Source organism: Marmota flaviventris, chromosome 11 (assembly GCF_047511675.1).
Source record: "Marmota flaviventris isolate mMarFla1 chromosome 11, mMarFla1.hap1, whole genome shotgun sequence".
Lineage (NCBI taxonomy): Eukaryota > Metazoa > Chordata > Mammalia > Rodentia > Sciuridae > Marmota > Marmota flaviventris.
In genome coordinates, this window is record NC_092508.1 from 81,288,256 (window position 1) to 82,441,688 (window position 1,153,433).

A 1,153,433-nucleotide genomic window follows, 5' to 3' on the forward strand; every position below is an offset into this window, starting at 1 on the left:
GAAGCACAAGAAGAACTTCTTGGAAGGGTACTTTCTTCATGTTATAGATGGGAGACAGTGGGTAGAAGTGTGGTGACTACAAGTTTAATTCTTAACTCAGTAACTATGTGGCACAGGGAAAGCAAAAAACTCCTCTAAGCATTTTTTTCTCTGATCTGTAAAATAGGAAAATAATTGTACACACATTACACAATTATTGATAGGACTAAAGAAAAGTCACTGAGAGAACCCGCCCAGCTCCATGAACTAGCTGTTATGTTGCTGTTAGTGATGAAATCATCCAGTCTTATAGGATATAATATTCAGAATCACTTGAGTTATCCTTACCTTTTAACTGAGTAGTTCGTCAAGTCAGTTAAGGGACAAGAAAACACTTCATCATAAATGTACTAATGATCAACAAAATTTGTTGAAAAGCACAGTATTGTACTACAAGTCAGAAAAATCAAATTTTCTGAAATGTCATTCTTCCTTACTATTCCTCCACACCACCACCCCAAATTACCTGAGAAATAATTTTTAAAAACTATTAAGCACAGTTACAAATACTGTATTTCCTGTTTTTTAAAACAGCCAGAATATATGTATGTGTTATTTTTTTAAAGTGGTCTCCAAATACTTTTACTTTTCCTTGGTCTTTTGCAAAAGAAACATATCAACACCTCCTCAAATACACTTAGAGCTACATCATAAAAAAGACTTTGAATTACTGAGAAAGGTAGAAAAATGCAGTTTACAAATACTTTTCCTTTTTACTGAATTAAAGGATATCCTAGCACATGAGAATTACTACTTTGTTAATTTAAAATAAATAAAACATCTTTGATTCCCACCACCCTCCAATGAAACATTCCCCCAGTATTCTAAAAGCTCCAGGTACCAATACTAGTTTCCTCAGAAAACAGAAAGATGGTGGTGCTGTCCAGAGTACTGCCAGTGCAGAAATAAACTATCCTCCAATTTAATAAAATGAGAACAAGTACTGTTACTTCTTCTGTTTTTGAAAAGCACTGGAAAAATGTGTATGCAAGTAACTGAAATGCCATCCACGAAAACAGTTACAACCACCAAAATAAGGAAGGCTTATTTTTTCTATTTTACTTCAAAAGGAACAAATAAATTGGTCATCAGTCTTCAGTAAGTTCTGGATTTGCCACCACCTCCAGAAACTGTACAAATAGTTCTTTTGTTTTACTTATTTATAACACATATATCACATAAGGCAAATTGACTTCATGCTTTACTTCAGTAAAATGGGGGGAAAAATGCTTTCTCTGAAATTGGCACTAAAGTTGTTTTAAAATCTTAATAGCAAGAAGATACATCCAACTATAAGCAGAATGAACACAGTCATAATACATATCAAAATTATTTCCTTTATATAATCAGCAATGAGTAACTCCAGAGGTAGTATGGCAGAAACGATAATGGATCCTATCAGGTCACAACCAATGAAGAAATTAAATTTATTTATTTTTCCTATGGTTCTGACCATAAATTGCTTTACACAGTTAGGACCTGAATAAAAACCACTCTCAGAAATCTTGGCCCATTAATTCAACTGACATATCAATTTACAACTTTCAGGACTGCAGATATAAAAAATGTAAAGTATAAAATTATGTTAAGTTTGAAATGGTTTTAATTGTATTCATTAAAAATATTTACATTTCCCAGTACTTACTTGACAAAACTCCCCTGCAATATAATTCTACTCTAAACTTTTATTTATAAAATGAGGCTCATTTATGAGATTTCAATGACTGCTACACTGAAAATTACTTACATTCTGTAAAATATTTTAAGAACTTTTCATATCAAAGGTAGTTTATATTGGATTATCTGAAACCCAATAGTGCCCACAGATGAGCTTCTTATAATTCTTTTTATTAATGCTTGGAAAGCACTGTGACAATGGAAAGTGCTGTTAAGTGCTATCATCTCCCTTAAATTTTCTTTTTTACTGTGTGCACATTGTGAAATAAACACATATGCAGCATGTCCATGTTTTGATATGTATTTTTTATTTCCCTGCAGTTTTCACTTATCAAGAACAAGTAACAGGGAAAGTTGTCTGAACTAGTGCATAAACAAACATTCTGAAACACCACTACACGTATCTAATTTACAAGAACCGTATAAAAAAAGTCACTAAAACACTACACTATGAAGGTGTCCAACGCTTACAGTCAGACTTTTTCCAACCCGTTACTTGCCTTGTAGCCACAGGAAAACTCTCCAAAATTGAAAAGACAATCTTGCCACAACCCTCCCCCCCCCAACACCTGGGATGGCTCGATATCTAGACTTCCAATATTTATTGCAATGATATAATGCAATACATACCTGGTAAATATCTTTTATGTGGTGTGTTACAGTTTTAAAGCCAGTTAAAATATGCAGTCTTCAGATAAAATGTAATCCTTGAAAAATTTTCATGTCTGCACAGTTTAAATGTGCTAGATGCATAATTTTCCTAGTCCGTTTTTTCTGTGTAATTATTTTTTATAAACTGGTATTATAAATAGAAATATACATTCAAAATATATGGAAAAGTGAGTTACTACATTAAATTTGCATGTATCGATCCATCCCTTTCCCCTGCACAGTAATAGAAAATACTATTTTGCCTTGAACTTCATATTTGACAGTGAAATGCCACTAAAGTATTTACCAAAAAGTCCATCTAGTCAAATTGTGAAACAAAATGAACCAAGTGAAAACTTTACAGTTCCTTTAGAAAAAAATTACAAGAATTTCATTTCCTAGCTATGAATCTTTAACTTTTTAGACACAAAGTTGGATTTATTTTTACAAGATACAAAATGTAAACATGGCAAAATAAATAGTTAAAACAAGTGATGCAGGATCCCATTTCATGCTCATGATCCCATTAAAGAATTATTTTTTAAAATCCATTCAGTTGCAAATTCAAGTGCAAAAGCATGATGATGAATATCTACTATTCAAGTAACAGAAATAATATTGATGATACAAATAAACTATTTTACAAGGTAGTGATTTTCCCAATTTTACAAAATATACATCATATATCGACTTAACATCCGATATACTGTAGTCCATTTAGGTCCATTGTTACGCTCTGTGATCCACAGAGTGTCGCCTTTTGCATTCAGCTGGAATATGAATGACTGCACACCATCCACACAGGAAAAGCCACATGTTTTAGGTTATGTCACTTCCATAGCTACTGTTGTCTCTGCTATTCCATTTAAACCCAATCTTTCTGGTTCATGGTTCTCTCTATGAGGCAAAAAGTAAAATAAACATTAATCTCTAGGATCTGTTAACACTCAGCATTTATAGATTGCAATTTTATGTGACTACAATTAAACATGACTTCCTAAGAACCTTCTCCACTTTTATTACTTCCAGAAAGGAATGAAGATGTTTTCAACTCAGAAATTCCTAATTTCTAGTTTCTTGATTATAACTAATTTTTTTAAGGAAAGATAACAACTAAATACAGATTTTTGTAGAAGCTAATGATAATTACTGATGAAATATATAACACAGGACAATCCCAGTTTATTACAATAGGTGGAATACATGATGCTCAAAGAGAATCATCAATGGGAGTACAACATTATTTAAATCACCTCCAATTAGAGTTTAATTTTATAGGCTTAAGGTCATGTACTTATTAATACATGCAAATCAGTTTTTTCTGATTTACTGTCTTCTCTGCATTAGTGTGATTAAAAAAATATAAAAACTTACTCTAAATACATTATTACAGATTTAATTACTCCTGGAATAGTCTCAATTTTAACATATACATCAAATTTCTTTTTATAAAATGCTAAAAACACATAAATTGTGATTTGAAACTGAAATTCTGGTATGGAATTAATAATAACAACTCTAATCTTCCAGACTGTCTAAACAACAAAAAAAGTAAATGAAGCTTCTAAAAAATAGTGATGTTATTTGCCAATCTGACATTTTCTCCTTTTTCTTTTTTTCCTTTTACAATTCTGGTTGACATTTAAGCATCCTAATAGAAACCTCAAACAAATAACCTAAGTCACAGAGCCTTATGCTAAGCAGATCCTTAAGATGATGAAAAGCAAGTCTCTTAGACACCCATTGCTAGAACAGTTAAAAAAAAAAAAAAAAGTCTTTCTCCTCCCACAAATAGCCAGCAGAGAGAGAATACACACACACCTTGCTATGCTGCTGATGGCACTACTGGGAGTAACCTTTGGCACTCTGTCCATACTGGCAGCAACTGTGGCAAGTTTTAAGGCTGTTGGCGATGGTGCTGAAGTCCGTGTATTGATATGCACATTGACTGGAGAAACAACACTGACATTATTGAGGTGCACTGCATTTGTCAGGCAGGAATTGTTCATGGGAAGTGTTTGAGGACTGCTTGTGCACAATGCTGGGATTAAGTGGTTTGTAGTAGTGTGGCCAACTGTCCTTACAAGTTGTACAGCTGAAATCCCTGGGCTGGATGATAAAGCCATATTGGTGGAGTATAATGTTTTAGAGGTTCCTGAAAGATAAAAAGAAAAACCACTCAATTAGTGTAATGGGACATTAATAAAACACTTTAAAAATTAGAAGTTTAATAGTAAAAATTAATGCAAACATTTACATCTAATTAAATACCAAGTTAAAACTTTTCACATAACACTCTCCAAAAAGAGCTGCTTATCATTAAGTACAATATACTCATCTGATATAACCCAAAGCACACCCTCTTGCTTACTGGTCTGCATAAAGAGGCTTTGCATTCTGCTGCCTCTATATGTGGTGACTTTGAAGGCAAGTACAATAAGATAGATGGTCAACAGGATCATGGGTATATGTAAAACAAATGGAAAAGCCAAAAGTCTAAGAAAGAAGTGAAGGTTGTCTTTGAGGACTCAGGATAGTAAAAAGCACACAGGGTTTCACAGTACTGCATTTCAGGAGGAGGTGTCAAAGAAAATCTCCCATGAGTATGCTGGATGGAAAGGTAAATCTGATTTAAAGCTTATTTATCAGACTGCCTTGCTTATATCTCACTCTTTAATCTACATGTGGATGACTCAATGGTGATGGTCAGTAATTAGTTCAATGGATATACTAAAATACGAAGCAACTAACAGTCTAGGAATGAAACCAGGAAGGATAGTGTACACAGCTAGGGAGCCAGCATATAGGAGGAAACAGGGAGTGACACTATGTGAATTCTAGAAAATACCCAGCTATTCCCCATATCTTTCCACAGAAATTCTGAAGAGTAATGATTGACTTCTTATATACATTTTTCCTTTGGAGATAAGAAATAAAACCAAACTCAAGTTTTTCATGAGCTATAACTTCAAGTGAAACCCCAGCTGTACCTGAAGGCTGGACGACACCATTTATGTTGCTGTGGCCTGTGTTCTGTTCCTTGACTACCTCACTGCGACCTGGAACAGGTGCACTGACCACTGCAGATGCAGCAAAGTGGGCGCTGGCTGAGTCGAGTGTTTTAGACATGCAGTCAGAGGTGCTTGAGCCCTATAAAACAGACAAAGTCAAATTCTCAGTTTCTTAGATGTGATTTCATGAACATTAAGGAATGGAGTAAACCCTAGAGACTGTTGCCTTTCTAATCTTCAATAGTCACAATTGTTTAGATTAAGAGATCCAGGACTTCACAGTTGAAGGGAAGTTAAATGGCCACTCCCTGATTCTGTATAAAACTTACAACTGTTACTAAAGCCAATAGCAATAGTCTGTAAAGCCACGTCCAGACCTATCTAGATGTCACAAGAGCGTTGATGGGGCCCAGGGACACTGAGAATTCCGTGGTGTTTGACTCAGGATCTTTAAGGTCAATGTACTGACTGTTTGAGAATAAGCTGAACCACTATGGGCAGATGCTGGCCTTAGAGTTTGCAGAACATAATCAAATTGAGTACCTGTATAATTATGGAGCAATACAATTTAAGACCTAAAAAATGCAAGGTTTATTCTTTTCAGAAGGCTCAACTTGAGATATAAATATGTGTGTATGTATATTTTTGGCAGCATTGGGGACTGATCCCTGAGTGTTTTACCACTGAGCCATACCACCAGTCCATTTTATGATTGACTGATTGATTGATTCAGACAAGGTATTGCTAAACTGTTGAGACTGGCCTTGAACTTGTGATCCTCCTGCTGCAGCCTCCACTGTAGCTGGAATTAGAGGTAGGATTATAAGTGGGATTACAGCCTGGCTTGGTTTTGTTTTTAAAAGCTTAAACAACAGACACTTATTCCCACATAGCTCTGGAGGCCAGAAGTCCACAGTAAATCTTACAAGGCTCATATATCTAGGTATTGGCAGGGTTGGTTCCTACAGTTTTCATAAAGTATTTTTATTCTTATCCCTAGTGTCTTTATTTAACAGTGTCTTATGAACAACTTTCCCTAGAAGCAATTTTTTTGCTACAGAGAAACATTATTCAGAGGCAAGGGGCTATGCTGCTTAGATTTACTGCACATTTCAAAGAGAATTACCTCTAGCTTCATGAGGCACAGCCACATAGCACTTAAACACATAGTTTAGAAAGGATCAAAAATGTTATAAAATCAAGAATGGGGATGATAGTTTTAAGAACACATAATTACTTTTATAAATTCTCAATAACCCTTCCAATAAAAAGTTATTTGTTTCCTAAATTAAAAATACCATATTTGGGCTCCAGTACTTTTCTCAAAATATTCAGAGATTAGCTTATAACTACTCACTTAATATTATGTAAATTAAAAAGAAATTCTCAAAATCAAGAGTGGCAAAATCAGTTATTTTCTGTGACCTAACTAAACAAAACAACAAAATCACAAAAGAAAAAGAAAGGGACAACTGTGATTAAAAGACGGGCTTACCTGTGCTTTTGGATGTGTCTGTTGCGAGGAATGCTGAGATTGCTGTTTCTGCTGAAGCTGAGCAAGTTGCTGTCTTTGCATTTGAACTAATTGCTGTTGATGTGTCTGAAACTGCTCTTCTGTGATGCCCCCTGTTACTGATAAAGGATAAATATGTGTTTTAAATATATACTTAATACAAATAGAATACAATGCAAACTTATTCCACAATTAAGATGAAGAGGAATCAAATCATAATACACATAAGTCAAGGAACCCAATAAAAATGACAAATCTTTCATCAAGTATGGCATATGCTTAAATCCATGATCTCCTAATATCAAAATGCTAAAAAAGATTTCTAGGCATAGTTTTTGTTGAATAACAGTTCTTACATGAGGATTTTACCATTTATTCAGACTTAGGGCATTTACTATTAATTTTAATTCTCCCTATTATGGTGACCATGTAATGAGAAAAATTTCAATTTGTTAATGTAAATAATGACGATGACTAAATTATAGCCTTATAGTAAGAAAGCAAGACCACCTGCAAGACTAATTTTTACTTCAATGTCATATGACATTGAAGTGAAAATACCTTTCTTTAGTTACAAATTAGAAAAATAGATGTTCATCTAACATAACTATTGGCTATATTTAAGCCAGCAGTTCAATACTTAAAATAAGTCCTACCTATAAAAATAGGAGCTAGAAATAAAGAGTTTTTGAGAAAATTAAAGATACAATTGTATTCTCAGATATAATCAAGCATACTGCGGCCAAGTGTGTTAAAATTGGGTCTAATATAAAAACATATTATTTTCTTAGTTGATTAAAAGATCAACTAAGCTGGGGACAGTGGCACACACCTGTAATCCCAGCAGCTCAGGAAGTTGAGGCAGAAGACTACAAGTTCAAAGCCAGCCTAAGCAACTTAGACTCTTAGCAACTTATTGAGACCCTGTCTCAAAAAAATTAAAAAGTGCTGGGGTGGTTAAGTGCCCCTGGACTCAATCCCTGGCACCAACACAATAAATAAATAAATAAATAATCAATCAATCAAGTTAAATTAAGAATCATTTTCCTCAAAGAAATGTAAACAAAATTTCATTCACTGATATTTAAGTAGATCACTGATAAACTGATTTAGAGGACACAAAAGCTACTTTCCATAGAGGTTACTGAATTTTTAGAGTAATGAAACATTAAATCCCATCAGAATACATATAATCTAAGGGCCATTTTTGCTCTACTCACCCCCCTTTTAGGGAGGGGGCGGCAAGAGATTGAACCCAGGGGTATTCTATCACTGAGCTAGATCCCAGTCCATTTTGGGTCTTACTTGCCCAGGTTAGCCTCAAACTTGTGATCCTCATGCCTCAGACTATTGAGAAGCTGGGATTACAGACACACTCTACTTTTCATTATAGCTTTCTTTCTGCTCTCCTATTTCACTGAAGCAACAAGTAAATATATCTATTATGCTGGAGAGTGCGTCACTATGAGTTACAGTGAATACAGGGCAAAACAAATTAAGAAGAGGGTCACTACTATAAAGTTCTGCAGTGTAGTTGGGAAGAAAAGATACACATAAAGAAATGCCAACTGTATGAGTCACCTTTTGTGTTAGTTAATCAATATGACTAGGATTCACCCTGAACCCAGGTTACATGACTCTACCCCCACAATGTTCCTGCTTAAGAGCATCACAAATGAGAAATTTAAAGCCTACTCCTACAAAAAGCCCCAGAGATAAACAAAGCTTTAGAAAAACTTTCATTTCTGTTCTACAACATTATCATTAAAATTTGTATTGAATCATACTAGGGGGAAAACCAGATAGCAATTAAAAAATCTGGAGCTATTTACTGCTCACTCGAAAATCTTAACATTACCTGTTTTTTTTTGAAGTACATATTAATTATTTTACTGAATTACCAACAAAATCAAATATCTTTCTTTGGATATGTTAAATTCACTGCAAGTGTTCTATTTTTAAATGAAAAAAAAATTTAATTCTAAAGTTACAATCTTCAAAATCAAATGAAAATGTGAAGTATTCATGAATTTCCAGCTGTTTGAAAACCTTGGAGAAAGAGATGAAAAACAGCTTATTAGATACAAAGTCAGAGAGGAAAATCTCAAACCCAAATAAATCTGTAAGTCTTATATGTACAATAAGAGTGGACCATTTCAAAAGAAGTAAACTTGGAATCTGGTATTAGCAGTCCTTAAATCCAGTATTGATTGTCCAGAGCTGAGCTTAGTGGTGTGGTGAAAAGGAGATTCAAAGTGGTTAAGTCTGAGGAATAAACCAAATAAGGAGAAAATACTTTTTATGGCTATTTCAAAATAGAAATGTAAATAAGACTCCTTTTCCAAAATCTTATAAGAGAGCTAGTAAAATCTTAACTAATTCAGAATAAAGTATAGGTTGACTATTCCTAATCTAAAATGCTGCCAAGACCAAAATTTTCTGAATGTACAATACTCAATGAATTTGGGATTTTTGAAAATTTTGGATTTCAGATTTTGTGATGCTCAAATAGTAAAGGCTACACAACTATTTTAAATTTGAAAAACTCAGAAATCTGAGATACTTCTGGTCCCAAGCGTTTCTTATAAGATACATAAATATCTAAATTAGTGAAAAGAATAAACTGCCATTTAAAAAAATGAAAGGTATTACTTTTAGATGCATGTGTAAGTTTGTTGTATGATCCCAACTACTACGTATAACTATAAAGCTCTAATAAAAACATACTTTAAAAAAGTATTACTTTTGGGTTGGTAGTCCACAGCTAACACAGCATTGCCAACTACAGGTGTCCTACTTGCTTTTGTAAACAGATGATCATTATGTATATATTAAAAAGGATGGTGATAAAATTACCTACTTTTTTAGACGTCTGCATTTATTGTCTTGTGTTGGTGAGTCTATTCATTTGCTCAGAAACTCCATTCTTTTTCTACTTATAGGAACTCATAAAATTCCAACCATGTCTCAGTCCAAATTATTCAAATTAATGGTGTTTCTCAGCTTTTTAAAATTTCGGCTGACTCTGATACCAAAAATCTCGTTCCTGATCTCATTTTTAAGTTGAGAATTACTGATTAAAAACTTAATATCATCCTATAATATGTATATGCTTTAAAGTTACATTAATTTTTTCCCTCTTCTCCCCTTCCCCCAAACTCAGTATGTTATATCCTTTCTTGATATTGTTCTTTACTATTAAGGTATTTTATATTTGAAACAAGCTAATGGTCTTCATCTAAAATTTTCTCTTTAGTATTACCTCAAAAATTCAGTATTTAAACAAAGTAGTACTTGGACAAAATAGTAAAAACAGCAAAGAGTAATCATGATACAAAACTGGAATACAGACAAAACACCCTTTCTAACTCCTTTATCATTTTGAGGGTAAAGGGAAGTAGTTAAGAAATATATGGTTTTAATGGCACAGACACAATATTGAATCGTGGCTCTCAGGGTTCATTTACACCATGGTAGGTAAATGGTAAAAATTTGAAAGCATTTTCTCTACTTATTATTTTTCCTTTCTTAAGTTATTAGAACACTTTCAAAACTAAAATAAACACTTCCATAACTGACTTTAAGGCATCAAGAGGCACATATTAAAATACATCAGGAAGAAGTCACAGTTATAGTGACTAAATCTGTTTAGGACTGAAATACATGGTAGGGAGCCAGCCTGGGGTGGGGTAGTGGTGGCACAAAGTGGAAGTAGGAATGTTTTGTTTTTGTTTTTCCCCTATTCTGGGGATTAAACCTAGGGGTGGTTCTACCATTGAACTACATCCCCAGCCCTTTTCAAAAAATTTGATACAGAGTCTCGATAAGTTGCTTAGGCTGGCCTTGAACTTGAGGTCCTCCTGCCTTAACTGTTCAAGTGGCTGGGATTACTGGCATGGGCTATGGTGTCTCCTCTCACTAGTTCATCTTTAAAGTTGCTAGCATATGACGAGGTTGTGGGGGAAAAGGTATTCTTATACATCGGTGGGATTGCAGACTAGTTAAAACCACTCTGGAAAACAGTATGGAGGATTTCTCAAAATATTAGGAATGAAACCACCATATGACCCAGCTATTTCACTCCTTGGCATTCTCCCCAAATATCTAAAATCAGCATACTAAAGTGATACAGCCACCTCAATGTTTATAGAGCATAATTCATGATACCTAAATTATGGAACCCAGATGCCCATCACTAGATGAATTAATTAAGAAATTATGATACACACACACAAACACGCACACACACACTGTTCTACTAAGCTATAAAAAAGAATGAAGTTATGGTATTTGTCAGTAAATGGATGGAAATGAAGATTATCATGCTAAGTGAAATTAGCAAAACTCAGAAACTCAAAGGTCGAATGTTTTCTCTCATTCACGGAAGTTAAGAGTAAAATAAAGGAAAGGGAAAATAGGATAGCAATCAAATATAAATTAATAGATGATCGAGAGGAAGTCTAGAAGAAGGAAGAGAATGGGAGAGAAGGCGCGAGAAGGAAAAGAGGAGGATCATAAACTGAAATAGATTTCCATGCATGTATGAGTTTGTTGGAATGGACCAACTACTATGAATAAGTATTAAGCTGTAATGAAAAAAAAAGTTGCTAGCTTGAAAGGAAATTCACTTCATACTTCAAAGTCCTATCAGTTTAAAAGTAACCATAAACCTGGGTTGGGGTTGTGGCTCAGCGGTAGAGTGCTCGCCTAGCACATGCGAGGCCCTGAGTTCGATCCTCAGTACCACATAAAAATAAATACAATAAAGGTATTGTGTCCAACTACAGTTAAAAAAAAAAAAAGTAACCCAAAAATCTGTTTCGTGAATGTGACAATTACCTCACAACTCTAGACAGACAGTAAGGAAGTATTCTTTCCCTAAGTATGAAGTTTTATAAATCTTCCTGAGTAACACATTCTGGCAGATCAGTATACCTGTTACAGAATTTCACCCTTTATATACACAAATATGTCATTCCATACGTAAGTAAATTCTTGCATGTCCAGATCTCATTATATATAACCTACAATCTATCTTCCATGAAAGCCCATAACCTTTCTGGCTATCTTCTATGTAATCTGAACCATTACTCATCTTGGATTTAACAGTCTGCTTTTATTCCATGTACCTTTCCTTGGAATATCTGTATTATTTTTGGGATGTTTATTGTTTTCAAATGTCCCAGGAATTGTTCGTTTTATCCTTTACCTTTTAGGTTTGTGATTCTTACATGGTGCTTGGCTTAGGCTGACCTCTTATCATCTTTTCCTCCTATTTTCTGACAGTGATCCATGAAAAACATATTCTTGAGTACCTTCACAGATTTTACATTAACATCATTACAAAGTTTTAGATCACTATTTCTTGAGCTTGGGATCACAGAGATATTCCTGAGTTTATGTGAAACCTTTACAAGTAGTTGCTAACTTTGTATTACTGTTTCACTGATAAAAGAAAAACTGAACAGAAACACATTTTGGGTCTCCTGGATGATCATCTCATCAGAGTACAAACTTGTGATTTTTTTTGTTTCCCAAGAATGCATGCCTGCCTTTGTTTTTCATAATCCTTTTAACTTTCAACACAGTTTTTCTCAAACTGGGCTAAGATGATGTATTCTTGGGAAGCTATGAATTTTTCAAATACTGGCTTAGACCAAGTTTTCACATCTTAATGAATAATACCTAATATGGTAGTGAAAATCATTTAAGGATGGTGGAATGAGATGGACATCATTACCCTAGAAGTCAAAATGAATATATTATTCAGCATTTTTCATCTATCACATAGATCTATTACATACGTCTTTGCTATATGTTTTAACACATGCTTTATTAAAGCAATGTTAGCAGCATGTAAGCTTTTTTGTTTTGAAGGACAGGTATGGGACTGGATGAGGGTTGGGGAGAGAGGGAGATTCTATTTCAAATCTTCCAGGTTACAATAGGGAGTCAGGTTCACATAAACCGCTGGTGTTACTCCAAGGACAAATGTAATCCAGGAGAGTTGATATAAGCTTTCCAGGGCTACATATATTCTATAAAGTCTTTTAGTTATAGGCAAACTAACAAATTCTAAGGGCAGGGAGTAAAAACGTAAGGGAGGTAGGGGAATGAGGAACAAATGGGTGTGAGGATAATGAAAATGGATTAAAGATCCATTTAAGCTGCTGATACCCAACCTAAATAGTTACAATTAAAATGTCATCATTATTCACTTAATGGTCAAACTCTTTAATCCCTTACGTTTAAATCCTTTTCTCACCTTCAGAAGCAAGCTTAATAAAAATGATAAATCCTTTTGAGTATCTTAGTAGTGCTAACAGTCTTACTCATCTTAAAACTTTTACACTTATAAATATTTCATGGCAATTTAAGAAAAAATGAGAAGAGAAACAAAATTAAATTAAAAATCAGGAATTCTTCTTGGAAATGAACAAACTATTAATGAATTTATAAACTCGCAATATTAAGGTATCAGGAACTAGCCAAAAGGGTTACTGTGTTAACACAGGTGGGAAGAGAAAGATGTGGTAACTTGCAACTCTGAATTTATGAAAACCATGGTTAAATGTAAATTAAGATGGTCTTTCAAGCCTGAACAAGGAAAACACTTTTAGATATGAAATAACTTTTCTTGGGTTTTCAACTTAAGAATACCATCTCAAATAATGCTGCATTTTCAACTGACAAAAAATGTTATCCTGTATTTATATAAAGAATATATTATTTATCATGTGCTGTCCTTACAGGTAAGAAGTATTGATTTTTTTTTAAACTCTGCAACTTTAAAACCTTAACACAGTGCTTTGTATGTAAAAGATCCTAAAATATTATGTAAGAAATAATTTTCCTTGGCTATTCACTTGCTATGTTGAGCACAATCTCTCTCTCTCTCTATCCTATTTTATTTTTACTTTTTGTACCAGAATTTGAACCTAGGGGTGCTAAACTATTGAGCCCTAACCCATATGTTTGTGTGTGTGTGTGTGTGTGTGCATGTATGTATTTTTATTTTTGTACTGAGGAATTGAACCCCAAATCATTTAACCACAGAGACATATCCACATATCTTTATGTTTTACTTTGAAACAGGGTCTCACTAAGTTGCTGAGGGCCTCACTAAATTTGCTGAGGCTGGTCTTGAACTTGTGATACTCCTGCTTTAGCCTCCTGAGCTGCTGGGATTACAGGTGTGCACCACAATGCCCAGCAATCCCTTTTTAATTTTTTTCTTTTGAGACAGTCTCATTAGTTGCTAGGGGCCTCATTAAGTTGCTGGGGCTGGCTTCGAACTTGTGATCCTTCTGCCTCAGCCTCTGAAGTTGGTGGGATTATAGGTATGCACCACCATGCCTGGCTATCCTGTTTTTATTGAGAAGAGTTTTTCAATTAAGATAGCACATCTTTATTTTACTTAATACTTAACAAAACACACACTTTGATTTGAAATGAAGTCTTTAGTTCTTTATATCACTAGAATACAAATTTAGTTTTAAGAATATAAAATTAATGAACAATATATTCTGAACACAGGAATTATAAATTAACATATTTGCCATGGTTATTAATAACATATTTTGCCAATAACCCTCTGGTTCATGTAAGACACAGTTTTCTTTTTTTTCTCTCTGTTTCCTTAAGAACTGAGGAACTTGTGGTATAAATAAACACTTTCTACAGGCATTAGATTTCTATTTCTGATTAAGCTCTTTAGGTGCTGAGATTTCCCAGCTGTGAAAGAAAATTCAATACTAATAATTTGTTCAGTTCACTGATATTCTGCCAAGGTAAAAATATGGTCCCATGTCAATCTTACTATTCTTAAAAAAATGTTCTCATGACCACTATGCTCACTAAGAACGAGCAAAAGACATACAGAATAAAGGAAACCAAAAATTCATGAAGAGTCCATTCTTTTGTGCATGCCCATCAAAGTAAAAATGCAACTTTCCCCAAACTCTCCCCTTACTATCTCTTCAGGTAGGAGAGGAAATTTATATCAGTCTTTACTGAACTATAGTTAAATTCATTTAAGACCGTCTAAACAGAGTGATAAAACTATGTAATGAATATAACTGGTACAAATGGGAACTTAAAATTACTACAGCTTTTTAATTATATACAAAAATGGCATATAGAGACTTTTGGCATTAGGTATTTACAGTCCTGTGCCTAATTGCCTCACACACTGAGCTATAATCCCAAGTCCCCATACATTATATATTTTGGGAGCACTGGGAATTGAACTCAGGGGCACTCAACCACTGAGCCACATCCCCAGCCCTATTTTGTATTTTATTTAGATACAGGGTCTCACTGAGTTGCTTAGTGCTTCATCATTGCTGAGGCTGGTTTTGAACTCATGATCCTCCTGCCTCAGCCTCCTGAGCCCCTGGGATTATAGATAGGTGTGTGCCACTGCACCTGGCCATAATATTTTAATATTAAACAAAAGAAAGTCATTAAAAACAAAATGCCTACTGGCCTCAAGGACTAATGAGTAATAGTCAGTAGAGAGGCAAACAATCAATTTGCTCTACTTACAAATGTTTAAATATGAAAGATCTGATTTTAAAATATTGGCTTCTAATATACCTAAATTGTTGTTTAGGCCTTTAAGTCTTTTAAGGAAGCATGAAATGGTATTATGGCAGGGGTATTTAAAAATACAGGAAAAAGGACACAGAATAAAAAGACTACTTTTTCCCCCTTGATGGTAAGGGAAAGGCAGAAAAATACAAAACAAAACAAAGAAACTACCTCCCCCAAAAAACCCAAAACAAACAAACAAACAAACAAAAAAACAAAACCAGACCAAACAAACAAACCCCTTTATTGATTATGATGTTAATATTGTACACTTGTGATTTACATTCCCTGAGACATGCATGTATGGTTAAAGATAGTATTTTAAATGATTTTATTTATGCTGATATATGATAGTGTAATAGAATTATAGAGCTGATTATCTGGGACCATTTAAGTTACATTAAGTTGTATTTCAGATCAATACATAATCAAGTAAAATTGCAACTTTCCCCAAACTCTCCCCTTACTATCTCTTCAGGTAGGAGAGGGAATTTATATCAGTCTTTAAATTCATTTAAGGCCATCTAACCAGAAGTGATAAAACTATATAATGAATATAGCTGGTACAAATGGGAACTTAAAATTTTTTACTATAGCTTTTCAATTGTATACAAAAATGTATTGATGATACAATAACATATACAACATATATACATTTTCTACAAAAAAAAGTCAAGTTAAATCCAGAGTTTATCTGGAAAATATGGTAGAAAGCTGTAAATATTTGGCCCTGCTTAGCTGGAGAAAAAATACACACAAATAATTTTTATGGTATAAATTGGTAAAGAAAAAATTCATTCTATGATCAAATGTAATGATAAACGCCTATATCTATTTTTAAATTCCCATTTGGCAAAATTATTCTGAATAATGTTTAATACAGGAATTTCTGTTTAGTTAAATAAGGTAGCTAGCTAAAAAAAAATAAATAAAAGATTTAATCTAATTATTTGTCAGTTTCTTACTATCTTTAGATTTTTAAGAATACTGTGACCCCAAATCGTATTAGGTATTTATCCACTTCAGTTTCAAAAGCTCAAGAGAGTTCACAGACTCATGAAATTTATATAATGGGATGCCATTTTCCTTACTTAAGTTCATTTAGGAGAAAGTTAACCAAAACATTTGGAAAATTATATGCCAATTTCCAATCATTCAAAGCACCAAATTTTCTATTACAACTTTTAAACAAATAAATGCCTACATCAACTTGAAAAATAGGCAGTTCAGTAATTAAAAAGACTGATTACTATAGAGACCAAATTTCAAGCTAAAATGATTTCATATTACTTTAAGTAAATTTAATATAATAATTCCGAATCCTAAAATGCACCATCCAGGAAACAATTTAAAAATACATATGCTTTACAGAAAGAAAGGCTATCCAAAGTATAAGTCAAGTCACATCTATTTTTCTCTTCTGGATACCATGTATTATTTACAATGAATACATTATAAGGATATTTATAAATTATACACATTTGTATAAATGTGATAAGGACTATCCACAGAACAAATTAAAATTACAGCTTAGTTTTTTCTAACATTATACATTATTTACAATTTACATGTCATAAAAATACTAAACTGATTTTAATGTCTTTTTAAAGTAAAAAATACTTTTTCTGATCTCAATGGGAGAGGGTGAGCTACCAGACAAAATCTAAACTATTCATAAAGAATCTCCTAAAAAAACATCATTTTTTAGAAAGAAAAAATTCAATGGTACTCTCAAGAAGCAATGCTTTCATTTCAGCAAAGAATACACAAAAATGAAATTTTTTTGTAGCACAAGAACCAGAGAATATTGTGCTATGATGATTTGGTGGCAGCTTGTAAACAGTAGTCTGCCCACAGAGAACTCTACACATTCTACCTACACTTTTATCATATCAGACATTCACATTCCAAATCTAAATTCTAAATCCACATTCAGTGGTTTTATAGATACTAGTTAGGACATTTTGGTTAAAATGTGAACCACCTGAAGTAGAATTTTGTTACTTAGGTTGGGGAAAAAAAAATGTACTAGGTTAAGATAAAATTTCTTTCCTGAGTGGTATTAGGAAAATAAACCTCCAAAAGGTATTGAGTCTATTTAGTAGATAATGAAAATTAAGGAGAAAGAGCATCAGGATATACTCTAAATACAGTGACAGCTTACCTGATATGCCATTCTTGCTGGTGTTCAATAAAGCTACAGATGCTGCAGAAACTCTTTTATTGTTCACAGTCTGCCCTGGTTTTCTTGAGGTACATTCTTCACTATCACTGTCCTGTAAATTTAGTAGCCTTGGCTGGAAACACTGTAGTCGACAAGATCTGATATTGCTTAATATTTCAGAAAGGGACAGTCTATTTTCACAAGGTTTACTGGAAGCATTGGTCCGAGAGAAATTAGAAGAAAAGTCTATAGTCTGGGAAGAGCTTGAAAAACTATTCAGCATTTCAGGGTCTATCTGTTTCAGGACTGGGTCATGTTCTGTGGATATTCGGTCCATTATGACTCTGAAAAGCAACATAAAACCAAGTATTAACTGGATGAACTTAACAGTTTCTTTATACCTTCGCTTCTAGCTGGTAAACAAAAACCAATCAAAACAAACAGTTTACCTTCCACCTCTGCCAATTCGCCTCCTTGCAAATCCTATACATCTTCTTGGGACTGTAAGTGTTGTAAGGCAATGCCTATACCTCAACTTATCCAAATCTGCCAATTCTGAATTCTCACATGTATGGTCAGCTTGGTCCAAACGAGGCTGAAGGAAAAAAAAAAAGAAAAGATAACTCATGGAGTAGTTACAAAAAGTAAAAAAGTTAAAACTGTATTTCAAGCATTCATGGGTCAAGCTTAAGCCTCCTCTTTGAAGAAACATACAGCCCATTTCTTTGCCTTCTCATTACCTTCGTATTTTATTTTTCTGTCTTACCACTTTTGTCCCCTTTCATATTTCCCCCTTCTCTCATCACTATAACCTGTAAATAAATCTTCATACTCCTACATTAAATACACATACCCTGGAAAAGTTGTCAGTGTGTGCTTACCATAATGCAATTAGATAAATGGTCTCTACAATCCATGTAAGAAAGTCAAAACCATCCTCTTAACTCTATAGTTATACTTCATGAGAAAACTTTAGCACTAGGGAGTCAGAGCCACTCCTTGATGTAATGCTGCACCAAAACTTGACAACAGCACAAAGAGAATTCCAAGTTTATGCATGCACAAGATAGACTTGCAGCACAATAAATTTCCATAAATACTCAGCAGTCATCAAAGGTTCCAGAACCAACTTAGGAGATTCTGGGGCTAACAAATGCTAAAGCTATAGTTACAGCCCAGAGCAAAACTGGATTTCTAAAATATGAGGAATTTTCAATTTCCAAGCAAAGAATTCTGAAACCTTTTGAAAGGACTCAATATCTTTTAACATCTTTTACTGGTGTTCACATAGGGAATGTTAAATAAAAGCCACTAATGCACTTCCCATTTTTAGATCAAGCCTACGTCACCCTGACATGAGTTATCTGTTAATTCCAGTTTATAAAAATATCACAAAAAATAAAGTTCTTACAGCATAATACTGGCATCCTGCCCGTCTTCTGAAAGCACAGGGACCATCAGGATCATTTTCTTCTTCGGGTTCTGATACTGGGGATGGTACCTGAACAAAAGAGGTATCCATTTAGGAGTTATTTAAAGTCAATAAATCAATAAGTGCAATGACCTAAAATTAAAATCTGATCACCAACAGCAAATCACTCCTATATTACATCTAGTGGGCAATAAATTCCCCCAAACATTTAATGATTAGTAAATATGTTCTATGATTAAAAATTCTAATTTTTAATAAATCAGTTCTTGCAGTAAGTATACATGATATTGTTGAACTGCTTATTAGCATGAAGTGTTATGTTATAAACTTAAAAACAATTAGTAGAGTTCTTCTGTATCCCATTTATATTTTACAAATAGTATATGTGGCCATAAATACTTAATGATGACAGTTATGCTTCACATATAAATAGGTATTCTTTTTATCCAATAATTTCTCTCTGTAATAAAGCCAAAAACTAGAAACACTTATGAACAGGCAAAAACAAAAAACAACAACAACAAAAAAACACAATAAAGGTAACAGATTTTGCTCAAAAGGAGTTTTTTTTGGTTGTTGTTTGTTTTTTAAAAATATCCCCCCCCGCATTTTTAAAAAAATTACTTTTAAAACTCAACAGTACAGAAACAGAAAATTAGAAGAAAGAAGATTTGTTAAAGGTAAGCAGACTGGTTGCAGAGAAATGGTCAATCCTAAAGGAAAATAATAGTCTTTCAAAAGGCTGTCACATTGAAAAGCATTCTGTCTGGGGCCATGTGACATCAGGCCAAACAGTGTGCTCTCTAGGGCAGCACAGATACATTATAGCATACTTATGTCATAAAAACAGATTAAATGATATATAAATATATTCAAACACATCAAATAAATATTTTAGATAAATTTCCTCCATAACAGTTAAACAAAAACAACAAAAGTTTTGGTACTTAAGTTTCAGTTGTCTCACAATTTCACTTGGCAGGGTCCCACTTTTTCTGACAAATGCTAGCTCAATCATATTTACTTGCACATTTTGAACCTCACAAATCCCTCTTTCCCTATTTTGAGAAGAAAAATATTCTTTCCACATTATTTCCAAACTGTGGTAATTACCAAATTACCACTTAGCAGAGTCATCCAGGGGAGAAAGGTATTTGTTTGAGGTTCCAATATACCTCCAATAACCCTATGGGGAAGATACAAAAACAGTGAGCTGAAGCTGATTCTTTTTCCTAGGGAACCAAGTTCCAAAGGTGAAATTTGAGAGGAAATTTAAAGTATAAATTTTACAGTTTGGTTTCTTTGCAAATCATTGATCTAAGATACACACAGAAAGTTTGCAATTAAAATCTTAGAAATTATAGGCCTACAGTATATTATCTCTTTTCTCCTATCATTCTCCAGAGTAGATTCCAGTATATGTGGGAAAGCTATGACATAGGAAGAAAGAGCTGATATTAAAAGAACCAGAAGCACAGTCAGAAGAAACTGGGTTTTTTCTTCTGCCCTTCTGTACATCATTTGGGTAAGTCTGGTTAAAATGTTTGTTTTCTTCACATTCCTTATTCCTCTTTTACTTGTTTATTGGACAAAGATCACCGTAACACTATTTTTAGCAATAAAAATCCTGAATTTAGAACAGCTACATTCTAAATACCTGCCTCAGTGAATGATATCTAATTACAGGTAACTATTCTTTAGAAATGCAGGGATACCAATAAAAACAAGAGAGTTGTTTGAGACCTAGTACTAGGACTCAGAAAAGTCTAAAGGTTTCAAAAATGCAATTTCTTTGGAAATTATATGAATAAACATTATAGAAAAATAAAGCTGAAATGAAAATCCGTAAGGGGGACTCACTTATTCTGAGTGAGTCCACCTCTTAGGCTGGATGGACTGAGTGTCACAACAGGAGAAAAAAACTTATAGAAGGTCATACTATCCTATGACATCCTTCTTAATAGGACAGGAATGTAAAAAAAAAATTTGTAGGCTCTCATTTGCACTATCGATATAATACTCTTCTACATATATTTAACAAACCTTGTCATTTTCTTAAATTTTTAAATACTCAATAATATAAGTAGATAGAGGCCATCTGCCATTTGGCTACTACTGCAGGCATCATTCCTCTAATCCCTTTCCTCCTCTTCTGTTGTTTTGTGCTCCAGTGGTGCCAAACTTCTAGCAGTTCTCTTTAATAACTGTATTCTCTGCTTACAGTTTTTCACTATTCTCTAGATCTGGAAAAACCACTATTTGATAGGATACTGAATCCTTCACTCCTTCAAAATAGTCATATAATCAATGTCTCATGGTTATTCAAAGTTTTGCCTTAGCCTAACTGTACTATCCTCTGACAAGTATGACCCGTTTCATTAAGTGGTTCTGAAGAACACACAAATTTAAACACATCTATGTGCATCTGTTACTATCACATGAAATATGAACTATGCAGTGACTAAAAATAAAAATAGCCAAAAGGAGCACATTTTACATTGTATGTAAACATCTGAATTTTAAATGGTTGCAGTAATAAAGGGTTTTAGAAATAGTCTTGCTTCTAAACATATTTGTGACGTTACAAAACTGCCTTTAAAGAAAATAAGCAAAACTATTACAATATGATAAAACTGATAGTGAATTCAAGGTATCTGTTACAGAATTCTCTTCAAGTTTTTTATACCATATATACCTATAGGGAAAAAAAAAGGAAAGGAAAAGAGAGGGTACTGCTAAACTAGGTGCTAAACCAAATTCACTTTCTGAAAAAACTAATCCTTTAATATGTAAACTAAATGTCTTGTTTTAAGAATAGCACTTGTGAAAATAAAGTTAAAAATTGTAATTGCAAATATTTTGCTATAAAGCTGTTGCAATATCCAAACATATATTTTCATAAGTTACTACTTTAATCAGTTCTAAATCTTTAGAATCAAATACCTATTACCCAGCAATTAGCACAACTTAAATATCATAAAATATAATGCTAGTAGAATATGGTAAAAAGGGAATTATCATAGTTGAATATTTACAATCATGTTTATTTGTTTTTGTGATACTGGGGATGAAACTCACAGCCTAGCCTCACACATGCCAAGGCAAGTGCTCTATCACTAAGCTATATCCCTAGCTCATGATTATGTTTAAATGTCTTAAAATACTGATACACTTTGGATCAGTAATTCCATTTTTGAAAATTCACTTTGAATACAAAAGATAAGTTTGTTAATTTTTACAAAAGGAAAAACTAAAAACCACGTTGATGTTCCACAACAGAAATCCTGTTGAACTTATGGAAAATAAAAGTAAGTACTATTTTAGTGGCCACACAAACACACAATGAAGAAAAAGTTTATGCTGTAACAGGTTAACAAAGCAAGCATTAGAAATCTTAAAATGTCAGTTATATTTTAAATATAAAACAATATAAAAGAGTCAGAGGAAATGTCTTTAAAATAGTTTTAAAACAAGCACCTGTGGAAATTCATCTTCATCTGAGCTGTGAAAGTCATATTGCTTAATGTCACTCTTATTGATCACAGGCAATGTCTCAGGAGTGGGCTGCTGAGACGTTATCAAAGCCTCTGCTTTAGGCTTCTTTGGGTACTTCTTCTTTTGACGAACAACATCAGAAGCCTCTTCTTTCAAAGATATATGATGAGGGTGCTGTTTACATGATGATTTACCCCCAAAAGGAAGAAATGAAAATCATTTTAGAATAAAATCATGAAAAATTATATTGCTCTTTGAAAAAGATACATTTTTATCCATGAGATAATTTTACTGTTTTTAGTATGCAAAAATTACTTTGTGATCATGAATTGAAACATGATTTACTTTCTGCAAATTATAATGAAAACTAATTATGATATTTGTTTGCTTTTTGTATTAGTAAAGCTATTAGTAATTTTATATTGCTCTATTATGCAATCCAATGTTTAAAAGGTATCTGAATGCAATTCTTATATAAATCCACTATATTAAAGAGGAAAACAACTTATTTAAAAAATAATTTGAATGAGGTTATGAGTTCATTAATTTATTTATGCAATTATTTCTAATTTAAAAAATGTCTTTAGATGGTAATCTTTTGAGAAAAACAAGCTTATTAACTAGAAAAAAAACTTCACTTTTTAGAATATGTAATTATTGCTTCAACTGAACAAAAATCAAATGGTTCTCAAGTACACCAGGGTTCTGGGGAGGTACCTGAGAGGCCATCTGGAAAAGGGACTGATTGATGGGGTAGTTTCTAGCCCCCATCTCCCTTCCACAGAGCAACTCTGCTTCTACATGTTTTAACATACTGGCATTTCTTTTAATAAAAATAATGTACATAACACTTTTAAAAAATTTTAAATGACTATCAGACACCAAACTATAAACAATATCAAAGTGTAAAATTTTTAAAAAAGCTATGTTTCCTCATGTAGTCCAAATGTCAAAACTAGTTTAGGGTAAAAACTGCACACAATGAAAATGTTGCCTGAGTGGCAGATTATGTATTTAGACAGATATAAACTATTTTATATAAAGGGTATAACTATTTAGAAAAAGTAAACACCAACTTACTAGAAACTCTTGATATTTTAAGATGGGATGTGTGACAAAGTAAATATTTAACTATGTGTAATGGGGTAATTTAAAGTATGGATGCAACCATATCTGTAAAATCAGTATTTAAATGGGCCAAGTATTCTTAGAGAAGATCTAAAATAAGATTCAGCTTACAATAAAGGCTGATTCTATCAGTAATTATGGGGTAGAGTTTTCATATTCTAATGCTTAACAGTTGCATACCTAGGAAAAGCACTGATTGATATAAAATGGATTTTGAAAAATAACTTACAAAATGACATTTGTGGCATTGATAACTTTTCGGCTAGTAAGACAAGCAAAATTTAAAGGGAATTGTAGACGGGCTAGATGCCTGTGATTAATAAGAACCTGGTATTTGAATTGACATGAGTTGAATAAAGGAGGAAATCTTCATGCTCCACATTCTTCCTTGACCTTTAAGAATGAACTCATGAAAAACAAGGACTGTGTACATTTGTAAAAGATGAATTTTCCACAAACACTCTAAGTCACTTTTAACATCTTGCTAGAATAAGGTCAAGTTGATCTCCTTATTTAAATTTAAACTCCTTAAAATTGAAGGTTTTATTAATTTTTATATAACCCAATTAAAAAATTAATGTACCAATGAGTACTACATAAATATAATTATTTAATTTAAGAATAAAATAATCACTGAGTACAGTTTTCTTATTAGGAGGAAATTTGGATCCAGATGTTAGAGGACTTTTTAAAGTCATTCAAGGTAGGTAAAGTGATAACTGCAGATTTTGGCAATGATGACAATGATGACAAGAATAACTCCCAATAATCTCAATGAAGAAAGCTTTCAATTTTACATTTTAATGCCTGCCACTATCATGCAGAACTTGGTGGGGCTAGTGACAATAACTAGACTATAATTACCTTTATTCTCCAGTGAAATAAGACGGTATGTTGGAAAGCCATGTACTTGGGAGGCTTGAACTCAAGTCATGCAGAGGTAAACCCTACTTCAAAGGATTGTTGTGAGGTTTAATGGGCCAAAAATATATGTAAAAACTCGTATAAAGTGCTGGGCAAAGAGTAAAAACTAAATTGATGTTAATGACTTTCCTTAACCATCCTATAGATATCCTGTAGACATCCTATAGACATCCTGTAGACAACTACAGAAATGAATAGTTATCTGATCATCATTTCCATACATAATTTCTCCCCAGAGAATATTTACCTTAGTTTTACATTCTTGGACTTTGTGATGATTTCCATTATGAAGAGTTGCTGGAGTGGTATACAACTCTTTTTCTGATCTACTGATTTTCACTTCATTAAGGATCTCACCTCCATAGTCTCCCAAATGGTATCTTGAAAAGGAAACAAAATATTAGAAAATGTTCCATAGTTTAACGATAAAAACATTAAAGTAAAAACATGACATTTCAATTAACTAACAAAATAGAACTAACAATAAGATTCTTTTTTAAAAAGAAAACTTAGAGAAACAAAGGATCTCATATTGGGGTTCAATAAAAATGCAACAAACCAAAAAACAAACACAAAAATACCTAAAGTACACGTGATTAATTTCTCATACACTCTGCATTATCAAAGAACCAGGAAAAGTTTAGAATGCTTATTTTAAGAATCACATAAAATTTTGCTCAGTTTAGTCCACTTATTTACACAAGAAAATATATCAGAGAACACATTTCCAAAAGAGCAGAACCAAAAAATTTTGTCTCCCTAGTTAGAAAATAAAATCAAACATTCATTTCCAATAAATTTTAATAGAAACTTGAACATAGAGAACAAAATGATCTCTAGATTCTTTTCTAAATAAAATTCAATTATTCTGCCAAAAATTAAGCTTATTAGAGAATCAGTTTTTTATACACCAAAATCCCTCATATCGGCAATTCAAATTGCCAAGAACTTAGTTAAAAAAACAAACAACTAGTAGCTACAAGTCTTTAAAAAAAAAAAAAAGGAAATTTGGTAAGAATTACCAAAAAGCTTAGTACCCCTTCTCCATTTTTTTGTTAACACTTTGCCCATCATTTGGCTAAAGGTGTAACAGTCCCAATATTACCTTTTTTCCACAACTTCTAAGGTTAAGTGCAATAATTCTCGTTTTGTTTTCTCTCTTCTCTTAATCATTTCCAAAATTGTTATGGCTCTACTAAACTCTCGTCTCAGTTTCAACATCTTTTCATAAGAGGCTTCATCATTCTTACGATTCTATTAAAAGTAACAATTTTAGAAGAATAATTAACCCAATTATCCACATTTCTAGATTCATTCAACAAAATCTTATCAGATCCAAATTTATCTTATAAAAGCAAATGTTTAAAAATGTTAAATGTAAAAATATTTAAAAATCATCCAAAGAACAACTATATAAGACAACCCAATTATTTAACTCTGAAAATATAAGCAATTATTGTGTAATAGACATTCAGGGGAAAAATGCTGGTGGCCACTGAAAATACTGAATGGCATAGAAGCAATAATTCCAATAATAAAACTTCAAAACACATCCACCTGAAACAAAAAAGAGTTTTATCAAAAAAATACAGATCATTCATATTGTAGCAAGGTATTTTTCAATGACAGAAATAGTTCTGCCAATATAAACATGAGCAATGCTCAACAATCAAAGCTTAACTTCAGAAACTCAGATAATTCAAGGTATGAAGAATATGCATCTCAAGAAATGGTATTATCATGTTTCAACATAGTAACACAGTAGAAAAGGGATTTAGCAAAAGTTCATAACTGTAGAATATTGTTAATTAGTTGTTAACTATTGTTAACATCAAATATAAGATGTTAAATTTAATTACAAAATGAAAGCCTTGTTTAATAACTACAGAAGGTTCAGCTATAATTAGCATCATCTGTTTGCATATAAAGTTACTATTCATGTAAACTATTTTGTTAAATCAAATATTCAGAGTATTTACTTTATATAGGGCGTGGAACTGTTAAAACAGACCACTACCCCTCTTTAATCTCTGTGTCCAGACACTTACGCAATCACTTCATCTTTGAGTTAGTAATTTAATATGAATGACATTAGAAAGAACTTAAAGAAAGAGTGCCCGAGGTTTCAAAACAGAATTATAAAAGAGAAAATAAGAATTGAAAGAAACTCGAAGTTTTACTTTTTCTTTTGTGTATAGTTTCTTGCATTTAGAAAATAACCATCATGTATTGTGCACATGTATGAATATGCAATAAGGAATCCCATTAATTGTATAATGCTCCAATAAATTTTTAAAGAAATAAAGTTTGCATTCAAGGAAATGCAAAAAAAAAAAAAAAGAAAGAAAGAAAAGAACAATCATAAAACTGGATCAATAATTTCTTCCAATATAGTGAATTAAAAATTAACATTATCAACAGCAAATATTAAAGTGCCTACTCTGTGCAGGGTATAGCAAATGCCCTCTACCCTGGTTTTTAACTAATGACAAACGTACAGAATCCAAAAGTGAATCATTGTGTAAGGCTACATGCCACTGGCAACTGAATAAAATTCAAAAGTGCACTAGAACCTTTAAAGACTGCCCTCCTTTTCAAAAAGTATTCTTGGATTCTAGGCTTACTCATTTCCTGTTCTCTTCAGGCCCAAATACCTACCCTTCCTAACTTTTCCTTTCCCCAGTCCTGTACTTTTTACTCCTTAAAAACAAAGAACTTTTATTTTGAAATGATACAACACGTAATTCCCATATATCTTCATTCAGATTATCCAAGTTAATGTTTTACCTTTGATTTATGTGGACATATATAAACATATACATATATAATTGGTAGTGTATTTGAAATTTTCAAGAAAAGTTGAACATAATGCCCCCATTTGTATGTTTTTTTCTCAAAACAAAGATATACACATATATCATTGCAGCATAAATATCAAGAACTGGGAATTAACTATAAAAATCTTAATTCCAAGGCTTTATTCATATTTGTCCCAGTATTGTCCTTTACAGCAGTAAGTATAGCTGCTATACTTGTTATAGTATATCTCTAAGGACTCAGGGGTTACTCTAAGGGTTACAATTCGTTGCTAATTATATCGATGCTCAAACTTTCCCAGCTCTGATCAGTACAGTCCCCCTTCAACCTGACTCCTGTGTCCTTTTGATGGGGCTCCAACATTCTTCAATCACATTTTTATTTTCTGGTACAGCAGCACATTTCTTTCAGGCTTATCTTTTTATTTTCCCAGCGCCAGACATGGAATCAACCAATTTTCATAAGGAGCCCTGGTTCCTTTCAATGGAGTTCAGTATTAAAAATCATGTCCTATGCATGCTAGGTACACCCATTTTTGTACTGGGTATCACTGCTTCTATAGTCTCTCAGTGAACAGACCTAGGAAATAAATGTACAAATATATGTATGTACATACCTAACCAAATACATATCTGTTTCTAGTTTTATCAATATTAAAAATCATGAATTCATAATGACATCTTTTCTATTCTCTCAAATTGGCCCTTTTCTCTGTATTTGAATGCTTAATCCCTTCTCACAACTGTCTCTTCTTTGGGCCAACTCTTTTCTCCCTATTCTAGTTAATAGTTCTGTACCTACTGTCAAATCTCCAGGGAAGTGATTCTCAAACTACTGTATTTCAGAATTAACTACAGATCTTTTTATAACCAGCGATGATTCACAGATGATTGTTTTGAGGCCCGAACTGGGAACCACTTCAGGGCCATGGAGAGGGAGGAGAGAAGGCATAGGCACTAAAAGTTATAGTTGTGCAGTTAAACATATTAAATGTATATGCTGATTCAGGACTTATCAGTACTTTAACACATGCTAGTTCCTTAAGACTATCTCATTAAAAATGACTATGTACTCCTGAATTAAATATTAGTTTACTGAATTAAAATTAAAATTAGCCAAAAAATATTTCAGTAGTTTTTTTGTATCAACTATATAAGTGCTTTGAAGTTCATGAAATAAGTACAGAGCCTTGGTTAGCAGTATTCATTCACTGCATATCCCAATGCCTGCCCACCATCTGAACAGGTAGAGCATATGCATTATTTATTAAGTGCTTTCCTCACTTTTTCATTCTGAAACACATAAACATTTTCAACTAGTAACACTGCAGGACAGAGTAATAGTCTTTGGACCTATGAGTAAAAACAGAGAAATAAAAAGCAAAGAACACTAAAAAGAAAATGTACCACTCTTCAGAGGAATATGAAAATAAAAACAAAACAAAACAAACAATAAGAAAACAAGAGAAAGGGTAGGATTTAGAGTAAGGAGAAATTTGTAATCACACAACAGTTGAGTGCCTAAGCATAAGAAACAGCTACCAGTAATTTTCAATATACAATAATTAGAAAGAATAAACCATATTTTAATCTTTAAAATGCTATTTAAATACCAATAAATATTGCTAATTAAAAATATTTCATCTTCACTCACTAAAAGAAGTCCAACAATACATTTTCCTCAAAAGACACTGCTAACAGTTCATGGTTTACAAAGCATCTAAATCAATTATATTGTTTTAAAAAGCAACTGGTAGTTCAGATAAACCTTTCCTTCCTTGCATCCAATAGTCCACATTTGTAGTTTTATGAACTTATCAAATTTTATTCTTTTCTAAGCAAAGTGTAACGTCTTCATAAATATCTTAGATTCCCTTACTAGAATGCCAAATTGGAAACAGCCTGGGTTAGCAAATGTCATCTATGCTTGGGAAATTCATTCTGTGATGTTTAAGAAAATCAAACCCATAAGAAAGAGTTATGAAAGTTCTGGTAACTAACCAGTAGGAGAATTTCTCCTAAAATATATCATCTCTGGCAGCTGTTATGCTTCACAGCTGTTAGGTTAACAGCTGACAAAGACAAGCTTTCAATGTTAGGAGTAACAAGAATCTACAGAAAATGCCCTGCCTCCAATTATAATTCTTCATGGTTTTACATTTACATGTTCCCAATTCTTTGTGATGTTAGAGAATGTATTACCAGGTAGTATTTACTGTTAAGTTATAAGAAATGTAAATTATAAGAAATATAAGTTATAAGAAATGTGTTGTTCTGTATTATATCAGTCCAAAGTGTGAGATCCTATTTTTCTTACTTAGAATTTTGGCTCACACTGCTACTGAAAGCTAGATGGGACAAGTCCATCAATTTGAAATCTAACACAACTGTCAACTAAGAAAAGGAGAAAAAGATCCCACTGCTGCCAGGATTGGTTTGAAAATGAACATTTCCCTACTTCCCATGACCCCATAGTAGCTAGAGGCACCAAAGTTCATTTTTACTTGTAAGAACTAGAATATCGTTTTTAAAGGAATTGTAAGCTCCTAAGTGACCAACAAGGAAAAGCAGTATTACTTCAAATTCTCAACTTCCCAAACAGAACAGATAAATGACAGAATGCAAAATTCACCGAAGAACTCAAAATTTGTAAGATACATAAGGACACAAAATTCTTCATATTACTTCAACTACAAGCCTAAAATACTATCACCTTATGAAAGGTGTAGGTAGTACATAAACACCAAAAAGCAAATGGTCAATAGATGAGATAAAGGGTAGGATTTCTAACATAAAGTTTATCAATGTTATTAGCTTTCATGTTCAAATTACTCAAATTTATTCAAATTATTAGGAAAAAAAGTTACTGGTCTTAAATTATTACTGATCTACATTCAATCAAATATAATCTGCACATTACCTTTCGAGTTTGCATTTTCTCTGTTCTCCTCCGAAAGGCAACATAAGGGTCATTGTTGGTAGAGCCATCTCTTTTCTCTTGTTTTATCTGAGGAATGAGGGATGGCCCCCTGCAGTTTTTACGTTTTCTCACCCAGTAGTCATATACAGCTTTAATAAGATAATCATCTTCGTTTAGCAGCAGTTTTGCTTCTTGAAGTGTTACAAGCTAAATGAAAAACAAGACATTACCAACTACAATGTTTGAAAAAAAAATCAAAATTGAACTACAGTTATCAGAAAAACATGTGATCCATTCTAACAGTTATGATCAGATAATATGATGGTAAAGACATGATTCAATTCAACCTAACAAAGGTCTCAACAGTTAGAGGAGATTTATTTAAAAATTAATTATTTTGTCGAGAGGTAGAAGTTCCACAATTTAAGAAAAATGTATAAGTAATAGTTAGGAAGACTATACTGAATTTATGCCTTAGGTAAGTCTTGGCCTAGAAGACACCTGGGGTCTTTCAAAATTTTGATAATCTATGATTCTACATATTTTAAGGTCTACTAGTTTTCAAGCCTACTAAGTAGCTTCTATTTGGTTCTCAATAGCAACCAGAAGATACAGAAGGTTTCATTTTACATAATGTCAAAACAACAAATATTATTATAATATGCCTATTTTGGAACTGAATAAAGGAAAAACAGCATATTTCTGTAAATTTCAGCATTATGCAATGAACCAGTATTTCCATACATTACCTTTAAAGGGATGCCTTTCTACTGTTGAAGTTCTCTGAAACTGTACTATATACCCCAAAATCTACAAGGGTAGGAGTAGATTAAGAATTGGGCTTTATGTAGGATTTCTTTGCATCCCTGAGGACTGAACCAAGGGCCTCATGCATGCTAGGTAGGCGAGTGCTCTACCACCAGCCCAGAGTTGAGCTTTCTGGATCTATTCTACCTCAAACTGAGCATCAACAGCATCACTAGAAGCTCTCCTGTGCTCTGAAGGGCCAGGGAAACATCCTGCATGTGTTTCAGTTGTTTGGTCATTATGCTTCTGATAAATCTTGCCACTAATCAGAGAACAGTAATGAGCTTCTTATGTAACAGTATTACCAAACTAACACTACTTCCTATGCTTCTGCATGGCATGGTGGGATTAAAATATCTGCTCAGTTTTCCTTCACTAGTGGTCCTTGCTCCAGCTTGCAGTGTCTTTTGTTAAGTACCCTCCTTACATCACAACTAGTAAGAATTTAATATATAGTTTGCAGTTAAACATCCTACTATTTCTGTCCAGCGTTAACTGTATTTTCTCAGTTAATTGCTGGTTTTATGCTGTTATACAGCAACTTTTTATTTTGTGGGAAAATCTAGTTTTAAACATTCTGTAAAATTTATCTTTAGCTATGCTAAGATAACCTGCTAGTATCACTGCATCTCTATCATGACAACAACATTAATTCGACTGGGTTAAGAACCAGTTGCAGATAAAAATTACCAAAAAAAAAAAATAAAAATAATAATAATAATAAGTTCTGTCACTTAACATGCTTACTTTAACCACTAGAAAGTCGTAGAAACCATCTAACTGGCAAAAAGAATCTAAAGTAAATTTAATATTTCTAAAGTAGTCTGATGTTGATTATTTAGCAAGGCGTGGATATGGGGTGATAACACTATCCTACTTTTTTGGGCTTTTCTTCTAAACTGTACTAGCTTCATGAAAACAAGGACTATTTATTTTGCTAACAGATAAAACCCCTGAATTGCCTAGCAATTTCAATGCACACATTTTTAATACACAAATTAATAAACCACAGGTGAAAACTGGTGTTTTCTAATTTATAAAATGGTGAATTAAGAAAAAGTAGAATTAATAATCAATAAGTATTAATTTATAGGTTATGGAAAAACTAAGGAAAAAGCTTTAAGGTAAATCCACTACCTAAAGAAACTTATAATATGGCAATAATGGTAGGATAAGATCAAATTAATCAATAAGACAACATAAGAACTTTGGAACTCAGTGCAATAAGCTACAAGGTGGGAGAGAGAGAACAACCAGGAGTGCATGCATTTCTTTTCAGTATTAGAAAATGACTGCTTTTCTACCATTTTACTTCTTTCAAAATTGATGGCTTATTATTTGTGCAATAGCCTAAACAGTACTACCAAGCACAAAAGTAAAGTAACTATAAGGATTTACATTAAATTTAAAAAGGGTTCAATAATCACTTTTCACATTATGTTCTTAAGAATGAATGACTGCAGTCCAAAATTGACAAAATGAAGTTGTGATGTGACTTTAAAAGTTAATACTGGATATATTCAAATGACATTAATGCAGTGCAATGAAATTATCATCTGAGGAGAAAACATCACATTCAATGAAATAAATATATATATTTTTTTATATATTTTGAATATTCAAGGAGAAATTCCTTTACCAAAGTTCCAGAAAATGGAAACGTGTTCAACAACAAAAATTTGGTAGAATTATAGTCTTCCTGTCTTTGGGAAAGAACTCAAACATAAATCATGCCCTATTTTTTTTACAGGCACATATGCCCAAATCAAAAAAAGGGAAACACCTGTTTAAATTCTAAGACAAATGCCACAAATAATCCTTTTCCTGCCAGGTGCGGTGATGCACACCCGTAATACCAGCAATTCAAGAGACTGAGATAGGAGGCTTGCAAATTCTTGGCCAGTCTCAGAAACTTAGTGAGACCCCGTCTTAAAATAAAAAATAAAAAGGGCTCGGGATATAGCTCAGTGGAAAGTGCCTCTGGGTTAAATACCCAGTACCAAAAATAAAAATAAAAATTAAAAAAATTTAAAAATCCTTTTCTTTTTCATAGAGAAGGGACATTAATCCATTAAAATTCATTATTATTTCACTTATCACCAGGCTTGAGATGACTACTTTAGAAGGATCTATTTATTAATTCATTTTTTCCTTCAAAGGTTCCATTGTAGTTTTCTGATTCTTAATACTGCCAACCCATGGAAACAAAGAGATCATGGAATAATGAAATCATAATGATAAGATGGTTAGGATAAAGTTTCTCCAATTCTATGAATAATATTCAAAGATATAAGAAATTTCCAAGAGTTCTTTTAGTCTTCCATTTAGGAGAAAACTTTTTCCTAACTGAATGTTGATAGATTGCTGACATGCTGAAATCAACCTCTGCAGTCACAGGAATGACCCTCTGATATTTTCATAATACAAATTTTAAAACAAGTCTGGATAAGACAATAACATTTAAATGAGCTGAAATGAAAAATATAAACCTTAAATTCAAATTATTTTTCAAATCAGACTAGACTTTCATTAAATCTACATAGCACAATTATAACATACATGTACACACATACTACAATTTAATATGTAAGTTTTAAAACTGAATTATGTGGCAGGATCCATTGTGACTGCTTCAAAAGATGTAGACCAAATTTCATTTTTAAAATATAAATATTTGCTGGGTGTAGTGGCTCAGGCCTGTAACCCAGCAGCTGAGAGGCTGAGGAAGGAGGATCTAAGTACAAGGCCAGCGTCAGGAACTTAGGGAGACCCCAGACAACTCAGCAAGGCTCTGTCTCAAAATAAAACACAAAAGGGGCTGGAATGTGGTTCAGTGGTTAAGCGCTCCTGGGTTCAATCCCTGGTCCCCCAAAACAACAACAATGCCCCAAAATATAAATAATTGAAAACTGTAGTAAAGAACAAGTCCCTTTAAAGACACTATATTCCAAATTAAAACAAACAAAGAAACACACACACACACACAACAAGAGAGACCCTCTCCCATATAAAAAAGCACACACATTCTTAACAGTACACAAAAAACATATTTTCTTAACTGCCACACTGGGTATATCTGCTTGGGGTCTGCCTAAAAGCAAGCTTAATTAATAATGCAATCTCAAGTAAACACTTAAGATGCTGTATGATTTTTTTTTTAAAAACTGCTTGATTATTATATCGAATCTTGGATATCTTTACTTTAACCTTTGTAAGTACAGTGAAAGTTGGAAACATATCAGCCAAGGTTTCTAATTGTAATCAAGAGAAAGAAATCTATTGGTAAGATACTAAATATTTCAACATCTTTGGAAGTGTTGGGAAATCAGGTTTAGAATCTGCAGTACCTAAAATTAAAGCCATGGGACTGATCTAATGGTGAAATCCACTGCTGGTTTTGCATAAACAGTATGGGGATTTACTAGAACAGCTGCTCCTGCTGCCTTGGTAATGCCAATCTCTTAACCACTATCAGAGACTTCTCTATTGTCCTTGCTTTTTTGTAATAGAGGCTCTAAATTCAAATTCAGTGATTTTAATTGGCAAAGCCCAGGTCATGTAATAGTACCCTCAACACAAGGCAACAGTGCCTTGGATGCAAAAAGGATCAGGAAAGAGCATTCAGCATTTCTACCTTGTTTTGTTTTCGTTCTTTGAAACAAAGTCTCACCAAATTGCCTGGGCTAGCCTTGAACTTAAGGATCCTCTGGTCTCACCCTCCTTAGGATCTGGGATTCAGGCATGAATCACTGTGCCTAGCTCCTGTACCTTCAGTTCCTATGGGCTAGAGAGCAGAAATCTGCTTTGCACCAAGATTCATCACACCGAGAATTCTCCAAATGCAGAATAAAGTCCTAGGCTGCAAAAAGCAGTGTAAAGGAGTATTTAACTCAATGGCAAAAACAAAACAAAAAGATCAACACATCTAACTACTCATAATGCTTTAGGAGTGAGTCTTTCTGGGAAAAATCCATCCAGAACTCCAGTTTCCCTTCTACTTCCAGTCTCCATGAATATGACACCAAGAAACAGGGCTGCTACAGGCTTACTCCAAGAAGTATAGTAGAAGTTAGTATAAAATTCCTCTTTTGGTTTGTGAAGGTGGAGCTTATCAAATGACTTCAAATATTTAGTAAAATGATCATCTTGGGATGTAAATTCCTTGTTTACTAAGACCACGTATTAGAAAGGTAGGTTCTGAGCTGGAACAGTAGCACACATCCTTAATTCTTAGCTACTCACAAGGCTGAGGAAAGATTGCAAATTTGAGGCCAGCCTTGGCAACTCAGCAAGACCCTGTCTCAAAATAAATAAATTTTAAAAGGCTGGGGATGTGACTCAGTGGTAAAGTGTCCCTGGGTTTAATCCCCAATGTAGAAAACAGGGTGAAAAAAAAAATAAAGGAAAAAGAAAAGTAGGACTTGGCTTTCTAGGCAGAGGGAACAATAAAGCAGCATGGTACATTAGGTATCAGTGAAAAGCTCAGTGTGCCTAGAGTCAGGTGGAATATGGACTTTATAGATAGTGGAAACCATTACAGGTTTTGTTTGTTTTTTTGAAAGGAGGCTAGTCTTTAATAAAATAGCTGGTGGCAGAATTGCAGTGGTCCAGGTAAGATATAATAAAAATGGAGGAAATGGATCGAAAAGTTGATAATTGAAGTGCAAGGTTGGTCAACTGAACAGAAGATGATGATGCCATTAAGAAAGAGAAAGTAAACCTGAGGGAAGGGTAGGTGGTGTTGGGAATGTGAATTTGAAATATTTGCTAAGGTTGAAAGTTTCCAAGAGTCAAATCTTGGGAACCAGCAACAAGCTATTGGTAGCTTAAGAATAAAAACTGAAGACAGATACCAAAGGAAATAGCAACATATAACATAGAGAGGGGCAATCGAAGAGGAGATTGAAAAAAAAAAAAAAAAAACAGGAAAATGAGGTGGTCAACTATAGGGATCATAATTAGAATACAGGTTGAAAAAGGCTCCTAGATGCAAGTAGGAGGCCTTTAGTATCCTTAAAGAGTGCAATTCAGGGCTGGGGATGTGGCTCAAGTGGTAGCGTGCTCGCCTAGCATGCGTGAGGCACTGGGTTCGATTCTCAGCACCACATAAAAACAAAATAAGATATATTGTGTCTACCTAAAACTTAAAAAAAAAAAAAAAATTTTTTTTTTAAAAAGAGTGCAATTCAGTAAACTGAAATGGCTTGTGATATGAGTGAAAGGTAAACAAAGGAAAAACCAAATGTGGCTAATCCAAAAATGAGAATAAGTGAAAGATTCTTTTGGAAATAGAGATCCTTGGGCACATTACTGGGTATAGACAAAGACTGAAGAAATGAGAGAAGAGAAAATTAAGAGTTGGAAAAGGGTTAGGATTATGCCTCTATAAGAGGATAAATGTGGTATGCAAGTAGAAGGGAAGGAAAATTATGGAACTCGTGGTTGGTGGTCTTCTTAATTGGTGTTAGCAGAGCATTCTGTTTTGGGGAGGGGGGATGGAAGATAGAGAGTAAAGACTAAGTCTTTCTATGGGAATGTGTAATAAATAAAGGGTAGTAGAAAATGCCTGAAAAATAGGGCTTTCCATAGTTTAGAAAGGTGATAGCAAGGGTTTATAAATCAAGGGTTTTAGAAAGAAACCTTTTAAAAGTGTCCATTTGTTGAACAATGTTTTGGTAAGAAAATATTTTATGAGAGAATGACATTTAAAGGGGCTTGTAGTTTTAAAAAAGTAATTGTTTTATTTAGAAATTATTTCAAATACCCTTTAGACCTAGGCTCATTTATTGTTAGCTTTGTTTTTGTTTTGCCCTCAGTACTGGGGATTAAACTCAGGGGTGTCCTACCACTGAGCTACATTCGCAGCCCCACCCTGTTTTTTTGAAACAGGGTCTTGCTAAATTGCCTAGGTGGGCATCAGACTTGTGATCCTCCTCCCTCAGTCTCCTGAGCTGCTGAGATTACCGAGGTACTCCATTATTCCTGATCACTGTGAGCTTTTATATCCATTTGTGTGTGCATACTTGCTCCTTCCTGTGCTCTTTTCCATAAACAGAGCATTTTTTTCCTGATACATTTCCCTAAATACTAAAGTATGTACTTAAGGATAGAGATATTCTTTTATAATCACAATGATCAACTTTAATAAGTTTAACGTTGATAATTTTATCTATTTTTATCTACCATTCATTTGCCAATTTTGTTAAATGGACTCATTTTTAATATTAAAAAGAATCTGATAACTATTTAAATTTAGGGATTGAAGGAAAGGGATTAAAAAATCCAGATGATTAGGAGTTTAGGGGGTCATTGGCAAGATAATATAGGACTATCTAGGATAAGACAGTAAATTCAGTTTTGGAAAGGTTTAACTTGAGAGGTCTGTGAACCATCCAGATGGAGATAACCATCAGACAGCATCAAAAGAGGGGGAAAAAATCCCAGAGCTTGAAAAGGAGGTCAAGGACAAGGGTACATGGATTATTCTATCGACAAAAATACTCAGGGATGATTTTATGCCAAAACTCAAATAATAATAACAATAAGAACAAAATTTCAAACTTCAATGTTTAAAGGACTTAAATGAAAAGGAGTCAGCAAGCAAAAAAGTATGGTCATGAGAAATAAGATATCTAACTATTTAAGTTTAAATTATACATAAAACCATCCAGTGCTTTTCCTGTCTTTAAAAAAAATAAGAAAACAAGGGACTAAATCATTAAAAAAAACAAACAGAGGCAAAACCAAAAAGAAAGGTGTAGTTCAAGATAAAGGTGGGCCCAACAGTAGAGCATTTAGCTTGGTATGCTTACAAGCACTGCAAAACAAAAAAACATATATATAAAACTTGTGAGATATTTAGATGGAGACTGAACCCAATCATAAAATCTGGCAACAGGAATTTTCAATAATGACTTCAATGAAATAGTCTCTCAGAATGATGGAGGTAGAAGGTTTGCCTCAGTCTGTCTTTGATGTCTTTCTCTACCAACCTAATAAATATTAGTTTAACTATAAACTTGATTCCTTGCCCTGGGATCTGGTACTAGGGCCAGCCCCGCAAAAAAGGAAAAAATGTGATTAATGAATTCTTATAGCAGGATTTTGGAATGAAGACTAGACAGCTCATTGGTGTCTTTAATTCTTGGTTCTAATAACAGGACCGTTCCTCTGACAAAACTTTCACCTTTATTTCCCACTGCCTGAAACAAATGCTTCACGCTTTGCACCTACCTAGATGTTCAAGGCCTAGAAACCTGTAACAAAGAAGACTAAAATAAAATGGTGCTGATTATATATTCAGTTAACTGTACTGTTTACATTTTTTTGTTTATCCTGCCCCAACTTAGATAATAAGCTCTATAAAGGCAGGTTTTTTGTCATCTTCCTATTCAATGTTATCACTTGTCTTGTTCACCTAGGCACTAAGAAAGCAAATTATAGAACAGAAAGCTGAAGGCTTTTGATGATACAATCTCAGCCATCATGAATAATTTCTGAGCAATTATGAGTAATTTCTGAGCAAATAACAGAAATACCAAAAGGCTGCTGTGGCCTAATCTGCTAGGAAAATTCCCATCTAGAACAACCAGAAACTATCATTTGATGGCAGTGACCAAATCCCAGGAAAACTATGACCACTAATTATAAGTATCAATTTGTTAATTTTAAAAAAGTTCCCAATTAAAAAAAAAAAACAAGTTATATTACCTCAAAAATCAGCTGAATTTTACAAAATTAATTTTCTAAGTGTACTTCTTTTAATAGTACAATGGATATTACTTTCCATCAAAATAGGGATCTGGGGGGAAGCCTATCAGAAAGGCTAAATATGCAGCCAATTAATTTTCCAATGGAAAAGTTTGGAAAATGCTTCTGAAGAGTTGATAACTCCTTAAGGATTTAAAGACCTTAAGTTGTAGAACAAGGAGAATTGATAAGTAAGCTGATGAAAAGTTCTTATACTCTATTGTAAAAAGTTTATTTGAAACTCCATTGTATCCATAACTTCTTAATTAACAATTAGCATATCAATATACCACACAGGTACACCAAAGATTATTTTTAAAAAGTTTATTTTAAAACTCTTAATTACAATATCAATAATACATGCTTATCATAGTAAATTTAGAAAACAAAAATAGAATAAACATTAAAAATCACCAATATTTTCAAACATAGTTGGCATTTAGTTGTACTTTCTTACTTTTTTTCCTTAAATGTACAAATATAAATGCTTTTAAATAAACCTCAGTGTTTTCCACATAGACAATTTATATCCTGTTTTTGAAATATAGTATTATATTATGGAACCATTTCCTACAGCTTAGTCACCTTTCAAAAATCATGATTGTTAATGGCAGTATTATGTATTTTATTCTAGAGTCAACTAAAAATTCATTCTTAACTTCCTGTTCAAAAATCTGTCACATCTTTTTCTTTTTTTGAAGTGCTAGGGACTGAACCCAGGTCCTTGTGGCAGTCAAGTGCTCCACCATTGAGCTATATCCTCAGCCCTCTGATTACATTTGAGAATGATTCCCAAAAATGGCAAAGGGTGTAAACATTTTAAGGTTCCTGACACGTGCTGCGAGGTTGTTTTCTAGACAGACAATATCACTTTAAATTCCCTGTGCCACATATGGAACATCTCAGTAATGAAAATTCTCTATTACTTTGTGAATAATTTTTCCTAATTTAAATACTTAAGTAATATACAAGTAATTAAAACTAAAATCTATTTAATGAAATACCTTAATGAATACCTTAATATAAATCTGAGCAATTGAACAAGATTTGATGCTTGCCTTAGAGACACAACCAAGCAAATTCAGTTGCTAAAGCATCAAAAATACTCTCTTATTAGAAAGATCAAGAAGATACTATGACATTGTAAGAGAATATTTTTTATCCATACAGGAAAAAGCTAGAACACTACTCTTAAATGTTCCTATTCAAGAAAATTATGCTTAAATATTTTGTCCAAGGAATATTGTAAATAAAAATTCTAGGATGCCCAGGAAAGAGATTCAAGAGACAATGAAATTCAAAACACTCAGATTTAAAGAAAATGTAAAATAAAGGTGCTAACTGAAATATATGAAAGAAAGAGACATTTTTACATGGTACAGTACCTGATTAGAACTGGCTTTTTCAAGTCTGTCAATCATAATTTCAAATTGCAAAGGCTTAATTTCCATTTTTCTGTTAAGTCTATTTAATAAGGTCTCATCTTCTGAATCCATATCATAATCTGGTTGCTCGTTGTCTAGATTAAAAGCTAGAAAAGAAAAAAAAATATTATTCAAACTCAGGAGAAATAATGAAGTTATATGGTATTTTTATCACATTTGACCACAGATTACTCCTAAATTTATATGTATTGACCAAAGAGTTTGTGAGCAGATATCTAAAAATCCGTTTCAGAAGCTAACTGCACAGTGGAAGAAAAAATAGTTTGCTTTACATATGATTTAAAATTTAAGAGTAAAAACATTAAGAAATTAATTTCTTATTTAAAAAATGATCACATGATAAAATTTATAATAGCAATTACAAAAAAGATAATCAACATGGTAGTTCTGGTAGCATAATGAGAAGCTATGAAACAAAATTAAGAATCTAGAAATAAACCTATGTACATAGCTTATGTTTTGAACCACTGAAGATAAAAAGCAAAGCATTTTATATATATATAAAAGCTGCAGGGCACATTGGTGTGTGCCTGTCATCCCAATGACACAGAAGGCTGAAGTAGGAGGCTGAGGCAGGAGGATTGGAAGTTGAGGGCCACACTGGGCAACTTAGTGAGACCCTTTCTCAAAATAAAAAAATTCAGAGTTGCGGGTGTAGCTCAGTGGTAGAGCAACCCTGGGTTCTATCCCTACCTAATACCATTAAAAAACAAAACAAAAACCCAAGGTGTTGATATAGGCAGACTAGTTATTTAAAAAAAATTAATCTGAATTCCTACACCACTTCTAATATCAATAAATAATATATTCAACACGATTTTATAGTAAAAAATAAAATTCATAAAAATACTATAAGGAAACGAGGGGGAAATGTATGAACAAGAACAAATTCAGAAACCACAGAACTGATATAAGAAATGATTATATTAATAAAATTAAAAATTTCTGCATACAAAATTTAACAAATAAAGTCTAAAGACAAAGAACCAACAGGGGGGAAAAAAAAGTAACACATAAAAGGGCTGATTTCTTAAAATTACCAAGAAAAAAGCCAGAAACTTAACAAAATTGGGCAAAAGATTTTTAATGGAGACTAAGTGTAAGTGACTTTTAAACATTAAAAGCCTTTTCCTTATTCATAATTAGATAGATGCAAACACAGTAAGAAGACATCTTTCATTCATCACATAGACTAAGATCTAAATATGCTGTAAGATCTAATATGCTATTTTGGAATATGAGCAGGAAATTATAAACTAATATTTAGTTCAATTAAAAATACATCCTGGGGTTGTGGCTCAGTGGTAGAGTGCTTGCCTGGCATATGTGAGGCACTGGGTTTGAACCTCAGCACCACATAAAAAATAAACAAAGATATTATGTCTATTTACAACTAAAAAGACTTAAAAAAAATACATCCTCTTGGACTTGGCAATTCTATTTCTAAGAATTTATCCTACAAACAAACTTATGCAGATACAAACATATATACACAGGGCCTTAATTTTGATACTGGAATAAGCAAAAAATAGAAAACAGGCAATTATTTGCAGATTAGATAAATAACAGTACATATATACTAAAGTATGGACTGAAAGGCTGAGAAAAGAATGAGTGACCCATGTAAAATGAGATGAAATAAAGCTGACTTTATGACCATTATGTGAAAAAAAAAACTAAGGTGCAGAATAGTAGTGTATACAATGTACTGTTTTAGAAAGGACAAGAATGGATACATATGCCTGTGTTTGTAAAGCACAGAATTATTTTTGAAAAGATACACAAGAAACCAGTAATAGTTCTCTACTTTTGGGTAAGAGGACACTGGGAATAGGATGGTAGAGGGAAATAAATTTTATTTTTTTCCTTTTGTATTGTTTGATATTTAAGCATATATGTGTACTAATTATTCAAATATAAAAGGGGAAAAGACTCAAGTGCCAAATTATGTACTGAAATTACATGACAAGATTTAGAGCAAGGCAATAGATACACCAATCACCAATAGATTGGTTATTTTAAGGTTGCCTGCATATCAAGGTATAGGTGAATATCTTCCATTTATATCATGTGAAATGTCCTGGCCCTCTCAGATTCAGAATGATATTCGAAAGGTCATTCTTAACAGAGTAATCTAAACAGTACACATATTTATAAAATTTCAGTAAAATCAGCCCATTATTACAGGCAATACTGAGGAACTTTAATATTTAAAAGCATTTGTGCTAAAAAAAAGTGACTACATCTCATAAATCTGAATTCTAGTTCACTTGTTAAGAAAATTTCACCACTAGATAATAAGAAAAAAGTAAGTTAGCTAATACTTGTTAATTTTATTGCACTATGGACCAGGCTTTGTTGTTCAGCATACTTTATGCATACTAAATTAACTGTCACAACCTCACTGTGTAGCAGATAGTATTTTATCTCCCAATGTGTATCATATTCTAAAAATGTTAAATGTTACTGTATTTAACTTGTATTACAAAGTACAAAAAGAGTTTTATGAATCAGAGAAATTATAGTTACTGGTAAACTAATGATACAGATTATTTCATAAGTATGATTCATTTTAAATATTCTTGAAAACAAGATGTACTTTTCCTATCTTTTTACTACATGATTATCAATAACTCAAAGCTACACTTTTATAAAGTCAATCCAATTTATGTCAAACTCAGTGATAGATGATGTGGATCTTCCAAACTAAACATATTACTAAAAAATCACTCTTCCTTCTACAAAGGAACATTATATTTGTAGATGCACACAATAAATGTGCAATGATCTGCCTTTAGTCCATAGACTAACAACAAAAAGTTAATAAAATCATGTAGTTGGTAAAACTGGAAGACATTTTAGAGAAAAATTTTAGGAAGTATTGAGCAGAGTTAACTCAACATTATTAATTTCTAAGGTAAACAGAAATTTTCAAATGTTCAAGGGCAAGGCTATATATACAATTTTTGCATGACCATCTTTTACACACCTACCTAATCTTACTCACCTCTTGTTCCTCCACCTCCTATCTGCTCTATCTTCTTATTCTATTCTTATAAAAGCCAGCACCCCAGCTTGTGAGGCAGGGGAAGGGACAAGAAAAGCTGGGAAATAGTTTAGAAAAATTAATAGTGAGAATTGATAGGAGATCTCTGACAATGTGTTAAATCAGAACCAGGGCAAAGATTTGCACTAGCTCTGTAAGTATTCTAGTACTAGCATTTCTCTTTTTATTAAAAAAACTACACAAAGATCATTATAGATTTAGGTATTCTGTTGCTTCTAAACCAAGTACTGGTGTTTCATTTATACCTCTTTTTTACCTTATATTATACCGAACATCTTCTCTACCAGACAAGAAATTCTTTAAAAGCAGTAATTACTTTAGTCATATTTGCATATCCTCTCCACAATACTTAAAGAGAAAAAAGTGAGCACTAAAGTTGATGATTAAAAATAGCATTTCTTAAATATAAGGGATTCTTTAAAACTACCAGCAAAATGTTTTCTATAAGTTTACAGATACCTCATTTTATGAGACCCAGAAAACGTTTTCCTGATTAAAAAAAACAAATCTTAAAAATAGAGGATTAGTTTCACAAGCCAATCAACCAAGCGAAATACTCCTCTATACACCTACCCCCCCCCCAAAGAGGGGGGAAGGATGAGAAATTTCTTGATGTATATTGACAGAATTTATACATGATGAACAAGGTTAATACCAGCAAGTGTCTGTCTGCACAGAGAAGACTTCTTATGATAACATTAACTAACTAACAAACAATTAAGAAACATGAGGGTATTTAAGTTGTGCATGATCACTATGAGAAGGGAAAAGGAAGTGGGAAGGAAAGCAGATCAAAAAGTGTCTTGCAGTAACTGTCAGGAAAGTTTGTATGCTCTGTAGAAGGAGGCCAACAACTTCTGTGTAAGTAAGGCAGTGGATATAACCTGCTATTGGAATATGTAAAGCATCTACAAGATGACTGGTCATAGCTTAGAGAATATACTGTCCATCTAGAATTAGCTGATAAAGAAAGGATTACTTCTAGTTAAAAGAGTCTTTTAAAGTCCTTTAGTAATTGGCTATATTCTTATGCAAATATGTAACAAGAAGAGCTGTTTAATGGAATGAACCCAGAAGAAGAAATAACAAGAAAATTTCCCAGGGCCAAAATATGGCAAGATATTTTCAGATTAAATGATGCTTAATAAGCATAGTACAAAATGACTAGCATGCAATACAATGAAGGCATGATGATAAGCAAGTTACTGTCCATTACTTCATAATGATTATAAATATGAATTACTATTACTTCCTAGTATTATGCCTATTACATACTATATGTTAATAACATATGTTATTACATACTGTATGTTACTACTTTTCAACTTAAATCCTCAAGAGAGTATAGAAGGATACTTTTCAGTTTCTTTGTACTCCATCATTCTCTCCTGATTAGTGAACTTGGGAAGAGGACCTTATCAGCTCAATACCTTCTGGGTGAATATTTTTTTTCCCCTTCACAGAGGTTGCATTTCCAATGGGGTGAGGGTGGAGGTTTGAGGTGGTAGGTAGGTTCTGATGTCAGTAACCAACTATAAGGGTAGGATACGGCAGACCCTACTCAGTATTTTATAAGTGGTTATTCTTTCTCTCTCTCTCTCTCTCTCTCTCTCTCTCTCTCTCTCTCTTTTTTTTTTTAGGTACGGGGGATTGAACTCAGGGGTACTTGACCACTGAGCCACATCCCTAGCCCTGTTGTGTATTTCATTAAAGACAGGGTCTCACTGAGTTGCTTAGTGCCTCGCTAAATTGCTGAGGCTGGCTTTGAACTTGTGATCCTCCTGCCTCCCAAGCCGCTGGGATCACAGATGTGCACCAGAACACCCGGCCTCTCTATCTTTTTGACTCCAGAATATTCAATGTTTCCCCCTACTTTGGTTTTCATTACATGTCCTTTAGACAATATATAGTCAACACAAAAAGTTTATTTACTCACCCTCTTTTCTCTGGTTATTTATAGAACTAGGAGGCAATAGCATATGTTGTATAAGTACTCTTTTACACACCAAACATATCAAAAGTGCTTTAAATTTGAGGCTTTACTATAACATCAAAACCTACACTGGTGACTTCTCTACCTCAATTTTGTGAATTCAGGACTCTTATATGTCTGCCTGGCTCTGGACCCTCCTCAGTCATGTTGGATACCATGCCATAGGGAACTCACTGTACCACAGATGAGCAACTCACCTTTAAACAGTCAGGGTTTAAAGCTGACTTGGGCCAGATTTCCTTTAACAGAAATGTGAACATGGAGATGTTTTCTGGCTAAATAAGTCAGAAAGATGATATATTTATCTCAAAATCCCATTCAAACAAAAGAAAAGGGATTTTTCTTTTCCAAATGGCATACATATTCAGAAGTGATGAGAATGAGATGAGAAATTATAAATCTAATTTTTCAAAATTATTATAAAGTATATAAATGAGCAGGTAAGAGAATACTAAAATATAAAATAGCAGGAGAGGGAAACATAGCAGGAAACTCCCCTTTTCCCATCTAGGTCCTGAATGAAATCAATAGTTACTCTTGGAAAGATTAGGGTAGTTCTGAAAATAGGGAGACTAGTTGAAAATTTTTAAATAGATAATTAGAACTTCCCCTCCTCCAGTGTAGCTAAGTATAAGCTTGAAGGTTAATCTACAAGACTACTCAAGAGAGCCTGTCAATGGTAAACACTACTATACCAAGTACAAGTTTAAGACTTCATACCAAAGAAGAGTAAGTCAAAGTTCACATGTTGAATCATGAAATACCCTATAGTCTATCCCACTCCTCTATTTACATCCCCCAACTCAGCTATAAAATCAGAAACAGAAATACTACCAGCCATTCAAGAATAAGATGGAAGCCCATTCCTCTGGGAAAGTGAACTGATCTGGGAGTGGAGGGAGGAACCACCAGATAAGTGATGGTTAGTCGAGTAATTCAGATATTTAAGAAAAGAGAAAAAACATCAAGAAGGATTTCACAGGAAAAACAGACAATGCAAGAAGAAAACATATATCCTGAAAGAATATTAAATTCATAAAAAAATAACAAGAACAGGATACTATGTAAAATAAAATAACAAGAACAGGATACTATATAAAAGATCAAAATATTAAAAATTAAACTTTAAAACTATAACAGCAAAAATAAAGAACAGCAATACTGCAAGTTAAAAGACAAGGATACTGAGCTGGGTGCAGTGGCACATCTTGTTAGTCTCAGCTACTTTCGGAGGCTGAGTCTAGGAGGTCACTTAAGGCCAAAAGTTCAGGACTAGTCTGGGTCACACAGGAGCTTCCTTTCAAAACAAAAACAAAACAATTGACACAGTGATCAAAATTCTGAAGATAATGACTGTTTCCAGCCTAAAATTCTTCACCCGATCAAGTATGAGGCTAGAACACAAGTAATTTCAGATATCAAAAGTATGAGGCTAGAACACAAGTAATTTCAGATATCAAAAAAATTCACCTTGGGATGCTACAGGAATAGTACTCCATTAGAATGAAGTAAATTTTAAAAGTAGAAAGCATGAATCCAAGAATGGAAAACTATCAGTTGAGAGCAAGGAAATCCCCAAAATGATGGATGACAACCATACAGCAAGCCCCAGAGCACCCTGTCCAGAATAAAGCAACAAAAAGAATGAATGGCTCCAGGAAAAAATGTCCACAGAAGAAATAAAACTAACAGACTGTTCGTCCTACTGTATGAAACATGAGAGTTGTATTTCTGTTTAAGAGTTGGGGACAAATTTAAGGAAAGGTACATAGAAAAAGATACAAAGGTAAGAAACCTTTCTCCTTTAAGAATATAACTTACACAAGAAAGAAAATATAATAAATTATCTCTCAGCTATTAATATCTGCATAATGATAATATTATAAACATTGAATCTGGTTCAATAAACTATAGCCAAAAATTGGGGGAAATGTACTATTTAAAAAAAGTGAAAGAACTAAATTCTTGTTTTACATGGAATGAAATCAAGAGATAATATTTTAAAACGTAGTTTAAAAAGATAGTATAAAACCATTATTTAGAATTTTGAACATAAGTGCTTAAAGAAAAACGTAGTTGCATCAGAGCTGGAAGACAACTTTTCAGAAAAAATATTTTTAAAACTTGTCTAATGATGTATGTATTGCTTTGGTAAGAAAATCAAATGTAAATTTAAAAGTAAACTCTAAAAAAACCCCCACAGCAATGGTATGATAATTAACGATAAGAACAAAGAGGTAAAAAGATGCCATTTATGGGTCATGGAAGATCACTGCTGTGAAGCAATAAAAAATAGGAGAAAAAGTAAAATATTAAGAATTGTACTTTCAGATCATAGACATTAAGAATCCTTGCAATTATTTCACTTTGTTTTCTGCTTTAATTATTTGAGTTGTTCATAACCTTGTGACCAAAAGCACCTATTTAAAAATACTTCACCCTTTGCAAAATATAACCATGCTTCATGCTTGAAAGTAAATCTCAAGATTCTAAGGCAGAACTTACTCTTTGATTTCTTTATAACCCTAACTGTCTCCAGTTAGTTTTAAGTAACTCAATAAAACTTAATTCAAGTACTGTAAATTACAAGTATTCATAATAAAGTTTACCACTGATGCACCTTCTTCTTTTCTTTTCCTTTTTTTTTTTTTTTTTAAGCTCACTTTCATTTTATTCATGGAGTAATGATGATGATAGGGAAGGAATAGGGACATAATAGAAACTAATTTTTTTTGCAACTCCTTCTTTCTTTTTTTTTTTTTGAGAGAGAGAGAGAGAGAGAGAATTTTAATATTTATTTATTTTTTTTTTTAGTTTTTGGCAGACACGACATCTTTGTTTGTGTGTGGTGCTGAGGATCAAACCTGGGCCGCACGCATGCCAGGCGAGCACGCTACCGCTTAAGCCACATCCCCAGCCCCAACAACTCCTTATTTCTAAATGTATACTTTTACATAAATTTTCTCTAACCTTCACAAAATCCTGAAAGGCACTTGTACCTTTTGTTTTGTATATACTGAAATCAAGTCTTTAGAAGTGTTTCAATTACTTTGCACCAAGTCACACAGAATTTGAACCTAAGTCTGCTGAATTCTGAAGCCCATGCTTGCTTTCCCTCCACACCCACATGCCCAAAAGGACTACATTCATTTGTATCTTCTCCCAGTCTGATTTTTGTTTATGATGTCTTTTGTTATACAGACATTTTATCTGTATTTGCCTCTATAGTTTCTGTTCTTTGCCTTAAGAATTCTTTCCTTACCTTCAAGACATAAAGACATCCCACATGTATATTTTCTTCTGAAAAATGTCAATTTTGCTGTTCATATTCTTTGTTTATATATTGTCCATATGGAAAATTTGTCCTAGCACTATTCGCCAAATACTTACATCCTTTCCCCATTGATCTGTAATGCCTCTTTATTATTATTTGTGACACATCAAATTTGTTTGGGTATATTTTTAACATTTTTTTATATCCATTGGTCTATGTATTAATCACTGAATGATAACTTATGCCATGAAATTTTAAGAAAAGGATAATTATAGCAGGAAGGAATATAATGTCGGGGAGGGTTTTTCAAATAACAATATTTCTTTTGAATATACCTTGTTTTATAGATATTACTTTTAGAACCACATAAATATTTTACATAATGATAAATCTTGGGGAAAATCCCTAATCAAAAAATTAAGCGGGACAAGTAAACCAACTGTCATTTGGATTATATTAAAGTATCTTTAAGATAAAAAAAAAATCAACCAACAAACAAAAAAATCCTGAAACTGTGTTTTCAGTGATTATATTTTTGGTACAGGATTGGTATTATTATTATTCTGAGACTGTCGTGCTGGTGTGAAGGATAAAACATGGGAATTGAGTGAATATTCTTAGGATACATGTGATGAAGATATATATACTGTTAAAACCTGAGTAGTCTTGTTTTCTTTCTGCAGTTGTGATGACTGAATCCAGGACCTAGGGCATGCTGGGCTATATATTCAGCCTAACCTTGTACTTTTATTAGAGCAAGAAACAGTAGCATAAACACATAATGTATTAAACTTTTTAAAAATGTGTATTTCCCATTGAGTTCTATTTAAAACAACAACAACAAAAAGCCATCTTAGAGACAATGGCCAACCCAGTAGCAATGAACATGCCTACTGCCCAGCTTGGAGATTCCAAATACAATTTTTCACTACAGATCAAGACAATCCTGCAGAAATGGTTGTTTTTAAATTGACTAGGAAATACACAGTGAATCTGGCACATTCCAGCTTTCTTGCATGTTGGGATGCCAGAGTCATATTGAAAAGATTAGGAGCTTATCTGAATAGGCTCCTACTAACCAAAGACAGGTGACTATGAGTACTGATAAGGACAATCAATGTAATGGAATTAAACATAATATGTATAAATCCATACTCCATCATAATTATAAAATAAAAGAAACAGTCTAACACCTTTGGGGGTTCCTAAGAAACAAATCTCCACCAGGAAATACTTTAATTTTTGGTTGTGCCTCACTTATATGATGTCAGCAACCATTAATGGCTATTACCTTGGTCCATTAATTCATTACAAGTTGCAAAATAGTAACATTGTATCATTCCTTCTTGATCTGCTTTCACTGTAATACTTCCATATAAAGAGATCTTTGCCCTTCTTAACTATTTAGAGATCCTGAGATATCATTCATAGAAAAGTCAGAATAAATACTTGGTTCCTGATTAAAAATCTGAAGACAATAAGCAATTACAACACATGGAAGTTTCCTGCACTCCAGTTCAAAAAAAATTCTAATTTTTTTAGATACCAAAGATGCCAAATTTTCTAGACCACAATTCAAACAAATCAATTTTTTGAAATACAAGAAAATAAAAGAAACTGATAACACAGGGCAGTCAAGAAATGTGTACACTGACTCAGTGTTTGATATTAAGAAAATACTGTTTTTTCTTTTAAGAGGTGGTATGATATGAGTATCATTACATGTTAAAAGCATCAGTGTAATACTATTAGAGAAGAGTACTGTGATTATGTTCCAACAGTCCCAGATGAAATAATGCTGGGATGGCTATCAAATCATTGGGGAATGGGAGAAGGTATTAATATAAAGGACCAATACTGTCAGCTGATTGATAAGTATAAGGCAGTTCATTATTACTATTCTTTCTACATTTCAATAGGTTGAAAAATTTCCATAACGAATGTCTAAAAATGTATACAGAATAAAGAAGCCCTTAAAATAGAGTAAGAAAATGAATCAGTGAAAAGTGGACCAAAAAACTGGAAGAATAATTCATATAAAAAGATGTTAAACCTCAAATGTAATTAGTGAAAGGCTTATTTTTAAATCAACAATACCACTTCATCAAAATGGCAAAAAATGATAAAGTTTGATAAGTACAAGTATTGACAAAAAAAAAAAAAAAAAGAAATGAAAATTCTCATATACAAATGCTGAAAATATAAATCGGTATGACCAACCAGTTTGGGGAGTAATTCTATAATATTTGGAGTGAAATTAAATGTGCACTTTCTGTGAGACCCAGCAGTTCCACTTTTAAGCCTATATCTTAGAGAAGCTTTCATAAATGGATAGGTGGAGGAGGTGACATGTACAAGGCCAACCATTACATCATTACTCATGAAAACAAATAAATTAGGGGGAAAAAAACTAAATATTCATCAAAAGGAGCAGAAAAAGATATATTTACACAAAGTCATAGTTATGATCAAACTGTTGATACATACAACAATTTGATTGATCTTAAGGGAGCTATGCTGAGCAAAAAAAAAAAAGCCAAAGATCACATACTATAGATTTCTTTTATAAGACATTCTTAAGAGGACTAGAAAAATGGATAGGACATTAGTAGCTAAGCTTTAAAGCAAGGTCAATATAATGTACTTATTTCATAAGACTCTTATAAGGATGAAATGAAATAATTTGTGCCTATCAAAGAGCCCAGCACTAAGTAAAGCATTCAGAAACGATACAGTGCTATTACTACTCAAAATTACTCCATTAGCAGATGGGAGTATATTCAAACTCAGCAGAATTGAAAAAGTATAATATAATTTTATTTTTTTAGCATTAATGCTCCTAATAAAAGGGATATATAGATCATGGTTTTTAGCCTAATATTTTAAAGATGTCTCAACTACAAATAACTAGGAACTATTAATACTTTAAATATTACAAATATCATACTTTCTTCTGTGTCTCTGAAGGCTAAGATCTCCCCTGGATAAGCTAAAACATTCTTTGGCTTATTAAGACTAATTTGTACCCAATGTGCAGCCCCCCCCCAACTTTTGGGGCAAACTTGGGGCTGAACCCAGGAGTGCTTTACCACTGAACAACATCCTCAGGCCTTTTTATTTTGAGACAGGCTCTTCCTAAATTGCTTGGGACCTCAACCTTGAGATCCTTCTGCCCCTACCTCCTGAGCCACTGGCATATAGGTGTTTGTCACAGTGTTGGGCACCCAATCTTCTTCATTAGGGAAACATTTCAAATCCATGAAAAAGGTAGAAGATAAACATTTAGTCATGGTTGATTTTAGGTACTGCAGATTCTAAACCTGATTTCCCAACACTTCCAAAGATGTTGAAATATTTAGTATCTTACTAATAGATTTCTTTCTCTTGATTACAGATAGAAATCTTGGCTGATATGTTTCCAACTTTCACTGTACTTACAAAGGTCAAAGTAAAGATATCCAAGATGCGATATAATAATCAAACAGGTTTTTTAAAAAAAATCATACAGCATCTTAAGTGTTTACTTGAGGTTGCATTATTAATTATGCTCGCTTTGAGGCAGACCCCAAGCAGATATACCCAGTTAGTGTGGCAGTTAAGAAAATATGGTTTTTGTGTATTGTAAGAATGTGCATGGGGAATGGGAGAAGGTATAAGCATAAAGGACCAATACTGGTGTCAGCTGATTGATAAGTATAAGGCAGTTTTATTAATATGGGAGAGGGTCTCTCTTGTAGTGTGTGTGTGTGTGTGTGTGTGTGTGTGTGTGTGTGTTTTAATTTGGGATATAGTGTCTTTAAAGGGACTCGTTCTTTACTACAATTTTCAATTATTTATATTTTGGGGCATTGTTGTTGTTTTGGGGTATCAGGGATTAAACCCAGGGGCGCTTAACCACTGAATCACATTCCAGCCCCTTTTGTGTTTTACTTTGAGACAGAGTCTTGCTGAGTTGTCTGAGATCTCCCTAAGTTCCTGAGGCTGGCCTTGAACTTAGATCCTCCTTCCTCAGCCTCTCAGCTGCTGGGATTACAGGCCTGAGCCACCACACCTAGCAAATATTTATATTTTATTTTTTTTAAATTCTTTTTTAAGAGAGAGAGAGAGAGAGAGAGAGAGAGATTTAACATTTATTCTTCAGTTTTCGGTGGACACAACATCTTTATTTTATTTGTATGTGGTGCTGAGGATCGAACCCAGCGCTGCGCGCATGCCAGGCAAGCACGTTACCGCTTGAGCCACATCTCCAGCCCAAATATTTATATTTTAAAAATGAAATTTGGTCTACATATTTTGAAGCAGTCACAATGAATCCTGTCACATTATTCAGTTTTAAAACCTACATATTAAATTGTAGTATGTGTGTACATGTATGTTATAATTGTGCTATGTAGATTTAATGAAAATCTAGTCTGATTTGAAAAATAATTTGAATTTAAGGTTTATATTTTTCATTTCAGCTCATTTAAATGTTATTGTCTTATCCAGACTTGTTTTAAAATTTGTATTATGAAAATATCAGAGGGTCATTCCTGTGACTGCAGAGGTTGGTTTCAGCATGTCAGCAATCTATCAACATTCAGTTAAGAAAAAGTTTCCTCCTAAATGGAAGACTAAAAGAACTCTTAGAAATTTCTTATATCTTTGAATATTATTCATAGAATTGGAGAAACTTTATCCACTTGTTCTCTTCCACATATTGTTCTTCTAACTTTCTCTTCCTCCTCTTTATTACTGTAATTTTTAAATTACCCTTTAAAAATGTGAAAAACAGTTTTCACATTTTCAGTCTTAACAAAAACAAGCCAGAGGCCATAGTTTGCCATTCCTTGATCTAGTCTATTTTAACTAAGGAAATAATTAGAATCCACCCTTGACTTACTTAGAATCACTTTTCCCAGAAAAGACCAAGAAATTGTGACATCACTAACTGTCACTTAACAAGCCCTCATCCGAGCCATTTATTACACCTTTTTACTTTAAATTAAAATTTATGTAGAGCCAGGTGCGATGGTGCATGACTGTAATCCCAACGACTCTGGAAACTGAGGCAGGAGGATCGAGAGTTCAAAGCTAGCCTCAGAAACTTAGTGAGTCACCAAGCAATCCAGTGAGATCCTGTCTCTAAAGAAAATACAAAATAGGGCTGGGGATGAGACTCAGTGGCTGAGTGCCTGAATTTAACTCCCATTAGCCCCCCAAAAAAGAAAATTAAAATATATGTATATAAATATGGGCACAGAATGAATGTCCCCAATCCCAATCCTGGAGTATGAAAGATAAGCAAATGCTGCTAAGGAAGTACAATTTTCAAAATTCACTTCTTGAGGTAAGTTTATTCTCCTGGCTACCTCTCAGGCTTTATTATCCACTAACAAAGAAAATAATCTTATGGCATTTCATCAAAAGATATTGTCTGAAATACTCTTAGGGATGTGAGTTAACATCGAGAAATCTACTGTTGAAAAACAAAATCATCCTTAATGATTGTCTAGCTTTGAAAACTTTAGGTTTCAATTGGGCCAGAAAGTTGTTTCTGGGTCTCCAAAGTTACCCTTTTGTTTTCATGCATTAATGAGTTATTCATCAATATTTAAACTGAATGTAATAATTTAGCTTACATTAATAATATGAAAAATACAGATTTTTTGCCATAATACATGTTCTTTAAAAAAAATCTTCATATCCAAAATGTACACAAAAATACTAGGGTTCTGAAAAATCCATAATTTTGCTGAGTCTAAACAAACTGAAAATGCTGTATCAAATACCATGTGTGCACACACACACACACACAAATAAATAATAAAACGGAATTGCTGGATTGTAGATGCTGAGACAGAACAGATTATAAAAGGACTGCTATGCTGGGGTTCCTGGACAAAACACAATCTACCACTAGCTGAGTGCTGTGTAAGACTAAGGGGGCACCTCTCTGGGAAAGGAATCCTTCATACAGAAATTTGGTTTTGTTTTTCTTCTTTTTGTCCCAGATATCATATTTATACAATGTCCTATTTATAGGATGGTTTATGTAAAAGATACTATACTGTCCCAGCATCCTACTTACAGAACCTGTATTTCTGCTTTGATAATAAAGGATGTATAAGTTGTAGATTAAGATTTCCAGTGGCTTTACATACACCTGTATCAATTTCATTGAAATATCTGAAGAACTGAAAACCTGAAACTTGATGTTGAACGGATCTTTAGTGTGTGCCCGTTAACTAAATAAAGCTTTGGCCCCATTCCCACTAAAGATTTTAATTGTCTTCCTGACTAGGTAGGGAAAAGTTATAAAAGAACCAGGACAACTTCCACATATTATCAATCACCATTCATCCTTTTATCAGTTTTGCTCAGCTAATTGGTATTACAGAAACATGTGGCAGCATTAGCAGGTATACATCAAACTGTATTACTTAGGACAAAAGGAATAATTTTATCTGGATCACCTGTTCTGATAATTTTCTTATAAGATATAAATGACACAAATTTTGCTATAACTCCTTTTGTAATAAATGAGGTATTACACATAAAATTTTACCAATAAGTGAAATAATAAAGCAAGGGACATGTATATAAAATATTTCATCATCTAAATAATTATATAACATCACATTATTATTCACATTCAATCTATCTCCAAAGGATGCTTTTAATTTTTTTGTTTTAATTAGTTATACATGATAGCAGAATGCATTTATGTATTTTGACATTACATGATGGTATATAATTTCTTATTTTTCTAAATGTACATGTTGTAGAATCACATTGGTCATGTAGTCACAAATATAAAGTAATTGTGTGTTTCATTCTACTATCCTTCCTATCTCCACATCCCCTCCCCTCCTCTCTCTTCCCTTTACTTCCCTCTACCTAATCTAAGGTAATGCTATTCTTCTCTAGTGACCCCTGCCTTATTGTGAATTAGCATTTACATACTAGAGAAAGTATTCGACCTTTGTTTTTTGAGGATTGGCTTATTTCACTTGGCATAATATTCTCCAACTCCATCCATTTACCAGCAAATGTCATAATTTCATTCTTCTTTAAAGTTGGGTAATACTTCATTGAAAATATACACACACACACATACTACATTTTCTTTATCCATTCACCTATGAAGGACACGTAGGTTGGTTCCATAGTTTAGCTATTTTGAATTGAGCTGCTATAAACATTGACATGGCTGCAATACCTGTAGTATGCTGATTTTAAGTCCTTTGGGTATAAACTGAGGAGTGGGATAGCGGGGTCAAATGGTGGTTCCATTCCAAGTTTTCTGAGGAATCTCCATACTGTTTTCCATAATGGTTGTACAAATTTGCAGTCCCACCAGCAATGTATGAGTATACCTTTCCACCCACACCCTCACCAACATTTATTGTTGCCTACATTCTTGATGACTGTCATCCTGACAGTAATGAGACGAAATCTCATATGATTTACATTTCTCTAACTGCTAGAGATATTGAACACTTTTTCATATATTTTTCATGTATTTCTTCTTCTGTGAAGTGTCTTTACAGTTCCTTAGCCCATTTATTGATTGGGTTGTTATTATTATTATTGCTGTTAAGTTTTTTGAATTCTTTATGTATCCTAGAGATTAATGCTTTATTGGAGGTGTATGTGGTACATTCTCTCCCAATCTATAGGCTCTCTCCTCATTATTTATTGTTTCCTTTGCCGAGAAGAAGCTTTTCAATTCAAATCCATCCCATTGATTCTTGATTTTACTTCTTGTGCTTAGGAGTCTTGTGTTAAGAAAGTCAAATCCTGGGCCAACATGGTGAAGATTTAGGCCTACTTGTTCTTCTATTAGGCGTAGGGTCTCTGTTCTAGTGCCTAGGCCTTTGATCCACTTTGAGTTGATTTTTGTGCAGGATGAGAGATAGAGGTTTAACTTCATTTTGCTAAATGTGAATTTCTAGTTTTGCCAGCACCATTTGTGGAATAGGCTATCTTTTCTCCAGTGAATGTTTTTGGCACGTTTGTCTAATATGACATAACTGTATTTATGTAGGGTTGTCTCTGTGTCTTCTATAATGCACCATAGAGACAGTGAGACCCTATAATGTACCATAGGTTTACAAGTCTATTTTGGTGCCAATATCATGCTGGTTTTGTTACTATACCTCTGTGGTATAGTTTATGGTCTGGTATTGAGATGCCTCCTGCTTCACTTTTCTTGCTAAGGATTGTTTTGGCTATTCTGGGTCCCTTGTCTTTCCAAATAAATTTTATGATTGCCTATGCAGAATGACATTGGGATTTTAACAGGAATTTCATTAAATCTGCATAACGCTTTTGGTAGCATGGTCATTTTGACAATATTAAATTAATTCTGCCTATCTAGGAGCATGGGAGATCTTTCCTCTTCTAAGGTTTTCTTCAGTTTCTTTCTTTAGTGTTCTGTAGTTTTCATTGTAGAGGTTTTTCACCTGTTTTGTTAGATAGAATCCCAGGTAGTATACTATTTTTTTTTGAGGCTATTGTGAATGAAGTAGTTTTCCTATAGTGGATTCATCTGATGTAAAGTAATGTGTTTGATATATGGGTAATGTTTTTATATCCTGCTACTTTGCTGAATTCAAAGTTTTCTGGTGGAATTTTTTGTATCTTCCAGATATAGAATCATGTCACCAGCAAATGGTGATAGTTTGAGTTCTTCTTCACCTATTTGTATCCCTTTAATTTCTTTCGTTTGAATTGTTCTGGCTAGAGTTTCAAGGATGATGTTGAAAAGAAGTGGTGAAAGAGGACATCCCTTTCTTGTTCCAGCTTTTAGAGGGAATGCTTTCAATTTTTCGCCATATTTAGAATGATGCTGGCCTTGGATTTAGTATATAGCTTTTACAATGTTCAGGTATGTTCCTACTATTCCTAGTTTTTCTAGTGTTTTGAACATGAAGATGTGCTATATTTTGTCATGCTTTTTCTGCATCTGTTGAGATGATCATATGATTCTTGTTTTTAAGTCTATTAATATGATGAATTTGTCAATATATTGATTTTCATATATTGAACCAACCCTGCATCCCTGGGATGAATCCCACTTGATAGTGGTGCACTATCTTTTAAATATATTTTTATATTTGATTTGCCACAATTTTATTGAGAATTTTTCCATCTATATTCATCAGGGATATTAATCTGAAGTTTTCTTTCCTTGATGTGTCTTTGTCTGGTTTTGGTAGGGTGATATTAGCTTCACAGAATGAGTTTGAAAGGGTTCCCTCCCTCCTTTTCTATTTCATAGAATACTTTGAGTACTGGTGTTAATTCTTCTTTGGAGAACTTGGCTGAGAATCCATCTGGTCCTGGGCTTTTCTTGGTTGGTAGGCTTTTTTTTTTTTTCTTTTGAGAGAGAGAATTTTAATATTTATTTTCTAGTTTTCGGTGGACACAACATCTTTGTTTGTATGTGGTGCTGAGGATCGAACCCGGGCCGCACGCATGCCAGGCAAGCGTGCTACCACTTGAGCCACATCCCCAACCCTGGTTGGTAGGCTTTTGATTGTGTTTTCTATTTCATTACTTGAAATTGTTCTGTTTAAATTGTGGATAATCTCTTCAGTCAGTTTGGGTAGGTCATATGTCTCTAGAAATGTGTTGATATGTTTGACATTTTCTATTTTATTGGAGTATAAATTTTCAAAATAGTTCCTAATAATCTTCTGTATTTCAGACATGACTGTTACGATATTTCCTTCTTCATCTTGTAGTGCAGTAATTTGTTTCTCTTTTTCTCTTCATTAGCATGGCCAGAGGTTTATCTAATTTATTTATTTTTTTCCAAGAACCAACTTTTTGTTTTGTCAATTTTTTCAATTGTTTCAGTTTCATTGATTTCAGCTCTGATTTTAATTATTTCCTGTCTTCTGCTTTTGGTGTTGATTTGTTCTTCTTTTTCTAGGGCTTGGAAATGTTGTGTAACATCATTATAAACTTTCCTTAGTAATGCCTTCACAGTGTCCCAGAAATTCAGATATGTTGTATCAGTGTTCTCATTTACTTTTAAGAATTTTTAAAATTTCATCCTTGATTTCTCCTACTATTCACTCATCATTCAGTAGTGTATTACTTAGTCTTCGTTTGTTACAGTATCTTCTATATTTTATCATTGATTTCTAATTTCACTCCATTGTGATCTAATAAAATGTAGGAAAATATCTGTTTTTTTTTTAAATTTTGTATTTACTAAGAATTACTTTGTGGCTTAAGATACGGTCTATTTTAGAGAAGGAGCCTTGTGCTGCTGAGAAGAAAGTATATTTGTTCATTGATAGATGAAATATTCCATTTATCTGTTAAGTCTAAATTATTGATTATATTATTTAGTTCTATAGTTTCTTTATTTAGTTTTTGTTTGGAAGATCTATCCAGTAGTGAGAGAGGTATGTTAAAGTCACCCAGTATTACAGTATTGTAGTCTATTTGATCCTTGAAATTGAGAAGGGTTTGTTTGATGCACATAAATGCTCTCTTGTTTGGGACATAAATATTTAAAATTGTTATGTCCTGCTGATATATTCTTATCTTAACAAGTATAAAATGTCCTTCTTTGTCTCTTCTGATTAACTTTGGTTTGAAGTTTACTTTGTCTGAGAATGCAAACCACTGCTTGTTTACACAATTCATATGAGTGATAAGTTTTTTCCCATCCTTTCGCCTTCAGACTGTGGTGGCATTGCCCACTATGTGGGTCTCTTGAAGACATTTATTGTTGGGTCCTGCTTTTTAATCCAATCTGCTAATCTATGCCTTTTGATTGATGAGTTTAGGCCATTAACATTCAAAGTTATTATTGAGGCAGGATTTGTATTCCCTGTCATTTTTATTTATTCTGTTTTTAATTTAACTTAGTTTCTTCTTTAGTTGAATATTTCTTTAGTGTAGATCCCCTTTTGCTAGTTTTGACTTTTTCCCCCCCACTTCATCCTCATGGATTATTTGAGAATGTTCTGGCTTTCTACTTGTGAATTCTTTTAATTTTTGTTTATCATGGAAGGTTTTAATTTCATCTTCAAATCTGAAACTTAATTTTGTTGGATATAAAATTCTTGGTTGGCATCCATTTTCTTTCAGAGCTTGAAATATATTATTCCAGGACCTCCTATCTTTGAGAGTCTGGGTTGAGGAATCACTTGAGATTCGAACTGGTTTCCCCCATATGTAATTTGAGTTTTTTCTCTCATGGACTTTAAGCTTATATCTTTATTCTATGTTAGTCATTCTCATTATAATGTGTGTTGGTATGGGTCTGCTGTAATTTTGTACATTTGGGGTCCTGTACACCTCTTGTACTTGATTCCATTCTTTAGTTTTGGGAAATTTTCTGCTATTATATCATTGAAAAGATTGTACATTCTTTTGGTTTGTATCTCTGCTCCTTCCTCCATTTCAATAACTTTTAAATTTGGTCTGTTCATGTTATCTCATAATTTTTGGATGTTCTCTCATGGTTTCTTACCATCTTCTCCACATGTTCAACAATATTTTCAAGGTTATATATTTTGTCTTCATTGTCTGAGATTCTGTCTTCCAAGTGGTCTAGTCTGTTGGTAATGCTTTCTATTGAATTTATAATTTGGTTTACTGATTCCTTCATTTTGAGGATTTCTGCTTGTTTTTTTTTTTTCCACGATCTCTCTTTATAGAAATGGTCTTTCACTTCCTGTATTTTTTCTTTGATTTCACTCCTTATACTATCCTTTACTTCACAGATCAGTTGAACTACGTACATTCTGAACTCCTTCTTGGACATTTCTTCTACTGTGTTATCAGTGGCTTCTGCTGTTGAAGCATCTTGGTTTGTTTGGGGCGCTTTATTCCCTTGTTTATTCATGTTGTTCGTCTGTTTTCCCATCTAGAAGTATGGATCTAAAGCAGCACAAATTCTACCCTGTAGAACTATAGTGCCCCTGAAGGTTTCTAGCACCTCACCTTTAATGGTGAGGCAGATTAGTCTTGCCAACAGTATAAACAATATATATACTTAAACCTAATAGCTCCCAATAAGGCATCTTCCTACTTTCTTGCACCAATTTGCAGTAACAGCAATGTATGAGTGAACCTTTTCCCCCACATCCTCATCAACACTTATCATTACTTGTATTATTGATAATTGCCATGCTGACTGGAGTGAGGTGGAATATAACTCTAGTTTTAATTTACATTTCTCTAACTGCTAAGGACTTTGAACATTTTTTCATATATTTTTTGACCATTTGTATTTTTTTTAAATGTTAAGTTTTTTTAGTTCTTTGAATATACTGGAGATTAATGCTCTATATGAGGTGCAGGTGGTAAAGATTTTCTCCCATTCTGTAGGTTCTCTGTTCATGTTCTTCATTGTTTGATGTGAAGAAGTTTTTTTAGTTTGATGCTATCCCATTTATAAGAAGTAAAATTAAGAATCAATACATGGACTAGTGTCTCAACCTTTTTAATTGTACAGGTCAGGGGGACTAAGTACATTCCCACTGCTGTGCAATCATCACCACCATCCATCTCCAGAAGCCCCTAAGAGTTTTTATTCTATCATTTCCTTCTATCATTTCTTGTTATGCTGCAAAATATACAGAGATACTTTGTATTGTCTAGAAATACCTATCTTCTACATGTATCACAGGAACAGTTTAGAGAGTGCCAAAAGATGTTTGCAAAACATATTAAATGTATGGTTTCATGCAAATTCAATTTCTTAAGTGTTTCCTTAACAGATCAGGGAGAGAGAGAGAGAGCGCGAGCGAGCGAGCGCACGCGTGTGTGTGTGCTAGAACACAGTAGATAAAAAGATGAATCCTTGTCTTAGAAGTTTCACAGGTTTTCATTTAGAGGATTGACTGTTTTGAGTAAAAATAGACTTTTACTTTAAAAAAACACACCTGAACAGGAAATTAACTTTGTGTCCATCAGGGTTTTCCTCAAAAACACTTACACCTTGTAGTTATTGGACTTAAGAGTATATTCTGTGCATCTGAGCACAAAATGAATGACCTGGTCATACCCAGTGTTGTTTTTCTTGTCCCCCAAACTAGAGGAGCAGTCTGTCAGTCGCCTTCATTTTGGTTACTTGGTTTAAAAAAAAAAAAAGTTATCTTGAGTACATATATCTGAGCTTGAGTTCTTTGCAAGGGATTTACATCATTGGTGGGAACTGTATGCTATTGATGAGTAACAATTCCCCTTCTAAAGGAGCAAGTCCCCCCCCCCCCTTTTATTTTTTATTGGAACTGGGGATTTAGCCCAGGGGTGTTCTACCACTGAAGATACACCCTAAGTCTTTTTTTATTTTTAAGAGGGGTCTCTTTAGGTTGCTGAAACTGGCTCAAACTTTGATCCTCCATGATGTACCACTGTGCCTGGCAGGAGCAAATTCTTTAAAAACATTTAGGAATAATCCCTCACGTTCTTCCTTTACAAGTAAATCTCAGGAAGAATAGTTAAAGCAAAGAAAGTAAGGAAAAGATTATAACTAAAGAATATACCACAGATGTTCACAAACACATCCATAGAACATGTCCTTACCTACCAAGAGATGAAAAATTCATCACAAAGGAGACAGAAAAACCACATGCATTAATAAAGTTGTATGAACTAAAGGAAAAGGAAACATACAAAACCTCGCCTGGGTATGTCTGTTCAGAAAAATATAAGTAATATGAAGACAAATTCTCACTTTCACAAATCCAAAGATCAAAAATGGAGTTCTGTATTTCATTTTCCAGCTCACTGCAGAGAGATGAGCATCTTTCAAAACAATGGATAAAACTAGAGTGATAAGTGTGGTCTACAATGCATCTACTAAAGAGCCCTTCTCTAAAGAGAAATTTTCATTGTGCTCCTCAGTAGCACAGGATAGCCAGCAATGATACAAACAGCACTATGCATTACCCAAGTCACAAGGGGCAAAGCTGACTCCTGGGGAAGAAAATATTTTAAACAAAAAGGAGTTTTAAAAAAAACTTAAAAAAGAAATATGACTCTGAATAAAAATTTCTGAAAAACAATGTGAAAAAAAAAAATGTGTGGAGCAGAAGGTCTGCTTCCAGAGCACAGAAAGCTTAAGACCATCACTTCAAGGTCTGGCCAGTGCGACCAAGTGACCAAGCAGATAGCCATGTGTTAGAGAGCAAGAAGCTCAAGATCCATTTAAAGAATACCAATACCCAAAGAGGCAGCCCCTCTCTACTCCCATCTTAATTCATGTAATAAAGTTGTCAAAACAAAAACCCAACAGTCAACATGATAAAATCTGTTTAAAGTTGATTACAGCTGTTTAGAGTTGTAATCATTATAAAATAAAGAGGAAAAAAGACTGGCAAATCTAGCTTGAATATTTCTAGTTAGGAGAGAGACAGATGTTATTGTTCAATAGCAGTTTAATTACAATGAGTCATTGACTCATTGTATATGTATATGGTTGTACCTTGATATCCATGTAGGGTTGGTTCCAGGACCTCCAAAGGATACCAAAATCCGTGGATGCTCAAGTCCCTTATGTATAATGGTGTAGTATTTGCACATAACCTCCACACATCAGCCTGCATATCTTCCCATACATTAAATCATCTCTAGATTACTTATAACCCCTAATACAATGTGAATGCTACAGAAAGGTTGTTATATTATTTAGGAAGTAATTATAAGGAAAAATATCTGTATATGCATGTACAGGTGTATTCTTTTTCCTGAATATCCAATCCATGGTTGATTAAACTCATAGATGCAGAACACTCAAGTATGAAGGGCCAATTTTACTTTTTTCTCTTATGTCTCTACCAAATGGATCAAATGATATAAATGAGAAAATAGCAACCCTGTTTTTTAAAAATTTAATTACCAAAATTTGTATTTTGCCTAAAACTCTGTTTTCTGGACAGGAAAACAAACATAGATAGATAGATAGATAGATAGACAGACAGACAGATAATGATAGATAGATAGATAGGCAGGCTACAGATGCTGTAGACAGGAAGAACAGAGCCAGCATTTACTATATTATGCTTTCAGAGCACTTTCCTTATGTGCTTTTTTCCTGAAGAAAATTATTGAGAGTCTATAGTGTACTAGATACCAGCAAATAAAAGAAGGAAAGAGGATGCCAGAAAAAAATGCTTTCCGAGTCTTATGTTTTTCAAAAACTATTTGTAAAGTTTGAAGAGGAAAACTAGAATTAACAAAGATATACTGAGAGATCCAGGCTCAAATTAGCTTTACTCAAATTACATAGCAGCCTTCTCTAGTAAACAAGGTATGGGAAGGGAAGCAGGAGGAAATTTTTTTAAAATTTAAAAATTAATAGTTCCTAAGGGGAGTAACAGATGAGAACCCAGATGTTCAATTAATCATATAATTCCCTCCCCTTGTGTGGTGGAAAAACACCAGGTGTGGGGGGAAACTACATAATTAAATATGGTTGCTCATGCAATATTTATTAATAAAGTAAAGATCTCAAGTGTCATAAAATAAAATTTGGACAGTTCTTACTTCTTAGAGTTTGGGTTTTTTTTTTAATTCCTGGAATTCACTTTGAATTTTCTCCCTCTTCCAAATCCTCTTTCCTTCCTCTCACCTTTTTCTCTTTCTAAGATACAGAAGAGTAACAGAATGTCACCACAAAATATGCCATTCTGGCATAAAGATTATTTTGAGCTAAAGACACGTGGAAAATAGCAGGCGCAGGAAGGGCGCTATGAACTCCCCCTTTTCTTCCTAAAAGCAGAAGATGAAACTTTTACGTGAAAGATGCCCTCCACATAAAAGGAGTAATGAGACATTCCTCTTGCCAGAGATGGAAAGTCAAGGTTAAGAGAAATTGGTACAATTATACCGTGTTAAAATAGCTCTTATCTTCCTTTAGTCTCTGAATGTATTTTGATTACTTTTCCATAATTGCCATAATTTGTTCAATTTAGTATATCAACAATGTGGCCCCTCCATTTTCAGGGTCTTCATTTTCCTATAGGGCTCCCCCATGCAGATTAGAAATATGTATGCTTTTCTCCTGTTAATCTGTTTTATGCAGATTTAATCCTCAAGCCCAGCTAGAGATATTAAGATAGTACAGTTTTGCTACAACACTACTACTGGCATCTTTTTTTGCGGGGCAGGGTACTGGGGATTGAATTCAGGAGCACTTGACCACTGTGCCACATCTCCAGCCCTATTTTGTATTTTATTTAGAGACAGGGTCTCACTGAGTTGCTAAGTGCCTTGCTTTTGCTGAGGCTAGCTTTGAACTTGTGATCCTCCTGCCTCAGCCTCCTGAGCCACTGGGATTACAGGTGTGTACCACCATGTGCATCACCACTCCTGGAATCTTATTAACAAAAAGCGGAATTGAATATTGGTCACAAATACATTAAAATTGCATAATTCAAAGACAGAAATACTTTATCTCACATATTAGAAAATGAAGAGATTAAGAACCTTAGTGAATTTAAGCACAGGTTTCAGCGTTTTGACTCATAAAACTTAGTACTTTACCTACTACAACACTCCAAAACTAAATTAAAACCTTTTAAACTTAACAGCAGTAATGAAAAATTCTTTGGGCTGTCAAAGGAAACAAAGATATCAATAAATCAAAATTGTTTTTGTTTGACTTTGGACTTAAAAGAGTTTAAGCTTACAAACTACACTTAGTTCCAAAAAACAAACAAACAAAAAAAACCAATAAAACAGATTAATATAGGAAAATAAGCAAGAACTATGAATTGACTAAAATGCATATATAAAACAAACTATTGCCTACTTGGTGTATGAGGCACTCAAAAAAAATTTTTTTAATCACTAAAAATTGAAATTAAACAAAAGGATCTCTAATGCTTCTCAAACCTATTTCATGTAGAAAAAAATTCCAGTGTTCACCTATGAATTATCAATGGTAGTTTTTTAAACATAAAAGAAGCAACATACACCTTCATACAAAGTCCCTACATTCATACATTTTTAATTTATTAAACATTTACTTCCAGAAACTATTTGCCAATATGTAATACCTCGGTAGGCAACAAAATAAGACAGAAGCACCAGTACACCTTGTTTCTACAGGCTCTTCTTTGACTATTAATCATAATACTTTCAAATAAGGCTATCTAATATCATATGAAGCATAGAGAAAGTGAATACAAGGCCATTCTAGACAGAACAGCAGGAGTAAAGACAGAAAAGCAGAGGGTCTATGCTTAAACCACAGGATATAAATTATCAAAAATGAGACTAGAAAGGAGTCTATATGATCCAAAACCACCTCCGAAAGTAAAACAAATATTCAGAACTGTATGTCCAAAGAAGTTGTATGCACTTATATAAAATGCCTATTTTTAAAAGGCAAATTTGAATAGTTTTATAAGTCTAGCATGAATAAATGCTATTACATATCTAAATTTCAATTCAATGGAAACCAGTGTACACTAAAGTGGGATCTGAGTAAACTATGAACCAGGAAGCGGTTTGAATATAATAACATATTCCTAAGATCTCACATACTTCTTAACATTAAAAAAATTGACAAAAAGACTCAAAAAAGTCCCTCCTTGGCATGAGTATTAAAGCCTGCTTAGTATTCACCAGAATCACATGGAGGGCATTACTGGGCCTGATCATCAGTTTGTGGTCTAGCAGCTCTGGGGCAGGGTTTATAATTTGCATTTCTAACAAACACTCAAGTGATGTTGGGCCATGTTTTGAAAATCACTGCTCCAGTCTTCCAAAACATTATTTTACTTGTGCCTAATGAAAAATGCATTAAACTTGAAAAATCTGTAAATCTTTAAGGTACTCAGGCTTCAAATAACTTTCAAAGCTGTTGAAAAGCTGGTACATCTCAGAATTCAGAAGCAAAAAAAGCACCATCTCCTCCTTTGCTTGGAGCTCTCCAAGGTTCTGATTCAGCCTCCAACTTGAGGTTACAGATGTACAGAGATTCTGAATGTTAGTAGCCAGGACTTTTGACTTCCAAATTTCCTAGAATTATAAGACTTAGCCAGAGACTTAGCCACCAATTTACAAATAAAGAAAGTGAATTGCAGCAAAGTTCAAAGTTGTTTTCTACAATGTCATGCAATGTGATCCAACAACCTCTACTTGACTGATTTTTAAAAAGCTCTAGGTTTGTACCATAATCAGAATTACTCTTGGTCTTTTTGATAGCCAAGTAAGTACATTCCTTTCCTACTTTGAAAAATTTACATTTTATGTAAATAACATTGGCCAAAATGAGTGGCAACAATGGCAATTATGAGAACCATAAGAATGGATAAGTAGATACTTTTAATCTTTCAGGTGGGGATTTTCATTATTACAGAGGAGACCAAGCCTAATAATATGTGTCAGGACCCATGGGATAAATAATATCAATAGTAATAATAGTAACAGTAGTTGAAGAATGATTTAAAAAGTCAATGGGCTGTGGTATAGCTGAGCAGTAGAGAATTAGCCTAACATGTACTAAGCCCTGGGTTTAAAAAGTATGTAAGAATAATAACCCATTTGCTTTCCCTCTTTGCTTTTTCTAATTTCTTTCCTCTCCTCCTTCAGATTTTCCCTCATTGCTTTCTAACAACCTAATAGAAAATTCAGCGAAGGGCAGCTTGACAGTTCAGAAGATAAAAATACAAATGGTTCCTTAACACTTGAAAAGACACTCAAACTTATTCAAAACAGAAATCCAAATTATAATGACACTGAAAGCAATTGAGAATAAAAGGTAAAATTTAGTTATTAATAATGTACTAACATGGTTTATTAGTTTTGACACAGGTACCACAGTAATGCCAGATGATAACATCAGAGAAAACTGAATGAGAGATATATAGAAAATGTCTGTACTACCTGTGTAACTTTTCTGTAAATCTGAAATTTTTCCAAAATAAAAAGCTTTTATTTTATTTTGAAATTAAAAAAAAAAAAATACAGCGCCAAATACACTTTGGCAGCACACGCACTTAAAAACAAACAAAACATAATGAGGTATATATGACTTCTATCAAACTAGCAAAATTCCAAAACTGAGATCAGTCTTTAGATCAGTATATGGGAGAACAAATATTTTCACATACTGCTAGTAGAAGCCCAGAATGGCATTAACTCAAGAGTGTGATTTGGCAACTTCTATTACAGATATAAGCATACCTTTATGCAATTCCACATGCTCACAGTTATTTACTTAAGCACTATATGTAATAACAAAAGCCTGGAAGCAACTCAAGTTTACTTTTACAGGAAATTGGATAATAAACTGACACATACAAACAATGGTCTATTATGAAGGAATATGAAAAACCAAGAACACACTGTACATGTTAATATGAGATAATTTCTAGTCAATATTCCTAAGGATGAAAGGGGGGAAAAGTTCAGAAAAGTACAAATAGTGTGCTAAGTTTTGAGTAGCAGTGGGTATAAAAATATAAATTCCTATGTGCTTAAATTTAGATAAGAAAATTCTAAGAGAATATATGAACTGATAAAAATGACTAATTATAACAGTGGGCCACAATGGAGGCTGGCAGGATTAGGTTTGTTTTTATATATTTTTTCTTTAGGAATCACTGAATGCATTACCTATTTTTAAATAAAATTATGTTATTTTGTGAATCTAAAAATAATTTTGTGCTTAAAAAAATATTCTGGATTAGTTACTTGTGTTTCACATCTGACATTTTTCCACATTTTCTGTTCAAACTTAATATCCTTCCCATTCATTCTCAACCCATCATTCACCAACTACAGAATGAGGGCAAGAAGTCTTACTTAGACATCTAGGTCTAGGCAGTAATTTAGCTTAACCAGTATAAACTAACTTTAAAACAATATATGTGTAAGAATAGAAATTTTACTAAGAATATCTAATAGTGTAAATAATAAATATCATATAAAAGAATGTATCTCCATAAGCCCCTAAATGGTCAGGAACGTAAGTTAAATACATATTCTTCTCCAACAGATTTGTTATTTTAATGTTAGCAAAATAATGGACAATGATATAAACTCAGTATACAGATGATACCAGAACTGAAACAGTAGTCTTAGTAAAAAAAAAAAAACCAAGCTTATAAGACAAAATGTGGAGGGCAATTAATAATTTTATTTACTAAAAAGGCCCTTTGGTAAGGATTTCACCAGAAGTTCATTTTTAAAAAACAGCTCCAGCCAGGCACAGTGGTGTGCACCTGTAATCCCAGTGGCTTGGGAGGCTAGCAGGGAGGAGGATCAATCACAAGTTCAAAGTCAGTCTCAGCAACTCAGCAAGGCCCTGTACAACTTAGCAAGACTCTTTCTCAAAAAATAAATAAATAATAAAAAAATTAAAAATGGACTGGGGATGTAGTTCAGTGGTTATATACCCCTGGTTTCAATCCCTGGTTTAAAAAAAAAAAAAAAAAACAACTCAGCTGTGAATTTAAAGTATCTAACTTAAAAATAAATTTTAAATTACAAAAATTATTTTGAAACCACAGTGAAAAAACAATGTGGTGCTAACATAAAGAGACATACATATAGGGGCTGGGGCTGTAACTCAGTGGCAGAGTGCTTGCCTAGCATGTGTAAGGCACTGGGTTTGAGCCTCAGCACCACATAAAAAAACAAACAAAATAAAGGTATGCTGTCCTACAATTACCAAAAATAATAATAATAATAATAATAATCCCCCTTGTATATGGTCAATGACTAATAAGAGTGCCATGTCTACATAGTGGGGAAAAGATAGATGTCTCTTCCACAAATGATGTTGGAAAACTGACCATTCATATGCAAAAGAATTACTTTATACTGTATAAAAGCACTAACAAAATGAATCAGAGACCTAAACATAAGAACTGAAACTATAAAACTCCTGGAAGAAAACATAGGAAGGAAGAAAGTTTTATTGACACTTGATTTGACAAAGATTTCCTAGCTATGACACCAAAAGCACAGGTAACAAAAACAAAAATAGGCAAATGTCACTGAAACAAGCTTTAAAACTCTGCCCAGCAAAAGAAATATCAACAAAGTGAAAAGAAACAGGAAAAAAATGCCAATTATATCTGTGATATGGAGTTAATATTTAGCTTATATAAAAAAACTACATCTCACAAAACCCAAATAACTCAATTTACAAATGGGAAAAAGGTCTCAAACAGGTATTAATCTAAAGAATATATATAAATGATCAACAAATGTACAAAAAGATGCTCAACATCAGTAACCATCAAGAAAATACAAATCAAAATCACAACGAGATTTCACCTCCTACCCATGAGGATAGACACTACCAAGAAACCCAGAAAATTAGATATTAGTGGGGATGTAGAAAAAGTGAAATCATTGCACACTGTTGGTAGGAATGTAACATGATGCAGCTGCAATAGAAAATAGTAGGGCAGTTCCTTAAAAAATTAAAAATAGCAATACCATATGATCCAGCAATACCACTTCTAGGTATATATCCAAAAGAATTAAAAACAGGAGATGTGTGTACCTATGTCCACTGCAGCATTATTCACAATAACCAAGAGGTGGAAGCAACCCGAATGTCCTCAGACCCATAAATGGATCAAGAAAACACAGTATATACACACAGAAGGATATTATTCAGCTTTTCTGTCATGTTATACCATGAACAAATCTTTCCTGCTAAGAAAAATTAGCCAACCACAAAAGACCAATATTGCATCTTTCCATCTATGAGGCGTCTACAATAATCAAACTCATGGAACAAAGTAGAATGGTGGCTGTCAGGAGATGGAGGTAGGGAAGGATGGGCAACTGATATTCAATGGATATAGAGTTTCAGTTTTACAAGATGAAAAAGTTCTAGAGAGCTGGGGTATAACAATATCCATGTAGTTAATAATATTGCAATGTACACTTAAAATTGTTAAGGTTAAAATATATATTACATATATTTTTACCACAATAAAAAAGTAAACAACCCAACACATATTTTAACCTGAATCATGCCATGTCATGAGGAAGCAGGTAAACCCAACCTAAGGAACTTGGTACAAAATAATTAGGCTATATCCAAAAAATGTCATTAGCATGAGGCATGAGACTTAGGAATTATCTGAAGAAAAATGACAAATGAATACAAAGCATTTTCTGGGATTTTTCTTTGCTATAATTGATATTATTGCAAAAATTATTAAATTATACATGAAATCAACATATATTAGCTAATTATTATGTCAAAGAAGATCTACTGATTTTGATAACTATGCTGTGGTTATATGAAAAATTGTGTTTTAAAAAAAAAACACTGAAGTATTCATAAGTAAAGGAGCATGACATCTACAACCTACTCTAAAAGGGTTCAGAATGGAAATTATATGGGGGAAGAAAGAGAATTATAAAGAAAGAAAGGAGAAGTAAAGAGAGAAAGCAAATATTGTTTAATGTTAACATTTAGTGAATCATGGAGAAAGGTCTACAGAATTCTTTAAACTATTCTGGAAACTTTTCCATCAATTGAAAATCAGGCCAAATTTTAAAAACTTGAGTACTGAGGGTGTAGCTCATTGTTAGAGCATTTGCCTAACATGTATAATACCCTTGGTTTGATCCCTAGCACTGGGGAACATAAATAAAATTATGTCAAAAGCTATTTTAAAAAAATGTTTAAGCACAACTTTCTCAGAACTCACCTCTTTAATTCTAATAAAAAAAAAAAAACAAGGCAATTCTAACACAGAGATGACTAATAGAAGTATCCTCAAAGATTAAATTCTATATTCCAGAAGGTTTGAAAATTCATGAATATTTCAATTTGTTTCTTTTAACACGAAATACCAAGTACTGCTAGTACTGAACTAAAAGAGCCAAAGTAATCAAAGAGATGAAAAATATTTTCTGCTCCCAAATGTCTAATAAAGTAATACCCTAATTGTAAAAAGTGATTAAGTACCACAGGACTAAGAGGTGAATTTGCAGCTAGGTTCCCACTGATTCACTATGATGTTATTATTCCCCCAGTGTCATCCATGTTCTCTTCAAAACAACCTATATGAAGTCATAATTCTAATATCCTTCAGATGGTTCTCACAATCAATAACAAGATTTTTACAGTCCCAATACAATATCTTGGCCAAGAGTCCCTGCTTCCATACTGCAAATGTCTAATAATTCTCTACAAAGTTCTCTAGAATAAGCAGCCAAACAATTGCCAATTACTACATAGAAAGTTGAATTTTTGACTGAGTCTTGAATAAAAGACTTATTTTCTTTGTATCTTCAAAACTGAGCCTATACATAATGGACCAACTAACACTAAATGAACTGCAGTAAAATATCTCCAAACTATTGCCTTAAATTTTATATTTCAGAGCATAATATAAAACCTACTCAGATCATTTTGCTTTATTTAACTGAGGTGAAGTTAAAAATGAACCTTTAAAAAAATAAGTTTAATAAATAAGCTATGACTAAATCCTCAAGAATCATATATATTTGAATAAAAATTAAGGAAAAAATTAAAAGCATTTGAGAACCCTTCCTCTAAAACTGTTCTCTAGAATAAATTATAACACATATAAGAAAACACTGTAACATTATATAGTCAAAAATTTCTTTAAATTCAAATAAAATCTAAGTAGCCATACTTGGCTCTGAATGGGTTTTTCAAAATTGAATAAAGGTTCATTCTCCCAAAAGGCAAATATTTATTCCTACTGAAAATATTTTAGAAATAGACACTAAAAAACTCCACAATAGATTTTTTTAAAGTTATGTTAAAAATCAAAATCTAATTGTTTTAATTAGAAGAAATCTAAAATAAAAAAACACAAAACCAGTAAAATATTACAAAGAGGACATGAAAATAATCTAAACATCAAGTGGGGGAAAAAAAAAAGCTAAATACCAAATTATATGTAGGATTACCAATTTCCAGGTAAAGAACTTAGAAACTGCCATTTGTTCTTAAAAATGTAAAAACTGAACAAAACAAAAATTAACAACTTTTAGATCTGTGAGAGAAGTGAGGTCAAAGTGAAACCACTGCTCCCACAATCGGAGAGATAAGTGAATACAAAGAAATATAGAAAATCACAACATACTGGAGCAGAAACCTCTATGTGAACCAATGGGGAGGGATGTGTATAGAAAACCTACCCAGGTAACTGCTGAATTACTGGAAGCATGGTATGGGCACATCTGAGAAAGAAAAATTCCAGGCATCACAGGCACTAAGGGTCAGGTAGGGGCTCATACATTTGTTTTACCTTCAGGAACTTGACTAGGTCCTCATAGTGAATATTAAGGGGTGGGGGAATCCCCTTGAGCTTCTGGCAGGAGAAGAAAGGTAAGAATTCTGAAATATGCTAGAGCATTCTGATCTTAACAAAGCCTGTGCTCAAGAGCTAAGTATTTCACTGGAGCTAATCTGCTTGTGTTTTATCAGAGCCTACTTAACCTGGGGAAGGGGTAAGGGGAGCCAACTTGAGCCCTACTAACTGCCCTGTACCCCAGAAGTAGTGGGGCACTGAGAAATAATGCCAAAGTTCATAACCCAGAGATTCAGGGTCACCAAAAGACACACCTAATTACAGGACTAAACAATGTCTCTATCCCACACATCTTTACCACTACCCTCATCAAAGTCCAATTTGTAGTGATTCTTTATACCCAATAAATGAAGTCCACCTTTCAAGAGAAAATTATAAGGCACAGTTAAAAAAAATTCTAAAGAGAAACTAAACAAACATATGAATATCAGTTCTGATATGATAAGAATGCTATACTTTCCTGACCAGGGAATACAAAAACCTAATATGCTTATAGCTTTCATGAAAAAAATACATAATATACAAAAACAGAACTGATTTTAAGAAATTTCAAGAGATCAAACTTGATGGGCTCATTAGTAGAATGGACACAGTTAAGGAAAGAATCTCTAAATTTGGGAATATAAAAATAGGAACTTCCAAAACTAAAAAACAAAGAGAAAAAAATCCAGAAAAACCAGAACAGAATTCCAAGAACTGTGCAACAACTAAAAAAGGTATAAAATGCATACGGGAAAACTAGAAAAAGAAGTAATATTTCACCAGAAGGAGAAGTAATATTTGAAGTAACAGTGACTGAGAATTTCCCCAAAATGAATATCAGGCACCAAACCACAGATCCAGGAAGCTCAAATATAAAACAGGATAAAGGTAAAATACACTATACCTAGGGATAACATATTCAAAGATACGATAAAAGAGTTGGGATACATGATAGAGCAATTGCCTACCATGTGTGAGGGATCCTGGGCTCAATCCTCAGGATATCAAAAACAAAGATATGATAAAAATAATCAAAGATTAAACCTTAAGAGATAAAAAATCTTAAAAGGAAAAAAATATTACCAAAGATAAGAATTACAACCAATTTTCTTTAATAATCATGCAAGCAAGAAGGGAGTGGAGTAAAATATTTCAAATATTAAGAAAACTTACCAACCTAAAATTCTTCACCTTAAAATTTTGTACCTTTTGAAACTATCCTTTAAAAGTGCAGAAGAAACAAAAACTTTCTCAGACAAATGAAAATTGAGGTAATGGCCAACAGACCTTCTTTACATGAAATTTTAAAAGAATAAGTGGAGGCAACATAAAACTCTTATTTTTCTCAATTATCTGAGAGAAAACAATTTGTTCAAAATAACAACTGACAATGGATTTGATTATGTATGCCTACATATGTGAGCATCTCACTTATAAATATGCATACATGCACACACACAAATGCACACACAGTCATGTCTTGCATAATGTTTCAGTCAGTATCACTGCATATCCAACAGTGGTCCCATAAAATTAATAACAGCTAAAAACAAAAAAGCCATCACTTAATGAGTGTAGCTGTCATTAACATCATAATGCAACACATGAGTTTGTGGTGATGCTGGTATAAACAAATGTACTGTATTGCTAGACACATATAAAGATAGCACATACAATTATATACAGCACATAAATACTTAATAATGGTAATAAATGACTGTTACTGGTTTATGTATTCACTATACATTCTTAAAAATGTTCTCCTACTTCTAAAAAGAAATCATGGGGTCTGGGGGGGGGGGGATTACTGTGGACTGAACCCTGGGTTACTATAACACAGAGCTATATATCAACAGCCCCCACAACCATACCCCTTTAATTTGAGACAGGACCTCACTAAGCTGCTGAGGCTGGCTTTGATTTGTGATTCTCCTGCCTCAGCCTCCCAAGTAGCTGGGATTACAGGTGTGCCCTACCATATCTGTCAAAACAAAGTTTACTGTAAAAGTATGCTGGGCAAGGCCTGTTGCAACTTTTATACATTTCATGTTTTCCATGTCTCTTGATTATACAAAGAGTGCACAATAATTGACCTAGTTCACACAGGTATGTATAAATATACTCAATATATGTAAATAGACTTTAAGGTGTTTTCAAAATGACAAATTACTTAATGGTGCACTTCTCAGTAAAGTATCCCTGTCAATTGATGGATGATATGTGTGTATACATGTAATGAATGACAACATCATACAAAGAACAGAAAGGAAGAATTGACAATATTTTCTTATAAGAAGGTACTATACAACCTGTTAAGTGGTATAGTGTTATTTGTAAGTGAACTTGGACTAACTGAAAAGGTACAGTGAGAATTCTAGGGCAACCACTAAAAAAGGTAATAAAGAAGAATAATTGATATGCTAAGAAAGGAAAGAAAATGAGATCATAAAATTCTTAAAACCACAAAAAGCAGAAAAAATATAAGACAAAAACAGGAACAATGAACAAAGATAACAAATAAAAAACAGTAAGTAACAGCTATGGTAAATATTAACACAACTATCTCAACGACCACTTTAAGTGTTAATTGTCAAAATATATCACTTAAAAGAGACTGGGTCAAAAAAAAGACCCAACTATTTGTCTGCAAGAATTACTTTTTATATTTAAAGACATATAAATTAAAGGGATAGTGAAAGACATACCCTACTAACCGGAATTAGCTATAATCATTTCAGACAAAGCAAACTTCACAGTAAGGAATGTTATCAGGGATAAAGACGCACATTACATAATGTCATTATACTCCAAGAAGACATAACAATCTTTAATCTGTAAATAACAGAGCATCAAATCATGTAAGGCAAACATTGACAGAACTGCAAGGAGAAACAGATGAACCCACTATCATAGTTGGAGACTTCAATACCCTCTATCACAAATGGATAAATGTGGAAGGCAGAAAATCAGTAAGAAAATACTCTTAAACTGGACAGCACCATCAGTCAAATTATCTAATTGACATTTATAAAAGGCTGCATACAACAAAAGCAAAACACATTATTTTCTCAAGCTCACATAGCACATTCACCAAGATAAACTACATTCTGGGCCATAAAATGTACCTTAACAAAGAACAAAAATCATTTAAAGTATGTTCTAAACTCAGAATGGGATTAAGTTAGAAACGAATAATGGAAAAATAGCTGGGCAATCCCCAAATACTGGGATACGAAACAACATACTTCTAAATAACACATAGGTCAAATAGAAATCTCAAGAGAAAATTTAAAATTGTCCAAACTAAATGAAACAGAAAATAACCTGTCAAAATTTCTGGGATGCAGAGAAAGCAGCATTAAGGAAAATCCATATCATTGAATGCATATGCTGGAAAAGAAGAAAAATCTAAAAGCAATCTAAGCTTTCACTTTAGAAAAGAGAATAAAAAAGAGGCACTCAAAACTATTATTTTCCACTTAATTTTTCTGTGAACCTGAAACTGCTCTAAAAAATAAAGTTTACTAATGAAAAAAACTATATATGCACATGATGATAACCACAAACAAACATGTATTTGGGCCAAAAATGTAGAATTTTTTTCAATTCAGAGAACAAAATTCTTCAAGCCTCTAATCTACCTTTTAAATTAAAAATAATATTCATGATGAATGAAAACTAGAAGGAAAAATTTTTTATCCTTTGATTAATTATGTCTTTCTCAAGACTCTACTTTTACAATGCCATTCAGTTGAGTAACCCAATGACATTACTTTTTATGAAACTTCATAACAAAAACTTTATATAATATTAATATAGTCCAATATAATTAGATTTAAAAAGTTTTTACAAACTTATTTCTAGCTGAAGATATTTTCAGGGGCCAAGAAGGGTATAGTTTAGTAAATATTCACAAGTTAAAACTCCTATAAACGATCAATCACCTTTACTACATGCCTTCAAAAAGATGTATGTATTCTGGATCTAAAACTAATCAACACTAATTTATTGCTAGGAGGAAAAGTTCTTTAAGAGTTTTTTTTTTTTTTAATGATAACTGTACAGTGGTAAATATATAGAGTGAAACATCTAATCTGAGGGTTAGAACCTAAAGACAGGCTCTAATGCTGAATATTCTATTTGGTCAAAGTTCCTTCTAACTTAGATGATATTAAAGAATAATTTTGCTATCATAATGGTATTGTGGCTCTGCTTAGAAAAGTCATTATCTCAAGACAATTTTTGCCTAAAAAATATATTACCAAAAAAAAATGAGGAATAAATAAATAAAATAAATAAATGTTTTAAGGCGAGGTGATGGGTATAAGAGATTCCTTGTACTATTCTTTTACCTTTTGGGTAAGGAAAAAAAAAAAAAACCAAAACAACCTAAACTAAATAAAAGAACAAGGTGGGGGAATAATCACCAAAATCCCTAAGATCACCAAGACATAGTTGGTAGCCTGTTGTCCAGTTTAGAAGCCTAAGGCTTGCTTGCTTTCTTTCGTTTTGCTACTGGGGATTGAACCCAGAACCTCAGGTTTGCTAGGCAAGCATTCTAACACTGATCATATCTACAGCCCAAGCTTAAGACTTTCACTGACCACAAAAGTAAAGCTAATTTGATCCCATTTCTGGGTTTATTTTACAGCACTGTTGTTGTTTTAATTCCTAAAAGGGGCATTCATTAAGAAGTAAAGGAAAGGGGGAAGGATTGAGAGGTTAAAAAATAAGTAAAAATGTTGAGTTTATCAATGAGTTTGGGAACCCTTTTATATGACAATCTGCACTGTCAATCACTATAACTAATTAGGAACATGGATTCTCACATTTGAGTGTATTCTTTCAATGCATGTTTTTCTTTTCATTTTCTTTATTGTGTTAAAACACACATAAAATTTATCCTGTTAACCATTTAAGTGTACTGTTCAGTGGTATTAAATAAACATAATGTTGGACAACCATTACACCATCTATCTCAGTAATTCTCGTAAAACAAAAACTCTATATCCATTAGACAATAACTCCCCAATTTTCTGTTGGTAGTCCCTGGCAATCAGCATTCTCCTGTTTTGTTTTGTTTTCTATTATTCTGACTACTCTTAATAGCTCATATAATTGGAATCAAACCATATTTGTCTTTTTGTGAATGACTTATTTCACTTAACTAATGTCTTCATGAATCATTTATGTTACAGTACATTTTAAAATTGCCTTCCTTCCTAAGACCTAATAACATTCCATTGGAAATATGTGCTGCATTCTGCTTAGGTTTGTTTCTATGTTTTATCTACTGTAAATAATGCTACTAAGAACCTGAGTGCACAAGTATCTATTTAACACCACATTCTTTTGGGTATATACATAGAAGTGGAATTGCTGGATCAAACGGTAATTCTATTTTTAATTTTTTGAGGAACTATTATATTGTTTTCCACAGCAGCTATACCATTTTACATTCCCAGTTGATATAATTCATGCTTTCATATTGATTTTTCAGGCCATACCCTCAAAGATAAGGGTCCTGGAATCTGTTCCTCTTCCCCCATGTTTGTTTCCTTTAAAAAAAAAAAGTGATTCTGATAAAATGTAACTAAAAACACACCTTTGAAAAAACTGCCCTCACCATCCCAAGCATCAAGGTGACTTGAGCTTTGCAGAACACATTTAAAAAAACATGGCCCTATAATCTAACAAACTAACAAAAAAGGAATAGAAACATGTAGTTGAGAAAAAACAGAAGGATTTTTAGGAATAAAGATTAATCATTAATAATTAAACTAGGAGTCACTGAGGGGCCACATCTAGTAGACCTTTAAGAAATATGCTAAAATGGTAACAAAAGCAGCAGGGGTGGGGGGGGGGTGCTCCAATAATGCAATTCATTTGGGGGTACTTTTGGCTGCCTTAAGATGAAGAGAAACTGTGTTTAATTTGTGTAACATGTACAATTCCTTACTCAATTAGCTGTTTAAAGTCACAGAAAGTGTGGGATAGTGGGTAGACTTAAAGGACTTACCACTTTCACCCAACAGATGTGGTTCCCTATACAAGTCATTTAATTTTCCTAGCTTTTGTTACTGATTGGTAAAATCAACATATTGAGCCTTCTATATAGGGTTCCACTGCAGAGACTAGCTTATTTTAAAATCACCTAAAGAACCTGTTAAAAATTCAGATTCCTAGGTCCCAGTTCTAGAGACTCACATATTAGCCCTCAGATGGAGTTGAGGAGGTCCCGTAGGTCCCTTAACTCTGGGTGTGGAATTCATTCTAACGGCTAAACAATTTATAAGGTTTCTATCAGCTTTGAAATTCCCTTAGTCTATCAGTATCTGTGAGGGAAAAGGAAACAGGAAAAGAAAGGCAAATTTTCATCTTCTAATCCCAAACAAAAGCCATTTTTAACATTAGATAAATTTAATAACACAAAATTCTGAACTTTTAAATTTCTACTTTGTTGTTAGAATGATAAAAGCTAAACTAGTTAATATTAAAAAAATTTTAACACTACAAAAGTGAAGCAATCTTTGAAATGTGCTGAACATGTTCATTCTCATTACTCGAACATAAATCCTTCCACTTTCTTTACCTCTAAAGACAACAGTTAACAAAAACCAGCCATCTAGCTCTTGAAAAGATCAATATTACTGATAAAGCTCTAACCCAGCTAACCAAGAAAAGACATATTACTACTTCAAAAGTGAAAGAGTCATCACTTTTGGTTCTCTGAACATTAAAATGATAAAAGTATTATGATAATAATTCTATGTCCACAAATTAATAATTTACATGAAACGAACAAAACACAAACTACCAAAACTGATTGAAGAAGAAATAGAAAACCTTTATAAATTAATAACAAATAAAGAGATTAAAAGATTTAATCCCAGTGACTCGGGAGGCTGAAGCAGTAGCATAGTGAGTTCAAAGTCAGCCTCAGCAACTTAGCAAAGCCTTAAGCAACTCAGCAAGACCCTGTCTCTAATAAAACATAATATAGGATGGGAGATGTGGCTCGGTGGTTAAGTGCCCCTGAGTTCAATATCTGGTAAAGAAGAGAGGGAGTTTAAGGAAGAAGTTTTAAGAATGTCTCTAACTGCTCCCAGAAAGTAGAAGCAAAGAGAACAGTTCCTCACTCATTCCATGTGAACAGCATTACCCTAATACCAAAGCTACAGCAAGACTCTACAATAAAGGAAAACCACAGAATAATACCTCTTGTGAATATAGATGCAAAAATTCTCAATAAATTAGTAGCAACTAAATTGTGTAACTAAGCCCAAATGATATTTATTCCAAGGATGCAAGGTGTGTTTAACATTTGAAAATCAATGTAATCCATTGCTGAGGCTCAATGAGAAAAATCACATGATCATATCAATCCTATAGCTAAGGTTGTAATTTTAAAAAACTAGATGTTTCCCCACTAAGATTGGGAACAAGGCAAAGCTCCCTCTCATTAAGTTCTACTGAATCCTATCCTGTAAGTCCTAGCTACTAATGCAATAAGACAAGAAAAAGAAAAAATATACGGCTTGGTAAAAAAAGAAATGAAACTACTTTGTTCACAGATTACAGAACAATATAAAAAAATCCCAAAGAATTGACAAAAAAATTCTGGAATTAGTTGAGTATAATCAGACAAACAATGAACATTCGAAATTTGAAATTAAAAACATAATACCATTTACATTAGAACCAAAAAAAGAAACTTCATAATAAATCCAATAAAATATGCATAAGAGCTATATAAGAAAAAGGTTAAAATTGATTTTAAAAAAAGACTAAATACAGAGATATTTTACTCTCATGGATAGAAGACTTAATACCATTAAAATGTCAATTCTTTCCAAAGTGATCTATAGATACAACAAAATACCAATAAAAAAATTCCAGCAAGTTTATTTTGTAGATATAAATGAATTGATTCTAAATTTTCTATGGAAAGAGACCCAGAAAAGACAACACAAGTGAAGAGGAACAAAGGCAAAAGATATATTATTTGACTTCAAGATTTACTGTGAATCTACAGTAATCAAGACAGCATGATTGATATTGATGAAAGAGACAGAAGATGAATGGGACAGAATAGAGAGCCCAGAAAGAGATCCAAATAAATATAGTTAACTGATTTTTTTGCGGGGTGGGGGGCGGTATTGAGGATTAAACTCAGGGCCTCATGCATACTAGGCAAGTGCTTGACCACTGAGCTAGATCCCTAGTCTATCAACTGAACTTTTACAAAAGAACAAAGGGAATCCAATGAAAAAAAAAAATCTGCAATAATGGATTCTACAATACTTGGACATTCATCTATATGAAAAAAAAATGAAATCTATAGACCGGATCTTTTACCGTCTACAGAATTTGACTTAAAATGGATTGTAGACATAAAAGTAAAATGCAATTTATAAAACTTAGAACACACAAGAAAATCTCAGTAATCTTGGGTCTGTGATGAGCTTTTAAAAACAATAACAAAAGCATAATTTATTTTAAAATATTGGCAAACTACATTAAAATTAAAAACTACTCTGTGTAAGACAGGAACTGAAAAGACAACCCTTGAAGAGGCAGAAAACATAAAAAACATAGATCTATAAAAAACTTATATCTAAAACAGAAAAAAATACAACTCAATAAGAAATGGACAAAAGAGTTAAATTGACACTTCACTAAAGAAGATAAAAGTTGATCATATGAAAAAGTGCTCAACATCCTAAGTCATTAGGGAATGGCAAATTAAAGTAATGAGATAACACTTCATATGTACTAGAACAGCCAAAACCAAAAAAATTGAGATGCCAAGTCCTGGGGTAAGGATGCCAGCCAAAAGCACTTCTTTGGTCAGTGGGAATACAAAATAGTACAGTCGCTTTGGAACACAGTTGTCCTAGGTATATACCTAAATGAGTTGAAAATTCATCATATAAAACCATACATAAATGTTTAGAACAGAACCAAGATATCATTCAATAAATGAAGGGATAAACAAGTTGTAGCACATCCATACAATGGAACATTATTCAATGATAAAAACAAACGAGCTATTAAACAATAAAAAAAATACAGAACCACCTCAGATGCACATTGATAAAAAGCCAATTGAAAAGGATATGCTTTATACTATTCCAACTATATAACATTCTGGAAAAGGAAAAATTAAGGAGAGCAAAAATATTAGTGGTTGTGAAGGATTCAAAAAGGATAAATTGGTGAAATGCAAGATAAAAGTTTTCATGATAGTAAAAACTATTATGTAAGATACTGTAATAGTGACTGGTCCATGATGTTATGAGCTTTTCAAAATCCATAAAACTGCATAACCAAAAGCACACTATAAACTATGGACTTCAGTTAATAATAAGGTATCAATATCATTAACTATTACAAATGTATCAACTAAATGCAAGACATTAATTAATAGTAGGGAAAAGTGTGTGTATATGTGTAGTGGATAGCATATGGAAACTACACTGCCTTTTTTCTTTGTAAATCTAAAATTATTGTAAAAAATAAAGCTTAAACCTCCTCCCTTAGGTGTGTTACAAAGCTGTTCAAAAAGTAATTCAATAAGGCTTGTGAATGGAAATATGTAGTGCCCAAGTCAACATTTTGCTTTAAACAGTAATAAATGCAGATGAGTTTTAAAAAAAATAAATAAATAAACCTTCAGTACTGGCCTTTTTATAGATTCATGCCAAATAAAGAACATGAAACTAATTTCTTGCAATATTTTATATCTTTGAAAATTATTTAATTACCTAGAAAAAAATGCTTACTTTTTTTTACTATCAAAAAAGTCACAAGCACACATATACACTCTTAAACACACACACACACACACACACACACACACACACAATGTAATATATATTTGTAAAGAAGGGGGAAAACACAACTTTTATCTGTGTTGGGCATCTTTGGGAGATGGGATTATTAGGGTTTTTTTCTGTAATTAATAATTCATTTTTCCTTATAATCAATATAAAATCACTTTCTCAAAATACAAATAAACATACTTAGGCTTCTATGAGAGAAACAAAGAAGACTCTTAAGTCAGTAATAAAAATCAACTCTTTTAGGCCTGGGAGAATGTAGCTCAGTCATGGAGTACTTGCTTATTAGCAGGTGCAAGGCTCTTGATTCAATCCCCAATAACCATCCCCTGCCCCACAAAAACAAAACACAAAAGCCCAAAACTATTTGGGGGCGAGATCCCCTTTCTTAAGGTTTTTCAACTCCATGGAAAGGGGACTGTATAACTTTATAACTTTGCTTACTGACAAGAAGAATGTCAGTGAGAAAAGTTATTTTAATCACAGAAATATTGCCTTGAGTTTAAAAAGCAACATTATGGAAAGTTCCTTTTTAATCTCCCATCCTTTACATGACTCACTTCTGGTATCCATATTAGTCTGAAACCATGAGAGGTATAGAAAACAGCATTTTTTTTTCTTAAAGAGATGGATAAAAATTAAAGCCACCCAAACAAGGTCCTATGCAGTCCAATTCATTTAATTCAAAGTAAACCTTATCTTTTTTGCCAAGCATACAGCTTAACTGGAGATTTAGAAATCATCAATTGTCACACAGTCCTTTCCCAATTTCAGTCTCCTTCATTAGGGTTGTGAGATTATCTTCAAAGACAGGTTAAACCTGACTCTATGTAATTTTTAAGTTCAAAATGGGGATTAAAATATTAGTTGCCTCATAACATTCCTTTGAGGACTATCTCTCCAGTACATACAAAATTTATATAAAACACTGACAGGAACTGGACATGGAAGTCAAGTATATACCAGTTTCACTATGTTTTACTCACAGCTATGGCAAAAAAAAAAAAAAAAAAAATGGTCTTAACTATTAACATTTTCAGGAAGTAAGCATATGAGAGAACATTTTTATAAGGTAGACAACCCACAGAATTATATTACCAGGTAAGATGGGAAGACAAATATCCTTTAGTTTTTTATGGGAGACAGACAAGATGTTTAAAGGTGTTAATTCTCAGGCCAGTGTGGTGTCATTGGAGAATCTTCCATGGAGATGCTAGTTGCTAGGTGAATATGCCAAAGCCCCATTTCTAGGAACTTTTACTAGTACAGCCAGATGTGCTGAGTTATATCACAGTATTTTCTTTGGAAGTCCCCAGAGGAAGGTTCTAAGTGCTTCCTTCCATATCAAGAAACAGGCACCTTATGACCGATCCTACTTTCATGCTTTGTCTATTAATTGTACCATCTTTAAAATATACAGCCACTATGCAGCAAATTTACCTGTTTATTTTCTGCCAGATTTCTTTGACCATGGTCTTTAATCTATTATGCTGCATTTTACTCAAAGTCACTACAGATACCGTTTTTTAACTTTAGACACACAAAACTGCACACAGGTTGAAGGAGAACTCTGCTTGAACTCAGATTTTTTTTTCCCCCCATCTCAGTCAGGCTACTAAATGATTATTTTACTTTCCCCCCAAGTGCTGGGCATCATTTTATTATGTAATATCTCTTGGGGCTGCAGGCCCCTTCTTCTTCCTAAATTATCAGCCACCCAGATCCTGCTTTACTACTTCAGTCTTAGCACCATACTGAGCTTTGTCTAAAGATAGTAAGTGGTAACAGTTTTAACCCCAGAAGTGAGGAAGATCCTTAGGGCCAGATGATCTGCAAGTGGATTGCCCTCACTGTCTGGCCTTGTTCACTGTACTACTAGTCAGCCCTCGAACCTCAACCTGCAATCCAGCTTCACCTGGAATGTGTTTTCCACAAATTGATAACAATCTTATTCTGTATTCATAGCATCATTTTTTCTAGTACTGAATGTCTAAAATAATTTCATGAGATTTGTGCCCAAAATGATTTCTTACTATACATTCAGTGATATTTTTAAAAGAGAATGATGTTCCCAGAATACATTCTTTTCACCAATAAGTTTTACTGTATAAACAAAACAATACTCATATTTTGTCTTTTGATCTCTTTTTAACCAAATATTTGGATCATTCCCCATTCTTTCTAATCAAACCATATTTGCCCGCCCCTGGGCAAAGGATCTATGATAGGGGGGATATAAAAGGAAATTCCAAGGATAGTGACATGAAAGTCATCTGTGAAGCTGACATGTATTGCACTCTTGCTGAAAATAGTTGAATATACAGATTCACTACATTGAATAAGTGCAATTTTCCTCTTTTTCCATTGTAGACTTGATAATGATCAGCTTTATCTGATTGAAAAGGAGCCAACCTGAAGTATACTAGGTGTAAAGTAATGTTCCTTTCCTTCCTGATGGATAACAAGGAACTACCCAACCCACTCCTTCTCCTGAATTTTACTTTCTTTTAGTCCAGCAGGTGAGGCAATATACTCATTTGTATTTGTAGGTGGGATGCAATTAGAAGAGGAAATAAACCTTAACTTTAAAAAAAGAAACAAGAACACTACTACCAAGAACCATTTAATTATTTCCAAAGTTGGAAAAAATTTTGTAAACCAATATCTCAAGTTCCTTCATGTTCTAAAATTCTAATACTTAATGCCAACTTTAAGATACTGTAACATTTTTAAAGGGGGTTAACAGGAGGTTAAATAGTTTACTGAAAGTAAGTCATTTTCCTCAAGGAGAAAAGGTTGGATACTGAATTTAAAGTAGTTACTAAACTCCAAAAGAAATGAAAGAATTGTAACATTTAGGTTGAGGTACCAGAGTAGATGTGTTCAATGATATATAAAACACGTGGTGCACAACTGATGAGCATATAGAATCAGCCTAAGTCTGGAAGAATATGAGTATTTTGGGATATCAGAGACTATAAGCCTTCAAGATGCTTCCAACCTGATAAGAATAATCCAGTGTTCTGTGATTAAATAAATTCCCCCAAAATACCAGTATAGAGATTATGAGAAACTGGTACTGAAAAGGAGATGAAAAAACAAAAATATTTATCTCATAACCATACCAGACTGAAATCATTTTGCTCCCAACTATTTGCTCTAAAATGAGTAATGAATAAGAGAATTCACCTCTCCTAACTTGGATGCAACACATTAGGTCCTTCAATTTTACTGCATGCACTAATAATTTTAACCTTATTTTTGACAATATAATTTTAAGTGCTACAAGATTTATATCTAAAAAAATACTATGATGTGTATGGTTTTACCTTTAATCAATTCATTAATTCATTTTATTTATCCAGTAAATAGTTAATTGCATATATAACCACATGTACTATACTAGGCAGTGAAATGAAAAGATTTTTTTTTTTTTCCCTAAAAAGGTCCTAGCTCTTGGTGAGTTCTACTAGAGCTTTATAATGCAACAGAAGGCTATCACAACTGAAAATAGTCAGTGCCATAATGACAAGTGTAAATGACACAGAAGGCCTTGAGGCAAACAGTGCTAAGAATTCTGCTTAAAGGAGTCAAAACAAGGTTTCTAAAGATTATTCTGGAAGCAGGTTCCATTTAACCTGTGCAAAAGTAAGTAAAGGGCTTGTGAAGAAATGAAAAACTAAGTGTAAGTTGAAGAGCTGCAAAAAGCTCATCATTGTTGTAGCTTAAAGCAGGAAGGGATAGATAAATTGGGGGGGGGGGGAGTGTACTGAGAACAGTGTGAGACAGTATTGAGTAATAAAAATAATAAACTAAATAAGAGCTCCTGCTCCTGAGGAGCTTAAAATCTAGAGAAGGGGGAAAACAAAAACAAAAAAAAAAAACCCTGAAACTATTCATTTCAAAATGGTTAGTACCTTAAAGGAAGAACACAAAGGGAAACATAATTGGAAAGACACAAAGATTTTATACGTCACACAAAGGTGGTAAAATCTATCCTAGGCAAACGAGAGTTGTTGAAAAATTGTGAAATGGGTAGTCACAACAGTGGCAGCATAAATGATGAACTAAAGATATCAAAACTAAATAAGGAGATTTCTGCTAAAGCCCAGGCAAGCAATGTGAAAAACATAAACAAGGCCACTCTACTGTGACAATTTTTAAAATTTTTTTTTCCTAGCTAGACAAATGGGGATTCTTTCAAATCTTTCATTAAAGGGGAAAAAAAAAAAAAAATCCAAGGTGCTATTTTCTAAAATTCCTTATATTTAAGGAATTGGCGATAATTTAGGTTAAAAAAAATTTAAACTTTCATTTAAAAACCTCAATAAAAATGTGAGCTTAAAATTTAGTACACATAACCTTAAGTCTAATAATAGGCATATGAGAAGCAAACTGTGGATTTGATGGAAGCATATACACACACGTAAAAACACATATAAAAACCTGAGAAACTTGAAATACAAAATTGAAAAGGCAGAATTTAAAAACCATATATACAGTATATTGTGTATACAATGCTTAGTACATGATAACAAACTTTTAAAAATAAGATAATTTTCTATTATTTTTATTCCATTTTTTTACAATAATAGAATAAAATGAAATGAAAAAACCAACACAAGATTACTGCTTATTGTATCCAACGGGCCCGAACCAGATGAGATACACCTGATTTTTGACTCTTGATTTCCTAGAATGGATTTTTATAAATGGTCCTGCTATCTAGCTTTATTACTAGTAAAATACAAAAGAACTAATACTTTGGCTTAAGATAATTTCTTAAAATTCCCATTATGAACAGCTGTCTCCTTCTTAACTGAGTCAAAGGTAAAGGCAATTCACTAAGACAAAGGAACACAAGTCAAAGAATACATAAGAAACAAATCACATAATTATAAGTTTTGCATTTGTGTTTTTCTTGAATCCGTAGAAGAAAAGTCTCTGAAAAATCTTTCTACAACCAAAAGGCTTTTTTTTAAAAATAAATCAGTCAGTCAACAAACATACTACATCTATAAGCCAAGCACTTTACTCTAAAGAGAAAATAGTATATAATAATCCCTGCTCTCTTACAATCTAAAGGAAAGAAAGAATGGTTACAAATAATTTGTGTGATGAATTCTGTAACAGTGGTATGTATAAGATACAGTAATAAGCAATGACCGGTAGAATTAAAAAAAAAAAAAGCTTCATAAGATAGTTGAATCTTAAATAAGTTATATGAAGGAAAGGAAGACTTAAATACCACATGCAAGAAAGTATGAAATGTGAAATAAGGCAAATGGGAGTAATTTTCAGTAACTCCCTATAGCACAGAGGGAAGAGAAAAGTAACCAGAGATAAAGAAGGAGGGAAACAAATCAAAAAGGACCTCATATTCATACTAAAGAATCTGACTACTAATGGATTCTATTAATCTAAACTGCCATCAATTACAAGAATGTATCATTACTGTATGTACCATAAGGGCGGGGGGGCTTTATGCTTGAATCTTAATATTAAGAAGCTTAATAGAATGGAATATTATTGCATAAAACTATGCCCTCTTTGTAAGATAAGTAATAAACCAGCCATACAAAATGGGACAGTGAAGAACTTTTTATTTCCCAACTTGTCCTTAGGTGGAAGGAGAGAGAAATAAAATCTTGCCCTGAGAAATGAACTTCAAGCAGGTCTGTTGACTGAATTAAAGTCAACATTATAGTCCAAAAATAAATAAATGAATGAAACAAAGACTTTCAAGTGGTCTCAGGTTGGTAATGTCCCTAAATTCCAAGCAGAAACAATGCAAGTTCTCTTTTGAAGAATAAGACCAATCCTGGACAACAGTTATTCAAGATGCAATCCCATTTTTCATCTTTAAAAAATAAAAAACATGCATCTTAGAAATAATGGAAAACAGTTAATCTTAAAAATCAGTCTTAAATCTGGTAGTATTTCAGAATTACCTGGAAACTTAAAAATACATATCACCAGTCTGCATAACCAGGGATTTTCAAAGAGCTAAGTACTTTAGGTAGGCAAGTAGAACCCTAGAATCTCTATTTTAACTGGCTACTCAATAATTAAAAAAAAAAAAAAAAAAATCTGACAAGATACCAAGACACCAGCATCTGTATGCACAATCAGCTGAACACTCCTACTACTGACAATGAAGAACAGTAGGATTTTAATCAAGAGCATAATTTGCTCAGACTGACAATTTAGGAAGACCACCCTGGCATAGGCAGACTTTGTGAAGAGAATAAAGAAGGGAGAAAAAGAATAGCAAATCTTATAGTTAGGAGGTTGGTGAAATGGCTTTAAAGCTAGAGATAGTGATCATTTTAGGAAAATGGAATATTAAGTAGGCAGAATTAGATAGAATTTTATAAAAACTAGATGAAGGTACATATAGAATGTAATACTGAAAATTTTCAGAAAATTCAGCTCTAACCCTTGTGAATTATGGCCAAGGGGACTTTAAAAATAAATCTCATTTGGGTATGGTAACCCACCACCTTTTAACTGTAAGTGTAAGTTCAATATAGAACCCTATATTGCATAAACATCAAATGTTCCAAATGCTACTAAAACTCACAATGATCTCCAAGTTCAAATGTAAGTAGAAGGACTTTAATGTCTAATGCTTAACATTTCTATGAATAAGTGTTTATAACCGGAAAAATTAAAATCTCTGGGCAAAAGACTTTAACTAATTGTTAAATTTAAATTACAAATAAAAAACAATAAATTAACAAACTTACGCTGAATATGAATGAACTGTTTGGGCTGTTTAAACTCTCCTTTGTACAAGCGATTGTAATAGTTGACGTTGCTTTCTGCCTCAGGAACGGGAATGACCATGCTCTCTTTTTTTTCTCTAAACACTTGCTGTGCTGAAATAGCTCGCTGTAAATGATGTTCCTGGAAAATGTAAAGTAGGCAATGTAAGTTGCTTTGATAATATTAATTCAAATTTCAAAACTTCTATTTAAAAGTTGTTTAATAATTGCAAGCATCAATTATAAATATTTCTTTCATTCAATTATAAATAGTTTCTTTACTGCAGACCTATAGAAAACACTGCCATCACTTCCCCTTAATACCTGTGGCTTATACTGGTACCATAAACCTTAGACTATTACCATTTTAAAAAGAATTTTTCTAAAATTAAATACATGCATACTTACAAATGGGAGTTTAAATTTTCAGTTATCAGAAGATAGATACTTGTTTGCTAAATTAATTAAGGTGCATGTCACTACTGACAGAATAAGGAAAAATATGTGAGTCACACTAAATGATTCTATTACAGATTCTAAGTATCTTCTACACTACTACTACTGTAGTAGCACAAAATTTGTAATAATTCAAAGAAAGATAAAGTTTTGCATGTTCAATAAATAGTATTGCCATCATAAAGCAGAAAATATTTTTTAACTAAAAGTTCCTATAAAATACATGTAGGTTCTAATCGCTTTTCATCACTTGCACAACTTACTCCAGTAGTCTCCTAAATGCTTTCACTACTTCCTCCCTTGCCCCAATGGCTTATTCCCCATAAAGCAGTTTTACCTTTTAAAAGGTAAATCAAATCAGGTCATGTCACTCCCCAAGAAGCCCCACCATATTCAGTGTAAAGGTGAAAAGCTACTCAATGACCTATAAGAATCTCTCTATCTGGCATTTCCTCCCTCTTCTCCCATCCTTTTAATCTAGTCATACTGCTTCTCCTTGCAAATATCCAAATAGGCAACTTTGGAAATTCCTTAAAGTCTCATCTATCAGAGATGTCATGTCTTTCAGGACTTCCTTATCCAGCACTCCTTTCCTGCTTTATTTTTTTCCATGCCAATTTAGCTATATCTGACATGCTCAAGATCTCATTTATTGTCCAGTCCCTCCTCCCAAACATAAAGTAATTTCCAAGAAGTCCATGATTTTTGCTTATTTTGTTTACTTTCATATGACAGTTACAACACATAAAACCTGCTCAATACATATTAAATGAACAAATAAATAAAATGAAATCTTTACTGGATTCCTACTATGTATCAGTCTACGCAAAGCACTTTAAAACATAAACTAAGGAATAAAGATGTTTAGTAACTTGTTCAAGGTAACATAACCCTACGTGACAAAACATTGATATAAACCCAGGTGATCCATACGCAAAGTAAAATTATTGATTCTATCCTATTGTATTGATAAAAATTTTGAAGAAATTAAGAAAACTTCATTCAAGACTTTTGGCTATGTAAAAAGTTATTATTCAAAAAGCATCAGTGCAATGATCCAAAAAGTTTTCATGTAGCAAGATATAAATAAAATTATACAGAATGGCCGTTATATGCAAAAAGCTTCACACAGATTAGATTAAAAGAAGTACATTAAAAGGAAGGTAGGATGATGGTATGAAGGTAGAAAGATAGGTATCAATAATAATGACATAAAAATTATGTTAATTTCATAATCTTCTGACATTTGTCATTAATAAAGTGAGCAAGAAACAAAGGATACAAAAACAAAAGAGAAAGAACAGGAATGAGTAAATGAGGAAACAAACTTATTATGGTATAAACAAGTAAACAGTAAGCTAGGACAGCTACCAAGTTTCTTACAAGCAGTTAAGTTTCATCAGATCTGGTCAAGTCATATCGGCTTACCCCAAATAATCACCTATACTATATTATAATCAACATCTCTTTGGCATTTTGTCAGACTAATTTAAATCTAGAAAAACATGCACATTCAAGAAGAGTATTGTGAAATTTAAACAGAAAAACATAAGTCCTGGAATAGCTAAGTCAACTTTTAAAGGGAAACATAAAATGTGCAAGAGTTGGAAGACTGTCCTCTCATAAATTATAAAATATACATAAAGGCATAGTAATAAAAAAAAGTATACCAAAAGAATAAATAGCTTACATTTATATATACAATGTATATATGTAGCAATAAAATGCATCAAAAAGTTTAATAGACGTATTTAACTACATAACAATTACTGCAATCTAATGGGCACTTTAAAAATCTTTACTTAATTCCACTTTGGGGAATAGGTAGCATTATTTCTATTATGTAGAATAGGAAATGAGGAACAGAGTGGTTAGGAGACTTGCCCAAGATCACTGGGTTAATAAGTAGCAAAGTCAGAGTTGATGTTCTTAATAACCACTAATTATGCAGCCTCTCATATAAATCAATGTAATAAGAAAGCTCCAAGACAGATCAGACTCATGTATAAAGAGAAGGTTGGGATAAAACCACACCACATAACTAAAGGGCAACAGCCAAACTGTTTAAGATACAAAGAAATACCAAAGGAAATACCTACACAAACTATGTATCTAAGTGTGTAAGGTAAAATCATGAACCTAACAAAAAAGGAAAATTTGTTACTGCTACAGGAGCAGAAAAGAAATTCTTTGAGTTTCATAAGCAAAACAATAGGGCAACAAATCTCATGAAATGTATTACATCAAAATTTAAAATTTCTATTAAGCAAAGGACACAATGGATGTAGTTCATAAACTTCTAACAAAATGACAGAAGTTATTTTCAATGTCTAAAACCTGTAAGTAGTTAATAACTAGATTGTGGGGCTGGGGTTGTAGCTCAGTGTTCCCTGGCACGTGGGAGGCATTGGGTTCAATCCTCAGCACAACACAAAAATAAATAAATAAAGATACTATGTCCATCTACAACTAAAAATAAATAAATAACTACAATGTGTAAGAAACTCCTGAAAATCCACAAGAAAAGGACAACAGTCCCAAAAGAAAAATGGATAAAATATATAAACGGGCAATTTACATGTAAGAAAACCCCAAAGGCTAGCAAAGCATCAAAGAGATGCTCAAATTCATTTGTAATCAGAGAAATGCAAATTAAACAGATAAGGTAAAACTATTAGCAAGACAAAAATTACGATAATGCCAAGTGTTAGCAAGTGTGTGAAAACACAAATTCCTGCAGATCTGCTAACATTCTAGAAAGTAATGGCAATACATGGTCAAATTAAATCTGCCTTCTCTGTGCACTTCCTGTCTTGAACATATAACCCCAAGAAAATATCACACAGGTTTACAAATGGATCTATACACTAAAACAGTATCTATTGTAGAAGGCAATTTGGGGCAATGTGGGAATCTATGACTATGAGAACAAAAAAAATAAAATGTGGGAAATGCTCACTATGAATACTATATAGCAGTTGGTACCAACAGTGCATATGTACATTTAATATGGTAGATCTTTTAAAAAGTTGAGTGAAAATTCTTAATAGAACGAGTTATAATGTGGTTTATATAAATGCACATAAAATAACATTAAATTTGCCAGAAGACACACATTAAACATTAGAAGGAGGGTTGGGGGGAAAGAATGAAAAAGGGAAAGAGAGGTAGAACAGAATAAGTAAGTTAAATCAAAGAGGGGCCTTGCAATTTCCTTTAAAATTCAGGCTGTGTGTGATTAGTGTCAAAGAGGAAAACAGATTGGCCATGTGTTAGCGGATTCATTATACTGTTTTTCTTTTCTTTTTTCTGCTTTTATTTATTTGACAATTTCCATAATAAAAATTAAAATACAGGGGCTGGGGTTGTGGCTCAGTGGTAGAGCACTCGCCTTGCATGTGTGAGGCCCTGGGTTCAATCCTCAGCAGCACATAAAGATAAATAAATAAAGGTATTGTGTCCATTTACAACTAAAAAATATTTTTAAAAATTAAAATACAGAGTAAGAAAAGAGAAGGAGAGGAAGAGAGAGGCCCTAAAGACTAATGATGATGCACCATAATCTAAGGCATATGAATAATTTAACTTTCAGCAACTGAGTTTCCTCTTTAAACAACAAAAGCATTGTTATATGATAACACTATGTACAACAGAATTTACAAAACACATTTAGCTTTAAAAACTGAACACAGATTGTTTACTCATGCACTCAAAGCATTCTAATAATCACAAATTAATAAATAAGTGAAAAGAGGCAATAAATACTATTAGTTAATTTATATACAGAATGAAATAAATGTAGCCCTCAAAAGATTTGTAATCTCCATACTTCCTTAAAAAATCAATTCTCTACTTACAGATCAAATACACCAAACCCACTTCATATGGCTACTTTAACATTCTGAAACATTCTTCTAAAATCTACTGTAATTATACCTAAACAGTGGTTTTCATAGAGATATTATACATTCTCTATATCATTAAAAGGAGCCCCCACAATCTAAATAATTCATGACTTCAGTCATATATAAAAGGTACCAAAATCTAAGAAAGAAACTTTTTTAAATAAATGTATTTTTTAAATGAGGTATACATGACAGCAGAATGCATATTGATTCATTGTACACAACTGCCCCCAAATCCCCTCACCTCCCCTTTGCCTCCATTTTCCCCATGCCCTGCCCCCCACTGTGGATCAGCATCCACTTATCAGAGAGGACATTCTCAGCCTTTGGTTTTTGGGATTGGCTTAGTTCGCTTAGCATGATATTCTCCAACTCCATTCATTTACCTGCAAATGCCATAATTTTATTCTCTTTTAATGCTGAGTAAAATTATTCCATCATGTATATATATCACAGTTTCTTTATCCATTCATCTATTGAAGGGCATCTAGGTTGTTTCCACAGTTTAGCTATTGTGAAAAGAGCTGCTATACAGCTCTTAGGCTATGTTACTATAGTACGCTGATTTTAGGTCCTTTGGGTATAGACCAAGGAGTGGGATAGATGGGTCATTCCAAGTATTATAAGCAATCTCCATATTGCTTTCCAAACTGGTTGTGCCAATTTGCAGTCCCACCAGCAATGCATGAGTGTGTCTTTTCCACCACATCCTTGCCAACTCTAATTGTTGTTTGTATTTTTGATAACTGCCATTCTGACTGGTGTGAGATGAAATCTTAAGAGTACTTTTGATTTGCATTTCTCTAATTGCTAGAGATGTTGAACATTTTTTCAGATATTTGTTGATCAATTAAATATCTTCTTCTGAAAAATGTCTGTTCAGCTCCTTTTACCCCATTTATTGAGTTTTTTTGGTGTTAAATTTTTTAAATTAATTTATTCTAATTTGTTATATATGAAAGTAAAATGCATTTCAATTCATATTACATATACAGAGCACAATTTTTCATGTGTCTGTAACTCTACACAAAGTAGAGTTACACCATTCATTTCTTCATACATGTACTTAGGGTAATGATGTCCATCTCATTCCACCATCTTTACTACCCCCATATCTCCTACCTTCCCTTCCCTCTCCTTTGCCCCATCTAAATTTCTTCCATTCTTCCCATGCTCCCTCTGCTCCCCATTATGGATCAGCATCCTAATATAAAAAAAAAAAAAAAAAAAATTCAGCATTTAGTTTTTGGGGATTGGGTTACTTCACTTAGCATAATATTCTCCAGCTCCATCCATTTACCTGCAAATGCCATGATTTTATTCTCTTTTAATACTGAGTAATATTCCATTGTGTGTATACACCACATTATTTTTATCCATTCATCTACTGAAAGGTGGGTTCCACAATTTAGCTATTGTGAATTGTGCTGCTATACACAATGATGTGACTGTGTCCCTGTAGTATATGCTGTTTTTAAGTCCTCTGGGTATAAATCGAGGAGTGGGATAGCTGGGTCAAATGGTGGTTCTATTCCAAGTTTTCCAAGGAATCTCCATACTGCTTTCCATATAAACTGCACCAATTTGCAGTCCTACAACCAATGTATGAGTGTGCCTTTTTCCCCACATCCTTGCCAACACTTGTTGTTTGTATTCTTGATAACTGCCATTCTGACTGGTGTGAGATGAAATCTTAAAGAGTAGTTTTGATTTGCATTTCTCTAATTGCTAGAGAGGTTGAACATTTTTTCATATATTTGCTGACTGATTGTATATCATATTCTGCAAAATATCTGTTCAGTTCCTTGGCCCATTTATTGATTGGATCATTTTTTTTTTTGATGTTAAGATTTTTGAGTTCTTTATATATCCTAGAGATTAGTGCTCTTTCTGATGTGCATGTGATAAAAATTTGCTCCCATTCTGTAAGCTCTCTAGTCACCTCACTGATTGTTTCTTTTGCTGAGAAGATTTTTAATTTGAATCCATCCCATTTGTTTTTTATTTTATTTCTTGAACTAAGGGAGTCTTAATAAGGAAGTCGGGGGCCTAATCTGACATGATGGAGGTTTGGGCCTACTTTTTCTTCTATTAGGCACAGAGTCTCAGGTTTAATTCCTAGGTCCTTGATCCACTTTGAGTTGAGTTTTGTGCATGTGAAAGATAGGGGTTTAATTTCATTTTGTTGCATATGGATTTCCAGTTTTCCCAGCACCATTTGTTGAAAAGGCTCTCTTCTTCAATATATGTTTTTGATGCCTTTATCTAATATGAGATAACTTTAACTATATGGGTTTGTCTCTGTGTCTTCTATTCTGTACCACTGGCCTAGAGGTCTATTTTGGTGCCAATACCACGCTGTTTTTGTTACTATTGCTATGTAGTATGTTTGAGGTCTGATATAGTGATGCCTCCTGCTTCCTTCTTCTGGCTAAGAACTGTTTTGGCTATTCTGGGTCTCTTAATTTTCTATATGAAAAGATTGCTTTTTCTATTTCTATAAGTATGAAAAAGATATTTTTTGTTTTCTTTTGGAGACAAACTAGGTTCTATGTCTACCCTGGTAGAAATGAACAGGGCTAAAATTTGAATCCCAGCTTGTCTGGCTCTCCTACATCAATTTTTTAGCTTTCAGATTTATCCAATGAGTTAGGCTGCATACAAAGTCATTATTTAAGAATTTACATGCAAAATTCCTCATTAAATATAGCTGATAGCTATTCCATCTCCCAAAAGAAGCAAACTTATTACTAAAGAACTGAAAAACTTATAAAACCACAATGACAAAGCAAATGAGATGGGCCAGCACAAGAAAGTACAGCAAACATCAGAGAAATTAAAATCAAGAGTGTGCTGATTTGGAGGCTACAAGCAGATTCAAATCTTTGCAGAAAAGCATAAAATTAAGAACTGAGTCCACTTATCCAGAGGTTGAGGCAGGAACTCACAAGTTTGAGGCCAGCCTGAGCAACTTATTCAGACCCCTTCTCAAAATAAATTAAAAAAGATGCTGGGGATGTAGCTCAGTAGTAGAGTGCTTGCCTAGCATCTGTGAGGCCCTAGGTTAAATTTCCCAGTACACTCATCCCCAATAAACCTAATTCACATAAATCCAGAGGCAATGGGGATTTTGAAAGACTAGTTAGAAAGAGCTAGAATGAACAAAGGCCTTCCTTTAACTTGTCCTCAAAAGAAAGTCATTCTACACAGACAGAAGAGGGCACCACTAACTTAAGGATATTGGGAACCACCCCAAATCTACAAAAATGAAAAGAAAATTTAACTAAATCTAATTATTTAAAGAAGACAACAATTAGCTCCATCTCTATTGATAAATTCTCAGTCTGAGGGAGGGGGGTGAAGAGAAAAAAAAGGAAACTTTAAGAAAAATGCTCCAAATTTAAATACAATCACATACCACATAAAGATATTTTGGTCTCAACAATGGACTGCATATATGACATATAAGATTTTATCACCTAATAACATTATAGTTTTCATCTTGGTTTGTGAGAGTACACTCTACGATGTTCACATACAAAGTCTCTAAACAATGCACTTCTCAAAACATCTTCCTAGGATTAAACAGTGCATGTGAAGAAGCATGTGGGATATGAAAAAATCACCTTGAATCAGAAATTTAAAAATAAGATCAGAGAAGGAAGCAAAGAATAAAAACAAATGTGAAGAGTTGACTTTGAACTCAATAAAGAAAAGATTATCTCACATTAAGGCTAAAATTATTAGAAGCCAAATGAAATGTATCCTTAAAAACAAAACAAACATAAAACCCACATGTATTCTGCATAAGACTAGTCAAATATCAAGTGGCTGAAAATAAGGTAAAGACAGAAGTAAAACAGGGTAAGAAAGATGGTAGGGAGAATGTAAATCAAGCAAGGAAGGAATGACATTCACATAATTGGCATCCTTGAAGAACAAAGAAATGCAAGAGAACTAGGATTTAGAATTACATTCAAAGAAAAGACAACTATGAACTTACCAAGCAAAAAGGACACAAAGAAGTAATATGGACAAATAATATGTCCCAGACCTTGTTTTCCCACACACATACTGACTTCGTGACATATAGTTCAAAAAACCTTAACCCCAAAACCAGCTTAGAATTTGTAGTCCCCTAGGCAAGCTCAAAGTCAAGAATAGCTATATTGAAATGGTTTCTTCAAGAAAGCCATTTCAGTCATGATTGTCCTTCCCTCAATTTAGCACAGATGAGTGTGAATTAGGAGAAAAAGGCCAGCTAATAGCTTCTCTCTTGAGAAAGGTACAGAACACATGTCCCAACATTCTCACTTAACTGCCTGAGGGACTGATATACTTTAGATGTCTAGGAGTCACAGAAAACAAGAGAGCTCAGTAGCTTCTTGCAGCATCAGAGAACCTGTGCCTCTAAAGAAGCCAGCACAACTTAGTGCAATCAGGAGGAAGAACTCAGTTCAAAACTTCTCCCTCAAAAGAGTTCAGCAGCTTATTATGACAGAGAATCAGGAGTAGTGCAGTGAGACACCAGAGTGCAAAAGATTATAAGCAACTTGAAAAGAAAACAGCAAACCTCTCTAATTGAGAAATTATACACACAAGCCAAAGATGCATCTCCAGATAAGATCTGAGAGGCTCTCAGAATCCCTAGCTGGGCTGATTTGTCAAGGTTTTGGCCTCATACAATATCAGTTTTTAAAGACTAGGAGAGGTAGCTGTTTTTTCAATGTACAAATCACAGCAAAAAAGAAATTTTTTTTAAAAAAGCCTAAATAGTAACTTATGAATTACAAGAATTCAAAGTAATTGTTTTGAACAATTTATTACAAGAGAACACCAACACAAGTAAATGAAATCAGTAAAGTGACTCATGTACAAAATGACAGTATCAACAGAGATAAAAATTGTTTTTTAAAAAAGAATCCAATTGAACTTCTGCAGCCAAAGGAAAAAAAAAAAAAAACAATTGAATTGGAAACTTCACCAGAAGTGTTCAACAGAAGACTTGATCAAACCTAACCAAAAAAAAAGAATCAGTGGTCACATGGAATTATTGAGTAAGAGGAAGAAAAACAAAAAAAGAATAAAGAAAAGTAAGCCTAAGGGAATTGTGGAAACCTATTAAGTAGACCAATACACAGGTAATGGGAGTTTATGGAGGAGGAGGGAGAGGGAAAGGAGCCAAGAGCTTATTTGAAGACATAATGGTCAAAAAACTTCCCAAATCTAATAAAGGAAATGAACATACAAATTAAAGAAGTTCAAAGTACCACAATTAGGACAGCCCAAAGACATCCATACTGAGATACATTGTAATCGAACTATCAAAAGTCAGAGAGAAGGGTTGGAGTTAGGGCTCAGTGGCAGATCACTTGCCTCACATGTGTGAGGCTCTGGGTTTGATTCTCAGCACCACATATAAATAAATGAATAAAATAAGATCCAACAACTAAAAAACAAATTTTCTTGAAGAGAAAATCCTGAGAGGGGAAAAAAAAATACTTATGGGATCTCCAATAAGATTAACAGGGAAAGTCTGGCACCTATAATCCTAGTGACTTGGGAGGATGAGACAGGAGGAGGGAAAGCTCAAAGCCAGCCTCACCAACTTAGTGAGGCCCTAAGCAACTTGGCAAAACCCTATCTCAAAATGAAAAACAAAAACAAACAAACAAAAAGGCTGAAAATGTGGCTCTGTGGTAAAGCACTTCTGTGTTAAATCTTTAGTATCTCCCACCAAAAAAAAAAAAAAAAAAAAAAACCAGTGAATATTTCAGCAAAACTATCATACACCAAAAGACAGATAATATATACAAAGCACTGACAGAAAAAAATGCCAAACTAGAATAAAATATCCAGTAAAATATCCTTCCAAAATGAATAAATAAAGACCTTCTTTGATAAAGAGTTCATCACTAATATAGCTATTTACCAAACTGCTCAAGGAGTACTTCAAGTTGAAAAAAAACAAAAAGCATACAAAAGTGTGAAACTCTCTGATACACAGAATCCTATAATATTGTAATGGTGGCATGTACATCACTTTTAATTTTGTTATGCAATTTAAAAGACAAAAGCATAAAATGTAACTATAATTATAAAACTATGTTAATGCATACAGATTTTTTTAAAAAAGAAGCAATTTGTGCATCCGAAACATAAAATAATAGTAGGGGGAAGTGTTACATAGTTTTTCTATATGACTAAAAGCAAATTATCCGTTTTCAGACTATTACAACTCTAAGAGATGTAATCCCCATAGTATTCAAAAACAAAAATATCTCAAAGATACAGAAAAGAAAATTCAAAAAGAATGAAAATGGCACTACAAAAAAAATCAACAAAAACACAAAAAGGAGGCAGAGGAACAAAACATATAGAAAAATAACAAAATGACAATACTAAATCTTTCCCTATCAGTAGTTACTTCCAATGTACACGTAGTAAACTTCCTAATCAAAAGACAAGAGAGGATGAATTGATTAAAAAAATTCCAATTATATACTGTCTATAAGAAATTCATTTTAGACATAAGGACACACAAAAGAGGCAGTAAAAAGGATGTAAAGAGTAATTCCATGCAAATGATAACCAAAAGAAAACAGGGAAGGTGAAACTTTTATCAGACAAAATAGACTTTCGTCAAAAGAGTAAGGAAAGACATTACAAATTAATTCACCATCAGAATGACAATTATAAATATGTTAGCACAATAGTACACAATTTTATGAACAAATATGGAGAAAACTGAAGAGGAAGCATACTTAAACAACAGAAGTAAAAGATCTCAACACCCCAGGTTACATAATGACCAACCAGATGGAACATCACTAAGGAGACAAGGTACTTGAAGAACACTACAGACTAATTGGACCTGAGACACATACAGAACTCTTCAGCCAACAACAGAATAATATTTTCTTCCCAACTATATATGGAACATTCTCCGGATCACATATTACATCACAAGAAAAGTCAAAAAACAAATTTAAGACGACCAAAGTCATAGTACATATCTTCAATGAATAATGGAATAAAACTAGAAATCAATAAGAAAACTGGAAAATTCACGAATATGTGAAACTGGAAAATTCACGAATATGTGAAACTGGAAAATTCACAAATATGTGAAAAGTAAACAACATACTCTTGAACAACCAATGGGTTAAAGAAGAAATAGCAAGAAAAACTGTAAAATATCCTGAGACAAATGAAAATGAAAACAAAACACATAAAAATTTATGAATGTAAGAAATATAGTATGAAGAGGAAACTTTATAGTGCTACATAGCTATATAAAAAGGGAATCTCAAATCATCAACCTAACTATGTCAAGGAGCTAGAAAAACTCTGAAGCAAACCCAAAGATAGAACACCAAAAGTTGTGTTATGTTTGAAGATCAATGAAACTGATATAACTCTAGCAAGATTGATTTTTAAAAAATAGATTAAAAAGAAGAGACATTATCACTGATGGTGTTAAACCATGACGCAAAGAAAAGACCACCAACTCCAATTTTAAATCAAATTAAAGTAAACTTGTAATTCCAACTAGGCAGGACTGTCTCTCCCAAAACCCGTGGGTTAGAGGACAGTGCTCCAGTTCTCTAGGAGTGCAGATTTATAGCATAAAAAGTTGCAAAAGGGGGGCATCTTGAGAACTTACAGATAACAGAATTTTGACAAGCATAATACAAAGGCAGATAGGTAGTAGGTTAATGGTCTAAATGGTTCAGCACTTAGGGAGTAAATTTAGATCCCAACATCAGAATTTGTGAGGCGCCATTAGGGTTTCAGAGAGGGTTGTTATCTGGCCAGGGAAAACCAAGCATGGGTGAGTTCAAGGCACCGGCAGGCATTCCAAGCAAGTTTAGAAATTGCAGTAATTTATAGTAAAACAGAAATTAATTTTTCATGACTTTGTGATGAGATGGCTCCCAATTTGAAGATGGAATTAGGCTGGGTTCATCAATGTCATGATATAAAAAGGATAAAAGACTACCAACAAATTAAGATACATTAGAAGAAATGAGCAAGTTTCAAGAAACAATCTGCCAAAACTGAATCATGAAGAAATAAAAAATACAAACAAAATTTTAACTAGTCAGAAAGTCACACCAATAATCAAAAATTGCCAATAAAGTAAGTTCAGGACCAGATGACTTCAATAGAAAATTATACCCAACAACATTGAAAAAAAATAAATACTCATCCTTCTGAATTCTTGCAAAAAATTGAAAGAATACTTCCAACCTTATTATTTGAGGCCAATCTTACACCAAAACCAGAAAGAGATACTACAAGAAAACTATAGACCAATGTCCCTGGTAAATAGTGATACAAAGTCTCAAGAAAATACCCAAAACTAAATTCAACAACATACTAAAAAGATGTAAGGTTGATTCAACATATGAAAATCAATCACTGTAATATACCAGAATGAAGAACAAAAATCATAACTATTTCAATTGATGGAGATAAAGCAACTGACAAAAGTTTACATTCCAGCATTGTTCATTAATAGCCCAGAAGTGGAAGCACCCCAAAAGTCCACAGACCCTAGAATAGATTTTTTTTTTTTTAAGTTTTTAATACTTGTAGACAGACAGCATGTCTGTATTTTCTTTATGTGGTGCTGAGGATAGAACCCAGTGCCTCACACAAGCTAGTCAAATGCTCTCCCAGTGAGCTACAGGCCCAGCCTCCAGAATTGATTTTTTAAATGTGGTATTTACATACAATGGAATATTATTCAGCCCTAAAATGCAGGATTTCTGTTATATACTATAAAGAGAGTGAATCTTCAGGGCATTATGTAACTGAAATAAGTCATCCACAAAACATATGTATTGCATGATTCCATTTCTGAGGCAATCAAAGGGAACATAAAGGAACACAAAGTAGAATGGTGGTTGCTAGGAGCTGGAGGTGGTATATAACATGTGATTACTATTCAGTGGGTACAAAGTTTCAGGTTGTTGTTGTTTGGGGGTTGGTTTTTTGTTTTGTTTTGTGGGGTTTTTTTGTTTTGGTTTTGGTACCAGGGATTAAACTCAGAGGCACTCAATCACTGAGCCACATCCTCAGTCCTATTTTGTATTTTATTTAGAGACAGGGTCTCACTGAGTTGCTTATAGCATCTCGCCATTGCTGAGGCTGGTTTTGAACTTGGTGATCCTCCTGTCTCAGCTTCCCAAACTGCTGGGATTACAGGTGTGTGCCACCACGCCCCACTGAGTTTTAGTTTTAAAAGATGAAAAAGTCCTAGGCATGTTTGTCTAACAATGTAATATAGTTAATATTTCTGAACTATATACGTTAAAAGGTGAGGTTTTCAAGATGGCAGAATAAGGAGGTTGTACAATGTTCCTGGCTGCTTCGTGAAGTGAAACCAAGAAAACTGACAGGTAAGGTGAGTGAACAACAACAAAAAAAAAAAAAAAAAAAAAAAAAGCAGGGGGACTTTACTGGAATTTAAAACTGGTCATTCAAAGCAGATCAGTCCTCAGGAGTTTGGATATAATAAAATAAGGAAGAAATCCCCAAAGGCACAACCATTGCCACAGCCGGGCTGGAAGCTCCAGCCAGAGAGATCCCTCCATGAGCATAGTGGAGGGATAAGGAAATTAAAGGAACCCATGTTTGGGGGATGTCCAAGGTGTGTCTGGGTATGGAGCATTTAGAGATCAAGCACAATGGCGGTAAACCTGAAAGATGAGCTGCACAATATCCATGTGTGGGAAAAGAAACCACCATCTCTATAGGCAGCGTGGTAGAGGACTAAGGAAGAAATTATTTTGCAGCTGCTTGGGGGTGGGGGTGCCTGGCAACTGAGGGGGCTGATTCCTGGCAAACGCCAAGTCTGGCCTGAAATACAGGCCCAGTAAACACATGCTGCACGATGTAGAGTGTGCTAAAGTGACCAAGAGAAAATCAAATATGGAGAGAGGTTTACACAGGGACAACTGGTCAAAGAAACCCACCCAGATCTAACCCTTCCTCCTTCCCTACCCCTCCAATCCAACTGCTTGCAGGACTGGCTGGGAGAGATGCATCTAGCCAGGAACTTGGAAGGCTAGGGCAGGATAAATTGTTTGGAGAATGAACATGAGACCAGGAAACGTGGAGTCTGCAGGTAACATAGGGGACTAGGAATTGGGTCCCCGGCCACAAGAGTAGAAACTAGGGGAGATCTCTGGAGTGAAGTCTTCCAGCAAGTACTGGGTGCTGGAGGTACACTGACTTAAAATCTCCAGGCAAATTAGCATTCAGTAAAGAGCCTCCAGCCCTCTTAAACCTAAACCCTGCCTCCAGGAACTCTGCCTACTGGATTACCTCTCTCACTCCAGCAATCCAGAGGGTGGAACATCACACTCCAGAAGACCCCACCTAAAACTGCTGAGAAGAGAAGCTGAGAATATTTTGAACTCCAATGTAAAGAATTCTTTAACTTTTCATCAAGATTTTTTTTAAATTCTTCATAACTGTTTAATTGTGGCCTTAATGGTACATGGACTTTTATATAGTCTCCTATTTTTTTTTCTTCTCATCTCTAGTATTTTTCTTTTTCTTTTCTTTTTTTTTTTTTTTTTTTTGGGGGGGGGGGGGTTGCTGGAGATTGAACCCAGAGCCTTGTGCATGCGAAGCAAGCACTCTACCAACTGAGGTATATCCCCAGCTCATCTCTAGCATTTTTTGAAGCCAGTTATTTTACATGGATAAGTTTTTTGTGAATTAGGATGTTTGTTTAGTTTTGTATTCTTCTAATCTTTTTAAAAATTATTGCTTTATATATTTCTCTCCTGTTTCCCTTGATTTTTTTTTCTTCTGGAAACAGCCAATCTGTATTATTCTTTCACTCTACCTTTGATCTTCTTCTCCTGTCTTCTCTCCTCCTCCCTCATAATCATCACATCCATCACTTCTGTTTTATCCATGTCCACCAATTGAAAACATAAACCCTTTTGTAAACTTGCTGTTTTTATCACAGGCAATAACTCATCATGTCATTTCTGTTTATTGTGATAATTAACATTGCAGAAATCATACTAGGAACTATTTGGTTTAGTGGTATAAACTGTTTCCATTGGTTGTTATTATTTGTCTCTCCCTAAACAGTGAGATACTGGAAACCTTCGGGGACACTGTAAGTCTACTGCCTCAGATCCATACTGTTAGTTGGGTAGACACACAAACATGAAAAGGCAAGGGAACAAATTGCCCCAAGCAAACCAAGGTACTCCAATAACAGAATACATCGACATCACAGTGAAAAAATGTCAGAGAAGGAGTTTAGAATATACGTAGTTAAACTGATCTGTGAAGTAAAGAATGATATAAGAGAGGAATACAGGTAACAAAGGATCACTTCAATAAAGAGATAGAAATTCTGAAAGAAAACTAAACAAATTCTTGAAGTGAAGTTAACAATACACCAAATTAAAAATTCAATAGAAAGCATCATCCACAGACTAGACCACTCAGAAGACAGAACCTCAGGCAATAAAAGCACAACATATAATCTTGAAATAAAATGGACCACGGAGTGAAGATGTTAAGAAACCAGGAATACAACTTCCAAGAATTATGAGATAACATGAAAAGACCAAATTTAAGATTTATCAGGATAGATGAAGGCACAGAGATACAAACGAAAGGAATGCAAAATCCTTTCAATGAAATAATATCAGAAAATTTCCCAAATCTAAAGAATGAAATGGACAATCAAATACAAGAGGCTTACTACAGGACTCCAAATGTGCAAAATTACAACAGACCCACATCAAGGCACATTATAATGAAAATGCCTAGCATACAGAATAAGACTAGAATTTTAAAGGCTGCAAGAGAAGAATATCAAATTACATACAGAGGAAAACCAATATGAATCTCAGCTGATTTCTCAACCCAGATTTTCAAAGTGAGGAGGTCGTGGAATAACATATAACAAGCTTTGGAAGAAAATGGATGCCAACCAAGAATCCTACACATAAGCAAAATTAAGCTTCAGATTTGAAGACGAAATAAAAACCTTCTATGATTAACAAAAAAAATAAAAGAATTTGCAACTAGAAAGCCTGCACTTCAGAATATTCTCAACAAAATATTCCATGAAGATGAACTGGGGGAAAAAAATGTGAAAACCAGTGAAGGAAGAAACTACACTAAAGGAACCGTCAATCAAAGGAGAACTAATTCAAATTAAAAACTAGGATGAGCCAAAATGATGGAGAACACAAATCATATCTCAATAATAACCTTGAACATTAATGGCCAAAACTCATCAATCAAAAGACAGACTGGCAGACTGGATTAAAACACAAGAGCCAACAATATGCTGTCTCCAAGAGACTTACTTAATAGGCAAAGACATCTACAGACTGAAGGTGAAAGGATGGGAAAAAACATCACTCACGTGGACCATGTAAACAAGGGGTTTCTATCCTCATATCAGATAAAGTGGACTTCAAGCAAAAGTTAATCAGGACAAAAAAAGGATGTTTCATACTGCTTAAGGGAATTATACATCAACAAGACATAACAATCATAAATATTTATGCTCCAAACAATGGAGCATCTACGATACAAACAAAATCTTCTCAACTTCAAGAATCAAATAGATCACAACACAATAATACTAGTGACTTTAACACAGATCTCTCTCACTACTGGACAGATCTCCCAAACAAAAACTAAACAAAGAAACTACAGAACTAAATAATACAATCAATAATTTAGATTTAACAGACATATATAGAATATTTCACCCATCAATGACTGAATGCACTTTCTTCTCAGCAGCACACAAATCATTCTCTAAAACAGACCATATTATGTAAGCTATCACATATGTTGTCATACAATTATAATATTACCTTAATATATTTTAGCACCTGTCAGGTTATTTTGATAGCTCCCTTTTTATTGATATTAATTTTTGTGTTCTTGCTTTTTTCTTGATTAGACTTATTTAATTTTTATCAAATTTTAGCTGTATTATTCTCTATTTCATATATTTCTGCTCTCTTATTTTTTCCTTCCTACTACTTAATTTGAAAATAATTTGAGCTTTTCTGCCCACTCCCCCTGCACTCCCCAGAGCTGCTCTGCACAGCAAGCTCCCGCTTCCTGCTAATCTAGCGCTGCTGTTGTCTCCCTCCAATCGCCATCATGATTATCTACCCAGATGTCATCAGCTACAATGAGAAGTTCTCTGACATTTACAAGATCCAGGAGACTCTGGACGGCCTCTGCCTGGAGGGGGAGCGCAAGATGGTCAGTAGGACAGAGGGTAACACTGATGACTCACTCCTTGATAGAAACGCTTTGGCTGAAGGACCGGAGGGCGAAGGTACCAAAAGCACAGTAATCACTGGTGTTGGTATTGTCATGAACCATCACTTGCAAGAAACCAGCTTCACAAAAGCAGCATACAAGAAATACATGAAATCAATCAAAGGCAAACTTGAAGAACAGAAACCAGAGAGAGTAAAACCTTTTATGGTAGAGACTGCAGAACAAATCAAGTACACCCTTGCTAATTTCAAAAATTACCAGTTCTTTATTGGTGAAAACATAAATCCAGATAGCATGGTCACTCTCCTGCACAACCATGAGAATGCTGTGACCACATATATGATTTTTTTAAAAGGATGGTTTAGAAATGGAGAAATGTTAATAAATTTGGCAGTTACTTTGGATCTATCATCTATCATCATAACTGGCTGCTGTTTGTCATCCACACAACACCAGGACTTATGACAAATGGAACTGATGTCATCTTGAGCACATTTAGGCATTGTTTTTTAAGAAAACAAAGTTCATTTAAACTAAAAAATAATAATTTTTTTATTATTATTCTAGCTTCTTTCTGATACAAGTCTTTGTTATAAATGTTCATCTCAGTACTATTTCATCACAGAGATTCTGATATTTTAAGCTTTTATTATCACTTAGTTCAAAGCACTTTTTATATACTTGTGCTTTCTTCCTTGACCTCAGAGATATTTATAAGTGCACCATTTAGTTTTGAAAAGGTTGATGTGGGGGTGAGGTATTCTATATATTTTAAAGTGATTGATTTCTAATGTAATCAGGCGGGAAACAGTCTGCATGATTCAAATTTTTAAAAAAGTAATGGAAATGTTTTTTATATTGATTGTACTGATTACATAAATATCAAAACTGAAAATAAAAATAAACTTAAGAAACTAACACTTTCACATTCTCTCACACAACACACGCACCAATCAAAATTTATTGAAAGACACTAAAGAATACCTAAGTAAGAAATGGTAAATGTTTTAGGGGATAATTATGCTTAACCTGACTTAAATATTGCTTAATGTAAATGTGCAATGAACTATTATATGAAACTCACTGATATGTATAAATTAAATTTTAAAAAGATAAATAAATGGAAACCCATTTCTTGTTCATGGAATAAAACACTTAATATTTTTGTAATAACAATGCTCCTCAAAGGGCTCCACGGATTCAATTTCTGACCCCTATAAAAAGAATCCCAGAGGCCTTTTTGTGCAGTGACAGAAAAGCCAATTTTAATATTAACATGGATCTGTCCAAACTGTTAGAATGTCTCTTATCAAAAAAGAAAGAAAGTAAGCATTATTGAGAATGTAGAGAAAAGGGAGTCCTTACAGACTGTTGGTAGAAATATAAATTAAAAGTCATTATAGAAAACTCTCTGGCATTATCTCAAAATGGTAAAAAAATCAAACAACCAGATGAACCAGAATTCCAATACTGAGGGGTAAATCCAAAGGAAATAAAATCAGCATGTTGAAGAGATGTCTGCATTTCCATGTTTACTGCAGCACTATTTATTCAGCAAGATATAGAACCAACCTGAGTGTCTATCAATGGATGAATAATAAAGAATATGTGACATATATACACAATAGGATACTAATTAAGTTTATTCACTGAAAAACAAAACTCTGTCATTTGTGACATGAATGAACTAGGAGGACATTGTGTTAAATGAAATAAGGCAGGCAACTACACACAAATACTGCATGATCTCATTCATGTAGAATCTTAAAAAGCTGGCCTCACGAGAGAGTAGAAATGTTTTTATCAGTCTAGGATAGGTGAGAGAAGAAGGGATGGGACGATGTTGGTCAAAGATATACATTGAGGATAAAATTCTACAATAGGCAAGTAGGAAGTACATAAGTGATCTGGGGGCATGAGACCTGGGGAGGATGGAGAAGAGGAGAAATTGGGAACAATGGCTACTGGTTTTGAAGTTCCTTTTTGGGGTGAAGAAAATGATCTAAAAGTGTGGTGATGACTGCATAGCATTGGAATACGAAACACCATTGGACTGCACACTTTAAATGGGTTAATTATATGATATTTGAATTATCTCTCAATAAACTGCTTAAATGAATTAATTCTAAATACTAATTAATATCTTGGCCAAAATTTTAATAGTGAAAAGAATAGAAGCTGATGACCAAGTAAACTCAAGGTAACACACATAAAATTAAAGAAGCTTGCTTTTCTCTTATAGCACGCATAGGGAACAGTTTTACCCATCCTTGTTCCACCCTTAATTTTCGTTAGTGCATTAAAAAAAAAAAAGAGGAAAGCATAATCATCCTAATAAAGTACCATAACAGTCATTAGATGTCAAAACAGAACAAACCTACATTATCTGTGCGTGATTTAGGCCACTGTCCTGAAAAAATAAATAAATAAAAAGTAAACATATTTTAATACGTCTTCTGATTCTACTATAATGTATAGTCCATACTTCTAGAATGGTGTAATTGTTAAAACTCAGTTGAAACGGGCCATTTATTCAAGGTGAAAATATCTGCTAGATATCTTGGATTTTTTAATCCTTTATAATTTATATTAAACATCAATAGAAATTCATTCTAGATGGTGGTCTAATATTCATTAATTAAATTCACCAAAGAAGCTAAGAAAAACAATAGTTAAAGAAACAATAAGAACATGAAAGAATTGGGAAAAATGAAAATAAGAAAACACACCAGTAATCCAAAAAGCCTTTTAACTAGCAATTCATTCTTTCTGTATCTGGAAAATATTAATTAATCTACTATTTTCTTTCTTTAATACTGATATGAATTATAATGTTAATCTAATATTCTGATTCAGAATCCTACCTAACGATTGCTCAGATAGTGTAAAGGTGTGTTTTGTTGCCAGGGCCACCTCTGAAGTCTTGGTCTCCTATGTCCTATTTCGTGACTTTGAATACATCACTTTTGTTTGTAACACATTTGAATGTTACTTTTATATTAATATTTCTTAGTAATGTTTCTTTGGTTCTTTCCTAATAACCCATAGTAAATGAAGATTAAGGAAAGATATGTACAAAGTCTGATATATTAAGTGCTTAATAAATAATATCCATTATTGTTTAAGGTAACTGTAAGAAAATATATTAAAACTACAAAGAATGCCCACAGAATTTTATGATAGTAAATTGTTATGTATTTATTTAAACAAACATTCCCCGTTTCTCTATCTCCCCCCAACACATACACAAACACAAACACTAAAGTCCACTAGACATCTGACAAAATTAAGAAGAACTGATTCTAGAACATATCTGGATATAACTATGTCAAAAATAATGTAACTTATAAGGTCTAATGAACTACACTTCAAAACAATTAGAAAGCAAAAAAGCATCAATGAAGCAGTGCTTCCAGAAACATTAATGACAGCAAAGTGAACCGAAGATTTTATATGCAGGTAAATTGTCCTTCCATTATCAAGAGGACTGAAAAAATTTAAAGCACTAAAGTGAAAACAATGGAACTAAAAGGCAAAGGAGCAAGAGTAAAAAAATGAAGATAGAACAAATTCTATCTTCACGGAAGGTGTTTAGAAGCAGCCACTATTGTACAGAAGATTAAAGTATGTTGTTAAAAACTATCAAACAAAGATATAAAGAATGGAGTAGAAAGATAAGAATGAAAATTCTCTAAGGGTACAGCACTCCTTGTAGAGTTCTAAGGATGCTCAAAAAACAAAATGAACAAATACTGGAATAAACCAACATGAAATACAAAGAGAAATTACAAACTCTACCATTTCAAAAATCAATATTCATGTAACCACACTGAAAGCTTATATGTCAACTTTAATGCTAATATATACTCTAAAGGATTGTATGATTATTATATAACTTAATAAAGTGTTCAGAATGGTCTGCAGCACAGTGGATAAATGTTTATTATTTTTACTAAAGGTAATCAAAATAGAAAGATTTTTTTAAAACAAAAAAAGGAAAAAGATTACAATAATTTAGAAATGTTGAATATCAAAAGCAAACCTTTTAATACCCATTCGTAATAAATTCCCAGAAAGACAGAAACAACTTGATAAAGGACAACCAACTATAGAAAACTTACTGTAAGGTCCTTGCTTAACATCTGGGCGGCCATCCTAAGTAACAGCCACCATTTTCCTGCCCACTCCTTCATACCAACCCCACCCTTAATCACCTACATTAGGACCCACTGGGCTCTAATCCCTGAGCCAACCCCATGAAAGTCTCCAACCCCAAGTCTATTGCCTCTCTCCACTATGGAGGGATGTGCCTTTGTCAGCTCAGACAAATAAACTGCCTGGTCTCTTGTCTTTCATTTCTCATTCACCCATCTCCCAGTTCCTCGCTTTCCTTTCATTGGTGCCAAAACCCAGGATCAGGTTCTCCCGGTGAGCCCGCTCCCCTCTTTGAGGGTCACTGAGCATCCCCAGGCCCTAATCTGAACTCCATCATGGGACCATGCCCTCCATTCTGCCAAACACCCTCTCTGCACCCACCACCAGACATTTCAGGTAAGACCCCTGTCTCTGGTAGACTTAAACGAACTATAGGTTCCTTTCCCAGGAAGTGACCATTGATCGTCCAGCATTCCCAGAGTTACCATGTGGTTTGGGGCACCCCCAGCCACTGCTTTCACAGCTACAGCTGATCCTTACTGTTAACTAGGTCTACAGGTAGTCTTTTATTTGGGTCCTGGGTTTTGACCAAAACCACCAAGGGTGATTGGGAAGTTGTTCCTGGTGAAACCTCTGGGCCTTGGGTTCTATCTCGCCTTGGGCATCTCCTCATCCATTCCCTCTCAGAGTCTCTTAGGCTGCCTCCTGGCTATCCTAGGGACTCTTTCTTTCACCCTGGACCTAACCCCCCCTCCAAAAAACTTATCCGTTTGTGCAGTCAGACCTGGCTTCAATATCATTTGGATAAGGACACTAAATGGAGGCTTAACGGCACTCTAGATCCCAATATTATCAGGGATGTTTTCAACTATTGTGAGTGTTCTGGAAAATGGAAAAAAGATATCATACATTCAGATATTTCCCTCTTTCTAAGCCCTCTCTCTGCAACTCTTGCTCTCCCACACAAGTCCTCTTACCTTTCACCTCCCTTCTCTTTCTAATGAAGCTGCCACAGCAACTGTCTTCTCTGCCCCTCCGCCCTTCTCTCCTCCTACAACACGCTAACAGGCTGCCGTGGCCCAACACACATCACTGACAGAATTCTGAACCATACTACAAATTTAAATAAGGAGGCTTAAGTCACACAAAACATATGCTCTCAGACACCGTGGTGTCTGAGAATTAAATTAGAAATTGATAACAGATATCTGTAAAAAATATATATATATATCACTAAATATTTGTGAACCATGTAACTCATTTTGACCTATGGATCAAAGAAAAGGATCAAAAGGGAAATTGACAACTATTCTGAACTGAATAAAAATGAAAAAGCCAAAACAAAACAAATTTAAAAAAACAGGTTCAAAATTACCAACAAAGCAGTATTTTGAAAGAAATTTACAGCACTATACACCTATATTAAAACAGGGAGAAAAAAAAAAAATCAGTGACCTCAGAATCTACCTTAAGAAATTAGAAGAACAAATTAGACCCAAAGTAAGCCTAGGAAAAGAAATGATCCAGAACAGTGTGGAAATCAATGAAATGGAAAATAATAAAATCCACAGGAGGGAAAAAAAAAAAAAAAAAAAGCCTGTTTCTTTAAGAAAATCCATAATGGTGATAAACCTCTAGTCAGATGAATCAAGGGGGAAAAGTGAAAAGACACAAATTACCAGTATCATGAACAAGTGAGATGACCGAACATTATAAACAACTTCATGCTCATCAATTTGACAATTAGCTAAAAAGAAATCTCTTGAAAGAAATAAATTAGCCAAGTTTACTCAGAAAGAAATAGGTGACCTGAATAGCTTTGCATGTATTAATTAAAGAAATTGAACTGCAGTTTAAAACCTCATGCACCTCATGCACACACACTAAAAACAAAAACAAACACACAAAAATCTCACTGGTAAATAATTTCACCAAACACTTAAAGAGGCAACAATATCAACCCTACACAATTTTTTTCCAAAATAATGGAGACAGTACTTCTTGCCAACTCATTCTGAGGCCAGAATTATTCTGATCCAAAAAGCAGAAGACTACATTGGGTTGGGGAGTGGGAGGGGAGACACTAAACTATAGACAAATAAAAATTCCTGTGAACATAGATGCAATCACCTAAACAAAAGTTTAGTAAACAGAATTCAACAATGCACTGCAAAGGGGATTTAATCTCAGGAATGCAGGATTGGCTTATAATCAAAACCAATGTAATTCAGCACATTAACACATTTTTAAAAACTACATAATCATCCCTATATACAAAGAAAAAGCATTTGACCAAAGCTAACACCTATTCCAAAAATTCTGAGAAACCTAGAAATAGAAGGCAATTATTTTCAACATAGTAAAGGGCATCTACAAGAAAACCACAATAACATCACATGTAAATGAAATACTGAATATTTTTATCCTAGAATTAGGAATTAGACAGGGATACCCATAATCAATACATTCAACAGCACACTAGAGGTTCTTATTGGTGTAATCAGCATAGAAAGAGGAAAGAAGGAGTGGGGGCAGGCAAAAAAAGTGAATGAGCAGCAGAAAACAGAATAACCCAGACAAATCTCTGAAAAGATCCCATTTCAATTTCCAGTGGTTTGAAACATAAGAATGATAATAGTTCCTTTTAATATGTACTGAAACAACCTGCCACACATCCAATTTAGAGCCGTCTAATTCAATTGTTTCACAGCCCTGAGGTCTTATAACCATGAAGAATTTGGGGCAGCAGTCCTTATTCATTTCGGCAAAGCAAAGTCCGGCTTCTCAAGTCTATCAACTGAATTTTAATTATGTGATCCATGCCCCTGGCAATATAGAACACCAGAATCCTCTTTTCATTTAGCAAATATATTTTGACCAGATCTTGAATCACATTATCTTCCATCTAAGAATCTATGACAGATTAAACTTAATAACCAACCATGTCTTTCAGTCATTCACTTATACAACTGGCGGAATTCAGACTCAAGAAAAGTGCTGTCCTGTTCTGACTAAAAGAGCTCCAATAATCAACATTTTAGAATAAAAATTCAACTGTGGTTCTCAACACTAGTGGGCTTCAGAATCATCTGTAGGCCCTGTTTCAACACATTGCTGAGACAAACCAACAATTTCTGATTCAGCAGCTCTCAAATGGAACCAGATAATTCATATTTCTAAAAGTTTCCAAAGCTGCTGTGGGTTTGGGAACTACACTTTGAGAAGCACCAGCTTAACAAACCATTAGCTTAAGGCAATGTGACACACTGTGGTCCTCTAGAATTACAAAAATTTAGAGTAAGCATTTAAAAATTTCAAAACAGTCTGATATTAATTTTATCCATTGAAAGTGGTGATTTAAAAAGCTGTGGTCTTGTGCTGAGCGTGGTGGCACACGCCTGTAATCCCAGCAGCTTGGGAGGCTGAGGCAGGAAGATCGCAAGTTCAAAGTCAGCCTCAGCAAGAAGCTAAAAACTCAGTGAGATACTGTCTCTAATTATAACACAAAATAGGGCTAGGGATGTGGCTCAATCATTGAGTGCCCCTGAGTTCAATCCCTGATACCCCAAAAACAAAACAAAAAGTTGTGGTCTTATATTTACTACATCTTTAATTTTTCTGGAAATGTATTTTTATTATACTTAACAAATGTGTTTTAAAAACTGAGATTTTAATAAAACTTGAGGAAAATTTGCCTACAAGGTGTATTTCATTAATTTCTCCAGTATTTTATTATTATTATTATCATTATTATTCCTACTGCTACTATTATTACTATTACTATTATTTGATATTATTATTTGATGCTGGGAATTGAACTCAGGGGTCCTCTACCACTAAACTACATCCCCTATTCTTTTGATTTTTAACTTGAGACACAGTCTTGATAAGTTGCCCAGATGGCCTTGGACTTATGATTCTCCTGACTCAGCCTCCCAAGTCACTGGAATTACAGGTATGTGCCACCATAGCTGATTTTTTCTAATATTTAAAATGCATACTACCTTTATAGATAACATTACATATATTTCATTAACCGTGCCTCCCAAAGAAGCATTGGCTTTTGGGCTGGGGATGTGACTCAGTAGTAGAGCGCTTGCCTCACATGAGAGAGGCAATGAGTTCGATCCTCAGCACCACATAAAAATAAATAAATAAAATAAAGGTATTGTGTCCACCTACAACTAAAAAAAAATATTAAAAAAAGAAACATAGGCTTTTGCTAAAAATCAATAAAATAAGCAGTCACAACATTAAGTATTCTGTTTTTCCTGTAAAGCTATATTTAAAGACATTTATCATCTAAAGAATTAAATGTCCTTTTGCAATAAAGTCCTTTTTGAATTTAATAACAGGGTAAAGATTTTTCTTTCCTAAAGATAGTTGTGCTAAATTGTAAATAAGCCAGAACTAAATCTTTCATAGTTTCTCTATCTTAAATGCCTGTGAAGTATATGGAAAAGAGTTAGGGATGAAAGACTTGAATGCACTGAGTTAAACAGAAATGTAAAAGTAAAAGTAATTTCACCGTGTAGAAATATGCTGTCAAAAGCATTATAATTCTGGAATATCTGACTTACAATTCAATTTTCGGAAAACTCAAATTATAAATTGCCTAACTGTAATTTGTTTTGCTTGATAAAGTAACAAACGTTTACTTTTTGTTCTCTTGTCTATTGTGTGATTAGAACCTTGATTTAAAGTGAGAATTTCCTAATGCTGATTAATAACATGATCTTCAACAACACCACGAATTTAGAAAGGTGACACCAACAACAATGTAGGTTGCTCTTAAATATCATTCAATAATGAAAATGAATAGAGGAAATCCAAAACAATGAGCAACTGATACTAGGTTTTAAAATGCACCATTTGTCAGTCTATTTACCTACTGGTTTATAACATCATTTTTGAAACTATTTTTGCATTTCTTAAGTACTAGAAGTAGAGAGAAAACCCATACAGACCTATATACAAAAATAATCAAGAAGTAGACCACTGGTTGTGAAAAAGACAGATTAAGAACTTAAAAGAAGAAAGGAAAATGTGGGGGCGGGAAGTGGCTAGCAAACAGACTCATTCACCAGGGAAATTACACAAAAAGACAACAGATAACTCTTATCCATAAGAAACTGTGTCAGGCAAGATAGCTCTACACTTTGAAGCAATTCCTCTTGACAACCAAATCTCAAATAGGCAATAGCCAAAACACTTTAATACCTTAAATAAATCACTATGAAGAGGCATGGGGAAGACACACTACATTTATCATTATTATCTGTCACATTTCTAAAACCTATCCAGCAACTCCCAAATCCCATTTAAAATTTCCACATTAAATATGTCAAAGCCCTCAGGTGTGGTATAGCAGAGAAAAAAATTTAAGAACTGCATTTCTCAACGAAGATTCTTAAATTCTAATGATCATCTGAACAATCCACAAATCTTTTTTTCTGTAATGCATGTTTCGATTGTGATGGTACTTGAGATTCAGCTTTTTTTTTTTTTTTAAACAGAGTAAGGGGACTAGAGATTGAACCCAGGTACCTTAGCCACTGAGCCATATCCCCAGGCATTTTTTTTTTTTTTTTTTTTTGGAGACAGGGTCTCGCTAAATTGCTGAGGCTGACTTTGAACTTGTAATCCTCCTGCCTCATCCTCCTAAACTACTAGGATTATAGGTATGTGCCACTGTCCTTGGCAAGGTTCAGCATTTTTAATAAGCTCCCAGGTGAACCCAAATCTGTAGGCCAAACTTGAGTAGCATGGTCCTAAACTATATAAACATCTCAAATAAAAAAATGTATCTTTATGATACATCAACTGTATAAAACAGTCTGACAGTTTTGTAAAAAGTTAAAATCTCTTTGGTATAGCTATCATATGATCAAGCTATTTCACCATCAAGTATTTATATACCAAAACAAATAAATGTAAATCTGATAACAAAAATGCTCACAGCAGTGCTGAGTATGGTGGTGCATGCTTGTAATCCCAGGAGCTCAGGAGGCTGAGGCAGTTCAAAGCCAGTCTCAGCAATTTAGCAAGGCCCTAAGCAACTTAGTGAGAACCTGTCACTAAATAAATACCAAAAAAAGGGCTGGGGATGTGGCTTGTGGTTACGTGCCCCTGGGTTCAATCCCAGGTACCAAAAAAAAAATTGCTCACAGTAGCTTGATTTGTAACAGTCAAAAATCACTTAACAGGTGAATGAACACTGTGTGACAGTCATAAAAAGGAATACTACTGAGCAATAAAAAGGAATGAACTATTGATACTAGACTATATATGTATGGATATCAAAAACAAATGCAGCATGAAAAGAAACCAGGGCAAAAAATAGTATATACTATGTGATTTCATTTATATGAAAGTCTAGAAAACGCAAACCACTAATTTACAATGACACCTGAAGATTAAAGAGGTAAGTAAGGAGGTGAAGGGTTGAATATATTATCTTGATTGTGTAAGGATTTCATACATATACTCATATGCCAACACTTACCTGAATGAATATGTTAACGTGTATACTTTATGTGTTGGGTATATCTCAAATTTATTTTTAAATATATCTTTCAAATACCAAATTCTGACTAAAACAATGTCACTATGTACAATACAGAAAAGGTATGATTCTTCAAAAATTCCACATCTATGGTCTAATTCTTTAAAAAATTTAATAGCATGCCTACACTAGGAAAAAGACCCTGGTCTTTTAAGGGGCTGAAGATGGGTGGGTGACTTGGAGGGTCCTGTAGGATATGTCTTAGTTCCAAGTAACCATTGAAAATGTGTACTGCGGAGTAAAATAGCCAGGGGAGGACCAAGTAATAGCATGCCACTTACAAAAAAAAAACTATGAAATCTATACAAACTGGAATTTACTATTTATAACTGTGAGTTTTGTTTTGCAAAATACAAAATTGGCATATCTCCTGAGGTGCATTAGACCATCTCCAGATCCCGCTCCAAAGGACGTGGATGCTATGTGAATGAGCAGTCCTTACAGCGTATGGACAAGAACAATGACAATGTCCTACCTCTTGATTCTTACCCATCTTCTCCTGTAAGTGCTGTGCTGTAAGTAAATTACCTCACCTTACCTGAAGCCAGAGTTAACTGGACCAGGCTAAATACCTGACCTGAACTATACCAATCATATTTCATCTCCCAGAAATTTAGAAATGAGACTGAATTATTAAAACTATGGAGGTAGCCACATTTGACCCAAAAGATGTCAAAGCTTAGAAGTCCTTCTAAATGAAAGCAAATAAAACTGAGGGCATTTTTAAAAAAGAACAACAAATAGGGTTTTTCAGGAAAGCTGAGATGGTTCAATTTTAATATTCATCAATAACGATTAGATCTAAGGGGGAAAATCATACAAGAAGAGCAAAAAAAGCATCTTTGTTGAGAATATTCAATACTCATTCATGACAGATACACTAGATGTAGGGCATGATGTAAGGTAGGGCATGTTGCATCAGAAAAGAGGAAACTTAACTTGCTGGCTGCTACCCGCTTCCCAGTCCTGGGGCCACATGTAGTTAAGAGAGCACCTAGAGATTAGCCAGAAGGCATTGCCGTGGGTTGTGATGAAGAATCGGACCACCTCTAGGATAGGCTCAGAACCCTTCTGCCCTCTCAGACAGCTCCTGTCTCCCATTACTGTCCATGGGATGGGTGTAGATGTAAATTCTCCCCACCCTGCTGATCTTTATCCTGATTGGCTCCTGTACAATATATTAGCTGTGTGTGTTTTCTCATTAAAGGAGATCCTGCTTTGACTGTTCTCCCTGGTGCATCTGATTGTCCTCCTGCAAGGGAGGGCTGGGTGCACGCAGCCAGTCAACCTTTACCTTTCTTGGTTCGCTCCCCCAATCTCTCCCACAGGTCAGGAGGGAATGGGGGCTAAAAACCCCGACACTAGACACGTTTTAACCTCCATTTTATGTATTACATGTAACACATATACACATATAGAATATATATTTTGTAAACATATATATTACTTGTTTTCTAATCTATAAAGTAATCTACATGTTATGTAATGAAAGGCATTCACATTAAAGTCAGAACCAAAACAAATACATCCATTTCTCCAATACTTTTTAACATGGAATTCCAAGAATTAAAAAGGGAATCACACTTAGAGGCTCACTATTTGGAAAAGCAGAAGGAAACTATCTCTATTTGCAGATGATATGGTGTCTAACTCATTAACCCAAGAAAATCAATGCAAAAAATTGTACTAACAATTAGATAACTTAGTAAAGCTGTAAGAAACAAAATTAAATAGAACTAAAAAGCTTTCTTAAATATAATAACAAGTTATAAAGAATAATGAGAGGAAGTGTCATTTACAACAGTAACCAAACAGGTGAAAACTCCTGAAATAAGCTTAACATAAAACACAAAATCAATACAAGAAAAAGACTCCTGAAAGATATATAAGTACACTTCAAATGAAGAAACAAACCATGTTCTTGGATAGGAAATCAACATCATAAAGACATCAATTCTCTATAAACTGACTGTTAAATGTATGATGAATCCCAATAAAAATATCAAATTATCTTGTGAAGTTAGACAAAATAATTATAAAGTTCATATGGAAAAACATGTTAAAGCTGGGTGCAGTAGTGCACATCTATAACCCCAGCAACTTCGGAAGCTGAGGGAGGAGGACTGCCAAATTCAAGGCCAGTCTTGACAACTTAGTGAAACCCTGACTCAAAATTTAAAAAAATAATAATAAAAAATAAAAAGAGCTGGAGATATAGTTGAGTGGCAGGCTATTTGCCTAGCATGTGCAAGTCTCTGGGTTCAATCCCCAACATCGACCCCCCAAAAAAAAAGAAAAAGCATTTTTTACTAAGGACTAAAAACTCTTAACTATACATCAACATCCATCAATATAGAACTGATCACATTATACAGTAACTTTGTATGCTAGACCACTACCTACTACTACTAATAATAGTAGTAACAAATTAGAATCAATGCCCAGTCCACAAGAATTTCTTTTAGTGACCATATCTATGCTTCAAATACCCTTCTTTTTAAAAGCCACTATATTTCTTCCTGCCAAGCTCCCTTCAAACAAATGATCTAAATGCAAGCTGCCATTCTCTAATACTAAAAAAAAGAGTCAATGTAGTCGATGCAAACTGTACATGGAACAAAGGGTTAAAACACAGAAAATATACAGAACTCTAGAAAACTCAATAACACAAACCCAGATTTTAAAATACCAAGGACATTCTTCACAGAACTTGGGAAAAACCCTTATATTTGTAACGGAAACCATAAAAGAAATCCAAATAGCCAAAGCAATTTTAAGGAAGAGGGGGGAAAAAAACAGCAGTAGGTATTACATACAGATCTCAAAATACACTACAATGCTGTAGTAATCAAACGGCAAGACACTGGAGTGCACACCTGTGTATGTGTGCACACACATGCACCAATGCTTCACAACAACAAGCCTGTAAGTAAACTAACAAATCAAAGTAAACTGATTTTCAACAAGGGTCAAAGAATATGCACTGGAGAAAGGACAGCCTTTACAAAGAATGGTGCTGGAAAAAGTGGGTATCCACATAAAGAAGAATAAAAGTAGACCCTTCTTTCCCACCAGTTATAAAAATCAACTCAAAATGGATTAAAGATTGACTTCAAAATGGGAAAACACGAGAAGAAAATAGGGGGGGAAATGCTTCAAGACATTGGAATACACAAGGATTTTTTGGATAAGATCCCCAAAGCACAGGAAACAAAAACAAAAATAAGACAAAAGGGATTGCATCAAACTAAAAAGATTCTGCACAGCAAAGGACATAATCAACAGAGTGAAGAGAAAACCTACAGAATGGGAGAAAATACCTGCAAACTGTACATGGAACAAGGGGTTAATATGCAGAAAATATACAGAACTCTAGAAAACTCAATAACACCAACCCCCCAAAAAAAAACCAACCCAGATTTTAAAATAGGCAACAGACTAACTAGACACTTCTAAAAAGAAGACACAAAATTCAGTAGTGTTGTTATATACATCAAAAGAGTATTATCTGTACTAGAAATAAAGAAAAGCAATATGGAAATACCAATCATCAGGAAATTCCAAGTCCAAACTACAATGAGATATCACCTCACTCCAATTACAATGGCTATTATTAAAAAGACAAAAATGCTGGCAAGGATGGGGAGAAAAGGGAACCCATACACTCTGTAAGAATGTAAATTAATGCGGCCATTTTGGAAAACAGTATGGAGTGTGCTCAAAAACTTAATAGAACTACCATATAATTCAGCAATCCCACTACTGGGTATATATTAAAAAGAAAAAAATCAGTATGTAAATAAGATATCTGCATTCCATGTTCACTGTAACACTATTCACAATAGCCAAGAAAAAGAAACAACCTAGGTGTCCATCAACTGATGAATGAATAAGGGAAATGTAGTACGCATGCACAATGGAATAGTGTTCAGTCACAAAAAAAAAAAAAAAAAAAAAAGAAATCCTGTCATTGACAACAGCATGCACAGCACAGGTGATTATTATATTCAATGAAATAAGCCAGGCACAAAAAGACAAGTAACACATGATCTTACTCGTGTGTTATCTAAAAAAATTGATCTCAAAGTTGAGTAGATTGTGATTACAAGGCTGGGAAAAGTAGGGAAGAGGAAGAGGAGGAAGGGATGATTGATGCATTCTAAGTTAACAATCAGGAATAAGAAGTTGGGGTATGCTATTGCATAGTAGGGTGCTTACAGAAAACAATTACATATTGTGTAGTTTTCAAAAATGCTAGAAGAATACTGAATGAATGTTTTCACATTCAATAAATTAACAAAATAAATGTTTGAGGATAGAAATGATTAACAATTTAATTATTTGTGCTGTGGACTGAGCTAAGTGCTGGGGAGAAAATACAAACTACACATCTACTCTCAACTGGGGATGAGCTAAGCACATGTTCTACAACTCAGCTACATTTCTAGCCCCTGACCTGATTTAAACATTAAACAGTGTACACAATTTACATTACACAACATATGAAAATGTGATTCCCCCATTAATATGTATAATTTTTATGTTTTATGTATCAATTTAAATACACCATATTAGGTTAATAGTTGTAAAAATAAGTTAAAGGGAATAAATTTAAGTTGTACATAGTCTGAAAAAAAGAAAATTTCACATTTGATCTTTTGTGATGAGTCACAATCAAAAAGTAAGTACGCTAAAAATAGTGTATAAAAGTCACCTTTAGGCTGTATATACTAAGCATAAATAAATTTCATGTTTAAATCCAAGTCTTATCCCCAAGGTAATCTCATTATATATGCAGCAAGTATTTTTAAAAAATCAAAAACATTTCTGATCTCAAGCATGTTGGATAAGGTATATTCAATTTGTATCTTATAAACAGATTAAAGAAGTTAGATGATTTGGGGTTTTGCTTCTCCAATTTATAGAGAAATTAACTATCTCAAAAAAAAAAAAAAAAAAAAAAAAACTGTGGGACAGGCACTGGGGCACATGCCTGTAATCCTAGTGGCTTGGGGTGTATGCCTGTAACCCCAGTGGCTCCGGAGGCTAAGACAGGAGAATCGCGAGTTCAAAGCCAGCCTCAGCAACTATGAGGTGCTAAGCAACTCAGTGAGACCCCGTCTCTAAATAAAATACAAAATAAGGCTGGGGATGTGACTCAGTGGTCGAGTACCCCTGAGTTCAATCCCCCGTACAAAAACAAAAAAAAAGCTGTGGTGGCTAGTACTGCTTTGCTGTCCAAAAGAATGAGCAACTTCCCATGCTGTGTTAATGTCCCAACAATAGTCAGGCAACTTTTAATTATATCATTTCTAAACACTTTCCACAGAAATACAGGAAGACAATATCTACATTTACTTCAGTGCTTACAAGGAATAATCTTCCTTATATTGAACACATTTGTATTCTTCAGTGACATGCTTCCATGTAAAAACTAATAGATTATGCATTTCACATTAGTGTAACTCAATCTAAAGCTTTAACTAACTCCTCAGACTGCTCAGAAAATTTAGGACTTTGTGATTCATACCCAATGAGAATTACAATTAAAAACAATAATCTACATTATCAATTTAAATGTGATTCTTAACCTCCTCTGTTACTTCATGGTAAATGAATTCTATGGTCACTTACTCTAGGCCTGATGACTCTTTGGGAGGCAGAAGGAAAACACACAAACTATGGGAAAGAAATAAGGGAGAGAAGAAAAGAGAAAGAAGTGCATGAAGTTCACAGACCTCAGGAAGTCTGTTTAGGTGCCAATGACCTCAGTTAAGAATCCCCGACATAAAGACTTCAATGAAATTCCTTTTTCTACAAGGTATCCAAATTGTTGTTATTCTGTCATAATTTACTAAAATCCCAGAGCCAGAAATCAGATTTCCAGTGTACTAGAAACTAGCTTTATTTCAAGTCTTCTACCACTGCCACCACCACCCATAACACTGCCTGTAGACCACATCCAACCATAGTAACCTACTACAAACGCACACATAATGATGTACCCAGCAAAACCTAGCTCCCCATCATCAAAATTAAACCCTGTATTCCCCAAATATAGAAAGGGAAATGCATACTCACATATACACATGTGTGTGTATATATATGTTCGGCATCACCATTTATAGTTTAAGAAATAATATAAACACGTAATGTTGAATCAATTACAGCAGTGTTTTTCAATCTGTAGGATGAACCAATGAACCACTAATCAAGAAAACCAATTTAATAGCTCATGACCAAAATTATTTTTAACACAATAGAACTGAAAAGGGAAAAAATATGTAGGTTTAGCTGATACTTATTACTTGCAAATTCCCATATTTGCAAATTTGCTTATTCACTAAATTTTATTTGTAACACCAAAATTAATACAGCGCTTTCAAAGTCATTTGTAAACATGTGCAAAGCAGTGAAAAATTTGAGTCATCAACACATTCCCAAATAAGATCAAACAGGGTGACACTTGTGTTTCAGATCTCACACTATAAACAAATGTCCTTCTCACATTCTATTCAGTGCCAGGTTTTTCCTATTTTTGTACTTTTTGTAATTGGTTTTACTGTCTAAAGGGGCCCCCAAACAGTAAGTATAGTCTAGTGTTCCCAAGCACAAGAAGTCGATGAGTTAGAATGCTGCTGTGAGTTCAATGTCAATGAATCAATGACATATATTAAATAAGGCAGTTTTAAATAGAAAAACGCATAAAACAAAAAGCTATGTATTCATTAACTGAACCAAATCAGTGGCTCACAGGAACATAACCATGTATGTCCCGTAAGGATCAGTATTCAATAATTCTGTGCCCATGGTAACTTTATAGAACATAAATGCCTAAACAGTGAAAATGAATTGTATTAATGCATAGGTATATATGTGTCTCTGTTGAAGTACACTTTATTTCAGTTATACATAAGCAAACAACAAGTCAGTTAAAAAGAGTTCACACATTTTTCTACCTAGACAAATCATCCTACTATATCAGAATCACCCTTAAATTATGACTTGATTGGTAATTACACATGGACTTTATAAAAGCATCCTAAATATTCTAATGTGTGGCTGAGAACCACTATTCTATCTGTTAAGGTGATGTTTCTCAAAGTTGGGTCCCTAGACAAGTGGCATCAGGATCACCTGGGAACATTTTTAAAATGCAAACTCTCAGGGCCCACACTAGACCTACTAAATCAGACACTACGGGGTAAGACCCAGAGATCTGTTTTAACAAAGCCTCCAAGGGATTCTGATGCATGCTAAATTTTGAGAATTGCTGACCTAAATCTTTTTACATTTCTTTTGGGGTTATTTGAAAACCCTGATGAATTCTGCTAATAAAGCCAACATGTAACTCCTACTGACCAAGCACCTACAATGGATAGGCAATCTTCTTCCAAGCACTTTACAAAAAGCAGACAAATAAAACTGATGCATTACTTGTACAATAATCAAGTAGCACTATTTCTTTATGACATCCTTCATTACAGTTTATTTTCCTCAGAATTCTTTTAATACACCATTAATAAATACACCTGTGCCTGTCCTGAAGGGTGAATCTACATTAGACCTCAAAAATTGTTTCAACCCTTTAACTACTCTTAGGTATCACATAATTCCCTATATGAAAGTAATGACACCTGTCTTAAAAAAAACTCATGCAATTCTGACAGATCACTTCAATAACAACATGTAAAATGTAATTCAGTAATATATAATAGTTGGGCTGGGGATGTGGCTCAAGTGGTAGCGTGCTCGCCTAGCATGCGTGCGGCTCGGGTTCGATCCTCAGCACCACATACAAACAAAGATGTTGTGTCTGCCGAAAACTAAAAAATAAATATTAAAATTCTCTCTCTCTATCTCTCTAATATATATATATATATATATATATATATATATATATACACACACATATATATAATAGTCAATTAGTTATTAATTGAATTCATAAATACTCCCACTCAAATTATGTCCCTCCTAATATAAATTCCCATACTATCAATTTTATCTGCCATGATAATACAATATACCTCATATGAAATTATCTGTATGCGACTCTTTTCTCCCCTACAGGACTTCCAGCAGCCAGAAAACAGGTACCACATCATATTCTTTCTCGCGTTTAAAGCAGATAGCAAGTATTGCTCATTCGGCCAATGAAAATTTAGTGAGCAGTTACCATATGCCAAGTCCCTGTACCAGATGAAAGTGGACACAAAGATAACATAGCCCCAATGCTCATGGGACTATATACTGAACGAATAAATATCAAAAACAATGTCACTGAAAGTTTGAGAGGGCAGTATGAATGCTATTTGGGGGAATAGGAGTACTGGGGGATTGAACCTAGGGGTGCTTAACCACTGAGCCACATCCCCTTTTTTATTTTTTGAGACAGGGTCTTGCCAAATTGCTGGGGCCTCACTAAGTTGCTGAGGCTGGCTCTGAACATGTGATCCTCCTGAGACCTTGGGATTACAGGTGTGAGAGGGCTATCTATGAAATACCTGGCTTGACTACATATACCTGAAAATAAGGCAGCTTCCTTCAGTAGGGTATTCCCTATTGCTGCTCTTCTGATCCAAGTTGCTACTTGAGACCACTAATAAATATAAGAAGCCACAGTAGGACACACCTGTAATTCCAGGGATTCTGGAGGCTGAGGCAGGAGGATTGCAATTTCAAGGTCAATCTTAACAATTTAACAAGACCCTGTCTCAAAATCAAAAAATAAAAAGGGCTAGGGGTGTATGTCAGAGGCAGAGTGCCTCTGGGTTCAATCTCCAGTACCAGGGAAGAAAAAGAAAGAAAATATCCTGATAAATCACTTAATCTTTAGTTAATCTGATTTTAATTTTTTAATATAGGAATATAAACAAAAGTTCTATGCATAATGCAAGGTTTTACTGACAACTAAATTCCCACATAGAAATGACAAGTTAAGGTTTGCTATCCAAACTCCAAACAACCTAACAAAAAAAACTAATAATTTGCCAATTCTCAATTCTTTAAAGATTCTTCTTTTTTTTTTTTTTTTTTTTTTTTTTTGGCACCAGGGATTGGATTCAGGGGCACTCAGCCACTGAGCCATATCCCCAGCCCTATTTTGTCTTTTTTATTTAGAGACAGGGTCTCACTGAGTTGCTTAACACCTCGCTTTTGCTAAGGCAGCCTCCGGAGCCACTGGGATTACAGGCATACACCACCACAACCGGCTCCTTAGATTTTTAAAACCAAAATTATATGGTTTTATGACTCTACTTTGAGAAATTAACTTGAAGGTGGCATATCATTTGCATGTAAAATGAGCACAAGAGAAATAGTTGGTTATTTTACCAAGTAAAAATTATCCATCCAGAAAATATTCTACAACACACATACATTCTAATAGTTAGCTGCCTCTGTAGAATCATGGATCTGAAGGACACTGTTTATGTATATCCTTTTGTAACATTAGTGATGGTAATAAAATAAAATTTTGTAATATTTAGTGATGATAATAAAATATGCGGCCGGCCTATATACTTGGAGCTAGGATAACATAGGAATAAGACTGCCCAGTGGGCCATGGAAATTCTCCTGAGGGGTTCTGAACCTCAGATCTTAGATATCCAAAATATCCATAGAAAGAACTGAGAGATCTGTGAACTTGCATGACAAAAGTAATTTCTTTAATTCCCCTAACCTCTAATCAACTTAACATTTCCTTTGATTACTAATGTAGGCAACAGATCTGTAGTATAAGTAATACCTTTGACTATCTTTATCAACAGAAATCACAGATTGGGGGGCATACTAGAGATTGGATCCAGGAATGCTTAACCACTAAGCCACATCCCCAATCCTTTTTTATTTTTAGACATAGTCTCACTAAATTGCTTAGGGCCTCACTGAATTGCTGAGGCTTGTCTTTGAATTTGTAATCCTCCTGCCTTAGCCTCCTGAATCACTGGGATTATAGGTGTGCACCACCGCATCAAGCAAAATCATAGATCTTTTCACATCAGGTTACATGGTTGCCATTTGTCAAAGTATTGTTTATACTCATCACTATTTCAAAATTAAGATCCAACTTTACAACTTATTTCTAATGTGTTAATAATATTAAAATCTGTTTTAGCAGGGTATAGTAGCATAAACTTGTCATCCCAACTATTCAGGAGGTTGAGGTGGGAGGATCACCAGTTCAAGGCCAGCTTGGGCAACTTAGTGAGATCCTGTCTAAAAATAAAAAGTAAAAAGGGCTGAGAACATAGATCAGTGGTAATGTGTCCCTAGGTTCAAACCCCAGTACCATAAAAAACAATGCCCCCATTTAGTGTTTTAATAGTATCATATATTTAAAAATAATTGGTCTATCTGACTTTATGCACTTATGTTATTCTGAGGTCAGCAGACTGCCAAGAATCCATGGCGCACACAAACAAAAAAAGTTAAGAAGTCCTAGATAATGGTTCCCAAATCAGGTATAATATACCTTCATTTGGAAATTAAGGGAGGATGCAGTTTTTAATTATCTGAACTGAAATAATACCAGAAATTAATGAGCAACAGATAAATGTAAAAAAAAAAAAAACTTCCAGTTTTGTCGGCAACAGTCCTAATATCACCAACTAAAAATTGAATGCTGACAATAATCCAGTTGAAAAACATGAAAGCAATCAATATGTGGCATGACTCCCCTCTTCAATATTATACTTTCCAAAGTCTCCAAACATAATCCATCCCAAAGTTCACTGGTGTATTAGAATCTCTCTCTTTACTCACTTCTCTAGCGTATACCACCCACTATAGAGAATTTCATCAGTAAAATCGATTTTTTCTCTATGACTAAGTAATCTAACATTTTTTTAAAAAAAAATCAAATCTGAAAAATGTAATATTTAACTATCAATTATTTAGGACTCAATTATTACAAAAATTAGTTGAAGATCTCAATTCTCTCATCCACTAATTTTCAAGGTCTGTAATTTTTTTCTAACCAACTTGATTATTAACTGCTCTGCCACAGAACAACAAAAGGAGGAGAAAAATATACATATTAATTTGCTAATGTTTTACAGCTATAATATTTAATTGGCAAGAGAAAAAGTGTGAAACTATATCAAAGAATAATGTATAAGGATGCTCTATATATTTTACTCTTTCATATTCCTTTATATTTGTTATTCTGTGTAACTGAAAATTGTTAAAAGAAAACAGCAGTTACTACTAAGTGGCATACAAGGTCCACTAAACTATTAACAAAAAATCTTTAAATCTCAGACTGGGGTTGAGGCTCAGAGGTAGAGAGCTTGCCTGGCATGCATGAGGCACTGGGTTCGATCCTCAGCACCACATTAAAAAAAAAAAAGATAAAGATATTGTGTCCATCTATTAAAAAAAAATCTTTAAAAAAAAGTTCCAAATGTATTCAGGATATAGGAAACCAATCCCTTACTTAAAAAAAAAAAAAAAAAAAATTTTAAATCTTTTGTCTCAAAAAAACTACCCGTTGAGATACTTCTTTATCTTGCCCATAGGGAAAGTGGCAGAGCCCAGGCAAGTTTATCAAATTAGCATTAAAATAGTCAACTTTGCCTGTCATCTCCCCCATCAACAGCCTCAAGTCCTTTGCCCATCCAAAATAAAAAAGGAGGAAGAAAAAAAAGGAAGGAAGGAAGGAAAAGAAAAAGGAAGGAAAAAACAGTTGGGAAGTGAAGATATGAATTAGAGCTCTAGCTAATAGACTCTTCCACTCTGCTACATTCCACTGACTTCACAACATACAAGCTGACTGGGGGAAAAAGAGACCCAAAAAGCAGATAAATAAAAGAAAATGATGCCAGGTGTGGTGGCACACACCTATAATCCCAGCAGCTCAGAAGGAAGATCACAGGTTCAAAGCCAGCCTCAGCAATGGCAAGGTGCTAAGCAACTCAGTGAGACCCTGTCTCTAAATAAAATACAAAAAGAGGACTAAGGATGTGGCTCAGTGATTCAGTGCCCCTGAGTTCCATCGGAAGGAAGGAAGGAAGGAAGGAAGGAAGGGAGGGAGGAAGGGAGGGAGGGAGGAGAAAGAAAGAAAGAGAGAAAAAGAGAGAGAGAGAGAGAGAGAATCTGGAAATGACTGACATTATCCTTCATAAAATTAAGTTCACAAGGAACAGGCCTGAGCAATGAAGTAGGCAAATATGATATTGTATTCTATTAATATAGTATAGACAAGGCACATAATCCTTTTTATCTTAAAGGATTAGCTTTAAGATAAAATCAATCATGATAGACTTTTTGTTATCTATATTGGTCTCTTTCATGGCTTATTTCTATCAATCTGCCTTTCCTTCTATTACCATTTCTCCAGTTCAACTCTACTTAAAACTTAATGAAGGACTGGGGTTGTGGCTCAGCGGTAAAGTGCTCGGATAGCATGTGCAAAGTCCTGGATTCAATCCTCAGCACCACATAAAAATAAATAAAATAAAGGTTAAAAAAATCAAACAAACAAAAAACTCAATGAAGATGCAAAGCTATGTTTAATTATACAACCAAACTCAATTCAAGTGATTAGCATCATGGTCAATGCCTATGTTATAAACTTTCCAACACATCAGAAAGTGACAGAAGTGCCTGGATTGCTACCATGCTTGCCTTAGGTACAGAATAAAAACAAATGATAAGTCAGGCATGGTGACCCACACCTGTAATTCCGATAGCTCAGGAGGCGGAGCAGGAGGATCACAAATTCAAGGCCAGCCTCGGCAACTTAACAAGGTCCTAAGCAAGTTAGTGAGACCCTGTCTCCAAAAAGAATAAAAATAAAGAGCTGAGGATATGGTTCAGTGGTAAAAGTACTCCTCGGCTCAATCCCTAGTAGTAGTAATAATAATAATGTCCTTAACATATTTAGTCTAGTTGGGAGAATAAGTGCAATATTCTCTCTCTTCCTCACATATACATATACACACACACTCTCATACATACATAACTTTCACACACACATTCTTACACACAACCTCAAGTAAAAAACAGGAGCTATTTAAAAACACTTAAAATACTACCAAAATTCTGAACACTGAACAGCAACGTAAAAGAGAAGCAAAGACAGTGAAAGAAAATAAAAATTGCAGAAATGATCATATTCAAAAGATGTAGAGTGGATTGCTCTATTGATTTCTAGGAAAATTTAGTATCAAATGGTCGATAAATGCAATTGATTCTCATTAAAAAAAGAACCCCAAGCCAAGATGATGGCATCCTAATAAGGTACTAAGGAGTTAAATCTTATGCATTAGTACTTTTCTAATATTTAGTGTCACATTAATATTAATATTTTCTTAACACTTAGTGGCACTTTTGTTAGTTCTTTTCATCTAATTAAGTCTGGACAATATGCCCAGAGATAGACATATGAATTCATAGATGCAAGTAATTTTTAAAACCAAAGGTAATTTAAAGATCATTCAATCCAGTTCTGTTTCAGCAATGAGGAAACTAAGGGCCCAGAGGTTTTAATAATTTCTTCAAAGCCACACAAAACTTGTCCCTTGTGAAGGATTTGCTTTCTTAAAAGAACTCTGAAGATTTATTTTCTAGTTCTTAATTTAAATTTATTTAAAAATGTAATACCAACAAAATATTCTAATTGAATTAAAGCACCTGGTCAACTTAAAGTTTTAAAAACAAAGTAAATATACAAATTCACCTTGGGACAAACCATGGATTAAAAAACTCCCTAAGTTTGAGACCATGTTATATACCCATCAGTAGCAGACCTCTCATGTCAGATCCCTGAGGAGCAGACTTAATTAGAACTAGAGACCTGATGCAATAGAGACCAATAATGCTCTCCATCTCAAGAATCTGGAATTCTAAATGAAAAGAAATATAACAATGATGATAGTAGTAACATCTAATATTTACTGAATGCTTACTACAGGCCACAAACTGTTCCAAGCACACTATAATTCATACTCTCCACAACCCCATGGGATTTTATAAATGACATTAATCTGCTCAAGGACTCAAATCTACATAGTCTGGCTCCAGAACACACACAGTTAAATATCCTACATTTTTTTCTCAAAAGATTGGGAACTGTTAAGAGTTCAATAATATTAATATCACTTGCTACTAAAGGGCCTATAGCTGCCCTATTTCCTGGGCTTCTGACTTATTATTCAAGTGTAACAATTCCCAGTTCCTTAAAATAACCAGGTTTGGTTTCTGTTACTTGAAAGCATCCTAATCATCCCATCCTTCAAATATTTATAGGGCCTCATTTTGGGATAAGTGATAGAGAAGAAATCTAAACTTACACCATGGATAAATCATTCCTTTATATTTTTCAAAGAAATGTGGATATATCAGCCTCTTTCAGTCTATCATTCCCTTAAGTAGAATACTTTCAGTGACTCCACTGTGCCTACGGGATAATAAAGTGTAGAACAGTTAAGCTATAATGGATCTTAGATGTAATTTAGTTTTCAAGCCACCCATTACACAAATGAAGCAGTGTAACAATGAAGCTCAGGGCCATGGAGTCAATCAGCCATAGGGCCTGAGTTCTAATCTCAACTCTATTGTGTTCTCTTTAGCTAGGTGATTTTACACGCTTTACTTAATTTCTAAAACTTCAGTGTCTCCTGGAAAAGAGGTAATAGCATTTACACATCTTATTATTGTAATGAGAGCTCTAAACCATCTCAACCATCTCCTGAATTTAACAAAGCACAGGACTCAGATACACTAACACACTCAAAAAATGTTATTTGTGATGATGATCCTGATGAACAACCTGAGGTTAAGATATGGCTACTTAATGACAAAACCAAAATTAGAAACAGTAACTCCAGATTTGCATCTCAAAAGATCTTTCTTCTTCTACAACACTCTACCAACTCCTGGACCCAACATTCAAAACTCTATACAAGCTGGTTTAATTTCACATTTTTTCAACCTAATCTCCATACCAATTTTTATTCACTTATTCATCAAGTATACTGAGGGCTGTCTTACAGTTTAAATAGTTTCTAGTGCTGAAGATGTAGAAGGTAACAAAAGAAAAGGAAGAAAAAAAAAAAAAAAGATGTATGTACATCCAAGTGTCCAAGTGTTAAAAAAAAAACAGCTGAGAGAATGATTAACAGTACTACCCTTCTAAGGTTTAGATCAGCAGGGGTAGGGTAGAAGGATAAGCAAGGAAAGATAAGTAAACTAAAAGAAAGTTTCTTCCATGTTTTCTAACATACACAGAACTTGTTTTAAATATTCCTTTACTCAGATATTTGTTTCAACTATACCCTATAACCAAATAAAAACCTGAATTGGTTCTTTCTCCTTGACGCCTGAGTTATATATTCAGTAAGTTGTCTCTCACTTCATTCAACTGCACTGACATTTAACTTTTTCTAATGTTCTTTTAATGTCTATCATGATTTAACCCAGTAGCTTCTCTAATTTTCCAGACACTATATATGTTTCTTAATGTCTCACATTCCATGAAATCAAGGTCTACATTATCTTTTAGTCCTAAGAACATGTCAATACAAACTCACACAAACTTTTTGATATATGAACCCCTTTAAATAGTTACTCAATATGTTATTTAGATAAAGCCTGATATTTAGTTAATACCTGACATGTCATTTGCTTTTGCTGAAAGAAATGTTTCATGTTTTTACAATATCAATTTGCAAAACTGCACTTTGTATCTTTTGCAGAATCTATTATGAAATATAAAATACATTAGTGCCAAGTTATCACTGAAATGACAATTCCAATCAGTCATGATCTTTTTCTTTAAAAATAAGCAGAATTATAATGGTTCATGTAGACTTTGGCTCATGCTGGTATGAAGAAATATCTCAAGTCTACACATATCTGTGAGAGTTAATTAATACGATAAAGACCAATACTGCAGCCATACCTATGAGTAAACGGTATTTTACATGTAACGAGAGAAAAAATCTAAATAATAAAATGTATAGCTTCCTGCAAAATTCTTACATGCATAAGATAACTTAAACATTCATTGATAATAGTGAAAATGGGGAGAAGCAAAGCTTATGAACTACTTAGAAAAAAAAGAAAAATCTGAAAAGCAAGAAGCAAAGCTAAGAGAGGGGATATAGCCCAATGGTAGAGACCATGCTTAATGTGCACACAAGCACAAGGCCCAGGGTTTGATTCTCCCATACCAGAAAGGAAAAACAAGACAGAGTCAGAGTTAAGTGAAGAAAATGTACACTTTATAATGTAATAATCTGGCCAATTAATACCAATTTTTAAAGTTCTCAGAATCATACAAAATAAAATATTATTTACAAAAAATTATAATGAACAATTACTCAGATGATAATCCTGGGTTCTGTAAGAATCCTGAATATGAGGAATGGTGATTATGGACCTTTATTTATGTATTTTTATGTGGTGCTGAGGATCAAACCCAGTGCCTCACACATGCTAGGCAAGCGCTCTACCACTGAGCCACAACTCCAGCCCCAGGAATGGTAAATCAAAGACAAGGGCTTAAATTCTATCCCGACCCATTACTAGCAATAAGACCTTCCAATTTCTTCACCTATAACATAGAAAACCACTGCACCTCAAAGGGTTGTTACTAGGATTAAATGATATCCAAAACCAAAAACAACTCAAATATCCAACAGATGGATGGATATAGTATATCAATTCACTGGAATACTATACAGCAATAAAAAGAAATGCACACAAGGATATTAAATGCATCACACTGAGCAAAAGAAGCCTAATACAAACAAAATATGTACACATCTCTTTACATAAAGTTCTACAAAAGGCAAAACTAATGTACAGTGAAAGAAAAACAAAATCAGTGACTGCTGGGAACTAGCAGTACAGAAGGACTAGCTACAAAGAAGCATAAGGAAAATTTTACCAGAGTTGGAAATGTTCCATATTTTGTTTCCATGAGTGTATAAATTTGTCAAAATTTACATCTCATTCTATGTAAAGTTATACCTCAAAAAGGATTAAATGAAATATATGTTAACTCTCTGCACAGTATTTGGGCCATACAAAGTATTCAATAAATGGTAGGTATTATTTAAAACAATAACTATTACCATACAACACTCATGAGGTGGTAGAAGAACTACCTATCATCTGATTTTTCTGGTTTAGAGTTTAAATAAGCACACATTTAGGGCCTGGATTGTGGCTCAGAGGTAGAGCACTCGCCTAGCACGCGTGAGGAACTGGGTTCGAGCCTCAGTGCCACATAAAAATAAAGATATGTGTCCATCTATAACTAAAAAATAAATATTAAAAAATAAAAATAAATAAACAAACATACATTTATTGTATATGACCTAGACCAAGTACCATGAGGAGTACTACAAAATTATAGAAGGCTATCAACTGGCAGATCCTAGGCAAACGACAATGAAAAGGGGATGGAGATGTGTCTTGTTGGTAAAGCACAATTTCGTAGGTTCGATCCCTAGCATGGGGAGGTGGGGCAAGGAGTAAGAGAATGATGTGGTCAGCAATAATAGTAGCAATGTCACCAAAGCTAAAAGAAACCTAAATTACCATATTTAGGCATTGTTAGAATATAACTCAAAATTGATCAATGATTATATAAACAAAGTCCAATGACAGTCCACAGTTACAAAGAGGAGACAGTCCTTAATTTTATGGGGATGGGAAGTGAAAGAAGTGTAAAGAGGGGGAAGTCAACCATGAAGTCTTCAAAATGAAGTTATAAATTTTGCCAGCCACCCAGTAAAGGACGGTTTAGAAATACCAATCAACAATTTTAAATCTATAGGCCAAGGGAGGATTTTTTTCTTTTTTTACAAATCATGATTTAAGAAAAAAATACTAATGAAGATAACCACTTAAGACATCTAGACGCTGGAAGCTGAACTGAAATACAATTCAAGTGAAACAAAACATCTGTGGAACTTATATTTTACTACTGCTTAGAACTGTTTTATTAAGGCAGAACTTTTTGTTTTAAAATACTACATTCTGCTTAAAAACATAATTGGCTGTCGTGATGAAAGCCCAAATATTCTCATTTTTTTTTTAACAGTATACATGCTATTTTAAAAAAAAGAAAAAGAAAAACTTACTACCCCAACTGGACATCCAGTAAGCAAGACTTTAGACTGTACATTTTATCCATTAGGGTTTATTTTAACAACCTTCATGTGTGCCTAGCATGGTGGCACAAGCCTGTAAACCCAGCCACTCACAAGGCTAAGGCAGGAGAATCCCAAGTTCCAGACGAGCCTTGGCAACTCAGAGAGATCCATCCTCAAAATTAAAAATTAGAAGGTTTGGGATTTAACTCAGAGGTAGAGTGCCCCTGGGTTCCACCTCCTGTAAAGGGAGTAGAGAGGGCTCCATTTGTAATATTAAATAGGCAGAAAGGATAGAATAAAGAGTTAGCAGTTCTGACTTCAGTTCTATCAAAATTGGATTTTTTCTTCTTCCTTAAAATTGGGCAGGTGAAGCAGGCCAATGAATAGAATTTAAGTTTAGCACTTATGCTCCAAATGGAAAATCACAAGCTGTACTCAAAAATTAAAATTATGACAGGAGCATTTAAAAATATATATATATATATATATAAAACTAATCTCAACTTTTCCCCTAAACCAAGATAAAATACCTAAACATGTGGTTAACTAAGGACCAAGTGTTACAGAGCTGAGTGCAAAAAATAAAAATAATGTATCTTCAAGGGGTTAACGATTCATTCTACAACAGGGGTCCTGACTCAGTTCTAAAATAATAGGCCTCAAGTAATTACACACATTGACTTTAAGACTTATAAGTCCTTTTTTTTTTTGGGGGGGGGGGGGGGGTGTAAAAAGCCATAAAATAACAGGAAATTTCCAAAGTTGTTTCTTAAAGTTCAATTTTCATACACACTATTAACATTGTTTTTGAATTATGCTTTTCATGGAAAACTAAAGTTAAAAACAAATTTTGTAAAACAAAATAAAAAATTCTCACATACAAGTCAGCTTTGAGCTTTAAGCACGAATCTTTTTTTTTTTTAAAACTGAATATTCATCCTGATGCTGTGGCTATACCATTTTCTGAAAATGTTGTCTTTCAAGTAACCAAACACCAAAGAGAAATGTGATTAAATCACAGCAGAAAGTAGTAATAACAGGGTAACACAATGAGGTCAGAACTCGAGCAGCCAATGAAAGGCGTAAGTGCATTTCCTGCAATATTAATAGTCAAAAGAGAAAACCAATCACGGAAACCTCGAGCTTTCTTTTGACAGTCACAGAAGCAAAAGAACCAATCCACACACACCCAAAGTTGACAATAAGGCGGGACTGTGGGTTCATTGAAGAAATTCTTGAAGGTGCCGTTACTATGAACTTCGCATCCAAGTAACACCACTCCAGAGTCATAAACATTCTCTGCCATGTCAAATGAAATTCAGTCTTGTGCAAAATTTAACCCGCGGTAGGGGGAACATTTTTGCCAAAAGGTCCTATTATCGAAAACACAACTATCAATTTGGATGTACTAGGTCCTCCACCTCTAAAAAGACCACCCTCCAATGGCAATTGTCAGGGACGCCGCCCAGAAAAGCGCTGCGCGGGCGGCTAGTCCGGGCATCTCGGCTTCCTCAAAACGCTGCGCACTAAGAGCCGGCGTCCCAGCAAAGCAGGCAGAGCCCGCCCGTTCGGTGCCTCGCAGTCCTCGAACGGCTCGGACCGCTCTCTAGCTACGTCCCACTCCGCAGTTGAGGCCCCCAGCACAGTGCTGCAAGGCCCCAAGCCGCTGCACCATCTCGGGCGGGGGAGTAAGGATTGTTACCTTGCTGAAAGATATTTGTTTTGAAAACGCCTTACTTTCTTAAGTCATTACACACAGAACCCAAAGCAAAACCAAATTTTCAAGTGAAAGAGAAATATTTCCTAGTCAAATGCTCGCTCAGCATTAATTAACTTTGAGCCTGGGGAAATTAAAAAAAAAAAAAGGTAAACAGAGGCTGTACGCCAAGTGCGGCCAGCGCATCCCCTGCGCCATTCCCGGCCGCCGCTTACGGCAAGGCCCCCTTACGGCAGCGTAAGCGGCGCTGCGAGCTAATCACAACACTGGGACGCAACAACATGGCGGCCACGGGCGGGCGCTGCGCCGGCCGAGAGTTTACGCTACTCCGCCAGCGTAGGATCCCATGCGTTAGAGCGGCAGCGGCGCCCTCCAGCGAGCGTAAAGCGCTCTGTGAATGGCAAGGCCCGACTGACAAAGGGGAGGGGGGAGGAGGGAAGGGGGGGTAATAAACACTCGAGTCCCTACCGATTCCTCCTCCTTCTCCATCCCGGTGGGCATCTGGGGCACGGCCCGGTTGATGGAGACGCAGTCGTTGAGATCAGGCATGTCCTTGCCGCGGTAGATGGGCAGCGGTTTGGCGGCGTCCAGCGCCCGCGCTCGGAAGGAGAGTTTACTCATTGTCTCCCCGCCTTACAGGAACAGCCCGGGCGGCGGCGGCGGGGCGGGCGGGGAGGGGGGGAGGACTCCCGCCGCCTCCTCCACCTCCTTCCTCAGTGCAGCGCGGCCGGCCCGCTCCTCCTCCTCCTCCTCACTGCCCCCGGCCACAGCATGGGCGCCCACCCCGCCCGAAAACAGCCCCCCGCCGCCCGCGGCCGCTTCCACACACTAGATCCGCCGCTCGCCCGCCCGATCCGCTCCCTGCGCCATGGCCAACATGGCGGACATTACCACAGCGGCGGCGAGCGATCCCGGCAGCCCGCGCGAGAGCGCGCCCCCGCCACGGGGACGCGCCTCGCCCTCTCCCTCCCTCCCTTCTTCCTCTCCCTTCCCCTCCCTCGCCTGCCCACCCACTCTCTCCGCTGAGCTGCCGGCCGGCGGGAGCGTGCTCGGCCTCGCCACTCTTGGGGAAGACGGGGTGGCGGGTGGCGCCCCTCCGCTTGCCCGCCGGGTCTCTCGCGGTGTGACAGGTGCCAGGTGCGCAAGTTCCCCGCGTCCCAGAACGTGTGCCTGTGCCTTCGCGCCCGGGTCACTCCGCTCGATGGGTGACACAGAGGAAGGCGCCGGGCAAGAGACGGCAGCGCTGAGCCGCTCCTGTGTACCTAAGTCTGTGGGCGGGAAAGGACACTATCCACCGGAGACCAACAGCCGTCCCCAAAGCGCTTATTTCCAGGGCTCCCTGAGCATCTCCAGTTCGCGCATCCTGGGGAGATGCGAAAGGTCCATTCCGTCTGTCCACTCAGGGGTGCAGCCGCGAAAACGTTCAGCAGTCCCAGCTCTCTTCCCCTAATTCTCTGTTAAGTACCTGTCTGAAAGAGCTTTCCAAAGTAAGGCATCCTTGCTCAGCCTCGCATTCACTGGGAAGATGCTCATGGACACAGGGTTAATGGTTTGAGACTGCCGCATGCAACAAGTGAACTTCAAATCTGTCACCCAAACTAGAGTTATTTAGTGGACCGTAGATATTTCTCTGATTTCAAAAATGTTAAGAGTTCTTAAATGTTCGATTTAAAAAGTTTAACCAAGACACCATGCATTTCCCAAGGGGCCGATGTGTGTAAAATACTGTGTGCTGTGAAGACACAAAGAAATCTGAGATAAAGTTCTTGTCCTTATGTAGCTTTCGTGTTGATAGAATGACAGGACGGTGGGAAACATGAATAACAGTGAGAGTTATAAATACTCGAAGAAAGGGGCAGCTGCAAAGATAAATGACAGCCCCCCCCCCAGGTATGAATACTTGAAGAAAACTAGATGAAACGAGGCAGTAGTACGTGATTAATTATGAAATGGCATCTAAAGACAATTGCTGTGAGATTTCAGATATAGGAAAACTAGTTTTAGCCTGAACTAGTTACAGGAAGCTCCAAAGAGGAGGTAAAATCAAGTTGGCTCGAATAAGTACCAACTATTGTTGATGTCCCCCTCTTTTTGCTGAGTTCTTGATTAGTCTTTAAGCATTACAGATTTCTCACAAAATCCCCACGAAGAATGTAACAATTTTACCATTTTCTAATAACTGATAGATGGTTTGCTGAAGTCCAACAGCGAAAACATGGATTCCTACAGTCATGTTTACATGACATCAAAACTGTATCTTTCTTCACTAGCACCTCTTTCTGTACTTCCTCTTCTTTCCCCTCCTTTTCCTCCTCTCCCTTTTCCCTTTCTCTCTCCACCTCCTCCTTTGAAGGCAGGATGGTGGATATGGAGTTCATGATATGGAGTTCAGAGTCTAAATAATCTAACCAGTTTGTCCCGCAAGAGTAGGAGCATTGTTTAGTGGACTTGAGTGTTTTACATCCAGTTATTGGAATCAATGGAAACGCTGTGACTCACTTCTTGTAAGCAGTACCTTCCTCAAGCTTATAGGCATGGCCTGCTCTGAGTGCTACCCTCTGGAGCAGCTCCAGTCCTCTGCAAAGAAGAACATGAAGTTCTTGGGAGGGGGTCATTGCTGGGTTCAAGTAGGAAGAGAGTGGAGTGGAAGCATTGGTTGAAAAAATGAGTCATCCAGGGCTTTCAGCTGAATGCCCAGCTCTTCTCAGGTTCAGAAATGTTAGCTTTCTTCCAGTCTCTGTATTTATTGTTACTTCTTTAGGAAAATAAATATTAAGTATCTATAGCATACCAACCATTATAGTGATACTTAAATGATCTCAATTAATTGAATTACACTTAATTCTTATAACTATATAACTCATAATATTTATTTATAAGCAGAATTATTATAATTTTAACAATAAAGAAGCCAGCCTCAGTCAAATAATTTGCCAAATGTCAACATAAATAACTCATAGAACTGGGTTCAAATCCAGGTATATCCTAGCTCCAAAATTCTTATATTCTCAACAATGCTACCCTCCTATCTAATACTTCAGTTCATTGATGATTCAACTTTCTAAAGTTGCGGATCCAACTTCCAACTAATGGCTGTTCAATGCATAACCCAGAGCCTAAAGATGCAATAGCCCCAAGAAATGACATTTGTTCCATTAATCAGTATATCCCCAGTTCCTTGCTTCATGTATAGCAGACATCTATTATCTGTTTGTAGACTGTTACTCCATGAAGAAATTTAATGATACCAACCCCAGCCCACTCCAGCTTGGAATTCATACATATATCCTACTGGCCTGTCATCTGACCTAGCCATTGCTGCCAATATTTGCTTTCATTTAGCTTACTCTGTTCTCCATCTTTCTGAATTTGGCCATAGGAATTTTTGAATCAAAGCAACTCAAACTTTTTTGAAACCTGAAATTCAACTATAAGAGCAGCTTTTGCTATAGTGGTTATTTTGCTGTTATTCTTTTACTTTGGCCATGCAACAGATTTCTTCCCCAAATCTCCATTTTCTTCTTGTCCTGAAGGCAGTAATTATAGAGCTGGGAATAAAACAGTTTGAGGCAAATAACACAATACATTTTTCAATGAAGACACATTCTTTGTTTTTTTGGCTTCCAATTCAGTGCCCAAACCAGACTGCCCCTGTTTCACAATTGGAAGTAGTGTTTATTTGTATGTAAATACAATTTTTCACAAAGTTTATTTCTAATCAATTTATAGTATACCCAGTTAATGCTAAAGTATACCTAGTATACCTAGTTAATGCTAAAGACAGAAAATTACCTTTCAACCTTTGAAGTAGATCCTCTTATAAAATGTCTTTATCATACCTATTTCAAAGGGTTATGCAGCCTAAGAGCCTATTTTAATTTCTACACACAATGCACTGAGTACAATCATTCTAAAATCAATTCACTTCAAATATGCTCTAGATTATTTCCAAGTGACATGCATGTGGCCCAGGAAATTTAATGTGTAAAACCCAACAATTAGAACCAGTTCTAAAGTCATATTGAAAAATAAATCCCCTGTATAAATATAGTCTGAATTAGAACAAATAATAAAGAACTGTAAAAATTGAGATTATATTCCAATTTTCATTTCCCACTGCTAAAATCAGGACAGGCAGCTTCCAAATAATGGACAAATTACTTTTTGAAAGGAACCTTAAAAATAGTAAACAGTTACTATTCAACTATTTCAGAGTTTTGTAAATGGCAAGTTCTTTCTAATTGGCTCCCTATTTCAGCAAACCCAATTGAAAGTTAATTAGGTTGGTATGTGAACTGCATCTCTACCCCTCCCCCTTGCATTCCCAGGAATGAGCCTAGAACCAATAAAGCTTCGTTGTTTTCCATATGTAATCTGAATGTGGGATCTGCATTTATTGCAATCGACTGGAATTAGTCCTATGGTTCCAGCACCCTTTATGGAGGCAGCTTGAATCTTTGAGATGATGGAGGCTATACTGAGAGGTGATATGCCAAACACCTACTTCCACCTTTTTATTCGCCACAGCAGAAATACCACATGATAAATAAAAACTTTGTAGTTGCGGCTCAGTCTCTTAGCAGAATCTCTTCTCTCAGACCTGGTTGGAATCACAGGGTGCCACCTTGTGTATAAACTGACGATTTACTTCCTAGTTCCAGAAAGAATCCAAATAGTTTCAAAAATAATCAGCCTGAAAGCTCTGTATTTTATTAACCCAGGGAAAATAAGGCAGATGTAATTGAAGGAAACAGATTTCAAAACACACAGCTCCAGAGAGTCCATGACACTTGGTTTTGAATCCCACCCATAGCCTGTCATTCCTCATCCCACCCCTGACCGGAAAACACACCCGATGCCCCACACATGGAATAGATTGACACTGCACATTCTGGCTTTTGAATGGAGATACCCGAAATAAGTAAAACTCTTGTGATGGAGCTAATTAATCTGACTTGGACAATTATCTGTGTCCAACAGCAATTGAGCTCGTAGATTTAATTTTAGGACTTTGGATTTGCGAGAGGCACTTGTTTCTATCAAGATGACAAATATGATCCTATTTATTTGAATAAAGTACATGATAGTGATGTTTGAAAAAAAAAAGAATTTGAAACTGGGAAACACAATTGTTGGAACAAGTCCATGGGAGGTAAAATAGAATCCTTTTCAATGCACCTATCTTTTTTTTTTATTTATATATGACAGCGGAATGCATTACAATTCTTATTACACATATAGAGCACAGTTTTTCATATTTCCGGTTGTATACAAAGTAGATTCACACCAGTTCGTGTCTTCATATCTGTACTTTGGATAATAATGATCATCACATTCCACCATCATTAATAACCCCTCCCTTCCCCTCCAACCCCTTTGCCCTATCTAGAGTTCACCTATTCCTCCCATGCTCCCTCTCCCTTTCCCATTATGAATCAGCCTCCTTATATCAAAGAAAACATTCGGCTCAATGCACCTATCTTGCCCTTGAGAAATTCCACATTTGTAGGAAACTAACTCTACATTCAGCACAGCTGCCATTCAACCGAAGCCACTGTCCCATTCATGGAACTATCTGGAACTTTCATATTATTTTTCATAGGGAGATGGGTTGTAGATCCTGGGGCTTTTGGGGGTCTACAGCTGCATACCTGCTATTCAACTCAGCTTTCTTCACTGACATCCTCCATGACTCATCCTCCCCCCCCCCCCCCCCCCGTGTCTTTGGAAGGTAACTGGGAAGGCTGTTTCTCTCTGCTTGAAGGTGGTCTAGTCTCCCATCGTTGCTGGCACTTTTCAGACAACAAACAGGCTCAGAGAACTAAGCTTGCTGGGGTTCAAAGTGTTATCTGAGAGGAGTCCATTGCTAGGAAACCTAGGTTGCTATTCCAATGTGGCTCCCCTCACATATTGTTTTTGTCTCTCCCATCAACAAAGGACTAATGTTTATAAGCACGGATTTGTGAATGGAGTATGCAGCTGGAATTCTGAATTAAAATGGCGAATTGATTTATCTTTGTTGTCCCCTGAACATATTAGCCTGTTTCCTATAATAATAGGTATTGGGAGCTCTCTAAATTCCAGAATGGCTCATTAGAAGGCAGAAAGGAAACCAGCTTTGTTTCTCCTCATAGGAAGACAGGTTCACTGTGTTTCATCAGTTATTAATGGTAAATTTGGCAGGACAAGAAATAGAAACCATTTAAATAAAACACACTAATTACTTAAATATTATTGGTTCATCCAAACCCCTCATCTTGTTTCAGAAAGAATTTCAGGTGGCTTTTGAGAGTAGCTAAAATACACTGAGATAGAATATGGGCTCTAAATTTCCTGGTAACTTGAAATTAGAAAACCTCGTCAGCTTCACAGTTCACAATGTCCATTCCATACTATGACAGCTATTCCTTGTCCTCATTGGAATGTCCAAGAGTCTTCATAAATAGAACAACTAGGTAGTATAATATTTATCTCAGCAGTGTTCTTACAAATAGACACAAAAGAGATATACTTGGGGCTGTTTCTTGTAGTGACCCTCCATGTAAGCTGACAGCATCATATACATGCAGCTCCAACAATCCTACAGAAGTTTTTGCATCCCACCAAATACAAATCCTGAGAGTGTTAATAGATACCATGGGTTCCAGGAAATCCTCCTTGAATAGTGTTTTTCTCTACTGTAGTCTCATGATAAACTAGGCTGAGAGAGCTCAAAATTGTGCTCTATACAGTTGCCTGAAGCAGAATCATATGGCTCAAATGACCATAAGCCTTAAATGACCATGTTGTAAAGGATAAGGTTAATGTTTTTTGTTTTTGTTTGTTTGTTCATTTTTCTGGAATGAAAGGAGCTTTACCAGGACTAATGACTGACTAGAAAGCTATGCCTTCTCCCTTGAAGTGAGCTAAGGGTGTGTCACTGGCAGAGCCAAGAGCTAATTTGACCTTTACATAAAGGAAATGTGCATTGCTCTCTCAGGTTAGATGGCATTGGGGCGGGGGAAGGTGGAGAGTTTGTGCATACTGCATCAACATGAAGGTCATTCTCTACCAAGTGGCAATAGCTATTGTCTGCCAGCTTTATTTTTAGTTGGACTCTTCTTCCAGTGTTTATGTTGTGCCTTTACTTAGAAAGCCCCATCTCTAACTGTCCCTTGCTATGAGCAGCTTTTGTAGCCTAGCAGGCTGTGCCACAGCTGATCCAAAGGAAACTGTTTCAGAGAATCCACTCCTCCAACCCCAAGTAATGGGGGAATTGAACCCAAATTTTAAATGCTCTAAAACCAAGCTACATTCACTGTCCTATTTATTTAGAGACAAGGTCTAGTTAAGTTACTCAGTGTGGTCTTAAAATTGCCATTCTCCTGCCTCAGCCTCTAGAGTTGCTGAGATTGCAGGTGTGTACCATTGTGCCTGGCACAGTATAAACACGGTTAAAGGAAGACATCAGTTCCTCCTACTCAGAGCCATAGATGGGGCGCTTACATACCCAGTCCCCATCTTCCACACTTCCCCTCTCTTGACAGTTCTCCCAGTACTGGGCATTCTCCCCTAGGGCTGGTACATAGCCCTGTGCCTACAGATGACTCAGATCTACTATTTTCAGATAACTTAAGGAAATCTGCACAAAGAAACTCTAAAAGTGAATGTCAGTTGAAGAACCAATTTTTACCACCATATTGATGTCTTCCACTCAGTTTGGAGGCAGCAATAGCTTGGTCTGGAGCTTTTTGCTTGAAGGTTCTATTGACATTGTGGTCTTTCTCCTAGTACTTCATGAGTACTAATGGCCTAAGTAATATATTCATATTTTATATAGTAACATATGAAATAGATCCAGGTTTCAGTATGAACCTGAGTTTGCACTCACTCAGGGATGTCAAAACAAACTACTTTTGAAAACTATTTTAGGCATAGAGATAAATTTGGAATATTTTACCAAAATATTAGTGAGAGAAATGAGATTGCATGAAAGGATAATGGTAAGGAAAAATCCTTATTTTTCACTTCATAAACCTCTCTCTATTGACATAATAGTAATTCTTCTTCTTTGTCTTCATTATCATCATCCTAGGTAGATGGTTTCAAAAGCTCATTTAAAAAATCAAAATCTGAGCCTGGAACAGTAGTACACACCTGTAATCCCAGCTCCTTGGAAGGCTAAGGCAGGAAGATCTAAGTTAAAGTCCAGCCTGAACAATTTATCGAGATCCTGTCTCAAAATTTTAAAATAAAAAGGTGTAGGGATGTTGTTCTGCAGTAAAGCACTTCTATGTTCAATCCCCAATACTAAAAGAAAAAAGGAAGAAGGATTAAATCCTGGTAATGAACCTTGGGCTTGGAAAAAGACAAAGCTGGTCCTGGGTATTCTGTGACCCTTGTTATATTGTTTAACTTCTGCAACTTTGTATAATGTATCTAATGTGCCCATGTAAGAAGTAAATGAAATAACACTATACAAATTGGCTAACATAATACATGGCAAATAGTAAAAGCCCAATAAACATCAAGACTACTGTTTCGTTTCCCTTCCTTCTGCTTTTTTATTTACATGGTAAGGTGATTAAAATTACATAAAATTAGAACTGTAGCATATATACAATAAAAACTTAAGTTTGAGTCTCATCAATTACCCAATCATGGAGCGAAAGAAACAATTATTCAAATCATCTTGACCATAGGACCTGGCCAAAGAGATAGCATTAGATCTTTCTGAATGAGAAGATTATATCTTTATTAGTGACCGATTTATGTGTAAATGGAACCAGACTGTCTAAAAGCCAGATTCGTTTCCCATTTTCCGAAAGTTTTCTTCAAGAACTATGATGAGGTGAATCACCAGGCCTTGATAAATTTCAAATTTTCAATTTTGTGACTATTTCAATAAAATTAACACAGGTGCATTAAAATAGGTTGGAAATCAATCTAGATCTTATGTATCATTTGTATATATTTATACATACATATTTTAAATGTTCTAATCTTTTACCCACTGCTTTTCTTAAAAGAATAGACCTTTGAAAACATAATAATTAAAGTTATTATAAGTTGTACATTTATTGCTCAGTTTAAATTTGTATAAGTGTACCACATCTGGACAAAATGGGTTCAGACAGGATTTGAGGGAAGAATCCTGACTTTCCTTCCCTTTTTCCTTCTATCCTCCTCCCTTCTTCCCTATTTTTCTTTCCTCCTGCTATTATACTCTTATTTTAGGAAATTATAAAGCTTATTTTAATAATTCAAGCTGCTGTCAAAATAGCAAAATGGCAGTTCCTATCCAAGATCAGAAAGGAGTAGGTTACTAACCCATGAATAACCCCATCATAAGGCAGCTGACTGTATCTGGGTTTCTGTTTGCCAGAGAAATAGGTCATCATGTTCAAAAGTGATATCATAAAATCACATTAGCAAGAATTATAATATAACATCTGTAACATACAGGAAGAACTTCTGAAAGAATTTACAAATGAAAATGTTTGAAGTTTTTTTAGCAAATTTGTTAGACCATATTCAACCTAATATGTTCCCTTCTATACATCTACCTTGGTTCTATAACGAACAGAATTGCCCTCAGAGACAAGCCTGGTTACTAAAAAAAAAAAAAAAAAAACATTTGAGTGGACTTTTTTAGTTCGGTTTTTATTTTGTTTTCCCATCATAAAGGGAGGGTATAATGACACTGGTTTGCTTACCTGGTTTGTAAACTTTAGACCTTTCCAGAAGAAGTTTCCAGAATGTAATAAGCTTACCCAAATCTCCACTTTGAGAGGTCACACTGCTGGGAATGTGAATGTTTGTGTGCTTATTGAACCAGGCTTATTACTTATTGACCTTCTCTCTCTTTATTAAGTATTGACATAATTTAACTACAAGGACATATTAGAACATAAGGCTGGTAGTCTTGGTTTTATCAACATTTCCTGGCTCCTTTAAAAGTAAGAAAATTCTTTCAATAGTTTAGCTAAAAGAGAACAATAAAGCTGGAGCAGGGATGGACACCTGTAATAACAGTGACTCAGGAGACTGAGGCAGTAGGATGGCAAATTTGAGGTCAACCTGGGCAAGTTAACAAGACCCTGTCTCAAAATAAAAAATAAGCCAATCCCCCCAAACCAAAGGCTGAATGTTCTCTCTGATATGCAGATACTAATGCATAATAAGGGGGACAAGAGAGGGAAGAATAGAAGTTCATTGGATTAGTCAAAGGAAAATGAAGGGAAGGGAGGGAGGATGGGAATAGGAAAGACAGTAGAATGAATCAGTCGTAACTTTCCTGTGTTCATATATGAAGACACAAGCAGTATAACTCCACATTATGTACAACTTCAAGAATGGGAAGTTATATTCCATGTATGTATAATATGTCAAAATACACTCTACTGTCATGTATATCAAAAAAGAACAAATAAAAAAAATAAGAAAGGATAAAAAAGGGTGCTGGGGATATAGTCAAGCATACTTTGAGTTCAATCACCCATACTGGAAATACTAATACTAATACTAATAATAATAACAAATATCCTGCTTGGTGCTATGTTCTCTGACATTTATTCTTTACTATTTTTATGAATTTATGAATAGCTCTGAAGGCATTCCATATGAATAAGCTTTAAATCAAGTTTGATTTTATTCATTAATTTGAATATAGCCTTTTAAGTTTGTACAGATTTCATTACTTTTAGAGCCACCTTATCCTAACTACAAGTAATTTGCCATTACATAAAATAGAAGAGAGGGAATTGCCAAAAAAAAAAATACTTAGAATTGAGAATGTCAACTTTCTTTCTATCGCTACACCAAAGATTTGTTTCCCATACTAGAAGCTGATGTTTGCTCTCAATAGTACAACTAATAGACCAGAACAAGTACAATTATTGGCTTCTTTTCTGCCCTGTGGCCTAATCTATAGCAATAAATTCCCAGGGTGGCCACACAATTACACACAATGTGATCACTATCCCAGCAGGCCCAGCTAGGTATGGGTACACAACATGGTCACTTACCCAGTAAATACTGCTCAATATGGTTAGACAACATGATCACTACACAGCAGGCCTTTTCAATATGGATTCCTATCATAGCCGTGGCTAATACACCAGGCGACTTGCATGCATCCAGCTGCAACAATCATCCCTACAGAAACAGCTTGATGGGGACATATCGCATACTACCTAATTCCACATGTGCACTCAGGCGTCAACACCCTGCAGAAGATCCTTTAGCCCAGCAGTTTCTGCCATAGGGAAATTTGACCACAGGCACAGTGGCAACCCTTAGATTTGGCCCTGCAGACAAGATGTGATAGGATCTCCCAACATGGCAGGCAATATGCCAACCTTAACCCAATACCAATTAAAGAAAAGGAAGGAAAAAAGAGAGAAAGGAAGGAAGAAAGAAAAAAGGGAAGGAAGAAAAGTAGGCAAGCTAATGATGAAAAAAAGACCCATAATTTACAAAACATTCCGACAATTGCATCTGAAGGAAAAGACAAGCAACACAGTCATATGTGGAGTGCGGGTTTTCCTGCATCCACAGCATCAATGCCTGTGGCAGAAGAAAACCCATTTGACATCATCCTGCTACTCTCATTAGAGCAGATCCTTTTGATGAAAGGTGCTATGTCTCAGAGCTGCTTTGATGTGTGTGAAAATACGCCAACTTCTTCCTGTAAAGTAACGATATCTATCGTTCTGCAGAATAAAAAAGAAAAGCCTTTTAGGCAAATAAATGGAATAATTCTTTTTTTTTTTGCCAGCTTTAAAGAAGCAAATGGATTTTCCAATTTGAAATCAAAATAACAAAATTTTAAATCAAATTAACAAAAAGGGGAGTAATTATTTTATCAAAAAGCTTTCCATTTACTTTTAAATGATGCTACTTCCATAGATGCCAATTTGGTTGATCTGGAATGTGGCCCAGAAATACACATTTAACAATTATGCCAGGTGATTCTGCATCAGAATAATTTACACAGCTTCATCCCACCAGTTCCTCTTTTCTTCCTCATCTTTTCTTGTCTCCAATTTTATCTTCCTCTTGCTTTCCCTATGTCCCTTGTCTCTCTTCTCCCTCCCCCACTTTGGCTTCCTTCCGTTCCCTTATTTTTATTTTTTTTTCCCTCTAGGCAAAGGCAAGAAGATGTAGGGGGAAGGGTGGTGTCAGGGATGGGAAGGTTGATTGGAGAGACATGAGGAAAAGAAAAGAAAGAAAATCCTGCCAATTTCATAAGCTTCAAGCTGTGCTCCCAAACAGTGCAAGGTCTCACTGTATTCCCTGTGCCCCTTTTATTGGAGCACATAGATCTTGCCACCTAATTTTCTACAGTCATGGTTAATATAGGGAGGTCACCAGAGCCAAGAGAAGATGGGCAGAGATCTTGGATTGAGCCTGAAATTGTCCACATTTAGTTCTTCAAACAAAAAAATGCTGCATTGAAAATACTTATAGCAAACCTGGGGTTGGAGTCACTGTCGTATTAATTTCTCACCACTGCTTTTCGTAAATGCTGAGGCTCCATTATTTGCTGCCATTTCTTCCCTCTGCCTTCCACTCTGATCTCTATCAATTTACTGACCACTTGCTTTTGTTTATTTCTGCTGTGGATGGCTCTTTTAAACCCGGTGAAGCAATATAGTTTGAAGAACCTTGATGTAAGAGTCAGGAGACCTGTATCTACACCTGGTCCTAGCATTAGCTAACCTTGGTCTTGAGCAGATGGTTGTAAGTTCTCTGGTCTCATTGTCTATTTTCTGCGATGCTCATTTTGGTATAAATTTTGTACTGAATAAATAGACATATTACTCTTCTATAATGCTTTATAATAAACAGAGTCAGGTATGAATTATAACAAAGTTTTAAGCACGCAGAATAAATTATTTTTGTCCTTAAAAAATAAAAATTGGAGTATCGTTTTGCAGGAAGCGGGACAGAACTGAGGAAGGAACCCAGGTATACTCTACCACTGAGCTACATTCCCAGCCCTTTTTATATTTTATTTTGAGACAGGGTCTCACTAATTTGCCCAGGCTGGCATCAAACTTGTGGTCCTCCTGCTTCGGCCTCCCAAGTCACTGGGATTACAGGTATGTACTACTGCACACAGGTAGGATTATCTTTTCCAGAGTCAGAATTAAACACCTGCCAAACTTCCTACTGTTTTTATTAGACTATAATCAAAGGTATTCAGAATGATAGAATATAAACTTAGAAAGGTTAACTTTTAAACTCTTGGTTCTTAAATTTTATTATCATCAAGAATATATCCTTAATTCTTATTCTTTATCTTTCTGTATGCTTGTTGGCCATTTGGAGAAATGTCTTTTCAAGTTTTTTGCCCATTTCCCCGTGTCTCTTGTGGAGCTAATTCCAATTTCCATGCCTCTCTGCACTACACACATTTTCTTTTTCCAGGCTTCAAGGCTAGGAAGCCATCATCAATGGGGATTTTTCTTTTCTACATTCTGAGATATGCCTTCTTGGTGAAACCCTGGGACATGCAGTTAAAGACTTTCCCAATCATGGCCATAGGGTCTTAGTTTTTAATCAAAGAAGATCTAAGTTAAAAGTTTAATCCCAAGTATAACACTGGTTTACCAGATATCTTGAACCAAGTTTGGTGCTCTATTTTTGGGTTGACTTCATATGACAAATCAGGCGACCTCTTCATAAAATTTAAACAGAAGTTAGTGGGCTGAGCATCTTTAAACTTTTTTCTACTCTCAGCCCTGGAATAGAGATATTTAGGAGGAAGAAGACTGTTGAAACATTTCATTTCCAAATACCATGTCTCTGGGAATTTTACCTTTCTTACTTTATTCATTCATTTACACATTTACTCATGTATTCAGTATGACCTAGCATGCTTCCTACTTTCCATGAAGTGCTATGAGAATGTGAAGATGAGAATAGATCGGTACATAGTGCCTGCTGTCCCATAGACAAGACAACTGCACCCAGAAGTAACTATGGCAGAACACAGAAGGTCACAGGTACCTCAAGAGAAACTCTCTCTCTCTCTCTCTCTCTCTCTCTCTCTCTCTCTCTCTCTCTCTCTCTCACACACACACACACACACACTATGGGAGAGAAACTATGGAGAGATTACTTTTGGCTGATGGGCTTGGGAGGGTATCAGAGAAAACTTTAGAGAGGAAATACAATCTGAACCTTGAAATGTGAGATGTAAACAGGTGGAAATGGGACAGAAAGCTTATTCTTGGCAGAAAGAAATGTGTGTGCAAGAGTGGAAGATAAGATTCATTCTAGAACCAGAACCCTGAAGGATGGAGCATGGCAAGGGCAAACATTTAAGAAACAAGTCAAAAATTCTGCCAATCCTGGTTCTGCCTGTTAATGGCTGTTTGGTCAATGGACTCAGTTTCTCTGATTCTTTGTTTTTGTTTTTGCAGATAGTAAAATAACTACTTGCCAACCCCACAGGGTTATTGTGAGTACAAAATATAGTAAAGTGTGTGAAAGTGCTATACAAACCACAAAAAGCTATATATGTTACTATAGTTTGAATGTCTTCCAAAATACATGTGTTGAAACTTAATTGCAAGTGCAATGGCAATTAGGCTCCTTGTGGATGTGGCCTCATCCTTCCTGTGGTCCACCCCCTTGCTGCTCTGTATTGCAGCAGTGTTTCTCCATGTTCAGACACTCTTGCAGGACTCCTCTGGTCTCCTAAGTACATTCTTCTGCCCAGTCTTACCTTCCTAACCACCAGTATCCACAGTGGTCATTCTGCAAATGCCATGATTTTATTATCTTTTAATGCTGAGTAAAATTCCATTGTGTATATATACCACAGTTTCTTTATCCATTCATCTATTGAAGGGCATCTAGGTTGCTTCCACAGCTTAGCTATTGTGAAAAGAGCTACTATAAACATTGATGTGGCTGCGTTACTATAGTATGCTGATTTTAAGTCCTTTGGGTATAGACCAAGGAGTGAGTGATATAGATGGGTCATTCAAAGTTTTATGAGGAATCTCCATACTGCTTTCCAGAGTGGTTGTACCAATTTTCAGTCCCACCAGCAAAGTATGAGTGCGTCTTCTTCCCCACATCCTTGCCAACACTTATTGTTGTCTGTATTCTTGATAGCTGCAATTCTGACTGGTGTGAGATGAAATCTTAGAGTAGTTTTTATTTGCATTTCTCTAATTACTAGAGATGTTGAACATTTTTTCAGATATTTGTTGATCGATTATATATCTTCTTCTGAGAATTGTCTTTTCAGCTCCTTAGCCCATTTATTGATTGGGTTGTTTGCTTTTTTGATGTTAAGTTTTTTGAGTTCTTTATATATCCTGGAGATTAGTGCTCTATCTGATGTGCATGTAGTGAAAATTTGCTCCCATTCTGTAGGCTCTCTATTCACCTCACTGATTGTTTCTTTTGCTGAGAAGAAGCTTTTTAATTTGAATCTATCCCATTTATTAATTTTTGATTTTATTTCTTGTGCTTTAGGAGTCTTGTTAAGGAAGTTGGAGCGTAATCTGACATGATATAGATTTGGGCCTACTTTTTCCTCTATTAGGTGGCAGGGTCTCTGGTCTAATTCTAGGTCACTTGATCCACTTTGAGTTGAGTTTTGTGCATGGTGAGAGATCGGGGTTTGGTTTCATTTTGCTGCATATGGATTTCCAGTTCTCCCAGCACTATTTGTTGAAAAGGTTCTCTTTTCTCCAATGTATGTTTTGGGCACCTTTGTCTAGTATGACATAACTGTATTTATGTGGGTTTGTCTCTGTGAGAACAGTGATTCTGGACACACAGATCTGTGACTCTCCTTTGCTTCCTTTAGAGAGCATACAGACCTCCATGTCCCTACCCTCTGCCACTCCTCTTCCTCCCTCACACTCCAAGCCCCAGTGTCTACATCCTTTATGTCATACCATGTAGCCACTGCCCTCTAAGCAAGCCATGCTCTTTCCCAATTTCCTTCTCTTTGCACATGGTATTTCCTTGGACTTCTGCTCAGGGTCCTCTTAGTCCACCAATGAGTCACATCTATTGGCCCCTTTTCCATGCAGGTCATGGAAAATGGGGACGCCCTCCCATTCTGCCCTTCAGGCATCCTTGATTTAGGCCTACTCAGTGCATCACCCAATTCACTTGTTGGGGGCATTATTCATATTTTTTTATCATCATTTGCTCATCTGTCTCTCCATTAGATCCAGAGTCTTATTTTTCCCAAGTCCTGGCAACCAATAAGTACTTGTTGAGCCTAATAAGTAGTGAAGCAGTGATGTACCCACATGCCTTGACTTCAGAAAGTACTCCATAAACTTTAGTTCCCTTTCACTCTTTTCTCCTATCTCCAAATACCATGTCCATTTGCTTTTTTATATTTCTGCTGTGGATGGCTCTATAGTTTCCCGAAACCATAATTTCCATTTTAGCTCAACCCAGATCACCATTTGAGGACCACAACTCCAAATGTCCACTTTCAGGGAGTCACATTGCCAAATGAAATAAAGAAGGCATTTTCTATTTTCAAGCAATGTTAGGTTGAAAGAAAAATCCCCACATCCATCAACTATATATCACTGTCTTATTTGACTCAAGCTTCCGATTGCATGTATGTTTTGGAGAGAAATGTTTCTGTCATATTTATTCCTACCCCAGCCTTGTAAAACAAAATTTTACCTAACAGAAGTAATGACAGAAAAGAAAAACAGAGGTGATATTTCAACCAATTTAAACCCAAACTTTAGTTTAATATGGATGCTGTCTCTGTGCCAGGCTAGGTGTTAGGCTGGATCTGTGCATCTGTTGTTCTCTGTGGTTGGAACCACAAGTTCAAGTCTCAACCCTGGTACCATTGATATGTGGAGCCAGATAGTTCTTTTGGGGAGAGGCCTTTCTAGTGCACGTTAGGATGTTTAACAGCATCCCTTGCCTCTACCCACTAGATGCCAGCAGCATCCATAAGTTGTACCAATGAAGAATGTCTCCAGACACTGCCAAATGTCCTGGAGGGGCAAAATCACCCATGGTTGAGAGTAACTGATCCAACTGATTCCTGCACATTCTTCAGATTTTAGCTAATATGTCACCACCTCCTGGAAGCCTTCCTTGGCCTCTCAGAGTAGATCAGATGGTCCATCATATGTTATAATACCATTTCTTATTAATAATATGCATCATACTTTGCAATTTTACATTTATTAACATGTACATTAGAGTTCTCTAGAGAGATAGAATCAATAAGATATTGATAGAGATAGGTGGGAATGGATTTATTAGGAGAATTATCTCATGAAATTATGGAGTCTGAGAAGTCCAATAACAAGCTGTCTAAAAACTGGAGATCCTGGGATGCAGGGACTGTGGCTCAGTTCAAGACTGAATGACTGAAAGCCAGGGAATCTCATGGTGTAAGTCTCAGTCTGAGGCCAAAGACTTGAGAATCCTGGGGGCTGCTGAGGGAGTCTCATGGACAGGGAGGGTAGAGATGTCCAAGGGCAGGAGGATAATTGAGTGTCCCAGCTCCAGGAGAGAGAAGAAAATCTCTCTCTCCTTTGTTGTTCTGTCTGGACCCCCAGGCAACTTGATGGTGGCTGCCTATATCAATGGCAGATCTTTTCCACTGAGTATGATGTCAATCTCCTTTGGAAGCATCCTCACAGACCACCCAGCAGTAATGTTTTACCAGTTTTCTAGGTGTTCCTTAACTCAGTCAAGTCGACCTCTAAAATTAACCATCCCAGCATGCTTATGGTTTCCTATATTACCTGAGATCCGTGGAAGTAGAAAGAGTTCTGTTTTCTTACTGTTGTATGCCTTGCCAGCTAGCACAGGCCGTAAATCATATTAAGTACCCTGTTTTTTTTTTTTGTTTGTTTTTTTTAAAAGTATATAATCTCTGCCCTCAAAAGCAAATTTTCTAAAAAATTCAGAAAAAACACAGGTATGATTCAGTGGCCAAAGGTTTCCAAGAAGCAATGTAATCTGAGAAAGAATGAGAGCTTTTAATAATCTTCTGAATAATTGGGAGACAGTAGACAACAGTCATGAAACCAATGTGGCAGAAAAGTCTGATGAGACACTCACCAATACTGACACCTAGCAAGAGCTGACACTCACCTAACACCCTAGACCACAAGAAGGACATTGCACCAGGCACATGCCATTAATTCCAGCATCCCAGGAGGCTGAAGCAAGAGGATCATAAGTCCAAAGCCAGCCTCAGCATCTTAGTGAGGCCCTAAACAACTCAGCAAGATCTGTCTCTAAATAAAATATAAAATATAAAAATGGCTAGGGATGTGGCTCAGTGGTTAAGTACCCCTGGTTTCAATCCCTGATATCCAAAAAAAAAAGGACTTTACAATCTGTACCATGTTTAGAAAGCAGCAGCCTCCACCTGTTTGAAAAGCAGCAGCAGCAAAATACCATAGGGAGGGACCCAAGGACAAGCTAGGGGAGCAGGTAGGGAATCTTCCTACCTTCTGATGCATTCAGCATCCATGACTAAATTCAAAACAACTCCTTCCTTCCTTCCTTCCTTCCTTCCTTCCTTCCTTCCTTCCTTCCTTCCTTCTTTTTAATGCCTGCTTAAGAGACCATTCTCCTTCATTGAGATGTAAGCAAGTAAGGTATCCTATTTTGTTTGGATATTGTTTGTTTATTTGAGAGGTGTTAGAGTCAGAGTCTAGGCAGGAGAAAGATGGACCTGATAAGAGATGGTTTACAGGGTGTATTAGGACACCACAAGATTAGGCCTGTATCTGGGGACTAGTAACAGAAAGGCACTCTTGTCACCTCTAGGCCTGAGGAGTAGAAATGCAATTGCTATCTGCAATGAGCTGTGGCCTTCAGAAGAAGGTTGCAGTGACCAGGTGGGGAGGGAGCACAGAAAATAAATCAATACTCAACTTCTTCACACCTCCCCACTTCTTACATTCACTGTTGTTCCTCACTGATAGCAATCAAGCACTGAAGCAGCCAAATTGCCTGCTGATTCAGCTCACAAAGGTGAGCCTCCTGGGACTAAGGGAAGGGAGGAGAAGGGTACAAACAGGATGGGAAGGGGCAGCAGAAAATATCGAGCACAGTGTATCATTGAGCATCATTTCCAGAGTGTGGACTTTTACCTTAGTTTAGACTTAACACCAACAATTTGTATAACAGCATTGATTTTGCAACAAAGTGTTTTACTAGAAGTTTTTTACTTTGATAGTAAACACAACACAGACAAATCCTGCAGAGACATGGTCATTTTCATAGTCCTTGTAGTGGCTCAGACTGAAACTTAAGGAAGTACAGGCTTCCAAGTTATCTGGTACACTCCTGAGCTGGCAAGAGATGGAAGGAGTAGAACTAAACTCTACCTCTGCTCTTCTCCTGCAGGGGGTGTGTTAGCATCTCTAGGCACTACTATGGACTTTCTCTTTCACTTTTGCTGCAAAGGATGAGAAGAGGGAGAAATGATAAAAGCCATTATGGCTTGAAATGCGAGCAAGAATTAGGGGAAGTGTTTTGGAGGAGGAAGGGGAAAAGAAGCACCCATTCTTGGAACGAGAAGGACCTTGGGCGATGTCAAGATGTTTGCCCGTGTGTCCATGCAATAGTATACCTCTTGCTTTTGGAACTTTCTGAAATACCTAAAGAAAGATTTAAATTGCTTCCTAATTGCTCTCTGAGACCAGGCCCTGGCTTTTGCCCGTCCCATCTTTTGAGTCCTGGTCTGGGCTTGTGGCCAGTGCTCCCATCTGTCCTACTCACTGCTTGGCACTCTCTTCTGTTCATCACCTCAGCCTCCACCTGGGTGTGCATTTAATGATCCCCTTCTGCAAAAAGTCTAGTTCTAAAACTCATGTGAATCCTAAGTTTTAATAACTGCTTTTCTCAACAACTTATTTCATCAATCCTCTTTGGAATTCTGGAACTCTTGGCTCTATCAATATATGATTCCTACATTATAACCAGGACAGCTGAGGTTTGATGCTATACTATCTTCAAGATTACTTAGGACGTTTCAGCCTGGCCAAGGCCAACTACCTCAACTATGTTCCTGCAAACTGGTATTATATTGCCGATTATTTGTTTTTATTTATTCCTATGAGCGCCAGCACTGGACACAAGTTAACTGACATAATCCATAGGAAATCCCTATCTATAAAGAAATACCCCCTTTCGTATTTTATAGAGGACAATACCAAGACAAGAAATGTTGAGTGACTGCCATAGGGTTAAGCAGCCTGCTGGTGGTAAATCAGAAGTTAGACTTCTGAGCCAGTGTGCTCAACCACAAGGAAATATGTGCCCAGAATGTTCCAAACCCTGCAGAGGGAATGATCCAACACCTTCACATAAGCTGTGCGCTGATCTGGGAAACCCTCCCTCATTCTGTACATGGTGGTTCCTTCTTACCCTTCAAGTCCAGTTTCGATGTTTCCTCCTCAGAGAGGCCTCCCTGTTCACCCATCTAAGGACCATCTCCTCTTCTCATTCTTCTCCTCTGTTGCATTTATCCCCATAACGTTCCTTAATGGGCTTGCTTGTCTAACGTCTTGCCTTGCTCTGTGAAGAGCTGGGATTGGGTCTGTTTTGCTCAGCACACATCCCCACACTCAGCTCAGCACGGAACTCAGGCAATACCTTTTGAATGAGGAAAGAAACGAATAGACTCCCTTCTGGCATCCTCATCTCAGAACCCTCCAACTTTCCGTACACTACTTCAATTGTTGAGTCTATGGAAAATGCTCTTTACTGCTAAGAAAGCAACCCTACTTCCTTTAAAGAAAGATTTTTTCAGAGACAGAATAAAGTCTATTTAGATCAAGTTTGCTGTGAGTAGGTTTGTCACAAGTAGATAACCCAACTATGGTTCAAATGTCTCTCAATGGTAAGGTGGTAAGATCGTGGGCATGTTTTGTCCAGAAGCTGCAGAAGGGTTCTAGGGCTGCCTGATGGCAGCAGTCCTAAGCAATGATCAACCCACAGGGAACAACTCATTGGTTCCATAAATTCTAGCACCTCCATTTGAGATTAGCTTTATTGCTTTGTAATGTGCCTCCTTTAGTCTTGTGTCCTCAAACTTTTGGACTTTGAACCCCTTTAGATTCCTAAAAAGTATTGAGGAACCTCAAAGAATTTCCAAAATAAGTGTAATATCTATTGATATTTACCATATTGAAAGTTATAACTAAGAAATCAATTTAAAATAATCTCTTTTTAAATTATGTTTTTATTGTAGGTATATGGAATACACATACGCATATATATGTGTATATATACAAATGCATAGATAAATATTATAAACAGAGCATATATATGTATACACAGAGTCATATTGCATATACTTATAGTATTTGTATATACAGAAAAGTATTTTAGTAGCCTTTTCGTATGACTGGATATTCTTTGATACTACTATGTTAGTCAACTTTTCATTCCTGTGACTAAAATACCTGAGAAATACAACCTAAAGGAGGAAAGATTGATTTTGGCCCACAGTTTCAGAGATTCTAGGTCATGGTTGTCAGATTCCATTGCTTTGGGCCTGAGATGAGGCACAACACCATGCTGAAAGGGCATGGTGGAAGAAAGCTGCTCAGCTCACAGCAACCTGAAGGGAGGGAGAGAGAGGTGGGAGAGCAGGAAGGGGATGGGAACAAGATGTATCATTCTAGGGCACGCATGCCCCTAGTGACCTACTTTCTTCAACTAGGTTCCACCATCTGCAGTTTCTGCCACTACCCAATAATGCCATCAAATTATTAATTCATCAATGGATTAATCCATTGATCAGGTCAGAGTCCGCATTACTTCTCAAGAGGCCCACCTCTGAACATTGCTGTATTAAGTACCAAGCCTTCAATACATGAGCCTCCAGGGAACATTCCAGATCTAAACCATAATGCAGTTCCTTAAAAGTTAGTTCAATCTGGAAATATAAAACCATATCAATGGAGTTTTTATATTCCATTACATTAAAATCCATTCCCCTATGTTGCACTTTGAGTGGTGTCTGGCATGATTTTATAATATCCTGTATTTGGTCACTTAGAAAATGTCATTCACTCAATTAAGCACATCTTCCAAAGGCTCATGCATTTAGTTGTACAATATAAAAAAAAATCATTAACATTACTGGTGTTTTTAGAAAAGTCTTTTAAGCATTGGGAAGCTATTAAGTTCATAGTGGCAGATACAACTTTCCCAAAATTAGTAATTATAGTAATTATTGTATGAAAGCTTGAATTTTTATCGCTGGCAACAAATATTGTCAGTTATTTTTCTTGATTGTAATAGAGCCCCTTTGTTCATTTTCAAGCAATGTCTACCAAAGAATCATAAACAAAGTGGTAGGTTAACTTGCAATTCACATAATCACACAAATCCTTTTCTTTGAGCTACCATGTCCTTTGGTACCCAGAAGTGCTTTGTGCATATTTCCTATTTTGTCAGAATAATAAGAACACCCATACCCAAGGGTCAATAAGTGACATTAATAATGTGTACTGCCCCAGAAGGAAATTCTTAACTGCAACTGGCTTTCCTTTTTCTTTTTTTGTGAATTCATGGCAGTAAAGAATCTAGACAATTGGACCTGGTGACAAGTGTCTGTAGTCTCAGCTACTTGGGAGGTTGAGACAGGACGATCTCTTGAGCTCAAGAGTTTGAGATCAGCCTGGGCAACATAGTGAGACCTGTCTCGTTAAAAAAAAAAAAAAATCCAATGGCTACTGTTTATCACTGCTGTATTGAGTCATTCTAAAAACAAAGCATGACAATTAAAGTAACTTTGACTTTTAAAATCCCCTAAAAGGGTTGTGTGGACGCCCAGGAGTCTAAGATCATTCTTTGAGAACTGCTGCTATTAAATCTTCCTAGGGTCTTCTGCAGAGTCACAGAACTCTCTTCTGGAGTCATGTGACCAGACAATGCACCTGTTAAGCAGTAGAAAACCAAGACTAGACAATGGTTCGAGATTGGTGAGAGAAAACAGAACAAGGGAGAACAGAGACGTGGTTATAGACAAGATGAATAACTTCTGTTACAGTGTTTTTGGAGAAAAACACATTACAATGGTACTGATTCTAAACTGTACCTTTCTTTGCCTATAGTATGCTTCAAGAACAATATACTTCTGGAATAATCTCAATGGCCATTGTCTTTCTGGTTTCCACAAATTCCTGTTTCTCAGTATACATAGAAATGTGAGTTTACTTTTGAGAGGGGAAGGCAACAGGAATTCAGGGAAGATATGTGGGACTTTGTAACCAGAATTTGCCTTTTGGCACAAATTTGGTTGCTTCCTACCAGTCTGACTTGAGCTCTTGCTTTCTACCAACTTTACTGCATCTTTTCTCTCTCTCCAGGATGCTTTTGGTAGTATTTCATGGTGATTAATAAATGCCCAATGATATGGGGAAAAAAACAACTTTATGATGAAAGTAATTATATTTCTGGGGAATGGACTTTATTTTGAAAATGAAGAACATACTCATTCCTTTAAAGATTATTACAGCCATAGAGTTGCTCTTTGAGTGGAGCAAAGGGATTGTGTCAAGTAGCAACAATTAGGTGAGTGCTTTGTTTAAGTGGCCTTGTGTAATGTTGACAGCATGTGTTTACTTGGCTGGCCCTAGAGAAGACCTTAAAGAAAGGACCATCAAGGTGAAATCTGAAGTGGCAGATTCTCCTTTCTCTAAAGGAGAACAGGCCATATTCATTGCAGATAGACTATTATCAGGTAAACCCAATTTTTTTTTTGTCAATTTTGGAATCATCTCTGACTCTAAAAGGTACAAGCAGAGTTTCCTGTACCCCCAGAACTAAGTTTACACCAAAACCTCACTCTAACACCAGGCCAGTGAGCCTGAAACACTGACCAGCAGGTCTTTCTATGAGACCACTGAGGTTGAGCACTGGGTTGGAAATAGTGACGAAATCCCAGAAATGGGTCAGCAGCTACCTCATGTCCCTGACATGGGACAACATGGACCATGCTGGTCACCTGGGCTGGTGAGTTGGAATCAATGCCTTACATTTTAAAATGTACTTGACCGTTATGGAGCATGTTCATATTTATACTACCATCATTGCACCTCTCTCTACCTCCTATTGAGGTAAGCAAAAGCAAGGCTGAGCCCCACAGTTTCACAGTTTGCAGAAATGCTGGGGGATATTTCTAAAATAAGGAAATATACAAGTTGAAAATCTGCTTGTACATTCGAGCCACAAGGCTCCTCCTTGGTATAAAGCTAAGGGTAGGAATGAATGCCAATACGAGTGCTTTTAGAACATTTTCCTTTTGATGCCATAAAAAAATAAGAAGGACCTAACCTTTCTTTCAATATGGGACATTCACAATGAGAACAGAAGGTATTCTGTTTTGGATGTTTCTGATGAGATCTTTACGTTTTTCTTTTTTCTTTTCTTCAAAACAAGAATAAAGGCTTTTGGTGACTTTCAGTTTGCCTTAGTCTTTATTACTCCAAGGGCATTAGGAGTCGACAGTGCACACAATTCTAGTAATAAGTATTTGTTTGGTACCTGGGTAAAATTCCCAGCATTTGAGGCTCTCTCAACTGGAGAGAGCCACAGGTCTCCTATTTGTACCCAGAGTCACAAAGACTAGTTGTAACCTATAATGAGCAATGAGATCAAACTACTTTGAGCCCAGGCTTCTCATTTGTAAAATGCGATGATAATACCTATTTCATAAGGTGTTTTAAGTGCTAGATTAAAGGCGTTATCAGACAGATAAAAGTGTACAACACAATTGCCTAGCTCATGGGTAGCACAGAGTCATTCAGGGTTGTGCTGGAGTTGATTACTGTGAGCTCACAAGAGTGGATTGCTACATTTTCAGGGATTTGGTTGACCAGTTGCTAAATTACTGATAGCCTGGAACCTACGATGGTGGGAAATACATACCCCAGATATCATCAGCCATAAATCAGGGCTCTTCCTCAGTGAGTAACTAAAGATTTACAAGTACACCACTAGAACTCATAATTAATATGTTTTTCTCTTGGCATTCAACTTGCTATTTGATATCTAAAAATATGATTAATTAAATGTTTGTGGATGACGGTACAAGTGTTTTGAAAATGTAAGGAATTTTCTTTGACAGGGGAAGAGCCTATGTTGGGAGAAAGCATCCATGAACAAGTTGTGGGATTGGATTCCAGGCATTAGCGAGCCTAGTGGTTATGGAAGTCGCTTTTGGCTGCTACCCAACAACCACAGTCCTTGTCCTTGCCCTTCTTTCCTCTCATAGAACAAGAGTCCTGATTTTAGAGAAGGTAAGACCTAAGTCTGATTTTCAGCCCCCTGGATAGATCACAATTGCTCTAGTCAGTCATGGGACTGTGATTTTCCTTTGTCAGTGACTGGGTTCGCAGTGGGTGTATGGCTGAGTTCCAGCTTCCATTCTCAGCTACAAACACAGATCTCTATAAGAAGAAAGCCCTTGTGTGTTTTTGTGTCCATCTACTCTGGTGTGGTGTTGTGACCATTTGGTAACCTACACACAGGAAAAAAGTCAGCTCTCTGTGATGTCTGAGCAGAAAAGTAGAGAGTGTCTATTCCATGATGACATCATTGAGTCATTGAATTCCGGACCTGCCTCTCTCCAATAAAAATGGCTGAAAGCACAATTCTAACTCCCTGTTATTTGCAGCTCAAAGCATTCCTGTTTAATAAAGGTCTTGCAAAATATTGCAAGTGTAACTGTCTTTTCAAAGTTCCCCAGATTATAATTTGTAGTTGATACCTACTTATAAAGTCCATCTTGTTTCTTATCTCAAAAGTACAGTGCTCAGCATGAGAGGGGATCATCTTCAGAAGACAAGGAAGGATTGGGGACCTCCTGGATCTGTGTGTATTTGTTCAGCTGTTATAACTGAGTCAAGCATGGATGGACATCACTTTGAAATCCTTAAAGAGATTCATTCATTGACATCTTGGAATTTTCTTCTTGGGACATTCCTCTGAGTATAATGTCATTAGGATCTTTGTAGGATTATTCTTAAGATTATTTTGTCCTGAGTGATTCTGAATACTTAACCAGAAAGGACATATGAGAAATTCACTCACAGTTGGCAAAAAAAAAAAAAAAAAAAGAAAGAAAGAAAGAAAGAGGATTTAAATGAGTGGTGACGATGTTCTAAAAGTGGTGCCTAATTCCCCTTTTCCTGAGGGAACCAATATTTGAAAAGAACATGTCACAATATGTGTGAAAAAAATAAAGTGGATGAGACTTTCCTAGCAGAGGGAAATGTAAACTAACATGTGGAGAACTGGCCAGGTGCTGGAACCTCTTGTGACCACCCCGCAAAGGGCTAAGGATCCTCGTAGCCTAGTAATGGAAGGCCAGCCACAACAGAGCAAGAGGAGGAGGCTTTGATGAAGCAGGCAATGGAGGTCTTCTTCTCTGACACAGGTCAGAGACTCTCTGCTGGTCCAGATGGCTTCCCTGGGTGCCCCCACCACCAAGGCTTTTCCAGAGTTGCTGCAGGAACGACTGGGCACAGGGGGCAGGAAATGGGATCCAGGAGGGTGTGAAAATAGTCCTATGTTCTTCATATCCCTGTGACCACAGCTCCTGGCTCATCTCTGTGTAGCCTGTAATCCATTTTGATGGTAACTTCTTCTCATACTCCAAAGGCTATAAGCTTCAGAGAGCTCAGCTGCTAGGCTAATGCCTGAGAGGGACAATGACGATAGTGAGAAGCCACATTCAGGGCCCTCAGCACTGGGAAATGGCAGAGAATGCTAGGAAGTCTGTGAATGGCTTCCGAGGCTGTTTAGAGCTTATAAAGTCCTCCTTTCTCCTTTTGCTGAAAACTCCCATGGAAGTGAAAGGAACCTCTGTCTAGTTTATTTCAAAAGGGGGTTTGTAAAAAAAAAATAGTGAACTTTGTCCAATTAGCTCCTTTCTGGCTAATTTTCAGAGCTAAATATCTCAACTGCTCCAAAACATTTCTTTTTCATATTACTCAAAGGGACTGGGAATAGGATCTGACATTCAGATGCATTTTCCATTTATACATTCTCTCTCCCTAGGGAGGTAGCTGATGCTTAAGCTGTTCCAGAAACTATTTCTAAGGAACCACCAATCACTGATATGTGTTCATCAGAAGAAAATCAGCTTCAGAGAGGAAAGGGGTTACTCATAGTGTTCTTATTTTTTGGGATCCATGAACTCCAATTCTGTTAGAGGTGTCGCAGATCCACAAATGAATCCCACTCCCCTGTTCACTTTCTAAGCAGAAAAGTTAGCAAGAAGGTGGGGGGGGGGCTACTCTAGAGTCACGACCTTCATGTGGGGCATTTGAGGGTATTTCTAGAAGTGATATGTAAAAGAATAAGTACAACTCCTCACTTCCCTCACATCCAGGAAGCATGAAAAAGCAAAACAAACAAACAAAAAGGGTGTGCGTGTGTGTTTAAGCTATAATTGTGCTACTATTACATCATTCAAAATAAGACTATAAATAATTTTAGTGATAGAGACACATCCAATTTATCTAAAAAAAATTCATGTTGGGAGCTCTGCTTCTCCTGCTCCTTCTGGTGATTTAAAAATTGTGGGCACACAGGAGAAGCTACATATTCTAGCCAGAAGAAGAATAGGAGTTGGAGTGACGTCAGGTGGCAGGTCGAAGGGGAAATCATCCCCTCGCCATGTGACCTGCCTTTCCTGTGACATTGAGCTACTCTTCATGCCCTGTGAACTTCATCTCATTATTTCTGCTTTCTTATATTTTTGCTTCTTCGCCTTACAGTTTCTGTTTCTCTTTAAGCTCTCTGGTCATGTGTGGAGAAAACTGCTCCTTGCAGTCTCTCTCAATGCACTATTTCAGCCTCAGAGCTTGCTTCTCCTGGCCTGGTTCGTTATTTCCTCATTCTAGTTTCTGAGAGTGGATCTGACAGCCCAGTTCATCTTTTCCTATAGCAGTCCCCCTATTCTGTGGCTTCACTTCCTATAGTTTCAGTTACTCGTGTAAGTCTGAAAATATTAAATAGAAAATTACAGAAATAAACAACGCACAGGTTTTAAATTACCAACTATTCTGGGTATCATGATGAAATCTCTTGCCATCCCGTTCTATCTTACCCAGGACATGAACTATCCTGTTGTTCCCAGGCTGTGCACACTACCTGCCCATTAGCACTTAATGTTCATTTTGGTTATCATATCAACTGTTGCAAGTTGGTAGGCATCATGGTTGACACATCTAATTTAAGTGTGCACATGCTCAGCTAAAATACCCTCTTCGTTAAACTAATCTCAAGGATTTCCTCATCCCATTTGTTTAATAAGGCTGAATTTCATGTGTGTGTGTGTGTGTGTGTGTGTGTGTGTGTATACATGTGTGTTTCATCCTTGAAACTTTTAGGGAAAAATAATACCATAGAACATGCATCCCAACTGGAATGCTGCCTCTCCCTTGAGTCTTTTTTGACCATTCACATTAAAGAAACCACTGAGTCACTTGGCCCCTCCCCAAATCTCCATCGTTTTATTTCCTCTATATTACCTGAAGTTATTTTATTTGTTTTATAATTTATTGTCTCTCTTCCCACTCCCACCAGATTATAAGCCCCTAGAAGGGAAGGACTTGTCTAATCTTATTCACCATCTTATTCCCCAATACCTTAGATAGTGACTGACGCACATAAATATTTGTTGAATGAATTAATAAATAAGTGGTGTTGGTGATGAATATAAATGAGAAGAAAGAGTCTTGTATCTATAGCTTTGGAGATATATAAATATATATCTCCCATGTATATACATATATACATATATATATGTAATTTTAACTAGTACCAGGTGATATGTATGTCAGTATCACCTGGTACTAGTTAAAATGCAGATTTGTTGCAAATACTCAATTGAGCATGGTTTCTGGGGTAAAGCCAAGGATTCATTATTGTAAACAATCACTCTGAGTTTTTCTGATATGTGTGGTCCACTGGCAACATTTTGATAAACACTGCTATAGGTGAACTTCTAAGATCTTCAATTAGAAATTCTCCACCAATCAATACAAGAACAAACATGAGATCACAGGGAGTCAGCATTTGGGAGATTAGTTCCATTTGTCACCAAGGCTATCATGACTTACGTCCCAACAATTAGTCAGTTGCCCCCAATTAAATCAGAAAGTAGTGATAAAAAAGGTATAAAATCCATCTTCAAGTCGAAACAAGATACATTTCTCAGAGCTTCTGAACTAGCAGTATTCAACAATAGACCTAATTTAAGGCTTTATGGTAGGATATAATTTCCTCCATCATTATTAAAGTCCTCATGTAATTTTTAAGTTATTTGCAAAATAATATAACTTACTAAAAAGTGAGAGAGAAAAAAGAAAGTCACTGTAGTAGATAATCTTCACAATGGCCTGGGATGAGGGTATTCTAACTACTCCCACTTAATGGGTTGAAAACCTGAGGCACAAAGAAGTTAGCTAACCTACCCAAGGTGATACAGATAATAAATGATGGGACTGGGTGATGAGCCCATTTATCAGATTCTAGAGGCTGCACATTTATCTTTCTGCAAAAGACAGAGTTGAGTGTTGGTGATTTCCTTTGAGCTCCAACATCAAGCAGTATTAAATTCAGCCATAACCTGGACTGTCAAGATACATAGGCCAATGATTGTCTCTTTTTGTTTAAGCTGGAGGGTTGTGTTTTCTGTTTTTTGGCAGTTAAAGGCTGCTAATACCTTCTTCAAATCCTTTCTAATTTTGTTCCTTTTTTAATACCCAGATTTCCTTTTTGCTTTGAATTACTATTTCTGTGCATTTTGATGACTTTCATTAAGACATTCAGAATATTTAGGATACAGTTGGCACTATGTAAATATGTTAATAGATTTATTCCTTTTACCTTGCAGCCTTCCCTCTGTTCCAAGCCTGCTCCTTTTTCTTCCATGTTGTCATTGAACTAATAACTTTTGCCCTGATTTTCCTTCTGGGTATAGTTTCTTTCTTATTTGAGGAAGTTCTAAAGAAATAGAATTTAGTTTTATGGGATGGAGCAAGTCTTGAATTGAATCTCATAGCACTTTACAAATTATACTTGAATTATTAGCCACAGAGAAAAATCAAGAGTTGCTGCTTTTATAAGGTAACTCTAGTTTTAAAACCCCTGGGTGAGCAGTTATGATCCTTTCAGGGCCTCAGGAAATGTGCTGGTTAATTTCCAACCCTCCCTGCTATTCTCTGCCTGTTGCTGCCCTGCTCTGCAAGCGTGTATGGGGCACTTCTATGTGACTGCGTCATGAAACTCCTTGATCCTTCAGTTTCTTGATGGGAGGCAGCAACTGCAGATCAGAGTGCCAGGGGCACACAGTTAGCTCTTTAGTCAGTCCAAGCAGGCTCCAGCATAACACTACCTCTGGGGTCATCCCATTTTTTCTCCCCCAAGTTTCCCCATTCTCCTCAAATGCCTTCAGGCTAATTCCTACAGGTCTTCAATCCATGGCCCCACCGTTGCCACTCTGCCAGGGAGAACTACGGCTCCTTCCAGCTTCCAAGACTCCTGGGTTTCCCTCTGGTGTAGATACTCATGAGATGACAAGCCAAAGGCACCCACTGCTCTTCATGTAGCACCTCGTACATGGTAAGGATTCATTTCTATTGAATGAATGAATAAATGGGCTCTGTGTCTCATGAAATCTCTCCATGTGGGCAGCTGTCTACTTTTCCTGGTATGAAGACAGGCAGAACATAGTTCCTAAAGATGTAAACCACGCAGCTTGCGAGGGACTTTCTAAGGGTCGATCTCATTCATTGCTCCGTATCACGTCATTGAGAGACTTGTGCCCGAGTAGCCAATCATTCACTACTTGGTCCCCCTGCCTGCGCTTGCCTTCCTTGTTCATTAGTAAATGAACACAAGGAAGAAGGTGCCAGTGCATGCTGTGTACATTGCTTACTTTTTTGTGAGTGAGACATGCTCACCAGAGGGACAATAAGGCCATCTGGATTGTGTGTGACATGGCATGGGATGCTGAGACAGTGATGGGAGAGAGGTGGAGATAAGGAGCACTCAGGAGGAAAATTTGAGAGAGACTAATTCATTTCCAATGTATTTCCTGGATTCAACAGGGGGGATCATTCTATACTCAAAAGTGCTTTGAGCCAGGCATAATAGTGCATGCCTAGAAACCCGGGGAAGCTGAGGCTGGAGGATCTACAAGTTCAAGGCCAGCCTCAACAACTTAGTGATGCCCTAAGCAATTTAGCCAGCCCTATCTCAAAAAGAGCTGGGGATGTGGCTTAGTGATTAAGAGACCCTGAGTTCAGTCCCTGATACCAAAAAAATTAAATTAAATTAAAAAGGGCTTTTAAAGTGGGTATCACATTGTACCCTTTTCCTAGTAAATTTATAGATGACAATAGACCACTCTGACTCTAAGCAATTAAAGAAAGGGACTTTAAAAATGTCTCAAAGGAGTTAAAAAAAATGTCTTTAAGCCTCTGTGTATCTCATGGAAAAGACCCAAGTGCACATGTCCCTGTCCCCTGTTGTGCCCAGAGGGCTGGAGTGCACACATGGCGTACATTCATGTGCATGCTGGCTGGGTTGTAGCAACACAGACAGTTAAGTGGAGGACTGCCTGGTGATGGTGCCTTTATAATCATGTGGTCTCTGCTGAAAGGAAAGGGAGCTATCATTAATTTTTTTTATTTGCTCTTTTTAGTTATAGAGCTATCATTTCTTAAACCTTATTATGCCCTGTGCCATCATTGTTATGGAAAGAATTTTTCTCTTCCTTATTTGCCTCACTGACTCCTCATGCCCTTTCTGACAGTTTCTGAAGCATTTGCATGTAAGGCAGACATTTCCAGAGCTCCATCATACCAGCCACAAGCGTGGAGGTAAGAAAACAGAGTTCTCAATCTTTTTCTTTAAGAACTTTACAGCCTAAAAAGAAAAAAGAAGAAGAAGAGAAAAAGAACTTTACCACCAAAAGAAATGGTTCTTTACTTGAGTCCATAATCCCCAAGAATTTCCAGGGGCAAATTTTAGGGAGCATTACTTAACATCAAATGCAACATTTCAGTTGTCTCCAGAAAGGGCCCATAACTTTATTGACATCTCAAAAAGTTTCCCAAAGTCTGCAATAAAGAGATAGGCCCATTACTTAATAGAGTCAGGCTGCATCAAGGTGTCGAGAGGTGCAGTGGTCTTGCAACAACACTTTGGAGTGGGAGGAGCTCAGGGCTGAGTCTGGGCCTCAGGCAGGTGGAATTTAAATCCTGGCTCTACCATTGAGTCAGTGGGAGACTTTGGGCAAGTTGTGTGGTTTCCCAGACTCTAGTGGCCTTACTTACTTTAGAGTTCAATGGACAGAGTATACAGGGTGTTTAAAAAGTTGGCTAATAGAGGACACAGCTTATTTTCTGTTTCTAGACTTTCTTGAACCTTCTGTAATATGCTAAAATTTGGAAGAATTTTACTTGAAAAGCTGTCTGGAGGCTCAAAAAAAAAAAAAAAAAGGAGGAGAATAATGAGCATATTATTTGAAAACACAGTAGCCTACTGTTGAAAGATAGATTTACCCTATTCTCAGACTTTTCAGACATCCTCTATCTACAGGTTGTTGAGATACTGTTCTAATTATTTGTCTGTTTGTTTTCTCTCTTTCTTGTGGAAGTAGAGGTATTGGAATCCCAAAGAGATCAGCTAGAGCACAGCCAGAGATTCCTAATTCTTGGTTTACGTTCTTGGTTTTCTTCACCAGCGTTCAAGGGTGCAGCGGCCCATGCACCCCTGTCCTTTCATCACTCCACCCATCTGTCTTTCTTGGCTCACATGCTGAAGTATCTAGCAGTCCTCCTCTGTGCTCTTGTCCTAGACAGATGACTATCATGGGTCTGGCTTGGAAGGTACAACTGTTGGTCATGGAAGAATTCAGTCACATCTACTCATATGAATATGGCTTTATAAAAATGATTGTTAGGTAAGAAGCATCCTGGAGGAGTCTAGCACCCACCATCAGACTAGGTGTCCCTGCTATGCTTAATGCGGAGCATTAAGCACTCATGTTGCAGTTGCTTGGTTAGTGAGCTGTCCTCCTCCCTGGCTCCCAGCTAGTGTTCATACCATATCATGATGCCTGATACACAGTGTGTGCCCTTTCTTTCTTTCCTTCTTTCCTTCCTTCTTTCTTCCTTTCTGTTCTAGGGATTAGGGATTAAACTCAGGCATGCTTAACCACTGAGCCACATTCCCAGCCATTTTAAAGTTTTATTTTGAGACAGGGTCTGGCCAAGTTGCTTAGAGCCTCACTAAGTTGCTGAGGCTGGCTTTGAACTTCCAATCCTCCTACCTCAGCTCCCTAGTCACTGGGATGACAGGTGTGCGTTGCCACACCTGGCTGGAATCTGTTTTTAAGAAATGCTCCCTGTGGGTGGGTTGATCAGTTAGATCTGGGGACTTTTGAGGGACCTGTGATAAGAGCTGAGTGACTCATTTCTATAAAGTGGTGGTTGAGCCTATGGAAGAATCACCCACACTGCTCAATAAAAATGCAGATTTCACACCCAGTAGAAAGTGGTTAAGATGATAAGAGCAGGCGACAGCAAATATTGGTTAAGATGTGGAGCAGCTGGAACTCTCGTTATATTGCTGAGGACAGTGTAAAGCTGTATGACCTTTTGCAAAACTATTTGGCATTTTCATGTCAACTTAAATATAAACCTACTCTGGGATGGAGCAATTCCACTCCTTGGCATTTACTCAAGTGAAGTGAAAGCACATGTTCACACAGAGACTTGTGTGCTGGCATTTGTGAGAGCTGAAAGCTTGAGCTGACTTCTGGTGGATACACCCTACGGTGGCCCCTGGTAATCCACAGACTGTGTATGCCTCTCAAGTGTGAGTGAAACTTGTGACTTGCTTCTAACCGTTAGCAATGATCATGATGGTGATGGGATGTCTCTCCCTGGGTTGTGTTACATTAAGGAAAGCTCAATGTTAGCAGACTGAAGACTTTCCTGCTGGCCTTGAAGAAACAAACAGTCATGCTGCCAACTGCCCATGGAGAGGTCCATGTGGTAGGAACTACAAGGGCTGGCCCCAGTTGACAGCCAGTCAGAACCAGGATCCACAGTCCTACAACCACAAGGATCTGAATTCTTCCAAGAACTGTGTGAGCTTGGAAGAGAGTCCTGAGCTCCAGACAGTAATGCAGCCTCACTGACAACAGGCTTGCCACTTTGTAAGACCTAGGGTAGAGGACCTAACTCAGCTGTGTCCAGACATCTGACCCTTGGACACTATGAGATTAATAAATGTGTTTTGTTTTCAAGCTGCTATGTTTTATTTTAAATTGCTGATATTTTACACAGCATAGGAATAAATACAACCCAAGTGCCCAACAGCAGGTGAATGTGTAAACAAATTATAGCATATTCCTACAGTGGAATATTACTTAGCCATAAAAGGAAGTATCTGTCAATACTTATATCAACATGGATGAATCTCAAAAGCATGTTGAGTATGACTCAGAAGAGGATGTAGGGGCTGGGGTTGCAGCTCAGTAGTAGAGTGTTGCCTAGCATGTGAGAAAGCACTGGTTTCAATACTCAGCACCACATAAAAATAAATAAATAAATATTGTGTTTGTCTATGAGAGAGAGAGAGAGGGAGAGAGTGCACGAGCACATGTACATATGCTTCTGGGAAGTTGGTGACTGGAAAAGGACCTAAGAAACATTTCTGGGATGATAGAAGTTGGTTAAGATGATGGTTAATTAGGGTGTATATTTTGAAATAATTGAACAATTCACTTAAAATTGAGCATTTAATTATATATAACTTATACTTTGTTTTAAAATGTAAGTATCATTTCTGATTCACTGGATATAGGATATAGAGCAGTGGTGTATAGAATCTTCATTTTTTTTTCCTCCAGTACTGGTGAGTAAGCCTAGGACCTCATGCATGCTATGCAAGCACTCTTATATTGAGCTATATACCCAGCCCTGAATTATTCTTGTGTGTGTGTGTGTGTGTGTGTGTGTGTATTGCTGAGGATTGAACCCATGGCTGTGTGCATGCAAGGCAAGCACTCTACCAACTGAGCTATATCCCCAGTCCCTGAATTCTTCATTCTTAATCAGCATCTCCAGACAATTCTAATGCAGAAGTCACCACAGAGCAGTGGATCATTTAAGGAGGAAGGATAGAGGAATAGGGAACATATGGTTTCTTCTTATTCAATTTAGAGTCCTCCCAAGAGATATGTATTCTAATTAGAACAACAGTGTCTTAATTTGTTATTGGGCCAGTCAACAGGCAATTTCATTCACTTCAATTAATTGAGTACTTTCTGAGTATTTGATTTCTATTTTACTCAAAGAAATCATAAAGTGCACTCTTCCAAAAGTGCTAAACATTTAATTGAGGAAAATGCCCATATGTGTACAAGACTGGAAACTGTTCACTTACGATACAAAGCAAACAGAGCAAACAGGGTAAGTGCTTAGTCTCTAGACACTGAATCTAGTTTTTCTTGGTCACTTCCAAAGTATTCCCAATAGCTTTTGTTCCTTACGCCTGTGTATAATTCCAAGTGATCTTTTTGTGGAATATTTAATATTTTTAATGGTGATTCATGTTAGTTTTTCTTCAATCTTAAAGGCTTTCACCCCTCCTCATGATATCCATTTTTGTTCTAGTTAGTCCTGAACCCTGCTGCTGGCTGATTTCAAACACTCTCAGTTGAGAATCATGGCAATAATAGTTCCACCTGCCTTGCTGGATGTCATGGCAAAGCCAGGACAAAGCCACTGCCCCATGCTCCAAGAACAAATGAAGAAATCTTATTCTAAAAAGCCCAGCTGGATGGACGAAATACAGCATTCTAATTCCCAAGTGATGCTGTTTTCTGTTGAGCTTATTTCACTCAGGGAAATTTCTGTTAACTACCCAATCATTAACTTTTTAAAAAATATATATATATATTTTTAGTTGCAGATGGATCCATACCTTTATTTTATTTATTTATATTTTTTATTTGGTGCTTAGGATCGAATCCAGTGCCCCACACATGCTAGGCAAACACTCTACCACTGAGTCACACCCCCAGCCCCTCAAGCATTGACTTTTCATCCTAATTATCTCAACCTATAATATCCACACAGATCCATACTCTTGAAACTTTTCCAACAATTTTCAACTTCTTTTTCCTGATTTCAGGTCATTCTGAATGATGTTCTTCTATGGTAGACAATAGCATGGTTGATGGTTCAGAAAATGATGTTTCTTTTTGGTGATAAAGACGAAAATTTCTTCTTTATAATGAAAGAGTCAGACATGCCAGCTCAGAAAGACTTTTTTTTTTTTTTGAGACGACCTGACTTCTTTTAATGGCACAGCCCTAGCTCCAGCAAAGCAAGACAGACAGTAAGCTATGCAAAGCTGCTGAGAAGTGCAATGGCAAAACAACTCCAGATTGTCCTTGTTCCCTCCCACCCCCCAAGCTTATGATGTGGCTCCATGCCTGGGAACTTGGGGCCAGCTCAGCCCCATTCCCAAACTCTAATAATGCACAGCAAAGCCTTGCCCAAGTCTTGCTTCCAGAGTTGGTGGATGTAGAAGCAGCAGGAATAACCGAGTGGCAGTCCATTCTCCAACACAGAAACTACTGGATTTAAACTCCTACTTGGAAAGGAAGTGAAGACTCATATCCTTCAATAGTTTGTGATTGGATAGACAGATCCAGGGGGATTTGTTCCTCATTTCCTCCCTATTTTGGATCCCCCCAGGACCTAATATCAACATCCCTGGGGTCATGATTCCTGGGCCTGGCAAGGGCCCCTTGGCAAGTCTCACCGTTAGCCATGGAAGGGAAAAGTGTCATGAGCAGCAAATAGCGAGGGCAGCAGTAGCAGCAGCAGCAGCACAAAGGGGAAGGCGGCAGAAGCTCAAGCATTCACAGAGGGGACAAGAAACCATGCAAGGAAACTTTATTTTGAAAGGATTTTGCAATAAACATAGTAAGGAGGCTCCAGGCAGCTGTTCTATTCTTCTCCTTCATCCTCGACCTCATAGGAGTCGATGCCCACCTCCTCGTAATCCTTCTCCAAGGCAGCCATATCCTCTCGAGCCTCAGAGAACTCACCCTCTTCCATTCCCCCACCCACATACCAGTGCACAAAAGCCCTCTTGGCATACATCAGGTTGAACTTGTGGTGCAGGCGGGCCCAGGCCTCGGTGATGGCAGTCATGTTGCTCAGCATGCACACAGCATGCTGCATCTTGGCCAGGTCACCCCCCAGGTACCACAGTGGGAGGCTGATAGTTGACACCAACCTTGAAGCCTGTGGGGCACCAATCCACAAACAAGATGCTGCGCTTGGTCTTGATGGCAGCAATGGCGGCATTGACATCTTTGGGCACCACGTCCCCACGGTACAGCAGGCCATGTACTTGCCATGCCGGGGGTCACACTTCACCATCTGGTTGGCAGGCTCAAAGCAGGCATTGGTGATTTCTGCCACCGACAGCTGCTCGTGGTAGGCCCTCTCTGCAGAGATGACTGGTGTATAGGTGGCCAGGGGGAAGTGGATGTGCAGGCAGGGCACCGGGTTGGTCTGGAACTCCGTCAGGTCCACATTGAGGGCCCCATCGAAACGCAGGGAAGCTGTAATGGAAAACACGATTTGGCTGATGAGGCAGTTGAGGTTGGTGTAGGTTGGGTGCTCCATGTCCAGGTTGCAGCGGCAGATGTCATAGATGTCCTCGTTGTCCACCATGAAGGCACAGTCTGAGTGCTCCAGGGTGGTGTGGGTGGTCAGGATGGAGTTGTAGGGCTCCATCATGGCTATGGACACCTGAGGTGCTGGGTAGACGGAGAACTTCATCTTGGATTTCTTGCCATAGTCCACAGAGAGCTGCTCCATCAGGAGGGAGGTGAAGCCAGAGCCAGTGCCCCCTCCAAAGCTGTGGAATACCAGGAAGCCTTGAAGTCCTGTGCACTGGTCAGACAGCTTGAGAATCCGGTCGAGTACAGGGTCAATGATTTCCTTGCCAATGGTGTAATGACCACGGGCACAGTTGTTAGCAGCATCCTCTTTCCCAGTGATGAGCTGCTCTGGGTGGAAGAGCTGTCGGTATGGGCCATTTCGGATCTCATCAATTACAGTGGGCTCCAGGTCCACAAAGACGGCCCTGGGCACATGTTTTCCAGCACCAGTTTCACAGAAGAAGGTGGTGAAGGAGTCGTTCCCCTCCACCAATAGTCTTGTCACTGGGCATTTGGCCATAAGGCTGAATCCCATGTTCCAGGCAGTAGAGCTCCCAGCAGGCATTGCCCATCTAGACACCTGCTTGCCCCACATGTCCTGAAGTACACTCACACATGATGAGTCTGAGTGGTGCGCCTCACGTAGAGTCAGGGTGACGGGTCTCAGTGAGAACTTCAGAAAGACTTTTTAAAAACTTACTTTGTTGTCAGTAAATTCCCAATTACCTAGAATGCAAATCCAGAGATCTCAATGAAACATGGTTTATTTACAGAAAAGTATCCAGGATGAAGAATTCACAGGGACTGTTTGTTCCACAGAAAGGAAGGCTCAGATGAGCTTCAATATATATAGCATGGCTGTCTATGTGGCTGAGAGAAAGAAAATCTGATCTGATGGTGCGAGGCATAGAGTAACAGATCCTAGTGCAAAAAATTAGGAAACATTTCCTCACCATAAGTGCTATTTACAGATAGAAACAGTTTCTTGGTGGGGGGGGTGGGATGTATCAGTGTTCTATGGCTACTATAACAAATTTCCACAAATTTAGCATCTTAAACATCAGCCATTTTAATTAATTAATTTTAATTAGGTATACATGACAGCAGAATGCATTTTGATTCATTGTACACAATTGCAGCACAATTGTTCATTTCTCTGGTTGTACATGATGTGGTGTTGCACCATATGTACAGTCATATGTGTATCTAGGGTAATGGTGTCCATCTCATTCCACCATCTTTCCTGCCACCTTGCTCCCTTCTACCCTTCCCTTCCCTTTGCCCAATCAAAGTTCCTCCATTTTTTCCATGTCCCCCCCTACACATTAAGGATTGACATCCACTTATCAGAGAGAACATTTGGCCTATATTTTGGGGGGATTGACTTGCTGCAGTCTGGCTGGCAAAAAATGCCATGCGTCATCCCGACTCGGCTGTGGCCCTCAACATTGACTTACTTCGCTTAGCATGATATCTCTAACTCTATCCATTTACCTGCAAAGGCCATAATTTTATTCTCTTTTAATGCTGAGTAATTTCTATTGTGTATGTATACCACAGTTTCTCTGTCCATTCATCTATTGAAGGGCTTCCACAGTGTAGTTATTGTGAATTGAGCTAACAGCAACCATTTATGATCTCACAGTTCTGCAGGTCAGAAGTCCAGGTATGTGGGTTCTGCTTGATCTTCCTTCTGCTCAGATTCTCACAGGCTAAAACCGAGGTGTTGTCTGGGCTGTGTTCCCCTCTGGAGGCTCTGGATGCATCTGCCTCTGAGCTCATTCAGGTGAAGTCCCTTGTGGTTGTAGGACTGATGTCCCTGCTGCCCTACTGGCTTCCACTTTTTTCTCCTAGAGGCTGTTGCATTTCTTCTCAGACTTTTCATGTGCACCTCCCCCTTTAGCAATGAAATATTCCTGACTTCCTCTTCTGCCTCATCCTCTGGCTGACTCTTCTGCCTTCTGCTGCTGCCTTAAAGGGCTCGTATGATCACATTAGGCCCACCTGGATAATCCAGAATAATCTTTCTACTTTCAATTCAGCTTGCTAGTCACCTTAATTACATCTGCAAAGTCCTCTCACAGCTGTACCTAGATTCTCATTTGACTTAGAAGGAGATGGGAATCTTGGGGGATATCTTTAGAATTCTGTGTATCCTGTGAATTCTTATGCTCAGAGATAAAAATACTGCTGAGGAGAGGGGATCTATAGCAGCAAAAGAAAGATCAGCTCTGTAGACTCTTGACCTGGGGCAGACTTGTGTAGGGAAGTACAGGGCAGCTTTCATTGTTGCAGTGACTGTTGGGTGCTACTGGAATTTTGGTGGAATGAAACAGGGATATGAAACATCCTGTAGTGCTTGGAACAATCCTATACAATGAGGAGGTGTCTTTCCCAAATTGCTCATAGAGCTTCCACTGAGAAGCACTGGGCTAAGATGGACCAGCACACACATCTGTTCACATGCCCCAAACCATCTGCTTTGAATGTTGATCTGAATAGCCCCACAGAGGCCCGGATACCCATGTGCCTTGTTGGTGTCATCCCACTTTTGATAAGATACGAAGAGAAACACAATTTGGCAGTCAGGGTGATCAAACCCAAGCAGGCCCCTTTGCTTGATCTGGCTCCTTCCAGAATGGCTGAAAGGCTAATTGGTGATGCAGACCCATAGCAGGTGGGCCCTGGGGTGACAGACCACGGACATGGCTCTGGATATGAGGGTTGGCAGCTGCAGCATCCAGGCCTTGCTCCTCATCTTCTGTCATGTCATTCTCTGTCATACTGGAAGTTTCCAAAAGTCAGGAGGTGCCTGTAACCTTGTTCCAAAGGGACTTTGGAGGACACCCTTTGTCAGGGATTACTACGTAATATCCTTGAAGGTAGAGTCTGCTTGATGCTGGCAACTGCAGTGACAAAAGTGAAAATGTGACATTCTAGGAAGAAGATCCTACATACTCCACTGTGAAGAGTATGCAGAGCAAACAGAATGGCACAAACAAAAAGAGTTGAGGTGAGATTAGGCAGAGAAAAAGGAAGCAGGGGGAGACTAAAAGAGGCCCTGTGTTGTTTGTGCAAGAACCTGACACACACAAGAACCGAAAGTCCACACAAGGAGAAGGTTGCACAGTCCTCTGGCCATTGGCTGCTGGCCAGTTGTGAGTAAGACTGGGTTCTTGAAGAAGTTAGACCCGTCTATACACTTCTCAGCCAGTGCAGGATTGATGGCAGTATGACATCTACAGAAAGCCTTCTAGAATGTAACATAAGGGCATTGATTTGACATGGGCATCATGGAACTATTCTTCTCCCCCCACCCCATAGTTTACTGAGGTAAAATTGAAGTAAAATAAAACTACAATAAAATGCACATATTTCAAGTATGCAGTTTGATCAGTTTTGACATGTATGTAACCAATACAATCAATATAAAAAGAATTTCCATTACTTCTTTTTAAATTTGAAATCATGCAGACTGTGTTTCCTGCATGATTTATTACATTAGAAATCAGTCATCTTGAGATATGTAGAACTGCACCCCAACATGCATGTAATGGTTCTTATTCCTTTCAGCCACACCATGTATTTCTTTTCCAGTACCTCCTCATGTTCTTGACATCCAAGTGTTGGAGAGCCTCTTTTTTTCATTTTATGTATGTTCACTGCCCTGATGAGTTTATACCAACTTTAACTTTTAAATATCACCTATACACAGAAAACTCCAACATTCAATTATCTAGGCCAGATGTTTTCGTTGAACTCAAGGTTTTTGTATCCATTGGTACATTGGAAACTTCTACTGGAAGTTCAATAGACATCTCAGATTTAACATACCTACAACCATCACTTGATTTTCCCTGCTAAACTTGTTTCTACTGCAATCTTCTTTCCCCTCTCAGTAAATGACAACTGGATATTGAAATGCAAAAAAATGAATTTGTACCCCTACCTCACACCACATACAAAAGTTAGATGAGAATAAGTTGGAGATTTAAATGTAAAAGACAAAACTATAACATTCTTAGAAGAAAACAGAAGTGTAAATATCTGTGACCTTGGATAGCCAAAGATTTTTTTAGATCTGACACCAGAAGTATGGCAACCAAACAGAAAAACAGAGTAATTGAATTTTATCAAACTTAAAAATTGTTACATTTCAAAGGACATTATTAAGAAAATAAAGCGCCAAACACAGTCATACACACCCGTAATCCCAGCTGCTCAAGTGACTGAGGCAGGAGGATCACAAGTTCGAGGCCAGCCTGGGCACATTAGTGAGACTCTTTCTCAAAATAAAATAAAGAAAGGACTGGGGGATGCAGTTCAGTGGTAGAGTGCTTGCCTAGCATGCATGAGGCCCTGGATTTAATCCCCAGTACTGGGGCAGGGAGTGAAAAGACAATGCTCTGAATGGAAGAAAACTATTTGCGAATCTTGTATCTTGCTAAGGGCCTAATATCCAGGATATACAAAGCATGCTAAAAACTCATCAATAAAAGACAAGCCAATTTTAAAGTGGGTTTGGATAGATATTCTTCAAAGAAAATAAACAAATGACCGTAAGCACAAAAAGCCTGCTCTGTGTCATTAGTTGTTAGGGAAATGCACATAAAAACCACAGTGATGGGCTGGGGTAGTGGCTCAGCAGTAGAGTGCTCGCCTAGCATGTGTGAGGCACTGGGTTCGATCCGCAGCGCCACATAAAAATAAATAAATAAAGTATTACGTAAAAAAAAACCACAGTGAGATAGCACTTTATATACTAGGATGGTTATAATTTTTTATAAAATAAATGAGTAGAAAAATAAGTATCATGAGGTTATGTAGAATTATATTCTCATAGATTGTTAATGGGATGTAAATGGTACAGCCACTGTGTAAAACAGTTGGCAACTCCTCAAAGTGTTAAACAGGGTTACCATGTGACCCAGAAATTCCATGACTCAAGAGAATGGAAAATATATGTTCATATAAAAACTGTGCACAAAGGTTCACAGCAAAATTGTTCATAATATGCAAAAGATGGAAATAACCTAAATGTACATCAATTGTTGAATGGATAAACAAAATGTGGTACATTCATATTCATACAAGGAAATATTGTTCAGCCACAAAAAGGAATAAAGTCCTGATACATGCTACAAAATGGGTGGAGATATTGTCATAAGTTAAAGAGGCCAGTCACAGCAGACACGTCACCCCAATTGGAGTAGGGGCAGAGCAGAGCCGCCGCCCACACCCGGAACAGGCCCAGCGACCCGCCGGCGTGGTAGTCACGTCACCCCAATTGGAGTAGGGGCAGAGCAGAGCCGCCACCCGTGCCTGCAAGGTAGGCAGACCTGCGACCGACTAGCGGAACAGGCCCAGCGGCCTGCCAACATGGTATACACGTCACCCCAATTGGAGTAGGGGCAGAGCAGAGCCGCCGCCCGCACCCGGAACAGGCCCAGCGACCCGCCGGCGTGGTAGTCACGTCACCCCAATTGGAGTAAGGGCAGAGCAGAGCCGCCACCCGTGCCTGCAAGGTAGGCAGACCTGCGACCGACCGGCAGAACAGGCCCAGCGGCCTGTCAGCGTGGTAGACAGATCACCCCAATTGAAGGAGGAGCACAGCCACCGCCCGCCCCTGCAAGGGAGATTTTTCAACTATACAAGAGCAATATAAATATATAGGGGGAAAATTTCAATAACACAACAGTTTCACCAAGCAGAAAGAAACACGAGCAGTATGAAAAGACAAGGAAAGAAAGGACCACAAGCAATGCAGGTCAACTCAACTTTAGAAGAGGTAATAGCTGCAGCAGATGGAATGTCAGATAAAGAATTCAGGATATACATGCTTCAGATGATCTGGAGTCTCAAGGAAGACATTAGACAGCAAAATCAGACAATGAAAGATCACTTCGACAATGAATTACATAAACAAATCCAAGAAGCAAAAGATCAACTATTCAGGGAGATAGAGGTTATAAAAAACAAACAAACAGAAATCCTAGAAATGCAGGAAGCAAGAAACCAACTTAAAAACTCAATTGAGAATACTACCAGCAGAGTAGAACACTTAGAAGATAGAACATCAGACAATGAAGACAAAGTATTTCAACTTGAAAAGAAAATAGACAGCTCAGCAAGACTGTTAAGAAACCATGAGCAGAACATCCAAGAAATATGGGATAACATAAAGAGACCAAACTTAAGAGTCATTGGGATACAGGAAGGTATAGAGGTCCAAACCAAAGGAATGAGCAATCTATTCAATGAAATAATACGAGAAAACTTCCCAGACTTGAAGAATGAGACAGAATCCCAAATCCTAGAAGCCTACAGGACGCCAAATGTGCAAAATCATAAGAGATCCACACCTAGACACATTATAATGAAGATTCCCAACATACAGAATAAGGAGAGAATATTAAAAGCTACAAGAGAAAGGAAGCAGATCACATTTAGGGGTAAACCAATCAGGATAACAGCTGATCTTTCAACACAGACTCTGAAAGCTAGAAGATTCTGGAATAACATATTTCAAACACTGAAAGAAAATGGATTCCAACCAAGAATTGTGTATCCAGCGAAATTAAGCTTCAGGATGGAAGATGAAATTAAAACCTTCCACGACAAACAAAAGTTAAAAGAATTTGCAGCTAGAAAACCATCTCTTCAAAACATCCTCGGCAAAACATTACAGGAAGAGGAAATGGAAATAACAATGAAAACCAACAGTGGGAGGTAGGACAGTAAAGGGGGGAAAAATAATCAAAGAGGAAAACAAACCATGTTTAGTAACATAAATAAACAAATATGGCTGGAAGAACAACCCATATCTCAATAATAACCCTAAATGTTAATGGCTTAAACTCACCAATTAAGAGACACAGGCTAGTAGAATGGATCACAAAACAAGACCCAACAATATGCTGCCTACAGGAGACGCATTTGATAGGAAAAGACATACATAGGCTGAAGGTGAAAGGTTGGGAAAAATCATATCACTCATATGGACTGCGGAAACAAGCAGGAGTGTCCATACTCATATCAAATAAAATAGATTTCAAGCCAAAGTTAATCAAAAGGGATAAAGAGGGACACTACATACTGCTCAAGGGAACCATACACCAACAAGACATAACAATCATAAATATATATGCCCCAAACCATGGTGCAGCTATGTTCATCAAACAAACTCTTCTCAAGTTCAAGAGTCTAATAGATCACCATACAATAATCATGAGAGACTTCAACACACCTCTCTCACCACTGGACAGATCTTCCAAACAAAAGTTGAATAAGGAAACTATAGAACTCAATAACACAATTAATAACCTAGACTTAATTGACATATATAGAATATACCACCCAACATCAAGCAGTTACACTTTTTTCTCAGCAGCACATGGATCCTTCTCAAAAATAGATCATATATTATGTCACAGGGCAACTCTTTGACAATATAAAGGAGTAGAGATAATACCATGCATATTATCTGATCATAATGGAATGAAACTGAAAATCAAATATAAAAGAAGGAAGGAAAAAGCATGCATCACTTGGAGAATGAACAATAGGTTACTCAATGATCAATGGGTTATAGAAGACATCAAGGAGGAAATTAAAAAATTCTTAGAGATAAATGAAAACACAGACACAACATATTGGAATCTATGGGACACATTGAAAGCAGTTCTAAGAGGAAAATTCATTGCTTGGAGTTCATTCCTTAAAAAAAGAAAAAACCAACAAATAAATGATCTCATACTTCATCTCAAAATCCTAGAAAAAGAAGAGCAAAACAACAGCAAAAGAAGTAGAAGGCAAGAAATAATTAAAATCAGAGCGGAAATTAATGAAATCGAAACCAAAGAAACAATTGAAAAATTGACAAAACTAAAAGTTGGTTCTTTGAAAAAATAAATAAAATCGACAGACCCTTAGCCATGCTAACAAAGAGAAGAAGAGAGAGAACTCAAATTACTAGCATACGGGATGAAAAAGGCAATATCACAACAGACACTTCAGAAATACAGAAAATAATCAGAAATTATTTTGAATCCTTATACTCCAATAAAATAGAAGATAGTGAAGGCATCGATAAATTTCTTAAGTCATATGATCTGCCCAGATTGAGTCAGGAGGATATAGACAACCTAAACAGACCAATATCAATTGAGGAAATAAAATAGAAGAAACCATCAAAAGACTACCAACTAAGAAAAGCCCAGGACCAGATGGGTATACAGCAGAGATAAATTTCTTAAGTCATATGATCTGCCCAGATTGAGTCAGGAGGATATAGACAACCTAAACAGACCAATATCAATTGAGGAAATAGAAGAAACCATCAAAAGACTACCAACTAAGAAAAGCCCAGGACCGGATGGGTATACAGCAGAGTTTTACAAAACTTTTAAAGAGGAACTAATACCAATACTTTTCAAGCTATTTCAGGAAATAGAAAAAGAGGGAGAACTTTCAAATTCATTCTACGAGGCCAACATCACCCTGATTCCTAAACCAGAGACAAAGACACTTCAAAGAAAGAAAACTACAGACCAATATCTCTAATGAACCTAGATGCAAAAATCCTCAATAAAATTCTGGCGAATCGGATACAAAAACATATCAAAAAAATTGTGCACCATGATCAAGTAGCATTCATCCCTGGGATGCAAGGCTGGTTCAATATACGGAAATCAATAAATGTTATTCACCACATCAATAGACTTAAAAATAAGAACCATATGATAATCTCGATAGATGCGGAAAAAGCATTCGACAAAGTACAGCATCCCTTTATGTTCAAAACTCTAGAAAAACTAGGGATAACAGGAACATACCTCAATATTGTAAAAGCAATCTATGCTAAGCCTCAGGCTAGCATCATTCTGAATGGAGAAAAATTGAAGGCATTCCCTCTAAAATCTGGAACAAGACAGGGATGCCCTCTCTCACCACTTCTGTTCAACATAGTTCTCGAAACACTGGCCAGAGCAATTAGACAGATGAAAGAAATTAAAGGCATAGAAGTAGGAAAAGAAGAACTTAAATTATCACTATTTGCAGATGACATGATTCTATACCTAGCAGACCCAAAAGGGTCTACGAAGAAACTATTAGAGCTAATAAATGAATTCTATACCTAGAATTCTATAACTAGCAGACCCAAAAGGGTCTACAAAGAAACTATTAGAGCTAATAAATGAATTCAGCAAAGTGGCAGGATATAAAATCAACACGCATAAATCAAAGGCATTCCTGTATATCAGCGACAAATCCTCTGAAATGGAAATGAGGACAACCACTCCATTCACAATATCCTCAAAAAAAATAAAATACTTGGGAATCAAGAGGTGAAAGACTTATACAATGAAAACTACAGAACCCTAAAGAGAGAAATAGAAGAAGATCTTAGAAGATAGAAAAATATACCCTGTTCATGGATAGGCAGAACTAACATCATCAAAATGGCGATATTACCAAAAGTTCTCTATAGGTTTAATGCAATGCCAATCAAAATCCCAACAGCATTTCTTGTAGAAATAGAGAAAGCAATCATGAAATTCATATGGAAAAATAAAAGACCCAGAATAGCAAAAACAATGCTAAGCAGGAAGTGTGAATCAGGCGGTATAGCGATACCAGACTTCAAACTATACTACAGAGCAATAGTAACAAAAACAGCATGGTACTGGTACCAAAACAGGCAGGTGGACCAATGGTATAGAATAGAGGACACAGAAACCGATCCACAAAACTACAACTATCTTATATTTGATAAAGGGGCTAAAAGCATGCAATGGAGAAAGGATAGCATCTTCAACAAATGGTGCTGGGAAAACTGGAAATCCATATACAACAAAATGAAACTGAATCCCTTTCTCTCGCCATGCACAAAAGTTAACTCAAAATGGATCAAGGAGCTTGATATCAAATCAGAGACACGGCATCTGATAGAAGAAAAAGTTGGCTACGATCTACATACTGTGGGGTTGGGCTCCAAATTCCTCAATAGGACACCCATAGCACAAGAGTTAATAACTAGAATCAACAAATGGGACTTACTCAAACTAAAAAGTTTTTTCTCAGCAAAAGAAACAATAAGAGAGGTAAATAGGGAGCCTACATCCTGGGAACAAATCTTTACTTCTCACACTTCAGATAGAGCCCTAATATCCAGAGTATACAAAGAACTCAAAAAATTAGACAATAAGATAACAAATAACCCAATCAACAAATGGGCCAAGGACCTGAACAGACACTTCTCAGAGGAGGACATACAATCAATCAACAAGTACATGAAAAAATGCTCACCATCTCTAGCAGTCAGAGAAATGCAAATCAAAACCACCCTAAGATACCATCTCACTCCAGTAAGATTGGCAGCCATTATGAAGTCAAACAACAATAAGTGCTGGCGAGGATGTGGGGAAAAGGGTACACTTATACATTGCTGGTGGGACTGCAAATTGCTGCAGCCAATTTGGAAAGCAGTATGGAGATTTCTTGGAAAGCTGGGAATGGAACCACCATTTGACCCAGCTATTCCCCTTCTCGGTCTATTCCCTAAAGACCTAAAAAGAGCATGCTACAGGGACACTGCTACATCGATGTTCATAGCAGCACAATTCACAATAGCAAGACTGTGGAACCAACCTAGATGCCCTTCTATAGACGAATGGATAAAAAAATGTGGCATTTATACACAATGGAGTATTACTCTGCATTAAAAAATGACAAAATCATAGAATTTGCAGGGAAATGGATGGCATTAGAGCAGATTATGCTAAGTGAAGCTAGCCAATCCCTAAAAAACAAATGCCAAATGTCTTCTTTGATATAAGAAGAGTAACTAAGAACAGAGTAGGGACGAAGAGCATGAGAAGAAGATTAACATTAAACAGGGATGAGAGAGAAGGGAAATTGCATGGAAATGGAAGGAGACCCTCAGGGTTATACAAAAGTACATACAAGAGGAAGTGAGGGGAAAGGGAAAAAATACAAGGGGGAGAAATGAATGACAGTAGAGGGGGTAGAGAGAGAAGAAGGGAGGGGAGGGGAGGGGAGGGGGGATAGTAGAGGATAGGAAAGGCAGCAGAATACAACAGACACTAGTATGGCAATATGTAAATCAATGGATGTGTAACTGATGTGATTCTGCAATCTGTATACGGGGTAAAAATGAGAGTTCATAACCCATTTGAATCAAAGTGTGAAATATGATATGTCAAGAACTATGCAATGTTTTGAACAACCAACAATAAAAATTAAAAAAAAAAAAGAGGCCAGTCACAAAAGTCAGACATTATCTGGTTCCAGTTATAGGAAATGTCCAGAGTAGCCAAAACCAGGGAGATAGATTTGTGGTTGACAGGGACTGGAGAGTGGGTGTGGAGTGTTTTGGGGGACAATGGAAATGTTTTGGAATTAGATAATGGTGATGGCGGTATAAAATTGTGAATATACTAAAACCACTGAACTGTACATTTTAACATCATGACTTTTAAAGGAACCCAGTGACTTATAATTTTCTCATAAAAATGAAAACAAGGTACATTGCCAATAAATATGGGAATATATGGCCTTGAGCATGCAGATTAAAAAAATAATGAAGATTAATTTTTCCATCATTAGATTAGCAAAGATTTAAAAACTTATATCATATCGGGTTGTAGAGAAATTTTACGTCTTGATTGGGTAAGAGTAATCTGGTATGACATGTTCATAACCTTTGAATAAATAACCTAACCTCCAAGAGTTTATCCTGTGTTTATTTCGTGCATCTACATAAAAGCAAATGTTTAAAATGGGTGGCTGTAGTGCTGTGTTCAGAACTAAAAGACTGAAAGCAATTTAACTGTATCGTCACACAATGGAAAGCCAGCTACTTCAAAAACAAGCAAAGATGCCCACAATGTAAGTGTTTAAAAAGGTTATTACAATCACACATAAATGAAATACCTATAATGAATAAGCTCATGTGCACATATATAAATTTTATAGCTATTATATTTATGACATACTTTTTAAGTACTTTAAAGGTAACATGTTAGAGAAGAAAAATAAAGTTCCTGAGAATTCACCTTCTAGGTTATCCTGGAATATATTTTTCAAGTATTGCTTTATTTGTGTTTATCATGGATGAACTTTTTAGAAGATGTTCTCTCCTATAATTACAAAGATTTTATGTCTTTTTTGCACCTAAAGAGGAAGAACTGAGACTGCACAAGTCAGAGACTTCTGCTGGTGGAGCCTAACCCTGGAAGGTGGCCCATGGCTGTGCCTGTGAGGAATGATGGAGGGTTACACCTCCAGGATTAATGGTGGCTTCATGGCAAACACAGAACTGCACAAGTCATCTCACTCTCCTGGGGGCCTGTATTCTGTGCTCATCAACCACAGGTTCCTATCTCATTCACTACTGTATCCCTGGGAACTAGCCATGCAACCCTCACAATCACAGTTTTCAACTCAGCTGAACTGCAGTTAGAGAGGGAAAGGAGCATGCGTCTACATGCATGGGGTGGGGGTGGGGGTGGGGGTGGGGGTGGAGGTTAGGGAGGAGGATGTTGAAAATGGGGGTGAGCATGAATTCTTTTAATAGGATCTCAAATTGATCCTTCCCTGCCTCTCTGCTCCCACCTTTAAAATCTAGATAAGATCCTGATCTGATCACACACATGGGCTACACGTATTGAAATATCACACTGTATCCCATAAAAAAGTACCATTATTATGTGTCAATTTAAAAATCTAGGCAGGGAAGCAAGACCAGGAGCCCAGAGGAAAATGACAAGGGAGAAATGGACAATGGGAAATGATGAAGGCCAAGTTTCACCTAATGCCTGTTTCCCAGATCCCATGATCCTTGAATCCAAAATGAAGAGACCGAGGCTGTCCTCCATTAGCAGAAAATACCAGAGACTCCATATTTTGTCTTCCAATCACAGAGAACTGTTGTTCTGTTTTGTTTTTAGAGGCATTCATGGTCTGGTCTACTTTAATATTAAGCTGAATTACACCAGGAGGTTAATATTTGAAACTGTCACACTTTTCAAATACCTCAGCTGGTGGCAAACATGGCTGTATTGCAAATGGTCCAAAGCCTCTTCGGAACTGCCAAACTTGAGGTTTGGGGCTGGGGCCTGCAGTTGCTTTAAATTCCCTGTTTGCTCTGAATTCTGCTCAGTTCAAATGAAATTTCTGCATCACACATCAAGAGAGACAGGGAGCCATCTGAAACTTGCTGAAACACCTGGTGCTAGGCAGGTTGAGGCAGGCGATCCTGTCATGCTGCCCTTGACAGGTTTGTGATAGGATCTTTTTTTGTCTTCATGTTATTTACTGGCAAATTCCAAGTAATGTCAGCATAGATGAATACAAACCGGCCACTGGGACTGGATACCACCACACCCCAGAACATAGACTTCAATTGACCTCCAGTGGTCTTTCAAACTGGAGATGACATGACCCATGGTGTGTGTGGGGGGGGAGTTGGAAGAGCAATTCAGAGGGTCACAACAGCTTTGAAAAATAAAACAAAATGAAATGAAAAGAAAACAAAAAACACCAGAGTTTGTTGTTTATAGAGCAGGTAAGAACTATTGTAAGAAATTTTAGTTTTAATTGCAAATGGGGTATATGTGTGCGGGTATGTTCTAGGTTTAATACAAAATCAAATGCCTTTCTTACGCTCACGGTCAAGAAGAGTCTGAAAGCCACTGACCTAGAGCTAAGGTTGGCAAACTCAGTCCACAGGCCAAATTCAACTCAATGCCTGTTGTCTATATGGCCTGCAAGCAAAGAGTGGCTTTTACATTTTTAAATGTTTGAAAATTTTCAAAAGAAGAACATTTCATGATGTGAAAATTATGTGATCTTCAAATTTTCGTGTCTACAAAACATTCCTGGAATGTAGCTACACCCATTTGTCTATATGTTGTCTGCAGCTGCTTTGGCAGAGTTGAGTGTAGTAGTTAAAACAGATCTAAAATGTTTACTTGTCTTTACGGAAAAAGTTTACCAACTCCTGATCTAGAAGATTCATTTTTATGATGCTTTTTTTTTTTGGTGGGGGGTGCACTGGGGATTGAACTCAGGGGCACTTGACCACTGAGCCACATTCCCAGCTGCTGGGAGCCATTAGCCAAGTAGGTATGACAATTTCCTTGCCAGCGTACCCCATGTTGCAGTGACATTGAATGTAGGTGACCTTGTTCAAGGACCAAGGCGGATTAGGGCGTTCCCGGTTTAGGTTCCAGGTTTAAGGTTTAAGATTATTCCTGCTGGGAATAGGGCATATCCTGCTGCCTGAGTTCCCCTTGAGTTCTCACGGGATTCAGACAGTATATTTTGGAGATAGAAGCCCAGTGGAGGTGGATTTGATTTGGGCAGAGAACGTGGATTTCCCCAGAACGTGATTGTAGACGGCTGGTGTGAGTTCGGGAATAAAGAGTTGCTGTTTGAATCTACAGACTGTGGCACCCAGCCCTATTTTATTTAGAGACAGGGTCTCACTGAGTTGCTTAGCACCTCACTTTTGCTGAGGCTGGCTTTGAACTCAAGATTTTCCTGCCTCAGCCTCCCAAGCTGCTGGGATTACAGGTGTGCAACACATTTTTGTGAAGAAAAGGGAAATGATCTGACAGAAGATTGGACTATGAAATTTGGGGGTGTCGTGGATACTACTGTTGCTCCCCACATCCCTGTGGTCCCCTGTTCTATTCTGTGTGTTGTTGCCCTCGCATGTGTCTCCCGTGGCCCCTGGAGCTCTCCCTGGAGTTGCCCCTGCAGGGCCATAAGTGCCAGGAATTTAAGCTACTGCAGGCAGGTCCTCCGTCAGGACCCAGGGGTATGTGGACTGGTTTTCTTACCTCAAATCAGGAGGACAAATTTCTGAAGCATAACTTCTACTCCAAAGGTCCTTCCTCTAGTCTTTGTCCAAATTACACCCATCTGTGATTTCCCTCCTGTGATGTCAGGTGTCCTCCAAAAACTCCCGTATGAGTCAGTGCAAGAAGCTTTGGAGGAGAATGATTGGGTTGTAAGAGTCTTAACCCAATCAGTGATTTAATCCCTGATAGGAATTACCTGAGTGGTAACTAGAAGCAGGTGGGATGTGGCTGGAGGAAGTGGGCCACTAGGGGGATGACTATGGGGTATATATTTTGTATCTGGAAAGTGAAGTCTTTCTGCTTTTGCATCATCATGTGAGCTGCCACACTCTTCTACCATAATGTTTTGCCTCACCTCCAGCCCCAAGGAATGGAGCCAGCCTTCTATGGACTAAGACCGCTGAAACCATGAGCCTTCATATTAACTTTCCTCCCCTAATCATTTCTCCTCTGAACCTTCTTGCACTGTCTCACACATGACCTTTTGGGGGACACTTCACATCCAAACCCCAACAGGAAGGAAATCACAGATGGGTGTGATTTGTTCTGGTAAGGTCCTTTAGAGCCAGCAGCAAAAAAGTTGACTAAAACACCTTCCTTCTGGGTCCTGCTTTCCTCATTTCCCTTTTGGGTTTCTCAGAGCACTTTCTTAATACTTGGGTAGCACAAGAATCCTGGTCTCAGGGTCTTCTTCTGGGAACCCAGCCTAAGAAAGAGGAAACAGAGGGAGACATTAATAAAAGGCAACTCTTTGACAAAACTCTGGCTCAGTGGGTGCTACTTACCACATCTGGCTGAATACAGGCTCTGTAGTTATCTCATTTAAGATACATTTGTGATGCACTGTAATTTCAAAGAGTTAAGAGAATTGGATTCTAGTTTCAACGAATCTACTGGACAAGTAATAATCACTATGAGTCTCCTTTTCTCTTCATTTGAGAAAATTAAACTAGCAAAATTTTAAGGTCTCTTCTATCTTGTGTAGTGGGTGTTTTAAGGCATCTGTGGATGCTGACAAAGCCAGATCAGATCATCTTGCTATAAATCTGGCTGGGTTCCAGAATTTGGACTTAGGAACATCACCCATGCAGAAAACGTGGTTTATCTGTTGTCCTGGTGGCCCAGTGTCCACTAACTGCAAGACCAGATATCTGTACCAATCAGCAACACTAAGAGATTTGGCTTTCTTAATATGGAGCATATGGTTTTAGGCTTTAAAACTCCGAACTCTCTCCCACCCCTAATCCTAAAAGCACTGAGCTTTCTGTTTGGCATCCAATCTTTGGTCTGTTGTTCTTTTCTGTCTTGGTAATGCTCCAGGGTTGGTGTTCATGCACTGGTTGTATAAGATCAAAGCATGGTCCTGGGAGTCAAGATCATCTCAAGGTAACCAGTAGAGGCTCTAATCAGCATAGAAGGGGACAGAAAACCCTAGAAAGGAGGTGGGAGGAGTGAGGAATATTGGAAAGGTAGGATATTGGAAGATGGTGCCATTTTGTTTTTATCTTGCTTATTATGAAAACTTTAAGACACATAAAAGGATATAAAGTATTTCTTTAACCAGGTCTAAGTACCTCTAGGGTATTTTACACAAAATTATTTTTAATTTTATCTGTTCATAGGGATAGCCCTCTAGATGATTGGATAAGGAAAACTCCATCATCCAAATTCTAAAAGGTGACCGAATCTAACTCAATGCTAGGTCACATCTGTGTCACTCTCATTTTCACTTGCATTTATAATCTTTGAGTGTCAAGAGATAAACTGACAGCATTTAAAAAATTCTTTTCCATAACAAAATTAGCTGTATTGTTTAATTTTAAGTTTATGTAAATAATCACAATCATTTCAAATGTTTCAGATAATACACAAAAGGACAAGGAAAATGTAAAAATCACTCAAAATCCTTCCACTCATGCCATAATCATTTTGACCATTCTCTGATTTTTAACCTTGAAAGAGTCACAAAAGCAAGTCTGACAGCCACAAAGTTGGCAGGTCCCAATGTCAAAATGATACTGGCACCCTTAGGTTGAATACTTTTTCTAGTTATCATGACAAAACTTCTCGCTGGCTGTGATAATTTGCAGTTGAATGGCAATTTCATATACAAAGACTTAAAATTCTTAAAATTATTTAATAAATTGATAATTCAAGGTGACATCCTGAACATTAACATAATTAAAATGAGTAATGTACTAGTTTAATTAATGAGGGATAATGAGAAAAGACCAGAAGCTGACAACAAGAAGATGATGCATTTGGGCCATCTGAAGGCCACAGGACATAGTGCTGGGAGGAGTTTAAACATTGCATTTATAGACAAAATAGAATCATTTTCCTTCCAAACTTTGTGAACTTTATGTTGAAATTATACCTTTTCTCAACAAGCAGATTCATATATTATTTCCTGTTTCCCAAAATATTCAATGCTTATAAAAAAACCCCCATCAAACATGAACCTTAATTTTAAGGAAACAAAACCAATTTAGAGTTTTCAGGTGCCTTATCATTAAAATTGGTCCATTGTTTTAGTTTAAGGTGGTCTGATTATTTCAAATGCCAAACATAGACTTGAAGTTTTGGCAATTTTACAATACTATAGCAATATGAAGTATTTTCAAGGTCAAAAGCAAAAAAATTAATATGCCTGTGTACCTGAGGTGATACCTTTTTGCAATTTTAACTCCATCAGAGATCTCATTTTTGCACATCATGGCTCAAAATTCCTAGATTTTTAGAAGCTTTTAATTTATAAATTAAATTGTTTTTGGATTTATGTTTCTTTTGTATATGTACATTTTTAGTTGTAGATGGACGCAATACCTTTTTTTATTTTATTTATCAATGTTTATGTGGTGCTGAGGATTGAACCCAATGCCTCACATGTGCTAGGCAAGCACTCTACCATTGAGCCATAACTCCAGCCCTGGAGTTATATTTCTATTAGTGCTAAAAGCAGAAAGGGCACACTGATTTCTAAAACTTATACCTACATAAGTAAAATTTAGGATAAAAAATTTTAAGACCATAATGAGTAACTAAGGAACTATTTCCCTTTACAGGATCCATATAGTACTTAAACTTGAGAAATTCTAGTGTAAAGCTAAAAGTGTCCCTTGCTTTTATGTAGGCTTTTAGGATATGTTTTTTATATCAATGAGACCATCCCACATACACACTCTGGGATTTGAATTTCATGATGTGTCAGAGAACTCCATCTCTTTAAGGGCTCTTGAGTATTCTCTTATATGAGTAGTTAGCCAGTCTCCATTGGTGGTTATTTTTGTTTTTTTCCAGTTTTTATATCTCATAAGGGGCTTTGCAATGAACATCCTCATTCCTTTTATAAACCTGTGTAGGATAATTTTTCAGACATGGAACAGCTAAAAGAGAATATATATATATATATATATATATATATATATATATATATATATATATATATATAAATTTTGATAGATATTTCCCAATATCTTTCTAAAAAAGACCATACCAAATTCCTATCCTATCCAGAGTGTGGGAGTTTGTCACCTTCTCACCAACACAAAGTAGGATAGCAGTTTCAAATCTTTGAAAATCTGATGGTTGAGAGGATTAGTGTCTAAACAGAGTAAATGCTATTATTTTGTTTCCTGTGGATATAGATAATGGTGTAGTTGTTGAAATACAAAATCATTTTAAAGTGTTATTGAATTATTTGATCTATTTATGGTTATGCATTTTATCAATCAATAGTTATGCAGAAGTTTATGTTTTTGTTTCTTTCAAAAAAGGTGTGCTCATATTTTAAAATGTTTGGAAGCCCGAAATTACTGGGGAGCTCTTTTTTGCATGAGAATTCCACTTGATGTGATACCTCCCAGAGAAAAAATGACGGAGCCTGGTGTAGAGATGTGTAGAGATGCTTGTGTGTAATGCTAGCAGCTGCGGAGGCTGGAAGCAGGTGGATCTCAAGTTCAAAGCCAGCCTTAACAACTTAACGAGGCCTTAAGCTACTTAGCAACACCCTGTCTCAACATAAAAAATAAAAAGGGCTGGGAGTGGGGGTGGGGTGGGCGGGGGATGTGGCTCAAGTGGTAGCGCGCTCACCTGGCATGTGTGCGACCTGGGTTCAATCCTCAGCACCACATACAAACAAAGATGTTGTGTCCGCCAAAAACTATTAAAAAATTCTCTCTTTCTCTCTTAAAAAAAGGGGGGGGGGGCTGGGGGTGTCGCTCAATGGTTAAGGTCCCCTGGGTTCAATCCCTGAACCAAAACAAAAACAAAATGGCAGAGCAGAGCAGGTCCTGGGCCAGAGGCAGCTCTGGTAGCTGCCCCAGTCGTCTGTCCTGGCTCAAATGCCATCCTAGTCATTATCCCTGGATTCAACAAGTCCCTAAGAAAAGACCGAGTCCCTCTCTGAGAGTTTTTACCTAAATAAGAAATAAAGGTATCTTTTCTTTTTTTGATTCCAAGTTGCAGTCTTAATTTTCACTATCGTAGAATCAGATGGGTATTAGCTTAAGCCAACCAACAAAAATGCAGCCCAGCCCATTCACCCAGCTGATGGAAAAAGCTCCGTGGTGCCACGACGCTGGAAGATCTTGGCCGCAGGCTGTGTTCAGTCCATCCTGTGTGCCCAGGGCCTGACAGAAGGTAGCATCCTTATATGCACCACACAGCTGTGCATATGCTTTCTTTTGGCCTGTAGAGAAACCCTTTTAGGAATGAATTCTATGAGTGCTTCTGATTAGACTTCCACCAGAATTAGTGACAAAATATTTTAGAAGAGGAGTACAAATCCTTTCTGAAAACACAACTACTGACTTAAAAATGCTGCTTATATTACCAATTCTATTAGTCATCTTCATCTAGAGAAGAAAGCTTTCATTGTCATTAGTACCTTTGTTACTAAGCCAGTCAATCACATCAAACTCCGTAATACCGCCATAATGCCAAAGAACTAGAAAAACTCCACAATTTAGGAGACAAAAATCCAACCATGGCCACTCAGAGTGTCTCTCTGGAGAATTATTAGCTGATCCCTCTTATTATTAACTCCCTCTAGAAATTTTTAAAACTTAAGGTAAAATTCACATACTGTAAATCACCCTTTTGAGTGTCCAATTCAGTGGTTTTTAATATATTCACAAGACTGCACAACTATGACCAATATCTAATTCCAGAATGTTTTCACTACCCCCAAAGGGAGCTCCTGGCCCTCAGCTTCTTGGGAAACACTAATCTCCTTCATTCCCTGCTACTTGTCTCTAGTTAAGAGTGCCTTTAGCTTTGGGAAAGCACTGGCTGCTAGCATCCTGGACCTAGAGAGAGTTCTAAGATGCTCTTCTCTCTCTGCCACCATCAGTAAACACAAATGACCAAGCACAGAAACCCCAAGCAAGTTTCAGTAGGACAAATATTCATATGTATGACATGGCTGGGGTAGGATTAACCAATGAGCACCTGGATTATGCCCTTCACTGAGTACAATATTGTTATGGGTGGCTGAAGATTGTATTATTTTATAGAGATAAAATAGCAAGGCAATTACTTTCAGAGTTAAAAGCATCTGCCATCATAGAGTTTAAGGTGGGCCTTAAATTCATTAGCATAATGCAAAACTCAACTCGCTGTCCTTTTACTAACAACCAGCATTTAATTTCAAAATGGAACAAGATGGTTCAGGAGAAGGTTGCATAGAGGAGGCGTGAAAAGAAAAGTAACCCCAACATCCAGGAGTTGACCTGAACTCACAGCTAGGTCTTGTTCTCCTGCTGGACACAATTTCACAGAACACTAACATCAGGTCAGACCACTTGCTCTCTGTTCCTGATGGATCAAGACAAAGACCAGACGACTCCCCTGTGAACATGGACCAAAACATGAACATTGTCCAAACCACAAAAATGACCAAACATCCCTTGTCCTGGTTGACCACAGTGAATGCTGTTTGCTTTCCAATCCCAGCATTAGCTCACCTTTGTTTCTTTCTCCTTCTAGATAAGAGATACCAAACCACAGAATTGCCTTTGCTTTATGACAGCATCTAATAATCCAGAGTGCAGCCCCACTTCTTCGAACCCTCCTCAAAATCATGCAGCATAAACCCAAATCCCACTCTCAGTCTCTCATTGCACTAAGTAACAGACCCAACTCATCTACAGATAGTGATCTGGTGATCTCTGGTGGGAAGATCTTAGAGGGGAAAAGGTTGTCCTCCACAAGGGTGTTATCAGGGAAAGTCTTCTGCCTGAAACTATTCCACCCACCTACCTGCCATAGGTAGTACCTGAAGTTCCATCAGGAGAATATTATTCCTTTAGATCAACACTTTATCACCTATTGAAGTAGAACTGCCCTGAGAGAAGAAATTACTCTTTAACCACTTTTAATTATAGATGTCTGATTTTGGTTAACCTACTTTCATATTTCATTTATTTCTTAGATTCCCTCATATAGTAGCACTTCAAAAATTAAGACACATCCTGTGATCCATGGTACCTTAAGTTCTTTGAAACATGCTGATGTTTCAGTTTCATCAACTATGAGTTCTAGAACTAAAATCTAATTCTAGTTCTGGAAACCTCAGTTATCTGTAAACAGTTCTTGCAATTTTTGCTATATGTATGTGCTATGATAATGATATTAATATATTTGTTCTTTTAACAATTAATTTTTAAAAAATATTTATTTTTTAGTTGTAGTTGGACACAATACCTTTGTTTTATTCATTGATTTTTATGTGGTGCTGAGGATCAAAGCCAGAGCCTCATACATGCTAGGCGAGTGCCAGAGCCTCACACATGCCAGGCGAGCACTCTACTGCTGAGCCACAACTCCAGCCTTTAACAATTTACCTTTAAAATTTAAGATAATGCATGTTTATACATTAGAATACAATGGAAGTATATACACTGATACATTTTAAAAAACAAAAATAGATCCTCAATTATTTATGTGGATTTTAATAAATCTATGAAATCCTGGGCCATGTATACCTAATTATATCTTTCCCTCATATATAAGCTATGTTTTATGTATTAAAATATGTATAGAAATATAAAAACTATAAAATGCTTGTGTACATTTTACCTAAAATCATCTCACTTAGCCCCAGGTGTAGCTATGCCGTACTTGGACAACATGGAACTAGCTGATCCCTAGGTGTCTTCTTAGCTCCTGTGTTTGGTGTTTCCATGATTCTAAATCATCAGAAGCACAAAATCTGTTCCCCAGAGTTTAAAGTCTGAGAGTCAAAGCTGCTGTGGACAAATAGATGTACATATAAATGTACGTATATGTATGTATATTTGTATATATACATAATATATTTATATGCAATACACAATATATACAATGTGTATATACAATACACATATAGGTATATACAATAAACATATGTATATATGTGTAAGTACACATATATAAACAAAAGTAGATACTAACCATATACAGCTTTTAAGTGTGTATAATTAGAGTTACTGGAGCTTGAAGTTTAATTAGATTTATTATGGCAAAAAACATCAGGTTTCTTTATTCCTGGAAACATATGAGGGATTTCAGATACGATCTTTTCTTAAAAAATAAATATTTAAAAAATTTTGTTTGGGATTATGGAAAGTAGATTTGTTCTAAACAGTCTGGGAAAAACTCTTAGAAAAGAAAAGATTTTAGAGATTACACACTGTTTTCCCTTTATTACCACCAGTGGGAAGTCCTTTGAGCTCTTTCTACTTAAAATATGGATAGTGGACTTAAAATATGGAAGGACAGGCCTGGCTCTAATGGCAATTCTGATGAGTTGAAATCTTCATGTTTTCTGGTCCTAGGTGATTTATATGCATATTGAAGTTGGAGAAGCATTGGAAGCTGAACTTGGCCATGGCTTGTCTAAAACTAATCCTTCAGAGAACTCTCCCAGGGCACAGAGGTTCCTGATAGATTAAAAGCATTAGATTCTCATGTGTTTCCCTTCTACTGTCTTTGAAGGATACCACATTGCAGATAAAACTTAGGAAGTAAAATTTATTTTATTTAGAGGAAAAGAATAAATGTCGATTTAGATCCAAATCAAAACCCAAAACCATAATTTGTGGTCCTTCAGCTAAATAGAAGTTCTGAGGCTCAGAATAAGATAAAAATACACAGCACTAATTTTCTTGCTTCTTCCCACCAAATCTCAGTACTATCTTAAGTCCCAATGCTTGCCAACCTAGAAATATACCTGTCCCACGTAGTAAAATTGCAAGACTCTGAGTAAAAAGGGAAGTGCAAAAATCTACATAAAGTAACAACAGTGTGGGTGAATTTATTCACATGAAAAACAGTCCACTTTTATATTTCTATACGGAAATATTTTCCCTGGAAAGCATTGTCCAAAGGATTCTCTTGTAGACTTCCTTCCCTCCCTCCCTCTCTCCCTCCCTTCCTTTCTTCTGTCAATATTCAACAAACACATATTGAATGAATGAATGAATGAATGAATGAATGAATGAATGGAATCATTTTCCCTCATGGGGAAAGCCTTCTCCCCCTTCAGTCCTTGTGGAAACTCTGGATTCTTGTCAAGGGCTATGTGAGTTCCCATTTTCTGTCATTCTAACAACCAAATAAAATCCAAAGCATTTAAAAAATGTTTCCAATGACTAAGTAGAAGTTGGTTATTAAGAAGACCCAAATGAAATGAATCAATCAGAACACAAACTCACAGACAGACAAAAGAGCCAGTGACTCCTCCTAAACATGGAGAATGTAAAAGAAAATTGCTATATCTTTAGTTATTCTTTTCTTAGTCCCAGGTTTCCATTCTGATCTGAAAACATTCCAGACTCCAGTGTGGCCAGCATTTCATTTCCGTGTCATATTTCATCAGCAGATTCAAAAACTTTTTTTCCAACTATCCTTTCAGCATTGGCTGTCAAGGGTGATGAAACGTTATTGTTGGAACATTATTTCATGTAATCATATATAATAAAGCACTTTGACAAATCTATATGAATAAGAATAACATCATTTCTTTGAATGTAAAGGTCCCTCAGCATATGCATTTTGACAAGCACATTTCAAGCCCTAAATTAATGTGTTTTAGTTTTCTCCAGATACTTTCTAGCAAAGAGGAAGAATGGAAAGGAGCAGCCATACTTTCCATTCTGTGTCCCTATTCTGTGCTAGGAATATGCTATGTGCTTGCTAAGAATTAAAGGCAGATAAGACTGTTAAAATATATTAGAGATAAGTCTTCTGCATGTGTTTAGGACTCCAAGAGCAAGTAAGAGCTCTAAGGACATCCAAGAGCCCTGTACAGTGGAATCTAATGACTGAACCTCATTTCCAGAGATTTTGAATCAATTGGTTGAAGTGGGGCTGAAACAACAGGGTTTTTGAAAAGCTGCCTCAGTGATCTGTCCATGGGCCAAAGTTAAGAACTTCTGCTTTGAAACATATATTTATAGGAAGTATTGTATTAGAATCATTATTGTATTAGAATCATTCATATGTAAGTGAGAGGTGTGAAGTTATCAAGAGCTCAGTGTAATAACAGATTACATCTTTTCTGATGTTTCTTGAGAACATGGACCTTATATTTTCAGAACCTGTCTGAGTGTGCAATCAATAAACATGTGCCGAAGACCTCAGTAATGACAATAGGAAGCTTCTCAAAGTCGTACCCACATTGCCTGGCCCATCTCAAACACTTAACCCATATTTATTTAATGGAGAAAAAGCTTCAAATAATGAATGAAGGAATGATGAGGTGGTGCCATGGTACCACATTACTTCCTAGAAACAAGGAAGGCATAGAATCCCCACCAGCTCCACTGTTCCTGTTGCCATGGTTACAGTGAGTCATTTACTAGCCTTTCCCTCAGCAGTAAATGACCAGCATGAGGTCTTTGCCACACCTAAGAGCCCTGAGTCCACCTCCATGGGCATCCCTGCTTCCTGGGTTCCTCATTGCCAGGGTCATGTAACTGGGGGATCAGCAGGGAGTGCCTCCAGTGGGGGAATCAGATATGACATCCACATTATGGGAAAAGAAAGGGTTCCATGGACTTAAGCAGGGTTCCAGGGACTGAATTCTACTATGCAAGTAACATTCCTTTCTTTTCTTAGAGTCAGACAATTGCTCTTTAAAAATTCTACCCTCTTTGATACTATAGTGGGACTGAACTCTAGGCATTGAATGAAATTCTTATCATGGAGGAATATTATACATATGTGCATGTGTCTGTAAATCTAAGTCATATTTAAATGTTGCATTCTGTGGAAGAGTTCCTTTAAACAATTTGTGATGCCAGAATCTATGTAGCATATCTCGAGGTGGTGGCACATGCAATAAAGGGTATATATTACACCATGTTCTTATCACAGTAATATCCCACTAAATATCATCTTTTATTGGAGATTTGGATATATTAGAAATGGAGTTGTTTCATAAAGCCTGGAATACTACAAAACACATGTTCTGACTTGGTTAGTCTCTGATGGATGATAATCTCTTCCTCCATTATCAGCATGATAAAGAAATCTAAACTATCTGACTTGACTCTAGGTTCCTGTGGGTAAGACTCTCTGCAGGATATTCTAGGAGGTTGCCCCCTGCTGTAGCCCCAATCATTGTGAATGTAATTAGAGCTTCCAGGTGTCTCACCTGGAAGGAGTCTAAAGTCAAATGGAATTGTTCACTATTTCTTAAGGGATTATGCAAAGAGCAAACTCAGTACATACAAGGGACCCACCAAATTTGGGGTCCTGGGATACCCACAGATCTGTTTTACAATACCACTTGGATATCAGACACTGGCAGGAAGAGGTTTCACTTCTGTATAATGGCATATTTGGAGGAGAAGGATTTTATAAATGAATTAACCCCCTCCTCACTTGGTACATCTCTCACTAATGCTCTTTACCTTGTGATCTTAATTATATTTTGAAAGTGCACCTGATTTCCAAAATGGGGAGATAGGTAATAGAGATACACCTTATTTCTTTGCTCCTTCCTTTTGTAATTTTGCAATAGCCTTTCTCTTGCTGGTTCAGCATCCCCAAAACATTCAACCATTTGCCACGCATGGTGGCACAAACCTGTAATTCCAGATACTCAGGAGGCTGAGGCAGGAGGATCTCAAACTTGAGCCCATCCTGGGCAACTTAGTGAGTGAGACACTGTCTCAAAATTAAAATTTTTTTAGAACGACTGGGGGTATAGCTCAGTGACAGAGTTCTTAACTAGCATGCACAAGGCCCTGGATTCAATCACTGACAAAATAAAATAACAACAATAACAAAAAAACTTTCAATCTTTTATTTACCAAACCAGTTTTCTCTTCCTATTATTTTCAACAGCTAGAGAATAAATTTTTAACGTTTTTTTTGTTTTGTTTTTGTTGTTGTTTGGTGGTTGTTGTTGTTGTTTTTGCTTCTGGAAATTGAACCCAGGGTCTTTTGCCTGCAAGGCAAGCGCTCTGCCAACTGAGCTATATCCCCAGCCCCTAGAGAATAAATTTTTTAAAATTTTTTTAATTGTAAATGGACACAATATCTTTATTTTATTTATTTATTTTTCATGTGGTGCTGAGGATTGAACCCAGTGCCTCCCATGTGCTAGGCAAGTGTTCTACCACTGAGCTATAACTGCAGCCTTAGAGAATAATTTGGATGAAGAAAGTTATGTGAGGTGCTAACTACTTTGCCTTCATGTTCCTGAAATAAAACTTTCCTGGGACTTTGTTTATAAAAGATTAATACATCATCTGTAGTTTGGTGTATTTTTTCTTTCACTTTCCACAATATCTCAGTTTATTTACTGAAAGAAGAAAATTGCTATCACTTAGGGGAAAATGTTGGAGAATTAGAGCTGGACATGGAGGAAGGTAAGAGTTTGCTAGGGCTGCTGTAACAAAGTAACATGAACTGGTGGCTTCAACAACAGAAATGTGTTCTCTCGCTGTTCTGGAGGTGAGAAGTCCAAGAGCAAGATGCTGACAAGGTTGGTTCCTCCTCAGTCCTCTGAGGAAGAGCCTGTTCCTTGCTTCTCCCCTGGCTTCTGGTGGTAGGGTGGCAGTCTTTGGTATTCCTTGGCTTGTAGAAGCTTCACCCTGATCCTTTCTCTTAGCATGACATTCTTCTGCGTCTGTGCTGTTTCCAAATTTCCTTTTTCTACATGAACAAGAGTGATTTTGAATTGCAACCCACCCTAAAGACCTTATTTCAGCTTGTTTACCTCTGTAAAGACCTTACCCCTCCTCCCCCACCAAAAGATTACATTCTGAGGTTCTGAGGGTTAGGACTTCAAATTTTGGGGAAACATGACTTTTTTTTTTTTCTGTGAAGTCCATGCTGACTGAGCTATGTCTTGCTTTCTCAACAGCTGGATGGACTAGACAATCTTCAGTTCCTCCCAGATTCATTCTGCCCTTCCCCCTCCCCCAACCCCATGGTGCTGGGGGTTGAATCCAGATCGTTGCACGTATTAGGTGAGAACTGCACCACTAAGCTACCTCCCCAGCCCTCCTTCTGCCTTTTGACCACATGACATTGGTGTTACTTGGTCTCATTATTCAACAAAGGAAATAGCCATTGCTGAAGAATGAAAAGAGTGACTTGGCTTCACAGCACGTGCCCACCATTCCTATGGGAAAACTCAGCTCCCTAACACTCTGTCTCTCTGTGTCTTTGTTCCCATCTCTCCTCATCCTTCCCCACTCTCTAGTCCCCAGGCTTTCTCCCAAGCTGTCACTCCCTCTGACATGTTCTCCTGACCCGCCTTAGAAGTCGCTCAGCTCACCTGATACTTTGCAGAAAGCCAAAGAAGCCGTTGGTCTAGGTCTTTTTCTCTGACAGTGGGCTGAGGAGCCCCTGCTGCGAGTTCTTTATCCCTCTCAGCAGCCTCCCCTAAGGAAGACGACCTCTGACCAAGGGAGGGAATTGTAGGCTGGTCAAGAGTGAAGAGGTCAATGGGGCAAGCTGGAAATGCCTCACCTGCAGAGTGGGGGGATGTGGAAATGGGGAGGAAAATAAGTGACAGAGTCAATGTAGCCATCCAGAAAACTGCTTAAAGTTCTGGTTTTTCTCAGACCCACTCCCATGTTTCTGGTTGGCTTCCTGGCTACAGAGAACACACCCATTTCTCAGGCTGGGAGGAACAAAGCTGCGGAGCTGAGTGGTGGTGTAGGTGGTTCTTTTGATGATGTGTCCTTTTGATGTGTGTGTGTTTCAAATCTCTAGTGTTTTTCTCACAACTAAACTGTTTACAATCATGTGTTCTCCTGATGCTCTGATATCAACAAAGATAAAAGGTAATTTCGCCTCAGGGAAACTTTATAAGCTAACTAACTTAATAGAGATTGGTGGAAGTTTACCAAAAGCCCCACTCAAAATATCTCAATGACTTCCCCAAAGCATCATTATAAGGGAAATCAGAGAAACTAAGACAAGATCTAAGTGGGAAATCATGTGGGTTTTTTTTTTTTTTGAGGAGGTTCTGGTGAAGGGTACAACCTAATGGGTGTAGCCTAAGGGCATCTATTTTGGAGTAAAAGCATCTCTTACTAACTATGTGATATGGCTTCTCTGAACCCCAACAATTTCCCAATTCATCACAGAGGGAAAACAATTCCTGCTCAGAGTGGATATTAAATAAGATGTTTTTGACCCTGCAGGTCATTTGGAGGCAAGTTGTCCTGCCTATTTCATTAGACATATCTCAATATCGTCCTGATACTAAGACAAGAAAGGAACAGGCAGCAAAGAGACAACCAAGCTGACGAAAGGAAACCACTGTAGTGGGAGCATCTGTCTTCGGGCAAGACTTCCCTGTGAGGTGCCTCTTACGTGGCTGCACTGGACTGGCCAAAGCGAGTCAGGATATCATGCATGCTCTCCACCCAAGGATGCCCTGCCCTTCTGCTCTCCAATCCAGGCCCACTCTCTCCTGTGTGTGTTTCTGTGCACACAACACATCCAGCTGCACACACCTCTTCACAACATGATAAGGAGTCTTTACTATTTTTGTGGCATGGGAGTTGAGAAACAAAGGAAACTTTCTATGATGACCACAGCTTTCTCTGATGACCATTTCTCTCCTATGATGTCCTCTTCTTGTGGCTGCTATAACCATTCCAGCTATTTTCTCATCCCTTCAAATGAATGGAGGGCAAGACACAAGTATTTTCTCTTACATGCACTGAAGTTCTACAATGCTGAGCAGATAATAGATGTTCAAAAAATACTTTTTTCTTTTTTAAAAGTTTATTTATTTTTGTTTGTTCTTTTTAGATTAAAAGAAACACTGTATTAACTAGATTTCTACTCTGGCTCTGCTAGCCTAAATTGTATTAGATCAACTCTCTGTTGACAACAACTAGAACAGTTGGGTTAAAGAAGATCTATGTGTTTGAAGTCATTGAGATCCCCAAAGGGCAACCCTGCAGGAATAAGGAAGAACCAGAAACAGTTCTGTCCTCAGGAAGACGGAAACCCAACTTCAGAGAAGCTCAGTCCAAGGTTGGATTACTGCAAATAGCCCAAGTCAAACTGCCCTTGGAAGCAAAAGTCAACCAACTCTAGAGGGAGAGAGCATCCAGAACATTATATAATATTTCATATCATTATTCAGTGGTATTTACATGTGTCTCCCACCCTAACCCTCAAATTCTCCTGTGAGACATGGAAAAGGCACAGATGATCAGAAAACTTGGCCTCTAGGTTTGTTTCCTGACTTACAGAGCTAGTTTCCCCAGCTTTGAGATTCTCGGTTTCTGGGTGTGGCTCTAGACTCCGCCTCACCCCAGCTGTGCTGTCTGCTGGTTTGAATCACTTCCTGGTCACCTGTTGGTGAGGAAGGGATTCCTGCTCTATGGTCATGGGTACGATTGAAGCAAGGACATACAGCACTGGGCATATGCACACATGGTCACTCTGCGTCCTTGGCCATTGGCTGGCATTCATGGTGGCAGCAGCAGCAGTACCCAAGCCAGGGTTCTGTGGACTTTCCCCTTCTTTCAAGGATTCTCATAGAGCCTGGAGCCAGAGGGGCCCTTGTTTTGCTCTTTTGCACTGGTTTTGATTCTTCCTGTCATGGCTCCTTTGAGAGGGCTCCTATAAACAACCAGAGAAAGAGCTAAGACCTGCCAGGGATGAAAATTAAAGTGCTTCTTCCACCCTGTTCCCAAATGTCTCCTCAGAGACACTGAGGAAGATTTCCAGGCAGGACCTGTCTTACCATCTTTCTTTTAAAGATGGTCAGTGTCAACAGAGAGTTATGGAGAGTGGACAGGGGGACAAGTTAGAGAGACCATGAATGAATCATGATATTCCCCTACAGTTCTTACTCCTAGCACAAGGTAAAAATTTGCTATGTACATTTTGGCCAGATTTTCCTCAGTCCCAAATGCAGCCCATATTTTAACGTCAGAATTGGAGAGGGGGACACGAGCAAGAATAATAATGAGAATGACAAAAATGCAAAAGAAGGACGGCAGCGGTTTCTTCCTCATCGCACAGGTCGCACAGGGAAAGGAGAGGGAACAGACCCATCTCTCAGGCAGGTTCAAAGACACTGGGCTGCCAGCATCCTGTCCCCTCCCCCAACCAGTGCCTTCTCCACACTCACCCTCAGGCAGAGGGAAGCAGTGGCAGGGGATTGCCACTTGGTTCCTATTATAATCTCTCCCCTCCCTCCCTCTCTTGCCTTCCTCTTCAGCCCGGTGTCTCCCAGGCAGAAAGTAGGGCTTTGCAGGCACCAAGTGGGGCGAGGAAGAGGTGGCTGGAGGCATTTCCTTTGGCTTGTCCCTGGTTGCCCGTTATAGAGGCAGGTCTGACTCATAGGATGGAAGTTGTCAGTGTCACCTGAAAACCGTCAGGTCACTAAAAGCTAGGTTTACCATGAGCTACGATGACATGGTGGCCCGCTTGGCTGCAGTTGCCCACTAAACAGACTCTTTTCCAATCTTCCCTCCTGCTGTCAAGGGCTGAGCTACCCTGCATGCTCGTCCTCCGGCAGGTGAAACATGCAGGAGCAGGCACAAGCGGAGTGCAGCCCTGCTCTGTCTCTGGTCACTTCCATTCCTCCTGGGGGCTCTCTACCCACCCCACCCCACTCCACTGGCCTCATTCTCTGAGGGCTGGGTATTTTCAGAAGGTCCCAGAGCCTTCTTGGATCAAGCCTGCCCCGTGTAAGGTGCAACACTTCTTCACTTTGCGGCACCAAGTGAGCCAGGACATAGTGCAGCAGAGAATCCCACCCAGGCTGCGCGCAGAGTGACATGCAGTCAAGGCCACCAACCTCTTTACACTGCTGCTGTCACTAGTTCGCTCCCGGATCTGAACAATAATGGCCCTAGAGGAGACAATTTTTATGATAGTTGAGAGAGCTCTTATTTCCCTTTTGTTTAGAAATGGTTTTAATTAATGAGAACAGCCTGTGGTCAGACGAATACGCCCAAGCTCAGGCCTGGGAGCCTTTTGGTTCAGCAGGAGGAGGACACAGGTATATTTTTCCTAATCATTTTGCTATTCATTTACGTCATTTGCTAGGTCCTTCCATCAGGAGCTTCCACCACCTGCAGGTCCAGCAATCTCCTTGGGCCTATGGCAGGGGCCATCTGGCCAGAAGAAGTCAAACACCACCCTTGCTAGGGTGGGAAGAGCTGAAGGTTATGGCTCTGTGATTAGGCTGTTTCTAGAAAAATATCTCCCCTCAGACAAACTTCTGTGCATTGTTAGGCTTTTGGGGTAGAAAGACTGTTGAGAAGGTAGAGTTCAAAATACTACCTTTGAGATATGGCACTTATAATAATAAAAAAGTGTATAGAAACAGCATTCTATACTGGAAGAAACAATTCTTTTCTTTCCTTACTCCCTCTATTGTCTTAAAATCATTTTCCCCCTTTTGAAGGAGAGGTAATCAGGAAACCCCACAGAGTAGACGTGTGAGCTGAAGAGTGAAATGCAACCCATGAAACTGTTGTAGGACTCCCCAGTGGGAATGGAATATGGCAGTGTGGGCCCTGGAGTCACACAAGGGAGGTCAACTTCTGCCTCTGGTCCTTGCTGGCTGTGGGGTTTTGAATAAGTGACTTGACCTCTCCATGTCATAGTTTCCTCTCTATAAAAGTGAAGAAGCAGAAGCTCCTGCCCTGCAGGCTCACTGTGAGGACTAAGTAAGATAAACCCCAGGAAGCGCCTGGCACAGTTCCTGGTGTGTGTGAAGTGCTCAGTAAACCTTAGCTTGTAGGACATTTTAGAACATTGGTTTTTGTCCTCCAGTGATGGGAATCTTTTCATTTTGCCCAGCAGTTATAAAAATAGAGAGAGAGAGAAAAGAGAGAGAGAGAGATGAGGAGGGAAGAGAAGAAGAAAAATTGGGGGTGGAAGAGTGAAGGGAAGGAGAGAAATGGGAGGTGAATCCCGAGTGAATGGGGCCGTCACTCACATGCCTCCAAGCTTCTGTGTGCCAAGGGCCAAAGAAATGAATTCTATATTCTCAAGTGATACATTTCCCAGGGCCTCACAGGAACCAAAGTGAGAACATCTGCAGGGTTTCTGAGAAAGACTGACCCTGTGGAGGAAACACACCCCAAAGGTTCACATGTCAACCCAGGAAATGAATGCACTGTCACCAGCTGGCGAGATGTGCCTGGCGAGGTAATCAGTCCATTCTCACAATGTCTGTGGTTATGTGTGCCCTGTGTGTTGTTATATGCTATGCAGACCTTTCCATTGACTGCAGAGATGATTTTCTCAGTACATCAATATTCCCAGAATGCTGGGGAAATGGACAAGGAGTGCTGTCATTCAATTATATTCCATGCCATTGATTACTGGCATGCTTTGGTGGGGGTGCCACCAAGGGATAAAGAGGAGTTTCTGGGTAGACAAACAGGGAAGAGATGAACATACTACCTAGGGGAAGAATATCTCTAAATATCCACATATGAGGAGCAGCATGGTTAGTACAGAATGCATCGGCCATCGGGCATCACCTGAGCACAGAGCTAGGTCTCTGTCAACACATGTGTGTCTTGCCTTGATACTTGAACTTGATCTAAGTGTAAGAAATCACTGAATGCCTCTTCTGAACACAGTGGAGAATGGTATTGGGGACATCATAGTTACACAGTGAGAGAAATACTAGGGACTTACTGTAATTGTTCAAGTAGGCCAGGCAAAGGGCTGTGCTAAAGTAGAAGGAATCAAGTTATGGAGGTGATTCATCTTTTAGAAGCAACATCACTAGATGTTGGAGGACTTATCAATAGGAGAAGCGACAGCTCTCCCATTTGTGGTTTGGGTAGAGTGGATGATGGTGATCCAAGAGATGCAGGTGACGCAGGTGGGGAGGATAACTTCCTTTTGGATGCAAGACACAGGTGAGGGCTGAGTGTAGAGGAGAAAGTGTGTATGTGTATGTGAGTGTGAGGAATGGAGTTGGCAGAAGGCTCCTTCCCAAGTTAACCAGAAGAGACATTTAGATGCCAGCAATGTACATGCTTTAATGCTGTTTTGCATTATCTTGGCCAGCCTCTCTTCTTTAGAATGGGAATATTTAAAGATGCCTCAAAAGCAGAACAACTAATATTTACTAAATGTTTCCTTTGTGACTTCATTGGGTGGATAAGTACTTTACCTATATTACCTCATTTGATCCTCAAAACAGTTTCATGAAATGAATATTATTACTTCTAGTTTATAGATTAGTAAATAGAGATTTAAAGTGATTGGGCTGGGGATGTGGCTCAAGCGGTAGCACGCTCGCCTGGCATGCGTGCAGCCCCGGGTTCAATCCTCAGCACCACATTCAAAGATGTTGTGTCCGCGGAAAACTAAAAAAAAAAAAAAGATATTTAAAAATTCTCTCTCTCTTTCAAATAAATAAATAAAGTGATTAAGTGCTAAAAGCCTCACCATTAATACACAGTAGAACTGATGCCACTCTATGGGAATAAATAAAAAAATTATTTCTTGTTCTTCATTTTTGTTTGTTTGTTTTTTGCAGTGCTGGGGATTGAACGCAGGGCCTCATTCATACTAGGCAAGAACTCTACCACTGAGCCATATCCCCAGTCCAGGGAACTAGGGAATAAAGAAAATTTCTGCAAAGGTGGAAGAAGTTTTCATTGTTCTATTTCTGGCTGGGAGAAAACAGGCTAAGAAATGTGGATGAACAAATGCCCTTTGGCAGTTTTATTATCACCTTGTATTTCTGATATGTTTATGCTTTCCAGACAGGGTTGTGTTCCTTATCTCAGATTTCTCTCAAATTATCCACATCAGGCAGCCAGGGCTGATGCTAGTGTATCAATCAATCAATGAACATTTGCTGGGCAGCACATTGAGCAAGTCGCTGTTCACAATGAACTTGTCCTCATGGCTTTGCACACTGGAGTTTGCAATCTAGTAAGAGTCCCTATGGTGGGCTATGGAACAACCTCAGGGGTTGCTGGCCAAGTGCTAAAGGAAGATTTCATGGAAACCCCAGATCCTGGTGTGTGTGGGGTAATGATTCTGAAAATGTGGAATGATTTTGCCCTCTAGGGGACATTGGTAATGTTTGGAGACATTTTTTTTTTGGTTCTCACACACCCCCTCATAACCATGCCAAGAAGAATAAAGCATGTACATTGCTGGCATCTAGAGACAGGGAAGCTGCAAAAGATGTAAAATGTATAGGACAAAACCTTTGGGAGTTATCCAGCCCAATGTCGCCACAGTATTGAGGCTGAGAAAGTTGCTCCGTGGTAATACAACGACTTGGTGTGAATTTTATTTTTAAAAATTGCACTTTAAGAATAGTAGCAAAACAGCAAATACGTTGATAATTGTTACATACTTTAACATGTTGTGCTCACCAAAACATTAACCTGTTTTGTGCTACCAAATTAAATAAATTTGTGGAGAACTTGGACGGACTCTTCCTGGCATAGTGGTTTTTCTTACAAGATCACTCACTATGAAGAACATCTGAAAATTTCCAGATGAATCACTACTTGAAAAAAACGAATCACTTCCAATTAATTGTCTGAATGCATCAAAGTTTTCTCAGTAAAATACAGAAATAAATTTGGAAACAAGCTGACATAAGACCACAGTCATCTAAACACTCAATTTCACACTTTCATACTTATCAGTCTAATGAATTGACTTTACAGGTAAAGGTCATTAGGTTTGAACTATGCACTTGAACTAATGAAACATGATTTCATTAGAGGGGAGAAAAGCCTGTACCTTTTTAGGAGGCTTAAGCCCCATGGCCTGGCCCCCAAAGTGTGCTACTCAGATTAGCAGCATTAGCACAATCTGGGAGCTTGATAACAGATACAGGGTCTCAGGCTCCGGTCCAGAGTTTCTGAATCGGGATCTGCATTTCAACAGATTGGAGTTTGAGAAGGGCTATTCTATAGGACTTCCCAGAGAGAGACCATTTGGGCCTGTGTAAACAGCAAGCACTGCAGGCAAAGTGGGACTTATGCAGGAAACGATTTGAATGAACTAGACAAGGAAATATGGGGTGGGCATCTCATGTGAGGAAAGCGGCAATATGAAGGATCTGAAAATGGACCCTTACCTAGAGGGTCCTAGAAGCACAGCATCAGAAGACTTTGAAGAATTTAGAGGAAGAAAGGAACTTGGGGCAGGGAGCCAGTGAGCTCCAGACGCCAGGGCTGTTCTCTGGGGGCCAGTTCAGGCAGGCCACACTGCCTTCTTACCTTGTTGACAGAGCTGTCTTCCCTGAATTCCAGGCCTGGATTGCCCCCCACTTAGCCACCATGAATCAATTAAACCCTCAATAGCCCCAAGAAGTTGGGGCTCATTATCTCCAATTTCTAGATGGGGAGCCAACCACTTCCGAAGCTGTAATTACTGAAGGTCAGAGGGCACCTGAGGCAGGAAGTCTGGTCTGTAACAGCACATTCTTGGCCCTCCCAGGGTCTCCCTCCTGAGCTGCGGAGAGGAGGGGCTGTTTCAGCTGCAGACAGTTCTTCTGAGCTTATGTGGCTTCCAGCAACCCTGACAGGAAGAGAAGAGGCTATTCCCATCTCTGCTTGGGCCAGGCTCTGGGAAAAGAAAGACTCTAGCTAACCTCAAGCCAGGGAGCGGGCAGGCTACTGAGTGTGTTTGCTGGGGAACTGTTGGGATAGGGCAGACCTCAGGAGGGGGGTTCTGGGAAGGGTAGGCAGTAGAGGGAAGGCCCCTGACTGAGGACTTCTTTATCCCTGAGACAGGTTGGGACTTTCAGACAGTACAAAACCTTAGCTGAGTTAACTGATTGTCTAGTTTTCTTTTTATTTATTCTAAGCAGTTATACATGATAGCAGAATGCTCTTTGATTCATTGTACACGAATGGAGCAAAATTTTTGACTTCTCTGGTTGTACCCAAAGTAGGGTCACAGCATTTATGCAATCATACATGTACCTAGGGTAGTGATGTCCGTCTCGTTCTACCATCTTTCCTACCCCCTTGCCTCCTCCCTCCTCCCTTTTGCCCCATCTAAAGTTCCTCCACTCATCCCATGTCCCCCCATTATGGATCAGCATCCACTTATCAGAGAAAGCATTTGGCCTTTGGTTTTTTTGGAATTGGCTTACTTTGCTTACCATGATATTCTCTAACTCCATCCATTGACCTGCAAATGCCATAATTTTTATTCTCTTTTATTGCTGAGTAATATTCCATTGTGTATATATTTTCTTGAGAACACAAATAGGCCTAACCGAAGTCTTATAATGTCTGCTGAATTCTTTACAGGCCCACACGAAAGCCCTGGAAAGCAGACTTCAAGCAGTGCAGCGGGTATCCTAAAGTGTCAGCCATGACTGGAGCCTCCTGAAGCACCAATTCCATTAGGGTCCACTTTCTCTCGACCTCTTCAGAGGCCCAGTGAGGTGTCTAAGTCAAGGCATTGGCCTTGACTCCAGTAGGACAAGTACCCAAGGGATTAAAGGAAAGGGTCAGGGCCAGCTGCTTTGTCCCTTCAAGGTCTCCTCAGCCACCCCATCCTGGAGAAGATGCCTGGAGGCTGGGATGCCTTCCCCTGCCGGGCACTGTCAGAGCAGGTATCAGGATCCAGATGGGCCGCCCAGCTCTGCCTTGAGGCTGATTCCTCCACTTGTGGAGGCCAAGAGTGAGGGTTCTGGGCAAGCCGGAGGCCCTGCTTCCCCTCGATGCTGCCCTTTGATTCCTGGTTAATGACTCCCAGCTGTGCAGAGTCCTGAGCTTGTTGGAATATTCTGGGAAGACTCTGAAACCTGAGCCCTTTGCTAGGTGGCTGTGGACACCTTTGGGAGCAGAGTGAGTGCTGCTGGTCCCTTGTCTGGGTTACACGGTGGCCTGGGGCATCTTCACAAAGGACAAGAGAGAGAGAGAGGTTGGGCTTTCTTGGGGCAAGTTACCACTCGCTGGTCCTCCCAGGCCTCCTGGCTAGGTTCGAGACCTGCTCCTAAATTCAAGGAATGATCTTTGGAACAGGGTCCGTATAGGGAGTCTAGGACTTCACCCAAGCAGAGGGACATAGCTTTCTCATCCTCCTCCTAAATTTCTGAAACTTATTTTACCAAGATATTATGAAAGTGTTTCTGACAGTTTAAAAAAGCCCAGGGAGGGGGTGACATTAAGCTGAGAACATTTTTTGGGGGAGGGGAGTACCAGGGATTGAACTCAGGGGCACTCAACCACTGAGCCACATCCCCAGCCCTATTTTCTTTTTATTTTAATTAGAGACAGGGTCTCACTGAGTTGCTTAGCGCCTCACTTTTTGCTGAGGCTGGCTTTGAACTCTCAATCCTCCTGTCTCAGCCTCCTGAGTCACTGGGAGTACAGGTGTGCGCCCCTGCACCTGGCTGAGAACTTAATATACAGGAGTATAGGAAGCATCTTTGGGACTTTCTGCAAGCCATGGCTAGCTAGCAAGGTGGGGAGAGAGAAGGTAGTCATGGTGGATAGAGATGTGAAGAGAAATAGGGAGGCCCCAAATTCATTGTCACAAAATCCACTTCTGGGGCGCTCCACCCCCACAGGTGGGGTTGTTTATAAATCAGGAGGCAGTTCACCTAAATCTCTGGTGGGGGCAGGGAGTAAGTACTTCAGTGGAAGGCAGGGGCAGAATCCAGAAAGGGAGACAATGAAGCTCAAAACTGACCAGTTAGCCCAGCCCCAGCCCAGTTACCCGTTCCTGTTCCTTGGAGAAGAAGCCAATCCTATTGAACTGGCCTGGATTCTAAGCTACCAAGCCAGGCATTCAACAAGGCCTGAGGGGTCTGACAGGATGACCTCTCCATGGATCAGGTGACATTGGAGTCCAGGGATTTCAAACCTGAAACCTCAGAAAGCATGGTACAGCCACATAATAGAATACTATGCAGCCTTTAAAAATATACTATTTTTAAAGAATGTGTAAAAACACATGGGCAAATTTCATGATATGTTTGTAGATAGAAAAATGCTAGTATTCTGAGCAATGGACACAGAGTCCACTTATCTTGTTAAACATACACATCCATGCTGGAGGTGTGGTATGTTGGAAGGACACATGGACACTGGGTTGTCTTTGTATAGTAGTAACCTTTATTTTCTTTGTGTTTTCACTTATGTTGCCAATTTTCTGTAACCAACATAACTTGCTTTTGTAAACAGAGAGCTCAAATAGCTTATTTAACTGGTAGCACTAGGTCCATTTAAGCTGGTTGCTCTACTTAGACTGGTAGTTCTGTTAAAGCGTCAGGGAGCAGTGGGTGGATGTGAGCAGGCTCAGTGGCTGTTACTTACCTACCAGCATCCTTTCCCCTTCCTCATTCCTGCTAGAGCCTCAGTTTTGCTTCAGCGTTGTGCTCTGGATCTTCCATTTGCCCCTGTAGACCTTCTCCATTTCTCTCTTCATCACTTTGTGGCCCTGGAGAGAGGCTGACCTTTATGGACTGCATCAAAAAGCTCTGGTTGGGTTTGGCTAATAGGGAACAGCAGCAGGAGATCAAAGGGAGACAGGAGCATAAGGCTGGGGTATCGATCCCTCTGCCTCCCTCACAGTGGGCCTGCTCAGCCTCCTTCTGAAGGCCATGCCCCATCAGATGGCCCTCTGCACAAAGCTCTCTGTGGTTTTGGTTCCCTCCCCTACTCCTGCCAGCCTTGGGGTGGTAGAGTGGGCTGAATGGTGCCACCCCCACCCCCACAAGACATCCTAATCTGGGAACCTGTGCACGTGCCTGTATTTATAAAAAGGGTCTCTGCAGTAGTGATTGAGTAATTTAAGATGAGAAGATTATACTGGAATACCTGGGTGGTCCCTAAACCCAATGACAAGTGTCCTTATAAGAGAGGCAGAGGAAGATCTCACCTACTAAAGAGGACAAAATGTAACTATAGAGGTAGACATCCTGGCGATGCAGCCATAGGTCAAGGAAAGCCAATAGCCCATTTTTCCAGAAGGCAAAGATTCTCTTTTAGGAGCTCTAAGGGGAGTTCCAGATTTCTGGTCACCTTAACTGTAAAAGAATAAATCTGATTTTTTTTAAAGTTACCTAATTTGTGTTGATTTGTTACAGCAGCCACAGGAAACAATACAGGTGGAGAGCATGCCTCTGTGGGAGACCAACCTCGCATGTGACTGACTTAACTCCCCTGCGGGGCGATGTGGTGTCAGGCACCTATGCTGCTAGATTGCCCCGCTCTTCTAGGGTTCTAGGGTTCGAGTGACTTGGGTCTTCCTGCCCAGGCTTGTCTTCCTTACATCCCCATGGGTGAAGCTACGCTCACCTGTTCCTTTGTAATATAACCCCTTGCCCTGTTTAAGATAGAATCTTCCATGGAAGTGCCTTGTGTGTGTCCCCTTCTCTTACTGTGCCCTTGGGTGTGGCCTACCCAGGTGTCAGTCAACCTGCTGACAGTGGACATCATGAAGATAGACTCAGCCCCCTGAAACCTGACCCCTTGCCTCATTTGAATAGCTTCTCCTCAATAAAAGGGGTCAGCACGTGCTCTCTCTCTCTCTCTCTTCCTGCAGACCCTTAAGGTCAGAGGAGCCGTGACAGCGACCCCAATGAAAAAGGTATTTGTGTCTCTTGTTTGGTTATTTTGTGCAGCCCAGTTAGCCCAGTTCAACTGGAGTAACCCCTGAGCCTTTTAGTCACGAGAATAGAAACCCGGCATGCCTCCTTGTTACCAGCCCTTGGTGGGTGCCAGGGTATTTTTTGTGTTTTTCCTGCACCTTGCCTTTACTTTTGTGGATAGTCTTACTGTTAAACTCTCCTTACATTGCCCAGCGTCATGAGCTGCCTATTTCCTGCCAGAAGGTTGTCTGATGTGGGCATCCCCCTCCCCCATGTGCAGCATCTGTCCTAGGGTAAGCTGGCCCAGCCCATGTCCAGAAGTTGATCCCAATTTGTCCAAGCAATCATAACAATCCTATTCCTCTTGGACCAAGTGTTTGGTCCAAGAGTAGACACGTCCTAACCGGCCAAATCAGAGGAAAATAAAGGAGTTGATGGGACAATTCCATATGACACAGACAGAAAGATGGTCCTTTCTCCCTTTCTTCCTCAACACCAGCACATCTGGGTACAATGTCCACTAAAATAGCTGTCTCACTAGCAACTTGAACCAATTGTTGAGCTAATGACTCTACCAGCATTGATGGTGGTCCTGTTCTGGGCCTCCTGTCCCATGAGATAATGTATTTCTGTATCACAGACTTCCTTTTGAGTTGGGGTTACGTCATCAGTGGCTGGAAGCCTATTGGATGGCATAGATTGGTTATATGTTGCTGTAAGGAAGAGATAGAAAAAGTTTTAAATATCCCAGCACCTTAAAAATGACTTCAAAACTTAAAATATCTTGTTCAAAAAAATTTTGTGAGATGAATGTGCTCATACTTGATTGGAAAATAATGGCAAAGCAAAATGCAGAGAGATTTACAGTCAACCATTAAGTTAAATGGGGAAAGGGTCTAAAATCCTTGGTCTGAAATGCAACTGCGAGATTCATATTAGCTAAGCACTATTAAAATTATTATATGGTAGGCCCTTGACACAGGGCTATCAGATGGGGCACTTTACTTGAGAAGCTCATGGATTATGGGGGGTGGAAAAACCCCAAACAAAAAGATCTCCCCCAGTTATATTTTTTCCAAGTCATGGAAAAATAAATGTAAAACTTTGTCCATTGATGCTTATACTGCTCACCTCTGCAATGTGTTGACTACACATTTGATAAGAAATGCTCAGTTACAAGGTCAAAGTGAGTATAGTTCAGAGGAATAAAAAAGTAGAAATTTGATTCAGAAATATCACATAAATAAGCAGTAGGGGACAAAATTGATCTTTACCCCAAAATGCTAAAAACTGTATCCAACTTTTAAAGTATTACACAGAACTACAGTACGTATGTCCCAGAGTAGAACTGATTGAAGTCTTGGGGGAACAATGATAGCTTCCTGGTCCTTCCCAGCTGCCCCTTGATTCCAAAACAGGTAGCAGACATCCCTCAGTAAGTTTCTTCCATTAAAAATCCCTCCCACCAGCCTGAATCTCCAATAGAGAACCATTTACTTAAGCCAAGTAGTTCCAATCCATAAATTCTCTATAAAATATCCTTTGGGGAAGTACATCAAATGAATTTACAATAATGGATAATTCCATTATTCTTTCAAGAGAGCTCTGAGAGAAGAAAGCACAGGAGAACAAAGAAGAGAGGAAATAAGAAATGTGTTGCTGTGGAAGGTTTGTAGGAGTGAGATATTAAAGTCGAGGAATCCCTGGCAGGCAGAAGGCTAAGTGAGGGGTCTGGAGACAAACCACTTCCTTTCACCTCTCCTAGGTCCTATTTCCTATCTCAGCCTCCCTCTCTTAAGAAATGCTTCAGTAAGAGGCCAACCCCGTTCAGTGAGTTTTGCCGAGGCTTGTCCATGGAATGCAAGTTCTTGTAGAAAATTCTTCCAGTAGGCTTGGGAAATGTTGTGTATGGAAAGCCCTTCAAGAGTCACAAGTAGGTTAACATGTTAATGCCTCTAAGAGTCTTGTCAAAACACAAATCCTAATTTCTGTTTGTGTAAGTCAGCATCTCCTAAATTTTTTTGATCAAAGAACTCTTTTTATCACCTCTTAACAACATATTCGGAGAAGTGCTTATCTGATGCTCATGGTTTTTAATGAGCGTTAAGGAGTGTTTTGATAATATAGTTCCACTCTTTCTTTCTTTTGCTGTCTTCCTAGCTAATTGCCAACCTATGGCATGTAAGCAGGGAAGATAATGTCCCTGTAATAAAATAGCAGGTAATTTATTTAAAAAAAATAGGAGTTTATTTGGTTCATGGTTCTGGAGGATGAAAGTCTAAGACATAGCACTGTCATTTGCCTAGCATCTGGGGAGGCCTTCTGACTGCATCCCAACATGGCATTGCATGACTTGCCAGACTCTTTCCTGGTGCTCTGAGTGACTGCCCCCCATTCATTCATTTATTCCCCATCTGTATCTCCCTCTCTATTGAATCGGTCCTGCTGGCTCACACACATGCTTCCGTATTTCCCATCTGCTTCTTCTATAACTTATATCTGTACTTCTAAATAATACAGCTATTTTTAGCTTCTTCAATATTAGAAGCTTCTATTGCCTCCATGTACCTTCCCCATGAACATTTCCCCTCCTTCCATCCTGCTAATGTAGTTCTATCACCAGTTTTGGCTAAGTCAGTGTTCTGTGTTGGCATTACTACAGTCGTAAGCTCCCACAGCTGACCCATATAAGCTGCTTTTATGAGTCAATTTTGGTTATCATGGGGTTACTCATTACCTCATATTTCTCATTACCCACTTTTCTATCTATTACTAAGTTTTTCAAAACTTTCCAATCAAACTGTAAAACTCCTCTCATGAGTCACGGGTAACCAGTCAAGATGACTTCTCATTCTCAAGTCTGGCACTTTCGTTGTTCTGGTTAAAGAATGACTCAGCTGACCCAGTGCTGATGTGTGGTCTCTCTGGCTTGGTAGTGACAGGGTAGTCAGACTTCTCACATGGCAGCTCAGGGCTCCAAGAGTAAGTGTTTCAGCAAACAAGTGGGAAGCCCTAGGACTTTACCTGGAAATTACATGATAGTTCTTCCATGCTCAAAACAGTAATATTCCACCCAGATTCAGAAAGAGACACAAACTTGCCCCGTCCATAGCAAAAGTGTCAGACAAATGTCACCTAGATGCCCACATTCCCACTTGCATTTGAGTAAAATATCTTTGGAGGGAATCTCAAGAAACTGGTGGGAAGAGAAACTGGGTCATTGGAGATAAGGACGGAAAGAGGCTTACTTTACCTTATCAACCATTTTGTGTTTTTTGAACTTTGCATCATGTGCTCGAATTACATTTTTCAAAAGATAGAACGATTACATTTTTTTAACCAGATCACATCTTTTCCTGGAACTGTGCCTGCCCCTCAAATGCCATGTCATTTCCCAGGATGCTCCAGACCAGCACTGTTCAATAGAATTTTCTGTGGTGATGGAAATATTCTTTATGTGCATTGTCCAATATAACAGTCACCTCCATGTGGCTATTTAGCACTTAAAATGTGGCCAGTATGACTGTTAGCCACCTGTGACTAGGGCCTATGCATTGGATAGCACAGCTGTAGGAGAGGGGAGGAACCTATGTAAATGAGATCCAACAGTGGGAACAGGAGATGCTTTGGGCCATGGACTACAAACTCTTTTACTCGAGTACTTCCTAAAACAATTTTTAACAGCCATATACCCCATTGCACAAATTAAAGTTGACATCTAAATGCTTCATCCTTAGAATAAAAGTTTGTTTTTTTAGGAGTTATAAAAGATTAAACATTTCGTAGATGAAATAAGATGAGGACTAGCTATAATTGGAATAAATATTTCATGAGCTGGTTTGATAAAATAAGTTTTAATTACTGAATAATGTAGACTGACTCTGAAATAAATCATGTAAAAAAGTCTATCATCACTAACCTATACTGCCTTAGTTGTTCTAAATTTAGAGCATCTCAATGTGGGCCACGCTTTTCACCCTTGACAGAACTATGCCTGAGCCAGGGAAAGATGGGAAGCCCTGAGGGGGAAAGATGCCTTGATGAATCATTAAAGGAGCCCCCAGAAACCTACATATCCATCTCCTTTCTTTTGACTGGAGGAGATTTTTATACCCCAGAGCAAGGCTCTGTGGTGAGATTACAATGGGTGAGGGGGGCATGGGAACTTTTATGAGACGATTTTAGAAATCGGGACTTTAGAAGTTAAGACTCTGGAAGTGGATTCCCTCTCCAAATTGTTCATGGCCATTTACCCACTTGAAAAGTCTATGCACCCTCAGCTGTACTTGAACCCCAGACAGAAGGCAGCACCCTGGGAAGAAGGAAGCTGGGCTGGGCACCCAGTTGCTGCGGCTTCAGCTGAAGCCTACTGAAGAGAGAAGAAGAGGGAGTTGGTCCGCTGAGCCATAGTGACCCTGCCAGCTTCACTGCCATAGGCCCCTGGCCTGCTCTCTGGGGCTAACTTGTCTTGTCTGGAATTTTTTCAGCCAATTCTGAGTGCAAAGGGGCAAACACAGAGCAGCCTTCTTGTGGGATTGTTCTTGGGAACAAGGAGCCAAGAGAGAAGGAGTTTCTTTTTACCAGTGGATTCTGCTGGAAACCCCCTCCTCCTCCACCCAGGGACTTCAGGTTGAATATAAAATAGAGGAGAATCACTGTTCATGAGTTCACAGGGAATGAGGCTGAGAGAGGCAGAGATGGTGGGCAGCAGTATAAGAAAAGAAGGGCTAATGAGAGTGTCCTCTTTTGACTTGGGGCTGTTTGGTTTGACGTGGGGGGTTGCTCATACGATGAAACCTGGATGTGGTCAAGGATTTTTTTTTTTTCTCTTAAAATCTTCTTAAAATTGGGCATTGAAAATGGCTCATGGGGTAGTACTTATGTGCTACATTAGATATAAGCCATCTTCCAAAACGTTTAACCCAGTGTTCACTTTTCTCTTCTGCCTAAGTAAGGAAAAAATCACTTTCTTTGGCCAAGTAGTAGATGTGCAGATGACTTGTGTCTAAGAGACATGTTGTAAATATATATATTTCAACCTGAGAATCATACTTGTTTTGTGGGTTGGTAAAATTGAAAGGCTGGAGGGGGTCTAAATCCTGGGGATGGAGCAGAGCCCTGTCTGATATAACTCCCTCAAACTGGGCCAAAAGATCATGTATGTACTGAGGAGCAGAAGCCCTGAGGGCATCTCTGTTGCTGTTTGATATTCTTCCCCTGTTCTTCTTGCAATTGTAGTTGGGTTATGTGAATGGGCATCTGTGTGTGCCCTGTCTCGGCTGTGTTCACCCAGTCCTTCACTATTTTTTGGTCATCTCAGAAAGGTAACAGGTATTGATTGACAGGTGCTCTGGGACAGCTACTGGGCTAAGTAGTCTACATGCATCTTTGAGACAGGAATTAGCACAAAGCACCTCCACTTCACCCCGCTCCCTGTTTAAAAAACCACAGCTCTTTCTACTTTCAGAGAGTCATAAAAAATATTGATGACAAAGGAAGTACACACATGAGGCCAACTTCCTCCCACACGAGGCCCTAGGTTTCAGGAAGTGGAAAAAGAGGCAGCAGTTGGACACCTAATGAATAATTGACTGTCTACATGGATCTTGTCTTGCAGAAAAGGAAGGGTGGACCCACAGATTCACAGTAGCTAAACAAGTTTCATTGAAAAGAAAGATGAATGGGTTAAATCTAGGAAAAAGAAGGTACTCCATTTGATAAGATCTTGATAATAATAAGAAGAAGACCTTAAGCCAATGTTCTGACTTGGAGTGACACCAAAAACATCAATTAATAACTCCCACAGTGTGTTTTCAATTTTCCTATAATTGTCATTATAATGAAAAACAATTGCCCACCATGGACATGGGTGGTTTAGTGGTCTTTGAGACTTGTATCCACTATTCCATCATATTATCTTTGGTGGCTAATGCTCACCTCTTCTCAGAAATCGATTCCATGTCAGCACCATTGCAGAGAATTCACACAGTGCTGATTCTCTTTCCCACAACATTCTCTTCATGAACCTTTCACTGTCCATTTCCAAAAGGCCTCTCAGGAGGGTGGGGTGTGCTCTCTCAAACTCTCAGTAGGGTCCCTCTGGTCCACCTAAAGAGCCTACCACCCTGCCAGTGCCAGAGAGGAAACAAGGAAAAACCAGCCAGAGAACAAGAGAGAGGCCCCTCTGCCAGCCCGCAGATGATGGCACCTCCTCAGGGGAGTCATATTTCTGGTCCAACGCTGCCAACAACCACCTTCTGGTATTTTTAATGACAACTTGACTGATGCTATATTACCTCTGTCACTATATTTTATTTAGAGTGCCCATAACCAAACTATTAGGATGTTATTTATCCAAGTAGAAAAAAGACTGAGGTTTCCCTCTTTAGCTCAGAACCTAGTCCTTCTGTGTCTGGCACCAGGACACGTATGTTCCCAGGTGAGAAGGTTCAAGTACCATCTGCCTTGGCATTTTCTGTCCTGGAGTCATCTGCAGGTCAGTGCACTCTCCACTCGTGCATGGTCAGGGACTGTCTTCTAAATGTATTTTGATGCCCAGGTCTTTGTTCACAATTTTGCTCTCACTATGTCCTGATGAAATGCCCTCTCACATCTTCTCTTTCTTCAAGGGCTACTTCTAGGTCCCTTGACATCTTCCCACCATAGCCCTCCCAACTTGCCCAATTCTGTGGTGCTTATTTCTGCCTTAGAGTTGTTCATGTGTTTCTATGGACAAGTTGTAGCTGTAGCTTGCAATCAGAGAGTTTCACTGTATGGGCAGCACATAGCTCAGAGGGAAAAGAACACTTTGGTCCTCTAAATATGCCCCTCTAGAGCTCTGCTCAGCCTTACTGTCCCAGTCTGAAACAATTAGATCCCCTGGTTGTGCCAGCCAATATTGTCTTTGGAGACCCTATGCTGGAGTATTAGATAGCAAGCACCTGGCTGGGCTCATCACTACAGATGAGATCACAGTGAGAATCAAGGTTGTGGGGCCCTCAGGCAGAAGAGAACTTAAGCTCATAGATGGACAAGAACCAAGATAGGCCCTGCCTTCACTGTATATCTCATTTGGATTCCTCAGACCAATGAAAAATTAACTTTTGATTGTCTAGCACTTAATCACTGAATTCCAGCCTGATCACCCCTTTATTGTTTGTCTATTACATGCCAGTGAGCAGAACAGATTCCTTTTCCAATGGAGCTCACATTCTAAGAGCGGAATATGGGCAATACTCAACACACATTAGCAATAATAGTTTATTCAGCACGTGGGGAGGCTATTGAGAGCTATGGGGAAAGGCACCTGGAGCAGGGGAGAGATGACAGAGCGTGAAGGTCAGCAAATTACTTGAACTTTGTGAGTCACAGTTAAATACAGTTAAACAGAGAGCTCTCACACTTACAGAAACATCACCCTTCTCAGGATGAAGGAGATAGTCAGGTAGGAACCGGAAGCTTGGTAAAACTTGCGGCAGTGGTTGGAGAGGCCATTGGAAGGAAAAGTCCTGGGACATTCTTAATGGCTTTTGTACTGGTTTCCCAGGGTTGCCATAACAACCATCACAAAGTGGATGGCTTAAAATAGCAGAAACTATCTCACAGTTGTAAAGGCCAGAAGACCCAACTCAAGATGTCGCAGGGCCATGCTCTCTCTGAAATTCATAGGGAAGAATCATTCCTTGCCTCTTGTTAGCCTCTGGTGGTTCCTAGCCATTCACCTCACTGCTTGGCCAGCAGCTGCATAGCTCCAACCTCTGGCCTCATCGTCATGGGGCATTCTCCTCGGGAATCTCTGCCTTCACATGACTGCCTTCTCACAAGGACACCGGCTGTACTGTATGAGGGGCCTACTCTACTCCAGTACAACTTTGTCTTCAGAAATGACACCTACAATGACCTTATTTCCAATTAATATCATATTGGAGGCATTGGGAATTAGGACTTCAATATAGTGTTTTTTTTTAAAAGGGATGCAATCCAATCATCACATTATTAGATCTGGGAGAGATGGAGTGAGGGCCAGAGATGGGTGTGTCCTCAGAGTTGGCAGTCTAGCAGGAAGGAGAGCCAAGCAAGGCCACAAAACCTCTTAAAAGTGGAGACATTTTCAGAAAACAGATGAACAATAAGCATTATGGCATGCGTCAGGAAAAATAAGTCTTACTGAGCCTAGAGTTGGGTGGGGGGAGTAGGGTAAAAACAAGGAGAGAGAAGGTTGAGGAGAGGAGGGTGTCACGTGAATTCAGGGAGATGTAGGCAAGGAGAGGCCTGGGAGCGGAGGGCAGGAAGACTCAATGTAGGAAATTTGGTCAATGCAGGTCACATCTTAGAGCTCATTAAGCAACTTCCTGCATGAGGCTAAAAGGAGAGTGGATGCTCTTCCCAGTAACTGATACTCTTACTTCATTTTCATTTAAAGAGTGGAAGAGCATGTGGGAGAAGCCCGGGGTCATACAATTTTGACCTGAATCCCCTGAGCCATGCATCCAAGACCAGGTTGATAGACACCCCAGGGGACTGGCAGAACTTCCTGGAGGGGCAGAGTGGCCTCCTATTGGAGATAAACCCAGGGACTGGCCAGACACTGCCCACCCAGCCCCCACATGGGCAAGGCACGGCTCCCAACCTGCTCAGACCCAGAAAAGAACAGTAGCAGCCAAATATAATCCCCCAACCTGATCCTGCTGATCTCTGCTCCGAGGGCATTCAGCCATAATTCCAGCACAGAATGAACCGAGGTGGGAGGGATGGATTTCTCATAAGGCACAGATCTTCTGTTTAGGATTCTGGTGGGTACTGTTGTCGAAGGAAACAATTACGATGTAACATTGGAAAGGGCAAGAGCAGAGGTCATCCTGAGCGCTCTCTCACACCCACTGCATGCAGCCAACCCCTAACTTTCCATCGATCCCCTCCTGGGTCTCTCCATTCTGCTCACAACAGTCAAAGTGACCCTTTAAACATGCAAATCTAATCACGACTTTGCTTTTCCTGTCAATTGCTTCCCACCAACTGATGTTCGCCACACCTCTGCCTACCTCCCTTCAGTCCCCTCCTGAGATGTGGCACATTTTAAGTTCCTTAAACACATCCCATCCTTCTGCTTTTCACACAAGCTGATTCCTCAGTTTGGAGCTTTGACCTTCACCATTGTTACGGTTTAGTTCTGGAATGTCCCCCGAAGGCTCCTTGTGTGCTGAAGTCTTGGTCCCCAGTGCAGCAATATTCAGAGGCAGGTCTCTTGGGTGGGGCTCTGACATCACTGGTGGATTAACCTATTGAAGAATTCATAGTTGATGGCATTATATTTGGTGGAAACTGTAGGAGATGGGGCCTAGTTAGAGTAGTCACGGAGGGCAGGCCTTGGAAGGGTACATTCGTCCCTGACCCCTTCCTCTTTCTCTTTCTCTGATTTCCAGCTGCCATGAGTTGAGCAGATTTCTTCCACCACACCTCTCCACCATTTGGACCCCAAGCAATGGAGCCAGCTGACCATGCACTGAAATCTCTAAAACTGGAGCCCAAATAAACCTTTAAATTGTTCTTGTCAAGTATTTTGTCCCAGAGACAAAAAGCTGACTAACACAACCTTCCTCTTGATTTCTGTGTTGCTGATGCCCTTCGGTCTCATCTTCAATGTCACTTGCTGGGGAAGGCGTTCTTTGACTCTCTCTCACTTCTAGCCAAGTGACATTCTCTTCAGGTGTGTCTATACACCATGGCATTTTGCCTGTCTTCTTTAAATATTCAACAGAATGGGAAACTTTTGTCATTTTCCTTTTCTTCTCCACTAGATTTTAAGATTAAGAGGGTAGAGATTTTGTTCACACGATTCCACTCTCCATCCCAAGCACCATCACAGTGCCTGGCACATAACTAAATTATAAGTAATATTATTTAATAAGTAAATATCGGATGCTATCCGTCTGGAGTAGCCACAGCTGAGGCCTCCCACAACTGTGGCCTCAATCACCCACTCAAGACCTTATTTGGCCACACAAGCATCTACCAAGCTCCCGCTGGAGGGGACAGAACACGAAAAGAACAAATGCAGATAAAAGCAAAGTCCAATTTGGAACCTGGAAGCCATGCTGTTGCCTTCCAGAGAGAGAATGGCTTATTAGAATTCAGAACATTCCCCTCACACCCGACTGGTTTCTTACTGTTTGCTCTAAAATGTTTATGTGACTCAAAGATATAGACTTGAAACAGAAAGCAAAGCTGGGAGGAAGAAAGGCTGGAGCCATTTCCTGTTCACCAGCAGTCCACTCCAGGGGAGAGGGTGTCCTTGGCCTCTTCCTTTGTCCTCTGTGATAAGTGGAAGTCTTTAAAGTCCCTAAGTCAGCACCCCCTGTCTCCCAGGCTTTAGGGAGAAGCCTGGTGGGAGAAGCCACTGGCTCTGATGTCCAGGGGTTGAGAACCACATGAAGACCCCCGAGGATGGGGGAACCTCTGGATCACTCCCCAGGAAGGACACAGATATTTAGAACAGCTCAAGTTCCTGAAGGGCACTGCGGCCTGCGGGGGTCGGGAGCCATACCTTCTCCTCTGCAAAGGCTGCCAGGCATTCCTACCTCAGCCTCATCTCCACAACAGGCAAGAGAGCAGCCCTTGTCCTCAAAGTGGGCCACAACCACCTGGAACTCATTTCCCTGTGTCTGGAAGAACCACAGAATCACTTTATCCTGGACGTAGAAGTGGAATGGTTGAGACCAGTCTGTCAGGGAAGGGATCATTAATGGGGGTGACTGACCAGAGCCAGAGCAGCCTGGGGTCAAGAGAGCACAGTGATAGGTTCCTGGACCCAGCCCAGGGAAATGAAGCCTCATGGCCTCCTCTAGGTGGCCTGGCTCAGGGACTCTGGGCTGCCATCCTGGAGATAGGCTAGGTCAGAAGGTGGGAAGCATGGGGATTGTCAGTTAGAAGGTGCAGTGGGTAGCAGGATCAGTAGGGCAGCCTTGAATTCAGGCCATGAGAGGTAGAGGGCTTCACTTCTCTGGGGCTGTCCCATGCTGACTGGTGGTGTGGACCTGAAGAAGACACTTGGGGACTCCTCAGCTCACAGGGTGTCAGGTCCAAGAGGCAACTTGGACAATGATTATACAGAGGCTGACCTCAAGAACTGCCATTTTTCCTTCTCTGCCCCCCGCCCAGCTGCCTTCCGGTAGCTCCTCACACTATCAGTACCCAGCGAGGAAGCTCCTGGAGGCCCCCTGGGACCCACATCAGAACTTCTCAAACTTTTTGCTGAAGTATCCCTAACCAGAGCAAACGCCTGCCCCGAAGCAGCAGATATGAAATTTCTTTCAAGTCTCCTGTTATGTCTTAAAAATTCATGTGAATTTTGCATCTGACTCCATAATCTATTCATGCTTGTTTTAATATAAATATATTCTTTCCCTCAAATATTCAAATAAAATGTACAGTTGCAAGAAGAAGGGGGCTGGGTGGTGAGGAAGTGGAGGGAGCCTGGCCCCTCATATCTGAAGCCTTGGTTCATTCTCCCCACAATCTTTGAAGAAGAGACTTTTTTTTTTTTTTTTTTTGAGGAAACATCTTTTTTTTTAAAAGAATTAAGTCATTACAGGTTTCACAAAGTAGAATGTGAACACCCCCTACAATCTGATTCCCTGAAAGAAACCCTGGTGAGGAGTAGCTATGTTACCTTCTATTGGCCTCCGGAGTTGCTGACCACCCCTGCCCCCGGAGCCTATGAGGTGTGTCTCCATTGTATGGTCACTTACAGACACTATTCTGATCACAGAGAGCTGCAGCCTCCTTCCCAGGTCCCATTCTGTTAATTACAAGTAAGTTTTGGCCTAAGGTTAGCTTTGTGAGAAACCAAGAGAATGACAGGAGACGACAACTTCTTAAGGCCCTGGCCTGATCTTTATTTAAGTAGCTAGGGTCCTGCTGGATCTAACAGGGGATTCTTTGCTAGCAGGACTGTGTGCACACAGGAGGCCGTGGGGACTTCAACTGAGAGCCTGGTGGGAGGAAGGATGGAGTTAGACATTGTGGTGTCCATTCCCCAGCTGGGGATGACAAGGTTGAGTTACAAAGAAACTGTGTTCATGTCAGTGAGCTTCCTTCAACAGAGACTTTGGAGACCCAAGTCCAGAGGATGAAATACAATACAGGGTTGGGGTGAAGGTCCCTGCCCCATGTTTGCAGAATAAATAGGGTCCCAAGGGGAAGTCCATACACCCAGAGATCCTGGCCAAAATGGCCCCAACTGGTTTTGTGGGCAGTGACCAGCAACGAGGGGTCCAGGCAGAAGATCTTGGGAGAGGAGAATATTCTTTTACACAGAGGAGACCCCGGTAATACATGGGGGAAGGGAGCTCAAAGTCAATGCCAATGCAGAGGCGATGAGCCAGTATAATTTAATGCTCATTTTTATGTGCCCTAATGACTGTCTCTATCCCAGGAAGGCTTAGGGAAATTCAGTTTAGAGGAAAATTCCATCAACCAAGCATTTAATCATGTGATTTTTTTTTTGTTCATGTATGGTTCCAAAAACAGAAATAGAAAGCAAGCAAACTGGAACTTACACAGTATATCAAATGAATTTGCCCCTTCAAAGTGGTATCTCAGGAGGTTGGTTACACATGAGTTCCAAGATGCTTGCAATATTTTCAGAAATCATCTTTGGGAGCTGACTTCAGAGCTATTCTATGAGTCATACTTGGGAGTCAGCTGGTTTGATCAACCAACTTATCCTTCAGCTTTGCCTTTGAATAATTTTTGTTTGATTCCTAAGATAAAATCCTCTGTCAAATAAGCGTGCTCTTTCACCAAGCCTGCTTTTCTGTCGACTATAAATTTCTTGAACCCATGAAGCATGTCTGCTACATCTTTGACCACCCAAGCCCTGTCCAAGTGCTTCAGAAATGCTTGATCAATATTTATTTCTGTGGTTATTCATACCACTTCATAATGCTGTCTTATTGGCCTTGCAGAAACCAGCATCAAAATGTTTGCCTTCTCTTCTCGGTGGTTTTGGGTGTTAAACAGTTAATATTTGTTCCAGAAAAGGAAGGATTATTCTAAATCTGTACCCACAAAAACCCTTGGTATATATGCCTTCTGGAATGAGCTTTAACCATTTAGCTTTTTTCTGTTGGTTCATGTCACAGAGAACAGTATGTTAACATTTTTCCCTACACTGCTTTTCTTTTTGGGGCATAGAAGATAAAAAAGCACAGCTCCCAGAGCACACAGAGCAGAGAGCTGGCACTCAAGGGATTGATTATGTATTCACTTATTTATTACAATTTTTTAAAAAAATGGCCCAGCTGCTTCGGCTTACACAAGCTGGGCTGAAATATTTCACTTGATAGGGTTCTCATCTGGTGGTTACAATACTGAGTAAATTAATGCAAAGGTTGTTTTTTTTAACCCTAAAAGAAGAAAATAAAAATTGAGTAAAATACAATATTAGTGCCTGAAACTGGGATTCAAGATGAATGTGTGATTCAACACATACAAGTGTCACCAAGGAATGCCATTGCTTCCTTCCCCTTCCTGTGGGTTGTCCCACAGCAGCCACTCCAAAGGTACATGTGAGAACTCCTTCCCTGAGGGAGTTTTCCAATTGCACATGTGTCCCCCATATGATCCAGGAGGCCCAGCCCAGACCTGCTCACCTGTAAACTATGAAGTGCACCCAGGAGATTCTCAATTCCCAGTTGAGAATATGTGGTCTGTAATCATCTGACCACTGCTGCTGTGTTGTTTCTCTCTGTTGCACCATTATGCCTCAAAAGTGATATTCTGTTTAAATGATGGAATAACCAACTGCAACTGCTTTAGATGGAAGGGGGAAGTCATAGGTTCCTGTAACTGGAAAATCCAGGGATAGGTTTGGCAAGGATGTTGCTTGATCTAGCTACTCAAATGGTGTCAAGCTCTGTCCTCTCTCATCTTTTGGCCTGGCTCTTCTTGGGCTGTTTTTTTCTCAGACAAGCTATCTGGCAAAGGTGAAATGGCTGCCAGCTGCTCTGGCCTCATAACCTCCAAGTCCATTAGAAAGTTAGACTCCATTTTTCATTTGTTGCAATAAAATTTTGTGATCTGACTCTCCCTGTCCGGGTTAGTTCCAGTGTTCATCTCCTCCGGGACCAGGCCAATTTCATTTGTAAAATACAGAAAGCACTTTAGATATTTAGGGTAGAGAGGGCTTTGACACAAGAACTGGATGCTTTCAAAATTGTTGCATGGCCTGAAGGAGTCAGTTCTAGGTTGAATCTTCAGTAATAAGTCCCAGAATACAAGCAGAGCTTGAAATAGTTGGCAAAGCAGGGGGTGGGGGGTTAGGAGGCCACCATGAAATGACTGAATTCAGGAATTTCATTCTGGGATCAGGGCTCAGGCATTGCCATTGCCACCAAACTGTCTCTCAAATTCAAGACAACATTGATTCCATATTGGACCACTTGCTGTGGGAGCTGGTATCTTCGTGAGCATGTATGTGAGTGGAAATTCATTAGTCATGGGGAAACCATCACTGTCTCACATCTGCCTTCCAAATCTTGCTTGAGTGGAACATTTTGGGTAACAGTTTACATTCAGATCATTTCTTGCAGAGGAGTCAGAGAAGGGTAGTTTCTGGTTGTACAGCCCTTGCAAACATCACAAGACAGGTGGCATGCTGGGAGAGAGGGTGGAAAGGCTTTGGAGGGCCAGTTCACCACTGAGGAGCCTGGGAGGCCGCAAGGCTTTCCTAGGCCAGGTCTGGACAGCTTTCTGCTCCCAGGACTAAGAAAGGATCAAGGTCCACCTGTAGCTCAGGGACTAATGGTAAGATAGGGTTGGTCAGAGTTGATTTAAGTTCTAGTTAGTCTTTAAACCTTTACTGGAAGGAGAGGTAAAAAATGCTGGGTGATAAAACCAAGGAATGTCCTATACCTTGTCACTTACAAATACATTCACTTAAACGACACCATTTGATTTTCATGAAGGGGGAAGTCAAATAATATTATTCCCATCTTACAAATGAAGCCCAGACTCAGAGGTTGAGAGGCCCAAGTGAATCCCTTATCACTGGTGAGCAACAGAGCTTTTCAGTCAGTCAGATCCTGACTTGAGTCTCTTCCTATTTCCTTGGGTTGGATCAGATTATAGAAAAAAATTTTTTTTTTCATGGAACAAAATGTGCCAGGCCCCAGCCCTTGTGAGCAAAGACTTGTGCCATGGAAAAGCATTTTCCTACTTCTGGGAAGCAACAGTCATACTCATGCTCCAGCATGAGGGGTCATGGAGGACTCTTGTCTGAAGAGTGGAGGCAAGAAATACGCACCAACAGCATGGTGACGGAGGCCTCTACTCCAAGCAACTTGGGAGGCTGAGTGTTTTAGTCAGCTTTTTCACTGCTGTGACTCAAGGACTCAACCAGCTCAATTGTAGAGGAGAAAAAGTTATTTGAGAGGTCATGGTTTCAGAGGTCTTAGTCCATAAAAGGCTGGCTCCGTTTCTTGGGGCTCGAGAGGAGTCTGAACATCATGGTGGAGTGTGTGGCAGAGGGAAGCAGCTCACATTAAGAAGCAGATCAAGAAGCTGAAAGAGAGACTCCACTCACCAGATATAAATATATACCCCATAACCACACTCCAATTCCCATCTCCTCCACCTATACCCTACCACTTCAGTTAATCCCATCATGAATTAAGTCACTGATTGGGTTAAGACTCCTACAACCCAACCATTTCTCCTCTGAACTTTCTTGCATTGTCTCACACATGAGCTTTTGGGGGATACCTCATATCCAAACCATAACACTGAGGCAGAGGGAATGCATGTTCAGAGTCAGCCTCCGCAACTTAGTAAGGCCCTAAGCAACTTAGTGAGACTCTGTCTCAAAATACAAAAAAAAAGTGGGGGGGGGGCAAGGCTGGGGATGTAGCTCAGTGGTTAAGCACCCCTGGGTTCAATTGCAGGCTAAAAAAAGAAGAAGAAAAAGAAAGAAAGAAAAAGAAAAGAAATATGCACAAGCATATGGATGCTTTGCCCTCCATTCATTTGGTCTTTTTTTGAAGAAGAAAACAAGGAGTTTCACATTTGTTTGTTTGTTTGTTTAATGACGAGTGTTCTAAGACGTCATAGCATCATTGTAAATATCCAAATTTAGGGAATAGATGGGCCTGTGTTTCTCCCAAATAGCAATATTTTTAGCATTAGCTATTCCCACGTAAATGCAAAAATCTTCTTTGATAATACATCAAAGCAGATCCCTCCTCCTAGACTTCCCTGTGGGCTGCAAAATGACTGGGTTTGCATAAGCCAGATTGGAGTTGCACAGAGCTGTTAGCAGCATTACAAATGCCTCCTGGTGCCAGCACCCTAGAAGCAAGAGCTTCTCTCCTCCACTCTCCGAGACTCAGGCCGCTGCAGTGACAGAGATCTCAAAACTGAACAAAATGGCTCCTGAGAGCATCATATCTTGACCAAAGGGATTTGTCCTAGAGCCAGCAAGGCGATGTAAATTGGGGGGCGGGGGCACTTTCTCAGGAGAGCAGAGGAAGAATCAAGATCTGGCCCCTGAGAGTTCTGTCTTGAGGTCAGACCCTGCGGGTCCCTCACAGCTGCTGCATGCAGACGCCTCCACCCCATGGGGCAATGAGGCCAAGGCTGTTTGGGGTCAAGGATGGTCTTTCTTTTCATGTGAGTGATTGGGCCAACATGCTCCTAGAATCCTCATCACCCTGCTGTGGTGAGGATCACAAAGAAGGACTTTGTGAGGAGCCCATCACTCCTGAGGTCCCGCCACAAGGAGCCAAGTTGGTCAGTCTCCCTCTCTATCACATTCGACCCAGTGAACTTGTTGGTTCTCTTTTCTCCCAATGCTTCCTTTCACCAAAGTTAAGGAAACACTTCTGTTAAGAGATAAATTGTGTCTGCTGCCCCCAGAATTCGTATGTTAAAGTCCTAACCACTAGTACCTCAGAACGTATTTGGAGATAGGGTCTTTAAAGAGGCAAGTAAGGTTAATGAGGCCATTGGAGTTGGCCCTACATATGGCTGATATAAACAAGAAGAGATTACAGAGGGAGACCCTAGGGAGACACGGGGAGGAGACAACCATCTACAAACCTAGCAGAGAGGCCTCAGAAGAAACTAGTGCTCTGACACATTGATCTCAGATGCTCAGCATCCAGAACTGTGAGAAAATACCTTTTTGTCATCTGAGCCACCCAGTCTGTAGTACTTTGTTGTGGCAGTCCTAGCAGAACAGTACACCTGCCCTCCAGACAACGCAAGTATGACTTCCTGCCTTTGTTCCCTAGACCCTTTCCTTAACAGAACTGCTTGCTGGTGATTTGTCCTCTGGATTCAGAGATGGCAATGAGGCTTTCACCAGAGGGTTATGCTTGGAGTCATTTGCCAATGACCCTGGAGTCATCCACACTTAATCTCTTTTGTCTCTCTCTGTCTCTCTCTCTCACCTTCCCACACACTTTCTCCCTCTCTGTCATTCTTCTAAGGCCAAGGATAGGCAAGTGCTTTCCATGGAGATCATTCCGTGGAGAGGAACTTAGAGGAAGAGAGGTCTCCCATATGTATGATCCACCTCTTTTGTCCCCTCCAGTCCAACCAATCAGCTCACCAAATATTAGGACTTCATTCTTTTTTTCTCTGCATCAGTGATTCAATCTAGCAGGCCTTGCCTTCCTGAGTTTATTTCCAACTACTCAGGACAGCACTCAGACACACATAATGCCTGGGTTGAGATGAGGTTTAAGCCTTGTCTTACACAGGCAAGGCTGGGTTCAGTATTGTCCTAAACCTGAGCTGATTAGTCATCACTGATGGCAATTGACATACCATCTTCCTGCTTGCAGTCCTTTCATGGTGTGGCCATTAATCTGGTAATAGTAATTATGTTTAAGGATTGTGAAATCTTAGGAGAATAAGAAGTAACCACAGCACTAATAGTGTACGAGGCAGATCGCCTCTTTCCTCTTAGCAGTCTGGTAGTTCTACCCATTGTTTGATGCATCCAAATGCTTCCCTAGACAACCATATTTCGAGATCTCCTTTCTCCTTGTCAACCTTCCCTTTGTGGCCAGGACTCATGTCAGGATTGCTTGCTCTTCTCCAATATGCCCAGTGCTAGTCTGAGCATTCATTCTGGTTCAATATTGCCCAAAGAAATAAACTGCAGGCATAATTTAGATGAATTTCCACCTATTTATCAACTATAATTTCAAAATACCTCTCCCTTTGCATCTTCATGGTAACTTTGATTCCAGTTAGAGAAACAGACTCAAAAAAGTAGATGGGGCTCAGAGGAATGGCTACTGCAATTTTCCAAACATAGTTGTCCTTCCTTCTCTCTGGGTCTGATACTCTTAAGACAAGTCTCTTCTTAAATAATTCGACACAACTTCTTTAATGGTTGCTGGACTGGAGCAGGCATTTCAGTAAATATCTGTTGAATGAATGAAGAATAAGGAAACTCTTATTCAGAGTACAGCATTGATGTTCTTATTTAACATTCAGCCACTCAGTACCTCAAAGTTTCTTAACACTCTCATGCTTGGGCTTAGTTGCCTTCACTTAGAATGTTGATTGGAAATGTTTTCACCAAGTGTCCCAACCTCAGAAGTCATAATCTTGGCCATCCATCCCAGAGTCCAGCATGTCCCACAGCAGCAGAACTTTTCCCAAAGCCTCCTCTTCAAACTTAAAAATTCATGTGGGTTGTGAATTCTGCTTCATAATATAGTCAGGTCTACATTAAAATATTTTGACTTACCCATAGCTGAGTAAAACTGACACTCTGTGAAGATGTAGCATATCTGTTGCAGTTTCCGATGCCTCTGTCACATGATGACGTCCTTTGGTTGGAGGGGGAGGGTGCCTACATGCCCCCGGGATTAGCAAAGGCTTAAGTCAGGGGCACTTAAGTCAGTCCACTGAGTGCAGAAAGAAAATTTAGAACTCCTCTTGAATGTATTTTTAATGTTGCCATTTTAGTGTATATTTTATATTATTTATATGCTATAGTGTATAATGTAGTACATGTAGTACATGGCATATATTTACATGTCACTAAATAAATAAATATTCACATATTGTGGATGACTGTTCAAAAAGTTTTGATTGACCTTTGGGACTATCAGAAATATTTGGAGACATTAGCCTAGACTGACAGCCAGATCTTTAGCCCAAGTTCTAACAGCCATCTCTAGGTGTGGGCTGTCCACGCTCCTGTGAAGAGTCCTTTCATTCTCTCCCTTCCCCTGCCTCCCTCTCTTCCTTTTTCCCTCTGTCAGTTGTAGCACGAGCTGGGTGAGAAGAGGCAAAGTAGGTACCGGGAGTCCATGGGCATCTGTCTGACTTGCTTTACTCATCTGAAACAGAGAAAGGGCTTGCTGTCTGACATGCGTAGAAACCGGTTCTGTCACTGGGGTTTTGCAAAAAGAGTTTCAATAAAGGCCAAATCACAAGGGGACAAGAGATCAGCTCTAATATGTCTTCCCATTAAATTTTTTTTAAATTTTATTTTTTTAACTCTAATTTGTTATATATGACAGTAGAATGCATTACAATTCATATTACACATATAGAGCACATTTTTTATATCTCTGGTTGTATACAAAGCATATATTCACACCATTCATATCTTCATACATGTAATGATGTCCATCTCATTCCTCCATAATTTTTACACCCCTTGCCCCCTCTCTTCCCTTCCCTCTTCTAAATTAGAGTTTGTCTCATCTTCACATTTCCCCTCCCCACTATGAATCAGCCTCCTTATATCAGAGAAAACATTTGGCATTTGGTTTTCTGGGATTGGCTAACTTCACTTAGCATTATCTTCTCCAACTCTATCCATTTACCTGCAAATGTCATGATTTTATTCTCTTTTATTGCTGAGTAATATTCCGTTGTGTATAAATACCGCATTTTCTTTATCCAGTCATCTACTGACAGGCATCTCTCTGTTGGTTCCACAGTTTAGCTATTGTGAATTGTGTAGCAAAGAAATTTAAGCTGCTTGGGGTAGGAAAAATACAGAGCTGGACTGGCTGTAACCAGGAATCATGGTGGAACAATCTGCACCCAACACATGCTGCTCCCAGTGGAACTTGTGAATAATTCTGGTCTGTCCTGCAGCTACTGATGGCATTCCTACCTTCTAATCCAGATCTGCAAGGCCCTGTTCTCATTCCTCGGGTTCTGCTCATTGGAGATGTTTGTTTTTGCCAGGCTCTGAAGGTCATTTAATTTAATCTACTATCATCTATCTGTCTTTCTACCTATCTACCTACCATCTATTTATTGTGTTCTGGGAACTGAACCCAGGGCCTTGCACATGCTCTGCTACTAAAAACTACATCCCTGGGACTCAGGGTAATTTTAGATCAGGTCCTAGGATCTGGTACCTATATCCAGAAAAAGAGCTTGAAGAGTTTTTAGGAACAGGGAAGTTACCATTTTATGGCCAAGAAATCTGGAAAGGCTACTTCTTCCCTGAAGACAAAGTCCTCAGACAGGCTCTCAAAATATCCCACACAGCTCCTACGGCAAGCCTGGGCTATGGCCTCCTAATCCCAAAGCCAGATCTCACCTCTGCAGTACAGGTCACCAAGAGATGGACAGAGGCTGCCTGTGGGTGGCTGAGCAGGTTTCTTCAGCCTTCCACAGCAGTTAGGCCTACACCTTCTGCTATGCCTGAGTGGCCAGCTGCTGTTTCCTAGAGAGCTGGACAAGGCCTCTCTCACCCCAGGCTCTCCCACATCCTTCTGCAGCCCCAGACACGGACCTCCACCCTCCTGAGGCCAGTATGACCCACTACTGTCTTTGTCCCTCTGAGGGTCCCAGTGGAGCACCCACCTCTAGGTAGGGCACAACCTGGGGTACAATATGAAGTGAGTGGGCTTTGGTGCCTGATGGTTCAGGTTTGAATCCTGATTCTCACACATAAAAGCTCAGTTAATCTTTGACAAGTTGCTGACACTGAGCCACTGTGACCCTTGTTGCTTCCAATGAAGCAGGTGTAAGGCAGGGGGCCTGGACCCAGGGCCTGGGCTCAAGGCCAGTACTCATTATCTCAGGTATTAGGCAGCGGCAGAGACCCCTTGCCGTAGCAATGGCTCCTGCTGCCTTGGGGGGTCGTAGGCTTGAATGAGAGGATGCATCCCCTACATTTGGCTCAGCTCCTGGCCATTGTGACCTCACATGTTTGCTGTGATTATGACTACTGAGAGTGCCTCTAAAGAACTGGCACACAGCTGACACTGAACAAATATTGGTTAAGCAAACGTGTAAGCTACGCTGAGGTTGAGCCCTCCCCTGGCTCTAAGGCTGCTCATCAGCGTCACCCTATTCTTGGCAATAAGACCAGACTTGGAGAATGAGGCTGCAAGGAACCAAATTCACACTGGTCTTCAGCTCCTTTTAGGGGCTGAGAAGCTGAGGAGGTGTGAGGGTGAGACTTGAAAACCTGTGTCCAAAACAAGTTATCTAGCCTAGGTGATTCTGATGGACACTGACTGCAAGAAGCTCCCTGGAACCCCTAGTTCTGCTCCTATAGAAGTAGGGGAGGGTCCTCATTCTTCCTTCCTCATTGTATTCTGATGAGAGTTCAGAGGACAGTACTGCCTGGAATAAGCTTGGTTGGTGGTAGGACATGATCCTCTTGGGAAGAGCTAGCTTGGCTATGGCTTGATTTTATATCCAGAAAAACAGGGCTCCTGGGTCTGGAGGGGCTGGGGCAGAGCAAGGCCTGCTGCCTGGTGTTCAGAGGCTCTTCCAGAAGCTATTCATTAGTTCACCTTTTTTTTTTTTCTGCTCTTAACTCTGTCTCCTCCAGGCTAGGGGTAACTGGGAAGAGCATCCTTCTCTGAGAGCACCAGCAGCTAATAAGCCTGATTTGTTTATGACATCCAAAGGTCACCAAAGGTGGCAGTGCACTGGTAAGGATGCACACAAGGGTGGGAGGAGTCTTAAATTAGGTGTATCAACAGTTGCATTTTTACCTCCATATTGACAAGAGCTTGGAGCGCAATATTCCCTGTGGAAATGTTTCCAGGGTACAGACAAATCACTGGGCTGTGGGGGAGAGGGCACCGACAGGAAGGAGGTCTGATATTGAACAGCATGTGTACACACATGCACTTGTGCACACAGACACACAATAGACTGACAGATACAGACGTGCACTCATGTACCTGTAGACCTGCACACAGACACACACATAGATACACATATGCACACAGAGAACCACTTACCTGGACACAGAGAGACAAATGGACACACACACCGAGTCATACTCACACAAACACACAAAGACCAGAACTAGGGGCTTCCTACAGTCCTCTAGAGTCAGTGTCCGTCAGAATCAACTGGACTTGGCAAATTGTTTTGGGCACAGGTTTTTAAGCCTCAATGTAGGGACTGTGACCGGGTAGCTGGAGTTCCAGAAAATCTTCATTTTATGTGAATTTCTCAGGCAGTGCTGAGGGGTGATCTGTTTGCCACATTTTGAGAAAAATTTCTTTAATGCCCAGAATTATGATAATGATCTTGGATCAAGAAGCAAGGGAACTAAACAAACTTGGGAACTTGGGTCTCACTTGTCATGGAGGAAGGTCTGTTCCCACCAGTTGTTCTAGAATGCTGGTGGGGGTGTGGTTAAGAAGACTGAGTGGCATGAAGAATGAATATGAGGATCCTAGTTTAGCAGGAGTGGCTGAGGACATGAAATCCTGCCCCTTTATCTCTGTTCCCTTCTCTTTTCCTGAACTCCCATGTGGGGCAACAGAGGGGGCACCTATCAGTGAGCTGCCCCATGGACAGAACAGACTGATCTCACCCTGCCTCCCTCCTGCCTCCCCCTGAGTTGCCACATCCAACCACCAACTCCTGCACAGCCCCCAGATGTTTGGGTCCTTCATCTCAGTCCACAGGGCCTGCTCCCCTGCCTGCTTCTCCCCAGGAGGGGCGCCCAGTGGATGTTTTTTGACCTTGCTCTCTATGTCGGGGAAAGGCATGTTGAGAGGGCAGGAGACTCCTTTGGCTCCATCTTTGCCAGCTAGTGGTGTTGGGCTGACAGTCCACCTAGTTCAGCTTTGTGGTGGCAAGGGCCCTGTGCTGCACAGGAGTATCTCAAACCCCAAGCCTTTGGGTCATAACCTCTCCTGGAATAGATATGTATGGTGTGATAATTTGAGGGCAAAATACTATTTTTCTTCCTGTTGCATCGAGTATCGCTTCCGTTTTCTTTTACTTTCTTGCTTAAAAAAAAAAAAAAAGATAGGCAGGTGGCACACCTTCTGCTTTTGTTTTTGTTTTGGAAAAGCCCACTGGGGAGATGAGGAAGGAGCCCCCATCAGCAATAGGCCCACATGAAAGAACAAGTCCTCCTTTTGACCTGGGGGAGGAGAGGGGTCTGTGGGGTCCGTGAGTCCTTCTCTCTGCTTCTCTAGCAGCCCCCATAGGGAGAACACGACCCACAGAGGCTGCCAGCCCCACACTGGGCAGAATGTTCTAGCTTACAAGAGAACCCTGTGGCCCACATGAGGCCTCAACCTGCCCCTGGGCCAAGTGAGGCTCTGGGACCTCCTAACTCTGAGAAAGACAGTGTTGAATTTCCCACTAGTCCTGCAGGATTTGGGGAGTGGGATACATTCAAAATTATGAAATTTTTAATTTATTAAGAAAATAAAAGAATGCTCCACTTGCAGTATTCCTGGATTTGTGATCTGAGATTTACGGCCCATTTGCATTTTAACAGTTAACTTTTTGAGACATCTGTCTTAGGTGAAACACTGTTACTGACAGAGATTTCAGAGAGGTGGCAGGAGGACATCCAGAGCCAGGTGATATCCTTACCTATCCTACCTGGTGGGGCCCTCTTGCATTCCAGCCTCTCTGATGCTGCAGAACTCCTTAAAGATAGCAGAGGGCTGACCCCCAGTGGGCTGGTTATGGGGCTAAAGCAGCATGACCAGATGTGCAGATGCCCTTCTTCTAAATGAAACGGATTGCTCTAGGCTCCTTTCCCATCCTGTGGCCTCTCATGAGAGGGGTTGGATACAACAGAACTGATCTCTCTGCTAAGTGAATGGTAAGGAAGCCCTGCCCCTCCTTCTGCTTCCAGGAGCCTCTTTCTGTTTAACCAGGTCGAGGCTCAAAATCAACACAAACCCCAAAGGTGACCCTTTCAACCTTTGTCCTGTCAATTAAGAGTTTTCTAAAATCAGCCTTGGATCTGTGGAAAAGTCAGGCCCCCATCCTGAAACAGTAAGAGGACAACAAAACTAGCCCTATGGAAAACAGACCTGCAGGTGGACAGTGAGGTCCAGGTCTACAATCCAAGCTGCACCCATCTGGGTTGCAGGAGGAGCCACAGAGCCTTTCCTACACCACCAGTGCTTCTGGAGGATGTGTGTGTTAGTCCCTCGTGTAGATAGTCAAGTCCCTTGTATAAAATGGTGTAGAATTTGCATATAACTTTTGAACATCCTCCTGTATATTTTAAATCATCTCTAGATTACTTATAAGACCTAATACTGTGTAAATATTAACTAAATAATTTTTATACTGTATTTTTTAGGGAATAATGGCAAGAAAAAAAAAGGTTCAGTATAGAGGTAGTTGGTTAAATCTATGGATGTGGAACCCACAGATACGACTGTATTTGGTTCCAGATGTTCAGACAGGCAACCAAACACTTGCTTGATGTTCTCTCCCAGGAGGCATCTGTTCAGGGAGGGGAGAGCAGACCTGGAGGATTCAGGTCAGGCTACCCACACATCTTTTCTGCAGCGGTACCTTCTCTGTGGCTCACATCCCCAGCCTTTACTGGCAACGTGGCTCAGCTCTTCCCTTATTTCAGGTGTCACTCTGCAAGTCCAGTCTACGTGGTCACTTTATACCTTCCAGATTAGTTTGTCATATATGTATCTTGGGACTTTTTGGCTAGGTGGGAATGTGGGAGTTTGTATGACTTTGGATAAGCCCTGAAGTAATTTGCTTGTGAGAATGACATCCACTTGTCTGTATGAATGTGTGGGACAGCTGGGAAACTCTCAGGGAAATACTGAAGCATCAGTAGGACTGGCAGAGAGGATGGGTTGGATGTGAGCTGAGGAGGTGGAGGTGTCCCGGACAACGCTGGCCCTCTGGTTTGTGGATGGTGAGGAGAGGAGGGTGGGGAGATTTTGGTGGCTGGGCAGGAGGCAGGGGGTGTACAAGCTAGGGGGATGGAGTTTTTAGACAGTTTTTTTTTTTTTTTTTTTTTTTGCTGATGTCACTAAAAACCCTAACAAGAACAATTTTAGAGGAGGAAAAGTTTATTTGGGGCTCACAGTTTCAGAGGTCTCCATCCATAGACAGCTGGCTCCATTCCTTGGGGCTCAAGTGGAGCAGAATAATATGGTAGAAGAGTGTGGCTGAAGGAGGCAGCTCACATGATGATCAGGAAGCAGAGAGAGACTCCACTCACCAGATACAAAATATACACCCAAAAGGGATGCCCCCAGTAACCCACCTCCTCCAGCCACATCCTACCTGCCTTGAGTTACCACTCAGTTAATCCTTATTAGGGAATTACTTCACTGATTGTATTAAGGCTCTCCAATCATTTCACCTCTAAGCCTTCTTACATTGTCTCATGTGAGCTTTTGGGGGCACCTCACATCCAAACCATAACAAGGGTCTGTGAGGCTCAAGTGGACACATCAAGTAGATAGGTGAATGAGTGTGAGGTAGGGGTCGAGAGGTGTGGCCTTCAGAGGACAGGGGTTGTTACTTGTGATCGTGTCTCCTTGGTGCTTGGCACACAGTACCTGGTGAATGGAGGTCCTCAGTGGAAGGGAGTAAATCAGCCAACACAAGTGAGGGGACAGAGGGAGGACAACCAGCCAGTGCAGGTCCCATCTCCTCCAAGGGCACTGGTAAGCAGGTCACCTCTTTTTCTCCTCATCTGTAAAAGAGGACACAAGTCCCTGCCCCTCACCAGTGTGGGTGTGACGAGAAAGTGGGATGAGGAGTGGGTGTGGGCCCTGGAAGTCCAGGGAACTGCACAGGTCCAAGGCATGGACATCCACAGCTGTCATCCAGTTTGGTTCATTTTTTCTTTCAGATTTTCTTTTCTCACTAAAGAGAAAAACATTGATCTGAAACTGACAGTGAGCTTAGATCATGTGCACTTCTGGGTGCTCACCTCCTCAGCCCTGGGTACATTTCCAGTGCTCAGAATCTGCTCCATTTGGGGAGGGGGGAAGAATGAAGGATTGTCTACTCTACATGTGGCAAGAAAGCCTAGGGATACAGCAAGAGCGAGATGTTGTCCAAACAATTCCAGAGAAAGAAAAGAACATCTATTTGGGGATTGAGCGCAGGGCCTCGTGCTTGTAAAACACCTACTGTAACCCTAGCCTTTCATGCCATTTCCAATGACCTCAGACTTCTGTTGCCTTCAGAAATGCAAATTGGGGGTGACATATAATATCAATTTAAGGATTTTTGAGAATGAGGTGCCAGGGACAAACTTTCAGGAAAAGCAGTCAGTATAATCAAGAGCCTTAAAAATGTGCTGAGCTTCCATCCAGTGATTCCAGTCTGGGATGTCTGGTAGGGGAGATGCTGTCACTGGATGAATTTCTTACTCTATCTACTGTGTGTTGCTGGTCCAGCTTCCAGAGGTCGTCACAGTGAGGGCTTCCCCTCACCTCCAACCTGTGCTCATGCTTTTCTTTGGTAGAGATAAATCATTTCTCATTTCTTTCTTCATTTTTTTATGGTGAGCTTTTCTCTGTCTTTGAGGGCATCTCAGCATCTCCGGCACCTCCCACCTGAACCACAGGGTCCCTCTTGAGATGACCCCGTCTGTTTAGGGATATACCTGAGGTCACCTGAGGTCATATATTTTCATACGCACATCCAGTTTATACATAGGAGAGGATTTTTCCTCTCTCGTGGTGTTGAATCCACAGCCGCCTCTCAGACTCCTGGGACTCTCTCCAGAAGCCCTTCAACTATCTTTGGAATGATATTGATCGTAGTAGAACTTCATCATTCAGGAGGTCAATTTAGTTTTAGGAGTGACTAGAAGTCATGCAGCCGAAGGTCTGGTGAATGCAGTGGGTGGTTTAGGTAGGGATTAGCACTTGAGGTCAAACAGGGAGAGGCTGTAAAAGTTACAAAGTCCTTGCTCCTCCACTGACTCCTCCATCTCTGCCAGAGATACTTAGAGCAGGGACAGCCTCACTGGAACAGGCAGGGTGCCAATTCCAAAGGCACCAGGGCTGCATTGCCACACTATAGACTCTTTGACCCTCAACTTCTCCCCAGGACCAGACTTACTAAAGGGTATATTGATGTGAGATATTTTAGGGACACCAGAAATTACTCCCACTCACTCAGGCATTTGCTTAACCATAAAACATTATTTAACAAATATTTAGGAAGAGATTATTCTGAGCCAGGCACTGTCCTAGGTGCTAGTGACACCACTGAAGAACATGACATGCCTGAACACTGCTCTGCTAAAAGTTTATAATCTGGTGGGAAGAGTTGTTGAACAGAGGATAACATTAAACATTGAAGAGTTGGGCTCAGTGGTAGAGCACTTGCCTCACATGCATGAGGCCCTGGGGTCAATCCTCAGTACCACAGAAAAATAAATAAGTAAAAATAAAGATACTGTGTGCATCTACAACTAAAAAATATTTTAAAAAATTGAAGTTATATTTATTTATTTTTAATATTTATTTTTAGTTGTAGTTGGACATAATACCTTTATTTTATTTATTTATTTATTTTTATGTGGTGTTGAAGATCGAACCCAGAGCCTCACATGTGCTAGGTGAGTGCTCTACTGCTGAGCCACAACCTCAGCCCAAAGAGTTATATTTTTGAAAAATTCCAGGAAAAAGAAATTTTAAAAAGAAAATTTTTAATAGTGAGGTTTAAATTGTAAATTTATTCCTTTTAGTGAAGGTATGTTCTAATAATTGCTAATAAAACTTCAAAGGGAAAAGAGCAGATGCAGTGAGTCACTAACATTTTCCTTTAAATCAGTTACTAAACTTTTCTCATGACCAGGCCTCTGCTCTTAGTTCACCCATTTGAAGTATATACTTCAATGGCTTTTAGTATATGCAGAGTTATGTATTCAGCAGCACAATCAACTTTAGAATGTTTTCATTACCCTAAAAAGAAGCCCTGCACCCCTCAACCTTCACTCCCAGTCTCTCTCCCTTAACCCCCATGCCCTAGAGAACCTCCTTCTGTCTCTACAATGTACCTAGTCTGGACATTTTGTGTAAATGGAATCATATGACACATAGCCCTTTGTGCTTTTTTTTCACTTACCACAGTGTCTTTAGTATTACCTTTATGTTGCTTCATATATCACACTTCATTTCTTTTTATTGCTGGATAATATTCCATTGTATGAATATACTGCATTTTGTCTATCCAATGGATGAACATTTGGCTACTTTTTGGCTATTAGGAACAATGCTGCTGTGGACATTCATGGACAAGTCTTTCTGTAGACATGCTTTTCTTTCCCCTGGGTGCATACCTAGAGTGGAATTGCTGAATCATATGGAAACTCTGTGTTTGACCATTGATGAGTACTCAACCATCACTCCATTTTACATTCCTACTTGTAACCTGTAAGTTTTCAAATTTCTGCACATCCTCACCAACACATGCCATTGCACATGTGGTTTTCATTATTATTGGAGCCAGTCTTAATGGGCATGAAGTAATTTCTCATTGGTTTTGATTTGCTTTCCCTGATAGCTAGTGATGTTGAGCATCTTTTCTTATGCTTATTGGCCATTAGTATATTTTTTGTGTCTACACAAAAATGCTTGGCCAGTTTTTAGTGAGTTATTTACCTTTTTATTGTTGAGTTGTAAATCATTCTAGATACAAGTTCCAAATCAGTTACTAATTTGCAAAAGTTTTCTTCCATTCTGTTGGTTGTCTTTTTATTTTTTCAAAGGAGTATTTTAAAACACAAAACAATTTGTTATGTTCAGTTTATCTCTTGTTGCTCCTGTTTTTGGTGTCATATCTAAAAAACAAAAACAAAACCACGGCCCAATCCAAGGTTTTATATATATATATATATATATATATATATATATATATTTTTTTTTTTTTTTTTTCTTCTAAGAGCTTTATAGTTTTACTTCTTACACTTAGTCTTTGGTCCAATTTGAGTTAATTTTTACATATGGTGTGAAGTGAATAGGCAAGTTTGAGACTGAGTTTGAAAGGATGGCTACAAAGCACAGAGGATACTCAAGAACAAATGAAAAAAATGTAAAGCATCATCAACAAAAAATTAAGAAATGAATCCCTGTAACAGAAAATTTTCATGTAAATGAGAGACAAGAAATTGGAGATGATAATTGTAGCCAACTCCAAACCCTGCATGCCATCCTTGAAGAATCCCACTGATTCAGCTGGAAATGTGTGCATTGAAGTCATCCAGTTGGTAGGCATGGTAGGGTGGAAGACATTCCTATGCAGAAGAAATGGCAAGAACATGATTTGAGGGACAGTGTGGTACATTTAAGGCCATGCATGTAGTTCCATCTGGTTGGAACATAGATACCAAAGGGGGCAGGCAGGAGAGGTGGGTGAAGAGGGAAGGTTGGGCAGAGCCCATAAACAGCCCTGTCTTAGATGGCTAAGGATGCAATAACAAACTACCCCAGATGGTGGACATAATAATACACATTTATTTTTCCGATAAGAGGTTATTTATTTATTTTTTGTATGTGGAGATACTGTGAATTAAACCTAGGGCCTCATACATGCAAGGCAAATGCCCTACCACTGAGCTATATCCTCAGGTCACACACATTTTTTTTTTCACAAACTATTTTTTTTTTCACAAACATATATTTTTCCTTTCAAACTCAGTCTCAGTTCTGGAGACTAGAAGTCCAAGATCAAAGTACTGTCAGGGTTGGCCTCTGAGGCCTCTCTTCAGTCTGCAAACACTCTGCTTCACATACTCCTGGTATCTCTCCTTCTTCTTATAAGGAACAAGTCCTATAGGATTCTGACTTTATTTAATCTTAACTCTATCCTTAAAGACTCCATCTCCAAATAGAGACAAAGTAGGTATCAGGACTTCAACATATGAATTTGTGGGGGATACAATTCAGTTCATATCAGCCTCTAAGGCAACATTCGGGAGCTAAGGTTTTATCTGGTGAGCAACAGATCAGTCTTTAAAAGTCTACTCTGGTAGCATGTGGCTTCTTAATTAGAAAGGAGTGAGTGGGAACAGAGCTAAGTTAGGAAGTCGTAGCAGTCATACAGGTTGAAGATGATGGGAGAATGAATGAAAGTCAAAGGCAATGAGAATGGAGAGGTATTAGGTGGCCACTGGCTTGTCGGGAGGGAGATCTCGTGGAGGGAGCTGCTCTTCCTGGAGATGGCAGGGGCAGCTGGTGAGCTCCAGAGCTGAGGGGCTGGTGGCACATATGGGAAGTGAGATAAGCACCAAAGGACCCAAGATCAAGAACTCTGGCTGTGAACTTGTCATATCTGGTTTCAGTGGAGGGCTGCCATGCAAGCCTCATGGGGATGGGTGCTGCTCAATCTCCCCCTGCAAAAGACATGAGCAAGTTCAAGACCTCTGTGCTCAGCCAGTGGCCCACCACAAGAATAAATGTGTTGGGAAAACATATAATGGCAGCAGCACCCCAGAGAAAAACCCCAGCATGGCGTCTAACGACCCTCTTTCTCCTCTGTGTTTCTTTCACTGGCACTAAAGGTTCCCACCGGCGCCAATGTTCAAACCCTGCTGGTGGGAAGCCTTAGCCCCAATTAGAATTAACTTCTTGGGCTCGGGAACTGACATATGGAAGAGCTTGCCAATAAACGGGCGACCTGTTTTCTACCTCAGCCCTGCGACCTCTCCTTAGACCTATATAAACACACAGCCTTTTGTAATAAAGCGGAAACCTCTTTGGTGATCTGTGTCGTGCGGTGCGGCGTCTTCCAGTCTTACAAAATGTTTAACAGGGCACTGGCAATGCAATCAATAAAAGAGCAAGGAATCAGATATGTAAATACAAAAAGAACATTTAGAATGTGATTACGAGATAAGAAAGTGGAGATGAGACTTGTAGGCACACTTTCAAAAAGTTGTGAACAAGGAGAATAGGGGTTGAAGGTCTTCAGAGTTTTGTTTGCTATTTAATGAGGAGAGAGACACAGCTCCTGCCAATTGGAAAAGGCTGGAGGAGAAAAAGAAGCTGAAGGTGCCTGGAAGAGGGGACCTGAGGTGAGAGCTGAAGGTCTCCAGAGGTGAGTGGATTCTTATCTGGTGCTTCCACCTTCTCTGTAACCAGATGTGTCCCTTCTGACCCACTCCTCCTGTTTAATGCAGAGGAGCCCACCTCTGCATTAAACCTCTGCAAACCCACTCTTTAGGCCCCTCGATTCTCACCAGCCCTCCCTCCCCTGTGGGGAGTGTTAGCAGATGGATGTTGAGTTTGGGAGAGATGAGTGAGAAAGCTCCCTGGGCCCCACTGTCACCTCCCTGATGAATTCCTGTTCCTGCTCCCTGAATAGGGTTGCAGAGGGATGGTCCTCAGCCCTTGCTCAGGTGATCGGTGGGGTCATAGCCACGTGTGCAGGATACCAACTCTCCACAGAGAGGAGGCTGGAGGAGCACTTAGGAGCTGATAGTGAATGGTCTTCAGACTGCTTTACAAAGCCCCCTCGGAGGGCAGGAACTGGAACTCATCCCTCACCTTTTGGAAGGAGCAGTTCTATGCTGCTGCCCTTCTTTTGTTTCTGCCTCTTGGTAAGATTTCTTTTGAAGAAAGTTTCCTTGTGGTTAAAAAAGAAAGAGAAAGAACAGAAAAAGCCACAAATCTCATGCCACTGTGTCATTTTTCAGATAAGAAGACCCAGAGAGTTAACTCTTCACCTTTTGAGTTTTGATTTGAGCGTTGGGTGTTTTCTTAAATTGGATCCTCCTTTTAACAAACAAATGAAACAAACAAAGGATCGAGAAAAAGCTTCCCTTTCAAAGCTGAATTCAGGTCAATGACATTGACACTGGCCCACAGGCAGTGTCAGAAGGAGGAGGCGTGCCTGTGAAGTTGCTTCACTTCCTCAGCTCCTGCAGCCAGGGACAGTGAACAGGAAGCTGCTGTTTGCTGATGTGAAGCCACAGGGAGGTCCTGATTTCTGGCACCTTACATCTGTGTGTTCGGGGTCACATGTAGCACCCTCTGGCCACAGTCCAGTCCCTCCAGCCTCAGGGTGAGGACATTCAGTTGGATTTTGCTTCTGGCACCAAGCTCCTCAGTTTGCTCATTGCCTGTCTCCCTGTCTTAGTTGGTTGGGCTGCCCTAACTGGGTGGCTTAAGCAATTGACATTTATTTCTCATAGTTCCAGAGACCAAAAGTCCAAGTTGGTGGTGTTTGTTTCTCCTGAAGCCTGTCCCTGGCTTGCAAATGGCTACCTTCTTGCTGTGGCCTTTCCTGGTGGGTGCATTCCTGATATCCCTTCTTCTTATAAGGATTCTAGTCCTATAGGATTAGGGTCCCATTCTTATTATTTACTTAACCTTTATCACCTCCAAAGGCCTTATTTCCAAATATGGTCACAGTTGGGGTTAGGACTTCAACTTTTTTTGGGGGGGCCTGCTTCAGACAGTAGCACCCCTTAACTTACGCTGGAGGTGCTCTGGGTGAAGGTCCTTCTCCTGCACATCTCATTGTGTGTTCCCCAAATAAGGCCCAGTACAGTTCTCAGTGACTCAACAGCACCAGGTGACTGGGAGTGCACGTGCTGAGAGAGAGCTTTCCTCCTACCTTGTAATTTGAGGTCTGGATCCCCAAATCTCCATGTATGCCAGGAAAAGTGCCTTTATCCAGCATGAGACTTGGGTCCTCCCTGTCTTTGGAGATTTAGGTTAACTTTGACCCACATTCAAATTCTGTGGCCTCCCTACAGTTTCCTTGCCTTGTTACCTCCAGCTTCTCTGTAGCTCCTTTATAGGGTCCTCAGGCTTCCTGGCCTCAGACTAGCTACAGAATGCATCCCTTCAGTTTCCACATGCATTCAGCCATGTGCAGCATTTCCATGGGTCACTCAATTTCCCAATGATTTCAGATGGGAACAGAGCAGGATCCTATCAGCACAAATGGCCTCCTGTGATCTCCTCCTGGACTCTCTTCCCACCTTCCCCGATACCCAGGTTCCCCCACTTATTTGGCCCCTGAGGAGTGTGGCCTAGTTTCTGTAGGTAGTGGATGTTCTCACATGCCACCCTCTCCCTTTCAGAGTGAGGCTCCCCTCCCCTGTCTACCTGGCACGTTGGCTTCTGATGTTCTCACCAGGGTCCTTCTCCAGGAACTGCCCTGGACCGTGGGAAGCTGCATTATCTAACAGGGCACCTTAGACCTAGTGGCTTCTCCACGGTACCTTTGTGCCTTCATTTGGAACAAACTACAGGGCCACCCCAGCTCCAGTTCCCAGTTCTCCAGCTGAAGTCCTGTGGCATTCTTCTGCCAGTCCTGTTGCCATCACGCTCCACAGGTGCCGACCCTGCACATATTCCCTGACAAAACTTCTGTACTCATCGCCACCTCAAAGACCATCTCTAGAAATGACTCTGGAAAACCTGACTCAAGATCCCAGGTCTAACTGCCACCAGGAGCAGCCCCATTCTGGTTATCTGCATTTCCCCAGCCTTCTCAGAGTTCTGCTAAGTCCAGTTCTGTGCATCTTTTATCATCATTCCCATTGTAATGAACAGAGAAACTAAGGCTCAGAAACCAGGAGCCATGACGGGCCCAATGTCACCTAAGCCACTATGACTGAGCCAAGCGCAAAGGCACAGCCAATGGAGTGTTGTAACTCCCCAATAATTTGGCTAGTTAGTTGACTTATCATGGAACACTGTGAGTAAAATTAAGCCATGTGGTTTTAGCTGTGGGAGAAGAAAAACCTCTCTCTCCTTTAACCCCAGATGTAGCTCTGCATCATCAACAATCTTTTTTCTAACATCTTTAGTTTCTCCTGCCTGGAAAGCTCACTCTCCTCACCTGATTTAGGTAGGGTTCTTTCGATTTCGAGGAACTGAAACCCCCTTAGGAGAACGAGCTCTGACAAGCCCAGATGACCTAGGGAAAATCCAATAAAACCCAAGTGCCTGAGTTTAGGAAGAGCCGGACCCCAGGTGCTTCAGGAAGCGCCCCTCTGTCACTTCCCTTATGAGAAGCAGTGTCACCTGGTGGCTAACACAAGGATTCATGAGAACATATAGCTTATACCAGGGCTTTATCATGAGACATTCTGGGCACAACTTGGCATCCTTGATGTGAGATGAGGATAACCATAGTACCATCTGCTAGGGTTGTTATGAGAAATAAGCGAGTCTTTTATTAATAAAAAGGATTTAGTACAGCATCTAAAATATAGTAAGCACTGGAGGGTGGTTTTGTTCTCTTGAGCTCTTTCCCAGTCACTTCCCATTATTCTTATGACTTAGGCATGAACATGCCCCCCTCCCCAAAGCCATTTTATTCTTGTCACCCTGATTTTCAGCTCAAGGTCTCATTCCTGAAGGGCATCTTTTATTTGTGCCTCTTGGTTTGGGGTTCCTACAAGAAGGAATCTGATTGTTTCCTATTCATTTTTTTAAGCCAAATCAGTTAAAGAAACTTACTTTGGTCTTTCTTGAATCAGGTGTCCACCTCAGTCCAATCTGGGAGAATAAAGAATAGAGAGAACCATTGTCCTCTTCACTCAGCAGGTGCTTGGGTAGGAGACTCTGAGAGGGAACACAGGGAGGTCAAAAAGTCCAATGGCCACTGCATCACCCTGGGAAATAACCTCTGTCCTTGGAACGTCCCATCATGATGGCTTCTTCCAGTGCTCAACAAGTTGAAAGAGTAAGTTCTTGATGGCTTTGCTTCCTCTCTGCCTCCTTAGCCCCTTGTACCTGCCTGCCCCTCTCGTCACTCCCCTGTAGTATTTCTTGGAAATTGCTACTTAACTCCTGGAAACAAAATTCACAGGCATCTGCTCAGTCCTTTTTCTGCTCAAACCACTGAGCCCTCCTCTACAAAACCTCTTTTGTCCATGTGCCAGCCATCCTCACATTCCTCCTGCCACACTGCCACACTCTTCGGCTTTTCCACTTCTGCTGCTTCAACAGACCATTGGGTAGCTAATCTTCTGTCTTATAATGGAAGCTTCCAGGAGACAGAAACAATATTCAACAAAGTGATAAGACAGGACTCTGAAGGTGACTTGGAGAGAGAAGCTTAAAAGCATTGACTGGGAAACTCCATGATATCCATCTACACGGGCAGGAACCTTAAGTCATGACTCCATTCAGAGCAAAACCAATTCTTGCCATGAAAAGGGGTCTAGAGACTTTGCTCCTTTTGGTGCTGTGAATGTTCATTCATCTCCAAGGGGAAAACACAACCATCATCACAATGTGTAGGTGGAAGAGAAAGGAGGCTACACAAACCACAGTATAAAGGCGGTATTTTTCAGAGCATTTGGCAGGAAACAATCAATATTTAATGTTAGATAACTATGCTTTGTGCAATAGCCAAGACTCATCATTTGGAATCTGTGGCAAGAGGTAGCAGTTGACATCCGTCAAGAATAACACAGGAAACCCAAAGCTGACCGAGCTTAGACTAGACCTGTGCCTTCAGCTAAACAGGTGAAGAGTTACTGCCACTTCCTTTATGAAGAGGAGCCAGAGACAATCCATTAAGCAGTGAGAATAAAATGTATCTGGTTCTCAGCACAGAGTGTTGGCTTAGTTCAACAAGTGCCTGGAGCTGATTTCAAAGAGTCGGTTGAGAAATTCTTATATATTTGGACTGAACTGGATTCACCTTCCTATTAAGTTCCTGGAATCCAGAGAGGGAAAAACAAGGTGAAGAGTCCCTCAGAGCAGAATTTAGACCTGCTGAGTTTGTCTGTGTCTACCTGTGATAAGGGTGCTGGCCTCAGTAAGCACTTGCTGCACGAGGAGACTCGTTCTTCCTAGAATGGACTAGGTTTGACATCAATTCCTGGGAAGGATGAAGAGGTGTCTACTGGCACTAAAACTATTAGTGAAGAACATGAACAGTTCATTATAGGGCATGATTTAAAATCCAGAGCTCAGCTCCCCACTTTTCAGCATGGGCTGATTCTGAACCATCTTGATACAAAACTCAGGCTGCCTCCAGACTAGCTATCATAATAAATTCACTTACACCAAAATCATCATAATATTTTTCTTTTCTTTTTTGTAATTTCACAAAAAAACTTTTAAAGGCACAGGGAGAATTTATGTTGCATTGTACGTAGCATCTCTCTTATAAATCTCTTCATGAGAAAGAAATCTTTTAAAGATAAATCTTTCCTCTCCAAATCTTATCCTCTTATGGAAGCAAGGTACCTAGAGAACCCAGAAATTACCTCTTTTTTTATCCGTCCTCTCCAATACTCAGTAACTACTTCTTCCTCCAAGAAGTTCCTTCCTTCTATGAAACCTGGCTAAACAGGCTCCTTTTTTTTTTAAGTTGTAGATGGACACAATAACTTTATTTTTATGTGGTGCTGAGATTCAAACCCAGTGCCTCATGCATGCAAGGCAAGTGATCTACCACTGAGCGACAGCCCTAGTCCCTAAGGAGGGTCCTTTTTAACCATAGCATTTTTGCCTCAAATCCAACCTCCTCCCTCCAGGAATCTTCATTATAATAGCTACCAAGAAAATATTTTCCATATCATGAGCTAAACAAATACTTTTTGTGAGGTTGATTATATTATTATGCATCCACTTACTGACTTTGAGAAATCACTTTTATATACCTGAACTTCATCTTATATGTGTAAAATAACCTGGAGAAATGTGACTGTTATGGCTTAGTGGATAGGTGCTTGGACACTGAACTCTGAGGGCTTCTTCCTGGGCCTGTATCTTTCTACACTCGGTAACATGGACAAATTATTTAAATCTTTAAGATTTAGGTTCCTGAAACCAAATGGGGAAATAGGACTGGTGATGCAGCTCAGTGACAGGGCATGTGCAAGGCCCCATGTTCTATCACCAGCACTACAAAATAATTAAATTAATTTAAAAATTTAATTGAAAAATTGGAAAGTAATAGCATATATCTTATAAATGGAGAAGTATGCCATTTGACTCTTACAATGTATTCCTGGCATATGATAAATGCTGAAAATTATGAGTAATTATTTTTATATTAGCAATCCTTACACAATAGCAAAGAGAATGCATGACAATCACATATTTTGTTAAAAACTTGTGGGATGACTTAAACTTTTTGTCACTTTATCAAGAGATGGAGTTGAATCCTTTTAAATGTGGGCTGATTGTGAGATCTTGCTTCTAACCAACAGAATCTGGCAGAAGCATTGATGTGTGACTTCTGAAGCTAGACTAGAAAATGCAAGGCCTCTTCCACCTGGTTCTTCTTTTGGAATGTTTGTTTTTAGAACCCAGATACCATGCTGTGAGAAGCCCAGGCCACACAGAAAGGCCTTGTGCAAATGTTCTGGCCACCAGTGCCAGCCAGGATCCCAGTTAATAGTCCACATCCAAAAACACTGAATATGAAAAGAAGAAATTCTTTACTGTGATTCCTTGGGCAGTCACGCTGCACCTGAGATTGCAAACCACAGCCACCTGGGCGTGTGGAATCTGGATGGAAGTTGCTTATTTCTGATCTCAAAGATGGGTGAACATAGTTGTAGAACAACACAAGAATTACATGCCATCACTTTTGTGGCCTCTGTATGAGACATGTTGGCAGGTGTTCCACCTCTCTGTCCCTTGGTATGACAGAATGTGAAACTGGGATGAAGATCTCACCCCCATCTTCCCTGCCATCCTTACCACACTGTCAGGTCTTTAGGTAATTTCTTTTTCTCACAGGGATTTGGAAATCTTATTTTTTAAAATTTTTAGATGTACATAATATCTTTAATTTATTCATTTATGTGGTGCTGAGGATCGAACCCAGTGCCCACACATGGAAGGCAAGTGCTCTACCACTGAGCCCCAGTCCCACCCTGGATTTGGAAATCTTGGCCAAGGAATATACTTTGTGATGGACTGGAGAGGGTTTCCAGTGCCTCTCAAAGGTCATCCTATGCATTGTTATCTTTTTACCTCATCTAATCTTTTGTAGTGAAAGGAAGGAAGGAAGGAAGGAAGGAAGGAAGGAAGGAAGGAAGGAAGGAAGGAAATGTCAAATACATTCCAAGGTAGGTATAAATCCATTCTGATTTAAGGTATAGATGAAGTGTATGCATAAATTGTTCCTTGTTACCCATTTATTTTATTTAATTCAGCCCTCCAAAAAGGACAATGTTAAGTGCTGGGACCAGCAGGGAGACTGTAGTTGTACGGAGAGGGTGCTTCAGAACACTGTCTTTTTTTTTCTTTCTTTTTAATATTTATTTTTCAGTTGTAGTTGGACACTATACCTTTATTTATTTATTTATTTATTTTTATGTGGTGCTGAGGATCGAACTCAGGGCCTCGTACATGCTAGGCAAGCACTCTACCACTGAGCCACAACCCCAGCCCCCAGAAGATTGTCTTTTTATTGTCAGTCTGTGAGTAGAAAGATCTCAGAAAGGTCCACACAGACAACCTCAGCAGAAGTCTCCTTAGTAAACAAGAATTGGCTAGAACATGCTAAGTAGTAGCCCTCTTCAATAGAATCTTAGTGTATTACTTTGAAAGGAGCCCTATGGTCTCCTTAAAATCCTAAGGCCATCAAAATGCATTCTACTGTCATGTATAACTATTTAGAACAAATAAAAAAAAATCACTAGGCCAGTGAGTGGTGCAATTTGTCCAAAGTCACATGGATAATCAAACAGAACTGAAACTACACTGTAGGTCTCCGACTTCAACTCTCATGGGTTCTAAATGTAACCCTATTAAATTGCTGACTTTATCCAGGCTGTTCCCCATTCCTTAATTTCAGGGTCAATGATATCTTGGTGGAACCTCTCAGAAGGAAGTTAAATTTTACCTTGGGGTCAGTGGAGCAAATTTGCCCTATCGACATTTTCCTAGGAGGATAGGAGAAATTCTCCACCCTGGAACTGTGATCAGAGTGACCTTTCTAAAACAAAATATATAGTGCCATAGAACCCTATAGGTGTCATAACACTTTTTGCACTTTATTTGGCATTGGTCTTTGACATTAAACAATATATTTTATGAGGGTATTCACCACTGTCTCCTAGAATAGTGCTGCCATGTGCTGGTGCATAATAAATACATGTTGATATTTTTCTGTATGGCTGGTTGTCACTCATCCGGTTTAAAACGCTTCAAATAGTTTTTTGCTGACCTGAAAGACCAGAAGCACTGTACTTCCACCATGATATGGTTTCTGCTTGCTTTCTTAGCTTATTATCTCTCCCTCTGTTTCCTTATATGACTTTGAGGACTTCCGAGATCCAGTATGGTTTCGAGAAAACCATGCTGATCTCCATACCAACCCACCCCTCACCTCCACCCTTGGCCTTTGCACTTTGTTCCTGGTCTCTTGAATATCCTTTGGCCTGAGGGCAACCCATGAATTCCTACTCCTCCTTAAGTCCTTTAACTCTGTTCCCCAGTATTCAAGCCTCCCACTGTTCCAGAGCTCTTTGTAATACACACCTGGCTGTGGCTCCTGCTGATGTTGTGTAGTGATTGTTTCTGTCTTTCTCATCCACTGAACTCTTGAAGAGCCTGTTTCAGTTTATCTCAGAGATAAGATGATTTATAAGTATTTTTTGAATGAATGAATGAACGATTAAGCAAGAATATCCCTTAAAAACCTTGGCATTACAGGAACATATGGAAACATATCTCATTGCTTTATGGAAGTTTTTCTTGTCCACCTGGCTTATTCTTTTGGCTTAGAAAGCCTCAGGTTGTGGGTTCAGAGGATAAATCTATTATGTTTTCCTCTGGGCTGGGCTTCTCAAGAGAAAATTCCTGAGAGTGAATAACTCTAAGGATTCCTAGGACATATTTATCTTGGTGCCTTGCAAAGACCTTAATACATGGGCATGGGTACATTCTGACTTCATTTTATACAGGTTTCATGAGAACCCTGTGGCAGAGGTAGGTAGGATATATCTGTATCTCTAAGGACTGATGAGAAAACTCGGGTTCAGAGAAGCTAAGGCAGTTGCCCAAGTTCATTCAACTAAAAAGCAGAACCACAACTAGGACCCAGTTCAGCTCTTTTCCCACAATATAATGCCCTTATGATTGAACTGCCTAGAACCACATGAATTGAGTACCTGTCAAAAGTTCCAGAACTATCCTGAGCTGAGAGTACTTGGAGCACACAGGCATGTGCACAGTTAGGGCACTGAGCAAGCCTGTAAACTGGAAGTCCTACAGCGGCCTTGCTGTGCCCTCTGATGCCCACCAATTGTAGCACGAAAGTATCTGCCTGTGGTTGTTCCCTTGCAAACTGGGTAGGTGACTCTTCCTAGCAAGTGACAGGAACTTCAGTGAACTTATCTCAGATCCAGATAGATATTTTGCATAGAAACTGAGTTTATAGAGAGATCAAGGTTATTCTCGGACCTAATATAAAATACATATTCTATTAGCTATCAGGTTTTCAGGAATTCTTTTCTTTCTCTGAGGATTGAGCATGCAAAGTTGAGTAAGAAAAGCTGGGTTCCCTTTGAATGGCTCTCTTTGATGGTTCCATCCCCGCCTACGGTCAGTGGAGCAACATACTATGACCTTTTAGTTTTCGTTGCTTAGACGAGGGATTTCCACAGTTGAATGTACCCACTGTAGGCATGATGCAAGATAATCCCTCAGGATGAGGGAGGAAAATAGAAAGACTTCTATCAGTTCATCTCAGTGTTTCCTAATTTCTATTTTGTGTGTTTTATATCATATATGATGTATTAATTCAGTAAGTAGTACACATATATTATATACATACATGTATAATATATAGTATGTCCTAAATTTTATTTTACTTACAGGAATTCTTGGTAAAAGGTTGGAATCACACATCTTTTTAATCTTGGTCTCCACTCAGAAAGCTATGGCTCTGCATGATGGCAATCACTGGGCATGAACTCTTTTGACAATAGCTAAACTGTGGAACCAATTTAGATGCCCTTCAATAGATGAATGGATTAAAAAATGTGGCATATATACACAATGGAATATTACTCAGCAATAAGAGAGAATAAAATCATGGCATTTGCAGGTAAATGGATGGAGTTAGAGAAGATAATGCTAAGTGAAGTTAGCCAATCCCAAAAAGACTAAATGCCGAACGTTTTCTCTGACATAAGGAGGCTGATTCATAGTGGGGTAGGGACAGGGAGCATGGGAGGATTAGACGAACTCTAGATAGGGCAGGGGTGGGAAGGGAAGGGAGGGGGGCATGGGATTAGAAATGATGGTGGAATGTGATGGACATTATTATCCAAAGTACATGTATGGAGACATGAATTGGTGTGAATATACTTTGTATACAACCAGAGATATGAAAATTATGCTCTATATGTGGAATAAGAATTGTAATGCATTCCACTGTCATATGTAAATAAAAAAATTAATTAAAAAAAAAAGGCAGACACTTGCCCATCCTCCCTAGAATCGTTGGTCCCTTTGTGATCCCTTGGACATTTGGGTAGGCCAGGAAGCCAAAAGAGAAGGGAATAAACTGTCTCTTCTCGCCTTTGCTGACTCCTGCCCCAGCAGATGGCTTGTCCGGAGAGCCTTGTGCATTTCTTCTATTCTATTCTTGCATGCTTTTTTCCAGCTCCTGTGAAATTGCTTTCCCCATTCTTTGCCAAATAAACCAGAACAACGAGAATCAGGCTAAAATCACAAGCTCCTGGCCTCTGTGTTTATTTTGAAATTGCAGGGGGGGGGGGGAATCTACTGATTCCAAATAATCTCTTATTTGATTGTAAAAGGGGGATGAAGCTTGCAAAAGGTCACAGGAGATTTCCTAAGGCTACCTCCTGATCATTAATGCTATTTAAGATTAACTTGGCAGGGATAGCTATGTTCTGGAGGGACTTGGTGACAGTCCAGGGACCAAAGCCTCAGGCCACCAGTCCTCCTGGCCACGTTCCCCATACACAGTGTTCTGTGGTGGCTCAGGGAGCAGGATGGACAGGAAACCTTAAGGAGGCCCTGCCCTAGGAGCTAAGCATTCAACTAAACCCATCCCTCCATCAGGATTGAGCACATTCTTCTCCTTCTCTCTCAGCAAGATGTGCCTAGGTCTTTACAGTCTGAAAAAGTCTAAGTATAGTATTTGGACCGATACTTCCAATTGAGAAATAATAATAATCCTTAGTAGTGATTTAAAATACTACTACTTTAGAATATTAGCTCTTTCTTCTGTTTTAAATGCACTTCTCAGTGTATTATCTCTCTTCGTTTTCATGTTAGTCTTTTGGGTACAATTAATCCAGGGTAATTATGAACACCTCCCTGTATCCCTCAACCCCTTATACTCTCAAATCTTCTGGGAACTTCCTGACTCTTGCTTGGTTCAAAATCTTACTCCTCTTAAGAGTATCCATGCTGAAATCAGAGATGAAGAATCATGGTTAAAGGTGAACAGCAAGATCCTCCTAGATGAGTACCCCACAGAAGAATGGTTCTTTTACATGAGGACTGTGTCATTCCCACCAGTATGTTAAAGAACTCCTCTATTGTATGTCATAATGTATGTAATCATATATTAGATACAGTTATTAACAATAAGAACTGAACTTACATGGCACTTGCTATATGCCTGACATTCTTCTAAGTGCTCATCTGTATTAGTCATTAAGTCCCAAGTTTTCAATTCTGCAAATATTTCCATGAAATCAACATACGTCCATTAAAATAGGTTGGACATCATAAAATATGTATATATATATACACACACACACACACACACACACACATGTATACATAGTATTAATATATATATGTATAGTATTAATACATACATGTATAGTATTAAGACATATATAGTATTAATATTATAATTATTTATTGCTATATAATATATATATATATTATGTATTATATGTTATATCTAGGTTTTTATAGGAGTTCCATATCTGGGATGATGGGAAAAATGAGTTAAATTTATGTAATCCTCAAGCAGTTTTTTGAGGTAGAGTCTATTTTTATCCCCAATTTTTTAGGCAATGAAACTAAGGCCTGAGAGGATTTGTCTGAGGTTACACAGCTACTGCATAACTGGGCTCTCCCTCTCAAGTCTGGCTATAGAGTCTTTTAAGTAATTTGTTCTAAATCAAAGCCAGTTGGTATCAAGAACTAAGACCTCAAATTTCAATCTCTGAAGCAAATATACTTTTCCCTGTACTAAATCTGCATTCCCAGATTTGACTGGTTCTAACTTCACCCTGAAGCTGAATGTTAGAAGCTTTCAAATTCTACCTGATTCTGATTCTGCCCTGGTCACTACAGTCAGCTCACTTAGCTTCTTGGAGATATAATTTTCTAGACTAATTTATTGTGAAATAATTTTGCTGGTCCATTTTTGCATGTGGCACCACAGGTTGTAGAATTCATCTAGGACACATTGGATAGTAGATCTGGAAATTTGGAACTGGAAGGGGGAGCCAGAAAGGGACTCTACAAAGTGGTCCCCTTTTGGCAGCACTGCCTGGACTTGCAAATACTCGCCTACCTACAGAGGCTTCCCAGGGAGGTACAGCAACTCTGGATATGACTGCTCCTGTGTTTGACATCACCCATCCCTAACAGAGGGGGATCACTTTGCTCATCAAAATCTTTCACACAGCAGTTTAATAACAACATTTCCATAGCTCTTGCCATATGCCAGGTGCCAAGAACTTTATCTGCATTACCCCAGTCAATCCTTTATCAACCCCACGAAGGAAGTACTATTACTAGATTGTTGTGGGTATTATTAGATATTAGATATGCTATTTATAGATGAGGGAGCTAAGTACAGATATGTCAGGCAATTTACTGAAAGTCAAACAACTAGTTAGTGGCACAGTCTAGGTTTGAATGTATCTAGCCCGGGACTCTCCAGGGCCCAGTCCATTATAATGGGCTGAGGGTCCATTTCCTGGGTACAGGAGTCTGTGCTAGAGGGAAGGGCTATTTTCTGGCTTCTGGATCATAGGATTGGATGCCTGTTATTGCATTGCCTGTTTTATAAACCAATAATTAGCTTTGAAAAGCCCTCAAATTCACTGTTCTTGAGTCTGGAAGGTGATTGTGGTCCAGGATACTTTAGAGAGCATGCACATAATCACAGGCTGGAAGAGATGATGAAAGGCCACTGTGGACTCCCCTGCTGTGGGGCAGAGATCCCCATAGCCAGATGGCCTTGTTCTGGGCCTGACCCCCCTGTGGTCCTGCTTTCCTGTGCTTCCATAATCCTCAGTGCTCACCTGGTACCTCCTGCATCTTAACTCTTCCACTGCAGTTTCTCCTTTTGGAGGGAGGTATATGGAATAAGGAGATCACCCTAAAGGCCCACACCTGTTGAACACTTACCTGTGCATTTTGATTAGCAGGTCTTGCTTCCTATTACTTTAGCAAAATGCTTTGGGATTTTAAATCTTCCCAACCATTGATAAAAGCAGAAACACTACTGTTTTCCAATTTGTGTAGAAATAGGAAGTAATGTTACCGTAGAAAGTATAAGTGTACTGAATAGCATTTCTTCATGTCTATAGGCTGAGTATACCTTATCTGAAATGCTTGGGTCAAAAGTGTTTTGGATTTTTAATATTTTTGGATCTTGGAATTTTGTATATACATAATAAGATATCTGGAGAATGGGACCCAAGTCTAAACACAGGATTCATTATGTCTCAGGTAAACCTGAGACATACACATAACCTGAATTTAATACAGAATTTTTAGTGTGTCTGCATTTTAACTGTGACTCATCACATGGAATCAGATGTGGAATTTTCCACTTGTGGCATCATGTGGGCATTTTTTTTTTTTGGTTTTGAGAAAGAAAAGTTTGGATTTTAGGGCGTTTTGGATTTCAGATTTTCAGATTAAGAATGCTCAGTCTGGGCTGGGGTTGTGGCTTAGTGGTAGAGTGCTTGACTAGCAAGTGTAAGGCACCGAGTTCGATCCTCAGCACCACATAAAAATAAATAAATAACATAAAGGTGTTGTGTCCATCTACAACTAAAAAAAAAGTCGTGAAAAATAAAGCTTTAAAAAAAAGAATGCTCAATCTATATTACAAATGAATTTACATACACACACACACATATGTATATATTCTTTACATGCATACCTCTAGACTGTAATGAAACTTGCTCCACAAATGTAACATGAAAAATAATGGTGGTTCTGGAATTTTTTTTTTCAGTATTTGAAGAAGCTTTTAAAAACTGCTGCAGTTCAAATGCGATATATGCTTTTCACTCTTACCCCCTCCAACTGCCTGTTCTTAACACTGCAGCCAGAATAATCTTTCTAAACCGAGACCTGATCATATCGCCTCTTAGAAGCCTATAATAACTCTACCTCACTGCATTCGAAGGGCAGAGTCTTGACAAAGCCCTGTCCCCATTAAACGAGGTCAGCAGCTTTGCAATGTGCTACCCTAACCTAGCCCTTATAATTTATCATATTTTTATTTTTCAGTATTGGGGATCAAACCCAGGCCCTTGTATATGCTAGGCAAGTGTTCTACCACTGAGCAACATTCCAGCCTTTGAAAAAAATTTATATCAAGACAGGGTTTCACTAAGTTGCCCAGGCCAGTCTCAAACTTACAATCCTCCTGCCTCAGCTTCCTGAGGAGCTGGAATTACAAGGGCATTATTTATTATACTTACATGTTTATTTGCTGTCTTCTCTGTCAGCTCTACGAGGGCAGAGATACGGGCCCATCTTATTCACCATTGTATCCCCATGCTGCATAGAGGGTGTGGTACATGATGGCATTTGATAAATATTCATTGTATGAAAAAATATCAATGATACCTCCAAGATCTTCTGAATTGCTTCTGTCAGAACCGATGAGAAGATAACTAAAAATAAAACTGAACCAGGCTGCTGTAGAAAGCCGTTAAAACTCATACATAACATGGCTCCCTTAGCAAATTCCTTGTCTTGACCTAAAGGAGGCTGCCACACTTCCATCTGCAGGCCTTGCACTACCTGCAGCTCCTTGCATTGCCCTGAGAGGAGTTACAAGTGTCTGGGTAACTCTCCTAAACCACTACCTGGAAGTTCTCAAAACATGATTATCTTATGTGATGATCTAAAACATCAAGTTCAAAGTAAAGCTAATGCTAATTTATTTACTTCCTTAACCATGTGGAGAAGATTTGGGTGCTTTTAGGAATCAGTTTTCTATTGATGATAACATGCAAGTCGGCCCATATTTCACACATGTACGTACTCCCTAAATGGTTCCATTAAGGCAGTGGTTTGAATCTACTTATGAACCCCTCACCTTCCCATCCTAGAAGACATTTTGGTAATGTCTGGAGTTATCTTTGAATGTTACAATTTGGGAGGAAGAACTACTGACATCTAGTGGGTTGAGGCCAGGGATGCTGCCAAACCTCCTAGATACTCAGGGCAGTTCCCCCATATAGAACATAACCTGGCCCATAATGTCAATAGGCCCAAGACTGGAAAGCCCTGCACTCAGGTGACATTCTGTAGATTCCTTGGACCTTGGGCACTAGGCCATATTTATCTGTGTGCTTCTTTCCAAGATGTATGGAATCAAAGCAAAGAGTAGGTTGAAAAGCAATAAGAAGGCCGGGGTTCTTCCCTGCCTGATAATAGAAAAAGAGATATGTAGCCTATCTCTTAAGAAGAATGACTGGGGAGTTTTCCTAGGTAAATCCCTGTCAGAGAATGAGTCTCTTATGGAAATCTCATAATGCAAGGCATTTAACATAAAATTGCACACATTCTTGATTGGAAAAGAAGTCTCGATGAAATCAAAACCATGTTTGTTTTTCACATTGAAAATGTTCCGGTGGTTCTCTTTTTCTAATTGTATAACCATTTGGATGAAAATATCCACTTGAAATGCAGGTGAAATGTAAACTGCTACTCTTCTACACAGACAATCCAGTGTATTTATACTTAACCCATAAAGGCATGATGTTACAAAACACATTTGTATATTATGAAGCCATATGGCATCAAATTTTCCAATTTATAGACAGTTTTGTATTTACATAACAAATGATTAAATCAACCATTTTTTCCGGTTTATAAAAGGTCACTGAGGTACACACACAGTGTGTATAAAAGCAGATAAGGCTGATAATACATATTTACAATAGATACAAATTAATCTTTCATATTTGAAGATAATTCTTTTTATATATATATATTTTTTTCTATATCAGACTCCCACTGTCAACAGGATTTCCCATGCTTGAGTTGTTTATTGCTTTTTGGCTCACTGATTTCATATTCACTTCTGGGTTGTTTATACAGATAAATTACTAATGTTCTTATCTCTTTGGCTAATGCAAATGTGATAGAGTGAATGGAAGAGAGAAAAACTAATTCAATATTACAGTTATGGCTAGTTGATATCTTTTGTTCATATCCCCCAAATGAATCAAGTAATGCATAACTTATTTTATACACTACATTGAAAAGTCTTGAATCTTGCTTGCATTATGCCATTTGAGCATAAATGGGCAAAGTAAAATAAGATGACAGATTTTCAGGAAGGTCTAGAATCTTGGCTTTCTTTTCAGAAAGAGCAATGCCACCAACATCTTATGCATCTCCGATTTTAAAATCCTAATACAAAATTGCTTGTGATTTGCAAGAGGATACTGCAAACTGCATGGAATATCACCAGAGTCGATGACAACTTGCTCTCATGGTCTGAAATGAAAAAGGCATCAACTCATATGATATGAGAATCTTCATAAAACTACAGAAAGTAAAAAAAAAAAAAATAGTGGCCCTCTGCTCTTCCCACAATTCTGCAGTGTTAAGTCCAAGTGAGAAGGCTGTGTTTACTTAAAAAACAGACTTAGCAAAAACTCAAAGTCAGCGTCTAAACAAAAGACTAAATATGGCCCATGATATTACGAGGAATGAATGTTCTTCTTAAAGCATTTTCATTCATAATGTCACTGAAGAGTACAAGCCAAAAATGTTCCTTTAAATAAATAAAAATCCTGGATTGCTTTTAATGCTACAAACAAAGACAAACCACACAAGAGCTGCTCAGTTAATTTTCACTCATTTGAAATAATCTTTAAAAACTACTTAGATATGTAGTTTATTCTCCTTGAGCTTCCTAGGACTGTTAAGGGACACAAAGTAAAATTGATTTCCTTTTACAGTGGGGACTATTATGTTCTTTAAAGAAGCAAAAATTTTTCACTCTGTTCCCATTCTTGGATTTGTTCTTTTTTAAAAGTTGATTTTAGGGAATAAAAAAATGTACTAACATAGAAGAGCTAGCCTTCATTTGAAAAAAAAAATGAATTGGCTTCAATACAAAGAGAAAGAAATGGCTCTATGGGCAGAATTGAAGTGTGTGTGACCAATTTTTTAATTGTAAAGTAGGTGCAACATTTAAAAAAAATGTTACAGCACTGCATGACCTAAAATGCTAACAATATTTACATTAACTGCTTACATGAAACCATTCAACTGTAAGAGAGGAAAAAAAACCCCCAGTGGACTGAGACAACTATACCTAGCACCCATATCAAGCCATAAGCAACCAGTGAAATCATGGGAGAAGACGTACTTTACATGGTCTACTGATGTAAAGTATACAATGATGGGGAAGCATGAACTGAATCCCTCAAGATACCCAAAGGCAGGCTTGACTGACACAAATTCAGTGTGCAGACAGAGAGGCAAACTAAAAACGTCTTCTACATATCAACATAACACATGCAGACACACCCAACACACAAACACACTTATGCATCTATCTGTGAATAAACACAACTGTGTAGACAAAACAGTAGAAAAGCGGGTTGGTGCAAAAAAAAAGAACATTAATGGTTTAAATATTTCAAATTATAACAAAAATATGTCATCTAAGCTATCCAAAGATTACTTCCTCTGATTGCAGGAAGGACTAGGTGGGCAATCCCACCAATACACAAAAGACAAAATGAACCTACCCCATGAAGGAAGGGTTCCTACTTCCAGGCCATGAAGCTTAGTGTAGCCAGTTGCATTCCATCAGGGTCAAGGGTAGGGGTGAGGTTGGGAACAGAAGGGACAGAGAGACACAGGGGACCTGGAGGAAGAGCTAATAATTGTTGCTATGAAAAGTAAGCCCAGGTGGCATGCTCTGTGCTGTGGCCCCAAGAAACCAACTTGAGGAATGACCTTGGTCTCCTTTTTCCTGAGTTACTGGAACTCTGCTACATGACAGGACTGTGGAATTTGCAGGTGGATGGGAAAGGAGTGGGGAAGTGGTAGCATTTGGGGATACAGCAGCTGAGCATTACAATGGCCATTGGTGAGCCCCCACTAGAGGATAAGCAGTGCTCTGAGTGGTTTGGGGGTGGGGGCTTGTGGATCCAAGAAAAAGGAATAATGGACCCCTTCTTTTGATAATCTTCAACTGAAGTCTGGTGGCCTGAAGCTTTGCTTAACTGCCTAGGAGACAGGGTTGTACCACCACCACGAAAACTGTAAAAAATAGATGGGAAGTTATGTTGTGCTACATTTCTTATTAATTACCTTGTACTTTACAATGGCTCACAGTTTTAGGTTTGTACACTGTAATGTGGTATTTTCTCTCTACATTTGTTTCACATTTTTTCTTACTTCATATAATATAAATAATTTGGCTAATAGATTTAACCTGCACATTTCAGCCACATTAATATATATATATAAGAATCTGTTAATGGTATAAATAATTCTTTAAATAAAATAAATCTGATATGTTACATAATACTGATAAAAAATTACCACTGCTAATAATTTTGTAAGCCACCTTAACTTCTGGGTTAAGTAATACTGACGAGTGGATATGAAGTTAGCTTTGATGATTTGTATTTACTTTTGCCATTATTGAAAAACTGAACTATAACCACCCTTACCTTTGAAATGGGTTCAAAGTGGGGATTTTGCCTCTGTGTGTGGAAATAGAAATTTTTACCTTGTCAGATATCATTTGCAAAAGAACCTTAATTCTGAGCATCAATGGTGGTAATCTATCTAGTTCAACAGGTGGCTATCAAATATGAACTACAGAAATGGCTGCTGAGTAAAATATTCCATCTAAGATTTTTTTTATAAAACCTATTCTATTTTAAAACTTAGGTAAAAAAAATATGCAACAAATGGTTGCAGTTTCTGAATTCTTAATTTAGACCTGTGAGCCCTCATCCCTTTACAAATCTGTAAGGTCGCAATTTCCTAGACACCTAAAGTTGAGTCCAGTGCTTCCAGGCAAGGTTCATTCCAAATAGACAATATAAATGGACACTCAGTGGTGTGCAGTGTATGTCATAATTCAGATATTACATCGTCATGCCTTTTCTCTGCTGTTAAATACAAAAACAGCATCTTTTACATTATCATAGAAAAGCATTTAGGTTGTATTTTTATTTATCACTTTACACTGGTAGTCTCTGGTAGGTGTACTCCATAGAAACCCAAAGGATTTTGTACACTATTTCTTTGTACAATAAAAGATAAAGTGTGCATTAGGTACGCTTGTACATGACAATATTGTACAATATTTACATTTCTGATATCACCATGAAATTCTGTACTTTCTATATACAACATTGAAAATTTTTCAGAAACATTTGGACTATTTCTTATAATCACAATTTTAGTATTATAGAAAAAGAGTTTCTCAGTAATCTCTTGACCATTGATCACTTTCATCATAGAGGGACTGTGATTAGTTTTTCCAGCATTCATTATCCTTCCTGATCAAACAACTTTTGTATCACTGCTTCTTTTAGCACCCTGTGGTGGTAACTATCTGCCATAGTTTAAATATTGATATAACTGTGGCCATATCAATACCTATATACAGATACATCTGTGCATGTTCCTTTGATAAACACTGGGCATTAGTGGAGTAGTCTCTGTTATCTGGAGATCTTCCTCCTCTTGGGCTTGGGGGGTCTCATTTGTCTGTCTCCCTGTGGGATTTGGTGAACCTGGAAATAAAAAGGTGAAAACAATAACAAAAGTGGTTGAAATCACAATCACTATATGATTTCTGGCAAAGAAATAGGATAGGGAACAGACTCTGATTTTCACTTTCAATCACTGATATCCTGAGATGTTTAGAATCTTTCCCAAGATCTCAGTGTGCCCACAGTCAGTAAAAGGTTAGAGAATCCTAGAAACTGATAAGCAGAGCAACACTCTGGGGGAACACAAGGAAGAACTGAAGAAAGCCAGTGTGTGGGGAAGTCAGCACACAGTTGCTATCCCCCCTGTACATTCAAAAATGAAGTCTGTTCTGCCAGAGGGCCCTAGATCACCAATTTCTCTACAGCCTGGAAAAGTGTGTAAATACATAACTGACATGTTTATCACCTTACTTATTTTACAACTACTAAGAAGTGTCAAAGATCAGAAGAACACACACACATAGCTCAGCCCAAGGATGTTTGTTTCTGAGAAGAATCAAGATGGAAAATAGACTATCACTACCATCTGTTGGCACGTCTGAGCTTGTGTAGTCTAGGAAGAGCAACTGATTCTTTTTAAGAATGTTAATGTTTTTATTAGTGCATTATAGTTATATATAATAGTGGGGCTCATTGTGACATATTAAAAAATGCATATAACATAATTTGCTTCATTTATTCAATTGAGCTCATCTTTAGAGAAATGCAGGAACTAGCAGCATTGGAGGCTGTGCATCTCATCGAGCAGAGATTGAATAGCACTAGAGCATTAGATAGCAGATATGATGTTGACGGGTAGTGATGAGGTAATCAGGTGCCTCACATTGTAATGTGTCTACTGAGGGAGCAAGGTCAAGACCCAGGAAAGGCAGGATGGGCCCAAGGCAGTGGCACAGCAAATTCTTAACTTGAACACAAGTCCACGATAGCACTTGCCAATTTCTGTGGTGTAAATATTTCCTCCATGGCAAATGCAACCTACCAATGTGATGTCACAGAACTTAAGTTAGGGAAGAGATGCGCACAATCGGCTCTTGAGGTCCACAACAAATTGGCTGGATTATACATTTTAAAATTAATATTTAGGGGCTGGATATTTAACTCAGTGGTAGAGTGCTTTCTTAGAATGTGAGGCAAGGCCCTGGGTTCCATCTCCAGCATGGGGAGGGGTGGAGTTTAGCTAACAGTAGAGGCTAATGCTAGTCAAATGCAGAATGCTATCTGAAGATAATATTTAAAAATTTAAAATAATGTTTATGAGTTCTTCAAACTGCCTCTTCCTCCTAATCCTCTCTAAATACATTTAAAAAAATAACTATAGGGCTGGGATTGAGGCTCAGCGGTAGAATGCTTGCCTAGCATGGGTGAAGTTCTGGGTTTAATCCTCAGCACAACATAAAGATAAATAAAGGTACTGTGTCCATCTACAGCTAAAAAAAAAAAAAAAAAAAGATTAACTATAATGGAAAACCTTAACTGAAGGCTCTCTATAACTGAAGACAGAAATCTTTATTCAAGACTGTAAACTAAATGTGGCCGAAAAAGGTATTTTATTTGATTTTTTCAAAATTGTCATGAAAAATGGTGCGATCTTACCACACTAGCATAGATTCTCACATGGCTAACATCTGCTGGAGTGTGGAAGAAGGAACTCCAGGAGAATGTGCCCCATGCTGCATGGTTCTCATCACTCTGAGATGCCCATTGACCACAAAGGTCAAATGTCCTGAGGCAGAGAGTAATGAGATGACGACCAAACCCATTTTATCTTTTTTCTGGGCAGGCACATTGCCTACCACAGTGCCTTGTCCACTTCCTTAAGGTGGCCATATAATTGGGCCAGGCCCATGGGAACTATGCTGACAGTCCTCTGCACACATTATTCTTTTACCTGCTTGGACTGGATGCAAAGGATATAGGGATCACTCTGATGTCCTGAGGAATGGCAGATACTTGATATAGAGAGGATCTGGGTCCCTGAATGACTGTGTAGAATAACAGTGTCCTCTGCCAGGACCAAACTCAAGTGAACAATGGTCTTTGCCAGGTGGGGTTCCCAGGATTGGAAGCCTGTGGGTAGTCTACTGTAACCAGTGCACTTTTCTGGCCTTTCTCAGTCCATTCCAATTGCTGTTGTTCTCATGCCTAATATTATTTGCTTGACCCTAGAAGACTTTTGAGTTTCTAACCCCTGATCTAGACCTTTCCTATAATTCTACAGGGAAATTTAATGTCTCAGTGTCTCAATCTCCCTATTTATGAAATGATGAATTGGATCACAAAATTTCTTAAGCCCATATGAATCCTAACTTTTTTTTTCAATCTGTAACTTCCATTTATCATTAAGTAGCCATTAGATAGGTTGTTGAAATTCAGATAATCTTGCTAACTCAAACATCAAATAAAAGAAGTTACCTTTCATTGCTATATAGCTGTAGATAAGTCACACTTTTTAGAGACTATTAAAATGATATTTTGAGTATTTATATGAATCAATATGTGAATGAAATGATAATAATTAAACTCACATTCAACACTACTATATGCACAGTTCAATAAAAATTGTAAAAAAAGTAGATACTACTTTAAAAAACGAGTTTATAGTTTATAATTTAACAATATAATTTTGTGCCAAATATTTTTAAGGTAACAGTAGGTGGAAAATGAAAGGTCTAAATACCCTTGATCTTGACCCAACTTTTCAATTTCACTTTTTTGTCCAATGGACAGAGTGAAATTTGCATTACTGAATATTTAGGTAGCACTAATGGCTACTGCCATTAACAAAGTCAATGCAGAAAGCTGTTGTTTAAACTTCAATATATTGCTGTTCACATTTTAAAGAAGGTTATATAGAAAAACAAAAGTTACTTATCTCAGAAAAAAAGGATGTTGTTAATTTTTTTAGGTTATTTTTTCTTAAATGACTTTGAATCTTTCCTGATATCAGTCTTCTTTCTTAGTCTAGTAATTTAGAATTGCTGCATGGGTTGCTTGACAATATTTGAGAGACTTTGCCAAAAAGTGTAATATAATTTATTTTCAAAGAAACACAGTATAATGGAAAAACAAATTAACTTACAGTCCCAGACATTTTGTCCAGTTCACTCATGGCCTCATGAATAGCAGCTTCTAAATGGTTATTTAGCTTCCCACTTCTGGAATTAATGAAAACAACACACCAGTTTAATAAATTGAAGAAACAAAAATTTCAATTTAATTCCCTAAGTAGAAAACAAAAGTACCAATTCCACCAGAGAAAGTCAATTTATATTCACATTTGGAAAATTCAGATGACAAAACGTTACTTTATGTTTCTTATCACTGAATACTAATGACTAAAGCCAGAAAGCTACTAAAAAAATTGAACATATGAAGTGGGGAGAAATGAATTCTTTCCCCTTGTACATGCTACTTCCATAGTCTGGTGATTTGGGAAAAAACTGGGCCGGGGGCCTCTTTTCCCACCCACCAATGCAACTCAGACTCCCTGAATCCAGCCTGCCTTTTCTCTGGCTGCCATCTGCCAATTTGTGGCTTGAAGGGCGGAGGGGCTGAACTACAGGCTCTGGCCACTAGGGAGCTCCCTCTGCCCTCTTTGGAGCATCCTGGCTTCTGGAATTGAGCAACTAAAGGCTAAAATTCTTATCAGGTGAGAAATTTCTTTTTAACTTGCCACACCTGTGGCTCTGAGCCTGTTCCTCACCATATTTTCCCTACAGCCAAAATAATGTAACTATTTGAACGGATAAAGAATAATGGTTTTCAGGGTACCTATCACTCCTTTGACTTTTTCTCTCTTCTCAGCATTCTATCATGTATATTTGGACTGAATAACACACGGTACATCTGTCATTTCTGAAACTACCTATGAAGCTCTTGCGCTGATTACTAAAATCAGGCAAATCCACGTTATCCCTCTCTGTGGTTTTTCACCCTTTGCTCATCCTGCTAACTTGTTTTTCCTCCTTTATGCATATAAATAATTACTCAATTATTGTGAATACTCAAATATTGTGAATATATATATATATAATTAGGTGTTGATGGATCTTTATTTAATTTACTTATTTATATGTTCTGCTGAGAATAGAACCCAGTGCCTCACACATACCAGGCAAGCGTTCTACCTCTGAGTCACAACCCCAGCCCCATTTCATTTATCTTGATAGGACAATTACTAGAAAAGCTGCAGAGGTAATACTATTCATATGGTTTTCCAAGAGTTAAGTCCCATCTCAGCATCACATGGAGATTGGAAATTTGTAGTTGTGGGAGGATTTTCCTCACAGTCCCACTTAGTTTGGCTAGCACAGTATGCGCAGAAACATTTTGAACTTCAGATGAGGCCTTTCGGTTCACCACTGCCCTCGTACCATGACTGGACAATTTATATATTTCATTTCATATTTCTGCCCCTTAGAGAATTCTTGAGTTTTCTACCCCTGAGTGTTACATTTCTAGGCACACTATGAAAGCTGCATATGTTTGCTAAATAAAAACATTTGTCCAAAATGAACATGGTTGGTCCTATGTTTTGGAAGACATGTATGCACTTTAGTGAGTCTAACCAAAAGGAAAGACTGAGTGTACTTGTTTTAACCAAATTATAAGAGCAATATAGCACCAACCCTCTCTGGCTTGCTGGCCTTGTTAGATAACCTTTAGCTTTTATATTTTTCTTATTCATTTTTAGAAATTTAAACAATACAGAAAAGAGCACAGAATAAAATAATGACCCTAATACATTCCCTCTCCAGAATGAACTGTCAATAAACTACATATTTTCTTTAAGTTTTATTTAAAAAGAAAAAAATTGGACTTCCCATCTCTCCACAATTTCCAGTCACATTCTTTCCTATGTTCCTCCCCAGCTTCTGGTCTGTTTTCATATCTTACATGACACATCCATGAACAGATGTTAGTATCATACTATGTTTTTTATATGCACACAGGTTTCATGATATACATACTTGCCCATTTTCCCTTTACCATTATTTATGAGCACTGTTCAAGTTGATAGGATGCACTCATTTCTCCTAACCAGTGCTCAGTGTTTCCTCACATAGGCATCGTCTCTCACTCACATAGGCATCGTCTCTCACTCACATAGGCATCGTCTCTCACTCACATTCCCATTCCTGTGTTAAGGGGTCCTGGCCACCTTGAAGAGTCAGTCTGAGTTGTTTTTCCATTGAGGAGTTTGTGAAGCATGATCCTGAGTGAATAAGAGGGAACCCAATCTCAGGTGTCTGCAGGGTCATCTGAGTTTGGCTGAGGTTAGGCTGGGACCTTTTTGAGGCTGTTTGTTGAAGGTTCTGAGAATATCATGCACTACCAAATGTCCCAGAAAAATCGTGCTTTGTGTAATGTGTTAAATAAATGTATCCTTAATATTTTTTTTTGTTTTTGGAAAGTATGGAAATCAGTTTTAAATGATATTTAGTTGTTGTATCTTTTGATTATAAAATCTTTCTGGTTTAGAATGGGAAAGACAGTAGAATGAATTGGACATAACTTTTCTACGTTCATGTAATGACAAATGACCACTGTTAATTCCACATCATGTTCAACCACAAGAATGGGATGCTAATTAGTATAAGTTATACTCAATGTATGTATAGAATGTCAATATGCACTCTACTGTCATGTATATCTAAAAAGAACAAATTTTAAAAAATATGAAAAAAGTTAAAAACCAAAACAATTAATAATCCTTATTATTGAAAAAAAATTTGACTGTATCTAAAAAGTTATAATTATCTAAAATAAACCTGTATGTGGCTTGTTGGAGTGCTTGCCCACATGAGTGAGGCCTTGGGTTCAATTCCCAGCACATCTTTTTCTTCAGCAAAATATTTAAAACGTTTGTAAAAACCTTGCATTAACTTAAGTGAAATTAGTATAATGTTTTGTCTGTAATAAAGTTAAAACAATTAGTAGAGGGAGAAATTACTACTTTTGAAAGAGAAAAATAAATGCATAGATGTGGGGCATAAAATTATTTGAATACATCATGAGAATCAAGAGGTAAAGATAGACTCTCCCAGATGTCAAATCTGCAAACCAATTTTCACACTAACTGGTTAGGTCAGGGAAGAATTAATTTAAAAGAGGAAGAAAAAACTCCGTGAGTTCATGAAATGAACAATTAGTCAAAATTTAGTCTTCCAGTCTAGAGGGCCTCCCCATGGAGTCTCCTCTACTATTTTCTATTCCCTGCTGACATTTAATAATAAACATTTTTACTAATGGACACTCTAAAAACTACTTGATTAAGTAATAGATGTTCATATAATCACCTTTCTAATTATTAATGGAGATAATTGCCACTTCTCAACTTCATTGCCTATATTGTCACACATTATCCTTATCTTCGCTAATTAGAGGGGAAAAAGGCCAGGTACAGATCTGTGAATGATACAAGAAATAGGAGGGAATTGAGAAATGGCATGTTACTCCAGTGACAGTTCAGAATGACTGTGACTCACTGCAGGTAGAACAGAACAAATTTAAGTGAGACCTGAAAATCAAGAACCCTATAGTCTGAAAATCAAATACATTTAGAAAGCAGGCAGATTTAAGAAATTAAAGAAGCTAAGTATCATTTCTTGGTTTAGCATGAAAATAAGATTTATTTTATCACTTCAGCACTTTGCAGCTTCATAAAATATCAGGCTATCAAAAAATTGTACATATTGAGAGAAGATTTGATCCTCATTTAAATGAAAACTATAACATAGCTAAAAGATACCAAAATTTTCTTTTATAAAGCTATATGTTTTTAAGTACAAAATTCCCAGAATAATGTTTTATATAAACATTTTATACTAATTATATGATCAGGATGCAATTAGTACATCTGTTTGAAGATATTTATTTATTGTATAGTTTGGATTAAGATAGATATTAAGGATTCAAACAACTACATGAGCCAGGTGCAAGCCTGTAATCCCAGCTGCTCAGGAGGCTGAGACAGGAGGATTATGAATTCTAGCAAGTCCCTGTCTCTAAATAAAATATTAAAAACAGGCTAGGCCCAATTTCAACATTGTTAAGGAATTATGGTAATAAAAGATAAGTGATCTTTTAAAAGGTGAGGAGGGGAGAGGTGCTGGGATGCGGCTCAGTGTTTAAGTGCCTATGGGTTCAATCCCCAGTACAAAAAACAACAAAACAAAAACTACATAAAGTTCTAAATATCTAATACAGTGCTAGAATGTTTCAACTGGCAAAAATATTTTTGTTTCTTTATAATAAAAATAGCCATTTACTAAATATCATTAGCCAACTACTGTGTTAAGGATATTATAACAAACCCAAGATAGGAAGTAATATTCCTGTTTTAGAAATGAAGAATTTAGATTTCAAGAGATCAAGCAACATCCCCAGGGCTATGAGGTCACAGAAATAGGACCTGAACCCAGGTCAAAACCAACCTCTTAACCCTCTTGTTCCAAATACCACCTTCCTTTCTTAGACGTTTCCTCTTTTCTTCTCATTCTACCAAAGCAGTGAAATCTTTGTCATCTGAAAGATTCTTCATTGTTCTTTTCCAAAATTTTTTTACATGTGTAGAAATGAGTGCAAATAACCTCTATCTGTTCCTCTACTTTCTTATTCTTATTTTCTCCTCAACTAGGAGTACTTTGTTCCCCTATCACTATACTGGAAACTGCTCTGTAAGGCCACAAGTGGCCTCCAAACTGCCCAACAATGGAGATCTTCAGTTCTTGTCTTACTGGACTTCTGTCCATCATTTCATCATCCAGGAAATTTTCAATCTTTGTCTTCTAAGACCTTACCCACTTCCCCTGATTCTCCTCTCCTCCTCCCATCTTCTTTGTTCTCTCTGTTAAGTGTTCAGTTTTTTCCAGCATTCAATACTCAGCCCACCACTCGTCAAGTGATCACAGTATCTCTGTGTGACTACAGCTATTTCACATTGTCAAGTACCACTTCTCCCAGTTTCAGGATTGTGAGTCCAGTCCACAGGCTCCCCAAACTGCACTCATCAGTTTTCCCCTGTACTTCCCACACCAGTCAGTGTTTCCACCACCATCAAGTCACCCAAGCTAAAAACCTGACAGCTGTCCTTGATTGTTTGGCCTCTTTCACATTGTGATCAATCACCATGCTCTGTCAATTTTACCTCCTCAATATTTCTTGGCCACCCTCATTCTCATTACCCACCTCTTGGTTTGGGTCCTCTTCCTCCCTTGTCTTCTGGCATGAGCTCCTAGATGATTTCCCTGTCTCCAATACTGTTTTCTTAAAATTTGTTCTCTTCCACATCCATATCTGAAGTGAAAATCCAACCATCTGAGCCCTTCAGGCACTTCCAATAAGATAAAGATCTTACTGGCTGTTTCTAAGCCCTTCATGATCTGATTCCTGCTTATACCCCAGGCCACATCTCTTATAACTTCCTATCTGATACTTTCCTACAAATCCAAGTGCTGTTCTTATCTAAACACTATCCACTCTACCCCCATCTTGGTGTGGTTTCTTTTAATAGATATTATTGAAATCATTACAAACCTATGGGAGTGTAAGGCTTGCTTCAGATATCATTTCTAGAAATCTTTCTTTATCTGGGTTTAATGCTATTTCTCTATGATCCCCAAATACACTATATATCTTGCTATCGTTGCTATTTTCACATTTTATTTGTTTCGGTATCTGTTCTTTTACTTAGAAGTGAGCTCCAGGGACTGGAGTAGCAGTATGCCTGGCACAGGCAGATATTTTTCTTTCTAAATTAGTCTCCTTAAATTGGGAATAAATAAATTATTTAGTTTAATGTATCATTTATCAGTTATGTAACTTTTAACTAATTATTTAAGATATCTGGGTCTGAGTGTCCTTATTTGTAAATAGGCTCAGTAATTCTGTTCTATCTTGTGACTGGGAGGAAAAAAACTTAATGGATTTGAAATTATCTGTGCAAAATGTATTCTACTGGGTATCTATAAGGTAAGTCAGACTGTTTAGATAATAGTATGATCAACAAAGCTGCTTTTTACTAATATTTACTTCATATTTTTTCTTTCTGCCTCTTCATCATGTAATCTAAGTTTATGGTTATGATCAGGAGAATTCCCTCAGATAGTGCCCATATTAATTCACCACACATAATAAACTGGTTGTAAAGAAATGATTTTAAAGTTGTGTTTTGTTTGTTACTCATTACATTTTAGAAACTGATTAACAGCAAATCTATGGGCAAAAGAAATTCATTTCAAGGCAGTGTATCTAAATATTTGGAGGCATTATTTCATTTCTGTGTTATAAACTCTATTTTGCCAATAATCCAAAATAACTGGCATGCTCTTCACTGTGGAATTATTTTGGGGATCTTTACACCAAAAAATATGTACTATTGAATATTCTATAGCAACTGGCCCACTAAAAATTTGCGATGTGGCTGTTTTGCAACTTCCTTCCTTTCATGCAGACCTGCTATTAATTTTTTTGGCCTTAACTTACCGTAACCTCTGAAGAGATGTACCACTTTAGTTAGAGCAGAAGGGGACCTGGATTTCTGTGATCTTCATTGGACATGTACAGCATTTATCTGACAGTTTACTCAGCCCTCACAATAACCAGTGCCCAAGTGCTGCCTTCCAAAGAGTATGCACACAAGAACACAGGAGTTACCCTGTGGTTGTCGTCTTTTTATGAGACAGTCTATTGAGATGAGGAGTCTCTCCAAGATTTATTGACTTCTATAACTGTGCCGCTGAGAAGAATTACTGAAAACACCACAAAGGGCAAGAACATGCCCTTTAGTAGATATTATTGGTATCATTATTTAAGTCTTTTATTGGTATCATTATTTAAGTCTTTTATGCAAGATATACTACTAATCAGTCTAATCTCCATTTTATAAATCTTGATATACACATAAGTTAAAGTGATACTTTTAAAATGATGATAAAATACAAAAAGATAGCCTAGGTGTAAATGTTTGGGGGAAGGATGTGAGGATCATTTCATAAGTGAATAAAAATTAATATGAGATTTGAGGTTGTTTGATAATGTGGTATTTATAGCAACTGCACAGGTATGCCAATGATATATTATAAGAACTTTATGTACATAAACAGAAGGGCATTTGTAGTTCTCTATGTTCATATGAAATAATAATTATTATACATAAAACATTGTATTGTAGTAAAAAACGGTTTCTAATATTTTCTTCTCATCTGTACTACATTTTCCTCAAGAAAAAAATCCAGGAAGACTGATTAAATAATGGCCCAAGTTCAACTTCTTGTTATAATTCCAAATAAAACCTATTTTAAAGTCCATACCCCTGCCACAACAAAAAATCATTAGTTAGGATCTTTATGACTAATAGCTAATCTGCCAAAATATTTTATATGTGTACAAATGGGTGTATTCTCCCCACCAAAGCATTTGAATTGCAAATGGATAAGCTAACTAAACTTCTAGAGCATATTTAATTGCTGTTTAAAGAAACATCAATCATATTTTCTTTCCCGCTAAATGAGAGGCAAGGAGATGGAGGGAGTGGGGAAAGAGCTGATAAAGAAGTAAATCCCACACAGAGTGAAAACACAAATTGTTAGGAAACAATATAATTTTTGGAATGGTTAATTTGGCCTGTCTAAAATGGTCCTCTCTGGTGATAGCTATTAAACTGCACTTACACAGGTTACAACATGGACCGGATCAGTGAGATTTCATTTTTCCTTAAAGAAAAATCAGTAAATCATATCCTTGAAAAACAAATTGCGGAAACAAAAGTGCTTACTTTCTGTTTCTTTTCCGGGCTCGGCTGTAGGCTTCTAAACCTTCTGTTAGTGTCTTCAACTTCTCCGGCTCCACCTGAGTGAAGGTATGAACACCAAACCACATTACCCAGACCTGCAATCATTCAACACAGTTTTTATTTTCTTGTTGTACAAGCAGGTGCTGCACTGGGGGAGGGGAGCCTTAACCTTCACTGCCCTGTCAATTTTTTTGTCCTTGTTCAACTAGAGATTGATTCTATGGCTCTAAGCTGCAGTCTCAATGGAAATGAAAGACTGTTTGGCTTTGAAATTGTCAACATTTTGAAAATAATGTTTGGGGAAGAAAACCTGGAATTTAAATAACCTCCAATTCACAAAATCGTACAAATAAAAAATTCTGATTCACTTTCACACTTCCTGATGTTCAGTCACTTGAGCATTAGTATTCACTAAAGGGAATACAAGAGCTATGGTTAGGGAAGAGGGTGGCCTTTGGAGACAACAGGTCAGAATTTGAGTCTTTTTCCTCCTCTTTAAGATGAGAACAATAACACTTACCTTCTTGCTAGACTTGAAGTGAGCATTAAAATGTGACATCATATTGAGCACATTCTGGCATGGAGCAGCTATTATCTGGATTGCTTAGGCTCTGAGAAGCCACAGAACCAGCAGGGCCATAGGCAACCCACAGTCCAGGCTGAGGTGGGAAGAGGGTGTTGCTAATACTGAATGGGCATGACCCCGCTCCTGTCCTGTGGTATCAGTGCCAATCTGTGTGAAGTCTACTACCTCAGCAGAGTGTGGCCAACAGAAAGTGGCTGGGGGTTTGTATGCAGCCTTTGCTATATGCCCCCATTGATCTGGAATATGGTTCTTTTTTGGTCTTGGAAATTGAACTCAGGGACACTCGACCATTGAGCCACATCCCCAGCCCTATTTTGTGTTTTATTTAGAGACAGGGTCTCACTGAGTTGCTTAGCACCTCGCTTTTGTAGAGACTGGCTTTGAACTTACAATCCTCCTGCCTCAGCCTCCTGAGCCCCTGGGATTGCAGGAGCATGCCACCAGGCCCCGCTGGTTCATGGTTCTTGAAGCCATACCTCCCTCCAAAAAAAAAAAAAAAAAAAAAAAAACCATAGGAAAACCTGTATGTGACTAATGAATTTTTAAAAATACATTTTAAAAACTTTGCTATTTTTTTTGATCTTTTAAAAAAAAATCAGCCTCTATAGAAACACTATTGCTTGCTGTGTAAACACAGCTTCAAGCGGTCTCTTATAACAGTTTGTCCTCCTCATCACAACCCACTTTACATGAAAATTCAGAGTTCATTAAAATGCCTCATGGTTAAGAAAATAAACACTAATAAGCAAGGAAATTATTATTAGATTAACAAAATGTTTCCATTATCGTGTCTGAGTACCAACATTTCTAATTGGTCAATGAAAAGAAAAACAGTCAAATAATGGGAATGGTTTCCTTTTTATATTTTTGTACTTTTTCCTGATGAATACAAATATCTTATACATACATGTTCATTGGGGGTACCCATCCATTGTGCGCTAGAAAAAGACAGGACTGTGTTCCCATAACACTTTGCTTAAAGAAACATGTCCTATTGGATGACTAGAGAAGCTTAAGTAAGTTGAATGTATCCATTTATTGTTTAACAAAATAAAATAAAAGTTCCCCAATATATTTTTACATTTTTATATTTTACACTTCACATTAGAAAGGAGTTTCTATCCTATATTCAGTCATGTGAAGGGAATATAAAAGATGCTGTGCACATTACATTTATGTATCAAAAACTAATTCTACTTATTTTTAAATAAACTTCTTTTAGGTGAAAGAAAGCTCTCCTGTAACAAAAAGTCCTATTAGATACAAGCTATTGTAATGACAGATCTCAAAATGGATTGAGGCCGCAGAAACAAAGACACAGCAATGAAAACTTGCCCTATTGATCTGAATTTTAAAAAACTGTTAGGTAAAACTATTTTTGTAAAGTCGTCAATTTTTATTTTTAATTAAAGAAATAAGGGACAGTGAAAACATTTCTTGTGCATTTTTATGTAAAAGGCACTGTTTTATCATTTAATATGATAATACTGCAAACTAATATTATTTTTATTTTGCAGATGAGACCCATAAGTTTAAGTAGCATGACCAGAGTTAAAACTCAGCTTACTCCAAAGGGTTCAACCTCTTTCCATCAGACTAACTCTAATATATATTGAAATATACAACCATTTTATGTATATAAATTATATAAAGTTACACACAAAAAACATACATGCACACTAAAAAACATAACTATTTAAATCAAGTTACAGTTTTACAGAAATTTAGGTGATAACTTGCTCAATCTTCAAATTTTTTATGCTTGCACAATTTTCCAGTGATTTTTTTTCAAAACTAATTTCTATTATAGTTTCTCCATTTATATCTACCTCAAGACACTAAGGCACTGTCATAATGAACTACATTATTTATAAAGGATTAAATGACCTCAAAAGAGGTAATGGCAGTGCTATCTTAAACTAAATATAAATAAGATACACACCACTGTGCATTTCTGCTATGACAAGATCATACATATCCAGAGGAAAATGTTTATTTTATTTCTTTCAGAATTATATATCTGTATCATGAAATATATATGAAGACTCTGTGTGATTTCTGGGGGAAGTATTTATATGCTTGAACAATATTTAAGAAATTCTTTGAAGATACTCCCCCCAAAATGGTATCAGAGAACAAAATAAATCCAATTTCTTATCAAATGGAAATCATGTTTAATGATATAATGAACATTCCCTTATTAATCACTCAGTTAACTTGTAAATCAAAAAAAGCACCTGGAAATCAAATACATAAGTATAACATTAGAAAAGGTTAAACATACAAAAGTATTCTTCTAAAACCTATATTGAAGAAGCAAGTAATACCTTTACCTATAATTATAATCTTGGGTTCTTATACATTTATAAGTTAGAAGAGTTTCATAAATGATTTCATTCCTATTTTAGTGAGAAATTGGGAGAGGACTTTTTATATTTCTCTTTAGTCATAATCTGCCCACAGTCTCATCCTGACAATAATGATGCTAGTATTAATGGTCATAATGATAGATCTCTTTACACATGTGCTATTTAAGAATTAGAAAAAGATACTTGTAATTTAGATGCATTTATAGGTCACATACTACCTCATGTTTAAATATACACGTTGACTATTTTTAAAAACTCTTCTTTCTCTCATTTTAAGTCTTTAAATATAATAATTCTTCCATATATAGTCTTGGAGTATGTGCAGAGGTGTTAGAAACACACATGACATAGTGTCATACTCAGACACTATTGTTTAGTAGAAGATTGAGAGCTTTTCTGAACAAGACTGAATCTCTCTTGTTGCTTATTTAGTTCAGAAGGTACACACTAATAACATTTGGAAATTTAATTTTGGTTTGGGGTCAGCACAGTAGCATGTAATATATCTCAGAAGTAACTTAAAGTTGATGACAAAAGGAAATAGGAACCTTTCAGAAAGACCCACCACGACTCTAAAATGAAGTATAAAGTACATATTAGAAAAGCTTGGATCAATGATCCTAGATCACTTTTGAATAGACCCAGTTAACTAGAGATGAGGTCAAAATTCCCTGCAGGCTTTAATCCTGATAATACCACTCTGTGATTTCTTTACTAATACTTAGTGCTGGGGCAAAGCCATCACATAAAGGTCAGTGGATGGAGCACAAGCTGCATGACAGATTTCACAATAGGCCAGACAGCTGACCTCCAGCTCCGCCTTTGGTCTTCATTCCCCACTCTATCTCTACAAATGTTGGGGCAATGGTATAATGAAAAAAGTACAAGCTCAGAGTTAGAAGACCAGAGTTTGGAGTCTGCCTTAACTGTCCATGATTTGTGTCTTAGGAATGCTACTTCTCTGGTTTTCAGTTCTTCCTTTGGTCAAGTGGGGATAATCATGCACATCATTATGGGTCAGTGAGAAGATCTAAAACTGTGAACATGGACGTACTTTATAAATACCAATGGGCTGGGGTTGTGACTCAGTGGTATAACACTTGCCTAGGACACGTGAAGCACTGGGTTCGATCCCCAGCATCATGTAAAAAAATTAAATAAACAAAATAAAGGTATTGTGTCCTTCTAAAACTAAAAGAAAATTTAATACATACATACATACATAAATACCAAAGCAGCTTTTCCCTAAGTACTTCGCCTTGGTGACATACGAAATTATTTTAGGTGGAATATGAACAAATCTTCAAATATTTTAATAGTTATATATTTATGTAAATTTATGTTAGAAAAATACAAATAACATCATGCCTATGATTTCACATATATGATAACTTAGGTTAAAAGTAGATATTTAAATTTAAAAGTGGTCTGAATAGTGTTTAGTACATAGATGGCAAACAAATATTTATTAAATGAATAAATAAATTAGTAAATTAATTGAAAGAAAAAAAATTAAGGTAAACAATAGGATAGGCAAAATGCAATGTTAGGGCTGGGGTTGTGGCTCAGCAGTAGAGCACTTGCCTTATGTGAGGCCCTGGGTTCAATCCTCAGCACCACATAAAAATAAATAAATAAAATAGAGGTATTATGTCCAACTACAACTAAAAAATAAATTTAAAAAATGCAACTTTAGCTGAATTCTGGGAAACAAAGATCTGAATCAACAAATAGGAAGCATTTATCAAGTTCATTATTATCAAACATTTATTTAATAGTAAATATTTAAAATGATAGTGTGTATCTCAAAAATAACATCTTTAAACTGAAAAAAATCCTGCTAACTTCAGTGAAGTATTTCAACATTTTTTAAATAATGTGAATTGATAATAAATAATATGTAACTTATGTAAAAAAGTTGATTCCACAGAAAGGATAAACCTCATTACAGCAAAATGAACAGTGATAGTGTTCATGGAGAAGCCCCTTAAATGAATCCTAATTTTTAGGATTTTTCATTTTTAAATGAACTAACCAGATCCACACTATGACAATTTTGGGCAGTGGTACTATCTGAGACATCCGGTACTTCCTTTCCTCTGTGTGTGTGTGTGTGTGTGTGTGTGTACGCGTGTTTTTTTTTTTTTTTTTTTTTTTTGTGGGGGGTGGTGGTGGGTACTGGGGATTGAATCTAGGGGCTCTTAAGCACTGAGCAACATCCTCAGCCCTTTTAAAAAAAATTTTATTTAGAGATAGGGTCTCGGTGAGTTGCCTAGGCCCTTGCTAAGTTGTTGAGGCTGTCTTTGAACTCATGATCCTCTTGCCTCAGCCTCACAAGCCACTGGGATTACAGGTGTGTGCCACCACTCCGGCTCCTTTTTGCATTTGATAACAGTGTTTTTAATGCTACAGAACTATATTACAGGAGGAAAGTAAGTGCTCTAAATGTGATAGCAGATCTCATGTCAGTCCACAATACATAAACAGAATTATGTGTTTTGGATAAACTCCATTTCTAAGAAAACAGTGTTTAAAAGTTCATGTCACATGCGTATGCCTCAGACTTCAGATTCCATTTACTGCTATCTATGTGAAAATTGTGCTGTCAGGCTTGTGAACCCTGCGCTAGATCTCAGTTACCTGTGTGAAGGGAGACAGGCCTCCCACTCCTGTTTAATCTTGCTCAGGATGAAAAATGTTCACTATATTCTACAATTCACTACAGTAGGGTTTACAGTCTTACTCAAGCTTTTTGCTCACTTTAGTCTTTTTTCCCCAATAGTCGCATTTCTTGATGTTACTTGGTGCTTCATTCTTGTTATCTTTCAAATTTTGATCAGGAAGTGGCTTTGTTGGCCTGAATTTTACACCTTATTACTTCCCAAAAACTATTTTGTTTCCTTTCCAAGGAGACTCTGGTGCTGACGGAGCACTGATTTTCCCTGTCACACTAGCAGCTGAAATGCAACCTAAATATTATGGACCTTGATTGGGTAAAAAGAAAAAGGACTAGTTTCTAACAGTTTTAGTTTAAGAATAAGGCAAAGTGAATAAACAAAGAACACTCTCAATAGAGTATTGTATTACCAAGGGGAAAAAAATTAGTTAACACTGAGAATCAGTCACAGAAAGAATGTTCTTCTAAGTAAAACTTTTAAACTCTGAAGGAGGGCACATCACCCTGGGTGGGTCTCTAGGCCCAATCTCTGAGGGAAGCCATATTTGCTTATGCACCACACTGTCAAAGGTATGATGCTGAATTTGCGTACTGAAAGTGTCTTGCTCCCAAGTAAATTTGATTATGAGTTTTAACAATAATGAATTTTGTCAATTTTGAGTGCCTGATATTCAGAGAGCTATTTTTAATTGATACCTGCCAAATACAACCATGTGAAAAAAAAAAAAAAGCCCAAGTGTGATTCTAAGAATGGGGTGCCTGCCCCACTATGCCTTTTATAGACATTTTCCTGGAAATTAGAAGTATCTCTCTACATGTCCAAGAAAAGACATTCCATTGAAAAGAGACAATTTGGTACCACTCTGATAATAAATTCTTTCTTAGGTTTGGCTCAGGTCAGAATACACATCAGCTGTAAGAACAATGAAACATGAAAACCAATGTGAAAATGTTCAAAAAGAGTGAAATCAATGATCTATGCTGAAAAATATCCAAGAATTTCATGTTTTGATTATTATTACATGAGAGGCAACCCTTTCAGGCTAGTTCATGTAAGATCAAAAGTGGCCGATGACAGTTATGAAATATGTTTTAGAAAATGAGCATTTTTTTATTTTAAAATAATTACTGAAATAATAAGTACATAAAGATTTCCATTTCCTCCCATAGTTGCTTAGGCTTAAGAATCTTCACCCAACATGGCATATGTGTGAAATGCCAGGGTAGCCACTTTCCTTTCCAAGAATTCCCTAACACCATGCCAAGATCTGGAAGCAGAGCTCTCTGGACACGACTGTGTATTAGAGCATAGCACTGAGGTCCTATTTTTGGCGACTAAACCATAAATGATAAAGGTTCATGGTTCAGAGAGAAACTTGCACAGGTATACTTAGAACAAATATAACTATATCCTATAACACACTTTATTACAAACTGATAACTAAGGGAAAAACATTAGTAAGGAGATGCCACTTCCTAAACAGTACAATACGAGGCACCCAACACCCTCTAGTGCTGTTGTATAGCTTCAGTATTAGAACAGGAGTACACACGTGATTCAGCCCAACTTTTCATAGACTGTTAACCACCATTTCTACTAATTGATATTGGTGTCTGTATATGCAGGGAAGGTAGGAAGGTAGGGAAAGAAAGTCTGAGTTGATATTTTTTGGAAACACTGAGGGAAGAGGAACTTTCAAGTTCACTCAACAAACTGAGTACTTTAAAATGCTTCTAGGTAGAACTCTTGCTTGAAATTAACAGCTAATACTAACTTACAATCAGATGCCAATTTGTACATGATATGCCAAAGTTCATAAAATAGTCTTGAACAATTTCAACAATAACTGAGGTCAACTACTTCATTCCCATCACTGTGGCTTCCAAATTAATATATTGTCTGACGTAGAAAATAGGGATAAAGAGTCTAATTTTTATTGAGCCACTTTTGTTTGCTTAGACAATCTAGCTGTGGTATCTTATCTAATTCTTAAAAGATAGCATTCTGGGTAAGAATTAATATTCCCACTTGAGAGGTAAGGAGGTTGCAGCTCCTTGGGAGAGTAATAACTCTACACAGGGTCACTTAACTGACAGAGTTTGGATTAAGCTCACTTCAGAATGCCCAAGTCCATGCCTCTTTCTACCACACTGCTCTATCAACACAAGTTCCCTCTAGACTATGTTCATGCAGTGTGTGATGCTTAGGAAATCATCTCAGAAACCGTAGAACATTTCTAATGCATTATCATTCTGTTATATATATTAACCCACCAAAGCTTAAAAATGCCTTTCCAAAGTCATAAACTGACTAAGCCATTTTTTTTCTAACAAACAAAGAGTCTGCTAATTATGAACTTAAAGACAAGGTGGCTATCTCAGGTCTTGGAAGATACCAGTACTCCAACTATACCCTTGGCTTCACCTAGACCAAAGACCACTCATGCAACATGAAAACTAGAGAGGATCCAGCTCACTTTCAAATAGTAATCTGTGATCATGTTAATTAATTGTTGTTTTCTCTTCTTTGCCTGCTTCCAGAAAGAATTTGAGGTAGTTTGCTGAGAAGAAGGGTATAACTGAAAATATAAATGACAGGCTATGGAATGGAAGGAGGGATAATAAATCTATTTTAAAACTTGAGTTAACATAGATTTTTTATCTGGTGGGATCTGACAGGATCTTAGATTAATTTACTTTGGTGGACACAGAGATAGTATAAAGCTAAGAGGCTAAGAAGGTTTATTTAAAATGTTTGGCAAACCTATACTTTTCAAAACTTCAAAGATAAACACTAGGGGAAATGAGCCAACTTTTCACATCAGCAAGATGGAATTAATAAGGTTTTACTATAATAAATAAGTTGTTTATGGAATTAGTCTCTCTCATTCTCTGTAGACTTTATTAAAATGTCAGGCATTTTAGTATACAGAAGGGAACTTAAAGCACTGCTTACCTTTTAAAAAGTAGAAGCCTAGTTATTAATGTACAAGGCTTTATTTATCTAACATTGCTGAGCATTAAGGAATTCTATGCAAATAAAATTTCCATCATAACTGATTCACTTGGATAAGAGGGCAAATTAAAAATGATGTTTTACCACAGACCTTTTTTCAAATAAATCATGCTTTGGTATTACACAGAAATAGTTTAATCTTTTCTTGATGAACCAGGGTCACTAATACATCAAGTAAAGGATACCTGGCTTGCAGTTAGTCAGGCCTGTTGAAATTTATTTTTTTTTCTGGTATTATAAACTAGCACCAATGTGTTCCCTGGGCATCATTAAATAAAGCCTGAGGAAGTCTTTCCTTTGTTTTGTGGACCAAAGGATAAAAAAGAATGTTGTGAAGTAGTGGTTTGCTTTTTTATGTGCAAAAGTGAGATGGATCCTGAAAAGACTAGAGGTTGTTAAAAATGCTGAGTGCCCGAGAGCTTTTAAGGCTGCTATATCTTGCTTTTTGATGATAAATATTTCATGTGCTATCACTAATATTTTATTATATGTTTTCAGTTTTTCATCTTAAAATGTGTGCTTTAAATTAGGTTTTCTGAATTACTAAAATGCTTTTAATGTATCTTGATACCAAGGTTTTAACCTGAGAATGCAAAATTACAATGTTAGTCAATGGGAGGAGGAATATTTGAATAATTTAATTTTCAAAAACAATGTCATGCTGTTCTTAAGAATTTATTGCCTAAAATAAAGAAGAAGAATCTGGATTTCCAGAAAGAGTTACTATTTCTTTATAGTGAATACAAACTAGTTGCTTATTTAGGTGAGGCAAAATAACTTCTTGTACTCTTAAAACATGATTTTTTAAAAAAGAAATTTTAACATCAGTGAATAACTCATCCTCAGGATTTTAGAACAGATTAATCAAAAAAATGACTTTGGATCATTGTTCAATGTGAAATGTATTAAAAATACATGCCTTTGTTCCATCTAGGGCAAAAAAAAAAAATATTTTTAGACAAGGCACTTAGGACAGGAAGGATGTTTTCTGGGAAGGAGGGCCATAATCTCTTTTCTAGTTCAGCTTCTTATAAAATGGCACATGAAGAGGCTTGGTTCATTTGCACAGAAATGGAAAAACAGTTCATTGACTACATCTTGTATTTGTAACAGTTCCATTTATATCATAAAAGTCTATTTTTTGCTGTTTCTAATTATTTCTTAAATAAACTGTCAAAAATATTTGGGTTTATCAACCCAAGGAATGCTTGTCTGGTCTCAGAAAGTACAGAGAATAAAATGTTTTGAGAATAGGAGGATGGAATTCATTTTCTTATCAAACCTAGAAACATTATTCCCAGAGTGTATCTTGACAAGTATATATTAGGCATTACAAGTAAGGGTTTAAGGACCTCCTGGTTCTTTGGAGAAAGACAATCCTTTATTGTGCTGGCAGAAATGCTTTTGGTTTCCTGCCATTAAACCTAAGTTCCAGTGAAAGTTTGGGCAGAATTAAAATAGCTTCATGTAATATACTCTTTAACAGAATAATATATACCTGTAAGAGTAATTTTTATTACCTAAGAAGATAAAAAATTATGTTTTTTCATCATATGAGGAGAATGGGTATAATTATTTCCTTCTGGTCAAATATAAATTTTTCTGCTTTAAACATTCCACATATTTCTTGCCTAGTGGGCCAATTTTACCATTTGTAAAAGGGGAAAAGACCAGAAAACTCCTACTAATTTCTTCTAAATTGAATGGTAGTTTCATGGAGAGTTTTCATTTAATATATGTGATCAGATTCTGTTAAGTAGAACCAGATTGTGAGGTTAAACATTTCCATATGTTACAAAGGCCCAGAACTTTTCCTGAAAGGAGACACCATTCTGAACTCACAGACATTACCTGCTGCTTCTTGCTGCAACTCCACCCAGTTTTTACCCTTGCTGAGTCCTATGTGTCACATGTAAGCACATGCAGGAGACATTGTTCCCTCACCTTCCTGTTGCCTAGTAGAACCCCTACCTCTGCCATATTCAGAGACCCTCCCCCAGTTAACCACATTTTTTTTCCCAGTGATTGACACTTGCCTTCCTCCTCTGATTATGAAATAAAGAAATAGGTAAACACAGGGAAGGAAGGCAGAGTTGACAAAATTCTGGAAATCTCATTCTTGGGCTAGATCCACTCTAAGCCTAAGGGGATCTATAAATACTTCATAACTCACCCCTTGTTGATATGACATTTTGGTGACTATAACCATCCCCTCTTCATTTTATGCTCCAGAAGCTTGTGAGACCTCAATGAGTCATGAAGAATCTTAAATTCAAATCCAAAGAATCCAAAGTGATGATAACAAAAAACAATAATTGATATCTGAACAAAGGTTAGTATTTGACAATGGATAAAGATTGGTATACCTTCCCTTCCTCTGGGCTTTGCTGACATGAATTGTGAACGTCGTCTTCTCTTACTAATTTTCCAGGCCAAGAAGTCAGTCCTTTGAATTGGCCCCAGACCAAGTCGCCAACGTTGAACGTCCTTGGTCTATAATGTATCAACTCATTTGAAGAGGGGGAGTCTGGATTCCTTAGGTCATCTTCACTACTGATGCTTTTAGCGTCTGAAGGGCTAGGCACACACCCATTAATGCTTTTGGCATTAAAGTCTCCATTGTAATGGATGTAGTCTTTGACTAGAGAACTTTCTAAACTATTTGAGGAACTCGGAGACTGCTCCTCTAGGACTAGGTCTTGCTTTGCAGTGCTTAGCAGCTCTCCAAATCCCCGACTCTGTCGAGGTCTGTTCCCATTAATGTGCGCACATCTTTCCACAGTGTTCTCTAGTCTCTCCTTAAAACTCATCATAGTTCTTTTATAGTTATTATACCTGAAATTTTCCTCCAAAATTTTATCCCCTTGACAGTTTCTTGGTGGTAACAGTATTGGGTGCTGCTCCCCAGGCAAAAATGGCAGTGTAGAGACATTGTTGGGCCTTTCATGACAAGGACTACTATGGATATGGCCTGGATGATCTAAAAATTCCTCATATTTCCACCTGTTTCTCTCTCCTCTGGGGCTTTGCTCCCCATCCCACTGTTTTTTGGATGTGTGACAACTAGCTGACTTGAAATACTCAAACCCATCTCCTTCATTTGAGTTTTTGCCATGGTCTAGATTCTTGGGCAGCCGAGCCCCTCTTGCATTCCTCAGCCTGCCATCATGATCAACACCTCCCATGTTCCGCCCATGAATGACCGCACTGACAGCACTGGACAGGTTTAGTGGGTCACCAATTGAGGCAGTGAAGGCACTCATGGCACTCAGAGCTGGAATAGGGCTGATCTGAGTGGTACTGTTGACGGCAGTGGTGATGACAACTTGCATTCCTTTGCTGGCTGCATCAACGACTGCTTTGTAAATGGCATCTACAGAAGCATCACCTTGGCCACCCATGACGAGTCCATCCTTCACCTGCTGACCAAGAGCTGGGTCGATCCTTGGTTGCAGCTCACAAGGTGTATCTGGGAAAGGTGGAAGTGTAGTGTTTGGATTCTCAGGAAGTGCCGTAAGCCCCGGCTGAGTGCTTATTCTTTTGTTTAGGAGAGCTGCATCTTCTTGCATTCTTACCTTAAAGAAATGGACAGGAAGCAGTGAGAGGTGGAGAGAGAGAGAGAGAGAGAGAGAGAGAGAGAGAGAGAGAGAGAGAGAGAGAGAGAGGAAAAATTTAAAGGCCTTGAGGAGAAAGGCCATAATTTTAAGCTTATCAAAAGATGAGCAGATCTTGGGCTGGGGTTGTAGCTCAGATGGTATAGTGCCTGCCTAGCATGTGTGAGGCACTGGGTTCTATCCTCAGCATCACATGAAAAAGAAGTAAATAAACATGTTGTGTCCATCTACAACTAAAAAATAAATAAAAAAATAAAAAATAAAAAAGATAAGCAGACCATAAAGAAAGGAAATATAATAAACAAGACTCAAAATTAAAAGAAAAAGTCACCCCACATAGAAAAGCTTACATCTTGTTCATGTTTGAGTACTGTTTCTTTGGTTAAAAATCACTTAACACATTTTCTTTCTTTTTTAATGTTCTCTAGAAAAATTAAGCCTGAGGTGGTTGACACTAGATGTTTTCAGATGATGACCCACTTACTTTGTGAGGTTAAAGGTCTTTGCAGCTTGGGTAACAAGTCACAGGTAACCAAACCAAAAGAACCAGATTTTGAAAATTTTAGCTCACTGATTTTTAACTCACTGATGATTCTATTTAACTAAGTGAAATGCAATCTATAATAAAATAAAGAAAATGAATAGACTCCTTCCTTAATGATAAAATATTTTGATGATATGACACTATATTTTGAAGATTTCAGATGGGCTAATAATGCTAACTCCTCAACCTCATCAAGCTGTTGGCTAAGAGATATCCCCACGCTGTCAATGTGACCATGGCTTACTGCAGAAATGATTCTGAATTGGGGAGAGTGAAGGGAGAGAATGCCTATAGAGGAGTACATTAGAATTTTAGAACAGGAAGGACGAGTACAGTTTGACAAAGTCCTCAAGGTTATTTTAATCTCATTAACATCTATCTGAAAATTGCTCCTCCAGACCCTTGATACTTTGGATCTCCCCTACCCTGAAATGATCACTCCCTTTCTGCTTTTATGGCCTTCCTAACTAAAATACAACCTTGGATACAACAACACATCAACTACTCTCTTGCTATTATCCTCTTGTCTATACTTACCAGATAAAAATCTCAATCTTGGATCATTTCAACTGCTTCTTTTACTTATATCTACACTGAGGGTGCTGGATACCTTGTGGATAGGAATTTATGGCTTTCAACCTCCACTATGGGCCATTGCTGCCCTTCAATCCTGTGATCTTCTCATTAGATATCATTCTTACTCTCCACAACTATTCAAATTTTCCTCTACTTCTTCAGGCTGGTGGCTATGCCATCTCCTGCATTATTCTTAGTGAATGACCTTACTTAGAGCATGCAGCCCACCAGATAAGAGTTCTCATATTCTCTTATACCTCTGATACTCCCTGCTCTGTGACAGCACACATTTCTCAGCAACTATACCTGTCCTCTGTCTTGTCCTACTTCCCAGGATAAGAGGGGCTCCTTCTGTGCTCTGTGGGTAAGCTCTCCATTAAGGCTTTGGATGCTAAGCCCTCTCCCTCAGGTATCTTGCCTCATTTGTTATTCCTTCTCTTCATGCTCAGTCTCTCACTTTTGTGGCTCTCTCCTTTGGCATATAATCATGTGCATGGCTTCCATATTTTAAAATTGTGTTCTATTTGAAGTTTCCCCATGGAGTATTCCCTATTTCTCTTATGTTCTGCATAGTTAAGGTTTTGAAAATGTAATCTACACTCCTTTTTTTTTTTTTTTTTGGTACTAGGGATTGAACTCAGGGGCACTCAACCACTGAGCAACATCACCAACCCTATTTTGTGTTTTATTTAAACAGGGTCTCACTGAATTGCTTAGCACTTCACCCTTGCTTAGCACTTCACCCTTGTTTTGAACCTGTGATCCTCCTGCCTCAGCCGCCCAAGAACCTGGGATTACAGGTGTAAGCCACTGGGCCTGGCATAATACACACCTAATATTCCATTCACCATTCCATCTATGGCAATCTGGTTCCTGCTCCCATTACTCTACCAAAACTACATTCTACCAACTCACTGGTTAAGTACTAATAGCTAAGTCTAGTGAATTATCTTCAGGCTTTATTTTGCTTGCTTTTTTTGGTGACATGGTTGAACACTTCTTCCTCCTTTCTGAATTATTTTATTATACAAGATACATGTGAATGTTTTATTATTGTCAAAAGAGATAAAAGCTTTCTACATCACTGTTCTGCACCCCAAATACCTACTCCACTCCTATTCCATTCCTTTTTCAGAAGTAACCAGTGCTGGAGCACTCCTTGCAGACACTTTATTTATTTTTTGGGGGGTGGGAATTGAACCTAGGACTTCATGCATGCTAAGCAAGTACTCTATCACTGAGTCACATCCCCAGCCCTTGCAGACTTTTTAATATGTTAAATTGTGTAGGTGAATTATAAAGGAAACCTAGTTTCTTTCCCCCTTCCTTCCTTCCTTTTTTTTCAAAATGAATGTAATTTTACTGTAGTACTGTTTTGGCAATAGAGCAGTATTGAAGTCTTTAGTCTTACAGATTTTTTCCATATTGGATTGTTTAAGTCTAGTTAATCTTTTAAGTTACTAGGTAGATGGATATACTATAACACATTTAACTATTTTCCTGCTGATGGATACTTAATTCATGTAATGAAAATTCTGGTATGCACCATTTTGTTCACATTTGAAGATTTCTCTTAAATGGAAACATAAAAGTTGAACTTCTGGGCACAGAGATATGTGTATTTAAAAACTTTATATACTGCCAAATTACCCTCCTGCTTTCAAACAGACTAACAAAAGAGTGAGAAATCAATTCCGTCATACTCTTGTCAGAAATAGATACATCATTTTGATGGACACAGCATTTTAATTTGTATAACTTTGATTATTATTTTTGTATTTTATTAATAAATTATATTTCACTTTCTATGAATTATCTATATGTATTGTTCATTTTTCTAATCAATTATCCTTTTTTGTTCTTGATTCATAGGAGTTCTTTCTATATTACAGGTGTCAATGATTTGGTATATATTATATAAATATCTTTCTACCAGTTGGTTGTCTAATTTTGTTCAGAATATCCTTGATATTGTACAGAGATTTAAAAGTTTTATATAGTCAGCTCTGTTACTTCTTTTTCTTTTGACTTTTTGGTTTTTTGTTTTGCTTACAGAACCTTCTCTGTCTCTTTCTCTTTCTCTCTCTCTCTCTCTCATACACACACACACACAAATGTGTGTATGTGTGTGTGTGTGTGTGTGTGTGTGTGTGTGTATATATATATATATTTAAAATCTTAAATATTTTCTTCTTATATTTATTTAGTGGTACTTCTTCCATCAGACCCCTTAATCTATCAGGGATTAATTTACTTCATAGAAATAAAAGACTATATGGCAGAAGCCCAGGATCAGGGCTGAAAGCTGAGCCTGGAGAAGTGAGGTCAGTGGGTATATTAATAAGGATGAGGGTCCTAATCAAGAGTGCAATGAGAAAGACAAAAGCGTTTAAGAGAGTGACATTCGGAGTTTCAAAAAAGACTACTACATAAAACAAAATTACCTTTGTACAAAGGACTGGCCTATTGAATAATACTCAATATTGAGAAATAACAGTAAATAGATATAAAAAGGTATAAAATCTACTTTTTTCACTCTTTCCCCCAAAGTAAATATTTAAACAAACCCAGACATTGGTTTCTACAAAAGTGGAAGGTGAGTACCTGGAAGTTCTGAAACAGACAAGCCATGGGGTTATTGTTAGCCGGGCAAGGAACAGTGGACTGTCCTTGGAAGGCCTGGAGATTCTGGTACCCATGGAGGAGTTGCTGTTGTTGCTGATTTGGAGGAAACATCTGATTGTTGTTTAACAGCGACTGTAGATGAGTCAGTTGATGGTTATTCAAAGTATTGTTTATTGATGACATATCACCTACAGTTTGAAAAACATAAATACAAGTCAATGTGATCCTTCAGAGATCCTATGCCTGTCTTTGTACCTGAGAATTCCTAAAACAAAACTAGAAGCTGAACTTAATGGGTAATTCATTTATTCATTTCATTTCTTTTTTTTTTCTTCTCAAAGTCTTACTAAGTGGTAAAGAAAGGGTAGCTTTATTATTTAGTTTTATCTTGCATAATTAGTTTTTGGATTTTATATCATGCAAAGATTACTTACTTAGAAGTTGCTCTATTCATTAACTAATCCTTATATATTGAGTGTCAATGTTATGTGATTTCTTGGCTCTCTTTTTATGAGAATGTCTACAATTAAAGGTAGAAATTAGTCCTAAAATATTTTAGTAATCATACATACTTGATCAGATAACTTAAATGAGTGGGTCTGATCAGGCCTTGTTTATAAACTTTCATTATTAAGCCATAATCGTAAATAAAGACCACCAAATAAAATTAGAGATTTAGTTTAGATAAATGCATTTTGTTTTGGAGTATAAGGTGGGTCACCTAAAATTAAAATTGTAAGGAAAACTAACAAAACAAAATAATTCATTATCATAATCTTTAAGATAACTATCATATAATTAATTAGCATTATTTAATAACTAAATTTATATTCAAAATTGTTTTGAAAGTACTGAAATTATTTTGAGGACAATTTCATAGAAATTCCCCTATAACTTGAAATATGTAGATTTGTGATGCTACTTAGATTTTTTAATTACAATGATTTATGCCAGATAAAACTAATTATTATTATTAAAGATGTCCGTAATATCTAGAAACATAAACTTATTTTTTTTTACACACTGAACATGGCCTTGACCACATCATGTGTATTTGCATATGCTTCTGGACTTTATGGACACCATCCCTATGTTTTACATTATAGTTACCTGCATTCAAGAGTTAAATACGCTTAACATCATTTTCTAACTCTTTGAGAGAGGACAATGCATAAGAAAGACTTTGTTTTTAAGCCACAAACATCTAAAAAGAATAATTCTGAGGAAATCTAGCAACAGCTAGAGGGATTGTTCCTTGAACTTGGACAGACTTTAGCTTTCAGTGTTTTTATGCCTTGTTTATGTTTTGCTGGACAAGTGTTTAGATTTGTTTATTTAGGGTTCACCTGGAAAACACTTCCTCAAGCTGTTTCCAGCCACTGTGCAGCTGCTCATACTAACCCTGTGATGCCACACCAACTAAAATTGAAATAAAAATTATTTTTAAGATGTACCTGTGCTTTATTATTTGAAAAATAAGATGCTACTTGGCTTAAGAGAATGATGGGTAGGTTAGGTTTAGGTGGCATCAGAATTAGAAGAGAAAGCAGACTAAAATAATATTTAGTATTGCTAGAACAAGGGAAAAGGAAAAAGTCATTCTCATGTTTGTATAACTATGGTCATGTGGGGTGTTGTTATATTTAGTTCCTTAAGCTGTGACATAACAAAAACATTTTAAAAAATAGTGTGACAAAATGGAGTTTTTAAAAAGGAGAAAATAGAATTAGAAAAACGTTTCTTTTTAAAAAATTTGTGAAAAAATTTAACTTACCAAGCAGACCTGTCCCCAGTAGAGGGTTAAGTAGCTGTGGCACCACAGAGTTACTGTTGAGTTTAGCTGGACCAGGTGTATTCCCAGCATTATTAGATATATTCAGCAATGTTTCGGCCATTGACACCACTGCTGTCCCACCAAGTGTTGAGACAGTCAGTGCTGCCACTGCTGATGATGTAGTGGTTGTGGTAGTGGTTGCCTGGGAGGAGGTTGCTATGGAAACCTCTGGATGATTAGCGGTGTTGGCCGATGCCGAGTTCAGAACACCTCCCAACAGCTGGGGATTCAAGGCCATTAATCCTGAGGCCCCAGTGACAGCTGGGAGGAACAGGGGGTTAAAAGTAGTGTCACTGCCTGCAAAGCTTGGTAAAGGGTTCCCCAGGGGGCTGGTTAAAAGGGTCTCAGCTCGGCTGTTGTCTGACTGATTGCTTGGCAAATGGTCTGGTGGGGCTGTCATCTGTGTTAATGAGGGTAAAGGGGTATTTTGCTGTTGCAAAAGATCTGAGATGGTCAGATTGAGAGATGGCAGGGGAAGCATGGCAGCTGCTTGGGCTTGGTTCTGAAGCAGAGCAGCTAAGAGCTGAAAGTGAACAGGCTGTAATACCTGCCCATCCATGTCACCGGAGAGAAAAGCTAAAGCAGCGTTTACATTCGGGTTGAGAAAACCTAAAGGGTGGAGGTTGATCTCAGACTTGCCTTCTCCTGCTGAAGGCTGGAGGATATTTAATAGATTCTGGTTTAGGAGATGCTGTTGATTCACTGGCAAAGAGATAGGTAGAGAACTGAGGAGGCTGGGGTTCAAGGGGTGTGGAAGATGGTTGTTTGAAGTGCTGTTGGGTGGAAAATGAAGTGCGTGCTCCTGGCCAACAAAAGGAAAATCACTCCCAATGGGCAGCTGACTCTGCAGTGGGTTTCCAGCTGCGGTGGTGACGATGACGCCATCTTGAAGAACAGATGTTGTCTTTGTGATGGCGGGGTGATTGGTGCCAGCTATGGCTATGGAGGATGATGGGCCTGAACTGCCTAAAATGCAAAAGAAAGAAAGAAACCCTGTTAGTAATTTTGGATATTAAGATACATTTCAATTTATTTGTTACATGGCATCTTCATTGATTGTAACTAGATTAACTGTATCAGAGATGATTTTATATCTCTTACTGGGACTTAATCTACTTGGAAAAATAAACATGTTAAAAAAGTGTGGCATTTTAAAAAATAACTTGTTGAATATCAAATAGCTTGTTTTTCACAATTAGGGTGAAGATGGGAGAGTCTTTTGTAGTTTATTCAACTGGGGAAATAAAAGTGCAAAGCTTCACTTTTGAAGATATATATTTTTCATTTTTTAAAATTTCCATTTTTATTTGTAAAACTAGTACTTAGTTTTAATGAAAAAACCCCAAACCCTCCACAAACCTAGAATGTATGAAAAAGTATAAAGCAGAATATAAAAACACTTATGGAAACAATGACTATTGATATTTTAGTTATATAGCTTTCAGGATTTTCCCTGCCTCTGTGTGTGTGTGTGTGTGTGTGCGCGTGCGCGTGTGTGCATGTGTGTGTATATATATATATTTAAATAAATTAGTATCATGCTATAATGCTATAACTTTTTCATTTATCCACATACTGTGACCATCTTCCCATGTTAACTCACATAGAGCTACAGAATCATTTTACTAGTGCCATTTATTGATCTATACACAATTTAATCAACCCACTCATGAATGTTTTGATTGCTTCCATTTTTTTACTATTATAGGCAAAATTATGATAAACATTTTTATTAATATATCTTTGCCATTTTGTCCTATTATTTTCTAATGATAGATTCTTAAATGTGGAATAGCAAGGACAGAAATATTTCCATATTTTAAAAGCTTTGAAGACATATTGTTAAGCCCTTCAGTGAAATTGATCAATACACTCAGTTTACATTTCTACAAACAGTGTAGGATAGTGCTCATCTCTCACCAATATTCTATTTTATATTATTTTTAACAATGAATAAGATGATTACTGATCTTGCCATTCTGATAGTATAAAGATACTTTGTTTTTAAAATTCCTTAAATTAGATCAGTCTAATTAGCATCCAAATAGCATTCTTGTTCTTGAAAGTCTTATTCTAAAGATGAAAATTCAGACAATTTCTTAAGATTGTATTAGTGATTTTCAACCCAAGCTACAATAGAATTATAGACAGAGAATTAAAAAAAAACAACACACCTAAACAATCCAATACCTGTGCTTAAACCCAAATCCACTGAAAAATTCATCTCTTAGGATACAGCCAGGCACCAGTGTTCTTTGAAATCACCCCAAGTGATCAAATGCTCAAGGGTTGGTGGAGTTGGGAAAGAAAAGCCCACATTCTACTGAAAAGGAACCTACAATCATTTTTTGGTAAAAAGTCTCCCCTAAAAAGATGCATTATTAACTGTAATCATATGTTTAACAAATATTTTGTTATTATAAGCATATGCTTTTAATTTTATTTTACAGTAATAAACACGTATATGGTATAATGAACAATACCAGTGTCACTGAAAAACTAAAATAACTGGAACATTTTACTTTTATATTTGACCATATTACCATCGAAGCCAGATCCAAATACACAGAAGTGTTTCCTTAGTTGTAATATTAGTATCCATATAATTTTATATTCTTCATTTTTTTACCCTCTAGAATAACACAATTTTTCTACTTTTTGATGTATTAATTTTGTAATTATACTGTTCACTGTGTAGTAAATGAACTGACTATATTTATTAAGACATTCTGATAAAGCTTGGCATTTATATTTCAACTTTGCATCATTATATTTAACATGGGGATGAACATCTATGTACATATTCTTTGCTACCACTGGATTTTTTTCCTTAGAAAATATTCTATCATTGGCATTATTGTTGTGAGAATAAAAAATAAGTGAAAAGTCTGTAAGGTGTAAAAATCTATATAAATATAAGGAGTTATTCTTCTAATTATTGCTGACAGTGGTAGTCATTAGCAGTGATGACCTTAGTAGTGGTGCTGTGTTTAACAGAAGTAAAAATCAGTATATCTGAGTCACTTCACAGAGTATCTCCATAACAAGGATTTGTAATTTTCCTCATTTGTCATAATCTACTTTTTCTTTTTTTAAGCTCTCAGTGTTTTATTTGAAGAATGAGGTAAAAAAAAACTCCTTGAAAAAGTATAAATATTTATGAAATATTATCATGAAATAATGACTATGTTCACAAAGATTAGGGTAAGAGGACATCCCAAATGCTGAAGTTGGCATATGATATACAATTCTTTAAATATTAATTCATATTTTTTACAAAACAATCAACATCTTAAATATTTCATTGCTTTTTCAATCTTACTGTTATTTCCATGTACAAGTACTGTGCATTATTTGCATTTGGAAACCATCTTTTTAAATGAGCTAGTAAAGTCTTATTTACTAGTAATCACTATCAGTGACAATTTTTCCTACCTGCTAAATAATGGCATACTTAAATGCAGAGATCACCATTCCTCTCACCATAGGCAGAGCTCATTTTCAAAATACTGTAGCATACACATTGCAAGGCTTTGTAGATGAAAGTTTTCCTTAGAGGTTACTATTCTTTATTATCCTTAATTTGCAACAGAGAAGTATCCATATTTATGATTCAAGGAAGGAGTCATTTGGGGATAACATATTTTAAAATCTCTCCATCTGAATATTCTTGAGGAATTACAACTAAAAAGTATAGTATATTTTTGTCTTATCAACAAGATGGTAGTGGATAACAAGTGTATTAAAGGTAATACATGAATCAAGATGTATTTTTTATTTTAATTTTCAACAAATCAATTCAACAAATAGTTACACTCTGCTATACAATAGGATAGAATGGTGATACGAATTTTTAAAAACTTGCCATTTCCTCCAGGAACTCAGTTTAGGCAAAGCAATATAGAAAATTTCCTTTTTCCTTCCTAATATATATTGAACATTTTATTATAAATTAGGAAATTTGAAAGTGCTTTCCACATATTAGCTAGTGTAACTACAATGCAATATGCTAAGAGCTATAACAGGTGTATAGAACAAGGGGACATTATAAACTAAAGATGTCTCAAAACTACATAAGTGATAATATTTGATCAGGGACTTGAGAAATGAAAAGGAGATTAAAAAGGGGTTCTTAGTAGAAGCAGAATAACTTTAAAAAATATAGATAATATGGATGGAAGGTAATGAAGAGTCAGTCTTGTGTTTCCCCAAAACAAAGAAATGACTGAGAAGGTGTGTGGCCTTCCCAAATCCCAGCTCCCTCTGCTCACAGTTAAACTTGTTGCTTTGTGACAACAGTGAAGAAATCTGAGGCCATTTTCTAAACCATTCAAGGGAAGAATCATTTCTTATTTTCCTTTTTAATTTCAAGCCTCCACACAATCTCTGACACATGGCTGACATTCAAAAAAATACTTGTTGGTTGAATATCTAGTAAGGTCATAAAACCTGCACTCAATTTCTGGAAATTAGATAATTTGATGCTCTGTGTGTAGGTATGTGGAGAAGGTGAAAACTGACTTTATAGTGTGTTGGTCCAATTTCAGGAGATAAGGCACAATGGGAAGGTCATGGGTGGAAGATGACAAATTAGTTCAGAAGGCTCTCAGGTAGTCTGAGTTAAAAATTCCCTTACAGTGGGAGAAGTTGACCCCAATATACTCTGAATTCTTAGTTATTCATTATTGCTCAAGGTCATTCAAAAAGGAACAAGAATTTGGATGAATTTTTATAGCTGGAGGGGAAGTTGGAGATTGTTTACTCTTGAACCACTTAATCTTAAATAGGCACTATCTGGTGAACCTATTTCATAGTTCTGCATAAAAACCTTATGGTATGTTGAAGCATATGGGGAAAGTGTTGTGTTAAGACAGTTTTTTTTTTCCCCATCCAGCCAACATGTTTTGTGCTTAATCTAATGAAAGAAATAGTGGCTAAGAATTTTCTAAAAAGTAAATTATCCATTAAATGTTTAGCAGTTAATAATCAAAAGGTGGCTGGGATTCTGGAACAATTTAGTCCTTTAATTAGAAATAATGATTATTTCACACCAGTCACCATAAACTGGCACTTTCATTTTCTAAATACTCTAGCATATACATGGCAAGGCTTTGTAGATGAGTTTTCCTTAGAAGTTACTATTCTTTATTATCCTTAATTTGCAACAGAGAAGTATCCATAATTATGATTCAAGGAAGGAGTCTGTTGCTTTTAAATAGTAGGAGAGAAGAATAAAAAGTCACCCAAATAAACTTAGTTGTTATTGGGGTCACATGCCTAGACCCCCAGTGATTGAGGTGTCTAGTCTGATGAGGAAGCAGTGGTACTTTGCCCAGTGGGGGTAGATTTCTGAATATAAACAATAATCTACACAGATTTACAGTTTTTATACATATATGTATATTTGTCTATGTGTGTCTTTACAGAAATAGCATCAGAAGCTTTTAAAGGAATTTTCCTAATATTAATTCTTAAGATGTTTTATTTGCTTTGGTTTTAGACTTGCTCTTCAAAACTAAGGCAACATGTGCCTCTTTAAATTTATTTCTTCTTCCTGCATTAACATTCTTTGAGAAAGTCATTATTTATACTGTGCTAAACTGTTATACGGCTTACTCTTAAATACTGTTACACATGACTTTGTATGTGTGCAAAAAAAGGGCATGAAGTTCATACCAAGCAGATCAATATAGTATATAAGAAATGTTATTATACTAGCTTGATCTATATATCTTCAACTTTGAATACATATTGGTTTATGCCCAAATGCTGATTTTTATTTTTACCCATAACCCAAAATGTAAGAACTGAGTCATATACAAAGTATTCTTCACACTTGACCTTTATCATTTGCTCTAGTAAGTGTACTTTACACTTACCAATGGTCAATTGTAGTCATTAATAGAAATAAGTGCTTCTAATGGGTATATCTCTGTATTAGAGCACTTGTCTGGCACACTACACCCTGGGTTCAATCCCCAGCAATGTAAAAAATAAGACAATTGAAAACAAGAAAATAAATGCTCTAGAGATAACAGAACTTAGGATGGTCTAGTGGTCTAATAAATGTTTTTCAATCTCATTGAAATGGGGATCTCTATATTTAAAGGACTGATTTTGAATAATAATAAATCAGAAGGTAACTTAAGAGAAGTCTAGATCTTCCAATAAGACATGATTAATATTTTCATGTCTTAGTAACAGAGCATGGTAATATGCATTTATAAAAACAAATCAACCTCCATCTTTGTGCTTTGGACTCCACTATAAATCCCTAATATTCCTTCTTTCCAATAGAAAGGAAGACTTAGTGACTAGTAGCTGGTCCCAAAACTAAAGTACACAGAAGGTAGGGAAGACAGAAGGGAGCAATGGCAATGTCTGAGGAGACGCTGTCCTCCCACAATAGGACCAGCTGCTGGGGTGGGGAAGGGATCCAGCTTAAATCTGGGGAATGACCTCCCCATAGTTATGACGACATGGAGGAGGTCAGTCTTGTGGTAATAATGAAGTTACAAAAAGAAAAAAAAATCCTGTGACTGATCATGTTGTTTACTTTGCTAACATAGAATAACTCTGAAAACTGCTGAAAGTAATTTAAATATGCTTGAATTTTTTTCAGATTACTCAAATAATGAAGTTTTTGTTTTAAAAAAACCCCAAATGCCTCTTTAATCCCATTTTTCTTAGTATGTATTATGAAGTCACAAGAATTGAGAGAAGAGGTTAAATCCCTAGCTTGGTGGGATTTCTGTTTTCTGACTATGCATGAATAATAGTTGAAATACTTCATGAATGGCAGCTGGACATATTACCTTATTTTGTTTAAGGAGTGGAGAATGCTGTTTCTAACATGGCCATCTTTGTATCCTTCTATGATATCCCATTTTATCTGCAGTGCTACAACAGTGCCTACCACATCCTAGGTGCTCAGTAAATGACAAATTATCTCACAAATATTCTAAAACAGTTTTGAGACACAGTAGTGGGATGCAAAATTAGTTTAGTATGCCCCAACTAATATTTTTTGATAAGTGAAATAAAAAAGAAAATAAAATAGGGAGAACATTGCATAGCTACTTTGTGGAAACTGTTTCTGATAGTTTAAATAAATGATATGTCAGGGGTTGCTAAAATCATTTCAGTATGTCTTGACTGTCACAGAAAAAGAATGTGATAGAATGGGACTGAAAGTATCAAAGTACATCATAAGTAATAAGCATTTTTTCATGAAAATTTTGTTATGCATTAAATATGTATGTCTAGTGGACTATAATACACGTTAATTTCTTATTGTGAGAAAAAGTTGAAAAACACTGTTTTGGGACCAGGCCTCTCAATCTTTGGGGAATGGAGTTGTGCTCCAGGAAGCATCTGAAAGGGGTCCCTGGGGGGTCATCCAGCAGAGGAGCCCTGCTCTATGTCTGATGAATATTCTCTCTTGTACCTGTGCCCCTGGGTCTTGAATAGATACTGAGCTTCCCTGGGCTAGTTCCAACACCAGAGATACCTCAGAGACTCCTCCAGACTTCTGTCTATCTAGTTCCACTCCTAGTTAATAAAAAGGTAAGTTTTTACTTTGAATTTGCAATAAGTATAGTAATTTAAAAAAGATAATCCTTCCTCTACTCTTTAGTTGGCTGGCAATAATGTTTAAGTTCCTAGAAAGTAAGAACTTCATGATTTGAATTATTTAGTACAACATGCATGTGGAAATGAAATCCATTTTGATGATGCAATAGGGTATTTTTGAGCATTATTTATGAGTCAAATTTGTGTAGAGCTGACATTACTCTCTAGAATGTAGGCATTTTTTGAAATTACGTAAATGTTTTTGGGCTACTGGATTGTAGGAAATAACAGGTTAGGTATTACCTAGAGAACTTAAAGCCTTCTATTGGCTTTATAAGTGAGCATAATGTATGGCAGTGGAATAAAATTCTCCCAATTTGCACACTGGGGCAATTTATTTCTTAAAAGGTACAAAATAGATAATTGAATCAACAAACATATCACACCACTCTGAGTTCTATTATCACCATTGATTACATAGACTCAATGTCTAAAGTCAAACATATTTTAACTTTTTCTTTGTACACAAGGAAACATTTAACCTGGAACATGTAAACAAAACAAATGGTTTAACTCTGATATTAGGAAACCTTCTTAAACAGCAAGACATTGCCTGTAGTAAAAATATCTTACAGCAAAGAAGAAATGGCTCATTTTGCAAAAATTTAACTAAAAGAATAGACATAGGTTTTTATCACACATCCCAGAATTTAATACAGTTTTGTTGTCTGGTTAAATAACAAGAGCACAGAGCAAATTTTAACCTATAAGCCTTGTGCCTCAGAAGAATAAAATCTAGTTATTCAAAAATTTGGTGGAAATACTTTCAATAGTGACTATTGTTATTAATCTAGTTAACCACCTTCGATGAGCCTCTGCCTCTTTCTTCAGTCTACATTAGTCTGTATGAGACTAGATGATTATTTCCACACAAACTTCCCATACTTTGAGAAGGCTAACATATAGTATAATTTGCCCTTGGACATTTCATCCCTTAAAATTTCTGTACTTGTAGGCTCATCTAAACAATGTAAGGGATGACAACTTCCCTTATTTTCTCTACTGGCATGTTCTGAGAATAAATAAACACAAGAACAAAAAAATTAAACACATTACTTTGTAGTCTTTTACCCAAAGCATTTTTTTTTGTGGTCTCAACTATTTCATTGTCTTATACCTACCATTTCAATGGCTGTCCTGAGTTTCAAATGTATTTTGTGCTGAAAGAAAACACTTGCTTTCACAGAGTTTAAAAATATACATATATATTTATATAAATACTCATGAATATATTCATTGATAGGTTTATTTATATTCTTATTAGTCAATGTATATATTTAAGAGTTAAGGCAAATAAATGTTTTAATTATTTCCTCATTTGTCATAAATCCATACTCTGTCCCCTCATGATTATATTTTCATGTGCTGAGAAGAGTTGATTAAATGTTTTTATTAAGAAAAATAGGATATAAAAGCATTTTAAATGAAAAGGTTATATTTAATGACTTTATTATATTGGAAGGAGGAAGATTGTTATTAAGAAAGAATGTTACTAGAATAATCTAAATCTTTCTTCTTTGAAAATTGTGAAACATCACAGGGTCATGGGAGGGACACATTCCTGTATGGATGCTGACAGGGCCAAGTCCCCTACAGAGGCCAGGGTTCCCAGTATAGGTGTTTTAGTGACGTGGTTAGCAGGTGTGCTATAGCCAGAAGCCCCAGGAAGCATGGGCCTTTTGAAGTCTGCCAGTCAAGGGCACTTGATTTTGGTTCCCTCTGTATATCAAAACACCACAGGACATGAGCTGGAACCACTGAAGTACTGAAATTTGTCTCTCTTTAAAAACTGAAAGTTGTTTGAAATGTTTACTGCTGAAGGATTTTGAGCATATGCTTGTGTTCAGCAGTTTGTTTGGACTGTGATTTAGGAACTTTGGGGTTTGGCTGCCACATTCACCAGAGCATTAGAATTTGGGGTATGTCACCAAATATCCTCCTGTTAGTTCTACATCTGTTACATGAAAGTATTAAGCTTGAATTGCAATTTTATATTCAAAAAGCTAATAGGAACCTATACACATTACAATCCAGAGTATTGAGCAGCTCTAGTGAAAAGCCATTCTGAAAACACCAAATAGAATTAATAAAGCCCCTAAGTTTTAGAAATGATTTCTAAATATTTCATATCTTTTATCTGATTTTGTCACAATCTTTGCCCCTAATTCATCTGTTTGAGTTGTATATTTTAAATGTAAATAATACAGAACTCATATATAGACCTAAGACTCAATATTTGGAGTCTTAACAATAGAAAAATCATTTTAAAAAGAAGTTTTGAAAATAAGTTACCAATCAAATTAAGCATTTTCAGAGAAAGTAATTTCTTGTTTCAATGTCTTAATGTGATGTTTCTGAATTGCTGCTTAGGAGAGTGAATAAAGGCACTGAATGGAGCAGGTCACCTGAGCTATGTCTAGGCTGTTAGCACAGGGTGCAGCTGGACGTGTTACCTGTGGGTCTCTTTCACATTTACTATGCTACCAGTCTTGGAACAACATGATTAGTATCTGCACAGTCACCTCTTTCGAAGGTCTAGTGATAGGCCACCCAGTAGGAAACCCATTCTTATCTGAGTGAGGTGATAACTCATTGACAGAAAGGTCCCCAACTATGATCCATGAATAAGGGCAGTTCTCATGATATTTTGGATATTTCTTCTGTAACTGAGAAAAACATTTAAATCATTTTGTGCTATGATAGTAGAGTTCAAAAATTGATATTGTCTAACAATACATCATAAATTTATAAATGTGGCTTCTAACATGTATTGATGTGCTTCTATTCATCTTCTATTGAACATTTTAAAAGATTTTGAAATGGAAGTAGAAAACAATTATTTTTGTACACTAAACATTTCAGATGAAGAACTTATACAGCTGGGGAAAAATGGATTTTAGAATCAGATGAACCTGAGTTCAAGTTCTGATTCAGTTACATTTGATCCTGGACAGTTAAATTTTCTAAGGCTCAGTTTCCTTTTCTGGAAAACAGGGACAATAAAATTCTATACTCTGGAAAACTGCACAGATTATAAATAACACAGGTAAACCACTTGGCACATAGTAGATACTTAATGATAGCCATTTTTCTTCTCATATATTACTGTTGTAGTAGGAATACCTAGAAAACCTCTTACAGGGATAGCTGTGACTGTCACCTGTTGTCTCATTCTGGATGCCCAGCCTTGGTGCTTAATGATTATTTGATGAATGAATAAATGTCAGTGTGAACAGATATTTAGGCCAGGTGATTATAAGAACAGTACATTCAATTGACACAATTTACTTCATAGCAAAAAGAAACATGCACTAAAGATCTCTTCAATATTTAGCTCATCAAAAGAGTTACATTAATTAGTAAGTCAACCCATTTTCATAACCAGCTGCACAGCAGACCTAAGTACATTACTTAGTATTTAATTTTATAAGGTTAAATAGTTTAAAAATTCTTACTAACTTAGATTTTAATTAAACATATGTTTTCAGGTTAGCTTGTGCATCATTGGTCACATCATTTCATTACTAGTCATTTATTCTAGTTCTTTTTTAGTTATATATATGCTAAAGCTTCTCTTATATTAATATCATTTTAATCTGTGTGCTTTGATACCACCAGGACTAGCAATTGAAGTCAGATGTTTTACATAGATACATGGGACAGAAAAATAAGTGACCTTATTTTATCTTATATAAAATAAGCCTAAAGTTGGCATCAGAAGAAACAAGAATGTTAACAAACATTGGTCTTTTCCATTATGGATGAATTGAAATATATCACTAATAAAATACATATACTTTGCACATATGAATTTTGACCTGAAATTAAGTAAATTGAGGTAAGGGGTATCAAAACTATCAAAACTACATAATATAATGAGACTACCAATGTCTCATCAAAATGATTGAATGTGTGCTCATTGAATATGGTACATTGTTAAATAGTTATAGAAATCATGTAACTTTAACCTTCTATATGTATAAGATTAAATTTTTGTGTAGAATTAATGAATAAGGAGTCAGTGAACAGCTGGAAGCCCCTTATGGGATAACAATTCTGTTAAACACATAAAAAATAAAGGTTCATAAGATTCCTTAAACTAAGAATATCAAGAAGGCACTAATAATTTTGAATATCTTCTAAACCTTGTATTCTTTTTAACACAAGAGGTCATTGAACAGTTCTTCATTAAATACTGACATCAACACAGAACATATAACCAGGTTGTGAAAGATGGCAACACCAGGAAGAAAACACTTTTGGTTTTACTACAGCAATAGACATGTAGAGTATCCATTTTCAGCATGGTGGTGTGATACAGTCCACAAAATCTAACGGTAGTTGATTAGTAAAAGCCTTAGCAGTTTTCTCATTTCCAGGAGCAATCTGGTTTTTAAAGCTTGCTGTTCTCAAATAAGAATTATAATAACTCTGCAGTCATCTTTTATTGCCTCCCTGTCATTTCCCACAAATCTGAAATCATTAGTGTTGGGCTCTTAGTAGTTTTTCTAATGTTTTCATGGTCAAATTTTCTGAAGTCTCAACGAATTCATCTCTTTAGTGCTTCCATACAGTTTTTATAGTGATTTCTGAGGACTCTATTGCACAAAACATAGTTCTTTTTCTAATGTGTCTACTTTTACATAAACTTGTCTCCTTCACTAATAGTGGGTGAAGATTTACATTAAATTTGGGTTCAAAACCTTAGTGTCAATGGTAAAAATAATGGTTTAGTTCTATAAGAAAATTTAAAGCAATTTCAAGATCAAAAATTCTGGAAATCAGGTTTTCAAGCCTTTTTATTAGGAAACTTAAATTATTACTTTTTTTTTTTAAAAAAAAAGAAGTAGCCAATATTCATTTTTGAATTTTTTCAAACAAATTATAATAAAGGATAGCAAACTAGGATAAGAAAACACATTAGAAGATAGCTTCCTATTTCATACAACTTCTAGTTACTTTTTCCTATCCATTCACCTATTTCTGTTCAGCAGCAAGAAAAATAATATCCATTTATTTTTGCCTTTTTGGATTTTCCAAGATGAGCTTCATTTACCTGAATACAAACAAAAGCAAGGGGAAACAGCTTCTATATTGGCATAGACCAGGACATGTCTCATAACCAGAAAACCCTGCTTTCTATGGCTTTTTTTTTTTTTTTGCAATTTATAGTCCATTGGTTATAAAACCAACTAAAAGTTGAACAATATTCAAAATGACACAGATTGATAACAAATAACAGAAACATATGGAATCCCCTTATTCTTTCCAATAGACAAATCCCTACCATTCTGTAAATAAAATTATAAATACTAAAGAATGAAGAAAATTTCACAATGGGGAAAGGATCATTTCTTATAATAAATATTTTGGTACAAATTTTTAAAAAAACGTAGAAAAACTTAGTACCTTTGGGTACTTTTTTCTAATAAAACCATACCTGCTTCAGAACTTGTTTGATTATAGCTGCTAACAATGCTGTTTGGTATCACTGGAGTGGAGGACGTTGAAATTCTTGACTGAGGTGGATTGGGATGTAATGAATTTCCTAAAGCCATGCCCGACTGACTGAGCATCCCACAGTTCCCGCTAGCCTGAATCTGATTTATTAAACCTGCAAGATGGTGATTGGGGACTGGACTGTTACTGTGAACAAAGTTAGTGTTTGCATTGTGGCAGTGCACGGCTTCCCCTCTTAAAGGTATGTTCTGTGTCAGTGAATTCTGAAGAACACTGGAGTTCATATTGGGATCTGTAAAATGCAGCTGGTTAGCAGAGCAAGGCAAAGCAGTATTTGAGCCCCCACAACCCGGGGTACTATTGCTACTCAAGTGAGAGCTTTGACAACTCATAGACTGTAGTAACTGAGACATTGAACTGATGGGAAATGAACCCTGACCCTGCTTCCTCAGCAAGTCGGGTCCAGGTTTAGGAACCGCAGAACTATCCATTTGAGACTGTCTTAGCAAACTCAACACTGTGGTAGGTGGCTGTTTTCTTTTCCGTAATGAGTCTTTTTGCTGAGACATCAGCTTATCTCTTAGTGCTGCGCGACCACTTTGCCCTTCACCTGTTGGGAGAAGCATGTTGGCAGTAGGAGGGAACATGGTGTTTAAAGTGCTATGTCCTTCAGTGTTGCCACTGCCGGCAACAGCTCCAGAATTGCTACTGCTGCTACTGTTGTTACCAGCAAGTTTGTTTTGATTTGCTAGCTGTGCTTTGGCTGCTGCTGAGAGTAAACTACTTGCTGGAAAGGAGGCAGCATTGTGCTGGTTCAAGATCTGATTTAAAGGCATTCCCAGCAAACCAGGCTGACTCTTTACAGAACCACTTCCGGCAGATGCAGTAGGAAAAGCTGCACTGCTTGGGGTATTTAGTACATTACTCATTCCAGCAATTAATGGGTTAGGGATATCCTTGTACTGATGATGTCCATCGGACTTGGTAGAAGGGCTTGATGGCATTGATGGCCTTGGGGACCCTATAGTTGACCTTGGTGACCTGGGTGGAACCTTAATACCACTACAAGTGGCCTGGGGTCCTACAGGTGGCATCATGAAATTTCCATGATCTGATGATGTGGAAGATGAGCGTGATCTTTGGGGCGATGCCTCAATCCTTCCAATTCCAGTCCCCATCATGTGCACTGGGGATGTCACTGGAGAAGGGGACAGGGAGGTTGAAGCTGAATGCGGAACTCTTTGTACATGACTCCCATGATTCATATGGCCAGGTTTTACAGTTGGCAAAGGGAGATTACTTGGCAAAGGAACAACAGCAGGAGGCATGCTTACATTCATCACAGGTACCTGAGAGTGGACATTTGAATGGAAACTGGTTGGATTAATGATAACAGGGTTCTGATTCACTGGTTTACTAGGAATAGGGTCAAGAATGCCAAGTGGATCTTTCTCAGATGTTAATGGCTTTTTCTGAAGAGCACAAGAAGGTGGAGGAGGGGGTGGTGGGCCTTGGGGTGGTTTGTGGTGAAACATTGCTCGTGGTATTTCCATATTAGTTGAAAAATTACACATTGGTTTTTTCATTACTGGACTCTTTGTAGTCAAAGTTGGGGAAAGAGGTATATTAGTCCTTCCAGCCATTGCACAGGATGACTGTACAGGAGAACCATGTAGCATTACTGAAGGTGGAGAAAGAGGAGTCCTATTTAGGTGAATAGGACTAGAATTGGGAGCTCCATGAAAACCAGGATTATTTCTTGTGAAAACATCAGGGCTTCCAAGTGGGTCAGTCCGTGGAGAGATTGAACCATCTCCATATATCTGGGAACCTGATGATGCTGGGCTTGGCAGGCCTCCATGGCTGCCACGGAATGGAGATTTCTGTCCGTGTTCACTGCTGCCCAATCTCTGCCGGGGGTAGACAGGGTGGAGTTCTTGTTGCTGGCTTCCAGGCAGTTCTTGTACATATAGCCTTCCCATGGCATTTGACGATCCAATCATCAACTTGAAAGGATTCTTACATTCAGGCATTACAGAATTTGTAATTCCTTCATGAGACTTATTTCTTATTGATCTTGGAGTTGCTGCCCGTGAAGGTACTACTGGAGTTGCATCTGATGTGAAAGAGAAAAAAGATTCTGTTAATAGTTTTCTTTCTTTTGTGTTGGCAGGGAGGAAAGGAAGGAGGAAATCAGGAAGAAATAGGGAAAAGGTCATCAGGAAATACAAATTTGCAAATAAAAATTATGATTCTATGCAATGAAAAAAGGTTCTGCAAGCAGCTACCTTAAACTTTGATTTAAAAAATGTACTTTATTCTCCTTAGTTGACCAAAGATTCTCAGTAATTGTTCATTAGTCTTGTTTACCTCTTTTCTGTTGAGAAAGCCTAGGCATCTAAATCAGTACATACTGACATCAGTCATTCTAATAAGATTTAGAATATGCAAAATCAAGACTGACAGCCCAGATGGAAGTGGTGATGTTACTATCTTATTGGATTTAAAATTTTTGAGTGCACAATTACAATTGGAAATCATAATCTGTGTGACATATTTATTTTCTTGTATGACTTAAATGAATTTTCATTTCTATAAGAAAATTTGTTACTCTATAAACGCATCTATTACCTTACTGAAACCTTCTCAGGATAGCTACAGTAATATTTCCTTATCTCAACATTTTCATTCTGAGAGTAAGACTCTTTATTTTTGTGAATTACATGAATGGAACTCTGCATCTTTTAAAATAGGAATGATAACAAGAATAAATGCAGTGATATTACAGTCATTCTTAGCTTCATGATGTCTACAACACTGTAACACTATAATTTCTTTGCCCTTTGTCATTGTTGTCAAAATGGCTTTAATCAACCAATTTAGGTAAGAGATTACAAATCTTTTATTAGGATAGAATTCTAATGTAAAATTCAATGGAGTGCTAAAACCTTCAGTACTGGGCTGCTATTGAGAATTCTCTTTTTACATGAATGCATTTCTCCCTCTCTGGCTTTTTGGAATCCCTTCAGTTCTTCTGGAGATCAGACAGAATAGAGGCAACAAAAGCAAGCTGGTTCATCATACAGAATTTTCACTCTATCATGTTAGAATTCTAGGTTTCAGTTTCTAAGCCCCTACGGATGCTTAACTCTTTCATGAAGTTGTGCCTTCTAAAACAGAGATGGCAAATAAAATTTGTTTCATATGCCAATTCCCATCAATTTATAGAGGCTGATTACAGAGCTGTATTGAAAAGGATGCTAAGCTCTAGATGGACTCTGTGAGAAAATGCCAATGAGTCTGTCAGGGCACAGGAGATGAAAGTCATACCCTTCTTACTATATATTTGCCATACTATTTATAGAACCAAAACATATTAGCAAATATACTTAGATTCATTTTCAATCAGAGGTATACTTATCTAAAAGGTGAAATGCACATTTAAGATAAATACTTCTACTTGCTAGACAGTATACAGATGAAATCATATAATAAAAATTTTTAAGGTAGTCAGTCACAACCTGGGACATACAGAAGTCAAGGTAGAGTGCATTCAAGTAGTATGAGAAAGCAGTGAACATATAGTTTTCTTGGAAAATGCAGACTTTCTAATTCTAGCATGGTAGAGGTTATTTAATAAGGTAATTTTGAGATATAATATAGAAAATGTTGAGAACCAATAACATAACAGAATGGCAGCAGATAAAGTCATTTGAAGCCTATTTTTAAAGTTTGTAATTAAAGAAATAACATTAAAAATATGTAGGGTACTATGCTTGCAATATAGTAACAACAGTTACATGTAATCATATCACTAGAATTATAATGGGACTGGCTGTGTTCTCTTTAATCATAATCACTTGCTTGCATCTTTTCTCAGATAAAAATGTATTCATATAATTATCTATAGTTCAGTGATTAAAAATAATATGAATATTGGCATTTTTATATTCAACAAAAAGAATTTAGACAATTGCTGTGTTTTAGAAGGAATTTTGTCCATATTTAAGGCAAAATAGTTATCCTCTTTAAAGTAACAGAAATACTAAACAAACCAGCAAAAGTCAGGCTGAGGCTATATGACATTTAGGAAGTAAGGTATACAAGAGTTGGCAAGTGTAAATACCAGGCACCCACTTACATTCAAGTAGACCTTTTAAAGAATAAACAGTAACAATGTAAATGTTTATATATTTATTTAAAAGGAGATAAAAGCTACTATGTGAGACTTTTGATTTTTAATTATTAAACCTCAACTTCATGAAATAATTTAAAGTTATGGAAAAAATGCTATTGCTGAAGAGAGTAAGAGTAACAATCCAATGAAGTGTAGCACTTAGAAGGGGTAGAAATATACCAATTATTGCCTATACTAATTAAATATTTATCCTAAATTTCAATAATTAAATTTGTATGTATAGGTATGACAAAGGACTTAGATTAAGATTCTTCTGGGTCTTAAGAAAGGCAATAAGGCAGACTGTAGAAAAAGGTAAAACTGTATGACATAATGTGATGTGAGATCAACAGCAGACAAAAGTAAGTTCAGAAATACATTCAGGATAATATGCAAAAATTAAAACATCAAGGTGGCAGGTTAAAGGCAAATTTTAAATAATTTGTTATTATTAAACTTATGTTTAAATTGTTGCAACTCTTTTAATTTAAAAATTGTACCTTATTAAAAGAATAACATTCCCTAAAAGTTTTTTTTTTCCTTATATATCTTAGTATATAGAAGTGGAGCAATTTGTAAAAATTAGTCCCGTTTATATTTAAAGGTTAGAGGGTTGTTGGAAAGAGGCTTTATGCTTATCGCTGCAAAATCTGTCTCTTCACCTGAGTTCTAAGTCAGAGATTTTAATTACCTGTATGATGTAGCAATTGTTTTTTTAACATTCCAGGCTCTCAATAGTTTGGCTGCAATTTATTATACTTCTTTAATCTTCCATTCAAGTTAGGTTAGTTTCCACATTATACCTTAATTATGTCACACTCATTCTGAAGAATAATTTTCCTATTCCCTTCATAGGCCTAAATCCTATTATTTTCCCAAAGCTGGTTTAAATCAGGGTTCTGCCATGAAGCCTTCTCTGAGCTCTACAGGTCACATTCATTGTCCCTATTTTTCAGAACTTTGCAGAACAGTATCAATTACCCCTCATCAACTCATGCTTTGGTGCTTGCCATATTTTATTCTGAACCACTCTTCAAGTCTTAAGCAGATTGTAATATTTTAGAGGGAATTCATATTCTTGCCTTTACAAAAAGAGGTTCCTCAGTCTCAGAGTATAATGGCACAAAGCACATACTAATCACAAAGGGAAAAAGGGTACTTTACAATGGAAAAATTGGATGGACACAAACTTAACCAAGCAATCAAACAGTGTCATAGATATGGGTGAAAGTGTTTATCCTGATGAGGCTATGACTTCACCCATGCAGAATTCTTATCAAATGTGTATTACCTGAGTATGAAGAAACCATCAGGCAAATCCAAATTGAGGAACAGCCTGCAAATCTAGTTAGCCTGAACTCTTCAAAAATTTCAGTCCCATGAAGGACTAAAGACACTGGGGACTCGATATAGATTAAAGAAATGTAACACTAACTGCAGTGCACCATCTTTGATTGCATTCTCGTTTTAAAGTCAATTTTTTAAAAAGTGAAAAGAGATATTGTTAGGAAAACTGGAGAAATTAAAATACACTTCATGTTAGACAACATTTTTATATCACCGTTAAATTTCCCAAATATGATCATTAGATTGTTGTTACGTAGGGGAATGTCCTTGAGGGGTAAATAGTGACAATACCTGCAACTTTCTATAACAAAATATAAGTGGTTTTCTAAGCAAATGGTAGATGGCTACTTAATGAGCCATCCTTGCACTTTTTCTGCAGCTTTTAATTCTTGAAAAAAATTGTGTGTGTGGGCTGGGGTCGTGGCTCAGTGGTAGAGCACTCACCTATTACACGTGAGGCCCTGGGTTCGATCCTCAGCAGCACATAAAAATAAATAAATAAAATAAAGATATAAAAAAAAATTGTGTGTGTGTGTGTGAGGGGGAGAGAGAGAGAGAGAGAGAGAGAGAGAGAGAGAGAGAGAGAGAGAGAGAGATTGAGAGTGAGTTGAGTGGGGGCTCATAAAAAGTTCTTGGCAAGATGATTTTTGTTTAGTAGGTGTTCAACAAATAGTTATCAAATGACTAAAAAAAAAAAGAAAAAAGAAAAGAAACAGCTTGTTTTTAACAAAACTGCTAAATTGTTGGGGATTTAATATCACATCTTCCAATACAGCCCTATGAAAATGGCTACATTTGTTTCCTAAAAACCAATGGCACTTTCTTTTCTATGAGCTCAGCTCTGCACATCTGCATAGCATTAGGATGTGCTAATTAGTGTTTATTCTGATTATGTAACTAGATGATCTGCACAAGGAATTCTGGGAAATAACCTCATGGTAATTTTTCAGAATTAATTTGCTATTTGCACTAAAATGATAGATCATATAAAACCTTAAAAACACTGTGCATGTTTGAAAAGTGAAATGGGAAAATGCTTTGGCAAAGTGATTTCCAGCATCTCCTTCTCTTGCAATGGAGCGGGGGAGGAGAATTCCTAACCCCTTAGCCATATTACATACTTGTTCCTCCTCCGGGACTGGTGAGCACCAGAGAAGGATGTGGGGCTTCCATGCTTTTATGAAGTGTGGCCACTGCAATGATTTTTCTTTTATGTATGCATAGCTTTGTGACATCTTCATCTGCTTTAACATCTTCTGCAGTTCTCTGTTTCACAGCAGCTCCAGGATCAAAATTAAATACCTGGAAAAAGCACAGTCTTTGTTTAGAATACGTCTGCAAAAACATTTAATAAAAAGATCCTCTTGTTTAAAAAGAAAAACATTGTACTGAGATTAAGCCATAAATCTGAATAAAACTTTCTTAAGTTTTTAAACTTAAGGAAAACAATGTTATATAACTTAATAAATACTTCTGCTGAACTTAACGGTTTTTAGTAGCAAAATAAATAATGAAAATTACAGTAATTCTCAGATAACCAAGATAAATATATGGAAAAGTTTAATATCTAATAATGTTTCCAATTTTAGATAGTTCCTGATATTATACCAGTACAAAAACAGATAAAATCTAGATATAAAAACAAAACAAAAAACTATGATATTTCTACATGCTAACTTTCCTTTGGCTTCCTTTTATTACTGTATTTATATTACCTTTTCACTGACTTAGAAAATCTACTGCTCTATTAAAAATTTACTTATTAGAAATTTTTTTTATGATGCAGTAACAGTAAAAAGAAAAAAGTTGTTTATTAATTTTTAGTTTGAAAATTAATACTATAAAACATTCAGAGAATGATCTATTTCTATAGCAAATAACATTTTACTATTTTAAGTAATTTTACTTTTTACCTTGTAAAGGAGTAAAACATTTTCATATTTTGGTTATGAGGGTTTGGCTTTACAATTTTAGAAACATCTATGACAGACTTATCAATAACCATGCTAAAAGTAATATTGCAGTTAGAGTAGTTAAAGAAAATACTGCATTACTAAATATTGAGCATAGGTACAGCTCTAATAAAAAGGTGAATTGTGGTTTTAAAGAAATATTTAATATGAATATAGTTTGTCACCTTTGAAAATGACCTGAGTAAATTTCCCACAATCTTTAATCATTCCAAAATGCATGTAAAAGATGTCTAATTAGATAAAAGTTAAAACAAATACATGATTGGAGAACTAATATAAAAATGAAATGCCAAATGAGAAAAGCAAATATATAAAATACCTAAAAATAAAAAACTGCTGTAGCTCTATTGTGAAATGGTTACCTTGGGAAGAATAAGAGGACATTCCAAGCCACACTTGCATGTTCCATCAGTAAGCAGGTATGTTTTAACCTGCTCCAAGCAAGATAACAAAGACCCACTGGGACTGTAAAAATAGTTTAAAAATACATCAGGAAATAATTTTGACTGCACATATTATATGAAAAAAGGCATAATTTATAGTCTTACTGTCCTTCACAGGATAATATTTTCCTGCTAGGGAAAGCATTTTCTTTGTCAATATTATGCTAGCTACTAAATTATAGCCTTTAACACTATCGCTCTTTCTTTTGTACCAAAATATTTCTCAGAAAAATACAGATCTTCACAGAAAATTAAACAAAAGTATTTTGAAAACCAAGAGTGGACTAAAGATAGGAAAAATACTACTCTTAAGAAAGGACAGAAACAGGCAAGAAAGGAACAGGGGGAAAAAACTACATAAAATAATCACTATCATTTTAAACTACGACATTTACTTTCAAAGCTTGTTGAGGAAAAACTGAAACTTAGGAACATATTAAAGTTCAAACCAGAAAGTTGGCAAGTCTACAAAAGTCAGAGATAATATATTCTTCCCTGTTTATTTTGGAGTCTAAAACCAAGTTGACCCTATGTAAAAATATTTCTTTCTCTCCTTTACCAGTGTGTTTCTTTGAAGATAGATCATTGTGGCCTACTTCAAATTGTACTGAAGAAACATTGTGCAGAGAGGAATCTAACAGAGCTGACAAAAGATGGGAAGTTTTTGAGGAAACAGGGTGTTAGGTAGACAAAAGGTGCCTTGCATTTTTTGGGCTGGTAAGTGGGTAGGTTTTTTCATCTTACTCCTCTTCTGGTCACAAAAATTAGTAAAACAGATTAAATACTAATTTAGATGATAGGATAAGTTTTTGATTTTTTATTTACAATGAATAGTAGTTTAAAATGGGTAATTTACATTTTAGGGCTTTATGAATATGTTGATTTTACAACTTAAATCAGTATTATGCTTTGAAATTCCTATGAACTTTTCATTTGAAATTCTTTTATTTATGACTATTAGGTAAAATCCTAACTTAAGCCTTCAGATCCAATTCATCCAGAAACAATACTCTCCAATTCATACACAAAGTATTACACTACTGGCCATAGACTTTCTGCCTCTAAAAAACACAAGCAGTTGTGCAGTCATAAATGAACTAGCCTTAAAATGCAATTCATATTTTGTTTAAGGCCAATTGTCCAAATGACTTGGGCACAAAGAACAATTTAAATGAAAACCGTCATATTTATTTAGGCTACTTCTAAATGATATGCAAGGAGAGGCAACAAGAGGCTTTGGAGGTATAATAATTTCAATAAAACAAAGTCACCAATAACTAACCTTATTGATTTTTCACAATAAGAATTGATGAATTGGGGGAAGAGAAATTGCCAACATTTTGCTTAAGAGAAAGTGTATGCACTGAATCCTAAAGGAATTTCATTGTGAAATTAAAATCAAAGGCAAGAATTCCTAAATTCCTTTACAGTATTCTAGACCTCTTGAAACTCTTCCTCTTAGTCAGTTGGATTCTTTCCTTTAGTTGTAGCTCTTATAATTAACTTTTGGGGGCAATAATTAATGTAAAAAATAGTTACAAGTTTTACAGCATGGATACAGTTTAGAAAATTGGAAACAGGTGGAAAATTTAATGTGTCACCTCAAAATGCTACCAGGAGGCAGGAGAAATTGAAGATTAACCTAAAAATGAGAGGTAAACTATACATTGAGAAGGTAGCCATTGAAGGTAGGCTAGCCTCATACATATATTCAAGTAGTATTTTAATTGGTTATATATAAACAAATCAAACCCAGGTGGCTTGATTTAATTTGAAAGCATTTAACCTTACCTGCAAAAGTTTAGTTTTTAAAATAATTTTCAAGTGTACAGACTTAAATTTGGAGAACTCATACTAACATGATTATCAGAAAAGTGAAGAAGTCAGTCTTGGAAAATTATGAACTGATAATTATGAACTGATATTAACTGAAAGTGACTGATCAACTTTTAATTAGACTTCTTTTTTTTTTTTTTTAACTTTTAGACTTCTTAGTTTTTGATTCCCAGACTTGACATGGTTTGCTCATAGCAATATGAAAAGTTGATTTGTCTTTCATAAGATGGAGTAAAAAAAATTATCAAGATTTTTAAGTCATTTGCTTCAAGTTGAACATACATCATCTCTTTACAAACTAGAATAACCATAAATATAAACATATATCACTGATAATTTCTTATATTTATAACAAAGTATTTCTGGCACTTTATGAGCCACATTGGTAATAGAAACACTTGGAAAAAGTTATTCCTTGTATCTTTGTCCATCTTTTCTATTATGAGATGAGCTCCACATTCCTTGTGTTTTTATTCCTTCACCTCCTCGAATACAGAGCACATCATTAATATTATAGATATAAGAATTTTAGGTGACAAAATAATTTCAGTGGGTAATTAAGTTTACCTCAAGAAGCACTTTACAAGCATACAAATCAACCAACCAAAAAACAATAAACCCACATCTGAACTGACTTTTGAGTTGTTAAAGCATGAAATTGTTTGTACCACAGAAAATACCTCATTCATACAAATACATCTATAGGGAACTGAAAATTCTATTGAAGCTGGGATGCAAAGAGCCACATTGAAAATAATAGCATCAATTTAATGATCCTGCTTAATGTGGAATTAATAAAATCTGAAGTCTACTTTTAATTTTTTTATTATATAATGAAGAAAGACTTATGGTAACCTAAACTTCTATATATTTATTGGAAAATTATAAATAAGGAACTTGGATGCCAATTATTTATTAAATAAGACTTAAAACTTCTTGCCAACAGTTCAGTTATTCCATTCAACTTGTTCTAAAAGAGATATAACATGAAAATTTTAAAGAGGAGGCATTTACATTTAGTTGTATGATTTTTACTTGTAATATGAAGAGCTATCTCCATCATGACTTTATTTTTATTATTACATGCAAGGAAATAGATTAAAAACTGTGCAGAAAAAAATAAGCAAATTATTTTTGGTTAATATCAAGCATTAAGAAGTCTAATAAGTAAGACTGCTAATAGATTAAAAACAGAACTTTAGTATCAGAAAAGTCAGTTGAAGTACTTTTAAGAACAGAGTAATATTGCCAAATGGCATTGGGTCTATTTCCAATATTTTGCATTCTTCTGTGAATGTAGTAATGATGCTTTAAGTTTTTTAGAAATCTTCATATTTTTTTATCCTTATTACAGAGAAGCAGAATGACACCTCATGTAAACACAATTAATGCATAAAAATTCTCTCTGATAATCTATGTCAATTTACACTACAAAACAGTACAGAATAAAAATACTTGTGCATTTCTAGCACAGAGGTCAGTTATTGAAACTTATCTGAGGTGCTGTCAGTCACAATATTTTGTTCCCTCAAAGAAGAACAGACTCTGCCTCCTTAACTTTGGAACTATGACTTTGGAGGTGACATAGGTAATAAATAAGGGCTCACCTGACATAAAGAACTCCATTTTGATCCACACGACGCTGCCAACCCACAGGAACTTGTATAGCTGGAAGACCTCCTTCCTTGTCCCCTCCGTCACACTCCTTGCCTCCATTCATTTTCTGTGTCTGCTTGGGACTCTCCAAAGATATCAGCATTAAGATGATATCTTCATATTACAGAGCATGATGGCCTTCAAAAATGGGCCAATGCAGCACAGTTTTTCTCAGACTGTACAAAAAGCATTGGGAAGCTTCGGCTCAGTTTGGAACCAAGTCCTTGAACTCTGCCATTGTAAAATTAATCAGTTTCCCATTATACTCTACATTAAATAACCAATACTTAATTCCTAGGGGTGGTTTACATGGGTAAAAATGAGTGCTTACAACTAAGGAAAATCATAATTCACCAATGCTGGCACCTGTCTGAAGTGGGGGAGGGAGGAGTGTAAAGTTTTTAGTTGTACATTTTGTTTTGAACCTTGATGTTGAACTAAAATAATTTCTACTGTTTAGAAATTGGTGTCATTTTTACAATGTGAGTCAATTAATATTTTCAGGTACTACCAGCCCTTAAAGGCCACATTTTCTAAACTTTATCTTCCAATCTGAATCCAAGGTGTTGCAGGCTGGTTCATCTGATGCTTTCATGACTTCAGAATTCCAATAATGTAGCCTGAAACATATGCAAATATGTAAACTGTATATTTAATGTTGAAAACTGAGAAGCTGCACAATTTTCAAATAGAATAAACTATTAGCTGTTCCCTATCACTTTGATCTCCTCTGCCATCACAATAACACATCAAAGTGAACTTGTTTTCTTCTTTTAAATTGATCCACTTACTCTAGTTAAACCAATTTACTTGCTCTTCACCATTTGCAACTTTCTAATTCCTAGACATAGACCCATAATTATGGCATTACAAGTACATACACAGATACATACACACAGAGCCTGCTTCTAACTTGAAATCAAAATGTATTCAAACCTCTAATGTCCTGTAAACCCAAAAATGATGTTAATCCACTCACATTTTGATTACTTCTTAATATTATATGCAGCTATGCTTCAGCTTTCTTTCCTAATCATTAGCATAAAGAAGATAAGGTTTCTCTTTTTAAAAAAGTTAAAGAAAATAAATTTATAGTACATTTTCAAATAGAAGATTTCCCTTCAGTGTTATAGACTGTTCAGATTGGGAGCTGCTTTATAGTCAAGATTTTCAAAATCCCTCACATAATGGTGTACTTTCTTAATTCCTTTATTAAGTCACAGGGTTTTTTTTTTGAGAAAACACATTAACTTGAAACTGTAGTGACCACTGCAACTGTAGAATGCTTATAGAATTCATCTTGATGAGGCTATTGCATAAAAAAAAAAGACAAGTACATTTTGAAAAGATTTAGTACTTAATATTGTGGAAAATATGATGTCACAGTTGGTAGCACCATTTATTGTTGTAAACAAGCCTTTTAATGATCAATTTAGTATTTAGCATTTAGTCATATTGTTGGCCTCATAAAACTACACTAAAAGATGAGTAAAAAAATCATCCTAGTGTTATATGGTGGGACTTGTGATTTGTGATAAAAAGTTTTCAGTGATAGCTTCATCCACAAAATCAAAAAATGTTGTACCTTAAAGAACTGAAATAGAAGTGAAGATGCTCTGCTCTGGAAATCTATGTTAAATGACTTGAGATTCATATGGAAGCTTTAAACTGATTTCATAAAGTTTAAATGAAAAAAATTAATGCATTTTATAGATAATGTTTTAAATATGCATGTATAAACTAACAAATTAAAAAAATGTGAATGAACATGACTATTTAATCTGCATTCCTAAAACTCTATACACCTAAGTTGGTCAGAAACACTTTTTTGGATCTCCTCACTAGGAAAGCAAGAGATTATCTTATAGCAAAGCCCATCAGGTATATGCCTTATTTGTATTTATGTGTAGTCTTGGCTCTGAGACAGTTTAAGGATATGTAATAAAGTAAAGACTCATTTAGCTGTAAATCAGGGACTGTGCTTATGGGTGTGGCCAGCACTGGCAGGAAATGAGAAAGGCAGCAAAAATTTATTGAGGGAAAAGTCAGGATATAAAGAAAAGTACCAAATAATAACAGTCCCAAGGTGGTAATTTGCATCACTGGGCCCATTCCACTGTGCTCTGCTTCTCATGGAAATGACCCACTTAATGTTCTGTCTTCCACTCACTGTACCTTTGACTGTGACTTTTGCTGTTTATCTATGTGTTTATTCACATTTCCTTCAACATTACAGAGCAGTTACTGTGTAGTAGGCACTCTGCAAGCTGCTATGAGTATCATCTATGAACCCCAAAGTGAGCTAACTAGACTCTGAATCTGCTGATTCATTGATTTCGGACTTTACAGCTTCCAGAATTGTGAGAAATACATTGCTGTTGTTTCTAATCTACCTAGTTTTTGGAATATTGTTATAGTAGCCTGAATGGACTCAAGCAGTAAGGTACCACTTTATCCTAAGCATAGTGTAATGTTCAGCATCAATGTGGAAGCCTGGATATGAAAATAAAAATTGAAGTCATCTCCCTGAAGATTGATAATCACTGCAAACATTGACATATTTTCTTTCAATCATTTGTTTTTTAAAGTTTTAAAGCACACACAAAAATGAGTTTCATAAAATAAACAAGGATATATCATCACCACTAAAATTTGCAATATAAGCATTTTGTCAGTTTTTTTTTTTTCCAAATAAAGGACATAGAAAATATTTCAGATGAAGTAAAATACCATCATCAGGCCCCACTTGATTTTCTTTTCAGACCCATTCCTCTCCCTTCTGCTCCAAAGGCAACTCCCATCATGATTCTGGCCTGTATCATTTCTGGTTATAATTTTATGTGCTTATTTCCTACATGTGTATTGTAAACAATATTTGTATTGTTATAAGTGTTTTAAAACTTTATATAAATACTACCATATTATACCATCCTGCAACGTTCTTTTTAAAATTTAACATTGTTTTGGAAACTGTCTCTGCTGAAATATACAGACCTATCTTTGTTGTAGATATACAGTTCAAATGCATTAATTTTTAACATCTGCGTAATATTCTATCTTAAGATTTTACAACTTTTAATCTATCATTATGTCAAGCACATTAATGTTGGGTTGTAGAGCTTGTACATTTTCAACTTTATAGGCACTGCCAAATTGTTCTCCAAAGCAGTTATACTGATTCTAAATATTTTCTATATAAGTGTGATTTTTTTCTTTTAAATATTGAATCGTCCCATTTTGTATTCTTTTCTTCTTAGGAATTTTACTATATAATTCCTATTAAGTAAAGCATTAAGTATTTTTCTAAAACATGAACATTAAGTACTGGATGGAAAATTTTGGCTATTTATTTAAAATTTTGTTTATTTATGTTCCTTTTGTGGAGATAGCATTTCTCCCAAACTTTCATAATTACAAATAAATCTAAGAGAAATATTCCTGCATGTAAATCTATGCCCACCTTGATAATTCACTCAGAATTATTTGCTAAAATAGAATTGTGTAATTTTAGGGCTCTCGATTCATTTCTTTAAGTATTAGGATGATACTTTTAGGAAAGCACTTCAGGCCATGTGTCTTAAACTTTTGAAACCCATGTATGATTTCTTTGGTTAAATATGAAAGTATGTTCCTCTTGCTTCCAAGACTTTGGAATTTTATGTTATACAGAGACCCATTGTCCAAAATTAGTCAGTCTTTGTTCCTATAGTTTGCATTGTAAAAACTGCAGTTTCTCCTGTTTTCTGAATTTAACATATTAATATTACTATGCTTTTAAAAAAACCTTATATATTCCACATGTTTACCTCTCCTTCCCTAAAGACCTATTTAATGTGGCTTCATTAAAGCCCAATAAAACATGTTAAAAAAGAAAAGATACTGTAATATAAAAGCTACCCTCCATTTCACTAACACTCAGGATCCAAGAGAGATCATATACTTATGACTTAATTTATATGTATTTGACAAACAATTTTGTAGCAATAACAATAAAATTCAAAAAGCATGTTTTGTGTTTGTGTGTGTGTTCTGAGAACACACAATTCCACTAATGTTTTCATTTTTCCTCTTTCCTTTCAATATGCAAATTAAGTCTCTTAAAATTGGCTATCAGTGAATTGAATTTGAGTGACTTGATTTTCTTTTTTTGTATTGGCTTCTTCTGATCATCCAGAATTCAAATTAGATGTCATCTCCACAAGAAAATTGCAAACCCCAGCCACTCTCTTAGACTTTGTTAATTCACTGATACCTCTTATTTTCTGATTATTACTGCTTATTAACTATCTTTCCCTTTAGGAATATAAACACATTCAGAGCAGCAGGGACCTTGTCTCTCCAAGACCTATGTTCCTAGTTCTTGATATAATTCCTGGCACAGAGTAGGTGTGTTGGCTAGTTCCTGAAGATTGTGTATATTCTTTTTTTTTAATATTTATTTTTTAGTTGGACATAATTCCTTTATTTTATTTATTTATTTTCATGTGGTGCTGAAGATTGAATTGCAAGGGCTCTACCACTGAGCCACAACCCCAGCCCAAGATTGTGTATATTCTAATTGATCAATGTAATTTTACGTTCTGAACTTTGCCATATAAACTTACAAAATTTTATCAATACATGAGAAGTTTTTAAAATAAGCTAATGAGTATACATGTTGATAAAATATAAAAAAGCTCTAGATTTTCCCCTAATGATCTCACAATTTTTGATTGATAATTTCTGTGCATGAATATGATGGGCCTTTTAAGAAAAGTAATATGCTGCACTGGGGATGTATCTCAGTAGTAGAGTACTTGCCTAGTATGCACAAAGCCCTGGGTTTGATACTAAGTACTGCAAAAGGAAAAAAAAAATCAAATTAATATGTTAACTTTAAAATTTATTTGTAAGCTATTAGTTTTATTTATTGAGCAATTTATGAACACATTAAAATTGAATAAAAATGGTAAAGTAAATAAATGCAACAACATAAAATTAAAATTATATTTCAATAAGATGCTAATTAATGCAATGAACTTTTTCTGTTTTACTGACAATCTTGTTAACTTAAGAATAAACTCATTACTTTATACAGTGTTAAGTGTGTACTTTAAAAAAATCATACCCAAAATATCACGAAGACTGAGTATCAGAGAATCTGACATCACAAAAACAAGTAAATAGCTATTCTTCTAAGTAACATCAAACATCATACATTTTTCAAGTCAAATTTAATTAATGGTAAAAGTAATGAATTGGTTTTAGAGTGGTGATTATTATGAATAAATTCTATTAAAATGTTTATAATGTCATCACACATTGATCTTATGCTTACTGGTCTTGTGTACTTGAATACACAGTGGTATAGAATTAACATGTAATGAATTATTAATTTATCACGAGACTGTAAATTAAGTAAAACATGATATTATTTGATATGCCTAAATTATCATTCATACTTTTTATAACATGATTATAAACTTAGCTCATGAAATATTTAAAGATAAATAAGTCCACTTAGAATCCTACATTGCCAAGAGTGAACATCTCATGTTCTCTAGTTGAAACTGAGTCCCACATAAAACTTGTCTCTGAGCTGGGTGTGGTGGTGTATGCTTGCAACCCAGCTATTTAGGAGGTCTAGGAAGGAGGATTACAAATTTGAGAATGGTCTGGTCAATGCAGCAAGACCCTGTCTCAAATTAAAAAAAAAAAAAAAAAAAAAGGCTGAAGATGTAGCTTAAATGGAAGAGCACTTGCCTACCGATAAGCATGGATCTGGGTTCAATTCCCAATATATCAACAAAACAACAACAAAAAAACCCCTCAAATCCTGCCTCTGACTCTGTACTTAAATTCTCAAACAATATATACATACAACATGTGTGATTGGATTTCCTAACCAGTCCCCAACTTTCCTCATCTATTTAACCCTTCATTTAGTTTTTCAAGCTATGCATTTTAATATATGAGTATATTTATCTTTACAGTATATCTTCTTTCATTCTTTTTAAATCTTGCAATAAATTAACCCCATTTTTATTCTGATTATTATTTCCATTTGGCTCTTATCACTGGGCAGCTACCTCTTCCAACACATACTTTTCAGATAATATATCCTTATAAGAGACCCAATATCTTTGCCTGCCTCTACTTAACTCATTCAAACTATATCTGTATACTTATATTTTGTTTAACACAATTGTATCAGGATATGTTCAATAAGCATATCTTTCCTGCCCTAACAACTAAAGTATTTCAGTTTCAGATGTTCTTGTACTTTTAGTATAGAAGGGTATAAAAGTTCACAATTAGTGAATAAGAGATTGAATTCAAGTTGGAAGGCTACATTTTTCACAAACTTTGAAGTATAGGGACAGGGTCCCAAGAGTTAGGCCAATCCTCAGAGTCAAGGTTAAGAAGCACCTTGGCCTACATTCCTCCCTCTAGGGAGGAAGTTTACTTATAAGGAGGAGTGTTTTGCATCTTCCACTCTGGTTTCTTGGAAGGCCATTGTCATGTAAACAACCCGAACTAGCTTACTTTAGAATGAAAGACTACGTGTATAGACAGAAGTCTAGCTGCCCATCCAGGGCAGTGGGGTCCAAGACATGAAAATGAGCCTAGGTACCATCATGTGGAATAAGGATGAGCTGGCCCAAATGAGTCCAGACTAAATTGCCAACTCACAGAATTGTTAAGTATTATTTCATATAGCCAAAACCCAAACTGGAAATAATATGAAAGTCTAAAATAGACTTTAATTATAGTATTGAAAGGCTCGTAGCATTACTGGTTAAGAGTATAAGCTCCAGAGTCAGACTGTCTGTATGTGAACACTGGCACTACCCTTTATGAGCTTGTGACCTTGGGCAAAAGAGAATATAATGTTATATGATTGTTCTGTGAAAAAAAATTAATTATATGTACCTAAGACATAGTAAATATCCAAATTATTATGAATAAGCTATTAAAATCATGTTATAGAAAATTTTGCAGCACTGGGAAAGGACCATGATATTTTTAGGTGGAAAAAACATACTACAAAGCCATATATACAATGATAAAACTTAAATTACAAAGTGTTACTCCATATGTAAATATAGGAATAGAATAGCATTATTCGCCCAGTTACCACTGTTAAGTTCTTTAGAAAAAACATATTTTCTTTGTTGCTTTTCTGTACTTGCAAAATTTTCTACAGTAAATAAGCATTAGGTCTGCAATCAGGAAAAATGTTATTTCCATAAATTTAAGTGTTGTTATCTGTAGATTAGCTAATTGTTTTCTTAATCCTTAAGAGCATTAAGGAAACTTTTACTAGAAATAAGAATAATGTTTGTGTGGCTGGGGTCATAGCTCAGTGGTAGAGCACTAGCCTACTACTAATGCAAGAATAAATGGTAAAAATTACCCTTTAAACTTGCTTCGTTTACTCTTAAATAGATTATGTAAATGCAGACAAGTATTTTTTATTGATATTCTCTATGAGAAAATCATAGTAGTATTATAGAAAAGCAAATAAATAACATACTTATGCTGAGGACTAATACACAGAGATTTATCATAAATAATTTCTTCCTTCTGAATTAGTAAGCTCATCAATTATTTTATAAATATTCTAAGGTTCCACAATAATATTCCACAATTATTTTATAGTATTTTTGGGTTTGATTCTCACAACCACATAAAAATAAATAAATAAAATAAAGGTATTGTGTCCACCTACAACTAAAAAAAAAAGAGAATAATGTTTAATCAAGTGGAGAGAATATACGCAGAATCAGAGAGGACACTGCACTAACCTGAATAACTTAAATACTACAAAGAAAAATTAAGGCTGTCACTTTGGTTCTAAAATGCCTCCAGGCTCACTCCTATTTGTCAGCTTAGAATAGCATCTTCTATTCCTATCTTCTTGTTTTTCATTAAACTAGTTCCTATTTATTTTAGTTTAAATGTCACTCACAGGTCTTCCTTAATTTCTCCAAACTCAAATATATTTGAGTTTTCAAGTCCCACTTAGGTTCCCTTTGTAATTCTCTTAAAATACCCACTTCTTTCCTCCTCATGAATTACTCCCTATAACTGAACTTTTCTTTGCCCTTGGCATCCTACATGACTACAAAGAAAAAGTGGTGGAGACAGAGAGCTTCAAGTTAAATCTTCCCTTTCTACCTTTGAAATATGAAAAGATGTGGAAAGGGAGGTTATGAATGCATATGTAGAAAACTTTCTCTCTTAAAAGTAAAAAGGTGAGCAGTCATCAGCTCTCAAATACATATGATTAAAAAAATTTAGAGAATAATTTTAAAGAATATTCTGTTGCCTTAGAATATTTATAAAATAATTGACAAACTTACTATAATTCAGAAGGAAAAAATTATTATGATATATCTCTGCATATTAGTTTTCAGCATAGAATGTTATTTATTTGCTTTTCTATAATATTAGGTTTCTCATGGAGAATATTGATTAAAAAACTTGTCTGCATTTACATAATATATTTAAGAGTAAACTCAGCAGGTTTAAATGGTAATTTTCACCATTTATTATTGCATTAGTAGTATTTTAGTCACTTAAGATGCAACTTAAAATACACAGGTCAAATCATTGTTGAAAACTGATGTACATCAATATTGATTTTTCCTAAAACTGTGCTGTGAGAATAACAACAAATTATGCTTATATTTGTAATATTCCAAAATAACCAATATGTATATTATTTTACTATAGAAATATTTAGCATTTTTCAATTAATTTGAGAGTGGATTAAGTTCCTACATGGAGCAAACAGTACCAAACAGAGTTAATGAGTCCCCCAATAACCTTGAAAATAAGGTTACTCTTTTCTGTGTGTGTGAGGTTGGAGACAGAACACAGGGTTTTTCATGAACACTAGGCAAGTACTTTATATTAAGCCTATCCCTAGATTCAGGCAACTCTTTCAAAATTTTTATTTATTTTAAAACTTGTGTATACCATTGTATGTTTTTATCTTGTGCCACATGATATTCTGAAGTACATATAAATTGCAGTATTATTAGATTTAGCTAATTAACAAATGTATCACCTCATGTAGCTATAATTTTTATGGTGAGAGCATATAATATCCACTCTCTTAACATTGTTAAAAATACAAGATATAATCATTAACTATCGTCACTTTTCTGTACAAAAGATCTCTTGAAATTTATTCCTCCTATGTAACTATAATTACATATAGTAAGCCAATGTCTACTCCCTGTAGCATTAGCCACCCAGCCTTTGGCAAGTACCATTACACTTTTTACTTTTATGAGATCAATCAACTTTTTTAGATTCCACAAAAGAGTGAGATCATGCATTAATTGTCTTTCTGTGCCTAACTTATTTCACTTAACATAATACTCTGCATGTTCATTCATGATGTTGTAAATGACAGGATTTCATTCTTTTTAATGGCCAAATAGTATTGTATTATATCTTTCCTCTATCTACCTACCTATGTATCTATCTTATTTATTCATCTGTTGATACTTACTTTGATTCCATGTCTTAGCTATTGTGAATAGTGCTGCAATAAATATGGAAGTGCAGAGGCCTCTTCAACATACTAATTTTATTTCCTTTGGATACATTACCAGTAGTAGCACTACTGGTTCTTATGGAAGTTTCTATTTCTAGTTTTCTGAGGAACCTCCATACTTGGTTTCCAAAATGGTTGTACTAACTTTAGCAACAGTATGTGAGTTTCTCTTCTCCATGACTGTACCAGCACTTGTGACTTTTTTTGTTTTTGTTGGATAATCGACACCCTTAACTGGAGTGAGATGATGTCTCTTTTATTTTAATTTGCATTTCCCTGATGAATAGTGATGTTTAACATCTTTTCACATATTTGTTGGCCATTTGTATGTCTTTCCAGATCTTTTGGGTTATTTGTTTTTCCTTTTTCTCCCATTGAGTCAAGTCTATATACACATTTTTAATATTAACCACTTGTCAAATGTATAGTTTACAAATATTTTCTTCCTTTCTGTAGGTGTCTTTTCACTCTGTTGCTTACTTTGCTATGTAGAAGCTTCTTAGATTAACTCAGAGCATTGTTCTTTTTTGCTTTTGCTGACTGTGCTTTTAAGATCTTAAAAAAAATACAAAAAAAAAGAAAAGAAAACCTTTCCCTGGTCAATTTATAAAGCATCTCCCTTATGTTTTCTTCTAGTATTTCATAGTTTCAAGTCTTGAATCCATTTTGAGTGAAAACCAGGTTATATATTCTCTCTCTCTCTCTCTCTGTATGGTAGGATTGAGCCCAGGCACTTTACACACCCTTTTTATTTTGAGACAGATACTTGCTAATGCCAAGGCTGACCTTGAACTTGGGATCATTCTGCATCATCCTTCTGAATAGCCAGGATTATAGGCATATGCCATCATGCCCAACTAGGTTATTCTTAAAGTGAAAATGACATTACTCAGCCATTGAAGAAATTCATCCAAAAACATTGTCTCTGAATATATATAAGTATCTAGGAATACTCAAGTCCAATCAATGTCCCCCAAACAACTAAATGTAAAAGATAACTATAGTCTAAATAAAATGTCTGATAAGTTCTCTCAAGAAACAAGATGAGGAAGACCATTTCTGTGTGGCTTTTAGAAAGGGGGGAGGCCCACAGAGCTCACAAGCTCCATGAAATAAATGATTTTTTATTGTGTTTTTGTAGCTCACACATCAGGAACAAAACGAGTAGGCAGCAATACCCACAGATGTTTAACAGCATCATATGTAGTGCCGCATAGGGACTTCATTTAGCATGTAACTGACAGCTTGCTGGAATGCTGAGAATGGCAGGAAAAATGTAGCAGCGAAAGAAAACTGATAAATACAGATACAAGAGCTAGGGAATTTCACTCTGACAAAATGAAGCATAGAATATTTTAGAGATGATATATTAAAAAAAGCAAAACCAGTAAAAATAAAATTTCTAATTTAACAAATAATTAAGCAAAATATAAGATCAGTTATAAAAAGAATGCTGGGCTAAATTCCACATAAAGAAGTGCTTTCCTTTTACATGGTTCGTAAATAATAATTAATTGACAATAGTTATATCAAAAGATTCACATGAAAATTTGCATTTCCTGCTTTACCTGAGAAACTGGACAATGTGGTAACACTAGGTCAACATTCCTGCCTTGCAACAATTATCTGGAACGGAGCAGTGGCTGCTCCTCCAGAAAGGACTTGGCTCTCCAGTTCAGTGCAGTGGCTTCCTGCTTCATTCCCACCAGTCTGGCCTCTGTAGGCATTTGGGTTTCCAACCTCTGGAATAGAAAGGACCTTGAGATAAGGGTTGAAGGATTCACTGTAGCTCTCGACAAGAGGTACAACTCATTTTTACTGATCATTTAGCCTACATCTCAGTTTCTTTTGTAAATGAATACTTGGTAGATTATCATGCATTATTAGTACATATAAAAACACCAGTAAGCCAGCTAAAACCATAAGCATCCAGACAACTTTCCTAGTAAAAGTGAGTTTGCCCCAAGACTGGTGATTCTTGAGTTAGAGGATGTAAATAATATGAGACCTTCCATTTCACTTTAGTCCTCTACCTTTCTTTCTTAGCATCATTGTTGACAATATCACATTACCATTATCTTAGGAACTAATCTTGAGATCAAAGAATTTTGGAACCAAACTATATAATTTATTCTTAATAAGATATATAAAATGCCACTGATTACCTCTCCTACTCACCACTCCCAGGATTTACAACATTGTTTTCTTTTAGCAATTAAGAACATTTTTCATAAGGTCTTTCAAAGGTGTACTTGAGACCTCATAACTGCTTGCTTTATTTTCTTCTAGCCTTCAGGGAGACATTGATAAAACTATGCTGTTCGACAAGTCTTCTGCAGCCTGGGTAAAATAATCCTTATAATCATTTAACTTATTTGTCTTTTTCCATAGCTACTGAACAATCTTCTAATTATGTGATAGATTTCATAGGCACTGTGATATATAATTTAGTTAACAACCTGGATAGCAGGTACAAGTATTAGTCACTAAAAACAAACATACATATATAAATAGGTCACCTGGTATAGAAATTAATTTTTAAAAAAAGCTTTTGTAAATATAGATGGTCTTTGTTAGATCCCAGAGGCCCACTACTCTTGACAGTAAATAGCAAAATCAAGTTTTTAACTTGGAAGAGTTTAGGATCAAAACCTGTACCACAGTTACTCCACAGGGTGCCTACCACCTTTGAGATTGTCCCTGAGGGCCAGACTACCGTTTTTTTTTTGTTGTTGTTTGTTCGTTTGTTTTAGTTTTTAGTGTGTTTGTTTGCTTTAGGGCCACCTTCCTCTGATAACATCATCACCCAGGTTAAGGTAATGTGTAGAATGGGATGTGGGAATATGATTAGACAGTGCTGTTCCTTAGAAAGAGAGGCAAAGAAGCAAATTAAGGGTCGTGCAGCCAAGGCTAAATCATGTTTCTAGGTTGGGGCTGGGGGGTTGGGGATATAGCTCAGTTGGTAGAGTTTTTGCCTCACATGCACAAGGCCCTGGGGTTCAGTCCCCAGCACACACACACACACACACACACACACACACAACAAATAAAACAACAACAAAACAAACAACAAACATAAAAACAAAAAAAACCCAAACCCAACCCCCCCCCAAAAAAAACCCCCACAAAAAACCCCTCCCCCAAAACCCCAAATCACTGACCTGTGAAGTAAAAGGTATTCCGGAATTATATTTAATGTATTACATATTTATCTATATGTGAAGCACTAAGATAAACATGGGGAACTCAAACATGAAGCCAACATGGTCCCCATCTCAAGCAGACAACTGCCTGACAGTGAGAGTGGGGAGTGCAGCAGTCAGGTAATATCAAATGATCCCGGCTATGGTACAGATTAAGCATGGAATACTAAATGAGCACAGTTAATCTGGTTTTCATGGATGGGGGCAGCAGTAAGGAAAGAGTATATCTAGGGATGCACAGAGGTTAAATAGACAAAGAAAGGTTAGTAGGAGACCTGAAATTTCACCTAATCTATGCAAACAATCTCTCTTCTAAAAGACTAATATTACAGATTTTACATTTTTGTCTGCTAACAACACTTCCAATATCGTACTCATTTTTAGTTGGTAAGCAAACATAAAGATCTCATTTTTTTAGACTTTTTAACCTTGAAATGTGATAAGTGATGAGGCATTAATTAATGAATATTTTCCATAGGAAGATGTGGATGTCTGCTGTATGCCTAAAATAAAAAATGATGTCCTAATATCTACAGAAGCAAATATTGTCATTGAGAAAAAGTAATATCAAAGAATGATTGGTTAATTTTGGTGAGAAAGGAATATCAGATTTGAGTGTATATTGGAGACAAAAGCCAAAAGGAGCAATACATGGGTAAAGGGAATATTAGATGAAGTAGTTTAAACTACTGGAAAGTACATGATTTAACAGAAGTCGGTAAATGATGAAAAGAAGACTGTGGTGCTGAAGGTATTTTAGCCAAATATGTAGATGATAGTCAAGTTATCATCTCCTAGGAACTGCACTGAGCACTCTATACATACATATGTTAACTTATTTAATCTTTACTACAACAGTATATGATAGGAAACTTTATTTTTTCTGTTCTAGTGTTGAGGAAATTAAGGTAAGACAAAATAAAGTAACTACTTTCTCTTTCTAGGCTTGATAATTTATATTTTACTCTTACATACATTTTTTTTCTCCTTAGTATTTATTACTATGTAGTATGGATACAGTAGTCAATATAACAACAACAACAACAAACAACAACAACAAAAACTCCTTGTATTTCTTGACCTGAGTTCAATAGCTCTTTGAAAGGCTGGTTTTGAATCACAAGTTTTTTCTTCCCATGGCACATAGAGAACCTCATGTATGTTGGAGTCAAAAACATTTGTTGAGTGGATAAACAGCACAGCTAATCAGTAAGTATATACTGAGCCTGACTCAGCTAGTCACCATAATATAGAGAAATACAAACTAAGTGCTTGTCTAAAAGAACTTGCACTAAGGAATAGAAATAAGGTAGAAGCATAACGATTACCTCAGGCATAAAATAAGAAGTTCTCACTTTAATTACTTCGATTCTCCAACTAGCTGCTTATGCCTAGAAATTCTCACACATCACTCCTCCCAAGAACACATAGCATCCTGCTGCACTAAACTTTTAAAAGTTTTTGGAAATGTCTGTGCTGCTCACAAGGCTATGCTTATGCATGTATTATTCCCTGGGCATACAAAGATTTTTTTCACTTTCTCAGAGCAACTTTTTTTTTAAACTTAATTTCATTTCATTTTTTAAATTGATTTTTTCATATCTTTGGTTGTATATATAAAGTATATTGACACCAATTTGTGTCTTCATATATGTACTTTGGATAATGAACTTTTTGTTCTGCTGAGTTACTCATACATTCGTCTTTCAGCCTACAGCACTGCTTACATTTGCCACACTCCATTTTAATGTACACACATTCCTTGTTTCATTTGTGTTTTTGGTTACTAAACATATTATTAGGTATATGGCATACAAATAACATGCCTTCTGTTGAATTCATTTTTCTTGTCTTTCAAAATACTAAAGAACATTTTTAGCTTTTCTAAAATAAAACCACAGATAGAAAAGTTATTATTAATGATATGTCAAAAAATAGCAAGTGGTATACAAACACATACAAGGTAGATAATTCCAAATATATATCTACCCAACATTGAATGGAGATTTGACTAGAAACTATTTTTCTTATTTTATTTTCAGCACAATTTCCAGATTCAGAGTATGTCTCCTGTGCCTAGAAGAGTGCCTGGTACCCACAAAATGACTTTTTGAATAAATAAATAAATGCCTGTATTTAAATCATGTCATTAAATGCTAAATGTCATGGCAAAAACTAGATGTATCCCAGGAACCTAGATAATGTAACAAAACAGAAACAACGGTGAACTCAGGGTTAGAAAGATTTTATCTGTGGTTTTTATAGTTACATAACTTTAAGCAAGACACTTAAACTGAGTTGTAAATTATTTTTTTAAAAATTTATTTCTAAATTTTTTTTGTTCTAATTAGTTATATGTGACAGCATAATGCATTTCAATTCTACACAAATGGAGCACAACTTCTTATTTCTTTTCCAAATATATATCCACTATGCAGTCACACTGTTTATGCAATCATACATGTACATAGGGCAATAATGTCTGTCTCATTCCACCATCCTTCGAATCCCCACCATCTCTCCTCCCTTCAGCCCAATCCAAAGTGCCTCCATTCTTAGCCAGCTGCTCCATTCCCAATATAGATCACTATCCACATATCAGAGAAAACATTTGGCCTTTGGTTTTTTTGGGATTGGCTTATTTTGCTTAGCAAGATATTCTCCAACGCCATCCATTTACCTGCAAATGCCATGATTTCATTTTTGTTTAAGGCTGAGTAATATTCCATTGTGTATATATGTATATCACATTTTCTTTATCCATTCATCTGTTGAACAGCATCTAGGTTGGTTCCATAGTTAAGCTACTGTGAATTGAGTTGCTATAGACATTGATGTGGCTGTATCACTGTAGTATGCTGATTTTAAGTCCTATGGGTCAAATGGTTACATTCTTTTTTTTTAAAATATATTTTTAGTTGTAGATGGATGCAATACCTTTATTTTATTTATTTATTTTTATGTGGTGCTGAGGATTGAACCCAGTGCTTCACATGTGCTAGGGAAGCACTCTACCACTGAGCTACAACTCCAGCCCCTGGTAAAATTTTTAATTTGTAAAATTAATAGATTGGGCCAGATCACTCTATCAGTAGCCTCTACTGTTAAATGAAATCTAAATGGAGCATCAATCATATAACCAAATAGATATTTGTTCATTTTATAAGATCAAATTATGTCATTATTCATAAAATCCATTAATAAGAATGGGCTGTTTTGATTGATAAAAATATTAAATTAAGAATACTGGTGAAAAGTGCAATTTTAAATTGTCTTTATTAATAAACCAGTTTCTATATTTTGTTTTGCTTTTATAGTATTGACTCATTCTAATTACCACAGATAAGCTACTACAAATGGCAACAATTAAAAAAAATAGCTAATTTGGCAATATTAAAAGATTCTACAATTAAAATTGCCCAGAAGCTTGGAGGAAGAGTTAAAAAAAATCTTGTTTCCAGGGGCTGGGGATGTGGCTCAAACGGTAGTGCGCTCGCCTGGCATGCATGCGGCCCAGGTTCGATCCTCAGCACCACATACAAACAAAGATGTTGTGTCTGCCGAAAACTAAAAAAAAAATAAATATTAAAAAAATTTTCTCTCTCTCTCTCTTTTTTTAAAAAAATCTTGTTTCCCAAAATTCCTATATATAATCATTATTCATGTTAGTGTTCATGAATATTAACAAATGGGCAAGAACTACCTAAAATTAAATTAAGCAAAAAAACTTTCTTTAATATAAAACATTATTACATTAATTGTCAGTTCAAAAAATATGTATTTTTTGGAAATGAGAAATTGAACCCAGGGGTGCTTTACCACTGAACTATAGTCCCAGACCTTTTAATATTTTGTTTTGGGACAGAGTCTAGCTAATTTGTCCAGACTGTCTAGACTGAACTTATGATCCTCCTGCTTCAGCCTTCCAAGATACTGAATTACAGGAGTGTAACACTGCACCTGGAGCCACTGCAAAACTGTTGAGAAGTGGTAAGGACATGCGGTAGGAAGATGCCCATGAATCTTGTTTGTACTTCATCATTCTGGCAAAGATGCAGAAGCAGTGTTCTTGCTTGCTTAGTTTGATTTGGATATGTAATATTGAACCCACGCTTATAAAAAGGCCAACTATAAAATTTAAAATACAAACAAATACTTGTAAGTTCCAACATTTACATAAAAATTTGTAGGGAAACTTTAGTCAGAAATCCATAAACATAAACTAGCAGCACACTTTATTTTTGTATGATTTTATTTCATTTTGTGTGATCTCTAATGTTACAATTGGATTAATTATTTGAGTGTGCATTTTTAAATTCCTTCTAATTCTATTATTTCTACATAAGTTTTAAAAGCCAGAAAGATTATAAAAATTATTTCCAGTTTTTTCAGTCCACATTTAGTGAGATTAGACAGAAGGACAAAAGAATAGGATCCAACAGAAGTAGAAAACTTGAATTAGGGAGTAACAAGAACTATGATTTTAAAAAAACATGCTGATATTCCTATTACAGGAAAAATCCCTATCACATAAACTAAAAACAGCTAGTATTAAAGATTCTTGAAACCTCTAAAATAAACATTGATGATCTGTAGGTAATTTAATTCATAAAAAAGTAATTTCATTCCTTTGCAGTTATTTTCTGATAATGACATCTGTCAGATATAAATAATTTCAGCAATTTTGCCTTTATTTGCTTGAAGAATATATTCTCATTTGAACTACAGAAGAAACTCTCTTACCTTACCTTCACTTAAACAAATCACAGAATTCTTCTGTATATCAGTGACATATCCTCTGAGAAGGAAATGAAGAAAACTACCCCATTTAAAATAATCTAAAAAAAAAAAAAAAATAAGGTACTTGGGAATCAACTTAACAAAAGAGATATATACAATGAAAACTACAGAATCCTAAGGAAAGAAATCAAAGAAGACCTTAGAAGATGGAAAGATCTACCTTGCTCTTGGATAGGCAAAATTTATATTATCAATATGACCATATTACCAAAAGTACTATACAGATTTGATGCAATTCCGATCAAAATCCCAATGGCATTCCTCATAGAAATAGAAAAAGCAATCATGAAATTCATCTGGAAAAATAAGAGACCCAGAATAGCTAAAGCAATCCTTAGCAAGAAGAGTGAGGCAGGTGGCATCACTATACCAGACCTTAAACTATACTACAGAGTAATAGTAACAAAAACAGCATGGTATTGGCATCAAACCATTCTGGTAGACCAATGTTACAGAATAGAGGACACAGAGACTAACCCACAAAATTACAATTATCTTATATTAGACAAAGGTGCCAAAAGCATGCATTGGAGAAAAGGTAGCCTCTTCAACAAATGATGCTGGGAAAACAGGAAATCCATATGCAACAAAATGAAATCAAACCCCCATTTCTCACCATGCACAAAACTCAACTCAAAGTGAATCAAGGACCTAGGAAGTAAACCAAAAACTCTGTGTCTAATAGAAAAAAAAGTAGGCCCTGATCTTCATCATATGGGACTAGGCCCCAACTTCCTTAATAAGACTCCTATATAGCAATAATTAAAATTAAGAATCAATAAATGGGATGGATTCAAACTAAAAAGTTTCTTCTCAGCAAAATAAACAATCTGTAAGGTGAACAGAGAGCCTATATCCTGGGATCAAATTTTTATCCCTCATACATCAGATACAGCACTAATCTCTAGGGTATATAAAAAAACTCAAAAAGGTAAGTACCAAAAAAACAAATAACCCAATCAACAAATAGGCCAAGGACATGAACAGAAACTTCTCAGAAGAGGATATTCAATCAATCAACAAATATATAAAAAAAGTTCATCATCTCTAGCAATTAGAGAAATGCAAATCAAAACTACTCTAAAAGATATCATCGCACTCTTGTCAGAATGGCAGCTATTATGAAGACAAACAACAATAAGTGTTGGCAAGGATGTGGAGAAAAAGGTACACTCTACACTGCTGGTGGGACTGCAAATTGCTGCAGCCAATATGGAAAGCAGTATGGAGATTCCTTGGAAATCTGGGAATGGAACCACCATTTGACCCAGCTATCCCTCTCCTTGGTCTATACCCAAAGGACTTAAAAGCAGCATACTACAGGGACACAACAACATCAATATTTACAGCAGCACAATTCACAATAGCTAAACTGTGGAGCCAACCTAGATACCCTTCAGTGGATGAATGGATAAAAAAATGTGGCATATATTCACAATGGAATTTTACTCAGCAATAAAAGAGAATAAAATCATGGCATTTGCAGGTAAATGGATGGTACTGGAGAAGATAATGCTAAGTGAAGTTAGCCATCCCCCCCCCCCAAAAAAAAAACAAAAACAAATGCTAACTGTTTTCTCTGATATAAGGAAGCTGACTCATAGTGGGGTAGGGAGGGGGAGCATGGGAGGAGTAGAAGAACTCTAGATAGGGCAGAGGGGTGAGAGGGAAAGAGAGAGGGTAGGGGGTTAGCAAGGATGGTGGAATTCATAGACTTCATTATCCAAAGTACATGTATGAAGACATGAATTGGTGTCAACATACTTTATATACAACCAGAGATATGAAAAATTGTGCTGTATATATGTAATAAAAATCGTAATGCATTCTGCTGTCATTTATTTTTAAAAAAAACATTTTAAAAAAAACAAATCACAGAATTCATCAAAACTGCATATCCTTTTGAAAACAGATGGAATGCTTATCTCTGTTCTTACTAGTTATATGATTCCCCAAATCACCTGTGTTTTTTCCAAAGCTATCTGAGCTGACAATATTTGTTGGTCTGATTTAGAAATTTAATAAAATATTTTGTAAGTTGATGAAATACAATTATAAAAAAGTGAACGATCGTGTCCACAAAAACTAAGTTGAAAACAAAGTTTTAACTTCTAAGATTGAATGAGAAAAAAGGAGAATCCTGTAGATTGGGGGCTAGGCCCTAAAAATCTTCAATAATTTTGCATTTTGTTTACTGCTTATGTCTTTCAGTTCCCATCACTTCCTAAAGTGAAGATGTGTGTGTGGGGAGAGAGAGACTGACAGAATATATGATGTTATTGATGTAAAGATAATTTATACCAATTTTGGACTTTACTACAATCTATACAGTAATAAAGAGAAAGGTCTTGATCAAAAAGACTACTGGTTGAACATATATATTTTCTATTATAAGTTAAAATAAAAATGTTTACTTGCAAGTAGTTTTTATAATTCTGTTTTAATAAATCTTTAAAATTATTGGAACAACTAAAGTTCAGATTGTGTTAGATAAGAGATTTCCCCTTGCTTCTATAAAAGTAATACTTGTTTGTGACTGAAATTCTGAAATTTCATGTTGAAAAGATGAAGCTGTTTGGAGTATGAGGTTTATTTTCATTCTAAAAAAACATTTTGATAAGAGTTAAGTATTGAATGAAAAATCTATTATCAAGAAATAAAAACTCTGAAAATACATAACCTCATAGTATTCTAAAAATAATTGCCATAAGATGATAGAATTAAAATAGGAAATTTATAAATTCACAAATGGACATTTCTCTATTTGGTATAAGTAAACAAGCAGTTCTTAAAAAATGAGACATCTACTATGCAAGAAATTAATAAAGATGCACAAGATCTGAACTATATAACTAACATGGTTTGGTCTACTGGAAATACACAGAGAACTATAAAAATCTGTAAGAATTATAGATATACATTTTAAAAAAGCAACAAGGGAGAGTAGAAAAATTAGCTCAGTATGTTGGTTAATAGCATAAATTCTGGATTTACACTTATTGGGATTAAAATCCGACCTCTGCTCCATGATGTGTGACTTAGACCATGTTAGTTTTCTGATGCTCAGTTTCTTATCTATGTTAGTTTTCTTATCCTCAGATAAGCTATTCTTTGCATGAAGAGAGTAATTTGCATCATTGCAACTTCTATGTAAGGCTGGTATTATTTCAAATTATGAATTTTTTAAACATAAAAAAACCCAACCTTGGGGCTGGGGATGTGGCTCAAGCGGTAGCGCGCTTGCCTGGCATGCGTGCGGCCCGGGTTCGATCCTCAGCACCACATACAAAGATGTTGTGTCCGCTAAAAACTAAAAAATAAATATTAAAATTCTCTCTCTTTCCCTCTCTCTCTCTCACTCTATCTTTAAAAAAAAAAAAAAAAACCCAACCAATATTTGGATATTGGAGCTGTATTATTTAAGATACAGAAAATGGAATTTTATCTGTAATAAAGGTCTATATGAAGTTAAAGGGTGTAGAGTATATAAATATAAGGGGGGAAGGAAAGAAACTGGGTACATAAGAGGCAGGAGAAATAATTTGACCAATAGACGTCAAATGTTGGAAAAACAAAAACAAACTCATGAAAGGCTGGGTTTTGGCTCAGTGGTAGAGCGTTTGTGTGGCATGTGTGAGGCATTGGGCTCGATTCTCAGCACTGCATACAAATAAATACATAAATAAATAAAATAAAGATCCATCAACAACAAATAAAAATATTAAAAAAACAAATTCATGAAAAAGCAATTAAATGCTCATGTAAGTAAAGGGGAAAGAAACATAATTCATATCAGGTCAGAAATTGCTGATATCATAATGAGCTATTCTACTTTTGAATATCTTCCCCAGTCTCATATGAGAGTTAGAATAAATCAAGTTTTAAGATAAAGGATGGTATATATGTGTGTGTATGTATACATATACATTTATGTTTACATTTATATTTAAAAGATGTAGGTACATGATAGAAATTAGGAGAAATAACTCAAACTTACCTAGGATGGAGAAGGGCCAATTTGGCTGGGATATGCATAGGAAAAGGTAAGATCTTCTGGAAAAGTTGATAGAAATGGGTACCTCCACAGATGTTTATGTGGAATTGGATTTGTCTTGAATATTTTGTAGGACAAATAACTCTTATATGAGGCATAATTAGTAAGAATAAAGACTGTTAATCTTAAAGTCAATACTACCACTTACTCAGAAAACCTGAACTAAAAATTAGAACCACTGAGAAAGGTATTAGAGGGTCACTGGATACAATATTAATATACAAAAGTAGGAAGGAAAATTGCCCTATCCAATAGCAAAATATGGCAAAAGTTGGAGTGCTGGTGCAGAAATAGGGAAATAAAATAAAAGAAGAGCATGGTCACAAATAACCCATAGATAAACAAATTTACTTCACCATAGCGGTGGCATTTTAAGGATGGTACATATCAGTGGAGTGGAAAAGGAATGATAAATTTAATACATGTATTAGGAGTGACTGTATATCCATTTGGGGAAAAAAAAGAGTTCTGTAAGTGATGTAATTCACAAAAATGAATTCCAGATGATTCATGACTTAAGCAAAAAGCAAAAATAAAAAAAGCAAAAGCAAAAGTAAAAGTAAATCTAAAATATAAATACATTAAGAAAACATAAAAGAATACATTTAACTTTGCTGAATTTATGAAGGTTTACTAAAACAAATATAAAAAGAAAATGCCATAATGTAAAAGACAGGTAAATTTTACTACATAAAAACTTAAAATTTCTGTTCAGCAAAACAACCATAACAAAGAAACAAATAAACTCCTAAAAGTCAACTGATGGTCTGGGAAAAATTTTCTGCAACATAGATAAAAGTCAAAGTGTAAATAATAATTGGAATGTCTAAAAAACACCTATAAGTCAATAAGAAAAGATAAATGTCCTCCCTCTGCATGAACAGACGGAGAAGAAATGCAAAAAGGCCAGTAAACATAAGAAATGTTGCTCCCTCCATCTTGGTAGTAATCAGCAAATGCAAAATAAAGCAATAAAGAAGTATTGCCTTTTAATCATAAGATCAGTATCTACATTAATTTCAGAAATATATATCCTTTGAAACAATTCCCCTTCTTTAATATATGTGAAAAACAATCAAATATGTGCACAAAGAAGAGTTATGAAAATGATATTTTCTACAGCATTGGTCATTAGAGTGAAAAATATGAAACAACCTAAATTCCTACTAGAGACTAAACAAATCATAGTATATTCACACTATGGAACAGAACACACATCCAAAATAGGTAGTTTTGTAGATGTATGGTAGGATTTCTTAGATTTGCTCACTGTCCAGTGAAATGACTTGAAGAACATTTTTTTAATGTAAAAACATTTGAGTGACATTTAAATATCCCACACAAGCTTGTAGTACTTTAGTATTTATAAATGGTGAAATTGGGTTCTTTTTTTTTTTTTTTAACATGAAATACCTTTAATTTCTGACCTTTACATCTTGGGCGACCTAGTAAAAGTATTCTTTGTATTTTAGTCATTAGATACTAAAACCAAATAATTATATGGCATGTTCCCTTAAAACGTATGGAATAACTTGGACAACACTTGAGAGATTCACTTGAGTGACATGAAGCAATCAAAGTATTTAGAAAGGACAAAATAATGTTTATTTTAGGCAATCTCTGCAAGTTGAATATTCACTTACAAACAAATTTTAACACATTATATACAGGTATATGAGGTCTAATTACTCAATTAAATACCATTTTGCTATGCTTATTAACATGGATTTTGATATGTCATAGCAAAAAAAAAAAAAAATCCTAGACCATGACATTGAAGGTGTTATGGAGACATTTGACTTTATTTTATTAAGTAAATGTCCTTGGAATTCTTCAGCTTAAAATTCAGAGTTTTTCCTTAATGACTTAAAATACTTAAATTTTTTTTTGCACCAATACAGAATGAAAACATGACAATGACCTTGATGCTAACATTGAGCACACCAATGTGTTATATCTGAGTTTCAATAATACTCAGCATAAGAAACTCTGGGAATCTGGAATGAGTTGGAGGTTAAAATGCTAAGTTGGCTTAGGAGGCTTAAGGAACATTAGGAGATGAAATGATGCAAACAATTTTTTCTCTGGGTAAATCAATCTAATGTTAATGAAAAAATTTCCATGGCAACCTGAATCAGAAGCAATGATATAGAATAAAAAGATAAGGATTTCTTTATTTCTAAGTATAGTATCATTTGAAGAATGTGTTTTTTATTGCAGCTTTTTGTTTTAAACACAAATAGGTTATGTTTTAATATTTTTTAATAGTTCTTAAGATGGATACTTGTGAGTCAGAGAAACCAATCATCTGATAAACCAGTCTCTAATGACCTATACAAAGTCTCTGAAATAGGTTACATAATATTTGGAAGAATACATTAATTCTGGCTCATGGCTAAGCAATATTGCTAGATATTGACTTGTTCATTTTATCAAAAAGATACAAAATGGAATCAGAAACAGATGTTGACATATAAATAATCTATTAAGCACAGTAGGAAACTATAGAATATAACCAAAGTTTTGTACTCAAAAAGAAGAGGGACAAATGAAGGGAATATACCAATTTGATAAGAAAATAATCCTGAAACCCTCACGCTTCAAATTTAGATATTAAAGTTCTTATTAATAATGAACAATTAAATCTAAAGACATGTCTGCAATAATTCTAATGTTTTAAGCATGAACACTTCAATAAACAACTATAGTGATAATCTGCATATTTTAAGCATGAACAGTTCAATAGACAATATCATTTTTGAAAAAAAGTTAGGATATTATAATACAAGCCTGTGACTTAACAGTATTGTATGACTAATACTGAATTATAAAAGATAAAATACCATACTATTCATATTTTCAATTATGGTTTTATACCATGTATTGCTAAAGATTTCAATACTATATAAACTGCATTTTAAGAAACTATTTGTTCTTTTTAGATATATATGACAGTAGCATATATTTTGGCATATTGTATATATGTGGAGTATAACTTATTCTAATTAGGATCCTATTCTTGTGGTTGCACATGATGTTGAATTACCCTCATTGTGGATTCATATATAAGGTTAGGAAAGTTATGTTTGATTAATTCTACTGTCTTTCCTATTCCTCTCTCCCTTCCTTCCCTTCATTCTTCTTTGTCTAATCCAATGGACTTCTATTCTTTTCCTCTCACCCTTCTGTGTTATGGGTTAGCATACACATATGAAATTTTTGAAATTGTTACATAGCCTTTGGTTTATTTGGGACTGGCTCCATTTTTCTAAAAAATTCTTAGCAGCCTCAATCTTTTTATATCCACCTATTATCTATGTATATATTTGAGAGCTGATGAAAAATTTTACATTACTAAGTCTGCATCAGTCTAACAAATACAAGAGGAAGACTTGCTGAAAATGACTAAAAATGATATTATATTTAATAAAATGCATGCTATAAGATTATAATGTTAATATTAATCTTTTTAATATTATTTAGCAATGGATTCACAAGATTAACAGGGTAACATTGAATCAGAAATTCAGATAATGAGGATTTTATATCACGTGTATGTCCTTTCCCCATCACTGGACTTTAATACTTCAGTATTAAAGAAAATATTAATTGAAAATTCAATTTTGCTATAAGTTTCATAATTTTCTTGTGTTTGTTCACTCATCCATTCAACAACATATGAGCTAAGTATAAACTTGAATGAAGTTATTTAAATATTTCATTAGGGCCTACTATGGGGATATTATAAAGAACAATAGAGATCTAGATCCTGCTTTTCTGAAGCTTACATCATAGTAGTAGACATAGTTCAAAAACCAGTAAATAAATATATAAACAAAATAACTGAAGATCATGTTAGGTGTAATGAAAGAATTAAATAAGGCCCAAAAAATAATATAGGTGAGGGGTAGGAAAGAACTCTTTTAGATGGGTAGAAAGTCCTCTCTGAGGAGGTGACATTCAAGCCAAATAGTGAGAAAGAAGCTGACCATGAGAGAAGAATTAGGGAAAAGTACTCCAGGCAAAGAAAACTGCCTGCAAAATACTCAAGAGTTAGACAAAATTTGGGTATGTTCTGGAAACCAAGGAAAGAGATACAGCATTATGGTGTATAACTGCAGTGTAATGAGAGAAAGGGGAATGGCATGAGATGAGGTTGGAGAAATAGGAAGGGAAGGAATCCTGTAGGGCCCTATTTGTTACCATTATGTTTTGTTTTTTATTTTAACTGCAATGAGAAACCATCAAAAAAGTATAATCAGAGGAGGGACAAAGCCTTATTTGTACTTTAGGAATGTGTCTTTTATTGCTGTGTTGAGAATAGATTGGGTAAAGCAATCTATTAGAAGACTTTGGGACTTTTAAAAGCTGACATCTGATTTTAGATGCGTTGCTCACAACTCTCTCTTAAAACAGCATCTTTGTATTAATTTTGATCATTAACAGCAGGCATTGTTGGAATACTTGGAATATTATTTTGAGATTATAAAAGCCCAAGAAGTGAACACTGAGAGTGGTCACAGTTATTTTACACTGGATAAAAAACATAGTTCAGAGTTTTCAAAGCCAGCTCAAAGTACATGACCATCATCTGTTATACAGATGACAAAGAAGGGTTTTTGAAATTCTTACATAATGGTAACAAATAAGGACCTAGAGGATATTAAGGTGGGGGAAAGAGGACACTCTGAATATACAACAAGCCTAGGCACAAAGATGAAAAAGAGAGATATAGATGATTTATATAGGCTCAAGTGATTGCAAAGGGAGTTTTCTGACTGACTCAGGTATACAAAGGACATGTTTCAAAAATAAAAGGAAGGCATACAGTCTAAGAATTGGCCCTTTAGGCCAATGTGATTTGACCTCTGAATATTTCCTTGACCTTATTTTGTATTACTCTCATCTTCACAGATGACTCTCCAGTCATGCTGTCCTTTCTGACCTTGAACACATCAAACCTACTCTTTATTTTGGATTTCCAAAGTTGCTGTTCTATCTTCTGTAATACTCCTTCAGCTCTTTTCTTGGCTGCTCTTGCTCATTACTTCATTAACTCATCAGGTTAGAGTGGAACACTCAGAAGTACCTTGCTTAGTAGAGGGGATAAGTAGACTTAGACTAAACACTATTCTGATACTCAATGCTAACTTTTTAGCTCAAATGTCACCTTAAAATTAATGCTATTTCCTTCACTGCAGATATTCCTAACTAAAATAATTTCATGTATTTATTGCCATTTTTTCCATTATTAGAATTTAATAAAGGATCAATAATTTTGTCTACCCTTTTTATGACATTATGTCCAGTGCCTAGCCCAGCATCTGGCATATTATATGACCTTAAAAAAAGTATCTATTGAGCAGAGAGAAGATGGCTGATTGGAGAAAAGAAGCAGGTCCCAGCAGTTCCTCAGCACCAGACTTACAAAGAGGGAAGACTGCTCCTCAGCGAGGTAACTAAGGACCTCCACTCAATACTGAACTATAAAAAGAATTCATAGAGTTACAGAAAGCTGGTAACTTAAATATGAGATAACTACCTTAGAGATGCGCCAACTCTGGCTGCCAGCAGCAGAAGAAGGAGGAGGAGGAGGAGGAGGAGGAGGAGGGAGTGGGGAGCTCAGAAAAAACAGGCATGTGGCTGGTAAATGACGAAATTAAAAAATAAAGAAAATTGACTCAGCAAAGTAAGTGGTTTATAGAGGAAGGCTGATTTTAATGAACACAGAGTGGGTTAGGGGAAACATGGCAGTAAAACAAATGCAAAGTGTTTTGCAGGGCAAAATCATTCTAAAGGGGTGGAAAGCCCTTTGAAAGGTACAGAACACACCAGCGGGTGAGAAAAATGTTCCTGGGCATTGAAAGCTGTCCCTGCATAGTTTGCATATTTGTGAACAGATATGGTACCGGGAATTCTCAAAGAAAGTTACAAGAAGCCAACTAAAAAATTCCCAGAGGGTGCCTGAACCAGAGAGACTGAAATGGGCACAAAATAGGCACATTTTAAAATTTCTTCATTCACCATATTTTACCTGGATATTCAGTCTCTGGATCCCAAGGGAGAAAATTTTCATAATAGCTAGCATCCCATAAAAGTTATTGCGAAGATACTCATTATGACCACAAAAATGTATATGCACAACAGGGTGAATACCTGGTAATTCACATCCATAGTGGTGAATGTGAAAACTGTGGAAGATTTGTCCCTATCCCCTAAAAGCAGATTTTATTGGAAGCCCTAGAGATCCAGAAGTCAAGCAGAGATTGGCAGTTCCACAACAATAGGGGCATGGACCAAATCTTGAATACCTACCAAGAAAGTTCTAAAACCCACCAAAGTCCAAACCCCCAACAATTGGAAACTCCAATCTAGAACTCTGCATTACCCCTGCTATAGGATTACACAATTCATCAGTATTGACCAGTCTATCCCAATCAATAGTGGGAGATTGGAAGCTGGGAGCTACTATACTCTGCACCTAGCTGAGGAGCACAAAAACAGTGGCCAAAAATACAGAGCCGAAAATAAATAAAAAGAATGAAAATCCATCCCTGCCAACAGATTTGACTACTGCAGAGGAAACAAGTCCTCTATCACTCATTAAGAGGGGAGGGGAGGGGGGGATAGGAAGGGCAGCACAATACAATACACACTAGTATGGCCCTATATATAAACGTGGCTGTATAACCAATGTGATCCTGCAATCTGTACAGGTGGAAAAATAAGATTAAGATTACATACCCCATTTGCGTCAAATGTATGATATGTCAAGATCATTGTAATGTTTTGAGCAATTAATAAAAAAATTAAAAAAAAGAAGAGGAAGGAAGGGGACAGGAGGGGAGGGGACAGAAGAGCAGGTGATGGGGAGAAGGAAAAAAAAAAGATTTTTTTTTTCTATTTCTTTCTTCTTCTTTTTTCCCCCTCCATTTTTCCATTGTTTTAGTCTTTCTAAATTTTAATGTTTTTAAAAATTTTTTTGGAAACATCAATTCATGTTATTGTCTTATTCTTCACTCATTTTCATCATGCATGATTTTGTGTATATATGAGTGTGCATATGTGGTTGTATATGTTCTTTGCATGAATAGGTTTAAAAATATACATATATATTCATATAACTTTACATACACATTAATATCTTTCTCCTGCACATGCTTATTATTTAGCCTAGATTAGACTTAGGTGGGGCAAAATTATATGAGGGTTTGAGTTGTTTTGATCTTACATTTGCTGATTCATTCATAACTACATTCTGGGCCCTCCTATCTCCCCTTCTTCACTATCTTCATCCTGCAGGATGAATTTCCTATTTGTCCCTCCTGGGTTTCTTTTTTTCATTACTTTCAATTAAATTTTTATTCCTTCTTCTTTTTTTAATATTTATTTTTTAGGTGTAGATGGACACAACACAATGCCTTTATTTTTATGTGGTGATGAGAATCAAACCTGGGTCCCGCCCATGCTAGGCGAGCGCTCCACCGCTGAGCCACAATCCCAGCCCTATTCCTTCTTATTGCTTACACCTGCTACCTATATACTGCTTCTCCTATGATCACTTTTCAAACACCTATTTTCTCTTATTTAAAACACTGTAATCCCACTAAATAATAGAAATTATATAGTTTATGTAATTACTATCCAATTTGTTATTGTGATTATTAAAACATGGACAAAATAGTAGATACCTATTATCAAATGTCTGATCTAGTTCAGTTTTTTTATTGTTGGTATTGTTGTTAAATGCTGATCCTACCAATCCTATATAGGTGGCAATGAGTGTTAGTGGACATTCATCTTAAGGCTGTACATCTGTTGCTAAAATTCCTGGCTTCCCCTTCTAAGAGGTGCTGGAAAGACACTAGGACACTTCAAGATCATACAGCAGAAATCCTACTGCTGAAAAATACTCATCTCAGTCAAACAATAGTAAATCTCATTCATTACATGATGTAGGCCCACCTGAGCCTCAACATTACTCCAACTCAAAGAACCAAGGAGTCAAAAACCCCAAACCACTAATTAGAACCTCAGGTCCCACCACTTGATATCTATTCATATATCAAAAACAGAGAGAAGTCCCAGGACAAATAAGCTAACTACACAAAAAAAAGGACATACATAATAAACAGGAAGGGGAATTCATCTCAACTGATGCGCAAGTCCAAGACCTCTGAAAACATGAGGAAACAGGAAAACAAATTACACCTTCTCAAATTCACAATCCCCAACAAAGGATTCCACTGATATACATATAGACAAAATCACAGAGAAAGACTATAAAAAACTGATTATTAAAATGTTCAATGAACTAAAAGAAGATCTAAGGAAGAAATTAAGAAAGCAAATATAGGAGATGAAAGAACACTTCAATAAAGAAATAGAAAAATTGAAAAAAAAATGAGAACTCCTAGAAATGAAAGACACAATCAATCAAATTAAAAATTCACCTGAGCCAGGCATGGTGGCATATGCCCATAATCCAGGGACCTAGGAGGCTGAGGTAAAAGGATTACAAGATCAAAGCCAGCCTCAGCAGTTTAGTAAGGCCCTAAGCAACATAGTCAGATCCTGTCTCAAAATAAAAAAATAAGAAGGACTAGGGATATAATTCAGTAATTAAGCACCCCTGGATACAATCTGTGGTACTATCCTGCCCCCATTCACTTGAAAACCATCACTAACAGATTAGATTGCATAAAAAATAGAACTTCAGCCCTTGAAGATGGAAATCCAGGCCTTGAAGACAGAGTACATGAACTAGAATACACAAAATGCAATAAAGCGAAAAAATGATAAACCATGAATCAGAATATACAAGAACTCTGGGACAACATCAAGAGACCAAACCTGAGAATCACTGGGATAGAAGAGAACATGGAGATGCAAGCTAAAGGCATTAAGAACATTTTCAATGAGAAAGTTACAGGAACTTTCCCTATATCAGAATGAGATAGACAACCACATAGAGGAAATTTATAGGACCCCAAATAGACCTGATCACAAAGAAGTTCTGTAAGATATACCACATTAAAAATGCCTAATAGAAAATAAGGAAAGAATATTGAAAGCTGTAAGAGAAAAACATTAGGTCACATTTAGGGGCAAACCAATAAGGCTCACTTCTGATTTCTCAGTTCAGCTGCTAACATCGAGGAGGGCCTGGAATGAGATATTACAAGCTCTAAAAGAAAACAATTGGCAAGCCAAGCTTGCTACATCCAACAAAGCTCAGTCTCAAATTTCAGGGGAAATAAAACTTTGTATGACAGGAATAAACTTTTAAAAGAATTCATGACCACCCAGCAAGCATTACAAAGAATATTCAGAGATAAAGTGCACATACAGGCACCTCAAAACAAACCACAGAGTTCCCAAGTAGAGGAAGATCAATAGAAGAGTGATCCACTAAATGAGAATCAAGACACGATTGAGTACAGCAAAAAAGTAAAATGATAGGAAACCACAAACACATATCCACACTAGCACAGAATGTTAATAATATCAACCTCCAATTAAGAGACACGGGTTAACAGAATTGATAAAAGAACAAGATACAACTATATGCTGCTTACAAGAGACTTATAGGCAAAGACTCACAGGCTGAAGGTAAAAGGATGGAAAAAAAATCCCACTGAAATGGACCCCCAAAACTAGCATGAGTAGCTATTTTCATCTCTGACAAAGCACCTTTCAAGAAAAAATTAATCAGATGAGATAAAGGGAAAAATCCAATGAGATATAATGATAGCAAATATTTGTGTTCCAAATGTCAGTGTATCCAATTTCATAAAGAAATACTCCTTGCCATTAAATATTTTATAGACCTCAACACAGTAATACTGGGAGATTCAACACACATTTATCACCAATAGACAGTTTAATGGACCTAACAGGTATCTACAGAATTTTCACTTCCAATCAGCTGAATTTACCTTTTCTCAGTAGCTCAGGGAATATTTCCCAAAATAGACCATATTTTAGGTGACGATGTATATCTTAGCAAATTAACAAACATCTATGATCCAATGCATACTATCAGATGATAATGAAATAAAACTAGAATTCAACAGCAAGAAAACAACAGAGGGCTGGAGTGGTGGCTCAGTGGTAGAGCACCTGCCTAGCATGTGCAAGGCACTGGGTTCGATTCTCAGCACCATATAAAAATAAATAAAATAAAGTTCCATTGACAAATAAAAAATTAAAAAAAGAAAACAATAGAAACCACATAAACTTGGAGATTGAACAATACTCTTTTAAATGAAGAATGGATCAAAGAAGTAATGATTGATTAGTAGAAATCAAGAAATTCTTGGAAACAAAGGAGAACAGAGATACAACATATTGAAATCTATGGGATAGTATGAAAGCAGTTCTAAGAATTAAATTTATAGCATTGAGTGCCTATATTAAAAAAATAGATCCTAATAGATCTTATGCTTCACCTAAAGTCCTTAGAAAAAGAGTAACATGAATTTCATAATCAGTAGAAGACAGGAAATAATTAAGATCAGAGCTGAAATCAATGAAATTGACAATAAAAAGACAATACACAAGACGAATGCAATGAAGAGTTTGTTCTTTGAAATGATAAATCCAGATTGAAAGGCTGCCCTTTTAGAAAGGCCGTCCCATGTCCCACCGCCCCCTAGCCCAAGGAAAGGCCTGCCCCACAGCCTCACACCTGGTGCCGTCTATGCCATTGCGGGGAGGCACACCCTGCACTGGGATTTCTTATTCACCAAAGTGTGGCTCTACAGCCCAACATCAGGATACAAATACACATGAGGCTTCTGCCACCATGAAACTGGGATATCGCTGCTTCTATCAAGGGACAACAATAAGGACCTGGTAAAATTGGTTGCCTCTCTCTCGTCTCTCAGTATACTAACAGTCAACTTCTTATGATAACCCTTTCACTAGTCATATAATCTAATACCTCTATATTCTCACATCCTACCTCATAAACATCTTAGCCAACTCCCCAATCCTCCATTCTACCATTAGAAACTGTAAACCATTAGGCAAACCTATTGACTATATGACTGAACTCATCATTTCTGATTATAGTGACAAACTGTAAATGAAAAAATAGAAGCTAACTGATCTATGGCTGCATGTTGGGTACATTAAATGCTGTAATATTGATCTCCCCCTTAAAGGCAAGGTATTGGTAACCTGCAGGGACACCATAATACAAAAGGGCAGAAGCTATAATACCTTGGATCTATACTGCAAGAGAGGAAGACACATGGACATCATGAAAAAACAAGGGAGGAAAGTGCCCCGAACAAACTAAGATACTACAAGAATAGAATCCATAGATAGCGAAGTAGATGAAATGTCAGAGAAGGACTTCAGAATATATATAACTAAAATGATCTGGGGATTAAAGAATGACCTAAGTGAGCAGATACAGGCAAAAATGGATCACTCCAACAAGAGATAAGAAAACAAATACAGGTGACCATGGATCACACCAAGAAAGGGATAAGAGAGCAAATAAAGGTAGCAAGAGATTACTTCATGAAAGAGAGATTCTGAAAAACAAACAAACAACAGAAATACTTGAAATGAAAGAAACAGTAAGCCAAATAAAAAACTCAATAGAAAGCATTACCAACAGACTAGATCACTTGGAAGACAGGACCTTAGACAAAGAAGACAAAATATACAATCTTGAAAATAAAGTTGACCTCACAGTAAAGATGATAAAAAACCATGAACAGAATGAATATTCAAGAATTATGGGACACCATCAAAAGACCAATTTAAGATTTATTGGGATAGATGAAGGTTCAGAGTTTTAAACCAAAGGAATGCACAACTCTTCAATGAAATAATATTAGAAAATTTCCCAAGCATGAAGAATGAATTGGAAAATAAAATACAAGAGGTCTATATGACACTAAATGTACAAAATTACAACAGATGTACACCAAGACACATTATAATGAAAATGCCTAGCATACAGAATAAGGATAGAATTTGAAAGGCTGCAAGAGAGAAAAATCAGATTACATACAAGGGAAGACCAACTTGGATCTCAGCAGAGTTTTCAACCCAGACCCTTAAAGCCAGGAGATCTGGAACAACATATACCAAGCTCTGAAAGATAATGTATGCCAACCAAGAATCTTATATCCAGCAAAATTAAGCTTCAGATTTGATGACAAAATAAAAACCTTCCATGATAAAGCTAAAAGAATTTACAGCAAGAAAGCCTGCACTTCAGAACATTCTTGGCAAAATATTCCATGAGGAGGAAATGAAAAAAAAAACAAACAATGAAAATCTTCAAAGGGAAGAACTACAATAAAGGAAAAGCCAACAAAGGAGAAAAAAAGTCAAGTTAAATAACAAAAATAAACAAAAATGACCGGAAATACAAATCATGTTTCAATAATAAACCTAAATGTTAATGGCCTAAATTTAACAGTCAAAAGACATTGACTGGTAGATTGGATTTAAAAAAAAAAAAAACCACCCAACAAAATGCTGCTTTCAAGAGACTCATCTTATAGGAAGAGATATCCACAGAATGAAGGTGAAAGATTGGGATAAAATATACCATTCACATGGTGTGTGTAAACAAGCAGGGTTTCCATCCTCATATCAAATAAAGTTGAATTCAAGCCAAAGTTAATCAAAAGGGATAAAGATGGACATTCCATATTCCTTAAGGGAACCATACATCAACAAGACATAACAGTTATAAATATATATGTCCCAAACAATGGAGCATCTATGTTTATCAATCAAACTCTTCTCAAGTTCAAGAGTCAAATAGACCACAACACAATAATTCTGGGTGACTTGAACACACCTCTTTCATCACTAGATAGATGTTCCACACAAAAGCTAAACAAATAAACTATAGAACTCAATAATATAGTCAATAACATAGACTTAACTGACATAGATAGAATATTTCATCCTTCAACGAGCAAATAAACTTTCTTCCCAGTAGCAGGATCTTTCTCTAAAATAGACTATATATTATTCCACAGAGCAACACTTATTAAATACAAAAAGTAGAGATACTACCTGTATTTTATCAGACCACAAAGCAATGAAATTAGAAATAAATTACAAAATAAAAAATAAAAACTACTCCAACACCTGGAGACTAAATAATATGCTACTGAATGAACAACGGGTTGCAAAAGACATCAAAGAGGAGGTTAAAAAATTCTTAGAAGTAAATGAGAACACTGATACAACATATCAAAATCTCTGGGACACTACGAAGTACTAAGAGGAAAGTTCACTGCATGGAATTCATTCCTTAAAAGATGAAAAAGTCAACAAATAAATGATCTAACATTACATCTCAAAGTCCTAGAAAAAGAAGAACAAATCAACACCAAAAGCAGTAGAAGAAAGGAAATAATTAAAATCAGAGCTGAAATCAATGAAATCAAAACAAAAGAAACAACTGAAAAAACTGACAAAACAAAAAGTTGGTTCTTTTAAATAATAAATAAAATTGACAGACACTTAGCCATGCTAACAAAGAGAAGGGGAGAGAAAACTCAAATTACTAACGTGCTGAAAAAGGTAATATCACAAGGGACACTACAGAAATACAGAAGATAATTAGAAATTATCTTGAAAACTTGTACTCTGATAAAATAAAAAATATTGAAGGCATCAACAAATGTCTAGAGTCATATGATTTGCCCAAATTGAATCAGGATGAAATATACAATTTATACAGATCAGTTTCAAGCAGTGAAATAGAAGACACCATCAGAATAGTCCACATAGACCACAACCAATCAGAAGCCTACCAATCAAGAAATGGATACACAGCCAAGTTCTACAAGACCTTTAAAGAAGAACTAATACCAATACTCTCCAATTTATTTCAGGAAATAGAAAAGAAGAAGCACTTCCAAACTCATTCTATGAGGCCACTATCACCCGGATTCCAAAACCAGGCAAAGACACATCAAAGAAAGAAAACTTCAGACCAATATCTCTAATGAACATAGATGCAAAAATTCTCAATAAAATTCTGGCGAATCAAATACAAAAACATATCAAAAAGATAGGGGCACCATCATCCCAGAGATGCAAGGTTGGAAATCAATAAATGTAATTAATCACATCAATAGACTTAAACATAGGAATCATATGATCATCTCATAGATGCAGAAAAAGCATTTGACAAAATACAGCACTTGTTCATGTTCAAAACACTAGAAAAACTAGAGATAACAGGAGAATATCTCAACCTGTAAAAGCTATCTACGATAAGCTCCAGGCCAACATCATTCTAAATGGAGAAAAATTTAAAGCATTCCCTCTAAAAACTAGAACAAGACAGGGATGCCCTCTTTCACCAGTTTTATTTAACATAGTTCTTGAAACACTGGGCAGATCAATTAGGAAGAAGAAAGAAAGAAATGGGATATGGATAGGAAAGGAACTCAAATTAGCACTATTTGCCAACAATATGGTTCTATACCTAGAAGACCCAAAAAAATTCCACCAGTAATCTTCTAGAACTAATAAATGAATTGAGCAAAGTAACCAGGATATAAAATCAACACCCATAAATCAAAGGCATTTCTGTATATCAGTGACAAATTCTCTCAAAGTGAAATGAGGAAAACTACCCCATTTACAATAGTTTCCAAAACAAAACAAAACAAACAAACAAACAAAAAAACAAAAACAAACTTGGAATCAACCTAATAAAATGCTAAAGCAAGAATCAAAGAAGACCGTAGAAGATGTAAAGATCTACCTTGCTCTTGGATAGGCAGAATTTATATTATCAATATGACCATACTATCAAAATCACTATACAGATTTAAGATTTAATGCAATTCAAATCAAAATCCCAATGATATTCCTCACAGAAACAGAAAAGCAGTCATGAAATTTGTCTGGAAAAATAAGAGACCCAGAATAGCTAAAGCAATCCTTAGCAAGAAGAGTGAGGTAGGTGGCATCACTATACCAGACCTTAAACTATACTACAGAGTAATAGTAACAAAAACAGCATGGTATTGGCACCAAAACAGACTGGTAGACCAATGTTACAGAATAGGACACAGAGACTAACCCACACAATTACAGTTATCTTATATTAGACAAAGGCACCAAAAACATATATTGGAGAAAGTGGTGCTGGGAAAACTGGAAATCCATATGCAACAAAATGAAATTAAACCCCTATCTCTCACCAGGCACAAAACTCAAAGTGGATCAAGGACCTAGGAATTAAATCATAGACCATGAGCCTAACAGAAGAAAAAGTAGGCCCAAATCTCCATTATCTCAGGTTAGTTCCCAACTTCCTTAATAAGACTCCTATAGCGCAAGAATTAAAACCAAAAATCAATAAATGGGATGGATTCAAACTAAAAAATTTCTTCTCAGCAAAAGAAACAATCTGTGAGGTGAACAGTGAGCCTAGATCCTGGGAGCAAATTTTTACCCCTCACACATCAGAAAGAGCACTAATCTCTATGGTATATAAAAAACTCAAAAACCTTAATACTAAAAAAACAAATAACCCAATCAATAAATGGGCCAAGGAACTGAACAGACACCTCTCAGAAGATGATATACAATCAATTAACAAATATATGAAAAAATATTCAACATCTCTAGCAATTAGAGAAATGCAAATCAAAACTACTTAAGATTTCATCTCTCCCCAGTCAGAATGGCAGCTATCAAGAATACAAACAACAGTAAGTGTTGGCGAGGATGTGGGGAAAAAGGCACACTCTACATTGCTGGTGGAAATGTAGCCAATATGGAAAGCAGTATGGAGATTCCTTGAAACACTTGGAATGGAACCACCACCATTTGACCCAAAGGACTTAAAAACAGCGTACTACAGGGACATAGCCGCATCAATATTTATAGCAGCTCAATTCACAATAGCTAAATTGTGGAACCAACCCAGATGCCCCTCAGTAGATGAATAGATAGGGAAACTTTGGTATATATATACAATGGAATATTACTGAGCATTAAAAGAGAAGAAAATCATGGCATTTGCAGGTAAATGGATGGAGTTAGAGAATATAATGCTAAGTGAAGTAAGCTCATCCCTCCAAACTAAAGATTGAATGTTTTTTTTGATATGAGGATGCTGACTCATAATGGCAATAGGAATGGGGAGCATGAGAGGAATGGAGGAACTTTACTTAGGACAAAGGGGAGGGAAAGGAAGGGAAGAGGCATGGGGGTAGGAAAGATGGTGGAATGAGTTAGACATCATTACCCTAAGTACATGTATGAAAAAAACGAATGGTGTGAAAACTTTGTGTACAACCAGTGAGTTGAAAAATTGTGCTCTATATGTGTAATATGAAATGAATTACATTCTGCCGTCATATATAATAAGTTAGAATAAATAAATAATTTAATAAAAAGATTGATAAAACCTTAGTCAAATTAACCAAAATAAGAGAGAGAGAGAGAGAGAGAGAGAGAGAGAGAGAGAGAGAGAGAGAGAGAGAAAAGACCAATCAACAAAACTGGAGATGAAAAAGAAGATATCGCTGGGTGTGGTGGCGCATGCCTGTAATCCCAGTGGCTCAGGAGGCTGAGACAGGAGGATCGGGAGTTCAAAGCCATCCTCAGCAATGGCAAGGTGGTAAGCAACTCAGTGAGACCCTATCTCTAAATAAAATACAAAATAGGGCTGGGGATGTAGCTCAGTGGTTGAGTGCCCCCGAGTTCAATCCCTGGAACCGGGGGGCGGGGGGAAGATATTATCACAGACACATCTGAAATCCAGATGATCACTAGATATTATTTTGAAAATTTATACTCTAATAAACTGAAAATTCTAGAAGATACTGACAAATTCGAGGACACATATATATGACCTGCTTATATGAAATTAGGAAGGTGTAGAAAACAAACACAGATGAATATCAAGTAATGATACTGAAATAGCAATTAAAGCCTTCCACAAAAGAAAAGTCCAGGACCTGACAGATTCTCAGTTGAGTTCTACCAGACCTTTCAAGAAGAACTAACACCAGTCTTTCTCAAATTATTCCATGAAGTTTAAAAGGAGGGAACATTCTCAAATACATTTTATGAAGCCTGTCTAATCCTGATACTAAAGCTAGACAAAGACAAATCAAGGAAAGAAAACTACAGACCAATATGGCTGGAGAATATAGATGCAAGAATCCTTAATAAAATATTAGCAAACTGCATTGGAAAACACATCAAAAAAGATAATACACCATGATCAAGTGGGTTTCATCCCAGAGATGTAAGGTTGGTTCAACACATGCAAATCAACAAATGTAGCTTACCACTTAAACATAATTAGGGATAAGAATCATATTATTATTGCAATAAATGCAGAAAAAAACCCTTTGATAAAATGCAGTACCCATTCATGTTAAAAATGCTGGAGAAACTAGGAATGAAAGGAATTTACCTCAACATCATAAAGGCTATTTATGACAAACCCAAAGCCCAGCATCACAGTGAATGGAGAAAAATTAAAAGCATTCTTATAAAATCAGGAACAAGACAATGTTGTCTACTCTCACCACTCCTATTCAATATTGTTCTTGAAACACTAGCCAGAGCAATCAGGCAAAAAACAGGAAATTAAAAGAATACAAATAGGAAAAAAAGAAATCAAACTATTTGTTTGTGGGTACGATACAAACTTCACCAGAAGACTTCTAGAGCTTATAAATGAGTTTAGCAAAGTAGGAAGATAGAAAATCAACACCTATAAATCAATAGCTTTCCTATACTTCAACAGGAATTTAACTGAGGAAGAAATCAGGAAAAACATCCCATTCACAATAACCTAAAAACAAAACAAAACAAAAACCCAGCTTGGAAATTAATCTAACTAAGGAGGTAAAAAACCTCTACAATGAAAATTATAGAACACTGAAGAAAGAAATTGAAGAAGACGTTAGAAGACAGAATGACCTCCCATGTTCTTAGATAGGCAGAGTAAATATTGTTAAAATGACCATTCTACCAAAAGCAATATACAATGACATTCTTCACAGAATTAGAGAAAAACAATTATTAAATTCATTTGGAAGTATAAGAGACCCAAAATAGGGGATGAGGATATAGCTCAGTTGGTAGGGTGCTTGACTCGCATGTACAAGGCCCTGGGTTTTATCCCCAGTACCCCACCCCCCAAAAAAAGACTCATAATAGCCAAAGCCATATTGAGCAAGAAAAGTGACACAAGAAGCATCATAATACTTAATCAGAAATTGTACTACAGAGCTATACTAACAAAACCAGCATGCTATAGACATCAAAATAGACATGAAGATCAATGGAACAGAACAGAAGACTCAGAAAAAAAAAAGCCACATATTTACAACAACCACCTGATAATTGACAAAGGTGTGAAAAATATATTATACAGAAAAGAAAGCCTTTTTAACAAATGCTGCTGAGAAAATTGGATAGCTATACGTAGAAAAATAAAACTAGATTCATATCTCTTACTCTGCACAAAAGTCAAATAAAAATGGTTCAAATACTTAGGTATTAGATCAGAAATCTTGCAATTGCTAGAAGACAACCTAGGGTCAGCAACCTATCATATTGGTGCTGAAACCAATTTCCTTAATAAGACCTCCTAAAAGTGCAAGAAGTAAAACCAAGAAGCAGTAAGTGGGGTGCCATCAAATTAAAAATCTTCTGCTTGGTAAAGGAAACAATTAGGAGCATGAAGAGAAAGCTTACTGAATTGGGAGAAATCTTTGTCAGTTACTCTTCTGACAGGGGATTAATATCCAGAATATATAAAGAACTCAAAAAACTTAATACTCAACAAACAATGCAATCAATAAATGGGAGAAAGAACTAAATACAGACTTCTCAAAAGAAGAACACAAATGGCCAACAAATGTATAAAAAATGTTCAACATCTCTTGCAATCAGGGAAATGCAAATAAAAACTACCAGGATTTCACCACATTCTAGCCAGAATAGCAATTATCAAAAATAAAAACAATAATAAAGACTGGCAAGAATTTTAGAGAAAAGGTACATTTGTTCATTGTTGGTTGGACTGCAGACTAGTAAAACCACTCTAGAAAGCAATTTGGAGACTCCTCAAAATGCTAGGAATGGAACCAACAGCTTTCCCCCTCCTTAGTAGTTTTTGGAAAGAACTAAAATCAGCATACTATGGTGATACATGTGCCTCATTGTTTATAGCAGCACAGTTCACAATAGCTAAATTATGGAATCAATCTAGATGCCCTACACAATGGAGTTCTACTCAGCCCAAAGAAGAATGAAATCATGGCATTTTCAGGCAAATGGATGGAAGTGGGGAAGATCTTGCTAAGTAAAGTAAACCAGACCCAGAAACTCAAAGGTCAGATGCTTTCTCTTATATGAGGAAGCTAGAGTAAAATAAAGAAAAGAAGGAGGAATGGATAGCATATTATAAAGATATAGGTAAGATCAGTAGTGTAGAAGGAGATTGAGAGCATAGTGGAGTAATAGATAAGGGGAGGAAATGCAGAATGATTCTTAAAAAAATAATCTTAGGGCATCTATAAATATACCACAGACAATTTTGTTTTTATGTATGAGTAAGAAGAACCAATCAAAAATAAACAGCAGATGAGTGAAAGGAAGTCTAGTACAATTGAGGAAGGAGAATGGGAGTGGAGTAGGGAAAAGAGGGAAGAATGAACAAAACCCAAATTCTATATATATATGATTTTGTTGGAATGAACCTAACTACTATCTATAACTATAATACTCTAATTAAACAAAAAAATCTATTGGATGGAAAGAAGGAAGAAAGTTAGGATGAAAAGAAGGAAGGGAAAATGAAAAAGCATGTGAAATAAATGAAAAGTTAATGAAGTCCAGTTTTAAAAACTCCTGAAGCTATGAACCTTCATAGTTATTATTGGAACAACAAGAAGAATAAGAAAAATATTTTTATTTGGGTGAACACACACACACACACACACACACACACACACACTAAAAAATAAAAAAAAGAAAATTCAATTTCCTTTTTGCTTTCATCTACTTGATCAAAGAAAATATACCTTAGATAATAAAATATATTTGATGAAGACTGAATCAGACAACAACAACAAAAAAATCTAAAACAAACACAAAGCAAAAACCAAAACCAAAACAAATAAAAAATCCTAAACCCAAACCAATCAAACAAACAAAAAGACAAGGAGCAGGAAAAATATATGAAACATGCCATTGAAAGAAAGTGATGTCTTAGTAAATAAATGAGATGAGTCCCCAAATTTCCCTAGCTTACTACTGAACATGAATTTCTAGGCTGCATGCAGAGAGGGTGAACCTAGTTGGAGCTTAATTTGCAGACCCTTTAAAGAAATGTGTCTCAGGAGTCATGGGAGACACCAAGGCAATATGAGTTTATAATAGAGAGTGCTGGAGAAGAGAGAGCCACACAGAAAGAACTGCAGAAATCCGCAGTAGTTTCCTTTGAGTATTAAGCAGAATATTCATAATTGCATGCATGTGAAAAAAACTAAGGCTGAGGAAAGAATCCCCTGAAAGGAAGAAGGGAATAGTAGTCACAAAGAACTGGGAACTCAAACACTTCTTCATTCAATGTACAGGGTAGAACACATGGCAGTGTCCTATTCAGTAGTGGGAAATAAAAAGACATAAACACTGCTTTGGTACTAACAAATGAGTCTCAAAAGTAAGGTCTGAAAGGATCAAATTATTTTTTCTAAGTAGTTGAAATGCACCCCAGAAGAAAGCTAAAGAATATTTAAAGGCATAAGCAAATACTCAGAATACAACAATAAAAATCCCAGTGTTTAACATCTAGTAAAGATGATCAGATGTGCAAAAATGAAGGAAAATATAACATATAATGAGGAGAAAGACCAATCTTGGATGAACAGCCAGGGAATTATGTTGAGTGAAGGAAATCCAATCTCAAAAGATTGCATGTTCTATTATTTAATTTATATGACAATTTTGAAATGACAAAACTTTAGAAGTAGAGGACAGATTAATTGTTATAGGGATTAGGGGTGGGGGCAAGATAGAGGTGGATGTGGTTGTAAAGGGCAATATGAGGATCTAATTTGTACCCTGGTTCTGGAATTAGATATGTAAACCTACAAATGGGATAGAATTTTACTGAACTAAATATATACCTACACACAAATGAATATAAATAAATTTGGAGAAATAAGAACAAGATCTGTGTATGCTATCAATATATTGTAGTTGTGATGTTTTACTACAGTTTTATAAGATGTTATCATTGAGGGAAACTCAATCTTGATGAAGGGTACATAAAATACCACCCTCATTCCCTTCCTACCTTTTTCCCTCCCTCCCTCCATCCCTCCCTCTCTCCTTCCCATGTTTATACCAGGTAAGCATGCTATAACTGAGCTATACACCCACAGCCCTCCTTTATTTTATTTATTTTTAAAGACAGGATCTCAATATGTTGCCCAGGCTCGGCTTGAACTATGCATTCTACAGCTTCGGCCTCCAAGTAGCTGGAATTACAAACATATGCCACCAAACCTTGTTTTCCTGTATTCTTTCTTATAATTGCATGCAGGCTGTGCACAGTGGCACATGCCTGTAATCCCAGTGGCTCAGGAGGCTGAGTCAGGAAGATCTTGAGTTCAAAGCCAGCCTTAGAAATGGTGAGGCATTAAGCAACTCAATGAGACTCTGTCTCTAAATAAAGTACAAAATAGGGCTTGGGATGTGGCTCAGTGGTTGAGTGCCCCTGAATTCAATACTGGGTGTTAAAAAAAACTGCATACAAATCTACAATTAACTCAAACAATTTCAGTAAAAAGAATTAAGGGCTGTGGCTGTGGCACAGTGGTGGAGCATTCGCCTGGCACATGTGAGGCACTGGGTTCCATCCTTAGCACCACATAAAAATAAAATAAAGGTATTGTGTCCACCTACAACTAAAAAAATACATAAAAAAGTATCAATTGAATAGAATTGACACAGATTAAAGAATTTTCAAGTAAGAACACTAATAGCTAAATTAACATTAATAGCTAACTGTATTCTATATGTTCAAAAAATAGATATACAAAACACATTTGCAGAGATCCAAAGTGAGCTTCTAAAGATGAAAACCAAAATCTTTGAGATGAGCAATACACTAGAAGACATTAGATAAAATAGAAGAAAAGACTAACGAACTCATTGAAGATATAATGATAAAACCTAAAATAAACAGGAAAAAATAAAGAAAAAGAAGGCTAAAAATGAACAAAGCATCAGTGATCCATTCAAATAGCCTACTATATATATAATTGGAATCCTCCAATAAAAGAAGATAGCAAATGACAAAAAATAATTTTTAAAAGAAATAATGGCTGATAGATGCCCATCAACAAATTAATGGATAAAAAGAAAATGTGGTATATATACCCAGAGGAGTATTACTCAGACAAACAGAAAAAACAAAATCCTTTACAGCCTAATGGATGGAAGAGAGGCCATTATGTTAAGTGAAATTGAGCCAGGCACAGAAAGACCAGTACTGTAAGCTCTGTCTTATATGTAGAAACTCAAATAAAAGTCAATCTGAAAGTAGTGACTACAAGGGATTGGGAAGGTAACAAGTGGTGGTGGTGCAAAGAGAGTGGTTGGATTTGATCAATGAATTCTGTATGCATTTATGTAACTAGCACACAGAACCCCATTAACATGGACAATTAATATGTTAATAAAGAAAAAAGAAATAATGGATGAAAAGTTTTGTTATTCTGTACTTTAGAGATGAGGGTCCACTCTTTCCCCACCTGCATTATTCTTCATTGAGAAAACTGATTCTTAACTTTGTTCCTCTTTCTATAACATGTCCCATCGCTACTGCCAGCTGTTTTTTTTTTAAAGGAATATTTTTTGTAATTGTAGATGTACAGAATGCCTTTATTTTATTTGTTTATTTTTATGTGGTACTGAGGATCAAACTAGTGCCTCACACAGGCTAGGCAAGCATTCTGCCACTGAGCTACAGCTCCAGCCTCTGCCAGCTGTTTTTAAGGCTATTCTTTCTTTATCATTGGTTTGAGCAATTTGATTATGATGTGCCTTAGGTAGTTCTGTTTTTATCATACTTTTTGTTATTGAGATTTATTGTGCTTCTTGAGTCTGTGAGTTTATAGTTTTCATCAAATCCAGAAACTTTTCAATATACAGTAAAAATATCTTTCAAAAATGAAGATGACGGGCTGGGGATGTGGCTCAAGCGGTAGCGCGCTTGCCTGGCATGCGTGCGGCCTGGGTTCGATCCTCAGCACCACATACAAACAAAGATGTTGTGTCCGCCGAAAACTAAAAAATAAATATTAAAAAAAAATTCTCTCTCTCTCTAAAAAAAAAAAAAAAAAAAAATGAAGGTGATTTCATGGGTAAAAATGTAAGAGATTTTTCTTCTATTTAAAAATTTTAAAAAGAATTGACTATTTAAAATAAACATGCATGAGGTTTATAGCAAATAAGAAAATAAAATATATAACAACTATACCACAAAAGCCAGATGAGAGAAAATAGAAGTATATTCATTCAGGTGTTGATTTTATAAATAAAATGCTATCACATCACTTCAAGGTAGATGAAGAAAAGTTAAAAGTGTATACTATAAAACCTAAAACATGACTGAAGTTTCAAAACAGTTAATTGCTAATGAGTCAATAAAAATGGAATCATAAAAATTACTCAGTTCAAAAGAAGGCAGAAAGAGGAAAAAAAAACAAAGAAGAAATGGAACAAATGTAAAATGGGAAACATGGGACAAATAAGAAAAACAACATTTTAAACTTTATCATATCAGTGATCATAATAAATGTAAATGATGTAAAGACTTCAATTAAAAGGCACAGGTTGTCAGATTATGTTAAAAAAGCACGATCTAAGTATATGCTGCCTATAAAAATTACATTTTAAATATGACATAATATGCAAAAACTAAAGTTATGGACAAAGATAAATTTTGTTAACATTAATCAAAGGTAGGCTAGAATTGTCATTTGTAATAGCCAAAATGGAAAATATCTAAATATCCATAAACAGATCAATAGATAGATAAACTAGTTGTGGTATATCTGTGTAGTAGAACATAACTATGAAAAAAAGGAACTGCTGATCCATGAAACAGCAACAATAAATTTTAAAATAATTACCCTGATTGAAAGAAGCCAAATAAACAAAGAATATATACTGTATTATTTCATTTATATAGAATGCCATAAAATAATAACTAATAATATAGTAATTGGGGATAGAAAAAGAGAGGGAGAATGGGGAAGGAGAGATTTAGAAAGGAATGCAAAAAATTTTGATGGTTATGTGTTTGTTCATTATTTTGGTTGTAGTAATGGTTTCAAATATGTCAAAATATCAAAATGTACTCTTTACAAATGTGCTATTCAGTACATGTCAATTATATCTTAATAAAGCTGTTAAAATGAATAAAGAAAAAACTGTTCCTTTGAGAATAATTCCAATTAATAAAATGTAGAAGGAATGAGGGAAATAAAAAATCACTTTTAGAATCCCACAATAACTGTAGCAAACATGATTCATCAATTAATACTAAAAATGGTCAGTGAAAGTTTAAAAAGAAAATATCTGCATAGTTTCAAAGTTTCTCCTTCCAAATAATTACAAAGCGAAAACAGCAATGTCACAAAGCAGAAATCCAACAAATAAAAAAAGTGATCAACATTAATATTATTTATAATACGAAATACCAACATCATGTGCCCGTGCTATAATGCACTTACAAGGCTACAACATTTCTAAGCATTTGCCCCTTGATATATAATCTCAACTTAATCAGGAGAAAATATTAGATAAACCCATATTGAGGGTTGTTTTACAAAATGCTTTAATAGTGGTAAAAGTATCAAGGTCATGAAAGATAAGGTGAGGCTAAGGAATTCCAAAAGAAATGTAATGTGGAATCCTGCACTAAATCCTGAAACAGAAAAAGTACATTAATGAAAAATCTGACAAAATCAGAAGAAATTCTGTAGTTCAGTTAACAAAATCTATAATTAGCTGGGCCTGATAGTACATATCTGTAATCACAGTAACTCAGGAAGGCTGAGGCAGGAGGATCACAAGTTTGAGGTTAGCCTCAGCAACTTAGCAAGGCCCTGTCTCAAAATAAAAAATAAAAAGGACTGGGGATGTTGCTCAGTGGTAAAGCATCTCTGGGTTTAATCCCTCCCCTGCAAAACAAGACTATAGTTTTAGTACTAATACTATTTCTCAATGTTATAAGAATAATTAATGCAAGATCTTAATTTTAGGGGAAAATTGGTAAAGAGCATATGGAAATGCTCTTTACCACTTTTTTCAACCCTTCTGTAAGCCTAAAATCAATACAATGTAAAAATTTTTATAAAGAATAAATCATAGGCTCAGACTGGCGAAGAAACAGTAGTAAAAATCTTCTTTTTGTTTTAAAGTTAAGCATCTTGACTCACAATATTTCCTGAAATAAATGAATGAGAGAACCTGGAGTTGAAATGAGTTGATTGATGATGATAATCTTTGAAGAATCTTTGAAGAGAAAGAAGCAATGCTGGAGGACTAAAGAAACTAGTCTAGAAACTATATCTATTTTTTTTCCCCCTTAAAGGAAAAGAGTATAGAGACTCAGATTATAAGCAGCTAGGTCTTAAACCATGCTGTTAAGCTTTGCAGATTTCTAAGAGACATTGATGAGTATTACACGTATTTAGAAAGGAAGGTAAGGATAATTATGAACTAGTTTTGCTTCACCAGGAATACATACTGTCAGAGTAGTCGTAATCATTTTTTCACAGTATTACTTGGCTAACAGTTCTAAAAAGTGCTCTAGACATAATAAATTTGATTTCAAGAAGCCATTTTGCAAAGTTGTTCAAAATCTCCTTGTGGACCAGATGGCTATATAAAAGCTAGATGATAACTCAAAAACCAAATATATTTTTATTGACTGAATAACTATTCACAGAGTTATGGCTCAATTCACAAGGCCAGTCTATTAGAACTCCCTACTGGTGGATCTCTGCAGATCTAGTTAAATAAATATTGTTTTCCATTAACTAGAAAGTATCTGCACTGAGTTAGAAGAATGGATGCAGAACAGAATTGTACTCCAAATATCATAAAAAGGATACATTTTTTTGCCTTAAAATGAGATTAAATGGAAGGTGAAAGAGATATAATTTATAGTATATGATGTAAACGCTTCCAAGTTTCAGTAGGCTTGTTCCTACAAAACAGGTGGTAAAAGAGAAAAGGAGATCATATTTACCAAATAGTGATATTTACCCTATATTAATATGGGAGATTCTTCTGCTAAACTGAAGTTTTCCCACAGTTCTTAAGGTAAATACCTTTAATTCAATGATAAATCAGTTTGATAAATAAATCAGTTTTCATGATAGATGGAAATTACAAATGCTGTTGAAAAAAGAACTTTTCTTGAAAATCTTTCTGCCCAGATGAAATGCAAGCAAAGATTTCATTATAATCAGTTTCTGATTATGTTGGTGAATATGGGTAGGACAAACTTTGTTAGCAAAATGGAGAAGTTTTGTTTATTTATTACTGTTTTATGGCTAAATGGAGAAGTTTATTTATTACTGTTTTATGTCAGTTCAGCACAGGGCTGGGATGGTGTAAAGTTTGGAGCTGGAGAATAGATGACAGAAACAAATATTTAGTATGTACAGGTATTAGATACTAAGAAGTAATTTTCCTAATGTGTCCTAGGTGCTAACTCTGCTTTAACTGGAACTAGCTCCTCTCTTTGATTTACTCTATATATTAGGATTCCATTGGAGAGTCTGTTAGACAAGAAATTCTACATTTATAAACAAAACAAAAGCCCACAATGATTTTTTAAAATATAAGAAATAGAAAACAGAAGAACAGGACCCACAAGATGCACATTCATTATATACTCAGAGAATAAGTTCAACTATATTAAGAAGACCAGGTAATCAGTTTGCCAAGGGTTGTAAACCTTTGCTAAACAGTTTACCTTAATATCAATCTTTTTTGATTTCACACATTCTTCATTCCATAGATGTATATTGAGGGCCTGAAAATAAAGGAATTTTTTAGAGTGAAAATAAAGGAAGGACAAAGATATTCTTGTACTTGCATTTGAGATCTGAAACCAGCACATTTTAGTAATTATATTAATGTGTGGGGTCAGTGGATGACATAAGGAATCTAGAAAGGAATGGCAAATAAGTTTTAATTTAATTTATATGCTATATGAGTTAGGGTCCTGGCAGAAAACAAGAAAATATATAGCAACTAGGTACTTATTAGAAAACTCACAAGATATGGGAAGATTTGGGGAACTAATTAGGTATAGTGTATGACCCTAGGGCTGGCAGTGCTATAAAGTCATTATCACACTTACGCCAGGACAGAGCAGTTTCTGGGTGTTGACCGGAAAAAATATTAAAAAAAAGTTGGCTACGATCTACATAAGGTGGGGTCGGGCTCCAAATTCCTCAATAGGACACCCATAGCACAAAAGTTAATAACTAGAATCAACAAATGGGACTTACTCAAACTAAAAAGTTTTTTCTCAGCAAAAGAAACAATAAGAGAGGTAAATAGGGAGCCTACATCCTGGGAACAAATCTTTACTCCTCACACTTCAGATAGAGCCCTAATATCCAGAGTATACAAAGAACTCCAAAAATTAGACAATAAGATAACAAACAACCCAATCAACAAATGGGCCAAGGACCTGAACAGACACTTCTCAGAGGAGGACATACAGTCAATCAACAAGTACATGAAAAAATGCTCACCATCTCTAGCTGTCAGAGAAATGCAAATCAAAACCACCCTAAGATACCATCTCACTCCAGTAAGATTGGCAGCCATTATGAAGTCAAACAACAATAAGTGCTGGCGAGGATGTGGGGAAAAGGGTACACTTGTACATTGCTGGTGGGACTGCAAATTGGTGCAGCCAATTTGGAAAGCAGTATGGAGATTTCTTGGAAAGCTGGGAATGGAACCACCATTTGACCCAGCTATTCCCCTTCTCGGTCTATTCCCTAAAGACCTAAAAAGAGCATGCTACAGGGACACTGCTACATCGATGTTCATAGCAGCTCAATTCACAATAGCAAGACTGTGGAACCAACCTAGATGCCCTTCAATAGACGAATGGATAAAAAAAAATGTGGCATTTATACACAATGGAGTATTACTCTGCATTAAAAAATGACAAAATCATAGAATTTGCAGGGAAATGGATGGCATTAGAGCAGATTATGCTAAGTGAAGCTAGCCAATCCCTAAAAAACAAATGCCAAATGTCTTCTTTGATATAAGGAGAGTAACTAAGAACAGAGTAGGGACGAAGAGCAGGAGAAGAAGATTAACATTAAACAGGGATGAGAGGTGGGAGGGAAAGGGAGAGAGAAGGGAAATTGCATGGAAATGGAAGGAGACCCTCAGGGTTATACAAAAGTATATACAAGAGGAAGTGAGGGGAAAGGGAAAAATAATACAAGGGGGAGAAATGAATGACAGTAGAGGGGGTAGAGAGAGAAGAGGGGAGGGGAGGGGAGGGGAGGGGGGATAGTAGAGGATAGGAAAGGCAGCAGAACACAACAGACACTAGTATGGCAATATGTAAATCAATGGATGTGTAACTGATGTGATTCGGCAATCTGTATATGGGGTAAAAATGGGAGTTCATAACCCACTTGAATCAAAGTGTGAAATATGATATGTCAAGAACTATGTAATGTTTTGAACAACCAACAATAAAAAATTAAAAAAAAATAAAACCAAGAATCTCTAAATGGGATGGCATCCAATTAAAAAGCTTCTGCACATATTTTGTTAAATCTATCTTTAAATACTTCATATTTTGATGGTATTATAGTGACAGTTAATTTCAAAACAAAGTTCTAAAAAAAAAGCTTCTGCACAGCAAATCATTAAGAACATAAAGAGAGAGCCTACAGAATAGAATAAAATCTTTGCCAATTACACTTCTGAGAGATTAATATCCAGATCAATAAATGGGCAAATGAACTATCTGACATTTCTCAAAAGAAGAAATGCAAATGGCCAACTTGTATATTAAAAAGTGTTCAAAAACTTTAGCAATGACAGAAATGTAAATCATAACTACACTGAGATTTCATCTCAGACTAGTTAGAATGGCAATTATCAAGAACCTCAATCATAAATACTGGTGAGAATGTGGGGAGAAGGGAACACTGTACATTGTTGGTGGGACTGTGCTAGAGTCTGTAAACAAGTCAGGATGGCACCTGGCATTTTGCCAGGGGGAGTGGTTTGTGAGGTGGAGCCAGTGAGCCATTAAGTGTGGAGATTCCTTATTGGTTGACTGCTGGATCTAGTTTATGTTAATTAAGATAAGCTGTGTGGAATGTATATATACCCCTCCTGTCCTACAATAAACGGCTCCCACTCCTGCTGTATCAACGTAAAAAAAAATATTAAAAAAAGAGAGATGTATTCCACCTATGGTAACTATATAAGAATACCCAAATTTCACTCATTTCCCCTTTCTGATCTTCCTACCTTTTTCCCTCCCTCCCTCCCTCTCTCCTTCCCGTGTTTATACCAGGTAAGCATGCTATAACTGAGCTATACACCCACAGCCCTCCTTTATTTTATTTATTTTTAAAGATAGGATCTCAATATGTTGCCCAGGCTCGGCTTGAACTATGCATTCTACAGCTTCAGCCTCCAAGTAGCCTGGGAAAGGGAGATATTGATCATAGATTGCATTGCTTTATAGTTCTGTTATTTTAACTAGTTAGGGAACAAAGAAGTCTGATAAGGTACTGTTTACTTTCTTTATTTGACTCTGGAGGTGACATTTCTTAATATTAGTATAATAGGAGTTGAGAGGAGATTTAATTTTTCTAAATTTTAATTTTTTTTTTTTTTTTTTGTACTGGGGATTTAACTCAGGAACACTTAACCACTGAGTTACATTCCCAGCCCTTTTTTATTTTTTATTTTGAGACAGGGTCTCAGTGAGTTGCTTAGGACTTTGCTAAATTGCTGATGCTGATTTTGAACTTACGGTCCTCCTGCCTCAGCCTCCTGGACCACTGGGATTTGTGCTTGGAAGAGAAGAAGATTCTGAAACTTATTTAAAACAGATTAAGTGGACTTAAATTTAAAAGGTTACACTGGAATGAATACTTTTGCAATGGAATGCCAAACTTTTCAATTCTCTAAGACATGCTGGTATTTCTTTATTTTCTTTTATTCAGAAACTCCTACAGGAGTGAAAGCTGAACAATTTGTTAGAAGGCTTCTTTCTTTAGCTCCCTTGGTCTCTATATAACAAAAAGAAGATCAAAAGTCCTGTGGCCTATAATATTTCTGGAACTAACTCAATCCCAGAAATGCAGAAAAGAATTGAGCCTCCTAGTAGAGAATTATAGGCTATATATTCAAGAGACTGAAGTACAACGATTTCTTTTAAACTTCTCCAAATTGCACTTCCAATGAATACAAGAATAAAGTGAATCTTTCATTTTAACCATTGTCCCCTAAATTAACATTCTTTAAATGAATCAAGAGATAATAATTCCAATGCTCACAATAACAAAGAGTGGCCCTATTTTACAAATGATAATTATATTCTAAGCCTAATAAACACGAACACAGGCTATAAAGGCTGGTGATAGTTTGACAGTGTCCCCCAAGGGTTCATGTGTTGAAACTTAATACCCATTGCAAAGCATTAAGAGGGTAGAAACAATTTGACTATGGTGTTTAGAAACTGGGGTCTTGGGAAGTGATCAGGATTAGATAAAATCATCAGGGTGGAGCTTTCATGATTAAATACTGGTGACTTTTTAAGAAGAGGGAGAGAGACTAGATGAGACATACACATATGCTCTCTGTTTCTTGCCATGTGATGTCTTGCTTTGCCTGGGAACTCTGCCAGCAAAAGTGGCCCCTCCACCCTGAACCTCCAGAACCATGAGCCCAAAGAAACTTCTTTACATTAAAATTTACCCAGGAAAGACAGTAGAATAAATCAGACATAACTTTCCTAGTTCACATATGAATATCCAACCAGTATAACTCCACATCATGTACAACTACAGAATGAGAAGTTATACTTAATGTATGTATAATAGTCAAAATACATTCTACTGTTATGTATATCTAAAAAGAAAGACAACCAAAAATCCAAACAAAAATTTACCTAGGCTTTGGTACTGACAACAGAAAATGGACCAATAACATTTGAACAGAAATTCTTCAGGTAATCTAAAGTAGGGAAGGCTACTTAATACAGAGCCAGAACTGAGACTAGTTCTCCTTGGTTTAAGTTGCTGTTTGACTTAAGACATGAAAGAACTGGAGGACATTAGGAAATAATTTGGAGTATAAAACACATCCAAAAAAGCAGGGACAAAGCTTGTACAATACTGGGGCTATGATGTTTATCAGTTGTTCTTAAACAATAGTGTACTTAAGAATTACCCGTATTGCTTATTAAATTACAGACTTCAGGCTAGACTGAAGATATTCTGATTGGGAAAGATGGTAGCATTTAGGTACCTGTATTTTTAACAAATACCTCCAGGTAATTTTATAGAAGTACAGGTCTAGACACAACATATTAAAAAACATTGGTCTATAATATTAAAAAAAGAGTATTTGGCAGTTCCTCAGTTGATTATGTTAATAAAAATCAATCAAAACCTGTAACAAAATTTGAAATTTGAATTTATGCTTTGTTGCTGTGTACTGTCTACATTGTTATTATTACAGAAATAACCATGGCAATAGCAAAATGTGATATCAAGTATTCCAAAAAACCTTTTGTAATGTGAACTTTGTCTGCATTTTTAGAAAAATCAACATTTGCAATAAACAGCACTATTCTTTCTTTCTTTTTTTTGGTACGAGGGATTGAACCCACTTAACCACTGAGCCACATCCTTAGCCTTTTTTTGTATTTTATATAGAGACAGGGTCTCACTGATTGCTTAGGACCTTGCTAAGTTGCTGAGGCCAAACAGCATCATTCTTCCATTAAAGAAACCCAATAAAGCAGTTTCTAGTTTGTGAGAAAATAAGCAAATTTATATAATATATTATACCAGACTGAGGTAAACTACAGCAAAAAAAAATATAGTTTCCTCCATTTTTCAATAATTTGACCCAAGTCAGAGAGAATGGGGAAAAAGAAGGTATATAAAGGTCAACAGAAATATCCTCTTATAGAATACATCATGCATGTCTATATCCCTTGAGGAACAAATGCAAAACCTAAGCAAATAAATACTACCTGGTCTCTTTATAGAATCAGGATTTGTAAACATTAGCTTTTATCTGACAATATTATCAATATATTTATTAGCTTTCAGGCCATTAAGCTTTGACAAGATACAGAATAATTGATGAGATATTTCTATTGTACAAAACATTTTAAAGCTTCCATTAATTCTTATTGACATACTTCTTAAAATAAAAAAGGTGAACATACTAGACAGGAATGCTGTCTGCTAATAAGCTGTTGTTTTAGGTGGCTCCCAAAGTACATTATTTGTGAAGTATATGATGTCAAAAGAAAAGCATTCTAAAGTCAAGCATTACATTCAGGCAAGAAAAAGAGGTTTAAATATTGTAAATTATATTAAATCATGTTGGCATTTTCTAAAACCTTAGTACAGAGAAATATTAAGCCACTAAGCCATTCAGTCTGAGCAAAGCAAGAAATTGTAAAATATAACTGCATTGCAAATTAAATCTGTAGCTTTTTGTTTGTGTGCTAAAATCTGAGCTCTTGTGATAAAACTATATTTAGACATTTTTTTCCTAGTAAGTACTGTTCTTTAACATTCTCTTCTAAAACATCAAAAAATAATGAGCATTTCTTTTAGCCCTTTATGGAAGAAAAAAATCTTGAAAAGACTTGAGACTATCTAAGATTAAATAGAATACTCAGAAACTTCAGAGCATTTTCTTCTCAACTAGGTGTATTGAAGAGTCTTGGGAGTTTTAATCTACTGGGTTGAAATGTATACTTTTCAGATGTATAAGTGATCTGTGAATATGTTGTTAAATTATGTAACTATTTCTATACTATTGTATAGGTCCTTTTAATTAAATGCTCTTCTCATAGAAATACAAAAAGAAATTCCAAAACAGGTTATTAAGAACTTCTGGACAATAAAAAGGATAACTGCGTGAGTTGTAAGTTCTTAATTAAAAATTATTGTTATGAATTGGACTGATTTCTCCCCAAGCTCACACATTGAAGCCCGAATTCTCAATATGACTATTTTAGGAGAGAGACTTTAAGGAGATAATTAAGGTTAAAGAAGGTCATAGGAGTGGAGCCCTAATCTCATAAGACTGGTGCCTTTCAAGAATAGGAAAAGACAACATAGGCATACAGAGAGAAGAGGTCATATGCAATAAGGAGAAAGGCCTTGGGAGAAACCAAATCCACCAGGACCTTAATATTGAAATTACTTTTCCAGAACCACGAGGACATAAATATCTGTTGTTAAAACAAATCTAGTCTGTGGTATTTTGTTATGGCAACTCTAGAAAACTAACACAGTCGTCACTTGGTATCCATGGGGGGATTGGTTCCAGGCCCACTGGTGGCTATCCAAATCTTCAGATATTCAAGTCTTGTTATGTGAGATTATTTGGTATTTACACATAACCTAAATATATCCTTTTGCATTCCTTAAATCATCTCTAGATTATTTTTAATACCACCTAACATAATATAATGCTATGTAAATAGCTGCTTTGTTTAGAGAATAATGACAAGAAAAAAGTCTATGTGTTAAGTCCAAATAAAATTTTTAAAATTTTTAATTTGCAGTTGAATCCATGGGTGCAAAATGTGTGGATATGGAGGCCAACAATACAATTATATTATGCATATAATATGTATATAACATACATGTGAGTTATTAAGCATAATAATAAAGGCACACAAATCCATACTAACTCTTTAGTTTCAAACTTCCTGTCCCAGAGAGAATCATTATCTTCAAGTTTATATCCATCATTCCTTTGCTTTAGGAAAAATAAAAGTTTTATCACATATTTAAGTATCTAGAAGCAATATATTTTATTCCTTTGGTTGTTTATTCTTCTGCCAATATAACATTTTCTTAAATCCTACAGCTGTATAACAAATCTTATCTGACACAGTAAATTCACTTTTAGGATTACCTTAGCCATTCAGGCCCTTCACTTTTCCATATAAACTTTAGAACCAAGTCAATTTCCTCAAAATGTTGTTAGTGTTTGTCACTGGAATCACTTTGATCTATAAATCAAACTGGAGAAATCTGACATGTTGATTATACTGAATCTAACATATTAGTACAATCTCCTATCTTTAATATTGCACAATAAAGTTTATAGATTTTATAGACACCTGACACATTTTTGGTACTTTTATTTCTATATATACAATATATATGCTATGTTACTGTAGTAAATAGTACTTTTGCAATTTTTTTTTGCATTAAAAATTGAACTTATTTTTGTATATTGATTTTATAGTTGTGACTTTGCTAAACTTTCCTATTATTCTAATAATTTACTTCAGAACTATTTTGAGTTTTTCTATGTAAACAATATGTCATATATGAATAAAGGCAGTTCTATTTCTTCCTTTTCAATGCTTAGATTTTTTCCCCCTGTTCTTGGGTGGGGACTGGGATTGTCATGAAAATGTTAAAATGTCTGGTTCCAACTCTAAAGAAAGTGCTTCTAGTATTTCATTGGCAAGAATATTTGCTGCAAACTTTGGATAATCTGTCAAATTAAGGACTTCCCTTCTATTCCAATTTTACAAAGGTATTTCTTCTTTGTTTTCTTCTCATGAATGAGTCAAGTGAATAAAAAATAAATCTATGGGCTGGAATTGTAACTCAGTGCTAGAGTGCTTACCTAGCACTTTTGAGGCCCTGGGTTCGATCCTCAGCCCCACAAATACAGAGATCAGATACAAAATATTAAATATTTTATTCTTTAATGGTTACAGGACTATTTTGGATTTCAGTGTTTTCTTGAGTCATTTCTGGTAAGCTGTAATTCTCAGCAATTCATACATTTCATCAAAGAGTTCACAATTTATTGTATAAACCTTTTAATAGTATCTCTAATCTTTTAAATCTAAACTTGATTTGTGGGCATATACCACCTCATTTCTCCATCCATTTATGGTGCTAGGAATTGAACTGAGGGCTTCACACATGCAAGCTACACTACCAATCTCTCCTTCTTATTAACTCATAATGTCATTTAATTTCTGCTTTCTCTCTTTAATTTTTAACTGAAATTTTAACTTCCAGAGTTTCTCTATTTTATAGGCCTATTAAAAGAAACAATTTCAGATTTTACTGATCATACTACCTGATGAATGGACATTTTCATTTTATTAATTTCTACCTTTATTATCTCATTATTCCTTTTTGTAAAGCTGTTGTTCATTCTCTAATTCATTATATTGAAAGCCTAGGTCATTACTTTTCAGTTTCTCTTCTTATCAATGCAAGTATCTAAGATTACATATCCTATAAGTTTATTATATTCATATTTGTAAAGCTAAAAGTACTTCTTTTCCGGTTCATGAGTTATTCAAAGATATTTTTCAACATGTAAAATAATTTCAAAATTGATCTTTCTGCTGCTGAATTTATTTATTTGTCAGAGAATGTGGTCTCCAAGATGGCAATTCTTTGAAATTTATTGAGACCAATCATTTGAGAAAAATGCATATTCTCTAATTGCTGTGTTATTCACATAGACAAATATATTTTAAAATTTATTATGATAGTGAATTTCTAAATTTCTTCAATTTTATTGAACTTTATATTTGTGAAAGGAATGAGGTTGAACATTTTTTACATTTTTCTAGTGAGCTGAACCTTTCCTTATTATGCATTGACCTTCCTGTCACATTAACGTTGCCTCAGCTTTTGTTTGCATGTTATTTGCCTGGCATGACATTTTACTATTCTTTTATTTTCAACCTTTTCACACCTTTATGTTTTCAAAGTGCTATGGTGCCGCAGTCTGGCTGGGCACAAAATCACGAGCCACTCAAGCAGGAACAAAGTTTATTTTTTGAAACTGCCGCCAATGTCCGGTACCGCCCGGGAAGATTTTTTCCACACACGCGGCCTCCTCTCGGACGCCAAGCGAGCTCCTCCCCCGGAACTCCCTCCTACTGTACTTCCCCAACCAATGGGAACTCTCCAGGAGTCCCGTAGCCAGCCTAGGTGAACAGCAGGAGTCCAATATCCATATGAATGCAAATCTTAACATAATCATATCATCTCAATGGCTAGCTGGCGTCACCTTTCAACCAAAAATGCCATGCATCATATACTTGGCTCTTAGCACTATGGATTGTAATTGTTAATGTATTTAGACTTGTTCTGTGTAGTTTACCTTGTTTTTTATTTGTCCCATTGTTTTCTATACTTTAACCCCTTTGTTTTAAAAATAAATTGGTAGTTTTTATTTGAAACTTACTCCATTTTTCTCCTTGTATTGGATTGAGTATCATACATTAGTTTTATAATATTTCGGTGGATTTCTGTTTTAGACGTTTTTTTTTTTTTTTTGGTTGCTGTGACCAAAAGACCTGACAGGAACTACATAAAGAAGGAAAAGTTTATTTTGGTTTATGGTTTCACAGGTTCAGTCCATGGTTGAACAACTTCACAGATCTGAGCCTGAGGTGAGGCAGAACATCCTGGTGGACGGAAAGTAGCTCTCTCTTGCTCCAAGGAAGAAAGAGAGACCTCTGCTCACCAGGAACAAAATATAAAACCTAAAGCATGCCCCCAGTGACCTACTTTCTCCATCCATACCCTACCTGACTGCACTTACCACCCCGTTAATCCCTATCGTGGATTAATACACTGATTAGGTCATAACTTTCATAATCTAATAATTTCACCTCTGAGTAATCTTGTAGTGTTTCACACATGAGCTTTTGGGGGACACCTCATATCTAAATCATAAGTTGCCTTGGAAATTTTAATATTCATATTGATATTCCCTTTCCTGGCTTTCATACTATTGAGGTCTAATATTTATTTTTGTCCCTTTGTCAACCTCAAAAATTAGATGTAATAAAACCTATTATTATTATTATTAGTGATAGTAGGAGTAATTGTATTTTATATAAATTTTATGGAATTTGCTCACATTTGCCAATATTTTTTTCACTTACCATTCTTTCAGTATCTCAGATTTTTCTTTTGAAATTGTTTCCATTTATTCTGTGACTAATTTCATTTTTTTTTCTTTTTAGAAGTTCCTTTATAGATTATGTCTTGGTGGTAAACTATCTACCAATGACTGTTTTTAAAACTTTGGCCTAAAATAAAGTTTTACTAGGCATCCAATTTTATGTTGACAAATATTTTCCCTCAGCACTTTGAAAGTATTATTCTGGAAAGGGAGGGAGATGGCTGATGAGAAGCACCAGATGCACTTCTCCTCCCACAAAGGAGGATCAAGAATGAAAAATAAACAGCAACTATTCGGCTAGACTATTTGGGGAAGAATGCTGGGATACAGTGCAGAAGAAATGGAGAAATTCTAAAGTAGAGATTCAGGATGGTTTGGTAAAGAAAGGAACAAAGAGCCTTGCATCACCTGCCCTGTTGCCCCTATTCAGATCCTTCTGAATCCAGGTAAGAACTCCTATTGTAGGAAAAGCAAAGGGGTGCCCAAGAGTCCACACTGGCTCCAAGGACATCTAAAGTTTTGTCTGACTAGGAATTCTACGGACCTTGTATGCCTTGAGTTTAGATGAAGAATTATCTGGGAGTACACACCACTGTACTGCTCCAGAGGGGGAACTCAGTTCACATAGTGACCTCTCCCACCCAGGCTGCTGTTGCATCACACCATTTTGAGACAAAAACCAAATGTGCCCTGCCCCTGTTACTTTGTGTGACTCACTCTCATAGGCTACTGGAACAGTTCCAATTCTACAAGACCTGCAGATTGACCAACACACACCTGAACTATGATGCATTGTACCCAGGCATGCTAGAGTGACCCCACCTCTGCTCAGTCCTCAGATACTGACAAGTGTGCTCCATGCTGCATAGGAACCCTGCCTCTGCTGCTGTGCAATCTATATTCCACCCACTTAGGGCCCATTGGAATACCCTTGCTGTTAGGTAGCTCTGTTGATACTGAATAATGCTCTATTATGGCTAAAAAATGCACCTAACCATACTGCCAGGCATGCTGGTGTGTCTCTACCCCTTTGAAGTCCACAGAAACTCCTTGCCATGTATATACAATGATTTGCACTTACTTGTCTAGGCCCACTGGCATATCCACACAGTTGTTATTCCATCCCATTGCTGTGCACCACAACCACCAGGGCTGCTGTTCCCAGAATTGCAAGTTTTGAGGAAATAGATGGGCTTTCCCATAAGCAATGCACCCACTAGAAGAAATGAAATAAAGACTATACTAAAGCACAACTGGAACCAAAGCCAACATAGCCTACCAAACCAACACTGTAAGACTGATTTCAGAGGAAGTCTTTTATGCTCAAAGCCACACTTCTAAATTTGTAGAGAAAATTGAACTGGCAGTTGTATAAATATCAACACAGAGATATAGAAAGTACCAAAAAGCAAGGTAATACTATATCTCCCCACCCCCTAAAAAATAGTAACTCTAGTAACAGACCCCAAAGAAAAAAGAATTGATGAAATGCCTGAAAAAGAATTCAAAGGAATGATTTAAAAGTAATGTAATGAGGGCTGGGATTGTGGCTCAGCAGTAGAGCGCTCGCCTAGCACGGGTAGGACCCGGGTTCCATCCTCAGCACCACATAAAAATAAAGGCATTGTGTTGTGTCCATCTACACCTAAAATATAAATATTAAAAAAATAAAAGTAATGTAATGAGATATAAGAGTATACAAGTAATTCAATGAAATTAGGAAACAATTCATGATATAAATGAGAAATTTGGCAAGGAGGTAGGGGTCATGAAAAAGAACCAAACAGAAATCTTATAAATGAAGAACTTCCTAAGGTTAATAAATATAGTTGAGAGCCTGAACAATAGACTAGATCAAGTAGAAGAAAGAATTTATGAGCTTTAAAATAGGTCTTTTGAAATAACCCAGTTGAAACAAAAATAAAAAAAAGTTTTAAAAAAATGTGGGGCTGGGGTTATGGCTCAGTGGGCTGAGGCTGGGGCTCAGTGGTAGAGTGCTCGCCTGGCATACGTTAGGCACTGGGTTTGATCCTCAGCACCACATAAAAATAAAATAAGGGTATTGTATCAATCTACAACTAAAAAATACATATTTAAAAAAAGAAGTATGAAGAAACTTCTGAGTCTTATGAGATACTCATTAAATGAACCAATTTCTGAATTATGATGAGTCCAGAAGTTGAATAGAAGGGAAAATACATAGACTCCCACTCAATGAAATAATTACTGAAAATTTTCTCAGCCTTAGGAAAGAAATGGACATCCAGGTCCCTGAAGGCACAAATTGTCCCAAAGAGATTCTACCAAAAAAGTTCAACATATTATGTTCAAACTGTCAAGTCTAAAACAAAGAACCAATTGTAAAAACAGAGAAAAAAAAAGGTCCAAGTCATATTTAAGGGACACTCCCATTAGATTAATAGCAGATTGCTCAGGAGTGGGAAATAGGATGACATAGTCAAAGTTCTAAAAGAAAACAATAACTTGCCAGCCAAGAACACTATACATAGCAAAACAATTCTTCAGAACTGAAGGAGAAATAAATACTTTCCAAGACAAGCAAAAACCAAGGGAATTTATCACCACCAAACCGACCTTACAGAAGATTCTTAGGGGAGTCCTTCATGTAGGAGTGAAAGAATACTGTCACCATGAAAACATGCAAAAGTATATAAAACTCAATATTAAAGCAGATATACAAAACAAATATATTCAAATCTTATCAATACAGAAAACCACAAAGGTAAACAAGAAAAGAGGAAGAAAAGAACAAAGAATATTCAAACAACCAGAAGAAAATTAACAAAATGACAGTAATATGTCTTCATAGATTTATAGTAACCTAGAGTGTAAATGGATCAAACTCCCCAATTAAAAGATAGGCTTGCTAAATGGACTTACAAAACAAGACTCAACAGTGTGCTGCCTACAAGAAATACTTCCCCAGGAAAGATAAATACAGATTGAAAGAAAAGGATGGAAAAAGATATTCTGTGGTCTTGGTTAAGTTGATGATGAGGTTGATGACAGATGCCCATGTTTGGCAGCTATGTCAACCCAGGTCTTCTATGAAGGATGAAGCCAATGCCAAGTCACTATCACCTGGGAGACTGTGTCTCCTGGGATTGGGATGGAGTATAGACTTTATCCCTTGTGTTGTGCTGTATCTTGGAAACCAGTGGAAATAAAATAGATTATGCATATTGGATGTTAATAAATCTTTCTTGAATAAGTGAGATAAATGGGTGAATGAACAGTAGACTCATCTGAGGACTGGGGAACTAAGTTTAAGTCTGGAACTTTCCATGTGATCTGGGCAGGTGACTTCAGCACTCCAAGAACCTTTTTCTTCCCTCTGCATTTGTGGAGTGTTTCCTGTGTGTAAGACTCTGCAACAGACATTTGTAGTAACTCTACATGTGCAGTGCCTACTCCCATAGGGACAGTTCTAAGCTCAAGTTATAGTTGTGTATAAAACAACAGTTCTGTTCAGCTAACGGTACTTAGATTTGAAGATACAAAATGAAGAAATAAATTATAAATACTTACAGGTCTACAGTAACTTATCTATAACCCTAAACTCAAAACCCTAAGCCCTAAACTTTGTAACTTATTTGGTCAACCAACCTGATCTGTCTTTGAAATCTGTTGCTGTCAACACACACACACACACACACACACACACACACACAATATTCTCTACAAAGGAAACCAAAAGCATGTGAGCTTGAGTAGCCATACTTAAAGTATACTTTAAGTCAAAACTGTAAAAAGAGACAAAGAAAGCCACTATATAATTATCACAGGATAAATTCAACAAGGAAATACAATTGCAAATGTATATGCACCTAATGCTAGAGCACTCAGTTTTATAAAGCAAGCATTATTAGATCTAAAAAGGACAAGCCTCAATACAATAATACTTGGGGACCTTAACACCCAACTTTCATCAATGACAGGCCATCCAGACCAAAAAATCAACATAGGAATACTGGAGTTAACCTATAGTATAGACCAAATGGTCTTATTAGGTATTTCCAGAATCTTCTATAAGCTGCAGAATACACATTCTTCTCATTAATACACAGAAGATTCTCCAGGATAGACCTTTGATAGGCCAAAAACCAAAATGAAATCAATTAAAAAAAAAACCCCTGAAATCACAGCATGTATCTTCTCTGACCACAATGGAGTAAAACTAGAATTCAAAACCAAATTAAAAACCAGTACAAATGCAAGGAAATTAAACAACATGCTACTGAATATGCCATGTCATCAAAGAAGTCAAAAAGAAAATTTCAAAATTTTTTGATACAAATGAAAATGGAAATACAGTGTCATGCTTTGGATATATAGTATCACACAAAAGCTCATGTGAGATAATTTAAGAATGTTCAGAGATAAAATGATTAGGTTATGTGAGCTGTACCCTAATCAGTGGATTATCCATCTGAATGGGTTAACTGTGTGGTAACTATTGAAAGGTAGGGTGTAGTTGGAGGAAGTAAGTCACTAGGGGCATGCCTTTGGCTTTTATTTTGTTCCTTGTGAGCAGAGCTCTGCCATTCCCTTCATTCATGATGTTGTGCCTCACCTCGGGACCAAAGCTATGGACTAAACTTCTAAAACCATGAGCTAGACTCAAGAAAAAATGAGAGTAGGAAAGAAGAAAGAGAAGACCCAAATAAACTAAAACAGAAATGAAAAAGGAGACATTAAAACTGATTCCAAAGAAATACAAAGGATCATCAGAGACTAGTAAGAACAACTATAAGCCAACAAATTGGAAAACCTAGGAGAAATGGATGAATTTCAAGACAAATATAACCTACTGAAATTGAATCAGGAAGAAAACCTGAAAGGACCAATAACAAGAGATGAGATTTATTCCTTAATAAAAAGTCTTCCAACAAAGAAAAGCCCAAGAATGATGACTTCGCTGTTGGATTCTACCGAAATCTTAAAGAAAAACTAACACCAATTCTTTTTAAACCATTCCAAAAAATTGAAAGAGAGGGAGTCCTCTCAAACTCATTCTATGAGGCCAGCAATACCCTGATACCTAAACCAGATAGGACAATATCCCTGATGAAAACAGATGCAAAAATTTTCAATAAAATACTGTAAAATTGAATTCAACAGCGTATGTAAAATACCATTGACCATGATTAAGTGGAATTTTATCCCAGTAATGTAAGGATAGTACAATATACACAAATCAATAAACATAATACAGGACATCAGCATAATATGAGACACAGAAAAAACACTTAATAACATTCAATATCCCTTCATGATATAAACTCTGAATTAATTAGTGTAGAAAAAACACACCTCTATAGAGTACTTCCAGTGTATGAAAAATTTATAGTCAACATCATACTGAATGAAGAAAAGCTGAAAGCATTGCCTCTATCTGGAGAAAGACATTTACCATTTCCTTTTCTTTTTTCTTTTTTTAACCATAATTCTCTGGTATAGGACTGAAGTTTTAGAGCAATTAGAAAAGACAAAAAATAAAAGGCATTCAAATAAGAAGGAAGTTAAATTATTCCCATTTGTAGATATGGTTATTCTATATACAGAAAACCTTAAAGATTTCATCAAAAGACTGCTTGAACTGATAAACAAATTCAATAAAGTTGCAGATTACAAAACCAACATAAAAATTTGGAGCATTTATAAACAGTAATATCAAACTTAAATTTAACCAAGGAAGTAAATGGCCTCTACAATGAAAATTACAAAATAATAATGAAAGAAATTGAAGATGACTCATAAAAATTGAAAGAACTCCTATGTTCACAAATTGAAAGAATGAATATTGTGTTAAAATGTCCATATTACCCAAATCAGTTTACAAACTCAATGCAATCCCTATCAAAACACCAATGACATTTCTCACAGAAATAGAAAAAAAATAGTCCTAATATACCTATTAAAGCACAAAATACCCTGAATAGTTGAAAGCAATCTTGAGGAAAAAAGAACAAAGTTGAGGGCATCATAATACCTGAACCAAAGACAAACTGCAGGGCTGTAGTAACAAAGACAGCATGGTACTGGCATCAAAATTGACACATCCAACAATGGAACACAACAGAGAACCCAGGGACATATCTATTAATCTGCAGGCAACTGATTCTTACCAAAGGTGCCAAAAATACACATTGGAGAAAGGACAGCCTTCTCAGTAAACGTTGCTGGGAAAACTGGATATCTACATACAGAAGAATGAAACTTGACCATGTATCTATCACCATGTAAAAAAAAAAAAAAACTGATTAAAAATGGATCAAAGATCTATACATGTAAGACCTGAAACTATGCAACTACTAGAAGAAAATAAGGGAAATACTACAACATATATACACTATGATTTTTTTTGATAAAACCCCAAAAGCACAATCAACAAAAGCAATAGAGAAATGTGATTAAATCAAACTTGAAAGTTTCTGCATATCCAAACAACAGTCAACAGTGTAGTCACCTATAGAATGGCATAAAATATTTTCAAACTATTCATCTGACAAAGGATTAATTAATATACCAGGAACTTAAAAAAAGACAAAAAATAAATGATACGATTAAAAATGGACAAATGATATGAATAGACATTTCCCACAATGAGAAATATAAATGACCAACAAATATATGAAAAATACTCAACACTAGCAATCGTAAAAATGCAAATCAAAATCACAAAGAGATAGCTCCTCACCTCAGTCAGAATGACTATTATCAAAGAATAAAAATAATGATGGCAAGGATGTGGCAGAAAAGGGAATCTATCATTGGTGGGAATGTAAATTATCATAGCATTGTGAAGAAAAGTATAAAAGTTCTTCAGAAAACTAAAAATAGATCTATCATATTACCAGTTCTACTGTTTCTGAGTATGTATCCAAAGGAAATGAAACCAACATTTCAAAGAATACCTGTAATCCCTGGCTTACTCCAGCATATTCCCAACAGACACGATATGGAATCATTATAGGTGTCCGTTGAAGGATGAATGGATTAGGAAAATGTATATATAAACAACAAAACACTATTTGGTCATAAAATGAATGGAATCCTGTCATTTGTGGCAAACTAACTTTCACTAGAAGACATTATGCTAAGTGAAATTAGTTAAACACAGAAAGACAAATACTGCATGTTTTCATATAAAGAAGTTAAAAGTGCTGATTTCAAATTAGATGACTGTAGAAGACTAATAGAGGCTGGGAAGGACAGGGGGTTAGAGGGATAGGGGAGGAAGGATAATGGGTACCAAGACACAGCTAGGAGGAATTAATACTAGGGTTCTATGGCTCAGTAGGGTAACTATAGTTCACAATAACCTATTTTATGAAGAACTAGAAGAGCTTGAAAGATCCAAATATAAAGAAATGACAAGGAGACAGAAATGTTAATCACCCTGATTTGATCAGTACACATTGTATGTATATATTGAAATATCATAATGTATTTTGTAAATATGCAAATATGTGTTAATTAAAAAGAAAATATTTCTTCTCCTTCTCCTTCTCCTTCTTCTTCTTTTTTTTTCCCCCTAGCTTCCATTTATGGTCTTTGAGAAGTTTGTTGTTCATTTCCTAGTTTCTCTTCGGGAGGTCTGTGTTTTTGTACCCAGGTTGTTTTTTATTATCTTTTCTCATCTTTGGTAAGCTGCATTTTAACCACGCTAATACAAAGTATGGATTTCTTTCCCCTTCTCTTACTTGCTATACATTGTGTTTCTATTATTTCTAGACCTCTGTTTACTATTTCTGGAAAATAATAATAATAATAATTATTATTAATTAATAGTAATAATAATTATTATTACTTTTTTTTTATGTGGTACTGGGATGGAACCCAGGGGCACTCTACTACTGAGCTACATCCCCGGATATTTTTTTTTATTTTTTTGAGAAAGGGTCTACCTAGTTTCCCAGGATGGTTTTGGACTTGAGATCTTCCTGCCTCAGCCTCCCAAGTCACTGGGATTACAGTTGGGCATCTTCATGCTCTGTTAGCCATTATCTCTATAAATAATGTCTATCCTTCATTTTCTTCTATTTGGTCTTTGGAAGTCTGTGACTAGCCTTAGAATTTTCTATTTTAGTCTACAAATCCACATTTTTTCATGTATTTATCTTTTTTTCCTATTTTGTGTCATTTTGAAACATCTTTTAATCCACTAATTATCTTTTCAGCTGCGTCTAAACAGTTCTGCCAAATATTTGTCTGTTTATTCTTCAAGCCCCATTCCCACTCTTTTACACTCTAGTGCACTATATGTGGGGGATAGCAGTCTGCAAATGCCTGGCTCCCCTGACAAATTTCCTACTCAAGTTTTCTAATAAGAGGCACTAGTGGAAGATTAAAAATAAAAAGTTGTTTGTCTAGAAATAAGAATAAGGTGAGTTTGAAATTCAGCAACTTGGAAAGTGGCAGTGACTTTTTGGTAATTCCTGTCCAAATTGTGGTGACAGCACTTTGACCCCAAATTGACTGTGACAGCACCTCAGTGAATGTAGGCTTGTGGGCTCCAACTAAGGAATGTTACTAGCTTTTGAGCTCTGGATATTTTCTCTATTCATTTTCCCTAACACTTCTTTCCTCTTATACTCTTCTACTCCTTTCTAATAATCTTTGTAACCAATTCCTTGTATTAGAATTTCTCTGTTTAAAAAAACCAGAATGATTTGTTTTCCCAACTAGAAAATGATAAATTTATCTATCCATCAAAGGAGTTCTTTTTCATTCCCAAAACTATATTTTCCACTTCTGTAAACTCAAATATGCTTGATTATATCTTTAAACATCTCAGATTTGCTTTATGTATTCCATATGAGCTAATTCTGCTATCTGTAGTCTTTGCAGGGTCTAAATCTGCCATTTGTTTTCCTGCTCTCACACATATGTTAGTTGGTCTTTATGAACTCACATTTGGTGGATGTAGTCTGTAAAAAAACAACAACAACAAAAAATACCACTACAAGGAAATCTCAAGTGAGAATTATATCTTCTGTTTCTTCTAGTTGAACTACCTGGCTATTAGCCTACAGCTTTCTTTCTGGATGAAGTATTATTTCCATTTGTCATAAAGATAATCCCACTTGTCCTGCATATTTACTGATCATGCTTTAGTTTCAGTCCAAGGTGTTGTTTTCTTCCCCCTGCATTTGAAATTTCACTTCTACTTTAGGAACCCACATAGAATGAACTAATATTAAGTTTTATGCAGAATTTGGCTGTTTTGTATTAGGATAAGCCTTAAGAGTAATTAATCGGATACATTACGGAAATGGATATCTTGATAATGATTTTCTATTTATCCCATGTCTCTGCTCTTTGATACTTTCAAAATGAATACTACTTTTTAATAAAAATAAAAAAATGTTTTACAAAAAAATGTAATAGTAATATGGATTTTAACCAGATTATATCCTACCCTTCTGTTCAGTAAAGACTCTCCTTTAATTTTAATAAAGAGTACAATATGCATAAAAATTTAAGTTTAATTATATTTACAAATGATGTAACAATCTCTTCCAATTCTTTTCATCTGCTGCAATAATATGTGTAATTTTTTTTGGGGGGGGGGAGTTTCACTGAGTTGCTTAGAAAGCCTTGCTCTTGCTGAGGCTGGCTTTGAACTCGAGTTCCTCCTGCCTCAGCCTCCCGAGCTGCAAGGATTACAGGTGTGCACACCATGCCCAGCATAACATGTGTAATTCAATTGTACCACTATTACAGATAGGAAGGTTCAAGCCACAAAAAGTTTGTTACTTTTCAAACAGATCACTGGAAAGTCAATAATTATGTTTTTTTTTTTTTAATTTTTTTTTTTATTGGTTGTTCAAAACATTACACAGCTCATGACATATCATCTTCCATACATTTGATTCAAGTGGGTTATGAACTCCCATTTTTTACCCCAAATACAAGTTGCAGAATCACATCGGTTACACATCCACATTTTTACATAATACCATATTAGTGACTGTTGTATTCTGCTACCTTTCCTATCCCCTACTATCCCCCCTCCCCTTCCCTCTCATCTTCCCTCTCTACCCCATCTGCTGTTGTTTAATTCTCTCCCTTGTTTTTTTTTTTTCCCCTTTCCCCTCACAAACTCTTATATGTAATTTTGTGTAACAATGAGGGTCTCCTTCCATTTCCATAGTTTCCCTTCTCTCTCCCTTTCTCTCCCCCCACTCGTCTCTGTTTAATGTTAATCTTTTCCTCATGCTCTTCTTCCCTGTTCTGATCTTAGTTGCTCTCTTTATATCAAGGAAGACATTTGGCATTTGTTTTTTAAGGATTGGCTAGCTTCACTTAGCATAATCTGCTCTAATGCCATCCATTTCCCTGCAAAATCCATGATTTTGTCATTTTTTAGTGCTGCGTAATACTCCATTGTGTATAAATGCCACAGTTTTTTAATCCATTCATCTATTGAAGAGCATCTGGGTTGATTCCAAAGTCTAGTTATTGTGAATTGTGCTGCCATGATCATTGATGTGGCAGTATCCCTATAGTATGCTCTTTTAAGGTCCTCAGGGAATAGACCGAGAAGGGCGATAGCTGGGTCAAATGGTGGTTCCATTCCCAGCTTTCCTAGGAATCTCCATACTGCTTTCCATATTGGCCGCACCAGTTTGCAGTTCCACCAGCAATGTACAAGTGTACCCTTTTCCCCACATCCTCGCCAGCACTTATTGTTGCTTGACTTCATAATGGCTGCCAATCTTACTGGAGTGAGATGGTATCTTAGGGTGGTTTTGATTTGCATTTCTCTGACTGCTAGAGATGGTGAGCATTTTTTCATGTACTTATTGATAGATTGTATGTCCTCCTCTGAGAAGTGTCTGTTCAGGTCCTTCGCCCATTTGTTGATAGGGTTGTTTGTTATCTTGTTGTTTAATTTTTTGAGTTCTTTGTATATTCTGGATATTAGGGCTCTATCTGAAGTGTGAGGAGTAAAGATTTGTTCCCAGGATGTAGGTTCCCTATTTACCTCTCTTATTGTTTCTCTTGCTGAGAAAAAACTTTTTAGTTTGAGTAAGTCCCATTTGTTGATTCTAGTTATTAACTTTTGTGCTATGGGCGTCCTATTAAGGAATTTGGAGCCCGACCCCACAATGTGTAGATTGAAGCCAACTTTTTCTTCTATCAGGTGCAGAGTCTCTGATTTGATATCTAGGTCCTTGATCCATTTTGATTAATTATGTTTACTAGCCACGTATTTATAAATATTTTCCTATGCATATTATTAAAGTATATCCAAGTTAAATTATTAAAGTATATTCCAGGTTCTAAGTGAATTTTCATTAGAATAATGGAGACTTGAGAGACATATTAAGACAAAGCTAACCCAGATGAATAATATCAAAAGGGACATAGATTGGAATTTGTGACTTATTTCAAGACAGAACAAGATAAACATTTAATCTAAGAATAGAAAAACCTAGGACTGGGTTGTAGCTCAGTGATAGAGCACTTGCCTAGCATGTGTGATGCACTGGGTTTGATCCCTAGCACCACATAAAAATAAACAAATAAAATAAAGACATTCTGTCCATCTACAACTACCAATTTTTTTTCAAAGAATAGAAAAACCTTGAGTACTTAAAAAAAGATATGATCTAACACGGCTGATGACATATTTATGATATGTTATAAAAGTGAGATGATGCTGGAAAAAAATAGAATTATTTATTTTTCTTAAAAACAAGAGGAAAAAAATTAATCATTCCCACAGTCTTGCAAAACTATAACTTTTTAGGTATTAACAGGGATGCTTAAAATAAGGAAATGAGATGCTGCTGTTCAATTTTGGAAAGGCATGTTCCTAAAGTTTTAGAATAGGTTAGAAATTTTGGAGGTTAATGTGAAAAAGTAGCAATAAAATTCAGGTCAACTTTGAAACTGAAATTTATCACAAAACTAAATGTCATTAAACTGAGTGTTTTTTCTTTTTTTTAAACTGTTTTGTCTTTGCTTAGAATATTTAAGGATTAGTATATAAAATTATTTCACTAATAGCTGGTGCAGGGGCACATGCCTATAATCCCAGAAGCTCAGGAGGCTGAGATGGGAGGATCGTAAGTTCAAAGCCACCCTCATCAAAAGAGGGGCGCTAAGCAACTTAGTGAGACCCTGTTTCTAAATAAAATACAAAACAGAGCTGGGTATGTGGCTTAGTGATTTGAGTGCCCCTGAGTTCAATCCTTGGTACCCCCAGAGAATTATTTCACTAAAAAAGTATTATTTTTTTTAAAAAGTGAAAATATGGATAAATTAATGAACACTTCAGAATGTATTAAAAGAAAAATGCAATTCGAATGGCTCATTTAAAATTACCTGCAAATGCTCTGAATTGTAAAAGGAAATATAGGAAAGTTATTTAAAGAGGGTTTCCAGGATCAGTTCCAAATCTGGACTAAATAATTGCTAATTTCTATATACTGAGATCATTCAAGTAAAGTTAATGTGTAAATAAAACGGATACTTTTGTTTTGTTTGCTCCCATGATAACCTTAAGAAAGGTTAATTCACCAGCTTTTAGTACAAAATTCAAATTCCTAGTATAAACTAACTTTCCTTCTCCTTTCTTTCCTATAGGTTCCCATTGTCAAGTCTATCCATGAAGAAGGAAGAGGATATGGAGTATTTATACTGTATATAAGGGGCAGAGGACAAGCAAAAGCGAATATTGGAGGAAGCAGACTCAATCAATGGAGATCTAAAAAGTGATACTTTTTCTATCTCCTTTCAAAGTTTTATAACTTTTTATGTTCTGATGAAAAGAAGTTAGTGACTAGAAGCAGTAACAAAGAGATAATATATTACTGGTTAGGCTCTATAAGAAGCACAGCAAAAGTAGTAGAATCTATTAATTTGTTTAATTGCCCACTAAGCAGGGACATAGTTTTCTTTGTATTTCTCAACTGGTAATGATTTAATACTCTAAAGTACATTTGACAACATCTGAAGACAACTTTTTCCCTTGATAAACTCATTTTATTGAAATATAAACCGTTAAAAAGTATAAATCAAACATGTAGAGTTGATATATTTTTACAAAGTGAATGTATCCAGGTAACTAGAATCAGACTAAATAAAAGAATAAAACCAGCACCCCAGAAACTTTCATTGGAACTCCCCCAGGGAAGACGACTTTGATATCATTGTGGGTGAGTATGCATGTGAGCTATTGGCATGTAGCAGAAAGAGGAACATCCTGCAACGTACAAGTAAACATCCAATAACTTTTTCATTCCAAAATGTCAATGCCAAGTTTGAGAAACCCTTTATTACAATCCCAGATGTGCTTCTCCCTTTCAGTTTAAGCAGTGAATGATGATGGTTAAAGAAGCTGTTGGTGGAAGTGATCCACTAAGAAAATAATTTCAATGATTGCTGAAGACAAAAATAGGGATATATTTTCCAGAAAATGACAGTGACCTGTATCTGACTCTTGGTATTTAAAATGATACAAGGAAGATTTAAGATAAAAATTAATATAGTTCACTGTTATCTGTGGATATCTGTCACATGCAGTCACCCAAGGTTTTGAACCTTTTCTTTGTATTTTAGTAATTTCCTACAACATGACTCCAATCTTCTTAAAGCATAAATCAGAAAACTAACATTCCCAGTATGTCTTAGAGCTAGGTAAGTATCCCAGGCCCTATCAATCAAATCCAGAGTGTGATTTTTAAATTGGAAGTCAACAACCTAATGATGTAACTCTTCTGGAGATTTGCTTTTTTGGAAGAGGGGATGATAGTGGTATTTACACCAATGCATCATAGGTTCTGAGTGCCAGTGAAAATAGTGTTTTTGGTAGATTAGCTCCTGGAGTGTGTTGACTAGGCAACATCAGAACTGTCTCTGGTTCTGCTGATGTCTATTATCTACTTTAAAATGTTCCTTTTTTTGTTAAGTTGGCCCAGGAGGATTATGTTGTTTGTAATAAGGAATCTTGACTGAAAACAATGTATAATGTAAAAATATATGTCCTCTCCAAACTCTTTTGAAAAAAGTGCCTAGAGATTCAGCAGTAGGTCTGTGTCATTTTATTGTCAAATCAGTGTTTTGGATCTTGTGCTTATAGTACTTTCATTACTGATGTGTATTATACTCTGAAAAGTCCAAGGTTATGGCATTCAAAAATCAATACTTAACATAATATTTATACATAGCAGGTATTAAATAATGTTAGTTTAAAGTTAAACAAATTCAAAACAATACGAACAAGTTGGCAAGTTATCAACTATTTAAAAAAGTGTTTTCTGATGTTAAGAAGCAAGCACATGGGGCTGGGGATGTGGCTCAAGCGGTAGTGTGCTTGCCTGGCATGCGTGCGGCCTGGGTTCAATCCTCAGCACCACATACAAACAAAAGATGTTGTGTCTGCCGAAAACTAAAAAATAAATATTAAAAAGAATTCTCTCTCTCTCTCTCTCTCTTAAAAAAAAAAAGAAGCAAGCACACGGAGCTGGGGTTGTGACTCAGAGGTAGAGCTCTCACCTAGTATGCATGAGGCACTGGGTTCAATCCTCAGCACCACATAAAAATAAAATAAAGATATTATATCCACCTATAACTTAAAAATAAATATTAAAATAGAAGAAAGCACATATAAGAGTAAAAGAATAAATACAAGTATAGTCATATGTATGTATAGCAGAAAGGAAGCTAGACATGACAAGTCAAGAAAACAGTGTTTCATTATTTGTGTTTTGAGATGAAGTCTTGCTATGTTGTCCAAGCTGGTCTAGAACTCCTGGGCTCAAACAATCCTCCTACCTCAGTCTCCTGAGCAGCTGGGTCTATAGGAGTAGACCACCAATCTTGGCAAGAGGATAGCATAATATGCACTATCATTATTTTGTATCCATTGTACCAATTTGCACATCTTCCTGAGAGATCATCTTCTCCAGTATCCCAGAGTCCAGAGAGGAGGTAGTCTGTCCTCCCAAACTTAATTCAGGGTAAGGGAGCAAATGAGCCATGCTTCAGGCTTTCCTACTACTGGAAAACATTTAACTGGAAGGTCTGCAGGACCTTAATTTTCTTCTTTTTACTATCATTTTACATTTTATGATATTCTTAGAAAATGTACTTATTAGCTAACTATAATAAGCACTTATTAACTAACTATAATTTATAGCAGTTACAAATAAATGAACAAGTAGACATAACAAGAAAAACAGAATGGGGTCTCTTACTGCATAAGGGTCTTTTACATTGTAAGAGATGACATAATTGAGGATTATTAAACATTGACATGTACATTCAGAGTTGTTCCCCCCTCTATGTGACTTTGTAGTAAAAAAAAATATGGAAACCATGTATGTTTGTGTGTACTTATTTTGTTAGAAACAAGTATGTGAGCCTGTATGTAGCATTCTGAGTTCAGCAAATTGACATCTGGTAAGTCATTCCAACCTAATTAAACATTCCAGTGTTTTTGTCAATATTGAAATCAGGTAGGACTAGATTCATCACTTTAAAGGAATGTACTGAACAAGGAGAGCGTTTACAGGGAAGTGTCACAAAGTCAATTAAAATGTTATGAGTAATTCTAACTAGTAAACATTTTTTTTTAAAAAAGGAATATAGTCACCTGATGACTAAAGAGTAGTTTATTTGGTTTGTGTTTTCATTAACAGTTTTCTGACATATTTAACTCATCCCAGAGTCTCAAAAAAAAAAAAAAAAAAAAAAAAGGTAATTTATGGACAGAAGCTTGTCCATTTTAAAACTTAAACCATGATCCATATTTATACAACATCTGTACTGTTAGTTTTCAAAATCCTACAGGTCCTAAGAGTGTATTCAAGAAAGTCTATGGTCTATTACTGGAGATATATGTGTATACATATGCATACATACATACACATATAAACATGCATACATATAAATATGTACACATCCATATAAATAGAACATTTGCTTTCCTGTAGTATTACAAAACTGATTTTTCACTTTTCAGTTTAAAGTCTGTTCTTTCAAATATGTGACTAAAAGAAAAGATCCAAGTTTTCATTACACTACAGAGAGTTAATTACAACTGCTTAAAGGTTAAGTTATTTTTATCAATTCACTAAGAGCATAAATCAATGGAAATTCAGAGGAAGAACTGTAGAAATTAACAGTGAATGCTCAACACTCCAACTTCAAGTATAAGTGACTTTGCATTGTCTTTTTATGATGATACTAAACTATCACAATCCTCAAACTTTTGAACCCACTCGTGAACACACTCTATTGTCTTACACTTATTTCAGTTAGACTCATATTCACTTTGGTAATCTCTCTCCCAGTCTTTTATCTTATATCTTAAACCCGTATTACCATTTTTCTTTATTTTTTATTTTATTATTTTTATTTTGGCAATTTCCATTATTTATTCAAGACTGGTTCTCCAATTCACCACTAATACCTTTTAGAAACAATAAATCATAACACTTTCCTACTAGAAAGGATTCATGATCATGATTTATTGTCCTCTACACACAACAGTAAGTTAATAATCCAACAATCATTAATTAGTAAACCATGATTCTGAGTTGTATTTTCAGTAGAAAAGGATTGATTTGCATTAATATTCTTTTCCCCAAGTCCCTCTAAAAGTCAATGGTATGAGTGAGTAGTGTGGCTTGAATTGGAAAGAGCTGAACAAATGGAAAAAAATAAGACAAATATTTCTTAAGAAAAAAAAACTCTATTATTATTATTATTTTAGACACCTAATGAATGATAATAAGATTGAATTTGTTAACATTTAGCATATTATAGACATTCAATAAATTGGCACACTTATTAAGACTTATGCTTATCTTGAAATAATAAGTAATTTGGTTGGGCTGGGGATGTAGTTTAGTCAGTAGTAGAACAGCTGCCTAGCAGGCTTGAAGTCCTGGGTTTGATCCCCAGCACCACAAAACAAACAAACAAAAAAAACATACACAGGAAAAAACCCTGACTTGGATCATAAAATTCACTTTATATTTTTCTAGTCCAATTTTATGTAATCAAATTAATTGATTTCCACAACTGCCTACACAGTACAGGTTCAGCGCTCTTATTATGTACACCTCCACAGTACTTTATGCTTACCTTTATCATATTATATTGCATTGTCATGGTTCTCTGGTTTCTCTTGAGAATGGAAACTATGTCATCTATGTCTATTGGTTTAGATCAACCACAGTATCTACTACATATATGTACAATATTTAAGCTGAATGAACGAATCAGTACAAGCTAAAGCAGCTTTTCAAAAGGGCATTTCATTCTAACATGAATGGTGAATTTAATATGTGGATATTTTATAGGCAGGTCACCATATGTGACTCAATAAGGGTAGAGAAAAAAATCACTTAAATATTCTTGATAAAGTTATTCCTACAAGTTAAGAGTTCAGAGAAACAAAAATGATTTTCACATTAAATGTAAGACAATAAGGACCATCTGACATAATAAACAGATCTTAAGGTAAAATTCTGTGCCCTTCTTTTATATTCTAAATTATAAATTTCAGACAAAAAATCATATTGTCTAGGGAAGTCTTAGCAAAATACTGAGAATTCCAAATTTCTGGAATTAATCTAGTATTTATAGCCAAGCTTCTAAGAGCATTATTTTTCTCCATCTGTTAGTTGTTGATATGGCGTAACCTTATATTCAAATTAGAGAAAGACAGCAAAAAATAAGTTTTTCTTTTTGAATATGTTACAGTAAGAATTCTAGCTTTATATCCTGGTGTGAGACAGTTATTCTCTTGCTAAAAAAAATCTCAATGAGAGAAAAAAGAGTAGGTTGATACTGATGCTGAATCCTTTCTGTTGTAAATAAAGGCTCTGAGATTTAATTCTATAAAATAATTAAACAAAGTTTATCAGATTTCTATAAAATAATTTTACATAACGTGTAATAATTTTCTCATAGAAATTATATGGATGTTAAAGGGCAAGAAGAGTATTAACATGTTTTACTCAGTACATTTTTAATGCAGACTATAAAATTTTTGGTGGAATTAAAAAAAACTAAGATACAGCAGATAAATAATTCATTTTCTGAAATACTTAAAATTCTCTTTTCTTAGAAAGCTACTAAATTTTCCATGAGGAAACAATTCTTTATTTTTCTTCACAATTATAATGTTAACAATAATACTCCTCCTTACACAGAAGCATCAAACAATTTTGGAATCCTGTGTCAAACATTCTCATATATTTATAAATACTTGATCCTTAGTTTACTCCTTTTACCTATACTTTTTGCTTTTGTTTAAATTCATAGACTAAAATATTATCACATCTCTAAATTATAATGATGCCTGAATGTATAACTGTCTTTTCCTCCTGTCTAATGGCAAATAGCTTTAAAAAATATATCATAGTATAATTTAGTCTCTGGATTTTAGTTGGAGTTACCAATTCTCATTGTTGAAACAACCAAAAAGTAATTTTCACTGCTGAACAGAAAAATACAATATTACATTTCTGGGAATAAAGATCAGATAGCTTATAAGCACAAAGAAAGCAGAATTTTTACTTTGAGAAAAGTAAGGAAATTAAAACAATGCAAATATACATTTTGTACCAGGTTTAAAAAATGTGACATAGTAAAATATTTAAAATTGAGCATATTTCAATAATTATTACTTTTTTTAGAGAGAGAGAGAATTTTTTGATATTTATTTTTTAGTTTTCGGAGAGAGAGAGAGAGAGAGAGAGAGAGAGAGAGAGAGAGAGAGAATTTTTTGATATTTATTTTTTAGTTTTCGGCGGACACAACATCTTTTATGTGGTGCTGAGGATAGAACCCGGGTCGCACACATGCCAGGCGAGCGCACTACCGCTTGAGTCACATCCCCAGCCCTAATTATTACATTTTACAAATAAAAACAAACATAATTTATGACACAAAGCGAGTATAAAAAACTAGGCAACTTCTTGAACAAAGAAATTCATTTTAAGGAAATATGTTTCAAAATGTAATAGATAACCAATTATCTTTATAGAGTGGTGTTATCGTTTGGATCTGGAATGCCCCCCAAAGTCTCATGTGTTGAAAGCATGTATACCACCACATTCGAATTTTTTTTTTTTTGGTATCCTGGATGGAATCCAGGTATGCTTAACCACTGAGCCAGCTCCACAGCCCTTTTTAATATTTTATTTAGAGACAGGGTATTGCTGAGTTGCTCAGGGCCTCACTAAATTGCTGAGGCTGGCTTTGAACTCACAATCCTTCTACCTCAGCTTCACGTGCCACTGGGATTACAGTGTGTGCCATGTGCCCAGTCACACTTGCATTTTAATGTATTACAGATAGCTGATGGCAGATCCAGAATAGAAAATGCATGTCACCTGGATAATTAATGTGAAACAAGTCTTGATGCTCTTATTAATATAGTGATTGCTGCCCAAAATAAGGGATCAGCAATATGTTTTAAAAAATAAGTATGTGAGACAAAAGATGACTGAGTAAAGCTGCATCCCAAGCTGCATCATGGCTCGGACCAAAGCAGCAGGTGTGTAGCTTTTTGGCAGGGTAGGTGAAAGAAGGATTTCACTAAAATTTAATGTTGGACACTCAAAGTTGCTCAAGTACTCAGTACTCAAGTACTCAGAAATTTGGGTACAATAAACAAAGGAGAACAAATACATGTGAGTGACCCGTGGATATTCACCAGAATGGGAGAACATAGTTTTGGTACCAAAAAACCTGAGCTCAAAATTGCAGCCTAATCTTAGCCGACTCAGAGTATGCACTGCATGCTAGTGCTTGAAAAAAAATGCACTGTGTATCTCAATCAGCCATGGAGTGGTGAGGTGAGAGCCATCTTGGGGTGATCGATGCTACAATGATGCAGGAACCAGAAATCAGGGCAACACAGTCATAATATCCTAGTAGGTGTCTATCGTCTAGTGTGACCTAGACTAGGCCTCGTGGAATGTGAGTAAAACAGGCCCTGTGAAGAGTGTATCCACGGGGATTTGAGTCAGAAGGGCTAAGGAGAGCCTTACTAGCTTCTCCTTTGTGTCTGGCAGTTCACATGACCAGATGAAGCAGTCTGGGAATTTGAGGGAGTGGGGGTCAATACATTCAAGGTGTGCTCTTGGGTAGCAGTGAGTGGAGGACTGGTTCCCCAGCCCCACAAATGGATTTCTTGGGAGGCTCCTGAGAAACAGACCTACATCAGAGATCAGCAATTGTCAAGCCATAGGGGCCTGTCAATCAAATCTCTCCAAAGCAGGCCCCACCCAACAAAGCCCCAGAGACTTGATTAGACCTAAGCCCCACCTACCTGAACTTCCCTAACAGAACTCTGCAGAAATTGTACCTTGGGAGTACACAAAACTGCTTCAAATGGACAAAATGCCAACTGACAGTACTTCCTGACCCATCCCACCTCATGCTGGTGAGAAGGGAAGCTGAGTCTTTTATCAAACAGCTTCAATCCTAGGCCACTCTGACTGGTAACTCTGAGAACAACACAAAAACAGGAAGGGGTTAACAACTCTCATCTCTTGCTCTATCAGGACATAACTAAAGAAGAATTAGAAAGAAGGACACGGGACATACTGACCATCTAATCTGGTCAACTTTTTTGACCACCTCAGTGCAGATAGTTCCTTCATTCTTCATCAAGATTTTGGATCTTTTTTTAAAAAATTTATTTTTATTTAAGAATTTTTTTTTTGTAGTTGTAGATGGACAACATGCCTTTATTTTGTTTTATTTTTATGTGGTGCTAATGATTGAACCCAGTACCTCACACACGCTAGGCAAGTGCTCTGCCACCGCACTACAATTTTTTATATATTTTTATTCTGTGTGTGTGTGTGTATGCACATGTGTGAATTCTGGCTGCTTTGATTGGTGGGGACATATATATATATATATATATATATATATATATATATGTATATATATATATATATATTTGTTTCTTTTTCTCCCATTTTTAGCATTTTTGAAATGTAATTATTTTTCCTAGCAGTCTTTTGAGGGTTTGGGCTTTTTGAATTATATATTTTTGTTTTGTTTTATTTTCATTTGTTTATTTCTTTTATTTCTATTTGTCCTAATCTTCTCCTGCTATCAGCCACATTCTATTGCTCTCTTGTGAGAGAGCAATTCCTTGCTTCTTCCATTTTTCCCCTTCATTCCATATAAACATCACCTGCTACATCTCTTCTGCATTCTCTGTTCATTTTTTAGAAATTAACTCTTCTCTAACTTACTGACATAATTCTTTTCCCCTAATTAACTAAGTGCATTTTTTTACCATCTTTCAGAATTAATTGGTTTATATAACTGCTGCTCCCACCATTAATGCTAATATAACCATTACTGCTGTGGATGATACAGTTGACACCTGCTGTTTGCTTTAAAACTAGTTCTAGTTCACGGTCATTGTTTTTACTGTTGACAATTGCTGAACCCACCTGTTTATTGAAGGTAATTAATGTTGAAGACATCATACTAAGAACCGGGCATTTACTTTAATGTTTTGTGTTTGCAACAGTTGTTACTATTAATTCACTCATTCTGTGAGGTGCTGGGAACCAACAGGGACAATAAATGTTCACAGGTTAGAGACTCTTCTGCTGAACTAAACATTCCCAGACATTACTCCAACTCAATGAAGTGAGGGGGCGGGGGAACCAACAACAAGGACACAAGGAAGAACAATCCAAGAGGGAACTCAGGTTCCACCCCTTCGCATCTGCTCAGACATCAAAAGCAGACGGAAGTCCAGGAATAAATAAGATAATTATACATTTTTATGGTTTGGATATGAGGTGGCCTCAAAAAAACTCAAGAAGAGTTAGAGGCGAAATGATTAGGTTATAGGAGACTTAACATAATCAATGAATTAATTTCCTAATAGGGTTTAACTGAGTGGTAACTGAAGGCAGATAAGTGTGGCTGGAGGAGGTGGGTCATTGGGACGGTGACTTTAGGGTATAAATTTTGTACTTGGTAAATGGAGACTCACTCTCTGCTTCCTGATGTGATGCTCTCAGCCACACTCTTCCTCCATGATGTTCTGACAACTCAAGCCCTGAGAAATAAATTGAGACATCTGAAACTGTGAGCCCCAACTAAACTGTTCCTCCTCTAAAGTTGCTCTTGTCAGGTCTTTTAGTCCACACACACACACACACACACACACACAAAAGAGATAGGGGTATCTACATCAATTGATGCACAAGTCCAATACCTCTGAAAACATGAGGAAAAAAGCAAATATATCTCCGCCCAACATCCACAATCCCCCAACAAAGGATTCTACTGATAGTGAGGTGGATGAAAGCCTAGAGAAAGATTATAAAAATGGATTATTAAAATGCTCAATGAACTAAAAGAAGATCTAAGGAAGGAAAATAGTGAAAAGAAATCAAGCAGAACTCCAAGAAATGAGATATAATCAAATTAAAAGATCACTTCAGGACATCACTAACAGATTAGATGCATAGAAAACAGAACTTCAGTCCTTGAAGACATAAAGGCAGGCCATAAAGGCACGCCAGGGTATATGATATTCAGTACACAGAATGCAATAAAAGGAAAAATAAAATTACAGAACATGACCAGAATATACAAGTATTCCTGGACAACATTAAAAGAACAAACCTGAGTATCATTGAGATAGAAGAGAATATGGAGATGCAAGCTAAAGGCATTAAGAACATTTTTAAAGAGATAGTTAGAAAAAACTTTTCCCATATCAGAAATGAGGTAGACAACTATATACAGGAGGCTAACAGGACTCCAACAGATCTAATCAAATGAAAATTTCACTAAGATATAATCAAAATGCATAACATAGAAAATAAGAAAAGAATATTAAAAGCTTCAAGAGAGAAACATCAGGTCATATTTACAGCCAACTGATAAGGCTCACTGCTGATTTCTCAGTTCAGACACCAAAATCAAGAAGGGCCCAGAATAAAATATACCAAGCCCTAAAAGAAAATGATGTTGAGAGCCACAGCTGAATGGGCCCCAGCAAACTTCCAGCTGCCAGCAAACTTCCAGCTGCCGGCTGATGATTGGCTCACAGCGGCCCCAGCAACATCTAGCTGATTGGCTCCTCTGCGGTGATGCTCATTGGGCTGTTTCCCTGCCCTTTCAGACCACAGAGCTGCTCATTGGGGGACTTTTTTGGCTCCGCCTACGTGACCCAGCCAATCGGCCTCAAGAGCAGGAGGATTGTGGGAGGTGGAGAGAAGCTTGTGTGGGAGAGAGAGGCTTGTGGAAAGCCGGTGGTGGCAGTTGAGGCTCTGAGGGTTTTTCCTGAGAGGCTGTTTTGTTTGGCGTGTGTGGTTCTAAAAATAAAGTTAGTTTCTTTTGACAAGTGGCTCCTGATTGTGCCCAGCCAGACTGCGGCAAAATGACTGATAGCCAAGATTACTACTATACCCAGCAAAGCTCAGTTTCAATTTTGAGCAGGAAATAAAAACTTTGCATGACAAGAATAAACTAAAAGTTCTTGACCACAAATCCAGCACTACAAAGAATACTTTCAAACATAAACTGCACACAAAGGAACTATAAAACAATTTCCAAATCTCCCCAAAAGAGGAAGTTCAATAGAAAAATAATTCACTAAATGATTATCACAACAGGATAAAATATAGGAAAATACCAAAATGGCACAAACACATATCCATACTAATACTGAATGTTAATGGTCCTAACTCCCCAATTAAAAGACACAGATTAGCAGAATGGATCAAAAAACAATATCCTACTATAAATGTTGTTTACAAGAGATTCATCTTATAAGCAAGAACTTCCATAGGGTGAAAGTAAAAGGTTGGGAAAAAATATTCCATGCATATGGGCCAAGAAAACAAGCTAGAATAGCTATTCTAATATCTGACAAAGCAGATTTTAAGCAAAAATTAGCCAGAAGAGATAAAGAAAGCCACTACATCCTAGGAAAGGGGAAAACCCCAACAGAAGATATAAAACAGTATACATTTATGACCCAAATGTAAACATACCCAATTACATGGAAAAATAGTTCTTCACGTTAAATCCTACAAAGACCCCAACACAATAATACTGGGTGATTTCAATACACTCTTACCACCAATAGACAAGTCACCAAAACATAAAATCAATAAAGAAATCTCCAACAAGCAACACTACAAATTAAATGAACCTAATGGATATCTACAGAATATTCTACCCTTAAACAGCTGAATTTATCTTCTTTATAGCTGCACATGAAAGTTTTTTAAAAAAATAGATCATATGGTAGACCAAAAAGCAAATCTTAGCAAATACAAAACAAACAAATAAAAACCCCCCAAAAGACAAAAATAGATATAATCTCATGTATCCTATCAGATCATAATGGAATTAAGCAAGAAATCAACAGCATGAAAAAAGAATAGAAACCACATTAACACACAGGAGATTGAGTAATACAATCTTAAAAGAAGAATGGGTCAAAGAAGAAATGAGAATAGAAATCTAAAAATTGTTAGAAATGAAAGAGAACAGAAATATAACATATCAAGTTCTCTGGAACAGTATGAAAGCAATTCTAAAAGGAAAATTTATAGCACTGAGTCCCTACATTAAAAAAATAGATACCAAATAAATAAGAGTATGCTCTACCTCAAGACCTTGGAAAAAGAAAAATAAACTCACTCCAAAAACTGTGGATAACAGGAACTAACTAAGATCAGAGCTAAAAAATAAATAAATAAAATTGAGAATAAGAAAACACTACACAGGATCAATACAATGAAGTTAGTTCTTTGAAAAAGTCAAGATTAACAAGCCTTTATTAAATTAACTAAAAGAAAGAGTGAGTAGACAAATCAACAAGATCAGAGATGAAAAAGGAGATATCCCCACAGATCCTTCTGAAATCCAGAGGATTATTAAAACCTATTCTGAACATTTATTCTCCAAAAAACTGGAAAACTTGGAAGATATTGACAAAGTTTGAAACACATATGACCTGCCCAAATTGAATCAGGAAGATACTGAAAACCTGAACAGACCAATATCAAGTAATGTCATTGAAGCAGTAATTAAAAGGCTTCTAGGACCTGATGGATTTTTAGCCGAGTGCTATAAGATTTTTATTTTTATTATTAAAAATTTGCTCTTTTTAGATATACATGATAGTAGAATGTATTTTGACATATTATACAAACATGGAGTAGAATTTATTCTAATTAGGATCCCATTCTTGTGGTTGAACATGATGTAGAATTACCCTGGTTATTTATTCATATTAACATAAGAACATTATGTCCAATTCATTCTATTGTCTTTCCTATTCCCATCCCTCCTTCCTTCCCTTCATTCCCCTTTGTCTAATCTAATGAGCTTCTATCCCCCCACTTATTGTGTGTTAGCATCTTCATATCAGAGAGAACATTCTGCCTTTTTACCAGACCTTTAAAGAAGAACTAACACCAGTCTTTCCCAAATTATTCCATGAAATTTAAAGGGAGGCAACACTCCCACATACATTTTATGAAGCTAGTATAACCCTGATACCAAAGCCAGACAAAGACAAATGCAGGAAAGAAAACTACAGACCAATATCCCCGAAGAACACAAATACAAAAAACCTTAATAAAATATCAGCAAATAGCATTCAAAACCACATCAAGAAGAAGATAATACACCATGATCAAGTGGATTTCATTCCAGGGATGCAAGATTGGTTCAATATACACAAATCAATAAATGTAATTCATTACTTAAACTAAATTAAGGACAAATATCACATGATCATCTCAATAAATGCTGAAAAGACCTTTGATAAAATCCATTCATGCTAAAAATGATGAAGCAGCTAGGGACTGAGGAACTTAACAGTGTACAGACCATTTATGACAAACCCAAAGAGAAAATCATACTAAATGGAGAAAACTTAAAAAATTTCCTTTAAAATCAGGTACAAGACAAGGCTGTCTACTCTCACCACTCCTTCAATATAATCCTGAAACACTAGCCAGAGTAATCGGCTAGAAAAGGAAATCAAAGGGATCAAATTGGAAAAGAAGTCAAACTATCTGTTTGTAGATGATATGATCCTATATCTAGAAAACTCAAAAAACCCTACCAGAGAATTTCTGAAGCTTATAAAGGAGTTTAGTAAAGTGGCAGGATAAAAGATCAACACCCATAATCAACACCTTTTCTATACTGCAACAGTGACTCAGCCAAAGAAGAAATTAGAAAACCATCCCATTCAAAATAATCTCAAAACGAAACAACTATCACCACACCACCACCAACAAAATAAACTTGAGTATTAATCTAACCAAAAAGGTAAAAGAACTCTACAATGAAAATTATAGAACACTGAAGAAAAAAATTGAGACGACCTTAGATAATGGAAATGCATCCCATATACTTGAATAGGCAGAATCAATATTGTCAAAATGGCTATATATGTATATATTATATATAATATTTAAAAAATGATCTAGCTATCTTTCTATCACAATAATATAAAGATTCAGTGCAATCCCCATCAAAATACCAATGACATTCTTCACAGAATTAATAGAAAAAACATTTTAAAAATTCATTTGGAAGAGTAAGAGATTCCTTTGGAAGAGTAAGAGAATAGCCAAAGCCATACTGAGCAAGAAAAGTGATGCAGGAGGCATCTCAATACCTCATCTGATATTATATTACACAGCCGTAGTAACAAAAACAGCATTGTTTTTGGCATAAAAATAGACATGAAGTATTGGCATCAAAATAGACATGAAGACCAATGGAACAGAAAAGAAGACATAAAGACAAACCCACACACTTAACACCACCTGATAATTGACAGAAATGAAAAAACATATCTTGGAGAAAGGATGGCCTTTTAAACAAATGATGCTGGGAACATTGAATAGCTGTATGTAGAAAAACGAAACTAGTCCCCTATTTTCACCCTGCAGAAAACTAAAGTAGAAATGGATCAAAGACTCAGAAACTAGAACAGAAACTTTACAACTACTAGAAGAAACCGTAGGTCAGCATTCCATCATACTGGCGCTGGCACTGACTTCTATAACAAGACCCCCCAAGCACAAGAAATAAAACAAAGAATCAATAAGTGAGATCCCATCGAATTAAAAAGCTTCTGCACAGAAAAGGAAATAAGAGCATGAAGTGAAAGCTTAGAGAATGGGAAAAAAATCTTGTCAAGGCTGTCTACTCAGGGGATTAATATCCAGAATATGCAAAAACTCAAAAAACTTAACACACCCCAAAACAAATAACCCAATCAATAAATGGGAGAAAGAACTAAACAGAAACTTCTCAAAAGAAGAAACACAAATGGCCAACAAACATATGAAAAAATGTTCAACATCTCTAGCAATCAGTGAAATGCAAATAAAAACTACACTAAGATTTTATCCTAGTCAAGTTAGAATTGCAATGATCAAGAATATGAAAAATAAAGGCTGGCAAGGATGTGGGGAGAAACGTACACTTGCACATTTCCATTCTGAAAAGTAGTATAGAGATTACTCAAAAAACTCAGGATAGAAACACCATATGACCCAGCTATCCACTCTGTGGTATTTTTTCAAAAGATCTAAAATCATCATACTATAGTAAAACAGACATCTCAATGTTTACAGCAGCACAATAGCTAAATTATGGCGTAAACCCAAATGCCTGTCAATAGATGAATGGATTAAGAAACTGTGGTATACATATATAAAATTAAGTTCTACTTAGCCATACAAAAGGATGAAATTATGGCATTTTCTGGTAAATGGATGGAAATGGAGATATCATGCTAAGTGAGATATGCCAAACTCAATAACTCAAAGGTCAAATGTTTCTCTCCTACGAAGAAGCTAGAGTAAAATAAAGGAAAGGAGGAAGGAAGGAAAGGATAACACAAAGAACCAATCAAGTATAAATTAATGTACAAGCAAAAGGAAGTCTAGTAGAGGAAGGAGAATGGGAGAGGGGAAGGAAAAGGGGGAGGTAAAAGTAGGTGATCATGACCTGAAATCAAATTCTATGCATGTATGAGTTTGTCAGGATGAACCCAACTACTGTGTATAACTATAAAGCTCTAATTAAAGTAAAAACTAAATAAAGAACTATTAAAAAAACACACAAAAAAGTAAGTATGGTTAAGTTCCTCTTTGTCTAACTTTATAAATAATGTCAGCCTTTCTTGTGTCACAGTCAGGATTCTGTGCAAACTGGAATAGCTACAAATATTTGACAAATTCATCCATGTCATTCAACACATAAGCTACCTTTTGAAAATTACTTTGCTTTCCTACAATTTTCTACATTGAAACTTAAATCAAAGAAGACAGTTCCTCCCAACTGGTGTCATGGAACACTCTGCTCCACAATATATGGTTGTATATGTTTGATGGTCAAACAAGTTTTGGAAATGTTGAGTTTATATTCTTTTCCCCAGGAGTTCTGAGAAGTTTTTTTTTTTTTTTTTTTTTTTTACATAGGGCATGGTGAGTTTTCAAGAAAGAGAAATAAGAAGAGTGTGCATAGATATGCATGCATGTGAATATTTTAATTCCCCAAATTTACTTAGCAACTGGTATTTTTCTCCCTAGTCTCATAATATAGCTTTTAGAAGACAGTTCTATGAATTACCAATTTAAACACTTTGGGAAGAAAGAAAGAACAAATTCAACCAGGAGCTCAAAACAAATGAGAGCTAGATTTACTGTTCAATTATAGGAGTAGGTTCCAGTAAGTGTCTCAGGCCCATTCTTCAAAAAGATTAATATGCCTTGCACCACATTTGAATCCTGGTCATGGGCCACTCCCTTGCATTTGTTTATTTGTTGCTTGCAACCGATTCTGTACAGCTTCTGCCTTACCCAGTTGCATTCCATACTCATTTTCGTCTATCCTTGCATTTCAGTTTTGATAACAGGCACTGAATGTTTGTTCAGCCTACAGCCTTCTCAATAATGATTCTGGCCATCTGACCTGGAACTCTGTTGTTCTTTCTAGCTATACAAACCTATACATTCATTTGGTAAGCTATTATTTTCTCCTATCAAGAAGAGGACAAAAATCTGAAAAGTGAAAAAAAAAATCTGAAAAGTGGACAAATATCTTAAAGGAAATCTCTACGTGCCAGATTTGTGATACTCGTATCTCTCCTGCCAACTTGCCAAGTGATTATTCTGTTAGACCTTGAATACAAGATCAGGCAACTTTCTGTATTAGCTCAATATTTATCCAATCCTTAGTAGAGTATATTCTATTTGCATCTGGTACAAAATTATAAAAATCCTTCCTAATATGTGGAAATGTCTATACCTCATATAAGAAATGTTAAATTTACAGAAGTCATAGACAGAAAAAAAAAAGAAGAGGATAGACAAAACTATAGAGCAGATCTTTAGCATATCTGCTTTAATTTTCTCAGCTGAGACTTGTGACGTAATCTGTCATTTCTATTTTATAATTTTCTGCAACGCGAAAAGAAAAGCAAATCAGATTCTTTAAGTGCATATATGATTCTCTACCTGAAAGCAGTCACCTGTGCAAATGCTTTTATTTTTGGAGTTTCGTTTTTCAAACAATAGTATTAAAGAAAGAAACAGCTTTCTGGGAGAAAATGGCTTCCTGAATGCAAAAGATGTTTTTGTTTGAAGAGATCTCTACCTCAATCCGACATATGATTAACCTATCCTGATGAACAGACTTTTGTAATGTAGACTCTAGATGATATTTTATTTTTTTTTTTAACAATTTTAACAGCATTCTCTCTAAATTAGGAAAGAGCAACTGATTAATAATTGCACCTTATTGGGGTTAGATTTCTAAATTTAATAGGTTACTATGATCCTAAATATATAGGGAAATAATCTAATTTCCCTCATAAATAATGAGTGGGAAATTTATCATGATTCTTATCTGGCCTGATGTATAATTAAAAAGTAAAACATCAATTGCTGCATTTAACTGGAATATTAAAGCATTACTTTAAAGTTTTGTTCATTTAAAAATATTGTTTTACAATATTTTCATTCTAACTTTAAAAATGATTGTATAGACTGGCAGACACTTTTCAAAATGACAGCAATAAACATGGTGCACCCTGTAATTCTAGCATATAGAATCAGACTGTTTCTGAGGTTTCATAGTAAATATCAGCAATGCAGCACATTCTACCTTGATTCTCAATATCTAGGTCATACGAACTACTTTGAATACTGTGAATAGGAAAAAAAAAGCAGAAAGATTGCTGTAGCGCCACTAAGAAATCATAACAACATTTAAATTATGAAAAAAACCCCTATACTAAGTAAAAGACAGTGCCCTGAAAATGAACATATCAACTACTAAGTAAACTGTTATTTTGAGGAGTATTATTTATTTAATAAAATGTCTTGCTTTCATTGCTCTTTCAATATGCATATGTATGCATGCTGAACCGTCAGAAGCAGATAAAAATAATATGTACTGCTAATAAAAAAGTATATGCAATTTTGAGAAAAATCCCACTGTCGTTAGCAATAATCAGAAACTATAGTTTTGATTTATAATAAAGGTAAATACATATGATAATAATATCTAAAATTACAATCTTTTTGTTTACATGAAAGAAACTCAGAGAATTTACAATATATTTTAATTATGAAAAATGCATACCACTTTTGCAATTTCTTTTAATTGTAATCATATAGTTACAGATATGTGGAAGCTGAAATGATCTTTTATAGTTTCATTATTTTCCTTGAAATCTACTGAATATATTTAATCTATGGATTTAAATTTTCTCCTTATCCTTTCTCTAAGTTTACATGTGAAGGATAAGAATATTTCTCCTAAAAACAAGTTTGGTTTTTTTTTTGTTTTTGGTACTGGGGATTGAACCCAGAGGTGCTTACCACCAAGCCACATTCCTAGCCCTTTTAAATATTTTAGTTGGAGACAGGTTTTTGCTCAGTTGCTTAGGGTCTCACTAAGTTGCTAAGGCTGGCTTATAACTTGAGATCCTCTTGCCTCAGCCTCCTGAGATGCTGGGAATATAGGCATGCATCACTGCACCCAGCTACTCTATTATAAAACTTTTAGTATATAATTTTTATATACATATACTACTTCACATGGAAAATAAAAATGAAAACAACTGTCAAAGTGCAGTTTTCTTAATCCATTTGAAAACACTAAAGGGCATCATAGATATGCCAATACAACATTTAAGAGGGACAACACTGAAAGCCACATTTAAATGACTAGAATTTGTAGAGTTAGAACTTTCATTAATAGATTATCCATGTTACCAAGAAGATCTACAGAATTAAAGAGAATAAATGAATGTTTCTGTAATGGCACTAAAACTTAACACATATTCTTTAATCAAGTACACAAAGGAGCTGCTTAAGACACAAGAAACAGGAATGACACTATTAAAATGTATGCTCCATTAGTTGGCATCAGTTCCCTTTAAAAAATATTTATTTTTTAGGTGTAGATGGACACAACACAATGCCTTTATTTTTATGTGGTGCTGAGGATCGAACCCAGGTCCCGCCCGTGCTAGGCGAGTGCTCCACTGTGGAGCCACAATCCTAGCCCAGTTCCTTTTATAAATTAAAAAAATTTTTTGTTCTTATACTTAACAGTAGAATATATTTTGACATATTATACATATATGGAGTACAACTTCCCATTCTTCTGGTTGTACATGATATAGAATTACATTAGTTGTGTAGGTGCCCTTCATGAGATGAATGTATAAAGAAAATGTTGTACATAAATATAATGGAATACTACTGACTTATAAAGAGAAATAAAATTATGGCATTTGCTGGTAAGTAGATGGAACTGCAGACTGTCATGCTAAGTGAAATAAGCCAATCCCCTAAAACCAAAAGTTCAATGTTTTCTCTGATATATGGATGCCAATTCAGAATAAGGTAGGGGTGAGTACTGAAGAATAGTACTTTAGATTAGATAAAGGAGAGTGAAGGGAAGGGAGGCGGGGATAGGAATAGGAAAGATAGTAGAATGAATTGGACATTACTTTTCCATGAACAGTTCCCTTTTAAATTATCAAAACTTTCAAACAGATACAAATTGGAGGACTTGGATTAGGGAATTTACTATAGTTACAGAGATATTCCACCGGTGATTTAAAACATGGGATAATAAAAGAAAAAAAAATATCAAATATTTTATTTCATTTTAGTTATCACTGCCAACCTATGTGCTTTGTATTTTGTATTTTGATCCCTAATTCGTTAACTAATTGAAAATAAAAGACTATAAGCTTCTAGAGGGCTGGGGGTATAGCTCAGTGGTGGAGTGCTTGCCTAGCATGCGAGAGGTCCTGAGTTTGGTCTGCAGTACTGCCTAAATAGCTAACTGTTCAAAAATAAGAGATGAGTTGGAATTAAGTGATGGAAAACTGCTACAGAAGATAGAGATCAGATTATTTCTAAAGAAAGGCAATTGAGCTTTGGCCTAGGAATTCTAAAATTATATTTTATTTTAATAGGAGAAAGTATTTAACTTGTTCCTAGATGATTGTATTTCTTTAAATATTAAATATGTATTTTTTATATCAAAGGATATAATATTCATGTTATTATTCTAATAAATACTTTCATTATTTGTACCTTATGCTGTTTTATAAGGTTTACATAATTAAATGCAGGAAAACCCAGTATGTTAGTTTATGTTACCATGACTCACACTGTATTTAGAGTGATCTTGGCAAAATGCCATTCCATATGGTCATTTTTTTCTGCTTACAAACTTATAATGACTTCTACTTAAAGATGGCAGGTTTAACACATTTTTATTTCTTTTAGGACCCATTAAAATGATAGTACAGGAATGAAAGACTACAACAGATGGAGGACAGGTCATCAACAGATGAAAGATTTCAATAAATTAATGTAATCTGGAAAAAACAGAGTGAGAAGAACTGCTGAAGTGGGCCCAATGAAGCCTCATCCTAGAGTAGCCAGAACCCATCAATCTACAGAATCAAGAGATGGGCAGGGCCTCAGAGGTGCAGGTAAGAGGAAAGTAAGCCTGGGAGTGAGGGGCAGGGCTGAGCATGGGAATGAGGGGCAGGGCTGAGCAAAATACACACACAATTCATTCTACTATCTTTCCTATTCCTATCCCCGCCTCCCTTCACACACACACACACAACACACACACACACACACACACACACACACCTTAATCAAAGAGTTCTTGGGAGAAATCAAACCTAGAGCAAGGAACAGTGTTGAGGGGACTGAAATAGCTAGTTTCCCAGCCCAAGTAAAGCTGCCTTTGAATTTTAGAAGCACGTGAATGATTTGTAACCTAGAATCCCATAGTAACTAGAATTAAGAATCAGACAGTTAAATGGGTATCAGTTACTTCTCCTCAGCATATTCTTTAAAGATAGTGCTCTTTCTACAACTTCTAATGTTATGATTGTTAAGTTTATTATAAGAAGAAATTAGGAGAACCAGGATAAAAAGCTAGTTTTTACACAGTGTCTCATAAAGCAGGCATCCAACATAGCACCTTTTAAATGTGTTTTCTGTCTCTACACATAGACTACCTCTACCCTTTCTCCAGTCAGGCCCTGCCCTGGGGCTTGTACCTTCTGATGTTAGGACCTGGATACATTTTTCCTGAGAATAAAATACATTTCAAACCTTTGAAATTTTTTTAAAAATTGATTTTCCCTATAGTCTTTTGTAGGAAGTTGCTAAGAGATATGGTTCATTAAAGGATGTAAATGTAAAAGAGAAGAAATGTAGGCTGCAGTAGTTTGCTAACCAGGACCGCAGGAAAGGGAAGCCCCAGGATGACGATTTGTGAAGTCAAAGGATATTAGTACACTGAAGACCAGTTCTAAGGAAGAAGAAAGGAAAAAAATATGCACCAGAATGTTTCATATGATGGAGAGTTGGAAAGAACTAGGAGTATGTTAAAGAAAAATATTGCACATACAACAAAAGACAATGAGGAATTTTAAGAAAACTAAAAAAATTGCATAGGTAAGGGAATATAACTTGCAACTGTAATTAATTATCAATTAAAATAATATTTAATGCCAGTTGGGAAAATGGCACCCTTTAAGATACTACGAATATGACAATAATGGGGAAAATAAACAACAACAAAAAATCAAATTAGTTCTACTATTCTATTCCTCTAATTATCACAGTCCAGTAGACAGAGAGTGACAATAAATTAAAAAGTGAAGTAAAATAAAATATAACTTGTATGAACAATAAGATGAAGAAAAACAATGAAAGAAGCAGAGAGATTTCTAGGTAGAGGAGTTTCTCTCTAGAGTAAGATGACTAGGGAAGTAGTACTGAGCAGCTGCCACAGGGGTCAAGAACTTAAGGAAGGATGGAAGAAAGGAACAACTTAAGTGATGTGGCCATCTGGGTGAATTTATGCTGAAGGTATCAGCAAAAACAAAGTAGAATCTACTTACTAAATTGTGGTTACATAAATAGATATAAATGGCATTAATTTTAGACATATAAAAATAAAAAAAACTGGGGACAGAATCATGGAGAGAGAAGAGCTAGAGGAGAAGGTGGGTATATTAATATCCTCATCTGACAGAAGGGAAAAATCACAAATAGCACCTATAGTTAATGGGACAAAAATAATGGTATTCGTTTATTTTCTACAGTTCTAACAGAAAAATAAAAAAGAAGATAAAACTAAATGGAGAGTGATAGGGAGAGCAAAGTTAAAGGCAAAGTGGGGTGAGCAAATGTGTAATGCCTCCCTTATTTATGTGTATTGTATGTGTATATTAATATATGATGTCTAAAAGTGATGAATAAAAATATAAGGTGGATGCTCTCAGTGATAGGATACTTGCCTACCATGCACAGGCCCTGGGTTTGATCTCCAATACCCAAAACAAAACAGGTGAAGCAAATTGCTTTTATGTGGAGATATATATTGAAGGAAGAGTGCAAAGAGAAGTGAGGCTTCCAGTTAGAATAGCAGCTATTATGAATACAAACAACAATAAGTGTTGGCGAGGATGTGGGTAAAAGGGCAACTCATACACTGCTGGTGAGACTGCAAATTGGTGCAGCCAATATGAAATGCAGTATGGAGACTCTTTGGGAAAATGGGAATGGAACTACCATTTGACCCTCTCCTTAGTCTATACCCAAAGGACTTAAAAACAGTATACTACAGAGACGCAGCCACATCAATGTTTATAGCAGCACAATTCACAATAGCTAAACTGTGGAACCAACCTAGATGTCCTTCAATAGATGAATGGATAAAAAATATGTGGCATATCTACACAATGGAATATTAATCAGTAATAAAAGAGAATAAAATCATGGCATTTGCAGGTAAATGGATGGAATTAAAGAATGTAAAGTGAAGTTAGCTAATCCCAAAAAACCAAATGCTGAATGTTTTCTCTGATATAAGGAGGCTGATTCATAGTGGTGTAAGGAGGGGGAAAACGGGAGGAATAGATAAACTCTAGACTGGGGCAGAGGGATGGGACGGGAAGGGAGGGGGCATGGGGTTAGAAATGTTGGTGGAATGTGATGGATATTATTATCCAAAGTACATGTATGAAGACACGAATTGGTGTGAATATACTTTGTATACAACCAGAGATATGAAAATTGTACTCTATATGTGTAATAAGAATTGTAATGCATTCTGCTATCATATATAAATTTAAAAAAACAATTAATTAAAAAAAGAGAAGTGAGGTTTAAATGTAAAAAACTAGGCAAATAATTATTGATTTTAAGCATGTGCATATATTACTTTGATTTAAACACTCACACCTACTCTAACACACACCTTTCAGCGGTTTTCACTACTCTTGGGATAATGGCAGAACACTAAACAGGGTCTATGGGACACCTCTTGTCTCAATAGCCTTATTTCAAACTGCCCTCCCCTACACTTTCTGATGTACCTACATTGGCCTCCTTTTAATTCCAGGATCAAGCCAACTGCTGGAAGCTTCTCTATAGGAGGTTCCCTTTATCGGAAATGTTTTTGGTCCAGTTTCTCCCATCCACAAGGCAAAGTTCCTATGGCTCACAATATATTTAGAAGCTTATGAAAATGTTTTAATTTCTTTTAATATAACAAGAAAAAAGGACATTTAGGTCAAAGAAAATGTTTAATAGTAATATTAACATTCATCTTTATATTGCAGTAGTTGAAAAATATACTTAGAATTTTTTTTTATGTTGGAAGGAGCCTATGAAAAATCACAATGTAGCACTAGTCTGTCTTACTCCTCAGAGCCACTGTACCTTGTGAAATCCTACTCAGTCCTCAGTTTTCAGCTAAAATGCCTGCTTTAGAAATCATTTAACTGATTCTCCTAGATGAGGTTCCCCAATAGATACATTTGCATTATCTTGTGCTATGGCAGTGGAAAAAGTGATTGTATAACTTTGTCTTTAATGAATTAGGAACTAGGTCTACCTTATTTATCACTACATCTTTAGCACAAAGCATGATGCCTTCTATGGACTATGTGAGACTCTGAAAGACTGAGAATTTTCCACTGTGGTTCTCCCATGTCCTGTCTCCAGTATTTCTTCCTACCCATCACTTCTTGTACATGATTTTAACTCCTATGACTTTCTCTTCTTCTTTCTTGACAAAATCCACATTGCCCCCACAATGGCTTCAAGTCTGCAAGAACAATCCCTTCTCTTGCAAAAACCATTCCTAAACAACTCTATCCCAAACTGAACTTTGGCTGACCTGCCTGTTAAAAGATATCCTATCTTCCTCCAAATCAGAGTACACCTATAAAGTCTTTTCATGTTCGGTATTTTTTGAATAAAGGTTTATGTGCTCTGGCTCTGGTTGACTTTCTTCCACAGTGGGCATTCAATGAAAGAACAGAATAAATGGATGCTTCATGAATTACAGGCCTAGTGGCTCTGAAGAATTAAGAAAATTTTGAGGGTTAGGGGTGTTATGCAGTGGTCCAGTACTTTCCTAGCATACACAAAACATTGGGTTCAGTCCCCAGCATTAGAAACAAAATTTTTGTTCAGGATAGTCTTGCAAATTTAAACACACTAAGCAATAGCTAATAAGAGAGTAGCAAATAATCCCAAAAAGGATTTAAATCTAAATAGATTCAGTTGTTTTTATGTGAACTAATGGAAGGAGATCGTGGTATAGACATTCTAACAGCCCAAAGAATAATGATTGATACATAGTAGAATCTCAATAAATATTTGTGGGATATATGGAACTAATATTATTTCAAATTGTGAGCCTCAATAAAGGAGGAAAGAAGAGTAGTTTAAAAACATTGGTGTGCTGTACTGCTGCTTAATTTTTAGTTGTTATATTTAATATATTCTAAAAATTAAGTAGAAATAGAAATGACACGGCTTTATGCTTTATCAGGGAAAATAGGAGAACTGAGTTCAAAGGATTAAGAAAAATAGTCTTAGCAGAATAAAATTGTATTCTTAATTCTAGGTTTCTATAAGTGGGATACATTTTCAGTTCAGTTTTTGATCCTGGATTTATCACATACTATTTAATCTCTTATTTATTCTCTTATTGACTCAGTTTCCTCTTTTGCAAAATGAGGACAATAATAGAGTTGGATTTAGAATTTGAGTCAGAATAGTGCTGGCAATGGTAAACACTATTTAAAGCCTAGTAGTTCTTTACCACATTATTAGATGATTGCTTGTGAGTTAAGTAAATAGTTTGCTAATTCCCTATGTTTTACTATTTTTTATGTAAATATGTCCTTGAAAGGAGTGAGTATAGTTCCTATAACTTTTAGATACAAAGTGTTCACTAATGAAAGTTGGTATAACAAGAAAATGAAAAATGAGGTTTGAATAACTGAAAATACATAATTAACCATAAATTCAAGACTTCAGGGCCTTCAAAATATCCACACTAATCAGTTCATTATTTTACCACATGAGTCTAGAAGAATATTTTAGCAAAAAAAAAAAAAAAAAAAAAAATCAGAATTTGACTATAAATTTTCCATGAAATTCTAATAAAAATGAGAGATGAAATTTATTCTTTTGTTTTGATAAAATCTTACTGTACCTCTCTTGATAATTTTTAATAGTCATTACTTTATTGGGGTTACAATTTTTTTTACAAAGTTCTTTTTGCAGGTAAATAAAAATATATATACAGAAAAAGTAAAAATAAACTAACAGTAAATGAAAAACCTATGAAGCCTTTTCATTTTTTTTCAATATTTATCTTACTTTTAAAAGCTTGACTCCTGATATGACTTTTGGGATAAAGTGACAGACTCAGGTTTGATTCCCCCTGGTATTTCAACCAATACTCCACAATCTAAAGACTACTTTTTGAGGATAAATGACCGAGTAGGAGCACTACTGTCCTGAGGCTTTGCCTGGGGCCTATAATCTCACCTAATCATTATTCATGATGCCTTGGAAAAGCCTCAAGCTAAAGTTGTGATTGCTAAGTAGAACTAAACTTGTAAATTCATTTTAAACATCCTTTCTTTTGGTTTCATGACTTCATTTTTTGTTTAATTCATGTGTACCTTTAGATACAAATTATAGCAAGCACTAAAACCTAGAACAGAAATCTGTTTTGAATAGTTTTTTTTTACTCATTTATAAAAAAAAGTATTCTAATAACAAAATGCCTCAAGATTAAATTGAGTAATACATGTATCTGGATACATAAGCACCTTAAAGAGTACATGAAAAACTGTGATAATGGAGAAGATTTCAATCAATTTAGAATATTGTCACACAGTTTTCATTAGTCAATTTCTATTTCAAAAACCAAAATAATTTGATAAATTCAAAAGTGAATTTAGGGATGCAATGGTCTCTGAAAACAAGGAGATTAGTCAAATCATGCCACAGATTAATTAGATTTTTTTCACTTTTTCTTATATGGGAAATAATTCAATGGCAATAAAAATATTATTTATTGCCATCTGTCATGCTAAAACTTTCCATTATTGGTTTATTTCTAGGATTGACCATTGCAATCCTCTGCCTTTTCTTCTGGAAACTGTATCTGCTTCAGTTGAAAATGAAACACCATTTCCTACTGATTATAACATTTAAGAATTTCCTTTTTCACACCAAAATATTACCTCAAAACTGTTAGGATGCATAGTATTAAAAAAAAAAAAAAAGACAAAGATAAGGGCTGGTGATGGTATGGAGAACAGGAAATGCTTGTACATTGCTAGTATGAATGTAAATTAGCATCCATTAGGGAAAACAGTGTGGAAGTTCTATTGTACAGCTAGTGAACACAGTTAATGACAATTGTTTTGTGTATACAAAAATTGCTAAAAGACTAGATCTAAAATATTCTAAGCACAAAAAATTATGTGAGGTGATGGGTATGGTAATTTGTTTGATTTGCTTATACCATGTTTGCACATACATATATCAAAACATCCTGTTGTACACAGAAAATATATACAATTTTTACTTGTTAACTATATATTAATAAAGCTAGCAAAAATAATCTCCTATTTCAAGAACAGTGACTAAATGTAAGAGCTGTATGTTTCAGATTACCTGGGTTAGAGCCAGATTTGTTATGTGTGTAAAGGGATAATAATAATTCCTATCTCAAGTACATATTATGAAGATTAAATAAGACAAATGCTTTAAAAAAGTAGGTCATCTCATATATAGAAAGCACAATTAACTTTGTTATCATTTTCAAGGATAACTTTTTAGAATTTTTAATTTATTTCTCAAATTCTTCAAAGGGTATTAAAAAAAACCTTTGTGTGGTTTTGGAAAAATATGAATTCAATTATTTGCTCTTTTGTTTTCTTGATCATAAAACCAAAGGATTTGACTTTATCACCCCAAAGATTTCTCCTAACTATAAAAACATGTATGATTTTACATATCTATGACTAAGATTCTAGACTTATTGTCCCTCTTTGCTCTTTAAATGGAATGCCAATTCTACTTCTAGTGGAGACTAACTTTATTTTTGTATATTATTTAAATTTAAGAACTACATTGAGGATATTTTGTACTTTTTCTGGAATTAGCTGTCATGGGATATTTTCCTGATGTCCTATGACAAGCTACTACATGTATTATCAAGCCCCAGAGAAGACTCTGAGAAGGTACTATCTTTTGAACTGACACCTTAAAAACCAGTCAGAGGGGTTGGGGTTGTGGTTCAGTGGTGACAGTGCTTGCCTAGCATGTGTGAGGCACTAGGCTCGATTCTCAGTACCAAAATAAAATAAAACAAATAATAATAATAAACAAAATAAAAGGTCCATTGACAACTAAAAAAATATTTAAAAAAACCCAACCAAACCAGATGTTAATCACATAGAGTGTTCTATCTTATTGAGGGATTTAAAAAAACAACAACTGTTATGTTTCTGGAGAAGGCATGTTTCTTGAGTAACATATTACTCAAGAGACCAGGAAAAGTCCATGGTAATATAGCTGTATAATTTACAATTAAGTATAGTCCCTTCTCACCTTAGAAAAATGAAATTTTATATAATGTTATAAAGAAGAGTTATAGCTTCTAATAAGACAATGTTAGTAAAAAAGGAAACGGAAGCTTTTCCTATAGGTTAAGCTTTCTGCTTATAATATGCGAGAGATAAGCAATACGCTACTTTGGTTACAAGTTATTTAGTATGATTAAATTCTTATAGGAATCACTTAAAAATAGTAAGTTAGGTTATATTAATATTAACTAATGCTGATGTTTAATGTAATATTATAAGTATGTTATAGTCTAAGTAACTGATTTCCTCTGGACATACCATGGCAGATATAAAATATGGGTTAAGTAAAGTTTCATTTAGAGTCATTATATACACTAAAATATTAACAAATGAAATGATATAATGTCTGGAATTTGCTTTAAAATAATACTGGAAGTATAAATAAAACAAGATTATTTATGAGTTTTAATTATTGATGCCAAGTTGAGGTAAAAGAGGTTCATTATTACCTTATATGAAAAAAATAAAAAATATGGGAAAAACCCCATCAAAATAAAATATAAAAATGAAAAATATTGAAAAGCATAATTGTAACACATGATTTACTGATTTAATATTTTTATATGATTCCTGATTCATATCAATAAAAAACCCCAAAGACCCTAATAAGAACTGGGCATGGAGCAAGATTTAGATATTCACAAAAGGACTCAAAGTTCAAATAAAAATAGAAAAAGATATCCATCTTACTAGCAATCACATAAATGAATATTTAAATGCCAAAAGCTTTTATGAGATTTATTTTTAAAACAAAACCAGCTAATACTAAATGTTGACAAACTGTTGAGAAAGTGGTACTCTCGAACTCTCTCATGCTATTGTCAGGAATGTAAATTGTTACAGCCTTTCAATTCATTTACTCTTTGGTGCACCAATCCAATTATTTCAATATATCATAAGCTAGCATTTTCAAGAATTCAGTGGGGTGTTGATAGATATTTGTATGTGTAGGCCTTTGTTTAATTTTAAATGCAAATTTATACAATGACATTTAAAAGAATATTTTCCCTTTAAAAAATAGAGTTTATTTTTCAGGGTAGTTTTAGGTTCATGATAAAAACTGAGTGCAAAGTACAAAAATTTTTCATATACTACTTTCCCCAAACTGTCTCTCCCATTTCCAACATCCTTAAGATATATGTTATTTTAAGAAGGATTCTATAGTCAAATGAGTTTGATTTTGGTCTACTACTATACACAGGTATACATATATCTAAGATGGTGAATAATAATATTCCATTTTATTATATGACATGGAACGCTTTCATCAGAGAGCATGTTAGGAACTAAGTTTCTGCAACACTTGTTTTTAGAAATTGTCTTTTAAATTGTTTTTAGAAATTGTCTTTTAAAAACCATCAGACATGCTGAGTACAAAAATGTATGTACAGATGTTCACTGAACTTATGTTTACCACTGGGAAAACTTGGAAATATTCCAAATATTTAATAATAGGAAAGTGGTTACCTGATTTACGTTATATCCTTAAACTGAAATATTATACAGTTATTAAAAATGCATGGCATTTATTGACATGAAAAATGCTACAATAAATTTTAAGTGAAAAAAGCAGGGTATCCAAAGAGCATTTATATCCTATGGTTTCCAGTCATAATTATTATAATTATATAGATTCATGTAATACAGAATGCAAATATCAATATATTGAGAAAAGTATTCCAGAAAATATGAAGAGTAGTATCCCAAGGTGGTAGGATTACTATATTATCTTTTTTTTACGTTGCACATGTATTAATTTTGTAAAAAATACTTATTAGAGACAACATGTTTAAACAGAGACATGTGGCATTTTTCAACACTAGGTATCAGAAACTTTTCATGTTTATTAAAAAGTTAAGTCCATAGATAAGAAAACTATAATTGTATGAAGAACCAATGAAGAGAAATCAAGATTCTTACCTTCTGGAGAGAAAGTGATGAAAACATAACAAGTGCTATGAGATCCAGTAGTGTAATACAGGCAGTGATTTCCAGAGGCTCTATGCCTTTATGAGTCTCAGTGAAGGAGTCCCTCCTCTTCTTTCTGTAATAGAAACAACACAGGTACACACATTTATTTGAAGACTTTAAAAATATTTTATACAACATATTAAACTAATATGTTGGAATTTTTTCATTTGTAAATATCATTAAGTTTGTAGCAAAGAACCAGAGAGAATTAGAATATTAGTATCTTTATACTTCAGAGTACTATGATTAACTACTAGAGTAATATTATACTCTTTATTTTCATGTTTATTAATATATATAAGGGAAATACACTTAATAATTTTTAAATCATTGATAAAAACAGTAATATAATTTTTATTTTTCTGCCAGTGTGCTAGATCCTCTGTATCTTTTTAAATCCTCCCAATCATTCAATTTTTCGTCAACAATATTTATGAGGTGCTTACATTATGTTAAGCACCATGTAAGGCACTAGAGATATGATGGTAATAAAAGGCATGACACAGGTAGCCATTAACACCCCTTTTTAAAATGAGGCCATTGAGCCTTTAGAATCTGATCCTAAACAGCCTAACTTCAAAGATACTCTTTCAATTAAAATCCATTTTAAAGAGTTTGCTTAGTTGCCAGTCTTACTATCACCACCACCAATGCAAAAAAAAAAAAAAAAAAAAAAAAAAAAAAGCTCCAAACATTTAAAGTTAAAATGGGTAAAATATCAAAGAAAGAATAATAACTGATGCAGTGGTGTATGCCTGTAATCTGACGTAGGCAGAAAGATCACAAGTTTGAGGCCAGCCTTGGCAACTTTGTGAGATCCTGTCTCAAAATAAAAAATAAAAAGGGCTGGGATGTAGCTCAGTGGTAGGGCATTCCTGGGTTCAATCTTCATTACAACAACAACAACAAAAAGGAATTATAGCTAAATACAGTATAAAATATGTATGAAACATTTTATATGGATTACATTATCTATAATATGAGCTAACTTAATCCTCAGACAATCCAATAATATTCCAACATTTTTAGACAGGAACATTACCTTAGAGAGGATGGTTGACCTACTAAGTTTAAGTCTGGATCTACCTAATTCTAAGCCTTAAAATGTAACTGAAAGGAAAATAAGAAAAAAAAAGTATTGAAATGGAGAAAGCAATAAAGTACTAGTAAGAACAATCACTAATTTAAGCTTTCTGATACATGTATGCAAACAAACACAATGAGTTATGCACTTGCATGGCTTATAGTGTCGTCATAGTTGAGTACCTACCACAGTATGGCAAAATAGTACCAGGCAAGGGAGGCCAGGGGGAGATGCAGGAGGCAACTATGTAGGAAGAAGAAGCTGAGTGAAAATCATTCTCAAGTACAGATTGTATCTGTACTGCCTATCTGCTTCCAAGAGGGGTCTCACAGCTAAAGAGTGGGAAACATTACCGTTTACTTGCTATATGATTTTGGGAAAATTACTTATCTTCTCTGGGCCTCAGTTTTCTAACTGTAAATGGTGGGGTTGGTATTGTTATAACACTTAACATTCATAAAGAACTTACAGTACTAGGCACAATACTAAATGGTGTGTGTGTGTGTGTGTGTGTGAGTGTGCGTGTGTGTTTTAAATAAATGCCTGGATGGGGTTAATAATGTTAATAGTCCCTTCACAGAGCATATTACTGTCAGTCATATTTCACTTCTATTAACATCTTGAGTATTCCTGACCTCAGTCCTATAATGTAGACATTACTACTATCTGGCTCTTAGCTTCAAAAATCAGAAACCTGATTTTATCTGCTCTCCGAATTGTTAAAAAAATTCACAAGAAGTTAATAAATTTAAAAAGGACCACTACTTACTGATAAAATCTACCTTAATACCAAATCACATACAAAATGCCTGATTAGTATAAAATTAAAGCAAGTAGAGTTGAAAACTCAACTTACACCTTGCATTAAATCATAATATTCTACTTTTCTACTGCATTAAGAGTTTCTTTTTACCTTGATATAATATTTGGAGAAGGTGCAGTATCATTAATGTAGTATTCCTGCCAACAATGTTTAACCTGAATTTAATAACAAAAATTCAGAAAATTCTAAATTAAGGGACATGTTTTTAATGATTGGATTGGTTTCATTAAAAATGTCAATAATATAATACAAAAAGCCTGGGATTTGTGTTTTAGATTAATGGAGAGTAAATAGATATGACAACTAAATACAATTTATGAAACTTGATTGGATACTGGATTGGGGTGGGGAAGACCACTATAATTACTGGAAAACTGAGATTATTTTAAAGATGGACTTTAAGAATATTTATTAGTAACACATTTAAAACCATATTAGGTGATTTATTCCCATACATAAATTTTTCATTCATGTATTATTTATAGTCATGGCTATTTACTAAGTCTTTACTCAGTGTGCTAAACTTGCATATAAAAATATTTTTAAATTTTTAGTTGATTCCTATTAGTTATATATAGCATTAGGATTCAATATGATGTAATTATAAAATCACAGAATAAAATTTGCTCTAATTCAATCCCTGGTAGTTCAGCTTACCTTCCTCTCCGTCCTCCTTCTGTTCCATTTCCTCCACTGTACTGATCTTTCTGTTAATTATGTATACATATACATATGTATACATATATGCACACATATACACATGTATACATACATACATATATATATATTTAAATTAGTGTCTTGTGGATATACATGATGGTGAGATTCACTGTGGTATATTCATATATATACATAGGAAAGTTAGGTCAGAGGCATTCCACTGATCTTCCTTATCCTGTTTCTCCCCCATTCCCAACCCCTTCCTCTACTTCACTGATCTTTTCTCTACTTTGATGGAATCCCTACCACATCCCCTTTTGACCCCCTCCCTTCTTTATTTTTGACTAGATTTTTCATATCAAAGGAAACATTCGATATTTGACTTTCTGGGTCTGGCTTATTTCACTTACAATGATAGTTTCCAGTTCCACCCATTTACCAGAAAATGACAAAATTTCATTCTTATTTATGGCTGAATAATACTTCATTGCATGTCTTTGCCACATTTTCTTTATCCATTCATCTGTTGAAAGGCACCTTGATTGGTTCCATAGCTTGGCTATTATGAGTTGTGCAGCTATAAACACTGATGTAGCTTCATCCTTATAGTACTCTGATTTTAGGTCTGTTAGACCACAGAGGGGATAGCTGGATCATATGGTGGTTCTATTCCTAGTTTTCTGGGGAATCTCCAGATTGTTTTACAGAGTGGTTGTACTTACCTGCAGTCCCTCCAAAAATGTATGGATGTATCCTTTTCTCCACATTCTCATCAACACTTATTATTATTTGCATTCTTGGTAACTGCCATTCTGACTGGTGTGAAATGAAATCTCAGTGTGGTTTTGATTTACATTTCCCTAATTGCTAGAGAGGTGAAATTTTTTTCATATTTTTTCGGCCATTTGTATTTCTTTTGAGAAGTGTCTTTTGCCTATTTATTAGTTGTTTTATTTGATTTTTTTTGGTGTTAAGTTTTTTGAGTTCCTTATATATTCTGGATATTAATGCTCTCTCTGAGGAGAGGGTGGCAAAGATCTTCTCCCATTCTGTCAGCTCTCTCTTCATGCTCTTCTTCCCTTTGCTGTGTAGAAACTTTTTAATTTGATGCCACCCCACGTATTGATTTTTGGTTTTATTTTTTATGCTTTAGGGGTCCTGTTAAGGAAGTTGGTTCTTAAGCTGGCATGATGGAGTGTTAGGCTTACATTTTCTTCTAGCGGTTGCAGAGTTTTTGTTCCAATTTCTAGGTTTTTGATCCACTCTGAATTGACTTTTTACAGGGTGAGAGATAGGGGTCATTCTTTCACATGGATATCCAGTTTTTCCAGCACCATTTGATAAAAAGGTTCTCTTTCCTCCGGTGCCTTCGTCTAATATTCGATAACTACATTTATGTGAGTTTGTTTCTGTGTCTTTTATTCTACTCCATTGCTCTTAATACCTGTTTTTTTTTTTTTTTGTGCCAGTACCATGCTGTTTTTGTTACTGTAGCATTGTAGTATAATTTGAAGTCAGTTATTGTGAGCCCTCCATCATGCTCTTTTTGCTCAGGATTACTTTGGCTATTCTGCATTTCTCATTTTTCAAAATGAATTTTAGTACTGATTTTTCTAGTTCTGTGAAGAATATCTTTGCATCAATATAATGCTTTTGGTGGTATCACCATTTTGACAATATTAACTGTGCCTATCTAAGACATGGGAGGTCTTTCTAAGGTCAATTTCTTCAGAGTTCTATAGTTTTCAATGCAGAGATCCTTTACCCCTTAATTAGATTAATTCCCAAGTACTTTATTTGTTTGAGGTTATTGTGAATGAGATAGTTTGCCTAATTTCTTTTTCAGCAGATTCATTATTGGAATAGAGGAAATCAATTGCTTAATGTATGCTGACCTTGTATCCTGCCACTTTACTAAATTTGTTTATCAGATCTAGGTGTCTTCTGGTGGAGTTTCTTGGGTCTTCAAAATATAAAATCATATCATCAGCAAACAGAGATAATTTGATTTCTTCTTTTCCTATTTATATCCTTTTAATTTCCTTCTCTTGTCTGATTGTTCTAACTAGAGTTTCAAGGATAATGTCAAACAGAAGTTGTAAAAATGGGCACTCTTGGGCTGGGGTTGTGGCTTAGCAGTAGAGCACTTGCCTAGCATGTGTGAAACCCTGGGTTTTATCCTCAGCACCACGTAAAAATAAATAAAATAAAATAAAATAAAGGTATTGTGTCCAACTACAACAAAAAACATAATTACTAAAAAAAACCAACAACAACAACAACAGCAACAAAAAACCGGGCATCCTTACCTTTTTATTTTTTTGCTTAGAAATTTAAAAAAAAATGTTTTTTATTAGTGCATTATAGTTATACATAATAGCAGGGTTCATTTTGACATATTCTTTCATGCATGTAATATAATTTGTTTCCTTTCAATCTCCAGTACTTCCACTTAGGCTAAGCTTCTTAAAGCCTTTTCCTTTTAAAAATGTAAAGTTTTTTTTTTTTTTTTTTTTTTTTTTTAAATACCAGGGTTTGAACCCAGGGGCACTTAACCACTGAGCCACATCCCCAGTCCCCTTTTGTATTTTTTATTAAATTATTTATTTATTCGAATTTGTTATACATGATGGCAGAATGCAATTCATTTCATATTACACATATAGAGCACAATTTTTCAAGTCACTGATTCTTCACAAAGTATTTTCACACCATTCATGTCTTCATACATGTACTTAGGATAATAATGTCTCATTCCACATCATTCCTACCCTCTTGCTCCCTCCTTTCCCTTCCTTCCCCTTTACCCTACCTAAAGTTACCTTGTTTGTTTTTCTAGAGGAAATACTGTTCCTTTTATTCTATTCAATATGATGTTGGTCTCAGGTTTGTTACATATGGCCTTTACAATGTTGAAGTAAGCTCTTTCTATTCCTAGATTGTCTAGTGTTTTAAACATGAATTGGTGCAGAAAAATATTTTGAAAACAGCTTCTGCATCTATTGACAAAATCATGTGATTCTTGTCCTTAACCCTATATATGTGGTGAATTACATTTATTGATTTCTGCATGTTGAACAAACCTTGAATTCCTGGGATAAAACCCACTTGATCATGATGCATTATCTTTTGAATATATTTTTGTAAGTGGTTTGCTAATATTTCATTAAGAATTTTTGGGGCTGGGGATGTGGCTCAAGCGGTAATGCGCTTGCCTGGCATGTGAGGGGCGCTGGGTTCGATCCTCAGCACCACATAAAAAATAAAATAAAGATGTTGTGTCTGCCGAAAACTGAAAAATAATATTAAAAAATTCTCTCTCTTTCTCTCTTAAAAAAAAAAGAATTTTTGCATTCATCTCCATCGAGGACATTGGTCTGAAGTTTTCTTTCCTTGATGTGTCTTTGTCTGGTTTTGGTATCAGAGTGATACTGGCTTCATAGAATGAATTTGGCAGTGCTACTTCCTTTTCTATTTAATGGAATAATTTGAGGAGGATATGTGTTCTTTAAAGGTCTGGAAGAACTCAACTCAGAATCTGTTTTGTCATGGGCTTTTCTTTCTTTCTTTTTTCTTTTCTTTTTTGGTTGTGGGGATTGAACTCAGGGGCACTCAATCACTAAGCTACATCCCCAGCCCTATTTTGTATTTTATTTAGAGACAGGGTCTGAGTTACTCAGCACTTCTCGGTAGCTGAGGCTGGCTTTGAACTCTGGATCCTCCTGCCTCAGCGTTGTGAGTCGCCGGGATTACAGGTGTGTGCCACCTCGCCCAACTGTCATGGTCTTGTTTGTTGGAAGAACTTTGATAACTGCTTCGATTTCATTACCTGATATTGATCTGTTTAAGTTTTTTATATCCCCATGGTTTAATTTGCATAGGTCTTGTGTTTCTAAATTTGTCACAGTCTTCAAGATTTTCTAGCTTATTGGAGTGTAGATTTTCAAAATAATTTCTAATGATCTTCTGGATTTTAGTTGTGTCTGTGTTGATATTTCCTTATTCTTCTCTAAATTGTGTTAAAAATGTGTCTTCTCTCTCTTTTGGTTAGTTTGGCTAATGGTTTGTCAATCGTTTATCCTCTCAAAAAACCTACTCTTTGTTTCATTGATCCTTTGTATGTTCTTTTTAAGTTTCAATTTCACTTATTTCAGTTGATTTCAATAATTTCCTGTCTTTCTACTGATTTTGGTGTTAGTTTGTTCTTCTTTTTCTAGGGCCTTGAGTTATAATGTTAGATTATTTATTTGGTATCTTTCTGTTTTTTTTTTTAAATGAATGAACTCAATGCTATAAATTTCTATTTTAGAAATAACCTTCACACTGTCCTAGAGGTTTTGCTAGTAACAGAACATAAAATATAGACTTGGCTTGGTCAAAGGAGTGAAGGGAAAGGTAGTAAGGATCCCTCCATCTCAATCCAGGAAGACAGCAAAATAGCTTAAGTAACATCTGCTATATTTTAGAACTCAGACCATCTGTCTACAAAAATATTTTTCTTTCTAATGGAAGAAAACAAATACAGAAAGTTAGAGCAGGTTGGCTGCTCCACATACCTTTCAGAAAGTTCTATAAGACATACTGGCAGGTCAGAAAGTAGAAGAGGGGAAAAAAATCGCTGTGACCAAAAAGCTACTTTCTGGTCATGGCTGAGACTCAGGCAAGGTGGAGCATAGCAGGACTGAAGAAGTCAAATTACAGATGCTTTATAATTATCTTCTATTTATTTATTTACTTATTTACAGGTTGTGCACATGCCATGGAATTTCAAAGATCTAAAAAGGTAGTGAAAAATCTCTCTTCCAGCCTTATTACCAGTCATCTGTTTTCCTTTCTCAGATGCAACCCCAATTATCAGTTTCATGTGTCCTTTCAGAGATGTTCAATGCGTTGCCATATCTACATATATATCCATAAATGGAGCAGGCTATTTACACTTTTCTTTGCTTTTTTCACCTAAGTTTTGTGAACTGATTTTATCAGTATATATAAAGCTACCTGATTTTAAAAGCTTCATTTATATAAAACTTACATGGTTCTGGGCATAATGGCATACACCTGTATCCCAGAGACTCAGGAGCCTGAGGCAGGAGGATCACAAGTTTGAAGGTAGGCTCAGTAATTTAGCAAGGCCATTTAGTGAGACCCTGTCTTGAAATAAAAATAAAAGGGCTAGGGATGTAGTTCATTGATAAAATATCCCTGGGTTCAATTCCCAGTACAAAACAAACAAAACCAAGAACAAAACCACAAAACTTGCTGGGCCTGGTGCCACACACCTGTAATCTCAGCAGTTCTGGAAGATTGAGGCAGGAGAATTTCGAGTTCAAAGTCAGCCTCAGTAAAAGCAAGGTGCTAAGCAAATTAGTGAGACCCTGTCTCTAAATAAAATACAAACAGGGCTGGAGATGTGGCTCAGTAGTAGAGCGTCCCTGGGTTTAATCCCTGGTACCAAAAAACAACAATTAAAAAACAAAACAAAAAACCCCACAAAACTTACATAATAAAATCCAGAGTAGATAAGATTGCAAGAGAATACTACCATATACATTTACATAAACCTTGTACAATAAAAAAAACAGAATACACAAAATGTAAGAGAATGTAACAGATGTTTTTCACACAGGAGAAATGATATGAGTCATAGGCAGAAAAAGAACTTGAAGGAGCTGTTTTTGAATGTAGGGTACCAAAAGCAATGAATTGCCAAGGAAAGTACCTGGAAAGATACATTGAAAGACATCTTTGGATCCTAATTTTCCCAGATTATTATGGCAGAGCATTTGAAAAGCTATTCTGCCATGAAAGGTGTGCAAATGTGACTGAGACAGAATTGGAAAATAAAAAGGAAACAGGGGTTTGAAGAAAAAGAGTGAAGAATAGATGGTCCTTGACACTGGACACAATGGCAAGGACCCACCGAAGTAGATCCAGTATATAAATCTAGAGGTCAGGTAAATGGAGCTATACCTAGGTGAACTCTGGCAGTCAAGGGCCAAGCAATGGCTTAGCGGAAGCTGACAAAGAGAGAGAAGAGTATACAAACCCATACTTACTCATTGATGGCTGACAATATTTGAGTCTCCCTAGGAACTTGAGGAAAAGTAGAAAGGAAGCAGAGAATGGATAGGTGTAAAACCTTATTATAAAGCTCAAATTGACTCAATTTTAATTCAGAAATGAACAAGAAACTTCAAACTGACAAGATTATTTTACTTTATTTGTAGAAATTTAAGTGGTGGGATGCTAGGAAAAATTTGGATAATCAGTTCATTTTAGATATGGACAAAAATGTTTTATATGCTTGAGATCAATAAGTATAAAACTTAGATCCAGCTTATAGGGGTGACTGAGTATAGACTGAGAATAGGGGTTGCATTTGGTAATTTCTCATTTTTCCCAAATAGAAATTGTCTTTTTAAAAAGTTATTTACCACAAATCTAACAAATGTTAAAAAGAAGAAACTATATAGTAAATAAAGGAGGTCAAAAACAAAAAAAACCCTGCACTTTTACTAAATATGTACAGATTTTTTCTTGTCGCTATTTCCATAACAATACTACACAACAACTATTTACATAGGATTTACACTCTCTTAGGTATTGTAAGTAATCTAGAGAAGATTTAAAGTATATGGAAGGATGTGTGTAGCTTACCTTCAAGTGGCATGTCATGAAACAAGGGATTGAGAATCTGTGGGCTTTGGTGTCTGAGAGTATCCTGGCATAAATTCCTTGCGGATAACAAGGGACAACTGTACTTTTGAAAGTGAGATAAAAGGTGGGAATAAGAGCAAGCCTGGTTGGAAGTGTATTTAGGAATTAGTTACTTTATAACTAGTTATTACCATTCATGATTGGTCAAGTACTATTCCCTTAATCACCCTAGCATGCTTTGGAGAGGGTAAAATAGAAAGTTCTTGAACTGGGAAAATTTGGAGAATTTTGGAGGGCAGGATAGTGTACTGAAAACTGAAGAACTGAATGAAATTTTATACATTACATGTTGAGATTCCCAAGTCTTGTTTTGGTATTAGCCCATCTGATAGCCTCTAGGTAGGAGAGTGGAGGATTCTTCTTTGGTAAATCTAACTGACCAAAAAAGAAAGTTGTTCAATAGAATGATGTTGGTTCCTAGACAAAACAGCAGTTTAGGGAATTCATAGTTATTAAACTCCAATCATGTGTTATCTAGGCATCCCTTTCCCTACTATCTTAAATACAAGCTGATAGCCATGTCTACTATACAGCTGAGGAAAACCTCTAACAATAAGGCTACACACAAGAAATAGAATTATTGAAGGATATACAATTTCAAAAACATTATCTCCAAAGATATAAAAGAAGAACTGTTTCTATTCATCCAACTAACAGAAGAAGATTGGTTAAAAAAATAATAAGAATAAAATTAAAAAGACTGGATCTCCCAGCAAGTAGAAAGTAAGAGATCGAACATAAGGGGGAAAGGACAAGAAACTGAGAAGACTAAAATAGGAGGACCAATATCCAAACAACAGAAAAAGAGAATAGATAAAAGGAAGAGGAAAATAATATTCAAAGAAATAATTCATGAAAAATTTCCTGAGCTAAAGAACATAAGTTTCTTTTTAAAAAGGGCTCTTTGAGTACCTAGCCAAATGAATGAAAATAAATATCCACCAAAGCATATCCTAATAAAATTTCAAAACTCAAGGACAAATAGAAAATTTTAAAAGCTTTACAAAGGAAAAATACATAAAACAGAAATTAGAGTATCTTTCAACTTTTCAACAGTGGAAGTCAACAGACAATGGAAGGAGATCATAAAAATACTAAAAGTAAATTCATTCCAAACTAGAATTTTATACTTAACCATAACATCGATCAAATGTCAGTAGAGAATAAAGATATATTCAGCAGGCAAGGTCAAAGCTATAGAAAATGCTCCATCAAAATGAGAGAGTAAATCAAGAAGAAAAAGACATTAAGTACAGGAGATCCAAATCAAAGCAGGAACAAAAAGAAATCCCAAGTTGATAGTGAAGGACATAGGCAACCAAGCAAATGAAAAATAAAATAATAATTAATTTTAGAGAAAGTAGAAAATTAGATACATGATATGGACCTGCCAAGAAATGAGTTTACTTATGATACTGTGTGTAACTAAACATTAAAATACTGCAATCAGGATATAACTACCGTCCCATTCAATGTACTCAGGAGAATGGTTCCAATGTTCCAATGTTCATGCAGACAGCAAACTCACAAAATATTACATACAAATATTGTATTAACCTCCCTTATAATTCAAAAAATCTTGACTTATAGTTCCAAAACCATGTAAATGCTACATTAATAGTTATTATACATTTATAAAATAATGATCAACAATATATTGAGAAGGTATTGCATTAGTGGTGAGGAGTTAGAAGATTAAAAAATCTAAATCTACAGCTTTAATATTAGAAAATTAGTAAAGTATCTGTAAAAAATAAAATCAAGAAATAGAAATATTATGGATTTTTTTGGTGGAAATTGTTTTGTTTTTGCTTTTAGATATATATCACAGTAGTGTATATTTTGACATATTATACATACATGGGGTGCAATCCTTTACAGTTTTGACTCCATTCTTGTGGTTGAACATGATGTGGAGTTACATTGGTCGAGTATTCATATGAGCCTAGGAAGAGTTGTGTCCAATTCATTCTACCTTCTTCTCTATTTCCATCCCACTTCACTTTCCTTCATTCCCATTTGTCTAATCCAATGAACTTCTATACTTCTCCAACCTACCCTCCCTTGTTATGGGTCAGCATCCACATATCAGAGAGAACATCTGACCTTTGGTTTTTCTGAAACTGGCATATTTCACTCAGCATATTATCATCCAATTCTACCCATTTATTGGCAAAGGCCATTATTTCATTCTTCTTTATAGCTGAGTAATATTCCATCATGTATATAAACATTTTCTTTATCTATTCATCTATTGAAGGGCACCTAGGTTGATTCTATAGCATGGCTATTGTGAGTTGACCTGCTATAAACATTGGTGTGGCTGCGTCACTGTAGTATGCTGATTTTAAGTTCTTTGGGTATAAACTGAGGACTGGGATAGCTGGGTTGAATGGTGGTTCCATTCCAAGTTTTCTGAGGAATCTCCTTACTGCTTTCCAGTGTGGTTGCACCAGTTTGCAGTCCCTTCAGCAATGTATGAGTGTACCTTTTCCCCCACATCCTTGCCAACATTTATTGCTACTTGTATCCTTGACAATTGCCATTCGAACTGGAGTGAGATGGAATCTCAGTACATACCTACATAAATCCAGTTATCTCATACTAGACAAAGGTGCCAAAAACATACATTGTAGAAAGGATAGCCTCTTCAACAAATGGTGCTGAGAAAACTGGAAATCCATATGTAGTAAATTGAAATCAAACCCCTATATCTCACCCTACCCACAAACTCAACTCAAAGTGGATCAAGGACCTAGCATTAGACCAGAGACCCTGGGCTTACTAGAAGAAAAAGTAGACCCAACTCTCCATCATATCGGCTAAGGAACAGACTTCCTCAAGATTCCTAAAGCTCAATAAGTAAAATTAAGAATCAATAAATGGGACGGCATCAAACTAAAAAGCTTCTTCATAGCAAAGAAAACAATTAAGAATATGAACAGAGATCCTACAGAATGGGAGAAAATCTTTACCACCTGCACCTCAGATAGAGCATTAATCTTTAGGATATATAAAGAACTCAAAAAACTTAACACCAAAAACCAAATATTAAACACCAAAATACAAATAACCCAATCAACAAATGGGCAAAGAAACTGAACAGGCGTTTCACAGAAGAAATATGAACGGTCAAGAAATATATGAAAAAATGTTCAACATCGTTAGCAATTAGAGAAATGCAAATTAAAACTACACTGAGGTTCCATGTCATCATGCCATTTTAAAATATTAGTTTCCATAAATGCCAAAAAATGGCTAAAAAGAATTAAAAATAAAACAAAAATAAAAAGTAACTTTAAACATAATGTTTATGGAAATTGAGTAGGCATTTATAAATTCGCATGAATTGCTGCAATAGACAAATTTATAGAGTAAGTTCTTAGAAAACAGGTATTGTACCAGACAAAACATTTCAAAACATTTGCTATGGAAGTCAGAACCCGGCAGGTATCTAAGCATCATTTCTTTAAGCATTAATGATAAACAAAAATAGGCACAATAGGAAGAAGAACATGGGTTCCAGACTTCTTGGACAAAGTTTTTTTTTTTTTTTTTTTTGGTTTGTTTTTTGCTTAAGCTTCCTTATTTGTAAAATTCATCATTTCACAGGAACCCTGTGAGTGTTAAATGACATATGAACAGTGTTTAGAAAAATGCCTGAGGCATAGAAAGTGGTTAACAAAGGTTAGCTATTTTTATTTATTATTCCAAAATTCCTAGCTTTGGATTGTAACAATTCAGTCTACTATACCTCTTCCCATCTCCATAACACAGATCTTGAGACATTCTATTTTCCAAAAATATCTTGTTCAATCCATCACTCCATAGAGGGTAGACTCAAATATCACTTAAAAACACTGATGCCTCCTTCTATTTCAAATCACAGATAAGAAATAAATGTAATACCTGGAATCACTTCTCTTTTCTTATCTTTAAGATGGGGTAAAGCAAAATTTGTAATCATAAGACCTAGGTTTGGGTTGGTCATTTAGCCTCTGAGTAACCATTTTTCTCATCTGTAAAATGGAGATGATAGTAATTGCTAGGCTGGACTATTATTTTGCCTTCATGCCATTCTTTGCTATTTCTTTCTTTTTTAACATGAGAAATCTCTTTATATATTGTTTTGGGATAGTATTTAATATAGTACAAAGTAGGTTATCATTGCTTCTTTTTTTCATATTTAACCCATTTATTTAAGTTGCCTGCTTTGCATATTCCACAAAAAAATCTCTCAATATATGGTAAACCCAGATAAGATAAACCCTGGAACTATAGAAATACCTTTTAACTGCATACAAATTTTCCTTTGGGTAATTCACCCCAGCTGCTGGATGGGTCTAACTACCAATGACAATCAGGATAACCTTCTCTTTTTGTTCATAATGATAGGTCCCGGGAAATGCACTTAACCAAATCATGGTCAATGATCCTCAAAACTGTCAGGGCCACCAAGGGCCACCAAGTGTCGAGCTGAAGATAGAGCCAATCCAGAGAAAATGAGTTTACTCCATCCTAAAACTCAACGTATGCTTTTTTTTTTGCCTATGCCAATGTATGTGTGGTGTGTGTGGCAGGAGACAAACAGGTAGTGCTGGGACTGGGAAAGATTTCTTCCTTGCAATAAGAAAAGTCTTAGCTCTTACCTATCTTATATATATTGATCTTTAATGTTTCAAGGATCAAGAGATTTAATAAATATAAAAACATCTGGAAAACTTAAAACAGTATACAAATGTTAACTGACATTACAATAACTTTTAATAATGTAAGATTAACTTCTCAAAGCAAAATGTCTGGTAACAGTTATGACTAATTATTTTTGAACAAAAATTAAAGTGCCTTATTAAGAAAGTTTGCACATGTTAGATATCATATGTGAAAATTTTTTGTATTGAAATATAAGAACATATAATTGTTCAAACCATTTTGGGTTGTGAATCTGACAACAGCTCATTGGGCTCCCTTATCCACCAAATAAAAAAGGTCAGTAATGATAGAACCCCCAAATCTCTACCTTACCCATTGAAATCAAGCTCATAAATATTTTTAAAACCTTTTGAAAATATGTAATTTGTAATACTTTCAAGTGAATTTTATCAGGCTCAATTAGTATAGAGTATACAAATATTTTATTACTTATAAATAGAATACCATTTAAAGGGAAACTGAAAAAAATATCTTGTTCACATAAAAGCTGATTTTATAAATTTTGTAAAATAAAATACTTTGAAGTCAGAATAAAATTGGAAATATAAGGATGCTCTGAATAAGCTCACAGGCTTTAAAAAAGTTATTGTTTTCTTATATAAGATTTCTTCAGGTTTACAGGATTCATTTGACTGGCAATTCTTTTCTTCATGGCTAAACAAGAGGTAAACATCAGTTCAACTCCTTTTTCATATCTCAGAAGTTGAATAAGCGTAGCTAAAATAAATATTAGATGGTATTTGTGCTCCATCTGTTATGTCCTATCTCCACATTAGGTTCCTTTAGGTAAAGGATCAGATAATTATGTAATGAGGCTGACTTTTGGTTTCATTATGATTACCATTTGGTTTCATCTTCATTACCATTACCTGATGACAGCAATGAAAACAATTATGTGAAAATAATTACCAGCATGAATGTACACATTTTTTCACAATAAAAAAAATTCCAATGCAAATGAAAAAATCACCAGGCATGGTGGAAAATGCTTGTAATCCTTGAGACTTAGGAGGCTGAGGATAGGAGGATCTCAGGTTCAAAGCCAGCCTTAGCAACTTAGTGAGACTTTGTCTCAAAGTAAAAATTAAAAGGGCTGGGGATGTGGCTCAAAGGTTAAGTGCCACTGGGTTCAACACCTGTTATCCAAAAAAAGAAAGAAAGAAAAATATCAAGCTACAATTTTTTTAAAAGGAAGAAAATAACAGAATAAGAATGATATTCTCTGCTTAAAAACAAGTTATAATATTATAATATCAGGGTCACCGGGAAAAGTTTAATGCCAATTAAAACAGTAATAAAGTGATTATCACTTAAGAAAAATAACGTTTAAATTTCAGGTAAATAAAATCAACAACTCTTTCAGTAAGCAAGAGTTATAAACTGGGAATTTGAAGAGACTGATATTTTAATAAATATACTCTTAATGGGTTTTGTCTCTCAAAAGTGGTAAATGGTTGTGGATGGGTAGATGGATGGATTTATCAGAGGATCAATGCAGGCAAGCAGTAAATTATAAGATGGTAAGTCTGGATTAGGGCCAGATAACTGAAGATCTTAAATATGAAATCTCTTCTGTATATGCAAACTCTTCAAACAGGACTAAGTATACTAATGGGACATTGAAAAAAAAAATCATCTTGGAATTCAAATTCTCTTGTACTTGACTTTCCTACTAGTTTTGCTGATTTTGACCTAAAAAGATATATAACTTTTGACCCACTGTATTAAATTTTGGATGATATTTAGTTGGCTATTGAATTATGATGAAAGTAATATGTGTATTCAAAATAGGGTGGAACAAAACCAATTCAACAAATACTTTCTGCAAAGGCTGTACCCATAGAATAAGTTCACAGTTACCAAAGTGCTACAGAGAAAGTCAAATAATAATTCACATGTTAAATTTTAACCAAATGAACTCTACATGCCTCTCTGCATGTTGAACTCTTATTAAAATTTTATGTGCAAGATGCTTACAAATATGAAGTATTTATACATATAATAACTTTTTATATTTGTGTGTATATATATATTATACATATCATATATATATAAAATTAAGTATTGTAGGAATTCAGAATGCAGTAATAATTAGGAAAAAGCTAGTATTTAAATTAGTCTTGAAGAATTTACATTTCAATACAAGGAGAAAGGTTCCCATGTAGGGAGAAAGGATAAAAGCAAAGATATCTAAGCTGCATATACTGCAAAACATCTTTAGAAGGGAGTGCCTGGTACATAGTGGGTATGTGGTAAATGGTTATAGATGGGTAAATGGATGGATTTATCAGAGGATCAATGCAGGCAAGCAGTAAATTATAAGATGGAAAGTTTGGATTAGGGCCAGATAACTGAGAATCTTAAATATGAAGTGGTTATCTGAAATCTCTTCTATATATGCAAACTCTTCAAACAGGACAAAGTATACTAATGGGACATTGAAAAAAAGAAAAAAAAAAGGTCAGGATAAACATGAGGCATCTCCCTAAATAAATTTTATTTGAAAATATGAAAAATTAAATACAGTAATTAAAGTGATACCTAATTTTTAAACATCAGTCTTATGTTAAACATGTATTTTGGAATGGTTCTGTAAATCTTTTGTGAATTTTCAAAGACAAAACAAAAGACATCAAAGAAATGTTGAGCTGTGGCAAGAAGCTGTCAGCTATGCTACCAGATCCTACTAGGTGCTTATTTACATTGTTTGCTGGAAGTGGATATGTATAGCTATGAAAGGGATTTGAGCAATGCAGTAACAGGATTAAAGTGATCACTTACTTACATTAATCTAGCAGCAGGATGCAGGTTGGTTTAGAATAGGGAGAATAATAGCTGAAGAACTACTGAAATAGTTCTGTGAACAAGTTTTTATCAGGCTCTTCTGATCCTCTTTGTAACAATGCTCTAACAACCTTGGTCACTGTCCTTAGTCTAGTGACTCTGCAGGTTGAATCCAGTTTTAGCAAGTATCCTGTTGGATGAGTTTAGTGAAAATCTCTCATCCTTGCTATATGATTATTTCCCAGAGTAGCATCACCCTGGGCTGCCTTCTTCAATAGTCTTATCAAGTTGATTTAGCCAGAATTCCCCTTACCACTGATACTTTCTAGACGTAAATTTCTATCTGCTGACCCTCACCCTGCTCCTTGGTTATAAATCCCCACTTGACTATAAATCCAGCCCAATCTCTCTCCTCTAACTATAAAACCTCATCACAATGGCTACCTATACTTTTCATGAATGCCCCCTTGAAAGTCTTCCTTACTATCTTTTAAGATATCATGGATAATTTTTCTTTAATATTTATGATGCCATGACAGCCTGGACCAAAAAAAAAAAAAAAAAAAAAAAGAAAGAAAAGAAAAAAAGTTTTCTCCTGTGCCCCTCTGTAAGACTTTTTCTTGTACCAGTAATTGAACTCATGGGTGCTTAACCACTGAGCCACTTCCTCAGTCCTTTTTTATTTTGAGACAGAGTCTCACTAAATTGCCTAGGGCCTTGATAAATTGCTGAGGCTGGCTTTGAGCTTTAGATCCTGATCCTCCTGCCTCAGCCTCCCAAGCTGCTGAAATTATAGGCACGCCCCACCACATCCTGCCTTTGTGAGACCTTTTAATCTAGCTCCCAGGGTAAATTCTCAGGCTATGGAAATCTCTTTTCTTAAATCCTTGCTCTGCTAACTGTTTACTTTTTGTTAGCATAATTTTGCTTGCAATAACATGGAGCCTCTATTACCTCTTCAGAAAATTTAAGATGTATCCAAACTAGCTTCTCTAAGACCTCTCCTTTCTCATTGCTTAGGACCATTCTTCCCTCCTACCACTTTCAGTCTTCTTTTTAGCTCCTTTTGTAGGTCCCCTTTCAAGCTATTATCCTTTTAAGTTCTACCTCTTTGTTTACCCATTATCCCTTTCTCTTCCCATTCCAGCTCCTCAGCTCTCCAAGTCACTTGAACTTTGGCCCCTACCTCCATCAGTAGTGATCAAGGGATTCAGTGTCTGCCAACTGAGGCTAAAAAAGAGTAAGGCTAGCTAGGAATGGCCTTTGGAGGCTTTTAAACAACTGCTAGACGACTCCCGTTTCCCTTCTAAAACATAGTCAGTCCACAGACTCGACAAGATTTCCTATCAGGGTGAAGAAAGTTTTAAAGTCTTTTCTACAAATATTGGTAAGAAGCTTTAGACTTCATTGAGTAGAGAAGTTCAACTTGCCCATTTTTGACAGAAACACAATTCAGATAAATACAGAGAGAAGGTAAGAGCTGTTTTCTATAAATTATACAATTTTATATTATTGTCTCATGGTTAGAGCTTTAAAAATGAAAACCATAAGATTTTTATTTTCATTTGTCTATATATGTATGTATATCTATGCTATATGTATTTCCCCACTTCTAGATGGTATTACCAAATTAATTTATATAATTCCTAAAAAGAGTTCTATTTTAATCAACTCTCATAAAAATAAGCACTATATAAATAAATTGTTTAAACTCACCAAAATATAGAAACCAATTTAAATGCTCTTCAAATTCATGTGGGTTTACTACTTCTTGTTAAATAAGATTAATTTAATATTGTTGGATTAATTTTAAAAACCAGGTATAACTTCAGAATTGTCAGCACTAGATATAATACCTACATATAATTTTATTCTACCTATATTTATTAGTCAAATACATTCATTTATCTCTACTACATGTTTAAGATTACACAATTATAAATTCAACCTAAGAATAAAATGTATGATAAAAATGAACTGCTTGACATACATCAAGCATATGGCAATACTTTTTTAAAAAGGGGGAGGAAGAGAATACTGTTTGCTTATTTTTTAAAAGCTGTTTGCTGCTGTGATTGTTTGATACTTGCCTGATTTATAAAAAAAAAAAAATAAAACCAGATAACGTCTAGCTTTATTTAATGTATCATGAAAATTTTCTGAGCAATTCAAAGACAGTTGCTAAAAATAAATGAATTCAACAGACGTAAGTCAGATAAAAGTTTATGAATGAACTTTTCAACAATAATCATGTTTCATAATAATCTATCTAAAACAGTTTTCGAAAATAGTTTTGGTACCTTGAAACCTTAGAGTTAGATATGAATTTCTAAGTAAGATAATTTCTGAAACATTAGAAACTAAACATAAGTTCAAGTTTATATACTTTAGGTATCTTCATATGGCATAGAGAGGCAAAACATATTTGATTCTGTTAAGAAACATGTTTTTTTTTTTTTGCCATCTGAAAAACTGTACTATGAGGAAGCATATGCCTCTACAAAACGTGAGATGGTATATTCATAAAATTTGCTAGTCTGCTCCTACAGAGTGCTGGTATTGTAATATACAATTGAATTTTCTACATCCAAATTTTCTCTATAAAAGAAAAGTTACTTTATCCATTCATCTGCTGATGGACACTGAGGCTAGTTCCACAGTTAACTGGTATAAACTGAGCTTCTATAAATATGGGCATGCATGTACCACTATTATGATGACTTTAAATTTGAGGATAAATACTGAGGAGTGGTATCTCATATAGTTGTTCCCTGTCTAGTCTTTTGAGGAACCTCCATACTGACTTCCATAATGGTTGTACTAATTTACATTCCCACCAACAGCATAAGTGTTCCTTTTTCTATACAAATTCTCCGGCATTTATTATTATTTTTATTCTTTTTTTTTTTTTAGAGAGAGAGAGAAAATTTTAATATTTATTTTTTTTTAGTTTTCGGCGGATACAACATCTTTGTATGTAGTGCTGAGAATCGAACCTGGGCCGCACGCATGCCAGGCGAGCGCGCTACTGCTTGAGCCACATCCCTAGCCCTTATTTTTATTCTTGATAACTGCCATTCTGACTGGTGTGAGATGAAATCTTAGTGTAGTTCTGATGTGCATTTTCCTAATGCCTAATGATGATGAAGATTTTTTCATATATTTGTTGACTATTTGTACTTCGTCTTTTGATTAGTGTCTATTTCATTTGTTTTCCAATTTATTAATTGGGTCATTTGATGTTTTTGGTGTAAAGTTTTTTGAGTTCTTCATATATTCTGGATATTAATCCCCTGTCAGAGCACTAGCTAGAAAAGATTTTCTCCCATTCTGTAGGTTCTCTCTTCACACTCCTAATTGTTTCCTTTGCTGTGCAGAAGCTTTATAATTTGATGCTATCCCATTTATCAACTTCTGGCATTATTTCCTGAACTTTAGGGATCCTACTGTGAAAGTCATTGCCTGTGCCTATATGCTGTACTGCTAACCCTATGTTCACTTCCAGGAGTTGCAGTTTCTGGTCCAATTCTTAGGTCTTTGATCCATTTTGAGTCAATTTTTGTGCAGGCTAAGAGACACAGGTCTAGTTTCATTCTTCTACATATGGATAATCAGTCTTTCCAGCATCATTTGTTAAAAAGGCTGTCTTTTTTTTTTGAGTTTTTGGCAACTTTGTCAAGGATCAGACGACTATATCCATGTTGGTTTTTCTTTGTGTGTTCTGTTCTGTATCACTGATATATGTATTTTTAGGTCAGTACCATAAAGTTTTTACTACTATATTGTGATAGTATAATTTGAAGGCAGGTATTGTGTTGCCTCCAGCATTGGTCTTTTATTTTTCCAAATGGATTTTAGGTTTTTTTTTTTTAAGTTCTGTGAAGAATGTCATTGATAGTTTGATGGGGATTGCACTGAATCTGTATATTGATTTTATATATGGCCATTTTGACAATATTAATGTATCTACTCATGAACATTTGAGGTCTCTCCATTTTCTATAATCTTCTTCATTTTCTTTCTTCAATGTTCTATAGTTTTCATTATAGAAGTCTTTTACCTTCTTCCTTAAATTTATTCTATTCCTAGGGTGTTTTTTTTTTTTTTTGGCTATTGGGAATGGAATTGTTGTGGTGATTTCTTTCTCAGCAGATTTGTTGTTGGAATAGAGGAAGGCTATTGATTTTTGTATGTTGATTTTTTAACCTCTATTTTGACAATTTTTTGTCTTTCCTCTAGTAATCTTTTGGTGGAGTTAAGAGAAGAAAAAGGAAAAGAAAGATGGGGGCAAAGAGATGTCATAGAAATCAAAGGGAGACCAGTAAAGGAAAGGAAGCAGGGGGTGGGATGTGGGGAAGAAAAAGAAGAAAAGTTACTGATGGCTTAAAACTATCACAAATATACACATGTAGTTAAAAACTACAAAAAATAATAAAAAGCAAACAGTAATTTATATTCAAAGTATTCAAGGAAAGTAATATGTGTTTTTAATGAGGAAGAGTTTAATGATACAGAGAATGTCTTTTCGGTAAGGGAAAAAGGGAGTGATTTTGTGTGAAAGTAAAATGTCTGGTTATTCCAGAATGAGAAAGAAGAAAAGAATAGGGCCAAAACTCAAACGGGTGTAAAACTGTTGCAAAAAGTTTATAGAAAATAAATTTTAGGTATACTCAAGAAACTAAAACTGGATGGATGTATTTATAATTTTTTAAAGGGCTCGATAATGTATGGATAGAAACCCTAGAATGGTTTACTCTGTATTAAAAGGAAAAGCTTTTTTGGCTTTATCATGTTTTTGATTACAGATACACTTCAACTTATGAAGTGTATGGGGTTATGTTAAGATAAACCCATTGTAAGTTGAAAATATCAAGTTAAAATGCATTTAATATAGCTAACCTACTAAATGTTATAGTTTAGCCTACCTTACATGTGTTTAGAACACTTAATTAGCCTACAGTTGTGCAAATCAACCACCAAATCCTTTTTTACAATAAAGTGCTAAATATCTCATCTAATCTACTGAATACATTCCCAAAGTGAAAAACAGAATCATCATTTGAGTATGCTTTCACACAACTACAAAAGTGGGAGATCATCTGTATTTAAAAAACTGAAGCCTTTTCAAAATGGAAAGATGTAAGTTGCTGTGGGTGTAGCTCACTGGTAGAGTGCTTTCCTAACATGCTTAAGGCCCTGAGTTTGATCTACAGCATCACACGCATGTGCGTGCACACACACACACACACACACACACACAACTTAAAAGGTCTTGGGCTGGGGATGTGGCTCAAGCGGTAACACGCTCACCTGGCATGCGTAGGGCGCTGGGTTCGGTCCTCAGCACCACATAAAATAAAATAAAGATGTTGTGTCCACCGAAAACTGAAAAATAAATATTAAAAAATTCTCTCTCCCTCTCTCCTATCTCTTTAAAAAAAACAGTCTCAGGTTTCTTTATAAATTCATCCATTCATTTAATAGAAAGTCTAAACAAATTTATTTTGAAATATTCAATTAATTGCCATAATGTCAGCCACAATAGTTTTATTGTGCTACAGAATATAAAAAGTTTTCCCTCCTACTTGAATGTACCCCTGTACCCACTAACTATCCTCTTTTCATCTTCCCCTCCAGTACAGTCTTTCCATGTTCTGGTAATCATGATTTTATTTGCTACTTCAATTAGTAAACTTTTCAGCTTCCACATAAAAGTGAGAATATGAAGTATTTTACTTTCTGTGCCTGACTTTTGTCACTTAACCTAAGCTTCCAGTTCTATCTGTGTTGCTGCAAATAACAGAATGTCATTGTTTTTATGGCTGAGTAATATTCCATTGTAGTGGAATTGCAGGATCACATGATTCAATTTCAATTTTTTCTTTCTTTAACCAAAGTGTGTAAAAGGGTTTCCTTTTCCGTGCATCCTTGCCAGCACTGTGATCTTTTGTCCTTTTGACAATGCCCATTCTAACTGGAGTGAGGTGATAGCTCCTTGTGGTTTTGATTTCCTTGATGATTAGTTATGTTGAACATTTTCTAAAAAATTTGTCATGCTGGCCATTTGTATATCTTCTTTTGAGAAATACCTATTCAAGTCATTTGTTCATTTTAAGATAATATTATTTGTTTGTTTGCTATTTGGTGGAGTTTTAATATGTACTGGATATAAATTCTTTTTCAGATGAATGGCTTAAAAGTTTTTCTCCAATAGGCTGTCTCTTTTCTCTCTTGGTTATTTCTTTTGTCATGTAGAAGCTGTGTAGTTTGATGTAATTCCATTTGTAAGTTTTGTCATTTTTTTGCCTGTGCATTTGAATTCTTATATATTAAAAAAAAGCCCTGTCTAGTTTAATATCTTGAAGCATTTAACCTTTTTCTTCTGGTATTTTCATAACTTCTGGTTTTACATGTAAGGTTTTGATCTGTTTTGAGTTGATTTTTTTATATAGTGAAAGATGGGGCTCTAGTTTCTTTCTTCTGCATATGAATATCCAGTTTTCTTAACATCACTTATCTATTTATTTATTTTCCTACCTTTTTTAAACTGGTGCATTACAGTTGTACATACTGATGGGATTTGTTGTCACATATTTGTACACACACAAAATACACAATATGATGATATAGTTTGTCCAATACCACTCCTCAGCACTTCTTTCCCCTACCAGCCTCCCACTCATTCATCCCTTTCCTCGACCAATCTCCCTTCGATTTTTCTATTTCTTTTCCCTTTGGCTTCCACATATGAGAGGAAACATATGACCTTTAACACATGACTTATTTCCCTTAACATGATGGTTTCTAGTTCCATCCATTTTCCTGCAAATGACATAATTTCATTTTTCTTTATGGTTGAATAAAAGTTTACTGTCTATATATACCACATTTTCTTTATCCATTCATACATTGACAGATACTGAGGTTAGTTCCATAGTCTGACTAAGGTGAATTGTGCTGCTATAAACATATATATGCATGCCTGTATCACTGTAATATGATGACTTTAATTCATCAGGATAAATACTGAGAAGTGAGTCATATGATGGTTCCATTCCTAGTCTTTTGAGGATCTCCATATTGACTTCCATTGTGGTGGTACGAATTACAATCCCACTAACAATGTAAAGTGTTTTCTTCCACATCCTTTCCAGCATTTATTATTATTTTTATTCTTGCTGACTGCCATTCTGACTAGTGTGAGATGAAATCCCAGCGTAGTTCTGATCTGCATTTCCCTAATGATTAATGATGATGCACATTTTTTTCATATATTTGTTGGCCATTTACTCTTCTCCTTTGAGAAGTATCTATTTAATTTATTTGCCCATTTATTAGTTGGGTTATTTGATTTTGGGGGGTAAAGTTTTTTATGTATTCTGGGTATAATCCTCTGGCAGAAGAGTAGCTAGCAAAGCTTTTCTCTCATTCTGTAGGTTTTTTCTTCACGTTCCCAGTTGTTTCTTTTGCAGTACAACTTACCACCATTTATTAAAGACACTTCCTTTCTTCAATGTTAACTTCTTGTGTCTTTGTTGAAAATCAGTTGGCCGTATATATATAGATTGATATCTGGGTCTTTATTCTGTCTCATTTGTCTATGCGTCTGTTTTATACCAGTATTATTCTGCTTTGGTTGCTACAGCTCCAAAGTGAGTTTTGAGGTCAGCTACTGTAATACCACCAGCACTATTTTTGTTCAGGATTGCTTTGGCTATTCAGGGTCTTCTATAGTTCCACACATATTATTGAAATTTTTTTTCTGTTATGTGGAGAATGTCATTGGTATTTTGATAGAAATAGCATTTAATCTGTAGATTGTTTGGGGGTAGTATGGGCATTTTAACAATATTACTTCTTCCTATCCATGAACATGGAACATTTTTTTTTTTGTGTGTGTCCATTTGTGTCCTCTTCAATTTCATTCATCAGTATTTTGTTATTTTCATTATTGGGTTCATTTACTTCCTTGGTAAATTTATTCCTAGGTATTTTATTTTTTTGTGGTCACTGTGAATGAAATTGCTTTACTAATTTCATTCTCAGATATATGTGTATCTCTATGTATATGTGTGTGTGTGTGTGTGTGAGTAAATGTGTGTCTGAGTGTGTGTGCACACATATGTATCCTTCCATATTTGTCTTTAAAAAGTTTGTCACTCTAGTCTTTAACTAAATGAATAACTAAGTATTGTGATGCCATTTAATCAAATGTTTAACTTTTAACCTTTTTTTGCCAGACTTCCAAAAATAAAATCTTAAATATTCTTACCTTGTAAAATGTGAAATGTGACACTAATTAGGTTTATTTGCTATGTTAAAGTACAGAGGAAGTATATGATTTAACTTTACATTTGTATGTGCGTATGTTATTAAGGTTAGTGTTCCAGAAATTGTATGAAGTTCAAAACTAAAAATCTGTTAATACCTTATCTGTTGTTATTGTTGGTTGTTTTCTTCTCTTTTTTGGTATGTCACAGAAATACTCAAATTTTCTTGACACATGAATTCACATCAGATCTTCAGAAGCTAATCCACAAACTGTTAACCTAAGATCAAACAGAGCTAGAATTAAGTATATAGGACTGAATTAATTGATTTTTACGGAGTTTTTATTTGAAATATTGCTTTTTTATTGTTTTGTTTTGTTTTTCAGATTTAAGGAAACCTTTTTCTTTTTACCCTTAAGTTGTCTATAATTTGCAGCACGTTGGTAGATTATAACTTTGTAAGCAAAATTAATTTTTCCTCCAATATATGTATACTATTATTGAGTTTAGAACATCATTGCATGAATGCAATAAGAATCTGTTCTTCTTATAGTAGGACAGAAGTAGAAACACTGATTATATTACAAAGGCTTGAATCTGAATGGCACATTTGAGAATTATGTGCACAGAATCAAATGTAACCAGATTTAGTAATTTAAGGCATTGTGGTTGGCTTTGTGAAGCCAATGCTTATCAGCTTTCTTGGAATACCTGTCTGATACCTGGCTTACAGCTTTCCTATTCTTACAACTGAGTGTAGATGATCACTTCTGGGCAAGTCCAGAGAATTTAGAAAACCTTGAGGACCTTGAGATTAGAGGAATTCACTCAATTCTGTAATTATCACAAGTGGCAAGTGGCTAACGGTACAAGTGGCAAAATCTTGGCCAAGCCAACAGTTGGCTTCCTACTCTCAAAAGGCTTTTCAAAGCTTAATATAAGATTCCTTATGAAAATTTCCACCAAAGCAAATTTTAAAATGGCCATGTGGTCAATTACTATTTTTCCTACACTTCTGTAAATAACCAGACCCAATCTAATGAAAGCAGACTTATTTTGTAAACAAGAATCAAAAGTGAGGTGACCATCAAAAGAAATTTTGTTTCAGTGGGAAACTATACTGCACCTGTTAGTAGAGTATTACCCTGTTCATTGTCTGAAGTTTTTGTCATTTATCTGCAAACTGGAATGAAACTTGAATTATTCTAGTTGCTTCCAATATATAGCCACAACTCCCCAAACTACCATTTCTAATTTTTCTTCCATCCTCCTGACCTGACATAACTGAGAACTAAAGCTACCATTTTCCCAAAGTCCTGTAAGCTAAAGCTGGACAATTTTATGTAAACTTCAAAGAAATAATCATAACAGAGTTTGAATCAATCTATCTATCTATCTATCTATCTATCTATCTATCTATCTATCTATCTCCAGAAATGGAGTCTGCAGTCTCTGTGTTTTCATGTCTCTAGTTTTGCTTCAGTATTCATGGTGGGTGTGTTCGATTGGCAAAGTCTTGATTGTGAGCTCATGCCCAGTGTGTAAAGAGAGGCCGAGTAGTTGGCATTTTGAGCCTCCAGGCCAGGAATTTTCTCTGACTCAGAAGGCAGAGTACTCCCTAAACACAGAAAGAGGGCTCTGATACGAATTAGCCAAGAGTTACAACAAATATTTATCAGATTACGAATAAAGACAGAGTTGAGAATTTTTTCAGAAAAGATAATATTTTAGTTGTTTTTTTTCTTTTTCTTTTATTTGCTTTGGTTAAGCAAGATTCTGTCAGGCAAAGTGAAAGCAAGTGATAGGGAGGATACTGTAGGAAGACAAAACAACATAGCTAAAGCTCTTAAGTAGTCTTAGAATCAATTGAAGAGCTTTTAAAAAATCTTCAAATATAAAGGTATTGATTTAGTATGTGCATCTCTGGCACCTCATGTTATTATTAGGATATTCTGTCAATTGCTTGGTTAAATATCTATGAAAGCAAAAGCATGGATATGTGGAATGAATGTTATGTTTGGAGAAAATAGCAAATTGTTGGCCCAGGATAAATGGAGCATAGGGAGAAGACTGCAGAGGAAACAAGAAAGTAAACTGTACAAATATAAAAGGTTACAAATGAATTCCTGATGAGTTTGAAGTTTATTTTACAGGCTCCCAGACATTTTTGAAAATGGGGATGATATACTGTGGAAGCCTATAAACCCTGCATGTGGGTAAAGTATGATCTAACAACAAAATGACAGGATATTAGTAATTAAACAAAACAGAAAAATAATCCAAGGAAATGGAATAAAACAGAACTTTTAATATATTTTGTATATAAAATATATTAGGCTTAATCAAGCAAGAGAGCTGAACGTCTGTTTCTCCATTTTTCTTGGTTAAATCAGGATGGAGGATTAGTAGTTAACAGAGATTGGGAGGGGAGAAGTAAGGGTTGCAGTAGTACAGTAGAACTCTTAGGGCCCTGCATAATTTTTCACTGAAGTTCATTAGGGGACAAAGCAAAGATCACCGTTTGCCAGGAAAGCTCTGGGAAGCAAATGACTCTGGAAGAAGGAAGAAAGGCCTGGCCATGCCATCTTAGTATGGATTAACTGAGAAATCATCTTCTCTCAGAGAAAGGGGAGATTTTCCCCATTCTTTTAATGTCATATTGAATTGGTGGTGGTAGCATGACAACAACTAAGATGGCTTATAAAATATCAAGTATATAAACAGGTGAACTTAAGTTAGGTTATCCCTTTTCATACATGTTGGTTCTAAGACCATGCATATATTATTGATAGTTGAGAATGCTGTTAGTCATTAATACGTAGTATACAAAGTGGTTAATGGAATGATGATGGTGATTTCTAGAGCTATAAGTAATGTATTGATAAGTATAAATCATGTAATAATAAAAATCCTTCTGAGAAGAACAGAAAGGTAGCTCATATCTCCTTCTGGAATGGACGAGGAATGAAGAGCTCCCAGTAAAATAACCACAACTGGCAAAAATTATGAAAACAAAATTATTTAAAATTATTGGAAATCATCTTAATTGCACACAACTAATAAAAAAAAACACTTATGTAAGAGTTGGTTAGCACTTGGAAAGAACAACAAAAGTAAGTGGCACTTGAATTACAACACATTCCTCTCTCACTCTCACCCACTAGCTCAGTAAAACAGGGACTCCATTCCATGTAGGTGTGGCCAAAAATATAGGGGTCCTTCTCTCCCAAGCTCCAAGCCAATGGCTTTATCTCTCAGGGAGGGGCCAGTCATCATTATCCCAGCAACAAGCTGCAGAGTTCAAATTCTAAGCAAGCATAGCTGAGAAGTCACGGACTGCCTTCTTACACTGAGCTCTACCTGGTTAGCAGAAGTTCTACTTCAGGTAAGTAGACTGAAAACTGAAAACACTGGGACCCACATCATCCTTTTCTTATGCTGGAAGAAGCAAACCAAGAAGATTAGAGGCTACTGTTCTGCACATTGCCCTGTTCATAAAATAGAGGTGTTACTCTAAGAAAACTGTTCCTGCCCTTGGCTTCAGAGAATTGGCTCAGAGATTTTACCCAGGGGAAGAAAAAGGCCATAGATCAGAAAGTTCCAAAGCTCTTCCCAAAAGAAATGACTATTTAGAATAGAGTATAAAAAAGCATATGCCTCAAGGAGCTCTTGAAACAATGGAGATTTTGGTAGTAAGAAAGTAAGAGGAGGCTAGTATTTAGTATCTTCAGGAAAAGAAATGAGACAAGGGTTAGGCCACACCAGTGAACAGCAGAAAATGACTGGATATTAGTTATTAAAAAATAGAAAGAAAAATATACCTATAGAAATGAGAATATTAGAGAGAATCAAGAAAAGTGACAAGTAAGAAGAGTCTTTTTGAGGTCAGAATAAACTTCAAAGAATGGTCTGAAAAATTACTCTAATAAAGAGATTAGAATTTAATTGGAACAAACTGTTCAAGTAATTTGTGACTGGGAGAATTAATGAAAACAACAGAGCATTCCACCAGCAAGTAGTGAAAGTTAACAGATGGACACAATTAATAGAGGCAGAAGGCATAACAGGGAAAAAGACAGTCGAAGAGAACTGTCATAACAGTTGGCATCCCAGGGTGAATATATGCATAGACAAGGTGTGCCTCCTAAGAAGTAACACCAAAAGTGTTACATATTTGGTGAAACTGGCTTGATTAAAATAATCCAGCCAAGTCACTAAACAGATAAAGAAGCAAACAGATACTATGTAGCTATCCCCAAAGTCCAGTTTTGAACAAAATATTATAAGACATGCAAAGTAACAAGAAAATATTACCTATACACAGGGGTGGGGGTGGGAAAGCAGTGAACAGAAACTGCCTATGAGAGGACCCAAATGTCAGACTTAACAAAAACTTTAAAGAAGTCATTTAAACATAATACATTCAAATAACTAAAAGAAACTATGCTTAAAGAGCTAAATAAAAATTATGATGTTTCAGCAGATATAGAGCTCAGTCACAGATTTGAGCTGGCAGAAGAATCAGTGAAATGGAAGAAAGATGAATAGAGATTACATGAGGGAAGAACACAGAAAACAGAATGAACAGAACCTCAGAGAAATGTTGGCAATCACTAAACAGAAACAAATGCATAATGAGAGTAGCAAAAGGAAAGTAGAGAAAGAAACAGACACTCAATGACATAATATCTGAAAACTTTCCACATATAATGAAAATTATAGATTGAACATATCTAAGAAACTCATCAAACTCCAAATAAGATAAACACAAGGAGATCCTACTTAAGACACATTATGGTAAAAATGTTTAAGAAAAAAAATCTTAAATGTAGTAAGAGAAAAAGGATTTGTCTCATACAAAGCAACACCAATGAGATCAGCAACTTACTTATCTTCAGAAGGCAGTGAGATGATACAAAGTGCTGAAAGAAAAATAGGAAAAATAAAATAAAAACCACCCAAAACTCGTCAACCTAGACTCTTACATCCAGCAAAAGCTATCTTTTAAAAATTAAGTTGAAATAAGTATGTTCTCAAATAAGAAAAAACACAACTACATTACAAAGAATACTAACAAAGTTCTTTAGGGCCTCAGTTGGTAATTTAACTTTAAACAATACCCATGTTTTAAATACAAAAAGCACCAGTAAAGGTAATTATAATAGACAGTATGTATGCACATTTCTTCTCCTTTCTTCTCTTAACTGACTTAAAAAGGAAATATACAAAACAAGAATGTAAATAAAGTTTGACATATAATAATATATATGACATATAGTAATATATGACATATAGTAATATATATGACAATAACATAAAGGAGCACAGAATAAGCATTTGACAAAATCCCATACCTCTTCATGTAAAAAATACTCAATAAACTGGAAATACAAGGGTATTTCCACAATCATTAGGGTTATCTATGAAAAAAAAATCTATAGTTCACATTATATTTAAATGTGAATGAATGAGTACTTTCCTTCAAGATCAGGAATAAGAAAAAGGATGTCTACTCTTGCCTGCCACTTCTATTCACCACTGTACTGAAGGATCTGGCAAGGGAAATAGTTAAGACTGTAAATCATACTGAGAAGGAAGAAGTAAAACTAATTCATATGATATGATCCTGTACATAGAAAAGCCAATGGAGTCTTGTAAAAAACTATCAGCAAGATTATAGGATACAAGATTAAGATAAAATTTTAAAAAAGTTATATTCTTTAAACTTGCAATGAATCATCTGAAAGGAAATGAAAAAATAATTCCACTTAAAATCATATTGGAATAAAATATTCAGTAATAAATATAACAAAGGAAGTACAAACTTACACTTTAACAACCACAAAACAATGTTAAGAGAGATCAAAGATTTAAGCAAATATAAAGGCATCTCATGATCATGGTTCTCAGCCCTAATATTGTTAGGATGGTAATATTCCCTGAATTGATCTACAGATTCAATGCAGTCTTGGTCAAAATCCAGGCCTATTTCTTTGCTGAAATTGGCAAGTGATCTTCAAGTTCACATGGAAATTGAAAGAACTCAAAATAGCAAAAACAAACAAACAAAATCCCAACTAACCAAGTAGACAAAACAATGTTGAAAAACAAGAAAAATGTTGGAAGACTCCTATTTCTTTATTTCAAACTTATCAAACCTAAATAAAAATTATGATGTTTCAACAGATATAGAGGTGCTTAGTCACAGGCCATAGAGATATATATGTAGATGAATTCAAAAGAATTGAAAAGAAACACTCATATTTATAGTGAATTGATTTTCAACAATGGTGCCAAGAAAATTCAGTGGAGAAAGAAAAACCTTTTAAACAAACGGTGGTATGATAACTGGATACCCATGTTTTTTAAAAAAGAAGTTGAGCCTGTTCCTCTTAACATACTCAAAAAAGATAATAGACCTAAATACACATGATGGAAATGAGAAAATCTTAAAGGGAAAAAAAAATCAATAAATTTTACATCATCAAAATAAAAAAACTATGTTTTAAGAAACACACAGAAAGTGAAAAGATACTCCACAGAATAGGACAAAATATTTGCAAATCATATACCTGAAATAAGCTTGTATTTAGAATATAAAGAACTCTTGAAACCTGGTACCAGTTCACTAAGACAGATAATGGCAAATATTGACAAAGATGGAGAAACTGAAACCCTCATACACTCCTGACAGGGTTGTAAAACAGGACAATCTTTTTGGAAATAGTGTAATAGTTGCTCAGGTGTTAAATACAGAGTCACTGTATGACTCAGTATGCTATTCAGCTATCTTTCATTGTGACAAAATACCTGAGATCATCAACATAAAGGAAAAAAGATTTATTTTGGTTCATAGTATCAGAGGTTTAAGTCCACAATTATTTGGCCCCATTTACTTTGGGCCTGTTGTGGCATAATACATCATGGAAGGCATGTGTGGTGTAGGAGGTCTGTGTACCCCATGGCAGCTTGGAAACAGAGAGACAGGAAGGAATGGGTCCCCATGTGCTCTTCAAGGGCATGTCTCTAATGACCTAACTTCCCTCCACTAGGCCCTACTCTTAAAGGTTCCAGTTCCACAATCTCCCAACAACACCACAAGATGGCAACCAAGATTCTAACATACAGGACTCTGAGGGACATTTAAGATCCAAACCTTATATAACATTTAGTAATTCCATGCCCAGTTATGTTACAAAGAACAATGAAAAATTTTTGTACAAAAACCTGCACACAAATAATCATAGTATAATTATTCACTATAGCTAAAATATAGAAAGTGAAATGTTCATTAGTTAATAAATGGGTAGATCAAATGTGGTATACACATGTAGGATATTACTGGGCAATAAAATTGAATAAAATACTGATAATGCTACAGTATTGTATGAACAATAAAAATATTATACTGAGTGGAAGAAACCAGTCAAAAAAGACCACAAATTGCATGATTCCATTTGTAAGAAATATCCAGAATTGGCAAATCTCTTCAAATATAAATACCAGTAGTTGCATAGGCTGAAGTGAAGAGATAGGATGAAACTCGCAAGGAAATGAGCCGTTATTGCTAATGAGTCCAGGTTATGTTTCGGGCTGAGAAGAATATTCTAAAATACATTGTGATGAAGACTGTCTAAATTACAAAAGATGGGAAAAAAGTAAATTATGCAACATATGAATTCCATATGAATAAAGTAGTTATGCATATTTGAAAAAGACATGATCCAGCTACACTAGTATGGGCAGAGTATGAACAACAATGCCTTAATTAGGGCTCTGATGCAAACTGGATTTAAGAAATTGAAGTTTTGTGCCACAGGGGTTTAAGCCACCTACTTCAGTGACATTAAACAACATTTAATGTCATTTCAAACAGAAATATAGCTTCACTTTGGTGCTCTACTTAGAACACAAGGTAGGACTCAGCACCAGTGATTACGTCAAATGGATGAGGGACCATTCTGGGTGGTCTCATAAGAAAGAAAAAAAGAATAATGGGTGAGGTAGGAGTCAGGATTGCTATACTGAAAATGGACAACCATTCAAATGGTTTGGTCCTGATAAAATGAAAGAAGGTCTATTAAGGCCCTCATGAATATTATTCTCACGAGCATCATTGTTTTAGAAAGCCTTTAAAAAATGAACCTGAAATTTTACTTTTAGCCTATGTTGGAAGAAGTACTCATACATTTAGAATTAGGGGCGATAATTAACATTTGCTACGAAGGCTTTGTACAGTTTTGTGAGATAAATGTACTATACATTAAATAGGAGTCAAGTTAATTTTTCTTAATCTGGAAAAGCATGAGTTTGTATCAATTGAAGTCAAAGAAAAAAACACATCTTGGATACATCTCCTAAATCCACTATTAACTGTAGTGGATATCAGAAATCAAGAAGCTTACAGTTTGGTTGAGTATGTTTAAGCATAAAAGTAGTTCAATAACAATATGATATTTAAGTAAAACAGCTTCAAAAACTAGCAGAAGTTATTTATGATCAGCACAAAATTATTTGTCAAAGACAAAAATACAGAAAATTAATCTTCCAGAAGAGAGAGAGAGAGCGAGCGAGCGCATGAGCGCATGCCCACTATCACTGTAGATTAAGATGAGAGTTACTTTTTAATTTCAGAACCTAAAAAACACATAGGAAGTCTAGAAAAAGTATTTGCATAACATTAGTCTTTAAAAATTATGTTACTCAATTAGTATTTATAAAATTTGACCTTTAGAAACCATCAGTATCCCCCACTACTAGATTACTGTTCTTTTTTTTTTTTATCATTTCTACTTCATTGTGTGATAGATTATACTAAATTAATCTGTGCATTGAGTGGTTAATTGCACCTGAGGATCACCTACTCCTGTCACCAGGGCTTTCTTTTCCTTGGTATATACTTGTGCCTATGGCATCTATTATAACATAATGGTGAGTCAGCTGGTACTAGATTCTTTTGTTTCATATTTATTGCATAGAAAAATATCTTTCTTGGATAGCACAATATTATTCATGCTAAATAAACATCACTATCAATACTGGCAGCTCAATTTAGTTAATGTTATGAATTTCTATCTTGCTATTTTGAGAAACCATTTCACTTTTTTTCAATTGAGTCAAGTTTATATACATTCTTTCTCCCACCAAGTGCACTTTTATAGTACTTTAAAATAAATGTCATAGTTGATGAGTGTATGTAAGATGGGGAAGGTATTAAAATAAACTTGAAAATCTTCAGAATTTATCACCCAGAAAGTCACAGTTCTCATACTCAGAACACTATAAAGACAAGACAGAGAGTCTCATTGTCTGAATATACTCAGTCAAAAGTTCTCACAGTATAAAATACCTACTAAGGTACAGATCACTCACAAATTGGACCCTACTCATATATGCTTTTCTGCCCAGCACTAAAGAGCCTGTTCTTACCCTTCATGACAAATTTGGTTGGTCTGTTTTCCCAATTACTGAAGGGTATAAATGTATCGGATGTATTTATGGCTCTGAATAATACAAGTTAACCTAAGTCAATATGGGGAAAGATGCAGGATCTCATGGAGTTAATGGAAGTGTTATTGGAACACTACTTAAACCACACATAAAGCCAGTAAGACCAGCTAAAAAGTGAAATACAGAAAATCAGCAAGGATTATAATTCAATGGATATATGATGTAGAATATTGTGAATATCAAAGGATTGGAGAGATCCTTAGGAAAACTGAAAAACTTTCAATATTCTTGCAAAATGAAGAACCTCTTGAAAATCATGCTAAAAATTAAACATTATGGGCAGGATGTCATATTGTGTTACCAAGAAACTTTGTTAGAAATTACAAAAGAGAAAATCAAAATGTCATTGCTCTTTTTTGATTTTCATTTGTCCCTCAGTTAAAATTATAACTTGCATTTATATAGCAATTGGCTCAATACTTTTCATAATAAAATCTCACTAAACCTTCCCTCCTTGTTTTCATGCCCTCACTATATACCATAAATCTTTGGTTCCTGTTTAATTTAGTGTATTCTTGGTCCTGGTAGCCAATTATTCTTACATAGTAACAGTAATGATAAAGGACATGTCATAAAACAAATTTTGAGTCTTAACAACGAATACAACCAGATTCAGTGAGTTCTTTTAAAATTCAGATGTAAATCTTAATTAAATGTGCACATAAGCAAAGAATTTATCACCCAGATAAATTCCATTGTTCTAGAGTGTTAAAAAAAAAAAGTAAATAATGTCCATCATCTTCAATCTCTGTTTATATCATGATAGATTTTAATGCAGAGAATGTAGGGAGTAGGCAACTAAGTGATTAAAACTCACCTAAGTAAATAGGGGCCTAAAAAGTCCAGAAGATTAAAATCAATGAGAAGTTATATGTTAAGTTAGCTCATCAGCTCAGGGATCAAAATATAGAAGAAATATGTTTTTAGTGACTAAATATATATATATATATATATATATATATAAAAAGTCAAATGACACAGATATGGAATAATCAATATATATCAGGCAGAAGAATCATTGAGAAAATATATGTTCATATATTCCCTTCACCTCATTTCTCTTATGTTCATAAAAAGGAGGAAAAAAGCTTTATGCTAAATAGTCTAGTCATTAAATCAAATGGTAGATTTCATGATTGTGAGAATAAACATTTTAGTCATATGTGTAAATTTTTAAAATTAAATATTATTGCTTAGTATAATATGTGTAGCTGAAAATACTGGTAATAAAAACAAGTATTTGCTGACCTTAAAACTATTAAAACTTTAACTAAATTTTATAATATTCTGAAGAACAACTAGAAAAAAATGAATGTGGTAGACAGGTATAAAAATGTAGTAAATTAGAGTGCATGCCTCAATCAACAGTTGTGATGTGATGATATAAGCAATTATGGTCAGAATCCTTCTTATGCAAGAGAAGCCAGGTATTTGTATTTGAATGTAATACTTCCCAATTTTGGAAGTATATGTGAGGCCAATGATAAACAGGCTGTTAATTGAATCTGACCCATAGGATACTTGTTTGTAAGCCTGTTGTTTTGGTTATGTGTAGATGATTTACATTTATAGTACAGACAGAAGATGTTTCAAATACCCGAGTCCAAATTTCTCACATCAATCCCATCACCACTATCTTTTCTGTCAGTAAGTTTACAAATGGAAATTCAAAATTGTAAGATCTTTTTAATCAGCTTTTATTTCCAAATGTTTTAACATTAGGCATACGCAGAACAGAAACAAAAAAGATATATGTAAACCAGAATCTGTGAACAGTTAACTGGGGAATGATGTTGGCCAAATTATACAGTTATATTGTGTGCATATACAAATATGTAACAATGAAACCACCATATGTATAACTATAATATAGAAAAAATAATAAAATATGGAAAAAATAAAATACTGCTTTTGAAAATTACTAACATAATAATAAAAAACGATAAAAAGAACTTGTGAACATAATAAAGAACAGTTATCATCTTAAAGGTACACAACTGCAATTGAGACTCTACTTCTGCTCTCCTTCAGTTATCTTTTAGTTATTCAGAATGACAAAGTGCTATAAGTTAAGCTGTTTATTTGTTTCAGGAGCAGATGGGGAAAGTAGCTTCTTTAAAATGTGATTAAAATAGGAACCTGTGTTTAGAATTTATTTTTCTTTTTAAGCTTCAGATTTTAGGCTTAAGCAACTTTAATCAAGAGAAGAAGGACCAGACAGCTGCTGTAGCCCTAGTCCACTGCTCATGTTTTTGCACTGGGAATGGTGTAACAACAAACACATAGAAGACAAATAATCAACTCTTATCTTTTGCCAAGACTGTGAGGAAAAAGTCACTCATATTTTGTTCAGGGCAGTGCAGTGTGCAAGTACAATGTTTATGGAGAGTTAACTAGACAATACCTATCAAGATTCAAAATGCATTTATTAACCATTTTATATCCTGAGAATGGTGGTAGTGATACAAATCTATGCATGTATTAAAATTTATAGAATTATGCATTAAAAGAAAAAGCCAATTTTACTGTATGATTAAAAAAAGAGGCAGAAAAGAGAAAATGAGTCTAGCATGCAGGCATAAGAGTTGTGGACACTTTTAGGCTAATAAGCTCAGTACCTTAAAGGTAAGCAGTAGAGATAATTTCTATCCATTATCATACATTATTTTATAATCACTTAATTAAGATAGTAACTAGTCTCATGTTTTACAGAGGACACAGAGGCTCTGTGAGAGGGGAAATGACTTGCCTAAAGCCATGTGCTAAGAGAGTGTTAAAGCTCAGATTAAACCCAGGCCTGACCGCATACCTCTTGCTGGTTTGATCCCTAAGGTCCCATTTTCTGTTGTTCTGAGGTAATTGACATAATAAAGTTTTTAAAGTTTACTTTTTGATTCAGCAATCAACTATTGAAAATTTATCTTATAGTTACTGAGCACATTTTAAAAATGACAATATTCGAGAATACATGCTATCCCATTATTTATATCAGCAAGAGTTTGAAAATACCTCAAATATTCCATGAGAAGCTGGTTAAATAAATTATGGAATATACTTCAAATAGAATGAAATTCAGCTCTCAAAAGGAGTTAAGATACTATTTAATGAAATTAAAACAACAGAGCAAGGAGGAAGATGGCAAAATAGAAGGGTTGCTTCCCTGGTGCTCTGTGGGTGAATGATCAAGAATTAGGGGGAACATTGTTGGAATTTAATACAGGACACTCAAAACAGAAAAGGGACTCAGGAGATCTTGTATAATAAAATGGGGTAGGGGGGATCCCCAGCCCTATAGTTGTGACAGCAGCTGGAGGTACAAGCCAGAATAGTCCCTATGTGAATATAGTAAAGCATAAAGGAATTAAGGAACCCCCATTCTTGGAAAGACTGAGGCATATTGAGGTACAGAGAGCTTAGAGATGAGAGACACTGCTCAAAAAACACTGTGATTTACAGTATCCATGTAAGACAGGGAAGCCACCATCTGTCTTGGCGGTGTGCAGAGGACAGCAGAATGATCAATTTTGCAGCCATGGTGTAGGGGCCAACAGCTAGGGTAGTCAATTACTGGCAGATCTGAGTCTGTCCCAAAAAATAAGCTGGGCAAACTGAAGCTGTGTGACAGTGTCCTAAGTGATCAGGAAAAAATCAAGCATGGACAGAGGTTTACACTGGGGAATACTGGTCATGGAAACCCACCTTGCTTCCCCCTCCCGCTCCAGTCTAGCTGCTTGCAGGATCAGTGGGGAGAGAAGCACCTGACTAGGAATTCGAAGAGCCAGGTCAGGAGAGATGGAATTCGAGATTGAATCAGAGACCAGGAATTGTGGAGTCTGAAAGTAAAGTAGGGGGTTAATAACAGGCTCCTATATCACACGAGTGAAACCCAAAGGAAATTCCGGGGTGTAGTCTTCCAATGTGGACTGGCAATTGCTGGGCCTTGGCCATGTGCTGACTTCAATCTCCAGACCAAGAGACCTAAGCCTACAGCCCACCTCCAGAAGTTGTGTCCAGGATTATCCCTTTCATTCTAGCAACCCCAACCATCCTGAGGATGGAGCTAGCATCAAACTCCAGACAGCCCCAACTAACTGCTGAGAAGGGAAGCTAAGAAACTTCTGTACTGCAATGGAAACAACTGTTCAATTTTTCCCCACTCATATTTCTACCATTTCTGAAACAAGTATTTTACATGCATCAGTTTATTGAGGACGGGGATGTCTGAATAGTATATTAGTTTTGTTGTGTATTCTTTCATTTTTACTTTTTTTCTTATTTCTCTAATATATCTATATCCCTGGATTCTCTTTCTCTCTTTTCTTCTGCTAACAGCCAATCGCTATTAATTCCTCTTTCACTCTTCCTATAATTCTTGACTTCTACCTTTCTCATAAATATCACATTATACATCACTTCTGTTCTGTCTTTGTCCACCATTTGACATTGTAAACTCTTCTGCAAACTTACTGTTTATATTGTAGACAATAAATGAACATATCATTTCTGTTTATTGTGACAAAACTATAGACATCTTAATAGGAGTTATTTGGTTTAAGGTTGTATATTGTTAACATTGGGAATTGTTATTATTTGTCTCCCCCTTAAAAGTGAGCTACTGGAAATCTTCAAGGACACTATAAGTCTACAGGGTAGAATCTGTACAGCCTCAGATCCACACTGCTAGACGGGGAGACACACAAACAACATGAAACAAACAAGGGAACAAAGTACCCCAAACAAACCAAGATGCTCCAATAATAGATTCCACTGACAACACAGTAAAAGAAAATGTCAGAAAAGGAGTTTAGAACATACATAGTTAATCAGATCTGTGACATAAGGACAATGTGAAGAAAGAAATCAGAGACCAATTTCAGGAGGTGAAAGAACAATTCAATAAAGAGGTATTCTGAAAAGAAATGAAGCAGAACTCCTTGAAATGAAGGAATAAACCAAATTAAAAATTTAATGGAAAGTATTACCAACAGACTAGACCACTTGGAAGACAAAATCACAGGCAATGAAGACAAAATACAAAATTTTGAAAATAAAGTTGAACATGGAGAGACAATGTTAAGAAACCATGAACAGAACTTCCAAGAATTATGGGATAAGATGAAAAGAACAAATTTAAGATTTATAGGAACAGATGAAAGTAGTATATAAACCAAAGGAAAGTACAATCTTTTCAATAAAATAAATCAGAAAATTTCTCAAACCTAAAAAATGAAATGGAAAATCAAATATAAGAGGCTTACACAACCTCAAATGTACAAACTTACAACAGACACATGCAAAGCGCATTATTATGAAAATGCCTAACATACAGAATAAGGATAGAATTTTACAGGCTGTGAGAGAAAAATATCAGGTTATGTATAGGGAAAACCAATTTAGATCTCAGCTGATTTCTCAACCCAGACTAGGAGGTCCTGGAATAATATACACAAGCTCTGAAAGAAAATAGATGCCAACCAAGAATTCTATATCCAGCAAAACTAAGCTTCAGATAAGAATATTAAATAAAACAATTTCCATGATAAACAAGTTAGAAGAGCCTGAACTACAGAACATTTTCAACAAAACATTCCATGAAGATGAAAAAAAAAAAAGTGAAAACCAGCAAAGGAAGGAACTACACTAAAAGAATAGTCAGTTAAAGGAGAAACTAATTCAAAATGAAAACTAGAAATAAACCCAAAATACTGGAAATACAAATCATATCTCAATATTAACCTTGAACATTAATGGCTTAGACTGGCAGATTGGATTGAAATAAGACCCAATAATATTCTGTCTCCAAGAGACTCTTATAGGCAAGACTTCCACAGACCAAAGGTAAAAGGATGGGAAAATCATCATTCACATGGATCTTGCAAACAAGCAGATGTTTCTTTCCTCAGATAAGATCAAGTAGACTTCAAGCCAAAGTTAATCAGAAGGGACAAAGAAGGATATTTCAAAGTGCTTGAAGGAATTATACATCAACAAGAAATAACAATTGTAAATATTTATTCCCTAAACAATGCACCCTCTATGTACATCAAACAAACCCTTCTCAATTTCAAGAATCAAATGGACCACAACACAATAATACTGGGTGACATTAACATGCCTCTCTCTCTACTGGATAGATCCTTCAAACAAAAATTAAACAAAAAAATTATAGAACTAAATAATACAATCAATAATTTAGACTTAACAGACATATATAGAATATTTTATCCAAAATGAGCAAATGCACTTTCTTCTCAGCAGCATATGGATCCTTCTCTAAAACAGACCATGCTTTTCTCAAGATGGCAGGCCAGAGGGAGGCAGCATTCTGTGTTGCTCTGTGATCCAGATCTCACCTAGACACAATACAACACCTCTGAGAGTGTTAGAGGACCCCTAAACAGCTGCTCTCCGTAGAAATCACCAGTGCTGTGACCCAGTGCAATGCTCTAGGTCTCAGTCTTTGAGTAGGATGCCTGGCATTGGGGCAGGACCCGAAGCCCGAAGTTCTAGCCCATGCAAGGCTTGGTGAGCGCCAAGCAGTATCACGTATCAACACATCTGCAGATTGCTAAGACTTCGCTCTGCTCCCACGCAGGTCATTCAGCTGCTACCTACCCACAGCACAACACCATCGCCAGCTCCCCCCACCTCACCAGACACCCCAGCATTGAAAGCAGACTGCTTCCATCTTGCTCAACATTTTCGCCATATTAGGTGGGGGCAGTTCCCAGATCAGATCTCCAGTGACCAGGTACCAGGTTTCCAACCTACCCCTGCACCCAGCGACGGTAACCCAACATAGTAGTTGCCCAACACAGGTGTGCAGTGCGACCAGGAGCCCTGGGGTGAGAGGTTCCTCAGTTGGGAACTGCTAGGGGAGAGGGAGATGGGGCTAAAGTTTGGAGCCTAACAGAGAGACCAGGAACTGGGAAATCTCCAGACAAGAGACGAAGATAGTACCGGGCGCTCAAATCATAGAGCAGTCCCAAAAAGAGACCCACAAGGTGCAGTCTCCCTGCAGGGACTGGCGGAGGCCAATCCCCACATCCAGGCGCCCTGCTCTAGGACCAGTCTTCCCACTTTGATTACTTCTACCATCTGGAGGGCAGACACACCAGCTTACAACAGACAACCCCACCTATTGGATGAGAAGAGAAGGAGGGAAGATATGGATCTCTAACACCCTGCTTTCTTTGTTTTTTGTTAGTTTGTTTTTTCTCTTCTATCCCTCCATTCTCTGGCCCTCACATCCCCAACATATATGAAACCAAGAACTCTGCATGAAATAAGACTTTGAGAATCGACTAATGTGAATAATATAATATAGAGGTGTTGTATATACCCTTCTTTTTTCTTTTCCTTTTTCTTCTTTCATTTTTCTTTCCCCCTCCAAATTTTACTGTTTTAACATCTGTATTTTTCTAAATACATATGTGTGTTTGTTCTATGTACTCTACTGTCATCCCATGTACTTGCCCACCCTAAATTACTTCCTGTTATTCTCTTGCTACTAACCCTCTTCATTAGATTTCTCTTTTACACTGCCTAAGCTATATTAACTCTATATCCTCACATCCTACCTTCTCAGAGTATGGTTCTAAGCCCCACCCCCAGTTTATTGTCCACTGTTAGAAACTGTTAACCTTTTACAAAACTATTGATTATATTTTAGATAATAATTGAATCCAACATTTCTGTACATTGAGAGTAAACTGTAAACATCTTACTAACCACAAATAGTTCATAGATGGTATATTGTTGATATTGGGATCTGTCAACATTGTCCTTCCCCACAAAGGAGAGGTCTTTGAGCCCTACAAGAATACTACAAACCTACAGGGTAAAAACACTGACAATCTAGACCCACAGTACTGGACATGAGCAACATGTCTTTACAAGGGAAGAAAGTGCCCCAAACAAATGAAGACACCACATCATTAGAATCATCAGCAGCCACAGCAGAATAAAAGACAGAGAAAGAGTTTAGGATATACATGGTTAAAATGATCTGTGAACTCAAGGAAGATATAAGAGAGCAAATACAGGTAGTGAAAGATAACTTTGATAAGGAGGTATATAAACAAATACGGGAAGCAAAAGATCACCTCAACAGGGAGACAGAGGTTCTTAAAACAACAATAACAACAACAAGAACAACAAAAACCAACCAGAAATCATTGACACGAAAGAAACAATAAACCAAATTAAAAGCTCAATAAAAGCATCAACAACAGAGTAGACCACTTGGAAGACAGTACATCAGACAATACAGACAAAATAAATAATCTTGTAAAGAATATATACCACACAGTGAAAAAGGTAAGAAACCACGAGCAGAACATTCAAGAAATATGGGATAGCATAAAAGGACCAAATTTAAGAGTTACTGAGATAGAGGAAGGCATAGAGGGACACATACTACAAGGACACATGATCCTCAGCACCACATATTTATAGCAGCACAGTTCACAATAGCTAAACTGTGGAACCAACCTAGATGCCCTTTAGTTGATGAATGCATTAAAAAAATGTGGCATATATACACAATGGAATATTACTCAGCAATAAAAGAGAATAAAATCATGGCATTTGCAGGTAAATAAATGCATTTGGAGAAGATAATGCTAAGTGAAGTTAGCCAATCCTAAAAAAACAAATGCTGAATGTTTTCTCTGATATAAGGTGACTGACTCTTAGTGGAGTAGGGAGAGGGAGCACTGGAGGAGTAAACAAACTCTAGATAGGGCAGAGGGGTTTGAGGGAAAAGGAGGGGGCAGAGTGTTAGCAATGATGGTGGAATGTGATGGAAATCATTATCCAAAGTACATGTATGAAGACATGAATTAGTGTGAACATACATATACAGAGATATGAAAAATTGCGTTCTATATGTGTAATACTAATTGTGATGCATTCCACTTTCATGTATTTAAAAAATAAAAGCAATTAAAAAAAAAAACAGATCATATCTTATGCCACAAAGGAACTCATAACAGATACCAAAAAGAAAAAAGATACTATCCTGTATTCTGTCAGATCATAATGGAATGAAAGTGGAAATCAATGCTAAAATAAAAAAAAAAAAAAAAACAGAAGCTACTCTAACACCTGGACACTAAATAATACACTATTGAACAATGAATGTTTATTAGAAGAAATCAGGGATGAAATAAAAAAAATACTTGGAAGTAAATGAGAATAGCAATACAACATATCAAAATCTCTGGGATACTATGAAGGCAGTACTAAGAAGAAAGTTCATTACATTGAGCTTGTTCATTAAAGGAATAGAAAATCAAGAAATAAATGACCTAACATCTCAAAGCCTGAGAAAAGGAACAAATCAACACCAAAAGCAGAAGGAAACAGGAAATAATTAAAATCAGAGCTGAAATCAATAAAATTGAAAGAATTAAAAAAAACTGATAAAACAAAAAAATTCAAAAAATTGACAAAATTTAAAAAGAAACAATTCAAGAAATTGACAAAACAAATAGTTGGTTCTTTGAAAAAATAAAATTGGTAAAACCTTAGCCATGTGAAAGAAAAGAACAAGAGAGAAAACTGAAACTACTAACATTTATGATGAAAAAGGAAATATTATGTTGAACACTACTGAAATACAGAAGATAATCAGAAACTACTTTGAAAACTTATACTCTAGGGACTGGGGTTGTAACTCAGCGGTAGCACGCTTGCCTAGCTCGTGTGAGGCCCTGGGTTCGATCCTCAGCACCACATAAAAATAAATAAACAAAAATAAAGGTATAAAAAATTATACTCTAATAAAAACAGAAAATCTTGAAGACATCAACAAATTTCTAGAGACATATGACCTATCCAATCTGAATAGGGAGGACATGCGCAATTTAAACAGATCAATTTCAAGAAATGAAATAGAAGAGGCCATCAAAAGCCTAACAATTAAGAAAAGCCTGGGATCAGACAGATTCTCAGCTGAGAACTATAAGAACTTCAAGGAAGAATTAACATCAGTACTCTTCAAATTTTTCCATGAAACAGAAAAGGAGGGAACCCTTCCAATCTCATTTTATGAAGCTAATATTACCCTGATACCAAAACCAGGTAAAGACACATCAAGGAAAGAAAACTTTATCCCTGATGAACACAGACACAAAAATTCTTAATAAAATTCTGGCAAATCGTATACAAAAACATATTAAAAAGATAATGCACCATGGTCAAGTGGGGTTCATCTCAGGGATTCAAAGTTAGTTCAACATATGTAAATCAATAAATGTAATTCATCACATCAATAGACTTAAAGACAAGAAGCATATAATCATCTCAGTAGATGCAGAAAAACCATTTGACAAAATACAGCACCCCTTCATGTTCAAAACATTAGAAAAACTAGGGAGAGCAGCAATATATCTCAACATTGTAAAAGCTATATATGCTAAACTAAAGGCCAGCATCATTCTAAATGGTGAAAAAGTGAAAGTATTTCTTGTAAGAACTGGAATTAGCACAAGGATGCCCTCTTCCACCACTTTTTTTTTTTTTTTTTTGGTCCTGGGCACTCAACCACTGAGTCATAACCTAGCCTTTTTGTGTATTTTATTTTGAGACAGGGTCTCACTGAATTGTTTAAGGCCTCTCTAAACTTCTGAGGTTGGCTTTGAACTTGCGATCCTCTTACCTCAGCCTGCCCTGCCCCAGCCACTGCGATTACAGACATGTACTATCATGCCTGGCTCTTCATCCACTTTTATTCAACATCGTCTTTGAAACTCTAGCCAGAGCAATTAGAAGAAAGAAATTAAAGCAATACATATAGGAAAAGAAGAACTCAAAGTATCACTATTTGCCAACGAGATGATTTAATATTTAGAAGATCTAAAAAATTCTACCAGAAATAGAACTAAAAAATGAATTCAGCAAAGTAGCAGGATATAAAATTAACACCCATAAATTATATATGTTCCTATACATCAGTGATGAATCTACTGAACGAGAAATTAGGAAACCTACCCCATTCATAATAGTCTCAAAAAACAAAAAAAATCAATCTTGGGAATCAATCTAACAAAAAAGGTGAAAGAGCTATACAATGAAAACTACAAAATATTAAAAAAGAAATTGAAGAAGACCTCAGAAGGTGGACAGGTCTTCTATGCTCATGGATAGGCAGAATTAACATTGTCAAAATGGCCATACTACTAAAAGTGTTATACGGATTTATTGCAATTCCTTTTAAAATCCCAATGACATTCTTCATTGAAACAGAAAAAGCAATCATGAAATTCATTTGGAAAAATAACAGACCCAGAGTAGCCAAAGCAATTCTTAGCAAGAAAAGTAAAGCAGGAAGAATTACAATACCAGGCCTTAAACTATACTACAGAGGTGTAGTAACAAAAACGGCATGGTACTGTCACCAAAATAGACATGTAGAACAATGGTACAGAATAGAAGACCCAGAGACAAACCCACAGAAATACAGTTATTCCATATTAGATAAAGTTTCCATAAACATACATTGAAGAAAAGATAGCCTCTTAAATAAATGGTGCTGGTAAAACTGGAAATCTATATGTAACAAATGAAATAAAGCCCCTATCTCTCTCACCATGCACAAAACTCAACTGAAAGTGGATCAAAGACTTACATACTAGAACAGAGACCTTCACCAAATAGAAGAAAAAATAGGCACAAATCTCCATTGTGTTTGGTTAGGAACTGACTTCCTTAAGAAGACTCCTAGTGTACAAGAAATAAAATCAAAATCAATAATCAATAAATGGATGGAATCAAATTAAAAAGCTCTTTTTTTTAACAATAAAGGAAATAATAACATGAAGAGAGAGCCTACAGAATGGGAGAAAATCTTTATAATGTGTACCTCAGATAGAGAATTAGCCTCTAGGATGTATAAACACTCAAAAAACTTAACACCAAAAAAGCAAATAACTCAATAAATGGGCTAAGGGAATGAATAGACACTTTGCAGAAGAAGAAATATAATTGATGAACAAATATATGAAAAAATGTTCAACACCTCTAGCAATTAGAAAAACATAAATTAAAACCACACTGAGATTTCATTTCACTCAGTCAGAATGGCAATTATCAAGAATACAAGCAACAATAAACATCAGTGAGCATGTGGGGAAAAAGGTACATTCATACATTGCTGGTGAAACTGCAAATTGGTGCAACCACTCTGGAAAGCAGTATGAAGATTGCTCAGAAAACTTGGAACGGAACTACCATTTGACCCAGTTATCCCACTCCTCAGTTTATACCCAAAGGACTTAAAGTCAGCATACTTCAGTGACACAGCCACATCAATATTTTTTATTATTATTTATTTAGTCTAATTTGTTATACACAATGGCAGAATGCAATTCATTACATATTACACATATACAGCACAATTTTTGTAGTCACTGATTGTACACAAAGTATTTTCACATCATTCGTGTCTTCATACACGTTCTTAGGGGATAATGATGTCTAACTCATTTCACCATCATTCCTACCCCTTTTCCCCCTACCTTCCTCTCCCTTCCCTTTGCCCTATCTAAAGTTCCTCCACTCTTCCCTTGATCCCCCTCCATCACCATTATGAGTCAGCATCCTCATATCAAAGAAAACATTCGGCCTTTGGTTTTTTGGGATTGGCTTACATCACTTAGCATTATATTCTCCAATTCCATCCATTTACCTGCAAATGCTATGATTTTCACATCAATATTTATAGCAGCTCAATTCACAACAGCTAAACGTTGTAACCAATCCAGTGTCCTTCAACAGATGAACAGATACAGAAAATGTACTATACATATACACTGGAATATTATTTAGCCCTAATGAAAAATAAAATAAAGGCATTTGCTGGTAAATGGATGGAGCTGAGAATATCATGCTAAATGAAATAAGCCCATCCTAAAAAAACAAAGGCCAAATGTTTTCTGTTCACAATAAAGGATAGGTCTTAGGAAGAATAGCAGTACTTTGGATTAGACAGACGGGAGTAAAGGGAGGGGAGGCAGTATGGCGGAAGGATCGTAGAATGAATTGGACATTATTACCCTATGTGAATATATGACTAAAAGACTGGTGTAATTTTACAACATGCACAACCAGAAGAATAAAAAGTTATACTCTGTTTATGTATGATGTGTCAAAATGAATTTCTATATTCATGTATAACTAATTAGAGCAAATAAAATTTGAAAAAAAGAATTAAAACCACAACAAAATACCCCAAACTCTAATACAAACTGTTCAGTTAAAAAAAAAAATTCAAAGCATTATATAAATAGTGTCACTTCTTATTGTTGTAGTTTGGATGTGGAATTCCCCCAAAGGCTCATGTTTTGAAGGCTTGGTTTCCAGCTGCTGACATTACTGGGAGGTGATGGAAACTTCAGAGGTAGGGCCTAGTTGAAAGAGTGGGGCCACTGAGGGCATAGCTTTGGACGTGTATTTTGTCCCTGGCTGCAGCTCTCTCTTTCTCTATTTCTTGACCACCATGAGGTGAGCAGCTCTGCTCTGCCACATTCTCTCTGCCATGGGAGAATGCCTCACCACAAAAAATGAGTCAAAGTGACTATGAATTGAAACCAAGAGCCAAAATAGTCCTTCCTCCTTTAAGTTGATATTTTCAGGTATTTTGTCACAGTGACAGAAAGCTAACACAGTTGTGTAAGAAGGGGAAAGAATGTATTTGTATCTATATTGTTGTTTCTGTCTGTCAAACATCAGGAAGACTTGAAACAGCAATGACTAGAAAAGGAGGTGGTACTGGCACAGATGGAAAAAGGGTAGAAATAAAACAGTTAGTATATACCACTTAATATTGTTTTTATTTTTGAACCATATAAGAGTTAAGAAGATACTTAAGAAGGAAAGAGTTAAAAGACCCGGGCTTTGGGCTGTTCATAAGCTTGTTTTGTTGTTGTTTTTGCACATGAAACCTGAGTGTTTATTTTTATGTTTGTCCTTATAAACAATATTCACAGTGATTCCCTCTGGAGAGGGAACAAGATTAGAGGTGAGGAAAGGAATTATTTACTTGTGTCTATGAGTATGTGTGGCATCTTGGATTATGGTTCTCTTCTTCCCTTTGTCCTGAGATTCTGCAGACCCTCCTACTGTGGATCCAATATTTCCATAAGCTCTTACCATTTCTCATAATTGTTCCTTAGTTAATTTACCAATATAATTATTGTGCATTGAACCCGACCTTACACTTACTTTGTATTCTCAACTGTGCTTAACATAATCCTCTACAAATACTGTGAATGACAACTGAAACTTTCTAAGTAAAATGCTGAAGAGAGGAAGAAACAATTATTTTCTGAAGTTACAGAGCCAAAGGTACCTAAATTGAATACATTAAAAATACAGAAAAAGACAATTTCTTTTATTCTTTTCTGGGTATCATTTTTTTTTATTATAGAAATAATTTAATCTTCACCCAAAATTATTAAATCCAGATACTGGATACACAGAGAACTACTCTTTAAAGGCGAGAAAATAAAGAAAAGTCATCATGTCTAAAAAGAGGTCCATTCTGCAGAAAAATATCAAATACTTCTCTGTGAAACACTAATACCACAGAAAAGTAGACTACATTAAAAAGTATGACATGATAAACTGCATAGTTCTTGAGTGGAATCTAGACTAGAGAAAAAGTTGCTATAAAAAGACATTATTCAAATAATTGGTAATATTTAAATACAGACAGTATACTGAAGACCTTACTATGTTATATTATCTGAATTTGATAACTATTTTAAATTATGTAGAGCAATTTCTTTGTTTTTAGGAGAGACATGCTGAAGTACCTAAGTAAAAGTTCGTAAGGTCTACAATTAACTCTCAAGTGGTGTAGTCAAGTAATGATAAGGGACACACACACTCACACACACAAACACACACACACACACACATATATGACAAGACATAAACCAAATGTGGCAAAAAAGTGATCAACCTAGGTGAAGGATGAATAATACCAATTATACTATTCATAAAAAAATTATAAATATCCAAGAAACATTTCAGACTAAAATGTATTTTTAAGAATGTATGAAATACTTCAAAAATATAAAAAACATGAAAACAGAAAATATTAATTTTAAATGAAAAATACAACTACTAGATCTAAAATAGGAACAAATGCTACAGGTCGTAAATAAGTCATTTATAAAGACTGTTTTGAGAAATTCTCCTAGAAATCAAACTAAAAAAATGAAGAAATAAAGGGCAAAGAGAAAGTTATTTATAGTCTGTAACGGTTAATTTCAGATGACAGTTTACCTAGGTTATGGTACAGAGTTCTTTAGTCAAACACTAGACTAGATGTTGCTGTGAAGGTAATTTTTAGAGATGATTAATATTTAAATCAGTAGAGTTTGAGTAAAGCATATTATTCCCCTAATATGTATAGGCTTCATCTAATCAATCACTTGAAGAACCATAGAGAAAAAACTGAATCCCCTGTGGAGAAGAAATTCTGTCTGAAGACTGCCTCCAGATGCAAGAACACAGCATCACTCTTATCAGAACTTTCAACATCACTATCATTTGAAACAATTCTTAAAATAAGTCTCTCTATATACATCGCATGGTTTCTGTTGGTATAGAGGACCTTTAATATTGAAGTCAAATCCAGGAGGTATAATAAATAAATATTTGAGTAAGGGAAAAGATAACAGATGGAAGGAAGGCAATAATCAAAGAAATAATACTGGGAATTTTCCTGAAATGAAGGAAAAATATATTTTCAGATGAAAGAGCTTACTTAAATGTAGCCAGGAAACAAAACAAAACAAAACAAAACTCTAAACTAGCCTAGTGACACTTGAAGAATAAAGGAAAAACAAAATCCAATATGGGTCTCAGCAGAAAAAATATCATGTAAACAAACAAAAAAAAAGTTGACTTCAAACTTGTTTTATACAACTATATAAAGATAAGATATAGAACATGTTCAATTTTTAATGATATAATATCTTTACCCAAGAATTGTAAACCTATACAACAATGGAATATTACTCAGCCATAATAAGAATGAAATTATGGCATTTGCCAGCAAATGGATGGAACCTGGAGACTATCATGCTAAGTGAAATAAGCCAATTCCAAAAAAAAAAAACAAAAACCAAAGGCTGTGTGTTCTCTCTAATTTGAGGATTCTAACACAAAATAGGTGAGGGTTGGACAAGTGGAGGTTCACTGGATTGAATAGGGAAGAGTGGGGGAAGGAAAGGAGGAGAAAGATTGAGGAATGGGAAAGACAGTAGACTGAACTGAACATAACTTTCCTGTGTTTACATATGAACACACAACCAGTGTAACTCCATATCATGTACAACCACAAGAATGGGAAGTTGTATCTATGTATATGATATGTTAAAATATTCTACTGTCATGTATAATTAAAAAGAACAAATAAAAAATTAAAAAAAAAGAATTCTAAACCCAGCATAGCTTTATCATTCATTTTCAAAGACACAAAAGTATTTCACAGTCATAAGGACCCAGAAACTTTACCATCATTTGTTAAACATATTAAAGAAATGTAAAATATCTATAAGCAAACACCAGCAATAAAATTTATAGGCCAGTCACAGTACATCTTTGTATTTTGCCTAAATTATTATGTATCTAAGACAATATACATATATTAAAATAGTTATTTGACAAACATTACCTAGTATAAAAAATAGCTAATATAATCTAAAGCTAAAAGTCAAAATTATTTCAAGAACAACAAAAAAGGCATGGGGAGATGTAAAATCATTGTACATATGGGAAGCAATTACTTGGTTATATTCATGACACTGAAAGAAGAACTAGCACTCATAGAATAAAAATATGTAAAACTTTCAAATGAGAACTAGAACAAAAAAAAAGATGAAAAAATTGATGGTTGTAGCAAATATAGCAAGAGGAAAAAATGATTGAAAATTGGTAGGAAAGTAGACTTTTAAGTGTTCTTAACACACACAAACACACACACACACACACACACACACAAAAGGTTAATTATGTGAGGTAACACATATGTAAATAAACTTTATTTAGCCATTTCACAAAGCATACACATTCCAAAACATTACGATGCACAACACAAATATACACAACTTTTCTTCATCAATAAAAATAATAATAAAATAAAGCAAGAGTGGCAACATTAATAGCATACTTATAGAAAATGAAAGCAAAATCCATAAGCAAAGTGAATTACTTTAAGCTGATTAAAAAGTATAAATATATAATAAAAATACATGTTTTGTGAATTTTTATACTATAACTAAACAGCACTTAAATATAAAACAAAAGCTATTTGAAATTCAAGGAGAGCATGAGAAGATGGAAATAACTGTTTTGGAAAAATAACTTTTCTCACAGTCATTTACAAGTTAAGAATTCTGAAGTAAATATTACCAATATAATAGATGTACAAAACTTTGTATGTAACAGAACATCATTCTCTTCAAATGTCTATGGAATGTTGACCAAAATTGATTATATTCCATACTATAAGGAGTTCAATGAACTCCTCAAAATAAAATTTATAGGCCAGGGCTGGGGTTGTGGCTCAGTGGTAAACTGCTTGCCTCATAAGAGTGGGGCACTAGGTTCCATCCTCAGCACCATATAAATAAGTAAAATAAAGGTATTGTGTCCATCTACAACTAAACATTTAAAAAAAAAATTTATAGGCCAGTCACTAATCACAGGGCAATAAGAATAGAAACTACAGTAAAGATAAAGAGAAAAAATAAACCTACCTAGAGATTAAAAAAATTATTCTCCAAAGGAGAAATCAAAACATCAATTATAGACTCCATATTTAGACAATAACAATAAAGGAAGTCAAAATTCTTAAGGTGGGTTTCTACTATAAGATGATAAGTTGAGCTTATTCCTATCTCCTTCTCTTGAGATCTCATTATAATAGCAATAAAGAAATATTTTTTAAAGGAAAAACAAACAATAAGATAAAAGGTGAGGGAATTATTTATCAGCAGAATAGGGGGTTTAACGATTTCAGAAAGAAGGAAATTACAAGTAGCAGTGAGTGATAAAGCTGAGTAGTAGAGGAAGGGATGGCAGATGAGAGGAGATCAGTATGCTGGAAAACCCTAGAAAGGCAGGGAATCAGAAACACGAAACATTATGCACATCAGTAGAGACATGTGGGACTGTAAAGTGGGTAATAATTGAAAGTCAGAAAGAAAAGTTGTGGATTTCCCAAATCCTTTTTACTGCAGAATGCTGAGCAGACAAGCAACCTCCAATGTACTTTAAGAGGTGGAAAACAGAGGTTTGTTCTCTAAAGAAATTGAACATATTTTTCTGGTGAGAACCAAGATGGCTAGAAGAGGCAATGTGCCCCATCAGACACATCAGCATTTTGATATTTAGGTGTTCCAGCACAATGGCTATCTTCACACAGACTTCATGCAAGTAAGGCTGGCCAGTACAATAGTCTGTTCAGTTATACAGAACCCAGAGCTTTCCTATTGTTCTACTAAAAAGCACACAGGAGCCAATAATCCCCAGATTACTAAATTACATCTGTCACAATACAAAGAAAAAGAAAGAGAATAAAAAGGAACAAAGCCAGCCATTGAGAACAAGGAGAATGTTTATAGAATATAAAAGTAACTTGCCGCTGGGGCTGGGGTCATGGCTCAGTGGTAGAGCGTTCACCTAGCACATGTGAGGCACTGGGTTCCATCCTCAGCACCACATAAAAATATAAATAAATAAAGGTATTGTGTCCAACTAAAAAAAAAAAAGTAACTTGCCAGGCGCCATGGTGCATGCCTGTAATCTGAGTGACTCAGGAGGCTGAGGCAGGAGGATCATGAGTTCAAAGCCAGCTTCAGCAACAGCCTAAGCAACTTAGTGAGACCCTGTCTCTGAATAGAATGCAAAAACTGGTTGGGGATGTGGGTCAGTGGTTGAATGCTCCTGAATTCAATCCCTGGTACAGCACTCTACTAACTGAGCTATATCCCCAACCCCTGATACCCCAATTTGCAGAAATCTTTGAAAAGTAGAATAAAGAAGCACAAGATTGGTAAATTATGAGAAAGAAGAGTTACAGAAGACTAATTCTAAGCAGTCTAATGTTCTGCACTTTTCATTATATTTCAAATATTTCATAATTTAAAATAAAAGTATAAAAAGGTCAACATCTTTAATTTATCTTATCTTTTTATTTTGGTTGACACTAAGTTGTGAGTACTAAGTATATTTCAATTATATTTCAACAGTTACAACTCTAGGGAATAATCCATGCTTTATCTATTTAATTTAAAAAGACACCTGTAATATATTGTCAATTTTCTATACCTTGGTCTGCTTCTGTTTTTCTATTCTGTTCTTTCAGAGCCTGTATTTCTCCTCCCTGAAAAATCCTACCCTTCAACACATCCCAAATTGGCATTAGCCTGATGCTTCCTGCATGTTTATTTTTCTTCATGCAATCAAACGAAATATTAGAATAGATTGAATGATTCCTGAAGAAACTTATTTCATTCTTTGTAGTACCCATATAGCTTCTAGAGTCTGACATTTAGTAGCTACAAAATAAGAATCTGTTCATCTGTTTATTTTTAAGTAATCAACAAAACAAAACAAAAATACCCCTGAAAAAGTAGGATAACATTATATTTATAGACTAATGTGGAAGAGAATTTAAATTTTTGTATGCTTTGCATGTCTTACCAAGACTTATCTATTTGCTAGTATATTTTTAAATGTTACTCAGCCAAGTTTTATGATTTTTGTTGGATAAATTGTTCATAAATTCCTTTTATGTTTATCCTTGAAACTTTAATTTCTGTTATAATTAATGGGATACATTTTCTTTTTTTAAAAAAAAATTTGATTAAAAGAAAAAATTGGCTGGTAGCAGAGTTATTGATTTTACAAGTTGATTTTCAATCTAGCAAACTTGCTTTATCTTCTATTAATTCTACAAACAATAGTAACACCTGAAAATAATGACAATTCTGAATCTTGTCAGGCATTTTATATACTTCTAGAATAATGTTAGAAAGCTGGAGTGATAACAGGCAGTCTTTTCTTCTTTTCACTTTAAAATGGGATATTTGCCATCCTTAAAATTTATTTTTTATTTATTGCAGTTATTTTATTTTATTTTTTTAAAATTCTGCCCCTGGCCTGTCTCCCAGCCTCTGGTGGCTTGCTGATTCTGCCTTGAATTCTGAATTATTTAATCTTAGATATGTCTGAGTGTATCTCCAGATGGTTCTATTCTTATCTAGGCATGGAAACTATTGATCACTCAAGAAAGAACTAGTGTAGGATACTAGAAACTAGAGAGAGAGATAAAAATAATGTTCCTTTACAGTTCTAAATTCTCAACTGGGAATCCTATAACCAAAGAAAGACTTACAAGAAAAAAAAAACAAGTTTATTAACATGCATGTTTCATAAGTGTGTGTATGTAAATATGTATACATATATATGTGTGGGTATGTGTATACATACATATCTGAATGAGAAATTCTCCAAGAGGTGGCTTAGAAGGGAAAAACTAGAAATCCATATGCAACAAAATGAAATTAAACCCCTATCTCTCACCATACAGAAAACTCAACTCAAAATGGATCAAAGACTTAGGAATACAACCAGAGAAAAAGTAGGCCCTAATCTCCATCATGTGGGATTAGGCCCCAACTTCCTTAATAAGACTCCTATAGCACAAGAATGAAAACCAAGAATCAATAAATGGGATGGAATCAAACTAAAAAGTTTCTTCTTAGCAAAAGAAACAATCTGCGAAGTGAATAGAGAACCTACATCTTGGGAGCAAATCTTTATCCCTCACACAGATAGAGCACTAACCACTACGGTATATAAAGAACTCAAAAAGCTAAACACCAAAAAAATAAATAACCCAATCAAAAAATGGGTAAGGAGCTGAAGAGACATTTCTCAGAAGATGATGTACAATCAATCAACAAATACATGAAAAAATGTTCATCAGCAATTAGAGAAATTCAAATCAAAACCACTCTAAGATTTCATCTCACTCCAGTCAGAATAGCAGCTATTATGAAGACAAACAACAATAAGTATTGGCGAGGATGTGGGGAAAAAGGTACAGTCATACACTGCTGGTGGTATTGCAAATTGGTGCAGCCAATATGGAAAACAGTATGGAGATTTCTTGGAAAATTGGGAATGGAAACACCATTTGTCCCAGCTATCCCTCTCCTCTGTCTATACCCAAAGGACTTAAAAACAGAATACTACAGGGACAAAGCCACATCAATGTTTATAGCAGCACAATTCACAATAGCTAAACTGTGGAACCAACCTAGATGCCCTTCAATAGATGAATAGATTAAAAAATACGGCATATGTACACAATGGAATATTACTCAGCAATAAAAGAGAATAAAATCATGGCATTTGCAGGTAAATGGATGGAGTTGGAGAATGTCATGCTAAGTGAAGTTAGCCAATCCCCCCAAAACAAATGCCAAATGTTTTCTCTTGATATAAGGAGGCTGATTCACAGTGGGATAGGGAGAGGGAGCACGGGAGGAAGAATAGATGAACTGTAGTTACCTTTTTATATTAAGAAATTTTCAATCCATTCCAAATTTGCTAAGATTTTTTTCTCATAATTATTGTGGATTTTCATAGAATGATTTTAATGCAACTATTAGGTGACCATGTTTTTTTCTTCTTTAATTGGTTCAATGTGGTAGGTTACATTGAATTAAGACAAAACCAAAAACAAAAACAGCTCTTTTGGTTCCTAGAATAAAGCCTATGTGGTCAGGAGACAGTGTGTGAATATGCATGCATACACACACCTTAGTTTACAAATATTTTATTAGAATTTCGGCATTAGTTGTCATGTAAGACTGGTCTGTAATATCTGTTTCTTGTTTTATCTTTGCTCAATTTGGAAACTAAAATCAAGAAAAACAAAAGCTTCCCTCTTTTGTTGAAAGTTTTTACTCCTCCTACACCCTAATCTAAGCTACTATATGAATAACCTTCTTAATCCTCCCTTTCTTTTGAAATATATTTAGATATCTGTTCTTTTTCTCACTTTTTCCATTTTGCTTTATCCAGTTTATCTGGAACATAAATTCCTCAAAAGCAAGCAGTTTGCTTCTCCACAGAAATTAGAATTGTGTTGAGCATAAAATGGGCTCAAACATATCTGTAGAATAAATGAAAGAAGTAAAACCCACTTTTCATTTATCAAATTAGCAACAAAAGAGCTTGAAATGTCCATAATAGGATTTTGGAAGAGAAATGTACACACACACACACACACCACACACACACATATATTAATATAATTTTTCTAAAGAGTGATTTAAAAATAACTAAAAAGCCTTTAAAATGTTGTAGCTTTTGATGAAGCAAGCACATTTCTAGCAATTTATTTTTCTGAAGTAATACAATAATATGAAAATGCATGACAAATTTTTTTTTACAAAGCATTATATGATGAAAAATGAAAACCTATAACAACCTAAGTGTTCAATCATCTGAGATTTTTATACAAATTATGACATATCCAGACAATCAAAGAGTATATACTTTTAAATTGCTCTAGAAAGATGTTTAGGATAGATCATGAATTTTAAAAAGATGGTCAAAATACCTTTTTAATATCTCTTTAGTATCATTTCACTTTGAGCTTAGAAGAGCACCCAAAAAAAGTTCCTATTATTTATCCTTCAGGTATTAGGGTTTTAAGGTCTTTTTTTTTTCTTTACTTGTACTTTTTGACCTTTCCACCATCACCATTGTTTTCTGTAGCAAAACAAATTTAAAAAAAGAGAATTCTAACACCATGGTATTATCAGTTTAATGAAAAATCTCTGGTACTGGAAAGTAAGCATCAAAGATTCCTTTGTGTGTGTATGTTTCTGTGTGTGCACATGTGTGTACATATGTACTCCTGTGCATGCATAGTACAATTTGTATATAAGAGACATATTGATGTTGCCCAGTATTTAAGTATATTTCTTACTGTGTGAAATATCCAAACAAGTTGGGATAGTCCAGGATAATCTGTTTCCTGGTTCTTTAATACTAATAATGACTCATGTGACATGGGTCCAACCAAACTAGTACTCCACCCAGGACTGTGATTTCCACAATAGTGAAGCAGACATACAGAAACTATTAGAGATTACTCATGAAAGCTGCAATCAAACTGAGACATCAAACTACTACATGGGTCCAAGGCAGCAGAACACAATTACGTGATAAGCCTTATGCCTTTTTTGGTTTCTATTGTTAAGCCTGGTTCTTTACCATCCTTATACTTTCTATAGAGTCTATGATGTTTCCATTTTCCGTTTTAGACAGAACTGGCTCCTATTGTTTAAAATCAAGAATTCTGACTGGCTACAATGCCTACTAATTATCACCAACATTCTTGCATTTCAGAAATAGACCCTTTTTCTAGGTAGTTCAAATGTTTACTATAAAAAGAAGGACCTTGGGCTGGAGTTGTGGCTCAGTGTAGAGCACTTGCCTGCCATGTGTGAGGCCCTGGGTTCGATGCTCAGCACTGCATATAAATAAATAAATAAAATAAAAGATCCATTTAGAACTAAAAAATATTAAAAACAAAACAAAAAGAATTACCTTTAAACCCACACTAATCAGGTTTGAATACAAGCTGTCATATTTTCTAATTGTGTAGCTCTGGACAATAGACCTAACCTCTCTTAGCCTTAATTTCTTCATCTGTAAATTATTTCAAACATTCAATATGATATTAAACTTTCACACATTCCCTGTTGATCTCAAATTCCTAAATGTCTATTTCCCAATTTGGTGATTCTCTTACATCTTCACTTTGAACTCATAAGTACCTTTGTTATCTTGAATACTAATGGAAAATACCATCAACTCTTTTTATCTCATCAGGCTGCCAAATTCCTATGATTAAATCTACATGTTTGCTTTCTTCAACAAAATAAATAGGTTGCTGGAAGTACTGCTATAGAAATTAGAAGTAACCCATATAAAGCCAAGCTGCCTCTTGACCAGACATTTAATGCTGTGTTCAGATAAAAACAAACAGCAGCCTATATTCAGGAAGAATTGAAAAGTTAAAAATCACGTTAAATTACCACTGAATTCTCACATAGTAGCAGCATATAGGATTTCATTGCTAACGCATATTAAAAGATAAAATCCCCTTTGTCCTCTCCCTAAATCACAAAGCAGGGCAGCTGTCCCCTATCTCTTCTCACATACCTAAAACTTCCTCAAACTCTCAAAATTTCACCCAATATGACTTTGTTCTCTAATTCATTTATTTCCTTCTCCAATCTTTACAAATTATTTTTTGCCCATAACCTCCCAATATGAGTCAATCTACCTTTTTTTGGACTTTTCAACTTCTCCTTTTCCCAATATATAAAATAGCACAAAACTTTACCCTAAAACTTAATAGGCCAATGGGGAAAGATTTATTATTTTAAGTGTTCATCCCTACCCTCTGGCCCTTCCAAGATGATTTCTCCTTTCTGTCTTCCTTTCCCATCCCTGCTATTCCCTCCCCATGAACACACCACAATTGTATGGATTTGTGCATGATATATACATGTTTTATTATTATTATTTTTTGGTACCAGGGTTTGAAATCAGGTGCACTTGACCACTGAGCCACAAACCTAGCCCTATTTTGTATTTTATTTAGAGACAGGGTCTTACCGAGTTGCTTAGTACCTTGCTTTTGCTAAGGCTGGCTTTGAACTTGTGATCCTCCAGTCTTAATCTGAGGAGATGCTGGGATTATAGGTGTGCGCCACTCTACCCGGCCGCCATGATATATTTTAATCTAAAATTTCAATTATGTCTTTAAAATTGCTTGGTAATTCTATGTTGTCCTGCTTAGTTGTTTTCTCCATTTGCCAGTTCAGATCTTTCTTCCGAGCTCAATTCAAAATTTCCCTGCCTTCTAGATATCTTCATTTGGATTCCTTCAGGGTGTATTTCAACACAAAATTAAGAGAGGGAAAACACATGAGTTTCCCCTAAATATTTCCTCCTGCTTGTATTTTTTTGTCAGCTAACAACTTCTCATTTAGTCAGTCAAACAAAAAGGTTTGGAGTGATTCCTGAGCTCCCTGTATGTTTCACACTCAACATTCCTTAATCATTAATCCCTGACAACTCTCCAAGAATCACAACCAAGAAGTATTTTAATTGAATAAACTTACCATTCTATTCTAGCTTATTAGATATAGTAACTTATTAGGAGGTTTTCATTTTTTTAAAAAAATATTTATTTACATTTTTAGGTGTAGATGGACACAACACAATGCCTTTTATTTTTATGTGGTGTTGAGGATCGAACTTGGGTCCCGCCCGCGCTAGGCAAGCACTCTACTTGTGAGCCACAATCCCAGCCCAAGAGGTTTTCATTTTTTAAATTTTTTAAAGATATTGGTGGACCTTTATTTTATTCATTTATTTATACATGGTGCTAAGAATTAAACCCATGTATGTGCCTCATACATGCTAGGCAAGTGCTCTACCACCGAGCCACAACTCCATTTAAAAGAGATTTTCTTTTAAATGCTTAATTAAAAGTAGTTGCTAAACAAAAACAAAACTCTAAAAGGAAAAGCAGTTGGAATAAATATTATCTCATCTTCCCAATAGAAACAACACCTACCTAAAGCAAATCTCATACTTTCTAAGGCTTTGTTATTATTTTAAAATCTGAATCACCTAATAATTAGGTGAATTTCATCATCTATATTTTACAGTTGTGCAAAAGGGTCAAGTATACTTGCCTAAATTCCCTATTGGTAAGAACTTACACTTGAAACAAAACTTCACATTTTTATTTTGCTTGCTCTTTCTCTAAAAATAGTTCTGTCTCAGAATATTCCATCCAACTAATGCAGATCACATATTCTTCTCAACTCATTCTCTGGGATACATTGTAGATTAGGCCCCAAAACAAGTCTTAATAAGTTTAAGAAGATGTAAGTCATATCAATTATCTTTTGTGACCACAAGAGTATAAAACTAGAAATCAATAACAAAGAAGAACTTCAGGAATTTTAAAAATACATAGAAATTAAACAAGACACTCCTGAATAAACAATGGGTATATGACAAAATTAAAAGGGAAATGAAAAATTTCTTGAGGCGAACAAAAATGGAAACACAACACAACAAAACCTATTTAACACAGGCAAAACAGCACAAAGTGGGAAATTCATAGCAATAAACACCTACATCAAAACAATGTTAAGCAACCTGACATTGTACCTCAGGAACTCTATAAAAGTAAGAATTAACCTCAAAATTAATACAAAGAAAATAATGAAGATGTAAGGAGAAATTAATGATGGAGATCAGGAAAATAAAACATCTATGAAATGAAGAGCTATATTTTTGAAAAGATGACAAATGAAGAATGAGAGAAAAAGAAATAAAATCAGAGATGAAAAAAGGAGACATAAGTGATATCACAGAAATGAAAACATTATAAGAAACTAATATGAACCATTATATCGAAAAAAACTGGACAATATAGAAGAAACGAATAAATTTCTGGACCCATATAGTTTATGAAGATTAAATCATGAAGAAAAAAGTCTGAACAAACCAATAACAATGAAGAAAATGAATCAGTAATAAAAAGTCTCCAAGAAAAACAATGGACTTTGTTTGCGAGTGATTGCTTCACTTGCAAACATAGTTATGTGTTTGTGTGTGGTGTTGTGGATTGAACCCAGGGTCTTATGCATGCTAGGTAAGCACTCTGTTACTGAGCAATATCCTCAGCCCTCTACCAAACATTTAAACAGTTAATACCAATAATCCTGATATCCAACCCAGAGAAACACAACAACAAAGGGAAAAAAAAGGTTAAAAAAATCAATCAAACAAACAAACAAAAAACCCAAACCAAACAAAAAACAACCAAAACTACAACTCATTACCTCTAACGAACATAGATGCAAAAAATGTTCATCAAAATACTAGGAATCTAAATTCAACAGCATGTTAAAAAGATTACACATCATGATAAAGTGGGATTTACCTAGGGGATGCAAGGATGATTCAGCTAAGAAATCAATAGTATGATATGTCAAGGTCATTGTACTGTCATGTGTAACTAATTAAAACAAATTAAAAAAATACAAAACAAAAGAAATCAATAAATGTTATACATCATATTAAAAAAAGGAGGATAGAATCCAAAAGATGTTTTCAATAAATGCAGAATAACTATTTGACAAAATTCAACATCCTTCATGAAAATAACCTGAACAAATTAGGTATAGAATATGGAAGGTAAACCTCCCGATATAATAGAGGCCTATATAAGAAAAACCCATGGAAAGCAGAAAGTTGAGATCTGTTTCTTTAACATCAGGAATGAGAGAATCATGCCCATTTTATGACTTCTATCCAAGATAGTACTGAAGTCCTAATCAGAACAGTGAGACCAAAGAAGAAACAGAATACATCTAAATTGGAAAGGAGGAAGTCAAACTGTCCCTGTTTGGAAACAATATGAACTTTTATACAGAAAATCCTAAAGAATCCAGCAAAAAATTTTAAAAACTAATAAATTCAATAAAAAATCAACATACAAAAATTAGTAGCATTTCTATATGCTAATAATAAGTTATCAGAAAAAGAATTCAAGAAAAGAATTCCATTTATAAAATGCGTGTATACGCGCGTGTGAGCGCGCACACACACGAATAAATTTAACCAACACTGAAAAACTACAAATTGAAGAAGGCAAAATAAATGTAAAGTTTGATTCATGATCATGGACTGAAAAAATTAATATTGTTAAAATGTCCATACTTCTTCTATGAAGTATCTGTTCAGTTCCTTAGCCCATTTGTTAATTGGATTATTTGTGTGTGTGTGTGTGTGTGTGTGTGTTTGGTGTTAAGTTTTTTTGAGTTCTTTATATATTCTGGAGATTAATACTATACCTGAGGTGCATGTGGTAAAGATTTTCTCCCATTCTGTAGGCTATCTCTTCACATTATTGATTGTTTCTTTTGCTAAGAAGAAGCTTTTAGATTTAATCCTTCCCATTTATTGACTCTTGATTTTACTTCTTGAGCTTTAGGAGCCTTGTTAAGGAAGTTTATTCCTAAGCCTAAATGGTGACGATTTGGGCCTGTTTTTTCTTCTATTAGGCACAGGGTCTCTGATCTAATGGCTAGGTCCTTGATACACTTTGAGTTGAGCTTCATAGAAGGTGAGAGACAGGGGTTTAATTTCATTTTGCTACACATGGATTTCCAGTTTTCCCAGCACCACTGTGTGTCTTTGGCATCTTTGTCTAGTATGGGGTGCTGAGGGCCATTGCTAAGTAAGAATGACGCATGACATGACCCAGGTCATTTGCAGTGTCATTGCATGTAAGGTGACCTTGCTCAAGGACCAGGGCGGATCCGGGTTTAGGGCGGATCAGGGTTTAGGGGTTCCTGGTTTAGGACAATCTGGGTTTAGGGCGGGTTCCAGGTTTAAGGTGTACCCTGCTGGGAATAGGGCGTATCCTGCTGCCTCAGGCGTGCCTGCTCATTGAGTTCCCATTGAGTTCTCATTGAGTTCTCCTGGGATTCAGAGAGTATTTTGGGATTTTGCCCAGAACGTGATTGGGGCCCAGAACGTGTTGTAGAGTGCTGGTGTGAGTTTGGGAATAAAGAATTGCTGTTTGAATCTACAAGGCTGTGAGTGGCTCGTGATTTTGTGCCCAGCCAGACTGCGGCAATGGGGTTTGTCTCTGTGTCTTCTATTCTGTACCATTGGTCTACATTTCTATTTTGGTGCCAATATCATGCCATTTTTGTTACTATAGGTTTGTAGTACAGTTTAAGGTCGGTATTGTGATACCTCCTGTTTCACAAATAACCCAACCAATAAATGGGTTATGGAAAGGAACAGCACTGTGCACAAGAAGAAATATAATCGATCAACAAATATATGAAAAAATGTTCAACATCTCTAGTAATTAGAGAAATGCAAATAAAAACTACTGTAAGATTTCATCTAACTCCAGTCAGAATGGCAATTATTAAGAGTAAAGCAATAATAAATGTTGCTGAGGATATGGGGATAAAGGTACACTTATATATTGCTGGTGGGACTGCAAATTGGTGCAACCACTGTGGAAAGCAGTATGGAGATTCCTCAGAAAACGTGGAGTGAAACCACCATTTGTCTCAGGTATCCCACTCCTCAGTTTATACCCAAAAGACTTAAAGTCAGCATACTACAGTGACACAGCCACATCAATGTTTAAAGTAGCTCAATTCACAATAGCATAACTATGGAACCAACCTAGGTGCCTTTCAACAGATGAATGGATACAGAAAATGCGGTATACATACACAATGGAATATTTCTCAGCCTTAAAGACAATGAAATAATGGCATTTGTCATTAAATGGAGCTAGAGAATATCAATGCTAAGAGAAATAAACCAATCTTAAAGAATCAAAACCAAATGTTTTCTTTGATATGCAGATGCTAATTCATAATAAGGGAGGGGCTAGGGAAGAATACAGGTACTTTGAATTAGAGAGGAGAGAGGAGTGAAGGGAGGGGAGGGCATAGGGGATGGGAAGGATACTAGAATGAATTGGACATTAATACCCTATGTGCATATATGACCACACATCTGGTATAATCTTACATTATGCACGGCAAGAAGAATGAAAAGGTATACTCCATTTATGTATGATGTGTCAGAATGCATTCAACTGTCATAACTAATTAGAAAAACTTAAAAAAAAAATGTTCATTCTACTTAAAGTGATCTATAGATTCAACACAATCCCCAGCAGAAGACTGGTGAAAATCTTCACAAAAACAGAAAAGACAATCCTAAAATTGTTATAAACTACAAAAAATACTGAACAGACAAAGCAATTCTAACCACAAAAACGAAGCTGAAGTAATAACACTACTTGATGTCAAAATATAGCACAAACTTAGTAATCAAAACAGTAAGATACTGGCATAAAAACAGACAAATACACCAATAGGACAGAAAAGAGAAACCAGAAATAAATCCAAGCATATACAGCTAACTGATTTTTGACAAAGGCATGAAGAATACACATAGGGAAATAATAACCTCTTAATAAATGATGCTGTAAAAACTGGACATACACATGAAAAAGAATGAAACTAGATCTCTTTCTCTCAACATATATAAAAACCAATTCAAAAGGGCTTTAAAATTTGTCTGAAACAATAAAACTACTAAAGGAAAACATTTTATGACATGGGAATGGGCAAGGCTTGTTTTGAATAAGACCTCAAATCACAGGCAACAAAAACAAAAAATAGACAAATGGGATTATATTGAACTAAAAAAATATTTACACAGGAAACGAAGCATTCAGTAGGATAAAGAGGCAATCTATTGAATGGGAGAAAATGTTTGAAAAGTATACATCTGACATGGGGTCAGTATCTAGAATATAGAAATATAGAAACTCAGACAACAGCAAAATCATCATCATCATCATCATCTGATTTTAAAATGGCAAAGACAATTCTCAAAAGAAGATTTGTAAATATACAACAGGTATATGAAAAATACTCAACATCACTAATCATCAAAAAAACAAAACAAAAAATAATCAAACCACGGTGACATATCACCTTATACAAGTTAAAATGGCTGCTATCTAAAAGACAAAAGATAACAAGCACTGGCAAGGATGTGGAGAAAAGAAAACCTTCCCCTATATGCTGTTGTTGGGAATGTGATCAGTATAGTCATTATAATAAAAAATATGTAGATATCTCCACAAACATTAAAAATAAAACTACCATATGGTCCAGCAAGCCTAATACCAAGTGCAAAATTAAAGAAAATGTATCATTATGTCAGAGACATCTGTATTTCCCATGTTTATTGAAATACTAGTCACAATATTCAAGGCATGGAAACGACAAGTGTCCATTAGTGATTAACTGATAAAAATGTGGTATATATATACACAGTGGAACACTAGTCAGTCATAAAAAGATGAAATCCTGTCATTTGTGACAGCATGGGTGATCCTGGAGGACATTATGTTAAATTAGAATTAGACAAAAATGTTAAATAAAAAAATCAGAAACGAAAGACAAATACTGTATCGTCTCTCCAGGTGGAACATTGAAAAGTCAAATTCATAGAAATATAGAGTTGAACAGTTGCTACAAGAGTCTGGGCATGGAGGGATGGAGAAAAATTAGTAGATAATCACAAAATGATGGTCATATAGGAGGAGTAAGTTCTGGTTTTCCCTTACACAGAAGGGTAACTACCATTAACAATTATGTATTGTGTATTTCAAAAGAGTTGGAAGAGAGGATTTTGAATGTTCCTACCATAAAGACATAAATGTTTGAGGTGATAGGCATTTTAATTATCCTAATTTTATTATTACATTATGTATACATGTATTAAAATATCACACAGTACTCCATTATTATATACAAGTATTACATGTCAATTAGAAAACAAAGACATAACTGTTCTTTTTCATGCAAACAATAATTTGAAAAGTAGAGAAAACAAGGACCTATATGGCCTTTTCTGAGGTTTAGTGGAATGTTCTCCAATACAGTTCTTTCCCAATATTAGAAATTAGGTGATTAACAGGGGGAAAGAGAAGTTCTGAAAAGAACCTAGTTGCCAGACTAAAGCCCAAGGTTTTCTAATACCCAAAAGATAAGGAGAAATTTAATTACTCTTACTTAGAGTGGAATAAAAGTGAGTTAGATTCAATTGTGACCTTGTACCTTCCTGACCTAACTTTTGTTACTCACATATACCTAGACCCTCATAGTTTGATAAACCATGTTCTAACATTTATTGTCCTTGAAGATGACAAAGGAGTGCTTACAACTTTCAGGAATGTGGGCTATGTAGCTTTCTAAGCTTGTTGTCTGGCCTGGTTATGATTCATGGAATCATACCAAGGAACTTTCATTTGTTAAGACATCTATTCCCTGAATCTCAAGCACAGTGTTTAAGTCACTGTTGGTCAACTACCTCTGAGCTACCTCTAAATGGCTAGAACTGCAAATCCAGGACTATTAATAATGAAATAATGCCAACCAAATGTAAACTTCTCGATGGCAAAGTTTTCACCATTATATCATCAGTGCCTACCACAATACCTAGCAAATAGGAGATATTCAATAAGTATTTGTACAATGTATAAATAAATGAATGAAAGAGTAAATAATAATTCCTAAGTACTTTGAACACTTTGAGCTTTCAATTTTCAAAGACAAAATGCTCAAATACAAAGTTAAATAATGAATTAAAGTTTATTCGTAACTCATGACCCATTTTTTCCTTAATTTTTAAAAAATCAAATAATACAGATCGAATGAGGTGCTATCCATTTGGTGTAAAAATTCTGCTGTTTATATACATAAAAGTTAATGTTATTGTTTAATTACTAATGTTTTATAATGAGTATTTTCATCCATTCTTTCTTTATAAAAGCAATAGTAACAGAAATTAGTAATTGTAACCAAGTTTTCTGACCTAAACTATTATAGACACTACATTATAAGGTTGTACATACATTATCTCATTCATTCTTCACATGAAACTAATGAGATATGCAATATCACCACATTTAACAGATGAAGAAATCAGAGTTTAAAGAAAATTAGCCTAGGGTCACAAAAATAGTAGTACCCAGATAAAATCAGTGTAATTCTGAAATAATAGGTTTACCCAGAGAGTTAATACATATACATGGACTCAGTACATTTACCTTCCCTCCAAAGCCAGGCATGAGAGAATATACATTATTTCAACATTTATTGGGCACCTATTAGGCTTCAGGCACTAAGGTAGGCTCTCTTAAACGTTACCTGCAATTCTGACAGAAAATTTAAAAGTGGCACATAGAAATATTCTTCTCTGTAATCTTAGTGTTGAGAACTACTTTTAAAAGTTTCTCTCTACCCTGTACATGGCTGTATATGGCCTTTTGTTTATCTAAACTACTAAACTATATTTAAGGCAGGGTGGTAGAAGATACATCTTTTTGTATCCCTAAAAATGCCTAGACTGGTTCTTTGCTCATAACAAATTCTTAATCCATGATGTTCCATCAACCCATATATAGGACATCTATCAAAACCTATAACATTTGAAAATGGGACATAACGGGTTAATAAACATTGCTGTAAAAATTAACAGTATGCATAAATTGAACCCATTTTCCTTAGTTGGAAAAGAATTTAAACAAAATTTTTTATCTCAACTACTGTTGATTATAATGAAGAAAAAGACTTGCATAAATGCCAAAAGCAGGATATAGCTTTATTATTTTAAATATTTTATTTTATTGGTAAATTTTAATAAAATTGTTAAATTTTTGTGGCAACAAATATAAAATCTATTCTGATCAGTTTCATGTTTCTTATAAATATGCTTCGCTTGCTTTTCATATAACTTAGGAAATGTTCTTTTTACAATGGGGCCTTCTCGGAAGATTTATGTTAGTGTATGTGATTGCACAAAGATAAAAATATTTCATTTCAAAAAGTGAAATAATAATTCTAGAAATGCTATTATATTACAGAAATATATGAACACTTGATTCTGTTAAAATTATATATAAAAAAAGAAACCTCATCCTGTAGAAATTATTTTATTTCCTCATCTGACACTGCAGTTTTCTTACATAAAAATAAAATCAATCTGAAAGGACAGATTTTAATCTCAGATGCTACACAGCATTTTTGTTTCTTTTTTTCTTTTTGGTGGAAAAGGATATGTGGTAATTCATGCTATGCATTAGAAATCAGAATCTAGACCTAAGTTTATATGATTAATGGGTTTCTATTTAAACAGCCATAAATGTGAATAGCAATTGTAATAGTGCTTACAGAGAGTTAATGCAACATCAGTCAGTTTACCCTTTATCTTCAGCATTAAATTGCTTTCACTAAAGCATAACATGTTTGAAATCACACACAAAATCCTACATATTACTTAAATATAAAACAAAATAACATAGACACACAGATCCATAACATCATTTTAGCAGATAGGTCAGACATTGATGTTAACTATTCATAGAAAATCCCATTCAATAACCAATTTTTGAAATTACATGTTTGCCCAGTCTACAAATTATTCATTTTTGAGGCCTGAGGAAACTCTGAGACTAAAATAGGTCATTATATAGTGGTACTTTTTTTTTTATAACATTTTATACTAACTTTATACACAAATGCTATTTATTTTACTGTGCCTGAGTATTCTCACTAAATATTCTCAGCTGGGTTTAAAATCAGAAACTTCCTTATATTCATTGTTCTTTGGTGGGGGACGTGGGATAGGGGAAGGCTACAGCAGTTTGTTCTGGCTGGGTTTTAAGCACACCAGAAGAGGAAAGGACATTGCTCAGAACACATGCAGTCTGAGTATGGTTAATCTTTGTTTTGCTGTTTCTTCTTTGAATTACAATCAAGCAGCTTCTCTGAATTTACATAGGATAATATTGAAACTTGAACTCCTGGGAGACATAAACTTATTTCACAGAATTAATTTAATTAGTCTGTCCTACTGGCACCCAGGAGTAAGATTTTGGGTAAGTTGTCTCATATAGTAATATATAACCTTCCAACCTTATAAAATAATCATGGCAATAAAAGGAAGTGACATTTATGTGTATCAAATATGTTCCAGACTCTATGTCCATGCTTTACATATATTTTCATATTTAACATATAAAACCAATTCCTTCATTTTTACTTTATATATGCTGACATTAATGATCAGAAATTTGAAGCAATACAGTAATAAACAGCAGAGTCAGGAATCAAACCAAGGTTTAAGTGGCTATGATGAAAAGAAGTGAAATGATATACATGAATGTAAAATAATGAAGTGAACAAGTAAATATGAAAGTAGAAAACCCAGGAATTCTGATTCTGGTAATGGTGGAATAATTTGAACCACACTAACCCTCCCATTGCTAAAATGGAAACTTTGGAAACTACTCAAAAGAACAAGTAAGAAAGAACTATTTGAAGACAAATTAGAGAGTGACCCCAAATAAGCAGAAACAGAAGGATTTGACTATTGAAAGAAAGGAACATCACTAGCCAAAAATCTACATTTACATGGTTTTACCCTGTGGTTAAAAAAAAGAGCAGGTATAACTGAAGCAGAATGCCACAGTTTTCAGGCTTTGGGTACTGGATGGAAACCAGAAGTCAGGAGTGAAAGAAAGTGGAAAATTAAGGGTGGAGAAAGGGATCTCAGAAAGGGGAATAATACAGGAAGAGTTCCAAAATTTTCATATAAACTTCCATGGAGGCTGAATCCTGAACTGTAAGTTCATAGGGAAGGAACCTTGCACAAAATAATAATTTCTGAAAGGCTGAAATAGGGATTTTTGCTGCAGCCCATTGCATGAGACAGGAGTTTGAATCCCACCAAATTAAACTAGCTTAGTAAAACCTCAGGCTTTCCATGGAAATACCCGGAGGGCTACATTTTAAGAGTAAAGATAATACTTCTGTACCAGGGGAGACACTCTAGGATTTAAGGATGAAACCAAAACATAACTGTTTCACCAAGATAAAACTTCACTAGAGAAAGGGAAATGTGACTTAATTGTTAGGAAAAAGACAATATTCTTCAGCACAAGATAACAAAAATCTTGAATCTCTAAAGTATTTCATCTATGTCCAGTGTATGAGAAAAATTTTTTAGAGATGTGAAGAAATAATAAAATGTGACTCAAAAATCTATAGAAAAAGCAGCTTACAGAAGACACTAAGATAACTCAATACAAGTACTTTAAAGCAGTTAGTATAAACACTATAAAGGCAAAGATCATCATAATGAATACATAGGGAATTTCAGTAGAGAAACAGAAACAACCACCAAAAAATCAAGTGTACTTTAAAGTGATTAATACGGCAAATTTTATTTTATGTATATTTTATGATCTTTTTTTCAAAGTGAAAACCAAAGAGTTAGAAAGGTATAATATCAAAATGAAAATTAATTGAATGGTTGTAGCAGCAAATTGAAGACAGCAGAGAAACCATCCAGTGAACTTCAGGTTAATAAAAATTTTCAAGAACATTTAGAAAAATATTAAAAAAAATAAAAGGGTTTTAGTGACCCATACAACCATTGGATAATATAGGGTAGTCAATCATATATGTATTTGAAGTCCTAGAAGAGAGAGAGAATAGGGAAAGAGAAACATTTGAAGGAATTTTAGCAAATTTCCTCACATTTGGGTTAAAAAAAATTGAATTTGCAGATCCAAAAGCTCAGTAGACCTCATGCAGGAAATATACAAAGGAAGCTTTATCTAGGCACATAATGTCAAATTGCTGAAAACCAAGGTTAAAAAGTAATCTGAAAAAAGACAGTATAATTACTCATCAGTATAATTCAGTTATCATGCAATTGGTTCTATAATTCATATTACCCTTAAAGCCTTATTCCACTTTTTTAGAATTTTATCATTTATAAATACCCACCTATCCCTCATTTGGAGCTATGAGAGCTGTAATGTGATATATTCTAGCTGCGGTGGGAAATACATTTATGTAAAAAAGTAAACATGATTACATGTAATATTATTCTATATATACTAACTATTTAGGTAAGAGAAAGTTGAAGATATAGATATTAGCAAGAAAGAGGCAATTTTATTCTTACTTCTATGATGACATCAATGTATATCCGAGAAAGCTAAGAAAATCTATAATGAAATTAAGAAAAAAAAAGAATTTAGAAAGGTGACAAACTATAAAATTGGTATATGGAAATTGATATAAGCCATTTATATCGATTAATGAGTTAGAAAATAAACACTATAATAAAAAACATAAAGTTAATGTAATTCTAAGTTAGCAAACTATATATATATATATGTATATATAGGAAATATACAGTGTTTTAAGATAGATAAAAGCAGTATTCTACGATTGTTGGTTCTGCCAAAATTAATCTATTATTTTAATAAAATTCCAATCATAATGACAACAGATTTTTTTTAAGAACTTGAAAGATGATTCTAAATTCAATCTGGTAAAAAGTATGCCATGATCTAAAATGTTTTTTTTTAAAGGAGGACTAAAAAGAAGAAAGAACAGATCAATCTTGTCAGATATTAAAAATATTACAAAGGTACAGAAATTAAAGAGTTTATTCCCAGGAAGGAATAGATAAACAAAATATATCTTGGGAGGATTCTGAAATATACTTGAATATACATAGGATTTTAATATGATAAACCTTCATTTTCAATCAGTTGAAGACAGATTATTCAATAAAAGTTGCTGAGACACTAAGAATTTTAGATAATTTGAAATTTGAAACATAAAAAATTAAGCCATAAGGGTAGAATAAAAATGGTATTACATATTTTATAATATTGAACATAGGCTTCAGAAACCATAAAAGAAACACTGATAATTTGCCTAAACCAAAATGTAAAATTTTAGTATGGAAAATAAAAAAACTAACACTAACTGAGTTGACTGGTAAATTAAACTACAGAAAAATATTTGAAACACACGAAAAATGGCATTTTTTATTAGTATAACATGAGCTTTTAGAAATCAATAACAAAGAGACAAAGAGCAGAAATCCAGTGGCAAAAAACAGTGGATTATCTGCATTCATGTAAAAAATGATATAAAAGTATATACAGGTGTGTATTTGTTATGCATATGCACACATGCATTTGCATGTGGATAGATTTCCAAAATGATACAATCAAAGTTAATACAGGTTTTCTGTGGGAACTAAAAACAAATTAATCAAATAAAATTTACTTTTTAATTCAAACATTTCCATGTTATTTATTTATTTAAAAATCTATGCGTATGTATTGCTTTTGTAATCCAAAAGCAAAACTTAATATAACCCTACCAGTAATATGCTGATTGTTTGAACCAAAGTCTCTTCAGTTCTGTGACCCCACCTTCCTTCTCTCATTGACAGTACTATATGTTGAATTTTATTATAGAGGCAAAACAGTTTTTAGGAGGCAGCGACTCACTAAAAATCCAGTAAAACAAAAAGCAGTAAAATTCTGTAGTAAGGGAAGTTAAGCAAATAAAAGTAGCTCAGTTTTACTTGTAGACATATTTTCCTGTCCTTAAATTGCTTTTGAAGCATACTAGGGGGTGGATGGGTGTGGGAAGAAGGAATCCAGTATTGCTGTTTTCATTTTGCTACTTTTAAGTCAGAAGTAGTGTTTCCTTTAGGAATTCCTTTCCCTTCAACTCTTTCTGGGACTCTGGAATCAAATGACTCCCATCCTTCAAGGTACATCACTCTTACACCTCTCTTATGAAGATTTTCCCCCCTACCCACAAGCAATTTTTCTTACAGTAAATATGGCTCTCTTGCCTAAGATTCTATCTAATTAATAAATAATGGTTGCCTCAAAAGCAATTCTGTTTGGTAAAGGAGCCATCATGCAAGGTATGACAGTTATTAACATAAGGACTTGAGTCTTATTCTTTTGTAATTATACAATATGTTGTGTATTGCACAGAGTTCTCAGGAAGTTTTTTTCTCCAAAGTCTCAGGGTCAAGAAGACACTTTTTTATTTTTGACAATCACAAGATGTTTCTTTCTGAATAGGAACAAATATTTCAGCATTCCTGTTTCACACATTTCAGTCGGTTTCTAAATGGTTATAGAAATAAACAACATATACAAATGAAATATGATTATTTCATTTAAGTACCTCCATGATGTAATATTGTAGGGATTATTAAGTCTAATGCATTCTGTATTTTTTGAAATCCATAAATATGTAGCACACAGAAGTTGGCAAAATATATAGATGAATGATGCACACAAAGGAAAGACTGTCAATTATATACACACAAATCATATTAGAGTTGAAAGGAACCATAGAGATTTCCTAATCCATACAATTCCATAAACCACCCCATCCTATCCCTAGTCAACACCCAAAACTGTCACACTCCTAACAAACAGTCCGTCTCACTAGGAAAACTACTGATGAAAAATCTACCAAACAAATCAATCCATTCCAGTTTCAAAGAAACTCTTGGCCTTGGAATGTAGACATTTAAGTGTAAAAGTACAAATTCTAATACTTTCCCCAGTTGTTGCTACTATTATTATTATTATTTTGTTGGTAACACAGGGTATTTACTCCACTTCATACTATATATGGTCTCTACTAACTTAAATTCCTCACTGTTAATTTTAATTTCTCCTAATTAGATTAGTCAATCACTAAGTATATATTTTATTTCCAGTTTTTGCAACGTACTTTATCATCTAAAAGCCCAAAATTGTGTCATCCCCACTTTTCAAAGGTTTTGATTCCTTTATTTTGATTAAATAATACTAAGTCACATAGCCTATAAATGGGAGAATTGAATTTAAACACCAAAAATAGAGACAAAACATCTACGGTTTTAAAAAGCTCTGTAGGTTATGCTGAAGCATATTCCTATTAGAGAACCATTGCTCTAGTACTTTAATGAAATATTTAGAAAATCAGTTCTATTCCTTAAGTTCATATTTCTTATGTATTGACTATGTATTCCTGAAATACACGGTCAACGAATCATTCAATGATGCATTCTATAGGCTCCTACCCACTCCCTGCAAATTTCAACCCTCGGCAAAGTCCTACAGGTTACTAGTACTTTAGGAAAGTTTTAGGAAATAAAGTTTTAGGAAATAAAAAAGGATATGTCCACTATCCAGAACTGCAAGCTCTCTAGTTCTTGTCCGTTTTTTTATACCAAATTTAGGAAAAAATATTTAACCTGAAAGGTTTATGAATGAATTGCCTTATTCGAGTTCTCCTTTCGGATGCTGTTTACAAGCAAATGGGCTGATTATAATATCCTTCTTTTGATTCATAAGCATTTATTAAGTACTTACTATATGCAAAGAGTATTTTGAAACAAGTATTACCTGTGTGACAGAAGTATGTTTGAGAAATTTTATGTATTTCATCCAAGAATGCTTTATATACCTTTCCTTTCAGAAGCTCAAAGAAAAGACAATGCACATAAAATCCTTTTCTTAAATTGATGAAATAAGGGTGTACACCCTGTGTAAGTTTTATGGCCTTAAATAACTGTGACAATTGTCTAATTATATGAGATATGACCAAAAATAATATACAATGATACAATGTACTAATGACCTATATATCACATATTGAGTTAGATATTAGAAAAAAAAAAACTTCAGTTGAATGATCTTTACTAGAATATGCAGTAGAATTAATGTTGAAACTACTTAACAAAGTTGTTCATTTTGAAACGTCAACAATTTTTCTCAATTTCAAGTTAAAGTGAAATTTTTACTCATGAAAACAAAAAGTAGCCCTGGTTTATAGCAAAGGAAGTGTAACCTTTGTTCACTTACAACATGTAACTATGAGTAAAATTGTAAATATAAATGCTGTATTCTCTCTAAAGTCTTTAAGGAAACTCATTTTTTATATATGTAATAGCTAGCCTTTGATCATAAATCTCTGTAAGTCTATTATTTGAACTCTTTATCAGGTAAACAAAAAAAGATACTGCGGCTTTATAATTACACAAAATAGAGTTATAGTGTTTAGATAGGAATTATTAAAAAACCATGCTTAATAAATGGTGCTAAAAATATTCATAAGCAAAACAAGTATATTTACCCATGAACCATGTTGTCTCATAAATGAAACAGCCTCTTTCTTCTAGAGGCTAAACTGAATATTCAGAAGTAAATTTCTTTTTTAAAATTCAGTTTTCCTCCTTAAACCTATTTGAAATTAAAATTGAGAAAATATATATAAGATAGCGTTATGAGTTGAATTATGTTACCCCAAAAGGTATGTTCAAGTCCTAAGTCCCAGTATTCATGAATGTGAACTTATTTGGAAACACTGAACAATATTTGCCAATGTAATCAAGTTACGATGAAGTCATACTGAATAAGGGTGAGCCTTAATTCAATGTGACTGTGTACTTATAAGAAGAGGAAAAGAGTCATAGATACACAGGGAGAAGCTATGTGATGATGAAGGCAGAGACAACAGAAATGGAACGCCAAGCCCTGCCAACTCCAGAAGCCAAGTCAAAGACATGGAACAAAATTCTTCTCTCCTGGTTTCAAACAATATGGTTTAATTGATAACTTAATTTTGGACTTGTAGACTCCATGAGAGAATAATTTTTGTTAATTGAAGTCACCAAGTTTGTGGTAATTTGCTAAAGTGACCAAAGAAATCAATAGATCAAAACTGTCAAATCAAATCAGTTACTCAGATTAAATAAACATCTGATTAATATATATATGTATATGTATATATATATGTATATATATATATATAAATAAAACAAATTACTGAAGAAGATTCTTCAAATCATTCTGCCCTATAAATAGAGTATTTCTCCAAATAGTTATGGTCAACATAAAGTTAAAATTTCAGTGAGCTCATAAACACCTAAAATTTCTTGCAAAATTTGAAATGTATTTAGTTTTCATGAGGCTTAGTTTAAGAATGACCAGTGTGTGCGTGTGTGGTGCTGGGGACACAACTTAGGGCCTTAATAGGCAAATACGATATCAGTAAGCTCCTGTTTCAGCCCTTGTTAAAATTTTATGACAAGACAGAGAATCTTGCTAAATTGCCCAGGCTGTCTTCCAACTTGTAATCCTCCTGCCTCAATTTCTCTAGTAGCTGGAATTAGAGGCATGTGCCATACGGCCTGTTATGTTTTCTAATGCTGATTTCTGGATAAAATGCATTTGTACACTTATATTTTAATTTTTTTGGTACTGGAGACTGAACCCAGGGATGCTTTACAAATCAGCTACATCCCCAGACCATTTTTTTTTTTTTTTTTTTTTTTTTAATTTGGAGACAGGGTCTTGCTGAGTTGCTGAGGCTGGTCTTGAAATTGTAATTCTCCTGCCTCAGCCTCCTGAGTTGCTGGGATTACAGGAGTGTGATACTGTGCCCAGAACATTTACATTTTTTTAAAAATTTTTTAGTTGTACATAGACATAATATCTTTATTTTATTTATTTATTTTTATGTGGTGCTGAGCATCAAACCCAGTGCCTCACACGTTTTAGGCAAGAGTTCTACCACTGAGCTACATCCCCAGACCCACACTTACATATTTTAAAATATGAAGTTCTTATTGGGAGACTTTGATGTGAATAAAATTTAGCAGCAGGACAATAAGTGTGTGTGTGTGTGTGTGTGTGTGTGTGTGTGTGTGTAGAGAAAGAGAGAGAGAGGAATCTGGCATGCATAATGGACAAATTCATTATTCTTTTATAAAAGTTGAGATTACTATGAGTTGAGATTACTATGAGGAAACCTATTTTTAACATTTTCAAAAGTAGAATAATGATATCACCTATTTATTGAATTACATGTTAGGCAAGTGCTAGGTACCTGAATATTAACTATCCTATTTAATACTCAACATTACATTATTATTAGCATCCAATATTTAAAGATATACAAACTGGGGGTCAAAGAGAGTCAATAATTTAAGCAAGGTCATACAGCTGGTGAATCGCATAGTTGGTCAGTCAGCCTTAATCTGTTCTGTGAATTCATGTTCTTCGATTGCAGGTTTATAAATCATAACTGTGATATTATAATTGCTTTTCTAATTTCTAAGTTTTTATTATTATAGCCTGAAAATAATTTTAGAATTTATGGGAAATAAATAAGATAGCACTTTGGATCAGAATTATAAGTATCTGTGCTTTATTAATGACATGGTCATAAATAGAATGAAGTTAATAAACAAAGGGGTGGATTCTTAATAATGTGCAAGAAATAGAATTTAAAGCTATCTTACACAGATAAGCTGCAATGGCTAAAGAATAACTAAAACTTAAAATGAGATGATATGTGGATGAATTAAATATGAAAATGTTACAGAAAGATATTTGATAGTGGGTTGTTTATAGAGAATCATGGTTTATAGGAATAATATCTATTAATTAAGAATGATTGGGTTGGGCCTATTGCTCAGTGGTAAGAATGCTCGCCTGGCATGTGTGAGGCATTGGGAAGGATCCTCAGCACCACATAAAAATAAAATAAAGGTATTCTGTCCATTGACAACTAAAAAAAAGGTCAAATTTTAGTATTTTAAAAAATATTTAAGTGAAAAAAATTTTAAGTGGTTATATCAAACTAGGATAATTCTGAGAAAAGAAGTTTTAGAAATAGTTACTTAATGAAAGTAGATAAAAGGTTAAAAGAAAGAATCTCCTATTCTTGAGAGTTTTTACACTAAATTGGATTGCTGAAGGAAGCAGTAGAATCTGTTTTATTGAAGATCCTTACAAATGGAAGGCATATATCATCAGCAGTTCAGAAAGGATCAGGTGTGTCTCTGCCAGAAGGAAGCCAGTGGATGACCACTTCATGATTTTTTAAGGCCCAGTGACTGCCTAATAATACTATTGTTATAACTGTGAGGCAAGGGCAACACAGCTGTTTTTTCTTTGTAATCAGGATTTGCTGTCCAAAAAGTTGCAGAATAAATTGAATGTAATTAGATGAAATTTCCCCCAACAGAAAAGCAAGAATTAATTTTGATTCTAGTTACAGAAGAAAACTCTGAAGCTTTCACTGGACTTTTTAAACATTTATGGTCTCCTTTACTTACAGAAAGCATTCCTTTATGTACAACTTAAAAAGAGACACATTTACTAGATAACTTTAGACCTATAGGTTGAAATAACACTATGTAAAACGTTCTGAGTATATCTACAGTTTTTGTGGTTGTATAAAATTCGTTGACAAATTCAATTTTAGAGTATTTATAGTTAAATTTTTAGAATTTATTTTTATTTCATTTTATCTTCATCAACTTATGTCTATTTTTCATGAATATGGAGATTGCAGATTACACACACACACACATATTTTTTTTTCCTCTTAAGCATGGTCAATTTCTTTCTAAGCAGATTTTTCCTTTAAAGGGTAATGTAATTAATTTCAATTTTGATGATGGTATTGTGGTCCATAATCCTTGCCCAACTACTCTTCCAGAAGCAATAGTGGCTGCCATGAAATTAAATAAAAGGTCAGTGAAATCTTTTAATGCAGAATTCTTACAAATATAAATCTGTGAGGGACATAAAAGGATGGCTTCCCAAGATTTTGGATCACTTTAGAATAAATATAAGGAAGGAAAAGATGCAGAATTATTTAAACTAAAAAGAAAAAAATTCACAAACGACCGGGATAATTCTAAAGTAAGTAGAAATTAATCTCAAAATATATTTAGTGCTTGCAGTTACATGATATATGTATCCAAGGTAGATACAAAGAGCCCTCTTTTCAAATAACTTCTGTTATTTAAATCTGAATTTTGTACTTAGGAATTTAATGTTGCCTTATTCTGTATAATACTGCAGGTAAGGGAAAACACATCTTATTAGAATTTTTGACATGCAACAGTTCTAAACAGAAAAAAAGAAAAAAGAAAAAAAAGAAGAAATAGTTATGCTTATATAAAATTCTATGATAAAGACAACTTTTTCCCCCCATTAAAACACAAGGTAATTCTACTTGTTCTCATATAATTAATAACAGAAAACCAATGGCACAAATAGTTCATTGCTTGCCTCCAAAAAATTGTTGACATCCTCTGCGGCCATCTGCCAAGGGGGTCATTCCTGTGATTGATGGAATTAGAGAAGTATCAGAGTTCTATGGATTGATGAAGAAAAATATTCTGTGCTCCTGGTTTCTGGAATTTATTTTGTTGGTCCTGTTATAAAGGAAACAAGCATAAATTTACCAATGTTGAACAGAGTGCTTGTTATTGTGTATTTTTTAAGATTCATACTTAAGGAAAATCTGAGGTCTTCCCCCACTGTCCCAGGTCTGGGGATTGAACTCAGGGTCTTGAGCCTGCTAGGCATGAGCTCTACCATTCAGCTACATCACCAGCCCCCAAATTTGAGATTTTTGTAAAGTCTCACTTAGAATCATGTTAGTTTCCAATACAAATGACTTACTAAACTATGACTATAGGTTAAAAAAAAAAAGAGCTATATAAATCAGGTGATTTAATTCTCATATTTTACCCTTAAAGGAAACTGAAATTCAGAGATGTCAAATAACTCACCCAATGTTACAGTGAGTTAGTGGCAGAGCCAGCCTGAGAAACTACTTCTACCATTTGAAGATAAGGGATCTTTCCCCTAGCTGTCTCTCAGCAGGGAAAAGAGAAGCATCTTTGGGAAGAATGAGGGAGATTGGGAAGAGCATTGTCATGACTGCTAATTTCTAAGCCCTAATGCTTGGAGAAAAATTTAGAACAAGAAAAAATAAACATGATAGTATAATAATATTTAGATTACTAATTCATAGCACAGCTCTTGCTCATAAATTTACCAATGTTGAACAGACAGCTTGTTATTGTGTATTTTTCAAGATTTGTATTTAAGGACATCAATAAAAAGTATCTTATGAACAGCACCATTAACTTTTTGAATTTCATGCAGACTAATGATCATTCATTTTTCCCAGTTCTTACCACTGCAATAATCCATTATACACAGAGCAAAGAATGATATGTTATTATTATCTATGGAGCAACAGATAGTCTTTAAAAGAAAATTATATTGAAGGCACTCCCTTATTCCAACTCCCTGAAAGACTTCATAAACATTTATGATAAGATCCAAAGGCCTTACCCTTGCCTGAGATGATTGAACTCTTGTTTTCTCTCTGACAACCTATTAAATCACTCTTCTCATTGTTTGGTATCACAGCCTTAGAAGTCCTCATATTCTTCTTAAACATGTTAAGCACACTCTTGGTTTAGGTCTTTGAACTTTGTCTTCTCTCAGAATTGAACACTTCCCCAGAAAGTCACATCTTTCCCAGTGACCAAAACATTACTTTTCTTTGAGAGATCCGTGGCAAGCTTCTGAAATTAGCTCAAATGTTACCTCCCAGAGAGGCTTCTAGCTACCTACCCTCCCTCACTTCAACCCTTATCTTCTTCCCCACCAGCCCTCATCTCTGTATCTATACATGCTTCATTTTCATTCATAGTATTTATAATTCCTGGATAGTATACAGTCCCATGGTCTCTTGGAGGCCAGATGTGTTTTGGAATTAAGCATTTTTGGAGTTTTTAAAGATAATTATAATTATGTAATTATAATTATATAATTATGTAACATGTCCCATCATCCAAGAAGTCTGGGACAACACCCTGAAATCAAACATGTTACTATCCCCACAGCAACACATATTTTCATTCTAAGTGGCATTTTTAAAAAGACTGTAATTAGCTTGTGATGTTAGATTTCTCTTCCTTCATAATACCTCCATAGAAAGTCTATGTCTCTTTGTGCTTTGACTTGGCTTGGCAATGTGACTTCTTTGGCAAACAGAATAATAGCAGACATCACAAAAGAAGAGTCCTGAAATATACTTGAGCATTGAGCCCATTCCCTTGTAATCCTGCCTTTTCATTTTGATAAAAAAAATGTCTCAAGTATCTGCTGGTCTAAGGAAGATGAGAGAAATGTACATATCTAGACCCATATTCAATGTGAAACCAAGTTCAGCTGAGACCAGTCTGGATCAGACCTACTCCATCTTATAGCCAAATGCCTGAGCAAGGATTAAATGCTTATTGTGGCATGCCACTGATATTTTGGCTTGTTGTTTTGTAGCAGTTCCCTTCCTTTTTATAGTTAATAAAAATGAGTGATAGAGATTGAGTAATTTGAATAGACTTCCACAAATAGTTAAATGGTAGAAATGGGAAATGAGCTATACCAGTCCATCTCAAGAACTTGTTCTCTTAACACTTATCAATATTGCTACTACATTATACTGGCTACATTATATTATATTAAACTAATTAACAATATGCCAGTTGGTAGTCTGGTAGATATTTAAAATTATAATTATAGTTGATGTAATTATTAATGAACCAAGTTGTCTTCCAGTTTGGAGTAAAACTTTTTTTAACTTGAGAAGTTAATAAGTATAAAATAAACACCATTTTCTGCAGTCATATTAATATATCTATATAATAGACATCTCTTAGGGTCATTCCAGCTCACCCTTATACTAAACAGTGGCCCAAAGTGCTAACAGCTCTACTACATGATTCTACTCTTGGCTCTGGCTAACCAATACAGGCATTCATCTGTGATCCATGCTGCATTAGCCAGGTTTCTCCTAGTATTTTAAAACTTGTATGCACGATGGAAACTCCCATCTAAGGCTCTACTCTGGAGAAAGCTGATGTTCCCAGAGTAGCTTTTGTTCTTTTTATTCTCACCTATGAATTACGTAAGATCTCCAGTGTCTTCCCAGAAACTACTCTTTTTGTATACTAAAATTTGTTTTTCTTGTAATCACAAGAAATTTTACCAAAGTAGGGCGGAAATTCCATTGTTTTTATATTATTTAAAAATACAGAGGAAGGAGTATTTTAAGAGACCAAATAAAGCTTGCATTTATTATATAGCCCATCAAAACAGTTTTGCAAATTATAACTATCTGTGTCCCTTGCCTATATTGTCTTTATTTAAAAAAAAGTGTTCATGGACCTTTAAAGGATTTGTGGGTAGAACTATATTTCAGTAAAGTTAGATAAAATAGATTTCCTTTGAAGTCCTATGTATTTGCTTTACGCATTTAAGTCATTTTATTTATAATGAGCTTTATATACTCCATTTGATAATGCAAAGTAAGGGAACATATGAGATTATTTGTGCCACTCATTTACTCAGAAACGATTTAAGAGACCCAAACATATTCCAGACAGTGCTTTGGGGTGTGGGGATATAGCAGGGACAAAACAAAGTCACTGCCTTCATAGAGCAGTGTTAAGAAAGAATATATACAATGTAATTTAGCAATTTCATAGTATTATTAGTAATACACTGGGTATAATCCACAGTGAGAAGATAAGAGTTGCTCAAAATCTGAGGGTAACGAAGCCAGAAATATAGAGAAAATTTATGTGCAATTTATATCTGGTCTTCAAGAGTAATATATAACACATAATAATAAAGTGCAATGACCACCACAATGACAATAAAGAAGTGATTTCATATTTACTATTTTAATAACCATATAACTTCCTAATACTCCTTCACCACCAGTAGGTGAAGCATTGGTGCTTTGGAAGTTTGAGAAACATGACCACTTTGAATGGATAATGATAGAACCAGAGCTACAGCTCAGTCTCCACATTTCCCAGTTTTACTTCTGAGTTATCATGCCACATCATCCCAACCAGAGACAAATAGCTTCACAGTAGGCAGCGCTGAAATTTTATTTACTTCTGTGAACTACTTGTGAGTTATTATTAAAATTATTGTTATTTATTTATTTATTTTTTACTAGAGTCACACAGAAGCTACAAATTGAACATCCTTTGTTATCAGGCATAAGCTAAGATGGGTAAGAACTTTGGGATGGTGTGGCACACGTGGTAGTGGAAGAATTTAAGACGTATTGCTAAAACATATTTTTCCAACCAGTGGATTTAACCACCTAGAGCAAAAAGTTGGCAAACTTCAGCCTACAGAATTAAATCCAGTCTGCCACCTGTTTTTGTATACTTTTGAGCCAAGAATGGATTTTACATCTTTAAATGACTCAAAAAATGTCAGAAGAAGAAAAATATTTCATGACACCTAAAAGAGTATATGAAATTCAAATTTCAATATCCATAAATAAAGCTGGAACACAGTCACACTTATTTGTTTATGTATTGCCTGTGGCTGCTTTTATACCACAACAGCAGAGTTGAGTAGCTACACAGAGACCTCTGGCCCTAAAAGCCTACATATCTAATATTTGGCCTTTCATAGAAAAAGTTTGCAGATCTCTGATCTAGAAGGTCAAATGGCACATGTTGAAATTAATAATGACATCTGCATATATTTATACTTTACAAAAATCAGTAACTACATGGTTATATAAATATCTCTTCCACTGAAAATTGAATGATTTGGGAGGAATAAGGCATATGAGTGAATAACTCTCCTTGGGGCATGAGAAACATGCTTATATCTTAGCTACTCAGATCATTTGAAAGTCCTCTTAGATGCCATGGTATTTTTATTGTTGTTATTAACTCTCAGTTCTACATTTTAAAATTTACTGTCAAATAAGATGCTACTTAGAATACACATCATAAAACTGTCGATGACATACAATAATGAAGTCTATTAAAAAATCTCTAAATTTACCTCAAAATGACTATCACCACATTTATAGAAGTATAAATTCACTTACCTAATTCTAGAAGTATTAAATATTTTTAAAGTGTGAACCGAAAAGAATATGATGATTATATCTAAAATTTTCTTATTTCAAAATTGAAACCAGTTGATTTAGAAAGCATAAAATAAAGAACTCAAAAAGATCACATGAAAAAAGCTGATTTGTACTGGGTTTTTATTTGTAACTTAGATGTGCTTTTCAATGTTCATTTAAATATTCATTTAACTACTCATTTTTCCTCAAAGCCAAATACTGTTTACTTTTTATTAAAATCGGCATACTATAGTGACACAGCCACATCAATGCTCATGGCAGCTCAATTCACAATAGCTAAACTGTGGAAACAACCTAGATGCCCTTTAGTAGACGAATGGATAAAGAACCTGTGATACATATACACAATTGAACATTACTCAGCATTAAAAGAGAATAAAATTATGTCATTTGCAAGTAAAACGGATGGAGCTGGAGAATGTCCTGCTAAGTGAAGTGAGCCAATCCCCCCAAACCAAAGGCCAAATGTTCTCTCTGATAAGTAGATCCAGATCCATATAGGGGGTGGGAGCATGGGGAGAATGGAAGAATTTGATTGGGCGAAGAAGAAGGGGGAAAAGGGAGGAGGCATGGGGGCAGGAATGATGGTGGAATGAGATGTACTTGTATGACTGCGCATGTGGTGCAACTACATCGTGTACAACCAGAGAAATGAAAAGTTGTACTCCATTTGTATATCATGAATTGAAATGTATTCTGCTATCATGTATAACTAATTAGAACAAATAAAAAATAGCAAAGTAAAAATAATAAAAACAAATAATAATAATTTTAATAATAGTAACAATTAAAATTATTATATTATTATAAAATTATAAATAATATCAATAGTAATGATTATGAAAATTATTTATGTATTGGTGCTGGGGATTGAACTCAGAGCCTCATACATGCTAAGCACATATTGTATCATGGAGCTACATCCTGAGCCCTCAAATACTGCTTAAAAATCCTACTTTCCTATTTTTTGTTGGCAAGTCATACTCTTTCTTCATATTTTAAAAAGATGGCCACTTACTAAAGGTGACAAAAGTTTAAATGTCTTTACTGTGTATAGTAAATATTAGTCTACAGAAATGCTATAATTTTTAATGATATAATTTCCAACATTTACTCAATAAATAATAACATTTTTTAAAAAATCTTAGGATTTGCATCTTAAGAAATGTTGACAAATATACTAAAAAAGAGAGAAAAAAAGAGAGTTACCCATTCATTCCACTTGTTCATTCATTATCCTAAAAAGCAATAAATTGTACATGTTAAAATTGTAAATTTTAAGGCATATGAATTACATATCAAAAAGTTGTCATTAATTTTTTAAAAAAATAGATGCACTTTTTTTTTTTATCAGAAAACCTTCAAATTCAAAGTATTTTTAAAAAGCTACCAAGATGAATCATAGTAGGAAAATACTTGTCTGAGACTTTGAACAACCACATTGATCTCGTAAGTTTCACTAAAACAAAAATAACAGAATTCTTCAGACACTTTATATTTAAATATAATATAAGTAAACAATATAAATAAACATGAAAAAAATCTAAACAATGAAAACATGTAATTAATATGGATAAGTAAAGAAACACAAGAAAAACAATCATATAACAGAGTAAGGCTAGTCTAAAGAGTAGTAAGTATATCCTTATTCTGAAAATAAAACAAAAATTAAAAATCTCAATTAAATGCTGCAAATAATCTTGGCAGTATGGTCTTGCAATATTCTTGAGTCCAAAGTCCAAATTCTTTTTATTCCAAATCAGGTTAGGAAACATGTAAATTAATCTAAAGCCACTCTAATAGGATCAATGTGAGCAAGGGTTTTTGAAAACTGGAAAGTTAAAATTGAAGATCCAACCAAAAGAAGGAAAGAATAAAAAATTAGAATCTGTCTGATTTTGAACGTTTTAATATGTAAAAGATGAATCATAGGGGCTCGGATTGTAGCTCAGAGGTAGAGTGCTCATTTCACAAATGTGAGGTACTGGGTTTGATCCTGAGCACCACATAAAAACAAATAAAATAAGGGTATTTAAATTTTATTTTTAAAAATTAACCAATCGCCTTACAAAACATTTAAAAATATAAATTATAATGAACTTTAACTTCATTAAAGTTTTGGTGAACTTTAATGTCCCATTCTTCTAACAAGGAAGAAAGGGACATTAAAGTTCACCAAAATCTATGTTCATCCATTTGAGTCCCAGGTTAATGTTCTAGAAGGCTTTAATGGAATATATTTTCACTAGAATTCATAAGTTGACTGGTTCAGGTACGTGTTGAATGATCCCCTCTACTGGCAGAGCACAGGTAGTCAGTAAGGGGTAATAACAAGTTTATTTCAATAGATTAGGAAAATTTATACTGAACTTATAACTGCATAATCTTCTCTTATATAAACATATAAAAAAAGATATAAGAAATACATGTAACTGAAAGAAGTTTTGTAGAAAAAAAACAATGTGGCAAGAACCAAGACATTTTAGTACTTACTGAATATAAATTGTAACAGGATAAAAATTCATATCATATTTCCAATGATGTAGTTATCTGAGATTTAAAAAAATAATTTGTGTTTTCTTCACACTGAACAATATACATAAAACAAATAGGTAAAATTTGGTTTATAAATGTAAAATAATAATATGTTTACTGGATTCTAGTATATGACAATGAGCTATATTTAAGCAGTTTCCAATATTTACCTTAATAAGTAGTAAAACAAAACCAATAATATTTTGAATTCTGTTATTGTTGTTTTGGACTTTTAAGATCAGAAAAGTAATATCAAAAAGTCTTATAATATGAAGTACAAAATATAATTGGTTCAGGTAATTTAACAAAATGTGAGCTTGATAAACATTTTAGAAAACATCTTTTTTTTAAATAAAAGGCTAAAAATAGACAAAGCAATCTTTATTGAAAAAAGTGAAGCAGGAGGCATTTGACAAACCAGACCTTAAACTATACTACAGAGCTATAGCAACAAAAACAGCCTGGTATTGGCACCAAAACAAAGACACACCCACATAAATACAGTTATCCCATACTAGACAAATGCACCAAAGACACACATTGGAGAAAAGATATAATTTCCAACATTTCTTCTTCAGCAAATGGTGCAGGGAAAACTGGAAATCCATATGTAGCAAAGTGAAATTAAACCCTTATATCTCACCCTGCACAAAACTCCAAAGTGGATCAAGGATTTAGCCATTAGACAGAGACCCGCACTTACTAGAAGAAAAAGTAGGCCCAACTCTCCATAATGTCAGCTTAGGAACCACCTTCCTAAATAAGATTTCTAAAGCACAAGAAGTAAAATCAAGAATCAATTAATGGGATGGTATCAAACTGAAAGGCTTCATAGAAAATGAAACAATCAAGTACATGAAGAGAGAGTCTACAGCACGGGAGAAAATCTTTGCCACCAGAACCTCAGATAGAGCATTAATCTTCGGGATTTATAAAGAACTCAAACAACACCAAAACAAACAAACAAACAAACAAAAATCCTCAAATAACCCAATGACTAAATGGGCAAAGGAACTCAACAGACACTTCACAGAAGAAGAAATATGAATGGTCAACAAATACATGAAAAAAATGTTCAACATCTCTAGCAATTAGAGAAATGCAAATTAAAACAACTGAGATTCCATCTCACTCCAGTTCAAATGGCAATTATCAAGAATATAAGTAACAAAACAAAACAAAAAAAAAAAAAAGAATATAAGTAACAATAAATGTTGGTGAGGATGTGGGGAGAAAGATACTCTTATACATTGTTGGTGGGACTGGAAATTGGTGCAACCACTATGGAAAGCAGTATAGAGATTCCTCACAAAACTTGGAATGGAACCACCATTTGATTCAGTTATCCCACTCCTTAGTCTATACCCAAATGTCTTAAAAACAGCATACTACAGTGATGCAGTCACATCAATCTTTATAGCAGCCCAACTCAGAATAGCCAAGCTATGGAAACAACCTAGGTGATCTTCAACAGATGAATGGATAAAGAAAATGTGGCATATATACACAATGAAATAGTACTCAGCCATAAAGGAGAATGAAATAATGGCATTTGCCAGTAAATGGATGGAGCTGGAGAATATCATGCTTTGTGAAAGAAGTCAATCCCCCAAAACCAAAAGCCAAATGTTCTCTCTGGTATGCCGATGCAAGAATCCAAAAACAGGGAGGATGGGGAGAGTAAAACTAGAAATCCACTGGATTAGACAAACAGAAACAAAGGGAAGGGAGCAGGGAGAGGAATAGGAAGGACAATAGAATTAATTGGACATAACTCTCCTAGCCTGTATTTGAATACACAACCAAGGTAACTCCACATCATGTATAACCACAAGAATGGGATGATCCTAAATAGAATAAGTTATACTCTATGTATGTATAATTTGCCAAAATACATTGGACTGTCATGTATAACTAAACAGAACAAATTAAAATAACGAGAATCAACAAATGGGACTTACTCAAACTAAAAAGTTTTTTTCTCAGCAAAAGAAACAATAAGAGAGGTAAATAGGGAGCCTACATCCTGGGAACAAATCTTTACTCCTCACACTTCAGATAGAGCCCTAATATCCAGAGTATACAAAGAACTCAAAAAATTAAACAATAAAAAAACAAATAACCCAATTAATAAATGGGCCAAGGACCTGAACAGACACTTCTCAGAGGAGGACATACAATCAATCAACAAGTACATGAAAAAATGCTCACCATCTCTAGCAGTCAGAGAAATGCAAATCAAAACCACCCTAAGATACCATCTCACTCCAGTAAGATTGGCAGCCATTATGAAGTCAAACAAGTGCTGGTGAGGATGTGGGGAAAAGGGTACACTTGTACATTGCTGGTGGGACTGCAAATTGGTGCGGCCAATTTGGAAAGCAGTATGGAGATTCCTTGGAAAGCTGGGAATGGAACCACCATTTGACCCAGCTATTCCCCTTCTCAGACTAGTCCCTAAAGACCTTAAAAGAGCATACTATAGGGATACTGCTACATCTATGTTCATAGCAGCACAATTCACAATAGCTAGACTGTGGAACCAACCTAGATGCCCTTCAATAGACGAATGGATAAAAGTAATGTGGCATTTATACACAATGGAGTATTACTCTGCACTAAAAAATGTCAAAATAATGGCATTTGCAGGGAAATGGATGGCATTAGAACAGATTATGCTAAGTGAAGCTAGCCAATCCCTAAAAAACAAATGCCAAATGTCTTCTTTGATATAAGGAGAGCAACTAAGAACAGAGCAGGGAGGAAGAGCATGAGAGGAAGATTAACATTAAACAGGGATAAGAGGTGGGAGGGAAAGGGAGAGAGAAGGGAAATTGCATGGAAATGGAAGGAGACCCTCAGGGTTATACAAAAGTACATACAAGAGGAAGTGAGGGGAAAGGGAAAAATAATACAAGGGGGAGAAATGAATGACAGTAGAGGGGGTAGAGAGAGAAGAGGGGAGGGGAAGGGAGGGGAGGGGGGATAGTAGAGGATAGGAAAGGCAGCAGAACACAACAGACACTAGTATGGCAATGTGTAAATCAATGGATGTGTAACCGATGTGATTCTGCAATCTGTATATAGGGTAAAAATGGGAGTTCATAACCCACTTGAATCAAAGTGCGAAATATGATATATCAAGAAATTTGTAATGTTTTGAATAACCAACAATAAAAAAATTAAAAAAAAAGAAAAGTCTCTATTGAACAATGTTTTGAACAACTAATAATAAAAATAAAAAACCCCATCCTTTTTCTATTTTTTAATTGACACATAAAAATTATACATATTTTGGGGCACCGTGTAATGATTCAATACATCCATATACTTTGTGGTGTTCAAATCAGGTTAAGCCTATTCATCTCAAACATTTGCCATTTATTTGAGGTAAAAACATTCAAAATCTCTTTTTGTAGCATTTTTAAAATATGTAGTAATTACCATTATGTGTAATCATTCTACTATGCAATAGAACACCATAACCTGATGTCTTCTAAGTGTAACTTACTACCCATTAAGCAACCATTCCCCATTCTTCCCTCACCTCCATTCTCCCCAGCCTCTGGAAACTATCATTCTACTCTCAACTTGTCAGACCAATTTTTTTGAGATTCTATATGAAAGAGATTATGTACTTTTCTTTCCATATCTGGATTAGTTCACTTAATGTCCTCCAGTTCCATTAACATTGTCATGAATGACAGAACTTGATCCCATTTTAATGGCTGAATAGTATTTATTCATTGGCATATATCTTTCTTCATACATTCATCAATTAATGCACCATGATGTTGTGTACATTTCTGAACTATGGTGACAGTAAACACTGGAGTGCAGATGTCGCTTTGACACACTGATTTCAATTTTTTTTCTGGATTTGTATCCAGTAGTGGGATTGATGGATCACATGTTAGTTCTGTTTTTTTTTTTTTTTTTTGAGAGAGAGAGAGAGAGAGAGAGAGAGAGAGAGAGAGAGAGAGAGAGAGAGAGAATGTTTTTTTAATATTTATTTTTTAGTTTTCGGCGGACACAACACCTTTGTTTGTATGTGGTGCTGAGGATCCAACCCAGGCCGCACGCATGCCAGGTGTGTGCGCTACTGCTTGAGCCATATCCCCAGCCCCGTTAGTTCTGTTTTTAATGTTTTGAGGAGCCACCACACTTCCCTCCATAATGACTTTATTAATTTACATTCCTACTAATGGTACACAAGGATTCCTTTCCCCCCCTTTGTTTCCTTGCTTGACAATAGCCATTCTAATTGAAATGAGATGATCACTCATTATAATTTTGATTTGCATTTTCCACATGATTAGTGATGTTAAGCAACTTTAATATGCCTGTTCATATTTCTTCTTTTGAGAAATGTTTACTTAGGTTTATTGCCTAAACTTATTGTTTATTTTCTGTGTTGAGCTATTGAGCTTCTTAAGTATTCTGGGCATTAACCACTTGTTAAATGTATAGTTTATGAATATCTTCTCCCATTAAGTAAGTGGTCCCTTTGTTATTTCCTTTTCTGTGTAGAAATATTTTAGTTTGATATAATCCCATACATAAATTTTTTTTGCTTTTCTGTCTTTTGGGGGTTTCATCATAAAATTTATGCAGATTTCAATGTCCAGAAACATTTCCCCTATGTTTTCTTGTAGTAGTTTCAGTTTTAAATTTGAACCTTCAATCCATTTTGAGTTGATTTTGTATATGGCAAGACACAGGGGTCTAGTTTTATTGTTCTCAGTTCGGATATTGCAATATTCTCAAATATCAGTTAGCTGTAGATCCATTCTATTCCATCGGTCTATGTGTCTTTGCCCCCTCCCTAATGTTGGTTTGATTACTATAGCTTTGTACTGTATTTTGAAGTCAGGTAGTGTAATGTCTATTTTGTTCTTTTAGCTCTACACTGATTTGGCTATTTGTGTGTGTTTGTGTGAGAACAAGTACTGTGTCTTCAACAGCCTATGTAAAATAATATAGTATGTTTGAGTATTAGAAAAAAAGAATTCAGAAATCTTTCATAAATGGTACATTCTTAACACTGGAGATAGAAAAGGGGTAGGGCAAACATATGTAAAATCAATGTGACAGTAGCAATTATTTGTATGAAAATCAGTCTGTTGGCCTTGTTTAGAAGTAAAAATTTGGCTAATACAGCTTGATACAAGTAGTATTATAGTTTTTCTTCTCTTTTTGAAATAAAATTGAAGCTAATATCTAATATATAATATACTGTGAATAAATAGCATTTGTTCTTAAAGTCTACATTGGAACTTTAGTTAGAAATGAAAAACTAATGCCTTCCTTCAGTTAGGTGACAGTTTTTATTCCATATTTGTGTTACTATCTTAGTCTGTTTGAGGTGCTTTAATATAATACCATAGACTATATAATTAATAAACAACAGAAATTTATTGTTCACAATTCTCGAGTGTAGGAAGTCCAAGATTAAGGCACTACCAGATTAAATGACTGGTGAGATCCTGTTCCTCAAATAGTGCTTTGTATGTGTACTCACTTGGTAGAAAGGGTGAACAAGTTCCCTTGGGCCTGTTTTTTGTTTTTTTACTGATTTTATTATTATTTTTTAAAAATATACAACAACAGTGGAATGCACTACAATTCTTATTACACATATAGAGCACAATTTTTCGTATCTCTGTATATAAAGTATGTTTACGCCAATTTATGCCATTATACATGTATATTTTTTTGCATACAATTCTTAATACATATATATACCACAATTTTTCATATCTCTGTTTGTATATAAGGTATGTTGACACCCAATTCAAGTCTTCATACATGTACTTTGTATAATGATGACCATCATATTCCACCATCCTTGCTAATCCCCTGCCCCCTCCCTTTCCCTCCCACCCCTCTTCCCTATCTAGAATTAATCTAATCCTCCCATGCTCTCCCTCCCTACCCCACTATGAGTCACCCCCCTTATACCAGAGAAAACATTGGCATTTGTTTTTTTGGGATTGGCTAACTTCACTTAGCATTATTTTCTCCAATGCCATCCATTTACCTGCAAATTCTTTAGGCCTGTTTTATAAGGACACTAATCTTATCATGAGGGCTTTACCCTCATAATCTAAATACTTCCTTATGGCCCCACCTCTTAATACTATTGCATTGGGAATTAAATTTCAACATAAAAATTTTGGGTGGGCGCAAATACTTAGACCATTGCACTAATAATACATAAAATTAAAAATCTTAAAACAATACTCTGTGTGTGGTGTGTGTGTGTGTGTGTGTGTGTGTGTGTGTGTGTAATAAAATGATTAGGTAGCATTATCGGCTATATGGACTACTCATATGTTGACATAATCAGTTTGATGCTGTAATTTAAAAATTAAGTATTCATGTTTATCGTTTATTATTTGTCAGCTTTAATTGACATTTTTCGACTTTTAAATATTAAAATTGAAATACTTAAAACTTAAACTATGTAAACAGTGAAAGGGAGAATATTGAGGTAGTATCTTTTTTTCTATTTTTAGGGAATATAGTGTTCTATTATCCTTTTTAGCTTGAATTCATGTTTTAGTATTTACTTTACAGTTAATACTTTCAATGCTCATTGCCAGTCCTTCTATGGTAAATTTTCTGGTTATTTCCATCTGACTTACAGTGGTTCATCTAGGATTTTTTTTTTTTTTAAAGGGGACATTTGAACAATACTCCCTGAGTTCAACACTGTCTGTAGTTTTTATATTTAAAAAATATATTTATTTTCTGGAATTTAAAATATAAAATATTTTCCTTTCTATAAAATTTTGTAGGTGTTATTCCACTGCCAATGGGCACTAAACATTGTTATGGATAAATGAGAAATAAGCCTCCTATTTTTTGGCTTCATCAGCTTTTTCTTCATGTTTAAAGAAAGTTCACTAATGTGATGAAAATGTGTCTTGGTATCAACAATTCTAGGGCAATTTTCCCTGGCTCATGGTTTAAATTGTTTCTTATTTTATAAAAGTGTTGCTGAATTTTATCTTTATTTTTTAATATTAAAAAATATTTTTAGTTATAGATGGACACAATACCTTCACTTTTATTTATTTCTTCTTATGTGGTGCTGAAAATCGAACCCACTGCCTCATATGTGCCAGGTAAGTGCTCTACTACTGAGCCATAACCCCACCCATGAATTTTATCTTTAAATAAATTCATTCTTCTGATTTTAATCCTTTATATTCTTTCAGATGCTTTCTACAATGTTGAGTCTCTTTTGTGCTCATTACATTTTCATCTTTGAAATAAATTCTTCTAAGTTTGGCTAGCTCATAACATATCTTTTCCTTTTATTTCTCAATGTCTTTTCCAGAGTTCTTGTCTTCTGACTGGTGAATTTTTATCATAGAGGTAATTCTTTCATTTATTTTTCTCTTCTCTTCTCCAATTCCTACTCCAAGTATCTCTCTCTTCCTCCTTCTATATTTGCAGCAAAATTAAGATTCAAGTTTAATCCTCACACTCAAAAATAGGTAAAACCAGGTCTTAGTTGCAGCTTCAGCAGGAGCCACATGTGAATAAGTGAACACAAGCAGTTTTTGGTAAATGTTATTAGTGAAAGAACCTTGCATTACAGATCCCAAGAACTGATGGAAACAATGTATGTCATGAAGATACTTAACAAACCTTAAACTGCTATAGGCCTTGCTTACAATCACAACAGAGGCCAGCAGAGTTGTCAACAGAATCCTGCTAGACTCAGGTTTAGAGTAATGGAAAAGAGAGGGCCACACAAAGAATGTATAGACAAGCCATTTTTATAAGAAGTGTTTTGTGTCTGTGGCAGCAGAAATTACCTCCTGGTGAAGACTAGTAAAACTAGAATAAATTCTCTGGACCCTCCTTCCTAACACACACACCTTTTGACAATAGCTAGCCTGGTAAAGCTATTACATTCCATCATAAGTAATAATAATAATAATAATAATAATAATAATAATAATAAAAAAAACAAGCACAGTGGTGATAATGAAGATATTGTAGGAAAAGAGGAGGGAAAGAATAAGAAAATATATAGACAACAATTAATCACTAGAAAAATGTCACCAGGGTCTGGGGTTGTAGTTCAGTGAGAGAGCACTTGCTTAGCATGTGTGAGGCACTGGGTTCACTTCTTAGCACTGGATATAAATAAATAGAGGTCCATTGACAACTTTAAAAGAAAAAAAGAAAAATGTCACAAAAATGGGGGTGAAGTGTGTCGTCAGCCTCTTGATTTTTCCCCCCAAATCAAGGGGGGAAAAAAAAGCTACTACATTTGAAGAGTTGGAAAACAGAATATTTTCATGTTGGGTAGCCATTTGCTTTTTTTATGTGATGAAATGCATATTCAGTTCTTTTATACAAATGGGTTGTCTTTTCTATATTGAATTGTTAATATTCTTTGTATTTTAAGTAAGTCAGCATTGTCCTTATCATATCTGCTAAATATTAACTCTTTGGTTTTGAAGTGTCTCAATTATATTTGTGGATTTTTCAATTACCAAAAATTTGTTATAGTAAAAAATTATCAATCTAGGGGCTGGGGTTGTGGCTCAGCAGTAGAGTGCTCGCCTAGCACATGTGAACCCTGGGTTCGATCATCAGCACCACATAAAAATAAATAAAGGTATTGTGCCCGACTTCAACTAAAAATTTTTAAAAAATTATCAATCTATTATTTTATGGTTTTTGTTTTAATCAGCTTTTTCTCCACTGACCAGAACAATTGTAGAGGAGGAAAAGTTTATTTGAGGGCTCACAGTTTCAGGGGTCTTAGTCCATAGAAGGCTGGCTCCATTCCTTGAGGTTCAAGGTAAGGATTGTAGAACATTATGGCGGAAGAGTGTGACTGAAGGAAGCAGCTCACAAGATGATCAGAAAGTGGGAGTGGTGGAGAGAATCCACTTTCCAGATACAAAATATAAACTCCCAAACCACATACCCAATTCCCACCTCCTCCAGGCACACCCCACTACTTCAGTTCCACTCTGTAAATCCCTATCAGGGGATTCATTCACCAATTGGGCTAAGACTCTCACAACCCTATCATTTCTGAACCTTCCCGCTTTATCTCACACATGAGCTTTTGGAGGTCACCTCACATCCAAACCATAACAGCTTTTAAAAAGTTGTTTTTTAAACAAATTATCATTCGGTTTAGTCATTTTAAAAAATCAAATTAAGTGTGTCAAAGATGTTTTAAAAATTTTCAAATCACATCAGTCTCATGAATAAAACACATCAATGGCTTCTATTCACAGTTAAAATTAAATTTAAATTCCTTATTATGATCTATAGGATCCTTTTATGTCTGACCCTTCCAATCTCTGCAGTCTCATTTCAGACCATTCTTTCCCTTGCTTTCTCTACACCAGCATACTAGATTTCTAAGCTATGTCAATTAGCTTTTCCTGACCCAAGAGGATTTTCAACTGCTGCTTCATTTTCTTGCCACTCTTCTTTCCGACATGGCTTATCACTTTTCATCATTCAAGAGATTTCTCCTTAAATATTATTTTCTTAGGAACGTCTTCCCTAACCACCTTATCTAAAATAGAATTCTTACTTTTCTATCACCCTCTATTTACTTACTATACTTTATTTTTCTACTTAGAACATGTCACTTTTTGAAATTACATTCTGTAATTATTTGTATGGTGTTTTATCTTTCCCATTAAAGTAGTATGCTCTATGAGGACTTTATTGTTTCTGCCAGCTCCTAGAAGAATCTTTTGCCAATAGCTGGTACACAAATATACTTTTGTTTAGACAGAAGACCTTCTTTAGTGAAGTTCTTGCTTTTAAAGTTTTCCCTAAATATATGCTAGTAAGTATTTTTAGAACTCACATGTACATGTATATGTCATTTCTTCTCTAGTAAAGTGAGATCACATTTTTGTTTGAAAACAACTTTAGTTTGATTAATACTCACTTGAAATGATACATTTTTATAAAAACTGAGATTTTGAAATCTAAAACTTTTTGAGAAAGTGTCTAAAAAATCCTGCTTCAGTGTCTTGGTATTATTTTGTTTTTAGCATGGGCCGTCCATAAATAGTAGATGGCATAATGCATAAAAAATTTAAGTTATGGGGGGAAAATGGAAGATAAGGGAAGGGTTGCATTTTAAAATAGATTGATCAGCCCAAACAAATAACCTAATGATGCATCTCAACCCTCTTGAAAGAGAAGAACAAACCAATTCCAAAACCAGTATAAGGAAGGACATATTTAAGCTCAGAGCTGAAATTTATGAACTCGAGAATAAAAAAAAAATACAAAGGATTGATTAAACTAACCAAAGAAAAAGGGGGAAAACCTAAATTAATAAAATTAGAGATGAAAAAGGAGAAATCACCACAGCCATCCCAGAAATCCAGCAGATCATAAGGGACTATTTTGAGAATTTATACTCCAATAAACTGGAAAACCTGGAACAAATGGAATCATTTCTAAACCAATACAATCTGCCAAAACTGAATTAAGAGTACATAGTACATAGAAAACCTAAACAAACCAACAATTTGCAATGAGATAGAAGCACTAGTCAAAACCCTTTCAACAAAGAAAAGACCAGGACTAGACAGTTTCTCAGATGAATTCTACCAAATCTTTAAGGAAGAACTAATGCCAATAATCCTCGAATTATTCCACATAATAGAAAGGAATGGAATGCTTCCTAATTCATTCTATGAAGCCAGTATCACACTCATACCAAAACCAGATAAGGACACATAGAGGAAAGGAAACTATAGACCAATATCGCTGATGAACATAGATGCAAAAATACTTAATAAAATAATAGCAAATCATGTTCAACAACAGATTAAGAAGACTGTACATCATGATCAACTTGGTTTTATTCCAGAGGCAAGGATGGTTAAATAAATGCAAATTAATAAATGTAATTCATCACATAAACAAAATTAAGGACAAAAATTACTTAATAATGTCAATAGACACAGAGAAGGCCTTAGACAAAATTTAGCAACCATTCATGATAAGAACATTGAACAACCAGGGATACAGGGAACCTACCTTATATATGAAAACCCAAAACTAACCTCATAGTAAATTTAGAAGAAATGAAAGCATTTCCTTTAAAATCTGGGACAAGACAAGGATATCCATTTTTACCACTTCTAGTTAATATGGTGCTAAAAGTCCCTAAAGCAATTAGGCAAAAGAAGGAAATAAAAGAATAAAAACAGGAAAGAAGAACTGCTAGAGCTAATAAACAGTAGTAGAGCAAAGGAGCAGGTTACAAAATCAACATACAGAAATCAATACCTTTCCTATGTACCAACAATGAATCTGTTGAGAAAGAAGTCAGAAAAATAATTCCATTCTCAATATCTCAATATCCACAGATCTGAGATATCATTTTGTTGAGCTCACTGAGAATGACACAGTCTAGGTGCTGGTCTTTCCCTAGTATCTTACATCTCTAAGAAAAACAATGAGCAGTTGAACTATATAAGCTGCCAGAGTAGCCAATATCCCCAGGGTGAAATAACCTTACAGGTTGAAATATCAAAACATTTAAGGAACACATATATTTTCAAAGAATAAAAACATATCGGAATTACAAAGTCTAAGAGAAGCAGACAGATCTGATGGTCCAAGATTTTAAAATTAGCTTAATAAACATACTAAAAGAGAAAAATTAACAAATTAACAAAATGTAGTAAGAACAGGAGGACAAAAAGGGAAACAGAAATATTAGTTCTGAGAAATACACTTGAAGGTTACAGATTAGATAAGTAGAATCAAAATGAGGAATAAATTAGTAAATTTGAAGACTAGTTTAAGAAAATCTTTAGGACTAAAGAGAAGACAAAGGAAAATGTAAAATAAGGCTAATGGATAGGCTTGCTAACATTTTAGTAACTAGAAACTCAAACAAATAAAAATATAAGGAAGAACATATTTGAAGAAATAATGGGGATAAATAGGACAAAGAGAGAATAGATTTTCAATATTCAGGGAAAAAAGTCTTAAAACCCTGAATTTTACATATTGCTATGCATTTATTCAAATGTAAGGATATAATAATATATTTTTGAGCATACAAAGTCTCAGAAAATAGTTTTTGATGAAACACTCAAATAGAAACAAATAAGATACTTAAAAATGTATTAAGTAATGCTGATAAAATATCTTGGCAGTCTTTTACAACAGCTAACAAAATGAAAAGAGAAGAAAATATGAGCATAGCAGTTAAAAATTTAAAGTAGATAACATCAATATGAGGGGTAAGAGAAAGTAAAAAGAGAAAGTCATGTTAGATGTACAAGAATCTTTTTTGGGAAGATATATAAATATCAAGGTTTGTTATTTAATAAGAAAGTATTAAAAAGAAGTAATGAAAAAAGTATGGGAAAATTGAAACGTTTAAGATGGTAGAAACACATTCAAATGTATAAAATTATAACTATGCTTATTGACTCTCTTCGTTTCCTTCTGTTTTTATTAGAGTGTCTGTGAATGTCCTGCTTATAATGCTGCTTTTTTTTTTTCTTTTTGAAGTGTAAATACCTTGAATTTTTGCATTGAAGTTACATGGTTGCTATCAGGTTCAAACTCAGAATATGAAGTGTAAATCCTCTAGTTAACTGCAATTTGGCACACATTCTAAAGGAGAGTAGGTGAGATAATTGCTAATATTTTCCTTGACCACACACTTCTTTGCACATGATGCCCGACTTATTATTTTTAAAAATATTTATCTTTTACTTGTAACTCAAATCAAGACAACAGTAAAAGATATAAGAAAATCTAGGGCATTATTAACCTGTTTCTTGTTATAGAGATGCAGAAAAATATTGTAGTGCAAGATTAATTATGGTATATGACACCAAGAGTTTAAGTCAAACAAGATTGGGCAAATCAGAGTCCCTTAGTCAGGGTTAGGACACTAAATCCCTGGTCAGTCCATAAGGTGATGATCATTTTGTTGGATGTGAGCACTGAGATCACCTAGGTAATTTTTTCACTCAAAGGGAATTGGTTCTGAGCTATACCCTCCTGAAGAAAGAACATCAGCTGCCATCAATACTCAAAGAAAGGGGAGTGGAAGAAGCTGAGAAAAAAAAGTAAATAGAACAATAAGCACTAAAGATGAATATAGTAGTCAAAGACATCTATTTCACAAATATGCCGTAGTTTTATCTCTGAGTTATAAGACATATTAAATAAATTGTAAATTCCTACCTTTTAAAGTTATTCCAGGAACAGAAAAAGAGCAAAACCTGCCCATCTCATTTTATAAGGTTAATGTCATCTTAATTATTATACCGCGCAAGAAACAAAATTATAGTGCATGTCACTTAAGTATGTAGATTTCAAAATTCTCAATATTTCTTAACAAAGCACACAATGCATAAAAATAATACATCATGATTAAGTAATACATCATGATGTAAGCTAAAAAATGTATAAATAATTTAACATTAGAAGTTCTATCCACAACTCACAACATTAATGCATCATAAGATAAATAACATATAATTATTTTATTTGAATGTATGTATCATAAAACATTTGATGAGATGCAAGAGCTATTTATAATAAGACTGTTTAACGAACTAGAAATAGAAGAACCTTTCTTAATTAGGTAAAAGTTACATATAAAAAACTTCATTGAATATTATAATTAACTGAGAAATCATGAGATGAAGATGCTTCAATTACACTACTACTGCAAAATAGTTCCAAAGAAACTAACCAAAAGAATAGAGAAAAGAAAAAAAAATGGGGTATTATGATGGGAAAGGTGGAAAAAAAACTGTCATTATTTACAAAGTGATATAATTCATCTCTCTTGGCAAAAAGAATAATCCATTATTCCCCTTCTGGGTCTATTCCCTAAAGACCTAAAAAGAGCATGCTACAGGGACACTGCTACATCGATGTTCATAGCAGCACAATTCACAATAGCAAGACTGTGGAACCAACCTAGATGCCCTTCAATAGATGAATGGATAAAAAAATGTGGCATTTATACACAATGGAGTATTACTCTGCATTAAAAAATGACAAAATCATAGAATTTACAGGGAAATGGATGGCATTAGAGCAGATTATGCTAAGTGAAGCTAGCCAATCCCTAAAAAACAAATGCCAAATGTCTTCTTTGATATAAGGAGAGTAACTAAGAACAGAGTAGGGTCGAAGAGCATGAGAAGAAGATTAACATTAAACAGGGATGAGAGGTGGGAGGGAAAGGGAGAGAGAAGGGAAATTGCATGGAAATGGAAGGAGACCCTCAGAGTTATACAAAAGTACATACAAGAGGAAGTGAGGGGAAAGGGAAAAATAATACAAGGGGGACAAATGAATGTCAGTAGAGGGGGCAGAGAGAGAAGAGGGGAGGGGAGGGGAGGGGAGGGGAGGGGAGGGGAGGGGAGGGGGGATAGTAGAGGATGGGAAAGGCAGCAGAACACAACAGACACTAGTATGGCAATATGTAAATCAATGGATGTGTAACCGATGTGATTCTGCAATCTGTATATGGGGTAAAAATGGGAGCTCATAACCCACTTGAATCAAAGTGTGAAATATATCAAGAACTATGTAATGTTTTGAACAGCCAACAATAAAAAATTAAAAAAAAAAAAAAAAAGAATAAGATTTCAGCTGGGTGTGGTGGTACAGACCTGTAATCTCAGCAACTTGGCAGGCTGAGGCAGGAGGATTGCGAGTTCAAAGCCAGCCTCAACTACCTAGTGAGGCCCTATGGAACTTAGAGAGACTCTGTCTTAAAATATAAAAAGGGCTGGTGACGTGGCTCAGTGATTAAACACCCCTGGGTTCAATCCCTGGTATTATTACTATACTACTACTACTACTACTACTAGGGTTCAGCAATGTTGCTGGAATTAAGAACCACTTCAAAAAACTCAGTATCATATATAATATGCTATATATATAATATAATAATATATAATATAATATAATATGCTATATATATAAACTATATATAGTTTATATATTTAATTAAAATATTTTTATATCTATTGCTGTCACAGAAATGCTACTGAGTTTATATATATATAATATATATAAAATAATATATATATATATAATATAATATGCTATATATAAACTATATATAGTTAAAATATTAAAAAATATTTTAATTAAATATATAAACTATATATAGTTTATATATTTAATTAAAATATTTTTATATCTATTGCTGTCACAGAAATGCTACTGAGTTTTCTGAACTGGTTCTTAATATTTAAAGAGCATGATGCACAAAATTTAAAAGTTTAAGGATGGAAATACATTTGTTTTATATCTCAACTAACAGGAAATTAATATTTAACTTATATAGCAAATTCCTACAACATAATAATCAAGATATAGGAACCCAGATAAAAAAATGTATAAAGAATATAAATAAGCAATTTCAGAAGAAGCCTTAAAAAGCAGACAAATGTATAAAGAGAGACTCAAACTCAATAGTGATAAAAGAACTCAAAACAATGAGTTATAAAATTACACATATTAGACTGAAAACAAAACAGAGCTAGATAATGCTAATGGTTTGCAGGAATGAAGAGGCTACCAGGAGTATGGACTGAACCATTTCTCTGCGGGAACATCTGATAGGATTTTGTCAATTTACGCATAAACATATATCCCATCATCTAGCAATTCTGCTTCTGGGAATATATTCCAAAGAAATCCTTGCAAAGTCCCATGATAGGATAAGTATGAGCATGTTCATCAATGGTATTGTTTGTGACACAGGGAACTGGAAACAACTTGGGTGATATTCACTGGGGAAAATGGACAGTTAAAACAGGACAGCTATCAACCATAAAATACTATGCAGCCATTATAAGCAATGTAAACACAGAAACATAAATAAATGTTTAAACATAATGTTAAATAAAATAGAAAACAGACTGAGATACAGTACAATTAATTTAATATTCAAAAGCTGGGTGTTTATTTAAAAAGTATAACGCATAAAATTAAAAAGTTGAAGCATGGAGACTTTTTTTCATATCTAAAAATATCAGGAAATTAATATCTAGCTTATATAACAAATACCTACAACATATTAATCAAGATACAGGGACCCAAGTGAAAAAAATAAATAAAGAATATGAATATGCAATTTCAGAGGAGGAACAATACCACTTTGCATATTTACATTTTAGGTATAAAAATTGGGGAGGGAAAAGGGGACAGATGGGTGAGACATACTCAACTGCTAGAGGACAACTGTTGAAGTTGAAAGATAGGCACATGACATTTCATAATATTATTCTATTTTATTTTTATTAATTTGACATTTTTCATATAAAGATATTGTAAAATAGGGGCTAGGGTCGTGGTGCAGTGGTAGAGTGCTCACCTAGCGCATGCGAGGCCCTAGGTTCGATTCTCAGCACCACACTAAAAAAAAAATAAAGGTATTGACAACTAAAATTAAAAAATAAATAAAAAAGATACCCTAAAATATACAATAATACTTACATGAATATATAAGCAAAAAAGAATGCTATAATTGATATTATTTTAGAAAATCATATGAAAATGGTTTCCTATGGTCAGAGGAAACTACTGGAGATGGGAGTAAGAGAATCTGAGATGATTTTCATGACCAATAATAACAGTGTGCCATGAACTGAGAAGTGTGATAAACTATATTTCCTCTCTGTGCAAAAAGGTCCATTACATTTTTTTGTATCAGAAGGATCTGATTTAGACTTATCTAATCATTATAATTCAAAAAACAATTAAATAGCTGTTCCAAGTAACCAATTTACAATATATAACTATGGAAATAAATTAGAAATAAGTAATATGACTTATTTTTTAAAATAAAATAATTTCTGACAATAAAATTCATCACAGAAAAGTAGCAAAATCACTAAGCTGATAACCATAAATTAAAGAGGAATAAAATAGACTTGAAGTACTTGTACTCTAAAAGAATAAAGAAAAATAGAACAAAGGAAAAAAGAAACTGCACCAGAGGCCATAAACTGTTTTACTGGGTTCACACAGTGGCAAAATTGGATTTTTTCAAAGACAAAATCTTACACTGTTATTGAAATATTAAGGTTTTAAAATCCAAACTTCTGGTTTCTTTGGGAAAAGAAAATAAGGTTTGATTTTGCAGCCTCTCATTTCCACTCAGCAAGAATCCTAGAGCTGAATAGGAGTGTCCCATTTATAGGCCACATACTTTCTGGACTTTCATTGTCCCCATCTGGCAAACAATCATTTAAAGTAACTTTTATGAGGTTTGTACCCCTTGTATCACACTTGAAATGTTATCAAAATGTAGTCTGAAATGTATAGTAATGAAAGCATATAAGCAATCACAGAAGGCATGACAGAACACACGGAGTGACAGGATATGCCAGGTGAGGAAAGTCATGAAATAATGAAAAGGGGTCTGGTATCATAGGTACCATGAGTACATGAAACCATGACAGGGTTTTCTGGAGTAGGTAAAGAACAAACTCTTAATGTGTTAAAAGGAACTGATTAAATACATTAAAAGGAAAACAAGGGGCTGGGATTGTGGATCAGTAGTAGAGCACTCACTCGCCTGGCATGCATGAGGCAATTGGTTCGATCCTCAGCACCACATAAAAATAAAATAAAGGTACTGTGTCCACACATATATATAATAATTAATATTATAATAACATATATATATATATATATATATATATATATATATAAAAGAAAAAGAAAACAGTGGATGACAGTAGATTTGTTTTATTTTTTCAAGTTATACTCTGTAAAATGTGCTCATGGGTTTCATTGAAGCTACTTCAATTATTATTTATAGTTGGTTTTCTCCCTCCATAACAACATGTCATTTTTAATCAATTGGTTATTATAAACAAAATAGGATACTTCCTGTTAAGATGGTATTAAGGCATAAAAATTGTTTCTGAATATAAATGGATGTAGATGTGAGTCAGTTAGATTAGGCCAGTTATAAAAAATAAGCAAATTTACAAGTTGAAATTATAATCAGATAACCCTAACAATTACTTATGAGGCTTTAGTTATTACTTACCTTGAGTGTCTAACTTCTAAAGATTTTGTCTGTAAACCATAAACCCTTCAAGATCTATTTCATATATGCAGAAAATGACATCTCCAAGGATCATCTAGAAAAAAAGCATAAGAAAATGTGAATTATAAGTAGTTTCATTTATTTTAAATACAAGAGAAAATCTTTGAAAAATTTTAAATAAATGTAATTATAAATACATAGATTCTGATCTCCTATATAAACGTTGTCCCACCATAGGAAATACTTTCCTTGTTCAAAGTTATTACAGAAATATATTCTTGATTACATTTGAACCAAAATCAGAACGGAAATCAACAAGTTCAATATTCTGTTCTCATGAATATCCTTATCACTTAAACTTCTCATTCAGCACATTACACCAACTTAGGAAAACAGCAGAAAAGGTCTTTTTAAGAGAAAATTCTTCAGAGAGAATGTTCTTTGCCCCAAAAACTCGATTTTGATTGCCTGACAATGCAGTTAAGGAAAAAGGATTGGGACCCTACTGTGCAATATCTTTAATATATGGTTTTGAGTACTACAGATTCTCAAGCCAAACATAAATGATTTTTGAATTAGTGTTGTCATTGTTCTTTTTGGTCACTAGTGTAGATTTCTATTTCTTAGCTGCAGCTATACACTGAAAGCACTTGAGGCACTTTAAAAATAAATTAAGTCAGTTGATTCTTAGATATTCTGATTTAATTATTACAGAGTGGGAGCCGGGTCCTAGTTTTTCTTTCCTTTTCTTTTCTTTTTTTTTTTGGTACCAGGGACAGACCCCAGAGGTGCTTAAACACTGAGCCCCATCTCTAGCCATTTTTATTTTGAGATACAGTCTCACTGAGCTGTTTAGGGCTCCATTAAGTTGCTGAGACTGGCCTCAAACTTAGATTCTCCTGCCGTGGCCTCCAGAGTCGCTGAAATTATAGGCATGTTTTAACCAACCTAGGTTTTTCTTTTTTTAAGTTAATTAAGGAAGGTTATCCTTTCTTCTGGTTTAGAAACAATCTCACAGGAACTATTGGCTTAGTTTCTACATATTAATAAGACATTAAATTCTATAAAACATCTACAGAAGTTTATGAGATACTGACACTTGTTAATCTATTAAATATACAAAATGACTTCAAAAATTTCACCACACACACAAACATACACAAATATACTCCAACAACCATGTGATACATGACAGTACATGGATCCAAGCATGATCTAATTGGTAGTTGCAGGAAATCTCACTATAAGACATTTAAGGACTAAATGTGGTACTTCAAAATATAGACCTTCAAGTGACATACCCAGAGATTCTGATTTGTGAGAAATAGTCTGAGGTCACAGATTCTCTCTCTCTCTTTTTTTTTTTTTTTACAGGTATCCTTGGTTTTTATAAAACAGGTCTACTAGCCAGGCATGGTAACACACACCTGTAATCCCAGTGGGAAGCTGAGACAGGAGGATTTCGAGTTCAAAGCCAGCATCAGCAAAGAAAAGGTGCTAAGCAACTCAGTGAGACCATGTCTCTAAATAAAATATAAAATAGGGTTGGGGATGTGGCTCACTGGTTGAGTGTCCTTGAGTTCAATCCCCAGTACCCCCAAAACAAGAACAAAAAACCCCGCGTCTATTCTTCTTGTAAAAACAGTGTTCTAAGCATTTGTGAAAGCTATTACTAGACTCATTATTTGCATTTATAAAAACAGTTTTTGACTTTTAATTTTATATTTCTTCTTTTAGTTTTCTTTCTTTCATTAGTAAATTAGAGTTATACATAATAGTTGGATTCATTTTGACCAAATCATACATGAATGGAATTTAATTTATTCCACTTCAATCCCCAGTATTCCTCCTTTTTCTCCCCTTCTCCTTCACCCTATTCTACTTCCTCTACTCTACTGGTCTTCCTTTCACTCATTTGTTTATTTATTGTCAATTGGTGTTTATAGATATACATAAAGGTGGAACTCCCTGTGGTATACTTAAACAAGCACATAGTGTAATCTTGTCAAATCCATTCCACATTTCCTCCTCTTTCTGGTCCGTCTTTCCTATTTCTCGATCTCCTTCTACTCCACTGATCTCTATATCTTTATGATATCTGACCCTGTCCCCTTTCCCCTTATTTTGCTCTAGTTTCTATATATTATAGAAAACATTCAACCCTTAATTTTCTTAGTTTGGCTTATTTCACTTAGCACGATGTTCTTTATTCATTTATTGGCAAATACCATAATTTCGATCTTCATGGCTGAGTAAAACTCCATGTGTTACATATACCACATTTTCTTAATCTATCACATTGAAAGGCATCTGGTTTGGTTTCATTATTTGACAAGTGTGAATTGCTCTGCTATAAACATTAAGGTAGCTATATCACTAGAGTATGCCAATTTGAATTCTTTTGTACAAAGACCAAGTAATGGGATAGCATGGTCATATGGTGGTGTCATTCCCAGTTTTTGAAGGAATTTCTATACTGTTTTCCAGACTGACTGGAATAATTTTCAGTCATATCAACAATGTATGAGTGTACCTTCTCCCCAAATTCTTTCCAATATTTATTATTATTTGTATTCTTAATAATGGCCATTCTGACTGGAGTGAGATGACATTGTATGCAGTTTTGATTTGCATTTCCCTGATTTCTAGAGATGTTGAACATTTTAAAAATAAATTTGTTGGCCATCTGTTCTTGTTTTGAGAAATGCTTGTTTAGTTCTTTTGTTCATTTATTGGTTTTTATTTATTTATTTTATTTTTTGGTGTTAAGCTTTTTGAGTTCTTTATAATATCCTGGATATTAATACCCTATCAGAAGAGCAGCTACAAAGATTTTCTCCCTTTCTGTAGGCCCTCTTCATGCTCTTAATCATTTCCTTTGCTGTGCAGAAACTTTTAAATTTGAAGCCATCCCACTTACCGATTCTTAGTTTTACTTCTTGAGCTACATATTTTGTTAATAAAGTTGATGCTGGCACCGATATGTTGGAGTACTGATATATTCTTTCTTTTAGAGGCTGCAAAGTTTCTGGTCGAATTCCTAAGTCTTTGATTATTTTGATTTTACTTTGGTGCAGGGTGAAAGATAGGGAACTAGTTTCACTCTTCTATATATGGATATCCAGTTTTGCCAGCACCATTTGCTAAAAAAGATATCTTTTCTCCAATATATATTTTTGGCACCTTTGTCAAGAATCAGATGCCTGTAAGTATGTGGGTTTGTCTCTGTATCTTCTATTCCACTGTTCTTTGTGTCTATTGTTACTATAGCTCTGTAATACGAGATTAGGCATTATGATCTCTCTAGCATCACTCTTCTTGCTTAAGATTGCTTTGGCTATTCTGGGCTTTTTTTCTTCAAAATGAATTTCAGGACTATTTTTTTTTCTAGTTCTGTGAAGAATGTCATGGATATTTTGATTGGGTTTGCATTGAATCTATATACCACTTTGGATAATATGGCCATTTTGATAATATTAATTCTGCCTATTCTAGAACATGGAATAACTTTCCATCTTTAAGGTTTTCTTCAATTTCTTACTTCAGTGTTCTATAATTTTCATTGTAAAGAGATTTTACTTCCATGGTTAGATTAATTCCCAAGGTTTTTGTTGTTGGATTTCTTTCTTTCTTTTTTTTTTTTTGAGGTTATTGTGAATGGAGTAGTTTTCTTCATTTTTTTCTCAGCACAACTGATGTTGGGGTATAGGAAAGTTATTGATGTATGCTATTGAGCTTGTATTCTGCTACTTTCCTGAAATCATTTAACTTCAGGTAGTTTCCTGAGTCTTCTAGATATGGGAACATGTCATTAGCAGTAACAGATAATTTGACCTGTTTTCATTTATATCCCTTTAATTTCTTGTCTGATTTCTAGGGCTAGAGTTTCAAAAAAAAAAAAATATTGAAAAGGAGTGGTGAGAGTGGACATCATTGCCTTAATACTGATTTTACAGGAAATTTTTTCAATCTTTCTCCATTCAGTATTATGTTCGCTTTGGGTTTGTCATGTATAGTCTTCATAATGTTGAGGTGAGTTCTTTCTATCCTTAGTTTCTCCAACATTTTAAACATAAATATTTGCTGGATTTTATTAGAGGCCTTTTCTCCATCTATTGAGATGATCATATGATTATTGTTCTGAGTTATACTTATGAGGTGAATTTTATTAATTGATTTGCATATTTTGAAGCAAACTTGCATCTCTGGGCTAAAACCCACTTGAGCATGGTGTATTTAATATCTTTTTAATGTGCTACTGAATGTGATTTACTAATGTTTTATTAAGGATTGCTGCATCTATGTATATCAAAGATATTGGTCTCTACTTTTTTTACTTGATGTCTAAAAGTTACATTTCTAAACTTAAAAGATAATCACCAAACCTACTGGTTTAGCAATGATTTTTGAACAGAAAGTAAACATAACTTTGGCAATAATTCAATGTAGAAAAACTAAAATAATGTTTACAAATTATAGACTTTGTAAGCCCTGCTACCCTCATAAGTAAATGGTGTAGTAGATAATCAGTAAAAATAGAAATAGAAATAGAAAACTAGGCTATATTCTATAATGCAATACTTAAAAATGCAATACTTAATGCAATACTATAATGCAATACTTAAAAACCTCATTTATAACTCATTTTAAACCTCATTTATAACTAGAGATATGACCTCAAAGCTTCAGAATTTAAATTTTAAAATTCATGGTGGCATGGGGAATTGGGATACACTTCTATAATATCATTTTTTCCTACTGAAATACAAAAGGCAAAATTTTTATAGAAAACGTCTTGAAACATTTTCCTCTAGAACACATGTACACTAACATTAAAAAGGCTGTTAACATTTTAGTTTTGAAAAATCTTATAAACAGGTCCATAAATATTTTGTAAGAAATATAATATATTCTCATATATATACCTTTTAAGATCCCATCAGAAAAAGATAATTTTAATAAACAAAGCTACCTGAGACTTTGCTATACATAACAATTATGGTGACCTGTATAACTAAAAGACTACTAAATTTTACCACTTATCTTCCTTACCTAGTTTGGAAATTATTATTTCTTTGCATGACTGCACTCCTAATGGTCTCTGGTTTTCTGGCAAGTTAAAATCAATATATTTTATAACTAATTTTTTCCCTATGTATTTTAATAGGAACCAATGGCTTTGTAAATTACACATAATGCTCTACATCAGAAAAAAATCAATCTATTACATTATTTTCTAACAATTAAAAAATATAAGTTTGTGTATACTATGATTAATTACCACCAAAGTTTCATATAAATTGTTAAAACTTCTTCCTTACATTTCAATTCATCATTACTAGCTTACATTTATTGAGAACAATCCTAAGAAGTGTTATTCTCATCTAAAGTTTATGCTTAAAGAAACTGGAGAGAGGTAGGTAACTTGCCCAAGGTCCCACAGTAAAATTAACAAAGGTATTTCCAGAAGGACCCATTAAATAAATTAAAATCTCCCACAGCTCTAGAAGCCTCATTAACATATCTTTGTAGCAAGTTTTGGTTTACACCCACTAACTCTTTGCAAGGTTTTTCTCATCTGCAAAGGGAATGCCAAGATGCTTCACTTCTAACTTTTTCTTCCTGGCAAAAAAAAAAAAATGTCTTTGAAGTCTCCATTTAGTTCTATATACATTCTGTTTTTTCTGTGCAATGTAAACAATGTAATAAAGCCTCTGTGATACTAAAGGTTTATTTTAAAAACCTTAGTCTAACTTGTGAATGTATTGTTTTATGTGCCTAATCACATTAAAAATTATTTGCCATTGAGATGTAAATTTGTGGTTTTAGCATGTTATCAATTCCCTTAGGAAAGTATGCTATCTTAAAATACTATTACAATCCCAATTTTAAATTATGGCTATTTGGATAAGAAAAAATAATGCTTTTTTTTTTTAACTTCTCTTAGCTATTGGTCTATATGTAAACAAATTTTTACACATGATTTTTTTTTGATGGATACAATATTTATTTTTATGTGGTGCTGAGGATCAAACCCAGTGCCTCCCTTACACCTGCTAGGCAAGCACTCTACCACTGAGCCACAAACCCAGCCTGGTGATTTGTTTTCATATCATTATTAAGTATGCAACTTCCACATCTCTTAAGATTCCATTCATTTTGATCCAATGAGCTACTTTAAAAAAAATTTCTAATTCAAAGATTGCAGACTTGGTTGAATGGAAACAGCTCATAGCAAAAAATTGTAAGATAAAATAAAATCTCAGGTTCTTTATTTCAACAGAAATCAAACATTCAAAGAATTAAAAATATTTTTAGCCTATGTTTGTTTTTTAAAAGATTTCATATTTCTTCAGCATAACAAGACCTCTAATCATGTTATCCATGAAAGATTTCTTTTTTCAACTGTTTTTATATCAGATAAATTTTAGTTTGTGGAGATTCAAGTCATTGTTTAGTACCAATTAAGAGCATTAGTATTTATATTCCAAATTACTCTTCTAATGGACCTTGAATTATTTTTTATGGTTTTAATGCAATATTTATATTTTTGTGGTAAAGAACAGAAGAGTCCTTTATTAGGTATCCCTAAATCACTTTCAAGAACAAAGACTCAAAGGAAATTTTAAATCCTGTCCACCATAAGATTTTTCTTTAGCTTTCTTTCAACATGTCCATATGACCTAACTTCAGTAACATGTCCAGATGATCTAACTTTTTATATATTTAAAGTGCAGAGAAACTGAAATTCTATCTATGAAAGTTAACACCACTCAGGGTTAACTAAAGTAGTAATAGGAAATGAAATATTTTTATTGGAGAAAGTAAAATAAAAGCATTTTTCTCCGTTTTTTTTTTTCCTATTAGCATTTCCTAAAAGTGTTCACTGAATCTGTAGAGGGTATCTCTTAAGCTGGAATAAATAATGAATTTGGTTCTGAATTACTTAGGGAATACTAGTGATTTCTGTATGTAATTATATGCAAATACCTTCAGAGCTTTCTCAGAGAGAAAGAAGTACAATATTTTGCCAAATATACTAGCAAGATAATACATTTTAACATTATGGCCATAATAAATTCACTTTTAGCCTTGTTATCTTCTTGGGTTTGCTGACATGAGAGACAATTAATGAGCTAATAAGGTTGGGACCCAGTGAATGGGCTAGTTACTCATTCTTTAATTCTATATAGACTCTACCTGACTTCAAAAATAATATTTTTGAAAATTATTAATTCAAAACTTAAGAATGAAAAGCTGAATATATTACAAATAAAAAAGGATTGGGAATTGAGATGAATGAACATGAAAGTCCATGTTAATAGGTTTAGAGTCACTGAAACAAAAATTTCAGAAGGGATAGCAAATGAGACATGATCAATAACAATTCATGTATCTTAACTTTAGTAATCATTTCCATTTATTCTTTCCTGTTCACTAGAACTTTTCAGATATTTTTCTAGGGCAGTTTCACAGAAATACTTATAAAATTATTTGGAATAATATTTTATATATATTTATATATATACATATGTCAGTGACCTTGCTATCTCCTCCATCCAAATGTTTGCATCCTTTTAAGCTTATAATTAGGATTATGTAAATGCTTTTTCATATATTCTCAAGTTCTTTTTTAGTCACTCTTGAGTCCTGACTCATTGGTTTCTCTTATACATTTCTAACAGCAAATCTCTTTTCAATGGAACACAGTTTGAAATTCCAGGTTCCCTTTTCCTACAGCAGCAACCTCTTTTTTAAAAAATTTTAAATTGATGTTTTAAAAATAAATGATAGCGGAATGCATTACAATTCTTATTACACATATACAGCACAATTTTTCATATCTCTAGTTTTATACAAAGTATATTCACACCAATTCGTGTATTCATACATATACTTTGGATAATGATGTCCATCACATTCCACCATCCTTGCTAACTTCCTACCCCCTCCCTTCCCCTCCCACCCCTCTGCCTTATCTAGAGTTCATCTATTTCTCCCATACTCCCCTTCCCTGCCCCCCTATGAATTGGCCTTCTTATATCAGAGAAAACATTCGGCATTTGTTTTTTGGGGGGATTGGCTAACTTCACTTAGCATTATCTTCTCTAACTCCAACCATTTATCTGCAAATGCCATGAGCAGCAAGCTCTTTTTTATGGCTTCCTTAAAAAATTACAATCATTGACATCATCTTCAGTTTTTAACCAAACATCACATTTTTTTGTCATATGATCATCAAAGGGAATTATCTACATTTCCAGAATGCTAGAAATTAAATATTTTTTATGCTAGAAAGTTCTACATAAAAGGAAAAAGAAGAGAAGAAATTCAATAGTGACAACCACTGCTAATTATACTATTTAGGATTTTGCTAAAAATATAAATACAATTACTAGAGAAGAGACAAGGGTATCAAAGAAGGAATTTAAGCATCAGAGGGTATATTTAAATTCCCTGAATCATGATAACCTTAAAGGTCCCTTCCAACTCCAAGATTTTAGTCACTAGAAACTGTATAAGCAAACAAGAAAGCAAAGGCGCACACAAATTAAACACCAAAGCTATAGTGCCCCCTCTTAGAGGCACAAAACTGAAATTATAATCATTTAATAGGATATCATGAACTGTAAAAAAAAAAAAAAAATTCTAAAGCAACATGGCAAAATATAAGCATCAATATACTATTAACTAATATTTTTAGCTAAATAGAGAGTTAAAAATAAGTATTATAAATTGTTGGAAGGCTAACATGACAAAACAAAAAAGTTAGCAAATTTAAAAACCGCAAAAGAATTCTTTAGCTCAAGCACAAGATTTCTTGTTGATGATGAAAGAGAAAATGAGACTATGATGCTGAGTTAAGAAAGTAAGATAAAGAAATGAAGAACTGAGATGAGAGAGAGAGAGAGAGAGAGAGAGAGAGAGAGAGAGAGAGAGAGAAGCAGAGAAAGTGAGAGATACTTTTGTTTTGACTGACAAAAATTAGGAAGTCCTAAGGAAGGGCCACAATAGTGTCAAATATGTTAATGGTAACGGTATTTTTAGGCCCATAAAACACTAGTACTGTAAAGCAAAACACTATTATAATGACAAATTTCATCGAGCTATTCTAAATATACTTCAAATCCTTAAAACAACAATAACAACAGCAACAACAAAAAACAACATCAGATTCAAAATATAAAGCATAATGCTTATTTACATTTTGGTAGCAAAAATGATACTAGGTCAAAAAGTAATTGCAATGTATGGAAATGAAAAAATGACTAGGATATTGTAGAAATTAAAGCAGATAATATCAGATCTCAGAAAGTCTTTTTAGAAGATGCTTCCATTATAAAAACAAAATCAATGAAGTTGATAATATTAACTAATTAGTATTTGTTAATTTGAGGGAAAACTAGAGGGAAGATACATTTGAATTAGCTTATAGAAAATTTTAAATAAATACATTTTTAAAAAGTATGTACCTACAAACTATTCTTTTGGAGTATCAAAAGGAATAGCTTTATAAAACAAAGCTATAAATTAAAAAAATGTAGCATATAAATTGCTTACATGTAAAGGTCAAATCATACTAAAAATGTTCTGTAATATTAACCCCTTTCTTACAGTATTTATGACATTGAAAATGAGATAAAAACAATCTTTTTATAATATGTAAGAAGAGTTAAATAAATTTAAGATTATCTGAAATTAGTTTTAGACTACTTTGTTTACATGCCTCAGTGAATCCCACAAATCCCTAATTTACTTAATCTACCTGGAAAGCTTCTGATAATGAAGGGATTTGAAATCAAGCATATTCTTCTCCTTGCTGATACCTGTTCTTTGGGACATCTCTTTCTAAAATAGAGCAGGTTCTTCTCTGAGGATTTCTTCAAGTTACCAAGTGTCATAGTGAAATTCTTAGTAGCTCCGGTATGTAAGTCACATAAATGTATATTTTGATGTTACTCCTATGCAACCATCCTTACAGCTGCAAATGTTCACCAAACTCACCCTTTACATTTTTTCACACCCTCATCTATTGTTGAATGTTACACTAAAGGACATCTGGTGATGAGGCTCATCTTTTAGCCAAAGTGACTATTTAAGTTACTGCCCCTCAAGTATTTATCTGGATTACACTAAGCCAACAATACACAGAAAAAGACGAACTCTTATTATTGGAAATAAATCTTCAAGAGATGATTTTTTTAAAATTTTATTTGCCAACATGGCTGACTATTTCAGTAATATTTTTTGTTGCTGTAACCAAAAGACTCAGATAAAAACATTTTTAGAGGTGGAAAAGTTAAAGAGAGCTCAGTCCACAGATGGCCAACTCTATTGCTTTGGTTCCAGATGAGGCAGAATATCATGGTGGAAGAGTGTGGTGGAGGAAAGTAGGTACTTCTATATGTTAATGGTAATGGTATTTTTAGACCCATAAAACACTAGTACCATAAGGCAAAACACTATTATAATGACAAATTTAATGGCCATCAGGAAGAAGACAGAGAACTCCTCTCACCAGGTACACAATAAAAACCCTAAAGGCATAACCTCAGTGACCTACCTCCTCTAGCCACACCTCAAATGCCTACAATTACCACCCAGTTAATCTGTATCAGGGGCTAAAGCCATTGCTTAATAATCATTTTGCCTCTGACCATTCTTGCATTCTCACACATGGACTTTTGGGGGACACCACATATCCAACCATTACACTGACAGAAAACAAAAACCAAACAACCAAGTAGCTGCATGCTGGGAAAATATGAAGTTATAAAAGAAAGGAATGTGAAAGAAAGAAAGGTAGGTAGGGAGGTAGATAAGTTCCTGTATAATCCATACAAAATCTACTGTAATTTCTAATAGGCATAAAAAGTAGTAGGGAGAAATGCAAGAAGTATATATAAGTTCTGACATGTCAACACACTGAAAAAATAAAATGGGAAGCAGAAAAAATGCAAATACACAGAAAAATGGAGTATGGGATTATCCTCAGTGGTGTTGGAAAAGGAGGTCAGTTAATGTCTTTGAGTGTCAAAACAGATAGCACTTGGGGGAAAACACCAGGCTCTGACTTTCTGCAAAATTTTAGTTCAAACACTTATAACAGTAAAAGAAATCATATTATGTAAGGAATTCTGTGAGCCAGCAAAAATGCCTGATTTTATCATTTCTGGAAACAACTATCTTTCACCAAATGAGACCAATATTTCAAATTCTACCAAGAATAGCTCAATATTATGTTAACCTTCTGAATAATGAAGTCTTAATAGAGAAAAAACACACTAATGCAAAAGTAAACCATTTTATCTGGATTACACTAATTATCTACAGGAATAAAAAAAGAGGAGGATCTTATTGATGGTGTTAGATGACTGAGAAATAAAAATGAAATCTGAATATGAGTAAGTGTAAACCTTAAATATTTCTGCATGACTCTTGTTTATCATACTTTTTATGACAGGACTGTCCTGTTAACATTTTTTTGAGATGCAAAAAAGGAATATTATTTTAAATTTTATAGCTTTAGAATTTCAAAAGCTATAGAAATAAAATGTGAAGTATTTCCAGATACTTGGTCAATCTCTCTGTGTTTATAAAGAACTGAACCAACATGCATAAAAGTAACTATTCAAATGTTTAAACCACATGTTGTCAGCCATTTTGGTCTAAATGAGTGACTTAAGTCACAATACCATCTCTCACAAATAGCTTTACTGCTTAAAATTAATCAAAAACTAAAAGTTCCCTATAAGGCTATCATTTTTAATGCTATGGTCTTCCAATGATTTCTTACTATTGAGCATATAGCTATAGATACTGTTGACAGATATAAAAGATACTATAATAAAATGTACCCCATTTAAATATATATAATAGAGTTTTAACTTGGTAAAGAAATCACAAAACAATATGTGGAAGTGAAACAGTATGGTGGGTTCATTTTCAGTCAATATTGAATATAAAATATGTAAAATATCTATTCATTGGCTGGCTACTACAGAGAATACCTAACCATAGCAATTGAGGCAAATATAAAATGAAATATTCAATTCATACCTAGAGAAAATAATAAAAACAAATTACATTCAAAGTAACCAATATTTTGGCAATGTATGCCTATACACAGGGTTGTGTCAGATGAGGCTTATCTTTTTATTGTAAAAAATGTCAAATATTGGTAATTTCATGATTCAAATGCAAAGTATTAGAATTAACAGTGTAATCAGCTTAATTCTGATATAGTGTATTACAAGTGGGTGAAGAAACAATATTTTCATTACCTAAAATCTGTAATTCAATTTTTTTTAATAAAAAAAAAAGACACAAGGAGGTAGAGAGAGAGGAGGGGAGGGGAGGGGAGAGGTGGGGAGGGGGGAGGGTGGAGGATGGGAAAGGCAGCAGAGCACAACAGACACTAGTATGGCAATTTGTAAATCAATGGATGTGTAACTGATGTGATTCTGCAATCTGTGTATGGGGTGAAGGTGGGAGTTCATAACCCACTTGAATCAAAGTGTGGAATATGATATGTCAAGAAATTTGTAATGTTTTGAACAACCCACAATAAAAAATTAAAAAATTTAAAAAAAAAAGACACAAGATGATAAATATTAGTGGTTTCGGTTGCTTCTTATACATGCATGTAACATAATTTGGTCAAGCTGTCATGTACAACTATAATGTGTCAATAAAAAATATGGAAAAAAATCATGATGTTTCAAGGTTGATTTTTGAAGACTTAAGTGTAATAACTAGAATGCATTTCCCCATGATAATCACTACATAAATGTTATTATTGTATCATAATAATTTTACAAATTCTAATTTCTAATTTTACCCAGAATATACTATTCTTGACATGAAAAAATTAACATACATTAAGCTGGGGATGGTTAGAGGCCCTGGTTTCAACACCCTGTACCACATAAAAAATGTGTGTGTATACACACACACACATACATATATATATATATATATAGAGAGAGAGAGAGAGAGAGAGAGAGAGAAAGCGCACATTTCTATTCACCAGGCACTATTCTAAACACTGCATATTTAAGTTATTTAGTCCTCAAACAATGTTTTATAGTTAATATGCTTTTACCATCCTCACTTAACAGATGAGGGAATTAAGGGAAACAGGTCAACTAAAATGCTATAGGTCACGCCACTATTTAGTGGTAGAACCAGGATGGGACCCAGATAATTGTGTTGTAAGTCCCTTCCTAATCCCAATATGATACTGGCATTGGAGTTCTGTGAATGGTAAAATGCTAAGATTTTTAAATAATAAAGTCATTTTAGTAAATACATGATAGCTTCTCCATGTGTGATAAAGACAAAACTGGTCAAGCTGAGCAAAAGACAAAAAAGGTATACTGGATTTATCTTACATACAGTGGCTAGAGAAAAAGCAAGCTGAAACAGACAAGGCTTATGAAGATATAAAGTAAAATGCCTATTGTCAAAGGTTTTAAATGTTATCCAAGTTTCATCACAGTTAATGTTCCTGAGAAGTTACCTTTCCTTTTCTAATCTACATATATATCATCAGCTTTTACAGACTATTATGTAGAGGATGAAAAATACAGCAGGACCTGGGATCCCTGACATTGGCTTGATCTCTGTTTTTTTTCAGAGGAAGAGCTTTTTTATTTTTTAACATAGTTTCAAATTGGTTTTGGCCTACCAACCTTAGTCTGGTACTGGCTTGGGCTTCTAAAACTGATCTATTGCCAGTAACTATGCTCTTGCTTGGAACCTTCCCCAGAGATGAAGAGAACAGGCTTATTTGCTTCGAAGGGGTTAAGCTCTCAGCCTTCTCCAGGATGCCCTTATTCTTAAGATTACATCTGATTTTTCTTTTACACTAAGATTTTGAGTGCCCTGTGACCATTTCCGGCTTTGAAAGACTTATTTTTAAAATTTATATTTTGGTGTGCTACAATGATTTTCATTATAATGCTCTTAGTATATTTAGATTGCTCTTAATACTTTCATTTGGCCATTTTATTACATCTTCTTTTAGTATCAAGGTAGCTGTTACATATTTTATTAGTTTATTTGGTACATTACATCTCTGAATATTAGGTTTTAGTCTTAGGATCTTACTTCTTTACCATTTTTATTGTTTTCAATTTTAACTGCTCCTAAACATTTATGTTTGAGTATTTTAAGGGTATTAAGGTTTTATTTTAGAACACAGATCTCGGTAAACACTTTGTTAGAAAGACATACTTTTTTTTTTTTTTGGTAAACATACATTTTTCCTTACTTCCAGTGTCAGGACTTTACTACTCATATTGATTTTAGTATTTTAAAATTGCGTTTAGAATTTTACTAAAAAGATGATCATGTAAGACCCTTTTATTCACATACCTTTGGTAACTCTTACTGGTATTTAATGGTTGGTAATTTTAATCCTTTTGGGCTATAAAATGTGGAAAGTAATCTATTATACCAAATAGTTGTCAATTTTTTCAATAATTTATCATAACAGTATAAAATAAATAATCACCCAGCTGTCTTATTTTAGGTTCCCCAGAAACAGACCCTGACACAAGGGATGAGTCAACACATTTATTTGGGAAGTTCAGAAAAACTAGAAGGAGGGTGGAAATGTGATAAGAGAAGCACCAGCAGCTAATATAGGGCATATTATTAAGCTAGCTACCATGAAGGTCAACTGAAGCTTAATTCCATGGGGAAAATTTTGGCACATGCTGCAAGACATGTCTTAAGAATTGCTTAAGCCAGGGCCAAGGAAGCTGGGGTATTTACAAGGCAAAGTTTGCCAATCATTCACTGCTTAATGTCTTTTTCCAGTGGCTTCCAGGAACTCAAAGGCAATCTTATAGCTTACATGCAGGAGCTGGCCCTTGGAAGGCTGATGTGCACAAAAAAGAAAGGGGCTCTACGAGCATGTGTACAGAGCATTCACATTACTATAAAAGCAAAATCATTAGGCACACATAATCATTACAGTGGTGATGATGACACTCTGAATGTGGGCAAAATTTTGACAAAATAGTTTATCTTCAAGCAGAAGGTATGCTAAAAATAGCTAAGTATTATCAGTAGAAAGGCAGTTTTCAAATTCTCAAATTGAATGTTAAAAAAAATATATGAGCCAGGTTCTTGGATACAAGGGACAAAGATATGTTCAAACAATATCAGTCTATGATCTCTTTGAAGAAATGTCCTTACAGATCCCTGCAATGGCCCAAACTATAGCAAGGATAATAACCAGGATCAACTATATGAAGCATCACCCCAATAGCCTAGCTATTCCTTCAGCAAATAGAAACATTCCTATTTTTAACTTGAAGGTAGTGATTTTTTTTTCTTTTTAAGTATGGTTTAAAGTCATTTGGAAGATTCAAACATACTTTGAATGGATAATTCCTCATATAAGTAAAACTTAGTAAAAAATTTTGAATTTTTCCTTAGCTGTCTAAATCCTTTCTTGGTCCCTCCTCTTAGTAGTCTTGTGACTTGAACTTACAACTTCCTTTTTTGGGGACTGCTCCATACCACTCCAAAATCTCACATATGTGACAAGGCAACAATGTTTGGAGGAGAAATGATTGGGTTATAGCTTTAATACAATCCCTGATGCCATTAACTGAGTGGTAACTGGAGGCAGTTGGGGTGGCTGGAGGAAGTGGCTCACTGGGGGCGTGGATACAGGGCATATATTTTGTATCTGGAGGTGGAGTCTCTCTGCTTTCTGGTCATGCTGTGATTCCTTTCCCTCTGCTGCACTCTCCTGCCATAATGTTCAGCCTCATCTCAAGCCTGGAGGCATGGAGCCAGCCTTCTATGGACTAAGACCTCTGAAATGTAAGCCCTAAATAAATTTTTGCTCCTTTTAAATTGTTCTGGTCATATCTTTTATTCACAATAGCAAAAATGCAGACTAAAACAGTGAGATAGTGTGTTTTTGTTCACATACTGCCCACAATGTGTTTTCATTACACAGTAGTAATGTTTGGAAAATGAAATGTATCAGTAAAAAAGTTAATTATAGGGCTGGCTTGTGGCTCAGCAGTAGAGTGCTCGCCTAGCACGTGTGAGGCCCTTGGTTCAAGCCTCAGCACCACATTAAAATAAAATAAAATAAAATAAAGGTATTGTGCCCAACTACAACTAAAACATATATTTTTTTAAAAAGTTAAGTATATGTAAATGACATATCTGTATTAAGACCAATATTTGTAGTAGGTATGAAACTAAATTGTGGATATAATTAATTTTTGAACAAAACATGGACGAAAAGGTGGAAAGCAGGTAAGTGTGTAAAAATGAACCAATGACACTTCCCAGTATACTGTTATGCTGTAAATCATACTTCTCGGGTCAATTATGCAGGCATTTATTTCTTTTGACTTACATTTTCATAATATAGCTGCAAAGCATCAAGTCTATTGCTACTGCAGAGAGAAAGCAGTACCCGCAAATTTGTCAGGGTACCTCTAATACTATACAGATTTCTTTGATTATCAGTGTTGAAGTGTGGGTGTAGGACTGGGAATGGGTTTTGGGGAAAGGGTAGGCCTAATGAAGTAGAGATAGCAGGAACTGAGAAGGGTGGAAGATTAAATTAAGAAAAGGTTTTCTTTCTCAAAATGAAGTCTGGAAAAGAAATATAGTTCACTAAACATACACACTTAAGGAAAAAGAAACAAGAATGTATTTTTTGTATATTTTAAAAACAACAGTTTGCAATATAAACAATCATTTTAGATAGAGCATGACTAATATTATCTCAAATTTTAATAACAATAAATAGCTATAAATAGAAATTTATAGCTAGAAGGAACCAGATCAATCCTTGAAACTGTGGCCTTCCTTTTCAAGATGTAGAGAACACAGAACATAAAGGTTGATTTCTGAAGGTCAGAGTCAGTGACAGAAGATTGCCCAAGATCCAGGTTTCCTCATTTCCTCTCAAATGTCCTTTCTATGAATAATTTAAAAATAATAACATGTTTTTATAATTTACAGAGCTTTGTATCAGAGCCACATCATAATACATCTTCATCATAAATAATACCTTTGGGAAGTATTAGCATTGCACCACCTCCCAACATGAGCATACATCAAACTTACATATCTCTACTTTTAAATAATTTTCTTGCTAAGAGAATACTTGAGAGAAAATGTTTGGATAAGCCTTAACTGTCAGCATTCTTCGCAATTTCATTAATATAAAATGGATTTAAATCCATTTACAGTGAGACTCAAGAAAAAGTCTCAGATTAAAAACTTATGTCCTAAAAGACATACTTTTAGAAAAAGAGGGAAAGTGGACATGATACTTTTTTTATAAGTTACTCTAGCACTCTGCCCAAAGTTTCTTTTCCCCTCCACTGTCTATTGTTTTTTAAGTTTTTCATTCTCCAAAACTACATATGAGTATGAAAAATTTAAAAAAAAAAAAACTTCTATGGTTCTTCATTAATCCAGTAAAAAAATTAAAGCAACAATACTGCTTCATTAACAGATCACCTGGGTATCTAGTTTGTTGGCTTGGAAATGAAACAGGTTGAATTAAGTTTGCCTTTTTCAAATTGCTGGCTCAGAATGAAGGGCAAGGAGACTACAGATATCCATAAACTAGGAAGATCTAGGTGAGGTCCCTTTGTTATATGATATAAAGTATACTTGTTTAATTTGCAATTGTTTAATTATGGTAATTTTAGGAGAAAAAATATGACAAAATGATCCTATTCATATCACAGTTTCTGTAGGAAAATGTGCTTTATGTTTCTGCTTTGGTGCCTGGGAAAACACCTTCCTCTTGATGTGGATGCTATGTACTGGTGAAGAGGCAACGTGGAGGCTCAGAGGCCTCTGAAGCCTTCATCTCCAGAGGGAGCATATTTGTTGCATTCATTAGGCCTTTATCAATCAGATGTCTGAATTCAGAGTGCCTTGCATCATATTCCTAACAAATAGGAAAAAACTATAACAACTTAGCTACAGGAATTGCATATCTTGAAGGAACAAAAATTTAATCACAATGACTCAGGAGACTAAGGCAGGGGGATCTCAAGTTCAAGACCAGCCTCAGAAACTTAGGAAAACCCTGTCTCAAAATAAAAAATGGCCTGGGGATGCAGTTTAGTGGTAAAGCACCTCTTGGTTCAATCCCCATACTAAACAAACGAACAAACAAAAAGTTTCAGTTAAAAAACTGAAAAAAAAGTTTTAAAAAAAAACTGTTTCCAACCTATGAAAATTTGATCTGGATTCAACTAATATTTATTAAGATTCTGATTTATGACATATAGTTCCCCCCAAATAATGTTATTTAATCATTATTAAAATCTCAGGACCCAATGCTATCCTCATTTAGCAGATAAGTGAACAACAATAATAACAACAAACAAAACTGAGACAGAGGCCAAGACTCTGGCCCTGGTAGAAATGAAACTGAAGTAAAGTCTACCAGGCTATGCTTTTTTCTTTTTTGGTATCAGGGATTGAACCCTTAGACACTTAACCATTGAGTCACATCCCCATCCCTTTTTAAAATTTTTGTTTTGAGACAGATTCTCATCAAGTTGCTTAGAGCTCTTTGCTAAACTGCTGAGGCTCGCTCTGAAACTGTAATCCTCCTGTCTCAGCCTCCCTCGAGCTGTGAGATTAAAGGTGTGCACAACCATATCTGGCTTCTATTCTGCCTTTCCATGTTGCTTTGTACTTCCTCAGAAAATGGTTTACAATTGTGTCAAAATTAAGATTTGTAACACTTTAAAATTTTTATTTGTCCCTATTTTGTTTCAATGTGATCGAGTGGCATATAAAAAACTAGTACTATATATTAATACGAAAATGTGAAAATTGAGACAAGGGAAAGTTATGAATGGGAGAGGTATTTTTTATTAGTTCTTTTCAGTTACATATGATAGCAGAATCCTTTTTGATATAATTATACAAGTATGGAATATATCTTATTGTAGTTATGAGTTCCATTACATAGATGTACATGGTGGTGGGATTCACTGGGTTGTTTTCATATATATATGTACACAGGAAAACTATGTCAGAATCATTCCACTGCCTTTCCTTTGCTTTTTCTCCCCTCCCTTTCCTCTATTCCTCACTATCTAATCCATTACACTTATATTTTTCTTCTCACTTTTTCCTTTATTGTGGGTTAGCTTCCACCTATTAAACAATGAAATGGCAAAGGTCAAAGATCAAGAAAGAGATGTAAAAACCAAATACTTTACATAATTTTTTGTGATGATGGTACAATAACATTATCTATAAGATCTGCTTTTCCAAAATAGAACTTTGTTCAAAACATTGTTGCCAAATTAAAAACTTCATGAGAGGCTGAGTTATTCAGTAGGAATTCCTTCTGAATTCCCTTCGCTCCTGCTCCTGGCTCCTCTTGTTTCTTGTGACATAGCTGTCAACAATGACCCCAAATGTTTCAACACTTCCCCTTTTACAGATGACTAGGTTGATGTGATCTCTAGGAACACTTTCCTAGGAACTTTAGTTCCATTTACTACATGTTTTTTGTAAGTGGAAATATATCCCCAACTTCAAAAGATCAAATTACAAAAGAAAAAAATCTGCATGTAGCTTGAGGGACAGTTATTTTCTATTCAGTGGATTAAGAGAGAAAGTCTATGGGAGAATGATAGCAATGACCAAAGCACCTACACAGATGTTTCTAGTTCTTTTTTTTTTTATATTTAATTTTTAGTTTTAGGTAGACACAATATCTTTCATTTTTATGTAGTGTTGAGTGAGGATCGAACCCAGCACCCCACGCATGTCAGGTGAGCGTGCTACCACTTGAGCCACATCCCCAGCCCCAATATTTTTTAAAAATATTTATCTAGTTCTTAATATGTTCATGTCCCAGAGAGATTTTAATTCAAATCACAGCAAACTCACTTCAATAAATTATATTAATATCCTATTTTGATCACATTATATATGGAAAAAGGAAGGAAGAAATAAGTGAAACTTCTAATAGCTCTTTACAAAATAACACTTTTAAAATCTACCTCAAACATATCTTTTCAATTAGATATTTATTAATTAGAATTCAAATCACAATTTCCTCCTGGGAAAAAGCAAAATGCATTCATTTAACATATTACAAAAATAGCGCAAAGTATAACAAGATTTACTACAAGCCTAGTTTTTATCCTATAAGTGATTTTCTTGTTCTTTTTTTTTTTTTTTTTTTTTTGGTACTAGGGATTGAACTCAGGGCCACTCAACCACGGAGCCATGTCCCCAGCCCTATTTTTGTATTTTATTTAGAGACAGGGTCTCACTGAGTTGCTTAGAGCCTTACTTTTGCTGAGGCTGGCTTTGAACTCCCAATCCTGCCTCAGTCTCCCGGGCTGCTGGGATTACAGGTGTGCACCACCATGCCCAGCCTATAAGTGACTTTCAGTCTTGTGATATAAATTTTTTACTACTGTGAAGAAGGCTGACACACCCCTCACTGATCTAAAGGGAAAAGTATCCAGTGTGTCTACCAATACTTAAATTCATATTTTGCAGGGTGCAGTGGCACACACCTGTAGTTCCAGCTACTCATAAGACTAAGGCAAATCACTTGAGCTCAAGATACGACAGCCTGGGCAACACAGAGAGACTCCTACTCAATATAAAACAGATACAGAAAAGATAAAAGAAAAAAGTGTTCCTCTGCCTCTAAAATGACTGATGTAGCAAGAAAGGTAAAAGAGCAAAGTGAAACAAGTTTAATTCCACACCAGCTCATCTGCATGGCATGCGTTTAATTAGCACATACTTTTTTTTTTTCCTTTTGAGTAAAGTTGGTGGTTTACTAGGAACCTAATATTCCAGGTCCTCTACTAGACCAGCCACTGTAAGATCTTGTGAGAGGACAAAAACACACATGGCACACATTTTAATTCTCTCAGTCCACCTATTTAACTACCTTTCTTCCTTTTCTTTCTTCAAGGATAGAGATTTGATATGGCATTGCTTATGTCTCCAAACAGGTTATAGGAAATAAATAGATATCACTAGTTTAATCACCTGAAGAAATAACAATGCTCACCTACCAAAAAACTGTCTTATATTGTTAATATAACCTGGTTCTCAAAGATATATTTTATTAACTCTATTGTATATAATTATGCATATATATATAATTGAATTTAAGTTTGTTATTTAGGCTTCAATATTGTTAACAACAGATATACATTATAGCTCCTCTTTTAAGGTGTAACATTAAGGATGATAATTAATTTAATACTCATTGAACTAATAACATTTTGAACCCCCACAGTGTGCAAGGCAGTTTTTAGATGCTCTTGGGTGTTTTAAGGAGAACAAAGAGTTTCTAGTATAAAATGCATACACACAAATTACCATAAAACAGTGGTTCAAATAAAATTCCAAACAAAAGGGAGAGAGATTAATACTTTTTTTGTAATTCTTAAAGAATTGATATAAAGCAAATTAAGTTTTCTTGAACTAAGATTAAAGTCTAATTCTAAGGAGCTTAGATATAGTTCATCCCTAATTATAACTTTCAATTAAAAAAATTCACAAACCCCTTTGCTTATTATTCTCAAATATCTCTCCTATGATACACCCTCTGCCTTGTAAAGATCCTAATCAACAGCTTCCTGTCATATTTCACATCACATATGAAAATATCATCAATTCTAGGAGGCTCCCTCACCGGATTCTAAGACATACAGTTATTCTATATAGCATGATATTACATTTTCTATAGTTTCAGAGTACATCTGTACTTTTGCTTAATTACCTTATGTAGTAGAGCAAAAATCACACGTGAATAATCCTAACACAGATTTCTACAATTTCTTCCTCTGCAAAGTAGGCATAAATATAGTTTGTACTTCACAAAGTTTCAGGTGAAGCATTACATTACAGGAGATAAGTAATGTGAAAGTATGTAGTATAAGATTAGACACAGTAATTATTCAATAATGTTAATGCTCCAAGCTAGACCTGAAATCCTATTTACAGCTAAATAACAGTATAAACTAAAGTATAACTTTCCAATTTGGTATGCCAATAACATTTTCGTCTGTCTTGGCTCTTGTACCATGAGGGTAAAGGCCCTGGGTATAATTAACAGGCCACTGACAAAATTAGAGCCCCCAATAGCTTGTGGTCTTACCATAGAGATAAGAAGACAACTAATGGAAAACCTGCCACTTAAATTTCTGGGCCAAGGGCTTCAAAGTGCTTAAATAAGTTCAAGGAATATTAAATTTTTCTTCTAATCTTTTCTTTCAGTCATTTTCTATGTATGATTGTTTTAAGAAACCATCCAACAATAATTTTGTATTCAGTATTTTTCATATAAAATTTTCTCTTAAGCATTTCTCCATATCATTAAATATTCCTTATAAAATTATTTAATGGCTGCATAGTATTCTAGTATGTGGACAGACCATATGTAATTACTCTGTATTATATTTATGCTGTTTTTAAATTTTTGCTATTATAAATTAGGCTGAACCAAACAACTTTATTAAATAATATTTATATAGTATTTCCTTAGGATAAATATTTTGAAATAATTTATTAAGGTAAAATTCATATAACATAAAGTTAATCAGTTTAAGGTAAACAATTCAGTTGTATAATTACCATCTATTGAGTTCTAAAACATTTCTGTTAACATGAATATTTTTGAAGTAGTAATGGGTATGAACATTTTAAACTGCTTTAAAAAAAAGAGCAATTTCAAGTTTCACCAGTGGTATCTGATACAGTCCATTTCCTAGCACATTTATTTCTATGTGTATTATTAGTATGTGTGTATACATACATGCATAAAACTTTGATAGTGAGAAAGTTTCTTTCTTTTTTGTAACAGGGATTGAACCCAGGGGGTGCCAACAACTAAGTCATGAGCCACATGCCTGGCTCTTTTTACAATTTTTATTTTGAGACAGGGTCTTGCTAAGTTGCTAAGGCTGCCTGGAACTTGTGATTCTCCTGCCTCAGTCTCCAGAGTTGCTGGGATTTCAGGTGTGTGCCACTATGACTAGCTGAAAAAGTCTAAAAAGTCATGTTTCTTTTATTTATTAGTAGAGTTTTTAACATTTTATAATATTTACTTGCTACCTAAAGTTCTTTTTTTAAAGAAATAACCACAGTGATGAGATAATCATGAGAAATTATTATTATTCTTTGAGACATCTGCCATAGTTTTTATGGTACATGTATGAAGGCTTCTATATAAAGAATACTTGTGTTTGGACTGGTAAGACACTGTTAACGTGCAGGAAGGCTAGTTTTATGACTTTAGGGACTTAAGTATCCATTTTGCTGAATCCACCCCCATTGTCCATGATAAAATACTGTAGTTTTAAGAAATAATAATCAGAAAAGGACATTTTCAATCATTATTATAGTAAAAGACAATTTTTTATTCAAATAATATTAACTTACAAAATTACTTGAGTATTTCACTGTGACCATATCACCCTGAGAGACTGTAAGGAAAGGAATTCTAAGTATTATACAGATAATAATCATGTACCAAGTATGACAGGGATAAATACTTATTGAGTACTTTTCCATGTACCAGAACATGTGATAGGTCTGGAGACAGAGAACTTAAGAAGCTAGATTAACTTTCTGTCCTCATGAAGTTTATATTTTAATAAAGCTGACCATTATTTATTGGACAACAATTTTGATAGTGTGCCCACAATCTTCTGATTTAATGTTAATTATTTCCTATAAATAATTCTCATTGTTTTTCAGTCAAAATTAAGCAGTCTTGCTTTATATTATTAAATTCACTATTTATCAAGTACAGAAAACTGACAGGCACTATCGTAGGGGCTAATAATTGTTCTGAATAAACACTAACACAAAAAACCCACAGACCCTCAAAGAGCTCACACTATTGGAGAAGTTTAACAATAAACTGTTCTAGATAATGGAAACTGTAATGAAAGGTAAGGACCAAAGAGCATTCTGAGAATCTGGTATGACCTGGAGACTTGAAGTCTGTTTTTTGGAGGGTAATTACAAGCATTCCTATACTGTTAGTGCTTAAACAGAAAAGCAGGGCCTATCGGAATTGATGATGAAGAGGTAAAAGCCAGTTTACAAAAACTTCTGTGCTGTTTCAGAGTTTGAATTTAACTTTCAAAAGTTGACAAGGAATTATTGGTAAGTTTTAGTTCTGGGAGATGAATGATTATATTCATATTTTATACTGATAATTTCAGAGTCAAATGGATTATCAAATAGTTTAATAGGATCTGAAGATAGTATGCACAATCTTGCACCTTTGTACCTCTCTAGCCTGATACTAAAGCACTCTCATCTGTCCTTTTTCAGATAACACTACACAGCTGTTAGTCCCCTCTCTCCTTACCCTTTTTTTGCCTTTCCAGAAGTGGTCGTTTTGCTTGGACACACTTTCTTTGCTGTTTGAAGGCCTAACTCCCACTTATGTTTCAAATATCAACAGGAATATAATTTCTTTTGGAAAGCTTGCATTACTACTCATAAATCAGACCTACCTGTCGCCCCATGTGTACTAAGACTGCTTGTTCTCCAGGTGCTTATTATGCTGTGATGTCACTCACTAACTGCCTCTATGATTTGCCCAGTTACTATGAATTTTGAAAGGCTATGATTATTTCTAGTTTGATGACCATTATATCCACAATGTCTAACAAAGGACCTGGAACACAGAAGGTGTTCAATAACTATCTCTTGAATGAATACTAATATGAGGTATGAGGTTGGCAGCAGACCACCTTGGTGATCAATGATAAAAGCCTGAACTGAGGTGAAAGTGTTAAAGATGTGGAGGATACATGGGAGAGTGACAGAATGATTGAATGTGGTAACTTATTAATTGTTAGAGGAAGAAAAGAAGGAAGGAGATTGATAGAGGTTAAGTAAAGGAGGATAGTTTCCAATATTTAAAAACTGTATAGGCAGAACCAACACAACTATGTTACCTGTTGCCACTTTGAGCTACTGCTCTTCTCTTAAGCCAGGTACAATGACTACCTCATTATTTCCCCAAAATGCAAGGAACATTCCTGTCTCACATTGTGTAGCTGTTGATTCCTCATCCTGGAATAGCCTTCCTTCAGATATCCACAAGACTCACTCCATTATAACCTCAGTGTATGCTCAGAGTATATATATATGTATTTTTTCCAGTGATGACTTCCCCAAGTATCCCTCTTGGAAATGCAACTGATTTCTTATCTTTACTCACCTTAGCAATTTTCCTACTTCATTTTTTCTCCATAAAACTTAGCAATATCATAAACACAGTATTATTAATATTTATTTGTTTTGTCTCTTTCACTAGAAATAGAAATTCCTGGAGAGGTAAAAATATGCTTACTTTATTAGTATATAGACACTCAATAAATATTTGTTTAATTAATAAGTTGAACAATGATTGAATGAAGGAATGAACAATGTTACCTATCCATATAGGACCAAAGAGGAAAAACAAAATGTAAAAGATGATTACAAGCTCATTTAAAAAAAAATATTTTAATAGTTCTTGGTGGACCTTTATTTATTTTTTGTTGTGCTGAGAATCGAACCCAGTGCCTCACACACACTAGGCAAGCCCTCTACCACTGAGGCACAACCCCAGCACACAAGCTCACTTTTAAATATGCCCAATTAGGAGGCATCCAGTGGTAATGATGGAAAGGTTTACTGATACATTCAATCATATCAAACCCACAGACAGTTGAGTAGAAGAAAAAGAGAATTTAAAAACACACAGAAATTGGGAAACACAAAATATTTAAGGAGTGGGTAACATAAAACCCAGCAAAGAATTCCAAGGAGGATTGAACAAAGGGGTAAGAAGAACACAAGACCAAGAGAAATGGATAATTTCAAGATGGTCAGTACAATCAAATATAATATAATACAGCATTCTTTGCTTTGTTAGGAACTAAAACAAATGAAAAAAAGGGACCAGAGAGGACTTCATAATTAAGTCAGTGGTGACTTTAGGCAACACAGGTTTAGAGAAGCATAGTATAATAAACACAAGAATCACCACCACTTACTGAGCACTTACATGCTATGCAAGGTGCTTGATGCTTAAAATTTACCAGGTCTCTCTCAGGCCCGGCCCAGATCTGCCTACACCAACCTGTTGGGGACACAGACTCAGGGTAGGTCTGAGTCCATCCTGCCACCAGCACACATACATCAGAGCTCCGGCTCCAGCACAGGACTGCCTCTGCCAACCTGCAGGGGACCCAGGCCCAGGGTAAGTCCAAGTCCGCCATCGCCCCCACCCTTACCGGGAAGCCCAGACGTTACCCACTTCCATCTTGGGACACTGCAGAAATTGCCATAGCCTTCCCCACGCAGTAGCCTCTACCTTTTGACAACAGACAGGGATAGAAGCAGCTGCATCTTGGAGCAGGCATTCCAAAGACAGTGTAAGGCCCATTCTTTCAGCCCCATCTCTGAAAGACATTGCATCCATCTTGGAGTCCTCCACTGCTATGTCCACTACTACCGCCACCACCATTAGTTGCAATAGCATACATCAAGGGACACCTGCAGGGTCTGAAAGCACAACATCAAGATGAGGTTCAGATAATTGGCACAGACACTACAAGATTATAGAGTAGAAACTGTAATATCTCAGATCCACACTGCAAGAAAGGAAGACACATAGACAACATGAAAAAGGGAGTAAAGTACCCAAACAAACCAGGATACTACAATAACAGAACCCATGGACAGCAAAGTTGATGAACTGTCAGAGAAGTAGTTCAGAATGTCCATAATTAAAAAGCTCTGTTAATTAAAGAATGACCTAAAAGAGCAAATAAGGGCAAAAATTGATCACTCCAACAAAGAGACCAGAGAGCAAATACAGGTAGCAAATACAATAGCAAGATTACTTGAAGAAAGAGATAAAGACTCTAAAAGAAAAAAAAAATCAGAAATCCTTAAAATGAAGAAAATAACAATAAACCAAATAAAAAACTCAATAGAAAGCATCACCAAGAGAATAGATCACTTGGAAGAAAGAATAACAGATAATGAAGTCAAAGTATATCATCTGGAAAATAAAGTTGGCCACACAGTGAAGATAATAAGAAACCATGAACAGAAAGAATTATGGGATAGTATCAAAAGACCAAATCTAAGAGTTATTGGGATAGAGAAAGGCAGAGTTTCAAACCAAAGGAATGCACAATCTCTTCAATGAGATAATATCAGAAAATTTCCTAAGCATTGGAAAATCAAATACAAGAGGCTTACAGGATACCAAATGTACAAAATTACAACAGATCTACACCAAGACACATTATAATAAAAAAGCCTAGCATACAGAATAAGAATAGAATCTTAAAGGCCACAAGAGAGAGGAATCAGATCACACAGAGGGGGAAACCAATTGTATCTCAAGAGAGTTTTCAACCCAGACCCTCAAAGCCAGGAGATCATAGAACCACATATACCAAGCTCTGAAAGATAGTTATGCCACCAAGATTCTTATATTCAGCAAAATTAAGCTTCAGATTTGATGACAAAATAAAAACCTTCCATGATAAACAAAAGTTAAAAGAATTTACAAATAGAAAGCCTGTGCTACAGAACATCCTCGGTAAAATATTCCACGAAGAGGAAATATAAAACAATGCTAAAAATCAGCAGAGCGAGGTATTTCACTAAGGGAAAAATTAATCAAAGGATAAACAAAATCAAGTTAAATAACAAAAATGACTGGGAATACAAATCATGTCTCAATAATAAACCTGAATGTTAATGGCATAAAAGACACAGACTAGCAGATTCGATTAAAAAAAAAAAAAAAAGCAAGAACAACAATATGCTGCCTCCAAGAGACTCATCTCATAAGAAAAGACATCCACAGACTAAAAGTGAAGTATTGGGAAAAATTATACTGCTCACATGGGCTGCGGAAGCAAACAGGGGTTTCCATCCTCATATCAAATAAAGTAGACTTCAAGCTAAAGTTAATCAAAGGGGATAAAGAAGGATACTACATACTGCTCAAGGGAACCATACACCAACAAGATATAACAATTATAAATATATAAGCCCCAAACAATGGAGCATCTATGTTCATTATTCAAACTCTTCTCAAGTTCAAGAGTCAAACAGACCACAACAGAATAATTTTGGGTGACTTTAACATACCTCTTTCACCACTGGATAGGTCTTCCAAACAAAAGCTGAACAAAGAAACTACAAAACTTAATAATACAATCAATAACTTAAGACTTAACTGACATGTATCAACTATTTCATCTTTCAATGAGCGAACACACATTCTTCTCAGCAGCACATGGTCTCTAAAATAGACCATATATTATGCCACAAAGCAACTCTTAGCAAATACAAAAAAGTAGAGATACTACTTCACATTCTATCATATCATAATGGAATGAAACTAGAAAACAATGATAAAGTTAAAAAATGAAAGCTACTCCAAAACCTGGAGATTAAATAATATGCTATTGAATGAACAATGGGTTGCAAAAGATTTCAAGGAGGAGATTAAAAATTTCTTAGAGGTAAATGAGAACACTGATACAACATATCAAAAGCTCTGGGACACTATGAAGGCAGTACTAAGAGGAAAGTTCATTGTATAGAGTTCATTCCTTAAAAGAAGAAAAAGTCAACAAATAAATGACCTAACATTACATCTCAAAGCCTTAGAAAAAGAAGAAAAAAACCAATACCAATTAGTAGAAGACAGGAAAAAATTAAAATCAGAGCTGAAATCAATGAAATTGAAACAAAAGAAACAATTGACAAAACTAAAAGTTGGTTCTTTGAAAAAATAAATAAAATTGACCAACCCTTAGCCAGGCTAATGAAGAGAAGGAGAGGGAAAACTCAAATGTGTTGAAAAAGGAAATATCACAACAGACACTACAGAAATACAGAAGATAATTACAAATTATTTTGAAAACTTGTACTCCAATAAAATAGAAAATATTGAAGGCATTGAAAAATTTCTAGAGGCATATGGTGTGCCCAAACTAAATCCGAATGATACAGATTAATTTCAAGCAAGGAAACAGAGGACACCATCAGAAGCCTACCAACTAAGAATTGCCCAGGACCTGATGGATACACAGCTGAGTTCTACAAGACTTTTAAAGAAGAAGGAATACCAATACTCCTCAAATTATTTCATTAAATATAAAAAGAGGGAGTACTTCCAAACTCATTCTATGAGGCCAGTGTCATCCAGATTCCAAAATCAGGCAAAGACACATCAACGAAAGAAAACTTTAGACTAATATGTCTAATGAACACAGATGCAAAAATTCTCAATAAAATTCTAGCAAATCAAATACAAAAATATATCAAAAAGATAGTGCACCACGATCAAGTGGGGTTCATCCCAGGGATGCAAAGTTGGTTCAACATATGGAAATGAATAAATGTAATTCTTCACATCAATAGACTTAAAGGTAAGAATCATATGATTATTTCAACAGATACAGAAAAAGCATTTGACAAAGTACAGCACCCCTTCATGTTCAAAACATTAGAAAAACTAGGGATAACAGGAACATATCTCAACCTCGTAAAAGCTACCTATGCTAAACACCAGGCCTGCATCATTCTAAACAGTGAAAAAGTGAAAGTATTCCCTCTAAAAACTGAAACAAGACAGGGATGCCCTCTGTCACCACATCTATTTAACTTAGTCTTGAAACACTGGCCAGAGCAATTAGACGGAAGAAATTAAAGGGATACGGATAGGAAAAGAAGAATTCAAATTAACACTAGTTGCTGATGATATGATTTCATACTTAGAAGACCCAAAAAAATTCCACCAGAAAACTTCTAGAACTAATAAATAATTTCAGCATAGTAGTAGGATATAAAATCCACACCCATAAATCAAAGGTATTTCTGTATATCAGTGACAAATCCTCTGAAAGGGAAACGAGGAAAAGTATCACATTTACAATAACCTCAAAAACATAAAATACTTTGGAATCAACTTAACAAAAGAGGTGAAAGTCCTCTACAACGAAAACTACAGAACACTAAAAAACCCAATGGCATTCCTCATAGAAATAGAAAAAGAAGTCATGAAATTCATCTGGAAAAATAAGAGACCCAGAATAGTAAAGCAATTCTCAGCGAGAAGAGTGAAGTAGGTGGCATCAATAGACCAGAATTTAAACTATACTACAGGGCAATAGTAACAAAAACAACATGGTATTGGCATCAAAATAGACTTGTAGACCAATGGTACAGAATAGAAGACACAGAGACAAACCCACATAACTACAGTTATCTTATATTAGACAAAGACGCCAAAAACATATATCGGAGAAAAGATAGCCTCTTTAACAAATGGTGCTAGAAAAACTAGAAATCCACATACAACAAAATGAGATTAAAGCCCTATCTCTCACCATGCACAAAACTCAACTCAAAGTGGATCAAGAACCTAGGAATTAAAGCAGAGATACTGCTCCTAATAGAAGAAAAGATAGGCCCAAATCTCCAACATGTTGGATTAGGCCTAGGCTTCCTCAATATGACTCCTGTAGTATAAGAATTAAAAGCAGGGGGTGGGGATGTGGCTCAAGAGGTAGCACGCTCGCCTGGCATGCGTGCGGCCCGGGTTCGATTCTCAGCACCACATACAAACAAAGATGTTGTGTCCGCTGAAAACTAAAAAAATAAATATTAAAAAAAAATAATAATTTAAAAAAAAAGAATTAAAATCAATAATCAATAAATGGGATGAATTCAAACTTAAAAGCTTCTTCTCAGCAAAAGAAACAACCTGTGAGGTGAACAGATAGCCTACATTTTGGGAAAAAAATTTTACCACACAAACATCAGATAGAGCACTAATCTCTAGTATATATAAAGAACTCAAAAATTTTAACACACACACACACACACACAAAATGACCCAATCAATAAATGGGCCAAGGAACCAAACAGATACTTCTCAGAAGATGATATACAATCAATCAATAAATGTATGAAAAAATGTTCAACATCTCTAGCAATTAGAGAAATGCAAATCAAAACTACTCACTCCAGTCAGAATGGCAGCTATTAAGAATACAAACAAATTCAATATGTGTTGGTGAGGATGTGGGGGGAAAAGGCACACTCATACATTGCTGATGGGACTACAAATTGGTGCAGCCGATATGGAAAGTAGTATGGAGATTTCTTGGAAAACTGGGAATGGAACCACCTTTTGACCCAGCTATACCACTCCTTGGTCTATACCCCAAGGACTTAAAAACAGCATACTACAGGGAAACAGCCACATCAATGTTTTTAGCAGCACAATTCACAATAGCTAAACTATGGAATCAACCTAGATGCCCTTCAGTTGATGAATCGATAATGAAAATGTGTTATATATACATAATGGAATACTATTCAGCATAAAAAGAGAATAAAATCATGACATTTGCAGGTAATGGATGGCATTGGAGAATATAAGTGACATTACCCAATCCCAAAAAACCAAATGCCAAATATTTTCTGTGATATAAGAATGTTGATTCATAATGGGGTTGGGAGCAGGGGAGCATGGGTGGATTAGATGAACTGTAGATAGAGCAAAGGGCAGGGAAAGGAAGAGAGGGGACTGGGGGTAGGAAAGACAGTGGAATGAGATGGACACCATTACCCTAAGTACATGTATGAAGACAGGAATGGTGTGATTCTACTTTGCGTATAACAAGAGATATGAAAAATTGTGCTGTATATGTGTAATATGAATTTTAATGCATTCTGCTGTCATACATAAAAAATTAGAATTAAAAAATTACCAGGTCTCTAATACTTCCAACCACACTGACATGTAGTTATTTTATTATGTATATTTTTGGGAAAAATGAGGTTCAGGGAAGTTACACGGGTCGTAGCTGTTTAGAGGACTAAAAGGTTGAGTGAATTAAAGTTTAAGCTATAATAAAAATATGATTTAAAATATTTTGTTCACTTGACATTCCTAATATAAATTCTAAGTAAATTTATTTTCCAAGCACAAAAAGATTATTAACTTCAAGTACCTATACTTGCAAGCTTTAAATATTTATAAAAGAAAAATAATTATAAATCTTGTACTTTATAACTCAAGAATATCATCATCACTTATCAATTTTTGTACTTATGTCTTTGGGAATTCCTGAGTTATCTAGACCTTCTCCTGTTGTGATGACTTTTTCTCCTTTGAGTATCCATGAGACTCATTTTATAAGTTTTCAGCCTATGGCCTAGAATCATACTAAGTGCTATAAATATACTGTCTCAGGTAATATTCACCTTAACCTTCTGAATTGAATTCTACTGTTAATAAGGAAGAGTTCTAGAAGTTCAAGGCCTCTGGATCTCCAATTCCAAAGCTCTCATTCTTAATTCTAACTAAGTGACTTTCTATGATGATTTGTCCAATAAGGTCCTTAGTCACTTTGTGGACTAATTCTGCATAAGTAATTACAGACAGAGTATAAATTTTCAAAATAGGTTTTGATAGTCCTCTGGACTTCAGGGAAGTTACCCGGGTCATAGCTGTTTAGAGGACTAACAGGTTGAGTGAGTTAAAGTTTAAGCCATAATAAAAATATGATTTAAAATATTTTGTTAATATACTGTATAAATATACTGTCTATATTCAAAAGACTTCAAAAGGGTCTGTGGTGATCTCTCCTTTTTCATCCCTGATCTTGTTCATTTGCATCTTCTCACCTCAACAGATGGAGAAAAAAACATTTGACAAAATTTCAGTTCTTATCATGTTAAACACACACTCACACATAAACAGTATAGAAGGGATGTACCTCATCAAAATAATATTTAACAAAGCCACCATAGTAGCAACATATTCAATGTTGCTTCTAATATCACGAACAAGATAAGGATGACTACTCTCACCATTTCTATTTAAAAAAAAGATTTAATAAAGTCCTAGCCAAAAAAATTAGGCAAGAGAAAGAAAGAAAAGGCATATAAACTGGAAAGGTAAAAGTCAAATTGTCTCATACTACAGACCAATATGGTCTATCTACAGAAAAATCTAAAGACTTTACCAAAATACTCAGATAATCAATAAATACATAAAATGAAATGGCATACAAAATCAACATAAAGAATCAGTTGCATTAACAGTGAACTATCAAAAAAGTTATGAAAACAAACTCATTTACAGAGCATAAAATATAACACCTGAAAGTAAATTTAACCAAGGAAGTGAAAAGGAAAAAAAAAAAAATCTGTGCACTGAAAACTATAAAACATTGGTGAAAAAAATTAAAGAAAACACAAATAAATGGAAATATATCACATGTTCATGAATTAGATTAATTAATACTGTTAAAATATCCATCTACACAAAGTGGTTTACAGACTCAATGTAATCCCTATTAAAATACTTACATTAATTTTCACAGAAATAGAAAAAGAAATTTAAAAACTGTATAGAATCAAAGAAGACTACAAATAGCAAATTTGGAAAAAAAAGAATAAATATGGAGGCATCATACTCTTTTATTTCAAAATATATCATAAAGCTATTGTAATTAAAAAATTCTACTGGCATAAGAAAAGATACATTGACCATCAAAATAAGGTGAAAAGCCCAGAAATAAACTCAAAGAGTTATAGTTAATTTATTTTTTCCATCTTTTTTATTGCTGCATTATAATTATACATAATAGCGGGATTCACTCCTACATATTCATATAAGCATAAAATATATAACAATATAATCTGGTCAACATCATTCTAGAAGGTAGACCAGTAGAATAGAGAAAAGAATATATACTGGTCAATTGATTTTTTTTTAAACAAAGGTGCCAAAAATGTACAATGGGAAATGGACATTCTCTTCAATAATGCTGGATATAGACACACAGAAGAATAAAATTGCGTTCTTATCTCACAGAATCTATAAAAGTCAATATGAACTGGGTAAAAGACTTAAACATAGGACCTGAAACTATAAATCTATAAAGATAAAAACATGAGTGTAATACTCTACAACACTGGTCTGGGCAATGATATCTTGAGTAGGTTTACAAAAGTGTGTGCAACAAAAGCAAAAATTGACAAAATGGGATTGAAATCTCAGAAGCTGTATGGTAGAGGAAATAACAAATGAAGAAAAAAAATCTATGGACTGGAAGAAATTATTTGCTAAGCATTTGGTGATGAGGAACTAGTATCCAAAATATATAAAGAATTCAAACAACTCAACAAGGAAAAAATATTTAAAAATGGCTGAAAGGTCTGAATAGGCAACTCTGGAAAGAAGAGAGATGAATGGCCAACAGATATATGAACAGGTGTTTAACATCTTTAATCATGAGGGAAATGCAAATTGTAACCACAATAAAAATATCACCTTATGCCCATTAAGCTGCCTACTATCAGCTGTTTTCCCTGTTTCAGGAGACCCTTGTGCTCTTCTTTTCCAACCTAGGTGTGAAAGAATGGGTCCCACAAATGGTAGCAAGAAGGGCCATTCTATCATCGAGGGTGTGGTGACATGAGAAGACACCATCAACATATACAAGTATATCCATGAAGTGGGTTAATTAGAGATGTTGAGCACCTTTTTATATATCTGTTGGCCATTCATATCTCTTCTTTTCAGAACTATCTATTCAGATCAGAACTATCTATTCAGATCCTTTAGTCATTTTAAAATCTATTTGTTTTGTTGTTGTTGAGCTGTTTGAATTCTTATATATTTTGGATACTAGTCCCTCATATCTCAAGAAGTACGCTCTTGGGTATTCTAAGAGATTTGGAAATTTGCCATGAAGGAGATCAGGACATCAGATGAACGCATCAATACCAGGCTCAACAAAGCTGTTTAGACCAAAGAAATAAGTAACATCAAATATCATATCAGTGTAAGGTTATCCAAAAACATACAATGAGAATGAAAACTCACCAAATAAAGTTCTATATTTTAATTACATATATCCCTTTTACAATGTTCAAAATCTATAGGAAGTCAATGTGGATGATAACTAATTTCAGATTGTCAAAGTTATAAAACAGCCATAGACAAAAGAAATCAAGTGTTGGCATGGACACAGAGAAAAGGGAACACTTACATACTGTTGGTGGGAATATAAATTAATACAACCATTTTGAAAAATATGTAGGTTAGTATTAAAAACTAAAAATACTATATGATCCAGCAATCCTCTAAAGGGTATACATAAACAAAAGAATTAGAATTGTTAGGTTCAGGAGATATCTTTATTAATATGTCCATTTTAGCAATATTTACAATAACCAAGATTTGGAAGCAATCAAAGTGTCCATCAATGAACAGATCAAGAATATGTGATATGCACATACAATGGAATAATATAGAAGAAAATTTTATTATTTGTGACAACATGGATGGAACTGGACGACATTATGCTAAGTGAAATAAGTCAGGCATGAAAAGAGAAATACTGTTCAGTCTCACTTATATGTGGAATCTAAAAGAGCTGATCTCCTAAAAAGAGTAGAAAAATGGTTATCAGAGGCTAGGTGGGTGGGTCAGGGGAGCAAGGCAGATGAGAAATAAGATGTTGGTCAACATATACAAAGTTTTAGTTAAAATGGAACATTAGGTTTTAGTGAGTTGTATGGTGACCACAATTGATACTAATGGATTATATATTTTAAAATTGTTAAGACCATTTTTAATTTTCTCACCACACACATGGGTGTGTGTACATTGGTGTAACAATACACTAGTGAGGTGGTGGTTATGGTAACTCGGTTGACTTAATCTTTCTATAAGGTATATATATAGATCAAAACATCACATCCTACCCCTATCATAAATGTACATAATTGTCAATTAAAAAATTTAAAAACCCCAAATTATTTTATAATTAAATATGATTATACTTGTAAATGTGTCAATGCATTACCCAACACAAAGTATGAGTTATTGAAGACACTTCCAGAAATTTTCACATTATTTTAGGTATGTTTTATACATCCTACCTTACATCAAAGTGCATTAGGAAAAAAGTGCTTTGGATGACACAGCATTTTAAAATTCAAGTTTTAGACAGCACTGATTCAGATAAACATAGAACTAGAAAAGATTTGGAGCTCTAATTCCAAATCAATTAGCTTATTTTATAGAACTTAAAGCAGCATTTGAGTAATCTGTCCAGTTAATTACCTTCATTTGGGATGCCAGAATGCATATAAATTGACAAAAAAAGTGGTCAAATATCTAAACTTAATGTACAACATTCTTTGATCTGTATTTATGTCAATCAACCCATATACTTATGGTATTTAATCAATACTAAAATTATTACTAGCATTTGGTGCTTTCAATTCAGTTTTGTTAAAAAAAATGTTTGTTTTCTATAAGTCTAACCAAAAATCCCGTGTTAGTATACATAGACAACACAGTGCCTACTAGATAATATTTAAGTCACGGGTCCAATATGATGTGCTTAAAGAAAGCACTGAAATGGAAATAAAGAAATTGGGTTCTGGTCCATTATCAATAATTTAAATCTGGGAAAATCCTTTAACCTCTTTGTACCTCAATTGAGATTAGATAGATTTTAGTTTATAATTTCTAAGGGAGTCTCCTGCACTGAAAGTTTAATAACCTCAAAGAAATTATTTTCACAGCAAGAATAAATATTTACTAACCAATAATTTCAGGAAGTAGACTTAGTTTTAGAATTCCAATGCTTAGATTTTTATCACAATTGTTGAGTCTTTAGCATAGATCGGCAGTTGTACCTCAAAGGCTTGATGGTGTTATGTTGGATATGTAAGGATATGTTGGGACCCACCAAACCAGGGAAGAGCAGGAATCAAGGGTCAGAAGGACATACATACATGTATCACCTCTCATATCCTATGAGGTGGAGTTGTAGGATGGACCCTTAAGTTTCAACAGGCAAGGATAGAAAAGGAGGCTACTGAAAGAGGAAGGAAAACACACACACACACACATGCGTGCACACATATACACACACAGGGAAGAAAGGGTTATACAGAGAACCTGTGGAGAACAGTATGGTGGCTCAATTAGGATAGAGCCCAAAAGAAAAATAATGGTTGATAAGGATGGGTTCAAAATTAGTTGGAAGAATGTTTAGCAATTGGAAAAGTTAGTAGTAATATGCAAAAGTTTCAGTAACACAAAGCCATTATGACAAATGCTGTGTGTTAAGCAAGAAAATCAGAAGAATGGGACATGGGCAAAGGGTTTGACGGAAATTAACAAGGGTTGCAAGTCTCTGATAATTATATATAGTCTCAAATAAGAAGGTGTTGGATTTAATGAACTGGACAGAATACTTGCATTTCGAATTTTCTAAGTAAGATTTCTGCTGAAAGCCAGCTACTCCATAATTTAGCTATTGCTTTGACTGGTTAATGATGAAACCTCATGCTTGACCTAATGACTGCTATCAGTACCTTCTTTTTAGTAAAGGAAAAAGTAAAAGAAACAGCTACAGGGCTACAAGGTCAAAGATTTTTCTTTTGAGATGCTCAATGTTTGGTAGTGACCACAAGAAATGTACCCAGTAACAGACTCCTACCTCATCAGAGGCTCTTTTTTTTTTCTTTTAATATTTTTTTTTAGTTGTTGATAGACCTTTATTTATTTATATGTGGTGCTGAGAATCGAACCCAGTGCCTAAAACACGCCACAGCTCAAACCTTCATCAGACCCTGTTAATTGGTTCATCTGTACACCTTCCCACTAGCAAGTCTCCCGAGACTCCCCTTATTTAACCAAAATTTATATTTTTCTTTTTGCAATTTATAACTTATCTATGAGCATTTCTCCCTTCAACTCCCAAAATATAAATTCAGTCTGAATAAGCAGAAACACAGAATATAGCTCCTTGTCTCAGTTCCTTATTTATAAAACAAAATGTCACAATTAAGGCAGAGGGTGGGAAGGAAAGGGAGGAAGCAGGGGATTAGCAATGATGTTGGAATATGATGGACATCATTATCCAAAGTACATGTAAGAAGATATGAATTGGTGTGAACATACTTTATATACCAACAGAGATATGAAAAAAATGTGCTCTATATGTGTAACAAGAATTGTAATGCATTCCACTGTCATGTATTTAAAAAATAAAATCAATTAAATTAAAAAAAGAATATACACAACACCATGATTCTGTAGTTCTCTGATAAACCTAAACTTTGAAATTAAGCAAATTTATTCCATTTAACCTGTCTGGGAAAGGGTCACTTGAGAATATGTTCCTGACATCTTCCTTCACATACCAATTCTGATACTCTTTCCTCTGATGAGCACAAGATTGGTGGACCAGATAGCTCAGAAAATGTTCAAGGCCATGGGATGTGTTGGAATTCAAGAAGGAAGTATCAGGCACCCAATTTTGTCCATTTCAGGGACTGCAGAGGCTGGAGGGAATGTGGTAGCAGAACCAGATAGTATTATCAAAACTCCAGAGATCTTGGTCTTTGCTTCAAAGAAGCCTCTGACCTAGGAGGTATAGCTGGTGTTTGTGGAATACTTTTAAACAGACATGAAGATGGGCAGAGGCTCTACATCTTAAGAAGTATTTTAACCTAAACGTGTTACCTGAAGAAATTGTGAATAAGTGTGCCAATTGGTACAATTAAATCTCTTAGCAGTGAGAATCCTGGGACTCTCATTATTTAAAAGCTGTACAGAGCCAAAATTAGGCACAAGGAAGTGACAATGTACTGCAGGGAACCAGTAATGTGAGAGAGAAAAAATAAGCAGAGTGCCCTAAAACCTAGGGTGCTTCTAGTGAAATGGAACTGTTGGGGAGGAGAGGAAACAACTTTAACAAAAGCAATATAGAGACTTTATAAATATAAATTTTCCTCTCTCAATTAATCAGTAGTCTTTAAGTTTCTAGAAAAGTAAACACATGGAGGAGCAAATCCTAAGGTACTACAACAGTTATGTAAATTTTTTTTTTTTTAAATGAGCGAGAGAGAGAGAGAGAGAGAGAGAGAGAGAGAGAATGAATTTTAATATTTCTTTATTTTTTAGTTTTTCGGCGGACACAACATCTTTGTTTGTATGTGGTGCTGAGGATCGAACCCGGTCTGCACGCATGCCAGGCAAGCCGCTACTGCTTGAGCCACATCCCCAGCCCTGTAAAATTCTTATTAAGCCCTTTCATTGTGCTCAATATATTACCTCACTTAATTCTAATAAGAAATTTACACAGCAAGTTTAATTATTCCCATGTGATAAAATTTAAAACAAAATCTGGAATTTTAAAATATGATTTTAAAATTAAAAATAAAAAGAATTAAATGAAATATATTCTTGCTGAGTTCACAATTACTGAATTTTAAAATCAAATGGAAGAATAAATCAAAATATTAAGTAAAAATACAGTGGGGCATCTTTAGGGAAAACAGACTTAAAAATTATTCCCACAGAAATCTCAGGTGAGAAAGATATATTCAAAAAAACAACAACAAAACAGAAATAAAACAGAGATTAGAAATAAAGACATAATACAAGTAATGTTTCTTGGTTTGAAGAAGAATAAAGTTTGTAAATTAAAGAGCCAAGTTCTAAGGTAGATTCATCAAAATAAGGTGACATTTCTGTATTGTATACTTAAGTGAAAATTTTAAGATTTCCAGAAAGAGCACAAGGTACAAAAGAAATATCACATTGATATTTTACTTCCTATCTTCAATATTTCATGTTGAAAGATATTGAATATTGCAGACAGAAAGAAAAGGATTGTGAACAAACAATTATATGCCCAATCAAGTTATCACTTGCTTTGCAGGTCAGAAGAAAGACAGTTTGAAAATTCAAAGACAAAGAGACAATACCACCCTTATACCCTATCTGAAGAAAATACTGAAGCAAGTATTTGAACCAAACAAATGATCAATCAGAACAGAAATTATGAAATAAAGGAAGATGAAAACAGTGTAAGAGGCCTTGTAATGAAATAAAGGAAGATGAAAACAGTGTAAGAGGCCTTGTAATATAATGGTAAAACTACAGATATAACAAGTGTCTATTTTAATAAAATAGCTAAGTAAGAATTCTTAAAATAGAAGAGACATACAGCAAGCAAAAATGCTAAAAAATCTAGAGCCAAAAATATTGAACTCCTTAGCAAAATTAAGAAGTTAAAAGAGGGTGAGGAAAAGCAAAAACATCCTGAAGGTCTCATTTGGAAGGAAAAAGGAATGGGGAGTTAAAACATTTTCAAGGTCTCATGTAGAAGAGGAAAATAGAGTGCATTCATGGGGTGGGGAATTATTTGGTTTGTAGTTTTCATATAATTGTGGAGAAATATGTACTAGGCAATGAATATCAGAATAAAAAGCATAATACTTCCATTTTATGGAGTTAGGGAAATAAAGTGCACTCAAAATACTAGAAGTTTTAGATTGGGCTAAAAAAGCTAAACCTATAATCCCAACTATCTATATGATATTTTATTAAAAACAAACACTTAAAAGAAAGTAATGAGTATTTCCGTTGTTTTAGGGTAAGGAGTTTCAACATACTTGTATATATGTAAATGTATTTGTATACCACCATATATATCTTTCCATTTATCTACCTATCATCTACTTACTAGACTATTTGTCTATCTAAAATTAAAAAAATATAAAAGATGAACATGATCATCAGTAATTCGAAGACTGGTAGAAACATGGCTTTTCACAGAAAAACATTTTATCATTATCTAGAATATTATTGAGGAATATTTTATTTGAGGAATGTCTATGAAATTCATGGCAAAGATACTCATTACCCCTCTTCTGCATATACATCTTCCTAATGTAATATTAGTTTTCGGACAGCATTTTTTCCTTTTAAAATACACGGAGCCAGGTGTGGTGGTGCATGTTTATAATTCCAGCAACTCAGGAGGCTGAGGCAAGAGAATTGCAAGGTTGAGACCAACCTCAGCAACTTAGCAAGGACAAGCAACTAGTGAGACCCTGTCTCCAAATAAGAAATTAAAGGACTGAGGATATAATTCAGTGGTTAAGTACCCCTGTGTTCAATCCTCAGTAACAAAAATAAATAAGTAAAAATAAAAATACATTGAAATGGTATGTTTAACCTGCATTTTTTTCTGAAAATAGTATGGCTTTATTTAAACATACTATTTTCTATATTTGATAACAAAATGACAAGAAAAACAAAAAAAAAAAAGAAAAAAAAGTGAAAACAACAAACATCAAATTAGGAGTTTATAGAAATGGAAATGAACTGCAATATTTTACTAAGAATAATTTACTTGGCATGGTATACTCTGTAAACACTATTAGTGTTACAAAATATCCTTAAAATAGCTTTTAGTAACCACATGGAAAAATTATACAAAAATATATGTATATTCTTTTAAGAAACTCAGAAATCAAATCATTATTGAACCTAAGAAATATGAGAGGTAAACTCTTTGGTTTCCTTTATATGTAATCTCATAATCCCTCTACGTATTCTGAGAAATGAGCTGTAAACTTTGTAAAAAGAATAATTCTGGTACAGTACTACCAATACCCTTACTTTCTAATTAAAACTGTGTTGTTATTAAACATAGACCAATTAGTTTTAGGTATCAAGGATAGTATATGAACACACAGATGACACATTATTAGACTAACCTTCAGATAAGATTTCAATGTTTCATGTATTTTATGTAAACAAATAAATATTATGCCTATAAAGAAAGAATTAGATAGTAGTCATAACCCACAATATGAAGTCATGGTTTAAATGGAATCATATCAAATTTTAATATTTGTGCAAAGCCCAAAGTTGCTTGAAAAATAATGTGTGATTACTTAATGATTTAAAAAATTTACCAGCCTATCCTTAGAGAACTAACCTAGATTAGGAGACTGATTACGGCTGAAATGTCACTTTCACTCCTATATAACTTTCTCAAAGATTTGTTTGAGAACTGTCTCATGCTTAGTCACTCTCCAAATATGATTTTTATGAGCAAAGCAGTAAGCTATTTTTGTGTTATGCAAGATGAAAAAGATGTATGAGTATTCCTTTAAGCAACATAATTTGATTTTTTATGCTTATTCAATATTAAAAAACAGTTCATTTTTGTAATATTCATATTGCCATATGAATATAGTTCACTGAAGATTAATTCTTATAGAGAACCTGGAGAAATTTTATTTACAATAAAAGATGAAAGCAATGGAAGATAATTCATATATCATCTCTATATAACTTATTTTAATTCCAGTTTTTTGAACAAGAGACTTCAGATTTCTGGAAAAGTAAAAACATGGAGGAGCAAATCCTAAAATACTACCATAGTTAAATTAAATTCTCTTTTTGTAATCCTCTAATAATAGTTCTATTTATTGAGCACTTTCAATTAGCCAGGCATTGTGCTCAACAAATTATCTCAATTCTAGTAACAGACCTATATAGCAAGCATAATTTTTTCCATTTTGCTATCGAGGAAACAAACTTGGAGAGTTCATGTGGGCAAATTGTAGCTTAAGTCTGACTTCACATTTCTGTTCTCTCCAATAATGCAAAAGTCAATTACCAAAATAACTTAAGTTTAAGCTGACTTTGTGAAAAGTAATTATTAGTGAATATATCCAAAAAGGAACACACACACACACACACACACACACACACACGCATTTCCTAGGCGAAAGGGCCATCATGCTGAATAGACACATCTCATTCACATAGAACCATTAAGGATCAGAAACTTTAGGGGATTTTTTTGTAGATAACTGAAGTACAGCTGTTATTCACCATTTAAGATTGTTCAAGATATTTTTCCAAATGTACTATTAATTTTCATATTTTCTAAATAGAATAAAGATAATATAACTTTTCTAAAAAAAAAAAAGTTGGTTTTTATGAAAACCAGGAACTCTTCTGGTCAATAAATTCAAGTCAATGTGCTATAATCACACTGATAACCATTGTCAGAGTGTAATATAATAAAATTTGGATGATTGTGCTTTTGATTTCTTAAAAAATTTTCTAATAACTTTCCTATTTACTCTTATTAGTTTACTATGGTAAACATGTCTACCACTGCCTAGCATGCCTTTAAAAAAATAAACAAACAAACAAAAACCCTAATTGTAGGATGTAGAAGAAGAAAAACAAGTTGATCTTTCAATCTTCTCATCTTCCTTCTTCTCTTCTGTGTACTCATTAAAAAAATATTATCTGGCTAGATTAGGTGCCAGGCAATGTGTTACACGGTGGTTAGAATTAGATTTTGTGATGTAACTATTATGGAAATGACTGATAAAACAATTTCTCTAAAATACTAACTCTTACCACTAAGATACACCACTCAAAATACATCCTTTATAATGTGTCAGCAGCTTCCACACAGGATGAGTTTTAAGTCTTACCTTTTTTGAGTGTAAATAAGTTGATACATTCTTTCCAGAATGAATGACATTGTAATGTTATAAAAGAAAAAGTTATATGGTGAATTATAAGCAGGGAAGCCCTAAATGGAAGTGTGAGAAAAGATGGAAGGCCAGGCTTCATTGGTAAACAATTTGTAGTACAGTTTGGCAAATGGCTCAGTGATACAACTTTTCCCTGGCATGTGTAAAGTCATGGGTTCCAACTGCAGCACCAAAAACAAAATAAAACACAACAAAACTGACAACAAAAAGATTTAAAGAACATTCATTATTTGATACAGTGTATCTAGATATTGGTAATATAAAGATGACCAAGAGATATTCCCTGACATCAAAAATAAACAAATAAACAAATTCTAATCTGACTTATGTTTGTAAATATAGTAAAATTGGCAGTCTCTTTAAACTACTGCACTTATTAAATTCAATTTTAGAATATGAATAAGTGATGATTGTAATTAGTTGTTAATATAACTTGACCAATAAATCCTTTTTATAAAAACAGCAAAACAAAGTAATTCCTCTTGAATAACCTCTATACTGCATTTTATGATTAAACCTCATCTCTTATTATCTGTAAATGAGATGTTATGGATGAATGCAGTTTTCAGGTAAATGAAGCCTGATTTATTAAGTACCCAAACTATTTTGACTCTAATCACCTTTGGTAAACTTTATAAAATATATTACATATAAGCTGGTCTCCCCAGTGTTGCCAGGAGAATCATTAACCATCATTAAGTGAGTAAATTTCTGCTGCTGCTCACTCTATGGACTGCTACATGAGAAAGAGCTAGAGAGCAAATCAAATCCTGTAATGTGGCAGGTCCATCCCTGGGACTTTCGATTGGAAACTCAAAATTAGCACTACTTATTTTCTTCCTCTACAATGTCTTAATATACATGCATGTTACTCCTTATAAGTCTTACGACCCTCTCTAGTGATTTCACTTGCCTGCAAGACAGGTTTCTCCCGTTCCCAAAGTAAGTTGTTTATATAACAGAGATGAAACAAAAGCTTCAAATTCAGTGAAAATTTCATACATGCTTTTTTTTTGGGTGGATATTTATATAGTAATAAAGAGAAATATTCCTGTCATAGTAAACAACAAACAAATTATTTTGCATGGTTTCACTGACCTAGTTCATCACTTACACTAAGATCCTGTAAAAGAATGATACTCCAATGATACAGATATAGTTCAGTGGCAGAACAGTTGCCTTGCCTTGCATTTGCAAGGCTCTAGGTTCAATCTCCAGTACCACAAACAAACAAATTTATAAAACCAAACAAAACTCTAGAGGCATCTCAGACATACAGGATTATGTCTATATAATGTTAATTGCCAGAAGTACAGTGATTCTATACTACCAATGTAGAGGAAATTGAAAGCTATTACAAAAAGACAGAAGATGATGTATATTCTATGAACTAAACTAAAACTGATATTAACATTTTTTCCAAAACAGACTGATGCTGACAAAGTAGATTTCAGATATTTAAAAAGGGGCTCATTGGCAATACATTCATTCATATATGAATGTGTGTATATAAATGAAAACTTATACATTTCTTTTTCATGCTGAATGTCATTTTTAGGCTATGCCATGGAAATGTAGAATGAAGGAAAAAGGAAAGGCCCATAAATCAAGTAACTTAGGACTTTTTTTCCACTTTGCCTCTAATTAATGTGTTACCTTAGATTAATATTTGTGATTGGTCCTTAGGATAACAGTCCTCTTCCAGGTTAAAATGCATAGGCTTGAGTTATTATTTCCCTAAATGTGTATAGAATGGCCCTAAACCTATGGTTATATAATATGAGCAAAATGTTTGCTATGCCATGAAATTACTTAAATTTAAAAACTGTATTGCAAGAACAAACATTTCAGCAATAGAAAAATTTTATTAAATAAAAAATTTGTAGGGGTCATTGAGGGAGGTACTCCAAATTTCAGAATGGTTGCTGTGGTCAAAAGATCTGAAAAGTACAACTTAGAGGAAGAAAAGTTAATTTTGGCTCAGGTTTCAGAAGTTCAGTCAGTGATCAGCTGACTTCATAGTACTGTGCCTGAGACAGAATATTATGGTGGAAAAACATGGCACAGGAAAACAGCCTATGACATGGCAATCAGGAAGTGGAGAGAGCTCTGCTTACCAGGGAGAATACATAAATCACAAAGTCATGTCACCAGTGACTTATATCCTCCAGCCACACCACATCTGTCTATAGTTACCACCCAGTTAATCGAAATCAGTGGGTTAATCCACTGATGAGTTACAATTCTCATAATCTAATAATTTCACCTCTGAACATTCTTACATTGTCCCACACATGAACTTTTGGGAGTTAACTCATATCTAAACCATAACAAGTTAAAAAGTATTCTATGGATGGAAGAAAGTTAAAAAAAAAAAGGGCTATATTATTTAATAATAAAACAGCACTAAATTCTACCTTTGACTATTCTTATTTCATGAAATATATTTGTAAAGTCTGATATCAAATACTCCTTACAGAGTCATACAAAAGTCGGATAAACTGAGATACCTCCAAAAATTTTAACCTTTTTTTGTACAATGTGGCTGATATATTCACCAAGCATATGTTTTTAAGGCCTACGACTATGATCTGACTCACTATTTTGGTTCAGAAGTTTCTTAAGTTTCCCTCAGCTATCCTTGTGTTCCATTTTCATGGTTAAGACTGTTAACAGTTCTCTGGTGTTTTCATTTCTCTTGGAGTGTGAAAATCTTTAAAACTGGGGCTGGTGGGATGAAAGCATTTTGAAGATCATGATAAAAATGACAAAAAGAAATCTAAAATTGCTAGCCTAAAATAAATAGATCCAAAGCTTCAACTCTTAGAATCAAAAATTTGCAAAAAGTCTTACAGTTGTGCTAATAGGAACATTCATTCACATACCAGATTATTTCCTTTAAAGACACAGGAATTGTTGTGATGTAGGAATAAAGAGCAAACATTTTATGCACATGAAACCCATTAATTTTAATTAAGTTTTTCTAGGACAGAGGTAAAAGTGAAGTTTTAGATATCTGCTGACAGAGTAGACTTCAGATATTTAAAAAGGGGCTCACTGGCAATTCATACATATATATATGAATGCATTGCAGATATATACACACACACACACACATATATACATATATATGTATGTGTGTGTATATATATATATATATATATATATATATATATATATATATACATACATACATTTATATATATACATGAATGTGTGTTTATACATGAAAATTTTGCGTTTTCATGCTGAATGTCATCTTCAGGCCATGCCATGAAAATACAGAATGAAGGAGAGGAAAGGTCCACAAATCAAGTTAACTTGGGAATTAGTTTCCACTTTGCTTCCAACTAATTAATGTGTTACTTTAGATTAGTGTTTGTCATTGGTCCTTAGGATACCAGGATCTATTCTACCAAAACTGCAGGGCTATTGTAAAGATTGGTGTTATTTATGGTATGTGTATATCATGTATGTATGTTAAGTAATACATATGGACATTTTTGTAAAAATAGGGTTTCTCAATCAGGGTATTACAGTAATTTGTTATTAATAATTAAGTACCAAAGTCTGAATAAATTTTGTTTATTTTTAATTTAAGGAGAATGCAAGGTTATCCTTATACTGTGAATTATATTTTCTCTCTCTCTGTCCTTCCCTCCCTATTACAATTAAGTGAATTCCAACATACTTTCCTGAGTAAGGAGTGTGTTGTACAGGTGACCACTACCATCATGTTACCATGCTGGATAAGAGACTGCTAACTGCTATATAAGGAGTATGTGTGTGGGGGCGGAGATGATATTACTATCACTGTTCCTACTAAAACTAGGTTAGGGACTTCCTCCTAACACTGTAATTGATTTACCTTATGCTGAGAAATTTAAGTACAGATAATTACTTTGTTTTTTTTCTTTTGGTGTACATGCAGAATATGGGAGGGAAGCACCAGGCAGAAAGCATGTACTAAAGATGAGAGCTAGCATGAGCACTCTGGTTATCATGCATGAAAAGTTAATATTTAAAACTAAATATTGAAAACTAAAATTATATTGCCTTATCCAAAACCATTAGTAATTTTTCCTTTGTAAAGTTACCTACTTCTTGACCTACTGTTCTCAATGCCTTCTTTGGTTACTTAACAGATCTCTTAAACATTTATTACTGTACTTATATTTTCCCTATCCATCTAAGCTAGTCATGTAGCTAAATATATCTCTCATTCTACTTTCTTTTTCAGTACAGCGAAGAACTATTCATTGCCCGTCTTTAAAAGAAACATTGGGAAACAAAACTTTTATAGCCTTATTCATTATTTCAATACTTATTGAGCTATTAAGTAAATATCTATTGGCTATAATAAGCACAGTGTTAGCTGCACAGTCCTAGACCTCAAGGAAACCTAGTGTGAGAGACAGAATAATAAATAAGTTATCTACAATACATAGTGATAAATACTAAAAGGGGTTAAGCATAGGAGAGCATCAGGATATAGAGGACACATCTTTGAGGTTGAAAATAATCTTTCAAGATGATACCAAAGCTGAGTCCTGAAGTCTGAGTGGGAAAGTAAAAACTCAAGAAAGGTATTTCAGCAAAAAGGAAAAAAAAAATAGAATTTATACACTACGTTTGTCATGATCACATTTTCCATTAAGAAAGAAGTCTAAGTTTATCATAAGGAAAATAAATTTAAAGCGACAAATATAACCTTAATCACTATTCTATTTTCATAAGGTATGTATATTAGCAATATAGCTTGTCAGCACTTAAATAAGGAATAATATATAGCAAAGACAAAGAATTCATTACTTTTCATCAAGTCTAAGATGCTAGAAGTGATCGACCTGGATTCAGAGATGTTAAAATATGAAAAACTATGTCTTATAATTGATAAAACTTATACTTTTATATGTAATTAAATTTCTATAATTTAAAAATGTGTAAAGAGCATGTTTTTGAATAGTATATATTTATAAAAGCCTGACCCCACTTGTATAAAAAATAGGTGTTGTGTGTGTGTAATATATATATATATATATATATATATAATGTGTATGTGTGTGTATGTGTGTATGATATAACTCTTTTATTTACACACATCCAACAATAGCCTCTAAGGATTAGTTCCAGGCCCCCTTGCAGATATCAAAGTCTAGGGATTCTAGATTTTATATAAAATTTGCATATAACCTATGAACATCATCTTGTATTCTTTAAATCATCTCTTTTAATCATCATTACTTGTAACACCTAATAACAATATAAATGCTCTGTAAAAAAGTTGCTGTACTGTATTATTCAGTGGATAATGACAAGAAAAAAGTCTTTACATGTTCAGTACAGACACATTTTCCCAGAAATATTTTTCATCTGCACATGGCTAAATTTGTGGATATGGGATACAAAGGAATGAATATACTACATTTATTTGATATATCATAAACATGCACATATACCCCTCATTGACTTATATCTCTTTTCCAATGGTTTTAATTCTATGCCAATGTTAATAAAAAAAATCCATGAAATTTAACACATACATCGATTGCAAAATGACTCCTGATTTCGTAAAGATTAAAATGTAAAAAAAAAAATTGCATCTATACTGAAATAGAATACAGTAATACTTATAAGTGGAAGAAAAATGATTGGAAAGATACAGAAGAAATTAACACTCCAGGGAAGAACTCTTTCTTTCAAAGTCTTTCAGTAATTTGCTTTAATTTACAGTAGAGATGTATTATTTTTGGAATTAGTTTTTCCTTCACTGGATTCTCTCCTACTGCTCAACTTTACATATATTCCCATAAGTTTTAGTTCTTAGGAGTCTTCGTCCTGCATAGATATTTCCCTTGGGAACTTTATCTATTTTATTTATTGATTTTACAGTATTGGGGACTGAAACCAGGGGTATTTGCCACTGAGCTATATTCCCATACATTTATGTTTTGTTATATTTTGAGACAGGGTCTGGCTAAGTTGCTCAGGCTAACTTTGAACTTGTGATTCTCCTGATTCAGGCTACTGAGTCACCTGGATTACAATCATGCTCCACTGTGTATCGTTTACACCTTTTAATGAAGTAAACGCCTATCTATTCAGAATCTGTTTCCTAGGCATAACTTCTTATGTGTGAAGAGTGTAGAGATCTATTTTCAATTTTCTTATGGAAATTTCTAACTAGACATCATGCAGTAAAATGCAGAATGAAAATAATCAAAACACAATTGTATTATTCACGCTCAATCCTACTTTGACATTTGTTCTATGTCTTAGGTTAATAAAATCAAAATGTACATGGCTAGAAACCTCAGAATCATCTTTGATAACTATCTTCTTTTACAAGACTCCAAGTTTAGCTAGTGAATTCAAACAGTGTTGAATTTATACCTATATTGTTTCTAACATTTTCCGTACTTTCAAGGTCCCATAAGTTGTGTACATTTCTCATTTGGATTATAGTAGAACTGAGTTACCAGTTTTGAATCTTCTCATGTTAATGCATATCATAGTAATTTTCTTTAAATATGTCTGTTCAGCTAACACTCGTAATTTAAAAAATTTGAAAAGCTTCTTATAATAGTTTAAAACTAAAAATTCGTCATAATTCTAGAATATTTCATAAGTACTTATTATGTATTTGCAAATGTGATAAATCAAAGAAAAATTGCAAAATCCATTAGGAATAGAAGAAATAGAAGAATGGAAAAGAACAAAGTTGGTGAGATCACAAAGTTACTGGCTATGGTTAGTCATCCTTGTCTTTGGACAAGTCATTTGGCCTCATGTTTCCCCTGATATTTACTTACTCTATGTCACTTAGGAAAGAAAGCCAACAGTTAAAAGGTAAAATAAAGAATAGCTTTAAAGTGATGAAAACTGCCAAGGAAGAACTCTATAGCACTTCACAGTTTACAAATGTTGCTTTCACATTCTTATTATGTTTAACATGATTATTGACTCTAGTTGAGTCTAACTCAGCATATTTTACTAAATATAGGCAAAAGATAGTCAATTTAATGAATGGGTAAAGATAGTTATTAGTTTTATCAAGTCATTCTGAGGAAAAAGTTAAGAAAACAAAATACCTAATTTATGAAGTTCTTAGGAAATGAAGTGATTGACATGACTAATTTTCTAAGTAACTGTAGTTCTTCAAATGTGAAAAGTTGTAAAACTTTAACTACTTTTAAATAAAAGCATTCTAATATATATATTTACCCACTTTTGAAAAAAAAGCATTCTAATATATCATATACACTCCTGACTTCATAAGAAGGCAAAGAATAATTTTAACTCTACTTGACAAATCCAGTCCATCTATTATGATTTACTGTCATTTTATCATTTGTATCTCTCATGTTTAAATTCATCAATGCAGTTTTTCTCTTTTCTATCAAAATACTTTGAAAAATTTCCATAATCAAGTATTGCTTCTAAAGTTTTGTGTGCTGAACTATTAGAAAACTACGTTAACAGTCAATAAATTTAGTGAGGGACTAAAGAGAAAACTGTATTAACACCAGAATTTTGTAGTTACTATTATCAGTGTTCTCCATCTTTGTATTATTTGTGAATTAGGATTTCTGTTAAAAATGACTCCATAAAATTATTTCCTATAAAAATGAGGATGTCAGTTAGGTCTAGAGTTTTAAAAAAAATGACTTAAAATAGTATTAAATCCCTATTAGATGACAGTAAATTATATGCAATGGTTTTCCACAATGTAAAGAAATTAATATGTGGAAACTGATGCTCTCAGACTCCAAAGCAAGCACTTTAACTTTAAAAATTCTACTCAGAGCCCTGAAATTTTCCTTTTCTAAAATAAATAAATACATAAATAAATTAATAAAATTATTCTTATATATAAATTATAATAGATATATATTTTTTAAAAACCCATACCATCTACCTATCTATCCCCCTTTTCTTTGGCCAAAGGAATTCTCACAACACAAAATGGTGGTTCTGTTTTTTTCTACTCTGATATAAAAAGCCTAGAAATGTAGTTTTTAAAATTTTAGGATGTAATTAATGAATTTAGTCCTTGTGGCAAGATGTGTTGCTTTCTATAGCTACTCAGTCATGCTGTCTAAGGAAGTAGCTTAGTTAACTGTATACCAAACATGGGAAGATGCTTCTCCTCAAGCTTTTTCAAGACATAGTACATGGCTTTTGAAATAGAGCATGTGCTGAAGAATTCATCTGTAAGATCAGGTAGAGCAAAACCAAAAACCAGACCAACTTACAAACCACTCCCAAATTGAACAAGTGTTTTTAAGTCATACATTTCCAAAATTTGTAGAGACTAGATATGTAGCCATAGATAAGTATGCTACAAAGAGAAACATGCTTCATTGTTAAAGAGAGAGAGAATAAAATAAAGTATTGAATAAGACATGTTAATTTTTAAATAAGTGATTTTCTACATAAGCTATAAATGTGAAAAAATATTAGGACTAATTCATATATAAATGATACATATTCTTAATAACAACTATACTATATCTAAGTGTATACAAGGGACAAGTGCTATTTGTAAGGTTTATTTGCAATAATTTAAGCCCTATCAGTTAGGCACTAGTATCAAATCCAGTTTTGTAATTCAAAAAACTGGTACAAATTAAAGTTGTCCAAGTTAAAAGAACTAGAAAGTGAAAGTACCAGGCTATGTTGTTACTATAATTGAAGGACATTTTGGTCAGTCTTCACGTGATGTGGATTCTAATATACAAAATTTTGAATCCAGTGTAAAATTCAGTAATAACTGACTTAATATTCATACTCAACATACTTGGGATTTAAGGGAATTTTCTCAATCTGATAAAAGTCACAGTTTAAATTGAATTTCATGTGCTGGGTTGTGGCTCAGTTGTAGAGTGCTCGCCTAGCGTGTACGAGGCCCCGGGTTCGATCCTCAGCACCATATAAAAATAAATAAATAAAGGTATTGTGTCCAACTATAACTAAAAAACAAATATTTTTTAAAAATTGTATTTCTTGGTGAGACATTGCATTCTTCTCCCTAAAATAAACTTTTGCCACTTGTATTCAACACTGTATTGGGTAATTGGGCAAAAAAGAGATTTAAAAGGAATAATTAAATCAATCTTTATTTACAGATGACATGATTTATATGCAAAAAATCCTAAAGAATCCACAAAAATATCACTAGAATGAATAAATGAGTTCCATAAGGTAGCATGATACAACAACAAGGTACAAAAAGTAACTATGTGTTAATAGTTAGAAAGAAATGAATAGAAAGAAATGACAGTGGCATTTAGAATGCAATTCCATTTATAATAGTCTGAAAGAGAAAATATGTATAGCATAAAATTTAATCAAAAAATGTAAGACTTATGCTATAAAGCAATCTGAAAGACAATAATTAAAACCTAAAAAAATGGAAAGACAAATTACACCTATGAATTACTAGAATTTATATTAAGAAGTTAATTTCCTGAAATTATTCTACAGATTCAATGCAACCCCTATCAAAACCCTAGCTAGCGAATTTATACAATTTTATAAGAAGATTAGAATTTCACATATGGAAATGCAGGAATAACCAAAACAAGAAAAAGAGGAACAAAGTTAGAAAACTCACAATTCACCATTCAAACTTACCGAGAAGGATGCAGGAAAAACAAGATGGTAGTGGTTAAAGTATAAGACATAAATGTATGGACAGATCAAAGAGACAAAAATTGCACTCTAGCAGTTAGTCAACTGCTTATTGATAAGGGTACTGAGACCATTCAATGTAAAAAATATTTTTTTCAACCAATGTTGTTGGGTTGACTGGAAAAGCACATGAAAAAGAATGAAGCTGAACCCCTTTCATATAGAAAGCACAAAAATTAACTCAAAGTGGATCATAAACCTTAAAGTAAAAGCTAAAACTACACAATGTTAAATAAAATATAAGAATGCATCTTTGTAAGCTTGGGTTACCTAATGCCTGTTTTAGATATAACATAAAAAGTACAATCAACAACAGAAAAATGATAAATTGAGCTTCATCAGAATAGGAAGTTTTGTACCAATAAACAGGATGCCATTATGAAAGTGAAAAGATAACCCACATAATGGGAGAAAATAATTGTAGATCATATATCTGATAGATAAAGAACTTGTATTCAGAATATATAAATATTTCTTAAAACTCATTAATCAAGGAGCTGGGGTTGTGGCTCAGCAGTAGAGTGCACACCTAGCACAGGCGAGGTGCTGCGTTTGATCCTCAGCACCACATATAAATAAATAAAATAATAATAATAAATAAAATAACTGAACAATATTAAAAAAATAAAATAAAGGTATTGTGTCCAACTTAAAAAATATGTAATCAAGACAACCCAATTGAAAAATGGGCAAAGGATTTAAATAGACATTTCCCCAAAGAAGTTATAAAACCACTCACTGTAAGTACAGGAAAAGATATTCTACATCATTATGCAATAGGGAAATGAAAATCAAAACAATGAGATACCACTTCATATTCATCAAAAAGGCCACAGTAAGACAGATAATAACAAATATTAGTAAGTACATGGGAGAAACTGGGATCCTCCTAAGTTACTATTAGAAATGTAAAATGATTCAGATCCTTCAGAAAAGTTTGGAAGTTCCTTAAAATGTTAAATATAAAGTTACCTAGCAATTCTAGTGGATATACACCCAAGAGAAATAAATAAACAATCACACAAAAAAACAGTACATAATATTCAGAGAAATGTTACTCTGAATAGTGGAAACAACCCAAATGTCCATGGATGAACAAAATATGCTGTATATATACAATGTAAAACTATTTACTAACAAAATGTAATAAAGTTAGGGTATATAGTACAATACACAAGATTCTTGAAAACATTATGCTAAGTGAAAAAATGCAGTCATAAAAGACCACATATCATATGTTCCATTCTTATGAAATGTTTAGGATAGGCAAGTCTACAGGGAAAGCTAGTACATTGGTGATGGCTTTAAGGTTCAGAGGCAGGTCAGGGAAGAATTTGGAGCGATCAGTAATGAGTGTATGGGTTTTGTTTTTTTTACATTTTGTAATGTAAACATGATATACCTGATTGTTTTACAACGCTTTGAATATATCAAAAAGCATTGAATTGTATGCTTGTAATTGGTGCATTACACGGTATGTGTTAAGTTTAAATGAATTTGTTGAAAATAACTTGAACATCATATTTTTACCTTATATAAATTACTTGGGGATGAAACCAACCCTTAGGTGATCTGAGGAAATGTCAGCTTGAGAAAGAAAATAAAAATATTAAATTTTATTCCATGTGTACTCTATAGAGTTTGACAAACACCAAGCAAGAGCATTTATAACATTAAACTAATACCAGAAATGTTTTAGTGCAAATAATTCTGAAGCTAAAATGATTAACAATTATTTTGAAAATATAACTGACTTATTGCAACAAATGGCAAATTAATTTTTTTTGTAATTTGGGGGGCATATTTTAAAACTAATTTATTTGGCAGAATGAAATTACGTCAGTCATTATTTTAGTCAATCCATGAGAACTTTATTACAGAGTTTTACTCATTTTCTCTGAATATTTCCTCCTTGTCATCTATGAGCTTGACACTGTGATGAATGCTGGGAAATAGTGGTGACCACTCTTGGGGGCCATAGGGGAATACTGGTAATGTCTATTTTAAAAATATATAGAAGAAGGGGTTTATGGTGAAGATTTCTCAGGACTTAGTACTTTTTTTCTTATGTGCTAGAGCAGATCAAAATCAATTTATCTCTCTTTCTTTCTCTCTTCTCTCTGAGAATGCAGTACGCTGTAAGCATAAAATGTTAATTCAGTCAATTTGATTTTTATTCTGACAATTTGAGCAAGTTACTTGAATTTTCATTGCTTCAGTTTCTAGATTTGCAAAATGAGGACAATAATATTTATCTTATTAGATTCTTATGGGAATTAAATGAGATTATCTCATTTAATTTAAAGCATATAGACTATTGACTGCCAGAGTCAACCACTCAATAAGCATGATGATGATGATGGTGATGATGATGATGATGATGATGATGATGATGATGATGATTGGCAATGGCAGCAGTGGTAGCAACTAGCTTACACACAGGTGTTCTTTTATGTGTAGAGGGAAATTATTTCTTCATCCAAGTGTGTACTTTGGTCTATTTTAAAGGCATATTAACTTTATACTTTGTTCATCTGGCTTTAAAAAATATGGCTATATTCTGAACTGGCAACTATGTACAACGGATTTCTATCTATCCTCTGTAAGGTCTAGCTGAGAGACATGGTAAGTGGGAAATTACTTAAAGTAATGTAATATGACCATTATTCTAAATAGCTTAAGTTCTCTTCATAGATAAAATATAGTTTTTAAAAGGCTACAAATTGAAGCTATGTATATCTTAGCCCTTTGCATGAACTCCATTTTTAAATTCACAAAGGAAAGAAGAAACAGCCATAAGAGATTTTTTCCTGCATGTTATTAAAATTCTGCAGAAGCTATATTATCTACCTTCTCATCATAATTTTAAAGATGCTTTAAAATTATGCCTCTTTCAGCTTTTTGTTTTTTATGAAAAACTATATTTATGAAAAATTATTTGTATACTGTATCTTTATCAATCTTTTGGATACTTAGCACTCAAATTATATTATCTCATGTTTATTATATGAAAAGATAAAATAAGGAATAACATTTAACTCTTGTAGTGAAAAAGACTGAATTTTTTATTTGACCAGTTTATCATATGCAGTATTTGAAACTTACTGCTTCTTAGCCCACTCCTGCCATAGAGCCTCTGTGGTCAGGCCTACCTATGTGTGTATAGTAGAGGCCCAAGAGAGCCAACAGTATTATTAATGAAAACCTACATGAATAAGAATTGATGGACATAAAAGTGGAACCAGCAATTCAAAAGAAAAAGGTCAATGTGAGCAATCAGTGCAAATAGTATCCAATGAAGAGAAATAATGCAAAAAATAGAGTGCTTAAAATATTCTAATTTGTTTCAGTTATATTTGAGAGGTATTGTACCAATAAAATAGGCATATACTACTAAGGAAAAGGGCAATCAATAATGAATAACAATAACAAAAGAGTTGTACTAATCTACATATCTACCTTAGTACATGAAATACAAAATTTCTCCTCATACTCAGGTATTATTTTTTTAAAAAATCAGTTAATCTTTAAAGCAGTAATGGATGAACTTCATTGCTGTTTTTATTTATAATTGATAGAGTATAGATTTGCTATGTTGTTGGCAGAAAGCAATAGTAAGATTTCTGATATCTGGCAGAACATTCCAAAACCAAGTAGGCCTCTGGAATTCTTTGTTGAGGGATGAGTCTAGCAGACATCACTGGTCTTGACCATTGAGTACCAGTAGTGCCTTCTCTATCATGGTGATAAGCTAAAAGGAAACTAGCATTTCTAATATGCTCCTTGTTTGTGTATATGGAGAAGGCAATATTAGCTAAATTAAAAAAAAAACATAGCGATATATATTTAAAGGTAGAAAATAGAGATGATAAAATCTCTAGGGCAGAATATAGAAAGATATTTCTACTACTGCAATAGAGGGTTCCTTTCATACATGAAGGAAAGCCATAAAACATAAAAGACTGATATATTTAACTAAAAACACAATTCAAATGTAGTTTTACTCAAATACAAGACTCACTGCATTTAACTTAAAAAGTTAGGTAAATAGATATAGTACTATGGGAAGATGTTAATAATATGTTAAGATTGTTTTTATTGATTTTATTTTTTAAATACATGACAGCAGAATGCATTACAATTCTTATTACACATACAGAACACAATTTTTCATCTCTCTGTATATAAAGTATGTTCACACCAATTCATGTCTTCGATGTCTATCACATTCCACCATTATTGCTAACCCCCTGCCCCCTCCCTTCCCTCCAACCCCTCTGCCCTATCTAGAGTTCAAGTATTCTTCCCATACTCCATGTCTAAAAAAAAATTAAATTTAAAAAAATTAGAAATCTGAAACATGTCTGATCTCAATCATTTTAGATAAGAGATACTCAAAGTGAAGAAGCTCATACCTTTTATTTATCCATAAACTGCACTGTGCTGCTACATAGGTATTACTTGGAAGTTATTCCTGTAATTCCTAATATAATTCTACTGATAGCAGACATTTCCAGATCTCATATTCATATCTTTAGCCCACAATTTTTTCAGTTTGCTTCAAGTTTTCAGACAGTATTTAAACTAGCTACATTCCTTACTGATTTCCCTAAAAATTAAACTATAGTATAAACCAAGTATAGAATACGTAAGAAAAAGTACTTTGGCAATAAGTGCAAAAATAGAAAATTTAAATCCTCTTAACATAAGAATTATATTTTTTTATTTAAAAATTTATTTTGTGTCATCAGAGCACTGGTTTAATAAAAATTTTAAAGCAACAATGGAAGCTGTTTAAATAAGTCAAATTTTAAATCAACAATGGAAGCTATTTAAATAAGTGAGAATCACTACACAATATTATACAGTTATCAAAAATAATAGTGCAGCTGAGTGTGGTAGGGTGTACCTGTAATCCCAGCAGCTGGGAGGTTGAGGTAGGAGGATTGCAAGTTCAAAGTCAGCTTCCACAACTTAGTGAGGCACTAGGGAACTCAGCAAAGCACTTAGCAACTCTCTAAATAAAAATGAAAAAAGGGCTGGGGATGTGGCTCAGTGATTAAGCGCCCCTTGGTTCAACTGCTGGTACCAAAAAAAAAAAAAAAAAGTACAGAAGAAAGTTGAAAAATATGGAAAGATGTTTACAATATATTGCTAATGAATAAAATCAAATAACAAAATTGCAGTCACAATACAAAGTCATTTAAAAAATAAAAATTTACAAAAAGAAAAATCTGAGAGGATAGGATCAAAATGCTTATTTCTTTTTTTTTTTTTTTTAATATTTATTTTTTTTTTTAGTTATTGGCAGACACAACATCTTTGTTGGTATGTGGTGCTGAGGATCGAACCCGGGCCGCACGCATGCCAGGCGAGCGTGCTACCGCTTGAGCCACATCCCCAGCCCAAAATGCTTATTTCTGATGGTACAATTATATGTAATTTTTATTTTCTTGTTTTTCTTTTTTGGTACTTTCTAAAAGAAAACAATATTACTTTGTAATAACTACTAGGATAAACAGTGGCAAATCAAAGTGTGTATTGCGCTATGTTTATCATATGGTATGGGTATGCATAGTTATCTTCAGATTACTCACAGGAAAATGGGGTATAAAAGCAAAGTGATATGCATATCAGTTATTAATCTAGTTTCACCATTCTCTCCTATCGATTAACTTCCTAGCAGTTGCTTCCATGCTGAAATGGGGTTGTTCATAACAGAATAAGGTGTACTGTGGCTACTACATTCCTCTGGAAAAGAAGCAATGAAATGGTTGCTCTAATGTGGCATTTTAAGTTCCTCTATCCTTTATTTCTCCAACTAAATGGGAATGTCAACAACTTTTTAATTGGAGTGATTAGAAGCTGTTAATAGTTAATGCCAGAAATACCAAAATTTAAGAGTACATATACTATCAATACAAATATTTTTCACAAGATAATATTCCTAGCAGATAAAATAACAATGCATCTGTCACTATTTAAGCAAAATGGAAGCATCAAACACTAAATCACAGAATATTATTTTTTTAAAAAAGTTGCAGGTCACATCTCTTAATTCAACTCCAACTGCATTTCAAACATTAGAAGTGGCATGACAGAGAAACAACTTCTAGCTACAGTATGGCAGCAAATACCTGCAGAAGCCACATAATAATGGAAGACAAGGCCTTCCCACTGTATGCTAAAATAGAAGTTAATATTAGTGATTGTTACCTTGTCTACTGGAAGTTTTAGAAGACAATACAGTACTAGACATTTAGATACCCAAACACTTGACTGAGTTTAGAGTTAGTCAGTAGAAGAACTGGTTTTCCTGGAATTTGTCAGTCCAGACTGAAAGTTATTCCATCGCCCGCACCAAGTTCATCAATATAGTATACCAAATGAGACTGATCAAGCCATAAACAATATAATTGGAATAAGCATATGAACAAAATATTATTGGAATAATCATAAGTGGGCAACAAAGTAGACATGACTCAACAATAAAATGTAAAAATTGCAAATTTGTTAAGAGAACTAGCACTTAAGACTATTTTTTGTTACATACTGGAAACCATGAATTACAAAGAGATTCATGTGATAATTCTTCACCTCTAGTTTACTTTGCAGTATGTTAAAAATTAATAAACATTCATTTTTTACCAAGTGAAAGTATTTGATACAATGTTTTGTTAGACCATTTTAGGAAATGGTCATGTAGGAAAGTTAGTAGGTGATATAGTTTTTTAAAGAAGGAAAGAACATTCTAGTTTAGGATTTTATGTCAGAGAAGAACTACTAATAATAACTACACATGCAAAGAAGATGCCTTGGGGAATAGGATTTTAGTAGAAACCCAAAGGTTTATACAAATGCATGTATGTTTTTAGAAACACATACACACAAACACATATTTAGGGAGAAAAAAACAAAACAATGACCTAAAGCAAGAAAGAATTACTACTAAGGAGTATAGTTCTAGGTATAGGAAAGTGAGATTTAAATTTTATGACATTACATATCAGAGTTACAACAATATATTTCTATTTTCTAACTTATTCAAAGAAATTTCTCAGGAAAGTTCTAATTACAGTATACCCAGAGAAGAGCCAAATTACTGTCTATCTACTTATTTATTTTTGCGGTACTGAGGATTGAAGCCAGGTTATTCTACCACTGAGCCACATCCCCTGACCTGGTGTATTTTATTTTGAGAAAGGGTATCACTAAGTTGCTGAGGATGGCCTCGAACTTGCCATCCTCCTGCCTCAATCTCCTGAGTTGCTGGGATTATAGCTAATGCCAAAGGGCCCAGCCTACCTTTCATTTAGTTCAATCAATCTCCACCTTCTTGCCACATTAGTCTTTCCTTCTTTCCAAATTGGTTTTTCTCCTTTCTTTCTCTCTTTTGTGTTTATATATATACATACACATATAATTATTTTTGGCTAAACCATTTGAAAGTTGTACAAATTGGATCTCCTAAGAACAATGACATTCTCCTACACATTCAGGGTATTAACACTGACATTTAATATAACTTATAATACATATTTATGTTTTATCATTTGTCTCTAAAGTGCCCAAGAAAATCTTTGGCTATTTCTGCTATTTTTTTTCTTTTTTCAATTTAAGGTATATTTAGTCTTCATTTTCCTTTCTCATATAACAATTCTACAGCTTTGTTTAATTTTTTAAATTACTGACATTTTGGAAGACTCCAAGTCACTTGTTTTTCAGAATATTCCTCAATTTGAATATATCTGGTTAACTCCTTAATATTAAAGTTAAATGCTATTGGCGGGAATATGACAAGTGGAATTTTTTTCCTTCTATGGTGCATTAAATTATAGGAAACACAAGGTTAGACTGTCCTTTATTAGTGCTATGAAGTTAAATATTTTGGTTAAGAGGATATCTGCCAGATTTCTTCATTTTAAAGGTATTTTTTCCTCCCTGATAAAAAAGAAATATGTGAGGTGAGACTTTTGAGATCATGTGAATAGACTAATACTAAAAATTGTTCACCAATAATTTTAGCATCAACTGGTGACTTGTTGAATCAATTATTACAATTGTTGCAAATAAAGGTGATTTACTAATTCCATTATTCTTTCTACATTTAATACCTGGCATTCTTCTGTTTAGAAGAAATTTTCCTTTTTCCCCTTATTTCTATTTATCTAAATATATTTGGATTACTATTTTTAATTCATTTAGCTATAATTCGTTACTGTCATTATTTATTTTGATATTCCAAAATTAATGAACTATTTCAAAACAGAAGTCAGTAATATTTCCAATAGTAAAACACTATTCACAAATCAGGAATAAAACAAGGATATTAAATAATCACTATAATTTATAATGATCTTGAATATTTTTTCAAATTGAAAAGGACATAAACAACGAACTAATATTAGATGGTGACAAATATTATGATAAAATGATTGTACACTATAAAATCTAAAAAAAAATGTTCAGAAATTATAGAATTGATGATTTTAATATTTTCATTTAAATATCCTAAAGCAACACCATTAAGTAACAACTAGGTAGAAAATAAAAAAGTGGTAGATAATACATTTCAAACAAAAAGGAAAAGTTGCATTATTTCGACTGCTATTTATTCAGAGATGCATCAAATCTTTATTAAGACAAACATTAACTTAACTGAGTGAATTAAACAATAACTTGAATAAATGGAGAAAAAATCATAGTCATGAACGTGTGTCCACAGTATTAATAAATTTTCAGTATGTTAAACATGTATTCATCTCCATTCCTTCTTGAAACACTATTTCAATGACAATAAATACATTTAAGTATTTTTAAAAATTATAACACAAAGAAAATAACAACAAAGTTGTGAGACAAAAACATAAAAGATGTCAACAGAATTTTAGAATTTGGATAGATTACAGATAACCTCAGGGGGTGATAAAGATGAGAGTGAAGGGTGTTAGGGAGAGAGACAACATAAGGGAAAGAGAGGGAGAGAGAGAGGAATGGAAACTGGGAGGGAGGAAACTAAGAGAAAGAAGGAGGTAAAGGAAGGGAAGGAAAGAAAGAAGAAGAAAGGGAAGGCCAGACAGATGCTAAAGGGGAGAGGAAAAGGGAAAAAGAAGAGGGGGGAGGAAGGGGGGAGAGAGAGAGAGAGAGAGAGAGAAAGAGAGAGAGAGAGAGAGAGAGAGAGAGAGAGAGAGAGAGAGAGAAACCTGGGAGCAGGGGAGAGACCAATAACAAGCAAAACCTCAGTAAAACTTAAGAATTGTATTTCTGGATAGAGAGGTGTGGGGAAAGACTTCAAATGGAAGGATTTGATAGTGGGGTATGGGAGTGAACACATTTAGTCCCAACTACTCTTTGGAGACAGGCAACTGGTTTTTTAGATGACTAAACTTTTATTCTCTAGTAAGCTGAAATCAGGGCAGGCTTGGACTTAGATGCCAAAAAGAGCTGAGAGTAAGGTAAGGTACCTTGTATAAAAAGTGGGATTAAGTAAGGTTTATGATACCACCATTCTGCATGAAAAGAAACTCCCAGAGTACAAAAAAGATTTATCAGAAACTATAAAAATAGTATACATTTAGAAAATGAGGGTCAAAATATAATGCTGAAGAACTCTCTCACAAGGTAGAACAAAATGACAGAGAAATGAATGATAGATAAAGACAATTAGAGGACTAGTCTAGGAGGATCAACATCCAATTAAGTGCATAAGGATGCTGCTGCATCACTAATACTAACATTAGAAGACAAATACAGTAATTAAAAATAAATAAAGGGCTGGGGACATAGCTCAATTGGTAGAGTGCTTGCCTTGCATGCACAAGGCCCTGGGGTTCAATCCTCAGCACCACCACAAAACAAACAAACAAAAATACATGAAATTCATTTTCACATAAAATATTTATATAGTACCCAGACCAAAATATAAAAATTGAACAGTAAGGTGTATCATTTAGAAAGTATAACACACTAAGAAAAACAGAGATCCTAAAAACTTCCAGAGATTGGATGGGGGAACTCTTATGTACAAGAAAAGAATCTGAAATATGCTGACTGGTCTTCTTAACAACAATACTGTAAAGTAAAAACCAAGGGTCTAAAAAATTCCAAAGTGGGTATGGAAACCAAAAAACAGAATTAATATACATTAATTTCTATTCCTGTTAACATGTGCTATTAACATTTACAGAATAGCTTTAGAAATGCTAGCAGAAAAGACACAGACAAATTGTAAAACAATCAGGGAAACTTGGATTGATTTCTGGCTCAATCTCTCATTAGCTATGTAACCAATGAATCACTTAGCTTTTTAAAATCCAGTTACATTCACTGAGTTGGGTTCATCTCACCATGAATTAGAGGTTAATAATGCGTAACTCATAAAGCTATTCTAAGAATTAAATGTGCTAACTTTTGTGAAGCAACAGAAAAGTACCTGATAAATTAAAACTGTTAAAATTATCTTCAGATGCCAGACATGGTGGTTCACGCCTGTAATCTCAGTAACTTGGGAGGATGAGGCAGTAGAAAGAATCTCAAGTTCCAGACAAGCCTCAGGAACTTAGTGAGGCCCTGACTCAAATTAAAAGGGCTGGGAATGTGGTTCTGTGTTTAAGCATTCCTGGGTTCAATTCCCAGTGCCAACAACAACAACAACAAACCCTTCAGAATTATCATTTCTATTATTTAACTGGTGTGCTTTCTATGCTTAAAATATAAACATTTAAACAATTACTGGAAATATATATTAATCTTCAGTAACTTAAGAAAGTAAAATATAATGTGGTAAGCAATTGTAAATTATTATTTTTCTAATTTAATAGCATGCTATTTGTTGAAAATATAAAAAAGAAAAAAAAATGTTTAAAAATTATATGACCTTCTTTCCCAAAAGATACTACCTTTGACCTTTTCAAAAAATGCACAGCTTTATTTAAGTATAACTGATACACAGAAAACCATACGTTTTTAATGTATATAATTTGCTAACCTCTGAGAAGGTTATAATCAATGCTTTTTAAAAAGTTTGACTATGGGCTGGGGATGTGGCTCAAGTGGTAGCGCGCTCACCTGGCATTCGTGCGGCCGGGTTCGATCCTCAGCACCACATACAAACAAAGATGTTGTGTCTGCCGAAAACTAAAAAATAAATATTTAAAAAAAAAAAAGTCTGACTATGTATTTTAGTTTAAATCAGCTTTAACATGAACTATTTTTATGTCATAACTATATTCCAACACATCTTTTACAATTTCTATCTAGCATTTCATTACATGGATATGTCACTTTTAACTCAAGTCATTCTCTTATTGTGAGACAATTACATCCTTCCAATACTCTAATTTTCAATAAAGTAATACAAGATCACTCGTATTATTAAAACTCAATGTATACCTTTATTTTTATAAATTATTATAATTGAAATTTACATCTCATGAAAATTATTTAGGTTTATATGTAAATATACATATATGTATGTATATGAACAAACAAATATATAAAAATAGCTCTGCATAGGAGCTGTGGCAATTAACATTCTTGCCAGTAAAAAATATGAATGCATCTGAATTCTTAATTGTTTCTCAATATTGGCTTTTAAATAGTTTCTTTCCTTTTGTTCTTTTCTATTTGATAAGAAAAATGCTATTGTATTAGCACTAAAATCATATGTATATTTTGAATGAGTTGCTCAAATAAAGAGAAATATAAATTTCTGCAGAAATATAAATTTGGAAGAGTCTGCTTATATCTATTGTCTAGCTCCTTCTTTAGATACATGGTCAGAATCAATTTTGAATTTTTGCCGCAGCCCGGCTGGCTGGGCAAACTAACGGGGGGGTGACGAACAACTTGTGTACATTGATACAGCAGGAGTGAGAGCCCTTTATTGTAGGACAGGAGGGGTATATATACATTACACACAGCTTATCTTAATTAACATAAACTAGATACAGCAGTCAACCAATAAGGAATCTCCACACTTAATGGCTCGCTGGCGTTACTTCACAAACCACTCCCTCTGGCAAAATGCCAGGCGCCATCTTGACTTGTTTACAGACCCTAACAAATTTTGGTCTTGGTTTTGGAATTTACAAGCTGTACAATGAACTTTTATTTCTTGTAACTTGAGTACTAATTAAAATTAACTAAAATACCAGATTAAAATCTCTCTTAAATATACCTGTGAGCTAATGAAAGAAGTAGAGAATACCAAGGACACAATTAAGTAAAAACCTGTTTTTTAAATGCTTACATGAAGATCATAAATTGGTTATTACCTTGAGGATATGTGCTGAATCAGTTAAACTTGAGTATTAATTTTTCTTGCCTCAAAAGGTGGAACATGTAAAACCAAGTCTTCCACAGAGGTGGGACCAGAAAATGTTTCCACTTAGGGTAATAGTAAGCTGGCACAACAATGCTGACCATAACGAAAATAGGAAAACACTTACAAAAGTTACTATATTCTAAATACTTCAAAGATATCAATTTAATCCTGAGAAAAGGGCATTTTAAAAGCACCATTATAATTCTCGACTTCGGAATCAAGTCAGTGAAGTGCAGAAAGGTTAAGTAATTTACTCTAGTCCAAAATGCAAATTCTGACAGTCTGTGTTTACAGACTAGTCTTTTAAGATAATGCAATACTACCTGTAACCCACTTCCTGTCTCCTGTTCCCTGCTCTTTTCCCTACAGAACATGCAAAGAAAACTGCCTGCACAGAACTTTGGCACAAAGTGGATGAGAAAAGTAAATCCCCTCTTGTGAATTTATAATCACAAGATAGCAGTGAAGTTTGTAGTCTGAATCCGTACTACTTGTTCAGGCCACAAAATCTTAAGCCAAGAATTCAAAGTGGCACTATACTAACAGTTATATTAATACTGTTCTCAAGTATCTGATAGAAACAAACACAATATTCTCTTGAAAATTCCACATTTATCACAGGTATCAGAATATGTTCTCAAAAAAAAAAAAAATGAAAAGCTCAAGATAGAAAAAAATAATTTAAATTGATTAATATGATACTGTTAAACAAATAAACAGCAGAAATCACTAAGAAACTGGCAAGTATTAGAATTATTATACACTACACACTATACATACACTATAAATATGATTAATGGTTTAAGAAATAAAAGGCTTAACAACATAAAAAGAACATGAATTCAGAAAGAAGAAAATTTCTGAAACTGTGAAGGATGTGATCATTAAAGCAAAGCAAAACAAAACAATGAATAGGCCGAAGAGTAACTTCAATGTAGCTGAAAAGAGAATTTTAATTCTGAACTGAAATGGAGAAGTTAATAAATCTTGCTAAATAGAATCCTGAGAGGTAAACAGACATGTAAAGTAACATGAGAGGATCTTACATATACTTGAATTAGAATTCTAACAAAACTAAAGGATATACTGCAAATTTTCCATATCTGGTTAAAAAAATAACTTCAACCAAACATTCAAGAATTCCAATGAATCCCACCAGAATAAATAAATATACTGAAATGTACAGAAAAATGAAAGAAAAGAACAAGATCTTTCAAAAAGCAAATATTCCAAGAGCTGAAAAATTACATTCAAAGGACTGAGAGACTAATAACTAAATTCTTGAAGGAAATAACAAAAGCCAGAACAAAGTGAAATTAATATCTTCAATGCACTAAAAGAAATTCACTCATCTACTAGAATTCTATGCCAGGAAACAAATAACTTCTAGGAATAATAGTAAAATAAGGTTATTTAGAAATAAATAAAGACTGAAAGGCTTTATTATTTTAATATCCTCACTGAATATACTTTTAGGAAAAAAGAAAATAACAATAGGTGGAAGATGTGAAATGCAAGTGGAATGATGAGGGAGAAAAGATGGTGAAAATGTGGGTAAATATAAGCAACATGAACATTACAATTATAATTATGTAAGAAAATATAATTAAAAATGACAAAATTAAATATAGAGAAATACAAATTTGGGAAAGTATGGTCAGGTTAAAATGTTTTGTTCTAAGGTCTTTGTTTTGTTTGGTTAAACAGTAAGTAAATTGAAAAGTGCACATGAAAACATTTCTAGTGTAATCACCTAAAAATAGAGTGCACAAATTCCAAACTAGTAAAAACAAAAGAAGTGAATGGGGGGAAAAAAGAATAAGGAATAATATAAATGTCAGGCAATAAAGGAAAGAAAAATAAATGGGAACTTAAAAACAAAAAAATATTAGATGTAAACGCAAATATAACAGTGATTAAAATAAATGTAAATATACTATATTATCCAGTGAAAAGATACAAACTGTGGAGTTGATTTTTAAAAGTTAGCTATGTTTTTTAAAACACATATATAACATAAATATAAGTTCAGGAAAGAAAAAGATATTCATTGCAAATATAACCCAAAATTACATAAATGTTAATCAAAACAAATATTACTAGAAGATGATCATTAAAATGGATAAAAGCTTAATTTACCTAAAGGATATTATAATTTCCCATTTGTATACAACTAATATCCTCAAAATGCATACAAAACTGGACAAGTATAACTAAAGTAACAAATACCCCAAGATGAGAGACATTTTATACAGCACAGTAATTGAAAGGCAAAGAGACAATGTCAAAATGTATCTGCAACATCAATAGGAATATGTTTATATTCAAGTACATTTCCAAAATGGAACACATGCTAAGTCTGATCATATACAAGGGTGAAAGGTAAGGCTCAATGATTTGTACTTGATATTACAAATAATACATTTACTAACAATGAGATTTAATTAAAATTCAACACAAAACAGTAAATGGAAATAATCCAATTGATCTGTAAATAAGAAGAATCCCTCAAAATAATTCAGAATGGGAATTGGAACTAAATATTCAGAACAAAATAATAACCATAATTTCAGTATGCTCTGTGGTGTATAGCAAAAACAACATTCAATGAGAACTTTATAACCTAAGTATCTACTATGGGAAAGAAGGATGAAAATTAATTCCCTGAGAATGTGGTAGAATAATTTTAAGGAAAAACAAAGTAAACTTTGAAAACCACAAGAAAGTAAACAGTTAAGAAGATAATGAATTATGGAGAAAAACTAAATAGAAGTAACAATAATGTTAAAATTATACCCTCCAAATTCTAAAGACATTTAGAAACTTCTGAAGAGATTTACTAAAAAGTAATAAGGAGGGAGAGGGAGAAAGGGAGGCATGCATGAAAAACTGATAACATCAGAAACTATGTAATTAGCAATGCTATAAAAATAAGAGATTATTAAAACAACTTCTTGCCAATATATCTGAAGATATAGATGAACAAATTCCTAGAAAAATGTAGCTTACTGAAACTTACTCATGATGAAGTAGAAAATTCTGATTAATTTTATTAAAGAAAATGAATCAATAGTAAAAATTATTGATACAAATCAAATTCTAGGCATAGCTATGCAATTTAGAATATTGTTTAATCTCCATGCTTCTTAGTTTATTTACTGATAAAATGGGATATTATGTATCCCATTGTATTACCTCACAAACATTATGGTATCTCTTAATCATTTCAAAAGTAGGAAGAGAATTTGTGAAGTGAAAGTGTTATGAAAACTATATAAATTGAATAATTTTAGATTTAAATCAGAAAGCCCTAAATCTAAACACAGATATCTAGTAAAGAATCTACCAAAAAGTCAAGTTTTCACCATAAGGCAAAACTTATTTAGCTCTTAGCATCCACTAAATAATTAAAGCCACATTCTTTGGGAAGAAAACTGGCCATATAATAAAGCTACTTTAAATCAAGAATGCTGAAAGAATTTTAAATGCCTATTTATAAATAGCCAATACTGTATGTTAAAATAACAATGACAAAGTCATAAAACTCATCTTTAATAACAAGCATTGTTTTCTATTGCAGTGGGCTAAAGATTCAAAGGAACAAAAGTAATATTGCAGGATGAGATGAAGAAGTATAAGAAAGGCACTTGCTGCAATATTTCATGGGTAATGAACTAGTGACCTTTTTCCTCTTGAAACACAATCTTCTAGGAATGTGTGCTTCATAAAATACCTTTAAATTTATTCACTCTCATTTTTTCAAGTATGCATTCACTCAACAAAGATTTTAGTGCTACCAAGTATTAGGCACAAAATTATATACTGAGATATAGGGATGAAACTTATAATTTTTTAGTTCAGTAAGGGAGAGTTAGACAAATAAATGAAAACACCATGACAGAAGTATACAAAGAGTACTGTAGACGTTCAGAGGAAACACAGCTAATCCAAAATGAAGAGATCAGAAACTGCCTCCCAAAGTGACAATTTCTTAACTGTTTTCTAAAAAAGAAATTATATTTATGGGAAAGGCAGGGGTAGGAAGCATTTCAGAATAGGGAACTTAGGTCAATCCTGTCAAATCTCCTCATACTCCCCACGAGTATGTCATGTATATATGTGCTTTATTGGTGTCTGCCATGAAAATGATTGTGTAAGGGGCAGGATTTCAAATTTATTACTGAATAATGCTAAAAATGAGATTTGATGAAGTGAGTAATAAATTTTCCAATTACCTCCTTAACTCTAGGAAAGATACCTTTATTTTGAAACAAAATTTTAGAGATTCATGTTTGACAAAATTACAATGAAATTTTTAAAAAGCCCATCTTGTTTCAGTTTCCCAAGTTACTGGCACAGGTAAAAAAATATAAGAAACAAGCCAACAGATCTTTGATGGGATGGAAAAGTTGAGAATTATTGCTGGTCCAGAATAAAGGAAAGGATACATCAATGAATTCTGAGACTGAGTCTCCAAAAGTATGGTTTCATGTACTAACCTGTCACATTAGCATGCAGCACATGCCAGCAAATCAATAAGTTGTGTGGCTTCCCAAAAAGATTCCCTTTCCTAAGGTAAATTTCTGGCTCTTTCCATATTAGTGATTGGCCCAGAAGGGGGAATCTCTTAAACTACTACTTCTATCTTAAATTTTCTATAGCCCCAGAAATACCAGTGAGCCACTCACTACATTAATAACAAAATATTTTCAAAGTTTCATTGTTTCCAATTACACTAACCTTTTTTAAAAAAATATCTTTTTAGTTGTTGAAGGACCTTTATTTTATTTATTTGTATTTGGTGCAGAGAATCGAACCGAGTGCCTCATGCATGCTAGGCAAATGCTCTACCACTGAGCCACAACCCCAGCCCACAATAATTTTGATTACTATACAAAATGCAATATCACAGAAAGATATGCTACTCTGAAAAAGAAAAAAAGCCACTGATGTAAAGCAAAATAATAGAGATCAAGCAATATGTAGCAACACAGTTGGAATTGTATTTGGTTTGGGGACAATAAAGTAAAACATGATTTATTTTCTTCATGATGCTAACGTGGGTATGTAAGGAATTCACTGTAAGTCAAAAATCTGATTTCTTAAAGGACTAGTTTTATATATATATATATATATATATATTATAAGCAACTTATATTCTGATTAAATTTTTCCATTTATCTATCTTTTTTGGTGATTAGGAATATTCTGGTCTTCTACAGCATATAATAAATTATGCTTTCCATAGTTTCTTTTTTTCTTTTTGGTCATAACAAAGAGCTAGGGAAAAATATTTAATATGTGAGCTCCTAACAATGTCAATTCTCTGCTTTCATAAATCTTCAATTCAAATGCTTACACATGATCCAGATTTATACAAATATAGCTGAGTAGAACAAATAAATTGATTCCAATCACTCATGAATATTAAATTTAAATCAAAATGATAACTATTATAGAAAAATCTATAAAACATACTGATATCACTGAAGAAACACAGTACTTGGACTTAAGCAGATCTGCTCTAGAATTCTACTGTCACCACAATGTCACAGCTATTTAACAGACAATTCATTTCTTCCAGTCTTAGCTTTCTCCTCTTTTTTCTCTGAAATGGAAACAATAATTCATACTCCTATGAATTTGTGAGGATTCAATGAGGTAAAAAACGTTAAGCATTCGATCAAAGTACTGGAGGTCCATTTTTAGGTCAGTGACTCAGAGATTGGGCCAAAGTGGATGAAAACAATATAATGTTTCATTTCTATCCATTTCAACCTTGTTTCTAAAATAATTTTGAATCAGGAGAAGGAGGACAGAATAGAATAGAAAACTTGATATCAGGGATAAATACCTGACTTAAGTTTATTTCTCTGATTTAATTCAGGCCTTTCTGGATCATTTTAAATCAGAGGAATCAGGGGATGGGTTAAGGGAGTTAAATGAAATAAGAAAGTTCTTCATTTCACATTCATGGCTAAGTATGTATGTATACATGCATGTATATAGAAATTGTTCAACATATTTATCTTTATGTATGTATATGCATGCACACAGGTACACACAAGACTCCATAGAGACACATGTAAAAAAGAATTCCATGTGTAAGACAAGCAGGGCAAACCAAAGAAAACCAAAATTGCAATAAGTTGTGGTTTTAATTTTAATACTTATTTTTACTGAGAGAACACAGTAATTTTTCTGGTTTAACATTGTCCACATTAAAACTGAGGCTTCCAAGTAGCATGGTGCAACAAAATGAAGTTTAAACAAACAAAAAACTACCCCATGTAGCTATTATATACAGATATAATGCATATACATGTCTTAGCTATTATGTATATGTGTGTGTGTGTGTGTGTGTGTGTATAGCATATATATGTCTAAAGTGACAATATATAAGCAGTAGTTATAGGTTTAATCCTAATCATCTAGCCTACAAGGAGACATCATGTGAACAAGCCAGCAGTCAGAATCACATGCTAAACATATGAATGAACAATACTGCAGTTTCACAGCCTTCTAGTCCTCAGGCTAAGACTCCAGACATCATGGACCAGAGAAAAACCATCCCCACTGTGCCCTGTCTGAATCCCTAACCCAGAAATGTAGTATAATAAACAGTTGTTGTATTCTACTAATTTGGGGTAGCTTGATATGCAGACTTTGAAAACTGGAATAGAATGTTTCTATATAAGCAAGTTGGAGACTTTTTTTGAGGGGTAAAAGTAGAAGTTTATATATATATGAATATATGATTATACCTTTGATAATAATAGATAACAGGCATTAGATCAGGATTATTTCAATGACAAAACAATTGGGTTTTGACAATTTTATAAATCAGACAGTTCTTCCTCAATTTCTTTACCTTTTGTTCCTGACACTCTCACTTTGTCTTATAACCCAAGTCTGTAGATGCTCATAAGTACCTTTAGAAGTCCAAAATTTCCTAATTTGTTCAGATCTGCCTGTGTAAATGTCCCATATTTATATTATTATACATCACGTTTGTCTCAAGACAGTATAGATTTCATGCATTTTTTTCATTAAATTTCAAACTACATGAATTAATAAGATCATTAAAATTATTTTATAAACACATTCATATGAAGAGTTTTCCTTGGTAAGATGGAACATAATTTCTTTGGGGAGAAAATAAGAACATCCAAATAAATGTTCCAAGATTAATTTCTCCAATTCTTACTCCTATTCCTTAATTTAAACTAAGTATTAATTTCATTATAACTATTAAATTCTAGAATATGAATTATTATTCCTCCCCTATTGATGATTATCAACAGATGAGGGACTTATTTATTCAAGTAGATCACCTACAATGGAAAGGGAAGAAGAAAGATAGAAAGGTCTTTAAGTATTCATTATACTTACTCTCACTAGTCTAAACAAAATCTCATGTCATATAAGCCCATATATCTTTTCCTTGTTGTTACCTAGTAGGTAACTTCCTCTACAAAAAAAACCCTTTCATCTTTAATCCTCAGAAGACTCAGCAGCCGGCTCATATTCCTTTCCTCCTATCCAAATACTGCAATAAACTAGAGAATTTCAACATACTTAATGAATGACCCAATACTTACCTTCTATTCTTGATTTCCTCTGTGATCTTATTCACTGTCAGATTCAATCAATGATTTCCATGGATATGCCATGGATGTCATCACTGCTATGTCCTCAAAATAATAAATATAGACATCCCTCTCTGTGGTCATGACCTCCTAACTTGCCAGCATTACCTTTTAATTAGGATCCAATATAAGTGTTTTTTTCCCCCAATATATAGGTTTTTGAGGTAAGTCATTTCCAAAGTAAGATGTAGAAGATGATCTTGTAACTAACACAAAGAAACTCTTAAACACTTCCATATCTTTAAATTTTATCTTTTGTAACTTCATAATTTTTACAATTTCTGGTTTTGCAAAAGCTATACAAAGTACAAATTATATAAAGCATATTAGCATATGGATAAATGAATGTAATTTATAAATACATAAATACATTGGTGACATATGTTTAAGATCACTTCATAGGCTACTTTCCATCCATTATCTTTTATCCTCACTGCCTTCCTTACTGAGCTTTTATCCCATTGTACTTCACTTTACCATTTGCCTATCAATATTATCAATACCCCTAGTCTCACAGTTTTTCCTTTGTACTAGGCCCCCAAGGGCTTCAAGCAAAAAATAACAAAAATATAAAACTCTGTAGATAGTGGATAAACACTGATCATCATCCTCAGTTTGGGCCCCAATATACCTGGAAATACTATCAGTTTTCCTTTCTTTACTCCACAGTGATTGCTCTACCACTTTCCTAAACTTTCCAGCATTTACTTTCTCCCTCCTCCTACAATGGAAAGATATTTCTCTTCCTGTGTTTTGGTTTCTAGTCTCATGTCTTACCTAATCTTCCTTTCTATTGACAATTTGTTTATTCTCTCTACTGCTCCCAACAGGTAAGCATACGGATGTTTCTCCCATTATACAAGGAATAATCCTTCAATCTGAAGATCTTTCTAGTGATTACCATTCTTTCTCTTTGCTTTTATAATCATATTCCATGAAAAGAGTGATGATATTGGCTGTCTCCTTTTCTTTCCTCCCACTTACTTCTCAAATTACATAAATTCGTCTTCCATGACCATTACTACAGGTCACCAATTCATATGCATATTTATACATACTGTGGTCACTTGTTGATCATTATTTTTCATTACTTCTCAGTAGTAGCTTTTGACTCAGCTAAACTCTCATTCTTTAAAACTTTTCTTTCTTTGGCATGGAGACACCAGATAATTTCCTCCTATCCACTAGATCTTTCTTATTAGATTCTCTTATATTCTCCTTTTGTTCTTCTCAATGGTTCTCAACCTAGGCTGCAATATACAATCATTATGGGATCTTTTGAAATTTAAGATATTGTAAAAAGTACCTGAGACAAGTGGATCACAATTCCTGGAGTATGAAATCATAGGTAGCATATTTTTAAAAATTTCATCAGGTGGTTTAGAGATACTGTGGAAGTTAAGAACCTCTACATTAAATGCTGTCCACAGGTCTCTGTCATAGATCCTCTTCTTTTTCTACAGTATGCATTCCTTATGTGCATACCACTTAGTCTTGTGGCCTCATTTATAATCTATATGCTGATAAATCCTAAATTTATATATTCAGCATACATCTCTCCTCGTTGTAAGAACCATGTATTCAACTATTTTGTTTGTACATAAACATTTTCATATATCTCTCAAACTCACGTCTCAAACTGAATCACTTCTCATACCCTGCAGAGCCCATTCCCCTTATTATTGACACTCCAAAGTCTATTAAATTCCAATAATTATCTCTTCAGTATCTGTCGAATCTATTTCCTTCTATTCCCATTTTTTTTAAATGCAGACCATTGTAATTACCCAATTAAGCTGTTAGAGCTCCGTAACTGGCCTCCCACCTGCAATCTTGTTCTCTCTCTTCCAATCCATAATATTCACTAGAATGATCTTCCTAAAAAGCAAACTTTATCACATTGCTCTCCTCATGTTATTCAAAGTTTGTCACACTTTAAACATTTAAGTGGCTTCCTACTGCCTTCAGAATCATTTTTAACTACCTTAACATTGCATATAAAGGGTTTCATGACTATGCCTCTGTCTGCTCTGCCCCCACATTCAATGTTGAAGTACGTAAACTTTCAGTTCTTAGGAGTCATCTTCCTCTTTCTCCAGCCATTGACATAAAATTATTATTACCGAAAATAATCTCTCCATCTCTTCCTACTTAACTCCTAATTTTTCATGTGCAATTTAAGTGCTACAGTTTCTGGGAAAACTTTCCTGAACTGTTTTCAACCTGTGGTAAAGACTAAAGGCAAAGCTTATATTCATCACATATTCAGATGTGGCTCCCAACATCTCCCAGCCTGCCTGCAGTTAGATTTGGGGAATAAAGTTAATTTCAGGCCAGTAAAATGTGGGGAAAATATTAGAAAACCAGTTATGAGACTGGTCCTTAAACATCCTATGGTTTTCTCCAACCATCCCTTCCCCTATCATGGCAAATTTAAGAAGCCATATGCTTCTACAATATGGAGGTCTGCCAGGATTACTTAAGTGAAAAATAAATTACTTGTATGATAAATTATGAAGTTTTCTGGGTTAACTGGTTACAAAAGCATAGTCTAACCTAGCCTTACCAATAACAATACAGAGCTTCAGTTACCTACTCCCAGTACTCCTTTATTTTTAATACAACTTGGTATTGCTTATCTGTCTTCCCTGATAAAACTATGAGCATATTAAGAAAAACTTACACACCTCTCTAGCTCACTTCCATATTTTTACAATCTAGCAAAGTGCTTGGAAGAGATTGTGTTGAGAAAAGAGGTACTACATGGATGTATGAATCAATACAATCTCCATTGTTTAATACCATAGAGTTGTACTAAAGAATTAACAAGTAATTCTGCAACTGTACTTCATCTGCATATATATATATATATACATTTCTTTTTTATTTTGGGTACTGGGAATTGATCCTAGGGCCTGGTGCATACTAGGTAAGTATCTCTCACACTGCACAAAACTCAACTCAAAGTAGATCAAAGACCTAGACATTAAACAAGAAACCCTACATGCACTAGAAGAAAAGACTGGCCTAACTTTTTATCATGTCACCTTAGGAACCAAATTCCTCAATAAGACTCCTAAGGTGCAAGAAGAAAAATCATGAACCAATAAATGGGGAATGAAGGGAAGGGAGGAGGGAAAGGAATAGGAAAGACAGTGGCATGATTGTGACATATTTTCCTATGTACATATATCAATACACCACAGTGAATCTCTATATCATGTACAACCACAATACTGGGATCCTAATTAGAATAAGATGTGCTCCATGTTTGTATCAATAAGTCAAATTATAGTCTACTGTCAAGTATAACTAAAAAAGCCCCCAAAACATAAAAATTATAATAAACTTCTAGAACATGTAAACGTGCAGAACAAACTTACAAATTCTTTTCATAAAAGTATAACATTTATTATGTTGAGGATAATATTTTTAGAAAATTATGGATCAATCACTGTTGTGAAAATTATGCAAAAATACTAAATAAAATGGTGAACAAAAACAACAACAACAAAAAAATCTGTATCATCCTTCCTATTTTACAGAAAAAATGGAATGTCCAAAATGATGAATACCATGTCTAGGTCACACAATTGATAGACACATAGAATACTATTCAGTTTAATTCAACATCCACTTCCTTTCTTATACTACCACACTAACCAGCAAAATCATTGGCATCTGAACTCATTTTTCCTGCCAGTTTGCTGACTCAAAGCCTGGGCTCTGTCCATTTTCTGCCATATTCTCTGTCTATATCACTGATTAATTAAACTGGATAAAGTCAGGTTTTATAAAAAATAAGTAGTTCTTCATAACTGTACTTCATCTGCATATATACAAATATATTAATTTTTCTTTCGTGGTACTGAGAATTGATCCCAGGGCCATGTGCATACTAGGAAAATACTCTTCCACTGACTTACAACCCAGCCATCCATTTTAAAAAATGTTTATTTTGAGATGGGATCTTGCTATGTTTCCCAATGTTGGCCTCGTATTTGTGATCCTCCTGCTTCAGCCTCCTGAGTAGCTGGGATTATAGCTGCACCCAGTATCTGCTTTTCATTTTAGTTAAAAGCTGCTACATAGGCTTTGTATCCTATTTCTTTTTTAATATAAGCATGTACCTTTGTTACTACAAAGTCATCAAAAAGTCATTTAGAGTAAGTATGTAATATAATTTTACATATAAGTACTGCTGCGTACTCAAATATTTCCTGTTCTTGGACATTCTGGTATTTTCCTGACATCATTTTAGATAAAATATTGTTTGTATTCCCATTCAACTTACATTTTTAATAATTTTCCCCATATTTTAAGAGTTTCATTTTCTTTTTATACTGTACTTTCCTTGGAAGTTTGAATTTTGTCTTAATAATATTACTATCCCATGGTACGCCTCACAGATGTCTTATACTGAATAAACATTGGTAATATGTATTGCTTAAATTTTTAATAAAGCTACGAATTCCAAGACAAAGGGTTCTTCTAGTTATTGTATTAACAACACATTTGAGCAAACAATATATAAAACCAATTACAGTACAATTAAAAGAAACATAAAAAGGGAGACACAGCATTGAACTTTTATGATTCTTTCTCTCTTTTCCCCAAAATTAACCAAAGACAGCTGACGTTTTGATTATAAGATCAATGAGAACAAAGGAAAGCACAAAGGTAATGTCAGGAGACCCAGGTTTGAGTTTTGACCATTTCACTTAGTAGTTACATGGTTTTAAGCATATCTCTAGGTATTTCTATTATTTTGGGAATTACAGGTCTGGATCACTTTATAAGACAGGGTTTTTAACCTCACATTATTGACATTTTGGACTAAATAATTATTTTTTTATTGGGGGTTGGCCTACAGACTGTAAGATACTGAGCAGCACCCCTGAACTCTCCCCACTACATGCTACTAGCAATACCCCAACCCTCTCAGGTTCATACAGCTGAAACCATGTATAAACATTGCCAAATAAAGGCAATCATGCCCATTGGGAACTGCTGCTTTAAGAAGAGCAAGCCTATATAATTTTATAGCTTTGTCATGTTAGCAAAGCATTTTCCATTTTTTCCCCCCAGAATGTCTAATGAATTACCAGGTTAAATGTTTATTCTCTGCTTGTGTCATTTTTTTCCCCTTCACTGTTCTCTTGTAATTTGCTTTTAAATAGTAAAAAGCATATTAAAGCAAGAAAGAAAATGGAAAAAAAGTGTAAATGTTAAACTGATTATGTAATGTTAATCAATTGTCCATGAGTAACTAAAAATTGACAATATTGCTCTTTTAACTCTTTAAACTATTTTAGCTACTTTTTCCCTTTAAAGAAGAAAAAGGAGCCTCAGTTTCCCTTTAAAACACATAAAATGGTTAAAGCTGGCATTGTAGCTCAGAGATCCCAATTAACATTTAACATTTCAAACTGCTGCTTAATTTGGAACATTTTTTTCAAGTCTGTTGAAGGTAGCAAGACTCCAACAGAAACTAACTCACAGTAATGGAATTGATTTTGAAATGGGTATTGTACATAGAGACATGTAATGTTCATAGCAAGTAATTTAAAATACTCCACCATAACTCTAAAAATACTTTGTAAGTGTTAAATGTAATAATTAAATGTTCCCATCTTTTATAACAGAGAAATGTGTTTTAAGCATCTAAAAACGAAGTCTTCAAAATATGCCCTATAACTAAAGCACTTTAAAACTATGTAAATCGAGTATAATTTTTACTTAAACACAGATTACATCTGTATTAAGGTGGTTAAATAATAACACAGTAATGTAAAATATGAGGTGGTCATATTTGGATTTTTATTTTGTGTTTTCTTTAAGATCTCATGCAGAAATAACACAAGTAAGTAGTTTTTAGTAAGGGAAAATTAAAATTTTTCACTTTTAAATACTTTCAAAACTGTTATCTTAATATTCACTGTGTTCTTTTAGGAATTCGAAAATGAACATTCCTATGATAAATCATATTTTCCCACCTGTTAAAAAGGATTGCCGAATCTAGATTTCTTAATGGTGATGCAACACTTTGAAATGATTAAGCAGATGATAGGAATGTCAACTTATAAATATATTTAGTGAGCAAAGAACAAGCACCATAATTTTGTTTATTAATTTATCAATACTTCTAACTTCCAATAATTTAAGGTGATGATCCTGGACTTTTACGAAATGGAGATATGAGGTAGCAATGAGTGTAGAAAAAACAGTCATTTGGGAATCAGACACATGAAAATTTGAATCCAGTCTGTGCAATGTGGTATATACAGAATCTTGGTCAAGTCAATTGTCTTACTCTTTTTGAATAGTGGATTCTATACCTATTTGCTCTAATACTTGCTTATAAGAACTGACTTATGGCTGGTATGCCACGAGTTATTTTTATTCCAATTACTAAATGTTTAATTAGACTTCCAGAAAATCAAGCTTTTTAAAATAATAGTATCTTTCAGATGGAAGGAAAAAAAAAAAGAAGGCGGCGGCTTTTCTTGCCATGTCTGATAAAACACTGAAAGACTGGATGGAAGAATATTCTAGGTAAAGGGAAACAGTTGTGTAAATGTCCTAAAGCAGGAAAAAGCTTGGTGTATCAATAATTGACAGGCCAATTTGGAATCAAATTAGGAAGCCAAATTAATCTTGCTTTTGGGCTAGGTTAAAGTTTGGAGGTTTTATGCAGTGGAAGTGCCTCAATATGCCATACTTTAAAATACACTGCCATAGCATATAGATAATGAATGTTACAGTTTCTGGTGGCATCAAATTCATAAAAATGGTTTCATCATACAAATAACAGAATGGACTTCCAATGCGTCAAATGATGGTGCCAGTAGCAGTAGACATAATCTAAGAAATTCAGAGGTTTTTAAAAAAAAAAAATCAGAGGCTTGGAAAGTTCTGATGCTTATAAGATGTGACTGAAGTCATGCTCTTTAGACCACAGTTTCCTCACTTACAAAAATGAACAAAGCAAGTATCTCCAAGAATTCTTATGAGGATAAAATAAGCTAATGTATATGCAATATCTGCACATTATTTGTTACTTATGGGTGGTTAATAAATAATAGTACTAAGAATTGTGTTATTCCAGATATATCTCTCAGCTCAACAATGAAAGTATTGAAATATGTTAGGTGTTCAAGAATACTCTTTCTTCTACATATAAATTGCTAGGGACTCAATTTCCCAATGAGCCTATATGTGTGTCAATATTCAAACATTTAATACATATATAGAATAATGCACCCCAAAAGGTCATGGCTATGTATTTTAAATCATTACAGAAAAAACATATACAATAATAAATGTTATTTCATTTGAAGTGTAAGATTCACAAGACTATAATTATTCAAAAGAGTTCTGAACTTTCTTTTCTCTCCCTACTACTCAATTTATAACTTCACAAAAGTCTATACTTCTAAATTTTTACTTGCTTTTGACCAAAAAGTAAAAGAAAACAACAACTATAACAAAAAGCAAAGACCTGATTCATCAGACATTATTCAAAAAGATCACTGTCAGTACAAATTAAACTTAACCCTCCCCAAATGACTGATAGTTCAAAATAATAGTACAGATCCTGAAGATAACCTAAATGGTTCCCAAGGTGTTTAAAAAGCAACTAAATGTTTAAGCAAAGAACTAAGGAGTTCCAAAACTATTTAACAGAAGTGAAATAAATGCATATCATCCTATGTCATTACTTTCTAAGAAAAGACAATTGTTTCATGGATAGCTTCTAGGATGTTTGTTTAAAAACAATCTATTAACTTATACATTATGTGAATGCACATTAGATGAAGTGACATGGAGATATCACTTACAGAAAAAGAACTCAATAGGAATATTCCTTAGAAAAGTGATTGTCATATGTAAATTTATAATCTGTAAGAAAATAAAAGGTCATGATTGACAAGAAGCTAGCTTTTCTAGTATTTTCTAATATTCATTCTTCTCAGCCTCAATTTTTTAAATAGCTTTAACCACCTATCATGTATATTTATTCTTGTTTATTATTACTATCAGCAAAAATAATAAGCCTTCCTTATGAAAGGAAGACTAAGAGAAATAGAGAAGGGTTAAATGAGTGATTCAAAATTCAAAAAGTAAGGTAGTATATAAAGAAAGATATCAACCCAGCCCCAAACATTTATTTCTAGATACCAGAACTACAGGTGGTAAAAATGGGAAGGAATTTAGAAAAGGCAGTTCTTAGGATCTAAAGAAAATAATTAAAATAATAGCAAAAGTAGAATAGGGAAAAAGACTCACCATCTCTACCCTGAATCGTATTGGATAAAGGTGACATTATCTGTGTCTTGGGCCTGTTGGAATTCCTTCTCTTGTTGCATGCATTGGGAAGGAACTGCAGAAGCCTTATGAAGGCTGCAGCAGGGTTATATTTGTGTTCGGGGATGCAAGGATTAGGTAAAGATGATACATAAAGTTTAAAACTGTTTTCCATTAGTTACATAGAAATTAATATTATGCTTTATATACATTATGGATCTATTCAATGGACATAATATCATTACCCGAAATAGTATTTCTATGAGAAAATAGATTCAGAATGACAAGACTGACAAACAATCTATTTTACGTGATAGGGTCTATCATGATTAACAATGAATAAATATGTGATTCCAGAGTCATATGATAATATTATTAATGGTCCACAATCTCACCTGAAACCTTTGGGGTAGCTGAGTTTTTAAAAGTTTTATTTGTTTTAGAATAGTAATACAGTACATATGTGTGATGTAACATTCACAGAAATGACGGGGGCAGCACCAGAAAAGTAATCACATTAATATTCTCCATTGTAAAATAAGACTATTCACATATTAAAAATACAAAGCCCATAAATACCCTTACATAAAGTCATGTTTAGATTTGCCACAAAATGAATTTAGTTCAAATTAGGATTTGATGGCTGAACTAAAATTTACTTAATTTTTTCTTATTAATAAAATGCAGATCTTTCCCCCCAGAACTTTTTTGGAGTTCAGAAATTTAGATAAGAAAAGAAACAACCGACACTTATTTCAGTATTTATAAATGTTTTTCCATTCTCTCAACAGCCTCACATAAATGATTCACAGCTTCTAACAATATCCATCATTCCTTATTTCCTCACACTCAAGAAAAATTCCCTGAACCTGGGCAGTGTTGTTCATTTCAGTCCTTATGTCAGTGTTCATTACCTGCTGAATTATTTACAAAGACCAACACATTTATGTGGCACAAGGGATGCTATAACTGGGTTATCCTGAGTGTTTCCTTCTTTTTTCTTACTGACTACTTTGTGTCAGCTTCTTACTCAGTAGTTACAATCAACTCACTTCTGTTTTCAGTGGAATACTCTGACTTCAAATTAGAATCCACTTTCTTAAAAATTAAGGAAAAATGATGGTAGTAAGGAAGGAAATATAGCTGGAAGTATATAATAGTGGAGTAGATGGCTTAAGATATGGAGAAAAGCATGAAGCAAAAAGTCATCCACCAGTAAATAAGTGGCAAAATATTTAATAAATAGTAACAAGATAACTTCTATTTATATAATGGCTTTTTTCCCCAAAGTAATAATGGTGCTGTACTTTTTAAAGACAAGTTTAAAAAAAAAAACAAAAAAAAAAAAACAGGACAAAAATCACTAATCTTGAATATCTCTTAAAAGTATATAATATCCACAGACAAAAGATTAATTAGCTCTTAAAAAAAAAAAAAAAAGCAGAACCTACAAGAGACGTTGTTTTGTTTCTAAGACAAGATCTTAAAAGGCCCAAGTTTTCCATGAAAAGATCAATGTAGTGATGATGAAAAAAAAAATCTAGGGCTGGGATTGTGGCTCAGCAGTAGAGCAGTCGCCTAGCATGGGCGGGACCCGGGTTCGATTCTCAGCACCACATAAAAAAATAAATAAAAAGGCATTGTGTTGTGTCCATCTACAAAAAAGTTTCTCTCTCTCTCTCTCTCTCTCTCTCTCTCTCTCTCTCTCTCTCTCTCCCCCCTTTAAAAAAATCTATTTTGAAATAACGATTTATAAATTAATAAACAACACTATACTGATATTTCAAGAGGCAGAAAATTAGGGTAGATATATCTGTCCTATTTGTTTTAATTCATAGATGATTATCACATCTTTTATATATGCTTATACAATATCTTTTATATATACTTGTTTTTAGAATATTTTTACTTCTGTTTGGGCAGACTTTTGTAATTTTGAAATAAAGATGAATATTGTGGGCTGGGGATGTGGCTCAAGCGGTAGCGCGCTCGCCTGGCATGCGTGCGGCGTGGGTTCGATCCTCAGCACCACATACAAAAAAAGACGTTGTGTCCGCCGAAAACTAAAAAATAAATATTAAAAAAACAATTCTCTCTCTTAAAAAAGTTTTAAAAACAGATGAATATTGTGGTAAGACATTAGTTGCTAGCACGTTTACATGAGAACAGAAGTGGAAAACGTTAAGTGATCTGCCCAATATTAACAGTGATGGAAGATCTTGGTATTTGATTTGAAGTTCAATGCTTTTAAGAACTACATAAATCTGTGTTCTACAATATGAAACTAAATCTTAAATTGCAAACAGGCAAAACAAAAGACTTATAAAGTATTTCTATGCTAGGTTTTCAGTCTTTATATGGAAGGAAAAACAGTCTCTGGTACTGAAAATGTAAAGGATTCAAAAACATTATTTAATAAACTATATAAACAATGGAAAGAAAGGAACTATTTGAATAAAGGCAGGGTGGAATACAGGACCTTGTCTGGGATAGTCCATTTCTTATTTTTGGATAAAACATGTTAAATAAAACGTTTAAAATATGCATAATGTATTTGGGGTAGAACCATGTCTTTACATATTCTCATTTTTAAAAATATAATTTTTAACAAAGACACTGTCTTTTGACTCTCAATAAAGAAGCTATTATTTAAAATCATAAAGAATACTAAAATGCAATCAATCCTTTCATAAAAAATATTTTTCAGTTCAGAGTAAATAGTACTCAGCTTTTCAAAAGTTATAATCACATTAATAAGCAAAATAACTACCCAATTAAAGAGTACCTTTGTGACTATGGTTACATCCATACCTTGATATTTAAATTGTTTAATATTTTATAGACTAGAAATCTTGGATTGTTAATAAGAGTAAAGGGGTACACAAATTTTAGACAATTAGCTTTTGATTAATTTTACAACATGACAACAGAGCTCAGTTTCTGATACCTAACAGACTTGGATTTAAATATTCTCTCTCTCTTAGTATATGAATGACTTTGGGAAAATAACAACTTCTTTGTGCCCTAGCTTCCTCATGAGTTTGTTGTGAGGATTAGAGAAGATCATGTCTCTAAAGGTCAAGAAACACAATACCTAGTAAACGTTGGTTAAAATTATTAAGAATATTTTTATAGAGATAACCTACTCATCTTTTGGAAGCACACCAAATGGTCATGAAATTGTGGCAGGGCCATCAGCAAAATGATAAGATCACTAACTTCTTTTTAGGTTGCAAACACACAAGAGAGTTCATTAATATAAACACTCTTTCCCTTAAATCACAAGTAAATTCAGTAACTAAAGTATAACTGAGTTATAGAGGTGTAAGGTTACTGTCTCATGCTTCAACTGAACAACAAACTAAGCAAGGACTAGGACCAAGTCTGTTGTTTTCTCTTACTATATATCCTAACACTTAACACAACTCAGGTGCATGATAGTGATTTAATAAATACCTGCTGAATGACTAAAAAAGTGAATGAATAAGCTAATGTAAATCAGAGAAGATATACAAAGGCCAAAAAAAACCCCCAAAGAAACAACAACAAAAAAAAAAATGAAGGGGAAATATGACCATCTAAGATAAGGAATAACTTAGAATGGGAAGCTGGTATTCCTGGGCAAGTGGCAAACTACTGTAGAGTCCAGAGAACTTAGCAGAGCAGAAGGAATGATGGAAGCTTCACAGGGAGAATGATATGTGCTTTAGAAAAAGGAAAACACAACAGAAGACTCTGAATGAATGACAAGATCTGGAAAACTCAGGGCTCAGAGTCAGAGATCCTGTTCTATAAAAAGTCAGGTAGTTTTGCAGGGAGCGGTATCAGCCTAAAACAATAGAGAGAGGTCTAGGGCTAGAGAAAGGCTATTCTGCTTTTCTTTGTTTTTGGGGGTTTTTTTTTTCTTTCTTTTTTTTGGTAGTCCAAAGATTCTTTGAGAAATGACTCTGGTTTTGTACATGAATGAAATGTTTCCTCAAAGAGGAAAGAAATATGAGAGGGCACAGCAAGCAAAAGGAATGAGGCTGTGGAATAAACAAAAGCAGAATGATTCTAAATGTAAGAATAATTTATAAAGATTCACAGTGAAATGAGTAAAAGGAAACACTGATTATATGGGCGATGGATAACATTAAATTATTTACCTATTAATGCACTTTGAAGATGAGAAGTTATTCCTATTTGGTATAGTTTCATTTCTAGGATTTTCCCACAAAGTATGAGATGCAATACAATGGGGGCCATGCAGAACAAACCGAAGGTTTAAGCCTTGATACTGATGGAGGCCCACAGAAGGGCACATCAGGTCATCATCTAAGCATACCCAGAACCATTCAGGAAGTATGAGAGGGTGCCAACTTGGGTTGTGATGCAATACAGAGTTCACTTGTGGAAAGGAGATCAGGACTTCCAGGGTTCTACTACCACCTCTCTGTCCTACTTACTTTCATTCCTTATTTCAATGAGAAATGGGGATGTTAATACCTTATCATGGTTGGTTTAGCTTTACTCTAAATTACTACATTCTCTATCAGAGAGTTCACGGCATCTTTAATCATTATAACAATTTTTGTATTACTCTGATTTTATAGGCGAAACCAGGATAGATGGTAAAAGAACATAAATAAAACATAAAATAAATTTATGTTGGAAATATCGGTGAACATATAATAAAGACTTAATACATATTTCCCTCATTGATTTTTTATTCACTGATTCAGTCAATACTTATTAAGTGCCAACTTTCTTCCAGAAGTATTCTAAATGCTAGGGATACACCAATTTAAAAAAAACAAACAGGAACCCTCACTTTACAGAGGTTTTACTCAAAGTGTATATATGAGGGAATGAGGTTCAGAGAAGACAATAAAGAAGTTAACATTTATTTAACTCCCTTTATAATCAAACATATTAATTTTGAAAATTACCTAGTGCTTTGACACTCTCAGCTTTGAAAGCTGCCTTTCATGGAAAATATATGCTAAAGAAATTATGGGGGTTGGGGCTGTGGCTCAGTGGTAGAGTGCTTACTTAGCGTATGTGAAGTACTGGGTTTGAACCTTAGCACCACATAAATAAGCATCTAGGACTAAAAAATGTATTTTAAAAAAAAGAAACTATAGTCTTTGGACAAATAAATTTTTGTAAAAATATTTTCATCATAAAAATAACAGTTGTATTGCAGAAAAAATAAAAACTTAAGAGGGAAAAAAAGGACTTAATCTTTTCTTTAAAGATTTGATTAGCTCACATTTTCTATTTTAAAAAGTCTATCATTATTTTTTGTTTGTTATTTTACTTTAATTTATTTATTTGTTCTAATCAGTTATACATGACAGCAGAATGCTCTTTGATTCAATATATACAAATAGAACATCATTTTTTACTTGTCTGGTTGTACCCAAAGTAGAGTTACACAATTCATGCAATCGTACATGTACTTAGAGTAATGATGCCCATCTCATTTCACCATCTTTCCTATCCCAAAGGCCCTAATCTTAATACCATAAGAAAAATACTGTTCTCAAAAGTTTCCTTCTATATTTTTACATATTGAAAAGTTGCATATTTACATAGTTGCCGTCATGATATGCAATAATTTTGAATATTTTTGACAAATTTTAATTTAAACATTTTTTTTAATATTTATTTTTTAAGTGTAGATGGACACAACACAATGCCTTTATTTTTATGTGGTGCTGAGGATCGAACCCGGATCACGCCCATGCTAGGCGAGCGCTCTACCACTGAGCCACAATCCCAGCCCCAAATTTAAACATTTTTGATAATTTGGTTTATTTTTAAATTTAAGATATTTGCTAATAAGACCAATAGCAAGGTATACATTTATCCTTCTCCTAGTCCATCTAAAACTTTAAGAATGGAAGGGGAAAAAAATTTATTGTAAGCCTAAAATTGTCTTTAAATTGAGGCCTAACAATTTAAACCTAAACAATGCCAAGTTTAAAATCTGATTCCAGAAAATTTTTTAAAAAGAGTATTATTCCATATAGTAAAATACTGTTACATTAGCACCAATTTCTATTTTAAATTGTAGCTAAATAAAAATGATAATACTAATGACATCATTTTTTCAACAACATCAACTAGTAAAGTATCTGATTCCAAACATGTCTTTGGGATATTTATTTTGTCCCTGGTGAGCCTAGCTTAGTTTCTCTCTGCTTCCTGAATGTCACTTTAAGAGCTCTTTTATCTTCTCTAGTTGTTTCTGCCATGATGTTCTCTTTCATCCCAGGCCTAGAGCATAAGATTCAGCCATCTACTGACTGAGATCTCTGAAACCATGAGCCCCAAATAAACTTTTACTCCTCTAACATTCTTCTTTTCAAGTCTTCCAGTCATAACAACAAAAAAGCTAACTAAAATACAAATTTATTGTATAAAGAATAACTTGTTAGTTTCTGTATAGAAAGCTGGTAAAATTCTATGTCAAGTTGACAGGAAAAAACAGGCTCCCACTGGATACTTAGAATATTCAGTATAAAGACTCAGGCTCTGGTTAGAATTACTGAAAGCTGTCATTCAGTTAAAAATAGTCAAAAAAAAACTACAAAGAACTTTAGGAGTCATTTAGAAAATTATGCTTGCTGGGTGTTAAGGAAAACAAGTCTAATGCTTGTAGTTAAAGGTGACAGTTAAGTGTTCAAATCTAAAAGAGGATTTATCCCCAATCCACAAAAATCTAGTTCTTATTAGCAACTCAACAGAAGATGACCTTGACCAAGATAACAATTTTATACACTGTGGTTGAACAAGTGTTTTTTGGCATTGGCAATCTACATTTCACAAAGCAAAACATTTTAAGTAGACCTATTACTGGTGTGGAATCTGGCAGAGTTCTATAATCTAACATTTCCCCCAAAATGTGGGGATATAAGAGAACTGAGTTCTGATGGTCAAAACAAGACTACATTAAGTATAAGCTCAAGGCTTCTTTTTTTTTCTCATGTTGTTTTCTCTATCCTCATTATAAAATAAATATTTTCCAGGCTTTTTCCCCCCTCCAAATTTGCTTTAGAAAAAGTCAAATTTATGTAATTCTATACCTGTCAATATCAATCAGAATATGCTTTATTTTGAATTTGTGTGTCACAAATGATTCTTGACTTGCCTTGTAGCACAATAAGTACCTCATAAATTGTCTTTGAATTCTATACATTTTGAACACAGTCTTATAATGATCCTCAAGAGAATATCCCAGCCCATAGTACAGAAAATAGAATTCTACTTTTCTGTGAACTTCTACTTACGGACTTTGATTTCTAAAGATTTTATTTCTTATGTCTCTGAAGAAATGAATATCCTTATGGTTGTTTTATTACCTGTTACAAATCAAATCATTATTACTTAATATCTGTACATAGACATCTTATGGGTTTGCTCATCTCACAGCTACTTGACTATGTATCATATCCAATAGGCAACCCATTTCTCCAGTTACCTAAAACAAGATGATCAAAGATGAGAATAGAAAAATTTAACAATGCAGATATTTATTTCTTTAGAAATATAACATCTGATTAAATGAAAGGCATACCATTAAGAATTACCCAGAGTTTACAAGAAAATTGTGTGACTTTTATCCAAGAGTGGGCTAGACAAAAATTAGTTTGAGGAGCTTCAAATTTAAATTAGTTATAGATTCTGCAAACATTTTCCTGTGAAGATTTAAAGAGTAAATTTTTTAGACTGTCCAGGCCACTTAAGAGTTTCTGTTGTATATATGTGTGTGTGTGTGTGTGTGTGTGTGTGTATATATATATATATATTTTTTTTTTTTTTTTTTTTGGCTGTTTAAAAACATAAGACATTTTTAGCTTAAGGGATATAGAGAAACAGGTTCTAGGCCAGAGTTGTCCTGCAAGCAACATTCTGCTGATCTTTAGTACAGAAAAACTTGTGTTTTGCTACTACTAGCTACTGAAGAGGGACAAAGTGTATTATTCACTTAAGTTTTTCCAATGACTAGCACAGTGATTCACGTATAGCAGCTATATAATATTGTTAACATTTGATAAATGAATGAATAAATGAGAAAATGAATGAGCGAACAGATATGTAAGCAGTCAGCAACAGAATTATTACTGAAAGTATTATTACAATTTATAACTATTGTTAATGTACTACTCACCAACAGTGGTCCTTTTATTTTAGGGATCCAGAAAATTAACTTCCCAGCCTTGATTGCAGATTAGAGATCTTCCAGGGCGGACTATATTTTTTTCCTTCTCTTCTCCTTCCTTCCTTCCTGCCTGCCTGCCTTTCCTCCCTTTCTTTCCTCTCTTTTTCCTCCCTCTCTTCCTGCCTTCCAGCATGGTAATCAAAAATGACTGAAATGATGGTTGCTCCATAAGATCTCTCTGAGACTATTATGAGCAGAGATCCTGCTGACCATGATGTTCATGCAAGGAGAGCAAGAAATAAACTTTTGTTGTTTCAAACCACTGAGGTTTTGAGGTTGTTTCTCATGACTTCATAATATAGACTATGCTGACTACTAATATACTACCAATCATCACATCTTCAGGCTACTTGCAAACTCTTTGAAATGATTTGAAAACTTTCAAACTATTTGAAAACTCATGTCTGGCTACAGTACAAAGCAGAAAGACAAAAGTATCTTAATCAGTCTGCTTGAAAAAAAAAAAAAAAAAGTGTCCTGATGATCTACAGTAAATTAACAATCATTTAGTTTTTAGGTTGTTTTCTTAACCATAGTATGATAATAAGGATAGTATTTACTTTCTAAGATCACACTTGCAGGAAAGTTAGGAAAAGAACTATAGTTTATAATATATAAATGTTAACTTTGTCAGTTTTCTGTTAGTATAATAAAATATCTTACATGAAATCAACTTATAAAAAGGAAAAGTTGGCCATTTTAGAAGTTTCAGTCCATGACTGGTTGGGCCTACTGCTTTTAGACACAGCACATCATGATAGCAATGGATAGTAAAAACATCCACCTCGTGGCAGGGACTCAAATTATACACAAAGAGAATGGAGTCCCTCAATCCCCTTTGAGGGCATGCCCCCAGTGACCTGAAAATCCCTCTGGGCTCCACCATTTAAAGATAATACCACCTCCCAATATGGCCAAGCTAAGGACTAAACTTTTGACAAAATGGTTTTTTAAAGGATATTCCAGATCCAAATTATAGCAGATGTTATTTACAATTGAATAAGTTGGCTAATTACTAGTGGTTCCCCATTTCTTCAGAAGTAATTATTTTGATCATTAATACAGTTATATTGTGGGCACTGAATAAAAAAAATATAAAAGATTTCATATGCAATGCATGGCTCTCATTTAGATCCTCATAAATAAGTAACTATAAAAATGCACACACAAAAAAACAAAAACCTACAAAAACTCAAACTTATAATTAGAAAAATATGAAAACTGACTGATATAATAACTAAAGAATATTTCCAATTTTTTTATTTTTTTGAAATTTTCTAATTTTTAGAAGGGTGATAACTGTATTGCAGTTGTCTTTAAATTGAGTGCTGATCTTTTAGGTATACATATTATATATAATTTGTTACACACTACATATTTATGTATATAAACATACACATAATATATAACATGTATATCTTATCATAAATATATATATATATATATTTCATAAGAAATATGATAGATTATACAAATGAAAAAAGTTCCTACAGTTTGATGTTATACCACTTTTAAGAAAATTATTTCCAATTCTCTTAGTCCAGTGTAATACTTAGGAAGGGTAGACCACAGAATGAGGATTGGAAAGGGGAAATATAGGATGAGCAGGGCTCTAGTTGAAAGAAGCAATCAAATTTTACTCTTGTCCTTAATAAAACAAAAGCCAATCAACAAAGAAAAACCCCTAAATAAATCTTTAATTCCCAGTTTATCCTGGGGTATAAAGTATACCTATGGTCCTTCCTACATGTAATACCATGACATGTAAATTCCTTTTTCTATAGTCATCTACCATCTTCTTTAGTTGCTTCATTCTACTCTCAGATACTTCTTCCTTAAGCCATCTTTCCAATAATTTCTTCCACAATGCTTTTCTAGCACATCTTCATTATTATTTTTTATTATGTACTTTTTTATACCTTTATTTTATTTATTTTTATGTGGTACTAAAGATTGAACCCAGAGGAAGGAAGATGGCGGCGAGGGGAGTGCATTGCCCCCGTGTGCTGCTTCACTGTGTGGGACTATGACAAGTCAGGACGGCTAAAGGATATCTTGTTAGGAATTTCCAGCAATAGTGGGGTGCTCCGGAACCTGGAGGAAGGATTTCCATCTAACGAGGATCAGCTACGGGGACTCAAACGAGAGAGGTTTGTCGCACGGAGGGTAACACTGCTTATTCAGCAAATCGCCCCGCGGCTAGAATCTGCAGCGTGCGCTGGGATAGAGACGCAGGGTTACAGCGCTGCAGTTTCTGCCTGCCGCGCAAGCACCGTACTCAGGGCTGAATTCTGGGTTCGAGACGGGGGAAGGAAGCGGTCCATCTCGGTTCTCCACACCGGTCAGACCACAGAGGAGGCCAGCAGCCACCATGTTGGTAAACTGACGTCACCACCCCTGTTTTCGACTGACCGTAGCTCATTCAGCCATAGAACAGGTAATTTCAGGCTGCAATTCGCCTGCGGCTTGCAGACAGATTGCTAGGGCTCAGCACCTGGGTGCTTCTTAGAACCTGATCTTATCGGAGTGAATACCGAGCGCGGGGCGGCCGAGTTCCGGCTCCCGGAACCGCCCTGGCCCAGGGCTGCTGAGCCTGCGGAGGCTGCTTCTTGGACCCTGCTCCTACCAGAGCATACAACAAGCACTAAGCAGCCGAATTACGGCTCCCGGAACTGAGCCCGCGGGGACTGCTTCTTGGGGCTTACACTTATAGGAGCTTACACCGAGCACGGAGTGGCCGAGTTCCGGCTCCCGGAACTTCCCTGGCCCGGGGCTAGGAGCCCGCGGAAACTGCTTCTCGGTCCGGGTCCTGCTGAGGGCCGGTCAGGACTCACCCGGTGCTTTGGTTGCCCGGCAAGGGGAACGAAATGCTGCCATTCGCATAGGATACCAACATGGCAGAGATCTGATGTCTGCAGAAAGCGGCAGAGGAGGGAACTTCATCAATACCAGTGGTGACATAAGCAGTTGGTCTCCTGGTAGGGGGGGTGAGGCACAGTCACCCGAGTCTCCTCAATTTGTCGTCGAGCCAGAGGGAAGGAGCCGGGCCGCCGCCAGCGCCCGGAGCAGGCCCAGCGGCTCGCCAGCGTTCTGACCGCGTGACCCCAATTGGAGAGGGGGCGGAGCGGAGCCGCCACCCGCAACTGCAAGGTGGGCAGACCCGCGACCCAGTGGTACATGGGCGTGGTAGGAGGGGCAGGGCAGAGCCGCGGTTCGCGCTGTGACGAATGAGCGTGCAAGGTAAACAGACCTGTGACAGCCTGGCGGGTCAGGCCCAGTGCCCTGCCAGTGTGGTACACACGTCACCCCAACTGGAGTAGGGGCAGAGCAGATCCTTCTCCCACGCCCGGATCAGGCCCTGCCGGTGTGGTGGTCACGTGACCCCAATTGGAGTGGGGGCGGAGCGGAACCGCCACCCGTGCCCGCAGGGTGAGCAGACCAGTGATCAACCTGCAGATCAGGCCCAGGGGTCCGCAGGCGTGGTAGGAGGGGCAGGGCAGATCCGCCGCCCGCGCCTCCAAGGTAGGCAGACCTACAACAGACCGGCGGATCAGGCCCAGGAGCCTGCCGGCGTGGTACAAACACCACCCTAATTGGAGTAGTGGCAGAGCAGAGTCGCCGCCCGTGCCACGAACAGGCCCAGCGTCCTGCAGGCGGGGAAGTCACGACACCCCAATCGGAGTAGGGGCAGAGCAGAGCCTCCACCCGTGCCCGAAAGGTGGGCAGATCTGCGACCGACCAGCGGGACAGGCCCAGTGGCCTGCCGGTACAACAGACACGTCACCCCATTTGCAGTAGGGGCAGAGTAGAGCCGCCGCCCGCGCCTGCAGGGTAGGCAAACCTGCAACCGACCGGCGGATCAGGCCCGGTGGCCTGCCGGCGTGGTACACTCGTCACCCCAATTGGAGTAGGGGCAGAACAGAGCCGCCGCCAGCTCCCAGAACAGGCCCAGTGACCTGCCGGCGTGGTAGCCACGACACCCCAATTGGAATAAGGAGAGAGCAGAGCCGCCGCCCGCACCTGCAGGAAAGATACGCAAGCAGTATGAAAAGACAAGGAAATAAAGGACCACAAGCAATGCAGGTCAACGCAACTTTAGAAGAGGTGACAGCTGCAGCAGATGGAATGTCAGATAAAGAATTCAGGATATACATGCTTCAGATGATCTGGAGTATCAAGGAAGACATTAAACAGCAAAATCAGACAATGAAAGATCACTTCGACAACGAATTACGCAAACAAATCCAGGAAGCAAAGGATCAACTATACAGGGAGATAGAGGTTATAAAAAACAAACAAACAGAAATCCTAGAAATGCAGGAAGCAATAAACCAACTTAAAAACTCAATGGAGAATACTACCAGCAGAGTAGAACACTTAGAAGACAGAACATCAGACAATGAAGACAAAGTATTTCAACTGGAAAAAAACATAGACAGCTCAGCAAGACTGTTAAGAAACCATGAGCAGAACATCCAAGAAATATGGGATAACATTAAGAGACCAAACTTAAGAGTCATTGGGATACAGGAAGGTACAGAGCTCCAAACCAAAGGAATGAGAAGTCTATTCAAGGAAATAATACAAGAAAACTTCCCAGACTTGAAGAATGAGACACAATCCCAAATCCTAGAAGCCTACAGGACGCCGAATGTGCACAATCATAAGAGATCCACACCTAGACACATTATAATGAAGATGCCCAACATACAGAATAAGGAGAGAATTTTAAAAGCTACAAGAGAAAGGAAGCAGATTACATTTAGGGGTAAGCCAATTAGGATAACAGCTGATCTTTCAACACAGACTCTGAAAGCTAGAAGATCCTGGAATAACATATTTCAAACACTGAAAGAAAATGGGTTCCAACCAAGAATTGTGTATCCAGCAAAATTAAGCTTCAGGATGGAGGATAAAATTAAAACCTTCCAAGATAAACAAAAGTTTAAAGAATTCGCAGCTAGAAAACCATCTCTTCAAAACATCCTCGCCAAAGCATTACAGGAAGAGGAAATGGAAAATAACAATGAAAACCAACAGTGGGAGGTAGGACAGTAAAGGGGGGGGGGGATAATCAAAGAGGAAAACAAACCATGTTTAGTAACAGAAATAAACAAATATGGCTGGAAGAACAACCCATATCTCAATAATAACCCTAAATGTTAATGGCTTAAACTCACCAATTAAGAGACACAGGCTAGTAGAATGGATCACAAAACAAGACCCAACAATATGCTGCCTACAGGAGACGCATTTGATAGGAAAAGACATACATAGGCTGAAGGTGAAAGGTTGGGAAAAATCATATCACTCATATGGACTTCGGAAACAAGCAGGAGTGTCCATACTCATATCAAATAAAATACATTTCAAGCCAAAGTTAATCAAAAGAGATAAAGAGGGACACTACATACTGCTTAAGGGAACCATACAACAACAAGACATAACAATCATAAATATTTATGCCCCAAACAATGGTGCAGCTATGTTCGTCAAACAAACTCTTCTCAAGTTCAAGAGTCTAATAGACCACCATACCATAATCATGGGAGACTTCAACACACCTCTCTCGCCACTGGACAGATCTTCCAAACAAAAGTTGAATAAGGAAACTATAGAACTCAATAACACTATTAATAACCTAGACCTAATTGACATATATAGAATATACCACCCAACATCAAGCAGTTACACTTTTTTCTCAGCAGCACATGGATCCTTCTCAAAAATAGATCATATATTATGTCACAGGGCAACTCTTAGACAATATAAAGGAGTAGAGATAATACCATGCATCTTATCTGATCATAATGGAATGAAACTGAAAATCAACGATAAAAGAAGGAAGGAAAAAGCATACATCACTTGGAGAATGAACAATAGGTTACTGAATGATCAATGGGTTATAGAAGACATCAAGAAGGAAATTAAAAAATTCTTAGAGATAAATGAAAACACAGACACAACATATCGGAATCTATGGGACACATTGAAAGCAGTTCTAAGAGGAAAATTCATTGCTTGGAGTTCATTCCTTAAAAAAAGAAAAAACCAACAAATAAATGATCTCATACTTCATCTCAAAATCCTTGAAAAAGAAGAGCAAAACAACAGCAAAAGAAGTAGAAGGCAAGAAATAATTAAAATCAGAGCGGAAATTAATGAAATTGAAACAAAAGAAACAATTGAAAAAATTGACAAAACTAAAAGTTGGTTCTTTGAAAAAATAAACAAAATCGACAGACCCTTAGCGATGCTAGCGAAGAGAAGAAGAGAGAGAACTCAAATTACTAGCATACGGGATGAAAAAGGCAATATCACAACAGACACTTCAGAAATACAGAAGATAATCAAAAACTATTTTGAATCCTTATACTCCAACAAATTAGAAGATAGTGAAGGCATAGATAAATTTCTTAAGTCATATGATCTGCCCAGATTGAGTCAGGAGGATATAGAAAACCTAAACAGACCAATATCAATTGAGGAAATAGAAGAAACCATAAAAAGACTACCAAATAAGAAAAGCCCAGGTCCGGATGGGTATACAGCAGAATTTTACAAAACCTTTCAAGAAGAACTAATACCAATACTTTTCAAGCTACTTCAGGAAATAGAAAAGGAGGGAGAACTTCCAAATTCATTCTATGAGGCCAACATCACCCTGATACCTAAACCAGACAAAGACACTTCAAAGAAAGAAAACTACAGACCAATATCTCTAATGAACCTAGATGCAAAAATCCTCAATAAAATTCTGGCGAATCGGATACAAAAACATATCAAAAAAATTGTGCACCATGATCAAGTAGGATTCATCCCTGGGATGCAAGGCTGGTTCAATATACGGAAATCAATAAATGTTATTCACCACATCAATAGACTTAAAAATAAGAACCATATGATCATCTCGATAGATGCGGAAAAAGCATTTGACAAAGTACAGCATCCCTTTATGTTCAAAACTCTAGAAAAACTAGGGATAACAGGAACATACCTCAATATTGTAAAAGCAATCTATGCTAAGCCTCAGGCTAGCATCATTCTGAATGGAGAAAAACTGAAGGCATTCCCTCTAAAATCTGGAACAAGACAGGGATGCCCTCTCTCTCCACTTCTGTTCAACATATTTCTCAAAACACTGGCCAGAGCAATTAGACAGACGAAAGAAATTAAAGGCATAAAAATAGGAAAAGAAGAACTTAAATTATCACTATTTGCAGATGATATGATTCTATACCTAGCAGACCCAAAAGGCTCTACAAAGAAACTATTAGAGCTAATAAATGAATTCAGCAAAGTGGCAGGATATAAAATCAACACGCATAAATCAAAGGCATTCCTGTATATCAGCGACAAATCCTCTGAAATGGAAATGAGGACAACCACTCCATTCAAAATATCTTCAAAAAAAATAAAATACTTGGGAATCAACCTAACAAAAGAGGTGAAAGACTTATACAATGAAAACTACAGAACCCTAAAGAGAGAAATAGAAGAAGATCTTAGAAGATGGAAAAATATACCCTGTTCATGGATAGGCAGAACTAACATCATCAAAATGGCGATATTACCAAAAGTTCTCTATAGGTTTAATGCAATGCCAATCAAAATCCCAACGGCATTTCTTGTAGAAATAGAGAAAGCAATCATGAGATTCATATGGAAAAATAAAAGACCCAGAATAGCAAAAACAATGCTAAGCAGGAAGTGTGAATCAGGCGGTATAGTGATACCAGACTTCAAACTATACTACAGAGCAATAGTAACAAAAACAGCATGGTACTGGTACCAAAACAGGCGGGTGGACCAATGGTACAGAATAGAGGACACAGAAACCAATCCACAAAACTACAACTATCTTATATTTGATAAAGGGGCTAAAAGCATGCAATGGAGGAAGGATAGCATCTTCAACAAATGGTGCTGGGAAAACTGGAAATCCATATGCAACAAAATGAAACTGAATCCCTTTCTCTCGCCATGCACAAAAGTGAATTCAAAATGGATCAAGGAGCTTGATATCAAATCAGAGACTCGCCGTCTGATAGAAGAAAAAGTTGGCTACGATCTACAGTCGGTGGGGTCGGGCTCCAAATTCCTCAATAGGACACCCATAGCACAAAAGTTAATAACTAGAATCAACAAATGGGACTTACTCAAACTAAAAAGTTTTTTCTCAGCAAAAGAAACAATAAGAGAGGTAAATAGGGAGCCTACACCCTGGGAACAAATCTTTACTCCTCACACTTCAGATAGAGCCCTAATATCCAGAGTATACAAAGAACTCAAAAAATTAGACAATAAGAAAACAAACAACCCAATCAACAAATGGGCCAAGGACCTGAACAGACACTTCTCAGAGGAGGACATACAGTCAATCAACAAGTACATGAAAAAATGCTCAACATCTCTAGCTGTCAGAGAAATGCAAATCAAAACCACCCTAAGATACCATCTCACTCCAGTAAGATTGGCAGCCATTAGGAAGTCAAACAACAACAAGTGCTGGCGAGGATGTGGGGAAAAGGGTACACTTGTACATTGCTGGTGGGACTGCAGATTGGTGCAGCCAATTTGGAAAGCAGTATGGAGATTTCTTGGAAAGCTGGGAATGGAGCCACCATTTGACCCAGCTATTCCCCTTCTTGGTCTATTCCCTAAAGACCTAAAAAGAGCATGCTACAGGGACACTGCTACATCGATGTTCATAGCAGCACAGTTCACAATAGCAAGACTGTGGAACCAACCTAGATGCCCTTCAATAGACGAATGGATAAAAAAAATGTGGCATTTATACACAATGGAGTATTACTCTGCATTAAAAAATGACAAAATCATAGAATTTACAGGGAAATGGATGGCATTAGAGCAGATTATGCTAAGTGAAGCTAGCCAATCCCTAAAAAACAAATGCCAAATGTCTTCTTTGATATAAGGAGAGTAACTAAGAACAGTGTAGGGACGAAGAACAGGAGAAGAACATTAACATTTAACAGGGATGAGAGGTGGGAGGGAAAGGGAGAGAGAAGGAAAATTGCATGGTAATGGAAGGAGACCCTCAGGGTTATATAGTGGAGGAGGTAGAGAGAGAGGAGGGGAGGGGAGGGGAGAGGTGGGGAGGGTGGAGGATGGGAAAGGCAGTGGAGCACAACAGACACTAGTATGGCAATTTGTAAATCAATGGATGTGTAACTGATGTGATTCTGCAATCTGTGTATGGGGTGAAGGTGGGAGTTCATAACCCACTTGAATCAAAGTGTGGAATATGATATGTCAAGAAATTTGTAATGTTTTGAACAACCCACAATAAAAAATTAAAAAAAAAATAAAATAAAAAAAAAAAGAAAAAAAAAAAAAAAAGATTGAACCCAGTGCCACACACATGCTACACAAGTGCACTGGCACTGATCTATGACCCCAGGCCCAAATCTCTATTATCGACCCCATAATTATTAATCAACAATCGACAATCCTCTGTTGCCTGAGGATTGACTTCACAAAACACTCCATCTAGAGACACTGACCCCTGCCAAAAAATAGAAACGTGAGGAGATCTTTCTCTGATGGCCCTCTATAGAAGAAGTCTTTATTCTCCCAGGACCTCTAATTTTTATAAACTACAACAGTCTGGCAGAAGGAGGAGGTCAGCATTTCTTTAGCTACTCAGGATCATTTCTAAATCTCTACTGCCATATTCTCATATAAAAATCCTATTATTTTGAAGTCGGCTATTTGCCAGTTATAACTATTCCTTCTAAAAGGAAACAGTATCACCCATAAAACTGTTTCACCAGAATGCTCTCATTAAAACTTGTTTTTTCCTCTTCATCAATTGTCTGGAAGTCCAATAAATACCAAACTAAATGTCACAGACACTTACAAAGGAAGGGGAAGCACCTAAAGGAATTAAAAATAACATACCATACAAATGTACAAAAGGTCTTTCTAATGCTGAGAGAACCACCGAAGGTTAAGTGGACTCAGTAGCATTATTCTTGTTTTGTAGAAGTTAAGGCAACAAGTTTGATGGCAAAGGGAAGAAACAAAAAGCAAAGGGAAAAAGTAGAGAAGAGAGCAGGGCATGGTGGTGCACACCTGTAATCCCAGGGGCTTCAGAGCTGAAGCAGGAGGATCACAAGTTCAAAAAGCCTCAGCAACTTAGCAAATCCCTAATTAACTCAGGGAGACCCTGTCTCTAAATAAGATATAAAAGAGGGCATGGAGGGGGATGTGGCTCAGTGTTTAAGCACCCCTGGGGGTTCAATCCCTGGTACAAAAACAAGACAAGGAAAGAAGGAAGGAAGGAAGGAAGGAGGAAAGAAAGGAAGGAAGGAAGGAAGGAAGGAAGGAAGGAAGGAAGGAAGGAAGGAAGGAAGGAAGGAAGGGAGAAGAGAGAAAAGAGAATAGTTTGAGGCAGTGATTTATTTATTGTTTCCAAAATACAAAAACTTCATTTATCTTTCTTATTAGAAAAAGCATAAATATTCACTGTAAAGGTATAAAAACATTATCTGATATCCTGGAAATAGAAAATAACTAGGATCAACATTATATAGAAATGTTATCATGCTATGTGATAAACTATTTTTATCAGTTGTTTAATAAGTAATGTACATTTTCATATTAGTAGCACAGGTTTATACAGCACAGCAGTACATACTACTATCTCTAGAGTCAAACTGTCCCTGATTGCATAACCAAGAATTCCTTCCTGATAACTGTGTGAACAGAGGCCAGCTGTTTTTCTTCATTTTAGACAAATAATCTTTAAAAGTGGGATAAAAACAGTACCTACCTCATGGAGTTATTATGGGATATAATGAGATACCCCATGTTACACTCTTAGAATAGAAACACACTAAGCAAAAGTGTTCAAAAAAGATTGATACTTTTTACTTACATGTCTATAGAAGTAATTTCAATACTATGAAGTATGAAATTATAAGAATGTAACAAGTAAATAAGCCCTTATTGATGTAAAATTTAAGTTGGACATTAAGGCTTATTGATACACATTTAAATACAAGAGTAAGGAAGGAGAAATGATAAAATCATTTATATAGTTCCAGTTTGATTTATGAAGAACAATTCTGAGACAATTTTAATAGTGATTGCAAAACCACCCTTTTTAATATTGTACCTACCCCTTAATTCCAAGAGTTTTATTTGAACATGGGCAGTATGACTTGCTTATATCCTCCAAAAATAATAAATCTAAAATTGAGACAACAGTGGGCTTTCTGTCATCTACACTAACTTTCTCATCACAGTAGGGGTCTTCTTCATTTGATCCATCTTTTTAGGAAACAGTAAAAGAAAATCATCACAATGAGAACCTCACAATTCTAAGAAGTGTGGAGTACGTAAACTTAATCAAACACAAAGAAACAAATGTTTCTATAGGAGGACTCTTAACCAGTAGCTTGGAAGGGGTGTAAAGTGGGTTTACACTAGATGAGGTACTAACTCCAGTGGTCCATCACTTCATCTTCTTTTTTCTTGGTACTGGGGATTGAACTCAAGGGCACTCGACCACTGAGCCACATCTCCAGCTCTGTTTTCTATCTTATTTTGAGATAGGATCTCACTGAGTTGTTCAGCACCTCGCTTTTGCTGTGGCTGTCTTTGAACTCAGGATCCTTCTGCCTCTGCTTCCTGAGCCCCTGGTATAACAGATGTGTGCCACCTTGCCCAGCCATCACTTCGTCTTCTAAATCATGTTTTGTTAAAAAGATGAACATTAAGGCTGGGCTGTGGCTCAGCAGTAAAGTGTTTACGTAGCACATGTAAGGCGCTGGATTCCATCCTCAGCACCACATATAAATAAATAAAATAAAGGTATTGTATCCATCTACAACTAAAAAAAAAAATTAAAAAGATGACCATTAGAGTTACTTATGTGTATTCCTAAACATTAACAAAATACAATTAGAAATCTGTATTTCTCACTCAAATCAGGGTCCTTTAGAAAACTTTTGTATTTAGAAAAGATTCCTAAACATTGAGCATTGTTAAAAGGATAGTACTACTCCAAACCAGTCAGATCCAAAAGATTTAGCTTTCATGAGACATGAAAATTTGGAATAAGACTTTTGAGTGAAATAAGTAGGATGCATTCATAAAGAAGAGCCTGCTATGAAAATAATGATCTTGTTATCAGTGGCAATTCTGTGCCACTTATTCAGTTTCCATATAACTAATGCACATGTTCCTAAAGAATGAAAATGAAATGTTGAATTGAAAATTATTCAACTTACCACTCTATCAAACCTTTGGCTAATACCAAAGGTATCAACTCCCAGATGAAAATAATTCTAAGCCTAAATAATTATAATAAAAGAATATACAATTTTTCTATGTGCAGTATAGCATATATATGTCAAATAGTATTTTTTTCCTCAGTACTGAGCTATATCCCTAGCACTTTTTATTTATTTTTATTTTTTGACACGGTCTCACTAAGCTGGCCTCAAATTTGTAATTCTCCTGCCTCAGCCTCCCAAGTCACTGGGAGGTGTGTGCCACCACACCTGGCTGAAGTACTTACAGATACTCTTAGGTTTGTATGTGAAGTGTCTCCCCAAAGCTCACATGAGACATAACAGAAAACATTTTACAGGTGATATGATGGAGTTAGGATAGTTTTAAACTAAGAAGGAGATGGGCCATTAGGGATATGCCTTTGGGGTATATATTTTGTCCTTGGTGAAGGGAACTCTCTTTCTCTGCTTCCTAGTAATGTCTTGAGCTGCCTTCCTCTACCACATCCTTCTGCCATGATGTTCTACCTCACTTCAGGTAATCAGCCATCTATGGACTGAGACTGCTGAAACCTTGAGACCCCAAGTAAACTTTTTCTCATCTAAAATTGTTCTTTTTAGGTTTTGGGTTATAGCAGTGAAAAAACAGATTAAAACAGACACAGAATAAGCAATGTTGATGATTTCTACCATAGAAGTTTTATCTGTAAACATTAAAGTTTGCATTTTGGTCCAGACTTTTTATCTAATTTTTGATAAAACATGAATTTGTCTAACATCTAAAATTATGTTAACCTAAGGGGTGACATTATGTGTAATGATATAATTTATTAAACTTCTTTTAAACTAAATGACTTCATTTTTACTACACAGATTTCAGGTAATTTTATATATTTATGTAGGTTCATTACATAAAGGTGTTTTGTTATTTGAATTTTGGCAGGTCTCAAGACATTATATCTATTCAACTTGATATTATTATGTAATATAATAATTCAATAATAGCATACTAAATTCTCTACATGAATAAAAATTGTTACATTCAAGGTTAAAACAAGGAACAAAGATTAAAACAAGGAACAAATATTATATATATATATATATATATATATATATATATATATATATATATATATGCCGAGATTCTTTTAGAAATATTCCTGATTATTTAAGACATTTTCAAAAACACCGGAAAGGGCTGGAGTTGTAGCTCAGTGGCAGAGCACTTGCCTAGCAGGTGTTAGGTACTGGGTTCGATTCTCAGCACCACACATAAAAAATAAATAAAATAAAGATCTATTGACAACTAAAAAATATTTTTAAAAAAACCACAGGGAAGTCTAAAAGAACTTTATGAACAAATGAACAATGCTGAATTTTCAGCAAGAAAGTAGGTCATCTTTAATATCTGGATTCCTAAACAGGAATTAAAAAAAAACCCACAGTATATATCTATTAGCTGTAATTCCATAAGGTACTGAGACCTCATTTGAGTCCCAAGGTCTGTTATATAACCCTGGATATTACTTTCCCTTCCCTAAGTCAGTTCCTCAACTCATCAAAAAGGAATAAGAAAGTACTTATTTCACTGGGGTATCAGAAGACTTAAATATGAGAATATAAAGTGACAGAATAATACCTGCCTCAGGTACTTCCTGTCAAGTACTTACATATTTACATGCATACAACAAAAGATCAAATGTATTCATGTATATACACACAGAAAAAAATACACTATTTGTGAATATTGATACATACATAAGACAATTGTAATTGTCTGAAATATATATTACATATATACATATATGTATGTACATATACAAAAGGATCTGAGACAATGAGGCAAACAAATATTTGGAATAAGACATGAAAAACTGAAGAAACAGCATGAACAAAGTTCCTAAACCAGGACAGGGCTAGTCAAGTTCTGGGAATAGCAAGGAGGTTATGCTCTGGAGCAGTGCCAGGTATTTTTCTTCGGTTAACAGTCCTGACAGCAGTCTATGTAGTATAGTAATTCATAGAGCTATCTAGCAGGTTTCTTTTCTGTTCTCCTAGATTGTCCTTAGGTGCAAGATTAGATTCACATTCAGGTAAGGGAGCTGTACTGACTTAGAGACTCCATATTTCACCAGAGCTAATATTTCCTGAAACAACACCATTGGTGTATCTTCTAGAATCCCTCCATGGTAAATGCCCATTTCTAAGAGTCACCACATATAGAGAAGCCCAAAGATATGACTTAATGCCAGGTATTTGTAAGTATTTAAACTTCTAGATGAACTTTATCAACTGGGAGTCATTTTTACAATAAGCAATGTTGCCTAGGAACATAGGGAAGACACCACCCTCTCAGATTACTATGGAAACAGAGTTAGAGAGTTAACAGAAAGTCAGATTCTAAAATTATAGGGGAAAAATTTTGTTAAACTTTGCACACACAGGTTAACGCACTTTCTTATAGCATTGGTGGGAGATAAGAGTTAGAATACCCATTCAATTTCCATGAGATTTTTGGAAGTCAACCTTGGAAATTGGGATGAGGAAGACTTGAATGTAGTGGGTAGTAAAGATAATGAAAAGGAATTGAACAAAATTTTCTTGAAAATCTAAATAGCATTAGATTTCTATTTGGTTTAATTCCAGCTAACAGTAAGTAAAAATAGAATCTAAATATGTTTTTTATTTTGTAGGCAAGTAGATAGAAATCCTAAACTATATTTACTGATGTAACAATTTTAAAATGATTTCATAAAATACAGATTTATCTCAAGTCTTAGAGGTATCAGAACGTAAGCTAACGTTATTTATACCTTGGCAAATTAAATGTTTACTGAAACACTGAAATTTTTAATTTTGCTATTATATCTAATAATAACCTATAGAGAAAAATCAAATACAACAAAAATGCCTTAGTTATTATTGTCACTAAAAGTTACTGAGTGGTTCTTAAAGGGAGTCCAAAATATTTCTTTGAAGTATATGCATTTAAAGCCCATAAATATTTCAGTTTCTAACATAGTACTTGGTTCAATGGGTGCTCCATAACCATTCTGAGTTAATGAATATTCAGAAAGTGTACCTTTTGCAATCTATTTTGCAGTTATTGTGAACAGTAAAACTTCTGTCAGTATCAGTTATTGTTTCTGAGATTGACCAGAAGAGGCACATAGACTGTTAAATCTACAATCAGTTCGACAAATACTTACAGAATACTTCTATGTGCCATGTTCTATGGCAGGTACTCGGAAGACCACTTTTTTCCTCCAGGTTTTCCCCCCAAATTCTAATACAATGGTAGATAGTACAAAACCGGATGGGTTACATAGTGTCCCAAAGGAAGACAAAGAGTGTCTTTTTGATAGGATATTGAAACCAAATCTTAAGTAAGAATGAGACAAGTGAAAGTTCATTCTACATCTGGAGAATAGCTTGATCCTGAAGGTGAGGAAAAAAATGTATTTGCTCAATCTAAAATTTTTATTATTTTAGAAGGAAATACTAAATATACAAGTGAGGAAGTAGAGAGGAGATTTTAAGAAATAAAGATAAAATATTTACCTATTAACACCATAGCATTTAAAACTAATGGCTATAAATCTATCTAGTGAAAGTAATACTGCAAATCTCTTTTTTCCTTCTTACCTCCAAAACTTTAACCATAGCATATGTTTAATTCTGGAACATACAAATAACAGATATGTCTTATTAACTGCAAATCATTTAAGTGCTAAGTTTACATTTTTAGTTTTGCTTTGTATTTCAATAAAATACAAAGGAACGGAAAGTTCCTAATTTAAAGTTAAGAATACAGTATTCTCACCCAAGGCTCAGATCTTCAGTGTCTTCTATCAAAAAGTCTATAATGCACAAAATATCTAAAGTCAGCACTTTATATTGTGGTGTTCCTATTCCCCAATTTCCATGACATCTACAGCTTACCTTATAGGTAGGTAGTCATTCAACACATTCGAATTTGAAGAAATGCACATTTTCTTACAACGATAGAGAAAACCTGTATATTCATATTGTGATATATTTATATTCTTTGAGTTTCATTTTTCCTACATTTTGTTATAATTGTTGAATGATGATTTCAAATGCGCATGGCAATGTCTCTGAGTTGTTACTATTAAAAGAATCAGTCTGATTTCTACCATGGGAGAGAGAAGGCTCACAAGCTAGGAGAATCCCCAAAGCATCTCACATACTCATGGTTTCTGCCTCAACTGATGGCTTCAATTGCGGTTCACACACATACCTAATGGCCCAACTCCTTCAATCTTTAAGTTATTCTCACACTGCCTTCTTCATGCTTGTGCCTTAACATTGCTGGGAAATGCTAGACTATTTGAAAGTAGGAGAGTCTTATCATGAAAACTAAAACGAGGTCTGTTAGGCTCTTTTTGGAGAAAGCTCCATAAAATGGCAAAAATGTTTCACCCTTCTCCCACTACTAGTCCAAGTAGGGTGGGGCAGAGGGCGATGCAGAGCTTAATTATGTAAAGACTGGGTATGAAGCTGGCAACAACATAACCCCTAATCTTCCCTTTGGAAAGTGACGATGCCAAAATATATTATCTCTAGATACTGGCTGTTCAACTTCCACCTCCAACAGAGGAAAAACAGAGGAAAGCAGGAAAGATTCTCACCTGCCTATTTGGTCATAGGACCTGAAAGAGGCAAGAGAAACAGGAATCATTATTTTAGGTATAAGAAAATGACTCTAATAAATAATTTCAGCTCTCCGGTATGTTTTCAGATATATATTGATATAAAAATAGTAGGCTATGTGTGTACAAGCTAGAACTGCCAATATTATAAACTGTTTTTCTAAATAACATTTACTGAAGGAATGAAAGGAAGGAAAAAGAAAGGAAGCAAAGAAATAAGGAAAGAAGAAAGGTAGGGAAAAATGAGTCAATATAAGGCCTCCAATTTTTTCAAGTGGTGATTTCAGAGCTATTGCTTTTTTAATTTGTTTGTTAAATAGTTAAAAAGAGAGTGAGCTGAGCTGTAAGATTTGCTGGGCCATAAGCAAAACACATGGGGAGGACTGAGGTTGCAGACAGAGGAGTGCTTGCCTCAGAGAAAAGTAACAGTCAAGTAAGAGTATTTAAGGAGTTATGAATAATATAGACTTGATGCAGGGTAGTGCCAATTTCTCAATGATCTCACCAGACAGAAGGAATGATGAGAAGAGAAAGGAATCTTTGTGTAGTGGTGGCATTTGAAGGCAGGTGGCTAAAGCAGCAAGTTACCTGGTAATATAAGGAAAATATATTACCAGGAAAATAAGTTTGCTAGTCCTAGACAGACTATCAACTCTTAATCTGGGCAAACAGGTTGGAAATGGTGGGAGAAGGCTATAACTTGTTTATATTAGTACATTAATGGATTCAATGCAGGCATCTAAACACTGGGTTAGAGACAAAAAGATTGATCCTATGCCAGAATGAGAAATTAATACCTTGGCCCAGGAACAAGTTGGGTAAAATCTGAGGGTCAAAGTTCTTAAATACTGGCAAATAAGAAGGCAGTAATGTTATAATTGATATTTTTCATAGATTTTTCAGGATGTGTATATTGTATAGTGGGAGAATGTATCATCATCATTTAGGAGGTTCATACCAAGATGATCAAGTTTAAAAAAAAAAAAAAAGCCGGCTCACATTCATATAGGCAGTAACATCTAAAACATGCATCAGAATAGAAGTCTGCAAATTCATCCAGTTGTCAGGTTTTTTTTTTTTTTGTAAAAAAGAAAAAAATCTTACTGAAACACAGGCAAGCCCATTCATTTATGTATTGTTAATGGCTGTTTTTGCAATACAAAAGCAGAGCTGAATGTGGCTAGTAAAGCCTAAATGTTTAGTATCTGGCCCCCTCCAGAAAAAAAATCATTTGGATCCTATAATTGAATATAATTGAAAGAATTCTAAGGATCCTCAACTTCCATGCATGCCATTTATTTATTTATTAATCTGTAAAATAACATTTTATTGAAGTATAACATACTACAGAAGAGCACACAGATCAAATGTGCAGAACCAAATGAATGTTCAAAGAGTTAAGGAAACTGTGTGAACAACAATAATAGACTATCAGCAATACCTGGGAATCTCCTCTCCCACTCATTCTAGATGAATACTGCTCTTCAAGGAACAAGTATCCTAAATTAAAACATCTTAAGATTTGTTTCCCTACCACCCTTCTTGAAATTTGTATGACTCTGAAACTTAACAGCATGTGCTCCCTTGTTTCTGGCTTATTTTACAAGATTGTATACTTGGTTAATATTTGCCTCTGCTTTTTGAAAAACCATAAAACACTTCATAAAATGTGCCTGTTGTCCTTCTGCAGGGGTCATGCTAGTCTTCTATTAGGATATGTAGTACTAAAGCAAGCACATATCATTTATTTTATTTCTATTTTCTAAGTAAATTAAAACCTGGGTTTTTTCACACTTAAGTTTATATTAAAATGGGGAAAATATAGTAAAATAAAGATCCTAAAATGTCAGGAAAAATACAAATTCACAAAAACTCTTGAAGAATTAGTTAAATTTTGAAATGAACTTAATCCTCAATCTATCAACAATCCTTAAAAAAAGTCTAAAAGTAACATGTACCTCAAATTTAAAAACCTTAATAGTTATCCTCCTTACTAAAAGCATATGTCGTTATTATCATCATCTTATTTTTTTCCCCTATGTACCATACCAGGGATTGAACTCAATGGGTAATTTAACACTGAACTACACCCCCAATTTATTTTAGTTTTTGAGACAGGGTCTAGCAGTATTACCAAGATTGGCCTTGAACATGTGCTCATCCTGCCTCAGCTTCCAGAGTCTCTGGGATTACAGGTGTATACCATCACACCCAACTATTTTAATCATTTTTATTAGAATACGAAAATACTGAGAGGCTAAATGGACTGGGTCACAGGTCTCAAGAACTCTATGAATATGCACTGAGAAATTTTGAATATTATTAAAATGTATATGTTGAATATGTTTAATACTATATTTTGAAAAAGAAAGGAGTGCACTTCTTTTTCATTGCAGAGTAATAAATATGTAGTAAAATTTGAGAAATCCTTATCGACTATGTCAATGGTGGAAAGAAAACTAATATTAAAAGAATCATAACAGCACATTTAACAAAGCTCAGGAATGATTTCAAATTGCAATACCATTAAATATTAAAACTTCTTAAGCCAAAGTTGAAACTATATATGTAATCATCTGTAAAAGCATCACAATTCCGTAAAACAAAATACTGTTTGAAATTAAAGCAAAATTGTTTCAAGATGTGTTTTTACATTACCCTGAGCTTATGGAATATAAAGATAAATACCATCATTTTTAAATGATACATTTTGAAATCATGTTATATCTCAGCCCTTCTATGATTAGTGTACGCTTTAAAGTTTAGAAAGTATATAAATTTTGGAGTTTTTTTTCATATATTTTACTGGTGCATTTTAGTTGCATATAATGGTGGGATTGTCACATATTTGAAGTAGGCAATTTTTGTAGAACTATAACTGCTGTACGATGAAGGATGATGTAATTTTTTACTTTTTTACAAATTAAGATTCTAGGGGTTACTACCAAATTTTAGCATGTTGTAACTTAGCTCTAACCAAAAATGAAACAAAAAAAGAAAAAAGAAAAAAGTTAAAATGTTAAATGAAAAAAAAAATGAAGCCTTCAGTAGAAGTAAAGAAAAAGTACATAAGTAGACATTTTATTAAAAAGAGATACAAATGAAAAAAAATACTGGGAAAATATTTAAAAGCCTGAGAACAAAAATAAATAAAAATTAAAGATTTTATAAAAAGAGAAAATCCAAAGATTTCAATGGTACAGGCTAGATATCCTGACATACTGCTGGCTGTGACATATAAAACAGTTTCAATTTTCTTAAGTAAACTGAGACATAAATCAATAAGTATAAAAATTTTCATAAAGTTTGAATCAGGAATATCATTTTCAATAATTATTTTCTTTAGAAATACAGATATTGTAAAGTAATGTAAAAAAGCAATGTTTTAATAATAATGAATATTAGAAATAACCTAAAGTACAAAATTAAGGAAATGGCTAAGTAAATTCTGATGTATGCAAACAAAGGAACTTTATATCAGATAATTTTTAATAATATGTAACATATTTATCATAACAAATTTTTCTTTTTCTTAAGAATAAATTAGATGGTCTCAATTTTGAAGGTAGAAAAGGATAGGTAAACAAACAAAAAAAGAAACATGCCAAAGTATCAACAGTGGCTTTTTCTATCTTCCATTTTCCAAATTTGCCCCAGTGAGCATGAACTTAGAAAAGAGAAAAATAAAAAGAAAATAAAAATGGCCAGTGTATCACTGATGAGTTGAATATGAATACCAGCTACTTATAATAATTTTATAATAATAAATCAGTAAAACCTGAATATCTGACAGACAAGTAGGATTCTGATAAAAACATTTGTCTAAAGGACTAAATCCTAAATAAAAATTCACTTGGGTGGTAAATAAAATCAGAAAAGTGAATATTAGAAGAAATTGTTTATATTTGATTTTTTAAATACCACAACAGAAGTAAACCTCAAAAAACATTTTAAACATAAGTCACTCTGGGATTGGGAAACCTTTTGTGATAGAGTGAAAAATGTATGAACATGAAGAATTAAAGCAAGAAGAAAGAGTATCAGCATTAGTGTTAGTCCAAACTTCTTTATAGTCTTCATGGAAACATAAAGGCCCTTTGGTTAACTAATGAACAGACAGTAAAATGGAAAGATGATGAGATAATAGTAGAACTATCTGTCAGTCTGTGAAGAGTAGGTAAAATGGTAAATATGATTTGACTAAGGCAAAATATTTAGGGAATGAGAAAAATATATTTATAAAACTAAATAATTACACCATATCAGTTATAAGAAATGGACACTTAGAAGTAATATTTTTCTATTTTCGCCCTGAAGCCTTTCATTTAATCCTCCTACAAAATTATGGGCATTATTAAGAAGGATAATAAAAACCAAATAAATATTTTAATAAAAGTAACTCTGACTAATATGCTAAGAAAACAAGATGAAAAACTAACAACTCCATAAGAAAGGATGACAAAATTTGACTCTGCATAAACTATATATTTCAAAAATTCAAAAAGTATTCCTTTCTAGTGGGACAATTTTCAGATCTTCAAAGCATCTTGCTAGTTACCAAGAACCAAGATTCTCCATGGTCAGGTGGCTAGAGAAATCCTTTAAGGAATTGGAGGAATTTCCTTAGGTATTTCTTAATTGAAAAGTAATCTTAAATGTACTTAAATTCAGGTTGTTAAATAACATCTTAATTATGCTAGAATATTTACTTAACTCATTTAACATTAATTAAATTTCTGCTAATCTAATGCATTAAGATAAATTTGCCCTATTGCGTTCAACCTTAGCAATAAAAGTGGCACTGATAGGCAAGAAAAGTTGTTGTTGATAATTCCATTATCAAATGTATACATTTATTGTATATAGGGAAACTAAGTAGTAAACTATATTTTTCTTTAATTATCAGAACCTGTTTTTATGTGTGTGAAAATATTTTCACATTAAAAAACATCTGACAACCCAAGTATTTATGGATGATACTAGGATGAACACAAATAAACTATAGAAATATATAATTTTTTAAAATTTTTTTTGTTGTTGGTAGACCTTTATTTTACTTATTTATATGCAGTGCTGAGAATTGGACCCAGTGCTTCACACATGCACAGCAAGTGCATTATCACTGAGCCCCAGCCCCAACATATAATTTTTTATACAAGAAAATACTACCACAATGTTGACAGCCATACCACCCTAAACTTGCCTGATCTCATCTGATCTTGGAATCAAATACTATCACAAAAAATTATTTATAAAAATTCTTGCCAGGGTTCTTCATCCAGAAGTCTTTCTTTCTTTATTTCCTCTAACATAAACAATATCAAAAAGAAGCACATATAGAAGTATAAATTGTAAATAACATATGCAAATTTTTCATTTATTTACTCATTTACTCATCTATTAATCTATCCATCTTTGTACTCCATCTAATACACTGCATAAAACACTTCCATTATGTCTTACTGTCTTAGTTTACAGACTGAAATAGCTAAAAAAAGTTCTCACTAAAACTCATATAAGGTCACTATGTTCTTCTGAAATGCTGTTTAATACAGAAAAAATGCATTCTGGAAAGAACTGTGTAAACTAATAAATTAAGTATACGTTTTGCTTTTCTATAAATATACCACAAATAATGTTGGACAAAACAGTTCATCAAATGCTTAAATGCTATATAAGTGTAAACATACTGTAAAGAGAAAAGTATGTAAGTTTGTGTATGGGTATTGGAGGGAGGGGACCTGGTAATTCAAACAGAGGTAAAGGCAGAGAGTTGAGAGTTATACCTTCCACTCTTAAATCAGCAGCAAACTGAGAGCAATACTCTGTGTGGAGTTTAAAGTATTTACAAGTACTGGCTAAGGAACATCATTTTGCATATAAAGTCTTCTGGAATGAACTATAAATCACATTGAAGTTTATAATGTCTGTTTTCAAAAATCAAACTGGAGCCAGGTTTGCATTAGTGCTTACTGCAGTGCCCAGAAAATTAGAAAGCAGCAATGAAACAACAATAATTCAATAACAGTCTTTAGAATCTCTTTCTCCATATATATAATTATTATTATTTGTAATGAGGATTGAACCCAGGGATACTTAACCAAGGAGTCAAATCCCCAGCCATTTTAAAAAATATTTTATTTAGAGAAAGGGACCCACTAAATTCCCCATGGGCTCTGTAAATTGCTGAGGCTGATTTTGAATTCACAATTCTCCTGACTCAGCCTCCCGAGCCACTGGGATTATAGGCTTGTGGCCACCATGCCCAGCCTAACTATATTATTATTTAACTACGAAAATAATTTCGTAGATATTTTCTTCATGCAACTACTAATCTCTAGGATTCCAGAGCAGACACATACGTAATGACAGTGCTGCAAATACATCTGACTATATATACACACATTAAATTTAAAGGGAAAAATTAATACCATCTTTACAGTATGTGATTCTAAGAATTCTGATCCTTCTACTAATGTAGTAACATACAGATCACATTTCATGACCACAATGCTCTTAAAGCCACATTAAAATCAATAACATAAAAAGATACTTTAACAAACCTGGGGCCAATAGCAGTTCTTTTTTGTTTTTGTAAAATTTTTTTTGTAGTTATAGATGGACAGAATGCCTTTATTTGTTTATTTTTATGCAGTGCTAAGGATTGAACCCATTGCCTTACATGTGCTAGGCAAATGCTTTGCCACTGAGCTACAATCCCAGCCTGTCAATAGCAGTTCTGAAGAACCCCAAAACCACTGAAGAAGTCACAATAGAATTAGAAAATGTTTATGAGAAAGCAAAACACCACCAACAAAAAAACTTTAGCCATCAAAGCTTGAGGAATACCTAGAGGATACTTAATGATCTTAAGTGCTGAAATTTTAAGAGGTAAAACAACAAATTAATGAGAAAGCATCTAAGTTTTAAAAGTTTTAAACATCAGAATATATAATGAATAAAGCAAAATAAAAAAGGACATAATATAGTTATAGAAATACAAGGCTAATCAAGAACAAAAGAAGCATAATAAAATGTTAGAGAGGGATATGGTATAATTCCAGCAACTGGGGAGGCTGCTGCAGGAGGATAGAAGTTCAAAGACAGCTTCAAACTATTTAGGGAGGCCCTAAGCAACTTAGTGAGACCATACCTCAAAATAAGAAATCAAAAGGGATGAGGATGTGGCTCAATAGTTAAGTGTCCCTAGGCCCCTAGGTTCAATTTCTGATACTAAAAAAATAAATAAATAAATAAAGGAATTTAACAACAATTTCCACCTTAAACAGATAAGAGGATATTAGGAAAAACTACATGGCCATAAGTGGAAAAACTGATGAATTCATAGAAAACCATAGCATGTTGTTATTTAAAGAATGAACTGAGTTCTTAAATATTCCTATAATAAGGAAAGAGATTAAATCAAAAGCTAAAAACCTTCTCACAGAAAAACCACAGCTCTGTTTTGTTATAAGTGAATTCCTCTATATGTTCAATAAATATAATTCCAATCTTACTCTAACTTTTCCAGAAAATGGAAAAAAAAAAAAAAAAACTCACTTTACCAAAAAAGGCAATCAAAGGCCAATTTTAAGAGAGGCAAAACACCTCTCTACCACACTAAACATTTTAAAACTTAATGCTGCTATGTATAAAAAAGACACAACCAGACTAAGTCAGTTTTTATTTAATTCAGAAAGTTACATAAAGATTGCTCCCTACATTACAGATAAAACGAGAAAGAAACAGAGTCATCTCATTAAATGCATTTAATACAACTCAACATTTGTCCATGATGTAAATGCTTACACTAAGAAAAGAAAAATTTTAAAATCTGTTAAAAGGCATTCACAAGAAAAATTTAAAAGTCATATTTAAGGTAACACACAAAAAGCATTCTCTTTAAGATCAACAATAGTACAAGAATGCTCACTATCAGAATTGGAGAGTCTAGCACTCACAGAAAGCCAAAAGGAAGAAAACAAACAAAACATTATTTAGAATGACCACCTATTTCAAAAATACTTCAAAGAATGTGCAAATAAATTAATAGATTTAAAGAGTAATTAGTAAGCTTTCTAATAATATAAAAAAGACAACTATATTTCTCTACACAAATAACATGGAAAACTAAAGACTAATATATATATATATATATATATATATATATATATATATATATATATATATATATATTTATATGAAAAACTTGAAAACTCTGAGAGACTTTAAGCAAAAGTAAAATATAAGAGGTATTTCATGGTTTTGAACAAAAGAACTAATTATGATAAAGAGATCAATTTTAATCAAAATCCCCATGAATTTCCTTATACACCATGAAAAAATGATTATTAAATTCTTAAGGAACAAGCGCATCATAAGACTTACACTATCAGTTATCAAGATTAAATTGAAAATTACACCAATTGAGGCAATGGTTATACAGATTGACAAATGGAGCCCAGAAGGTTACCCATAACATATCTGAAAATAAAACTTAAGATCAAATAGACCTTGATGGTAAAGGAGAACCTATGAATAAAGCATGATGGGATTGCTAACCACAGAAGGTTAAGAAAATTAGGCCCTTATCTAAAAAGCCTATAGAAAACATAAAATCAAACTACAGGTGGATTCAGAGACCTAAACACGAGAGACAAAACTTTAAAACTTAAATATACAAAAATTAATTTCTTTCTTTCCTTTTTTTTTTTTTGTTGTTGTTGCTTTGTATTGGGGATTGAACCCAGCGGGGCTTTACCACTGAGCTATATCCCCAGCCTAGGGTCTCACTAAGTTTCTGACCCTGGCCTGGAAACTGTGATCCTCCTGCCTCAGCCTCCCTCGTCACTGGGTTTACAGGCCTACACCATTGTGCCAGCCACAGGAAAGTTTCTTAAACGTGAAAAAAAGAAGAAGCCATAAAATAATTTCTCCCAATTTGAAATTTAAAATTTCTATTTAAGACACCCAAACCAAAGCAAATGAAACAAAACAAAAACAAACTGGGAGAAGATATTTATAACATGCACAGCCAAGAGAGAATCACTATCCAGAACATATAAAGAATACCTAAGAATCCAAAGCAGGATCAAACATGTAGTATATACATATGAAAGTATGCATATCTTCATTAATAATTTGGGAAATAAAACCCTAAAACTGTAAGACACCATTTCACACCTACCACATAAAAAAGTTAAATATAAAAGGGGGTGTATTATGCAATAACAAGGGTCAGAAAAACAATGAGCAATAGAAACTCAAATCCTGATTGTTAGAAGTACAAATAGATAAAATAATAAGTTTGACAAAACAGATTACATTCATGCTGCAAAACAGAAATGTATAGACTGTGTTACTGCAAGTCTACCTAAACATACCCTGGAGTAGTGTTTCTCAAGCTATCCATTATGAACAAACTGTATATTTTATTTCCAATATTCCATGGATCAATACCTATATTAAATACAAAAATAAATTACTAAATTCTAAAGTTAATAAATTAATAAAATGAATTACTATCAAAAAGATCATGAGCTTGGATGTTGCAGCAATATCAAGTTGCCATGAAAGTTTCTAAGCTGTCTCAATTTTTGTACTTGCTTTGTTGCAGACCAGTGTCACTTTGAAGATCAGCACTAGTCCATGAAACATATTTTAAATGCATTGGTGGAGCAAAGGCATCCAATATAATTTAATGTGATAATAGAAACATCTATATCTGTGTGGTCCAATATGGCCACTATCTTATATGACTATTCAGAGAAAAACAGAATTAACTTTTCAAATTTAATTTAAATCAAATAAAATTTAAACATAGGTTGCTATGTTTAGCTAGTATTGTAGAGTGCAGTTTCAGAGAAACTCTTGCACATGGACTGCAGAAGACATTTATGCATAAGGAAAGAATTTCAATGGAACAGTATTCCTGACAACAAAACAATAACAACAAAACAATTGAAATTCCTCAATTGTCCATCATTAGTAAATAAGTAAATAAATTACATATATTTAAAGAGTAGAATGCTTCACATCAATATGAACAAACTACATTTAAATATACCACCATATGTATGAATCTTGTTGAGGATAGGAAAAGTAGCAGAATACAACAGTTACTAATATGGCATTATGTAAAATGTGGATGTGTAACCCATGTGATTCTGCAATCTGTATTTGGGGTAAAAATGGGAGTTCATAACCCACTTGAATCTAATGTATGAAATATGATATATCAAGAGCTTTGTAATGTTTTGAACGACCAATAAAAAAATTAAAAAGAAAACATACAGATACAATGAAGCTATATTTTTAAAAAGGAAGACAATGAAAACATGGAATTGGGTGGTTGGTTACTCAGAACAAGGGCGACAGGAAGATGGTTGGGGGAAAATATCCAGAATAGGTTATGGTAAAGGTCCTACATCTTAGCTTTACTGGTGATTATTCTATTAAGACTGTACCTGACTAAATAAATAGAAGACTAGAAGAGGACCATGAACAGACCAATAAAGGTAGTGTGTCAATGACTAAGAATTATGATCAATCAGTTTGTGCACTTAAAGCTTTTAAAACAGAAGAGAAAGGAAAATAAATTATTTGTGTGGGATATTATATATTACATATACGTTTTATTTCCAAATATGTAATAAAAAGGATCTTGGAAAATATTTGTTATAGAAGAGGGGATAAAGTATCTGATATGGTTGTAAACCACTACTCTAGCCAAAAGAGGGGTAGTTTTTACTATAACTCTGAATTTCTGTGACATTTCATATCACTCTTAAGGCACTGCATATATTAACTGGGCTGTAACTTTCTATGTACTTGTAGTATGTCCTCTGGGCTATAAATTTCTTGAAGGCTCATTGGAAACAATGCACAATGACTTCAGTGGAGGAGGCACTTATGAATTTGTTGAATTAGAAAAAGATTTAACTTAGAACTTTCAATTATTTGAAAAGTAGGTTTAGTGAAGACATTAATTTATGCCATATAATTGCCCTTCTCCATTTTGAAATTTATCAGGCACTCTTAGGAACATAATGTCTGAAGTACCAGAAGAACATCTACTCCTAGATAAAAGATGTTTAACTCAATAATTTTGGCCTAAAATTGTTTAAGCCTAAAACTGTCTAGTGAGATTATTAAAAAACCTCAATAGCTTCATTTATAATAAAAGTAATAATAAAAGCTTAAGGTCTGGGGATATAGCTCAGTGGTAGAATGCAGAATGGTTGCCTAGCATGTGTAAGACCCTTGGTTCAATCCTTGGTAATGATAAAAAAAGAAAACAAATAATAAGAATTAAAGTGCTATAGGTATTTACTATTGGCTAATGCTTTGTGTGATACTGACCTCCCTTAATGAAAATATTTTTGTCCCTGTTTTACCAATAAAAAAATTTATAAAAAAAACAAATGTAATACTAATTGAAATAAGTCAGAGAATACATACAATTTGTACACTACATAACAACATTTCAGTTAAGGACAGAAGCCTATATGATGATGGTCATGTACAATTATATTGCCTAATATTGCGTAAGCACATGCTATGGTGTTCACATGTGGCAAAGGTAAATTGATTAATTTTCCATTTCTCAGAATACATGCTCATTGTGAAGTGATGCATGACTATACAGAGCGGTCCCTTTATGTGAATGTGATAACTGGGCAAAAGTAAATTTATTGTTATAGGTAAACAGATTATAAAACTATTTTTAGAAAAGCAGAGAATGGTTAAACAAAATTTACATTAGTACTTTGCTCTACCAAGATGTAAGCAGATAGGATTTAGAGAGGAACATAGAGATAATAAAATATTTATATTCTCATTATATAGTGACATTGTAGACTCATTTTTTTACCACGTTGCATATTCCGTTTTGTGTGTATTAAATATTCAATTAGAAAACTTTTAAATGTAAATGCTAAAGTATCTTTTAAAATCAGTGGTGGTAAAACAAAATTATTATGAGACATCACATAATGAAAAATGGGTCAATCAACCCAAAAGAGATACAATTACAAACATACATACACTTAACATTCCAAAATACGTGAAAACAAAAAATGACAGAACTGAAAGAGTAATAACTTCAACAATAATAGCTGAATACTTCAATATTTCACTTTCATTGAAGAACAGTAATAACTAAACTGAAGATGAACAAGGAAACAGAAGGTTTGTATGACACAAGGCCTAACAAACGTTTATAGAAGACTACAACCAAAATAAAAGAATACACATTCTTCTGAAGTGAACACAAAGTATATTCCAAGACACCTATGTTTCAAGAAACTTTTAAAATACTAAAATCAAACAAAGTGCTTCTCTGACCACTATAGAAGAAAATTATAATAGATGAAGAAAATTTGCAAACTTCAAGGATGAGTGGAAATGAACAACACACTGGTAAATAACCAATGGATCAAAGAAGAAATCACTTAGAAAATTAGACATTTCTTGACATGAATGAAAATGAAAAAACAACATATGAAAATTTATGTTGTGCCCCAAAGCAGTTCTTAGAGGGAAATTTATAGCTATAAATGCTCACAATATAAAGGATCCCACAGCTGGGCATGATGGAAATTTGGAAAGCTGAGGCAGGAGGATCACAAGTTCAAAGCCAACCTCAGCAATTTAATGAGGATCTAAACAATTTAGCAAGATCCTGTCTCAAAATAAAAAATTAAAAGGGCTGGGGATGTGGCTCAGGGATTAAGTGTTAATGCCTATAGGTTCAACCCCTAGTATCAAGAAATAAACGAAATAATACATAATAACAAAAAGGATCCCAAATCAATAGCATGATCTTCCACCTTAAGAAAAAGTGGTTTAACTAAACTCAAAACAAGAAGAAAAGAAAAATTATAGCAGAGATTTAAAAAACTCAGAATAGAATAAAAGAGAACAATCAATGAAACAAGTTTATTAGTTGAGATGATTAACAAATTTGACAAAACTTTGTCAAGATTGAGCAACACTAAAGTTATTAAAATCATAAATGAAACCAGGGACACACTTTATAGAAATAAGAAAAATTAAAAGAGAATACTATAAACAATTATGTCAACAACTTAAATAACAGATTTCTACAAACATAAACTACCAGAATTGACTGAAGAAGAAACAGAATATACCCACAATAAGTAATGTGAATGAACCAATTATAAAGGAAATTCTAACATAAAAGCTCATAACTAGATGGTTCACTGTCAAATTTGACCATTCAAGCAAAAATGTAAACCAATCCTCAAGATCTTTCAAAAAAAAAACAGAAAGGAAAAGGAGAAATCTCTAAATCATTGTACAAGAACAATAGACCTTGAAAAAAAAACGAAATCATAAGAAAACTATGGACAATATCTATTATGAATACAAACCCAACAAACCTCAACAAAACACTGGAAAACTGAATGTAGAAGCTTTTGAAAGGATTATATATGATAGACGAGTAGGATTTTCCTTAGGAGTGTGAGCCTGGTTCAACATATGAAAATCAATATAATGTGATACACCAAACTAATAGAACAATGGTAAAAGAAAAACCATATAACCACCTAAATAATTTATTTATTTAGAACACAACACTCCCTTAGGACAAAAAAAAAAAAAGAGAGAGAGAGAAAGAGAAAAAAAAAACAACAACAAACTTAGAGGGAAATTACCTCAATTTGAAGGAGCATTTCTGAAAATCCCATACTAACTTAATGCTTGGTTCTCAGAAAGTGAAATCTTCAAAATAAGTACCATTTCTAATCAACATGATATTCTATGCTGGACAAATAGGTAAAAGAAGCAGAAAATATTAATCCAGATTAGAGGGGAAGAAGTAAAACTACATTTGCAGATGATATGATTTTATGTGTTAAAAAACCTGAAGAATCCACTAAAACAATTTTAAAGCTAATGAATCCAATAAAATTGCAAAATACATATTCAGTTTATAAAAAAGCAGTTGCATTTCTAAATATTAGCAATAAAACAACCAAAAAACGAAGTTAACAAAACAATTCCATTTAAAATAGCATCAAAAGAAGTAAATACTTAGGAATAAATTCAACCAAGAGGTACAAGATTTGTGCGCTACAAAATACAAAAGACAGTGTAAGAAAATTACAGAGTATGTACACATGAAAAGATATCCTTTGTGCATGGATTGGAAGAGTTTCTATTATGACAATCTTCATCAGTTGGTAATCCCTACAGATGATCTACAGATTCAATGTAATCCCTATCAAAATTTCAACAGCCTTGCTCTTGTTGTTTTTGTCACCCTCTGCACCCCAAAAGTGATATACTGATGCTAAAATTCTTATAGAAACATAACAGACTCTGAATAGCTGAAATAATCTTAGAAAAAAAAAAATTGGAGAACGCACAATTTCTGATCTCAAAATTTACTACATAAAGTTAAGGTATGGTAGTGACATATGGAGAGATGTTATAGATCAAGGAAATAGAACTGAAAGGCTGAAATATACAAATATATGTATCATAAATAGATTTTTGATAAGAGTGACAAGGTCATTCAATGTATGAGAGAATAGTCTCTTCAACAAATGGTACTAAGAAATTTGGATGTGTAAAGGATAATTTGAGCCTCTAATCTAGCACAAAATACATGAAGAACTCTTATAATTCCACAGTAAAAAAGATAACCATTTAAAAAGGAGAATGGATTTTAACACACACTACTCCAAAGAAGATATGCAAATGACTTATTAGCATATGAAAATTATTAGAACTTAATTAGCCATCAGGTAAGGCAATTAAAACCAGATGCCATTTAACATTCACTGGGATGGCTACAATAAAAAATAGAGCACGTGTCCCTGTTACACTGCTGGTGGCAATTACAATAGTGTGGTCACTGTGAACAAGTATCCAGTTCCCCAAATATTAAACATAGAGATACCATGTGATCCAGAAATCCCATTCCTAGGTATATATCCAACAGTAATAAAAACATATTTACACAAAACCTTGTCCAAGAAGGTTTATACAGGTACTATCCAAAAAGTAAAATATCCTAAAAGTGAAAGCAACCAAAATGTTCATCAATTCGATTCAATATTGATAAATCGATAAACAAAATTTCATAGACATCCCTATATGAAAAATTATTCAGCCACGAAGCATTTAAATATTGATATATGCATATGGATGAAACATGCTGTATGAAAAAAGCCAGACACAAGAGGCCACACATTGTATGATTCCATTATATGAAATGTCTGGAATAAACAAATCTATAGAAAGTAGATTAGAATTTCCAGAGGATGGGGACAGGGGTAACTGGGAAGTTACTGTTAACAGGTATGGTGTTTCTTTTTAGAATGATGGAAATATTCTGTGATTAAATGGTGGTGATAGTTCCACAACACTGTGAATATACTGAAAAATCAATGAATTATATACTATTATATACTCTGGTGAAAACTGTGAAGTTCGTGTTATGTAAATCTTATCTCAGTAAAAAATAACCACCTCAACAAAAACCTGATACTTCAGGAATAGAGTAAATGCTCAAAAAATTTCAGTTCCTTTTCTCTTTGATTTTTCATCCAAAAGATACTGCCACAGTCCTCATCAGATTAGAAATACAGCTGAAATGTAAAATCATATCACAATGAACATTTTATGGTTAGGTTCTACCAAACAATTCCACAGATTTCTAGGGCTATCAAAATTCTTCCCTTTATTCAAAGAAAAGAAGAAAGGATAACTTCCTAGAATATCCTACTTTTCAACTTTATAGAGCACCACTCCCTCCCATTCAGTTCCTGCCTGCTTTCCATCCCATCCTCTTCTCTTTTAGGGGTTTAAGAAAATCTCTAAAATGATTTAAGAAATTATTTAAGAAAAATGGTTTAAGGAATCATTTTATTCTTCTGAATAAGTCATGTTATCTTGATCTTCCTTTTGAACATGTTCTTCCTATTTCCTGAAAAGCATTATCCCACTCTACCCTTCAACTCCAAGCATTATCCCACTCTACCCTTCAACTCCAAGCATTATCCCATTCTACCCTTCAACTCCAAGCATTATCCAACTCTACCCTTCAATTCCAAGCATTATCCCACTCTATCCTTCAACTCCAAACAAGATACTCCTGACTAGTAGATTACTAGTTAGTCTTCTTTGAGGAAGACTTCCCTAAGGGGACACCTTTTCTCAGTTCTTTTCTTACAAAACTCTCCACTAACACATTAGAGAGGCTGTATTTTAATTGTTGTTTTTCAAATCCTACTATATTTTGATTTCTCCAAGGACAGAGGTTATGTCTTCATCATCTTTGAAATTCCAATATCTAATAAATATTAAGTGTTCAATAAATCTTTTCTTAAATAAACAAGTGAAAAGGAGGAAACAAAGGCCCACCAGGAGACACAATACAGGTTAACATTCCTTTAGTCTCACTTAGACTTCTAGTGGACCAGGCACTGTCAACAGCTTTGTTTGCATTATCTTGCTTAAACTTCCTAGAAACCCTGAGAAGTGGGTACAGTTAAAAACACTTTCAGTAGGTAAAATGATGCTTTATAGAGAGACAGAAGATTTCAGGATTTGAATATGAATTCTGATCTCTACAGTTCATACTCCTACCCACATTATACTTCAAAGGGAAGGGTTAGTAAATATATTGATGGAAGATTATATCCAAAACGGATACTTAGGAACTTAACATGGATATTATCTGTGGTACCTAACCAGAAGCTTCTTTGAAAGGCTTTTAAAAATAACACTATGCATAAGACCTTACACTTATACACAATGGCTCCACAAGTCTTACTGCTTTTATACCTTATGTCTTTGTACATGCAGTTGCCTTATTCAGAAACCACTTACAACTTATTCATCTGTATAATTCCAAGTCACGCTTTAAAATTCTGCTGAGGCACTGCTCTGGACTTGAGGCCATTCTACCAAGGGAGTTATTATCATCATGAGAGATTGTTATTCCTCAAAATTACTTCAAATAACTTATTTATTTACAAGTCTGCTCCCCATATTCACACTACATTTCTGACTCATCTTTGTATCCCTAGGGTCTGCATAGCACAAAACCATATACCTACAAGACATTTGCTAAAAATACTAGCTAACAACTTCTGTCTCCCAATTTGGACTTTTGGTAGGTTTGAAATATTACCTGTCTAATCCTGGAGAGGAGAATATGAAAAACATACAGACTTGCCATTGCCCATCTTCCTTCCTTTCCTCCTCCTCCACACAAAATTAATTCCATTCCCTTTGGTTGCAGAGCCTTTACTTCAATCAAGGACTGTCTGAGTCTTTGCAAAGGCCTTGGTCTTAATAACTATAATACACATAGGATATGAATATGTGATATCTTGGGCTAAATTTAAATAAAAACAAAGCAAGCTCTTCATAATTCTGGGAGTAGATAGGCATTAAAAGTAAAGAGATAATCATCTTACATGATCATAAAAGTTAACTCAGGCAAAATAATTCAGCCTGAGGAGAACTAGGATAATTGGATAACAAGTGATATCTGATATCAGACTTGTAGTAAAACTATTCCGGGGCAAGTTGCTGGGCAAGGCAACATACATGGTATAGAAGACAGTATGTGTATACAACAATAAGACCTGGAGAAACACAATATAATGCTGAAGAGGAAGCAGTTAGGTCAAATGCAAGAAAAGGCAGAAAGGAAAGAGTAAAGGGAGATGAGGTTAGAGGTTTAACTTGAAGATAGTCAAATGAAGACCTTGTGTGCCAGACTGAAATTAGGATATATATAAACCAAACTGAAGGGACACTCCTTAATGTTTTCAATCAGGGTAGTGACATAATGAGATTTATGCAAAATTTAGAATACGGGCTAGATAGAAAACCAAAGGCAGACTAGTTAGTTATGGAGACTACTTACTGCCATTCTCTAGTCAGGGAATGAACTAAAGCAGTTCATTCACAACAACGAGACAAAACTGAGCAGACTTAACACTTAGGAAAGAGAAAAAACATACAGGATTTGGTGACAGCCTGACCAGGGAGGAAAACAAACACGTGGCAGAAAACTATAACATTTTCTAATTTGGGATTCAGGGTGAATAGAAAGACACTATCCAAGAAAGTATGAACAAAAAAGAGGTTTGTGAGAGATGTTAGTAAGTTTACTTATATTAATTCAGAGTTTGAAGGACTTCCAGGACTTACTGGTAAGCACACAGTCTAGGATTTAATCATATATTATTGAACTCTTTTGATATGTTTATATGGTCTTCTCAACCAATAACAAAATCTTTGAAGATTTTATATTTCATTTTCTTCAAGAAACGAACACATCGAAAGCCTTCATTTAAAACAACAATAACAACATAGTATTAGTGAGCTGATTTGATTTGTATGGACTATGATTGCATACATAAATTAGGACATGATATTATTATCATGTCCTATGATTACAGCACAAGTCTTCAAAAAATTTTGTAGATTATCTTATTAAATGAATCCTAATATACTTAATAGCATGAAGGTAATGGTGAAAGATATATGACACTTACTACTTGCATTTACTAGTAGCTACAGGAAAATTTTCCCTTCAATTCTTAGTCTACCTGCTTTTATTCTGAACCAATTAGTCTTCACTCTATTTGAAAGAGTAACCTAATTCAAGTTCAACTTTTTATTTATCACTTATCATTCAACTACAGTATCAGATATTGTTTCTACCAAATTATCTAAAACTTTAAGGAAGTTACTAAATGAGACGCTTAATTTAAATCTGTGGAAAAGAATAACAAGGCCAATATCACAGGTAAGGATTAAATGCTATGTACACAAGAATATGTAACTATGTCTAGAATATAATAAGAAGCTAAGCTAATATCTTTCTTCCTTCTTTTTCACAAGGGAGAGGCATCTCTCTATATATTTAACATCTTTTTTTTTTTTTTGTAGTTATAGATGGGCAGAATGCCTTAATTTTACTTGTCTTTTTTTTTTTTTTTATATGATGCTAAGGACCGAACCCAGTGCCTAACACATGCCACTGAGCTACAGCACCATCCCTAACATTGTTTTTAATATGAACCTTTTGGCATATTTTAAAGTTATTTTGAAAGATAGAAAGTATAGTGCTTAAGATGTATTGAAATTAGTTAAAAATTTTTCATGTAACCTTGATTGAATTTATTCATCTCAATAATGGGAACAAAAATTACACTGAATTTGAAAGCTGTGTAGACTAAAATGATATAATACATTTGTAAAATATGTATTTAGTAGATACAAGTGACATGTGAATAAAAAGTTAATATAACTTTTATACTGTTTTGAAAATATAGTGCACTTTTTATTGCAAAGATAAATAGGATATTTGTATGTGTGTAAGCATTTGTGTGTCTTTGAGGAACACATAAATCAGTCAAAGGGAAACAAAAAAATGAATTCAACGATTCATCAAAACTTATACCACATAAGTAGTATTATCTTATATGAAAACATAAATGAATTTTCAGTCTGAAATATGATGCAATGGGAAGATCACCAACTAAATTTTTATTTTGTAGAATAACTACATTCCTACTTTTATAAAAATTGACACTGCATAAGAGAAATGGAAATTTTTTTGAGTATTTTCATGTGATTTCCTAAAACAGGATGTTAGGAATAATAGATTTTACATGATAATCTTTATAAAACTAGTATTAATGTAATTTGCTTTTAAGGAAGAAATACTTAGATGAATATTAGTAGTTATTTTACTGTACCAATGAAAAATATAACAATAGTAAGAATTTTTTCCCACACAAAAGTGGTATTTCTTCTTACCCATTGATCACTTATAATTATTAATTTTCTTTTAGCAATAAGTATGCTTCATTAAGTCATCCACATCATATTACCTGATCTCCCTTGACCCTCAACAACATGTTTAATAAGAAAGTTAACTAATATATACAGTAGAATCCTTCATTAGAGAATTTTTTTTTTCTGTGTTAAAAAAAAAATCATGACTTACAGCCACTCAGTGCTATGGTGCAACATTGTTTTTCCTTAATACTAAATAATTAGCTTCATGAGCATATTAGTTCATTAATCCAGATCCAATAATTTGAAATGAGATAATCACATTAGTCTATTTCATCCCTGAATTTATCTGAGAAATAAACCAACAAAAGTAAAGTAAGATCATATCAGGATTTGGAATGAAATGCTTGGTCAAATTTTATAAACTATTTTTAAGCAGTTTTTAAACTCTTTTAAGAGCTTTGATTTACATACTACCACCTGCTTTAAGCATCACAACAAAAACTTATTTCACTCAAATATGGAGATGACTCTGTAGAGACAGTTCCTATCTTCATATACATTTGAAGTTAAGCTGTATATATTTTAAAACAATTCTATAAGTTTTGCTTTTTTAAATTTCACAATAGATCTGGCCTTAATTTATTCTGTTAGCAGATCTTCAAGCACTTATTATTGGAAATCCCAGTATGATACTATTAAATACTTGAACAATTGCAGGTGCATTTTAAAAAATATTTTAAGTTGTAGATGAACAAAATACCTTTGTTTTGTTTGTTTGTTTGTTTTTATGTGGTGCTGAGGATTGAACCCAGTGCCTCACACATGCTAGGCAAGCGTTCTACTGTTTAGTCACAACCCCAGCCCTTGCAGATACATTTTGAAAGCAAGTGAGTATATTTACATACGATGAGAAGTAAGTTAAATTTACTTCACTTGCACATTATATGTACTGAAAGACTCAGGATTTAATATATATTTCATAACATTTCTTTTAATTAAAATGATAATCAAGCCAGCATGGAAATACATGCCTGTAACCCCAGAGACTCAGGAAGCTGAACCAGGAAGACTGCAAGTTTTAGGCCAGCCTTGGAAACTTAGACATTGTTTTGAAATAAAAAATGTAAAAAGGCTGGGGGATATGGCTTGGTGGTAGTGCACCCTGAGTTTCAATCCCCAGGGCCATAAAATAAAATAAAATAAAGAGTCCAGCAGAAACCATTTCATTTATTTATGATCTTTATTAACACCAATGATACCCCTTTGATATTTTGTAGATAGGTAAGAAATGGGTAGGTAACATATGTTTCAGTCAAATATCACTATACTGGAAGTTGGAAAACCTTGATCTTGGCCAAGGGAGAATGGGTATCCCATGAAGTTATAAAGGAGCAATTCTTAAACTTTAGTAGTGAACAGAAAGAATCATGAGGGAATGCTTGTTAAAATACAGGTTCCTGAAACTAGATTATTAAAAAATTCTAATACAGCAGTTTGGGATGCAGCCCAATAATCTGCATTTTAATAGGTACCTTGGGTGATTCTGACCCAAGTGAGCTAGGAGGTTGCTGGTTTTCAAAAAGTTCACAAAACCCTGCAACACATAAACAACCCCATACAGAGAGCCTATCAAGAGTCAAATAAGTTCATCAGATTTTCAAAGGGAGCTGAAAGAACAACAAAGGGTCAATGCCCTCTTGCCTTAGGAGGCATTAAATCCCAGGTAAAAATAATCCCCATCATTGACCAGATATCCATGAACTATAAGGTTCCTTTAAGCACTAATTGTCTTGTCATTTTGTCCCCTCCTTGTCATTTGCAGGGGCATTCCCCTTGATGTCTTTATAAAAGTATCAAATATTAATAAGGAAATTGATTACATCACGGTTTTCTAAGTTTAGATCTGCGATTTTTTTATGGCTTTAAAAAAGGATACTTCTGGGGGGAGGGTGGAGGATGGGAAAGGCAGCGGAGCACAACAGACACTAGTATGGCAATTTGTAAATCAATGGATGTGTAACTGATGTGATTCTGCAATCTGTGTATGGGGTGAAGGTGGAAGTTCATAACCCACTTGAATCAAAGTGTGGAATATGATATGTCAAGAAATTTGTAATGTTTTGAACAACCCACAATAAAAATTTAAAAAAAAAAAAAAAAAAGGATACTTCTACTTCATCTTCCCAAATTTGTTAAAATACATTTTATTTTATTCTTCATTTATTGTGGATTGTAGAACTGTATAGCCGTTTTTTAAAATGATGTAATGGGCCTTGATAATATAAACTTTAAAAACTGTCCTTGTTTTACAAGGCTGATCTAAATATTTTTATGTATCCAATGGCATTATTAAAAAAATAAAAAAGGTCCTTTGGCCTTTTGCTTTAAGTTCCCTATAGCTTACTCACTGATGTGAGAAAAGTTTTATCTATTAGTCCTAAACTCTTTTTTCTTCTTCAAAGGCATACCTTCTCATCAGTAATATAAAGAAGGATGCAACTTTAAAATGTTATAGAGGCACTAAAAATAAATGATAGAAAATATTGCTAAGAACAGAAATGTACTATCACTGAACTCTTAGTGCAATACCCTTATTCACCACCATGCTTAGTTATTCTAAGGGCTATTATGTAGAAAAGGAATGAAAGGAAGAAAAATCTTGTTTTTTCTTGAACCACGGTAACATCCACCTAAAACTCTGATTATAATAATATTTACTACTTACATTCAAACTGATTTTTATAAAAGGGAAAGTACATTTTTTTAATAGCAAAAGTACTATATGCTAATCATTTATCTGCAGCTGAACTGTTCAACAGAAGTTTGGTAGGCTAAAAATACTTTTGCAAATATCTTGCATTTCTGTTTATAATAAAGGTAAATGACAAACTAGAAAATGGAAAATAGAGCTTTTCTATCTTTGTCCCTTTCCTTCAGATTAAAGCAGAGACAAAACAAACATTTAACTTGTTAAAAAGACTATGCTAAGTTTCGACACTATTGCAATGTATATATTTACATTTTTTTAAGCCTTTCATCTCTAATGAACTATTTAAGGGAGAAAGTCTGGCAAAGTGTGGTGGCAAAGGCCTGTTGTTCCAGAGACCTGGGAGGCTGAAGCAGGAAGAGCGCCAGGTTCAAAGTCAGCCTCAGCCACTTTCCAAGACCCTCAGCAACCTCTTTCTGTAAAGAACCCCAACAACAAAAATGGGAACTTGAGGATGTAGCCCTGATTTCAATCCCCAGCACCCATCCCACCTTACAAAAAGCTTGTTCTCTTTAATGGCTTTCTGGTACAAGCACATAGGTATTAAATGTCTTTTTGTTTTTGGAGGGAGGGAAGATAGGTGGGAAATGGAAGGCAATAGAGAATAAGCAAAACTTTCTGTTCCAATAATCAATCTCTACCTCAAACCTGTATAACTTTACTTGCTTTAGAAGAACGAGGTGGCAGTATATACCATGTGCATTGGCATGACTGAGTGTACAATGTGTGTGCAGGTACAAGGGGGAGCTAAGTAAGGATGATCTGTTAATACCTGGTTCTCTTCTTTTCCCCATATACGATAGCCTGGTGGTGGCTCTTCTGCAAGTCCATTTCTTGGGACTTTAGGACATGAACACTATACAGTCCACTTTTTAAATATTACTTTCCTGATAGTTTTAAACTTACTTCAATTTCACCTAGCCAGCCAGAAGGCCCCTTTCCTGATTCTTCCTGGGCTGAGCCAAGATGCAGTACTCTCATTTTTCTTGCCCTAGCCTCAGGAATTAAAGACACCATCCTGACACCATCCTCACAGGAACTCCTCACCACATCCCAGTGTTATTCTCTAAACAAGTTAAAGAGTCCAGATTCTGTAGTGCCTTCAGCTTCCCAAAGACCTGTGGACTGGTGTTTAAGGATCCTTCAACGACAAAGTAGAGAATGTTAACAAAGAGTATCTTAGCGTTATAACAGTAATTCTCAACAATGGCTGAGTTCTAGCATCAACTGAGGAGCTTTTAACAACAAAATATCATAGCCTCCATGCTTAAAAATTCTGATTTAAAACTTTAGGTCATGCATGATTTCAACATGTATCCAGGGTCAAAAAATGACTATTCCAAACCTAGAAGAAAGATGATGTATGCAAATAAAAAGTATTGTTTTAACATGCTTTTAACAGGGTATGAAAGGGGTAAGCAACAACTTAATGGATGTATTTCATGACAAAGATTAAATGTGTATGCTATCAAAACTAATGCTGGAGTTAAAACAAAGAGGAAAATGTTTTGGCTATATTTTAAAAAGCTATCACTGTTATTTACAGTAACCACTTAACATATTTACCTAATTATCATGAATTTCACCAATGATTATGAATATACATTAAATGCACATCAAATTAAATAAACATCAAATTGTCAGATTTATTTAATTAGATCATGGAAATATAGTGTTAAGAGAATTATAAGGTTAGATACTCTGTACATACTTGAATTTAACAGAGATATAAAATTATAATTTATCTTATTATAATTTTAAAGAAAGATTTTACTAATCATTTGGGTGCTTTAAATATTAAAATTCAAACTACACAATGGTCCAGTATTATAGACCACTGCTTTCTCTTTTACTAAATATGGAACAGGAAGATGTGTCCAAAGTCACTTTTTCTTAAACTAGGTAAGATGTTTTGAAACATAACTGACATGTCAGTTGTCTGTGCTTAAATATACTCAATTAATAATGTCATTTTAATATATAATTCTCGTAACATAACAACATTCCTTCTAACTCCTTTCTCCATTTTCTATTTTCAGATAGACTCTATAAACTAATCTCAAATAAAACTGAACCAAAATTAAACCAATAAAATACATTTAGAAGTTAGATTCAAATGGAGATTCTATGTACAGAATACTTTTTCATTAGTTAATAGTTAAAATTTCAGGAGTGATTTATCCTCATTTTAAATTACTATTCAGCTGTAGTGACTTCTGCCATTTTAGCATTGAGTTCTCCTGTATACCTTTTAGTCCAGGTTGGGAACTGATTCTACAAATACTTAAGTATATCAGAAGAGCTTTATATTTAAAGGAATTCTTCAGTGAAACCTTTTCACCATTTACTTGGTATATTCAATATTACATGCACAAATTTCTTTCTTTTTTTTTTTTAAAGAGAGAGAGAGGTAGAGAGAGGTAGAGATAATTTTTTTAATATTTATATATTTTTTAGTTATCGGCAGGCACAACATCTTTGTTTGTATGTGGTGCTGAGGATCGAACCCGGGCCGCACGCATGCCAGGCGAGCGCGCTACCGCTTGAGCCACATCCCCAGCCCCGCACAAATTTCTTAAAATTAGTCCAACATTAAATTGAAAATAGCATGTATTCTGAAGAGACAAAAAACATACATACTAGAATAACAATAAAGTTTAAGATATACTGTACACTAATGTTATATCCTAACAATAATATAAAAATATGAAGTGGGATACTTAAGGAAAAAATTATCAATTAAAAATGTTCATGTCACCATAGAATATCTAGAAGAAAGATTATCTTTATTTTTGAGACAACAGATGTAAGGTTGTAGAGCAGAATACTCATTTTTAACTCACGGCTATTATTTTTGTCTGTAGTCTGCTGCACTATCTTTCTCCTTTGCCATATGTATTGTAGGTGGGATGTTTCCTGTTGTTACTATGTCTAGCTTTGCAGACTCAACTTTCAAACAGTTTATTTACTTCTCAAAGTGAGATCCTATAATTGTGCTTCGCTGTACCCAAGTCAGTTACTAGAATGTTCATCTAGTTTTCCTATTTAATATCCTTTTTTTTATAAAAATAAAAATCAAATCATTTAACTTGGTGTTTAAAGGGTAACATCAAATTAAAAAATATAATGGAAACTAGGGTAAAATCATCTAACTTTCAATCATCTAACTTTCTCTATGTATTATTTTGCCAAGATCTTAACTGTGATTGGAGTTCCTTTCTAATTTACTATGAACTCATTTCTAATCAGATACATTCAAGACTGACCCATACTACAGTATTTCAAATTAAGTGTTAGATCAAAACCATTCCAGGAAAAAAAAATGTGTCCTTAACTTTCCAACATCCCCTGTTTTTCTTTGGTCTAGCAACAAGGAGAGTAGAGTTTAGTAAATTTGAGATAATTAAAGGAAACCAACTTTCTTTACTAATAAAATAAATAACACTCAAAAGTTTCCAGAGAGATCAGATTTAGGACTATGGCACCAACAAAACTGGCTTGCAAGGTCATAGTGGTGCCTTTAAATTTTTTTTCTGATTTTGAACTCAGCAAAATTCTGAAACAGTCAATAAATACTAAAGGCAACCAAAAAGAAATTTAAATAAAATAAAGCATAAAAAAGTTTACAGGTATGATTCTTTGGATTATATTAATTACATTAAAGTGATCCAACTTTCTAGACATCTAGTCTCTTTTTCAGATTCCTACTTTATTTCACATGGAAAGTCTAAATATACTAGAAAACAGGTGACCTACAACCCAGATATGCCATGTGCTATATGACCTTGGATAAGCCACCAACCCTTTCTGGGTCTCTATTTTTTTCTCTCTCTCTATTTTTTCTCTCTCTCTCTCTCTCTCACACACACACACACACACACACACACACACAAAAATGGAAATTTACATTCCTTTATTATCATTACCTATATATGTGGTAACAACTTATATTTCTATTCTTAATTCTTATATTTCTGTTCATTAATAAACTGTTTGTAATATACATCACTCATACAAATATTTGTTTAGTACTGATCTTTACTTAAAAAACTGTGAGCTCCATTGTCCTTGCCTTCTTAATTATTGCTAGCCTATAGCAAGTACTTAGTATTTGTAGAATGAGTAATTAAATATCATTTACACTTATTTACACCATCATGAAAAACCCAAGACTGTGTCCTAAGGCCTGGGTCTTTCGTTTCTAATGGATATATAAAATGAATACATGTAAAACAACATTTTTTTCCCCTGAGACAAATTCCTGCCTATGAAATTTTTACTATTCCCTTGAGTCAGTATTTGATAGCTTCTTACCTTATGTTAGCCTTAATGTGAGTAATCTAAGTTTACAAACTGGGTTAATAGTGAACTGTGTACCTAATCAGCAAAATGAATACACAAAAATACCAAAAAAGTGAAAATAACATATTGTAGACCCATTTACAACATTTAAACATCGTGTAATATGAAAAATAGCATTATGCATCTGAAAAAAAAATGGTCTTTATGTGAAAATCTTCATGAATATTGGCAACTGACAGGAATACTAAGTTTTGTTTACTACTATTATTTGTGAGTATGTATTGTGCACATATATTGAATATGGAGCCCAAGGTTTCTCACATGCCAGGCCAGTGCTCTTTATCACTGAGCTCCATCCAAGTTCTTGTTTGTTGTTAAAGAGAATATTCATGCTGTCTTTATGTCAAAAACTATTCCAAAGTAACAATGAACATTAATTATAATTTGAAACTAGATACTTTTCCATTACCTTTTTGTCTAAGCAATCATTTACAATTCTCTGTTAGACATGGTTCTCTTTGAGTCTTTTAACTGTCAGTATTTTTTTTCTGGATCCCAAGGCAACCGTCACTTTTTTTAACTGATGAATTATATATGCCATGCATATAAGAAAAAAAAAAGCACCAATTAAAAATGTTCTTTAATGAATAATAAAAATATTGATACTGTTTACCATATAAGCCTGGTGTTTTGCAGAACTTCATTCTATAATAATTCACTGTTTAAAACTTAGGATCACTGTTCACAGAAACAACTATTAATAATGAAAGCTCCGTTTTCTAGCTGGCTAAAAAACACACTGAATCCATAATATATAGTACTAGAGTACTGATAGCATGAGAAATAGAAAGGAGTTTTTGACCTAGTTCATCAAAGAGGGAGAAAAAGCCAGTTTATAGCTAAAAAAACTCAACCCTTAAATGTTCTAAGGGATAGCTAGCTCAACACTTGACTTTAATTAGTCTAATCCCATTTAAAACAATTTTTTCATGCAATCTGAGTAAATCAAATTAACTAAAACAACACATCAGCGCAAGCCAATGAAATTTTTGAAGAACAGAATGATATATCTTGAACATTTATTTTACCCACAAATAGGTTTGTTTGAATTTTCAATAAGGAGTAGAGACAGTTTGGCTGAACACACTGCTAAATGTAATATTTATATTCTAATTTTAAACTTTCTATTCACTTTTCTAGTGTCATATTTTAAAGGTCCTAAACTTTCTGGATGCCTCAGTTTCTTTATGAAACAATGGAACATTTTTCATACTAGCTCCTTCAACAATAAGATTAAATTTGAAAATATTAAAGAATTTGGCAAATACAAAATGCTATGTAAAAATCTGACACATTTTAGAAGAACTATAAATTAAACTGAATTTGTTTCATTCTACCAAATGTAAAATTATGAGTTAAGACATGTACCAAAATATTCTAATCACTGTTTTCTAGAACTATAAATTAAACTGAATTTGTTTCATTCTACCAAATGTAAAATTATGAGTTAAGACATGTACCAAAATATTCTAATCACTGTTTTCTTTCTACGTTACATCTAACATATAAATAATATACATAAGCACTATAATAGTTAACACTTTAATGCTACTTAGCATGTGCCAGGCATTTCTAAAGTTAGTATACACATTTAAACTCATTAGCCAGGTGTAGTACTACACACCTGTAATCCCAGCTACTCTGGAGGTTGAAGAAGGAGGATCATAAATTCCAAGCCAATCTGAGCAACATAGTAAGACCTTCTTTTAATTCATCAGTACATACTCATTAACTAACCCTGAGATGGCCACAGTGATTTTGCTAATAAATCACATAGCTAGAAAGCAATGAAATAGGGATTTGAATCCAGATTGGCTCTGGTGGCCAAACTCTCAACTCTTGTAAAATATTGCCAATTTTAATATAAAGAAATCAAGACCAGGAAAGTAAAGAGATTTACATATTTGTTCACTTAATGATCATAATCACCAAAAGCAATGCTGTAAGCTATGTCTAGAATATTTACATTAACCAAGTAGACCCATTTATTCTAATTTCACTACAATCTGAGTTCTATAACATTTATAGATGCCCATTTTATTAGCAAAAGGTAGGAGAGCATTAAGATGAAGATCAGGTCCTCAAATGTAGGAGTTTAGGAAGCTTTTAAAATAGCTTTAAAATTAAAGTAATTTTATTTTGAAAAGGTGGGGGGAGAAAAAATTGTTGCTGGGTGTGGTGACACAAATCTGTAATCCCAGCAACACAAGAGGTTGAGGAAGGAGGATCATAAATTCAAGGCCAGCCTCAGCACTTAGTGAGTCCCTAGGCAACTTAGTGAGAACCTTTCTCAAAAAAAAAAAAAAAGAGAGCTCAGAGGCAAAGCAACTCTGGGTTCTATTCGCAGTACCAAAAATAAATAAATAAATAAATGAAATTTCAATAATCCAAATGCATAGTATAAATTTATAAAGAGTTTAAAATGTGATTATACTTACTACTAGAAACAGAGAAGGAAAACAACTTTTAGTGAATGGCTCCACAACATTGCTGAGACTTCCTATGTGTTCTAACATTTAATAGTCAAAACAACTCTGAGCTATGCATCACTATACTAATTTTACTGATAAAGAAACTAAAGTTCAAAAGCTCAGCAGTACACCAAAGGCTGTGTATTACAGTATTCAGGAAATGAAGCTATTGTTCAAACCAAGGAATGAATGTCTCTGAAAACTGTAAAAGTTGCCACCCAGTAATAAGAAGAGTATAAAGGTTATTGTCGATTATCTTTGCGCACTACAGTTAAAACAATATAGAAATATACTGCTAAGTTCAGCATTTAACTTTAAGGATAAAATTCATTACCTTTCTTTCCTGAAGTAATTAGAATGCAATAACAGAAATTGATATTTATCTTACTTTTCCTTTTTTCACAGACGTTTTTGGATGGTATTTGTAAACAGTGAAATGATGTGAAGATGAATTTCTGTGTGTTCCTCAGAATGTTTTTTGTTTGTTTTTTTGTTTGTTAAAAGAATCAGACATATGATAAAGCATATAAACTGCTTAGCACGCTGAGTGTTAGTGATTTCTATTTGATATTCAGCAGAGTTAGTGCTGGTATCCCCTAAAATACAATATTTTTTAAAGAACCCTATTAACTATTCTTTAACTTAACCATGGTTTCTAAATCTTAATAAATGAAGGGACCTTGGGGGGATGGGGAATCATACCTATTCACTTATCACAGAACTAGAGGCTTTTGGAATATACTATGCTAGAAAGACAGTAAGAGGCTATAAAATTTAATGATCACAACAATTCTAGAATGTTGCCAAAGTGTATCTTCACTTCTATTTAGGAGGAACATTGACGCCTTAGTATTATTAAATTTAATAAACTTCCTTTTCACACATTCTAAAAAATTCAAATATTGATGGTCTAAAAATCCTCATAGTCTGTTAGTGCATGAAAAACGAATCAATGATAGTGATAGTGATATTCTCTTCTTTAGAATGTTTTATAAATAACTAAATAAGCACCAAATTCAATTCTGTGGTTCTTATTTTAAAATGTTAAACTGTTTTTAAAAGTGTGGTCTACCATATCTGAGAAGGTCAGAAAGTTAAGGTCAAGATAGCATGTTGACGGATGTACAATCTTCAAATTGATGCACTGGCAGAATTCATCAACCAACACTAGTAAGATGTACCCTTCTATTCAATGAATGCTTGTATGTTTTCACTCTTACAATTTAATACAACTTTGTGATCTTCAATCCTTAATAAAAGTGACTTAATTGACTCATTATTTTTTATAATGCCAGTCAGGTCATTTCTTCATTTCTAGTTATTGATTAGATTGTTAATTCCTTAATAAAGATAGAAACTAATGTCCAAAGATGCTTAATAATTAAAATCAACATGAAATGAAGATAATTTACTGATAACTTTAGAAGTTAAATTAAAATATGATTAAAAATTACATTTATTCATCTTTGAAAATATTACTTCAATATGTTCAAGGCTAACATCATGGGCTGAAATAGTTAATAGAACAGTAATTTATAACTTCTGAATCTATGAATTAGTTGAAATATTAATGAAAATAAAGTTGATACTTGTATTGTTATTATTTTTGTACTCTCCTTAACAAAACATAGAAGAATTTATACAATATTTATATTGTAATAACTGACACAAAATATACTAGATTTATGTTATATCTTCTACTGTACCTCTAACTTGATTGGCTCCAGGTATAACACTCTCCTACATCCAGGAGTTTGTTGAGGGTCCTCTCAAGTTGTCTAACTAACTGTCCCTTACCATCATTTGTTATGATCCCTCCAACATCAGCTTAGTACCCTTGAAGTAGGCTTTTTCATTTTTTTCATTATTTACATCTTAGTCAAATACAACCAAGACATTCTCTTTTGAATATAGACAGACATCATTTGTAAATTTCTTTTCTTTCTTTTCTAGCTTCTACCTGATTATATTCAGGACACAATGTTATGTTCAACTAGTTTCCAACGTTATTTGTGTTAAAGGTGTTTTTATGAGACGTGACACTGTAATCATGTTGGTCACATCATTTTTTTTTAATGGGAAAAAGCTTCACCAGGTTTAGAAAGAAATAAAAATTATCTCTCATAATACAATCCTTCTATAAAAAATAGTAAGCTTTTCCTGAGCATAAAGAATATTAATCTAAGTTTAAATGGTAACCCTAAGGATTCAGCAAAGTTTGGTCCTGCAGTTTGGCTTCTACTTAATTCCCCAGCATCACATTTTATCATATACCCTTTTTTGTTATAAAATTCTGTCAGCTATGCTTATCTGTTTGATACTGGATACCAAGCTTCGTCTCTCATCAGGACCTTTGTATGTAAAGTTGCTTCTTTTCAGGAAATTCTCTTCTCCATCTTGATCAAGTTAACTCATACTTCTTGAGATCACAGCTAAGCAAACTCTCCCTCAAAAGTTCTCTTGATCCCATAGGTTGAGCAAATTCTTTCTTAAAGCCAAAATATTAAATACCATGAACCATTCTACATCAATTGAAAAGTTCCAATTTTGCTTTTATTTGTTTGATTACTTAATTAATATTCCTTCCTATTTCTATGGTATAAGTTCCAGAATACAATGACCCACGTCTATTTTTGCCTACTATCCAAGTTGAGCGCACAATAGGTATCAATACATATTTCTTGAAGAAAGATAAGGACGAGCAAACCACTCAATGATCCTATATAGTTTTAAAGGAAAATCTATTATGTGTATTCAGCTGAAATCGTGATACTTGGTAGAGCTATTTATATATGCAACTTTCTGAAGGGAAAATTTCAGTTCAATTGCTAGTGGTAAGAGTGACTGGGATAATTTATTTAACAAGGCTACTTGGATAAAAGGTAAATGCAAAAGTTATATTCTTTTATTACTTCAGATTCTAAAGGACTTCCTATTTATAATTGCAAGGAGATTCCCTCCTACCCCCATTTTACTGTTTCTTTTCTAACCTACATTCTGGCAAATAAAATCTTCAAAACATATATTTAAAGGTATACTATTTCTAACCACTTCCCTAATATACCAGGTTATTCTGAATTATAATATTAGCTTTTAATAGTAAAAACAAGATCCCTCAACTCCTCATCCCATTGGAAGCTTTATCTTTATCTGAAACAACCTCTTTTGTGGCAACCTAGAATCTCTCCTCTACCTAACTCATGTCTTCTCAAAATGCACACTGTGATAAATTCTGCAGAATTCTAATTCCTTCTTTACTAAGCATATTTACCTACTCAGTTTGATGTTATTTTTACTAAGGTAACTAAAGTGTTTTTCAAGGATATGTTTTAGTCACTTAAAAAAATAAAAGTAGTTAGTTCTAAAACCTTCTGGTTTTTGTTCTATATTTGATTCAGTACCTAATATAGAAAATAGTACAGAAATGTTAAGTGACTATGCCATTTATATTTTGAGTGCGCATATAAAAATCTGGATCACTGATTTAAAAAATGAAAGTTTATCTTAGGCCCATGGATTCTCTTTTTGTTGCTGTTATCATTGGTACTGGGGATAGAATCCATAGGTGCTTTACAAATGAGCTATATCCTTAGTCCTTTTTAGATTTTGAGACAGGGTCTTGATACATCACTGAAGATCTTAATAAGGTGCTGAGGCTGGCCTCAAACTTGTGATCCTCCTGCCTCACCCTTCTTAGTCAGGGGGATTAAAGATGTGCATCACAATGCTCTACTAAATGTATTCTCTCTTCTCTCAGCCAAAACTATCTATAACATTATAACTGACATCATTCACCAACCCCCAGCAGCACAATCTATATATTCCCAGGAAAATACTGAGAAACCGATTTTTTAGTAAGAACCAAATGTTTAAAATCAACATTTATTATATCCAATTTTTCTCTCTCCAATTGACTAAGCTTTTTACCCTTTTAGGTAAGATTAGATCAGTGTGACAGACTTTATTCTGAATCAAGCTATGACAGTTATTAGCAAATACCAAATTTTTTCAAGGTATTCAAGGAATATATTCATAAGATTATTTGGCTAGGAATGCAATTTTCCTGTTTTCCTCTACCATGCCTTTTAATATATATGTTTTCATTACAAAATCACAACTTGACTTTAAGCTTATTGTTAAAAATTAAAGCGAAGTAATGCTGAATTATACATTAGAGTTTTTTAGCCTTTCAACATCTGGCATATATATTTTATGTATACAAAAGATATAATTTGGTATATGTCTTTCAGACCTTTATTTAATATATTTACATGGCATATGCTTTATGCAAATATACTGCATATAGTATAAAATGTGTATTGTATATCTGTGCAAACATACATTTGTAAGTATTACAAACATAATATTCTCTTTGTAAATTTATTATTATTATTATTATTATTTACATTAATGGTCTCAAACTCTGCAGGGAGAGTAAGGCAAGAGCATCAGAAGTTTGAGGTCAGCCTCAGCAACTTAGCAAGGCCCTAAGTAACATAGTAAGACCCTGCTTTAAAATTAAAAAATGAATAGGGCTGGGGATGTAATTCAGTGGTAAAGTACCTCCGGGTTCAAGCCCTAGTACTAAAAAGAAAAAGAAAAGAAAACCACCCATGTATTTAATCTATAAATCTAAATTTATATGGTTGTCTTAATTCTTATCTTTAGATACCATAATTAGCATTTCCTATCTTATATTATTTCAAAATAAATGGATTGTTTCCTTTGGTGCCCAGCAAAGTGAGTCATGTAGATCTTTCCATTGTAGTATCTGTTAATTAAAACATTTTAGCAACTATTCATTCAATTTGATATCATTTTTCATCCTAAATGATATGTTGTTTATATACCTGCCATAAAGATAGACATCAATAAAGTCTTTTATTATTTATATATATATATATATATATATATATATATATATATATATATATATATATATATATATATATATATATATATATAAAACGTCTAAAAACGTCTACATAGCCATAGCGGTTGCACATGCCTGTAATCCCAGGAAATCAGGAGGCTAGGACAGGAGGATCACAAAGCTGGGGCCAGCCTCAGAAATTTAGTGAGGCACTAAGCAATTTGATGAGAAAGTGTCTCAAATAAAAAAATAAAAAGGACTGGAAATGTTGCTCAGTGGCAAAACACCCTGGATTCAATCCCCATTACTAAAAATAAAAATAACAAATAATATTAATATATATGTTTAGTCAATCAAGGTCTAAAGTAAGTAAAAAATAAAATGCCCTGGGTTCAATCCCTAGCACCACAAAAAAAAAAAAAAAAAAAAAATGTATATATCAAATTTGTATACTATATTGAAAAATTAAACACCCATACAATTGAGTCATTTTCGGATTAGCCTAGGAAAACGACAAAAGCAGAGAGGCAGCTGAAGAAATGTACTTAAAATATTCTTAATAACTTAAAAAAAAGACCTTTAAAACAGTTTATCAACATGTTTAAAAACATAAAGCCAAAACGGCAAGAGCAGCAGCTTAGAAAAGCAATATAATATTAAATTAAAATCTGTGTTATGTGTACCCACACTCTTTTCAAACATACAAGGAAACTGGAGTAATATGACTATTAGTTTTATTTTCTAATTGGCAACATATTGCTATATTTTTCAAAGGGGATTCAAATCAATTGAATAGGAAAGCAATGTCTAGACAATGTATTAATTTTAAGACAAGTAAACTAGACAATTGAAGCACTAATATAAGCTGTTAGGCTTCATTTTTAGGAAAAGAAAAATATTTTAAAGGAAAATCTATATTACTTCTAATGGAAAATAACCTTCACTTGACAATCCTAAAAGAATATATTATTAAAACTTCATAAATGAAAAAAATATTCTTAAAGAGTAGTAAGATTTAGGATATCTTATGGCCACATAAGATCATTACCATCATTACATATGATATTTTTAGCTGGTATGAGCTTTCTGATATATAATAAAGTGAACACTGTAGCTTTAATTGAAGTTTGAATGTTATAAACAGTTAGATGTCTGGCTCTGGCCTGCATTCTAATACCATCAGCAGAACAGGGATGGGAAGCATAAACAAACCTTTTAACTAGATTATAGTCTAAAATGGCCAAGAAATCCTTCAGCACAAACTCTACAGTGATAAATGTGGAAAAAGGAATATGATTTTAGAATAATACTAGAAAAAACCCTCTAGAACTATGACATGAAATTGATGCTATGTAAGTACATGAATATAACACAGTGAATTTCACCTTTATATATCTATAAAGTACCAATTAAAATAACAATCAATCAATCAATAAATAAATAAATAAAAGAAAAACCAGTAAAAAAGAGGTAGGAGAAAAGGGAAGAGGTGAGAGAAAAGAGGAAGTACTGGAGTAAACAATATTCCATTCTTGTACAATTATTTCAAAATGAACCTCACTTTTATGTACAACTATAATGTCTTAATAAAAACATTTTTGAAAAGCTCCTAATTTCTGTCATTACAGAAATATGTATTTAATTTTCTAAATATTTTGATGTAATTTAATATGAATGATAATGCACAGATTAATTAATGGCACATAAGTGGAGATTTCTGGACTGAAGGTGTATGAGAAATAATAGCTGTCACTACAAGAATAAACCTAAATAAAATTTAGCAGTCATTCTTAAGAAACATTTTACATTTACTTCTAACTACTAAAATACATGAATTTATTTAAAAAAAAAAAGGCAGCAAAAGAATGTAAGCTTTAACAGTAGCACCAAACTGAAAAATTCTATGTCATTGCTGCAATTTTGGTTGGTTGGCCGAAGAATGTAAGGCATCAAAGTACAAATATTTTTTTGCCATTGTGAGAAAATCAATTGAGTTACATAATTCATTTCAGTCCTTTAAACAATACATTCTAACAATCTACTAAATGATACAGAATTTAATTACAAGTTCTCTAAGAAAATGCTATATACATAAACTGAAAGAACTCAACCCAAAACTTGTCAAATTCAGCTTTGACAAAAGAATAAGCTTTACAGCAGGTGAATAACAAAGTATCATTTATCCATCATATCCATCTACATAAGAAGTCATATCTTAATGCATGTTAAACCTAGATCTTGCCTTTTCTCTTTGAAGTTATTACACTAAGTTATTCCAATCCCTCAGTTGTTACATAATATAGAATAGCTTAAACAGAAATCCAGGTGTTAGAATCTTTACTTTCAACTGAATTACTTTTAGCTTATCTAAGAAAATTATTCAAGACCACAGACTTATTCCATTTCACTAATTATTTAGATTGTTTTTATAAGCCAGAACCATTTTTAACAAACTTTCCCTTCTGAGCTGTAATATACTATACAGAGTATTTCTTTGGCATTTTAAAAATGTTTCCAAAACTCTGTAGGTCATAATGCACTGGCCTAAATCCCATATGATGATAAGAGTAAATATAAGTATATGGCTTGCAAGTATATTTACTTGGGATTGATATGAAAATCACTTAAATAGTAAAATAGAAAAAAAAATTTTTGCTCTTTTTCTCTTAATTAAAAGATGTAAAAATCTATTCTGATTAGGTGGATAAAAAAGTACTTTACCTTAGTAGTTTTTTTATAGTACAAGCATAAAATAATTTAGGCATTCAAAGAATTCAAAAGTTGTCCACTCTCATACTAAAAATACTTCTCACTTTAAATAGTACTAAAAAGAGAACATTAAACTTAGTCCTACATGTGTAATGTAATTATAAAAATGTTGTATGACAGAGTCCAGAAGGTAATGTGTATATACACACCAAAGCACTAGAAAGCAAAAACTCCCCTTTGTTTAGAGATGTTTCACTACCAACACATTTATGTAATTTTTATAGTAAATATTCATTGTGTTACATATTGTTGGAAACTCCAAACTTAATGTAACAAAATGAAAAGATAATACCACACAAGTTAAATCTCAGTATAAAGAAGGTCCAGGGCTGGGGTTGTGGCTCAGTGGCAGAGCATTTGCCTCACAAATGTGAGGCACTGGGTTCGATCCTCAACACCAAATAAAGATAAACAAAGTTAAAAAAAAAAAAAAAAAAAAAGGGTCCAAATGTCATTTTTGCTAGGCAATGAAAAGAATGACTTCAATTATATTTTATGTTCCTTATAAAGAACTGGAATTTTTTGTTTTTCTATCCTTATACACTTTCAGAAACTTATTAAAAAGCTATCAGAGCCATGATTTTAGTAGTGCTTTATTGAAGTATAGATTGACAAAAAATTCTTTATCCCGAGTGTGTTTTGAATTAGAATGTGTCTGAAGTCTAATATAAATATTTTGGTGCTACAAAATGATAAAATGATGTTTGGTCAGTAATTAGTTTCCTCATTTGTAACAAGAATAAAGCAAAGTTCACAAGGAAAACTATAAGGAATGACAAAAGTCGATATAACAGTACTGCACAGTGAAAATAAATGATAGTTATGATTATTACTAAGATAGAAATTTAAGAATGAATGTAAGCCGGACACGGTGGCGCCTGCCTGTAATCCCAGGGGCTTGGGAGACTGAGGCAGGAGCATCACGAGTTCAAAGCCAGTCTCAGCAACTTAGTGAGGCCCTAAGGAACTCAGTGAGACCCTGTCTCTAAATAATTTTTTTTTTTTCTTTTTAAAAAGGGATGGGGGCATACATGGCTTAGTGGAAGATACCAGAATTTACCATTCAGGAGTCTATTTATCTTCTTGAAATGTGTACCAGCAGAGTTAAGTCCCTTGATTTTTTTCCAATACTGAATCTAAATACATTCTAAAACTACATTAAGGAAGGTGAAGTGAATGCAGTATTTTTTTAACCTCTAATACTTTTCAATTACATATGAAAGCTACAAAAGATACTGAGATAGGATGTTTTTGGTTTTGAAACTCTCATATATTTCAGAAACTTCCAACTTTCTTAACTAGAGCTATAGAAGCAAGATTGAATAACTGTTTTAGAATTAAAACTGGGAGGTTTCTCACAAAGATCTTGAAATAATATATCTAGCATATGCTAAAATTCTAAAACTAATAAAAAGTAGATATTAATCACTGGATAATAATGAAATCATATGGTTAGGTTTGCTTGAAATTTGGTAGAAATGTCTAAAAACTCAGAATGATATTGTACAATGATTTCCTAATAAGCTTGAAAGATATCCAGTTATATGAGATGTAGATAGAAAAAAGTATTTGGGGAAAAAAATAAGTCTGGAGAATTTGATTTTTTTTTCTAATTTTGGTAAGGAGAGGTAAATTAATGAAGTGTTGGATATCTTCAAAAAAATAATTATACTTAGCAATAAAAATCCAGCAATGGTTGTCACATACACTATTTTCATTGTGTTAAATGAATGAACTATAAACAGAATAGAAATCCGTAGAATACAGAATTAAGTGAAAAAAAATTTATCTTTTCTATATTAATAAAATACAGCAATATCCTTCTTAAGCATGCATTATTCTACCTAACAGTATTCATTTAGTTAATATAAAATTCTTTAGGTAAACCAAAGTAAATATATGACCAATACACTTGTGGAATACAATTAAGAAATCTCTTTACATTAAATTGCAGGGACCATTCTTGTTTTTTCACATGCCTAGCACAGTGCCTGACAGACAGCAGATGCTCCATAGATGTTTAATGAATAGCTAAGTACAATCTGTTTTGCACATACATTCAAAATCCAGACAAGTTTGCAAAGGTACATATGTTGGACATAGGCTTTCTGGCTGACTTCATGGGGTCCCATTGAAGACTAGGAGTAAATCTTCATATCCATAGAAAACTGGCAAGTTGATAATTGTCTGGGTAAGGACCAAAAAAACAAAGTCAGGGAAACATGTCACCTAAGTAACAGTTGCTTTATAGAGCTGGTAAAAGCGGCCTAATAATTCCGTCAACCTATTTGCACCATTCACTCAATGAAGTGAAGTTTAAATGCATCTTGAACATTTACATTTTTATGTAAAATTTTTTTATCATTGCTTATTCAAAAATCAATCACGTTTGTTAAATTCCATTCTGTGTAATGATTAGAAGTGAATAGGATTTTAGTTACTATTAGGAGTACTACATCATCATTGAGTGTTTAATTTGGCTGTTGATTTTAAAAAGTGAGAACCGCAGCAGAGATTTAAAAAAAAAAAAAAATTCTCAAGAAAAAAGTTTTCATGGTAGTGAAAATTAGAGGGAGAAAGAGAAAAGGGAGGAAGGAAAAGGGAATCTCACAGTTGGAAGTAAAGAAATTCAACTTTGTCTAATTCTAAACCTAATAAAAGATTTATAACAAACAAGCAGTAAGTACACCAGGCATTGTGCAGAAAGTAAGGGACTAAGTTTAAATAACACAAAAATATTTTTATTTAAGTAGTTCTTTAAGGTAAGACTAACATGTAAACATTTACAATACGCTGTGAATTTTATTTATTTTTATAAATATGAGTCTTTAATATAAGAGTAGTAAATATGTTTCCTAATTGGAAGTTTAAGAAAAAACAGCATTAGAGAAAGCCAATATAATTCTCAAAAATATTAACAATCCACAACAAGTGAAGTTAGTATTTCTCAAAAAGATCAACAACAAAGAATTAATTATAATAGGACAAAGTTTTAACACTATTTACTTTACTATTCTCATAAAATGTAAAACTCTTAAGTGCTGTATGTGGTCTTGTACATGACAGTTTCATTTCTGACAAAGAACAATGAGTAGTTAGTACAGTAAGTGTTAAAGTTCTCTGTTCCCTGTACTGTGTCCACTCAAGGCATTAGAACCTTGGGCAAGTTCCTCAAGCTCTCTCAACTTCAGAGGTATGGAAAATGAAGCTGGATAAAATGACCTCCAAGATACTTCTAGTTGAAACCTTACCATCCTAAAATATCAATAATTCTTAACACTTAAAAAATAAACCACAATAAAAGATTTCTAAGCATAAATCATTATCAAAAGTAGAGAAAATCTGAAGTCTTCCAACCTTAAAGGGTTAACCTGGCAGTGATAAAATAAGAAATACTTTCAAATAAAACAGAAACAAAGTAAAGGTATTAATCAAGGACTGTCAATTTTTACTCAGCTGCCCACTGTGTGATGACTACCCCAATTACCTACACAATTCACTTTATTAAAATTGATTTCTTCTCTATGTTCTACTGTCTGTCTCCTATGTTAAGGTTGCTGAGGTTTTAAGGTAAGGACAAAAAAATCTCAGGTGGACCTGGAATAGCAGTATAGATGTGTGGAGGAAAAACTTGAACTTGACACAAATTTCTGCTTCAGTGCATCAATGACACCTCAGAGAAAGGCTAGGAAACTATTCAAATGTATAATAGCAATGAGAGAAATAAGACCATATTGCTTACTGCTACACAGCTCTTTTTTCTTTTTATTATTTTTTTGTTATTGTTATGTATAAACGTCTATTTTTGCACCCAGTTGGTAATTACAATTTTATAGAACAAGTTTCTACATATGTAATGCTTTTCAGTCACTAAAATACAAGTATATTATGTCTTGGCTTTACCAACCAGAAAAGAAGAAAGTATCATAATGTCTTCATAATATTTATGGCAAATATCCTTCTAGGTTGATATTTCTTCAATCCTTTCTAGTTGATCAAATTGCTGTTTTCATATTGCCAGTTCACAAAATTGCTGCTTTACAGAAGAATATTTTTTGTTGACATAAATTATGGCAGAGATACCAATGCAGATAAAAAAAAGGGGGGGGGGGGGTGTATGTGTATGTGTGTCGGGGAGAGAATGAGAAAGAGAGAAAAAGGGAAAGAGAAAGGGAATGTATGTGTGTATCCTTCTTCAAGGAAAGGATAAAGAATGTATATAAAACAAAATACCACTCCTAATGTAAGACCTAGTGTAAGGCCTACATCAGAAACATACTTTCTAGCATTTGTGAAATAAAGCACTGAATGAAAGCTATTCACTATGAGCATACCATGTGAAAATGGAGAATAGTGATTTTTATCAAGATTGTTGCTCTATAAATCTAAACCTGGATTTACCTTTCAGTTTATATCTAACTATAATATACTAACTACAACTTTGTTTTCTTTGATCCATGAAAACATATTTTAGACATTTATTTTCTTTCACATATAGTGAACAATTTGTTTCAGTACCCCAAGAGATGAAAAACTCATCTCAATTTACAACAGTAAATAAATAATTCAGTTAAAACTGAAAGTGGTACCAATCGGGCAAACTATTGATGGAGAGGTTTGGCCTTCCATGTAGCCAGAACAACATAAAGTTTTCAATAGGGATTACTTGTTCAGACAAGTTACAAGGATTAGAAAAATACTCAGTTAATTGTGAAATAGCTAATATTCTCATCCTATATGGAAAATAAATTCCAGAAACATATGTGGGTAAGACAATACCAGTGGCATGTAAACTTTAAGCATTTTGAGCTCTGCACTTTATAAACTCATATATGAAACAAACATTTAACAACAAAAAAAAAAAAAGCAATAATGCAAGTCAAAATCTAACCAAAGGCCTCTAAACTAAAAATTTGAAAATTTCTATTCAACTCAGATCAAACGAGAAATGGAGAAAATAAACCCATAACGCAAAAACCAGTCAAGTCTTCCAACCCAAAAGTCAATATCCAAATCACATACAGGACCAAAAAGGGGAAAACACTCAGGTCTACAAATGGATAGGCAGTTCCAATACAATCCAGATCCCGACATTTTCCCACTCAGAAACAAATGCAGTAGAGCTTTTCCTGGGCAAAGAGAAAAAGCTCTCCAAATGAAATTTTTTTTAAGTGACATCTAGAAAGTGTGCCTCTTTCTGTCTCTTTCCCTGGCGCCTCATTGGAGGAAGGAGGGGGGGTTGTTTTTGTATTCTCCCCCACTAGAGCAAGGCACAATCAGATGTTAGCTGAAGAAGAGAAACCACTTTTGACAACAGCAAATAAAAAATAAAAGTGCCCTTCCTCCCCTGACAGGATGGGCACCCCACCTCACACATCCCTCCTCACTCCGACCCCTCCTTCTCTCACCCCCCCTGAGCACCACCCCCTCCTCACCCCGGAGCTCCACTGCGTATGTGGTTTGGTGCTACTGTTGCCCCGGAGTGAAAGTCAGAGCCAGAGGAAGGCAATGAATCCCCCACAAACACACTTACCTTTCCTGCCCCCCACTTTTGAGTGCCTTCCCTGGAGCTGTGGAGGATGACACAAAGGGTAATAAAGGGGGGGGAGTGGAGGAGGAGGAGGCGAAGGAGGAGGAGGAGAGCTGGGGAAGTGGCTGCTCCTGGGTGTAGTGAGATGTCTCCAGCCAGGGCCAAGCAGCAGTAGCAGCAGTAGCAACAGCAGCAGCCACAGCAGCAGCAGCAGCAACAGCAAAGGGTCTGTGTTGCTAAGAGGCTTTTGGTCTCTTTCTCTCCTCCTCTCACGGCCAAAGAGAAGGAGGGTGGAGGGGGCTCGGGAGGGAAGCGAGTGGAGGGGTGAGGGGGTAGGAGTCGTGGATGGAGGTTTTCGAAGAGGAAGAAACTCCTTCTCCTTCTCTCTCAGGCTCAATCCCCCTCTCAGGGCTCCGGGCTGGAGGGTGGGGGAAGGAACTCAGCCGCCTTCCCCCCACCCCCCTCAATTCAAGGTTGAAGTGGGGTAAAATTAGTGTCCTGTCCCTTTAAAAATAGAAATAAAAGGTGCCCCCCCTCTGCCACTGCCTCTCTCTTCATCATCAGCTGCTGCTGCTGCTGGGGTCTCTCTGCTTGGGGGGGGGGAGGGGGGGTTCGGGTAGAAGAGACGGGAGGCACTCACTGCGCATGCCCCTCTCTGACGGGAGGCTGGTTGGTTGAAGGGAGGAGGAGGGGGAGGGGAGGAAATGAGATGTTTTCCCAGAAGGCTCCGAGGCACGCGCGACCCGGAAGACATTGTAGCGGGGGGTAGAGGGGCGGGGGCGGGGAGTAGGAGGAAGTCGGTACTCTTTAACATTGCCATCTCCCTCCTCCCTCCGAAGGGACAGTGGAGGAACGGAAGTGGGCGTGGACGGAGGCGAAAGGAGGTCACGTGTTTGAGTGGGAGGCGGGTCCAGGAGCTAGAGGCGATACGTGCGCAGGGCATGCTGGTAGTGGTTGGTTGTGTACGGCTGGCAGCAGCAGGTGAAATCAAGGCGAGGTGGCGGCGGGACGAGCTTGGGAAACGAATTCAATAGTCGCTGGATTCCGGCATTGCGCTGATAAAGGCAAGCTAGCAGCGAGAGGTAATGTCTATTAGACTGGCCTCACAATGAAGGTCAGGCACGCCAGCGGCCAAAGAAGAATCGAAAGTGGTAGGGTGGAAAGCTGCAGCGAATATTGGGAAGGGGCAGGCTTTTCTAGGCCGGGCAGGCCAGAGCGAAGCGGGATCTGTCTGTCTCCTGGCCTCCCCATGAGCCTGTGGACGCATCCTGACTAATGCAGGGAGTGATGAGGATACTGCCTCTGCAGGGGATTGTAGGTGAGGTGCATCGTGGGTTGGATGTTGAGAGAGCAGTGAGATATGTGGGACCTTGGCTGCGAACTCTTAAATAAGACTTTTTCCTCAGAGCTGGCGACCTATTTGGGGAATTAGAAGCCACGTGTGTGAATTTTGACCAGCTGCATCGGTAGCATTACTTATGTTGGATGTTGTGCCCTTCGCACCTTACCTTGCAACCTTCTCTGGAATTTTGGAGTGGCTTTGACACAGGATCAGGCAGGGAATACTTGAGTGGAATTTCCCTCCATATTTAGCGTTGTTGCTTCCTCCCGTTGTGCCTGTTCTTAAGAGAGTTATGTGTGGGATTGTGTGTTCCTAGATGTTGAGTTTTATAACTGGTAAAGACAGAAGGGATATCATTAAAATTTTCCCTTCCAGTGTAGATGGGAAATTTTTCAAATAGGTGCCTCGTCTTTTCTAGAGAAACAGCGATGTCTTTGTGTGTGTGTGTGTGTGTGTGTGTGTGTATTTCAAACAATCTTTATTGAAAACATTTTCATTTTCCAGCTATAATTTTTCGTAAAGATATTTTGAAGGATCATTATTTAGGTATTCCTTTTTTAAACAGAAAATAAACCTCATGTTTAGTGTGTTAATGTTATTTATTCTATGGTATGGATTCTTTTACCTATCATTTAAACTTACTGTTTTTCTATGGTATACTTCCCAAAAGTTTTGGCAGTGGACAGACACTATTTATCCATCATGCCTAGTGCTTATTACTCTCTCTGTGTTCAGTAATTATGTCAGATGGGATCAAAACTAAGATGTTCCTTTACTGGAAAACCTAATTGTTTACCACATTGTAATAGAAAGATTATATAGCAAGATAATTAATGTGCCTTTTTTTTTTTGTAGAAACTAAATCTTTGGAAAAGAAATCATATGTAGTATAATGAATAATAAAGTAAACTCTAACCACTCCCCAGTTTCAGAACTGGAACATCTTTGGAGCTGAAAGTACCCCAGTGCACACAGTCATGACCAATCCCCCACGTCACTGATTTTTTTTTGTTGTTGTTGTTTTTATTTTTGTTTTTGAGCCATTTAAACCTCTTTATTAGTTTACTTAGCTCAGGCATTTTTTTATACCATCAGAAACAGACTACAACAGAGGCTGGAAGAGTTTTCAGGGACAGCTGAGAAATATGGACGTTAAAAATGATTCTAGTGATCTCAGACAGAAATGAAGAACATAATGCTAGAAACTAGAGGAAATGTGACCCTTGGCATACAGTGGCAAAGGACTTGGTTGAATTGTATTTGTGTTCTAGCATTTGTGGTTGAAAAAACTTGCAAGGGATGAAATTGGATAGTTAGCTGGGATTACTATGCAAAGTATTGAAAGGGCACCTTGCTTCCTCCTGATAATTTAGGGTAAAATGCAAAAAGAGAATGAAGTAAAAAAAGAAGTCCAAGTCCTTGATTTTAACATCTTGATTTTTATGGTAATTACCTACTGGTTTTAATATTTTTAAACTACCTGTGTCAGCATTCCTAAACACTGTAGATTAGCTTGTAAAGGAATTGCATATTATGTATCTTCTATTATTGTTTTTTTGTTCATGTTGCTAAGATTTGACCCTGATAGTATGCTTAGCAGTAGTTCATATATTTTCACTGTGGTATAGTTATATTATAGTATATTTTTAAAAATAAGCCACAAATAATTTAATTGTTCTAACATTAAAGGACATTTGGATTGTGCTCAGCTGTTAGTAATCATGAGCAATGTCACAATGTGTATTCATATACATGTATTCTTATACACATAACCCTGTATTTTTGTAGATTATTTATGTTTATCATCAACTTCTAGATTATGCTAGTCTTTTCCACAATGGATATACCAATTTATATTTCCACAGAAGTGTATGGTATATATCTTTTATTTCTGCAATATTATTCCTAATTTTTGTATTTCATCAAGCTGATAAATGTACTTTTAGTTTCTGTTCTAATTTACATTGTATTTATTATATTATAATACAACCTCCTGATCACTAAGGAGGTTGAACCTTTTTTTTCTTACATACATAACAATAGTGGAGTGCATTACATTCAAAATTATCCATTCACAGCACAGTTTTTCGTAACTCTGTATATAGAGTATGTTCCCGCCAAATTATGCCATTATACATGAGCTCTCTTATTTTTTTTTGCATTACAATTCTTAATACACCTTTATACCACAATTTTTTATATCTCTGTATATAAAGGTATGTTGACACAAATTCACATCTTCATACATGTATTTTATATAATGATGACTGTCTGCTTCCACTGTCCTTGCTATTCCCCTTCTCTCTCCCTTTCCCCCTACCCCTGTTCCCTATCTAGAGATAATTTTCCACTCATGCTCTCCCTCCCTAGCCCACTTTGAGTCACCCCCCCTAATATCAGAGAAAACATTCGGCATTTGTTTTTTGGGGATTGGCTAACTTCATTTAGCATAATCTTCTCTAATGCTATCCATTTCCCTGCAAATGCCATGACCTTATTCTTTTTTAGTGCTGAGTAATGTTCCGTTGTGTATAAATGCCACATTTTTTAATCCATTCATCCACTGAAGGACATCTAGGTTGGCTCCAAAGTTTAGCTATTGTGAATTGTGCTGCTATAAACATAGATGTGGCTGTGTCCCTGTAGTATGCTGTTTTTAGGTCCTTTGGGTATAGTCCGAGAAGAGGAATAGCTGGGTCAAATGGTGGTTCCATTCCCAGCTTTTCAAGGAATCTCCATACTGCTTTCCAAATTGGCTGCTCTTTATATACCCTAGAGATTAGAGCTCTATCTGATGTGTGAGGGATAGAAATTTGTTCCCAGGATGTAGGCTCCCTGTTCACCTCACAGATTATTTCTTTTGCTGAGAAGAAAACTTTTTAGTTTGAATCCATCCCATTTGTTGATTCTTGGTTTTAATTGTTGCGCTATAGGCATCTTATTAAGGAAGTTGGGGCCTAGCCCCACGTGATAAAGATTAGGGCCTACTTTTTCTTCTATTAGACGCAGAGTCTCTGATTTAATTTGTAGATCCTTGATCCATTTTGAGTTAACTTTTGTGCATGGTGAGAGATAGGGATTCAGTTTCATTTTTTTCAAAAATGTATTAGCTATTTGGATTTCTTCTTTCTGAATTGTCTTTGAATCATCTAATTCTATTGTGCAGTTTTTCTGTTTGGTTGTTTGTTTTACTGAAAATTTGTAGCAATGTGGCAAATATGTTCTCTGCTTTTAGCCTAACTCTTCCTAGATGATAATTTTGTCTACATTTAATTCCTCACTGACTTACATGGAATAATGGTTGTTACTTGAATTTTACATGTTACTTTAACTCTTGCAAACAAGTTCTCTACCTGCATTCTGCATATTCAACTAGTAGCTGAATATGACTTTTGAGCACTTGAAATGTGGCTGGTGTGACTAAGATACTGAATTTTTATTTTCATGTAGTATTATATTTGAAAACTGATACTTTTCTGAGTTATTATCAAACCTCTGTTTGGAACAACTTGGATACATAAATTTGCTTCTCGGATGAAAATTTTATAAAAATATGGGTCAAATACTTTTATTATGACAATTTAGCATATGAAATTATGGTGTTCTGTACATTTAAAATGAACAGGTGATTTGGAAAACAGTATGAAAACAATGTTTATACCTCAACTTTTTGTTATGATTCTATGTTAAAATTATGATCAGTATTACCTTGTTTTGCTTTTTTAAATGTTGGTACTAGAAAATTTTCTATTATTTATATGATTGATATTGTATTTCTTTTGTATAGCAGTGCTCTCAACCATCTATGTTGAATTATATATTCCTATGTGTTTCCCACTTCTCTTTTTTCTTAATATAATCCTGCATTTCTGAGTCTTCTTTGGAGATCTTTTTACTTTTATTTGAGTAGTCTTTAGAAATTCCTTAATGTGCACACCCTGTTGACCATTTCTCTTAATTTTTTGGTTACCTTAGAATGTCTTCATTTTATCTTGATTATCTTGAATATTTGAGGGATAGTAAATTGTCTGATGTGTGGTTGTTTTTTATCAGGTTGATGATAACATTCCACTGTTTCTTTCTTCCATTATTAATTTTAAGAAGTAAGCTGTCAATCTAATTCTCAGTGAGTGCTTTAAAGGGAATCTCTTTTTTAAATTCTTTTCTTTGTCAGAGTTTTTTGCTATTTCACTGTGATGTTTCTGTGTGGAATTCTTTGTCCTGCTTTGGTTTCATTGAGATTCTTGAATCAGTGCATCAGTGTCTTTAAAAAATAGTGCCTGTGTTCATTCTCAGTACTTCTGGAGACCTGCTAAAAATTGGAATTTTGGCTTTTATTGGCATAGTATTCACAGTTAATTTGTTTTCTATGACAGATAATTTCACTTTTTAATTTTTTTTTACTTTGTTTCTACTGGCTCTCCTTTTGTTTCTTGTATACCTTTGTGCTAGTAATTTTTGAAAAATTATAGGTATATGAGTTCTGAGATAATGGTATCTTTCTGAAGAAAGCATATTTTTCTAGGAAAGATAACACAGTGTTGCTACCAGTTACAAATCATTTTTTTTTCATATTCAAGTCTTTAAAGTCTTCCTGTTATATATTTGATATTAGGATTTCAAATTTGCATTATTTCTACTTCAAATTTGCCTTTATCTTGACAAAGCTCCTTTTAATGTCTCAACTTAAATTGGATAAAGACTCATCTGAGTATTCAACTTTGGTGGGCCTTGTTCCTTTACATAGTTTAACAAAGCCTTAAGTGAATCAGCTTTGCTTCCCAGCCTTTTCTTTTGAATGGCAAATGTCTTCAGAACAAGTGACTAAGTAGGGGGTTTATTTCTAATTTACCTTCTCCTTGATTTTTGGCATGTAATTTCTCACTGCTTTGTTTATTTTATTTTATAATGAAGTTTTGTTGGCCTCAGCAGGAAAGTTGGTCCAGTCAGACATTACCATAAGTAGAACCCTCATTCACTTTTCACTTTCTTTTCTGTATTCTTAAAATTTAACTAATGTAAGTACTTGATACTTGTGAATATATTGAGAGGATACATTGACAACCAGCAGATTGTTTAGTAGTAAAAAAAATAATATTAAATATTTTGAAACTAAACAAATACTGAATGGTCATATAGCCAAAAAATAAAACAAAATAAAACCTAAGTTATCAGTGAGAGGATCTAGCATTTCTTAACTACCAGCGTTCACAAAATAAGTTTTGTTTTATCTCCTTTTTTTTTTTTTACTACATGTAAATAGATTGTATATTATGTATCATTTTTCATCTTTTCTGTATCATGTTGCTAAGATTTAAGTCTGTTAGTACATTTGGCTGTAGTTGATATATTTTCATTGCAGAATAGTTGTGTTTCTAGGATTGTTAAGTATAGTAAGAATGAAGTTAACAGTATGATATGTTTAAAACTAGAAAGTTTAATACCAAAATAATAAGCTAAAATTATTTTTCAAAGTTTTTTCCTCTTGAGAGGGGAACCAAGGGCTGTGACAACTGCCTTAGCTGATATCACATTCTTCCCTGGACTAATAAGCAAGTAAAAATGGTGCTGTTTACTTTTGAAACTGTTAACTTTAAAATGAGAAAAATAGCTTAAAATATGTCTTGCATTTAATTATTTGGTTTCTTATACTGTAGAAGCAAATGTGATTTTAAAAAATTAAAAATAATCTGTGAGTTAAGTAAAAACACAGAATTTTGTCTAGAAGCAAGTTTCTGTGAATCCCTACCTTCCCTACTGTTATTAAATAGTATGATTTTTGCCTTAGAAAAAAGTATATCAGGACCTAGCACCAGAAAAACAGAGAGCTCCACTCACAAGGAGCAGAATATCCAAAAATGCAAGCCCCCTGTCTCTTCCAGCCACACCCTACCTGCCTTCAGTTATCATACAGTGAGTCCATATCAGTGGATTTATGCACTGATTAGGTAACAACTCTCCCAATTCAATTATTTCACCTCTGAATTTCCTACATTGTTTCACACATGAACTTTTAGGGTACACCTTATATCCAAACCACAATAGAAGTCTTCCTTCAACTTCTATTTTTTTGGAATAGATTGTAGAGAATTGATATAATAAATCCCTTAAATGTTGGTAGAATTTACCAAACAGAACCCTTCTGAGCCTATTGTTTTCTGTTATAGAACGTTATTAATTATTGATTCAATTTCTTTAGATGATTTGGATCTATTCATGCCATCTATTTCTTGTGTAAATTTGGTAGATTGTGTCTTAAAGAACTGTTCTTCATTGTCTAAGTTATCAAATTTGGTTTGCCATGGAGTTCATTACATTGTTTTATAATAGCATCTAAATGTCTATTGGATCAGTACTGATGGCTCCTTTTTCCACTTCTGATTAGCAATTTTATATATTTGCTCTTTTTGTCAGCCTGGTTAAAGGTTTATCAATGTTATTGATGTTTTCAAAGACAGTTTTTTATTTTGTTGGTTTTTCTTGATTGATTTCCTGTTTTCAATCTCATTGATTTCTGCTCTAATTTTTTTAAATTTTTAAAACATTTTTAGTTGTAGATAGACGCAATACCTTTTTATTTATTTCTATGCCGTGCTGAGGATTGAACCCAGTACCTCAAACAAGCAAGGCAAGCACTCTACCACTGAGCCACAACCCCAGCCCTCTGTTCTAATTTTTCTTTTTACTTAGGTTTTAATTTGTTTTCTGATTTCCCAATCCAGACACTTAGGTTATTGATTTTTTGGTCTTTTTGTTGTTGTTGTTATAATATATGCATTCAGTAATATAAGTCTTCATCTGTGGATTGCATTCATTGCATTGTACAAATTTGGTAAGTTCTATTTTCATTTTCATTTTGCTCATAATTGCTTCACCCATGTGGTATTTAGAGGTATGTTGGTTTATCTCAATATATTTAACATATTTGGGGATATTCCAGCCACCTCTGTCACTCATTTCTAGTTAATTCATTTTGGTCCATGAGCATATGAATTTGTTAAGCTATGTTTTACGTTCCAGATGTGATTTACTTTGGTGATGTTCTTTTTGGATGCAGTATTCTGTTAATGTCAGATCAGTTGGCCCTTAAAGCTGTCCAGTTCAAGTATGTCTCTACTAACATTCTGTCTGCTGGATTTATCAGTTATTTTTGGAGATCTATTGATGTCTCTTGCTAGGCTAGTGGACTTACTTGTTTCTGTTTTTTAGCTTGGTGATTGGTTTGGATTGGATTGGATTGGATTGATTTGGTTTGTTGGGTTGGTTGAGTTGGGAGAATTTTGGTGCTGTAGATTGAAGTCAGGGCTCTGTCTTAATGAAGAATTGACCCCTGTATTATAATTTCTTTTACTTTGAAGTTTGTTCTGTCTAAAATTAACATAGCAACTCCACCTTCCTTTCGACTAACATGGTATAATTTTGTCTTCTTTTAATCTGTCTTTATATTTACAGTGTGTTTCTTAGAACATGTAGTTGAGTCTTGGTTTTTTTGTTTTGTAACCTACTCTTTTAATTGGTATAATTATTTAGGTTATTCACGTTTAAGGTCACTGCTGGTAGAATTGGATAATTACCATATTTGTTCTTGATTTTCTCCCTTGTTCTTTTTTTTTTTTTTTTTTTCCTCCTGTCCTTTGCTCTTTCTTTCTCTGGTTTTTATTTGATTCAGCTTTTTTTCTCTTACTCAGTCTATTGATTATAATTTTTTTAAACTTATTTTAGTGGCTAACAGAGTTTGCAGTATAAATTTACAACCAATTCAGCTTCTCTTTCAAACAATACTCACTATATCACTTAATGGCCGGTGCAAGTATCATGTAACAGTATTCCCAATTTCTCTCTCTCATCTTTTATTAGATTAGTTATTCATTTTACTCATTCGTAAGTTATATTTACACAATACATTTTTGCTTGTATTATTTGGAACAAGCTTTTAGACCAGTGAAGAATAACAAAAATAATACTTTATCTTTTTTCATTCCTTCTCTAACACTATTCCTCTCTATGTAGGTTTGAATTTGTGACTTGAGCATAATTTGCCTCTTGTCAAAAGAACTTCTTTGAACATTTGTTTCAAGGCAGGTTTACTGGTAACAAATACTGTCATTTTTTTTGTCTTTAAGGATAATCTCACTTGATATAAATTCTAGGGTTTTGTTGTTGCTGTTGTTTGCTTGTTTGTTTTGGTATCAGGAATTGCAACCAAGGTGCTTAATGCACCACTGAGACACATTCCCAGACCTTTTTTATTTTAAGAGAGGGTCTCATTAAGTTTCTTAGGGCCTAGCCAAGTTCTGAGGCTGGCTTTGAACTTGTGATCCTCCTGCCTATGCCTCCAAGTTTCTTGAATTACAGTTATGTACCACTGTGCCCAGCTCTTGTTTATAGTTTTAAATAAATCTTAAAGCACCCTAAGTATTGCACTGTACTTTCTTGCTAGCATGGTTTCTGAAAAGAAGTCTGATGGGATTATCATTAATTTTCTATTGATAAAATGTTGTTTTCCTTCTAGCTTCTTTTAGGATTTTTGGTTTGCTTTCTGATTTTCTGCAGTTTGAATAAGATATGCTTAGGTATAGATTTTTTTTGGAATCTATTCTGCTTGATTTTCTCTGAGATTCTAGCATCTGTGGTTTAGTGTACTTAAATAATTGTTACTTAAATAATTTGATAAAAAATCTCAGTTATTATTCAAATGCTTCTTTTGTTCTTTCTATACTCTTCCAGTATTCTTTCATTGTGCATGTTATACCTTTTTTAATTCTCACAAGATGGCTTTGGGGGTTTTTTTACTCAGTTCATATAGAAATCATGAAAGAGCAAAGTGCAGCTCTCAGTTTTGAGTGCCAGTAGCTCTCAGCTCTTGATGTGAGCAGGTCTCCCAGCTGTGCTTAGTAGCTTTCCTAACAGCTTTCAGCACCATGAGCTAGTGGTTTCTAGAAACTCAGCATAAGAGGAACAATTCATGGAATGGGGGTTTCTGGGTTGTCCCCTCAAAGTTAGAGGAGTGCTGCATATATAGACAAAAGGGGCAGGCCAATTAACTCACACAGTCTCCTGCATTCTGGTTTTCTGTGCTGTCCTGCCAGTCTATACACCCTGTCCTGGCTGTCATGGATGGAGGCATTGTTATAGTGGACTGGTGTGAAAATATCTGAAGCAGCTGCAGGGTGTATGGAGACTACCTGAGTACCTGGGTAGAGTTATCTGGACCAGCTGGACAGTTATTTGAAATAGCGTTGGCTAAGGTTAAGTCTCCTAGAGCAGTTGCCGGACAACTGAGGCTGAAGGGAAGGTCTCTGTGGAAACTATGGCAGCAGGCACTGCTGCTGCAAGAGGGTAGAGGCTGAAAGGGGAGCAGCTGCTGATGTCATGGTGACAGCCCTACCTGGCTACAGAGGCAACCATGGTCAAATCAACAGCAGGGTTTCTAATCTATGGTTCCTGGATAGCCACAGAAGCAGTAGTAGGGAAAATGGTTGGCATAGCAACTGCACAGGCTGTGGGGAAGTGCTGGTCCCTGTTGACATTTTCTCTGACCATCCTGGGAATAGCTACAGCTGTCACTGGCATCAGAAGTGGTGCAGGCCCAACTAAGATCGCTGAGGGCCTTCACCCCATCCTTCAAATCTTGCTGGCAGGTCATCTGGCTGTGCCCCAGGGCAGTGGCAGCTGTAGCCAAGCAGTTGGGCATGGGGGAAGGATACATTCACTATCAGTTGAACAGCAGACTGCCAGTGCTCTGCAGGTTGGCTGCCTGCAGAAACACACACACACACACACACACCCCTATCTGTAGACAAAAAATGAACAAAAACCTTTTAGGAAAGATTGGGCCCTCCTCTTTGGTCTCAGTCTCACACTTCTTAGACATTCTTTTCCATTCTTTTCATTTTAGTTAAGAAGTTACTGTTGGTATAACTTTAAGCTATCTGTTCCTTTTCTGGTTCCTGTCTACATTTCTGAGCCTATCAGAAGAATTATATATTGTCTTTTTAACTTCCAGCATTTCTTTTTGATTCTTAGAGTTTCCATCTCTTCGCTTATTATATCCATCTATAAACTGTAGATTAGCTGTTCTGTGTGTGTTTTATTTTTCCATTAGAGCCCTGCCATTCTAGTCTTAGTCATTTCTAAGTTCCCAGTGTAATAGTTCCACAATCTTTCCCATATCTGAATCTAGTTCTGCTTCAAGGAGTTTTTTATTTGTTTTTTCTTTCATTGTGAAAGCCACATATGATGTGGGTATAAGAACTGGGCTAAGTATATCTTTAGTGAGATTGTACATTCGTCTACTTCATAGTTAGACTAAATTTATTGTTTTCCATAGCTGTAGGTCCAGACTAAAATTTCCTGTTGTGTCTTCTATTTAAAATATTTCTAATATTTCTTTCGGTTTTCCTAAGGACTTCTTAGATACCATCTATGAAGTATATAGGAGTTCTTACTAATGTGGTAGTAAAGTGTGGTAGAAGAGCACCATTCTATAGACTTATTATTAGGTCTCAATTTTTGTGTGTATGAGCCTTTGTCCCTGGGCTTTCACTATCAACACCTACTTTTAGGTTTGTCTGGAAGGGTAGAAGAAACTGGAGTTGGTTATTTCCCTTCTCTAGGTCTGTTAGGCTCTGGTAAAAGCCCAGTCAGTCAGGTTCTGGTACATAGTTTCCCTTGAGGGCAAGCCTCATTGAGGCTTAGGTGTATTTCATTATAGCTACTTCCCCCTCTTAAAACCCCTGTCCCTCTATCCCCACCCCCAGAAGAGGATTTTTTTATTATTTATTTATTTATTGCCAGGATTTAGGATTCCTGGAGGAACTCAGGAAAAGTGATGGAACCTCCCTTAGACTGGTTTCCTAAGAATCTTTAACTCTGAAGCTTGTCTACATTGAACCTTTAGCGGTACCCTGAAATAAGCTCCAGTGCAGTTTTTGATCCTCTTTCAATAATCCATGATTCTTTATGTCTGCTGATGCCTCTCCAGTTTGGGGAGAAAACACTTTGCCCTGTGACCTCATGGATCTCAGTTGTTTTCTGTTTGTTCAGCTTATTTCTTGTGATGAGTGCCAGCTTCAAGCCACCTTACATTCCAGAACTGAAATTCCTCATCCTTTTAAACCAAAAAATATCCTTTTTATATTTTAAAAAAAAAATTACTCAAGACTATAGTCGTTGAACAGTAGTAGTCTTATTGTACGTGTATATTATGGCTTAGTTCGTCTCCTGCTGAGTATTTTCCTTTATTATAACCAATGCCAGATATTAAACATCATTATGACATGTATCTGTGATTATTTCTGTGTATATCTGATTATTATTAGATGAAAAGCTTAGAAGTGGAATTACTGAGTGAAAGGTGGCACAAAATTGAGGCTTCTACTAGTACATGCTTATACTCTTGTTATAAGTTGGTTCCACTTACCACAACCTCACTAACTTTATTAACTAAACAAAATACTTTTATTTTTGCATGCCAAACATAAGAAAAAATTCTATTTTAGAGATGGAATTTATTTTGTTGGAATCTGAAAAGGAATGATTTTCCTCTCTTATACGATGTTATGTATGACAAAGTTCTGAGACATGTAGTACTATCTTTCTAAAACAAAACAAAATTGGGGGGGAGGAGACTTGTTAGAATCCTCCCTAAAAGAATTATCTGATATTACAGTATAGTTGTAACTAACATTTTCATTTGTCCTGGTGAGGTTATTTAAGCATGGTGATAGAAGGTGGAATGGAGAACATAATTGGGGAACATCTTTTAGTTGATTGTATTACTTAGGCTATAGGAACTGTATCTCCTGTTTCCTGTATAAATAGAACAGTGAATATACTGTCCTTAAAAGGTTTTAGGGAGCATTATAAGATTTTGGGTTTGCATCAGTAGTTTATAGAAGTCCTTTAATAGTTTCTCTCTAGAGCAATGTTACTTTCAGTTTTCTCCCTCAAGTAGTTTAATTAGTATTTACAAATTAAATCACAGAGAGTTGGAACATCATATTCAGATCCACATAACATAATTCAGCTGTCTGAGCATGGCAAAGAAAAATGTTATTAAATAGTAAGGAGTATTTTATTTGTTATTCTTAAATGAACATAAGACCTGAAGTCATTGTTGTTGAAAGAAAGAAAGCACTTTACTTTATGGATAGGTCCAGGCTTTTCAAGGAAAATTTGCTCACATATGCTTTCTCTTTACCCACTTACCACTTTACCCTGGTGTTAAATCTTGTGTCCTATCTGACACCCTCATCCTTCCAAAAAAAAATGTTTTCAGTGATTGAGGTTTTTGTTGTCTTTGTACTATTGTTTACCCACCCAAGTAAACACATGAGCTTTGATTCACTAGCTTAATTTCTTCTATTTAGAATGAATGTTTATAGTCAATTTGGTCAGAGAATATAGACTACTATTAATGAGTTTAATAGTTAGGATGTATCCTGCTGTCATGTATAACTAAAAAGAACAAATAATTTTTAAAAAAAGTTGTAATTATAAGTCAGTGCTCAAAACATTGTATAATGCTTTTCAAAAGCCTAAAAGATTTCTAGACTGGTTGCAGATCATGTTGCTTCTTTCATTAACCTATGTAATTTAGAAGCAAGTACAGTTTATTTTTAGACATGTATTTTAAAGTAGTCCTTCCAGTATTCTTTCTTTTCATTTTTTAACACTGGAGTTGATGATTTACCATCTTGTACAAAATGTGTTCCTTGTTAATAAGAAAAATAAAATAACTGTAGGAACTTATAAGTGCCTTTTTCCTGAAAGTTTTGTATTATTAACCATATGATCATCCCACCAAGGTATATTTACTTTTTTAATCAATCTCAACCCACCATGTTCTTAAAAAGAAATATATTGGCATATTTATTAATATGAGGGTTCCAGTAGGTTTTTTATAAAATAGATAACTTATTAAAAACATATACATGTGTTTTATACATGTATGTGTGTGTATATTTATATATGACTCCAGGAACACTGTTAGGCAGAAGTGAAAACTATAGAAAACTCAAAGTTGCAGGAGACCCTGCTTTTCTAGAGAATTACCAGCCTTTCAGTTTGAATTATTTGATCAATATTGCATAATCAGACATTAGAAAATCACAATTCTTCATTTTAATATCAGTGAAGAAAATAACTTGGTCACCAAAAGACTTAACTAAAAATATTTAAACCTTGGGTTCATGTGATATAAATTTGTGGTCCTCAGTAAATTGTGTCCATGAATATTCAGAGCAAATGAGAGGAAAAAAGGATTTTATAAAATTGGCAGTGATCATCACTGTTTTCCATTTTGAACAAATTTTTTTAGAAATTACATAAAATACTTATTTTCTTTGAAACTACTCTTCAGCTATGTAGAAATCAAGAAGACATCTCAATAGAAGCTGTGTCCTAGCTTGAATTACTAGACATTAAACTGCAGATTAATACAGTATTTTTGAACTGATCCCTTTAGGAAGTACTAATAATCTACTAACTTGAAATTTATACTTATGCTGTCTTCTGTCTTCCCTACCTTCGACCTTTCTTTTTATCTAATTTTATCTTTACCTCACTATAAACACTCCATCTGGAGATGGTGTGAGAATTATTTCTTGCTGACTGGAAGAGAATTATTTCAAATGAAGATTAAAATTATTACTCAAAACTCTTATTTATTATGTTAATATGTAGAAGCACTCCCAATATCCTTCATATCTTTACTTTAATTATGCCCTAATTTGGAATACTTTTCCTGATAATTTTGCATTAGCCATAACTGGCTACTAGTTAGACTAAATTTATTGTTTTCATAATAAATATATTTTATATATTTAAAATATATATATTGGCAACGGGAATTTAAAATATATTACCCAACACATGAAAATATGTAGTTTCAAACTATTTCATCTATGAAATGAAGCCAGAAAAATTAAGTAAAAGAAATGAAAATGAAAACACTAGATTTCTGTAAAAAAAAATTAATTTTCTTTAACATTACAAGGAATTTAAAAAGAGAAATATTTGAAGGTAATATTTGATCAGAACTCTATGCATTAAAGACTTTCCCAGAAAAAAAATAACTAGCATATAAAATTTAATGTAGATGGAAACGTAGACTTAGCTATGGAAGAAAAACAGAAGTAGAAAACTTCACTATTAGTACTGGTGTCCTTAATAGCTTTGTCACCAACTGAGCCTAGATTTGAGTCTTTGGTTCTGTCATGTCTTTTTTGCAAATTAAATTTCACTAAACCTCAGTTTTTTTCCTTTGTAAATTTTACATGATATTTAATCCATAGGGTTAGTATGGGGATTAAATTAAATGGTTGACCTGACATGCAGTTCCATTAACTGCCAAGCATGGTAGTAACACAGAACCCTTTAGGAATGATCATATTGTATTAGTGAGCACAAAAGTAGAGATAGAAAACAGAACAAAACAAAGCAAAACAAAACACAGAAACAGACTTTTGTTCTAGTTTCTTTTACAGTACTTTCTGCAGAGGGCAATAATGGATCAGTGGTCTTTGAAAGCAACTTTAAGGTACCCCAAAACTATCAGGGCATACTTCTATGATATGTACTCGTGGACTTTTTTTCAATTTAAAATAATAGAAGTTTTTAAATATTGGTCATAAGGATATTGTGGTTAGATCCATCAACTATGGTCTTATATAGGCCCTCAAATCATGGACAGAAAGCCAATCAAACCTCAGAAGTCATTCCAATTACTGGGTCCCATACCCAGTTTCTTTTTCTCTTTTTGTGGTATCAGGGATTGAATCCAGGGCCTTGAATATGCTAGGCAAGTACCCTACTACTGAGCTACATCCCCAGCCCCAGAATTTCTGATTTAGGTATGTGGAACAGAGCTTATAGAACTTGCACTTTTTTAAATTGCCAGATGATGCTTCTGCTGCCAATTCATGAATCACACCTTCTGAGCAACTGGAAAAATTGAGTCTGATTACTGGACATCTCACACTAAAGCTGATAAAACTAAAAAGATATATAACAGAAGATAAAGAAATCCATGAATAGAAATAGCAACTTCTCAAATCAAGCTAGGCTGGAGGTAAAAAAAAGTAGCTGGGCTCTGTAGATGGAGAAATTTTAAATAGGAAAGGCATCAGAAGACCAAAGAACTTTAATAATGGTAAACAAACTTTGAAGTCTTAGAATACTAATTAGACAAAACAAGAGGTCACATGTCATAAACTACAAAGGAAAATAAAAAGCAGTTAGAAGTTTCTTTCCTCCAAAAACAGTACTTTTTTTTTTTTTAATATTAGTTGTTGATAGACCTTTGTTTTATTTATTTACTTATGTGGTGCTGAGAATCGAACCCAGTGTCTCACACATGCTAGGCAAGCGTTCTACCACTGAACCGCAAATCCAGCCCCGAGTAAATGTTTTTTAACCTATCATTTGATAATCTGGACAATGCTGAAGATATGCCCCAAGTGCATGTTGTCCTGTGATCTACTTGGAAGTCTTTGGTTACCTGAAAGTTCACATAAACTTTTATAAAGAAAATAGCAGAGGTCTAGAAGCTGTCAACTTATTGGATAATTTATATGTACACATTATTTCCTTTTTTGATATGTATGTTTTAATAGTAAAGAATAAAACAGTTTTATACTAATTTGATTCATCAGCTTTTCTTGGGAAAATTAAAATGTATACACTAAGAAAAACTTAACAGAAGTAAAAAGATGTACATAAAAATACAATATTTACTAAAAGCTGTCAAGTTATCAGTCTAAGGTGGTACCAAAGAACTTGAGAGGCTCCTAATATAAAAAGTCTGAAAAAAATGTTCTTGATTGAAAAGATGAAGACCAAGATGTGTTCTGATAAGACAACCAAATAATGGAGCTGCTTGAAGGTTATAGTTTCATAGTTCCAATTATAGAATGAATGGAGAATGATTAAGCACTAATGCACTAGGACTGATAGGCTATGTCTGTTACTGTGATGACAGGTGGGTGATCACTGGCAAAGAGCAAATAGTATTCAGGAAGGAAGACAAGAGCAATATGGATGAATATTTATAAGAAATATCATTTCCAGGGCAACAAACCTGAACCTATGTGTTAGAAACTCCCCCTTCCTATTTGCCCTTTTTTAACATTATGAGTAATTACTCAGTTTTGCAGTTAGCATTGGAAATGAATTAATGTCACAGAGCATGTTTTTTTTTTATTATTTATTTTTTTAATTGGTTCAGAGCATGTTTTTAAAATTACTGGTGAAGCACTCACTGAGTTACTAAGGCTGGCTTTGAATTTGGGATCCCACTGCCTCAGCCTCCTGAGTCACTGGGATTATAGGTGTGCACCACCATGCATGTTCCTGGATCTTTTTCTGTTTTGAGGTTTTTGATTACTGATCCAGTGTGTGTGTGTGTTAGTAGGGATTGAACACAGGGGCACTTTGCCACTGAGCTATATTCTTAGCACTTTATGTATTTAATTTTGAGACAGTGTTTCAACAAATTGTCAAGGCTGGCCTCCATCTTGTGATCCTTCTGCCTCTCTAAATCTTAATATGAAACATGTTGGTCTACTTCTACTAAGGAAAATACATTATTAATCTTTTAAATATTTGTTACTAGTGAGCTGTCAATCCAGGATTATAAGAATATAGAGCAATTGACTGATACTGTTTTTCTGAAAATAATTGTTACCTTCTCTTGCATGAACACTGGTTAACTTTTTGTGAGTTGATTTAAAAATTATTTATTAAAAAATAAATTTCTTAAACATGTAAACTATGTTTTAACCATTTTGAAATTTTGTTGCTATGAGGCATTCATGATTAAAGACATAACTACATGTATTTTAAGTTATAAAAGAGCTCCCTTTATTTCTGTATTTTTTGAGAAAAACATTTTTTGAGGTTCATGGCATATAATCATCTCATATTGCTCAAAAGACCTTTTTTCCTCTTGTATACATATGGGAAGAAAACTTAAATGTGATAAAATAAATCTTTAAAAAATCATTAAGGTAAAAATTCTCAAGCAAGGTGTCTTCTGTACAAATAAAAGGTTTCTAACAGCTGTCTTAGGAAATAACTGAGAATACCATTTTTCTTCTAAGAATAGATTCAGTAGTTTATTCTTTGGTTTCCAATTTGGGAGATTGAAACCAGAACTCCTGTTGGTGAGTAAAATTTCACTACCTGGTTTGAACAGTAATTGGGAAATTTGTTTTCTATTTATTTGTCAAGGCATAGCTCAGCAGCACACCTATGGTCATTTCCAGAGAAAATGGAAGCACTATTACCAGGGATGGCTTTGTAATTGTTAACTATATGAAGTTAATAAATATTACTATAAAACACAACAAAGCCACAATGGCTGATCTTCCTTCAATTTATTGAAATGTGTTTGCATTTTAAAAATAGTTGGCTAAATAAGTAACAGTTGGTTAAGAAGATAATAACTTGGTTGGGTTCAAATCCTGGCTCTGCCACTTGCATGCTTCTGACATATAAATATATTTTTTAATAGACAAATAAAAAATTGTCTATGTTCATGATATACAGCATGCTGTTTTGTAGAATGACTAAATCAGTTAATATTTTCCTTATGTACCTATTTTTTTGTAAGAATATTTACAATCTGCTCATCAATTTTTAATTATATATTATTATTAACTATAATTACCATATTGTACACTATTGCGTACAATTAAATTTATTCTCAACTCGAACTGAAATTTTATTTGTCTTTTTAGTCAATGCTTTGTGTCTTTTGGCTAAGATTTCCCTAGTCCTTCCCTCGAGGGCCTAATAAATAACATTGTACTCTTAGGCTTCTCTAAGCGACTCTTCTCTTTTAGAGACCACATATGAGTTAAATTATGGAGTATTTGTCCTTCGTTTCTGCCTTATGTCTTAACACTGGTGATGTCTAGGTAAATCCAAGTTGTAACAAATCACTCCAATTTCTTATTTAAATCTGAATATTGTTCCATTGTGTGTATATATATATACCACATTCTCTTTCTCCATTTATCCATTGATGCACAGTTGTATTGATTCCATATGTTGGCTTTGGTAAATAATGCTGCAGTAAACATGGGAATGAGAATGTCTCTTTGATATACTGTTTTTCATTCATTTTGATATATAGCCAGGAGAGGTATTGCTGGATCGTATGTATGATAATTCTGTGTTTAACTCTATGTGGAATTTCTATACAGTTACCCATATTGTCTGTACTGATTTATATTCCTAACAGTGTACAAGCAGTCCCTTTTCTTCACATCCTTGTTAAATTTGTCATCCTAATAGGTATGGTATGATTACTCATCCTAGTTTTGATTTGCATTTCCCTGATGATTGGTGATATTGAGCATTTTCTCATTTACCTATTAGTCATTTGTATGTTCTCTTTGAGAAATGTCTTTTCGTGTCCCTTGATAATTTTTTAATGCGGTCATTTTTCTTGCTATTGAGTTATATGAATTTCTTATGTACGTTAGATGCTAATCTGTAATCATATATGATTCACAGATATTTTCTCCTCTTCCATAGGTAGTCTTTTCACTTTGTTGATTATTTCCTTTGCTGTGTGGAAGATTTTTAGTTTATTATAATTCTATTTGTCTATTTTTTGCTTTTCTTACCCATGTTTTGTCATATCTAGAACTTTGTCAAAAACAATGTCAAAGAGTCTCCCTCTTTTTTCTTCTGATAGCTGCAATTTTAGGTCTCCGGTTTAAATCTTTTTAATCTAATTTGAGTTGATTTTTTTTTCATATGGTATGTTATTAAGAATCCAGTTTCATTCTTCTGCGTGTGCAGTTTTCCCACCACCACCCATGTCTTAAAGAAATTATTCTTGTTCCATTGTTTGTTTTTGGCACCTTTATTATACTTGGCTTTGTAAATGTGTGCATTTATTTCTGGGCTGTTTATTCTGTTCTGTTGGTCTGTTTTTGTACCAGTACCATTCTGTTTTGATTATGATAGTTTTGTGATAGATTTCGAGATCAGATAGCGTTGATGCCTCCAGTTTTGTTCTTTTTGCTTAGGTTTTGCCTGTGCAATATTTTTTGTAAGGCCTTATGTATTGCAGGAATTTTCTCCCCATTTCTGCAAAAAATGTCATTGTAATTTGAATAGTGATTACCTTGAATTTATAGGTCACTTTGGGTAGTGTGGACATTTTTAACAATATTCACTCCTCTAATTCATGAGTATGTGCTACCTTTTTCAATTATTTGGCCCTTCTTTGGTTTCAGTCATCAATGTTTTATAGTTTTCATTATACAGAGCTTTCATCTCTTTGGGTAAATTTATTCCTGAGTATTTTATGTTGCTTTTGCATCCTGAAACTTTACTGTATTTATTTATTTAGTTAGTTATAGTTTTAGGTTCTTACAGTTCTTTGGTAGAGTTTAGGTTTTTCTCTTTGTAACGTAATTTTGTCTGTAGATGGACAATTTTTTAACTTTCTTTAGTATGATAAGAATGCCTTTTTTTTTTTTCTTTTTCTTTCCTAATTCCTTGAGGTAAGAGGTACTGTACTTTGTTAAAATATAAGTGGTGAGAATCAACATATTTTTAGTTATTGACCTTAGGTGGAAAAACCTCATTTTTAATTTTTCACCACTAAATATGTAATTAATCATGGACTTGTCATAAATATTTTTAATTGTGTTGAGATACCTTCCTCCTATACCTAGTTATCGAGAGATTTTATAATGAAAAGATAATGAATTTTCTCAAAGAGATTTTCTGCATCAGTTGAGATGGTCATATGATTTTTGTCATTTATTTTATATTTATTTTACATAGTATGTCTGTCTATTTATAGTTTTTCATAAATTGTATACCAAGGAGAAAATTTTTGTATACCAAGGAGAAATCCTACTTAATGATGTGAATTATCTCTATAATGCACTGTAGAATTCAATTTGCTGGTATTTTGTTGATGATTTTTGAATCTACATTCATCAAAGATATTGGCCCAGAATTTAGTTTTCTTGTAGTATCCTTGTTTGGCTGTGATATCAGGGTAAGATCATTTTGGATGTATTCCTTCCTCTTCCATTTTCTAGAAAGCATTTCAGAAGATTTGGTATTAGTTCTTTAATTCCTGGGTCAAGTTCATTTATGAACCATCAGGTCCTGGGCCTGCCCCTCTCTCTCTCCCTCCCTCCCTGCCTCCCTCCCTCTTTCTTTCTCTCTCTCTCTCTCTCTCTCTCTCTCCCTCACCATGGATGAATACGGGACACTTAACCACTGAGTCACATCTCCAGCTCTTTTTATTTTTTAAAATTTTGAGGCAGGATCTTGCTAAGTTGCTTAGTACCTCACTAAGCTAGCATTTGTGATCTTTCTGCCTCAGCCTCCTGAGTCACTGGGATTACAGGCATGCACCACTATGACTGGCCCTGGGCCTTTCTCTGTCATGAGGTTTTCAATTACTGATCCAGTTCTCTTTACTAGTTACTGGATGATTTCTCTTCCTTCATAATTCAGTTTTTGTAGATTATATGTTTCTAAGAATTTATCCACATCTTCTCAAATATTGAATTTGTTGGTATTTGTTCATAATAACTCTTATGATTCTTTATATATCTGTGGTATTAGTTATAAAATCTCCACTTTTTAATTTTGATTGTATTTGAGGCTTCTATTTTTCTCAGTCTAGTTAAAAGTTTATCAGTATTCTGTCTTTTCAAAAACTAATTCTGTTGCTTTTTTCATTTCTGTACTTCCTGTTTCATTTATTTCTGCTCTTATCTTTCTTTTTAATGCAAACATTTAGTACTATACACTTGCCTTTTTGAACTGCTTTTGCTTCATCACGTAAGTTTTGATAAGTTGTGTTTCATTTTCTGTTGTTTTGAGATTTTTTTTTTCTTTGACATCTGGTTATTCAGGAACATGTACTTTAATTCCCACATTCTTAAGAATTTTCCAGTTTTCCTGTTATTAATTTCAGTGTCATACCATTCTGGTTAGAAGAGCTGCTTTTCAATAACAAGAAATATCAATTATTTGTTAAAACTTGTTTTATAGCCTGATGTATGAACTGTACCACAGAATGTTTGCTTGTGCTTGAGAGGAATATACATTCTGGTCTCATTGGATGAAATGTTCTGAATATGTCCATTAGGTCCATTTGCTCTAATGTATAGTACAAGTTCAGTGTTTCTGCATTGATTTTTGATTTTTTGGGAGGGCGGGTGGGGCTAGATGATTTCTGTCCATTGTTGAAAATGAATTGAAATCATTTATTGTATTGATGTACATATAGATCTTTTATATTTACACATTAAGGCACTGAAATATTGGACAATTTAAAGTTTATTTTGTCTGTTGTAAGTTTAGCTATCACTGCTTTCTTTTGATTTCTGTTTACATGGCATGTTTTTTCCCATTTTTTCACTTTCCATATATGTGTCTTTCAAGGTGAAATGAGTTTTTATAGACAGCATACAGTTGGGTCTTGCTATTTTATTCATCCAGCAACTCTGCATTTGGATAGGAAAATTTAGTTCACTTACATTTAATGTAATTATAAGAAGAACTTCCTACTGCCATTTTATTGCAAGTTGAGCATTTTTAATGTGAAATCTTGAAATGTCCTAAAATCCAAAACTTTTTGAACCCTAACACAATGCTCAAAAAGTTCCAGATTTGGCAACATTTTGGATTTCAGATTTTCACATTAACCAGTAAAGTCTGCAAACCTTCCAAAATTAGAAAAAAACTTTATGAAATACTTCTGGTCCTAGCCATTTTAGTAGGATAATCTTAACCTATTGTTGTTTTCTCTTTGCTTTGTGGACCTTTTTGTTCCTTTCCTTTTCTCTTGGTGTCTTCCTTTTTGATTTCATGATTTATCTATTGAGTGTATTTTGATTCCTTTATCTCTTATAAATCTCCTATAGGTTTTTGCTTTGTCGTTATCAAGAGGGCTACATAAAACATTTTGTATTTCTGGTCAGTTATTTTAAGCTGATAACAATTTCAATCACATACAGAAACTACACTTTTTCCGTGATTTGTTTTTAATGCCACAGTTTACATATTTTTACATTGTGTACGTTTTAAGAGATTACTGTAGGTTTGTTTATTTTTAATAGTTTTGTGTGTGTGTGTGTGTGTGCGCGCGCGCACGCACGCATGAGTAATTCTGGGGATTTAATCAGGACCTTTCACATGATAGGCAAATTCTCTACTTCTGATTAATGTTCCTAACTCTTTTTCATAGTTTTCTTCTTTAGCTGTTATACTATTCCAAACTTGACTTTGTATTTACCTTTACCATTGAGTTCTTTACTTTCATATGTTTTCATGGTTTTGATTATCACTCTTGGTTTCAACATTGTAATAGCATTTTTCTTAACCCAGGTTTAGTGATGATAAGCTTCCTCAGCTTCTGTTTCTCTGGAATTGTCTTTTCCATTTGTTTAAGGGTAACTTTCCCAGGCAATGTATTCTACAAGGGGTTTTTGTTTGTTTTGTTTTGTTTTCCAGTGCTTTAAATATTTCATTCCAGTCCCTTATGGGAGTTTCCTTGCCTGTGATGATTGTCTCATTTCTTGCTACTTCCAAAAGTCTTTCCTTGTATTTGACATTTAACAATTTGGTTACAATATATCTTGCAGTATTTATCTTTTGAGTGATCTTACTTAGGGCTCTTTGATCTTCATAAAATTGAATATATGTGTGTTTATCTGTGTATGGGTAATTCTAGGGATTTAACCCATGCTAAGCAAATACTGTACTTCTGAAAAGTGTTCCTCTTTTTCATAGTTTTCTTCTTTAGCTGTTGTACTAGAGATTTTTGGAATTTGACTCAGTATTTACCTTTACCATTGAGTTTCTTACTTTCCTATCCCTGCCAAGATTTGGGAAATTTTCAGACATTATTTCTTTAGATAAGTTTTCTGTCTCTTTTCCTCTCCATATTTTCTTTCTGAAATTCCTCTAATTTTTATATGGTCATGCACTGTGTGGCAACATTTCAATCAATAATTAATTGCATATGACAGTGTTCTCATGATACTATAACAGAGCTGAAAATTTTCTGTTGTTGCCTAGTATTTTTACTCTGACTTTTCTGTTTAGTTACACAAATACTTTATATTGTGTTAAAATTGCCTATTTAGTACAGTAACATTCTGTACAAGTTTGTAGTGTAGGAATAATAGACTTTACCATGTAGCTTTGATGTGTAGTAATCTATATAGTCTAGGCTTGTGTAAATACACTTTATGATGTTCACACAGGAAGGAAAATGCCTAATAATGCATTTCTCAGAACATATCCTCATTGCTAAATGAGCTAAAATATTTATATGCTGATGTTCTCCCATAAGTCATTTTTCATTTTGTTTTCTCTTTGAGTCATTTCAAATGACGTGCCTTCAAGTTCCCTAATTCTTCTGTGTGATCTTGTCTACTATTGAAACTGTCAGTTGATTTTTTTTTTTAGTTCCACCAACGTATTCTCGAACTTCAAAATTAATGCGTTTTTATTGTCTATTTCTTTTATTAAACTTCTCATTTTGTTCATGTATTAATTTCCTAATCATTGCTTCGTTTGTGTTTTCTTTCATCACAGTGAACTTCTGTTTTTCCTTCTGTTTGCACATCGTAAGCATGTACTCTCAAACTCAGCTACACCTCCAGTCCATTAAGCTTCTTGAAACTAGTTTAAATTAAAAACTTTTGTAGATCTTATTTCTGGATTCAGTTTCTGTAGCTTTATTAGTTTTTCTTTGCTGTGTCATGTTTTACTGATTCTGTGCTGTCCTTATAGCCTTGTACTGATATTAGTGCATTTGAAAGAGGGAGCACTTTTAGTCATTTCAGACCGGTTTGGGCAGGTTAAAGCCTTTTCTTATGATGTTCCTGGGCTGATGAGATTTCCTAGTTACTGTGGTCAAATGAGACTACAACCAGGTCATTTGTCTTCTGCTGGGTTCATAGTGCAGTCCTTGGTTGGTGGTTAGTTGGTCTCTTACCCCAAGGGATCTAGTGAGCACAATTCTGCTCTGGTCTCTGGCTGTACTAAACTGCCTTCAGTACCTTAGTATGTTTGGCTAAATCTGGGATGACAGCCTGTAAATGGCAATTTTGTTATAAGATATGCATATAGGTACAGCTTCTCTGTGTCCCTTGGATATCTTCCAAGGTTGCTAGATGAGATTGTAGTCAGACACTACTGTTTTCTGCCCATGGCTTGGTAAGGCTGAAACAGAGTCACAAAAATGCCTTAGGCTCTATAGCTGAGACCAAGGTCTTTTGCCTATCCCTTTGGTCACATGGACGTGCTTGCCACTCACTAGGTCCCTAGATGGGCAGGCCTGATCTCATTGTGTTGAGAGGGTCTAGAACTGCTTTTCAGGACCTTCTGTGGGGCTTTGATTGGATAACCTGTGGGTGGCATAGACCTGCCTCCCTCCAGTACCCTGGGCAGGAAATTTGTTCTCTGATTACACCTAAACATGGTGGGGGCTAAAATTACCACAAATTTTATTGAGAGGTTTTTTTGTTTTCTATCACCATGGTAAATATTTGGTTGGAACTGCTTAGAATTCCAAGATGAAACACTCTGTAGGGAATGTTTTGATCTGTACAGAGTTATTTGAGCTTCATATATTTTGATGATTTTCAAGGCCCTAGATTCTACTTCACTAAATTTGGTCCAGTATAGATTTTGTGACTCTTCATTCAAACAGCACCCTTGAAGCTCCCGACAAAATCAGTCCTGGGAAGGAACCAAGAGGGCTAAGTAGGGTGCCCTGTATGCTACTATATCAGAGGAGAACCAGACAACAAAGAACTGTATTTGAGGGACTTTTCATTATCCAGTCAAGACTCAGGAGAATAGGCTTGTCTTCTATAATACTAGTGGGAATAATTGTTCCTGGACCCATTATAGGAAAAGCAAAGCAACATGGGCTATACCTGAGCCCTCAGAGGAACAGACCTTCTTCCGAATCAGGAGCTGGGACCACAGTTAGCACATGTGTCACCTTTATGAGTTTTTGCCCTCTCAAAGCCACCTTTCTAGGTCTTGGGCTCCCCTGGTACTTCACAGATTCCTGTTAGAATACTAAGGCTCCCACTGGGGCACTTTTATTTCATGGATGGCTATAAAATTATTATTGTTACATGGAGATTTAAGGCAGGTGGCTTCCTATTCAATTTTGTTGTCATCCCTGTCACATCACAATATTAATTTGAAGGTAATTCAGACTGTCTTGAGTTTGATGCATTCTTGAGATTGAAAGTTGCAAAACAGCTTTAAATGGGCTTAAATAGGATTGTATACCTTCTGTAGACTCTAGCGCAGTCCAGAATACATTAAAAAAAAAAAAAAAGTATGACTTAATTGGGTTTAAATTCTGGCTTTTCTACTTTCTGTTCAATTCTGGTCAAGTTACTTAACCTGTGTCTTCTAATCTTAAAGGGACATTATAATAGTACTTGTTTGGATTATTTTGAGGGTCAAATTAGCAAAGTATTTGTAAGAACTTCTACTACCCAAGTAAAACACTGTTTAAGGTATTATTATTACTTGACTTTTAAGGTACTCCTATAGGAAACCCATGCCAAGAAAATTAGATCTTTTAGCCAAAGGTAGTCTCAAGGAGAATTTTTTTTTTTGTCAGCTTTTTCACCACGGTGACCAAAAGACCTGACAAGAACAATTTTAGAGGAGGAAAAGTTTATATTTGGGGCTCATGGTTTTAGATGTCTTAGTTCATAAATGGCCGGCTCCATTGCTGCATGCCCCGGAATTAGGCAGAACATCATGACAGAAGGGTGTGGTAGTGCAAAGAAGCCCAGGACATGGCAATCCAGAAGCAGAGAAAGAACTCTGCTCAACAAGAAAAAATATATTTATAGAAGAGGCATTTAACCCAGTCTGTAGATTGTGTATGATTGTTGAATGGAACAGAAAGGAAAGGTTTTCCTGTGGGAATTATTCTGTTGGATGGATGGGTAAGAGAAACACTCTTTATAATGAGGAAGGAAGATAAATTGTAGATTTAAGGCAAAGGAAGAGTAGGTATAAGAACTGTGTAAAGTAGAAGGGTGTCAAATAAGCTGGAACTTGGACAAAGGAGAGCCATTGGGGATTTTTTTAATTTGAAAAAGTTTTGTTATTTTCATATTTTAAAACATTCATTTTGATTCTTGAAATGTAAACTCTTAAATAAATTTAAGCCAGTAATGCTTATTGTATTCATTTTTTTAAGGATTGAATTTTATTGGAAATGAGCAGTCGTAAATCAAAGAGTAACAACTTAATACATGCAGAGTGCCTTTCTCAGGTATGTATTTTCCATAGTCTCAAGGCTATTACAAAGACAAACTCTTTCCCTTAGAGATCAGTATAAGATCATCTGAACATCATGTGGAAGCAAAGCTTTCCAGAATGTGCAATGACAGAACTTGTTATGGTTGTTCTTAAGTCCTTTTATGTCAACTAATAATGTGTTTTATGGCTGGGGTTGCGGCTCAGTGGTAGAGCACTTGCCTTGCATGTGTGAGGCACTGGGTTCGATTCTCACCACTGTATATAATTCTCACCACTATATATAAAGGAATAAAGTAAAGGTCCATCAACGACTAAAAAAATTTTTTAAATGTGTTTTATATTAACAATCATGATACTACCTGATTTCGTCTTTTGTCTTTGGATAATTTAATCCTCTTACTCTTGTCTTCCTAAAAGTGATCTAAATTCAACTTAGTAAAATGTTATCTTCAAAATATGTTTTGCACCACTTTGTAAAGAAATTATCCTGGTATCTTATTTATTTTAGTGATAATGTACATGAAACTGCTTTCTTAATTTTTATTTCTTACTTTAGTTCATAGCTAGTATTAACCAAGTGATTTTTATATGATGATGATTTATCTTGAAATGTTGCTCAACTCGTTATAATAGTTTTTTTAATGTATTCTTTAGGATTTTCTCTATTCAGTATCATGTCATCTGTACATACAGGTAGTTTTACTTCTTCCTTTCCAATGTGGATACCTTCAATTTCTTTTCTTGATTAATTGCCCTGGTGAGAACCATCAGTAAAATGTTGAATAGGAATGTTAAGAACAGTCATTGATATCTTACATCTGATCTCAAGGGGAAAACATTCAGTTTTCACCATAACATATGATGTTAAGTATACATTTTTTGTACATATACTTTCTAGTTTATTAAGTGATTTTTTTAGGGAATGTTTAATATTGAATGTTTAATATTAAGTGCATCCTGTATTTTAAGTATTAAACATATGTCTCTCTCTTAAGATGCTTATAATATGGTGGGAGAATAGGCATGGTATTTCCATCCTGATATTTCTATTTATCCGACTTGACCTCAACTACATCAGTTTTTTTAAAACAAAACTAAATATGATTATAGTCCTTTATAAGACCTTAACTTTTCTTTTTGGATGTGGTTGATACTAACACTATTAGAATTAATCACTTAGTGAGGCAAGTGTTCTACCACTGTTTTTTTTTTTTTTTTTAAGGCAGATCTTGCCAAGTTGTCCAGGCTCTCCTCAAACTTGTGATCCTCCTGTCAGAGCCTTTTGAGTAGCTAGGATTCACCATATTTTGGGATTTTGACCCTTCTAGTTATTCACTACAACTTCACTTTCTTATCCTTATATTTTACACGTAGTTTTTGTCTAGTAGATTTTAGTGTTTTATTTTTAAAGAATGAGGTTTGTGTTGTTTCTATAGATCTCCTCTATGTAGAGAATACATGTGATTCACTGAATCTGTACATATAGCACATTTGAGTGTTTTACAACTCAGGTATCAGCTATTATGTATATAATATCTATATAATCTAACAAGATTACTAACTACCTTAATCTTCAAATCAGGCCTGTTATAGAGGTATTATTATCTCCATTTTATACATAAAGAAATTGAGATTTAGAAAGACTTAAACTTTTTAAATTCATATAAGTGGCTGTCTGGCACCAATATCATTATTCTTTCTATTTTCCTGAAATATAACTATGGATTGTTTTATCACTACTGAGTAATTGTCTTTCCTTAGCCTCTGGTACACATAAAGAGAACTCAGATTTTTCTCTTTGGTACATAAAGGATGAATTCCATATTGTCGGTCTGAGAGAAGCCAATAATCTGAGGCTTCTTATTTAAGCCCATGGGGCCAAATCTGAGACAGCCTCCTAAGGTTTTTGATGGACTTCTGTATTAGAGCAGATCCATAAAAGGAATGACTTTAATGTTCCAGTTTTAGAAGATTGTATTAGATTATTTGACATAATAGCTACCTACAAGGATTTTTTTCTTAGCTCATTTCAATGATTCAATGGAGTGGGGTGGAGCCCAGGGCCTCATTCCTGCTAGGTAAGCACTGTACCTCTGGTACACCCCTGTTCCTAATCTAACCCTTACTTTATAGCCTAAATAAATGTGTTTTCTTTTACATACCCACACATTTGCTTATGTAGCTGAACTACTACCTTTTTGTCATTTGTTTCTTGAACTTGTCATTTCTTGACAATTTATTTGCATTTTTTTAAAAAGGCATGGATCATATACTTTTAGTATTACTCTGTTGTGAATCTAATAGTTTTTCAAAGCAACATGAACTTTTAAATTTTTTTGTTCAGTTTAGAATCCTGCACCAATTGATAGTATTTGAGCTAAGCCAGTTTATATGTGTTGATCTCTAGAGTTTGAGTGTGTGGTACATAACCATTATTAGATTACATTGCATTATTAGATTTGCTTCTTTTTGCCTTGACTGACATTTTTATACAAAGTGAAGTATTAATTCATTTACAAGATTAGAATAGTCCCCAAGTTGCTGATGTAGGTAAAGTAAGTAAGTAATTCTCCCCTTTTTTGAAGCTTTCACAACTAAATTCTCATTACTTCTTTGGGATTTGATAGGTAAAAAGAATCATTAGTTTTATAACTCAGGAAAATGTAACAGAGCTCTTAAGGACAAGGATGTACTAAGGATTGAATTTGTTTATTAATATCTCTTCTCAACTGCTATACATGCACTTTTTCATTCATTTTTGAATGCATGTGTAATACTTTTACATTTATCCCCTTTATTTTATTCAGGTACAAAGAATATTACGTGAAAGATTTTGTCATCAGAGTCTACATACTAACCTATTTGGAGTTCAAGCACAGTACAAGTAAGTGTAGCTATTCCCTTGTCAGGTATGTTTACCTACCAGGTTTCTTTTCTTATTTTTTAGTTGTAGTTGGATTCAATACCTTTATTTTATTTATTTTTATGTGGTGCTGAGGAGTGTACCCAGGGCCTTACACATGCTAGGCAAGCACTCTACTGCTAAGTCACAACCCCAGCCCTGCCTACCAGGTTTTGAAAATTAATCATACACAAATTTGATCTTGGTAGGATAAGAAATACTTTTATAGAAAAAGTTTTGCTTTGTTTGTAGGAACAATATCATGAAATATGGGCAGATGTAAATATTTCCACAATGATAAAGCTCTTTATCAATTTTGTTTTGTTTCCACTACCTGATATCATAGAGAGAATTCTGACCTTCTTTCCCATAATATTAGTACCCAGTTCTGGAGATAAAGGCTACAGTGTTAGTAGAAAAAGGGATTCTAAATGCAAGGTTCTTAAGAATTGCCTATTGTTCCTATCATCATAAAATTCGATGTTTGCCAAACTTAATAGGTTTTCTCTTTAGGTTTTCAGAGAATCAGCACTGGCCTGCTCTCTTTTTCTCCTATGTTCTTCCCAGTAGGACCATTTAGAGCCTAAGTCAGGATCCCCAAAGAAAAGAGAAATTTCTGTGCATACTAATATGTAGCTTTTAAAATGTACTACCAGCAAATAATTCCAGATTTTTATTTGAAATTTTGGCCTATTTGTATCATTTCAGACATTTAATTGAGCTACTAAAAAGAACTGCTATCCATGGAGAAAGTAACTCTGTACTTATTATTGGACCCCGAGGATCAGGAAAGACCACGGTAAAAGCAATTTTTGGTGTTTCTTTGCTTGGATAAACATGTGATGATTCTTATTTCAGGTAGCACTAAAAATGAGTTTTATTTCACTATTTTACAATGTTTTTTCCCTTTTAAAAATAGAGAAGGCATGCAAAAACCTTTCAAAGTCCTGTGGGATATTGAGTAGTGCATACATTTTTTTTTTTTTTTTAACCTTCTATTTCTTCCCAGTGACAAATTTTCTCTTGATGTTAGTTCTATCCTGGTCATTGTGCTTAAAGTATTAGACACTTCTGTGAAGAAATAAACTAGCATTTATTGAGCATGTATTTTGTGCCCCTATAACATATGTTCTTTCATTTATTCTTTATTTCCACCCTGCAAGGTAAGTTTTATTCCTTTTTTTATAGATTAGGGAATTTTCAGATCCTGCATTCTTTTTTTTGCCCTTTGTTTTTTTCTTTTTACCATTTATTGTTAAACTCTAAGCAGTTTTTTCAAATTCGTTTATGTCTTCTATAATTTTCTTTCCCTCTTTATCATATTTGCTTAGTTACCTCAAAAAGATATTCTTGCTTTATCCCCTTCCATCTTTTCTTTCATATTCTTTATTCAATAAAGGAGACAAATTAAGCATTAAACTTTTAATAGAAAAGTTAAGCAGATTGTATAGCATTCATATATAATTCTCTGCTCAGCAAATACACACATACTTAACATATTGCCTTTGTGTGGTACCTTTGTTAATAAGCTAATATTGATATATTATTATTAATATTATTAACTAATAATAGCTTCAGATTCTCTGTTATACATTTCTATGGAATATGACAAATCAATAATGTCATGTACACATCTTTACAGAGTCATACAAAATAATTTGCCACCATAAAAATCTCCTATGCTTTACCTATTCATCCTTTCTCTGGAACTCTTGGAGACTACTGTTGTTTTCCCTTTATCTATAGCTTGCCTTTTCCAAATATATTTAAAATGCTGCATTTCCCCTTGTGGCTTATTAGTTCATTTTTTTTTAATTGCTGAATAATGTTCCATTGTATACATGCTTCTCTACCAGTTTGTTTATCTATTAACTTATTGAAGGACATCTTGGTTGCTTCCAATTTAGCAGTTAGAAATAAAGTTAATACAGACATTAGTGTTCAGATTTTCATGTGAAGGAAATTTTTCATCTCAATTGTGTAAATACTCAGGAGCACAATTGCTAGATTATATACATGGTAAGGCTATATTTAGCTTTGTAAGAAATGCCAAACTACCAATGCGACTATACCAGATTACTTTCTCATCAGCAACGGATAAGATTTCTTATTGTGCCATCCTAAACAGCATTTGGTATTGTTAGAGTTCTTTGTATATTTGTGATTTTCATTTGGAGGGAAAAAAGGTATCTTTTCTTCATCAAAATGCCTTTTCTTCTTATAAAGATCAACTGACTTTGTGTACATCTGTTTCTGGGGCTTCCTTTCTATTCCCTTGATTTGTTAGATGTATTTGATTTGTTGTTTTTGCCATTGTCTTTATTACCATAGGATTTTAAAATTCCTTTTTTTTTTTTTTTTTACTACACTAGAGTGTATTCTGACATGTTATACATACATGGAATACAACTTATTCTAATTACCATGGTTTTTATAGTAAACCATGAAGTTAAGAACTCTTAAGTATTAGATTTTGCTCATCTTCAGTATTGGGTCAGCTGTTCTTACTATTTTTACTTCCATATTAAGTTTAGAATCAATTTGTCAGTATCCACAAAGTCCTGGGAATCTGTATTGAATTGCTGGGGTTTTGTGTTCAACCTATAGATCACATTGGTAAGAATTGAGACCTTAACTATATTGTCTTCCCATTCATGAACATGAAGTGTATTTTTATTTATTTAGATATTTTATCAGAATTTTTATTGTATTGATCTTATATATATTTTGTTAGACTTATACCACTGTACTGTCTTTTGATACTAATGTGAATTGTGTTTTTAAATTTCTTTTTCCATAAAATTCAAAATTTCTTGTTGCTAACATATTGGCAAATAATTGGCTATTGTTTATCATCTTGTATCCTGTTGCCAGTACAAATAGTTTTAATAAATTCATTTTTTAAATAGTTACCAGTTACCCCAGTGCCTTTATTAAATAATTTTTTTCTCACTAAATTTTTATTTCATCTGTAATAATTTCTTTGTATATTCTTCTTTTCCTGGGTCATTTTTTTTTTCTGATAGTATTCTAATAAAATATTAGAAGAAATATTTCATCATTCTTTTTCCTTTTGAAAGTTTTATTTTTCTTAATTCTGTTCATTTTCAAATTTTCATAAGTGCATGTAATGATAATATGAAGAGATGTCTATGATATTGCAATATAAGAGTAATATTATGGCTCAAGTAAAAATGTATAAATAGGGGGCTAGGATCATGGCTCAGTGGCAGAGCGCTTACCTCGCATGTGTAAGGCACTAGATTCAATACTCAGCACCACATAACAATAAATACATAAAATAAAGGTATTGTGTCCATCTACAACTAAAAAAATATTTAATAAAGAAAAGCATTAAATAGATGGTATAGAAACTTTTCATTATGAAAATGTGAAGCTATATAATTGTATGTTTTAAGGCAATAAAACACTGACTATAAATATATTTAGTAGTAACTTTTACTTGCATTATTAAATTTTTTTAAATCTAATTTGTTATATATGACAACAGAATTTATTACAATTTATATAACACATATAGAGCGCAATTTTTCATATCTCTGGTTGTACACAAAGTAGAGTCACATCTTTTGTGTCTTCATACATGTACTTAGGGTAATGATGACTATCACGTGCGATGTTATTATTATTAATAATAATTTTTCATTGCAACCTTTATGTTTCTTTTTCAACTTAATTTACTAATATTTCTCATTTTCATTTCATGTTATCATTCTACGTAGTTTACAATATTTCACAGGAATTGATATATTGGGTGTACACTTCTTTTACAGTAATTTAGCATTGTTCTGATAAATATTTTTCAGTAGCTTTTGATTAATTTTTGCTATTGTTATAGTAAGTGTTAGACATAAAATATACCGATGACATGAAGTTCATAAGGGACTATAGATTACTGTAACATGGAAAATGTTTATTTTTTAAATTAATTAATTTATTCTAATTTGTTATATATGACATCAGAATGCACTTCAATTCATATTACACATATAGAGCACAATTTTTTATAAAATAATAATTTTAAGTTGTGACTAGGATATAGCTTAGTTGGTCGAACATTTGCATTTAATCCTCAGTCTTAAAAACATAAAATATATATTTTTTTAATATTAGGTTTGTTTCTAAACTTTTATTAGAAGTTTGGGTAGATGATTAAGAATGTACTGTCGATTCTGGCTCTAGTATCTTAAGAAAAGTCAGACATGAGGTTCTAGTTAGACTTTTTATCTAAAATATTTGAAAATTTAGTAATTATGAACAATTTGTTTATATTCTGCTCCCCCAATCTTAGTTTTAAAAGAGACTGCTTTTTATCTCTAACTTTTCGTTTTTATTTAGTTAATAAATCATGCTTTGAAAGAACTCATGGATATAGAAGTGGTGAATGAAAATGTATTACAAGTTCACTTAAATGGTAAGTAGGCCATCAGTTTTCATGGGAATGATATGAACCACATAATAGCCTCTAACAAACCATACATAATATATTAGGAATCAAACATTGATCATCATGGAGTGTTTTTTGTCTTTCTTTTTCTAACCAATGATATCCTCAAGGAAATCTGTTTATTGACACTACCAAATGTCTTTTTTGCTATTTTTTTTAATGATATAATGCGAACTAATAGACTTTGTTTCCTGTCTAGTAAATTTTTAAAAATATTGGAAAATTTATTTGGATAATAATCTTCTGTTAAATGCATATTTTGATTTAGTGCTTTTAAATGGGATGTATTTCAGGACTGCTGCAGATCAATGATAAAATTGCTCTGAAGGAAATCACAAGGCAGTTAAGTCTGGAAAATGTAGTTGGAGATAAAGTTTTTGTAAGTATTGTTTCAGATATTTTATTAAATAATCTTCAAAGCATAGTGTCCAGTAAAGGTATTATATTTCTGGAAGGTTAGGAGAGGGTTTCAGAGGTTTGAGTTAAAATATGGAAAACTCTGGTCATAAAAATATAAAATGTATTAGGATACATTTAGTTATCAAGCCTATATATTTGAATTTTTATAGTAGATTGTGCTAGTTCTAAAATAGCTAAGAAATCTGTTTATGTAGCTATTCTCTAAGTTTATTACTTTGCCAAGAAGATAAATGCTTTCTGTCCTTAGAGATAAATTAATATTTATCTATTAAATAGCATTTTATTTGTAGTCTTCTGAGATTTGTGGTATGGGCATAGTGAAAACTGCTGAATTTAAAGCTACAGTAACTATTTTTGACACTTGCTTTACTATCTTTTAAACTTCTAGTGATCTTGGGATAATGAATGTTTCTGAATTTCAGATACTTAATTTGTTAGCTGGGCTTTATTTTATTGTACATACAATAAAGATGAAAGGAAACAAACTTAATTTAGATTAAATGTTACTTTTCTTGTTGCTAACATGCTATACGAATGTCAGTTATCTCTTAATATTAAATTTACAGAAATTTATCCATAACCCAGTTTTCATACAGCATGCAGTCTCAGGACAGTGAACATCACTAATTTAAAGTCACTGATTTGAAATGTTTTCACATTTATAAACTTTTTTTTTTTTTTTTAGTTTCATTTTATTTATTTATTTTTTTAATTTTTTATTGTGGGCTGTTCAAAACATTACAAATTTCTTGACATATCATATTCCACACTTTGATTCAAGTGGGTTATGAACTCCCACCTTCACCCCATACACAGATTGCAGAATCACATCAGTTACACATCCATTGATTTACAAATTGCCATACTAGTGTCTGTTGTGCTCCGCTGCCTTTCCCGTCCTCCACCCTCCCCCCTCCCCACCTCTCCCCTCCCCTCCCCTCCTCTCTCTCTACCCCCTCCACTATATAACCCTGAGGGTCTCCTTCCATTACCATGCAGTTTCCCTTCTCTCTCCCTTTCCCTCCCACCTCTCATCCCTGTTAAATGTTAATCTTCTTCTCCTGCTCTTCATCCCTACTCTGTTCTTAGTTACTCTCCTTATATCAAAGAAGACATTTGGCATTTGTTTTTTAGAGATTGGCTAGCTTCACTTAGCATAATCTGCTCTAATGCCATCCATTTCCCTGTAAATTCTATGATTTTGTCATTTTTTAATGCAGAGTAATACTCCATTGTGTATAAATGCCACATTTTTTTTATCCATTCGTCTATTGAAGGGCATCTAGGTTGGTTCCACAGTCTTGCTATTGTGAACTGTGCTGCTATGAACATCGATGTAGCAGTGTCCCTGTAGCATGCCCTTTTTAGGTCTTTAGGGAATAGACCAAGAAGGGGAATAGCTGGGTCAAATGGTGGCTCCATTCCCAACTTTCCAAGAAATCTCCATACTGCTTTCCAAATTGGCTGCACCGATCTACAGTCCCACCAGCAATGTACAAGTGTACCCTTTTCCCCACATCCTCGCCAGCACTTGTTGTTGTTTGACTTCTTAATGGCTGCCAATCTTACTGGAGTGAGATGGTATCTTAGGGTGGTTTTGATTTGCATTTCTCTGACAGCTAGAGATGTTGAGCATTTTTTCATGTACTTGTTGATTGACTGTATGTCCTCCTCTGAGAAGTGTCTGTTCAGGTCCTTGGCCCATTTGTTGATTGGGTTGTTTGTTCTCTTATTGTCTAATTTTTTGAGTTCTTTGTATACTCTGGATATTGGGGCTCTATCTGAAGTGTGAGGAGTAAAGATTTGTTCCCAGGGTGTAGGCTCCCTATTTACCTCTCTTATTGTTTCTTTTGCTGAGAAAAAACTTTTTAGTTTGATTAAGTCCCATTTGTTGATTCTAGTTATTAACTTTTGTGCTATGGGTGTCCTATTGAGGAATTTGGAGCCCGACCCCACCGACTGTAGATCGTAGCCAACTTTTTCTTCTATCAGACGGCGCGTCTCTGATTTGATATCAAGCTCCTTGATCCATTTTGAATTCACTTTTGTGCATGGCGAGAGAAAGGGATTCAGTTTCATTTTGTTGCATATGGATTTCCAGTTTTCCCAGCACCATTTGTTGAAGATGCTATCCTTCCTCCATTGCATGCTTTTAGCCCCTTTATCAAATATAAGATAGTTGTAGTTTTGTGGATTGGTTTCTGTGTCCTCTATTCTGTACCATTGGTCCACCCATCTGTTTTGGTACCAGTACCATGCTGTTTTTGTTACTATTGCTCTGTAGTATAGTTTGAAGTCTGGTATTGCTATACCGCCTGATTCACACTTCCTGCTTAGCATTGTTTTTGCTATTCTGGGTCTTTTATTTTTCCATATGAATTTCATGATTGCTTTCTCTATTTCTACAAGAAATGCCGTTGGGATTTTGATTGGCATTGCATTAAACCTATAGAGAACTTTTGGTAATATCGCCATTTTGATGATGTTAGTTCTGCCTATCCATGAACAGGGTATATTTTTCCATCTTCTAAGATCTTCTTCTATTTCTCTCTTTAGGGTTCTGTAGTTTTCATTGTATAAGTCTTTCACCTCTTTTGTTAGGTTGATTCCCAAGTATTTTATTTTTTTTGAAGATATTTTGAATGGAGTGGTTGTCCTCATTTCCATTTCAGAGGATTTGTCGCTGATATACAGGAATGCCTTTGATTTATGCGTGTTGATTTTATATCCTGCCACTTTGCTGAATTCATTTATTAGCTCTAATAGTTTCTTTGTAGAGCCTTTTGGGTCTGCTAGGTATAGAATCATATCATCTGCAAATAGTGATAATTTAAGTTCTTCTTTTCCTATTTTTATGCCTTTAATTTCTTTCGTATGTCTAATTGCTCTGGCCAATGTTTCGAGAACTATGTTGAACAGAAGTGGAGAGAGAGGGCATCCCTGTCTTGTTCCAGATTTTAGAGGGAATGCCTTCAGTTTTTCTCCATTCAGAATGATGCTAGCCTGAGGCTTAGCATAGATTGCTTTTACAATATTGAGGTATGTTCCTGTTATCCCTAGTTTTTCTAGAGTTTTGAACATAAAGGGATGCTATACTTTGTCAAATGCTTTTTCCGCATCTATCGAGATGATCATATCGTTCTTATTTTTAAGTCTATTGATGTGGTGAATAACATTTATTAATTTCCGTATATTGAACCAGCCTTGCATCCCAGGGATGAATCCTACTTGATCATGGTGTACAATTTTTTTGATATGTTTTTGTATCCGATTCGCCAGAATTTTATTGAGGATTTTTGCATCTAGGTTCATTAGAGATATTGGTCTGTAGTTTTCTTTCTTTGAAGTGTCTTTGTCTGGTTTAGGTATCAGGGTGATGTTGGCCTCATAGAATGAATTTGGAAGTTCTCCCTCCTTTTCTATTTCCTGAAGTAGCTTGAAAAGTATTGGTATTAGTTCTTCTTGAAAGGTTTTGTAAAATTCTGCTGTATACCCATCCGGACCTGGGCTTTTCTTATTTGGTAGTCTTTTTATGGTTTCTTCTATTTCCTCAATTGATATTGGTCTGTTTAGGTTTTCTATATCCTCCTGACTCAATCTGGGCAGATCATATGACTTAAGAAATTTATCTATGCCTTCACTATCTTCTAATTTGTTGGAGTATAAGGATTCAAAATAGTTTTTGATTATCTTCTGTATTTCTGAAGTGTCTGTTGTGATATTGCCTTTTTCATCCCGTATGCTAGTAATTTGAGTTCTCTCTCTTCTTCTCTTCGCTAGCATCGCTAAGGGTCTGTCGATTTTGTTTATTTTTTCAAAGAACCAACTTTTAGTTTTGTCAATTTTTTCAATTGTTTCTTTTGTTTCAATTTCATCTCTGATTTTAATTATTTCTTGCCTTCTACTTCTTTTGCTGTTGTTTTGCTCTTCTTTTTCAAGGATTTTGAGATGAAGTATGAGATCATTTATTTGTTGGTTTTTTCTTTTTTTAAGGAATGAACTCCAAGCAATGAATTTTCCTCTTAGAACTGCTTTCAATGTGTCCCATAGATTCCGATATGTTGTGTCTATGTTTTCATTAATCTCTAAGAATTTTTTAATTTCCTCCTTGATGTCTTCTATAACCCATTGATCATTCAGTAACCTATTGTTCATTCTCCAAGTGATGTATGCTTTTTCCTTCCTTCTTTTATCGTTGATTTTCAGTTTCATTCCATTATGATCAGATAAGATGCATGGTATTATCTCTACTCCTTTATATTGTCTAAGAGTTGCCCTGTGACATAATATATGATCTATTTTAGAGAAGGATCCATGTGCTGCTGAGAAAAAAGTGTAACTGCTTGATGTTGGGTGGTATACTCTATATATGTCAATTAGGTCTAGGTTATTAATAGTGTTATTGAGTTCTATAGTTTCCTTATTCAACTTTTGTTTGGAAGATCTGTCCAGTGGCGAGAGAGGTGTGTTGAAGTCTCCCATGATTATGGTATGGTGGTCTATTAGACTCTTGAACTTGAGAAGAGTTTGTTTGACGAACATAGCTGCACCATTGTTTGGGGCATAAATATTTATGATTGTTATGTCTTGTTGTTGTATGGTTCCCTTAAGCAGTATGTAGTGTCCCTCTTTATCTCTTTTGATTAACTTTGGCTTGAAATGTATTTTATTTGATATGAGTATGGACACTCCTGCTTGTTTCCGAAGTCCATATGAGTGATATGATTTTTCCCAACCTTTCACCTTCAGCCTATGTATGTCTTTTCCTATCAAATGCGTCTCCTGTAGGCAGCATATTGTTGGGTCTTGTTTTGTGATCCATTCTACTAGCCTGTGTCTCTTAATTGGTGAGTTTAAGCCATTAACATTTAGGGTTATTATTGAGATATGGGTTGTTCTTCCAGCCATATTTGTTTATTTCTGTTACTAAACATGGTTTGTTTTCCTCTTTGATTATCCCCCCCCCCCTTTACTGTCCTACCTCCCACTGTTGGTTTTCATTGTTATTTTCCATTTCCTCTTCCTGTAATGCTTTGGCGAGGATGTTTTGAAGAGATGGTTTTCTAGCTGCGAATTCTTTAAACTTTTGTTTATCGTGGAAGGTTTTAATTTCATCTTCCATCCTGAAGCTTAATTTTGCTGGATACACAATTCTTGGTTGGAACCCATTTTCTTTCAGTGTTTGAAATATGTTATTCCAGGATCTTCTAGCTTTCAGAGTCTGTGTTGAAAGATCAGCTGTTATCCTAATTGGCTTACCCCTAAATGTAATCTGCTTCCTTTCTCTTGTAGCTTTTAAAATTCTCTCCTTATTCTGTATGTTGGGCATCTTCATTATAATGTGTCTAGGTGTGGATCTCTTATGATTTTGCACATTCGGCGTCCTGTAGGCTTCTAGGATTTGGGATTCTGTCTCATTCTTCAAGTCTGGGAAGTTTTCTTGTATTATTTCCTTGAATAGACTTCTCATTCCTTTGGTTTGGAGCTCTGTACCTTCCTGTATCCCAATGACTCTTAAGTTTGGTCTCTTAATGTTATCCCATATTTCTTGGATGTTCTGCTCATGGTTCCTTAACAGTCTTGCTGAGCTGTCTATGTTCTTTTCCAGTTGAAATACTTTCTCTTCATTGTCTGATGTTCTATCTTCTAAGTGTTCTACTCTGCTGGTAGTATTCTCCATTGAGTTTTTAAGTTGGTTTATTGCTTCCTGCATTTCTAGGATTTCTGTTTGTTTGTTTTTTATAACCTCTGTCTCCCTGTATAGTTGATCCTTTGCTTCCTGGATTTGTTTGCGTAATTCGTTGTCGAAGTGATCTTTCATTGTCTGATTTTGCTGTTTAATGTCTTCCTTGATACTCCAGATCATTTGAAGCATGTATATCCTGAATTCTTTATCTGACATTCCATCTGCTGCAGCTGTTACCTCTTCTAAAGTTGCGTTGACCTGCATTGCTTGTGGTCCTTTCTTTCCTTGTCTTTTCATACTGCTTGCGTATCTTTCCTGCAGGTGCGGGCGGCGGCTCTGCTCTCTCCTTATTCCAATTGGGGTTTCGTGGCTACCACGCCGGCAGGTCACTGGGCCTGTTCTGGGAGCTGGCGGCGGCTCTGTTCTGCCCCTGCTCCGATTAGGGTGACGAGTGTACCACGCCGGCAGGCCACCGGGCCTGATCCGCCGGTCGGTTGCAGGTTTGCCTACCCTGCAGGCGCGGGAGGCGGCTCTACTCTGCCCCTACTCCAAATGGGGTGACGTGTCTGTCGTACCGGCAGGCCACTGGGCCTGTCCCGCTGGTCGGTCGCAGATCTGCCCACCTTTCGGGCACGGGTGGAGGCTCTGCTCTGCCCCTACTCCAATTGGGGTGTCGTGACTACCCCGCCTGCAGGACGCTGGGCCTGTTCCTGGCACGGGCGGCGACTCTGCTCTGCCACTACTCCAATTAGGGTGGTGTTTGTACCACGCTGGCAGGCTCCTGGGCCTGATCCGCCAGTCTGTTGTAGGTCTGCCTACCTTGGAGGCGCGGGCGGCGGATCTGCCCTGCCCCTCCTACCACGCCTGCGGACCCCTGGGCCTGATCTGCAGGTTAATCACTGGTCTGCTCACCCTGCAGGCACGGGTGGCGGTTCCGCTCCGCCCCCACTCCAATTGGGGTCACGTGACCACCACACCGGCAGGGCCTGATCCGGGCATGGCAGAAGGATCTGCTCTGCCCCTACTCCAGTTGGGGTGACATGTGTACCACACTGGCAGGCCACTGGGCCTGACCCGCCAGGCTGTCACAGGTCTATTTACCTTGCCAGCGCGAACGGCGGCTCTGCCCTGTCCCTCCTACCACGCCCATGTACCACTGGGTCGCGGGTCTGCCCACCTTGCGGGTGCGGGTGGCGGCTCCGCTCTGCCCCCACTGCTTATGTCACCGCTGGTATCGATGAAGTTCTCTCCTCCGCCGCTTTCTGTTGACATCAGATCTCTGCCATGTTGGTATCCTATGCGAATGGCAGCATTTCGTTCCCCTTGCCAGGCAACCAAAGCAACGGGTGAGTCCTGACCAGCCCTCAGCAGGACCCGGACCGAGAAGCAGTTTCCGCGGGCTCCTAGCCCCGGGCCAGGGAAGTTCCGGGAGCTGGAACTCGGCCACTCCGTGCTCTGTGTAAGCTCCTATAAGTGTAAGCTCCAAGAAGCAGTCCCCGCGGGCTCGGTTCCGGGAGCCGGAATTCGGCTGCTTAGTGCTTGGTGTATGCTCTGATAGGCGCAGGGTCCACGAAGCAGCCTCCGCAGGCTCCGCAGCCCTGGGCCAGGGCGGTTCCGGGTCGGTTCCGGGAGCCGGAACTCGGCCGCTCCGTGCTCGGTGTAAGCTCCTATAAGTGTAAGCTCCAAGAAGCAGTCCCCGCGGGCTCAGTTCCGGGAGCCAGAATTCGGCTGCTTAGTGCTTGGTGTATGCTCTGATAGGCGCAGGGTCCAAGAAGCAGCCTCCGCAGGCTCCGCAGCCCTGGGCCAGGGCAGTTCCGGGACGGTTCCGGGAGCCGGAACTCAGCCGCCCCGCGCTCGGTGTTCACTCCGATAGGATCAGGTTCTAAGAAGCACCCAGGCGCTGAACCCTAGCAATCTATCTGCAAGCCGCAGGCGAATTGCAGCCTGAAATTACCTGATCTATGGCTGAATGAGCTGCGGTCAGTCGAAAGCAGGGGTGGTGACGTCAGTTTACCAACATGGTGGCTGCTGGCCTCCTCTGTGGTCTGACCGGTGTGGAGAACCGAGATGGACCGCTTCCTTCCCCCGTCTCGAACCCAGAATTCAGCCCTGAGTACGGTGCTTACGCGGCTGGCAGAAACTGCAGCGCTGTAACCCTGCGTCTCTATCCCAGCGCGCTCTGCAGACTTTAGCCGCGGGGCGATTTGCTGAATAAGCAGTGTTACCCTCCGTGCGACAAACCTCTCGCGTTTGAGTCCCCGTAGCCGATCCTCGTGAGATGGAAATCCTTCCTCCAGGTTCCGGAGCACCCCACTATTGCTGGAAATTCCTAACAAGATATCCTTTAGCCGTCCTGACTTGTCATACTCCCACACAGTGAAGCAGCACACGGGGACAGTGCACTCCCCTCGCCGCCATCTTCCTTCTCTGACATTTATAAACTTTTTACCTGTCAGCTATTTTATGAGACCTAAAAAAATAAGATTAATTTGCAACCTAATTTTCATGAGGAAATTACTTATCCTTATATTGCTTATGCAGTTGAAATAGGATACTTACATTCCGAGTTCATTTTCTGATGACTAGTGATCATGCAGTGCTGTCACTGTACTCTCATAGCTATGTACTCCCTGCTTCAGTGACATACCATAGTTGTGTAGGCATTTAGGAATTTCTTTTCTTTAATTATTATCTATAAAAAGCTGAGTCAACCATATGCTTTCCTTTCATATTTTGCAGATCTTTGAAGTGCAAATTCTTAATGCTCCTTCTATAAATATAATGTTCTAACTCCTCTTTAGAATGTATGCCTAAGCTAGTGACCTACTAGGTGATTATGTAGGCTCATTTTGACTTTCGGTTTCCAGTTGATCTGAATAGGTGTTTCTAACAATACTAAATGGACATATTCATACTGGATATTCATATGTGAAGTAATAAAAGCCACAGTCTTGTCATTTTATCCTAATCATCACTATTATTATCTTTATTGCCGGGTTTCTGTTCTCGTGACTAAAAGGCTCAGGGGTCACTCTAGTTAAACTGGACTAACTGGGCTGCACGAAATAACCACACAAGAGACACAAATACCTTTTTCTTTGGGGTTGCTGTGACGGCTCCTCTGACCTTAAGGGTCCGCAGAAAAAGAGAGAGAGCAAGAGCACGCGCTGACCCCTTTTATTAAGGAGAATCTATTCAAATGAGGCAAGGGGTCAGGTTTCAGGGGCTGAGTCTATCTTCATGATGTCCACTGTCAGCAGGTTGACTGACACCTGGGTAGGCCACACCCAAGGTCACAGTAAGAGGAGGGGACACACACAAGGCACTTCCATGGAAGATTCTATCCTAAACAGGGCAAGGGGTTATATTACAAAGGAACAGGTGATCATAGCTTCACCCATGGGGCTGTAGCAAGACACACCCATTTCTGTGACTGAGCGTCTCAGCACCCAGCTGGGGAGTGTAACTCAGTCACTGGTAAGGTTGGCCTCCCACACTTTATTACATAGTCAACCCTTGGTTATCTGTAGGTTCTGCATATGCATTTGCAACCTACTATAGATTTAAATATTCAAGAAAATAATGTGTTTATACTGAATACAGATTTTTCCCCCTTGGCATTAATAGTACAGTATAACAACTATCATTCCATTGTACTAGATATTAAAACTAACATAGAGAAAATTTAAAGTATAAGAAAGAATGTACATAATTTATTAGCAAATACTAGGCCACTTTATATAAGAGACTTCAGAATCCATAGATTTTGGTATTCATAATGGGGTCCTAGAGCCAGTCCTTCAGGGATAGCTGTCGCGACCCCTTGCCCGCAAGGAAGACGCAACTCAGGAATCTTCTTTCAGCAGTTTATTCAGGCCCTTGATATTTCTTCTGCTCTTACTCGGATGCCCCTCCCAGCCTTAATAAAGCATCTCAAGCCCCAATGCAAAGCTGCCACGTGGAGCTTTCTCATAGGGTGATAAGGGATTATGTGCCAACTCTCCAAAAAAGGAGTTGTTTATCACAGGCCACAGTGGAAGCCGGCGCCATCTTCTAATGGCGGCCACGGTCTATAGGAACGGCTCACCACAGTTCCCCCTTCTGTTTTATAAAACAATGCAGGCGAAAGTAGAGGTCCTATCCCACTGTGCAGAAGTGGCTGCAATGTATGGTTCAGTCCTAAGGAGGCGCCTTCCCCAGACCTGATCCCATATCAGCCGACGCCTTTTTTCGTAGGGCGGGGCGTGAACGCGTCTAACCCGCATGCAATAGGACATGCTCTCCTTGAGGTCCACGTCAAGGATCACTCAAGTGCAGTGCCTTGCCTCGCATTCTGCATCATGACGACGATGAGAAGTAGGATAACACAGGTAGCCTGGTAATGATGACAAAATTTAAGTTGGCAACACAATCCCTAAGCCCCAGAGGAAGGTAAAGAGTCTGTAGCCGAGAAGAAAGACCAGTCCTGAAACCCATCTGCGTGCAATGGTAACAAGACCTGCAGAGTGCAAAGGCTATCCAGCACTGGGAGAGCATAAAGAAGAGGGCATGCCAATCCCAGTGCAATGTGAAAATAACTTGGGGTGCAATGGCCATGCCCAGAAATCACTGTTTAAGATGTGCAAGCCAGATTTGTGGAGAAATGCCATTTTCTAAAGCTGCAAGAGCTTGTATGATCATAGCTTTCTCTTGCGCATGGCGAGCTTTAAGGCGACAGAGAAGCCACAAACAAAGTACAACACCGAAGCAACACATTGCCCCAAAAATGTCTACCCCCACCCACTCTTTGAAGAAGGAAAAGGCAGAAGATATCCAATCGGTGAATCGACCCAAAGTCACTGGTTCGACACGGGTACTGTTCAAGACAGCTATCTGGGTTAGTTGAGACTGGATCATGTCTTCCGCTGCCATGGACCAATTTCCGGCCAAATATTCGCCAATGATGCGGGAGGCATTCCTGGAATCATTAAATCTGGGACTAACCGGTGCACCACCCCTGACTGCTGAAAGTTCTGGTTCCCGGGTCTCGGCACCACTTGTCGCGACCCCTTGCCCGCAAGGAAGACGCAACTCAGGAATCTTCTTTCAGCAGTTTATTCAGGCCCTTGATATTTCTTCTTCTCTTACTCGGATGCCCCTCCCAGCCTTAATAAAGCATCTCAAGCCCCAATGCAAAGCTGCCACGTGGAGCTTTCTCATAGGGTGATAAGGGATTATGTGCCAACTCTCCAAAAAAGGAGTTGTTTATCACAGGCCACAGTGGAAGCCGGCGCCATCTTCTAATGGCGGCCACGGTCTATAGGAACGGCTCACCACAGATAGCTTTAGAGAAATTACTAGTTTTGCTTCTTCATTATATAGATGAGGTATTTGACACTCAGAGAGCATATAGCATACAAAAGGTCAAAAAATGTTGGCGAGTATGGACATTAGGCTCCTAAGTCATTTAACTCAACCCAGATCTGTTCTGTTTTGATGTACTTAGAGCAAACATAAATATGTTGTGTATATATTTATGCATGTTTGTATACATAAATGTCATGCATATATTCATACATATTTCTATATAAAATGTATTTAAAATATGTATGAGTATATGCACAACATATTTATGTATTATACACATGTGTATCATATATTATAATATTTTATATGTATATAAGCATATATAAATATGTATACATATTTACATAAGTGTATGTTTATACTTTAGCAGGATTTTTATATAGAAAAGACAAAAGATAAGCCATCTTTTTGTAACTTTGACCACCGATTTTCTAAATTATTATTTCTTTGAGCCTTTGTTGTATTATGGAAAATTATGGATAATACCTCCAGCTTTACCATGGAAGAAGTTTTGGCAAAATAGCCTTGATCATCACAATATGTAGAATTTCTTAATAAACAGTTATGGTGTGTTTTATCAGATGTTTCCATTGGGGTACTAACAAGTGGGTTTCTTTTCTCTTTATTATAAAATCTCCTCAAACTTGAAGTTGACTATTTTTTTAAAAAGTCTAATGAATAAAAAAAATTATGACTTTAATTATAAAAAATAGGAACCTGGAACATCTGCTACTGCCAGGGTCCTGCCCTAGCGGGATCCAGGGAGTCCTGAAGGATGATTGGCGTCGGCGAAAAGATGAGACAGGGGTCGTTCCGTTGGAGCAATCTCCAGAGAGAGAGCTAATGCAGCTTTCTCTGGGTCATCTTTTATTACAATTTTTCTCATCATTATAGATTCAGAATACGTCATTGATTATATAATTTAAAACTTTGCCAAGACATGACATTTCCTTAACCATGATTGGGGATACAAAAAATGTAACATTAATTTACATTTTTCCAGGATATGTCCTTCAGTTATATAATTATTAAAACTACAGAATCATTAATAAAATACATCACTAATTTACATTTTTCAGATTTTCCCAAGATTTACTATTTTTCCCAAGATATGCTATTTTCTTATTAACTAATGCCAAACTACATAACCAGACTCTAAGTCTCCTAACCAATCATTAACCTAAAGTACATTTGTACTTTATTTCTAATCTAAAATTCCCATCTAAAAAAGTCCCTTTAAATCTTATATTTAAAATATCCTAAAGTTTATGAATCATTCTTAAAACATATCAGAAACCTATACAACTAAAAACTTAAGAATTTCTAAACTTAAGAATCTAAATAAAATAATATTTCTAACATTATTCTAAAACTGTGTCTTATAAAGCTATTTTAATTAATTCCTAAATTTATTCTCATAAAACTGGTTGAGCTGCTTTCTCAAAGAGTTTCTTTGTTTCTCAGTCAAGGTGCACTAGTTCTCATATCTTTATAATCTTTCTCAATAGAAAGTAAGTTCTAAGAATCAATCCACTTTCCACCAATATTAACTATGCTCATCATATATCCCTATGTAAAGTAAGAAAGGGTTTATAAAAAGAGAAAAATATATCTTTATATGTTTTAACTTTTCTAAGTGTATAATATAACTTTCCTTAATCAAAAATGAAACTGCATGTGGTGAACTTTGTGAAATAAGCATACTGATTAGGTTTTCTAAGAGACCGGAAATATGGGCTTGGGTTCTAGTTGATATAATCAATGTGGTGCCTAAAATTCTCATGACCTTTCAAAGGATGATTGTTGTCCGTTATCAGGTTTATCCACAATGTACTGAGATAGAAGAACAGCCTTCTACTTTGTCCTTGATATGCTGAGGGGTAGTAGAACAGCCTCCAAGGCATGAACTACCTGTTATGTTCTAGCCATCTGAAATTTAATTTGTTTGGCATTTAACATACTCATGCCTCCTGTCAGAAACATAAGCATGAAAATGAAAAGTCCCAATTACATAAAAAAGGGTCTCATGGTTTCGGTTTCCCACCAACCAGTGTGGCTTTGCCAGCATTCATCCTCACTGTGACCCTGTCAAGACAGTGGGAGAGCGGCTTTGCCAACACTTTTTCTCACTGTGACCCTGTCAAGACAGTGAGTGGGGGATCGCCTTCACCATGCTACTCTGTTAGAATTTATCCAGAATATTTAAGTTGCATCCAAAAATATTTTGGCTGTGTTCCAAGTATAAACATAGCCAAATTTGATGTGATAAATACAAATTTGTCAATATGCTCTTGAATAGACAAATACTATAATACTATCTAATATTTCCCTTGGAGGCATCCCTCTAGTTTATTTTTTCTATTAACATAATAATTGTGCAAGTTATTAGAGCAGATTATGCTAAGTGAAGCTAACCAGTCCCTAAAAAACAAATGCCAAATGTCTTCTTTGATATAAGGAGAGTGACTAAGAACAGAGTAGGGACGAAGAGCATGAGAAGATGATTAACATTAAACAGGGATGAGAGGTGTGAGGGAAAGAGAGAGAGAAGGGAAATTGCATGGAAATGGAAGGAGACCCTCAGGGTTATACAAAATTACATACAAGAGGAAGTGAGGGGAAAGGGAAAAAAATACAAGGGGGAGAAATGAATTACAGTAGAGGGGGTAGAGAGAGAAGAGGGAAGGGGAGGGGAGGGGAGGGGGGATAGTAGAGGATAGGAAAGGCAGCAGAATACAACAGACACTAGTATGGCAATATGTAAATCAATGGATGTGTAACTGATGTGATTCTGCAATCTGTATACGGGGTAAAAATGGGAGTTCATAACCCACTTGAATCAAAGTGTGAAATATGATATATCAAGAACTATGTAATGTTTTGAACAACCAACAATAAAAATTTAAAAGTAAATAAATAAATAATTGTGCAAGTTATTGAGTTTTACTTTGACATTTCCATGCATGTATATATATTGTGTATTGATTGTATCCATCTTCCTGTCTACCCTCTGTTGCTCTCTCCCCCCACAATCCCTTTCCCTTTTCCTAATAGTCACTTTTTTTTTCTTTTTTTATAGCTTACATATATGAGAGAAATATGTACTGTCTTTCTGTCCCTGGCATATTTCACTTAATATAATGTCCTGCAATTCATTCATTTTGCTGCATATGGCAGGAGTTCATTCATCTTTATGGTGTTTTCTTCCATTTTGTATATATACAACATTTTCTTCATCCATGTGTTGACTGGCACCTAGGCTACTATGAATAGTGTTGCAGTAAATATGGGTTATGCAAGTATCTCTTTTGTATACTGGCTTCATTCTTTCAGATATCCTTAGAATATATACTGTGATTCCACAGTGGCTATGATAATTTCCATTCCCATTAATAGTGTATAAGTGTTCCCCCAGTGTTTCATGTACTTTTTGTTTTTTAATAATCGCCATTCTGATTAAGGTGACATGAGATCTGAATATAATTTTGACTTACATTTATATAATGTAATGAATATTTTGAGCATTTTTTGTATATTTACTAGTCATTTATATTTCTTGTTTTGAGAACTGTCTTCAAATCATTTGTTCATTTACTGTTTTTAAAGTTGTTTATTTTTGAATTTTAATCTTGTATCAGATAAATACCCAGCAGAGATTTTTGCCAATTCTATAGATTGTCTTTTTCACTGTGTTAATTGTTTCCTTTGCTATGTAAAAATGTTTTAATTTGATGTATTTCTCATTGTGCTTTTGTTTCTTGTTAGAGTCCTATTCGGGAAATCATTGCCTATGCCAATATTTTGAAGTATTTCCCATAGGTTTTCTTCGCAGCTTCAAATTTTCAGGTCTTTGATTCATTTTGAGTTGATTCTTTGTTTGTTTTGTTTTTTGGGATTTTTTGTGCAGGATGAGAGAGATGGCTCAGTTTTCTGTCTTCTGAAGATCTCCAGTTTTCCAAGCCTCGTTTGTTGAAGAACTCTCTTATCCAATTTATGATTTTTGCATCTTTGTTGGGAAGTAAATGAGAGTTCATTTCTGGGTCCTTTATTTCTTTTCATTAGTGTTATTTATCTGTTTTCATGCCAAAACTATGCTGGTTTTGTTAGGATATCTCTGTAGTATATTTTGAAGTCAAGTATTTTAATGGCTCCCACCATCTTATTTTTTTCAGGATTGCTTTGACTCTTCATGGTATTTTGTACTTCATATGAATTAAGTATTGTTTTTTCTAATTCTTTAAAGAAAGCCATTGAAATTTTTATGAAGATTGCAGTGAATCTGTAGGTCACTTTGGGTGATAGGACTATTGTAACAGTATTAATTCTTCCATTTCATGAACATGGGAGCTCTCTACACCTTCTAGTATCCTCTTCAGTTTCTTTCTTCAGTGTTTAAGTTAAAAACAATACCTATTGTTTTTAACTTTTTGAGTCTTTTGTTAATGGGATTGCTTTCCTGATTTCTTTCTAAGCAAGTCTGTTATTGGCATATAGAAACGCTACTGATTTTCATGTTGATTTTTATATCCTGCACCTTTTACTATATTTCTTTCCTTCATTTTCTTTTCTTTCTTTCTTTTTTTTTTTTTTTTGTTGTTGTTGTAGGTAGACAGAATGCCTTTATTTTATTTGTTAATTGTTATATGGTGCTGAGGATCGAACCCAGTGCTTCATGCATGCTAGGCAAGCACTTTGCCACTGAGGTACAGCCCCAGACCACTATATTTCTTTATCGGTTATAAAAGCCTTTTGATGGAGTCTTAGAGTTTTCCAGTATAGAATATCACCAGCAAACAGGTTTAATTTGACTACCTTCTTCTTTATTTGTATTCCTTTTATTCTTTTTCCTGACTAATTGCTCTGGTCAAAATTTCTAGTACTGTGTTGAATAAGAGTGCTGAAAGTAGACATTCTCGTCTTATTCCTGAACTTATTGGAAACACTTTCAGTTTTTTTCCATTAGGTATCATGTGGACTGTGGCTTTATCATACATAACCATTACTATGATTCTACTACACCTAATTTATTCTGGGCATTTATCATGACATTGAATTTTATCAAAGGCTTTTTCTGTATATATTGAGATGATCATGTACTTTTTATCTTTTATTCAGTTTATTTGCTGTATTACATTTATTGATTTGCATATGTTGAGCCATCCCTAGAATGAAACCAACTTGTGTATTTTTAATAGCTGTTGAGTTTGATTTGCAAGTAATTTATTGAGGATTTTTGCACCGTTGTTCTTCAGGAATATTGGTCTCTAGCGTCCTTTTTATTTATTTTATATATATATATATATTTACTTTTAGGTGGACACAATATCTTTATTTTATTTTTATGTGATGCTGAGGATCGAACCCAGTGCCTCATGCATGCTAGGTGAGCACTGTACCACTGAGCCACAACCCAGCCCCGATATTTCTGGTTTCTTTGATGTAAACATTCATTGATATAAACATTTCTGTTAATATTGCTTTTGTTATATCCTTCACATTCTAATATGTTGTGTTTCCATGATCATTTTATTCTAGGAAATTCTTCATTTCTCCCAATTTCTAAAGTGAATCATTGATCATTTAAAAGTGTTTTGTTCAATATCCTTAATTTCTGTAGTTTTTTGTTTTGTTTTGCTATTGATTTCTAATTTCATTCCATTGTGACCTAATAAGTTAAAAGAAATCATTTCATTTTTTTTTTCAAATCTGTTAAGAATGCAGTGGCCTAACATTTATTTTGGAGAATGTTCCATGTAATTATAAAACGAATGGTATTCTGCAGCTTTTGTGTAGAATGTTCTTTTGATATCTTCTAAAGAACTGATCTATGGTATAATTTAAATCTGATGTTTCCTTGTTTTTTTTTTTTGTTGTTGTTGTTTGTTTGTTTGTTTATTTTGCCGGAATGATTTATTTGTAAATGGGGATATTGAAGCCACCCATTATTATTGTGTTGGGATCTGTCTTTCCCTTTAATGTCTGATAGTTTTTGTTTTATAAATTTGGGTGCTCTACTATTCAGTGCATATATATTTGTAATCATTATATTTTCTTGATGGAATTGTTGCCTTTTTAAATATGTAATGACCTTTTTTTCTCTTCTAATTGATTTTGTCTTAAAGTCTATTTTGTTATATATCTAAGTATAGCTTCTCCTACTTCTTTGAATATTCCATTTATTGGGAATATTGTTTTCCATACTGCACTTTTGTTCTGTGTATGTCTTTCCAAGTGAGATGAGTTTCTTTACCATCCTGTTGGATCTTTGTTTTTAATCCTGTCAGCCAGTTAGTTTGTACCTTTTAATTCGTGAAATATTTACATTCAGGATTATTATCAAAAGATACACAGTTGTTCTTGTCGTTTTGTTGATTTTCTTCTGGGTGTTCTGAATAGTCTGTGTTAATTTCTTCCTCATTCATTTAGACATTTGACTGTTTACCAAACTGATGTTTGATTCTTGCCTATTTCTCATTTGTGTGACTACTTTTCTAGGGATATTTATTCTTTCCTGTGCTCTCACGATTGTGTTTGTCTTTGTCTTTGGGTGTAAGGGTTCCTTTAAGTATCTTCTATAATGCAAGTGTGATGGTCATGAATTTCTTTACTTTGTGCTTATCTAAGAAGGTCTTTATTTTTGTTTTGATTCTAAAGCATAACCTTGCTTGGTACAGTAATCGTGGTAGTTATTTTTAGGCCTTGAAATACATCATTCCGTACCCTCCTGGCCTTAAGATTTTCTGCTGAGAAATCTTCTGTTGATGCCAACAGGTTTGCATTTACATGTGACTGAGCATTTCTCTCCTTCGGTTTTTAACATTCTTTCTTCTATACTTTTGACAGTATAACTGTAATATGTCTTGGAGAGGTTCTAATCATGTTTATTTAGGGTTCTAAATGCCTCTTGTACCTGGATGTCCAGGTCTTCTCCAAGATTTGGGAAAGTTTTTGTTATTATTTCACTGAATAGGTTATCTATTCCCACAGCATGTAGCTACTCTATTATGCTGATTATGCAGAGTTTTAGTATTTTAATGGTGTCTCTTTTTCTTATTTCTTATTGTAACATTTTGACAGTTATCTTAAAACTTTTTGGTCAGGTTTCTACTGCTTTACCTAGTCTGTTGTTGGAGCTTTCAACTAAGTTTTTATTTGACTTACTAAACTTGTCATTTTCAAGACTTCTTATTTTGTTCCTTTTCAAAATCTTTCTTGAAATGCTCATATACTGTATTTTCTTCTTTAATTCATTCAATATTTGTATTCTCTTAGATTTCAAAATTCTTTTTTCAGCATTTCATCTACTTCAATATCTTTGGGGTCTGTTTATATGTAGTTTTGAACTTTAGGTGGTGTAAGTATAATATTGTCCTTTTTTTTTTTTTTTATTTCTCATTTCTGTGTTGAGATCTGCTCATCTGTTGGGATGAATATATCTTCCATCTTTATGTGAAGTCCCTAGTAAACAGCCTTCTTTCTCCTAATGATGTGTTATGGGGTATTGGTTTGTTGTGTAATGTTGAGTATATTCCATCTGAACTTCATAGTATTTTCTTTTTGTGGCTTTTTTGGCTATGATTAATGGACTCTGACAGTATGTACTATGTAGGAGCTTGAGAGACCTACTTTCTCTGTTGTTTCACAAGAGTGTGGTTTTCTGGTGGTTCAGGCAGGTATTGATGGTCTAGACAACAAAGAAAATGGGAGTGCACTCTCTGTGGTTATTTCTACAATGGGCATATAGGTTCTTATCAGGTGATGTAGGTTTCCTTGGGTTCTATTGATATTGGTTTTATTACTTGAAAAAAGTTGGGGTACTGGTCATTTCAATCATTGTCTATTATGCTTATTATTATATATCTAAGTATAGCTTCCCCTACTTCTTTGAATATTCCATTTACTGGGAATATTATTTTCAAGGACCTGGAAATTTTATCCTCCCTTTAGACACTTGTATAATCCTGGTGTTTTACCAAGAGATACGAGGGCTCTCTGGTCACTACTTTATCTTCTGTGGCACTCGCCTCCAGTCTTGTCTTGTTCAGAATATGGGAGCAACTGATGCTTTGTAAATGCAGTGTCTACAACAGTTGTGTTATTTTTGTGTGATGTTGCTTTCAGTGTGGGTATCCAGGAGAAGGCCATCTGATTCTCACCAGCCATGCCCACTTAGGGACAGATCTTTGACTAGGGATTTCTGTCCCCACTTTTTTTGATGTTGAAATATCCAGCCAAGTTTGAGCAGTAACTAGCTTATGGCTAAAATAAGATGCAGTTCCTCTCAGCAGAGGACCTGTCCAAAGTGCACAAAATACAAGACTTTACAGACACTCCTAAGCCCACATATAAAAGATGTCTCTGCTTCCAGTGCAAGCTCTGTTGTGGGCAGAGCTCTGAACTCACCAGGTTCTCTCATGATGCCTCAGAGCTGGCAGTAGGCTGGGCAGCCACAGCAGAAAACACCATTATCTAATATTTTCAAACAAATTTCTTCTACCTTTCCCTTTAAAAATTTCTCTTTAAAATTCATAATTCTTTGGCAGTGCCAATTAGAAACTTTTAGGAGCACCATGTATTTGAACAAATGGGTTTCCCATTGTGTTTAGATTATAGCAAATCTATAAATTTTTTACAGATTTTAGAACATATAAAATTTAAAACACTACATAGTTTTGCCATTTTCATTGCTTTATCATCTTTACTTTTCTATTAAGTTTTAAATAGTTAATATATTGACACTTGGCTGAACGTCTGGGCAGTAACTCTTAATTTACTAGAAAAGAAAGATGTGTAGTTTCTGTGTAAGTCTAAGGATCAACCTCTTATTAGTTTACTACTTGTTTTCTTTTTTGTTTTTCAGGGAAGCTTTGCTGAAAACCTTTCATTCCTTCTGGAAGCTTTAAAAAAAGGTAAATACTAACACAGCAGCATGAAAAGATTCTTTTTAACTTTTATTTTACTCTTAATTATGAAGGTAATACCAAACAGAAAACACAGAAGTGGAAATAGAAAAAAAAAAATCACTGTAATCCTACAACTATTATAGTGATTATCTCAATAATTGTTTTTTATTTTTATTCACCTGCCACATATTCTTTGTATATTTACATAGATAAATATAACTTTATTCCAAAAATAAAATCATTTTCCTTATTGTTTTATAATCTGTAAATTTTTATCTGCATAATTTTTATGATTCCCATGTTGTTTTTTAAAGGTGCTATAATTTATTAGTCACCAATTAAAAACTTTTGTTTCTGATTTTTTTACAGTTAGCAAGACATGCTTATATGATCATATGTTCTCTTGGATAAATGTTAATGAATAGAATTCTGGGTTATAAGGCATCAAATTTAAAAGAAGTACAATTAGCAAGCTATTACTCTCTAATTTTATTTGAAAACAATTTTTGGGTTTTGCCTATATAATAGAAACAATTTTCATGTTTGCCTATATAATAAAAAAAATTCTCTTGATCATCAACATAATTTATTTCTTTGATTTGTATTATTCTGTTAGTGGTGAGGCTCATCATTTCATACTTTTACTGACAACTGATAATTTCCTGGTTTATATATTTCCTGTTGGTTCTTTACCTTATTTTCGTGGTGGTTATTTCATATTTACCTGTGGAAATTCATGTGCTCCCTACCCTCTTCCCTTAAATTTGGTTTTTACCTTTTAGTTTAACAAAAGTATTAAATTTTTTGCATAGTTCCATTTATGTAGATTTTTTCTCTCCTTCAGATTATGAAAACATTAGTGTTTGCATTTAATATAATTATCACTAATATTTTGTTGAAATTTATTTCTGTATGCATTGTAAGATAAGGATCTTTGAATAAATCATTTTCCTCATTGATATTTAGTACCATAGTTTATCAGATATTAAATTTCTATATTATTGTAGAGGTCTATTTTGAACCTTCCCTCATTATGGAGATGTTAAATTGTGGTTAAAAAGAATTTAAGTTGTTTTTATCAAACTTCATTGTCTAATCAGTGTTTACAGTAATTATTTCCACAAGAAGATATATTTTGCCTTTTTGCTTACAATTCTCTTTCAAAGAAGTAATTTGTTAATTATAATTATTAGTGACTTCTTATACTTTAATCCCAAAGTGTTTTGATTCTATATGAGTATTGAAAAATCTTTGTTAACTTTATAATTATTAAAGAAGTATTACATTTATATGATTTAAAATCTGCAGCCTTCAATTAAATAATTATTTAAAAGATTTTCTTAATTTTTTATCAATCTGCTAGTCTAATAACAATTTGAAAGCAATAGGGGATATCTTTGTGAATAATTTTTTCATATTCAGTGAGTATCCAGTTATTATCATATTAAGTGCCCTACTCAACAGTAGGTTATCAGTGTTTGTTGAATGAGTTTCAATAATAGAAATGTAGTAAATAGTTTGGAAATTTAAGAAATGTTGTTAATATAAAAGCTCTCTATTTTAGGTGACCGAACTAGCAGTTGCCCGGTGATCTTCGTATTAGATGAATTTGATCTTTTTGCTCATCATAAGAACCAAACACTCCTCTATAATCTTTTTGACATTTCTCAGTCTGCACAGACTCCAGTAGCAGTTATTGGCCTTACATGTAGATTGGTAAGTCTTTCTATTTTAAAAAATTAATTATAATATTTAGAACATTCAAGCTAAATTGCTGGTACAGTAAGTCATTAAATTAGGCAATAAAAAAAACTTTTTTTTCACCAATATGTATATAGATCCAGCTTTTTACAAATTGAGGAAGACAAGAAAACAATTACTACACTTGCCTATAAACTAATATATTAGGCCCTTCACTGAAATTATTGAAAGAAAAAAAATACTAATAAGTATAATTTCTACATTTAGCAAGTAAAGAGACAGTTAAATAATCTAATCTCTGTTTTATAAAAATCATTAAGTTTCTACCATGTATTTTGAAATTTCTTGAGGGCTGGGGCTATAGCTCAGTGGTAGAGAACTTGCTTCACATGGGTTCAATCCTCAGCACCACATAAAAATAAAGATATTGTGTCCATCTATAACTAAATAAAATATTTTTAAAAAGAAAAATAAAATGCTTGAAATCAAATCAGCATTATACTATTGCAATTTTCTAAGTTATACATCCCCAGAATTAAAGAAGTTCTTTCTATCAAACAGTTAATAGTAAAGTGGCTTCTTCATTCTTGGGGGGCTTTAGAATGGTTTTAAGCATAGTCTTGGTATGTGCATCACTTTACTTTGTGAAAGCTATATACGTGTTAACCCTTTTGTGCCTTTGGAGAACTGCATAGATCTTTTGGTATTTATCTCCTTACACTCTGATAGTATAAAGTTTCTTATTAAATTCAGATAAAATGTGTATTTAAAAATCACCTTATATCTCCACAGTTTTTTCCAAGCCTTCCCCCTCCATTTCTAGAAGTTTTCTGTCAGACCCATATATTTATTTTCCTTTCCTATAACTCATTTTCTTTTTTAGGAGAAACTTTTTTCCTTCCCAATGTAGACTCTTAATTCTTTCATAGTTACTTTCAGTACCTGCCTGTATGAATGACTTAGAACTCCTCCTTCATAGATTTATAGAAAATAAAATGTAGAATTCCCTTGTTTCTGAATATAACCTCCTTCTCTTTTAATTCTTATTGCAAAATCTTATAAAAATATTCTTATTATAAATAAGATATTTTGTTCTCTTTTCTTCCTCCTATTTTAAGCTATTAATCTTTTCTGTCCTCCTTCATATACTATCCATAATCTCATTTTGATCACTTAAATTATTTCCTTTGTATCATGATTTTTTAACTTGGATGTTATGAGAATCATCTGTCTAGATTTATAATTTTATAGTTCTGGACCTCATTACGCCTTTTTAAAAATGTTATAGAATATTTCAACATTTTATGTAGAAGAGAATAGTATAATCAGAACCAATCTTCTCTGCTTATAATTCAGCTTTAACAATTCTTACAAAATTCCCCACACAGAGACATATACCAGGTAAACATTTGATAAATTTTTATTGATTCTAAAGCATCTGCTCTCCTCCCCATGAAAATCAAGCTCTTTTGAGAACTGGACCACTGGAGCTGGCTGTAGTTACATTGTCCAGCAGTTTTCAGACTGAATTGTTTTGTTAGGGATTACCATAGGAAAAAGGCACAGTATCACCAAGCCTACTGATGTTTACAAGGGAATATTTATTTTCCATTAAATTTTTTCAAATGCTTAATTATATATATATATATGGAGAGAGAGAGAGAGAGAATAAGCGTCGCTAAAGTATAGATTATAATATACTTACTTGTACCTCTAACATTGGTGTAATGTTTTCATAAACATGCATCTTACAGGGATTTCTGTTTGTTTTTAAGGACATTTTGGAACTCTTAGAAAAAAGAGTGAAGTCACGATTTTCTCACCGGCAGATACACTTAATGAATTCATTTGGGTTTCCACAGTATGTAAAAATATTTAAAGAAGAGTTATTACTACCTGAAGAAATTTCAGATAAGCATTTTGCTGAGAAGTGGAATGAGAATGTTCAGGTAACTTGAAAGCAGTGGTGTTAAAATAATTTGTGTGTCTTGGTATATGATTTAAAGCAATTAAAATTAAAATTTCAAGAATTTATAAATTAACACAGAGCTTCTAATGCTGTTGTGATGACTGGAAGAATACATTCTTTTGAATTCTTTTTTCTGATGAAAAGCATTTGAAATGTCATTCTGTTTTGCAAAAGAATTGCACATATGAGCATTAGCACTTAATGTCAGTAGTTTCAAATTAACTTTGAAGTTTTTATTTTATCTGTATCTGGTGTATCTTTTAAACAATTTTATTAAGTGAATTTACATAATTAAAAATTTAGTTTCCATATTTACAACTTTAGCAAAACACTATGTTCATGTTCATTCCTATTCTATGCTAATGTTTTTATTTCAAATTTTCATACACAACTTCAATTTTTGTTTCATTGGGTTATTTATTAAGAACCAATCTAAGCTAAGTCACCTTTCTTCTACACTGGTAATATTCATTCTAGATTCTTTGGAGCCTTGAGCATCTTAGATATAAAGGTCCAGGTGTTGTTTTAACACCTTGTTGAACCTTATAAACTCTAAATTTATCTGTGCTTAAGCTGAATAGCCTTATTTATTTAAACAATTGTTATATCATCTTAATACTATCATCAGTTTAATTTTATGTTGACAAGAAGTTTCAATTACTAGAAGAGAAGGTAATCAGTTAAATGGCTGTTTGAAACCATTAAAAAAATGTTATTTGTAATAATTCCTTCATGACACAATCTTAGCAAAGTATAGATCCAATAAGAGTGGAAAATATTAGAATCTTTGGTTCTAAAGGAATTGGGAAAAACTGATCTGTAATATTCAATTCAACTGAATAATGACAACTAATTTTCTGCATAGAATTATACTTTTCTGTATTTTTTAGCTCTGAAAAATTGTTTCATGTTAAAGCAATGATTTTAGATATATTCTTTTTTCAGTTAAATCTTAAATATCAGTGCCACAATTAATAAATTTTGCTTTTATTTTCTCTTAAAATGATTTTTGTCTTTATTATGTAGTATGCTCTGCTTACATAAGCACTGTTAATTTTGACACAGGTTTTTTTTTTTAATCATAAAAATTCACTAACAAAATTTAATCCATGTAGAATATATGGTAAAAAGTGGAAATTTCCCTTGTATCCATGTCTGTTCTTTTACTACAGTGTATTTATAACATTGTAGACCTTATTAAAAAGGTCAAACCTTATTTTACTTGTTTTAACTTTGTTCTCATAATTTCTCACTCTTTTTCCTGATACACCTATACATAATTGTATATAAAATAGCTGATTTTATTCTTCAAATTCAAATATTGTGTCTTGATATAATTAGGTGGGTCCTCTTTCCCTTCCAGTTTAATCTTGCCTGGGACTCAGATTATCTATTTCATTAAATTAGGTCAGCAATGTTGATACTATTTCTAATTGTAGGATTCAGTTCTATAGGAAACTTTATTATAGGTACTCCCACATTGTTTCTTGGTCTGGAATAAATCCAACATTTGAATCCCTAGCCTTTAGGGCCATTTCTCAGTGCCTCACAGACTTTCATTTTCTACAGCTTCTGAATTGTATGCCTTATTCCAACAGTATGTTTTTCAGAAGAAAACTCTTTCATACTATTTAAATATGTGTATGTGGTCTCCCAAGTTTTCCTGTGGTGATCACGTAGCCAGGCTGCACTGTTCCCTCATCCATCTTTCTGTCTTGCCTTGTTATCTGCATTCTGAGTGTCTCAAAGTGATTATAGTCTGACCTATGTCTATGGTTTCTGAGTCCTCAGATAAGTTTGCAGTTGGGGAACTACACCTGTACCGAACATATACAGAACTTTATTTCTTATTTTTCTCACCTAAACAATGAAGTATGATACATAGTATTAAATACTGTAAGTAATCTAGAGAGGATTTAAAGTATACAGGAATTACCTATATACATTCCTAGGAATTTCTTTTACACCGCAATGCTGAAATGGAGTCTGCTTATATTCCTTATATATAAGTCTACTTATATAAGCAGACATATTCCTATAATATGTACAAGTATTATACCATTTTATCTGCGGAACCTGAGCATCCTCATATTTTGGTTGTCTGTGGGATGTCCTTAACACGGTTTCCTGGATAAAGCGAAGTCTGAATATAAACAAGGAAGATGATGGCGATTACTAGTGAAGCCCAACTCTGAAAGTCTTTGAAAATAGTAACCATGTGATAGTAGGATGACTCAATCCTAGTTTTTTTATTCCTTTTTTGCAGACCCTGTATCCCCAAAACTTAGGGGTACATGCATACATCAATCCTCTTGTGCCACTTTCCTTTGATATACTAATAAATTTCCCTTGAAAGAAATCTCTCAGCACCATAGCCTGAGTCCCAATCGGGGTTGTGGGGTAAGGAAGGCTACAGGGTACTTTCCTCTCTGTCCAGTAGTTTTTTAAATTGCAAGGTTAAATTAAAAGAAATATATATATTTCTTAAATAATAAATATTTTCAGTGTGAAATTGAACCTAGGTATCCTGCTTAATTTAAAAGTTTGTTGTATCCCTACTTCAAATGAATCAATAAGTCAGTAGAGTAGACTCCATCTCAGCATGGCAGTGTAAGAGAAATTCCTAGGAAAGAGCATTTAATAGAATTATAACTATTCTCAAGGAAAATTCCCCAAAATGCCATAGCTACATTCAAGTGGTTGTTGATAATAGCCTTATTTTCAAATACTTTATATTGTTTGAATCAAGATGCAATTTAAAAATTAAAATATGAGAAGCTAGGCTTTTTTTTTTCTTGTAATGGCTCACATATAGATGATGTAAACTTCTTTTAAAAACAGAATAAGTAATTTTGGAAAGAAAAAGATGATAGCTTTCCAAAACAGGAAAGTTTTGAATAAGAGCACTAAAATTAAAGAGGCAAAGTACAGATTAACCCTTTGGGAAAAAAGCATGTCAAAAAAAGGTGAAGGTGGTTTTTGTTGTTGTTGTTGTTGTTTTAACTGAATTTTTACAGAGAAAGTTTTCTTTCATCAATTATGTTTGTCCCAGATGATTTTTTCTAAGTGCTCTGATTGTACCACATAAACTTTACAAGAGATTTGATAGAGTCAAAAATTCTAGAAGCCAAGACTATTGCCTATTCTAATTAGCACATATTTCTTAAATTTCTAACATTATATATACAATGATGAACATATAAATGTGTGTGTGTGTGTGTGTGTGTGTGTGTGTGTATTTATCCTTATATATTTCCAAAAGATATTTGGCCTTGTGTATGGAAAAAGGAGGTATGTATTAAGAAAAAGAACCCCATTAAAAATTAAAAACAACTGAGAGAGTGGGACCTTTAACTACTGTAATCCCTTCACTAAAGGCAGGAAATTCAAACAGGGGCTGGGTTGTGGCTCGGTGGTAGATTCGCCTAGCACATGCAAAGCGCTGGTTTTGATCCTCAGCACCACATAAAAATAAATAAGTAAAATAAAGGTATTGTGTCCAACTACAACTAAAAACATTTAAGGAAAAAAAGAAACTCTAACAAACAATAGTAATGCCAAATTTTCTGGACTTTTTCTTTTTTTTTTAATATAAGGAAGATGAATCCTTATTCCATGCTGATGATTTTTTGAAAAATTCTGCCTGTCTTCCCTACACCCTCTTGGCTTTTCTACTTCTGAGGCTGCTCTCTTTTCATCCCCTTTTTTCTTCAGTGCCAACTGTTCCACACGTTCCACTAAATTCTACTTTACTGAAGTTGCTTGGCTCCTTTTAAGTGCCTTGTCAAAGGGCACTATTGGTTTCCACATTTCTAAAGCCATTAGCCTGCCCTCAAAATATAACTCAGTTTGTTTACATTGTGAATCACCACTTCCCTCTTAAAGTTTTCTTCCCATGTTTTCCAGATCACTGTTTTTCTGGATTCTCTTCCACTTCTTAGAATCTTACTTTTGTGTTCTCTTTTCTATCTGCTACTTAAGTTGAGTACATTCCGCTATATTCACAGACATTTCTGTCCCCCATAGTTCATCTTTGATTTTTTTCTTAGCTCCTTCAACCCTTTCCTTCTCATCAGTTGATTATCCATCTTGTATTCTTCTGGCAATGTCCTAATTCTCTCTTTTCTTCACACCATCTGTACCTCAGGTATGAGCAGTTGCAGTTGCAGTTGCTTCTAATTAGATTTTCTTCCTTTGTCTTTCCATACTATCCGTTTGCAAATAATAATCTTCTCTGTTTCTAATGTTATCCCTGGACTTCTCTTTCCTCTATGTTCTTGTGTGTTGACTTAAGCATTCTTATAATACTTTTTCTTGTTTTCCCAAATACAATAACTGTTATTCTCTAGTATGACTAGTATAGTTCCCCTTATTAGATTCGAATTTGGGGGTGGGGGAAAGGAAGGATTGTTTTCTTTGTATCTTGACTTCTAGGAGGAAGAATATCAGTAGGATGGAAATTTGATTTAGATTGTACTAAGTTACATAAATAAATGAGGCAAATGATTATATTAGATTTAAGACTGAATCATTACTTAATTTTAATATTTTTTTCTTTAGTGTCTTTCAGAAGATACAAGTGTGAGAGAAGTTCTACAAAAGCATTTTAATATCAGCAAAAACCTGCGGTCCTTACATACACTACTGGTTTGTGGGCTTTTTATTGTTTTAACTGATATATAAGGTATCTTGTAGTGTTTTGACATGTATATAAATCGTGTCCTTGTTAATCTCCTCAGTTATCATTTTGATAAAAACTTTCAAAATCCATCTTCCAGCTTTTTGAAAGTACAAACCATTGTTATCTGTAGTCACTCTACAGTGCAGTGGCACACCAGAGCTTTTTGCTTTTATTTCACTGTTTTAGTATCCAAAAACAACTTTTTTTCCCTCTTTCCCTTCCCCTACTTTTCATTGTGTCTAGTAACCACCATTTTACTCTACACTTCTGTAAGATCAACTTTATTACATTCCAAAGGAGTAAGATTCTTCCTGTCTTATTTCATTTAACCTAGTCATCTCCAGTTCCTTCCGTGTTGTTAATGACTGATTATAATCTCCACTACGTGTAGGTATGCATTCAACACATTTTCTGTATACATTCAACAATTGGTGGACACTTTTAGGTTGTTTGCATTTCTTGGCTATTGTGAACATGCTGAAATAAAGATAGAAATTCAGATGTCCCATGCTGAGTTCATTTCCTTTGAATATATACCTAGTAGTGGAATTGCTAGATCATATAGTATTTTTAATGATATGAAGTACCTCCATACTGGTTTTCATAAAGGCTGTTTAGTTCACATTCCACCAGCAGTGTATGAGAATTGTGATTTAAGTTTAGATGGGGTGTGCTTAAATCTATAAATTTTTGGACAATTGACATTTTTACTATAGTGTTCTAGTCCCTGAATGTGGTTTTTATTTTATTGTATTTTTTTATTACTCAAATCAGCATTTTCTAATTGCACAAAACAAATCCTATACATATTTAAAGCATTTAATGCCTAAGTATGTACTTTTCTTTGGAGCAGTTATAAATGATGGATTTAAATTTTGGTTTTAGCATGTGTGTTTACCATTAGTGTATAAAAATGTGAAGTGTGTGTGTGTGTATGTGTGTGTACATATCAATGTGGTCTTGCTAAGCCTAGCTTATTTTAGGAGTTTTTAAAAAATGATTCCTTGGGATTTCCTATGCAGACAATAGCTTTCCATAAATAGAATCAGTTTTATTTTCCTATTTAATCCGTGTGGTTTTTTTTTTCTTGCCATATTGCTGTTGTAAGAACTCCTACCACTACGATGAGTAAGAGTTTTAAGACTAGACATCCTTCCATATTCCCAGTCATATGATGTTATCTATAGTTTTTTAGTACATGCTCATTATCAAATTAATTATTCTAAATTAATTATGCTAAGAATTTATTATGACTGGGTCTTGGATTTTTGTCAAATGCTGGATTGGGTGATAATGAATGATCATGCAGTTTCTCTTTAGCTGTTGATACATTCGATTGTGTTGTTTTTTATTTTTTGTGTTTGGGTGGGTTTTTTTTGTTTTTGTTTGTTTGTTTGTTTGTTTTATGTTGGACCAGTTTGCATACCTGGAATAAGTTCCATTTGGTCATGATCTTTCACTAAGGTGTATTGTGTCTTAACATCAGTGCACAAGTACTTAATTGTCCTGAAAGTTAAAGAACTTCTTTCACTAAGAGTATTTGTTATTACTCTGCTATTTAGAAAATTGTCGTGGCAGATACCTTTTAAGGAGAAAATTATTTTCTTGATCACTTTTAATAGTAGTAGAATAGTAATAATAATAGCAACCATCATTTATTGGTTAGCACATCTACCAAGTAATACTGTTGCTTTTCCTACATTATTTCTAAATTTTATAATAATCTTACTTTTTTTATACTTAGGTGTTTATTTTTGTCTTTAAAGAAATTGAGGTTCCTAGAGTTTAAATAACTTGCCCACAGCTAGTAGATGGCAAAGCCAGAACTTAACCCAAGGCTCTCTGGCTACAAGCTTTTTATTATATGGTTCTGCCATGTTTATTTATCATTTCTCTTTTCCCATTTCTGTTTTTATTCATAAACCTTCTCTTTTTTCCTATAAACTTTCCCTCTCATTGTTCTATCCCCCTGTCATTTTTAGCAATAGGCCTATTATGAAGAAATGTGTGGCATGTATATAGGTAGGTATTAGATATAGATTGATTTATGCCTCAATATTGTCAACATGAACAACCCATTGTTCTGCAAGTTTCCTGTTGTCTCTTTTTCATTCATAGTAATTAATAGTGAGGTGCTCTGATATGCTTAGATCATCCTTTTAGTGATTATCTCTGTCTTAACTCTGCAAGCTCTTTTTGTATTATGGATTTATGTCTCCAGTAACCAGGGAAATGCAGGTAAAGGCTACAAGTAAACTTTCTTCTTTTTTTTTTTTTTTTTTGCCAATCTGGTGAGTTTCGTCAATAGAAAATGAATAATTGTGGGTATATACAATGGAATACACAGAAAAATGATTAGAATTAACACCTCGACATGGATAAATTTTCATAATTAAATGTTCATTGAAAAATGAGTTGTGAGACTACATAGTATTTACATAAAATTTGAAAATTACTCTTTTCTAGGGAATATATATATATATATATATATATATATATATATATATACATGGAGTATGAATATAAAGATATGCATGGTTATTTTATGTGGTGAAGAGTAGAGAGTCAAATCAGGAGGAGGCAGGGTAGTCTTAGGTATTACATTATTCTCTGTTGTCTCTTTGTATATTAAGAACATATTTTTGTATATTAAGAACATATTTCAGGGGTAGAGTGCTTGCCTAGCACGTATAAGGCAGTGGGTTCAATCCTTAGCACCACATAAAAATAAGCAAGTAATGGTATTGTTTTTTTATTTTTTTGAATGCGATTTTTAAAATTTTTTATTTATTTTTTAATTATATATGACAACAGAATGCATTACAATTTTTATTATATAGAGAGCACAATTTTTCATATCTCTAGTTGTATACAAAGTATATTCACACCAATTCGTGTCTTCATACATGTACTTTGGATAATAATGTCCATTACATTCCACCATCATTTCTAACCCCATGGCCCCTCCCTTCCTTTCCCATCCCTCTGCCCTATCCCATGCTCCCCCTCCCTACCCCACTATGAATCATTCTCTTTATATCAGAGAAAACATTCAGCATTTGGTTTTTTGGGATTGGCTAATTTCACTTAGCATTATCTTCTCTGATGCCATCCATTTACCTGCAAATGCCATGCTTTTATTCTCTTATTGCTGAGTAATATTCCATTGTGTATATGTGCCACATTTTTTTAATCCACTCATCTTTAGAAGGGCATCTAGGTTGGTTCCACAGTTTAGCTATTGTGAATTGTGCTGCTCTAAAACATTGATGTGGCTGTGTCCCTGTAGTATGCTGTTTTTAAGTCCTTTGGGTGTAGTCCTTTGTTAAAATGAAATAAATATTTTATATAAAAGAGGGTGGGGAAAAAAAGGGAGGGAGATATTGGTGGCCCGGGCTGTACCCAGTAGGAGAATGAACTCCAAGGATTGCTGATCTCTGTTTAAACTAAAATACTTGTACCCTACTGACAATGGAGGTGTCTGATATATTGTATGGTACATACTATTAACTTTAGGTTGCAGTTTTCTTTCTTTGTTTCTTTTTGCAGTATTATAGATTAAACGGGATGCTTAAGCACTGAGCTGCATCCTTAATCCTTCTTATGTTTTATTTTGAGAAATGGTCTGTGTTACCCAAGCTGCCTTAAAACTTGCAATCCTTCTGCCCTCAGCCTCCAGAGTCACTGGGGTTACTGGCAGGTGCCACTATACCCAACTATATTGTGTGTTGATTTTTATTTGCTAAATCTGCCAACCCTAAATATCTAAACTTTTATAAGAAAAACAAGTATTTACAGAAAAAAGCAGTAGGTGTTTAAAGGAGATCGTTAGTTCAGGATTTGTGTTAGGTTTTGGGAAAGTAAACAAAAAGTACATGAGAATTGGACTCTGCTTTTTAAGTATTTTCTTTTGAAGAGTAAGTCATTATGATAAGTGGGAGGTGATAGCAGAATGCAGCAAACAATTTGTTATGCTTTTTGTTTATAAAGTTGTGTGTCATTAATTGAAATACTATATTTTAATAGAGCTAAATTTGAGAATACTTCCCCAGGTATTCATATCTACTCGCCCATAAGAATAAACTACAAATTTAGCAGACTTGTTCAGTGATATCCTCAAACTGCTGAAGTAATTGGTTGTCCGATTCACATTTCCCTAGATGCTGGCTTTAAGTCGAGTAACAGTATCACATCCATTTTTGACTGCAGCAGACTTAATGGAGGCAAACCAGCTTTGTAGCATGGATTCTAAAGCAAATATTGTGCATGGTGAGAAGCGTACTTTATAATCATTTGGGTTTTTTGTAGTTTTTTAAAGTTTGTGTGTTTAAGTATGTATTTTTCAAAATTATCATTAACATTGTTCACAGCACTTCATTTATAAACATTGTTCACAGCACTTTATTTATAAATACTTTAATATCCAGACAGCCTTTAACTCAGTCCTTTACAAGGTTATTATCACTTTTATTTAAAGTGAAGGAAACTTGACTCTGCCTCCCTTGTCCACTGAAAATCCAGATAATACTGTATTACTGAGGTTCTCAATTCACTAATTGCTGTTGAAGACCCTTTATTAGCATTGAAATCATTTATGTTTATTATCCCTTTTATAAATGCAGTGAGCATTCTCTCTGGAGGAGGGAAGGATAAACACAATTTTGAATAGTTTCCAGGAGTTTGGGATTCTCTGAGTAAATCTCATTCAAGGTCCTTTTGTGATTTGAAATCTCATAATAATCATAGTTTCTCATTGTTGTTTTACTGTGAGTGCTTGATATATTGTCTCTTTATGGCAGCTCTAAGTTTAGAAAGATTCTTACTTTGCAAATGCAAATAAAAAATATATCAGGTAAAATGATTTGCTTAAGTTTACATAGATAATAGTGAATGAAACACATTTGAAGTTAGAAAAATGACCTCTCCTTCCTCCATCCTTCAAAACCATGATCTTTCACTTTATTTACTCTTTGGAGACAGGTGTCTCAATCTTATATATCATTGAACTACATTTTTTGGTATGTTTCTCTTTTCCTATTACAGGTCTATCAGTCTTGGAAATCTGTCTTATAATAGCAATGAAACATTTAAATGATATCTATGAAGAGGAGCCCTTTAATTTTCAAATGGTCTATAATGGTGAGATGAGACTTTGGTAGTTTCTTTCTGACTTTCCCCTGATGCTTATTTAAAGATATTAATGTTGTCTTTGCCCTCTCTCCAGAATTTCAGAAGTTTGTTCAAAGAAAGGCCCATTCTGTGTATAATTTTGAGAAACCTGTTGTCATGAAGGTAAGATTTGGTTTACTGTTGTTTTCTTGCAGACAGGTGCCTTTTTTAGATACAGTTTGATTATATAGATCAAGGTTTCACTTTTGAGTTTTAAACTTTAGGTACTTACTGTAGAAATTTTTTTCAGACAAAAATTATCCAGAAATGAAATGAATGTTCAAGTCATTCTGAAGGCAGCCAGTTTGACAGTTTGTTGTACTGTGCTGCCCTCTGCTGTCTGTTGTTAGTATTTGCATTCTACTAAGGAGCTGTTTATTATAGTCTATCAAAACACATCAAATATAGTAACCCTTTCCTTTTCCAACCTGAGTTGGCTTTATAATTTCAGCAGTATAAGGAGACAAAAATGCAGACTAATGCCATTAAGAAACTTAATGGACAAAATCCTGTTATTTGGTGGTTTTTTAGTTTTCTGCGGACACAACATCTTTGTTTGTATGTGGTGCTGAGGATCGAACCCGGGCCACACGCATGCCAGGCAAGCGCACTACCGTTTGAGCCACATCCTCAGCCCAATTCAATGATTTTTTGAATACCCTAATATCTAAAGCATCAAGTTTAGAAGAGACAGTAATATGTGAATATTAAAAGCAAGAAGAAGCAGACAGTGAAGGGCTCTATTAAGGTCAGGAAGATGGGTCTGGGGTTGTGGCTCAGCAGTAGAGTGTTCACCTACCCTGGGTTTGAGCCTCAGCACCACATATAAATAAATAAAAAATAAAGGTATTGTGTCCAACTGCAACTAAAAAATTTTTTGAAAAAAGGGTCAGGAAGATGAACATGGAACAGAACTTGTTGACAGGTTTGACAGTCTCAGTGGCACTCTTCAAAGAATGTCCATGTCTGTACCATTCTGCAGAATCTAAACTAAAGGATCACCTAAATAGTCTTAGTATACTCACAGGAATTTCCTCCCTCCATCTTTATTACAGCTGTGCTTAACTTTTATACAGCAAAGTCTTACAGATGGCAGGAATAAAAAAAAAAAAAAATGCAAATTTGAGTAACCAGGTAATCAAGTCTTATCATATTCTTACACTTTTATAGAGAAGAAAACTAGAAACCCTTGTTAATTAAAATGCCACAGGAAGGGCCGTGGATGTAGCTCAAGGATAGAGTGGGTACTTAGCATGCATGAGGCCCTGTGTTCAATCTCTAGCACCAAAAAAGATGTACAGAAGGAACTATGATATAGAATGAAGTTAAGAACAAGACCTTGTTGTAAAGACTGAGTTAAAATTTGCCTTGTTTATATTCAACACTTTAGGAACAGATAACTGCACTGACACTGTTTTTACATAATATGAAGTTTTTATAGGATTGATAAAAGCTTTGTTTTTTGTTAATCCTTTGATTCCTATTGTGCTGGGGTTTTTTGTTGTTGTTGTTGTTGGGCTTTTTTTTTTTTTTTTTGGCACTCAATTCCATGACCCACTAAACCCTATTTTCTGGGCTAACTTTGCTACTTTTTTCCCTTGTTCAACCTCAACTATTTGTTTCATCTTTCAGGCATTTGAACACTTACAACAATTAGAATTAATAAAGCCTATGGAAAGAACTTCAGTAAATTCACAGAGAGAGTACCAGCTGATGAAACTGCTTTTGGATAATACTCAAATTATGAATGCTCTGCAGAAATACCCCAATTGTCCTACAGATGTTAGGCAGTGGGCAACATCCTCATTAAGCTGGTTATGAACATGGCTTTCAGTATTTCAGGCATACATACATCTCCAAAGAACTAAAAGCTGTTGTCCTTTTAACAAGAAATGTTATTATATTCCTTTATATTTATAAAAATTTTTGTATTTATGAACTGTTGAACATGTGATGTCTTAGCTCTGTGTCTTGCCTTTGAATCATGAGTATTTTTGTCATTTGTAATTCCAGTGATCAATTTAGATTGTCCTATAAGCAGTTCAAAAGAATAAAATGTGACTGCTCTAAGGATTGAATCAGGTGGTTATTTAACACTTGTTAAGCGTCTGTGTGGTCCATTTGAAGAGTTCATTCCTGCCAAGCAGCCTGATATTTTTACAAATCTTAAAAATCAGTAAAGAAACATAAGAATTGATGTGAATAAGTCGCCTTTTGGTTCCAGTAGTGGTATTGCGTATTTTTTAAAATTTCTGTACATGTGTAAATTTTGGATTATATCCAGACCTCAGTTCCTCTACTTCAGGAAATTGACAAGGTTAGCCAGAGGGTGGTTCACTTGGAAGAAAAAGGCCAAGGAACTTGACTATTTCTTTGCTCAACTTCTAAAAATGTGGTACTCTGACCATCTACATCAGAATCCCTTGTAGGATTTTTTTTAGATGTGCATTCTTGGATGTGCTGTAGTCAAAGAGGATCAGAATTTGCCTGTTGAACAATTATTGTCAGAGATTCCTGGAAAATTTTTCTTACAGATATTGGACAGTGTTGGACAGCATTAGCTGAATATTTATTTCAAAAAGTAAGAATGTCAGTTAAAGGATTGCCTTATAGATTCAAGAATCCAGGAACTAACACAGATTTATGTTTAAAATGAAATGTAATAAGCACTGAAGAAGTAATAGTAACTTCCTTTGTTCAAAAAGTATTTGCTTACATATCATGTCATGGGAAAATGTTTATAAGACATTCCCTATTCTTGTGCAATGTATAACCATTTAACTGTCAGAAGCCCTATGAGATTTAGGTACTGTTATTTACAGATAAGGAAAGTCACAGAATAGTGGCAGTGTCCAGAATCATACAGGTTGGGAATGACCAACAGACCCTCCTGGAGTTCAACTCAGGTTGATTTGACACCAGAGCCCATGTTACAGTGGGTTCCTTAACCAGTTGTTAAAAGTATGCTCTAATGAACAATTCCCCTGGGTTTTAGGAAGTCTCAAGAGTGGAGTATATAATTTTTGTGGATAAAAGTTAGCACTTCCAATAGTTACAACCTATTCTTTTGCATACACTTTCCTTCCCTCCAAAAAATTAAGCCCTTTAAATCTTCAGATTTCTCATTTACTTTTCAGCAATGTCTCATTAAGACTAAGGCATGCATACTGGTTCTGTGCCATAGTACATGAATTTCTAGCTCATTTGCCAAAATACTTAAAACAGTAGCATTACTATTATTACTAGAGGGAAGAATTTTAAGCTTTATTTTTCCCTTTGAAAATTTTTCTGAACTATGTGAAGAAAGTATTGTCCACCTTAAAGAGTGAGCCTAATGAAATGATGTGAGCATTCCTAATTTTTATTAGGTTTTCATGCCACTTGAAAGCTGAGAGACCTCATGTGCTTTCCTGGCTGTGTAAAAACTATAGAAGATCCATCAACAACAAGGTACATAGAGTTAAAAACTAAGAGGCAATAAGTGATTGTAGTAAAAGTGATTGTAGTGCTGCCCTTTCCTTCCTTTTTATCCTAAAAAAAACTGAATCTGTTGGAATGAACAGTTATACAATGCCAACAGGCCTCTGGCTGCCTAATGCTGGCAGGTCCACCATATATACTTGGGTGCAAATACAGTCTGTTTAGATAAAGGAGGAGAATGCTACAAACCTCCTTTCACCACTATCCCCATTCTTGCAATTCTTAAGGCGGAAGCCTCACAATAAATTACAAAGCTACCATTCCCCTCTTTAAGAACATAGCTAAAGAAAAACTGCATATGCAAATCATACCATATTCACTTTTTTATTTAACTTGGGGATTGAATGGGGATAGCATACATTTTATTTTTACAATATTTAACAATCACTTAACCAAGATGGGGTTTTACTGGGGGAGGAGGGTTTGCGTGTGTGTTGTTTTTAACTTTCTGTTAAATAAATACTTGCAGAAAAAAATAGCAAGTATGATTTGACAGTAGTACAACAACCTGTGCCCAAAACACTGACAAGAAATACAGAGTAAAGCTAAAATAATTGCTCACCAATATTTTGAGAGGTAACAAATAGGGATATGGGTTGAGACTGCATAAAAAACGTACTGCTGGTTGAATATCTGAGGTAAATGATGTTCAATCAAGATGCTACTTGTATCATTTTGCCCAAAAATTTTAAATTATTTTATGCACATTATACCAAATGTTCCTAAAAAGTAATTTTTCAAAAAGTAAAAAAGACAAACTGGAAAATATCTATGATGAAGCATTTTTTAAAAAACAGTAATCAGTTTATTCCACTAAACTACCATCTGACCAGTTTTTCCCAACCATCTACATTTTACTTAAATGTAGTTGTTGGTCAGGGGCAAGGAAAGGGGCAAAAGAGAGAGTCTTTAATTTCGTGATTATGATTCTATTCCTAAATTCCAAAGGTGTTGGTGTTTTTCCTGATTGTATTTTCAAAAGGTCACCATGAAAGATAGTGCAAGGTCATGGGACCAACACTTGTGAGGCACAGTCTCTTTTCTGGAATTCACAAGGTACCTGTAATAAAAACATCCAAACAAGAATCACACATCACATGCTAAAAACTTCCTAGCATCTAAAATACATACAAGATCTCTGCAGGGCATAGACTTCAAATAAAGCCAAACACTGGTTAATCCATCAGTCCTATGGCAGTTAATCATAAAGGATTTCTTACAAGGGAAATCTGGGTAAGGTGAAAAGTGAGTGAGAGCAGACATCATGAGGAGCACCATACACACGAGGAAAAGTTATTGGGGGTGTGGGGGGGGTCTTAGTTTACTTCCAAATAAATCACCATTTTTTCATCCTTTGATCTTTTTTCCAGTATCCCTAGCTTAAATTTTAACTTGCCCCCTCTACACTGATTATAAACCAATGCCCTGCAAAAAGAAAGTTTTAGTAAGATTACGTATCAGGACAAGCAGTCACTGGAACATTCTTTCTTTACTGCTTATAAAAAGATTTTCTAAATATATATTTTCAGAAGGATACAAGTTTTAAAATTGGTTAGACTTAAGTACAATACCCAGAATTTGTTTAAAAAAAAAATGTAACATGAAGACAAAATGTTTTATATTGTGAATAACTGGTCTTATAAAATTTATCTCTAGTATTCTCATAAGCCAAACATTCATATTATCCCTTTTTTTAAAGTTTTAAAAGGGTTAAATGCTTACAACAGGTAGAAATCTGTCTTTAAATTAACTCTTTTCTTGATTGCACATTTTCCATATTTTCCCCTTGTTTAGTTTCCAGATGGAAGAAAACCCAAGTCAAGAAGTTGAGAGGGGCCAAGTACTTTTTGAAATGGTAAACACTGAAATGGGAATTCTTAGGAATACAGTGAAACCTTGGGTACACACACGATATAAAAACATAAACAGATCTGTATGGGATGTGACACACAGACAAGAATGCTATTACTCTCCTTTTCCTCCCTGTTTAGAGTCTGTTGGCCTATGTTTTGTGTATAAATAATAATTTATTCTTCCCAGAGATTAAGTGCATTTTACATGTAAAATGTAGTGTACTGTGTGGTTAAATAACCATTTGAAGATAATGTATTCACAGTAAGCTCCTGATAGTGACATGTAAAAAAATCTGTTTTTAAAGTTTATGTATGGATTTCAAAATGATCTGACAAAAAGTATAGCATAATCCTGGCTATTTCTTGGCTAGTAATCTAGAAATTCAGGAAATTAATGTTTTACTTTGGCCTATATAAGTAAGTTTCAAGAAGCATCCAATTATACTCCAATGCAGTATTGTTTGAAAAAGAACTTTGGCACCTACCTACCATCAATTCCATTTTCTTAGCAAGGATAAGGCATGAACTATCCTAAATTAATATCCAAGTTAGTTGTAAAAGCAATTTGGGAGAGAAGGCTAAGCTATGTTACCTACATCAACACTGGTTACCTCTAAATGTCATTGCATATTTTTAAGTTATAACTTTGTTATCCCTGATTGGTTTTAAAGCAGTAACATCTGAAATCTGTGCTTAAAGTTAATTAATATCTCTGTCCTAAGATAATTCTTTACATATCACAGACGTCAAATATTACTCTGACAAGATGGCACCAAGCAGAAGTGATAAAAGTTACAAGTCTCAAAGCAGAGAGTGAGGAATTCTGGGTAATGACACTTCCTGAGGTGGTCCTAAGACAGTGATAAAGAATATCCCACACACTGTTTTGGTGAAAAGAAAAACACTACAGTTTTACATATATAAATAGGAAAAAACAAAAGACTTTTAAAAGATAAAAAGAGCTTTCCAGTGTCATAGCTCATTTAAAAAAATTTAAATCATGCTTTAAATTTTTCAAATACTCATTCCCCAAACACAGCACACCTTTAAAAAAAAAAAATACTTAGGTACGAATGCAATATTTTGGGATATGGATATAAGATGAAGCTTTAAAATACGGTAAGGGGGAAATGACACCATTTTTTTCATTTCAAAAAACACTTTTCCCTAAGTTACAAGCCAGCACAAGAAAAGCTAAAACACTGTTTTACGAATGGCCACTTACTATTGGCACTAAGCACAGCTTACTTTTTTTTTTTTCTTAAATAACACAGTGAATTTGTGATACCTTGTTACAAAACATGGATCGATTTATTATTCAAATTTGTTAGTGTTTTCAATTTTATAATTTAGCAACCGTGGAACTGAGGTATACCTTGTTGAGAGGGAGGTTAAAGTAATGCTTGGAAGCCTCTTTACTGTACCCCACTTTGATGACTTTGTTTATGTACACAGAACAGCAGCACACTAAACATTCACAAGCTGTGTCATATTGGCATTACAATAGTCATTTATAGAAACAACAACAGCAAATGCAATAAAAACAAGTTACCCTTTTTAAAATCTGAAATGAAAAGTTTTTGATTTAAAAAAAATAGCAGTAGTTCATTTAAGGAATTAGTGTCTTCTGACAGACATTAAGAAATCTGATGTCAGTTTTCAACACTTGATTAGCCAGATCCAAAAGATCCTTGATTTGGAGAGGGCCACATTCTTCATGTACATTTTCTCAAAAGTTTCTTTATAGAGTTTGCAATTTTTCTCTTAGCCTCATGTCCTTCACGTCTGTGCTGCAGGCAATGCAGTAGTCTCCCAGAGCCACATTTTTCAACAAGGGGCTGCTTTCTTATATTTCCAGGAGGCATCCTACTCATTTCACACAGAAAATAAAACTGTAAGCAGTTTGTTAGCTTAGCAGCTCCAGTTCAGAGTCCCATTGCTCAGTGTGTACAGATGATGCAACCATCATAGACTAGATTCTTTGGGAGGAAAGTCAACATTTGTCACCATCGTGACCACTGTTACAATGTCCTCTGTAGTAATGATATTTGTGAGTCTCTGCATCTGGGTAATTCTTTCACCTACACATCCTGCTGATAACCTGGCTTCTGCATCATGATCCCAACATTCTTCTATCGTTTCACAGAGCATCGCCATTCCCTAAGAGGAGAAAAACATGGTCAAACACCACAACAATTGTTTCTATTAGAAATTAGAGTAAAATTTTCATAAACTGTTTTTTGTAGGCCAAGGAAGTTTCAAGATTACCAAAGTATCATATTATTTAACATTCATTTTTTTACTGATGATATGCAAGTCCATGAAAGAGAAGCACAAAGAAGAAAATATTTAAGTACTGGACACTACTACAACAGGAATATTTTTTAATTCCAAAAATTCCTATCCATTTTTCATAAACAGGATCATTTCAATGCAACCTTGAACTACACTCAAAAGCAAGGGTAATGGAGGTTATACTATTTTTCATCTTTTTCTTAGCTAATATCAGCATTTCCATCTTGAAATTTAATACAAAATTAGAAGGTGATCCTTCAGGATCTCTACCTGGCTTTATCCACATTTCTAATTATACTTGGACCAAAATAATCAAAGCAATAATATACTGTACCATCCTCTGTCTAATCTATAATTTTTTTAATGACAGATGAGTTTATTTCTTTTTCAAAATATTTTTATTTTATTTACTTATTTTTATATGTGCTGAGGATCGAACCCAGTGCCTCATGCATGCAAGGCAAGCACTCTACCACTGAGCTATAATCCCAGCCTCCTAATCTATAATTTTAAAGCATTCTTATGAACTTCAAAATCTAAGCCTAAATCAAAAGGCTTTTGAAAAAACTCCCATAGTGATTTGATGGATTGATGTTGTTCAATACATTTAAAAATGGCATCATATGAAAGGTAGTGATCAACAAAGTTACTTAGCTGTCCACAGGCCCAGAATCAGCCATTCTTTTTTTAAAGAAGGTTTCCAAATAGAAGATACATGCACAAAATTATAGAGATGAGCCTTGTAAGGTTCTATGACTTTACCATCTCCCTGGTTAGTACACAAAGCCCTGATAAAGTGCCTTTTGCACTGTAGTATGGAATATCCTGTGTGAAGATCACCTTCCCAGAAAGTCCTCCAAGAAATGTGCAGAGAATAAATCATGCCTCTGAAAAATGTTTTATTCAAATTTCAAATGAAAAGCTGAGTAACTTACAGCATGTTTCTGCCAATAATCTCTTAAAACAGGCCTCTTTTTTTTATGTACAACAACTTCCTGCATATCTTCAAGAGATGGATGCTGGCCAATTTCCTCCTCAAATGGCAACATGTACTCATCTACAGGTCCTGAAATGTAAGACCAAAAAACAGGGGTGGTCATTTTAATTAAAATCTTCCTGACTTCCAAACTGGTATAAACTTTCTAAAATATATTCTGAATCACCTTTTCCAAATTCCACCTGCTGTAATGACAGTAAGAGCAAGAGAGCAACTACACTTACACTCTTCTTTAAGAGACCCACTCCTTCTTGCAATTCAGAGTGAAAGGTTAGCAGTGATGTTTCCACCTCTGAAGATTTTCGGTTAAATGTGTTATAACCACCTTTATTCTGTGGCATACTCAACCCCCACTACATGTCCCCTATGAGGAACTAAAACACGTCAAAGTCACACCTCTTCTCTACCTTTCCTCACAATAACTTTAATATTTTTTAATAACTTTAATATTTTAATATTCATTTTATGTTTAATTTTTTAAGTCACAACTATCTCCAACCAGGGTTCCCAACAAGTCAATGTACCTTCACAGATAAAATGTATTCAACAATAATTCTTTCTTTTACCTACTCATATAAGAGTTAATAATAACTAATATAAGAGTTAATAATAACTAAGATTCAATGAGCAGCTATCCTGACCAGAAACTTGTATTACATACATAATTTATCACCATTTTGCCTTCACAAGGTGAAGGAGCACTATCTGTATTTTGCAGATAGGAAGTTCAGAAATTTTTATGTAAATTTGCACAAAGGCACACAGCTATCCCATGGAATTTGAATTCATCTAAGTCTGCTTTTTTATCACTACATTAGCTCCTCTTGACAATCAATACTGAGCTATTTCATTTGCCAGACAGATACAAGTCTTGTGCAGTCTAAAAAGCACAATTACTGCTGGGCAGATACAATGAATCACCAAGAAGTCATTAGGTCTCCGCAAACAAGAATCTTTGATGCCTGGACAGTTGGTCTCTGCTTGAACACCTCCAGTGACAGTACTGATATTCTAAGGTATGTCTGTTCAACCTTGCATCTACAGGTCAGCACCACTGGCCTTAGGTGATGCCTTTTCAGAAATGTGGATGCTCTGGCCTCAACCCAGACCACTGAGTCAGAATCTCAATTTTAACAAGATTTCCAGGAGTCTGGTATGCATATTTATATGTGGAAAAAAATCACCAAATTTAACCATCAACAACTAGTCACCAACAAATTTAAAAGCACCCACACTGTCCCTTTGGCCCCAATTTCTGACTTATTAAGAGTCAGAAGTACCTGATTCTAATTGTGTCCTTGCACATATGAAGCATTTAAGAATAGAAGGCATTTATCCTTTTCTTTTTCCATAAAATACTCCCTGATGACTCTTCTTCACCACCAATTTCTCCTATGAACTACCATAACACTGCCTTGTGTTACGGTAGTTACATTCATCTCAAAACATTTACTGAATGTCTAGTACCAGGCACTGGGCTAGATAATTCACTTACTTTAGAGTTAATTGTCCAGAATGTTTTTTATCATCTTAACTGTATATTACTTGAAGACTGGGCTTTATGTCCCCCATGACACCCAATCCAATGGTTTACTATGAAAAATTCATATTAAAGTTCTTATAAAATGTATTTTCCTATGACATCTTTCCTTGAGCTACTTCCATTTCCATAAATGCATGTAATAATTGTAATACTACTTCTACTTTTGAGTCAAAACAAACAGCTTATGCGTTTTCTTATACACTTAAAAGCTAAAAGTTATTCTCAAGTTGCTTCAACCTTTCTTAGGTTCTGGACCCACCCCAATCCTAAAGAAATAGATCTGTCCATTTCTGAACAGATTTCTAAACAGCTCAATTGATCTACTAAAACTCAAAGTATCTTGTGGTCTACCCCTATATGTCACAAAACTTTTCAAAATATCACATAAGAATGTTGTCAAGCACCAACCAGAGCTAGCTGGTTTAAAGGAAACTTTTCAGTTCCTTTTAAAAGTGTAGTCCCCTAAATCAAATTTCACATTTCAGAGGAAGTTTGTTGTATACCAAGAGCCTTTAATAATATTTAGAAAGTAAAATATTCTTAATTGGTTATACCTTTTGAAATATTCAACATATTTTTTCTATGGTTTTTGACACCTGGAAGAAGTTTTTAGGTAATTAAAAGAAAAAAAGATCAAGCTCATTTAAATTTGTTTAGAAGTTTAACAGGAAGTTTGTCTTACCCAAAAAAAGTACTACCACATATTTGAGACAGAGTACAGACCTTATGAAGGAGCACTAAAGATCAAATGTGTAGAACTTTATAGTTTTTACATTACAAATATGGTATGCAGATTTATAACCAATGAATAAATACCCAATGCTTATAAGATTTAAAGAAGAACTTTTCAATAACAAGAACAAAGAATAAGAAACCCTTTAGAGCCACCCTGCTGTGGTAGAGAATATGACTAATGTCTATGTCAGGTCAAACCTTCAAAGTTTTAGGGGGCAGAATTTTATCTGTGGTACATGTGAAAGCATGATCACAGTTCTGTCTTAGAGGATAAAACTAAAATTTAATATGGTTAACGATATGCTGGCATTTCCTGAGTGCTAAACAGACTCAGCCTCAGAGTCTTGAAAGGCAGTCAGAAGGCCCCTCCCACTTTATATACATATCCTCTTACCAAAATAGTTAACTTGAGAACCAGACAAGCAGGACCTACATGACCTAGCTGAAGTAGCAGCTCTTTCTTTACAACTGGATCAGAATCACAAATATGTTTCATCAATTACCTTGAAACAATTTCCTCACCTGTAAAATTGTGATAATAACTACCTCCAAAGTTGTTTTAGGAAATAAGCTAAAAGTATGTGAAGTATCCAACAAAACATCTAGCAACAGTAAAGAAGCAAACACTGACCAGTTCCCTTCTTCCCTGTCCCATCCTTTCTGCTTCCCTGCCTCCTGAATTCTCTACCATCTCTTGGTTATTAAAACAGAAATGTACTTTATTACCTTTGAATGTAACCATCCACTTCAAAAATGTGGCATATGTACTTTTTAAAACAAAATACTTTTTCCCTTACCATCTGCAGCAGTACAGCGAGAAGCCAGTTCCCACAGGACTAATCCCATGGCGTACATATCTATCCTCAAAAATGCATCCCTTTGGAAGTTTATAGCACCTTCTAATACCTCTGGAGCCATATACCTTCGGGTACCAACCTGAAAAATATTTTGAAAACAAACAGTACTCATTCATTAACTTTATGAACTAACATTTTACATTTTTTTAAGAATCAAAACCACATATGGTCTATTATCAGGGTAAAGCAACTAAATTATGAACACCAAATTATAGCATATATACATAGTAAGATCATGTGTGAGTATACCTAAAAAAAAATACATCAACAGATGTTATTCTGGTAAAGATTTAGAATTTTTCCCTTTCTAGAAGTAATCACAAGGTATTGAACAATGAACAACAATGGGAGAAGGATGGAACAGAGAAAGCTGCATAGTTTTCAACTGTACCTTTGCAAATTATTTGAAAAGTATCTTTAAGAAACCCTTTTTTTTTTTTTTGAGGGCTTCAATGACAGATATTATAAAATGTTTTTAAAATAGTTAACCAAGCATGTGCCCAACAACTTGGTATTTCTTAGTGCTATCACTATGGTTACTAAGCTAGTACAGCTAGCTCTATTTGGTGCTTGACAACATTCTTATGTGATATTTTAAAAAGTTTTGTGACATATAAGGTAGACCACAATATACTTGAGTACTGAGCAGCTGAGCTATTGCTATTTTCAAAAAGCTCCATCCTTAGGTGACTGTGACTCCTATTCCACACTAGAAGTTGGGGAGTTACATGCAATAACACACACAAAAAACACACACAGCACAGATGTTAAAAATAAATAAATAAATAAGGACAGATCACTAAACTCTGAAGTTTTGAATATTCAATTTATTTAATAAGGAGAACACTTTAGAGAAAGAAAAGGTAGCTTTTAATTTTTTTCATCTTCTGAATAACTATACTACAAATTAACACCTCCCAAAAGCCTACTTTAAAAAAAAAATTATTGGTGCAGTATAACTATATATATCAGTGGGATTCACTATTACATCTTCATACATATGCACACATAATAAATTTCATTCCCCAGTACCTCCCCTTTCCCTCTCCTCCTCCCTCCCCTGCTCCCCTTTCTCTATCCTGTAGTCTCCTTTCTATTTTCATGAGATCCTCCCCAACTTTCTTTTTTTTTTTTTTCCTCTCTAGCTTCCACATATGAGGAAAAAAAAAACACATTTCTGAGTTTGGCTTATTTTGCTTAACATTATGTTCTCAAGTTCTATCCATTTTCCTGAAAATGACATAATTCCATTCTTTATAGCTAACTAAAACTCTATTGTATGTGTATGTGTGTATGTGTGTGTGTATGCCACATGTTCTTTATATGTTCATCTGCTGACGGGTACATAGGCTGGTTCTATAATTTGGCTATTGAGAATTGTACTGCTATAAACATAAGTATGCATAGATAACTATAGTATTTAATTCTCTTAGACGAATACTTGAGAAGTGGTATTGTTAGGTCATATGGTGGTTCCATTTCTAGTTTTTGAGAAACTTCCATAGAGATTTCCGTAGTGGCTGCACTAATCCTACCAACAGTGTATAAGGGCTCCTCATACCTCCACATCCTTGCCAGCATTTATTAATATCTGTATTCTTGACGACTGCTATTCTAACTGCAGGGAGATGAAATCTCAATATAGTTTTTATTTACATTTCTCCCACTGCTAAAGACATTGAATCTTTATTCACATATTTCTTGGCCATTTGTATTTCTTATTTTGAGAAGTGAATATTTAGTTCATTTGCTCATTTATTGATTGGGTTGTAGGGGTTTTTTGAGGGAGGAGAAGTATTTTGAGTTCTTTATGTATTCTGGATATTAATCCTCTTTTTAAAAAGTTGCTGGCAAAGATTTTCTCCCATTCTGTCCTCCTTTTTTCTCTTAAAGATAAATGTATGCCATCTGAAGTTCTCTTTTGTTATAAGATTGTGGCTTATCTAAATTTTTAGCCTAAAATATTCTCTTTTATAAATTGATAATAGATGAAAATTTGTATTTTTCCCCAGGGTTCTTTCTTTGCAATATATAAAATTTACAATAACATGCAAGTACCTTCAAATAGTGTTTCAATTTTCTGGTACATAAAATCTAAAGTCAAGGATCAACTGGTATAAGTAATTGGTTATTTTTATCTAACCATATGACCCAACTGCAAAGGAATTAAAAGATGACATCAGTGAGTCCCCCAGTTTTTCCTCAGAAAAAATGCCAGAGGGGCTTATGAGGTACCAAGGATGAAACTTTCCAAAAGTTCATCTTATGACAGTGAGTCATAAGAAGTACAGAAGTACAGAGGTTTGTCCCCAGGCTTTCTACATAACATCCATCTTGGTAGTATTTGCCACAAAAGTGTCTCCATTTCTAAAGAGATTTGGTGTCAACTTCTGTAGAGTTCTGTGACTGCTGACCATTGCCCTAAATTTTTTAATTGTTAGTCAACATTGGCAAAATTTGAGTGCCATGACTGTTTACAACTATGTTCTTAGAAACTTGAGGATATGCTGAAAAAAATAAAGCTCATAAATAGCTGACCAAATAATTGTATAACAAAATTTAACACCAAAGCCAATGAATCATCTGCTTCATAGGAAATGTCACCTATCAGGTTAGACTGGTTTTCTTGAAAAAAGGTTATCTTATAGGAGTGAAAACATCTTTCCTAGCCTCATAGCTTCTGAGAATAAAATGTACAGACAATCTTTTCTCTTTGGCCTTTCTATAAGGTTTCCACTGCCAAGTTCTTGTTGTATAGACTTTAACTAATTAGGTACCTCACTTAGGCCTATACAAGGGCTTTGTATTCTGGAGAGAATTCACAGAAAGTAGATTAAGGAGTGAGTGAAACACTAAAGAAAAGCAAGAAACAAAAAATAAAGCAAGAAATTGTTGGATACAAAAATGGGAAGGGGATCTTAATACACTGAAGCAAGAATAATGGCTGATTTTTCTTCTATACCACAAGACGGTGAAAGAATAAAAGAATTAAAAAACTACTGAGTTAATAAGAAGATATCCCTAAGAATGTGGTCCATCAAAAAAGTGGGTTCTTCCGTGATCCACTTTTTAAAAAAAAATCCTGTAACATCTAGGAGTTATCTTATGAAGTAGTACTCTAAACCACCTGAGTCCTCCACCACAATATGAAAATGACATTTTCCTCAGAAAATGTAACATATAACTTTTGATTAGATGCTAATTTAATCTCCACAACAATTTATACCAATTCAATCTTGACATGCCAGTCTAAGAAAATATGAGACATATTTATTTTTTGTTACATGTTATAATTACCACCCTTCCTTACCTGTCCATGGGTGTCACCTGCAGACTTGCCAGCCTCAAATTTTAATGCCAACCCAAAGTCAGCAATGCAAGCCGTCAGATTGTTTTTCAACAGCACATTTTTACTTTTGATGTCCCTTACAAATATAAAGATAGTACAATTAAGTTTCAACAAGTTATCTTTTAAATTTTTTGCTCATAATCGAAAAGAGGGAGAATATCTATGCTATAAAATAGTAGTTAAAATATGACATGCAAGGAAAAGAGAAAAGAAGAACCTTAAGCAGAGTCCCCATACAGCACAAGAGTAAAGTAACAAAACTCCTATTCATAACACAGACTAGAAGAAGAAATCCTCTCCATAAAGCAGTTTTATAAAGAAATGCCATTCCAAAAACACTTTATCTATGTCATTCTCACATATCAATGATAAAATTGCTATGATTTAAGAGGTTAAGAATATTTCAAACTTTACAGTAACAAACTCCAAAAAAACTAAAATTTTTAAAAACTAAAGAATTTTTTTAAATATAGCTAAATTGTGTCCTTTTGTCAACTGTATAGACAGACCTATATTTTAGAATACTCGCTTAGTGTAGTTAGTGGTTCTTATATTTTTTCACCCAGTTGTAGAAAAACATCTCTAGGATATTTAACATCTCTAGGATATATAACACATTTTATCATAAACATATACTACTCTAGCCGTATCCTGAATTCTGAAAAGGGTAACAGTTCTGAAATAGGAAGATGTCTCCCTCTACACACTTGCCTCAACCAGTTCATCCTAGAGATTACTATACTCTAATTAAATACATCTTTGCCATGACAAATGGCATGTGTACAGTCACAGGAGACAGCAAAGGGACAGGTATATATGGATGCTCCAAAAAACTGCTTGAAATTCAGGATTTTCAGGGCCCCTACTCCTAATAACCTTTGGGACTCCAAAGGATTAAATCGTTCCCTGTATGGAAGACAGACTGCATGTAGGAAGGTGAGAAGAAAAGGGAACCTTTAAGCCAAACCTTAAATGACTTCTTCTTCTCCTGAAGAAGAAGTCATTTAAGGTTTGCAAAACCAGAATCTATATATAAGAGGTAGGGTTAAAATAATGTCTCCCAGCAACCTAAAACACCACCTGGTGATAATCAACTAAATATTTGTTAAATGAATCAGTCAGTGCCTACTTTTAAAACAACCACTGTTAAATTGAATACAAGATGACAAACTGAATCCCATGTTGAAGGAAGTTAAATACATAGCAAACTGAATCAATGTTTTAAGGAAAAATATTTTGCCTTCTGAGAAATGACAACTGTCTGGATATTACCATCTCACTGACAATTGTTTGAATGATGTCTCCTTTGACCTTAGCTAAAAGAAGAATATAAGGTAATTCAAAAAATAAGCAAAGAGCTGGACATGGTAGTACCAAAGACTTGGGAGGCTGAAGCAGGAGGACTGCAAGTTCAAAGCTAATCTGGGCAACTTAGCAAGATCCTGTCTCAAAATGAAAAATAAAAAGGGTTGGGGATGTAGTTCAGTGGTAAAGTACCCCTGGAACCTGGATTTCACTCCCCAGTACTACAATAAAAAAAAATATTTTTAATTAAAAAAGAAAAACAAAAAAGATACACTCAAAAGACTTTCCTTCATTTACATCCCCTTGAATCTATTTAAAATCACCTTAAATCTTGACTTGAATTAAAATAAATTTATTTTTCCTTTGAGCTAAGAAAATATACTTTCATTCTCAACTATGCTTTTAGAAATGAGACTAAATTAAGAAATACGGAGATAATTAAACTTAACTAATGATGTTAACATATACATTTTCCAAAATACTTCCTGGCCATTATCAAAGCTAATTTAAAAAATAAATGAAAATCATCTGCCTCCTAGGGCATGACTGGATAACTAAGGGAAAAATTAATTCTACTCAGGGATTTAAAAGCTTATTAAATCATAAACATATTCTGAATCATCTGGAAAAACAAAATAAATTTTGCTCTACCTGTGAGATATTGCGGGTTTGTGGCCATCTTTGAGGCCAGGTATATCCTCATGTAAATATGCCAACCCTCTAGCCATGGTTTCTGCAATATGACACAGTTCATTCCAAGAGACCACATTAGCCTTAAGAAAGTCTGACAGTGAGCCCTAAAGAAAGGAGGGTAGAAAAACAAAAACAAAAAAACTTAAGCTCTTGACAAAAGCCATACATACACGGGAATTTTTTAATCTATAAGTGTAAGACAATGTATCTTTCCTTTGAGTACATAAAAATATACAAAAAACATGGTCCAAATTTCCTTCCAATTCACATTAATCCAAGTTTTTCTTAATACATACTGAAAATCTAAAGTTCTAGAAAAAATTTTAAAGTGAAATTATAGCAATTTTAAAGATATTATACCAAAGGACTAGGATAACAAACATCAGAATATACAAGCAACCACTAATAAAACTTCCTCTAGAGATTATGGGCATTCTTATGGTGAAGAATTAAGGTATAAGAGCCACATACTTAACAATGATAAAAGTATCAAAAATGAAATTTCCTTATTAATGGTACTTTTAAACATCTCTGGAAGATGGAAAAATTGAGGAAAAAAAAAAACACAAGGGTGTTTTGGTGATAATTACCCTAAAAGATTATATAAACTTTCTGATTCTGGGTTTGTCATTATAGATTTATTAAAGAGTTTTAAGGTACAGAATTCAAAGTGAAAATGGCTTATGAAATCAAAATAGGTCATTAACAAGTAAATGAAAATTACTAAGCACTGCCTATACTAAAGTATTTGCAAGAGAGGTAATTACATACAGCACAGAAAATCTGGGACAAAAGACTGGTATTACAAATAGAGAGGTTACAAAAAAAGCTACTTCATTCTTTTGTTAAAATAAGTTATGTTTTAAAATGGATTTTTATTTAAGAGCAATTTGCACTTTACATTAAATAATAATCAACTATATAATATATTATCTACTGAAAAATAGGTCTGAGGGATTTGTAGTCAACATCAGGTAGGTAGGCCAACTCTTGATTTTACTGAATTCAAGTGTTAGGTAGTTTTACCTTTTCATGAAATGCTGTTATTAGCCAAAGGTCCACATCAACACTGGTGCCTCGTTTTTCTGCACCGATGAACTGCAATATGTTTTCATGCTTCATTCCAGGTAAACTATAGACTTCATATTCATTTTGCCATGACTGTTTATCCTAGGGTTAAAAAGAAAGAATAGTAAGAACAGCAACAAAATATTAAATAAATCACATCTAATAAATTACCTAAAAAGTTCTAAAGAAACAAAAAAAATGTATTTAAGTAGAAAAGACCTTTTGTTTTGACCTTTCATTTAATGAAAGAAAGTTCTATTAGTTAACACTATCAGAGTTCTGGTAGTTCCATACTAAACGCCTGTCCACCCTAATCCTTTAAAACATCCTTTTCTAGAGGAACAATAGTTCATCAGAAATGTTGCACTTTTGCATACTACAATGGCAACACATTCTACTTCCAAGTTATTATAAGTATTACACTGTAATTTCATCACGGTGTGAAGCTGCTCCTGTCGGTAATCAAAATAATCTCTCTGAAAGATGCAATTCAGGTGGATTTACTCTGTCCAAACAGAAAACATTTTTGTTTTCAACGACTAACATATTATGTAACATGCTTTAAAGTCACCATATACTCATTTGTGCCTGCAAATGATTCATGTCCACTACATTTTTACTTATAATAGATTAGTTTCTTTTCACTATGAAAGGACATTGAAAAGGCAGGCACCAAAGCATATGGATTAGGAAACCTCTGGCTCCAAACTACCTAAACTTAAATTCTGAATCTGCCACTGACCTTTGGCAATATATATAATCAATTTCCTCATTAAGTAAAACAGGGATTGCAGTATCTGTCTCATAGTGTTGTGCTATTACATACATACTAATAATATACATACATATATGTAATATATAACACCTGACATAAAAGCATTCAATAAAATGCTACTCTTAATATCCAAATACGTTCATGTAATTCTTAAGATTCCTCACATGTTAAAATAAATTTTCCCTGACTTTTTAAAATACCTTTATTTTATTTATTTATTCTTATGTGGTGCTAAGGATCGAACCCAGGGCCTCGCATGTGCTAGGTGAACACTGTACTGCTGAACCACAACCCTAGCCCCTTCTCTGACTTTTTAAAAAATAAATCCTGGCATTACAGACTGTACACTCTAAGAGTTCTAAATTGTAATTTACAGGATCTGCATTACTAACAAAAATAACCAATGAAAGTAATAATCTTCTTCATAGATTCTACAACACAAGCTTTAGGAGAGATAAGGAGGCTAAAATCTAGTTATAGTAAGGCAAATTGCTTATAGGATAGCTTTGCAATAAGGAAAACTTAGGTGTAGGAGTACAGCTTATATCCTCAAATCCAACCTGGGGCTTAAGTACTAAGGATAGCATTAGTCACAAGGGTACAAAAGCAAGAGCAAGGGAAAATGGAATCATCATCAAATTACACCACTGATGCAACAAAACAAAAGAAGGGTAAAAGCTTGATAAGGGTTTTGTGAAAAGTCCAGCTATTTTTAAAAGAAAAACAACTCAATAGTAAACCAATTATTTGGAGTCTTGATTCACTGCCTCTGAAAATTCACCAAACAAAAACTTAAATAATTACATAAACACTCAAAGTAGAATGAAAATAAATCAGTCTGTTCACATACCTCCAAACAGCAATTCTAAAACAAAACACGCTACTTCTTCACTTTTATGTTTGCTTTTTTTGATAATGTAAGGGATATTAAAATATAACCAATGAGGTTTTTTAATTGGAATCCTTAGCATTTTTATAGAATTTTTATTGGCAAAAGATCACCCATGTTTATTTAATATAATTCTACCACTCCAAACAAACATGGTTTTGTACTAATAATTCCATTTCTCAAATGTGAAGGCAAACATAAAAAGGCTAACTGCTTTTCCCAGTATCACAGTATCACTTTGGAATATATGGCCTATGTGTTTAGACTGCTTCTGAGTTATAATGTCCTAGTTGGTTTCAGCTTTTAAAATATATATATGTAACTTTATAACTGCAATAGCATACCTGTATTGGGAATATTTTAACGGCAACATATTCATTGAGCAACTGGGCTTTCCAAACACAACCAAATCTTCCCCTTGCTTTCACTTCTAATAATTGCAGTGGCTTCAAACCTAGTAATGGAGAAGGTGGGGGTGGTCCTGGGTCCTGTAGATAAACAAGAATAATAGTGTAAATAAGCAGACCCTGGAACATATAAATTCTAAAAATGAGAAATAAGTGAGTATACTAAAGAATCAACTGACAGAAATAAATGATAAACACATAAGGATGACATTAACTTCAATCTTGCTAGAACTGAGTTTCTCAAGCATCACTAATCTGTAGGGATTACAAAGCAGGCAACTTGATTTAAGAGTTGTCATAATAACAGTTAGCAGTATTGCTTCTCAGGTACAGCAGTAGAAAAAATCTAACACCATTTTTGATCCAGTCTCTCTAATTTTCCCCACTAAGATTTTCTGTAAGCTTTAGATCACTCATAACAATATTTCCTTAGAGAATAAGTATTTGAAAAGTGCCAGGAAAAGCAGATTATGATTATGTCTTAAAGAAAACCTCAAAATATACTTTTTCTAATGGCTATTTAATTTAAAATTTTTTCTTCATTGATTAAAATTTTTTCTTCATTAATCTTAGAAATAACCAGTCATTCTTAAGTACATTGCAGTTAGGTGTATGAAATACAAAAGCATGTAAAAGAAATATTTTATAGCCAAATTGTTTATACTTTGTCCTCATTTTTTAACATATTAACAATTCATCACTTTGTTTATAATTATTCCCAAAATAAATTTGTGTTCTGAGGCCGACTGGCAAAGAAAATATAAACCAAAATTCAAAAAAGAAGTGGTCATCATATTAGATAGCAAGGTATAATAAATAAAAGAAAAGAACACTGCTATAATTAATTTTTAAAACAGAACAAACATAGTATATAAATAGGAGTACAACAAGGGAATCTTCCCTATACAAAGTAGGATGACAACTTTTCTCTGAAAACATTTTATTGGTTGGCTATCTGCCATTCCAGAAAACTTCCAAAGAAAAGCAATAGAAATGTTTCAAGGGCTACATAACAAATGTTGTGAGGAGGACATAAAATTTTTGTTGCAAGAGGGAAAAGTATGATGGCACTGGGTTCCTCAGACATTTGGAAATGTTATGCTACCCAGATCAATACATCTTACTCTGCCTTTCTTCTCCCTCTCTTTTTATCTCCTCTCCTAATGCCTCAAAAACTCCTAGTGATCCTTAGGCATCATTCAGCCTACTGGTGCCACTCAGGTGTTTAAAAGTTCACATCTATCATTAGAAAGACCCTCAACAATAGAAACACTGCAAGGTTATAAAACAGGAAGAACATGCAACTAGACAATCTTTATAAAATGGCTTGAGAACTCCTATTTTAAAACAGCACACTGTAAAATAGATTACTGTAACTCATTTTAAACTCAGATATTTATTTTAAAACGTCTACAGAAGTTGCTTTTTCTTTCCAGGTTCAAAATATGAAGGATTAGTAAGCTAGAGTATTTCTGTTAGCAAAGCAATAGGGCAAGGAGGTCAGCTATTAATCTTACAAGAAGGACAGGTTCTTGAGAATGATTCTCAGTGGGAGGGAACACAAGACTCTCTGGAGTTTCTATGGAAACTACACCATCCCTATCTCATTCTTCAACTATCTCTACCTGTAATTAGAGATTCCACCAACAGGAGTAGTTTGCTTATACAAATGTGAAGACAGGCGAAATGCTGAAAACTACTTTTCCAGAGGCAAAGAAAACCCATCCAGTCTTCAAGGTCCAAGAATAACTGTATAACTGCATAAAGGAATGATTAAGCTAAATAGAAAAGGCTAGAAAGGTATATTTTTCAAAGCAAAAATGCCAAAAACTAAAGTATGCAGATAAGAACTGAAAGCTGAAGAAAGTAATATGGTAGAAAGTAATACAGCTCTAAACTGAAATTTTTAGTGACATAAATAAACTGAGAATGTTTGTTGGTAACATATACATTTATATACTCTCTGTTCTAAAGGGTACCAACCACGGAGATATGATTCAATCTGTAAAACAAGATTTAGATGATTTAATTCACATCTCAAAAATATATCAGTAGTTCAAACAATGATTTGTGTACATTAACTTTAAATTCAAAAGATATACAATAATTTTTAATGTGTATGTTTAGGGAAAAAATAGTTATTTGTTTTCCAAATGCACAGATAAACTTCAAAGTTTCCTTAAGTTTCTAAGGCTCTGTTCAGCAAATTTCTAAGCTACCACTATTTCAGAAAGATATCTTAAGTCACCCTCTTAATATTACAATTATATTCAATATTGTATCATAACAACCATAACACTTCTTTCAAAATTACTTAAAAGTAAAAATCCTCAAATTAAGAGAAAAAAACTGGCCTATTTTATTTTCAGAGTGAGAAAAAGGTCTACAAAGGCACATTCTTGTAGTATTAAAACTTTTAGAAATGTGTTTTTAAATGTAATTTAAAATAATATTCTTTAACAATTAAAAGATTAGGTCTAAAATTGAATAACTTTTTAGCAAAGATAATTGTATAAAATCTATAGCACTCATCAATATAAACTTTTTGATTTTTTAATCAGAAATTATTCAAATAAAATATTAAATGCATTTCTAATATGTTTTATTTATCCAATAATCTAAGAATATTAGGAACAATTTTCAGCTTATTAATATCATTATAGTAGTTTACCCACACAAACACACACAAAAAAACCTTATTTGATTCTAGAAATAAAGACTTAAACCTTTGAAATGTATGACACCCTGGGAAGACAAATGCAAATATAAATGTCAGAAATGACAGCAGCATTCTGTCTGATGTTATCCACAAAATACTGCTTTGCCCTGCTATACTGAAAAACTACTTTTGGGAAAGCATCTAAAAAGGTTTTAAGATTTCATAAAAACTTTTCCTAAGTATCCAGTTATCTTGCAATATACATACTATTTTGGAAAACTAAAAAGATATACATTAGAAATGGCTCTGATTATACTCATGTCATCAGAAAATATCATGCTAAAACTACAGTTATTAGAAAAAGTCTTCTATCCCAGGACTCCTTCCCAATATCATTATTATAACCAACATTAGAATACACAGATAGAGATGGACAGTTGTGAAGTCATCTGTTATCATTTTACTATTTCTGAATTCTCTCCATTTGAAGGGTGAATTCTAATAAAGTTATATAGCCTTAAACATCCAGACAGCAAAAATTCATCAAAAGTTGTATTTCTGCAGCTAGTTCATTTGCTAGAAATGCCAAAGATAAAACTATTTGAAAATACAGATTTCACATTAAAAGATAATGGGCTGGACTAGAAAGCTCTTGTTAAAAATGAGCACATGCTAACATTGAAACTGATGACATCCTCTAAAAATTAAACGATACAAAATTTTTAAGGCTATTAGAGTCATTTGATGTTCTTTTAATCAGCTAAAACAGTCATTTCTATATTCTACTTTAAATAAGTATAAATAATCTTAGCATTCCTTTAAAATCAAAACCTAGTACTATGTCAAATCAATCATATTTTTATAATAAAGGCAGGGGGAAATCCTTATAACATAAATGTATATAAACTAAAGGATGCAAGTAAAGCAACAATAACAACAAAAATCTTAAGGACAAAATGTTTAATATGCATCCACAAAAAATTCCACAACCATAAAACAAACATCAATGCATCTTACCTCTATCATTATATGAAAGGCGTGCTTGTGAAGAAAAAACACAGGCAAAAGAAATTACGATTCATATTCAGAATGAGATGAAAAATGACACATCAGTTACAAAAGGAAAGAGAATAATGATTTAGCTTTTAAAAAGTTGGCAGTGATCCAATGTATTATATCTTTAAATGAATTTTGGGAACTACTTTCCTTATGAACAGAGGAAAGTAATATCAAAAAAAATTCAAAAACAAAAACAAAAGGACCACTTGGATTTTACCTATCAGATGAGAGGTAGTAAACAAATTATTGACTCTAGAACAATACGAAGTTATCTCACCCAACATACTCCAAGCTAGCAAGTGAACTAAACCAAGTCTTAAATAATTACTACTGATTTTTTGAAAAGTACCTAGAGTCTACACTTTAAGACTAAAACAAGCATTTTAACTCAAAATGATATGAAGGAGAACTGGCTTCTGGACACCAGAGGGCAGTATTGCTTTTAACAAAATCTAGCTAGCAGCCCTAAAGAAATTTCTATAGAGCTAGAATCTCTCCTCTGATTATATTTTCTGGGTTGTCTTAAGAATTTTTAGAATCTCCTACTTCTACTGAGTGAATTGCCCCACTCCTTTTTCATGGAAGAAAGTAGGATCACAGCAGTAAGAGAAAAATGTTTCTGGTGTCTATGACTATGTACAACATACTACACTGGTAAAAAAATAATAATAATAATAAGACAGGTAAAACAAATCACCAGAATTAAGTAAAACAGTGACAGACCAAGCCTGACTTTAACCTACTTTCCAGACACATAAAGGCAAAGAAATTAAAGTGAGTCCTAATTAAAATAGAGTTTAAATGAGTTAATCCACACAAACTGATAATATATCAGCAGTTCAAATTTTTATTTAAGTATAATACTAACTTTAAATTTGGAAACATTCAATAATTGGATAAGTAGTAGTGGCCTTGGGAATGTTCCACACACACGTCTCACAATCTGAGGCCAGTCGACTGCTAACAGAGAACAAGATTTTCATTTTTCTAGTCATCCCCAAATAGGTAAGGACTTGAATTTAAAATTGAGAGAAACATTGTTGCTGAGAATTATTCCCAATAGATGGTTATATTCCCCAGTTTCCAATATTTCTACAACATTTCTACAGAGAAAAATAGCACAAAAAATAACTGATAACTCCTTTATCTTTACCGGCTGCTTAGCCAGTTTTTCTTCCTTCTTAATATTCTTTCTGTGATAATGATTCAGAACTATTCATAATTCATCCAAAAGGCTGAGTTAATCCCACCATTAAAACATCTTATCAGTATTCCAGAGAAAAATTCATCCCTTGAAAGCCATGCCATCTGTATAACTACAGATTCCCAAGGTTCAAGGATCACTCAGATCTTGCTTTAGTACAGGTGCTTTCAGAAATAAAGACACCACTGTACAAACACAGTGCAAATAGGTGCTATCCTTACATCTTACCAAAAAGGATATCTCTGCTTATATTATTCCTAATAAATAAACATTAGAATAAGTTATAAAATGACCAAAGCTTAAATGAGTGAAAACAAGAACAGAGCTCAATGTGACAAAAAGGATCATGACAGAATCCAAAAATAACAACAAACTCACTGAAATACACAAAGAGATTTTTTATAAAAATGTATATTTGCTTAATATATTTCCAAATAAACATCAAGATAACAAAAATGACCCACACTAAACAAAAGCCACCAACAACAGTCCTTAAAATATATCCTATGTGACAAAATAACAAGTTAAAATAAAAAAAAAATCACTTAAATATACAGATTAAAAAGTAACCAAACAAACGAGCTGGATTCACAAATTTAAAAATATAGCTTTGAGTATTATTTTCTACAACTCTAGGTAACAGCAAAAATAAAATCAGCACATTAATGTCAAGTAATTAGTTTGGGGAATTAGAAAGAGACTTGCTGCTCATCCCTTAAATGGGAAAAAAATTAGTGCCAAACATCAGAAAAAAATAAAGAGTATTTCTTCATTCATCATTTCAAAAACTGTTTAATGAGCACCTTGTCTGTCAGGTACTGACTACCCCGACCCTCGTGAAGCTTACAGCAGTCCAGAGTAGAGAGACTTACCAATGATTCACACTAAATACATAATTATAAACTAACAGCAATACAAAGGAATTCAGAACCTTAAGCATCTATAAAAAGATACCTGACTTTCACAGGCAGGTGAAATAAGATTTCCCTGAGCACACTCTCAAGTAATGGAGTAAGAACTGGAAGGATGCAGATGAAGTGAAAACAATTTTGGGACTACATATTCACCTTATTCTAACAAATGGGCAATTATTTCCATTTATTGAAAACCAAGTTTCGGAGTGGTAAGTGTTTGAAGATATAGAAGTGAGTTATTTAGGAGTTAAGATATGCAGGTATGAAATACAAAGAAATCTTTCCAGAAACAAAGATTTTTGCTTATATACTATATATATGTTTACATGATTATGTACTATAAATATTCTTTTATTTACTATTTAATCTATTCCAAGATATCTATAGCTCTATCTATATACATATATAAATTTTTCCTTTTTTTTTTTTTTGTACACCTCACTCAATAACCTGTTGGGACTATCAAAAAAGAATTTAAATGTCTCCTCTTTATTATCTAATTATTTTACATTTTAAGAAATTCTACAATTGTTCATTTTTTAAAAGCCTATCGTCAAGCAGATAGAAATAAAATAACCCAGTGTATCAGGGCAAACATTTCTGAGCTAGAAAAGGCAAATATACAATTACAGATTCAATAATACTGATATTTTTAAATGCACAGCCATGATTCTATCTAATTAGATCTTCCATATTCCTTTGTAATGAATCCCACTTCCTACAGTTTCTTTCACCTTGCTCCTCCTGAAAGCAAAGCAAAAATTAACATGGATGAGACAAGGATTCTGGAAAAGTTCCCTACAAAGTGGTTAGCACTTCAGAGCAGACAGAACTGGGATGAAAAGTCAGAAAGAAACGAAGGCATGCCCATTTCTCCTTTTGATTATTGGTCAAAAGCATCAGGTTTCTGACTGACTACAGAAGAAATTTCATTTATTTTAGAATTTGTATCCTGCAGATTAAGATGAAGAAAAGGAAAAGGATGATGTTGTACACAAATAAATTGTGTTGTGGGTAAAATGGTTGTTTATCTACAAGGCTATATATACTTGAAACAGAAATTGTTTTAAATGTAAATTACATAAACTTATCCCTTTATCCTACTTGAATTTTTTATAGACCCTATCAAATTATTTATTGAAATAAGTCATTTATAAGTAATTCAATCAATGAACCTCAATACTTAGAATTAAATGCCCAGGCTTTGCCACAGGGTCGGGGACTCTAAACAATTCATCTATATGTGCCTTAATTTTCTTTATGAACTTGATTAAACAGAACCTATTTCATGGGGTATTTAAAGATTAAATGAATTAACAGGTATAAAGTGCTTTGTATACTGTGTTATACAGAATTCAAAATGAACTATTTTATTACACAAAATTCCAAGTATTAACTTTGATATATATCAATGATAGTTTCAATAAAAATGATTCCTTTTGAGTTCAATTTTTTTTTAACCAGGTAATATATATATATATATATATACACACACACACACACACACACACACACACACACACACATATATATATATAATTTTTTTTTATTTAGAGTCTGAGTCTTGCTGAGTTGCTTTAGAACCTCACTAAATTGTTAAGGCTGGCTTTGAACTAGAGATCCTCTTGCAGATGGGATTATAGATATGAGCCACCACACTCAGCTTGGGTTCAATTCTGAAGTTGCTACTCTGTTGGAAATAACAGCTAACAGTTATTTGAGCACTTAACATTAGCAAAGCACCCCAATGTTTTCCTCCCAATCACTACAGAACTGGACTCAGACATTTTTTCCTTCATACTTTTCTTATAAAATGACTAATGCAACTCCTTTCATAATCTTTGCCCTTCATTTCTGAGCTGCAAAGTAATCAACCAATCAACCTGTTTTTAGTTTACTTAGATACTAATCCACAAAGCTTCCATAACAGTTGTTTTACTAAATGGAGTTTTTCAATTCTATTTTCTCAAATTAAAAAAAAAAAATGACAACAATGAAATAGCTAGCATGAAGGAACAAGTCTAAGATGAGGTCTAGGAAATGAAGACTACAGAGAAAAAGCAAACTCACTTCCTCCTAATTACCATCTCTTTTTTGTCAGGTAAGAAAAAAGATAAATTATATGCTCTGGTCCCTATGCATGGTTCCCATTTCCAAAGGGAAAAATTAATTCAAGATTTTGAAATATAAATGGAGGGCAGAGGCTATAGCTCAGTGGTAAAGTGCTTGCCTAGTATGTGTGAGGCCCTGGGTTCAATCCTCAGCACCACATAAAATTAAATAAATAGAATAAAGGTATTGTTAAAAAAAATTAAATGAAAATCACTTTTAGAAATAAGTTGCTTTGGTTAATTTTAAACTGCTCTAAGCTATTAATAAAACTACATTTTTCTCCCTTCTCCCCCTTCCTACCTTTTTCCTTTGGGACATAGAATTTTAGCCATCTCCAAGTGACCCTGTCTGAGCACTTGTGGGTTGGGGGTGGAATAGCTGAGAATTGAACCCAGGGACACTTTATTACTGAGCCACATCCTCAGCCCTTTTACTTTGAGTAAGAATCTCACTAAGTTGCTTAAGACCTTTCTAAGTTGCTGTAGCTGGCCTCAAAACTTGCAACCCTCCTACCTTAGTCTCCCAAGTTGCTGGTATTATGGGTATGTGTCACCACACTCAGCCTCTAAGTATTTTTAAGTAGAATAAATTATATATGCCCAATGAAAGTAATATTTTCTCAAGGGACATATTTATGAATAGTTTATGACACTGCTCACAATTAGAAGTATATTTTAAAGAAAGCTATAATTTAGGTTATCAATACAAAAGTAATCATATACCATAGTGGAACACAGAAGGAAAAACATGACATAACAGCCCTGTACTATCTCTTAGGCATATGGCAAAAAAAGAAAAAAAACTCCAAGCTGATAAAAATATCACATTGTGCACCTTAAATGTACACCGTTTCTCACACACACACACACACACACAGTTTTGATATTTCCTGACCATACCAAAACACTCCACTAAATTTCACTTAAAAATACATCATTTAATCAAATTAGATAGATTACACATAACAATATATCTTCTGTATACTGTTAAAATAATTCAATTTTAGAAAAATATTTTATAATTGATAAAAGAGGAATAAACTATATTCTCAAGTGAGGTTACAGAAAGTACAGAAGGATATTCACCAAGCTGTTATAAACTGATTATTTTCAGGAAAGTGAGAGAAAAGGGAAAAAGGAGGAGCAAATCATTCTCTTTTTTTACACACCTCTTTCTAAATAATTTATCTTGATACAACAAACATGTATTCATAAGTAGTATTTTAAGTAGAAGAGAGTTTTAAAAGAGAGGGAGAAGGCAAAAGAAAGAAAAAGCAAGAGAATAGATATGTATTAATTAACTCCAACTATTTAGCATCAACTTATGACTTCAAGATGTGCTTCTATGAATACTATAATAACTATTTTGTTATAAAATAAAATTTAATATATTTCCCCTGCATCCTCCCAAATAAGGAAACAGCATATTTTTTCAAATTGACTTAAAAAATGTTATCCTACCCATTCCATGTCTTATTAATTCTAAATGGATCTAAACAGAGACCCATTATCAAGAGAAAAACTTCTACAAAGTACTTTCACAGATGACTTAGTTTCTCAGTGGGTACTAATTTGGCATAGCATAAAATGACAACCTATTATTACTTTAATATTAAGGTCAACAGGATTATTTTCCAGTCCAACTCAGGGATCCCAAACATCAGAAAGTCCTTACTTCTTATCAAACTAACACCTATTTAAATGCCATGATGCAAGGACTAAAGAGGCTGGTATCATTTTTATAACTATTAACTCTGCAATAATAAAGTGCTAATTATATAGCCTTAAAAAAATGAACAAGTGGCTAACATCATATCCTGTTAAAAGGGGATCATTTCTAGCTCCTAAAGTTAATTTTCTTATCAAGTGGTGTTTTTTATTAGCACAAATATAAATCTTATAAGCAGGAAACTTAAACTCACATATAGTCATGAAAGCAATGCAAACAGTTTTATATTTTTACATTCAGTTTACTCACTACATTTTATAAGAACAGCTTCCTATATGTGGAAAGATAGTTTCAGCACAGGCAAAAAAAAAAGTAACCTGGATAACACAAATTGACGGAAAGTTTCAGTCTCATTCTCTTATAAAAGCTGGAATATTTCAACTTCTTTAAAATCCCTCCAAAAATATGACTTCAAGATTTATCTCAAGGCAAAATCCTAAAGCACAAAACGTACAATTGAAGAAAAAAATACTGGAATATTTTATTAACATCTTGGTATAACTCTACAAACAACAAATTCAATTCACTAATTCAGCACTTACAGAATGGTGATTACACACAAACACCTGTGTAAAATATAGCAGTAATTACAATATATACTCAGTCTTTAAGGAGCTTACAATCTAACAGAAGAATGGAATATGAACACAAATTGCTATAAGCCCTTCCCAACATAATTCATCCGAATTGCAGAAAACAGAAAATGACTTGACCACTATTTTGTCCATTTTTTCAAGGATGGTACATAATCAAAACAATTCAGATACATATGATGAATGTTCTAGGATGTAGTGGGAAGAAAGAACCACAAGGCAGAGTACAAGACACATGTTATGCTCAAATTTTATATCCTTTATAGTGGATCACCGGGCGTTATCAAATATTTTTAAACACAGAAACAACATAATCAAACATGTAAAATGCTATTCTAACAATAGTACAGATGAAGGAAGATAAATGAAAACAAGAAAACCAACTATAAGATACAGAATTAATCACAACCACAGATGTAAAAATGTCCTGAACCACAATAGGATCAGTAAGGAAGAAAAGGTGAAGGAATAGGATTTAATAAACAACAAGGCCAAAGTCAGAAATAGTTGTCTACAGGGCTTTCATCCAGTGTAATTGGGAAGAAATTAAATAGTGGTAGAAACAACAGTAGTTATCCATCATAAAGAAGCATGGCTTCAATTTTTTAAAAAAATAACAAAATGCTTTTTCTGTTCTTTTAATTATGCTAGATTTGTTTTAGAATGATTTTTGTTGGTTACTAAAAATCATAATTAAAAGAACCATGTTTTTAAAGTATTTATATCCCTGTATCACTTCTTCAAGATAAAAATACTAATGAAACCAGAAAAAAAAAAATCTAAACAACCCGATGTCTTAAAGAATCCTACCATTTAAATATCATAACAGTTTTATTAATTATGATGCCACCAATTCCTAACAACAGACTACTTTATTCACAAAATAGTCTTTAGCCAAGATATTTTTATTGGTATAATTATATGTAATAGTGGGATTCATTATGTCATATTCACACATGCACATAATTTGATCAATCTCATTTCGCTAACCAAGGATTTGAGAAATTTCCCTAAGAAAGTAACAACAAATTTGGTCATTGTGGTAAAACATTTAAAGAATTTGGAAGAAGAATACTCCAATAATCCATGGCAAAAATGTTAAAATCTTTTCTCAAATAGTCTTGAAATTACACTGGATATACATGAATGTGGGGTAAAATTCATAAAGACACCTTAATACCATACATTCAGTATTCCTCTCCTACCTACCTCTTAACCCTTCAAAATAGTAATTTTGGGGACTATTTTTCCAACAGGGTTTGAACTTTGAACCCAAGGACACTTAACCACTGAGCCACATCCTCAACCCTTTTTTGTATTTTATTTAGAGACAGAGTCTTGCTGAGTTGCTTTGGCCCTCACTAAATTGCTGAGGCTGGCTTTGAACTCATAATCCTCCTGCCTCAGCCTCCTGAGCCACTGGGATTATAGGCCTCTGCTACCAAGCCCAATGCTAAAACAATTTTTTATTTTTTTTAATATTTTTTAATTATAGGTAGACACAATATATTTTATTTTTATGTGGTGCTGAGGATCAAACCCAGTGCCTCACGCATGCGAGGCAAGCACTCTCCTGTGAGCCACAATCCCAGGCCCTAAAACAATTTTTTAAATGGAAAATACATTTCTTTCTCTTTCTTTCTCTCTCTCTCTCTCTCTCTCTCTCTCTCTCTCTCTCTCTCTCGGGGGGGGGGGGGGTGTGCTTGAGATAATGTTAATGTGAGATAATGTTACTGCTTGTTTTGGTACTTAGACAAACTATTCAATATCCAAAAGTAGAAAAATAATTTATCCTATACAATGATTCTGAGATGGCAGGAGATGTTGAATTATGTGAAATACCAGAAGCATCTGCTTTCTAAAGACAGGCAGAACTGAATCAGCAATAGAAACAAAGCTTCAGTATCAGAGGGTTCTTGGTTCACATTCCAACTCTAACACTTGTGAGTTTTGCTGTCTCAATTTCTCTATCTATAAAATTGGAACTTACACTACATATTTGGTCCTGTGAAGTAAGATTAAATAAGTGCTTTCCATATCTGGCTGGTCACAAGATTCACCTGGGAAACTTACTGAAAAAATAATTTCACAGACCACATTCCATATTTTCCAGGGTATCATCCAGGAAATTATATTTTCTAACAAATCCCAAATATAATCCTTATACACTAGTATTGCAATCTGGAAATTATTGAAAAACTTTTTCTTTAAATGCTTTTTATATTATAATTTATGTATTTATGTATAATAATAATGGCACCCCAGAACACACATTTACATCTTATGTAAATCAAATTATCATTAATTATTTTTAAATAAAAGGTAAGCCTTTTGTCACAGGATGGCTACTGAACACTCTTACAGAACTACAGTTTGCATAAACCATACTGTTTCAGAGACAGTGAGAGGTGATGAAAGCGAAATTCCACATCAATGGCAATGCCTCTTTTCCATGGTTTATGCAGCAAGAAAGCATAAAGTCAGGCTCATCTTGCATTTTTCTTCAGGTTACTATATCACTAAATCTGTATTTCTAATTTTTTTCTGCAATTCATATAAATTTATAACAGCAATCCAAGTACTAAATAAATGTGTACGATAACATTAGTAATTGCAACAAATATCTAAACGGTTCAGAGACAGATATTCTTATATGATCCAGGTTCTTATGGTATCTTCCTTTTTTGGTGGTGGGGGGAGATATTGGGTTTGAATCCCGGAGCACACAACCACTAAGCCACATCCCCAACCCTCTGTATTTTATTTAGAGACAGGGTCTCATTGAGTTGCTGAGCACCTTGCTTTTGCTGAGGCTGGCGTTGAGATCTTAATTCTCCTGCTTCAGACTCCTGAGCTGCTGGGGTTATGGGCTTGTTCCACCATGCCCCATGCATTGTTCCTTTTAAAAAAAGGAACTCTTGAATTAATTAGTATTTCTAAATAAAGTGATCTGATATAGATTAACAAGTCCTTTATAAAAAAAAGTCTTAACTACAACTTTATATCTATATTGGATATAAACTAATATAGGATTATATTATCTTTTTAAAATTCTTTCTATAAAAACCTTAACAAATTTATTTAAATGTGGGTTCTAGTTTATTTATATCACATCACAAATCTATGGTAAATTCAGAAAACTACTATAATATTGAATACTCTTCTAAATTTAGGTACTAAAACAAAAGTTTAAAGTTTCTACTGACAAAGACAAAGTGCACCCTATGGTTATCTGGAGTAAATTATATACATTAGGTACTAAAATTTTTTACTTTAAAACACTTTTTACAAATGATTTTTAATAAATCCAAATGTAGCCACTACTGTTTAAAAGTTAAAATGTTTCAGTTATTTACATACATAAAATATTGTTTATGTTTTATTACATAATATTACATAAAATATTGTTTATCCAATTTATTGAACAATGTATTTTATTTTACCTTTGGGTTTACTTCTCCATATACATATCTTCCAAAGGTTATGGAGATCAATGATCTAATACTAACAGATTGCTGCAAGTACTAAGAAAGAAGTGTGTTACGTAAATAAAGCTTAAAGGGAAGAAGTTGTTATGGTCATTAAATTATAGGACTTTACCATTTTCTTCTATCAAGTTTTAACCATTAATCCTACTGGTATTACAAAAACAAAGTTAAACCAAGAGATCAAGAAGGCCATAGTAATCTGATCTTAAGAGTTAAAAGAAACTCAATAAAAACTAGAATTTAGAGAGATGTCTCAAGCAAGTATAACCAAAAGTTTTCAGCTTTCCTGGGCCTGTAGAACATTAAATTACCTCCATAAAAAGTTCTTGTAAGGCACTAGACCAGTGTCAATTGTCCTACATGTTAGAGAATGAGGAAAATGTAATGCATTTAATCTGATTACCAATCACATCTCTATTTCAAGAAATATTTAGGGTAAGGTGAGTAAGAAACAAGAGCGTTAAAAAAAAAAAAAAGTTTTTAGTCTTCAACAGATACTTTGTATGTTGGGAAAAAAAATTTTTTTGAACTACCAGTAACACATGAACACATGATGAGAAATGTTGCTCTTCTGCTCCTCCCCTCCCCCTAAAACACTTTTTATGGAGATATGTTCCTAAATTATGATACTTCTTTTTCATACTTTCTTGGTTATCTTCCTGGGTCCATCCTAATGTTTGGACAGTAGTATTGAAAAAGGCCCAGAGATTTAAGAATAGAGAAGAGGTTGGAAAAGAAAAAAAGGGTTATGATGACACTTCTTCTCTACCATTAATTAATCCTCAAGAAGAAAGTAGGGTGTACCTCCTACTTACACATATTAGAATGAAAGCAAAATTCTTGCAAATAATTAATGAACATTTGAAAATCAAAATTAATATTTGAAAATCAAATTTTAAAAAATGTTATTCATACACATTAATTATACAGAGAAAATAGGAATAGGAATACCCCCCATTCTACTCTACCTCAACTTTTGAGAAAAGTTTAGAACATAGCAAATTAATGTTTGTAAAATAAGCTGTAGTTCTCATGACAATAAACATTCAAAAATTAACTCAAAAAGAAAATAATTTGTTATTTAGTTTTACCACAGTAATATTTCTTTAAAATATAAAATTTTAAGTAGTACAAAGTATAGCGCAATAACTTACTTGAGTTGGAACAAGTACAGGAGGGTAGGCCATCTTGTGATGCCTGTATACCCAAAATGCACATATGACAATCCCCGCAATTAACATAAGTGGCACCAAGGAATAGAGCAGAATGTTGTAATAGGGTGGCTTAGGTGCAACTGGATTTGAAGTGGCTGTAGAAAGGGGAAGGAAAAAACAACTCAGATTTGGTCTATAAAATTCTACAATATTTATCATAGTGTCAAATATTTGAAAAAAATAGAATATGAGGAAACAGAAGTATCCTATCAACACAAATATTCTTTGTTTTCAGTCTACATGCTGAACAATCTTATGTATTTTCCCTATGAACTTACGCTGTGTGACTTCCATCTCCGGAAAATAAGAAAATTTTTCATTACACATATTGCCCTCACAGCAACAAAAGTAGACTTCAGGACTGTCTTTTTTTTCTATACAATCAGTCCTACAAACAGAAGAGAAATAATCAAAATCAATATTCTAAGAGATAAATAATAAATGAGTCACTTATACTCAACTTCAAGATTTTTATTAATATTTGAGAATCACATTTTTTAAAAAAATTTTTATTGGTACACATTTATTATACAGACTAATTATCATTTCCTAAAAGCCAAAAGTATCCTAGACTGCTATTACTAAATCTCATCAGGAAACAGACAAAAACAGCTGAATTTATGACATTCACATGAATTCCTTGAGACCAGTGCTTTAATACAGTTTTTAATAAATAATCTATGCCAAGCATCTTTTTTCTTTCTTTTGTTAATTATTAGAAAAGCTTGAAGAACAACATAAGTCAATGAGAAAATTCAGGCTAGCAGTGCTTTTGCTCACTGGAAATATAGCTTTCCCATTTTTATGAATATTAAAAACTAAAAACTTCATATAAATCTGTGTATGTATGTGTATAATAAGGAATAATAATAAGTATACACACATACATATAACTATTGTATAAGCATATTTCAAAATCAGAAATCCAAACTAGCTTTGGGAATTAATATTGTCATTTTTAATAGTAATAGATTTGTTTTCAGAACACAATGAGCAAGACTGGGTTAAGCATCAAGTAATGAACAAATATACAATAACAAACATATAGGACCTAGTAACTCAAATTGCTAAGAATTAAATGGAATTAAGAAGAAAAGGGGGAGGCAGTCAATGGGACCTAAGTCACTGAAAAGACGTGGATTTATCCTCTAGAACAACCCCTAATCAACTACCAAGAAATAGCTATATATATTTAAGTAAAAAAGAATCACCCTTTTAAATAAACTGAATCTTTGTGATCGCTGTAAGAAAAATAAAGTTAAATTTAACTATTAAGGGAAAAGTTCCAGAAATTTCAAGAAGATAGTTTTAACAAAATCAAATTTTAAATTATAATCTATACTAATACCTATTTAGTATAAAGTAAAGAGATAAATCTAAGTTTTAACAATGTATAAGAAGAAATGTACAAGTTTAAAAATTAATATTCAGATTCATACCTCAAGTTATAGGAGATTAACATGATTAAACACCTAGCTGAATTAGTTCAAGAAAATTACTTTTCGCCATCCAATTTCATTTTTCTTTATTTTCTTCCACATTTGGACACTGCTTGAATCTTTCTTCTTTTCTCTTACTTCTTTTACCATCCTTACTAAATTTTTTTCAATCAGATTTAGAGCATTAAAAAAACTCACATACTTCTCTATTAGCATTTAACCTCCCCAAACAAAGCTAGTGTAGTAATTATCACTCTAAGAGAGCATGTATTTGCACTGAATAATGAAGCACTCCACAGACTTTCAGTGAATGGCTCACAACTCATTTCAACATTGAGTCTCACATGTTGAAATGCTGGTTTTAGGTAGGAAACAGTTTTTACTCTCCACCTCCCCCCAGAAAGAAATCTCTGATCTAAACTAATTAAAAGAAAGTTTCCCAAATCCCTCCTATTTACCTTTCATAATAGGTCTTATCACTTGACTACTTTTGGTAGCAGACAGACTAATAATCAGAAATACTGCTAAAACATGTGAAGTGTAAAAAAATAATCCTTGGAAAATTCAGACTTACAAGGATACCCTAATCACTAAAAATATACCAAAATAACTGCACTTTAATTTGTCATGAAATGTGAAACTAGTCCAATTTTCAGGGTTTATTCAATGTATGTTGTTATTAGTCACATATGACTAGCTGATTAGAGATCACAGGTAATCAATTGATGCTCCTGAAAGTAGATATCAGGTTCAGTATAAATGGCATCATTTACTTTCTGCTGTAATGGAAATTCTGTGGCTCAGTATCTACCCAACTTCTTAGAGAAATATCAAAGGCAGTCAATAACATGACCACTATATTTTACTTCCAGTGCTGAACAATTTATAAAAGATCTTTTAAATAAAATGTAGCTTCCTAAGAGAACTACGTTAATTCTGCTGTAATTCTGAATGTCAACTTAAAATGTCTCTTGGGGTAAAGAACAAAGGCCTATGTAGCAAGAAAAAAGTAGGGTGGGATGTAATAAGATCAATTTCTTCCAAATACATAAAGAAGAAAACTGAAAGGAAATTAAATACTACAATTAAGGTTTAGTCTCCTTGAGGATATTTTTCAACAGATATACTCTTATAAAGCAATTTTAAAAGTACTTTTTCCTTAAAATTGGCATAAAAGTTCATAATTCTGACGTGGGCAATGAAATGATTTTTCCTTAAGAGGTCTCATTACTGGATAGAATATTCAAAATATATCAAGAATAAAACGTCATAAAGATACCATGTTTATTACTTTAAAATACATATCTTGTCATTAGAGCATATTATAATGGTCTTCAAAATTCCATATTTAAAAAGCAAGAAAAATTCATGTGACAATCTATACACTGATCTTATTTCAAAGGGTGGGAACAGGTGCAGGAAAATTACTCAACACTTTCAAAGAAAATAAAGTATGTTCTCACCTGTCATAGCAGTTGATATCATCCAGCCAACAACCTTGTTTCACTATTTCAATGGAACCAGAAATATTCTTCCAGGTAGCAAAACAATGTCGCCGTTTATCTTTGTCACCATAACAGGGTTCAACACCAGTTTGATTGGTTCTGTCTCTTTCCCAATTAGCATTAAAGAAAAGACACTCCTGAGTTTCTGATCTACCAAGTATAGCACCTATAAGATAATAAAACAACAACTTACTATAACATCTTATATTATCATTATAAAAGAAGAGTTTGTCTCCCGAGATAGCAACTTCAGGTATTCCTAAAATGTCAACAATTTACTGTCTTCCCAGTATTATAATTTTAGATTTATGTTTCCAGGTTAATCCCTGGACTTTAAGTATAAAAATAACCACAATAATCTCAGACATCACAAAATTTCTCTGGACAACACCAGTTTCATTTCATTTAAGAATATCCTTGATGAAAAGCAGCAGATACTATTAATTGTATTAATTTTCAAACACTGAATAGACTTCTTTTCAATACCTGTGACAAAATAGGAACTAGGCAAACGCAATTCTGCTGCACAGCAAAGCATAATGGTTGCCTCAAGAAAAAGCCCTTGTATGACTATACAATATACAAATTCATACTTGGGTATCTGGCAGATAAGTTCTTAAAAGTAAACCAAGTAAAACTGTTACCTCAAGAAAAAAAAATGGACAGGGTCTCTCACGTGCGAGGCGAGCGCTCTACCACTGAGCTACACCCCCAGCCCCCAAAGGTCTCCTTTAAAGAGTGAATAATGAAATGCACTAATCTCTAGAAGGTCTATATAGTTGAGAATATTTTCTAAATGAATTATGGGTACTGTTACAAAAGCATTTATAAGTAAATCCAATGTGTAAGACAAATCAAGGGATGGAAAGTTCATCAGTGATACCAAACCAACTAACTTTAAAGAAACTATGTTTAATCTTAGCTGGGAAAGCAAGTAACTAAAATATTCAAAATAATTTGTGAGGGGAGTACAAAGGTGAACTCATACTTTTTTTACTTTAAGGGTCACTATACTTATAGAATTGTGTATCTAGGGGCTGAGGCTATGGGGCTCAGTGGTAAAGCACTTGCCTAGCATGTGTGAGGCACTGGATTCGATTCTCAACACCACATATAAATAAACAAATAAAAAAGGTCCATACATTTAAAAACAACAATAAAAAAGAACTGTATATCTAAAACAATATATTTTATTCTATCATAAATTACATTTAAATAAAGCTGATTTGAAAACAAAATTGAAAAGAAACTACCTGAGTTTGGTATGGAATCAAAGAAAAGCATCCACAAATAGCTAATACATTATTAAAATATTACTCCTTTCCCTAACTATATATCTGTGTATGGCCAGATTTCCTTCATATACTTCATTCAAAATAAAATATCACAACAAACTTAACAAAGAGAAGAGTTCAGTTGTCTTCTACTAAAACAATCATGAAAAAAATACCTCTTTGTTTTGGAATATATTTTCATAAAGATCTGTTCTTTTACTAACAGAACAGACTTATTACTATTAATATTTTATATACAAATTCATATAATATTTTATATTCATATAATATTTTTATACAAATTAATATTTTTAAGTTTTCTGTCTTCATTTCAAATATGATTAATATTAACAGATACAACCCACATTTTTAAAAAGTTCTTTGAGGTTTCTGAGAGCCTAAAGAAGTCCTAAGAAGAGCTGCTCTACAAATGTACTATCACAGAGTTATAATTATAAGCCACTAGTATCTATGAGTAGTAATGGCGCCATGGACTTTTCCCTCAAGTATGGAAAAAATAATAGCATAAACTGACAGCACACTATGCTGGTAACTGTCAACTGCAGTGTATAAAAGAAGGACTGATACTACTACTTACCTTGTACACAGCCATTTTCTAAGTTATTCCTTTTCAGAAACTTGTTCAAAATATGAGCAAACTAAGTTTCCTCCTTTACCAAAAAACCCCAAAGCAATCATTACTGCCCACACTTTATCTTAAAACAGAGATGGCAAACTTTTTCTGTAAAGGTCCAGACAGTAAGTATTTTAGGCTTTACAGGCCATATGGTCTGTCGCAACTACTCAACTCTGCTTGTGAAGCACAAGAGCATCCACAGACAGTAAATGAATGAATGTGGTTGTGTTCCAATAAAACTTTATTTATGAACACTATAAAAATTCTTCTAATTTTTGCATCTAAAAATTTTTTTAAAAAATTTTTCAATCATTTAAAAATGTAAAAATCTTTCTTTAGGCTGCATTTGACCCATAGATGGTGTGGTCTGCTACCCTGTCTTAAAACTATGTCCTGATTACAACAGTACAGCTAACTTGCCTTGTGTTTATTTTGTTAGGGATGGGTATCCTGTGAATTTTATTCATTTCATTTATGTTAAAATACCACCGTATAATTACCTTCAATTTATGAAAGAAGTTTCCACTGAGGCACAGTAATACCCCTTAAATTAAACAAAACTGAAGAACAAAGAACCCTGCCCTTTGCAACTCTGGTATTAATTCCAATCAAGGAGTGGCTGCCTGAAGCACTGTACTAAAAAGGATTTTGAGGATTTTTCTGAAAGGATTTTACCATTTAGAAGGGAGGAGAGCAACACCAATGTCACATCAATTTAGACAGAGTACATTTAGATAAAAGATAAGCTAATGGCCATTTTATTTATTTAAAAAGTATTCATACTAATTATTTTTTAAAGGTAAACAATATTTCTGAGTGATTTTCTAGATCCAGACTATCATTTCATTGATATGAAATATAGGTAGAGAGAAAATGTCTTATGGAAAAAACTATGACAATCTCTCCTCTACTCCTCAAGCTGATCTGTAATCAGTTTCTATGCTATCACACCTCTAACTAAACACTAAACATAAAGAGGTACCTATAAAATAAACCAAATTATATATATTTTTATATTCTTAAGCTCACATTGTAACTTTAAAGGCGTGGTTTTAAAAAGATGGCAAAATAATTTACATGTATTAGGTTTTAATGGCAGGTCCTACTTTCTGAAACTTTCTCTCTCTCTCTCTCTTTTTTTTTTTTTTTTTTTTTTTTTTTTTTGTGGTGCTGGGGATTGAACCTAGGGTCTTGTACATGCGAGGCAAGCACTCTACCAAGTGAGCTAATATCCCCAGCCCCTGAAACTTCATGTTCCTATACAAAAGTGTATTCTATCAAAAAAAACTCCATATGCTTAATGTTGTCATTTTTAAAAGAAATAAACATACATGAAAAGTATGCATTCAGAGTTAGTACAGTGATTCTTAAACAATGATGTACATCAGAATTCCCTTTGTATTTTCACACATTCACATATTAAAGTGCTATTTTCTTATGCCCTGGAAATGCAGTAGATGAAAAGTACATTTGGGGGATATACACACACACACACACACACACACACACACACATACATACACACACATAGTATTCACTTTGAGTTCTTTTTTTCTAATGTTCATTCCAAGTTAAGAACCATTGGCTTAATAGGCTTTGGCCTGTACCTGCAGACTAGCTCACAAACTGCTGCCTTGAACATGCTAGCAAATCCCTCAATTCAATTTCCAAATTATTTTCCAGATCCATAATTCACACTCCATCTTATTACAGAAAATTTAGACAGGTGGATCCAGCATCAGATTTAATTTAGATAATATTTATATATTAAAAATACTGGTTATACATTAAAGACTAGTACTAACTGTTGCATTCGTCCTACCATTAAAATATACATACATGTGAGCGTGTGTATGGGGTATGGGGGCAAGGGGGTCAATACACAGAATTTGATATTTGGTAGATTACTGGACCATAAAATAACCTTGAAGAATTAATGTTCAGGGCTGGGGTAGTGTCTCAGTGGTAGAATGCTCACCTAACACGCATGAGGTACTGGGTTTGATTCTCAGCACCACATAAAAATAAAATAAAGATATTGTATCCACTTAAAACTAAAAAATAAATATTTAAAAAAAGAATTAATGTTCAATCTAAAACGTTTTTCCTTTGCAAAAAAAAAAAAGAAAGAAAAAATTTCACCTAAAGCAACTGCATCTGAGGACAATTCAAGTTTTGTTTCTTAAAAACATAAAATATTAAAATACAGCTCATCAATTTTACACAATTTCTTCCAAACAACAGAAGTAAAGGCATTTATTCATTGATGGGGCCAGTATTACCTTGATACAAAAAAAAAAAAAAAAAAAAAAAACGCAGAAAGGAAAAAACACACACCAATATCTCTTATCAGCTTAGATGAATCAGTTCTCAACATAATTTTAATAAGTGGAATCTAACAACATCTTTTTAAAAGTGAAAACTACATCACAACCAGGTTTAATCCAGATATACAAGGTTGATTGATTCAGCGTTCAAAAATCAGTCAATGCAATCTACCAAATCAACAGGCTAAAAGTGGAAAATCCCACGGTTTTATCAATTGATACAGAAAAAGCAACACCCATTAATGATTAATAAAAAACAAAACTTAGTCCCTAGGAATAGAGAGGAACTGCCTGAGTATCATAAAAGAATATTATACTAAAAAACCTACAGTTGACATCATACTTAATGGTGAAAGACCAAATGCTTAGGAAACAAAGTAGTAATAGCCACTCTTATCCCTCTTATTTAAAATGGTACTCAAAAGTTCTGGCTAATGCAATAAGGTAAGAAAAGGAAATTAAGGGGATACTGGCTGAGAAAGAAGAATAAAATTGTCTCTATTTTCAGATGATGTTACTATTTATATAGAAAATCACAAGATACCTTAAAAAATAATCTCCTATGATAAATGAGTTCAGTCAGGTCACAGGACACAAGATCAATAAACTAAAATCAACTGCATTTCAATATACTGACAACAAAGTGGAAATTAAAAATGCAATACCAGTTACAATTTGAAGCTATAACTTAACAAACATATCATATATAAGATCCCTATGATGAAAATTATAAAATGCTGATGAACCAAAGACCTAAACAGTTGAAGAGACATACTATGTTCATGTCATGGAACTGAGACTAATAAAGATGTCAGTTCTCCCTAAACTTACATACAGTTTTAGTGCAATTCATACCAAAATTCAGCAAATTTCTTTGCATTAAACAAGCTTACTTTAAATTTTTTTGGAAAAGAAGACTAATGTGGGAGAAATCACTCTCCACTTTCACAATGTTAAGATTTACAACACCCCTTAAGGCTTAACTGTAGTAAATCAAGACAAGTGAAGTACAGGAAGAGGAAAACACACATAGATCAGTGGAGCAGATAAGACACCAGAAATAGATCCACACAAATATGTTCAATTAATTTTTGCAAAATGGACAAAGCAATTCAATGGAGGAAGGGTAGCTTTTCAAAAACGGGTGCTGGAACAACTGGATCTGAAGTAAATACATCTTGAATGCCCTCCCCCTCACTATATAATGTTATTCTAGTAATTCCTGAAAGTCCAGCTCTTTCAGAAAGCCACCCAGGCAAAATCTCATGTATGTGACAGTTTTCAAGTTTTCTTAAGATACACATATCAAAACCCTAACTCTTTTAATCAGGACTCTTTCTTCTCCTAAAGTGCTCACTAACTGATCCAACATAAATTGTTTTATATTTATTCAATGTTTTTAATCAGCTATTTATATATGTACTTTTACATATCAGAATGCTTTGGGGGATTAGATTTTAAGCATTCTCACCACAAAATGTAAGTATGTAAGGCAATGCATATGTACATAAGCATCATTTAACCATTTCATAATGTACACATATTTCAAAACATGTTGTACATGCTAAATGTATATCATTTTGTTTATCAACTAAAATGAGTCAATAAAAAAAAACATATGTCCAGTTTAAGAACTGGGGAATATATGAGTTATACTGACATTTCTTTTCTTTAGACAGAAGATACAAGGTGATGATATAATACTGTCTGAAACTACCACTATGTATAAAGAGGTACGCCACTGAAGGCCTACCCTAAACTTGTGCTTCCTATAAGCAACTCAAGTCTTCTAGGAAAGGTTAATGAAATTTCAAACATAATAAATTCAACTCAAAAAACAATTCTTATTTCCCTTTCACATATCATTACTCTTGCCACTTTATGGACAGACTACATGTTCAAAGAATCAACTATGGAAGACAGATCACAGTGAATGATGTTTTTTAATCCAAAATATCTTCTAAATCAGGCAGCCCTCAATATGAAGGATCCCTAATTTTCCCCAAGAAGATTTTCTTTTATCTTGACTAACTTAAAATATACAAATTTTTTATGTTTACTTGATACAGTTTAATGTATACTGAATGTTAATTTAGCCTTATGTTTTAAATCACAAACACAAATTTAATAAAACAATTACATTCAAACTTTACCTGTATCTTCAACAAGTGTCTTATTACTTTCTTTTTGAGTCATCAAAAGTATCCTAAAAGGCATAATCTTCACTTCCATTTAAGTTGTTTTGAAAAGCAATACATTTTAAAAGTCATATATAATACTCTCAATAAAAATATCTTTTAAGACAAAAATATTCATTCACATAATACTAAGGCAGTTAGTTTTTTAATAGTTCTATACGTATATGTTGTGATTTCCATAAATAACATGTTAAGCATCCTAATCCAAATATCTAAAACACAAAATGCTCCAAAATCTGAAACTTTTTAAGCAGCAACATGATGCCACACATTGACATCTCACAGTCAAAACAAGATGCATTAAAGATACTGTTTAAAACAAACAAACAAAAACCTTCAGGATATGTATATAAGATGTATACAAAACTAAAATGAATTTTGGGGTCCCATCACTAAAATATCTCATTATATATGAGAAAATACTCCACAATTCTGGGTCCCAAGCATTTAGAATAAGGGTTATTTATCCTTTAGTTCTGTTAAAAATAAAATAACAGAAGTTTCAAAATATGAAAAATTTTATAAAAACTAAAATATAACACCTTATTTTAAGGAATAAATTTTTAGAGAAAACTGCTTTACATTGGATGTATGCAGATAAAAGAACTGATCATACACTTGTTCCATAAATAAAATCACCAAGATAAGGGCTAGATAAATGTAGTAGGAATTTGGAAATGATAACCTAGGACCCCCATTAGAGTTTCTAAAACAAGTACAATCACCACCTCTGTATCATCAGTGGCTAACACCATATAGACACTCAATAAATGTGCACTAAATCAATTCACAAAGACCTAGAAGAATTAGAAAAGGCTGTATGGCCAGGTGTGATGGCACCCACCTGTAATCCCAGTGGCTCAGGAGGCTAAGACAGGAGGATTGCAAGTTCAAAGTCAGCCTCAGAAACTTAATGAGGCCCTAAGCAACTTAGGGAGACACTGTCTCAAAATTTAAAAAACTAAAATAAACAGGTGTAGCTAAGTGGTTAAGCATCCCTGAGTTCAATCGCTCATAACAAAAAAAAAAAAAAAAAAAAGAATGAAAATTAAAAGGATTTAGGGAGGAAATGGGACTAGAGCATGACTACTAAATAGAGACAGAATTAAAGTAAATATAGGCAGAGAAGATGAAACTACAGTCAAGGTTGTGAACAGTGTTTGCCCTCACTGGATGGAAGCATTTCATATTCTTTAGTACTGGATATGGTACACTAAAGGAAAAAAACGTCTTGGAAGACAACAAAAACATAAAATTGCATTTTAAAGATTGATCAGAAAACAGTAAGTAAACTGTGTTGGAAATGGAATGAAAATCATGAAGCCATACTAACCAATCAATAAAAAACAATGGTCTATAATATGCATGTCATAGGTATCATCAAAAGGATTAGCAAATTAGAGTACAGAGATCAAGTTTTTGCTTACCACAGTCCCCTATTTAGTCTCCCTGAGCATATAAAAGTAATATATAAAACTGAAAAGGCTTATTAAGTTGGATGGCTGCATTTCTTTTTTTCCTATATTTTTATTAATGCATAATTATATAATGGTGAGATTCATTATTATATATTTATATATGAACATAACAATACACTTTGGTCACTATCATTCCCCAGTATTTCTCCTTTCCTTTCTTTTCTCACAACTCCTAGTCCCTTTCCTTTACTAGGTAGCTACATTTCTAAATGTTTATCCAACTTCCAATAAAACAAAGCTTGCTTCCAAACATGTTTATCCTATGTTTCCCTGTTGCTAACTCTTTTCCTGATATTTACACCGTCATAAAAGATATATATTGCCCAGGATAAGTTAGATATCTTCAAAGAAAAAGCACAAAATAAAGTACTTTTTGCCTATAGCCACAAAACATGGGGTATATTTATAAATGCCGAAGTCTTAAGATTAAAATAGTTCTATGTAGTCTTTTGGCATTCATTCAAAAGATGCTTTACACCAAAACAGGAATAAGTAAATACAAGTTTTACTAAGATATTTCTGATATTAGATATTCATTTGCCGGCAAGGAAAGGGAATCATGAGGACTGTAGCTGGAGGCCAATAATCCCATCAGATTAATAGGCTATTTTTAAAGAATGTACAAAAGCCAAAACTGAGCATAAATTTAGGGGAAAAAAAGATGAAAGGTAGATTCTTAAAAATCACAACAGAGCTCCTAGTAGACAGATGAAGTACCCAAACACATAATATTTCTATCATTTATGCTTACTATGAAAGTAATGTGAAACATAACCCTTGAAGAATCAATCAGCAGTGTCAAGAGTGAGAAAAGTGGGGGGCGGGGGACACAGCATGACAGCCACCATAAACACTCTCATCAAAGTAATATCTGGAAGTTTAAAGGAGAGCTTAAATAATAATAATAATAATAATAATAATAATAATATTTGTTAAAAGTAGCTTTTAATAGCATCACAGTAGTTATTTTAAAGTAAAAAGACGTAAGCTGATAACTCACTACGACATTAAATAACAGATGGATACGAATCACTTAGCTAAGCTTTTTTTTTTTAAATCACAAGCTTTTTTCATATGTATAACTGTGTTGCTTCAACTTACAAAGAATAGAATTTCTAGTATCAAAAAAGTAAAAAGAAAAACTAAAATTCTTGTTTACTACATTTGTGCTACATAATTTCTTTCCTATTGAAGACTCATTAATTTGTTTCTGTATGATTACAAATACATTTTAGGTCTTTTGGTGCCTTTTCTTTCTATGTTAACACACAGCTTAGAGGTATCACCTTCCCTATTTGGCTGCTCTGGGCTGTTTTTAAACTTTACGAAAACTTAACACTATCCAAAACTTGCCCTAAAGTCTAATTTGTCCACAAAGACACAGAAAAGTTTGAAATACGATGAAGGAAATGTTAACTAGCTCAAATTTTCTAAAAAATTATAAAGCTAAAAATAAAATAAATTCAAGTTAAATATATAAATCATAAACTACAGAATTAGAAAATCTAAACCAGGATTTTTAAAGGAAGTGTCACTGAAGTAAGAAAGTTAGTCATCATTATCTCTGCCTGAGCTATAAGCAATACTCTTTTTACCTGATTTCCTAGCTTCTACTTTGTCTTATACAATCAGTTCTTCATGCATAAACCAGACAATTCCTTTATTAAGGTTAAAACAAAAAATATCAAGCCACTCCCCCAACTTAGAGCCATTCATTTAATGGCTGCCTGCCACACTTGCCTTAAGATAAAAAATATAAGAACTTTAAAAGTCTGGCTCCTCTTCAGCCTCAATTCCTACCAGACAAATGGACTTCTTTCTTTAAATATCAAACTCTCAGGTGATACATTCTACCACTTTTCCATCATCCCCAAACCTCCTCCCCCTTCTTGTGTTTCAAATCCAAAATTATTTGTTTATTTATTTTTATTGGTTCTTTTTAGTTATACATGACAGTAGAATCCCTTTTAATGGATGAGATAATGGAAGGAAGTAAAAACATTGAGAAAGTGCTTGAAAAAGTTTGCTATGATTTGAATGTTTATCACTCTAAACTTCTGTCTGAATTTACAATTGCCAATATAAGGTACTGGGAGGTGGGGTCTAATGGGAGGTGTTTAGACCATGGTTTTAATGCTGTTATAAAAACGGCTTTTGGAAGTAGGTGCTTCCTCTTGCCCTGGTACCATGTAAGGATACAGTAAGAAGGCCTACACCAGATGTTGGCACCTTGAGCTTGAATTTCCCAGCCTCCAGAACTATGAAGGAATACATCACATCATTTATAAATGACTCTGTCTCATGTATTCTATTATAGCAGCACAAAAGAAACCAAGTCAAATTTGAAAAAAGCTCACCAAAAAAAATGCAAAACATCATCTCTAATTTAGTTTCTTAAACTACTAAAAGCACAATTTGATTGCATTTTAAGTTTTCAAAATACATAAGGTATCATCTTCTCCACTCCCATGAAACTACTTACATCTTTAAAACACTTAAAATCAGTTAAATTTCTGATAGTTGTATAATATTACCTCTCCCTTAAAAAAAAAAGCTAACTAACTTGCTATTTAATTTATAAGAGACAAGGGAAAGCCTGTAAATCTAAATCTTTATCTTAAAGAAAAACAAGAGAGAGAGAGAAAGAAAGCGAGACTATTCCTTTAGTCAGAATAACATGAACATGTACCCTTTCACAGAAAATCAACCAGAAACTTCAGATTTACATTCTACATCAAATGAATATCTGAATCTAGTTCACAGTTCTGAATTCCTGCTTAATAAAAAAGTAAAAAAATATATTAATAAAAGTAATATCTGCCTATTTTAAAGACCTTTCAATAATTACTAAAGTTGTTTTAGATTACTATCTTGTCTAGATATCATAAACAAAAAGCAGCAAGGACAAAATAAACACAACTTTTTACTTAATATTACAAACTACAATTAACCTATGACAATGGTATTAAAGTAAACTGAAGAATGGCAAATAAAGTTAAACCATTCACTTTTAAACCCACCGTGAATAAAAACCCAATACATCCTTGTCTATATTCCTTGTGAATTTACATGTCACCTTTGCCCAGAGGTCTTGCTGATCTTTCCTATATTGTTTCAATTTTAGTACTTGTGCCTTATGTTTTAAATAAATGTCCTGAAAAGAATTCTGTAACTTTTGTTAGCCTATCTTGAATGCCATTCCACCATTTCTTCTACACAGAAATGTTTATATCCATCATTCTCTTAAAAAGAAACTTTAATAATTATTGGGGCTGTTCTCAATCTTTATTTGAAAACATTTAAACGAAGCAAAAAAAGTCATATTTCTAGACCACTGAAAGAAACTAAAATAAGACTCAAAGAAGTTCAAGTGATAATGTACTTTATTCAAAGTCAAAAACTACTTTGGAATGCTAGAAACTAAGTAAGGCCATGGCTGGCCAATTTTTTTAGTTCAGGTCTGCCCTCAGAATGGAAGCCTGAGATAAAGATATATGTTAGAGAAAACAAAATAATTTTGAAACACAGACAGCAGCTTTAAATAATAATACTCTTTTTTTTTTCATACTCAAGGATGCATGTGTGTGCTGAGGAAATGGGAAAGGGACAGGAGCAAAAGACAGAAGCCGACAAAAATGAAGTTGAAAGAACAACTGTATCCATCAGAATTGTTCTCAGTTAAGCAGCTGGCTAGAGGATGCGTCAAGGGTCAACAATTCTAATCCACAGTCTTTACTAAATCTGAAAACCAATTCCTGGTGGAATTCACACACCGTCTTCCCATTTATCACTTACATCCATCCACCTGCTCCAGTTTCCAGTGAAGAACACTTTTACTTTTTAAAGACAAATTAAGAAGCGGGAACAATTGCAATAAAAGCCCACAGGAACTTACATACCTACAGGTATTTAAAACCTTGTAAGTCTGATAAAGACAAGGACAGTGATAGGCTAATGAGAATTATATACTTAAATGCCAGTCTAAGAGCTCAGTCTTTAATATTATAATTTTTTAAACACACATAAGAAATTTATGGTATATACCTAGCTGAGGAAAGGAAAAACAATGATATAAACAAATAAAATGAGTTTTATCAAACCAATTTCTTATAAGGTATGACCTACAGATAGTGGGTTTGTCCCTTCATTTGACATCTCTATAAATATCATCTTGAGTTCCCGTGGAAAATACACATGAACACACATGGCGTTGTGATGGCCAACGTTTAAATGTTCAAGCCAAAATTATATTATCTCCAACTTACATTAAAGTCAGTACCTATAATCTGTGTCTCTGGAGGCATCAAGAAACAAGAGCAATGTTTCTCAATGTGTGGACCCTACACAACCTTCATAAAAATATTCAGCCAAAAAGTTGAATTCTGAGCCCATTCCAGATCCACAAATCCAATTCTCTAATATAATGCTGTTTAGCTAAGGCTCTACATATTTAATAAGTTACTTTTTTCATAACCAGAGAGAAATAAAAAGGGGTTCTATTAACTATGTATAGGAATTAAATAAGAAAATTTATAAGTATGAAACACTGTAACTAGATGCTCAATAACAGCCTGTACTCTCTGAAAATGGAGAAAATAGAGGATATTTTATCTCCAAAAAGTACAGTCATGATGGAGTGGCTTTTTGTTCTGTGTTGGTGTTTTTGTTTATTTGTTGAGGGCAGAAGAGGTTAATTGATAGAGAAGGGTTATTAAACATAGATTATAAATAATCCTAAATCTGGATAACCTCCTTTAAACAATTAAGAGTCACAAACAGCTGGGCTCAGTGTCAAATGCCTGTAATCCCAGTGGCTCCAGAGGCTGAAGCAGGAAGATCATGAGTTCAAACCCAGCCTCAGCAATGTAGCGAGGCCCTAAGCAACTCAGTAAGACCCTATCTCTAATAAAAATATAAAACAGGGCTAGGAGTATTGCTTGGTGATTAAGCACCCCTGGGTTCAATCCCTGGTACAAAAAAAAAAAACCTCAGAACCCCCTGAAGATACCAAAATCCAGAGATTCTCAACTCCCTTATTTAAAGTGATATAGTATTTTCATATAACCAACACATATTCTCCTGCATACTTTAAATCACCTCTAGGTTACTTAACATACCTAATACAATGCAAATGCCATTTAAATAGTCCTTATACTGGATTGTTTAGGAAATGACAAAGGGAAAAAGTCTGCAAATGTTTAGTACAGAAGCAATTAAAAAAAAAAAAACATACATTTCAATCTGTGTTTGGTTAAATCCACAGAGGCAAAACCCATGGATAGAGAGGGAGACTGTATTCATCTAAATTGAATATCTATAATTCTACTTAGCTTCTATGCAACTAATAAAACCAAAAAAAATTAAAAAGGGGATAGGGATATTTAAAAACACATAATTTTGTGGACTGCAATCATGCACCAAAAGCTATTTAATAAGAACTAAGATTCACCAAAACTCAACTAGTACAGAAACCATTATTAATAAGTCACTACCACTTAGATTTTAATCTACAGAAGTCTAAATTTAAATATCTTTTCACTTAATCCTATTTTTACAAACTTAAAAATCTTAGTTGATCCTTACAACAATCCTACAGTGTTAACAGAAATAGATACCATCATTCCTACACAACTCCTAATCCAATAATAATATGAGTAGCTGCTTGCTTGAACCAAACCAGATCTTAAGAGCCATCCTTTCCAGTGGTTCTCCAAATGCATATGACTGATGTACAACAGCTACAGTTGAGTGTGAAATAAAACATTCTTGGCGCTACCATTAGTTTGATTCAGTAGGTCAAACATGTAGCCTAAGAATCTGCATTTTTATCTACTACTCAAAAGTAATTCTAATAATGAAAGGTCCTCAAATCACAGTTTGAAAAACAATCCCAGCTATGTCCTAGAGAGATAAGGTGATTAGGTCCACATACTCAATCCCAGACTTCTCATTTTTATTATCAACACAACTCACAAAATGAGATTTAGAAAGTACTTTCTTCATCTAATATAATTTATGTGTAAAATAATGTTCATCAACTACTGATCAAGAGGTTTAACCAAATCTTGAAAACTGTTCCCCCCTTAAATAAAGTGTTTATTACTCCATTCAACAGAGAAAAAATTGCAAGAGAAACACTCAAGTACAACGGTACTTCCTGAGTAACAATGACATGGTTTCCTTGGATCTTGTTGAGATACTCAATGATCATACCAATATACTGGAGGACAAAGGTTTCTTGTAGGAAAAATATATAATGTGATCTGAAAGGTGCTACAGAAAATCAGAGGAAATTATGAAACAAAACGATTATCCTAACTACTCAAACAGGTTTTTTTCCCTGTAGATGGGGGCCTTCCTCTTCGTAAAAACTGCTTTAAGGGGAGAGACAGTGTGAACATACATTCCAAAAATACATAATAGTCACTCTTTTCTCCCCTCTGATGTCCCCAACTAAAAATAATAACAGGAAATCTGTCATACTAGTCAAGGTCACTACATGCAGATTCTGTATTTAATTCATACAATTCTATGAAGTAGATATTATTTCTGCCCCTTTTTTTGGATGAAGAAATTGAGGCTTGGGTGGTTGTAACTTGCCAATGAAAACAAAGTTAAGTGGTCCAGTCAGGTCTTAACTACATTTATATTCTATGGCCAATGACTCTACACAAGGCCCTCTTAGTCACTGCCTGAGCAATAAATTTTGACACCATATTCTGCATGAGCTTTCATTTGCTCTTAGGTCACCAAGAACTTTGTCCGGTTTTTACTCCATAAAAATCAATCATTTACCTCAGACTCTTCCTCTCTACTGTATTAGTGTAAATCATCCTCTCTGCCTCCTTGCTACCCACATTATGCCTCTGCAATGAATTTTATCTGCTGATCTCAATAGTTTCTCTGGGGTGTCATTATGAATGACTACCTTTCTCCTTCAAACTTTGTAATGACGACACAGCCTTAGTAGGAAAAGCCCTTAGTAGGAAAAGATGTTTTTCTTAAAATGATAATCAGTTACTCTGGTCATCTTAAAATAAACTGGTAATTGTCAAGTTCTGCCATTTTCTATTTTCCTGACACCTTTTGAATTTCTACTATTCTTAACTTCCAGACAATTTCATCATCATCTACCAAAACTCTGTTTCATACCAATTTTTTATTCTCTCCCAAAACAATATGCATACAAAACAATTTCATACAAAATTCCCTTCATGAGGTAGGTCCTAAGAGTTTCATGTGTGTTCATCTTTGGCCTTCATCAATTTTCTGATTACCATAGTTTCACCTCACCACATGCTCTAGACTTGAGCAATCTAATACAATGGCCACTAGCCATATGGAGTTATCACACATTAGAAATGTGCCTAATCTGGACTGAAATGTGTTTAAATGTAAAACACATGCTGGATTTCAAAGACTTGGTACAAAAAAATTCTCATTAATAATTTTCATACTGATTACAGGTTCAAATATTTTGATGTAGCTACTAGAAATCTAAAATTTCCTTCTGTGGCTCACACTTGTGGCTTGCACTATATTTTTTGTGCAGCACTTTTCTAGACATTGCAAGCTTGGCAATCCATCAATATAATACATATAGCAATATAAGGCCTTCTTAGAATACACCCACTCTTATTATATGTTCAATCATCTCCTCAAAATTATATTAGTTCATCTGATAAAAAAACAATGTTTCATCACAAATAATATATGTGTGCATTTGAAGGAACACATCTGGAAATGAAGCTACTATGAATGTCTCCAAAGTGAAAAACTACAAGTTCGGTGTCAAATGAGCTATTCCAAAGCACATAAACCACTCTGCCTTCTCTACAAATAGTCCTGTACCTGGAAATTATTCTGTGCAATTTTTATTATTGCTTTTTCTCCTATGTACTTAAAAAGGTTCCTCCAAGAAGGTAAGGCAATGGTTATTTCTAACAAAGGAAAATCCTAAGAACTATTAAAAGGTAAGTATCACTTCTATTACTAAAATGTTTATATATAAAACCAAATATATCTAAGATGCTGGGAGTTAGAAGACATGTTAGTAATGGGGGAAATCATTATAATTTTCAGAAAGAATGCATTTAACAGCAGCTGCCACAAACCTTGCTCTACTAGATGACCTAGGGACAGTGGTGGGTGACCCCAGACTCCTACCATGGTCATCCAGTAGCATTCCTGTCAAAGGAAGAGGTCTAATCAATATTTCTTCAATTGTATGAGCCAAAATTGCAATGTTTCTGAATTTGTAGAAGTGGCAGTTTTACCAAATCATCAGATGAAAAATCATGGCAGTCTGTTGTTGTCAGACTGAAAAAGAAGCAAGAGAGAAAGGTGTCTGTTCAGAAATACTCTGATAATATAAAGTATAATACAATGTAAGCTACCAAGGTTTTAAATCAACTGCATAACATGCTAAATACTCATGAAATCAATTTTCTATTAGGACCTAAGAAACTTTTATCATAAAGGCATGTTTTACTTCTAATGAGACTTTACTCCTGTATGTTTTTCTTACGACACAATATCATCTTTATTTTATTTATTTATTTTTATGTGGTGCTGAGGATCAAACCCAGGGCCTCGCACATGCTAGGCGAGTGCTCTACCGCTGAGCCACAACCCCAGTCACTCCTGTATGTTTAATACGGAAAAAATAATGTATTATTTGATTTGATGGATACAAAACTAGTAAGTAGAGAGCTAGTAAGAAGGCAGTTATCAGTCATTAAAATTGTACTGTAATAGAATGCATACATAAATACCAAACCATGGACCCATGTTTTTAATGCTAATTTGTAAGAGGAAATGGAAAGTATACAAGCAGGTTTGCTGCTATGCTGGGTAAAAATAACCTGTATCTGAGAGCAAACAATCTTTACAAGTAAGAAGCCATAATACAACTGAGGAGTGGTGGCACATGCCTGTAATCCCAGATGCTGAAAAGTCTAGGGAAAGGGAAGCAACTTAGAAAGACCCTGTATCAAAATCAAAATTTTTAAAAGGGCTGAGGATGTAGCTCAGTGGCAAAGCACTTTCCTAGCAAGCACAAGGCCCTGGGTTCAATCCCTAGGATCATATTTAGGGGGAAAAAGAAAAGTCCCTATTATAGTAGCCACTCAAATCATTCTCTCTCCTACTCATGTCAAAGACCATGAAAAAACAAAATCATCTCATAAGGAATGCAAATGGAAAAAAGAAATGAGAAGAGAATGAGCAGAAAGATCAATAAGGTGTCACTCTGAAGAAAAGCAAAATGCTGGCAATATAAGCAGCTCTATGGGTGACCCCCAAAAGCAGGCAGCAAGCTTTAAAACAAAATCTTACCAGATGGCCAAGGATGTGACTTAGGCCTCAGAATATTTATATAACAATTTTTTTAAATACATATCTGCTCAAGTCCACTGAAACTGAAAAGACAGAAGATGTAAGAGCAGCTGTTCTATACTTTTGCTTGCTATGACTTACCCACAACAGAGAACACAGCTTTTTTTCTCCTTCAAAAATATTGATATATCTGTTGTAAAAAATGTATTTGTAATTAGACACATGACATATACATAAATACAGAGGCATGTAGGCTAGACATTCTATAAATTTTCTTATTTTACTAAAACCCTGACTTAAAATGCACAGCAAGTTAAATTATTTCTTGATGACCCTTCAAGTCCTTAGAATCTAAGAATTAAAATGCAAAGAAAATTATTAGTAGCAGGTAAACACAGAATAAATATTACTTAACAATTTGATTAATATGCTGTATTAAGTTGATGACATTTTATTTACTCAAAACTAATCAAAAAAAAAGAGAGAGAGAGGGAAAGATAAAGAGATATATATCTTTCTAGGGACTGTTTAATATCATTAAAATCAACAAGTATTGGAACCAGAGGACTTTCAACATAGGTGAGGTACCTCTCCACACATGAGCTGTGTGAGCACTCTGGGCTCAGGAGAGGAGACTGAGCTTCAGACATTAACCATATCTAAATGCTCAAAGTTGGCAAAACATTATGGAAACACACCAAAAGAGTCTTTTTCTGCCTAAGAGAAATCTGAAATCCATTTTGAAAAACAAACATATCAAAAGTATAGGAATTATTTAAAATAATTTGTGTACTTACTGGCAAACAAAGTATAAAAGAAATGTGAAGAAAGACCAAAAAGGATAAAAAGAACCAGTTAGAAAAGATTTCACACAAGACACAGTATATGGAAAAGATTCTAGCTATACGTAGAAAGCAGAAAAATAAAGTATAAAGTACAAAGAAGGAAAAGGGTATGACACATATGGAGAAAGCAGCCCACAATGAGAAGCAATTAAAAAAAAACTCATTAAAAGAGAAAAAGGAAATATGGGGTATCCTTCATGATATAGTCAGTGGATTAAATAGGAGAGAATGAAATAAGTCAGGGTAACCAGCTCTTGCAATTTAAAAACAGAGTCATGATAATTATGGTATTTACAATCACTGTACAGTTACCAGGCTTACAGGTGTTATGGCTAAAGCATAAATCTCCAATATTTAGAGCCAACTCCCTCGTGAATAGCCCACAGGGGACTAGATAAGCCAAAGAATTGTACAAACTGTGACATCTGCTCTCAAGACATAAATGCTTTAACAAGAAGAATCAGAAATGGCATGTTAAATGTGGCATTCTGGCAAAGGTATAACTTTACTCAAGAACTAATTCAAAAAGGGCAGATAGGCAGAGTTATTTGAAACTAACATATTTTATTAAATAAATAACAAGGCAGGATGACCAAGTAGAATATTAAAGGGAGAAAAAATAAGCCAAGGCTTAATTTGATGCTATGCTACACGAGAGTAGGACAATGGGCATTTCTAAGTATTGAAGATTTTCTTATATTTTATACTCTACTAAAATATGTTTTTGCCTGAAAGAGAATATAGTCACACATACACCTCTTCTTGTATCTACCCCCACATACCACCTTGTACACCCCTAAACCCCTTATGCTCTATTTACTCTGACATTCAAGATCCTACATAACTAATGTGGCAATAATTTAGCCTCTCAATCATACCCTCTCAACCTTATCTCCTGTGCCAGTTTTAATTCCTACACTGCAAGTATACCATTCTCGCTGTCCCTATCTTAGTTCAAGCCCCTACCTGCAACCCACCACACACCACCACAACCACATTCCATCAACCTGAATTTTAACTCATCTTTCAAAGTTCACTGAAATCCCATTTTCTTCATTAAATTTCCAGGTTATTTTGCCTCTTGATGTTTTTCATTGTCCTGGATTTCCTACTTACTTGACTAGTATTCAGCTGGTTTATCATGCAACCTAGCATTTATATATAAACTACATTGTAACATTTATTGTTGATTTATTAATAGAATTCTCTCTTCAGCTACAGCAAAGCCACAGCTTTCTGTTTTCTCTACAGAAACACAATAAGAGACCCATCCCTTTTGTATGGCTGCTAACTCTATACACTATTCCCCTCTTTGACATAACTTGTCTATTTCTCAAATATATTCAGTCCCTGGATATACTTCCATGATTTCAAAATATCACATTTAAATATATCGAAATACAACTGGGGATCTTACAACCACAAATTAGATGCTGGCTTAAGGAAATAAGCAAAAGGCAAGGATGAAGAGTTACTTCCTCTCATGAATGATGTAAAATCAATCTTTTAACATTGTTACAAATAACCTGAACAAGCAAGCATATGCACAGCAAAATTTGCAGATTTACAGATTTCCCCAAGCAATTCTGAGCAACAAGTTATCAAACCAAAAGGAAGCAATGTTATAAAGTTCTTTAAGGGGTATAAAAGTAGGTGAATATTAGAGTATTTTCTATATTAAAAGAAAAATAATGTGAAATGCCTTGTTAAATGATTATCTCTGAGTAAAAAAAATCTAGAAGTCATCAAGGTCTGAGGACATGAAAACACAATGACATAAAGTACTTACATATTCAAAAAGGGCAGTACCATTTTAGGAAGGTAATTAAACCTTAATAAAAAACAGAAATTATTAAAATGTGGCACAACAAGACAGAGTTATCCACATCTGATAATTCCAGAAGATACAGACCTTTCCTCAAAATTCAAGAATTAGTATTATTTCCCAGATTAACAATAAAAAGATTTGCCCATTGTTACCGCGAAAGAAGAAACACCTTAAAGCATGAGATCCCAGACTCATTTCATCTTCACTCAACTTATATTTCTAACCGTATCTCCTGTTATATTTTCTACCTCTTCTCTCCTGTCTAAAAGGAGTATTTAGCATACTGTAAATATTATCACACTTACTGCCTCAATGCTTTGTGATTTGCCAGCTACCGTAAACAGAATGTTTTTCCCATCAAAGGCCACTTGGTGAAATCCAACCATTCCTCTCAGGCACAGTCACAAGCCACAACATACATGCATTACTCTCTTCAAATCTCAATGAACATGAGTTAAGCATCAACTCCACAATCAGTAAGCCAGGCAACAAGGACAGAGATGAATCAGAAAAATTCCTATTGATCTAATATGAACAGTGAAAACTGAAGAAATGTCAATCACATAGAAAGTGATTATATGATATTATAGAAACACAGAAAGGAGCACCTAACAACTGGGTACAGGAGAGAGGAAACGGGGGAGAGGGTCCACAAGGAAACTGCAAGACATACAAAATGATGGAGTGTGGAGGAAAAAACAAAAACAAGTATGTAGGAAAGGGAGAGAAGAGAAATTATAAAGTCTTATTAGTGTTAAAAGATCAAAGTGGTTGGCAGTATGTGGCAGGAAATGAAGGTGGAAAAAAATCCCTAGGTTACTGCTGTACATCATATTAAAAAGCTTGACCTTCATCATTTGTTGGTGACCAGAAGTCAGTGAGGAGTTTTAAGAAGCTGAGTGTTGGGCTGGGGATGTGGCTCAAGTGGTAGCGCGCTCGCCTGGCATGCATGAGGCCGGGGTTCGATCCTCAGCACCACATACAAAGATGTTGTGTCCGCCGAAAACTAAAAAAATAAATTAATATTTAAAAATTTTCTCTCTCTCTCTCTCTCTCTCTCTCTCTCTCTCGATTTAAAAAAAAGCTGAGTGTCAGGGTCAGATTTGTAGATCCCTTAGTTTCTACAATCTCCATGGTTTCTATCAAAGACTGTGAGAGATAGGATTTCTTTTTCCCTGGTGATTTTTTTTTTGTTTACTTTGTTTTGTTTATGGAGTAGAAGAGGAAAAGATCAAAAAGGTCTATTCAAGACTTCAAACAAGGGATGGTAAGGGTGAAACTAACACACTGATGATGGGAATGGAGAAGCAAGTAGTAAACAGAAATAATAAGTGCTGGCGAGGATGTGGGGAAAAGGGTACACTTGTACATTGCTGGTGGAACTGCAAACTGGTGCGGCCAATATGGAAAGCAGTATGGAGATTCCTAGGAAAGCTGGGAATGGAACCACCATTTGACCCAGCTATCGCCCTTCTCGATCTATTCCCTGAGGACCTTAAAAGAGCATACTATAGGGATACTGCCACATCAATGATCATGGCAGCACAATTCACAATAGCTAGACTTTGGAATCAACCCAGATGCCCTTCAATAGATGAATGGATTAAAAAACTGTGGCATTTATACACAATGGAGTATTACGCAGCACTAAAAAATGACAAAATCATGGATTTTGCAGGGAAATGGATGGCATTAGAGCAGATTATGCTAAGTGAAGCTAGCCAATCCTTAAAAAACAAATGCCAAATGTCTTCTTTGATATAAAGAGAGCAACTAAGATCAGAACAGGGAAGAAGAGCATGAGGAAAAGATTAACATTAAACAGAGACGAGTGAGGGGAGAGAAAGGGAGAGAGAAGGGAAACTATGGAAATGGAAGGAGACCCTCATTGTTACACAAAATTACATATAAGAGTTTGTGAGGGGAAAGGGGAAAAAAAAAACAAGGGAGAGAATTAAACAACAGCAGATGGGGTAGAGAGGGAAGATGAGAGGGAAGGGGAGGGGGGATAGTAGGGGATAGGAAAGGTAGCAGAATACAACAGTCATTAATATGGTATTATGTAAAAATGTGGATGTGTAACCGATGTGATTCTGCAACTTGTATTTGGGGTAAAAAATGGGAGTTCATAACCCACTTGAATCAAATGTATGGAAGATGATATGTCATGAGCTTTGTAATGTTTTGAACAACCAATTAAAAAATAAAAATAAAAAAAAACTATAAACAATGCCATTCTTGTGACTGTATTCTTCTCCAGAAAATAGCTGCTTTTCATAAAATTATTTGTGACAACATGCATCAGATTTATTGTTGTTTTTAAAAAAAGAAGTAATAAATATTTTTTTAAATTATCAAAAAAAAAAAAAAAAGAAACACAAGGTCAAGTTGACAGGATTTCATAATTATACAGATTTGAAAGAACACTAAAAAGAACACAGTGAAGATGATAGCCAAGTTTCTGACTCCAATTTTGATTTTCCCTTTTCTGTAAGCACTCTCCTGAACCAATACTTCAAGCAAATAAACATTTTTACCCTAACTCTTCTCCAATCTCTTTTTTTTCTGGAATATGAAAATTTCTTACTATGTTTTCATCAGCAAAATTTATGATCTTGGTCTTTCCTTCTTGCCTTTGTATAGGGCCAAAAGGGAGACACTGACTACTTTAACAACCTTCAAGCGGACTCCAGGAATGTCACCAACAGCATGACTTTTTCTACCAAATATAGCAACTAGAACTTCATCATTTTCCTCAATAAAGTTCAGGCAACCATCATTGGGTACAAAAGCCGTGATTTTCTTGCCATTCTTGATCAGCTGGACCCTGACACACTTCCTGATGGCAGAATTTGGCTGTTTGGCTTCAACCCCTACTTTTTCCAGCACAATTCCCTTTGCATGGGAAACACCTCCAAAAGGGTTGGCCTTCAGGGCTATGCCCAAATGGGCCTTCTTGTATTGTTTATCATGCCACTTTTGGTCCTGTCAGTGACTACAGAGCTTCCTGGCAGTACGAAGACCGTGACACTTGCCCATCTTGTCGATGCCATGGGGCAGAGGGAAAGAAAGAATTCCCCCCATCTCTTCACAAACTTTCTCAACCAATATTTCTTAAAAATAATGGATCACACCGGAATCCACTTCCTCATCTACATTTCACTCCTCATTTTACAACATGGCTTTTGTCTTCAGCACTCTACTGAAAATATTTCTTGCTAAAGTTACAAAAAACTAACCTCTAACTGACAAACCAGTGATGAGTATTCAGACTCTATCTTATGACACTGTTTAATAGTCTCTCTACTTAGGAGGGAATGAAACTGCTTGTTTTCTTTCTATATTTCTGGACACATCTTCATCTTCTTTGTCCTCCTCCCCCTCTGCCCTGTTAATGTTCATATTCCCCTGAGTTTGGACTTTGACTCTCTTTTCATTCTTCATTCTGCCTATTTGATTCTATGCCTATACATATACTGGCTGGATATTCAAATGCTTCTCCCCAGCTTAGCTCTATAAGTCTACTCATATGAAATCCCTATCAGGATTAGCCACAAGTACTTAACTTGATAAAAATATAATGTATCTCTTTATTCTAAAGCACTAATCTGATGAAACATTCTACTTCTGAAAATGGCCCCTCCACATCCTCCATCATGAAGTTAACATTCCTTAGCAAATCATCATGCCCTTCATAATCTGGCCCTACTTAACCTCTGCAGACTCATCCTCCAACATGCTTCATGCCCACTTATCCCTTATGATCTAAGCTTCCTGAACTAATTCCAGTCCCTCAAAAATGTAACATTATTCATGTACTCATGTAAGTTGTTTCTTTGGCCTTAGTCTGGACATTCTTGGCTCCTTTAATCTCTTTTTATTCAAAATACAGTCCCTAAACAGACAGTACAGCAACACTGCAAGCTTATTAGAAATGCAGAACCTGGGCCCCACTCCAGACATATCAAATCAAAATCTGCATTTTAGCAATCTCTCCAGGTGTCTTGTGTACATATTAAAGCCTGAAAAGCATCACTTTAATCTATCATGACTACTACTGCAATACACAACAGGTATCACAGTAAAAGGCAAATCCAGCACACGCAACTTTGAGAGCTTTGATCTAAATCATTCCCTTACATAGGCTCTTTGAATCAGTAGTAATGAAAATGTTATTAACTCTCTTGTTTTCACAGTCACTCCTCTCTCTCTGGATTTAACTCTTTATACAATTTTGCAAACATGACATTGGCTTACAATTCTCAGTCCCTGCTGAGGTTGTCTTTCATCTGGTATCAAGGAACTTGTCCACACTGAGCTGTCTCACCCCCAGGGAACACAATCACTAGCCTTGTTAGAAACAAAATTATTCTTCTTACTTTATTCATCTGGTGAAATCCTAGTCATCCTTCACGATTTCTCCAAGCATCACTGCAAGAAAACATAACCTGATCCACTCCAAACTGAACTGGGCCATCTTGTTCTGTAATCCCAAAGCATTCTAATCTATGTATGAGGTGCTGTATAATCGCTAGTTTACCAATCATTCTCTTCCAGTGAGGCTGTGAATCCTCTAGAGTAAGACAGTGTCTTATTTATCCTCATAGTTGCAGAAGTCAATATACTTACTAGACGACTAAGAAGTCTGGAGCTCAAGAGGGAAATCAAAGTCAGAGACATACTCAGGACATCTACATTAAGCTTTAAAAAAATTACGAGATGGGATTACTTCAGCAAGGAAGGGTATACAGAGTAAAAATTACATAAGGATTAAACTCTGAACAAACAGCAACACAAAAAGAATGAATATTAACGTGGTGAGGGCCTAAAGTAAGAAGTTAAGGAACAAAAGAATTTCAAGAAGGAACAGGCAGACAATAACATCAAACTTACAGAACAGTTAAGTCATAACCAGATACACATAACAATTTTTTAACCAATTAGAAAATCAATCTTTGAGGTAATTATTTCACTTATTTCAGGTTAACAGTAAGCTGAAGAGAGAATAAAAGGTACAGATGTGGAGCCAGGTATAGATAAAGAGCCATCTGAAGAAACTGGACCGTGAGAGAAAAAAGGAAGACTCTTTCCCATTAATTTATTTGACAAATACGTATTGAACACTACAAATGCAATGATACACAGGTGGACCACAATCCTTATATGGTGCTTTTTTTAGCAGCAATAAATTCAGGAAGAAACAATAAAAAGAAGCATCCAAAAAGGCCAGACGAAGGAAAATCTAAAATGCATCTCTCACCTAGTCCTAAAGGCAACCAAACGAAAGAAAAAGAAGGACAGTCAGTCAATAATTTGGTGCTAGACAGCATTAATATTAGTAATGAAGGTGTTGAATTTTTTATACTGCATGTTCAGAGTATGTACTGTGTTAGAAGGCAAGGGTGTCATTCCAAAGTGACTAATTTCTTAGACAATCAAAGACTATCCTTCTTTTGTTAAGCTCTGCAGAATCTACCAAACTTGGAAGCCCATAGTAGATATCCTTAATTGTTGGTTGATATCAATTATAACTAAATGGACCATGGATATGACAATATTAGTTTTCCTATAAATTCAGTTGCTTAAGTTCAAATAAAACCCCATGGATTTATTATTGCCTTCACTACTCATTTAATATCTTTTATTCATACTTATCATTCTAAAAACTGGAGAAATAAGGGATTTCCTTTTTATCCTATTCTCTTCATCACATTTCAATTTCTGTAAGCTAACCTACGTTTTAAAAATTATAGTAACAGAAAATTGAGGTCCTTGGATTTAGAAAAATAAATTAATCTATTTATCAAGCCATCTTAATATAAATGAAGGGAAAGAAACCAGACTATTCATGCTTATCTAACATATTCTTCCTCATGAAACCAGAATTTGTAACAGGCACCAAGTGAGTAACAATAACCAGTATCATTAAATTATTTTCCATGTATGAGTCAAAAAGAACATGAATTTGTTTCCTTCTACATGAGCAAATTTCAATTAATTCAACTTTTCTGAATCAAGGTGTATTATTTTAAATAGACACAATTACTTTATACATTTGATTCACTAATTACTCAAGTAGTGATTAGAGCAAATGAATTCTGACCTACTTCTGATTCTGGTTCATTGTATAACCAAAAGAAACAACTTCTTTTTCTCAGTCTTTAAACAGCTGTGCACAAACAATTACTTTTATTTAAGAGGTGGAGAAAGCTCTGCTTTATCAGTCACCACCAACCATCAACACCTCAACTGGATAACCTACCATTTCTGACATCATAAATCTCAAGGGGTGCAAATAATAGCAGTTTTTATTAGGGTAGAGGGAAGTGGAAGGAACTTTGGTAGAATGGGTTCAAAGAAAATCATACTGCCCAAGAGTTGGTAACTCATCTTTTAATATGTTTTAGAGTATCAGAATATTTGATTCAATATAAAGAATAGAATTAAGTCCTGAAAAATCTAGATTAGATACTCTAATTCTGCTTCTTAATTACACAGCCTTCCACAAGCCATTGACTCTTGGTTTCCTCATTTATAAAATGGGGTAATATTTATCTTGCACTGAAAATCACACATATTATCACTAAAACTTCCAAGCACTTAGCCCAAAGCATGTTATAAAAGATTGATGCTAATAGTGATGGTTTTAACAAATGATAATCCTAGTAATATTATTGATATATACAATGACTGTGACATAACTTGCCCGTTTCAAATTTGACCAAAGAAATATAACAATGAAAAAGTAAAATTATGGAACATGTGTAATGAGATTGACTTGATTATGAACCATTAGGAAAACAATTTAAAACATTCACAATCAAAATACAAAAGTGACTGAGAAAAGCACTTCTTCAGCAATCAAGGACAGGATTTACCTACAAATTTCCTTCAAGCAACAATCAACACATGTGGATTCTTAGTCACCATCAAGCTAGCCAAGCAAGAGTATATCTGTCCTAAAATTAAAGTTCACTTTGGTACTTTTTATTGCTGCATTGCTGTTTCCAGCTCTCTGGGCTCTAAACATGGATTTTTTAAAGTCTGGTACAAAAGATTATCTGCAAAGCAACCACTCTAAATTACTGCAAACATTTCCCCGACTAAGGGTGAGAGAGGGCAGTGGAGTATTCTCTAAAAGTTGGTAAGCATAAAGAACCCTGAACTTAAAAGTCAGGGTTTTAGTTCTAGCTCCATTTATTAGTGACTTCAGGCAAAATGTATTATCTCAGAGTATGAGTTAAAGCAAAATAACAACATAGAACCTATTTCAAATAGGTTCAAATAGAATCAAACAAGAACAAACATGAAATCACTTACAAAACTATAAAGCATTAATAAATGAAAGCTATTTTTCCAGAAACATTGGTATTTGGATACTGAGAAAATAAAACAAGATATAATTTGGAAATTTCAAGTTATTCCCTAACACAACCATTCTGCTTTATCTGATTTGGGAAAAAAAGGTTTTGAGGTGCTCTCATTTGGGAATATACTACTAAATTACATACTATTTCATTCTATAATATTCTGAAAAGATTCCCTAAAAACTTCAGTATAAACAATACCACTAAATTATGAAACTGAAAATGTCAGTATTCTTCCCTGAAAACCAACTAAACTGATGATGTTCTAGATTTAAATCAAATAAATATTATAAAAATATAAATAATATTAATAAGAAATTATTTGCATCCTGAACACAATAGTGTGGCCAACTGCAAAAGTGTAGTTTCTTACTAAATACATTGGAGTGGCTTCAGTTGTCAATTCACTACACTCCAACTTGTCATATTCAATAAATGGTTTAGAGATAGCCAGCCACTGCTTAGAAAAAACAATAAGCAGCATTAACAATTAATTATATTTAATAGGATTCTGTCATATTTCCATTCTCTAACCAGATTAAATATGGTTTTGTTACTTTTCTAGTGAAGAACAATAGTCTTTCCATCTACTTCTTCCAAAACTATGACAAACCAAGGTAGAGATCAGAATTGGCATGAACTAGTTTTCACGACATTTGCACTCAATATTTAACAGAGACAGAAATGTCTTAATGACAAGTATTATGATTTTTAAGTATTTAAAATGGGTAACTGGGTAAATGAGTCTGGACTACCAAGTTACCTGAGAGAGACTTTTCCCTTAATATAACTTTAAATTTTTTTTTCAGTTAGCATATCAAAGCTACCCATCTCCAAAGCCAAGACTTCTACTTATACAATTTAACAGTAAGTCCTGTTTTACCTACACCCACTTGTAAATTGCCACATGGGAACAGCAAACCCATCTTGGTGACCAGGTGTCCCTGCTACTTGGGTTTCCCCTCTCAGTTAACGCCATGATTATATTACTCTTTCTCACTAAACCTCATCCTCAATTCCCTGCTATTTCTAGTATGAGTAAAGAGCCCAACTGCTGATGAAAAATGAAGGAACAAAGAGTATAAGTACAGAGAGAAGAAAAACTAAAAGTAAAATCTCTCTTCTTACACATTCATTTGGACAAAGCACAGAACAATGTGGAACCCAAGGATAAAACTTTTTCTGGTGCCTGTAAGAAGCTTACAAGCAAGGATATTACTTCTGAATTCCCAGAGTTTCAGATGTAAACAAAAATGCCTAAAAGTATCATGTGTCATTACTCATATAGATTACTAAACATTTATTCACACCTTTTCAAAAGCTCTATCACTAAAGCCAATGCCTTCAAGAAATCTAGTGAGCTGCCACCAACTTCGATACTTTTTGTCCTGCAAAACATAGTTATGAAAATTATGAAACCCATAGCTCAGAAGCCCAATGGGCAACAAGAGCTCTTAAAGCTGGAGATAAACTTGGACCTCAAAGCCCAGCTGTGGGAGTTCAACAGCACAACAGTCAAGGGAATTGAATTTGGTGGTGGTCAAAAAGCTATCATAATATTTGTTCCAGTTCCTCAACTGAAATCTTCTCATAATATCAAAGTTCGGCTTGTGCATGAATTGGAGAAAAAGTTCAGTGGGAAGCACATGGTCTCTATTGCTCAGATAATTCTGCCTAAGCCAATTCAAAAAAAAAAAAAAAAGCCATCTGAAAAACAGGCAAAAGCATCCCAAAAGCTGCACTCTGACCAGTTGTGTACAATGCGATCCTTGAGAACTTAGGTCTTCTCAAATCAAACTGTGGGCAAGAGGATCTCATGAAGCTGGATGGCAGCCAGCTCATAAAGGTTCATTTGGACAAAGCACAGAACAATGTGGAACCCAAGGATAAAACTTTTTCTGGTGCCTGTAAGAAGCTTACAAGCAAGGATATTAATTCTGAATTCCCAGAGTTTCAGATGTAAACAAAAATGCCTAAAAGTATCATTCACAGTCTAAAAAAAAAAAAAAATCATACATGCCTTCTTTCTTTCATCCAGGATATAAGGAATGAAGCACATACTCTACTCTAAAATGAAATGAGTCTCTGTTTGAATCTCAGTTATAAAGCGTATTAGCTATATGACTCTGTTTTCTCTCCTGTAAATTTCTCTCATAAAGTAGCTCAGTACCAGAAATACACTGCAATAAGCAATCAAGAGGCTTCCTTTATATATTTCATTTGGCTCTCACATACAATTAAAAAAAAAAAAAAAAACCCGAATCTCAAGATCAATATCCCAAACCCTTAGAACATAGGCTTTTTTAAATATTTATTTATTTATTTTAGGTGTAGATTTACACAACACAATGCCTTTTATTTTTATGTGGTGCTGAGGATGGAACCCGGGTCCCGCCCGTGCTAAGCAAGCGCTCTACTGCTGAGACACAATCCCAGCCCCAGAACAAAGGCTTTTAATAAAACTTTTCTGACCACAAACTACAGTAAGAAATAAATTTTTCATTGAGATCCATTACATACATACATACATACATATATATATGTGTGTGTGTGTGTATATATATAATCACACACAACTGAAGATTCACAAAACAATACTATCACTTACTATGTGTGATACATTTTAATAGTTTCTATTTTTTTGTCAAATTGACGCTCTACAATGATTTCGTGACCTCTAGTGGTTTGTGACTTCTAGTTTGGAAAAAAAAAAAAAAAAACTACCTTGCACTCTTCTCTCTCCTTGATTTTCTCCTCCCATCTTTTCTTCTCTAATCAAATGCACAAAGTGTTTTTAGTCTTCCTATGCCACCCTACAGGAGCACCCAGAAGCAGGGTATTTCCTAAGATGTAAAGCCCAGAAAGCAAAAGAGAGATCATGGAAAGAGAAAGTTTTGAAAATAATGGGGAGAGTCTTCATTAAGGTCCAAGAAGGATTATTAAACCCATTTTCCCTCAGAGATAGCATTATTCCTGATGGTAAAGTCTATAGGATTGCTGGAATACAATACAGAAGGTTAAGTAGGTTTGCATATTAGTCTAGGAACTTAATGTTTTTATAAGAAACGATTTTTAATGATTTTATAAGAAAATGCTAACTAGTTTCCAAAGAAAGTTTCTTAAACATATTTCTAAATTGAGGGAGGAATGCCATCCATACAACCAACAAATGCAACCTACAGCCAACAGGTCAAATCTACTCTGTGACCTGTTTTTTACACAGCCCCTGAACAATGGTTTTTATTTTTAAATAATAGAGAAAAATCAAAAGAATATTTGTGACACATTAAAATTACATGAACTTGGGGCGGGGATTGTGGCTCAGTGGTAGAGCGCTCACCTAGCACATGCAAGGCCCTGGGCTTGATCCTCAGTGCCACATAAAAATGAATAAATTAAAAAAATAAAGGTATTGTGTCCATCTACAACTAAAAATAAGTAAATATTTTAAAAATTACATGAACTCCAATTCCTCTATGCACAAATAAAGTTTTAATGAAAATCAGTCACACTGATTAATTTACATATTGCATATGACTGATTCTGTGTTAAAAATGGCAGAGTTAAATAACTACAAAAGAGACTGCCTAAAACATTTACTATCTGGTCCTTTACAAAAAAGTTTGCATACTCCTGTCCTAAGCACTTGAAAGCATTCGACATTCATTCACAAATATTTGTTAAGCATCTACTATTTGCCAGATACTGGGCACACTACAATAAATAAGTCAGCTATAGTCTCTCTTATGAATAGCAATGAAAGGCAAGTGGAAAAAAGCTCATAGAGATAAAAAGCAGTTGATTTCTTGTAGGAACTACCAGACAACAGATATGGCAAATGGGGTTGGACCTGGGCCATAGTATGCAGTGTCTTTAAGGTCACTGTAAGGAGTAAATACTCTTCTAATGTTTTATATTCAATTGCCTATGGAATTATTACCTGTATTCACCGACAGCTTAAAGATGAATTTCTACTCATTAATAATCACAAATTCTGAATTAGAAGTATTATCATAGTTCCCCTGAACTCTCCCTATTGTTCTCTACTCCTTGAAAACATTGTTGTATTCCTTAAAAATATTTGGTGTAACATTTCAAAGTTTTAAAGGTTTCATGTATATATGTATATGAGTGTGCTTGGGCTTTTGTGTGTAACCTTGAATCCTCATTGTAATCTTATGAGGTGAGCAACATAAATTCCACTGAAATGTAAAAAGTCCACAGTTATGGAATTTCCCCAAGTTCACACAGAATCACACCATGGTAGAGAAAGGTCCAACACCCAAGGTTTCTTCCCGAGAAATGTCTGCTCTTTCTAATATATGATTCCAAGAATGCAAAATAGATGACTTACACTGAATTTGAAGACAAAGGAAATTCTTATGGCTGTTTGTTTTAGACAGCCATTTTTGCCAACAAACGACTACTTGTACCAATGTTTTTGTTTCTGTTAACTAGCCCTTATTGGTAAATCACATGCTCCAACAGCAGAAAATTCTACAATCTATAATATATTGGGTCAGCTATTCTTCTATTCTCTGGCTTAGTGAGATCATGGAAATAAAGGTAGTTATTAACTATGAAAATACTTAAATTAGGGCTGCTAAATACATGCTGTTAGAGTAGTTAGAAATTATAATTCTTGGTATAGTAATATTCTTGGGATACAATACTAAAAGATAAGACCTGAAGATAAAAGATCCCAACTATGCTTCACTGACTCCAAAGAGAAAAAAATAGTCCAACTAATTCACTTCTGACAATAACCTATTACTTTTATTCCATACTTCAGAAGTAAGGATCAGCTTGAGTAGTTTATTCTTCTTAAAAATCATCAGAGGTAGTTACTGGAGAAAATGGTACTTGACAGGCTGTTAGGCCCTCTCAGTAGTCAGAGTCTCCTAATTTCCTAATTAACACCCAAACCAAGTTATATATCTAGAAAGAACAAAAGAAGAAAATAGGAAAAGGTTACCAAATAAAATTTGTCATATATTTATATAGAATAGAAGTATTGTTAGTTTCTATTCAACTTCTTTTTATTTCTTGGTCTTTTAGAAAAGGTATTTTATTCTGTTTCTGAATACCTGCTAAACAAATTGTTTTTCTAATACTATGCCCATCTTGCATAAAACTACCATCTGGGAACTGTCTGTCCTCATTGGTTATTTATCAACATTCTCTTATACTTTTCAACTTTTCAGTTCTCCCCATATCATTTTAAAGTACACTTGTGCAAGTTCAAGTTTATTATAAAAATAATTAGTAAATTCTACTAACTAGGGCTTGGTTTAATAGCTTATAGAGGGCTTGCCTAGCATGTGTGAAGCACTGGGTTTGATTCCCAGCACCACATATAAATAAATAAAATAAAGTTCATCAACAAAAATAATTTTTTTTAAAATTTTCCACTAATCCTATAGTATCAAACTCCACTAGAGGGTAACACAAAGCCTAACCACCGGTTTTTTGTTTTGTTTTTGTTTTCCTAGAACTACTTTACTGAAGGTAATAAGAAACAGAATGTCCTATAGTATTTACAGGGTGTGAAACTATACTTCTTTACACAAAGTGACTCAAATATAGTTAGTTTTTCCTACTTCAAATGTTAGACATCAAATGAAAAGGTAGCCACCATTATATTTTTTAAATTCAGTAAAATTTTATGTCTCTTCTGCTTTCACCTTTATGTAATAATGCAATTATTTCCTAGTCAAAGATGCTGTTCAACTTGGTGCCATAATAAAAGCCAATATCCCTGCCCAAAGCATTACTTCCCTAAACAAGAGTAGAAGCTTGATATCCTTCCAGATAAGAATACTGAAACTGACTACCTACAATTAGAGGCTGTAGCACTAAGTAAAACTAACAGCCCAAAGTATTAACTATTTACGTTTCAGAATTTATTGTAAGAGCTTAATTACCTGAAAAAGATCTATTCATAATAATTAAGGTACAAAATACAGTATATTACATATTTCAAACAATAAAGAGGTAGTGATCTTATGAAAAAATAGTACAAAGGATTTAAGTGGAGCAAATTATGTTATATGCATTTATGAATGTCAAACGGAACCCTACTATTGTGTATAACTATAATACACAAATAAAAACATTTAAAATAAGTATTTGAAGAAGAGGAAAGCCAAAGTTTTAGAAGTGGGAATGCTTAAATAAGAATATAAATTAGCAGATGCACAAAATATAAATACAGAAATTTATTACAAAAATTCGATAAAAGTCCGAGTTTTATTATCTTTTTTTTTTACTTTTTTTGAGACACTATATTCAAAGTTCTTATGTCATAAAAAAAAACTTTTTTCTAGTAGAAAACATCGGATAACTAAATAATACTAGAGGAAGACTGATAAGTGTAAGCAAGTTGTACAATACAATCAGAAAACGTTCAATGCTAGGAGAGATCTTGGAGAGTCTAGCTCACACTGATGCAACAGACTGCTAACTAGTCTTCACCTCTTTACTCCTATACCCTCCCAATATATTTTTCAGATAGCTGCAAAAGAGATCTAGTTCCTCCTTAAAATTCTTTGCTTACCACTGGTTCTTTGCATTTTTATTCTAATCCCCTCCCCTATTAGATCAAAGTCCTGTATGATCTTGTTCCTCTCTCTCCAGATCTCCGCATTTACTTCTTTGGGCAGCCAGTTAAATATTTCTTGAGTTTCTATTTTGTGCCAGAAACTGTGCTATGTCCTGGGGATATTGCGATGAACACATATCCTGCTTCACTGTTGGAGCTACTATTAGAACCTAAACTCTAGCCGTGAAAAGGATAAATAATAAATAGGAAGGTAAACAATTAGTGATTGTGATGTGTGATGTGAGGTGAATAAAAAGCAATCCTCTCAGCACCCTGCTAGTTTCAACAGTAGTAAATATGACCTCTATATTTAGTTGTTCACTTGACTGCTTCTTGACTGCTTACTTCATGACTATAAGCTCCATAAGGGCATAATGTGTCTGTCTTGTTCACTACCAAATCCCAAACACTTAGCAAACCATCCAGAATTTATTTATTAAATGAATGAGCACCTATTTTATCATCTTTAATTTGGGGATAAGTGAGGTCTTAATGGTTGTCAAAGGTCAAAGAAGAGTCACTAGGAAAGTAGGAATTTGAGTGAAAGATTCTTATTAAATTTTACTCCAAAATATTATACCACACTCAAAATACTGATTTTAAAATTCAACTAATTGTGTTTTCAAAGCTTAAGTTATTGGTACCTTAAAAAGACCTGAGAATCTTTCAAACACAAAAAATTCTACATCAAAAAAGAAGTTTTAAAATACCTAAAATTGAAATGAAATAATCATTTTTTTTTAATTCTGACAAATACAGATGCAGATTTATGCCAATGTTTCTTTTTAATGAGTGAGAACAATGAGACCTTAAAGAACTCTTTGTAAAGAACCATGATATCTGAATGTTTATTTCCTGGCATCTATCTAGCACTCTATACTGATATTTTGTCTGTATCATTTTTAGTTAGAATATGATTTCACATTAGTTTATAAGTAATATACCTGCAAATTTTAAAATATCTCCCAAGAAAGCCAAACATGGTGACACATTCTTGTAATCCCAGCAATCTGGGAGGCTGAGACAGTAAGATCATAAGTTTTGAAGTGAGCCTGGACAATTTAGAGAAATCCTGTTTCAACATAAAATAAAATAAAAGACTTGGGGATGTTACTCAGTGGTAGAACATCCCTGGATTCAATTCCAGTACCACAATAAAAAAAAAAAAATCTCCCAAAAACTGAATTTATACTTTTAAATGTCTTACACACTATATCCTTCTCAATTAGACTCAAAGACAGATTAATGATTAACATATGTATGTGAGAGCTACTCTAGATTTGCCACTGTGTTATGTGGTATAGTGTTCTATTTAATACAACTTGGTTTACACATCTAAAAAATTAATCTCAGAGTTTTAGAAACCTGCTAAGATCTCATAATTTGCCCATGCCCTTTCCTCTTGAAATAATGCCTTGGAACAAGCTTGGTTTTTAATATATAGTCATAAAGATATGAACAACAGATTTTTCCTAATAATGGCCTTTCTATAAAATATAAATTTTAAAGTCAATAATAACAACTAGGAAAAATCTTCCCTTCAAGCTTTATAACTAGATGTAAAGACAATATGTAAAGACTTAATTTAAAAATCTTTCATAAGGCAGCCCCTCCCCCAAATGTGTAGCTAGTCCAATTTAGTATCTCCTTGCTTAACATTTAGTAAGTATCTCCTTGCTTAACATTGTTACTTCAGCAACATTAGGGGATAAATTGATTCCCAGTGTGATAACAGACCCCCCCCCCAAAAAAAATGAAAAACTGTCTGTATTAAGTACAAAACAATGATCAATGAAAGGTTTAGGTTTCAGGTATGAATAGCATATACCAAGATCAGAAAAATATCTAAATCTATTTCTATAGCACAGTATAATTTATTGTAAGGAAAATGCCTCACATAGATTTAGAAAAATATATAAAATATAAAAATCTAGATAACGAGTCATTATTGTAATTACTTGAATTTGACCATTATTTAAACATAATCTAGATGACCAGTTAAGACTCATTACTGTAATTACTAGAATCTGATTATTTAAGCACAAACAACATATTGAGCCATTAAAACTCAGAATTCTTTAAGTAGGTATCACAATAAAGACATATTCATCAAACAGTGTTCACCACATAAGAGAATATCACAGGCTCTCCAGTTTTTTATGTGCGCTTTCATTTTTCCAAATCTGTGTGCATGTTTTCATTCATAGTTATCACTAAATCCATGTCTATCTGTGTATTTATTCAGTTATGAAAGCTCTATTTTTTTCTGGCTTATAACTTCTTTACCAATTTTATTTAGTACTACCTCCATCTACATTAATATTCAAGTTGCTCTTCTGTCCTATATCCCACATCATATATTTGAACATCCATCAGGATCTATATCACTTCTACCTTTTCTAAGTTTTAATTACTTTCATCTGCTTTTACCCCTTTGACCAAGAATATCCCACCTCTTTAAGCAATTATGAATATCTCTTTATTACATAAATCTTTTCTTCAGATTAGGTCAAAATTCCTCTATCCCAACTTGCCTTCCAACCATGGTCAAGTCTACTCTCAACTGTTCTTGTGCTCCTGATGCTATTTTGTATTTTTTGCTTCATATAAGATGAATATTCTTCTAAACTCCTGGAAAGATACTATTTTTCTCTAGTATTGGGCTATATAATTCCTCTAATTTTATTAAATGAAAAAAAAAGTCTGAATTCCCCAAAATTATCTACAACACCTTCCTATGTACTTTAATTTATGCAACTAGTCCAGAACAGAAATAAAATGTCCCTTGAGACCAGTTTTCCCTATATTCCAACACCTAGACACACATTCTCCATTACAGATTAAATAATGACCATATTTTTCAGTGCACAGTTTTGTTCAGTGTATATATTTTTGACTGAACATATTTCCTTCTCTGAAGTACTGGTTAGAATAAGAAGTTGATGAGCTAGGTCAGTGTGTTTTAGAAGTTTACAATCCATTGGCTGGTCACTGATTGATGGGTCAAATTCAACATTTTAAAAATGAAATCAAATTATTTTTTAAAAGTATCCTACTCACATTAAGATTATATAGTTCATGAAACTTTGTTCTGCTACATACACATACACACACACACACACACACACACACACACCACATACACAATTACATGAGAACTAAATCATGACACAATGTATAATTCTTATTGTGGATTATGGCCAAAAAAGCAAGAAAGCTACTGAAACTTGAAGATATCTAAGATATCTTCTAAGTATAAAATTTCAAATTATATTAAAAGATTTAGTCTAAGGATAAAAAATAAAGCATCTTTAAAAATGATCAGAACTTAAGGATATCAAAACAACTACCAGCAAAATAATTTTTCTTAACAAAATGTCGTTACTGAACACTAATCCTAAAATTATAGAATCTTATATCTTTTAAAGTAGGAAAAAAATCAGAGATCATCTAATTCAAGTCATCTAATCCAAGTTCATCTCTTAACATAAGAGGAAATCTCTCGCCCAGAAAAGTGAAATAATTTCATTTCATTCATTCTATAAACATTTGCTGAGTGCCTACTGTGTACCAGGTTATAGGAATGAGTCTGTAGAGTAAGAGAAGATGTTTTCAAGAGTGCAAACAGGAAAGTAAACATCTGCACTAGTGTAAAGTAAAAGCAGGCAAGTAAACATTTGCAATAATTATTGAAATCAAGGTGACTTACAAGATGTTAGATGAACACAAAACAACTAACTGAATCTAGGTTGGGTGATAGAGAGTAATTCTAAAGAGGTGATACTTAGTCTTTTAAAACAACAGGAGTTAGCTAGGTAAAGGAGGAAGAAACAACATGTACAAAGATACCCTACTGATACACAAGATGACATCCAGAAAATTGTAATTCAAATATGTATGAATGAAGTATTGATTGAATCCACACTAAAGAGAAGCAATAGCAAAATATTTAGCATTTATGTGCCATTTAATCTCAAACCAATCTCTTAGGCAGGCACTGTTAATATTCCCATTTTGTAGATGAGGAAACTGAGGCACATGAATTTAAAGTGAGTTTGGCCAAGGTTAAGCTGTGAAGTAAAAATTTAAACCAAGGAAATCTAATGTCAGTGCCTATACCCTTAACTACTATACAAAGAGATTCGAGAAAATAGGCAAGAACCAAAAATCAAAGGACCCTGTGTACCATGCTAATACTTTAGATTCTATAAAGGTGACTCAACGTGAAAGGTTTTAAGCAAAAGTGATGTCAGATTTATTTTTTAATGAGGCCACTCTGGCAGCTATCTGGATGAACTGGAAAGAAAAGTAGTGACAGGGAACTAACTGGACTTAGCTAAAAGACCAATAATGATTCAGGTAAGAGAAAATGACAGATGAGCTAGACAGTGGTAGTACTGGCACAAGAACCCAAGTCAACCAACACTACAACCAACAATGTTGTGTACTATCCGTAAGAAACTCCAAATTTCCCCCCTTAGGTCTACCATTCTAAAAGTTCTAAAAATTCAACCTCAGGATCAACATATTTCCTTTAAATACTTTTATTTTAAAAAACCTGACCACTAGATGTATTGGGTATATGAAAATGACTAACTGAAATCTAGTTGGAGAATGATGGAAAATCAACTACTATCTAAAACAGTTTTCCTGCCTTCTTCCTCTATACACTATTCCTGGAACTTTCATGTTCAATAGTTAATTTAAAATCAATGTTCTGTCTAGACATGGCTGTCATAACTTAACAGAATTAAATGTACCACAAAGAAAAGCTAATGTGGGCCCATCAGTGGCAAGAAATACACTTTCAGGTATGGTCAAATTTTGGCATGAACAGAGATGATGAATTAGTAAGAGACTATATGACAGCAGCAAAAAGTTAAGAAAAACCTGAATATGAAAAGGAAAATAAGAGCAATCTAAAGTTCAAGCTATTTGATTACAAGAGATAACACTACTCCCAAATGTGTGTACAGTAGTTCAGAAACCAGAGGAAAAAAACTATCTGGTCAATCTCAAACATTCTAAATTCAATCTGCTTTCATTGAAAATAATGAGTGAGGCGTATTAAGGCATGGTGAATACTTAGCATAGGTTCCACAAGTAAACAGCCTACAGTATAGGAAAGTACAGAAGGAAAAGGAGGCAGGGGAGTAGACAAAGGGAAGAATATGAAAAAGGAACTATAACAGAAGGAAATGATGAGTTTTATAACAAAAATAGTGAAGGTATACCAGTAACCCCAGTGTTAAAGGTTGCCAACTTCCTCTATGATCTGAGGAACACTGTGACAAGCGGCAACATAAGAAAGCATGAAAAGACAAATCTGATATCAAAGATGAGAAGTAATAGTACTTATAAAAGAAAAATGAAAAAAAAAAATAAGTCTTAGACTCTGAAAGAACAAATTAGTGAGTATTAAAATCTCATTTGGTTTAATTAGTCTTCATTTCTTTGGAACAGACTCTGGTGGATCCAAAGGTGAAAATATCAGTAGTACCATACCAGAGGGCCATGAAGAGATGTTAAAGAGACAATATAAGGCTGATCTGCATACTTTTTGTGGAAGTGACTTCAGACTTCTCCTCTGAATGGTATAGCACTACTAAAAGAGTTTCACTATAAATTCAGGCATGGTAGCACATGCCTATAATTCCAAACACTTGAGAGGCTAAGGCAGAAAGATGGTTAAGTTCAAGGCCAACCTGTGCAACATAGGCAGACCCCGTCACTAAAATAAACAAACATATAATCAAATCTAATCAATCTATCTCAAATTTCACTATAATTCTCATCCTGGCTGGCTGAGTTAACTTTAATAAATCCAGAGTTCAAAATAAGGTATGCATTTATTAATTTTGATCAACATTTAATCTTAAAAAGGGCAAGGGTCGGCAAGAGATCATAGAATAGCATTTAGTGTATCCTAAATAAGTCTAATGGTAACCAAAACCCAACTAATGATTTTCAAGAAAATTATATAATTAAGAATTCACTTGAAAGTTTCTTGAAATTATAGTTAGACAAAAGAAATCCTTTTTAAAGGGTGAATTTATACCTTGAAGCTATTCAAGGCACATGTGATGGTGAACATATTTCTTCCATTCATACAAAACTTTTAGGCACCATGTTAAATACGTACAGACACATGTACACACATACCCTCATAGCCATGCAGCCCAGTGATCTCAAAAAGATAAAAGGCAATATCCTTAAAGATGATTGGTATAGCAGAGAGAATCCCAGATCCAAAGCAATATAATTAGGATTGATACCTTGACTAATTGTTCATCATATCCATGAATATGCAGTTTTCATGAACACTATCAAAATAGACCACTGTAAGTTTACTGATAAAAGTCAGCAAAATATTTTTATTAAAATTTAATGGGATGCAATAATATATATAACCTATACATATAGCCTATTTCCATAATTTAATCATATTTTAATTTGAAAAGATAATGAAAAGATAAAAACTTTAAATACAAGGTCAACTGGAGATCACCAATTCCAAATACTGATAAAATTTAGATAACTGACTTTGTGGGGAGTAAGAAGCACAGCACTTTTACTTCTATACTAAGCTTTTAAAAATTAAGTGTTTAAACTGAGCACAGTGCACACCTGTAATTCCAGAATGATGTAGCAGCACTGCAAATCTGAGACCAGCCTGAGCAACTTAGCAAGATCCTTCTCAAAATAAAAAAGACAGGGGATGTAACTCAGTAGTAAAACGCCCCTGTGTTCAATCCCCAGTACTGCAAAGAGAAAAAAAAAAATTGAGAGTTTAGAACAGGTCTTCAATCTCAACACTGAGTCAGATAATTCTTTGTTATGGAAGACAGTCCTATAGGATGGTTAGCAGCATCACTGCCCTCCACCCACTAGATGCCAGTAGCACATACACTCCAAGCTGTGACAATCAAAAATATCTCCAAATGTACCCTGGGGTAGAGGGGAGAAAAAAATCACCCCAACTTGAAAACTACTGATGTACCTCATAAATAGAAAAAAAAATCTAAATAAAATGGGGGGTGTGTCGGGGTTTTTTCCTAGTCTGAATGTTTCAACAGGTTATACTTGATCACAGACAACGTTTAAGAGATCCTCCCTCTTAGAAAACAACGTATTTAATATCTACACTTGTTAGCCAAAGTTAACAAGAATCTCAGAAGATTCTCTGCAGTGCCAACTCTCCCTCCAATCACACACACACTAGCGAGGGCACACAAGCATATACGCATACATACATACACACACACACACACACACACACACACAAAGATATCCTAGCTGAACTGAAGAAAATGTAACATAATTACCATACTTTCATTTATTCATCAAATATATTGACCACACTTTCCAGCTTCCACAGAATCCAAAGGAATTCTTACAAAATGTAATGTAGCTCAAATACCACAAAAGCTTCATTATTCTAGGTAGAATAAACCTAAGTTCTGGGACAAGTATTAAATTCATCCTCATATTTTAACAAATTATAAGAAAAGATACAAACTAACCATGAAGCTTTAAAAAGGAAAAAATTGAGAAGCAGATTTGTATTTTGAAACCAAAAGAGATAAGAGGAATGAAAAAATTCAAAATCAAAGGGAATCTGAAAGCATTCCAGGATGAGGGTAAAACTCAAAATGTTTCCCCTGGAATGAGAGATAGGAGGAAATTATACACTTGGCTATATCTTGCATAATCAGTCTCCAGAATACAAACTATGGAATGAGAAACTGAAAAATCAAAGTCCACAAAATACTAAAGAAAACATTTCCATTCTGAACACTTAGAAGGACTGTTCTTTACTATTGTTTCCCACTTAAAATTTTTTAAGTGAGATATCAAAGGAAAAAAAAAAAGAATCTGACAACTTGATAAATTTCTTAATTCTCATAAAAAACAACCACTCTGATACTTCCAGCATGCCAGATTACACATTACACAGAAAAATCAATTAGCAGGAGAAACACAATAATCCTTTTTTAAAGTATATTTGATTCATAACAAAGCCCTTTTTAAAAATCAGACGTTTTAAGTACTAAAAACCTTCATGTAAATATGGATTGAGGCTTTTAAGATTACTTCAATTATATTCAATAGGACCACATATTTTAATTCAACTACAAATGTTCATTTAAAAAAAACAATCTATGCAACAATACTCAATATTAATTTAATGTAAATGAACTATCTCTATGCTGCATAGCAACAAAATACTTTATATCAAAATTTTCAATATTAACCTCTGGCCCAGTGAAAAATTATCCTCTAAGAAACTAATGTTCAATTCTTTTTACTCCCAAACCAGAGGAAGCTGTAAGATCTATAGCAACAGCCTGCTTTTCTAGAAGTAATACCTTAAGACCACTCAAGAATAACATCCTTCACCAATTAATGTGACTCAGGTGGGTTTGGGAGGGAATAATGTCCAGGATTCTTTGGTCAGTGGCCATGATGCCCCTCCTTCTCAAGGGCAGGAGATCAGAAAAAGGGATTTGAATAGAAGAGTTCACCATTCAGAACATAATAGGGACAGAGGAGAAAGAGTACTACAGGAAAGATAAAAACTACATGGTTAAGTCATTTCACAAAAGCAAGATGTTTAATGTTATCAAGGCCTTCATTCATTTCAGACACACCATTGTTTAGCTTCCTCCCTAAACCATGCACAAAAAGAACTGTCAGCTTGCCTTAAGCATGTTTCTTCTTCCATTTAAACAGACATGATTCTTTTGGTTAATCTCTGGCAATGATCGCCATTTCACAACACATTCAGCCCACCCGGAACTGATCAATACCACTACAGACATAAGACTAGACTTTATCCATTTATTAACCACAAGGAAATGTACCATTCAGCAAAATTCTATACATTACAAAAGATTCTATTAAAAGGGGGGTGGGGAAGAGGGGCACACAAACACACACACACACACACACACACACACACACCACAGAGGTACACAAAGAAAAGACTACCACCCTCTAATTTCCCTGTGGCAAACGAGATAAAGACATGACCATGAAACCTGTCAATTCGTTCTTCCCCCTATAATTCTCACAACCTAGTAACTGGATAGTGAATACTTAGGATAAGTAGATCCATTATGATTTTTAAACTATTTCATCTATGCAATTAATTCTCCTGTTATGTACATTTGCACACCTTGCTGCTAAATATTGTATTCATTTACAGAATTTCAAATACAAAAGACTAGTTTTTCCAACCACTGGTTGCAACACAGAACGTCCTCACAAAATCAAAATTTCAAATATAAAATGGCCAGATCACTCTTACCAACCTTAGGCTAAATAAAATATATCTCATGAGCACAGCATATTTAACAGTACGAACAATTTCACATGGGCTGCTCTTAACCGAAAACAATGCTTCCAAACAAAGCGTTTAAAATAAGTATTCCGTAGGTAAGCAAAATCTATGCCTGAAAAGAGCACACAAATAAATGATGGTTGAAAGCCAGCACATTACCAACAGACAGCGGCATACCTCTCCTGCACTGAGTTATAGTTAATACTCCAACAACAACAACTATTTTTAACACTGCTGGACAATGAAGTTGAAGAAAACGTGAGAAGAGACAAATGAATTGCTGATAGGATTCATTGTTTCTCACGGTCAAAATTAAATATCAACTGACTTGATTTATGTCGTAATGTTCACCGGAGAAGCACTAATTAGAAGACTAGAAAATGACATTCATAAAAGAAAGAAAAAAAAAAACAACACCTTGTTTTGGAGGAGCTTACACTAAATGACATTTCAGAATACCCCTTTTGGGTCTCAACCTTTGCATAAATTGTCACTTGTGGTATTTGTGGCTTAACAGCAACCCCACCAGCGCTGTCATCCAGTGTTATGGCCACAAACCATGACTTTCTCACTTCCACAACAACACAGCACTCACTCTTATCAGTTCGTCAACCTAACTCAAAACAAGAAAAATTCATGGAGTTTTCCAGATCACAATCAGACCAGGGGGTGGTGGTAGCAGCAGACGGGCTCAGGGTGTGGGGAAACCTCCCCAGGCTCCACTGGAGCTCACCGACCCAACAACAACCGCGGCCACCAGCAGCGGCAGCCGCGGCCGCAGTAGCAGCCCCGCCGGGCTCCCTGCACCTACCTGAAGAACAAGAGATAAGAAAGACGGCAAACGCCAACTTTGCAGCAGCTCCCATTTTCCCGAGGCGCCGGGGAATCCGAAGGAAGTTCTCGCTAGATATCCAGTTTTCTGCGTCTTCCTCGGAGACAAACCTCCTGGTGTAAAATCAACCGTCATAAAACATATTCGGAAGCCCCCGAGGATGGGGGTAAAAAAAACGTTCACGGGGTTCTTAAAAAAAAAAAAAAGAGAGAGAAAGAGGGAAAAAAAAGCACAACAATAAAAAAAAAAATGCACCACGGGGAAAAACCGCCACACACACGCACAACACACAAAACCAAACAACGAAAAGCCAACAACAACAAAAGCGGGTTTAAATCACTGTCAAAATCACTGTCAGCTCCGCTCGCCTCTCGAGTCTCTCGGAACAAAACGCCAGGCTGAGGCGAAGAGGAGGCGGCGGCGGCGGCGGCGTCCACTGCCGCCCGGACAGTCCGGGAACCGAGCTGGGTCCGACGTCCGGACCGACCTTCAACCCGGACACCCAAAGTCCGCGGACCACTGGCAACCGAGCTCGCGACTGTGGCGGCCGAGGAGGCAGCGGCGCAGGGAAGGGTCGGCGGGAGGCGGTGGCGACAGCAGCGCAGGCGGCGGCCAAGTTCTGGTCCAGGCTCTGGCTCCGGCTCCGGGCTCCGGGCTCGGCCGCGTTTTCGGTCTCCTGGCCTCCGCCGGGCCCCGCCCCCCAGACTTCCGGTTCCGGCCCGAAGCTGGAAACTAGGTGCAGCGGAGAACGCTCGGCGGCGGCGGTGGCGGCGGCGGCAGCGGCGGCCGGGCGCAGCGCGCGTGCCGGCCCGGGAGCGCGAGGAGATTGTCGGGGAAGCGAGGCGGGAGCGGGGGAGGGGTGAGAGCGAGGGCGGGGCTGACTGGAGGGCGAGGAGGCGGGGCGGACGGAGGCTCGGTAACGCGAGGCCTCGGCGTCCGGCCTGCTTGGTCGGAAGATCCCTCGACAAAGGGGAGAGGGTGCCTCAAAGTCTCTGGGCCTTGGCAGGGCTGTAGGTGGGCGGGGTGGTTGCGGCCGGGTACCATGCACGGCTGTTGTCCTGATCGCGCCCAACTGGACTCTCTGGAGTGCCCGCCCAATCGTTCAGGGACAGTCCTGGAGGAACCCAGGATGGTGGACGGTGTCTCCAAAGGGCGTCTGCGGCGCCCAGCCCTTCCTCTGGGGGTCGCCTAGTCGCCAGCACCAAGTGGGTGGAATCCGCGGGTGGGAACCGGTCTGCCGCGCCCTTGAAGCTGCCAGAGGGAGCTCGGGATGCGCGAGCTGGCGTCGGCGCCCCCAGCCTAGGCGATGCGACCTACCGCTGTGACTTCTATCTCAGCGTTTTGTCTTGCATCTGAAAAACTAATCAAGAAAGACCTGTCCGACGGGTTGGGATATCCACGCCAATTATCGCAATGTACAATTTGAATCCTTTTCCACCATACCTTTTGTACGCAAAGCGTTGTTTTGAAAACGGTTCTGTACGTAATAGATTCGCAAATATGTGTTTGTTACGCTTTGAAGAAAAACCTGAAGGTTTCGATCGACATACCCAATGGTCAGACAAGTGTTTACTTTTAAAATTTTTAGCTCTTTTAGGTCCCAAAAGACATATAATCCATGTTGTTTGCTTACAAGGTGCTGTGTTAGGCACATAATGGAATCCAAAATGTGAAAATAAGATCTCTATCACATGGAGCTCAGGGTATATACTATATTGGAAATTGACTACAGAATACACATTAAAGGCTATTAAAGTTAACTAGCTCTGTCTTTTGCCACATGTTAGTGAGCTAACGTTAGAGATCTTGTCTTTTTCCCTATTTTTATCTCAACACGGAGAAGTGTCTGGCATAAGTTCTTAATAAGTTAAAGAAAATTATAAATGATTCAAAAGTAACTGACCTCTTTCTTAAATACAAGTATCTTTACATCTACTTTTTTTCAACAACTGTATCGTAGGCTAATTGATATTTTACTTAGAATTTACCAATTCCCACATTTTTCCACAAAACTCAAGCCTTCTCACTTTTATTTATAGTGTTTTCTTTTTCTCTTTCCTTAAATTACTCTGTATTTCTGTCTATTAAGTTCATCCTGTAATTATCTGCCTAGTTCTACCTCTTGTCAAGGTTATTAATAATCATTGTGGCTCTTTAAACTCTCTCCAAGATTTCCAGTTCTCAAGTTGTGGTGCTCAGAATTTGACTGATATTGTGCAACAAAGTTCCAAGTTAGTCTTCAAGGTGTCCCTGATCTCATGCAATTCTGCAGCTTTTATGAGCTGGTCAGAAGAATATGTATAAAACTTCCATTCTTTGGTTGAATTAAGAGATTCCACTATCCATATGGGAAAGTGCTTTTTTGATTTAGAATCACTTTCAGTCCATTCAGGAATTTGATGTCAGTTATGCCCTGGATACAGGCCCTACTGTTGTCTTATCACTGCATCACTTCAATATTCTTGTGTTGTGAAACCAAAGCAAGTGGAATAACTGGAATAACCAGAAATGGAACTGAAACTTGAAAACATATTGCTTATCTTCTTACAACTCAAATTTGTCATTATAAGAGAATATGAAGATTATTTTTCTGTAGTACTTAAGAGGAGCAACAAATCTAAATCTTCACTAGAATATTCTAACAGAGTTAAGTAACCCCATGAGAGAAGTTATTAACATCCAGTAACATTAGCTATGTATCTACTCCTACATCTGTATTCACTCCTCCCTCTGTTTTTTTTTTTTTTATTTCAAAAATAATAGCAAAACCACAGAGTATGTGACTAATTCCCACTGGAGTTCCAAAGCTTAAAAAAGATAAAGGTAGCTACAGCTAATTATACTGCCCTTCTTTCCTCCCTATTTTCTAAGGAAAAAATTGTGTGTGTGTTTGTGATGTATGTTTGACATGGTGTCCCCTGCATTGCCCAGGCTGGCCTCAAACGTGCAATGCTCCTGGCTCTGCATCCCACATAACTGGGATTACAGGCCCCTGCCACTGTGCCCATTCATAGAATCCCTTTTTGGAATCCACAAATTGAGCACTTTCCTAACATTGTGCAAGATGTACAACCTGATTTGGGAAGAAAGGGAAGGAAGGAAAGGGAAACAAGGGATTTTAGTATACTAGAACATTTGATGTTATGAGATAAATAGATTCAGTTAATGACACTTAATCCTCACACCCAAGATCTAACCTTGTTACCAACCCAGTGTTAGACTTTCAAGTTCTAGAGTCCTGCTAAGAAGTTCAACTGAACCACAAGCTAATGTAATAATCTTGAGAAGTTGGTTCAATCTAGACAGTAAAGTATATTTTAGTTGGATGAGATAGTGACACAGAATGCTTAAGAGTAAAAGGTGATTTTGTTTTTGAATTAATAACTTATGTGGCTCAAAAAAGATGGACAAAGTTTCAGTTCTGAAGTAGCACTGGAATTGAACTGAGCTAGAATTGAATTTGCCCTGAGATTGAGTATTATGCCATTTCTGGAGAAATTAACCCTAAGAATTCACTTGTTTGGGGACAAAGGACTTATCTGAATATATCACTGAAGCAAGATGTCAAATCTCTTCATCTTCAGGAAGATACATGACTGAAAACCTTTGGTATATGTTAGAAGGTTAAGTTCCCCTTCAATGAAGGCTTTGGAAGTATTTCTGCTGCTTTCTAGCTACTATAAAAGTTTACAGCTGTGTTCTCATAACACAAGCATTCCTGAAAGTGACACAAATTTCTTCTATACCAATGCTCTAAGGCATAATACGTAAGGAATAAACTTGGTAACTTCGTAAGTCAAAGTAAGACACATAATGATCAACATATATTTTATGAATATCTTCTTTTTATGCACCCAAGGTGAGAAGGAAACCCCACACAGTAGTTTTTGCTTTATTCCTCCCCTTTTGTTATGCCCAGCAATAGCAACACTATGCCAATGGGGTCAACAAAACATACTGAGGAGAATGAGGATGTAGGATTAGATAAAAGGCAAAGCAGTGAGATAAATATTTTAGGGCAAGAATGTAAGTAGAGTTAAGAGAAACTAGCTGTGACAGAAATAACATATTTAGCACTTTGATAAAAGGCTGTAGTAATCCATCCAGAAATGTAAATATCAACAATCAATTGGTTTCTCTGTAACATCGCATAAGCAACATGTTACTTTTTCTCCCCACTATCATCTCCTTCAAAACCCAGTATGAGAAACAAAAATAACAAAATTAATTTGAAAGGATTTTTTTTCCTTCCCTCCAATTTATATTGATTACCACAGTATTCAATTTTCCTCAGGAACTAAGACTCAGCTCCTCCCCAGACTGAAAAACCAAAGTGCCTACTCTAAAACTGCTGAGTGGCTGGCAGAACCCCCTTCCCTCAGTGGTTCTGAATTGTGGCATCACCAACCCTTCCCTCAGCAGCTAGAAATGTGTATGGGGATGGAGGTTGGAGTTGGGCAAGGTGTTAGTTTAGACAACAACTGGTAAGGGTGGTGTTACTAGCTTTTAGGGTACCAGGATTAGGATGTTAAATTCCCTTCAGTAGGTTGATTAGTTCTACCCAACAAGTAGTATAGCACATTCGACGCCCTAGGTTTGATCCTCAGCACCCCATAAAAAATAAGTAAAATAAAGAATTTGTGTCCAAATATAACTAAACAATATTAAAAAAAATAACAGTGAATTCCATCCATTTTGACAAATGATTAAAATCTTAACTAAAACTTTGACCTTTTAGTACTGAAGTTCCAGAAAGCAAGATTGCATAAGGGTCAATCATTTTCAATACATTGTCCATCTTTACCTGTGATATTCATTTATTCCAAAATAAATTTTTAGGTATAGGATTTGTACTAGGTATTAGTTATACAAGTAATGGATGAAATAAATATAGTCTCTGCCCTCACTGAACTTACAATACCATGAAGGAGACAGAAAAAAAATAGCCAGTAAACAAGTAACTGTCAAAATGGGAGGAATTATTTTGATAAGTGGACAGAATGCTGAGATAAAGAATAAGAGTAGTAGGATAAGGTAGAAAGAGGGGACTTAGTTAGAGAGAATGATTCAAGAAGGGCTTTCTAAGAAAGTAGCACTTAAGACTGAAAGCTGAATAATGAAAAGGAGATAGCCAAGAAAGAAGTTAGTGAAGAAGAAACAGTAAGTACAAAACTTAGATTGTTAAGACACTGAAACAAGGCTCTCATGTCAAGGAGGAGAGTGGTATGAGTAAGTGAGAGAAAAACAAGGCCCATAATACGCAAAATCTCATAGGAAAAAGTAAGGTCCTTGGGTTCAATTCAAGGTGAAGCATCAAGCCATTGGTGGTCAGGTTTATGCTTAAAATATTACTCTGTTATATGGAGAATGAGTTTGCAGGATATTCTCAAAGAAAGTAGAGACTAGTTAGAAAGTCATCCAGTCAGCCTAGAGATGATGGTATTATGAACTGATATAGAAAGGAGTGAGAAGATTCAAGATATATTCTGGAAGTGAAATCAACAGAATTTGCTGATGGATTGAATGACTCCTGATTTTTCTTCGTGAGCAAATTAATTGAGGTAGTGTCATTTATTTAGATGTGGAAAACTTTACGGAAGAAGCACTACATATATCTCAAATTGATGAGATTCAAGATACAAGATTAAAAGGTTCAATTTTGAAAATGTTAAATTTGAGGTGCCTGTGAGACACCTCAGGGAAGATATAAAGTAAGCAAGGAGATTATGTGACTAAATTTTGGAGGAGCTTGCAATGCTACAAACATAAATACAGAAGTTTTCAGTATACGAATGGTATTTAAGGCCATGAAATGAATGAGAGCATCTAAATAGGGAGTAGAGAAAGATGCATATTTTGTGTAAACAAAGATAAAGTACACGACAAAGGACTTATCTGAATATTTGCTACTTTTATAACATGGAAAGAGCATTTTTAACCTATGCTAAGATAAAATTATTATTTTAGAAATAATTATGATTTAAAACTCTATTCTTAAAGAATTATGAATAGGAAAATGAAAAGATGTGAGCTTATTGTTTATTTTGTGTGAAAGTTATTTTTACACTTTCATAATAGATAATATTTATACATTTTATAATTATATATATAAATATTTTGTGGTAAAATAAAGCCAGTGGGAAAAGAAAAAAAAATTTCTTTTCCATATGATTTTTTTTAATTTTTGTTTTCTTAGGTTTAACTACACTGGATTTTCCCACCTGTTTAAGCATGCAAATTAAACAAAACACTTAACTGCACTTTATTGTGCTTCTTTTTAACTTAGATCAGAAGAATTTTAATCAAAGCTGTACTGAAGCTTTAGGGGAATCTTAAGTTGTAGGGATGTTAGTAATTTTAACTAGTCCAAATACATTCTGTGTACCTTTTTATATTCAAAATCAGTTATTACTAGCTGCTCTTGCAAGTAAATGATAATTTTAATCCCATTTTTCAGGTGAACAAATACAAAGGTTAAATGGTTTGCCTGGAAGCATAAATTGAATCAGTAGCAGAAGTAGGATTATATAACTCCAAACTACTGACTCAAAGCTTAGTCCAATGAGCCATGCTGTTTCTCAAGTAGTAGGCATATTAATTGTTCCTCCAAGCAGGAAACAGAGCTCTAAATGGAGCATGTCCCATCCAGAAGACCTATGCAAAATAGTAAAGAGACCTATTTATTTCATTTAGTTAAGACAGAAAGAAAATAACTTATGCACAAAATTATCAAACTTGCTTTTTTGTTAAAGAATAAGTATATATTATAAATTCAAAAAGTAATAATACAAAATAGGTTACAAAAATATACTGTTTCCTAGTTGTAAACCCATAGAATGTTTTGTTTTTAATGGTAGCATCAGACCTAGGATACACAGAATGATGAATTTGCTGTATAAAATAAACACATAATTCAGTAATCCATGTACACTTTGTTATCTAGGCTAATCATAGAAAAGATTGTATAAATATTACTTAATATTTGAATAAATGTTTACCTTACTCATTGCTCTTATTTCAAGTCCACCCAGGTATGTAATATTTTTTACTCAATTTTAACCCTGTACTTTCAAAGCCATAAATGGGAAGGAGATTGTATTGAAAGAGTAGATTAAGGAAAATTACAAATTAAAAGTAAATGGGTCAGGGCTGGGGTTGTGGCTCAGCAGTAAAGTGCTCACCTAGCACGTGTGAGGTGCTAGATTTGATCCTCAGCACCACATATAAATAAATAAATAAAATAAAGGTATTGTGTCCAACTACAACTAAAAAAATTTTTTAAATATTAAAAAAAAAAGTAAATGGCTCAGGATTGGGGTTATAGCTCAGCAGTAGAGCGCTTGCCTCACACATGTAAGGCACTGGGTTCGATCCTCAGCACCACATAAAAATAAATAAAGTAAATGTATTTTAAAAAAAAAAGTAAATGACTCTACTTCCATTTCTGGATATGATAGAAAAACTTATATTACATTAATTCTCCTGTTAAGAACAACAATTTATAAATAAGATATGTCACAACTATTTGAAACTACTTAAAAAGTAATTAAAGAATCCATTATTAAAGGGACAAAAATCCTAGAGAGGATATAAGTTTAATGAATTGAGGTCCATATTTACCTATGCTTTTCACTTTGGTTTTTGCATTCAAGGTATGGATAATAGATGAAAACAAGAGAGTGGCAGTTAGGACTGTGGCTTTTTCACTGGATTAGGGAGATAAGTTGTAGTTTATGACTGCTAAAGTGACTTGATGAACTAGAGTTTAGAAGTTGAGAAAAGCACAGAGGAGTGAACCCAAAATTCTGCTAAATCTCTTCAAGTCACAGGCTGACTCCTTAACTGTGTGAGGTAAGATGCAGAGAAATTAAATGTTAAGAAACAGTCTGGTAGTTAAAGAATTGAACCAAGATTTTGGCAGTCTTGGAAACTTTTGGAGACAGAAATGGGAAGGAGGAAGAGCCCAGGTCAATTCTTCAAGAAGGCTACTTCTTAAAAAGTAAAGGCTAAGCTTTAAGACAAACTGAAAGTTTGTGAACCTAAAAAAATCTGAAATCTAATACTGAGTGGAGTAATATGATTAAGTCTATGCATTATATGACTTCTGGAACAAGTTAAATCCTCTTGGAAGAAAGATAACTTCCTGCATAATCTTTGCAATTTTTCACAACATCCAGCATTCAATTAAAAATTAACAAAGCATATAAAAATCAGGACCAAATGGATTTTCTAGAGCCCAAAATTATAAGAACTAAAATGAATTTTAAAAGTGGATTTATAATAGGTTAGGCACAACAGAGAATAGTAAATTAAGGGTGAGAAAATATTCAGATTTAAGCATAGGGAATAAAACAACAACAAAAACAAAAAAGGAAAACACAGAAGGCAGAATAATAAAAGCTAAAAGAGCAAAAGAACATAAGAGTGGAACAGAGTTTAAAAGTTCTGGTATAACTATAATTGCAGTCCTAGAAGGATAGGAAAACATGAATAGAACAACAGGAATATTTGAAAAATTATTGGTAGCTAGTTTTACAAAACTAATGAAAGAAAAGAAGCCACACATTCAAGAAGATCTACAAACCACATTTAGTACAAATTTAATGAAAAGTATCCCAGATGATTAAGTTCAAACATTTGTAAAACAATTAAAAATACTGGATGTAGAGAAAAAAATACACATTACTTTCAAAGGTACAAAAATGAGACTTGATGCTGACTTTTTAGTAGAACCTAGGCAAACCATAAAGCCAAGGTTAATACATCTTTAAATTTCTGAAAGAATATAACTGCTAAACAAGAACTTCATACTCATAAAAATATATATTAAAAAGGAATGTTAATTAAATGCTTTTTCAGATTGAGATTTTTTTGCTATCAGACTTATACTAAATTTGACTCTATAGGTATCTTTTCAGATTAAAATGCAGAACTATAGAAAAACTAAAAAAACTTGGAGAGTAATGTAGGAGTAAATCTAACCACAAACAATAGTAGTAACACATTACAGGGTTTTTAAATAGAGTATTAATATATGACAATTATAATATAAAAAGTAAAAAAGTATATGTCTTAGTTTAGGCTGCTATAACAAAACAATATAGACTGAGTGGCTTAACAAATATTTATTTCTTATTATTAGAAGCTGAGAAGTCTAAGATCAAAATGTCAGAAAATTCAGTTCCTTGCCCTCTTCCTGGTTTGCAGACACTGTTTTGCTTTGTCTTCACATGATGGAGAGCAAGAGAGAGCTCCAGTCTCTTTCCTTTTCTTATACAGACCCTAGTCCTATATTAGGAGCGTCTCCTTCATGAGTTCATCTAAACCTAACTACAATTCAAAGAAACCACCTTTCAATACTGTCACATTGAAAATTAGAGTTTCAGTAAATGGATTTGAGGGGGCTGGGAGACTTAGTTTGGTCCACAATAGTAAATGAAGTTAAAATGTTGTAAGGTCCTTGACTTATCCAAGAAATGTTAAATGTACTCACTAACGGTCAACTTAAGGACTTACATTAGTTGACTTAAGGTAGATTGTAAAAAGCAATTCCAATAAGAATATTAGAATCTAATATTTTAGAGTAGACAATAAGGTAATAATAAATATATAAGTAACAATTTAATAGATGTGATAATTGAAATAACAAACAATCCAATAGAAAAGACAGCAAAACAGAGAATAGGTGATAAAATAGAAAATAGAGTAAGAAGATAAATTTGAATCCAAATACATCAGTAATCACATTAGATTTGTTGAATTAATACTCCAATTAAATGATAGCAATGGTCATAGTGAGTCAATAAGAAAAACAATATGAACTTCCTCTTTTTAGTCTCTCTGTGAGAAGAGTATTTGTCATCCAACTTAAACATACACCTTGATGAGATTTCTCAATGCTCATTCATTACAATATCACATACTTTGAATAAGGAATTCACCCATGATTATATTAGGTACTTCTGCCACTTACTCTTTCCCTGATTTCTACTAAAACATAGAATGCTTGGTCACAATTCGGTGATTCCTTTCTAGGTATTTGAAGAATATTAGGAACCTATCCTTACCTTAGCATCTATGTCCTTAACTTATCTGAGCATTTCTCTATGCTACAAGGCTTTTCCTGAAAAATGGTACAGATTAAGCATTCCTAATTCCAAAATTCAAAATCCAAAACATATTAAGCACTGATATGATGCCACCAGCAAAAAACTTCCATACCACACTTTATGTTACAGATTATAGTCAAAACATAGGCACACTAAAAATATTGTTTAAAATAACCTTCTTGATATAAGGTATGTATGAAATGTAAATGAATTTCATGTTTAGACTTGAGCCAACCCATCTCTCTCTTTCCCTCTGTCTTCCTCTCTATTTTATATAGGCAAATATTCCAAAATTCTGAAAAAATGCAAACCTGAAACACTTGCGGTCTCAAGTATTTCAGATAAGGGCTAACTTTTCATCTTTGACTAGTTTAATAAGCATATTTTGAACATAAATTCTGAAATCACAGATGAGAATAATAAATAAAGTAGAATCTACAAAGCTGTTATGTATTTGTGGATAGCTACTAGAAACCCTTTATTTTATTTTCAGTCAACTGAATAGCACACAAGTGAAAAAGTGCTATTTATTAAGAGAATAAGGAACTTGGATAATTCATTTATGATTTTGCAATTAAGTTCTAAATAATAAAACTCCACTCTCAGGTCTTAAACAGAGAGTAACTCTAGCTGGGTTTTCTCTACCCTTCACCTTGAATAAAAACTTAAAATCTCAGCTACTTAAAGATTCAAGATATGAGGGTCTTTTTATCCAGATACCTCTCTATAGCCTGAATTTTTCTCTCCTTGGAACACACCTTTCCCACTAAACTCACCAAAATACAGTTCACCCTTTGGCCAATCGCTCACCTGAATACTACCATTCTCTTCAACAATTTTAGTGGAAAAAAACTATACCTGATATGGTGTGTTACTGTTGTATATTGCTTCATTACCTCAAGAAACCCTAGAAGTAGCAACCCATCTCTCAGTTTTTTCACTTGCTGCTCTCTCCTTGAACCCAAACCCTTGAAAGCACTGCCTTTTCTTTCTAGTACAATCAACCTCCTTCAGAGCAGTCATCAGTCTGTCAGGGTCATTGAGATTAACCCCACAGAAATTCCATGATCAGTCTTCTTTACTTTATATTGGATATGTGAAAATATGCATAAGTCTTCTGAGCTCAGCCTTAAATGAGCAGCTCTTCCTGAGTTTATTCTCTCTCTTATGTTTTTTTTTTTTCTTTTTCTTTTTTTTTGGCTATCTGAACCCAGAATCTCTTGAAGGACTTATTTTCTCACGGCAACTTTATGTAACTACACAGCACTTTTCCCTTTCCCCTGCACTATAAACCTACACAGATATCAGTAGCCTGTCTGAGTGGCCCAGAACTTCTAGAATTCAGGGGTTACTACCACTTAGCTATTGTTTCTCTACTGTTCCCATTGTATTATCAAATATAATAAAGCATTAGCATATTTTACCTGATGTTAGGGTCTGTAAACAAGTCAGGATGGCGCCTGGCATTTTGCCAGAGGGAGTGGTTTGTGAAGCGGCAACCTGAATTATACTTTTAATCTCTGACTGTGAATTTAGATCAATTTTAGGGAATGAACCCCAGGGTAATTCAGAGGCTATTTAATAGCATGCATCACCACAAGAAATTGAGAACGTACATTAATGTTTACCTAGTTATTATTATTTTGTTATATACAAAAGTAGAGGCATGGTGTATGGAACCCCTAGGCATTTATCACCCAACTTCTACAATTATTGCAGTCTGCTTATATTTATTTTTAAAAGAACAATCTTTGAGTACTATATTGTATTAACATTGCTGTCTCAAGAATTGTTATCCCCCATGATCAATTTGGCTTTTTAAATAATTATTTTGTAGTTATAGGCAAACACAATATCTTTATTTTATTTTTATGTGGTGCTGAGGATCGAACCCAGTGCCTCACACATGGTAGGCGAGTGCTCTACCTCTGAGCCACAACACCCACCCCAATTTGCTTTTTATTCTAAATCTGGTCCAGAAACCAAACTAAAATACTGGGGGAAAAAAGTGGAGGGAGATAAAGAAAAACAAATGGATTATAGTTCTTTTAATCCCAGGGCTAGCTCTTTCATATTATCTTTACCGAATAATGCAAGTTACAGCACTAAGTATTTTATAAATTCTCCTTTGAAACAATGGCTGAGGGGAATTCTAGATTATTGGAGTTTACAGGGATTTTTTTTCATTACACTACAGTTGTCATAGTTACCCCACATTGTATTCTTCAGAGAAACCTCTGACCAATTCAATCTAGGCAGGTTAAAGTCTGGGGATATCTATTTGGGATGAATTATTAGCAACTGCAGCAGTTGAAAGAAGAGAAAAGAGGCTTTCAAAGTCTGTAAAATAGACTACTCTGGTGTGCCCCACTTCTAGGTAAAGAATAGTTGACTATGGCTATACCTCTAGAGGAGATGAATCAAATGACAATTAGTTTAAGCCTATGCTGAGGACAGTGCTAGAATTTGGATCTATAATTTTTTATTTGTTCTTTTCAGTTATACATGATAGTATAATGTATTTTGGCAAATTATACATATCTAGAATGTAACTTATTCTATTTAGGATCCCACTCTTGTGGTTGCACATGATGCAGAGTTACCTTGATCGTGTATTCAAATACAAGGCTAGAAAGTTATGTCTGATTATAGAATTTGGATCTTGAAGGGTCCCCAAAGGTCCATGTGGTTAAGTTTTAATTTCTAGATAGTACTATTGGGATGCTGTGGGACCTTCTAAAGGTGGGACCTACAGGTCATCAGGTCATTGAGGGTATGCCCTTGAAATGGATCCTGGGACCCCAGCCTCTTCCATTTCCTCTCTTTTCCTTTCTACCCACTATGTAAGCAGTTTTGCTTTGCCTTGCTCTTCTCCCACAATATGCTGCCTCCCCACAATTTCAAAAACAATGGGAACAATTGACCATGGACAAGAACTTTCAAAACTGTCAGCCAAAATAAAATTTTTCTCTTTATAAGTTGAGAATCAAGTATTTGTTATAATGATGAAAAGTTGATTAACACAGTTTTCTTCATATCCTTATGGATATCATGATGAAATAATTCAGAGCATATTATTAGATTTAGTAGGAGCTGAATTAGATGGTTTGCTAATATATTAGTGGAGAGGCAAATGATCTTGATAAGTTGGTAAAACCATGTATGATGAAATCATAGGAGACAAATAGAAGATGAAGCTGAACCAAAAAGACATTCTCACAAATTCAGTTTGAGAAATCTTTCCACTATACTTTTTATTTGTCAGACTTGTACTAAAACAATGTATCAATCTTGGTCAGAAAACTTTAAAATTCTGTAGACAAACCGGAGGAGTTTCCAACAATAATGGCAAAATCAACAAAAGTAAAAGAAAAATCAAAATAACATTAAAAATGTCTGAAAGTATGTTGTGGGAGAAGGTACTAAGTGGTTGTTTTTCTATGTTTAAGAAGGATTAAAAAGACTTAGAGGATAACATTTTATTTGTGGATAATTTCCTTTATTTAGGTAAAGCACCAAAAATAAGTAAAAACAATGTACTTTATTACTTACGTTCTTTCCAAATTGTGGTTTTAATGGTCCAAATTTTAGTAGGAGTCCTGAAGTCTTCAATGAAAAAGATGATTTTAAATTAACTTACCATTCTCCCTAACAGAAAATGGTTTGCTTATGATTAGGATTGTAAAGGAACATCTCTTCTGTCAAGAACAGCATTCCTGTTCCTTTCCTCAAAAAGTCTGACATACTTTGAAATTTTTTAAAAATGTAAAATGCACAGTGAAACATTTTACTCTTACCCTGTACACCATGTGCATAGCTCTCTTATACATGTATAGCCATAATCATTATTATTGTTTTCTCACATGTTCTTGTAGTTTCTTTATCCAACCACTGAGAAATAGGAATAGTCTTATTCCTTCTCTTAAGTATCATCAATATCCACTATTTTATATGTTGATTTTTTTTGTTTTTTGCATTTAACAATATATCTTTTTTTTTTTTTTTTTTTTTTGGTACTGTAGATTGAACCCTAGGGTGCTTAACCATTGAGCCACATCCCCAGTTATTTTGTATTTTATTTAGAGACAGGGTCTCTCTGGGTTGCTAAGTGCCTCAATCAGTTGCTGAGGCTGGCTTTGAACTCTTGATCCTCCTGCCTCAGCCTCTCAAGTTGCATAATAGTACCCGGCTAACGATATACCTTGATGATCAGTACTAGCAAGCTTCTTCATTCCTTTTTTTCTCCATTGTATAGTATTGTAAATATACAAGAATTTTCTTATATTGATGGGAACTTGAGTTGTATCCAATTTTTAAATTTCAAACAATGGCATGGATAGTGTTACACACAATGTCCTCTCACATGTGGACAACTATATCTATAGATAAATTCCTAGAAGTCCAATTGTGAATCAACTGTTAAATGCTTTGACAAATTTGCTTTGACAAATATTGCAAAATTTTCATCTATCAGAGTCATGCAAATTACAACTATCCCTAATGTATGAGAGGACCTGTTTTCCTACAAATAATAAAAAGTATTATGAAGCTCTTTGATCATTTCCAATTTGAAAAATGACGTATCAGTGTAGTTTTGACACATATTTCTCTTATTTTATTTTAAGTGGACTTGATCATTTACTTATGTTTATAAGTCACTTGCATTTTCTTCTTATGACTTCAAAGTATATATTATTCCCCATTTTTCTATTATGTGGTCGGTCTTTTGTTGATTTTTAGCAGCTCTTCAAATATTAGGGAGACAGGTAATTGTCTGGAAATAAGTTTCTCAGTTTGTAATTTTGACTTTGTTTATAGTTTAATGTCATTAAATTTATTGCTTTATTTTATGGAAACTGGAGTTTGAGTCATAAAGAAGAAGGCCTTCTTCATTGCAATGTTAAAAAAATTCTGTGTTTTTTTCTCATATTTATATGGTCTCAGGATTTTATATGTAAATTTTAGATTCATTTAAAATTTAACTTGGTTTCACTGGAGTATAATCTTCCACAGCATCCATTATAATTCTTCCTGGAAGCCAGTATAATTATATACCTGGAAAACTCAAGAAACTTGACTTAAAAACTATCTAGCAAAATAGTGGGGCACAATATTAATTAATATACAAAAGTCAAACAACAAATAGTACAAATATATAATGGAAGAAAATGCTCATTTAAATAGAAAAAAAAAAGAAGACAGCTTTTCCTCAAATATTGTATAGCCATTTATTGAAGTGTTTATCTTCTCTCCACTGATTGTAATGCTATCTTTATCATACATTGAATTGTAGCACGCTTTTGCAATTATTCTGGAGTTTACATTATGTTCCATTGATGAATTTGTTTACTGACAAACCTATTTCACACTGCTTTAAATATTCATGGTTTTATAATATGTTATAATATCTGGTAGTATTCATTCCCCTCATTGCCCCCCTTTTCAAGTTTTTCTACTTTGGATAATTGTTTTTCATTATAAGCTTTATGATCAGTTTGCTAGTTTCACAAAACTCACTCAATATTTTTCTTATTGGGCTCATATTAGTGATAAATTATCTCAGAAAGAATTGATATATTTTTTATGTTAACTCTATTGACTACATAAATCTTCTCTGTGTTCACAATTTCTTATCTGTTCTCCAGTAGTGTTTTAACATCCTATTAAGCTTATTTCTGTGTACTTTTATATATTTTATATTATGGACTCTTTGGTACCTTCAAGTAGACAAGTAGATCAGATGATATCATTGTTCAAAAAGTGTGGTATCATTTTGGGAAGAATGTTACAGGTTGAGGATTATGTTAATTAGCTTCTCATAACTGTGACAAAACAACTGACATAATAACTTATAAAAAGGATCGGCAGGCTGGGGTTGTGGCTCAGCAGTAGACCTAGCAAGTGTGAGGCACTGGGTTCGATCCTCAGCACATACAAAATAAAATAAAGGTTATTGTGTCCACCTACAACTAAAAAACAAATTTTTTTAAAAAAAGGAATGGCTTAGTTTGGCTCACAGTTTCAGAAGTTTCAGTCAATGGTTTCTTGGCCCCATTGCCATTGGGCCTCTGGTGAGCATGTGGTAGAGCAAGCTGCTCATCACTTGGCAGCTGGGAAGCAGAGAAAGGAGAACTAGAGAGAGAGAAAGGGAATTGGGTCCCACTATCCCCTTCAAGGCCTACTACCACAAATGACCTAACTTCCTCCACCTCTTAAAGGTTCCACCACCTCCCCACAATGGCATGAGCTGAAGTCCAGCCCTTTAACACCTGGGCCCTTCGGGGATACTTACCCAAACCATAGTAAGGGTTGCATAAACATTTCATTATCATCTTAATCTCAGTCATCATACTTGCCATCACATATTTATACAGAATGTTCTCTGTATTAAAAAAAAAAAAGAACTCATACAGAACTACCTGTTTATTACTACCACTGTTCTTACCAAAAATTTAAAAAATGTATATCCATGTAAAGCCCAATGTAGTTTAACTTTAGTAAAGCATGGTGAAGAAAAAAATCCCAAGTGTATACAACCAACTTCTCATCAGTCTTGCAGCTGTATTGGGTTTTACTAAGTAACTTAAATGAGCTGCTTTGTGTTTGTGATGGCACAGCAAATCAACCTTGCTGAAATTTCTAAACCCTCTATGCCTAACAGTGATCTCCTTTGTTGATCTTCAGGGCATGATGTGTCATCTATTTAGTTTGGCCTTTTATTTGACCTTCATTTACTTTGTGGCCAAGCCTGTTTTCTTTGTTTGATATGCTAGTTCAACTATGTAGGTGAGCCCAACCACTTAGTGATGGGTATGTAATTTTTATAAACAACACATGATGTTAGTGAGAGAATTCATATTTTCCTAGCAAATGAAAAAAAAAAGTTTGACTTTTGAGTAATATCATGCTATCTTTTAGCAAACTTGTCTAATTGCTACTGAATTTCCATCAGGTGTTTGGTTGTTTTTAAATACACAAGATTCTACCTTAAACTAGACAGGACAACTTGTCTTTTCTAAGTGCTTCCTGGGTGTTAGAATCTTTTAGTATATTTTTGGAGACCTATAACTGTTACTCAAGCCTTAGTACTGAGTTAGCCATCATCACACAAAATTTGGTATAATGAAGAATATTTTCAATTGAGGTACATCACAAGTTGTATCATGTTTCCAACTGTTAAAAAAATATACACATGCATCTTGGGCAGTAGTATCAATGAATATAAAATAGAGAAACCAAAAGTAGTAAATATCAACATTTGTACTTTTTGGTACTGAAATTCTGATTTTGCAGTAGTAAATTCAACTTCATTGCCTTGTTTCAGGTATGATTGGATTTCAATATTTTACCTCTCTTCTACAAAATTCTGTTAAGAAAGCCAAGACATAAAATGCTTTTTAAAATCCCAAAGGTTTATATAAATTTTAGTTTTTTCTGAAACCAAATCAAGTCACACAAAGAATTAAAATTTTAAGGCACTTATTATTCTTAAGTATATTATTGGGATGGGGGGGATACTGGCAACTGTAATACCATCATCAGTAGTAAGCTTATGTTGGCTCCAAATGGGAATTACTTATATAAAATTCCCTCTAGAATCTTTATTTATGGGAATGAGACCTTAGGGGATGTTAGAAAGGGTGTAGTCTTGTTTTATAGGCCTTCTTCTCTGGCAACATACTTTAAGTTTCAATATTCAAAAGTCATTCATATAATCTCTTATTTTATTGATGTGGTTTTTTAAAGTTTCAGGTACCTACTTGCAAATGTTTCCCAAGAACATTTCCTTGTATCTGGGATGCTATGACTTTTGTCCTCTCTCTTTTTCTTTTTTGACTGTTTAAAAAACATAGTGGTTTTAAAATATAGTGCATATTTCAAAAGAAAGAAGATTTGGAGAAGAACAGAAGTAATCAAACTTAGGTTTCCTCATATGCCAACAAAAGTGCAGAGACAGGAGACCCTCTTAATTAAGAGGGCTCTAATTTTATTCCTGGAAGTTGTTGATTATGTCAGTCTTTTGGTGCAAATTGATAACAAATCAGTAAGCAAAATCTTGAAATAATTTGCAGCCTTTGGGATTGTGGGAGTGTGAAGCAGTAGGTAGAAAATAAGGGTAGATCTGAGGAGATGTTTTTTGTTTTTGTTTTTTAATTAAATTTTTAATGAAAGGTATATATGATTACTTTTATATCCCTTGAATCTTTATTTTTATAGCTCCTATATTCCCTGTATTTTCCTACTTCATGAGATTTGACTTCATATTCAAGGTCTCTTTGCAATCTTTGTTCAGTATCAGCCTAGTGAAAACCACCCTGTTGGGGTAAATGGACGATGGTGCCATTAGCCTTCTCCTGCTGCACCCATTCGATGTAGATGGCATATTACTTTCTGTAATCCTGAACTTGCTGGTCTTTGTAGTGTCCTCACACAACCTGTACTTTATTATCCTTTTGGATAGACATGGATTGAGCATTTGCATTTTTGTCTCCGTTATTTGGAAAATGGGGAAGACATAATCTCCCTGTGAATGTGAGAAGGTGCATTGAAATGGCTTTTATGGCTCTTGCTCAGGTCAAAAGTCTCAGAGGGACTGGGCTTCATTTTAGCCTCTTTCACTTCAGTGATGACTATAAAAGAGAATAGAAAATAGGGTTTTCATAAAAGTTTCTCTAGCTTTAATTCTTCAGTCTGAAATAAATCTGTAGACCTATTGTTCTAATTTGTACTCAGCCTTTTTCCAGGCCTTTTCATATTTTTTTTCCCTGAAAGCTAAAATTTGTAATTTTCATACCTTGGAATCCTGCTCAAGCATTTAGCTATACTATTTTAAACAAAAGATTTCATCTTTTTCTTTTATTGTTGTTGGTGATGATTTTTATTTAAGTGCAAAGAAGCATTTTTAGTCACAATAAAAAGAGAATGGACTCTGTAGTCAGAATTATTAGGGTTTCAACCCATATATATGTTTTGGTACTGGGGATTGAACCCCAGTGGTGCTTAACCACTGAACCACATCCATAGCCCATTTTTATTTTGAGTTGCTCAGAGCCTTGCTAAATTGTTGAGGCTGGCTTTGAACTTGCAATCCTCCTGCTACAGCTTCCCAAGCTGCTGGGACTATAGGCATGCACTACTGCACTGGCTGCTTTTTTCACTTTTTTAAACTAGTTATATAACATCTCATCTCTAAGACCAGCCACATAATATCCGCTATGTAAATTCCTTGAGATCATACTTGTGATGTGCTACTAGAGTCTAAGTCATGATTGGCCCTCCATATATGTGTTTCTTTTAAATTTACTTGAGGTATTCAAAAGTCTATGTATTTTTGCAAAAGGACATGCGTTTGTATTTTTTCCATTCTTTCATTTATTCATCAAACATGTTGTGCACCTTCCTTATACCAGGCATGGGTTTAAGAACTAGAAATATGTAATGAATAAAAAAGAATATTTAACAAATATTAAATTTATCCAAGAATTTGTATTCTTTTATTTTTTATTTTACAGTTCTGGGATTGAACCCAGAGACACCTAACCACTGAGCCACATCCCCATCCCTTTTTATATTTTATTTAGAGACAGAATCTTGTTGAGTTACTTAGGGCCTTGCTAAATGGCTAAGGCTGGCTTTGAACTCATGATCCTTCTGCCTCAGCCTCTTGAGCCACTGGGATTTTAGGTGTGTGCCACTGCACCTGGCAAGAATTTGTATTGTTATGGGGAAGCCAAACAATAAACAAAATAGGCATGCAAAATATCTCATATGTCAATGATGATCACCACTGCAGGGAAATGAGTTGTACAAGGAACAGATCACATTTGAGTGGAGACATGAAGGTGAGGGAGGGGATGATTTGGAGTCCTGGGGGGAGAAAGAACAACAGGTACATTGTCCAAAAGCAAAGAGGCTGGTTTGTCTGGAGTGGAGTAGAAGATGCAGACGGATAGCAGAGCCAACATCAAGTGGGATCTTGTAGGTAATGTAAGGACTTTGTAACTCTGAGTGAAAGTGGAGCCAATGGAAGGGTTTCATGAGAGGAATGACATGATCTGACCATGGCTTAAAAAGAAAGCAATCTGAACTGATCTGTTGGGAAAAGATTATTAGAAGTATGAGGACAGAGGCAGGGGAGACCAGTGAAGAGGCTGTAGCCGTGACCCATGCAAGCAATAATGGTGGCTTGACCAAAGGGGTAGGTAGCAGAGTAAGCAGTGAGACGTGGTTGAATCCATTTTTGCATATAGGAATTTTGTAAGGTATCATGGGGAGCAAGTAAAGGATGACTCCAAAGTTTTTGGCTGGCCTAAGGAACTGGAGTTTCTGGTAACTGAAAGAGGAAGACTGGAACATTAACATATTTGGAGTAGGAGTGAGGGGGAGATCAGCAGTTTGGATTTAGATATGTTAAGTTTGAGATTAAAATGCCTATTAGACATAGAAGTGAAAATGTTCCTTAGACTTTTAAGCCATAAAAGTGGATGAGGACTACCAGGGGAAAAGTATTGATAGGCAAGAAACTAAGCTTTCTGGGGCCCACTAGCATGAAGAAGAGCTAGAGATGAAGAGGAACTCTGATCTACAAATATGTTGTTTATAGTGAAAGTGCAGTGTGGGGAATACATTGTGAGGAAATTTATCTATATTTACCACACTCCCCAATTTTAACTCTAGAAAAGTGAGATATTTGCTTCTTTGAAGTAAATGTAGCCTATCTATTGGTTAAGAAGCATAGAATTCTAGAAACATTCATGGAATTTCTATAGAAAGTAGACCAAAAAAAAATCATCTCTGTACTGAAGACACTAAAAGGTCTAAAAAAAAAGTCTGTAGCAAGCAACAGTAAATTTAGAAATGGCTTATAAATACATCAAAAGTAGAAAAGTGGGGTAATGGACTGGGTTGGGAAGTGATGGTCAGTGTTTTTAGTAAGTACAGCCATGTGGCTGATTTAGAAATGGCTTATGAAAGAGATGAGCATCAATTCAAGTTCATGAGGAACAGAACATGGATTGGTAGAAGAGAATTTCAAAACTGAGAATGGCCTATTAGCCACTGAACAAGTAGGACAAGCTTTTTGGTGAGTGACTCACTTCTTCCTTATAATATCACTCAGGATCCCTGCAGGAAACAGATGGCTCAATCAAAAGGAGCAATTGAGGAGAATTTGATGAAGGAACTATTTACAAAAGTGTAGGCAGGGTTAAACCTTTGTCTAGTATCCTATTGGTGCTTCTGCTTAGTAGGCTCCTGCAGGAAGCCTGAGGACAAGCAAGTCTAGTAGCCTCCTGAGGCACAGAGCAGGTAGGAAGGATGGCGAGTGGTTCTGAGGGACACATTGAGATTATTCAGCCCCTTATCTCCATAAAAAATTTTATAATTAGCTTCTGTAGAAAGTCAGAGAATTATGAAAAGTTAATTACCATTATGAACTCTGAATGACCAAAAATTGAATAGTGTTCTCCCAATCTTTCAGTGTTCATACCTAAAAAAAAAAAAAAAAAAAAAAAAAATTCACCTTTTTTCTCCTCCTTTGTTTTTCTTCTTGGCAGTGTTGTTTTTATTTATTTTGTTTTGCTTTGGCTGCTTGAATTTATGTTAAATATTTATAAAGACCTTGATATGCTTCTTCCTATTTGAGAATAATCTACTTTTAAGCAGGTGCCAGGTTTTCAATCTATACAGTCTCACTTTGCTGTGCAGATATATTGTAAGCCTTAGTAATACTGACTCTAGTTTGAGTTTTCTACTTGTTTGTTGCAATCAGATAACTTGCCATCAAAGATAGGGAGTTAAAATCTTATTCTTGCAAAACAATCACTCTCCAAATTGCCTTATACATGGTGTTAAGGTATCCTATTGACTTCAGTAGTCACCATTCTCCTTCTGACTCTAGAGTGTTCTTATTATAGACATCTAGTGAGCAAATTTAGGCCAATTATATAATTAGAGTTAGTAAGATGAGGTAGAGACTAAATAAAACAAATCACAAAGTTACAATATCAAAGATGTGAAATATTTACTTTTTTTGTTGTTGTTTTAGTGCTGGGGATCTACCCCAGGGACTCAAGCATGCTAGGCAAGTGTGCTACCACTGAGCTATACATTCTCACCAAGATGTGGAATATTATCTTGAAAATTACCTGAAACCAAATGTCATAATCTGTTAGAAATATACAACCATGTGCAAATATCCATTACTTTCTCCTAAGATCATGTTTAGCACCATATTGCTTCTTAACTTCCTTTCTTTAGTAATAGAACCCTTTACAATAAGCTGGGCACTTGGGGGCCAATATAAAGACTATATTTCCCAGTCTCTCTTTCTGCTGTGTTTGACCATGTATTTTAGGATCTGCCCAATGATATGCAGAATAGAGTGATACTGATGAAAGTTACAAAAGCCATTTTAGTCCATGGGATAGAAACTATGTCTTGGGAATGCTGGAAAATGTGCTGAGGTCCTCAAGAGTTTGGAGTGACTGCTTCATGATCCTTGGATGGTTTATGCTCCAGTTCTTAGGTAAGAAAGAAGTCAGGGTCTATTTGTTTGAGTCATTGCTTTTTCAGCCTTTATGATAGCATCTAGACTTGTATCCCAATATATTCATGGCCCTTTTAATAAAGGCTAGTGTGCTAAAGTATAATAGTTATTATATTGTATCATCTGTTGATAGAAAAAATGCTTAATGAAAAAGGGGATATTGTAAATGCAGGAAGGTTTTCAGTGAATTTTTATTTAATTAGTCACAACTATATGCACTTGAAAAAATGATAATAGGATTAATGTAGGTGGAGTATATTTCCTATTCACTCTATTGATAATGCTTGGACTGGTATGTGAACATAAAGACTCTTTGCCAGACCCCTCACCCAAACCGCTTTTTAAAAATTTTATTTGTAATTGTAGATGGACAGAATGCCTTCATTTTCTCTCCCCTCCCTCCCTCTCTCTCTCTCTCTCTCTCTCTCTCTCTCTCTCTCTCTCTTTCTTTCTTTCACAGTGCTAAGGATTGAACCCAGTGCCTCACACATGCCAGGCAAGGGCTCTGCCACTGAGTTACATCCCCAACCCCCCAAACTGCTTTTTGAAGTCTATGGACTTAGGCCTTGGAGTTCAACATGAAATTAGACATGATGGGATCTGCTTAGAAGATGAAAATAAAATCTGATATGCCTGTTAACTATAAAACCATTGACTGTAACCAGGTAAGTGAAGAGAGCTAAGGCCCAGAGTGTTCAGGATCTGTAATGGACTTTATGGTGACTTACCTAACATTGCATTGCCATTTTCCCGTTTCATAGCAATCATTCCACTTGGATGGGTGCACTGGGATAACTAGTGCCCCACCCCTCCCAAAATTCATGACCAGCCAAAACCTGTGATTATGACCTTGTTTGTAAACAAAGTCTTTGCTGATATCATCAAGTTAAGATATGGTAAATCAGAGTGGGCCTCAATCTAATGACTGGGAAATTTAGACACACACACAGAGAAGGAAGACAGCCATGTGAATGGGCAGAGGTTGAAATTATAAGCCAAGAAACACTGAAGATTACTGGCAAAAATCAAAGGCTAAGCAGTAAGGGGGAATTCTTCCCTAGAGCCTTTGGAGAGCGCATGGCCCAGCCAGTACCTCGATTTTAGACTTCTGGCCATCAGAATGATGAGAGAATAAAGCTCTTTGTTTAAGGGCCCCAATTTGTGGTTATTTGTTATGGAAACCTTAGGGAATTAATATGGTATAAATTAATGCTACCCTCAGTTGGCATTGTATTCAAAATATTTTAATAACAAGTAAATGATCCATCCAAACAGAAGGGATGTCCGATGCATTGCTAGAGCAGGGTCCAAATGGATCCTTAATTTTCAGATATTAATGTTTTAGTTTCTGGAATTTGGAGAAGTCCTGCTCTGGAGAATGCTTTGAGCTGGGAGAAGTAACTCAGAGCATTGGCTACATATCCTCTGGGTTTAGGAGCATTTCAATATTTTAAACATCCATGGGATTGTATCAATGTATAGTAGGCATGTACCCTGGATGATCTAAAATGTTACATTGTTCTTTCCTTCTTGCCACCATAAGCAACTCAAGAGACCCAAACGGGGCCAATCAGAATGAAGCTTAGGACTTTCATTCTCTGGTTGGAGAATAACATGCCATCTTAGGAGACATGGAAATGAGAAAGAATGTGGACCCAGTTGCTGCTGGATGAAACTTTGCAACCTGAAAAGAATCTATTCCTAAGGGTAGAGCTATTAATCAAAGAATGGAAGAACCAAATAATTACAGCCAAATGGACCTAGAACTCTGATCAAGTGTATCTGAGTCTTTCTCATCCTCTGGACTATTAATTACAGGAGCCACTAAATTCTTATTGTTTATGCAAGTTTGAATTATGTTTTATATTTTATTTTTGGTAACAAGAAGCCTCCTAACTGATACAATCTCTGTGATTTTATTGGTTATTCTCTTTCAAACATTTTATTTTGATGTCTGCTAATGTTCATTATTTTGTAATTACCTCTTACCTTTGTATTCTGTTAATAAAAGAGATACCAGCTAGACTCCAAGAAAATAGGACTTTGCTGAAAGACTACTATGGGCCATCTTTATACTAAATCCTTAGACTATAACTTACAAGCAAACAAACATGTGCACTTGCACACATACACTCCTGCAATTTCTCTCATAAGTAATAAGAACTAGTTTGTATTATAGATGCAGTGGATGGGAAGAATGATATAAACAAATGAGAGAGGATCTGTAATCTATGGGGGATAGTAGCACACTGAAGGAAGGTATTAATTCAAAGAAATATGGTTTTATAAATGGAATTCTCAGCTCTATGAATAAATACAGAAATAAATCAAATTGTAGTGCAAGGCCAATTTAAATACAGAGGCTAGCCAAGGAATGGAGATGAAGAGAGTTGAATAGAGGGAACTCAGGGAAAATCATGAAGGTAAAGTACTTTTCCTATGTCTGAGTTTATAGAACTTGTCTTTTGAAGTTCTGGGTGCCATTTCAAAAACAGGGTTAAAGGGAGGAAGAAACAATGTAACAATTTTCTTTGTGCCTCACTAACAATGAAAAATTTGAGTTGAATAAATTGATTTAGGTTACCCTGAATTGCTATTCATGTATTTGTATACTGAGTTTGAACCTTCTGCTTTACACTCCTCCTGGCAATTACTATCTATACTTTGTTAACAGTAAATATTTTTAAAAATGTAATTTCAAATTTAGTCAACATTTAAATTGTTTTTGATCAATTTTTAAATTAGCATATTGCCTTAAATAAGAAAGAAAAGTAATTTTAGAAATAAAACTAAAAATGATGAGTTAATTTTTTTTCCAGTATACAATTCGTGTTAAATCACTGGTTCTGAACAATCAGTAACTGAAATTTTATCAATACATGTAGTAACACACATTTCTCATTTTAGTTGATAATTAATATTCAGGTGTGCAGAAGAACACGTAAAAATTAAATGTCAGTGTTGCTTTGTTTGTGGTTTAACATATACAAATTGTTACTATATGCAGTATTTCCCTGTCTTTGCACATGTATATTTGTTAATTTTGTTCTTTTTCTTTGTGATCATAATATCTTTGTGTATTCTTTTGATTCAATCTTCTAAGGTAATAAAAAGAATAAATCTTCTTGGTTTAAAAAAATAATTGCCTTATGTAATTCAGAAATGAAAAAAGATATCTGAGAATCATGTTTAAAGACTGCAATTGAGGACTTAATTTAATTGATCCACTAGTATAGAAATTTTAGTTTTTTTTCCTTGCTTTTGTTTCATGTAATTTATGATTAACAGCTATGTAAAATGGTGAGCCACCTAATGAAAATAGTTTTATAAATATTGCATGCCATTTTATGTTCTTCAATCTCTACTTCCCTTATCAAGTATTTTTATGTTAAAAATGTTCAAAGTTAATGTGTGAGGAAGTAACTAGCTACTTTAGTTAGTTAGATTTCTCTTCCTTGAAGAAAATTACTATAATGGTTACTTTTGCTAAAATGCAATTACTGTCACTGTAACAATCAATCATATTTTTATATAAGAAACTTTAACAACTCTTGAATGCATTAAGAAAAAGCAAATGAAAAAGACTCAGTGTGAAATACGACTAGACACTCCAACCACTTCACTCATATTTGGTGAGAAAAAACTCATCTACCTCTCTTGTAATACATTTTAATGCCTTATCAAAGATTACTGTGAAAGTTATAGTAGTGAGCAAGTTTCTCAGATCATTGAAAAATGTTACATATGTTCAATAACTAGTAGCTATTACCACTTCTGGTGTATAACAGTTTAATCCTAACTCAACAGAATCTATAGTCCACAATTTCACAAATTAAACCAAAAGACACCATTTGAAAAGGTTTAAATTTTTTTTATATTTATTCAGATGAAAACATCTCCACATGAAAAATGAAGGCTAGAATGTATCAGTTGTATCAGTTCTCACTTTATAACAAGAATAGTAGTTGAGGTCAGAAAAAAATTTGTCTCTAAATATTGTGCAGTTACATGCTCTATACACAGTATTTCCCACCAAATCATCTGTAATTAATATACTACTCTTGAAGGCAGAATACTGAATAGAGCATGTGATGACTGTTACTCAACTCCTCATATAGTATTGAGAATATAGAAATAGATGGTGTGTTTCACACTGCTATTTAATAACATGTGCATTGACATGATGAATACATTTATAAGTGACATTAATCAAAATATATCAAAGAATAATGTACTATGGATAAAACTAATATTTCACGTAACTATTTACACTAAAACACAAAATTAACACACAGTAGTTGGGTGATCACAGCTCTGTTCTCTTTCCTAGGGCATCCCTAACTTGCCTTCTGCTTCTATGTCTTTGTCTTCTAATATCTTTAATGCTAACACCATCCAACTAATCTCCTAAACTGGACACATAAGAGGTATTTTAATTCCCCCCTCTCCCTGAGAGCCTTCTTTCATTCAGTTACTTGATTTCTATTCTAACTTTGGGAAGTCTCTAGAGACTTTCATGGTCCTTGTTTAGGCCCCCCTGTTAGCCTTCTCCATAACCTATGTAAGATCTTGGTGTTATCAGTCCCTCTCCTGTTTGTCACTCACCCTTTTTTTCTGCTCCCAGTACTATCTTTTCAAACCCTTTGGCATACTCTACCATTCCCATACTGTTCAATCTGCTCTCATCCCTATTAATGTCCCCTGTCCTGTCAGTGACCCTGTTAACCCCAAAGTTCTGTAATAGTGGAAGCTACTCTTTCTTACTGGAATATCCTTTTCTCTATTTAGAAAATTCCTCCATCTTCACCACAAACTGCATAACAAGACTTCTCCTCCGATACCCAACTAAAAATTAAACGTTTGCTTCTCTATACTGTCATAGCATTTGGAACTCAACTGGTTTATAGCAATTTCTGTGTTTCTTGAATTTTCCTCCACTGCACTGTGAGCTTACGCAAGGGAAGGATGCATCTTGTTCTCTTTGGTATCCCTCATGCTTAGCTCAGTGCGTGTCATGTAGTAAGTAGCCCCTCAATACAGAGTGAAAAGTACTTTAGTACTTTTAGTTCTGAACCAATTTCAATGTTTTACTTCCAGATTCACATTCTGTCTGGGAACAAGGCCATTAAGAAAAATAATTTTAAGTCATGCTTTAAAGATTAGCTTTTACCAATTTACCTGAAAGTAAAAATCCATTATAAGGGAACTGGCTTGGTGGTGGAGCACCTGCCTCACATTTGTGAGGCACTGGGTTCAATCCTAGGCACCACATAAAAAATAATAAAGAAATAAAATGAAGGTATTTTTTCTATCTACAACTAAAAAAAAATTTTAAAATCCATTATAATTAGAAGACATTCTTCATTATCAGGAAAGTTCTCTATTCTTGTGTGTGTGTGTACCCCAATATATACATATTGGGGGGTATATAAATATGAGCTGTGAATGGCTAATTCATAACAGCTATGTGAATGATTGTTTGGCAATAAAAAAACACCCAAACAAAAGAAAAACATTATAGGTTATCTGCTAGATGTCAGATTTCTTTTATTTCACTCAAAATTAAAGTTTTGGTTATAAAGTTTGTTTGGTTATAAAATTTCTCTGGTAGAAATTTTTTCAATGTATCTTAAATTGTTGACTGTAGCAGGCTAGTGCTATGTATAGAAAATTGCATTGGATTCTATTGCCAATATGTGCTTGTTTCCCCTCTATAGTCTGTATGTTATCGGGGAACTAATAAAAGTGCTTCTTTCTGTTACCTTTGTGCTTTTTGGGAAAAAAGGGAATAACAGTGTATGCTTCAATATCCTTTCTCTTTCAATTAAAGGAGACCTTACAATTCTTTGATTTTGGGGTACCTTTGAATTAGACACCAATCATTTTAATATGATCATAATGTCCATGTTTTTTGAGAAGTTGTTCTTCTCTTGTGTCTGGGGTTTTGGTGAAATTTCAGTCCCAGTAAACTACCAGTTTCTGGCTTCAGGAGTGGGCAGAAGGCAGACCCAAGCTTGTGCAGTCATGGTGTCTTATCGTTTTGTTTGTTGTGTTTGATCCACGTGGTGGTCATATGATCCAGACAGGACAACATAGAGTCCTTCAAGGAAGTGTGTGTGTGTATGTGTAGACACATGCTAGAAAGGGTTTATAATTTTTTTTTTTTTTTTTGCTTCTGGAGAGATAGAGATGCACACTTGGAATATTGGCACTTATGTGTTCTGATATGTGGAGGTAGTCCATTTAGAGTAAGAAAATATGAATCTTACAAAGAGATACAGGAACAAGCAGAGTTGAGAGATATTGAATCAACCTTAATGATAATATTTGTACCACAAAACTTAGCTACACTTAAAGCAAGAGTCATCCTTGAACTTCCAGGTATATGAGGCAATAAAGTCCCTCTTTTCTCATTAAGCTAGCTTAAGTTGGATTTCTATCACTTTAGTAAAAAAAGTATTCATTAAAGTGGAATTATACTGAGAAAAACTGTTAAGGTGCTTTAAATGTGAAATGTCAGTATTAAATAGATGAAGGGTACTCATGATTGTCACTGTATCCTAAAAGAAATAACCTCATAAAGTGACAATGAAGAGAAGAAGCAGGGGAAGAAACTTCTGAACATGAGTCTTCTGATACATCTTAATATTTTCTACTCTATGGTACTTGAAAGTTTTAAAGAATCATTTTATGTCATGTCTTCCTATTTTAAACGTTTTAAAATGTTCACAGTAAGAGTTCTAACAGAGGCTGATGACTTCGTATCATGTTGATTGTCTAGCGTTCCCTTCCCATCTGGTTCCAGCTTACCACCAGCTAGAATTCTCTGTGTGGGATTTGGACATGAAGGGCAGCTATGTTTGGGAAAGGTGGTGGCAGGGCAGATGCGGCTTCAGTTTGCACAATTCCAGGGATTTATTGTCAACAAGAGGCAGCTGCTGGGCCTCTAGCTCCTCCAGCTCCTAATTAGGCTCCTCCAGATTCTCAGAACATTGGGACAGTGGAACATACATATCTGTGGTAAGGATGCTGGCTTATCCCACCCAAACCATTAGGACTAGATGTGATGAGTGATTAGATGATATTTCATTTTTTTTCCTTGAACTTCCAGTTTGCTCTTGTTCTTCCCAACTTTGCAACTGTTATGGTTTAGATATGGTATCCCCCGAAAGCTCAAGTGTAAAACAATGAAAGAAAGTTCAAAGGAGAAATGATTAGGTTATAAGAGTCAATCTAATCAGTGAATTAATTCCCTGATAGGGATTAACTGAGTGGTAACTGAAGTGGTAGGGTGTGGCTGGAGGAGATGAGAAATGGGGCATGGCTTTAGAGTATATATTTGTATCTGGCAAGTGGAATCTTTTTCTCTCTGCTTCCTGATCACCATGATGTGAGCTGTTTCTTTCCACCAACCTCTCCTGCCATGATGTTCAGCTTCACCAAGGAATGGAGCCCACCTTCTACGGACTAAGATCTCTGAAACTGTGAGCCTTCAAATAAACTTTTCCTCCTCTACAATTGTTCTAGTCAGATCTTTTAGTCACAGCAGGGAAAGAGCTGACTACAACAGCGACCATCTTCTCTTCTTGACTGCTCACCTTCTGCTTTTGCAGTAGAACTAGAGGTAACATACATGACTGTCTAAGAGCTAATCCCTATCATAATGAATTCTTTATTCTCTTTCACTCCTATTAGTTCTGCTTGCCTGATTGAACCTTACTTATCCTCCTGTGGTCTATTTTTTATTATGCATTTCTGAAGTCATAAGAAATTGGGAAGCAAAATGAATGAGGTCAAATGAGTTTAGGCTTTATTCTCAGGATGATTAGTCTTTATATTCCCTTCCTACCTTTGCTACTTGTCAGTTGGCTTTTGACTAAGTTGTTGAATCTTTTGATGCCTTAGTTTCTTTAGCTGAAAAATAAGGAAGAGCATATCTACCAATGGGATTGCAATTAGGATTCACAAGGAATAATATTTGTTTTTCCATTAGACTATTGTTCATTACTGCTATCTTTATATTAGCATAATTGCTACAATGAACCTTAGTCTATAGTATTTTCTAAATTGATGACTAAATGTGTATGTGCTTAATCCATGTTAATTTTCTCTTCATCCCTTATTGAGGAAATGTGGTAACTTATTGTTCAGATAATATTCAGTCTCTTCCCCTTCAAAAGCCTCTGTGGGAGATGTATATTTCCCTATCCCATTGATGTTGATTTTAGCAATATGCCTTGTTTTGTCCAATGGAACATTAGATAATAAGATGTGAACAAAGGTCTGGTGAGTGCTTCTGTAGGAAGGATTTTTCTTTCTTGCTCTTCTGCCTCCACCAGTCAGCAGAGCAGGTCTGGTCCAGTCTGAAATAAGAACACTCCAGCTAAACCATGAAAATATGACAAAAGAAAAATAAATATTTTTCTTTATTTGACTTGAATACTGGGGTGACTTATTATGGAGAATAGCTGACTGATACAGAAGAGTTCAATTGTGAAGATGAAATCTTTATAGACAGAATGTAAAAGAAATATTAAAAATCAACTGGGTTTTATGTGTTTATTATAAATTAGAGATATTTGAACAATAGTTAAGCCTATCTTTTACCTGATTAACCTAGCCACTAATATGATCCACAACACCAATTATGGTAATATATTGTCCTGGGATAGCTATAACAGATATTCAAAGAGTTCTGGTAGCTATATGTCCTCAAGAAAAGTGACTGTCTTCTTATAAAAAACTACTACCTGATCGAAAAGCCTTGCAACTGGCTTTCCACAAAATCATTATGTTGCTTCTCATTTGGACAAGGAGAAAGAATTCTGCACTACTTAAAAGCTATGACCTTGGAGAGAAGAAACTCAATTTTATTTCCTCATCTGTAAACTGAGGATAATAATAGTTACCATCCAATGGAGTTGTGAAACTTAAATGAAAGCATACATATAAAGCTCTTAGCATACTGTCTGGCTCATAGTAAGCAGTCAATAGAAGTTGGCCTTTGTTGCGGTTGTTATGCTTGTGAGTGACAAGATGCTTAGGCAAGAGGCCAGGCTAATTCTGTCACTCCAAACCATAATGGAGTGATAGAGAATTCCAGCATGGCTCTGTGATAGGATAGGGAGTCTAATAGCAAGAAGAATTCATTATGGGGACAATCTAAGGCAATCCAAGACCAGTAAATCTTTATCCTCAGATCAAAATGTTGGTTTTTTTTTTTTTTTTAGAACTATTCCTATGGAATATGTTGAACAAGATTTCAAATTTCCCTTCCATAGGCTAAGGAATTTAAATATTTCTAGTTTTCTTTGTTGTTTACTTGTGAATTATCTATAAATTTTTTCATTTATCATTTTATTTTGTGAAGACTGTGACTCAAGGAAGGCCTAATCAGAGCCAACTATAGCAGAAGATGTATAGGCTGATATAGAGAACATATTTAATTCTTCTGTCATTTACTCCTGTTTTGTCTCAATATATTCATTTCCCATGCTATCTCCATCCACTTTCAGCCAATGGTTTTGTAGTTAGTATTGACCCTATTCTTATCCCTGGCCTTGGCTTTAATCAGTTTATCAATATCTCATTTCTATGGCCCTCATAATTAGTTCAGAGGCATATGATCCCACCCGGACCAAGGATACCCTAGCCTGCAATTTATATTTGACTTATGGAACTTTTTTTCTTGACTTGGTGGATAGGATGTCAGGTTTGCAGTTACTAGAGATAGGGTCAGTAGAGGCAAGTATGTGGGATTGGAGGGTAAAATTAACACAAAGGGAGATAAAATGTGGAAAATAGAGACAAACTGATTCATTTGTAAAATCAATGAAGCTGCTAAATCCAACCTTTCCTGAAGTAATTTAACTCCTTAAGCCTAATAAATTTATTTTAAGGCAATTTGAGTGGGGGTTTATGTCACCTGCAACATAAGATCTAATATACCTATATGCCACACCCTTATCAAATGTCTGAAGCTCAGATCAATGGAGTCCTGCTTTAGCACTGTGGCATGTTCATTGTCTGCACAGTTTTTACTATTCCTTTTCCTTCTTTTTGACTGGGGTTGTATAGCAGAATAGGGATCCCTTAATTGCACTTTCAAACTCTTTCTTAAGAAAATGCATTGTTGGATTCTGGATGATAAAAGCAGAACAAAAAAAAATCTTTCTATATACATGCACACTCACATATATAATCCATATATATTCTATAGATAGTACAACCTCAGCTAGGTAGACAGAGGAAAATATTATCTTGAAAACAAAAATAATAAACACTATTAAACATACCCCTTTCTACCACAGAGCTGTTAAAATAAACTGTTGTCCTTCTTAGAAATGAAACACTCACTACCTACATGTCCTTGTGACATTTATGTTACACTCATTTGTCACACAATCATTTCACTTAACAACTAGATTGTGATCAAACATTACAGCACATTAATTCCCCAGTAAGACAAGTTAGAATATAGTGTGCCCTGCTGTTTTGTCACATTTCCCTCTTTTTATTGTAAAGTTCTTTTAACATCACCAAATTTGGTGCTTTTATCAAGATGATTGACTCCTAAATTGGAAGATTTGTTTGATGGTTAGGCTCCATATCTTGAATTAGAGAGTTTTGCTGAAGATTTATAAGTGCCTACGAGTGGCATTATCTCCGGTAGCCTCACGTAGCACATGTATTAGGTACAAGTTTTCTTATTCCTAAGGCTGTATAGCTAAGGAACAAAGGGAAGTGAAAGAAAACATTCTACTCTTGAAAGGAAGTATAAAATGTATCAATAAGTTCCCATGTACCATCTAATCATTATGCAATTTATTGTTCCTTATTCAACATAGTACTTGAAATTTTAGCCATAGCAATCAATATGTATCTTTAAAATAATTGTTTTGGGGGACTAGGGTTGTAGCTCAGTGGCAGAGTATTTGCCTAGCATGTGTGAGGCACTGGGTTTGATTCTCAGCACCACGTATCAATAAATAAAATAAAGGTCCATTGACAACTAAAAAAAATTTTTTTTAAATTTTAAAAATGGTTGTTTTTGTAACAAAGTGAATAAAAGTTATTTCAAGTGGAGGACTAATAAGGTGGATATTAATTTCATATGAATTTCAAAATATCATTGGCATGGCTGATTTGTAAACCCCATGTCTAATTGTGTTGTTTTGAACTGTAGTAAGAGTATGTTAACACCCCAGCGACATAGAAAAAGTGATAGAATTTTTAATAGGGTGGGGAGAGGGAAAGTAACAAAATAGTAGGGTGCATATATATCTTCCAGTTGAAGTGACATAATAGCAAGAATGCTTTTAAATCTGACATATTTTCTAATGTCTTTGACCATGGCTTCTTAGGGATGCCCCTCTTCCTGTGATAGGGGAGGTCATTGTAGTAGGAGAAGGAGGGCAAATAGAAAAGAGCCTTGGGAATTTTCCCTGGTTTGGTTCAACAAGGAGGTGAAAATTTTGTAGCTTTCTCAAAGGTGGCTTTTAAAACCCTGATGATACAGTGGAGTCTGTATTATAGTTTTGGTGACAGAGATGGAATTCATAGTTGCCATTCCGGTTTTTGCTGCATTTTGTTCAAAGAGATATTCAAGGTCACTATTTGAACTGAAGTGTAAATATAATTCACAATGAAATTAAATAACTTGTAGCAGGATGATATCACATTTTGATTCATCCTAGGTATTAAGTTATGAATGTTGGCATATTAAATCATAGTAAATGAGCATTTCCTTTTCTATTAAGATATTTGTAGTACTATACCCAAATATAAGTAGGATGCTATATAAATTTTTGAAAAATTATTCCTTCTTCCTTTCCAAATATTCACAGCAGAAGCTTCATAAATATTTTGTGTGTGGAGAATGCTTTTTGAACATCCACTGAACTTACTAGTATATTTTAAACTATATATGCTGACAAAGGTTAGTTAAATTTGATTTCTTCCAGATATGAATTTTATTCTATTTAGCTTATATTATGTAACACTCTTGAATACACACGTGCACACACACACACACACACACACACACACACACTCTTTAGCTTTCATATCTACAGAAAAAATGTAACATGTGGCATTTTCCTCCCATGTGGTGTTAGGTTAATAATTGTTTTAGAAGTTATTAACAGATAAATTGACAAATTAAACATTCAAAAATTTAATTGTGATGTCAGAGATATTTTTAGTATATCTGCACTTAAGATAAATATCAAGCATTAAAATCCTCATAAAATTATGAAATCTATCATTTTTTTTTTTTTTGCAAATCTAAAATAGTGTCAGAACTTTAGATCATTTTCTAAATTCACACTTATGTTTAAGACTTGCAATGTGCCTGGACAGGTTGTATGTATCCTAATAACTACCTGTGGCTGTTTAAGTTGAAATCTTCTTTTTAAAAATGTACCCTCAGTTGCAAATTTAATATTGCACTATTAGGTGTAAGAATCTGAACTTTGGGGCCAGGGAGCCTAAATTCCCTACCAGCTGTCTAAACCTGTTCAAGGCAATCAAACCTTCTTCCCTTGTTTTCTCATCTGTGAAATGGGGATATGTATTTCATTATAGAGCTATTGGCTGAATTAAATGTGCCGATAAATGTAAGCTACTTAGAATTGTCTCTGGCATAGGGGAGGCTTGATAAGTGATAGTAATTTTTGTTATTGTCGATGATGTTTTTACCCTCTCTTAATGGTTGATTTAAAACAGTTAATGATATTATTTTATTATGCTGTCATACCAAAAATACATTGAGTTTCAAGCCCTATATTATTTCACTAAAATTAAAATTCCAGAATACCTAATCAATACTTTTAATAACACTTTCTATTGCATTATGTAAAGAAGATGACAATTAATTAGTGAAAATGAGATTTCTTCATCCATGTCACTAATATTCTGAGGAACTCAAAATAAACTTTTTAATATACTTGTTACAGAAAGCATATAATTCTAATGTAATAACTTTCTTTCTTATTCCCAGGGTGCTTGTGATGTTTAATTAGTTAACATTTGAAAAGTGCTTTGTGGATTAAAAGTGCTACATAAGTGCTAAATCTTCATTGTTAGTAACAAAAGATCAAATTTGAAAGAACACATCAAGCATATTGTACAAAGGAATTGTATTTTATTGTAATTTTTGCTCTTCAACTTTGTAGAAAACTGCCATTAAAGTTTATTCTTTTAAGAGATAAAAACAGAGTGCTCTCACTGGAAATCTCAGCTCAGTTAACCCAGTGATAAATGGTGGAACTTTGACTAAGCCACCTAAAACCAATGCCTTTCATTTTCATTATCAGTGAAGTGAAGATAAGCATACTTAACCCCTGCCTACTTAATGCAGGAAATAAATACTCCTGTAAGGTAATGCTGGCTCTGAGCTCTTTGGAGGACAGTACTATTTATAACTGCTATGATTTTTGCATAGCAGCACCACATTCCCCATGTACTCAGCAGACACAGGGTGGTGAAGCAGGTAAAGCATCTCAGCTCCTAGCACTGATTGTAGGCTGGGCAACTTCTCTTCATCTCCCATCTCCTGCTCAAAAATAAAGTTCAGAAAAAAACAGTGAGTGGGAGAATCATTGAGCTGCAAACACCCTCAGAGACCGCCTAGCCCCAAACTTCATTCCTCAGACACAAGTAAAATTGCTAAGTGGATGAATTGTATGGTGTGTAGATGATATTGCAATAGAATTGCTGTTTTAAGTTTGTGCAAATATGTGTGCACACATGTGTGAAATGTCTGCTGCTTTGTCTGTTCTCTAAATTGAGTGGTATATCTTCTTTACCAATCCTGTTCTGATTCCATTTGTAGTCTATGATGGATTGTGGAATGCAGTGATGTTGGTCAGACAAGCACGCCAAATGATCTCTCCTTTCTTAAGAATTTGGGATCCTCTTGCCTCTACCTCCTGAGGTGCTGGAATTACAGGTGTGTATCCACCATGCTCAGCCTTCTTTGTAAAGAGCAAATGGCAAAAAATGGAGAAAAGTTGTTTAGTCTTTTCTCTTTTTCAGATGGTATTAACTTTTTAAGGGCTCTGAGAAGGTCATGTTGACCCATCCAACTTTCCTTTCCACAGTCTTGCGTAGCTTAATTTCTTACTCAGTCTCTAATTTTGATTTCTGACATTTCACCCGGGAGCTCCCTTCTTTTAGCTCGATGGTTTTCAGCAGGGAGTTTTATTATGGGGCATTTGGAAATGAAAGGAGATATTTCAAATTATTGTAATCAGTTGTGGAAGGTGACAGGGATGATGATAAATATTTTACATGAGCAGTCAAGCAAAACAAAGAATTATTCTACCCCAAATGGCTATGCATGTAGTACAAATGGTGAGAGATACTGATAGAGTCTAGCTTAAGACTGGTTTCTTTTAATGTGTAAATACCAGAGTAGTCATTGTTACTCAGAATTTACCTAAGCTTCAGATTCTTTCCTTAGAAATAGTTTTGATATATTAGCCTGGTAAGAGATGGAGGAAAGAGCACACATATATGAATTTTCTGGAGATGATGTTCTCAGGAAGGCAGAGAAGATGGGAAGGGAAGAACCCCATAGCAGACACTATTAGTTGGCTGACCCACAGCCATTGCCAACTACTTTTCCTCTTGTATCTTCAATAAACAGGGTGGACAAGCTGATTTTGTCAGCTTTCCTTTCGAATGTGTGACCATATGCTGACAGTGATATTAGGTAAAAGCTTGCTGGGGCAGAGAGGGGGCTTTTGGTTAAGTATTCCTTTCCTGGTAAAAGGGATGGTTGGTGGTACACTTTCCCTTCTTCCTGTCCTCTGAAGGATGGGATGTACAGAGCCATTGTTCAAATACCAGATAAAAGTCATGCAAAGGAAAAGCCAAAACATGGAGTACGGTAAAGGGGGGTGAATAGAAAATGCTTTGGGTCTCAGAATACACTTGAACAGCTGAACTAATCTTGGCAGCTGCTACCCTTGATCTTGCTCTGTAAAAAAAAAAAAGAAACTTTATTGGCTTGAGCCAGGAAGTGAGACCTGATTATTTGTAACTGAACACATTTATAACAATACAGAATAAAAGAAAAAATTACAAATATTTATATGCATGCTTTTGCCTGACTTCTCTTCTCAGAATGTTCGGCCAGTCAGGATCACCCTACTTTTGCCTTAAAAAGTAGCCAAACTTGACAAGGCTCTCATTTAACTAATTTCAACATTTTTTTGAGAGCCTACTACTTGAAAGGCAACCTAGAAGATATAAAAATGACAATATACAATCCCTTTCTCAATGAGCTTTAATTTTGAAACAAATGAGGGAGACAAATGATCTTGCTAAATTATTGTGAACTAGTTTACATTAGAACCTTAGTATCAATAATTTGGAAAGCAAAGAAAATGGTTTGAAAGTGGGAGAAATTGCAGAGGGGAAGGCTTTGTAGGAAGTTATTGCTATCACGCAAGCCAGGGCATGTCCACAGCACAGTCTGGCTCAAGAAATTACATTGCTTCCATCTGAATATGTAGTAAAAGGTAAAGCTTTCTGAGTTATCAAGGATACTCACCTGTTTACTTGAGCAACTGGACTTTCAACTGCTTTTTAGGACCTTGCTTGCCAAAATCACCTATTCTCATATCAAAGTTGATTAAACAAGTAAAGAACAAAATAGTAATTGAGCATCTGTGGTGTTTTTAGTGGGAGAAAAGTCTGCTTAGTGTTCAAGAGTGAATGCTCTGGTTTCTAATTCTGCCTCTGCTACTTACAAGTGTGAATTTGTACTTTGGTAAGCTACCAAATATGTCCATGCCTTAATTCTATGCTCTGTAAAATGAGGATACAATTAATATCTACTTCTTAGTGTTGTTGAAGCAACTAAATGCAATAGTGTGTTAACTGGGTAGAACACTGGCTGGAATATAGTAAGTGCTTAATAAATATCAGTTACTGTGTGTACAGCATTGGATGAAATCATTGGGGATGCAAAGAGAAGCAAAGAATGTTGGGACCATAATCCTGTCACTTAGAGTTTGAACAGTATTGGGGCAAGGTAGGAAGGGGCAATCCAGTTTGCCAAAATTTCCTAGAACAGCCGGTAGAGTTGAGATAGCTCCAACTGAAGCAACTCCAACATGGAGTACTTAGTTCTTTATGTAATTCAAGCCAGATTTTCAATGTGGTGATGTTATTGTTGTACACACATACCTCTACCCCCCAAATCCTCTTTACCAATGTGAATGCATCTGCTTTGTGTGACTCTCCCAAGGCAACAAGGGGGTGAGATTTGGACACGGAATCTCTGGAATAAAGCAGAATCAATTCCACCTGCTTCTTGGGACTTGGGAAAGAGAGGTGAATAGGCATATTTTCAAGTGTTCAAAAATGATTGATGGTAGCTTACAAGCACTAACACACACACACAAAAGAGGAAATTCTAAAAATAGAGGTTAAAATTAAATAAGACTAAGAAAAGAAGATTTGCTTTGGGTTAGGGGTGATAGAGCGAATTTGTTGAACTCTTCTTGAACTAGGAAAAGTCTCAGTTAATTCAATTCTCTGTAAGCAATAGAGAATTGATCAAGAAACTTTATATGAATGGCTTTTTTTGCCTTATTTTATATAAAGGCAGCAATACTTTTTATTTTTCAACAAGGTTTGTCGTTTTATATAGATATACTATTAATCTCAGTGCTCTGGAATGCATATATCCCAATAGCAATTTGTCAGTATAAGTTTTCTGAGATTGGGTTACATCGTTATGCCCTCTTCAATATGCAAACTTCATGCTACATTTATTTAACATAAGAAAACCTAGTTACTAAAACATCGTTTGTTCCTTTTGCTTTCTACTACATGATATTGTTCAGAAGAACGTTTTGGTTCCGAGCAAAGGACAACATTTTAAAAATAAATGAGGATTTGTTTTCCTCTTGAGGATGTAAGTTATCTATTTTAAGCATTAGAAAGGCCACTCTTTGGGGGCAGTGTTTTCATTTCAGTAGAAATCTGCAGTGATGTACAATAAGTAGGTTGTTGAAGGCAGATGCATGGTATCTTTAAGTATTCACATAGGACTGGAGAAGATCCTTCTCTGTATTTTCTCCTTTTTCCTGCCATTGCATGTGTATTTGGGGTCACAACAGATTCCACTGACTCAGACTTGAATGGGGCTGGTTGGACCTGTGACAGATCCCTACCTTTTCCCACCATCTCCATTTAGGAGTGCACATTCCAAGGCAGAGGCGTGAACACAAGGAAAGGAAAGCTAACTAATCACCCGCTCAGAGGTGTAGCTGAAGAACTTGATTCTTCCTGTCCTGAAAAACAAAGAAGTATTTTTGTTATTTTGCATCTTCCTTTCACATATGTGAAATTAGAGAGGCTTTATATACAACAGATAAAAGTGTTAAGGACAATAAATTTGGCTATCCCTTCTCGAGGGGTTAAGGAGATTATAAAACTTATGGTTCTAAAAAAACTGTTGAGGAATCCTCCAGAAACACTGCCACTGGTGTATCAGAGAAGTTATTTTGTAATGAATTGAAAAAGAATCATTGAAACCATATTTTTAAAAAATTTATCATTTTAGTATAAAATTTGAGACTGCTTTTTACAAAATAATACAGCAAATATGTTGAAATAAAGAATTTATGACAACAAAAAGGCTATTTAAGCAGACTTTTTAACTCTACAGTGTTTTGTTTGTCTCTCTGTAAGGCTTACCAACATGTTACTATTAATCCAGTTGGTGGCAAATTTGTTGAAATGAAAAACAAAAAGAATAATAAAACCAGAAAAGAAGTTTTCTCCACTTTTGTGTGACAGAGGGAAAGAGAGGTAAGAGACTTTGCAGATAATCAGTATGCCACCTTAGTTTTATACTTAATGATTTACACTTTGATGTGCTTGAAATATCTATAAATGGCTAGGTATATAAGAGAGAGGGAGGAAAGAGGCTTACTAATTCTTTCATCTTGATTCTGTTTAATGAAAATACTTGAATTATTTTTATTTAAAAATTAAATAAATTTTAAAAGCTTCATTTGCTAATGAATCTACCTACCTATCATCTACTTTCCTACCTCCGACTTATTGAGACAGAGAATACTGCAAGTTTTTTTTTTATCTTTTTCTACTTTCTTTAATTGACCTCCTCATCCACAGTGAAAATTGGTGATTATGATGCTCAACCTAACTCCTCTATTTAAATGCATTTGTATGTAGGTTTATAGTTAAAAGGCTAGGAATGAATGATTAATTTTCTTGATTTTCAGGAATCAGGAATCATTGAAATTAAAAAGACATTTATATCGTTGTGCTCACATCCATGGCCAGGTTTATGATCATTTCCCATGGTTCTCCAGGTACTTTGCTTCATCTCACTCTGAATTATTTGACTGATTGGGTTTCCCATAATCAGCATAGTAAAACATTTTATGATAGAGAGGGGAAGACTTCTCAGCTTCTGGGACTTAAATGGCATGATAACATTGAATGTAGGTGAAAACTCCTCCTTGTTCTTGAAGCTTATGAAGGGGTGGAAAGCTTTCTGATATTAGTATTGAAGGACATTTGAGTATCAAAAATGCACATGGCTCTGTACAAGAGTGTTTCAAGAGAATCAAGAAGACATTGTCTCCATGTGGATGAGGCTCATAATCTTAAAATATAGCCTGTACATTTCTAGCTCTTTCTCCCCTCTCAATCAATTTTCATTGAACCCAGCTGTACTACTCCCAGAGGGCTTGGACCACTGTATTTGTGGCCCTTCCAGCCAGCTAATTTATAGAGAAGGCAGATGATTTTTATACTTAAATCGAGTCATTATTAGGGTGCTAGATCAATTCACTGTTAAACAGAAAGTTGTCCTCTGGACTATATTTATTATCTCTCTCATTAAATGTTGGTAAGTCGGCCGATTTTTTATAGGAACAAATTTTTATATTAAGTAGCTATCCAGCTCCAATGTAATTATTTTATAACTGTAGGCAGCCACAATAGATATAAGACCTGACACTAAAATATTCCGTATTTTTTTTTTTACTCACTCGTTTTCCTACTTGAATCAATTTTAAATAGGACTTCCCCTCTTATATTGATATTTTACTGGATAACATTGGACCACAGAATTTTTCCCATGGGCATATATATGGTTTTTCTATTTGGGGGATATGAATAAGTTTTCATACTCTACCTTCCTACTTGGAGTGTGTCACCTCACTGCAAACAACCCTGGGTGTCATGAAACCAACCATGAAACTGCTGCTGTGTTCAGCATTTATACCTTACTGTAAATTTGCTTATCAGGTTAAGTCTGGACATCTGGGAGTGTGAGAGAGGACAAATACATTTCATTGGGAAAGAAATGAGAAGAATTAGGAATGTCTATGGCCATAGAAGTTACCCTAGTTACCCATGAGATTAAGGTAACCCTGATAACCTGACAGTAACTGGAAGTTGGTACAATTAAGAGAGAGAGAGAGAGAGAGAGAGAGAGAGAGAGAGAGAAAGAAAAAGAACATGCAGAAGAAAATAATATTTGAAAGGCTACAACATTATCTATTTCATATTTTTCACCTACTTCAAATTCTTGGCCAGGAAAGGCAATATCTAGATATCACAGTAAAAAAGGATCTGTCAACTTATAGCTTTGAAAGAAATAAATGAAATAGATAACTTATGCAAACTATTCTAACCACAAAATGAATTTTGAAAGTCTAAGAAATTTAAAAATAAAAAAGTACCTTTTATTCAACGTGTGCAGAGAGAAAAAAAGTTATTATAACAAAATATCATAGACTGGATAGCTTAATGGGAAGTCTGAGATGAGGTTCCAGTATAGTAATGTTGGAATCAGCCCTCCTGATTTACAGATGGCTACTTTCTCAATGTATGATCACATACCGGAGAGAGGAGACCCTGGTGTCTCTTTCCTTCTTATTATGGAACTAATCCCATCCTGAGGGCTTCACCCTCATGACCTCATATAGACCTACTTATCTCCTAAAGCACCTACCTCCTAATTCCATATCACTGGAGTTTAGGTTTCAGTAAAGTTGGGAAAACACAAGCACTCAATCCATAACAGAATTCAACTAATAATTGTGCAGCAGAAACTTGAATGAGCTGTTTTAGGACCAAATGAATAGAGTTATAATTGGAAACGGTGTTTGTAAACAGCAGAGAATCTCTTTCCTCTTCTTCCTTCCAGTTCTTTGCTGAAATGACCAGGAATTCCTAGTCTGAGTAGAGAGTTATCTACCATAAATTCAGGCTAGCCAACTTAAGCTTGGCATTGCATCAAGGACATTTTCATGGGATCACTAAACCTACTTCCTTTTTACAAACAACCAAATATTCCCCTGCCTCTCCTGCAGTTATGGGAGACTATCTGACTGAGTTCTAGCTATTACTATGAAGTGGATGTGATATACAGGATGTGATTCCTTAAGTCTGCAAGATTCTCCAAGTTCCCTCTTTCCCCTTCTGCTGGCTAGCTGATGTCTGGAAACTACAGAGTTTCAGTGGTTTGCTTGGGTGGTTGTAACAAAGTACCACAGACTCAGTGGATTAAACAACAGAGTCTATTTTTTCATAGTTCTGGAGGTTAGAAGTCAGAGATCTCAGTGTCAGCAAGGTTGGTTCCTTCTGAGGGAAGGGTCTGCTCCAGGTCTCTCTGTTTGTCTTGTAGGTGGCCATCTTCTCCCTGTGTCTTCCTGTCATCATTATCCCCTGTGTGTGTCTGCTTCCAAATTTCCTCCTTTTATAATGATACCAGACATATTGGATTAAGGCTTACTCTAATGACCACATTTTAACTTTATCTTTGTGAAGATTCTGTCTCCAAATACTTTTACATTTTTTTTTTGTTCTATGTAGGGGGAGTGGGGGTGAAACAGATATGTGGTAGCCAGGAGGCAGACTATGGTGGAGATATTTTCATGTACACATCAAATCTGCTTTCTTTTCCAACTTGGCACACAACAAAATTTTATTTTCCAGCATCTTTTGCTGATAGGCAAAGCCATATAACTGAGTTCTAATCAATGGAATGAGAGTAGAAGTGATATATACCTCTTCTGGTCCTAAACTCTAAAATATCTTGTAAATCCTCCACACCACCACAGTCCCTCTTTCCTCATCCTTTGGTTGGATTGTGCCAGGATGATCTTGACACCACTGTTGTAAAGTAAAGAGAATGAAGTCCCTGAATAAGTACATGGAATCAAGCCCTTAACAGACTGTAACCTTTGCTCTCCCTACCCCCACCAGCCCTCACTGACCATAACACAAGTACTGTTTTTGTGGTAAGGCACTGAGATTTGGAGGCTCTTTATTTGTTACAGCAATTGGCATAACTTGACTGGTACAGTCATTGTTGCTGTTAGATGATCCTTTTATTCCTCCCCAGTTTGGTTCTTCTCATGTTTCCCACAATGGCCTTTTCATTGACCTCAGATTTGATGAAGGACCTAAGATGCCACTAGCCCACTATGTCAGTCAGTTTTTTGATGCTGTGACCAAAATACCTGATGAGAACAACTTATTTTGGCTCATGGTTTCAGAGTATTTCGTTCATGGTCGGCTGGCTCTAAGGCAGGAACATCATGGCAGAAGGGCATGGCAGAGAAAACTGCTCAGTTTGTGGCAGCTGGGGAACCAGAGAGAGAGAAGAGCCAGAGAGAAGATAAACTCTTCCAGAGCTTTCCCAGTGATCTACTTCCTCCAACTAGGCCCTGCTTCCCAGTAGTTCATCTAGTTATCCATGGATCAATCCATCTGGAGGTCAGAGCTCTCATGATCCAATCATTATCTAAAAGCCTTACCTCTGAACTTTGCTGCATTGGGGACCATGCTTTCAATGCATGAGCTGTTGGGTGACATTCCAGATCTAAACTATAAAACTCACTCTCAAGTTTAAGGCTCTAGTAGGTTCCAATCTCACTCTGTCTATATTCTGATCATGTACTATTTTAATTAGAACCTCTATATAAATAATCCTAAACATACCTCTCCAGTTTTGACCTCTCTCCTCAATTCCAGACCTAAATTTCCAACTGACTACTGAGTATAATTCCAGAAGTAAGTTGAATCTGATTTACAGGAAGAAATGCATTCCTGTAGTTATCATCTCTCCTGCAAATTCTGTGCCTCCTTTTTGGGGCAATGGTATCATCCTGTAATCCAGTTTGATATTTGAGAGGTGTTTTGAACCCCTGCTGCCATCTGACTCTCCACCCCCACTCTAACACCAACCTGACAGTTTATCTTGAATGTCTCACATCTATTCCTTCTTTCTACTCCTTCATTAATCAGGACCTCCTCACCTCATTTCTGCTCTGTAATTGGTTTCATTTGATTCTTGTTTTTTTTTTTTCCACTTAATTCCATACTTCTCAATAGACTTTCAGAACTTCTATTTTGAGACAGGATCTTGCTAAGTTGCCCAGGCTGGTTTTGAACTCAAGATCCTCCTGCTTCAGCCTCCTGAGTAGCTAGGATTATAGATGTATGCCATTGTGCCTGGACATCTTAATCTGTATAATAATTATAATCTGCAGGAGAAGGGTTTTCCTAAGTATTTCTGATATGCAATAGAACAACTGCTAGGCAAGCTCAGACTGAAAGGGAATGGAATAAGGTAAACAAGTCTCATATCCATGGGAATTTTGTTCTAGGACCCCATGAAACAATATTCCACATAATTAAAGAGAAAAAAATGAATGATCAAGTGTCTGATACAAAATGTGTCTGATACAAAATTTACACACACAACTTATGCAATCCTCATGTATTCTTTAATTCATCTCTAGATTACTTATAATACCTAATATAATAGAAATGCTATGTAAATAATTGTTGTACTCTATTGTTTAGAGAATAATGACATGGAAAAGTATACATGTTCAGTACAAATGCAATTCTTTCTTTTTTTTTTTAATTTTGGTACCAGGGATTAAACTCAGGAGCACCTGACCACTGAGCCACATCTCAGCCCTTTTTTGTATTTTATTTAGAGACAGGGCCTCACTGAGTTGCTTAGTGCCTTGCTTTTGCTGAGGCTGGCTTTGAACTTGTGATCCTCCCGCCTAAGGGATTATAGGTGTGTGCCACTGCACTTGGCTGCAATTCTTTTTGTTTTTTAGAATATTTTCAATCCACTGTTGACTCCATGGATGGGGAACCCATAGATATGAAGGGCAGACTGTATTAAATATGTACTTCCAAGGGAAGGAAAAGGGAGTTATCATCGTGAAATCTAGGAAGATTCTTTTAGTCAGCAGATTTACAAAAAACTAGATATATCAGGATCTGAGTTTTAAAAAGAGAAGTTCCCTTATTTATGTAGAATCTTCATCATTAGGAAAAATAGGAATAAACAGAAATTGACTTCCTGAAATTAGGTAAATCATTAAAGTATGCATACAATTTAAACTGAACTATAATAAATGGAATATCCAGCAACAAAGAGAGCGTCTGTGCTCAGGAAAACTACCCTCTGAACAGATAAGAGACAAAAGCATGCTGGCAAGTGATTAAAGCAGGAGGACATGAGGAGGCAGGGTGACAAAGACATGTGTGTCTAACTGGCTAGGACAACCAACTGGCCACCCTGTCAAGTGGGGTGTGAGAGAGAAGAGTCACTAAGGATGCCACTCTCTCGCCTAGACCTTATGTTTCTGCTTTGCATAAAGAAAGAAAAACAGCAATTGAATAGCTCATAATAACAAGTGAACAAACAATAGAAAGGACTGTGACTTCCTAGGGACTCCATGATGAATCAGCCTCTCCATTCTGACCTCAATGTATGAATAGGACAATTATATCCATTTTGCTTTGTTCTTATTTCCAGCAACTGGGAATCCATTGGATGTTATACAGTAAGTAATTTATGGTAGGATGCAGCCACCATGGGAATGTCATTTTGAGATGTAAGCAAATGTTTGGATCCAAATGATTTTCCATGACATTTTTTTTTCTCTTTACTATGTGGATTATCGTTTCAAGGGATTCCATATCTTGAAAAGGGTTAACAACATAGTGTTTTGAAACCAGATCTGGTCTGTTTTTCAAGCTGTGCTGTATTTAGAGATATATTTAGTTCTGCAGATGTCTTGAGTCTGTCATTGGAATTGGACTTTCCCATCAAAACCAGACACGGCTTCTCAAGGAGCCGGAACAGGGTGCTCAATAGTAGGACCATTTTCATTCTGCCTTCCCACAGTGAAGCAGCCCTGCTACAAAAGAGCGGATACAGTTATTCTCCTTTTGTCTGGCCCAAGCAAGCCCTTTCCCATTGGTTGTGTCATGCAAGGTTATCGGTTTTTATTCGGGCATTGCCTTGAACTAAGAAAAGTTTTGGAAATTGTATAATTTGGTCTCAAAGTTTTAAAAAAGTATAGACATAAGCGTATAAAAACATGAACAGGAGAATTATTTATATTCTGTCAGAGAAGCATTGCTGGAAATGGGATGGGGGAAGGGAATGTGGAGTAAAGGAGAAGAGTATTTAAGATTCTAATGATTCAAGACTCCATAATGAACCACTAACTAGTTGAGAGATGGAGACTCAAGACCTGAGGAATTCCAGATTATATCTCAGAGTGAAATAAATACAAAATTCATTCTTTTTTGAATCAGGGACTGAACTTTTATAGGCTCCAAAAATCAAAAGCCTAGAGTGTATATCATCTGATTGAGTAGATGAAAAAAATCATTCAGGGTAGATGATTTTCTATTGCTATTATGTTATTTTGTCCAATTCCGCACCCCCCCCCGCCCCCCAAGGTGTGATTTACATAACAAAGTTAGCAAAAATTTCCAGGCCTAATTATCACTTTCAAAATAGAATCTGGAAATCAGCCATTGGTAACTGAAGATTACAGATTTTTTTTTTTTTAAAGCAAATCTTGAGTTCAGCTCAAATGTTACCTTTAAAACTGGATTGTATTATTTTGCCACATCAAATGAAATACCTTTTTGGCATCAAAGAAAGCAGCTACCAAGCTAATTGATAACGCCAATGCTGTCAATTCAGGCTATACTAAAGCTTTGGCTTTTTTAAAGTTAAAAAGATAAAAGACAATTGTGCCTATATTGTTTCTAATGACAGTTTGCCCATGTGGCTTTCTATACCATCTTTTCCACCTTATAAAAACAAGACAGAAGTTGGAATCCAAAAATACATTATTTTTCTTTCATCTATACTTTATTACAGAGATAGTAGAGGTGATAAGAGCATAGGCTCTTAGCCCAACTGCCTGAATTTTGTCTGGCTCCTGTGATCCCCAGCTGTAAGTCCTTGGGCAAGTTGAGACTCCTGTGTCAATTCTGTCTCTGTGAAAGGGAACACAGATTGAGCATCTCAAAATCTGAAAATCCCAAGGCTGAATGCTCAAAATCTGAATTTTTTGAGTAGTAAGCTGGCACCAAACCTGATCTCATGTGACAGATCTCAGTCAAAATGCAGGTACACTAAAAGTATTGTCAAAAATTACCATCGGGCTTCGTACAGAAGACATACATGAAACATGGATGAGTTTTATGTTTAGATTTGGGTCTTATCCCCCAGATATCTCATTATGGATATGCAAATATTTCAAAAGCTGAAAAAACCAGAAATTTGAAATATGTCTAGTCCCAAGCATTTTCAGAAAAGGAATATTTGACCTATAATGATAGGATTTCTCTTATAATGTTTGTTGAGAGGATGAAATAAGTCCTACATATAGAAAACTTAGGTCATTTCCTATAGATAGAAGGATTCAGTAAGTATTCATTATACTCTAATGTATTCTGTACATTGAATATTCACTCAGGAAGACTCAGACCCTGTCTATAAAGAGTACTTATCACTACTGTTAATATACATACTAAGCTAGTTGAGTGCTTTTTTTTTTAAATTTTAGCAGTGCTAGAAATTAGTACAAAAAATGGTTTCAATGTGGTTATTATTTAAGCAATTTTCTTCCAAAATGAATTTATTTAGACAAAATTCACAGATAAGGACTTTTATATGCAACTTTTCTTTTTTAAAAAAAGATATATTTTATTATATATATTATTGTATATATTTAGCTGTTGATGGACCTTTATTTATTTATATGTGGTACTGAGAATCGAACCAATGCCTCACACATGCTAGGCAAATGCTCTGCCACTGAGCTACAACACCAGACCATGCAACTTTTCTTTAATAAGATTTTTTTTCTTAAAATATTTGGATAACAGCCTAACTTTATTGTGCAGTTTCATTAGTAAGTATTTTCTGAATTCTTACAGAAAACAAAGACACTGTTAATATCTATGGACAATGGGGTAGTGGTGATTAAGAAGCCATTAATACAAATAAATACACACCTCTGATCCTATTCTACAGGAATTAGATGATTTTGGCAGTTTTATCCCCTTCACAAACCACGAGAACCCCACACACTTTAGAGTGTTCTGTGAGTAAGAAATAAACTCTTTGTGTTGAACTGTTGAGGTTTGTAGGTAGTTTCCATAGCAACTATAATCATTTACCTTTACCAATGATGTTGATTTCTGAAATCTCCAGTGGAACTAAGAAATGAGATTTGAAACTACTATAAATTCTGGTGTGGTTGGAGAGTCCCAAGAAGCCCTGCTTCAAGAGCAAAGTGGATAAAACTCTTTGTTAACCCTTTGAAATTTTGTTGAATTCCTATTGCATAAGGAGACACTGTGTAAGACATCTGGGATAAAAAGTAGAATAAAGCAGAATTCTGTCTTTAAGGAGCTCATGCATTGACCTCAGAAGCAGTGACAATACAGCTAACATTTCAGTGAGTGATTACTATACTATAAAAATTTCATTATTTTCTTTAATCCTCATGAAAATCTTCTACGTAAATACTTATTCCAATGCCCATTTTCAAGATGAGGAAAATGGAGCCTAAAGAAATTCAGGAACTTGTAAGTACTTGGAATATACTGTGAATCTTGCCATAATGAAAAAACATGTAAACAAAATATAATGAAATTAAAGCTAATTGGAAATCTATAATGCTGAGCATTATATCTATTATGCTGAGCATTATGTTATATGCGTACACACAATACATGCACACATACACATACTATATACTGTGTTTAATCCAAATAATAGTACCCCCCAAACATTCATAATTATCCCCAGTTCACAGAGGAGGAATATTGTGATCAGGGAAGTTAGGGCTCTCCCTTACATCACTCACTTTGCAGTAGTGGAGTGAGGAACTGTAATCCGTGTCTTTCTGACTTCAAAACCCAAGTTTTCATCACTACATCAAGTGGTCTGTACTGGTGAAGAAAGAAGAGAGAAATGCAAGAGAAAACAGGGTCAGGTCCTAGCTAGTGAACCTCGTGGGTGGTAAGAAGCCATCACAAGATTGTGGTAGAGGAATATCAGATTTACGTTTCAGAAAGGGCAATCTGGTAGGTTTTAAGAATGAATCCACGTTAAAAGTTTTATACATTAAAACCACTAATACTATTTTCTTTATTGGTTTAAAGCATTTCCAGGATGAAGGTCATGAACAAAATGCTTCATTATTCCTTTCTTATTTTGAGCCTTGGATTATACACTTTCCCTTTTCTTCAGGGTTAGGTGATTCATGCTTTTTTCCTAACCAGTCTCAAATGTAGCACTCTTTACTGTGTAAACTTGTTCCATATTTATGTTTTCCCCTGCATTTACCCCATGATATTGTCATCTAGATTTGACTGTGGGTAATATTCTCAAATCAGTGTGGTAATAGAGGCATCCCCTGTGTACCATAATATCATAAGAAAGTGGAACGTGTATTGATTTGATGAAATTATCAATGCTGTATTGTTTATCTATCAGGATATTTTACTGATTAAAAGCGAGGACTGTAGACAAGAATTGCCTGGGTAAGAATCCTGCAGTGCTGCTTCCTAGCTCTTAAGCACTTTGCTCAAGGTCATGTAGCTAAATACATAATTGGAATGTGGTGAAGCATTTGCTATAATAGAACAATATACACAGAAAATAAAACAGAACTAACTCTAGTTGAACACTTATAGTGCAAAGAGTATGCTAGACATTATGCTTTGTGCTTTACATGTATCACTGCATTTAATAAGAACATGGCAAACCCTGTGTAGCCACATACACTGTTCTGCACTTAGTGAGAATACAACATACCTACAAAGTGAGTGATATCTTCCAAGGTTGACCTCCATGTGCATTAGTGTCCTTATCTTTATAAGGATACTGATAGTAGAGGTTTCTTAGGATTGTTACAAGGAGTTAATCCATCGCTATGTGCTTAGCATGTGGTAAGTTCTCCATCAATATTATTGCCCGAGGAATCAAGAAATGATTCAGAATAAAAGCTTGTGTCCTTTGAGACAGAATGATAAGGTATTAAAGGATCATATTCATATAGGAAAAAATAAATAAATGCAGGAGAGAGAAAACAGAACCATTTTTTCCCCCAGCTGGTTTATTAGATTAAAGTAGAGCAAGCTGACTAGCTGCAAAGATTGTGCTATGTATCTATGACCACAAGTACAGAAATAGCATCAGTTTTCAGATTTAAACATCCTTGATAATTTATTGAAAAATCTTATAAAAATGAATACTTTAAGCAATTACAGTTCACTGATTAAGCCACAGAAACTAAACTTTAATGAAAGGAAATCAACTTTACTCTTAAGTGTACCAATCTAATGGAATTCAAGTCAGAAAATGCTGAATTTAAATTCTATGAAACCAAAAAATAAGCAGATGAAATTGCCTGTAAATATCAATTGGGTGTCATTTTGATTTCTTAACCAGTTTTATATATGTAAATAACATCCATTTGCATAAAGAGAATATTAGTTAGATGAAAATGCAATCTTGTCAAGAAAAATTTACAGGAAAATAATCTGTAGAAAGAAGAAGGGACACTGCTCATCAAATCAGACTGAGTTAAAAACACGAGTGCCCTGAGCTCTCAAAGATGAAATTCTAAATAAATATTGGAAGAATATTCAAATTTCCCTCTGCTAAACATTGAAATGATCCTTGACAAATCCAAGAGGCCATATGGGTCTGTCTTCCTATGCTGGGGTGTGGTTCATTGAGGGTTGGGTTTAAACTGGCCTTTTATCTCTGTATTAGCTTATTAGGTAAAAAAATGCCGAGTCAGGCAATGTTGACTCTTTTTATGAGTATTTATAGCTGTCCAACAAATGATATACTGGTAACTTTAATTTCTTTATCCAACTGGATAACTATTCAAGGAAGAAATTTTGGAGGTTCATTTCAAACTATATTATCTAAGTACCGAGGACAATTTATGTTAATTTTCCTATTTCAATTATTGTCTTTATGTGGCTATATTGTTATGCTGCTTTTTTGCTGGAGTTGTTCTTCAAATATTGACTAGTAGTCAATATGCATGGTGAACCTACAGAATTTTGGAACTAAATATCTGGGTATAGATTGGAAACTGTAAATAACATGGTTTATTAGTACTAAAAAAGACTAAAAAGTAAAAGAGGATCTGGAAGACCCATTAAGTAGGAGTGTGTGTGTGTGTGTGTGTGTGTGTACACACACAAACATTGTAGCCAAATAACATGTAGAAATCAATTAGAAGGTAGAGAAGCTTTATTTATATTGTTTTATCTTTTTTTCCTAGCATCAACAGCCATCCATGAGATCAGTTATGTGTGTGTGTGTGTGTGTGTGTGTGTGTGTGTAAGAGACTCAAGGTTGGAGTTGGGGAGAGCAGGTACACCTTCTTGGAGGTTTCACTCTTCCATTATGTCTGTGAGGTGCACTTAAAACTCAAGAAGAAAGTCCACATTGCTGGAATTTTAGCATTTCTTCTGCCTCTGTTTTTATTCTCTTCTGAAATTCAACTATTCCTTTAGAAAAGAAATTTGCCTAATCCTGTGAAGCATAGTGAGTTATTCTGGTGGAGACTAAAAAGCTCTTGTGCAAAAAAAAAAAAAAAAAAAAAGAAAGAAAAGGAAGCCCATTACATCTCCTCCTTCTCTCCCAGATTATATATGATCCTCTCTGAGTTCTAGTAGGGGTCCAGAGCTGGAGTGCATCCCACAGAGCAGCCAGCAGAAAGGGAGCAGCTTCTAGGGAGGACATGGCAGTAAGAACAGGCTCTGCTGTTTTCCTGTAGGAGCTCCAGGGAACTGCGGAGTTCCCTATAAATGTTTCAACACTGGACCTCCTGCCGGTTCCACCCCCCACCCCACCCATTTTCAAATATGCTTCTCAGGAAACACCCTGTATCCCTATGACATCTCTTCCTCTTTTGTCTTTCTAGATTGCCCTCCATTCATTTAAAAAGTATACATTTGCATAGTGAGAAAAAATAATTATTTCAAGATATGCGTTTTTTCAAACATCGCCTTCTTGATGAGACCATCTCTGGATGCCTCATTTATAACTGTCACCACGTCCCCACCAACTTATGTGACTTTCCTGATACATTTTCTACATTGTACTTAGCACTAGTCCCACAAATATTATTTACTTATTGATAGATCTTCCCAAATGGAAGGAAAGCTGTACGAGGGCAGGGATTTAAACTATTTTGTTGTGTTGGGGCCATTCAATGAATATTTGAGGAATGTTGATGCAGATGACAAATGAAGATTCCCCTGATCCCTTCTGCCTGCATACAAAGCATCCAGGTGAGCACCAGTCTCAGTAGATAGCTGCTTCTTGAAGGCTGATTTAAGCCATCCAATGCAAATGTGACAATTCTTCCTAGGGAGGTTTTGTAGTTTTGCAGAGTAGCAGCTCTGATTGTTTCCTTTAGCAAGCTTTGCCTCCTCTATTACCTTGGTCTCAGGATCCTGTCAGCTGTTCCAATACCTGTGTTACTTGCTGATGGTATTATGTTAGTACAACCATTTGGCTTCCCCCTCATTGGTCTCAGTTGAAGGTGTCACTCCTGGAATCAAAGCTGGGTCTCCTCTTTTGTTAACTACCCTGGGGCTCTTCTTCTGCCTCACCAGTGTTGCAACTTTCATCTCGTTGACCATCTTCCACCTCAGTGCTACCACTAGCTCCTAAACCAGTGGATGCTTTTTTGATTTTGATTCTGGGAAACAAACTAAAAACTAAAAACTGTTCCTAGAAGGCGTGTGCCTGGGTCCTGTCATCTCCCTGTCCCCTTCGGATATCCTTGAGAAAAGAAAGAATCCAAACTACCCAGCTACTAACAGTTCTTTGCATGCTGGTGAGCTTGTGTATAGAAGCTCATCAAAGTTTTTTTTTTTTGTCTCCGCAGATCATTACCATTCTGTCTCTGAATGTGCTGACCCTTTGCCTTCCATTGCAAACCATGTGCTTAAAACTATTTATGTTCTGTGCTTGATTCTTGGGCTTGATGTTTTGGATTGACTGGGGCAGGAGTAGAAATTGAGTTATCTTTGTCCACTAGCACATATAGCCCTGCTCAACTCTTCTAGATGCTACTACTTGTGGAGCTAGGGAGGTTGAACTCAAAGTGTACTTGCTTCAATCTTTTTGATCTCTACTTAGAACCTGTGGCATCAACCAGGGTAGTGTCAGAATGGGCAATGAGAAGCCAGACACCATAACCCATGTGCATAGGATATTAGGTCTGCTGATGGCAGGAACACAGTTGACATCAAGAAGATTGAGACACACACTTTGCAGACTCATGACACAACCATTGTGAGTGCCTTGTCCTAGACCAACTTTCACCAGCTGAGAAATCTTCCCTTCTCCATTTGGACCTAGGCTCTGAAAACATCTTCCTAAATCATATATATGTTGTCTCAGGAATTCTTTTTCCTGTAAAGGTCAGCATTTGACTCCCCCTACAGATTAGAGGACCAGGAAAGTCCAGAGGGGTTTATCTAGGGCCATATATATCTTTCCAATAAGATGCTACACACAGGTAAGCTCTTATATGAGCTCTCAATCTTGGAGCACATGACATCTAGTTGGTATCAAGTACAGCCTGGGGATAAGAAGGAATGCTACATTATTCACTCCAACAGCAGCTGCAGGCCAGGTTGAGGGAAGGTGGAGGTGGCAAAGGCATTGCTAACACACCATCTGCCTATTTGGAAGTCTTGCTGTCATCAGGGCTGTGATGTCAACAATTTCATCTTTGTACATAGAAACAGAAACAGTCTCTGGTACATTTATTAATTTAAAATATTTTTGAGCAAACACCTATTGAGCACCTACTATGTACATATGGTTGAGAGATGAGAGCTTTGAAGCCGAAAAAGAGTCAGACTTCTTTCTTGCTTTCTGAAGAGTTTACTGTCTTGTGGGGTGGGGAGACAGAGAAATTCAGAAATTATACAAAAGAATGAAAGAAAAAGCATGGCAAAGTGATGGAGGGTGGGGCAGAGAATGGAAGTAGCCAACATAAAATCTCCAATTTTGAGCATTAGTGTTACAGTACATGTAGCTTTTATTTCTTTTGCAAAAGGAAGAATAAAAATTCTGTGATCTTTTTTTACAAGACTATTAAGCTAAACTACTTCCAACAACTTAGAGAAATTTGGTTATTCATGAGAATAACACCTTTTTTTAAAAGAAATAAAGTTAATTTTCTACTCTTCTGCAAAGGAGGTCATTAATTATACATTTTAGATTTCATCAATTTCAGTGAGATGAGACTAACATTTTAACTAGATGTCAAAGAAGACATAAGATATTAAGTTAAATACACTGGATGACAATAAATGGTTATTAAAAAACATAATTCTGTTAGTCTCATAATTTTCTCACTTGGGTGTCTAAGTGAAGGCCTGAGTCTTACATTTAGGCAGACAAGTCAATGTATAGCAATCCTGTGAGCTTTAAACAAAAGCTTCTGAACCATTGGGTCCTTTCCAGATTAAGGACAGATGGATCTCCCCCACCCCCCTCATCAGCACTTAAAACAAAAACAAAAACAGTGGCATCCACAGTAGTAACCATCTATCTGCAAAAGAATCAACATACCTCTTGTTCTGCTCCCACTAGGAACTTACTATTTTTGAGATAGGCACTTATCATGAAAAAAAGTTTAATGCATGTGATCCTGTGTTTTGTGGGTTCTCATTGCCAACAAATAACAGGAAAAGAAGGAAGAAAAAGCTAAGAGCATTAGTTGTTTGGCATGCTTGGTGAGATTTCCCAGGTTGCTGTTCTGTGTTCATCTCCTACTATTTTTCAAAAATTGCCCTGTGTTTGGACAGCTCCCTATGAGGAGAAGCAGGAGAAGTCACACGCTGCTCTCCCTGATGCTCCGTGGGGTATCCAGAGCCAGCTTTCATTTTTCACATCGTCTTCTGCTTGCTTGGCCCAGATTCACAATTGGAGAAACTTTTCTTTCCCAAATTCTTTTTTTTTTTTTTTTAAGGAATCCAGTGAAAGATATTAATCAACTTGAATTGTTTTTGTTAAACTAGAGGATAGTGGGAAACATTCATTTTCTAAAGTAGATTTAAGTGAATAGTTTTCTAGAATATAGGTTTGGGATATAAAAGTTTCTTTAAATACTTTGAATTCATGCATCTGGAGTGAACTTGGAATAGTTCAGACACCTGCATGATGAAAGATTGACACAAGTGAGTGGGATCTGTTTGGTCTTACTTCCTTGTCCTACCATCTTTTTTGTTAAGTTCAGCTAAGCAGTGAAGACCCAATAGCTGCACAGGGAGAAGGGTGCCAAACAAGTTAAGATCATCAATCAGACATTTTGAATCTTGGTTGTACATAAAGTGTTCAGGCTGTTCATAATTCCCCTATATTTTTGTATGTCATTATTTTTATATTTGTTCTACTAGATTTTGAATTCTCCAAGAGGTCTGATTAGTATTTTCTGCCTGTTTTTTTTTTTTCCTCCATACAGAATCTATTCCAGGTCTTCACATATATTGGCAGTTTAGTAGATAATTGTTAACAGACTGACCTTTTCCCTCCTAGTTACTGATTGAAATTGGTTCTTGTTCTGTTTTTCTTTTTCTTTTTTTCCCCCTTCATATTGTTCTGTGAAAAATCGGTGACCTTAATCTGTAGTGAGGAACATGAGGAAAAGAGATGACGAGAGTTGACACAAATTTGAAATGGCTAGGAAATGGGTCACACTGACTGAAATCAACAATGTGAAGACTGTATGAGTAAAAGAAGCCTCTGCTTTGTAAGTGACCACCTACTATTAGTAGCTATCACTTATTTTTCTGTTTCCAACTATTATCCACTTGATTTTCTTTAAAGTGCCTTTGAAAGCCCTCTAGCAACAAACTCATCATTTAAAAACGCTTATTTAGAGTTTGGCCCTTGTTTTTCAATGTCATACACAGGCATTAAACCATAGATTCTGGTTCAATGTGGATGAAGCTGAGGAGATAAATTCCCAGTGTATGAAAGGGCAAAAAAAAAAAAAAAAAGACCTTTTTGTATTCCCCAAGAAGCAGCAGCAATTACAATTTTGTAGATTTTGGAAAGCTTCCCTTCTTCCTTTTTTTTTTTTTTCATTCTGTCATCATTTTTGCTTTATTAGAAAACAAGTACCCATCTGTTTTTTATATGGAAAGAAAATGTTTCTTAATTGTATTTATATGCAAGCCAATAATTCCAAGCAACATGGTTAGTCTGAGGAAATAAATAAATGATTTCAAGACAGTGCTTATAAAGGCCACACTACCTTTCAAGATTGCAAGTCTTCTTCACAAGTTTTTCTTTCCTTTTTGGGGGGAAAAGGTTGAAATTTTTGGTTTCCCAATTGCTATTATTTTTTATTGCATTTTTTTTTCCTGAAAAATTAAGTCATTAGGTGAAGAATAAATCACTGTATAAAAGAAAATTTGTAGCAGCTACCTAAATTATGGCTTACCTTTCAGAAGGGCAAATGGATAAATCCAGAGTCAAATCTAGAGAATAGTATTTGAAAACCCATTTTAGTTATGTTCTTACAGGAAGACAATGTCTAGACAGTATGGTCTGTTAGGTAAGAAAAAAATGTTAGAATTTTCAATTTTATACAGATTTTCTCATATAATTATATTGTAATAAGGAATCTAGAAATATCTATTCTAATCCATAAAACAGTGAAGATAATCCCACTGACTCTCATGGGCTAAATGTTTTAGTTTAATGTTTTATTAAATAGTCCCCATTTATTTCTTCACTTGATAGTTATTGATAGTGCATATAGTTGCTCATATAAATAGAACCATAACAAAGTTTTTAATTAAGGCAATTTTGTAATGGATATGTCTTTTCTTTGAGGCAAAGTGAGTTATAAAAATAAGTTTCAGAAGGAAAACTTTTGTTATTTGGACCACTTCAAAATAATCAGAAATTTAGTCACAATCCCACATCAAAGCATCACTGAATAAATGTTGTTTGTGTACCCCATATTATGTCAGGGACTGTGCCAGGTGCTGAAGACACAATGTTTTTTCTTTATGCTGTTTACAGTTCCTGAAGCTAGAGAAATAAGGCATCATTTGAGGTTGATGTGAGCATTCTTGGACTTCATCCTTTGCTAATGGTTGTTCTTCTAAGGGCCAACAAATGCCTTGAACAGAGCATGAAGTACATTTCCAGGAATGAATAAGGATGGCCTGAGTCTTGTTTAAGGAAATTCAAAGTATCTTTGAACTTTGAGTAAGGAAGAGCAGAAGAGATATATCACTACCTAGTTGAGAAAATGGACAGGAAACCAGAAAAGGAAAGGAGCTCAACCATGTTATGAGGCGGAGAAAGAAAAATGGAATTAGAAAAAGAAAATAGAATATGTATTCAACTTCTCTTTTCCATAGTTTTATACCTAGCAATCTTTAAAAAAAAAAAAAAAAAAAAAAAAAAAAAAAATATATATATATATATATATATATATATATATATATATATATATATATATATATATTTAGATGTAAATAGACACATGCCTTTATTTATTTTTATGGGGTTCTAAGGATTGAACTCAGTGCCTCATAAATGCCAGGTAAGTGCTCTACCACTGAGCCACAACCCTCCCCCATACCCAATACTCTTGAGGTTTTTTTTTTCTTTTAAAAAAATCTTCAGATGGTGTTTAGGCATGGGAAGCCAATAACTAGAGCAGTAAATCCCAGTCCCATCTTATTCTGAAAACTTGGTTTCTTTTAGCTTACTAATAATATTGCTTGGAAACCCAATAAAATATGTAGAGTTGTTGGTGGCTAATAGTATAGCTGAGACTAGTAAATAATTTACAAATAATATGTATTTAGTGTCTTATTTGTGGTTTAATAATTATATATGAATATTTAATTTGTCTTCAAGTATACCTATTCTTAAGTCTATAGACATAGGATGGCCAATATTAACAAGGATAAAAAATACACATTACCAAATTCATACTTTTTCTCCAGAATGTATGATAAATTAAGCAACTCAGGGATCAAAGTTCTGTACTATGAAAGTATGTTTGCTTTTTATATGAGAAAGTTAAATGTAGAGCTGGATATGTATCTCTGTGACAGAGTCACATGTACTTGGCTAGCATGCATGAGGCCCTGGGTTCTATCCTCAGTACAAAGAAAAAAAGAAAAAAGAAAAAAGAAAAAAAAAAAAAAAACGAGTTTATGAGTGCTTAAGGAATTCAAGCAGAAACTTTGTCTATCAGTCACAGTAAAGTCTATAATTAAATAAACACCCAGGAAACAGGAAAATATGTATAAAAAATCATTCATTTTAACTTATATTAGTTCTTCTTCTTAGTGCTTGTTAAAGGAGTTTCCATGCTTCATTTATGAATCGGCTGGAGATTTTAGTTGAAAAATCACAAAATCTATTCTGGATAGTTTAGAGAGAGAGAAAGGCTTATTAAGGTATCCTAGGTGGCTCAGAGTCTCTGCAAGGCCATTGAACAGGTTGGAATGCTACAAGTTCTCTCCATAGTATAGCTCAGAGCTCCTCCCCACTGTGCTGCAGGATGGCTATTTTCAAAGATAACATTGCTACTACCTTTCACTAATTGGGCTGGGTGCCACATGCAGAATTGGTTACAGACACCTCCTGAAGAATCAATACCTTCGCCACCACATTTCCCAGAAGATGAATTCTCCTACATGTGGCTACTTGTTTGTACTTTCTACATCATCTTTTATATCTTGAGTCTTCTATGGGTGTGTGTAATCTACTTGGGGCTGCTTAGGTCTGCTGCTTGCACTGTAGCTACAAGTGAGTCTGGAAGGAGTAGTGTTTTTTTGTTTAATTCTATGCTGGCAAGGCTGGATTCCCAGTGTGAGAATCTATCAAAATATTGAGAATACTTGAAAGATACTGGGCAGCTACAATAATATTCCAAAGGCTATGACTAAAGAACCTCGGTAAAGGCACATAAATTTTGAGATGAACTAAACATTAATGATACATTAACAAGTATGCTGACTTAAAGTTGGGAGCTAAGATCTTTTTTGAATCTTAATTTTAGTGTAAGATATGGCCAATTATAATTTCTAAGTTTCCAACATACAAAATACAAAAGATAAACTTAACATGGAATATACATGACCTATAAAGAAAACAATAAAAATGTAGTGAGCTTCATAAAAGAAAACACAAAATGGAAAGACATCTTTTCTTGGCTTGAAACGCTTTGTACATGTCAAGATGATAGTGTTCTCAAAGTCGATTGACTTGTGAATGGTGATACTAGTCAAATCCCAAGTGAGTTTTTTGGAAGGAGCTTGACTAAATGATTCTCAAGATAACTTTGGATCATAAATATAGCCAGTGATATTCTGAAAAAGTGAATAGCCAATGAATAAGATAACCAATAAATTTTTGAGAAAGAAAAGCAATGGTGGGTGAATAGAGGTAGGTGGTTCTTCTAGCACAGAAATAGACAGAAGAATGAGATAAAACAATGAGTTTGGGAAACTCATGTAAATAAGGGTATAAAATATATGGTAACGGTGGCTGTGTAAACATGGCTTACTTAATAAATAGTGTTAAGAAAACTGATTAGCCATTCAGGAAAAAAAATAACTAAACACTGACTTCACTATGTTAACATAAATTCCAAATGGACCGTATATTTAGTGTAAAAACTAAATTACAGAATTATAAGAAAAAACAAGTGTGGCTGATAGTATATGTACTCTTGGAGGAAAGCCTTTCCTCATTATGTATATCCACCCTTCCCCCCTGGCTTAAAGGAAGATATTGAAGTATTTAATTTTTTACAAAAATAAAAAATTCCAGCATAGGAAAAAAACAAAAAACCTTTAGAAGCTTCTAAATCAAATTGGGAAAAAATATTTGATGCAAATATTTGAGAATATGTCTGAAGATAAATGAAATGTTAATATAGTCCTGGATTAAGAAGAAAAATTTTACAAGAAAACCAAAACACTTCTTTGTTTTTTCATACCCATGTGACACTTAAACTGACAGTCTGATAGTCTGTGTCTCATGTCTCTTCCCTAATTTAGTCCCTTTATAGAATTTTTATTGTGATTTGTGATATATAGTAAAAAAAAGGGGGGGGGGGTGCTGCTAGGGCTGTGGCTCAGTGGTAGCGCACTTACCTGGCATGTATGAGGCACTGGGTTTAATTCTTAGCACCACATATGAATACATAAATAAAATAAAGGTTTATCAATGACTAAAAATATATTTTAAAAAAGACATGCTGAAAAATATTAAAGCTTTGATTAATTCACCTGTAAAATTATTTAACTCAAGGAAATATAATTCTTTTAAAAAGAATTTGTTATCTACTCTATGAAATAAAGGTTTGTGTAATGAATATTACCCTTGGAAAAAACTTTTTAGGTGATTTGCATTTCTGTAAAGAGTAATGCAAAGTTTGCTGGGATTATGCAAACTCTTCTAGCTTCTTTTGCTTTCTTTCCTGAATCCCAGGAAGAAAAAGCAGACTTTAAAAAAGGGGGATTGGTTCCTTTCAGATTGTTATTCTAAATCTGACTTGATAGCAGAATCCAAAGTACATCATATCCCAGATAAAGCTAGCTGCTTGCCAGACTACTCTGTTACAATTGAACTGTAAATGGCTCACATCAGCACATTCTGTCAACTTTATATAAACCCCACTTTATGTAACATGATTATAGATCCCCTGAAAACGGCTCTGTACCTGAAGTTTGCAGACTGATTCTCTTGATGTCTACCAGACATGACTGAGAAAAGCAGCACAGGCTGATGTTGGGGACACAGGTGAAGGTAACAGGCTGCTAGTGCCTGATTGTTTCATTTTTCTAGATGCCTGTTACCTCCATGTGCAAAAGAGAGTAGGTAAGTCTATTCTTTCTCTCCTCGACTCAAGCCATTAATCCTTGATTCCTGACTTTGTCTTACCCAGGGATGTAAGATAAAGGGACTGGCTGCCTTTACCACACTCCATAAGAAAAGCATGTGATTCCTGTGGTCAGCACACTCTCCCATGCAATGTGATTTATCCAGGAAAGCTTTCCTCTCCATTTATCTTTGATGATAGCATCCTCTGTGGCTCCTCATCAGGCTGACTTGGATGATGTGGAGAGTTCCTGGGAAGCTCAGTTCAGATCAATAAGCATTTATTGAGCCTTTACTGTGTGCAAGCCCTGGGTGAAGCACTAGAAATACCAAGATAAATAATGCAAGATCCCTACTTTGTGGAGGTGATAGCCTAGTGGGAGAGACTGACCAAAAATAGAATTTCAATAAAGCATGATTAATGTTAAGAATGTTGAGGGCACATAAAAGGAGGGTACATAGTCAGAAATGGGGTCCAGAAAAGGTGTCTCAAAGAGATGATACCTGAGCTGAGTCCTGAAAGTTGAGAAAGTATTATTTATGTGGGAAGAGAAATCCACACAAAAAGAACAGCCTGAGAAATATCATAGGGACATGAAATGCCACTGGGAACATGGGCAAAGAAACTCCCAGGATCAGAATTGCTGGAGGGAAATCTTTTACACATGAAGGGAGGAGAAGAAGCTGAAAAAGCAGGAGTTGGATGGGAAGGATATCACACTTGGGCTTGATTCTGTAGGCATTGCTAAGTTCTTCATTCTTTACTTTTCTACTTCTTATTTCTCTCTCTCTCTCTCTCTCTTTTTTTAACCCACATTCAATCCTTCAGCAAATCATTTTGGCCAGACAGCTCAAACTTGACCACCATCACTAACCTAGTCCAAGCTATCAGCGCTTCCACCTGGATAACAGCAGTGTCTCCACAATTGGTGTGGGAATATTCTTCCTTGCTTCAATTTCTGTCCCTCTAAGTCTACCCAGAGCACAGAAGTAAGAACATTTCCTCTAAAACACAATTTAGGTAATCACATCCCCTAGTGCTCAGCCTCCAATAGCTTCTTTATATCTAGAATAGTTATGAAGGCCTGAAAGGAAGGCTTTAATTTGCCCCTGCACCCTAATCCCCCTCTTGTGGCTAAGGTTCTCCTCCCAACTGTTTGTGCTGGACAGAACTCCCCTGACTACTTTTTAAAATTTATTTCCCCCTCCATCACGTGTGTGTGTGTGTGTGTGTGTGTATTTGTTGTTGTTTGTTTTTATATATTTGTCTGTTTATTACCTGCTTTACCCACAGGAATATAAGCTTCAAGAAAGTAAAGATATGTTTTGTTTACTGTTGTATCCCTTAGTTCTGAAACACTCTGGATTTGTTGAATGAAGTGAATGAACCAATTAATGAATTCAGAACCATGAAAAACTTGAGATTGAAATTATCCAGATGTGTTCCAGGAGGTTTCTACATATAAAAATCACATTGGGGGCTGGGATTGTACTCAGTGGCAGAGCACTTGCCTCACACTTATGAGGCACTGGGTTTGATCCTCAGCACCATATAAAAATAAATAAATAAAATGAAGGTATTGTGTCCATCTGCAACTAAAAAAATATTTTAAAAATTAAAAAAACAACACACATTGGAACGTCTCATGATTGGCAGATCCCTCTGCAAGGTGGAGAATGTATGTAGGGAGATGGATTTGGTATGAATGGGGAGTGAATAAACAGGAGTTAGAATGAACAGTTAGGGATCTCTTGTGTTAGTCCTGGTCAGTGATAAGAAGGACTGAACAAGCCAGTGGTATTTGGCATGAACAGAGATAGATTTGAAAAGTATTAGGGAGAAAATTGTCCAAATATGATCAAATTATATCCGGGCCTCCTTCAGAGTTTTGGCTACAGAAGAAGATGATAAAGGATGCTGAAACTGGAAATGGTCCAGAGTCAGAGGGGATAGGATAATGTTGCCTGAGAATCTCTGCAACAAGTGCTTTTCTGGTTTAACATTTCCCTAAGTTAAAATTGCCAAGGCATTCATGTGTCCCCAGTGAAGTGCAGAATCATTGTCTTGCTGGGATCCAAGAGACAACAATGAGTTGGATATATTTTTGGCACCAGATAGATGTTGATAATAGTTTTAATGATAGTTTCTACAACATCTGGTTTACCCTGAGGGCTTCCCATCTCTCTAATGACTAGGGCCACACCTGCTTAGTTTATAAGATCTGGCAAAATTATAATGTGAACTGGTAATGCCATGGGCTATTGTACATATCAGACCAGGTCTGTCTCTTATATAGCTCTGAGGAACTTACCTGAGCCCAGTGCCTCTAGGGACTTCACGAATACTGACTTCAAAGGAAGTGCTGCACTATTATGCCACTACCACGAGCCAAGTACCTAGCAAATCAAGAAGGAACACACAGTACCTAACTTCTAGAAGTATTTGATCTGTTTGAAAGTTTGAAAAGATGTTTGATCTGTTGAAATTGACATTTAGTAGAATATCGCAATTTTGTTTTCAACGTGGTTTCGGAAAGTTCTCTTTAGCTTGGGAAAATTTATCATCTTAGCCAAAGAGATATTTATGTGGGCCTCAAATCCATAAACTCTCAAACCAAGAGAGATTATGAAATTATTTTGGATGACTGGGACAGAGGTCTTTCCAAAGAAAAGGTTTATCACATGAGTGATTTAAAACACTACTAAAATTGCCTCTCTGAGCAATGACCTAGAAATCTGACAATGTGATAATGAAATCTCAAACAAATAAAACAAACAAACACAAAAATCACATTGGAACTTCTCACAATTGGCAGGATAAAAACTGGCAACAATAACTTCTGGAAAAGTGAGTTGGATCTTATAGCATTAAAATGAGTTTTGGGACTACAACATGAAGTCAACACTTGTGTGAGAATTTTAGAATGCTCAATTTCCCACAATCTCATCATTTCTCTGCCTGACAATTGTAATTATTCTTCATCAACTTGACAGTCAAATTTGCTTCCTGTAGTGATAATATACCTGCTACCATCCTGACCATATTGGAGTGATAGTTTTTTTTTCTTTGATAGGTTTGTTCATTTTTGAAGCTAACTTTCTATGTTATTCTAACCACTCTCTTACATTATTCATTAACTTATCACCATTTATGGTTTTGACAGTAGTTTGTAACTTTGAAAAAAATGAAGAGATACACAGCTGTCTCCCTGCTTATAAGGCAAAGAATATTTCACTTACATATGTAACATAATTAATTAATTAGTTGGACAATGCATGCCATACCACTTCAGAAAATATCAGGCATTAGTGTGTGTTTCCATAATATCCAAAGTCATTAAATAATTATGGATCTAACATATAAGACATTAGAAAAGCCTCTAATTCTGTATATGCTGAGAAAATATGCATGGAACACTAAGACAAGGCCATATAGTTAAAAAAATCATAGGGAAAACAGAATAATTGTGAAGCAAAAGTGCTTGATAGTTATAAAATATATAGATTTGAAATACATTCTGTTAGTTATTTAATTCAATAATTTTTATTCATCTCTGAGAAAGTTACATTTGAACAAAAGACTTAAAAGAGGTGCTGGAGTAAACCTTGAAGATGCTTAAGAAAATAATTTTCCAAGCAGAGGGACTGCCAGTGCAAAGATCTTGAGGTGGGACCATGCTTGGAGTGTAACAGGAGGAACCAAGAGGGGTGTAGAGGCCAAGGGCTGGAGATTAGCAACACGTAGGGCGGAGTAGGAGATGAAGTCAAAAGGTCACTCAAGTCTTGGGGGCCATTTCAGCGATTTTGGCTTTTATTCTGAAACTGTGGGGATGCCTAAAGTGTTTTGGCATGATATGATATATTTAAAGGGTCAGTTTGCCTGGATGTTGAGAATAAACAGTCCTAACCTGGGTGGTGGCTTGAATCAATGAGCAGTGCAAATGGTGAAGTGGTGAGAGATTTGGAAAGCAGTGCTGTAGGATGGATTTTTGATGAAAAAAAGATGAAAGTTAAGGATGATCTCAGGGGAAGGAAGGGGAAAAAAATCTATTTTGTATTAGAGTTTTAGCACCACTGTAATAAATTACCACCAGCTGGATGGGATACAACTACAGAAATGTATTCTTTTGCAGTTTTGGAGGCCAGAATTCCAAAGTCAAGGTGCTGTCAAGTCTGCACTCCCTTTGGAAGTTCTGGGAGAGAATCCATTCTTAGATTTTTTCAGCTTCTGGCGGCTGTTAGCATTCACTGGTCTTCCTGGGGGCATCGCTCCAATGTGCACTCATGGTTGTGTTGCCTCCTGCTTTTTTGTCTCTTGGGACAGTAGTCATTGGATTTAGGGCCCTCTTCGGTGGTCCAGGTGATCTTGGCACAAAAACCTTGGCTTAATTACATTTGTAAAGACCATTTTTCCAAATAGATAATATTGACAGTTCCTAGGGACCAGGACATATCTTTTTTGGGTTGATCATTTAACCCACTACACCATTCATTAATGTGGAGGTGACTATGGCTGAGGCAGGCGGAGTGGGCGTATGATTTTTTCCTTTGGCTAAGAAGATATAACAGCCTGACCACATTTTATTACTAAAGGTATTCAATATTGGTTATGTTAAAAAAGATTATTAAATCTTCATAAAAGCCCAACATATTAAACTCAAATTTCTTATTTTAAAAATTTATTTTTTTTTCTAATTTGTTATACATGACAGTAGAATGCATTTCAATTCATAGTATACATGTAGAGCACAATTTTTCATTTCTCTATTTGTACACAAAGTAGGGTCACACCATTCATGTCTTCATACATGTACTTAGGATAATAATGTTCATCTCATTCCACCATCTTTCTTACCCCCATTCCCCCTCCCTTTTCCTCCCTCCCCTTTTCCCTATCTAAAGTTCCTCCATTCTTCCCATGCTCTCCCCACTTCCACTATGGATCAGCATTCACATATCAGAGAAAATATTCAGCCTTTGGTGTTTGGGATTGGCTTACTTCACTTACCATGATATTCTCTAACTCCATCCATTTACCTGCACTTGCTATAATTTTATTCTCTTTTAATGCTGAGTAATATTACACTGTGTATATATGCCACAGTTTCTTTATCCATTCATCTATCGATGGGTATCTAGGTTGGTTCCACAGTTTAACTATTGTGAATTATACTGCTATAAACATTGATGTGGCTGTGTCCCTATAGTATGCTATTTTTTAAGTCCTTTGGGTATAGACCGAGGAGTGGGATAGTTGAGTCAAATGGTGGTACCATTTCAAGTTTTCCAAGGAATCTCCATACTACTTTCCAGATTGATTGCACCAATTTGCAGTCCCACAGCAATATATTAGGGTGCCTTTCCCCCCCATCCTTGCCAATATGTATTGTTGTTTGTATTCTTAATAACTGCCATTCTGACTGGAGTAAAATGAAATTTTAGAGATTTTTAGTGAGATGAACTTTAGTTTTGATTTACATTTCTCTGATTTCTAAAGATGTTGAACATTTTTTCATATATTTGTTGATTGATTGTATATCTTCTTCTGAGAAGTGTCTGTTCAGTTTCTTGGCCCATTTATTGGTTGGGTTGTTTGTTTGTTTGTTTGTTTTGGTGTTAAGTTTTTTGAGTTCTTTATGTATCCTGGAGATTAGTGCTCTATCTGATGTGCGTGTGGCAAAAATATGCTCCTATTTTGTAGGCTCTCTTTTCACCTCACTGATTGTTTCTTTTGCTGAGAAGAATTGATTCTTGATTTTATTTCTTGCTCTATAGGCGTCTTCTTAAGAAAGTTGGGGCCTAATATGACATGATGAAGATTTGGGCCCATTTTTTCTTCTATTAACTATAGGATCTCTGGTCTAATTTTTAGGCCCTTGATTGACTTTGATTTGAGTTTTATGCATGGTGAGAGATAGGGGCTTAATTTCATTATATGGATTTCTAGTTTTCCCAGAACCATTTGTTGAAGAGGCTATCTTTTCTCCAATGTATGTTTTTGGTGCCTTTTTCTAATACAAGATAACTGTAATTATGTGGGTTAGTCTCTGTGTCCTCTATTCTGTACCATTGGTCTACAAGTCTATTTTGATGCCAATACCATGCCATTTTTGTTGCTATATCTCTATAGTATAGTTTAAGGTCTGGCATGGTGATGCCACCTGCTTTACTCTTCTCGCTAAGAATTGCTTTGGCTATTCTGGGTCTCTTATTTTTCCAGATGCATCCCATGATTACTTTTTCTATTTCTATGAGAAATGTCCTTAGGATTTTGATTAGAATTGCATTAAATAATGCTTTTGGTAGTATGGTCATTTTGATAATATTAATTCTGCCTATCCAAGAATAAGGTAGATCTTTCCATCTTCTAAGGTCTTCTTTAATTTCTTTCTTTAGCGTTCTGTAGTTTTCATTGTAAAGATCTTTAACCTCTTTTGTTGATTCCCAAGAATTTTTTTTTTTGAGGCTATTGTAAATGGGGTAGTTTTCCTATTTTCTCTTTCAGAGGATTTGTCGCTGATGTACAGAAATGCCTTTGATTTATGGGTGTTGATTTTATATCCTCCTACTTTGCTGAATTCATTTATACCTAGAGGATCCAAAAAAATTCTACCAGAAAACTTCTAGAACTTCATAATAAATGAATTCAACTCAAATTTCATTCGTCATGAGATACTTCAATTTAAATGGCTAAAAAAAGTGAATTGTTCATGTTAAATTTTACTTTTCTTTCTACCAATCTATGGTTTGCTAAGAAAGCATTTATTTATTCATTATTCAACAAATATTTTATTCAGTGTTCTGACTGTATATCTTACTGCTAGGCAATTCAATGATACAAAAATAATTAAGAAGTAATTTCTATCTTTTAAAAAAACTTATATGTAATAATCTGGCTCAAGATAGTGTTTATTCCCCCACATTCTATCCTAGTGGAGCTTTTTAAGCCTATAGCTTACTTATAGTAGGTGTTTTGTGAGTGAAAACATGGGCGACTCTGTCTCCTTCTCTAGTCAAGATTGATAATGGTCACAAAATCTTTCTCTTCCTTTTCATTTCACAAATCCTGTCTGCCTTTACATTGAGAAACTTTAAGCAATTATAGATTGTGAGCTTCAGGTTCCAAAAGTGCTTCAAAATTCAGGAACAAGACACCAGAATGAATACACAGTGGGTGGAATCAGTTTATTTGGAGGAGCTTTTCCTAGAAATAACTCATCCTACACTTTGATTTGGAGAAGAGAGGTTTACTGAAGAGACAGAAGTGCTGGGAAACAAGCACCATTAAATGTAACTAATGTAAAAGAAACTATAATCTTGGAAATGGAGTGTGTTAGTGACAAATGGTCCTTATGAGGGTTAGGAAAGGGAAAGGCGGAGAGTGTATTTTTCAGTGTTTTAATCATAACTGTGCAACAGTAGGGAGAGACTATATTTGTTGTCATTAATAATCGGATCACTTGAAAAGAAATAAATTCTCTGATATCTGTATAGCTTGATTTAAATAGTCCATAGGACTACTTAACTTTCTTGGCAATGAACCTGGATTCATGGAGAAGACATCAGGTTATTATTATAAAAAGCTTAGGGCTATTTCCTGGTACATCATATGAACTCCACAAAGTTTAGCAGTTATTAAAATTTGTTCATTTATTTTCCTTGCTATTCTTGTCATTTTTCCCAGGGAGGTCAAATTGCTAGGGGTGACTGATCAAGGTTGAGTTTGTAAGCACTCTGGGTCTAGACTGGACTGTGATAATTCTGGTTAAAATGCAATCAGCATTTAGCAGCTTTTCAGACAGTCTACTGGTTATTTTTCCTTATGTCACAATGGGAATATTTCCTCACATTGAGATACTATTTGATAATAATTGTCACATATCATCACCTAATTATTGTTGTTCTTATTTAATTGCACTAACACAATGTTCTGATTAAGCTCTTCTTCAAACACATTTCAATAAATCAATGGTAGCAATCAATTAGTCTAAACTCAAAGTAGCATTCAAGACCTATTGTTACCATTTGACTTCAACCAGGTTCCAGCTCCCTTTTTCCATCACAACACCATATTTTTGCGAGGCTACCACTCACGTAAGATCATTAACCATCCCTCCTTTACAAAAGGTATGTTCACCTAGCTCCCTGCTTTTGTTCATGTGCCTTCTGCCTCCTGGAATAATCTAATTTCCTATAGTTACCCGACTCTTGCTAGAATTTTTGCCATTGCTCAAGGGCCAGGCAAAGTCCAACATCTATTTTACCAAAGTCCAACATCTACTTTACCAAATCTGGCTATTTTCCCATTACTTTGGTTTTCTATGGCCGGAAATAAATGCCATAAGACAAAAATGCCCTATAGTTCTTTGGTCTGATCTTGTGACGTTTGCTGTATCACACTGATTTGTTTGTGGAGGTGAGCTATCACAGAAAGAGCTAATGCTTTTTGGAGTCAAGACACACAAGTCTCACTTGCTAGATTTATGATCTTGAGCCACTTACTTAAACTCTGTGAACTTAGTTTCTTCGTCTGGAAAATAAGAATAATTGTGCCTACTTCATAGTGTTAATGTGAAGATTAAATGAGATCATGCGTGTGTTATAAATCTCTTAGTGTAGTCCCTGGTATATTATTTAAGCCCTACATGTTTGAAGTTATTATTACTTTATTGCTATTATTATATCCTCCTCTACATATAAGATTGCAATTATTTTGAAGTCAAGGACCATGTATATCTTGTTCATCTTTATATTCTGCTTAGCACAGTATTTTGCACATAAGCCATTTTTTCCCCCCTCTTTTTGCTAAATCTGTGAGTGTAAGTATATCAGTATTGCCTCTCTAACTACATAACAAGTTTGTAAAAGTCAGGAACAATGCCATGTATACCTCTGTAGTTAACCCTTAAATGTCTAGCCGAAGGCTGACATAATGTATATATATCCAAATAGGAAAAAGGCTTGTTTGTGCCCTTTCTACTCGGAGTAAAACTAACCTTGCCCATTCACTTTCGGCTGTTGAATCTTGACTGCAGTTATCATCTGGGGTCTTGATGTTCACACAGTACAGACAATATTCCTTTAGACAATATTCTTATCAAGGTCTAAAGGAATTATGTGCAATTGAGAATAACTGAACCTATGTTCTGAAATTAGTACTATTATACTTAAGTTAATATATATTTAACAAAATACAATGGATATTGAAAGTTATTCTGAAATGAGATTTTTCCCTTCATATGAGGGAACTGGTGAAACTTTAGGTGAATGTGGATCAGAGAAATATCTGACTTGGCACTCGTCTCTTACTAAATGCCCTGTATCCATTGATGTTGAAAAAAATGGATGTGCATTGCTTCATAAACAGGATTACAATTGGAGGAGGATATCTGGTTGCTACTCTTAAAATTATACAGACTTTAGTTTTTATGGACCATTTCTTTAGGTAATTGCATCAAATGTAATCCATATCAAATTATGGTTGCATCAGATGTAAGGAGGATTCTCATGCCTCCCCTATATTGTTTCTCTGAGAGTTTTTTGAACTGTACTATACTGAGGGGCCAGAAATAATCATATCTATTTCCACTGTTTTTTGATTGGTAGGTTATAATTATACATAATATTGGATTCATTATGCCAAATTCATACGTGCACTTAACATACCATTGGTTTTGACATGAAGATAGCAGGTACTTGTTGAATTTCTTCTGAAAAATAAAACCTCCATTGTATCAAAATCATTTTTGTGGCTTCCTGGTGTCACTGTGGAACACTTTCTACCCCTACCCCTAACTTAAAAAATTTGAGGGCTGCTTATGTGACACTCTTAAAACTCTCAATAAACATTTATTGATTAACCTTGGAGTTTGTTTTTATTCTTAAAGTTTATAAAATGTCTGAATCCTGTGAAAAACAAAATTCATAAGTACTAATTGTATAGTTTACAGGATCTGAAAGTACCTTGTAAAAGTCATGTAACCTACATATCACCCTCACCAAATGAGACCTAGGCAATTATGTATCACCAGGAAAGTGGAAAGATTGCTAACTAATTGTATTAAATCTGGTCATAATAACATTATCATAGTTTAAAGGAGTAAATTCAGAGATGAAGGTAAGATGATGAAAGGAAATTAATAAGGAATCTGAAATCATATAAACTTTTTCTCTGGTGGATTTTTCCGAATGTCTCACTAATTCTTCATCAGTCATATGATATGTGTTATACATGGTTTTGCAAAATAAAACCTCTTTCTCCCACAGATACGGCAATTTATTTCTAGCAACCCAACTGGATTTTTGTTTGGGAAAGATAACTTTGGAAAGGAAAAGGAAGGTTATAATTCAATCATCTTTTCACAGCTGGATAGAAATTAATTTTATCTGGTGTTAGAAAAATTGAGTTCTACAGCATTCCTTTTGCTTTGAATAAGTGGAATATTAGATCTAGTGTTGAGTCTCCAGTCCACCTGTTTCATTTTAACAAATGGAAGAAACGGAGAGTGATCAAATGGCTAGCTCAAGGACACACAGAGTTGTAACATGAAAAGTTCAAGTCTCTTGGCTTCTAACACAGGGTACTTTTCACTTCTCATTGTTTCTATAATCCTTTTAATTATAAAATTACCTCAGAAAGCACTAATGTTATGGATTCAATATCTTCCCCAAATTACATTGAAGCCCTAACCTCCAATGAGATAATATTTGGAGAAAAGACCCTTCCAGAAGAAATTTGGGTTAGATAATGTGATGAGGGAAGGCCCCTCGTGATGGGATTATGGTCCCTTATAAGAAGAGTCACCAGAGAGTTTGCTGGCCTTTAATCTACCAAGTGAAGACATGGTGAGAAGGTGTCTACCTGCAAACTAGGGAAGACGGTTCTCACCAAAAACTGACAAAGCTGGTGCCGTGAACTTAGATTTATAGTTTTCAGATTTGTGAGAGAACACATTTATGTTGTTTAATTCATCCAATATAGTATTTAGTTACGGCAACCAATACGCTAGTACAGCCAATAAAAATACTCTTTTTTTTTTTTCTTTGTACCACCAAATCTGGCTATTTCCCCATTACTTTGGTGGTGTTGCAAGTATTGATATTACAATTAGAAGGTGAGAAGAAAAACAGAAACATCTTTATTCCTGCGATGCATTCTAGGTTTCTGCAACTTGCAAATTCACATTTGCAGATAGAGGTGTATTGCATGATTTATGTGCAATTTCTATTCTTGGGCTTGCCCTGGAGATGGGTCTGCTTATGCAAACAAAGATTAATTTGATTAAAAAGAATATTTATTACATCTTAAAATTTCTCTTTCAAGTGGGAATATGTTATTCACTACTGAGTGTTAAAGGCTAAATTAGGTGATTCCTAATTATCGTGGTCAAAGGGTTAGTAGCAGAGGGAGTTTTGCATATCTTATTTTGCAAAGCATCCATCCACACAATTCTACCAGTTTCCAATGAGATAAGAGTTATTTGGCAGAATCAAATTAACTGCTACAACTTCTTCTCAACTCAGAAACTCAACATTTAAGAAGGACCTATTATCAAAGCTGGTTCGTTCTTTCTTTCTTTTGAACGGGGGATTGAACCCAGGGGCACTTTACCACTGAGCTACATCCCCAGCCCTTTTTTTTATTTTGAGAAAGGGTCTTGCTCAATTGCTAAAGCTTGTTGTTTCTGTCAACATATTTATATGGACCTTTTTCATAGAGAGTAGTGTAGAGTGGGGAAACCTCTGGCTTTTCCCATTGTAAGTCAGATCTGGATGGGGGCAACTCATGTTTGTAGTGTGTGTGTGGGGGAAGGGGATATTGTGGCTCAGTGTTTTGGTTTTGATTAAGCAGAACACAACAGACACTAGTATGGCAATATGTAAATCAATGGATGTGTAACTGATGTAATTCTGCAATCTGTATATGGGGTAAAAATGGGAGTTCATAACCCACTTGAATCAAAGTGTGAAATATGATATATCAAGAAATTTGTAATGTTTTGAACAACCAACAATAAAAAATTAAAAAAAAAAAAAAGAAGTGTCAGCGGGAGTCAACTTGTTTTTGTTTAAATCCAAAGTAAGGATATGGATTGCATTGTTGATCACAAAATACAAAAATGTCTGGAAATATTTTTTTAAATGTACAAGAGTGGTTATTTCTGGGAGATGAGACTGTTGTGATTTTCAATTTTTAAAACATTTTTGCACATTTCTATATTATCACAGTATTGTTAAAGCAAAAATAAACAAGAGGCTTTTTTTTTTAAAAAGCAAGAGGCTTTTAAGTTTTTAGTTAAAGCTACAGTTTTAAAACTGATGAATTTTAAGGAGAAAATATTTCATTGGGTAAAAACAAGGCATTTAATAAAGTAACAATATTGACATACCTGAAATATATTATGGGTTGCATTATAAAAATGGACCCACAGAGAAAAAGCTAAATCTCCAACTCTTCAAAATTCTTTTTCAAAGGTTTCTTCTGTTGAGGGCCACAGCCGAGTCGGGATGACGCATGGCATTTTTGCCAGAAGTATTGGTTGAGAGGTGACGCTAGCGAGCCATTAAGATGATGACTTTTGAGTTCTCGCGGAGTTCCCGTTGAGTTCCGCTTGAGCTCTCGCAGGGATTCCTGGAGAGTTCCCATTGGTTGGGGAAGTGCCGGAGGAGGGATTTTCCGGTTGCTGGTTCCTGGAGGAGCCCTGTGGCGTTTGGGAGAATTCCCGGGGAGCTTGTGTGGAGTGTGCTGGTGGAGTTCAGAAATAAAGTTTGTTCCTGCTTCAGTGGCTCGTGATTTGTGCCCAGCCAGACTGCGGCATTCTTCTATAGCACAAGGCTGCTTAAGTAGTAATACCAATAATGATATATTTAATTTAATGGGTATTATAGCTCATTAAAGGCACTTTCTCATTTGAGCTCAACATGAATGTTGTCCAATAGGCAAGTCAAATATGGCTTTCTTCCTCTTACTCGTGAAGTAACTGAGGCTTTCAAAAATTATGAGACTTGTTCAGGTTGAAAGGATAAGAAATGGCTGGGTCCGAAATAAGTCACATTCTTTCCAGTGCAGGCTCTGCATTCACTATTATTGGTACATGCCAATCATTCTTTCTTGGATATCCCACCAAGTTTCTTCATCTCTATCACTCCAGTGAACTAACTCTAATCAATGCTGCCAAGGACCTCTATCTGGTCTTAGAAATGGCCAATTTTCAGTCCTTATTTTACTTGACCTGTGGGCAGTACTCCTTCCTTATGTTAACAACAATAAACAACCTTTGAATAGGTAATACATGTGCATGAAATAAAATTATAAAGATACAGAAGGGTATAAAGTCAGAGTAAGTCTCTTTTCCATCAGACACAGTTCTCATAACCAGAGGTGTGTGTATGTTGTGTATCTTTTCAGAGCTATTCTTGGTACAATATGAATATATAATGTATGTATCCATATTAATCATGCATTTTCAGGACTCTTCCATATGGCACCTATAGAGCTGCCTCATTCTTTTTAATAGCTGAATAGTATTCCATTTTGGAGATCAGTCATAATTTACTTAACTAGTTCCCTGATGATGTATAAAGTTGTTTCTAACCTTTTGCTATTGAATATCACCCCCTTCTGTACTGTATATCCTAATACACTTGCCATTTTGCATTTTTCTAAATATACTATAGGAACAATTCCCAGAAGTAGCATTGCTTTGTCAAAGGGTATATTCACACTTGAAATTTCAATATTGCCAAGTTACTCTCCAAAGACAATATGACAGGTTTTTTTGTTTGTTTGTTTGTTTGTTTGTTTCTTTGTTTTTTGTACCAGGGATTGAACTTAGGGGCACTCAACCACTGAGCCACATCCCCAGCCCTCTTTTGTATTTTATTTAGAGACAGGGTTTCACTGAGTTGCTTAGCGCTTCACCATTGCTGAGGCTGGCTTTGAATCTGAGATTCTCCTGTTTCAGCCTCCCAAACCCCTGGGATTACAAGCGTGCACTACCGTGCCTGGAAATATGACAGTTTAAACACTCTCTCACCATAATATCTGAAACTGTTCAGCTTTCTTAATGTAATATTATTAACATTTTGATCTTTGTTTATCCTATGGGTGAACAAAAGTATCACAATGAAGTTAAATCTTATTTTCCTTTATTATGAAGGAAGCTGAATATCTTTTCTAATAGTCACTTGTATTTTATTTTCCATAAACTATATTTTCAAATCCTTTGCTTATCTGTTTTCTTCTGGATGTTGATTTCTTATTCTCCTGATTTTTCTGCTACCTGACTGGTTGTTCCTTTCCAGTTTCTTGCCTGGGTCTTTCTCTTACATGGACCTCTAAATCTGGAATGCCCCAGCACTCAGTCTCCATCCTCCTTTCCTTTATTTTCTGCTCATTATCAAATGACTTCCATCCCACATAAGAGTTAGGGCCTTCCAGACTTGTATCTCTAACTCTGCCCTCTTCCCCAGACTTTTGTGTAACTGCTTGCTCAACAATTTGACCTAGATGTCTAATAGCCATCTCAAATTTAACAGGTTTAAAGTGTAACTGTTGGTTAACTACTTCCTTTCCAAGTCCTTCTCAATCCACTCTCTGTTATTCCGTTAGTTGATTACGGTAAAACAAAGGAGTCATTCTTGATTTCTCTGCCTCACTCCCAATTAGCCAATTTGTCTGTAAGCCTGCTGGCTCTACCTTTAGAATATATCCCGAAAATCTACCAATTCTCATTACTATTGCTGCGTGCTCGTTTATGTTGCTCCTTCCACTGCATCAATCCATCCCAACCCTATCATTACTTACCTAGTTAAAAGCAACTACATCCAATTCCCTATTTTGTTTCCTTACAGTTTATTTTCCACAGAGCAATCAGGATTATCTTTTAACAATTTAGAATGTTACTATTGATCAAAAAGTATCCATTGACATTATTATTATAATTTTGGGGTGCTGAGAATCAAATTCAGGGCCTTGCCCATGGTAGGCAGGTGTTCTCCTGCTGAGATACATCACTGGCTTTCCAGTGACTTTCTATAATAGCAATTCCAAACCTCTTCACAGTCTAGGTGATTCGGCCTCTGCCCACTTCTATGATTCATCTCTTGCCATCTCCTCCTCACTCACTCTTCTGTGATTTCCAAATTGCTATTCTTGCTATTCTTTGAATACACTCAGCTCATTCTCCCCTCAGCGTTTGCTGTTTCTTTGGTTACAGTGTTCTTCTCCAGAATTATTGCATGCCTTGCCTCTTCTTCCATTTTGGTCTCAAACTCCACATTTTTAGAGAGACCACTGGAATGTTGCCACCAAAACTCATGTTGAACTTGAATCCTCACTGTTAGATATTTAGTGGGTTCAAACTTATTCCAACTATGGTATTTGGAAGTGAGATCTCTGGGAAGTAATTAAGATTAAATGAGGGCATAAAGGTGTGACTCTAATATAACAGGATTATGATTTTGTAAGAATATGTGGAAAGACCTGAACTAGGACATTCTGTCTTGCCCACATTCTGTGAAGACCTGAATTATATTACATCTTCATGTGATTATTTTTCATTTCTCCTAACTCATTGTATATTACATGAGGTCAGGGTTTCAGGGATGTGTGTGTGTGTGTGTGTGTGTATGTGTGTGTGCATGTGCATATTACTGAAGATTAAATCCAGGGGTGCTCTCCCACTGAGTTGTACCTCCAACCCTTTTTATTTTGAAACAGGATCTTGCTAAGTTGCACTGGCCAGGCTCAAACTTGGGATCCTCCTGCTTCAGTGTCCCAAGGAGGTGGGATTCCAGGCATGTGTCACTGGGCCTGGTTAGGGTTTGTTTTGACAAATGAAAAGATTGGATGTGAATCGACTTAACAATACTTAACATTGTACTTTAAAATAGTTAAAATGGCAAATTTTCTGTTATGTACATGTTACCACAATTTAAATTTTTTTCTTTTGCATACAGAGTAGACTGAAATTCTGTATATTAAAGGTAGTAGTTCTGATAATGAGAGTGGTCCAGTTCTTATAGAAAGTAATTGTTCTAAATGCTGAATTTAAAATGATACTATATAAAGACACATGTGGACACATTGAAACAATTTTTACAAAGATTGTCATGATATTGAATAACTGTTAAGCAAAACTGGTGAAAAATTCAAGAAGTTATGTTATATCTCTAAAGCTTACTTGGAGGGATTTTCTTGTGGGGACACACATACATCATTTATGCAGACACACAGTTATACCACACATATTCTGATCCTTCCTCTGAAAACATTATTATTTAATGAGCCAGTGCTTTCTCCCTGTGACGAATAAGCTTATCTACACTTCTCTCTTTGTATCTAAACAGTTACATATATCCAAAATCACAGTCAGATTTACCTGCAATGCTTTTTAAAGCACACAGTAGTCCTCCCTTACTTACAGTTACATTTCCCACAGTTTCAGTTACCTAGTCCACCATGATCTGAAAATATTAAGTGGAAAACTCCATGTTCACATAACTTTTATTAGAGTATGTTATTAGATTGTCCTCTTTGATTATTGTTGTTAATCTAGCATTGTTTTTAACATACAAATTAAACTTTATCATAGGTTTGTACATATAGGAAACCCCTACAATATATAGGGTTTGGTATTATTTAAGATTTCAAACAAGCACTCAGGATCCTAGAACATATTGCCCTTAGATAAGAAAGCTAGTGTATATGACATTGTATTTGAAAAGACTCTTTCCTCTACCTTGTATGTATATTAAAACAGAAAAATCTGTGTTTCTTCTAGGAAAGTGACTTCTGTTATTTAGAGATTTGTGATACTGAATAGATAACTCCATCCTCTATTATTTTCCATTAATGAAGGATTATATTGCTTGTTTTTTTATTATGATGATACACTGTTACTGATTCTTAAAATGACAAAAAAAATTTGAAATGTTGTCTAGTGATATAGTGTTAATAGATGCCTGTGGATTTGAGAGGAAGCAAGGAAGTTTCCCTGCTCAAAGATATAGGCCTACTGTGGATATTTGAAATGCCACTGACAGTGATTCATTGCTTTGTGTTAAGATTGTCCCTCATATGGTGGCTCTTTTCTAAATTACAAATACTCCAGGGACGCATGATATATTGAGTCACACTCTATTATGAAATAATTGATCATATATATATATATATATATATATATATATATATATATATATATATATATATATATATATATATATTAATCATAGGAGGGACTGGAGGAGAAGCCCTGTCTGAGGACTTCTGCAAAACAGCTCAGGAAGGATGGCCCTGAGCAGGTAAAGAATAGACTGCAGAAGACTCTCCCTCTTACCTGAGCTGAGAGTCAAGTTCCTGGTCCTTATAAATGAGTTTGTCAATTGCAACTTTAAGCTTCATAGATACACATGAAGTAAAGTGGAAATCTGGGACAATTGCCTAAATTATTTCATTAAAAAATCTTCATTACGGCTAAACAGGGATTTTTAGTTTAAATTATTCAACTGGACTGACTACATTAAAATGATCTAAAATTGCCTTGCTCTGTGGTTCACCTTATCTGTTTAGAGAGACAGACCTTAGGCTGTGTCTGCTTTACCCTGTATGGATTGATTTGGGGAAAAAATTCAATTAATTTTATTCACAGAGGACCATCTTAGTAAACGGCAAAATTTGCTGGTTTCTTGATGCTCCATCCCCTGCAAAGCCTGGGAGGGGCTGAACCTAATGAACTTAGTGATTCCCTTCAGCTAGTTCACTAGCATCTGTGTAGGCTTCCGCTTGGCACTTGATTTTAAATGTATTGCCTTCAAAAATCGCTTTCTTTGGGATAAGCAACAGAGCCAGTTCATTGTTTGAGAAGCAAAGAAAAGCAAATTGAGCCAGTGTGTTGCTAGCTAATATCTACTGCATGCTTACCATGTGCCGGGTATTTATTATCTCATTAATTTGAGAGTAATTGTAAGTGATAGAGTAGCTTCAATCCTAGGCAGTTTGGCACTGTAACCTGTGTACATCAGTGCAGTACTGTTCTGAGAGACAATGTGGTCAAGAGTGTGGGCCTTGGACTCAGATTGCTGAATTTAGTAACTCTTTGCCTCAATTTCTCTCTCTGTAAAATAAAAGTAATAATAGTTCCTATGTCATGAGGATGTTGGAAGAACAGAGAGTTAGCACCTATAAAGCACTTAAAAGAATGCCTGGCACATAGTTAATTGCTTACTAAATATTACATATATATTATTAACACCACTATCACTATTATCCTTATGACCAACATAACAATGCTTCCCAAAGGGATTGTGTGAAAATCCCTATCTTTTGTCACTTAATTTACTTCTTCTTTCATCTTTAATTCCCCTGCATCCCCATCCTTCCACCATATATATATTCAAATTTGAGATTGACATCAGGACTGTATATTTGGGCAGAGTTATAAATCAAGAGCAAATGAACTGTTTTGGCCCAGGTGGTATCACAGGCTTATTTCTTATATTTTTAAAGTATCAGTAATGTTATCACGACAATGAGATTTGTGTAGCACTCTTGGTGCTAGCATATTTTGTATTCATTATCTCAACTGATATATTAAACTGACATAAAAGAGTACGCAGATATGACTTCCATCCACAGAAATTGTAGTGCAGAGAAGTTAAATACTTTGCAGAAGGATTCTACACTGGTGAGGAGAGAGTGTTGGAAATTCCCCCTTGGGGAGGGAGTGTAGTATAAATTGAGGGAAGGAACAAGAGAAACGTTTGGTCTTACTCTGAGAGATCTGAGTAGCTTGTGATTGTTAATGTCAATGGCCAGAGAGGCCAGGAAATCAGAAAGGGTAAAGAAACAGGGAAAAGAGGGTTATAAACTGGGAAGGATACGTAGCACTAACAGCAGTTTTCTTCAAGACTGCTGACTATTTGCGTCAAAAAGTGGATGTTCCTCAATGGCAGTGTCTTTATTTAGGTCCTTAATTTCTCCTCCTGGTACTTAGTGTAGTATTGTTGAGTGCCTAATGAATTGCTCTCTCTTGTGCAGAGGACTTTCTCTACAGCAGCTACTTTGAGCTTAAATGATGGAAAAATGGTTCATTTGTCCCATTGAGGAGAAAGGAAGACCTCCTATGAAGTCAAGGAATTGGATGAAAATGATGGGTATTCTCTGGGGTGGTTGAAATTAGAACTCTTTGGTCCAGAAAATAAACTGTGCTTTCAGTACAGATACATTTATGGAAACATCAATAAACACTGTGATTAAACTGCAGATAGGATTCCATCAGTGAGAACAATTTATACTATACAAAGTATTTTTTTAAAGTGCCTGTTCCTATTTGCAGGTAAAACTTCCATTTTAACCACCCAGATGTGTTATTCAGATGGTTTTATTCAATCCAAATTATGTTAAACCAAAAATCTAGTGCTGCAGGATGTGGAAATTTTACTTCCCACCTCCCATCCTTTAGTGTATAGTCTTTGCAAATAATAGTTTCTCAATAAGGAAAGTTTGGGTATGAGCACGGGTTCTTTCTATTCAAGAAGCAATTGCTATTGCATCCAGAGCATCAGGCTTATGTTGAGCATATCCTGACAGACTTCTTGCTCCCAAAGAGGAGAAAACTTCTGGTGATTGAAAGGCTGTATTAGCCAGGTATGGTGGTGCACACCTGTAATCCCAGCTTCTTGGGACTCTGAGGCAAGTGGACACAACTTCCAGGCCAGCCTGGGCAACTTAGCAAGACCCTGTCTTAAACAACCAACCAACCAACCAACCACCAAACAAACAAACAAAACAAACAATACCACAAGACTGTGACAATGACAAGGGCTCTGAGCGAGGCAAACTCAGGGAAGGGGCAGTTGGGAGAGTTTGCTGGATCCTTCTCCTAGTCTTGTATCTGCTCTCTACCCACACCACCTTTTTCTCCCCCCACCTTCCCGTGTGTGTGTGTGTGTGTGTGTATGTGTGTGTGTGTGAGTGTTTCCTTCCATATCCATGGCTCTGAATCCATGGATTCAATCAACTATGTATAAAAATATTTTTAAAAGTTGCATTTATATTGAATATGTACAGACTATTTTGCATGTCATCATTCCCCAAACTATTTACATAACATTTGCATTGTTTTAAGTGTAAGTAATCTAGAGTTGATTTAAAGTATATGGCATGATGTGTGTAGGTTATATGCAATACTATGCCATTTTTATATCAGGGATGTGAGCATTCACAGATTTTGGTATCTCAAGAGGAACAAATATTTTGTAGGCTTTGAAGGACAACTGTCTATTTATAAGGTGCAGGGTCTCTAGTCTAATTCCTAGGTCCTTGATCCACTTTGAGTTCTGTGCATGGTGAGAGATAGGGGTTTCGTTTAATTTTGCTGCATATGAATTTCCAGATTAACTGCATTAAAATTATCTAAAGTTCCCTTGTTCCTGATTTCACCCACAACCAGAGCTAAAGAATTGAAGGGCTGCTGAGGCTGTAGCTCAGTGGTAAAATGCTTACCTTGCATGTGTGAGGCACTGGGTTCAATCCTCAACATCACTTTAAAAACAAATAAAGATACTATGAGTTCATCTACAACTGAATAAATATTTTTTTAAAAAAAGAATTGAAGGGCTGGTGGGAGGTGGGAGATGGAGTTGGTGAGTTTGATGAGCCAATCAGAAAGGACTCTCTGTGTGCAATGCTACAGAGACAGGAAAAACTCAGGGGCTGAGAAGAGTGGCTGGAGTACAGATAGAAACTGGTAAGAGAGATGGGAGAAAAGATGAAGCTGGAAAGATGGGCAAAGTCCAGTGTCAAAGGGTTTTGTCTGTCATTCTCAGTGTTAGAAGTTTATTTAGAATGCCATGGGGGTGTCAGTTAAAGACTTTAAGCATCTTTCCTGCAGGAGAAGTGGGCAAAAAGATAGGAGTAGAAAGACTGTAGATGCAGTTAGGTGATGTTTGGCATTTTAAATAATATCCTCTGGGCTGCTGGGTCAGGAACAGAGTGGAAGAAAGTGTGACTAAATACAGTAAAGAATGATTGAAGAAGCTACAGGAGAGATGATGATAGCACTGGAGAGAAGGGGACAGATATGAGCAACTGTAAAGTAAAAACATTATCAGAAAGTGGTGATTGGCTCCATGATGGTGTGAAAAGAAAGGAGTCAAGAAGATTCACAGATCCCAGTCTTAAGAATCTTGTGGTTTCTTTCCCTAAGAGAGGGTGACTTGGGAGGGGAAGGTATAGGGTGGAAGATGTTTTTTTTTAAATTAATAATTTATGTATTCTAATTAGGTACATATGACAACAGAATGCATTTGCACAAATTTGCAGTTGTACACATTTGCAGTACAACTTTTCATTTCTCTGGTTATACATGATGTAGAGTCTTACCATATGTGCAGTTGTGCATGGACCCTAGGGTAAGGATATTCATCTCATTCCACCATCTTTCCTGCCTCCATGCCCCTTTCCCTCCTCTCCCTCCCCTTTGCCCAATCACAATTCCTTCATTTTTCCCATGCCCCCGCCCCCATTATGGATCAGCATCCACTTATCAAAGGGAATATTTGGCCTTTGGTTTTTTGGGATTGGCTTATTTCACTTAGCATGATACTTTCCAACTCCATCCATTTACCTGCAAATGCCATAATTTTCTTCTCTTTTAATGCTGAGTAATATTCCATTGTGTGTGTGTGTGTGTGTGTGTGTGTGTATATATACCACAGTTTCTTTATCCATTCAATTATTGATGGGCATCTAGGTTGGTTCCACAGTGAATTGTGAATTATGCTGCTGTAAATATTGATGTGGCTGTGTTATTATAGTATACTTATTTTAAGACCTTTAGACATAGACTGAGAAGTGGGATAGCTGGATCAAATGGTGGTTCCATTCCAGGTTTTCTAAGGAATCTCCATACTGCTTTCCAGAGTGATTGCACCAATTTGCAGTCCCACCAGCAATGTATGAGTGTGCCTTTTCCCCCACATCCTCGCCAACATTTATTGTTGATAATTGTTTATATTCTTGATAATTGCCATTCTGACTGGTGTAAGATGAAATCTTAGGAGAGTTTTGATTTGCATTTCTCTAATTACTAGAGATATTGAACATTTCTAAATATATTTGTTGATCAATTTTATATCTCCTTCTGAGAAGTGTCTGTTCAGTTCCTTAGCTCATTTATTGATTGCATTGTTTGTTTGTTTGTTTTTGGTGTTAAGTTTTTTGAGTTCTTTATATACCCTAGAGATTAGTGTTCTATTTGATGTGTGTGTGTGGCAAAACACTAGAAAAATTAGGGATGGTAGGAATACACCTCAACATTGTGAAAGCTATCTATGCTAAACTCAAGGCCAATATTATTCTAAATGGAGAAAAATTGGAAGCATTCCCTCTAAAAACAGGAACAGGACAGGTATGCCTTCTTCTATTCAGACAAATGAAAGAAATTAAAGGGATATGAATAGGAAAAGAAGAACTCCATCTATCATTTTTTTTGCTCTTAAAATTTTGGCTTTCTCTTCACATTATTAATTGTTTCTTTTGCTGAGAAGAACCTTTTCAGTTTAAATTTATTTCCTTTATTTATTCTTGATTTTATTTCTTGCTCTATAGGAGTCTTCTTAAGGAAGTTTGGGACTAATCTGACATGATGAAGATTTGGACCTACATTTTCTTCTATTAGGTGCAGGACCTCTGGTCTAATTCCTAGGTCCTTGATTGACTTTGAGTTGAGTTTTGTGCATGGTGAGAGATAGGGGCCTAATTTCATTTTGCTACATATGGATTCCCAGTTTTCCCAGCACCATTTGTTGAAGAGGCTATCTTTTCTCCAATGTATGTTTTTTGGTGCCTTTGTCTAGTATGAGATAACTGTATTTATGTGAGTTTGTTTCTGTGTCTTCTATTCTGGACCATTGGTCTACAACTCTATTTTGGTGCCAATACTGTGCTGCTTTGTTACTATAGCTTTGTAGTACAGTTTAAGGTCTGGTATAGTGATAACACCTGCTTTTCTCTTCTGGCTAAGGATTGCTTTGGCTATTCGGGTCTCTTATTTTTCCAAATAAATTTCATAATTGCTTTTTCTATTTCTATAAGGAATGATGTTGGGATTTTAATAGGAATCATATTGAATCTGTATAGTGCTTTTGGTAGTATGGTCATTTTGACAATATTAATTTTGCCTATCCAGGAGCATGGGAGATCTTTCCATCTTTAAGGTCTTCTTCAATTTCTTTCTTTAGTGTTCTGTAGTTTTCACTGTAGTGGTCTTTCACCTCTTTTGTTAAATTGATTCCCAAGTATTTATTTTTTTGAGGCTATTGTGAATGGGTAGTTTCTCCAATTTCTCTTTCAGAGGATTCATCACTAATGTATAGAAATGCATTTGATTTATAGGTATTGTTTCATATCTTGCTATTTTGCTGAATTCATTTATTAATTCTAGAAATTTTCTGGTGGAGTGTTTTGGATCCTCTAAGTATAGAATCATGTCATCAGTAAATAATGATAGTTTGAGTTTTTCTTTTTCTATTCGTATCCCTTTAATTTCTTTTATCTATCTAATTATTCTGGCTAGAGTTTCAAGGACTATGTTGAATAGAAGTGGTGAAAGAGGGCATCCCTGTCTTGTTCCAGTTTTTAGAGGGAAAGCTTCCAATTTTTCTCCATCTAGAATAATATTGGCCTTGAGTTTAATATATGTAGCTTTTACAATGTTGAGATGTATTCCTAATATCCCTAAATTTTCTAATGTTTTGAAAATAAAAACCTTCTGTATTTTGTCAAATGCTTTCTCTGCATCAATTGGTATAATCATATGATTTTTATCTTTAAATCTATTGATGTGATGAATTATTTTTATTGATTTCTATATGTTGAACCAACCTTGCATCCCTTGAATGAATCCTACTTGATCATGGTGCACTGTTTTTTAAATATGTTTTGGTATGAAATTTTTCAGAATTTTATTGAGAATGTATGCATGCATGTTAATCAGGGATAATGGTTTGAAATTTTCTTTCCTTGATGTGTCTCTGCCTGGTTTTGGTATCAGGATGAGTTTAGAAGGGTTCCCTCCTTTTCTATTTCATGGAATAATTTGAGGAGTATTGGTATTAATTCTTCTTTGTAGGTCTTGTAGAACTCAGCTGTGAGTCTGTCTGGTCCCAGGCTTTTCTCGGTTGGTAGACATTTGATGAGATCTTCTATTTACTTGCTTAAAATTGATCTGTTTAAATTGTGCATGTCCTCTTGACTCAATTTGGGTTGATCATATGCCTCTAGAAATTTGTTGGTGTCTTAGAGCTTTTCTATTTTACTGGAGTATAAATTTTTAAAATAGTTTTGAATTGTCTTCTGCATTTCAGTACTATCTGTCATATTTCCTTTTTCATCACAAATTTTAGTAATTTGAGTTTTCTCTCTCCTTCTTTTCATTAGGGTGGCTAAATGTCAGTTTTATTTTACTTATTTTTTTAAATAAAACCAACTTTTTGTTTTGTGAATTTTAAAAATTGTTTCTTTTGTTTCAATTTCATTGATTTCCACCCTGATATTAATTATTTCCTGTCTTCTACTACTTTTAGTGTTTGTTTGTTCTTCTTTTCCTAGGGCTTTGAGATGTAATATCAGGTCATTTATTTGTTGACTTTTTCTTCTTTTAGTGAATGAGCTTAATGCAATGAAATTTTCTCTTAGCACTGCCTTCATAGTGTCCCAGAGATTTTGATAGGTTGTACAAAGTTTTTATTTACCTCTAAGAATTTTTTTATCTCCTCCTTGATGTCTTCTGTTATCCATACATCATTCAATAGCATATTATTAGGTATTGGAGTAGCTTCTATTTTTTATTTTATCATTGATTTCTAATTTTATTCCATTATGGTCAGATAGAATGCAGGCTAGTATCTCTATTCTTTTTTATTTACTAAGACTTTCTTTGTGGCATAACATACGGTCTATTTTGGAGAAAGATCCATGTGCTGCTGAGAAGAAAGTGTATTTGCTCGTTGATTGATGGAATATTGTATTTATGTCAGTTAAGTCTGATGCTTTATTGAGTCCTATAGTATCTTTGTTTAGTTTTTGTTTGGAAGATCTATCCAGTGATGAGAGTGGTGTATTAAAGTCACCCAGTATTATTGTGTTGTAGTCTATTTGATTTTTGTAGTTGAGAAGAGTTTGTTTAATATACATAGTTGCTCCATTATTTGGGGCATAGATATTTATGATTGTTATGTGTTGTTGATATATGAATCCCTTAACCAGTAGGAAATGTCCTTTTTTATCCTTTTTCAATAGCTTTGTTTTGAAGTCCACTTTATCTGATATGAATATGGAAACCCCTGCTTGTTTGCACAGTACATGTGAGTGATGTTTTTTCCCACCAATTCACCTTCAGTCTGTGGATGTCTTTTCCTGTGAGATGAGTCTCTTCAAGGCAGCATATTGTTGGGTCTTTATATTTAGTTAGTTAGTTAGTTGTTGATGGATCTTTATTTTTTTTATTTATATGTGGTGCTGAGAATTGAACCCAGTGCCTCACACATGCTAAGCAAGCACTCTACCACTGAAACCCCAACCCCAGACTCTCTCTCTCTCTCTTTTTTTTAAATCCAATCTGTCAGTCTATGTATTTTAGTTGATGAGTTTAGGCCCTTCACATTCAGGGTTATTATTTATGATTTGTATTCCTGGACTTTTTTGTTTATTTTTGGTTTTTAATTTGAATTGTTTTCTCCTTTGATTGGCCTTTCCTTTAGTGTAGTTGCTCCCTTTTCTGATTTTCATTGTTGTTTTTCATTTCCTCCTTGTGGAATATTTTGCTGAGAATGGTAGTTCAGGCTTTCTGATTGTAAATTGTTTTAACTTGTGTTCATCATGAAAGGTTTTTATTTCATCATCAAATCCGAAGCTTAATTTTGCTGGATATAAGATTCTTGGATGGCATTCATTTTCTTTCAGAGCTTGGTAAATGTTGTTCCATGATCTCCTGGCTTTGAGGGTCTGGGTTGAAAAATCTGCTGAGATCCAAATTGGTCTCCCCGTTGTATGGGATTTGCTTCCTCTCTTTTGCTGCCTTTAAGATTCTATCCTTATTTTGTATGCTAGGTATTTTTATTATAATTTGCCTTGGTGTAGATCTGTTGTAAGTTTGTACATTTTGTGTCCTGTAAGCCTCTTTTGATTTTCCAATTCATTCTTCATGTTTGGGAAATTTTGTGATATTATTTCATTGAAGAGATTATACATTCCTTTGGTTTGAATCTCTGTGCCTCCCTCTATCCCAATAAATCTTAGATTTGGTCTTTTGACGCTATCCCATATTTCTTGGATGTTCTGTTCATGGTTTCTTACCATCTTCACTGTGTTGCCAACTTTATTTTCAAGATTATATACTTTGTCTTCATTATCTGATGTTCTGTCTTTCAAGTGATCTAGTCTGTTGGTGATGCTTTTTATTGAGTTTTTTATTTGGTTTATTATTTCCTTCATTTCAAGGATTTCTGTTTTTTTTTTTTTTTTTTTCAGAGTCTCTTTCTTGAAGTAATCTTTTTGCTACCTGTATTTGTTCCCTTATTTCTTTGTTGGTGTGATAAATAGTTGCCTGTATTTGCTTCCTTATCTCTTTGTTGGAGTGATCAATTTTTGCCTGTATTTGCTCTCTTATGTCATTCTTTAATTTGTAGATCATTTTAATTATGTACATTAACTCCTTCTCTGACATTTCATCAACAGTGCTGTCAATGGATTCTATTATTGTAGTATCTTGGTTTGTTTGGGGCACTTTTTTCCCTTGTTTTTTTCATGTTGTCTATGTGTCTTTCTTTCTTGCAGTGCAGATCTAAGGTATTACAGTTTCTACCCTATAATCTTGTAGTGTCCCTGCAGATTACCTGTACCTCACCTTGGTGTTGGGCTTCCAGTCCCTGGCTGGTTTCCCAAGATGGATGCTTCTGCAACTTAAGGTGGTGGTGGCAATAGTGGAGGTAACTCAAAATAGCAGTGGCGGTGCCCTAAGATTAATACAACCACTTTCAGAGATGGGGCTGGAAGGGTGTGTTTTACAATGGCTGCCTGTTTGGAGATGCAGCTGCTTCTAGGCCCTGTCTGTTGTCCCAAGTTGGAGGCTACCATGTGGTGAGGTCTATGGTGATGGCTGCAGTGACCCAATATGAAGGCGGGCTAGGCTTCCTGGGTGGGTCAGTAGGGTTGGTCCTGGGTCTTACATCTCCCTGGGCTCCAGTGCAGATCTGTAGGGGCGGTCTTGGGGCTGGGTGGGTGGGGGCAGCCTTAGGCTGAGGCCTGGGCTCTGGGGTGGGTCTGGAAGATATTTTAGGATTGCCAAATTTGGAGAAGAACTGTTGGGATTAACATCATCTGATGGGCAAATATGGTGTCATTTTCCTGCTATCAACTACCTCTGTGACTTTTGTTTTAACTGTCCTGCATGGTGTTCTCTTTCTCTCCCTCCCTTCCTCTCACTGCGTCCTGTTGCTGTTTTCTTTCATCCTCACCTGTTTTTGCTAATGCTTCTTTCTCTGTTCTCCCCACCCCACCTCCTCCAGTGCACCCCACTGAGACTCGGCAAACACATACAGGGAAAACAGATAGAACAAATACTGACCAACATTTTTGTTAAATAGCTTAACTGCTTTGTGGACAGGGATTTGTCAACACATCTGTTCTAAAGGATTTTCTTTTAATAGATTTGTGTGTGTGTGTGTGTGTGTGTGTAAAGCAGATCAGCAAAGAACTGTTACTATGGCCTATCCTTAGAGACCTGGAAACTGCTGTACTAAGCAGAAATGATTAAATGATAGTTTACCTGTTTGTCATGAAGCTAACAAGCTGTTTTTAAAATTGTCGCTCTTATTTGACCAAAGGCAACTGAGGAGAGGAAGATACCATTCCTCTTATTCTAGGATTGAGGTCTGTGGTCCCTGTCCCTAGACAAGAGACTTTCTCTTCAGTCAGTTAAATGCAACATAAAGATTGCACAACACCCAGGCCTGTAAAATGGAGCAGCAAAGCTGACCATGAATGTAACTATACAGGGCTAGAGTACAGGTCAAGGAGACATTACCTGAATCCACCATGGATGAACCGTGTAAGGGTCTTGCTTACAAAAACAAGAAAATGTAAATGTTGGATCACCTGGGAAAGTGTAAGTTCTGAAGATTCTTGAGCCACAGAGTCAATGGTATCTTGTTTCAGGAAAGCTGTGAGATAAGGAAACTGTTAGCTCTAGCATCCTTTCACAGCGGGAAAGATGGAGGGATCTGCTTGGTTTTCAAACATGGGTGCATACCTTGGAGGTTGTGTTGTAGGAAATTAAACTTTGTTCATCGAAGCAGCCTGACTTTGTGATTAGGAGCAGGGCCATTGGTCAGTCAGTGTTTGGCTTCAGCCTGCCGCCATCACTTGCTTCCTAGCAGTATAACTTTGGGTAAGTTATTTAACTTCTTCAAACCTGACCCTTTTCTATATATATGGAGGGTAACATTATTTACCTCACCGGTTTGCAGTGAAGAGTAACTGAGTTATGTATGTATAGTGCTTTGCATGTTTCAGGGTATATAATAGGAGCCCAGTAAATGTCAGCTGGTATTATTAGTGGCTATCTGATGTGAAGATGCATGGGTAGACAATGCAATGAAGAGATCTGTAAAATGAAGATGTTTTATGTCCTGAAATTAAGAGTCTGGACTTTGGGGATTTAGTTACAATGAATTTGGTACAAGGACTAACCATCTACTACAAAAGCCTTCTTGTGTCTTGTAAAAATATTGCTTTTCCTCTGCTCCTTGTTGCCATGATCAACACTGTTCTGTGAACTGCTCTCAATGAATGTCAATTTCAGTCTCTAGCTTTGATCTCTCCCTGCCTACAACCAATTACCAAATTGCATGGTGAGTTCCCACAATACAGATGAAGAGTCTACCACAGAAGCAAGCCTCTTTTTTACCTCCCAGTATTAAGGATTGATCCCAGGGCCTCATGCATGCACTGTACCTCTGAGCTATATCCCAGCCCATTTTGTTTTATTTTGTTACAGAGTCTTGCTAAGTTGCCAAGACTGGCCCCTTACTTGTGATCTTCCTGCTTCAGCCCCCAAGTTTCAGCACTACTGCACCAGGATAGAAGCAAGAAATTTGATCCTGTTTTTTTCTACATCTGATCGGTCTTTCTGCTAGAGAGATTAAACATATTCTGGATGAGAACAGAGCATTGTTCCTATTTCTGGCAGCAGAGGGTCTGTGGAAGAACTGTTAATAAGGTGCAGGTGCCCAGGTGCCTGACACCAAACACTCCATAGTATTCTTGTCAAATCAGAAGCCCAGGGCCACCTACAGTTATGTTAAGCAACTAAGATAACTGTGAACATTTCCTGATAGGTATGGGGCTACATGTGTGACTCTTAGGGGCAGTGTACCCACTAACTCAATCAGTCTTGTGTGGACATCATTCTCTAATACAGGTACTTCTGGTTCACATGTGATCTCCATCAATTGCATTGGTCTTTGACTCAAGCTTTTCCTCTTGCTCTTGTGCAAATATATCAAATGGAATAAATTCAGGATGTGTGTTTTTCCTCCAATGTGGATACATGTTTCAAAACAGTTTTAAAATAAAACCAAACTTTTTGCCTTGTCGAAAATGAATCTGTGAGGAGTTATCTGGCAGGAAGAAGATGGTCTCCTGTCTGCACCCCTCTAGGAAAAATTTCCTGTATTGGTCAGAAGCCCTTTTGTGGCAGTCTAGTGTTTTGGTCTGTAAATGCATCCCGATCCTTACCCACTAACTTGGCTATAATAGCTGAGGTTACAGACTGTTCTCTTGTGAAGAAAATGTGCCTCAATGGACCTTCCCTTTGGACAGTTCAATGTCAGCACCAATCAGAGCTTGAACTGCCTCCTTCCTCATTAGACAGTTTATTCATAGGTTAATTTTAAGATGAAATTATTTTTAGCAGTATGAATTTAAAGGTTTCCATTTCTTAGTAAATTTTGTTGTATTTCCTTCTTTCTATTTAACTAGAAGAGACTTATGAGCATTTCTCAAAAAAAGTTCCTTCGTTCTAGTAGAAAATGAAAATATTTCCTTGTCAAAAGATTGGAGAAATGCTAGAAAAACAAGTTGATTTCTTCTCTATAGGACTTATTAGAACTTTTAACATTACAATGTTTGTTATGCATGTGATATTTTTCCAAAAGTATTTTCCTACATATTCCTCCCCCACCCACTGGTCTCTTTCACAGAAATAAAACTCTAGTTTCTGAGGATTACATGTTTTTGGGGAAATGTTTTGGGAATTAATGTCCTAAATTTCCTAAAGAATAAGTATAAACAGAGTAAATAGAACATACATACCTAAAAACAAAAATCGGCATAATTAGTGGACATGTTTTCTTACAATAAACATTTCAAGTAATGCAGAACTTTTGATCAATGTGTGTCTCAGGCCAGGAGGGTGACTGGAGATAGCTTTTCCCTGATAAACTTTGCCAAGCAGCCATCTGAAAACAAGTGCCTCTGTTCTTCAGTTGCCAAAGTTGTTCTCAGCAGTTGGCAGCATTATTTAAAAACTGGGTATACCATATTGAAAATGGGGTGACCCAGACCAATCCTACAATTCTACCATGGCCACCTAGGGACTTAAGAGATTTAGAGCAAAAACCATGGGATCTCTCCAATATAGGCTTGATGTTAAATCACACCCAAGACAAGTAGGTGAAATGTAAAGTGTGGGACAGCTGTGATGGCAGGTACTGATCATAGATAAGCAAAATATTGGATCATCTCCTTGGTCAGCACCAGTGTGGCCAACAAATATTTACTGGGTGCCTACAAAGTGGTAGGCACTGTTCTGGTCCACATGAGCGGTAGCAGTGACAAATGAGTTAAATTCCCTGATCTAATATTTCTATTTTCTAGTTTAATCTTGACAGCCTCTTCATTTAATAGACCAGAAAATCATGGTTCTAAGAGACTGAGACTGTAGGTTTTCAACTCTGAAAGTTACCTTCAGAAACATTTTATTCAAGCTCTTCATTTTACTCATGAGAAATCATATTTAAAGGGTTACTCTATTTGACCAAAAGTAGTGACAGCTAGGAGCAAAAGCCAGGTCTTCTGCCTTCCAACTCTAATCTCTCTTTATTGCCATATGCTGCTTAGAAAATTAGTCTGGAGATGGATGAGGTGGGTAGTCAGCAGAGGTGTGATTCTCAGAGCGTGGTCACAGTCTCTGCCCTAACACAGCCGGAATTTGACACTGTCAGCTCAAGCTGCTAACTGAAAATCCAAAATAACAGTAGCTTAGGGACCATGCCAAGGGATATTTCTCAGGGTAAAAGGGAGAAGGGACCCCCCTTAAACTGAGAAGGATGAGATAAATGGTCCCAGAACTCCTGCTAGCATCTTGCTGGATTATGAAAGCACAGTGGATGTGTTCCAATTTAAATTTGGCCAGACGCTGGGGGATTAAGTTTCATGACACAAGGGATTGGTATTGCAACCCTTGTAAGTTCTCCATGAGAAGATGGAGCTCTTACATGCCATTAAATGTAAGGAAGGGATTTACGGGCCATATTTCTGTTATAAACAGAATTTGAAATTATTACTTTTATTTTCCCATTATTACTAAATCTAGAAGATTCAGGGAGAAAACATGCTTCATAGAATGCAGAACACTTGGTTTAAAAAACCAGCAACCTTAATTGGTAAAAATGTATGAAATAAAGCATACGGGGCAAGAGCACACATTTTATATTTCCTACTTTATAAAAAATTTGAGTTGTCTGAATAAGTAGGTTGATTAATTGAATGGGTGAATGAAAGGAGATTTGATGACTATCAATTTACAAACACTAAACATCTACACTATTCAAAGCATTGTTAGATGGTAAGAAATGTAAAAATAAATAAAACCTGGTCCTGACTTTAAAGAGTATGTACATGAGATGTGACAAATGCTATAATACGAGGTTGGAATTTTCATGTTTCTTAAACAAATATGGCATGTTTGGAAGAGAAATTTTTTCTCATTATGGGAAATATAGTAAAAAATAGTGTCCCAGGGTTTGCTCCTACTTGAATGTTGGACTTTAAGAATCTGGTTTAGAGATATGCTATTGAAATGTAACGGAACGACACGATTTACCTTTTGGAAACTTACATTGGTATGATTCAAAATACCATTTGCAGCATGATCTATAATAATAGCTGTTATTTTTTGAGATGATGTTATATTGGCCTGGATCCTTCTGCAGTCGGTTCTGACATTTATAAGGGAGCAGTTAGCTCCTTTGCAGACAGCAAGCTCACCATCCTTGCATACTTGTATCTAAAATAGTCCTAAAATTCTCTTTATTGCCTCTACACTGTTTCCCAAAATGAAGCATGAGATCATGGTAGTATTTAGTTATTGGTTCAGTTTCCTGTCTTCCTAGATCTTTTTTAAGCGTCTACGTCTTAACAAAATGACCTTCTAGTTTAATGTCTGATCATGTGACCAGCTATTTACAATGCACTGCTGCTCTAATTTGATTCCTTTTGATAACATAAGAGGACATTTAGTCTGTATAGTCTGTAGTAAGTATAATTCATCTCACAGTCCCAGAGTCTTCTGTGACAGTGCAATGGCAGAAAGTAGACCGATTAGTGACATTTGATAAGAAATGAAGTCAACCCTTCTTAAAGCAATTTCTTCCAACTATCTTCATTTGTTGACTATAACAATTCTAAATGAAATACATGATAAATTTAGTCAGTGAATGTGCCAAGCCATGCTTTGATTATCAACTTTATTATAAAAACATATTAATGTCTGAATTACATGTATCAGATCTTCTTTGAAAAGAAATATTTGCATTTTAAAACTAAAATTTGTTATTTGTTCTGCTAATATTTCTATTATTAGTTACTTAAATTCTTATCTTAGAACTCATGCTGAAGTTTCCTCTAAGACACAACTTAAACACCAGTCTTCAACTGTTTTGCAGATCTATCATGCATACATAATTCATCCCATACAATTACAAGATGCAAGTCACTGTACCCTAATACATTGTTACATAAAATATCACATTTTTTTCTTTGAAGTAATGACATATCCCTCTTAGTTTGCATTACTTGTTTTGTGGATTTTAATCTCTGACCTCAGAGAATCTGTCCTGATTTCATTGGAAAATCATAGCACAATCTTATGCAAGTCTTCATGAGTGGCTATTTTTGTTTGCAGTTCTCAACAAGAACAAGTAAATACTGCAGTATAAGTTATTTTTAAATGTTTTAAAATAGCGTTTGTTATTTCAAGGCATTAACGAGTAAAATCTTCTTAGAAAATACTGGTCAGTTGTGTTTATTGCCTTATGTCAACACGTTTGTCATTTTGAGAAAGTGTCACAATCCTAGAAGAAGATGATTTGCACCCCTTGAGTCAGAGTCTAATCTGAGAAGTGTCCTGTGTATCAAAAGATCCATGGCTGCATATCACAAGCTTCATGCTTCTTCTAGCATATGCATGCCTGATGGGAAGGCTTAGAATCTTTTGTTTTGCAGCATATTGCAAACTGGGTGGCTAATATGAGAATGGCAGAGTCTTATCACCTGTAGTTTTATTTTTCCTTCCCATAATCTTTATATTGTTGACATATTTAGGGTAAGCCAGTTACTGAAGGGCATGGACAGAACACGGAATCAGTATCAGGAAAATTATATTTGTCCAAAGATAGCTATTTGATTTTGAATTTAAACTCCTTGGGCTTCAGTGTCCTTTTGTGAAATAAGAGTGTTGCAAACAGGTGGTTTCTGGCTTACATCTAGTATGCACAGGTGTTTTGTTTAGGCTTTTATAAGTCGTGCACTTTTATATAAGACTTCTAGCATCTTCAAGGCTGGGAGTATAGCACAGTGGTAGAGCACATGACTAACATGCCCTGGGTTTGATTCCCCAGCATGCACAGAAAAGAGGTAAGAATTTCTTAACAAATGAGAAAATTTGGCAATGTGGGGCCTGCATTCTGCAATAGTGGCAAAATTCCATCTTTGCTTTTGATGGGATTTTGTTCCCTTGATCTTCTAAAATGGTGTGACTTTTTGGGCTTTGTTTCAAGAAACATTGTGGGAAAAGTTTAGTTACTCTTAAGTTCATTAAATTCATTTGACATGCTACTTTTCTTTCTCTGCCTCACAGAATTTTAGTTTCCTCCAATTCCTTTCTGACCTCACATTCTTACAAAGGTTATGCATTCTACCTTTGTAGAGTCCAACCTGCTCGGGTGCTTCACTTTAGTCACGTTGGTGAGGGAGGAAACTTGACTTTGATTTTCATACCTCCATTTGATTTTCCTCCTTCCATAATTGTATTTCTAAATGGATCAAGTAAAATAATTTGTTTCTACAAAAGTTAGAGAAACAATGGCTTTCTACTCACAAAATCTAGAAAGTATGTGGAACTGAGAATAGAATAGTAAATCTCACTTTCTAAAGTTATACTGTGCTTGTTCACATTTTTGGTTACCACGCTGTATCTAATCAGATTCTTGCAAAGCAATGCTATGCATGCCATGATTCCCCTATAACTCTCTTTGGAGACAGAGCCCAGCTGCTGTGGTAAGGGTTAGCCGCTTCTTATGGCTTGGGATCATTTTTCATTAAAAATCACAGATGGTAGTCTAACCTTCCCACCACAGAACTGGTATAAGTTTTGGTCAGGGAAGGGGGAGATGTGTGGCCATGAGAAGTTGCTTCAAGCACAGCATCCTCGAATCACGTCCAATTGCTATGCATCTTGACTCCCTTTCCCGAATCTTGGAGAGAATCAATACACTTAACAGAAATCCAGTGTAGTAAAATAACTTTGAATCTTGATGGAAAATAATTATTGGAATTTAGTTCTCATTGATTTATTAAGAATTGAATTTGTTTAGAAAAATATTGGTAGTGACATTACAGAGAGAGTTAAGAGGAGGGGGTAAAATCTATTTGCTGAAATAAAGCATTGGTTTCTTATTAAGTTATTACAACATGACTTCTCTAAGGAGCAATAATGTTAGGCAAACGTTGCTTTTTGTCAAATGTGATCCTTAAAAAGCCTGACTATTGACAGCTAAGGACTATCTAAAGATAATGTGTATTTTGCAAGATGATTCTCTTTCACCTGCTTATTAAGTTGTGCAAAATCAGTAAGCCCGCATGCAAATAAATCTCCCTGTTCCTGTTCTACTGGACAGGCTCCCAGAAGACTACAGCTAATGCAAATGAGAGAATTCCACCAGTTGATTCAGAGAAATAGCTAGCTTGAAACATAAACCTCTCAACAATGAGGTCTGGCAGAAAAACACAAAAATAGGAGCTTTTCCTCAGGGAAGGTAGGGGCAATGGGGTTCCTTAATGTAGGGTAATCACTCAATGTAGGGAGCAAACTGAATGGATTCTCAATCTGTAAATTTATTCTCTTTCTCTTTTTCTCCTCTTATCTGGTTTCTCTTTGCTCAACATTGACTACCTGCTCAAAGTAAAGCAGAACACCCTAGGGTAGATCCTCTACCTCTTTGCTTTTGCAAGATTCATTTCCTTAAATGTCTTGCTGAGGTAGAGAAATTCCTTCCAAAAGAATGTCGGGAGCATAAGGGGTAGATTTTATGAGGCACAAAGGTGGTGAATAACTCGGTAGAAAGGCTGGTGGATTGATCCCGGTTTATATCTCATTAATCCTTTTAACAATTGCATGGAAAGTGAGTGGAATACTTTGAATATTTTGTGATGAAATCCCAGACACAATTCCACAATTAAAAAAAAAAGAAGGGAAAAAATATCTCAAAGAAGGCAATTCTGTGGATATTTGGATATTAGTCTGAAGCTCTTTCCTATCCAGTCATGATGTGGAAGTTCCTTAACCATATAAATAATTTGGTAAATTTTATAACAAGTTGTTCCCTGCCAGATTGTTCAGGAAGGGTAACAACCAGTCCTGAGCAAACATTTAAAAATGACTTATGAGCTAGAAATTAACAAAAATGAGGTGAGCTTGGTGACTATTTTATAAGCTTCATTTATTTTAATGAAGGGGACACGGGAACAGATGGACTAGTGCCTTCATTTTACAGATGAGAAAACTGAGGCCCAATGAAAGTAAAGCCATGTTTTGGGGTTATATAACATCTGAACAGTAAAACCAGAATGAATTCTTGATTCTTAACCCAAGGCTTTGCTTTTAGGCCCTGCTGCCTTAGATTTTTCCCACCAGATCAAGCTGCTGGCTTGGGTAGAATTGTTATAATTGATATTTCATTTTTGATAAAAGTTTGTTTTGTGAAGCCTGTATCACATTATGTCCTTTCAGCACTGTAAAAAGGAGCTTAATTTGAATGTCCCTGTAGCATACTGCACCAACCAAGTGTACCAGCTTACGCAGTACAGTGTCAGCACCAGGCTCCAAGAACACTGCGTAACTTTTTCCACCTGATGCTAGCCCCTATCTGTCATGTTCAGTTTTGATTTGAAAGGCTGCCCAAATTGCCCTGTATCTGACTATTCTTACAGAAAGATTCAGCTTTTAGTGTATGTCAATTTTCAAAGAACCATTGCCCTTTACCCACTTCTAATGAATGCATAGAAGTAAATGAAGTTATTTTTTCCATAGAAAATATTGGCATAAATAACAAAAGTATACCATTAATGACTTTACTATGATGCTAAATTATCTAGATTTGCATGAAAACTGTGATGCTAAATTGCTGAACCATGGCCAACCATGTAAATGGCAACTTCCCTTTAGATTTCTTAAACTGTCTCTCTTTGAATGCTAGGCACTTTGAAATTATAGTTCTGAGGGTCATAGTTACCTCTCTCCCCCTCCTTTTGTTAAAGATTTATGAAATCAGACTTATAATTGGAAATAGAAATTCATTACAAAAGAAATGAGGAAAATCTGAATACAGAGAAGGCCCCTCTGAGGATTTCTATAATTCACAAACAGGAGTTGGAGCCTCTCTATCTTTGAGGATTATTTCTGGTCTTGAGCAATCTCTATGGGTTATAGCTGCCACAGAAGTCATGTTCTGGAAGAAGTGAGGGATGATGAGGGGAGGATAAAGAAGCAAGGAGGCTCGGAAAAAGGCGAAGGAGGAAGTAGAAGGAGAGAACTGGAGAGGCTGACTCTTCCCAGGAATGGTCCCAGGTATGCCTATGCTGTGGTCTCTCACCCTTAAACTGATTTTGTTTCAACAGATTTATTAACTTATAATTTAGCTACCATAAAATTTAGCTACTGCAAGTGTACACTTCAGTCATTTTGTATTTTGAGTTGTCATTCCACTTTCTTTTGGCCTCTTTGTTTCTGATGAGAAGGTAGTCATTAACTGCCTTGATGTTTACCTATGCAAGATGAGTCATTTCTTTCTTGATGCTTTCAAGATTTTCTGTTTGTTTGCCATCTAAGAGTTGGATTCTGATATTTCTAGGTGCAGATGTTTCAGTGTTTATCCTAATTGAAGTTAATTGAACTTCCTGCTCGGCAGATTAACATTTTTCATTAAATTTGGGAAGGTTTTGGCCACTATTTCTTCAAACTTTGTAAGTCTTTCTCCTTCTTAAACAAACTTTACATATATGTTGATATGCTTGAGAGGGCCCCATAGGAATCTGAGACTCTTCATTTTCCATCAATCTTTTTTCCTCTTGTTCTTTAGTTGGATAATTTCTAGTAATCTATGATCATGTTTCCATATGTTTATTCATATCAAATCTTCTGAAACCCTGTAATGAATTTTTTACTTCAGTTATGGTACTTTTCAACTTCAGAATATTCTTTTACTTCTTTTATAATTTGTATCTCTTTTTTTTGAGATTCTCTGTTTGCTAAAGCATTGTCATATTTTTCCTTGAATTCTTTAAATATAGTTTCTTCTAGTTATTTAAATATATTCATGACATCTACTTTCAAGGGTTTGTCTGCTAAGCCCAACATCTCTATTCTCTCAGACATTTTCTATTAAGTGGTTTTCTCCCCTGAGTATAGGTAATAATTTCTTGTTTCTTTGCTTGTCTTAATGTTTTTGTTTGTTGTTGTTGATGAATATTGGACATTGTAGGTAATCTCTTATAGCAACTCTGGATTCTGATTCTTTCATGCGAAGAATTTGTTTTCATTTGTTTACTTGTTTGTATAATAACTTGCCTAGATTAAGTCTGGGAAGTCTGTCACCCCTGCAATATATGGCTCCAGATGCCTCTTCTCAGTTTGTTTTTATCATTTTTATTTTGAAGCTTGGCTTTCTAGAATCATCTCTGTGTCTAAATGGTTTAGTGTTTAGCCAACTATTGTTTAGAGGTTTGAACACCTTGAACCAGTGTACCTTAAATTCTCTGCTGATGGATTGGGTGTGGGATGGGGAGTGCATTCAAATTTCAGATTATTTTCAAGACTGCATCAGTTCTTTTGAGTCTTTTCTGTGTGCCCAGATGCAGGTCTTGTCAACCAAGAATATGGGTGACTGTGCATGTACATAACCTCTAGTTAACTTAGGGCATTTGAAGAGTTTGTCTTGCCCTCTCTGAAGGTCTCATTTTTTCTAACTCCCTTGTTAAAACTCTGATTAGTTTGCCAGTCCACTGCTTACCTCCAAAGGGCTAGCAACCTCAGGCCAAGGGAGCCCTAACCCTCCCTTGTCACCAAAGTCTTCTTTCCAACTAAAAATGCTTGAAATCAGGGAAGCCCTCAGCAGCAGCAGCAGCAGCAACAACAGCAAAGCTTATTATTTTCATGGCTTTCTCCACTCTAGTTGGACTACTGGGGTGGGAATTGGAGGAGGGACGTAGCAGCTCTGGGCAAAATGCCAGACATGTGCTGTTCTAACCCAGTGCTAGGTAAATTTTGTGAATAAATGCTTCTCATTTTGTTGTATGACTTCAGTAAAATTCCAGACTGTTGAAATGGCTGCTTTTGACTGCTTTGTCCAACTTTATAATTGATTCTGGGAAAAAGGAATTTTTCCCATCTCCTTATTCTGTCATGGTGGAAGTTGCAAGTTACCCATGCTTAGTTTTAAGGACATAATCTTCACTGGAGATGAGCTGTCCATGCTCTCTGCATGTGGGTATAAAAGTTCAGTCCACATTCCAAAAGTCATGCATATACTTGACAACATTCTGGAAATGGGAATACCCCATCCATTCATCATCTTTCCAGAAGCAAACAGGTTTGGGGTTCTCTCATATTTCTTCCTCTGATTCCTTATGAACACACAGGGTTCTCATTTCTGAGCACTGAAAACCAAGGTGCAGATGAATATTTTCTCCTTTGCGACAATAATGGTCATTGTGTTCAGGTTGGGAGACTGATAATCAAAGGTCATTATCTTTCTGCTTTCTTAGTAATATTTTTTTTTTTTTGGTAAATTAAGTATGTCTACCATTTAGTGAGTGCATACTATGTGCCAGGGACTTTCTTAAATATTTCACAGTAACTTCACGGGCTATTATCTTTGACATTAAAGCTTAGAGAAGTCAAAAAACTTGCCTAAATTCACTCAACCAGTAAGTTGTAGAGAGAAGATTCCAATCCAGGCCTGTTGGATACCTAATTCCCTGTGGTCAGTGACCATATTATATTCTTTTGGGGCATCTTATCTCCCAGACTTCAAGCAAATTAAGTCCACAGTTGCTTTGAAAGACTGGCTTTTAGCAACATGGCATTTTAGCTCATGGTGATGCTTGTCTGTCAACTGACTTCTTCCTTCTCCAGCCTTCTTTACTGGCTTACTGAATTTAGTTGTAAGTTGGATAATAGAATAGAGGATTCAGGAAATTGTGCTTTAAAAACATTTTATTTTTCCAAATTTTCAATTTTCTCAACTAAAGTGTACATCTGGTCACAGGTTGGGTTCCCTGGGACATGACTCTGAAATGAGGATTAGCAAATAAGGTATTTGTTAGGGAGTTCTTTTGTGATTAATATCTCTGGAAGGAGGCAGGATTGGTCAGAGAGAAGATTGAACTATGAATCAATTTCAGCTGAGTTCTCAGACAATCTTATAGAGAATTTGCAAATCACGGATAACCTTTTCAGACCTGGGACACAGGAGGCTGTGTCCTTCGTACTCACACAGATCTATCTGTGGAGAAGGGCCACCCTGGGCAAAGGGTGTGATCTTGGGTGAGGTGGGTCTTTCTAGCTTCTGCAAGCCCTGAGGAGGCCACCCACTGAGAGCTGACAGCCTGCAGCACTTGCTGCAGTTGGAGAGACTTAGTCTTTCCCGTTCCTTAAGGTCGTGGGCCCCTTCTACAACTGTCTATAGTCATACATTTTTCTATAATTCTTTATTCTTTCATTTTCTCAAGCAAAATATAATTTTTAAGTGTGAAATTTTGCCTGGTACTGTGCAAGAAACTGGGGATATGATAATGAAAGTGTGCAGAGTCCCTGTTCTTATAATGCTCTTTCCTCTGGGAGGCTGTTTGTATTTAATCTCCTTCCTTGAAGTCTCTTGTTTAGTGCAGAATTGGTTCTAGGTCAGTAACTCAATATGCCCAAACTTAAACCAATTTTCATCTCTCATCCAAGCTTTAAGCATTTGGATATCCTTCTTAGGTAGAATTATATCAGACCATTTTTAGAAGTTTTTGCCATTTGCAAAGTCACAATTACCAGTTTAATTGACTGTCAGCTAAGGCAAAGGAACCTCTGTATTTGAAAAAAAAATAGCATTAAACATTCATCATAATTTTTGACAGAAAGAAATGATAATATTAGTTGAATTTGTTACTCAATATTACCCTAGCTTTGAGTATTATATTATTATCCTTAAAAAAGAAATACTATGTTCTAATTGTAATTACTTTTGATAATATTTTTCTTAGAAGGTAAATTATTAATTAGGGTGTGCATTATAAATTACTTTTTTATTAGGTGATTTCTGTCTGACAATAGTTTCTCGTTTTTTTTTTTTTTAAATTAAACCGTGTCTGTTGGATTTATTATTAATAGCTTTGGGCTCTATTAACAGGGAGGCTAATTGGGTTCCTCCTTATGTCTCCACATGCCACTGGAAAAATGATTCTGCCCAGCTGAGATAACTGGTGAATTATATGTGGCTAATGTGACTATTTCTGGGTGAGGAACGATTTCTAAGTGCAAGTTTCATTTTCACATTTTTTTTTCAACCATGGTATTTTGCTACAGATTTTAAGTCATGTTGCCTTACTATTACACATTATGACAAGAGGAATAGATTTAGTTCTTTAAAAAACATTGGTTCAGGCAGACTGGAGATGTAGCTCATGGGTGGCATGCACTTTCCTAGTATGAGGCCTTGTGTTTGATCCTCAGCACATAAAACAAAAACAAAAGGGGAAAGCCGGTATAGGCATAGAAGAAACAAAGAAGGGGACAAAAAACTCAATGTAATCAATTTTAAGTGATAAAAACCAAAAAACTTAATTGATTGTTAATAATTTTTCTATTTGTATATAAATGGACTATCCTGGCTAAAACTCCGTCTCGAAAACTTCATAGCTATAAATTGAAAAAAATCAAAACCAACTAACAAAGGTAACAAAGAAAATATTAAAACACAACAGTTTTAAAAGTAGAAATCAGTTTTATCTTCAGATTACCTTTTGAGTGACAGTCTTTTGAGAAGACCCTTTGAAAGAAAGATGTTTTAGAGGAATATATATTTCATATATTAAAATAACACTTGGGAAAGGTCTTGGGCAGCACCTCCTGATGAAACCCTTTTCTATTTCTCTAGTGATGCCTGTGGCTATTTACACTAAGTAGATAAATAAAGACCTATTCTTTACATGATTTACACTAAGCCATTCACACTAAGAAGATAAATAAATAGCTGCATTCAGTTCAGTTTAGGTTTGCCACCTGAAGAGTCAGTTAGGTCCAAATTTAGGAATGACATTTGGTTTTTAGATTTTTGAATTTCAGAGTTTAACTAAGAGATTGTGTACCTGTACTAATAATGTGTGCCTCCCCCCAAAACCTGGCACAAGTGGTTTTTATTACTAGATACCTAAAGAGTGATTTATTCCCAGAAATTATTCTGAGACTTCATGTCTTAAATGATTGACCTCACCACTGAAGGAAAGCTAGGGTTTTTGGTGTGGAAGTCCTTCTTTGTTTAGAGACTGGGTCATGAATACGGTCTTAGCCTTGAGTTGCCTTCCAACCCTCACCCATAAACAGGCCTGCTAGTTGATGTTTTACCCATGGATACATACTTCTCCATTAGGTTTCCTACTCAAGTAAGAGATCTTTCAAGAAACAGATTGATTTATGTAGCAGCAGCAGAACCCTCAGCAGCTACTTAATCCCCTTTTCTTAACCATGATGTCACAGCCAAGAAGCAGGAAGGAAATTAATCCCATGAAAATAAGGATCAAGAGAAACAGAAAAGAAAAAAACAAAACAAACAACAAAACTAAAACAAAAACAAACCTAAACTAAACTAAGCCCAAAGGAAACCAAGATCATTTAGGAAACAGAATAAAACAAACAACAACATACGACTCAGAGAAAGTCCAGAAAATATTACATAAAATAAGAGCAATCATAAAAACTAAAAGTTCCTAAAGAATGAAAATATTATTGCTTATATTCAGATAATTTAGTGCAAGAGTTGGAAAAGGAAGTAGAAGAACTTGCTCAGCACATAAAGCCATAAGAAGAAGAAATGGAAATATACAACAACACCCTAGATAAGAGCACCAAGCAGGAAGTTCCAACATCTTCTGAATAAAGGAACAACAAAAAATAAAGGGGAGGAACTAATCAAAGAAATAAGAACAGTTTTCTAGAGACAAAACAAAGGAGTGATCAGTTTGCCAGGGCCCACAGTGCTCCCAGCACTGAAGAAAACAAAAGCCTGGTATCTGCCCTGGGGGAGCCCAGGGTGTGAAGGAAGCTGGACCTTTCATGTCTGAGGAATTGTTCTGAATTTTATGTGGGGAGTGAACTGATTTACTAAATGAATAAAGAATTTTCTCCACATCTTTCTTAACCAAATGTTGTTGGTGGTGATGAGGTGCAAAGAGAGAATGTGCAGCAGGTCTTTTTCTATCAGGAAAAAAACAAAATGTTAGATTCACATTCTGCTAGCATTTATTAAGGCACTTTAAAAAAGAGCTTTGCACGCTCCTGTTCACTCAATCGTACAGTGGGAAAGCAGGTTATAATGTACTATATGGAGGGTCTCATTCATAAAATGCATGTTAGCTTTCAGAATAGTCTGGAAGGATATATCCCATCTTTGGGTAGTGGAATGATGAGTAATTTATGTTTCTTCTTTATAATTTTCTACATTTTATTAAATAAGTATATTTAATATATATATATAATTATATAATAATAATATAATAATATATATATAATTTATATAATTTAATATATATAATTATATAATAATAATATAATAATAATATATATATTATATATATATATATATAATTTTATCATTAAAAATAATCAAGTTTCCATGGGGGAGTCCTGTTTTCCAGTATTTAAAATTCAAATACTCCTGGAAGGAAAAGATTGAACAAACCTGTGAGACTAGTTTGTCAGGGGAGGAAAAGTAGAAGGAGAGAAACCGTTCAGGGAGAAAGGCCAGGAGCAAGCAAAATTGCAGAATGGAGAGATTATAAAATCTCAAAGATAGAGGGAAAGAAAAGCTTAATCTATGTCATGTTTCACCCGAGGTCTGTATTTATGAATTTTCTAACTGAGGTATATCATCTTCCTCGAGAAAACATGTTACCTGAGGACTAATGCTCTCCAAAATAATCTACTCATGAGCAGAATCTGGAAAGAGTCTGGCTGTGGCTCAGAAGTGAGGATCAAGGAAGAGAGCTCCAGGCTAAGAGAATACTGCGGCACAGCTCACATAAGACATGCCCTGGTTGCACAGTTCTGCTCACTTACTTAACAGTAGATACCCTGACTTTATTGATCATTCAGCATCCTTGAAGAATGTTTTGTTGGGTCTTTCCCTATTGTCGTCATGAAGATACACTTATACTGAACTGATCCCTGTGGAGGGCCATTGAAGTCACTTTTTAAAAAGCAGGCAAATAAAGCAGAAATGGTTTCTTCTCAGAGTTTGCAGATTATGAAAGATAATAATTTGAAAGCTAATTTTATGTAAACAGAAAATATAAATGGTACCTCTTCACAATGAAACCCGAATGGCTATGTGATGACCTAATTGGTTAAAAATGTCCTTAGTGGAATTCAAGTCACCAGCACTGGCCTGGAAAGTGAGAAAGACTTTGGCCCTCATAATAGCCCAAAGCTTAAGAATATCCACTATTATATGCATCTCTTAATTATGTAATCCCTCAGAAAGCAATGATAGAGAATTGTCATAGAATTGTCTGCTCAGGTTAAACTTTTTTTTCTTTCAAGAAAGACATTATGTTTATAAGATTAAAAATAAATAATTCAAACTTTAAAAGTTAATTTTCCCTACAAAAACGCTATTGTGGAATATTTTATTTGAAGACAGAGCGTAACAAAAGCAGGGGGAAGGTAGAAAAGTCGATTTAAGAGATAATGTATTGCATTTAAAGAACTTGAATGCCATTACTTTTCATCACTTAACTTTTCAAAGAACACTTTCAGCTTCCTTATTTGCATGTTTCATTGTTTTCAAGTCTTTACACTGTATGCTTAAAATGCAAATGGAATAATATAAGAATAATGAGAAGTAATACTTGGAAATGTTCTGAGAAAATGTTGCAAAAAGGGCCTGGTTTCCATCTGACTGAAAGGAGGTGAGACTTAGGATCTCTCCTAAGTCAGACTGGGTGCAATTTTATCTTAACCTCTAACTAAAAGCATCACTGCCATCCTTTCTCCTTTGTAGTGTTGAAAATTAGTTAATATTTCTCTTTCATGATTCCCTTACCCTTGATGTATTTCTCTTAGTTTTCACATTAGGTAGTTATCATCCAGTTAACCTCAATTCAAGGAACATTACTGAACACATAGAGACTAGTCCTTGCCATATCTAGAATGTAGAATATATGGTTCTTATTAAGAAAAGTAAGATTTGGCTTAAGGACAAACATGGAGAAACATTAGCCTGGCTCCAGCTTCTCTGATGTCTGAGTCCACACTGAAATGGGGCCAAAAATCCGATTTCCTGGGTTCCAATCTTAGCTCTGCTATTTCCCAAATATGCGTACTACTTAAGTTCATTATTTCTCAGTTTCCTCATCTGCAAAATGGAGTAATAGTAACATCTTTCTTGTGGCAGCTGTGATGATTAAAAAATACAAATAAAGTGCCTAGAGAAAGACCACTTAAACACAGTGTGAGTATACACTTACTATCGTGTGCAGTTCACTGTGCTCAGCAGTGTGTGGGTCATTTGGCTTGTGATGCAGCAAGGTATCGGGTAACCATCTGTCCCAATTTGTCTGAGATGGATAGGTTTTTCTGGGATGTGGTTCTTTGGTTAATAGGGATGGTGCATGTCAAATCTGGATGAGTTGGTTACCCCTAGAGATAGTGGAAACTATATTCAGTTAGTCATAATCTCAAACCAAGTGAATCAAGCTGCATGCTAGAGGCATAAAATTACATTGAGGCATAAGACCAGACACTGCCACATTTCTTCACAGAAAAGAGGGAAGGAACATTCCATGCAGGGGGTCTGAAGAAACAAGAGATATGGAGGTGAGAAAGTATTGGACCTGCTTGTGAAAGCCTAATGTAGTTGGGTATGGGAAACATGAAAGTCTATGAGGAAATGCAGTGAGTTCCAGGTTCAAAAAGATGTGATACGGCCAGACTCTCCAAGGCCTTAGTGATATGCCCAACTGGATTTGCACAGAGGTAACTGGCCATTGAGGGGGAGGTGCTGGAGCAGAGGTGCAATCTATACTTCTCAAATCTTAATTACATTCCATTTTTCTAATGAGAATTCCTGTGGCCACTTTAAATACATTAAAACAAACAATTTGTCTTTAGCTCTCATTTTATTAAGTAATTACTGGATTTCCACGTGTCAAATATTTAAGATGGGCTTCCTTATCTGATGATAAAAGGTGCAAAGTAGTTTTTGTTATCTTCTAGAAGCAAACTTGGGGGCATCTTTGACCCTCTTCTTTCCATTATCCTTCTTATCTAATCAGTGACACATGTGTTGATTTTCATCTTCACAGCTAAGTTTTCTTTCCATTCTCTGGCTCCATTCAAGACAGGATGGTATGTGCTCCCAGCCCCTCTCTACTCCAAACCATCCTTAATATCTTGTTTAATCTCGTTAAACAGCATTTTTTGTCATGTCACTTTCCAATCAAAGAACCTACTGTGTCCTATTAACAACTAGATCTAGGCCACTCTTGTCAACCTGCCTTCAAAACTTCTCCATTAGTGGACCCTTCCTTACAACTACTCAGATTTCTCTGACACTATTTCTCAGAAACCATTTGTGCTACTCAGACCTGCCTTCCTTTTATCTATCATGCTTAGGAATCCAGTTCCTCCATTTCACACTGCTCCCAACACATGTAATTGAGTGTCTCTTCCTTCTCTCTTCCTGTTTAAGTCCACAGCTATACTCCAAGAGTAATAAAATGTAAAGCATAGAGTTTCTAAATGAATGGTTATATAGACCTATTAGTGCCATTATGGTTCTGTCTTGTAATGTTCTGCGATTACAGCTCATGTGTGGAGAACACTTTCTCATCCATGATGCTCAGATAAGTGTGTCATCCCACCTGACCCTCATCACAGCCCTGTAGGGTGGATGGAATAGATGCTTGGCTTTCACATGAGGAACCCGAGAATGGCTAAGGTACTTGCTTATGCTAAGTGACAGAGCTGGTACTAGAATCTAAGAACTCTGGTTCTGGTAAGGTGCTCTTTTCACTATTTTTTCTACCTGCCTCTACTCTTTGAGGCAGATTTTGTGTCTGTAACAACACTGAAAGCTCCTTGAGAGATGGAACTATCACTTAAGCGTTCTCTTCAGTCGCATTAGCATGTAGTTGAGTCTTGGACACAAAGATTCTACTTCTAAGGTGCTTATAGGAATATTGGTAATTTCCTCAACTATTATTTATGTTTTTAAAAAATTTATATCATTTAAAATGTATGTCCTGTATTTCCTGACATAACTGTGTGGAAGAGAATTTTAGTTCTCAGTTCTCCAGGTTTTCCTGTGAAAACTGTACCTTCTTTGCTCTCCTTACATTTGGGAGACATCACATGCCAATTTTGGCCAAGGTTGTGAATGATGGTGACTGTCTCTCTGAGTTCTTTTCTCCTGACACTGAAGCTGTGGAGGAGTACTGATACTGAGCTGGTTGTCCCAAGATCTAAGGGGCAGGTATTGCTACTCTGACTGAGTCTTGGAAGAGAGCTGCTCTGGAGAGTTGCCCTCTCTGCATGGACTTGTGAGAAAAATCAATGTGTGTCATGTTCAGTTACAGAGATCTTAGTTGTTTTTTATTTTTTTTTAAACCTCAGCATAATCCAGTCTGTCTTGACAATACAAAATTGAAATGTTTAAAGACCAGCACATTAGCATCTCAAACTCTCAGAGTTGCCTTAGCGAAATAATAAGGAATTGTTCTTGATTTCACAGTTGGAGCAAATAAGGGCCCAAAGAAGTTTAGTGAATGATCTTGAGCTACTCCCCAGATCAGTCTCTCCTCTATGTTGGGCGATCTTTCCCACACATACTTAAGTGATATCAGGTGTAGAAAAATGCAGACTAATAATTTAACCTCTTTGCTTCTACAATAACATTCTCCACCCTAAGTTCTCCACCCCATCTGACAGCCAGTGATCTTCCCTTTTCTGTCTAGTTTCCTCCTCCCTAACTGCCAGTTACAGCCTTTCACAGGGCAGGCTCCATTATTTATCACTGTGTTGCCAAAGAAACACCAGCCTGCACAAAGATCTGGCTGAAGGGGTGGGAAGGACACAAAACATAGTTCTACTGGTCTTGTATAAACTTCTGTCACCATCTTCTATCCCTGCCCTTGGTGAAGAAGAGATGAATATAGAGCTTGTTGTCATTGCTAAAGAAGGGCATGTCTGACAGAGAGAGAAAGAGAGAGAGAGAGAGAGAGAGAGAGAGAGAGAGAGAGAGAGAGAGAGAGAGAAGGGGGGTGGGAGAAGGGAGGGGGAGGGGGAGGGGAGGGGGAGAGAGAGAACACAATAATCTCATGAATTTTATTCCAAAAGCAGTAATTATGGTATTCCCACTTAAATCCCCTCCCAATCACACAAATTCTTACAAAAAAACCCCCAAAAACTGCATTTTTAACTTGTTTATTGTAATAAGCCCAAAGTTGATTGTCTTCCCAATTTTAGGTGAAATTCAGGCATCAGTATAACCTTATTTCTCTAATGTTCTGTATCTATATATACCTTTCTATATGTCTATATCAATCTTCTCTCTAGCCATATATAAAACTTACAAGTCAGCAGCACACATCTGTAATCTCAGGTATTCTAGAGATTGAGACAGGAGTAGGATCATGGGTTTGAGGCTAGCCTGGGCAATTTAGCAAGATCCTGTCTCAAAAATAACCAAACTGTGGTGCATGCCTGTAATCCCAGCAGCTTGGGAGGCTGAGGCAGGAGGATCTCGATTTCAAAGCCAGCCTTAGTAAAAGTGAGGTGCTAAGCAACTCAGTGAGACCCTGTCTCCAAATAAAATACAAAACAGGGCTGGGGATGTGGCTCAATGGTCAAATGCTCCTGAGTTCAATCTCTGGTACCAAAACAAACAAACAAACAAACAAACTCAACAACAAAATAATAAAACCAAGCCTAAACAAACAAAACAATAATGACAAAAATCTTACATAAGTTATTATGTATATATATGCACACAAAGCATATATTATTAAAATTTATTTGCTTGTTTGTGTGTGTGTGTTTGAGGGGGTAAGTGCAAATGTTGAGCTAAGTAGACACTGGATCCAGACTAAATTCATCTGTATAAATTAGCATGTCTTACCGGAAAGTTACTGATGTTTCTTTGCAGCATTATAAAGTTGGACAGATTATTCAATTCATATTTTAACCTCACAATTTTAACTATTAGGAAAAAGCTGAGGGGGAGGCTGAAAAGATGTTCCTTGGGGGAATTTTTGTTGCTGAAATAAAAGATACCAATAGACTCACAAAAAGTTCCATAAAACAAATGAAAAAAAAAATGTTACACTGAAGATACAGATAATTTGGGAAGCTGCAGCCATCTGGTTATGGTCAAAATAGCTGCTTCTGATGCCCTTAGATGGTACAAATTATTGGCAGACCTCAAAAACCAGAACAGGAATCCATTTCGAGATCAGATTTCTTTTGCTTTCAAGACAAGTTTATGAAGAAATCAAGATTAGAGGAAACAGAGGAAGAATTGAAGTGTGGAAAGAACTTATCACCAGAGAGTGATTTAATTTGCTCATTGTCTAACATGAGCAGAATTTGAATGAGAGGACAGGTGAGGGTCCAGATCCAGGTCATCCATTTTGGTTTTTCATGTTCCTATAGCTATCAGCACCCTAACTTCCACATGTGAGCCAGGGAGTCACATATTTTGTTGGGGGTGGGCTAATAGTGGCAACCAAGAGGCTCCTGCAGTAGGAGACCGGTCCCTGACCACAGAAGACAGCATCTGATGACTAGTGGGCAGTTCTTTGTAAGCACTGAGGACTCTTTTGGAGGCTCCCACAAATAATGTGGAGGGGAGGATTTTGTGGGTAGGGTATTGGACAGGGACAATGAGATCTTGATTTGTAGAAAGTGTCCTTGTGCTTTGAGCATAAAAAGTAAAAGTACTTTGAATTTATAATGTATAGGACAATGAAATTTTAATACATTGATCACATCACTGAGCTGCTCCAAGCAGTCTGTGAGGTGACTGTACACTCACCATCTCATCAACCATTGCATAAGTAACTGCTCCACTTGGGCCAGTCTTGTTTTCCTCCTCTCAAAGACATGCTCCCTGTTTCTAAGCTCACATCAGCTGCTTCCCCTCAGCTTCTCTTCCACTCTCCTCCTCATCTCGCTCCCCACTTCCTAGGACTGGACTTTTCTGTGGCCTCTGTTCTGATTTCCTGTTCTAGATATCTGTGAATCAGAAGCTAAGGAACTAAATAACTTCCTTAAAATGTTGGCTTTTCAATAATGAGGAGGGAAGCGACCGGGGTGCTGGTATTCTTGTAGGTTAAAAACAATTTGGATGTCCAACAGGTACATTATAATGTTATTCAGGTAAATTTGAAAATAATTTTAAAATAGTTTTGAAGCTTTTTTTTTTTTAAAAAGTGCTTCAGAGTAATCATAGGAAATATTGAGGAAAATGGCATTTACCTCACACTGGTTTTATGTACATTTTTGTTGTTGTTGTTGTTTGTTCCTCTCATTGTTGAAGACACTGAAGATTTCTTCTGTGCCTACAGTTGAGATAGGAATTGATGCCCGATTCATGTAGCCTTACTTAAATAATGACGATCTGGCATATCAGAGATTCACTCATGAGGTTCTTGGGGGTCACTTCCAAGGGATGCGTGCTCATTCTTTAGAGAGACAGAAATAGAGACATTGTTAGGGAGGGACTCATGGCCTGTAAATTGGGAAGCATTCTCTGCATGTTTCAAGGCTCCTTAGCGAAAACCAACAGTTGTTTCAAGATGAGTCTGAAGCGAATAGTCTCAGGATTTATAGATGTTGATTTGCAGTCAAGCTACATGGGCATTTCTATGTGAAACTGTGCTTCCAGATAAATAATAGCAAGGATTTGTTTATGGATCATAGGTGATTTTCCTGAGAAATGCCCAGGAGGTCAGTTAAGATAAAATGATTTTAATAAATTTGTAGCTGATTTTTGGCTGAAAAATGCGTCTGTGTTTGTTAGGGCAGGCTAACTATCATGAGAATAGACCCCAAAATACATATGGCTAACACACACAGAGTTTTATTTATTGTTCACTTGATGGATGATAGGAACAAGTGAACAGGTCAGCAGAGTGGCTGTCTCCTATGAAGCCATGTAAGGGCTCAGGCTGATGGAGACTGTGCCGTTTTCAACATGTGGAATCCAGGGATACATGATTGAGGAAAAGGGTATAGAGGGGCATACGTGGAAAGGTCTGATGAGCCAGAAATGGTTCCCATCACTTTTGCTCCCATTCCAATGGCCACAGGGTTACATCTAACTGTGGAGAAGGTGGGAGACACAGTTTACCTGTGCTTCTCAGAAGAAGAGGAAAACATGGGTTTTAGTCAACACTTTCTGCCACAGTGTCCATTTATCAATCAGTGGCTGTTGTGACCTTTAGAAATAGACATACTTCATTCAAGAGATGAATTTTGTCAAAAAGATTTAAAGGGGAACTCTTTTTTTTTTCCCAAGGCATTTGGATAACTCTGACTTTATCCAAAGAGAAATATTTATTTTAACGTACAAGGTTGTAAAACTTCAGCACACCATGCTGCCCTAAGTCTGTCTGCTTTGTCCCCAAATCAAACAGGAATTGCATTCAGTTTTCATTCCCCAAAGCATTATTAACATCTCAAGACTATTACTCAGTTTTTAAACTGTTTAACACAACTTTACTTAATTCAATATATTATCATTGAAAACATTTGTTTGAGTATATTTGTTTGTGTTTTCTAACCTTGGAACTAGGGTCAATAGCCAGAGAATTACGTAACTATGAATCTAAGTCACTCATAAGTTAACCTCTTTAACATCCTTTCTTTATTAAGGTAAGCATATCCTTCTTTGGACTTTTCTGGCATTTGTGAATGAATAAACACACCTTGGTTTAGTAGTCAGTAGGAGTAATAGGCCTTATAATGACTTAATGTTCTTGTTCATTACTGGCCTTAAATTATATTTAATCTAAGGGTGGGACCTTGCTGCAGTATTACTTGTAGAACCAGTTATGTTTCATATAGAATGACTTTGTTCATCTGAAATCAGAAGTGAATTCTTTGTCTAGGCTAATTAGGTGGGTAAAAGGCAAAGCAAACAAAACTGCTTTGGAGTCAACTTGATTATGTAGGTTCATGAGGAACAGCGAACAGTTTTGATAACTGAACATACAGTTAATACCTAAATCTCACTCTACCCATTGGTTTCAGTTACTTCCTTGTGTTTACAGTAGTGTGCGACAAGTCAATTGCTTTCTCTTCTTTCATTTGCTCTCAGCCCCTGCTTGCTTACCTTTCTGGTAGAGAATGCTGGATCCTTCGTGAACTGCAGAAAGAGGCTAGGAACTGGGGGTCAACAGTAGACTATCTTTTCTTGTCATTGGGTTTTTTTTGGCAGAAGGCAAGATAGAGAAATGACGTATAGGTTCTGAAGTCACCTACCAGTTTTGTGGTTTCAGAAAATTATTTAATTTCTATGATCCCTAGATTCTCTATCTGTAAGAGACTGAAACTGTCCTTTTTCTCCCCCATAGAGTTTCTGTAAGGATTAAATGAGATCACGCATGTCATACTCTTAGTCAACTGCCTGGCATGTAGTAAGTACTCAATAAATGTTAGCTAAAAGTATTATCTATGAAAAATTTGGATATCCTGATCTCCCTTTTCTGTTCTGTGTACTTCTTTATTCCTGGTAAGAATTAAAGGGACATATATTGTAGAGGTTCCTCAGTAGTTAATATGGCAGCCCCCAATGCCCTCTATGACCTTAGGATGAAACAGCTTGGTGGTTCAGAGCAGCCCTTTCTTCTCAGCTCTATTTTGTTCTTGATATAGCTGTTCTGTTCACACACCTTGCAATCTGTGAAGTTAAAATTAACCTATTTGCCAACCTGCGTCTCAGTGAGAAACTGAAAAATTACACCTTCTCTACGCACTAGACAGTGTTTTCTAGTGCATCTTTGATGAAGAATATGTTAAAGCAAGAGATGGCTTAAAGGGAAAAGACTGAGTTCTATCTGCGCTTAGTTTATTCCTTTGGAAGAGTCCTCTGCAAATGTCAAAGCTGGGTTGAGAGAACAGGATGTGACATGGAAGTCGCTCAGTTGCGTCTCCACACACGTTTTTGAAATGGGGAATCAAAGTGTGCCAGTGTAACTGTCAGATTTGGGCATATGGAACAATCTAAGGAATCAGACTCTTTCCAGTAACAAGTTTAGCAACTTCCTTTAAAGGAGGGGGCAGGGGAAAGAGAGAAGAAAAAAAAAAGTACCCTCACGGCTTTTACAACCATTCAAAACAAGGGTTATCATCAGTCAGCAGTTCAAAGGGGTCCACTTTTACATTCTGTATTGAGCCTACGTTTTTCTGGGGTTAGATAGGAGTAGTGCAATCATCCACATATTGTCACCCTTGGTTGAAGATGCCCTGGAGTGATCTGGCCATCTTCTGCCTCCCTCTTAATTCAGAGCCATGGCAGGTGCCCAAAGATTATTTGTTGGTCTTGACCTTGTTCTGGAGGGCAGCTTATCACTTTTCTCTGAGATAGCCTGGAGGATTCACTAGTCTGCCAGATGCACACTCTTCCTATTTGTTTCCTATCTCCTTCAATGGGCCATTGTGAGGTATTCCTCAGTTCTTTCAGGATTTGTCTTCCAATCTTCCCCACTCATCCTCTAATTCTTAGAGTCTACATGGGTTCCATGTTTTATTATTTAGAACAATGAGGTGGGGCACAAAGTTGGGGTCTGATTCAAGGTCTAGATCAAATAATTTTTAAGCCATCAAAAAGATACATGTCACCTGACCCTTAGAGATGTGGTGAGAGGAGAAAAAAACATTGGAAATTGTCCTTTCCTGTTTGGCACTGTGAACACACAGCCAGGGAGGCAGGTATCTGTGATGCGTAGACTGAGGGGTAATAGACATAATTCTCTACCCTGAAGTATCTTATTTATGTCTGCAGTTTAACTACCAGAAATTCATTCCTTTGGATCTGGAGACATTTTAGTTTTCATCAGGTTTCCATCTATATCTGTCTGGGAAATACAACTTTAACACATAATTTATCCCTGAAAACAACCCAGTGAGGTAAATACTACTATTATTCCCATTTTAGAGAAAGCTGAGAGACAGAGGCATTAATCAGAGTCCAAGGTCCCATACCTAGGAATTAGTAGGTCAAAAATTTGAACAGATTTGTCCAGATCCAGAGCTCCAACTCTTAGCTCCTTATATTCTACACTAACAGCAATGATTCTTATTTTTTTGGCCACAGCACCTAAATAGTATTAACAGAAACTCTAGCAATACCCTGTCTGTCCCCACTTTCTAAGTAATTCTGGGAGTTCCCAGAGAATATCAGCTAGGTATGGACCCACGGATCTAGTAGGATCTACTAAATCCTTTTGCCCGGTGTGTCTCCTCAATATTATCCTGCTGCTACCCCTATATTACAGCAGTTCTACCCAAGAAGGCTGTGTTCTTTGGAATCTCCATGGCGTGAAGCCACATGGTACTCCATATTGAAGGAGTGAGGATGTTGTGCTAATGTGAGACATTGAGGCCTAAGCAGTACCATGCGGTGCCCAGATGTTAACACCTGGCACTTGGACCCTTTGCTAAGAACTCCCTCTCCCATCTCCTCCCCTCATAATGGACCCTTTCCTGTGTCAGTTCCTGAACCTAACCTGATAGGTTTCCCTGGAAGTGACTGATCCCAGCAACCCTCCCTTTGGGCCCATTTGACTTGTCCAAGGACTGATTTAAGCTCAGATAATGGTACTCTCCTTGGGTGGACTGGAGGCCAGAGAGAGATGGAGGACAACATCTTTCTTGGGGTTAAATCTGCAGGATATCTTATAAACTTACTTGAGCAACTGTCAAGCACGGTGTGTCTTCTCATTTGAAGAATGCCAAGCATCAGGGAGAGAAAATAAAACTGATAGGCAGTGAAGCAGGAAGGAAAAATACTGTGAAACTCCGGGGTGCATGTTAGTTCCCATTCTAGTAATTTCTGAGGTTTAGAAATGTCCCTCCTCTTCCCATACTTTATTGTTCTTTTCTTTCTCGAATATTATGAGCCAGTAAAATTTCACATTTGCCCAAGTTGATTTGAATTATGTTTTTGTCACTTGCACCTAAAAGAAATATAAAAGTTCAGCAGTTGGCAGTTTTGGGTTTAAATTTCTTGATATCTGTTTGCAACTCTCTCTCTCCCTTGGGCTTTGGCAAAGTAAGCTGGCCAATTGAAAAATTTCCACTCAACACTTTCCTATTTTCCATACTGCTCTCTCCCCTCACATCATAATTCCTTAAATGTAAGGTTGATGGTTTAAAACTTTCACATATGTACATGCAAATATACCTGGAAAAAGAAATACCTTAAGCCACTATCAGATAAAAGCATTTATTTGAGAGAGACTAGCTGAGAGTAAGCTAAGAATAAGACTTCTGAAAAGTGAAAAGTGGCTGATGAACAGCATAAATTGGAGATGTAAACTAGATTCAAATGTGACGTGCATCCTCCAAAGGTTCATGTGTTGGAAGCTTGGTCCTCAGGGTGGTGATGTTGAGTGTTGTGGAACCTTTAAGAGGTGGGGCAAGTGGGAGGTGATGAGGTCAGTGCAGATGGTGCTACCCTTGAAAGGGATTAACAGTCCTCATAGGACCTCAGCTAGATTCTGTGACAGCAAGCTGTTATAAAAAGAGCAAACCTAGCTTCCTGTTCACTGTACCATCTCTTCTGCATAGTCCAGCCATTGTGGTGCCATTTGCCACGAAGTCCTCACCAGAGACTAAACAGATGGGATCACCTGATCTTGGACTTTCAACTTCTAAAATGGTGAGCTAAATAAACCTCATAAAGTACCCAGGTTCAGGTACTTTGGTTTAACAACTGAAAAGGACCAATCACCATGGAAATGGTGGGAAGATTTTTTTTTCCCCCAGTGGTACCTTGCTTTCTAAAAGTCCCACTTACTTTAGCTGGATAAATCTGGATATTTGTGTACTTTTATTGTTCCTATTGAGGACAGGATTAAATTGAGGAAAGCATATATACACTGTGCTGTATTTATTTTATTTACAATATTTATTTTATTGTTTTTGCTATAAACCAGAATCTTTAAAAACTTAACATTCACACGTATTTCAAATGGAATGCAAATTGGTCATACGCTATGTTAGTGTTCTCCTTAAAAATAGAACTGATAGCATATATATAAATATATGGGAGGTGATATTCATAATGGGAATTGACTTATGAAATTATGAAGGTCAAGAAAGAAGTCCCATGATCAGCCACCTCAGGCTAGAGAATCAGAGCTGCTGATTGCGTAATTCATTCTGAGTCTGAAGGCTTGGGAATAGGGACACTGATATCCCACGGCCAAAGAGGATATCCTGGCAAAAACAGAGTGGACAAATTCACCATTGCTCCACTTTTTTGTTTTGTTTGGGCCTTCACCAGATTGGATGATGCTTGTTCATGTTGGTGATGGCAATCTTCTTTACTCATTCTACCGATTAAAGTGCTAATCTTCTCCAGAAATGCTTTCAAGACACACCTACAATTAATGTTTGCCAGCTATCTGTGTATCCCTTGGCTCAGTCAAAATGAGAAGTGACATTAACAGTCACTTTTTTTTTTTTTAAACTAAAGCTTCTGAAATTTTAATCAAATAGCAATACTGTAGATCTACCTTTCTTATCATCATTTAACTTTCACTGATCTTGGGTGGTGGCTGGAGTTTAGGAATTCTAGAAATATATGCTTCTGCTTTCTTGTGGATTGTTTGCCAGGTCTACCAGGAACTGCATCTTGGTTGCTTTCTCTTGAAGAGGAATGGGAGAACCGAAGAAAATTCAGTTACCCTGACTTTCATTTCCTTAGTACTGTCTTCTGGGTCAGTACTTTTAGGCTTTTTGTGTTATTTAAGAAATGTTTATTACTAGAAAGTTTATGTACCAGTTCTTTTTGATCCACTCATTTCATCAAACCATGGAATCTTAGATCTAGAAGGGACTTCAAGCTTTGAGTGATCCAGATCTTTTGATCACAGACTTTAGAAAACTGAGCTAGTTAGATGAGGGTCCATCCAGCTGCTTAGAGATCTTCCAATTCCTGGGACAGTGCTTTTCCAAATTAGGTTTTTTTTTTTTTTTTTTGAGCATATATCAAATTCAAACCCATGCTCATTCACTATTTATTTCCCTTTGCTTGCCTTCCAGACAGAGCTGACAGAATTCATTTTTGCCAATGTTCAACCTCCCCCTAGGTTAGAAAGTTTGACTTGACCTCGCCAGGAGTCAAGGGATGTGATGTACGACAGACTGAAAAACAGAGCCATGGGAACTCTGAAAGCCTGTCCAGATGAGAATCCAGTGTTCAGAACAAACTGAAATTTATGTCTGTGGGCTCTGTAGAGATGGAAACCATGCCACAGCCATGGGGATGCAAGATGGAAACCAGAGAGAGCCAGGGTCCTGGGGTGGGAGTCTGGAAAGTAGAGCCAGAGGAAGTGCCTCTGAAGCAGCCTTGGGGCCTTTCTTCCTGCAACCCTGGCCCCTGCCCATGGTTGAGGGGATTGATTTGGACCCGTAAGACTGTCAGTGATTACATGGAACAGAAACTATCAGAAAAACAGCAATTATGGGTGGTATTTTGGTGAATATTTGTCAGTCTTGATAATTCCCTGGTTGGAAATCCCGAAGAGGGATGACTTGGCTAAGCTTGAGAAGCATTCTTAAACATTTTTGAGTTCATACATCTATTATGAACCTAACTGATAGGCTCATACATATCACTGATGTTACAAATAAAAGAGCTAGAAGGTATGAAAAGCAATACTTTAGGTATTTCAAGGCATGTATATTTTTGTGGCAAGTTCTTAATGTGCTTCTATGTGAATAATGTATGATTTAAATTCTCCCACCCTCCAGCCTGACAAATTTGTGTTGAAATTAAAACGATGGGTCCCTTGAGAAAAGCACTGGAGAAGAATTGTAGAAATACAGATTTTAGCGTTGGCACAAAACGGATTTCTCTGTTCTTTGGCTAAATAGGGAAGGTTGTGGAATGAGAAAACCTCTATGGGGACCTCTAGTTAGAAAATTCATGCCTTTTCTTCTCCTTATCGTCTATTCTGAATGTTTTTTTTCTTCTTCCTGCGTCAATTAACCTGAACTCTTGAGTTTAAAACTTCAGAAGCATGAATAAATTTGTGTATTTCTTAGACTAAGATAATACGCAAATAAATGAAGGAGTGTTTTAAACTTCCTGGGCACAGGCTGAAAGTGCTGGATAGAAGTTTACTGTTACAATGTACAACTGGTTACAATGAAGGTGTGGTGATGATTTGAGGGAAGTGAGCAAGTTGATCCCATGCTCTAAGCTCCTCTTTGCTGGTGGTAATGTGCTAAGCATGTGCTTGCTCTGCCAACTCATCTCATTTTATTACTGATATTTTTCAGTTCCCTTTTTCTAAGCAAAATTCAGCACTTTGCCTGCACTTTACAAAACAGGTCACAAATGAGCCGGAGATTGAGATGGAACTTTGGGAGAAGTGAAGGGAGATCCTAATAAAGTGGTTTTCTACCTGGACAATCCTGTTGTTGAGTAGGTGGATCAGACAGCACCAGTGCTGATGACCCTGAGTGGGCCATTTCTTTCCACCCTAGCTTTGTGAAGATAAAATGTGGTTAAAATGATCCTAGAATCCTTGCCCCTTCTCCCCATCCCTATCCTTTTGGGGCCCCAACTGCTGCTTCACAGCAGGGAAATCCTGTGCACACCCCTCCCTCGCAACATAGGTTCTTGGCACCTCTGCTTTCCTCAGCAAACCTGCCTTTATAAGTGCTTTTTTTTTTGGTGGGGGTTGGGATGGAGGGTGACTGAGGATTGAACTCAGGGGCACTTGGACCCTGAGCCACATTCACAGGTCTATTTTGTGTTTCAGGGTCTCACTGAGTTGCTTAGGGACCTCACTTTTCCTGAGGCTGGCTTTGAACTTGCAATCCTCCTGGCTCAGCCTCCTGAGCCGCTGGGATTATAGGAGTGCACCACTGCAACCAACTATAAGTGCTTTTCTTACTGTCTTTGACATACTATTCCCCAAAGAAATATTTTATCTTCTTCTTTTCTTTCTTTCTTTTTCTTTTTTGATGGAATGGTGGACAGGGCTACAATAGTATTTCCATTCCGGAATTTAGGTGTTCCTAAGTCTTGCTCTCTGTGTTCTGTGAGTGTTCTGCCTGATATGAACAGATATAATGCAAAGAATGTTCAGAGGGTGAACATCTAGGGTGGATTCTGTGACTCAGTGATTGCATCAGTGAACGAGGCATTAACTTCCGTCAGTCATTTTCACTGTATTGGTATTTGACTCTTGGCTGATTACTTCAGGGTAACAAGATGACTGCCATAGCTCCTGGCAGCATGACCATATTCAAAGGTGGAAAGGAGGAGGGTGCAGATAAATGGGATTCTTATATGTCATTCTTATATGTGTAGAAAGACTGATAGACACACAGATAGACACAGGATATATAGAAGGCCCCAGAAGACTTTTATTCCTATCTCATTGACTAGAAGTATATTTTATGACCACCCAAAATACAGGGTCTGGAAAAGCCACTGAAAGTTGAATACCTTTATCCAAAATGCTTGGAACAAGAAGTGTTTTGGATTGCAGATTTTTTTTTTTTTTTTGATTTTAGAATATTTGCATATACATAATGAGCTTTCTTGGGGATGAGACCCAAGTCTAAATACAAAATTCATTTATATTTCATGTACCTCTCATACACATAGCTTGGAGTTAATTTTATACAATAATTTTGGTAGTTTTGTGCATGAAACAAAGTTTCACATTGTGGATTTTTTTTTTTTTTTTACTTGTAGTGTTGTCAGGACTTTGAAAGTTTCAGATTTTGGAAACATTTTGGATTTTGGATTTTTAGATTAGAGATGCTCAATCCATTATCTGGAAAACATGATCGGGATTTTAGGAATGGCTTAGGTAATCATTGATTCAAACACATGGGGTACCAGTACATGGCTGTTCTGCACAAAGCTGCGCTTCTGTTGGTATAGAAGGAGTGGATAACAGTTGAGGCCACATGCCTGTGTGTGCACTGACCAAGCATGGAGTGAGTAGGTTTTTCCTCCACACTGTCAAGGAGTGTGACTCATTCACCATGAGGGGCTCCCTTCCCAGTCCTAGAAAAAAAAATCATGAAGAGAGAAGATCTAAGCCAATCATGGTGGCCTAATTTTTCTTGCAAATGGTTCGGTTAAGCATTAGAAGCATGGCGCAATTTTGGCCAATGAGATATATGGGGGGAATCAGAAAGGAAACTTTTGGGGAAAGATTGCCTCCGACTAAAGGAAGCAGAAGAGAGGAAACAAGTATTTTTCTGGCAGAGATTGGCATGTGCAGTTGTGATGGCTGGTGCTGTTGCAATCATGAGGAGGGACTCACAATGTTCTTGAGAAAGGCAGAGGAGAAAAGACCCATAGGGCTTGATGACATCACTGATTGGCTGAGTTAACCATCCTTGGAGACATCTAACAAAGAACTTAGTATATGAGAAAATAATTCTTACCATCTAGACCATTCAGAATCACTTTTTTTCCCTATTATATTCTGACAAAGATTCTCATGGAAAGAGGCAAGGGACACTAATAAGTAGGCTTTCCAAAATGTATTCCCTGAATATGTTCCACAACCCAAAGTAATCCATGATCAAATAAATATGGGGAATTTAAAAACTATATGTGGCCATGGAAGTTAATGATCAAATTAGCATATCAAAGGCTCAGAGCAAAATGATTCTTAAAACAGATTTTTGCCTCTGCTTATAATTCTACAGCTCCTGTTAAAGGCAGGAGTGTAAAAACATAACATGCAGGTGAGAGAATATGCTTTCGAACAGAAAAGATATTTGAGGCAGTAATCACCACCCCAAATAAAAACATCCATTAAAAATTAAGATTTTTGTCCACTTCTTGGACTTGAATCTATCCTTGACACTGGAAAATCCCTTAGCAGGGCTTTCTTGCTTTCCAGATATCTTGAGAATGGCCCAATGGCTCTATTTAAAGACCAGCTCTCATTTATGGCTGCATAGACCAGCTGCCTTAACTTTTACAAACATCCTAAAGTAGCATCCTGTTAGAAAACAAGTATTGATTATTGATCAAGAACCAGAGCTCACAACTGTGAAATCAGAAGAAATTCAAGGACAGGTTGAGTACCTCTTATCTGAAATGCTTATGATAAAAAATATGTTGGATTTCATATCTTTGGGGATTTTGGAATATTTGCATTTACATAATGAGATCTCAGGGATTGGACACAATTTTGACACAAAAATCACTTAATTTCATATACCTAACACATGTAGCCTGAAGGTAGTTTTATACAATATTTTAGTGCAGGTTTTGACTATGACCCGTAACAGGAGAACAGAAGTTGATTTTCTACTTGTCACATTATGTCAGTATTCAAAAAGTTTCAGATTTTAGAGCATTTTGGATTTCAGATTTTTAGATTAGGAATGCTTAACCTGTATGAAACATTACTTTTATAACATTTTCCTAGAGTTGCTGTAATAAATCCCCACAAACTGAGTGGCTTAAAACAAGAGAAATCTCTCACAATTGTGGAGGGGAAAGTCAGAAATCAAGGTCTGGGCAGGGCCACACTCACTCCATAGGCTGTAGGGAAAAATGCTTCCCAACCTTTACTAGATTCTGATTGTCACTAGCAATCAACGGTGGTCCTTAGCTTGTGGCAGTGTACATAATCCAGCCTCTATCGTCACATGGTTGTCTTTCCTCTGTGTATCTGTGTCTCTTTCTTATGAGGAATCATGGGAATAGAGCCCACCCTGATCCAATGTGATCTCATTTTAATTAAATATATCTGGAAAACCCTACTTCCAAATAAGTGCATATTCTGAGGTTCCAGATGGATGTGAATTTTGGGGTGAATCTTATTCAATCCTGCTTAGTCTCTGGTTGAGGGGCACTTATTCTGGTTGGAATGGCCCCAAATTGTACAGTGTTGTCATTATTGTGGGAATCAGATAGCTCAAAGAGAAGAAAAAGTTCATGTTGTCTAGATGGATTGGGGAATGTGTGTGGATGAAGTGGAATTTGAATGAGGTTTGCAGGATTTGGTTTGATAGAGGGGATAAAGTAGAATGGTTTGGATCAGTCATGGCAATGGGATAAATTCACTAGCAAAGACTTCAATCAATAGTTCTGCTTTGAAAAAATTAATGACTTGACCCCTTACTTGCTTGGACTATGATTCCTGAGGACATGTGTGGTCAAGGTAGTACAATGGTACTGTTCCCAAAGCCCAGACTTCTCAACATGGCTGGGAAGGATGACTGTATAGAAAGATCCATTGGTATGTGTCGGGGGGAGGTGGGGCACTGAGGAACTTCTTTTATGCATGGATTATGACCTGTCTATCTTCTTTCAAGAAAGATGTGGGGATAGTGTAAGAGGATTAAGTGTTTTAATTGTAAAAACATAAGATAGATTGATGATGTTCACTTAAAATAGGTATTTGAAGACCAAAGTTATAGGTCAAATTAAGATGCAGATTTTTGTTGTTCAAAGTACAGAAGAATGAAGTTCTCAATCATTATCATCTATGGGTTTTTATTTTGTTTTGTTTTTGTTTGCTAACATTTCTTTTCGTTACCATTAAGATTTTACCCTGCTTAAATTGTTCCCCAGATATCCTAATAATTACTGATTCATGGCATTCAGAATATCTGTAATACTGTTTGGATGCTCTAGTTATTAACTTTAATCATTTAAAAGTAACTGCAGCATGACTCCACGTGCAAAAAATTGCTAGAGAAGACTTTGCTCTGCCTCATATAGAAGCAGCCCAGTACTTCCTTTTCCTCTATATAGCTTTCTCCTCCTATATATAGATCAAACAGTTTCTAAAAGTATCTCTAATTCCTGGTCTTCAAAGTCTGCTAGAGCAGCTCTGAAAATTGGCTCCAGAAATAATTAAGTTTCTATTCAGCCTACTAATTTAAGTCAGCCGTCCCCAAATTTGCGAAAGTGGTTTGCTCTAAAATGACATCCTTTTGCTTCACTGTGACTGCAACTTTGGTTCAGTGTGCTTTTGACCACTGTTTTGTCATCCACAATGGTCCTGTCGAGACACAGAAAATTTTTTACCTGGTTCCTCCAGATCATATAGGGACAAGCCTCCTGCCTATGACCGGCTTCTTTAATACCCTTTATCATATTTTGGTGGCAAACTTTTGAGTTTCATTGGCAAAATTGTCTTTTGTCCCAATCTTCTGCAGGATGGAATCAGACATACTATTCACTTTAAATCAACAAGTCTGAGCAAAGTAGAAAATATTTGAGTAAAAACCAAAAAAATCTATATGAAAGTTACAGAAGAATGATGGGAAAGGGCATGTTAGGGGGCAAGGCCTGGGCACTGACCATCAGAACAGAGGCTGGTATGTTTAAACTCCAGGTGCAACTGTCTGAGTGCTTGCTGTTGCCAATTGCTGTTTCTAGATTGTTCCTATTGCCTGAACGCTCTCAATCTCTGGCTCAGCTGGTCTGCTGCTCTTTTCTGTGATGGGCTGCCAGGAAGAGAAGTGTCCTGCTTTCTAGAGTACTGAGTGAGTTTGCTGTTTGAAGAAAACTGCTATTTCTCCCTTGAGGATCACTTTACGTAGAAACTGTTCAAGGGGTCTCTGGGTTGTAAGTTTGAAACTGAAGCTAAAGCCTTTTAGAGAAAAGCTTTGGAAGTCTTCTGGCAGATACTTTTTTTTTTTTTCCCCTCCCATAGAGACTGAAGAGAAAGAAAAGGCAAAAGAAATCAGAGCTAGGTAATGCTTTTTAGCTGAAATTAGTGTTAGAAACTTCTGGGAGTTTTGAGAACACTAATAAGTAAAGAGTATTTGAAGTGTGTTGGTCCAAATGTTAAATTAGTGTTCAGTGATTTTGATATTAGTTTTTGTGAATCAAGATCCAGGGAGTTGTGTGTTGCAAGTTCTGTGAACTCAAGAACTCTGCCTGTGATGTAATATATTTTAAGCAACTATTTCAGTGACTGGTATAAATGAGCTTTCAATAAATATTTGCTGACTTACTGGATAAATGAATGATAAACGGAATGCCTTTTAAGATTGCACATTATTGGTTTTTGTTGATAGAAGGAAAAGATACTTGTAGCTCTTTTACTGTCATTTGAAATTACACAATTAGAAATTCATTTCTCCATTTTAAACACTGCCTTTTTCTTCTTTTACTTCCCATTGAAACACAAATACTCCTGAATGAGGTGACACACTAAGCTTGCAACACCTCTGATGCTTTAGTGTGAGTGTGTTTATCAGATAAATGATGCCATAAGACGTTCATGAGAAGGGAGAGATGCTAAGTGGAGGTAAATTGTTGCAGTAAGGGAGGCCAGAACCCAGGAGACCAATTTGACTGATGCAGGTGTTTTTTCTAGAATTGGTCTTGTCAGAAGAACCTGCCCTAGCTGCTATAATCACTCCTAGGAGCACCTGCAGCTTTTGGAAAGTAGCACAAATTAGGGAAAGAGGAGAAAGGTAGTTGGAAAGTGGACACTTTAAAATTCTTACCAAGATTGCTATTAATAAAATGTATTTATTACTTAAGCAACATTTTTCCCAGCAGGCAAATTATAACTAACAACATACAATTTTAAGCTAACATTCTTTTTGCTCAAGGCCTCATTCATAACAGGTGTTATTAAAGGTAATAAGTACTGGAGGAGAAAGAGAACAATTCTTTTATTGGAACATTTTTGGAAGGTCTGGTCCATGGAATTTAGAATTATGTTGAGTGCCTTATGTTTTGGTTTTGGGTGAAGACCATGATCTGTAAATGACTGTATGGTGCCTGGTCATGATGGATGCAGGTAGGTACAATGGAAACAGTCCACTAAATGATTATGTTCTCACTGGGTTTAAGGAAAATGGACATTTATGTGTAGGAATTGAAACAAACACTGAATGTTTATTTAACCTATGGTGCTGTAGGCAATTGAGAAGGAGAAGGCCTGTATGTTCTTTGCTTAGCATAGGGTATAACAAGGAGGAGAACTGGGCATGGGAGGCCAGATGGTCACCCTCCTGACACCCCTGGTGGTATTCTGACAGTGTTCCCAGATGAGAATCAGTTCCAGATAGAAGGTCCCTGTGGCCACTGTTGTTTGATTTCTCCCTCAGCCTTTGGGATATATGGCATTGGAAGAGGGCAATGTACAGTGTGCTGATTGGATCTGTCATGTCAGAATTTGTAACTTAATAGGGTAGAGATGTGGGAGGGAAATGGAGGGGACAGGGGATTAGCCAGGATGGTAGAATGTTGTAGACATCATCATCCAAAGTACGTGTATGAAGACATGAATTGGTATCAACATACTTTATATACAATCAGATATATGAAAAATTGTGCTATACACATGTAATAAGATTTGTAATGCATTCCGCTGTCATTTATTTTTTTAAAAAAATCAACAAAAAGAAAAAAAAAGAATTTGTAACTTAAATAATCCAGGACCATTTTAATAGTCATTTCCTGTAGGGACTTTCTTTGGTTTTAAAAATACTGCTGGTGGTGCAGCTTAGTGGTAGAGGATTTGCAAACACGTGCAAGGTCCTAGTTTGATCCCCTATTATAAAAATAAAAATGAAATAAGACATTTAAAAAATGAGTGTGCTGGCATATGCCTGTAGTCCTAGCTAGTCAGGAGGCTGAAGCAGGAGAATTGTAAAACCTGAGATCAGCCTGGGCAACATAGCAATGTAGTGAGACTCTGTCTCAAAAAAAAAAGATACTAACTATAAATTTAGTTATAAAGATCAGTAGAGTAGGGGAAGGAGAATAACTGGAGGGAAATGAGGAGGGAAAGGGGAAGGGAATGGGAACTGAAATTAAGTAAGTAAAATTCCATGCATGTATGATTTTGTTAAAATGAACCCAGCTACTATGGTCACTCTAATGTCCTAATAGTAAAAGTTAATTAGTTAGTTAGTTATAAAGGCTCCTCTCTAAGTTCAAGGGCCATTCAGTCTTATTGGCAACCATTGAAACTCATATTGCTCTGATGCCAGATTGGCACCTTTCATTTTTTAGCACACTGAGTACCTACTATATGTTCTCTTTCAGGGTTGGGAACATAGTTGTGAACCAGACCAACAGTCTGCACTCTTGGAGTTTATCTTTTAGTGGAGGTGATACATAATAAATAATAACAAAAATGGAGAGTTGGCATTTGAAAAATGGTTGCTATCTTGGAATACAAACCTGTCAATGTAGTTGAAGAGACTAATATTGCTGATTATACTTACCATAGAAATAGAGCATCATCAATTTAAGGCACATTTATGAGTCTCTACTTGGGGTACTGTTTGCTCTGTTATGGGATATTTTGCAATGAGTCCTTGGACTTCAAGTTGGCTCGTGAGTGTCTGGCAACAATTTCGTATTATCTCACCCATTTCTGATGATGTCATCACTTGCCTCACTGTAGAAATTAGCATTTTGAGAAACAAATCTCCATCATATAGTGATTGATTGACAAGCTTGCTGTTCTCTCACAGGAGATGAGAACATTGAGGCAGTTTCACTGCAGCTCATCTTTCCTATTTTTTAGGTCTTAGTCTAGATACCATGTTTTGAAGGGTCTCTGACTACCCAGTCTCCCCCAGTACTCTATTATTCTTTTATTTATCTTCTTGGCTTATCCCAAGGTATTTATAAACAAGAGGAGAAAGAAAAATATAGAAAGAAACATAGAAAGAAGGCAAAGGGTGTAAAATGCTATAAACATTTAACAAATAGTGTTATAGGAAAAAGATGTTACCTATCTATTTAGTTCATATTTTAAAAGAATTCTGTCCTTGGAGAAAATTAGTATATATATATTTGAATCATTGGGCAAGAAAATAAAGGTCCTAGGATATTATCAAGATTTATGAACACAAGAACAAGGTCTTATAAAGGCGATTGAAATATGTGACAAGCATTAGCATTTCAGAGTAGTGATGAGCTACTTGTATAGATTGATGTGGCTAAAAATTAGACAAGGCATATTAAAAGCTGAGATCATTCAGGCTTAGGAGCAGCTGAATATGAGCAATTATGAAGCAGTTAAGCCATTAAATAAAACTGGAGATCTTGTGAACTGCTGGAGCAAAAATCCACCTCTGTGTGACAGAGAGCTTTATCACCAACACTCTCCTCTCAAAAACATAAACATTAGGAAACGTTGGTGCCAAGGGCGATGGAGAGGCTCTTTAAAGGCAAACTGATTCACACGTTGCTCAGGACAGCAATCTCATACTGAGAAAGCCATCTCTAAGTGGGTTTGTCAATTGTGTGAGCAGAATATGGGGATCAAGCGATTAAGCCAGGCTTTGTGTGGGGCCCAGGTGGAACCTGAATGTTACAGAGCCTTGTGGAAGACAGCTCACCTGGCTTCTGACATGCTCATAAGATTGTACATTTAAACTGGCTGCCTTCATTAGCTCATCCTTCCTGTGAAAATGACTAAACGCAGGCAATCCTGTTTGTGGGGAAATGTTTACTCTGTACTCCTGTTCTGCTCGGGTGTTAGGTACTTTAGCATGAGAGGGTTTCAAGAACATACACTATGAGGGGAAATAATCCTAAGAACATCTGTTCTTTTCCCCAGTCACTGTGACTTGGCTACATCATTTGATAGTAAATAAGATTATTCCATGAAGAAAAGGCTGAGCCAATTTTAGTGTGGGTCTGGCCTATGCAGTAATGCTGTGTCTATATGCATAAGTCATTTCGAATGGCTTAATTGGTTGTCAATAGAAACATCTAATATTTATTAAGAATCTGCCATGTGCTAGGCATGGGGTAGGAATGTTTACATATTTACTCAGGAGAAGCAGGGTGTTGAGCAGAGAGGGACAACAATTAGAGCTGCAGTCTTAACATTGTATCTTAACTAGCAGTGGGGGAACTAAGCAAGTCATTTAAAGCACTCAACAAATGTAGGGAAGGAAAGCAAATGCTGTGTTTATTTTACCGTTTAAAATTGTGTGTGTGTGTGTGTGTGTGTGAGTTCTATGGGCTGTATGTGTATACAGTTTTATTTATATTTTTGATCCTTCTGTTATGTCTTGGATCATATATTTTTCCATTTGCTGAACTGTTATTTTCTTTCTTCCACATTCAAGTCAGTCATCAAATTCCACTTTAATTTTTCTTCAAAATATCTCTCAAATCACTTCCTTTCAACTAGTTGTTTTGTGTCTGCAAACACAGTGATGGAAGCACAGGCCAGAGGGGAGAATAGATATGGGTTCACTTGCCATTAGCATCTGTGCAATCTTTATTTCACGTTTAAACTATCTAAAATTCAGTTTCCTTATCTGTAAAAGGGAGAAACTACCTCTCAGGATTGTTGTGAATATTGTATGATAAACACATATAAAATGTTTGGAAAAGTATCTGGTACAAAACCCTTAATATTCAATAGTTCTTCTATTGATATATTACTATTATTAGTGGTCATCATATTACTTTACTATCATAACTACCATGATGCCACCAGCTTTCATTAGCCTGGGTTTCTAGGATGACCCTATAGCTGATATTCCTAACTATTCTCTGATCATCTGATATAGTAAATAACTATAGTGCATGATAGACTTTGACTCATTTTAGATGGTTTCTATTGCTGTATATTCAGGTTAACTGTTTTTTTCTTCTGCAGTGTCTAATATGCTATTTACTTAATTCTGTGTATTTTTTTTCACCTCAAACATTATATTTTTCATCTATAGGATTTAAATTGCGTTTTTCCTACTGTCTATGTCTCTCTCCTTAACTTGTTTATGCTGGCCTCTACCTTAGCAGTTCTCATCCACAGGTGATTTTGCACCTCAGGAGATGTTGGGCAATGTCTGGAGATACTTTGGATTGTCACAATAGGGGTGGGGAAGATGGTACAGACATCTAGCCAGCAGAAGTCAGGGGTGCTATTAAACATCCATAATGCATAGGATAACTTCCACACCAAAGAAGTATCTGGCCCCCAAACATCAGCAATGCTAAGATCAAGAAACTCTTCTAACCATGGAATAAAGTTAGAGTAAATGTTTCAATGTGTATGTCCTCTTGCTCTATGTTTCAGTCAGCTTTTTTGCTGCTCTGGCTAAAAGACCTAGCCAGATCAATTTAGAGGAGGAAAAGATTATTTGGGGACTCACAGTTTCAGAGGTCTCAGTCCATAGACAGCTGGCTCCATTCCTTGGGGCTCCAGGTGAGGCAAAACATCATGGTAGAGGAGTGTGGCAGAGGAAAGCACAGAGAGAAACTCCACTTGCTAGATACAAAATATATACCCCAAAGCCACACCCTCAATGCCCACCTCCTCCAGACACACCCTACCTGCCTTTAGTTACCACTCAGTCAATCCTATCAGGGGATTAATCCACTGATTGTGTTAAGATTCTTATAACTCAATCTTTTCTCTTCTAAACCTTTTTGCATTGTCTTACTCATGATCTTTTGGGGGGCTACCTCACATCTAAATCTGTATAATTTCTAATTTGGTTTCTATTAATTGGTTTTTCTCCTCATTATGCTTCTTTTCATCTTAGTACCTTTTTGCTGCCTGCCAGTTACTGTGAATCTTGTTGCATCCTGGATATTTTTGTTTTCTTTTAGATATTCTTGAGTTTTGTTCTGGATATATTTAAATTACTTGGAAACAGTGTGATCTGTAGTCTTGTTTTTAAACTTTGTTAGGTAGAACTGCAGTAACTTTTAGCCTGGGGGTTGTCCGCTACTGAGGCAATAGGCTCCCCACCTCACCACCGGATGGCCCTCTGGGTGATGAGGCTTCCCCACTGTGGACAGGGGAACACGAATTATTTTCAGATCTGTGTGAGCTCCATGGATTGTTCCATTTCAGGGGTCCTTCTCAAGTGTTGAGAAGTTTCCCACATATGTGTGCTGGGCAGTACCCCAGATGAGGACATGAAGGTGTCCTCTGAGATCTGCAGGTTCTGTTGGCAGCTCTCTCCTGTCTGCTTCTGTGTGCTCTGAATTCTAGCCACTGTGGCCTCCCTCCCTGAACGTTCAACTCTTCTCCTCAGTTCAGGGAGACATCAGGCTCTGTTTGAATTTCCTTCCTTTGGTACAGCCCAGAAACTCTCTCCAAGCAGTAATAGGGGTGATTAAAGTAGAACTCTCCTGGTTTGTTTCTCTTTATTTAGGGAATTACTGTCCTGGGCTCCCTGTGGCTAGATGTCTGAATACTGCTGTTTCATATCTTCAGTCTAGTTTTTAAAATTGTTTAAGGAGGGAGGGTGAATCTGGAGCCTGAAATTCCACCATGGCCATAATAGACTTTTAAGAAAAAGGTACATAGTGCCAGAGATTCAAAATGGAATCCCATTTTGTTTCCACAGCTGTGCTTCTAGCAACATGTTCTGTCTTCAGAATGAAATTGGCATTAGTGCTGACATCTAAACCACAAGGTGTGCATTTACCAAAATAACCTTTGAACTTTCTATGTTGATTCTCTTCTGCTGTCCTCCTCCACTTGGGATTCTTCTTTTGAGAAGCTATGCTTCAATGCTTCAGCTGTTCCATTTTGAAACCTTTTACCCTCTGGATTCTATTACTTGTTCTATTAATTCGGACTTTTTTTTTCATTTGCTTTTTGGTCTTTTCTACAGTCAGGTTCCAAAGTTTATGTATGGCTCAATAATTCATATATCTGTTTGTTAGTTACAATGCAATTTAATGGTGTGTTTATATTGCTGTATTTATTAGCTTTGAAATTCCTAACAGAAGTATCCATTTTCTGCCCTAGGGACATGCTCACATTTTAATTACCAATTATGTATTAAAGAATATTTCTTTAATGTTTCTAGTAACTTTTTTTTTTCTTAAGGTCTTTCATTAATGTAAATTTATTGAAAAGGAGTGGGACAGGAAGCATAATGAGAACTGGGAAATAAAAGCAAATAAAATACAACTGAGTCCCAAATTTTAGTGCTTGCCAGCTGTCCCATTACTATTTTCCTTGATGGCATGATGTTTTCAGATTTCCCAAAGCTAGAAAAATGTTAGCTCTTCATGGCTTGTGGTCACCAGCCTGGAAGTTACCAATCCTGATGATATTATACTGGGGTAAGCTTGATCTGGTTGGAGGTTCATTATGCAGCTGCATGTACTACGAAGCTTGACAATAGAGCCCTGGGCTTAGATTGAGTGACTTATGAGATTATAGATGAGAAATGTGGAGTCTGTTATTTTTTGGTTCCCAATTCAGAGTCAATCAGAGTCTAGTGACCTCCAGTTAGAGGATGCTGTGAAATAAGCTGTTTCTGTCAATCCTACCTTTAATATGCAAGAATCCCCATAACTCTATGCCACATAGTTGATGAATGGGCTGTAAATGGAATGGTTTCTGGAAACAATTTATACCAATTTTCCCTCCCTTCTAAGAGCTTAGGCAATTTGATAGGATAAGCTGAAGAAAGAAGTGTCACCAAACTTTATTGCTGATCAAAATATGTTATTTGGAATCATTCCAGAATTGTGGGCCTACATGGAGAACGGAACATAATGGGAAACAACATCTATGAGAGTCAGTAGCCACCACGCTATGGACCACACTACTCATTCCAGAGACTGGCAGCTGTTTGAGCCACCAGAAGTAAGACCAGGGGGTGGTCAAAGACAGGAGGATGGAAAAACAATGGACATATGATTGAATAGCAAACTTAAAATAATAGTAACAGAGTTTGAAATGGAAGTCCTCCTCTTATCATTAAGACTCTTATATTTTTCTCTTTAGTTGGTCAAAGTGAGTGAATTTGAGAAAATACCATGTAGATTAAGCAGGATAATGCAAACTGAAGACAGATTGACAAGAGGTGCCAAAGTGTTTGGATTTCCATGACTTGGATTCAAGAAGGGCATGGTGATGCACACCTGTGATCCTAGCTACTTGGGAAATTGAGGCAGGAGAGCGCTTGAGTTCTGGAGTTCAGGACAAGCCTGGGCAACAGAGTGAGACCCAGTCTCTTAAACAAAAACAAAACAAAAAGACAAAATGAAGACTTGGACTCAATTCTTTGTCTTAGGGGGAAAAGGAGAGAGAGGAACATAATGTAAATGGGGTAGATGATTCCACTTGCCTTTGCACCTGCTGAATGAGCAAGAGATGAGAGATGGAAACCCCAGGAGTCCTCTGGTGGTCTCAGTTCTTATGTGCTTCCCATACTGAGCATCTCTCTGCAGCATGGGTGATTCAAATGTTTAATGAGACAATTTTCATACGACACGGCCACTAAAAGCAAGCTGACAACTTCATCTGATGCTCAATCAGAAAAAGAACTGGGGGAAATGGAATTATAAGCCTTCCTAATGGATTTTTTCCCCAAGAGTAATTTTGGCTTTGTATGATTTTTGCCTCCACTGCTGACCCTGGAACTCAATTTCCACAAAAGACGTAACTTCACTGGAATACCCAGCCCATGGTTGGCACTAGACAAATATTGGTTAAATAAGCGAATATGTGAATATTTGAACAAAGTGGTAGGGGACCCTGTTTCTAGAATATTCAATGGCTTTGCTAAAATGCCTTTGAGGATTTCCCTGGCTATCATATGTTTATATGTATCCTTCCACTTTCATAAATACTTATAGTTACCACCCAAGCTGAGTATTAAAGGCTGACCTTTGTAAATATTTAAGTATTTGAGTTATAATACTGAGTGGTCTGTTTTGTAGTTGCTCATCTTTGGGTTTAAAATAAAATTTAATCAGTCATTGAAATGAATAAATTCAAGAGCAGTTGTTAAACACATATATTTTAGAAATGGTCTACATAAAAATTCAGTATGTGAGGTAGAAAGAGCACTAGAATGGGAGCCATTCCAAGCCCCCTGTTGAACCTTCAAGTTGATTGACCTTGGGAAAGATGTAGCCCTTCTACCCTCACTTTTCTCTTCTGTAAAGTGAGAGGGCAGGATCAGAGCAATCTCTGAGGCTCTTTATCTTTTTTTCCACATTTTTATAGGTATATTATAGCCATACATATTGATGGGATTATTTATTATATATTCATACTTGCACACAATAGAACAATATAATTTGGCCACTATCACTCCCCAGCTTTTTCCCCCTCCTTCCCTACCTTTCACTCCTTGGTCCCTTTTCTCTTTTTCTACTGATTTCTAAGGCTCTTTAGTTTAAAAATTCTTTGATGAGTTTTTTTTTAAATCAACTTAGTACTTTAGTGAACTAAAAAATTAAAGAATATTTTATTAGATCATGTTCCTTTTTCAGAGTCTTTAGTGTTGTATTTTTGATTTTAACACAAGAGGCTAATCTGTGGGAGCTAAAATTCTTACATATATATCTAATTTGCATCTTGTTAGCAAGACCTAGCAATGTTGTTTGGAGGTCTCTTAAGTGGGATATAATATTTGTACACCTTTATGGAAAATGTTATGGTAATTCAATGCAGGTATATAATTCATAAGTATCTAATGAGGGCAATAAACACTTCTACCTCTTCAAACATTAATAATTTTTATGTTGTGAATTCAGTAGTCTTCTATTCACTTGAAATATGTTATAGATTGTTTTAGTCAATAGTTACTGTACTATGCTGGTGAAAAGCCAGCACTCTTTCCCCCCCTTGGTTTTGGTGTCCCTTATTGAACTTCTTTGTATCTTTTCTACTTTTGGCCCTTCTCAGTTTCTAGTGACCACTATATAATTTTGTTCTTCTAAGAGATTGACTTTTTAGTTTCTACAAATGAATGAGAACATATATTATTGTCTTTCCAGAAGCTGTTCCAGAGGTTGTTCTTAAATTTTAGGATGTATAAATGTCAACTAGGAAGCTTGTTGAAAATTTGCATTCTGAGATGTGGCCCAGGAGTCTTACTATTTAGGAATACCTTGAGTAATTCTGAAGTGATGGTCCCTGGATTCCCTTTGAGGAATACTTCGAGGAGGTAGGCAAAAGGTGGGCAAGTAACCTCTCTCCTAGGGATTTGTGCAGGTGTGGACAGGGGCCCAGGTTAAGTGGGGTTGGGAAGGGGTGGGAAATGAGTATAAAAGCTCTTAACTCCCAGTGCTTGACTAAGGCTCCAGTTAGTCTATGTCTAGACTTTCAGCCTACAGATTGCACTGAGAGTTGTTTTGAAGGTCAGGTGTGGCTCACAACTTTGCCTTAGGTGTGGTGGGGGTGGGTGAGGTTTTGGTGGAGCTCCTCAATACCTTTTGTCCTAAATTTACATGGGCAGGACCCTAGAAGATGTGTTGTTTATTCTGGCTTCCTGACCACCTATCTTTCAGTGGGAATGCTCTCCTGAATCTTACCTTCTCCCAGAGTTTCCACAATGGCTGTCCTGTCCACAATGGCCAGGAGGAATGCAGTTTTGGTTCTCTCTCTTCGGCCCTTCTGACCTCCAAAAACCTATCCCAAGGGTAAGTCTGTTTTAACTGTCTGGTCTGGGGTTGGAATTAGGAGCTCTGATCAGGAAAAATAACAGAGTCCAGCAAGATTGTCCCAGGTCGTCAGAAGTAAACATCAGTGTTGATAGAGTCTTGGGTTGGTGTTTTCAGAAAACATTTACCACTTTCTTGCTCTCTCTCTTTTCTCTCTCTCTTTTAATGAAGCAAAATCACATTCCTTTGAAAACATTTTTTTTTTTTTTTATTGAAGCACAATTAAGAGAGCCCTAAAAAGAAACACCTTTTGCTGGTTTGTTAAACACTTATGTGTGAAGTCATTAAGTTTATCCTTAGCTTCATAGCTCGGTACTTACTCAGAATTTATCCTTGTGATAACTTGTCCTAAGAATTTTAGAGTTTGTTGAATTAAAACAAATAACTTGAATAAATAATTTCTGAAATGAATGAGTTTCCCCAAATCCTTTTGCCTTTAATGAAATAAAATTTTTTCAATGCTCATATTGATGATATAAAAATAATAGTATTTAATTGAAATGTATTAGATAAATCAATACTAGGGAAAAAAGACTTTTTTTATTCTTTTTCTTCAAAGAAGAGTCAGTGACCTCAAATTTAGACTACATTTTTTTCCCCCCAGAAATTTCTGAAGCCTAACTAGGTTTTGTGCTCCCTTTCTTTGCTCCTACCATATCTCATAGAGACCTGTATTACAACTCCGAGTATTAGGAGAAAGTAGCACAGCAAGTGTGTGGAAACCTAGAGCTTGAAGTCCAATCCCAATTCCACTGCTTACCATCTGCCTTGTCTTTAGATGAATTAACTCCCTTCGACTGTTTCTTCATTTGTCAAATGAGAACATCATTAGTACTTACTGAGCTAGCATGAACATTCAATGAGATGATACTTATAAGGTGCTTGAAGTGCTGCCTGGCATATATTGGCTGCTCATTAAAAGTCAGCTAGCTACAAAGATTAATTGTTTGGCTCCTCTTCTACCCTGTGAAGCCCACAGGGCATATATTTGGTGCTCAATAGATATTGAATAAGTAAATGCTTTGCTTTGGTGACAGTGTGGGATTGTTTCAAAACAAACTAAACAAACACACCAAATATTCACACCAAGACCACAACAGGTACATGTTATCCCCAACCATATTACCTTGCATGTGGCAGGGTTAACAACGGAGGTTAAACAGCATATCCTTTACTTTAGATCTCTATTCTCTTCCAGGACCTCCTGGGCATTACTAAGTTTTAAAATTTGAGAAAATATTTGTGGTATCATCAGATTGATACAAGACTCTAATAGGATTGTGGAATTTGTTGTTAGGAGGGTGTCAATCTCTCATTTCATAGATGTGTCTTTGTCCCTAGTGGCTCTGTAGTTGATCAAGAGACATTCAACCAATCATAGGAAAGTCTGAAATAACTACCAGGGTAAATGACTTTCTGGCAAAGGCTTGTTTGAACAAACATGCATACCTGAGGAAAGAGTAAAAATTTGCTGGGTAATCTTAATTAGTAAAGAAAAGTAAATGGGGTTACACACCAAGCTGAACATAGATTCAAGATCCCAAGCAACAAAATAAGATACTCATGATCAAGGCCCTGGGCTGCTGTTGGGGTAGCAGGAAAGCTTTAGCTTTGAGCTAAAGGGACAGTATTGCTTTAGTGGTTTGAAGCCTTTACTATGAAGTTCTAATTTCAGTTCTGTCACTTATGAGCTCTGAACACTTGGAAAACCTTAAACTCCCCAATCCTCTGTTTCCTTAACTTTAAAGTACAGGTAATAGCTACCTTGTAGAGTTATTGTCAGTACTAAATAAAAAAAAATTTATATAGAGGATTTAATACTTAATGGCAGATGAGCTGTGTGGCCTTTGAAAACTTCATTAGACTCTCTGAACCTTAGTTTTCATATTTATAAGTTGGCATAATAATATGTAATGTGCAAGACAGTTTTGAGAATTAAATGAGATAATGAATGTAAAATTTTAATTAACATTCTTTTGGAAATACATCTGTCTGGATGCATTGTCCCCTTCTCCTTTTCCCTACATTCCTCTCTTTTCCCAACCCCTACTCAAAGATCATGGACCTCATATTACACTGGAGATCCAATGCTTCTTAGTGGTTCACCAATTCAAACCTCACTTTCTTGTCAGTGCCCTGTGCCTCTAGGTTTTATTCTCCCAGTCAAAACTCATGGTTCTTTCCATGTTCATCTTATCTGGGTATCAGTAAGGAAAGCAATTGGATTAAAGCAATTCATAATGAGATCTGGATAATTGATAAATCAACTTGGAGGCTGTTGCATTTTACAGTCCATGCTAAGAGAAATATTCGTACCCACAGAGTCTGTTAAAGAAGTCAGTGACATCTGTGTGGAAGATAATAAAGAAATATTTTGTAAGAGAAATATTTTGGGACAGTGTACCTTTCCTCCTTTGGCAACACATTTCCCTCAGTGCATACCAAGAAGGAAATGAGTCAGCATCCTCACTTGTGAAAGGTGGCTGCCAGCAGGAGTGGTTTTTTTTTTTCACAGTGAGAGTGGATGTAGATCTCTGTATGTGCATCTCTCCTAGGTTTTACTGGCTCCCATTGGTATGCCTTCCACAGAGATGTATTTTGTAAGGTCCCATTTTTTTTTGAGACAGTCCCAAGTACCAAATACATAGATTTTTTTTTTTCCTTGAGAGCACAATGGAGCCCTCTATTTTTGTCTTGGCTGAAAATGAAAGGGAATGCTTCCAAATGTTTCAAATCCTCAGATGTCTTTAGTTTGGATGGAATAATATGAGAGATGAAGGCTGGCGGGAGCGTGATTGAAGTCTACAAAGTCACGAAGGGTCTGAGAAGAGTGAATACAGACTTGATCACCAAATCTCTGAAGGCTGTACAGCCATGGTCAATGCCTTAAAGTTTAAAGGACTAAACTCATTGCACTTATGGGCAGCTTAATGAATATGAGTTTTCAGTGATATAAAGGGCATATTGTAGCACTCTAAGACATGGATCAACAAATTCATGGAAATTTACCTCAAGAGATATACACAGCTGGACATGCAATTGACATTCCTCATTGAATCTGGAATTAAAGACTTGCATTAGAATGTATCCAAGAGCCTTTGACACTCTGTGGCTCTGTATATTATTAGGGACAGTTATGAGATATTTGGGGGTATATCCCAACTTTTCAGAGGTTGACATATTGGAAGAGAGAAAAAGAAAAGTCCCTAGTGTCAAATTTGGAGACTGCCTATTGGATCCAAAGGGTTTTAACTTCTAGGTCCTCAGTTCTCATGAGATGAGTTTATCCCAGGGGAAAGTGAGTCCCCTTTAAATGAATTTATGAATTTGTAATTGCCCATATTGTCATGTGAAAAAGCAGAGCAAGAGATTGTCTGAATATCTGCCTCCTATTCCAAGGTGTTCCTGATTTTATCAAATCCTTGAATTTATCTGATGCTCCCAATGAGATCACCTTATTCTTTGCGACAATGATTATATGTGTGTCATATATCTTTAGTTATGTTCCAATACTTGTTTCTTGACCTGCAGTGATTTTATTAGTCTCAAAAAACATAATGTACAATTCAAAATGGATTGTGTACTTATTATAGCAAATGTATATTGATTCGATTAAAAATGCATTAATTTCTTTAAATTTCAGTAACACTGGATTCATTTTCAGAAAGAAAAGGCTGGAAATGTGCAGTCATGTAACCTGATAATCTCAGATAAGTGGTATTTAATATTTCTCAACAGGATTTTTTTTTTCTATACATTTAAAGCAAAAATCTCTAACATTAAGTGCTGTATGCAGTGCATATGAAGCATTTAGAAGAAAGGAAAGCTCTCTAATTTAACTCAAGGTCACATGCACATTGTCAGAGTAAAGAGGGAGTTGCAAAATTATCCAGGGAACTTGAAGCAGTCTAGACAGTCAATCCAGATCATTTAAAAAGATATGTTAAAGATGCTCATAAGAGTAAGAGAGTTAGCTGCTAATATGAAGATACAGTTTGGGACAAATCAAATTTGGTGGTAGAAAGCCTTAAGGTCTTTGCTTGAAATCCATTTTAGTACAAACATATACACTTAGAATATTCTGATAAACAGGAAATCGTTTAATACATTTACATATTTTAGTCATTTATTACACACACAGAGCCATAGAAAAAAACTTTAAAAATAACTTAATGTGTGTGAACATTTGTTTGTTTTTTCATGTCAAATGGATGGAATTAAGCAAAGCCTGCAAAACTCAGCACATTGTGTAAATAAACAAGCCCCAGAAGAAATACTTGCCTGCAAAGGGGATGAAATGAGGATTCTCTCAGATCTTTCATTGACTATATTCAGGAAAGTCTTCATTCTTATTCAGTTATTCACTTGTAAAACGAAGAAGTTGGAGCTGAAAGGACCCTTAGACTAGATAATCTCTGTGACTTAACATAAAGTCTAATAAAATATATCTGCATACTTTTATGACACATAGACATGCCAAAATATGTCTGTAAGAACCAGCTAATTATATAACCAGGAGAATAACTAGAAAATTAATACATTTTGCTTTTGCTTATTCTTCTCCCAAGAATAACTTCTCAGTGGCTTAAGCTTCCAATTAGTAGGAACTCACTCAATGGTTGTTGAATTCACTGTGACCCATAGTACATAAAAATGGGTTTGAATTCTACCAAGTATGCTTAAATTTCACAAATCTTGCACTCAACACTGGGAATCAGCCTCAGAAGTACTTTCACTATTTTCATGGCTTGGATAAAGGTGGTAGATTTCACTAACAAATAGTTATCTTTGAGAACAGAAATATGAACAAAATCACAGCTTGTATGTGAATCGATTCTCCTTTCCAATGCAGACGGAAGGCCAAATGTGTAAATATACATTTCCAGTGCTGAGGCTCTCTCAGATAAGCTGACACACTAATTCTGCCAGTGGAGTGTCATGCACTTGCCTTTCTCACCATCTTCAATACTGTCATCATTTTCATCACTATTATCATCCTAGATTAGTCCCAGATGATTCCTTTGCTCCCAGAGCTAAAATGTTCAGTATGGTAGTCACTAGCCACTGTGGCTATTGAGCCCTGGAAATGTGGGTAATTCAAATGAAATGTGCTTCAAGTGTAAAATACACTTGCTTTCAGTTTTGAAAAGAGGAGTTGAAGGCCAAGTTCAGACCTAAGGAACTTACTGAGCAAATATCATGAAGAGAAGGAATGTAAAATATCGTATTACTAACTTTTATGTTGATTACATGTTATAATGATAATATTTTGGATAAGTTGGAATAAGTAAATGTTATTATGATGATTTTCACCTGTTTATTGTTACTTTTTAAAAATGTGGCTTCCAGAAAATGTAAAATTGCATAAGTGGGTCCATGTGCGGCTCCCATTATATTTCTGTTGGGTAATGCTGTTCCTGAGTATCTGCTGGAAATGAATCTTTCCTGTGTTCTCTTTCTCAAGAATTTCAGTGGTGCTCTCTTCCCATCCATGTGACCTACAGGTTCTTTTTAGCTTTCAAGGCCTTCCATCTGTATCATTTCTATGTAAGCGTTTTAGGAGGAAACTGCCCCTTCTCTTCTTCAGGGTATCATTTCCTGCCTTTCCCTGGACTCTTTTCCCAGCCCCATCTGAGCCAAGGCCCTGAGCAGTTTCATTCATGGAACAGTTATTGTTTGGGGGTTCTGAGCAAGAGGCTGTGCTGGAGGAATGCAGTTGGGCCCTTCTCTCAGGTTTTAGTTTTGAAAAAAGGAGTTGAAGACCTAAGTTGAGGCCTAAGGAACTTACTGGGCAAATGTCAGGTGACATGGGCGAGGGAAGGGCCTTCCAGGAAGGTAGATGCGGCCCTAAGCCAGGAAGTGAGAGAGTACCTATGTCACCTAGTGAGATGAAGAGTGTAATACTAGTGGGAAGGAGACAGGAAGCTCAAGCTGTAGGTCAGAACTGTCCAGATCATGAAGGTCATGCCTAAGGAGCTTGGCCATATATTCTTTGCTGTATTTTGTTTCTCTTACCCACATGCTGTAGATTGACTCTATTCATAGATCCATTTCTTACCCTTTTGTATATGCTTGTCCTTTGCCAATAAAGTTTTTCTCATTAAATAGATGGGTGTTTTTTTTATTCTCCACTCTTGAATCTGGATTTGGCTATGTGACTTGTTTTGGTTAAGAAGTCAGCAGATCTTGAGCTTTGGGCTTAGTTCAGTGGTATACAGTTTGTGCTTAGAATGCATGAGGTTCCATCACCATCCCAATACCCTTCTCCCCTCCCCAAAAGAAAAAAAAAAGAATAAAAAAACCTAGCAGATCTTATTAAAGAACACTTGTAAAGTTTGCCAATAATTTTGCACTTTGCTGCTGTCTGAGAGGGACATGCCCAAGCTGGTCCCTGAAAGAGAATGAAAGACATGTGAAGGGAGCCCAGTAATCCTGATCAATCTAACCAAGGCCAGACTACAGCCCAGCTAAGCCCCAGACATGAGAGAACCCAGCCAAGATCAGCAGATCTGCCTAACAACCCCAGATACTGAAGCACAAAGTGCTTATTTTGCATGTAGTTATTTGTCATGCAGCATTATGGTGGGAATATATAACCAATACCCATGTAACTGATTACCCCGGTAAATTGTATGCTCCTTGAGGGATGATATATTTTCTGAATTTTTAACAATGCTCAATATATAACTAGTAATTGACAGATATGGATTTGAATTGTCAAAGATTTTAATGAAAATAGTTGTAGTCATGAAAAATGGGAATTTCTTGAGCAAATGTTGATGACTTTTCTGATCCTTTCCATCAAGGGGGAAGAAAGCACCTATCCCTCTCCCTTTACTCTTTTAAAAGGCCCCATAGGTGACTCTGACAGGGCAAAGATGAGAAGGATGAGTGGATTGTTCTGTGGGTTTTCTGCACCAAAGACAATCACCCCCTACGTCCACCAGAGGAATGTTGGACTTTAGGATACGTTACCTGGCACACATACATTTTTTAAAGAGGCTGACAGGAGCAATACCAAGTACAACGTCTGGAATCTAAATTGACAGTATTTCAAGAACACCTGCCCTTCCAAGGAGAGCTTGGCTCTGACAGATGCTAAGTAGACAAGACGAGAAGTTCGCTGAGCTTTGTGGACCTTGCTCAGGTGGGTCAGAGTTGATGGCATTGTGTCATAGTCATTTTTCATCACCAAAGGAGTAAGGGCTATTCTCAGGCTCCAACTTCATTCTGTTTTATGTAGCTATACTTGCGAATGACACCGAAAACCTAAGAATGCTGTTAGTCTCTGTTTCAGATCTCTTGGAATACTTGCTGAGATTATCAGGACTTATTGAACATCTGAAGTCCTTTCCAAAGACAATAAGCCAGGTTAATAAACAGATACTGAGATGGGCATGCCCAAGAAGATATTTAAAGATAATCAGTCCCCTTTATGGATCAGTATAATCCTCTGCTCTGAAGAATGGATTCACATGAAATCATGTACCAAAGTCCACATCAAGGAATTTCTACCCTTATGACAGGAATCTTCCTTTTGTATGTCAAAGATATAAAGTGGCTTTGGGGCTACATGGCCTGGTGTTGAATCCAGCTCTGTTAATATCATGTTATCTCAAGCAGGAAAAATTATTCTCTGAGCTCACTTTTTCCTCTCTTATAAGATGGAAATAGTCATAGTAGTGCCTATGCTGAGTTGTGGTGAGGACTAAATCAAAAAGGGCATGAAAGTACTTCACAAAGTGAATGAGTTCTCAGAAAAAGGTAGCCATTTTTATTAATGATTTCTTTAGTCTGTGTTGACTCTTAAGAACCAGGAAGTAAGAATAATAATCCAGCATCTTCTATAAGGGGCTGGCTGGCTGAATGCTTTATTGGCAAGAGATGAATCTTCGGGGGAAGTGAATCTTCAGCTGAACAGTGTATTGCTTGTTCCCCTATCATGCTTGCACTGACTATAGATAATGCTGTAGCAAAACCAAATTGTCCTGAGGGTCTTTTATGCTCACCTACTCTTACTCTCTCCAGGATGGACTGTAGTCTACTGTAAAAGGAAATTGTTCTACTATAGAAGCTACTTGCCACTTTCACCGCTCAGGGATAACTATTCACTCCAATTGGCTAGAGTCTGGGCATGACAGTAATTTTGGATGATACAGAGCATTGCCACAATCCAGTGGCCACAGATGTATTTTATGGTTTTAGTAAGTGCAAAGCATGTGTCTATATAGTGTTTGTTTGCGTGTGTGCATGTGTGTGTACACTCATAAAAAAGGATAGCTGGTTTTACTTCTTTGGTGATTGAATCTTTCAATAAATATTTATTATATGCTAGGTGTTATGGTCTCAGTGTAAGTAAATTAGACATTTCTTTACTGTCAAGCTGTTTGCAAGCAGATTCATTTATTGATCTCTCCTGCAAACTATTTCCAGTTTCCCTTCCCAGGTAGCTTCTTGCGAGGTTTGATCAGTGGGATACATTATAAAGAAATAGTAGAACAGGAAGATGAGAAGCAATAGTATTTTTCACTGTACCCCCACTTCCCACTTTGAAAAGTTATATTATCTTCTCTTTTCTGTGTCCCATCTCTTGCCATAGCTTCTGCTATGAATCCAGCCCCCACAAGATAATTCAGATCTTGTGATCATATAACAGTTCTTTGTTCTTATAGCTCAAGGGATGATAGCAGCATTTTTTTTTTGGGTCTAATTTGCTTTTGTCTAGGTTATTTCACTCTCAATTTCTCCAAAATTTTTGTAACTAGTTTCAAAAATTATTTTGAAAAAGTTAAATTCCTTCTGTTCAACTACCTGTTATTGTCTCTTTACCTGTTCTAGACTTTGAGTGATACAATTTCAAAAGTTTACATTACAGGTTTTTTTTTTTTTGTGTGTGTGTATGTGTGTGAAACAGATACCATTCAAATAGATCCACAAACATGGAATGACTACTATTATAATGACTTCATATGCTATGAAGTTCAGGTACAATGTAAGCAAATAACCCGGAGTCTAGGTCTTGCTAATCCAAGGAAAACCCACTCACCAACAGCATTGCCAACCCTGGAGTTTGCTATAAATGAAAAACTCAGATCCCAGTGACAATGGATTCATAATTTGCATTTTAGCAAGCTCCTCAGCTCAGAGGAGCAATCCCATGACATAGCATCTACTTTCAGCTTGATTACTATGGCGCAGTCCTCCCAGCTCTCATGTATTGGGATTGTACAGAGTCAGTGGCATCCCTGAATCATAGTACCATCCAAATGAGGAAAGCTTGCTTCTTGATCTTGCCTGAGCAAACACTGTAGGACAGATTCTGGCTAACACAAGTCAGAGAGAGGAGATTAGGGTGCCTGTTGGGATAATTCCCTTAAAAACGCCAGAAAATTGCTTCTCTGATGGCTATTTTGGGGTAGCTGGAAGCCAAGCTCTAGAAGACTGAGTCTTTGAAATGCATTGAAGCATGTTGTGGGAAAGCACATATTTTCCCCAAAGTGACCGTATGTTGTATCACCAATGTAGCACATTTGCAGCTCCATATCCTTTCCACAGCAGTAAATTTACACACTTTGTGTTGTGAACCACAGTGGAAGAAGCTATCAGAGAGACAGACATGGGCATTTGAAGCTAAGACAAGGAAAAAGTTAGAAGAAGGGTTTTAGTGATGATCTTTTTAAACTGTTTGAAACTTCCCCCTACCCCTTATCCCCAGACCTAATCATTGATTTTCAATGATCACTTCCTTTTTCTTTGTCCATCACTGAGAAGTGAGTATAGTAGAAAAATACAATCTAAAGTAAAAATCCATGTCAAGTTCCCTGGGCATGTAATGCAGTTGGTCTTTGTCCCCAGTTTCTGTCACAGAGCTCCTAAAACCTTTGAATTTCTTGAGTGACAGGAGTGTTCTTCACATCCTTCCCCCATACTTTGAGGACATGTCTTCCTTCATCTGGGTGTTCATCCACATTCTTTATGATAACCAGTAAACATCAGTGTTTCCCTGAATTCTGTGAACCATTCTAGCAAATTAATCAAACCAAAGGAAAGGGTGGTAGGAATACTGATTTCTTAAATGAAAATTTAAAGTTTTCTTGGCAAAGAAAAGCCACATACAAACAATTCTATTTTATGCTAATGATGGGTCAAAACCACTTAATTTTGTAATAGAATTTGAAAGAAAAATGCATATAAATCATTATCAAACTGTTAGTGGGTATGTGATATAAAAATAACTGAAACATCAATAACATATAACTTTGAAAGGATATATAAATATACTGAATGTTTACAATGAATTCAAGTTAATTTGTTACCATCTTAAAATGCAGTGTAAACTTTAAGTGACCTGTATAAAATTTCAATGTAAATGACAAACTACCCATAGAATATATAAAGAGAAGTAGAAGAGGAAACAAAACATGTCACTAAATCAGCAAACCACAAATTAAACTATTAGGAAAAGTAGCAGAAACAATCATAGAAATATAGAAAACAACTTACAAAGTAGGAGTAGTGAGTGCAGCTCCATTCATTAAAACTAAGCTATAGTGTTGGTAAGGATAAGGGGGGAAAAGGCACACTCATATATTGTTGGTGGGACTGCAAATTGGTGCAACCACTATGGAAAGCAGTATGGAGACTCCTTAGAAAATTGGGAATGGAACCACATTTGACCCAGCTATCCCATTCCTTGGTTTATACCCAAAGGACTTAAAATCAGCATACTATGGTTATGCAGCCACATCAATGTTTATAGCAGCTCAATTCACAATAGCTAAACTATGGAACCAACCTAGGTGTCCCTCAATAGATGAATGGATAAAGGAAATGTGGTATATACACTCAATGGAATGTTACTCAGCTGTAAGTAAGAGTAAAATTATGGAATTTGCCAGTAGATGGTTGGAGTTGGAGAATATTATGCTAAGCAAAATAAGTCAATCCAACAAAACCAAAGGCTGAATGTTTTCTCTAATATGCGGATGTTAATTCACAGTAAGGCGGGGGGGGGGGGTACTAGGGAAGAATAGCGTTACCTTAGATTAGGTAGAGGGAAGAGATGGGAGGGGAGGGGAGGGGATATGGGGATAGAAAATATAGTAGAATGAAACAGACATTATTACTGTATGTATATATATTGACTGGATTACCAGTATGATTCTGCAACATGTACACTCAGAAGAATGAGAAATTATATCCCATCTATGTATATCAAAGTGCATAAATGCATTCTACTATCATGTATAATTAAAACAAATAATATATATATTATATATATAAACTAAGCTATAATTATATATACATATATAAACTAATCTATAATTATATATATATATATATATATATATATATACACACACACACACACACTAATACACACACACAAACATACACACACAGAGCTATAGAACCAACTGAGGTGCCCTTCAACAGATGAATGGATAAAGAAAATGTGGCATATATACACAATGGAATATTACTCAGCCATAAAAAGAATGACTTTATGACTTTTGGATGGATCTGGAGACTATATCATGCTAAGTGAAATAAGCCAACCCCAAAACCAAAGGCCAAATGCTCTCACTGATATTCTGATGCTAGCACACAATAAGAGGGGCATGTAGAGAAGAATAAAAGTTCAGTGGGTTAGACAAAAGGGAATGAAGGGAAGGAAGGGGGGATGGAAATAGGAAAGACAGTAGAATGAATTGGACATAACTTTCCTATGTTCACATATGAATGCACAACCAGTGAAACTCCACATCATGTACAACCACAAGAATGGAAACCTAATTAGAATACGTTATATTCCATGTATGTATAATATGTAAAAATACACTCTATTGTCATGTATATCTAAAAAGAACAATAAAAAAGAAAAAAGAAAACCAATTGAATACTTTGGCTTTTAATATGTTTTTAAGTCAGGAAACACCATTCTTCCAAAGTTATTTGTATTCTGAATATTTTTGAGGTATTCATACAATTTTGAGATTCCATACAATTTCTAGAGTAGTTTTTTCTGTTTCTCAAAAAAATAACATTGGAAATTTGATAGCTATTACATAGCATCTCCAGATAATTTTGAATAGTACAAACATCTTTTAGTTTTAGCTTTCAATTCTTGAACAAGACTATGTTCAAGAGTATTCAATTAATTGCCATATATTTATGGATTTTTGAACATCCCTTCCACTTTTGATTTCTAAATTTATCCTATAATATATACAAAATAATTTTAATATTTTCATATCTACTAACTTTTTTTAATTCTTGAAGAGTTGGTTTATCCAGTTGGTTTATTCCATTTGGTATTGAGAACATGAAGTATATGAGTATAATTGGTTTAAAAAATGTTTCAAAGTCTTCTGTTTTGTGATTATCATTTTATTTGACTTTCTTTTCCTTTTTACTAAGTGGGGGTTGATGTCTCCTAGTCCTATAGTCATGCTTTCTATTTCTAGTTCTCTCCATCTTAACTTATTGTATTTGGGAAGTACGGGTGAGTTGTGAGTGTATCTATTCTTATTGCAGTATCCTAGGGAAAGTCCCCTTTTATTTTTATTAGATAGTCTAGTTTGCTTCATTTAAATTTCTTTTAAATTTTAAATATATTTTATCTCATATAACTTTTTGTTTTAAACTATGTTTTGCCTACCATAATTTTGCCACTCCAGCTTTCTTTTGGTCACTTTGTATATAACATTTTTATGTCCTTTTGCTTTCAGTATACTTATGTCTTTAGATATAGAGTTCCCTGTAGATTACAGACAGTTGTATTTTTTAAAGATTTAATTCTCTAAGAAAAGCTTTTTGTTTTGATTGGTGTTTTGTAATAATGCATTTATAATCAAATTTCTAAAAGGAATACTGATTTACAAACAATGAATCAGAAGGTACTACCTATTCTAATTGGCCTCTGAAGTCAGTGGGATAATCTTGTGGGACTGAACCCTCAATCTGTAGAATCTGAAGCAACCTGAATTTGGATAGTATCAGAATTGAATGGAATTATAGGATACCCAGTTGTCGACTCCATTGCTTGGTTTGTGGGAAAAAAACCCTCTACACCTCTGATCACAGAAGTGTTGTGAATTGAGTGAATAGAGAGAAAAAAATTCATTATTCTTTTAAATCCTCTCCCCAAACCATTTAGTGATCTATACTGCCTTGGGCAATTGTCTTACTATTTGTGATACTTTTTTTTTTTTTAATGTGCCAAATGGGACTGAAAACACCTGAACTCATTGGTTTCTAGTGTGGTTCAAATGGTATAAAAATGTGCTCTATAAAATGAAAGGAACTAACTGGCACTGAAAATCCACATTTAAAGCAAACCAAGCTGGCAAAGTTCTTAAGGAAAAATGAAAGATGTCACAAGTGTGATTGAAGTGACATGCTCTGTAGCTTTTGTGATTGGATCAAAAACTAAAGACTGCACAGTGTCCTCTTACCATGTTTTGTTTTGTTTTTAAATGTTCTCTTGTATGACTTTAAACTGTCCCCTGCCTCTTGAGCTTGTTCTGAATTTGTGGTTCCCAGTATTCACTTTTTTCTTATTTGTGGCCATGTATGTTGAGATTCATTCAGTAAAATATGTACTGGGCACCAACTCTGTACTAGGCACCAAAGTATGAACAAAGCCTCTGTCCTCATTCAGTTTATAGTTTAAGGAGCCCAAGTTGACATAGCAGTGAACCTTCTGGTTATGCTTGAGCTCATCAGTATCCATCGGTTCTGCCTAAAGACACAGATCCCCAGCTGGTCCTAGGTGGATGAGCATGAAAACCTGTTTGAATTGCTTGCTGGTCACAACTGCTGTTGTCCAGCTATGATCTTACAATGAGCAAAAGTATTCCATGTTCATTTCATTTATGGGTGTTCTCTCTTCATACTGTCTTCCCCAGTGACAAACCTACTGTCAAACTTCTGGGAATAGGAGTCATTCTGCTTGCATGATTTTCCTTTATTCATTCATAAATATTTTTCATTCACTCATTCCTTCAACTGATATTTACTGAGAGTACCATGCTAGTCACTGTATTTTACACTGAGGAGGTATCTCCTCACAAGACAGAAAATGATGTCTTCATGGAGCACCTCTTCTAGCAGGGAAGGCAGTGGTCCAATTAAGCACTCAATTATAATTATGAAGAGGACAGCAGAGAAAAAGTGTGTGGTACTATCAGAGTCTCTCATAGGGTGCCGGACTAGCCTGATTAACTTATCTCCTTGAGGAAGTGACATTCAAACTGAATTTTAGAGGATGGGTGGTGTCAACCAGGTAAGGGAAGGAAGTAGAATACTCTAGGCAGAGGAACAGTGTGTGTAAAAGTACTAAGGCTAAAGAGAACTTGGTACATTGGAGGATTGGAGGAACTGAAGACTGTATGACTGGAACTTAGTGAGTGAGTGAGTGGAATTAGGTAACAGGATGAGCTGCAGAAGCACATAGCCTTGTAGTTCAAATTTGAACCATTGCAGTTGGCATTCAGGATTCTAGCTTGAGCATCTGGGTATATGGTGGTATTGTTCACTGAGAGGAGACAATGGCAGAGGAGTAGGTTTTCTGGGCAAAATGATTTTAATTTTGAACACATTAGATTTGTACTGCCTTACAAATATCTAAGAAGAGATTTTAAGCAGATAGTTACACATAAACATACAAAGTTTAGACTGTGAATTGCTGCTAGTAGCTGTTTTATTCATGGTTGGGTAAATACTCAGGTTCTGGAACCAAAACCTCATATCTATACCGATGGCAAAAGTACCTTATCAGTCTTCTCCCTGAAGTGGAACTTCTAATTAATATTATTTTCATTGCCTCTTGAGATACTGTTAGTCTTTGGCAATGCCTCCATATTACATCCCAGGCTTTTTAGATGCAGGATGCCTGATGTCTAGTTACAGTTAAAAATAATGAATTATTGTCTGTTGCAGATATTACTTATTACCTCCCAATATTCACTCACCCTTCCTCCTTAGCAACAGAACATGAACTGCACTTCTTGGCCTCTTTTATAGTGACCTGTAGCCCTCTATCTGAGGTGACTGCCACTAAGATGTGAAGAGTAACTTTGTGTGGAGAGAATCATTAACAGGTAGGAGGCAGGGGTGGGGAGAAGCTCATGTCCTTTGTGTTGCTTGGAGTTCAGATGTAATGGCTGGAAAACAAGCTGTAATTTTGGACTATAGAAGTCATGTGTGGCAGAAAAGAAATATACAAGGAACATTGGGTTCTTTATGACTTTATTGAGTCCCAATATTAGACTTATGTTGATTAAAGTGTCTTTTTGTTTTGTTTTGTTTTTAACCTGTAGAATGGAAAGGAAACTAAGGGAATTTAAGACTTGTTTAGATCTCTATCAATACTGATTGAATTCTTTTACTCCATGCATGGCAATTACCTGCATACTTTATCATAATGTGACTTATTATGGCATGAAATTTGGTATAAATAGAATAAGTTTGGATCTCATCTAAAGTGCTAGTGGGATCTTGTTTAACATTGTTATCTGTTGCCCAAGGCCTGACCAAAAACAGAGTAAAAGAAGGGATCTGGAAGATGAGCAAGTGGAATTAAAGTAAATAGGAACTCCAGTGGACAAGAAATGAATTAGTTAATGGTTGCATCAGTAAACTTTTGTTCCATAGCAAACCAACCAATACTTAGTGACAGCAATGGAATGAATGTTTGCATCTCCTCCAAATTCATGTTGAAGCCCTAGTCCCTAATGTGATAGTATTTGGAGGTGGGGTCTTTGGGTGGTAATTAGGTTAAATTTGTGAGGTGGAGTCCCCATGATGAGATTCATACCCTATATAAGGAGCTTTCTCTCTGCCATGTGAGAACACAGCAAGAAGCCAACTGTCTGCAAATCAGGAAATGGGTCCTCATCAGACTGCACATTTGCCAGAATCTTGGTTTTGGACTTTCCAGCCTCCAGAATTGTGAGAAAATAAATGTTTGTTGTTTTAGCCACTCAATCCATTTTTTTTTTTTTGAGAGAGAGAGAGAGAGAGAGAGAGAGAGAGAGAGAGAGAGAGAGAGAGAATTTTTAAATATTTATTTTGCTTTTAGTTTTCGGTGGACACAACATCTTTTATTTTATTTGTATATGGTGCTGAGGATCTAACCCAGTGCCCCGTGCATGCCAGGTGAGAGCACTACCGCTTGAGCCACATTTCCAGCCCTCAATCCATTTTTTGATTTCAATTTTTTATTTTAGCTGACTGAACTAACACAGTGACTTGAAACACAAACTATTTATTTAAATGATGCTTTTGCAGATTGATAATTTGGGCTGGGTTCAGTTAGACTGCTCTGTTGATCCAGGCCAGGCTTGGCTGCTCTTGGCTGGAGCTCAACTTTGCACCTGTAATTGGGAACCAGGTCAGCTGTGCTGACTGACCTTTGATTGGGTGCGTTGCTTTTCCTCTACGTAGCCTCTTACTCTCTAGGACTCATTCACATGGTGATAGGGGTAAGTGTCCCCCCAAAATGAGAGCAAGTGTGCACAGCTTCTAGAACAAGAGTGCATCTGCATCCATCTGTTGGCCAGAAGAAGTCAGAAGCCCAGCTCAGACTAAAGGGGTGAAAAAAATAAATTTTATTTCTTGATGAAAAGAGAATGTGGGAGTTTTGGTAACTGTTTTTGCAATCCACTACCCCAACACCTAAATATCTAATTTCAAAGGAGAAATGGGAGAATCTAGAGCCTAACTTGAGTAAGATATCTGAACACCCTCAGTAGGAAACATAACCCAGGGCTTAGGAGTGTGGCAGTGAGATAAGCCCTGACTGTGTTGTTGCTTGGCTAGATTCCTTATTTATAATGGCTATCTCATGGGCTTGGGAGTATTATATGTATGTAAATCTCCTAGTACAGTACCTGGCATGTGGTTAAGCAGTAGTAAAAGGCAGTTGTTAAAGTTATTAAAGGATGTTGTTGTGGCATAGGGTCTGGACCAGGATCAAGAATGGAAGCCTGGGCAAGAAAGAGGTTGATTCAGGTTGGCAAATAGAAGTTATCCTAGGATCAGACAGTGGAGTAGGGAAAGACAGGGTTCAGGTCAGATGGTCTAGGGGCTCTTCTTGTAGCTATAGGAACACAGGTTAGCACATCTTCTAGTACTAACAGTAATAGTCAACATTTATTGAGCACTTATAAGCACTAGTCTAATTGCTTTTCAGGTATTAACTCATTCAATTCTCATAACACCCCACAGCATTGTTGTTATTTCTGTTTTATACTCAGGGAAACTGAGGCACAAAGAGATGTTAGCACTTTGCCCATGGTCACACAACTCATAAGTGATGAGCCAGGATGCCAGCCAGATTTGTCTCACTCCCTGCTCTAAGCATCCTGCTTCCTCACTACATCCGGGGAAGACTCAAGGTGGAAGCCAATGGCAGGCAAGAGAAGCCTAGAAATTTCTAGACAGGGAGGGGCAACTCAAGCAGGCACTTATGGCAGCCAAAGAACAACTGAACATCTGCTGGAGGGTGGGGTTCTTAATAATTGAGATTTCTATGTGGCTCAGTGCTCCCATTTGCACTACTATTAGGCATTAAATTTTCTAGTCCTTAAAATGAGGAAGGTGAGAATTACTTTCCTTTCACAATTGAGCTATTGGAAAGGGTAGTCTCTACTTCTGGTCTTCACTTTCTTCTCTCCTATTCTTTTAGCTTAAGGTGGCCTGACCTGCCAACCTCCACCTTGGTCCAGGTCGTCAGTGGCCTGGGATGACCACAGCCAGTGGATCAGTCCTCGTTGCTTGGTATTGGAGAGCTGTGGTTATTCATTTACTGAAGGGCTTTCCCTGCTGCCCAGATAATGTGAGCTTGGAGGAAGAGCCTCTTACCCTTTGTTAAGCCTGTTCTCCAATAATCTACTCACTCTTTCTGAGGGGCCAGGGCCAGACTCCTGCCCTCATCTCCAGCCTGTGTTTACAGTAGCTCATTCCTATGGCCAATTTCAGGCATCTTGACTGATTGAATTTTTCTTTCCTATTCCTTTGAATGATAAAAGCATAAATACCTCTATAGCCTCTGACTCATGGTCTAGACTATGGGAATCTGAAATGGGAGTGGTAATCATCATCTATTGAGCCCACATTGTGGTACTTTACAATCTATGAGATATATGATTCTGGTCTTATTATACAGATTTGGAAACTGAGGCATACAGAGAAAATTAACATATATCTGGTAAAGGAGAAACCTGGATTCCCAGGTCATTTGGACACGAGAGCCTGTGCTTTTCTACTACCTCAAGCTGCCTCTAATAATGCACACATTGTAAACCACGGGATCAATAGCTTTATCTGCAATAGCATGAGTCTAATTTGCATTTGTTTAGTTGTTTATTATTTATTTACTACCATTGCTTTTGGGACACAGCAGAACCTAGCTGACTGATTAAGAATTTCAGACTGCTTCCCAATTGCCCAGGGTGTGAATGCCAAAGGTCTGAATTCTATTTGAATGCCCGAGTGCCTCTTTTTCTATAATTTGTAGCCAGAGTCTATCTTTAATTAGAATGTCCCTGGGATTTTATGAGAAGAGGAAAATGTACTGGTGAGATTACAGATCAATAGCTTTTCCACAGGACAGATACAGAGCAAGCAATAGTTCAGGGATTAGAAATTGCAATCCAGGCATGAAGGCACCTTGGAAAAACACATTTTTTATTGCATCCCCCCTTGGGATCATTGAGTGTCACTGAAGCCAATAAGTTAAAACTTAATATGTGAAGCTTAATGGGCGAAGCAGCATATTAAGGGAGGAAAACTAGAAGCATTTCTTGACCTGGTAATTTGGAAGGAGAGTAGGTGAAGTGTGTAAATTAGAGAAAATTCAAAGGTGAGTCATTTTGGAAATGTATAGTAGACATATATCACACTAACTGCATCTCAGAATTGTGGATCCCACCCATGAAATCCATTAAAGTACGGCTTCCTCATATTTTTACTTGCATCATTATTTGCTTGATTTTGTCATATGTGGTCTATGTTTATTTAAAACTTCAAATGAATTAAAATGATTCTTTTGCTGAAGTTTTAATGATGTTCCCTTGAGGTGGTAAGAGGCACTTTGGTGGTAAGTGTTCCAGGGCTGGGAATTATGGTATTATAGAAATGAAACCCACGTGCTACCTTCTTTCATTTGTAATTTAGAAGGAACAGCTGGATATAGTTTTTCAGAGCTGAAGGCAAAAAAGACAGGAAATTCAGTGTTCTAATAGTCTGGACTGAAAGGAGAAGTGAAAGAGTAGTGACCAGTCACCTTTGACCTTCTTGCCTAAATCTAATCCTGTCATTTCAGGAAAGGAAAAGATATTCTGTAAGGAATTTCATACCGCCCAAGTCTTAGGATCTTATGTCTAGAAGTTTATTTATCCAACAAATATTTAGTAAGGCTCTATCATGTGCCAGGTTCTGGGCTATACCATGGGCATTCAGTGGTGAAGCCACTTGGGCCACTGTCCTCAAAAAAATGACATTTTCTTGTGGGCTAGACTGACAATCAAGAAATAAGTGTGGCACTCCAGTCAGAATGGAAGTAATCAAGAATACAAATAATAATTAATGTTGGAGAGGATGTGGGGGAAAAGGGACAATTTTACACTATTGATGGGACTGTAAATTAGTACAACCACGTTGGAAATCAGTATGGAGGGTTCTCAAAAGAACAGACATGGAACCACCATATGACCCAGCTATACCACTCCTTGGTATTTATCCCCAAAATTAAAGTCATCATAATAGAATGATGCACACACCCCCATGTTTATAGCAGCACAGTCCATGATAGTCAAACTGTGGAACCAACCTATGTGTCCGTCAATGAATGACTGGATAAAGAAAATGTTGTATATTACACAATGGGTTTTATTTAGCCATATGAGAAATGAAATTATGTCATCTGCAGGACAATGGATGGAACTAGAAACTATATGTTAAGAGAAATAAATCAAACTCAAAATAGCAAGGGTGATATGTTTTCTTTTATATGGATAAGCTAGAGTGGAAAAAGGAGAAGAAAGGTGAGGAGGAGGGATCTCATGAAAATCAAAGGGAAGATAGGTAAAGAAAAAGAACCAGGAGGAGGGAGTGGGAGAGAGAGAGGGAAGTGCTGGGGAGGGATATTGACCAAATTATATTGTTATATTTTGTGTGACTACAAATATGTAACAACAAATCCCATTAATATGTACCACCATCATGCACCAATAGAAAAAGGTGGGAAGAAATAAGTGTGGTATTATGTCAGTTTATGCTAAGTACAATTTAAAAAGAAGCAGGATAAAGGGAGATATATTTCTAGGGAAGAGATGTTCTCTTATTCAGAGTGATTAGGAGGACTCTCTGAGATCATTCTGCTGTATTTGAACAAAGAATTGGTCTGTACTAAAACTCAGTGGAGTAAAAAATAGCTAGTACAATGGGCTTGTAAGTCTATATCACAGGGAGATTAAGAGAGAAAGATCACCAGAATTCCTTTTGAAATCCATAATGCCTTTGCTGTACTATTGAATTAATATTTAGGAAAGGACCTTAGGTCCCACAGATATCATTGCCAGAAAGTTCCCACATCCTGGGCTTGAAAATGCAGAGTTCTATAGCCCTGCTAAAAATAGGAATCTGTGACGGTAAGGACCAAAGAACACCCCCAGATTGGATGCTGACTTAGTTTATCATTTTACCTGGTTTCTTCCCAATGACAATAGAAACAAGCAAGGCAATTATCCAACTCTAGGCAAAGACAAATCGAGATGCTTGGACTACACAATGCACAGTAGTCATTCTTTTTGACAGGTTGTCATGGTGTGTTAAATAAAATTTCTAATCTAATATCTGAGGGTGAGAAATAACATGGTGTACAAACTTCAGCAAGAACAGAACTCGCTATTTGGGGAAGTTTTACCTTCAAGACAAAAATCACTTGTTTACTTAAGCAAGCCATTATCCATCTGCCTTTGTATGCTCAAATCTTCAGTCTATTTAGGACTTTTGCCTTGGTTAGAAATCATTTGTTTATAAGAAATAACCCATTCAAATAGTCTTAAGAAAATCTGGAGAAATTTTTTAGGAAGTTACAAAGCAATAGCCTAGAACCCAAGGGAAGGAAGCCAGTTTGGCTCATAGTATATTGGAACTTTAGAAACTCAGAAGAAAGGGGAGTCCTTTCTCTAACTTTCTGCAGTCTTGTGACATCTTGTCTTTGCCTTTGTTGCTCATCTGCTCTTTTGTGTCTCTCTGAAGGATGTGTTTCTAGGTTTCTTTGAGCATACAGCTGCTTTACTTTCTTGTTCATTCTTAAAAAGAGACTGAATAGAACTAACCCTACCTAATGAATAAATATGTGTAAAAAGCAGGTTATAAATAGACATCCATAGTGTAATTCTATTCTATAAACAAATTTCATATGTGTATGTATGCTTAGCTCTAAGAAATGCACTGAAGTGTTTTTTTTTTTTTTTTTTTTGGTAGTTATCTCTGAATGGTGGGATTATGGGTAAATTTATTTATTTATTTTTGTGTTTACTGTGTATATACTTTTCTAAATTAGCATGGAAATTGCTACTTTTTTTAACTGAGAAAAAGTTATTGGATAAAAAGTTAAGATGTAACAGATATAGGATATCCAAGTGGTTTCCAGTTATACCTAAGAATGTAGCCATTAGTTATGTGCCAGATCAAAGGTTCAGGAGGGAGGGTGTAAAGAAAGAGATGACTGAGTATACTGGGAAAGAGAGCAGGAAATACTGCACAGGCAGACGGGCTGGCTCTTTCTTTCTAAGCTTATTTAATTGTTTTCAAGAAATCACCCTTCGATCATTGTCAGTACCATGGTAGGAACAGAATTTGTAAACACTGATACCACACTTACCAGACCTCTGGATTGTCTCTCTTTTTTTTCCTTCTTGGTTTACTCATGCAACTGTGAAATACGTTGTCTCAGACTCTATCAGTCCTAGAGTATCCTGTGTGTTGTAGGGTTGACGGCACAGTGAGAGCCAAGTGTTAAAGTTGAAGCTCTGCATTACATCTATTCCCTGACTTGCCCCTTTGGAAGACATCAGAGTGGAGCCTGTCAGTTCCTCTCCCTGTTACAAGACACCACCTGAAAAAGCTGGTTCTTAGAGCCTTTCCCGGACTCCTATCATTACCCTGACCAAGTTCACACTGCTTGGCACAGCAGAGAAAGCCCTAATGCCTGGCTGACATCTACTCCCCATCTCATTCCTTGCCACCCTCCCCTTTTCATTTGCGCTACAGTCACACTAAATCGTCAGTAGCTCTCTTAATACACATGACATTTCACACCTCCTTGCACTGGTACTTGCTGTTCCTTCCTTTGGGAATGTTCTTCTTCTCCTTTGTCCCCTTGGAATCCTTTCTTCTGCTCAGATGTCACATGTTTGGGGGAAATTTCCTTGAAATCTTAAATAAAACTTTCTTCTGGTGTACCTATGTGCCTTACAACACTCCTGACTTTGCTTCCTATACAAAGTTGCATAGTAATTTGTTTATGCCCATCTATTCTGCTACAGAAGAGGCAAGGACCACAGTACAAGAACTATCTTCTTGGGGGCAAGAAACCATTTTGCTGTTTCTGGATTCTCAATTTTTGTTAGCTCACAGATGCTCAGTAAATATTTCTTAAGTATTTAATACATAAATAATTCCAACTTGGACTCCTACAAATATTGTGTATTGGAAGGTACAGGGGATTATAAAGTCAAAGGGGAAAGAATAAGATAAATGATAATAGAGGCTTATAGACATTATCTCCTTTAATCTCAATAGCTCCATGAGATTTTTATTATCATTCATTTTCCATGTGAGGAACTGTAACTCAGAGAAGCTAAAAATCTTGCTCAAAGCCATGCTTTCTGAAAGTAGCAGAACTAGGATTTGAACCTGGCGATAAGCCTGTGCTCCTTTAATGATAGAAACCGTGTGAATCTCAACCTTTGTGTGCTGTTAATGAGCTTTGTGACCTAAAGCAGTTCATTTAGCCAATTAAGGTCAGGTTTCCCATCTATGTAGCAAAGTAAACTCTAAGGAAGTAGTTCTCACACCCTGGTTGCACATTAGTGTCACTTGCCAAACCTTTATAAAATACTCATGGGCAGCTCCCAAGCCAAGATATTCTACTATCATTTGTGTTGGGTGGTACTTGGACATTAATATATATTTTTAAATCTCTAGGGGATCCTAATGTGCAGCCAGAATTAAGAAGCAATGCTTTAGCTCACTATTTCTCAAACCTTAACATGCATATATAACTCATCTAAAGACCTCGTTAAACGAAGATTTCAATTCAGTAAATTTGCAGTGGGGCTCTAGTTACTGCATTGCTAACAGGCTTTAAGGTGGGGTGCCACTGGTAATCTTCACACTGTACTTGGAGTGTCCAGTCTGTGGGAGCAGACTGCAGCCTAAATGATCATTCTAAATTACTTAAACAAAGTATTTATTGATACATCACCTCCTCTCCTTACACAAATGCTGCTTCCCTTGATTTTTTTATTCAGTCTCTATGAACCTGTAGTCTTTGGCCCCAAGTGGCCCTATTCATCATCATCTTTATTGTTAGGAGTGCCTAGCAGTTACAGTTCTTCTGATAAATTCCCAGGGGTTAGGAAGCAAGGTAGAAGACCCAACAAGGAGTACAGCTGTAAAAGGATCTTAGGCAGGCAATCAGGGCAGCAGATAATACCAACCCAAACACTCAGGAATCCAAAGTGGACCACAGTGGAAAGTGTGGGAACTCTGTTTTTTGTTCAGTACTCAAGTGCCTGGCTGGTTGATTCTACAAGCTAGTTCAGTAAGGGGTGGGTTATGGGGGTAAATGCAGGTGAGGCAATGGATGAGGAAACTGTTAAATAAAATTGAGTCAGAGGCTTAGGATGAGCCATAATGGCTTTCCATGAGGTCAAGCTGTCAACAATCATCAACCAACAGATATGCAGTTATTCACTGTCTCTCCTACCTACAAATCCTGGGCGGTTATTGTGTTGTGTGTGAGGGATGAATGAGTTCTGTAAATGTTTGTGAATCAGAAGAGAAACCTTGTTTGCAATGGTTCTACTGCCATCAGATCCAGTTCCCAGAAAACCTCCCAGCACCACAACACATCAAAGACATTTGAGCAATTTATAGACTGACAACTGTGATGCTTTGGTTGAACAATCTACTGGGACTCCATATATACACTGCTACATGAATATGGATATAGTACATAGAATGTTTGGTATTTATATTACCAATGAGAGGAAGATTTGCCCCTTTATGAGGAAACACATAGAGAAAATCTAAGTAAACTAGACATTAGGGAGAATTTTCTTTCCCCAAATTTGACAAGCCATTGGTGTGTTCACTTAGAATGGAACTTTAAAAGCTGATTTTTTGTAAATTTCAAAGTTTTCTTTTAGGTTTAAATTCTGCTTAGTATGGAGGCAGGGAAGGACTTGGATGACCTCCTGGAATCGTCTTCCAAATTTGGTTCTGTGTTTATGATTTGGAAAACCCACCACCTTCACTGCTTGGGTATCCTAGACACTGGCTGTTTTTCACAGATTTGGTAGCAGGAACACCCAACCTCTTTGTTTAACCACTTGAAAAAAAGGATTAAAGAAAAAAAATCAGAGACTAGCTACAACTAGATGGAATGGAACTTGTTTTGTGAAGCATAGACTCTCATTTTGGCTGAATTCCTCATGAAAACTGAGGTCAAAGCTGCATTTGCTTCATTCAAATCCAGTACCACTAGGACCCTGTGGCAGAATGCCACATCACCCCTTGCTTGGGTCATGTTTGGGCACAATATTATTGGTGAGGCCTTGCTTTATTCCAAGGAACAAACAGGGTAAAATTCCTGATCTTCCTTTGTGTCACCAGTAACCTGACCTGCAGGCTTGTACCTGAATCCTGAAACCTTGGGGTTCACTGCTCAAATATAATACTTGGGAAAAGAAGAAAAGGAGTAAAGAGACTCTTCTTAACCTTTGCAAATGTCACGCACTATTTATATAACATTTACCACTTTTATTTTTCACAGCCCAGGATTTTGTGAGGAGAAAGGGGCAGGCACCTTCAACTAAACCACATTCCTACAGGTTTTAAATTACAGACTCTCCTTTCTGCCTAAGCTCATTGTATGGACATCATTCCTCAGGGGCTGATTGTCTCATAAACAACTTGAATTCTGTTTCTTGGATAATTGACAAAACTGGTTTTCTAATAGCTTCAGGAGACAAACATTTTCCCTCAAAATTAAATGAATCAACTGTCCTAAAAGACAAGTCACTATCTGTTGGTTGGAAGCTTTGGAATTCTTTTTGTCTGGTCATAAAAAAAATGCACCGGATTTTCATTTTCAAATCCAATCTTATTACATAATATTGTTCTTTTTCAAAGACTGGACTCAGTCTAGGGTTTCTTCTGTTTTGCTTGTGTAATCACTTGAGGCCTAAACCTGACTGAATGAGTTGTCATATGAAGGCTAAATATTTCATAAATGCTAGGAGGAAGCCATGGAGTTTCATTTTGACAACCATCCTAACTGCAGGTAGATTAAAAAAAAAAGCAAACATAAGTTAATGCCACTGAAGGATAAAGGGAACATGTACCTCCAAGAAATGTGACAAGTATATAACTGTTGTGCTCCCGTTGAAAGCACGTGTTTCAACTGTAATGCAGTTTTCATATATTTGATCCTTCAATAAAAATAGAGATTTTTGGATCATGAGCTTCTAAATAGCTTAAGTGTTTGAGTGTTTTAGAATGAACACACTCCATTTTTAAAATGGGTGCCACAACTAAAGTCAGAGGTTGTCTGCTGGCAGTGTCTTGGGTACCTTGACCCAGAAGTGTTTTGTTTGGCTCTCACTATGTTTAAAAGTGAATTGGTTGCCATATTTTAAAATGAGGTGTTTCAAATAAAGATAAAGATTCCTGTACTCTCTCAGAAAATGGGTAGGTTCTAAAAGGGATTGGTTCATATTCCCGTTTGGTCTTGATGCACTGGGACTGGGTAGGTGTATATTTTCTCTCCAGTTTGCTAGTGGCTGAGGACCACTTTGTTCATCTCTGTTGCCGCCCTGATCCCTGCAGGCTGTTGGCTCCTGTAGCACCTTGTGGCATGGTGGCCCGTAGGTGTCCCCTAAGACATTGTAAATCTCTCCCTTTAATTCTATGGTGGAGACATTATTTATCTTTTTCTTCTTGTGTAAGCATTGCAGCTTAGATGAAGGAGCCCTGAATTCAGGGTCAGGGACTAGTGCCTAGTGATAACTTCTTTTATCTAACGGAATGAATTCAGAGTCGTTAATCTTTCAGAGTCTTCTTCTTTATCTGTATCTTCTTCTTTATCTTTTTATGAGGGGTTCACTGATTCATTGATTCATTCAACTAAGATTCAAGACGCACTTACCCTGTTCCACAGATTTGAATATGCACCAAAGGACTCAATTTAAAAATGACACAAACCAATCTGTAGATATGTCCTCAGTTGATGTTCCACATCTTTTGTAGGAAGAGTGAATTTGAAGGCCTTTAGATGGTTTCCCATAGCGTCTGCCTCTCCTAATCAATCACAGTCTCCATTACCTGCCTGACCTGTCAGTCATGGAAGTTCACCAATGGTTCTACACCTCTGCAGCTCCCTCCTGCTCTAATATCCTGTGGGTTTTCCCTCTCTTCCAACATTGGCCTCTTTCTCTACCTTGTCTCTTTCTTTTGTTCTCCTTCTGCCTCCATCTCCCCCAGCCTAAGGCTTGCCAGGGGCTTGGCTTTTAAAGTCGGCTGTTTCTGGCGAGGGTATTCTGGCTTCGTCCCTTTGCTGCTTTTCATCCTCACCTTGACAATAAGGACACCATTCTCAGTTTTACCCTGTGGCTTGGTTTACTGTTCACAGCAGTTTCCCTCCCTTCTCTGCAGCAGCTGTTCTCATTCTTCTAACCGGTTTTTAAAAGGCTTGAATTCGGAAATACAGTCGCTGTGAGCCTCTTCAGAGATTCATCCATAACTGTCAGAGCCTTTTCATTCCCTGTCTTTTGTATAGGTTTCTTTTATGAGCACAGTAATTTGCATTTGTCTTTAATTCTTAATTTGTCTTTGCATTTACTGTGGATGTAACATGCAGCTGAATTTGCATTTTCTTTTCACTTACATTCTCATGGACTGGGGCTGTCTGAGGTGTAAACTATGGAGAGATTCAGGAGTATGTTTGCTGAGCCGTAAACTTGGCTGCACTAGCTTGATTTTATTTTCTCCTCCCATTACTCTGGTTGTCTTATTATATTCAGATGCTCTAAACTAGAATCAAACACAGCCTATACTTTCCAATCCATTGGTTCTGTATTCCCATTAACCGAATATTAGATCTTTAGCAGTTATGTTCACTTATCCAAAGAAGCCCCATATAAGAAGCTATTGTTAGATTCTGGGGTATAGAAAGCTTAGGATTTATTTTTTGCCTGCCACCAACCACTTGGGCGCATATCATATAACGCTCGGGTCCTCAGCTTCTTTATCTGTAAATAACTTTTCTGGCTATTTCACTATCCTTCTGAGGTACAAACAGTAGGATGGGGGTGGATTCATTCTGCACCAATATAAAATTCAGTGCACTAAAGAGCCTGGCAGTATTGTCCTGTAGCACTCTGTTCACCTTCTCCTTGGCTGTTGGTGGAGATTTGGTTCCATGGAGTTTCACCCACAATGACCACTGTGTTTCAAATCATATCAAAGTTTCCCATTAGCAAGGCAAAAAAAGGCCAGGCTAATATCCACCCACAGCCTCCCACTAGGGGCTTCTCTTTAGTGCTGTGAAATAACATTTAAACAGAAGGTTAATGCCTTACACTGAACCTAGAGTCCTGATGTTCCTATGAAAAGCATTAGATCTAATTACTCTTCCTAGAATGGTAGAAACTAGAAGTGGCCCTATATATTCTAACATTCAATTACAAAGCTGCTCTTGAGAAATAGATTTTTTTAAACTGCATTGTAGAATGTTGAGAAAATTGTTAGTCGTTTCCATCCTCATTCTGTAGCAATATGTAATTTTTAGCCTCTCTGAGAGGGAGGAGTATTTCAAGTCAGTGTGAACTAACTGTAGGATAGCTCTCAACAAAGTCCGGTGGCCTCCTCACGGTTTCCATTCATTAGAGCTCTATGTCCAGAGGGGCCTTCGAGGCAGTACGGAGGCTTGGAGATTTCTAGTAAAATCTATTTGGTCTGAGAGAAAAGGCCAGTCCCTTAAACCATGAGCTTCCCTCTCCCTCCTCAATGAAAAGAGACCTTTCTAGATTTGGAACTAGGCCTTAAGATATGGAATTTTTAATGGATTTAACTCAATCAGAGGGTTGGTTTGACAGTTCAGAGACTGGGGCATTTTTTTCCCCTTGCTATGTATTCATTCTCCCCTAATTCTTGTCACCCTTTACCACTTGAGAAACTCTTCTTTCTGGGTTTAGGGAGAGGGCAGAGCTCAGAACACTTTGCAGAGATCTCTACTTTAGATGATTCAAATGTGGATAAAAAGGACTCTGAGACAAACTAAACCCATTACTCTTGAGACACACATTTCCATACTTGGAAGCCAGAAAATAAAGGAAATCAGGACTCAAGCTAAAGAGTCAGAAAAGATAGAGAGGATATAACATGCCTGAAAAAAAAAAAAAAAGAAAAGAAAACAAAAGCAAAACACAGTAATGTTTGATAAACGAAAGAAAATGTTTGTTTCCCTTGAAATTTTAGAGTGAAATGGTTGGGTGCAGAGGGTTGTGTTTTATTTTGTAACTTATGAACAATATTTCATTGTAGTGAGAAGGTTCTCTGTTGCGATCTTTTTAAGTGCCAAAGACACTTTTTTTTTTTTTTAGTTTCCCAGATCTTTTTGCCACTGTTAACTATGAATCAGAGCTTAGGATTTATTGTCCTATTTATCCCTGCCTGGGTACATGAAATGCAAATTTTGTATCAACTTATTTCTCTGGAAGCAGTTGCCCGACTTCTGTGGATGGGAGGACAGGGCATTTGTTCTTTTAAAACTTGATGGGCTTCAACGGGGCAACTGTAAATTCTCTTCTGACCTCATCTCTCGCCTAGGGGAGGGTCTTTTCTTTCCAGATTGCTGACTGACTTCCTTCCTGTGATGCTGGAAAGCCTTGTTCAAAGATCTCAAAGCCTGGCTGCATCTCTTTCCTAATGAAGCACCCTTAGCTCTAAGCTGGGGGAGAAGGTCCATCTGGCTTCTGCCATATGTGTGTATGCTGTCAAACCAGTAAACACGGCAGAGTTTGCTGACAGTGAGGAGTTTCAGTTAGTCAGTCATAAATTAGAGATGAGATATGCAGTGTTCCTGCTGCTGCGAGCTTCCACACTCCAGAAAGGAATCTCCACTTACCTACCCTGGAGAAGGCAGTGTGGAGCTAGGAGCCATGGGGTGCCACACAGAGTCAAGCACACAAACACTCTTCAGAGAGTGCAGTATGTACAGGATTAAGGAACCAAGTCATTTCCTAGGCGCCTGATTTGTATCTGTTTGCTTGTGCAGTTGGTACATTGGCTCTTCTGTTTCAACACATACATATCTAGTCAATTATGCTGTTTCTACTTGGGGTGGGTGTTGGGGAACATCTCTGTGAAGAGTCTTTAAAAATATTCCTGTGCTGGGTGAACATATGTGTATTTTCCTCCCCAAATGTGCTTTTTTTTTTTTCTTTTTTCCTTGTCTGATAATCAGGTAGGGGAGACAATAATTAAATTTTAATGCATCTGTCTTTTTAAAGAGAAAAGTGCTTTCTGACTCTTAATGGCAAATTTCATTATTATGATCTTAATGCTTTTAGACTAAAGAGGAGTTTACATTTAGACTGCAAGAGGCATAGCTAAACTATTCCTCTAAGACATCTTTGTTTCATTTATGGGCTTGTGTTGAGGTGTGTTTTAATGTATTACATTTAAAACAGACTGTGATACATTAGGTTATTTAAATATCTTAAACCAGAATTGTTTCAGATAATATTGCTGTCTGCATTTGAAGTTATTACCACAGGAGGGTCACAATTTTTAAGACAGATTCATTTTTACCATAAATACTCCTTTCATCCAATAGGTCATGTGACCACCATCCCCACCCCCACCCATCTTCAAATTCTTTTGCTCTAAGAAAGAGTAAGATATTAAGATACTTCAAATAAAACAAGAAATGGGGAACTATGATGATCTATTCATTTCATTTGATGAGTTCAGAAAAGAAGAGGTCCTAATCTCAGCAGTGTTTTGTTTCTTTGAGGTTGGAATTTAGGCCGGAGAATAAAAGGTGCTGATGGATGGGAAGAGAAGAGTTCAGTTTCTAGTTCATAAAAAAGCACTAACTGGGTAAAGGGTAGTGTTTTAAGGGTGGGGGCATGTTGTCCTAGTTCCAGAGATCAATACTATGGGCAAATTCCCTCTTTGTTTCCTAGTATGAGAAGGAATGACATGCATTTACAAAAATGTTTTCTTTGCACATGAAGCTGATTTTAGCCATGTTTTCAATAACATCAAAATTTGATATGTTGCCATAGTGAATTAAATAGCATTCTCTCAAAATTCATGTCCACCTGAGTCTCAAAATGTGTCCTTGTTTGGGAAATTGGATGTAATTAGTTGAGGATCAAGGTGATATGTAGGATGGGCCCTAAGTCCAATTATTTAAACCCTTATAAGAAGAGGAAAGGACACAGAGGCACATAGAAGAATGCTATCAGAAGACACAGACAGAGACTGTGAGGACCTGTCTACAAACCAAGGAAGGTGAAAGATTGTGGTACCTGCCAGGAGTTAGGAGAGGATTGGGGCCAGATTTTTTCTTAGAGTCTCCAGAAAGAATCTATACCATTCATGGAATCACATCATGATTTTGGATGGCTAGCCTCCAGAACTGTGATAAAATGAATTTCTATTATCTTAAGCCACCAAGTTTGTGGTATTTTCTTATGGCAGCTCTAGAAAGGAATGTTGTTGCTTAACAATTTCATTCTAATAGTTAATAACCACAGCTTTAGGTGCTTTACCATGCCAAACACAATTATTTTACTGACCTTAGACATTCAAACCACTATTGAAATGAGATTTATAAAAACTTTCTATAAAAGGGGTTTTGCAAGGGGGAGTCAGGTGCTTCTGGGTTTTCCATGGCTAAGATGGGATCCACCATGTTTCCCAATGATGCAGTTCTCCAGTTCATCTGTGTCAGTCCTGATCTCTTCACCAGTCCCAATGAAAGAGAACCATGGAACTAATGGGTATGGTTTTGATCTCCATGCTGCCATACTCCCATACTCTGCATCAAGGTGGAGGGGATATAGAGAATCTAAGGAGAGTTATTCTGTAGATCAGAGGGCTTAGGGGACATCTGATTGACACCTCCATGTTAGAAGATGTGATATGAAGGTAAATCATCTGGCTGCACCTCCCAGAGTAGCACTTCTAGGTGAAAGCATCCAATAGTCACTAATACCTGGCTGTGGTTTGAGATTTCTTCCGCTTGGTCCACATAGATCCCCAGTTCTATGATCAGAAACAAAAAAGGCATTTGTGTTTCCAAAGACAAAGATTTAGAATCAATTTCCCTCCAATCCAAGTAAATTTGTCTTCTACCTATCTGGCTTCCTGATTACATGATCTGTTAATTCTCAGACCTTCTTAATTTAGAGCTGGCTTGGAAGTGTTTAGAGGGAGGACCTCTTTAGGACCTCGTGAAATCCAACTGGAATACTCATCTGCTTGGGATAGTTTAGGTGCACTCTCTCCAGAGGAGAGTAGTCTTTGAAGGAATATGGATCCCTATTTTGGTAAATAAAATTGCAATCTATCTAGTAGCTCAAGGGCAAATCTGGAAATCATCCTTGACTCTTTATTCTCTCTCATCTCTCATATCCAATCAATCACCATGCCCCTCCTGCCCATTAAGGGATTTTATTTGTATGTATGTTTTACATTCCTAGAAAAAGAATCCCAGGATTTTTCCTCCTGGGTGTTTTCATCTTGCTTCTTCACAGTCCATGATGCCAGTTTAAATTGTCAATATAATGAAACCAAACAGATGGGATGGGAGCAGATTATTCTGCCATTTTTCTAGGTTTTTGAGCTGTACATCAAATCTGGGGCTGATCACTCCACATTTGTTCAACCTGCCTGTGAGGTTCACAACAATTTTCCCAGCTCTGTGATCATCAATGATTTCAAATTTGCCATGTAACCATGCTTCATCACCACAGCTAGAAACCAGATGATGATTTTGGAGCACAACCTAATAAAGACTTGACATTTGCTTGTCTTCTCGGCATTGTTGTTGCTCTTGAGAACACCAACCAAGACACTCACTCACACTATTATGGAGGCATGGAAAGATGCGGAAAGAGTTTGATTCCTCCTTTTAAAATATTTATTCATCCCTCCATCTCTCTCTGTCCCCTCTGTCAACACCCTATTTCAACCTGCCATCATCTGTTGCATTGAACACACCTGTTAAAGCCTCTACCCCTTTCCAGATTGTCACTCAGTAAGTTTGGGGCAGACCTTAGGCATGCATATTCTATTAAAATTCCCTAGATGATTCTGGAGCACAATTTGACTTTTCATTCTTTCTAAGTATGTGAAGCAACTATCAGGAAATGAAAGAGAGTAGTGGAAATTTATATGGGTCTATATGTTAAGTGGGAAAAGACCAAAAGGAGAAAAAGAATTGTCTACCACTTCTGTTCACCAGTTAAGGCTCTCTCTTTGTACCTAGGCATGTTTCCCTATTCCTAAGTATCCATCCAGGAATTGACTCCTTTTTTATTGTCTAATCCAGAAGAGTGACCTCATTGTGGCTCTGTCAGAGGGCTCGTAAGGCACTGGCAGACCAAGTTAGGAAATATCTGGGCTTGCTAGAATATTGTAGGACTCTTCCAATTATGAACAGGGATGACCACTTTTGAATTTCAGGTCATAGGAAAGTTTTCCTTCCAGCTGTCTTGCTGAGGTTGGTTTCTGTCAATTTTCAAGAAAGGGGACCTTGCACTTGCTGTGGTGTCACTAAGTGTTCCACTTTATGTAACACAGGCTTCAGAACATTGCTCTTAAATATATGTTAGGGTTGGGCTATTTAAAGCTCAAGACTTATGCTGCTCAGACATGAAGCACAACACTCCAACATAGCTTTAAGTTATGCAAATGGCTTCTTCTCAGTTGCTGCAAGAAGCTTTGTTTGGTGATACTGGCATGGGGCCAAACAGGTAGCGTGATATGAGTAGGCAGCCCTCCTACTCCTTCTCAAGTGGAAGGCTTCCGCCAGTGCTGTTCTCAAATGTGCAAACGGGGCAGAAGCAAGCCTGAAGAAAGACATGTTTGGAAGGTAGCATGATTTTGTTAAGTTCAGCCAGAACCTGACTAGAAGGTGGAAGAGCTAAGCTTCAGTCTTGGCTATGGCTTAGGGGAGGTGATGTCTATTCTCCATTCTGCCTCTTGGTCCAAGAGGAGAGCTGAACTGGATCTTCTGTTTCAAACATAAGATTTTACTTTGTAAAGACCCTAATATTGGCAAGTATGCATAAATAACATGCATCAGTAGACATTACATATCTATATTCTAAAGTTGATGGTGCCCTTTCTCCTTTAGAGATTCAGTCTGATTAATTTGGAACCTAGTCAGTCCCAAGGCATGGAAAGTCCAGAGTTCTCCATGATTTCTGTAATTTCCCAGGCTCATCACCTTGTCTGTTTCACCACTCCCATCTCTCTGGGTGAAAACTCAGCCAAGTTATTATAAAAATCCACAAACTCCAACATTTTATAAGTTTAAGTAGAAGTTTTTCAAATCTGGGAAAGAAGAATGCAGGGAAGAATCACACCCTAATTTCTATGGCCTCTTGCAACTTCCTGGCTCCAGTTTTCTTCCTCCATGTGTGCTCCCTCCTTCTCTGTCTTTTCACACTCCCTACCTTCCCTAACCCCAGATCACCCTGTTATGCAGAATGAATTGGCTCCTGGGGGCAGTGGAGGCAGGTGGGGCTCAGCCTCTATCTCCAAACTTGCAAGCCCACCCACAAGCCCCTTATTGCTAATGCAATTCACTCTTCTTAGAAAACAGGTTTGGATATAGATAGTTTTCTCTCCCTTGCTGCATATTTGATATATTACCATGTGCTCAGGTGTATCATGCATATGGATACAATGGATACTGTGGAAATTTTAGAATGTACAGGTGGGTTCTCCTGCAGGCAAGCTGTGTGATGTTATTAGCCTTGAGCTATATAAAACCACCAAGATTTTAAAGTTTGGATCTGCACTATTTTGAGGCAAAAAAGAAAGCGATGTTGAGGAAGAGTGTGAGAAGAATCGGAGTGTTTATGTATAGATGTGCAACTTCCAAAGTAAAAGGTGAAAAATATATAAACTATCCTATGAATATTAATAAGAATACTTGGCAAAGCACTCTGAGTTCTCAGAAGAAAGACGCTACATAAGCACAAACTTTACCTCATTAATCCTAACAGCATCCTTGTGAGAAGAGAGCCAAGGAAGGTTTTCCATTTTAAAGAAGAGGAAATGGAGAAAGGCGGAGACATAACTTGTTCCTAAAGTCATCATCATCTCTGTTGCAAAGGACCTGCAAAGCCCTCCTTTAGAAAGTCGCCTCTCCCCAGCCAGCCTCCTGCTTCATGATTCTTCTTTACTGCTAGATGCTGCTCACCATTTCACCTGTCAGTCTCATCCAGCCAATCAGATAAGAGTTTCCTGAGGGTAGAGCCTGGGCCCTCTATCTCCTTGACTTCTCTTTCTCTCACTGCAGCCATCCAACAGAAATTAGGACTTAATAAATAATTATTCGTTGATGGGCAGTGAATGTTGTGTGGAAATGACAATGGTCGAACTAGCTTTATTTCCCCTTCCAGTCCTTTAATTTTTTTTCTTTAGTTATTTTTCTCTTTTTATACTATGTTTATAAAAAATTATAAGTAATATGAATGCTGTACTTTTGTAAATAAATAAATAAATCGTTGTAGACTTTCTTCTATCGCTCTTCTCCTAGACTTAATCACTGCTTTATGAACAGATTAGGGAGAGCTTTTAGTAATATAGTCATATATTTTCTTTCCCATCCTCCTGCCTTGGTCTTCTAATGACTGGGGCTATAGTCACATATCACCACATCTGGCTAATGATATATTTTTACAAATACTACATGTATATAGTGAAAAACTCAAAAGGTGTTTTGAAATATATTCTGTGAAAAATAATTTATCACTATGCTTTTCCCCAGGGCCACCTGGTTTAACTCTGCAGAGGTGATTGCCATTCACAGTCCCCTGTGTGTCCTTTTAGATATGTCCTATGTTTCCATGAGTATACATGTGCATATTATTTTTATTCTAAATAGTAGTATATTATAGAGATTTCTCTGTACTCTTTTTTTTTAAAGAGAGAAGAGAGAGAGAGAGAATTTTTTAATATTTATTTTTCAGTTTTCGGTGGACACAGCATCTCTATTTTTTTTTATTTTTATGTGGTGCTGAGGATCAAACCCAGCACCCCACGCATGCCAGGCGAGCACGTTACCGCTTGAGCCACATCCTCAGCCCCTCTCTGTACTCTTTTTATTTTTTGAATGACATAGCTTGGGGATTGTTCCAGGTCTGTATTTATGATTGACTCATTTACAGAAGTCTTGTATGGCCATATCATTGTTTACTTTCCTACTAATGGAGAAGAGTATTTTGTTGTTTCAAGCAATGTTCTGATGAATGATTTTCTACTTATATCACATTTCTTATGTGGTAGGATATCTATAGAATAAATTCCTAGGAGAATTATTGGCTCAAATAATTTTTGCATTTAAAATTTTCATGGACATTGCTATATTGCTGTCCATATAAACAAGTTGTCCCAATGCACACTCCCATTCACAATGTAAGAGAGAGTGATATTTCATTAATTTTTTTGTGGTGCTGGAGATTAAACCCAGGGCCTCATGTATGTTTGGCAAATACTCTACCCCTGAACTACATCTCCAGCGTAGCTAGAACATGATACATTTTAGGAAAGCTATATGTATGAGATGAAAGCATGGGGGAAGGTGTATGAATTAGTTGCAGCACAGTAGCATGTCCCAGTGTAGTGGCTGATGGCCAAGGTTCACCCATAGAGTTAACCATGTGTTTGGCCCTGTTGTGAGCTCTTGTATTCATCATCTCAAAACAATTCTGAGATTTCTGTGTGATTTTATTGAAAGGACTTTAAATTGGCACCTTGTTTAATAGTTAATGTAGCTATTAAAAAAGAACAAACATTTATTGAATATCTCCTGCAGGTCAGAAACAGAGATAAACACTATGCTGTATCAGTTAATCCTAGGAAGTAAGCATTATTTTCCTCCATTTTTTTTTTGATGAGGAAACTGAAATTCATGTTAAGTAACTTGCCCAAGATATACCATGAAATTAAAGAAGGCCTCTGGAGCTCTTTCTTCTATGCCACATTGGCTTCCTATGTTGCTTGTGTGATTTGGAAGATTAAGGAAGTCCTCAGTCAACTGAAACTGCATTTTTCTGAGGAAGAAGGTTATAAGTCCAGCGGTATTACAGCATGAAAAATGTCTGAATATCTATATTTGAGCTTGTCAGTAGAAACACAAATCACCTGGTAACCAAGGGATGTTTTTTGCTGTGAAAACCTCAACAATTTTGCAGCTCTCTCCGACATGGGGAAGGTCATACAGACAGTTATGTCGTCACAGATGATGACCTGCTCAAGAAGGAGTGGATTTTAATCTCGCCATTATTTTAAGATTTGGCTACCTGAGGAAAGGGAACATAAGGGAGTGGAACACATTATTTTCACATTAAGATTCAAGGTAAGCTGAGACACTAACAGTGGCCAAAATTCATGCCCTGTGGTTACTGCTATGTTGAAATCCTGTGGAAAGGGGAGTTTCACTTCCAGACACAGATTGACCACCAACAGTTCAAGAAGACCTATGCAGTCATCTGTTGGTCTTCCCCTCCCCCCAAAAAAGAAAAACCCCAAAACTGTCGTGTACTTTTACAGGAAGCCAGGGATGGCACTGTGTGTCTCTTATGGACTTGAGTTCAGAAGATGGTGCTGGCTGTGAAAGTACCTTCTTTTTTTAATTTTTTAAAATATTTTTTAGCTGTAGTTGGACACAATACCTTTGTTTTATTTATTTATTTTTATGTGGTGCTGAGGATTGAACCTAGGGCCTTGCACGCACTAGGCGAGCGCTCTACCACTGAGCCACAACATCAGCCCTGAAAGTACCTTCTTAATAGGGGTATATTGCACACTGCTCCTGATGAACAGCTCTGATACAACTAATTGGCTTGGTTACAACAATTACTTACTATGTTCTTGCCAGTCTGTGAATATCTCCATGATGAGTCACTGGAAGATACATGGGATGTAAATTCCTGTCTTTATGTACTGCATACCGAGGCGTTGCTAGTCTCTTTGGGCAGATAAAAACACAGACACAACCAATAAAAAAAACAAAAAAGAAGGAAAAAAAAAAAAAGACAGTGTCCGATAAACTCTATCACAGGATATGCTAATAGATGACATTTGTCATTTTTCCAAGACCTATATGCTTTATTATGGAATGAAAATATAACATATAAGATATGCTGTAGTAAAAAAAAAAAAAAACACAGACACATGAAAAGTTACGAGAAATACCTCCAACAAATATTTATTCAGACTGTTTTGTGAAAGGCACTGAGCTAGATTTTCAGACTACAATGAAAAAGAAAAGAGATCTGGTCCTTGCTTTTCTTATTTACATGTAGATGGTGGCGACAGGCTATCAAACAGTTAACACTAGGTGAGAGTAAGTGCTGGAGATAATTTAAGCTACATTAGGTTGGCTTGGTGGAAGAAAGTGCTAAGTACAATGTGAATGTGGAAGTCAAGAGTGAGCATGTTCTTCCTTCTGGGTGGAAGGAATCTTCTAGAAGGCAAGTGTGGAGGTCCTAAGTTCTATTGACCAAATATTTCAGTCTTTTGTCCTTCTGGTTCCTGTAGGATCATATGTTCCTACCCTTTGAACTCAAGCTTGACCCTATAACTTGTTTTGAAAAACACAAATAACATTGATATGCATCTCTTCTTGCTGGAAACCTTGAGGCACGTTAGAGTAACCATACCTTGGCTTTCCACTGTTAGACTGATCCTCATGGACACATATGTTGAGAGGAAGTCTCTGCTAGTCATTGTTCCCAGAGGACGATAATGAACTGACCTCCTAGCATTTAGAAGATTTATGTTGTTGTGTTTTTGACTCACTGATATTTTGGAGACTTTTGTGCTTTTAAAGCCCATTCTGACTCATGAGTGGGTCTACCATCCACTTAATTTATTTTTAAGGGCTAAGAACAAATTCATAGAAAGCTACAGGTAAGAGTCTTATTATTTTAGAGCTTCTGATTTAGTTGTGGGGAAGTTAGGAGATGAAACTAGACACAGAGCAAATAAAAACATAATTAGAAAGACTTTAGATTATGATAACTCTGATCCAGTTATTGAGATAAGAGAGTACCTTTTTAATACGGACTACTTAGAGAGGTGGTCAAATGGCCTCTCTGAGAAGATGATATTTGTAGCTGAAACCGTGTGAGTGATTATGGATCAACCAGATCAAAACCCAGCAGAGTGTTACTGAGACAGGAAATAGTAAAATCCCTGAGGTCAAGAAGCTTGACTTGTGTGAGGAATAAAAAGAGAACAATGTCGCCCAAATTAGATTCCTCTCAGGAGATGAATGTGGTAACAATTGAGGTATCAGAGAGGTAGAGACTGATGTTCAAGCCTACAGTACAAAACTTGAATTTTATTTTATTTAAATATTTAAAAAAATTTTTATCTTTATTTTAGTTTTATGTAGTGCTGAGAATCGAACCCAGTGCCCCATGCCTTCTAGGCAAGTGCGCTACCACTTGAGCCACATCCCCAGCCCCTTTTTTAAATGTTTTAAGTAGGGGAGTCATATGATGTTATTTATATTTTAAAAAGATCATTGTGTGATCTTCACAGGAGAAGGTCAAGAGTGAATTGAGAAAGACTCCTTAGAAGACAACTGAAACCTTCTGCAAAGAAATTTTGGTGGTTTGGTTTAGTGTAGAAGCAGTAGAAATGGAGAAATTGGGACATATTTGAGACATATTTTGCTGATGGATTGAATGTGTCTGGATTTTTGGCCTGAGTTAAGTGGGCAGTGTCATTCACTGAGAAAGAGGACAGGAGTAGAATTAGGAGGGAGATTGGGAGGTAAATGAAGAATTCTGTTTAGATAAATTTAATATTCACAGTAGATATCAAAGATAACAAGACTGTCTGAGACTCTAAATAGATTAACAAGCTGAAATAAAACAAGGAGTCATCGGCAAATAGATGACACTTGAAGCCATGAAAGTGGCTGATATCTGGAGAATGTGTGCAGATAGAAGGAGAGTCCAGGACTCAGCCCCTGGGAACTCCAAAATTTGGAGGCTGAGGAGAAGAGCAGTTATGACAGAGGACTGGGAATGAGTGACTAATGAGATAAGAAAAACAGCAGAAGAGTGCAGTGTTGGAATCAAGAGAAGGAGCATTGAGAAGGGAGGAATGGTTAGACATGCTGAACAGTACAGAAAGCAGGATGGGATTAGAAGATGGATGTTTTCATTGACATGGCACAGAAGAGATTGTTGGTGAACTGAAAAGAACAAATTAGTGGATCTAGAAGCTAAATTGCAAAGGGTGGAAGAAGGAATGAATGTGAAGTGGAAAAATATCAGAAGCTATGTGTATAGAAGTTGCAAAAGCAAAGAAAAGCAATAGACTGATGGATAGATGGTAGGCGGATGGGTCCTTTGTAAGGATAAAAGTTTATAAAGTATGTCATATGGTCATAAGGATGATTCAGGGAAAAGAGAATGAAGTGGGAGGAAGGGAGGGAGAAAGAAGAAAATGAGAAGGAGAAAAGGAGGAGGAGGAAAAAAGTACTTGGAAGCCACGGGATTAAGAGCATCAGCAGAAAAGAAGGCATTGGCTTTGATCTTGATGGATGGTTAGAAGTTGTGAGGGCAGAAAGGACATTATTAGTAAAGGTGCATATGATAGTTAAGATGGTGTCTTGGTGCAAAAAGTAGAATGGACTGAAGCCATGATTTATTAAAGATATATTAGAACTCAAGAGTGAACATATTTGATGAAATTGGAGAGTTGAAAGGGAAGTTTGCTCCATGCAGAAGTGCCTCCTACCACTGATCAATAGATGCCCATCTAGGCTCCCTTCAAAGGGGATGGTGGATTGCAGAGATCCTGGTATCTGAATCGGCTATTGAATTCATAAATTAGGCCATGAAAATCAGGATAAATTTTAGAGTAGAATGGAACTTCATTAAAGAGTACTTTAAGCAGCTTCACAGGAGGAAACATTGAAGACTGGAGCAGGGAGGTCCTGGAAGCCAAGAAGCCAGGCTGGAAGCCAGTGGGACAGAGGCCAATAAGGATGGCACCACTGGGATTGGAGAGAGAGGGAGGTAATGTGGCAGGAGATATTAAAGGCCACAAGAGGAAGTATGTTGAACAGAAGGAGGTTTAAGAAGGGTGAAGGCAAAATGTGACGACGTATTTTTGAGCCTAGGAGGACAATGGTGGTTTGAACAAAACCAGAGAAGTTGTGAACAGAATAGGGTAGGTAAGGGCTAAGGAACTTGAACTTTGGGAGTGTGTTTCGTATGAGTGATTCTGGAGCCAGGATACTAGATTAATCTATAAAAGGAAAATGTAGAAAGAGAAAAGCTGGACACAGAAGAGAAATGGGTGAGTGAGGGAGACACAGGAGAGCAGTGGATCAGAGAACAGAGTTCCAAAAACTTTGGTGTCACATGTGGCAAAGAGAGGCAATTAGGCTGAGATAACCAGAAAAGCTACATCTGCTTAGTTTACAAAGGGCTTTCATCAGATTTTACTTCTTTTACATTTTAGTTCTACTTCATAATTCTGAGGTAGCCAGGTTATGGACTCTCACTTTCAGAGAAGAGAATTGCTCAAGGTCACATTTGCTTCAGGTCCATAGAATGGTAGATCTCTAAGTGAAGTTCCATGACCAGCAGCACCTGGGAGCTGGCTAATACCTAGGCTCCATCTCAGAACCCAATCAGTCACACTGGGGCTGGGCCCCGGGTAACCTGTTGTCCAACGAGGCTTCCAGGTGAATCTGATGCACACTAAATTTGAGAACCACCAACTGCCAGAAAGAAAGCATATTCGGGAAGGAAGCCAGATGCCAGAGGGTTAAGGACTGAATGGGAAGTAAAACACAAAGGCAGCTGGAGTGATCACTTTCCCTAGTTAGCTCTGACCTCATTTCCTGGGGTTGTGGCTGGAGGACACTCCTTTAGGATCTCTGGATTCTGCTTATTTAGTAATAGATTTTAAAATTTCTCTTTAAAAATTTAGTAATATTTTGCTTTCCATTTACCCATATATTATTTTGCTACTACATTATTTGTTCAGTGCTGTTGTATTGGTGGCGATATTAACTCTCTAATTAGAAAGCATATTTTATTAGTAGAAGGAACTTCATTTTTTAAAAAAAGCACTCTCATGGTACCTAACATAGTAGTGATCAGCATTCCATAGTTTCTTTAAGTAAAGGCTCATTAACATATTGATGCCTCTAGACTGTAACATGCGGGCATGATCCTGCTATGGCTATTTAGGAAAGACAGGAATAAAAACTGGAGCAATTGGGGCCTAAGCAAGGGTGTGGACTGGGTATGGGACTCTTTCATGGTGCTTAGAAGCTTTGAGGAACATTAAAAAGTAAGACCGACAAGAGATAAATGGTGGGATGATTGCTAATTTGGCAATGGTTAGGGAATTAACACAGTTTTAGTTCAAAAAGAAAAATCTGAAGAAGCTTTTCTCCTTAACTGTAAGCTCTTGGCCATAGAAGAGAACAAGTACATTTAAAGCAAATGCTTTCCATTCTCGCCTGTTTATCCACAAGATTTGCTGCTCTTGCTGTTGTCAATAAGGGCAGCCTGCTTTTTGACTTGATGGCCATCCACTGTTCATTTCAAGCCCAAGATCTGGGTCCTGACCTTCCCTCCTTGGCATCAGTTTGATTTCTTTTCTAATCTTGCCTCAACATTAGCTGTGAGGTTTTCTGCTCCTTTTAGGGATTAAGATGGCTGATTTTCTCTCCTTAAGGACATGGTTCTTTATCATTTAGTTTGTATGTCTTTGTGTGTGTGTGTCTGTGTGTGTGTGTGTGTGTGTGTGTGTGTGTAAAGAAAGGAAGTAAACAGATTCTGAAGGTACAATTGTTTTCTTCCTATTCTGGTCAGGTATGTCTCCCATCATATCCAAGAGGTCAGTCAGGGTAGGAACCATCACATTCTCAGTCCTCAAATAACTTCTGCTTGAAATAATTTTTGATTGACTAACTTTATGGGGAAAAAAGTAAAAGAGGTTTTGGCAATCTTCAATAGGACAGATGGAAATGTGCCTGGCAGGGTTTGATGTTCTAGGATGAAGTTTCCATCATCTTTTGTCTAATCACAGAAGGTGCTTTGGAGTAAGAAAAGTAAAACTGAGTTTGATATGGGCTCATTTGGCTAGATATGTACTAGTCGGACATGAAATTTTTTGGCATGGATGTCTGAAGTTTTCTGTAGTAAATAGGGATCTCAGTGAGCATTTGATGAAGAAAACATGAGACCCCAACAATTGCAGTATTGAAAAGAAAACATTAAAATAGGAAACTAAAATATACACATGTGTCTGTAAGGATCTGTATATGCAGACAAAAATATATTTATGGACCAGACAAGAGCCGCAACTCGAGGAAAGACCTAGGATAGATACATGAATTGACAAAGCAGTGAATATCACTGGCAGAATATCACTAAGCTTAGGGGAATGAGCAAAGCAAAATATAAATGCAGCTTATATTTTAATTAATGAAAACACATGCAGCCGTCCTGTGAAGTGAGTCAGTGTTCCTCATTTCATATATGAGGAAACAAGGGCAGAAAGGATAAATGACTTGCCATTTTGCCAATCAGAAGTATCGCCCCAGCCATATTGCTAGCATTTTCAGTGAAGTTTCAAAGAATGACTTTAATTTCAAATTCGGTCTGGGTTCATGCAAGACCACTGTGGTGACATTTCCAGTTCTCTGAAGTCACTCGCCCTGTCCTGCCTGGGAGATAGATAATGGTCAATAAGGATTCACATGGAAGATATGGAAATTTTAAGTGCTTCTTATGATGACTTAAATTAGCACTTGTCTTGCTTTTTTTTTAATATAAACTTCCCATCCCTGAGTGCCACTTACGTGCTATATAGCACAAAGAGCAAGCTTGCTGGAAAATTAATTAATTCAATAATTGGTGGCAAAGGAACTTGAAAACTTGCCAGACCAACATCCAAGTGTGATTTGTAGCAACAGAACAGACAAATACCTGAGGAATGACTTTCATGGTTTTTTTTGGGTGGAGTGGGGTGGGGTTGCTGTAGTAATTGGTAGGAAGGGAAAGGGACATTGAAAGAAGATATTATAGATTCAGTTTTTCTTTTGCATGATAAGAACTCTGTGTGGAGTGATCCCTAGATCCTGATGGAGCACCTGGACCTGGGGTGTTAGGGTAGAGAAAGAAAGTAATGGGAGAGCTAGCTATGCTTTGGAAGACTGAGTCAATCCACAGAAATCAAAGAGAGGCATGCAATTCCTTAAATGAACTAGGCAGAGAAGGCACAGAAGACAAAGGTCTGCAGATGGCTTGATAGTTAATTTTGTTTCAACGTGGCTAGGTCAAGGAGTACCCATGTGTTTGTTCAAACATTATTTCCAGGTGCATCTCTGAGGGTGTTTCTGGATGAGTTGGAATTGGCAGTCTTGAGTAAAGTAGATTACTGTCACTGATGTGGGTGGCCCTCATCCAATCAGTTGAAGGCCTGAATAGACCTAAAAGGCTGACACTCCCTCATGTCACAAGAAATGCTTTTCACCTGACTAAGCTGGAATATTGGCCTTTTCCTGCCTTCAGACTCTTTCTGGGTTTCAAAGCCTGCCACCATTTGGACTAGAATTTACACCATGGGTTCTTCTGATTCTTCAGCTTCCTGATGGTCAACTGCAGATCTTGTACTTCTCAGCCTTTGTGACCACTTGAATTAATTTTTTATAGTGAATTTCTTCCCACTCACCCCTGATTTTGTTTCTCCAGAGAAGTTTAATGTAGATGGAAATAGAATTTTATTAAACATCCAGAAATTTGAAGAATAAAATGTCACCTTTGGACAGAGGTAGGCAGTGGCAAGAAGAGAGGAGAATGAAAGTCCGGTGTTTGGCTAGAGAGGCACACCTGTAAGATGGGAAAACTTAGACTGGTGGAAGATTGCAGATGTGTGCCTCATTCCGCAATCTGTAAACAAAGAGGTGATCACTTGCATTTTGCCAATGGGAAAGGGAACTAATTAATTAGAGGAAAGGAGGATCTTACAGTATTGGGAAATTTTGAATATCAATGGAGAAGTTGTCAGAATGTTTCAGAATGAGTCAGAGGAGCTGAATGTTCAGGGGTGCATGGTTTGTGAGCATATGATTCATAGGGGGAATTTTATGTGCTAAAAATGTCAATTGAGTAAGTAGGTTTTCCTGGTTTTTTAGGAGTTCAAAATTGCCTTATTAGCAACAAAGCTCTTGAAATTCTAACAGTTTTATTAGATGAATTTTAACATGATAATTTCTTATAATGACCTTTCTTGAATGAACCTTGAGAACAAACATCAGCAGGTGTTGAATGGCTGGGTGAAGAACATTTTGTTGAGTTCTAAGGGAGGTTCACAAAGGAATAAGAAACAATATAGTCATAACCTAAACTCCTACTTTCAAGATGTATCAAAGTAGCTAAAGACTTGTATACCTTTTCTTCCTTTAAGCTCTTTCTAGGGGTTTATTTTATGAGAATAATCTTGAATAGAAAAAGATCACCATATTGATATTATTCATAATTGTGAAATATCAGGAAAAATTGGAAACATAAGCAAGCATTTTTCTATTTCTTAGAATAATATCCAAATAAATTATAGTGTACTTATTTGATAGACATATACTATTAAGCATCACTAATTAATTTCCATATTGATCAGTCTTGTAATGAAAAACACGAACATATGTTAAATGGAAAGATTAGGATGATAATAACTTTTATTTACTATCTATTAGGTAATTTTCTTTAAATGTTTTAACTCATTTAGTTGTTATAATAGTAAGTGGCATTATCTACCCAATTTTGCAAATGAAAGAACTGATACATGGAGCAGTCGTTTTCCAAGGTTACATCTCACAAAGAAGTAAAGCTTAGGGTTGAAATGGTCATCTGTATGATTAAAACTCTCTATTAAGCATATATTAAGAGAACACATTGATTTCAAAAATTGAAGATTCTTCCTATATGTAACGCTATTTCTACAAGGCTATTATCTTCTATGTTCTAGCTACTTAACTAGCTACCAAAATAAACTTGGTCTTGTTAGACCTGAAAGTACCAAATGGATCGTGTGGCTCCTTTAGGGAATACATGTAGTTGTTTTCCTGGCACAGTATGGGTAATCTGCAGTGGTACTAACTATATTTCACCATTTGGTTTCTTTCTTGTAAGTCTGGATACACACAGTTGGAGACCAGAAGAGATGCCAAATATTGGCATTGACAGAAAACTTTGCAAGTTGCTATTCCCCTTGGAGGACTTTGTGGAGCCTAAGCTTCAGACTTCATGAGGCTATCTTATAATATATTAACTGAGTGACAATTTGTTTGCTATCTATAGTTCACAAATAATTTTTATTATCACCTCATTTGATCATCACTAAATGATTATGTTTATTTTGCAGATGCACAAATTGAAGTTCAAAGATTCCTTAAATTGCAAAAGCAGAATTCAAGCCCCACTGCTCTATTCTTTCAAAGATGGGATAGAATTATATATATGTATGTAGCTGTTGCTTTTCTCCTTACCTACCTTTCTCTCCTGTAACTTGCTTTCCCCACTGAATACTATGTCACATACATACAAAGTTAGGGTATAAATGTGACTCATTCTTTTAATAGCTAGATGATAACCTGCACCACAGTATGTGCTGCTATTTAACCTTTCCATCCTTTGTAGACATGTAAGTTGTTTCAAGTTTTTGCCATTACAAATGCAACTGCAATAAACATTCTTGTTATGTATGCCTTATATACTGGTACTTTAATTTTTACAGGATTGATTCCCAGAAGTAAATTTGCTGAGTCAAAGGATATGTGCTTTTAAAATTTTAATATATCATGTCAGATTCCTCTCCAAAAGAGTGGATCAAAGGCATTCCCACTGATGACATCTAAAAGTACCTTTTTGTCTCCCTCCTCACCAGCCCTGGAAGTTGTCCTTTGTACATTTGTTTTAGTCTCTTATAGAGTGAATCCTAGTATTCTAATTGTAAATCTAGGCCTCTCAATCAAGATATCTCCAACAACATAGATTTAGGGCAAAATCTCTTAAAATAGTTACCTGTAAGAGATTCTTCACCATCTAATAGATGTGAGCTCTATTCAGAGGCTGCTTTTGGCCTCAGCCCCTGCTTTGTATACACACAACATATCAATAAATAATAGCCATTGTGGTTGAGCATTAGAGTTGACAGTATAGTAAGTTATGAACAAATATCCTCATTAGCAGCACTATTATTTTGGTGTTTGCAGTAATCTACTATTCACAGCTAAGTTGAAACAAGAGCCATTATGTATGTCAGACATTTTTAGCTCATTTACTCTGAACCCATTTTGTATACAAGAGCACTTGGCCCACGCCATATGGTATAATGTCAGGACAAGATGAAAATGAAAGTGAAAAGGAAACAGACCTCTTTGACATGAGAGTATATTATCATGTATGTGAATGCTCATGACTTTAGAACTGAGTTCCTGATTGTTTCTAAATGGATTCAGATTTTAATTTCTAACTGAGTGATCCACATATTTTCTTGTCAGAAATGGAAGGATTCTGTGCTAATATATTTTCAGTGTATGCCTGAATTTGCCAATTAGTTAAGATGTTGGAATTGTGACATTGTGTCATTGGGCTTAATTTCCCTTTGTAAAAATGTTTGTCGTTAATTTACTAACTCAGGTTGGGAAGTTGATTTGCTTGATTTCATTTTGGGGAACTGCCCCTCCCTAGCTTCTTCAGGCTATGAGGCTTAGATGGAGATTATAGAATCTCCCTCTACTCTCATTTCCAGCACATCATATTCCCTTGACATATGGTTGGTTCAGGGATGGTAATGTAACCTAGTCTAGGACAATGACACTCAATTCATGGACATTTGTTAGAATTATGGAGAAGAGATAATACCTTTCTGCCATGAGTACTAGCTCTAGGTTACAGGTAAACCTGAGTTACAAGGTCTCCATAAGCATACTCAAGAGTGAAGTCAACCCAAAGGTAGAGAGAAACTGAGTCCAGGAGTTCCACCTCTGGTACAGACTGCCCTGGATTTTAACTGTGTTTTGAGCCACTAATTTCCCTCCCTCTCCTGATTTTTAACATCACCAACTCAGAATAGTGTCTCTTTTACTTGCAAATGATTCTGAACTAGTTTAGGTTTTAAAATTGTTTTTATTTTTCTATTGCATTGTTATCTGGATGACTTAAGTGTTACACTGAATAAACCAATGTTATTTTAAGGCAATTTCTAAAGCAAAGTATTGATTAGGTTAAAAAGAAGATGAAGAAGAGCCATAAGAACTGAGGAATGAGCTCCTGTTTGACAGTTCTCCAAGTTAAGAAGTTAGCCTCTCTTGTCTGCCTAGTGTTTGTTTGGTATGTTGTTACGTCAAATGTGTGTGTTTGAGCTTCCTTCCTCCTTGGTGACCATTATCAACCTTATGGGATTTCTAAATGTTTTTGATTTTTTAGATAATGGCACATGAACGCTTATTATCCCAGCACATTTAATATTATTTTGGAGACTAAGAATAGGGCAAAAACTACGAATAGCACTAAAACCAGGTTCCTTCTTTGGGGAACTATTTGTGTGACTCACAAATGATTTCTTAGCTTGACTGTTATTTTGTCCTGGGCCAGGCAACCAACATGGACTTTGAAAATTAATTTTATTCCTCTGAGCTGAGTTAGATCATGTTTTAACTCTCTTAGAAGACTCAGTAAGAATGTTTATTTGTTTCAGAAACTAAGTATAAGGATGGATAGGGGAAGACTGCCTATTTTCCTTCAGAGTTGGGAGAGGGTTCGTCATCCTCTGTTTAGATCACTATCTGAAAAATGTTATTTATTTTTTTGAACAAAAGGAGCAAAGCAAAGTAAAAACAAGTATTTCTCCAGTGGCCTCAGGGTAGCCACACACGGGGACAAGAATGGGAGTCATGTGAAGCAGGGTCATACAACAAGAATAGCACAGGAGGATCATGCACCTTGAAAGAAGAGCCTCTTCTAGCCGAAGAACTAAAAAATGTGCCGGAGAAAGCAAACATTGTTAAAAATACTACTGATAAACTTTGATATATATAATTTTTAAAAAATATTTATTTTTCAATTGTAGTTGGACACAATACCTTTATTTTACTTATTTATTTTATGTGGTGCTGAGGATTGAACCCAGGGCCTTGCATGTGCTAGGCAAGCACTCTACCGCTGAGCCTCAACCCCAGCCCTGAGCCTCCACCCCAGCCCACTTTGATATATTTATACAATAAAATACTGTACAAAAATGAAAATAAACAAGCTAAATATTTACATCATAACAAGATGAAACATGTGAATATGTTTATGACCTAAAGAAATCACATACAGTGTAATACATTCTGTCCAAGTCCATTTATGTCAAGTTCACAATTAGGTCAAACTTCTCACTGCTATTAGGAATTAGGGATTGATTACTTTTGAAGAAGAGGGAGGGGAAAAGAATTGGAAAAGTGATTCTTGGGGGTGTTTCAGAAGTTGTATTTTTAAAATCTGGATGTGGTTACAAGACAGGTTCACTTTGTCATATTCCTCAAAGTACACACTTGTGATTTATGCATGTTTATGCATATTTTGAGAAATTGCTTATTCAAAATAAAAATGGTATAAGATGACTGAGTAGAGCTTACTCCAGAAATGTAAAAAGATAATTTAACATTATAAAATGTATATCATTAAAAAATAAAGTGACTATCATGGAAAAAAAAAAGAAATACTACTGTTTATGCTTAAACCATGTTCCATGTAAGGGTAAAATAGAGATTAAAAATTGCCTGGATTTAGCAATGCAGGAATTTACCCAAGGAAATGACTTGCCAAAACATAGGACACAGGTATGACAAGGGTTGTGTGGAGTACAGAATATGATGGACAGTGTAAGGAGAGACCTAGGCAGATTAGTACTATCGGCCACATTGTATGTTGTGTAGGCCAAGGTAATATGAATGCTTGATATATATATTATATATATTATACATAAATGAATATAGATATATTATATATAAATAAATGCTTGATAATATATTTGTATACATTTATATTTTGTATATACACACACATAAAGACACATATGTCTTTTGCTTAAGTTAAGTTGTAGAAAACTGTTTATGGTCCTTATTCCATAGAGAGGAATCTGTCACTGTAGTTAATCATCTGCAGTCTCCATGAAATGTTTAACTTCTCAGTGGCACAGTTAAGATTCTGGTTCCCAGAGTGAACACACAAGAAAAATAACACCTGAGGTGGGATGATGCTCTTGCTGGGATGGTTTCCAGGTGATGGTGCTGTCTGGGCTGTCCCCACAAAAATCATATTCAAGGAAGTTACACATTTCATCTCCAAGGCCACAGACCTGGGTAGGTAAAATGCTAACTTTGTGGACGCTCTCTTTGATTGCTAAAGTGATTGTTGCAAAAAAGTCTTCTTAGTGCATTGCCTGCATCTCTTTATTCATCCAACTTTCTTTGAAATAACATTCTAACTGGTCAGGGAGAATGGGAGGTAATGTGTTTGTGGAGCTGTTAGAAATGTGACAAGGAAGGACAAGGCCCATACTCTGTTAAGTTATTGTGTGACCTTGCACAAATCCTTAACCGCTCCGGCTTTAGTTCTTCACTTATAAAACAAATAATAATAGTACTTACCACATAATGAATTTTATAAGGAAGAAATTAATGAATACATATAACACATACAGAGCAGTCCCTGCACATAGTAAACACTAAATAAATTTTAGTGATGATGATGATAATCTCTCACCAGAATAATTGATCAACCAGTTCGAGTAGGAAATGAAGTGATGATAGCTGACACACCCCTTTCGTGTGGCAATGGACTAGAAATTCAGCTGTGAGAATAGTTTAGCTATTCTAATGGCCTATGTTCTAGTCCATGTTTATGTCATCTTATTCACATTGTGTTAATTTTCAGTGTTATTTTTGGTTGAAAGTGGCCTGTGACAATGTGAAGGACACAAATAAACCAACACTTCTCATGTGTCCATCACTGAGGTTAATGAACATTTTGATGAACATACCATTATCTGGAAACGTTTAGCTGTTAGCAGAGAAAGTGTCCTAGGAGCTATTAGAGAAATTGACACTTTGCCATAGCAACATCTTTTGCTGCTTACAGTTTGGGCTTTAAATAGTTCAAGAGATGATATGGTTTGAGATTAAAAGGCCAAACTGAGTGTATGCTGACACATGTTCAACTTTTGCTCTGCAGATAGTGACTAGAGCGGTTTTTTTCATTCCATTCCTACCTTGATGCTGTTATTTGTTTCCATGACACTGGTTCTGGGAATGAGAGTGAGCACATTCAGTCATTACAAGTGATGGATTAGATAGTAATTGATGTGTGTTATGAAACTCACATCTGGGCCTTCCACCAACTGAGAGTCACTTTGATTTGATCTAGCATAAGGAGTTTCAAAGCATTTGGTTTTTAAATTGCAGTGATTTATAGAAAAGTGCCTCTTAAGATGACTATCAGCTGGTAACAGGTTGAGTTCCCAGAAAAAGTGTGCTTTCATTGTCCTGATTTTTCCAAATGGTTAACGTACTGGGGTGTTCCTCTTCAGCACAGATCCTGGGGCCATCACTTCCTCTGGTGTGCTGCAGAATTGCTAAAGGGAACTTGTAGTTCACTAGGCGATAAATTATTTGGGGTTATTGGATAATACTTGCGTTATTTAAATTAGGAACAAAATACTTTAATAATAAAGTTAGAATTTGAAAATCTTCATAAATTTGTATGGATAGCAATAGATTATTTTCTTTCAATTCAAAACAGATAGGGTTTGCTGAACAAAAATTGTCATGACCTTAAATTTTATATTCTGGTTCCTGTTCCCCTCCTTCTATCATATTATTTCACTAGTGAATAACCTATAAGCATTGAATACCCTTTTCCTCTCTCAACTCCTTCTTCCCTAGCAAAATTTGTAGAAATCCGATCTTTGCCTTTTATTCTTGGTGTTCGGTTTCACCTTAGTATGATTAAATTTTTTGGTTTTACCTTTTCTGAGTATTTGCACTTTAGGCTTTTTTTTTTTCTGGTTGTAAAAGTAAAAGGTTCCACTTCCTTGTTGAAGGAATTTCAAGCATCAATAAGCAGGGAGTCTTTCTGGAACTAGGTAAAAAGGCCTTCTGATACCATTCTAGTCCTAAGGGATCTAAAAGCAAATCATCAGGAATAATCTTCTACTATCCTATGGCTACTAGACATCTGTGCTAGACAAGGAAGTTTGTATCAGGGAAGAAATTTTATAGATCCCTACATCAGTGCTTCTCAAATTTAATGTGCATTTGAATCACCTGGCGTTTTGTTAAAATAGTGATTCCGATTCAATAGATTTGGGGTATGTATGATGTACCCCAAATGTGTAATCAAAAATGATTACACATTTTTGACCATGCTAATGTCAACATTTTATGATGCCAACGTTACCAAGTCTTAGGCCAAACGTTTTGAGTAGCAAGAATTTAGAAGGCTTAATGCTTACAAAGCTTTAATCCTTGTCTTTGTGACCTTTTCTCTTTTTTCTGAGATTTTTATATACACATATAGCACCCACACACATACATATGATTATGAAACAATGTTATTGTTATTAATACTTGGTAATATTCCATATAATAGTCTTTTTAAAATCAAATATCATTCAGTTAAAAATATTTATTAAGCACCTACAAATAAACTAGACTTTTGCCTACATCCTGGACATATAAGGGTTAATATCACAAACAAAAATCCTGCCCTCATGAAACTTTCATCCTGTTGGGAGAAAAAATAAAATAAAACAACCAAATAATAAACAAGCATGTAAAATCATGCCAGGTGGGAATGAGTTCAGACCAAAAGGCCAGGAAGGAGGATGAAGTGATGGGGTGGGTGAAATGTAGATACATTGGGAGGGTCATCCTGAATAACAACTCACCCTCCTTTCTGAAACATTACAAAATTTAAATTATCATGTCAATTATGAAACAAACCAATATTTAATTCAAACACTAAAACCAAAGGAAAGATTTGTTGAATGAAAACAGAAAGTTGTACATTCTCAGTACTTCAAAATTTGAGTTTGCATGTGTAGCACACATTGAATAATGTGTTTCTCTCTAGAAGCAGGCGGTTCACCATTGGATGATCTTCCCAATCTGACAGGGCACCAATGAACACATCACCCATTGCCAAATCTAAATAGCCTAGTACATTAATGACCTCTGGAAAGAATGAACAAACCTTCTCAAATAGGTTTACACAACATCAATAACCAATTGAGGGGCTGGGGTTGTGGCTCAGTGGTAGAGTGCTCGCCCAGCACATGTGGAATACTGGGTTTGATCCTCAGCACCACATAAAAATAAACGAATAAAATAAAGGTATTGTGTCTGTCTACAACTAAAAAATATATATATATTAAAAAAAAAGAACCAATTGAGTCGCTTGCCTTTCTTCACTGTGTGATCACATGCTGGTATTGTCTTCTGTATTCATAACTATCCAACCTACTCATTTTATACAGGAGGGTGCTGAGACCAAAAATGTGGATGCTTCTTGGCCAAAGCTCCACTAGGGAGGAGCAGGAGTGTGGGCCCAGGACAACACTGGACTCGGAGTTAGCAGCTTCCTGGTATCTTCACTGCATTATTGCTTCTGGCAATGGAGCTTCATTGGATAGAATTGAAGAGCTTTAATCACATACTTTTAAGATGATTCAGGAAAGGATGAAATAGGGATGGTAATTTGGAACTTTTTTTTTTTTCTTGTGAATATAGAGAACAATGTGATCCCACAGTATAAATTTCTAGGGTCCTTGGATTCCAGCTCCTGTAGCTGGTTGGTGAAAGTAGTAAGGAAGTCAATGTCAACACTGAAGACTAACTGGCATCTTTCAAACAAACTCTTTAAAAAAAATAAAAAGAATTGATGGAGTGAGATAGATGGTATAGCTTGACAAAAAAAAAAAACAAAAAAAACAAAAAACAAACCAAAACAAACAAACAAACAAAACGCAAGAATTTCTTTTGAGAAAAGTGACTGGTGCTATAAAATGCACTTCTGAAAAAAAGAGAAGGAAGAAACAACTTATAAGCAAATGTACCACTGAAGGGGAATGCGAAATTTGTGTCATTAGTCTGAAAAATTGATAAATCAAGAATGATCGTTTACATTTTAAAAAGTGTGTATATGGTGGGGGTGGGCAAGAATTGATGAGAATCCTCAATCAATAAGCTCTTTTGGTGACAGGTTTGTTGAGTGGGTGAGTTGCTGAAATGTTATCAGCTCCATTTTAAGGTTTCTTAGCCTCTGAGCTGTTTTATACTTGAAAACTGCACAGGTAAGAACCTACTAAAGTCCATCTGGAATGTGTCCTTCTTCTTCTTTATTTTTCACTGGGGATTGAACCCACAGGCATATTATTACCAAGTTACACCCCCAATTGTTTTTATTATTATTTTTTAATTTTGAAATAGGGTTTTACTAAGTTGCTCAGGGTCTTCCTATGTTGCTGAGGTTGGCCTTCAACTTGTGACCCTGTCTTGGCCTCCTGAGTTGCCAGGATCACAAGTGTGTGCCACTATGCCCAGTTATATCCTTTGATGGGTGGTTTTGTTTTGCTTTTTACTTCTACTAGTTTTTTGTTGTTTTTTTTTTTTTTTTTTTTTTGCTTCTTGATCCTTCAGCAAGGGAACTTGAACTGGTTTATATTTATTTGTTTTTGGAGTCTATGTACATATAACAAAGAAAATTATTGTAGCAAGAACATTTCCTCAGTTGTTTAAGGTTTTTAATTTTTAAATTATTATTATTATTTTTTTTTGACCAGCAAACCCATGGTTTTACTACCCCTGATCACTTTGGGACCATCATGTAAATTGTACTCATGGTAATTCCTTTAGAAAGACAATTTTTAAAAAAATCTTTGCCAATTGAAATATTCAGTATAAAAACTGATTTCTTCAAGTGTAGCGAATTGTCGATTCATTTACTAACCATGTTTGTTTCATGTATTTGCATTTGCCAGGCAAACACTGAGACTACATATATTTTAAATTTATTGCAAAACCACCACTTCAAGGCATACCATGAAATTAAAATTTATGTTCCTGAGATTTTTGTAGCTCTAGAATGATCATTTCAATTTTGTCCTGGGTACCTTATACCATTATGCTAGGAGCTCTTCCAGTTTAAACCTAAAATTTATTTTAAACAGATTTTGCTTGGGGTACATAAAAGAAATGTAACATGTAACAGCCATTACAGAGATTGCTTTAGTTCATTTACTAGGCATAATCCAGGTTCTCAGTTTCCCTGCTCAGAAGCTTGGTTTCTTTTCCTGTCTTGATGTAAACTGCAGGGAGAAGAAGGCTCACAGCACGAGTCCTCTATTCAGGGGAGAGTGCAGTCCTGGCATGGGTATGTTAATCACATATTCTGCATCTCTGAAAAGGCACATTTCTAAATTGGTCCTTCCTTCATTCCCAGCCCTCAAATGTGGGACCCTTCTTTACTTCAAAATCCTCAAACAAACAGGCTTGATCTTGAAGATGACGGTTTCATCTTTTGAAATTCTTTTACCTTTATTCAGAAAAAGTTATTCAAGACTCAACTTCTAATTAAAGTCCTCACCCTCTCTCAAGCACAACAGATCAAAGATGTGAGGGTGGAGATTCTGCATATCACAGCCTCATGAGTTTACAGCAGGAATCACACAGTGTTAAGCAAATGGATTTAAATAATGTAAAAACATTGTGTAATAGGCTGTGTAGTGAACCTATGCACAGCAAGGTTTGACTTCCAAGTATTAATATTGGGGTTGTGTTACCTTCATACAACACATTTTGTCATTTATTATGAATCGTCGAGCTCAGAACACATGGCATATAAAATATTTCCCTTTTTTTCTAACTTAGAAAAATGTTTGAGGAAAGTCTCCACATAAAATTCTCTGTTGCTAGAGCAGATTTGATGCCATTTGAAATTGGAATTATATAGAACAATTATCAAGAATGTTAAGAGATTTTTGGATTCGACAATTAGGTGGAGCTCAGAAATTAGGTTTCATCCTTTAGCAAATGTATCTTTCTAAAGGATTCAGGTAGTAAAGCAAGCTTACACATTGTATACTGAGTTTTCCTAAGACACCATAAGGAGTCATATAACTTCCCTGGCAGAAGACAAAAAATAAAAGATGTGATTCTGTGAGCATTATGTGTAGTTAGGGGACTTTGCCTCAGGCCATCAAATGAAAATGGCATATGCCATTAGCCTTACAGCGAGAGGATTTTAAATATCTTAAAAATTATGTTCTCTTTTGATTTATTTTGTGGTCCCTTTATTTGTCTATTTCTGAAAGAGTCCCGTGATGGGGTGCCCCAGGGATCATCCCTCCCAAAATGTGACATGTTGATTTCTGTATAATCCACTTTTTCTTTGACATTGGATACTTTCCAAATGTTGAATTAATTTCACTGTTAACACACACACACACACACACACACACACACACAGCACAAATAAAACAAAAATCCCAAATCAAAAAGAACTTTTCTTAAGAGAGCTAAGAATTAAAATATAGTTGTGTGTCTTTGCAAAGCAAAAGGCTGAGGATCATCTTTGAAAAACTAAAAAATTAGTGGGAGATTAGAGGCTCTGGCCTCTACTGGATGTTTTGATGGTGCTTGCAGCCATTTATTTATGCCCAAACCTCTATTATCTCTGAGATTCAGGCTTTTGAGGAGAAAGATGCGGGGTATCTTTAGAGGGAGGTAGGTGGGCACTCAGAAGATGGAGGTGACTTCGTGGAGAACAGGGCCTGTAGGCTCCCATTACATGGAGGTTAGAAGGGTGCAATGAAAAGATCAAATTCAGCAGAGATAAATGACACACACCAGCAACATAGGTGATCGATAACCGGCTTCTGAGTGTAACCACTGTTAACTGAGCTGTATCAGTTCCTATCTGAGACTTACTGAGAAGTGAAGATTATATCCCTTTCAAGCTTGGAGGCCTTTAAAGTACACAAACCTATAGGGATACAGGCATGTTTCGATGATTTTTCTATAACATTACAAAAGTCTGCTTTATTGATAGAAATAGGATGATGTTACCAATGCAAGTATGTGAAATAAAACAAAAACAAAAGCCAAGATAAATTATACTATTTTTGCCATGTTTTGCACCGCTGCCCTATTAAACACCGACCTTTGAAGAACCGTAAAGGAGGAACATTATTTTTTGATACAATACAGAATTTGCAGGTTACTAAAGTGCATGCTTTAGGACAGAGTCTCAGCAAGTTCTGACTCAAACAAAGTCTTAGCAACGGTTTCCAGTCAAGCGTAGCAACATATTTCATCTCGACATTTCGAGAATGAAAGCGAGGGAACTTTTAAGAGGCCTTAAACCCTATCTCCCCACTCGCTCCTTGGCGTATAAATTTAGATAAGTGTAATGTACAGAACATAAGCATCCAAATAGACTCATTTGATTATATGGCTTTTCTGTCTAGGAATTATGGAAACAGGATGTTTTATTTGATCTTGGGATATAATATTACTGAAAGTTTTTGCTAAGGTTAATAAAAAGGAAATTCAATAGATACATTAAAATGTCTGAAATAGGCTTATGAGTTAGAACACTGAGCTCACTGCACTTAAAGCCTGGAAGTCGGAATTCTGACGCCACTGAGCAGTGAGTGAGTGTGTGTGTGTGTGTGTGTGTGTGTGTGTGTGAAGGGAAGTTGCTCTAGGAAAAGAGATTTCTTTGGCTCAATATTTTAGAACATGTTGCTTCAGAGAAACACTTTTAAGTGGCATTTAAATTCTTCTATTAATATAAGTTGGTATAAGAATGACAATTTTTCTTTTCTGGAGAGCATTTACCATCATTCTCATCAATATTTAACCACTGGGAAGCAGGGAAGGCCTATTAGGTTATCTCAAGGACTGTTTAAAAATCTTTGATAATTTGAGTCGAAATTCAGTCTGAGAAAACTCGGGGAACCTGTCTGTCTAGAAAGCTTTTCTTCTTTTCTCCTTCCTCTCCCCTCCCTTCCTCAAGTTCTCCTGATTTGTAAGCCCAGGGCAAGTTTAATTATAATTAGTTAATGTTAGTTAATTAGGTAATGTTCATATAGTGCTTTGAAGATGAAAAATGTTTTAGAAATGCTAAGTGCTATCATTAATATCAGCAATGGGAGAAAATTAAGCATGCTGAATACTTTTAGAAACTGCAGAATTTGAACATGCAGTGCTTGGTGCCACGTGACTCATCAGTTCCACCACCTCAACTCTTTCTGACAGAATGTGAAACAGCCTTTTGTGTTCATTGTTTGGGTGTCCAGAGCTCCCTTCCTCCTTTCCTGTCAGATGCTGTCACTGCTCAGAGAGGTGAGCCCATGAATCTCAGTTTAAATACTCCCTCAATACACATATTAGAGAACACATATTCACATGTATATATGTTCACACAGATAGATCAGCCTCGATGTGAGGTCACATTCATGGTTCTTTCTGAATTCTGAAATGTTCCACAGGCTCCTACTCTTCATATTTTCTTTCATCTTTTCTGTCCAGAAGAAAAGGGGAGAAAATTAACAACAGAACCCAAATTGGATTATCTAATTTATTTAAAAAAATGAACCTGCCAAGTACAAATAGAATGTCTTACTTGCCAACACGTGTGGAATTCTCTTAGTTGTAATTAAGACGCAAACTTTAGGCATATGGCCCCTAAGCTTTAGAAATGCATGGCTGTCCCATGCCACTTGCAGAACATAAAGCATTTATAGGCCACGTTATATCTGGATGGTGCTTCACACAACTTTTTATTAGCTATGCTCAGAAAAGTAGGTCAGTATAATTTTCTGATTTATAGGGAAGGAAAGGGGGCCCTGGCCAGAGCTAAGTCCACGTGAGGGTGAGGTTGCTCTTTGGAAAAGAATGCTAACTGAAATCAGTGTCTTCTCCCACTCATCTTCCAAATAGAAATTACATCCCTCTAGATTGAAGATGCTAATAATGAACAATAGGCTAAATTTTGTAATCTTGGAATGAAATAAATCAGTTTATGGTGGTGGAGAGACAAAGGGACAGAAAAAGAGCTGAGGGGCTGCTTTGCTATCTGAGGATGGCCTTCTACAAAGAAAGTTCAGATGATGTTTGAGGAATCCAAACTCACAGAAAGTCAGACAGGAAACTCTCAGCTCAGGATTCCTTACTTCTTTGTTTAGCTCATCAATTCCTTGCTGCCTTTTCTTCATATAAATTGTTTAGGTGGGAAGAATACCAGGGAAGTGGTATTGAAGTATCTTGGAATTGAGTTAAATTGTTCCCAAGGGTCCAAATTGGTTCCTTACTGTTTGGTGGAGTAATTTGTGCATCACACCGAAGGGCTAATGAATACTTCACTTTGGCACTTGGAAACAGACACATTCAGATCATGTTAATCAAACATAATTAACTTTCAAGGAAGGAGGCTGGGAGAGCGGGCCAAAACAAATATGCTGAAATAGAACAGGGATGAATGCGAAGTCCTGCAGTTAAGGAAAAAAAAAAATTCAACTGCACACTCATAAAATAGCTATGTAGTTTATTAAAGCAAAACAAATCAAAATAAAGCAAGACAAACCAGCATCCACCCCAATTTAGAAGCTGTTGTGGACTAAAAATTTGACATGCATGCAGTTATGTGACCCGAAGGCAAAGTGCTCAGGCTCCTGTGCTTCCTCCTGGTGAATGTCCTGCGCCAGGGCTCAGTAGGGTTCCTCTGCCTGGGTAGACCATATCCTAAGAACTGAAATTTTCTGGGTTCCAGTTTTTGAGAAAGCATCAGGCTCTTATGAAGAATGATTAAACTGTGAGAGGTTTATCCTAGAAGACTAAATATTCTGGAAAATTGATGGTTGTTTTAAAATATTTTATATTAACAACTTAAAATATTAAAAAAACTTAACATCTCGAGGAGGAATTGGGGCTCAGAATGGCTGGGTCTGAGGAGGAGATGATCAGCCAAATTGTGGTTCTGGATTTCAAGGCCTTCTATATGTGCACCCAGGCCTTCTGCTCTTTTCAGAATCCCCTGCCCATCCACTCTGGGCTGGCTCACTGGTCCCCAAGTGCACCTACTATTCACCTAGGCATCTTTCCCTCACTTTTATGCTTGTCCCCACTGCTTTTCTGTCCGACTGACTCCCTCTAAGTCTCGACTAGTGTTTTTCAACCCTGGCGCATATTAGAATTACCTCGGGAGCTTTTAAAATACTATGCCTGGGCTCCACTTCCCGAGCTTCTAATTTAATTGGTCTGGTGTGGGACCCAGGTATCAGTATTATTTTAAAGCTCTCCAGATGATTTTAATGAACCCGGACCACCAGTTTAGTCCCAACTTGACTTTGGTGATGCATTCTCAATTTCAGTTGCTCCTCTGACCTCCTGCTGGAATATTCACTTGTAATTAATACAACATCTGATTTAATTCAGTCAATGGAAAACAACCATCAGCTGTATGTTATTAATCACCTTTAGAAGTGCATATTTCCAATTTTCTTTTTCAGTTGAATCCTAAATCCTTTGGTGGTTTTATATTCTATATTCCTTCCTCCCTGATATACACTATATTGCTTTACCATATATTTGTGCATGTGTGAGTTTTTAAAAAATAATTATTGGAAATCAATAAATATTTCTTACTTCATTGGCAAATAAATTGTGGATTTTGGTAGTTGATACTAAACTTATGAAAATCATTATATCCAGAAATGTGCATTAAAAGGGTGCATGGAAATTTAGCTAAATTATTGAGTTAAGAAAAATATAATTTTGAATGCATTTATTTTTGCAGTAGATATTATGAAAGATAATTGTGATGGTTTTCCAGAGATGCCACCCCAAAGGAACAGAATTACATGCTTTGGCTGACCCTAGGGGTGGCTTAGTGTGACTCCTTACAGGTGTAATGTGAGGTTCCAACAGCATGAAAAGTTAATTAGCTATTTCTAGCTAATGAGAATATCTTTGCTTTATTATTTGAGAGAGGGTGGTTTTTTGGATCATTGGACCAAATTTTGTTTTAGCCCTACAGGTGGATTTGTGTGAGCCAGAACAAAAATTACATCCTAAGAAACTGATGAAGTAACTAAACTGTTCATAAATTCCAGTGCCACCTAATAATAATACTTTGTATTTATATAGCGTCTTTCTTGGAGGAGCTCAAAGCATTTTATAGGCTCTGAAAGTTAATCAAGTTGGGAATTTTTCAAGCATTGTGGGAGTGAGATCCAGGGCTACACACTTTCAAGCTGTAAAGCCGGCTTTCCTTATTTACACATGTGCACCCTGTTAATGTGGGACTTCAAAATGTCTGAAGCTCTTTGGCCTTAGAGACGTTGTAACATAAAGTGGACTTAAACCCATTTCTGGCCAGCTGGTGAAAAGATCCAAACAATGTTGGAAGTATTTTAACAAATGAAAACAGTATAAAAAAATCATACGCAGCTGCCTGGCATTACTTTGTCACCATGACAATATTTGAAATATAATGATCCCCATGTTTGTGCTTCTAATTATTATAAGAATCATTGTAAAGAGGGAGAGTAAATTTTTCTTTGTTTTGTTTATTGACATTTTCTTGTTTCTCTTTATTCGAATGTGTATAATCTTTGAGTAATAAAAAGGAACTGGGAAGGTAAAGCGTTCTACAGTAGGGTAAGAGTAAGAGGCTAAAAATAAATATCTTGAGACAAGAGTGTTAAGTGGTACCTTGATTATTTTCATAGCAATTAGGATATCACTTCATGGAGGAGCTCTTACAATAAGAGCCTTCAAACATGAGCAAGAAATGCACCCTGTGATGGAATTTTAGAAATTGGGTTAATAATGAGAATCATGCAAATAATTCATGCCATCAAAGACTGATTAGTCCTGTGAACATAATCTTCAAATCTGTGACTATTGGCTATTTTTACATTTGCTTAGAATTTCTTTCTAACACTTGGTTGGCAGAGCGCTGGCTATTGTGGAACTGGAATTTTGTGGAGACAGCCACTTTCTTTTTCTGGGGTCTTACGGACTTGAAATGTGTTATGTGTAGTGAGGTTCTATGTATCCTCTAGAGAGGCACATGGAGTTGACTTTGAGCACCTGCCACACTGTGGTGGAGTGAGCCTTCCAAAATTAGAATATCACCTCTTCATTCAAAGATACTTTGTCATTCCAAATGTATGCAATGAAAATAACTGGGCTAACTGAGCATATGTTGGTTGGTTGATTGATTTTTTTTTTTTTTTTTTTTTAAATACAGGATGTCCCACAGTGAGAAAAGTAGCTTTGGTGTTGGTCAAGATGCTTTTAGAAGGGATTGGAACCCTATGGTTCAGATAACTGAATTACATAGAATCTTATTCTTTTTCCAATTCACTTGCCATTTTTTCTGGTTAGTATTTGGTGTAAATATACCGGTTGTCTATTCTTAGGTAAGGATATGAAGTTTTTTTGAAACACACTTGGATAGGAAAATACGAAAATATTCATAGGAAAAAAAGAAGAATATCAGAGTGCACTGAATATATCAGTGTGAATGTGTAAAAATGACTGAATTCTCTTACTATCTGGTTTCTTCCTAAATCTAGTTATTGTTATCTCTTCCTTATATTTTTAATAGATAAAAGTTGCCTACTGCCTATTTCATATAAGTTTGACTTCTCACTTCCCAGGGATCAGATGTCATTTATGAATGGCAAAAACCATTATTCTTCTAATTTCTTATTGACTTTCCAATACAAACATTTTCTCAATAAGGGTTCTTCAATGGAGTTAAGGGTTCATTATATAATGAATTAACTTTTCACTTACATGTTTGGATTAATCTAATTTGTGTGTACCATTATTGGAAGGATTGGGAAAATAGTCTTTTATTCTGGATTGAGATGAGGAAACCTGACTGTGAAAAGGTTTCTGAAGTTGTTTTTGTTAAGTCAATTCAATTAGCTTAATTTACCTCTGCTTTGAGAACATTCAGGTTAAATGATATTTGATTATTATGAAAAAATAGGAACTCTATTGCAATATAACTGATAAGTATCGAAGAACTGAGATTATGAATTCCCAACACAAAACAGGAGAAGTGGTCTCTTAAAAACAAAACAAAACAAACAACAAAAAACCATACATTCTTAAGGAATATGGGTTCCTCTACTCCTTTCCTTGGAACATGACCACTTTCCCCTGAAGCCCTCTGCATTTCACATTGCTGATGCTTTCTCCCTGATTGTAGAAGATAAGCCTGCTGTTGCATGAGCTCATGGTACCAGGATTTGGAATCTACTTCTGTTCACCATCATGAGGTTGATTATGGGTCTAGGTCATGCTGGAAGGGGGTTCCCTAGACAGCTGCTGTGACGTATTTTTTTTTTTTGTGGGGGGATGTAAAAGTGACCTGGAGCTGTAAGTTCTTGCTGGATCAAGCTGCCTTCTTGCAGTTGTTTGCTCTCTCCACAGGACAATTCTTCCTTATGTTATATCTCCTCCCTATGATTGCTCAGTCCTCACCCTCAAATTGAAATCTTTCTCAAGAAAGGCAGCTCTGCAGAACTTGTGCTAAATCAAGTTAGTGTTACTACTTTTCCCAGGTGTGTTTGCAGTTTGAGGTTCTTATTGCCAGTTGGGGAACCTGCCCCTGTTAAAGGTATTTCAGAAAACTGTAGAGTAAGTGAGCTCTATGCTTAGGCCCCACAGGATCTCTCTGCCTGTCTTCAGATCTCAAGTCTGATACTTCCTGGGCAGCAGTTCTCATTTCCAATGTTCTGTTCTGTGTATCACATTTTTTTTTCTTCCTGTATTTGGTTTGAGAAGCACAATTATGTCTGGTGAGCATTGGGCACTTCATTCTTATCTTAATGGATCTGATAGATGGAAGTACACACAAATGGCTCTACCTGTTGGTGCTAAGCTGATCCTCTATCCTTCCTGGGGATAGCATTAGCTCCCCATCCTCTCCAGGCTCCATGGCAGGGTGTGCTAGTTTGCAAAACACACTCACAGCAGGCTCAGCTCCATATGGTAATTCATTCTATCTATCATCTATCTATTGTCTATCCAGCTCTACATTATGAAAGGACTAGAGGGTAAGGATTGGAAGGCTTTCATACATTTCTTTGGACAATTCAAGATTTTGGCTAGCTCTGCGTTTTTGGACAAAGTGTGAAATGCTGCCTCTTTGAAGAGGGCTGCATGGTGGAAGGGCCACTTGAGATTTGCTGCTGCAGGCTGCTAGCATTTAGTTTTGATGTTATTACTGCCGTTCTGGGTTTTAAATATTTTAATGAAAAATTTTATTGTGTTTGTGGACTGGCTTTTAGCAAAGGCTGCAGTTTTAAACATTCTAATAAATGAATGGGAGATGTGTATAAAGAGAATTAAAAATGGAACTTAGCTAGCTCACACTTACAGATGATTTTACAGAGCACAATAGAGTCTGATGTTGTTTTTGAAGGTGAAGGGGTAATGGTTCTTTTTCAGAACTGCCACAACTCCAAAAGCTCTGCAAATTCATAGTTGGTTTGGTGAGTGTTTGATTGTCTCCTTCTTTCAAGTGGATTATTGTTGTTGTAGTGGAATCGCCATGTTTCTGAGCTCTGCCTGATTACACAAAAAGCAAAGGGAATGGAGAAAATAGTAACTAACCTGGAAAACCTAACCTCATGAATTGCTTTCTGCTTCTTGCAAATGAGTGATAAAACCTTATTCATTAAGATGTATCAGTTTATAGATTTTATGAATTGGCAAAAATTGAACCTGTGTGTGAAACTTTCCCAATGATCAATGTTGTTCATTTGGTGAATTATACTCCTTCCTCCCACTTCTGGGTTTGAATCCTTAAGTTTTTTTCCATAAAGAAATGAACTTAGGCAATCTAGCTAGGTTGTTTGCACACTGCTTTGGAAATGTAATTTCTTTTTGGTGTGGTGGTACCAGGAGCTCTATTGGAGAGTGTGGGCTCCTCTCTTTCCCGGTGTCCCCAAATATCAAAAGATAAAATGGAAAACAATTCTGAAATGTGCGGATGATTGTCAATTCCCTGTTTGCTCTTAGACTGATTTCTTGCCTTTCTTGGGGTATGCCCTGCATAGTCAGCGTCAGTCAAAGAGATGCATGGGCAGGAAATTGGGGTCAGGAAAGAAGAGAGAGACCTGGCTAATGCTGTCTCTCTGCTTCAGGTCACATCTCTAGCAGCACCTCTAGCTCCCAAGCATGCCCTGCCACCACTCCCAAAGTCTCCCTCCAGTTTGTCATAAAAAAGAAAAAACTCTAACACATTATTTTCTGATTATGCATATTACAAGACCATTGTAAAAAACACTGCAAAAAGGAAAGTGGTGAAATTCTACTATACAGCAATGATAATCAATGTATTGGTATATTTCCTTTTTTGTGTTTCTCCTCTGAATAATTATAAACTGGGAATGCTTTGGGGGAACTTCTACTAGTTGCCGTTAGTGGCTTCTCAGAGCTATAATTTGTGCATGAGCTTCTGTAATAAGAGAACATCTACTACAATATCATCCAGTTTCTACAAAGAGCACAAATCCAAGATACAGCAAACCATGGGTATAAGCCTTTCACCTTCTACCAAACATGCTCAGCCCTTAACACATGAAGGTCACCTCCAGAGCACATGTATTTGGAAGAAGCCTCTTTTTGCATATTGTCTGCTACAGGCAAACAATGACTAGCTTCAAAGGGTTTTCTCTTCAAAAGGGAAATAATCTTCTGAAGCAACTCAAGGAGGCCTTCAAATACATTCCTCAAGCAAAATAACAGTAATAGCAAACCCTGTGTTTATGTGACACTTTCTTTTGATAAGATATATGTATTCTGGCACTAACTAATTTTTTCTTCATCCTTGTAAGGATTTGGGGAATTATTTTCATTTCCATCTTTATAGATGGGGCCAGCAAGGTAACCATGTGATCAAAGCCAGTGATCCAATACCTTCTGGAAGTTCAGAGATTCTCATTCCATAGATTCTGGGATAGGGCCAGTAATTTACATTTTACCAAAGCTCTTCCTGTGTAGGTGTATAGCCAGGTTTATTGAAAGGCTATTGTAGGAGCCGAATTATAGTCACACTGAGGAATCATATTGTGTGAACTCTGTGTACACAATATGTTGATCTTCATGACATTTTGGGATTCTTTGAAGTATTAGTTCTTCAATCTCCGAGTACCCAAAATTGGGGATATTTAGACTTTTCTTGATCATGATTGGTTTTCTTCCTGATTTAGATAGTCTGTATACATGGTTTTCTGTGCGTGTTGCCTGCCCCACTGGGTGCAGGCTAGTCTCATGTTTTGAAAGTGGAAGGTGGCCCAGACCTGTGATGACCAAGAAACAAGTAGCAGATGACAGTGGAAAATGATGGAAGTTCCTGGGTCCCTCCTATCCCTGTTGGGCACCACTGGCTCTAATGTTTTAAGAATCATTGGGGCTGGGGTTGTAACTCAATGGTAGATCCCTTCTCTAGCATGTGTGAGGCACTGGTTTGATACCCAGCACCTCAGCAAAAGTGAGGTGCTAAGCTACTCAGTGAGACCCTGTCTCTAAATAAAATACAAAAATTGGGCTGGGGTTATGGCTCAGAGGTTGAGTGCCCCTAAGTTTAATCCCCAGTACCAATGAATAAATAAATAAATAGATTAAAGGTATTGTGTCCATCTATGACATATATATATATATATATGTATATACAACTATATATATTATATGTATATATACATGAATATATACATATATACACGTGTGTGTATATATATATACATATATATATACACACACACACATACATACATGCTGGGTTTTCTGTCAATGTGAATTAGCGATGAAACAACAATGATATCTGACTCCTCCCCTCTCTAAAATGCTTTAGTCCTATGTCTAATTTTTTTGGTAGCTAATTGAACTAATATGTTCCTAGAGGAAAGTTCATATATTAGATATCTTTTACTGCGAAATAAATAAAACCTAATACTTACTGGTTTAAAACAAGAAACATTTATTACCCTATAGTTTAATTTGGTCAGGAGTTTGGGAGGAGGGTAGCCAGATGGTTGTGCTGCGGTCTTTCATGAGATTGCAGTCATGATATCAGCCAGAGCTTTGATTATTCTACAGGCTCCACTGCAGCTGTAAAGTCAGGTTATAAAGTGGCTCGTTCACATGGCTGTTGGCTGGAGGCTCAGACTCCCTGTGCTGTTGTTCTCAGGGGCCCTCAGTTTCTTTCCTTGTAAGATTCCCCACAGGACTGCTTGTCCTCAGGGCATGGCTTTCCCCAGAATGGGTGATATTATAGAAAATGTAGAAGAGGGCCACCCAGGAGAGTGTGTCCCACTCTCATGACATTTTTGCAATCACTCTCATATTTTTTTAGTCATAAGTGAATCACTAGATACACTCCACCCTTAAGGGAAGTCCAGGAATTGGGCTTCACCTTTGAAGGGAGGAGCATCAAGGACTATGGATAATCCTTTACCATCCTAACTTTTCCAGTACTACATTTATATAATAATAGATCCTCAATGTTTAATGTTCAATGCTTAATGTTCAATGCTTAATAGATTCTAGAGCTCTCTTTTCTGACTTACTGACTTTAGACAGAGAAGAATAGAGATACTTCAGTATCTGGTTGATTTTGAATACCCTCTTCTGTCTGAGATGCACATGCCTGTGTGTGCATAAACACACACACATGTGCAATCTCCTGGTTCTAGATCTGATCCATAAAGCAGTCACCTAACCACTGTCACAAACAAAGCTTGCCACGGAGCCTTCCCCACCTCCATTCCCAGTCAGGCACTGGTCCCTCTGGTTTCTGACTTTTATTTTGATTATCCCATTCTTTGTCCTCAGGTTTGCCCTGAAGAAAAGCAGAGCAAGAATTGCAGTGACATTTGCAAGGAAGAGGAAAATCTTTTCCTTCCGCCTATGTATTCAGGAGTTGTGATATCCCTCACATCCTAGCAACAGTCTTGGAGGTGAGGCAACGCTTTGGGAGAATCAAAGCAAGTCTGACAGCAGCATCATGACTATTGAAAAGGCCTTTGAAAGATGAAAAAACTGCCAATTATATGTCTTTGAATTGGATTCCATGCAAACTCTCCCTGAAGGAATCCCATTTGCTTAGTGTCTGGGCAGGGACAGTAAGGGAGAAAGGAAGCCGGGGACATGTACTGCCCAAGTTGCACAAAGCAGCTCCTTTGGCAGAGAATGATGTCTGTTTCCCAGGCTGGGAGGTTACTGAAATGGGACAATGAATAAACCAAGGATCATGGTTCTGTCAGGCTTCTCAGGACATTATGCATTAAAGGCTTGTAAAGCACCTGTGAAAAATGCAGTTAATGAATGGTAAAGAGGAGGAAGAGAGCTGCTATGTGTAGGTCAAAGATGGTAGAGGACATTGCCACAGGAAGAGGGTCATTTTCTAAACTCTGTTTCTTGTCCAAGGAATATTTACTTCTGTAACCCCTTGAAATAAAGCTTAAATTATTATAAGACATATAGGAAGAGTGTCTCTAATGATAAAGTGACATGTTTTTACATCTTCTGAGGGACATGGGCAGAATTTTCTTGGTTTTTTATTTTATTGGGGTGTGTTTATGAGGGACAATAATTAGGAAACGCAGGTGGCACTGTGCATTTCTGCTATAAAGCATTCTCTTCTGAGTGGTTTTGAATGACAAACATCAAAGCCTGTTGTTCGCATTCTTTCATTAAACCATCATAGTGATCTGGAGACGTAGCTCTGTCTTTACAGGTGAAAATTTTGAGTTTTGGGGCTTAGGTACATTTCCCAAGGTCACGTAGCTAATAATTGGCAGAACAAGAGTGGGGACTTGGGTCATCCAGCTTTCAGTGCTCTGTCTAAACTACTCTGGAACTGTTGCTTGCAGCAGGATTGCTATAGAAGTTTCCCAATTCTCATTTGGAATGGTTTTGTACTTTTTTGAAAAGCAGTAAAATGACCTCTTGCCTTTGCTCAGCATCTTAATCTATAAAATGATTTGATGGCTGGATTAATGTGGGGATCAAATGAGAAATGTTAAAGCATTTTTTAACCTGAACGTGCAGTTTAAATACAAGGCATTATGCTCTTGCCTCAGCTATAACTTGCTTCTAGGGGATTTTATGATCTGAATGTTTGCTATGGCCCTGTCTTTATGATGAGATTGGTGTCCTTATAAAGAAGGCGGAGGGAGCTTCTTTACTAGTTCTGCCACGCGAGGGTGAAGCAAATAGGCACCATGTATGAGACAGAGAACGAGTCCTCACCAGACCCTGTATGTGCTGGCACCTCAATCTTGGACTACCCAGCCACCAGAACTGTGAGCGACAAATTTCTGTTGTTTTTAAGTCAACAGTCTAAGGTATTTTGTTATAGCATCCTAAATAGACTAAGACAAATGTTTATATTAGCCAGTGCACATGTGGTGAGTGCTGGTTGTGTTCAGTTCATTCCACTAAGACTGAATGTTTGCCGAATTGAGATGATGATGGGATTTCTACCTAGTGCCCTTGTGTTATTTCTTGGGAATTGGAGCATAATGAGTGTAAGAGCTGCTGAAATTGGCAAGGCAAAAAAGGTATCATTATCTGTGTGAGTTCTGTGCTCTCTGCACTTTTGGAGTTGAGCTATATGAGTAGTAAATCATCACCTTTCTAGAAGATAAGCAGTTGCCCATTTTCAAATATTAAAATCCAAGAGAGACAAAGAAAAATGTGTTAGGATGATTATTTAGGGAAAAATGCAAAAATGACCCTGAGTTTCAAGTACAAAGGGAAAAAAATTATCTGAGCTCTTCTTCCCATATAAATTCAAGTGGAAAAGAACAGTATACAATGAAGTAATTGAATAAATAGCATGAGATATTTATAAGTTGAAATTTCTCTTCATAGGGAGAAGGTCTTGAATGCAAATGTGAAATATTTATCTTCTCACTGCTCACTATTGTCTACTTTAAATAAGGTTGTCTTGTTCATTAATAATGAAAAAGATAGCAGAACACCATCATTCTTGAGATGATTGTACAATTTATAATAATTTATCACTTCTAGGTGCTTACTCTCATTTATTAGTTTTCTTATGCGTCAATATCTTTAAAATGGAGACTACCAAAATTGTTCTCATTTTATGAATTTGGGAACTCTGCAGTGCACAGAGATGAGTTTTGGGTGAGGTTAAACTTTGAGGATGGAGCGGACCTTTGGTTTATTTCTAGTGTCAAATATACAAAAGCCCCCTTAGTTCATTGTTTCCTACCGCCTCATTTTTTTGATGGAGACAATTGAGTCTAAAAGAACAGTGGTGGGTGAATTAGCAGAGGCTAGGACCTGGCCAGTCTGTTTCTTGAAGCTCAATTTCATTCAACCCCAATGTGCCTCACACTGAGCCACCCCAAGGGCTGCAGTATCTGGGAAGTTGTTCTCCCTGCTCTGCTTTGCCTTCTGGATAGAGGTCAAGTAGGGGTGAGCAGAAGTCAGGACACAATGGGAGTCAGCCTTGTAAAAGATTTCAAAACTCCTTAAGCATCTTTTTCATCCCACAACATTTGCATTGGCTTCACTCCTTGCCTGTGTAATCATCTTATTCCCCATCAGACAACATTACAAATGCGGGCAGCCATAGCCTCAATTTTCCAGAAGCCACCAGTTCCCGTACAGCCAAAGGAAGCAGAAAGGAGGGCCCAGCACAGTTTCTTCTTGGAATCTGACCCAAGCTTCCTCTCTTTCCTCCAGATTGCTTGTAGTCTGCAGTAACCTGAGCTTATTTTTGATGCTGGTAAGGGTGGTGGAACACAGAACCAAGTGCCATGTGGGACTGCAGGGGCCAAGATGGTGACATAAGAGAGCTGGATACTTCCAGAACTACTTGTAAACAAAGTGTGAAGTGAGACTGTAAAAGGATCTGAGCAGGGAAACAAACAGCGCAGACATAGCACAGGACCGGTGGAATCTCCAATCCTGTCTCTAATGCCCCCACTTTAATTTAATTCCATACTGTTTTTTTTTTTTTTTCCTACATAGTACTGGCTGCTTTAGAGTCAGGTCAGCAAACATGTACCAGACATTATGCTTGGTCCTGGAAAAGACAATTAAGGATAAGACCCTTTGTCTTCCAAAGACCCCATCAGCATCATTGGGAGATGTCACACCTGAGCCGTACTTTCAACCTGTTGAGTCAAGGATCTGCTACTGAAGCAAATTTCCTGGATTAATCTCCTTCACTCACTTGAGGGAAGGCAAGTGAGTGAACTTTGGGTGGCCTTGATTGGAAGTCGAGGGACTCTTGTGTGTTCTGGCCTGTGATACCTAGAGGGACAGACTCTGACTTTAGACTGCTGGTGCTTATAAGTGATTGACTAAACTCCTTTAGGTGAAATGAATGAGCACCTCAGGCCACTTAGGGAAATTTTAAAAATTTGAATACCAAAATCAAGTCTAAGTCTGATTAAGAAACATTTATTGAGCATCTAGGATATCCATGGTCATTTGGGGCATGAAGGAGAAGTCTAAAGCCAGTCCTTGCCCTCCATTTAGCAGTGGATGTGAGACTCACTGATGTAACCTACTGAATGAAGGACAGAGCAAGTAAACCTTAGAGAGTGTCTGCCCTTGGGGAAGTGGGAGTGTGGGGAACACCATCTTACATGCAGAGGTGTTAAAATGTGCAACTGAAAATCCTGGGAGAGAGAGGGAAGGTGAGTGGAGGGAGATCCTTACTGATAGGGACATGACTTTTTTTTACTGTCATGAAATGAAATGAGTGGTCCTCTTCATTAGTTAAAAATAATTAATAATTATTGATCATATTCCAGTCTAACATTTTCTGGGTATTATATCCCATCATCCTCACAGCCACCAGATACGTTAATTTTCTCATTTTCCAGACAAGAGAATAAGAAAAAAGAGAAGTTAAGTCAATTACCTAATGTCACGTGGGAAATAAGCAGTAGGCCCGGAATTTGAACCTCTGGGGCTTTTGCTCTGTACAGTTCTGCTGTTTGGCTTAGGGATCCTGTTGGAGGGATCTTTGGAGGAGGGAAAGTGAGAGCCATAACCCTCAGGAAGTACAGCATAGAAAAGCAAGTGAGACAAAGCCTAAAGGAGCTGTGGAACTTCCTGGAAAATGAGGCAGTGGAACAACTTGGGGCATTTTATCTCTGTCTGGGGCAAGAGGCAACCTTTGTTTTCTTGGTGGGACACAGGTGTGCATTTGCATGGGTGCCAGTTAACCCCTCTCCCCCTTAGGTTTGCTCTCTAGTGCCAGCAGTTCAGGGCAGGAGGAGAGAGCAATGGCCCTCTTGACTCAAGATCCAGGGCTGGCAACATGAATTATGTAGGTGGAAAAGGGAAACATTTTGAGAATTCCCAGAGGGCCAGCAAGAATAAAGTTGCAATGCCTGACCTTAAGACTAGATATAAAGAACAATGAAACTAATAGACCAGGGGGCAGGGAAACAGACAGGTTTGGTGTCAAAATGGTGAGTTTGGAATCTGAGTGGTGTTGGCTACAGTGTGAGTGGGGATAACTGAATGTCGCCCAGGAAAATGGGTGGAGTTCATCAGTGAGGAACTGTGAGAAGACAATGTGGAGGTAATGGAGGATGTCATATATGAGCAGCTGGAGAAACCTGGGGTGATGCCTCCCAGGAGTCGCCTTGGTGGCTGGAGGGCAGTGTGCTCTGAGGTGTTCTAAATCCGCCAGACCTCCCATAGAGCAGGCTGTGATCAATGGACAAAAGAGGCCCCCCACTGTTAGGGAAGAATTTATTGGCTTGGTGCTTGATCTGAGCCTGAAAGGAGGAGACATGTTTGATGGCTGGGGCTACAAAGAGGGAAGGAGAAACACAGACAAGCTACAGAGGGTTGCTGGGAACTTCTCTCACCACCTAAGTTCTGCTCTTTGTGATGATCCACTGTGCCAATGTGAATGGTAATTATTAATATCCATGGCATTAGGGGCTTGTTTTGTTGGCATGCAGGCTTTGACCCCAAGAACTCTTGAAGGACAGTGCATTATGTTAGCACACACACTGTACTTATAGGAAGAGACCAATTTTGGGGGGAACCCATCTCTGAATTTCTGAGATAGACAGATGTATGAAAACACAGAAATACATTTATGTGTTCTTGTCTCTCTCTGTATTATATTAAACAAAATATTTATTATTGTTTTCAGAGAGGAGAAAGGAATATGTTTTTTGAAGTTTAGTAACCCAGAGGTTTAGCTTTTCTGTCCTAACCAATAATCTTGGGCAAACACTGCCATCTCAGAACCCCCTTGAAGCCATTGTTGACATGATCTTGGGTTTTTGCATATGAAACAGCATATGGGTTAGGGATGTCTTCCTGGAGTATATCTTGAAATCTTTGTCAGTCTTAAGGCATGTCCTAATGAGTTCTTAGCAGCTACTATTAACTACTGTTTTGGAGATTTGGTGACAACCCTGCTATGTTAAATGAGAAAGAGCCAGCCCCTGAATGCCACACTGCTGCTGCCTGTTCCTAGAGTTGGCCCTGTTCTGCTCAGAAACCGCTTGTCTTAGTCTATCCCAACTTTTACAACAAAATACCATATACTGGGTGGCTTATAAACAATAGAGATTTATTTTATTTATCATACTTTTGGAGGCTGAGAAGTCTAAGATCAAGGTGCCCAACGATTTGGTGTCTGGTGAAGGGCTGCTTTCTTGTTCATAGATGGTTCATAGTGCCATCTCACTGTGTCCTCACAAGGTGGAAGCAACAAGGAGTCTCTCTGGGTCCTCTTCTACAAGGGCACTCATGCTATTCAAGAAGGCTCTAGTTACCTCCTAAAAGTACCCCTCCTGATTCATCACCTTGATGTGGGTAGGATTTCCACCTGTGAATTCTGGAGGGACACAAACATTCAGATCCAACCACTACCTCTTCCTGAGATGATGAGGGATAAAATAATTATGCTGGATATGAGGATAATTATTGTATACAATAACTCATCCAATATTCTTCCATGACATGTGCTTCTGAAAGCTGGTTTAGAGAACTTGTTTAAGAGTCTTTTAATACAGAAATAAAAAGACTTTCATGTTTTGGGGGAGAAAAGAAAAGGTGACTTTTGTGTGCTTCTTACTGCATATGTACAGCTTTGAATGGATTTATTATAGAACTCAAGAACAGAAGATTAAGAAATTAAGGATCATGATGCTTAAAATAGATACCACTATTTTTTTTTTTCGCTTTAAGCAAAGCAATCTGCCAGGCAGGTGAGATTTCTGAAATGGTGACAATGAAATATCCCAAAGCATGGGATGCTATTCCTCTGCCAGTAAATATTCCAAATGCACTTTTGATGAATATTTTAAATTTTATCCTAGCAACATGTAGATAAGCAGAATGAGAGAAGTGATCTGATGCCCTTTCCTGTTCAGGTGCCCATGTACATGAAGGATAAGGGTCTACTAGGCACTTAACAGCATTCTTAATCTTCAAAATTGAATCAGCACCCAGTTCTATGCTTTTTCTTTCAGGTTGCAGATTTTCTTTTGTTTTTGAAACCAGTGACAGCTAGGAGGGAAAAAAATCATCTTGGATATTTTTATAAGCTGTGTAATTGCTTTTCTTCCCTCATCAGATTAGTTATTTTCCCCTTGCATTTGCTATTAATGCCATTTAAAGAAAGGGGTTAAATCTAGTTGGAGTTTCAGTAAGATTAGTATGCATAGTTGAAAAAAGTATAATCACAACTGCATGTATTTTGTATCAGAAATTGACCTCACATGTATGCAGACACCCTATTTCTTAGAAGGAAATGGTTGGTGTTTGCTTCTTGGAAATCCTGTAATACTTTGTTTACATATTTGCACCTCATGTTGTATTTATTTATGTCTATTTTTTATCAACCGTATTGTAAACTCCTTAAAGGCAATGGCTCTGGCTCTTTGTTTTTTCAGCATCTCCAGCTATGCCTTGCTACCAGCAGTGGTTAGGTTTCTTTAATAAATTCAACACATGCAAAGGAATAATTATGTATGTCTGCTTTGCTAATGAGCTACCTATGTGGTTTGATTTGAGGGCTACCAAACTCATTGTCCTCAAATATTTTCTGAGTTGAAATTTCTTCATTTCATCTTCATCATTTTAGAGGTTTTTTTTTTTTTTTCCTTTCAGAAAGCATCAAGTTTTACCTGGGAATTGAGCCTGGAGGGCATGGGACACAGACAGATGCATTTTGAATGGGGAAGGCTGGTGGGAAGAGTATGGAGTTGGGATGCTGCTGGCAGGGACAGTCCTACCCTGAGGGTACCTGGGGGAAGATGCTGCTGAAAGGCAGTAAGATACTATCAAAAGAGGTCTATTTTGCATCTTTCCTAAGGTTCCCAAGATGAGCTATGGAGATTTTAAAAACATCAGGCAACTAAAAAATCTTGCCTGTTCAGTTTTTTCAGTTCAATCTAAGGCAAGAGTTTAGAACTGCCAAAACCTAATTAGACCCCTAAGTGCTCACCTACTTCTGTACACAACCTCAATGGCTGTGCTCAGCAATGCTGTAGACAGCTGTGGTCTTGCCAGGTGAGAGGTAACCTGTGAGGGTATTCATTCTCTTCTATGTCTGCATCAGCTCTTCATTCTGTACATACAAGGAATTTCCAAAAACATTCAATTCCCTTAAAATGCTCTAAAAGACTTCGGCAGGATGTCAACCTGGAGGGTGATCCCAAGGGACCATAACAATCATAGGGCTCTCCAAAGAGGAAGGAAGCTCTGGCAATACACTCAGAGGCAACGTGACCCAAGATACTTTCTCACCGTGTCCCCTCACCAACCTCTGCCATTTTTTTCAGAGTCCCTTAGTAAGCTAGCAAGGGGCTCAGATATAAAGAACTCACATTTATTGCTTCTGTTTTTATCCTTCAAAATATCTAAATTCAAGTGTCCAGAATCATACAAAGTAGGTGTTGTTAGACAACAACATGTTTCAGGACAGATACATCAAGAACAACGTGGCTTTTGGCAAATATATAACAATATTTTATGAACTTTTCTGATATAAGGCAGGATTTTTTTTGAGTACTGAAATCTAAAGCTGATCAAAAAATAGTTCAGTTTTCTCTTGGTGGTAGACATAGGAGAGGCAATGGGGCAGGTGGGGACTGGGGGGGGGGGAGAGAGAGAGAGAGAGAGAGAGAGAGAGAGAGGGGAAGGGTGGGAGTCCCTGGGTATGGCTGCTGTATTTCAGGGTCTGTCAGCATTTCCATTACTGAAACCTCAGGGGGCTGTAATTTAATGTAACTATAAAAATTTACCCTCTGAATTTAAAGTTATCATCTTGCAATTTGCTTTGCTGATGTTTTACATTTTTTGAAGAGAGGAAAGGATGCATTTTCTTCCTGTGTTAAAATTAGAAGACAAACATAGAAAGCCTACTTCACTTGGTTATTTTTGAGAGACCTTTGAAATAAGATAAAATAATATGGGCTTGAAGTTAAACCTTTTTCTGTTTCCATAGTTCTCTTTTATTTTAAAGTATTGTCTTCACCTACATCCTCTTCTTTGCCTTCCAGAATGTGTGTGTGTGTGTGTGTGTGTAACAGATTATCTTTTATATCATCTCTCTCTCTCTCTCTCTCTCTCTCTCTCTCTCTCTCTCTCTCTACCTCCTCTCCACTAAACAAACATTTGTTCCTATTTGTAAGCACTGTGCTTTGGGCTTAGAAGAACAAAGAATAAAATATTCTCTACTTACTAAATATCCTTTTTTCCCCCTTAAATATTTGGTTTGTTTTATTTGTCTATATTAGGTTTAAACATTTTTAAGGGTAAAAACTAGCATTAAATGCATAAATATACTGAAAAGCAAAACATAACACGTGTCATAAAAAAACTTGTTAGTTTTGAAAACTGATGACTTTCTTTGGCATTACTAATTATCTCCCTTTAGCATTTCTTCCTTTATGCCCAACTGAGTAAGATTCACAAAACAACCCATACCAAGATGTGGTAAATAATATAATAATCCCTCAAAGATGTCCACATTCTAATCCTTGGAATCTATAAATGTGTTACCTTATATGGTAAAGGGATATGAAGGCTGCAGATGGAATTTAGGTTGCTGATCGACTGACCTTATAATAGAAGATTATCCTGCTTTGTCTGGATGGGCACAATGTAGTCACAAGCATTTAGTGCAATCACAAAAGCAGAAGAGGGAAGCAGAAGAGGAGACTGGAGGAATGTGACATAAAGATCTAACTCCATTGCTGGCTTTGAATATGGAAGCAGGGACCACAAGTCAAGAAAGTCTTAGCTATCTAGAAGGTAGAAAGGTCAAGGAAATGGATTCTCCCCTACAGCTTCCAACATCTTGATTTAGCCCAGTGAGACTCATCTTGGACTTCTGACTTCCAGAATTTTAAGATCATATTTTTTTTGTTTTATATCACTGTTTGTGGTAATATGTTATAGTAGTAATAGGAAGCTAATATGCAAATGGAACACAGAACAGATCACCCTAATAGATTACTCAATTAATTCCCTTTCTGGTGGATCAGAGCCCTCAAATAGTCTTTCTGAGTTTACTGAGACTCTGTTCATTCCAAGTCCTCATTTGTATCCTGACAGGAGTAAACATCAAGGATGAATAAACAACATGAATCAGCAAAAGGACTTGTTTTGGACTTGTTTTGGACTTTGCAGTGACTAAGTGACTTTTTAGTTGTAAACATGTTTTGGTTATAGGATGACTAGATAGTATGCCCATGTTAGATGAGTTGATGATGTAACTAGGTAGTGTGCTTATGTTAGATAAGTTAGATATAAACAAGTTTGTTGTAAACATATAGAATAACAAGTTTGTTGTAAACATATAGAATATATAAGCGCGAGGGAAACTCCATGTATTTGCTCACAACTAACTCTCGTCGCCTGAGAGTAAGGTCGTGCAGTTGTGTGCCAGCCACCTCGTGTATTGCTTTGTGTGGTGTGCGAATAAACCAGCATTTCAAAAGGCAATCGAGTTCGTGCTTGGTGTTCGCGTACGTCGCGGTCCGGGGTCCAGTGCAGATATCCGGAAGGGAACTCCTGGTAACCAGACAAGGCTGAGAAGCTGCTCGTGACAGTTGGCGTAGTCGGCAGGATACGGAAGAAGAGCTCCGGAGCAGGTAAATATAACCCACATGGCAATGCACAATTTCTTCTACTGAAAACCTAGAATGACCGTGATCGTCCGGCGTCTAGGCTGAAGGTGGAATGAAAGGGGAGTGCCCCCACCAAAATCCTTAGGAGGACGGTGGTCCCTGTGCATGGGGTGGCTTAAGGAAAGGGTAGAAAATTGGGCACTATATAGCTGGCATCAGGGAATAAGTCAGATACCTTATAAGATAGAAACAAACGGGTTTATTGCTTGGAAAGTTCATATAGCTAAACTGAGGATCCTCTTAAAAATAGCAACATGGGCTTCAAGGAAGTAATAAAAAGATTTAGGCAGAAATGTAGAATAGGAGAACTAAAGCTCGAGCAAAAGGAATTAAAATCTCAATCGCCATGGCGAGGTATTGAAAGAATTGTTCAGGCAAAGATGCCTGAGTTCCAGAAAGGAACCACAGTTGAGGTAACATTAAGTAATCCTCAGACCGTCAAGCCCATAATGGAACGGGCTGACAAGAAAGAAATCCCGGGAATATTATGTAAAATTATAGATGATATCGATGATGACAGGCTAAGAGGCAAAAGGTTAGTAAAAGAAGCCCTTAAAAATGGAAGTAATAACCCATTTTTGAAAGACATATTGGACCAACTGGAAGCTCCTGATAAGGCCAGCATGCCAGTTTCAGTAATTAAAACATCCACACCCGGACGGGGACGCCCAGATGGGTTGGAACAAGTTATTGAAACTAGGGACTTAACTAGACCTGAAATGGTTCAGTTAAGGCAAGATTTTTCACAGAAAGGTCAGACCGACGGAGACTTTTTGTTTACAATTCATAGTAAGGGAGGCGAGTCTATAAGACTCGCAGGCAAGGAGATGCAGGTGGTTAATATCCAGATAGACAATCCGAGTGTTGCGGACACTTTAGCAAAGAATATACAAGAGGACCCTGACAGGGTACGCACACTTTGGGATTGGATTGCAATAGCCTGGGCAGAGGCCATCCCACATATAGATTGGGGTGTCTTTGAAGGCCAAGTACAGTGGAAGAATCCCAGTGAAGGGATTAAGATAGTAAAGAAGTTAGCTATTTTTAGCAAAATTTATAATCAGTTTCAAGGATCCCCTTTAAGTGCTCACTTAACAGCCGCGCTTAGGAGAATAATTATAAAAGGAGCACCAGAACAGCATAGAATGATGTTGGCAACCATGCTAGCTGGAGCCAACACCCTATGGGATGTAGTTGAGTTCTTAAAGCAACATCGAGAATTACAACAAGAGCACAAAATGTCATTTCAAGCTGCAATGTCATTTCAAGCTAAAGCCCGAAACCCAGTCTGCTTTCCAACAAATGGCAACGGAAATATTAAATGCTACCAGACAAATGGAAACAGTCAATGTTTCCAGACAAAAAACTTCCGTTTGGGAGGCCCGTCTGGCCAGCGGAGCCTCCCAAGAAACAGAAATATGTTGGGAAATGGCAAAGACTGGAGAAAGGTGCGACCAGGACAAGCCTGGGTACAAGGAAATGTTGCTGTAAACAACAGGCAGATAGGAAGCAGAATGAAGCCACAGAGGCCGGTGCCGCGAGGAAATCAAGTGCAGGGCCAGAGAGGAAGGTTTGGTTTAACAATGCCAAGGTTTGGAACACCCAGATGGCAAAACAGCCGGACACCCGGCCGTTCATACAATTAAAATTTATAGTTGATGATCAAGAATATACAGACTCCTTCCTGATAGATACGGGAAGCGAGGTAACAATAGTCAGAGATGATTTTGTAAATAATAAACCAGCTAAGGAAAAAGTTATAGTACAAGGAGTATCTGGACATAGGGCAGAAATGAGAAAAGAATGGGTAACATTTAAAATATATGATTTGGATTATACAATACAAGTGTTGGTAGGCAAAGTTCCACATGGAGTATTAGGAATTCAGGAAATCAGGTTATTATATGGTGAATGGTTACCTTTGAAGAGATTGAAGTGTTTTGAAACAAAAATTTTAAGTCAAGTAAAGATTGATCCAGTAAAATTGCCCCATACTCCACCAGTGTTTACTAAACAGTATCCTATTAAAGGAGGACACGAAGAGATTAGCGCCACAATAAAGGAAATGTTGGAAAAAGATATAATAGAAAAGGCATCATCATTTAAATATAACAGTCCAGTATGGCCTGTTATGAAACCTAATGGCAAGTGGAGATTGACGGTAGACTATAGGAATATAAATAAAGTAACCCCCTCTATGCCAGGTACCCTTCCAGATGTAGAGTCTATTTATGCTCAAATTAGGAATTTTTCACCTACTTGTTTTTGTGCTATAGATTTGAGTGATATGTTTTTCGCTATCCCATTAGATATTAAGAGTAGAGAATTGACTACATTCACTTGGGAATCAGTACAATATAGGTTTAAGAGGTTACCACAAGGATATAAAAATAGCCCAATTATAGCACATGTAACTTTACAAGAAACGTTAAAGGACTTTCAAGATAAAGGAACTACTAAGTTATGGTCATATGTAGATGATATATTAATTGCTGGGAAAGATATGACCGAGTTAAATAAGGTAAAGGACGAGGTAGTTACATTATTGAAATCAAAAGGATGGTCCATCAATCCTGATAAAATTCAGGGTCCAGCCACGTCAGTTAAGTATCTGGGGGTGGTGTGGACTACAGAAGGACCTAAGGTTCCGGATGCAGTGATAAATAAGATTTTGGCTTTACAGTCACCAAAAACCAAGACGGAGGCTCAGCAGGTGATGGGCATTTTGGGATATTGGAGATTACATATTCCATATTTACAAATGATTCTGGCTCCAATACACAGGGTATGCAGGAAAGCTGCGGACTTTGTATGGGGACCGGAACAGAAAAAGTCATTAGATTTAGCTAAGGAATATGTTCAGACATATACCCAATTGTATGTACCTCAACCTGGTGAAGAAATTATAATTGATATAATATATGCCAATGACTTTGGAAATTGGGGCATATATACTAAAAGTAATAGTCAGACTAAACCAGTTGGGTTTTACTCCAAAAGATTTCCTTTTTCCGAAAACAAGTACTCTTTCTTTGAAAAAACAGTGTGGACAGCTTATACGGCGGTACAGAGTCTAGGTTTTGTTTTAACTAATAGAATAGTTACATTAAGAACTCAGATACCAATTTTGGATTGGGTACGAACTAAGGAGGAAGACTTTAGAGGTTTACCTCTGGAACAAAAAGTGTTGAAATGGAAATGGTATTTGCTAACTATAATTAATGATGCAACAGTGTCAGGGAATAATAAGACATTAAGGTTATCAGAATTAGTTTTTGCTCAGCCTATGGTAGAAGTACCGATAGAGGTTAAACAACCAAAGACACAACCTATTGGAAAATGGGGGGCAGTTGCTTCTCATAAAAATGCATGGTTCACAGATGGATCAAGTAAAGTAGTAGGAAATGTCACTAAATGGAAAGCTGTGGCATATCGACCAAGTGATAAAAAGATCTTAGTGAAGGAAGGCTCGGATGCCTCAGCACAGTTAGCAGAACTTTGTGCAGTAAAATTGGCCGTTGAACAATCTATCCATGAAAAGGAAAAGTATATACACATTTTTTCGGACTCATGGGCAGTTTGTAATGGTATTGCCATATGGTCTGCAAAGTGGAAGGAATCTGATTATAAAATTAATGGGAAAGATGTATGGGGAATACATATTTGGAAATTTCTTGCGGAGGCACCTATACATGTAAAGATAGCGCACGTTGATGCTCACACAGGACGTACAGATGAAATATCTAAATTTAATAATGTGGCAGACAAATTGAGTAAATTTGACTCCGAAGGGCTAAAATTGGTGAATAAGGCCCCTTGGAAAATATCAGATAGAACAGATACAAAGATTCGGTTGAAACGTGACCCAAATTGGCATGTAAAACTTCCTGAATTGAATGCTGATATTTCGGATGATGAGATCCGACAATTGCATAAGGAATTAGGACATATTGGAACACATGGAATGTTCCAGTGGTTTCAAGGAAGAAACATAAAAGTCACCTGGGGAGCATGTAAACGTGCGATATCTGGATGTGAATTATGCGCATCCTCGGTACAACGTTTCCGGAGGGATCCACCCCATAATAGACCGTCACCAAGAGGATTTAATGAGAAGGTACAAATTGATTATATTGGTCCTTTGCAGAATGGAAAATATGTGTGTACTATGGTAGATTGTAGTACCGGATTGGGACATGCATGTGCAAGTAGACATGCAGATCAAAGCTCTACTATGAAAACTATTTGGAGCTGGTGTGCAGCATATGGATGTCCTTGGAATGTGACTTCTGATCAGGGTTCTCATTTCACTGGTAGAAATGTTCAGAAATTAGCTGATGTTTTAGGAATTAATTGGGATTTTCATTTGGCCTATAACCCACAAGCAGCAGGAAATATTGAAAGGTTCAATGGATTATTAAAGACTAAATTGTGGCAGATAGGACAAGATGTGCCATTTGACAAAGCAATACTGATTGCAGTTTTTGAACTTAATTCTAGGCAAAGACTGCACAGGAGATCACCCTTTGAGGAAACATTCCAAAAGGACATCGATGTGCAGGCAGACGGGGACCCAAAACCAGATAATATAAGATCATATAAGGTGTGGATACGTAACAGAAAAGATAACTCTGTGATTAAAGGTGAGATTGTATCACACGGACAAGGAAATACCCTATGGGTATCAACTGGAAAAGGGGACCTCAGATTAGTAAAAAGCCAAGATGTTGTCACTAGGTAAACGTTTGTGTGTTTTGTTTAACATATGCTTTGTTATCCTGATTGTATATTCTTGCTTGTTGTTGGGTGGATATTTTCATTGTAATGAATGGCAGACAGCTCTTTTGAATGGTTCTACTTGTTTTAATCATTCACACATTCGCAACGGTACTGGCTGTACCCATATTAACGTGGACCAAACGTATCATAAATTGTTGGTACGGGATTTGCTACCCTGTTATGTACTTAATTATACACTATGTTTTTGGTAATGGCACCTAGGACTTTGTTACTTTTGCTATTTTTGCTACTTTTGCTAACCCTGCAGTTCTATTCAGTAATGGGAGATCAACCTACAACTCCCACTACTACAACTCCATATTATTCTGGTATCAGGAACATTAACCTGACCAAGTATTCTTACAAAGATTGGATCTTTGATTATATTAATTTCACTCATTCACTTCAAGAGTGTAATAATTCTTGTGCAGTAATACCACAGTATTGGAGAAGTAACAAATTCCTACAAAATTTTACTGCTATAAGATACCTGTTTTATCATAATTATGCATTTTGCCACCATTATAATAAATACTCCGCACCTAAGGCGTGTGACCATTTTTGGGACATCAATACAGTTGGGGTATATAGCCCAATGTTTAGATCTAGTGCGGATGGGGGATATTCTAATAAATATGAAACTAACCCCCTCCGATGTCATCTTGTACCTGGGATTATGGATTTGTGGTCTTATAAGCCACATTTTGTGTATTATTATAGGAAACTTGGAGGCAAACCTTTAGTTAAGAGCTATAATGCTACAGCAGCAGTACTTAACAATCCAAACCTTACTGTATATACTTTTGAGGAATCTACAGAAGAGGATGACTTTACATGTATAAAAGCAGCAGAAAAGGATGTTGCATCACTGCCTTTCCAGGTTTGGGTGTCCAACAAACAGAATGATTATAATTTATTTGATTATGAATATGATGAATATGACTATGATGATGGAGAAGAAAAAGGTTCTGGTGATATTACAACTACAACACCACGAACAACTACGTTGGGGATAAATTTGTTGCCATATAATGATTCTAAGAAAATGTTGGATGAGTGGAAAAGTTTGCCTAGACATTTACAAGGAGCTAGACCATTGCCTAGATGGCCGCAAGTTTTAATTGAACCCTACGGGACAGGGTGCCCAAAAGAGTTACAGCAGTATCTAGATTCCATGAGCACTAAACAAAGGAATATGTCTATATATATTGAAGATGTGCAACACAGAACTCATTTGAATTATACCCATTATGTTTCTTGTGTAGCGGATTTTCCTAATTTACCTATATATGGAAAGTTCGAGATCCTACAGAATCCTGATCGATCCTTAGAAATACGGAACCAATCTTATCTCACTATAGATAATTGGTGGAAAGTCAATACCTTAGGTACCGCCACTTGGCGATCACCTGTTGTGTTGACCGACCCTTTACCACAGCCATTTACCCATAACTTGGTTAAACCAGTGGCCGCGTCTCCTAAATTAAAAGATAAAATCGGATATGTTTGTATCCGTAGCATTTTTGGAGATATGCTTAACCGAACACAGGGACAAGCATTTATTGGTAGAGTTTGCTTCCCTGTTGATTCGACCTTCCTTAAGTGGTGCCAATATAGATACTATTATAAAATTGGTAATTATTCATCTGTAGCTTACAATATTCACACACAGCCCTGTAGGCTGGGTCCAGCTTACAGGACGACTGGGGTATTACATCCTGAATTTGGAATGTTTAATCACTCTGGATGGCTATTATTTGAAAACAAAACAAGGAGGTATGTTTTTAAAAATGCCAATAATGAATGGGACCTCGCAGAGATTGTGGATATCCCGAAATTGGGACAGAGAGTGCATAGTCCAGAGTTACATGATTATAAATTCACCGTGGACACATACATTGTTAACCAGACAGTGTGGAAAAACTACACACAATACTATAATATATTTAATTGGACATGGTGTTATAATTTTAGCAGACAAAATTGTGTGCAGAATCCTCTTCATGCTGTATATTTGAATGCCTCTCATATGCATCTTGAGGTGAATAATACGTGGCATAAGTTTGATAATCAGTCCTGGCAACCTGTGTTGGTTATCACACCCAAGGATATTTTGAATAAATACTTTTACAATGTCACATTTTTACAAGTAGATTATACTTATAATGGATCCAAAGGAGGGCCAAAGGAGTCAAAGTTACCTTATTATAAATGCCAAGACTGTACCTTTAAGTTTTATGATGATTTCTTTGGGACTTTGATTCCCGTGTTTAATCTGAGTGATGACAAAATCAGAGCGAATGTCCATAATATGTCAATCCCGATGGGAATTGATTCCAATTATGTGGACTCTAAAGATGTTAGTTTGGCTATGGAAAGATCTACTTGCAGATGGTTTCCACATTCATGGCAATATGTGATTGGTATTCATAGGTCTATTATGCATAATGATTCCACGTACTATGATATCCCTCTTGATGTGAATATAACGGGAAACATTTCCAAACACTATGAAGGTGGTAACGCTGTATTGGATAATCAGCAGAAACAAACAAGGACTTATACTTTACATCCAACAGTATACTCTCTTGAATTTGTACCACCAGATTTGGATGAAGTTACTTTAGTGAATCACAAAACAGACACTTACCTGGTAAATGCTGATGACTACTGGTCATTGAAGACCGGGTGCCCTAGAGCACAGCTCTGGGATACTATAATTAGATACCATGTGGATATAGCAGATAGAAAAACTCTGAAATGGTGGTTGACACAAGGAATGGATTTCTCTACTTGGTCTAGTAAAATATATCCAGGAAAATTACCTTATTACTGGTATATGTTATTACCAGGAAGTGACAATGAATGGAATCTTTATGATATTGTAACACATGATGTTCTACATAATAATACTGATGTGTTTGATGCACATGCAGGTAATCATATTATATATAGTACAAAGATGGATATGCAGAAATGCTACATGGAACCGACCTCTTTGAGTCCTTGTTTAATCGACAGAGGAGGATTTAATGAAACCAAGGGATGGGTTACTGCCCATTTCCCAAGAGCGGTCCTCTTCCCACGCAAGGAAAAGGACGGTAATTTTATGAAGACTTTAGAGGCTCCAGGATTTTTACCTTTATTACATCAGCCAGTTAGATTTTTGATACAACCACAAGTACAGCCAATTGTGTTACGATTGTCTGTTAGTGATTTGTTGAAAGGTGAAACTGTATGTCCTTCTTTTGAGTCTACTGTGTTGCCAGATTTGTTCTATTCAGTTCAAAGAAATGCAGCAGGACGGAGACCTTTGCAGTTCGCAGCGATTGGCGCTTTCCTGGCCGGAGCGGCTTTGGGAGCAGCGATCGCTGGAGCAATGACGGAGGAACTTCGAGTGGAAATTTCAGCTCTTCGAGGACTTCAGAATAAACAGAACTTTGTTATTTCACAATTGTCTAAAAATCTGCACTCCGCATCTTTACTTCTGGAAAGACTTTCTGCAGAACAGGAACTTTTGAAACATCATGTTGATTCACTAAGTAAGGTGATTGAGACTATGGATGCTTCATGGGATGTACGTATGAAACAATTGGAGGCAACTCAGGAGTGTGAACATCTGCAAGCAATGATCACCGCGGGATTAGAAGAAATAAGACTTTTGTTTAGAACTGGCATAGGCATGGAAACTGCGTCAGCTATAACCATATTAGATCCTACAAAGGATTCTTGGTGTGAAACTGGTGTTTGCATGATTAATTTATGGCAAATGTCGACATCTAAGGTTGTAATAGGATATCCAACTAAGGCTATACCGAAGAAAATTGGTAAAGATTGGATAATACCGTTTGATAAGTTTTATTGGTTAAAATGGAACAATATATCGTATTATGTGCCTAGTGAAGCCACTTATGCTATAGGTAAAACAACTATTATAGCATATGATCTTTTCTCAGATGAACCTAGGACTTCCGATATAACTATATCTATGCCTCAGGCTACTTTGTTAGATCTTGGGAATTTTAATCTGTTGTCTTGTTATCCTGAACCTTACATGGTTCGACGATGGCAAAACATTTCTTATAGTGATTCTTTAAGTTTGAATGCTGGTTGTCATGTACATACTAATGTCATGATGATAGAACATATGAATCTAACTGTTAAGAATCATCTATTTAGGTCTAAGAGTTTTACTACTACGAAAAATTTAAGAGTCCTGACTCAGGTGGTTTATATATCCAACCATACTTTTGGGTTACATTCTTTTGTACCCCAGCCACCTCTGTCAGAAGAATATAAAAATATGATGAAAGCAACAGAGGCAGCCAAATCCGTTTATGCTTCATTAGGAAAGGAAATTGAGACAGTACATAATCAAACTACTGAACTTCTTCAGAGATTTTCAGGTGAAACTCATAAAGTTAAAATGTTAGTTGATTCTGGATATTTGATTCCGCGTGACTTTCAGTATACTTATGATTGTAGCTTTGTAGGTTTCTTTAGAAAATTAGTTCATGCAGATGTTAGTTGCATTATGAGATGGAACCCTTTCCATTGGCTTAAGGAAGGATTGCTATATGTATGTTGTTTTGTATTATTTGTATTATGCATTAAGATTTGTTTAAAGATTAACAAGTCTGCAGGAAAGAAAACTTACATTAAAATGGATAAACTTCAACATTACAGGGACCATGAAGCGAAAGGCACTAAGAAAATTAAATTCAAGAAGGAGAAGGACGGAAAGATCGAGGAATTATTCTGAACAATTGCACTACGCAAGTTGTCATCTTTGCATTGAATTTCATGTAAATACATGGTTTTCATATAGTGCATATACACTGTTTGGTCAGGAACGTTTTTCTTGTTTATGTAGACTAGTAAGAATGCGCAGTGGACCATGGTGTCCGCTGGATAAACATCTAAAGGGTATTGTACCTTCTTTATGTGTGTTTTTAAATCATGTCTGGAATTGTATTCCTAATATTAATTCGCACTGTGATGTTTATTGTAGACATAATATACATTTGTGTGTTAAGGCTTTATTTGGATTGTTCACTGAAGTGATGAAGTCTGATCATGATTTATTAACCTTACAATCTAATGCAGGTGCTTTTTACGTTAATGGACTTATTTTGCTTAACTATAATAGATCATTATTATTTGGTGATGATTTGTTGTGTAGAATTAATTCACAATGCAGACAGAGGAATACATATGTTCCTAGATCTTTATTTGACATTTGTTTAAGAAACATTTGTAAGCCTTACTTTATTAAATTATGGACTTATGTGGATTATCATCAACACTTACCTAAGATTGGTTGATGTTATAGAATTTCTTGAGGAACTATGTCTGTGGACCAGATTGTCATCGAGAGAATATTGGGACGCAAGCGGAAGAACGACCTATGGTTCAGAAGGGACCGGATGACTCCAATCCCGATGTTCTCTGAGAAGGATGTTAATTATCCATTTATGATAGTTCACAATTTGGTGATAGATTTATTGCTAGTAAAAGATTTGGATTTGGACCTTTATTTACAATTGAAACGACTTTTCGTTCCGAGAGTGAAAGCTCCCTTTTGCTGTGAGTATCGTGCTATGCTTCATCCTTTTCTACACTCCTGTGTGGTCGGTGGCTGCATGGATGCCGTGGATTGCATTTTCCAATCTGAAAATTGGCTTGGAGGGCCGCGACAGCCCATACGTTTCCCCGAGGACGGGCAACTTCCGAATGGACGACCTAAGACAGGGGACCGTACTTGTCGCTTTGATACATCGGCACCATCAGTACCATCGGCACCTCCGTATCAAGGGGGTGGAATGACAGGAGTAAACATCAAGGATGAATAAACAACATGAATCAGCAAAAGGACTTGTTTTGGACTTGTTTTGGACTTTGCAGTGACTAAGTGACTTTTTAGTTGTAAACATGTTTTGGTTATAGGATGACTAGATAGTATGCCCATGTTAGATGAGTTGATGATGTAACTAGGTAGTGTGCTTATGTTAGATAAGTTAGATATAAACAAGTTTGTTGTAAACATATAGAATAACAAGTTTGTTGTAAACATATAGAATATATAAGCGCGAGGGAAACTCCATGTATTTGCTCACAACTAACTCTCGTCGCCTGAGAGTAAGGTCGTGCAGTTGTGTGCCAGCCACCTCGTGTATTGCTTTGTGTGGTGTGCGAATAAACCAGCATTTCAAAAGGCAATCGAGTTCGTGCTTGGTGTTCGCGTACGTCGCGGTCCGGGGTCCAGTGCAGATATCCGGAAGGGAACTCCTGGTAACCAGACAAGGCTGAGAAGCTGCTCGTGACATATCCCTACCATTTCAAGTCCATACCATGGAGTTCTCATTTCTCCTATCTTCTATTTTCCTCTCCAAAACTACCTTGTCTTCTTGTTTAGGGCTTCTTCTTAGGGATGGAAAAACCTCTAATAAAAAGTCTTTTTTCAATGAAGAGGATTAACTTTTGTTCTATATGATCTGCATCATTCATGATCCAATCAGGAGACAGAAAACACAAAGTTATTCAAACAAGAAAGTCAAACATACAGAATTATTAACCTTAATCATAACATTCTTTAGTTCCACAGCCCAATAAACAAGCACAAAGAATTTGATGAAGTTGTAGACATTATTAATTTTATAAAATTTCAAGCCTTGAATACATATCTCTTCATTAATCCCTAGGACAAAATGGGAGGAATGCAAAGACTAATTCTGCCACATATCCAAATATGATAGTTCTGAGGAAAAGCAAGTGTGCAGTTGTTTGAATTGCAAGATGATCTAGCTGCTTTTTTTCATAGGATGGCATTTTAAATTGTATGAATGACTGACAGACTATGGTTATGCAGACTTAGGTATTTGGTAGACATTTTCTTAAAAATTAAGAACAAAATGAGCCTGTCACTCTGAGAAAAAAGTGAACATTTGTTACCAGTGATAAAATTCAAGCTTTCAAGAAGAGATTAGAATTTTGGAAAACTTTGAGCTTGACAGCTTCCCAATCCTTAAAGACTTTTCTAATGAAATTGATGGTGGTATTACAAATATGACTTTTTGATATTGTATGAAATGTGTCAGCATTTAGAAGAACTGATAACCCTGTGAATTAATGTTTTCTAAATGACCAATGTAAGCTGTCCCAAATCATTCCCAGGTCAAAGATCTATTTAGACTATGAGATAGACCAATAGATTTTAATGCAATAGAAGACATAATGTTCATTGATATGACTTCTGATTCCATACTGCAGATAACCTTTAAGGCACTACCACTTCTGAAGTTTTGTGTAGTATCAAAGAATTTCTACTCTTATTTGCAAGAGCTATTAATCTCTTTCTTTTTCCAAGGACTTACCTATGTGAGGATGGATTTTATTCATGTACTTCAGCCAACATGTCACAACAGCTTGAGTGCAGAAACAGGTATGGGAATCCAGCTGTCTTCCATGAAGTCAGACATTAAAGCAAATTGCAAAGAGAAAATAATACCAATTTTCTTACTAAATTATTTGTGAAAACATTGTTATTTTGAATAAAAACATTTTATATAGGTTAATATATAATCAATTTTATATTAATAAATATTTAAATGATTATCAATTAAAATTTCAAATATAGAAAATATTAATGGATAAAACTCACATGCATAAAACTCTTTGGGATAGCCAATGATTTTTAAAGATTATAAAGATCTCCTGAGGACAAAAGGTTGAGAACTGTTGACATAGGCAATAAATGGGCAGAAGTTGCAGACCTGGGCTTATGGCAGGAAAGTATTTGAAGATTGCAGCTGTCATGATCTCACTAGTAATTAGAAAAAATAAATGTTAAAATACCAGATAAAAACAATTTCTTGCCGCTCATATTGGCAAAAATTTTAAAATCTGATAGTTTCAAGAATGATGACAGTAGATAAAATTAAGTACTCTTATTAATCATTAGTAGAAGTTTGAGTGTGATCACTGGTAACAGCCAATTGGCAATCTCTTGTTTAATTGAAAATGTGTTCGATAGCCCAGAAAAATCTACTCCTAATACTCTTGAGAATCTGTCACTCATGTGTTCATGGATAAATGGGCAAGGATGTCTATTATTATCTTCTTTGTAATAGGAAAACAAACCAACCAAGCCCTCAGTGATGGCTAAATACAACGTGGCACCTTCATGCACATTGAGACCCTGTATAACTGTTAAAATAAATGCACCAGAGCTCTAAATGGATATGGACCTTAAAAGAATCATATTGGTGAAAACAGAAAATTACAGAGTTATATGTTTGGCACAATATCATTTACATGAAAAATATGTGTTAGGTTGAACCACACGAAATTGCATTATTTAGGTAAAAAACAGTCAAATATCAGCAAATCCATATTATTCAAACTAAATACAAAGGAGTTTAAGAAATAGCCTTGAAGTGATTGCACTGAATTCCTTTTGGGAAGGAAATGGGCCTAACCGATGAAAGGTTCAACTTCACCTGCAATGATGAATTTTTTTAATAAAAAAGAAAGAACAAGAAAACATATCAAAGTTGTAAGTTGTAAATGGTGAATACTTGATGGTGGGTACTTGGATGTCTATTTTATTATTATGTACTAAAGACTTTAAAAAAAAACTTGGAATTGTCCAAAAGAAGATGAGGTGACTCAAAGACAGCATGCTTCCCATTACTTCAATGTCCAGGGTGTTGGAGGGGACATTAAAATTTCCCATGGAGGGACTTCCAGGAACCCAGTGACTTTGCCCAAAAGAGTAAATGTGCTTTCAGCAGCTTCAGATCTTGTGGCAACCTGTTGTGGTGGAGAAAAGGCATGGGGATCATGGATTTTTTTTAGAGCCCTATAAATCTCAGTACAAAATCAGATCCATTATAGACTGACTTCTAGGTACTTGGTAAAGGAAGATTTTTTTTTTATTTTAAACAGAATTTTTTGAGCAGAGCTGAAAATACTGACCTCCATCCAGCTACTCTTAATAGAATCCCTTTGGATATTTTTCCCAATCACTGTGAAAGTTAGCAAGGTCAACTAAACATACATAGAATGAACTTCAAATATACCGATTATAGTTAAAAGGTAGCATGTAACCTCATGTATAACAAGTATCGTCTTTAAATTGTATTCATATTTTTGTCTGTTTTAAATTGCTTTCAAAGTAGAATTTTTAGTGGGAACCTCACAAGATAGAAAATGAAGGGTACTATCTGTAAACATTTTAGTCTTGTAAGCAGATATTATTTGCAGAGGTCTGTTGTGTAGGGAAGAAGAGATGATTTGTACATGTTTGAAAAAAATCTCAGTCTGTGTGGTTAGAGCTCAAGCACATGAAACTCCCACCAAAAATACCATAGAAGCAACAAACTTGGGCCTTGACAGTGATGACTGGAGAGAGCTCTAAAGTCATCGTGGAGAGATTGTACAAGGCACTTGGCAGGGAAGGGCTTCTCCCGAGAGGCATGTCCCCCAGAGGCCTGAAAAGGGAGATGATCCAATTTACCCATGTGAAGGATGGCTTCCTCTGGGACTTGTGATTTTCTGCTGAGTCTGGAGGTTAATTCTGGAAGAATGGATTGAGCTAGCAACAGAGGGTGATTCATGGCCCTGGCTTGACTCTTGCAAATGAGTCGGGAAATATGAGGAGTGTGAAATATAGCAGGCGGTGGCTAAATAGTTCAGGGATAGTTATTGTTATTAGAATGTGTGAGGCAGTCTTCTTCTATTTATAGCCTGCCGTGCTGAGCCTCTGCTAAACTCCCACCTCCACCAAAAGAACTCAACGTGACATCAGGCTGAAGAGCTGCTTGTCTAGGTGAAATTACTAGGGAATTCCAATGGAACTTCAAATTATTCACATTCAATGACATTTTCTCATGAAAAATGTAGGACTGCTTATAGCCAGCTGTCAGACAGACAGTGACATTAAAATGTGCCCAAGGAGGCCTCGGGTACTTTGGGGTTTTATTTCTCTAGGTCAGATCAAAGTAGATTCTTTAGTAGGTCTCTGCCTTTTTCTCACGCTGACCCAGGTCAAACTGGCCTCAATGAACTGGCTTCTGTAAGGCACCCGTCGAATCTTTTCTCATTCTTGATTAATCTCTGTCTTCTTGGCTTGGCATTCACATGATTTACTTGTTCTCTAATTAGTTCATTCATTCAGTTTCATATGTACTGGGTAGCAGGCGAGGGGTTAAAAATAAAACTTGTCCTCAGAAAACTTTACATCTAGTGAAGGAGAAAACACACACCCTTAAATAGTCTTAACATGGAATGAAATGACACAGGCTATATCAGCCAAGAGCAGAGAGTTGGTTGAAGGGTGATGTTCAGGTAGTAGTATGTGAAAGAGGGAAGAAGCAAGACATGGAAGAGAGATGTATGGAATTTTTGTAGCAGAAGCCATACTCACAGGACAAAGGTATGAGCACTCTGACCAGATTTATGGTTTGGTGTTCCTTTAGATTGATGTTTTTAAATATTGCTCAATATTTGTTGGATGGAGAGAATATAACCCCCACATATTCCTCTTTATTGGCCCATGTCTTTGGGTTCTGGCCTCAGGTTTATATACCCTATTTAGCAGGTAAAAACTCTGAGTTTACCTGAACCCACTCTCCTTGGAAGGCAGTCTAGCTACCTACCATCTGTGGTTATTCACATTTACCTCTGCCAATCCTCCCCACTCCTAAGTGGCTTTATTAAATTATTCCTCCCTAACACCTACAGTGCGGTTTCTGAATGGAGGCCTAGTAAACACAGTTTGCTCCATTTCATTATATTTTTGAGCCTAGCTAGGGTAGTTGCCATCTGGCCCTCTCCTTAATCTAGCTCTGGGAAATAGCAATATCCTGAGCAAAGGTTTGGAGGCTGGAGAGCTTGAAGATGACATCCCAGAATGTGAAGCACCATCTGCAGCAGAGAAGTGTGAGAAATGGTGCAGAGGAAGAGGCATCCGCTTGGAGAGCCTCTGCAGGCTAATCTAAGAGAACTGGCATCGGTTTAGTGAGTCATAGTAAGGCACTTAGGGATTATGAGCCAGGATTATGATTTATATAATCAGATTTATATTTTTGAAATTCCTTTTGGGTTAATAAAGAGAAATAGTGGATTTAAAAATGTATAAAGGTTAGACACTTTCAGCATAATTTTTCTTTGCACATTTCTACGTTTTAAAAAATTTGTATAATCACTCATAGGTCATTATTATGGTTAGTATTTCGGTCTGTTTCCATGAATTTCTATTTCTCTCTCTCTGTGTGTGTGTGTGTGTGTGTGTGTGTGTGTTTATATGGTAGAGATTACACTGTATATATAATTTGCCAGTTTTTATACTTAATATAACAATATTAATATCTCATATTATTAAAAATCACTTTATAAACATAGTCTCAATTTGTTGTAAAATATTATGGAAATAGTATTATTTCCTGAATCATTTTTCTATTGCTGAACATTCGGGTTATTATCCATTTATCTATTTTTAAGTAGTGTTATAATTATTTTATTAAGATTCATTTGGCAACAATTTGATTTGGAGAAGGAGGTTATGTTGCACAAATAACAAATGGTTGGAAGTGAGAGCCCAAGACAGGAAGAAACTGTACTGATTCAAGGTCTAACTGGACAATGGTGAAGAAAAGGTAAGGAGATCCATTGGGTTATTGTTATGTTCCCAAGGTTTGATTTTCTTAAAGTTACACCAGGTTTTCCTCCTCTTCCTCACCTATGGAGCCCTCAACTTGTGTTTGTTTAATGAACCAATGAGTAAATGAAGGTGAGGCTTTGCTGCTGTTGTTGTTGCCAAAGACCACCACACCACATCCACGCTAAACATCCTGGCTCATATAATCTCCCCGAAGAATACTGTCCAGTCTCAACGTGCCAATTCCCTCTGATGTGTCTGATGGATTTGTTCATTATCTTCATAAGCAGAACACCCATGAAAACAAAGAGTGGTCAGCAAAGAAGGTAATATATTTAGGACTTAATATATTTAGTTTCATCTTTTAAATAAAGTTTCTTATTTACTTCTGGCCAATGTTGTAGCCATTTGCAAAAAAGTCTTATAATATGCTCAGCTCTGTGCTTGCTGCTGGGGCAACTAAGTTGTAGATTCTGCCTCAGGCAAGTAAATTTTAAACTTTAGTTGAGAAATAAAAAAAATGATACCCAATAGTAAAAAGAATATGATAGAGTTATGTTTATTCGAGAATGCATTTACTACCTGCTGAAGCTCAGGGAAAAAGGATAAGAAAATGGGAGAGAAACATTAGTGAACACACTAGAAGGCAAAGCCGATTTTATGAACTAAATTGAATTTCTGACAGTTGTGATTTTGTTTAACTCTGCAAAATGGAGGCAGGCAACAGCTGGTCCCCACTTGCTGTGTAGTGGATCTTTTTTTACTTTCTTATGATAAATGGAGATCCCTAAACTCATTTAACCGGTGCCTCCCCACCATATTCTCAGCTGAGCTCTGACCTGCATAGACAACCTCAGAGACAGGCAGACCTGCTATAATACATGCGAATAATCAATATTTTCTGGTATGATGACCTCACTCTGGGAAATAATGCTTATGAGTTAATAGAGCTAATGAGAATATATTAACTATTGGTTTAGTGAAAGTGATAGCAAAGTAATCTAATTCCTACTGGCTCCTGGATAACCTTCAATTTAAAGGTAATGACATTACGGAATGTTAAACCAAATATACTCAAGTGTACATGGTATGTACTCACTAGTTGGGATAGGCGATTATCATAAAGTCTTAGTTATGATTCTTGAGAGAAGAGCCTTTTCACATGGGTTTCATGATAGAGGTTAGGAATTCTGTGGAGTTGAATTAAAAAGACAGTACACCTTTTTTTTTTTTTACCAATCTCTAATGAAATTTAGCAGTTTCTCATTATAAATATAGGCCACTAATTATAGTAGAATTTGCAGTATTCTCTTTGGTCAATCATAATAGAAATTACAGATGTTTTTGTGTTTATCAGGCCTACATCTTGTTACTTGATGCAGTAAAAACGAAAAATTATATTACTATGTCTTTAAATTGTTTTAAAATATTTTTGTATTAGCATTTAAATATAATTTGTTCCTTTTGTATATGTTTTAATTTTATACTTTAAAAAATATGACCATGAGAAGGCATCATAGACTTTGCCTGACTGTAAAAGGACCTGCTTATGAAAAGGTTAGGGACCCTTGCTTAGCATAAGGAAGTTGGAGCCTTCCCCACCCCATGGAAATGTTGCTATTTGCAATACAAATTCTTCCTATTTTTTTCTCACACAGGGGATCCCACTAGTCCCTTTCTATGGGGGAGAACTTGGACTGGTTCTGCTGTCAGTTTACACAGTGAGATCTTCACCATATGTAACTCTCAAGGCTGGAGAGATGACACGCCGCCAAAATGGTTGAGAAACATGGAGAAGTGGTGAGCTCTGGCTGGACCACCCTATAAGGAGAGGTGACTTCTGCAAAGTGGTATTCTGCTGCAGGCTGCTGCTCTGCGTCCTTGGCTAGGCTGCCCCTGGACACTTACATAATATTAACAACATTAAAAAAAGTAAACTGACAAAACTCAGAGATGCATGAACCTGCTTTTCTTCCAATTATTTGGCTTGGTGGAGGGATGGTAGCAGAAAAGAAAAGGAAAAAACCATTGGTCATTTCGCCTCCAAACCTGAGTCCTACTTGATAGTGTGTTCTTGGGTAATACATCCTCTCTTGTCTATGGGTTCCCCAGTTTTCAAATGAGGCCAGTTCTGATCCTGACTATGTCCTGAGGTTAGTAAAGGTGGAGCAGTTCTTCGGGGATCAAGTTTTGTTCTAGTGGCTCTGACAGTCCAGGACTGTGAGAAGAGGAATGAAGAGAATGGGTAGAATATAGCATCTCGGGGGCCTCTCGAAGGCAGACTTGCAGTGTGGCTGTGTCTGCCATAAGGAGAGCAGAGGAGGTTCTCTTGGGCACTGGCTTTCTTGGATCATCAAAAGTGGAAGTTGAACAGTGTCATCAGTGAGGAAATGCAGATGCTGCTATACAGAGACCTTTGGAAGCCAGCTCTTCATGGTCACATTCTTGGGTAGATACTGTAACTGTCAGAGAGTAGGAGGAGTAGGTTATTTGGGCTCAAGAATAAGTCTGGTTCAAATGGTCATTGTCTTCCATAAAGGCTGACTTCACTTTCTATAACCCTTATCCTTTTTTATTTACTTTTATCTTTCACATTACTTTTGCTTACTTTAAACATTGCTTGTTCTCATGTGCTGAGCTCTGAGAATGAAAATAAGGCTCATGGATAAGATTTTTGTGGCCTAAGTTGGGAAAGTAGAAAAGGTGCAGAGGAAAAATATGCATTTCAAGTGTAAGTGCCTGGTTTATTGGGGATAATCGTGAAAATGTGTGGCTTCTCAAACTGCTTATCAGTTTCTTCCAAGTTGTCTTATAGTAACCTGCTTCATAGAGACCCCTTGATACAGCATAAATTGTAGTGATTTGAGTGAATGGCTTCAGTACTCTCCAGAATCTGAAGCCCACCCTCTCTCCCACAACTTGGAATTCTTTGGAATTCCAAGAGAGAGAAATGCTTGTGAACTCATGTGCCAATAAAAGTGTAATCAAAATTACTCTATTAAAACTTCCTCAGTTGCATGGGACTCTACCTAAAGTAGTTTGTTCTTACAGTACAAAGGCTTTCATTTAACAGAATGTTTTGTTGGTTGAAAGTGTTGTAAAATATGTTTTTAGAAGGAAAAGATAAATGCTAATGAGGTAGCTATTGGAAATTTGTTCAAGAAACAAACTTTCATGAAATGGTTTGAGATTAGTAGAAAATCTACCTACTCTCCTATACCTGCTATCAGTTTATGACTATGATTAATATCCAGAAATGATCTAAGACATATAAAACCTCAAATCACAAAAGACACAGAAAAATTTGAGAAGAACAAAGTTTGGATCTCATTTTTTTTTTTTTTTGCTTACCCCTCGTTATCAAATCTCATATTGAACATGTTGAGTAATTGAAGTTTTACTCTCCCTTAGAAAGAGAGCCAAATTTTGCTGAGTTAGCTACTTGAAGGGAATGGCATTGACCTCCTATTTAGCAACTAAGACACTATGTTTAAGCATTATTATATTCTTCAGGTTGTAAAATAAATTTAGATTTATTTACCAGTGTAGCTAAGGAATTGATGGCAACCTTATTCTAAGTGCATTTTATTTAAATACTCTGTAGAAGACAAGAAAATTATACTTAGGTAATATCCAATTGGCAAAAGGAAGAAATTTTATCATAGTTCTTTTTTCTTCAGAATGAAAAAGTTTATGAAGAGGAAACTTGAAAGTGAAGCAAATGTTATATGATTTTAAGGATCTGACCTTTATTGGCAGTGTGTGTGTGTGTGGGGGGGTAGGCAGCATTGAGGGGAGATTTTCTTTTTTCTCTTTCTTTCTTTTTTTGGCTGTTAGTACCTGTAATTCCAATGAACATTGTAGGATTTTTGGAACATAGCACTTTAATCACTGAATCTGGACCAGGAATAGTAAGAGAGATTTATTTATCATTTCATTTTACTTGAGAAGCTGAAGTAATATTATTCACAGTTCTGGACTTTCTTTTTTCCATCCATGTAACATCTATTTCAGACTTATTATTTTATGTCTGTGACAAGATGAATCATAAAATTAAATGCAAAATGTTCTTGTTTATACCTCTAGACAGAGAAACCAGTATTCAGCTCAGTGATAGAAGGTAATAAGCCTCATTCCTCTCTGCAAAATATCTAAAAGGGCTTATTTGTAAGTGCTTGCAAAAGTATGTACACCATCCTTGAAACGTTAAGTTTGGTGATTTAATAGAGACTTGAAGTTTATGAACAATATGAAGAGAGGCACAAGATGTAAAAAATTACATGAATTGTTGCAACTGCACTTGAAACTTTAGAACTCCAATTAGATCTGATCACACATTCTGACTTATGCTTTCTGTATCAGTCATCCAGAAAACTGAGCTAGGGTTTTATTCCATAGTATCCTGGCTATGTCCTTGCTCTTTAGGTTGTCCTTCTGTGTCTGAAAGTTCTTATTGTTCTTTTTGCCTCCTTTGGAAATCAACAATTTCCTACCCTCTTTAAATCAAGTGAGGAAAACCAAATGAAGTTTTATAAAAATGTTGACTTCCCATTCATTTACCAAATGCCTACCAATGGGCCAAATGCTGATCTTCATCCTGAGGATGTAGTAGTGAACAAAATGGGTATAATTCCTGTCTGTGTTGGACTTATGTTCCACTTTGGAAGCAGATGCTAACTCAATGAAAACTTATAAAATTTAAAATTGTTTCAAGATCAATGGTGAAAAGCAAAAGATATCAAAGCTTAAAATTAATATTGGTCTTGTACAGATCTTTTTGAGAAGGTCTAAAATGACTTGAAGGATAAGTAAGAGTTGGAGAGTGAAATGGAGAGGTGGTTGTTCCAGGCATGTAGCAACAGAGTGTGAAGTCTCTGAGGATGGAAAGACCTGGAATAGTTGAGGGAATGAAAAGGTGATGATGGTTGGAGCATCGTGTCTTCTGGGAGGAAAGTGTATTGGGACAAGTTTGGAGGTACGGGCAGGGGTCAATAGGGTGCCAGACCTATGCTTTACTTGAAGAATTATAGGTTTTATCCTACTCTACATGCACACACACACACACCCCACATAACACACATAACTGATTGGTCCTTTTTTTTCTAGACAATCCTGACCAATACATCATGACACTGAATGCTTTTTTCTTTTCTTCTTATTCTTTTCTTGTGGTACCAGGGTATTCTGCATATTAGACAAGCACTCCACTGCTGAACCCACAGCCACTGAAAGCTTTTAAGGCAGAGAATAACATAATTGGATTTAAGTAGCCAAAGACCACCTTTATCTGTGAGAAAAATCAATTGGAGAAGGAGGCAAAAATGGATGATGGAGTAATACTATTTTAGTTCAGGACAAGATCACAGTAGCTTGGACTCCAGGCATAGGATCAAAGAAGAGCAGATGTTAGTAGGTTGCAGATATATTTTGTTGGTGAAATAAATGAAACTTGGAAATGGCTTGGATGAGAAGATGAGGGAGAAAGAAGTAATGAGTTTGATTACTAGATTTTTGGCTAGTACAATCGGTGGAATGAAGAAGATATCATTAACTTAGATAGGGAGGGCTGGAATTGGAGCAAATTAGAGAGGAAAATCAAGATTTAATTTTGTATATATTATGATTGAATGTTTTTGAAGCACTAGAGTGGAGATGTTAAAGAGTTATTTACATGTAATGGTCTCTGATTAGGGATATGAGTTGAAAATTTATTGCCACATAAAACCATGTGAGTGTACAAGGTATCAGTGAAGGTATATACTGAAAAGAGGGATAACTGGGTCAAATGGTGGTTCCATTCCAAGTTTTCTGAGGAATCTCCACACTGCTTTTTAGAGTGGTTGCCATCAATTTGTACTCCCACCAGCAATGTATGAATGTATCTTTTTCCTCACATATTTGGCAACATTGTTACTTATATTCTTGATAATTGCCATTCTGACAAATGAGATAGAATCTCAGTGTAGTTTTAATTTGCATTTCTGTGAATGGTAAAGATGTTGAACATTTTTACATATATTTATTGACCGATTATATTTCTTCTTCTGTGAAGCATCTGTTCAGTTCATTTGCCTGTTTATTGAGTTATTTACCCAAAGGAGTTAAAATCAGCACACTACAGTGATGCAGCCACATCAATGTTTATACTAGCTTAATTAATAATAGCTAAACTATGGAACCAACCTAGGTGCCCTTCAATAGAAGAATGGATAAAGAAAATGTATATATACACAATGGAATATTACTCAGCCATAAAGAAGAATAACTTTATGACATTTGCCAGCAAATGGATGGATCTGGAGACTGTCATGCTAAATCAAGTAAACCAATCCCCCAAAAGCAAAGGTTGAATGTTATCTCTGATGGGTGGAAGCTAACCTACAATAAGGGGGTGGGGTCAGAGGAAGAATAGAAGTGCAGTAAATCAGACAATGGAAAATGGAGGGAAGGGAGAGGGGATAAGCAAAGGAAGGACAGTGGAATGAATCTGACATAGTTTTCCTATGCGCATATAGGAAAACAGTACAGTGAATCCCACCACAATGGACATCACTAAGAATGGGACTCTAACTGGAATAAGATGTATTCTATGCTTGGATAATTACATCAGAATGGATTCTGCTGTCATATTTAACTAAAAAGAACCAATAAAAAACTGGAAAAAAAGAGGTTAATGAGGGAAAAAAAAAGATTTTACTAAGAAATAGCATTTGGTAGAGAAAGAAGAAACCCAGAGACTGAGCTGTAAAAACTAAAATTTAAACACCTCATAGAGGTGGTTCTGTTAATGAGTCTAAGAATTAAGTAAGAAAGATAAGAAAACATTCAGGCGAGGGTAGTGCTTCAAGAGAGACAGAAGAGAAGTTTCAACAGGAAGAGAGTTGCCAACTTTGTTGACTGTGCTGAGATAGTTTAATAAGATGAGGACTTCATCATTTGAGGTAGAGGCAGAAATTAGAATTTTAATAGGCTGAACTGTACATGGCAGTGAGAAAATGGAGACAGACTGTGTAGACAACAGTGTAGGGAAAGATTGGCTGTGAAGGAAAACAGAGGGCAAAGTAGTCTCTGGTAGAGTTGTGGGCCAGGTATGGGGGGCGATGCTTTTCAAAAGATGGCAGGTTCTATGCATATTGTAATACCAATGGGAATGAACAAGAGAGGAAGTGTTTAGGGATGCGAGAGGCAGTGTCAGGGAGCAGCCTGTCTGAGTAGGATGGAGAGAATGCTGCACTGAGAGGGAGTTAAGCCCCAATCCCTCAATGAACACAAGAGGACTTACTTATGTTACTCCACTCATTTCATGAATGCATGCCTGGGTTCTTCATTTGTTCCCCAAATGCCCTATCTCCGTATTTATTTATTTCTGCATTTTTGTAGATACAAAATGATAGAACTAGATGGAACTCCTCCATAAAAATGCTCATACTTGCTAAATAACCTAAAAGACTGAAACAAGGCAGCCTCTCTTAGGTTCCCTAATTCTTGTTGCCTGGTGTTCTTACTATGCTTCTCATTGTCCTGAGGAGCACTGATATGGCTTCTTTACCAAGTGTTTGATGGGATCCGACCAAGTCAACGTTAGATTTTATGATCCAGAAACCTGAATTGAGGTCCTTTAAGAAGCAAGAGAAGTACTCTTAAGTTCCTTGTCATTTACAGAATTAATGTGTTGGGTCTCCATTAACGGAAGGCTTTGCAAACAATCCAAAACCAATGTGAAAAGACGTTGGACAAAAATGTCTCTTGGAATGTCAGGATTTGTTCATTTCATTTCTCTTCTGGTTAGGCACTTGAATTTATATGGTTCACCCACCAACAAAAAACTCTGGGTGCAAATCACATTTGTATACTTCCACCACACAGACCTGCTAGACCCAAATGTGTTTCCTCACTGGGACCAAACTGTACCTTAATTATTAAAGTTTTTTTTTTTTTTATTGTTGTTGGTTCCTTTCGGAACTAGGTTCTTGACCTTCATGCTTACACTTAATTATGTATTGAGTACCCATCAATAGACTGGCACTGTGTTAGATATTAGAAATCAGGAAATGAGGAAACTAATCTGTCCCAGGCAGGCATGCAACTCCAAATTTCATATAGAAAATGCTAACAAAAGTTCCCCTAGTTCTTGGTGAGTGGACTAGGGGAAGAGACTAATCCATTTTACTTCAGTACAAGAATTAGAAAGTGCTGTACTCAGGGAGGGACTTTTGAGAAGAACCCTTCAGGGTGAATAGAGTGGGTTGTAAAGGCATGAATGAACATGATAATGTTTGCCACCTGAAAGAAATCTTTTGTGGTTTAGGAAACTAAGTTGTGTGGATCTTGTGGCAAGGTTTCAGTTTGGAAAATTTAGCTTGGCTCAGTTCTGAAGAGATTTATGGGCCAGAGTTATGATTTGCATGTTATTCTGTTGGATAGAAAGCTATTAAAAGTTTTATATGAAAGGGACCGATTTGATCAGGTTTTATTTTTCTTGCCCCATTTCAGTTCTCCTTCTGGTCCTAGTGTGTTTCTGTTAAGTAATTAGTTTTCTCCATAGCCAAAATTATTTCTCCAAGTTGATACCACTAAACTGCAGATGCCTCAGCTGACACTGCAGAGGCTGCCAACCCTGTGATCCCCACTGGTCCTCCTTCTTCTGCTGTCTGGAAAGCAGACTTTTTTTGCTAGGGTCATGCCAGCTGACACCAAAATGATTCTCCACCATTTCTTCTTCTTTGAGGCAAAATCCCAAGTAGGTGAATCTGATGGGCAGGAGGTATGCCCTAGTTGCAAGGGAACCTGGGATGCTGAATGACCCCCCTTTTCAGTTTCCATAACAGGAGGCTGATTCTGCCTTGCACCAAGATTCATGGAGTGAGAGATTCTCTACACATGAAAATAACCGTCAGCTATAAACAACAACAACAAAATGCTCACCAGATCGCCTTTTATGAAAGAAGAGATTGGAGCCCAGAGAGGTAGAGTAACCCGTCCAGGGCCACAGTGGTGTAAAGAACCTGAAACCAGGAAGACTGACTCTGGAACTCATATGCACAGCCACATCTTATAAATAGACTATAGCGTGATAAGTATTTTGATGATGAAGAGTGTGTGTGTGTGTAAGTGTCAGGGGTATACTAGAGAGAGTGGCGTTGGCTGTGAAACAGAGTGGAAGTAATGATCTGGTACAGGAGTTGAGATCATTGATGTGGCCATAGTCAGGAACAGACCAGGACATGCTTGCTCCGTTCAATGCCAGCTTTACCTTAGCACCGGTGGCAATGTCCCTGAAACTCGACTTCCTGGCCCCCATGATCTCTGTTGAAATATTTGCTCTCAAGTATTTGTCTTTTCCAGCTTCACCTCTGGACCCCCAACTCCCCACTCCCCCATCACTGATGGTTTTTTCCTATGATGTTCTTTCCGGCCACTGAGAAGGGGAACTGAGAAGATGTTGAGAGGGCCTTTTCCGGCGAGAGATGAACACCAATGTCAGTCACATACACATCAGATGCAAATGTGAGAATCATGAAAGTGAATAATCTTCGCTAAAGCCAAATCCAGTGATCAGATCCTTCTAAGAGGTCATCAGATCTCTTCAAGTAAATTTTGAATGTTTTGCATCCTTCAGTGAAAATAAATAGCTTGGAAGGTTTCTTGTAAACACCAGTCAAAATGTTGCAATAAGACAAGCTACACAAACATCAAGATCCAATTATATAATTTCCAAAGTTTTTATTCTTAAAAAAACAAAAGAGAACAAAAAGGAGATCCGTGTGAGTACTTGTTGTAGGTCATCCATTTTTATCCAAAAATGTTGGCTCCTTGGTGTCGTTCTTTGAATGTTTGTAGAACGTAGTGCCTGTCCCTCTGGGAATGCACAGTCTTCCAAAGCTTTTCTTTCTTCCCTTGTTTTTATCTGGTGGCATTATCCAACTACCAAGATCAACGTTTATTAGAGCATTATTTATCTACCTAGAAGTCCATGGTCTCTGAAAACAGTAGGACTTCTAGTTAAAAATTGTAAGTGCAAAAGCATGGCTGAATGCTTTGTAATAATAAATGCTTCTTATTTCTTTTCATAAGCAGTTGTGCTTGTGGAAGTCAGAAGCCTCCTGGCACTCGAGGAGAATATACCTAGACATCAAATACCCGTGAAATCGCTCATCTTTTATGGCATACCATTTATTGGTGTTGCTCACGGATCTGAATATAGCCTTTTCGTTTTCTTTCAGCCACTGCCAATATTTATCTTTCATTTCTTCTGCTTCCCACAATTATCTACCTCTAAACATTATCAGAATTGTCTCCAGGCATCTCAACTTTAAATGAGATTGTAACTTTTCCACTTAGGCCTTGTTTCATTAAACAAATATGTGGGTGCTACATGATTTTGCAGCAGATACTCTTTATGTGGGAGTTGGATTTGTTCTGTGTTTACAGCTAAAGAGAAAAAAAATTCAACACTTTATTGGACATGTACTAGCATGTGGGTGAGGTTGAAGAAAATAATTGAGTGTTGAAATCAAATACGAGCCTGGGAAAATGTTCCTTTGTGATGGGACTGGCAGGAAAGGCCAACAGCTGGCACACATAGAGACCTCTCAGGCTTAGCCTATTTTTTTGGACTTGCTCCTTCAGGAAGCTCAGCCTCATCCCTGAAGAGAACCCTCAAGAACAATTCAAGGTAATGAATTGTCTATATCCAGAAGCAAGACATTTCATCTCAAAACAAAAGCCACATCATTACTCTGCTTAGTATGACTTCTACCACCCCTCTCAGAGCCATCTCTATCATTAATTCTCACTATTAGTGGTAATTATATTCTACAAAGTTGTCGTAAACACTGAATTAGGGAACACTGAAGCATTGATCTTATGGAGAATACCTGTGAGCCCCTAAGTGGTGAGTGCTTATGATATTATGTTGCCTCAACCTGCTTATTTAAATGTAGGTTGAATGTTCTCTTAAGCAGAAGCAGGGCCCAGCTGCCTTTGACCCAGTTTACAATTCTACACCACACCCACATGGCTCAAGCCAGAGATAAGATCTTAAAGAAATAGCTCCCACCTAACAGATTGGGCTCTTGGTTTTCCCACCACTTCCTTGAAGTGGATCATGCTGGAGAAATTAAATGACTACTTCTCAGTCACAGTGTGACCTCCTGGAACACATCCCTGCTTACTTTAAATGCACCAATCAAAACACTCCTGGGCAAAACCTGTTGGGTTAACACCGTGGATCCAATAAAGGCACTGGCCCACTGGCCTTCTCCCTCTCCCTGTCTGTGCTCCCTGTGTGTGGCCTCCAGGTCTAGAAGTACTAATGCTCTTAAACTTTCACAGCATGTTTGTGTCATTGAAGCTGTAACACCTGCAAGCTGACCCCTAATGGTGAGTCTCCCTCACTTTAGGAGACCCAAACAGGATGCCCTCATGTGATCTGTCTGGGTCTCCAGGGGCGGCTGGGCAGAGTATTTACCATCAAAGTTAATAGAGAAACTTGAAGAAGTTCATTCAAAACACACTGGTCACAACATTTTTATTATCTGAGCAAAATAACTTTGTTTCCTATGAGTTTCTATTTTAAAAAATTGATATATATTATTGATTCATTAACAACCAAACTCAGGACTAATGACCCCATAACTCATGCCTGAGCAGCTTATCAGACATGTGTCTTTTGTATAAGGCACATGGGGGCCTTCCAGCACTCAGGTACCCTAGACGGTGCATCTGTCCTACACTGGTGCACCATCTTTAACAGCACAAAATCAACAGCAAAACCACAAAAATGTGAAAAATGTGGCACTGAGTAGACAGCAAAAAGGACACTTATTTATAATATGAAAGTTGAATAAGAAGGTAGAATGTCATCTTGTCTGACTTTAGCAGAGATTCCAATTAGTGACTCAAGTTCTTCTCTGCTTTCTGCACATTCATGAGTAACTGTGAGAGCACCATAAGTATTGATTTGGGGCTGACAAATAAATTTTAGTGCTCAGGTGAATTTGGAAGTAAAGAATTCACAAATAATAAGGGTTGATTTGTACTGATCCATCCATCTATCCATCAATCCATTCATCTGTCCATTCTGTTGCTTACCCACCCATCCTTCTATTCATCTGTTTGTTTTTAGGGCATGAAGCATACCAAGAATTTCTGATTACTTTATTTGAAGTAACCTACATTCCTACATTGTGAATATGACATGTTATCCTCCCAGTTTTCAGACTGTCTGTTTAAAGTATCCAGTCATGAGATCAAGGACTAGAAGGTCTTGTTCACTCTTATATTCCCACCTCTAGTCCAGAGCATGCTGCTGAGTACGTTCTCAATAAATATTTATTGAATGATACAATAAGTGATTTGCAAGTGGCACTTATTGCATAGAATTGCACTTTTCTTTCTCCCATATTGACCTCATATAAAAGCATCACATAAATCTGAAAATATCTCGACCACGTGGGCTATATTTTGTGCAGTCTTCAAAGAAGAGAATTAAGGTAGAATAATTAAATAATTGCCATCTGTGAAATCAAATGGATCCCACATTTAGCCACCAATTTAGGCAGATGAAAATTTATTTCCAAATTTCCTTTCTATTTCCTTCTTCTACCCTAAATTAAGAAGAATCTACATTTTCCCTTAGTAGATACGTCAATATTTAAAGAGGCTTATCACCTGAAAAATCTTTTTTTGTTGTTCTTTTTTTTTGGATGGAAATGTTTTATCTTACTTTATTTTAAGAACTTCCCCATCCCCATTCTGGGTCCTGTTTCTCATGTCTTTCTTTCATGTGGTTACCAGGGTAAATAATAGCTCTGTTTATCAAAATCTCCTGGACTAACAGGCCTTAGTCTTTACTTTCTCAAGTAAAAAGTAAAGACTGTGTGTTGCTTCAGTCTTTTCGCCTGAATATTAATTGAAAGCTATTGAATTGTCTGTATATACACATTCTGTTTTTTGCATGAATTATTGGTTGAATATATTACTTTGGAAAGTGTACAATTGGTATACTCTATATTCAGCAAATTGTTTGACTCACTATATGCCCAGGATTGTGTGAAAAAATAAACAGAATTCCCCCCAAAATAAATAAATAAATAAATAAATAGGAGGAAAATGTTTTTAGCATGGAGGCCAAATTATGACACATAAAATTAATCTTATAAAGCATGGAATCATAGGCAATGTGCAATTCAACAAAATAGTTAGGTTTATAAATAGCAGTGGCTTTAAACCCTTCAGATTTGGGAGGAAGAAATTGTGGGTCTGGAATGAAGTGACAGGGAAGCTGCTGGGACTTAATTGTATGAACTGAGTCATTCTAAATAGCTGTCTCTTCTAATCCCAGAGTTTAGTCTCTTCTAACCCTGGAGGTAGTGCACCACCTGGCAGAGGGTGCTAATTTAACATTATTATAAACATAGTCTCTAAAGACTAGATGTGTGCATTGGGTGGGGTGTGTATGTGGTCAGGGTGTGTATGTGGTAAGGGTTATGAATTGGGGGTGGGGCAAAAGTTCCTGGAAATAGTATTACAGTAGCTATCATTTATTGAGACTCCAGATCATTGTCATGTACCAAGTTCACAGTAAATGATAGAATAAAAATCACCTTAATACTATACATTTTGATGTTCTATCCCAATTTCTTTTAGTCTTCTAGTATGTTCATTCTTATCTCTGTATGTTTTTCATCTTTACCTATAGTCATATCTATTTAGATATGCATGAACATATACATATAACCAAAATTGTAGGGATATATCAGAATCAGGGCATATAATGATTTTATGATCTAATTTAACAACATGATATTGAAAGCTCCTCAAAATCAATATGCTTAATTATTATTTAATGTTCCATGAGACATATATACTGTAATTTGCTTATTTTTAATATTTAGCAAATTCAATTTTTTTTTGGTATTGTAGGTAATACTATGGTGAGTACTACTGTGACTTAAAAGTCTTTATCTGAATTTCAAACTTTTTACACAGGATGGATACTTAGAAGTAAAAATTACTGAGTATGAGTACATTTTTACTTTATACTCATAGCTAACTTACAGTTCTCAATTTATACACTTATTACCAATATATAAAAGTACTGCACACTGCATATAATATTATTAAAAATCCCTCACCAATTTTTGATAAAATGATATCTTGATATTTGACATCATTCATACTAAGCATAAACATTTTAAATATTTTTATTCTCATGTCATGCTCCATGCCCATCATTTTGCCCCCTTTAGTTGGTTTTTTAATGTGACTAAATTTTTATGACATTCTTTTTGGTGTCAGTACATTCTCACCAATTTTCACATGACCTTGAAATCACCAAACCTGCATTTATGCCAGTTTTTTAAAAATTTTATTCCAGGAATTGAACCCAGGAGTCTTTAAATATTGAGCTACATTCCTAGCCCATTTTATTTTTAGTTTTTGAGCAGGTTCTTGCTAAATTGCTTAGAGCCTAAGTTGCTGAGGCTGGCTTTGAACTTGTGATCCTCCTGCCTCAGCCTCCCAGTCTATGGTATTATATAAGCGAGCCACCAGACCCAGCTATGCCAGTTTTTGTGAATTGGAGATGTTGGATATCATGTAATTTGGGGAAGAAGTTCTAGAGAACTACATAGTGTCAGTCTTCCTGTCCCACCCCCACCTAATGCCCTCTGTCACTTCTCTCCTGCCTGTCTTTGACCTGGAATCAACCCCATCTTGAAATGGGCTTGAATCTGGATCTCATACTGTGAACTGTGATTTTGGACTTTGACTGCTCCCCTCTCTGACTACAGAATTCCACGAGTTTCTCCCTTCTTCTCCTCATTCTGTACAACATTCTCCTCTTCTCATCACAGAATTGGATATGGACCTGAGCTGTCTATATTTCATGGACCTGTGCTAGTGATCATGGGAATTCAGATCTTAGGTTGAGGCTAGATTTTCTAAAAGTGTGATCTCACTAAGATATTTAAGTTTTATGAATCACAATTTCTCAGTAGGTAGAGATTCATTCATTCATTCATTCATTTATTCCATTCATTCTGTCTTTATTCCTAAGCTAACATGTCAGCATGCTTACAAATGGGAAGAATGATTCTGGCCTTTAATTTGAGCATTAAACTTCTTGAAGTAAGTAAATTCTTTCTACATAATGACAGGGCACCTCATATTGTATTTAAAATTTGGCCCATATAGTCAATGGTATCCTAATATTCTTTCAGAATGATATCCTCTTTTGCTAATAGCAGTGAAATTTCAATTCAAGGGAGAATCCTAGAGTTCACTACATTTATAGTAGTCTAACATCCTATCCCTTCTCCTCATTCCCCCTCCTCAAACATTAGGCTGTTAAGGACCTAATGCTTCCAGAAATGTCTTTCTTATTCAACTTACTTTTTAAAAACATAACAATAACTATTAAAATATAAACTTTCTTCTGGCTAGAATTTGTGTATTTCTTGTAAACGGTCTCCTACCTGTATTTAACATAAATTTAAAAATTGAATTATCTGTGTGTGTGTGTGTGTGTGTTACTGGAATTAAACCCAGGGCCTCACATATGCTAGGCAAGTTCTCTATCACTGAACTACATCCTCAGCCCTTTTTACCTTTCTTTTGGACAGGATCTCCCTAAGTTGTCAAGGTTTGCTGTGAATGTGACATCCTCCTGTCTCAGCCTCCCAAGTAGCTAGCATTGTAGCTGTGCCACTATATTTAACTAGTAAGTTAAATTCTTGATTCAATCAGCAAATAAAAATATCTGGCCTATGTGTTGCTTAAACTTAAGTGTGTAAGTGTGTGTTTTAAGAGAGTCCTAACACCCCTTTACAATATATTTAGCATATTCCCACACTGCCAACAGAATATTTTTGCTGCATTATTTATGGGGAAAACAATGCTTCACTTAGGGACCGAAATGAAAAATGAAAAATAAAGCCCTACTTGATAGAATCTAGAATTCCACATTGGTCTTTTCTTGTGTTTTCTGGTTTCTTTAAAAATATGAGTCAAATTTAAACTTTTTTATCATATTGTGTAGATGACTCTGTAAGTTTGTATAAATAGCACTGTAGGTACATATTATTTTTTATTCTGGTGTAGCTCACCTCTCCCTATGAAGATCAGTGGATCAAATCTTATATTTTCTGAAATGATTGAGCAAAAGAAGACTGATTTATAAACCTTCCAATATCATGACATCCCAGAATGCAATATTTTTCTAATCTGGAGATGGATGACCCTTCAAAAGGATTCAATACACCATGCCTTGTTCAATTTTTGTTTCAGAAAATAAAGTGAGAACCTAGTTGTTCATTTTAACTGATTCTGTTTTTCAGTCTTTTTATGGGATTCCTATATTGATTTGCATTTTAAAATGTTTTTCCCATCTCAATCTCCTGCCACTCTGAATGATTCCAAGGGTCTTATTGATTTGGATGGAAACCTCTGTGAAGTTTGAAGAAATTATTTTTTATTTACAAATTTCAAACAAAGCATCATTTACCATAATGAACAGTCAAGTCCTAATAGTGCATTAGTGCATTAATCTTTAATGCTTTTATAGGTGATTTAGTCAGAGCTAAAAAAAAAAAAGAAGAAGAAGAAGGAGGAGGAGGAGGAGGAGGAGGAGGAGGAGGAGGAGGAGGAGGAGGAGGAGAAGGAGAAGGAGAAAGAGAAGAAGAAGAAGACCACAGGACCCACAGAAATGGGAGGAAAATGTAGGAGGTCAATAGCATAATGATTTTGGTGCTCCTGTTCTTATTTAACTTTTGAATAGTGAGGGGAGATATCGTTACCATCATTGTATACCTATTGTGTCATGAATTGTGCAAGCTTACAATACATTCAACTTTTAAAAATTACAACTGTGCTGCCAGAAATGTAAAGACCTCGGAGCTAGTACCCAGTAGTGTGTATGTGTGTGTGTGTATGCACACACAAACACAAACACACAACTGTTGTGAAAAATTGGTCCCTCTGTTTCAAGGGCTCTACTTTTTCTCAAGGAATAGTTTTTGTGGAACATTCATATAAAATTAAAACTCTATTTCTTAAAAACTTTTTTTGGGTTCTGGACAAAAGCAAGGTTATGGTAACATTTTATATATATGCGTAAATGACTTTATTTTACTTTTCAGCATGTAATAGAATGTCTACTGTGTGTGGGATGTGGACTGGAGGCTTTTGATAATAAGTTTAGTTTGAGCAGATTGTTGATTGTTTTAGCAACTAAAAAGTACAAAAATAACTCTTTTTGTGTGTGTGTGTGTGTGTGTGTGCCAGAAATTGAACTCGGGGACGCTTAACCACTGAGCCATATCTCCAGCCTTTTTAAGAAAAATTTTAATCTATTATTGTTTTATTTTGAGAGAGAGTCTCACTAATTTGCTTAGGACCTCACTAAACTGCTGAGGCTGGCCTTGAACTTGTGATCCTCCTGTCTCAACCACTAGAGCCATTGGGATTATAGGCATGTACCACTGCACCTGGCATACACACACACACACACACACACAAAAAAAAAAAAACCACCAAAAAAACAAAAACAAAAACAAAAACCAAAAAACCTTTCAATTAACCATATGTATAATAGGTTACATTTGTCAAGAGCAATATGAGGAATTTTATTGGTAATCTATCCATGAAATAATATTGAAATAATAGGAATTGAGTTATAATATATCCTATGATTATAAATATAAATATAAAATATAAATATAAAATGAGTTATAATACATCCTACCACTAGGCAAATTTTTACCTTCATTGTGGGTTTGTCAACTTGCTGCATGTTGGGATCAAAGAAAGAAATAATTAAAATAGAAAGTGAAATGAGAAAATGTTTCCTAGAAATTTCATCTGTGAATTGAAAACTATATTGCTTGATAACCACACAATCATTTCTTTGGATAGTAGATAAGGTAGGACCCTGCATAGAATCTGAGAATGGGCCAAGGTGAAGTTCCATGATCTCCTCTGAAGACTCTGTCTTCCCTGCCATGAGCCTGATATGGAAGCAATAGGAAAGTAATCTCAAGATAATGATGGCATAAGGGTTCTTGACTTCTGTTGAAATAACTTCCTCATCATAATCTTACAACAGAATCATCAGCTGATAAAACAGATGTTGGACAATAATGTCATTTTTGTAACATTTTAAATTGGATGTAACACAAGGTTCACTTTGATGGGAAATTCATGTCATGTTACAAATCTTTAGAAAAAAGGCATTATAACTCAATTCCTACAGATGCTCATTAAACGTAGTTTGAAATTGTAACATTATACAATTGTGGGATTCTCAGGCTCCCTGCAGACTTGCACTGAAATTGTGATATCTTTATTGCTTTGTGTTTATTGTGCATGAGCATTTCCTAGCAGAGCTTGAACTTCCTGTTCACATTGAAATGTTTACACTTACTCTAACAGAAGGATTTGTAAACCTGAGCCAAGCAGAGTGCTTTCCTTGTTTTATGAGCCTTCTCCAAAATAAGGACCAAATTGTGAAAGGATAATTCCACCCAGATAAACACTTTGATGATATTTATATGTAGAGATTAGGTACTCAATAAAGCTTGCTGGTTGATTGACAGTGTGTGGAACATTTTACACCTAATAGATGTTCAATAAGTGATTTCCTCCTCAAAGCACAAGGAGAGAATATGATATAATCCTTTACTTAAGATCATTTATAATCCAGGTGAAAAGTTCAAACAAGATGTAATTTAAGATTAAATTATAAACCCGCAGACCATCAGAAGCATTCAACTTACAGAACATTGTATATTCATTTGGTCATGGGTGAGTGGCTATTTATTGAACAAGATGAGAAGGCACAAAGTGAAAACAAAGATAATGAAAAAACAATCAATATTTTTTTCGGGACTTATTTTGTGTTAAGTTCTGATCTGGCTACTCCAGAAGGATCTGATTACATTTTTACAATACAGTAATCTCATATACACCATTATCCTATTTTATAGATGTGGACACTGAGGTTTAGAGAAATTAAGGAGTCATGACATATCAGACAGCTAACGCATTGCAGAGGTATAATTTGATTTGATTCTATTTTACACTAATATACTCTGCTGTTTCCCTAAGAACTGGTGAGATGTTTGCTTGACAGAATTTTTACAATTAGAATGAAGGAAAATTAGGGATTCTTGCCCATCAGTGCCACCCTGTGAGTTAGAGAAATAGATGTTTGTTAAGTTCCATGAGGCCCATAACTCTGGCTATTTTTTAAGGTCTTATTTTTCTTTAGTAGTTTAGAACTTCGAGTCCTCAAATAGTGTTATCACTGATGAACTGAGGTGCTATAAGGCTGCAAGGAGGAGCAGAGACAATGGTAGAGACATTTCCTGCAATGACTTTGGCAAGTAGAATACTTTTAAAGATACTGAGTGTAATACTGTTGAAGGTTCATGGGGTATCATGGTCCTAGGTATCAAAGAGATCCAGTGTACCTTCAAATTTTCTTTGTATAAGAAATGAGATTGGAAGTCAGGAGAAGACAAAAAGGATGTGCAAAGTTAAGTAATGCTTTGATAACATGTATCCATATTGCTGTGACTGCATGAATCAATAAAATTCTTGAAAAAATCAGTGATTTTCAAAGTATAATGGTGGAATTTCGCCAGAAGGAGTGTGGGAGAAGGCCTATAGGGCACTTATTTGGGGCACAAAATGCTTCCTGGTGGTTGGTGTTGAAGATTGCAATGGAGTCCCCATCTTCAAAGTTCCAAAAATAAGGTTTCATATGTAGAGGCAAAGGCTAAGATTCCATTTTCTTAATGACACATGAGCTCTGGTGACAGCCAAGGAAAGTGGTCATTATTCTTTGCATGATTGTGTGGCTGAGAATTGAGGGTCATTTCAAGCCAGTCGTTTATCCCAGTTGGATTATATCAACTTGATGTACTGAGTGTGAAAGGTTTAAGAGGAAAAAGAAGGCGGCGGGGGAAATGCTGTAAGTATTTCAGGTTTCACTGAATGATATATACTAATCAGATGCAAATTTGTATTTTTTAAAAAATCAGGAACTTGAGAACCTATCATAATAATATTGCAGTCCTATTCCTTTAAAACCCTATAAGTATATTTCCACTTAAAATAATAATAATAATCTGTTCCCAACAGTCCCTTTCATACATTAACCTCTGTCAATGTTACCTTTGAATAGTTCTACAACCTCCTATGGTGCAAATGTCTCTGTTTAACTAACACTCTTTATTTTATTACATTCAAAATGTACTTGTGAAAATGAAAGTGCTTTGTATTGCTATTATAGCTCCAACAATGTGATTATTTAGCACTTTTCAGAGACTGATTTCCTTGTTAGTATTTATACAACCCATGTACCTGCTACAAGCATTGGAAAGGTGCAAAAGGCTTTGGAAAGTTGGAATTATTTTGCATGTTTTAGAGCAAGAATGACAAGGAATAAGAGGGGGTGCAAAAAGAAATTCTTCTAAGAAATGAATTTTTTGGATTCCTGTTGACAAAACCTTCCTGAATGTATGTGGACCAAAATCAAAATAACCACCACTGAATCTGAAAACCAAATTCTGGTTGAAGAAAAAATAGTCAAAGTCTAGGTGACCTAAATTATACAACCAAAGGCCCAGTATTGTGGTGTTTGGGAAGGTTAGAAAAAAAAAAAAAAAGCTTTGTTGTAAATCTCCAAATGCTCTCAGAACGCCAAGCAGAAGATGTGTATTATTTCAGGTGAGGACATATTTTCTAGATCCTTAAAAATTTCCAGTTCTAAAACTTGAGAGTTTATTCCCAATTTATATTCTTTTTAAGAGAAGAAATTACTTTCTAATTGAGGAATTTCTGACTAAGGTTTTCCTGGAAAGCAGACCTGGAGTTAACCAAGAATGACTCTGATACAGCAATGGCTAAGACCTAGGAGCCTCCATCAAATAATAATCAAATAATCGAACTGTGTGGGTGAGCACATCCAATTTTCTCAGTATTTGGAGGCCAGGGTAAGCTGAAAGGTCTTTCTATAACTATATTTATATACTATAAATTTTGCACCTCGCTTGTCATACGTATTTTCCAACCTTGAGTACATCAGGTGAGGCCCTATCATATGCTGGTCCTTAACCCCATGGAAACATACAAGCAGAGTATTTCGGCTGTTCAGATAGAGTCTTCTATCAAGCAGGGCTGTGACCTCTGGCATCACAATTCTGAGTTTTTCTTGCTGTTTGATCTGTCATCAACATACTAACAGAGAACGATTAACAACTATGATGTATCAACATAGTGAAATATTATGTAGCCTTTGTCAGTTTGAATGAAAGACTAAAAGAAGCTTTCAAAATATTTATAAAATATTATTTACAAAATAATTGCAAGTTCGCCCAGTGCCTACCAGGTTGACTTACTTTTTAGGAGACACTGCCCGAGCTCCTAGCCCATCTTGATCCTTCTGGTTCCCTGGATGTCACAATAGGGCCTGAAATCCATTTCTAAATGGGACAGAGACTTCTGATACCCCCAGCTGATGGTTTTTCTGTCACATCAATAGTTATCAGAGGAAAGCAGCAATTGAAGAGGGAGATGGGAGCAAGCATGATGGTCCTTTACTCCATCTTTGACCAGACAAAAAGGAAGAGATGGAAGGAAGAGAAGGAGGGGAAAAGGAAGGAAGGAAGGGAAGAAGGAGAAAGGAAAAAAAGGAAGGAAATGAAAAGAAAAAGCAAAGGAAGAATTAATTACTATCACAGTTCTTTCTTTACTCCATTTTCTTTGTCCTACATAGACATAAAAATAAAGCCTCTGTATTTTTTTAATCTCTTATTTCTAGATGAAGTCTGATACACACACACACACACACACACACACCAGGTTTAGATGGTGGAAAAAAAAAACAAAAACTTCAGAGTAGAAGTGAATGCTTAGCAACCAGGACCACAATGTTTTTGGCCTGGCCACATGGATTGATTTTATTTTTTTAAAGCTCTGATAATAGCTGAAGACTCTCCTGTGGTCTGAATTAGTGATCCCAATGCGTCTTTGTGTAGTTATTTGTTTGACAGGCAGCAGTCAACTTTCCTTTTACATTGCCTCATCTAAGGAGGGCACTTTGGACCACTTTCTGAGTGTCTTCTTGGACCAGCATAGAACTGTGGACCGCAAGATGTAGACAGCTGTTCTAGAAGGGGGGGGGGGGGGGGAAAGCCCAAACCAATAGGCTTCTAAAATGGAGATGGATGAGCTGTTGATTGGCAGAAGATGCTCTGATTACATAGTTCAAAGATAAAGTGAAGTAAAATAGATGTTGAAGTGACTTATGGGAAGTGAGGTATTTGGTGCTGAGAGAATGGGGAAGGCATCTCTGGTGGGAAAACAATGTTTTTAGGCTCCAGCCCCAAATGAAATCATTGCTAACTTTTTTAGGTAAAGAAAGAAAATCTGACATTGTTATAGGTTAGACATTAGGTGTCCCCCACCCCCACCAAGTTCATGTGTGAGGCAATGCAAGAAAGCTTAGAGGTAAAATGATGGAGTTAGGAGAGTCTTAACTTAATCAGTGTGTTAATCCTCTGATAGGGATTAACTGGAAAGTAACCATGGACGGGCAGGGTGTGGCTGGAGGAGGTGGGTTGCTGGAGGCGTACCTTTGAGGTTTATATTTTGTCTGTGGTAAGGGGAACTTGCTCTCTCTCTGCTTCTTGGTGGCCATGTCCTGATCTGTTTTTCTCCTCTGCTCTTTTTGCCATGATGTACTGCCTTACCTTGGACAATGGTCCTTAAGACCACGGAGTAGCAATGGAGTAGGCCATCCCTGGAGACTTCTTGAAACTGTTGAGCGCCAAATAAACTTTCCCCCTCTCTAAAATTGTTCTTGTCAGGTCTTTTGGTGGCAGCAGTGAAAAAGCTAACTAAAACAGAGCTCTTACTTTACTTGGGGGAAAAAAAGACCTTGAAAACAACAATGATACCATAATATACATATTTGCTCTATTCCTCTGGTTCAGTAGTAACACCAATGAAAGATGTTAAAAGCTTACCTAGAAATGTAGAGAATCTAGCCCCAAAGGGGAATTTTTAAAGTGTTAGAGTATCCAATACTCAACTAAAAAAATTAGTTAAATTTGCTGATAGCCTGTCATGTCAGTGAAACATTCCTGGCCAGTTTGTGACGATCATGCTCATTTACATGTTTGATAAATTGAAGACCCATCTGATTCAACAGATGAAATCTTCCACCCCTTGCATCCTCATAAAGTTTTAAACACAAATGAATCCCAGGAAGGAAATGGCCATTCTATCATTCAAAGCCAAACAGAAAATAGCCTTTACTTTGGACAGCTTCTGAGTACTTGGAGACAGCATGGAAAACGGTTACGAAAATGGAAATTTCTGTTTTCTCCCTGTCCTCTTCTCCTTTGACCAGTCTTCTATGGATCCGCAGGCCCTGTGTTCTTTCCATCTCCCAGGACATTCTCAGGGACCTCCCCCCACCCCGAGGGCCCCCGAACTGAGGTTCCAGGAGCTTTTCTTCCTCCTGGCATTGTGTGAGTTGCCGCCCTGCACCATTTGGCCCCTTGGCCTGGCTTTGTGTGGGGGTGTGCTTTTCCTGTTTTTTAACTCACATCTTGTTTGGTGGGGTGGGAATGTCTTTGTCCAGATGGTCCCCATCCCAGGACATTTTGCAGAGCCAGCAATCACCAGGGAATTTCATTTTTTCTTTTGACTCAAGAAGGTCCTTTGATTTTCTTATGTTGCCAAGTCTTCTTGTAAACCTCAAGGCATGTTCCCTCTGCAAACAGCTCTCTCTGAAAACATGCACTTGCACACATGTGCACACACACACACACACACACAATTTTTTTGTTTGTTTGTTTGTTTGGTTAAAAGAATCAGTCTCTGGCAAATTTCTGCAAAGGCAAATTGCTAAAAAGGGATAGTTTTAATCCCTTCCAAGAGGCTGGCAGGACTTCTCCCTTTTGTGACTTTGCTTTTGGAGCAAAACCCTTGAGCTTCACAAATGCCATTGGAGCACATGTTCCTGAGTGGACACTCCACAGAAGCTGACCCCCAGGACCCAATGTGGGCCTGACCACCCCATCCCAGAAAAAATAAAAACTTCAGTCCTTTAGAAACAAATCACGTGGAATAAGCCAGATTGCAAATGAAAGCTGTTCAGTCTATTGGAGGCAGCATAATTTGTGTTTATTATGCTCTTTCAAGCGATGCTCTATCCCCCTTTGTCTCATTTTCTTGTTGCACGGTAGACATCTGCTCATGACTGAAATGCCTTAGAAGAACTTGATCCCTTTGGGTTAGAAGAGGTGAGGGTGGAATAGGGGCCACTTCATCTGAATATTGCTTATAAACCTCACCCCTGTCGTCTTTTGCAAAACAATCTTTATTCTCCCGTTCTTCTTTAGCATAGCACACCCCCTTCCCCATTGTGTTGCATTGTGCAGGAGCTATCTAAGTAAAGGATGTCGTGTTGAATAACTACTCCTGTTGAGGGCTTTTAAACGCTTTAACATGTGGCATCATTGTTATAGCTGTCATTGCTGTCTTGGAATTTATTCTCAGCTCTGAGACAGGCTTTTAGCCATGTGTCAGGCAGCACGTCAACAGGAATTGCCAGCAACCATCATATATATTCAGTCTTTTAGGGCTAGGAGGGTACTGCCTCAGGCTGCTTCAGGTCTGAAAGAGACAAAAATCACATCTTGGCAGTCTGTGACCTATATCTGCCCTTGGTCAAGCAAATCATTTTATTTGAAGGATAACAGACCTTTTTAGAGATATATTCCTGAACATGGTTCACTTGATAGTAGATAGTTTAAGAAAGTGGCCTCTGCCTCTCACCTAACTACTCTGTTCCTATACCATATTTGCAATTACTTCCTTCTGTCCCTCCCAGAATGCAATTTAGGAAAGGGTTGACCCCATTCTGTGTGCCCAACTCTAACTTAAAGTGAGATAAATATGCTAAAGTGTTTCTATGGGGTATTTATTACAAGATCATTTGTAATTAAAGGGTTGGAGTAAGTGAATGGTGTATCTCATTTAAGGGAATGATCCTACTTATTCAATGCAATACTTTTCAGGCATTAATAGGTTTTAAGGAAGGTCACTCCTTTGTAAATAAAAAATTGATAAGTAAAGAATAAGTTGCCAACTTAACTCATGAATATATTAGACACACAAACACAGACATATAATGGAATATTATGCAGCCTTAAAAGAAATAAATCACTGATACATATCCTAGCATGAATGATCCTTGACATCATTATGTTAAATAAAAGAAGACAGAGACAAAAGGCCACATATTGTATGATTCTACCAGTATGAAATGTCTAGAGTAGGCAACTGGAGCAATACAAAGTAAATTCGTGGCTGCTGGGTCTGAGCAGAGAAGGGAATGAGGAGTTACTGCTAGTGGATATTGAGTTTCTCTTGAGCTGGAGAAACTTTCTGGAATCAGATGGCTACAAACTCTGAATATATTAAAACCACTGTGTTAGTCAGCTTTTCGTCACTGTGACCAAAATACTTGACAAGAACAACTTAAAGGAGGAAAGATTTATTTTGGCTCCTGGTTTCAGAGAATTCAGTCCATGGTCAGCTGGCTCAAAAACTGAAAAACTATGGCAGAAGGGTGTGGTGGAGGGAAACTGCTCAATTCATGGAGGGCAGATAGAAAGCCCACAGAGAGGCAGGAAGGGGCCAGGGGCAAATGCAGTCCCCAAGCCATGCCCCCAGTGACCTACTCCCTCCAGCCATACCCCACCTGCCTACAGTTTTCACCACTTCCTAGTAAGTCCATTTAAATTATTAATCCATCAAAGAGATTAATTAATGGATTCCTCTGACCATGAGGGTCAGAGCCCTCATGACTCAATCATTTCACCTCTGAGCACTGCTGCCTTGCCTAACTTGTGAGATTTGGAGAACATCCCAGGTCCAAACCATAGCAACTGTGCTGTGCACTTTGAAAAGGTAAGTTTTACATCATATGAATTAAATCTCAATAAAGCTGTATGAATGTATATATACCCACATGTGTAATATACATATATATTTATGTATAAATCAGTTAACTTTACTTCTCTTTTAGTTCCCTTAGTCTTTTTATATAAAGGAAATATCTTAAAAAGGCAACTTTATCTAACATCATGTGCTAATGATGACTATTTTTATAAAAACAAGACAGGTATAGGCATATGTTAATAAAAAAGGACTAGAATGACACAGTTACCATGGATGGAATGTGAGAATTTTGCATCTTCTTCTCTGTGCTTATCTGCATTTTTTTTCTAAGTACAAAAATTATACTGGTTTATTTTGCAAGACTTTGAACATGAATGTCATTTTTAAATTTAAGAAAGAGAGGACTAAATGATAGCAGTTTAAAACATATGTTAAACAGTTTCTCTTTTTCTTAAAGGGGACAAAGTGGGCCTGAGAAGTGAGCATTCAATGGGAATCTTGAACCATGACACAGTGGGCCAGAAAAGTCAATCCCTTGTCCTTTACTTCCATTATCTTATGCTCAGAAAAAAATAGTACTGTATTAAACGTATTGTTTTGAGTTCACAACTGAGATTAAAAGTGGGTAGAAAGAAATTTAACACTTATTGAGTGCACCTGGCTTCCAGGAACTCCGAAAAATATTGCCCTATCAATTACATTAACAAATGTTCTATCTGGCTGGAGATATTGTGGATTTGATCCCTTTGGGTTAGAAGAGGTGAAGGTGGAATAGGAGCCACTTCCATTCACATTCCAGGAGAGAACTTAAGTCATCTAGTCATACCTAGCTGCAAGTGAGACTAGAAACATGGTTTCTAAGTGGTTGATGATGTATTCGGCAAAATCTACGAAAGTTTGGAAGAAGGGAAGAGTGGATTTAGGGGGAAACTAATACTAGCTGTTGAGAGAATATCTTTCTGGATATTTGAATATTTTTCAAATGCAGCAAAATGATATTTATACTTAAAGAAAAATGTCTAGAATCAAAGGACAAGTCTGAATTACCATGGAAAGTAGTACAAGTTATTGGTGTTCCTTAAAAAATATAGAAATAGCCTTTTGATTTGAATAGTTGATGGGAGGTTCAATGGTTTATAAGCAGATTATGGTATCAAATGACTCACAGAAGTCATTTTTAAGCTATGTGTTCATTACTGTTATGGTTTTGATGTGGTATCCCATGAAAACTCACATGTGAGACAATGCAAGAAGGTTTGGAAGAGAAATGATTGGAGCATAGCGTTAACCTAATCAGTGAATTAATCCCTGCTGGAATTAACTGAGAGGTAACTAGAGGCAGGTGGGGTGTGGCTGGAGGAAGTGGTTCATTGGGGGCATGGCTATGGGGTATATATTTTGTATCTGGAGAGTGGAGTCTTTCTCTCATCATGTGAACCACTTCCCTCTGCCACACTCTTCTGCCATGATGTTCAGCCTCACCTTGAACCCTGAAGAATGGAGTCTGCTGTCTTTGGATTGAGAAACTATGAACCCCCAAATAAATAAACTTTTCCTCTTCTACAATTGTTCTGGTCTGATCTTTTAATCAGAGTGATGAAAAACTAAAAACAATTAGTGTCCTTGTTCTTTGTTCTTTTCATGTTACATAGAGAAAGTCCTTTGTAAGCAACTCACGTGCTTGTTTACCTTTTATATCTAATTTTCACCAGATAATGTAATATCAAGATAGATATACAAAAAAACTTGTGTGCCTTAAGTTCAATAATTCCTATAGTAGTTAAGTAATGCTAGATATCCAATGGATAAGTCCAAAATTCCACTGTCTTGACAGAATATCCATTTATATTTCTGCTTATATCCTAGTATAAAATATGAGGGTGTAATGGCAGCTTTCCATGTGATGGGACCCAAGCCCCTTTCTTCTTTCACTCTATCAAGTTTTAGATTCCTGTAACATTTAATTTCTAGCTGGGTGCATGGGGAGAAAGAAGTTGGAGGCTGGTGTGAGAGGTTTTTATGGCCCAAGCCTGGAAGTGGAGCACCAAACTTCCACACATAGCACATGGATCAGTCCTTGGTCACATGACCACACCTAACCAACAGGAGTCTGGGAAATGTAGTCCAGCTTCGTTCTCTTAGCCAGCAAGAAAGGAAAGAGAGCTAAGAAACAATTAACCAGTCTATCACAATTCCTTATCTTAAGGGAGGTGAAGTCTGGACTCTTTATCAAGGATTGCAAGGTCCTTTATGATTGACTTCTGTTTACCTCTAGAGCCTCACCTTGTTTCTTGACCTCTATTACATTTCAGGTCACTAAATCACAGAGAAATCTGCGACCAAGGTGTTGAGAGATCATGTAATAATATTGTTTGCCAGTGGAACAGTGAGTAGCAATTATTCAAATCTTTTGATCTTCTTATCTTCAGTTTCATGAAACCAACCACTTTTTATCAACACTTTTCCCACCAACTAAAAAAGACAGGTATGGTGAGTACTTTACCATACTTTACCACTGTTTGATGTTCTGTGGGATTTTTCTTTTTTCTATTCTAGCAATGCTTAAAAACTAGGCAAGAAGGCATTTCTTCATTTATACTTATATATCTGGGAGAATCTGTTACTTTCCTGAAGGGTTCTCTAGTCTTTATCTTCCAAGATGAAGAATGGTTTAACTTGAGCTACCTAAAATACTAGTTTTTAAACATTGAGGTACTTAAGGAGTCCTTTGCGAGTTTGTGGGAAAGATAATTTCAGGTACCCATCAGAGTATCTGATTCAGTAAGACTGATGTGGTATCCATGTTGCTAGGGTTCTGATGTCATGGTGTGGGTTACAATTTCAGAAATACTTACCTAGCCAGTTAGAGAGTATCAAGAGGTGAATAAGAACACTACTTGAACAAATTATTACTCTCTACAACCTAATAACTCTGCATTGGCCAATTTTTAAAATACACTGTCTGGATGAGTGCCAATAAAATGCTATTGAAGTTATTCCTCTGGATGTTTCTCTCTCCACCTTCATTAGTCTTATACCACCAGCTGCATTGTGTTCGTCAGGAAAGGACAATGCCATTACTGCCAAAGGACTAAAAAATTGGCTTTTAGTATCAGAAAGAGTTAGGCCCAGTGAAGGAAGGAGTCAGGATCCTAATCATTTTCTTACCTTTTCCCTTTTAAAGCCAATATCTTGACTACCTGCATCTAGGGAGGAACTAGGGTGATGTAGCTTCTAACAATGTAACAATTAAGAATGTTTCTAAAGGTATTACTATTTATCTCAACAAAGGAGAAGGTCCTCTTCTACTCCATGGTGGCCATGGTATAACTGGAACAATGCTCCTTTGTGGTACCCCATTTAAACTAAAGCTTTGACAATCCAAAGCTAAGTGGACATAATGACATGTGGTCTGAAATCGGGTCCCACAGGAAAACATTCTATCAAATTGGGAAATTTTAAAAAAAAGTTGTTTGTGGTACCAGGGATTTAACTCAGAGGTACTTTAACACTAGACCACATCCATATACCTTTTTATTTTCTTTTATTTTTGAGACAGGGTCTCACTAAATTGCTTAAGGCCTTGCTAAGTTGCTCAGGGAAGTTAAACTATCTGAAGAGACTTGGTGATAGTCCAGGGTGATGGATCTCTTGACCCATCATCATGGTATGATGATTAATTTAATATACTGGAGGAGATAAAAATTTTAAGAAGACTTAAATTTATTTAATGACTTAGGGGGCAGGATGATGACATTGTTAGGAAACAGACTGGAGTGAATGATTCTACTATGTTCAGAAATGTTCAATTGTGGGAAGAGCAGAGACTAGTGACCAGATCCTGAAGCGGTTGTCAGCAATATTTTTCCAAGAGGTAGCTAAATTACACGACCTATAAGGTCTTTACTTAGCAATTCTGTGATTGGGTTAAGGGACTGTGATTGGGTTTGGTGGCTGGGTGACTTAACAGGATGCTTCGTGGTACTTCTGTTCCTGCTGATGCTATGGAAAATGTGCCAGGTCATTTGGGGTCCATAGACATCTGTGTTTTCAACCATCTGATGTAAACAGTGCTATTAAAACTCAATTTACATGCTGCTTATGAGGGCAAACTTATAAAGACAGTGGCTTTCTTAAAACAGAACTCTATCTTTCCCCATCTGAATTTGGTAGGTAGCCTTTGAGTGAAACTGGGCAATGTTATCTTCACTTTGCTTCCCCTCCCCAGGAGCAGAGGGAGAGTGTTCTTCCTGGTTTCCATTCCTAAGAGGGACAAGAGAATTATTAGGAATCAGATAAACATTTGATGGTATTATACAGAGAAAGGCTTTCTGGATTTCATGTTGGTCCAAGCATTTGCCTTCAATAAAGTTTCTGATATACACACAAAGAACAATAGCAGATGAAATTAGGTGCCAAAGTCTGACAAATCACTATAGAGCTCTCTGATGAAAACTGAGTTACTTTGCTAGGAATTTGGGGTTAGGTCTTGATATTAAGAGGTGATATGGTCAGGGACCTAAGAATACATAAATTTTGCTCTGTTTCAGTTACCTAAACTATAGAAAGTTTCCCAGGAAATAGAAATCTGTGAGCAAAATTGACAAATGCAAAATCAGGTTATACTTTACTGTTGGCTAGATCAGTATTCATTTTACTAACGTGACTCTCTAGTGAAAGGTGCGTTGGCACAGAAGGCCCAATTTATGTAGCTCTGAGGTTTGTTCTTCCATGAGCCCTCAAATTCTTTATCTGAACCCCTTGGAGCAACCTAGATATAAAGACACAAGCAATTTTACAGGCACTTATGATTGTGTTTGAGAAGAGACAATCTAGATCCTGGGGATCCTGGAGCAACTTACACTGTGACCCACGGGGAAGAAAAAGAAATCCACACAGGAAATCAAGATGAAAGGCTTGCTTAGGTGAGGAATCATGATTCTTCCAAGAGGACAGAGACTGAGAGACAGGAAAGAAGTCATGCAAACAGGCAACCTTTAAACACAACAGTATCCTTACCATTGGAATATGGCCCCACCATTGCCAGCCTTGTCTAGAAAAGTGACAGTGCTGCAGCTCAGTGACCAAGGACAAAAAGCATTGAGGTAACCAGTTCCCAAACAGGTTTAGTCTCATCCAGCAAAACCCACTGCAAAAGGGGTGTGGCAAAAAAGAAAGACTGGGTAAGCCTGATCCTAGCTTGCTTAATTGGTCACTTAGCCACACAGAAGCAGTTCAGAAAGAAAGACGGCCAGGTTCCTAGGGAGGTCTGATGCAGCTCACCAGGCTGACCATATAACACGATAATGGCAGAGGCCAAGGCAAGAGGACTAGATCAGTTCAGGTCTTAACCAACCAAAGGTATGGAAGCTGGAAATAGAAAAAAGTAAATCTCTCTGAGTGTGATCTCTTAAGGCACAATGGCCCTGCCCACTGTGATCCTATCAGCATCCTGAAATCTGCGCAGTATTAGCAATCCTTCCTCTTGGTGTGTAAGTAGGGGTGAATGTATAAGGAGAACGTGAAATCTCTCCATCTCATACTAAAATATTCATGCTAAATGGCACAGTGTAATTTCCAAAAGGACTCCTAGCACCTTAGAGATTCAGAAAAGTTGACATTCGGGATGCTCGTTATGATCTTTGGTGTCGGGAAAACTTCATTTTATGTTATATTAACATGCAACATTCACAGGAGAGATCAGGAGAGGAACAGTATGATGTGGGGGTTAACTGTGCTCTAGTGTATGATAATCTATCATATTCATAAAAAAATGATTCTTCACTTTCTTCAGGTATGTGCCATTCACCTTCCTTTAAGAAAATCAAAGTGTTTTCACAGTTGCTAATAGAGTGGTCTTCATGGCATCTTGGGAATTTGAAATGATTTGAGATAAATGGAGACATTGGAACTCAAAACTAAGCCTAGTACTTGTTCTCAAAAAATTGCTACTTTGATTTTTGGAAACATGCTTGTGTGTCATGAGAAGAGTTATAGTCTAGGAGACCTAGGGTTGGAACCCAGAAGTGTTTCTGTTTCTCTGTGCTATGTGATGATATTGTTGGGTATTTAGTTGCAGGAGTAAATTTTCAGTTTCAGTTTTTTCAGCATGATGTGAACCTGGGGCTGGACTTCTGGGTGCTGTTGCTGGTCACATTGGGCCACAGAGCTTGAGGGGAGAAGAGAGGAAGACAAGCTGTGGCTGACTCAGATATGGAAACTTGTCTTAAGAGAGTTGTTTTTAAAGCACCTAATCTTTGATGTATTACACAGGCCTGGAATTTCTCTAGAGCCTAATAAACTTTCTGTCTCTTATTTCTCATGACTTCACTTGAGGTTACCCATTCTGGATTCTAGAAATAAATATACCAAATTCTAGGGATTCTGGCATGCAGATTCTCAGGATGTTATAGTTTGCAGAGACCTTAAGGGTTATCTTCTCCAACTTCTGCAGTTTACACATTACAAAACTGAGTCCCAGAAAAGTCAAGTAACTTGCCAAAGGTCATATCACTAATTACTAGAATAACCGAAATCCTAGTGTACCTTGTATAACACACTAGGTAAGGTTGGCTAAGGATATGGATTCTAGAGTTAGACAGCCTGTAAAAGCACTTCCCCCAAATAAGAGTCTTAAGGAAAATTACTCAATTCTTCTGTGCCTCAGTTACCACATATACAACCCACAGGTATCAACAGTACCTACCTCATAGATTGCTATGAGGTTTAAATGAGGAAAAACATTTGAGATCTTAAAATAATGCTTAACATTTAAAAGAATACTTAACAATAATTGTTTTTTTGCCATTAATTCTAGACCATTGTTTTTTTTCTGCATAAGATATTAGGCAACTACATATGGTCACCAATTCTATATAAAAACGCATTTCATGAATTTTAATAGTTTTCATCCCTTTTGATGAAAGCACCTCAAATCTCATTCTCTCTCACTTGGATTACTACAATGGCCTCCTCATGTGTCTTCCTGTTTCATCTAATTTTTGCTTGTTGCAAAATAAACTATATGGAAACTTAATCTCACAATTCTGTGGACCAGGAATTTCAAAGAACCCAGGAAGATTTTTTTTTTTTTGTCTCTCCTCCTTATTTTATCACATAGAACTGCCTAAGTCTGGAAGATTCACTTCCGAGACGGTCCACTCACATGACTGGCATGTTGGTGCTGGCTCTTGGCTATGAGTGTAGCTGAGCCTGTCAACTGGGAGTCTCAATTCCTCTCCATAGGAGCCTTTTCTTGAGGCCACCTGGGTTTCCCACAGCCTGCTGTCCAGTATACAGATGAGTGCTCCAAGACACCAGAAGTAGAATCTGCCAAGTTCTTAAGGTAAGGTCAGAAAAATTGGCAAACACCACTTTACTATATTTTATTGGTCAAAACAATCACAGATCCTGCCAAAATTCAAGATGAATAAAAATAGACCCACTTCTCAATGAGATGAGTGTCAAAAAATCTGAAACTGTCTTTAATCTGCTGTGCTCCACTATAGTAAATTATTTTCACAGTATCACAAACTAACTTTAGAAAATGTAAATCAAATCTCTCTCTCTCTCTCTCTCTCTCTCTCTCTCTCTCTCTCACACACACACACACACACACACACACACACACACTACCATTGCTTTAAAACTCTTAACATGTCTACCCATCACACTCAGGGTAAAGTTGAGACTCTCTTATGTAGTCCATGAGATCCCACACATTAGACCCTTGATTGGCTTTCTAACCTCATTTCCTTCCTCACCCTTTCAATTATATTCTCTGATACCCTGTCTAAAGCAGTGCAGTGTTACTTTCTATACCCTTGCTCTGTGTTATTTTTCTTTATAGTAGTTATTATTACCAGGATTTGTTTTGTATTATTTTTTTATCTATTGATTAGTCCATCTCAGACCCTAGAGAGTGAATCCATTAGAATAGGGATATTACTTATATCCATTGCTTAGAATGGTGTTGGACTCTTAGTAGGTGCTCTATAAATATTGGTTGAATTGATAAATGGTGATTTTTACATTTTTTTTCCCTACAGGGAAGCACAGCTTCTGTTTTTGTGCATTTGACTTTCTGCTATACTGAGAAGCCCCACAATTGGTTTAGGTACTTAGGTCATGTGCGTGTAATAAGAAAACAAAAGATACAATCTGTGCTATCGAAGAGTTTGGGTTACAGAAAAACGTCAGTGTGATGATAATTCAAGGGTGACAGAAAGTCTCAATGAAAATATTCGTGACAACAAAATGAGACAAATTTGGACTTCTTTCTCTAGATATAAGACCTACTAATCAACTTGCTTAACTTCTGTAAACCTTTTATTCCCCTCCTCTCTGAAGGAGAAATGCCAATATCTCTAAGCATTTTTTGTTGTTGTTGAGAATTAAATGTGATTGTATTCGTGATGAGCTTAAAACACAACTGCAAAATCTTTGCCACCCTTTCCATTGGCCCTTTAATCTGGACAGATTGTGTTTGCTTGGACCTAGAGAAAATAGTAGAGTGATATTGTGAGGCCTCCAAAGATAGGTCAAAAATGGCCAGTCAGGGTTTACCCTTAACCATCACGTTGGAATGGCTACATGTAGGCCCTTTGGTTGAGTCCTGGTTGAGCACTCTGGTTGAGCTGCTAAAGAACAGTCATCCCAACTTGGGCAACAGACTTATGAGTGAAGAAGACATATTTGATGTGGATCTTTCAAACAGAGGTATACCTGCCTCCATTATTTGAGTCACTTCCAGCCTTAAAAGTTGTCTCAGTCTAGGCCCCCAATAGACTGAACAGAGAATTATCTACATATACCCTTTCCAAATCCCTGACGTGTGGAATTCATGAGCATAATAAAATGGCTGTTTCAAGTCCCTGTGTTTGGGAGATGGTTTGTTACTTGTGGAGAGACAACTGGAATGGAAACCTACCAACCCAGTCCTTTGTATAGAGTACATGATCTCAGCATGCCAGTCCCCTTCCCCTTCCCTTCTAGACTTAATAGGCCACCAAGGACAAGATATGTGTTTGTAGAGTTTATGGAGTAGTTATGTTTTGAGCTAGGTCTTAAATGTAGCCTAGGATTTCAACAGGGAGATGAAAGTGTATCAAAGAAAGACATTCCAGCCAGGGAATGTAGACGGGAGTCAGGATAGTCATAGCCAGAGACCTAGAGAGAGCCTTTAGATGACTCAGTATTAAAATATGCAGTGGTCAGCCCTGACCCTTTGAAATAGCAGATAAAACTGCTCAGAAGGAGGAGAATTCCAAAGTGGCCACCTCCTTTATGCTGACTGTAATGTAGTGACGTGGATCTTCCCTTCGGGGCCTCCTTCTCTAGGCCTAGCTCTCGCCAGGAGTAAGTCACAGAAATTGCAAGGATGCTGGAGACCTTGCACTGTGCTTTTGTTTCTGGCTTGGTGCATTTCCTTTCTGCACCCTTTCTTGTCCCACCTCTGTCCTTTGTTTTACCGCATGTGTCTCATCTTCATTCCCTTTGCTTGCCCTTTGAGATTCCTCCATCTCTCTATAGCACAACAATTTTTTTTCCCTTTAATCTCCTTTACAGGAGTAGAAATAAGAATGCAGTTTTGTTGGTTTCTCCCACTTTAAAGAGACACTGTGTTTATATGTAGTTTATATGTAGTTACCATTCATGCTTACCTTTATTCTAGGAAGGGATTTATCTTAAAAACACTACTAGACAGCAATCTTTTCAGGAATGAGTACCATGGTTTTTATGACTTTCAGGTAAATTATAGATCTTGCCTAGGACAGTTCTCAAATGTATCTGCATTGAATCAATAAATTATCTTGGACAAATTTTTAGTTTCTAGTGTGTAAGAAATCCTTTCCATTTCAGTAGGGCAGCAGGGCTGCTGACGGGCTGTCACCATCATTTTAAAATTGAATCTGAAAACTATATTGAAAGTCCCAACCTTTTTCCCTTCCCTTTAAGATGGAAGCAAGAATCTGAGGTCCTCACTGGATCTGAATTCAATATACTGCAATGGCAAAATTTTTGTTCACGGCCTGATCAGTGTTATCAGTCTTTACACCATCTCAATTTCATGGCTCTCCTCAGCTAACCTACACCTCATTCTCCCAAACTGATGATTTTTATCTAGAAACAGAAAAGAAATATTTTTCTTGGTTTATTGAATCATTCATGAAAATCCTAGTAACTCTCTGTTCAAAGAATAGACTAATCCAATGCCATTTTAAAGCAACAATATCTTTTTTTTTTCTCCCTCTGGATGATGTATTTGGCAACCCGGTCTATTCTTTCCCTATCTTTGGAAAACATTTTGGCTAAGTTTGGGATGTATCTTCTGGTTTTCAGACAATGAAATGTTCTATAGTCATTGTAACTGCAAAGATGAAAATTAGACAGCTCCTTTTATGAAGTGTAATTTAGTTTAATGGTCAAAACTAGGTATCCCACTGAAAGATAAAACTGCCCAGTGAGGTGGGTGTAGGGCTAAAGAACTTCCACCTTCTTCAGTGTTATACTTCTACCCATCTTCCCTCATCTTCCTGACCATGAATTCTCAGCCCCATTGATGGGTTCAAGCTGGGAGATAAGTAGGAGAGGAAGGAAGGAAGACAGAAAAGTTCTAACATGGCTGGTCGTACTGTGAGTTGGTGCTGGATGGAGCATTGCAGGCCAGACAGACTGACTGAAGCTGATTGTCCTATGGAGCACTTTTGAGGTTTTGATGCTCTTCTTCCAACACCTTATGTCTGAGGATCTATTACCTGCTGGGTCCTGTCACAAATGAAATATTCTCTGCCGGCTGCCTTTGTCACCTGCCTCCGCACTGGCCATCTGCTGATTTATCTCTAGCATGTTTCTGCTGAGGTTTTCTTGTTCCTCTAGAGTGTTCTCATGTTAGTTTTCTATTGCCGGGAAATAAATTACTATAAACTCACTAGCTTTAAAATCATGTAAATCTCTCAGTTTCTGTAGGTCAGTGATAACGGGACCTCTGCTTAGGGTTCTTATCTGGATGAAATTCAGGTGTTGGCCAGAGCTGGGACCTCATCTGTGGTTTGGGGTCTTCTTCCAACCACACATAGTTTTTGGCAAAATGTATTTGCTTGTTGTTCCAGAAAGTCAAGAAGGCTGCAGTTTCTAGGACAGCAGGACACCGTCTCTCTGACACTTTGCCTTCTTTTAAAGACTCATCTAATTAAGTGAAGCCTGCTCAGTAAAGTTCCCCTTTGCCAACTCAGAATCAAGTGATTAGTGATGGGAATGTTGCCCTGTCTTACTCACAGGTCTTGCCTCATGGAGGTGATAATGCAGGGGGTGGAGGTGATGCAGGGGTGGGTGGCAATGGTTGCCCACCGATCTACAAGACCATCTCACTCTACTACTACCTTTTTCATGTGGCCCCTATTTGGGACTCTGTGGGAAGTCACATACCTACCTACCCTGTCTATTCTACTTCCACATGTCACTTTAGCCAGCTCTCATTCCTGCCCCTCATATTTCTCAGATATGACAGTTTCCAGCTACTGTGGTACTCAACACCCAGGAGCCCTGTAACAAGTCACTAAGTGATCTCCTAAGTCTCTCATTGGTACCAAGGAGAAATAGACATTTCCCAAAGAATTCTCTCCAATTTTCCTAGTTTTAACAAATTATTCTTTGATACCCATGAGTAGGTGAGGAAACTGGTGTAAAACAAGTTAAGAGCACCTGCTTTAAAAACTCTGCTCAGGTTTTTTGGTATCCTTTTTTTGAAATTTGGGAACAATTGGCACCACTCTTTTGGACTCAGTTAAAGTGAAAACTAAAATAGTTGCACAACATTTTTGTATTTGGTGCTTTATTATTCTTCACTTTTATTGGTTCTTAATATTATGTCACATTTCACCAAGCACATAATAAGGGGAGACTGAGGCTAGGGGTTAATTTACTTGCTCAGTGCAACATAGCTGATAAACAGTACAGCTACCACTTGAGTTCAGGTCTGACCCCCACTGCCATGTCTTAATCTCTATCTACACTGCAATCCTAATATTTTTGTTATTACCAACTTTTACTCCTCAAATAAAATCACTTGGCTCACATTGGGTCAAATTGCTTGGTGATAATTATACTGCTGAATTTATTATCTCGTTAGGTCTTCATCATTATGTGCTTTCGGGGGTGGGGGGGGCGGAAATCTCTTTATAAATGCTATTACAGTTGGGGCTTTTTCTTTCTTCCTGCTTTTGGAGAACATCCCTGATAGTCTGTCTGATAGACTCATTTCAAATAGCTGACCAATCCCATATCTGGCCTTTGTCAACTACCAGGACTACTGAGGCTCACCAGATTCAGAGTTTGAGGCTGCTCACTCAGATTCTGATTACAGACAATGGGTCTGTAGCCAAAGAAGCAACTTTTTTTTATGCTTCAGGCAGTATTCTTGCAGTGTCTGAGTTTGCATGGCTGTCTTAGTTCGGTCCCAAGTGGAAATTTTGAAAAATCCCATCTCCTGGATAGACAGCTAATTGTGTACTGATGATTAGTTTGTATTCCCTCTGTCAAAGCTAAAGAAAGACCATAACTGGATGAGAATATTTATTGAATATATTTCATAGCTGCCTTTTTCTAAGTGTCTAGTTGCCTTAAGTTTATTCAGAACACTCACTGCTCTGTGATTTTGCTGTTTTCTTGGTCACAGACAGAGTCAACCCACCAAATAGAGCCAAATCTAAGGCCTGCGGGAAACTCAGTCATTCTTTATGCTGGAAAACGTGTGTTAGTAACAATAAGTCACCTTGAGGCATTTGAGGCTTGGCTTGAGTAAAGGTGGCAGAGAGCAGTCTAATGGCTCCATCTCCCGTGGAAGGATTTCTAGAGCAACCGTAGCCCCCGATGGGGTTGGAAAGTTTGGGAATGGTACCAGGATGAGAATTAAGACCAAATGTGCAGCAGGAAGGCAAAGTTTAATCGATTGTTCATTGTTTGGCAGGACACTGAGTGCTACTTCTGAGATAAAGCTTTGAGATCTTTAGGTCTTTACCAAAGATGTGTTGTTATTGATTAGCCACACGAACGATTTCTTCTGTAGCTTATTCATAGTGAAAATTTAATCTTAGGCTGCCTGCCATTGCTATCAAATGGAATGTGCTCTGGGAATGGAAATTAATTTCAATAGTTGCCTAAATAAAACTCAATTAAGAAGATAAATTTGCTCCCAGGAAAACATGTGCCATACATTCCAGAACAATGCAGAAATGATTTACTTTGGATGGTTTGGCTTTACTCCTGAGTTGCCTTCTACATATTTCTGTTCCCTCATTAAGGAAACAGCCCAGAGGAGGTGAAAGGGAGAATGGATTGCCTTTTGTAGGCTTTAAAAGGTCATTTCAGGCTTATGAATTTAAATCCATGGAGAAAGGAGAGTGGTAGAAAGACTCAGCTTGGATGGGGTTTGTGGTTAGGTGTGATGCAACCAGGGGCAAGTATTAGAAGTTATGTTCTCCAGATGGCTTCGGGTCTCAGACCAGGCTAGAGATATCATTCAATTCCCTTGAGTAGCTTGCATGAAATATGTCTAGGATGGAAAACACAACCAAATTAGGAGTCTGTGGAAGAAAGGCCAAGATCTGGGAAATTCCTCCCCATGCAACTGGACCCAGCTCTTTATGGAAATTTCTCTGGGCTCCCTGGAACAGGAATCCTGGAGAGTGAATGAATACTCTTGTTAGATAGAGGACCTTACTGAGACACTGCTGGCAATAGGAAGAGAGGGAACTTCATCTTTGTTAAGAACCTATTTAATGTCTTATGGATTTAGTATGCACATGATTGAATGGGATAAGATAGAGGTAGGCTTCTTTTTATCCATATTTTACATAATTGGGAGATTAAATCAAAGGGCAATTAACTAAAACTGTCCAGGAAGCAAATGGGACGATTTGAATTGAAGCAAATCATCTGAATTCTATGTCCTCACTAACATTGCACCATTATAATATCATTATAATCAAAATGATAGTTAATAAATGCTTGGCACTTTCAACATTCAAAACTCTTAATGTTTATTTCCTCACCTAAACAAGATAGCAATAAATGGGACATGGAGAAGTCAAGTCATTTGCTTAAAATCACACAGATAGTTGAGGTCACCATCAGAACCAGGGCTTGAGGGCCTTGGGAATATTTGGGGGGATTGTCCTTCAGTTCTTACGTTATTCATATAATATGAATGTTAACTGTCCAAGTCATCGGAGTCCTGCCCGGCAGTTTCTTGTCTCAGCTCCTACTCAATCTAGAAATGTGCTTAGGGTAATACTGTCATTGAAGGGATGATGGTGAGCATTTTCTGGTTCCCCCTACCCCTTGTCCATTTCCTTACTTTTTTGCTGCTTTTTTCTTAAGTTTCTCTTCTCCTTGTAGAGGTTCACTGTGGTCACTATGTTACCTGGACAGAGGACTTAACTGCTGGCCAGGGCCGTTGTGTTCTACTGTGGGAGCATGACACAGCACAGATACTATGACATCTGCGATACCTTTGGAGGTGTGCAAAATGGCAGCCCTGTCCAGTAGATGACTCCTCACACTCTGAAAGAGAGCACCACAAAAGGGCAGTGACTGGAATGTTGGGAACACATTTTTCTTCCTGGGGCTGAGGTCTTTGTGCTGACTTGCTACCCAATGCATTTGCTAGACTCACCAGATTCCTGCTAGATTCAGGGTTGTTCTGGGTCCTGCATGGACAGTGATGCCTTTGTCTTACTGAAGACCTGGCTAAGACAACCTATTTCCTTGAATAGGAAAGGGATTTTCAGGCTCAATGTTTTGCATTGGCTAAGTAACAATAATGATTCTTTTGTCTGTCATCTGTCATTATCATCATCTATCTAGAAAAGGGATTAAATTGTGCTTAGCACTACATAATTGTAATAGTATTTAGCCCTTCCCCTTCACTAATCATGTTTCAATCTTCAACGTCATTTGTTTATTTTCAACTCTCTTTGATAAATACTGATAAGAGTTTTGAGGACTTGCACATACTGATTTGTTGATGTAAAATGGTATAAAATCATAAGGGATGTTTCAGAAATCTCAAGGCCAATATTTGCATATTCAGGAAATTTGAAAATAAATGGGACAAAGGAAAAAGATTCCATGCCCAAATTTCTCCTCTATATTTAACTCTTCTCCCATCTGATTGCTAAGCACTAACAGAAAGGATGGCTGGTGACTTTCTGTTTTGAGATTTAAAACAATATGACCATGTAAATAGTCACTGATGGTTGATGTAGCAGGTCAGCCTGTTTTATCGTTAAGAATGGATCTGTGCAGGCTTCTATAAAATATTAAAAATAAAACATCCTGGGTTTCTAGGATGAGTTCTTTGCCTCATCAAAGGTGATAATTTACTTGTAATAGAAAGGCAATAATTGTGCCATGTTAGTGGTCACGTGTACTTTAGGAACAAGAAACAGGAAGACTGAATTTATTAAAGAATGAGTACAAATACATCAAGTACATTATAGGGCTTGTCTGCTGCCCATGGCCCCAAAAGCTGAATGCCTTAACATTTCTTTGCAATGCATAGTAAGAATTGATCTTTTATTCTTAAATATGAACTGTTAGGAGTGGGGAGTGAACTACATCACTAGTACATGTACTTGTTAAGTTTGTCTTCCTCTGGGAGAATATTAAGTTTATGCTAGAAACCAGGCTAAAGACCAAGTTTGGAGTTTGTTGAGCAAAATCTGGTGCAGAGCTTCTACGTCCTTTTCTGAATTGCATTTCCTATAATGACTATGCTGTGTATCTCATGAGAGCCTCCTTTTTCTGGGTTTCCCTCAAAGTTTGCTGTGACCCAGGAGGAACAGGACAATTTCTACAGTGTCTGGCTGGGGCAGCAGGGTCAGACCAAAATAATCTACTCCTAGGCTATGATTCTGACCTCTTTTGGAATTGCAAACACCAGATCTTTTAAAGACTTCACAGCACCCTCCCACTCCTCTTGAGAGTGCTGTGTGGCACTTTTAAAATTAAAGTGAATTAACACTGCTTGTTTTCAGAATTTGGGACAGTGTAAAACTGAGGTTGGAATTTGTTGCTCCAAAGATTCTGAAGGTAACTTCAGTTTACATTGATGGAATTCTTACCTGAATGTTTGGCACTGAGCAAAGTGACTTAGTACATTTCCTCCTCAGTCCTACAGAGTAGGTCTTGCATGATCTTGTTATGTCAGAGATGATAGGTCTTGGTATGTCAGAGATGATAAGCTTGAGGTGGATAGAGGCAAGGTGACCCCTGGGGACAAGGTCATACATCAGATAGTAATGGTGGAGGTCAACTTTGATCCTGGGAAGACTAAAGCCTGGGAAAGGAAGTGGTGTCTGTGTTTGAGGCCCACAAGAGAGATCATCTTCACCGTCTCTTATGACAGCTCTTTGGGAGATTACCAGATAACAGAATGGCAGGGGTAGATCTCTCCTCTAAGGACTTAGGGTGGCTGAGAACAAATGTAGTTACTAAAACTAACTCTTTGGGGGAATTATAGAAGGTTCTAGACTCATTGAGAATGTGTTTGTTTTACAGTTACGCTGGACATAAAGGCATGATCAAATGGAAGACTGATTCTCTATCTCCTGGGTAGAATGTAAAGTCAGTGAGGTGGTCTGACAGCATGTGACAAGCCTAATACCTCCTCAAGCCCCATTGGAAATTCATGTGATTTGGAGTAATCATTCAAGAATTAGTAACCAAGGCCTCCAGCCTGATTATATCCCTGTACTGTGGTTGAATTTCCCAGCTGGGCGTTGTGTTGGTTATTCTCCCAGCTCGGAGCAGTATGAATGGAGACAGTTCTGATATCAAATGTCACAGAATTGTTCAACCCACTGCAACAAGAATTTCCTCAGCGCCTACTCAGAGCAAAGATGCAGGGCAGGGGATGCGAAGAAGAGTAAGACTTAATCCTTGTTCTGGAAGGAGGTTATGATCTAGTCTGGGCTTGGGATACATGTACAAATAACTGCTTTGTGAGGACAAAAATATCACATTCCAATGATCGGGCTTGTTCAACCTCTAAATCATCTTTCTCTAAATGTTAAATTCATAGCTGATGATTCATTAGTTGTGGAGAGAGGATGCTTTTGTGAGTACTTTCATTTTAACCCAGTCATTTGTTTATTTAATTGATGGTGATTTTTCTCCTGAGAAGTTTGTAGCAGGTAGAAATATTAGTGTTGCTGTATGATCAAGTGTCTTCCCACTCACCTTGCCATTGTTGCTATCTTGGACATTTGTTTTCCTGAGTTTTTCTGATCCTTCACTTTTCTTCTAATACCTTCAAGATCTCCCATGATTTTCAGGATAAAGTTCAAAAATGACAATGACAATGTAGCCATGACCAACTCCTCTGTTTGCTCAGTATCTTCACATTCTTTTATTTAGCTAAATATGTGACAGGTCCTCTTCTAAGTGTTTGATATCACTTAACTCCTTTAAACCCCATAATAATCTTTTGTTGGTATGGTTTGAATGTTTGTGTGTCCCTAAAATTCATTTGTTGAAACCTAATCACCAATGTGATGGTGTTACAAGGTGGGGCATTTTGTAGGTGATAGGGTCCTGAGAATGGAGACTTTATAATTTACACTAGTCCCTTATGAAAGAGATACAAAGGGTTGGCTAGACCTTTTATTTATGTGAGGACACAGGGAGAAGGCATCCCCATGAATGAGAAATGAGGCTCTTGCTGGACACTGAATCTGCCTTGATCTTGGACTTCCCGTCTCTAGAACTGTGAGAAATAAATATTTCTTACTTATAGGTCATCTAGTCAAAATTATTTTGTTATAGCAGCCCCAATGTGCTAAGTGTTTGCTTTCATTCCTTTTTTGTAGATGGGGAAACTGTGACATGGCTAACATGACTTGTCCAAGGCCAGGTAGTTGGTAGGAGGCAGAATCTGGATTCTGAGTTGGTCTAGCTTTAGAGTCAGTGCTCAGCCTCTGAAGAACACTGTTTCTTTCGGGACTTTGAGAGCTCCTTACTCATTTCAGGGAATTCACAAGTATATTCCTTCTGCCTGGATTCAAGGCCCAGCCCAATCTGCCTCTATTTCTACCTCTTTCTCCCTGATTCGCCTATTTCTTACATCATTTTTTAGCATTCAGCTTAAAAGAACAATTTCCTCTATCTCCCTCAGAGTGACCAGATGACTCACTCCTAAAGCATCTTGTTTATTGTTTTTCTTTATCACATATAACATATCAGTAAATAGGAATTAGTTGAACAAAAGATATTTTCCATTTCCACTAAATTATTATATGACTTGAGGGTAGGAACAATGACTATCTGTGTCCTCTGTACCTGGAACAACACCCAACATGCCGTAGGTGCTAAATTAATGTATATTGCACACAAGAAGCTAAATAAACTGTCAGACTAGGAACAGGTACATGGGGAGACTCTGGAGTAGTGGGATGAATGCAGATGCCTGGAAGGCAGAAGACCCCACTGCTTGACCCACCTCCTTCCCTGACCAGCTCAGCAATAGTGGGCTCCTCATTTGTAAAGTGGGGTCCCAAACAGCTACACATCCATTCTAAAAGGTATTTGTTTGTATCAGATGAATGGGAGTGCACTACCATTCTGACCTATCCCTTTATTGGTTGTCATGATTCTTTTCTCATTTATGAAAATGGCATGCTTAGCTCCATTTGTTTGCTGAAGTCTTTTCATATGAAACTTACATTAAAACAAAAACAAAACAACAACAACAACAAAATGTATGAGCAGATCTTTGGATCCAGTTTCCAATTTTCAGGAAATACCTAGGACAACGGAACATGTTGAAATTTACCATGAGTACCCAGTGAGAAAGATCTAGAGATCTAGACTGTAGGCAAGTCTCTGGCTGAAGTGACATGAGGTGTTCAACAGACAAATATAAGGAAAAGAAAGTGGTGGGGTGGGCTAGGGGGACTACAGATTAAAGTAATTTATGATTTGGATATTAGGTGTTTCCCAAAAGCCCATGATATGCTCAAGTTCAGGACCCCCAAAAGACCACCAGAGACCCAGATCGACGTAAGCAGCAAAGAGGCGTTTATTGGGAGCTATCTTGGTCCTCCACGCACACAGCAACTGGTGACGCTGAGAGGCCCTGAGCCCAGGGTTTGCAGCAGTTTTATACACTCTTTGGGGAAGGCAAGGACTTCACATACATCATAGCATCTCTTAGCAAATCATCACACACCACGGGAAAATCATAAAACAACTCTAAAACATGATTAGCGTTTCAAGTGGCGGGAAAGAATCTGGAAAGGATTGTTGGTTAGTTCAAGGGGTTGACACACTTAAAAATGATTGGTTTAAACCGTGAGGGTGTCGCAATGGGGGTACGTGCCAAGCTGCAGTGCTTCTGGTTTAGGTATTGGTTACCACACCTAGGTGGGGGCCATCTGGAATTTCAGATATCTCTATATCTTGGCCTGTCTTAGGCAATCACCTTCTGCATTGCACAGAGCTTTCTGTGGTATTTCCTGACTTTAGGATTGCAGTAGGTCAGGGGTTAAGTTTCAGACAAAATGAGATCCCAAGTAAAATGAGGTTGCTTAGGTCTTTCACCCATGTGTGAGACAATACAAGAAGATTTAGAGGTAAAATGATTGGATTATGAGACCCTTAACCCAATTGATGATTAATCCCCTGATAGAGTTAACTGGGAACTAAAGACTAGTAGGGTGTAGCTGGAGAAGGAGGGTCCTTGGGGGCATACTTTTGGGGTATATATTTTGTCTTTGATGAGTGGAGCTCTCTCTCTGCTTCCTGGTCAATCCTGAGCTATTTCCTCCACCACACTCTTTTCGCATGATGTTCTGCCTCACCTCAAGCCCCAAGGAATGGATCTGGCTATCTTTGGACTGACACCTCTGAAATCATGAGACCCGAAATAAACTTTCTCTCCTTAGAATTGTTCTTGTCTGGTTTTTTGGTCATGGCAGCAAAAATAGCAGACTGAAACAGTGACTTAAAAGACATATCAAAAGTTTTTTTAAATGACTAAGGTAAGATTAGCATCCAGGAGTACACACTTGGGTGATAAACCTCTAGACATGCAATACTGGTTATGCTTTGGAGGAGAAGGAGGATTCTCAATGATTGAGATGAGACACATGGAAAGGTGTCTGGGGTGGCAGACAACATTCTATTTCTTGGCCTGGCTGATGATGTGAGAGTTTTTATCTGATACGATTTCTTTCCAAGCTGGGTGCATGATCTTTGCCTATAATCCCAGAGACTCAGAGGCTGAGGCAGGAAGATGGTAAGTTCAAAGCCAGCCTTGAAAATTTAGTGAGGTCCTAAGCAATTTAATGAGAACCTATCTCAAAATAAAAACTAAGAAGGACTTAGTGGTTAAGTCTTTAATCTCAGTGGTTAAGCGCCCCTGGATTTGATCCCCCATACCAAAAAAAAAAAAAAAAAAAAAAAAAAAAATTCATTACACTATACATTTGTGTTTCTTTTATTTTTCAATGAAATGATTTTAAAATAAATGAGTCAATAATTCAATTCACAACAATACAAAGTTATAATACAAAATAGAAGAGGTGGTTTCAGCAAGTTAATATGCGGGTAACAGTCTGAATCAGGAGGGGTAAACTTTCTCTGTAAAGCACCAGATGATGCACATTTCAGGCTTTGTGGGCTGTGTGGGCTCTGTCTCAACTGCTCAACTCAGCCATTGTAGGCAAAGCAGCCATAGATAATACACAAACAAATGGGCAGGGCTGTGTTCCAACCTCAATTTATAAAACAAGCTGGGGAGTGGATTTGACCTAAGGGTGCTGCTTTCTGACCCCTCATCTAAATTTTCAAATCAGAAAAGCTGCCTGACATGTCTTCTAGGGTGTGCTGGATGAAAAGCAGCCCAGCCTATCTCCAAAACTTCCTTAAAGTAGTTACTACAGGAGGCCACCCACTTATTCTAAGCCTGCTTTATTATTCAGATTGCCTTGAAAATGTTTTTTTTTAATTGCCTTCAGAGATGAGGTGGCACTGGTAGCAGGTCTGTGCCTTTTTAAGTTGAATTTGAGTCTTGGAAATACTGGTGCTAGTCTTTCAGAGCCAAAAGATGATGAATAAAATGGATGATTAAATTGGGAGATGATGTTTTTAATCAGACATTTTCAGGGAGAGCTCATTGTAAACCAGAGTCCCAGAATAGGCTACCGTTCACTTCCCTCCATGCAACAGACACTTGTAAATCCTTCAGATATTTTCATGCTCAATCTGATAGTCAATCTGGCTTTGGGGATGGATTTTCCTCCAAATAATGCCACTGATATTGGATAAACAAACTTAAGACCATCCATACTTGTTATGTGAACATAGATTTTTTTGTTATTATTGTTTATTTTATTTAGAGATGATCTTAGGGCTTTGTACTGAAGATTTTTGTGATTTGTTTTCTGGTGATGCTGGAAACTCAATATTTCATCACTGTCCGTTGCTTAAAAATAGGATGGTGTTAGCTATAAGTAGTGGAGCCTGTCTGTGATCCCAGTAACTTCAGAGGCTGAGGCTGGAGGATTGCAAGTTCAAGGACAGCCTCAGAGACTTTGTGAGACTCTGTCTCAAAGTAAAAAAATAAGAAGGGTTGAATATATAGCCTAGTGGTAGAGCACCCCTGGGGGTTCAATCCCCAGCACCACCCTATCTATCTATCTATCTATCTATCTATCTATCTATCTCTCACTATATGTATAGACATATATGTAACATTAATTTCCCAATTGATAAAAACACGTGGAATTATTTCTGACAATTCCTATTATGAAGTGGTATAACCTTTACTGAAATTCGACTCAGTTTTCCTCCATAATGACCCTATTTATTTATTTACTTTTAGCTATTTGGCTCCAATTCTCATGTCTAATCCTCTATTTGAATGGCACCAAACCTCTTACCTTCTAGTTATTTTTCATAAATTCTGTTGATAGAGAATCACTTAGATCAATATCATACATACCTTGCCTGCTTTTGTGCCTGCAAAAATCTTTTTTTCTTGCTATTACTTTATCATCATGTCAACTTTTAAAAATAATTTCCCCTGGCTTAGTTTCCAGTTTATTCAATTTTATCCCATATTTGACATTAATAGTTTTCATTTTAAAATGCACAGTCATGCAAGTGCATGCACCAGAGCTATTCTGCCAGGCAGCTGTCACTTTGAGAGTATAACTCGAAGCTGAAACAAGTTGCAACACATCCTTGCCATAATTTCTCCCTCTTTGCTTTCAAAAGCCATATGAGAGAAGCGTTCTTGCATAGCAGAGTCCCGTCTTACACAGTACATCGTGAAGTGTAGAAGAAACTTAATCACTGTTAAAAGACAGTTGTTAAAAGACAACTCACATGAGCTATGAAAGACGGCTTCTAACATTTGAAGAACTGGTCATGTGGAAAGCACTTAGATTTTTCCTGTGAACCAGAATTCACTGATGGGAGTTAGAGCAACTGACTTCTTAAGATCTGAGAGGGTAGGGTCAATGTGGTGTCTGACCCATCATTTGTGAAAGATTGGTTACGAAAATGCTCCAGTTGTTCATGGCTTCCTGTACTCGTGCCCTGCAAGGTGGCTTTTCAGCTTCTCCATTGAGACATAAATTCTACTATCTCATCTCTTATTTCTGAGCTGGCCTTACCCTTGCTTTGGCTAATAGAATGCAGTGGGGGTGACTTGCTCTCTAGGTCCCCTGCAATTTCTTGCTGAAGGGAAAAACATGTGATCCAATCACCCTAGCCAACAGTACACCAAAAGCCAGACATTTGAATTAGGACCCCAACCAAATCACTAGCTGACCAGACTCTCGGTAAGTGAGCCTGCCTCAGATTAGAAGATCAAACGAGCTGATCTATGGACTTGTGATCAGTAATAAATTCTTATTGTTTTAATTCACTGTGGTGGCTTGTTACACAGAAATAGCTAACTGATGTCACATCAAAATTCTGACCTAGCAAAAACGCCTACTTGTCACAGAATAAACCTACTATATATATATTTTAATAAAGGCTTATATAAAATTATGACCTTGGCTCACTAACTGGAAAATCAAAACTCTTCAAAGATGGCTGATCCCCTTCAAAAGGGAATGTGTTTTCAACTTGGTCCACCTCCTGGCCTATGGAGATCTTTTTGAACATGATTCTATTATCCATTTTTCAATTATCCCTGCTTGCCTCATGTCAAATGCAATTTTATTTTATTTTTTTGAGAGAGAGAGAGAGAGAGAGAGAGAGAGAGAGAGAGAGAGAGAATTTTTTAATATTTAATCATTGGCGGACACAACATCTTTGTTTGTATGTGGTGCTGAGGATCGAACCCGGGCCGCGCGCATGCCAGGCGAGCGTGCTACCGCTTGAGCCACATCCCCAGCCCTCAAATGCAATTTTAATGTGCAAGTATCTATACACATTTTCAAACACTACTTTAACACTATTCAGTCTCATCTTACATGTGTTTCCCCAGAATTCCTGATGGTGGTTTCAGAGATATTAGTAGCTGAACTGGATGAACTGGTCTGGTAGAAGGGGCAGGGAATGAGGAGGCGGAGAGCTGGAATCTTGTCCCAGCTCCTGTAATCTCTATCTATATAATATCATGCAGTCATTTTCATTTTAGCAATATTACTTCAAGTTTTCAACTCATATTTGTAAAATTGAGAAAAATAATGTTTTCCTAATATAGCATGTGAAAAATTCTGTAAAGACAAAAAGAAATAACAGACAAAATATGTGCATCAAAGCCAGTGTGCTTTCACATATTTATTTCATTTAAATACCAGCTACTATTAGCCTAAGATCAATGCCATCAAGCCTATTGTCAATTTTAATTATAATTCCTCCTTGGGTAGAACATGTTCCCTCAGGACCTTTTCTAACTTGTTTTCTTTGTCACAGGCCTTTATTGAAACCACTTTATATCTCTACATAAATTTCTGTTGCTTTCTGTTTAACAAAGTGACACATTAATGAGAAAAGTAATATGCTATTATAGTGTTTAAAATACTTCTTTCTATCCTACTCTAATTATGTATTGTTTTCTTAAATAAAGTGTTCTTTGATATCGTTAGACTTACCTTTTTCAATAAAGAGATCTATTTTGATAAAAAGTATCTAGTGGAGAGTTGATTTTCTGAATCTTAGGCTTTGTTATTGAACCACAAACTTCTTTTAAAGGCACTACCTCTGATGGAAGGATATTTGCCTAGTGCCAACAATGCACCCCACCCACCCTAAGTCATCTCTGGAGTGCTAGAGAATCTGTGTATGAAGTGAAAATTGGGAACATCATTGGGTCTACAATCATGAATACTTCTGATAAACTCAATTTTTCTGAATGTACACTTTAGTCTATACAAATGGCTATTAGATTCATTTTGATGGGGCATTTAGAGAACCTCAAAGAAAGGGAAAGTCCAGATAGCATGTGCACAAGGCAATCTACTGTTAATTCTCAAAACTCTGTGTTTTAGATGGGGTAGTGAGGGTAGGGAAGGCTGGCTTCAGGATATCTGTGTTGGTAACTAAGATAATCCTGTGCAAAAATAAATCTGGCTTGAACACTGAACTCTGACTGCTTTTCTCAATAATTCTATGCCAGCATCAGGCCTCAAATTAACACCTCTCTCTGTATCTCACTCTTCTTTCATGTTCATTCTGAGGACTCAGTCATAATGAGTCACGTTGGCCCTCCGCACGTTCCTACAGGCACAGCTTGGAAGAATTTTTATGGAAGTGTAGACCCCAGTCCTAGGAGAAAGAGGTGATGTAATGCTCCTTTGGGAGCCCCATGATGATCCCCCCACCCATGGCAACTGACAATTGTGGATGGGAGACCTAAAAGCAACTCCTCCCTACATGACATCATTCTTTGGGATGCTTCTGGAGGCTGACAATGCCAAGTTGCCTTCCTCTTTCAGGGCTGGAGTTGGGGCAGGGGAGAAGTGGGTGCAGAGGGCAGAGCTCACATTTCCTCTCCTGAGATCCTTCGAAAGCTGTGATTTCAGCAATACTATGGGAAAGAATTAAAATATAGATCTCTGCTAAGTGGGCAAAAAAAAAAGCGTATATAGAATTATTTATTCATGGGCACAAAGAAGCCATCTAAATATTTTAAACACAAATTAAAATTTTAAAAATGCATGAAAAGAGATTACAGTGTTTAAACTAACCTTAACTCATATGTAGTCACAGGTATAAACCTGCTTTTGAGAATAAATGGTGCCATTATCTTTCTATAAGTTTGCCCTTCCTGATGAAATTATAAATACAAAGGCAGTTTTGTGGATGGATGAGATGTTCTATTTTGCCTCACTTTGAATTTCCATATAATTTTGCTTTTGATTACACATACTGAGCAATTTCCAAGTACAGTGTTTGTTAGTACATTTCTGGAAGGAGTGCATGGTATCCAAACTTTTTTTTTTTCCCCCAGTGCTGGGTATGGAACCCAGGGCCTCATGCATACTAAACAGGTGCTCTACCACTGAGCTACATTTGCAGCCCCAAGGTGTGTAAGTGTAGATTTTGATGGGGTAAAAAGAGATATCAGGAATACATATAGAATATCATAAGGAAAAGAGCTTAGTCCACAGAACCAAACTGTCTGGAGTTTGAATCCTGGCTCTACCACTTATTAACTTTAGGATGGTGAATAGTTTATTCATCTTTCAGAGTCTTAATTTCATTATGATAAAATAGCCATATTCTTCCATACCTGTAGGTATTTAGAGACTAAGTTAGATATGTATGACACATGGAAAGTGCTTAGCAAATATTCTCTTTCTCTTCAAAAAGCAGGTTTCATGAGGAGTAAGCCTTGGGGTGTATGTTATTTTATAGGTGCAGAGAATCAGGGGATCAGGAAGCTAGTGACACAAAGAAGTCTTCTTCACCAGTGGAGCACCAGGTGGAGCACCCTTCGCCATGGTGTGTGACCAGGGCAGAAGATCTGGTTGTTTCTGAACTGTTACCCCAAATCAAGCTGTAGGGTGCTGGGAAAAGATGTAGCCAGGAGGATGTAGGAGGCTTTGCTTATCTTTTAATGATGCTTCAGGTGGATTCCAGTGATTGTCATTTTTTCTTACAGATCTTCATTTCCCAAACCTGGAAACAATGCCAAAAGGTGGTATCACCAAATACCCTCTAAAAACTCAGTAACATAATAACAATGCAATTTTGCACACTGTTAATTCTTACATCACCATCCCTATTACTCTCCCAAGGATTATGCCTTTTTAAAATGCCTGATTTTTTTTTCTTTCTTAGGATGCAATGTCTAAGTGCTAGAATATTCTGTTCCTTTGGCTTCTCTCCAGTCTTTAGAGAGAGAACTCAGTCAACATTGGCAATTTCCTGCCTGCCTGCCAACTACCTCTGGGAGGCAAAGATTCCAGAGCCAGGTGCTCTTTAGGTTTTCTTTTATGTTTCTTTTCCAGTATCTTTCTCTGCCCTATAAGTGTGTATGGACACACACAGGTATGCACTCACATGCACACACACACACACTTCGGCTATGTTCCAGCTGCAGGGATGGGTACTAGAGGTATGGTGAGGGATAAAGGCACAGTGCCCACCCTCAGGCAGCTGGTGTAATTGATGAGAAATATATTTTAAAAAGCTGCCAATTTCAGCACACTTTGTGTGCGGAATGCTTTGGGAGCCTTAGAAGAGGAATCCAAGTCAGTCTGAGTTTTTCTAGAAAAGCTGCCTGAGTGGGAGGATGCTTGAGTTGAATCTTCAAGGACCAGTGGGTGTTATTCAAGAAATAAAGGAAATAGCCTGTGCAAAGACACTGAGAGAAGTGAGAGAATGTGAGAGGCTTCCCCCCGCCACCACTCCCTTTAAGGACTAATTGATAAAAAGTATAGTATGATTATAAGTCAGGGGGCAAGAAAAGTGGCTCCAGGGATATCCAGTAGCCCTCTCAAAAATGTATTCTATAAGCTTTTTAAAGCCCTGGACTCAACCCTGAACATTATGGGGTTGGTGTGATGGTGATGGTGGGATGTAAGGCAGATTAATAAGGATTTTGAACAAGAAATGACATACCAGATGTGAGCAGAGTGCAATTCAGGGCCAAGTCATGATGGTACAGGTTGAAATAGAAAAAAAATGTTAATGGTTTTGAAAAGATGTTTCCCAGACAGAGATGAAGATCTGAAAATGCAATGCACATCTGGAAACACCTCAGTGTGAGAGCAGGTTGAACCCTCCTAGGGTAATGTCGCCACTGTATGATCAGGTTTGCAATGTTTGCCCAGAAGCTGAAGAAAGCCCTTCCTCAACATCTACAGTAGCAATTTATTAATTTATTCACTTAGTAAGCACTCATTGAAGAATTACAGAGTGGTAGGCATCATAATAGGTCCTTCAATGCTTGAAACAAATGTTGTATTTTATAGTATTATTCTTTCAGCTAAATTATTTAAACTCATGGCCTATTTTCTGATACCCTATTCCCCTGTGATACTCATTCCTGCATTCAGGACCTAGGTATAGTCCCACATGGAGGAGAATTGTAACAGATGTTGGCGGGGTGACTTGGCTATTGAACATAGCCCTGCTCTGCACTGGGAAAGACCAGGGCCCCCCATGAAACTTGTCACCACTTCCCCTCTTGGAAGCATGTACGTGGCCTCTTCCTCCTTTTAACTAGTAACCTTGACAACAGGAATGGCAGGAGGAAGTCAACAGGGCTCTAGGACACCTTTGAACATAGGTGTGTAAAGTTATTACAAAGCTTAAAAGAGGCGATCATTAGCAATTAAATAGTAATTTTAAAGAGTGGCTTAGGAAAGAAGTAATGAAATGTACGTGTATTCAGACTGATGACACTGTTGGAAGGAGAACTAAGTTGAGACATTTTTTTTTTGTAGAAGAAATGTGGTATCTTGAATCCCTTCTTTTTCTCTTTCTTTCCTTACATCTTTAGATGTGCCTTAACATCTATGTAGCTTTTCCCAGAGGATCAAACTGAAGAATGATACCTCACTCATGAATATGATAACTCATATCAACTGTTCGCATCTTTTCAGGTTTAGGGGATGGACATCCTTGTGCTGACAGTGGAGGCTGACCTCCTGCCTCGATGTAAAATGAAATGATATGAAGAAGGCTGCTTAGAAACCTGGCTTCTGGGAAGGTTCAAAAAGACTTTCTGGATAGGCTGGAAATTTTATCCAAGGAGGACATCATAAAAAACTATAGTGCAGGATAGAGGAGGAAATTAAAAGCAGACAGCATATTGATAGTTAGAAGAATATAACATGAACAGGAAAGAGAGAAAGACATTAACTCTCCATGCCTGAAGTTCTAAGAAAAGGTTGGCTTATCTCCTTGGGGGCAAAGCTGGACACCCTCTAAAGAACAGCACTCTATGCTTCACAGAATAATGGAGAGGATTAACAGTAAGGGGAAGGTTTTATCACTGCCAATACTGGCTCAAAATGGATGTGGGATGTGCTGTACAGAGGATCCAAAGGGGCTAATGAAGAGCCACACCATCTTCCATGACTTGCATTGAACAAGTTATGAATGACAGTATTTAAAGCTCTATCTGGCACATAACAGATCTTAGATAAACGTCTACTATTTTCATAATTTTCACTCTTTCTTCACAGACATCTAGGATGTGAGGCAGAACATGATCGAGTCAACAAATCTACTATCAGGTTGCTGGTGAACTTCTCCATCCTTTCACTTTTCCATACAGAAGATTTTCTATTACCTATGAGAATTAGAGCTAGGAATTTCAGGAATTCCAGATATGGATACCATATTCAATTTTCTAATTTCATAATAATGATGCAGGATTCTGAAAGAGAAAGGGCAATTTGAAAAGGAGTCATCTAGCTCCAGAGATAGTCAAAGATTGAGTTTTCTTAAAATATGGTTCATGAAAGCAAAGTGACAAGAGGCAAAGTATACCCAGCAAAACACTGGGAAGAATAAAGAATAAGTTAAAAAGCAAGAAGACTCACCAATCTAATTAAGAACGCTTTAAACAGAAAATCTGAGGGGGAGGAGGAAAAAAAAAAGATTTATAAACTAGATCTTACGGAAGACAGTCAGTACAGCACAGAAAGAACAGTGATGAGTGAGGTGCCCAGTAATTTACTGAGGAAAATAACAGGGGAGATGTTTGAGAACTGTATTTATGATCTCAGATTATGTACAGATTATAAGTAATAAATAAAACAACCTGGAGTTTTACCACTAGGAACTTAAATCCAAAGACATAGAAAACACTGGGACTTTGTGGACTAGGATTTAGAACAACGTAAAGTTTGGCTTGTTCAAAGGAAATAAACCAATGAAATAGAAATAATGGGCATGCCCCAAAGCATCAGCTATTTATGGACATCCACATAATTGAAGCGTGAATGCACTCTGGAGAACATTACTGAACATAAAAGGAGAGAAAACACAACGGGATGGGGTTAGGAAGTAAAGGCATCCTATGTTAACTGGTCAGGTGAAAAATGCAAATGCTGATGTGATAACTGGAACGGCCCATTGTGGGAGATTCCACCACCCAGAGATCAGCTTGACCTTTCCTTCTGCTAAAAGTGGAACATTTGATACATGCCTCAGGAACAATATCATTTATTAGAAGCCATAAACTATAGAACCATGGATTTGATGCTCATCTCTGGGAAAAAAAAATTGGAGAAACATCAATAAAAAAATTTTTTTAAGTAGCTAATAAATTGAGCCAGGCACTAGAAGGGTACACAAAGAAGAATAAGGAAGACATGAAGCTTACCTTCTAGCAGAGGACACAGATGTCGAATACTTGATTCCACTACTGATGACTGACATTGCAATTATGAGACATGTCACAAACCAGAAGTGTAGGGTGATGCTACACAAACTGGGGTGACCAATTGTATTGGGGGGGTGTTCAGGGAAGACTTCATGGGGGAAACGAATTTGTACTGCTGTTGGAAGAAATTTACTTGGCAAGAGGACCTGAGATGGGACATGATGGGGAAGGTGGGTCTGGGTAAAGGGTAGGGCACCATCACGGGTTTCCAAGTTTACATTATTCCAAATTGACCTCTCTGAAAAAAAGAGGTTGTAAGACCAGATCAGTTTCAGAGATATTCTTTAGGGGCATTTTGTAAGCCTGGATCCTTGGGGTGGCATGTGGAAAAGGGATGAGGTGAGAATTATTTGACTTATTTTGAGTGGCTCCAGGACCCAAGTGGGGACTGACACATGTGTGTTACAGGGGTGTGGGTGTATTTGAGTTCTTTCTACAGCTACAGTTGTCCAGGGCTTAGAAGGTCTTCTGGGGAGAAGGGAGGGGCCTTATCTGAATTCAGGTGAAAGAATCAAGAGGAGAACCCTGGACTTGGCTCAAGGTTACCTTGTCAGAAGTGAGCACTTGAATTTAGGAAGTTGTTCAGTATAGAATAATCCCCATTTATGGAGCACCACTCTGTGGTAGGTATTGTTTGTTCAGGTGCCAGCAACACCTGAAGGTGAGGTGAACAAAGGCACTCCTTCACTTCAAGTGGCAGAGAAAACAGGATCCAATGGGCAAAGTGTTCTCTCACTTACTGTGCTTTGAAGTTAAGACAAACTCTTAGCCCAATCCAACCCCAATCCATCAAAGAAGCCCTCGCTCCCAGCTGCAGTGAGAATAGGCTTCACCTGCACGGCTGGTTGTGGACACTGGGGCCAGCTCCCAGCTTTTTTCCCCACCCCACTGCACTTCCCACTTGCTCTGTCTCTTTATATTGCTCTCCATTGATCTGGCCCTCCACCTCTGATTGCCACTTCATTCTTAATCTTGTGTTAGCACCGTGAACTGTTGCAGGATTGGCTTTTCACTCTAGGAAATCTAGGAACTGTCTCTGGGCACAATTCATCCTCCTTCATTTACTCCCAGTTACTGCTCCAACCCAAAGAGTTCTGGGATTCCCCAGTAGCACCTTACTGGGAAGGGAGCCCTGGAAAGTGCTGGAAGAGTGGTTTGACATCTTGGGGGCTGCAGACTGCCCAAGGAGCTGAGCAGGAGTCACTCAGAGGGAATTTTAGGCAGTGAGAACATTGTAACCCATTCTGTCCACCCAGGAATGAATTGCTCACTCCCAAGGGGCAAAGTGGAAAATGTTTAAAAAAATTTAATATCAGAAGATCAAGACTTGTGCTGTCCCCAGCTTCCTGTCCCTTCCCATAGCCCATGCTCTGGTTTTGTACCTGAGTATAAATAAATCTGTTGTCCTGGCCCCAGGTGGACAGAATTCAGAAAAAAAAAAGGGAGAGGAGATTATGATTTTAGTATTTTATTTAAAAAGTCAACTGAGTAAACATTTTTATGTAAATTAACCTATTGAATACTATTAAGTAGAATTCCATTGTGAGCCACGCTAGAGCTTTCCATTATTGATTTATTTCAACGGACTCAATTCTTGATGGAAAAGCCACTTGGGTAAGAGAATTATTTGTGAAGTCGGACACTGAAATTGCTATAAGCTGCACCCTGCTTTGTGTGGATGATCACTGAGAGGGCTTCTGCTTTCTGCTGCCCTGCCCAGGAATGTCACACGTGACCTCTATGGAGTGTATCTTCTACTCAGTCTCCGGATCACATAGTGCCAAAGAGGCCTATTCTCTCAGGTGAACCTAGGCAATTTTTCTCTTTGGAGTCTTGTTCTTTACATACATCTTTATAAAATGTTTTCATATCTGAATTGTCAAACTGAAAGGAATGAAGAAGGGATGTGCTGTTATGGTGGCATTTATAGCTGATGATTCTAGAGCAAAATTTAGCCCTCGGGACCCAGGATAAAACACAGGTACTTGGAACTTTCCAGCTACCTACCCAGACTGATATTGCTCAGCTTTGCAATCAAAGGAGATATTTTGGGAAGCATGTAAGTTTGGAGCAATTGTCTTAGAGCATGCGTGTATCCCTTGGGGGTCCAAGATAGTGCAAAACACCACGAACACCTCTTGTATATCTGGTCTAGACAGACAGAACAGCAGCCATGGATTCTACAAACAGATTTGGGCTATGGGTCAGAAGACTGAATTCTTTAGACACTTATTTTCAAATAATCACTACCAGAGTTAGGATTTTGGTTCCTAGTGGCCTGGGTCAGAGAGGCTCCTTAGGCTTTTGTTTGTTTTGTGTGTGTATTTTTTTTTTTCAGTCTGAAGTTGTTCAGTTGCTGGTATGGATTCTGGATGTGCTCTCATGCTTGTTGAAACATAAAAGAATATGCAAACAGTGCAAATTATCTCTTTGTGACAGTTTCTGGGGGATAGTTTCCAGAACTGGGATTATGGGAGGCAGAATGGTGTCATTGTTAATCCCCAGCTCCTGTGAATGTTTCCTTATGGAAATGGGGTCTTTGCCAGCTTTGATCAATTTAGATGAAGTCATTAAAGTGGGCCTTAATTCAAGATGACTGGTATCCTATTAAGAAGAGGGAAATTGGGACACAGACACACTGGAGAATGCCACATGAAGATGGAAGCCCAGGCTGAAGTGACGTATTGACAAACCAAAACCCACCAAGAGTTGCCTACTGTCACCAAAAGCTAGGAGACAAGCATGAAAAGATTGTCCTCCAAACTCTTTGAGGGCCAATATCTTGATTTCAAACTTCTAACCTCCAGAACCATGAGACAGTAAAGTTTTAGTTGTTGTAAGCCAACGAGGTGGTGGTACTCTGGGAAACTAACACAGGTAAAGAATAGGCTCCCAAGTCAGTGACCTTGAGTTAAAGCCCTGTCTTTTGTTTTTTGACTTACCAGCGGTGTGGGGGCAAGTTGCTTAAGCTCTCTGAGCCTCAACGTCTTCTCCTGTAAAATGGAAATAGAATTATTCCTACCTCATAGTAATGTTCTAAAGACTAAATGAGATCAAAGGGGACAGCATGATATTGGGATAACTGTTAACTGTGATGGATCATCACCTGTTTTTACATCTTGACCCAGAGGCTGCCTTTTAATGCCTTCAAAGACAGGAGCCATGTTTCATATCATCTCGGCCAGCCTCAGGTGTTTTCCATAGAAGTTGTACATTGTGATGTGGTACATTGTACTGTGGAAGGTAAGAGAGACCATGGGGTAGGGTGAAACTCTGGTTGCCTCTTCCTGCTTGTGTGTCCCTGGAGAGATTATTTCACCCTCTGGGCTTCAGTTTCCTCCTTTGTAAAATGGAGATGGTAATGGAGGCAGGGCAGATGCACTGATATGGTTTGTATATAAGGTGTCCCCCAAATCCTCATGTGTGACAATGTGAGAGGGTTCATAAGGGAAATGACTAGGTTGTGAGAGCCTTAAACTAACCAGTGAATTAATCCCTGATGAGATTAACCAAGTGGTAACCAGAGGCAGGTGGGGCTTGGCTGGAGGAGGTCCAGCCTTAGGGGTGTGGCTTTGGATTTTATATCTGGTGAGCAGAGTCTCTCTCTGCTTTCTGATCATCATGTGACCTGCTTCCTTCTGCCACACACTTTGCCATGATGTTCAGCTTCAACTCCAGCCCTGAGGAATGAAGCCTGCTGTCCATGGGTTGGACTTCTGAAACTGTGAGCCCCCAAATAAACTTTTCCTCCCATAAAATTGTTCTGGTCAGATCTTTTAGTCACAGCAGCGAAAAACTGACTAAAACACGCACTATCCTCAGTTTGCCTTCTATAGCACTGTGCTCAGCGGAAGGGGCTGACTGGGCCTGGTTCCTGTCCAGTTCTGCTCCTTTGTTGAGTCCCGGACGCTAAGTAGTAGCATCATTTTCAGTTAAAAATTGAATATTATGTATATTATGAAGAATATATATGTATAATATATATTCTAATATATAAGTATATTATGAAGAATGTACTTTAAGAAGTGTTACAACTAACAACCTTCCTGATGCGTGCTAGCATGCCCGTGCGCACACACACACACACAGCTTCTAGCAAGTGTGCAAAGCAATCCTCCTCCATCAAAGTGACTTCAGGGTTAGGCCTACCCTTGGCAATCCCAATTTAGGCAGAAAGTGTCCTCGGCAGCCTAAGAATTGAAGAGATCCCCTAGAATCAGCTGTCATAGGGAGGCCAAGTTCAAAGGCCTAGCGTCACTCTAGGTTGACAAACACTTACAGTCTGTTGGCTCAACAGGCAGAACTGAGGAGGGAAAGCGGGGCTGGGAGCTCTGGGGAGGGCAGGGCTGTGAGAGTGATAGATGAGGTGTGTCTAGTGAGGACTGTACAAATTGTTTCCTTTTAACAAGATGGAAACCTCCGACAACATCATCTGTTTGGGGCTTGCTAATTATGCTTTTGCCTTTCCTCACTTAGCTGAAGCTTTGACGGGCCCTGAATTTCATAAAGGCCTTGCTGAGAAAAATAAAATTAGGAATATACTCCATATATTATCTTTTAGGACGCGCCATGCATTTATGTGGATTCATTTGTGGACTCAACAATTTCATTGGGTCCTATTCTGTTCCCAGGCCCACTGCCAAGTACCAGGGTTGTTAGTTCCAGAGCAGCCGTGAGTGATTAAGATTTTCAGAGGTCATATTTAATTGTGGCTATGTCTCATTCCATTGCCAGCATTGATCCTAGCACTGGAACTGACACGGAGCGTGGACTGGGACAAGTCTTGCCCTCCAAGGGCTTGTCAGCTAGTTGAAGGATAGAGAGGCTGAGTCACACACCCTTCACAAATGCTGTGATACTAGTAATCCGAACACGGATCATAATTTTGATAATAATAAAAAACTAAAATTGATTGTTTTTATTTGTGCAAGCTCCTAAACATTCTAAATAGTTTATGTTATTTAATCTTCACACAAACTTGATAAAAGATGTGCTAATGCTGTATCCACTTTATAGGTGAGAAAACAGAGGCACCCATGTTAAATAACTTGTCTGTGGATATAAATAGGAAGTGGCTGCACTGTGCTCCCACCCCAGGGGGTCTACCCCCTGACATCACCCCCCTAAAAAAAAATACTGAGCTGTACAGGAACTTCATTCTGAAGTGTCACCAATTGAAGCTTTATATACATAAAGCTACATTATTCACTTTTATGGAGGATATCATGAAATGGTTCTGTAAAAACAAATGCTCTTGACGAATTCAAAGGAAGGCTCCATTGGCAAAAGGTTGATTTATGCTTCTGTCTACAGAAACAAGTCTACTTTGTAATGAGAAATACCCTGATTAGGTGGCTTTACAGTTTTCAGTAGCTTACATTTAGTAAGAGTGATACTCTGTCCATGAAAACATTTTATTTTAAAATATACATTTTTAAAGTACAGAAAAATATAAAGAAATTGTTCTTTACCAATATGTAAACTATCTTCTCATATAATTACTATGAACTTAAATTATATGCAGCTATTATTTTACTTTTAAAAACATAGAACAGTACAATATGAAAGATAAAGGGCCTATTTTCTACCTCACCCCTTAATTTTGGTCAGAGTATATTGAGTATCCTTGAGTAAATCAATGTGGAATTGGGTGTCTTTTGAAGAGGCTAGAAGGAATGCAAAGACACTCTAGTATGTGGTGAGCCCCCCCCAGAGGGTATGAGTCACAGAAATAGTACAGTTGCACCTTGACTTAAGGGGTATGTCCTGATAAACGCATCCTATATTGACAATATCTTAAGTTGAAAATGCATTTAGTATACTGCTCTACTTTGGATCTGGAATGTGCACCATGTGTTAAAGGCTTGGTCCCCAGCTTGGGCTATTGGGAGTCAGTGGAATCTTTAAGAGATGGGGTCTAGTGGGTGGTCTTCAGGTCACTGGGGGTATGCCCTTGAAGGGAATTGTGGGACCGCAGCCCCTTCCTCTCTTTCATTTCTAGACCAAGGTAAGAAGTATACTCACTACCTATTCCACCATAATATGTGGTCTTACCATAGACCCAAAGCTATGGAGCCAATCAACTACAAACTGGAACTTCTGAAATTGTAAACCTTTTCTTTTTATAAATTCATTGTCTTAGGTATTTGTTATAGTGACAGTAAGCTGACTAACACGTGCACCTAACCTATATCACAGTTTAAGAACATTGTGGGATATGAATTATTCCGCCCCGCCTCCCGCTGACACAGTGACTGACAGAGAGCAGCAGCTTACTTCCACTGCCCAGCATCACAAGACAGGATCCTACCATATTATTGTCAGAGAATGATCAAAATTCATATTTTGAAGTAGAGTTTCTATTGAATATGTATTGTTTTTGTACCATGGTAGAGTTGAAAAATCTTAAGTTGAAACATGGTAAACTGAGGACTGTCAGTATCACTTTATTCTATGCATAAAGTGTTGGGTGTAGGTGGAAAGAGAGAGAGTCAAAAAGAAAACCTTAACCATCGGGTCTCCTATTTCTTTTCCAAGTGTCTGCCCCTGAATATTATAGAGATTTTGCCCTTGGGTCCCCTAATTAGACTTCCATGACCCAGGTAGAGCTCAGTTATTACTACCCAGACTAAACATAATTTATACACTTTTATCCATCTTCCTAACCTTACTTCCCCATACAATTTTGAAGGAAAGATTTACACTAAAATTCAGTACAGACTCTCCTTTCTTCTCATGCTCCTCCCTGTCCTCTTTCTCAATCTCTCTCTCAGCATCTCTGTGCATTTCCATTGAATTTCAGACCCTTGACATTGCCATTTTTTTTCCTGCACACAATCAGGTGCATTTGATGTGCATACTGATGGTGTTTGCATGTATGCGTCTTCCTAACAATAGTCTGCTGCTGCATGGTTTTGTTTAAGCCTTGTGCAGCAGGTACAAACCTTTGTGGGAGATATCTGGAGTCATAGGAGTCCTCGCTCTCATCCTAAGGGCCATCGCTGAGTGCTTCTTTCATCAATACACCATTGCTAGGCGTGAAATGGGCTATTTAGGATTTTAAGAGCCAAATGTAAATGTGCTTAATGAGCCTCGAGGGAGCTGTGGCATGGCCAGGGAAAAAAGGCTTTTAGCAGCAGATGCAGACAAAAGTATTGGATTTCAGTCTCTGGGTCTCCTGAAAATTCAAAGACAAAGAAAATGGAGATGCTGGCCCCTCTTGGGGTAAGAGTCAGTCAAAACGTAAAACCAGAGCAACTGGAGTCTCCTGATATTTTTCTCTTTGGTAAAGAATTCCACAAACAGTGGGGGCACATGTGGAACATAATTATTTGTTACAGTAATACAAAGCCCCTGGTACTGTTAGTTGTACCCTAAAGGAGCACAGGAAGCCAGAGGGGAGAGGAGATCTTTGCAGTAGTTTAAAGGTTCTGAGCAGTGATTTTGCAAATTTTTATATGTAACTTTAAAAACTCAATGTGAGTATTCAAAATCTGCATGCATTCTCCTTTTGGCTCTGTCAAAACAACATTCTTTGTGTCTTTACTAGTAAATATGAAGGCTAGTTCAGGCATCTCGGTGCATTAGAAATCTGTTGAATGTCTCAAATTTACTCTGCTGTAGCTCGAGGCTGGAGTCTGGGAGACTTCCTGCCTCTGACAACTGTTTTATGCCTTACCCGGGTTGGGCCAGCTCTTCTTTAGTATGTTAAAACTGGCATGTTTCTGAATATAACAATGCTGATACTTGATCCTGGCAGAAAAAGAAGTGAAAAATAACTCATAAATTTTTTTTTTTTTCTTAAGGCTTTAGGCAAGTCAGTAACTCTGGGCAATCCTTATGGTTTACATTCTGCAACAGCTGAGCTTCCAGCATGCTGGTCTCCTGGGAGAAGGAGGGAGGCAGGGTCACCCACACTGTTTGCCTCGAAACCCACGCTCCAGTGCTCTGGTTTGGAAACTCGAGGTTGGCTGTGTCCACGCGCAGCCTACGATCTGCCACCGTCAGCACCGTCAGTATTCCTCTTCCCCAGTTTTTATGCCCTTCTTGGTCTATTTGTATACCTGTGACTCCTCCACTGGCTGGTAAGCTCTAGGAAAACAGGCACAAAGGTTCTTTTATTTCTCAGAGCATTGAACGCAGAATTTTGCACACAGAAAACACTAGATAGATACTTGCTGAATAATTTTTTAAAGGTAGTACATTTTCATCCTTTTGATAAGTTTCTATTCTCTTGACAAGTCTGGCTAAATTTATACTCTAGTCACTACTATGTGACATCTCACTTAAATTTTATGTGCTTATAAGCCTAAATCCTATTTTTTAAAAAAATATTCAACCAGAGGAATATTGGATTTTATGCCCTTGAATAAATCACTTAAACTTTGGTGTCTCAATTTTTCTATCTTTTAAAAGGGGCAAGGGTTATGCTGAGGTATAAAAACAAACGATTGAGAGTGATAGAGAATGACTAATATAGTGTTCTTTTGTTTTCTAATATAATGTTGACTCACTTTAGGCAAGTTACCTGACCTCTCTGAGCATCAATTTCCTTCTCTATAAGTTAGGGGTAGGGCTTAATTTTCAGAGTTGCAGTGAAGATAGATGTCATTCAACAAGATGATGTATACATAGATTTTGGAACTATGCTTATACTTATAGTGTCCAATAAACTCCATTGAAGAAGACTGACTTGCTTTTGAGAAAACATGTAGAGAACTGACACTTAACAAACAAACAAACAAGACACAAACATCCTCTGGTGTGGAGAGGGGAACAGATATCTGGGTCTTGGGAGAAGAGGCTACAGATCTTGTTCCCTCTCTGTATCCACAGGGGAAAGCACAATCTCAGAGGAAATGGACAATGGTTACTAGAGGGGTAGGTTATGGGCCTGGGGTACTGGCCTTGAACAATTTCCTAGACCTCAAGTGCATCTCAGGATACCCAGAGTGGTAATCTGGAGAGACTTTTTGGAGTAGAAAAGAGGCCATCTCAGCCCTAATTGGATACTGACCCCAAGGGCTCAGAGTGCCTTGGAATTCTGAAAGACTCCAGATTTCAGCTCAACATTGGGGCCCTCAGAATGCTGAATTTTATTTCTTACCACCCAGCCAGGATTGGGGGTGTGAAAATTAAGTTGTTTTACAGAAAATAAAGATATGTGATATTTCTCACATACTTACTATTTATACCATTAAAAATATTAAGTCTGCCACAGAATTTCACTGAGGTGTTGACTTTATTTCACAATATTTGAGGACTTCGAGGAAGAGTGAATTTTAAAAAATAATATATTGTTAAATCCTTTCTGATTACAGATTTGGAAAGTTTATAAAGTACCTTCTTCAATTTTATTTTTTACAAAAATTTTTAATATCCAGGTACTAGGGACTGAATGTCTTTCCCTAAAACCCATATGTTGAAGTCCTAATCCTAATGTATTGGTACTAGGAGGTGAGGCCTATGGGAGGTGACTAAGTTTAGATAAGGTCATGTGGGTGGAGCCTTCATGAGTGATATCAGTGCAGTTGTAAGAAGAGAAATGAGGGAGATGATCTCTCTCTGAACCATTTGCAGATAACAGTTCTGTAAGTCGAAAGAGGGCCCCACCAGGAACCAGACCTGCCTGGGTTTCTAGACTCCATAACTGTGAGAAATGAATTTCTGCTACTTAACCCACCCAGGATATGGTATTTTCATCGCAGCCTGATATGACTAAGACACCTTGACTCTATAAATTTATGACTTTTACCCTCTTAGCTGGCATGGCCATTTCAAATCATGTGTGAAGTTAGAATAACATGCATGTTGATGTGAGCAAACAGACACGGATCATGGATATAATAACATCTAATATAACATCCTGAATCATTATATGTCTTCAAGAAATATTTGGGAATGAATGGATTCAGGAATAAGTTCTAACAAATCTTTAGAATTACTGACAGAAATGTAAATTTTATTCTCCTTTGCTTTAGTGTTAGTAAACTATGTTGTATTCTCATCCTTAGAAGATTAGTTGTTAGTGTATGTATATATATAGCTATTTTTCATTAGCAGAATATGTAGTTAATAAAAATAAATATTCCATTTCCTGACCACACTGAGTAGCAGAAAATTTGTAGAATTAGATGACATCGTTTGTAGGTGTCTCAATACCTCATAAGGTAAAGGCAGCACTGCCTTTACATGAAATTGAATGAAGAAAGAAAGCTTTTTTTCCTCTTTTAAAAATTATTATTATTATTTGTGATAGACAAATTATACTTCTATACATTTATGTGGTATTATGAGATGTTTTGATGTATGTATGCAATATAGGATGATTTAACATATTGTCAGCTTACTCACCTTTCATTTTTTATGGTGAGACATTTACTCTTTGTTAATTATAACAATACAACACATTATTATTGATCATAATCACCCTGCTGTGCAATAAAGCTCAAAACCTATTTCTCCTGTCTATTGGAAACTCTGTACCTTTTGGCCAACAACATCCCATTCCTTCCTCCCCACCATCTCCAGCTTCTGGCAGCCATTATTCTACTCTACTTCTGTGAAAGATTTCACACATAAGTGAGATCACGCGGTGCTTGTCTAACTGTGCCTGGCTTATTCCACTTAGTTGTAAAGCCCTTCATATTTACTCATGTTTTTTCAAAGACAGGATTTCCCCGTTTTGGATGAGTAATAGTTTGTTGCCTGCTTGTTCATTGGGGATCATTTCAGTCAATTCCCTATATTGGCTATTATGAAAACTTTGTTGAACACAGGAGAGCAGACGTCCCTTATCGTATTGATTTCAATGACTTTGAACACATGCTCAGAAGTGGTAATACTGGATCAGATGATAGTTTTTTGAGAAAACTTCATACCATTTTTTCATATTAACTATATCAATTTTCATCCACACCAACAGTATATATAAATTGTCTTTTCTTTCCATCCTTGAAAACACTTGTTATCTTTCATCTTTTTTTTTTGATGTCCATTCTAATGGGTACAAGGTGGTACCCCATTGTGGTTTCAATTTGCATTTCCCTAATGATTAGTGATGCCAAACATTTTTGTGTGTGTGGGTTGGCCATTTGTGTATTTTCTTTTGAGAAACTTCTTTTCCTGTTTTTTTTTTTTTTTGCCCATGCTTTGGGTTATTTGTATTTTTTGTTAGTGAATTATTTGAGTGCCTCACGCATTTTGAGTACTAACCGATAATCAGATATGTGGTTTGTAAAACCTCTTATTAATCTTATTTCTCCTTCTGCAGCTCTTTTTTGGTGAGGAATTTACTTTTCATATAGCCCCAGGGTGACAGAGGTTCTTTACTATAGCAACTTATCTCTGCTCTCCACTCTCTAATTGCCTTGTATCAGACTTACATCCAAAACTGCTCACTGCTGCTTTAGATACAATAATAAAAAACTGGAACTAAAACTACATATCCAAGCAAAAATGAGATATTCCCAAAAAGGATATCAGGCAGCTTTGTAGATGATATTTTCAAAAAATTTTTTTCAATAATCTAAGAAGTTGTTAATGTCATCAAGTCAAATAAGAAAATATGAAGTAGCTTGTGTGTGTGGTCTATGGGCAGGTCAGAGTAGGCCTTGGAGCATAAAGAGGAGTCACAGGCTGAGCATACTTCCAAACTTTCTGGGTTAATATGTTTTCTTTATGTGGAATTTTTTAAAAATATTGGGTGGTAGGGATTCCAAGCTCACACCTTTTTCTACAAACACCTGGAATGCAGTCTTTCTATGGTGCTGATTAGATGTCAAGTGTTATTTTTCAAGTTAGAGCCAAGGCAGGATTGGTTGACATTCTCATTGGAAAATTAAGGGGCCTTACTTGGATACATGCTTAAATAAAAGACCCTCTTAGCTTGGCTTAGAGTTGTATCAAAAGTGTCTATAGGTGGGGCCAAGAATCTCTTTGGAAAATAGTTTGGGACTTCTTTTAACCCAGAGGTAAATGATCAAAGAAGCAAATTATAAAATTTCTCAGCAGTAATCATGGTTATCTTTTAGTGTTGGCGTTGTGGGTTGTTTTATTTTTCTTTTTGGTACTTTTATTTTCTAATTTTTCAGCAATGAGCATGCATTAGTCTTATTATTAGAAAAAAATAACAATAAAACCTCGAGTCCACTTGTATGCCCAGCCCTCATTGGTCTGAATGGCCAAAACGAGGTCACATTTTATTAACATGAAAATTAACGTGACTTTGCCCCCACCTGCTTGTGAGGAAAGAAAGGCTACTAGAACTGCTTTCTGAGTGTCTCTGAGTCTTCTGATATTTTCTTCCTGTGCACAGCCATCTTCCATTCTGATCTTGTTATTCCACAGTGCACCAGGGCAGTGTTCTTCCAGTACCACTGGTTTCTCTTGGGTGGTGTCTCTGAGATGTCTGATGGCTGATTCAAGGAAAAGATGTTACTGCTTCCCTCAGTATGTCCTAGGATCATCCCTCAAATTTCCTAAAAGCACAGCTGAGGCTAATGGAATAGGAAATTTCAGAAGACTTTACTAAAGCCATGAAGCAATGAATGGAAATATTTCTAGATGTTACCTTCTAATGCAACAATGTGACTATATAGCATGGCCATCCAAAGCCCACAGCTCCAGGACTACCCTCAGAAGCTTCTTCCCCTACCCATGATTCCTAGAACACAGGAATCCTGGTGTTCTCTAGCCTTGGAGTTCACATGCATAGGCATCTCTAAGGGAATAGTGCTTCTTCCTTCCATACTGAGATTCCCTTCCTGTGGCCTCATTTCTAGTCTCTAATGGAACCTTCCCAGGACAACTGACAAAGAAAATATCTGCTCCCTTGGCAAAAAACCCTAAACCCCTGCTTTTAAAGAAGTGTGGCTGGGTCCTCCATTGCCAGCAGAAAAATTACTATATGTTGGCTGAATATCAATTCTTCTGAGATTTTAGTCATGAGTTCTACATAATAAGAATTCAATGGTTCAGTCAAGTTTTTCCTTAGATTTTCCAGTCCCATTCTTTTCTATGGTCTCTCATCCACTGTGAGGTCAAGGTCAGGCCAAGCCAATGGCTGACCTTTCTCTCTACCTCCTCAACTTGGTTCAGATATGAGGTGCACGCGCGCGCGCGCACACACACACACACACGTGTAAGCATGCTCACACATCTCCATAAGAGCAAGTTCAGGTTCTCTGTCAGACAGAATAGGAAACACAACACTTCCCTGAAAGAAATAAAGTTGAAGAATCTGGCTAGAACCCATACCCCATGGGTTTCTGTTGGTTTCCATTACCAAACAGAACACTTATTTTCTCAGTTGAAAACACCTGCACTCAGTTTACTTCACAGTTTTTTTTCCAGTAACAATAATGGGTGGGGCCTGCCTTTCCATTTGTGTCAGGAAAGGGGCCCACTTGAAACAATTATCCCAAATCAAAGGAAAGTCTACTCCAAAGGTGAATTCAGTTCCCTACTTCTTTTGAAAGATAATTACTTTGGTTTGGAACTGGCAGTCTTCCAGGCCCTAAAAAAAAAAAAAATTAAAAAGAGAGTAGACTTTTAATTTAATTTGGACACTGTTTTACACAAAGTGTTATTTATGAAATTAAGTTGACTTTTCATGTGACATGTTTCTGTGGGGCTTACTTTCTGCTGTAACTAACCCCTGACAAAAGTATGCTCAGGAATGCAGCAATGATAATGATGGCTCACTCTCTTCTCTCCCCTCTCCTCTCTCCTCAGGTATTCTGGGCAACTTAGAAGTTGCCCTTCAGTGCTCTTGTCCAGTGAATGGACTGGTATGGAGATATCTGGTCCAGCACCAGCATACTCTTGCAGGCACGGAGGTGGAGGTGGAGGTGGAGGAGTGCAGCTCACACAGGGCTCTGCTGACCAGTGAATTCTCACTGCCAGCATGGTCAGCCCAGGAACTGGACTCACAGCCTCCGAGAGAGTCAGCATTCTTTGATCCTGCACAGTGCTCCACAGGGCTTCCATGAGCCAGGAGAGGAGAGAAAAAAGTTGGAGAGAGAGCAGTGGAGAAAAGATTCCACAAGACGATGTTGTGCATAAGGGTGACTCCTTTAGAGAAAGGAAAGCTAAGAAGAGCTTGTTAGCTATTGAGTTTCAATTATAATAAAGTTGGTTACCACGTGAGTTTATGATTGCAGGCACGTAGACGTATAACTAACAAGAATGAACTTGTATTACCCAAGAATGATGTTAAGAAACCACTGATAAGAAAAGTGATTTGGCCCAGCAGCTCTGGAGGCTGAGGCAGGAGGATCATGATTTCAAAGCCAGCCTCAGTAAAAGCAAGGTGCTAAGCAATTCAGTGAGACCCTGATTCTAAATAAAATACAAAATAGTTGGGGATGTGGGTCAGTGGTAGTGTACCCCTGCACACACATATACACACACACAAAAAAAAGAAGAAGAAGACAGGTGGTTTGGTATCACAAGAAGGTGTGGCTTCCTTTCCACAGTCCCCTGTCCTACCATAGCTAAGCCAATTTCTCTGGTTTGATATCTAACCTCAACCTACCTACTACCTCTTGCCTCTTAATCAACTTTATCATTTATTTCTCTTTATACTCTTCACCCTAGCCAGGATGGCAGTTTTGTTACAAGAAGCATATAATTACATCTGTACCCCACTTTTATGGCTTCCTTTCTCCTACAACTATCCAAAAATGTGCAGCCTTCAAGGGCCAGCTTAACCCCCCACCCCCAAGCCCACAAAGCTGTCTGATCTGAGTTTCATAGTGCTTGCCTTAGCATGCACTTATGCATGGTAACTCTCCTTCCTTGCATGACTATAGATTGTTTAATGTGTACAAGTCATTTGTCATCTATAATTTTCCATTATTAGGTTTTGCTTTGTGTGCATTCAGTCATTCAGTAAACATTTACTGAAAATCTGCTTTAGTCCAGACACTGTGCCTAGCACTGGTAACAGGAAGAAGAGCCCTTCTTGTATCTGATCCCAAGGAGGGCTTGTGTCAGTGGAGAAAACAGATGCTTCACAGAACTCTTCAATTTGGCATGTGCTTTAAGAGGGGTGTGAGGTGAGTGTTGTACTAATCTTAGAGGAGGAAACCTCTAACTCTAACAAACCCGGAAAGGCTTTGCAGGGTCCAGGCTGGATCTTTTGGGATGCCTTGAACATCCCAGGCAGAGAAAGAGGGAGGATACTCCAGGAAGAGGGAGCAAGATGTGCACAGGCAAAGTCCTAAGGGGGCCTGATGTTTTTGACTGTTAAACTGAGCAATGGGGATGAAGCAAAAGCAGCGTGGATGTGGTTTGGAGGTAGAAAAAAAGATTAAAATGACAGCTTGGGGCCAGCTTGCCAGGTCTTTATCTGCTATCTGGAGTTAAGAAGTTTGAACATTTTGTTTTCAAAGTGCTGAAATTTATAAGAGAAGAACTAACACAGACTTATTTGATAGGAGGAGAATTCTAGTATGGATGTGAGTGGGAAAGCTAGTTAGAGACTGAACGGTGGCTGAGATACAGAGAAGAGTCTGAATTCTGGAAAATAAGGAAAGATAAGAACCTTCTGTAGATATGCTAATAAATTCAGTTAAATTGTACATACCAGGAGAAGATGTCTAGTAAACAAATAGAAATAAGGACTTACCTTAGAATGGAAATCTCTGCCTTATATGGACAAGGAGGGGGTCATGGAAGCCATGACATCACAGGGTAGATAAGAGTACATTTGGGAATGTAAATAGCCAGGAGGGAAGATGGCTCAGAGGACAGATTGGAACAAGATCTCTGATGGGGCAGAAGGGCTTGGAATCCAGTAACTGGGTAGAAGGACCATATTTGGGGAAAGGTAACAATCTATGACCTAGAGTACCCAGCTTAAGCAATTTGAGGATAAGGACTATTTCTTTCTTTCTTTTTTTTTTTTAAATTCTTATCCTTTATTGCTCATAACACTGCCTTATACTTAATAGGTCCACAGTAAATTTCTTTCCATTCATAATCACTTATATTTTAGAGTGTAGAACTCACCTGTTTTTCTTAAACTTCATCTGTTTCTTCACAGAACCAATGTTGAGTAGATTTATTCTCTAACACTTTTTTCATAAACACTGATCATTAAGTAGTTTCATGTTGTGAGTTTTTTTGGTTTCTAGGGAATTAGCTGCTAGACACTTGCTTCTTAAAATGTGATCCACTCATCCCAGCATTAGCAGCACATGGGAGCTAGTTAGAAGTACAGAATTGTGGGCCCCAAACCAGAATCTGCATTCTAACAGACCCGCGAGTGATCTAGGTGCACATGACAGTTTGAGAAGCACTACACTATTTAAATCCTTTCCTGTTTGTGCTCTCTGTGTGTTCTCTATTTTTTATTAGGATCTCAAAGCGGCTCCCACAGAGACATTTGCTGCTTCCATGAACTGTTGCATCTTGACAAAGTTTGATATGTTGAATTTTGTAAAAAATAAAAAAAAAACAGGTGAGGCTGTACTTACTCTACTAGGATTCTTCATGCCAATATGAAAACTAAAAAATTTATAGTAGGTTCAATTTGGGCTGGGGGTATAGCTCAGTGGTAGAGCACTTGCCTGGTATACAAGGCTCTGGATTTGATCCCCAGCACTGCCAAAACAAACAAAATAATGTAATATATATATTCATTTTGTAATCACAGGAAGAAAACCAACACAGGTATTTTAAAAATATTATGTTGCATAGAATCCCAAGAGTTTGCATTTAGTGTAACTTAGATATTCTCAGTTGAGTGTCTAATTGTTATCTAGTAAATCAGCTTTGTTGCTATTTTCTCTCCACTGACATATAACTTGCAAAATTGCCAGTTCTACCATTATGATGTGAAGAGTACATCAAAACCAAAAGGGCAAACTTTCCCTGAAGAGCTGGAGTTCCAACTAAAAGAGGAAGCAAAAATATTGGAAGGGCTAAATCTAGGGATGCATGCACCTTCCATTCCCATTGCTTTTTACACAAGAGCATTTGGCTCAGTTTCTAGTGGGCACAATGACTGCCAGGTTTTTGCTTGTTCAATTGACCTTTATTACTTTGCTTCTAGCTTTTAAAATATTTGCAACCCAGGAAGAACTTGTGTAATTTTGGGTAATGATAGATGAATGTAAATAGCTTTTGAAAATAGTTTGTTAGAAATGATAGATATTTCTTCTGGTACTTTGATTTACGTTATCACTTTATGTACAATAACTGCTAGACTTACTTGTAAGAAAATGGAGAAAATTTTCTTTTATCAAAATTGCATATGTTTCTAGAGTCCCAACAGTAATCCACTGGTAGATGTATCTTGACAATGTCCTACATGACTGGCTTTTCTACTTCATTGGTACACTCGTTTTCAACAAAGGAGTTGAATTTCCTCCTATTGGACTAAAATTTGTCTTGAAAAGTAAAAGCCAATTATGCTGAACATGGAATTCCAAACCTGAGTGAAAAACATCTGAACACTGGGTGTTCATCTTTCTAACAAGCTTAGCAGATGGATGGGAAGTGATGTTTGCTGTTTATTTCCTCAACATATCAATATGTGAGGATGTGGTGCAAAATATGGTTTTCCTGCAAATGAGCAAAACCATGCCAGAAGAGTACAAGCAGTGTGTTTGTGCTCTGAAAGAACTTTAGAAACTGGAGGGCCACTAAGACTTAAAATCTGTGCAATGCTTTTTGCTCATCAAAATCTTAGAAGGGTTGTGATCAGGGTTGAAAAGATGCAATTGTTTCTGCTACTCATCTAACCATTTCAAGAGCACTTAAAGAGTCCTTTCAGGCAGGAAACACAAGGACAACTGAAAAGCTATCTGCATTCATGGCCTTTGAATTTAAAAAAAGAAACTGTAAATCTAAGCCACCCAAAGAGGCAGTGCGTGTTGTTTGATTTTTCCAGATTTTCAGCATGTATGTTTGTGACTGATGACCTTTCTTCAGCTGTCAATCATTTAAGAATTGAGCCACAATCACAGTAGTTTAATGGTCCATTGGCATTACTTGAGAATAGTTATGGAATTAGTCATAGCACCAATGATTTTTGTGAGACTTATCCCCATTAATCAAGGAAAGTATAAGGAAGGAGAAAATCAGCATGTGAAATACAGAGAATTATCTTCTTTTTTGGGATAAGTAAAACCCTCTTGACTCTTTTTGGTTAAATTTTTGGTGCTATTCCAAAACCTTTATTCTTCCTTGTTAATTAGTGTTTTTCACTGGCTCCTGTTTCTATAGTATTGATCGCAGGTTGCCTACATTTCCTAGAAAATAATAAAAACTCCTCCAGGCCAAATGAAAATTATCTTATCATCCTAAAGAGAATAATGAAGTGGCTCAAATGTTGAAAGATTCATGTTCCTATAGGTCAAGGTTAGACATTTATCATCATCCTCCTGCTACTAGTGACCTATAAAATTTTAATCCATGCTTGGGGCTGAGAAAATCAGATGTCTTGGATGCTCCTTGTATAGCTTATTCTTGGTCAGATATTTCCATCATCTTTATGCCTCTGAAATGGAAGTAGGAATAATCTAAGTTACTGACACAGAGAGAAATGTTTTTATCTCAGTTCCTGAGTTGAGAGCGACACCTTTAAACTGAGAAGTGGCAAGTGTGAAACTTTGCCCCAAGAACTGGAATTGGTCTTATGCTGATTGGCTAGGAAACCTGACCCTGGGGCTGAAGAGACAGCCCAATGAGAGCTTGTTTTTCTAAACTGTATGTAAAATATTCTATAATTTCTCAAAGAGAGTTCATAGGATCATGTTATTGCTGTTGAAGCGGATGGCACAGAGGCATCTGATCTTTGCAAGGGTTTAAACATCTCTTAAAGACTTCTTTTGTGGCTTCTTTTCGCCACCTGTTGAACTGTTCTTCACAAAAAGACTAATTTTTAGAAAGAAATCCTGCAAACTGAGTGTGAGGCTGTGTGTCATCATGGGTAGAAGACTGCATTGCTTGTTAGGAAATCTGGGTTCTAGGCGCCCGAATCCTTCTTTTTCTTGTACTTGTGCAGTTTGGACAGTTCATTGGACTTTCCTGACCTTCATTTTTGACATTTGGGTCATGGAGGTTGAATTACTTGCCCTCTCTATAACCTTCTCCCTTGTTGTTTAAATCATGTGACTTCTCCAATTTTCTTCTTGGTGAGAAATACAAAAAGGCTAACTGTGGATATAGATGCCTATTTTAGGCAAAGTAATAAGGAGGAAAATTTCAGTGCATTATAAAACATGTGGTATTGAATGCTTTGTAATAAAACCCAGAGCAGGGAGGAGCAACTGGGCCATAAGTATGACAGGACCACAGTTATTATTTCACAAGAAATTGGGTCACAGTCATGTAAATGGGAAAAACAAGAGTTTATGTAGCTCAGATAGGTGGTATTTGGAAAGAAACAAACCACATGCTGGCAAGATGTATTATTAGATGGCTTAGAAGAAAACCAGCCACAATTAATATGAAATCACATTGGTGTTGCCTGGGTCACAGGTCTTAATGGTGGACCAGTTTTTAATGAAGCCAGCAGAATAGAGATGAAAGCCTCGTATGTGAAGCTGATCAATTTATAAAATAAAGAACAAACCAGGAGTGTAGAATATGTACAACTATCCAAGCTAGATAACAACTAGTTAGTGTTTTGGAATTTCCTCCTTCCAAATGGTACCAGAGGCACATGTTGCAGGGCAGACCTGAGGAGTCAGGGACATGCAATATACGAATTTTGCCCAAGAATTTCTACCTCCCTCATCCTTGGCTCCCATGTGTCTCTTTCAGTGATAATCACATTTTGAAATACAAAATGCAAATGATATAATTGAGCCATATGATAACTGCAGGAAGTAGCTTAAAATCATAAAATATTAATGCATCAGAGACCCTCATCTTATCATTGATCTTCAGGGAAAAGCTGTGCAATGGGTTAGTATTTATTTTCTGCTCCTGCTCAGGAACCACATCTAGGCAAAAGAATCTTAGATTCAACATCATATATTTAAAAGAAAAATGGTAAGGGAGGAGCCGAGTGGGGGCAGGCTAGAGAAGTAAGCATTGGGGATGGGGTGGAGGGTCTATTTAATTATGTTCCTATACTCTGAATTTTAACAGTATTCTTCACATATGGCTTGAGAACATATTAAATTTCCATCAGGTAGGATAGTTGTCATTGACACCAGTAATATGAATTCATCAGTATTAAACTTTAATCCTAGTGGAGTATGGTGGCACACACTTTAACACAGCAGCTCAGGAAGCTGAGGAAGGAGGATCTCAAGTTCAAAGCAGTCCTCAGCAACTCAGCAAGACCCTGTCTCTAAACAAAAAAATAATCCAAAAATAATCTAGCAATGTGGCTCAGTGGTTAAGTGCCCCCAGTTCAATCCCGGGAACCAAAAATCCTCACATACATACACATACCACATACACACACACACACACACAAAAAAAAAAAAAGAAAAAACCAAACCAAAACAAAACAAAACAAAAAAACAAATTTTAATCCTGTGTTATAAGTAAGTGATTAAGTAAGTGATACTGTTAGAGGCTAGCTTATTAAAAAAATTTTTTTCCAGCCCTCAGACAAGTAGCAGTGGCTGAAGCATAGGTCAGGAGACCTAGTCAGAAAACTCTCTGGATGCCAGTTTTTGCATCTAAGTAACACGTGCTCCTGGTAATTTTGGGAATTTGGTGAGGATTAAGAAAGAATTAGACTGCTGCAAAGGCCAAGAGTCTGATGGTGAGAATCTGCCAACTTTTTAATGACCTTTCTTTCAATATAGGCTTCATGTTTTAAATTATTTTGCTCTTTCAAACTAACCTCTTTATTTAAAGTATTCATTAATTCCTAAGTTCTTTTTGGTCATCAAAGATCTAGGTAATTGCTGACCAGAGTATCTGAGTTGTAAATTATTATTTACTTTCTCTAAAGCAAAATAGTTAACCAACTAACCAATAAAGACAGCCTTTAAAAATGTTGACTCATTATACTAAAATTGTTAGCTTGTGCTATTAAAAATATTTAGGATTATTTTGCAAACATTATTAGTAGGTTTGTAGATTTTTTTGGAACAGGAAATATAATGGTTTTTAATATCCATCATCGATTTATCTTCATATATATGTGTGCATGTGCATGTGCTTATATAGTGTGAAGCTCTTAAAAGAAACCATACAATGAAACCTCCATATATAAGCTAACTAGAATATTTCTGATATGGTTGAAGAACACTTTCTCATTATGTCATAACATTGCCACTTAATGGCTCTTAAGCTGCCTCAACAAAACTCTTGGGGGCTGGGGAATGTAGTTTGAGATTTATTGGGCTGGTAGATAAAACATGGAGAATGGCGTTTGGAGAACTCTGTGGTACTGTATCCTCAGCCATCTCTCATGTATAGATATCAGGTGAAAGAGATAGTAGGAAATGGGTTGAAAGACAGTTTCCCTTTATTTATCCACTGTGAACCATTTATATGTCATTCACGAACCAGGGAGTTTGACTCTCTTCCCCACCCCACTGCAGATGGAGAAGACGCTAGTCTGTGACTATGCTTGATGGCTCTGCGGTAGGTCACTATATGCAGGGAACGAGAACATACTGGCTTACATTAAGAGTTCTATATCTCATGGACTTGTGGAATTAAAAAGAAAAATGGGAGACTAATATGGCTTTCTAATGTTTCATCTTTTCAAAAAGTGATACTAACGGAGCAACTATTAAAGGGTACTTTAAAAAGATTTGATATTTCATTAAAAAAAGACATATAATAGCAAAATTTTCTAAGACCATGGACTTAGAATTATTCAAGAGTCAATATTGTTAACTACAATTAAACAGAAAGGAAAGAAATTTTGCTTTTGGAAGAAAACTGAGGATTCAACCCCAGACCTGCTGTTATTTTTCATGTGACACTGGTCAAGATAACTAATCTTTCTTAGCCTTTTCTGCAAAATATGTACGCAAACATGTATCCATGTGTTGTCAGCCTGCAACCAGTGAATAGGTGCTACCTGCCTATAGTGTTTGATACATCATAGGTGTTCAACAGATACTTATTCCCTCACTTTGGCACATCTTTCTTCCACTTATCTCAGATGATTGTTTTGATAGTCAAATAAGAAAATAACAGTAAAATGTTGGTGAAGCAGAGAAATCGCTACTAAAACTAGGAGTTCATGAGACATAAGGTGCTTTGCTTTAAGCACACACATTTTTATTTTCACAGGATGTATGGATAGCCCTCACTATCATACAGGAAACAAACCGAGGGCCTTTTTCTTACTCCTTGAGGTCTCTCATGGCCTTTGGATGAAACTGTATATAAACTATAGATTTTAAAATGTAAATTCTATATAGTGTATATTGTGTTTCTTTTGAATGTTTAAAAACAAAGAACACTAACCAGCCAACTTGCAGACTTTCCTGAATGTGAAACTCTATGGGATGTTGTTATAAAGTCCTTTGGAGTTGTAAAGTGTTTGGAGTTACATTGCACTAAGTGCTGTTGCATTAAATCTCACTGAGCTGTTAAGGTGTTTTATAATGGGATGTAAATATTTATGACCTGTTTGAGAATAACCAAAGAAAAGTGCTTTTCATTATTTTACTTCATATCCTATTAGCCAGATATATCTTTTTAGTGTTTCAACTCTTTCATGACTTGAGAAAGTGATGTCATCTTCTGAGCAATAGATGGTTGAGAAGGAATTTGGCTACTTGTTACTGAGTCAAATTGCCCAGGAGCTGCTTTGCCCTATGGGATGCCTGATAAGCATAAACTCTATTTGCACTATATTCTATCAGTACCGAGGAGAGCCTTAAAAATTCTACTACAGGTACACCATGAACAATAATCCTCCACAGCTAACAGAATACTCTAACTTTCTGCGGAGAAACCTGGGAGTATCACATTCTAAACCTGGTATAGATGCTTTCCAATGCATTTTTCAGTTAATGAAATTTTACTTGTACTTTCAATTCTTTTCCTTTAAAGAAATTTTGAAAAACAATCACATATGTTTCTTGAAGAAAAACATTCTGACTTTAGGACTCCATCATGGTTCTGACGTTTTCATTCATCCCTCACCCCATCCACACACAAACACACACATACATACATACACCACACACCCCACACCCCACCATGCATATTTCTAAGTCTGTTATAAAAACTGGAGGGAATTCATTTAACCAAATTTAAGTTATTTCTCATTACTAAAGGGAATAAGTCTAGAAGACAACTTAACTTTTTATTAAGACAATGAGAAAAGTGAATGTTTATTCATGATCACATACTATCCTTGAAAACATCTAGTTATAGAACACAGGAAAGGTTAAATCTTCAAAAATAACCACTTTGTTCTCAAATCTGTCACTATAGTTTTTGTCAGATAAGTTTAAATCCTGGTAATTGGTTTATGCCAAAGGACAGAGGACAGTCATTTCAAAGCTTTCCTGTTCACAGGCTATTAAATTGCCAGAAATAACAATCACAACAAAGTGACACATAATTTAGAAGGAAGGTAATACATCCTTCTAATCAGAACCACCACCACCACCATAACAAGTATGGAAATGCCAGCGCAGTGTTGAGCCCGACAGTGGACACAAATAAACAGCAACTGCTTGACAAAGACAGCTGTGAGTGATCTGTGTCCCCTCACATTCCCCCCACCTCATAAAAAAGGTATTTTCATTGGAAATATGGTTACAGATGTAAGTCACTGATTTCTTGTAAGACCATGACGGCTCTGTAATAAATATCAAATTGGTCCATTTTAGATGTGTAAAAGGATTCTTTCAGATATGAAAACTTGAGAGCAACTGTGAAGCTGCCTTCATTTGCATCCTTTGAAATATAAAGCGGGGATCTTAGACCACCAAGAACTGCAAGGCATGCCAACTGATGTTTATAACAACTTAGCCTTCCTGTTCTTCATATCTGATTTTATTAAATGTCTGTCAAAGAGTATATTTAACTTTGATGTATCCAACAGGAATTTATTGTCTTTAACTTTTCTTCTTCTTCTTCTTCTTTTTTTAAACAGGCAGGTAGTGAAAAGAATTATTTGCATGTTGAATTTATACCTCGGGCTATCCCAACAAATGAGAGAGTTCTAAAATTATTATTGGGGTGGGATTTCCCTTTCTTATAATAAATTCCATAAGAAAAGGTAGAGATATAAAAATGGTGGTTCTGACGGATGGAAGCATTTCATATTATTCACAAAAGAGGATCTACTTAAAATGGACCTCTTCTCAATTTCAGGTAGTTAAGAACTTAAGAGGAAAAAAAACAAGGCTACTTTCACATAATTTAGAATTTAGAGACTAGGTTAAAAAAAAAGTCATTTAATTTACAATCCTGGAGTTCAGACCTGGCAAACCCCAAAGAAAATTTTAAGAGAAATTAAGATATAGGAAAGTTGATTAGTAGCAAATAACAGTTTAATTTGCTGAAAAATAGCAAACTACACAAATTAAATCAATAAAGTTTCTCTGCAAAAATTTACTGTTTTTAATTTACTTTCAACACAACTTTTAGAAGTTAAATTACTTGACTTCAACTCATTAATTCAATAAAAGTAAAATAAATAAAATAAATTTGTTGTTTTTACAAATGATGAGTCAAACTCTGAAATTAGGTTAGTCCCTTCTACCAACTTGGCAATAAACCAGTTTAATTATGTGAACTCTCAACACCCTCATTAAATAATTCTGGGCAGTGTCTCATCCAGGTGAAAAACAATTTCACTATCAAAAAAAAAAAAAAAAAAAAAAAAAACTGCATGAGGAATGATAGGAGAGAGAGAGAGAAGTAACTCCATAGTTACTTCTCTCTCTCCTGTCATATCACTTTCTAAGCCATTTTCCACTTAAATGCTCTTACTTTGTGCCATTATATAATGTAAACATTTTATTTTCTATTCACTTTTTAGACATATAACAAAGTATAATTTACTTACTATAAACCTTGCCAGCACAATTCAATAATGTTTTGCAAAATTTACAAAGTTGTGCAATCAACACAGCAATCCAATTTAAAAATTGTATCCAAACAATAAAAAAAAATTGTATTCATGCTTACATTGTGTTTAATGTCTTTGTTCTTTTAGAATGTTTGTTATCTGTCTATGAGATAAGAAGGTGTTTGGTAACTGGATAAAGGAAGAGGGGAAAGGATTTTATAGGCAACAGGCTTAGGATTCATTTGTTCATTAATAATTATTGAGTCTTTAGCATAAGCCAGGTATGGGACTGAGTGCTTTCAGTAGGTGGACAAACAGTTTTGCTTTATTACTATCACAACCATGAAAAGTGCTATTGTGTCAATGTGCATAGGGCATGTTGGTTGGGAATGCACAGAAGCAGCTCAGCTCAAACAAGAGAGCAGGGAGGGCCCTCCTGGAGGAAGAGCATTTTGAAGGTGAGAAGCCAATAGTTGGACAAAGAAGAGCAACCGTACTTGAGTATGAATGCTTGTGTTTCTGACACTCTGAACCTGTCTCTACGGGAGTGGATTGGGCCCTTCAGCAGGTAGGTAGAGCCTAGAATCCAAACCGAGGGCACTGAGGGGTGATGGAAAGCTGGAGGAGAAAGTAGGGCCTGCATGGGCTCACAGCCAACAGGTCCCAGGCAAGGAAGTTCAGATTACACAGTAGATTTTTCTGGGTATAAGGATTTGAGAACTAAGTATCCGTTGTGAGATTTAGCTTCTTTCAGGTTCAAAGGCCTGGAAATGCCAGACTGTAATTGGGATTTTAGACGACCAGATAGATTCTTATTTTATCTTTGAAGATCAATACATGATTATCTATTATCTGTATGTAGTTCAAAGTCCCTGATTCTGAGCAAAAGGGGGCGGGGGTTGACAATATTTACTGTGTATATTTGAGAGGGAGAGAACTCGGGGCAATCATTTTCCATTTTAGTATTTAAGGAGACTCTGGTCAATGTTCATGACTCTAGGATTCACTCCCAAATGAAGGGTTTGGGGAAGCTGAGGGAGGGGCCTGGTATAGACTCTAAGGCTATTTGACTCATACTTGGCTTAATGTTGGGCTAAATATTCTTTGGTTAGTGACACTGTAGAGCAAATATCTACTTGGACACATTGTATGCTTTTCTCTCACAGCCAAGAAGAAGAAGAAGAAAAAAAAAAAGCCCAGCATGTATGGCTTTGGCTGGCTGGGGATAATTAGGATGTCTGCTTTGTGTGCTGGCCCCTGGGAGGAGAGCTGGCCCGATCCATTGGTATGGATTGTTCTGCTGGTGTAACATGATGGTCAATTACTGCCCATCCTGTTAGGCAGACTGTTTTCTCATGATAATTGAAACACAACTGGGCTCTCTGACTGGTCCATCCTCTGTGAGAAATGTGAGTGCCATCCTAGCCAGGTGAAATTCTTTAATCAGAGCATATATTTTGCTCCATGAAGTTGGCTATCCTTCTGGTCAAATAAAATGAATATTTCCAATTAAGATCTAAGGATCGTTTCAAGAGAAATTTTCTTCAGAGAGGGCAAATTCTCAAAGTGTTTGGTTCTTTTCATTGCTTGAATCTGCATACCAGGAGACCCTGTGGATGAAGGTGGAAAGGCCAATCCCTCTTATCTAGTCTGACACTAATAAAGCTGTTAACAAGGTTCAACTGAAACAACAATGATAGGAAAAGAAGAGCTGTATTCCTTAGATCAGTCCTATTAAGTTAGACAGATGTCAAGTTTAATCAATCTGGTGACCTTAAGTGCTTTGGCAAATGTTCTTTTTTATTTCTTAATGCTGTTTTCAGCTGTTACATCACTTTTTTTTTTTTTTTTTTTTTGCATATATGTACTTCTCCAACATAGCTATTACCCAATCAGGTAATTTATCTGTACCTTATAATAAAGAGAAAAGCTTCCTAGTACATCAGTTTCTTTACATTTAAGAACAAAAGTATGCACAAGGATTTTTAAAAAGAACCCATAACAATTATATTTAAGATACCCAAGCGTAGCGGGACTGTGTTTATTTATGGTTTGGAAAAAGTGATTTAACTTATGCGTGTGATAACATGCAGGCCTGTTACCAGTCTTTTATTAGTGAACTAGGATATGTCTTTCAACTCTCATCTTAAGGATTCACTAACAGCTGCCTCTCTAGTTGTTCATTGCTCTAGAGACTAATACCTGAAAAATCTCACATTTCACAATTAGGGATTTACTTCTTTGACTTAAGACTGAAAAATTACACATGAACACTTGGACATTTACTATATTTTTTTCTGTTGGTAGAGCCTTATGGATAGATGATAGATAATATAGATAACGGGCATTTGCAAGAGTCAAGATGGTGAACTGAATTATTGGAAAAAGATGAGCAGAGGGGTAACAGAATCTGGGGTAGGGTCGGGGGTGGTGGTGGCTAAACAATGTCTTCAACATTGGACCTGGGCTCTGAGTAGATTTTTGGAATCATTCATTTTATTGGTGAATATTTGTTAAGCCCCTACTGTATACTCAATAGTGTGTGTTCAATATTATTTGTCAATTTCTTTTAAATGTATGGGATAAGAATAATCTATAAAAAATATTCTGAAATGGGCCTTACCATGGTGGGCTTCTATTTCATCTCTTTAGAAATGAGACAAACTCTTTACTTTTAGTCATGTCACATTAAAACTAAATTTTTATAAGCTGGAATCTATTCAAACTGAAGCTGGATAAATACAGGTTTTCCCTTTCAGATCCTAAAGCACCAGAGACACCCCAACTTTAGACAGGAAGGTTAAGATTCAGGATCCTCATCCAAACAATGAGGATCATTATTATTCCTTCCTCATGGGTAGTAGTGAGGATTACATAAAACAAAAATGTATTTAAAGTGCCAATGTATTTAAAGGCACAGTGCCTGGGTCAAATGAGGACACCCCAATTTGCGATGGGTACTATTGTTGCCTGCATTGGTAGAAGGAGAAACAGACGAGAGGAAAGCCATTAGGAAAGGATCTACCTGATCTAGCCAAGGGGTGACACATCCTAGACAAGGTGAAAGTTGTGGGAGAGTGGCCCATTGTAGTGACAATATCACAGCAACCGTGCAAGAAAAGCAAAGGAAAAATTATCCCACTACAATTGTTCCCTCAGATTCTAACAGTCCTTTAAAATTTGCCCATGTACTTATCTCCTTCTTGTTTACATACACACATAATGATATCACCATAATACAGTTATGCTTTTGCATTCTCTGCTTTTTACCTTATGTAATTAAATTATTCATTTATCTGATATTGTACACTAAGTTGTTTCTCCATCTTTTTTGCACTACAATGATCTTGCAGCAACAAAAGTCTTTGTGTTTGCACTTTTGCTCATTTTTCAGGTTGTTTCCTTAGGAGAATATAAATTTCTAGGATAGGATTACCTGGTCAAAGGTATTTGCATCTTTAAAGACACTGCCAAGTGGTTTTCTAAAGGGTGTCCAAATTTGTCTTGCGTGCATGGTCTTTCCGACAGTGGTGAGGTACTACCATTATTTTTCACTTGTCCTGTGTAATAGATATAAGGTATCTTTCAATCTGCATTTCTCTTTTAATCTATGTTTCTTGGGTAGCTAGTAAGGTTGAATATTTCTGCATGTATATTTCCTAAACAAATAAAATTATTTGTTGTGGTTTCCTCATTTTGATGTCAGAGTACTAGAGGGATAAAGAAGGGAGCCTGCTATGCTCAGACCCTCCTTCTGTACTTTAAATGCACAATCTCATTTAATCTACACAGAGCCTCGGAGAGGATGATGTTCCTACCTGCAATCTCTAGATGAGAAGACTGAGCCTTGAAGAAATTAAATTTCATATTCAAAGTTGAATTGCTGATAAGTGGCAGTAGTTCGACATTTTTCTTATCATTTTATACGAGTTTTTAAGTAATATAAATATTAACTCTTTGGGGAAAATATTTTCAGCAAATATGGATGACAATCTGTTGTTTTCTTTTTTCTGAAATTATGCTATTTTTTGCTCTGCAGAAGCTCAAAATTTTTTCCATAAAGTGATGGATTTGAGAATTACTGGGGTGGTAGATTAGGCCTCAGCTTCTGCTTTATTTTGGTACCAAGATTGGTTCAGGGAGGATCAGAAGAAGCCAAGAGACAGAGCTGTGTGTGGATCGTTTGTTGAAGATTCTAAAATTGAAAACATCTCACAGCCTTTCCCATGACTTCACATGGAATGGAGAAGTGTACCTCGGACCTGTCATGGGCTATCTTGGATAAGCTGTGTTCCTAAAGTATTTGCTGGGTGGTTTCCAGTAGTTGCTATATTCCTGCTTTATCTACTCCTGCCTAAGAATATAATCAACCACATAGAAGACTGCTGACAGTCCCAGTAGGACCACTGAGGATATATGGCTAGCCCTCAAGAAGGAGCAGGTAATTCATTGTTGAGGTTAGTATTATTTATATTCAGAGGAAAGACAGAGTCTCACTGAAATGGGTAAGATGATAAGAGATTGTAGCTATGTTATTAGGAGTACCTGCTGGAAGTTTTTCAGTGGCCTGGCCTAGAAATGGATTAGAGACAACAGTAACAGAGGATGTGGTTTGGAGCAGAGGAATTTTGAAGATCTCCTCCTATGGCAGAGGGCTACATGTCACATGACTATTTGGAATATTCCAACACATCACCCAGTCTGGTCTACCTCATCATGCAACTGACTCTAGCTTAACTCTCAGGGGCATGATGACACTCCCAGGCCTGGCGTGGCAGATGGGAAATGGAGAAAACTTTGTCTAGGAGTCCAAGTCCAGAAAATTATTAGGAGAAACCTTTTTAGCCAATGAAAAGTGAACTCTGAAAAGTCAGGCCCACAGCCAGGATTGCCTGGGCCATTAAATTCTGCCCAGCTCAGCTCAGACACTAGCAAAAGTCTGAAAAAGCACTTTTGGCTTTTGCCTTCATCACAATATCATGTCCAACAAGAAGTGATGACTGTTTCTCTATCTCACCCTGAAAGGAATGGTAGCAGTTCTCTGATCTGAGACCTGAGGCAGGACAGAATTTCTGGTCCCAATGTTTTCTTTCACAGGTACCTCTAGACCATGGGTTTTTGAACAAATAGCAACTGAATGAAGAGAAACACATTTAGAAACGTTCTTCTCCCTTGTGTCCATAATTAGGTAGTCAATATTTCAACTAGCCCAATATTTCCTCAACTGCCTCCTTTTGATATGCATGTCAAAAGGAGGTGTTTTCTCTCTGAGATTCTTAGTTTCCACACAATATAAGCCTTGTATATTTTAGATATTTTATACAGTGTCCTCCCATGTGACTTGCAACTCATTCTCCCTTTGCAACACTCACTCCCTTTGATGATGATGATCGCTACTACTGATAGCTGTTCCCCCACCAAAGGCCAGCAAACCCAGCATGACTGATTACCCTGTTAGATTGGGTTGTAGTCAAAGAAGATCCCACAGGCACATTAGCATCATATAAAAGTTGGAAGAAGTCTGTGGGTGATAGTTGATGACATTTTGGAAAAAAAAAAACTGTTTTTTTTTTTTTTTTGGTTCTTTATAGCTGAAAAGTTGGGCTTATAGAAGAGAAACTTCATGGGAAGCTGAATTGGCTGGAGCAAATTCAGCAGGTAGGGCTGGGACACTCAGAAATCTGACATAGCTAGTCTGCAAGTCCTTGTGGTTAATTGGTGGGCGGCTGGTGGTTATAATCCTCTCCCTAAAGGGATTAGACCACCCCAACAACTGCTTAATCATGTGCCAATTATAACTTTGTCTTCACATTCTGCCTCACAAAATGAGTGGTCTCTATTATTGGTCCATAATATGTAGATGATATTTCAATTATCTCAGTGTTTCCTCCACTGCCTCATTTTCATATGCATGTCAATGTTGGAGTTTTCTCTCTGAGATTCTTAGTTTCCACACGACATAAGCCTCATATGTGAAAGATGTTTTATACAGTGCCCTCTCAGGTGACTTGTAAGTCAGGGGCTTTCTCATTCCCTTTGATGATTGTGATGGTGACCACTGACTAGCTGTCCCATCAGCAAAAAAAAGTATTCTCTATCCTTTGGGTAGCAAACATCTCAAGGCCTGCGTATCACACCATGGACTTATTGTAACCTTGGGGCTAGTTGATCACAAACACTGTCCATTGCAATCTCCTCTCCTATTACTAAGATGTCCCTTTCATCTGACTTCCTGCTTCCTGCATTCCTGTTATTTATAGTATCCCAGGAATAAACCACTCCCAAATTTCTCAAGAGGATTTACAGTTGCTACTTGCAATTCCTCACCCAGCTCACGCCTCCATCCCTTGCAGTCTGTGTTCTCTACAACCCATCTGCTCTTCTCCCAGAGGTGAACAGTGACATCTTTGCTCAGTCTAAAAACCTCCTTCTCAGTTCTTAGTATTTGACCAGTTTATCCCTGTAGGTCATTTTTAACCTGACTCTTGCTTCTGGGACAGTGAGTGCATCATCTCTCCTTTCTCTAACTGCTCTCTTCTTGTGCTATCAAAATATGACTGATCCTAAACTGCTTGCTTCTCTCTGCACTTGTTCTCTGCATCTCAGACCTGATGCAGAACAATGGCCTTTGGACAGTGGCTACATCTCTACGTCCAGCCTCATATCCTTCAAGTTCAGACTGACATGCCCACTCTTCTATTGCCCTTCACCTGTGTGACTTTAGACTCCACAAACCATCTGGATCCTACAGGTGTGGCAAGGAGAAACAAGTTAGAAAATTGATTTAGAGAATAGGGGAAAATAATTATACCAGGAGATCTCAGCCGTGGGAATTGAATAGTAAACTTAATTCTTAGATTCCTAGCTGCCAAGGCAAAAAGCAAATATGATAAGAGCTTGGCTAACATATAAACTTGCACCCAGTTGCTGAACCAACTTTCTTCTAACTGTGCCCCTTCTGTATGAGCTTCCAGATAATTCAGATGGGACTTTCCATGTGGGTGGCAAGTCCTGTTTGGGCACAGGATCTTCAGCCCTCATTTTTATTTCCATTTTTATCATCATATTTCACACTCTTTCTCAAGTTTTAGCAACATCCTTCTTATCAGGGTTTTCAACTTTTCCCACCTTGGCATATTAGAGGCACATAGCACACTGTCATAATGCTTGCAAAGACAACGACTCTCAACACAGTATGAAGAGGATGTGGGGCACTCCTCAATAGGAGCCATATCAAAATCTTTGGGATAAGAGTGTGCAGTTAGAAAAGGGTGATTTATGCATGCCCCAAAGGAGAGTCATGCATCTCTTTTTCCTTATCTCTACTATCTTGAACATTATTCTTCTAAAGGTTTTATGGCCACTTTCTATTCTTCTTATAAGCTTCTGACAGATTAATTTTCTTGATTCTCAATAAAGATTAAGATATAATTCTTTCCCTTCTCCAAAGCTTTCACAGTTCTCTATTACCTACTAAAAATTCCAAGCTTCTCAACCTTGCATTCTTGCTAAGCCTTATCATTGTGATCTCTCAATTCTGCTGTGCCTACCCTATATTGCAGACAATCTATAGAATTTTTTCTGAAAACTTTAGAATCTTTCAACTGTTTGGACCACAACACCTCTTTGGAATGCTCACCTGTTTTACTTCCACTGGTGAAATCCTACTTGATCTGGTATCGTTTCTGCCAGGAAGTCTTGCCCCTGGGATTTGAAGGACCCCTCCCTTGTGAACTCCTACAGGACACTGCTGGCAATTCTCTTTCAGCATTCATTTGTAACTTACTTGTAGAGGCAGCTTTTCTCCCATCGTAGAGAGTAAATTTCTGGAAGGAAGACACCCATCCCAATTTCAGTCCCAGGTTTTAATGAATTATATCTTGGCTATCTATAACAGAGTACTTGAATTTTATTTCATTCTTTTTTCTAATTTATTTTTCTTCTAGAATAGTAAAGTGGCTTATGGTAGAGCATAAATCAGAATGTTAAAATAAAGGTTAAAAACCAATACTAGAAAACATTTATATAAAGGTTCAGCAAACTATATACATGTCCCAATTCAGTCCATAGCATGTGTCTGTAAATAAATGTTATTGGAACATGGCCCCTTCATTTGTTTACATATTGTCTATGGTTGCTTCATTGTGACTGTGGCACAGTTGAGTAGATGTGACAGAGACCTATAAATTGCAAAGCCTGAAATATTTACTCTCTGGCTCTGCAGAATATTTGCCAACACTTCATTTAGATCAGTGATTCTTAACTGAAGTAAAATGAGGAGAGAGGACAAAGGAATGGTAGGAGTGGGGGTGTGCTAGGGTAACAACCTAGGTGAGAATCCTCATTTTTGTAGCAAACCAGTTAATAATGCCTCTTTGATTGACACAGAGAAATTTTTTTAAACCTTTCTTTCACTTCCTGGGTCAATGCCCCACAGTGATCACTGTTACCCATGAGACTTTGCTGGATCCTACAGGTGTGGCAAGGCGAAAAAAGTTAGAAAATTGATTTAGAGAATAGGGGAAAATAATTATACCAGGAGATCTCAGCCGTGGGAATTGAATAGTAAACTTAATTCTTAGATTCCTAGCTGCCAAGGCAAAAAGCAAATATGATAAGGGCTTGGCTAACATATAAACTTGCATCCATTTGCTTAAGAAAGGACAGACTACTCAATGCTAAGTTCAAGGAGAATTTTCTTTAATTGCCTCTAAAAGACACAATAGACAATATATTCAGCTACAATTTCGTATAAAAGATCTAGGCAATATATTGAAATGGCGAATTCTCATTACATTAAATTGCAATTCAGGAAGTAGGTTAGTATAGTCTAGGGACATTGGTTTTTTGATACCCTAACTCATTATGAGAATAAAGCTTAAGGAACCTAGAGAATTGGGCAGTTAACGTGCTCCTCCATTGGAACATTAGTTGGCAAGCTTTGGCAGGCCCTGGATATGGGTCAATCAGGGGTAGAGTTCCAACGAGTGCTGGAAGTGCAGGTTTTCTGGGCTGATGACTGAAGAGTGATCCGTAAGCAGGATACAGGCGACAAACCTGACATCCTAATGTGAAACAGAGAAGTTTCTGCATTTTTGCCTGGCTGGCTGACCAGCTCAACTCTGCATGATTGTGGGTGGTAGAGATGGAAACTAGAGAAATGTTATGTAACCCTGAGGGGGCAGTAAAATAACGGAATGAAAGGCAATGGTGGCAGTAAATAAATGATGAACTATCACTTGAGTTTCTATGGTTATTAACAGCTGCAAAAATCAGCTTTCAGAAATTCTTCTGGAATTCAGAAAACTGAATGATGTCATCCTAACTGCCCTCTTATTGTGCATGTTTAATTATTATAGACAGAAATTAGAGGTGGGCTTCTTGACTTTAAGAATTTACATAATTAACTTTAAAAATTGATAACTTTTTGCTAGACCTATAGAAAGTAATACAAATTATACGTATGTACCTCTATTATTTTACAATAAAATAATTTTGAAAATAAGAAAACTAAAGCTTGTATTACATTGAAAACATATTTTTAATTGACAAATGTTTCCAAAGGCTTATGGAAGTTTTTTTGTAAAGTGAATTTAAAATCTGGGGCTGGGGATGTGGCTCAAGCGGTAACGCGCTTGCCTGGCATGCGCGGGGTGCTGGGTTCGATTCTCAGCACCACATAAAATAAAATAAAGATGTTGTGTCCACCGAAAACTGAAAAATAAATATTAAAAAATTCTCTCTCTCTCAAAAAAAATCTGTATTTCCTTTTCTTTATATGTAATATTATCCAAGGTAGCAAAATATTTGTTGGGTATTGTATAAAATAATAATATGATTTTAATTTTTTTTAATCTTTAAAGAAAATCTGCAAAAGGTGGAGCTAGTGATTTAGTATAATTTTGAATCATGGAATGAAAGGGTAGAGTCATGGAGGTAAGAGGATATATTAATAAAATGACCTTATGAACAATATTCATTTAAAAATAATATAAAAGTATAATTTCTCATCTAGCCGACCCACATTAATCTTACATGACCTTTGTTCTTCTGAGCACACTGAAGGTTGGACTGCCTCAGATCAGCTCTCTTTAAGGTTTGCTAATTGTAACCTCTTGGCATAATCTACATACGCTGACAGCCATAGACCAGGGTTATATTCTTCCCATGGTATAGCTGCTGGTAGACATGGAAGGAAGAGGAGCTGCTGGTTATCATAAGCATAAGGTGATGCTCAGGTAGAGAGGAAGGGGTTCCCACAAAGCGTCAGTAAGCAACTCACATTTATTGTGTAATGCACTACAAAATATTATGGTAGGGAGTTTTCTATGGTGTGTCTGACGCTCACTATTACATCTCAAGTGCTGTGTAATGAGTAGCTAAAGCATGACTTCTGGGCTCTGTCTTCTTGGTTCAAATAGTGAGTATTCCACTTACTTTTGGGGTCTCAGTTTTCTCACTTGTATATTGATGATAAGAATAGTAGCTATTTCTTAAGGCTATTGAGAGGTTAAATGAATTAGTGCATTTGCCCTAAATGATTGCATGATTTTCACCAAACCATGTTGCTTCCCAAGATAATTATTTCTATTGTTTTAAAGGTCCAGATAGTTTATAACTTTTAACTAATGACTCTATTGAAACAATTGCCATTTTAGATTCAACTATCCAATATTCAATGTCAAGCAAACTTAAGAAATCACATTTTTAAATTAAAAGGGTACAAAAACCTTTAGATTTTAGAATGCATTTTGCTCATCAAAACAAATAATATTAATTTAAAAATGTGGAAAATAATAACTTTGTATTACTTTAGTTTTTCTAAGTCTTGATTTATAGTTCAAATCATCTTTCTAATTGAATTTAAAAACATTTGATATCTTGTTAAATGTGGAATAAATTTGCCGGACTCTTTCTCTGATTATATGCATGTAACATGAAAATTACTTTTAATTTGATATTATTTTGGAATCAGGCTTTGTTGATATCTTCTCAGATGTTTAAAAGAAAATGGAACATTGAATCTGAAGGACTTATTGGACATGTGGAATTTTTCCTTTTACCCTCTTTATTCAGATATTTAGTGACATGGAGATTCCAGAGATATTTAAAGAATGACATAAACCCAGGACATTCTTAATTTTGGAATTAATTTTGTCATGTCAACAGAGTAAAATACACTCATTTCCTAAATTAAATGTAATTTGTATGTAACTATGTATGAGTTGAATGAAACTGTAGTAAACTATTGTATTTTATATAAATGTGATAGAACACATAGATTTCAATTTTGCAATTTATTATTTACTTTTGAATTAATATCTTTTATTCCAGAACTTTGACACTTTCTTAAGTCCTTATAAAGCAGCTAGGACCCAGACATTCCACTTATATTTTTAAACATATTTTACGAGAACAAGCAGCTTAAAGAATGAGCAAGAGTAAGCTGGGTGAAAAACATTTCAGTATTGGGAATACAGATGCGAATGTCCTGGATGCACAGGTGAAAGGGTCATAATGGTTTAAGGTGAGGACAAAGAGGTAAGAGTATAGCTGGCTGTGGTGACACACACCTATCATTCCAGTGACTCTGGAGGCTGAGACTGGAAGATCAATAGTATGAGGCCAGCCTGGGCAACTTAATGGGATCCTGTCTCAAAATAAAAAATTAAAAGGGCTGGGGATATAGCTCAGTGGTAAAGCACTCCTGGGTTCAATGGTTCAATCCCCAGAAACACAGAGAGAGAGAGAGAAAGAGAGAGAGAGAGAGAGAGAGAGAGAGAGAGAGAGAGAGAGAGAAGAGCTAGCAGTATAAAGGGCCTCTTGGTACACAAAGATTTATCCTATGTGCAGTTTAGTGATCAAAAATGTTTAGACTAGGGAGTGGTCCATGGAAAGTATATTTTTCCCACATAAAGAAATAATTGGAGATGAAAGTGGGAAATCAATTAGGAGGACATTGGAGCTGCTAAGGTAAAGAATATTGATAATTTAAACCTAATTGTTATTAGCTTTTGAGGTAAATGAGATATATCCTAGAAATAGAGCCCATGTAAGTCAGGTACTAAGATGGGATATGTTGAAAAAGTAGTCAATGTGAGGTGGGAGGTGAGATCATATGTTTGGGTTTGATCCATTTCAAGATACCTGTGGGATAACCAAGAGGAAGCATTGAGAAATTAGTTGCTTATGAAGTTTTGAAGCCTTGAAGAGACTTCAATGTAAATTGAGATAGAAATGTAAATTGGGGAACCATTTCATATATTTGGAATTTAAAGGAATAGGTATAAATGAGATTACCTATAGAGAGAATCGAATATGAGAAGATAGGAGTGTCTAATATCAGAGAGAAGAGGAGGAACCAGCAAGAGAGATTAAGAAATAGCCAGAGAGAGAGAGAGATGATAATGACCTTGGAAAACAGGATATGCTGTTAAGAAAGCCAAGAAAAAAAAAGGATCAAGTGGTTGCATGTATTGAATATAGCTGAGAAATTGAAAATGATAAAAAAAGGAAAAATTCCCATTCAAACGAACAAACAAAAAATGTGGATAATTTTTCTCAAGAGAATGGTCTTTAATGTGGATAGATACCTGGCCACAGTGGATTGCAGTGGGCATGAGAGATAAAGAGCCTGAGGCCAAATGTGTACCATTTGAGGTTCTTATCTGTGCAGAATTCTGGAGTAAACGGACAATAGCTGAAAGATGGCCTGGGCTCCAGTTTTCCATAGACTTCTGGGAGTAGATAATGGAGCACTTGTGAATGAGGATGAAGAGGAGCTTGAAGATTGATCCTACTGGAGAAAGAGGTGCTTGTTGACAGTTTCTCCAGGGTTGGAAGGCTTGGGACCCAGTGGCGTATCCTCTGTCTTGGTCTTTGAAAGGAGAAGTGACATTTCTCCTTTTTATTGGTTGCAGCCACAGTTTTGCTGTTAGGAAGGGTATTAAAATACACATTTTGCTATGTTTATAAATAAATGCTCATGTTATGGTTGTGATTCATAAACTCCAATGAAAAAGGGAAAGACTTGAGATGTATAAATCGAAAGTAATTCTATATAAACTTCAGGTTGGATGCTCCTATTTCCACATCTCCTTCATACAGAAATGTCTTTAAATCGAAACAAATGTATCTTTTTTCACATCTGTACTTCTGTTGAGTGGTTATTATATTGTTGCTGGTTCCACTTTTCTTTTTTGGCTCTGATCTAAATACATCAGTTTTCTATAATCCCACCAAATGGGAGAAAAATCATTCTCTGTACACAAACTTTCATTGCAAGATATTCCTTTGTAATATTAGAGCTCACACATGTCTTCCCCTTCATCCAACAGTGCAATTTACCTCCACCTGTAGTTGTAAAAATGAACAAACTTAATTTTACTCTCTACTTTTCTGACAGTTTTAAAGTTATATAAATGTAACTTTGCTTCCTCTGGCAGTTTCAAAATGTTGTCAGGCAGCCAATCTATCAAGAGTAACGAGATTGACTTTAAATTCAATGATTTTGTTTCATTCATGCCTGTAACAGCGAGGCAGCTGCAAAATCATATCCTACATTTCACATCCTATTGGGTACAGTAGTTCAAGATACTTCTTGCTCCTCCTTTTCATACAAAAGTAGAATTACATTACAGGTCAGAGCAAAGTTACATTCTGAGATCCTTTTTTCTATGTCACCAGGTTTCTATTGACACCCAGATTATTTTCTGTGCCTAAGCATTTTGCTGACCGCCAGTTATCTGAAACATCATAATAATGGTAATTACAAAGAGATATTTGAGTAGCATTTCATAGATTTATACTTACAGTTTTCAAGACCCTTTCCCACATATTTCTCCTTATGAGAGAGAACAAGTAGCAATTATTAGTTGTCCCCATATTCTAGATGAGGCCACCAAGGCACAGAAAATTAAAATGGTTTGCCTATAGCTACAGACCTGTAGCTGCTGGAGCTGTGACTGGTATTCACATATCCTTTTTTATTTTTATTTTTTTAGTTGCCAATGGAACTTTATTTTATTTATTGATAAATGTGCTGAGAATCAACCCAGTGCCTCACACATGCTAGGCAAGCACTCTGCCACTGAGCCACAACCCCAGCCCTGGTTCACATATTCTGAAGCCAAATCTCCTGTTTTTTTTTTTTCTAATAGCATGATGCAAAGTACAGAAATTTCAGAGTCAAATAAATCTGGGTTCAAATTCTGGCTCACACTCTCTGAGCCTCAGCTCTTCTGACTAAAAAGTAGAAATATAATATTGAATCTATGATTTTTTTCTCTAAAGAATAAGTGAGACAGTATATGTACAGTTCCTGGTAAAATACAGTTGCACAATTGCGTTGTAAGGCAAAATCATCTTCTTTTACAAATATGAATAATAATTGAACTTAGAGTACCCAGTGCATAACAAATCAGCCTAAGGCTATTAAACATTCCCATACAAATACTCCTCTTTAGAGGATTCTGCTGCTACCCTTCCTTTAATTACAGCCCCACTGACCTTCCCTCTGAAAACAAGGGGTAATTGGCAGTAATTATATCTATGCTTTGGCATCTCATGAGAGATCTGACCCATTACAAACAAGTGTGAAGGGTCTCCTTCCCAGGCAGCCAAACCTCCCTGCTTGACTGAAGCTTTCATCCTCTCTACCCCTTTTCTACTAGATTCCATCATTCCAAGCGAAAGAAGACAGTTGACATTCTGCTCTGGTCTCAGTAGTATATATTTGAGTCATGTACATCTGGGATTTGACTTTCTATTATTCCCCACTATATAATTTAAGTCCCATCTTGAGTGGCCTTTTGGAAATGTTGTTTCTGATACCTGCTTCTGACCATGGAAACTAAAGTGTTTAGACTTTTCCTCTCCCTTTTCTGTGGTACTCAAACTTGACCAATCTGTCACTCTGTGTGTGGGTGGGCATCTTTTTTTTTTTTTTTTTTTTTTTTTTTTTTTTTTATTTTATTTTTTTTTATTGTTGGTTGTTCAAAACATTACATAGTTCTTGATATATCATCTTTCACACTTTTCTTCAAGTGGGTTATGAACTCCCATTTTTAGCCCATATACAGATTGCAGAATCACATCAATTACACATCCATTGATTTACATATTGCCATACTAGTGTCTGTTGTATTCTGCTACATTTCCTATCCTCTACTATCCCCCCTCCCCTCCCCTCCCCACCCCTCTTCTCTCTCTACCCCCTCTACTGACCTTCATTTCTCCCCCTTGTATTATTTTTCCCTCTCCCCTCATTTCCTCTTGTATGTTCTTTTGTATAACCCTGAGGGTCTCCTTCCATTTCCATGCAATTTCCTTTTTCTCTCCCTTTCCCTCCCACCTCTCATCTCTGTTTAATGTTAATCTTCTTCTCATGCTCTTCATCCCTACTCTGTTCTTAGTTACTCTCCTTATATCAAAGAAGACATTTGGCATTTGTTTTTTAGGGATTGGCTAGCTTCACTCAGCATAATCTGCTCTAGTGCCATCCATTTCCCTGCAAATTCTATGATTTTGTCATTTTTTAATGCAGAGTAATACTCCATTGTGTATAAATGCCACATTTTTTTAATCCATTCGTCTATTGAAGGGCATCTGGGTTGGTTCCACAGTCTTGCTATTGTGAATTGAGCTGCTATGAACATCGATGTAGCAGTGTCCCTGTAGCATGCTCTTTTTAGGTCTTTAGGGAATAGACCAAGAAGGGGAATAGCTGGGTCAAATGGTGGCTCCATTCCCAGCTTTCCAAGACATCTCCATACTGCTTTCCAAATTGGCTGCACCAATTTGCAGTCCCACCAGCAATGTACAAGTGTACCCTTTTCCCCACATCCTCGCCAGCACTTGTTGTTGTTTGACTTCATAATGGCTGCCAATCTTACTGGAGTGAGATGGTATCTTAGGGTGGTTTTGATTTGCATTTCTCTGACTGCTAGAGATGGTGAGCATTTTTTCATGTACTTGTTGATTGATTGTATGTCCTCCTCTGAGAAGTGTCTGT

The 1,153,433-nt window shown here is 35.7% G+C and overlaps 4 protein-coding genes, 3 long non-coding RNA genes, 1 other non-coding gene and 5 pseudogenes across 27 annotated transcripts; 5 read left to right on the plus strand and 8 right to left on the minus strand.

Annotated features, from left to right (window-relative positions):
- Positions 1–2,001: 2,001 nt before the first annotated feature.
- Epc2 (enhancer of polycomb homolog 2) lies at positions 2,002–138,667 on the minus strand. Its single transcript, XM_027937980.2, has 14 exons — positions 138,245–138,667; positions 89,555–89,714; positions 40,304–40,449; positions 30,363–30,569; positions 25,732–25,880; positions 24,874–25,006; positions 22,557–22,748; positions 19,059–19,148; positions 18,097–18,242; positions 17,648–17,991; positions 6,874–7,010; positions 5,358–5,517; positions 4,189–4,522; positions 2,002–3,264 (listed from the first exon to the last, which is right to left on the minus strand). The coding sequence occupies exons 1-14, from the start codon at positions 138,395–138,397 to the stop codon at positions 3,192–3,194; spliced, it is 2,424 nt and encodes an 807-aa protein (XP_027793781.1). The 5' UTR covers positions 138,398–138,667; the 3' UTR covers positions 2,002–3,191.
- On the plus strand, positions 107,096–107,720 carry LOC114094790 (translationally-controlled tumor protein pseudogene; annotated as a pseudogene).
- A 36,060-nt stretch (positions 138,668–174,727) lies between the features above and the next one.
- Positions 174,728–176,102, minus strand: LOC114094808 (tubulin alpha-4A chain pseudogene; annotated as a pseudogene).
- Positions 176,103–202,165: 26,063 nt separating this feature from the next.
- LOC114094821 (uncharacterized) lies at positions 202,166–207,907 on the minus strand. Of its 2 annotated transcripts, XR_011709180.1 has the most exons (3): positions 207,834–207,907; positions 203,187–203,380; positions 202,166–202,558 (listed from the first exon to the last, which is right to left on the minus strand). It is a non-coding gene; the product is annotated as an uncharacterized lncRNA (long non-coding RNA). The 2 variants fall into 2 exon arrangements; XR_003583137.2 differs by lacking the exon at positions 207,834–207,907 and having other exon boundaries at positions 203,187–203,436.
- Positions 207,908–253,952: 46,045 nt separating this feature from the next.
- Trnaa-agc (transfer RNA alanine (anticodon AGC)) lies at positions 253,953–254,025 on the minus strand. Its single transcript has one exon. It is a non-coding gene; the product is annotated as a tRNA-Ala (tRNA).
- An 11,762-nt stretch (positions 254,026–265,787) lies between these two features.
- Positions 265,788–674,972, minus strand: Mbd5 (methyl-CpG binding domain protein 5). Of its 8 annotated transcripts, none has more exons than XM_071619185.1 (19): positions 674,858–674,972; positions 525,700–525,793; positions 506,301–506,329; positions 500,393–500,538; positions 421,113–421,236; positions 368,400–368,459; positions 337,257–337,346; positions 330,874–331,047; positions 319,707–320,375; positions 316,183–316,285; positions 314,969–315,149; positions 308,304–310,439; positions 295,172–296,197; positions 293,377–293,585; positions 288,405–289,613; positions 277,373–277,485; positions 271,724–271,810; positions 269,675–269,750; positions 265,788–266,613 (listed from the first exon to the last, which is right to left on the minus strand). In XM_071619185.1, the coding sequence occupies exons 9-19, from the start codon at positions 319,856–319,858 to the stop codon at positions 266,542–266,544; spliced, it is 5,364 nt and encodes a 1,787-aa protein (XP_071475286.1). In that variant the 5' UTR covers positions 319,859–320,375; positions 330,874–331,047; positions 337,257–337,346; positions 368,400–368,459; positions 421,113–421,236; positions 500,393–500,538; positions 506,301–506,329; positions 525,700–525,793; positions 674,858–674,972; the 3' UTR covers positions 265,788–266,541. The 8 variants fall into 8 exon arrangements, with proteins under 8 accessions (XP_071475286.1, XP_071475285.1, XP_071475291.1 ...); XM_071619184.1 differs by lacking the exon at positions 271,724–271,810 and adding an exon at positions 274,786–274,893; XM_071619190.1 differs by lacking the exon at positions 271,724–271,810 and having other exon boundaries at positions 277,373–277,446; positions 295,871–296,197.
- Positions 674,973–674,995: 23 nt separating this feature from the next.
- On the plus strand, positions 674,996–745,812 carry Orc4 (origin recognition complex subunit 4). 4 transcript variants are annotated; one of them, XM_071619191.1, is made up of 14 exons: positions 674,996–675,080; positions 702,436–702,510; positions 705,305–705,381; positions 706,108–706,198; positions 709,759–709,834; positions 710,161–710,246; positions 730,180–730,228; positions 731,787–731,938; positions 733,699–733,872; positions 738,453–738,539; positions 742,734–742,842; positions 743,617–743,712; positions 743,798–743,865; positions 745,375–745,812. In XM_071619191.1, the coding sequence occupies exons 2-14, from the start codon at positions 702,454–702,456 to the stop codon at positions 745,561–745,563; spliced, it is 1,311 nt and encodes a 436-aa protein (XP_071475292.1). In that variant the 5' UTR covers positions 674,996–675,080; positions 702,436–702,453; the 3' UTR covers positions 745,564–745,812. The 4 variants fall into 4 exon arrangements, with proteins under 4 accessions (XP_071475292.1, XP_071475293.1, XP_027793835.1 ...); XM_027938034.3 differs by lacking the exon at positions 674,996–675,080 and adding an exon at positions 675,772–675,936; XM_071619192.1 differs by lacking the exon at positions 705,305–705,381 and having other exon boundaries at positions 674,998–675,080.
- A 1,725-nt stretch (positions 745,813–747,537) lies between these two features.
- Positions 747,538–826,673, minus strand: Acvr2a (activin A receptor type 2A). 5 transcript variants are annotated; one of them, XM_071619195.1, is made up of 12 exons: positions 825,949–825,989; positions 797,932–798,136; positions 781,862–782,069; positions 779,238–779,347; positions 778,900–779,054; positions 763,926–764,069; positions 761,876–762,019; positions 760,808–760,953; positions 758,813–758,927; positions 755,443–755,581; positions 752,306–752,436; positions 747,538–751,235 (listed from the first exon to the last, which is right to left on the minus strand). In XM_071619195.1, exons 2-12 carry the CDS (start codon positions 797,990–797,992, stop codon positions 751,041–751,043), a joined length of 1,548 nt encoding a protein of 515 aa, XP_071475296.1. In that variant the 5' UTR covers positions 797,993–798,136; positions 825,949–825,989; the 3' UTR covers positions 747,538–751,040. The 5 variants fall into 5 exon arrangements, with proteins under 5 accessions (XP_071475296.1, XP_071475297.1, XP_071475295.1 ...); XM_071619196.1 differs by lacking the exon at positions 825,949–825,989 and adding an exon at positions 799,154–799,295 and having other exon boundaries at positions 797,984–798,136; XM_071619194.1 differs by lacking the exon at positions 825,949–825,989 and adding an exon at positions 799,154–799,295.
- On the minus strand, positions 804,415–804,880 carry LOC114094776 (small ribosomal subunit protein uS12-like; annotated as a pseudogene).
- LOC114094731 (small ribosomal subunit protein eS7-like) lies at positions 810,462–811,156 on the plus strand (annotated as a pseudogene).
- A 116,788-nt stretch (positions 826,674–943,461) lies between the features above and the next one.
- LOC139707717 (uncharacterized) lies at positions 943,462–1,058,508 on the plus strand. 3 transcript variants are annotated; one of them, XR_011709182.1, is made up of 9 exons: positions 943,462–943,645; positions 958,288–958,356; positions 959,422–959,543; positions 961,688–961,857; positions 962,201–962,332; positions 1,029,852–1,029,976; positions 1,052,319–1,052,393; positions 1,056,479–1,056,609; positions 1,058,270–1,058,508. It is a non-coding gene; the product is annotated as an uncharacterized lncRNA (long non-coding RNA). The 3 variants fall into 3 exon arrangements; XR_011709181.1 differs by lacking the exon at positions 958,288–958,356; XR_011709184.1 differs by lacking the exons at positions 958,288–958,356; positions 959,422–959,543; positions 961,688–961,857; positions 962,201–962,332.
- On the minus strand, positions 994,365–994,816 carry LOC139707729 (small ribosomal subunit protein uS8-like; annotated as a pseudogene).
- Positions 1,039,158–1,050,512, plus strand: LOC139707658 (uncharacterized). 3 transcript variants are annotated; one of them, XR_011709129.1, is made up of 3 exons: positions 1,039,572–1,040,137; positions 1,044,674–1,044,816; positions 1,050,285–1,050,512. It is a non-coding gene; the product is annotated as an uncharacterized lncRNA (long non-coding RNA). The 3 variants fall into 3 exon arrangements; XR_011709127.1 differs by lacking the exon at positions 1,044,674–1,044,816 and adding an exon at positions 1,049,639–1,049,757; XR_011709128.1 differs by lacking the exon at positions 1,050,285–1,050,512 and having other exon boundaries at positions 1,039,158–1,040,137; positions 1,044,674–1,044,915.
- Positions 1,058,509–1,153,433: the final 94,925 nt, after the last annotated feature.

Excerpts from the sequence above, each read along its gene's own strand:
- Mbd5 (XM_071619184.1), bottom strand. The coding sequence starts at position 319,858 with ATGCTGATATCTTTGGAGAGTCCCAAGCAGACACAGAAAATGAATGGA. Across the intron at positions 316,286-319,706 it reads AATGGAGTTCTTTATGTCAG|TCCCAGTGGGTCTTTGTTAT; the intron begins GTGAGCCCTTAT and ends CTATTTTTACAG. Across the intron at positions 296,198-308,303 it reads TCAAACAAGTTCTGAAGCAG|GCAGTTCAGGCCCATCATCC; the intron begins GTATGGTTTTAT and ends TTTGCATTTTAG.
- Epc2 (XM_027937980.2), bottom strand. The coding sequence starts at position 138,397 with ATGAGTAAACTCTCCTTCCGAGCGCGGGCGCTGGACGCCGCCAAACCG. Across the intron at positions 89,715-138,244 it reads TGGAGAAGGAGGAGGAATCG|GAACATCATTTACAGCGAGC; the intron begins GTAGGGACTCGA and ends TACATTTTCCAG. Across the intron at positions 25,881-30,362 it reads AGAAAATGCAAACTCGAAAG|AATCGTAAGAATGATGAAGC; the intron begins GTAATGTGCAGA and ends TACTTTTAATAG.
- Acvr2a (XM_071619195.1), bottom strand. The coding sequence starts at position 797,992 with ATGACCATGGTAGGAGTCTGGGGTCACCCACCACTGTCCCTAGGTCAT. Across the intron at positions 782,070-797,931 it reads AGGTCATCTAGTAGAGCAAG|GTGCTATACTTGGTAGATCA; the intron begins GTTTGTGGCAGC and ends ATTATCTTATAG. Across the intron at positions 755,582-758,812 it reads CAGGTGACACCCATGGACAG|GTTGGTACCCGAAGGTATAT; the intron begins GTAAGGAAGGGT and ends AATATTTTTCAG.
- Orc4 (XM_071619191.1), top strand. The coding sequence starts at position 702,454 with ATGAGCAGTCGTAAATCAAAGAGTAACAACTTAATACATGCAGAGTGC. Across the intron at positions 742,843-743,616 it reads TAAAGCAAATATTGTGCATG|GTCTATCAGTCTTGGAAATC; the intron begins GTGAGAAGCGTA and ends TTCCTATTACAG. Across the intron at positions 743,866-745,374 it reads AGAAACCTGTTGTCATGAAG|GCATTTGAACACTTACAACA; the intron begins GTAAGATTTGGT and ends TTCATCTTTCAG.